Source organism: Tauraco erythrolophus, chromosome 16 (genome assembly GCF_009769465.1).
Source record: "Tauraco erythrolophus isolate bTauEry1 chromosome 16, bTauEry1.pri, whole genome shotgun sequence".
NCBI lineage: Eukaryota > Metazoa > Chordata > Aves > Musophagiformes > Musophagidae > Tauraco > Tauraco erythrolophus.
Genome location: NC_141480.1, coordinates 16,353,269 through 17,476,314, shown reverse-complemented (window position 1 = coordinate 17,476,314; position 1,123,046 = coordinate 16,353,269). Strand labels below are relative to the sequence as shown.

The window sequence follows — 1,123,046 nt, the reverse complement described above, 5'->3', positions numbered from 1 at the left end:
TTACAAGCCAATTTGGCAGTAGGTTATTTTTGTTCCTTTCTTCTTCAAGCAATTGAAGAAGCTATTACGAAACAGTTAGTTTAACTTTCGAGAGTTTATAGACATTCACACATAACATTACTTGACAGGTAATCCATTCACAACACTATTCTGCACAGTCAGCAGAAGGAATGAAACCAGATTATTTCTCCATGCCAAATAATACTTAATATCTCTTTTGACACTCTGGGACATGTACATTACTGTTAATTTCCTTCTAAAGTTAAATAAGATATCCTGAAACTAAGTAAAAAAGAAACAGTCAAACAGCAATGGTAAGAATATTCTGACATTAGTTGCCGATTCACGTGGAATATTATAAGTTTTTTTTCTGACAATCATTTAAGAGCTAACTCTAAGTAAGTAAGTAGCCTATGAAATTGAAAACTTATTTACCTGCGTAAATATTTACTTTTTCTGAGAAAACTTATCTCAATATTTTATTCACATAATCCCTCCTGTAACTTTCATTTGAATTAGTATCACGAGAAGATGTTTTCTTGTGAATTTACACTCTTGCAATGGAGATTATTCAAAAAATGAGTAGCTATGAAATAACTAGTTCACTGCTGGTCAGGCTCCCTGCTGGCGATTGTAATGAATCTGCAGGTTACTGTTTCCGAAGCGTGCTGTGCCTCAGGTTACATCTCCCAGCTCCCTGACAGTGCCATCGTGCCTTTTTATGCATTTGAACAGTTTTGTGGCTAGTCTCATTTCAGGTTTCCCAAGCAATTCTTTCCTGAGTGTACTCTGCAATGTACTCTATTCTGCATCTGTAAAGCTTTCCTGAAACACACTTGTGAGGAACTCTGTGCTACCTTCCCCACATTCTGTTACTGGTAGGCAGGCTATGCATAATGGGACATATATTTAGTAGTACATCAAAAAAAAAGCACATTTGCTGATAGCAGGTTTGTTTTTAAAACATCACAGTAAGTTGAAAATAATTATAACAAGTTACAAATACTGTAAAAGAGTCAGCCACTTCTCTTTTCAGGTAATCAGGACAGCTGATGAAGCTTTTTTTAATAAACTTTCCTCCTACTTATTCTGTTAAAAAGCATGGACTCAAATATAAACTGTTCATAAAACTGAATCAACCCAACTTGCCATCTTTAAAGTATCAGAAGTAAATGTTTTCATTATTCTGACATAAACAGGTTTTTTTTTGTTTGGGTTTTTTTTTTTGGTCTTGATTTGTCAAGTTGTTATTTTTTTGGATGAGGTCTTGAATTTTTTTCCAATTAGACCAGATTTTTTTTCACAAACTTGAGAAACCAAAATTGTGATGTTCATTTCCTTCGTTCATTGTGACAGTCCTTCATTTTGACATTGTGACATTCACTTCCTGCCCAGCAACTTTCCTCTCTTCAGAAAGCAGGACTACTGATTCCAAGGTGTGTGTTTGTACTTTCATTTTCTAAATAGAATCACTCAAAGACTACAGATAGTGATTGAATATGACTTTACAAAGACCTCCATCTGCTAACTTTTGTCCATTTCTGTGTCTCCGGGAGATAAGAGAGAGCACAGGGCAGATTCATACAAACACCCTTTTTGTGAGGCATAGGCGATGTAAGGACTTGTCTAACTCTTCATGCTCCCTAACACCTACCTAACACCTCATGGCTTGTTAACCAGCAGTGTGATCAGTACTGAAGGGTACAGTATCTCACAGCACCAACAGCCAAGCACACATCACACACCACTGAGCTAATTAACATCATCTTCTTGCCCCAGGATAACCAATGCTTTTAAGACTGACCCAAGCCCAGCTGTACTTTTAACAAACCTATCTTGTTCTGGCATAGGTGAGAGAGAGGCCAAAAAAAGCCAGTGGCTGAATTAGGAAATGGTCCAAGAAGCCACAAAATCTCTTTATCTAAAAAGTTACAGAAACTAGTTGCTATCTTGAAGTGGAGGCCTGGACCCACGCTCCAGCCTGGGCTTTACCTACAAAAAGAGAGACCTAGACGGATCCTAAGGAGCTGTCTCAGAATTCAGGCTCTGCTAAAGAGCAGAAGAAATGGAACTAAATCCATGACAGCATAAAAATCTTACTCAAACAAGAAGTATAAGGTTTTTCTTTTAGCTTTGTATTAGTGAATATTTGAATACAACAAAGTTTGGCCTCTAAGGGCTAAAGCACTGTGTCACTTCAGCAACTGAACAGTTAAATTCTGTGTGTGTTTCAAATCAAAAAAGAAAGCAGGAATAGTAAGTATCCATGGCATAAAAGGGCTCTGCTTAAATAACTACATCAGTTTGGCACATATCTCTCAGCAATTTACATACTAGTTTTTATGCTTTGTCATATTATGATCATAAATTGTGGCCTTAGCTACCCTGGCATGGCTGATACCAACAAGTGATGACTAAACTTTAGGATCATTTCAGGGTCACTGCTTGGTGCTCATCCCTTTTTTATCTCCTTTCACCAGCCATGTGCTTACCTGACTCCACCTTATTACTTTGAAGGAAGCAATGGGCCTCCACTGAAAAGCATGAGAGCATTTATATTCTCAACAAAAATGATGACATTTTGCTGCCTAAGCTTTTTATAACATCTAGATTACACTTCTTCAGTGGCTGCTTTTTATAGCTTTTTCCTCACCAAGAACTTTCAATGTAAATGTTTAAGAAAAGTATAAAAAACAGTAGAGAGAGAAATTTAGAAGTGTAAAATTCCACACTGACTTATTTCAGTCATCACATTTCATCAGAACAATGTGCACTGTGTACGTATAATAAATCCTAGCTCACCTTGCAAATTAACCTTGGTGAAGCAAAAACTCATCAGTTCTCTGATACTCAATGCTTTATTATCTACTTGTTGGTTTTACTCACAAGAAATCTACCTCCCAACTGTTATACATTTGTTTTTGATAACTGTACCACCGGAAAAAAAGACTTAAAGTGCCATAAAAATATTCACAAGTACGTAGTCATTCCAAAATAAGGATGTCAATCAAGATGAATCATGTAAGGTTGTTTTGTTGCTTCCTTCTTAGAAGTTTCTCTGACACAAAGGTCTATCAGCCCGTGAACATTACTGCATAAGCAGCATGGTAGCATGGCCTTGGTCACTTTTTGAAAAAGCTGCAAGAAGTAACTGTCATGCCATTGTTCATCAACACTTTGAACACATTAGCAAGGGTTTGTTGGCAACTGCTGATGCAATAAAATATATGTGTGTTAGGTCTTTAAATGCTCTGGATGTACAGTCTACTGTGCCTACTCAGACTGGCATTGCCCACTGTTGGAAACTGTTGCATGATTTACCACTTCGCCCAAGCACTCTCATTTGATTAAACCCCTCTGCCCTTGCTGCTGGGAAGCAGAATTGGCAGCAATGAAGCATCTTTAACATTCTGTGCAGTGCAGCTCTAGAGCTCTTGGAACACATAAGTGCAAATCTTGGTTTAAAAAGCTCCCTAAATTTGATTTTACTTGGCTGCAAAGAGGCAACCTGAAAATGAGCAAATGAAATATTACAGTTGGTGCAGAAGAAATTTAAACTTCCATCTACCAATGTGCTTCAGTCTAAGGCGAAGCTTGATTGTGAGTAAGAGCATGAGCCACTGGTGCATTCGCACCTAGTCCCTCTGCAGAGCTTGCCAGTCTGCCACTAGTAACAGTGACTACAGGACACAGTAGCTGGACAAAGGACATACAGTCACTTTAAATAAAGCTCTGTACCCCTGTCAGATGGCTAAAATTTTTGGACAGTGCAAACAGCTCATGATGTGAACAGTAACCTGGTTAATATGCCTCGTAAGAACCCATTTAACTGTTTTCAGAAGGAATCAGTCTGAATAACTGCAGTAGTAGCAGCAACCTGCCAGTAACATGTGACTCTGTATTGGAGGTCAAAGAAAGGCTAAGCTAAATCAGAAATAACTGGAGAATAAAATGTATTTGAGGAAAAAAATCCATATTTAACTATGATATGGCTATAATATGGACAGCAGAGCAAGTGAGTCTTAAAGTCATATTCCAAACGATCTGTCTGGGTTTGACTTTTCATTGTGCACATGGATGTACGTAAAATATGATGCACGTTACTCAGGAATACATGTGCCAGGACATACGATGTATTAACAAGTAGCAATTCTGTTGTTCCTATTTATCCGTCTAAGCCTTAGTGCGACCAGTAAATGGAAGCACTTTGGACTGAATTGTTTAGATGTTAATTTGAACAAGTCTGAAACTATTCATTCTAATACTACAATGTGAATAGCTATGCAAGCAATGAGGTTTTGGGCCAGAAACAATTAACTATGGCAGTCTGGCTCACTGTGACTCTCACACAGCAAAGAGAAGGGGCTAATTTGCTTTATGGATTTAAACTTTTTCAGGGATTTCAGAGAAATGTTAAAATATTTCAGAGATCTTGTTCCTCTGTAAGAAAGGCCATCCATTTATTCTGGTATTCTCCATTTTTCAAAGCATACTCGTAATAGTGATTATTCCCTCTGTGTCCTCAATAAAGAAAGTAAGAAAGAATGGAGGCAGGTATTGTCTTTTGTGACAGCAGGAGAAGTTAATTAATTATACTTTTCAAACCTCTCTACATCAATGCATCCAAGCTACATAAGACAAAATGAAACCTCCTTTGAAGTATGGCTACCATCTGAAATGAACTACATAAGGAGCACACTTATTCATACAGAAAATTGCTCCTTGCTTAAATTCAGAATCATGTCAGCTCTCTTTGTTCATTAACACAGATTTTTCCTATTTTTTGTTCCCTGCAAAACCAGCATGTAAACTGGATTCTGTGCCAGCTTGTGCATCACCAATCGAATTAATTCTTTCAAGAAAACATTTTTACTGTCATGTCTTTATTGTTCATGATTTGCAAGCTGAGAAGAACTCACTGTAGCTCCTGAATCCCAAGTTGGCAGGCTTAAAATGGCCTTGTTCGGGAGCTGGTGAGAGAAGCAGTCTGGATTCCTGTGGCACCGTCAAGGCAGAAGCCAATACTGCCATTTAAGAACCAGTTTTACAGATGTGCACTTTGACAGATCTAACAGACATGCTTATGAATGGGGGATGTCAAAACCTCACTGAAAACATTATTTCCTTTCGTTCCCAATCCTATTGATCTCTTTCTACAGCCAGTACTAAAATAATTCCGTGACATAAGCAAGGCTCCCCTTATTGCCACCAATAACGTGTTTAATATTCCCTTCAGTAATGAACTCATTAAAATGAGAAACCAATCTCCACACGAGCTTTCAAACCGGATATCATCAGGAGCAGTAACACAAACTCCCAGCAAGGGGCATTGTTTCATTAAACGTCCCACACCTCTTTCACGCTGAAAAAAATGTTACTGTACAAAACTCATCCATTTAACTTAGAACCACATACACGTCACAAAAATGTTGACCCTTTTCTCCCTTTTAGATCAAGGAAATCATGTTCATTAAAGCATTTCTGCTTATTTTATTCCCCAGCCAACATCTTGTCAGGTATAGGATTTGCAGTTTGACTAAATTAAGATACACTTTTGAAAAATGAGATGGAATTTACTTATTCACAAATGCTTGGATACTTCAGAGAGAAATGGAGAGAAAAGGATGAACTCTATAAAAGATGAACCATGAAGAAATTTGTGGGAGACACTGGAAGGTGTTTGGAGAAAGGATTCAATTTAAAGTGTAAGTACGATATGCAAGGAAATAACAAAACCTTTGCAAGTGAAACAAAAACAAGATTTGAAGATATTCAGCAGATCTTGCTTTGGAGAGTCTAAAAATGAGCACAAATCTGAAACAGTGTGCTATCATGGAAAGAATTCCTTTGGAGATTTTGGTCTTTTCCAAGACTAAGGGGAAAAACTTCGGTCATTAAAATGACAGATTTTCCAAGAAGGCAGTTATAAAAATGAAAAACAAGGCATATTTAATAACAATTCATTCGCAAACAAAATATTAGTACTAGATCTAGTATGTTTCATCACAAAAATACATGACTAGTGAAACCTTGCTAATGTGTAGACGTTCTTTCCAAATTAGAATACATGCTGCAAGGAGGGCAACACAATCCAACTCCCCAAGCTTTTAGGTAGAACAAGGTTGTCAGCATTAAAATGCTGTTCAGGTGATGAAGTCTTACCTCACATTTTTCTTACCTTATATTATCTCTAGGGTTGTAGCTAGTACAGTCACATCGAATCTATTCTCCTTTACAGGAGTATTTTTTTTCCAGATAAATATTCTCCTGAGAACTTCAGAAGTTTCCGGAAAATAGGGTTGTCTTTATTTTTATGCTACGATTTCTTCCTCTCCTTATGGTACTTCCTGGATCTTTTTCACATAATTTTTGTAAAGATATTTGTAAGAAAGCATTGGATAAGGACTTCTCTGTGTGTCTTTTGACAGGAATTTGAGAATTTGGCCTTTACTCTGAAGAATAAATGAGTATGTTCAACTAATCAGAGTGCTTCTCTAGTAGTTTAATGCAGCAGACTTCAGAGGTACTTGCCCAGACACCAGTTGGAAATGAACCATAACCTTACTTCTTCAAGAGTTTAATATATTTAATCTCTGTGTTTTGCTTTTGAAACAAGCAAGATGCAGTAAGTAGAATGACTGTTCTCTTACCTCTTGTCAGTCTGAGCAGCCAACCAGTGTCCTGTAGATGTTTAGTTCTGGACAACAAAGGAACGATGCAGCCATGTAATCCTTGGTAAAGACAGAATGCAGGAGCAATGTTAGACAGTTTCTCTGCACTGCTTCTAACTTGCTTCATACTTGGCTGTACTGCACTCCCTGCCCTACTCTGGTTTTGCTATGATGTGGAGCTGTACTACTAGTAGTTATCCAGCTGCCTGTAAGGCTTCTTTGGTGCCTCAGCTGAGCATTTTTTCGCACACTCTGACAGCTAAGGCTAGGAAAGAAGGCCGTGTCTTGGAGAGATATAATTTTTCCTTCAAAGAGGCATTATGGTTCATTTACTTCTGTCTGTAATACTGTGGTGTGGTCCCAGGTGAAGTGACAACTAGGCAGATTGGAAGGGCTACAGAAGGAAGTGGCTTTTAAAGCTTTTAAATGGTCAGAATTTGGTCAGGTCTAGGCCTTAAAGACAGATCGGATGAGGAAGCAGAAGACTGTGGCTGCTTTATATCAGAGAAAATCACATTTTTATGAGGTCTTTCTTTCTCTCCTTTCTGTTTTTAGCATTATAGGAGGCTTAGTCTGGATTTCTGACATCCTCAGAATTTAGCATGTTCAGATAAGGAGTTTCTTTTCATTTTAACAAGAAGCTTCCATACTATACACAGTCAGGAAGTCCTTGGGTGGTTTCAAGGTTATAGCAACCTCTGCAGACCTACTTCTGAGGTGTGTTCTGAAGTACTGTCAGAAACCAGTGCAAGGGCACGTTGTAATGTGACTAAGGCACAGTAAGTGGGTGGCTGTTACGCTGATTTTTCTGCAGCTATTTCTATTTAAAGGAACACACAAAATAGAATGTTAGTGGGGTTTTGTTTACTTATATAGCTCTCTTCATTACATAAACTCAAAAGAATAAAAATGTGCTGTATACTTTTCTCATGCTCAACTCTATCCATATCCCAGATGACATTTAAAAGAAGACTTAAAAAATTGCAGGAGGAAATCTGTTGTTTCTTATTTCCTCATCTAATAGGCTCAGAGACATAACATGATGTGAATTTGTGATGCACTTTAACTCAGCAACTGCTCCTCATTGGGATTTATCATTGTACTTCAGTTTCTGTACGCATGCCTGTACCTCTTCAGGAAGAGTCTAATTTCTTTTCATTGCAAATGGATTGCCTGAGATAAATATATGACTCTTATTTTGTAGGCAGAGAAGGTCAATAACAGTCTCTACAGAATCTCTCCATAAAATGTGACAATAAATAACAGTTTAACCTCTAATCTATATTAACAGACTGCCTTTATTTATTGTTTGACTTGTGTAAAGACAAAGACAGGTAATCCAAAAGGAGCAGTCACAATAGAGGCTAATGACGTTCTTTTACAAGAACACAGATACCAGTGGGCAAAAACCATTTCAGCTTCAGCATCATGCAAAGGGCTATTTTGCAAAGAAACACGGCATGTTAGTTGTTGAAACTTTTTTATGCATTCCCCGAAACAAATTACACTATTCTGGATATTTTCTTTTCTGTGCAGTAAATAAAGCCTTTCCTGTTGACAATGCTAATATTATATTTTAAAATATATTTGCATTTGTGTTTTTTGTCATTTTTTATTGCATTGTATAAATGCCAGAGCAGAGATGCACCAAGCTCACTTTGAGAAAGCCCCGTTTCTTGGGATAGCATCATGCAATGACACAGGTGATCATATGGCATTTCAATATGGTTTAATGGCTGAATCTATGGGAAAGTTATTTCAACAAGAATTGTGGATACGAGTTTGGTGTACAAGTCAGGAAAGTGATTTTTAAGTGATTTTTTTTTTAGTTGAATTGTTTCATATGAATAATTTTCAAGGGTGAATATTCCTAATGCAAAATAATCTTAAGATATTTTAGTCTAATTAGTGTTTTAAATCTACTAGATAATCATGGGAAGAATGAGAACGGGGGGAAAAAAAATAATTTTGTAACTAGTTGTAATTCTGTGATTTAGCAAAGCTACCATGGCATTGTGGTGACAGAATAAGAAATGACTAGTAAACATTCATTTTTAAGGAAGCATTACATACATTTTGTGGTCTAGCTAATAAGTGGTTTCTAATGCATAAAGATATGTGTGTAATTAAGTTGGTTTTACTTACTTTTACATTTTAGTGGTGCACAAGACAGTTAGCTGGAAATTCTCTTCAATCTTAAGCCATGCACCTAGAAATAAGAAGTTAATTTTTATTTACAGAAATACTGATCCACATCTGCTGGTTATTTAATTTGTTCTTAAAAATATATCTTCTTGTTTAAGAATATCTAAAAAGCTCATTCATTTTGTTTTTAGTTTCATTTTCTCTAAATGAAAGAATCAATTTTGAAAGACTTTTTCTTCCTCTTCCTACTTTATGAAGCCTATTCTTAACACCAAATGGCAAAATCTCTCATACACGTAAGCAATTGAGAAGGTAGTTTCAGTAGGTTAATCAGAGTTGTATTAATGTGAGAAGTGTTTCTTGAATGTACTGAACGTAAGTTCTAGGACAGTTTGTCTTACCTTAGTGTAGGAAACATGAAAAGAAAGCCACAACGTTTCTGAGAATGGAAGATTTTGATTTTCTTTTCAGTTAGCCAAGGAGTTTGATACCAGTTCTGTAAATGTACACAGTGTGTGTTTCAGACTTAATCTGATGAGTAAGAAATGATGACAGATCTTCTCGGCACTGTGGGAGACTTCAGTGATGCTTTTTGAAAACGAGGCCTTGGAAACACATTGGCCTTCCAAAATGGAGTAACCCATAATTGCTGGTCTTTTTTTCCTCCACTGTTGACTTTGCAATATCGCTTTCTGTTTCTCACATTTTCATTATGTGCAGTACTGTGTATATCCATCCTAATAAACTATTACTTGGAACAATGAGGTTAAGCATAATTCAAATTCTGAATTAAATGCAAATCTAGCACTAGAAAAATAGATTAAGTAGTATGATAGGATTGGAAATGCAAATACTGTGTCTTTTCTGAACATAAAGTTTATTTAAATAAAGGAAATGGATACTTGTAAGGACTGACAAATTCAAGCCAGCATTTGTATCTGTAAGTAAGCAACTAATAAAAAGTGTGCACCATGAGAACAACGTGCAGACTGAAAACGGGTGCCTTTGGAAGTAACATACAACTGCCTGTGTACTAATTGTTACTCATTTTTGGACAAATAGTCAACTGGAGGAACCTTAGGGGAAGAAGAATGTTCTTTTTGCAGGTCCAGCAATGTTTTTTTAATATGACAAAGCACAAATATTTAATTTGTTTGTGACTAAAATAGTGAAGCCTTTCTACCTAGTGGATTTACTGCAAGACTATTGCATTATTGCTTTGAATTCTGAAATGTAAGAAGAAAAGATTTCAAATCATATCAGCAGCCAGATAAGCACGACCTTAATTGTCATGCACAAGCGATAGCAATTTGGAAGAACTTCAAAGATTTATGGCTACGTAGTCCTTTGTGCTAACGTGTGGCCCAGAGTAATACACAAGGGAGTTTGGCTGCAAACCCAGGACAATATGCCTAGATTTCTGCTCAGTAATTATTCTTAGTTGCGGGGGGGGGGGGGGGGGGGGGGGGGGGGGGGAAGATGGTGCTATTTTCCTATTCTTTTAATAGGGAAGGAGCTTTTTTGGGGGAAATACTACTTCATATACAGACAAGGGAATTCAAATAGTTATTTGGTATTTAGAAACATGGAAGACCATTGTGGTGTCATTTCATTGCAAGCATATAAATTTCATAAATATGGAAAATGCACCCCTGAGGAAAAACATGTACTATTTCCATTATGGCAAACAACTTTCTTGACAAGTTAACACGCTTTGTCAAACAAGATTTTGGCAACATAATGCTGCAGATAATCGTTATAAGGCCACAAAATTAAAACTAGATACCTTTCTTAAATGAACCATTTCTAGCAACTAGGAAGTAAGGCAACATGAGGCAAAATGTTTCTTCTGTATTAATCCATTTGTTGCACAGAAGGTGAAGAGAAGTAACCGCAGGCAGACTTCAGTTGGCTGTGATTGCATCCATACAGCACATACTTCCATTTGTCATAGTCTCATGACAATTGGAGACAAAAATATAATTGCTCAACATATTCAGAATACATAACAACAGATGATAACTGAATTCTGCTCTCCTCCAATTTAAAGTGAGAGAAAACCACATATTTGGATTTAAGGGCAAATTCAGCCTTATGAATTTAGTCCATGTTCCTTCTAAGTAATTTTGGCAAATATTTTTCCTTTAATGACTCTTCACAAGCAGAAACGGATACAGAAATCAAGACTGATTCATGAAGTCCTAGGGAAGGCAAGATTTTACTTACGACACTTTAAAGTTCCTTTGAAAATTCCCTGATTACCACTGACGTTTTTCCAAAAGTACTCAGGAGTTCTGCTCTGTGGCATAAAAATAGTTTAGCTCAACTCTGTTTCAGAGATATTAATCTTAAATTTTAGTTCAATTTGCAGCCCCTAAGACAAACAAATAAAATAAGTAGTAAAGATTAGGTAATACAAACTTCAACATAATCTTAATTTTCTTTCAAGGTCATTAGAATTTTTATGTTGCAGATAAAGAATATGATCCATTTCTTTATTTGAAATTATTTTAAATTAATAAATTTATGCTAATAGAATAGTAGCTAGTAGAATTAGCTACTGCTCCGTGTGTAGACGGAGTTCTCTTGCAACATAAGAAATATTAATAATGCTGATCCTAAAAATAAATGGTTTCAAAAATGTCCCAGTTGAAATTTGAAAATAAATACAAGTATGTGTTCCGTTTTCCACTTATATCCTACGGTGTTGCCTCATCTCATAACAGAACAGCTTCTGCACACAACAAGCCATCAACTATTTCGACCTGAGCTTTCATGCAAGGAATTAACTTGCTTTGCTGCAGAACAGAACCAGTTACCACTGTCACTGTCACCGCAGAGTACTGCTGTGCACTGCATTAGAAAGAGATATGACAAATTGCAGCAGGAGCAATGCGAAATTTCAAGTCTAGCTTGTCATTTTGCTCAGTAGCACCACTGTACGCCTGAAATATGTGAAATACGTTTTTTGCTTGTTAGACAACAAATGACATTTTGTTTTGCTAAGAAATGTTCGAAATTATGGAACGAAACTGAGAGAAAGGCACATGGACAGCACTGCTTGTGTTAACGTAGAGGCGTCCGAGGTAGCAGACGGAATCTAGCCACAGAGCACAGAGAACAAAGCGAATTTTACCTTGATTCTCTGCAAAGTAAATGAGTCTTTACTTCCTCAGTAGGTTTTCAGTGCCAGATAGGCTGATCCAAAGATGGCTCAGGGTCCCAACAGCCCGCAGCAGATAATAAAAATAAAAATGTGAAAGATGTGTTCGATTTGACTTGCACTAGTTTCCCTATAACAATTATCCAAGCCAGTGCTGTTTTTCTGTGGCTTTCTCTCTGCCAGCAGAGTCACTGGCCCACGGAGCCCTGCAGCAGCACCACGTGTCACCTGGGAGCCCCCCAGTGCACCTCTGCTCGAGAAGCTCAGTTGCTCTCGTGGAGAAGGTTCCCACAAAAGCCTGACTGAACCAACATAAGCAAAGAAGAGCTTTTAAGCTGTGTGCTACTATCTCTGTCGAAAGCAAGGAACAGGGATACTTTTCTTCACACAAAATACTCCTCTTTTTCTGTTCAGCAACCGGAACAGCTTTTGCAACATGATTGCTGTTTTAATTGCCAAGTTATGTTAGTTCTCATCATTGGTCCGTACAGGGTCACAACAGTACAATCTGGCTTTACAGTCCACTGAAAATTAGCCTGAAGATCTATGGAATATTTTTAATACTTCCAAATTTTTACAAAAATATCATTACCAATTCGAGTTATTTCCTTCTGGAAACGCAGGCAAATGCTCTGACCTAGTTTTATGCATTTATTTCTCCACTTTCTTTTTATCCCTGCCTTCCTAATTAAGCAGACTGCACTGTTCTCCCTAGCTTTTGGAAACTTCCAAAACAGAAGCGATCTCTGCGAAGACATGGAACAGCACACAGCAAAACCTGAACAAATTTCTATCCTATTTCATGGAGTACTAAGTTTAGTGTTTTTTCCAAAATTTAAGATACATCTTGTAGCATAAGAGAACCTATTTAAATAACAAAGCCCAGTTTTGCTGTATTCAAAATATAGACATTGTTGTTCGAAAAGACTCAAAGGTCTAAATTTTGCACTTACTGATGTAATAATAAGATTTCCTAAAACCAGATGAACTTCAAATGTCTCTATCGTTAGCATACTGGTATTTTCCATTATTTGCATTTGCTAGCAACCTTTTTGTCCTTCCAGGAGCAAATGCTTGTGCTTATTTACACAAAATAAAGATAGCTTCACTTCGTAAGTTCAATATTTTGGGCAAGCAATAATATACCAGTCTGCTAGCCAGTCTTAGCAGGAAATAGTCCTAGTGCCGATCACAATGAGATGACTCGTGGTATCAGCTCATTTTGAGAAGTTTAGCAAACATGTTATCTCTAGCAACAGGTCTGACGTAATGTTTATAAGTTCAGTCTGTCCTGTTTGGCCACTGTTGGTGATACACTTGTTATCGAAACAACCTAAAAGTCATTCAGAAGGTCACATATAGATGACGTTTCATCACGATCTAACATTTGAAACATATGTTTAAAGAGAAATCCCTCATGCTGTAAAAATATCTTTCTGAATTTAAAACTTTAAAACTTTATAATCTTACTTATAAAGGAGTTCGAACAACTTTATATTGCAGAAAGCTTTTAATTGATAATCTGATCTTAATGTAAATAGGTTCCATTTTGTCGAAATAACAAATACACCAAGTTGTATGGAGGATTATCTATATGATTGCAAACGCTTACTTAAAATTATGCTTAGATGGCCACCTATATTTGTTTAGTTAAGGACCACTACATGTCCTTCAGGACACTTGAGCCAAGGTTGACTCAATCATAGACAAAAAAATCGTATGGAGAGTCAATTAGAAGAAAAGAGAAAAAAATATGCAGTCTATATAATATATTTTTTCAAGATTCTGAAGAGACATCAGGTTTATTAGTACTCGTTTTACACTCAACATTTTCTGTTTCAAACGGTGTTTTAGAGTGCTTAAATTGTTACTATGATCATGTCATACACTTATTCTCCCTTCATTTTTCAGTCTTGTGGACTGTCAGTTCAAATGAGTTCTTTCCAATCCGGACACTACGAACACCTGGAGAGATCTGCAGGCTGCAGTGATTCCATCACCTCTGTGCTGACAAGAAGTTCTCTGCTTACATGTCACCCTCTAGAACATCATCAAAAATCCTGCTGATGCAATGGAAAATGAATCCAGCTCCCTAATTCCTAGCTCAGTTGGCTCAGTGGGACTAATGTTTGAAGCAATATTTCTTTAATCCTTTTTCTTCATCTAAAGTAAGAAGTTTTAACTGAATATGCACAGCATGAAGATCTGATTGATAAGGAAGTACGACTTGTAGTCATTTTCAGAGTAAAGCAACACTTTGAATTTCTCAGTATTATACATCTACAGAATATTTATTATATGGAAATTCACAACTACACTTCTCGTGCCTCCGTGCAGCAGGAATGAGTAAGAAGCCATAGTGCAAGTTCTCTATGCAAGATCTCCTCAGCAACTTCTCTAATTACCTCCATAGACAGAAACTTCTTCCCAAGACAGCCTTTTTTGGATTATACAAACATCTTTTGGTTCTTCCTACCTTTTGCTTCTTCCTACCTTTTGCTTGTGGTTAAGGTCCTCAGGAACTTCCTTCCTTACTTCACTAGAAAGATGCCCATGACAGCTTAAGGGAGAACATACAATACTTTCTGTTTGCTACATGCATCATCTTTTATCATTTTTGTCAGCTGTCTGAAAAGTAGGGGTTCTACATTGACATATAAACCAACAGAACTTAACTCTGGATCTGGATACCTAAAAGGGTGAGAGTTGTGCCCCTTCAGAAGCAATGAGTATACAAGTAGCAGAATGAAATTAAGTAAATGAGTGCTCCATTGCCAAGAAACAGAACCTGAGATGAAAAAATGTATAACTTACTATTATGAATTACCAAGCCACTTGCAATGACTTATCAGCAGTCCTGCCCAACTGGGGAGGTCCCAGTTGACTGTAAGTTAGCAAATGTAATGTGTTATCTAAAAGAAAGGCTGGAAGGAGGATCGAGGGAACTAGAGGTCTGTCAGTCTGACATCAGTGCCGGAGAAGGTTATGGAGCAGATCATCTTGAGTGCCATCACACAGCACATACAGGACAACCAGGTGATCAGGCCCATTCAGCATGGGTTTATGAAAGGCAGGTTCTGCTTAACTAACTGGATCTCCTTGTATGACAAGGTGACCTGCTTAGTGGATGAGGGAAAGGCTGTGGATGTTGTCTACCCAGATTTTAGTAAAGCCTTTGACACCATTTCCCACAGCATTCACCTGGAGAAAATGGCTACTCATGGCTTGGATGAGTGTACTCTTCCTTGGGTAAAAAACTGGCTGGATGGCTGGGCCCAAAGAGTTGTGGTGAATGGAGTTAAGTCCAGTTGGTGGCCGGGGTCACAAGTGATGTTCCCCAGGGTTTGGTACTGGGGCCAGTTCTGTTTAATGTCTTTATCAATGATCTGGACGAGGAGCTGCCTGGTCGAAAGGACCTGGGGGTGTTGGTTGATAGTCAGCTAAATAGGAGCAAACAGTGTGCCCAGGTGGCCAAGAAGGCCAAGAGCACAAGCCTTCTGACAGAAGGCTTGTATCAGAAACAGTGTGGCCAGCAGGACTGGGGAAGGGATCGTCCTCCTGTACTCGGCACTGGTGAGGTCGCATCTCAAATACTGTGTTCGGTTTTGAGCCCCTCGCTACAAGAAAGATATTGAGGTGCTGGAGCATGTCCAAAGAAGAGCAACAAAGCCGGTGAAGGGTCTGGAGCACAGTCTGATGAGGAGCGGCTGAGGGAACTGAGGTTGTTTAGCCTGGAGAAAAGGAGGCTGAGGGGAGACCTTATCACTCTCTACAACTACCTGAAAGGAGGTTGTAGTGAGGTGAGTGTAGGTCTCTTCTCCTAAGTAACAAGTGATAGGACGAGAGGAAATGGCCTCAAGTTCTGTCAGAGGAGGTTTAGATTGGATATTAGGAAAAATTTCTTCACTGAAAGGGTTGTCAAGCATTGGAACAGGCCGCCCAAGGAAGTGGTTGTGTCACCATCTCTGGAGGTATTTAAAAGACATGTCGATGTGGCACTTAGGGACACAGTTTAGTGGTGGACTTGGCAGTGCTAGGTTAACGGTTGGACTTGATGATCTTAAAGGTCTTTTCCAACCTAAATGATTCTATGATATTTTTTTTTAATTACACTTCTCTAAGATTTACTATAGCAGTGTAAAGTATCTTATCTTAAACAAAGCCATAAAAACAATTGCATAAGAAATTCTAGTAATGTAATACTGGCTGTTTTCAAGCCTACAATGTCTATGGACACTTCTTCTATCAATAAGACCTCCGAAATATGTGACGAGCCCAGATAATCTGCTGAGGTCACACTGAATTTCTTTTCAGCTGCACACATCTTTGCAGATGTGGACTTTTACAGGAACTTGTACTGACTATCAGAATTTTGCTCTCACAGGATCTCTATGTAAGATTTCATCAAAAAATGACTCTGTCAAGATCAAATTTTTTTTTGCTTACATTCCTCAAATTTGAGACAGAAAAAACTTGTTACTAGTTAATAATACAATAATACTTTACATATGATTTGTTTCATATTCTGATACATTTCTCTAGTTTGGATGCAAAAATACAAGGATAGAAAGAGAGAGCTTATCTATCATTTAGAACAAGAGTGAACATGTAAGTTTTTGATGAAATTTTACTTTGGCCAGCATTTTTAATAACAACTCTTTGCTTCCCATCTTGTTCAGTACCAGCTTAGGAAGAAAGTGTGTCCGTACTGAATGATCACACGTCCTCTCTGAAAAAGCAGTAAGCATTGTAACTGAAGGTCATTTCCTGTTTCTTTACAGTTTAGTACTGATCCAGACCAACCTTGTTCAGTCTGAAATCAGACAGTGTCGGAGTTCAAGGTCATATGGCTTCAGGCAAAACAAACTGGGCCCAGTCATTAAGGTGAATGTTATGTATAATGTCAGTTCAAAATGAAGAGAAATATATAAAACAGCACAGTTTACAGATGCTGAGTTCACAGCTGCTGCTTTTGTTTACTGATGCATATTTCTACTGCATACAAAAGCCTGAGCTTTCCTGTGTGAAGGCTGTAACTCACTACTTCAGGGAAATAAGATGCAGATGGAGGGTAGCAGAATAAAGCAGATGAAATGTAGCACACAAATACACAGATACTTTACAGCTCCTACTAAGCGTGTGCCTAGGTTTCATGTCAGACTTTTCACCAGGATAACAGCAGATATTCTTAAAACTAGGCGTGCACAAGCAATATCCCTATTTAACGTCAATTTGACCATGAAAGGAAAACCAGGAACTTTACAACAGTGCTTTCTATGAACTTCTGGAAACCAACAAAGTACGAAAAGTGCATGAATCTCGACAACAGCTCTATAAGGGTTTTTGCATGCGAGATGTCTAAGGAAGTTTTCACTTGGAGTATCTCAGGGTCCACAGAAAATCTGAAAAGCGCTGCTCTAGGAGTTATAGGCAAAATGTCATCAAGAGTTCACTTGGCTTAAAAAGTTACACATCTATCTGTCTGCATGTACCTTGTTTCAAAAAAAGAAATTTCTGAAGAACTGAGCTGCCATTGAGACATAAAATATAGGACAGGTATTTTTAAAAATGTCTATTTGTTATCAGTTCTCCTCACGTCCCTAGTTATTTTTTGAGAGTTCTTCCAGAAATATTGCTCATAAAGAAGCTCTGCATTCTGGCTGTGTTTGCAACAGTATTCTTAAAATTTACCCCAGAACTGTGGATGTTTCACAATTTACTATTTTGAAAATAACTTTCATATCTGTACTATGAAAAGCACAATATTGTATCTGGCAAGGTCTCCTGCTCCTGAATATTCACCCCAGATGTTGGTTATGCTTGTGCAGTCTGGGATCCCATGGCTATATTCTTGCAGATATCATATTTGCATAAGAAGAGTGATGCTGCTCTCTCTGGAGATGTTCTGGGCATGGCTGAGTCCTGAACAGGGAGAACAAGTCCACCAAAGATCTACACTGCCTTCCAGCAGCCTGGAGCTGCCCTTTGTCAAAACTGGCAGTTTTTACAGAAATTGTTTCAGACGATAGGTATTGTTATAACTTTTAGTTCAAGATTATTTTTTTGATAATTCAGCAGCCCTAAAGGTCACTCTGTTTGGATAAACTGTGGTGGTACATTGCCCTTTTTGAGCTTTTTCTCATCTAACAGACATTGAAGAAGTCTCCAGGCCTGAAAAAGACTCTAATAGCATGTCAAGGAGCCTAGTTTGTGCGACATTAGGGAACACTTATCAATTTTAGTTTCATGAAATAGGAAACTACATAGCTGTGGATGGTTCCAGACACATGGTCACTGTGCGGGCAATGAATAGAGAAGGACTACTATGGGAAACTGTCTGATGAGCTGAAAGATCTTTCCTTGTCTAACCTAGCAAACGAAGGTTGAAAGGAACAGAAGTACATCCATAGATAACAGCAGGCAGGAAGAAAAGACACGTAAGCCCAAGGAGAACATTGACTTAAAAACGATGAGGCAAAATATGGCTGAAAATTAGAAGAAAGTATGCAAAATTCAAATGAGGAGCTGAGCACTCTAGTAGACATGGCAGGAGTGAAAACCTTGCTAGCTTTAAGATGGAGCTTGAGCATAACATGGCTCTCTGCAGTAGAGTGGGACTAGATGGGGTCTGTTACATTAATCTGTCCCTACTTGAATCTTACAGGTACACAAACAGTGCACCTGGAATTTCAGGACTACAGGGAGGCATTTTAATGCCTGGGACACCCCTCTGCACTCATTTAGCCCTTTTGGACATCTTTCAGATTGAAGCCCCTCTTTGTCAAAGTCAAATCCTACCCTAAAAATTCCGCAGTTTACAATGGTGAAGATGTAGCCCAGTTGTAACTAAGAAGGGTAGACTGTCTTGTTAGAAATTATGCAATAGGTGTGGGACTAACATCAGGTTCAGAGTGCCTTCTTATGCCTACTATGTCTCCCATCTTCTCCCCTGTCACAGTGATGTCAGCAGTATCACGAAAAAGGGACTAACAGCTCTAATGTCTCCTTAACTTTCCTTTTCACCTGTTTCTCCCCTCCTCAGTAAACAGATCTTTAAAAAGAGAACATACGAGAGGAACATCACAACAGAGACGAGAGGCAGCTGAACATAAACCTTATCTCTATTCAGTATTTATTTTGCTATAATTATGCACCAGTATCCTAGGGCATGAGGACATACGTCAGTATTTTCAATCTGCAGGTCTCTACGAAGTTATGAACAACAGAAATGAAAAGACACGCTATTTCAGGCAGGAGAGATGCTGAGGAGTCACACTGCCTTGAGGAACACGGCATGCCTATTCTGCATTAGGGAAAGGAAGAGATTGTACTCAGTCCAGCTCTCTCCACATAAAAAAAAAAAAGTTTTGTTTGCAAAAAATAACAGTGTCAGTAAATAGGATTAATTTTCAAGAAGAAACTTACGTTTTTTGTGTCAGCAGTCTTGCTTTTCAAATTATTTCTAAATACATTATTTCATACTTGAAATAAAACTCTGTCAAGCTCTTGAGATATTCTGCGTTTGCTTGTTTTGTTGGGGTTTTTTTTTGCATAGTTGCTGGCCTTATCAGGTATATCCTGATGTGGAAATAAGCATGTGATCATTTCAAAGTGAACGTAAATGTCTGGCTTTCAACCAGGCAAGCTGTGGAAAAGCAAGTTCTTTTTCATAGCTATAAACACTTCCAGTTCATTTTTTACTTGGCTTTTTTCTTATTTTTAGTGTGTTGACTCATTATATGTGCCAATCATTATAGAAAGAATACAAGAATACTTGAAAATACGTATGAGGAAGTACAGTACTGGGGGCCTGGAAATTTTGGATACAAAATGACTGGCCAAGGAGCATTTATATCTACTCTTGAAAGAATAAATACACGAACCATTGCCTATTTTTCAGTAATTTTCAGTAATTCAGAAAAGTAATTCAGTATTTTCAGTAATTCAGAAAAGAACATTGTCTTTCCTTTTATATGATATTAAGAACACATACTTCTCCTATATTTAGTAACACTAATCCCTGTAATGGAAATGGTTTTGAGGTTCATTGGCATTAGTCTTTCCATGGATATCTACTCAGTGAAGTACAGTTACTAGTTTCTAGTCAAGGCAGGCAGACTGGAGATGCACTACAGGGACCTGTGATTCCTGTTTGAGCAGCTGGAATGGAAATTTGTAGTGTAAAGACTAGCATTCATTTTGGCATTGCTATTACAGCTGCCAGTCATTCCCACCCTCATTGCCAACAAAGTGGTGCCTGCCAAGCATGGCAGCCAGTCTGAAAGAAGCTTCACCAAACACTGCACTGGCTCGGAGTTCCACTCATGTTAACACAGCTGAGGTTTGAAAGGAACCCTCAGGGACAGGTAGCAAATATTCTAAACCGAGACGGACAAATGGAAACCTTTGCCTCCAGTCAAGGCAATAGAAGCTCTGCCAAACTTTCTGCCACTAGAAATCACTCCCAGCGTACCTCTGCTTCCAGCTGCTATCATTCCTCTTCTCTAGGAACTCCCTGGAATGGCACAAACACCGTGGAGTAGAAGGGGAGAAGACAGATGGCTAAAACGTCTTCTCATCCTGTTAAATCCAAGCCTTACAGTGGCACAGGAACACATGGGACCTAACCAGCTCCTTCCTCTTTTGTTCCAGTCTGTTTGTCTCTGATGAACACACTGTACTATAAATCGATTCCCAGAGCAATGAAAAAAAATGAGCAATTAGCAACCTACTTCCCCTAACCGTATTCCCACCATTGTCCATCTGGTCTCATGTTAAACAATTCATGTAAGAGAGACTATTACATAGAGTCAGTCCAGTAACTTTCCTTTTTTTAATGTCAAAAAAATCCTAACCATCAGAGGCAATTTCTATCACAGTGTCTTTCCCCTCTGTGCTTACACTTTGCATGCATTTTACAACACTTGTTCTAACCACTTGCGTTCCTTGTTTTGCCAATACAGACACAGTGAGTTCTCTTCAGCAATCACTTAAAATGAGACACTGCAGTTGGAAGAATCTAGATCTCTGCCGTGGAGGATGCACCAGTCGCAAGATTGTTGGCCAATGCCACAGTACTAGAGAAGTGACTCCTCCCACTGCTGCAAACTATTCGATCTAAATAGAATCTATAATCTGTATTCAAATCTAAATAGAACAATTTTTGTAACCAAGCAACTCTATCAGGCCCTACTCTCAGCCATTGGCATTTCTGCACATGATCCTCTAGATATTTTGAGGAGTTAAGGTGTAGAAATTAAGACAAACAAATTTGTAAGGACTCACATGCCAAGTTTCCTTTGGAATATCCAAAACACAAAGATTGCTTTGAAATGCTCATGCCTAATCTGCTTATTTCTATAAGAAACAGATTTTCATTAAAATGCCTTTTTATTTCCAGTAACTGGCTAAAAACCTCGAATCCAAAACACGTATTATGCAACCTGAAGAGGGCAGCATGGTATTTTAAGAACCACCTTATAAAAACGCAATGCTTCAGCATAACAGTAAGCTCTAACGATAGCATAGAATTAAAGTTGTTGTAAACATTAATTATATTAAAAAAGGCAAAAACCAGGTGAGTCCATGGCAGTATCATCAGCTCACCTGTTTTGCTGCTGTCCACGTAGCACCACGACTCACAGCAGCAGATGATGCAGGACTGCAGTTTCCAGATGTACGTCCCATATGCTGGAGCAGCTACATCAACATAGCCTTCCATGCCAGTTCTTGCTTAACCAATAGGTACTATGAGAAATCTGTCCAAAATTCTCACAGCACTGTGTCTGGGGCAAAGAACAGCCTAGTTCTGAGATAATAAAATTTCTGCCTGCAAGTGGGAATGACTCTGTTCATGCTTTTGAATGGTACATAGAAATTTAGGATTACAAGAACACTCACTGCAAGGTGAGTAACTGAGTACGCTTGCCTTTTACAGCATAAAAATACTTTCATAAAAGTATTATTTTCCATCTTACAATTAGATTATTTTTCCCTCTCATTACTTCTCTTGGAAGACTATTTCAGAATTACTTTGCTCTAACTGACCTTAAATAAAAATTCCGCTCCAGATTTCTTCTTAGCCAACTTAGATCTTTTGGTTCTTGTGTCAACATTATCTGTTAGCCCCTACATTGTTTTGCTTAATAAAACACGTTCATCTTCTATGTCATGACAAAACTCTCCAATTCCTCGATCATTCTAGTAACAATTCTCTCTGCCTGTTCCCATTTTAATCTCCTTACTTTAGCACAGATTATAGATACTACCTGTATTTCAGATGAATAATTCCCAAATCACCGGTCTTAATTCTTCAAGTCTATTGGAAACCCATCATGTCACTGCATGTGCCTTTTTAGCACTGATGAGGTGGGGATGGCAACGTCAGCGTGTATTCTGAAGACTCAGAGGAGGAATATACTGAGAGTTAGCTGCAGGTACAACCTCCAATTCTGCCATCACTGTGTAACAGCTCAAGACAAACAAGACTGCATCTCAGGTACCCCATTTTAGAATGGTGATAATATCCACCCATGCTACTATATAAATGATATCACATCTACAAATGTACATAGAAATCTAATGCACACCATATGTCTTAATAGCATGCTTTTCAGCTCACTAAAGTAGTATATCTGCTGTAATTCTCACAGTGCTCTGCCCAAGGCCAGCTAAGAGCTTTGATACTGGTGTATCACTGCGTAACTCATAGAAGTTCACGTATTATGATAATTCCTTTTTTCAGTTGAATTTTCTAAAATAAAACCTCTCTCATTCCAGGAGAATGTCTTCTGGAATTATTCCTGAAATCAGTATGATTAGTTTCATCATAAATCCTGTGTACTAAGGAGAAAATTTCTAAGAGCACTTTTAGGACCACTGCTTCTCAACATATTTCTCTCTCACAACTGCAGTACATTGCAAAACAAAAACTAATTTCTTCCTGAAGAAGGTCCTAATTTTTTGTTAGTTTTGGGTTTGCTTCTGTGAAACCATTTGACCTGAAACACAAACAACTGCTCCTGGCATCAGAAAAGCATCCATTGATTCCACGACAGAATAATCAGCAACATTTCTCATATAATCAGGATCTCATACTGGATTATCCATCCCAAATGTATCAATTCTTCCAAAATTATTTGTGCCTAGCACTATGTGTTTTGATCCTGCAGCAAATTCTCTCTGGCCAGCCTAAGCCAGACCTAATGGGGGACACTCAGATAGCATCGAAACACGGCAGCACGTGTGCTGGCAGGACCTGGGTGAGTGCTAAACCTCTCCAAGAGGTCAGTGTGCTGGTGATACGTGCGTCTCAAGGTGAGGTGTATTTAGTGCCCTATCAGCCAGAATCCTATTAAAGACACTTTTTGTGACTTGGGTGGAGGATAAGCAGTGCTACAGGGGAAGAAGAGCTGCCACATTCATTGGCCTTACGCTCACATCTAGCAATAGATTTTCTCTCTGCCTGTGAACGTGGAATAACACACTGTGAAACAGCACAATATTCAGGGTAGCTGGCATTGCACAGCATCCTAAAGAGAGCAGGTTTCATTCAGTCCTTGGCGTAGGAGCCCTGTGAAGATAGAGAGCAATTCCAGCCATACAGAAACACAGAGAGCTCCACAAACAACGGATTTCAAAAAAGGGTTCAAGGAAGTGGTGGCAGGTATTTCATCTCCTGCATGCTATGTGGTTCCGTAGCTAGCCACAGTTAATCTAAAAGATAATGCAATAGCAAGTTACTCTTCTGATTTTGTGTTCAACAGATGGTTTGCCAGCTCATTTTGTCTATCAGAACCTAACATTGCCTCTTCTCGTTCCAAGTAGGAATTTGTCCTGCTCTCCTAAAGTTTATTGGGGGAAACGGTTCTAAGACTTCTGCATTTAAAACAACAATCCAATTAGATGGTCTTGATTTTACAAAGTTTCTACACATTTAATAAGTGATTTGATGAGATAAAACATATCAAAGACTGAAAAGAGGAGCGATATTCTCACGACTGACCTATGCTGCTTTCTAATCCAGCAGGCTCTGCAATTACATAATTCCTAGGAATTTAAAAGTAGCACTTCTACATGTCTTGATCACGGATTCTTTCTGGTACTGTTTACTTCTTGTAGTGTATGGCCTGTACAGGTGCAACCTACAGCCTTGTTGACATCTAACTGACTTCACTCAGAATTCTGATTCAGAGATCAGTTTTCTTGCAGAGAAGGATGAGTACACTCACATCTGTGAATTAGTCCTGGCAGCTTTTCTGTAGTTGAGAAAGGAAAAGAGAAAAAGCAACAGGCTGTGACTCTTCAGAATAAATCACTAGCTCACACCTGCAATGCCAGAGCAGCTCTTCTGATATGGCTCCATGAAGCTAGGGAAACTTCATCTGTAAAAGTTTCTGATATTTCTTTTTCTAGCTGATCTCTATGTTTTATTGTCTGAGGTACCTCGCAATATTCAATTACACAAAGAACAGAGACACATACAATGCCTTTTGCACACATTCAGTTACATTATGGTAGTGAAAAAACATGGGAGTGGGATCACGCAGTACTGGATACTATCATCGTTTATCCTGTTGAGAAACCTGCATACCATCAGCTTAGTCCTGCACTTCTTTTACTCCCCAAACTCCTCCTGAGTCAGATTCAGGGTGTAACCGTTTTCTGTTGGACAAAGGTAGGGATAATGAGGCTGCCAGGTTGCAAGCTATGGCACTTTCAGTCTCGTCCCCAAGAACCGAACCTGGAGAAGGATAAAGATGGAAATCTGCTTTGACACTTGCCAGATGGCAAAGCTTAAAACTGTATCTCTGAAAAGAAACAGCAGAAAGACATGTCTCTAGTCACATTTTCCTCTACCCCCAATGCACATGCTGTACCAAGCTTAGTGTTTCCTGGGGACTGGATACACATTCAGCCTTCCCAGTTGAAGAATCCTAAGTACTTTCTGGTCAGCAGGTACTGTTTCAAACCTGCGTTGGAAGTAGAGCAAAGCCAAATCAGCCCCTTGTATTCATGTTTCATTCCAAGTGCCTGGAATGTACATCCATCTGTGCTCCCTCCACCCCCAACCTTTACATAACTGGAGTGTTCACTTTGTTAGCAGTTGGCAGGTTTTACACTGCATTATTTATTACCTTGAGAAAAATCAAGAGTATCATTGGGTCTGAAATTCACTGAAAAAACATTAAGTAAGTGAATCAACATAAATACTTTTCACACTTCAGGGAGATATTCAGCAACTTCCTTAGTATATATAAATATGTTCTGATCTGAGAGCTCAGCTAAGTCATTTCGTGGTCTCTACTGTCGTCTGTGAAAGTCTTTGTGGTATTATTGGGTAAAATTAACTCATAAACAGAAGGCTTATATATGACGAACAAGATCTTTGGCTGGAAGGTGAAAGATAATAAGCAGCTTTTGCACCCTGTCCTCCAAAGACTAAAAGCAATATATCAGCCCAAAACACTCCAACTGTGAGAGCCCATTGGAAAAGAAGAGAGACAAAGATATAAATAAAGATCGTAGGACAAAATAATACAGATTAACAAAAATTATGTAGGAGTTCTGTTTCTTAACATGTGTTAAGATTTCTATCATTGCTGATGTTAATAATTGACATGAAGTACAGTGAGAGTTAGATAACAGCAGGAACATTCAGGCCAGGAACCCATTTCATTTTCCAGTAGTGTGAGACACTGGGTAATGGGGAAATGCATAGCCTCATTTCAGAGATGATCATGCTTCACTGTGTTACATCTCAAGGAATTTTGTACTGTCTAGAAAGAGCTTTCTGCTTGTGGCATGTAATAGGAGGTGTTCTTCAGAAAGAAGAATAGGATATGAATTTTGTGTTCATCAAAGTGAGGAATTAATAGCAAAGCCTTGAGCCAGTTATAAGCTGTGCAGGTATTGTGCAAGCCTCATCACACAGCACTGCCATCTCACCCCAATTTATGACCTGGAACACAGCAACTTTTACAGCTTTTAGCTGGAACTGCAAGTTGTACCAAAGCGTACAATGATTTTACAAACACTCTTTAGCCTAGCTCCAGTATAAGCTGGACAAAGTCTGATGACACTCTGCACCTCTTCAGCCTGCAGATCACACTGCTGGCACTTGCGCTCAGGGTTTAAATACATTCATTCTATATTCCTTCTACTCAGAATGCACATGCAAGCCAAGATTTTCTCTCTAGCACAAGTAAATGACTAGGATCGACTCTAGCATGGGTATGATCTGCATGTTCACATGGGCAGGCCATATTTTAATTTTCACCATCATATCTGACAGGGGTAAAATATTTAGTGATTTCACAGTGTGCCACGATATCCCAGTCCACACAGAATGCTGAGATCAGTGTCTGTGTACATCTTGCCAGCTCCAAGAATTCACCAGAGAGAGGGGATTCAGGCTTTAATTTCTCTGCACTGCCAGAGTCCCTGCTTTCTGGTTCATACCACCAAAAGCCAGCTTAAACCAGAGGTGAATCTACCACACGATATAACAAACGGCTATTGCTCTTATTTGTCCTGTATGTTCTTATCTTACAGTTTGCAATTAATCACCACCCTGGAAATCAAACACTAAGGTATTTGTACATTCTCTTTCAAAATACATTTCAATTTCCTTTTACCTGAACTGCCCTGCCCTTTGCCACACCTGCTCAATGCATCACACTGCACATACCTGAAGAGTCTGATGACTCATGCTAGACAGGGAACATAATCACCATAGGAAGAATATAAGATTGAAAAGTGTGATGCAACTAAAGTATAGAGGGATGTCTGTTCACTACCAAATAATCACATTTGCATGGTGATGATAGTTACAGTGTGACATGACTGAGGACTAGGTTCTGGTTTGACTGTACAAGTAACCTGAGTACCAAGTTGGTACTAAGAACCAGTCATGCACAGGAAAACTGTAAATCTCATCCCATCTATTTGGTATGTACGCATTTTTGATGCATATTAGCTTAGCCTTGTGACTGTTGAAATCTAGCTTATTCTCTTCTGTATGGAGATATTTTGCTCTGTGCAGATAAGATAATTAGGAGAGGCTGATTTTATGGGAACGGCAGTGCAGATGAATCGGCCTCCTATCTAACATTTATAGAGAAGGTTTCCTTGATTTCAGCACAGCTCACAGGTACAGCTGAAGGTACACCTAGTTTCTCTGTACTGCCATTAAAGCTTAGAGTACTTAGTGGGTATTAGAATACCTTAGATGCCCAAAGCCATCCTTGTCCCTCATCATATAATGTGCAGGGATTGCTCAATTACATCCCTCACGTCACGATGGTTTTGTATTTTTTTTGGTTTTAGTACTGAAAAGTTTTTGCCATTCTGTCATTTATTTCCACTATGAATTCATAAGTTGTATTTTGCAAATTCGCAAACAGACGGCTCTGGAGACTGTTAAGCTTTCACGTGCCTGAAGGACAGTTACATTATTGCTGGAAAGAATCTCTGTTTATTTGTTTAAAAGAACTGAATTTCTATACAAAAAAGCCTGAAACTGGCTGGAAATGCTAAATGCAATACTCCAATTGTTACACATCCTGAGTTTGATTCAGTGAAGTCCTTGTCACAGATGCAAAGTCATACCAGACTGAGACGTCCTCACTCTCAAACTTCCATGAAGGAAAGCAGTTTTAGCAGTCCCAGAGCTGAGAAAGATGGGCTTCTTAAAATTTCATGGACTCACTTCAGACAGCAAATGCTGATCAAAACTTCCATGAGGATGACATACTCACAATGGCTCTCTGCTGTGTGGATTCTGTGATGTCTGTAAGCAGGCACTGTGACCTTCCCCTATGGTGAGACACAGTTGTACATCAACCCTCCTTCCCTTCTTGTCAAAGAGGGTGGAACTGGCCAATATGGTTCAGAAGTTATAAGGACAAAAGGTGGAAGATAAAGACACCATGATCAAATAAACCCTGTTTCCATAGAACACAAGGCTAAAAATAAAGTTATATCTATTGCATTTCAGAGTCTACTTGGTTGTGAGGAATCTAAAAAAATACGTATTTGCAGCCTTATATTAATGCATTACTTGTATTAATGTGGTGTGAAATACCACGTCTCCTGAACCGATACAAGGACTGACTCTGAGCCTGCTGAACTTGTATTATGAAGGAAGGAATATCAACCAACTAATACTTTATTCAAAGTTTTACTGGCAGCTTGTCTGTTCTGATGATTTAACTGCTATTTACACTGAAAGCAACATGCAAGAAGATTGTAGCCTATGACTCCCAAGGGAGCAGCTATGGAATTTTTGCATTCTGCAGAGTGTTATGGGTTGGCAACCACTCCTGTGTGCTACACAGATCACTTCAATCTCATGTGTTTATCCTATAAACAAGAAAGTGCTCCACACTGTTGTGCTAAAGAAAATAGCTGAAATCTAAAGCAGCTCAGTCCTGTTTAAGCCATCCCCCGACACACTGCCTACCACGCGGGTTTGTTTTCATTTATTTGTTAATGAACACTGGCAGCAGATGCTGCGCTTTTATTGAGCGCATTAATCATTGAAAGAAAACAATATTTCTGCTGCTCTGGCAACTCCTATACTACACATAAATTAGGTCTGCTGCGTTCCTGTTAACCCTCTACATTACGTAGAATCCCCTAAAGCACTGGGTTTCTTTGCAATAGTATTTTTCTACTGTAAGACTGGATGCCTAGTGTGGATTCAAGTAAGACCTGAAACCATCTATCTGGCTTCTGATTCGAAGTTCAGCTTCTGGCAATAAGTACAAACAATGTCTGACAGGTGCTCGGATGCTTTTGAGAAATAAGAATGCAATCTTGATCCAGTTGCTAGTTTTCACAGAATAGTAGCAAGAACAAGAACAGCTTAACACTACTTATTCCTGTCATTCCTAGCTATATTATAGCACTCAAAACAGTATGTGCTGAATGCCTGTAAGGCATTCATTGCACCTCTGCTGATTTGTGCCATGCAGCAGAACTACAGCACACTCCCTGTGAGGACCATTCCAGAGGGTAGGATTGCACTGTTTAGGTAGGGTAACGAGTCTTAAACTACTGCTAACAAATACAATCTGCTCCCTTCAAAAAAGCTGCACTACTGCAGATGATAATCATAACCTTTATATTATCATATCCCCACATTTGAAATTTGATCATATTTCTGAGGAAGAAGAGTAAACCAGAGAAATGCAGTTCATGCAGCTGTGGAGGTATCAATCCAAGACCAAAGGAGCCATCAAGTACAGGCTACTTGAAAAACATTGTAATGATCAAATAACCTGTTATTCATATAGAGTTTCTTTCTCTCTCGCAATGGAAAAAATCCCTGAGGTCAATCTATTAAACTCAGTGGAGACACCAATGAGAAATGTAATCCCCTTCATGTCTCTCTTATTGTATACTCTAGGTGACACAGAAGGATGTACCTGGCTGATGACCAAATCATTTGTGCTGCAGAATTACACAAAATTATTCTAAGAGTTTAGTATAACACAGAGGACGACAAGCAGTCCTTGGGGGAGGTCTGCACATACTAGTCTACAAAGAACAAATTACCACAGAATACTTTACTGTCCTGAATTAGGCATTCTTTTTCCCCTCTCTAAGCCTAACTTCCAAATTGCTTTCTTAAATCAGCCCTAGGAGAAATCATTTGAATACACATCTTCATTAGTCTCTGTAATGAATTCGGTGTGAATTATAAATATACCAGGTAAAGTAGTTTTACTCTGGTCTACTCGGTAGCAGATCTCTTAGCTACATCTGGTTTTATTCAGGCTTCTCTCTTTGCTCACGAGTACAGTAGTGGAGAATAGCCTGGGCTGAAAACACAACTGTGGGACATCACAGAAACAGAACAGTGGTAAAAGGTACTTTTCAGTTACCATGGCACTTACAGTAAGCACCAATTTCAGTTTCTTGGTTTAGACACCTTGGCAATAGATTTCCTGATATATGGAAAATGCAGGACTTGTCAATTGTCTGCCTGGTAGATCATATCTCTCTAGTAGATACTGCATTCACTGGCCTGAAACAGCTGTTTTCTAGTTAAGAACTAGACTAGTCAGTTTGGTGTTTATATGAATTTGTGTACAATTTCTAACTTCATTATTCTTCAAGTAATCTTTTAGTCTTCCTCTGTCCTGCAGGTTTATCTTAAATGTGTAAGTTTACTGTGAACAGTATTTATTAAATGAAAGATGGTGACAGCTGCAGTTCCTAAAATAATAAATAATATTTGATTTTGTTATTTCTTTATACATTAATGTTTTAAGATCTGTATGACTGCAAACAAAATATCCCAGAAGAATACAAATGCTAGAATACCAATTCTCATTCTTCTAAGCTCCTATGATCTCTAGTACAGAAAAAGAGGAGCAATTAGAAAGTAATTCCTTAACAATCTTTAAACTAATTTTGCAATATTTCCCACTGAAACCAAACTGTTCCTGGTTTACTGATGTCAGTGCTAAAGAAATTCCATTATATCATATCATAAACATTCTGTTATTATTTTTTTGAATTGTTACTTAAAAGGTTAAATATACTTGTGGAAAAGGGTCAGTGAATTAGATTTTAGACAAACAAAAACATTACAAAGACTTAAGACAATTATGTCACTATGCCTACTGTAGCTTTTCTTCGCTTGTCTAAGGCAGGTAAATCTACTGTTGCTGATACCAGCTAATATCGGTGTACCTCAAGTAGTAAAACTTAAAAAATACTTGATTATTCTGCATGCTTAAAGAGTTTGGATGCACAATTTAACATGTTTCCTAGGAGTCCAATCATTGGAAAATCAATCACCATCTAAGCGTCTTAAGCAAGGAACTTTTCAATGTTCAAAGCCCTGGCTTCAGTATTTTGCTGATTATCGCAATGTTAACTCTACTACTGCTATAGCTTCTTTGGAGATTTGAGTTTTAAGTTTTTATTTCTGTCTTCCAGATATCTGAAAAGATTATGAAATTCAGACTGGAGCTATTATTTTGAAGTAACAACTTGTTTTTCTCACCTAAAGAGATACGAACTGTTGGCAGTGAAGAAACTGAAGTATCAAATAAGGAGGTACTGCTTTTGCAGTTCCTTTTTCTAGTGAAACATATGCATTAACTTTTGGGTTTCCATCTACACTTTCTGGGTACATCCCTAACTGGAAAAACAGAAACTTTCCAGTCTATCATAAAAGAAAAATACTTTTTATGCAAAGAGGATGTCATCGCTTCATAACACATAACACTTTAACACAGTGGCTTACATTTCCAATTCTACTTGTCTATTATCAATTATATTTCATATTACTATCGTTTATATGGAAGCAATAGTGTGGCAGTCCTTTCCAGTAAAATGTTTCAATTCTGTTGACTCTGCAAGACATTAAACAAATGGTATACTAAAAAATGACAGTGAACTATAAGGAAAGAAGATGGAAAGGAAAAATGAAAAGAAGATCTGCAATATATTTTACGACCTACCACGATACATGTTCATAAGCCTGCGAACACAGAGGATAAACGTGCCCTTTGTGTAAAACATAAATCCATTCTCACCAATAGAATTTATCCTTAGTAGAACACAGTGCATGGCTGAGCTAAAAGAACTGGGCTATTAATTTCTGGTCATGTTAGAGTATAATTGGGAGATAATTTAGGTTTGGTTTCTCCAGCAAATCCCATATAACTATACTTATTTGTTTATAAAATATACTGATAACAAAATTACAAAACAAAAAGCAGATCTATTATTTTATAGTAGACTGTTCGGAGTCCTTGGAAAAAATTAAGTCCTGTAACACATTTGGAGACGGGGAAGAAGGAAGAGAGGTCAGGGAAGAGAGAGAGTGAAATTAGGATGTTCGTAGATCCGCCAAACCAGCTTAGAGTATTAGCTTTCTCTTCCAGGAAATAAATCAAAGCTAATTGTTTCTAAGCTCTTCTGTATCATGTCTTTAAGCATTGTGTCTTTAATTACTGCAATGTGCACTTAAAAATTACTTCCTAACTGAATTGCCTGATCTTTTTTACAGTAGATGGGTTCAATTTTTTTTTCCCCTTTCTTTTTTAACTTTTGCTTCGATGCAGATAAATAGGGCTGGGAAACTCCATCCTTAGTGGGATTCATTTATAGTCAAAATCCAGGGTAGCTGGATGAGGAAACGCGTGAGAATGTGACTATATGCCTTACGAGTTGCAGCTGCAGAACTGCCAGGTTGTCATGAGCTCTAACTACTGATGACTTTTGGAAGTAAGACAGCCTAGTGGATTTCTACATTTCAAACTAGCAAATCACCAAATAGATGTCAGCAACAAAAAAAAGAAGTAAGATAAGAGTAAAGGAATGCCCAGGATGAAAGTGACCTAGTTAACCATCACAAGTATTTGCTTTTGCTGCAGACCTCATCTGCAAAAGCTGTCAAGGAACACACTGTTCCGCAGCATTTCAGGATGTGTGGTTGCATCAAACTGCACAAGCACAGAGCAGGTTAACAGTGCAGAGGAATGCATCTTCACCTTCGCAACGCCATGCTTTGGCATTGCTCTCAGCAGTAACGCTCAACTTCTGAACAACATTTAAACCAATAGTGCCTTGAACCTTTGATACCATAACCTCAAGACAATACTTTCAAATACTAGTCAATTTATAATTCGAACATACATCAGAAAACTTTGCAATGTACAGCATGACACCAAAGGCCTGAATTTGCTGCCATTTACACTCACAGAAACATACAGTCTCATTCTTTCTGAACCTTTCCCTAAATACAGATGCTGGCATGCACATCAGAGGCTGGCTGTGTACAGATGGATTAAGAACAATGAGTCAGCCTCTCTGCTTTAATAAAAAAAGAAACAAACTTGTAAAAACACTCAAGAGATTTTTAGTAAATCAGACAAGGTTATACAAATAAAATACAATGGCCGTGTGATTTCACTAAAGGCAATTACATCTAAATAACCGCAATACAGAGGTATGAACTGTTCTTTGCCAGTTACTCATTAACCAATCTTCATTAATCATAAAAAATGTTTTACATGATTCTTGATTCTATAACTGCAATCTCCCAATCAGTGCTTTGCTCAGGTGGCCTGGGTCCAGCTACTACCCCTTCTTTCCTTGCTAGGATATTTTGCAATAGCAGCTGATGAGCAGGAGTTACAGAAAGAGGTTCTAGGTTTACACTACAGATGAAACCTCTTCCAGATTAAAACTCTGAAACATCGAGATTAATCTTAAATTTTATAATCAGAGATGAGAAAAGTTTTCACTTACCAACGAAGAAATCAAAAGATATTTTAGATCCTTTTCAGCAGAACATTTGCAGCAGTTCATTACCTATGGCAATGTATTTTATAATACTTTTCAGGATAAGTACAAAATGAAAACAAATGGAAAAGCAATTAAATATATTTCATTTCTTTCCAGGACTGACAAACAAAACTGAGCAAAAGCAAAAATCAAACTCTACATGAAGCTTTTTCCCCAATTTTCAGATCTAACTCAAAATTCTGTACATCTTACCCCAGAATCAATGGAAAAAATATTAATATTAAAAATGCAGGAATCAAAACTCAGTTAATCCTGTGACTGCAACACCATTGAGTCTGTAGCAGCTGGCATTCCAACTTGGTGCCAGGTTTTATTCCTTTCAGTCACATGATACTATTCAAACCTCTTTATATACAATGGAATCAATACTTCTAAGACAGACACACAAAAATGGAAGAGATTATATACTAATTGAAGTAATTAAAAGCAAAACCAGGAGTAAAATCTGCACATTCTAACAGTCTGCATGCAAATAACAAACGTGTTCAGTGCTCATGCTGTGGATGCCATTTTTACCTTTGTCTACGTCCTGTTCATTGCAATGCCTTTGCAGTTGTGTCTGCCTATGAAAATAATGTTTAACAATTATGAAAGCCATATCCCAGTAGGTGACATAACTGGTAATTCCTTAGGTTTCAGGATGAAAAATGTTAATTTATCCAGAAAAAATGTATTATTTATTATTCATTCTAGACATAAATGCATTAAATTGAGGCAGGTACAATGGTACAATCAGGCCAGGTTATAATTTCTTTGCAGACACATTTAAAAGGAAAAATCCAATGGAAATATTAATTCTAGGAGTATGTCAGATTTTCCCTGCTCATGCTCCCCTACTCAGACAACAGAAGAGGCTTCAGACCCCGGAAAGCCTAGATCTCAAGAGAGCTGCTGAAGACACCTGGCATCAGAAACTTCACACATCTGAATCACTTCCTTGCAGCTTTTTCCGACACCCATGACAGCTGGAGAAACATTCTCTCCCAAAGAGTGGGAAGGTTTACACATGACAGAGGGTAAAATTCTCCAACTCTGACATCCATGATGTAAGCAGGTTGGTATGATGTGATCAGGCAGACTTGGAGCAGGGCTAATGAACTGCATGGACTACACCACACAGTCAGGCTGGTCAGTGATCCACTGCCAGCAGTTTTACTCATATAAACAAGCAGAACCCCACTTGTGTCATTCCCGTTCATTTTTGCTTGTCCATGGAGTTACACTGTGCAGTTGAGTACAGAATGCGGTCCAGGAATATCAGACATTTAGTCCAAGAAACCTGCCACCTTGCTTAGAAAAGCTGTAGATAAGATTCAAGGCCTGAAGAGAAGCATTCTGATTGGCAGTGGAAATAGCCCTACAATGCTAATATTACTACTGTGCTAAGCTGATCAGTGTTTATGGCAGTGCCTTGTCTACGTACTGAGCTCAACTGCCATTTCTGTCATAACTAGAGGAAAGATCATGTAGTCTAAACTGTCCTGTTACCTAAGTGAAAGACTAGACTATGTCCATGAAGGATAACTAATTTATAAACATTTTTACCTGTGTCATTCAAAGTAGAACTTGACTCATCAACATAATCAATTTGCATCAATCATTAATCACCCTGCATTAACACTTTTAATGAAGCTACATTCACGTATATTTCAAGTGGTGACTTAAATAACACCGCGAGGCACAGATTTCCTTAGTTATTATGGCAACTGTAACAGGCAGCCGAAACGTACTCCTCAAATCCAACATCTGAAGTCTAAAAAACTTAAAGGTGATCTTTTCCCCCAAACAGACGTTCTTCTCTCTCAAAAGCAGAAATGCCAGAAGCTCAGCCTCAAAGGTTGCTTAAACTATCCTGCCCTTTTCTTCTGTGACCACGGCTTCTTGCTTGCTGCTCTTACCCTTGCAGACAGGCACAGATAGCACGATGCTTATCTTACAGGCAGGAGGTTTGGCAAGCTGCTTTTCAGAGTGCAAAACAAACAGTCCTCTGAAGACTGGTCAGCAGGATACTGGGGAGCATTAAGCTCGTTTGGCCCCTCCCCGTGTCCTAGTATATCAAGGTTTAAGCTTCATGGACTCCAGTGTAGCGACCTTAATCAAGGTTTTTCATGCCTCAGAGAACAGCACAGCTGCTAAACTTTCATTAATAAGTGTTTTATAGCTGGGGAAGCTGAACAGGAATTAGCTGAAAAGAGATGACTTACTTCTGGCCTTATTAAGCCAGTCGAGATCTAACATTGTCTTGCTCTAACATGAAAAAGGAATGTTGGTTTAAGTGATTTAGCTAAGTCATTGATTCTGTTCCAGTCATTCTCTGCATTTTCTTTTGCAGTATGGATTTGCTCCAAATTCAGGAAGCCAAATGCACTGTGAGAAGTCTCAGGAGAAAGTCCTACATTTCTAATTTCCCATCAAGTAAAGCAGATGCGGTCATCTTCCCAGGACTTACTGGCAATATGGTCCTTGTAAAGCTCACCTTGAGATTTCATGGGTTTTTTTATTTTAAATTAAATTAATTTCCTATTACGTTATTAAGCCTGCGTTGGCAATGTTAACTGAATATTCTGTTAAGACACTGGTATAAGGCAGGTCATGGAAACTGGCCACACTCTGGAATTTCAGTGAAGTGGCACTGAAAATTCTTCAACAGAATATATTTTACCTTTTCAGACTAGTTTTATTGTAGTAGGTTATTAAAAATTATCTTATTAAAGATCAAATACCTTTTTTTTAAGGGCATGTGATGGGTCTTACTACAAGTGTCTTAAGGCAACGGGCATATAATAAGCACGACTCATTTAGGTAACACTACGCACACTCTACGCAACGCGTTCGCTGTCCAATTAGCCTGTCTTGCCACATCCATTGCCACAGCATCACACAATTACTGCTTTTCAAAAAACACTAGTTTTTTATTCTAGCTAAAGCTTTCAGGTATACACACCTCAGCTTAATCAAGGGTGCTACCGATAGCTGTACTTGCAGTTCAGCAGTGGGGTATGTTTCTGTCAGACTTGGCAATGAACTGTTGTCATGGGACGGCTCCATGGGCACCCTGCTCCTGAAAACGCTATTACTGTTAGTATTGTTGTTATAATGTCAGTTCCTATGGTATAGAAGCTGGGAGTAACACTCATGCAACTGGATGCCACTATATCAGATGCTGTAGAAAGACAGGATTCAGACTGAAACATCTTGCATGAAAGCAAAGATTTAATCGTAAACATCTACAGAACAAGATGGAAGGTTTGTGGTTTTTTGAAAGAGTGGAGCACCAGTTTCAATTACTTTCTGTCTCCTTATCTTCCTTCACTTAATATAGAAAAAAACAAATGTTTTTTTTTCTTGGGAAGAAGTTTGTGGGGAGATTCTTATTATAAAAGGAGCCCCCCTTCTTGATGAGAGATGGTATATAATAAATACTCATAGAAATATTAAAGGTTTTGAAGAAACAGAAGACATGGCAGGGGGGTTGGAACTAGATGATCTTTGAGGTCCCTTCCAACCCAAACCGTTCTATGGTTCTATAAATATAATATATGGTTTGAAGCCACAGAGAATTTTCATGAACCTGAAGGACAGACATTCTTTGAAGGATATCCAAGGAAAATATCACTCTCTGACAACAGTAAGACACAAGAACTAATAATAATTTATAACTTAATCCTTTCTGATTCCAACCAATTCTTAGCTAGTTTTGGAGGACTAAAAAGCCTTATAGCTTTTTATGTATAGTACTGTGTCTTTGAGTGATTTGAAGAAAAACTGCTTCAAACTGGAAGCTGTCGAGTGCTGTGCCAGCCCTTGAAGAACCTGATGAGATCCCAGCTCCTGTCCTACCTGTCTCTGCAGATGTTGCACAGCATTCTTCTTACAATAGTTCAAGCAAATGATCTCTGTTACTCCTCCCACTAGGCACAACAATGAGTAGCCCCTGCTGAGGTAGAATAGAAAAAGTAATTCTTTTCCAGAATGGGACATTTCCACTCAGTTAAGGATGAGCCATGGGATAAGGATACGAAGAGGAGGCATACCCACGTGTTAAATCTTGAGACAGCTATATACAAACATCTGATTCCTAATGGAGGAGGACTGCCAAGCATTTCTCTTGCTAGCTTAAAGTTGCTAGATATTCTCAGCTTTTGTGCTTTGAGATTAGGACACTGTAGAGTGTACTTGCCACAACAGCAGCAGTGCATTATCTCCTCTTTACCTTTCCCTTCCTCCTTTTCCTATGCATAGACAGAATAAGGATCAAGCTAAACAGATTATTTCCAGCTGGCACCGAGAGAAAGATAAAAAAATCAAACTACTGTATAGCAAATGTATGCTTTGCAGACTCAGTAGTCTGGAATTGTGGAACTATGAAGAGGAGTTAGAATATGCTGAATATATATGATCATCTGCATCCACATCTACCTTCTGTCTCAACTCTGAAAGGCTTTTTCTCATCTCATCTCTGCTGATCTTGCAGAAGGAGAAAGGATCCCCTGAAAAGCATGCAAGTGCAAGATGACATGTCATTCAGAAGAAACTCAACACCAAGACCTGGAAGCTAATCATATCTCCTTTTCTCTAAGGCATTCTATCTCCTCATATACCATAGTCAGTCTTACTATTTTCTTAGTAACTGGCTTAAAGCTTCCATTCAGGACACAAAGTTAAAAATCTTACAAAATCTGCCTATAATGAAAATATATAAATCTTTCCCTACCAAACTGCTCATTAAGACTATTCCCACTGTTAACAGGATCTACTGTTGGAGAATACTGGGTCAAAGAGCTAATTCCCTTATAGTCCTTTTATTGTACTTAATGATTGTACTGAGAGTCTGGAAATGAGAGAAAAAAAAAATTATTCTTTATTCAACATGAAATCACCTTGATATATATTCCTGGAAATGAATAAAATCCTCTGAGACAAGCTATCTCTGCTGCCAGGCTTACGTTATGTATCTACTTTATCTGCTGACTTACGCACAAAATGTATTAGAGAATAATACTTCTGCTTTCAGGGCTGCATTTACTGTAGATTCGCATTCTTCCAGGAAAATTCTGACAGACGTATCTAGCATCTCAGATCTGACTTCAACAGGGGTGCTTAGCTATTATTGGTTCCACTAATCTGTTTTGAAAGAAGACCTAGCAGTTGAATTTGATGCCTGGGCTGAAGACAGACAGGACCTATGCAAGATACTGGAAAAGCAGGGAAAAGATTTCCTTCTCTTAAGATGCAGATGTCTATAAGCTGTCCCTGCTTCTGAGCTCACGCCAGGGGCAGAGCCCAAGATCCTCCTTTCATACCAGGGTGCCTCTTTTCATAAATCACAGTGCCATCACATGCAGGCAGCAGCACGTACTCTCCTGTACAAAGCTTAATTGGGTGTTGTCAGATTTACCCAATTCTGCCCGACAGACAGCATCTCAATTGTCCTGTATTTTATTACACGTCACAAACATTCAATTAAAACTAGCCCAAATAATTGGTTATTCTTGGTGACAACGGCACAGGCTTCACTGCCAGCCGCAGACTAAATGGCATAGTTGATAGGTGCCAGGGAGGGAAAAAGTAAAACGTGCTATTTTCACACTTTAAAACTTTAGGTAGATTTTCTTAGCAAACCATTTCTTTATTGCTCTTCTTTATCCTGTTTCCTTATGATCCTGCTTTCTCTCCCATGAAAGTCTTTTCTGTCTCCTGTTGAACCAGAAACACTTTTGCTAATATCTCATTCATTTTCACGCACTGAAAATGCAAAACAGAGCCAAAATAAAAGAAAAATTGGAAAAGTGTTAACGAGCAATAAACTCCTCTTACTTTACTACAAAATTCTTGAAAAGTTGTCCTTCCAGTTGCTCACAAATCTAGATTAATACAGATGCACAATGACACACACGAGCTTAGTCTGTGTTTGCATATTTGCAGATCAGTTCAATACTACATGATCTTTATCAGTGATATTACGAAATGTCTTTGCAGACTTGTCTGTGACACGCTTCAGAAGCTGCTGAAATAAGTTTCTGGTTGCCAACAGGCTTATCTTTTATCTTCTACCCCTGAATAACACAGCAGAGAGTTTATTATTGGCATTATTCACAGTTTGATTTTTTTTAAGTAACATTTTGGACAGCAAAGATGCAAAGTAAATTCATCTGTCTTTTAAATCCTTCTAAAATAACTGCACTCTCTCCATGGAACTTACCTGAAAGCTGGAAATTGAAATAATGCATATTTCAGGGAAAAAAATAAACTGTACAATAAAATACATATACAAAAGGATCTTATCATCCTCACTCTAATGCACTATTCAAAGAAAAGGAAATGAAAAATTTTCTAACTCTTCCTTACCTACTTGCACTAATAAATGCTACATCAATATCAGCATATCATGCAACTTAGCCTCAGGTGCATCACCAGATGAGTAAATGTTTCTCTTTTTAACTGAAGAACTGATTTCAGAGAAGAAACAAAATCCAGCTCTTGCCCCTTGCAAGGCTTGGGGAAGTTGTTCCTAAGTGGAGGGGGCACAGAAGCCGGGCCTAGCAGGATTTTGCACAGGCACAGAGCACAGCAGTGCTGACAATTCCAGATGCCCAGCTCCACACACGCACAGCTTGCTACTGCACCTTGATCAGGTCTGCGCTGAGCAGGCAGCCAGCTGTCAGCCAGCTGTGCATGTGAGCGCCACCTCAGTGGACTTGCCAGTGTTCCACAGACCTTAGTGTGTCAGAAAAGGTTCCGAACATATAGTGATCTCTAAAGAGCAAACACTGACAAAATATTTAATGTTTCCTAGGCCTCATAAAACTTCAAAGCATTTTACAAATTGCATTTCATTTCTGCCAGCATTTTGCTGTATTTTCAACATCCTACAGCAAGGACAAACCTTATGATTCATGCTTCATTTGAATGAGAAACACTGCCTTAAGTGGAAGACAACCTCCTTTCCTGGGAAGGTACCAGTGATTTCATTTTAAATAGAGTTTTCTAACGATTTAAAAGTTCTGGAAAAGCATAGTAAGTCCATACATTCCCCTGATTTTGAATGCAACAGAAAGCCAAACCACAAAATGGCTTTTTTCATATTGCAGAAATATTAAATCAGATACAAACAATATAATTTATAACATATATGTTTTCATTCCCAAGACTTCCACAGATATTACAGACAAATGTTCAACTGAGCCAAATCAAAACACCAAGTACTGGAGCATTTAATCAGTTAATTGGTTTTCAGAAGTGTGGGGCAGTTGGTAGCTTGCTCTGCCCATGTGAAAGTTTCTTAGGTCTAAAGTAAGATGTAGTTATGACTCTATCAGTTCATTACGCTGTAAACCAGAGAGAGAAGAAATAGAAGAGACCAGCAGGGGAAACAAACACCATCAAGGTTGACAGGAATGTTAAATGAGTTTTCTCCCAACATCCTGTTCAAGATCCAATCATTTTAGTAATAGGAGTGAAACAAATTCTAGACATTTTGTTCTTTAAGTGATATGTCAGTATTTCATCCTTTTGAAGACACCTCAAACAGGAAGGAAAGAATAGTCGCCAAAAGTTCTTAATTCTGAAAGACCTCCTAGGGAAGATAAAAAACCTACACATCCCAGCTTTTAGCATTTATTATCGTAACTCCTGACAAGAAAGGAACAAACTGTTCAGCTATATTGCATAAGTTTCCAGTACAGAAGGCATAAAAATTAATCCATGGAATAAACCTCTTGGCAACTTTCTCGTTAAGTACAACTAGTTTATTTCCAGACAGGTGATCTTGTTTTGTAGGTAATTACATTTTAAAATTATACTTTTTCTCAATATTGTTTCTAAATGTCTCCTTTTTTTAATAATCAGTACATCAAGTCAGGCTTCTTAGTTCTTCTGATATAAATTTTGATCAATATTTAATTATCGTAGTTGCTCTCAACTAAAAGCATCCATATTCTGGAGTGTCGTACCGACTTTCACTGTGGCTGTCACTCAGCTTCCTCTGAGCCTTTTGTTCACATCTATAGCAAATCCAAACAGATTATCAGATTTTTCCCTTAGTCACACAGAAGGGCTGTGGGTTTTCTTTTCCTTGTTGCCAGAGATGTGTCTAAAAACTGTGATACTCGCTAACTGGGGCAATTTAAGAGCTGAAACCCAGATAAGACACTAGTCTATATTCACACTGCAGCCCAAAAACACAACACAGAGGAATAAAGTTGTAACAGGCCACAGTTGAACACATTTTAAGGTTATTTTTGGAACAGGTATTCTTCCTTGTGCTAAACTGTTGACAAGAAAACAAAATGCTAAGCAGAAAGTATGTTGTCTCCTCATTTGTTACCAGAAACATTGGATAGAAAACACAAACACGGTAACATATGCAAAAATATCCCACCAGTGCCCAAGCATGTTAAAATACATGATCAGACAGGCCTGCACAGCAAAACAGCTTCGACATTCCTGGGGACTATGGAGTGGCTCCTGGCCATTCTGGCTGAAAAGACTGATGTCTTTTTTTGTGCCTTTTCCTCTCCATTTGAGATCACTGCTCCTAATCTCTATGTCAAGTGTTTAAAGAAACGAAGAACAAGTTTGTGAACTGTAAAGCACTGATGATTAAGGAATGAATATATAAGTAGGGAGAATGGAGGTGTATTTGTCTTATTTGACTAGAAATTCAAAAAGCTATCATGATCTCCAGTCATGAGTGGAGATAACAGAAATTTCCAGACACACAGGAAAATATGTAGAATACAAGATGTAACTTGAAATCTTACCTCACTTCCACTGATGTGCAGGGACACCCACTGGCTTTAACAAGAGTAGGAGAGGCTCCTAAAAGTGTCTTCTTTAAAACATGAACGCCTACCCTACATTTCACAGGCTCACTATAGCCCCAGTACAATACTGATTCAAGAGCCCGTGGAGCTTTAGTGACAACAGCAGGCAAGAAAGGAAGCTGTTATCAAGAAAAAAAACTATACAGCCCACTTCCCTTCTTCTCCCTTCCAGGCCCAGGTTAAAAAAAAAGGGGCTAAGAACAGTCAGCATGACATATGCTGATGATGGCTTCTATTTGGGACATGTCAGACCAGTTGATGGTCTGACTGTGCAGTAAGGAAAAACCCAAAGAATGTAGCTCTTCTCACTCCTAGAATAAGACAGGTCACCTGTCAAGAAGGATAGGAATGGGTAGATTAGTGCAGAACAAGCTGCAAAGAAATCTAGAAATATCTTGTTCAAGCAAAGTCCCTAATTATCTTGCCATGATCCCAGCTGTCAGTAAATAGGGACAAAAATGCTGCTAAAGGCAGCACTGGATAGTTTCTGCTTCCCAAAACTTAGTGCATCCCTACAGAAATACAAGTGTAACTACAGAATATTTGGGTCTTAGTCATCATTAATCTACAGCAGTAAATATAAGGAAGTCACAATTTCAAATGTGCTTTTTCATTAAAGATTTGAACATTTCCTAGTAATAAGCACTACAGCAAAATCCTATTTCTTCTTTTCAGCTCTCCAGTGCCATATGTTAGTAACATCAACCTCATAATTATCCCTTATTGTTTGTTTTTGACCCTTTTCATTATCTCTGTTCTGCTTTTTTAGAAATGTCATTTTTAAATTACTGATCTCACTGAAAGCCTTGATCTTGCACTGTGTTCTCCTATCTCAAGTCTGTCCTTTAGTGCACCAGCTTTCCCCCTAATTAAGATTTCAATCATGTTACTCTGCTATACTGTCAACCGTTTTAACTAGCTGTAAGCATAATGAGCTCCCTGAACTTCAGAGGAAGCAACAGTAAACCTGTCAGGGTTAATGGTCTTACGGGCTGGTGATTTCGCTCCATGCTCTCTCAAAGGCAGCAGGAGAGTCCTGCAGCCTGACCTCCATAGTCATACTGCCTGCCAGGGAGTGGGAGGGAAGGCGGACGTATGGCTACGGGAGCCAGGCACGCTCCTGTGTTTTCAGTAAACACTGCCTGGAAAATGGGCCTGCTTTATAGCAGAGATTAGAGACTAAGATAGATAGCAGCTGGCTGTGATGGAGAAGTTCTATGAAGGGAACTGCAGGGTTTGCTTGGGGAAGAACGTGCCAGGAAATGAGGCAGCAGTTGGTGCAGAGGGATGTAAAGCAACACTGGTCTTGGTGCGGTAGCTGAAGGTTGTCATTACGGGCAGAGAATTAATGACATCCTCTGCTATCATCACAGCTGTGCAGCTGCTCAATCAATGCACAAACCTTCCTTACAGCTTTGCTGCACAGCTGACCGTGCATCTCAGCCTCATTTGTTGTAGTTTCAGCTCCCTCCCTAAAAATGATTTGTGAGGGCATACACACTATAGCAACTGCAGCTCATCCAGGTGAGTCCAAATTAACACAGGCACAATTAGTGGTGCATCTGAAAGCACTCCCCAGCCGTTTGGTATTCCACGGTGCTGTGCCTGCATTGCTGAGTGTTGAAACCAGCTAATTCAAAGACAGCTGGAAAAGTCTGCACAAATTGCAGCACGTAGTGTCTCCTCTCTCCACTATGAAAACAGTCTGACCCGAACCAGTTTGTCTCCAAAGAGGAGCAATATGAAATACGGTTTCAGGCAAGACACTGAAAAGGCAGCGCAGGTCTCAAGTTGCCTTTCGACTGAAGAGATGACCCAGCCTAACTGGAAGTGTGGGTGCCAACGGCACTACCAGTACAGGACATGTCCTGCATGGCATGTCCTCCTGGTGGAGCGCAGTCTCAGAGTACCTGATCAAGCACTGGCTTAAATCTAGGCTTCTTTTGTGGCTTGGGTCATTTAAGTCACACACTTAGTTCATCATTTGCAAAACTAGATTGTATTGTCTAGAAGTGAAAGGACAATATCAATGATTCTGAGACATTCAACTGGAGTGGTTCTGCAGTGGGCCATCTACATAGTTAGACAGCAATTAAAAGCTGTGCGAATCGGAGACTTTTCCAGCAATTTTCAATTCAGACCTTTTGCTTACTTCACTTACTTTAAACCTTATAAAAGTTATGGTCTTTCAAACCTGGAAGTAGCAAATGCTGTGATTTGCACATTTCCTCTTTTCTTTCCTTACCTGATGTTTCTGGCTGATGTACTATCAAATATCGAGATATGTAAAACGAAGGAGCTGCTTAATTCAGCCATAGATTCAGAGTGTTTTCAGTGTCCTTCTGAAGACAGTCATTGAAAGCATTTCAGAGAATACTGGCATACAGTTTTACCAACTTTTTTTTCTTTCTTTTTTTTCTCCTTTTTTTTTAAAGTTTTGGACCATTGTTGTTAAAATAGCCCAGCACTCATATTTTCCCTGCATTTTAAAAATTCTGAGTGAATCACTCAGTGCACCTGGCAAGATTATAAAAGCAAACTAGATTTAAACTTACTTTCTTGTTATTACATTTTGCACTACAGACACAATCCACTCTTTTTCTCTCAAAAAAGAGAGGGGTCAGTATGTATTGCCTCATCACTGACACTTGCTACCTCCAGGAATAATGTTTCTGAAAGCAGTAGAGTCTGAGTTTAAATTCCTGTACAGCATGAACCCCAAACATGGTCTGGCTCTTAGCACAGGACTGCAAAAAGCAATTCAACTTTCTTTTGTTTGCTTTTGGCGTTTCCATAACAAGAAACTCATTTCACGTGCAGGGTCAGATACAACATACTGGTCAGTCAAGGCATCCAAAAATGAAACTTAGGTCAGGAATCTCTTAGCTGGGACACAGGTAATTGCATTTCATCTTTCAATAGCCACACCATTCTTTATAGCCCTGGACGTCTGTACTCCTAGGAGACAAGACACTATCTACCTACTGTGACTTTGAGCAATAGTGGACTAACAATTACCATCTTTTAATGTCATATGCAGGAAGTATCTTATATGAGGCTGATGCTTGGAAGACAGTTGTTTGCCCAGGTAAAAAAGGAAGTAAAGCGAAAAAGAAAAACACCTATGAGTAACGAATTATGTTGTCAGTGAGTAGCAGAAATGCAACCACAGTGTAGTTTTTACTCTACAGAAACAACCCTTGCATACACAAATAACTTGCTTTTGTTTTTAGGGGATTATGACTACACTTCTCTAGGGCATTATTACCTATCATGGAATGACAGAATCAGTTAGGTAGGAAAAGACCCTTAAGACCATCGAGTCCAACCATTAACCTAACACTACCAAGTCCATCACTAAACCATGTCCCTATGCACCATGTCTCCACGTCTTTTAAGTCTATTTTATAATTACAGAACAAGGCTGTGTTTTCACTAAGGAAATAAAGATTTCTGTGTGGAATCTGATATGTTTAATCAGTCAGGTATCCAATGAATTTATACACTGCAGTTAAACATTGATTACGTTTTGTGCAGGAAAGAAAAGTGAATGTGAAGATTCTTTTGCCTGGTTTGAGAACGAAGCTTTGGAAAGCATACAAAACTAGCTGTGCAAATATTATTACTATCTATGGAGCAGAAAAAACCCTAATTTCCAGGATACTTAGGCACATCTGGGTATACAGAGTCACACAGGATTATGAATTTCTTCTTTCTGAATTCATAAAGACATGACATTTCACTGCAAAGAAAGGTGTGTTCATAGTTTGACTTTAAAGGAAATAGCCTTGAGCTTGCCCTAATCCTGCCAGGGAAAATCAGTACAATAAGTCTCAGATTCACACCGCTTGACAGGATAGCCGTTAAGACAACTGGTTCAGAAGGTGGAGTCAGTGGAAGATAGTCTCCAGCGGACTCTTGGGTCAGGTCCTCAGCTACTCTAAACAGACAGGCTTCAGTGCTTTGTCTGCAAATATGATTCTTCTTCCCCTGGTTAAGACACTGTATGGTTGTAAGAGACATAGATGTAAGAGCCCATTTCACCCAGGGCTTCATTTCTTCATACTGCTGTTTTTCCCAGGAAGCTTTTAGTCATGTCTCACATGAAATGCTGGATTGAATCTGTATCCCCAGGATGTCTCATTTTCCTTAATGCTCACAGTTAACTGAAATCTTAAATATATGAAGTGCAAGTCTCCTATTATTTAAAGACTAAATTAACATAATTACCATAATTAAGACAACTGTTTTTTCAGTCTGTTACTTCTCATCTTTTCCTGAAGGCAGATTCATTACCTCCAGGTCAGCTTTTATCTATCGGTGAAAGAATTATTGAAATTGCTACCATTAAAGTTCATCAAGACATGCGCATCACTACTTACCTTAATATTACTGATTTCTGCACTGATTTTCTAGGTGACCAGTTTTGTGGATCATTAGAAAGTCCAAGTGTTAATTAAAACAACTTATCTTGAATACAGTCATCAAAGAAAAAGGTGAAATAGAAAGGTTGGACTGGCAACATTAAAAGAAAATTACAAAAATCTTTAACACAGATTGAAAATGCCAATGGCCAAAGCCATGAAGTCAAAGATCAAATCTCGCTACGTTTTCAATTTGGAATTTACTTATAGTACAAAAAAGAGAAACAAAAGAGCACACACAGGCATTTTTTAAGTTAGCTGAGTGGGATACCATTAAGAGAATTGCAGCAGAAGCTTCCTCACTGACTGTATTCAAGCCCACCTTGACATCCACCATGGCCTTGCCTTCATGGCAATGAGTATGGGATACCTTGATTATGTGTCTTCTAGGCTTCTGAGATAAACCCAACTAATTCAAAGCATGAAGTTCTGATGGCCTGCCCACCAAAGCAGAATAACTACAAAGACACATTGCATATCACTACTGGAGCTGCAGCACGCCTCTACACCCACAGCCACTGCTTCACCTTACTCTCAAGGAATCAGCTACCTGGAATATCCTTGCAGCTATCAGAACAAATTCTCATAGCTTTTATCCTTCAGAAGAAATAAAATCCAGTTAAACTCTTCTTTTTGGTTGATAACTCGTACCACAGTGTGCACTCATAAAAGCAGTGCTATTTATTTAAATATCACGTCTCAGTTATGGTAGCAGCAATATAAACTTTACTGAACGTTTTATTGTCACGTAGCGTTCCTTGCAATAAAGGCAATTCAGCCACTCTTTGCTCTCCTGGAAAGGACTGCGTTCTTGTAAGATCAGTCTGGCAATGACCATACCTCAGTATGACATTTTCCTTAATACAAGAAAGTCCCTTTTATGTTCCACTACATGTTTTCTTCTTTATAAAAAGCCTGAGGAACTGCTCAGAGGCCAATGCAATGTAATACACTGTAATGCAAAAAGGGGGTGTGTGGGGCGGAACCTCAAAATATAAAAAAGAGGTTTATTGCAGATGTTAAATTCCTTTATCTTCCAAAGAAGTACAGCATAAACACTAGCATCTCCCTGTCATCACACCTCAGCTCTCTTCCATGAAGCCAATAAGCAAGCAACTCATTTGCTTGCCTTTGCTGGTGAGAACAGCAGCATGAAGGAACACGCTGAGGGACGAGGATGGATTGATTCACTGCATTGCCACTGTCCGGACGCACCTCCAAGACTTTCCGGTTTGCTGACCACAAATGTACACTTCCTGCAAACAACTCACCATGCTTGCCACCACTAAAACTTTAGACTCTTCTCTGGCAAACCTGAGTCCTGGCAATCAGATACTCCAAGAGGATCAACTCAGGCACCAAAATTAGCATTCAGACTTCCAAAAAAATCATCACCATGCTAAAATTCGGGGCCTTTATTTGGTGCATTTTGCTGCAAGCTGAAACCCCAGACTCCACTCTCACTGGCTGCCCACTGTCACAGTGGCTGCCCACTGTCAAATCTATCCTTACAAATTAATTCTTATCAGAAGTCAGAACACAAGAAGAAAGTTCAAGTGGGGTCTTTGGGATCTGGCTATATGGTTTCCATTTTTAGGAGTAAAACCCATTAAAATACTCTCCCCTGATTTTCTTTTCCTGTTTGGTGAGTTTGCGGTATGCCAGGAATGCTAGTTGTTCGTTTAATACCATTCATGACTGTATACAGATTCTATTTCTTTCCCCTACCACATTACTACTAAAACTCAATGGCAAGCTAATATTATTGCAGAGCAGAACTCTTCCCCGGCAAATGGTGCTATCCACAGATATGTTGTTTGTCTGCTACAAATGATCAATCTTTCTTCGTCCACCTAGAATTATGGTTCAGAGACTGTTCATTTCCGGAACTGAAAGAATTTGGTTAAATAATATAAAGATCGGCAACTGTCCTGACTGTTCTCCAAGGCAATTTCCTCCTTTGACTGCTGAGTAGCCAAAATCCTATCACTCTTTCTGGAAATGTGCCTCTTTAATAAAACTCAGTATGCTTGCAAAGCTAGATTTTTATAGACTTTTTTGTAAATTAAATTAACTCTCTATTACATTTATATGGAGACTTTTACCCAAGCAGAAAATTATTTGATTGATCCTTTTCCATGGTAAACAGCCAAAACACCAGCCCTCATGATTCCACCACTTACATCAACAAGGTCTACTTAGCAACAGTTATTCAAACATTTGTTAAATCACTTCACAGCAAACAACACGGTGCAGCATGCCTGTTCCTCATTTCAACTTAACCATAGCAACATTTAACATGCACTAAAAAACATATGCTGCACGCATAAGTGTTCACAAAAAAATATTTCATCTTAATCAGTCCTGCAAGTTTCAGAGGATACTGGAAAGTTCCATGGGTAATTAGCGTCTCAAAGGCTGTGAGAGATGAATAGATTCATTCATCCTGAAACCTAATTCCTAAGAACGTGCACATAGGAGTCCAAAGAATCTGACTTTACACGTTGGTGCCCAAAGGCTGGGCCTCATTCTGTATTTATTCATTTATTTTGTATATATTGTAGCAGAACCCACTATCCATTAAAAATACCAGGATCATGTTGTGATAGACACTCAGCAAACAGTGAAGAGCATGCCCAGCTCTAACACATTAATGTGAGAAAACAGAGACATGAAGTGACTTTGCTGAAAGAAAATCATCTATGAAGTCAGAGAGCAAAATTCAAATTTTCTGACTTTTCTGTTGATGCTGAAGGCTCTGGACCCTTCTGGCTTCCCAAATGTGTTCTGATGTCCTATAATTTCTTAGTACTGCACACTTGAAGTTTAGACAAGCAAAATAAAAATTTTGTCTTAATTACTGAGCTCTGAGTAAGGAAATCTTTCTTCCCCTGCATCTCTCCCTTTCCTACAGGGAGCTCTGCAAAAACTGTAGTAATTAAACAAGAAAAGAGATCATCTTAACTTGCTGTTGCCTATTTCTATGCTCCTGCTCCAGGACTCCAGTGTCATACCGTACCTCCTGGAATTTGACAAGAGTGATGTAATCAGCAGCCAACCCCACTCAAAGCTGAGACTGCAAACACACATTTTTCCTGCTAGACACAGTTTCCAGATGGGCTGCAGCTAGGCAAAATGTCAGGAACTGTGATTTTACACACAGGTGAAAGCTGCAGAACCCACGCAGTCTGTTTTCTTGCAAAGTTGTGCCCAGTTTCATTGATAAAGACCTAATGCAGCCTGCTGCTGATCTAAGGACAAAGTACAGATGCCTTCACCTAGCAGCACGAGAGTCCATCCCTAGTTGTTTCCCACTTTGGATAACTTTATCTTCTCCTTATACCCTTGCTATCATACGACAGAAATTCCCAAATCTTTCCACCTTTCTGTTTTCCTCACTGAGAAAAGTGCAATGCACCGTATTCATAAATTTTAACACTGCAGTGAATCCCCTATACAAGGCTGCATTAAGACTTACATCAAATCTATTTGTTTTCATCGGTGGCACTCTTTCAGCTACTACGGCTTACAACCTACGGAAATCAAACAGCATTGTCACTTAGGCAGTATTGAAATAATGAGCACCATTTCTAAACCAAGAAACCAAATGGCCATAATTCGCCTAAGCTCTCTCCTCTCCAAAAATCTTTAACTGGCATGGAATTGGCAGTCAGTTGGTTTATTTTAATATGATGCATAGTGACATAAAACATGTCATGTTAGTACTGGTGCAGACACGATAACGTGTGCCTTGTGTTCTATGCTTTCTCATACAACACTAAAAAGATACAAAAACCAAAAGTATCAATAAAAGACAAGTATTGTTAATATTTTCTTCTCGATAAAGCATCTGCAAAAAAAAAAAAACACCATCATTCAGGATAATTTTTTCCCCAGTATAGTGTTTTGAATCACAGTAGGACTCGTTTTACTTTTTTTGGTCATCCAACTGAACACAAGGAGATCCCTCTTTTAAGTGAGATTGCTCCATAGAGCGAGGGCTGGAGGAATAAGCCCCTTGAGACATCATAAAAATACATGAAAATTAATAGATAACCATTAAAAAAAGCAATACCGTTAAGTGTTTTAAACACTGACTTGAATTATAATAATACTGCTTATTTACTAATAATGGTTGCTCTTCTACAAGATCAGACCATGATAAAGGAGATTCTACAGCTTGTCCTCCTTCAAAATCCCACACAGAACACACAGCTGGAAAACTAGGCCTCACTGGACTGTAAGATTACCCAGGAATTGCTAGCAAAAACACACAGAGAGTTAACTTTAGTTTGAAAGGCTGAATCCCCTACTACAAGCAGTCTGAATGAATAGCTTCGTTATGAACTTCTAGGTCTCACGCTACTTGGGCACCAGGCAAGCACTGTAAATCGCAGGAATATTCCCGTGGGTCAAATTTTGACCTTTGCTGCTAAATCTCTGGGAAACGTTAAATGATGTACAATGACCAGTCCTGTAACAAGTGAGGCCCTATGAAAAATCCTACTGACTCTAGTGGATCTGGGATGCAATCATCAAGCACTGTTTCAGTGCTAAATTCAGACATTAACAGTCTAGGGAAAAAAAGTTTAAGACCTTCAAATAACAGATTGTGTTGGATCCTAACGCACTATTAATGCACCAGTCCAAAAGCAAAAATTACATGAGAGGAGAGTTTTCAGCAGCTTAATCATGATTTTGAATCCCAGAGAAGGAAAAAATAGTGCAACTGGACAAATGGACAATAGCAAACCATATTCTTAAGAAACTTTCTTTCTCAACATTTAATAGCTCTTTAATCTTGCTGATCTGTAACTCTTCCTCTCAAAATCTACAAGAAGAGTAGACAACAAGAAAAGCCAAGCATCCAGATCAGATTTGACTCATGGAAGGTGAGGAAGCCCAGGAATCCAGCCTAGCTGTTACGTAAACTTGGTTTCAATTTGGCTTCTGCAGCTTTAAATAGAATGTATACACTAACAAAACCCCTAAAATCAAAAGGAACTGCAGACTATGTGTTTTATATCAGGATTTACTCATTGCATGCTTTCTCTCTGGCTGCTTTACCACACCCATCTTGATTGTCCAAGCGCTGATGTCATGAAACCCGGGAGATTTTTATAACGCCTTTCTCATAAAAAGATTACTTCTATAAAATCTCTGAGGTTGAATCATGTTTAAAGAGAAATGGCAAAAGTATAAAGGAAAGCATCAACCCCACTCAGCCAAGTGTCATTCTCACAGATATCTGTACTGCGTTTACAGACACCATCTTGGAAAGTTCTTAGCAAAGCTCACTGGCACTTTCGGGAGCAAAGCAGTTGTACCTGTTCTGTATCCTACAACCATATTTAGTGAGTCAAATGCCACAAGAGTTCCTTTTCGTTTTTTTACTTAATCTAATTAGATATATCTATGCTGGCTTTTCCCATCACAATGTTCTATCCTTGAGCTGAAGAATTCAGCACATCACTCAGCACACCCTGGATAGTATCATTACTGTCTCAACTTGTGCAAAAAGTTACTGCTTTTGTAGTTGTTTTCTCATGAAAGCACATCATTCCTAAAGCACAGGCTTCCAAGAATAGATAGCACAAGTATTGTATCTAAAACTAGAAATCAGATATATAAGACACTGTAAACGGCGGGTTAACAGCCTGTGAAACACGCTCATCACCTGAGAGAAGGACACAACAAGGAAGCAGAATTACTGGGTTAATTAGTCTTTCAGGAAGTGGATCTGCTAAACTAGGGAGCTCTGTCCAAAACAAACCAGAACAAAATCCCGCAGAGAAACAGGTTGTGAAGAGGTTAGTGAGAAGTCCGTGTGCCAGCAAAGGGAAGCTTTCCCAAGCGGGCTTGTGGAAATAATTTGCTGAAAATCTGAATGTGTTTGGTTTGGTTATTGCTCTAAAATAGGAGATATTCATGTAATAGCACGAAAGCATTTTATACTGTGTTGAAAGAGGGCTATGCCAATCAAATAATTGCTCCTTTGTTTTGCTGAACTAACGCTTTACAGTCACTCTCCAACACTTGTAAGTCTAGTCTAACAGTTACTAAGAATAAAAGAGGAGAGCACTCATTTTTGGGGGTTTGGTTTGTTATTTGTTTGTTTGGGTTTTTTTTTCTATGTAGTGTTTCCACCAAGGACTGGTAAGAGTCCCTTCTCTTGAGGAGTACTCTGAGAACTTCTGCTTATGAGAATGGAGTCTGGTATCAAAAAAAGATCACTAATCTTTTAATTGGCATGTTTTTTAAACTAGCAGTGAATGTATGAATTTATTCTGCTCAGAACTCTGAGTATCTTTAATCTAAAAGCATGTTTCAAATTTTGTCCACAAAAATTTAGACTATTTCAATAAGGTTATGTAGTGGTATATTTTTCAGTTGAAGACCAAGAATCAGATTTTAAACGTATTCTGTTTTCACCAATTGCTATGGGTTTTAAACGTTTAATGTATCTAAAATCCCAATTTGGCAAATTAGTTACAGCTTTAGTTCAGAAAATGATAAATGCAGTCGAAGCACAGGACTAGCTTGATTTAGGCATATAGAAAGAGCAGGATTTATTTGGCTATAAGGATAAAAGAATAGTCTGTTTATTGAAATAAATGGTTTTATCCTGTAGTTAACGTTCCTATATGGATGCTAATTGACCCATTGTTGAGTTTTAATAGTTTCGTAATTTCAGTGCTTTTCTAACTGCAAATATTTAGAGGAAATAGGGGAGATGAGGTTGGCAGAAGGAGGGCAGATTGCTTATTAGATGTACATGTGTACGCAGGGAGACATAAACAAGCCAAACGAGGCTTTAGACACACAGGTTCAACTTGTTGCTGCATTTTTCCTTTTTTATCTTCTGTTTATGCTACTTTCCCCAATAGAAAGTCACAGCATTTTTCAAGGATCAAAATTAATTTTAAAAGTCTGTTTCTAGGACTGGACTCCAACGTGAACACATTACAGAGACTTCAACAAAATAGTTACAAATAGCACTGGAGGGAAAAACATGTAACTGTGTGGAATGGGTATTTTTAAGCATTTAGGCCCTTATGTCTCACTGGAATTCACTGTGAGTAAATTCTTCTGAACAGTCTTGAAATTATATACTGTAGAATATAGTATCTATCTATCAAAATAAAAAAAGAGTAGACATGACCCCTTTTAAGACCACAGCGCCATCTGTGACCACTTACAGTTTGTTATAGAGCTATTTATTCACTTTACAGTGTGTATTTTGAGTGTATACATAACATAAGAACTAGATCTCATGAATGATACAAGTTTGTTTCTGAGGACTAAGGGAATGTGATACTGGAAGTTCTCTATGAACTGTCTGAGAAGGTTTTCTGAAGGGATTATGAAAGCTTGTGGCGGGGAGCTAAACAGAGAAACGTGTAAATGCAGTTTGTGTCAGCAAAGACCAAGTCTCTACACCTTTTATACTTCAAGATCTCTATCTATTTAGAAACTTTATTTCTCAACCTCTAGTTTGCATGTCTTTGGCAACGTTCATTCAAATCATATGCAAATACTAAATGTGTTACTGTTAGGGGTAACATGAGATGATTTCTTATTCATTTAATCAGATTAATCTGTTAATTCCAGAAGACTGTAGTTTTGAATTATATCAATATTTGCATTAACAGGAACTGGGAGTCAGCTAAACATGTGGTTGGTTCAGCTTTATGGAGGGCGATTAGAGGGGTTTGAGTATTTTGCATACTGAACCTTGACTCCTTTAGGATGTCTAAGAAGACTGCTCATTTTCTGCTCTTCCCTTGGCCTCTTATGGTCACTGTTAGAGAGGTAGGATACTGAGCTAGATGGACCATCAGTCTGAGTCAGTGTAGCTTATTATACATGTTATTTTGTGTATAAAGGCCATACAAGGTATCTACACTCTGTAGTAGTTGGTCTCTGCTTCACACCAGAATTCTCCATTCGCCAAAAGAAGACGGGAGTCATACAAGTATTGTCAAGTATCTATGCTGGCTGAAAATACGAGGTGAATCACTGTTGCCTCTCCAAGCACGGCACTTTCATGCTGGCTTAGAAGTATCTTCTACTTATTTGTTTGATAAACTCACAAAAGCATAAAGTAGCTCTAGCCAAGATAATCCCATAAAAAGTAGTCTCAGATCAGCTGGAGAGTGTGTACAAGGAGCTGCACAGCTGTAACAAAGCTCAGAGTAATACTGGTTGCAGCATATCCACAACCTGAGATGAACTGCACTCCTGAATGTGCCACTGCATTTCCATAAGCATTCATAGTGATTTTTCGATTCACAATATATCTTAAAGTTGAAACCCAGGAACACATATGCTTGAAACATTCAATTTGGGAAATTGGGAAAGTGTGCTCATCTCCCGTGGTTCCTTTTTCTTTATGTTCTTCCTTAGTAAGGCCTCAGCGTTTCACCGCCACTGAAGAATTCAAAGAATGCCATTAATCAAGATACCACCCTGCTAATTAAAACTAAATACTTGTTCTGAAAGAATTCCATAGCAAATCTCAAGTCTTACACACAGAAACTTCTTTTAAACCCGTACTATTAAAGCTTTCTGTTTTCCAGGTGATGTCTTGGCCTTTCTTTTGCCTTTGCATTCTTTGCCCAATAATTACTTCGTCACAATCATGAGACTGGAGGCTCCTGTATTATTATTCTTTCACAACTTATAAACACCAGTTTTCAAGTTCTAGTCTCAAGAGTTTGTTCTCTGCTTGCTGGGTTGCTTTTAGAGTGCGGCTATACCTGTCTTTATCACAGCGGAGAGAAAAGGAAAAGAGAAGAAAGGATTAAAGGGCATGGGGGATTAAATAAATTGCTGGAACTTACATTCGCTTGGGGCAAGGAAAGATGTGTTAATGACTGAAAAGAGGAAAAAACATCCAGAGAAGCCTCCAAACACTTCACCATCTTGAAATTTACGTATTTTCTATAATTTTCTATTTTTCTGGACAGACAGATGAAAACTGCAGCTCAGATTTGTTTTCTGTGAGTTGTCATACATAAAGACTCTGAACTGGAAGTCTGCTTAGAGCCCCAGGACTGGCAGGAAGTCTAAAAAGTCTTTTGGCTACCAACAGTGAAAATGCTGCTGCATTCGCCCAAAGAAACAAACAAGAGCACAACATCTACATGTAAATATTTCAGGAATCCTTTCTCCTCACTTCAAAAATCTAAGCCATGCCTCATTGTTAGCTTTAGGAGAAAAAACTTATTATATGTGTCATGAAACTTCATTTCCTTCAATATAGGAGCACCAAACAGCTCAGAAGTCAAGCACAACCTGCTCAGAAGCAGTTGCTTTTCCTACAGTCTGCTCTCTTCCATCACAGATGTAGGTGTAAGCAGCAAAATTCAAGGCAACCCCTCAAGATCACGCAAATTTCTTGCACTGAGTTTTTACCATGTGCTTTTGGACAGCAGTGTCTTATTATCTCCTTAATGGTTCTTCAAAATATGATTTAATGATTCTTGCTTTTACACCTAAAGGAAGGGCGCTCGCCACCCTGAGCAGCTGTAGCTCGGTTTGTAATTGTAATTGAAAAAAAGCAACTTCACAGCAGCTGTGAACATGCACAGCCTGCTCTGCCCGTATTCAGCATTATGGCAGCTACGTTACATCCCCGGTCTCTGAAGGCAAGGAGCTTGGCAGAAGAGGTAGGTATGACTTGACATACACAAAACATTTTCATGTCACATCCAATATGTGTGCACATTCCACTTTCCCTCATATCCCCACCCAAATTAAATCACCAGTACAGCAGTTCATCTCTATTTACATGAAACAAATGTATCCTATGGTATTGTTTTGATACATGTATCACTGCTTTTCAGCACAATACATAAATTTTATGCCTATCTGAATATAAAAGGTGACTCTAGAGAAAAATACGTGGATAAAAATAGTCATATTTGAGTTCTTTGGTTCCGCAGATTGTCACAGAAGTTCCAGTTCCAGAGGCTTCTGCAACCTTGACACTGATACAATCCTTCCTATACAACAAATTGCTTTACATTGTGGTAACACGGCATTTCACAATATGTCAGTTAAGTTTCTTGCATCACAATGAGATATAGCTAGTGTAATGTACTAAACCTTATGCCTTTCTAGTAGGTATACTAAGATGGAATCATATAGCTGACATAATTCTTATTTGCATGCTAGCAATTGATGTTGAAACAGGCAAACTACACAAGAGATGTAAATACGCTTAAGAGACTTTTTTCCCATATTATGAAATACAGGACTCTTCCAATTTTACCCTTACCACAGCGCTGTAGGTGACATTGCTGTAAAATATGAGGAATTATGGGGGTTTTGTTTCGAATTTTTTATGGTTTGGGTTGTGTTTTTTTTCTCAGGGCAGCAAACATTCCTTACTAATATCTAGAGCGTTTCAAAGTCCTTATGCGCAGTCAGATTACCAACACCCAGTTTTAAAAATGTGAAAAAAGTGCAAAAGTGAGAGCATTGAGATTCCTATATAACAAGAGTTCAATAAATTCTGGTTTCTCAGCTTTGAGAGCTGTCTGTGCAACCTACGAAGCTAGCTGATACCGTCACAAGGTTTTTCAATCTAAATTCCAATCAGGACCCCTAAAAAGCAGAGATACGCAGTCGCTGCGCTTTTGTGTAAGAAGAATTTAACAGCAATACCTGTACCTGAAAAGCACTACTCAGCTCCACTCAAACCCAGCACAGTAAAGCCCAGTTTTGCTCGCGCTTGCTCTGTAGAAACGAACAGCAAATAATTCAAGCGTTATATTGATTTCGTAAGAACAGTGCAACGTTAAAACAGCACGAGTCTATAGCCTGAAGTGCACGATGCAGGTGCACTGGCGGTTTGGCTGAGGCCGAGAGTCACCCCTTGGGAGCACGGGAGCCGTCCGCTCCCGCTGGAGCCATTTTGTGGAGGAGGGCGGACAGCGCCTGGAGGGAGGGAGCCTCCTCCCGCCCGTGAGGAAACAGCTGCAATGAAGGTGCAGCTGCAGAAGGAAGACGCAGCTCAGGGATATTCAGAACAATCCAGCGCTGTGCCACTCGTTACCCAGCCGGCAGCACAAATACCTTTTTCTTTTCCCCTCTCTGACTTGCTCCTTTTTTCCCTCCAGCCAGGAACTGCCGCATTAAATAACCGCGCCATTGTCTGAGGCGCTCTGTGCAAAAGGCGTGCTTTCAGAGCGGGGGTTTCAGGGGCCTTACGGGGCTCACGTAAGACCCCAGCGAGCGGCAGGGTGGCTCCGTACCTCACTGCCCGCGGCGAGGCTCGCCGTTAGGGCGGGCTCCGTGCCCGCTGCAGCACCGGCGGCGGGGCGGGAGGCGCGGCCCCGCGGCTGACGGGAGCGCGGAGCGGCGGGAGCGCGGGAAGGGGCGCGCGCCGGGCTGTGGCGGGAACGCGTGCTGAGGGCAGCGGGCGCCTCGCGGCTGAGCGGCGCGGGGGGCTGAGGGCGACGGCGGCTTTGGGGAGGGAGGACCCGGCCAGGCGCACGGCTGGCATTAGCGGTCGCCTGCTCCTTCTCCTCGGAAGCCTTATGCCTTGTGGCTGCAGGGGCCACTGGAGCGGGCGGGCAGTGGGAGCCGGTCCTCGGCGGCACCGGTGAACCGCCACGGCCCGGGGCAGGACTGACATGGCTGCTAACAGCTCGGGGCCGACCTTCCCTTTGCAGCTACAGTGACAGAGAGACCAGAACCTCCCTGGAAACCTGTCCCAGGTGTTTGCTACTTCTGTTATTTTATACATACACATATAGATATATATGAGGGGACACATGGGTTATACAGATCTTGAGAGTTGGGCCTCTCTTAACTCTGCTCTCTGCAGAACAGTGCCTAAAGACTGACGCAGCGTTTCAGGTGAGATCTTACCTCTCTGCCATCACTTCCACCTGGCCCAGTTTGAGGTCTGTCTTTTGCAGCACTTGTGGTCCCCAAAGCTGCCGTCCAGTTACAGGACAGCTGCTGCTGTTCCTGTTAACGATGCTCGTGCTGCCCTGTCAAAAAGAAGGCAGTTAGACCAGTTTGGCAAGGCTTTTTTTCCTGACAAATTCAGGTTAGCTGTTGCTTTCACTTTAAAGTTTCTTGACATTTTAAAGATATGTATTTGCTAGCACAGTCAAAGGATTTTCCATGGAATTCAGTTTTGTTGGCTGACTGAAAAAAGATTTCTTCTTTCCCTCTCTCTTAAAAAAAAAAAAAGGAAAAAGTGTGTACCTTCCAGCCTTCACAATGCTTCAGCCATTTTCTGTCGTAACCTAGAACAAACGAATTTTGTCAGGTTTTATTAACTTACTGATTCATCTTAGTACAACCTAAGTTGCTCTTTCATCAGTTTAGGCAGACTTTTTCATATTTGATCTTCATATCTTCTACTGAGAAAAAATTGCTAAGCTTTTGATAACAAAACACAACGTAACCAAAAACCAGATTGGTAGGCTTTGAACAAAAGAACCTCTTCCAAGGAGGTAAGTTTTTCTGAGTGTGGGGAAGAGTTTCTAACAGGTGCAAGCTGTGGTAAACCATAGCACCTCCCATAGCCTTCAAGCCTTAGCCTTTCCACTGCCATCGTCATGCTCTCCATTTCATAAATAAATGTCCACTAGTTTTGTTATACCAGTGTTCTTTATCACAACCTCAGCATTTTGGTTTCATGCACACAAAGCTAATTAAGCAGCTGTAATCCAGCTTGCTGTAGTCGAAATACTGACTGGAGCACAAACCTCTTAAAATGAATACAGAGATCCTAATGGAAAAGTGAGGTGTGCAAGGGAGGATACTGTGAAGGACATAAAGTGTGACTGAGGCTAGAAGGGAGGCACTGGACTTCCTTCATCACACAATGTCAGATATAGAAAGCTACTTTACAAGCAGACTTATAAGAATTAAAATGGTGTGAACTTCATAGCGTTGAAATGAAGGAAATCTGAGTTGCTGGGACAAATGGTGGTGTGGAGACTCTGAAAGTGGAGGCTGGGTAGGCTGAATCAATTCCTAGACCAGAGCTGGTTGGTAACAGGGGAAAAGCTGAAATTTTGCTTTTATACATATATAGTGATTATATGCAAAAACACGATTTGTGAGAATGTTTCAGTATTTACTGCCTATCTCCAACTGAGCTTTACAGATCCTGTTGAGAATGTCATTATATGTAACATTTTGCTCCTGTACAATAAACACTAAGTAGGAAGCAATTTGACTTTAAAGCTAGCTATGATTTTGCTGTTTATAACAGTTAACAGACAATGACTTAAGTGTACAGTATCTGTGAATGAGAGATTAATAATAATAATAATGAAGAAGCATTAAGAAAAGGATTGCTTTTCATTACATCACATGCCCAGCATGAACGAACACATCCTTAAATAGGTTTTACTGGTTTAACTACCTATTTCAGTTCCTAAGTGAGCAGCCCTCAAAGTGATATCTAAAACTCTAAGAAATATGATTTGTGCACTTGTAAACGCAAATCAGCTTAGATCTTCCACAAAATTGCACAACTTTTGATTTTTAAGTGACTTTAGTGCACTTAAAAAGTGCACTTAAGAGACTAGCAGGACTGATGAAGATGCTTATAGCTATCTGTACAAGAAATACAGATTAGATTTAGAAAAACCATCTGCACTCTTGGAAGTCCAGTGTCTGTGCATATACAAACTAGTTACGATTGACTGGAATTTGCAGGGTCTGATTTTCCCTCAAAAATAACAAGTGTTTCATTTCACAGCTATATCAGTAACACAATTTATGATCTTTTTATAAGATCACTCCCTTACTGAAGTGCATATGCTTGACATGGTCCCCCTTCTGTGCTGTATCATTGATTACAAGGTCTCTCCTATCCACATCACCCTGTTTCCTTTGCTTGCCATCCCAGTCCACCACCTCATCACTTGGTTTTTGGACATTATCTTGCTCCCCTGTCATTCCTAGTTTATTTAATTTCCTGATTGATTTTATTTTTAAAACTACGAAGCATAATATATCTATTTTCCATTGAAGACATGATGACAATCTATTGCAAGCTTACAAGTGTTTTGAATAAGAACCTATTGTTGACATTTCTAATACTTTACTGTCCTTACTCTACTGCTCTCTGTAAATGATCCAAACTTGTTACTGCGACAAAGTCAGGTTTTGAGCTCCCATGAGTTGCTCCCATGCATGGCAGAAAGAAGAAAAGCTTATTTTGTAGTAATCTGGCTAAAAGAAGATTAAAGTTGACTTCTCTTTGTAATAACTCTCTGGGTATGTTTCCCTCAAAGTCATATGTACAAAAGACAGAAAGGAGAGACTCTGTGATACCTTGGTTCTAGCTTACAGTTCCAATTCTGTGATGCAGAATTGCTTCTGAGTTCGTGGTTGGCCTCACTGTGCAAGCGTAGCAACCTACTTTTAAATCTTCAGAATGGGAAATGGAGAATCTCCTTTGTCCAGGACACAAGTGTGTTTTGTTTATGGACTGATAATATTAGTAGTGGAATTATAAACACAGAATGTAATCTATTTTTTTTGAAGGCTGGAGAACTGGGAGAAATAAGAGTTAAAATAAAAATAGCAAGACCCTTGGGTTTAAAGTATAACAGTGCGAAGGACCACGAGGAAGTCACCTACTAGTAATTTTTCTCGTTATGCCTGATCTGCAGCAGCCTCACCATCTGTTGTTTAGGTCTAAACAGTTCAAAGTCAGACTATACTTTTCCTGAAACATTGATTTATTTATCTTTTAAGTGAATGTCTTCCTTCAGCATTCCCATAGAGAACTCAAAACATTTGCAGACAGAGAGACAGACCTGTTTCTGCCCTACCTAAATTGAATAATATATTAGAAAAAAACAACTACTTTCAGCTTAGCCGTTGTTAACATATATGTCGTTTCTATGTTCCAGTAAAATTCATATTGACTTGAGCTTTAGGTTTCACAGAATCATAGAATGGTTTCAGTTGGAAGGGACCTTAAAGATCATCTAGAGTTTGTTCCTCTATGCCTTGCTGTAACTGGTGGTGGAGGAAAGGAGTTCCAAAGACTGGCTGAGCTAAAACAATCTGGACGGGAGTCATTAATACTTTGGAAACTTGGACATATATTGGGCCAGTTTTGATTTGCCTTGAAGAAGTCAGCACTACAGGTACACAGTAAATCCCCTACAAAACTCTGCACACTGAACAAGAGTAGAAAAATAAATCGTACAACAAAACCTCAATGAAAAAAAAGCACTTGTCACTTCAGACTTAATTTTATGCTATGGAACTGACGTCATGATCTCATTTTAAGTAAAGCCACTGTCTCAGACAATGGACCTTGCAGACTTGCTTGTAAATACCATTCATGACCTGTTTCTCCTCTTTAGTTCTGGTTTTGGGTAAAGGTCCCTTCTGGTACTATTGGAAAAAAAGTTTTCAGGGCTAAAGATGATGTGTCCTTTATATTGCTACATTTAGGATGACAAGCATACCAGGAAAAAAAAACCCTCCACCAACAAATCAACAAAAAAAACCCACCAAAAAACCCCACACCAAACCCAATCAAAAAAAACCCTTAATTTTTACCACAGAATAAAATTGTCTCCTGCTTTATAGCAAACTAATGTGGTATGGGCACCACGTATCTTAGATACATACTGACTCAAATGGCTCCCTTTTTACAGCAGTCAAGATAGGCTTGAGATGCCTCATGCAAAGATTTATTATTTTGGTTAAGGCTTAGATAACCCTGGCCTGTCGCACAACTTCTACCAAAGGGCTAATTTTCACAATATATGGGCTTTTAATCAGAAGGTTTCTGCAGCCCCCACAAAACATCTTGTATGAGCTTTATGAGGCTGACTAGCTGCCACGTCTGTGTGCAGGGTAAGGCCATCAGCCAACGTGATGTGCACAGGAAGCAAGTCCACCTTGCAACAAGGATGCGACTTCATCATTCTCTATGGTCGTTCTGTCCCCTAGTGACAGTTCGTCATTTCCTTACGGCTTGCTAGGTAGCAAAATGGACGCTTGACCAACCCCAGTCTCAAAATTCAGAGCAGATAAACAGCCTTTTCTCTAGTGAAAACAAACTCAGACTGCTGAGAGCCTGTCAAGCTTCCATAAACTTTTTTTCAAGGAATTGTAACATTGATTTGACTCAGTTTCCTCTGTAACAGGTGAACCACATCAAGAAAAACTGCCTGGCTGCGAGTAAAGCTTTAATTTAATTTTCATTGTCAAACTCACTAGCTGTGACTAGAAAAGGTAACTGGAAGTGTTATCTGTTGTTCAAAAAAGCAGTTGGAGGATGCTACGTGTAGTATAAATTATGATCCACATTTAATGAATGACCTGAAACAACTTTTCAGAGAAGTATGAGAAACACAGAACCTTCCACGACCTTCACCTCCTTACATGGTTTGGGAGATCCCCCAGAGGGTAGCTCAGAGGTGAGAGTGGCATATCTGAAGAGGCTTGCCCGCCCCTCGCTACTGGGAAGTGGCACAAAGAAGCCTCTGAGGGTAGCGAGACCCCGGAGGACGGCAAGCGGAGCAAACGTCGTTCTGCATGATGCACTGGCAGCAGGCCGTGCGAGCGTCACGCAGCTCTCCTGAAACGGAGTTCAGATGATTTGGGTAAACTCAGATTTCTGCTTTACTGGCTCACTCAGCTCTGATCAGTGCCTAGTCAACAGTCTCATTATAAATGTGAACTTTAGCTTTGACTGGAACTTCACCTTGCATTGCCCGTGGGTAGTTTGGACAAATTAACTTTCTCCTGTGCCGGCTGGTTCCTCTAAACCCCAGCTATCTCACCCAGCTTTGTGTGCTGTAACATTACAATGCCCTCAGGCAGGATTAGGCCATGTGTTTACATATAAACATGTGGCACACTCCACCTGTACAAGTGTTTGGTTTTGCATAGCTAGCAGATAACAGGGCTGTAAATTTTATTGCTAAATATTATAAACATAGATCTATGAAATTTTTCCCCCCATGAATTGTGGTTTGGGCCTGATTCTGATCTCACTTTTACCAATTTTAGATGGATATAGCAGGAACTTGTGACCTACACATGCATTAAATTAATGTAAAATTTGGTTTGCTTTTAAATAGCACTGGTATTATTTGTGGTTCCGAGTTTTTTTTTAAACATAATATAAATAACTTAAAAAAAAAATAGGTCATTTTTCAGCAAGATGCAAACATAACCAGTTAAAATAATGTATCTATTTCCATAATTTTACATTTAGTGCCATACTATATAATGAACATGACATTCTTCTGACAGTGTTATGAGAATTATTATTTCTGGTTTTCTCTGTTCTGTACATTACTGGGTTATATCTTTTTTCTGAAAACATCTCTATCTAAATGGCTCTTAACACAGATGTTTTTCCCCATTGTTTTTCCTTTTACAGATTCAGAATTCATCACTACAGAGAGCTGCTATTGCTACATGGATCCTTTTCCACATTGTCTCAAACTGGCCAGGATTTTGTGAGGTAATTTCAGTACTGTCACATCACACTTTAAAGGGAGTATTTAAAATATATGATTGTTTTCTTATTCGTAGCATTAACATTTTCTACCATATACCTAATTTCTTAAGTTCCTGTAAAATGAAATAAATCATACACTAGAATCTCTTTTTTTGGAAGGATACTCAGAAGTCTTAGAGGAAACATTTGAACTACTTATTTGTACAAAAAAAAGTCTATTTTAACATAAAATTTGCTGATTTAGTAGCTCCAAAAATACAAGTGAAAACTTGAATTTGATCGTCTTTGTGGGCTTCCTACAGGAAAAAAAAATCATACGCAGACAAATGGGAAAGGCAAGTTTTTAAGACATATTTGTGTTTGATTTCAACCTTAAATTGCGCAAGAGTCAAAATCATTCATGCACTGTTGAGTTTTCTTTCTTTCCTGAGTGGCTTTCAAATTTCGTTCCCAGTTTAGCTGCAAAAGCTAACAGCAGTATTGCAGCTGCAGTGGTGTGCAAGGGTTTGCTCTTCTGTTTGTATCTCTGGGCGCTATAACCCCCCTTTTCACACGTGTTCCCTTTTCACTGGCCGTGCATCTGGGGATGTGATATCATGGGCTCTCTGCATACTATTACGAGTGGAAGGTCAGAGGCTTTCAGACCTCTAATAATGGCTTTAGGTTGTTCCGTCAATATTAAACTGATACAAACAATCTAACCAGAAGTAAATTATTTCAGAACACAACTTGACAGATTTATAAAGAGATTTTCATTATGAAAATAATGCATAACTAAAAGAGTGTTTATTTTTGCATGCTTCACTAATTTTCTACATTCTAAGACCATTAATATGCACGATCATATCTTTTTGTGCTTGGATTCTTAGGTTTCATGTGCCGTTTATGTTTGCAGTGGTATAAAAGGGTTTGTGGTTGTGTTTTTTTTTCGATGTACAGTGTCTTCACTTGTTATTACTTAAGTGATCTTCTATTACAGAAGTGCTACAAATTGCATGGTAACAGAATTAATGCAGACACAAACCATATGACATTGACACAGGAGGGCCTGTTGTGATAGGACAAGGGGTAATGGTTTTAAAATAGAGCGAGGTAGATTCAGATTGGATATTAGGAAAAAATTTTTTACCATGAGAGTTGTAGAACACTGGAACAGGTTGCCCAGAGAGGTGGTGGATGCTCCATCCCTGGAGACGTTCAAGGCCAGGTTGGACGAGGCCCTGAGCAACCTGATCTAGTTGGAGATATCCCTGTTCCTTGCAGGGGGGTTGGACTAGATGACCTTTGAAGGTCCCTTCCAGCCCTAACCATTCTATGATTCTATGACACTGGGAAATTGCAAATGCAGTTATGTTTGTATCACCAACTCAACCAGTGGAAAGCCTCTTTATAAACGTGCATCATCATGTGAGGAGTGTCCTAACAGGGTTCAGCTATTCTGTGGCTCTTCTGCTTGTATCTTACAACTATTATGCGAAATATGTTCAATTAAGGGCGATATGTCTTGCAAAGTGCACCTGTTACACCATGGCAGGTGTAGAGTGCATCTGTTTTCCAGCACTAATCAGAAGAAACTGCAGAATAATCAGTGCTTTTTAAATTCTGGTCCACTATAAGAGTGCTTCCTAACTAAATAACAACAGATGCAGAGGGCTAAAAATAAGACAGCGCCTGCTGAGTTTAAAAATCTGTGTAATGAGGTTAAAATATGTATACATATTTTGTAATTAAAAGTCTGATTTTGTAATTCTTTAAAGAGCCTTCACAATTGGGTTTAAGTAGGTCTGTTCACTGGAAAGGCATGTTCGCTCCTTTCTGCAGAAAAGGTAATGAGGGATTACTGTTTCTTTCGGGGGCTGCACCAAGGAGATAATTACATGCTGTAAGATATAATCACACAGATACAGTAAGGAGTCTAGGGCCAAGTGGGATGATGATGTTTCTGCCATTACCTTTGACTGCAGTATAGGGAGCTACATTGTGTTACAATTTTTAACCAAGCACATAATAACCTAGGTATGTCTGTCCTTGTCCTCTCTGTAACTGTCAGCTGTCATGGTAACAACATTGCTGTACAGACTAAAGAGAAAGGAATTCTAGAGACACTTAAATGGGAGAAATAAAGAAGCAGACCTTGGGGGATATGTTTTGAGATAATGGGGTCCCACAATCAGAAGTGGGTGTGGCAATTTTGAAATTTCTTCAGGATTTCTAGTACAGCCTTGATAACTGGAAAAGTCATGGAGAATTGTTCTTACTTTTAGATTGTTGGTCTGCAAAGCTTTTAGATACTGGGTTCATAATAAAGTTAAAAGGCTTAAACGAATTAATAAATTTTGAATTTTTCAGAATGGTACTGTATAAGTGAACATATACCCCCTATTAAGCAGAATCCATAGCATTAGCGAATTGGTTTTAGTGGTATCTTTTGAAATTGAGATAATCCTTCAGAGGAGTGTTAGTCAAATCACAGCACATCTTTGCCTTTCCCAGAAGGAACACTTACTGTTCGGAATGACTGGTAGCATTACGTGTCAAATTTAGAGATCTCAGATGCAAATTTATTTCAGTCTCGTTTCTGTTCAACGTACCTGTTGAGTCAAACCATGAGTGAAGCAGAAACAGTACTTTAATATTAGCAGATCATTCTCTGGCGATCCTGCTACTGCCAGTGGTGCCATATAAACCCTGATGTACCACACATATAGATCACACTATTGTGTACTGCTAATAGAAAGTCAGTCTGACTCAGAACAATTCTGTTTTAATTCTGAGGCATTCACAACAAAATCTCACTCCTCTAAGTTCTCTGTTGTATCTCGTTGAACACTACTATGAAGTGCAATGGTTCCTACAACTCAGGCTGATGACTGGAAAGCCTTGGTATTCTGCTGCTGACCTTGAATCTTTCTAGACTAGAAAAATTATGATTTCCCTGTACTTTCTCAAGCTGTTCTGTTGAACAGACAAGAGAAGCCCAATCTGGGCCTTTAAAAAGACACCCATAGCATAAGAAAAAAATGTCAAACTTCATTCATGCAGGCTGTGCCAACTTACTGCCTCACCTCAGATATATCACTTCATTCCATATCTGTTTCCAAATCAACAAAATGCAAATAAAGGCATAATTTGCAGGAAACTGATATTTTATCCAGGGAAGCCTAATGAAGACAATTTTATAAAGCATTTTTCTTCCTTTGGAAGCAAAACATACACTGGACACAAAGGAAAATATCAGACTGCATTTAATACATATAAAACTATTCAGCTTTCACATATTAGCAGGGTTCAAATGTAAGTATAAAGCAGAGAAAGCACCAAGTTTGTAAAGCCAATCCATGTAATTACTTAATTGCTGTGAGAGATTAATTGTTCTCACTGCAGTTTTACCAGGAACACGAACATTTGTGGATTCCTTTACCTTAATTGAGCTGTGCTGCCAAGTTCAGGCCATCTCTCGCTTCAGTCCCCTTCAATACAAGCCAAGCAAGTTCCTCTAGAGAAAAAAACACAAATAATTTTGTGAGGTATTACTGAAAAGCTTGTGTATCTAGGTAAAAGACTGGACTGATGGGCTGTATTAAATGGACTTTGTTTTTTCACACTATGGGGAAAACTCAGTCTTCCCCTCAGTTACTGGCATTTGTTTATTCATTGGTTCAAATTGATTCCATAAACTTCTAAACTTGGGCAAGACAGGTGGGATGCATAAAGCATCTCTCTCTTCTGTTGTGGCCAGGATGGCCAAGTTGGTGTTTTCAATGGCTACTGAAAGACTTCATAGGAATGGTTGTTCTGCCTAGCAACTAGCTACCTGCATGACCCAGGAAAGCTCACTGAACTATCAGCTTAGAGTTCTGTTTGGGCATTACGTGAGCGTGGTGAATGGTTGTAATGGTTTCATGATATCTCCTGCCTACTCTCTCCTAACGAGAAAGTACAGACTGATAATAGATTTCAAAAGTGAACAGTGGCTTTTCTAGCATTTCAAAATGAAACAGACTGTAAAAACTGGAACTTCTGGCAGATTTTTCAGTAGGTCACTCTCTATAGTATCAGACAAATTACTTCTATGCCTTAAGTGTGGTCAAATTTTGAAAAAAGTAGTCAAAAAACTCTGGACAAAACCTGTTTGGTTTTCAGGTGCATTTTCTTTTTAAGAAGTAATTTAAAGAAGGGTTTTTTTTTGTGTTTTTTTTTTTTCTTTTCAACTGTGAAAGTAAACGAACCATGTTATTGACTGAAGAGGGTGACTTCCATCAGGTGCTGTAGTTACTACAGTGAATCCCCATCTGGAGACGTATCTGGGTGCCATTTGAACTGGAATCCATAGAATTACTGCAGCGGAAGCAGACATACTCCATCTAGATTTAGTCTACAACAAATACCAGTTAGTGAAATAGTCCAGGCTCTAGAACTCTGCAGAAACTCTACGCAATAGAAGTGGATGTTCAATGTACTTCACTGTGTGCATTTGAGGCAGATACATTCGCTCTAGTTCACAAGCCTCCCTTGAATTTCTAATGCAGCTTCAGCTACACTGAGATAATAACCAGCAGTTGGCAAAAGCCTGCTTCCAGGAGTAACTTCTGGCCATTTTCACCAACTCTAATGCAGTTTCATAAGCAACATTTAAAACTGGGCTGTTCCATTATTTGTATTTCATTACACATGTGTTTAATTTTATTTTTTAATTTGTATAGGGCTCATTTTCTCTATTCTGTCAACGTAATTATCCCATTCTCTTAAAAATAAGTGCCAAGCCCAAAGTGCCAATGACTCCTTTTCGGACCAAGTGTGCATCTACATTACATGGTTGAAGTCAGCAAAAGACCCAGAGGATAGAGTCAATCTAGAGTATAAGCTGTTCTGATATCAGGTATGAACCCAGATTCAGTGTAAATCATACTCCTTTGTTCATCAGCATTGGGAAAAAGTAGTGAGGAAGGTAAACCATGTTGAAAGTTATATAATGCAGCCCATCTCCCTTCCTCCAACATACACCTATTTTTAAAACATTTGAGAATTTGAAACAGCTTAAAATTTTTATATATTCTTTCTTGGAATATATGACGAAGATGTACCATAGAGCAGTTTAGCTAAATACAGAATTTGCCTGGAATTATGTGAGACCATGGATGAAACTTCATGACTTGGTGGCAATGTTAGTTTAAAGAGTTCCTGAGTTATTTCTCAGCCCCTGCCTATTCAGTCTCACCCTTGCTCCACAAAACACTGCTCCTGCCATTAAATCCTCATTATAATGAGGATAAGAATCCTTATTATAGGAATGTGTAAAGCAGTCAATGGAGACAGGTTAAAATATCTACCACTGTTTTTTTTTGTTTTGTGGTTTTTTTTTTCCCTTACCAAGAAAACACTGAGTTCAACAAGCACAACTTGAAGACGGTATACTGGGGCTTAAACTTAATTATCATAGAACTTCAGGAGTACTTAAAGATTAGCAGTTGCTTAACTGTTTTACCTGATAGGATTCGAATATAGCCTGTAAATATATGCAGAATTCTTTGCACACAGTACACAGACCTGTGTGTTTTGAACATATAACTGTCCACTGAAATCTAATATCAAACCATTTTATAAATTTTATAGAATCATAGAATGGTTTAGGTTGGAAGGGACCTTAAATATCATCTAGTTCCAACACCCCTGCCATGGGCAGGGACACCTTCCATTACACCAGGTTGCTCAAAGCCTCATCCAACCTGGCCTTGAACACTGCCAGGGATGGGGCAGCCACAACTTCTCTGGGCAACCTGCTCCAGTGCCTCACCACCCTCAGTGTAAAAAATTTCTTCCTTATCTCTAATCTAAATCTCCCCTCTTTCAGTTTAAAGCCATTGCCCCTTTAACATACATACCCTTGTAAAAAGTCCCTCTCCAGCTTTCCTGAAGGCGCCCTTTAAGTACTGGAAGGCTGCAATAAGATCACCCCGGAGCCTTCTCTTCTTCAGGCTGAACAGCCCCAACTCTCTCAGCCTGTCTCCATAACAGAGGTGCTCCAGCCCTCGCATCATCTTCGTGGCCTCCTCTGGACCTGCTCCAGCAGCTCCGTGTTCTTGTGCTGGGGACACCAGAGCTGAACACAGTATTCCTGGTGGAGTCTCACAAGAGCAGAGTAGAGGGGCAGAATCCCCTCCCTCGACCTGCTGCCCACGCTGCTTTGGATGCAGCCCAGGACACGGTTGGCTTTCTGGGCTGCCAGCACACATTGCCGGCTCATGGTGAGCTTCTCATCCACCTGCACTCCCAAGTCCTTTTCCTCAGGGCTGCTCTCAATCCATTCTCTGCCCAGCCTGTACCTGTGCTTGGAATTGCCCCGACCCATGTGCAGGACCTTGCACTTGGCCTTGTTGAACTTCATGAGGTTCTCACAGGCCAACCTCTCCAGCTTGTGAAGGTCCCTCTGGATGGCATCCCTTCCCTCCAGCATGTCCACAACACCACACAGCTTGGTGTCATCTACAAACTTGCTGAGGGCACACTCGATCCCACTGTCCATGTCACCAACAAAGATGATAAACAGTGTTGGTCGCAGGACCAACCCTTGAGGAACGCCACTCGTCACTGGTCTCCACTTGGACATCGAGCTGTTGATCACAACTCTTTGAGTGCGACCATCCACATTTCTAGGTGGAAAATGTCCTTTCCAAATCAATCTGCAAAGCCAAAGTAGTTAGCAGATGAATAATCTCAATAAATATATTGTAAAAATGTAGTAATACAGTGGGAAACTTTACTGCTGGATCACACAGATAAGAATAATGACACTCCAACCACCTGAACAACCCTAAAAGTCATGTGGAAACCACTAACATTTATGTTCACAAATTGCAGGAGATAGTTATATACTTCTGCTGTCACTCGTGTCTAAAACAAAACCTAGGAAAATTCTCAAGTTGCAGACTTTTTGTTTGCTCATTGCTGCTCTGAATTCTTGACTGCTTCCTTTTCATACTATCAGTTATCATTAACGGGTTCTTCCACAGCCATGAACTTATTTTTCCCCTTTTGTGCAGAGTTAGGAATGTTAAATACAATTTGATGGAGGGAAAAAAAACAAGTCCTGATTGACAGTAGTCTGAGGGCTTTCAACATTTAAGGGCTACCTTACTAACTTGCCAGGGGATAAAAGGCCATGCCTCTTTGCATGTTTATTTGCATAAATACTGACATCCAAAATTGCATAAATTTACAATATTTGCTTTAAATAACATTCTATACGAAAACAAGAAATAACATGTTGCAAGCAAACCTGCAGGTGACTTACATTGTCCTGTCCTTGCTTGTGGGGAGAAGATTACAGGTTGTCATCCTCGTTGGCTGCATCCATTTGATATCAAAGAGGTTTAAGAATACTGAAGGATATACATGCTCCACTGGAATACAATGACTGCTCTGCATGCTTGCTTATCACACATCTACTTAAGGTGCATGGAGACAGGATTAGATAAAATCCAATTCAAAGAGTATCTTGCTCCGTAACTACCCAGAGTTGGTTCGTATTTGCCACTTCCAAGTGGAACAGGAGATCATTTTGTGGTCCTGGAAAAACGTTCAGGTTTTGTAAGCTTTGCATTTTTCCTAAGAACAAATCTGTGATCAATAAAACTTCATGCTTAGACCAAATAAGAAGTGAGTATCACCTGATTACTAATGAGGTCATTTGTGAGATTTAAATTTAAAACAGTCAGTACATAACATCTTTTAGAGCTGTAACACTACTCTGTCTACCAGGGTGCTCTGAATGGAGATGGTTTTCAGGGCAAAGTGAGATACTTTTTCAGAGAAACAACTAAACAGCCATGCTAATCCATCAAAGAACCGGGGATTTTAGAACACACAAGACTAACCCTGTAGCAACCTAGTAAGTTTTCTATAGGTGACAAGAAAAGTATCAGATAAATTTTGCTCTAAAATTTTCCTGTTATGGAGAGAGGGAGAGATTAAATATTTGATGGAAAATAGTAAGGATCAGGTCGCATCGCAGGAATTGGTAGTTTTCAATATTTACATTTGCATGCGGGATGTGCGTTTGTTCATCATCTTTTACAAGTGTGATTCAGTCCGCACAGAGAGACATGTTTCTCATTTAGCATACACGTTTGTTTTGTAAACCTGATAGAATTGCATAGGAATTAACCCAATAAAGTTAAGTCAAAAAGAATGCTCATTTTATCGCTCTTTAAAGTAAGTCTACCCAATTTAAGTCAAAGTAAGATCTGTGAAAAGGCCAGCTTATTAATTTTGACTCATCCTGCAGAATTCTGTAGTTATATGATTTTCTATTAAATTATGTAATATTATCTGAACAAAAAAAAAAAACCTAAAAACCTCAGCTTTGTGGAAATGTTACCTATTTCACTGCAGGAGGGAAATCATCATTCGAGTTCAGGGATTAAAGAACCTTGAGCATCCCCACTCTGGCCAAGCAACACTTGTTTCCAGTGCCAAAATTGAAGAGCAGGTCCAGGGGAACTCCTCAGACCTGGGCTAAATAGCGCTACTCACGGTTGCGGCAGGCCCAGGGTAGGGAAGGATCTCAGAACAGCCTCCTTCGCAGCTGAAGCCACCCTGTCCCCTACAGAATCCTACAAAGCAACAGACAAGGGGACTGAGTAAATATAAAACTGTGCATCCTTTCTGCTTCCATGCAAGAATTATGCTGAACTGTTGTTTGTTTTTTTTTAAATCAGAGTAAGATCTCTAATTAGAGAGATCCTGTCAACTTGTGATACAGTGAAATGCAGGTAAATCTTACAGGCATGACAGCTGAAGTCGAGTTAGATGATGGCATTATTGGCATTAAATAACCAGGTTCCCAGTTGACAAAGAAAAAAAGATACTGCTCCACCTTCTTTGAACTTCTTGCATTCTTAGCGTTCTTTCCATAAATCATTTAATAGCTGCCCTATTCATAGGAAAATATATTGCTGAAGCTAAAAGGTGTTTGTGTTTTTTTCCCCTTCACTCTCATTGGAGGGAAACATAATAAATTAAGCCTAATTTGCATGCAAGTTTGCATACACAAAACTCTTGTCATGAACTAGCAAACAAGAGGCTGCTCGTGTCAGAACACACTGTTCAAACAGCCTGAAAAATAGCTAGTGAGCTGTAAGGCATCTCGGTATCACCCCCTGCTCTGCGGCACCGATACCTTGCCACAACAAAGCTACACTTCTATAAAGGCAATAAAAAGAAACAAACTCAGCAGCTTTGCATCTCTCATTATGCTGCAGTCCAAACAACTTCATTGCTTTGTGGGACATGCTAACCAGAGGGAAATTCTGAGTCCTAGATGAACCTGTATGCAGAATGTATAAACATAAAAAGCTTTCCCTGGTGACACAAATGTTACCTCTCTCTTTCAATGTGCTGCCTGGAAGCATGCATCAGTTCATTTATTCGGCAATGTGTAATTAGCTACTATCTGTGTAACGTTGCCATGAAACTTTTGACACGGCAATGTTGAGCAGATTGCTTCTGCAACTGGTGGCACTGCAGGAGTAAAAGCATGTTACTAGTCCAGCAGGACATGCTGATATCATAGGTCACCTACACAATTTCGAACATGGGGAAAAACTTTCCTTACATGGCACATAGTTACGTCAGAGCTTCTGACAGCTCTTCATGGAAAAGTATCAGCATGCCAAGGTTTAGCTCTCTTTACCTCTTGGAACAACACAAGCAGAGTTTGGTGCTAACGCCTGCTTAGTGCCTGCTTGCCTTGCTTATCTTCTGGAACCCGTCAGAGGAACAGAAGCAAGGGGAACTAATTACTGTTAACACATTACTAGTAACTAGGAGGCAGCAGGAGAGATTTTTGGCTGGAAAGGGTTGAATGAGAGCAGCAGTAACAGTTTGGGGCAGTTACCTAACCAAAGCATGCCTAATATTCGAAGAATATTGCTGGCAGTCTTTGTCACACAGTGAAAGCACATTTAAAAAAAAAATAAAAAGACATTAATTGCAGAAAACTATTGTCATCCTGGGGTTAGGGTGCTCCCTTCAGATTGCCTCTGCAACATTTGGCAAAACTGAAGGACCACTTCCAACATTAAGAAACTGTGCAGCCGACAGACTTCACTTTGTTTTGGCATCCTTTTCCAGTTAAAATGCACTCAGCTCACACTGCGTAAGATATTTATTTCCCTACAAGCAAAATGCACGCATACAGAATTTTCTAGCCTCCTGGTTCTATGAGTGTATGAACCGAGGGAGTTGGTTTTCCACTGCCTGGAAACATATCTCATAATATACCCCATCATGAGAGAAAGGTGAGTGCACTGAAGTTCAGAATGTTTCTGACAAAGTCCCCATTGCCATTTGCTGGAAAAGCAAACGCTTGCAGGACTGGAATGTGATTTTCCTTTATAGATACCTGCACCGCACCTCTTGGTGTCATCTTTGAACAAGGAGTAACATTTAAGGTCTTACCAGCTTATCATCTGCCAAGGCCAGGCATTCCAGAATTCCACAGTTAAATACAAATCTTTAACCTTGTGGCCTAGCTCTACTCTTCTTCCGCTTTGTAAGAATATTACAGTCTTAGACGTTAGCTTTATAAGACAGGTATGAACGAAATCTGAGGTACTTACAAACTCTTTTTAAGACATTTTGCACAGTGTCCTGCAGTTTATTTTTCTAATATTTTTTCATACATGATCAAAGAACTGAGAAGGTCATACTACCTTTGGAAAACCGACTAAATGATAACCCGACATTTATATCGACAGTTATTTACCGAGCATTGAAGGAGTGTTCATCACTGCATCAAGGGACTGAAGCATTTTAGATTTTTTTGGTGTGTGATTTAGAAGTCTCCCATTGTTTGGAGAAAGCAACCATGGTTTGCAACAGCCACACCAAATTTTTCCCCTCTCTGTTACAAAATGGTTTCACAGGGCAGTGTGTGATGGCAGTCACTTGACACTGATGAAATGGGGAAGGTGCTGTCCCCCAGCCCTGCGCTCTGTCACAAAGTGCATCTCTCATCATCATCACCTCAAAACTGATTCAGCACCAACTATTTAGGTTAATGTTAGCATGTCTAATGTTAGCATTCTTCTGGAGCCTGGTCCACTCGGACTGGACAAAAGTAAGACATGATTACATAAGCATTTGTGCAGGTAGTTCTCAGGATGCGAAAGGCACTAACCACTTACAGGAGGGAGTGATGAGTGCCAGAAAGTTCACACGGAGTCAGAACAGTGAAGCAGCGGCTTCAAAGTGAATATTAAACCCTGTGTTCATAATCTATACAAACTATTACCATTAATAAAGTAAATGCCAGCACAGAACAATCTTTGACTACTTTGCCTAATCCAGTAAAACTCTCCACAAGAAGCTTGGCCCTTAAAATAAATACAAAGCATAGAGTAAATTGCCATGCAGATTAATTACATTTCCTGCATATTGACTGTAACAAGAGATTTAGCTGATCTTACTGCTAACAGCTCTCTATTGTATCCTCATCATTAGTGCAAACTTTGCATCTAATGTTGCTCCTCTGTACTCTTCTCCTAAGCTGCCTGCAATTAACAGATCAACAAACTGGTTTGGGCTTGGCAAATGAGTGAGTCTCACATTAGTGTTACCTTGCGGCTTCATTTTGCTTAAATCTAGTGAATTTTTTTGTTTGGCTGTTTTTTGGAGTTTTTTTTTTTTTAAATAAGGATTGTTGATTACAAAACATTTTGTTCACAGTGTAACAGGTTTAGCAAAATTTCTGGAGTTGTAGAAGGGGCTCTACCTGGATTGCTGCGGCACGAAAGATCCTGAAAGCTCCATGTTCTCAGCTAAAGCAGCCCCTTGTATTGCAGGACTCCCAGGGTTTGCAACTGATCCCATGACTAGGTGGAACAACCCTGAGGCTGTGGTACAAGAGATCCCTGGCTCCCAGATGTCTGCTGTGAAACCCCAAATCACTAACATGGTTTGGGTTTCAACACTCTTCCTTGTAGTACAGCCGGGACTGAAGAGTCACAGACGCCACTGCTGCAGACTTAGGACACAGAACTAGGAAACTCTGGAATAAGAATGCAGGGAAAGTGTTTCTAATGAGGTCAATGACAGTGAAGCTGTCCCAGGGATTCAGAGCAGTCAGTACACCTCAGACATATCTAAGAACTCATTGCTCATTCATCAATAGTCAAGACACACTACCTGCCATTGAAGGCTTCTAATATCTTTTACTGTGGCAGAAGGAAAGCAAGTAGTAACCTATTCCGACCACTTTAGGGTTGGATGTGTTTGTGGTAAGATGGGAGCAGCCTTGAAGAGTTAACTCGACATTTAAAACAGCAACAAATGATTGCAGAGTCACGGAACAAAGTGTCCACAGTCGTATGTGAAAATAGCTGCGGCTCAACACAAAACACGCTCCGAGAATGAGATGATCAATCAAGAATCTTTAGAGGCAAATCTAGTTCTTGTAGCCCAAATCCTCTCTTTTCGAGCAGCGTCAGACAGTAAATACGTTTGTAAATCAGACTATAGGTCTGTAAAAATCCGCAGTGCTTTAAATATATTTTAGTTACGGGTCCCAGTTTAACGGCTTCTTTAATAGCATACTTAAAAAACACACACACACAAAAAAAAACCAAAAATCATCCCTAAAACCCAGATGCTTATCCCTCCAAAAGTCGTAAGTTTACCATAGTGGAAAAATCCACGAATAGGAGCATTACCTTTGAGAGAGCAGTGGTGCTGCTCGTGTAAGAATAGCAGTTAAGTTTCCCTGTAGGTGCTAGACTGTGCAGTAGCTTCAGGAATGTAGCAATACAGCTGGTTATCAAAACCAATTCTCTCTGAAAAACACAAAAATACAGATGAAGAAAGTGTTCCTTATTTGTTTTGTTACAAAGCAGCTCTGTTTTGAGGAGAAATAGGATTACATTGCATGCAAGCCTCTTTCCATTCCTCCTTGAACAGCAGCTTCATCAACTGTGCTGATGCCTCAAGCCAGCTGAATGGTCGCAGGGGAGCTAATTCATCTCAGTGGTCAGGGAACCACTGGAAAACATACCTGTGTCTGTGCAGAACTGGCACGTTGGCAGCCCTTCTTCGTTCAAGGCCAGGCTGGATGAGGCTTTGAGCAGCCTGGTGTCGTGGAGAGTGTCCCTGCCCATGGCAGGGGGGTTGGAACGAGATGATCTTTCAGGTCCCTTCCAACCCAAACCATTCTGGAATTACGTATAAGGTAAAAGTGGTATTTGGTTGACAGCACCTGCAAAGCAGTGAGGCACAAACTCTTGTCCTTTTGCATACCTATATGGATTTCCTTTTATTATTTGGAACTGGGAACTAGGAGAGTCAAACAAAATGCTGAGTGATAAAAGGAGTGACATTTTACTGTCTGCTATTGTTCAGCAACATCATTCTTCTTAGCATAATTTGCACCTTATTTTACCCCACACTATTGCTCTGTAAGTCCATAACAGAACATTTTACATTTCAGCACTAAAGAAATCATTTTCCTCTCAGTTTTGTGAACCATATACTCCACAGGAACTATCTTTCTGGGCAATTTGTTGTATGTTTGCTGAATCCAAGACATAACAGCACTGACTGAATGCTTGTCTCAGTTGTCATATGAGCAAGTCGCTCTATAAGAAATGCTGCCTGTGCAGGGCATATTAGGGCCCACCTACTGGGCTGAGATTCTTGGAAGGGCTGTAAAATTCTGAGGGCAGGAGTTACAGCTCAGACCTCAGCACGTGCCTGACTTCAGGGAAACTTACAGTCATGGCAGAAGGACACCACCAGAAGGTCATTTCATTTTTTTCTTAAACAAAAACGTTAGCAGTGTAGGTAGGTTTCAACTCCCAAGTGAGAACTTATTGTAGAGGGTACAAAACCAGGAATAGTCAGGGCAGCCTTAATGACAGTGAAAAAGTTTAAACATAAAAAATAAAATAAGAATGCAGAAAAGATTGCAGTCATATTGGCCAACTGGTGTGTGAAAATATAGTCCGGTTTCTGAAATTTTAAATGATCGGCACCACTTAGCTCCAGCAGAGAAACTCTTAAGGATGATTTTTATTCAGTGATAGTATTTTGTGTAATAGCTGCCACTTATATTCCTCAGGCACGCAAATTTTGAGTGCCTAGGTATACACTAGCTCAGTCTCTGACCTTCTGTGACTATTATACTGCTCCTTCCTCAGGCAAATTGCTCAAGTCAAACTATTAAGGAGACTTTTAAAGAGATAAGTCGTATAGTACACACACACAGGTACACGATCTTCTTTCAAATGCTTTATTAAAAATGCTTCTAGGGTGGCCTGTAACAAAACTATACCTATGTAGAGTTAAAAAAAAAAAATCAAGACAAAATGGTATCTAGTACAATGCATTAATATGTTTTCTGTCATTCCAAAAGTCTGGTCAGTGCCTAGACGTGAATGGTTAAACTTGCTGTCTATGTATGCTGCAGGCTATTACGTTTGAGATATTACTCTACATAAACGTGGAACTTGATTCAAGTCTTCGTTTGAAAAAAACTTCATATATATCTTGAAATTCTTTTTGTGGCTACAATAGAGTGTAGGAAAAATAAGCATTATCTCTAACATTTACACAAGGACAAACAGCACAGACTTTTACAAAATAATAAAAAAAAATACAGTACAGGGACTTTTTACAATATCTGTAGTTGGTGCTTTGGAAGATCCAGCCTTTGGAATTGAAACTCAGAGACAGCTAAACTTTCTAGCTCCCCTTTCTTCTTCCCTCCTCCCCTCTCCCCCCAGTATTCAAATTCTTTACTCAGTAGAAGTGATTCATGTACAACATTAAGACAGAAAAAAATGTGTTTTCTTCTTAGAAAACACATGTATTAAATACATATATATATATTCAGGACAGATCCTGTTTTCCTTATGTGAATAGATCTGCATGTGTAAGGCAAAAAAAAAAACTGACCCTGTAATTAGAATTGAAAACATTAAGATCCACCTGCACCAGCAGAAGACAATTCCCTTATATATTGTTCTGCTTCCCTTCAGTTTTGAAATGACTGTTGTGTCCATGATGATGCCAGCTTACTTCACAGCCGTATCGCTCTTGGGGTTGAAAGGGATCAAAATTTAGACAGTGTATGCACTAGTACTAGAGGAAACCAAAGACAGCACTCACCATTCAAGTGTTGGTTGTTACTCACTATACAGGAGTTTTTACTTGGATCCTTCAGTGTCTCAGAATAGCTGTGGCCAAATACGAACTTGCCAAGCATGTCTACTCCAGGCAGCCGTATCGGCAAGAGAGGATATTTAAAGGTATAACCACATTCCTACTAGCACTTTAAAAAGCAGAGCAATACGGGTACCATGCCAGACAAAGCTTCACACCTAAGGCAAACAGTAACTTCTCAAGGCTGTCTCTATAGGACCACGGCTGGCAGCAGTACAAGCGGTGTCTCAGGAGAACTCCTCTACTCTCGCTGTGATAATCCCTGATTTTTTATGTGGAGCTGCCGAATGTGGAGTGTTTGTGATTTGAATAAGTATAATGAGCAACAAGTTTGTGGCTGTCAGAAGGTAGGATGCAGTGTGGGTCCCAGAGACAACAGGCTAACGCTAATCATCTGCCCACAGATCATTTTCTCTCATAAATAGCTACACTTTCCGTGTCCTAGAATCCTTCATTTAAACCTCTGTTCCTTCCCTGGAGTACAGAGTGTTATTTGTGCTGATACTGCTGTAAAAATGGCTGTTAAACTGGTTGAGCACAGAGTTGCTGTAGCCAAGGTGGCTAGAAGGCATCGAATTGGACCACTCTCCCACAGCATGACTGGGGATATTAGAGAGTGGAGAGTAGGAATTAAAGCCTACCATATTCTGTCCCATTTTGTCAATGGGTTCAGAGTTGAGTCCTACAGGCACCGAGCGGCTCACTGAGTTTGAGCCATTAACATACGCAGTCATACTGGAGAGGAAGTTACTGAGACATGGGCTACTGGAAGATGGAGGTGGAGAGCCTTTCTCAGGTGAATTGTCAGTCCCAGGTGATGAGTTTTCCAAGATATCCTGATGCTCTACAGCTTTGGGGCTGCCGGTCAGGGCACTATCCTCTGATTTCTCAGATGCGAGAGTAGCAGCACTAGCCCCAATGTCAGACTTCCTTTTCCTCTTCCTGCGAAAGTTTCCGTTGTCAAACATCTTTTCACAGTTTGGGTCCAGAGTCCAGTAATTGCCTTTTCCTGTCAAAGGGGACAAAAGCACATTTTTAGTTTACAAATATGCAACACAGACAGAAAGAGCAGTCATCCAGGGCTTTACAATGTTACTCTCATTTCACAGAAACAGAATGATTGCATATGCAAAATACATATATGCGTTTTTAACACAAAAGCAGGAGGCTGGAATTCAGAAGCAAGTGCAGTTTTGGGCTTTAACCTTTAGACCTGACTCTTCACATAGGAAAAACTACAACTGGAGCCACTGGAAGGGCTTTCTGTTTTGTTTTCTTGGTGAGGGAAGGAGGTTTTCAGTATATAGCTGGTCTTGTGAATTTGCAGCAGAGTAATCCAATTCCATGCTGGACTGCTCCTCCAGATGCAGTGGGGTAGGATAGGTTTTGAACAAGATAGAACCAGATTTTTGGCCCTCTGTGGCAACATAATTGAATGTTTTTTAAACATTCCCAATGGTTCTTAACAGCTATTGATAGAAAACAATAAATAAAGGAACAATCTGACAGCATACCAGCCACGGGTTGGAAACAGCAGAGGTGTGATTCCAAGCAAAATGCTATTTGAAACAAACAAAATAAAAGCAGCCTGCTCTCCTCTTGAGAATTACTGTTGACTCCCTAAAGCTACTGGGTTTCTCTGACAAATCCGAGATTGCTTTATCCCCTTTCTATTAATTCCCAGTTAAGTCTGGTATAAGTCATATGCATTCAATGGGTTCTGAATGCGACTTGCTGAGCAGACCGCTCCTGTGCTTGCTGAGCCTCATGCTCAGCACAGTGACCAGTGCTCAGGAGGACCTAGAGCAGGAACGAATCCCCTTCCCTGCAGAGATTTAACAGCAACACCGATTCACACCTCAACTATGCAGAGTTGCCTTCCAATTCAGACCTATGAAAACAGGAGCTGCTGTGTGTATGTTCTATAGCCAGGCTATTATGTCTCTTTAGGTATTAGGCATTTTTAAATTAAACAAGTTTAATTAGAAGGGGGAGAAAATAAGGGCAGAGAGCTATACCTGGATCATCTTCGTCTCGGGGCACCTTCTTGAAGCAGTCGTTGAGAGACAAGTTGTGCCTTATGGAGTTCTGCCAGCCAGCTTTGCTTTTGTTATAAAATGGGAAGTTGTCAGCCACATATTGGTAGATCTGACTGAGAGTCAGTCTCTTCTCAGGTGCTCCATGGATAGCCATGGCAATAAGTGCAGAGTAGGAGTACGGTGGTCTAACCAACTTCATAAGCTCTTCTTGGGACGGCAGAGGAAGCCAGCCAAGGTCAGTGCCTCCCAAGCCATGCATGTTAGGCAAGAGCTGCCTTTGCATCCCGTAAGACTGAGGAATGAAGGGACTGGCATTGGATCCTGGGAGATATGGTGGTGGGGTAATGGAAGGTCCATTTAGCCAGAGGTAAGGATTGGGAGTGGCGTTGTAATCCGTCGTCTCAAAGGTGCTCGGTCGCTGTGGACTAGGGATGTTCTGTGGATGGAAAAAGTTCTCATAGTAGATACTCATCTCTGGAGGTTCTTGACCAATATTTGGAAATTGTGGGCTGCAGCGTGGTGGAGAGTGCGTTTGTGGATCAAAGGAGCTCATGCTCCAACACAGGCAGCTGATAAGTTATGACACACCTGTGCTAGTGCTCCTTTCCTGAGACAGGTGCATCACCTGTGCCCTTCCCTACGTACTTATGCACCTGTAAATGTTTCAGCTTGTGCTGCAGGCTCCACCCCACAGCCCTGAGTGGCTGCAGATGAGGACGATATCCTTTTTGGAATGCTGGCAGTCCCAGCCAGTCACTGATGTCACATCAACCCAACCTGGAAGTTACAACTGTTTATCTTCTTAAATGAATGAAGGAATTTTCCACTAATGCGATGCACACAAAGAAAGCCTAAAGTGCCTTGAAGTTAAAACCCCTCATCAGAGATCCTCCTCCTTCCACCTTTCACAATGAAGCTTTACCATTTAGTATTTCTTTCTTTTTAAAGAAAAGCCATATTGTGCTCTGCTGCTAGTAACACTTCAGAATGCAAAAGCCATTGTCACTCGTCAATGAAACAGCAGGCATATATATACTCTTAAAAAAAAAAGAAAAAAAAAGAGAAGGTCAGACTTCCTTTTCTTTCTGTAATTTTAATTGCAGTGCTGCTGGTACTTCCCCCTAGGCAATCACAGTACTACAGGCAAATTCTGTAGCTGGTTACTCACGTGAGCAGTCTTACTGATACAAATGGAATTACTCCCTAAAGTAAGGATTAATCTTGTAAGAAAAAAAATTCAAGCTTAATCATCAAACCTTTCTTTAAAGCTTAAATTGGTGAACTGAAATGAGAAATCACTATTTGCTGCTTCCTCTTGGCTGCAGGATTGATGCCGAGAGCTCATAAAACCTCTTAGCAGAATTTCCAAACAGGAAAGAGGCAGTGTTCAGCACAGCCCTTTTCAGCTAATTTCCGGTAACTTCATTTGTATCTGTACAGACAAAAGTTGATTCCTTAATTTTAAGTAACAAAAAAAAAACCTTTAGCCCTTTATGACATGGAGAAACACTTACTGCCTTGCATGGCACCCTGCACTTCTGAAGGAGGAAAAAGGAGAGCTGCAGTCGCACCAGCACCTGGCTCAGAACAAGGACAGCTCTTACGGCTGCGTCACTGCATGAAAGAATGCACTGTAGTTAAAAGCACAGTTACAGTTCCCTTCAGAAGGGATAGATGCATATTTTTTTTAATCTTTAAGGCACATACATACATTTGGAACTTGACTCAGCCTTAATAACCCATGCAATTAAAGTCCTACTATGACAAGGTCTTTAAGATGGCTCTAGGCCTATAATTTCTGCAGAAACACGACTTTTGACCTGTAGAGTTGAATTCCTGGCTGTACCCAAGACTTTTTTGTTATGTCACTCATTCATCATTCACTTGATCTTTTGTGCTGCAGCAGCACTAACATTTCCCCTCTCCCTAAGCATCAGTGATTCACCAATACCATGTTCCTATTGTTGTTTCTTTGAAGGAGATGAAAAAAGTTTCACTGGACATACAACTGAAATATTGAGCACAGAGTGACAAAGCTAGCGAATGTGCCGGCTCAGAATTGTGTCTCTACGGCTGTTATTTAAAAAAATACACACTTTCACTGCACATAAAATAATTGGTACTACAACTATGGACAAACAAGTTGCTATTTGAGGTTGAGTGACAGAGTTCAGAGTTTGTAAAATGCTGACTAGTCTAGGCAGAGATACACATTAAACAGACAAAAGTTGAGTGGAACATAGTGGGGCTTGCTCATCTTCTGACAACTGCTGTGCTAAAAGTGACTTGGACAAAAAAAACAGATGATGATTCATTTTTCAGGAAATAATGTCAGTACAACCCTCCTCATGAAACTTATCTGAAATAATTTTTTTCTCAGTTAAGAATCTGAGTTACAAACATGCAAAAAGCTGTTTGAGCAACATTGCCTAATTAACTTACTAACATACAGATATATTTTTAAAGTATATCCATAGTTCTGCAAATATTAATGTTACAAATACTAATAAAAACCCCATTATTTACAGATGAGTCAATGGAAAAAACATTTAAGAAATCCTCAAATAAATAAAACCAGGATTCGCTTTTAGAATGAACTAAGACTCAGAATATATGCAGAAAACAAGAAACTTTTGAAATCTCTGAACAGATTACATTTTTCCAAACCAACCTGTTGAAAATAAGAAAAACTTGCAAATTAATGACTGCTCAGGGTTCATTTATTCCAAGAAGTAAAAATTCACCTAACTGCATCATGGGCTTTGATGAGTGGCATCTAAATCTTATTCCCTGAGGTCTCTGCATGGATAGACACAGTTAAAATACACTGAAGTGTGTGCTGAGTGAATACATGCTTTGAAAATATGCCAGGCTTTTTTAGGGGAAACAAAAATTTACTTCTGCAACCAGAGACTGATGAAGGTTGTAAAACTTCCTTCACAAATTAATCGTTATGAAGTGTCGGTGCAGTGCGTTTTAGCAAGGTCAGCCCTTAGCTGTGCTCTGCAGCTCTCGGAGAATGCATGTTACTCCCAGACCTACCTTGATGTGACATCTGAGCAAAGTGTCGCACAGAACTGAGTAACCCAAGGACTGAGGTGAAGACTGGCAGGCACAGCCTTTAGAGCAATGAAGTGCAAAGACACGTGTAGGCTTCTGTCTTCAGAGCTCTGAAAGAGTGCAAAGGTCCGATCCCTCCCTGGCATGTGTGCTGGCACAGCTTCTAGCGTAGGCACAATTCGATCATCAACATTTTTCTTCCAACTGACCGTGCCCGATTTACTCGAATCAGAGCATAAACAATGCCAGTAAAAGTGGTACTTTGTCAGTACCACGGGCACACCTTACTGCCTACGAATGACTGCAATACATGTTCCTGTACAGCACTTCTGCTGCAGATGGCCACATGCAGGCAAAAGGCAGCAAGGAAAGAATAAACTTTGCTCAAGCTGTGATTGCTGAGCAGGGCTGGTCAGAACTGGAGTTAATTGAGTTTAGCCAGGAACACTGCCCTGGGGTCCTCACCACCGAGACTCCTGTTCTTGGGAGGGCTGGAAGGAGAAGGTAGCAACCCCAGAAGCGGAGAAAGGAGAAAAGCGGTGAGGCTTCTGTATAAAGAGGCTGGGAAAAAATGATATGCTGACCAAGCTATGCTAACAGATCATGTTTAGGGCTGAAAAACTCTAGAAATAAAATGGAGGCTGATGTTGGAGTCATCAGTTCAGTGGTCACTACTTCCAAAGATCATAAAAGATTGGGTTTGGTGAGGTCTTTGTAGACAGGATGCATCATCTTTTTAACATTTCTTTTTACTACAGTACTGTACAGCCCTGTGTGCACACCTCTACCAGTCGGAAGCCTGATCAACCACAGATTGCTGTCAAACCAAAAACTGTTGTCAACTATTGTGTTATTGAAGATTTGCTCCTCCCTGTTTCTTAAGCAAAGCTCCAAAATCTGCAAGGTTGAGGCCGAGCCCTGCAGAACCAGCATTCTCCATAGGTCAGCTCCTATGTATCCCTCTACTCCAGTCAACAGTAATATTTCTTCACAATGATTGCCCTTTTACAAGGGAAACCAAAATTGTCTGAAATCTTGGGTTATGAAAAGTTCAAACTGATTTCATTAAAATGGAGACTCTTCAGCATTTTCAGTTAAACTCCAAAGTAACCCACACACATTCAGTGGTTTTGAAATGCAGTGACTTGGGAGAAGTGCGTATACACCAGCACTTAGTGGGAAGCAAAACCACGGGGTCAAAAGGTAGAAAATAATACGGGGAACTCTCTATATCCTTTTGTGATGTTTTGGCTGAGATACTCCTAACTACCTTCTTAACTGCATCTTTTGAAACGATAAAGCAAAATGCAGCATGATACCTGCTAGTCTCATAAGCACTTCTAGGTCATTGTGCTATTTCACAGTGTGACAGTTCCAGAGAGCTTAGATCAAAAGCACCCTGCCTGCATGATGCAAAGTACTACAGAGTGCAAACCCACTCTAACGACTGAAACAGGTTCAAACTTTGTAGTAGCAACTTCATCTTGGCAAACTTCACAGCATACTGGATATCACTTGTCCCTCACACAGGCAGCAACATAGAGCACTCATGTACTTTAGCTAATCAGTCAGAAATTAAATTGATTGTTTACTCTTGATACAGATAATGATGTATATTGCCAGATAATCCCATGGTCCAGAGATCTGTCTGGAATTAATATGAAGCTTTAAGCTGTACTGTCAACATTGTGTATAACCCCAGGCCTCGTGTGTTATCACAGTTTAACACCTTGCTGAAGCAAAGTTCATACAAAATATTCCTGTGGTCAGAAAGAAGAGGGAAAAACTGTTTCTGAAAGAAAAGAGTTCACCTACAGCTCAGTATACCACCAAGCGACCCACCGTGTTTCAAACAATGCACACACTGAATTCAGAAACAATTCAGTATCCATTGATATGACATTTTCACACAATAGCAAATTGTCTATATTCCTGGTTGTCTAGTAGGTTACTTGTAGAAGCCTTCACATCTTATTCCACTTATCATCTGCCCAATATATGCACGAAATAAACCACACCATTAGAAGAAAGAAGGTGTAGCAGGGCAGACAATGTCATTTCAAGGTCATTACAAAAGCACAGGAAACAAAATAGAGTATTGCAAAACAAGGGAACTGAGCTTCATTTCTAGAAATGCAGGTTGAAGACGAAATTAATGGAAAAGGCAATATCATTTGGATCTGTGCCATACATGCTGCAATGCTGAAGCGCCCTTAGACTTTTTAAGTCTTTCAGAACAAAACCACTGTGGATTTTTAAAGCAACTTTATATCTGGGGTTTTAGAAGACTGTAAAACCTCATACAGGCTAGTAGCTGCTTTCTGACCATGAGAACTACGATAATAAATGTAGTCATAACTCCTGCTTCAACAAAGGCCTTCCACCATCTTGCCAACATCTAATATGATAGAGATTAGTGTCCCCTGACTCATGCATTAGTCATGACAGGCCGTAGGCAGGCAAGAAATCTTCAGCTTCTGTTTGGCTGCCTGTGGCTCCCATGGGGTCAGATGCATTTCCATACACACACATGCTCAGCCCTGCAACAGAGGGACACCTCGAGCCTAAACCAGACATGGAGAAATTCTGCAACAATCAATCATACTTTGACAACCTCATTGCTGCTACCAGCTTCCCAACAGCTGATCTCTGTCGGATTATCTGCTTATTCTTCTATGCCTGCCACTACATGTTTGTTTATACTAGAAATAAAGGGTGCTAAAATCACATGAGGTGTTGTACGAACATCAATTGTGTCTACCAAGGAAATTAATCTGCACATCTTTCCTAAAGGTCTCAAAGATTAAATTATTGTGCATTTCCATCAGATGCACAAAGGATTTATACAAATTAAAAACAGTAACGTGCTAATACTTCTGTTTCAGTCAGATTTCAGCATCAAGGTATTTGCTTGCATGCATAAATCAGCTCCACCCACTCCACAATTTAAATGGAGATCTCATTGAAAATACATTTTAGAACAAAGAAATTTTTCAGAAAATGTAACTTCCTTTTTTTTTTTTTCCTATGTTTTGTTCAGTGTTCTACACCCTTTGGTAATTGCACAACACAAATATTTGGAGAAAATTAATTAGCAACTAAAACTGTTAAGTGAATTGGTACAAGTAAGTGCAGTGAACTACTCTATAGACACACCCAGTCATAGATAAACTTAAGGTTGTTTTAGTGTAACCAGGGTTTAACTGCAGTAAACTAAGATTATCTAACTTGTGAACAGGATGATTTACAGTGTTAATAATCCTTGCACTTCCAGTTGCTCCGCTTTGGTTTTCCCGGTATCTGGGCAGACAGATCAGTGGTTTGAATTCTATTATATGGGCAAAGTATTGCAAATACTTATCTCCCCCTAGTGACAATTTTTGAAAATGTACTGAATTAGTCTGGATCTGCCCTAGAGATAACTTAGTCATAAGTTTTTATACTGCTGTGATCACTGTGGCCTTAGCAACATTACATAGATCTAGATTTGCAATTCTGGTATCCGTAAAAATAACCAATGGTATATGTAAACATTTTCAACTTTTTCATACTAGGATCCTTCATTTGCTTTGAAATTCTGTGCAGAAATTCTGGTAAGTTTGGAGACTTACATCTTTCTTTCAGGTTTCTTTCCTTTGCTCTTTTGTTTTCCAGTACTGATCTCCAATAGTACCGTTTTCTTGTCTTGTGAAAGAAGCCTAAATGCAGCTGTTAGGAAAGATTCTACAAATTCAGGCATTGTGCATTAGTACAATTGAGTGTGCCAAAGCAGTACTGAAGTATTGCTGAGTGTGTCAAAGCAACTGAAGTCATGTAGTAAAGACTGCACGTTCCTCAGTAGAATGCAAGTATCCGACCATAACATGCTTTACTGTATGAAAAAATTACCATATTCATGGCTAGAAGAGCTGCATCTAAAGCAACTCTATCCAACACTGTTTTCTTATGTATAAAAACATATGAGGAAACATTCTGGGGAAAATCTTCCCTCAAAACATCTGTCAAACATGGATTTTTTTTTAGACACTTTCTAGTTACAACAACAGTGCAAGATTCCTACTACTTCACCCAGATAAGTCTGTCTCTTGGGCAGCCAGCCTGCCGACTCAGGGCACAGATACCTTAAATGACTGATGTCTGATCCCCATCACCTTTCCTGTGCCTTAAGATCAATCACCACTTAGACCCACTGTAACACCATCAACAGCCACCCCCCACCGTCAGCTGAACTCACTGAAGTAAACGGACGGCCTCTGAAGCGCTAACTGTGCGTAAGGGTTCATGCCTCTGACATTAACCTGCTAGTAAATGCAGGCTGAACTCTCACATGCATAATGGAGCACGTGGAGCTGCAGCAGACACTGATACTCATGAAAAAACCATTAACACAGAAATGATGTTTGTTAAAGCACAGACACTCACAGTGGCTGTCTAATTCTAGGATCAGCCATACGAAAGGTCACACCTGGCACAGTGGAGCTTCCTGCTATCCTGGAAGACAAAAAACTACATTGAAAAGGCATAATTCTATCCCAAAAACAATCAGATCAAGCTGCCCTCATTTTAAAACCATGATTAAATTTATGAAGCATTTTAAAGTTTATGAAATCCGTGGCCTACCTGAGGTTTGTTTGCAGAGCAATTATTCGTTTATAGTGTTAATCTTTAGCACACACTGCATCATGATAGCAAATCAGAACAGAAAATGACAGACTGAGTCAATAGAGAACAACTACTCTCCTCACCCCATAGCAGTAAACATTGCTAATGGTGAAGTCCTTATGATTGAGGGCAGCCTCTGGAATGTTGCTCAATGTTCCTTCTCAAAAAGACCCTGAATGCCTAAAAGCAAGTAGGAACTCAGTTCTGAGAGGGAAATATCAGTAAATACTTTCATACTAGTGACTGCTCCAAGGCATCCAAGATAGGAGATGACTACAGGCTTTTTTCATGGAGGCTTCCACATTCCTCAGAAAAAAAGATTTATGTAACAAGATGGACATATCCACCTCAAAAAATGAATGAGAAAGAATTCTTAAATGTTTAGTTTTCCTTTCTCCTCAGAAATGGTTTTAAAAGGATGAGACAAAAGACAATTTGGCTTTTAATCGGCTGAATTCTCTTGATTTCTACACGAGAAGGATTTTGTGTTTGGCTAAGTTATCCCTTTTATTTTCCTACACTCTGGAGAATTGACCTGTGCTGCTTTTTAAACAGAATGCCCTAGGTCTAGCTAATTCCCACTGATGTCGGCATATATGGATCAGTCTCCGGGATGTTTCATCTGTTAAGTATCGTTGCACTGAAGCTTGAACAAAAAAGGGTCTTGGTCTTTTCATGGTAGTTAAGCTAAAATCCTTAAAAATAGAAGAGCAAGTTAGCATAGAGAATTATGTGATGAGATGGCTTTAAACAAAACTCCTGGACGTCAGATGACTTAAAAAACAGATTTAATAACAAAACAAACCACCTTCTTCTGTCATACCTTGCTATTTTAAAAACATAATTTAACAGCTTTTCTTGTTTAAAAAGGCCCTCACCCCATGATCGAGGTGGAACAGACCTACTTGGGAGCTTAACTAGCTTTAGTGATTTATGTTATATCATTATTCCGAAGATGCTTCCATTGCTCCCTCTTGGGCTGAAATAAAAACCCCTTGATAATCAGCCAGATACGATACAGCTGGTGCAACACTGTGACATTAGTGAGCAGCTTTCATTCAGAATCTGTATAGTTGTAAGTACAATAAAATACTTAGGATTTATCCTAGTCCAAAGCAGAAACTTATGCTCATTAGTGCAATCAATGGATTATGACTCTGGCTATAGGTTGTACTGTGTAATTTACCAGCCATCAGTTGTTGAATTGCTAAGAGACTTGATACTCAAACTGATCAAGTCAAATGATCTACGTCCCCTTTGCTTCCTCAGCAGTTTCCTATCATCATTCCAAATTTTTTTTCTTTCAGGATTCATTGTGAATACCTTGGACTCATTTTGAGTGAAAGAGTCTGCTCCATCGTTGCCGTCAGCAATGAAGCAAGCAGCAAAACAGGCAAACAGTAAAAGCTGTGAATATCAAACGGGTTAAAGAGAGCAACTCAATCTCTGAATCCATTTTGCCACTGAAATTTCAGTAACTTTAGTAACAGAATCAGAGAATCACAGAATGGTTGGAAGGGACCTCAAAGATCATCTAGTTCCAACCCCCCTGCCATGGGCAGGGACACCCTCCACTACACCAGGTTGCTCAAAGCCCCATCCAACCTGGCCTTGAACACCTCCAGGGATGGGGCATCTACAACTTCTCTGGGCAACCTGTTCCAGTGTTTCACCACCCTCAGAGTGAAGAATTTCTTCCTTAGATCTAATCTAAACATGACACAAAAGCATTAACTTGTCTACCCGTTCCCTGCTCTCCTAAGAGCTGTGAACCAGCGTTTGGCACAGGTTTATTGCTTTCTGCCAGTTCAGGTTAGGAACTGCTCTTCAGCTGGTTTTTGCAGTAAAACGGCTGGTGCCTGAAAACACTGAGTAGAATATAGTAGCTATTGCTAAAAAATCATCATCATCACCCTGTCTACTTGATGTCCTCCACACTAAGGAAAATTTTCCACCGTTATTTGGTTACAGCTTCCTCGTATCAGTAATTGTGGGAGCAAACTGCCTCCGCATCTCAAATCTCATATGGAAAGCAGCATAGTCCACCACGTTGATTATATGAGTTCTGTTCTTCAGAGACCAGGATGGCACAAGGTTCCTTCAATTTAAACATGATGAAACTGGACACATTCGAGACTCTCAGTCTTCTACGCCAAGGCTACCGTTCATGTGACACATTAGTAGCACATCCAGGAAAATTGATTTGCACAGTGTTATGCTGCCTTTAGTTTAACATACTGGGCTGAGTTAATTTCATGTGTTTGTTGTGACCTTGTATCAACTGTGAACAGGCTAAAAAAGGAGAAAATTGTTACCTTAAAATTCTGCATTTCTGAAATTACGAAGAAATCCAGTCCTCTCTCTCTCTCCCATATAAGACTGTGGTGTGCCAAGACAGAGTGAGAATTCTGCCTTAATGAGTCTTTAAGGAAAGGTCAGGGACTTGGATGAAACAAATCTGAGAGCTAAAGAAAAATCCGAAAGCCAGACCGAACAATATCAACTACAAAAATGAAACCAGAGATCCACTGCTGCCTAACGTGTCTGTGGACTCCATATGGATAATCGATGTGGCACCCATTACCCCCACTGCGGGTTGGAACTAGATTATCTTTAAGGTCTTCTCCAACCCAAACCATTCTATGATTCTACTAAACCAAAATTTCCATTGTCTAATAAAAAAGATTACAGACTGCATGTGATACAGATAAAAAGTTCAATGTCAAGCAGCACCTGCAACAAACACACAAGTCTATCACACATTAATTCTCAGTTCAAGAACACGCTGCGTTCCAAAGGTCTGTAAAATCTTTAATAAAACTCTTCTTCCTGCTCAGAAACTTGATCCTTATTGACTTCTACTCTGAGCATCTTCCTATAGCTCTCACCAGCTAATTTTAATTGAAATTTCAAGAGCATTAAATTCTCCCCAGAATGAATCACTAAGTCGTAATTTCATAATGAGGACTTGGACAGTAGCACTACGTGGCACAAACAAGGGCAAGCCGGACACTCAAGTTAGTTAAAGAATACTCCAGAATAAACTGGTGTAGCAGAACACTAACATCTGCTGCCTCTGACCAGGCCTGATGCTGCATTAACACGGCAGCTCTTCTGGAACTAGACCACTGCTATTAACGCGGTGTCGCACTCCACGAGAGAGAAAGCCCAGGCGCTGGTGTCTAAAACCCAGACATCTGGCTATCTGACCATACACGGCACGCAGCTTAAATACATCTTATGACGTTGCATAGAAAGTTTAACAGCTTTCTACAAGTCAGCACATAAACCTCAGCTGCACATGCAGTCTCTCCTACCCCATGCTAAAGAAATTATTTATTACACTCACATACTCAACCATTATCTCAGTGCCGTGCAACCCCGAAAGCCAGATTGTTACTGTGCAGACTGGCTGAAACATCTGAGAGAAATGAAATAAACTCTGATACAAAAAGCACATGAAAACACTGTTGCGTCCAGAAATGCTTTTCTAACCTTGCATGGTGAGAGGTGGTAGGGCTACACGGATTACAGGTGAAGCTACCCCTGCTCCATTAATGCCCTGGGACAGCAGCCAAAACCTGACCCTATACTGGAGTATATCTCTGCCCTCTGTGCTTCACCTCAGAGAATGCCAAATACACAGATTCTGTGCCACCTAACAGATGATCTTCTGCTTAGGTGAACTAGAGGCCTGTTTAGCTTGTGACAGAAATGACAATAATCAGGGCTTATTTACATTTTTTAACACATATTGCCAGATTGCCATACTTGCACTTTATTATCCCAGGGCATCACTTGTTCTTCATGTTTATTTGGACTAAATAGCAGTATCCACAGTTTCTGGAAACTTGTGAATGGCTGGAGCTTGTTATTCAAACATTCTTTTAATTCCAGTTCCATGTATGCCCTGTTCTTGGCAGTTATTTTTTCTTAATTAAATTTGCTTTTCTGCTCAGAGTTGATTTATATGATTTCAGGCTTGAAATAGATCCAAAACTGGGCTGGCAAGAAGAGGACAATCTGTGACGTGGGACAATTAATAAGATTTTTGTTGATATTTAGTAAATTAAGTGTGAATCTAAACTCTTGATCAAAAATTATACTAAAACCTGAGCAAAACACAAGCATGAATCTCGAACCACTAGCTAAACACTCAACACCAGACCTCCTCTAGACATTGTGCTCCTGCCTTCCTGCTATTTCTTTCTGGGCTCTTCCTTCCCTTCCATTCTTTGTACTTTTTTATTCTGAATCACGGTACTTGTAACAGCAGCTTGAGCTAAAACTCTTTTCTTCCACTCTCACATCGAAGCACAGCTAGAAGATGCAATAAGCAAAAGATAACCTTAACAGGTATCTTTGTAAAGAATAAACAGTTGCTAAATCATCATCTTACTCACCTCCAGTAGAAGCAAACCTTTACTGTTAAAATACTTTTTATTTTGTGATATCAATATTTCTTCAATTTATCTGCAAATAATGTTGAAGGTCAACCTGGGTACCCTCCCTCTTCTTCCTTCAGGTTAGCAAGATGTTAAACATGGACCCATCAACCTTTGACTTTCTCCCACTCACAGATAACCTACTCTATCAAACAGAGGTTTTTTCTAGAAGAGCCTTGGTCTTCCTCTGTGCTTCCTCAGGAGCAGTATCAAGTTGCTGTGAAAAGCAATGAAACAAAAAGTCTATCAGTACCCACGCCAACACGCACTCTAGTTAGTGTTAAGACTGGACCCATTTTGTTTGCTGTCTACTATTATTCTAGTGAAAAGTATTTCTTGGCGCAGTAGTAGTTCCAATGGCAAATATTTCAAACTTCTCACAGAAAACAATCGCTAATTATTTCTGTAGAAAACAGTTTGACACCGACAACTCGCATTCATTAAATAAATTGTTCATGCTGAACATCGAAGTGTTTATAGAATTACTTAGGCTTAGAACAAACTGAACATGTCTTTCCACTGATTCAACCACTCAGCAAGGAATCATTTGAACCTCTTTGTCTTGCCCATATCCATATAAATGGCAACAAGGCCAGTATCTCCGGTCCACAACACTATCCACGGTAATATTTTATTTAATGAATACAAACCTATGCAGGTGTCTGAAACACAAAGGGATGAGTGAAGGAAATCAATTCTTCACCTTTTAGGAACCTTTATATTTGGATAAGACATTTGCCTTTAGAAAGAACTGACAGGTTGTAAAAAACCCGAGATGCTGACCTGCAGTGCTGTCTAGCTTCATGCCAATGAGGCGTCATCTTCCAACTCTACCTCGTAAGTTGGAGAAACACAGAAAATACATTTGGAAAGCAGAAGACTTGGACTTGCAGAATTCCACTCACTGTCAGTAAGAAACTATTACCTTATACACAATTCTATACAGAGATTTCAGGGAGAAAGGTTCAAGGCAAATAAAATATTTTTTTTAACATTTTATTGATGAACAGCAGAAAATGCAGGTTTTGTTTACCATACTGCTGGATATAGTATCAATTTGTACACGTGTAAATAACTTTTGCACGTTTTCAACATAATAGACGTTGTTCTGAAAATAACTCAGGCATATGGTGCCACAGTCATAGACATCACTCTGAGAAAGATCGAGGATATAGAGCAGTGTGGTGGGGGCAGCAGAGGGATCTAGGGACTGTTAATTCAGCTACAGCCACAGAGGAAATTGTCAGTGGCTATTTTGTGCTGAGCCATCTGTTGCCTTGACTACACTGCCAGGAACAGTTTAAAGATTGCTGGAGTGTGTCTATATAAGCTACACAAAACGATGACTTCTGTGCTCTTCGAAAAGAACAGGATCCAGCTTACATTATATAGTAATGCCCTTTTAATAAGTCTTTCTTCCCAGGAATGAGCTTTGTCACTAGGGAACACACAATGCCCTTTGTCTTGTACACCCAGGGGCTCACTAAACTTTGTTCCATATCCTGTAGCATTTTCTTCAAATGTTACTGCATAAATATTGTTGTTCATATTCTTTATTAGTCATCTATGTTATCAGTGCCTTTCTTTAGAGTAGGTGGTGCTCTAAAATAGGATATATAGGTATATACAATCAGTTTTGGTTAAGCAGTGGTCTTGTAACGGAATGTATTACAGATCTGTAGATGAAGATTTGAAATGATGCTCCACAGACTGCTTTCCATCTTCTAGAACTTTGGAAATGCGCTGCAAAAAAGGAGGAACAGAGTGCCATATGTTAAAATGACTACTGGATTGGAGTCAGTACTATGTATATTAATTACTAGCTTGTGGCCTTAAACTGTGGTTGGAGAAAAAAGACATTGACCAAATCCTGGATATTATGAATTAATTTCTCTACCCTGCAAAACCATAAACCTGTATTTAAACCTGTCCATACGATTCCAGTCATGCTGTGAAGCACTATACAAGTCAATTTTTAGTTTTATTCGGTCCTCTTTCAGACTTACAAAAAAGGATATTTTGTCCTCCTCATTTTATATGCTATTTAGGCTTATATATGAGTGGATGAGATCATGGTGAAAAGCTGTAACTCCTGGGTCTGAAAAGAACAAGTATGTGTAAATTGAATATAGGTGAAATCCTACAGACTTCAAATTAATCAGTTATTCTTTTCCTGCCAGAAAAATATGATTATGAACACATCTACATGCCATTTCCCTAAATCTTGCTCTGTGGTCCCTGATGGCACTACCTATATTTTTTAAAAGACTGCAGAAACCAATGGATGAAAATAAAACCTAGTCACCAGGAAAATTTTTCAAAAATTTTCTAAAAAAATAAATAATCAAACTTCGCTTTGAAAGATCACTAAAGAGCTGACATGTAAAATATTACGAGTGTCAGGGAACACTTATGCAGCATGCATATCAGTAGCTACCAGCTTCTGCATTAAATGTCACCCTCCCACTACCTGAAAAAATAGGAAAACTTTACAACTTTTGAATTTTAATGTCTGCACTGAATGTACTTTTTTTTTTTTTTTTGCTTTCAAACACTACATTAAATTCAATCTTGTGAAATTTCTACAGAAATCAGTGAAAGGTTTCCTCCTTTAAAGGAAGACGACCTGTTTTAAGCAACATTAATGACTCCAGCATAAGCCAATTTCTACTTTCAAATAAGCATCTCTGACCTCAGAAATTGACTCACACTGGGCATGTTCTGCCATATGTTATGCCTACCTCACTGTGATGCTAGTGCCAACTGCCCAACGTAATTAAATAGAACACGAATTATTTGCTGTCCTCTTTTGCTAACAAATGTTATATAAAGCAAATGAGAGAGAAGCAGTAGGTCAGATGAGACCTCTCGTGGTGCAGATGCAGAACTGCACATCCTTGTAAAAGTCTTAAAACACACACCAAGATGTACATCCACACTCCAGAAAGCACAGCCAGACGCAAATTTTTGCTTCCCCAATGAGATTCTACTCCTCTCTCTGATGAGAGAAGGGAAAAAAAAAAAAAAAAAAAAGAGTTTGACTTATGCTCTCACAGTATTTTAAATTGACTCAATTTTCAGAGCATAGAATTTTTGAGGAGGTAACACTTTCTTTTTTCCCCATAAACACACAGAACTTACCATTGTTTTAAATAACTGGTTAACTTTCTTTTTTTTGAAGGTTTTCTTGTCACCATCTGAGGTGGAAGGAAACACTGGATGACTCAACCTATGTGATGCAATTGTTTCATCAGGTGCCATGGATGGGCTGACGGACAGAGTTAATCCTTAGAATGAAACATATGGGTTGCACAAAACAAAACCGAAAAAGGAGAGTCAGAATGTAAGATAGCGCAGAATTCAAGATAATAAACTCCTGCAATTACTACAAAGAAATGAGACATTTTTAATCTAACTATATCCTCATAATACAAAAATAAGTAATGGTGAAGCACTGAGCTTCATTACAGCGAAACTGAACAGTGAACAAAATGAACTAATCTGGACAAAGAAGAAAAAAAATAGATAATGCATGAAAAAGAAGTGGGCCGTGACAGTCTGTTGGGTTGTGCTGAAGGTCTGTTACAGGTGTCTGGAAAGACAGGAACAATGAGAGGGACAGAGGAAGTGCAGGCTAGGAAACAGGCTGTGCTATGGAAGAAGCGGGGGGTGAAGGGTATTGATACAGGGCACATTCTCTCTATGCCCCTGGCCTAGAAATGAGTTCCACCTTCAGTTACACTTTCCCCTTCTCTACCATGCAACTGTCATTCTAGTGGGAAGTTATGTTATCCTGTTTCCCCCTCCTCGTGCTGCGAAGGAGGCTTACGAGATTCCCCTCTACCGCCAAAAGCAGAAGTTAAAACCCTACTACGAGGCGAACTTCGGGGAAATTCATCTGCCAAAGCAAAGGACAGAGCGTTTCTTCCTGTTTCAAACACTGCCCTCAGCTGCAGCGAGACCCTACAAGCAGAGATGATGAATAAACTTTGCCTCTTTCAAGGCAGGGGGAATGCCCACACTATTCAAGGAAATAAAATCTGGAGTTCCTGAAGTAGCACTGTTAGAATTTCCATGTTAGCATGAGGCAGCACAGTGTTACCAAGCAGTAGTAGCAGTCCAGCTCACTTGCACCCTACACACGTAAATTGTAATCTTTATATCAAAGGCACGGAGCTCCCTGCTGTGCTTGGAGCAAATCCCTTATTGCAATGTTTTCTTAACATAGCAAAAACGAAGTGCAGAACTCTTGTGTTACTGTAAGGAGCTTACCTGGGATAGTTGGCATAGAACGACTGACAGAACTCATCTGCTTGAGGACAGACGTTTTCTGAGGTGCCACCACATGCTCTGACAGGTTGGTGTCACTCATGAACTCGTATTTCCTTGACAGCTGTTTAATAAAGAAAAAAGCTGTTAATGATGAACTGAGATATGAGCAACAAAGATCTAAGCAAAATAATATTTTGTGAAAAGCATGAAAGAAAGTAATTAATAAACAAACTGTCATGCCTAATCCGAATTCTTTACGGAATTGTTTGCTGAATAAACAATAAGAGTAACTAGAAGCAGTAGAATTCGGTCCACATATAATATTATACACTATCTAAAAACATGTAACCGTTTTGCAGATGATTTGTAGTTAGATAAATACTTCTCATTCCACATTGAAAAAAAATTACTCTAAAAACCCAGCTAGAAGAGATTCTGTAATCTGGAAGTCTAGGATGGTATTCCTACCGTATCTTGGGAATAACACCATCAGCCAGCTCTGACTGTAATCTGCAACGTAAAAATGTTTTGAAAACTTTTCCTGTTGCATTAACACAGCCAGCTCAGCTGCTGTGATGCTTGTCACTACTCTTCTGAAACAAAAGAAAATCCTGTAACCCAACTTGCAGTGGGATTCCCACAGCTAGGTGTATGTGTTGTCCAGTTTAATCAAAAGACAATGATGCTGCTTGGTTTGTATATTAATGCTTCCCAGAGCATGACTGTACTTTGCATCTCTTTTGTATAAGGACATGTAGTGTAAGACAACAATAATCCTCCATAAGTTTCTCCTTGTTTCCCAAGAGAATCTGAGCTTTCTATTGAATTCACTTTGCCTTTGATGATTCCTCCAAAAATTTTTGATGAAATAACTTATGGTCTCTCCATGTAATTCAACAATCTGTTATTGCCTGACATTTTAATTTAGACAGGGCTTGTGTATCAAGAGGACATCTTGCCAATTTTATTATTTCTTTTTATACTAAAAGAAGAAAAGTCTCCTGAGAATTAAACTACAAAAAAAAAAAGGCACAATGTAAGTTATATAAGTCATTCTAATGATGTAGCAGAGCAATAAAAGCACTCAGATGATTTATGGAGCGAGAGATGCCAGCGCTTCCAAACTTCAGGCTGGCACCATTTAAGGAACACTGTTTGCAATCTTGCAATTTCCTACAGCTGCACGTTCCATACCAAGGTACAAATCATACAGGTCTCATCACTTCTGAAACAGCACTGACTGCAAGGAGCTGCCTCAAAATGTCAGCACAGTCAATTGCCTCTCCACAGGAAAGCCTCCCAATACAGTACTCCATTTCAAGCTAACCAAGCTTCAGAATTTGCAACTTCAGGGCTGGATTATCTGTCATCATAAGCAAGTAGGGATGTTCTGATTTTTCCATTGATTTGTTTCCTCCTCAGCATCTTGCAGGTCTCATTCGTGGCAGGGCAAATCGTCTCTGCATCCTGCACATTTCCCTTTATGAGAGCTAAAGTTCTACGTGATATATTTTTCTTTTCCTAAGCAAAGGAGTAACGTCCTCTTTTTTATGGGTTATAAAATACTACTCTAAATCAGTAACATACACATTTCATTTCAGAGATCGAAATATCAGGTGTCGTCTTCTCATCAGCAAACACCACACTGCTTCTTTTTGTTCTTTTTTTGGACCTTCTCATCTTTACTTCAGGGTGAGGATTAATTTGCAGAGCAGCCTCCTCTGATTCTGCTTTTACTGGCTTTGGTAGCACTACTTCCAGATCAAAGCTGCAGGAGCAAAAGAAGAAAGTACAAGTTGCTGAGTGAGATTTTAAAGGCCACTGGTATTCTGATGCCATTTCCCTGTGAAATATAAATGCAGATCATCCTTTCCTTCAACATTCTATGCAGCCTTGCAAACTGTTGGCAAAAAGTATATAACGTGCTTCAGCTGGCAACAAAAAAGATGCCTTTAGGAGGTATGATATCATCTTAAAATTTTGCATAGAATGTAAAATATTAATGAGTGCAAATTTCTTTTTAAAGATTTTTGCATTAGCTTAAGAACTCCTAAACTAGACAGAGTTAGAGATCATATGGCAAGTTTATGCACGATGATGGTGCTGATAGCAAGACATGTTATTTTAGTTGTTGAACACAGTGCAACAGAGTACTACTATTTATTCTCATGTTTTAAATACATCCTCCTATTCATTTCACCATATTGGACAACAATGTACATACCTAGTGACAAAGAAAAAAAAATCTCCTTCCTTTTCCTCTAATTTTCATAAAAATTGGACTATTTTTCATTTTAAAAAAACCACCCCAAATATGAAATTGGTGCTGGCTTTACTCCCTTCTCTGCAGATGTAATTAGCCTATTGAACATGGAGCTGAACTTATTTTACAAAAAAAAACTTTTAAAGCAAGTAGCATGGTGAATTTATTGACTTATGCTTCCTAGAAACAAATTAGTATCACAAGAATTAAAAGCAGGTGCATGATTCAGCTGCTTAAGTACAGTTGTCTGGTTCCACGGGAGACACGGGGCTGGCAGATACACCACAGTTCAGGTTTGTGTGCCAGGCCCTTCCTGCGCGGAACCTGCGGGGCAGGGGGAGCAGCTTTGGGCATCTCGGAACGTGTGATACCACACATCTTCGTTAGACAGCTCGAAAATTTAACTAAGTGATGTTAAACAATGAACTGGCAGTCAAACATGGAAGAATAGAGGGGTACCTTAAGAAGAAACACTTCCAAGTTAGGGCCATACATTTTTGGACTTTTTGCTGTTTAAAAGTTTTTACTACTATATATATCTTTTTTTTTACTACTCAAAAAGGAAGATCGGATGTTTAAAAAAAAAAAAAAATCACAATCAGCAGCTCAGCAAGATCAATTTTGTATGTGCCTTGTTCAGGAAAGAGTTCTATATGCCCAAAGGATAATTTATGAAGTGATCAAAACAATTTGTGGATGAAAAAGCGAATCAATATACCTATAACTGTTCTCTCAGACTTGGAAGTCTTTATGTTTCCCAGTGCTGCAGCTAAGAAAGCGTATTAAGCAAAGCATTTTACATTACTACAGGCTTTACTAAAACATTCCACCTCCTTACTTCTAAGTTTGTAACAGCTTTCCTCTTCCTCCAATTTTTACAAGCAAAAAGATGCAAATTAAGTTAAAAGCTGCATAAAGAGAAACTTGCAAAAACCCCAAATCTTTGTATTTTTTAAAATGTCACTTAAATTATAAAATATTTTTTTCCTGAAAATGAAATGCCACTTTTTTTCAGTGAGGCTTGAGTATATTTTGTCTATTAAGGTTGAAATACCGTAGCTTTAAGCCTGCAGGAAGTGATAGCTACAGTTAAAATTAATTTTGGCATAGTCTGAAAAGACTGCTAGTTGTCTTTACCCTTGACTGCCTTTTTTTTTTTTTTTTTTTCAGTTTTTTAGTTTCATCCCATAAAACTGTTCAAAAACCAGGAGTGAAAGAAAAATTGTATTGTGTTCATAACCAACCTTTCTGAAGCAATTTTGATTGGAGTACTGCAGTCTGAATTCATGGAACTCAGGGAAATAATTGATAACTGACGATAGGATCTCAGCATTGATCTTGGCCGTCCTACTCTCTTGTCATCAAATTCTGGCTACAGGATGGAAAAGAGAAACATTTTCTATCAAACAACTTTGTGTGAACCTCATTTCATCCCTTTTCGCTAGGTCTTGAAGATAGCACAGATGTTTGAACACTTGGTGTTCAAAGTTATTTGCTACCATCAATTCCTGTGATTGTTTCTTCTATCTGGATATGGTCTCAGACCTCAAACTCAACTATACAGTGAGTAGCTAAATAAACTACAATTTACACAATTATGTTTGAAAAAGGAATTAAAATAAACAGTGTCTGCTGATCTTATTTTCAACAGGCCCGGGGTATGCCATTAAAGTACTTGCTTTGGCAAATACATTTAGTTAGTCCTTGCTCCAAAACACTAATCCTGCTTCCTCTTCGATACCCCAGGTTCTGTCATCTTTTTTGATTATGTGTTTGCAAATGTTGGGCAGAATTAATATTTCCCTAAGAGCCAGAGAGGAAGAACAGAAGGATTCTCCAGGTCATACTGCATGCATATTGTACAAAGCCACATCTGCTGCACCATCTCTCTCTGCAAAGCATGAAGCTGGTATGTTCTGCAGTGGAAGGAGAAAAAGGAGATTTCCCTCCAAATCTTCTTGAAAAGATTTAGCTATCACAGTGGAAACATTCGTCTTAAAGCTGATGGTTATTGAGGCTTTGCAGGCTGGGTCAAAGTTAACTGAAACAACCTGACGTTTTCCTGGTACTCTTGTTAATAAGGTAGGGACAAGAATGACATTTCTTGGCTAATTCTCCAACTGTTTTCTTTCTTCAGGGGTGGCTTCTGGGATCTAAATTGTGGAGTGCAGTCAGCTCTTCTCTCATTTTCTGTTCGAGTTATTTCCTGGGATGAGCATGTCTGCCCCTAGTTACCTCATCACAGTGTCATGATATAGGGCAGGTTTTTGAGAATTTCCCAGTGTGTGCGTACCATAAACTACTTTTCCAGCCTAATTCAATTTCTATCCTATAAATGAGATACGAACAGCTTTTAAAAAACACTTCATATTAAAGCACAGGGGTTTGTTCTGATTATCCAGAAAATATTAAAAATGTATGCATAATTTCATATGCCGAATTCCAAAATACTTTCCTTCTGATGCCATTTCTCACCAAGACTCTGATATCTAGCAGAAGACTTGGAAACATTTGTCATTTCAGTAATTATTTTCAAGTGCTTTGAAGAGTTTACATGCAATGAGTTTACATGCTGCTCATCCTTCGAATGGCCAGAATCTTGCAAGGAAGCTGCCTAACTTTTTTTATTCGGTCCTTTTAATAAAAATGCTCAGGCAGGCCACCAGAGAGAATGAGACATGGTGAAACGGCAGTAATGCAATTCAAAAAGTACATTCTCTATTCTTGCAAAATTTTAAATAGGTTGCTTTTTTTAAAAAAACCCAAAACTGATCTGTAAGAGTGCTGAAGGGTTCAAGCATTAGGCAAGATAGCTAATTTGCGGTTTACAGCCTCTTTATTATTGCTAAGATGGTGGCGTGGAACTGAAAATAAGCAAAACATACTGAGATAAATATGTAGAATTTTCATCATATAGGTGTGTAACACAGCACAATATCAAAAATTTAGGTTAGAAACTTGCTACTTTTTCCCTGTAACAGAAGAAATAACTCTTCTAATAAAATCATCAGCACTGAAAACAACAACATAAAATAATTTCTGAAGCAACTGGTGTTTAATCCCCAAACCAGCCAACATCTTTCTTACTAGTCTGCACAAGCTCAAATAGAATTGTCTGGAGAGTTTGTGTTAGAAGCTGTCCTTCAATTCCCATACAGTTCAGTTTGGTCTCAACTAGTATTTATAGCATTATACACGTGATAGATTTTACTTCACAACACAGCTGGAAGTGGCTAGTGCAGGAAGACATCAATTGCAGATCAAAGCCCTGAACTACTAAGAAAAATTACAAAGATGACAACCATGAGAATTTGCTTTTACTTCCCTAATAAGGCAGAAAAGAATTGCAGTTTTAATAGACATAATAAAATACTCCTAATCTTCCAGAATGAGGAATATTTAATAGGTCAGAGAACTGAATCAACTCTTCGACTATAAAACTCAGGTCTTACTACCTTCAGATCACAAGAAAACCCACAAGCAACAGAAGTTTAATATGTGTTTTTGCTTAGAAGAACAAGAGGTGTCTTGAGTAAAAAGAAAGTGCAGGAGAGGTTAAAAGGAGAGCCATACCAGTTCTCTGGCTCCATATTGTTTTTCCACTTTGACTTTCAAGTGCTTGAAACATTCCTCCATACGGTCATGGAAAGGACGAAGATTATCAGAAACTCTTCTTTCATGAATTTTAATTCCAGCCCCAAGGAAAGGTATCTTGAAGAGGGGGGGAAAAAAAAGTGAGAATATTAAACTGGGCCTGACAACTCCTCTGACCTCATTTGAAGTATCTGCTAAGCCAACTGCAAAACTCTGATTGGCAGATTTGTCAGTTGATCTCAGCTTTCAGCAGCAACTACAAGACGGAAAGGGCTCTTGACAGATGAGCTTGCCCAGTAAAGTTTTGGAGAGTGTTGGCTGCCTCATAATGACTATTTTCTCTCCCACATGTTTTGATGTTAATCCCTTACGAGATTAACCAGACCATGTGAGAGTTAAAAAAAAATTCTTAAGACTACTAGACCACCTGCTTATGAAGGTGAGGATGAAAAAATACCCAAGTGGATTCCAGGCAGATGGTTTCACACTCTTCTCTTTCAAACGAAGGACTAAGTGACTGGAAAAGGTTTAAGTCAATCTACTAGGGGCATAATCATGTGATCACTTTGACAATTGCTGCAGCAGTTTAATATGTTAATGCCTGGTTAATGAAGGTGACTTCTTCCTTTCTCCTCGATTTTACTCTGCAGGCTTCCTCTGTACTCTCCACATCTCAAGAAAAAATAAGTAAGATAATGCTTCATTACCAAAATGAAGAACTCAAGCCATGAACAGAGGGAGCTTGCACTAACCAGTGTGACTTTGCTCAATTTTACCTCTTTTCTTTTTTGCTGCTCCTCTTTTAGACTGGGGTCAGTGACAAGTAACCAAAGGAGTTAAGAACTCGAATTCTTCCTACTAGAGTTGGAAGAAGGTACATAACAATAGTTTTTAAAAACTAGGGAGTGGAGAGGGAAAGCGTGGATAGTACTCCCTTAAAGGAGAACATCTGATTAAAAGGTTAGGAAAAGGTCTATCAATTCATTAAATACCTTTCTCCACTTCAATTTCTTAAAAAAAACCCAAAACAAACAAAAAAAAAACTTTCTCCTTTGTCAGAAGGAATGGCTTGCTTTCCAAATAAAACAAAATAAAACAAACCTTATAATAAAGCAAATACAATAGTAATAATACCTTTCTGACCCCTCTCCCTACAGCGCTCTCCTTTGCGAGTATGTCGCTACTATCGTCTCTGCTGTTATATTAGCGTAATAACACCCAGTTAAAAGCAAACAAAACAAATCTTATCTTCAAAGATAATGGACAGCACACTGTGACATGCGTTTATTTAACAATAAACGTATTCACACAGAGAAACTTTGCAGTGATTCTTTTCAAAACACAAAGACATTTCATTACTCTTCGGTTTCTGAAGATAGTGATTTACGAGGTTTTGCAACATACTTTTAGCTCCTCTTCTGCCAGTAACCTTTTCCAATTGCTTTACCATTGACTTGGAGCTATTTTGCATCATTGTTTGAGGCTTTCTTGTAAAATCCACCTAGGTTCCACGCTCCCCTTTTGTGTTCTGACCCTACAAATATTATTAATTTTGTATTTATCAGCCCCCCACATTAGCCTTGTATTTTACACAAGTTCTATTTCAATATCACTTTCAAAAGCATGGTATTAAAGCCCATCTATTACAGACAGATCTGTTTGTCCTCTTTAGAGAAATTTACAGGGACAGATATAAATTACCACTTTATTTCCTCATGCCAGATGGTATTATAGTCAAGTTATACCACTGCATCCACTGAGTGCTTCTGATGGTCAGAAAGCAACCATGTACAGAGCCTGTGGTGGACAATGATACGGGATAAAGCTATAAGGCTGGTGACTCGAACTAATAATCAAATTGAGATGAATCAAAGTGGAACAGGAAGAAACTTCAAAAACATTAAGAATATAGTAGGGAAAAAAAATCCATTAAAACTATTTGGAAGATTCATTTCAAGGGTGAGAAAGGAAGAAATGGTTAATTCTCACTGTTTCTCATCTACGAAACAAAGGTACTGTAGCCCTCTCACAGAGATGGCGCAAAATTAAATCAATGAGACAGAAATTTTTAGTGAGTATAGTACAAAGAGAGAGACATGGAACACGAAGAGAAGTATCTTGAGTCGTTCATTTCTGATAGTAAAATTCCAGATGAACTCACACGATTTCATAACATCCCTCTTGAACGGGAGATCACTATGTTACACCTCGATATAGCAACTACGATGCTCGTTCACGTACACAGCAAACCCTTTCTCACTTAAATCATCTACATTGCAGGGGAGTTAGTGGTTTCTTGAACTACCTAAGTGTAAAAATTTAAGTCTCTTCTCTCATAGTCATTCATTTTGCTATAAATTGATGGCAATAATTTCTGTTTGGACTAGATAATGCAAATAGAATTGGTAATTTCTAAGGTCATGTTTTTCTTCCCTCCTCTATCATAACAGATGCTTAGGTCAATTAAAACAGCCATTTTCCCTTGAATCTCAGAAAAAATAGAGTTTTTTCTGCTACCACCTCCTGTAGGTGCATTTTCCTTTTTGAAGACAAAAGGGTTCTGCAGGTTGGTTGGCTTATCATATGTACACTAAAAATAAAAAAAACAAATAACCTCGATGCTGCAAGTATAGGTAGAACATTCAGTTTTCAACTGGAGATACAGGTTAAAAATATTTCCTAATGGTCTTCCATGCTATTTGTCACACAGAAGACATGTAGCAGCAATCCTGAAGGGTCACTGAGCATGGAAATAACTCCTGTGAGCAACTAGCCTTCCATTCAGGTTTCTAATGCACCACTACCACCCCCCACTGCCCCAGCCCCCAAAAAACAACAATGAACACCCATCTCTAGGAAAGAGTTATTTCCCAAGAGAATTTCTGACATTTGCAAATGCTTGTTTTCCCATCAATTCATGACTTTTGTCATGCTTTCAGTTTTGACTCCAAGAATACAACCTGAGTTTGAAATCCTGGTCCATTAAACCATAAATGTAGCCCACTATTATGTGGCTTTTGATAAACCATTCCAAATGATGCGTTCTACAAAATACTGCTTTCCCTAGGATATAAGGAGATATATGGGCAATTCCTCTGATTTTGGTAGCATTTAATCTAATTTTTAAGAGACACTACAACGATGATACTCCTCAGGAAATAAGTTGTGGTTTTTGTAATTAAGCCATTTCTCTAGTTTAGGCACAGACTTTAAAAAACAGGAAGGACAGGATCACTTAGATCTCCAAGAATGTTTTGTCAAGCACATGCCACATCAGAGAGTAAGGAATTATTGCTATGCTTAGTGGGTCAGTAATGGAATGCATGCTTCCTGTTAGGCACCTTAAAATCAAAGGAGTTGAAGTTCTTTTTCCTACTTAAGGGAAACATCTAAATAGGATAATAAATAGATAGTCCTTTTACAACTACACATACTCTGAAAGAGAAGGTTTAGAGCAGCCTGGGAATATTTTACTGTAAGTCTCCTTTCAAAAAAATACTATGAATTCATCACAGAACTGGACAGGAAGTTTGCAACAAGAATCTTCTCGTTCTTCTACCTCTCCCTCCTTTGGGGAAACAGTAAAAAAAAAAACATCACAAAAAAACCCTAGCAAAAATGACACAATCGTTTAATGCTATGTTCTCCTGCTAGAAAGGAAGAGAAAAGCAGAGAAAAGCAATAGCTGATGAAGTCTCAGATGTCTGCAGTCAGTAAGACTTTACCTGCCAAGCAATTAGATCTTTGAGTCTATTCAGCTTTTCTTGATCCTCTGGATGGTCTCTGATATATTCTTCTGTGAAGAAAGCCTTAGACAAAAAAAAAAACAAAAAAAAGTAATTCAGTCTATCATTTTATAGTCTATCTATTTACTCCAGATAGTGACCATAATATTGGTTATCAAACAATATGCTCCTTAACCAGATGCTGCTAGTGATAATTTCTTGTCTCAGTTGAGAACTGGGGGTGCTCTTTTTTGTTAAAAGGTATACAGTTCTTATCCAACACTTCTGAGTTTGAAACCCTTACTACGAAACTCAATTATTGTTTGGTTTTTTTTAAGCCTGCACTGAAACTAAAAAGGCACAAATTTGGTGTATCAGGATTCACATTGATAAATGATCATTTTGTTGAAGGTCCCTACTTACTGACATCAGCCAGTGTTACACAATAAAGGGAACCCTTTGGTGGAAAAGGAGAGCCAGACATTGCACACACACACCGCCTTCTGCTGCCCAAAGACTTTCATCCCCAGGTACAAAAGAAGAATGCAGCTAATTGTCCATGACTGCCAAACATCTAAACAAATGATACTTTAGGGCTAACACGGCATAATCCACACTCCTCCAGCATATGTCACGCTTAGCACACACAATTTATGTGTGTACACACACACGCACACACACATATACACAGCATCTTTTCAGCACTACCTGGGTCTATCCGGCATGCTGAGCCTCCTGAGCAGAGCACGCTTTTCATCAGGAAATGGCAGGCAGAAATAAGAGACGTCTACAGCTGTGGGGTAACCCCACATTCATTTTTTGTCCAAAACTTGAATAGTTTAAAATTTAAATTTACATGAGTTTTTCTCATTCCTGCCTTCACAAGGTGGCCTTGGGGACAAATTTTCAGTTTTTATTTGCATTCCCATTTTTTAACAACACAACCTGCTATGCAGAATGGCTGCGGTTGCTGAGAAAACCTGATGATGGTTCAATTGACAACCCACATCTACATACTCCAGACCTACTGTAGGATGAACTTGACTCATTTATTCCAGACTAAACCTTTCCATGCCGAGAGCCTGTTTCTTTACAAAAGGGGTATCTCGTCTCACACGTATACGGAAACCCTCACAACTGCCATTAATACTGAGCTTCAGTTGCTCCAGTTTGCCAGTTTCTGCCTTCGCAGACGGATGTGATCAGGATATCAGGATCTCTCAATCAGCAGAGTTATGACTTTCAGATTCCCAGCCCACATTCCACTGCCACTAAGAGCAAAAGGCTGTAGGAGGATTATATCTGAATACGCTCTTTGTATTGACTTAAAAGCTCTTACCTTCTCATATTTAGCAAAGCCACCCATAACAGCTGGATCAACAATTCCATTCAGAAGCATAGACAGTGGATTAATAGGAAGGTTCTCATCACTCTGGTATTGGTTAATCATCATCAAAATTTTTTCATTTGTCATGGACATAGTCTCAATGGCATTCTCTAAAGGACTGATTGTAGTCTACAAAGAAACAAAAGGCTTCTAAGGTTTAGAAAGAGATAAAAAGGTCGTCTTGGTTTTATAAAACTTCACATATATGAACAACATTCTTACAATTCAGCAAACCAACACAGATTTGTCAATTCTTTTAGGACTTGGTCCTGAAGCTGTAAGTCATATGTAATAGATATTGATCCCAGCAGTAGAAAGATAAAACATAAGTAGTAACAGTTTTGTATGTATAAAAATAAGTAAATAACATTAACTTTGTGTGATAAACTTGCAGACTATTTTGTACATGAGGGTACATGACATTTGACAGGTTTTTAGCATGTTAATACACACCTGTGACATGGAGACAACCTCAAACCATCGTAAAATTCCAGGAAGTTTGTATGCTGTAACAAATGATGTTCTCTCAATCCACATAGACTGTTAAAAAAAGATAGCAGGGAGAAAATGATACGTCAGGATTTAAACTTTAATCTTTTCTGCCTTCTGAAATGTCGGAATGAAAAGAAAGTGGATGGAAAACATAGGCACATTTTTGCATAAAAACACACTGCAAAATGAATGTAGTGCAGCAATTGGCACAAATTATTTTTCTGATTTCAGGTTAGGTCATGCTCAGGCACTAAGACTACACAAAGCAGAGGAAGATGAAAATGACCCTTGAATCTTTCAGCATCTATTCCTATTTTTGCCATTACAGATGGAATGACTGTGACGAAATGACCTACTCTCACCTCTACCTAGATTACACTTCCTCCCTCCACTTCTGAAATGTATTTCTGCAATTAAAAGCAGTAAGAGCCCTATGACAACTTGCCAGCTTTCTTACTTTTTTTTTCCTTTCATTTTGCTCTTCTGAACAAGACCAGCTGTTGGCATTTTAAAATGCCACTTGTTCATTTACCTTACTGCTCCTTATTTTACCAGTACTGGCTCATCCAAATGCCAGTACTGAGAAACACAACAATGAATGCAATGAATGCATACTCCAACTATTCCAATTTCCACCTATCTGAACTAAGTATACATAGTATCTATTGTCATCAGCAATGAAAACATTAAGGGTTCAATTTTTGTCAAACCATTTCAAGGGATCTTCATAAGTCGTTTCAAAACCCTCTAGTTTACAAAGGAATTGTCATGAGTCTTGATAATGCAGTGCAAAGCTGGAATATCAGGGTAGAGTTTGCATCTGAATATTTAATTTAACAGCAAGTAAGCAGCTCCTTACATGAAACCTGTTGACACTACTGATCAGCATGCACACAACTGAAATTGTACATTTTTAAAATAAAGTGCTTTTCCCATCAGTTTCCCAAGAGCAAAGCTTTAGCCATAAAGATTGGATGGTATGGTTTTCACAACAAATAGAAAATATCTGCTATCTGTAAAATTAAAATACAGAAACTTACCACATTTTTATGCATGACACAAAAATAATTTATGGTGTTGTGGATTTCCTAGAATATTTGAACAACAAAGACTACTTCTCAGCATTATGTATGAGAATAAAAACTATACAGGTAGTACTCTGGTCTGCCGAGATTTCGCAGGAGCAACGAAAGCAGACAACACACGCCTCTCCTTGCCAAGCTGGCAGCTGACAACAGTGTGGGAAACTACAAAAGGCAAACCATTTGGTATTTGTTTACATGTCATTTTGTTTCATAATGGAAATCTGTACCAGAAAATGTGGTACAAATGTGTTGGATGTACTTAACTACATACTGTTTGCTTGCAAATGAAACAGTGATGTGTCACTAAGTAAGTACACAGGAGTGGTGCCAAAATACAGAAATCTTGCATTTATTTTTTTGAACCAGATCCTAAAGTTACAGTGTCTGCAATGCTTGATCTGAGACTAAGAAAGGATCTAGATCGACATTCAGTCACAGCCACCAGAGCTGCAGCCATCACCCTGTCATTCATTTACTTACGGCAAATTCATTTTCAGGGTCAACAGATCCTTTTCGGACTGGTCTTGAATAGTGGAACCGATGCACATTGTTGGACTTATAAAAACTGAAAAATTTTAAAAAATCTATTAATTAAAAAAGACTTGTAAAATACAGAATTCAGAAATTTACGGATCTTGTCATCACAGTGAAATATTTAATTTTGAGTCAGTTGAGTTTTTATTTAAAAGCAAATTTACTGCTCAAAAAAAAAAGCACTGAAAAGTCAGGATACAACTACTTTATCTACAAATCGGGGTCAACACACAGTATTTTACAAGTATTAAGCTTCAGCTTGTGACTGGGTGTAATTTCCAGGTATAAAATTTCGAGAACTTCCAGATTAATGTTAAAATCTACAGAAGATGGTCTAGAAGACTTTTACTTTCCTGTATTCTTGCTGTAGCATGCACACTGCTTGCCTGCTTCATAACAGCATACAAAAGGAGTATATTTTCTTAAAAATAACTGACTGAACAGAGAGGATATATTCACATGGACTGAAATACACGTTTTTTCATCACATGCCAGATCAGTTTAATCACGTCTAACAATTCTGCTGACAAAGCACAACAATAGTTATTCGATAAAGTAAACATTTGAAGCCATTAATAACAATTTCTTGTGATGGATAAGAAAATAAATGTAAACACCATCAACATAAAGAAATGTATTGCAAATTCATGTTATGGCCTATTCTATTTGCCTAATGAATCATTCTCAATCACTGCGAGCACATATTGCCACTACTCGGAACCACTCAGCTTTTAGCACTGGCTAATGTGAAAGAACAGAGATTGCACACTTTTGCCCAAGTATTTTGCAGTCCACAGAAAAATCTCTCCTTTTGGTTTTTAATTTTTGTTTTAAAGATGAATTAAAATGAAAGCCATGTTAAGTAAAAGTTAATTTTGCAGAGAAAAAAAAATCTCAGAAATATCATACAGCAAAACCAAGCCATGTTTTGGAAGCCTAGAGAGACAAATAAATGGAGAGATCACAAACAGTTGAGCTAAGCAAACTCCTGGCATGTTAGTTCATAGGAACCTACGATTTCTGAGCCAAACTACTAAGATTATCTTCACCAATAAAGAAAAGAAAGTGGAAAATACTGCCATACTGAGTCAGATCACTTTATACAGTTCCTTCTGAAAGGACAGATTATTTTGAACCTCTTTGACAGAATAAATGTATTGCCATCAGCTAATACAACTAACATTTAAATGTCCAATGAAGTACCCTTAGAAAAATAAATCTTCAAGACCAGATGAAATCAGCAGTTAGGCTGAATTCTGCAGCTGAGATGAACAATTACGACATCTCCCTTATGACAAGAGATTGTACTTTATGTGGAGCACTTTGCTAAATAAAACTGTTACAAGTTCAAAACGTGGCTGGAAATACACTGAAATCTAGTCAAATAGGACCATATTTATAAGCTGTCTTTCAGTTACTGATTTTAAAATGAATTCAAGTTGAAATTGGGACCACAGTTCTTTTTTTTTATTATTTTGTTTAATCTTGTAGTACAAGACCTGTGCTTGTATCTGTTTTATTTATTTTGGTGTAAGTGGGGAGGTGATTCTTATTTTTCCACTCTGAATCAATTTGCAGTTTCAGTAAAGATTTCCTAGAGAAGTCTGCAGACTAAGGTGACATCTAGTTTAAATCCAGCTGTGGAAGTTCGGAATTAACTCATCTCAGCCGAAAAAAAGAAGCCTTCTATCTTCAGTCTCTTCTTGGAAAGGCGTAATACAAGTGTTGTTACAGGGTTTCGTCTGAGTTTTTGTTTAAGTGCGGAGGCATTGCAAAGCCTCTCTTGCAGTAAAAACGCAGGTGTCTCAGTCTACTGGGAGAAACTTTAGTGTAAGATGCCTGTTTCAACCAGTCTGAATTACGGAGATACAGTCACACCGTGTGCTTCCACCACGCACTGACAAGAAGAGGGAGAAAATATGTCCTGCCTTAACTGATGGCGCTTGTACTTTTTGCTGTTCTTAAGTTACAACCTATCAAATACTATCTTGAAATTTTTCATTCAGGTGTTAGTGATAAGCAACAGCCTTTATTGATCATGTTTACAACCTTACAAATCACAGAATGGTTTGGGTTGGAAAGGACCTTTAATGATCATCTAGTTCCAACCCCCCTGCCATGGGCAGGGACACCCTCCACTACACCAGGTTGCTCAAAGCCCCATCCAACCTGGCCTTGAACACTGCCAGGGATGGGGCAGCCACAACTTCTCTGGGCCATCTGTGCATCACCACCCTCATAGTAAAGAATTTCTTCCTTATATCCAATCTAAATCTACCCCCTATCAGTTTAAAGCCATTTCCCCTCATCCTGTCACTACAGGCCTTGGTAAAAAGTCTCTCTCCATCTTTCTTACAATCTCCCTTTATATATTGATGGATTTGGAGTCAAAATTCTCACAAGCCTGAAGTCAGCCAATATTCCAGTAGGTACTTTATGCAGTTTTGGCATCAGCTATTAGAATGAACCACCACTTTTCACATATGTAGTCAGAACACTTAATTCATAGATTCATAGATTTCTAAGTTGGAAAAGACCTTAGAGATCATCGAGTCCAACCGTCCCTAGTCCCCATTAAACCATATCGCTAAGTAGATCATCCACCCTATTCTTAAACACATCCAGGGATGGAATTAAGAGCATGTATTAAGTTTAACCTGTTCTACATTGGGTTAGGAGTTTGGAAATGTCTGTTCTCAAAATACTTTCGATAATTCATTTCCTTTACAAAATCTGGACCATAGTGTCAATGGAAACCGTTTTGCCACTATGTGTTTTGCACTTGGCAAGAATTCCTAACAGGATTCTATTGTACAAAAGCCTTCAACTCAACCATTCTCACACTGTCAGTGATCTCCAAGACCACTCTCTCCATGACTTGTCTAAGAAGTTCTGTTGAACACGTGAACTTGAACCCAAAGCATGGATTCCACCCCTCCCCACCCTGTAACCATGTGCCATTCCTTAAGTGGTAGCGTGGCAGGTGCTCTTTCATGAAACTCCTAGGGAATACATAAGTCAGTAAACTAAGACAATGAAAGCTCTAAGATTCATTGGCAAATGACTCAGTTTACAAAATAATGGTTGTTGATTTAGGAATATGGGCTGACTTTCATCACATTATCTAATACAGAAACTCACTCACTTTATGATTTGATCAGGTACTGCCTTATTTTTGAATCTAGGTTGCTCCTCCAGGACTGGCTGCACTGTAAAACACTGGATATCTGAAATTGTGAAAGTTAAGGGCATAGTTATTAACCATCAGTATGAAATACTGTGTAGGCTGCAGGAGAAATAAAAAAATAAAAAAAAAAAAGAACGAAAAAGAAATCAATAAAAGAGACACTTCTTGACGAAAAACGTGCAAGGTTCGGGGTTTCATTTGTGGATCTTTCTTGGCCAAAAAAGGAAAAATCTGCCAGTAGTAAACAGTGAATATATATTAATATTAATTTTGAATTGTATATTTTTATTATTTATTAAGCTTGAATATCTGTAGTTGAATTTATCATACTGAATCATTCATTAAATTTTAAAGCCAAACCAACTTAAAAATACATCAACAACATCTGACATGAACAGTTTTTACTATTTAGCTTTAGGCATGCATAACATCATGGTGTTTAGCACTTCATCTTTGAAACCTGTAACTGAGCAGCCCTTTTACCTGAAATTTCCTTTTTTTATTGATTTATTGTTATCTTTTAATTTGAATACTGTATTTGGAAGTAAATATATATTCTTAGATACTTCAGAATATTTGAAACTCATGCCCTCTGCTTAGATTCTGTAGCCTTTTTCTTAAGTAGTGCATCTCTTGTCAGTTGCAAATAGACTTCAGCAAATTCTACTTGAAGAAAGGACTGAAGCATATGATCTCAAAAAAAAATAAGTTAAGACATATGACAGACTTACAAGAGCTTGTCTCTCAAGCTTAATGCACTAGTTTAGACAAGCCTGTCTGCTTCAGTCCCAACAGTCTGTAAAGAAAGACGCGTTCCTTTTGTCCTCCAGCAGGTTCCACTAGAATAGACTCAAGTGAAGTTTTACAGTATTACTCTGAAAATTAATAAAGGAAAATCAACACTTGAAAAAAACGCCTGATACAATGAGGTCACCTCGTATCTGCTCAGCCAGTAACAACTTACATCAGAACATTAAGAAAAAGGTAACGCACGCGAGCAACTGTTAGAGCACTTCTTTCTAAACAAGAATAATTTACAGCATTCTAAAAGGTTGTTAACGATGTTTGTGAGTTAACTTCCCTAGGAACATTTCTGAGAGTGACATAAGGCATATTTATGTTGCCAAGAAACACAGGTGATATCCAAATGCAGTGCTAGTCAGAACCGTGTTCAAGGAAGAATTTCATATCAAGACACAACAGCCAGGAATGTGAGGGAAAAGACAATTTGCTGCTTTTAACTCAGCCAATTCAAGGGTTCATCACTGGGTTTGCCATTTGAAGAAAATAAAGATAAATCACGTATAAACTCAGATGCATTTTCTCCACGGAAAGGATTACAAGCACTGGAACAGGCTGTCCAGAGAACTGGTTGAGTCACCATCCCTGGAGGTATTCAAAAGACGTGTAGATGTGGTGCAGAGGGACATGGTTTAGTGGTGGACTTGCCAGCGTTAGATTTATGGTTGGTCTTGATCTTAAGGGTCTTTTTCAACCGAAATGATGCTATGATGACTGAAAGGGACAGGCTCCTTTGAATTGTGAGAGAAACAGGAGCAAACGTCTTAGGAACAAACCATAAAAGACATGCAGAGCATACAAGTAAAACTGCAAACTGAGCTGCCACATTACTAACTCCTATCCTTTTCAGGAAATGATTGTTCCACACAGATAAACTCTTGCTAGAAACAAGGCTTCCCCAACCCGCCTTCATTCCATAATCTCCCACATGTTCAAGGATACATTGACCAGGAGAGTTTTTCACATCCTCTCCAGGTGCTGAGGTGGTGTTCATCTTCTCTGCGCTGGGAAACTGGCTCATCAGCTGTGCCTGGAAATCCTCTCTCCTCTCATATTCCTTCCCACGATAGATGAATACTTTGTTCTGCAATGAACAAATGGCATCACACAGCCCGAGAAATCAGCTGAGGCAGCAGTGACAGATGCATGTGTATCAGTACAAAGACACAATGGGGTCTCCAAATTTTGGAGTGAGAGTTACTGCGTTCTGAAAATTCATTAACTCTAAAGCAAGACACCATTTTGACCAGGTGCTGGAATGCAGCACTGATTCTCCAGAGACCATACTTTATGCTGTTGGAATAAAGATAAACTGGCATCACCACTGAGCATGCTCCTCTAGAGCAGAATAAAATCAGAATGAGAGGTAAGAAACGTACTAAAACTCCGTTTCTTCTGTCTGTCAAGTAAGAGAATTTGCTTTGAAATACATCCTGGGTCCAGGTTTCACAGCTTTCTAACACCAAGATACAGGTTTCCTCTGCCTGCTCCTTCTCCTTGGTATTATGGAAGGTCTTCATTTACAATACAGCCTAACGCCAAACATATTCATTTGTGGTCCATTTGGCTTCACTGAGAGAGTAGATTCAGTGTACAGAGGTTTATTTCAAGAAAGCAGTTCAAACTTACCATAATTGTCCTAAGGTATCAACTAGCTGTTACCATTCAGGAAAAAACTTAAGAGTAACACAAGACAGTTGGTATGAACTTGTCAGCTCAATTCATACTAGAGATAAAAAAGCACTCTGGATTTCTGTCATTATGAGAACACAGGAAACGAAAAGAACACCAGTATCACACTGAACAAATTCCCAGTGTATTCACATTTCAAACACTATGTACATTACTTCTCCTGCCATCTCATGAACTAGGAAATTGTCAGCAAGGGAACCAAGATGTTAAAACATATGGAATGGTTGCTGTGAAAGCAATGTCTAAACAAACCAAGACTATAAGGAATAATATGTCATGGCATGAGGAAGGTGATTGAAGGGCAACTGTTCAGCCTCTCTGTAAGAACCAGTGAAGATGAATTATCACATGACAACGAAAAGGCAACAGAAACCTCCAAAACACAGAGTTGTGTAATGTGAGGCCATGGTATGTTCTGGAGTGCATCAGTTCAGAAAGCAACTGGACAAATTCACTACCGAATGATCCATGAAGGGACAGAAACCCAAAGCATCACCTCCAACCCAGGAAGCTGTAAACAGGTAAGTAGGGGATATAAACCAAGTCAGTATCACTACACACCCGCTCTGTATTATACTCTTTCCCACTGTTAAAGACACACTGTTGGGCTAAAGAGTGCCTTGTTTGGAGAAATATGCTGTTTCTACATTTGTCATGTATTTCAGTTGTAGCTGAGAGGCAATGTAAATCTGAAACTCTTGTCAGTCCATGACAAGGTCCACTAAAAATACCAAGCTCATCTGAAACAGAACTTTGGATTTAATTTGAACACAAATTAATTAATGACATTCTACTAGTTGTCAATAACCTGTGTGGGGACTCATCTGAGAAATATGCACCCTAAGAGCTGCCCATACCAAATTACATCACATTACTGCATTTGGCTCTCATATATCACTTTCACTACCTGATACAACTTCTAGTTTCCACAATCAAACTGAGAGAAAGAATCAACTTCAACACACCTGAAAACATTTCATGCATATTCTTGCAAGTAACAATTCAGACTCTGACTACAGTCCTGCATCCAAGCAAAACTAAATCCATGGTAAAAATCCTCAGATACTCACTCGCATTAGTAGAGCACACCCATATGTAAGAAGCATATGAAAATATATGAAAAAAGTAAGAATTTAAACAGCTTTACCCTTAGAAATGTGGGGAATCCTTGGCCATAATATCCAACAGCAAAGTAGTCTGGTTTAGGTCTCAGAATTTTCATGATGTTTTCATAGAACTTAGCTTGTTGAATCTGAAAGCAAAACCAACTGCTATTACTTGTGTTTGAGGTTTTTTCCCATTTATTTTTTACCCTCTGCAGCAGTACTATGTTATGTCCTACAGCTGTCAGTGGACACGCAAGAGTATCAATGATCAGCTGGTGAGCTATAGCAACGATCAGTTAGCATGCACTTGCACGTGACACTGCTCTAGTACATTAAACATTGTTTACATTTATATGCAAATATAACACAGAGCTAAACGTGTATGGCTTCAACTTCAATTATTCGACCTTAATTTATTAGCGTAAAAAGAAAAAGTAAACATGGAAGTTATACGTGGCATTTTACACTTTAAATACTTAACTGATAACGTTACTGAAATAATACACGTGGAAAAGCTCCCTGCCTCCAATGTTTTCTGAGGAATGGGCCAACTCAAGCTTTTGCCCTAGCATCGTGCTAAGGACACGCACCATGTCAAGGGCTTGGAACAATGCCATAAAATACTAAGTGCCATTTTGGCCTGCTATTTTTATTTCCCGTATTAAAGCAACACTGCAACTTTAATGGAAGTGGCAAAAATACTGTCTTTATCTTTTAGTTTATGACAAAAGAACATCATGTTTTGATTCCCATGGTTTCTTTGTGGAAGATTCAGGGATACCTATTGAATGAGCCCTAAACATTTATTAAAGATCATGCAAGTGTGGAATCTTGGGGGTGGAAAAAAAAGAAGGAATTTGGGGAGGGAATTCTTTTTAGCTTAATTTAATTTTAATGAAAACAAATAATTGAACATCTAATCTTCCTTTAAACTCTTCCTTCTAGTCTTTGGACCTAGTTCTAATTCCTTGTGATGTAGACGTATTACTTTCCCCAGTCCCTGACTAAGACAGAATTCTTTAGGCTTGTCAAGATTCAATTTCCTAAAATTTAAAGAAAAATTTCAGGGGAAAAAAATGCATCCATGTGCTTTTTCTACCCTAAAGTAGTACAAAGGCCTCAAAAAACTTTTATATTTATTTTATACATGGTCTTTAAATTACACTAAGTGAGAAGGTGTTTCTCTCATCTACAGAGGTTTCAAAATATCTCAATAGGCAGTTATCCATGAAATTCTGATGAACAATTATTTATGAATCTCTATTTTACCACTGGATTGATACAATACAACAGAGCAACTCTTTGAAAAATGAACTAAAAATCAATTGTAGACAACAAGCTCATAAGCGGCTGTATCATTTAACAGTTCAAAAGTATTAATTTCTTATGTAAGTCTATAATCTTACCAGGTTTTTACTTAGAAGTTCATAGTCAAAAACTTCCTTTTCATATTGCTCTGCAAGTTCTTTGCATAAGGATATGGCTTCTTCCCACATCTGCAATGTAATCACATATTCAAAAAGTAATACCAGTACTGACAAACAGGTTTTTAATGCACCTCTGTTTAACTATAGTTTTATTGATTATGCTATCTTTAAATTGCAGTCATTTATTAAATGCACATTTAGAATGGAAGACTCAAGGCAATCATAAACTTTAGGAAAGCACATTAACGTAAAAAATAAAAGTGTTTTATGGTTCACTATAGGAAGGAATAAGTAAACCTACTTTATTCTTAAAATGAGATAATAAAAAGTCACCTAACCTTTCAGAGCCATTAAAAAAGAAGAGTGAATCATTGGGGTGCACAACATCCAGAATACACCCCAAGCATCGAGCCCTGTGTGAGGGGACTGACACCTCCCTCGCTTTAGAACAAACTCACTTCACGTTACAAGAAATTCTGAAGCGTACATGATCATAGGTGGCCTTGCACGTGACGGCTCTCCTGGTCAGCTACAACACTGCAAGACTTCAACTGCCACTTGCCTGAGCAGCAGCTTGTTTCTTTCCACACGATGTAACAGCTACCTCTGAAAATGACTGTGAGGAATAACAGAGCTGCACTGGCAAGACTAGGACAGTTTTTCTCATCTGCTATAGGCACTTTATATATGCAGCACAAAAGTGGTCTTGAAGCAGACAGAGACTCCTTCTCCTGAGGATATTCCTCTAATTCTGTCAGTTTTCTCATCTGTTCAGAGTAGAGGAGCCAAGAGGGGTTCTCTGAGCATAACTCTCCACTGATGTAAGGACACTGGTGGTCACAGGCGTTACGGCCATTTTTACACGGTGCCATGTGCTCCTAGGCTAGCTAGCTCTGAACCTGACAGCTGCATGCAGCTGCCTGCAGACCTCCTTTGATGTATCTCAGGAGAACCTGAGCACTGGGACCATCAGAAATCCTGAGGATTTGATTGTTCCGATACAGTGGGTGGAGACTGCTACATTGTAGTTCTTTCAGATGCCAACAAAACCCCAAAACACCTGAGAAGTTATAAATAGCACTGCATTTTCTTACTCCAAAAACCTTCTATCCTCTGAATTGTAAGAGGGACCTTTGTGGGGGAGTTATGCCTTTATTTTGCAAGAAGCAGTAATGAATTGCGTTCCCCCTTCACCCTTTTGGCTACAGCTCAACAAGACATGATGACTTAAAGGCCTTATTGGTCATGAGATTCATTATCCAGCACTGCAGAATTTTGCCCTGCTTTCTAGTCCTTTGCTTTACTTCCAAAAATCTCAGCTCTACTCTCCTTGTATTGATGGGCAATTTTATTAACAGATTTTTTTTTAAAAGCTGAACTGAACGCAGGTATTGAATATCAAACTACTACATTTTAAGTTTGAGATGCAATTCTCAGAGTTCTCTGAAACAAACATGTCCATTTTGAACTGTCTGGGTTTTTTTGGAAGGTAATAATCGAATGGTTTAGAAATGCAATCCGTGTAGTTTGTATTCTTTTCCAAGTACATTCAACATTTTTTATTATTTATTGCTGCCTGACAGAGATGCTTGTGACCAGTCTAAACATCAGCCCTCTGTCTTTGTGAACGCGGGTACATGTTCATACAGAACAGATACACTCTGAATAAGCCTTCAGGATATATTTTCCACTTGACACACATTTCAAAGAGGATTTCCTACACAAATGTTTTACACAGAGAATATTCATTAAATACTACTATAGAAAGTAACACAGTAAAAGCAGATTTGGCAGGGGGAAGAAGTCTACAGCCTACCTTTCCTTTGTCAAAGTATTCTATGATCTTCTCATACAAATTCTCTTTCAAGTGTCGATAGGTCTGTGAGCACTGGAACTCTGTTGACATGACTTGGGGTGCACACTGTTCATCTGACCACTGAGAATAAAACCACATTACAGTAACACATGATTTTGGAGTTCAACACTTCTGCCAAGGTCTGGTCCCCTGAGCTCTTCTAAGTGTATTTTTCCCCAGTCATTCTACTCTTTCACAAAGAAACTGGGAAAGGCACTGGGAATGTTTTCATTACCTCTTCAAAGAAGTACTGTGCTTCATGTGATAACCAGGACTAAGCATAAGACTTGTGTTCCTTCCTGCTCCCACCCAAAAATTTTGGATAAAAATCTATGTAAGAAAATTAGTCCATTTTATTTCAGTGGTATCATCTTGATTGATTTGGTTTTGATTTTTTTTGTTGTAAAATATTTGCATATAGTATTATCTTTGTCTATACAGACATACAATATACCTCATATTTTTGTATAATCACAAAAGTCAAAATGTAGTTTAAGCAAAATAGCACTGTGAAAAGCCAAATTTATATGGTTCTGCACTAAAAGAAATTCCCTAAGAAGTCTCAAATTTTGGCTGAAGAATATTTAAATTTTGCATTTTCCCTTGGAATGGAAATGCGTCTTACTGACCACTTCTATAGATAACGACAGTTACAATGAGAACAAATATTAGTTGTGGTGAAAAATATTTACCAGTTATAAAAGAAAGCAAATATAATTTGGAAGAGCAATTCATATTATTTAAAACAAAAAGTCAGATGTCCCCCTGTGATAGCTGGAAAAAAATGCATTTAATTTTCTGGATTGTTATGGTTGGGATAGTAAGAAATCAGCAAAATGAAAACCAAATGGCTTCAGAATTTGTGCATGACGTTCTCACTATAAAGTAAAACTATTTTTGCTACATTTTTTGGTTTTACCGATACATGGCTTTTAATCATCTATTGAAAATACAATTTCAACAACTAATGTTAATTTTGTATTACCTACTAGTCTTTTTAGCTAGAAACTTGAATACCTCTATGGAAAATAATTAATATGCAGTAAATCAGAAATTAAGACAATCACTTTTTAATTTATAAATTTGAAAATAGCAAAAGCTTATTTATATATTGAGTTTAGAAAATCTAACCTTCAAGAGCCACGTATGGAGTAGAAGGGTATAGGCTGCTTCCGTGTAATTCTCACAATCTAAATGAAGATCTCGCAATTTATATAAATATCTGTTAGAGGAGAGAACGAGAAATAGATTAGATATTGACATGGCTGGAATACAAAGTGTCAACAACCTTCTGGATAAACTCTGTAATGGAAACTCCACAGATGTCACGCAGTCACTACCCAAGGAGTCTCTAAGGACACTCAGAGGGGTTAAACCTCTGCGTTTGTTCAGACTTCTCCATGTTCTCTTTGTGCGCTGAAACATCAAGAGTTAACCTCCTTCTGTGAGCTGGTGTCAGCCCCGCCTCTAAGAGGAAGACTGACTAGACTCAAGGTCTAAGTCAGACTCCGAGCCCATTATTTCTGGACTGTTATAAAGATAGCTGCATGTGAACACCTTCCATGTAAATAAATGCAATAAATATGTCCGCTGTAAATAAATGCATGTAAATAAATACCTCATGATAGATAACATGAGGTAAAGGAGAAAACAGAAAACACCAGCCCAGAAAGACAAAGCAAGTCCTTGTACAACCTGGAAGGTGGTAGGGGCAGAAGAGTTGTTCTATGTTGCCCATGTCCTCCTTGATCCCTAGGGCAGCACTGCTGCTACCAGCACATCCACTGCCCATCATGTGCCTCAAGCCACATCTTTTCCAGCAGTCAGAAAGAAAAAGCACATCTCATCCTCACACACACAACAGGAGTTCTGACACAGAACTCTGACATCCTGCTGTAGCAGTTCATTCCCAGTTGTCAACTCGAGTGAAAACGTGTCCCTCTCAGCAATGCCTGCACAAGGAGCCGTGGTTTCTCCCTGGCCACTCCAGCCCATAGCTTCAGGTTCAGCTCAATCATCTTCAGTGCTCATCTCAGATGAGATTCTGGGCTTCGCAACCCAGCAGCTGAGGTGCAGGTGGTTCTGCACATTTTGCAGAATGAGAAGTAGGAAACAGTGAGCTTCTGAACACCAAGATTTGCTGCAGCTCATATGCAAAACCCTTGGAGACAGTAAGAGGCCATGTCACACCTGCAAGAATTTGCCAGTATAGCTATAGCTCTTACAGAAAAACACTTTACTAGTAACTCTCCATTGCGTGTGGTGTTGCATATTTAAAGAGACTTGTCAGGCTGCACAATTGTGCAAAACTTCAATGTTTTTTCTACCATTCCAAATGTGCGATACACCCTCCAGCAAAACTCAAACCTAGCTCTGTTTTCTTTATTTTAAACTATAGACAATGAACATTGAGTGATTTGATCAAGTAAAAGTTGTTTCCTGGGGAAAAAAGTGTTGCTGCTGAATAATATGACAGATTCTAAATTGCTGAAGGCTAAGCAAACAGTGGTGTAAGAATATAAATGAGGACAAAGCTACGACAGAGTCATTTTGGATGGTAAACTAACATTAAATAACAGAAATCCAAGTACGATGATAGAAAAAGAATTCATAAGAGAATATTATTGCCCTCTCCAAAACAGATCCAACAGAACAAGTGCCATACCTGATATACATCTCTTCACGGTTAATGTCCTTGTAGAAATTCTGGGGATATAAACAGTTAGAAGTTATCTCCCAATGTCTTATTAAAACTCAAGATAAAAATATACATGCTGAGGTTTTGCTTTTCTTGCTAGTTGGACAGCATAAGAAACACATTATTTATAGACTATCTTAAGTTTCAACATGGCACTACTGCTTTGATTAATATTTTAATTAGTTATTAGTATGTGTTATTATTATTAGACACTTCACTATTTACATCATTAGTGAAAGTTTTTCTGTTGGAGAAGAGGAACATATGGTTATCCAAATGCATTAACACAATAAGCATGCTCTGGCTATACTTCATGGCCAGAAAAGCAGCTGGTATTTACTGAGTTCACATGTAACACTGTTGATGTGTGACACTGTGGTGCGATACCTCTAAAGGAGCTAATTCCAGGAATAAAGCCCATTTTTGTCACCATAATTCTTCTGCAGGTACATGAGTTTCTAAGGCTGTGCAGAACATATGACAAGAATCGCCTACTGAAGAGCTGCAGAAATTTATACGGCATTGTGCAGTGGTTACTGAGGAACAGAGAGTATGTGAGTGCACCTACAAATTAACCATGTTCTCCTTCCGACCTTTAAAGCTGATGAACGTTCCTCTTCAGCTTAGAGGAATTTCCCGATGGAAGAACCTCTATATGTGATATCCTCATTACAAAACGGGAATAGAAAAAAAAGACTAAGGGGTCTAGAACCAGAACAGAGAGTCAAATCTTGGCACCTTACTGCAGGTGTATCTTGCAGGTTTCTTCCCCAGATTAAAAAACTGTAACTGTTGAGTTGCCACAGCGAACGGCGTAGTCCCTCACCCAAACTTGACTCTGGCAAAAGCCCACTGTTACGTTAAGCCTATCAAAGGTAACAGTACATGAGCAGTAGCCTTCCTTATTTATCCACAGATTCAAGTGGATAAAACATTCGAGCAAAACCAAAGAACTAAGTGGACAGTGCTTTCAGGTTCGTGCATACACCCATGCAAACAGGTATAAAAATCTCTCGCCTCAAAGTTTAAATCCCTACTACGCACTGGCAGCCACTCCTGTCCCCAGGAAGACTGACTGTCATCTTTAGTAAACGGAATCTAAAGCTATTGCCTGCTGTCACACAGGGATCACAGGAGGGAACATACCAGTAAGTTCACAGTGCAGCTCATGCGGTTGTCCTTGCTCTCATCATTCATCACGGTTCGGTAATCCAGCAGTTTTTCCAAGAGGCCTTTAACCAGGCTGACAAAACTTTCAACCAAGTTAAAAATGTCGCTATACTGGCACGCACACTCTGTAAGACTGCAAACACAAAAGAAATATTTGTACAATTCTGAAAATCATTGTTCCATTAGCTGAAAAACTGTTTGGACCTGGAGGCAAATGCTGAATTAGGGCTAAAGCAACTGCAGAATGCACTGGAAATTCCCTTTGTGGGATGGCAACTTAGATATCCAGAAGGCAGCTGGGATATAAATCAAAAAAAAAAAGAGAAAGATTTACTTTTCCTGTTTGAAAATGACTTCAAATTCAAGGGTACAGCCCCAGTTTCAGAATGGAGCAACCTGCATCCCTGATAAAATGAACTCGAGTCTCTGGAACGCTGCTACACTACAATAAGCATTAGACCTGCTTTGCCTCTGTTACCACGCAACGTGAAATGCAACAATTGTTTTCTTCTCTGTCCAGTTACGTGTAAGTAGAAAGTTCAAACCAATATAAATTACAATTTTAAGTCAAAAAAGACATTCTCTAACAAGAACTCACCAAAGCAATTGGCCCTTGAGAACAACAATGAAAACAAAACAGTAAACTTTCTGCAGATTAAAAAAAGCAGTCAGTTTCCTTTTGATAAGGAAAAGTGATAGGAAAGCGAGTTTTATACATCACCGTCAGATTCCAATTTACATTAACAAACTATTACCATATGCTGTTTCTGTAAGGTGCTGAAGTGATTTAGAAGGAGATATTTCACAGTACTATCATAGCTTTGCTTTCAAAGCTTAACTCTTTAAACATTATGAAATGATTATGTGCATCTCATTAAGGATTATTTTCTTTCTTTGCTTAAAAGCTTGTTTCCTCCCCTTAGCATGCTGGTTTTCCATTGGGATTCTCTCTGACAAACTGCATTTTATATCTATCTAGCTAAAAATATATATAGGCATATATATAGTGATATATGCACGCAGTGGGTCTTGCTGAAATGGAGTTAATTTTCCCCACAGCAGCCCCCATAGTGCTGTGCTTTGTACTGGTAGCCAGAAAGGGGTTGATAACAGCCGGGGTGTTTTGGCTACAAACAGTAAAAACAAACCAGCAATTACAAAATCATCTCTGAAACTACGCTGTGTGTTTAAACTGAATAGTTTCAATGCCACATTATTATTGATTTCTGACCTCTTAGTGTTTCATTAACAGCATTCAATTTACACGCAAATACGTTTAATAATTTATTATTAATCTTTAAGTACACTTATTTTTTTAAACTGTCATTATAAAGTATGAAGTTTCTATTAATTGCAGAAATTATTTTTTACTCCTCAAAATTATTTAAACTTTCTTCATAAAACATATATTCGTATTAACTTCAACTGTAAAGAAATCCTCAAAGCTTTGGCCCACAACAGGACCTCAGCAAAGCACCCAGTCTCAAAGCTCCAAGGGAAGCAAAGTAGAAACAGTACCTAATGTTTATTCCTGTGATTGTACAGATCCAAAAGATTTATTTTGCTTAGACAGAGGGACTGTGTACACACATGTCTGAAAACATTTATATTGTGCAACATGTGACAGAGGCTAACAGATAAAACCAGAGTATTTTAAGGGCTGTAGTCTGAGTAGTCTAAAAGAGTGAAATATTTAAATAAATTATTGAAACACAGCTTATCACATAAACATATTGCAAAAGAAATGTTAAATATTAAAGGGTCTGAGGAGCTGACAATCGGCAGAATAGGTGGGAGCACATTGAATGATATTTATGGAAAAGAAAGCAAGCTGCAGAATCATATAGGAGACTGGAATACAATACAGGAAAAATGGGATTATTTTACATATGTAAGTATCAGAAACATGATAAGATGCTACCAAAGGAAAGTAGAGTCACCATTTAAGTGACTCTTATGAATTTTTGCCATAGGGTCACTTGGAGTGACAGCAAACAAGGCAGACTTACGAACGTTACTTGACTGTGAAACGAACATGAGTCACCAAGGCATCACATTTCTTTCCAATACAAGTAGAAAAACATTGACATAAAACACGAGCTATTGCTAGATCTCACCCAGGATATAGTACCTAACCCCAGTTGTTAAAGGAAGATGAACCAGAGTACACATAGAGGTGAACTACAAAATGATCAGGAGAGAGGAATACTTGTCTCATGAGGGAAGATTTAAAAAGTTTTCCTGCTCAGTTTTATACAATAATCCCAATAAAAAGGCCCCATAAAACTTTAGAAGATTTTTTTTTTCCCCAGGAGGGAGCGAGAAACCTTTGAATTTTTAAACAGAGCTTGAAAAAAAGTTTTAAAATAAAAAATATTTTCAATAAAGCTCAAGAAAACAACTGCATAACATGGGCCACTGCAGTGATGGGGAACTGGAAAGCTTCCAAATGCTCTTTTCTGTTGTGCCTCTATTAGTAACTAAAACATTTTATGAGCCTGAGGACAAGTGGCATAGCACAACTTGTATTCATCTAGCTACATTCTCCTCCGTTTCCCAAAGCAGGCTGGCCTCATCTGTTCTGCCCAGTGAGAACAGCCTCTCGGCTGGTCCATATTGTCCCACCTCTTCCTCGGTGTTGTCTGGGACAGCGTTCATTAGCACAGGTCACAACCTGCCATGGCACATGCTCACATTTAGGACTATGGACAACTGCAAGACAGCATTCAAACGTCTGCTGATCCTACTGAGTTTACTGGGCATGGAGAAGTTCCCAGCAAACAAGCCGTGTGGGTAAGTGGTTGTTATGGAGAAAGGCATCACCACACGAGACAGTCATTGACTACTGCTGAGTGTCTGCATTCAGGTGGCAACTGGAACTCTGTACAAACATGGACAGTTACACAAAGTTAGCTGATGACAATACAACCGAAAGAATAAATCTGGAGGCCATTTTAACTGGGTCTCTAACCAGCTGGAATAGAGGCTTGAAATCCCTGCTTTGAAAGGTGTGAAGGTAGGAAGATTTAAACCAAACCAAACAAAAACAACAGAGAAGAGAGCAGGGTCCTACAACAGACAAGTCACCAGCCTCTGCCTCAACTGCATCTCTACAGGCATCAAACGACTTCAAGGATGGAAGAAAAACATGTTAGCTGGAGATAATATGAAGTTTTGTCTTTAGAAATGTGGAAACCTTGAACTCAAAGTCTTGTAGAATGTGGGAGAGTATCAAGGGGGAAAAAACATCTACATCAAAGAACGACGGGTACCTTGGAAAGGCAGGAAGATGAAATGCTCTGTAGAATGTTTGATGACTATTTAACTGCACTACTGAAAGGATACGAACCAGTTCTCTAGAAAAATATTTGAATGCAAGAGTAAACTGCAAACAAGACGAGCAAAGAATGTTACACAGCTCAGAAAAAGTACACTTCCAAGAGTCTCATACACCAGATCTGAAAGAAGCTTTTCTCTTTGGACTGGTAAAGCCTCAGTTTGAATAGTCTCTCCAGCTCTGAGGCAACGTCATAGTTCAAAATAGATGCATATATTGCAATAATGTCCAGAAAACATTGCATATGATAAACTGAAATACTGGGGCTGTTTACCCTAAAGAGAAGACCCAAGGAAACTTGACAGCAACTTTCAAATCTGTTAAAAGCTGATGCAAAGAGAAACAGAATAAATGATTCTTTATGTTCCCTCTGGGTAAAACAAGAAATAATTGGCTTAAACTGAGGCAAGGAAGATTTAGTATGGATATTTGGAAAAAAACTTACTAGCAGTGAGGAAAGTTTAGCACTGCAATAAATGTCCACCGTGTCGGCTGAATCCCCAGTATCAGAGATGATGAACGGTGGCGGCGGTTTAGGCAGCCACCGCAGTTTAGGCTCTGCAGCACTGCGATTAAGACAACTCTGTGGTTGCAGGCCTGGTTTCGGTCCTACCAAGAGCTAATCTGAACAGCTCTGCATCACCTCGCAGCCATCCTGAGACTTGAAGCCAAACAGTATGCATTCAAAACTGAAAAATGAGTCTATTGCTCTCAGTTTACATAGTCATTGCATGTCAGGAAGTGAAAGAGACATTTTAAAACTCCATCTGTCCTTACCACTGCAGCAGTTTCAAAGAATAGTTTTCTATTGCTTACAAAGGGTCAGTACATTTACTTTTTTCAAGTCTGCCTCTCTATATTCCATCTGCCTCCTCGCAGGACAGAAATTAAACTAACATAGCAAACATTTAAATTATGTTTGATTTAAATTATGTTTCTTTAAAATCATAACATTTGCTTAGAATATAACTACACATTGTTTACACATATTATTTAATTGCCTGATTCAGTTATGTTTTCCCTGAAAGTACACTTTTTTCCATTGTGGTATACACGGAGATTTGATGCTTCATCTGGTGCAGAATGTGCCTTTGCAAAGAGTGCTGCCCCTACACAAAACATACACAAGGTAGCAGGCTTTGAGAAAGCAAAAACATTCACAGTCGACGTCACAAAGCCTGCATCGATTTTGTCACGTAGCTGAAGTGCTGCAGCACTTTTATGCTTAGGAACTCGCAGGTTATCCCTGTTTGAGAAGGTGCATGATGAGCGATGCGCTCCCACGCTACAGTCCATGGCACAGAGCTGGGAACAAACTCTCAGAGGCACGCACAAGAGTCCACCACTGCCCAGCACGCGCACCTGCAACCTGCCATAAGCCAAGGCGCAGATACTCAGTCTGAGAACAAAACTGAACGTGGGCAGCCAAGGAGAGGGGGCGATGCTGGATCAGGGTTTGGGATTGACAGAAATATAGAAAGAGAAATATTGTTATTAAACTGTAGCACCTCGCAATATTCTCATTCCAAGATAGTCACCTTATGTAAATTCAGAGATTAATCTCTTGGAGTGCAAGCTAGACATCAAGAAAAGCAAGTAAGACATTTTAAAATGCCTTATTCTTATTAGTGTGAAATAAAAACAAGAAAGGCTATAAAGAAAAACGAGGAAAGACTAAAAAGTGGGGTAAATATTTGATTATTTTTGCTTGAAAGTTAGATAGAAAAATGCAGGTTAGGTATAGTTTTTCTTCATGATTTAGCTGAAGCATAAAATACTGAAAAGCAATCAGGAAAATGGTTTCAATGAGAAAAACTACAATTCAAACCAGGTTTACTGAAACAGTATGCTATTTCCAGTCCATAAAAAAAAAAAGATGCTAAGAGTCTATTTTATTTTTAAGTGAGTTTACCAACTTGAGAAGTGGGAACAATAAGATAAAAAGGCATTCTGAAGGCATTTATTCTCATGGACTACTTACATGGACTCAAACAACTGCATGTAGTGTTCATCCCCTCGTCCTCCCTCCACCTCGTGGTCCAACTTCAAAATTATTTCATTTTCAAACTGATAAAGAAATAAAAATCAGAACACTGAGCAGATCTCCAGAGGTCAAACACATATCAATGTGGCATCAAAATAATACCTTTGTTTAGTGGTATCACACATTCCCAAGGCTAAAATGCTTGAGTACTTTCCAGTTGAATAATGCACACCTGACCATCTCCGGATACCTATTTCCTAGTACGAGCTGACAAAATAACCTGAGGAAACGGGCTCCCAGTGTCTGTATTATGGGTTTTCACAGAACATCTCTGATTTGAAAAGCAGGATTTCAGAGTAAGTAGAATCACTTTCACCCAGATAAAATAAGAACAATCCCACAGTATGCAATACCTTTTTAAATGCTATTTGTTAGGACTATCTAGAACTTCATCATTTCTTCGATTTTATTTTACAGTCATGACGCTGCTTCATTTGGAGCCATCAGCAGCCTTATTTCTCTACTTGTAAGGTCAAAAACTACCTTTTCCTCTCTCTGAACTGAAAAACAATCTATGCAGCCTGTGTGCATACAAAGAGAAAACCTCTTACTATTCCTCCACTGGTCACCCCTTGTCAGCTACCACTAACCAGCCATCTCTTAAAACTCCAAGGCTTCTGGGTTTCCTTTTATCCCAAACAGCTTACGGAGAAGTACTGCATCCCAGTCTGCAGAGCCACCCTTGAAACTTCAACCTAACTACTGGGCTCGCTCATTCCTGTAATAAATTTCTCGAAGCTGGGTACCTGAAGATTTTATCTGTATTATTTACTTTATTATTATTTATATTATAATTATTATTATATTTATTATTTACTTTACTTATTATTTACTTGAGATCTACACTGAAATAAAGCTCTCTTGCTTTACACAGATATAATTATTAAAAGCTCTGTAAAAATGACAGAATTCTTTACTGTATTGACACAGCAAATTTTCACATTTTTCTATCACACAAAATTTCACACCAGTTTCAGTATATGAATAACTGTTTTCTCCCTGGAGTGTTTCTGTGTAATTGAGAGCTTTGGCAGTTTGGGATCCAGACCATCCTGCCAGAGAACTGGAAGCTTTCCACGGTAGAAAGAATTACTATGACATTTTCCATGTGGTAGTTATCAGATAACTGCATGCAAGATACATTTCCTTACTTAAATACATCTTAATCAGAAAGCTCAGCCCTGAGCTGAAGAAGCCAAGCCCAAGGCTACGTATAAAAAAATTAGTTCTTCCCCTTAGAACACCAAGCAGGTCATGCATATCCTCAGACTAATGTTTTGGAAAGGACAATTTCTTCAGTTGTGGAGAACATGACATTCTAACAGAAAACAGGTACTCCATGTACTTCCTTCAAGTAGGTCATGATTAAAACTCCCCACCCAGAAAAATAACTCAGCACTTTTCAAGATCAAAGGCCAAGCACTCCTCATTTTTCTCCAGAATATTTTATATCCTTCATTTTTGTCCTGAGATTCAGCTAAACAGGACCAGCACATGTCAAAGATCAGTTATTCCAGAATATAAGCCAATCAAATGATTTTGCCCTTAAAATCACGAAGTGCAATTATGTTAAAATAGTTTCTCAAAGAAACAGACTTATAAGCTACATAATATGTAAAAATCTCTAATTAAACATCCTTAGATCTATCCCAGGGAGCAAACTAAACAATAAAAAAATCCACATCCTACTCAAAGTTTCAAGATAACTGACATGTCACATGCTCGCTCCCCATTCACTGTGCAATTTCTGAGGTGTCACCTTCTCACAGCAACAGTACAATTCCACACCGAGACGGAACTAGCAGGATTACACAATCCGTGTTGATCGAAGGCAGCAGGACACCATGCAGCCAACCCCAGATCTACTGGGTCATCCCAATGCTGCAAACTGCTCTTCAACAGAAGACTGAAGTGGGCTGTTCCTTCTTTCAAGGAGCTTTGAAACAATGTCTTGAGTGGCCCAACTTCTACACTCAGCACACAAGAAGCAAAGGACTGAGTGCAGAGAATCAGGCAACGCAAATACACTCCTCTTCTCCAAAAGGGGCAGGAAGGAAGGAGCAATTTCAACCAGTTCCCGTTTCTCAGACCGCCTCAAAACAACAAAACCACAGCTGTAAATGTGTGAAAACGGAATCGTACGTACGATTACAACGCAGCACCAGACAGATATGCTTCAAATAGAAACACTGAAACCCTTCACAGGGGGTTGAGTGACACACAAGAACTTCGACACAAGGTGTGCACACTCTATGCAGTGGCAGACAGGCAACTTGTCCAGCTTAGCACCAGGTACAGCATCTTTTGAGATGGCTGAGTAGGACAGCGATGTTCATGGAAACACGAACAGCACTGTTTTAAATGGACATGGAACGGTTAAAACATCCTGCTGCCTGGATGAAGGGGAAAATTGAGGAAATATGTTGCTATTCATTATCTGTGAGACGCCGACATCCAAAAGGTCACTGCTGCACGGGAATTTGCAGACCTGTGCAGTATGCACATGAGAAACACCAAGCGCAGAACAGGAGTAACTCCAGCAGAACTGAGCAGCATGTAGTCATCCCGTATTTCAACAGAAGTTGGCAGTAAATGTTTCGTCTCTGTGCCGTACTGAACAGGCGCTTCTCAAAATACTTAATGACTTCAGATCTCAGCTCCCATTTAAGAACTACTTCCCATAATATTCTCAGAGAAAACTATAAATTGTTCAGTAGAAACAGCAGTCTCATTTTCTGATTTGAGTAGAAGGAAAGAACTGCTACATTAGTACTATTTCTTAATTTTTTTTTGAATGGAAGTGTCAAAAAAGAGAGAATCTTATTTTTCCTTTAAAGGCCACAAAGAATTTTGGTTTGTTAGGAGTACCAGTACTCTGTGATCCAGATTAATTCTTTATCCTGTTACTTACATGTTTTGCTGCTCTAATATTAGCTATTTCTCTGTATTAAAGATTGCCAGTGGAATAAATACTAGAGAATAAAGAGCTACCATTGAAATAAAGAGAAACAGGAAAAAAAATTACTCTTGGCTGGTCCAGGCTGAAAAAGTAGTTAAAGGGCTCAGAGTTAATTCCTACGTGTAAGTAGTACGTGCAGTAGTAACACGGGTAACATAGGAACACAGCAGTCTCAGGACAAAGCAATATTACGCAAAAACATCCAATCCAGTCATTTTCTAGTGCTCAAGTGTGTGGACTTACTGCAGTAAGACAGAAATCTGTGGACATAGTGCAAGTCAGGCACCAGTTAAAAATCATCCACCTCTTAAATCCTTCCTAGTACTTATTCAGCAGGTAGAGAATTGATTACTTCTCTAAGAGGCAATAATTTCACAGATGCTGGATCTGAACAAAAAAACCTCTTCCTAAGCATCTTTCCTGCAGTTTCTCAACAAACTGCTCAAAAGCCAGTTGCCTGAACCAAAATAAAAAAGCTGGAAGAAATACAGAATAAAGTTTTACTGTGTCTGTGCCAAAATTGAGCCCTGGAAAGGGTACTTCTCCTCTAACTTAAACAGAGTGTGCCTAATCGTCACTGGCACCAATTTGGCTTTAAATTCATCTGCTTATCTATCTAATCGATCCAAGAAATCTCCACACCTCTGAACACACTTCAATATCAAATCGCAAAACATGCCAATTTTTTCTACATGGATCTGCGTGAAGCACCAAGCCATGCAAACTCGGTTTCTGCTAACGGGGTGACCTCACATCCTTCTGAAATCCTTACGCATAACAAGACTTCAAGAACCGAGAGTAAGAAATACAGGTATTTACAACAATTGTAAATCATGTGCACCAGAGAAGCTTGCTGAGAACACCTGTATCAACACTTTTAGTAGCCTTTTACAGCTGTTAGCTCCGAAAGATACAAGACTCCAATAGGTTTACTAAGAGTAAACTTCCCTCCTCTAACCCTACCAACAGCTATGTAAGCCCAAGAACACACCATTGGCCAGCACTATTTTCTGAAACTGTTCAATGACAGTGAGGAAGGAAAGCAAATATAGAAAACCTCCCCAGATGGCTTCAGCAATTGGTAGAATCAACGAGAAGCACTAAATTGAAAATACCCAACGAAATCAGAATGACTTCTTACAACAAAAATAAACACAGATGAATTAATCTTTCCTAAGCCAAGTTAAATCCTTAACATCACTTGAATCCATGCTTATTTCAATATTTTCATTTACTCTGCAAAGAGCTAATATTTTTTTAAAAATTCTTCTTATTGTTGTTTGTTGTGTTCTTTTTTTTTTTTAAGTCTTTTCTCGCTTTTGGCCTCAGATTATCAGTTAGAACAGACAGTACTAGGTCGCTTGACGATATGTCTGTCTTTGCAAAGTTTTAATAAAATGTACAACCTGATCTTTCAAGGAAAGATGGGTTATCAACATTTGGAGAATGGGATTCTTTTAACATCATGTGTCCAACAGATATGCAACCAGCTTCCCTTTATAACTGTAGGAGAAAGTGATGTATTTCAAGGACTAATTCTATCCACAGATGCTGAACATAAGCTGGATAAATTGTCTTTCCAAGATTCTTAGCTCTCTGAGCTAACGACAGAGCCTTAATGGCTAAAATTAGTAGATATTAGTGGCTTCCTCTCTGCATCTTCCATTACAGTTAAAATTACAAGCTATAGAATATTTCTTCTGGGTGAATGGAAGCCACATGTGCAAAGTAAAAGGAAGGATCACGAAGTGATCATGCATGCTTTGGTATGACACACACCTACGTATATGTTCCATTCCATTAAGTATATATGTATAGTATGTCATTTTTGAGATAACCAGAGACGGTATTTTCTCTGGGATGAGTTGTTTTCCTAGAAATAGCTAATTAAAATAAAATTCCTGATTGATAAATTTAAGTAACTTTATAACCTCACCACACAGAGTGTGTGCATAAAGCAGGACACAGGCTCTTGAGCTAACACCAACAGAACAGGTATGTCCACCTAGAACGGAGCAGCACCACCTCAAGTTCCCAAAATCCATCTCTTCGATAAACTTTATTAAATCATGTGGCAGGTACTAAACAGTTCCAGTGCTGGTACAGACACAACTAGTAAAAGTGTCTCTGCTTGTGCTTCTTCCTCCTCTCTCATTGGAGAGGATTAGATTAGAAATTAATTATTTATTTTTAAAGTTCAGCAAAATTATGTTTTAACTGAATGTCAATCTAGGCTCCTGAGTGCCTAAGGCAGCCTTGAAATAACACGTTATCATTCTCAAAATTTTATAGTAAAACTTTACAAAAATATTCTTTATAGTACTAAATGCAAATTCGTGTACGAAAATTGTCCACTAGCAAAAGTTAGAGCGTACATATTTATCAAATAGTTTTCCATTCATAGTATTTCTTTGCCTTTTCTAGTTAAGATAGTAACGATTTTAAGTAATAAAACCTCATGTGCCTTTCCTTTAAAATATATATTTTTAAAAACCTTACCAGAATTGCCAAACTTACAGATGCAAGTTCTAGAAACTGATCTTAAGTACCTCACCCATAGGAAAGGAGAGAATAAACCCCACAATTCTGGACCAGTAAACGATCACAATTTCTAAAGCAGGACATTATAGTCCAATGAGACTCAACTGGTCAATTATGGAATCGTTTTAGTGTCATCTCATAAAAATCACCTCTTATTGCTAAGCTGCAATAAACTGAATGTGCTTGTTCCTCAGCACTGAAAAAACACCACCTGAAACTTATTTATATCAGCGTACGAAGTGATTTCAGGGTCACCTGAGTGTCTGGCACCCTCCAGGCTCCTAAGCTGTTGCTCTTGTTAATCGGTCAGTATGACTGATGAGTTTTCGGGATTTTCAGTCTGTACGGATCTGTGCATCTCTCCCAGGAGATAAAGTATAAGCCAAGAGCACGAAAACATTTTTAAGAAGGCAAATATAGGACTATTAGGACATGGAGGGAACAGATGCACAGAAGCAAAGCATTTTTTAATCTTGGCCTTGAACCAAAAGCTTTGCACTGTGGAATACAGACCAAAATGGAAATTCCATCTGCTTGTTTGTTCCACGCTTAGTTGACACGGAAATGCCCCGCATGATTTAAAGTATTAAACAAAGCTGAGAACATGAATAAAATTTATATGGCTTTTTGTTTGCCACTTATCATTACAGATTGTTCTAATTAATTATTTGTGTAACTACAAAGTCTGAATCTCCAATTTAACATTTACTGTGAAAGGCACTGTGCAAACACAGAAAAAGGTAAGTCCATGCCCAAAGAGCTTGCGGAGAACGGAAAAGGCAGCTAGGAAACAAACTGACAGATACTCACTGCCCAAGCACACACAGCAAGCAGTGGCAGGAAATTTAGATTACACTCCCAAACGTCCTATCTCACCATCCTTATTTCTATTCCATCAACCAAAAATATTTTATACTTAGGATTTAAAAATCCTTTTCTGTAGAATTACTGTATAAAATGTTTTAGGAATGCCAGTTCTTCCCAGTGGTTATTTTTCTCACAATAGATATTAGAAAAGTTAGAATTTCCCAAGAAAACTGATAATACACGAGTAACTATTCACTGCTACTTCTGCCAGACATTCTATATTAAAAATTGGAAGTTTTGGCTGATCAATACCTATGTCACAAGGAAGGGGTACCATGAAGAATTTCGATTAGAAAGGACCCTCAGAGGTCATTTAATTCTACCTCCTACTTAACCAAGGGCTGTCTTCAACGTCGTGTCTTGTTCAGAACTTTTTCAGTAAAATCCGGAAAATTTTAAGAAAGATCCTGTAACCTCTCTGGGCCCCCGATACAGCACCTTATTGCTGTCATTGTGACGCAAGTTTTACTTAAGTCCAACTTTGGAGAGCCTACACTCACTTGCACAAGAGCTCTCCCTTTTGTTCATAATATTTTCACTTTTACTTTCTGTAAGCAGAAAAGCCCACACAACAAATGTTCACCAGAAGTGAACTGATCACACGACATTTTAATGAATTATCACACAGAGTATTTTTCATTACCTTTTTGAATTCTCCTGTCCTTTGATATTCACACACCATCATGTCAAAGAAAATGGGGATTGTGGCTTTTCGTAGCTCAACTTCTGGAATAAGAGTCATTTCCAAGATGGGTCCAACCATCCCCGGAATAAAGCAGATTTTATTCTGACCTGAAACACAAATGTAAATTGAGCATTTGAGAGGAGAGAATTTTTTTTTTTTTAAAACCATCTATGTTGATGAAGTCTTACAACTTATTCACTTATCTCCATGTCTTCTCAAAAACTGAAAGCATGTTAGTGGATACAGTCTCAGAATTCCAAGATGTCAGAATTCAGCGCCAGAAATAAGCATGAATGTCAGCTACGTTTTCAGTGAACATTTCAGTTTTTCAGCTTTTGACATCTCCTTTTAAATACCTGGAGTAATTAACCTAAGAATCCCCCAAATTCTATCAGTAGGAGTGCACCACACGGTAATATCACATGGAGTAACTTTTCTAGCTTATGAAGGAGAAAAACATGACTTGCTTTCATTTCGGAATAACATCAAACACTGCAACCAATAAATCAAACAAACCCATGCACCAAGCATTGCAAGCAATCACAGAAACACTATCTACACAGCTCCTAAAACCAAAATTATCTTGTAGCACAACTGTTACATCGGCTGTCAATGAACATGGAAATCTGTAAAAAACTCGACCAGATACGACGTGTTCTTCAAAGGCTGCTTTTCTTTTGGGGAAGAAAAACATGTGATATGTGCAGCAGACCACAATCAAAATTGAATGACCTGCATAAGAATGGTAACACTGCCTAAAGCTTGTAAGGAGATAAAATATTCTTGTCAACAAATACAACTAGACTTGTTCCGTAACTAAAAGGTAATCTGACTCTGATTTTCCTCGCATATGGGTGCCATACTAACGTAAGCCTAAGCATAACTGAACTATGACTTCAACAGTTCTATGCAACGTTATTTTTCTTCCATTCATGTTGATTAAAACCATTATTAATAATAGTTAAATCAATAATGTCAATAAGAGTGAAGAGAATCTTATGATAACTGAATAACTTCCAATACCTATACGTATTAGACCTTACAGGTATGTATTTTTTGAAATTCATGTAGCTGTCCATTCACCTCTAAAAATCTTCACTCTCTCAAGCAATCCTCTTACATGAGTAGAAAAAAGAGAAAGTTTCAACTAAATTATAGCAATACCCATGGCTTGACCAAGAGGCTAATTTTATGCTTTAAACCACAGAGCTTAGCACACCACTTTAAATATATAAAGAAAATTTAAAAAATAATAATTTTGAAGACTATCTTGCCATCAGCAACTCTTATTTCTATTTCAGGAATGAAGAGTAACATCTCCCCAAACCTCACAGCGACTGAATGACTGAAAGGCACAAAGGAACACAGAACAAGGCAATTCAATTCACAACTGGAAAGGCACTCTAGAGGTCGCAGCATGAGATTTTTTGACATGCATTTGCCTATTTCAATCTTGCTCTATATGTACCTCTCAAACACGGTTTATACTTAAGATGCTCTACTGCTTTTCAGAGTTCAGATTTTTGTTAAAGCTACAGAAGAAGCCTGAGAACTACAGAAAATAAGTGCCAGGGGTATTTATTATTAACTACGAATGACTGCATATTAGTTTGAAACAATTCTCAAGCTGTGTGCCTCACTTTTTCCATTGGGTATGTAAGTTAATATTATTTAAATAATTTAATAATGCATTTGGATATTAGAAAAAAATCCTTTGGTCTTCAACATTACTCTAGACAAAACTGTTAAAGGCCCTTAAATTTTTCTAAAGCCGTTGTGTTTGCTGTTTTTAGCACGGACTCTCAGATTCAGCATGAGTAGGATGTAAACAGCAAATCTCAAACACACACAAGAGGAAGAGTGCTTCGGCAAGATCTGTTGTACTTTGGAGTAAAATGAAAAATTCAAAGTTTATTTCCAGAAACAGATGTTAATGACTCTAGAATCAAGAATTCACGTGAAAACGACTGATTTTAAACTTGCGCCTACCAGTATTAAAAATGATGACAATGGTGTTAAACTAGAAAATTAATGGCTATGCTGAAAACAGGTTTGAGAGTTCACCAATCCATCAGGAAAAGTATCGAATCCTTTAAAATCTGATGTATCAAAAATAGGTAGTCAAGGTATACCAATGCATTAAAAATTTTTTTTCTACTAAAAAGTACCAAAAGAAAAAATTTAAGAAAGATTGAGAGGGGTATATATCGCCAGAAGGAGTATGTGCAAGGTGATGAAAACATTCAAAATCTCCAGGCAAGCATGGATACACTGGAATTTATAACAGAGATCATAAAGAAATCTCATATGTCCTAACAGAAGAACTTGGCAAAACTTTTCAAAGATAAAACAAATATTTGACATAAGTTTGGTTAATAAGAAACAATCCCTTCATTGCATTTTGAAAATCACAGCTGGCTTCCTTGGGTAATAATATAGGATATTCTGGCCTCTCCATAGCTTATTTTACCTTGCAACATTGCTGCGTCAGAGGTTCGAACACACTGCAAAACTTACTTGACCAACTCAGGGTGAGAGGAGAGGTAACTGGTAGAACATGAACACACTAAAAGCAGAAACATGGAATGACCTTTGCCTCTACAGCAGGCTGTGCCAGCCCACCGCGGGAAGAAGATGTCCCCACTTGAGATACGGTTTCTTTGCAATAAATGTGGTATATCAGGGAGACAGAGATGAGTGCTGCCTACAGTGTACCTGGGACTGAAGCAGTAGGCTATATGGACGAGCAAAGCGTACAGTGCACTATGCACATCAATTCTGCGCGTTGATTTCTGTGTGGAATGAGCACACGGCTTATTCCATGCTAAAAGCTGAAGAGCTCACACTGACACTATCTCACTGGACTTTCCATTCTGGTATAAACTTCTGAATAATTTTTTACTCTTTAATCTAATAGGGTCTTCAAAGGACTTTTTCCTCAATATATCTTGACAATGCCTTGCTGGAGTTTTTGTGTAAGTAATAAAACATTCATTGGAAGAGAAGAAGAAGATGGATCTCTCCTTCCACACCTCAAAGAAGCTAAGGCTTGAGTTCCTCTTCAAAATCAATCACAAAAAAAAAAAATCTTCAGTATCCTACGAAACAACACATTAGGTTATTGTCGATTTGGTGCAAATCAAACTAGAGATTTCATCAGCCCACAGAAAGAATACAACATCCTTCTGTCAACAGAAACCTTCCTGCAAAGTCTAACTGAAAGAAAAAACTTTTTAAAAATTTGCCTAAAAATTTAAATCAAAAATTGCTCAACCAACTCACAGAATAAACAGAACGTAAAAATTTGGTTCATCCATAAAGTTACTTTGCCTAGTAGGTCCTTGAGATCAACAAATTGAGTACTTAAGCAACTCTTAACGTTCTTCATGTTCTGCTTACAACTACTTGGTATTTAGTTTAGAATAAATTCTGCCTTTCCATTCACTCCCAGCCAATCACTTGACATCTTGCCTTGTATTCATGAAGGTGACCCTTTTATGCAAGTTTTATTCAAGTATCTTCAGATTTTGGATAGTGTGGGTATACTTTAGCTAAAATTTTAATAACACGGAAAAAATATTTATACTATTGGAAAAAATGCTCTTTTAGTGCAGGCACTGAGAATATTCCAGACCACTCTTAAAACATAAACTTGTGATACAGAGAGATTGCACAAGTTTTCCTGGATGAAACGACTGCATTTTAGCTAAGTTAGGAAAAAAGGAAGAATGCTGTTAGCTTATCCTCAGCACTCCACTGAAGTGGCACACAGGAACAAAAGACTGGAACTGGCCTGAGGTCAAGAGATCTCAGACAGAATGGTTACAAAAGCCTTTTTCTCTGTCTTCTCTTTAGTTAATAAACTGAGGAAACCTAGTCTTTCCATGATTAACTGCCTGAAATTTGACATTCAGCTTGCATTTCAAAATATAATTGTAAGTATCATCATAATTGTTTTCATTGTATATTTCAACAACCCTCGATAATACATACTTTCAAAGAACAATACATTATTGTTGTCCCTATTATGAACTCCCAAAAGAACAGTGGCAGAACATGGCTGTACAACAAATGTAAAAATATTTTAGAATTTTAACCCATACAGATTCCAAAGCTGAAGCTACTAATTTCTGTAGATTCAGATTGAACAGTAAGCTTCTCTGGGAAGATTTATCTGGTTCTCAATTTCAGCAAAACAAGGTTTCTGAAATCTGATTTCAGTCATCTTTGAAATGTGAGAGAAGGTTGTGAGAGCTCTTAGAAATAAAAAATAGGCAGTAGCCAAACAGCATATCTCAGATCAGTTCCAAGATGAATCACAGGCATGAAAACATATTTTATGTTCTAACAGTAGAATACTTACAGAAGTACATCATGTCAGACATTTTTCAAAGGAACAAGCAATATGCGATGGATTCAGTTGCACTTAAGTTCACCTGCCTACTCACCAAGTTTGTACCACATGTCACGGATAGCAAAACCTATTAAACGTCTCATATCTCCATATCTAGAAAGAAAAGAAATATGAAAGGTATTTTTATCATTATATCTTTATCATCATTTTACTACAAAATTAAAGACATAAGCTGAAGTATACATTTTTGCTTACTTGTTCTGGATTTTGTTGTATTTTGCATGGGAAAAGTTTTCTAGCTGTAGTGAATCTTGGGTAATAAAAGCCACAGCCAAATGAAAATAGTTGTTCCACAGCTGTAAATTGAATATAAGGAAAGTATAATAGTATTGAGACAAGCAGGAATAATATTAAACTACGCATAATGCTGAATAATTTATGAAACCAAATGATGCAAGCAAGATGAGATTTTTATATTATGCAAAGAGGTACATCATTAGTATTATGCAATTAGCTGAAAAGCAAGATAGATGAATTTTAATAACCACTACTACGCATTTGCTCTTAACACAGCAGCTGAATAAACATTGCTAAAAAAGATTCATATGAGATTCATTAGCTAACAACATTACACTGTGAACCATAGCAGGACCAGTGAAACACAGTACATGCCAGTGAATCTTAACAACTCGGAGCTAAAGGCATCCACTGTAATTACACTGTATTTGAGAGCTACTTCAAAAGGCATCTACCAGCTTCTCTTTTGATTCTAATTCAACAATGATTTGTGCAAAATTCCAACATATTCTGTTAAGAGCTCTCTACAGGAAATAAGGACAAAATACATCCCTCAATAACTATTATTAGCACTGAGTCATGTACTTGAACTAGAAGAAAACCCTTGCATTTCCAGTACACAGTCCTTCATTTCTCAAAGCAAATTACTTGTTCTCCAATCAAAATGAAATACTGCTCTCACATGCTAGGGATGGAAAGGGAAAAAAGAAACTTCACCAAGAAACTCAAATTCAAGGAAGTAAATATTATTTTCAGAAGCTTCTAAGCCATCAGCAATGGCTTTAGACAATTTTTTTAAAATGTAGCTGCATTAAAAATGTGTGGTAGGTATCAGTGAGACAGTAGAAAGATAATTTAAAGGATGGAAACAAAGAGGAAGTCGGGCAAAAACCTCAGGAGGCCTGCATGGATGAACAAATATATTATTTAAAAAAAATATATATATATTTGCTTGGGAAGGGGGCAGGATATTAACACGTTTTCATTAATCTCCACAGACGAAAGATAGCACACACAGCAGAATCATGCAGTCTTAAAATATTGAACCAACATTCATGAAAATTATTCTGCACTATCTTTTAGAACATCACACTAGAAAAATGCAAATCGCTAAACTGAGACAAGCAGAAGGTGAAAGCTAGAATTCAGAATAACTCACCAACTGATAAACAATAAAAATTAAGTAAAGTAAGCATTGCATTCTGTTTAGGTAGAGTCTTAAAAATAATTTTCAGAGTCACAGCTCATTCATAAGTTCTGGAGGTTGCAAGCACAATATTTAAGGCTTATTCCTATGGCACGCAGACTGGTTCACAACAGCTGCAGTGTCTTCTCTGAGGTGGAAGAGAGCATTAAGTATCTCAAAGTAAAAAAATTATGAAAACCCTTTGGGACCTCTGCCAAAATTTCTTTGCATTGGTTATATACTTCAAAAGGACTGAACAAGGATAAACATTTTTCAGGTTAATGAATATAAGTTTATAGAAGCTTTGAAGAAACACAGCACATCATATAAATGAACAAAAGTTTGTTTCATTCATTTTTAGTCTGTAAAGATTTACATAGAATAATCCCATTCTCTCCTTTTTTTTTTTTTTGTTTGCTTTCTGTTTAATCATGCAACTTAAGTGAAACAGTCACAAATAGTTTCTACTCCAAACATTACCATTCCTATGTTGGAAAACGTACCACACCTCTGAAATAAGGCAAATCCAGTAAAAATGAGATTTATGTATGCAAAATTTTACAGAATTTATATCCTGTGTTTTTCTTTCCATTCTGGGCAATGAGTCCAAAGTCCAAAGAAATTTGCAGATGAACATAAAAAAAACCCAAAACCAATTACTTACCATAGGTCACTCTAGGAAGGCTAGCTATTTGTTGGTAGAAGTATCAAAGATGAATTTTAAACTCTGAAGTTTGGTATTTTTCAAACGCACAATGCGGTATGTAATACATAAAGACACAACATTTCTAATATTGCTACTATTGTTACTGCTGCTAGCGAAATTTTCTAACAGTTGCATTATCCATTAACTTCTGCATCGGCCATGTCCTAGGGTTTTCTACAATGTCTATCACCATCATACAGATATTTTTGTACAATATAGCATGTATTTTTCCCCTGTATATTTGTAATGCAGTGACAGTTTTGATTTTCGGGTTTCTAATTGAAGATTTAAGATAAAAAAATAAGTTGTGCAGTTCTGTTTGTGATGCTAAAACACATTTTGTTACTGCTGAGTTATTAATGGTGCCCAGTGCGTGCAAGAAAGATAGGAAAAAGTGAAAAATAAGAATTTTCTTTTAAATCAGACTGACATTATAATGGAACATGGACTATGCCTTTTATAATAGAATTCTGTGGCAGGAATATAGATGATTAATAGGAAACTCTAATTGCTGTAACAGTACAGATTTAGAAATATAATCCTTTCTAATGCCCTGTAAAAATACTTCTAACAGAGGGGAAGGGTAGGAAGGAACAGCAATCAGTAGCACTGTATTTTCCAAAATAGAAACTCTATGATAGCCATGCCTGACCGCAACAAAATGGTTTCTGTTTGTTCACTCTTCCCTGTCCCTAATGTGTCAGAAGCTGCCATCTCCAATCAGAAACATTATAAAAGGAATGTTGCCAAAAAAAAAAGTAATTTCAATGAATTAAGTGGCAGTAAGGGTGACAATGGATGCTGACTGCACTACAGCGCTGATGTGCTCAGTCACTGAATGGAAATACTACACAGAGCTGACTTCTAAAGCCAAAGTTGATGGAGCCATGAGCTGACAGTGACAACAAAGTGGAAATACTCTGTGCTGCTGGACAAAGGTAGCACCTAGCTACTGACATCAGCTACTAACAGGAACAACAACAACAAAAATCATACGAGGTCTGAATAGGTTCTACAAAGATAATGGTTCACACTGGAAAATTTAACCGGAATTTTGAAGTGAACCATTAAACGCTGTTATCTTCATTCTTCTGCTGATGGAAGACTGGTTTATATTTCATTCCAACTAAATAAGAGGAAAAAACCCAGGACTTGCAAGTTGAAAAAGGAATTTCTACTGGTGAATAAAGAAAGAGAAATAAAACCTTCTTTCTTAGTTCTGCATTCATAAAAATAAGGAAACTGCTGACAGTTAAGACATGTATGGTAAATAGAAAGGTCATTTAATTATTGTATTTCTATATAACAAAGAAAATGTTAATTGGTATTTGAACTTTTTGCTTTCATACCTATATCTCTATATTCATATGCACAGATAACATTCAGCTTCAAAACTGAACTACTGTCAAATACCTGCTTCCTTAAAAATCCTTGTCCATCAAATAAATGGCAAATCAACTAGCTGGCTGTTTTCCAGTCTAAAATAGGAACAGGTGTACAAAGGCACTTTTTCTCTGGGTAAAGGTATTCAGACTGCTTACAGAAAGCCACGTTACCCCCTGATTATTCACCCTTACTTAACACTCTGGGGCTACCCTTGAGGTATGCATGTAGCATTTTGTTTCGAAATACCGAAGTTTTCAGTCAGACTAAATTAGCTTTTTTTGATTGAATTAGATGGTACAATTACCACAGAAGGTAAGAGAGCAGTGTACTGAAAAGTCCCAGAATTGTCCTATTTAGCACAAATGAGACACACTTCTCACACATTTATTGAGGATACCATGAATGTATATATTGCATAAGTACAGACCACGCCAAATTTTTGTTATCATTAAATCCAAGAAAACACGGTGACTTTCAGGGAACATTTTTTCCAAAATATATTCTACAATTTTAAATATTTTTGTTTGTTTGTTAAGTCTCTTCTGAAGAGCCCATCTCAACTTATACATCCTAAATCCAGAATTTACACATTGATCTGGACAGGTTGTCTGATCTCCACATTTGAAATTGGCAAATCCTTAAAAAATTGTTACAGCGAAAATGCCAACACCGCATTCTCCTTTAAAATTGTATGTTGGACGCATCTGCAATCACCTGCAATGGCTGTATTTCCAAAGCAAAATTGTCTTTAGTAGTGGAAGCTGGTAATGAAAAAGAGCCAGCCCAACCCTAGACCCCCCAACAGCCCCCACCCCTCCGCAAAGAACAACCAAACACCAAAGCCAAGCCACAAACATGGAGACAAATCCTCTTACAGCCACACAACAGGATCCTGACTCGTGCGCACCAGTACATGGCAAGTAGTGTGGATACTGGCTGGCTGATGAGACCCTTCTGCAATCAATTACGTGTATCCTCATGAATATTATTGAAAAGTAGTATAATATTGAGAGCAAACACAAAAAAATAAGAGGGAAAAGAGAAAATATAAGCTATTTACAATCACATAGATAAAACTTTTTATCAACACAAAACGCAACAGAGAAGTCAAAGGAAAAACTACACACCATTAAGACATAAATCGTTATGGTCTTCAGAAAAAAGTCTAACCTTAGACTGCTTTCCTAACTTATTTTTTGCATTTTTCTAGTATACCATCAATATATCTCCCTACACTATCTCAACAGAATAAAGATTCTTAAACTATTATACTTTCTCTAGGTGCAAACCTTTAATGACATGATTTACACTTCAGTGAACGAGTATTTCCTAGCCTTTCTAGATAATCTGTTTCAATACACAACTGAGTTTATATCTAACATAAATGCAAGTCAGTAATCTATTTCAAATACAGAGACAGGAATAGAATATAAACTGCTAAATATTGAAAGTTTTTTACCTATTCCAGTAATTCCTGCTGAAACGCCAGATTTCTGTGTATTAAATCTTCATGTTCCAGTTTAACCGCAGTTCTGAAGAACACACACTGATGTATTATGCAAGATTCTTTCCCTGTTGGCACTATATCCATTCACAAGCTTAAGGTACCATGGATATTGTGGGCCCTCGTTTGTTCTTGCTTCATGGTTTATTTTTGGTCAATCACTTAATGAAAATTCATTCCCTTCTCTCCCATGAAATTATTTGCTCTGGAGCTAACAATTTTGTCTTATCAGCACAATAGTAAATATTCTGTAACAAATGCCTTTTAGTTAATCCTTTCTTTACTGCTTTAAGTTTTGCTGTATTATGACATTGGACAATACCTGCTGTGTGCAACCCCTAATTGTGGCTTATTTTCTGAGTCACTGACGTACATCTGAATACATCCAGCGTGTAAACTCTGCATGCAAAATTCAGAAAAAAAAAAACCCACAGAGAAAACCACTTCCTCACCCAGTGGTCATATAATATCAGACACCAGATGACTATTTAATTAACTCCAAGAATAATAATTCTCAACCCAAGCAGCAGCTCTGGCACTTCCTGCCTGACCACTGCAATGCCAATCTCAATGTCAAAGCACCGGAATTTAAGAACGAGCTGTTGGACTCAGTGAACCAAACTTATTACATACTAAGGCAGAAAATTTAACAGCACATCACTGCTGTGCAGCGGCTTGGTATTTATCTCTGAGGTACATAACAGCTTTCTCACTGAACATATGGCTTTAAGTTTATGCACAGTTTTCAACTTAAAGATTGTAACCACTGCTCATCAGATACACCACATCTTTCACAGGTCTCAAATGATACCACTTCTTTTCCTTTCTGCACAATGAGCAAAAAAAGCAATTTTGCTTTGAAACAAGAAAAAGGTCAGGAACCTTTTTTCCTCCATTTACCAAGCTTTAACAGAGTAGCAAAAATGTCTTCATTGCTTTTGTCTACATTTAAAATACCCTTTTTTAGTTACTCAATTACTTCACAGTCTACTTGCTTTGTTTGGTTAGGTTGTCTGTTATATTTTGCCATGTAATCACTCAGTCAAGTGAAAAATCCTCAGATCTACTTCACTGTGCTTTAAATTGCTTTTTTAATTTACTTTTTTTTAAATTAAGACTTTTCTTCAACTATTTGTTAATAATCAGATTTGAAAACACCATTTTACAAACAGCATAAATCATTCACTCATTTACAAAGAACTTAAAGATGTAACTTCTTTAAAAAAAACCCTCAGCAATATGCATCTCTGTTTTCCCCATCCCAATATATTCTGTTTCTGTAGTTTAAATTATCGTTAATCAGGAATATTAAAATAGCAGCCTCTGTGTTAGCTTCCATATTCTTGAGACATTGTTCTTGCTGCATATGCTCAGTAACCATCTAAAGTTTACTCATCTCTTTTTCTTTGGAACCAGAAAATCAACAGTACAGATACTCCTAACAGAAATTAGATTGCCTGAAGCTGCTGCATACTAAATAACTGACCCTTGAATAAACAGGCCTTCTTTTGGTCTTTTTTTTTTTTAAATGAAAATCCATTTATTTATATAATTTACTTAAGTTTTTAGATCTGCAGAAGTGACTTATGTAACACAGGCATATAGCATCTTTCCAAAGTTAGATTAAATTTAGATGCACAACTCCTATTCATATCGAGTGAAAGCACTGGAGGTTATTTGTAAAACACAGCGAACGAGCTCACTAAAGTCTCTGTCAGGTTTGGCTAGAGGAGAAGCACGTTTCAAGATCATTTTTTTTTCTGGAATTTGAGAAAAGATCCCAATGTAACGAGTTGAGGTGAAGCTGCACTCCATGGTATGTGACTGCCTCAGTTCTGGCTTTAGGAAGCATATCCTAGATTTCCTGTACCCAATTTCTGCCTCACTGTTTGCAGCCATAAGGGAACCCACCGGTGCGTACTGTGGCTCTCTTCCTGCAGACTCAGCCCTTTCCGTGGCAGACTCAGGGCCTGACCACAAGGTGCCCGAGCTGAGGGATGCCTGCTGGGCTGCCACAGGGCTGGCTGTGGACACGATCGGGCCGTGTGGTTAGCAGGCTGCAGCTCTTAACAAAACCGAAAGTTACGCTACTTCCAAATTTTCTCCCAGATCAAAACAGCAACAGCAAGTTTTTTGTCCAAATCCATATTTTTTCTATATGCATACAAATAAAAATAGAAATAGAGTTACACAGAGAGATTCCAAACTGGTTAGAAGTTTTGAATGCCTCTATTGATTGCCAATTTTCCCCCACTGATACTTTTGTTGCATTGTAACATTTGTTATCAAATAGTTTGAAGTGAACACTAAATAACGTGCCAGCATTTGTTTCCATCTGCAGACTTACTGTATGGATTTCAGCAATGACCACGTTGTCGGTGGAACACAAGCGTATTGCTTATTTTCATTAAAGCAAATGTTTCTTTAAAACTCCTAAATTTCGTTTAAATACAGACACCTCAAAGAAATCCCAAAGATCTGCTCGCCTTTGAAAGAAACTGCATCTCAAAGTTTTGCTTTGGTTTCCTCATCACTATTCGGTGCCCAAAAACCCTAACAATGAAGCAATGGATAAATAATAACACAAGTAAGGTTGATTCAGAGTTTTCTTTTGCAAAGCAGCTGCTACTTTATTATATTAGCCTATTGGTACCTTAATTGCTAAAACAAAAACATACCAACACTGCAACAGCTGCGCGAAGAAGGATTGCTTTTTGTTTATTAACTGAAAATACTCCAAAACAACTGAGGAAAACCAAACACTAAATCTAAAAAGTGTAACAACCCCAAAGGCTGAACGTGTGAGGTGATCTATTTTATAAAGTATAGAAGTTTCTCCTTTACTTTGAGTTAACCACTGCTAATGTTTGCTTACAGTCAAGATACAGTGATATAAAAAAAAAAAAATATTGTCTCTCTCTTCTTTGTCATTTGCTCATTTTCTAGTGATAGGGAAAATTTTCTTGGAGTACAGCAAACAACTTCAGTATCCATGTTATTAGAGAACAATTCAAGTAAATGCAATCCACATGAAAAATTACACCTCCAAGATCAAACTTTGCACGGTCAGAAAGGACATGACAGAGACGTGGATTTATACTGCAGAGTAGAAAGATTTAAGCTGTGACTTCAAAAGACAAAGTTTTTATTAGAAAAATTAGGTGAAGTTATTCCTCCTTCCATCCCTTCCTGTTTGTTTCTGCTCATAACACCTCAGTGCTTTAGTTTTAAGAAAATTTTGTAACTTTAAAGATAACGTAGTATGTTCAGGAAATATACAGACTACTCTCTTGCCATCAAAGGCTCTAGAACAGGTAGGCAAAATTCTTGATAGAAATTATTTGGATAAAGTTGATCATCAGAAAACGAAGAAGGTCCACTAAAGGATCTCTCAAGTTTCTCATTTCAATTAATAACATTTTAGTTTTAAGTGCTTCTCTATCTTCAAATTTTCAAAGTCTGAATAGTTGCAAGACACCGATTCATAGACTTTTTAAAAAAATATACAAATACGAAACCAGTAGAAGAATCTTTAAAACATTAAAATATTCAGCTATCAGTGATCTGAATATGCATAGATAATTTTAATTTTTGTTTAAGAAAATGAGACAATATGCTTTGCTTTATTCAGACCTTCTTTAATTCAGTAGTAGCTTTTCTAAAAGGTATATTTAGGGTACAGTTAGAGGGTTTTCAGAGCTTTTATTCATGGAAGAAAAGAAAGGTATCTCCCTGGCTGGTGCTTCTAAATCTCTTGTGAAAACTACAAGGGTACCACCAGTTTTTAGATGGCACTATTTGTTTACTATAACGCTGTTTAGCTTACTGAAAGAAAGCCTCCAGATACCTAAGAAGTCATGAATAAAAGAGCAAGCATTAACACACTCGCTTGAACTACAAGTTCAGCGTTAAACTGCATCATCCCTGGTTGGCTGATAGCATTCTGCAATGCCCAGACTCACCACAGGTAAATTATCGGAAATTAACCCGAGTTGCAGGTCCAGACTGCGACTTTAGCATTTGAAAGAGGCAGCGCACACCTTAATAAAGTTCGGACAGGTACGGTCTTTACAGCAGGCTGCGTGCTTTTGGGAGCCTACACACACCGAGGTCCACCAGACCTACTTTATTTGCCTGTTTAATAGAAATGCTAGATTGCAAATCGGGTGTTAATAAATTGAATTAGCCTAAGAGACATTATACCATAAATCCGTCAAGGATTTCAGAGCTTCCAGCAGAGATATTTACTAAAAAGAAATTTTGTTGCAATTAATATCTTTCCCTATGATTCAAAAATCTTAATATTATACATATATACGCTTGTAAAGTCACATCTTTTGAAGGTAGAAAAATTCAGTGAGATAAATGAGGAAAAAGTTCTACATTTTCTACTTGGAGACCACTGTAACTGAGTATGAATTGAACCTTTTACCTTTCTTTTTACTGTTGTCTTTTAAACTCTTCCTGCGTAACCACTTACACGACAGCTCTGTAGTTAACTGTGACCAAGGTATTTTGTGTTAAGGACAGAGATCAACACCAAACAGTTTTTAGCACAGTAAGTCTAAACAGACACATGCAGTAGAGTAGAATCACATAAACCAGGCTGAAAGTTGCAAGACTAACTGTAAAATACAAACCCCGAGAACTCGGGAAGGCAGAGCTCTGAACTTCCTCCGAACTTCGTGGTTAAGGTCAATAAGTTATTATCTAATAAACAGTTAGATTTTTGTAATCAGGAAGTGCTTTTGAACTTAAAACATTTACTTTTAACTGCAGTTAATATAAAGAATGAAATAGAATAATTTTTCATACTATACTTTCTTAGTGTGTTTTCTATCTATAGCTCATACCATAATCTGGCAGTATTTATTGACAAATCCTAATTCTAAAACTGTATTTACATTTTAATAATTTAATGACTGTGAAACTAAAGACTTTTTCATTTTTATTTGAAGCAAGCCAAACATATAGTAAAATGCATGACTAAAAAAACCCAAAACTCTGATTTTAAATTATTTCAGAAAGTACTATTGAAAAATAAAGGAAAATAAATAACTAAATAAAGATAGACTTACCAGGGAAGACTACAAGTTAAGAATAAAAATAAATTCAAAGTGCTAAATAGTCTAGGAATCAAACAAAGCTAAGCTCTTCCTGCCCTACATACACAGGAGTGGCATTGTAAAGGCTACGTGCATCACATCAAAGATTGCCTTTCTGAAAACACGGCTGGCTGAGAAAAAAGAATCAGTTTTCTGCTTCCCAGTTCTGAGAGAGTCACAGTACAAAATACTCTGTTCGGGTGTCTTATCATAAATAATCAAAGTATGACTTCCATGTCGTATCAAAGATGGCCTAATCCTGCCCAACTCAAATCAACAGTCATTTTGATACCGAGATGAAGTATCAGAAGGGGCTCTGACAGACCAGAATGATCACACCTACACGGACTGTCTCGACTCAGCTAAAAAGCTTAAACACTTACTTGGACTTCAAAATTCATATTATCCAGAAATTTCTGGTTCATTGTCTCTGCAAATTTGTTGATGGCTCTCAAGAATACCCTAAAAAAGAAAAATCATGATATAGATGAATGAATATAATCTCTGGGAATCTATTCCAACCACGTGTGACATTGATGGAAACACATTTAAGCACTGAGCACACTAGAAGCAGCAAAATGCACGCATACATGAACACACAGCTGACATTCTGTGCAATGGCATGTTATTTATAGTCTGTTATACGTTAAAAAAAATGAAGCACAAGATTGTCAAAGTTTCTCAATCTCCATTGAAAAATTCAGACATTATTTCTTTTCCTATACATTGCATTCTTGAGAAAACAGAGAGCAAGTCTTTCAATTTTACCTCCTATGTGACAAAATGGAATCATTTACAAGAGTCTTATTGCCTACTCCTCATGGATTTGACAGCGCAGAGTTCCTTGCACTTACATTATTAGTTGGGAGCTGCCACTGCATTTTCCCAATTAAAAGTTATCATGTGCAGCTTTTTGTTTTTCTCACAGGTGGTGAGGGGAGGATGACACCTCTGCCCATCTTCCTGCTTAGGTTGATTGTAAAAACACATTCAAAGCTGAGTTAATATACAGTTATTTCTTCCAAGAGGAAGAGTGTGAACATTATCCCTCCCACCTGAAAAGCAGCACTTATTAATGCAGCAAGATTAAGTCACACTTTTAAGCTCATCTCTGACTAACTTTCCAGCACAGTTTGTTTGTAAAACAAACTCAATTGTACCTCTAAATATTTAAAAAGTTTATTTAAATAATTCAGCTTCATTCAATTTACAATTTTGAAAACAAGTGATTCATTTTCCTCTGCGTCATAGGTAAAATTTTTATAAGTTTTAAGTTGAAATATTTCCATGGGAAGCACTGTGAGGGCAAACAAACTGCAACCTGAGAGAGTGCAACACCAGGAAAAAACAATCCTAGCTGTTCAAATACAATGACTGTCAACTAGCTATTACCAATCAGGAAAAAGATCTAATAGTTGTAACACTGAAGTCCACAAAACTCCCACCATCTTAGTGTTTAGTAGCATCAGAAAAAGCAATAATTCAATAACTAAAATTATCAGCAAAAGATTAAGAGACCACAGGATATCCAGATGTTACTGTCAAAAGAATGTTGCATCCTTGTGTTGGATTCTGTGTCCTACTCTGGTCTCCCATCTCATAAAGATGAACAAACACAAAAAGTAAAAAAGACAGAAGAAAACAAGCAAATAAATGTGACAAAGAAATGATCAAACACATGTAATGGATTGTGCCTGAGACCTGGTTTCTTTAGTCAGGGGACACTACGTGACTGAGGAAGGATAGGGTAGAATCCATAAAATCGAAAGTACCATGGAGACGAGTACTGTTCACTGTTTCTCGTACAAGCATTGGAGAGCACTGAAAAAAATCAGAATGTGCATTCCCAATAAGCAAAAAGAGATAGTTTTTATGCTAATCTTGCTCAGCTATGCAACTCATTTCTACAGGATGCTGTGAATGCCTGAAATTTATACTGGCTCAAAAGTGATTAGGCACATCAAAGACAAAAACGAAGAGCGGACTACTACATGTCATTGGTCACTGGAGGCTGGGAGAACACAGCAGTGTTACTTCTTCCCAGCTCTGCTGTGATACTGTTCCCCAGGCAGCCACTTAGGAGTCGCTACCAGAAACAGCACAGTCAGGGAAATGAATTTTAGTCTCACCACCGAAAAAAAATAAAATCTGCAAGGGCTAAATTCAGTTTCTTAATGAGAGAGGTAAAGCAAAAGTTCAGCTTTTGGCAGGCTTATGTCAAGGCATTCTATTTAAGCATGAAGCAATAGTCCAAAGCAGCACACTGCTTCATTAGGGCAACGCCTTGACTAGCTAGATTGAAATCCGTTGTTATGATTATGGTTTTCCACAACAAAAAACACTCTTTGCAAAAACCCAAAGAATATTTTCTTTTCATCCATATAACATTCCTCTGTAACATGGATGTGATCAAGGAAACACAGTAATTTATACATGGTGTTACACCTTGCCAAGTGTGTTGGGGTTTTTTTGTTTTTTTTTGTTTTTTCTTTAACGTGCTCAAAGGGACAGTACAGTTTTAGTTACTGCAGTAACGGTGGCACTGGACAGTAACAGACTTGTAAGGGTGCAATGTTGCTCTGCTGCATCATCGCACACATTCAGATGAGCTTCTTACCAACGGTCTAGGGCACAGTCTGATCTAATCTTCTAACACTAGCTCGGCTAATCTTGCCAGCTGAATTAAGGGTTTGATCTGTGAAGTGCTCAGTGTCATCAAATCATCTCAAGTTCAAGAAACCTGACTGTGCTCAATGCTTTTCTTGCAGGCTATCGCCACTCTCCCAAACAACGTCTGTATAATCACAGAATTGCCTTGTGCATCCACTGCAATTTTAGCCTACGCTGGTCTGAACAGGCCATTGTACTTTCTGTTCAGCCTTTTATGTGATCAACTCGTATTCCAGAAAATGCGATTTCCTCTGCAAGCTGCCCCACGCTACCCACAAGAAAATAAACACATCTTCCCTAATGCTTCACTTGCACGGGTCTATTTATCTCTACAGAACTGCCTGATGCTTGACACAAACAGTTTAAGATTTTGAAAAAAAACCAACTGGGGATTCTAAAAAGAATGGTCTAGTTTAGACAGCACAAAAAAATACACAGCTAGGCAGAATCACGGACACCCACATGTTATCCTGTCTGTCAGCATCCCCATTACTCCTCTGAGTAGGAGTTTGGGGTCAAGGCCTTTTTAATGTCATGTCGTTTCTGTAGAGCTATATTGCTCTAGATTCTCCTTTGATTTACACAGTGTATTTATTTCTTGCCAACTTGCGTAATCAAGTTCTTCAGCTCCAGCTGCTCAGAGAGTAGCATTTTCCCTTCACTCAGAAAGTCTTTTGTTGCAGTAGGAGGTGGTGTCCTCCATTTTTGAGACTTTTTTTATTTCTCAACTTCTGTGTATTTACACACTACTCCAGCACCTATGGTGAAATGTCACCTAAATATCCTGCTTGGGCAAAATCTGGCACGGTACTGATAAGTTGTCTTACATTAGAAAACCCACACCCTTTTAGGTACTTGGACTTTTAGCACAGAAATACCATGCCAGATACAATAGAAATAACCATAACCTAAACACACATGAAAACCATCAGTGCAAATCTATTGTGTAAAATGGACACATTTCTTGTGTGTCATATTTGAAAATTTTTGTGAAGAGCTTGTGGTTTAATGTTAGCCATATATAAACTTGTCCAAGGACACTGGAGAAATACTAAGGTACTTAATGTCCAGTAAAAATTCCTGATAATATTAAAAATATTTAGAAGATTCTATATAATATAATTATATGTAAGCTATCTTCTGTGAACATTCCTTTCATTATAACAGATATTTTTATCTGAGATACTGGAATGACACATTTGCAGAAAGAATGCAATAATTCCAGGCTGTCAAGTTTCAAATATTTTCATGCATTTGTATTTTGCCTAAAGGGCTTATCTATTTCTGTCATTGGAAGTCACTTAGGCAGTAGGTTTGATTTCTATTCCTGGCTCCTGCCAATGCCATGCTGTCCTACCTCAATGATTTCATTTCTATATGCCTCAGTCTCTCTGTCACCAAAAAGAGGTGTTAATTAATGTTAATTAACAAGTACAAAGCTAAACAGCTATGTATAAACCACAGATTTTGATTAAACAAGAGAAAACATAATTTTAAATATGTTAATTATTAATAATATTTAATTATTTTTAATTATAATTTTAATTATTAATTATAATATTCCTTTACTCACAAATAGGAATAGCATATTCCTATTTAAAGAACTAAACATTAGTCCAAGAGGAGAGAGTTAAAGTAATTTCATTGGAGAAGTCACCATTCCTTACATGATTATTCGTAACATCAGTTATCAATTATAATGGACATAATGGAGAAGATACAGTCAGAAAAAACAGATGGTAAAAAAGCTTGCCCCGAAACAGCTCAGAAAAACACAGTATGTACTGTCTGACTTCAGAAGAAATTACTGAGAAAGATTACTGAAAGGGATGATCTTGTCACAGTGTAATATAACTTAATTTCCCTTGCTTCCCTAACAGATCATTGGAACTTACCTCTTCTCTGAACCTGGGGACTGCTGCTCAGTTTTCCTGTGCAAGCATAGACACATCTAGACTGACCAAAGGACAAGATCCTGATTTCTCATCTGGATAATGTCATTAGGTGGGTTTTTTTGTTTAACATGCTCCTCTTATCACGTTCTCCCTTAATTTGAATCATCACACATGGTTACAGATGGGTTCTTTCAGGTGTTTAATTATGATAACTTATTATCATAATTAATTATGGAATTAATTTCTCATAAGTTTAAATAATTGTTATATAAAATTGTTGAAATTCCTTTACTCACAACAATTTCCACGATATATCCCGAGTTTATGGGGATTGAGGCTTCTAATTTACAGTTCACACCAGTCTCTTGGGCCTGAAGATTTACGATCTTCAAAGGCCGAAGTCTTGGGGCTTAATCCCGGTATAAAAAGGCAAGGTTTTGGTTTAGGACAGCAACAGAATCACCATGGTGCAACTACGGCTATCTCTTTTGCCTTTCTAAATTTCCTGCTGGTTCTGCTTTGCTTTATTGTATTGTCAGAGAAATTTCTTTCAAATTCTGGCTTGAAAGTCCAATTAATAGAATCTTGTGCAACTGTACTTAGTTTCAAATACTTTGATGTATGTTCTAAACAGAGACAGAACAGTACTGTAAGTAACATATATAAAAAATTTAAGACAGACAAAACTGAAAATCATCCTAAGATAAAAATTTGATTTCAAACTGATTCTCCCTCAAAATAAAACAGAGGGGCTGAGATGGAACAAAGAAACAACTCTGTATTCATAAACAACGTTGTTAAGTAGGATTTCAAAGCTGTTCCTTAGACTATGATGACTCTCTAACAGTAAAATAGGTCTGCACATTGTCCTTGCTTTTGAAGTGCAAATAGGTGATAAACCAAAAATATACATCTGGAACTCCAAGTTATTTTTAGCAAATAATTAGTGCATCAGCTCCTTGCAGCACAGAACAAAGATGTTTACAGTAAAAAAAAAAAAAAAACAAAAACAACAAAACAAACCAAAACTCCCAAAAAACTTATTGGCATTGCCTGTTATTACATGGCTTGGCAAGAGCTGGCCTTTTTCTCTGCCTAGTTTCAGACACAGAACACTTCTGGGTCCACAAAATTATTTTGGGAAAGGTGCCTAAATCAGGTACAGAATTACGAAACCTTCCCAAATCATGAACTGACCTTTCTTCAGACTCTTACACATGAATTCTTTTAAAGCAGTGGTCCAACAACAGTGAGATGCTCTTTAATGTCTTCTCAAGTTGGCAAGACTAAAGTTTGGAGTTCACTGCTTCAACTTTGAGATGAGTAATCCAGATACTGAGGTGCAGGCTGAATTAACTCACTGAGATATTTATAAGCATCAATTCAAACTCATGCTTGCTATGTCTTCTAAAGCTGTGATGATACTGATGTAAAGACAGGCGGAAAAAGTAATCAAGTACAAGCTTCTAATAGATAATCAGACACAGAAAAATAGAGATAAGCTTTGAAAGACTATGGTTTCCTGTGTTGTGAAAGCTCTTACTGAAAGAAACCATTAAAATGCTGGAATATATGTTTTTTTTAAAATCATAGTTTTTAAAACTCAGAACTTCTTCCCAAAAAGGCTAAGTGCTTTTCCTTCAGAGAATTTGGTCCACAAATTCAAGTCAGAAGGTGCTACACTAACTTCAGTTTGGAAGGCTTTTTTTTTGTAAACCGCAAAGACTGACCAATCCACGCTTTCACTAGTGAATCCTCTACTTGAGCAGCTGAGAAATATAAGGGGGAGTTCTTAGCCTAGAAGATGCACCGACTATTATTTCGAAGTTCTGATTTTCTGAGTTCTGATAGATATCATCTTGCCAGTATGCCAATTATATCAGAGTAGGGAACAGCAGACTCAAAATAATACTCCCACATCATTTATGTTGACCTGATAGTAGCACCCTCACAAAATGCTTCGCAGAAGACATCTGATAGATACTTTAGCACGACATAAGCACAAAGGAAAAGCAGTTGAAGTCAACTGATTGTCTTGTAGGCTTTTGTTATCTTTCCTCTTCCTTCTTGTGTGCAAAGCTAGGAGGAGGCATGTCAAATAAAGACCAGCAAAGTGGGTCAGACTCAATCCCAAACGCTGATCATCGTCAATGACTGAAACAGTGATCAGCAATTATAAACTAAACGTGGAAGATTTAAAACACACAGAAGAGTGACCAGACAAGCAATCAGTGTGACAGGAGGGATTAAAAATACACATTTACTATTTCAGTGACCAAAACAGAGCAGCAGGAGAAAGCCTGAGAAAATGGGTGAAAAGATAATAACAAAATTACAAAGCAACAGTAGAAATTATCTCCTAAAAAGTGGCAAGTGAAGTGAAGGGCCATGCAAGATGGAAACACTATTTAATAACCTTATAGCTATATGAAACCTAGTTATTAAGAGCACAATAACAGCAACACTTAGGAAGCAATCCACTTCCGTGGTAACTGGAAAAATACAGCCAGTGGCGCAAAGAATGTAGTTTAATTTAGTCATATTTCTCCCCGTGTCAACTCAGTATCACTATAGACCGAAGAGTAATTTTTTGTACCATTCATATTGAATTCTAATGATAAAGCAATTGTCATTTTCCTAAATTCTTTCTCAATGTACAGCCAGGAGTCTATACAAACAGCATGGTCAGAAAATAACTGCTTAAAAATAACTGCTATGCAGCTTCTCGTCTCAATTATTAAGACGACAGAAGCCTAACCTGCTACGTACAACTCATTTTCTTTGTTAGTATTATTTGAAAGTCTGCCTTGAAGAGCTATACCAAGCACACAAAAATAATAAATGCTATAATGTATCAGAGTTAATTTGACAGCAGTACAAAAGCAACACCTGGAGAAAGACAAGAATGAGCAATTGCTTTGACGCTTTACAACGAAATGTTTCCATTTGGCATCTCTTGACTTTGCCAACAGCCTCTTTGTATGTAGCTTTTCCTTCAGCATCTACCTAAAGCAAGTTTTAGAGACTGCTTATCTCCCATTTAGGAATCAAAACACATTTTAAAAACTGCATATTAGGTACATATTTATGCCAAACTCTCTTGAAAATATCATGTTTAGGATGTTTTAAGAAACTTCATAGTTTGAAAACTAAGTGTACAAAAAGCTGTCGTAACAGATTCTGATAGAAGTAATTCAGTTTGAATGGTATTTGCAGTAGTTTTCCTTATATTGCGAGTATCTCCTCACTGCAGTCTACTGCCCTTTTTTGTGCATTCCAGCTAATTGTTTCAGAGCAGAAATATCCTGAAATAATAAAAAAATGAAAATCACATGGTGTCTTTGGGGCTAGATCAAGCCTGGGAAGAAGATACAAAGCTGAACCCCAGAATACCCGAATGTAATGACTTGACTTGGTTACATCAGGATGCCTACACTAATAAAAACTCTCATGGCCTTCACTTTTGAAGGAAGTTTGAATTGATATTGTGAAATTACTTCTCCATTCTTCCACTGATTTTCGGTTTTCACCTGTTGACATTGACACTAATTTACCCTAAGTCTAATATTTGCATGTATCAGTCTCCATTTCTATATATCTAAAAATAGCACAGAGGTGATACCTGGTAAACATATCTTCATGGATGTTTCTAAGGCCTATTTCTAGAAATACTTTTATTATTTCACACATGAAAGGATTAAAATTGGAGAATTACATGAAACTAATGGATAACACTGTGACACTGTGGATAACACTATCTAGGTTTCGGTGGTTTGGTTTTTGTTTTTTTGTTTGTTTGTTAAGTAGCTCTGTATTTTATTCGTAATCTCATCATAAATCTTTAAAGATAAAATGTAGTATTTGGGCTTTGTTTTTTCTTTCCCCCTGTTACATAAAGCTTTCTGTATTTGAAATCCCTTCTCTATACACACATTATATTTTAACATAGCACATGTACTTTTGATTCTTCAGATATTTTTGTTGAAAATATTCAGCAAGTGAATACCTTTTGTCTAGAATACACAATTTCTTTACTTTTCGGGAAGCCTGGCTTTTTCTGAAGCTAAAAATACAGTCTGTAATTACAGGTACAGACAACTATGCATCTGCTTCTTGTCTACTTGCTGCTCACTTGAGCTTACTGCTTTACAGCCAAAACTGTATCAATACAGAAGTTGCATTGAATCAGCAGATTATGACTTTAAAAAAAAATCATTATGCACCAAATGCACAATACACCAGCACGGTTATTTTGTGATGTTGCTGTTTAAATATATGAAAGTAACTGTTCGAAATAATGTTAAACATGAGAAAAATGTTTGTATTTTATTTTCTGAAAATCTCTTAAGATACGAAGCGCTGGCCAAAGTTACTCGTCAGAAAGGGGAACACAGAAAGACTGCTCAATAGCATTTACAACACCTGATGAAAATTTTGAGGACTGAATTTAGATTTTCCATCTTTCCTGTAGTGACATATTTAGAACCGTTTATGTGGATAACCTCCTCATTATTTTTTTACTCATTTGCATGTATGTTCTACAGAGTGGAAAATACTACTCATTGTCTTGATTCCCAGATGTTTTACTAAAATTAAAATACCTGAACACGTACAGAAAATATTTTATAATAGATGACATAGCAAAGAACTTGAGAGATTTCTATATAAAAGTCAAAGTTGTATCTGGAAAAATAACAGTTTATCTTACTGACTTTCTGAAAACATCAAAGTAACAAGCTGCTAGTAATTGTAATTACAATTCTGTGTTGAGTTGTTCTCTCAACTGAAGACTTTGCTTTTCGTTCAGGAGAACTCATACCGTAGAGGCAGGAACATCCTAACAGTTGATACCAAGAAAGATGAGACACTGTGCAGAGGGAGTGGGAAAGGGATACCTCGCAGCATGTCTTCTCTCTTCATTTTAGATAAAAGACTAAATGACTAAATCCAGTGAGCACCACGACACAATATGCAACAGCCTGTCTTGCTGAGTGGATGATGTGCTGCAGTCATCACATAATCAAGCGTTCAGATTCCTGGTAAGCAGGTAATTCCACAACAAGGGTAACAACGAGCAACACGCAGAGTTAGTGCAGAACAAGCACCTTGTAGTGTTTGGTGCTAGAAAGATGCAAGCGATTGAGAAGCAGAGTTACATCAGGCACAACCAGACTCACACACCTACAGATGGAAGAGATGTTCTCTGCTAGGGCTATAACTGACAGCAAAGCATTAAACGACTCACTCAGACGTATCGGCCACAGCTGGAAGAGTAACTCTGCATGGAAGTAAATTTACAACCCACAGTGAAACAACTGCCTCTTCTCTTTATCTGCCTTATTCCATTTTCCCAGGACTAACCTTATGTCATTTGTCCTATTACAAGTACTTCCTTTGTAGAGACTGGAAAAGACAACTAGGAACAGAGTTACTTAGATTTAATGGAAAGGAGATACAAATCTGAGAATACTGAGACACTGTGTACCAAACACACCAGCAAGAAAAACAATAAACAAATAAGATGTCCTTTGCCTCTGAAAGGGACTTAATATTAACAGGGAAATTGCATTGCAGCAAGGAAATTTTTAGTCTCCTAGCAAAAACAAACTGTCCAAAGACACATCTTACTACGATACACGATTAAAGCAACGACAGTACAAACTGTTCGAACGTGTTACAATACTTCATTGGGTTGGAACTGGATGATCTTTGAGGTCCCTTCCAACCCAAACCACTCTATGATTCTATGATCTCTACCATAAGTACTTAAGCTTCCTGCTTGAAAAACGCATGTTTCCCTACTTTCTGCCAACTGTGTTCCGTTTCCCTTCGCCCCCAAACTATTATAAATATCATTCTTGAATAATACACTTAAATTGTGACTACCAGCTGCTCAGGTTTTCTCTTCAGAAAATTCAAAAGAAAAAGCAGTCCAACAGCCACTGAATTTGTTACGTGTCCTTGCTACTTAAAGATTGAGACTACAACTTTTAAAATGCCATCTCCTCATAATGCAGAAAGCAACATTTATTCAAGTTTCACAGGCCAATACCATAAGCAGCTAGTTCTTCTGAAAAGATTTTTTCTATTCAAAGGTAGAAATTTTCAGAAACATGCATATGTATAGTGTGGAAAACACGTTTTTCAGAAGTTATGTTTAACAAAGCCATTCACAGATGATCTATAAAAAAAAAATCAGGTCTGGAATCCCTACTATCTCTTTCTGAAAAAGAAATCCCTACAGTCCCTTGCTACCTGATGAACAGGAACTTATTCTGCCTCATTTGCTGGTTGTCCAGGACATAACGATACCAACAGAAATCCATAATTCCTGGCAGTCTGACAAATAGTGAGGTACACTTCGGCATGCAGGTGGCACTGATTTGAAGCCATAATGAGATTTTGCTGAATTAATAATACTGCTACAACATGTGAGCTACATGAGAACCATGTTTTGACAGTGTTACAAAGCAGTTCATCAGCAAATAAGCAGCTATTTTTAGTATGGATAATGAAAGAAAATTGCCAACATTTCCAGCTGTTTTGCCAAATACCTGCAGCGCTAAACCTTCCAAATCAGACTTAAAAAGGGCTGGGGAACACTTGACTGACAGATCTCTCTGCCCACAGCAGGGGGGTTGGAACTAGACGATTTTTGAGGTCCCTTCCAACCCAAACCATTCTATGATTCTGTGTCTGAAAACACTCAGATATACAAGAAATTAAAATATATTTTAGAAAATGCTAACTACTGGTGTTAGAAAATACTCTACAGTGTTATCTCACATCAGTTTTTCAGCAAATAGGATCTGACCTTGAAACATACTGGTGAAAAACTGTTTCCTTTTAAATACCTAAATGTAACATTAACAAGGTTCAAAAAACAACTCAACTAGACACCCAAACAATAAAATTGCTTACTAAGCCACTTAGATTGGACACCAATCAAAACCGATTCCAGCTACTAATTATGATAAGATTAAGTACTTTCAAACTCTATCTGAGCAATTACAATTTCAAAGCCCAGAGGAACAGGACGAAGGGATGTGAATACTTCCCTTTAGTTGCTAACCTCTCCAAGCAGTTCTTTTATTCGGCGAATCTGACTCCCTATGCACTTCATGTTGACAATAAGGTACAGGAATATCTTGGGAGAAATTATGTGCCTCTAAATTAAAATTATGAACAGCTGAGAGATAAGCAGACTACACAGTATTACCTAAACCAGCAAAGCAGTTCCCCACAAATGCCATGTACCTAGGAATTACTGCTTTTAATAAGCTAATAGCCAATAGTCTAAGTACCATAAGTGGAATAAAGTGCACATACAAGCAGTAGCAACTAGTAAGAAGTGTGCAGTAAGCAACCTTGATTAGAACAAGAGTTAATTAAATCCACCATGGAGGATCACAAAAATAACTCAGATATTATGTACTCCTGACCTCAATGACAATTTCACTATTTCCCAAAGTGTTCCATCCCACCTACCATGCCACAAAAAAGTTTTCTTCCCATCTTGCTGTTAATGGAAGAAGGGGAAAACAAAAAGGAGACTTTTGCCACTTTTTGGTTCTCAGTTGCTAATAGAATACTCCCAGTCCAGTGAGACTAGTACACACAGCCTCTGCCTCCTTTAAATGGGCTTTGGGAATCAGAACACACTTTGAGAGCAAACAACACGTTATTTACAAAGGCGATTTAAAGTAATTTGACTTCAATCATTCTGTCCTGATAGAGGCAAAGCTTGACTAAGTAAGTTTAGACAATTAAGCTTCTACTCCCATTCTTTCAACTCTCCTACCACAGCTTCTCCTGGACATCAATGTGTTCCTTGTCCTTTCCTTTGGACAGAGGCATCTCCCTTGCCAGATGGCACGCTTTCCTCCCCTCCCCAATAAAGAAAAATTTTAAATCCCCAGGACATTATAAGAAATCATTTGCTCATTCTTTTTCCCTTACCGATGCCAGACATCTGACATCTGGCAGAAATATCATGTGTGGACTGTCTGTCTTTATTTATGTACGACAGTAATCAGAGTGTCCTGCTTATTAGGAACACCTTTCACCCAGAAAGAGGACCAAATCTGCAGTACTACTTAAGCTCTTCTCTTTCCTCTGCCTCGAAGTAAATGAACTCTGATTTTATGTTTCTGTACTGCAGTATATCCTACAGCAAAATTTTTCCAACGCCCACCTTCCCCGCTAGGTACAACACACAAGAGATCACCTAGGGGAGACTGCCAGGCTTTGCTGAATGCCCGTAGGGACTAAGTGCCAACTACATTCGGCCAAGGGCTCAGTTACACAACAGACCTGCCTTACAGTTTGGAACGAATACTTTTGCAAATTCAGAAAGAAGACACTCTCAAGGTAAAATACATTCTTCAGGGCATGGCTGCATGTAGCCTCCTACTCTGAACAGGTGAATTAAGAATGCAAAACCTTAGCTGTGCCAACATTTTTTGTGGATTGTTTCTTTGGTTTTTTCTCTCATTATTATTGTAAGAGCACCCAGGCTCACCCCTTGTGACTTTTTCTTTGCTATTTCTCTGGTTTGGAGTAAAACACATTAATAAGACAAGTCTAGAAATCTAACTTATTCTTCAGTTTATTTCATAGAACACCTGCCACCTCAAACAACAATAAAACTAAACCCAAATTTCTATAAAGACTGATAACAAAAATCCTCCCTCCTAGTTGTTGATATAGCATAAAAATCAAGACATTCAAGTAAGATCAATAACTCATTTCCTTATGTAATCTTGGGAACAGCAACATAATCAGAGAGTATAAACAGTAACAAATCAATTTAGGTAAGCAATGTGTTTACAGAGTACTGTTAATTAGCTTCTAAACATTTATTTATTTTTTTTAATGCTGGCTTTTTTCTTTAAACATTTTCACTTCATCGTCCACTGCAGGACAAGGTTTAGAGCAACAAAGCCTGCCTGGACCAAACTGTCCCACAAAGCTCAAAGTCATTAGGAGGCATTATCAACAAACGTACAGTACCGCAAACCAATTTCTATTGTCAGTAACTGAGGCAATATAGATGCCACCAGGCAAACCCCCATGCCCCAAAGGCATATTCTTTGAACAAGGATTGACACTTCCCTTGCCCCCATAGAAAAAAAAAGTAAAAAATCCTTATAATTGTGAATAATGCAGATGTTAACAGCATTTTCTAGATGAGTGAGACAGTTTCACGTATGAAAGTCTTGATATGCTCACATACCATAGAAACCTGTTGGGTTACTTTAGTATTACAATGATACTTTTTAAGAGTAATCCTTACTACACTGAAAATAATTGTAAATTGCAGCAGCAGCAACGTAATAATGTGCACCGAGTTAGATTTTACCTTTATAGGCCAAAGACTGGCTCAGGCAGAGAAACGAGTGAGATTAAACTATCATTTACCAAACCCTACCTGGCACGTCTGTCCCTGCCCACCTCAGAAGAGAGGTCAGTGATCTCTCTGCATGAGCATTAGTGTACCTAAGTGACAGAAAGTGAGGCTCAGGCACCCGAGTCCCCACTGTCATCATCACTACCCACCAGAACCAGAATCTTCACTTTGAATCAAAGAACACATAAAAGAAAACCTTTTAATTTAACATTATTCCATTCAAATCCTACATCAAAATGCATCCAATATCAAAATTGGATATTACAATGTTGTAAATTTTCTTAGTAAATTTTCTTTCTTCTTTCCTCAGGATCAAATACTCCCAGGAGATTATAAACTTTATTAAGTATTCTATGTTTTCTCCCTTTCAATATTATAAAGCCGGAAGAGTAAAATTATGTAACTGCAACATTTCAAATAAACAGTGTCTGTGGACCTTCAGTTAATTGGAAGCTATGCATCCTGGAGACTGAATTCTTAGACTAGTCTCTCTCTGACTTCTAGAAATCTCGATGTTACTGCCACTTCTACAAAAGCAAAACAATGATAGTACAGGTGATGAAAATCCACCTCACCAACAGAAGGCTTGCTCAAAAAAAAAGAAAGCCTATTCACTTCATAATCCAATTCAGCATATAAACTCAAAGTGTTTCTTTGAGGACAAGCAGTAAGAATAAGTTCAGCCCTGAAGGTAACACCCAAAGAAATAAAAAAACGTAAATGAAGTGACTTTTTTCCCCAAATCCAGATCCCTGACAGTGAGATTTTTAGCCACGATTTCCACTAAGTATGAAAAGGAGAAAATCCAGCAAATTAATCAAAATCCACAAGGTAAGGTGGTCGCGTGTTCACAGCTACTTTCTTTGTTCTATTTCTTCTACACGTGCAGATGCTTGTAAAACTTCTATGTGTTCAAATTTTGAGGAAACTCTTCCTCATCTACAAATTCCACAAATAAGCAAATGGAACCAACTAACTTTGTTTAGAACATCCATGTGTTTTACTTTGCATTCTCAGTTCAACTCTCCCTTCCTTTCCTCTGTTGCAGACTAGAGACACAAAAAGAAAAAAGTCAGTACCTCAGACTGGCTAGGAACAATTTTTAGGAAATAAATCCTTGCATAGTCCGTCCTATACCCTACCCTATATACTGGCCTGCCTTTGTTGCCAAAAGTGTTAATTTCTAATTGATGCCCATAATAAACAACAAAACTCATACCCCAAGGGAAGAAAATTTCCCTCCTCTTCAAACAAGCAATATCTGAAGGAATCCACCTGTGATACACTGGCCCAAGTCAGCTGTCTAACCCCACTATCAATGGTGGAGGTGCACAAAGATCCCTTCGCTTTTCCTTCCAGTTCAGTATCACATGATATGGAAATGATACATTGAAAAGAGCTCATGTGGCAGCAAAATCTGTATCATGTGAAATTCCAATTATGCTACTTGCAATCCTAACACCAAGACAACAGTGGTCCTGAGGCTTAACAGAGATAAAACAATACTTTGTTTATCCCACCATCATTTACGGTGACACCAAAACAGACAGGCTGTAGCTGTGGTTCAAGGTGTAGAACATGTACAGTTTATGTCCACAAGACGTTTCCCTCATTCAATTTTATAATATAAGAATACTAAAAGATTTCTTAGTAACAGCAATCTCTCACAGAGCAAACAATAGGGAGCAAGATAAATTTGATGATCTACAGCACAGCAATACATTTCCTCAACGACATGAGTCACAATAAGCACTGTGGATCCAACCTCCTCAGACAAATAGTGCATTGCGCTCAAAGATCTGGTCTTTATCATCAGACTTTTTAGCAAGCAAAGCAACCGTATTGTTTAAGAAATAAAATTGTGTTTGATAACTCTTGCATCACAATGAACTTTCTGATGTATTAGTGAGGACATTCTAACTCTCTGTGCAAAAATTGTACATTTAAGATTTAACAGACTTTTTACAGTTGGCTTCTGTTGACTGCCAACATGGAGACCAACTATGTATTTCAACTTCACTGCTAAGTACTTTTTTTTTTTCCCCCTTTCCATTTTAAGTAGGCTTAATGCACAGGCAGCTAGCTATTTAATGCATTGTCAATAAACTATTTCAGATGATTATCTTCTTGGCATTCACCACACTGCAATGATATAATCATCTTAGACTGCACAGCAAAACTCTTTGTAAGGTATGAAACGAGTTCACTTTTCACAAGCACACGGAAGATGAACACTGATCCTCCAGCCCCGTTTTACCTGTTCTGTACCATGCTCATTGCCATCCAGTCTGAAGGGTAAACATTCTTCCCAATGAGATCTTTGAACATTATGAATGTTTCCATCAGGAAGTCCTAGAACAACAAAAGACAGTAAGTCTGTGACTGTGTAACCCAAAGTTTAAGCGTTCCTGCTGTGATTAAAGAACTAAGACAGAGGGCTCCACTTTGCTCCCAGTGAAGTCAATGGAAAAATTCCTGGTGAAATCAGTAAGCCCAAGATTGGAACTGAAGTCCCATAAAACAGCAGTCTCATATTCCAAATGACAGCTTAAAGTCATTACATTGGGCTCTTAAGAAAAGATAAGCCATAAATGCATGGAAAGAAAAAGTTACAGCACTTTGGAGTAAAGCTGTTGAATTTTTTGTTAATTAACAAGATAGTCTCAATATGCATAAAGAATTAGTAGATTTGAAAAATATAGGATTTTTTTATTTAATCCATTTAGTTCAAATTTAGTATTCTAAATTAAAAATTGGAAGCACTGACAAAAAGTTTTCATGCAAAACAAACACTATTTCTTCTCCTAGAAGTATTTAGAGATGAATGTATAATGAACTCAAATAAACTGAACATAAACATTTCAGGTCTATTTCACGTGTAACGCATATATGTGCTTTCACCCTTGAACTTGTAAGTCAGTCACCTAGAAGCCTGCAAGACTAGCAAGTTGAAATGTCATCTATTACTCACAAGCAACTCTGCATTTTGTACTCTTTCTTGTCATGCTTACAGAGAACCAGGCAAACAATAGCTCTCAGAAGCATTATTTGAAAACAAATTTTTGTCATCTTCATTGATGTATCCTTATGGTATGGAAAAAAATGAGAATAAACAAACCAATGCCTATTGGCTATATCGATATCCTGATTTTTTTTTTCTCTGCAGAACTGTCGGAGTAGTGTAAGGATTACTAAAACTTCTAGGATCAAGTACCCAATCTGCCTGAAAGCTCAAATTATGTTAAAATAAAGTTTTATGTAAAATTATGTAAATTACTGTTACATTTTCAAGTAAACTAAAGCACATGGAGAATTTCAAAAGCTACCCAAGATTTATCTGTTCGCATTTCGGTTATGGCACTACTCTGACTTTAAGAAAGAAAGGAAAATGGACAAATCTTGCCAACTGAAAACATTACCTCCATGGACAAACTGCAGATGGTGTGATCAAAACCTTTGCCAACACCCAGACTTATTTCAGAGTTATGTCAAGAGTATAAAAGGGCAGACATAGGACTATCAAAACATTCTAGAATATAGCGACCTCTGGGGCAAACTAGAACATACCTCAAGTATCATTAAATTATGTCAGAAACAAGTGTCATAATACAATGCGTTGTAATAACAAGGAATTTACTAAATTTAGCACGCATTATCAGCACCAGGAGTAGGCTTAATAGTGAAAATGAAAAGTGGAAATGGATCACCATGTGCAAAGTGGAGAGAAAGGATTCAATTAGTTGACGGTTGGTTTTGTTGTGTCGTGTTTGTTTTTTTTTTCTCCTCAGATCAGTATAACACAAAGACCCCATTATTTATTCTTGATTATTATATTACCACCTCTGTGCTAGGGTCAACAATAGTGACGTTTATACCTTCCCAAACTTCTGATTACAGTATCATCCAATGTCATCATTAGAACAGGGAGGCAACACAATGACATAGGCAGAAAACATACAGAAACAGACTTTGTTCTAGGAAGAATCAGACAAGATACTCCAAAACAGCACTACTGATTTTTCACAGGAAAAAAGATACTTAGAATTATTTATCACTTCCATGATTATTTTGTACTCACCACTAGTTCTGAACTTGTTTGAAAAGTTTCAATGTAAACTGAATAATGCTGGTTGTTCATCTGGTTTAAGATTGCTGTCATGCACGCCACAAAATGACTCTGCAAGAAAACCAGAACCAGGCAGGAGTCAACACACGTAGATTACTTAACTTATTGGGCTCTATCCTTTCTAAAGTTGAACTACTCTAAATGCCTAATAAAGCCTTTTACGTATGTAAAAATCAAGTAATATTCAAGCTTTTGCAAGCCCAGATGAAAGAAACATGCTAGAGAAACTGAAAAGGATTATTGAAAAGCTACCCTGACAAGGGGTAGGCGCTGATGGGAAAGCTGCATCATTTATGAAACGCTGCATGGAAACACACATGGTGACAAGAAAACCTTATAAATAAAGTACAACTCAATATTACCTTAGGACTCCTAAAAGGCATGTGATGTTGCCTAGGATTCTTCCATTACGAATTCACAGGAAGAAAATATATCAGCATCACAATCCTCTAATCATTCTAGAAACACAGGCTACTAACAGCAATAAATAGTGCAAGAAAGGATTTTTTACAGTCTGCAGGCGTTAAAGTAGATATTATAGAATTCTGTAAAACTTCTACAGAATACTTTAATCTCTCAAAACTTTTCAATTTCCTCAAAAGGAAGTATTTTGTTTTTCTCAATTTCTAAAGCAGAAATGCTGACAGATACAAAAATATTTATAATACTAGGGTTTCATTGTAATTTATTGAAAGTCAAAGACATTTATCTCTCAAGCAATATTAGTGAGCTTAATGATTTGCAGCTTTCCTTTAAGACAGTGCAGAATCCTCCTTATTGACGCCTTATAATTTGCTGAAGTTTTAACTCTTCTTTTAAAAGTGAACTTGCTTTAAATGCTTAGATTTTATTAAAATAAGAGACTATGAAGTAGATGAGCATTAAAAATAATTTTCTAGATCTACTTGGATCTTTTTATCATACTCATTTTCAATCGATAAAAGGGACTCCCTAGCCCAGAATTTAATTTCCACCTCCTACTGACCAGATTCTCTCTTTAACTCTGATTCCCTTTATACTCGTGTTACATCAGAAAGGCAACAGAAGCACACATAACCCAAGTACAGCTGCAGTTTGTCATACCCAACCATTTTGTCTCCCACTCAGGAAAGGGAAACCTTCTATAACTTCAGGCTATGGCCACTAGAGGTCTTTCACTTTCACATGTGAGCTGCTGTTCCGTTTATACTGCTTTATTTATTTATTTATTTATTCCTACGTGAGCAGACCCAGCACACTTCTTGCATATCAACAGTGAAAATTACAATATAAAGAACCTATTATGCCTTCTTTTGGAGTAACAGTAGTGCTAGTGAGAGCCTTGACAACTTTTTAAGGCTAAGAAGACACATTTTCTGCAGGTAAACCAAAAGCTTTCAGGTAAGGAATCGTGTGTTCTCGGGTACTGATGCTCTTCTAAAAAGAAATGCCGTTTTTCCTGCTGTAGTAGTTCACTTTTACAGTTATGGATCAGACAAATATTTTCTGTCATGTTAAATGCTTAAAGTAATAATGAATTGCAAAGGATCCAGTAACGAAACTGCGTGGGGTTTTTCTTCTAATGTCTTGATTTGGAAAAAAAAAAAATCACTGACAGAAGTTAGAGAATTGTACATGAAAAACAGCTTGTATTTTTAGTAGTTAAACATTTGCCACAGAAGGTCTCTCTATACTCCTATTAAATAATCACTTCTTGAAACAAGCAGCATTTCTTTATAAGCACTGAATAGATGTATTATGTTGCTTAAAGACATAAAGACTTTAAGAAGGTTATTTCTTTTGTTGAAATCAACTTCTAAAATGTGTCTAGCTATATCTGTGGTTATGGTACAGTATGAATGCCTATTCTTAGTAACTGTGTACAGTGATTTTTAAATTAACAGATGATATGCCTTGATTACTGTAAAGAGGCATAAGCAAATATCACATATTGTTGGCCAGTACCTCGCACCAAACCTGTCAAATTAGCATCAGTGGGACTGTATGACACATAAAAAAAAAGGCAACAGTAAAGCTGGTTTGTTACAAAAACTTCCATCATTTCCATGTAACTATTAAGCAGCAAAATACAGAGTTTGATCTTTAATAATTTTCTTGTCAGCAATCTCAACTATTAGAAATAAACTGCTAGCTTCTTTATAGGTTAAAAGCTTGCCCCTCCCTCCTAATCCCCAAACACCAGCAATAAAGATTTGCTTCTCAAATGCAGCCTCAGATCTTTGAAGTACTCATGCGCTCTCAGCATCACCATTCTCACTGGTAGAGCTTAAATGTAATATAGGACTATAAAGTGCTGTGATCAAACCTGCAAATATCTCTATGTATCACTTAAATTATCCTATGCTTAAATGTGCAAAGAGTATGAACTGCTTGAAAACACAGCAAGTTCTGCACAAGAACAATCTATTACACTTTGAATGCAGGCTGCATGCTCACTAGACAGACAGAAGAAATCCAAAAATCAAGCACTGCCCACAAACAGAATAGTCTAACACTTATGACAAACATTTATTTCCTTAAGTCAAGCATTGTACCTAGGGAATGATTAGTATAAAAAACATTGTGGCAGAGAAGGTGAAGTTCTTCAGACAGAATCCTAACAAGTCATTTCAGCTGTACTTAGGCTTGTTAGGATTTATTCTGTGAATTACAGCAGAAAAGGTTGATTAGAACTAGGTCAAATGTATGAAAAATAAATGTATCAAACTAAACACTTAACTGATGAGAGAACATTAACAGGAAAATTAACAGAAATAAGTCTGAATACACTGCACTACTATAAAGAGATCTAATAAAATAGATTTTCCAACTTAAAAACATTCATTTCCATTTACATGTAAAAAAGAACCCAGAACAGAAACAGCACTGAATTCTAACCAGTTGGCTGACAGCCTTTCAAAAAATGGGTTAAGAAATAAGGAAATTGATAATATGAACATTGCACTTCTATTGGGAGCAGAAAACGAGACAGAGGAGAAAATGTCTCAGGAAACACTCAAACTCCCTGTCCACTTTAAAAAATCCTAATTAATATCAAATTTACTACAAAATCAAATGAACTACAATGCTGGCTGGCTTTAGTATAAACACTGCAAAACACTGGCTAAGGTAAAAGAAACGTTGTTTTGGTTAAGTATACACCAAGTACATCCAAAGGGATCATAGATGTATTCTGTAAAGCAAATAGGGCTTTCTGAGGTCAAGGGGAAAGAATGTGGAATCTTTTCCACTCTTGTTAAAGTGCATATTAGCTATAGATGCAACACGTACAGAAAAAGAAGTATCTGAAAAACATTAGGGTCGTATGAATAAGATGACAAACTTCAACACCTAGCAACTAAATCCCAGCATACTTTATAATAGCAGATGGTGACAGGTTGCCGTAGTAACTTCAAATAATACTAGCGGCACAAGAATAAATAAAGCAAACGCAATGGAAAAGCAAACAGCAGCAGAAACAACACAGAATGAAGCTAGACTTCGATTCTAATCTAGCAGAAGCATTTCAGTGGCTGTAGGGCGTGTAATCTTCACGCAGTGTACTTCTGGAAGGACCAAGCAGGATATTTATTTCATGTAGGTGCTTAAGTAACATTTATCCTCAGTAATAGAGCGCTTTACTGACACAGAGCCTGAGCGTAAATATATAGCTGCATGTAAACTGCATTAAAACTGCATGTTAACTGCATAAAAAAGCAGACAAAACAGAAACATGAATAATTCCTAATAATTCAAAGACTTCTGAAGGCCAAAGACAAAGTAGTTATTTTTATATCCTCGTTTTAGAAGAATAGGGACTGTTTCAAATGCTCATTTTACTTATCCTCACAATTAATGTAAATTAAGAGGACTATTTTGCTTACCACCATCCACACAATCTATAACTCTATATTCACCAACGATGGTTTACATTTGATTAATTCAAAATTTTTGTGGTGTATGAAGTGACCATACTACAGACATTAGACTTAATTCTGAACTCCCTTTCAGGTTAAGCCAGTTTCAAAACTCACTGTACGTTAGCGACATTAATTGTAAAAATAGTGCACATCAAAAGGGTTACCAAGAATTTCTACAGGCCAAACACTTCTCTCTCTTTTTGTTCAGAAACAAGGGCAAAAATCTTTCTGGAAGAAAAGTCATAAATATTTTATCTGTAATGTAATTAAAGAAAACCTAACCAATCAACTGTTTCAATCGAATGTTAAAAATTATCAATATTTATGTTGTAGTACAAGCACATAATTGAGAAGGCCTCCCAATATACTTTTTTCACAGAATTATTGAGTTATCCCTTCTGTTTAGTGTCATGAGCTGAAAAGCAATATAATTACCGGAAAACTATGGAAGATGATGATGCCACGCAGAACCACACTGGTTTGAAGTCACAGTTCCTAAGAAAACCACACTAAACCTTGAGATCTGTGGCTATATGTAGAGGGTAGCACAAACATCTTTATCACATTATGTAAGCACTGAACTACAGCACTCCGAAACGAAAAAAATCAGCAGAATTTGAAGGGACCTGCTAATGTACTTGTGTTTCTTCTCCAGAAATACCTGTCACTGCCAATGCACGTGCTGTCCTAAACTGTACTGTTTCTAGCTGTGAAAGCACAAAAATATAAACATTAGAACAGGCTGCTCTGCAAAACCTAGAGCCTTCATCAAATGCGCAGAGTACGTCTGAAATAGGAAATAGCTCCTGATCCACACAGACTTTTTGTAGTTTGCCAGTGAGTGCATCTTACCAGTAACTATTTTACAGTAACAGATTCATCTGCTCTTAGTAGAGTTGAGGTTTTTATTTTCCATTTATACATTCATATAGTTCATTGGCTCTGTTTTCTTGTCTTTAATAGCTCACTGAACATAAGCTTAGGCATCCTGTTTCTACATCTCACTGACAGCTTTTGATTTCTGACTGAAAACATGCTGGGCTCTTGTAGTTTGTTCTACTGTTTTCTTTACATTCGTATGATTTAGCCAAAAGGATACACAACTACAAAAACGGCAGACTACCAGATGGAAAAATATAGGACAACTTCCTAACACAATGAAATAGTAATAGCAGCTGCTCTGTAAGATTTAAAGATATGTTACAAGTTAAACAATCAAAGCCATTTCAAGATTGTTTAAGACTTTTTCAGACATAAATAAAAGCACTAAGACAATGGTTTATGGTATGACAGAAGTAGCATGTTTTTTTTTAGACTATATCCTTTGCCATCTATTTTTATCCATTTATTTTTCACTTTGTGTTGATATCCCAGAAATATTACAAAAGGAAGACTTTTCGTTCTTTGCAATGTTTTTGCTGCTGCTGGGTTTTGTTGTTTGGTTGGTTTTGGGCCATAAATCCACTCCAGAACTTCTATTACTGTCTCTGGTTAGGATGAACACTCTACTGTAATTGATTTAACCTGTGCTTAAGTCTGTGCTCACACACAGTTGTGTAATTTACGACTTATCCCAGAATATTAACAGAGTTCGTCATCAAGGTGCATGTACAAATAAATTACAGCTAACATGACTGAGTGTGAAATGAGAAGGCAATTATTTCTTGAAAACTGAACTAGCTTAGTTATCAACAAAATCAGCTGTTTCAGCTCCTCACTTAGCCACTGCTGTCACCACTCCCACTATCAGCTCTGCTGTATCAGACAAAATCTTCCATCCTTGCCTTCAGAGGTCTACACAGCTTCATGCTGCATCTCGTCCCTCCTCCTCTGCAATCCACTAACTGCTTCACCACAATTACTTTAACTAGTTTCCAGACTGGTCTCACAGGCCAGAAGAAACTTCCTGCCCTGGTGAGAAAGATATTCACTGAGAATCCCAAGTATCCCGGTGCTGTCAGGCTGCTTATTTCACTAATTTCTTATCCGAAGTGCCATTCTATTTCCCTGTTGCCACTAAACCAGATGGTCAGTCAAGTTGGTAAAGCATGACTTGTCCTGCCAAGCATCCCAGTGCACTCATTCCCGTGTTAAAGATGATGCAGTCAGTATTCCATAGAAACAACAACAGCACATACACAAAACACAAGCAAAGAATAAGATTAAAAATATTATCCCCGGATTATTTACTGCATAAAGCTTGGCCAGTCTCTAGCATTTCAAAGGACTGGAAACCGGACTGGGAACTTGAAGGAAGTGATAAAACAGCTGGGATGAGCTGGAGCTAGTTCCCTGCCCAGAGGCGTAATACTTAACAGCACAAAAAGCCCAGAGGGGATTGCCAGCTATATAGGACTACAAAGGAAAACACACTGGCTGCAAGGGAGATCAACAACTGGGTGGAAGAGAAAAGGGTAGAACTGAGCAATTTAAGTTCATTGAAGCACAGTAACATCTTTTATTTCTAAGTCATATATTTTGAATTCACAAGTATTGTGAAGATTATTGTTTTAGATGCTGATTCACTTCCTTAAAACTAAACAGAATCACCTCCTGTATTCCCAGAACTAAGTTACCCTTTAATTGATTTTGTTCTTTTTCAGCTGCACTCACTGAAGATAGAAAAATTAAATTAAACTTTGACTACATGATGAGAGATGAGACTAATACAATATATTTGTGAATGGTTAAAACAAAGCTTTATCATAATAGATCTGCTTAAAACTGCTGAAAGTCATATAGCTCCAAAAACTTTTCTCTTGCTTTTACAAATCGATCTTACCAAGAAAATAAGGCCTAATAAAAATAATTTTCCAATAACTTGCATTCATTACATTAACAAGTCTACCAACTGTGTATGTTTAGGATTAATTAATACCAATCTCTAAGGAAGTCATCCATACATTTTATTGTAAATTATGTAAGATTTTATTATTTCTTTCTGAACAATAGCATAGCTGCACTTGAGCTTCCAAAAACACAATGTTTTTTGCCAGCAGACCATCAAAATCCCAGCAAATACTGAAGACATTAATGGAAAAACCTTTAACTCTGTTTAATAACAGATATTCTTATTGAAGCGTTGGTTTTGTCAAAGTCCATGCAACCCAGTACTGAAACATTTGCTAACGCCAATACGCAGCCACCTCTTAGACTGAGACTAAAATCAGCAAAGCCTTACCTGTTTGATAACCCTTCTGCTAGGTCCGAGTCTGCCCTTTTACTTAGGCATAGCTACGTAAGCCATAAGATCCAAGTTGCTGAGAAATTAAAATTAAATTTATTTAAAATCATTATTCTTTTTTTAGCAGCTGTAACAACCAGATACACTTTTATGTGAGGAGCTTGGTACTTTTTTTCTGGTATTTTAAATGTACACTCATGGCCAAGTGCTTTTACTTTGGCAGTTCCAACTGTTATTTGTCTCCTTCCACATTAAGAGCATTGTATTGGTACTCGTAATTTGTCTAATTAAGTAAAAAGAACAATAAAACCAGACTGGAAATGATCAAAGTTAATACGCTGCTGTTGTATTTATAGCTTCTTGTGACAAATAATAATTTCTCTTTACCTCCGTATTTTAAAATGGTTTTGACCACTGTTCTTGTGGGTTGAAAACTGTCTAACTCTGATCTATTCTGGTCGGTAGAGGTTGTGAAGGGTAAACAAACATACTCAGCATACCCTGCAGATAGACGTTGACTAAAGCCAAGAGAACTTTCAACATTTTCCTTTAAAGCAATCTTTCACACTCAGACTGCCTTAAGAAAGAAGTTAACTTGTCACTTAGTTCTTCAGAAAATTACACAAATGTTTATAAAGATGTTTTTCCAGGACCTAGACAATGAATATATGAAGGGGCATCAAAAATATCCCAAAACATCCTGAACCTTTCACAAGGATCCTCGAGATTCTGGTAACAAAACAGCTGAACTACACGGAAATGCAGAGATAATTGCCCTGAAGCTGCCCTATTAACTCATTGTTTACCAACACCACCACGGCAAAGGGACTCTCACTGGAATAATGTTGCTCTCTGCTTATTCACAGCTACAGTAGGGAAAAGAGAATAATTGAAAGAGATTCAAGCATGTGTATACACAGGAGCTCCAATACAGACAGGAATTTACCCACAGAGTGTTAAAAGAATTCATACTACATCATCAGACCATGATGTAAAATGCATCCAGCCTGCATAAATGGGGAATTCTCCATCATGGAAGGAAGATGTACTGGCATAAATCTTGGTTAGTGTAGCACAGCATGCATACAATTTCATATAATTTTCTATCTATGTAACTCCTACATAGGATAAAACACTACACAGCATTTAAAGTAAGTGGGTAAAAAAGACAGTTCATAGCAAAAAAAAAAAAAAAAAAATTAAGCAGCTAAGCCAGAGAGCTCATACTGAATGTTGGGTAAGCTGGTTAATAGAAACTGTAGGGAATACTCGGCGAAAGGAAAAAACCCGTTGGGAATACACGTATAAACACGGAAGGATAAAACTTCAAACATTACAGAGTGACTTTCTAGCGGGTATTCTGTGAACTACTGCCAAATAAGCATCCTTCTCAGGCACGGCTCTTTGTAAGCAGTGCCACTGCGAAGATGTCCCAGTTGATTTCGTTTCAGTTCCAGTATCACAGAAACAAAGAATCCTGAAACTGTGACAATAGAGACTTACCAAGACAGCATTGTCTGCACCAATCATTTATGCACACACTAATCTCTTCTGGAAGGATTATGTCACACTAACACATTCTACTTGGGCTCTGGCAGAAGAAGGAATACTCCTTTAGTAACTCTTTGCACCAGCCCAATGAGAGCTGAATTTATGTACTTACTAGAAAACTAGGATGAAGACGGGAGTAGAAATTTCTTTGAGTAACTAATTTAGGGAATATGCTTACGCTCCATCAGTAGTGTGACTGTTGTTTAGTTGCTCAGTGACTGCAATCTAGGAGCCTCCAAATCCTAAAACTGCAATAGGACAAGACTGAACTCCTGTTCCACTTGGGCCACTCAGTTCACGTGCATTTTTTCCACATTTACTGTTTCTTCTTCTCCCCGCATTGCCATTAGGCAAGGCAGAAGAAAATGTCACATCAGTGTATGACAAAACACTGGCAATAACTCGATATTGGTAATTTTTTTTTTTGGTAACACACATAAGTATGCTCAAATGCAACACCTCTGCTTTCTGGGCATTAAATCCTTCTGAAAACAAATAATATCTTCATTCCGAAATTCACCTCACACAAAAAAACCCAAACATAAACCCTCCTCAGAATAAATGGAGAATATAGATATAACAGTACTGTGTTATAACAGGTCTTCCCAAACAACACAAATTGATTTTCAAACTTTTTCCAGTATTTTAGCAAACATGAGCATCAAAATATTTTGTGGTGCCCATGTCATCTGACCACATGAACTGCTTCAGAGGATGACAACTGTACACCAAAGAGGGAGACACTTCTTTCTTTGTCTCTCTTTACCACCAAAATATTCAGGGCTACTTGCACTGATTGTTTATTTTTCCTAATCACTACATTGGGATTTCATCCAAATAGACTGTCTTGCTAACAAACTAAGGTGCTAACACCTTCACTCAAACCTAGCAGAGAAAGAGTGAGTGTAGATAAGTATTAGGGAATTCCACTCCTAGGAGAAAACAAAACAATCAGAATCACACTCACATGTACTCATTTGATCAACGTGTCAGAGTGCCAGAGAAATGGCATATATGAAAAATATAATTTGTTATGCCTCTGATATTAAGTGCATATATCTCCTAACAGTCTTATAAGGCCCTTATCTCTAGGATTAGTCACTGCTACACAGAATGTGTGGGAGCATCAGTATGTATCTAATGACACATATAGAAAAAAAGATTATGATTAGAACTATTGCAACCTACAGATCCACTAATTACATTGCTATATTAACACTACTAGTTTTAACAGTGGTTTCCAACCCATACTACTGAAACAGTTCATAAAAGCTTATTAGGCCATGGTATGTAGAATTATCCTCATCATACCACTCCATTGCAATGATACAAAAGGATCTGTTTACAAAGCAAGTAATGTTGTCATTTTAATTTAATAATGAATATACTATACAATCACCTCTGTAGAACTGAAGGACAGAATAAACATTTGGTAGATACTATACCATCATGTTTTTAAAAGAATTTTCAAGATATTTTAAGAAAATCAACCACTTGACAACATCGTTATGGTATATTTTCTAAACAAATTTTTTTTTCATTTAAGTTAGGATGAACCCATTGAACTGAATGTTACATTGCAGCTTCCTAAACCTGTATTTTGCAATCGATTGTGCAGTTCCAACCCAAACAATGTCCCCTCAGCATTACGGCTACAACCTTACAACAGTAAGTAAAGAGTTTGGATAACAAGGTGTGATTCTCATGCTCTTACTTAACTTTGAAGAGGAGTGAAATAAAATTTTCCATTTCAATTATCAGTTTTCAAGGTATGTTTTATTAAGAAGGAAAAAAACCTAATCTGTTCTGCTCAGTTTTTATTTTAAAGGATATTGCTAATATTTTACAGCTTAAAACAGAACTTACTAGACTGGAGAGCTAAATGCCAGGAATTCAGTAGAGTATTTTTCCTCAAAAAAAAAAAAAAAAAAGACAACAAAACAAGATGCTAAACAGTCTTTCCCACTGAATTTCTTATATTTAGAAAACATGTTGCAAAAAAGCATTTACTACTATATCGAGGCCATTTATCTTTTTTAAAATGGTGCTGTAGTCACGTAGGCCAGAAGTGACATTTATTTAATCTCTGCTTGGTACAATGTCCTGACCTCAGCTTGCTAAATACAATAAACATTTAAATACTTAAGTGATTTTAGAAACTAATTACAAATCACGTGTAAAGAATGAAAAGACAAAAACGAGTTTACGACCAAACAAGAGGAGAAAGAATATTGTATATATGGCATCAATATGATGCCAAATGAACAAGACAATAGAGAAGGAGCAGATTTGAAATACAGCAACAGTAGTGGAACTCCCTTGCCCCTTCCAGATGATCATAAAAATCTAAACGACAGTGCTGCAATTAGAGAGTTCCAGGACATTAGGTTGGACTTAGCAGGTTGTACAGCTCAAGTTGCAGATGCTCTGCAAGAAAAGTGTAATCAAGCATGAAAATGGGAAACCAATAAATATAGTCACCAGGATTTCGGAGGAGAGAGAAAAAGAACTTGCATTCTATTGAGTTCCCAGAAGGCCAACCGCATCCTGGGATGTATCAAGAGAAGTGTGGTCAGCAGATCAAGAGAGGTGATTCTCCCCCTCTACTCTGCTCTTGTGAGACCCCACCTCGAATACTGCGTCCAGCTCTGGCGTCCCCACCATGAGAGAGACATAGATTTGTTGGAGCGTGTTCAGAGGAGGGCCACAAAGATGAGCCAGGGGCTGGAGCACCTCTGCTACAAGGACAGGTTGCGAGAGCTGGGATTGTTCAGCCTTGAAAAGAGAAGACTTCAGGGGGACCTAATAGCTGCCTTCCAATACCTGAAGGGAACCTACAGGAAGGCTGGGGAGGGACTTTTTACAAGAGTGTCCACTGATAGGACAAGGGGAAATGGGTTTAAGTTGAAGGAGAACAGATTTAGATTAGATCTTAGGAAAAAATTCTTCAGTACAAGGGTGGTAAGACTTTGGAATAAATTGCCCAGAGAAGTTGTGGATGCCCCCTCCCTGGAGGTGTTCAAGGCCAAGTTGGACAGAGCCTTGAGTAGCCTGATGCAGTTGAGAGGCGTCCCTGCCCATGACAGAGAGGTTGGATTAGATGATCTCTGAGGTCCCTTCCAGACTGTGCCATTCTATGATTCTATGATTTTATTCAGGATTTCACAGCACTGCATAGGGAAAAGGTTCTTTGGCGGCAAAGATAATGCAGAAGATAAATGTGTAGGATATGGACAGTGGGCCATCAAAGTAGTTTAGACTGGCCACTGTTAGCAGCTGAAAAAACCCAAACCTAGCCCTTGTTCAAATGCATTTCTCTGTTGCTGGCTTTTCCTTCTTCATCACTGGGCTCCCCCACAGGTTCGGGGCACATCAGCATTTCAAGACAACCTAAAGGAGGAAACAACCTAATGCACAAGCCTATGTAGTATCACAGGGACATGCAAAATGTATGAAAGTAAGTCTTCACAGTCTGGTAACAGATAGACACGAGTCAGAGCTATGCGAATGTTGTGGTCTTCTGGAAGCTATTCACAAAACAAGTAATACCAGGAACACAAACACCTCCATCAACATATGGAATTAAAAAAAAAAAAAATCAAGGAAAGGGTATTACCACTGAACTGGGTCATTCCTGTTTACCAGCATGTACATGCCTTTAGGGTGCCAGTTAGACAGCCTTATATTCCTGCCTTATAACGCTTTTGCTGAGCTGGTAGTTAGGAGAATAACATAGCAATATTGATAGATTACACACAGCAACATTTTTGTGGGTGCTATAAACAGTTTTTTTCTGAAATGTTGTGGTTGGGTGTCATCCCACATAAAACTTCAGGACTTCTTCAAAATGCCAAAATGAGTAAAGATCAAATAATAAAAAATTCAACACTGAATGACAAGCAAGTGCCACACAGCTCAGGACAGGGCAGATTTATCAGAGATGTCTATCAGCAATTAACTTCTCTCAATATCTAATAACAACTTCACTAGCTAAAAATAAAATTTGAATTTATAGAAGTTAAAACAAAAGTTACAAGACACAGATATTAAGAAATATCTGACATGAGAAGAGGCAAAGAAACAGACGTTTGCGATGTTTGCTTACGTTGCCCAGAGAAGTGACCTGCTGTTAATCTCTTCAGCAAGGTTCAGAGCCCTTGGTGCGTTCCCAGATCTTCATCTTTCCTTTAGTGACCACAGCAGTAGATCATGAAAGGATGACCTACCATCCTTTGTGTTCTGTTATCTTAGAAACTCAAAAAGGTTAAGCATTGTCTTTCCCAAGAGGACAGTGAAATGCTTACCTACACTTCTGTGACTTGACTTTTTTTTTTTTTTTTTTTTTACAAGATTGTTGCAGCTCTGCTTTTTGGAGGCATTCCAGGACAGATTAGGCACAACATCCAGTTGATTCTAAGTGCCTCCAGCAGAAGATAGATAAATAGATAGATTATACTTTAGCATGTTTTGAGATCTCTGTCTCCCCCCTCCATCTGAACACATACTGAAGTATCACCTCTCTTTTTCTGCCACTGTACTGGCTTCCTTTTCAATATCATCTTGATTTTATTATCTCACTACATGCACTAAAGCAAATTAACAATCTTACTGTATTTTATTTTCCTAAGATTACGCAATTGCACAGAACTTGCTTCATCCTCTGCTTCTACATGTACAGCTATGCAGTGTGCCAAAAAGACCCACAGCTAGTGCATCTCAGCCCTTACCTTTAGAACATTGTGACATCTCAATAATAACCTCTAACTGCAGAGTCTCATTTTCTTTATGTAGGCATTTTAAAACTAATATTCAGAGATAGTGAATATTATCAGGATTAGGAGCTGAATATACCACAGCAATTAGTTCACAGAGGTACAAGGTTGATAGAAAAACTGTAAATTTACCCTTCTAGTTTTTGTTTGTTTTTAATACATCACCCTCAGCACTTCAGTCATCCAGAGTGTCTGGGTTCCAGCTGAGGGACTAGTCCCTGTGTAACTCAGGCTTTTTCCAGCTTACTGTGCTGACAAATAAACAAGCTTTGGATAAAGAAGATAAGCACATTTTCTTTCTAAACACCAAGAGACAAAGCTGTTTGTATGTTGGGGCTTTTTTTGAACACTTCAGTACCTGTCATTACTGCAACAATTTTAAATCCTCATGACCTGTCCTAAGTCAGCAATAATATAATAATTAAAAAAAAAGATAAAAGAATAGTATTTTAATGAAGTGTGAAGAACAAATCATTCAGTTGTTTGTCCTACTGCAGTCGGACTGGATTTGACTGATTTATCATTCTACTGCTTTGAAGAAAGGACAATATTTAGCCATAAATATATTAAAATGATGTTACACATGGCAATAATGTTGTAACTTAGAATTTGTATCTCTGTCAAAGAATGAGCTGCAGAGAAGCAGACATTTACGTTCAACATCTGGGGCCCCTAACACTGGGAGTGGAGCAGAGCTTAGAGAGCAACTGCAAGGCTATGCTATTTTCAGGCTGCAAATAATTAACTGAAGTGAGCTTTCTTCAAATCCTCTCCTCACAAACAGCAAGACTTTTGAAAAGCAACCTCCCTCTACCTTTAGAAAAGGTAGTCAGCCAATAACGACACTACAATTCAATTTTAATAATAAACTGTGCACCTCACCAGCAACACTGAACCACAAAGCATTAAAATACACAGGACGGAAGTAGTCTATAAAATGGCAGAATAAAGTCACAGAGAATTACGGATGAGCTAGTGTAACAGACTGGAAACAGGACTGCCAAAAATCACCATCAGAATGCTCATGAAAGAAACTAAACCTGCAACTTTTCTTATGGATTGAAAGAGAAGTACTGCACAACAGATCAGATGCAAGCAAAGCAAAATATACCTGTGTTGTCACTTGCCATTATTTATTAGCAACATCAAGCTGTTAAGATTGTTAAACAACCAGTCAGGATACTAAGTCTTGTGCTTTTAACAAATTCTTGTAAGTCTTATAAATCTGAACTTTTGAGTTTCCCTAACGCCTTCACCACGGACAATATGAAATAGACTCAAAATTTGCAAATGTAAAGCCAAGAGAAGAGAACAAGCATGCCCAAAGACTTTCATGTCATGTCATTCTAATGTATTTAATTGTAATTCTCAAAAATACATGTAATTGAACTCTCCAACACCATCAGGTTCATGCATTTTGAAGTAAAATGACCTATAGCAGGAACTCGTAATAAACAGGTTTGTCTCTTGCTCTACCCTTCTCACCAGTCCCCCTCAAGAATGGACAATTCTGGCTCACAGCAGGTTGAGGACAGACTGAAACAGAATTCCTACAAGAACCCGAACTACCAACCTTATTGACAATTACATCACTGCTTCATTTTGCAAACATTCAAAGAAAAGACATGCCAATACATTAGACTACACTGCCGAACGAGAAAACCTGAGAAACGATTCCTCTGATACTAGAAAGTTGACACGATTACGATTGATACCAGATTTTCTCAGAGGAGTCCCCAGCTCATGATATCTCAACCTACATTATTTCTCCACCTGCACATTTTTGCACCAGAAGTAGGGAGCTTATGGGTAATGTCATTCCCCGCATACATCCTGCCAAAGCCAATAAGCATAATTTCAGTCTCTCCAGTGGTTACTGTCAGCCAATTTCTTGTAATCCAGTCTCTAAACTGCCATAATTCAATGCCTTCACACTGAAAATGTTTTTCAAAACCAGCGGCTGGAAAGAGGTACAGCAAGGTATACTCAGCTAAGTACACAAAATATATCTCACAAGAAAATATACTGCTGCTTACACTTCTGATGTCATTCACTGGCCTGAAGGAATACAGGTAAAAAAGCCTCAGGATGCAGATTTTAAATCCCAGCCCTGTTACCATGACAAAAGCTGGAAAAATCTTTGCACAAAGGTTTCAATATTTCCATAGGAAACTCAGAAGCCATGGGAGAATGTATTGCAGCAAGAGCTTGGCATTGTTTATTCTGTTTCCCAATATATGCAAAAGGTTTGTGATATAAGCGAGAGCAACAGTTGACTCCTTACATTTACTGAATACTCCCACACACTGAAGTGGCAAAAAAAAAAATTAAATTATGGAGATCCTGAAGAATCACAAATTAAATCACGATGCTTACAAGGCATTACGTAGAGCTGCAGCACAGCAGACCACTAAATATTTTTGGACTCAACTTTGCCGTATCATTCTTCTTGCTCTGAAGTGACAAATTCATCGAAAAAACAGAATACAGAAATCAACTGAAAGCAAAAGGGCTGCAGCAAGTACACTCAAAAGTTGTTTTCTGAAAGTAAATAAATACTGTAATAATGAAAACAACTCAAGTGTAGATGTCAGTATTCAGCAAGTGCTTTACTCTGTCTTTAAATAGTTCAGGATAGAAATAGTCTTTTTTCCTGAAATTCAGATCTCTTGGATACATCCCAGGTATCTATAGTTCAAAAGGGAAACAGCTCTTACTGTACAAAAGCAGTATTACCTCCAGTGTCTTCCTTTCCTATTCACCCAACAACTCTAACATGAAGAATGTATCATGCCCCCTCCAAGTTGACAGGAATGGAAGAAACATTCCACCAAATACTAAATACTAAGACATGCATGGATACAATGCAAATACAGCCATACATTTAAAAAGACCTAATACAGTAACTTCTTACTTGAGGAATTCAGAACAGATCTGCCCAGAAAATTAAAGTATATAAGCCTGTACACAAAAGCTGAGACTCTTTTTTGAATAACAATGTTACAGTTTGCACATCCATTTTAACGAGGAAGACTAATAGCAGAGACATGGAATACAGGCAACATTCTCTCCTCGTTGTCCATACAAGCCTGATGCTGGCCTCCTCTCTGCCCCTAGCATCCTAGGGCCGTCTCACGGGACACACAAAGACAAACCATAATCACTCTAGTCATATGCTCAACAGGTTCGTTGAGAGCTAATTGTGACCTGTAAATCATACTTTCAGGTCAGCCGGGAGCTCTGCTGGAAGAAATAACACTCTACTTCTCAGCCAGAGCCAAACTGCACTGTTAATGCAGTGGTCCACACATTTTAAACGGAATCACAGTGCCTAGTATTAGGACTTGATCCAAGATTCCTATATCCCCACCTAGAGCACACAGCTGTACTAAAGAACCCATTTTGAAAAGGCGAAATTGTCTTTAACAATTGAGTGATATGTTATATTGACCAACAATTACCCATAAATACACACACTGAAAAGTTACACGACTTGGAGCAGTGTCATATTACTAGGCATTCCAAATACGTATAGTTACTGTAGGAAAATATATGAATTATTACGATGTTTTCAAAATCCAGAATCCAGCAACAAAAACAGTAGTGTTTTGTAAAGCCTGAGAACATTGCTAGAGAAGATAGTAAATTTTTTCCTGTTACATACTTAAAGTCTTCCTGCACACTGCACGAATGTCTTTCTCAAGGGCACGTAACCATCCTCATAACCTTCCACTAACAACTGAAGCTTCACAAAGCATGCAATATCATTTTGCTAGTGTCTGAATTTCAGCTTGAGAGGAACATATACATTCAAATCAGAGTTCTGCAGCTCACAAACGAAGGTAGAAGAATCATGTTCAGAGTATGAAAGTCTAGGCAGAGATTATGTCTCTCTTTCCTAAAAGAAATTTTACTTATGGGAAGGTAAAATAATTCCAATAAGGAAAGAGATGGTTACTATTTGTCTGAATCAGTATGACTGAAACTAAAGATATTTTTTTCTCCACATGCAATGGAATGAAATTAAATTTCAATAATATATTGCCAAAGTTAAAACAAATGGAAACATTTCACAGTCTGGGCTCTTACAGTTTACCACTCTCTATGCAGGCAGTGGTTTCAGTTAGATACTCACTTAACTATACTGTGATGTATTTTAAACAGTTAAAGTGATCACTGCATGTTATAGCCATCATGGGAATTTAAAGAATACTACAAATCTGTGCATAACAAGATGCCTACATTGCAAAAAATCCTGAAAATATCAGTGCGAGCCAAGCACTGAAAAGTGAATTCTGTAATGAAATTACTTTTGTGCCATAACAATGAAGTCCATCAATTTTTGTTGTCCTGAGGATAGCAAACAAGATCCTGTGTGATGATGGGAAGGGATTTTACTACAGAATCACCATGAGACACTTCAGACAGTTTTGGCCTCTTTATCTTCTATCTAGAAAAGACACAGACTACCTATGTTTGGAAATAAACAGGAGTGGTAAACACATGTTTCCTACAGCAGTCTTCTCAACAAAGACACACAGAAGAAAGGTGTCACCACAGGAACCATGTAAATGTAGCTTTTAAGTTTGCTACTCGGGAAAAACATTAAGTTTGGCTGTAATAACAGACACAGTTGTGATAACCAGACAACCAAAGAGAAAGTTCAAAAGTTTCATGAACAAATACATCCATAATCCAACTGCTAAGGCCTGCAAAGCAGCATGCTCTCTCCCATGCACAGATGTGCACATCTGCCTACGCACAGGCTACCTATATAACAAATCTACATGTAGATATAGACAAGTTAACATTTTATAAAGCCTGCATATAAATGTACAGTAATCTAAGGTGTAATACGTATGCATACTTTTACACAATCATCAAGTATTTCCCAGTATTTTTTCAACTACCAAGAAAATAGGAGAATACCAGATTTATGAGAAACAGCACTCAAATTTTATTTTATGATCCAGCTATTTGGACAGTTTCTAGCTCACCAACCTGTCACATTGGATAACTTCCATCTGCCTGCCTGTAGGCACTCAAGCATTTCTTCAAGACAAATTTCTCAGTTTTAAGTACATTTGTCTTTGTAAACTAACATTAAAAAAAAAGTCAACTTGTGTAGTGTATATATGTGACTGAATTTATTCACTTAAAAGTATGTGTTGTACCTTATCTCCTGACAGTTAACCTTGTATTAACAATTTCCAATATATGCTCCAAAAGCAATATTGAGATAGAGATGTTTTCTAATCCATGAAGCCTTTTGTTCTGAAACAGTCAATGGAATGTATCATCTCTTCAAAGGATATGGTTGAACACTTTTTTTTATTGGAGGAGAAAAAAGGAATTTCACGTACCATAGTTGTGAAAATTATATTCAGAATAAGATCATCATGATTTTATCTTTCAGTGCATCCTCAGCACTTCTTCTGGAAAGGCGTTGCATCACCTCAAAGTACAGTCAAAGCACACTCAATTTTCATTCCTAAAACTTGCTTCGCTAAGTCCATTTTTCTGCTACAGCAATTCTTGCAGCGTCTTTTCTACCCAGTCTCACGAATCTGAAGTAATTTTTGTGTCTTGCTGTAATATTACTCAGAGATAAAATCCTATAACCTCTTCCACCACTGAAACGTTCCCTTTCTGAAGTGAGAAGCTTACATCCCACCCTCTATTACTTATTTTGTGTCAGATCCTCCTCTCCATTCACCTTGATCCCACCCTGAAGTGGTTCACAAAACCTGCTACCAGGATTTGTAAAAAATCTCATGCCTTCTTCTTAGGTCCTCATTTCCTAGGTGCTCAAGCAGGGTTCATTCAGCATTACCAAAACTACTGCAGCAGGGAACACCTGAGCACGTACAGGAACATACAGAGAACTCTTCTGTGGCCGTGCACACAGTCAGAACAAGATATACTGTGTATTGGCCAACGAGAATAAGTAACAGAATACTGCACAAGACAATCTGTGCACTTGATAAAACTCCAGGTATCAAGCTACGCTGCACAAATTATTCCATCTCTTATAACAAACACGTTTACCTTCATAAATAGCTTTTTGCTTTATTCTGTGGGACCCAAAGCAATGACTTCTTGCTGTGATCAACGATTGGCCCCTGTACATTTCAAAATCTTTGTCAGCAGCTTCATCTTTCCTTTTCTCTGCCAGCTTTTTTCCTGGGTATCACAATAAACTGCAAATTTGCACTTTTGAGGGATTGTTTTTACTTTATAGGATCTGCATCTTTCATCCATTTTCATCTGAAAATATTCCCTTCAGATATCTCCTTGCAGTTCATCTGTAACTTTCAGTACATTTCCATCCATTTCCTTCTGCAAGAAACACTATCTAAAATCTGTTCGCTAAAACTTCCTTCTTTCTAGTCTTAAAGGGTTTATTTTTAAAGAGAAAACCTTTTTGTTTCAGTGCCAATAAGATTCTGGAAGAAAGTTTTGTGAAATCATCAAGGTGTGCATTCCAAGCCACTCACTGCATGACAGACTGCCCTTGCTCTATGTTTTTTGTTACCAATGAATAGCTGTGATTGCCATGTGCTACCTATGGATGCTACCTTCCTAAAAGGAAGAACTTGAGTCTCATTTGAGCCTCTGACATCCTCAACAAGTTTTGGACATTTACAAGTTGAAGCAAAGTCGTGATTGGAAAATAATTAGACTACAGTGATTTATGTTAACATCAGTGCATAAAGCTGTCTCCATTCAGTAGATACGGCTTATACTGTTATGTCCAAAGGGCAAGGAAAAAAGCGATACAGTTTAGAGTGTTTAACTAAGCTGTCAGAAAGACGTTATATTAGTCTTCTGAACATTAAAACCTTGCCGTTTCAGAATTCTGCCATTTTGAAATTAAGCCTGAAGCTCTAACTGAATAAATACATCCACCTTTTTCAAGATTAAGTTAGCTGAGGTATTGTTAATAAAACCACTGCAGAAACATAAAACTCCACACTATATTTAGAGACCACATCAAGGAAAATAAAGCTGTACTTGGCTGGATTTTGCAGGGTTTGGGAGCTCGCACTAGTTTTCCTGTAAAGACAGATATACTGGCTTTTTAGGGAAGATTTTTTAAAAGCAAAGCTTTCATGTAGAGCCATACAAAAGGAAGCCAAAACAGTTCTCTCTGACTTTGCCTTTTACCCCTTTTCATAATTCCTTTATATTTTTAAAAGCTCCAAGAAACTCATCTGGTTTCTACTTATGTTAGAAAGACACCTCCTGACAACACTGTTTTTTTCACCAATTCATTTGTCCTGACCAGGGAGAAATAAATTTGAATCAGCAGAAATCTGTGGCTGCATCTGTAGTGCTTGACTGGACCCTCAACAATTCAGTGGGAGCTCCCCACAGACACCTCTTTGCCCAGGTGCTAGAAATAAAACCAGGGTACACAGACAGAAACAGAGGACTCAAATTGTGCCAAAATGTGGGTCAGTAACACAGAGGATGTTTGGCAGCACAGATGCAAATAGTGAAATAAAACAAACTAAAACAACTAGTTTGAGGGCTCTCATAATACGTTCTCACAGCGACATTATTAGTGGGGCAAGTACTAGATAAGTCAATTGTAATCGTTACACCCAAGAAATAAACCAAAGCGTATCACAGAAACAGCTGTACTTCAATAACATCATAACGAATAAAATAAAAAAGGAAGTCTTGGAAGAGAAAGGAATGAGACATCTATGGGATTTTCAAGACAGGCCTTTGCAGACCCTAATAAAAATTTTGAGGCCAAAGTTCAAGTTTTTGCTATTAATGACTATTAAAATAATTCAACTGATAATTACATCTGCGTCCAAGAATATAACTGGTACAAAGCGGGATATGTTCTTGTCTGTACTTTGTCACAAATCGTTCTGACAATCAGTAAAATTTTTCTCAGATACAACAAACTAGTAGTAGCATCCCAGCAAATTCCACAGTAAAGCTTTCCAACAGAATTGTTACACCGACCTGAACGGCATCCTATATGCCCCAGTGGCTACTAACATGTACCTGAAGAGACAGTCAGTGGTTTGGGCCCAAGACACCCAGTCATTACACATGTTGACCATCATAGTTCACAATGTCATTTCTCATGTGCAGTTCAGCACTTCATGGGGCACTTTTAAGATTGACTTGGACTCTTAAAGGAATGCCACAAACTTTAATCATTTCAGTTACCTCCAGTCTGGAAACTGTAATACTGTGAAACTAATGGGCTAAAGTGCCAGATGAAAGAGAGCACTTAATGGCAGTGTCCACACTATAGCTACAGCTGTTGATTGAACACTGGAATGAAATACCACCTTTTTCAAATTCAGACATGACACCAACTCCAGACCTATAGATCTGTGGTGAAACCAACAGCAGCAATTTATCAAATCCATAGTCAGGAAACGTTCCATCCCTCATTCAGACTGGGGAAGCCTAGGGAGTTAAGACACTAGTGAAATGAGTGGAGCAAAACCATGCTACCAGATGCTGTAAAAACATGTAACTGGATGTGAAATGGTTCAGATAGCGAGAATAGCTCAGATGTTATTCTAACTTAACTTGACAAGTATCTAAATCCAGCTCCAACCCAAAATAAGTCTATGACAACATCAGAAAACACCCTGCAACCTGAGACAATGCAGGAAAATATACAGAGGAAAAAACTATTCAGAAGCAATTTGATCTTTTTTTTCCCTCATAAAATGAAAACTTCACTTACAACTTTTATTCTTCCTCAAAACATTAACCTCATAGTATGCACTGATAAGGTTACAAACTACATTTTTTAAAAAAATATAAATCTATCACTGATTAATTCAATAGTGAAAATGAATAATGTTTCAAAAATACTCAACAGACATTTTAGGATGAGAAGAACACAGGAATGCTTTCATGATACAAAAAGGTAGGAAGTTTTCAATGAAGTATGAGCCTTATATATTCTATCCCCAAAGCTACTCACATCAACAAAATGCTACAAGTTGCTTATACAATGGTATTCTATTATTCTATTATCATTCTACTCTGGAGTCTCAAAATCTTCCAATAGCTTGATGCTACTATGCAAGAGCCTGCTATAAACATGAAGGTTACCTTAAACTAAAGGTGAAACTATTATAAAACCATTCTGCAGTCCGCCAGACTGTGATGAATTCCTTTCTGGCCTTACTGAACATCAAAGTCTGCAGAAAATAGGACTGTAAACTCCACTGAGGTTTCTTAGGTTACAAAAACGTAAGATGTTCATTATAATCCACCCTCGAATGACTTACCACGATTGTTGCTTTAGAGGTTACCTTTGAGAGAATACTGAACAAAGAAAAATGTGGATAATGACATTAAGAATTTCGACAGTTACAGAACCACTAAACTGAACTGCTTTATACTTTCAGATTTTACAGATTGCTCACACATTGGATAGAGTATTTTTCATCCCAGCTGCAAGTTTTACATCTCAAAAGAAAAATATGTAGCAATTTGTCCCATCATATTTTTGCCAACATGCATATTTTAAAACCTTTCCTGCATTGAAAAGAGGAAAGAATGTTTAGATGCAAAGCATCTGAACTTAACTCAGGTCTGTAGATGGAGGGAGAATACAGTCAGTTGACTTCAAATTATTGTTTACGTTTAGGCATGGTGATGAGAGGAAGCCAAAGCAGTTCAGCTAAGATTATATTGTTGTGACAAAAGGGAAGGAAAAGGGCAAAGGAGAGAATTTTTAGCATCATCCAATTCCAATGGTTTTAAATCCATCTCTAGCTCTTCATGCTATCTGGTGATGGATATTTCACTTTAGTCTGCAGGGATTTCAGCAGCCTATCTAAGCTTATCCTAAACATCTCTCATTATTTTGAGGAAAAAAGACAACAAGGTAACAGCGTGGCCAACATCTATTGTCGAAGTTCCTGGCAGATCAAAAATGAACATGAGGACAACTGACATCGAAACCAATGCACTCAAAGCATGAATTCATACTTGTTAATAAAAAAAAAAAATCAGTTCAGACACTGATTTTTCTTTCTGAAAGGCAGGGACCAACCTGAATACGAAATGAGTCCTCTGCAGTGTTTAGTCTGTCATGTGGCCATTAGAAAGCACGCAGTTCAGAACAGCTGCAACACATGCAGCCTCTTGTCCGGCCAACAGTTCAGGAATATCGGAGAGATTTGCAACATGAAGGGAAAGCAACAGTCACACAAATTACTGAGAAACTGAGAAGCATGATTGTCCCACCTAGGAAACAGCTGCTTATGAAATGCAAACCATAATTAAATAAATCAAGATGACTCTACGATGAAAATATCCATCTAGCTACACATCTCGGAAAAATCTACAGCATATAGGAAAAACACAAATCAGACATGACATAAAACTACTCAGTCTGAATAGACTGTCTTACAGCTAGCTATCTGCCAGCTATTGTTCTATCTGTATCGCTTGAATTCATCCGCTGTTTGGTAGGTAGATCATCTGGAAGTGGCAAAAATTTAGAGTGACTCCGGAAGTTTGAACTCACTGAAATTCACTGGTCTGGGTTTTCAATCCAAATATTTGAGCATTCCTATCTATATATTTTTTGATTTCCGCTTGATTTAATACAAATAACTGCATCAGAACTTTCATTACAACAATTTGTATGAACCCCAGACTAAAGGATGCCAAAGTAGCTAAAAATCACACAGAATTAAAACAGCAATTTGCAATTAAGAATGCAAGAATCCAGCTCACATGCCTCTATAGCCAAAATAAAGAGCTCTCCTAAAACCCTTAAGGGCTTTTTTACTTGTATTTAAACCACAAAGGATTAGACTTCTAAAGCTTCTTTCTGAATCTAATTGGGCAAGTTTAACTTTCAAAGTTGTCCATCTGCCAGGAGCACAGCAGCTGTGATGGGAAGTGGAGAATGCTACTGCAATTTTTGGATAAACTCTCAAACAAAACAGTAGAAAACCTTCAGTAATTAGTGGAGGGTAACACAATTCAGAACTTGGCACTGGAACTTTATTTGCAGAAACTGTTTGACTTGTTTATTGTGTATACTTGTTTCCAGTAAACAAGTAGTACAGTGATTTAAGCAACTTAATGCTAGCATATCATGAAAGTAAAATTCAGTGTTAAATTCAGTGTTAATGTACATATCTGTTTCCTCAATATCTTACACAACATTTCTCTCTGCAGAGAAATCATCCAACACTCACTTTCTTCTAAAACTTAATAAGAGAGAAATACCACATTATTAATTTGCTTAAATTGTATTACGTTGGCTAAATGCTACAGGAGGCTACACAACAGTTTGCTATATTCTGTAACAAGATCTTTCCCACTGCACCCATCTCATCAATTCTTGTAAATTAAATATTGAAAAGGTTGTGCAATGCTTAAATAAAAGGTATAGTAAGAGAATGGAAGTGGTAAGCCTAATGAAACCACCAGTTAATTAGCAGGGAACAGGATTAATAGTAAATTAACACTTTTAGCCCCAGTCTTAAAAACCACTGTAATCCTAAAAGCAAACTATGCTGGATTATTAAAAAACTCATACAATATTTCCCATATTTTGCATAAATTTCTCCTCTTATCCCTATTCTGTTCTAGTAGGTGGTTTCAGATTTAGCAAAACTTAATAAAATACAAGAAAGATTTTATATACAGGTACATCTCCTGACTGAGTTTTGAAATTCAGGACTTAAAATCTGCTACTTTCCAGCATTATTCATTTCATACACTGAATTTTGGCTCAAAATATTCTGGAATTATTTAGGCAGAAGAATTCACATTTGTGAGGAAGTCTATCACACAGATTATTTGGGTAAGAAACAGCAAAACCGTCCTTAACACTGTAGAAACCTGGAGTGAGAAGTCCTGACTAAAATACACAGGAGTTAAATGTACGTAATTTGAACAAATTATTTATGGCACACACTCACCTACATGTCCCATCTTAGGAAGCTATAACGAATCTAAATTTATAACAGAAAAGTTAGCAAAATTCAATCAAAGTAACTTACATTTTGACGTAAAAATATTGAAGCAACACATTAGTCTTGGCCTAGTCATATGTGAACCTGTCTACTCACGCGGGTGAAGTGCAAGACTTAATTTTCACTTTTAATGGCTTTATACTTTCTTACTGCAGCTCTAGTACACCACGCGTTCATTGGCAATGCGTTATTACATGTCTGTCCCATACCCTGTTTGCCACCAGTCAACACATCACAGTACACGGGTTCGTATGCCAGGGAAGGGGAATCAATGCACTGTACAACGCTTCAACCAGTAAAACATTCCATTAGACAGCCCGAGTGTGACTGCCTAGCTGAAAGGAATCATCCATACGTACACTTGAACACAAGCTCATTCTGGTACTCAATGCAGGGGATGCATCTATAATCTGCATTTGGAGTGACAATTCACTAAATACAGTTTTTATAGAATATATACATGGAACTTCAAAGTGGTCCATGCTCATTACACCTTAACCTACAAATACAATGTCTCTGTGACAAATATTCTCATAACCAAAGTGCCAGCTGTGATAAATGGGTCAAAGCTTTATTTTGGGGGGGACAAAAAAGATGAGTGGTTATATATCACACTTGAAAAAGACTAAAATACTTGCAAGTAAAATTTTGATAACAGCTAACTCCATTTTGGTAACTAAAATACCTTCTCTTACTTTCCTCCAGTCTTCTTAATTTAATACACAGTCATTACGACTACTTCATTGTCCTAACTGCTTTTCAGAAATGTAAATTTTAGTGCTCACTCAACATGTTTAATGTTTCTTTTGTCCCCATGATGAACTCTGGACAAGTGTTGACCAACCACAGCTTTACAGACCAATCTCCTGCAGGCCAACTGAGTAGAGCACTTGACAGTTACGGGCAGCCAATCTCAGTCTTGATTCCCAGATAATTGATACTATATGGGAAAGAGAGTTCATCTCTCCAGAACAGGTTCCACTTGCATTAATCACATTTTAAAATAAATTTATTTTTCCTTGCCAAGAGTTATACTCAAATCTAAAAACTTTCTAAAGAGTAACTATAAAAAAAAAAAAAAGCTGAGTTTTGTTCAAACCTCAAATTGCCTCCAAGAACTCACATTTGTATTGTTCAGTTTTTTGGTGTTTCATCCATAACAAGTTTTAATAGCCATTTTCAAATCTGAAGATTTAAATTTCAAGACCTATGGTCGGGATCAGATTCAGGCCTGTACATGAGTACTGATCACAAAGAGAAAAGTATTACTCTGAATATTTCATGTCTATTTTTGGTGTTTTGTATTTCATATAAAGAAAACTTTAGGCACTTCAAAATTATAAAACATTTTTCAGTTTCTGCACAAGTAGCTCACTGCCGAAGTTAGAGAACCACTGGAGATGAAAAGTCGCTAGGAGACAGCAGAAGAAAATGACAGTGTTTGGCAGTTTGTTCATCTACAACTGTTGTCTTTTTACTTTCAGGAATCATTTCCTGCTATTCTGCATTTGCTGGTTATTCGGTCTGGACCACTCTCCTGATGCCAAAGTATTTAGAGAACTTCCCCAAATGAAACAGTCCCTTGGATACGATTGGCCTTGTATTTGCATGAAGGGAAGTAAACTACACATCAATAACTTCTCTCACTGAAACCCACTGGATGCTCTATTTTTGCCTGATCAGAAGTGGTTACATTTTGCTTAACTGCTTGGGAAGATTAGTTTCATTTGCAACATTAAAAAGATGGCTGAAGAAGAAAAACTCTCTCTAAAAAAGTCAATTCAGTCTGGTATTAATAGATACATTCCATCAGTAAAACTATGCATCAGAAATGAAAATGCGCCCAAAAGGTATTACACTTGTTGTTTAGACAACATGCAAATAAAACATATGTGACTGGACCATCATAAAAAAAGTTGATTACTAATGGAGAGCTGACTGTCAAACAAGAGCCATCAGGAAAGCCATAGACTCAACCTTACCTTTAGACTGGCTAACTGTAAGGTTAACGACCTGTTGCACTTTTGTAATACAAAGATCATGTTAGCTTCAGAAAACAAGGATTTCTGCATTCCCTAGCTATGAGAAATCTTTTCTTAAATTTGATATTTAACTTCTTTATCTTACTGTTTGGTCTAATCAGCAATTAAATTTGAAAGATTATCCCTAAAGAGAGCATGTTAGTTAAAAGTACACATAGTAACAAGAATGAAAAGCTTAGCTTCTTCAGGAGTAAGGTATTGGTTTGCATCTTTGGAACAATCTTAACATATAGTTCAAATGACAAATGAAATGGGTCGCAAAGAAACACGCTACTTACAGACTTTAAACTGCGATTCAATGGCCCAGCAAAACATGACAATGCGACCAGTGCTACTGAAAAGGAACAGTCTGGATTCAGCTGATTTTATGAGACAGCCACATCACCGCAGGACCAAATCTCAGCAAGTTCGGTTCAAGGATGACGGTGTGAACACAAAGACAGAACTGGATACTAACCCTGCCCAAGATATAGCATTCACGACTGGAAAACCAGAAATACTTAGGGATCACAATTTCTTGCTACAACAATCTCCATCTTTTCTAAGGGCTCAGAAGGGGCTTCGGAATATTGCCATACAAACATCTCCTAGCCTCAGGAAACACTTCCCAGTTTTTAAAAAGAAAAAGCTGACAGTAAGCAAATCATTAACAGAAACGCCAACTGAGCCTGCAAACTGTACTCAAGTAAATGGTAATCTTTCTGACCAAGACATTATGTCTTCAGATCTCTGTTACTTAAGAATAAGTAATCATCTGGAAGATGGATTTAGGAATAGTGAGGCGGACAGTCAGTTAAGTCAAAGACCATCAAAAGCACAAAGCAATGGACCTATCCACTCAGATGATTTTTCAGTATCAGAGAAGACAACTGTTTCTACACAGGTGCCTGAATACATAAATGTGAGTTTTCCACAAGACAACAATGTTTGCATGGATGCACCAGACACAACCATAAATTTAAGTGATTCACTGCATTCTTCTACTGTCATAAATAGTAATGAAAATAACGAAAACAGCACGCTGTCATCTAATTCTGAAAAAGCATACCCCTGTGTAAGCAATTCTACTAACTGCAGTGAATGCAATCCTCATTCTGCCTCTTGTGAAGCAGACAGAAGTGATTCTGAGTCCCTTGCAGCCAGCAAAGATGCAGGCAGTAAGGAAACTACTCCATTATCACCTCCATCGAATCACAGTTCATCTCCCTGTTTCTTCAGAGACTATCAACAGGCAGGAGAGCACAAAACAGGTTCCAGCTGTGTGACGTTAACAAATGATGATCTCCCAATAATGTCGTTGGCCAGTGGTAACGCGTCAAAATCTATTCTGTCATGTAATACTGAAATGAAGAAAAATTCTACCCAGCCAGATGTTTCCCCGTGTAACAGCTGTTTAGAAGGATTTCACGTAAAGCCTTATCTGCCAAGGAATGAAATAAAACCGCAAACCAGCAAAGAGATTAGCGAAATAAATCAAATTCATTTGGCACATGGTGAACTCTGTGCCCTACAAGGCAGGCTGCAGTCTGTAGAGGAATCCTTGCAGTCGAACCAGGAGAAGATTAAAGTCCTTCTGAATGTAATCCAAGACCTGGAAAAATCCAGAGCCCTCAGTGAAGGGTATGGTGCATTTTGATATTAGTAATTAATCAGAAGCGTAGCAGATGTTAGCATTCTTATAACCTTTGCTACTGAAAAAAATATTTCCTGTGATAGTTGAAGATGGATTTGCAAAAATGGTACCTTATGTCTTTTTTCTGGTATTCGGGCCTCAGCAGAGAAGCAAGTCTCTAATTTGGCTTTAGCTGACAGTGCCTTTACTAAACCCAGTGTGAGACTAGTTTATTAACTCTGTTTTTCATTTAGATTTATGGTGTCAGATAGAAAGCCACTGACACCTGAGAGCTGGCAGTCTGAATCTAGCTAAAACCTGCATGCAGTAGAACAAAACCCAACAGTCTAACATTCTAACGCAGGATAATAGAAACCTACAGCAAGCCAACTGTCTCTTACTAGCAAGGTCAGACATGCATTTAGTGCCAAAGCAGGCCTGCTGCTGAAACAGTTTGTATCAGCAAAAACATGCTTCTGGTCAATAAATTATTACTGCCTTCATAAGCAAGCCAAAGTGTTAGTGGGTAAAGCCCGGGATCTGCAGACATCTGGGGACCACACTGCTAGTTACATTTCATGACAACCCGAACAACCTGGCTGCTGAAAGGGAATGCCTTCAGAATGGCAAAGGCACAACGCCAGGTAAACTTCAAGAGCTTCACTATGTCAGGAAGATTTCAGGGGAGGTGGAGGTAGGTGCTTAAAAGGGATTAAAGCTCTGAACACACAGTGAGGGAAGATCGTTAGCAAAAACTCACTTCATGATCTCAGATTTTAGAACGACTGCTTTCTGCACTCTCGTAAGAATGCATGACCTGTACTTATTTTTAGTATGCTCTCATATTGACTATTTGCCAAGGCTGCAAGCATTATTTAAGTGACTTCTTTATACAACTCACTTGTGCATTATAAACAATAATATTATGAATGCAAATAATGTCTAAAGATTGGACTTTTGCAGTACAAGGTTAAAATAGAATTTTAAATATCTCTATGCACAAACCAGCTTTTAGAATATCCTAATAATGCTTTCCAAAGCATTAACAGCAACTCCTCCTTACAGTAAATGCGTCTAGTACACATTTTAAAGTTCTGTGATCGTGTAGTATACCTATCATTTTTGTCTTTGAAAAATCAACAAATAACTCTTCCAAATTAGCAAGAGAACAAAGGTTCCATTTTACATTATTTTTTAAAGATAAAACAACATTAAGTCCATGTTATCACATGCTTACTTATATACTCAGCACAGCAAGCTTAAGCATCTATAATAATCATTTGTGTGCAACTAGTTTGTGCATAAAACTGCATCCTTGATTTTAAAATCAGATCGTGGGTATCAGTAGTATTTACTGACTACAATTAAGGAATAAATCTGATAATCTTCTACATTTCCACAAGCTCAGCAAACATCACAAAAAGAAGGCTGCATTTAGATTTTTGTGTAGGTTCCATCTCACAGAAACAGCCCCGAACATGACACTGACTTGTTCACAGGACTCAGCACCAGGTCTTTGCACTTGCTCCCATGTGGACAGAAAAGGTTTGTGTGGCTGTGCCAAAACTGTCAGCATGTAACTAACTGAAGCTACAATTTTATATGCCCCAATTTTCTTACAACTTCTGAAGAAAAATAAATCTACTTTGCAGAATTGGTTCTTTCTCAAAGTATTTTATCTGGGAATTAAAATTATCTTTTTGCATTTCTGATAAATAATTCTCCAACTCACGTTCCAAATACGAATTCATACTAATTTAAAAAATTCAAGTAATACATATCAACTTAACATTTAATTTTACTCTGTGCAAATTACCTTTTCTTATCTGGAAACATTAACCAGTCATGTCCATCTGGCTGTCAGCATGAAAATACTTCCTTTAGTTTCCACCGTGCCACATAAATTTTTATTCCATGTATCATTATCCCCATGTAATTCAGCTCCAACTATCCTCTCTCAGAGGGTTCTTCTTAGCGATTTTTTTTCTATCTGAAAAGCCCATACAATTTTCTAGCACAAACTTTGGAAAAGCCTAGACACAACAGACAAAATCCACACAGACGTATTGATAACAGAAATGTAAAAACATTTATAAAGCATCAAAACACAAAAGTTTGGTTTAGAAGCAAGATCAGAGGAGAGGAGGGAAGGTGTGAAAATCCAAGTATGTGTCAAGCTTAAGCAATCTCTCATCTATAGCATATTTCACACAACTACCACCTGACTAGGGTTTTCTAGGAAAATATGGAAAAAAAATACCCACTGTTCCCCCCTGGATGTAGTTACATATGACAGAGTGGACAAGTTTCCATTACGTTTACAAATCTGACCATTACAAAAAGTATCTTGCCGTGAAGCACAGTCAGATTATTCAGCAATATTTATAGTCCAATTTGGTTCACTTACCACATGGTCGAAAACAAAAATTTTGCCCAATATCTTAAGCTTCACACTGAGACTCAACTAAAAGCTTCAATTCATCTTGCTAGAATTATCTAGCAATAAAACTGAACGTTCCAAGTTCTTATGGAGGTCACACAATGTATGTGAAGAACCTCCACTTTAATTCCAAAAGCAATCAGAAAACTATTTTGGTACCAACTGAACTCCTCTAATTCAAAGAAAACTCATTAAACGTAAGTGTTACGCATCCTTCAGCTGTAATGAGCCTCTGCATTAGAAACAGTTTGAGATCAGATCTCTCCATCATAAAAATAATTCGACTCTAGTTGGTGTTAAGTATGAAAGTAATTTTTCTTGTTTTCTCAACACTCCGAATTTGTTCACTAGCAGCAATAAAAATCTGACTTGTTTATACTCAAGTGAGGAAACATGGGAAGGGGAAATAATGGAAAGCATAAGGGTAGAAATCAGATTGATTCACCAAAAGCTTAGATATTCAAATACTTTCAAGTCTGTTTATAAGAAGCAGTTGCATGTTTAAGTGTTTTCATAACAAGTATTCACACAAGAGCCAACAATCAGAATCTCAACAGCATGAAGTGGGAAAGATGCAAGACAAAAACATAAATCAACAGAGGGTTTGGGTTTTTTTTTAAAGCAGCCTTCTAATTTAGAATTTAACACTAGGATTTTTAGTAAGGATGATCAAAGCAGTGAACAGAATTACTTTTATTCATGAAAGATTCAGAGATCTGTTACTGGATCTATAAATACACAGTATATGAACTACTCTCTATTACAGGCGTAACTTCTACCACACGGGTCAAGACCTCAACAACTGCAGCACCTGTCAGAACACCGCATGTATCATTTACAGGTACTTCTCTCCTTCGCAATTCTGTACTGTGTTTCTCTCACAAACGTACAATACAATGCTTTGTTCACAGCTACAAAAAGTCTCAATTATTATTAGCCCAGTTTTTAACAAAAGTCCATGTGGTTGGTAGGTGTGAGGTGGTTGGTCTGTTTTCCCAAGTAGAAAACAATTAATATTGGTGTTATCTGAAAGAGGTACTGTACTTCTGAGAATTTAAATAGAAATTTCCCAGTTATATTTCACAGCATTATTATTAATAGTATGCTTCGAAAACCTTTGATTCCGTCTCTGATGATGAAAATTCTTTTGTTTGTTACATTCTTTTAAGCTAGGACTTCTGTAATAAATTTAGATTTTGGAAAAGATAAACACTCAATTCTCCAAATGCCAGAAAGCTACAGCTACAGTTCATGTTTATGTGCAAAACAAAACCAAAACTCCTTCGCTTCTCACTTCAGTAAATGTTTATTTGTTATTATTGTGAGAGAGTGTGATTTGAGTGTAAGTTACTCCACATTTAAACTGCAGTTTAGGTTAAACCCTTATGACCGAAAAACTTTCTAGTACTGTGTTCTGGAAGCTGTACTTGTTTCAAATCTATGTCTATACAGACACACTGGACAAGTCTTCAGCTTGCCAGCCACTAATAAGAAAGCTAGCAGGTACAAAGTCCTGGTTACACTGCACATGGAGCTTCTCCACTCGGCAAGGAATTTTATAGGGCTTCCACCAAGTTATAAACACATTAGCTAATGCCTGCAACCTCAATTCTGAGGCAGAAAATCCACATCTTCAGTTATTTGATTCTGTAAGATTCATTGACCTTTTCACAGAATATTAAGTAACACATTGCACAAACGCAGCTGCATCAGAACTGGAGCTCACACTTGCCACTTTAGATCCTTTCCAGCACTGCCACACACTGCAGACTTAAGGGAATGAAAAGGAAGATGGATGCATTGTCAAAATTTATGTGTTATATCTTAGGCCTCGTTTAGAGAGGTAGAGAATATGTATTCAGACCAAAGGTAGTGGAGAAAGTGTAATTCTGCTACTTTAATCCTGTCTTTTTGCATTCATTTTTAGTGAGGAAAGGCTTTTCCTTTACTTAGAGGACTTAGCAGCTGATGGGCTCATCACTTAAATTGCATGCTCCTTTTCCTTGCTACACATATCACATTCCTGATGTGCTGTACTGTTCTAAAGTTTATTTTTCTAAAAAAGCTCAGTGGAAAATGAACTTGCCAGTCACATATTGTGAAGATCAGGTATTAAAGTTAAGACATTACGCTGCAAAATTAAGAAGTTGATTTGAAGCATCTCCTACAAATTTTTTATGCCTTCGAAAATATTTATACATATTAGCATTCCAGAGGTTTTAGATATTTAAACACATTTACATTTACAAAAATAAACGGTAAGGCAATTTCTCTTCTACGTTGAAAATTTTTCCTTTATTTCAGAGCATATGGCAGACCATTAGCTTCAACAGTTTACAAGCACTATGACTTGAATTTTTTGTATGCAAATAATGAACAGACTACATCCACATGGAAGTGTTTTTCACCTGCCATTTTCTCCATGAGCCAAATTTAATCAAGAGCTTAATAAGATGTTTAAAGATGCTTACCCTGCAAATTTAGTTCACACAGTTTCGAAACAGGAAAGATCCTGAGCCACAAGAACAAGTATCTGACAGAGAGAATGGAGGAAGGAACTAAACCTTGATGTGCCTTTTTGAGGTACTTGGTAGTTTATAATGATCACGGTGCCTGGAGGCTTCCAGTACAATGATTAGTAGAACACATACAAGAGAACACAGTTTCTCTAAAGAGTTTCTAGTTTTAAGAGACAAAACAGGAGACAGAGAAGAAATACCATAGTTTTTGCTTTGCAGAGATGTTCCACAAGACGCGGTTATGAAAAACACATTTTGAGTAACTAATATTTGAAGTTCATAACATATTCACTAGACAACATTCTGAAAGAAGTAATTGTTATCAGTTGTTGCTCTAGACAAACCCATGCAATTCCTGTGTTTTATGTAGCCTAAAAGATCCATGCAAGTATTTTTTCCACTAACATAGCATCACTGTTGTCACTAATTACAGAATCAAGTGTTTCATCTTGCTCTCCATTTTTGTGGTCTTGAAGAACCTAACTCATCAGTGATTAGAACACTGCACAAGCAGAACATTGGGTTACTGTCACTGAACCATCTTAATCATGCACATTTTAAGCAGTCCCCAAGACAAACAATATACTAATCTTGTATCGATCCAAGTGTGGATTACACTGACTGGTAAAGCAATAAAAAGCTTTTCAGTCGAACAGTGACCAAGTATATGGCGGCTGTAAGTTTAGCTTTCCTGACTATCCAGCAGAGTTACATGAGATGACTTGTAACTTTCAATCTAGATCCCGTAAGACCAACATTTTCATTTTAATAAACAAATGCCAGTAGCAACCAAACATGAACAGTTATCTCAGCATACAAGGGACAGTATTAAATGAAGACTGAATTGACCTCTTGCCGCTGGAGATGCTCTCTCCAGCATTAAATTAGAAACTTTGAAGAAGGAAAGAAACAAGAAACACAAGCAGATGCTTTCCTTATGTATGCTATAAATCAAACATTTCATTCTCCAGCGCTCGTGATCTGTGACTACTGAACAGTGAGTTGCAGTTTAATCAATAAGCTGATAAATTGATTGAATTTGTCATTTATATCACTTTCTTGTAGTTGTATATTTATTATGTATTGCTCCTTGTCCAGACATGCCTCTCAAGTTCTTCTGAATTAGAATAATACTATTGCTTTCTTTTTGCCAGCTGAGTTACTTTACTTGATTAAACCCACAAAATATATTAATTATAAAGGAAATAAGCTCCACAGCAGACATAGCTGATACAACTCCCACCCTCCTGCCTGGAAAAGATGATTGAAAAAGAAAAAACCACACACAGTAAGGCATCTTTTCCACTTTTTTTTTTTAGTTTGTTTGTTTTCAACTGTACTGGTTACATCAGAATGCTTAATCACTTTCCACGTCGATTCTTTTGAACTTCATGTTTATTTCTGTGCACATATCTGCTCTTATTTAATTAAGATCTTGGCTTCCATTTGACATCAATAATAATTATAGGTTTCAATGGAGAAAATGAGTTACACACTACTTTGCTGTTAACTAATACCCCACCACTTATCTCAGAGACTTACATATTTGCTTAATTTCATCTAGTTTAGGTCCTAACACATCTCCTAGCAGGAGTCATTCATACCTAACAAAGTTAAGCATGTGAGAGTTTTGAATTCTTGTTGAACATATGACTGAGTTAGATTACAGTAACAAAATCTGACCATTGAATAAAACGCACTGAAAGGTCATCGTAGCACATCTTCATTTTTTTTCTCCCTTAATTTTTGTCCCATTGTTTTGGGCACAATGCTGGAGTTCTTAATTCATATAAAGAAAAAGGCTCCCATAAGAAAAGATTAAGAGATGAACTTATTTTCAAAGCAGCAATCTATACAGTCTTGTGTTTTAACCAGGCTTTGATATTGAATAATGCGAAATTATTCTAACAAGGTAAGAACCCTTTCCACATGTTTTTTAAAGAGGGAATTTCTCACTTACTAGATTAAATCTCTTAATTTTTCTGTAGTGTAGAATATGACTTCAGACAACAAGAAGGAAGATTTCATCAGGTTTTGAAAACACTGGATCACGCAGAACAAAATCCAGCTTCAGCTTCACCTCAGAAGCTACCATCTGATCACCCGGCCCCCGAGAAAAAGGAGTTAAGAAGAAAAACTAAAAAGGTGAAAAGAAAATGCTTCTGGTGGATTTGACTTCCTTATGGATCTTTTTACATTTCAAAAGACAACAGAAGAGGTTTAAGAGCACACACCTGAAAACGTACTATTACAAAATCACAAAGCTAAAGAATGTTTAATTAGAGTATCTGAAAAGAATTTAATTTACTTAAACGATCTCACTGAATAAAGCCACATGAAGATACTACTTTGAAAAAGAAATTGTTTCTTGCAAAAGGAAGCTTTCTCATATTTTCCAAGGACACTTTCATATGCTTTGTAAAGATATTTTTTTTCCAATTTTCCAAAAATAACAAGATTTAAACCTCTACTTCAAAAAACAAGAGGAGACAAAGCTAAGGGCCTCCATTTCCTATTTATAAGCAACATGGACTGAAAGGAATGAACTTCATTGATCTTTAAACAAATTACATGATCAAGAACAAATTCAGGGGAATCTACAGCATCAAAACAAATCTCTCCTCAAAGGAGACGATTACAATTATTTCACATCCCCACTGAAATATTTTTTCTTGCTGTCATCTAATATTTAACAACAAAAAAAGAATTTCAGGTTAAGTTTTACTCTGTCCTTTTCCCAGTTCAATTTAAAAAGCAACCATTCAGAAATTGCAGCCATTTAACAGATTTCTCTGAAAAGAATCATGGAATCATAAAACAAGATAATATCTCGGTAATTCTAGTCTTAATGCCCACTTAAGCAAGGTCCAACCAGGTGAATTTTTGATACTCAAAAGTACCTCTGAAGACAAGAATCCATAACCCATTGGGGCAACCTGTTCCAAACTTTTTCCCAATATCTAATTTGAATTTCCTACGTTCTAACTTTTCAGGGAAAATTACACAGGTAATAAGACCTCTCTTCTAAGTCTCCACTTCTTAAAGACTGAACAACTCCAACTTTTACTGCCCCTTTCACACATTATGTACTGCAGCTCACCCACAGTCATCTCGGTGGTCTCCCTCCAGTAAGTTGATGTCTTTCATCTACCTGGAAGCCTAAAACTGGGTACAATGCCTCAGATACCATCATGCAATTGCTGAATAGAGGGAAATAACCACTTTGGTTACTGTCTTGCTAAACCACTTGCTCAATTTGTCCATTTAAGACCTGTACCACCATACCAAAATATCTCAAAATGTGGGGGTTTGGCCTTAAGATGTAAGTTGATACACAATACAAAATTGTTCATAAAAATAATATTAAATAAACCAAAAATTATATGTGCTTTAAAGATTTTATCAGATGTCAACGCAGCTATTTCTTTCCTTCAAAAACAGTCGAGTTACCAGCTAGCACAGAGTATGTCAATGTAGCCTAATTTAGGGTTGATGACACTATTATTTTGCTCATGAAAACATGTTCACCTTTTACATGGGGGGCAGAGAAAAAGATGTTTTCTGAAGCAAGTTTAAAGGGCACACTGTAAAGCCTGAATAATGTATTTTATGTTTAGCAGAATGTACTGCAGATCTTTTCTTAGAAGTGACTCTGGTTAATTAGTTCAAACGTTGCCAGAGGATTCAACAGATTAACCCCTGGATCCTATTTTTCTAAATCATATTGTATTAATTGTGCCATGTTAGTTTAAAAAGTCTGTACACTTTTTGTACACGTCTGTGTTCCTTGAATTCTTACAGTGAATTACACACTTGAAAAAACATGAAAAACAATTTAACAGATTAAAAACAATTCAACAGATTAATTTTGTCTGGAATAACTAAGTTTTTTGATAAAACTAGTCTTCGCTTAGAAGAGAGCATGCTATGTGACATGGCTTAATTTCTCAAAGTTCTAAAGGACTGACAGTTTTATAAAAAGTTTTCATGTTAAGTTCAGTCAGTACAGAAAGGACAGGCACAAAATCATCATCACTTTAGAGGCTTTTCAGAAGAAAAGCCTTATACAAATTTTTACTAGCAAAAAGAATGCCTTTTGTGAGACAAACACTCTTCAATAATAATTTGTGAGTATAACAAAGATAAGAAATTATTACATAGAACACGTCATTATACTACATTTCATACATGTACTGCTTATGCTGGTATGCCAACAGCATTCCTGTTTTGCATTCATCCCTATAATTGATATAATGAAGGATTTGTTGGTGTGTAAATGTTTTTTGTGTATTAAAATAACATTTTAAGATTAATATCTTCTGTGATAAAGGTATAATAATAAGCAATACCAACAGGTGTAACACTAGAAAAAACAGTAACCTTTTTTCTTTAGTGAACTGATTTTCAGTATTTTTTTATGATATGAAAGCAATCTTTTTGTCTTTTTGTTAATAAGCCCAAAAAAAGCTAACCTTAAGCTGTCTAATCTTGGTTTTGCATACATAACGAATATGATGTGTGCAATATATTTTCAAAGGCTCCAAATTATTCAATTTAAACAAATCACAGTATTTTGGTTTCTCACACTGCACTAATCAATTCCTGGGGTCAGTAAAACTATGCAAGAACATAAATGCTCCATTTAGTTTAAACGAGTCCAACCAAAGATAGTTGTAAGTAAAGCTCTAAGTCTTTCTTATGACCTGAACAAACATCAATACTTCTGAAAAACTGGAATATACTGATATAAAAGGTTACAGGTTTTCTACTTTAATGTCTGCTCTTGATGGAATTCAGAACTGTAGATAGTTTTTAATCCTTAATGTCCCAGTCGAAATTAGCCTTTGTTTTCCATACTTCTCAGTTAGTTGTTTTTCAGTTCTCATTCGATCGGTACAGTTTGGATTATACACAGATGGATACGAAATTCCCCTTTTAACATACGCACACACAGTAGTAGGGAAGCACTTGAGGTATCTAGGCGAGGCGATTCTCAGCTCCCAACCCTGCAATTTAACAACACTCACTCATCTTTCAGCCTACCCTCTGTTCAATGTTTTCCAGTTCAGCCCCTGCAAGACATCTGTTTTCCTTGAAAATATGAAATATGAAATTACAGTGCTGCTAAAGCACTGTCCTTCAGAAAGGTTGCCCCTAGAGTTCTCTACTTCAGGGCTTCAGTACAACAAAGGAGTTTTTTGTTGGGTTTTTTTTTGAGTCAGCAGTAGTAGCAACAGCCAGTCAAGTTCTAAAATATATATTTAAGATCCAAATAAAAGGCTTATCTGGAACACAGACAGAACTCCCTCATCATTCTTCTTGCAGAGGTTCTGACTACCATGAACAAAAAACATGCAATAGTTTAACTGAAAATAAAGTAGAACTATGCCAGAAGTAAATCATTCCTACAAAAGAATAAGCATCATAGTTTCACAATAAAACTACATCTACTAAATGTGAGAAGTTATTATACCCAGTGTTCTCCCACAGTACATCACACACACGGGCTTTCTACATGAAATCTTCAAGACAATATTAGAGCAAAAGGCTATTTGTTACAATAAAAGGTAACTGGGAAAGTGTCAGTCACAGTACACATCAGCCGCAGTAGGAGGGCAAGACTGCTTACTCGCTACATGTTCTGTTGAGATTTATCATAGAAATTTGTATATCTTAGCAACACAAAATACCTAAAATTTAATAGCTTTGTAACACATAATTGAAGAATCTAAGCAATGTAAAAATGTAGCATGTAAGCATTGCTTTTTGATTTTTGTTTAGTATTTTAATAATTAATTTTTAATTCTTAAGGAAATAAGTAAATACTAGATACAAACTATGAAATTTATGACGTCAAAATCAGAAAAGCAACAGAAATTGGTAAATCATTAGAAGATAGTAGCACAGGCTTTAAAAATTTTTCTAATTTAGAAAATTACAGTGTATACCTAAAGCCAGCTCCCAGATTAGGAAACAGACATTAGAAATACAAACATGCTCTTAAATAAAATTTTTAAAACCCACAAAAAAAACCACAAACCAACAAGAAAAATAAAACAAACACCAAAATCCAAAACCCCAGATACCTGACAGCACTTGCATACAAAATATCATAGGCTTCTCTGAAAGACACATTTAAATGACAACTACAACACGCTATTTACAAAACACTGCACAGAACATGGCATATTCCAAAATTACTGTATTTGAAATTGCTGCTTTATGGAGTCAATCTAACTTCCTTGAAAAATTCAGAATGTATGAATAAAATACTGATTTCTCTGTCATGTAACAGCAGTTCATGTAGGGCTTTTTATAGTTTTGTGCACTATAGCTCTTTCGAAAAAGTCACAATACTTGTATGTAATTATGCTAGCTTAGATCCAAAACATCTTCCTAATGAAATGTATTATCTAATGTATGTTTTGTACATTTCTAGGTTCTTTAAATGTGATGTTATCTTTTGCAATAAAATGAGATATTTTTCTTAGGTTTCAGGAGTCAATAACAAACAACATCTAGATTACAAGGGAAGTGAACAATTGTTCTTTGGAAAAGCAAAATGAATGGGAAATTAATAAATAGGCTTTTCATGGAATCATTCTGTAGCTTTTCTAGGTAGAGAAAGGATTTTCATTTGAATTTGAATACTGAATAAAAAAGCTGTAACTTTTAGCTAGACTGTGTGTATGTTTGAATATATCCTATTTTCAAACCACTGCAGCTCTGCAAAATGGTTTCTCTGGTCATTAATTCCCCAAGAAGTATTGTTTTTTGCAGAAGTATGCGATCTAGAGTAGCTTTGGTTAACAGAGCACACTCTTTACTTTTCAACAAAGTCTTTATTTGTCCAATATCTTACATAAATATTGCCTAAAAACGTTTCTGTATAACGTAACTACACTCTTTTCATCATGCCAAACCAATCCTGTGAACGAAACCAAGTCTGGGAGTACCAAAGGAAAGCTGTATAACGTATATGGCCAATTTGTGATATTTTTGTTTACCTAACGAAGCCAATTTCAAAAACAAGTACTTCTGTAGTCTACATGCTTCTGTACATTGTACTTCTACAATTACCACAGTAGGACTCCACTGCATCACGACGTCTTTTAACTAAAAGTCTAAATCTCATAAAGTATTCAAGATACAGCTTGAATACCCATTACAGCCAATAAACTTGTGTCTCTATTACAAGTTTAGAAGCACTTTCACCATTACAAACAGTCGAGGCTTTTTTTTTTTAATAGTGAAAATAATCAGGCAGCTGTTAGAGCCTTCAACTGCCAAAACATCACAATGAATGAGCAGCATTTAAGTAAGTCTTCTCCACAGTAGTTGCAGAAAGCCAAATTGCTTTTCTAGCACCAACATCTCATCCTGAAGGAAGTATCTCCTCCTTAACCTGACTCTGTCTAGTAATTAAATGAACGAAGCTCACAGCATGCTGTTACCAGCTAATCACAAGGCAGCACCTTCCCTTAGATTCAACTGGCCTCCTAGCAAGAAAACAAAAAAGCAACTGTAAACCAAAATCCACTTAACTGCTTGTCTGCCAGCAAGCCAGAAGATAGTGAGAAGGACACCTGAATATGGAATTGAAGCTGCTTATCACTGCCAGAAAGCAAAAAAATTCAAGTAAATAAAAAAATCAGTACTCTGTCACGCACAAGACATTTAAACTAGCAAAGAACTACAGGTCTTGTAAAGAGCAACCACTAGTTTTTGTTAGTATAACACAGCACTAGCATCGTTTTTCACACCATATTCTAATTAGAATATTTGACAGCAGAAGATAACAAAAATATTTGCAATATTTAGAAACATAGTAACAGATTTAAGAATCTAGAGAGTAACTTTCTGTTCTCCTGGAAGTAAATAACCAATTTGACATGTCACTCGTATCAGGTACACAGTCTGACTGCAGCTACTCTCTCTGTCCCACCTGTACTCTGAGAGTTCACCATACTTGTAGCAACTGTAGCTCACCTAAGCATTCTGCACATGGCCATCATTTCTGACCATCTGCTTCGTTTTTAAAAGATCAAGCATTCAGGCTTTCAACAATCTTGGCCCTCTCAAGAGATTTTAAAGCAAACCTGGAAATTAACTGAGTGAACTAAAGGCAGTAAACAGAGAATGAAACAAGCTTATTTTGCCCGTCTTCTAAATGCAAAGGACTCTTTTCTTCATTACAATTTCTTCATGTCCTATGTAAAAGACTAATCTGTTGAGAGCCCTTGTCTCAGCTCCAGGAAACTTATTGGAATTCTACTTTGAAAAACCTTTAAAAAGCCCAATATACACATATGCATAGGTGCTTATGAGCAGTATTAGCATTCAGATATCTGCATCTCAAAATTCACACTGGATTTAATCTTTTTTGGTAAAAAACAGCTGAACAAGTTACAACAGATGAGAGGGAAAAAAAGAAAAACAAGTAGATTTTCCAAGACATTTCAATTGACTGCAACCAGCTTCTTAATGGTTTCCTAATGTTCACTAATAATAAGGATCTTTTTTGCAGGATTACTAGTTTCATTTTCCTTCTTCATTTACTGTTTATGGTATCCAGAAATTCTCCTTAATAGACTGATTACATCATCTTTGACACTCATATGATGCTTTCTGTGCCAGTACAGAAAACATTTTCAAATACTGTAGAGAATGGAAAGGTTCACTGGGTTGTCGTTCAAAATCTCTTCCTGTGCCGGAGGGTTGTGCACAGACCAGACTGGAGTTCTGGCAAATGGTTAATGATACGATTTCTGAAACTTGCAGATGTATCACCAGAGAGTCTGAAGCAACCATTGGCAAATATCTCCTCTGAAGAACTCAGTTATTAGGAGACTAATCATTAAGAGACACATGCTCCGACTGGAAATGATCTAAAACTATTATTTTAGGTTTTGAATAGAAATGAACAAGGAAACCAAGTACATTTTAAAAGACACACAATGTACCTCTTGTAGCCAAAACAAGAACTAAATTCTGCTCATGATTTTGCAGAATAGTGTAAATCTCTGAAGACTAACAATAAATATACATCATCTCTTAAATGCACAGTTCTTAAGGGCAAGTTCCATAATTCCCACTGAACGCAACTGTCTTGCATTCTCACAAATAGTCTAAATCAAGAGGACTAATCATGACATACATAATTAAATCTAAATAAATTGCATAATCTGTCACTGAATATAACTCTCAAACCATGGAATTCCCCACAAAAATCTCAGGGAGTGCATCCCCAGATATTTTCCCTGTGCGCACAGGGAACCATCTTCTCCCTCCAGAAACAGAACCAGAAACAGCAGCTGTTCCATAGCAACTCTAACCCACCTACAAGTAAAGCACATGGAAAAACTGGGCGAAACAGAGCATCCATCAACTATGTTTATAAGCTATTCAGAATAGGTATTTTTTTCCCATTTTACTCAGTCATTTCCACTTTAGATTAGTAGAAACACTATCTTCAATGTGTTACAGTGTGCCTTCTATGCGGGTTTGTAAAATATTCTTCTTTTTGCTAACAGCAATTAACTCCAAATGTAGTATTTGTTTTTTTACAAAATGCACAAATCTCACAGCATTCAGCTACACTTCAGAAGACACTACAGTGGTACAGTTGAGTGAAAAAAGAGTAAAGCTTTACACCTTTTATTTTAAATCTAAAAAAGTCTACAAACAAGGACTCCATAAATACTATCTTTGCATTTTTTCAGGGTAACTATAAAATTACTTTGAAAGCATTAGAAATACATTAAAATATTACTCACAATTAAGGGATCATCTCGTCCCATTGTAATAACGGTTCTGTTCACTGAGCGTAATAACTGTACCATTACTTCTTGAATATGGTCATAAGTTGATGCCTGTAAACGGAAAAAAAAGTTTTTCCTATTAAATCTCTCTCTCTCTTGTAAAAGAAAGAAGAAACCAATCATTTCCATGTCAACAGCTCAAGCTGTATAATACAACCACCCTACTGGAAGAATGACACTAATTCTCCTTGCTCACACTGCTTCTTAGTTCCAGCAATTTCAGTGGAATAATCATTTCAAGTGGCACAGTCCAATTTTAGCCCTATCTATCCCATACCGGTTTTTGTTTCAAATAGTCACTTCAGAAAAACCTCTGAGATAAAATGGCACTTTCTTCCAGTAAAACATAAACATGCTTTGCCACACAGCAGAGCAAAGTCTTCAGGCTTACGCAAAGTTGTAATCAGAAAGACACTTTTCATTCAAAGAGCAACAACCAGAATCTTTTGGCCTCTATGCTGCAGAAGCAGCATCTCTGTGTTCTCCTCGTGAAAGTACTGGCACAGTTGACCTCACAGAAAGAAAAGGAAAATGGAGCCTTTCACTGGATTGCTGAACAGCAGCAGCCCTTGGCACCAGAGTATCTTCACTCTGGGGGTGTTTTATAAGACAGCTAGAAACCAAGACATCATTTGAAACATTCTTTGTAAAACACGTCATTTTATTGGACTAAAAAGCTACACAAGCCACTCCTACCATCAAGTATTTCTCTTTCCAAGACTGTACTCATGTATTACAGATGCATTTAACTGTACCACAGATTCTTCACTACTGTTTCACCATAGAGTAGTTGCTGCACCCTGCTTGAAACTGAGAACACAGTACAGAGCAAAATAGGAGAGAAATACAGAGTAGGATGGCATCTCATAAGAAGCCAGAAAAAGGAAAACAAGCAGACAGTTGTTGACAGCATGAGGAAGAGGGGACAAAGACTCAAAAAAGATGAGCCAATCATAGAAATGCCATCAACGTTCTTGAAATAGCATAATTTCTTGGACTAGGAAGCATCCTGAAGAGCTCCCTCTTATCCACTGCCTCCAGGACCTGAAATGCAACACATTTCAAATCCTACTCTTCTACTGGAAACACTAGTGAAAACTACCGGAAAAAATATATTCCCTTCAAGTATTGTCTTTATTAGAGTTTGGACATTCTCTACTTAACAAATACAGCTTACACAGTGAAAAAAGGAGGAAACAGCAATATTGAGTACACAGACACGGAACTGCTTGGTAGCCTTACAATGAAAACCATCTGCCTGCTACAGATGTTTGCTGTTTTCAGCAGGATTTTGTGTTTCTGGGAAAGGCTTCCTATTTGTTCTCTGAACTTGAATGCTTTCCGTAATCACTAGCATTACTGTAATGTCAAATGTAACTTTCAGGAAATAATTAGTTTTAGATAAACTACACTAGGTAAGTTTTTGATACATCTTCAGAATATACTGTTGATGAATGTTGTTTTATTTACAGACGTCTACACAGCTTTTCTGTCTCGCTTTCAAACCTTTTTTGTATATTCTTCTTTAACTTTGACTATAGCAATATATTTTATGATTATGCACTTCTTTGCAAAAACCAGTTTGCCATCTCTTATTCCAGAATATTGCACTTATTAAGTAATTTCAAGGTTTGCTTTGAAGTGTAGAACATTTGTTACCCTTATGTATCAGGGTACCAGTCAAAATTCAGCATTTTCTTTCAAACAAGCTGTCTTGACTGTCGAAAGAACATATCCTAGGACAGTAGAGGACCTATGGCAAGACAACTGCCATAAAATATGTGATTTTATCAAGCTATCAGTTAACACAGCCGTAAAGGAAAGGTGAAGCAACATGGAGTACAACACATTTATACAGCTATACACCTCATCTCTGAATTTTTCATTTCTTATTTACATGAATTGGAAAATACAAACATGAAATTGAGAAACTGCATTATAAATTAAATGGATGGGTGGATGATCTACTTGAGGATATGGTTTAACGGGGATTAGGGATAGTTGGACTCGATGATCTCTAAGGTCTTTTCCAACCTAGAAATCTATGAATCTAGGAATCTATGAAATATAGCAATTATGTATATAACTTTATCTTAATCATAAACCAAGCCCCTTCAAGTTATATCGCTACGCCAACATCAGCAATTTGGTTCAGAACAATTTTGAGGCAAATCCGGTGTCACTTCTATTTACCATGTACCGCTCTGAGTGGTTTTGTTGCACACTAACTGGATTAATTCCAGATAGAGATAAACTAGAAGCTCCTTGACAGTGCTAGAAGTGAAGGCATTAAGCTCTTGATCAATGTTTGGGTCACACCAATATAAGGTCCTCTGGTGTGTTCCTGAACTGTTTGCCTTCAGAAAGCTGAGCCATATGCACAATGGAGATGTTGGAACCCCAGTATCAGACCGGATCTTACTCACTGCAAACTCCCCAAACCATGTACAACAGATTCATCAGGAGCCCCACAACAAATCACATCAATCTAGTGGCACACTCATGCTGTGACACATTCCTTGCTAAGGCAGACATTACCATTACTACACAGCCAAGAAAAAAAAAAAAGCACAATTAAAGGGGAAGCCACATTAAACAAAGTAAACACGGTATAGAGGTTTTTTTGTTTTGCTGATATTTCTTAATATTAATTTGAAGGCATGCAAAGTTACCTGCTATAGTAGTGGCTACCTTCTAACAACGGTCTCTAAAAGCACCAAAACTCACAGCATGTAGTTTGCAGAGAGTATTCTCTTTTCACCCAGGAAAAATACTATGGCTCACTGGAAGAACCACAACATCTAAATAGCTTTCTGGTTAGAACTCTGCCCATGAAGCCACCATACTAAATGTAGAGATAAAAACTGGCATCTCAGCTGGAATTTTTATCTGCGCTGCTGCAATAAATATTCTATGATTTGGCCTCTGTTATAATTCAAGATATATTCATTAATCATAGCTGTTCTTATAATACTGATTACCACTACAATTAAAAAAAAAAAATCAACAGCCAAAAACTGTAAACTATGTAGTAGCACTTTGTACGCTTTCCTCGGGCATGGGAAAGTCACTTGTTCCTTAGTTTGCACTTAAAAAAAAAAAAAAATCCAAGATGAGGGCTCCACTTCTTTCCACATGTCAGTACGTGCCATACCACTATCAGCGACAGTTCAGAATATTACATAATCATTTTTAACATTTCGCCATGACTCCGTTATTGAAGATGAGCTCTACTCTGAATTCACATGCAGCACATAACATACCTTTTCTGGCAAAAATATAATACATGCTCAAGCATGCAAATGTTCTTTTCTGCTAAGCCTTTGAATTTTCAGAGAAAGGTCAGCAAATGAAGTAAAATGGTTTCTTTATGAAACTAAGACTACCTTTCTTCTTGATAATCTAAGAACAATCAAGCAGTCAATACTGACATTGCTCACTTAACAAAAATAGTGTTTTCACACATGGCCTATACACAAGATCTCAGCTTTTATTTCAACTAACAGTTTCCAGCTTCAGAAGACAGTCTAGCAACCCACTCTAACATGCATTTTCTTAGATCATATTTCACTTCACAAAGATGACATACGGGTTTTAGTGAAACCTGGAAAACCGATCATTTGGCTGCAGTCCATTTGGTTAAATATAAGACTTTTCAGAAGCTAAATTAACAACTTGTACCATATATAAATGTTCCCTTGGAAAACATGAATTGTACTATTCCATTTAATAGAACATGATCATCAAAAATGTATGCTTGTCTTCACTGTTGAAAAAGATTTGCTAGGTGATGCTCTCCTATGCATCCAGTTCTATAACTTCATGTTCTCCCTCTGACATACAGACAAAAAAGAGCATACATAAAAAAATAAAGATTTTAATTTATTTTTTTTAAATCACCTAGTTCATAATCATGCATTGTTCTGACAGAAAATTGTCTGCAGAGGAACTTAAAGTAACTGGCCCTAAAAGAGCATGCAGGGTCCCTGATTAAATTACTTCGAAATTCTCTTTTGCTAAAGTCTTACAATCTGCCATAAGTTAGGCCAATGCTTTAGAAATTTCTGTACAATTCTAAAATGCTTCCAGACTTGTTTGCTAATATAATCAACAGCTGAAAATTCAGCTGCAGATTATAAATCTCTGTTCCACTTGTAGTCTAAGATTTTATTTTAGATTCCAAGAGAGTTTATAATCACATTTAATCATGTAAGCACTATAATAAAAACTTGCTATGATACAGTAAATATTAAACTATAGGATGTATATCAGATTCAAGATAAAGTCACCTTATGAAGGGCTGTCAGAGGGCACACAATGTTGTTGTAAGGGGGAAAAGGGAAGGTTTTTTTAATTAAAACGGAAACAAAAAGTCAGATTTCACCACAACCTTCGTCAATGTCTGACTTGCAGTTTTGAGCTTTAACTGTATTTCACAGGTGCTGAAAGCTATGAAGCTGATTTCAGACATGATTCAGTCAAAGCAATGTGATCTATGTCCAAAAGTTGTTTGGTGTAGAGGCAATTTAAAATCAAACATAAGCATCTCACCCAGATGCCTAACAATGACTGTCCATTCATAAAAGTGAAGTCCTTCCCATAAACCAGTGTTCTTAATGTACTTGCTACCTGCAGAACCCAGCAGCTAGACAGCAGTTGAAGAGAACAGTGTTTGAACACAAGGATCTGGTGATTCATATGCTCCCACTCGCCAGACAATGTAGGGCAAAACAGTAGAGCAGAGCTGGTAATATCACAATACCTTTTTTTTTGAACAAAGAAAATATATTCTTCAAAAACTCTGTAACCACAGTATCAATTTTGACCACACAAAATATAAAACAACTACTGCTGCTTCTTTTCTGTTCTTTGTGTATATTCTACTTCTGGTGATTTTCACAGAACAAATTCAACGCAAAAATATCAAAGTTACATTTACAAAATGTTATACATACTAATCAAAACCCAGTTTTCTCTATTGAGATGGAAAAACAGAAGAAATATGGATGAGATGTCAGTGTTCTCAAGACAGAGTTAAGTTTACAATTAATTTTGTAAAGAGTGTTTGCCACTAATTCCCGAAGTTTTCTCCTCCCGCAGGTCAAGTCATCCATTTTCCTATAAAGATGCTAAGAGATACAGGAAATTAACTGTTCAACAGAAAATTGCATTAATCTTAAGGTTCAAGTGCAATCCCACAAGAAATCATTTGGTTAATTACCAAAACAATTCTCTGTATCTAGATCACACTGCCTAAAGGCATTCTGAAGGAGACCAACTAAATAACATAATAATCTAACCATACAGCAAACCTTTTCCATTTGTGTGTTTGACGACAGGACACGGAAAACTCTATCTTTGAAACAAGATTTTTTCACTTCAGCTGGAAAGTAAACATCTATTTTTGCACTCAAGAGAAATCTGCACTGTCTTTTAAAGACAAATTACTGCCTGGTGCCTCAGATACTGCTGTACTGAAGGTGTTCCCTTCCTTTGCTCTTTTTTTCTCCTTCAGATAAGTCATCTCTGAAGTCATGTCATCTCTTTAGCACTAAAGCAGGACCAGTGTTCAGCATAGCTAAAAACCTGAGACCGTGACCCACAGATTCTCTGTCAAAGAAAGAAAATACTCATACTGATAGTCACACATTTGCTGTTGCAGTTAAAAAAAAAAAATCTCATATTTAATGACATATACCTTAATAGAATATATTCTAACATTCATATTGTCTCTGCTCAGCAATGGTACTACCAGAAGGCACACTAGGGTATGTATTTTTCTCCACAGAAGCATCTGGTTCTTTTGTTGATGTCCCAACTATTCTACAATGTTTCTTACACTCATGAATATGATGCCTCCAGAGGGGTAAAAGCACAGAACGTGTTACACGCTTTTAAACAACATCATTCTACAAATACTACAAAATTTTCATTGGATTTTTAAAAGACTGAAATCCAAACCTGTGAAGAGTACAATCACTCAAACCACTGGAATCCAGCTGTGTTTAAACATACACATCATACTGATCAGTGGGGAAAAAAAAAAAACAAAACCAAACACCACCCTCCCCCCCCCCCCCCATTAAAGATAACATTCTGCTCAATGGTGAAGTGCATTCGATTTTAAATATAGCTAAGCATTTGCCTAAAATCAAGGGGAGAACATCTGAAGGAAAAAAAACTAAGAGCTTTTCAAAAGCTCAGTAGCATCACACTAAGTAGTTTTCAACTAAAATGTCCCCAGGCAAAATCTAAAGTATTTGTTTAATTATTTTTTAAGCCCTTGAGGCATATGCAACGCATTCGCAGAACTGTCCAAAACCAGCAGTTACAAATCTCTCAAACACAGAATTTACTGAAACAAACATTTGCTTTTCTTCAAGTAATTTTGCACTTCATTTTCTTATTTCTTATAGATATTGACCTTATTTCTATAGACATTTCTATAGGCGATGTATTAATTCAGATAGAGGTCACCCTTCGTTCCTCAAGTTTTATGTCTTTACTAATCCTGAGGAATAAAAAAAAATAAAAAAATTAAGAAAAAAAAAATCTATCTACACTTCAAAATGGTTTTTTCCCCTTAAGATGGAAACTTACCTGCATTTCCAAAAATGAACAAAAATATTTATTAGCAAGAATTCTGCTTAGTTACTGGTTTTGTGCCAAAAGTCAAACTTAAAATATTAATAAGACACAGGTTGAAAGGGGTGTTCTTCTTTAGAAATAGTAATTTAAGAAATATATAAAATGGGATGCCTTTTAAAAAAGCCTTCACTTTCAAATGTTTCTTCTCTGGAAAACAGCCAATCGTGTTACTACGTCATTCTGTATATATCAGTTCCTACTCTTGGAAACTGGACAAGTTAAAATCTACAAAATATTCTTCAGACTGCACGGGGCTACATATTTGCATACCAAGCTGTTCTGCATACAGCAATGTTCTCACTCACGAAAACGTGAGCTACAAACCCCTGTTTTCAGTAGATGCTAACAAGTCTTTGACAGGTCAGCTACTGTCACTATGGACAGCAACTGCTAAGTTTGAAAATAAACTTAATTTATGTGGTACGTGTGCAGAAAGTATTAATCCATCTTGCTTTACGACTGTTTCACCTTTTAAAGTACACAGTAATGAAACCAGTTTACTACACATTACAGCCCTATAAACTTGTAACTTCACTCTTTGCCTTATCATGCTTTCACCATTTCTCTTATGAGTTCCATTTGAAATTCAAATGTTCCAATAGCCCGATAATCATCATCTTCTATCAATCCCTCCCAAGTGCTTATGTCTAAAACGATGAGGAAAAAAGCTCATAATACACATGAAGAGATTGCCCTGTGCAAACAGAGAAGTCTTTTCAGTTTCAAACTCAAAGATTTTTATGAAACCAAGCAACATGCTGTAATGATTTCATTAGAGGTGCAGGACCTTGCACTTGGCCTTGTTGAGCCTCATGATGTTCACATGGCACCACCTACCGAGCTTGTCCCGGTCCCTCTGAATGGCATCCCATCCCTCAGGAGTGTCAACCACACCACTCAGTCTGGTGTCATCGATACCATCAACACAGCTGGGTGTCATAACATTCTCATTCATTTCAGTATGTATTTCACTGAACTTTAACAGTCACAACTAAAAGTGCCTAAACCTCTGCTAGAAAAATACACAACAGTCTCACCGCTTTTAACAATGCTGTGGTGATTTACAGCAGCTGACTATTTGAAGATTATAAAATTGAGAAATAAAAAAAAGATAGTGTAGATTTCAGTACTTCACCTTTAATACCTCAACTGCCCTTTAACTTAACTTTATTAAAAAGTGCCTGGGCATGGCAAGGGAGTTGGAACTAGATGATCTTTAAAATCCCTTCCAACCCATACCATTCTATGATTCTATGAAAAATAGGAGAAAAGTTCAATTTGGCACCGACTTGTATTAAAAATTTAAATGAGATTCATCAGCATCAATAATTTACTACCTAATCAGCTCAGGCTTACTACAGGCTTGGGCCATCTACATCATCATCAATACTTACAGGGTCTTGACAGCTCAGAACCTCCAGGATGCTATTGAGTAATTCAACACAGTACTTCTTCTCTTGGACCTGGAGCTGCTGATCATCCTTCTGTTCCAGTAACTCCTTCAGCTCTTTTGTAATCACAGGAAGCAGAATGTCCCTGCATTCTGAAAGAAAGTAAATTATCTTGAGAAGAACTATAAATATAATACTTGTAAATAAACCCTCACCCAAACAGTGAAACACAATATGCTTTAACAGCTACAGTCCCTTCCAATGTGAAATTGTTGATCTTCCAACCATGCCTCAGGGATACAAAAATATCACACAAGTTTAAGAGTAAGTCAACAGTATTTCTCATATTTGAAAAACACAATTTCCTGATAAAAACAACTTGTTTCAGTTAAATTCTGAAGGCTGTCTAGCTTGTCCCGAACACCTAGAGACATGTTATTCACTTTACATACAAAGTACCTGGAAATAAACTATGTTTAAGTAGCAACAGGATTTTAAGTTAAGAAAAAAACTACACTTATTAAATTATTCTTTCTGAAAATAAGACACAAATATCATCAACAGAACTGTTGTATGTGCATAATTTTGAAACATACCTTCAAAGACCACATAAAAGAATGCAGACAAGGAAAAGACTTTAATGCAAGGCCTATCAAGTCTACGAGAGCAAGAGCTATACATACATTCATCCTTATTTAAATCTAAGGGAGCTGACACAAATACTAAGCTACATTTCAATCTCACACTTACAGACTTTTTAAGAAAGAGGTGCTTATGAGAAATGTCAGGAGAACAAGATACACAAATCTGAAACAACTTCCATGAAGGCACTGTCTGTCTAGGAATAAAAGATACAGAAGATTTTTTTTCCTAATCTATTTGATACATGCCACTGTGTGATCTAAGTAGCAACTTAAGTGTACAGTGCTATGTAATTAAAGAGAGCACAGCACAACATCTGCCCCTCTACTCAGCTCTCGTGAGACCCCACCTGGAATACCGTGTTCAGCTCTGGAGTCCCCAACATAAGAAGGACATGGAGCTACTGGAGCGAGTCCAGAGGAGGCCACGAAGATGATCCGAGGGCTGGAGCACCTCTGCTATGAAGACAGGCTGAGAGAGTTGGGGCTGTTCAGCCTGGGGAAGAGAAGGCTCCGGAGTGATCTTATAGCAGCTTTCCAGTACCTAATGATCCTTATTGCAAAAATCGCTAATCAATGGTAGCATAGCAGCAGCTTGGTGCATTGCAAATGACCAGTTACTACTCTGCAAAAATAGAAAATGGTAGTTGACTACTGATAACAAGAAAGCATGAGCACACAGCAAGAATTTTACAGCACACTGCTGGATCTTGAGTCTTTGGAAAATGAATGGAGACTGTCAGAAAGTTAGGAATAAAGCTACATCTCTAAGTATATACCTATATATGTTAATCATGACATTTTCAGGGCTTGTCATTTTTTCAGTCATAGACTCAAACACCAAGGTTTTCTCTACCACATGACATCAAAATCATGACTCTAAAGACAGACAGAAGAAACCTATTTCTTGTCAACTCATTCCATAGCACTTGCACAGCATCTGTAGAGAAGCAAAAAAAATTTTCGCATATATTTCACCTGTATGAAAACACACATACAGCAAGCACTGAGGGATATCCAAAGTTCAATTTCTCTTGTTGGATACCCGCTCTGCCTCAGCCCTGTCCTCCTTTTCAGATGCTCTAACTGCACACAAAATATGCTGAAGGAATGATTTGTCACAAGCTAAACCCCTCATCTTTCCTATAGCACTGTGGATCCAATACACTAACCCTAATGATAGGCAATAAAGCTCATCTGCATATAATTTCACTGTACATACTTGTCTGCAGTTATAGCTACATCTATACATGGTAGCATTTTGTGTCACAAGTTCTCTGCTCTGAAGTTGCTGTGTACAAACTTCACTTTTTATAAGGATGCATAACTATCACTCTAACATTTTGCAACAGACACAGTAACAGCTATAATTAATACAACAAGAAGGTGGACATATTTACACAAATACATCCAACCTCTAACTAATCTGCAATTACATGCCATAGGAATACAGATTCCAAATCAACAGCATGCAAGAAATTTAGCTGGCAACTGTTTTGTCATAACTACCATTCTTAAAATTAGCACCTTCAAAAAAATCAGTAGGGACTGCTATGCCAACAGGTCTGTTCATAACAGCAAAGTTCAACATCATACCAAATTACATGACACACCAGCCACTTCTCACTATTCACACAGAGAAAGGAATGGTATATAGACATACCAGTCTCACTTCTGCCAGGAGAAATATGCTTACTGCCCCCTCCCTCCAAAATAATATTCAGCTCAATTTTTAAGCTGTTGAGATCTCTCTTGAAGTGTCTGACAGTTAGCAAACATAAAAATTCGCTTTGGGTAGCTTTTAAATTTACAGGAAGTAACTGTATAATAAATCATAATAAAAATCTATACTTCATGAGCTTTATTTCGAAAGTAAAGTAAGAGACTAGGCTGATGAAAGCCATTGATCAAGGGGAATCCTGTATTTTAGCTAAAATATGTTTTAAATTTGTACTCATACAGAAAAAAGCTAGGACTTCAAGGTAGGTATTATGTGTATATTAATCACAAATTACGTCTGACTCCTCATGCCAGTGATACCCATTTGATTAATAATTGAGAATTGTAGAGGAGATCACGGGTTACAAGTTACACTGGACACCTTAAAGAGAAGTGGAAATGAACGTCATTGAACTTAAAATTCCTCCACACCAGGCTTTCACAGGCCATTTAAAACTCTTCCTATCAAAATGCAAAATGCTCACTGTTGTCTATAACACATTTAAACCCACACACATACATATCTTGGTAAAAGAAGTCCTTGACATCATTATTCTTTCGCATAAAGCCATTACATATTTCTTACCCATTAAGAAAGCAGGGCTTGTTGCATAGACAAAATTTTCCTATTATACTGAGAGGACAGCTGAGGCAGAAGGTACTATTGATTTCCTCCAGTTTAACAAGCTAATTACTCTGCAAGCTTCATTACTCCCAGTTGTACTTTTTGTTATAAATTAAAGTTTGATCCATATTTGATACATACAGAACTTATTAAAAGGACTTAACATATGCAGCTGATCAATTACACACACTGCATTTTCAGAAGTGAACAATGCTAAAGTGTCAAGCTACATGGAAATTCAAAGGTTGTTCAACAAACCTTAGATACATGATTTCCTTTTTAAAAAAAAAAAAACAAACAAACACAAACACAAAACCACCACAACCTGTAATTAATGGAAAAATTGTTCAATATATTTGTATAAGCAAATTGTGGGGTTTTTTGTGTTAATTATTTAGTTTAGATAAAGGCTATATACCTGTATTTTGTGACTGGCTGCTAGATAAACTCAGCTTCTTAGTAAAGTTGATACTGGAGAATTACTTTAGTTTGTGTGTAGTAAACAACTTGGATAACGTATTTCTAGCACACTATTTATAAGCAAAACACAATAGTTTTAGGAAAGGAAAATGTATGAGGTTTTATAAGATCCCCACTAGATAAAGTCAGTCCACATGAGGATGCAATTCCAAGATATTCTGATGAATGCAGACAACCAAAGTAACTGAAAAAGACTAGCATTTGTAGCAAACAAGCCCTAGTCTCAACCTGAGCCTGCAGGTGGATGAGTACTAACATAAATCTGGTATCATCTTTAAAAGATAGCATGATAAAGATGTTCTCATCTTTAAAAACTCTGTTAAAACCATTTCATTAGAACATCATATAAAACAGGAAATTCTTCTATTATCTTGGGACAAAGCAAAGTTTATTGAACGAGTATATACATTCCAGATTATATTATTAAGGTATCATTGCACAAGTTAATTAAGCAAAATGCTCACTTGAGCATCAGCTCATTGCCTAGGGAAAAGGAGAAAAAAATTAAGAAAATCATGGAAGACAGTAACAGACAAAAGAAAAAGCCAAAGTAAAATTTTCTGTTGTGGTACTTAATGATTTGGACTCATTACTGAGGGCATCCTCAGTAAATTTGCAGACAGCTCCAAGTTGGACAGGAGCGTTGATCTGCCTGAGGTTAGGAAGGCTCTACAGAGGGATTTGGACAGGCTGGATCAATGGGCTGAGGCCAACTGTATGAGACACAACAAGGCTAACAACCAGGTCCTGCACTTGCATCACCAAGGCTTGGGGAAGAGTGGCTGGAAAGCTGCCCAGCAGAAAAGGATCTGGGCATGCTGGTCGACAGCTGGCTGAATATGAGCCAGCAGTGTGCCCAGGTGGCCAAGAAGGCCAAGAGCATCCTGGCTTGTATCAGAAATGGTGTGGCCAGCAGGACTAGGGAAGCAATCGTCCCTCTATACTCAGCACTGGTAAGGCTGCATCTCGAATACTGTGTTCAGTTTTGGGTCCCTCGCTTCAAGACATTGAGGTGCTGGAGCGTGTCCAAAGAATGGTAACAAAGCTGATACAGGGTCTAGAGCACAAGTCTCATGAGGAGCAGTTGAAGGAAATGGGGTTGTTTAGCCTGGAGAAAAGGAGGCTGTGGAGAGACCTTACTGTTCCCTACAACTACCTGAAAGGAGGTTGTAGCGAGGTGAGCGTCACACTCTTTTCCCAAGTAGCAAGTGATAAGAGGAGAAGAAACTGCCTCAAAGGCTATCAAGCATTGGACCAGGCTGCCCAGGGAAGTGGTTGGGTCATCATTCCCAGAGGTATTTAAAAGATGTGCAGATGTGGCACATAGGGACATGGTTTAGTGGGACTTGGCAGTGTTAGGTTTACAGTTGGACTTGATCTAGTCTTTTCCAACCTAAATGATTCTATAATCCTAGAATTAAGGAATCCACATACACACATCTGCCCCCTTGCCTCAAGAAAGCTCAAGACAGATGGAGGAGGGACATGGCAGGGGAGGCAGATCCCTATTTAAGTATTAGCTGCTTTTTTCGCTTGATAAATGATGTAACAACACTGCCAAAGACAGATACACTCTTTCTTAATGTTCCAAGCCACAAAAAAACGACTGACTGCCTTTTTTCCGAGAAGCCGGAACATGTGCAGCCCCAAACTGTATCTGAACACAAAATATCAACATACAGTTTGAACATCTTGCATTTATTTCATTAAGGTCTGTCAAAAGACATATTGTTTTATGTATTTATGAACCCTAAATTCCAACACACTTCTCAGAGAGAAGTTCCTTAGTAGTACCTTCCTGAATAAGGACAGGTAGATTCATTCTCATAAAAGATTAAGCAGTTACCTGTTTTCACTTTGGTGTTTGGTTGTTTGGGGTTTTTTTAACCCCTCTACTCACCTCATTCTCCTTCAGAAGACATCTAATGATTTCTTCTGTACCAGGTAAGGGAAACTTATTAATGCAATAATGTCATTAAAAAAGACATGTGGGTCTCCTTTAGCAAAAAATCACAGACGAGTTTCATTCCTGACTGCCTCATATGTGCAGCCAAAATGGTAATAAAGATTTAACACCACTTTTGTCTCCCTTAGGAAACACTACTCTTGATCCCCTGGCATGCCTGTAGTCATATCCATCTGTTAGGATGGCTTCATGCCCACTTAAAAACTGGCACGTCAATTTAATAAGGACATTGGTGTCATCTGAATACAGATTTAGAGCAAAGCCTTAAAAAAGAAATCAGTGAACAACATGCTTTCAACGAGGTGAGACTTCTGATGGCAGTCAGTGCTCAATTAAAGTGCCATGCTTCCTCACAAAGGACAGCTGTTAACAACTGCAGGCATCTTTCTACTGAAAGTCTTCCCTCTTCCTTATTTGCCATTTAACTCTTTGCTGAGGGCCCAAAAGTCATGAATTAAAAATTGTATCTATCTATTTTATTCATTGCTAAATCTAAATTCAAACTTTGCAGTTTAGATAAGAGCCACAGAAAGGGGAGGTACTACAGGTCACCTACAGATTGCGCCTGTAGGTTAACAACACTGTTGCTAACCATTCAAAGCAAGTGTCAGCAAGTAAGGTTAGGTACGGAATACGTAGAGCATACAACTGTGACCAAGCTAACACTGTAGAGTACATCCTTCCGAACTCCACGGTGTATCTCCAAGTTTCTCCACTCCTCACTGGAGATAAGAAATGCCATGTATTTGAAGGCAGCCTGAGCAACACCTAACAGTATCGTTGCTGTAGCCAAAACAGCACTTTGTGTATTCAGTGCCTTTTCCAGCTTGTAACCATTGTAGTCTGCCAGCCTACCACGAATGCTTGTCAGCATATCCTCTCTGGCAGATTTAAAAGTTCGCCTTGTGTTTGGATTGTGGAACACTGATAAATTCCAACTTGCATGTTTCCTCATTTCATTTAATTGACACACAAAATTTTGCTAAAATAGCAGCTTCATATCAGCCTCTGTAATAGGTCTTTGTTCTCTTTTCTACACGAAGTAGTTGTAAACATAGAGTTATTATGCATACGTTTAGAAGTTAATTGTTAAAACTAGTTAACCTAACTTGATTTAGATTTCCCTCCATATATCAAGATTTTTTAAAAAAAAAATCACTAAAAAAACCTGCCATAATGGGTCAAGTCTAATAAACGTTATCAGTAGCAATACTGAGCATGTCACCTATTGCTCCATAAACAGAAGAAAATAATGGCTTTACAATACATGTGTTCATCACAAATGTACGCAGATAAATACCTACAGATATGCATATGCCAATCTTACCCATATAAAAATAGTGCAGGAATAGAACTCGCAAAAAAAGAATACAGGACTTGAAGTGATGCTTTAAAGGTAGCGTACTCCTAAAAAATCTACTCCATATTACAAAAGGAGGAAGGAAAAAACAAAATCCACACACAAAAAAACAAACTACTCTAAGAAGTGTGTTTCTTAAATGAATCTTTTCAAAGCTAAATACAAAATTCAAGAATGAATCGACAGGAAAGGTTTTTTGTTTCAATACAGAACTATTTTCAAGGAATTTACGAACAGTGAGCATTTTCAATTTTCTCCCCGCAGCTAAATATAGGAGAGTCGAATGCATTAACAAACATTCAAACATTTGAAAATGTTGAGAAGTTGTGTTGAAAACAGTGCAGGAAAACAATCACAGAAAACGAAAAAGAAAACTTTTGTTTAAGAACTCATATCAGTAGGAGTACAACCTAAGATTACAAGAATAGTTAAAATAAGGATCTATAACTCAATTCCGGTAATAATTAAATTGAAACATGCTTAATCACAAACTAGTTCTTGTTCTACTTCTCTTAAAAACTTTTTTCTTAACAGTCCTGAAGGTAAAAACAACATACTTTTTTCTAAATCTTTAATTGGGTTACATAGAAGAGAGAACACAGACTTGATGCTGATTATACACCACCATTTGAACTCTAAAATTTTTCTGAAGTTCACCCTGACTTGCATGTATCTGAAATCTCAACATGGACTTAGAGCAGGATCACATTCACTTCATGCAGTTCACCTATTTTATTTTATTTTACTGATTATGCTTAAATTTACTGTTGAAGCATTTAAGATCATCATCTAATTTAAAAGATGCCATATTTTGACCTGTATATAATTAATAACACGCATACAATATTCATAGCACAGGATCAACCTAATGAGTTTTCCTCAGCCACCTCAAAAATTTAGGACACATTTATATGTGCACTACTTATTAAGGAATAAATTTAATATCTGACTTAAATCTTTGCTCTTCTAGGTCACAAACACATGAACTACCAATACTTTTCAAGTAGTAAAAACGAAAGCATCGGAATATTTTACAGGTAAAACTCAGTAACATACACACGAATACCAGGAAACCAGCCTAATTCTGAGTGTGTGCAAGTACCTCTCATTTAAACAATAACACAATAGAAAGAGTTCTTCGGTTAGAAAAAAAAAATTACTATCATCTCAGCATTTCTTGTGGCATCTGGCAAATTAACCCCTACTGCTAACATATGTCTCTTGCTGCTGTTCTTCCAAACTCAGCAAGTGGTTTGCATATGCTGAACATGCAGTAGCTATGTCTACAGCCACCGTGAGCAGAGGACCGGAATTCCGAGCCAAGAGACTGAAACTCTACTCCCACCCCTGCCAGTGACCATCTGTGTGACCTACTTAGAGTTTATGTTCTTTGGAGTAGATCTCACCATGTACTGCTACAGCACAAACCCCTAATCAGGAGTGGACCTCTAGGGAATAGAGTCAAAAGCAGCAGTGCGAATACACACAGACATACACATTTTAGTCTACGTTCAAGCATTTTATCTTCATGTAACACCAATAAAAACCAATTCTCCCAAGGCTAACTGATTTACAAATTTCAGCATAATTTCAGTGAATATTTCACAGTCAGCTACGAATAAAAACCTAGCTCCAAACACTGTAAGCTCAGAAACACTAACAACAATAAAAAATGCATGCAATTTGCGAACAGCTATGACTTAATTTTATGATTTCTCAGAAAAGGAGAGATGATCAGGGAATTTTAGTAAAGTTTCCTCAAAAACCCAAACAAACCACAGAATAAAACCAGTGATGCATCGAGAGTAGTTTTACACAGAAATGAAGCAATTCTAACAAAACTTTTCTTTGGTAGGTTCAATAGAACATTTCACAAGAGGGAGAGAATAATCCATTATATCCCACTATACAAAGGGAAAGATATATGACAGGAGACAGTTTTTTACATCTTAAGTAAGACTTTGAAATTCCATTAGGGGTGCTTATACAGGACAAGACAACCATTTCCTTCCTTCTGACATTTTTAAACAATGAATTATTGAGTGATCTAAAAGGAAAGTGTCAAAATTTAAGTTTCAGAGGATTTCTTGTCCTCTGATCAAGAAGGACATAATACTGTCTGAAGACAAAATTGGATAAATATGGCTGCACCTGCTCACACATCCTGTTAGGATGTTCCTAAATGTTATGGTGAAAGTGCACAAGCAGTTGAAGCCATCGGTCTTCCTACATTCAGCCACTCAAACACCTGAACCACCATAACCTCTCTAAGCTATAACGCAGTTACAGAGTGGGAACAAGAAATTGATGCCTCAAAACCCACAACAACAAAATCTGTCAATGTAATTTAAAGGCTTGCAGAAGTGCTACAGCACTGCGGGGCTTTTGAAGATTGATTACAGTAGCAGTCAACAGGACTGTGCATCCTGTCTCACATAAGCACTCTGTTCCAAGACCATCTACAGTGAAAATTTTCAAATGCCTGGGAATACACACCAATACCTTCAGCTTAACCTCAAGGCTTCCAACTTCAGGTTCATATGTAACTTATTTAATAAAAACTAATTTCACTGGCTTTTTTTTTATTTTTTTGAAACCACATTTTCGTGTTTTCACAATCCTACTTCTTAGAAAACGCTAACAAGTTGTGAACATCAAGGAGAAAAGGAAAAGAAATACCAATATATGAAATCAAATTAAATTATAAAGACAATACCATTGGGAATGGAAGTGAAAGAAGTGAACTGGAAGTGTAATTAACTACATGGAAAGAGACTAAATACTAAAGCCTGCAGGAAAAATGGATAATTTGAAACACATACAAATTAATAGACTTCAGTGTAATTAACAATGTAGTTAAATATATTCCATATCCATGGCAGAAAAAAATACTACCTGTTCTAGATAAATGTGAACTTTAGTTAATGATACTTTTGGCAATCTCACCTTAATTATAATGCTGCATCCTATTTTGCAATACACTACATATGCATTCATTCTTGTAAATTACCTTCCACCTCATTGCTTGGAGCAATGAATCAGACATTGTCTACAAACACAGTTGGTTCTCTACCTAATTAATTTGAGAATCCATTGTATTTAATGTAGAGAAAAAAAGCATCTTTGGAATTTTCAGTTTTAAACCACAGCAATGTACAAGAAAAAAGACTTGTTTGGTATTTACTGTGCACAATATTACAATATCACAGTACAGAAACTTTTTCACACTACTATAATATCAGAGATACTTAATTGTGTATGGGTCTTTCCACATTCTTCAGTGCCTGTACTTAAACATACTGTGGGATCTTCCCCTAAGGTAATTACAACTTTGAAGGTTAAAGCTAAGAAATACAAAAAAAAACATAAATGCAAATAATAATAAAATATCAGATAGATATAAACCACCCTGCCATTATTGCAAATTGTACTTTCTGCCATTAGTAACGTAGGGACAGGCTGGGTGAAAGGAAAGTTCTGAAGACCATCACATCCAAAAGAGAAACTGACTAAATGCCCTAACAGATACTCAGATGATACCACTGAGGCAACAGTTAACATTGTTAGCTGGCTCCTCTACGTGTTAGAGGAATGACAGCTTCGGCATGGAATGGTCTCATGAAAAGGAAAATACACTTGCAAGAGTCTATTTGACCCTGACTGGGTTGTACTTAGGATGGTCAAAAGGGGATGCTCTTATGATGCTCTCCCGGCACACTCAAGGCAGGGAAGGAAAAAGGAAAGGGTCAGATTCAGGTATGTATAAATTTTAAACTCTACAATAACAGCAAGAAGCAGTTTTATTCCGTCACTTCACCAAAACAACGAAGTACAAAATCTTTAAATGAATATTCTCTAGTTTGCAAGAATATTCTCTGGTATGTTTTATATACCAAACAGGGCATTTTTCAGCTTAACTTTAAAACTACATCAACTTGATTTCTCTATTTTGGGCAACTTATTCTTCAGAGGGCCACCTCTTGTTTTAAATTAATAATTAAAAATATCAATCTATTTCCCCAGGCTCCTCTACAGCATCTAAGTATTACAGTACAGTTACATACCAAGTATTACAATACAAACATTTTGAGGTAGATCTTGCATACACAATCACCATAAGCATATAAACAAGCTGTTAGTTTCTATGTATTATCAAATGCATACACTTGAATTGTCAATTACCAGCACCAGTTTGGATCACAAGGACCTACTTAGATACACAGGATCTAGTGAAAGGCAGATAGGCTGGCAAAAGGTTTGAGTGTTAGATGCTGCCTTGGTGTTAACATGGTCTCACCTTCTTGGTTTTGCTGTCAAGTGTTTGATGTTAGCGAAAAATAGCACAGAGAGGTTTTGGACTTTTTTTTTTTTAAATGTATAAATTTAACATTAAATGAATCCACTACCTGACTGGAAAAAATTGAATGTATTGATTATCTGGTCAGCAGTACACAAAAAGCACCACTTATTATTTTTATAAAAGCTCCTCAGAATTAGAAATCCTCTTACCAAAATTTCTTATTCATTACTACCTTTAAAATATAGAAACAGAAAACACATATCCTTTTTATAATTCAGAACATATTCTGAGGCAGAAATTTTCCATGATATACCAGCTATATATTTCAAGGCATCAGACAAGCTGCATTTACAAGCCAGCAGCAATCTATTGTTATTTATCTGCAAGCAGGAAAAGCTTTACAGAACATTTTGCATTAACAGACCACAGCTAAAGCAAAGGCCTGTTAAACACAACGAAACTAGCACCACACCAAGCAGACTACAATGGCAGCTTCTTCGGAATCCAAAAACTCACTCTTTTCTCTTCTGGAGCATGTATAGATATGGAAAAAAGGAGTTGTGGGCTGTACACTGAAAGGAGCAGAATGCAAGCCAATCGAACTGTGAAGCAGATTATTGTATGCTCAACTATTTTCCTTCTGGATTTTTATTAGGGCTTCATTCCTTATTATGTGATCAAGCGATCTATTGTCCTGACCAATGCTACTTATACATGAACTCATTTAAAAAAAAAATAAAAGTATTTCCATGAGACAAGTTTCTTTAAAGAAAAATTATCAAGCCATTGTTATTCCACAGCAGTGCCTGCTCTTATTCTGCCTTCTAAAATTCCAGGACAGAACAATAAAAAATTACTGTTTTTTCTGGAAGAACAACTCATTTGACTGGAGACTAACGTATCACACTAAAAGCATAGAAGTTAGCAAACGGCAGATTAAAAGAAGTAATATCCTTACTATTGGAACCAGAATTACCCAGATGCTTTAAGTCTCTAACTGTTCTTCCAGATAGCAAAGCAGTGGGTTTACCAGAGAGGAACCAAAACTTTTATAACCCAAGAATTTAGGCTGGTATCTCATATAACTATAAGGCTGCACAGGAGGTTGTTACTAATGCATACATACACCAAAAAAAAAGATTATAGCTTACACTTCTCAGTATTAAACACAGTCAAGGTAACTGACTGAATTCTAGTAACACCAAGAGTTCAAGAGAGTGCATTATCTTAACCCAAGAGTCTTTCAGTTTTGAGAGAGGGTATTTTTCCTTCTGGTCTCAATGCTACTCACCACAAGAAACAGAGATAAAGCAAAGACTGGCACCTCTGATCTTAGAAGCAGCAGCAGTAAAAGCAACTGGTAATGCAAGGATATATCAGACTGTACTTGTAAAACAGTAATACAGTAAACCACTGGAAAAATTGTGGATACAGAATTAGATCTGTTTCAAAATTAGCTAGATGGATCTGCTCTCAATAGCTTGGAGCAGTGTCTGCAGATACTCAAACTACAGCTACTGAAGTCCACTGATTCAAGCAACCTTGAGTCTTACACATAGTTTTTTTTTTTTAAAAAAAAAAAAACAACAAAAAACATAGCTGATGACCACAAAATTATTAACAAAAATATAGGTTAAAATACTACCTATTTTAAAATAAACAATAAAATCCACTACATTATTTTCTTAAATAAAACCAACTACATTATTTTCTTAATTTTGTCCAGGAAATCTAGAATGGTCTCAAAACACATAGCTTACAAAATATATTTCGGTCTCAAGAGAATGCAACACACGTCTTAAGGCCAAATTTTTATCTGTCCTCGCTACTTAGAACTCTGCATTACTCTTCTGGCAATGTAACACAGAAGAAGGAGATGAGCAGCGCAATGCTCTCTCACTCTACTCACGCTCAATACTATTTGCTACCTACTGTTGTACCGTGAAGTTCCTAGAACCATTATCTAAGAATTGTAAGAAACTGAAATTCTGAAAAAATGGATATCCATCTGAGCAGCTCGTGTGCATTTCAAAGTCCTGGAGGTCATCTGCAGCAGTAAGATGCTGAGAGAAGCAAGCCATCCGGTCCACAAGAGAGGAGACAGAACACTTAAACAGTGAAGTCAACCATGTAAAACTAGGCTTCTCTGCTAGGACTCCTTTAGCAAAAATTCCCTTTCTGCGATAATATGAAGGAAAACTAAGTACAAGGCCGATAATAAGATTTCAGTACCACTTATCACTCCTGTTCTGAGCATCGAGAAAGACACTAAGTTCTGATAAAGATTAAGAAACATCGTCATTCCTGTAAATGGAGATGCTGCATTGCAGCTGAGCTATACTACAGCAAAATCAAGACTTTTTCCTCCTCTGCCCAGACAAAGGCCTTACATAACATCAGCTGCGTTCACAAGGTTTCACTTCATGTTCCTATTTCACTACAGACCTTACAAATGGGTTGAAAGGATATATATATAGCTCTATCCATCTAACCACTATATCACAGGAAAAACACACAAAATTGTTCCTCGTTCTAGGCTAGCAACCACACTTTGCACAATAGCCATCTTGTAGAAAAAGGTGAATTCTCTCCAGAGGTCAGACTTCTGGCATTCACACACTTTCAGTTTAGTTTTACTCAATTTCAAACATTAATTGCACAAAACATAAGTCAGTCAACGTTTTCACACCTACTTATTTTAAGCCTTAAAGGCATTTTATATTTACCTTGTTTTTTAAAAAGGTTGCTGCGTACTATTTCCTTCATGGAGAGCACTTTCTGCTTCTGTAGTTTCACTGGTGGAATGCAAGTGTAAAATTCATATAGTAGTTGGCTGCATGGAAAGGAAAAGTCGTCATAAATAGCGCACAGATTAATCCCTCATGTGTTAATAAAGAAAGACAGAAAGAGTAAAAGATGATGTATTCCTAAACATTTATTTATTTTGAAGACTTATTTACCATATCACAAACATTGACAAGAGATCAGTAGCAGGTCAGAAAGAAAACTTTCAAGAGAAACAAAATGAGGATGAACTAGATTTTGGCTGTGTTTACCAATGTTTACTACTTTCCATTGTTTTCAATGGCATAAAGATTTTTTTTTGTGTGTGGTAGAGGCAATTTATCTTTGACAAATAAAGAAAGATACTTATTTCAAACTGCTAAAATCAGACTTGGTTTTCCTGAACAGGATTTATTCAAGGGAGGGGCAGAGAGAGACAAAGCGGGGGGGGGTGGGGGGAAATGACAGGTTTTTCCCCTTGCTCATTTTATTCATCAAGTTACTGCTTAAGTATTGGGCCACCATAATGAATTCTGTCATTATGTAAATCAGATTGTAACCCCTGTTAAAAACGCTTGCCCAGAGTTCCACCACTGTCTTGCTCAGTAAAAACTGGCATAGCTTTGTTGACTTAAACTGATCAATAAGAACTCATTGCTGACAGCAATGATAAACCATGCCATACATTTACTCAATGTTCAAAAGCAGCTCACCTCAGTAACTTGGCATCAAAGACCTTTTCCACATCATGAAGAACAGATGGTATGTACTTCAAGGCAGCAACCTGAATGGATATATAGATGGTGTTAATTTCTCCGTTTATCTGCACATACAGCATACAAACAATATGGAGCACACCACTAAAACAGATGCACACAAAACAATGTTATATGTGGACTTCTTTCCTCAGACTGAAATTTTACATCACATTTGATTAATTTCACCACAGAGTACTAGTCACACAAGGGCTCTTAAGCTGAGGCTATGCAGAGAAACCTAAATACGACAGTACCAAGTGGGTTGTATTCTCTTTGCAGACCACTGGAAGGGCTAATACTGTCTTTGTAGAGCATATTCTCTTTGTAGACCACAAAGACTGTTGTTACGATGCAAATACGTAAACCAAGCACTGATCAAAGCAGGAGCTCTTTAATCGTACGTTGTATCGATTCCATCACAGAAATGTGCCATGCAGAGGGAGAAGTCAGGATAAGAGTCATCTATCCACCACAAAGATACACCTTCTGGAATAGATTAAATAGAGCATCATCTCCCTAACCAACCATCTGCAGCTAAGCTATCTGATGGTTTATCTTAACCTATCGATGTCTGAGGTATATTTTGACAGTGTAGTGGAATAATGAAATCTTAAAAGATGATAAGGGTAAGAAAAGACTCATGTTACTACTCTTACACGGACAAGAATACTTAAGCAGGTAATTTTCAGGCTCAAAATCATCACTAACATTTAAGGCTAACATCCTTAAAGACTAACTTGCAGACTAGTTTGTCATAAAGTTCCTTTGTAAGTTGAAAATATTTAACCTCTACAATACCTTTTGAAAGTACAGATGGTGAAAAAATCTTGCAATAAATATCAAAAACAGTAAATATATTCAACAGTAGCTTGGCCACTGTCCACTCATTTCTTTTCTTACGCATTAGATCTTAAGAGTTGCCTACAATGATTTTCACATTCACAAAATGACCTTCCAACTAACAAGCTTGTATTTCTCAAATACTTTATGTATCCAAAAAGATACGCAATAATTCTTGGCTGTGAGCTGTAAAAAATTCCAAGCAAAAACAGATTCTGTGGTTTTCAAAGTATTTTTGGTAAAGTGCTACATAATCTGTCAAAAAGGAGAACCTGGTCACACTGATATGGGTCTGAAGACAGACAGCAGTCTCTTCCTTCTCTCCAATCTCCCTATTTCAATAGGTCACCTACAGTACATCCTTTCCATGGAAGCACAAACCTGTGCAAAGATGCTGTGCAATCACTGATTGCCAAAAGAAATAACATTTAGGGATAGTTATTTATTTAAAACAAATTAGTAGTTTTCTCTGTTCTTATTTCACATGAAAACCAAAGTGTCTTCTTGCCAAAAACATTTTTTCCTGTCTAAAAATCTGACCAGAGCATCACATTTTGTTTATTGTGGAAAAATTATTTAAAAAAAGCTATAGTTAATCTCTGCCGCTACTATGAACTTACAACTGAAGAAAACAGATTTAATCATATCAATTACATTTGCATTCTGCTATAAATCCAACCATAGAAAGAGAACCTAATTACCATGTTTTAGTTCGACTAACCTCTTCTTGGTCCAGATTATGGGAATTACAAAGGTAAAAGCAGCGTTACTTCATTGTGCAATTTTAAGGTGTAAATTTCTCCTAACATTTTGCTGAAAACTGAGCTGCAGTAATGTGAAGTCTTCTATTATCATATAGTTCTATTTTTCAAAATAGGCTTGTACCACCCATGTTTCTTTCCAAGGCAGTAAAAAAATTAGAACGAATCTTCAAACAATGCATTACATAGACGCTTACTGTCTTTTCTTCAAGGTAAGATGCTGTATGTATGCTACTGCACTGATTAAACAAGTTATCCAATAAATGCATGCTGAAATTGCACAATTTCTTTTCACTCAGAAGTGTTTACTGCCCACCCTGAAAACAGGAGTAACTCTTGCTTTATGTCATTTGTTTATAGGGACCATAACAAAAGGGTAAAGATCACACTTCCTGTTTTACACTGGCAAAGCAGAAAATCCAAACAAACTTAAAAAGAGCCTGAACAGAGGGATAAACTGAATTACCTACAAGCAAATGTGATTTTCAATTATGAACTACTGCTATACATGATAGGAAGTCTAAAAAGACTGTAAATCTTGAACCAATTGAACACAATTCTTGACTATTTATGTCATATGAGCATAAGGCAATTTAAGTCACAATAAGGTAAACCAAATTATTTAATCCTAGAGTAAGACACTAATTCAAAAAATTATCAGAAAGTTTTCTACACTACACTCATCTAGGTAAGTTCTTCAATACTTATGCTTGCCTAGACAGGTCTAGCATTGTTTTGAAGTGAAAACACTTCAGGTTTTGCAGTTGTATGATTTCAAAATAATACTATAAAATCAGGATCCATCTCTCATACTGGGTTTCAGAAAGCACTGCTGTAGTGTGATTCGATAGTTTCTATGAAGAAAAAGTCAATGATTTTACCATGACAGCACAAAAGACTACATCTTGCTAATAAACATGTATGGCTATGTATCGCAAAGGATTCTCCTGTCATTTGAATAAAGCTTAATACTATCCTGTTTCAACCACTAAGCCAAATGCTTCTCTCCTGCGGAAGAAGCTCAAGAGGAAGTTTGCAAGTAAAGTCCAAAAAGTCTTCTTGAATCATGAGACCCGAGTCTTCATCCTACATAAACCTACATAACCAAAAAAAAAAAAAAATCTATAGAGAACCATCTAGAGTCCACAGAAACTCACAGGACCAATTCTCCCAACAGCAGAAGCCCTACGAAGAGCTGTAACTGAACTATAAAACAGGAACTGAAGAAACGTGCTGATATTCCCATGAGAACGCTACACCAACTGAGTGCTCGATCTGACGCAAAGCCACGCGGTCTGGATGCTTATAGAATAGAATAAACAGGGTAAGAAATCACACCACCATATGCCTGCTATCCTTTCAGAACAGATCAACTGTAATTCCTTAAACCACTTTGATTTCTCTCCTAACTGAAGAAATAAAAGGGTAAGCAATACTAAAATGATACCAGATCGGAAATGATAACTAATTTTTGATTCCTGTGCAGTGAATTCTAACTCAACATACAGATATTTATCAGAATGATATTGCATTCAGTCAACAAGTAATTGAATCTCAGCCACAAATCATGATAAAACACCTAACCAACTATTAGAATTTGCATTTCCTGAGATTTTATAACTTGGTTTCAAACAACAGGAAAATCATTTGAATTATCATATAAAAGTTAGTCTAAACAAAAACTTCATGAACGAGCATTGCAATGCACAAGTTGAACATCTGAAATACACACTAGTCACCCCAGAGCATCAATATTCCAGCATGTTCAGCACAAATTTACGTACACTATCACAACTGTTGTCTTACAATTTGAGTGAATTAAGACACACAACACAAAAGTAGAGCCTACTCAAATATTTCTATTAAGAGGGAGTGTGAGGAATATAGCAAGGCAACAGGAAACTGAGAGGTACATGAGACCCACCATTAGCAGTGGGAGAATGCTAGTATGAATACATTGTTGAAATTACAAAACCAAGGAAAAAGTATTTTTCTTTCCAGTTACCAATTTGAAATTTCAATGCGCCAATGGTTTGACAAGCTTTGGTTCTACCACTACATAAGAGGCTGTCTACTGTTTCCTCAATAGCTATCAACATCATAGAATCACAGAATGGTTTGGGTTGGAAGGGACCTTCAAGATCATCTAGTTCCAACCCCCCCGCCACAGGCAGGGACACCTTCCACTACACCAGTTTGCTCAAAGCCTCATCCAACCCGGCCTTGAACACTTTCACAGATGGGGCAACCACAACTTCTTTGAGCAACCTGTTCCAGTGTTTCACCACCCTCATTATGAAGAATTTCTTCCTTATATCTAATCTAAATCTCCCCTCTTTCAGTTTAAAGTCATTGCCCCTTGTCCTATCACTACATGCCCTTGCAAAAAGTCTCTCTCCAGCTTTCTGGTAGGCACCCTTTAGGTACTAGAAGGCTGCTGGAAGGTCTCCCTGGATCCTTCTCTTCTCAGCCTGTCTTCATAGCAGAGGTGCTCCAGTCCTCAGATCATCTTTGTGGCCTCCTCTGGGGACACTGCAACAGCTCCATGTCCTTCTTATGCTGGGGGCCCCAAAGCTGAACACATCACTGCAGGTGAGGTCTCACGAGAGCAGAGTAGAGGGGTGCTTCTATAATGAAACTTTCAACAAACATGAACCAGCCACTCAGGAAGAGGCTTAGAATGAAGCCCATCTAGACTCAATACATGACTATACAGCAAACTCCTTGTTAAAAACCTAAGTTTCTTCTTTATTGGTGATAGGGAGGTTAGTATAAAGACAATCAGAGCACAGCTTTCCTTGACTCTCATTTAGACCTTTTAAACACCATAAAGATGTAATTTTATTTCTATGAGCTTCCACTGTAGTAGCCAACTTTAAAAAAAAAAAAAAGGAAAAAAAGAGAGAGAAGTATTCAGGTCTTGATTCAAAAAGAAAGAATTCACAATGCAGCAAGGGAGTATACAGCATTTCCAAGTGGCTCAACGCTGCCTTAAGATGCTTTCAGATAAAGTCACTCCTCTGCAGATGTCACCCCCACGCTCATGCACAATCTTCGGAAGGTCAAAGGAGTGTTTAAGAGCTGTTGCCACTTCAACAAAAAGATTGCATCTTCTGATCTTCGCCATTATTAGCTCCTCGAAATAGCTTGGGGAAAAAGTTATCCTATTTTTTTTTTGAAAAACAAGACTGTGAAACTGGGGGGCTATTTAAAACACCCGTACAAATATCTGTGGTGGGCTAGAAACCCATCCTAGCTCCAGTTTTACTTCAACAATATGTTGTTCCCTGCTTTTCACACAACAAATACTGTATGAAGATACTGTGCAATAGCAGCATCTGATTTTCATTTTACACCAATTCACGGTTACTGTGACAGATGTTTGATAAAGAATAGGGCCACCAGTGGTCACAAAATACTTCAAGCAATACTCCACTAGCACTTGCCCTATTGTGCTGCCTGCCTTCCCACATATCCCCTACTCTGCACTTGTATGAGGAGGGCAATGGGAAGGACATAGCAACCATTTCTCTGCAGATCCATAGTACCAACTGAAGTACAATAACAACTATATGCCCTGCGTTCTTTTAAACTCCCAAGTTTCATTTGCAATAATTGCTTCAAATGATGCACTATGGACACAATTGAGCACTGCCCTTAATGAAGTCATAAAAATCTCCCAGTATGTAGTATGAGCTGTTCTGTATTCCTCAGATCTTAGAGATTATTTTTTTAAGCAGAATACAGATGAACCCACAGCATTGCAGGACATTATTTCTTACATATACAATATACTGTTAAATTTATTTTAACCTTTACTCCTGATCAAGCCTATTTTCTTAGTTGCCTACTTCTGCAACATTACATTATACATATTCATGGAATTCAAGTACCCATGAGATGAAAAGAGCACTCAAAGAAATCATCAGTGCTGTTTCTTAGCCTAATTTTATTTGCTATCAATGCAACTTTAACAAGTTACTATGCCATCCCCTATTGTACACCACAATCAAAGCATCACTGTGAGTGCCTTTCTAGCCTTATTCTCTCATAAGTAATCTATGCATCTCTGCACAGTTTTACGGTTTTGACCCCAGTATGGCTGGGTCAAAAAAGTGTGTGAAATAATGAGAGGAGAAAGGTAGCATCTTCATATTACCTTGTTTTCATACTTTTCAATGCCACAGACAATTCCTTTTTCCCATGTTTCCGTGACCTTGAGAACATGTCATATAAGGTTTCTGAAAGCATGCACAGAATTGGGAGTACTACTTTCTAAAATCAATGCCTTGGAGCAAGCTGGGTATAGCTGACATTTGCAAGAGACAAGACCATCTGCAGGTCAAATATGATGTGTCAATTGGGGGATAGAACAGTTTTTGGAAAAGAAGCTGGGGCTCGATTTGTAATTTAAGGTTGAGAGCACAAGCTTGCCAATGAAAGGGCACACTCAAACTACAAATCAGATATCAACAGTATGACCTTATGAAAACACATAATCTGAAAATTAAAAATAACTCTTCAATATTTATTTCCCCAGAAAACATATCTGCAGAAAACCATGTCTGTTCCCTGAGAGCTAAGAGAAAGGAAAGAAGGTACTAGCACCTCCCTACTCCCCCTCACCCCTAGATTCTCCCTTGATCAAACTATTTGCAGGTTCTGGAAATTTATTTCCAGATTTCAAGAAGTCTATCCTCAGAAGTACAGACTTTAGGAAAAATAATCTCTAAAAACTACAAAAATTCATCAGTAGCAGCTACAGAGGAGTAACTGATAAAAGAAACAAAGCTGTAACATTATTCTTACCAAAATAAATTTTTTAAAGGTTTAAGTCTACAATCTAGGAAGATCAGTGCCACCACCAGTAAGTCAGGATAAGTTCTGAAAAGATTGTTTTAAATAATTACAAGAAAAATCTGTGAAACGTCTCTTAATAGGAGAAATCTTTATGCTGTACATGCACACTGATACTTGTGCTAGCGAATTTATAACATTCCCAACCTCAACTACAAGGGGCAATCTCTACAAAGGAACATCCCAGGACCTCAAAACAGGTCACTCTCCAGTTCATATGGTTGCTTTCAAACATCAGCAAAGTTAGGATTTTGAAATTATAATCCTAAATGACTTCATGTAATGCTGAAGTTGAGAAGGATTCTGTTTGTACCTTTAAACAAAGAGTTAGCTTCACCAATTCCAGAAGCACAAAAAAAAGCTCATTTGGATTTACATGTAAGTTTCCAGTTTACCAACAAAAAATTAACAATTCAGTCTTCAGCTGTTCAAAGCTTACACAAACAGTACTGCAAAGCAGAACCAGATATCCACCCTTCTCAAAGCTCGGGCAGTAAAGTAAGTCAAAGCTTCAGCTAGCTTTACAATAAGAGACTAAGAAGCTGGACTTTTAACTTCTTTTAAACTTACACCGTGTGTAACAGATTAGGAAGTAAGATATCACTCAGAAGATAAAGTTAAATTGAAACAATAAAGTGCTGCTGGCACTGACTAGGCTATTTCATATGACATGTAATTTTATAAACAATCTTTTCCTGACTAAATTAATATTCAACACAACTCTTGAGCATGATTGCTATCAGTAAAAATGACTGGGAAATTACTACTGATTAAAATACTGGGTTCCATCTAAAAAAAAAATCATTAGCAGAGACCAACAGACATTTCAGGTTTCAAAATAATTCTTTACATCTTCTAAAGCTAAACCTCATAGGTATTTGGACAAACAAGGGTGAAATAAAGAGTTAAGAATTCACATTCCAAGGCTCTGCAAACTAGTTCATTTTAAGTTTCAATGTCCTGAGGAACCCAATTACTTTAACTTTCTTCAGGGCTCCTAAAACTTTCTTCTCTGATATATTCCAGAGTGTAATCCACTTGAACTCATTCGATTGATCCTACCCATCTATGTTCCACTTGAATTCATATCAATGATAATTTCAAACGTGACAGACTTGAGGCTGTTTTGATATTCTGATTGTCTATTTTTCCAATAGACTCTGAACTTTCCTCTCTGGGTATGCAAAGTATAACACCTAGAGAGTCTTACGTGTTCTAACGTCTCTGAATAACCACCTGTGCCTTACCCTGCAAAGTTAACTTCGTACTACTACAGATATCACTGTCATCCCAAAACTTAATGTGGGGGCTGGGGGGAGGGAAAACAGAGTTAGTTTTAGGCACAGAGGCAGAATTATGAATTTATTTGTACCCCGTTCTGCTCCATCTCAACCAATGCAGCAATAATCTCTATTTTTCTGGCCTGTTATGGACAACTCACATCCACCCACCAGATCAGGAGTCTCAAGTATCATAATTCAAGTCTCTTCCAAATAGGCAGAGAAAAACATTGTCCATTGTGAAAGCTACTATGACTGACATGCCTATGGAGTTTATAATGGAGTGGGGGTTTTGGAGTATTTTTTTTTCCCTCCAATAAACTTATTTCCAGCAGCAGGAACTAAACTACAGTGAGACATTTCTCACTCCATGCCTCTCCTACTAAATTTTTATAACATTAATTCAGTAATTTTTGTTTACCATAAATAAAGCAACCTCTTTGTAGGCTTCTTTCAGAAACACATCTTGGTGAGTTATCAGTAATGGGGACAACAGCAAAATTATGACATAAACCAGTATCTCAGATCTGCCATGAAATATTTCAGCTAAAAAGAAAACTTACTGTTGCTAGTGCAGATTTAGATACTTAAAAGCCCACCAGTGCTTCATGGTTATGAATAAATATGATCCCTTTTTCACAACTGACAGCACTCATTAGAAAACCAAAATATTCATGTTTAAGATGGTACTGAGCAAAGCATAACTGTTAAATAGCTAGTCTATCTTTGAAACATGTTTACATGCTCATTAAAATTAGCATAGATTTCTTTATTTAGTCCTTTAAGAAATGTTCAGTTATGTTTTCAAGCTTCTGCTATTTCTTAAGACCATCAGCAGACAGATTATACTTTTGCTGAACAGGTGCAATTTTAAGAACTAGCATTAAATATGGAAATATGGGACTCACAGTAAACACGACGAACATTCATCAGCACATTCCACGCCGTAGTGCCCTTAGTGTTACAATACTACCTGTTTTTAAACACACCCATCAGCAGTTTCAGAGTCAGCATTGCCACTTGCAAACCCATTAATGTGCCCCAGCAACAGTTCAGCAAACGAATCAGTCTTCTATAACTGTATCTTGTCACTCGCAAGAATAAACTACCCTGCTCATAAGTGGAAACACAGATGGACAATCCCACACAACCGCTTTGAGATTAAAGCAGTGAGGCGTGCAGTGACATGACATGCCTCTCCTGAAGAGCATAAAGCCTCCAAAATCTACTTATTAACGTATTAATACAGTCCAAGTACCACAAAACCAAACATTATTATATAAACTATCTCTTTCAGTATTACTTCATAGTGAAGACTTGATTTCTTCTTCCAAATTTTCTCTTCCTTCTGATTCAGTGTCTTTCAAATATATAAATTATTCCCAGGAAGGCCTCTACGGAATTGTCAAATAACCACAGAGAGTATCTGAATGATTTGCAAATGCATTTAGACCATTACTATAATCATGGTATTATACAATTAAAACAGTCTTTACTTTTTTAGCTCTTTTGCAGATGCACATGAACAATCCATGCAAAGTGTTAGATAACACAGATCTCAAGATCAGCCACCTGAGAACTTAGTCAAGACAAAGACTTTTTCACTAGCTTCCACTTCTAGTGTAAGTCATAAAACAAATTAACACACAAAACCAGAGGAAAAGCCAAGCCAAATAAATACGAGTTCACAATAAAGAACGTATGAAGCATCAATATTGCAGTTACTCAACAAAATCTTCCACTTCTTATTTTATTGGAAGCCTTGATAGTTTTCTATTTTAATACAGAACTACATATCTATTATTTGATATTAATGATTTTAATAGCTCCTTCTTTTCTAGTTTTCCTTAAATATCAGATTTCAAAGTGTCAGAATAACTAAGGTTGACATGAATGGGAAATCTTAATCCTATTTTCAGTTGTTTAAATAACTCATCTCTGAAAAGCTGATACTCTAAAGTTTACTTTTCAAACTAAGATGGTGGAATCCCTGTTTGGCATTACCTGAACTCAGGAATCAAATACTCAGCTCCTATTGGAGGCTTCACTTCATTAAATTCCTTGAGAGATCCCAGCATTTGTGTTTTGATTCTTTCAGTCACTACATTCATGAAGTTATAAAAGCATATCTTCTCCTCACCTTTTCAAACTAGGCTTCAAACTTTATTAGACAACTTGGTCTTCCAACAACAGGGGAATTACAAGAGAGATTCAACAGATAAATTTCCTAAATGTGTCTTTTCCTCAATTTAAAAAGAACAAAGACAAAAAGCCCACAAACCAAAGCCATACAAAAAACCGAAACCAACTTGTGGCGAAGGACACACCAACCTGCAACAAAATGGCAGTTTTATGTTGGCTTTTCATCAAGTTGTTGATGGATTCAAAGAGTCTCCTCATAGATTCTTCAAATTCTGTTTGTTCTTTGCCTTCATATAATCTGTTGAGAGATGCATTGAGTTATCTTTTCAGAATCATCAAGTTTCCTAGTCCTAGGTGTACCAGATTTAACATAACCTAAAAATATACTGTAAGTTGATCCAATATTATGTACACAGATATTTTACCCATGGGTTATATCTGCTATTCACTGTATTGTGTAAAAATTCTTTGGCTTGAACAAAACATAAGTATTTTCCATTTTTTTTCAAAGTCTCTAAAGAATGACACCGCTTGGACATGGGCTTATAAAAAAAAAAGTCATTTCACTTTCAAAAAAAAAAAAATGATGTATAGTCAGTCACTTTCACTTATATGTAAAAAAAATGTTTTTATTCCCCACTAAAACTGAGCTACCCTAGGATATTTTTCACCTATTATCACTGTTTCTTTCTTCTGCTGTTATTGCCACTTTTTCAAATAACTATTTTCACTGTCCCCATTAACCAGTTTGCTTCTTGAAAATGGTCTCAAATTGATGCTTGGAAGTTAAAAAGTGCATTTAAATTAAGCTCACTCCATCATTTCTTCATTCTCTGTCCTAAAGTTTGAATCTTTCAGATTATCTCTTCTGTATTGTACATATCAGCTATTCATACTAAATACTGCTTACATAAACAGTAAAAAACACTGATGACACATTAAATTAGTTACCTGAAACAGCTGTTAAAGGTTAAAGAAAAACAAGCCAAGAAAAAAGCCAAGGTGACAAGAGAAGCCTGAAATGTGTGTAGCATACTATGAACTAAACGCTGCACCTCTGATGTAATGCCTTGTCTATCAGAAGAGAAAAATTCCTCTTTTTGAAGTCATGTATTCCAATGTCATGTGCTTTTCTTTTCAACTTGAAACTGAAGTCCTTAAGACATCTAGAGGTAAATTAAGAGCTTGTCTACAGCAAGGAAAAAATCAAAACTGCCATTCATACAGTGACTAGCAAGAAGCTTTCAGAAAAGGAAAACACTGAGAGGTACGCTATTCAGGCGCATGGACTCTGCGCTGTTTAGGTCAATGCTTGTCAACGAGATTTAAGTCAGTTATTGGAAAGGAACCCAAAGATCCAAAACATTATCTGGAGAGGAAAAAAATCACATATACATATATACAACATACATGATGCACACTATTTGAGGCACATCGCTACTGAGGTGTGACAGCATACCAGAAAAAAAACTTTGATGTGAAAGGCATCTTGAAAAAGAAAGCTTTAGTAAAATCACACTTACATAGAAGAGTCACGTTATTATTATCAAGTGGTATTTTAAGGAGCTTGGGTTTTGGTTAAATGATTTAATATTTTTTTAACATACTGGAGATAGCGGCATATAGGGGCTTTCAAAATTATTTTTCAATGTCAATGAAGTACATGCAAGTTGTAACAACGTGACAGTCTACGTGTTTATTGAAGTTACTTGGCTAATGCACTGACATGGTTTTCACTGACTATACATCATTGCTGTAGAAGTAAATGAAGTTTCTTAATGTTCTAACGCAAGTGGGAATTGGAAGCTTTCTGGACTAACCCTGTTGGGCAAGGAAGACAGCAGAAGAATCACACAATACGTATTAAATACGCTTTTTAAATTTACACCAGGACTAATTTAAACCAAGTAGAATGATATTTCTATTTCCTCACTCATGTTCTAGCTTCCTATTAGATACAACTTTCTGTGTTAAATTTCAATTAAAATCATTTGTTCTGAATGCAAATTTTAAAAGATGACTAATTATTTGCTTGGCAACAACATCACAGCAGCATACGTTAATTTCACCACCAAAACCAAATTTAGGCCAAGGAAAGGAGGAAAGCAAACATTTCATGTTTTCAGAATCTGTATTATGTAAACCTTTGGCTAATATATGTGACCTTTCTACAAAACATAGTCACTGAACAAAGAGCTGCAAGACATATCTTTAGTTCAGCTGACTGAAGTAAAAAAAGGTTTGCTTTCATTTCACCCCTAAAGCTTCAACAGGATTGAATGAATGCAAATTGAAGTAGAACTTGCTTATCTTCTATGTATTTGCCTGACAAGATAAAAAAAGTCTCTCATTATGTTTAACGTTAGAACTCATTATTCCTCTCTTTCCTGCATAATTTTGACTTCGTAATGTCTTACATTTCAACAAGCCACCTCAGTTTCTTAAGCAGCCCATCAAATTAATGAGAACCATCTAAAAATCTGTCTCAGCTCTATTAATTCAAAATATTTGTCTACAAGAAGGCTAATCTCAACCCTTGAAAGTGAAGTACTTTAATTGTAAATCCTAACTTTTCTCATGGCAAGAAAATATACTAATCCTTCCTGCCCCCCCTCCCATTTTCTTCTTTTCATGATCAGTCTGACAACAGGAAACTGACTGCAAAAAGTTAGATCACAACAGCTGTAGATGGATATACAGTAGCAGATGATGCTTTTCACTGGTCATTTTTCCCAGCGGCTGCCATTTGCAAGAGCTAGTACTGCCTACAATAGGAATTGTCCAACTGAATTGAGATTTTCAGACCTCCACTTAAGGCATTTACAGGAAAAACTAGGAGTAGATATGTATAGCTAATCACTTGAACATGCAACATATTGAAATAACCTCATTTACCACCGATTGCCCAACGTACAATTTTTGCTGCCAGCTAATACTAAAGATTCAAAGGGAGACCAAAGCTGTCCCAGCAAAAAAAACATGCCTTCTGACCTTCATCCATATAAGAAATTTTCTATAATCCTCTACACAATGCTTCCTTCCTCAATACCCTAAATGCCCCCTCTTGTCATTACACCTATTAAAAAAATTGAAAATAAAGCTTTTGAACTACTAGCTGTATTCTATTCTCAGAAGTACCATCTCCTTCCTTATACAGCTTTCACCTTGCTTATCTGTATCCACCTATAAACAGCAAATTACTAGAGACAAGAATATTTCTAAAAGACTATCTACTAGCAACAAATAACTTCTGAATCTACTCCTACTTCAACCAAGACTTCATAATTCATCAAATCAACTTAATTTTACAAAACTATAAACCCACATGGATATTTTGGAAAAAATGGGCAGTGGAATCATAGAAATATTTTATTAGAGCTTCCACTGAGGGAAAGATAGATAAACCAGAACCTTTCTGTTCTGTTGACTGCCAGTCACAAAGATAACATGCAACGACTCAGTCTGCCTAGAGTCTACTCTGAGTAGACTTGCCACTGCCTATCTTCTGGCACTGCATTCCTTCAGCCATGTAGCAGAGGGAGAACAGAACAAGTATTAGGGTGAAAGCAGCTAAGGGTAAATGAAACAGGTGAAGCAGAAGAGAGGAAACAGAGGTTGTGGATGGGGTCTGCAGGATATGGTGAGAGTCCTGAAGGGCTATGGGGGGAAGTGGGAGACACAGTTACCATAGTGTAATAGGTACTCCCAGCCTTCATTTCCTTCATTCTCCCCATCTCCCTTTCCCTAAACCTGAATATCCCTTGTAAATATTTTGCCTCATCTGTTTGGCTGAGCTATACATACCTAGTCCATTGAGTCTTCCCTATAAAGTCCTCAACTGGAGACCTGAAACTCTAAACTTAGTTGGATAAAGATTACTGAAAATTACATTGTTGTATGCACAGTCTGAGCTGCTGAACACCACGATCTCAAGGACAAGCATTCAGCTTCAAGCCATCTGTCACAACGTTTAGCCATCCACTGGTCCTAGCCCAAACCACCTGACACAAAGAATAACCACTCTTTGAAATCAGCTGCTCTTACTAAATACGTCTCTGGAACTTACACTGTGAATCAGAAAGTAGATTTCTGAAGATTCCCTCTCAAAAAAAAATCTCAGCAATGTCTGTATTTTAGGCCAGTTGCCAGCTTTTAAGTTTTATTTGTAAAAATAAAAAACACAGTTCTGCTCTGGAATCAACTTCTTCTGTTTCTGAGATCCACTTCCATTTCTGATATCGGCCTGCTAGTAAAACAGCAATATAGCCTGGATACTTACTGTGAAAATAATGTCCTTGACCTAACAATGAACTTGAAAACATATTCCAGTGCTTTCAGAGTTCTTAGGATAGGTTCGCACTGCTCCCCTCGACTGGAGGTATCCAAGTAAGTCTTCAGAACAGTCATTAATTTCCTGAAATTAAAAAACATTTTTAAAATAATATTTTTTTAAAAGTTTACTTCTCTAACTTGTTTGGCTGCTGTAAATAAACACTTATGCTTAGTCAAGCACACACAACAAAGCGTACTGCATCTATTTTCGCATTTATGTTGCACAAATTCTATCAGCATAAACAAGCAAGGAACAAATTTTTAACTGCACAAGCAAGAAAGCAATCTGAAACCTTAAAACAGCAGCATAACTTGACACAATCCTGGAAGCACTTTTAGAGATTTATAATGTATATAAATGTATATAATGTATATAAATGTACTGCCTACCTACATTAAGCAGTGATTAAACACCATTACATGCTCTATACCAACTGCACACCACTACATGCTCTATACTAACTGCATGTAAATAGCACAATATTCTGGTACACAGCAATATCCGCTTTTATATCCACAGCAATATCCATACTTTTATGGATTTTATTTAAACACTTCTTTGCTTTGTATCCAAAGGCAATTTTTTGCTAAACACACAATCTGCTGAAAGAAGTGCAAAAGCTCACCTACAATTATGTCCCTTCATTTATAGTTGCAGTTCATCTTAAATGATTAAACTAATACTAATGGTGTAATCTTCATCTCAATGTAGCCATAAGAACTAAAATAAGGGTGGTTGGGCTTTTTTCTTGCCTCACTACCAAATGGAAACCTATTATCCCCTACCCTAAACAAACAAAACCAGCCAACCAAACTAAAACAACAAAACCAAGCTAGCACTTGCATGGTGATGAAACTTAACAGTTCACCAACAGGACTCATGAAACATTAGCAAGTGATTACTACGTACTTGAAACACACTTGCATGCAAATAACAGCTCCAAGAACTGCTTGCTACTGCACAGGGCAGGGGTGTGTACATATGTATCTATGTTTATCTCTATCTATGTAACTGTTAGACACATCCTCAGCCCCACTGCACCAGCCTAACTCACATTTCAGGACCCAAATATCATGCTTTCAGCCTCTCAGCCTTCTGGGCACCACATCCATTGTGTGTTTCCATTTACTCCTGTTTATAGCTTCTCTGAATTCACAGCTTTGTCCTGAGCTGGAACAAACTTTATCCAACTTGCCTGTAGGTGCAGTTCACTCAAGGTCCCTAAACCATCAATGTTAAGTCCTCTCAGAACCCTATAAAAGCTAGGTACAAACGAATGACCAAATAGGAACTGAATAAACAGCTAACAGTTTGGCCAAAATTGCATGCCAAAATATGTCTGGGAGTCAGTATCTCCTTCCTAACTCTGAGCTAGGCCACATACAGCTATTGGTTTATTTTATAAATGATTCTTTAAACAGAGTACATTTTCATGATGTGCATGGAATCAGTGATGTTAAGAAAGCTCATGATTTGGGGAACAATCATAACCATTATTTTGCCTCTGCCACTTTGATTAAATCATTAGAAATTCTTAGACAGGTAAGTTTTAGAAATATTTTAAGCAAATAAGGCTGTCCTGAGAGGTTCCATACCCAGCCTTCTCCTCTTTCACAATAATATAAAGCATTAAATTACACATGCTTATTACTTATAGAGTGAAGGACTAGGAGCAGCATGTAGCTTGCGCTTGAGCTCTCTGAACCCAATACTGCTAACTTCAACTTTCTTAGAACGTGAGAAAGGATTGATTGTGCACTACGGTCTTTCAATTCCAGCAAATTCTTGTTCCAATTCCTGATTGGTGCGATATTCCTTGTTGAGTTGGAACTGATGGAAATTCAGCACAGGATACCACAAGATATCCTCAGCTACTCCAAACCTTCAGCTAAGGTCTTCCATCTACTATTCATATCCCAAATTAAAGTTATGCTTCAATTTGCCACCCCATTAAGCTACCAGAATAAGACTTCAGGTAGATGAAAAAATACATCTACCCTGTTATGGCACTTCCCCAGGATCAGCACTAACTGAAAATGCTATCTTTCTTCATATTTCAAAGCAATTTTATCCTACCATCATCTGCAAAAAACTTGTTCAAAAAAAAGGTAGGAATCCAGTATTAAATTCACTGTATAACATGTCTCCAAAGTTTTTATTCTCTTATAAGAATCTATGTCTTCCCATCTGGAATCTCCAAAAAAAAAAAATTAAAAAAAAAAAAATCACCACAACTCTGTTCACCTGCCCACTACCATGACCATGTAACAAATACTAAGACTCCAGTTGTGCTGGTTTTGGCTGGGATAGAATTAATTTTCTTCACAGTAGCTAATATGGGATCGTGCTCTGGATTTGTGCTGGAAACAGTGTTGATAGCACAGGGATGTTTTGGTTACTACTGAGTAGTGTTTCCACAGAGTAGAGGTCTTTTCTGCTTCTCACCCCACCCCACAGCGAGTATCCTCGGAGTGCACAAGAACTTGAGAGGAGGCACGACTGGGACAGCTGAGCCCAACTGACCACAAGGATATTCCACATCATACAATGCCATGCTCAACATGTACAGCTGGGGGAAGAAGTGGTACAGCTGGGGGAAGAAGTGGGGATGCTCAGAGTGATGGAGTTTGTCTTCCCAAGTCACAATTAGGGGTGATGGAGCCCTCCTTTCTTGGGGATGGCTGAACACCTGCCTGCCCATGGGAAGGAGTGAATGAATTCCTTGTTTTGCCTTGCTTGCCTGCACAGCTTTAGCTTTATCTATTAAGCCGTTTTTATCTCAACCCACTTTCTTATTTTTACTCTTCTGATTCTCTCTCCCATCCCACCAGGAGAGGTGAGCGAGTGGCTGTGTGGGGCTTAGATGCTGGCTGGGGTTAAACCACAACACCAGTTCACAGTCAAACACATAAGAAATACCAAAATTCCAGTTCACTGCACTTGAACACTCCTGGTGCAACATTAGACCACGAACCGCATATGAAGACTTAACAGTTCCCAAACAATTTTTTCCCCCATGAGTTTGTTTGCTGTAAAAGAATATGTGAAAACCTATATAAATGGGTTAAGAACACTCTCAAGTCCTCACTTCAGACATTGCAGGTTAAAGTCACGAATGTAAAGGAAGAGGCTTTACAGCACAGTATCTTTAGACAAATTTGACAGGATACAGGTCAAGTGTTCAGACACAGCAAATCCAGATGAGAGAAAATGGAACACCAAAGAATCATTTAGCCCCAAATGAATTACTGTTTGTCAATTAACTCTATTTTAGTCACTTGTCTCTCACAGGCAGGTTTGTTTGCAAATAAGCAAATAGCAGCATCAAAACAACAGTAATCATTCATTACATCAGAAAAGTCACAAACAGGTTTTACTTTCCTTAATGTGAACAGTGGAGGTTTAGAAAAAAAGAGAAAGAAGAAAAGAAAACAAACTTACTTGTATGCCAATGTTGCACTAAAATGTTGTTGGATATATGCTTCCAAAACAGTGTTAAAATGTTGAAACTTACGGTCTGCAATGAGTCCTATGATATATATCTAAACAGACATGGACATAATTAGCATTTTTCATAAAGTCACATTTTAAAATTCAGTATCTGTCTTCTGGAATGTTTTAGATAACGCACTATTTAAGAGTTCTTAAAGAAATTTGTTTTTCAGTCAAATAGTAATATTCCATTGGTTCTGTAGAGATTTCAAGGCTAATTCCCTGAAATAAACAGCTTGATAGCTCACTCAAAATTACAGGGTTCTTTACTTTGACAAATAAAATCTTTCGGTGCTGATTCTTACCAGTGCATCAAAGACAAGGATGTCATACTCATTACTGTGGGAATGTTCCATCATGATGTTAAACAGGGCATCCAGTGTGTCTTGGAGAAACTAGAGAATAACATGAAACAACAAACTGGCAACCACTCAACTTAAAAATCTCACAAGTTAGTTTTCAGATAGTACACTTGGTTTCTCTCCAGTTAGAATTTAAAGGCCTTCACTTAAACATCATTTAAATTCAGAAAACATTTCTGAGGATTTAGGCTCTACTTTAATTTTAAGAACCTACATCCTCAGACACATGAGCAATCAATGTTTTGCTCAAAGCTTATGGAAAAGCTAAAAATATTATTTAAACAACATAACTACTTATCTGTATCACTAAGGAATTAGGAATGTACTTTTAGATAGCTGTATTTTCACATATACATGAGGATTAAAAACACATTTCATATTTCTATGGTCTGATTCAAAGTCTACCTTAAATCAAAAGAAATCACCCCAGTGACTTGGGACCCAAATCTTTGTTGGTTAAAAATATTTTTTTTTAAGTTCTCCTTCCTCCTTCTTTCCAGAGAGGCATCTAATACTTATAGAGTAAAACCAATCACATAGTGTCTGCAACGTTCCAAAACATTAACAAGTTTTTGTTCCTATTATACTCATTAAATTAACAAAGCACTTCACTGAGAACATAATACACTTTTTCTTTTAATGACAACATGTAAATTAATATTAAGAATTTTAAAGAAAGCAGTAGGAATAATTTGTGATGTTTCAGTTAGACAAAAGCAAACAGTTGAACAGATTGTGGAAAATATTTTACCATTACTGCCTTCATATCCTAGCAAGTTGTTAATAAAATTTTCTGTGCATGCTCAAAATTAAAGTTACCTGTGGCAAATACATAAGCACCTCACCAAAGCACCAATGACTCCGAGTAATAGTCTTGGTATTGAATTCTCCATTCATGCACAAAATTTCCAGCAAAATAAAACAGTACAAAGCAGAAAGGATCTCAATAATTAACCACCAGTGAAAGCAGGCAGATTTGACTCATGATTTTGCAAATCTCCACAGCCTAACAGTAGATGATACCGGACATGTTTGGGAGCAACAAGTAAGAAAAAAAAAAGATGGCTAACACTCTGAAGTAATTCCATCCAGGTGCTTGCTTCCTTGCTTGCCTCTAACGAAGAGCTTTGCTCATGTCTTTGCAAACCATCCGTAACTAAAGCATTACACTGAACAACGCTCGTAAAAGAACATATAATTGACAGGCTTCTTTAAGTTCCTATGTTTACTGTAACTGACCCTCCAAGTTTCTTTTTCACTTTGAAATTATGTAGCACTTTTTCTGCCATGGCACGAAGGAACATGAAGAATAACTATTATTAGAATAACTAGATAAAAACATACCTTCACAACTTCCTCTCCATCCACAATCTTCAGTTTCTCCAGGTTCTCCTGAAGCAGCTCTGGCTTCATACGCCACTTCAAGAGACCTAGTAAGCCCACTAATAGAAAATAAATGCACAGATGTTCAAATTTAACATGTGATTTATCATTCGTGCAAATGCCTTCTTTTTAAACTTCTACCTGTTTAGAAGATACATACCATTCTGAGTTAGCTTCGTAGAACAAACAAGAGTTGAAATATAAAACGCATCTCGTGAGCTTACTGAAAGGCCCCCTACAATACTTGAGTTCCTGACTAAGGTTGCTCCTTTATTTTCTACGTGTTGACGTGTAGAAGGTAATGTCAAATAAGCACTAGCATCCTCCATTTTTTTACTCTCCCCCTGAAAAACAACATAGCATTTATTACATATTTCACACCTATAGATTTAAAATTAGACTTATTTTGGACTTTCTACAAAAGTAAACAAAAAGTTATGTTTCTACAGGATTAAATGCATGCACTAAAGGATTAAGGACAGTGAAGTGCCAGCGTTGCTCATACAGGTAAACCAAGAGCCAATGTTAGTCAGCAAGAAAGGTTGCAACGAAGATGCAGGGAAAATACTACACTGAAATTATAAAGCTTTGTGTTTTAAGGTGCAGGAAGGAACTATGAGGGGTGACATCACTGGCAGAGTAAAAACAGAAGCGGTTTTCTCATTAAAACACCAATAGCTGCAGAACACAACAGCCTATTGAGCATCACCTTGAAGACTGTACACAGAATATATACAACATGGTTACGATGTCTGCACACAATTTAAGAACAGAAAATGGACTGAATAGGAAAAGAATAGCAGTATTATTTTAATATGCTCACTATAACTTAATACCTAGACCTTTAGCACAAAAGATCAGGACACGGCAAGACTGTATTTTAAATTAGACAATACTCTGCAGTAGCTAAGTGACACGTATCACGGAACTCATGCTTTTCAGTAGAAGGAACAGTCCAAAAATAGAGAGCCAACAGGTATTTTTCCCTCCTCTACTTCATCAAGTTGCATTCCACAATCCTCACAGGTTTTTTTTGTGTCTCAACTTCTGATTTTCCTCCAGACAAGAAAGCAGTTTTAGACAAAGACAATAAAAATCATACTTCTCACTGGTTAGAAAATACAATTTTTCTTTAACAAAACTACTGAAGAAAATTTCCCCAATGAGTTTATAAGCTCTGTCACTTAAAGCTACAACATCATGACAGATTTGACTCAATTACAGAGTCCCTTAGTCTACAATTCTGCACAAACAAGTATTTTCGAAAACCATATTCTAGAATAGTTTTCTAAAGTTTTGGGTTTATATCTGATTCAGTAACTGTAGATGTGCAGACTCTACTTCCTATGAAACAAGAAATAAGGTTAAAAATTGACTGCAAAGAGACCTAGACAGACAAAAGGCAAACGCCTTATGCAAAAAAAAAAAAAAATAGACAGCATTACTATTATAATTGTATCAAGCTTGCTGAATGATTACTTCTCAGAATTTCTGGAACCAGAATAGAATCTTGACTTCCTCTTTTCGAGACAAGTTAGGCAGAAAACGGGGAAAAGAGTTGAAATTGATCCAAAAGTTTCTCAAAAAGATTCAATGACTTAAGGCAGTGAAAGTTAAGAACGCTTTTTTAGGAGTTTTCAAGTTACTTATTTTGAGAGGTCAGACATACAACTGTTTAGGACTTACAGCTTACAATTACTGTGTTTAATACTAAATAGGCAAACATATGTCAGAAAATCTGTCTATCGCTCCCAAACATAAACTAGGTCAACTCCAGTTAGCATTTCTCATCCATGCTGTCACTTTAGGAAAAATTACTGAGTTGATGTAAGGATTAATTAGATGGAATTTCATAACCAACATTAACACACAGTCACACAACGTGATCACTATTTTCCTTCTGGTATAAGTACGTATCAGTGTTGGTATCAATGAAGAGAAGATAAAAAACTATACAGTGCCATTAATCTTTGTTGGACTACCTAAACAACTTGATTTAGTTGTATGTATCTCACTTGCCATTGATGTTATGGCAAACTAGTTTAATAAAAAGACCACTAAGAAATACCTAAAGTTAAATTTTTTCTGTATTGGAAGTGATCTCTGGTCCTTAGTTCCTGCTAGACACTACTCTCCAAAGGAAAAAAAAAAAAACACACAAAAACCAAACACACACAACCAATGAAAAACAAATCTGACACATCTGTTCCCTGCTTCAGTTGACAACGTCAAAAATGCTACCTGTGTCCAACCAGGTTGAGCCAAAAGTATTCTTCACATTCAAAATCAAATTCCTGAAACTTCTACTTTTGTACCTGAGTAACTACACAGAGTAGTTTCAATCAATTCCCCAAAATTACATTCTGTGATTATTCATGTGACAAAGATTCTAAATGAACCAAAAGAACACTTTCACCCCTTCCAAGCAAGAATAATGGTACACATCCAGGTACTGAGCATAAGCATGACTTCCTCTGTGCTACAGAAGGCCAAAACCACAAACTTTAGTAAAAATAGTAAGAAGAGTAACCATCTTCCATTGTACTTAGATAACTTCTCTCTCAAAATTTAGAGCAACGTTTACTGACTGTAGAACAAGTTGCATCAGTTTTTTGTTCAGACAAAAAATGTAATATTTATATTTGACAGAAAAATAAAGTTAATCTAGCACTAAGAAAAGAAACAATGCAGTCAAGGCAACAATGTGGAAAAAAAAAATAAAAAAGGTGTCTTGTGGGAGAAAGCAAGGAAAAAAACTGATCCAATACCTTCAGAACTAACAAATCATGGATGCCATCTTGAAGAGTTGTTCCATCCTCCTTCATTAGTCTTATGTAGGCCATTGCAAAATTCTTTTCTCCTTTATCTTTAGCTGCGAAGAAAATATTATCAGCTGACCATCCATCAATGAATTCAAATTTAATAAAGTAAAAATTCCCTACTTACACTCTTGGGAAGACCTGTGCCTGAACATGAAGCGTAGATGTATCCTTTGCATGTCTTCAATAGGGACTGCTACCTTTTGTGAAATCAGAAAATTAATAGTTATGGGGGGCAGCAGTGGAAGGTGATTTCATGTTTAATAAGCTCCTGTTTTAGAATAAATAAGCATCACTTCTGCTGGTTCCATAATGCCTTTCATAGACCATTTAAAACTAGTCAGCCCGATCACAATCGGCTTAAGCAGAAGTGATGGCTGATAAACCATTATCTGTTAGACTTTGCTCAAAGTCTAGCACCACCAAATAAATGAAGAACTGAATCCAGTGAGTTAAAGAACACAGGTGCTTGTACACTAGAAAATAAGCGTACTGCAGTCTTATCACTTACCCTATTAACCATATAGACTTATGCAATACCTCTGCACTATCAAACTTCCATGTTTCATACAAATTGGTGATTAATTTCATAAACAGGTGAAAATGTATGAAAATTCTAGCTAAATGAATTAAGTATATTTTTGTGATTAAATTCAGTTTCAAAGCCTAGAGTAGAATGCCAAGAACTCACAAATGCTTTATTCTTAAAGTAGCATACCTATTTATAACTAATATGCAATAAAGAAATGTAAGAAAAAACACATATTTTTATGTTAAGTTCATAGTTCTGAAACATTAATGACTTGGATTCCATTATGTTCCTGCAAAACTCTTCTTTACAATTTTTACTGCATAACACTCCTTCACATTAACTGTACTTTTCAAAAGCATCTACTGTTAATGATTCTGTATAAAAGTCTGATTAACAGAATAATTTTAAAATTAAAACACCACAGTAAGCAAAAAACAGAATGGGTCCATTCTCTCCCTGTCCTGGCCAATCTTGGTCGCACAACTTAGTGTAATAATTGTAGGCTTGTCATACATGGCAATACTGTCTTCACACAAAAAAAAAAATATATCATGCTTGCCAGCAAGCCTGAGACATGCTTCCTAAGAACTATTTCTGGAAGCTTCTGGGCGTTTTCCACAAACATTAAAACTAGATTACATACTAATTGGTGCATCTCTAAAGAAATTCGAGGCAGTTTTTCTCTCTGAAATCGTACTGTTTTGGGGGAGGGGGTTGGGTTTTGGTTTGGAGAGTTGTTTCGTGGTGTTGTTTTTTTTTTTAAATCATGCAATAGAAGCTCCTCACCTCCACTGTTTCACCGCCACGGGACAATGCGGTATTTCAGTTTTGATGAGCCGTGTTAGAACACGAGGTTATCTAAGATGGCCTCAGCTGTTTTACCAAACAAAACCTTACCACCTTTTCTAGGCCAAATTTTAAGCTTCAGTAATCGTCTCTCTCTAATAACTGATGTATGACTAACACTCCATCCTTCCAGCTGTATTCAGGACCAAGGAGTTTTTTTAGAAAAAGCTGAAGCTGTGCTATTTTTCTGTGTGAGGTACTAAGAAATTAAAGAGAAAAAAAAAGCAAGTGAAAAGCACGTACGCCATACCTTTAACGTTTCCATCCAACGCGGCTGTTTGACCTGGTAGTAAAGAACCGATCTATATTCGCTGACGGGTTTGTCCCCCGCTCCCAAGCAAACGGCATTCTTACGAAAAGAAGGGAAGAAATGTGCTTAGCGGCTCATTAGTGACTCTAAATTGTTACCACTTGAGCAAAACCAGGCACGGAGAAGCACGGCCACCGAGCGAGAGCCGCCCCGCGACTCCCGCCCTCGGCGGCACATTTACCTCAGGGACCCGCGCGAGACCGGCTGCCGACTCCCGCCCGGCGCGAGCGCCCGCCCGCCTCACCGCCGCACGGCGGGAAAACGTGGCGGCCGTAGCGCCCCGGGCAGCCCGGCCCCGCCGCGGCCTCCCGCGGGATTCTTCGCTTCCCGCCCTCAGCCACAGGTAAGCGCACCGGCCCGCGCCTCTGCGCCCTCACGGAAGCACCGCGGCGGCCGGGAGCAGTGCGGCGGGCGTGGCTGCCGTCGGTAAGGCACCGGGGCCCGGGCCTGGGAGCTGAGGCAAACCTGTCCCCCGTTAACCGGCCCCCAAGGCCCTGTGCGCCTCTAGCCTGGGACCTTTGGAAACGGGAGGCATTCCATGAAAGCGACAGGTTCAGGACAAGTGTCTGTCATGGCGCGTGAAGGCCTCTCTTGAACAAGCAGGTTTGAATTTGGATATGGCATCAGTCAAAATGAAAGAGTAATGAAAGCACCAGAGAGCAAGTGTTAATACGAAGATACCTCATTCTCCAAGCCTCTGAAGATAATGAAAATAAACATTTTCTGTTAAGTATACTGGACCTACCCCTAGACTGCATTCCACAGGGGTTACACAGCAGGCACTAAGAAGAGCTGAGTGATAAATAGATGGAGACTTGATTTCTCAAACCGATGAACTTAAGTGACCAAGGCATCACCTCAATTAGTAGAAGAAACACACAAAGTAAAAGAAATCTAGCTCCATTATGCCATTTATTTCTCCATTTACTTTAAAATACTCTATTCCAGCAGATTCTCAGAAGTGTTTGGCTGCAGAGCCGAAGTGACTTACAAACTAAATGTTTTAGAGGCACCTCCTGCAGTTTTTCAGCATTTAGAATTTTATGTTCTCTAATGACTATCAGAACTAGTACAGATCCAACTTCAAGGTTCTGACCAAGTTCAAAAGTTGTTGTAACCTAGGAATTCAGTTTAGTGAATCTGTGAATAGATTTGTCTGACATCCATCTGTCTTAGCTGATCACAGTTGATTGTACATGCAGAGGAACTGCTAATGCTGATAATTGAAGCAGCAGTATCACTGACACCAGGCATCAGACGTGAAACTGAAGTGCCTGAAAGAAGCACACCTATTAAATTCTCTACTTAAGGCAGAGATGAAACTAATCCTATATAGGCTACAGTAACTACTGCAGAAGTGCAATTTTCCTGCTGAAAATCCAGTGAATCTTAGAAGTCTGCTTCAGACATCATGATGCCTTGTGACAAGAAGGGTGTGATGTTGATACCTGAAGATGATTTGCAAGGTCTGGTCAGAGTCACTTAGTTGCAGAAAGGTATGTCTTATCTGCCTGAACAGAGATTTTTCAAGGTCTATGCACCAACTTGTCTGAATGTATATTCTGTGACATGCACTTGGAATAAAAAGCCTTTTTTTTGCAAGCGTAAATCTAGTGCTAGCTTTTCAACTGCAACTAGTTTCATACCTGAACAGAGCCAACCACTTTCCTGTTTAGTGAATATGTACCTGTTTGATTCATAGATACCAGAAGCATTGAAATTAAGATAAATTTATGGGTTTGAAAGTTTAGTGGTGTTCATTTTTTGGAGGCTAAAAGGGAAAACCACTTTTGTTATTACTTGCATTCAACATCATTTCAATTAACTCAAAATTGTTGCTTAAACTTGTCAAAGACATATTACCCACAGAAAGCAGGCATGATTGGAACGTATATTTCAGATCATAGAGTGACAAATCCACTTTTGCTGATATTTTAAGAAAGGGTGCACATGCAGAACTGAACATAGATAATATTGAATGCACGATTTAATGCATTTAATTTAATTTCCTTAAGGACTACTTAGGTCTATGTGTTTTAAGTATATTGTCTGCAAATAGACAGAATAGAGGTTGCTGAAGTTCATTTCACAACAGAGTTAACTCTGTATATGCAAGTCATGCAGTTAGGTGTTTTCATATATATATATAGGCAGTGTTTTGTAATCAAAGATACAATTTGTTGCATGGACTCTAAGAATTACATGGGGTTAGGATTCTCTTCATTCAAGCTTTAAAGTTAAATTTTAGGTCAAGCATTTTAGTTGTATTTTATCAACATACAGCAAGTCATGGACCAGAAGGAGTTATTCCATCTTAATTTTATCTCAAGAAGCATCATCATGATTTCACCCTCATGATCACAGTACTGATGTAGTGAACAGTGTAAAGCTCAGAAAAAGAAAGGCCAAAAATCTACCTGTACACAGAACTGGTATGAAAAAGCCCTAAGGAAAAGACAAAAATTCCTCAAAAGTGAAATAGATAAGCAAAAGACACTGTAAATATTTATGTTGCATATATACATTGTCTGCATTCCTCTGTTGTCAGTTCTTTAGTTATTTGCCATGTACTACATTCAAAGGACAATGACACAGTCTTCCTGGCACAAAAAATTGTTTGTTATATAGCAGAAACTGTACTTCTAGCATTTCAATGTACCAATTGCATTTCTCTGGAATTTCCACAAGAAAAACCCTAGAGTCAGAACACAGTAATTATCAGAAACAGCATTTGTTCTTCAGCACAGCTAAAATAGGTCATTCAGTGTTATGTCTCATTACAGTTTTATGCAAGACATTTATAGGACTTTAATAGATATGTCACTTTAAACATAAAACTTATCAGTCACAAGATGACACAAGTGAAGGAAGTGCATTTTTTTGCACAATGGTATTTTATAAAAATTTATAAGTAGTTTAAGGCTTACTTCTGTAATATAACTCATGTTTCTATGTCCATCATATAGGAAAAAGAAAACTTACTGGCATCACTTTTCCTTCTTCATCACAGACACACATAATCACTTCCACATTTCTCTGCGTTGTTTTATTGTATTTATCAAAATCTCCATACAGTAATGTAATATAAATGTCATTTCTTATATCTCCTAAAAAAAAAAATGGAAAGGTTAAAAATCAATGAAAATTCTGTGAGAGCATATGGTCAACTGAACTTGACCAGAATACCTCTTTTTCTGCAGTTAAACAGATAAAAAGGTCTTATTTTCCATCTGAACTGAAAATTTTCATATCTATTATTGTTGGCTAAGAAGATACTACAACGTGGTGTGAAACCAACCAAACGGGAGTCCTCAAAGCGACTTGAAGCAATTCTCGTCCTGCACTGACATCTGCTGGTGACGTGACAGATGATGCATTACTGAGTTTTCCAAGTACACAGCTCGCTCTCTAGAGAGCACTTCCTATCTTCATTTTCTCCTGTGAGCAAATTAATGACTTCTTTTAAAAGAAGTCTTGAGAGTTGAATTGAAGAGTCTGGGGGTTGGTGTGTGTTAGTTTTTAAAAAGGAGCACTGCAGACAGTCAGTGACTTGAATTGGAAAATATCTTGCCATAAATCAAAAAAAAAAAGAAGAGATTGTGAATTCATACATTTATTATTATTAAAGGACAGTAATAAGTTACAATAAAAACAAGGTTAATTTAAAATGCAAGTAAACATCCACTGTAATCTACTTCGAAGACAAGAAAGCAATGTACAAGGAGCTGGATTATCCCTCATTGTCTTGATTTTTTTCTGTTTAAGAACTAGAAAATGCTTTCCAAGGATTTTACTATTTTATGTAAGCCTCTAATATTGAACAAAACTTCCCATGAAGAATGAATTCTAAAGAGGCTCTGCGTTACCCATTACAGAAGTAAATAAGGCTGCAGCTGATGCTTAGATGATAACCTAGGGAATGAAAAAAAAAATCCATTGCTGTGAGAAAACAAAGCACCTCCTACCTGGCATGATTATTTCAGGAAATCCTAGCTTTCTGGCAACAACTGTGGTTCTGTCTACAAGATGTGGATAGTCCTTCCTAGTCTGAATCACATCTCCAACAAGCATTTCACAGTTACCCAGAGACCTGTTAAAAAGAATTATTATTTATGGTATGGCAAAAAAACCCACCAAACTCTCGTGAGATGATTGCTTCTTCTACCCACCAAACAATGATAAGAATTCACTTCCTCCACTTCCTTTATCTGAAAGTAAAAGCTCTATAATTGAAAACTGTAGCTACTAATTTAAACAGTCTCCAAGATTCTGCAACAAACTCGTGATTCTTCACTTTCAACTTCAAAGTTGATCCACTTCCATGGTAGTTCTACAGGTCTAACATAAAAGCCTTTTTCTAAAATGCAAGCAACATCAAACTGAGTTGTACAAGAAGACTTCCGTTATTTTACTTAAAAAAACCACAACATAAAACCACTAAACAAAAAAAAAAAATCTACTTTACCTTGTCCACCACTGTCTCCTTTTGACGCGGTAACTTTGCTTAGGAGACTGTGTAAAATTCATTCTCTGCCACTACCCTGCAAGAGAAAAAACAATGTCTACTAGGAATTAAGTGCTAGATATATCCAACACCATTCAAAACATAGATGGAAAACAGCCTCAGTCCTCTTGCTGTACTTGACCTTACAATGACACGTTGTGCAATTTCTTTAGCTCTCAGTCCGAGTTGCAGACCGCTCCCATGAAGCTGATGCGTACACTGAAGTGAAAGAGACTGACTCGACAACTTTAGGAACAGCCTTTTGTGCCAGACTGACAACGTGAAAGCTTCTCATTTTGTAGGAATGCACAATGTGAATGCTTTCATCAACACGCCAGTCCAGTCTGCTTTCCCTGGTAAACAGCCTGACAAACGAACTTGGAATTTTTTTTTTCAGCCCCTTTTGAAATTGGAAACAGATTCTCACATAACAAATATGTTGGATTAAATTGTGAACAAGTAAAACAATAAACCAGTGTCAGAATTAGATTTATTCTCCACAGTACGTAGCAGCAGTGCTACGTAGAACGCACTAACACATTTCCAGGGAATACTGGCATCTACGCATTTGATCTGCGAGCACCACATCTTTAAGCAGCTGGTCTGGCATTTCTTTTGAAGACAGTTAACGTATGACAATTCAACTGCTTTTTAACTGAAACCCAATTTTTACTCAGATTTTTCTCAAATTCACAACAGAATCAAGCACATAAATAACTAGTTATCCATACTTGTAAAGCTGACTGTTGAGTACATATAACTATTTAACTTCGGTTTTGTTAAACAGGACATGGTACCAGCTGTCTGAAGGAGCACATTCATATAAATACACATTTATTTAACATGCTATGTAACCCTGTCAAGTCTGAAACGCCTTTTAGAGTGATTCCTAAATAGTTAGATCTATTACAACATAAAATTATTAAAAGGAAAAATTATTTTTTCTTGAAACATTTCACAGATTGTTACAGCCAAAGAGTTATTGAAATATTTTTGTGCCTATTAAAAGAAAACTGTATCTATGACTATCTTACGGGTGAAAGGGAATGAAATGCTGCTTCTCTTCATCACTTTCAGCTTTTCCTTTTATGATATCTGTAATATCCATAACTAGAAAAGTAAAAGAAAAATCATGAAACATACAATAGCATTGCAAAATATTTCCTCTGATCCATGATTAATGTTTATTAATGTTCTTGTGCCTCAAGGTAAACACAGATTTTTTCAGTAGTAAGCACTGTAGCCCAATAGAGGTTGGTTTGCGGGGCACGACATTCAGTGCAAAGTCCACACTGCAGACATGACTTTGTGTAAAGGAAGAATTGCTTCAGACTAGTTTTCATCTAATCCTGCCAGTACAGGTATGAGTGCATTGGTGGTGCTCTGAGGACAAATTTGTTGGATTTATTTCATCTGCAAGGAATTCTATTATTATACTGTGATACTGTGCTTTGGTTTGCACTGCATAGCAGTAAGCACGAGTTATTAGGAAATTAAATGCAAAAAGCACATATCTGACCTGAACTAAAGAGCCAATGTAGGTACAGTCTTTATGGACTTAAAAAATGTAAATGTGGAAGACAGTTGACACAGCTATCTTGTGTTCTGCAATGGCTTGGCAGAGATTCCATGGGCCAGGGCTCGCGTGTACCACTGAGGTCCTGCTTCAGACATCGCACAGGGGACGTCAGTTACCTGCCACTCCAAAAGGCCGCCTCAGTCCTTGTGTGTATTTCTTTGAGTTACTGTCTTTGAGATCCATCCTTCCAACTCGGACAATTTGACAAACTAAATAAATTTTATCTCTGCTAAGGTCTTTATTTCCAAGATCCTAAAATACAAACAAAAAAATTGTAATATTATATGGGGAAGAACCAAGTTGTGAAATTTAAACAGGACCTCCACTATAACAAACTAAGCCTCAGTAATCAGTGGGGAAAAAACAAAACAAAACAAAAAAAACCCACACAACGGAATAAACTGAGCCCACAGAAAGGATGAGAAACCGGACAGTTAAAAGTTTGAAGAAAGTATAAGGTAAGATAAACAGAGAAAATTACAGCAATTAAGAGGTAGAGCTGAAAAGAAACATTTTAGTCATTAGTAAGTTTATGATGCAGCAAATTGATTTGAGGAAAGGACATGGAAGTGTTGTCACTGCCTTAAAGCACTCAATGACTGGTCATCTTGCTCTGTTTCTAAGATGACTTCTGCTTCCTTCTGCGTCTTGCTCAATCTTCAGGAGTTCTGATAGCGACCACATAGAAGAGAGAATCTGATTTGCAAATATGAGCTAAGAACAACACACTTACTGTGAACACTACTTTAAGATTGTTGAGCATGTCAATTTCCTTTGGAAAGCCTCTGCTCCCCCATCTCACCAAGTAGTTCTCACTGTTTTGAAGAAAAATATCTTACTGTCATGTGATCGAACAAGTTCAATTCAAGTTCTTCCCTTTCACAGTAAAAAAAAACACAGCACAAAACAAAGGTTGCATAACACACAATAGTCTGTGGTGATTATTTAAGTCTAATACCAGACAAATACCATACAAAATATCATCAGTAAGTTTTGAAAAATAACTTGAACACAAGACAGAACGGCACCGTTTTTGGAAGAAACGGTACCATCATCCTGTTTGACAGGGATACTCAACAGAATTGCAATCTATCTTTGAATTTATAAGTTACTCCCATTTTTGTCCCCTTCCCCCTGTTTCAGCAATTTGCTCTACACACCACATTCTCCATCAGAACAATCTCTTGACTTTGAAGTGGTTTCAGCCTTCTCCAAAATTCTGAAGTGTTCGATGCAGGAATTACCTGTCAACATATTTGGGATCCCTTACCCTGGAATTCCTTAGTAGCTTCTAATACCTACATCTGTCCACAGTTCCCCTTCTTTTTGTTTTCTTCTTTTTATTTATATATCCTCTGAATGACTAGCATGTTGGCAACTGTTTTATTTCATTTTGGCTAGCTCCTTTTGCTACTCTTCTGCAATAAAAAAAAAAAAAAGAAAGCTTACCTTATAATTGTTAATTTCTGTGGATCATATAGTGACATAAAGAGTTCTGCATCCTCTCCAATTCGGCACACAAAATTCCGCACAAAGACGTATAGACTGTGAGTGGGGGATGAAGACATTCGGGAGTATGAGGCATAATCTGGTTGATCCTTTGACTGCTCAGAAAGAGGAAAATCATTAGCTAAATCCATGAATTAAAATGGTGAGATACTACAAGCAGTTTCAATTTTTATCATACATAGGAGCAAAAATACATAAGAAAATTTGGATAAAAATGCTTGTTTCCAGCAAATTCCTCTGAAAGACAGTAATGCAGACATAATTAGCAAATAAGTTTCTGATCCTCTGCAATGCTTCACCAGTGTACCAACATCCTTTTCTCCTACGAAGCTAGAAAGTTAGTAGGTTAGAAGGTGCAGAAGTGACATAGGTACGGAAGATCGCACCTTCCTCTCCAGAGCCTTCACTGTATGCAAGGACATAAAAAGCTCAGACTGGGTTCTTCAAAACACGGCACCCAGACTAGGGAGCCACCTTGGTGCGCAAGTAGTGAAAAAGCTGATGACAGAGATGCCTTAAATCAACCTTTTTCAGTACTTAGGAGACTTACTTAGTCTAAGTAGGAACTTCCTTTGTATGGGGTTCTAAGCATATTATCCTTTCCAGGTTAATCTATATCCTTTTATAAAGGATAAAGGATTAATTTATATCCTTTTATAAATGGAACAGGGATTATTTTATGAGTATTTCCAATAATAGTTAAACTGTTTCTCTTCCCTGCTCTCTTCACCTCCAGAAACCTTCCTTTCTGGAAAATCTTAACATTTACTTTCACTGAGGAGAAAACAGCCAGGTTAAGTTTTTCTCCAGTACATGAATGTATTCAAAACCTTACATCCCAAGAAAATCCGGCTGCTTTCAGACTGTTCTGAAGTCCTTTTCTAAAATTCCAGTAAAAGACTATGCCTAAAAGATTTGACAATGCTTTTGCTATGCTGTAAGAACTTAAACCCCTTTCGGAGAAGAGAGCAGGGAGACGGACTCAATGATCCTTACGGGTCTCTTCCAACTTGAGATGTTCCATGACTTTCATATCTTAGGGCCACTTCTTCAGCCACTTTGTAACTACATAAAGAGTGAAACATTATCATCACTTTTCAAGAGAAGAGAAAGTATCAAGCTGTCACTGCCGAGGCAAGCCTGCAAGTCTGAAAGAGAGGATTTTTGAACCCAGTTGGATATAGCAGAAGGCCTACTATCCACATCTTAATGGGGTTTCAGCACGCTAGGAACAACTAGCAAAACAAGATCCACCTCTTTGAAGAGCAAACAAATTACATACTGAGATCAGGAGACAGCTGAGCAGGTTCACTGACTCAAAAATGGGCTCCTAATTGCTACCGACATCCCTTTTTAGCCACCTAGAAACAGCCACTTAACATTTGATGGCCTAAAGCACTTTTATCCATTGTTTAGCTCTATTTTTTAAACAAATCAATACAGTCTACTGCAGACTACCAAGTTTAATTTTCCTTATATTGTCAGTTAATTACATTTTGATGTCTGGGAAGCAAGATTTATTTAGTGACACTGATGAGAAAAACTCCTAAGGTGTTTTCCAGTGATTCGTCATGGGCATTATTGAAGTGTCATGACAGCCCAACTTTTTCTTGTCAAGTGCTTTACTGGCTTTATTACTGTTTATTTTCTCATGAAGGAAGAAAAGAGCCCAAGTATCTTACAAGTCCCTGAACAGATTTCATGTAGAAAAACATCAAGGAAGTACAGTCACCTGCTTTGCATTTTACAAGATGACATTTAGGCACTCATCAGCTTTGCTAAGGCATGCTAACTTCTGGTGTTAGTAAGATTGTGCTGAATTCACCTGAGTTCTTTATTGAGCTTAAATTCTTCAACTCCATCAAACTAGCAAGCAGCAACACATAGCACACAACTAGTGTTGTCACAAGATCTTGTAAAAAAAGTGCTTTGCTTAGTCATAGCTTGCAGCCTGAACTCCAAATATCTAACTAATCACTATGCAAATCGGCCAATTGAGTAGCCCACAGATGGAATGAGGAGACATATTTCATTTTAGGAATCCAAGAATGGATTTAGAAGCAGATTTAGACACAGGCTTTCAGCCTCGCCCACAGCTTGAACCCAGTGCACAAATGCAACTAACTTAATTTGAGGCTTAGCCAGATTTATAACACATTAATGTGAATCTACTCTTAGTTCAATCAGAGGCAAAAGTTTCCACCGACTTCTATAGTAGAAGGTTACATCTTTCAACTCTTGTACTGGTTTTTCATTTTTATTTTAGCAAAGAAAGCATGAAGTTTGGCCAGTCATTCCTACCATTTCCTCCTTAATTCGCTCAGTGATTTTATTAGTTGCTTCTTCATGTGCATGAAATAGGCTGATGACACTAGTTTTATCTGGATCTAAGATATTTCCATCTTCATCTCTAACTGTTAGATCTAGCTCAAGTATCCTGTGAAAATACAAAGAGCATAATGGCAAGGTTATTTCCTTCTATAAAAATAGAGCTTAGAAATGTACACACAAGGAGCTGCTTCAAGTTTTAAAGCAATAAAGTTTAAATACATGTAACAGTATTTGATTGAAGCAAAATTTAACTCAACACCATGATTTTCCTTTCAAGCTGTTGTACAGTATTTATGCATCTTAGGAATTTATAGTAATGTCACCAAAGTATTTAAATGCCTATCACATAAAACAGATTCACCATGTTCAATGACTTCAAGCAGTCATCATCTCTTTTGCTTTTTAACGTATAACCTTTATAATCAAGATGCGTAGGTTTTTCCTGTTACCTTCTGCTTTTATGTTGCTCTCTTACTCTCCCAGTCCTGTTACTTAACTACTATGCTCTGTACCCCTTTGCTCACATACAAATCATGCCTTTTTTCCTTCTGCTCTTCCCCTCCTCGCCCCCCTCAACATTCAAAAGCCAAGTCTTGCCTCCATACATCCTAGATATTCTTGCCCACAATGCCATGGTGTCACCTCACCCAAAAGACAGCATTTCTCGCCTATCCGGGATCTCACTCCTCCACCCCCCTCTAAAATCGGTCTACTTCATGCCTGACTGTACCTTTCTAAAACATACTGGCTGCCCTTATGGCACTGTTAATGTTGATGGAAGCAGTCTGTATCAGACTGCAAGCTGTCTTCATCACCTTAACCTGATTATCCACAACCTCTTCTGATTTGGCATTCAATCTCCTGTCCCACAATGACCCACTCAGCCTCCATTGTCATTCCCCTCTACTCCTTTTCGACAGTTTGGCAAATTTCCTTCATACATCACAACTCAGCCCCATACTTTCAGGCACTTAAATACTAACCAACTTTCACTTTTCCTCTATACAATCCCAAACCATTTTAAACATCCCCTCCACCTCTGCTCCTCTAAAGGAAACAGCTTATTGTCTTATGATTTGGAAAGAAGAGAGTGAAAACATAAGTCTGAAAGCAAAGAAATGTTAGCATTGTCTTAATCAGAGCTGGGCTTCTTTGATCGGAGCATTTCAAAGTAAAATCTGTCTTGGAGTGAACATTCAGCTCGACAAAGCATAGCAGGATATGTGTTTTTCCACAGTATGTTCAGTAAGAATACAATTTGTAAGAAATCTGTGCATCCAAGTCACAGTGAACAAGGTAAGAGTTTCGTTACATCTCGTGGTCATTTTCTATGCCTAGCCACAAGTAACTCAAGACTTTCAGCTGCATGTAGGCCTTTGGGCCACAATAACCACAGTCACTTGCAATAGCTAAATATAGTTTACAAGCAGATTCCAATGCCTATAAAACCAATACTACGAAGTTTTGTTTACCAAGCTCTTTCTCCCCCCTTATCAGATGGTAGAACACCACTCAACCCAAAATAACCCCATTGTTGCCAAAAACGTGTTGTGTTGCAGTGACTGTTCATTAGCAAGAAGCAGACAAGGCATTTTGTCAAATAACAATTCTATCCCTACCAGTTTCACTTTTATTACCAGAACCAGAGTTCTACCTGGAAATTCCTTATTAAATTGAGGGGGTGGTTGGGTGGGTAGGCTGGTGGAGTGGTGCCTTTGGCAGAAGCTCTGTACATTTTTGACTTTTGCTATTCATCCACCACACTAAGGTCTCTCAACACCACTTCTGAAGTGGTAGCATAACATTAATAGAGGTAGGCTGTGTTTGTGAAGGATGGAGAAGTTTTGGGTCCTGAATATACTGATGTAATATGTGTATATAAAGGCCAGTTATCTGACCTCGGATCTTTACAACTGATGAGCTCATATATCTGTAATTAAAAAATAAATTAATATTTTCAAAAAGCAATTTGCTATGAGAAGTCTGAACACGGTATCTACTAGTATCACAGGAATAACAGGAACAAGTTTAAAAAGGAAGATTCAGTATGTTTACATCTCACATTAAAGAGTTACAAAACTGCAAAAAGGAAAACTTTACCATAATTTCTGTTCTAGTTGAGTGCTTTAAAATTAATCATATTTTCCAGAAGCAACGTAGGCCACTTACTTGTTACCATAGTCAATTTTGGAAGTGACTTTCTGTTTGAGTTCTTTGAGCTCATCTTTTGGCAAAGTCCCAGACAGAAGCTGTGACCGCCACTCCATTAAGTCATACATCATGGACTGCACCTGCTGGAACCGCTCTTTCTTATTTGTCTAAGATATAAAAGAAAACAATAAGGTTCAAGCTTCAAGTTGAAGTGAGATGTTGGTCTTGACGATGTGTCATATTTAATGCTCAGTGATTGCAAAAGCAAGAATTAGGCAAAGTACTGAGCCTGGCTTCCTTCCTTCTCTCATCCCACAAATTGTAAAGTACAGAATCTCCCATGTGACTGTAAAGAAACGACATGAAATTTAAGCAGTTCATACGGGGATAGGGAATTACATTATTTTTGTTTTATTTAATTGTGCTGGTTTAAAATTTTTTAATTAAGTCTCATCAGAATAAAACATTATAGAAGTAATTTACTTCTGTATGAGATACCAATAAGAGCATGCTGGGAACAACAACATTGATTAGTGATTATTAACACATTTTAAGAGAAAAGCGAGAGCATGCATAGAAGTCACTAAAGCAGTTCCAGTGTCATTCACTGAAACAAGAAAACTTTAACTGTTGACTTTAACAAAAGGAAGACTAAGTGGTGACACGTTACAGAAAATATATTAATGAGGAAAAGCTACACCATATTCAGGATTTCTTTGCCCCAACAGAGAAAAAATGAAATCCAATGGCTAGGATCCTGGAGCAGTCAACACTTTATGAAGTCAACTTTTTTTATGATGAATATTTTTCAAATGCACCTTCATTATATTTTATATTTCTATCTTGAAATTTGTCAACTTGACAAAGAACAATTGTGAAAAAATTATCATATACAGGATACTCAAGGTTGAACACTAAAGGCATGAAGTTAAACCACTCAGCAGTAAGTCAGCCTTTTAATTTAAAGCCATTGAAGAAAACAGTAATCATCTAAGCAGTGATGAAGTAGTCATTTCTTAAATCCTCCCAGATCCTGCCTTGCATCCAAGAAAAGACACTAATTTGAACAAGGCCTCAATATGAATAAAGAGGACAAATTAACAGGCCACACATGGCATGTAAAAATGTCATACCACATAGAGCTGTTTCCAGATGCTTCCCCATTCCCAGAGAGTAGTGGTAACTTCTTGAACTAAAGGAATTTCAGCAGGTATGGTATTTTCTGTATGTCTAGGAAAGAGAAGAAAATTTAACAGAATGAAAATGAAATAGAGTATCTGAGTTTCATGGGTTTATATTAGAGTTACTGTTTAAGGCATATAAATGCCTTAACCCCATTCTTTAGCAGACAAGATCTTTAATGTAATAAAACAGTTAAATTCAATACCTCTTCTTTTCAACAGTGACTTCCTTGATGTGGATGAAAGACTTAGGAAATATTCCCTGTTGAAGGAGAATATAAAAAATAAAAAACAATCCACTCTCATTCTCCAAGAACATTTTTAAGTAACAAATAAGAGCTTTCTAAAACTATGAATATAAACTCTAATCTCCAAATTACCTGCTGCCTATCTAGTTTTCTTTCCAGCTAGTGCATTTCTGTTTGACAGACAAGTAATAGAAGTTTTGTCATATCCTTTTCTGCAAACATAGAATTACATTTCTTCATAAGAAACACCATCTTCCACCCTCATCTCCCCATCTACTCTCCCAGAAAGCACTACATACAGTGTAAATACAGCAAAGAAACATTTTCGCTGTGCATCAGCCCATAAGTTTCCCATTCTAGGAAAAAAATGCAGTCTAATTTAGAGATCAGCTTGATTGTAAAACCAAAGGAGAGACTCTTATTATAGGATAGTTGCATCTAGTGAAAGAAATATTGATAGACAAAGGAAATCACTCAGAATGAACAGCAAAACGACCACTGACATGAAGGATAGTAAACTTAACGTTCACTGTGAAGCATAAGAGCCAAGAACACTGTGCCTAAGACTAAAACCACTTTAAGAAAAAAGAACGACCTTTCATTTGCGATTCACAAAGAAGGGAGACACTTCATAAAGCCATAAACTCTCAGCCCTACTGGGTATATGTGGCACCACTGCAACTGAGATTATGTTCTCATTTTGTACTACCTAGGGCCATGCAGTAAGATGCCCAGCAAGATGTAGCAAAGGGGGCACCAGGTTTCATGACATTCTCTACATTTATTATTACTTGACCTGTGTAGGAAAAAAAGCTGTCACCAGACAAAACTATCTAATGCGATGCATTCTTGCTCTGCAACAGCTGAAGGAATGTTTGACCACTAATCTACCTATGACAATCCTCACATTAACTAGCAAATCTAGTCTTGGTAATTAAACTAGGTTCTTCTTGGATTCTTCTCTATTCAGTAACTGACACCCATACGTGGTACTTTACAAAATCTTTCTCTCAATTGATTTGAGCTTTTATAGCTATTTTCTTTTAGCACCAGATCCTAACCAAAATAAAGTCATATCTTATCACTGCACAGTGTTCATTAATATTTATGTTCAAAAGAGTCCATGAAGATGCGAAGTAAAAAAGAAGGTCCCATTAATAGTAAGTTTAGTGAAATTAGTAATACTTCTTAAAATGTTACGCATGTTGACCTTGATGAAACTTTTTAGCAATATTAAGAATTAGTTAAAAAGAAGTGGTTAGTTCTGATAAATATTTTCCCTTTTTTAGTTTTAGACTAAAATGAAATAAAATAAAAATTTTAATTAGCATAAACAGCAATAGCTTTTTGAACCAAGAGAAATGTCAAAGGAGTATTTAAAACACAGTTACAGTACTGGACAAGATAGGAGGATGGTTAGCCATCCAACCTCAATTATTGCAGGTAGACCAGCTGATAGTAACTACTTTGGGTAGCTTTCACTGAAATACTACACTGTATCAAGAACTTATGGTGAACTACCTTATCCCTGGCCTGGCTTCCGCCTCGTCTGTGACAAGCTAGAAATGGAAGCAAGCAAATAAGGTGTACTACGCAGTTGTATTGGACCTCATAGAACATGAGAATCAACATACAGATGTCTGGAGAAAATGATTATGCATAATTATCACAAATAATTACTCATTCCTCTGTCTTTTAGGAAGCGCAGCCATTGAACAATCAAGTGAAATAGTAAGGCTAATCTAAGCATCTACTACTTCCAAAAGGAAACTAAAATATTTTACCATCATGTACAATTTGAAAAAAGACAAATTAGTCGCTCTAACTTAATGCAAGTTATTGCTAATACCTACAAACCATTGAATACAAAGTAAGAAAAAGGAGAAACAGACAACTTGAGACTGTTCTCGTTCTCTTCTGACCCCATATTCTCTGCGAACAACTGTCCCTCATCTCTCCAGATATGGCTTTTTAAGTGGCTGTGAAGGTTTTATACATGGTTTTTCCAGGCTAGAGAGAAGCAACTTCCACCAAACATTTTTATTGTAATATGAGTCTCTATCTTCAAATGCTTTTTCATTGCTGCTCCCTAAAACTTCTGATACTAACAGCAAGTGTCAAAAAAAAAAAAAGCTTTTCTTCTAGGAAAGTGTGTTTGAATCTAAAAAAGTAATTTTCTTGCTACCTAACTCAAGAGTCATCATATCCAGGGTAAAAACTATTCATTTGTGGCTTTGCATTAGAGATATATTTAAGAATTTAAGCCTAATGGGAGTTGTTTAGATTGAATGTAACCTAAAAAATCCATAGAAAAAAGTGCAGAAAAACACATCTAGCAGTAAATTAACTCAAAAAGTTATTTCTAATGATATCTCCATCAGTCTGTTAACCTGAAGGCACAGTAATTTTTTCTTGATTGATCTGCTTCTCCCAGTCCTCATTTCCAATATTTACCAACATTGTCCAGGACAAATACTGATCTTTTTTTTCATCTTGAAAGGAAAGAGAATGGAGGTAGCTGACTTCAGAGATAACAATAAGACTATCTGATAAGAGGTACTAAAAAACCCACTTCATGGGTTGATTTCTTTAAAATAGTCTCATAGGAACTAATAGCATGATCTTACCTCTGATCCTTTATGTCTTACTAGGTAACCTTTGTACCAATCTGAAAGGAAAAAAGAGTGCACTTAGTATGACAGAACATAGGTATGAAAAAGCGTACAATAAAGTCATGGGTTTTGTTTTATATAAGAACTACCTAGCATAGGATGTTCAAAATTAATGTTACTATGAAAATATATAGATGAAAGTAAAGTGAATAGCAGGAAGCTTATTTAGCACAACTTGCACTTTAGCTAGTGGGATTATATGGTCTACTTTAAAGTCTTGTGTAGTAAGTACAGATAATCTTACACAGAAGTGAACACCTCCACACTCACATACAAAAGGTAGGATAAGCTGTTTTGTAATGTAACATAACTCACACAGATATATCTGTGTCTCTCAAACCAGTATCGCTCCTGATACTGGTTAGCCATTCTGATTGTGTTCTAGGTGTAGCGTTAATCTGATACAGTGCACGGTTGGTACATATCCAGCTTCCTTCAACGTAAGTAAACCAACTTCCTGCCATTTTGGATCCAACTCGAGTAAGCAGCTTCCTAGTGTGAAGTTCAAGTTAGAACCTCAAGAAAACAAAGGGCTAATATGCAGCTTCTGCTCCATTCGTAATGCGAAACCTCTTCTGAAAGAGTGCAGTATTTCAGCAGCGGCAATTAAACTACTAATTCAGAGCTTGTCCCATCTATGCCTCAGTTAAGTCAGTGAACTTTCACGAAGAACATTAAAGGAAGAGTTCGCCCTTACTGAATTACAGCAGAAGCCACGTCCCCTGGGCACACATATCATCATGAAACATTACTTACACAGCAACTGCATTCAACTCTGTTGAAAGCTGCTTCTGTTTCACCCCAAAGAGAATTTTATGACTAAAAGCATACATTTTCTGACTCTAATCATGAACAGGTATTATCTCTTCCCTACCACCTCTTCTTTCTCACCATTTCTAACACAGCGCAGGTATTTCAGCCATGCAACCAAAGCATAAAAAATTCATCCCAAACAGTACTGTGAGAAAGGCAATGTTAAAAGTCACAGGAGAATCATTGATCTCGAAGAAAGACCAGGACAGATTTTTTTTCAGGTTTTTCAGCACTTGGATTTTTTTTTTTTTTCCAGTGTCTTCTCAGCAACAGAATTTGAACTCACTTCTGAAACTGAATTATTTGCACATAGTCTCCATTTTACAACCAAGCATAAATACATTCCATCTATTTCATCCATTTACTGTGACTGCACATGTATGTTCTGTGCATATATTTTGTGCATAAACAAACTAAAACAGCAAATAAAATGAGCACAGAAAAAAACAACTTACTTTTGGTTACTCTTCAGCTGCAGCTGGCAGTGTATTTTTAAGCACCTGATAAAAGTTTAACTTCCTCACTTGCATAATATGAAAGATTCTACTTCTTCATTGACAAACTTATTTCATAAAGCAAACAAAGCATGCTAAAGGCAGAGGATTCAGAAAAAACTTCTAGATAAAAAATAACCTCATAAGATCTCGACTCAATTTGCTAGTCTGGGCTGACAAACTGACAACAAATCTATCACAGGAGTGAGAAACCTGGAATATTGTTTCTGCGATTAACAGAGCAATATACGGATAAAGAGTTTTCTGGTTTATCAATGTATTTTTTCTTAGCCAAAATGTTTCGAATGGAGGCTTAAAGAATTATGCAGACCTTTCATTTTTTAGGAGAGGACGAGAATCATCACTCATGACTTGGAGAGATGCATCTGTTGACTAATAGTCTAATGAGCAATATCAGTATTTTCACTGATGCTTAGACATGTTCAATTTCCCTTACAAATAGAGAAAAAAACATGCACTCCAAAACATTGGAGGTATGGTTTCTCAAATATTTTGTTGTTTCCATGCAAAACAACCTAGAGCTCTATGAAGTGGAATGGGCTGAGCACAAATGGCTTTGGATTGTTTGCAGCCTTAAGACCACCACATACAGCTGTCTCTAACTGCATAATACAGCAGTCGGCCTTTCTATTTAACATAACTACAGTTAATAAGATACAGCTGACAGGCAGCAAAAGTAGCTTGAAGAAGATAATTTTACAATACATTTTGCAAAGCTTGAAGCACTTTGTAACTTTTTTTTAAACTGCTACCTGGTGAAGAACATCACTGCAGATTGAAAATAAACTACTATTATGACGACATTTGCAGATACCTAACTGTCGAGTTAGGAACAATTGCACTCTTGTTGCTTTTTACTACTAAAAACTCTCGAGACTTGGGAGAGAATTGAGTCAGATTGTGAAGGTACAGATGAAGTCAGTATGGAGGGATACACTATCACTACTGTATCAACAATGAATTCAGCTTCACAAATGTATGAAATTTGATGTTTATTCTTGTGCTTGTATTTATTTTATGCTTATACAGTTGGTCAGGTATCTCCACATACAAGCTACGTAAGTTTGGATCAGCATATTGACTATCTATCATGCATGACTTGACTTGGACCTTCCACTGTTTAGCATGTTCAGTGATTTGGAAAGCTTTCAGAAGTGTTTCTATCATGCTGACCTACAGACTACTTTAACATACTAGATTTTCATCTTATACTATAGGATGCCTGACATGCTGAATATCTCCTAGCAACAAATATTTAGTTTAGAGGCAAAAATGTACTCAATTAAAACTTCAATGAAATCTAATGTAACTTCCATTAGGTATATTACAAGCTGGCATGAACATCACAAACTCTACTTCACCTTGATGACTTCCTCATTTGGTAATGGCTTCCCAAAAAAAACACACATACTCTAACATTTCTGATTTTGGCTCTCCAAAAATGAATAGGTTCTTCCTCAAAATAGAACACCACCGATACAAATAGAGCATTACATGGCTACTTATGTAACATGAGGAACTGCTGTGAAGTAAAAGGATTAAGTCATTCACACAGAGAAGTCTGTAGGCTGAAGGCAACTGACTTACCTTCACAGGACTCCAAGATATATACCACATCACCAATCTGTAGAGGTAGTTGAGTTATTCCTGTGCCTTTGAAATTGTATATAGCTGAAAAATTAAAGGACAAAAATAATGTTTTGAAGTACAGCTATACATTAGAGTTAAACTGAAAACCACACATTGTTATTAAGGTTCTGATACTAGGATAAATACACTAGAATAAACAAACAGAGCCATAATTCTATCAAGAAGCTTCATCTGTCACCATTAATCTCTTTTCTTGTGCAAATGCAAAGGTGCTGTTAATGGCTAGTGCTGAAAATGAAAAGAAAGAAAAGCTAGCATATGCATGGAAACAAACTATTCACAACAACTGCTCTGCACAGGATTTACAAGCACCTGTTTAGATGCAGGTCTTCGATATCTGCACATTCATTGTGCTGGAGAATTGTTGGTCTACTGATCTGACTAAGAATTTAAGTGCACAGTTTACAGAAATTTATGGCAACACTGGTGAGAAGGGGCCCAGATACACATGATAACTCAATTTACAGAATTCTTTTCTGGGTTTAGATGACTCATCTTAACATAAAACTGTGTTTTATATGGAAACAGTAGGAAGTTTCATAGTACTCTGTATTTAATCACTCTGAAAAAAGCGCAGGAGCAGCAGACTTGAAAAGCATTCTAATCAGGAGCTTATCTATATGTGGTTAAGAAACAGCTATGTTTCAGAGAGAATTCAAGAAAATAAGCTTCTTTACTAGTTCATACATTCTAGGGCTACAGGATGTGGGCTGCTATAGTAGGCATTCATGTATATTTTTTTCTTCATGGGCTTGGTTATCAACTTTTACAATAGCATTACAGAGTAGAAGTGGTTATTGAAGCTAGTATCACACAGGGAAACTGATTAAAATGTTTAAGCCTGAAACCACAATTAAAGTGTACAAGTAGGAACAGTACACTGGCTACTAACCATGACCTCTGTTGCGCAGTAAAGATATCAGTCAGCAGGGTTTTCTTCCTTTTCTCAGGGCAGCATCCCAATCCATCTACACTCACAGAGCATCCAAACTTGCAGTATTTTGGACTAGGGGAAAACTGGTCTAGGAAGCTGAACCTACCTTCAGTATATTCCTGTATTTCTTTTGCTCTCCCCTCCAGGCTTCTAAAGCAGGATATTCATTTCTACTAGGCCAAAAATGTATACTAATGACACATTTTACTTAAAATCATATTTAAAAGTCTCAAATTAAATTGCCTTTCATGAAAATGCCTAAGGGGGGAGTGTAGAGCTAAATAGACTAATCCTCTTCACTTTATTAAGTGTTCCATAAATTATATTTCTTGTTTCTTTTACCATCACTATATTAATTATATTTCTGGAACAGAAATAAGAAGGAATTTCAGATTTAATTCAGAGGCTTCTTGGACCAAAAACAAGTTCTTATTTTTGTTGACGTGAAGAGGCCTTCCCATCAGTTCCTCCTCGTGGTTGGGTAGAGTAGGGCTTGAATCACTAAACATAAGGGCAGAGCAAAAAGAAAAATAAAATAAAAAAACCACAACGCAACTTGGAAGTGAGGCACTGCTGTCCAGATTCAGTCATTCTTTCAAGAGAATCTTGAAGACATTTCCTCAGTGATCCTCAGAGAGCTGCCTTAGCTCAATAAAAAAATTGAATTTAAGTAGTAGATGTGTAGTTATGTTCTGACTGGCTTCTTTTCATTAGGCTTGACACAATTTCGAGAAATGGAAGATGGCAAACAACGCTCCTAAATTATTATGTCATTTAAAGAGATGTTTCCAGTGGAGTGTTTGGAGAGGTGTGGGGGGGTGTGCTCCTGCTGTTTTTCTGAAACGTCCATACAGATTAAAATTACCGTTGACTAGCATGCACTGTATATTTCAAAACAGGCACTGCTGTATTTAGTTGTATTTGTGTCAAAATAAAGACCCAAATTACTGAGTAACTGCATATTGGATTTGCTCTCTTGAAAACTTCATCTGACAGCAATATATTGAAAAGTGCAGTAACTAACTGACAAAGGAAGTGGCTTTATCAGCTTAGGCTTTTCTAAATGACTAAGTGGAAACTTAATGAGAGAGATTTTACTGTAGAAATTGGATTGTTTGGTAGGATGAGTTTAACAAAATCCTTCACAAAGTTTTAAGCTACAGACCTATCCATACATTTTGTGATAAGAAATTAGCTCCCATATACCATTGTCAAAAACTCTATAAACAATCAATCAAATACCATCAGCTACATCCAGATGTATTATCTACAGCACGAGACAGTTTTATCACGTGCTAATTTTGGAATTTTTAACTGTGAATGAAGATTTGACTATTATATCCAATTACATCTTCTGTCAGCTGTAACTGATATCATTTCCCTTACAAACGGTGACCCTCTTACATGGTGAGTATCACCTCAGAGTTCACCAGCCAAGAAGAGGGCTTCCTTTCCTCCATCCTGTGTTGTGATCTTCAGGGTTGCGTGTCTGTGCCCGGTTTTGTGAAAACTGTGCACAGTTTTCATTTATTTTGCTCTTCAAAAATAGTGTATGAAAAACCTGTATGGACTTAAAAGGTTTTTTGTCAGGATACTCACAACTGGATTTGGTTTTTTTTAAAAAAAACACAAAACAAATCACAAACCACACACACCCCAAAAAAACCAACTCTCTGGCTAGTAGAAATAAAGGTCAAATCACTCTCAAGAACCTTCTACCACTCTACTCCCCAGCATCCTCTATCCCAGCCATAAATATGAAAGGAGACAGTATCCTCGAGGCACGTAAGGCAGCCCACTTGAGGACCTCAGCATTCACTCTAAATCCTAATAGCAATTACCTCAAGAGCAAGTGATGCCATGGAAATAGGATTAGTGGGAGAGATTTGTACGGCATATGGCCTCCCCAGCAGCAAGCATCAGGCTGAGGTGTTCCTGTCAATAGCACTTCCATACACAGATGTGGTCAGCTTCTCCCAGAACGGCACAGAGAACGCCCAGAGTGCTCCCACCTTAAGACAGTGTTCCTAAACATGGGCTTCACAGTTAACTGAGAATACAGTTAGCAAATTTCCCCCCAGATCAACAAGGAATAAAACTTATCTTTTTAGAGTAATTTTATAGCCCGACACATACACATGACAAAAAAAAACCCAAACAAATACCAAAAACAATGCAAAATCCCCTTAGATTCCAGGTGTTTCTTCTGGCTCCCTCAGGAGATGAGCTGAAAGCCAGCACACTACAACCACCATACTGCTTCAGAAAGCATGCTGAAGAAATACCGGGTCAAACTGCTAACATAAAATATTTTCCAATCTGAACTCTGCTCAAGCAGAAGTGGGCTTTGAGTTGTACCTCAGGAAGACGGAAGTGATTCCCATCATTCCCATGAAGCATAACCAAAGAATCCTTTCTTATTTCACCGAAGAAAACATGCTGTTCAAGTCAGTTACTCTAAGAAGCTTCTGTGTCTAATCCTGCTATAGCTCTCTCACCTTCAGCCATCCGGAGCATAAGTGCAGACACCTACCAGCACCCATCCCAGTAGCAAAAACTGAGCATGAAGGCTGAAGAAAGTTCCTATGTTTCCATTTAATTCCTACGTATCTATTAGAGCCAGAACTGCTGGATACGATAGGCACGTTTCCCCCGCTAGATATACACGTGCGTATGCTGTTGAATACATGCATGGCTGTGAAGTATATTTCATCAATCCACAAAGGTCTGTTCATGTTTTCCAAAGCAGAGTAGTGAAAAATCTGCGGAGGACATTTCTCTTGACATTCCAAGACACAAGGTGAATTTGGTGCCTATGACATGGTTCAGCGGTGGACTTGGCTGTGTCAGGTTAACAGTTGGACACAATCTTCAAGGTCTCCAACCTAAATGATTCTATGAAACAGTCAGTCTTTGTTCAGAGTAGGATTCTTGTTAAAATATAAATTCAAACAACCACAGATTGAGACAAAAGCATAGTTAACATGTTATAATTTAAATTATACGTCCTCTATTTAGAAGATGACAAGTGGAAAAAATAATTTTAAAAAGCCTCGTACTTTGTACCTCATTTGGTAACATTCACACACAAAACACTCTAGAGAGCTAGTATTCCAAATTAGGCATCTTCCCATAAATGTCACAGAGCAAGCGTACTATAATGAACATGACATGGATGCAGTTCTAATGAACACTTGACAGTTCACAGACATGTACCAAAGCTCAAGGTGGGTTAGAGGCTAATTTAATTTATTGCAAATCATAGTCAAAGAGTAACTCTTCAGTTCTCAGATGACAATTCAATACAGATTTCTCCACATGCTTAACCTTGGGGCCAGATGCAGGTTTCAGCTGACTTGAGCTACTTATTTTCCTTCTTAAACACAATAAAGCCAGTATAAGAACCAGGAAATTCTAACATACCCAACTAGTTACATGAAGATACTGTTTCTGACTCTATCTTTTCGTAGAAAATAGTAGCACAGTCATTTTTCTTAGAAGTCTTCATGAAGAACAGCGTATTTAACTGTGCTTTTTCCTTTTCATGAAAAATTGTGGATAAAGAGATTCCTTTCCTAGCTTTGTCTTCATCTTACTTCAGTTTGCCTTTTGCAGTGAGCTATACTTGATGAAACTGCTGTTGGTTCCCAAGCGGCTAGAACAGCCTGTTGGGTTCAGGGGCTGCATTTCATGAAGCAGGCGACCTACCCTGAACAAAGCTCTGCCTCCTTTAAAGCTCAATCTACAGAGACTTCACATTGATGTAAGATAATTTTCCGAGCACTTCAGCACATGAGATCAGATGAGCCAGTCACAGCCCTTAGCACCCAAGTTGAGCACGTGATTTTCTACAATTTCAAAGAAGTCACCCAGTCCTCTCCACAACTGACGCTTCAAATAGACAAATACCCATTTTCAGATTCAGCAGTATAGAAATAAATCTGACACTTGAATTTAGCATGTCAACATAATATTTCACCAGCTCATAACTTTTTCACAAATGTGACAGTTTCCTCAAGGTCTGAGCAGATTTCAAGCACTTTTCATCTTGCACATCACTAGGAAACTGTCAACCAAAGCTACTAGCCTGCCATGACTTTTCTGTCTTGTACTGTTCATAAAAGCAGCATACATTTGTGCTGGGAATGCTTCAAGACTAAGAACTCCATGTGTAAAATCAGGAATACGGTTTCCAAGTGCAAAGCTGAGTACCAGCTATCTGGAGTACCCTAGTTCATTAAGTAAAATACAGAAGTGGACACAGCCTCATTCTGGCATAGCCAGCTGGAATCGTGCAGTCTTCCAAATCTACTCAGCATACTACTGCTCACCCAAAGGTTGGCCCAAACACTCTCAAGCTGAAACTCTCCTCATCAGCTGAAACTGAAGGCATCAGGCACACTTCTAATGAAAAACTTAGAAATTCAGCATCAGAATCATTCACCAGAGACTCGAAAACAAAGACTCCTGAAAACATAGAAGACAGAATAGCCCTACATGGTCAAAAAGTATCCAGTCTGTATTATTCTAAAAGCTTGTCAACTTTCACAGACTTTGTCTCAGTAGAATCAGTTCACCCATATTTCTTGATTTTCCTGAGACACAAGAAGCATGCTTACAAAAGACCTTAAATTCAAAAAGCAGTTTGTGATTATAGTTGTCAATTCCAGGCCTCATCACTCCACGAGTTTCCTATAGTTAAAATTTAGCAATTATACTATTTTCTCTCCAGTTTTTAAGAACATAAATTTGTTTTATTTCCAAAAACCTCTTTGAACACCCTTCCAAAACTAAATCTTCAGTGTGACTATTTCCCTGATTGATATTTTTTTTCCCCTCCCCTCTCAGGGCAAGGGGTGGGTCCATGGGACAGGTCAACTGGCGGTGATAAGGGTGGTGGTATGTGTATGTGTTTGCTTGGGGGTTTTTTTTGGTTGGTTGGTTGAGGTGGGTTTTTTTTTTTTAATTATTCTGGGTGAAAAATTCTCCCACTATTCTTACCAACTTATATAATGAAAGAACAAATACATTTAGTCTCCAAGATAAATAAAGGAAAACAAAACAGACTGTGAGCCAACACAGCTTGGCTAAGAAAAGGAGCTACTGGGTATAAACTATAGCTTATTGAATTTGTAGTTATCTATTAACTTAAGGCAATTATGCAGAAGCAGAAATGGAACACTCCCTACTGAAGATGACCTACAAGAAAAAGGTACATGTATGAGTAGTTACATAACTAGTATTCTATTACTGTCGGAAGGTCCATTTGATTATTCTTCTCATTTTCCCTCTTCTGCTTTGCAATAGACTAAACTACAGATATGCCTACAATTGTGATTTTTTTTTCTTACATACAAGTATAAAAAGTTTATATAAGATTTTTAACAGAAAAACTTTCTTTAACCCAGGAAACAGACTTACTTGGGCTGAGTGGAGAAAGAGTAAGTAGTAGTACTATTACTGTGCATGATGACACAGCTTGTACTGATTCTCTTTTGCACCAACGTCACATATGTGCTTGTAGCCTAGAACAGCAGCTGAGCAAGCACAGGGTAAAGAAAACACCACCAGGTTTGCAGCGTCCGTTCTCCCCAGTGACCTACTCTAGATCTTAAATTATGATATTCTGGTTTGGACTTCCCATTGGAAAGCAGTGTCACACCTACCCTTCTTCACGGAGCAGTCCAGTAGGCATGGAAGACAAATCTAGAGATTTGTAGAGCAGTGCAATAATGGGTAACTACAGAAGAGGGGATGTGTATTCAAAGTACATGTGACAATGTTAAAAGAGTTAATGTTATTCTCCAGCTTTGAAATGCTTTGTGTTATGGATTCCTTAAGATATGATATCTGTCAGCTACAAATTTTACAAACTAAATATATTTACCTTAAGCCTCACAGCCATAAAATTTAAGGAATTATTTCTATAAGTAGTGGGCCTAATCTTATTTGGCCCATTATTAGGTCTGCATAGGCAAGGTTGTACAGCCTTTGTTCTTGAGCAAGTTACTTCCTGGCTAACCAGACTGACTTTTTTTTATGTATACAAAGGAAGAGGTATCGTCTTTCAGAATTATCACAGTATAAAGCAGAAGTCCATCTGCTGCTTCACCTTCACCTATTTAAAGGAAATTTATCAAAGCTTGGATAAATGTGTTGTCTGCTTTTAAACACTAACAAAGTTCCTTAAAGATACAAATAATCAATTGCACGATCCTATTTGGGGAACTTGATAATCCCTTCTCATTCATGCTTTGCAGATTTCTTTTAGTCAAACAGTAGCTTTCGCTTCTTTGAGCTAATCTCAACAATAGGTCGAGTGCCAACGGGCTTTTACTGAATTTGCAGCAGAAAATGATTTCTTTAAACTTGCAAACAAAAGTAAAAATGGAGTTTCATTTTGCCCTCGTCTTCACTCTTCCTGACACAAATTTACCACTGACGTCCTAAATGCTTACATGACAGCAAGTTAGTCTTTCAGTTAGAACCAACTCCTAGTCCACAAGTCACAGGTCACTGTGTTGGCACCTAGAAACTTCTCAAGACTCCTCATCCACATGATGCAACAGATTGCAGAGTATTCAGTGAAGTTACTAACACAAGTATTCCAGATATATCTTTAGGCACATGAGCAGTTGTAACAATCAGGCTTCTTAAGCTGATCAACCTTTTTCGAGTTCCAGTCTGTGTTGTAAACCCAAATAACCAGACTGAAAGAGACAACAGTCTTATCATGGAGATGGGTGAGAGAAGAAGCACTGTTTCCAGCACAGCATGTTTCAGAAAGCAGTAGCAATTGCACTGGTAACGCTGACACTGTGCAAGCGGCACATTGTACGTACTCACTCTAAAATGCGTGCCATAGTTGTTAGAGCTGACAGTATTTTAAAAGCAAGAACATTGGTCCACTGCCAAATCAATAAAACCTAGTCCTTCTGAGTTTTTATAAACTCTTGAATTTGTGTTGTCTCTGACAGTTTAAGCTTGACGGTGTTAAAATACTATCATTAAATGTTATTTTCTATTATTTGCTTTTTCTGCACTAAAGTAGAAGTGTTCATGATAAGTGATTCAGTTAAAAGCTTACTATTTTTAAATAAATATTCTCAGATCAGAGGTAGAAAAGACTACTGCTGTACAAGTTTGCATATTCTGAATATTGTATTTTAAGTCAAATAGTGCAGTGAATTGCTTAATTGAAACGCATTGTAGCCTTCATGAAAACAAACTTCACTGAATTGCCATTAGTTTACGAAGCAATATATTTCAGAAAATGATAGATTCCTATATCATACTAGCTTTTTGTATACTCTGTGATCACACTGACTGTGAAGTTATAGACAGGCAAAACTTCCCTGTAAACAAGGCATGGCAGAGTGACTGAACAAGTGACAGATCACAAGTGAGGGCCTTTTCAGGGGACATGCTTTGGTCAAACCCAGTAGGCTGGTCCACTGCAGGGATATGTGGAAAAAAAAAAATCACTAGCCTATATTGCACATCATGAAGCCAGGTTATTTGGCCCCCAAAACATTAAAAATTATAGTACAAAACTAGCAAGCCTTTTTTGCAACTACACAAAATTCACCCTGACCCAAAATGCTCCCTGTAAAAAGCTGCCCAAATAACTGATTAGTAGCTAGTAATTTTATCCATATGCAAGAAAACATCCGTCACTGGTATAGAGATACAGCAGCCACATCCAACAATTCCAGTCAGATTTTCCCAGATCAATAGCTTCCAGAACAACAAGTGCAAAAATGAAGTACTTTCTACTATTTGTAAAACTGAAACAGAAAATATTTACATCCTATATTTTGTAATATTAACTGCCACCAGAACACGCTACTTCGATTTCGCAATTCTGCCAGTACTGCACGTGGAAGTTGAACAGGAAGATATTCTTTTCCTCTTATTAATTCCTTGATGATTCATTTTATTTCATGAAGTCAGTTGGGTGGGGTTTTTTATTTTTCATGTGCATCACAAAATATTATGATCTTAAAATTAAAAATATCTTTTGGAAGAATTTGGGGGTTCCAGATTAATAACCACACACTAGTAGGTAAAATAAAACATAAGTAAAAGATTAACTGGTTTCTGCACTAAGAGCCTGAAGTTAAATTCAGCAGGACATTTCTTTCAAGTGCTTCAGCTTTGACTCAGAATTTTAAGGCTTTATTTTAAACAGCAATTCAGTCCTTTATGCAAGTTAACATCACTCATTTTAAGAAAAATTCAAGTTGGAAGATGACTTTCCTTGCAAAAAGCATTGCTTACCAACTCATACACAGGTTTTTCTGTAACACTAACCTCAAGTGACAGTTTCAGAAGCAACTGTAGGATTCCCCTTCCCCTACATTTGTTCCCCATAATTTCTAGCTGCTACTTTTTGTACAACACACTACTAACTTAACCCATTTCTAAAATACTGAGGTGGCAAAAACTGCATTACTGTGAGATTTCAATATTTGCAAGGGGTGGGTGCGTGGGGTAGGGTGGAAGGGTTACATCTCATGTACTTCTTACTCTGAAAGATTAGAACTTTGTACAAAACTGGTCATTTCAATTAAGCCACCATGGTAAAGCGGAGGGTGTTAACTCATCACACCAGAGAAAACACCTGCCCACATCCTGTTCTGAAGTTGTGAAGACAAAACTCAAATGGCAGTTTACAGTTACATACCTACACCACTCTTCTTGTCTGTCTTGTGCCATCTCGCCATCGTACATGAATCCGTGAGGCGCCGACGGATGCCCACCACCAAGGAAACCAAAAAGTGTAGGACACAGGCTTGAAAACGGGTAACAAACAAAGGCACTGCAGCAAGGTCCGTCTCCCAGCTGCTGTCACTGAGGACTAGCAGGCAGGGGCAGCTGCGAGGGTTCTGCGAGATTTGCTGCTGCTCTGAGCTTCCTTCCTCTTTTCTCAAGATATTGTACCCCAGTGTCATGGGGGAGGGGAATCCCAGACTGGGTGTTTCTGTCGCATGGTACTAGCTGTAGCACATAAGCAGGCAAAACTGAGAAAAACCACGCCAGTCCTCTCCTGCACCACCACTAAGCTTAAGATCTACACTAGAAGGCTACTGCGTGCTCAGCCCACTGCAGTAACAATCTCTGAATGTTGATTAGCTCCCTTCTGAAACGTCACGGGGGCCTTATTTCTTAAATGACACCAAAATCAGATTTTGAGAGATTTCACTCCACAAGACACTCCATCATAAAATCTCCTTTCTTCTAACCTATCCCAAAACAGCGATTTGTTTTTCAGAGTAGACTACTCCTCGTAAGAGAAATGAAGACAAAGTCACAACATTTCAATCTGCACTCATCCCTTTTTACTTCTGTCATTTGACTTTTGGAGGAAAAAAGTTGGAGAGTTTCTCTTTATTCTGTAAATCAAGCAGCACTTTCTTAAAGACTAAACTACTAAACTTCAAAAAGTAATTTGTTGCATATGTACAGCCTTCACTTCCACACGGGCTGCTGTGTGAGCTAACTTACATAATGCCATTTTGGCTGTGCAGAGATCAAGGCAAGCTGTTTGTAATTTGGATAAAGGACAACGTACAGAATCAAAGACAAGTGTGTCACCTTCATTCGTGTTTTTTACTTATAGTTGGGAATTAAAAAAACACAGAAAATGCTTTACAAGATTTTAGGTTTCTTTATCTCCTGCTTAGAACAACAAAGTCATAGGACAATCCTGTCCTCTGGATGTTACATTGCATTTTACCAGTCATTGTTTACAAAAACTGTTCAAGAGTGCTGTGCTACATCCTCAGGATATTTTTGGTAACACATGACATGCAAGTTCTTGATTTTAACCAGCAATTGTAAGAAGGACAGACTGCCAGTCTGTCTCATTGCACATGGAATTCTGAAACCTATTTCTGGAGGAAAACCACCTTAAACTTTACTACAGATATGCTTGAATTGCCCTAATCTTAACCACGTCTACCTACTAGCTTAGGAAAAGGATGTAGCTAGTTATTTTCCCCCTTAAAATAACATTGAAATTCCTGTTATGTTTATTAAAAAGTGAGCTAGATTCTGAGCAACTCAGATTATCTCCACTTCAAGACAACCAGCTTCATCTAGGAGTCCTAAATCTTTATTTTCCGTAGAATATCCAATTTATATTGTTTACCTATCAAAAAAAAAGATTTTGAGGCTGAACCATTTCATCTTTTAATTTACTACATATTTTGAGTAATAAGTCAGGAACTTTGGTTAGGAAATATCTGCCTTACTCCTCTGAATCTCTACTGCAGCAAGTTACCCCTTCCCATATACAATTTGGTCTAGAGGCCATGACTTGCATTTATTTTCTTGTTCTACATTACTCTTCCTCATTACGTTTCCCTGTACAAAAGTCCTGAGGAAAACTGTTCTTTCTAGCACTCATTGAAAAACATCCTTCATCATGTAGGTCTAGTAAACCTAATTAATACTATATTTTGAAAAGAAACGATGCAACGAAACTATATACAGAAATTTCACCTCCAAAATGGGATCCCATTTGCAATGGTTTCCTGATGCCCTGAATCTCTTCAACCTCAGAGATCTGATTCTGCAAAGAATCAAGACATGTAAATACCACATTGAAATATTGGAACACAGCCCTGTCCCCACCTTGGGGACCATGCCCCACTTCTTACCATCCCAACTCATCACCAATGCCCTGACTCGAGAACTCAAGCTTCTGAAGTCATTGCTGCTTCCCACCTGCCATCCCCTTCCCCCACACCGGCTCTCAGCACTACACACATCTGCTGTTGCTTCCTCCTATCATACTTTGATGATGATGCTTTTGCATCTCATCAGCCACTAGCACCTACCACCACTTTCCCCTAAGTTAGCTAAGACAATCTTCTTGTCTGACCGTGTCTGAAAAAGTCCGAGCTATAATTTCTAACAAATGGATTGCGCAAGAAATTCTTTTTTCAGCTTTAAGAGAAAAAAAGACATCCAGAGAGTACAGCAACATGCAGGGTAACCCTAAAATCTTACGTTCCTACAGCAGAAGACAAAGTCCAACAAGGATCTAGAGAATTAAGGTGGGTAATAGTTACATCTGTTGTCAGCAGAGGTTTTTATTCCAGATATTTGTTGGTTTATTTGTGTAATTACCATTCCACAGAAAACAGTGAACAGAATCATTTATCATCCTCATGTACCTTACTGTCTTTTCCTTACGTCTTTTTCCAGGCACAAGGTCTTTACAGGCAAGTAGAAAATTCCTTGCTTCCCCAGAACATAAGTATCTTTCTGCTTAGAGAATTCATGGGTGGAACTTACCTTTTGGGGGCTGGGGGGCAAGCAAAGGAAGAGCAGAGAGAATTCTTGCTTCCTTTAATGCTACTATCAATTCCAGAAAACAACGTCTTGTGAAATTCTGACTACCTAATTATCAGGTTTTATCTACACTAACTTCCATTATACAGAAGAATTTCAGCAGAATACAACAGTTGCCTTTAACGGGCTCTAAATTCTATTCTATGCCAAGATCTGTGGGCACAGTTGCAGGATAGCAACTGATGCAACAGAACAGAAAGAAAAAAGAAAACATACAAAGTCTTTTCATGCACTTAAAGGACAATAAGAACAATACCTTAAGCATGTTACGGCACAACAAAAGCCTCAATTCCAGACGTTCCCCCACCTGCTAGTTGTAATTCTGCAAAACGTTTGTAAGCATGCATGTATTATCTAAGATGATAAAGACTACGTGCTCTAAGTAAACAACAGGAGAACACGTAAAGCAGTCGTTTTGGGGGGTAGATAACCCTAATCAGTTTTATTCATTTGTTGAAATGACATCTTAAGTTTGGTTTGTAGCATTAACAAGTTATTTCAATTAAAAAAAAATATTTCGTAACTTCACATGCTAAGGAGCTCAACACAGCTAAAGTGTCTTAGTAGGCGGCCTACAGTTCCGTACTCCCATTTAAAGTACATGCACCCAATGTCAAGTTACTGAAGGTTTTCCTCTAATTAAAATAATTATGTACTTCAATCATTTTATGCTATTTGCATCTCAGTGTACAGTGACAGTAAACAAAGCCAACTTTCACTTCTGCATAAAAAAGGTTTCTTCTCATGTTTCGTAGCATGAAAAGCATGATTTCTTCAACCTAGTATTATTTAATTTCACATGTGTGGTCAAAGCCAAGAAGGACAAGAACCATTTCAAGGATACAAGTTAGCTTCCTGCAATATTATGGAGTATCTTAAAAGTTCACAAGAAATAAAATAGTCCTAGTTTATGCAGACTTCATTAATAAGAGACTGAAGGATAGACAGTGGATTTCTTAGACTGATGAAGTGATACAACTAGATTCTATGAGACATAAATTTACGATCGATTTGTTCAACGACAGCAGTAACAGCCACCAGGCTGTGCGTAAATTTAACTATGTAGAAATGGGCTGATAACAAGTTCAAACTGCACTGGAAAGTGACAAACCACCTCTGCTCATTTATGTTTACCACATCTTTAGTCACTCCTACCATTACAGCTCAGTATCTGTTGAGATCAGTGACTGACAAGCTAAAGCCATGCATGTGCACAGTCACAGTTAACAAAATCTGGGCATCACTTCTGAACTGGCACGACTGTAAACACACATATCCAAACAGTTGTCCTTGACAGGCACATTCAACAGATTCATGAAGGCACAGTTAGCAATTTCTCCAAAAGCTCCCTTCAAAATTCTAATGCAAGAGACTGTCTTCCCCTCTACACCCCACTGCAAACCTGTAACAAAAACCATTACATTCCTTCAAAAGATGACTTAACACAAGATGCTGTATTTGTAATGTACATTTGTACATTATCTATAAGTGTTTTGGTGGTGCTGGTGGCATAATTACAGTCAGCATCACTACTACAGTGCACACTACCAAGTGAAACAATGATTTGACCAAAGTTAGACTACAACAAATTAAAAAAATCTTATATAGCATTACTGTCTCTTGGTGCTGATTAGCACCATCTGACATGCTTGAAGTAGCACCTGTTTTAATACAGAGGCACATTAGGAGTCTTAGATTCCAAAGTACCTATGGAAGTTAATGTACAGCACATCAAGGTATCAAATCTAAAACCCACTGGGCTGTAAGATTCTTCCTCAATATTTTTTATAATGGATTTAGAAGGAAATGTCCTAAAGAGCTTTTATCTTACCTACCAAGTCTTTTACTTAAAGTGGCTGCCCCATTCACTAGAGGGAGCTTAAACCATAGTATAATGAGTCAAATGAAGTCATCTTAAACTTCCATATAAATGCAGAAAACAAACCAAAAAAAAGAAATCAATTAAACTAGCTTAAATGTTCTCCTCAGATTTATTCTGTATGAAGTGTCATCAGAAAGTTACAGAAAGTTAAGATTTGTCTCCTAAAAGCACAACAACGCACAACATGTGTATTACAATTTCTTAGCTTTTATTGAGTGGTACTTTTTTTTTAAACAAAATCCCTTCTACAAAATATGTCACTTCTCAATCCAAAAAAACTGACAGCTTTAGATAAATGTTTTCTCAAATGCAAGATAGGCTACATTTTAGAAAGGAAGAGAAAGAAAGATTTATTTTAATTATTAATAAAAATACAAGAATTTGTAGTTTCAAAAGAATACTACCCTGCAAAACGTATAAAAAGATTCACATACACCTTTGCAATCAGGTCAGTCTGAAAGTTAAACAAGTACACGTTAGGAGGAAAATGTTAAGAGTTCTGAAACCAGGAAATGGAACAAATTCAGGAGCACGACTTAGATGAGGTCTGCATCTGCTCAGTGTTGACCCGTCTTATCATATAATAAGACTTCTGTAGCAAGCACCTATGTTTCAGAGTAGCACTGTGCTTCAAACAAATGATGATTAATGTGTTTAGAAACTGAGCCAAGATTCAAGACAAGGCAACACTTCAGGACACATTGCCAGGGAACTGATGCCCTCTGGGAAGTTAAGATACCAAAAATGCAACTCTCACTCATGCAATCATACTCTTCATAAAGCAAAGCAGATCAACATCTAAGTTAGGAACCCATACGCTTAGGTGTGACAAAAGTTTATGCAGTATTTCCTGCTGAAGCAGGACTCCAAATTGTTCAGGTTCCTTCTAGAAATGCAGGTTTTATTGCTGAGCACATTGTGTTTCAGAAGTTGGCTTAGAAGACACATACAACGTTGTGTATTTTTTCTTTTGTGTTTTCTTCTCAGTTGTGATTTTGTTTTCTTTCTTATCTTCTTCTTCTGTAGTTTCAAATCTGGATTCAGCTGTTAACCTATAGGCAGAGCAACCATTCTAAATATATGTTTAGTTAATAAAAAAACAGGGCTAAAATAAGAGTTTTAAGCAAAAAAATCAACAAGCAAACTGGCATACAAGACCATCCATATGCAAAGGCAGAGCAAGCAGTGTTTAAGAGTAAAATGAGACTCAAATAAAGCATTTTATATCAGTCCTAGTCAGATCTCATCACTTAAAGTATAGCCTTCCCCTCACCTATCTGCTGAAATGTTGGTAAAAAAGCTTACTGAATGTGTTAACTGTTGGGATCAGCCGTTAAAGAACCAGTGACTGTGCCATGCACATGAAGAAGATCAAGTCCACAAAAGCACAACTCCAAGTGAAAAGTCCCAGCAACACAACACAAACATCAAGTCAAGCATTTTGCTTTAACACCACCAAAAAAAAGGACTACACTTAAAGGAATACACTAATTTCCAGCCTAGTTGTCTACTACTACTGCCTTTATCTTAACACCTAAATATCTGAAAAGAAGTTGTTGGGAAAAAAATTATTTTCAGGCTCTAAATTACATCAGTTGTCTACTGACATGTTTTAGTTCTGCTGTGAATGTAAATGGGAATACAACTGCCACATGACTGTGAAAGAGGTAAGTTAAAAAACAAGACAAACACCTGAGCACAATTGCATGTTTTGATTATTTAAGAAGTACTTAATAAACAGACAAATGTGTCATTAGAAAAAATTGATAAATAGTGGTATTTATAGTGGTATTTACTCAACCAAATCACCCACAACCATTTGACTATTACACATCATTATTTCCACAGCAAAACAAATTATGGAAAATGAAGTTCCAAATTAAACATTGCTTTATATAAAAACACAAATTCTACACTGGTTCATCACCCATTTATTAAAGCAATTTTATAGTGACCTTGTGGATTTCTAGTGGTCTCAAGAGCCTCCAGTGAGCAACCCAGAACAATCTACAGCTGATTTCAGTGATGGTCTCCCAAACAAGAAGAGCTGCTACCCAGTTGTTAGGGATTTATTTGCAATACAGAGAGATACAGCTGAAGATGAGGACTACGAAAGGAGCTGTAACAAAAGAGCTCAGGGAAATTTAGCTACAGATTCCCCCCACACACACACCCAGTCTATCTTTACACACAAATATATCAAATAAACTTTTCTTATCCATCACAAGCAGTCTGCATATTATTTCCTATAAGCACTGTCTCAACAGACCAGACAGAAATAGGGTTTGCCGCGCATCTTCCCTAGGTCAGCAGGGATTCCACAATTCTGACGGCTAACCAGTTGTATCCCCAGCCAGCTTTCCCCCAGCTGCCCTCCATTTCAGGTACGCTGCTGCTTGCAAGCAGCCAAATAATGATGTGGTTACAACAAGAACTAACATTCAGGGAAGGAGAAAAAGTGTATTGGTAGTAATTGTCTTCTGATTGCTGTTTAGTCTGCGGCTCAGTCTGTGCTTCCCCAGCAGCTGCCATTTGGGATGGGTAGCTTGTGTCTGTGCATCTGCTCCTACGGTACGCGTTCTCCTAGTCTGTCCCTCCACTCTTCTGCCTTAACACCACCTCTACCCAAGGCAACCCAAAACATTACTCTAGTGGCCAAAATTTACAACAGGATGCCCTATAAAAATACAAGGCAAAACAGGAACACAAGCCAAAAGGCCAAATGAAAACTGAATTGACTTAAACCATGAATTGACTTCCAAAGCAGCAGAATTGGATTTGTACAACTTACTCCCCTTTTACAGTATTAGGTAGTTCTGTTAGCGTGTAGCATACTAAGTTTGGAAATCCAATTCACATCAGAAGCATCACATTGTTTCATGAAAGTGAACAACTATTACAATGTTATTTGAAGAGAGAAAAAAAGATAAATCTTTTTATGCTTTGAATGTACACCAAAATATGCAATTCAGCATAAAGTAAGCCAACTTCCTCAGACTAGAACTATGTTAATAAATACCAAAAGTAATTTATCAGGGGACTGACGCTGACTTATGAAGATGAAATAAGTGAGCCATTTCATGTTAATACGCTACACTAAGTAAGTTACAGCTTTTATCTGGATCACCACCAGATTGCCAAAATTGGCTTCGCTTTTGAAAACCTCAGTGTATGGCAGTGAGGTACTCAAATGCCTGAAGATTCGAGTAATTGAGCTGTCATGTGACAATGAACAGGTAATCCAAGCAAATAAGTTTCTCCTCTTTCATTCTTAGAATCTTATAGTTGGCCTGCAAAGGCTTCAGGACCAATTATTTTACAGCATACAAGTTGTTAAACAATACTTTAATTACTATACTGTTTTTTTAAAAAAAACACACATGTTTTTCTAGTGTGTAATAGATCACGTCTACAGGCTGCTACATATAACAGGAGAAGGGACAAAATGAATTAGTTCAGTTAACAGAGTCCAAAGTTAACAGCTGAGCATCATGTTATGAAATTAAGTCTCATGGAATTGAAAAATCAGCCGGTCTCTTTTTTTAATTCTTTTTTTACCAACCTCTGTGGTAATAAAGGTGCAGCACAGACCAAGTGTTGTGAACTACTGCAACCCCCATTCCCTCACTCGCCTGCTCCACTCAGAGAGGATGAGACAGAAGTTGGGAATGAAGGAGTGAAGTTGAGCCTGGGAAGAAGGGTTGGGGTGTAAGGGGAAGGTGTTTGTCTGTCTTTCTTGCTGTCCCACTATTTTCATCTGGCCATGAATTATTCTTCCCCAAGTCAAGTCTGTTTTGCCTTGACTGACAATTGTGACTAATTGATCCCTGTCTTTACCTCAACCAACAAACTTTTCCCATCTTATTTTCTTCCCCCTTTCTGTTGAAGAGGGAGAGTGAGAGCAGCTGAGTGGGTATCTGGCAGCAAGCCAAAGTTAACCCACCACAGTCCTCACACCAAGCCAGCTCACAGATCACCTCTAATTGCATTGTCATATTTCATGAAGCGTTCACACAAGGAAATGGATGCATCGGAAAGACGACATGACAGTTAAACACTTTCACTTAAAAGCTTGTGAAGCTATGATACAATTCCATCAAGCTTTGTCTTTGTAGACCCCAGAAACGAGACGTAATAAGTGTTCCTTCTACCCATTCAAGGAAGATCAACTAGTCTGATCAGATGGAGCTTTACTTCCTAAAGACAAGTGCCATGCCTAAGAGAATATTAGTTATCCAGATCCCCTGCTGAGCCAAACAGCTACAGGCATTTCCTGTTCCTGTTTGAATGAAGCCCAAATGAGGTAGATTTGGTATATGTAATCCAGCTAAACAATTTAGAAGAGCAAATAAGCTCTTAGGCACACAAGCCCTTCTTTAGATCCAACTGAAGCTAACAGCCTCAAATCTAAACACAAACTAAGTTGGGCAGCTATGGCATCCAGTCATAATTAGCCAGCTGGATTGAGTTGAGATAATGAACTAATTACTAATCAACTCAAGGTACCGACCCTGCCTACAAGAGGCAGGCCATTTCCTCCTGGCTGTGGAAGATGCAACAGTGTCCTTGGTGCCGCAGCCCAGGCTGGTGAGCAACAACTGGTGACCCCGATGTGATTCATCCGAGACCCTGGGAAGCCCCGACTCCCTCGCTGGAGCTGAGAGCCCGAGCCGAGCCTGAGCCAAAAGAGCCGGAGCCAGAGCCGGGAGCCCGAGCGAGAGTCCTTCGGAGAAGAAGGTAAAGCCGCAAGCCCCGACGTGGTATTCGCGGGAGGGAAGCGTGCTGGAGTTGGATGAATGGGCCGGGTCTCTGCTCACCTTAAAGCCTTTGTGAAAACAAAAAATGCTAAAACAAAAAGGGGGAATTATGGCAACTAGTCATTATTAGCAAGCTGGATTGAGTTGAGATAATGAACTAATTTCTACTCAACTCAAGGTACCGACCCTGCCTACAAGAGGCAGGCCATTTCCTCCTGCCTGCAGAAGATGCAACAGCATCCTTGGTGCCGCAGCCCAGGCTGGTGAGCAACAGGCAGCAAGGGCTGGAATTTGCTACTTCAGTTTAAGAAGTGAAGGAAAAACATTTCAATACAGAAGTGTACCTTTCTATAGAGCAGTTGGCCTAACAGAAGATATCACTGCCTACAGCCTTTGCACTGCCTGAATTACAATAATCATTACTTTAAAATAGCCACTTCAATATTTAAATCTTTAGTCCTAACTACGATGTTTGCATCACTCACGTGCCATAACCTTATCAGTACCATCATCTAATAAAGCATCCCAATGTTTGCTTGCTTTAACCCTTTTAATTCTATAGACATACACTGTACATATGTACATACATTACTCTTTCAACGTTATCTAGCTTTACCTTGCTAAATTCCATGAGCCAGGAAGACTCTTCAAACATGGAAATTTGTCACCCATACAAGTACATGCAGATCAGCTCTGACCACTTCATCATCACCTCCTAAGCTAAGATGACAAAGCTTTTCAAACACCATTTTCTAGAAATGAAGTCTGCAGTCCTTTCACAGCTACTATGCCTCTGCACTGCCACATTTCATAGACTAATAGGGACAGAGCTAAAGTAATAATTGCACAAAAACTACTCCAGTTACAAAAATAACCCTCAATAACCACAACAGGATTTTCAGAGCATCATATTTTACTTAACACAAGGTGAAACACAGACAATTATTCACCATGCACATGCCAATTATTTTTTCCTCCATTAAACTCTCCATTTTCAGGTCCACATTCCTGCTCAAGGTGTCAATATTTTTTGTCCCTTAGCATTTAGCTGTATTCCTACGTAGGGTCTGGCCACATCTATCACAGAACAGGCCAGAAAATCTTTTAGTGTTTTGAAACCCAACCTCTCAAATCCTCAGATTTTATCATGACTTCCTATTTCATAATAAATCATAACAGATCAGGGTTAAGTAAGTCCTCAATGTTATCTTAACAACATCATTAATTGATTATTTAGTAGTTTATTAACACAAATGAAACATGAACAGAACCTTCTGCCTGGATTTGCCTTTTACAGGTTCATACCACCATTGAAAACAACTTTAAAGCTCACATGGAGTTTTGTGGTGGGTTTTAGTTTTCAAAATACACTGATATATGTTTTATTTCTTATTTGAACTAACAGCAATGGGTGCAAGATTAGAACCCTGCCTCTGAACTATGACTTCATCTTCCACTTTTTCTACCCACTCTGTTTTCTAACATCAACACCATGAAATAATTTCTTTTCCTCACTCCCTCTCTTGTAGGTTTACCCCTTCAGTTCACAAACTGCTTCCAACAACTTCCTGTTGGCAGGCACTGTATTTCCTCACATTTCTTTTGGAAAGGGAAACAAGTGAAACTTTTTTCACACCCAGGTTACATGCTATCTGTTCCTTTATGTGTACTGAACACTGTCAGAACACAAGGCCATCACTAAATTATCCAGTCCTTCCTCTCAACTTTCACCACCCACATCTGACCTCCCTGATTGTTCCTCCTCAGCAACAGTCCCTGCATATTTAGACATAGCTACTTAAACTGCTCTTTCTGCCATGTTCTTTCCAGACTATTTCAGAAGATTGTGCTGTTCAGTTACTTTAACTCTGCTAGTTCTGTCCAACGCAACCTTGAGTAATTGATTTGAAAATCAAAATATCAATCCAATTACTTGGGAATGCCATTCATTTTTGCATATACACTGCACACATTTCCTTGTGTTAGGCCTTCCTCCATCTTTGAAGCTGCTGACATTCTACATTTAATAAAATATTTTTATTAGTAGACATTAGCAAGTTTTAAGCTCACAACATCTAGACTATCCCAGATTTTTTTTTTCTCCCCCCAAGCACTCCAACACATGTTTACTAAGACTATAAATATGAAGAGAATACAACAGCATCAGTTGGAAAACAGAAAAAACATCAGCATTCCTTTTACCAAGATAAAGTTGGAGCAAGTTACTGTTCTGAGTTACTTTACCATCTATCAGAAAGTAACTTAAATTCTCAGTTCCTGGGGAAGAACTTGGATCTTACTTTAGCAGCTGTATTTCTAGTTATCACGCATCCAGATTATGGAAGTCAGTCTGACAATACAAATAGCATAATTGTCTATTGTCTTGTGCAATGCAAATTCTGTTAACCAAATTCAAGTTAAGAATTACTTAATTTAAATCATCTTTAGGCTTTTAGCTAAATCTGAAAGTTGAGGGCTAAAGTTAGGTATGAAACTGAAGCATGATACCTACTGTCTTTTGATTTGTAACACAGTTGTGTGGCAGCTTTGAAGTGATCAAGAAAACAGTCCTATTTCTGCAGTCAGAACAAACTGAGTGAACTGTCATGCTATCTGCACACCTCAAACAGTTCCAAGTAATGGGAAAATTATTTCAAAGATTGCTAATGTTTCAAGAGTCTTTCATTAATCATCATTTTAGTCTTTCTAAAAGGTTTCGAGAGGTTCAACGTAGGCAGACGGAGCCGAGGAATTACACTGCATGCAACACTGAGGACATAGATAAAGAAGTGGATAGCATAGTTCATGCAGCGAAAGAAAAGAGATGCAGGTCTGTGCTGATTGCCTTGAGCATAGACAGAAGCTGACACTGACCTGGGGGCAGCTGAAGTCAAGGAATTACTTCCACTTGTGCTACATGAAGTAAAGGCATCATGATTCTCCTCTTTAGTTTTAACTCTCTTTCTTTCTATTTCAGGTTCAAGCACTTTTTGCATTGCTTGAAGAGCTCTGTTTATTGGTGGTGCTTCAAGAGTGTGTTTTTTCAGAGAAGCATCACTTAGCTCCAAGTTCTTGGAAGTCATCTTTGTTTCTTCCTTAGTGGGCAATTGAGTCACAGCAGCTTCTTTTACGGAAGTATTTTTGCTGTCCAAGTACTCACAAGTACTGTCCACTGGAATCTTCTCCCTCTTCTTTTTCATTTTAGTGCTTTTAAGTAACTCTAAGAAAAAAGGAATATACTTTTTGTACACAGTGTAGCTGGAGTTAACTTGTCTACCAACACGTTCATAATAAAGCTAATAAAGAACATTTCACATGACTAAAGGACCTTGGAATAATTCTCAATAGACAACTTACATCCCTTAAAGACTATCCTTTCATATAATCTGTTATCAGCAAGTAGGTATCTCAATAGAAGTCAGCTTGAAAGAGAAAAATCTCTTTCTCCCCATTCACTCTCCCTTTTTACCATGGCTTTTATTTAGATGCTCTTAACTACATGAATATGCTTAATTATTTTATTTCCATTTTGGAGGCTGCCGGCCTAAGCTTCCACAACTACGATTTTAAAATTAAATCCTTTGGGTATGGACAAGTACCAAAACCAATTCACCCATTTGGTTCCCCATTGATCTTCTTCCACAGTCTACAACTCCCTTGTTTCTGCGTGTACCCAGGCATCAGCTGTTCCTCAGGTGGGCCTCTGTTGTCAAAGCTTCATCCATCTTAAGCTACTGAACAGTTTCTCCTCTAAATGCTTTGCACTTATTACGAAGATCAGATCAGCTGCCTACATTCAGAAAGCTGATGCTTCTCATCAACAGATACTGCTGCTGTGGTGAAAAGCACGTCCCAAGAATTTGTTCCCACCTAATTCACTGTGGTTACGTAGCTATACTCTAAAGCCTCTGAACGCTCCAATATGTAGTCTTTAGTCTTGTGAAATTAACACCAGTATACATATGGAAGTAAGGTCCTTGAGCAAGGCAGGGCTTTACTATTTCAGTTAGCAGGTTTTGGACTGGTTTATGAGCAAAAAGGCTGCCATTTAAATATTAGTTAATATCTGGAACTAGCCCAATGTCTTCCTCTTTAATGTCGTTCAACTTGCAAAGGTTGAGTAGACCAAATATTTATTTTTTTTCCATATGAAAAGGCAGTATTTACCTTCAGGTTCGTATTTCATTTTTAGCTCATCCAGCAGAACTCGCAAGTTCATATTCTCGCTCTGACAAGCTTGCAAATGCCTCTCATTTGTGAAGAGTTTCCTTTCAATTTCCAGAACCCTCTGGCTCTCATACAGAGCTTTCATCCTCTGCAAGGACAGTTCATTTTTCAAGGTCTCCGTTTCCTTGCTAGAGTAGGAGGAAAATTACACAGTCACTCAGACTTGGTTGTTGGTGTTTTTTTTAGTCAGTTGGGCTTTTTTGTTGTTTGGTGGTAGTACAAAAGGAAAAAGACCTCTTTTGGTACAATGAAAGTTTTCACTTGAACTTGACACAGAGCAGTGAGTTTAGTTACCAGAAATATAACGCTTGTTAAAAACAAAGCTGTATGCTGAACAACGCACACATCATACGTAACTGGTCTAAGAAACTTTCCCTAACCTACAAAGCCACTATTTCTTAAGGGGTTTCTCAGCCTGTGTATAAATTAATACAACTACTTCTATAACTGACAATACAGGCTTTACACAAAGGCATTACTCTTAAGTGACCAACACACAATAATTCTGTTAATACTCAGTGCATGCCCTTGCCTCTCTTTCAAGCACATGGTAAGCACTGAATCATCACGCCTTAGCAATCCTAAGGTGTGCACATCATGTCAGTTACTCATAATAGCAACAACAGTCAGGTGACACTTCTCAGGAATTCCCACAGCAGACCAGTGCCTCCTGCTGGCAGTGCAATATTTTCATCTGAGAAGTTAAAAACAGTCCTGAGGAAAAACACTACGGACTTTCTAATAAATAATATGGAATTCACTAGCCAAAGAACACAACTCAACTAAGTAGTCCAATAAAACATTTCAAGTGTTATTAGAAGAGAAATAAATATATACAGCCCTTAAGAAGCTTCATACAGTTCCCTTACAGTTTTGTTGTGGGTTGTTTGGGTTTTTTAAGTACTCAATTATCTTGTATCTAGGAGTATTAACAACATCTCTAGAAGACAGCAACAATAATATAAAATAGTTCGGCTATCTTTTGCAACAATAAGCAAAATGTCAAACAAAACTTAGTGAGTTAGCTATAATGAACATAGGATGGCTCCACAGCATTAGAAAAATGAGACAAAAAGCATATTTACACATGCGGTCAGTGGACTATATAGAAAAAGTAACAAAAAAGGGAGACTAAAAATAAGTAGCTAGAAGATAAGCAGACCACAACCACCTTCTAGGCCTCAGATCATTATGTACGTACTTTGAGTTGTCAAGTTTCATTTGCAGTAAATCTGCATAGTATCCATCTTCAGACTCTCCTCCTTTGCAGTTACTAGCAGCTCTGGATTCTTCCATATTCTCATATAAAGTCTGACAAAGAAAAAACGTCAGATTGTCAAATAGCAACCTTTCAGAAGCATATTAGCTTAGTCCTTAGGTGAATTTTTCCATGCATTTCTATAGAGAAGCCTCATCATGGGGGCATTTAAACATACAACAGTGCTCAGTTGCTCAGAGTAATTCATTTGTTACAAGTGTCAAATGGCATTGAAACCGACAGTTCTCATTCAGTAAAAGAAAAATTAAAAAGCAAGTGCTTAACTCCAGAGGTTTTCAGATAGCATTGCATAACAGTTATCTTCCTCTTTACCTGAAAACACAGAATATTTAGTTAACCCACAGGGAATTTGTTGCAGCCTTTATTTCTAGGCTTCAGCAGCTGGACCTCAAAGGTAAGGAATACAAGCCCTCTTAAACAGTAGCCAAAATCTCAAGATCAGTATCATCTTTTAGATAAGAAAGTTGGTTCATAGTAAAGATGCCACAAATGCAATAAACTTGCAATAAAATACATCAGTAATGCGACGTTTTGAAGTTTTGTTTCACCTGTTTTTTTCCCCCTCAACAAGCACCACTCAGATTTAATACTGTCCCACAGATCTCACTGGCTTCTGTCAGTCACTGACTACAGGTACTTTTGATAGTTATTTGGATCAATCATTTAATTTCCTGACACTACTTATTCATAGCATGGAGACCAAAATAAATACTGATCAAGCTTATACATGACAAAACTGGCAAAGCAATCAGGCTGTCTCAGTTGCTTACAAAACTGGGTTAAGCCTAGCTTTATGCCACTTTGGTGAAACGCAGAACAGAGGACACTGTCTTGGAAAGCATAATCCTAATGCATACGCTAACACACCTAAATTTACATTCCAAAACTGTGATAAGAAAAGGCCAATCATGTCCATAAGTATGTAATAAAGTAAGAAAGGCAACAGTTTTTCGCTCGTGTTTCACACAAACATTAGTAGTGTTACAATAGTGCATACAGGTGTGCTCATGTATTTCTCAGCCTTCTAAAACACTCACAAGATACTATGAAGTTGCATAAGAGAACTGAAGAAAGTACTTTACAAGAATGATTAAGCAATTCAGTTTTTCTAGAAAAGAGCACGCTTCACTGCAAAGTTAAGACACATTAAGGAAATAAACATCCAATAAATCCAATACAACCGAGATGCAAAGCCTAAGTACACACAGTAAGAATGTGAAATGGTTGTGTCTTCCGAGAGAAAAATCACGTCATAGCTCAGTGAACTCTGACCAAGTAATTGGATTTAAACGTTCGAGGTAACTAGGCAAAATGTGAAGGTGCTACACCTAGGAACCCAGAAAAGACTTTCTCTACATCGAAGGTTGGGTGGTGTAGGATTTTCTGCTTCTCTGAACTTCTGAAGTGTATGTTCTCCAGCTGTAAAATAGAACTTGAGTCAAGTAAAGGTATGAGTAGTCTTTGGATCCCTTTTCAAACCTGAGCATGGATTTTAGATATTTTTCATATTTTTTCTTAATTACAGACCACATACCTTAAATTTTTCTAGTTGCCTCACTTTCATAAGAAGATCTTCTATCTCACCATTCTTCTGTTCTAACATTGACTGTAAGCGTTCCAGCTGCTCAAATTCTGCCTGAGAGCCTTTCATCTGTAGCAGTGTAGCCATTTGCAGCTGGAAAAGACAAAACAAAACCCTTACAGGAAATACTGGGTTGAGTGACTGAAAATATCAGCCTCTTACCCAGAACAGTTAAGGTAGTCAAGCCTTATTTCTAATCCTGCATATAGAAGCGCACTGCATGCTTAAACTCAGGAGCCTTCCCAACAGTCTTGTCAGCTATCCTCATAGATTGACACTAAAAATCTTTAGAATAGTTGAAAACTTACTCAGAGTAGCCCAGAGGTCTCATGTCTTCCTCTGTATTAACTAAGGAAACTATATACTGTCAACATTTCACATTGAAACTGTAAACACCAAGTCAGAACTGAAGTACAGTCCAGGTTTATTTATAGGAGCTTAGGAAAAAAAAAAAAAATCACCCTAGCTCACAGAGTTGAAAAACGCTTTTTTTGCAGTTCTGATTGGGAGATATAGATAACACTAAGTTTGCCTTCTGTAATATTAACCCAAGAATTTCAGCTTCTTTTACTCCTTCAGTAAAACACATCCTTTCAAGCAAAAGGAACACTCTTTGTCATGACAAAAGGAGTTTATCAAAAAAAAGCCTTGCATTTACAGCAGATTTTTCTGATGCTCTTATCATAAAAAGATCATACTATGAGGGCCTTAATGCATACAGTTAGTAGTGACACATCAGACGTTTAAACAACTGCAAAAACAGTATGAAATGCAGTAATGGAAAGACTTAACAAGGTGTTACTGATAACTGCAGTGTTTTTAACAGTCTAGTCAGTACGGATAAGGTAACACTGTAGGACACTTGGAGAAATCACAGAGAAAGCATCAACTGAAACAAACTGGACTACAGATTAACAGAACACCAGAGAAGACCATTTACCCTACAGAACCTCCTGTGTCAAGTAAAGGACATGGATGATCCTGTAGACAAACTAGAGCTAAGGAAAGATTCAATCATCTGCTCCTCATGGCTGCTCCAGGACACAAGGGAAGCAAAGTCTTAACTCCCACTGGCTGACTAAAACTATCCTTCCATTTCCCAAGCACGTAGACACCTAACTGTTTCCTCTTTCACTTAAAAGCCCACTTGCTAACTGTCAGAATTGCAAACTGCAGTTGATCTACATGAAAACAAAGAACAGAAACATGAAGAAACTGGAAGAGATACTGTGGGCTGTATGCTAGACAGTTTTACCAGACATGGTAAAACTTTCAGAGCAGTACAGCTTACATTCCCTTCAGGGATCTGATCTTCAGAAGCCCTAAGTACCACAGTCAGACATTCTGACAACTCAAGTCACAACAATAGTTACTATACTGTTGCAATCGGCTGCTGAATGAGGAGATCAGTTAACTACAGACTGAGCTTTAACACACAACATCACAACGCAACACAAAGCAGAAAGGATCCTAACAGGGATCTAAGATAGCAGCTTAAGGCAAGCAGGTGTCCTAACAAACTACCGACCTCCAACATTGATATTAGAAAACGTTTTATGGGGATGAATGAGTATAAATTGAAATTCCAAATAAAACCATTAAGTAGTAGAACAGGGTTATCAATTTGCCTCAGTTCTTGGTCAAATTCTTCAGTATTAGGAATGTTTCTTACACCATACAATCAGTATGACTGACTTACCCTCACATTACAAGGAGAAAATCTCTTAAGAAACTGATCCTATTCAATCATTTTACTCATTAAAACCTTTAGCTCCCAAGGTCAGATTTTAGTAAAAGGCAATTCCGCTGCTGCATCAGTAGTTCTTTTCTTTAAGAATATTGTTTCAGCCGTTTTCAACCTACCTCTCCTCAAAAGCTAGGTAACATACACCTGTATCTTCAGTATTACTCATTGTTACTCTCGATGTTCAAGCACTCTCCTCAAACTGCATGATCAAGTATTTGATCAAGATGAAGGGACCCACTCTTGTGTTGGAAAAAAATCAGACAACCAACATGAATACAGCTGGCAGTTTTGCAGCATCCCCCTTGCATTATCTTGTCTATCAGCTTCTGCTAACTTGTTCTCAATAGTATCAGCTAACAGGCTCCCACCCTATGGAAACGCAGTCTAAATTCAAGTAATACGACAAAAGTTATGACTTATTCTAGCACTAAAGATAGGGAGAAGCAAGAAAAATATGGACAAACATAAAAACAAGAAAGCAACCCAGGGAGGAAGAAAAAAAAACAAACCACACAACACAAACAACAAAACAGCACGATCAGAGGACAGCACAAGCCTGCTGTTTTCTTTACATTTATTCCTGACAGCCATACTTAATACACAAATAAATGATTCACATAGTAAAAGAATTAAGAAAAAGCAATTGTCAAGACAAATTGAATGCTAGTTTGACTTACAGGAATTGTATTTATTTCTATCCATTTAACAACTACTGCCAAAGTAAGCACAGTGCCTTCAGCGTAACTTGGAGTACTAGGGTTAAGTAGTAACACTAGTAGCAACAGAAAGATGCTGATGTACCATAAAAGTCAAATAGCACAGTGACACCTCCCTTGGTTTTTTCTCCCATTTCCCTCCCTCCAAACTACTGTATCATACTTGGAAGACAGTATGATCCCCCAGCTTGGGTACTAAAGCATTGCCTCACCAGACCCCAAGGAAACCCTGGAGTATTACAGTAATGGTCATACCTTCATTCTTTGCAACTGTTCTCTAGTGAATGCATGCTGTTTTTGCAGTGACTGATATTTTACTTTCACACTGATCAGCTGTCGTTCCATTTCTGCCCTACGGTCCTCCACCTACAGAACATTGTTAACAATTATTACTATGAAAATTACAACACTTGTCACTTGAATGATGACTTTTACAAGGAAATGTTACCTAGCAGTTGATGTCGGTTCTGCAATGCTGCTTTTCCAGCAACAGTACTTGAAAATATGCACTATTGTCATTACTTCTGAGACAAAAGTGAGTAGAGATTGGGCTTCAGCTGGTACAGCACTATCAGTAAAGTGCAACAGATTTTTCTTTTGTTCTTTTGATATCAAAATAAGGTAACGTCATATGCTTCAGTGCTGCTGTACAACAGTTTTGTCCATTGACATCAGAAGAAGTAGTTTAAAATACAAAAATCAACTATGTACCAATTCAACCCATTCCCTGAGTGTTGTCATAAAATAAAATTATTTCCTATGCAGTTAACGGCAGCTAAACTCTTATTCAAAAACTAATTCAAAAACCCTCCCAAATGCTCAAACATCCAGCCATTTTCAGCACGTTTTTAAAAGACAGCATTTAACAGCACCTTCTAGTATTTCACATACTATCTTCTGCATTAAAGGCAGCCTACCAGCTGGACAAAACTACTTAGAGCTAAAAGCTGCAGACACAAAATGTTACAAACCCTCAGTCTCATATTCTATCTTGATAGCCAAGTAATTTTGAGTGATTCCATTAAGTTTACTAACTCCCCAACTTCACAGTGTGCAAAAAACTGTTTTCCGTAGGTCAGTTCCTAAACAGTTCAACACTGAAGTAGTATTTGAGGAATAGAGATTCACGCTGGCCAGAACAGGTACAGATATTCTAGTATTATCAATGCAATATAAGATATAAAACTTATTAAATATTTCTTCTCTCCTCTGTATATTCTCACGTATCTATGGCATAGTTGTACCTCAGCAAAGAGAGAATTGCCTTTACTTGTAGGGTCCAAAGATTGCTGCACTGCATGATCCAGCTGAATCTGAAGCTCTTGATTAGCTTCACGAGCTTTCTAGATTAAAGCAAAGAGGATATTAGTCATTTAAGCATCTGATGCACTGCATATACAAATTTAATCAGATAGTTGTACCTCTTCTGTTTCCTATGCCTTTACACAGATTATCTTGTGATGCAGTACTTACAGTAAGACAAGCAATTTTGTTTCACCAAAAGGCTTTTTGTTAACCCTTGCTCCTCAGGACAAGAGCATAACTAAAACCTTTAAAGGAAAACTTCCATGTTCATCAATTGGAATAATGATACTAAGACTATGTACCTTGCTGTGCTATTTAGTCACAAATCCTCTACTTGCCAGTACACAGTTTTCCAAGGCATTCAGTAGGAACTTGAAATAAAAATGAGAATTACATCAGCCACCCGCAAGAAGGTCCTGTTGAGGCAGAACACTGCCAGGCAAAGGATCTCCTCACACAGCCTTCCACAGAAGAAGGACATTAGAAGAAGGACCAAACATTACTAGCCGATATCCCTCTTTTCCCCACTCCTGTGTCTCCTTCTCCCTCCCTCCTCAGAAGCCCTCTCTCAAAACTTCTCTGATTTCACTGAGAAGACACCACTACAACTTGCAGAATTCAGGTGTTCTCTACCACTGTTGAATAACACGAAGAGAATACCTCTAACGCATTACAGTAGGAAACAACTTCTTTTTCCCTCTCTTCTTTTTCTCCCTGTAGACGTTCCAGCTGATTACGTAAGTTACTGTTTATGAGTTCTAATTGTTCTTTGCTGTACTGAAGTTCATTCAGCTTTTCTTCAACATTGGCCTAAACAAAATAAGTATGAAATCAAAAGTTTGTAAAACAACTCCAAGAAAATTCCAAAACAATTCCCATGTGAACCAAACAGGTTTGTAGTAGTAATCGCTTTTAATATAAAATATTATCTTGAAGAAGAGGTTGTATTAAAGTCTCGTTATTAAGGCTAATATTTCCTCTGTGCATATTTTCTTAATAGCAAGTCAATCATAAGGTAGCAAAGCATCTAAAAATGAAATGAGCAAAAGTGCAGAGTTTTATCTCTAACTAGCTTACCATTCCTTTAGTCACTCACCTTCACACTTTCTAGTTCAGTGAGTTCCATCTGAAGATTGAGCATTTCTGAAGACATGGTCTCATGTACACGTTCAGACATCATATGTAGTTCTTCTGATTTGGCAGCAATAATTTCCTTCTGATGATCCACTTTGTGTCTTAATTGTTTCTCTGAGAGTCGGGTTTCATCTAGTTCTGCTTTCAGGTTCTCCAACTTAAAGACAGTTGACAACTAAGTAGTACCATTTTATAATAAATTCTTGAACAGCAGAATAACTTTGACTCTGTTCTAATTACAGAAAACATCTTAGAAATACAACTTAAGAGCAAACTTATAAAAATAAGCTTTGAAATTTAATGTAATTCACAAGGTAACTATGCAGATGTTTGTTAAAAGCCAATCAAACAAGTTCCTACACATTAAAACTATTTAATAGATTTGTGTCAATGCTAAGTGTGCTACTATGAGCTAAATACATCATCTTTAAAATGTTATTAGCAAGATATTAGCTGTTTCTGAGTTGCCAAACCTTATTTTTAAGGTCACTGATTTCTTGTCCATAGACTCTGGCAAGCTGTTCTTTCTGTTTATCCAGTTGCATGTTTTGCTGTTGCTTAAGGGAATCACATTCAAAACTCAAGCTTTCCAACATTCGATTCTTGAGTTCGATTTCTCTCTGAAGAGAGTATTTCTCTTGTTCAAAGTTCTGAAAGACATAACATAATAAATCTGCATGTAATACTCAAACGCTTGGGGGACAAGGCTCTCTATACAGGCTCAGAACCAAGACACTAAATGCGTAAAACTTATAGCTCATTCGACCTTTCACTGAAGTCCTAATTAGGGAATTGTCACACCCATGTTTAAAAAAAAAAAAACAACCCTGCTCTGCAATTGTATGACTTATTTGGTTGAGTAATATTGTCGTCTTCATGGAAACTGTGTATTTCTTTGCACCCACCATGAAGGGCCTGGGCATCTTTTCTGCAAGCGTAACAAAGTAATTTAGTGCCAGCTTACATGTCCTTTCTACCACCTTGGAACCCGATTACCTTAAAAATTGTTACAGTCGATCAGGTGTTCCCCTACCGCAGAACAGCTGGATTCAACATTTGGTAAAGACACATAAATTATCTACTGCTTAGTAATAAATCCCATCAACCCTTCCACACTGAGAAATGACTTTTTAATCAGTTTCCCTCTATGCCTGATTGTGTATTTTGCTAATTATAAAAAGCAGTATCACTTTACTCTTCCATTCAGCTGGCAATTAAAGAGAAGGAAAAAATAAAGAGAATCTTGAAAGCAGAAAAGGTAAATACCAAAACCCAGTCAGTCTAAAGATGCAAGATATAGTATTTTTTTAAATAAAAAAACTCTTAAAACACAAACTAGAATTAAAAAAAGGAACATAACAAAACTAAAAGCTGTCAGGTATAAAATTGACCTCCAAGGCCCAGTCACCAGCTTATCAAGGACAGACTTGGCTCTCAAATACACAGGACAAGAGTTTTAACTCACAGATAAGACAGTGCATGAAGAAGGTTTGGAGTAGGCTGCTGACCAGAGCCAAGGAAGGCAAAAATCCAGCACGATATGTCTACACAGACTTTTACAGAAGGGTACACAGATTTTTTCCTCAAAGACTCTTGTGCCTACTGTTAAAACTTACAGTTGTGTTCACAGTAATTGCTTGGGCTCTCAGATTCCAAAGAAGAGAACCACAGATTCAAAAGCTCAAAAGAATCCGTTGGATAACCACGCTTCCCACACAAGACGTTACTCTACTGTATGAAAGCACAGTTCCTTCCCTCTGCCCTTGGACTCCAAGTTACTAATCGATCTGGTTCACACAAGCTTAGTTTATAACTTTGCTCCAGCCTGTAATTCAAGATTACAACCTATGGGTGCAGTTTCACAACGCAGTAGCTACAACTCAGGCTGTCTGCAGGAAAGGATGATCCTGCCCTGCCTTCCTTATCTCTTGTGCTTTCCAGCTGCCCCTCTTGCACCAAGCCTATGATAGCAAACTGATCAAAACAAGCTATTATTCAGAAGAGCAGGGTACCACAACTCTCCAGCTGGTGTAAAAAAAAAAAAACACACAAAAAAAACATAACAAAAACTGCAACCAAACTGCAAACATTTTAGCTATATCACAAGAGAAGGGATGTATGCACAGCCAGAAACAGATTAAATGAGAAGAAATGGTCTATCTGAAGGATGGGCTGACTGAAAAACAAACATCAAAATTGAAGTGGTTATGAAAAGTGGGAGAGATTTGCTTGATCAGAATTTTCTTTCACAACTACGAACCTAACTAGTTGACTAAATAGTATCTTCAAGTTTCAACACTACACTACCCTTTTTTGTGAGCTGTAAAGAAATGTACTAATAAATTCATAATCCCTTGATATCTAGGAAATTTGAAAACTTCAATGCAGAAGAAATCAATTTTACAGTCTTGCTAGTAGTGTTCTTTTTACAGCTTTAAGTGACACAAAGCTTGTAGGGAGAGCACAACATGATTGAATTTTTAAACATACCAAAAAGACATGCTTAAAAAAAAATTACTTTAGCACCTACTATTCACTTCACATTAAAGGTAATTAATCCTACAGAGTACTGAACACTTGATGCATAATCAGCTCTCAAACCCTGCCCCAGTCAGATAAAATCATGCTCAATATCTTAGAGCAGAGATAAAAAGCCCTCTCTACAAATACTTACACTAAAAAGGCTCATTAAAATTAACCTACACTCTAAAAGGCATTTAAAACATCTGTGACATTCAGAAAATAGCTGAAATAAAACAAAAGCTCTTGACTGCTTTTTTTCCCCTCAAAGTTTGAAACATTACCTCAGTTTTCTCAGTCAATTCACGGCGTGTTTGGTCCAACTGGTTTTGAACCTCACTTTGGGACTCCAATAAATGAAGGCCATATTGTGCTGCCTTCCTTCGCTCGTTCTCAGCTTCCTTGAGTTGATGTCTAAGGCTTAAAACAGTCTCTGTCTCCATTCTTCTTCCTTTTGTTCCTTCAACATTGCAAACACAAAATGATTAAAAAAACCATATTGCATCAAGTTACAGTAGTTAATCTGCAAGAAATTATTGGATTTCCTTTCTTCATTAGGATACAGGGATATATTTTTTGCATTAAGACAAAAAAAAAAGAGATGGCTCATGAACAAACAGTCCTGTGAACAGTAAAATAACAGCTATTTCTCCATAAATTCAGTTACATCTTACTCCTGACTACGTCTTAAGTAACAGCATGCAGCAAAACAACACTGCACACCCAGCCCAGTTTCCTCACACACTAGAACCCAAGTCAATCGGGAGTATCACTGTCTTGCCACGTGCATGAGAAGGTGAGGAAATAACCCTGGAAAAACGCTTTGATGCATATGCTGACAATATTTCCTGTGTATTATAAATAAAGCCACACTAACTACAGCATTACTTGTGTACAGACACTGCTCACGACTCGTACAGGCAGCTGTATTAGCAGGATAGATCACTCCTAATAACATTACGTAGGACACGGAAACAGATAAAGGTAGTGGAAGGAAAGAGTCCAAAATAGAAACCGTATTAAAATCTATGTAATTTTAACACCAGGGTTTTTGTTTATTTAGGTGCTTAATGGAGTCTTTCACAACTGTTTGCCATTTTAAACTTAAGTAACTGCAGGTAGCATATTTGTTAATAATCATGTCTTTGTCACATGTTTCAGAAAACTCATCCATTCCTGTCTTCATATCATAACAGAAGACACAAGTAAAGGTGAATTTTGCAAAACGTTAAGACAAAATAAATCCAAACAAATATTTTCAAAAATACAAATCAAGTAAAACTAACACCATAAGCTTGTATGACTGCTTGCTCCCAACCACTACATCAGCACACTGAAAAAAAATCCTATTAAGGCACAAACTGCTAAGCAACTTAGGCTTCTGAACAGCATAAGCCAAGAGTCCTCTCAAAAAGTATGCAGTAACAATGATATACAAATACCAAAAAAAAAATCTGCAGTTGATTCTTCGAAGTCAGGGCTCATAATTTGCATACAATTTCAAGATTCGAGTAATTCTTCATTGAAGATCTTATTCTGTGCTTTTTCTTGTTACATAAAAAATTTAGTTGTTGCCACTTCGTATTGGCACATCTATTATCCTTATGAATGTTAGCAAGATGCTGGTCTTAATCAAGAGCAAATTTTACAACATAACACAGGAGAGTATTTTTAAGAGTCATTATTGCAATATAATGCTTTCTCCTTTTTTTTTTTGCTAACTTTTATTCAGCATGGGTAAGTCCACACTTCCTATAAAAGAAAAAAAATTAACATGCAAAAGTACATCATGCCAAAATTGTGCTAATTCCTTTCAAAGATATAAGATAGAAATTACTAAATTCTGTTTGTCACCTTTTCTAATTACTTGCTGTTATTCAAGTTTAACACACACAAAGACACTTTATCCAGCCAGGCTTTGAACTTTCAGTTTTTCACACCTAACCACTCCAATGCTTGAAATACTAGTTTTGCACTCTTATGCCAAAATAAGTCAGTGAAAGACAGGAAGTTTGCACACCTATAACTAAGAATCAACAATATTGTTAATAGCGCAAGGACACAGACACTGTGTACAATTTAATAATGAAATATTTAACAGTAAGATATAGCAACACAAGCATATAGGCAACCACTCCTGGCACGCATTTGCATTAGTAAAAGGGATGAAACAATCCTTAACCACTTTCATAAAGCTATTTTAGAAATTCTGTTTATTTTCTGATCAAACAACACTATAGAGGCAGCACAGCAATTGGATTGCTCCTAGCTTAATAAATTAAATTCACTCACCTTCAGAAGTCCATTTAAGTATTTCTTGACTTTATTCTCATACTCCACCTTTAAAAGAAGGGCAGGAAAAAGAAAAAAAAAAGGCAACAGTTGTCTAGTGTGAAAGAGTATAAGCTGCCATTACAGCACAGTCCTTCATGCCCGCCTTCTTCTGAAAAGGCTTAACGCCTGTGGCTATCTCATGAAAATGCAGATCACAAGCTAAAACCCCACACAAATGCAAATCTTATTCAAATCTCGGCTGAGGCAGCTGTCAGATAGTTTAGAAACAGTCAGAGGAGGCTATGCTGCCAAAGGCTAGACCTCTGCAACTGGCCTGAGGGGCAAGTAAACAGGCTACACGCAGGGTCACCTTCTTCTGGCACACATGGAACTTTTAAAGGTTGTTTGGGGATTTCACCTTGCTCCCACCTTCTTCTGCAATTGCTTTTGCATGCTTTCCTCCAGCTTCACATACAAGATGTTTGAGCTCCTAATAAATAATTTACTGGACAATATTAGAACAAGATCTTAAGCTTGTCTTCAACTTTACAGTTGCAGTATAGAGGAAAAGAGAAACAGTTTTCCTGTTCACATGTTCCTTACCAGCTATTAGGGAAAACACTAAGTATGGCTTTTGGAGCACAGACATCCTCAACTTTTCATTGTTGATTGTGGGTGAAGTTCATCTGGCAAGTCCAGGTAGCTTGTTCAGTAAAACTGTATTGTTATACAGAAAAGTAATTGCCTGCAATTTAATACTATACATGTGGTTAAGTAAACTATACTGAAAAAAAAATGTTTTAAGATAAATTACAAAGGTAGTAACGTAAGCAGGTAAGAGGCAAAATAATAAAAAATCAGTCTCCATTTTTTCTACCAAGACTTACAAGGGAGTTACTCACTTTTGGCTATTTGTCTTCAAACATCTTATGACACATTCTGCAGTGAGGGCTCCAAACCTTGATTATTCAACCATTTATGTACTCCTTGATAAAAATAACAGGCTAGGAGATAAAAGGGCACTCTCTTAGCATACCAACTTTCTTCTCCCACTCTGTAACGGTTCTTTTACTTAAACCGCTATCCCTAAGGGTCATATGCCACAGCTGCCTATGTTCTGACCTATTAATGAGTGCCTACACAGTTTTCTGGTCATTACTATAATTAGCAAGATGCTTTCTCTCCCTTAAGCCAGGTATTCCCTTCGCAATTCATTTCAGCTATTAAACAAGTCTATTTTTTCACCTACCAAGTTGCCCATCCAAGCTGAAATATTTTCAGGGCTAATCACCTTCCACGAAAACACATTCTAGGATGGGTAAGAATTACAGAGAACAAAAAAAAAAAAAACTCAAATCAGACCGCAGCCTAATCTTTCCGCCAGTACAGAGCCCTCGGCAAACCGGCAGCCGGCTGTCAGCACCGCAACCGTGAGCTCGGGCCGTGCTCCCGCCGCGCCGCCCGGCCGTGCCGCGCTGCGCTCTGCCCGCCGCGCACCCTCCTCGCCCCTTCGGGCCACCGCAGCCCAACGGCCCGCCCCAGCCCGCGGCTCTCCAGCATCCCGCCAACGCGCGCCCCGGCAGGGCTGCTTCCCGCAGGAAAACGCCACCCGGCCGTGTTACAGCCCTAGCGGGCTGAGGGAGCCGAGAGGGCGGCGGGCCGCCCGTACTGCGCCCGACGCGGCATCGCCGGGGCTGCAGGGCAGGAAACGGCCTCTCCCACCTGAGGCGAAGCGGAACGGCACTATCAGCGCGACCCGGGCGAGGGAAGGGCCGGAGGCCCAGAGCCCCGGCCGCAGGCTCCGGGACGGCGGCACGAAAGGAGCGCAGACAGCGGCTCTCCTCCACCCCCCCGGCCCCACAGCCGGAGAAGGCCCTTCTGCGGGCAAGAAGCAGCCAAGAAACCCTCCCACGGCCCCGCGCCGGCGCCGCTCCCGCAGTTCAAACTCGCCTCCGCGACGCCGCCCCCGCTCTCGCGAGAGCCGACACCGCCTGCCCGCCGCGCTCCCCGCCCGCTCCTTTTCCGCTCGCGGCCGCGCGCGTGCGCGGTGCCGCCCGTGGAGGCGAACGGCGCACGCGCCGGGCCGTGAGGAGCAGCGCGGGGGAAGGGGTCGGTGCGCGGCGCCCGCCCGCTGCGCCTCTCCTGGCTGTTGCGGAACAGCTGTGCCTTCGAGCTTGGCGCGGCGGGCAGTACGCGCGCGGGCGATGGCGGGTGTTCGCGCAGAGACTGCGGCAAACCGTGGGAAAAGGAGAGGAAGGCAGGGCGGTTCGCAGCTCGGCTCCGGCTCTCCCGCCATGCCCGGCCGGAGCACAGCGGGCTGGAGGCGCAGCGGGCGTGCCGCAGGCAGCGCTCCCTCGCCCAAAGAAAGCGCACGGAGCAAGTGGTGAGGGCCGAGGTGTAGAGGGCTGCGTGTTATGTAGTAACCCGCCAAGCGGGGGGGCCACCTGCTCCTCCCACACGGTGTTCTGCAGGGCAGTTCGGGTTTTGACGGCAGAACGCTGGAAGCTCTGTTTATTCCACTCCCGCTTCCCTCAGGGAGATCCCTTTCAGCAGGGGCTGCTAAGGCCGCCTGCCCCTGAGGAAGCGTCACCACCACCTTATCCGCCAAGCCTTTCCTTGGAGGCTGTGGAGCTCATTGTCCAAACTTTACTGCAGAGCTGCAGCGCGTGTAGCATAGCTACGAACCAAACCTCTGACTTCCTTTTTTTCCTTCCTAGCTCGCTCTAGTTTCTACTCATCTGTGCTTCCCGCACCAGGCAGGAGCCCCAGGGAGGGATTTTCTGGTGTTAGATTGTCCAGAATTCATAGGTTTCCTAAGCTGGTGAAGATCTGGATAATATCCACAGAGAAGAGCAAAATTCATCAGCTGAAGTGTTTCACCATGCTCTTCTGGTGGTTATTTGAGGGTACAAGCACGGTTGCCTATGTGCCATTTTCTCTGCCCTGAAAGAAAACCTGAGTGATTTTTACCTTTTAAGCAGTAGTTAAATTTTTAGTGTATTCTGCAAGATTCATATATGTTTGCACTTTCTCTAACCACGTCAGTGAGCATGGAAGGTTTATTCTCATATCTCATGTAATCTGTAAAAAAAGCCATTGCATAGAAACATACTAGAGAAAATTCTGCCTTGGAAGAAGCATGCTTAAAGTAATACAAGGTTAAATTCAAGCAACAGGCTGTAAGTGGATGCAAGGATAACAATCCTATTTGGAGCAATCAGGACAGAAATAGATGTCTTAAGATAAAAGGGGCTTGGAAAATAAGCACATCGTGTACAATTCCACAGAGGAAGCCAGTAAAACTACTACTACTTCTATCAAAACGATACGACTTCTCTTCTATCAAAATGTGTGAGTCTAGCTTATGTCAATAAAAATTGGATTAAAAATTAAATACACAATTGTCTAGACGGGCAAGAATGCCAAGTTAATTAAAACAGGGACAGGAAACAAGAGAATCTTGTTCTAATCCTGATTCTGCTGCATTCACTGTGTGATTAACCACTCCAAATACCCACAGCTAAACCCTCTTGTTTTAAAACAAGGATAACAGTGACTTAATTAACAAATCCATATAATTCTCCTGACAGTTAGTTGAGTACATCTTGGAAAAATATAAAATACACTGTAAATTCTAAGTATTAACATGATTACTCCACCAGATCAATTACCTGCCATAGCATGCTAAATCACAGAACAATTAAAGCTGCTGCTTCACCCCACCTTCAGTTCCGCAGTCATGTCTAACAGCTGATACTTTCCTCAGCTTAGAATTTCCATTTATGCCTTTAAAACAGAGTTAGGAGCTTAGATACAAAGTAACCGACTCATCATTTAAAACATACCATTATCTTCAGAATTGTTCTCTTTTCCTTGCTGAATTGGCACTAGTTAGGATACTGTTTTACAGATCACCTCTACTTCTGAATATAAAATACATGCATCTCTTGCATCAGTTGCTAATGAGTTATTTGCAATACAAATTTGTCAAGTGGAGTGACCATCTTTTTAGAATGTGATACAAAGCAAGCAAGTAACAGCAGCCTAGGGAGAAGCAACTGATTACTGGCTATGTAAGTCTTTCTGGCACAACAGATCCAAGGTTCCTTACAATCAAAACTTGGAACATTAGGATTTTTTTTGGTCTGTTTTTCTTTTTTCTTCACATGTTCTTGCTCCTCATTATTTAAGAACACTTAATTTTGCACAATCTAAAGCTATGTTGCTTTATTCGCTAGTACAACTTCATAAAAGCCCAGATTTAACCCCTTCCACATTTTTCAGTTGGTAAGATTAAACTGTTGTGCTTTTTTTGAGATGAGACTCTTTCACCTTCAATGAAATAGAATTCACAAGTCTATATGTTTTGGTTTATTACTGGGAATTCCAAGAGCAGTAATACTAACACCTAAGTTACTTTGCAAAGAACTCAAGTAGCTTGATAATTACAGCAACAGATTGAGGGCCAGTAACATACTGTTCCTAATCCTCTCTAAACTATTAGTGACTGACCTCATCCCACTCCTTCTCACCATCTCCCTCATCTTAGCTAAACAAAGACCTGTTTCGCATTTTTCTTACCAATCTAATCTTAACTACCCTTCTGTGGCTTCACATGATTACTTGGCAAATCTATCAAGGAGGTGTGAGAGTCTCTTTCAAATATGAAATTTCAGGTACTCCCTTAATAAAACTTTTTTTTACTTTCATTTAGATTTTTTTAAAGTTTTTCCTTACTTGCTTGAATGGGTTAGGAGCCTCACAATAAGCTTCTCGGATCTGTGTAATCAAGAGGTCCAATTATAAAAACATACATACTTCAGCATATAGATTCAGAGCCAAGCTATGGTGGAAGTTTACATTATGACTTGACAAATATCTTGTGCTTTCCTTTTTCCTGATTTGCATCCTTTTCTTTGAAATGTCATGTGAAATTGAATGTGTCTTTCAAATTTTCCAGATATCCATGGTTAAAGCCACAACTGCAAGATTTTGCTAAAAACAACAAGATAGTATTTAACTTTTTCTTCTTTAAGCAGTACCTGAACAAGTCCCTTTAACTTCACATCCAGTATAAATTCAGATATCCATTATTATCAATCTGCAATGTAATGGTGGTTCAGAACCCCCACCGCTTTTTTCCATATATTATGAATTTAATTAATTAACACCAGTTCTTGTTCAATCTATTGCACTAATATATAGCAAATTCAGTATTTAAATGCTCCTCTTCACTAGGAAAGCATTTTGGTAACAGCATCAAATGAGTATTTGAAAAGCCACACTTCATGACATACAAACAGACATCATCTTTAACACTGCTAATTGCACAACCATTAACCAACACCAACATTTTACTGGTTTTTGAAACCACTTATGAGTTATTATAATTAATAGTTCTTTTGGCTATACTCACTAACAGCAAAACTTCCCTAGTGCAGTAACCTCCTTTTTAACATCCCTGCTGTGGTGATAGTTACACCTGGTGTTCTCCCAGCTACGTCACCCTTGCAAACCAGATTCTCATTCCTTCAAGATTAAGGAGCAGCACTGTCGGGGGATGCAGACCCTCGGCTTGCTCCCCAGCTGTCCCCAGCCACCAGCACCACCAGCTGTGTGTCCTGCTTCATTACTGATTGCTTGTAGACCTTGCAGTCTCCTGCAAGGGGGACAGTGCTCCTTTACTCACAGATAATCACAGACAAGTGCTATGAGAAGCAGGTAACAGCTATTAAATATTAATGAGAAAATGTTCTTTAATAAAGTAATATATCTTCATTTTGATAAAACCTATGTTTCAAGTTAATTTACATGACTGCATTTTTCAAAAAAAATTGAAAAATTTCAAAAAAGACTTTTCAAAAAAATCCAGTTGGACTGGGTAATTATCTGTAATTTTTATTAAATTTAGTTTTGTACACATCATCAGCTACTTTCTGGTCAACAATTCTAGCACTGTTACTGTGCATTTCTAATCAAATGGAATAAAAAGTTTCATCAGCTTTGCAAGGTGGAGGTCATTAGCTTTTTCACCATCAAAACCAATCTAGCTTTCACCTGGAGCTCGTTTCAGGCCTACTATAAAACTCCTCACTTTCCCTAAAGGTGTGGTTATTTTGGTGGAAGTGAATAGGAAAACTGAAAGGAATGATTTTCCTTTTTTTTTTTTTTTTTTTATCCTTTGTTGTTAGCTATATGTAGTGTCTATTTATATGGAATATGTTAGCCTATAAATTTCTTAAGAAAGTCTATTACGTAGGTGGGTTTTTTTTTCCCTTTTTTAGCTTTTGTTTTACAGTGTTTTAAAATACTGAATGGTGTTATCGTATTGGATTTCTTGTCAAAGAATGTTTCATGACTTCATTATCTACCAAGTAGTTTAGAAATGTTACTTAAGAATTGTATAGCTTTGATGCTTATGACAACAAAAAAGAACAGAAAAAAAAGTGTGGTAAGTTATAAGAGCTGTATTAGTATAGAAATGTTTGATGGCTCAAGGAGTATATTTTACTTTTAAGGTCTGCTATTAAAGGTAGCATCAAGAAACGTTCAAGCTAAGAAGAGTGTTCTTAAAGAGTCTAAATTAAGCTATAAATGTGATCCCATGTTTTGTGTGAAACTGGTGCTGTAAACTGGTAGAGACTTAAGTAACTTGTAGTAATCTTATATGGAAATGCACAGAACAATTAGCTATGCTTTCATTGATTGAGGTATATTGTTCTACAACTAAAAGTTAAAACTGCTGGGTTTAGGACTGTAAAACATTGATTTATTTTTTTAAAGCTTAGTTGAGTATATTTATTCTAGATTGTAATAGGAAAAAAATCAATTGAGGTGTAGTTTTATTTCCATTCTAGATTTTCCATTTTTAAGGCTGCTTTTAAGTAGTTTTTTGCTAGTCAGAGTAAGTACTTATGATTTTACTTTTAATGCCAATCCCTGCCCCCTTCTATCCCCCTTAAGAGGTGAACTCAAACTATTAAGTAAAACTAATGGATGTTTTATTACTTTGAGGAAAACTTACATGATACTGTTTGAGACTAAGTTGTCTTGTTGTGGAGATGTGTAATGTGACATGAGACTGCACGAATCGGACAGAAATTTATGACCAAGTTAACAGTATCTGATACCTGCCTGCTCATATGGAGAATTAGAAGACTAAAAGTTGGTTGGTTTTTGAGGGAGTTTTGGGTACTTTATGCACTAATTAATTTTTTTTTTTCTTCAGCTCTCAGCTTATAAACATATCATCAACCACAGCAGCTGAACGGCTTCGTTCTGGGACTGGCTGTCTGATAATGACCTGTTGAAGTCTTTCCAGCAAGTAGATATGTTTTCTGCAACTTCTGGAAAAGGTTTGTTAAAAAAAAACTTTTTGTGATTTCCTCCCCTCCCCCCCTTTATACTTACTTTTTGAAACAAAATGAGGAATAAAAGCAAAGATGTGAGCAGTGCCAAGTAAAATGGGACACTCAGGAAAGGTGAAACAGAAGGGTCTAATAATTTGAATATATTCTTTGTGTATTTGCCTAGCCTGGTAAATTATTCTGATGCTTTTAGTCCCAACTTCCTTTGCTACAGTATTATACTTATGAGTAGCTTTACTAGTAGATCAACAGCTTAGAGCCTGGTTTTAACTTTAAAATTCGAAACACAATTGATTTTGATTTTGTTAAATACTCATGCTGTGTCTCAGAATACAGAACTGTTTAATCTGGTAAATTTAATCTTGAGCGGAAGAGCTCACAAAATGCCTCAGTGAAGATGGCCTGTAACAATATTTGCTGCTCCGTGTTTATGATTGTAGTGTCTTTAATAATACAATTAATCTTTTCCCACTGACCAATTACATTACTGTATGGCCTGAAATGTGTGGTGCTCAAGCTTTCTGACCATGAAAGTTGGTATGTCATTTAGTGTGAAGCAGTGTCTCAGCCTTCACAAAGTCTTACTTTAGCCAAACGTAGCCTAGAGTAATCTACTCAGACTTAGGTAGATTCATCTTGGGCTTTTTAGGTTCAAATGTGCTTTTTCAGAAAACCAATATCACTCTATACCAATTGTGATGTCATGCTAAAATATCAAGTTGCATGTATTTTCTTGCCTAAGTCTTAATGTGGGCGATGTTTACTAGAAAATACCAGTGTGAATTTGGGCAAATTGCTGTAGAATATTTCAGCAGCCATGACAGATAAATGCTTCCTTCAGTTAAAGTAAAAATGCAAGTGGTTCCAAGTGCTGAAACACTTTTTACTCAGACTATATAAGCTTCCTTCTAAGGATTAATTCAGAATTAGAAAAGTAAAAAACTTAGAAAAAATAGTTATCAGCACTCAGGACCAATTTTGTGTTGACAGAATCTGCCCTGTTATAGAGTGTCTAAAGACACACCTACTGAAGACAAACTTTGGGGTGCTATTTTCTGCTTATTCAGTGTGAAAGAAAGCAGTAGTTCTACTTGGAAGAGTCTCACTAATGAAAGGCAAGGTGAAAGAAATTAAGACATAAACAAATGCAACAGGAAAAAAGTGATCTGAGTTAAAATTTAGTGATTTACCCATGTTCTCCTCTACTCTTTATTGTTGTGCAGCTGGGCAATAGTACTAACAAAACTTTTATTTCAACATTATTTCCAAAAGTTTTTCTTGGTTTTTGAAATATTTGCTTATTGCTTATCTTATATTTTAATCTTGGGTAGTACTAGATCCATAAAATACATGTTTATGTAATTTGAAGCTACCTGTTAAACTCTCTGATGATCTTGGTCAGCCTTACAAATACAGTAACAGCCTTGTGACAGAGGTGTTGCAGCCTTTCTCATCTGGTCAAAGTAAGGCACTGGAGTTGCCTTTTTGAGTATAATTAAGCAGCCCAGTGAAAAGCTTTTGGTTATTTAGTCTTTTTCTTTAGCAAAAACTAATGTAATAATGTATTAGTCCTATAAGATATACACATGTAAAACCTAAACAACCAATTAGCAGAAACTTTTATGCATGTTTTCATTAAATAACTGTTTATTCTCGATCATAGCAATGAGAACATAGCTAACTCTTCAGTTAGGCATTTGAGGTCAAATGCTCTTTTAAGTGTTAACAGATTTTTTTTTTTTTTCTTACTGATCATATCAAAGAATAGCAATACTAAGATTGCAATAAGCCTACTTTTTTTCCTGTGTTATGCGAAATGTCTTTGTAATGTTTCAGGATCTGTTTTTCATTAAATGCGTGCTGATTTGAGCAGCTGGGATCTGGATTTGGTTTAAATGATCATATTTAGGTGAGCAATAGGACTGCAGAAAATATTTCTGAGAACAGATGTTTTAAAACACACCCCTAAGTAATGAACCACTGGGTGTCACTGTCTTTCTGCAAGTGCAAAGCTGAGGTTTTTTGGTACTATGAGAAGGTATTAGGGCAGGCGATGACTAGTTCTGGCTTTTCGGACAGGCATGCTTTTGTGTACAAAGCGATTATGGAAAAAGCAGTGTGGTTAATGGATTACAGACAAGACGTTTCAACTGGTAGGGTAGTGCAGAACCGTTCATACTGTCTGACCTGAAGTGCCCAGCGTAGTGCCCAGCATAGTGCCAGATTGCCATTTGGTTGGAAATCTAGAATCTATATAGGAAACAGTGGGACAGATTGATCCAGAAAGGCTGGCTCCTGAACTGGACCTTACCTTTCTCTGCTTCTTGTATGAGTAATTTAAAATTCAAATACAAGTACCACTCTATTTCACTCTCTCCTGAAGATTTCTTTGTATTTCATGATGAACATAGTTTTGCATATCTTGTGTTCATGAGGTTTGCGTTCATACTGTTTAGTTGCAGTTGTAGTGTCTTTTGATATCTTGGTGTTTGTTGTATGTTGAGTACTGTTTAAATTAACTGGTTTTGATGGGTTTGTGCTTTGCCTTTAGACTTCATTCTATTTTATTATTTAAGTTTGCAAGGACAAAAGACTTCTGCCTGTGTATTTCTGTGCTATTCAGTTTTCAATAACTTCAGAAGGAAGTTTTTCTTAATAAAATTCTGAATAGACAGCCTGTTGATGCAAATGAAGTTATATCTTGTTTCTTTTCATGTTGATTTAAAAAAAAATAGTAGCCTGTTAGGCCTATGCTGTGACTAAAGAACTTGGTTATTTGTCTTTCCTCTTCCTGCCTGCTTGCTTCTTCAACAATATTAGTGAAAGATTTCTGTAGCTCCTCAGTGACATGGTTTACCCTACCACTTCAGGCCAAATTACTTTTAATCATAATACAGTGCCAGGTTCTGTACAACAAATGACTCCTTTCTGATTGAATGACGGATCGTGAAGATGATGGTTGTTCTGGATCATGCTTTTTAAGCTGTACTTTCACTGTTATATCGTTTAGGCATAAATAAATGACTTGTGGGAAATCAGAATACAGTGCATGTGGTGGCTTTTCACATTAAATAATCATATACCATATGAATGTATTAGAAACTTTTCCTTTGACTTCTGTATTCAAATGTGTTAAGTGAATTAAGGCTTCAACAATGGAAGGTCAAAGCTCTTCTGTATAGGATCTTTATTCTCTATAAATCCAAGATGTGTAGAACAGTAACTTCCCTGAGCAGTACTGTTTTTTTGAGTTGTGATATGTAAGTATGTTGTGAGCTGAGCTGTATTTCTTCAGTGTGGTGTACAGAAAATGACTACAATGCTGCCAAGTTAAAGCTTTCCTATGAAATCAGACTAGGTCTTATCGGTTCAAAAGAGTTGTTTACAATTACGTTTTTGAAATGCTAATGTACTTGCTCATTCCTTCAAAGAGCAAACAGATGTGGAAGAGTTTTACTAAACCAAAGTTGAACCAGATTTTTGTATGAGTAAATTCCACCATAGATCAGACTCCGAGTTAAATTTGTTGAGATGTATAGAACTGCAGGTTTTCAGATGTATAGAACTGCAGGTTGTCCAGAGTTCTGGAAACATAAGCCCTCCGCTCTCTCCTATTAAGGCAGGAACCTGTAAAACAAAAAATAGTACATCATCGTTTTCTTAGACAGGATTTGAAAACTGCTTATTCATTAGCCGATACTTCTCTAGGTAAGTTACTTGTACTACCACTAAGTTCCATTTCAGATTTCGTGGGCCAAACAAGCAAATAGGGTATAGTTGTATTGTTCTCTAGACCGGCACTGCTGGTCTAGCTTGCATGTTTGGTTCAGGTTATCAGTATAACACATGATCCGGTGAGGATTTTTCCTTCTCTTTTGGAAGCAGGAGAGTATTAGGCATTCAGTAAAGGGTGCTTGTCTGTGTCGTACCCACTGGAACCAGACTTATTTAAAGCATTGTACTTGCTCCATGCAGCAGTTTATTATTATAGTAGAGATGGATTCTGCAGAGGTGTAAATGACTGTTACAAATATTGTCAAAACAAGAAATGAGGAACACTACATTAGTTTTTATCCAATATCTAGGATGACAGGCTCTTCATTCGTTCCTTTATAGCGCAGTATTATATTACCTTGGGACACTAACATAACCTCATGGAAGCTGATAGGTATTTTGCTTTGAATTTTCCTGCGAGTATGATTAGCCTTAGATGCAGTATTGAAGGATTTGACAGTTTGCAAGTTGACTTGCTGTCTATGTACCTTTATTTATTACTTTCACTAAATTATTCATACTTGCAGCATACATTGGGGCTGGCTGCACCTTTCATGTTCCTGAGTGCAGCTTCTTCCAAGGTGTCAAATTTTGTTTTGACCACTCTGGAAGGATATTCAACAGCTTCTTCATGTTTATTTAGGACTTTGAATTGCTTATCATTTGGATAAGACGTAAAAATAAGTTAAGCTAACACTTGCATGCTATAAAAGATGATAATGTTAGTTGTTCCTATATACCCAGGATAGTAATTCTTGCAAGAGAAGACAATAATGAATCAACTGGGATATTTTCCCAAGTTTTAATTTGAGAAAAGCTTTTCCTTCTCAAAGGTTTCCGTAAGAGTCTTTCTGAATAAAGACTCTTTTAGATATTACCAGTTGAATTAATATTTCTAATCTCATAAAATTTTCTATAGTTACCTTCAGCATTTTATCTGTCTCTTCAGTCTCAGCAAAATCTACTTTCCTATCAGTAATTGGTAATTTTTTAATTGTAATCTACTCTTAGTTTTTAATTAATCCATTCTGCCAAGTCTTTGCATATAACTAGTACTTGACCTTGCTTATTCTCTATCTATGGATATCTTGATTCTTTAAATTATAGGTTGACACAGAAGACTCCTATAACCTTAAATCTAGTGGAAATCTGTTATTCAGCCATAAAATGTTATATGTGCACACACACTGTTCACAGCTTAGGTAAGTGATCAGACAATAATTTCTGCCACTGGCTTGTTCCAAAATATGATCTTCACAAACACATGTGGTCTTTCTGATCTCTTTTTGGAATTGCAAGAGTGTACAAAAAAGAAGAGGAAGAGGGGAGGAGAAAGGTACGTCTTGCGTAAAACAAACCATTACTACTCTTTTCGTTATCTTGACAAGTATTGCATAGCAAAGCTGTCATCTGAGGGAAGTAAGGCACTTCTGTTGCCTTGAGGTCTGTGCAGTGATGTAAAGTATTACTGTTTTCTTTTAGTTCGACAATAAATTAAAAGACAAAATGAAAGACAAGATCAAAATCAGAGATATAAAGCTTTAATTTTTACAGACCTCAAGCTGGGTCTTTTGTTAGAGCTTGAATTCACACGATATGTATGCTAACTTTTTTAGAGGTTTTCTCAATCCTAAAATATTGTTCTCTGAGGCCAGATAGCCTTGTGTCAAAAGCTGTACTGAAACTGTTTTTAATCCAGAATCTGTAGTACAACGTTCTCAAAAGCTACTATTATGCAGAAAGTAGTGGCTACTTCTAAATGATCTCATTATTTTGTTAGTATATAAGTGGGCTTCCAAAAAGTACATGTAGAAAATAATATTTGCAACAGGCATGTACAATGAGCTACTAGATTTTTGTGGATTTGTCATAGCTTTTGCCAACTGCTGTACTTAAGGGGTTAAGTCTTCACTGCTTCTTTGGGTTTCAATGGTATTGAATGCTATGCTGTGCACCAAATTTGGGAACAAAAACTAAATACAGACAGATGTTGAAGAAGAATCATAATCAATTGCCAGATTTAGATGAAGAGATGATTCATTTGGCTGCTTGCACCGCCTGACCTGGAAGCAGCTCATCAAAAAGCTCCTGTGACTTTTTGGGGTTAAGCGTGCAAGTCACGTAGTTAATGAGGGCAGGCATCCGTTACCTAATGCCTTCTGCTGAGGTGGTTTATTTTAAACACGTAGCAGATTTCTAACATTAAGATTTTAACATAACTCCTGAGAGTCCTTACAGCTGACAACATTCATTTACTTCAGCAGTTTACTAGCAAGACAGTGTGACCTTTGAGTACTGCAAACTGTTATCTACTTATAGGCTATTTGCTGGTTTGGTACTTTTGACTCAAGACTTTTAAAACCTATGTATGAGCACAAAAACCCTTTTGAAACCCTGTGCATTTTATATCTGAATCTCTGCTGACTGTCTAATTTACTGTTTGTACCATACTGATACTCAATGACCACACGAAATTTCAGGCCTGAAGAAACACCGCATTTAGAAAGTTCTTTGTACTTAAGTTTCTAACAGGAAAACTCAGTCCAGGGTTTTTATCTGTGACTTCAGTTGCCTTTGCATTAGGTTTTGACCTACACCTGCCTGCTATTGTCTCACTTGTCGCTAATTTTCATGCTCAGTTTGGTCTCTAGCCCCAATTCTGGAAGATGGACAGCCGAACTTGATCTGTCTGAATTTAACCATATAACTATATATGATCCTAAGATGAAATCCTTGGCTATCCTATGCTTATTCTCAATTCATTGTACTCTTATGGTTCCAAAGTTTCCTAATGCTGCTGATTAGCTGGACAATTAATGAAAAGTATAATGGAACTTGAATTCATAAATTTCTCAGCACAAAATGTGAAACTCTCATAAAGGAGCAGCTATGTACAGTATATATGATGATACTGAAGTTTTTTAGTTCAAGTTCGGTGTATTAGAAGCCTGAACTAGAAGAGTTATTCTTCTTAGCTTGAATTCTGAAAGATTCCTGCCTCTGGAAATACAGCGCATAGATCCAAGCAACCGCTCTGCTGACCATTGCTTTGTTTCCTGTAGTGAGTCTATAGAACCAGCAACACTTTGACTGTAAATCTTCGACCAAGTTGGTATCGGGTGTCTTATTCCCACTTCTGTCCTGTTGTATTACACAAGAACAGTATGCTACCAACGAGAAGAATAACTTAAATTATCTAAGTAATATTTAAGTCCTACCTTAAAATTAATAACTTCCCTGATCTTAGATCACTTAAGATACTCTTGAAATTTTTAAAGGTTTTTTAATTTCTAGCACAAACTGTTTTGGCAGTCACTTCCCAGTTTGAGAATGCAAGCTCCAATTAAGGCTTTTCCTTAGGCAAACTTTAAATGTGGTGGGAGGAGTAGGAAGACTCATCCACTGAGTCAGTTGTTTACCACAGGTTTTATTTTGAGAGCACTTATGCTGACTTCTTATACACCTTTGTAATGATAGAGTTGCTTTATTCATCCTTTTCCTTCAGGGGAATAGAATCAAATGTTCTTAATTTTTAGGCAGAAAACTGGCAAAAGTTTGTGTAATTAATAGTCCTTCCAACAGCAGATGAATTAAAATGAATTGGAGCACATTGGGTTTTATCTCTTTGGCTGGCATCTTCAAACAAGTGAAGTGTTTCAAATAGTTAATGTCAAGCACCTGCCTCTCCTCAGGAGTCCTGAGGATCCTGGCCGCTAGTACAGTCATTCAGATCCTGACATGCCTTGCCTACTTGACAACTTGTTGTTTTCTGACTTTTTTAGCCTGTTATATGCAACTCATCTGCAGCATAGAACTCATGTTAGCTCTTAGACCTGTCGCCTCCTTTATCTTCGCATATAGTCATCTTGCTTCTGGAGTTACAGGTGAGTGAAGCAAGTTTATCTAAGTATAATGCAGAAAGCAGCTATTAGTAGCTGATGGACTTCAGCTTCATTAGAAACATATTTTTGTTTTTCTTGGGGGTAGAACTGCTGAGGAGAGGGACCTAAAACCTCCTTAATATAGCAGACTTGTCAGAGAAAGGCGTTCAGGTTATTAGAAATTAGTTTACAGTGGAGAGTGAAGGAGAGGATCACTTGTATTTAAATTACCATTCATAATTTGCTATGCTGTCTTTTTCAGGTACAGAAACTTCCGTTGCTTTTACAGAGGTCTCAACAGACAGCTGTTTGAAATAATCAAGATGTACTTGAGTTTGTAGGCATTTGGAATGTAACTTGGAATGACTGGAATGCATGTATAGGTCTGGTATAACTTTAATGCTAAGCTGGGAAACACTGTGCTTACACTGAGCGTAAAGCCAGTATTGGCAAACCTAGTTCTTATTAATATTTTTCATAGCTTGCTATCATGTATTTTTCCTCCAGTGTGTCATGTTACCAAATGCGTAGCTACGGTTGCAAAGGGAAGTGTAGCTATACACATGTGCTAAAGCTGTCTCTCTTGAAATTTTGCTGGAGTCCTACATGATTTTTACATTTACAGAAGTACCAAAGTATTAGGGGTCGGTTTGTACTCACAGTCCATGCCCAGTCCAGGTTTCAGTATAACACTTGGTAAGCACTAAAGGTGGGAAATCAAACTAATTTTCAAGTACCGTAAAATTGCGGATTCTGAATGGAAGGCAGGATTTGTATCCCAGTCTAGTTGAAGGGTTTACTCTGGACCAGTGATGAGTCGTCAGACAGTGACTTTCACAATGGGAAGTGAAATGCATCTGTTTCCCAGTGAACATGGAAATAGTTATGGCCTGAACCAACAGCTTAGGAACTTCAGAGTCTGCAATTGATTATCTGTTCTACAGAAAGAGGTATGGCTCCAGTAACTAATGTTGAAGTGAAACTCTTGGAATTTGATCTTTTGATCAGACTTTGACAAACACCGCATTTAAAAACAACTTATGGCTCAATATTAAATGTGCGAGCAAGGCAGAAGAACTTGTATTAAAAACTCAGTAGCTTTGTGCTGCTGTGTTTTTGGGGTTTTGTTTTGTTATTATTATTCTTTACCTCTACTTGAGGTATGCCTTTGTCAGAAGCTTCCATGTGCTGTGCTTTTCCTTACCTTTCTAGTTCAGTTATGGAAAATAGAAGTCAAAGCATGAAGTGAATATTAGATATTCTGTGATATGTGATCACATATTTGCTTATCACACACTGAATATATAGGTTGCATGAAAATACTGTGCTATCACATTGTTTCATTTTCTCAACAAACAAGCAGAAAAAAATGAAATGAAGCTGCTGAGAAAGCTTCTCTCTTCCTTTGAGCTATGTGCCATAAACAGAAATGATAGCTGTCCATCAATGTGATCTTAGTCCCATGTTGTGAAGATGTTTCTTGATCTCAAAACTTCATTATGACCTGGTATCTCAGCATACTGCATGCTGTGGTGAGGAACAGGAGTACAGTTGCCATGAGAAAACAAGTTCTATATTCTATATTTTTAGGAATAAATAGGAATGCAAGGTTCCACTATTAAACATTCCCAGTATTTCTGTAGCTCAATCCTGTCACCTTTGTGGTGTGTGCACAGAATGCAGTTGTTGATTTAACCAGCTTTTTCAAAAGAAGCTTCTGTGCAAGAGCAGGGGCATCATTAGGGATGTTATTCTCCTCAGGTTCCATCTGCAAACAATGGGCTCCTTCAGAGACTGATTTAGCCAACTTCAGTCTATAGGTTGCACTGGTTCTCTAAGTCTGTCTCTGGAGGAGCCTTTCTGTCCGTTGGTCATAGAAAGACATGTCCAGTTACTGGTTTGCAGACTATTGTGATACAGCTTTGAGTTGGCAGTGTCTTTCATCTAGCCCAATGTAATAGTGAGTTGTCTGACTGTCATTTGGAAAAAACAACTGCATTGACTGTGACTTGTTTGGTTCTTTTAACTTAATCACTTTATTGCTTAAGCCTTCAGCAACCCCTTCCACTTTTATGTGTACCAGCTTGCTGTTGGTTATCCCCGACATTATTTCACTATTAATTGCCAATACATAAGGTCAGATATTCCTCTCTCAGTGGTTATGTATTGGGACTGTGTCATTTAACTGTTGAAATCGAGGTAGTTGTCCGACAAATTCCTATTTTTGTGTGAAGAAATCTGTCAAACATTAAAAGATAAATGCAAAGTTCCAGTTGCTGCATTAAGATGATAGGTGGTTTATTTACTGTAGTGTAGGTAGAAGTGATGCCATTTCAGACAAATTACTCAAAAGGGATTTTTTTGTTTATTTTTGTTTTCTTTTAATACAAGGCCACAGGAACAACAAAGAACTCAGTACAGATGGCATAAGGCTGATAGCAGTCAGTCACTCAATCCATACAGCCTGCTTGAAATGCAAAACTCTTTAACATTCAGTATCTGTACTGTATATCTAACAGTGACTGGTTTAGAATTCTGTGAGGAGTCAGAAGCTTTGCTTGAATATTGTAACCTTATCTATACAGGGTTCATCTGCAGCTTATGTTTGGACTGATTTCCTTGAATTTCTGCTCTAAGCATCTCCAAATGCAGTGATCAAGTGTGCTTACCCCAGGTTCATCTTCTGCTTTAACATTTCTGAACAAACTAAAGAAACTAAAACCAGAAAAAGTAGTTTGATCATACCTGGTAGAGCATTGGAATTTATCAAGGATACATTAGTGACAGATTCAACTAGTAGGGCATGAGGCTTTAGCTTTTACAGAACTTTACGGTCATAAGTAGTGCAAGTTTGATTTTATGTAGCTGCCCACTCTGTAAACCACTCCTTGTTTTCACAGTTGACTCATAGTAGACCTCTCTGCCTTCCCCAGTTCATGTTTTTCCTCATTAGCTGCTTGATGCACCAGAATATAGTAGTAGAAATCAACACTGTTACAAGTTTGCTATGATATGTAATGAAGGTTATCAATTCATGTTATAAATTAATATATGTCATGGCACGTACACAAGTTCTGTGAAGTCAGTAATATCAACAGTATATAAGTCAAAAGGATGTTTTCAGAAATTCTCTTCAGTGCGGGTAGCTTTCATCTAGACAGTTCTCAACAGGCCATCAGCTCTAGTGCTCACTTGAAAAGTGTTTTCGTTTGACTGTGGTAGTTTTCTGTATGAAGGGACTGTGCTTTATCTAACAACTTTCAGTCAAAACCTGGTTTTCTGAAAATGTTTGTGTAACATTTATTTTTGGAATAAAACTTTATTTAGGACATTGATGTAAGGTATGCTGTATTTGTAATTTTTTTAAGGATAGGATATCAAATCCAATATGCAGGATGCAGCTGACTTTGAATTATGCTTTTTTGCACTTGATTGATGGGCTGAAACCTGAAGCCTCAAATAAATCACAAACTATTCTTTCTCAGCCTGCACCTGCACTAGACACAGTTCTGAAAAACTTCACATTCTAGTTGAGTAACAGTGTCTAGTGTATATAAGAATATGCTCAAGAATGCTTATTTTTAAGTGGAAGACTAAGAATGCAAGTTAGGCAGAAAGAATGGGCTGTGCTTATCTTTTCTTGAAGTTTATGTTCATGGATTACGATGTTCCAGGAATACAGAGAAGCACACTGTATTTTATCAGACCTGATGTGTATTGTTAAAAGAATCAGTTGTTAAAATAGTGAAATGATGAGGGGGAGGTGTCAAACTGAGATGATGGGCCCTTTTCCTTGCTGTCAGTATATCCTCCTTTAGCAGTAAAGCATAATGCATTCACTGAAGGGCAGAAGTTGATTAATCAATTTTGGGAAACTAAAAATGTCCACACAGGGTTTTCAGCTGTGTCCTATGAAAGTTGCTATTGGCCCTCATAGGTCTGTGACAGGGTTCTTTAAGCATGCTGTGAGACACATGTGAAAAGGTAAACTGGATGACTTGAAGGCAGAATGAGAACTAAAACACTTAGGTTCAGCAAAGTTCTTGTCAAGGTAGGTTGTTTCGAATCGTTAGGCACTTTTAACTGCTGCAGTTAAATGTTCTGTGTCACATATGGCCGTGTTAATTCATTGGCCATATCTGTTCATGTAACAGGATGAGTTGTGGTGGTGTTAGAGGAACCATACCTTAACACTTGAGGATATGCATCTAATTATTTTGTTCTTCATCCATGTAGTTTTTGTGAGGCCTTGTGCAAGTCATTAAATTTGTGCATCTCCTGCAAGTAGGATAAAACTGTTTTTCCCAAAGTTGTCAGAACCTTTTGAAGATATAGTCAAACACTAGTGTGTCTTTTTTGGTTATTTTGAACTTGGCTATCTTCAGCAAGAAGCCAAGAACCAGTGAGTTGTTTGGCATCGATGAACACGTGGCCCACCTAAACCATGTTAGCCAAGTTCCCATCTCTGTTAAAGTAATCTTGAATGATAGGCAGCAATTGCTTTCTAAATACAACTCATTTACTCACAGTAGGCAAGTTAGCATTGTCTTTGTGCATCTGCTAATTATTTGGACCATAAATCACATGGGAAGAGAGGATGTATCCTAGATGATTCCTGAGAATATTCTGCTAAAAGTGATGTCCGATTCATGTTTGACTATCACATATCATGGAGAAATATGACAAAAAGTGGTAAAGCTATAGATATTTTCTATTAAAACTGAAGACAAAAATATAATGGAATAGCTTGTGTTTTGCATTACCCCATGATGTGATTTCTCCTTGATCCCATGAATTGTTGTAGTTTCCAAGTCAAATGTAATTACAAAGCATGTGGACCTCTGTGTGGTGGAATTGAAAAATGTGTTTAGAAAAAGTAATCACTAACAGCTAGATTTCTTAGCTTTGCTTTGAAATTTTGTAATTGGATTAATAGCAGATGGTGCTATTTCTATTGTCTTGCCTCACAGCAGTCTTTTCTGAAAAAGGAAAAGTACTCTTTATGCCTAATTAGAGGACTGTTTCATCTGGAAAATGTTGCCTTTAGTTATCTGCCTCATAGCTATTTTCAAATAGTGGTAGATGAGGTAATTTCACTGATTCATCTTTCTGAGAGAATATGGATTGTAACTCATTTCTAGTGAAAAGTAAAACTGTTACTTTGTATTTTTCCCTGTGGTGAGAGAATATTACAATTGAGAAATGATGCCTCCTCAACATGCATTTGGGCTGAAGACCCTTTGACTTATTCCTCTAGAAGTTGAAAGGTAATATTAATTTTCTTTGGGTTTGGTGAAAATGTATTGTCATAATGTGGCTATGTAATTTATCTTAATTTTTTTCTTTTACCTACTTCACTAACAGGTGAAAGTACTCTTCATTTGGGACATAAATGGTGTACCACGTGCAGTTATTAGACAATTTCTAGTCTCATTTTTGTGGAGGTAGAAGTTCTGCTCATAACTAGTTATCTCTTTGATGAATCTTCCTGAATGCTATGTAACTAAACATTTATTGTTTGAGTATAAATAATCAATCATAGCTAGTGGAGCATGACTTTGCAGCAAGACTTGGGATATATCCTCAGGAGGAGAACTCAGGTTTAGTATAGTGGGAGCAAACAAGCAAAAGTTGGGTCCTGAAGTAGTAGAGTTAACTTTAAAGGGTGTTTGAACACACTGTTTACTGATCAACTTGCACTTACTTTGCCTTATAAGGTTGATAATTTTTTTATTTTTGAGTGTACTAAATCCATTTTTACTATAAATGTTTAGGATTCCTCTTACACAGATGAGTTTACCTGTCAACATTGGGAGGAAAGTTGTCCCAGCCTTGGATAAACTTGTGTTGTAGAATGCTGTGTTTATGAAAAACTTTGTTGGAGTTTCCTCAGTGAAGGAGGAGACAACTGTAGCTAAGATTTACGAGAGTAGAAAGGGCACGTAGTTGCCCCTTAAGTGGCACATGAAGTGCAGACTACAAGTTTGCCCAAATCTAGAACTGTCAACCTGCATTTTCTAAATATCAAGGTCTCTAACAGTAAAAATTGCTAGCTGAGTGTGTCTTAGTATACATGGATGGAACCTTTGGAGTCCTGACAGCATTTAGCAATTTACTGTCTGTCTTGTCTAAACTGTAGCAGGATGTATACGTTTTGTTTGCCTCTACCAGCACTGATGCACATGCTGTGTGCCATTATTACACTGAGAAGGTTGTGGCAACTCCTCTTGCCAGTTGAAAAATATCTTGGAAAACAAATGCAGCATTTAAACAGTTCTACTGTAGTTGTTGCTTACTAATTTGGGGAAATTTTTGACACACCTGTTCCCAGAAGGGAATCCTTTTTATATTAAGGATTTGACTTGTTTTGATTTTTATTTGCTCACCAAGTCAGCCATCAAAACTGTTAGATGATAAATGGAATTACTTGCACAAATTCACATTTCTCAAATCTAACCGCTTGTACTGGTGTCCAAATGGGTACAGTGTGTACAATGGGTTATGAAGTATCATACACTTAATCAGACACACACAGAACCTCATGCAGTGTTTGCATTTTCCATTATAGACAGGAAAGACATCTTTAAATCAGCTATTTCTTCGTATCACTTGTATAGATGTACTTTGCAATGAAAAAGGCAACATTTTAAATTTCAGTTGTTTACTGAAGGAGTAAGAACATCTGTGGTAAAGCTAAAGAAGAAGAGTTGCAGTAAAGTTAACCTTAATAGAAACATATCAAGCAGCTGTCTGTTTGAGATATTGACCAATAAAAAATATCTTTTAAGCTTTGTTACAACTTCCTGATGTCTGTGTCTGGGAACAGTCTCAAAAGGAAATGTAATGATTCCTTTTCCTTTAATGGCTCTCCTGTGAGCCATGAACTACGAAGTTCCAATGTAGGTGATTAAATGGTAATAACTACCTATATGCTGATTTTTTTACTGTAGAAAAATACTGCTGTCATGTAACTCCTCTGTTTTGCCTTCTACAGTGAGATCTTGCAGCAAGAGGTATACCTGCTCATAAAGCTCCATACTTCCTGTCTTCTGAAGTAGTGGGATGGTGGGCCTGATCTATACAGCACACGCACTCCTCTGAGGGCTCTTGAGTAAAAGTTTGTTAGCAGCAATGCTGAACGTGGGAGAAAGGAGCGTTCTGAGTGGTCAAGGTTAAGAAATGCTGCATGAGTTTACCTAAACAAAGCAGCTGGACTTAAGAGTTGGAAACCAAAACTTTGGAACTTGGATAAAGAAGTAATTTACACTGTACACTTGTGAGTTTTTAGTGCTTAGAATTATGAGTTACCTTAGTTTTACGGTGTCCTCTGCTCACCTCTGGAGGATGTATTTATTTTTCTATTTTGGACAGCTGTAGTAGTGACATAATTGCTGCAGCATGTGTTTATAGAAATTATCAGGCTTGAAACATAATATGAGGTTTTTATGCCTTGGTTGACTACATCTGGTTTTAGATTTCAAAGTATGTGGTGGGCTTTCTAGGGGTGATGCTGCTTGAAGCTACAAAACTGGCTGTATCTATATTGAACCCATATTGTATATATTGATGGTTTGGAATGTTCCCTGATGTAATGGGTTACGTAAGCCAAGTAAAAGAAAATCATGAACTTGTGTTGAATTCAGCTGAATGTACTGGAGTTGCTTAATGTGCGTCTTCTAGTAGGATGCCAAGAAGGGCCTGCATAAAAGCCGAAACTGTACCAGTAGGCATTAAACTGTGAATGCCACTCCAGTTGCCCTTGTGTAACCTGTGTCCACTGATGTCCAATTGAGTGACTGTTTGCAGTCCTCAAGAATCCACTTTAGGTAACAGAAGTAAACTGAAAATCTGCAGAACATACTCAGATGTTCTTTCAGGAGCTGGTAAACACTTGTCAAAGGAACTTGATGACTGAACCTGAAAAGAGAAAAAGGGGTCTCTTCTAGGTGGATCCAGGGGATGGGTGGTGGAAGGAAGGAAGGGATACAAACATCTGGGAGAAGACAGGATAAGAATGGAAGAGAGCAAAGAGCAGGCTCACAGCATAGGTAGTCACATGTGCCGTCATGCATGAGGCAGGGGTCGGGACTCAAGTGATTGTGCAGATTGTGTACAAAGAAATCTGAGAATTAAAAACAGAAGGGAAAAGGATTTTTTTATCATGTTTGGTTTTGCCCTGGTACTTTTCTTTTTGGTGATGTGTTGTTTATTTAATCAATTAACTTAAGCAATTAGGGAAATCAGTTCACTCAGAATTGTATGTTTTACATCAACTTTCCCATACTTCAAGGTGGGGACTTCACTCATGTTTGGTAGCCTGTAAAATTTGAAGACTAGACCTTCTTGCTGCAAAATTTAGCCTGAAGTTTGCATTTGAATAATATTTTTGTAATGAGAGTAAAATTAGAATGCTAGTAAATCCTGAGTCTCACGTGTACTTCTGGAACTTTGGCTGTTACTGGTAGAAGATCAAACCTCTTCTACAGCCTGATTCTTTTACTTAAGCTGTGTATTTCAGCAGATAGCTAAACCGGGTTCATCAAGAATTCTTCAAGAAAAGAAGGGCCCTCAGGACATCAACAGGTTTTAACAGTCCAAACCAGCCTCAGTGGGACCCACACATAACCCTGCCCACGTGCTCAGGAGCTTCGTCTAAGCTCAGCCTGGGGCCTTTATTCCTGCCCAAGCTTTATCATAGCAGTGCCTGTCTCTGGCACTGCCACCTGGAGGGACCTCAGCCCTACTGTGTAGGTATCTTGTCTGCTGCATGGACACCCTGGCCATATATCATAGCCTCGTTTTGAGCCCTGTCTCTTTTTGCTCCTGTCTGGGCTCCCTGGGTGGACCCTGGCTCCAGGTCATACTTTTGGCATAACAGTTTCTGCTGCATCGTTTTTGACAGTAAGACTACCCCTGTGTGAGTTGGGAATGTTTTAAAGGAGTGACAGGGAAGTGTTGAGAAGAAGTGTGGGTTTTTTGGCAGGTTTGTTAAACTTTTTTTAGAAATGAATGACTAACAAATTTGTGTTTGTGATATACGATCTATGATTAAGTTGACAGAAGTCAAGTACCTGATACATGCAAGAGCTGCTTTTGCTGCCAAATGTGCCAAGTAGCCTTCCGATTTCATTAAAGAGTTAAGCAGTGGTACAAAAGCCAGCTTAACACTGTGCCTAACTAGCCTAAAGCCTTGTCTATTGTAGAGAAACCTTTTGGCTGCTGCAGCATCCTGTGAAAGTTCTTTCCCTATGCAGGCTAACTAAGAAACACCTGTAGCTCGTTACACTGGGAAAGAACCTTGAAACAGGTGCTGTAGCATTCAGCCAATCACTCTGGGAGATGGATGGTCAAGTGACCAATAGCCTTGACCCATCTAGCAAACCATGTGACTCCTGACTATTTAAGGCAGGGCGTTTACTCCTAAGGGCGAGGCATTTCCTCCTGAGCCTTGGAGGAGTGTGGGCCTTCCTTAGAGTAGAGCCTGAAGCCTTCGCATTAGAACATTGGTCTGCTTGGAGCCACCTGAAGCTTCCAGCTGAGACGGTCTGTGAGCACCACTGATAATGTGTGACTGAGTTGAAATAAACTTCTCAGCATTACTAGTTCTTAAGCAGTTGTGTGCACTGATGTAAATGTGTTCTCTGACCTGCAACATGAATTACCACTGGATGAGGGATTTCTATTCATTCCTTAACAGCCATTGCAGTAGAAAAAAAATCCTAGTAGAAGCAGAACAGGAGTATAAGCTGCTTAAACCTCTATGCTACCAAAAGCCTTATGTACAATTTCTGGCATAAGTACTGGTGCTGGCATCTTATTTCACTCTGGCAGTAGCTTGACCAGGAGAACAATGTTAATCTGCTATAATGGTGAATGGCTTGCCAGGGTATCTGTCAGACCTTAGCTAGTGGGTATCTAGTCTCAGCCACTTCTGTTTGTTACTAGAATAGAGTTTTCAAGTGCTAATTTTCTTCTCTATTGCTGGATTAAAACATAACTTCTGAGACTTTGAAAAAATCCTTGATCGTCATAGGAGCTGGTGTGGAGCTCATCCTAAATCTCCTGAAGTTGTTCCATTGCTCTCCTTTCTGTAGTGGTGTCTGTGCTCGTTCAGGACCAGCTTATTTTGCTGGATTAGAGCAAATAGACCTGAATCAGACAATCATTACCCTGGTTGGCCCTAGCACTTCTATGAAGAGTAGTCAATGCGTAACAATGCCTTAAGCTGTTGTTTTTTGCATAGCTCTTCCTGTGCCTTGTAAAGGTACCAGTTCATGTGAATTTTCATTCTAGAATCCTTAAACGTGTGTTCTAAGGATATAACGATCCTGATTTTTACCCAACAGGACTAGCTGTCTGTTCTTGACAGTTCACTATATTGTTTCCAGTATCCTTTGAGTCGGATACAGATCTAGCATAGATTTTTAAAGGACTGAAGTGTTTTGACCTAGGAGCTTTCAGATGAGTCCCTAACAGAGTGATTTTTTTTTTTCAAGTTATCCAAAGTAGAAGAGCTGAAAGGTGAATCATAGACAAACTGCAATTTCTAAGACAAAGACAGGTAAAGATGTGGATATGTGCCTGAGTGGAAAATTCTGCTGAAAGCTTATCTTCTGCCTTCTCTATGAAATTCTGCCAGTAACTTACACAATGAAATCTTTTCTTCCAGCAGTGAAGTCATAATACTATCCTCCAGCACAAATTACCTCTTCCAGGTTCCAAAAGCAATACTCAATAGTATGCTGCTAAGTTACTGAAAAGCTGGCATTGCAAAATTAAGGTGTAATAACTGATCAAGCAGTTTACCTCATTCTGAACCCAATAAAAATGTTCATGTCAGCAATTTCCATAGCTGACTCATTTACGAGCGTGTGGGATCATGGAGAAGGGGTTAGAGTAGAAAAATGTGAAGGCAACATCACTAGTACCTATCATACTTATGACTGTTTATCTGGTATATTTGTATGGGATACCAAATAAGTAGCTGTGTTTTAACAAAAACCTAAGATGCATTCATATTACTTGGAGTAATTTGTGGTGCTGCACCCCCAAATATCCCTACACTTGCCCTGCATTCTGTGCTTCTGTGTTCATTTTCACAACTGGGTCTCTGCATTGAAGTAAAATTCAGGGACGATGGCATAGTAACTAACAACTCAAATGGTGCTGCTGTTATATTGAACAACCTTTATTTGCCAGTTCCCCAAATGGAAAAGTTAGACCACCTGTAGTTGTTGAAAGGACATGCTTAGCATTTCTGTCAACTTTTAATTTTCATTTTTTCAGAGTGTAACCTTGCTTCCTGATCTCTTTTTTTAATGTGATCAACTCCTGTGGGACTGGAACAATTCTTGTGTAGTAGGCAAAAGCTGATCTGGAGACAAGAACGTCTCATGTGCATTTGAACTTTGTTTTAGGGCAAGGCCTGATAGATAGCAATGCTTATGCTTTTGAAGCTTTATCTTGCTTAATCAAAACCAGGCAGGATCAAAATCTTTTTTTCAGTGCTGGAGATGCACTGACTGGCAGATGTCTCTTGATCCTCCAGGGGCTTGGGTGGGTTTTTTCTTTTTGTTGTTTTGTTTTCTTTCACATACTCTTTAATCATAGCAAGTGTGACTGGGGTCTCAAACACATAATACAGAAGTGTTCCAATACTTATTAATTTTTTAAGATCTTATCCATCTTATGAAACTCTAATTAGTTCTACCAGCTCCTGAATTTTCCTTCCTTCAGGTTTTCTTTACTGTTAGTGGGAGTTCCAAAGCCATTTGCCTTTGTGTGTCTGTGGAACGATCCCTTCAGCAGAGTTGGTAGGAACTAGCTGTTGTGTTTCAGGAGACTGAAGCCTTGACCATATGCAGAATTAATGCTATGCTTATGAGTAGGACAGTGATACAAAGCAGAGACTGAAGGAGTATAGAGCCTGGAGAGCTAGCCTAGAGATAGAGTAGGGAAAAAATGAGGATAAAAATAAAATCATATAAGAGGATAGCATGAACTGTATTAACATCATAAGAAATCCTTCACTCTACAGCTGTACTAAGAATTTATCATCAGTTCTTCAATTTCTGTTCCAAACTGAATGCAGCCAACGAATCAGGTCAATAACACCACATGTACTATAACGTGATTACTTTGAAAAACAGCAAAAAGTCGTCACATTCCAACTGTGTTTGTTGACAGCAAGCTTTTTGTCTTGTATTCCTTGTTCCAGGAGTGGACTTGTGCATGAAGGAAGTGTTTACAAATAGGCAAATGTGTGAGGAAATACTTCGGTGTGTTATAGCTGTCTTTAAGTCTGGGAAGTTTTGCTGGCATTACCAGAACTTTACAGCCAGATTGTTCAGCAAAATTTCAAGAATAAAATAGTCCCTCTAAGATTTCTTTTTCCCCAGCTGCGTTGTTTCAGGCTATGCAGTAGATACCAGCAGTTCTTGAGCAGATATTAAACCCTGTAAAGGAACTGTAACTTCTTTTCATCTGTTATTTAATGTCTATACAGTAAGCTTAAAATCTCACTAGTATCTAACCTGCCAGTCTCGAAAAAGGTTTGGGCACTCGGCTACTGCACATAGCTGTCATAACACGTGCAGTTCAGCGTCATGCTGGCTGGATGAATTCTATAAGAAAGGTGTTAATATAAGTTGAAATTGTTAAAAATTACTGTGAAGAAATTCAGCTACCATCTTTTCATGTTATTAAGAGTTAGTAGTTTGAACACTGTAATAATGTATTTTAAGAAACAGCAGATTATTCAGAAATGAGGGCAAGAAAATGAAGACACATTTTTGTTTCCACTGGATATTATCAAATACAAATTATTGATATAATATATGACACCATTATGGTTAGTGCTGATTACACTGTTCTTAAATTCCCTTGCCAAACAAAAGGACAATTTTCGGTTTTGTTAGGACTAATGAGAGAACCACCAATGCTTGTAGAAATTAAACAAAGTATGTTAACATTCTGTTTTAAAGATGTGATGACATAGGGAAGTTCTCTATTTCTTGCAACTCAACACGTTTCGTGTTCCCTCTGTAGTGCACCAATTATGCTTATTTTATTTGTATTGAGAAAAGTGGTGGTGGGGAGGAACTAACTTTTTGCTTGAAAAAGGATAGAAATGCTACAACTAGTTGGTTCAATTAATGTCTCGCTTACATTGAAAACTTGAGCTTCACACCATCTTTCCCCTTGTTTGCCCTAGCTCTGTCTTGCAGGCAAGGCAACCCATTGCCACAAAAGCTTGTTTTGGGTTTTGAAGCAGAATAAGCTGAAGTCTGATCAGTGAGGGTGAAAGCTGCTGCCTGCATGTGTTTGAGGGGAAAGAGAGGAGAGATGTGTATATTCTACATCACATGGATATAAGCTATCCATAGATTAATTTTGGCTTGAAATTATGAGAAAACTCTGACTAGATCATTCTCTGACCATTTTCCTGTGAGGCTGTTGTGAGGCCGGACATGGGATGGATGAGTTTATGAAATGTAGCTCTGTGATCCACTGGTCATATGCAATCTCAGGAAACTGACTCATTGCATAAAGAACTGAAATTCATTTAAACTCAGTTACATGGCTAGCTTCTTCACCAAGTTTGTTTGACATAACCTTCCTTCAGCTGTATTGGTCAGTTTCTAAGTTTGTGATGATATTTCAAAGGTTTTTCCCTAATTCTGCCAACTTTTCCTGCATTGCATATGTGTATAAAATGAGTTTTGTGGCTTAAGTACTGCTGAGTCATGACAAAAGCTTGCTTTAGATGGATTGCACTCTTCTTGTGGCGTGTCTGCACTGTCCTCTCTGCACTGAGGAGAAGCAGAGCAAGGCTATGACTGGATGTGCTGAGTCTTCTGTATCGGCCAAATGATTCCAACTAAATTGCTTTGCTACAATTAGTAGGGTTACTTTGATCTGAAGCTAAGCCAAATTTCTAAATGGTCATACTCCTAAATGAAATTATACAGATGTTTTGTTAAACATAAGCTAATGTATCATCTTCATCCTTGTCTTATAAAGAGATAGACTTCTCATTTGAAGGAGAAAGTTCAGTCATGGGTGGTAGGGAGCAGTACTTACAACCTCTTGCCTTATGTCTTGCTCATCTTGATAACCTGAGTTTGTGGTTGTCCTGGCGCACTGGTGTGGACATCATTCATATGTCATTCTGGTCTAAAACTGGAAAGTCACCAAGAAATCTTTGGAAACATTCATGTTGTCCATCTGTAGCTTCTGAAGGTAGAGCTGCTTTGTAAGTAACAATGAAGTTGATCAACTGAAATGTAATCAATACATAAAGGTGTTCAGCTGAACTTGGTAAATGAGTAGTCCTTAGTTAAGGTTTAAAGAAGGATGAGGGTGGCATAGTAGCAATATCCTGTGGTGATATTGAAGTAAATAGTTCTGTACACACTTGAATGATCAAGGCAAACATTCCTCTGAAGAAGCAGAGTAAATTTTTTGTGTTGTTTTTCAATGAGAGATTAGTCCCCTTACAGCCAAATTAATCCCAACATTAGGTATTTGTATCAATGACTCCATTCTACATTAATATGTGTCTTTGCTTTCAAAATCTCCATTGATGTGACAGTTGGTGTTGGTTTTTCTAAGTTGTTCTTAAAATTCAAGTTCACTAATAGTAAGAACCTGAAACCAACTTCCACAGTCATCAAGTTATACCGAAGAAGTTCTAATATAAATTTCAGAACAGGAAATAGAGCTCGCATCCACCTACAAACATCACCACTAACTCATCTGTAAATGATAATCCGTAAATTCATCACTTAACTGAAAGGCTTACTTTGCTTTTGCTGGTTTTAAGCAGCCTACATGTCAGCTTCGCTGTCAATGCATCAAACCCTTGCTTCTCTGATCCCCTTCCTTTGTGCTACTACATCTAGAAAACTTGCTCACATGGCAATGGAAGGCATGCTATGTGTGTTTGATACACAGCTGTGAAATGCTAATGCTGTGATGTGAATGATGTGCTATGACTTCTCTCCAAAATCTCTTGTTCTTAAAGGATAGTACTGGTGGTATCAGATAACAAGTATTGATGTTGTAAAGAGTGTCAATGTACAAGCTATTTATGCTGCAAAGTGAACTTGTCACATGGAAACTTCTTCCTTCTCTGTAGCTATTAGATATGTGCTGGCTAACACTTCACAGTGAATGCCTTTGGGGTGATAAAACCTGTAGGCAAGTATGTTTGAGGGCGGTTCCTACCTGCTTGAATGTATGTTAACCTTATGTGACAACACTGATTTCATAATAAACATCCAGCTTATTTGATGCTGCATTGCTACTTACTCAATAAATAAGTTTTTCAAAATAATCTAGCTGGCCTAAAGCCTGTCATCTTTACTGTGCAGAAATTGTTGACAACGAACAGTTTTTTTTAAACAGTGCATGGATTATCTCAGATCAGGATCTGAAAGAAAATTTTTTGACGTTTACCCTTTATCAAAGATGTTTTTGCCAAATACCAATTTAAATTGGACAGTAGAGATGGCTTAACACTTGACATTCAAAATTGAGATCTAATACAGTATATTAAGCTCATTCTGTTGTTCATTCTAGTTAACACCTGCAAATCTATACTGGTAAATAATCATGGAAGTTAACATACACCTTTAACTGGGCTTTTCGGAGGGTTTTGATTTGGATTGATGATATCTAATATACCAAAGTACGTTTGCTTAAACTGCCAGATGTTTTACTTCACAGTCCATGGGCAGACTTGTGACAGTTAATAGCTAATTGCTTCAGTTCTACTCTCTACTAACTTTTAATTTTTAACCACCTGCCCCTGCACTGTCTCCCTCCCTGCCAAAAAGAGAAAGCGTTCTGCTTTAAACTTGTTGATTGTTTCCAAGAGAGGAGGATTGATCCCAGATTATTTGTAAACATGATTTAATCAGGAGTTGAACTTGTCTATGGAGAAAACAAAACTTAGGGCTTAATGTTTCAACTGCACTGCTAAGAGGGCTTTAGTTCAGGGAAATACTTTCCTTTAATCTTTCTTGTCTCAACATGTGTCCTGTTTTTCCCTCAGTTTTTTAACCTTGATATACACTAATATGCAATACACTAAGTTGTTAATATGTTGCAGTTCTGATGAAAGGAAATTGTGCATAAAACAATTTGTTTTGGCAAGAGTGTGTGCCAAAAGTAGGCCCTCCCTTGATGTGTCAATGCAGAAATAAACACAGGAGGGAGGAAAAACGCTGGAGAAACAAATACAAAATCGAGATTGGACATGGCATTTCTCTAAGTTTACAAATAGTTTCAATTAAGCAAACATTAAGACTGGAAACTTAAACAAACATGAAGTTCTCCAGACACATGAAAGCCCTTACTAGTAAGCCTTAAAATAAAACAGAAGATATGAAACTGAAGTGATGAGGTGATTGTTTCTCTTCCTAGTTTGCTTTCTTGAAAGGCCTTAATACATGAGAGCTCTTCACATTGCAATGACAGCTTCAGGGGTCCTGTTTGGCCTGTGATGATAATCTTGTCTCAACCAGCCACAAAGAAGCCTTTTGCGTTGTGGAATGCTTGGAGGACATGTTTTGGCTGGGTACTTCATATCACACGTGTGCTTGCAAATTCAGCTTTGACCTGTTACATACATGGCTTCCTGAGACTTACTTATATGGTAGGAGTGTCTGGTCATATAAAGAGAAATAGCTTCCAGAAAAGATCACGTCTTGGTTCACATCAGGCTCTTGGTCACTGGAGCAAGAGGTTGGCAGCGAGCTGAACACTTATTAATCTGCAGTGAGCCAGGCTGAACCACAGTCTGAATGGGCTTGTCTACTTCATGCTTTACGATTTTTAAGTATATGGTGAATTTGCTTCCGAACTACGGAGCATTGTTTTGGCACAATCTATAGCAGAAGACAATGCTTCTTACTATTGCTCGTCTCAAGTTGTAATGCACTAAGTGCAGCCTATCAGGGCAGCTGACCAGGTGAACTCCTAATAAAAGTTTGTGCTACTTAGGTCAAAACCAAATATAATAAGTGAAACTTTGTGCTTTGCTGTCCACAGTACAGCAGCATTGAAAAGCTGGTTTTTATTCACTGACTTTACTTTTCTAGGTGTTGAGTACTGGAAAATAGGGTTTTTTGTTCAGTAAAAATTGACTTATAAATAAATCTGAATACCAGTTATAGTTCTTGAAGTACTTACTAATTCACTATCCGTTAGTATAAACTATGGGAAAAACATGGAAATGACCCATAATTTAAGCACTACAGATATATGGATTATATCAGTAACTATAAGGTAGATAGTCTATAGGATCAACAGGCTTAGTTCCCTGTTTAGTGGATTAACTCTCCTTCAAGCACTAGAAAGAAAATTCTATTAGTGAACCAGTGATGGAATTCAGGTTATCCTACAGTAGTCACAGCTCTTCAGTTCTGGGTTCTGTGAGGGTGCTCTCTTGTGTAGCATTGGGAAATGTACTTTCTTTGTTTGAAGTATAGTAACTTGATAAGGATTCACAAATCTGCCTGGAAAAACAGCCATAAAATGCACCTAATGGTTTTGTGTTGTATTATCTCAGTATTCCAGCAATGGATTTGTACCAAAAGCAGGTTAAATATTTATTTAATAAATAAAATGTGTGTTCCTCTTCTTTCAGTTAACCCTTCTGACTGGGACTGCTTGGGGTTTTTTTTGTGTGGTGGTTTTTTTTTTTTCTGTGGCTTTCCTAGAGTTGCTGGGATTTAAAAGACAGTATCAGATCTCTTAGGGAAAACTGCTGGCCTTTAAAGTTTGGGTGAAAACTTAACTGTGAGACTGCTTTAGTCTGAAGATAGAGAATGAATGCAAATTAAAAGAAATCTGTTTCAATAAACAGTTATGAAAAACACAGTGATGTCAGATCAGAATCGCTTGGGATATTTGAGCATTGAAATTAATCTTGCACTTAATGGAGGAGTTAGGGCTAGTGATGATCCTGGGGTTTGTGATGTACATGTAAAACAATTTGATATAACTTGGCAACTGCTGCGTTTTTGTGGAGCAATGTGCTATGTCTTAGTTAATCTGAACTATCAGAACACATTTGGTGGTGACAGTGCTCTAGGATGTGCTCAGCATTTGAATTCTTTGCTTCCTTCTTTACAGTTCTTCATTCAGTGGGGAGCAGACCTCTTACTTTCTGTGTTCTTGCCAATGAAAACAATTAAAAGAATATTGTGAAGCAAATCAAAGGAAAGATAAGCAATTTCACCATGATCTGTTTTCTCTGCAGAAAGATATAGTGTTGTCACTTGATGCCAAAGGGAGGTAGTAAACCTTAGTTTGCCAAATGAACATCCTGAAATTTATCATGTTGTGTCCTATAGAACATATATTTCAAGTGACACCAACTTTTCCAGTTTTGAACAAGTGATAGTAAAAAATTCAGTGTTAGAGGAGAAAGTGCTAATTGCAAATGATAATACCAAAAACTAAATCAGAAGTCTGGCTTCTGTCTCTACGTTGCTTATGCAATGATGTAACATGACTGACTTGGTTTTAGCTCACTCAAGTTAGAGAAAAGCCTTGCACAGAGATTTCATTTATTCCTCAAGTGCTTTGAACAGCTCTTTAACCTGCGTTCCAGCAAGTGAGGCTGCAGCATGTTAGTCTCCTTGGACAGACAAGTAGTCATGGTAAGTAGCATGCCACTGCTACATGCCCATCATCCATGAGAGCTTGGCTCTTTTTTCTCCCAGATCATTTTTTACTGACTGCAGATGTCTCGTAGGGATTTCTTCACCTCAGTGGTTTAAGGAATTTATAGAATTGATACTGCCTCTTCCTTGGGGCCTGCAGTGTTGGGGAGGAGGAGTGGAAAAGCTTTACCTTTTGCCCTACATATCTGTTACTAAGATAGCGTTTAAGCCACCACTCATTTATGCTCTTGAGAGGAATGTCTAAGATGTTCTCACCTGTATTGCTTCTAGGGTAGTTATGTGTTTAGGAAATGAAACAGGCTGTTTGGCTGACTTAGAGGCATGGCTTCCTAGGGTACTTCTCTTTGAAAGCAACTGCTGACTTAGCTGCTCTCTTCGCTAGGAAGTATTGGTGAAAATCTTTTCTTGCTTTCTGTGTCTTGCCTTCCATAGTATCCATACAACTTGCTAGGAATTACAACAACAGAAACTTCATCGACGTGAAGTTCTGTGCATGTACCTAAAAAAACCCCACGTAACTGACCTGGTTTGGTCCTGCACAAGACTGAAACTGTGATGCTGCATGGCTTTATCCACATTCATACATAATGCACCAAAAGCTCTTAGTGTGCCTCTTCCTGAAGTAAACTAAATTTAAAGGCTTCAATTAGGAGACTGTAATGCCAAGAGGTGGAGCCCTTAAGGAATCTGAAGGAGGGCAAGGAGACTTGCCTTCTGGGAGGTACTGTATCAACAGAAGAGATGTGAGATCAACAGGAAGAACTGCTGCAGAAAGGGCCCCAAGGATGGATCAACCAACCTGTAAATGTACCTTGAGCAAAGCTTTTCAGTGTGACATTCCATCCCTATCCTCCCACCACTTCTCACTGCCAAAAAGAAAAGTAAAAGAGATTTCTGGTTCAAGATGTTATTAGGAGTGGTTTGGAACTGTAAACAAAGATTGCCCTTTTTGATTTCTGCTGTGTTGAGGGAAATACAATAGTGTGCTGTAATTATAAAGAAAAGGATGGCATCAAAGATGCCAGACTCTATTATCTTCCTACTTGGAACAATATGTACGCCCCACAGTTTTTGGCTCAGTGGGTTGAAAATGAGATGACTCATAAAATATTAGCCTTAGGAGTATTGTTCATTCTGAGAATTGGTAAGTTAATTAACTCAAATCTCTGAAAACTGATGAAAAGCAAACAGAAATTTATTTGATTTACCACTCCCGTAACTGACTCCAATTGAGTAGGAGCGAGCTTAGTCAGTTCCATTGCAAGATGAAACAAGTTGGCTGTGCTTTCAGAGAAGGTGGTCATTTACAGTAATGATAGCAGCCCAAAGATTTGTCCAGTGGTGATAGTGAGAGAAAGAAAATAATACACCTGTTAGAGTGTCTGTTTTCATTTTTTAGTCTATGTATATCTAATGGCTATAATGGTGCTTTTACAGCAGTTAAAGTAGCTGTTGACCTAACAACTGTCTGGGCAGACTTACCAACCATAGTTGAATGAGTATTCCTAGAACTGAAGTCTTCAATATGCTGGTTGCTGACTTAGTTCCCAGGAGTTTTCAGTTTCTGATGAAACTAGTAGTGGTAGAGAGAGGTATGAGGTTTTGTATATGGAAGAATGTGTTTGAATTACTGCAGTCACCAAATTAAATGCCAGTTAAATAGAGGTCTTCCTTACTTTTTGTTTTGAAAGCTGCTGAGTTGAAAGTTCTTGATGCTATGCTATACTTCTACACCTACAAAAGTAGCTTTCAACTATGGGCAGAAAGAGCTATGAACTCTGAACCTTAAGTTTGATAGATTGGTTTAAAATACTCAAGGATCATTGTTTGGAAGATTGCAGTGCATGCTTTTCCATAAGTATCAAGCATAGTAAAATCTAGGCAAATGATATCACAGACAGATAGTAGTTGGACAATTGAAATCATCATACTGGCTCCAGTAGTTGCTTTTTACCTGAGAATTGGAAGTTGATTGATCTTACTATGAGATTTATTTTTTAAAACCCACATCTCTTCAACCTCCATTAAGCATTTAAATATATAAAATACATAGCAAGTCTGTGCATATCTCAAAGTGTTTAAATTTACTTTGTGGGAAGTCTGCTTCCTCTTCTCCCTCTGCCCTCACCACCCCCCCCCCCCCCCCAAAAAAAAAAAAAGGGAGGAAATCCTTTTAGCAGTGGTAGAAAACAGGGTAAACCCCACATAATGAGTAGGAAAGGAGCAGTGAAAGCCATTTATCCTCATAGGAGTAATAGAGTGTCATCTGTTCTAATGTCCTTTGCTGCTACTTCTGTCACTTAGTTTGCACCAATAATATAAAAATACAAGATAGACACACTGGAATTAAAGTACAGGAAGCTGTCTTTGTGTCCTCTGCTCTGCAGTTGAGAGATGTACATATTACAGTAGGTAAAATACTATATCTCTTAAATGAATTACACTTTAATTCCGTTAGCTCTTCTTCACCTATTGATGCAAGATAGGAAGTATGCCAGCTCTGATGCTGAGTCAGAGAACAGCACAAATAATGTGGATTTTCAAGGAACTATTTGCAGTTGTTTCTTAGGAGGTCTTAGTCCCTGCAAACTATGCAGCAGTCATCACTTAGATTAGTTTTGCAAACACCAAACTGTTATCTCTTGGATGGATCCATTGACTACAGCGTTGCTGGAATGCTAGTGTTGAGAATCCAATTGCAGAAGTGTAAGAAACAGACACGGGCTTCAGTGTCTCATGTTATGTTTTAGCAAGCTCTGCTCTTCAACATAAACAGTCCTTTTCTTTAATTTTTACTGCTTATCTTGTTTGGATATATAATAAGCTGGGGCTTGGCCCCTGCTATAAAATCGCTGTACTATACATTCACTTGAGAATGTTTTTGTCCTTTTGTTTTCTCTGCCCCTACTTACACCATTACCAGGATGAATATGTATTTATTGAATCTCTGTGCAGGCACTGATAAAGACTTTTTTCCTCCAAACATCAGTTACATTGAAATAGATTCTGCAGATAAGATAATGAGCTGGTGGGAAAAAAAACAGCAATATACAAGGTAATACAAAAATTATTTCTGTGTTTACTAGAGAGAGAATTCATGGCAATTTTGCAGTGTTGCTATCGGTGCTCATTGCTTTCCATGCTAAGAAACTGAGGTTTCTCAGATAAATAACATGACAGTAGCAGTTATTTTCTTTGGCTTTTGTACATTGACTTCAGAGATTGTGTGTGGCTTTTAGAGTGTTGAAATGGAAATATGTTGCATTGTATTTTGAGTGTTTTTTTCTGAGCTCACAGCCTTTTTGGGGAAAGGGGACACATTCTTTCATCTGAAAGGTCAAAGTGGATAAAACCATATGTCAACACTTGACACATCTGCAATTTAGTTGGAATTAGGATGTGTTGTAACACAGTGTCATCCTTCAGTCCCCTTAACCCCACCAAGTTACTTATCCAATGAATATGGAGTGCTTGCTTTGTTGTCAGTTTCTATGAACTACAAGAATAGGAATAAAATGCTAAAACTGTCCTTAGGATAGTCATTTATAGCTTAATGATCAGGAATGTCACAGGAGAGGAGTCTTTTTATGGCATAGTAAAACTCTTCAACCACAGTAAATATACAGTTTTTAACTGTTGGCATTTTGGTATAGACTGAGCAGATTTGGTAGAGTTAAGTCAAATGGACAGAAAAATACCTAGCTGCTAGTAACTCTATGGAATGTATTGATTTTTATGTCCTCTGGTATTGGTCCTCTCCTCCCCCTCTTAGTAAAGTACTCCAAAAATAATTCATACCAAGTCTGGGAGACAGTACGATTGATAATGTTAGCGGATTGTTACACTTATTGCAGTTAATTCATAGCTATATAGACAATTCACTTAAAATAGAATCATCATAGACTGGTTTGGGTTGGAAGGGACCTTCAAGATCATCTAGTTCCAACCCCCCTGCCGTGGGCAGAGACACTCTCGACTACACCAGGTTGCCCAAAGCCTCATCCAACCTGGCCTTGAACACTTCCAGGGATGGGGCATCCACAACTTTTCTGGGCAACCTGATCCAGTGCCTCACCACCCTCAGAGTGAGTAGTTTAACATAGAAAAATTCAGCTGTGAAGCCTTATTTCTGAAAGTCTGAAATTCATTCAGTTATTCTTGGAATATCTTTGAAATAAATCCGTATTAACTCCAGAAATAGCCATGAGTCCCATTGGCCACTGAGTGCTTAGCTATCAGTCTTCACTGCTGTTTAGAGGAGCTGAATATTGCTGTTCATGTTGAGAAACTTAAGTTGACTCATTTGCTCTCATAAAATACAAACATTTACATGACTTATCACATGCACTCAATAGACTCCTAAATCATTGAATCATAGAATGGTTTGGGTTGGAAGGGACCTCAAAGATCATCTAGTTCCAACCTTTCTGCTATGGGGGGTTGGACATGAAACGTCTTCCTCGTGTCCCAAAAGGTGCCATTGACTGCGGTGGATACCTTTGCGTTACAATGCACACATGCATCTTTTTTAACTGTTTAAAGATGAACTCGTGGAGAATTATCATGCAGTTAATTTCTGAGGTTAACTGCAAATAAAATGGAGTTTCACTGACTGCTTCTGCTGTGTTCCCATAATTGAAATGCTTCATGGGAGGGACAGGGAGACACAGTTGAGCTCTTTCATAACCTACCTTCTTGCCATGTGTGCTGACAGGTATTCCTTCCCCTTTCCTCTTGCCAGCCTAAGCACCATCTGTATATGCCCTTGTACTTTCAGACTTCTGCACGATATTTGACACTGGAACTTTCTGTTTAGCTGTTGCAGTATATACCTTCATGCATAAAGCAAATATGTACGTTTTATTTCTGTGAAAAATTGTGTTGATCTAGAAGGATTTTAGGTTTAGTTGATGTGAACTGGAGCTTAAAAATGTTATCACAGGAAGTTCTTCTCTGTAACTAGGAGTACAATTTATGAACTGCTAAGCTTAGTTTTTCATATTGAAAGGAATGAGAAATTGTGTATCTCAACAGCTGCTGAGTTCAAGCAATTGAGTAAAATGAAAAACATTTTAATGTATGTTCTGTGGGCAAATTATCCCTGTATATCCCCCAAATATTTTTTTAAAATTGATTTTCTCACTCACTGACCAAAACCCAATGCACACTGGTCAATTTTCAAGGAAGTATTTAGGAACTCTGCCTGCCACATGCACTGTAACGATGATTACGGTGTTGGCAACTTCCATTCAGTAGAAATATCTGATCAAGGTGGTTTTCCAAGGAGTCAGCTGCTCATGGCTCTGGGCAATATCTTTGGATTTCAGCACTGAGATCTGACTATGTTCCTCTGCAAGAAGAGTCATTTGCAATCCTCTCTTCCTTCATCACTTTCAACAAACTAGCCAGTGTTCCGGAATTTTGGCTGTACTTCATCTTTATGTCTATTTGTTTTCTTGCAGTCTGCCACTTTAATGCATAGCAGTTAATAAAATAACAGAGATGTCAGAAAGAAAAATAGTTTGAGAGGTAGGTAGACTTCCTAGCAAAAGTTGAAAAACTAACTTGAGCAGATTTTAAAACAAACATACGTAACTGCCAGCAGTGAATTGAACAAATACTAGGGAATTGGGCTGTGATATTGAAAGCTGAACTTTGTCTTTGGTCGTTTCTTAGAAAGTGTATTTGAAACACAGTCCCATTAGATGCAACCAGATTTGTTCTTCCTTACCTGCCCAGAACACCGAGACGGGGGTGTTCTTGAAACACCAAGACACTCAGTTTTGTTGAAGTTGAGGAGATGCTAGTTTTCACTGAACTCTGTACATGCTGTGGTTCCTTACAAGTGATGGAAGAACTGTGCCTTTGCAGATTCGTGTGCTCAGCAAAGATACTTTCACTTACTCCACCATTGTTCACCATGTTTAAATCAGTTTGCCACGTGTTAGAGCAGAAGAACAAAATGAAGAAATCTTTTAAACAATTTAAATCAAACTTATTAAAATTCCATGTAACGTTTGACCACTGAAATTCACAAAATTTGTGGCTCTTTAAGCAGAGGTGGAAGATAACAGAGAAATGGTAAACTTGCTTATTTCAGGTTGTTGTAGGTTATTCTTATCCTGCCTCACTTTACAAGCGCATCAAAAGAGCAAAATTACGTGTTTACTCCTTCTTTATAGCTTCAGGCATATTATGGGGTTTTATTCTGAAGACAAATACAGTGGAGTTAAATCTGTCCATATAACATTAAGACTACAGAAGAACAATTTTCAGGGTTTTTTTGTGTGTGCTTGAAAGCATCTGCAAAATATTACTGCAAGGTAGGCAATGAACAAGTTATTTTGTGCAGTTATGCCACATTGTCATACTCAGAGGTTTTAACAGCATCTCGACTTTAATTTTACAGGTTTTTTTTAAACTTTATTACTTCAGATTATTGTGAGTTTTATCTTAAAGTTTTCACCTGTAAAGTGAATAGATTGCTTCTGATTTACAGCTCAGTTCTGGATTTTGTCTTATGTATATCAAGTGATGTGATGTCAAAACTACTCATAAGAAAAAAAGATCTTTTTCATTTGTTACTCTGAACATAATGTTTTTTGAAATAGGTGCTTAAAATTAAATCATTAGGAATTTTAAGAAAAACTTGAGACTGTTTCAAATCTAATCGAAACCAGAATGAACTCTATTGTGCTGATTAAGTTTAACAATTTTTAGGCTAAGCTAGTAGTTTTTCTGCTGTGATTCATGTTCTTTACTGGTATGTTAGTTTATGGTAGACTTTTATACAGGGGTCATACTTCTGGTGCAGTTGTGTTAAATTGTATCATTCCACTTGCAAATGAATTGGCAAACTCTATTGGAGATGCAAATCACTTGTATGTTCTTCGTATTATTTTCCCGCAAACAAAGAAAATCCCCTTCTGTTGGGGAACATTTTTTTCACACTAACTCCTGCATTTTTATAGTGTTATGCACTGGCTCCTCGAGTGGCCTCTGAGGGAGCCACTCTGCAGCCTCTGGACTAGTCATTGTTGTAGACCTCTGCAAGAGTAACCAAAGATGTAGATTTAAAGATTTGGCAAGTATTATAGGAATTGAATGGCTTAACATTTATGGTAAATGGGTTGAAATTGCTTTTAATAACACTAAATTAAATGTTAAGAAAGAATTGGGACTTAATGATTGAGGATCACTATTGAGGATAGGTTGAATCAAACACAAATGTAGCCACCTATGTATTAAATGTGCATCAAGAAAACAGCTCTTAGAATGCTTGCTCTCTTTGGTAGCTAAGATCCTGTTCCGAAGAAACACTTTTACCACAACTGTTTCTTTTGAGGAAGGACATTGTTAGCTTTCTTCCTCAACCTTGTAGTTACTTAGATAGAATCTCCACATTTTATTCTTCTTTAATGATTCCAGCTTTAACAGAGTTTGGTCTGTATTGGAGCCTCTTACTCATAGCTGCTTACCCTCAGCTAGGTATTGGTATTGTAAAGTAAGGTAAAGGCTCTGTGGTTCTGGATGTTAAGGTTCAAGTTCATCTTTCTTTGAGCAGTCCAAAGTGTTTGGTTTGGGGCATAAGAAATTGTGATTTATCGGGGCACAAATTGATCCAGCTCTGGTTTCTGGAGGCCTTGGTGTGTCGTAACTGACAGCAGACACACACCGCTGAAGCCTGAAAGAGGAAGCCTCACTGTTTTGGATATTAGCAGAGCTGAGATCCAACTTCTCTGTCATACATGATCATTATGGTCTGCTCAAGGCCTCAGATGAAACTGTTACCTCCTGAGGTTTCTAGCTACTTGTGTTGGTGCAAGTGGGCATGTTCTTTGCTGAGTGGTGGTGCTGTTGCAACTCTCCTTGCAACAGTGCCAAATTATCCTGCCTACTGCCAAAGGAATTTAGGTGATGTGCACGTGCTGTCTGCGGCTTCATACACCTTTGTAACTGATGATGCTCTGTTATTACTTAAATAAGGCCATCTAGTGGTGACATGCCAGTAGTAGCTGCATCTGCTGCTGTTAATAGCTCTGAGTCTTAAAAAGTTGTGGATAGGTTCTTGGAGATCTGCTTAGTTTAACTTAGATTCTAGTTTGCGTTAACTTTCACTTCAAATATTGATTCGACAATTGTTCAAATTATGTTGTTCACCCTCAAACTTAGTATGAAGCTAGAAATGGGACGAATCACCCAGAAACTAGGGGTGAATGAGAATTAAAAACAGACTATGTAGTAGAATTGAATAAGTTCTATATTTCCTCTGTAATACATTCTATAGCTAGAAAACAATTTTCTTCTGTGAAACAAGCCATCAGTGTCACATTTTTGGCATCTGTTTGTTAAGTCAACCTTCATAGTCTCAACACTACTGATACAAAGTTGTGGAACTTTGTATAATGAGTGTTATAGAGGGTCACAACTGCTCTCAGTGAAGTTCATCTTAGAAAGTCTCCATATAGAAGCCAAAACCAGTGTGTTGTAAAATCCTGTCCAGCACAATGCCCATGTGGGTGGGGTTAACAAAATGAATTTCCTGGAACAGGGAAGAATGACAATTTTTGTCCAACTCCAAAGAAATTTTCATTGTATCAAAGAATGGAGAATTGAACTGAGAGGAGGAGGAGTTGAAATCAGTAAGGAATTAAGGATTTCACACATTCCACTCCTTTTGGTCATCTCCAATGAGCACATATGTGAAGTGTCACTGTTCTCTGGATGACCATCTACTACTAAAAGCCATCCATGGGCAGTACTGCAAAAGAGCGTTTTAACAGGGACAGAATCATGTGATAAGTTAATAAGCTTCCCTGCATCCAGAGTCTGCAGTAGTTGAGAAGTGGAAAGTACCTTTGAATAAATTGAATGAAGCCCACATTACTGTTTTGGTATGGTGATACTTTGCTGGAATTAATATGAACAGAATTTTCTTGAAGATACTTGGAGACCATCATGCAGGAATTGATGGAAGACAAACGTCTTTTCCCTGCGTTCTTCATATGTTCTATTTTGTCATAGAAAATAGTTATTTACTTTTTTTCCTTTAAGTTAACAGAGTAATTTGTACATCTTAGGAGCAGCTTCTTTCAAGTAAAAGTATTATTTGTTTCAACTATTAAATTATTGTGCAGCAGAATTGTAAAAGTCTTCATGGCACTCTGTGGGGAAATATCTGAAAGAAATAGCATGCTTTTGTAGATGTCATGAAGCTAGAGTCAAAACCAGAGTAAAACAGAAATGTGGGGAAGCTGGCAGTGCTTTTTTGCCATGTATGGCTCTATAGTGCCCTGCTCTTGGCGTCGAATAAACCGCTGTTACGGTGCCAATGTGTGGTGAACACCCCATGGCTATTTACTGCAAAGTGGAGAATAAAGAGTGGTCAGACTCCAGGTTACTAAACAATGTGGAGTAGATGTTCCCCAGTAGTATGTAACGTAGCTACAATTCATGAAAGGTGAGTTGTCACCATGAAATGTGATAGTGGGAGAGCACGTATATGGGTTTAACAGGCTTCGTTCCCTGCAATCTTTTCCCCACTAAGAGAATCTGTAGAGTTCTAGCTTGCTTTGTTGTGACTTGTACAGCTGCTTGTCCCAAGGAAATATTTATTTTGTTTTTACTTCAAGCTAATGAGATAATTAGGTTTTTGAAAATTGTTTTCAGCCTGATCTACTTAGTGTCCTGAGGCCAAAGGAAGAAATGCTTAGAAATTAATTTATTGATTGCTGATTAGCCTTCACCCTCAAGTGTAAACAAAGTTTACCTGTTTACATCTATCTCTTACTTAACAAGTGATTACAGGAGAACTTGCTATTCCTCCAACTCATTTCTGTTGCTATGTGAGGGGTTAGGTGAGTTTTCGTGTTATCTTCATGGTGGTTAAGGTCTCAGAATGGAATTTTGTACTTATACTTGTGATCCTGTTAGGGTGCTTTTTAAAAGAATAGACATTTCCTCATCTTTGTTTGTCAAGGTTTGCAGTGTAGAATAATGATTGGTTGGGGTTTTTTCTTGTTAGATCCCTACCAATGTTTACTTCTGAAATGCTATCAGTGCTCACTATAGATCAGTTGCTGGCCCTTGAAACATTTGCTGCCAGCCATGTGTTACCGTCTAGTTTTGGTGGTTAGTGTGACACAATTGGTAACCTAGTCCTTGTTCTATATGGACAAGATATCTTAAAAAAAGTTTTGAAGCCTTAAACTCTCCCTAATGGGTTTTTACTCTAATATTCGAATTATCTAAACCAGTCTACAAGTGTAAACATAAACAGAATCCTGTCAGTTCTGAGTTCCTGGGATTTTGATGAGCCTGTATTTAGTGGAAGAGAATTGATTAGTGAGTCAAACAAACATGGAGAACTTTAGATCAGCTGAGGAAAAAAAATATAGTTTTTACTGTCTTGAGCAGAGACCATAAGAGACAGATATCTAGGCATACCTTCAGCTATTTGTTTAAAACAACCCAACCAAACCAACACCCCAAATCTGTGGGTCTTGGTTTGATTTGATTCTATCAGTTGGCAGAAATCCTAAATCAGAAGAGTAATACAGGAGAAGATAATTCAAGAATGTCTTATTCTTTTTTAATGGAATTATTTTAGTTAGAGTGGCAATATGATAGTACAAATGAAAGGAGTAATTTAATATTTTCAAATATATTTTTCATTTATTAGAACATTTCCAAGTGAGCTTTTGATTCTGTAAAATGATATTGCTGCCTGCAGTAGGAATATGTAGCATGGCCCTGTATATCAAAACTAAGTAATTCTCAAGATGAACAAGAGGAAGACTTCACTAACAGCTGCAGACATGAAGTGCATGAAAGAATAACTAGTACAGAAAAGATGGCTAAATAGTTTTGCTATAGAGCAAGAACTGAAACAGATCTATTCTGTCTCCATATCCCTAAGCAAGCCTTAAACTAAAAAGTAAGGAAGTTAAGAAAAGGGGAGGTGTTTGAAGACCAAGGAAATTGTTGCAGCAAGCTGGCATGTACCAGGGGAAAAAGAAGCAACTGGCAAGGGATCAAAGTTTGTCAGAAACTGTTAGCCTTAAACTGTCAAAAAGCTACAGAAGAAATAGTGAGTGTGAATAGTTTGTTTAATATTTTGGTGTGCTTTTGTCTTATTGACTTTGTAAGTTTATTATCTTGGAATATATATGAAATCAAACTATGCTGTTTTGCAGCTACTTTTGGATATAGGCTTACTCTTTCTGACACGGAAGTTCCTCTGAGTTGGGAAAATGAACTGGAGTGTATGTGTACGTCAGTTATAAGAGATCCTATTTAAACCAGGTGTATCTTGGTAGAAATTTTTTCTTTGTTATGTCTGACACTAAAAAAGCCATTTTTTTTTTGATCCCTGTGGAACATGAGTTTCTTAGCTGCCTTGGAGTAGCAGCTTATGAGCTCAATGCTGGATAAAAGAAGGTTCTCAATATTAGACTCCCAACTGTAGTAAAAGATAGGGCAATAGCAATGGTTCCGTTAGGTGATGCTCATTGCTTCATGACTAAAGTGTACATCTATTAGAATGACAAGTATATTGATTGTTCACAGCATAAAACTAGAAAAACTGCACTGATCTCTGAACCAACACTGAGTGTCATTTAGCTGCAATACAATAGTTAAATTCTCAAGTAGTTAATTAACAAACTTAATTTTTCTTTTCAGTCTAATCTAGGATGCTACCAAAGAAAAAAAAAACAAATCAGAACTCAATTCTAGTCTTTTTTTTGTTCTGATAACTTAGTGTCTCAAATTTGTCTTAATTGTTTTAATCAGGGTTACTTTTTTGAATAGGAAATTGCTTTTGGTCCTAGTATTAAACTGTCACTGATGTGCTACTTCGGCACTTCATAAAGGAAGTAAACATTTGTCTCGAAGTAACTAGTGAGAGTTTGTGAGTGCCAGCTGGCTTTTCTGGGAGTTCCTCAGAAAGGAAAGGGAGATTTTTTTTTTTTAATCAAAGTGTACCAGTAACATGTTAGTCAGTAATTAGAGGAATGTAATGATCTGAGAACTTCACTACTTCCCCTTATCACTGAAGCTGACAAGAATGCTAGGTATCCTAAAGTTATTTCCTGTTTATGTATTGACCAGTTATTTTTAAATGTAAGTGCTGAAACAATAAAAAAAAAATTTACCAATAATAGAGACATGATGTGAGACAAGAGGAGTCTGTCCCTGAGGCAGCTGCACAGGCTTAGTCTGAAAACAAAATGAACTGTGAGCCAAGTGACAAGTGGAGACATACCTGTGGAGGGGTTGTACCAGTCAACAACCAGCTTTGCGTGCAGTAGGTTGTACAGATGTATTTTGTTAGCAGGAAGTTTGGATTCTGCTGAATAAATGTCAAATTTCATTTCTTGCTACAAAGTAGAGACTGTCAGACTAACGCAGAGAAGCGAAATTTCATTATGAAGCAGGTCGACAGGCGTCTGAATTAGGTACAGACACAGAAAATAGATTCACAGTATGCAGAGCATATCAACACCTCTAATTGTTGTGTTTTGGACCACAGTCACTACCTGTTGTATTCCCCCACTGTTAGTTCCAGCATCTCTGGTGCGGAACCAAAGGGATTTTAGGCCCAGCATTTCTGGAGCATCTTTCATTCCTTGCTTTGGTTAGAGATACATGATGCAGATGGAATACTTGCAGATCGAAGAGACAGTCATTTGTAATATTACTAGTAGGAGTTGAGTGATTATTCACGAGCTTGAAGCAATAACTTTAGCTGTCACTTTTCTCTACAAACTTTTGGAATAATTTCTCCTACCTAGACTATTGTATAAACCTTTTTGATGGAAACACCTATTACTCATCACTTATTTAGGTGTTACTAGACACTTTAAAAAAAACAACCAAACAAACAAAAACACAACCAAAACACGCCATTTTCCCCAGTAATTAAAATCTATTTAAATTTTACAACATCGGAAGCTTGTTAAAGCCGATGCATGTCCTGCAGTGTGACATGATAGTATTGAGTTTAGAAGCATTTTCCAGTCTATAGTAAACAACTGGTTTTAATTTTAAGCTGAAATTTCACTGTACTGGAACCTTAAAAATATAAGGGACTCCTAAATATAGGCTTCTGAATTCATGTAAATGCAATTCCATGGGCAGAGTATCTCTCTTCATAAACAACACTAGTAAAACTATTGAATATTTACACTGTAAAATATATCATAATTCGGCACTAGATTTGATAAGCACACTGAGTATGTTCTTCAACGCAGGAAGGAACAAATATTTTTAATGAAATGTTCTCCAATAGCATCACTAACAAATGGTCTCATATTTTTTTCAGTAACAGAGGAACTATTACGTGTTAACAAGAAAACACAATAGTGTGGAGTTTGGGGTTTGAGAGTTTTTTTTTAAGATTTTTTTTTTTTCTCAAAATGAGTGTTCTGGATTACCTCTTAAGTGTGCAACGCTTAGAATTTCAGATAGTTATTTTGACTTAGTGTGATGTGTAGAAGTAGTTTAAGGCTGAGGTATATGCAAGATAAATGTTTCCCTTCCTTAGTTCTTGTTAATAACAAAACTGAAGACAATACAAACACGCTTCCTATTTAAACATACTTTGTGGTGACTGGTTTTGAATTAGCTGTTTTAGGAGTGAAGTCTGATACCTTAGTGGCTTGCTAACTGGCTTCAAAAATAAAGTAAAAATATTCTGACAAGTTTGTCCTCTCTCTAGCAGACATGTATACCTCGTTCATCCTGTTAATGTATGTTTTCTATCTGCTTCATGGGGACTTTTCTGGAATGTTTCCCAGTCTTGTCTTTCTGATATGTCTTTGGGTTTTCAGTAACAATTGCTTTAAATTTCATGTATGTATTTAACTCTCATCAGAAATACAAGTCATGTTTTGATTATGCCAAACATTCATTTATGATTACAAAAAAACCCCTCACATCTGAAACTGGAGGGGAAAGAGACAAGTCAGGAAGTCCATGAAGACAATGACAAACTTATTCTCGGCAGCCAGCTGTTGGCCAGATCCTGGAATACAACAGTCAATTAGCAAGTCCTATTTCTGGTGGCCAAAATCCGTGTGAAAGGGTCCTGTATACCAGCAGAGCAGAGAAGCATAGCTCTTTCAACTCTAATTAGCAGCTTTGGTTTAAGAGTCAAGAGTAGAATGGGTGTTTTCCCTGACATTGACTGCTTTAATGGCACTAATAGTGCCCCTTAGGTGGCAGAGAACACCAAGCACTCTCCTGTAAAAGTAAGCATGCTTACAGCTTGCTGAACTAAACCAGCCTCTCCTCCCAGGCCCATCAGAGCTGCAAGTCTTCCTTCTGCTTGCACAATATGAATCATAGTTTTGTAGGGAATTGTTAATATGGCATCCAGAAACTTTGCCATAATTTGAATTACTGAGATAACTAAGGTCAAACAACAGTATCACAAGAGCTTTTAGATCTCTCTTTAATTAAATGAATTTGACTTTAAATGAGTTAGATAAAAAGAGAAAACCATCAAACCAAACAAACCAACAAAAAACCTCGAACACCTTTGGTATTAATTTTTCTTCCCCGCTAGAAATCAGAATTTTTTTCAGGTACCAATGAAGACTGGGGGGCATTTTACATACTGCTGACAGCTCTGTGTGGTAAGGTTCCTGATGGTCCAACGTATAACTTCTGGTAGAATAATTAGCTGTGTTCTAACTTCAGCTCTTTGTGCTACAACTTGCACTTCACAGACTGTTTGGGAGTATTACAACATGGATTTTTACATCTGCACTGAAGGATTGCTCAAATCCAACACTTTCATTGAATACTTAAGTGAAGAAAGATGGGGCAGTTTTTAAGTTTGTCAATAACCCAGTGACTGAGCAGGAGCTAATGCCATGGATCCAGAACAACAGTCAAACTTCCAAGGGCAAGCAAAAGCTCTCCTCTGAATGTAAGTTCAAGTGGTTTAGTTGCTGATGCCAAACCATGAACAGTATGCAGAATGAAGCTAGAATAGTAAAATGAAAAATTTAAATTTTTGTTACTGGGAAGTATTTTTTCTGGTTTTGGATTATACTGTGCTTACAAAGTTCTGACAATAAGGTGGAAGAGAATAGAATTTGGAGACTTTAAGGAGTCATGGAAGATCTTGTCACTTTACTGATAGGTCTGTGCTTTCAGAATATTTCTAGAGGAACATTTGAGAAGTGGTTTTAATAAACAATGCTGAAGTAGTCTTTTCTTAGTTTTATCATCTTACGCAATATGTTTTATGTAGACCCAACGTTATTCTAAGTTGAGGTAAAACATAACATGTGACTGGAAAACAGCTTCAGTGTGTGTGACTGGGACACCTTTCTCTTCTTCTTCCTCTAGCTTACTGAAGGGTAAGCAGATAAGCTATTGCTCATGTATCTCCTAGTGTTACACTTTGGAATGTGACTCAGAAAGATGTTCTTCAAGATCCGCAGTTCCAATGCATATCATGTGGCAGCAACTGAAAACAATGACAAGTAGTAAGCTGTTATGATAGCTCTTTCAGGTGTATTAATCATTAATAAATAGCTTGTTAAATACAGGTGGATAAATTCCATGCTTGATATCCTTTAAAGCTAGCTAGCTACTTCAACTTTTCCCATGTCTTCCTTGGAATTCAACATTAATAATCTTATTGTCTTTATTTTCAGCTAAATTCATGGTGGCAGTGCCAGTTGTAAATGAAGTAAAGCTCCATCTGCGTGTCTCCAGAGGGTTCATTGCATATATTCTGAATATCAGGATAACGTATTGAAATACGTAGTCAGGCGCACATACCTTAATTTGACAGGAGTGTAAATGGACTAGTAATAATCACAAGAAAGTGCTTTTGTTAGCTTGACATTTCCAACACCTACTCTGCCAAGTTTAATGTCATCAAATGAAGGTCTACTGAATAGCTAGCTCCTTCTCCTCATGAGTTTTTCTTGTAAGGATAAGTAAATACATCTGAAGACATGAGAGCCTAGGCTGGAAGATGTGTGTGAATAATGAATGTGTGGTGTGTATCTAATGTATTTTGAATTGACTGTTTTGAAAGAAAACACCTTATCCTAACACTTGTTTTCCCCAAGAGCAGGTACCTCATGGCAATATTTAGCCAGTACAAACGTTCTCTTTCAGAATGTCATTATCATGACTGTGTTTTGGTGGAGTTGTTATTACAGAAGGTGTGGCCTTTATTAATGTATTGGGTTAATTTTATCCTGAGGTAGGATTTAGCGCTAAAGCTAAGCCTTTCAGTAAGTGTTTTCTGTTATTCAACTATACGAATCACGTCATTCCGAACGTCTGTCCTTGTATGACAGGTTTTCTTTGAGTGGTAGTTGCCACAGAGAACCAATGTGCAGAACTCCTCCTGTGTGCTTCTTGAATTTCTCAGTTTGCATGCTGTTATTCCACTTCTTCTTTGAGATATCTCTGACTGTTGAATGTCTGTAACTGTGCTGGTGTGCTATCCACGTAAGAAGTGAAAAGGCAGTTGACTCTGGTGCAGCTTTGAACAGGACAGATTATATTGGTTTAAACAGCATTTGCACGCTACAGCAGTGTAGCATCAGTTTTTTTCTGTACCAATTCTATACCTGAACATGAAATCATGTAAGGTTGTGAAGAGCCCTGTGTTACAGTAACATGTGTTGCTCTTCAAGAAGAAGCTGGAATGATCAAGACGACATTAGTCAAACAGCTTGTGCTCATGGATCTGTGACATCTTTCTGACTGCAGGCTCAAGCTTTGTAGATGGGATGCAGACAGTAGCACAAACCATAATCTTTACTTGTGATAGGAAGATGCACATCTGGAAACTACTTTGCCTGTATGTTTCAGCATATTGAGCTGTTAGAGTTCACTTCTAGAAATTTCCTGTTCCAAAAATGGATTTGTAGAATCTGAATGCATGACACGCAGACTAAGGGCTTTGGGTCTGAACTGTGTTAGTATTTGTTGCAGATGTAGAGGATCTGCAAAGGCATAATGATTTCAAAGCTCTGAGACAGATGGGCATTTGTGTGCACACTCACACTATGAGCAATAGCTGCATAATATGGCATAATAACTGAAATTTTATAACAGCACCTTAGTGTGGGTGATGACTAACCTTGTAATTTCTAAATTCAGAATGAAGTCATGTAGAGTGAACCCAGTCTCAAAGATTTGTGGCAGTAAGACTAAAGAATTAGCAAATGTAGGCAGAGAAAAGAAACATGCTGCTGGCTGCATATCAAATGCTGCAATCATTCCTGGATTTTGTGCTAAACAAAATGCCAGAAAGGGAAGATGCTTGAGCTGGGAGGGACCTCTGTTGTGGTGAGAATAGCTCTTGGTCTCAGGTTTTGAAAGGGACTTTGAACTATTTTTTTTTTCCCTTGAATTCAATGAGCATTTTTGATAACCTATGATGGGTTACTAAATGTCTTTGGAGAGGGGTTGTTGTTTACTGTTGTTAGTATCTTGTCCTTCCTTTCCATAGGCCTTTAAAAGTCAATGATCATGTGCTTTGAGTCTATATAGTTTTCTGAATATTTTGGGTCTTCTAGTGTGATGAAAGAGAATCCTAAATTTATCTACAATGTATCTCTGTGATGAGCACTGACCACAAGCAGTCTGTACTGAGTGAAATACAATGGATCAAAATTATCATTATCAGGGCAGTGAGTGCATAAATTCAGAAATAAGTTAGTATTTCTGCTTTTTTTCCCTCCTTTCCCCCCCAATATTGGGCAAAAATAACTTGGTGGAAAGTGTAGAAAGATCTGGTTAAGAGGTGTTTTTTTTTGTTCTTCTAGGTGATGCTTTTTTAAGCTTTACAATTACTGTAAGGGCTTTGGTTTGTACAGTGAATAAATAGAACAGAAAATATTTAAAATGTAGTTTAGCAGTAGGTAGTGAAAATTGTATTAAATGTTTTCCGTCCATGAAGGCTTGCAAAGCTAATCTTGATGGGTGCTTAAATAACTATGCAGGCTTACATTGGTTAGTGTATTAAATGGGCTGATAACTTTCTCTGCTATTCAGTAGACATCTTAAGTGGTTGTTAGCCAATTTTGGAAAGCACTTGAAGATGAATAATGGTTGATGGTTTTTTTCCTTTTGTGTGTAAAAATAAATAATATGCACAGGGAGGAATTCATTAGTATGAGCCTAAAACTTTCCAAGTCAACATACTTCTGAAGCAAGTAACTTAGATGCAAGTAACTTAGATGCAATGAACTTTGAATATATTGTTGAAGGAATGACTTTTGGTGTTCACTGTCTGAATAGGAATTGTAGTAGTACATTTACTTTGACAGATGAACAGTGAACTGGTAATGAAATTACGATAAAATTTAATGAAGTAAAATATGACTTCAATAGTAAAAACAAAACCAAAAAAACTCCCACCAAACAACCCTCCATAATGCCACAAAAACTTGAGTAACTTTTAAAAATTACTTTTTTGCCTCTTAGAAGAGTTGACATTCTGGATAAAAGCAATCTTGTAGATGTAAAATGTCTTAATACTAATAATTTTAAAGATGTTTAATGAAAATATGTCTTCAAGAGCTAAAAAACCCTCAAGTAGTCAACAATTACAACCAAAATGCTTGTATTAAGCAGATCCAGAACAGTTTTTTGGCAGTAATTCCATGGAATGGGTCAGAAGGCCTACTACAAAACCTGGGTGTTTCTGTATCGATATACACAAGTAATACTCAAAGTACTCAGCTTAACATGTTTGATAATGGTTAAAATCTTCTTAGATTGCCTTTCATAACTGAGCTACTCTCTAAAAATGTTCTTTGTGATTTTTTGGAGTACTTGTATTGTTGCCAGGGTGCTTGGGAGTTTTAAGTGAGACTTTAATGCTTAATAACTTTCAACAAGAACAAGTCTTTTCCTTGATGATAACACCAGAAACTTTAGGGTTAAAAAAAATAATTCCTACAGTTCTAATGTCTATTAACTTGGAGGAGTGATTTCAGAAGTTTATTTTACACAATTAAATTTCTTTCCACAGAGCTTTTTGAGATGGGGCTAAACAAGCATTAATAAGATAGTTGAATCATGATTTCAAATTTGATTCTAAATTTAGTCTCCATACAGTTGCCTAGCTTTGGAGTGAGGATTCACCCAGTTCCTTACTACTTTAGGAGATGATGGTAAGAATAGTAAAAAGAAAACTATGAAGCTATGTAGTACATCCTGAGCTTAGCCATGATGTCTCTTGTCTTTGCTGCCTAGACGATTCCTCTGTTGTGTTTTTTTACTGCTCAATTTTCATTTATCTGAGTTTTCTGCAAAGGCTAACAAGGCCTGTCAGAGTATCAGAATAATATGGGTGGCAAAGGATCCATTCATGTCATCTCATCCAAGCCCTGTCTAGAGGGGGGCAAATTAACTCAAAGCTTCCAGGTTATTATGGAGCAGTGTAGGACGGGGCCGCTGGAACAATTCCTATAGTCCTGTTCAGGTGCAAGGACATGCTGGGAAAGATCAGCAGGGAGAGCTGTGGACTATGAGAATGTTGTGCATTGGTGACTAGCTGGTTGTGTTCTGCAACTTATTGCTGTGGGAAGTCTTCTACAAACATTCACCAATCATCTCTTTACTATTTCTTGGTGATCTTGTAGCTTGTCAGTTGGCTAAATCTGTCTCTTTGCTGTTTTGGCTTCTAAAAATGCCACTTCAGTAATTAGCTTGTCATAAAGTTTCACACTAGCCATATAAAATTGTACTTGATGGCATGGGCTTGAACCCAGTCAAGGTTGTATATTTACAAAAGATCTTCTGTCCTGATTTCTGAAATCGGTTACATTTTGGCGCAAGGAAGCGGTTGTATCACAACTAAATGGTGGAGAAATCTTAATCATAAACCGAGCTGATAGAGTGAGCAGGAATCCAGGCTTCATGCAGCAACTACTTTTCACCTTCTTAGTTCATCTTATAACCTTCCTTTTTGTGGTCATATTTTTTTTTTTATTTCCTATGCAGATGAAAACTTGATGAACTTGCTATTGTTTCCTCAAATCTTCAACTGGTTAATGCTCATTTAGTCAATGTTCTTGATTATAGTCTCCTGCTCAATCTACTGCAGGTAGTTAAATATGAAGAACAAGTGGACCAGCTGGTATTTTGTACTCACCACCTGGTGCAGAATAAAGGCAAAGCTGTTATGGCACAAACAACCCTGGTCCTGGAGCTGTGTAGTATCCTAGTTTGGCCGTTCATCAGTGGGGAGCTGTGTTCCCTAAAACACAAAACAGTTATGGATAATCGTATGGGAGGCATGTGCAATGAATCCCGCAAAGTGTAACGAGCTACCCATTGGCTGAGATGAAAGGAGAGAGAATAATTAAAAAGTAGGCTAACAGCACAAGTGAAAATAATGATTGGTAAAGTTGTGAATGTTTGTTTATGTGTAACAGTGATTATGGATGAATAAGGCTATTGCCAGATATTCAACAGTTATAATGATATTGAAACTTAAAATTCAGTATTTGAGCAGCACAAGATAAACATATAGTTGTTTTTGATTTTAGGATAAAAATGATTTAATGCTTAAATGATTCCATGATGTCAAGGTTGCCCTCAGTCTATATTTTCTCCCCAGTTTTCAGAGTGCTACAAAATCTTATAATGAACCCAGAAAATCACTGGGAAATTACTTGGGTTAATAAAACAAAAAACCTAAATAAAGAAGTATATTAAGTTGCTCTCAAGTAATCCGCATAAAGCCAATGAAATAGATTACTGTCGTTAGAAAGTGAGTTTAAAATTTACAGCATAAAATTAATGGGAAAAGGTGTTGCTGTTTAATAATATGGCTTGGAAAAATGATCCTGATAGAGTCTGTACAAACTGCATAATTTTTAATATTAGTATTAGCAGTTTTGCATATCTATGATTTGGGTTTGGTGTTTTGTTTGGATCACTTCATTGGTGGTGTTCTGGGGGTGTGTGTATATTCTGTTTAAAGTAACCAGCAAACACTGATTCTAACCTACAGGACTGTATTAACTAATTTATCTTTCATATTTTTCTAGACAAAATTGCAATTTCTATTGCTAAACGTACATGGAAGCTGAAGCATGACTTTTACTAACATAACTTTCTGTCTTGGCCATTAATTGTGAGGATGATGTTCTGGCAAATACATTTTTGGCTCAGCATCTTGGAAAAGAATTCAATCTATGATTTGAATTTTGCTTTTCCTGGTGCTTAAAGGCATATGGTTATATATGACAGCCAGTAAAGAAGCACAAGGTCCAGTAAAAGACATTTTAAAGAAAGGGAGTGATCAAGTAAATTTATTAGACTACTCTTAATGGAAGAATAACCTACAATAGTATTAGACTTTTAAATGGTATATAGCGGGTATTTATTCTGAGGCCTAAAACCTCAAGCTTAGAAGTCATTCTGGTTATGAAGCCAGGCTTTAGAGTCACTGTAGGTCAAATTGGCATTTTGGCATTCAGTGACAATTTTTTTACTCATAATGTGAAGAATTAAGAAGTTAATTGCATCAGCCCTGTTTCTGGTAATTTATATTTTATTTGTGGATTGTTGAAGGTGAATCATAAAATGGTTCAGTGTATCTTGAAGAGAAAATTATCGATAGAGAAAGGAATTAGATTATGAAATCCTGAGATAGTTCATATATAAACCCAATATAATTTCAGGATTTATATGCTATTTCTTACACAGTAACAGGGAATGAGGTCATATGTGCATGAATTACTGTGTTTGAAATTAGGCCTCCTAGGTGCATGGTAGATACACGCTGTCTTTTTGAGTTCTCTGAAAGGTGTTTCAAGGGTGGTGGGATCATGACATATGGTAATTTGAAAGGTGCTCTACTGTAATTGGATCCCACAGCGCTGCAGGATTTGGGGATAGATCATAACACCTACTGGGTTAGTGGATTAGATGAGTTGGGACTATTGGTTCTCTTCGACAACCAAAGATTATGTCATTTCTTGAACTGTCATCGATGTGCTACAGCTTTGCTGACAGGAGGAGATGTGGTTCTTTTTCTCCCCAGTACCAAGGTGGAACATATGAATTGCCATCAGAAAGAGTAGCTTTATTTTCTAAATTTGTTGGGGTTTTTGTTTGTTTGGATTTTTTTGTGGTTCTTTTTGTTTCCGTATATTTGCATGTCGATTAAAGGAAACAGAGCTGCACTTTAAAAACCATGTTTCTTGACAATTTTAAGTAACTTCTCTTGAGAAAAGGCAATTATAACAAACAGGAAGATTGACAAGTAATGTGTTAGGCCTAGAAATAGCTCTCTTTTTTTGCAAGAGGGGATGTTGTTAACATTATTAAAGCTTTCATTTGTATTTTTAAAATGCTTTAACTCTTTTTAAATTCCAAATGTCTGAGCAGATGTTTCTTTGTGTCTGAAAGTACAAACACGTATCAAAGTAACTTTTGAGTATTCTGTGGCTATTGAGCTCATTAAATTAACAGTATTTGGTTTTCTAATTAGTAACCTTATTGGATAAAGACTGCTTTAATTCCAATGAGTTTGGTCATTTGCTAAAGCCTGTGAAAGATCAAACTTGAAAACTTCAATGCACAGTACCTTGTAATAAGCCATGATGAAGTTTGGCAGTTTTCTTTCCAAGTGCTGGCTTGAAAGAAACTATGTGAGACAGCTACTGTGACCTAGAAAATCAGACAAATCCTTTTTCCTTTGTCCAGTGTGGCTGGTCAGCTCACTGGCCTGATGTTTACAGTTTCACTGTGAAATTTCTTGTATTGCTTTTTTTTTGGAGGGGCAGGGATTAGGAAGCCCAAACAAACAAACCACTGAATTTATGAAATAGTCATTAAATTTTCCATTCAGAGGCTTTGCATAAAACCTTTTCTGATCTTTCATTCTTTGACTTTCTGTCCTTTTTATACAGTATGCAGAGTAGATAGTCATGCTAAAAATACTATTTGACAGACAGCCAGTTCAATATACAGACAGTATGTGAACGTTTACAGGGAAAATTTGAAATCTTGTCTAGTACTTTGCTTTCAGTTAGCATATCCATTAAAGGCATCCATAAGGAGAAGAAAAAAAATTATAATGTCCATGTTAAAATGTTCCCATTGACAAAAATATTGCATATTTACAAACTGTTCTAGTTGTTGATATTTAATGTAGCCTTTGACTTAAACTGAAAATAATACTTGAAACAGGCTTTGTAAAGCTCAGACTGCTTTGTGTATTAGAGATCTTTATGAACTAGTAAACAGAGGCCAGAAGGCTGACTTGTCAAGGTCGGAGCCCGTAAGTAACAGAAAAAAATCTAGGGTTTCTGATTCCTGCTTTAAGCACTAGATATTTCCTTTTTGTAGTCAAAAGGATTTTGTAAAGTTAGTGTATTGACATAATGGGGGTCTAGCTGCCTCAGCTTTATGCTGAATGTATTTTTTAAACTTCTGATATGTTATTGAATCCTTTTTAGCATCAGGGGTTGAGAACCACTATATTGTGAACCGGTGAAGACATGAACCTCTGATGCCAGCCTGTGCTAAGTGATATTTTCCCTCTTTTGCTGCACCTGCAGGAAAAATTCTAGGAAGGTAGTTATGCTTCAAAAGACAGTTCTGTGTTGGTGTGTTGAGCTGTGTGAGCCATCCACAGTTGAGATGATGAAATGCTTCCCATTGTGGCAATGGCATTGTTCATTCTGTGCGCAAGTTTTAGTAATGTTCCATCAAAATGCGGAACTTGTTATTAATAACAGCTTTAAATACTTTATTTTCCCCAAAGCTGCCAAGACTTTCAGGTTAGCTTAATTCTCCAAGACAGTGTAAGGTAATTTTTTTTAATGTGGAAAGGCCTCTTTTAGGATAATGAGTTTATATTGCCACACCCTTCTGATTTGGGTTCCAAACTGAGGAACTGGTGAAGTCTTGAAAACTTTAGATGTTTATTTCAGGTTATGAAGATGATAGTCTCTATCTGAAGGATTGCTTTGTTTCAAAGTACAGAGCTACTAACTCTTGTCCAAGAGAAGTGTCTATTTCTGAGCCTACTGCTCTGAGAACTGTTGCATTTAACACACTTCAATGGCTGAGCTAGAAGTTTGTGTTTGAATTTGTTTTTCTGGGCACCTTCTCTGTTTACCTTTCCAAACACCTTTTTGAGGTGAGAAAATGGATATGACTTCTTTCTGAATGCAAAACTGTTATTCAACAGGAGCTTTTGTTTTGGGTCTCTGCAAGTAGCCTCTAAATGTAAGAAATAATTGGGTTTTGTGTGGCAAGTGTATGTTATGAACAGTGCATCTTTGGCATATCCATCTACTAATCTTTCTCCTAAATTATAGTATTTTTAACCATTTTCCATCACTGAAACTACTGTGCACTGGTGCACGTGTGTAAAGACTGTATTCTGTATGCTGAAGTACAAAGAGGAAATGTTCATGTCAGAAACTGGTAATGACTCATATGAAAACAGTGTTTCTAGACTGTTTGGATAGTTGATGGTAAAATGTAGCTATAGTTGTGCCCTTTTACCTGATTTTTCTTTTTTTAACAACTGCTGGTGTAGACAGCCATGTATTATGAATTATGCCTTGAATAAAAAAAATTTAGATTATTTAGATCTTTTAACTAATTCAGTGCTTCCTTACAGAAGCCTATATGACCCAGAAACAGAATGAAGTGTATTGAATATTGCCTGCTATTTGTAAGCCATGGTCATTCTGATGACAGACCTTCATTTAAGAAAAAAATGCTCATCTCTTAGGTAGCTTTTGTGCACTAAAAGCATAAAATAATAGACTTTGGTTTGCATTTTTTTCTCCTGTTCTCTAGTGCTTACTTAGATGCTGAGTGTGAAGCAGAAAAAAGGTATATCAAGTTGTATGTCAGTGTAATCTACGTAAGATGAAGGTAACTCAGTAGTTACTACTCTATAGTTGATGGAATGTATGGCACAGTAAGTAGTAGAGGGAATGCAATGTGCAAGGCTTTCTAGGTCGTTTCATCACACAAATCTAATACAGAAGAACCTAATTTAATTCACTAAGCTTTTAGTGGAACTACTTTTTTGTTTTCTTCATAAGCTATAATTTGAAATTCCTTAACACATTTAACTGTTTTCAGCAACAGTGAAGGTGCACGATCCCTTCTCAATTTAATTAGCTTTCTGGTACTTCCCGGTTTGACTTCAACTACCTGAGCAATAGCATATTAGGAACTGGCATAAGGAGCAGGTAAATTCCATACCATCCATTATCAGAATTAAACTGACAGAACGAACTAATTCCAAATTTCAAGGACAACTGCAATTCTGTCTGTGAGTCTAAGCAAGAGAAAAAATAGGTGGTGATTAAGTTTTGTTCATGATTTTCTGCATAATTTCTATGAATGGGAGCACCACCCTAAGTGAGAGAAATCCTGTTTAAATTCTTTGCTGCTCCAAGTTACTGCTTTTTTTTTGTCCTGTGTGGTGAATCATGGTACGCCAGGTGACACAGTGACAGGAGCTTTCTTGGATGGAGTCATCATCCTTAGTACCACATCTCAAAATGGGAACAGATTTGTGAGTGAAGAAGCACAGATTGGTAATATTTGTGGCTTGATTCTGTTGGAGGCGAATAGAAGGCGAGCTTCAGTTGCTGGACTTACTAATTCAGCTGGTGTTTCACACCAAGTAGTAGCGTTTAGTGGTGTCTGGGATCTGATGGTTGTTTTCACTCTATGGTTTGACTATTTTGAGAGCAGCTAATGCTTATTTCAGTAAGCATAATACTTCAAAACAAAAACACAGGTAAAAGCATTGTTTGCTCAGCCGAACACATTCTTAAAGAAAACAAAGCGTTATTGTCTTAGTAAAAAAAATAATCAACATGAAAATATCTTCATAAAAGTATTCTTAATTGATAATTAATTTTCCACTTGAAATAGGAGTAGAAAACAGCAGTATCTCTATGAAACTTGTGGCATGAAACCCCTGAGGGTTCAGACAAGGTGCAAACCAGAGTGTGATTCAGCATCAATCCAACGGTGGTGGTTGGTTTTTCCCTGCGGCGCTATCCGCGTGCTGCTGTCGATTTTGACCGCAGCTTTGGCGCCCCCCGCGTACCCATGTTCACCCCCCCATGCTGGAGCCGCGCTCCGCCGCCCCGGGTGCGCTGTGTGCCCTGGGGGAGTCACCCCGGGCCCGGGCACCGGCACCGGCCCCGGGCACCGGCCCCGGCCCCGGGCACCGGCGGTTCCGCCGCGCCCGGGCAGCCCCCGCCGCCGCCGCCAGGGGGCGCCGCGGCACCGCGCTCGTCCGGCGGGCGGGGCGGGGTCCCGCGCTGCCCTTCGGCGGGCGTTCGCGGGAGCGCACCCGGGGGGTTGGACAGGGAGTGCTCCGAAACGGGGCGGCAAGGTGTCAATCTGTCGTGCTGAACCCGTGTGCTATTTGGAGCTTCTAGCAAAACCCGAGTTCGGATTCCGTAGCGCTGGCAGGGTTCTCGAGTGTTAGTTTTGTGCCCTTTTTAGGTAACACACCGAGAGACTTTATTTGACTTGATCTATGTCATTGCTTCCCAAATGATTGCATCACTGACTTTAAAATTAGGCGGAGTTTGAACTTAGCATGTTTAAAATGCACGCATCAGCTTGATCGTGCGACAAAGCATGAAGTGCTGTGGTGGATGTGCTTGAGAGCTCCTCTTAGAGCTGTTCGGGGAGCCTTGTGACTTAAAAGATAAGATTCAAGGCTTGATTCCTTTGAAGTGATCAAAATTACCCATTTCCTCTCCACCCTCCTAGTTGCTGCTGGTGGTGGTGAAGGCTTTGTTCTGTTGTATAGGTAGTCTTCCAGTATGAGTTTCTGTGATGGTCTGTTGTTTCTTGAACAGGAGTACCATATGTTTGGATTCCTTAAATGGGTCTTATTTTTTGCTCATCACTTTCAGATTTCAGGATTTCAGCCAGCTGACCAGGCACTGCTACAGTTCCCATCAGGCTTCTAGACAACTGACTATTGTGCATGCAAAAAGTATGTGCGTTTGGGAGCCATCAGACTTACTGCACATGTGCAGGCCACATGGGCAACACGAGTGCAGCGGGTTCTATGTTTCTCAGACGTGTCACACTTGCTACGCAGCATGTGCACATGCATAGCTGCCCAGGAAGTCCCTGAGAGGAAATATTGTGACATTATGCGTACCACTCCATGTGATGTATCTTGAAATTACCTCTATAACACTCAGGCTTGCATGTTTTGTCAAGAAGGTGTTGGTAGTTCAAAATTGCCTGGAGAAGTGATTTTCTTTCACTTACTCTCCCTGAGCAGATGCCATGGTCTTTGGTTATTGTCCACCCTGCTTTTCTGCTGCTCCCAGAGCTCAAGTCTCTTCTAGACTGTAAGTGGTATTCAAGGGTACTATTGCGAGGTGGAGGGTAGTGGTGGAGTCGGTGAGAACATCGATGACAGGTTCCAGAGAGAAGGCAGTGACAGAACTGCTTAGGTGACTGCATTGCTTGACTACTTTTTTTCTTACTTGAAAACCAAGAGATTAAATAAAAATATTTATGTATTAAATAGTTAATATCCAAATTGATGCAAAGATGTTCTAAATACAGTGAACTACTCATGTTCTAAGAGAGAGGACCATATTTCTTATTGCAAAAGCAGCAGGCAAGATTTAAATCCCTGCTGAGTAGACAGCACACCTTTGATAATAATCTTGTTTGTAAGGAGTTTTACATGTATGGAAATGTTGGTAGTTTCTTATACTTCAGGAATAGTATGGATAAAAAGCTATCGGGCTTTAGATAGCTTCATAAAAATAACTTGTTTAAATTAGTATAAATAATAAATACTTTATAGATTCAGATTATTCCATAATCTGTTGTTTTGTGCAGTTTTGTGTAACACATGCTGTGCTGACCTCTGCCAACTCCATACTAACAGATGAATAGTGACTCATTTGCCAGCTTCTAGCGATTGCCAGGAGCCAAAAGCCATAGTGGATGTGTGAAGGAAAAACAGCAGAGTCAACGCCGCTTCACTGCGGCATGTTTTGGAATACGTGACCATCTCCTTTTAAGAGCTACTGTAACATGCAAGTGTGCCTCTGTAGTTTTTACAGTAATTGAGTGTATTTCAAGGATAGGGTTGGCTTTCGGCTCATCTATTTGTCTGCCATTTTGTCTGGTTCCCTTGTTCTTTTTAGGGAAATTTTGTTGTGAGGGATTACCAATGAAGCATGGAATATGCTGATGGTGATGGATGACAATGCTGAAGAGGCTCTAAGCAGGTTTTTCAGCATTTCTTAGAATTTGAAGTTCACAGCTGAACATTAGTAACTAAAAAAACCCCAAAACCCCCAAACCCACCAGGTGATGATATTTGCATTACCTATAACCATATTAACTTAGTAGCCAACAGCTTCTGTCCTTTGTCCAGAGGTGAGGGGTGTGTGCCTCTCCATATGGCTGTCTTTGTAGCTTGGAAGATGCTTGCTACTGAACTACAACAGGAAGAAAATCTGTCTTTGGAATGGTGTTTCCTGGCTATCAAGGAAAGTTAGGTTCCAACAAAAGTATTTGCACTGCTTGAATGAGCTAAGGATGGATACCGTCAGTCTGTGTGCAGGAGACTCCAGAGTTTTCCGAGTACTTTGTCTTCCTAAGCAGTGTAATTTCTGTCTTGTCTGGCCTGAACCAGCTGTTCCTTGCTCAAGAGCTGAGCTCTTGTAGACTCACACTTGATTGAGGGTGCTTGCCTCAGAATAGATAGCGATGAGTGTCAGTGACATGCCTGGAGCTGCCTGTGCTTTTACCCTCTCCAGAGGGTAAAGGAGAGGGATACGGTTCAAGCTCTTACAGTTATTGGTGCTGCAAGGCTGAGGAAGGGTTTGTTCTGGCTTTGCCCCTTACTTCATTTGTTAATGCTGGAGGTTAAAGTGATCTTCCTCTGCCTTTTGCTCCAGGAAAGGAGAGATGCATTGGGGGATCCAGACAGAATCACACACACCTTTCCAAACTTTTGGGTTCTGTAGATTTGGGAGAGGTGGGAGAATAGCGTTTTCTAATCTTTCCTGAAGCAGCATAAAGCAGCCACTTAAAGGGGTGATAGCTGAGTGCCTCTGTGCCTTTTCAGACCTCGTGTCACTTGTCAGTGGGCCTTCTCGCATTGGGTACTGCTATATAAGGACCACTTAACTGTGCTTTGAGTCTAGCCGTGGAAGTGGTGCAGTCTTAAGCCTTGATCAAAATGGTTTCTAGACAAAAATGAAATTTCTTATGTCAACAATTCACTCTAAAATGAGAAAATCACTTTATTGCTTTTTCAGACAAAGACCAGGACAGATGAAGGTTAACTTGTGGACTTGCATGTGCTCTTTGGCAAATTTCTTTTCACAGGGAAATGGTCCAGAGTCTTTGCCTTCTAGGGAGAGCAATAAACAAGTAGCTGTTTTGCTGGCTGTAAAGGAAGGGGGACATTTCACTGGTTTGGGCAAAAATAACTATAAAAGTGAGCAGGAATGTCTCAGGTAATTAAAATTTCAGTAATTGAAACATGAAGCAGATGTTGCCGGAAATGAACATGTATTTGAGATGTGCTAGTGCAAACTGGAATGCCACGTCCATATCTCACGGTGAATATCTCTGTTTTTCCCTCCTATAAGCCTTTCACTTGAAATACTAAATTGGTATGCTTGCAGAAAAAAGTTGAGAACCTGTTTGGAGCTCAACCTGAGAACTTGAGTTGTAATTAAACTTAACTTTGTCAAATCTTTGGAGGAGCTGTGGGGGTTTCGTCGTAGTGCTGGCCAGGATCCTTGTTCAACTGTGAAAATGAAAACTTCTCCCTACCTGAAGGAGCAGAGCCTGGACTCCATAGTCCTGGAGAAAGAGTTTGTGATGTAGATGAAGAACAGATTATCTGTGTTCTCAAGTGAGTTATGCATAAACGTGCCTTTTGAATTAGTTCAAAGGGTGCACAATAAGGAACCAGGTGTTTTGAAACAGGTTTTCATGACGTGCATATGCCAGCTTTGTCAGGAGGTCACTGTACGTGTATGGTGTACTACAGAGAGAGCTTCTGTTAATGGGCCAAGACTTACCTTGAAAAAATGCCTTCTTGTGTGTCTCCCAGGACGTGCAATTCTCCAAGTAATCTCTAAACGTTATCAAATGTTCAGGGTGCGCGGCATCTTTGGTGCTTTTTTTAGTACACTTTAGGTCGTACACTTCAGGTAAAATGTCCTGAACCTCCAACTCTGCCAAATCGGAAGGGAATTGCCCTGCGCAGGCAGCCTGCTCGGCTGTACGTCCGGAAAGCGCTGCCGCGGTGCAGCTTGGCACGGCATTGCCGAGCCGGGAGCGCGGCGGTGCGGAGCTGCGCGGGGCAGCCTCGGCCCCCGGGGCTCGGGGAGGGCAGCGGGGCCGCCCCGTTCTCCCGCGCCGGAGCCCCGGCGGCCGGTGAAGGTCCTCCTGCCGCCGCCAGAGGGTACTCGGGGAGTGGGAACGCGGGAAACAAAAGGAGCTGAATTCCCCTCCGAGGGGAAACTTGAGACGCTTCGCGGAGCGCCGGGCGGGGGTTCCCGTGCTGCCGCCCGCACATTCCCTGCCGAAACCCGAACCGGGGGAGCGGGCGGGCTCGCCCCGACGATGGCAGCCGCGTTCCCCGGGCGCGGAGGGGGCTGCGGGGCGCGGGGCGCCGCCGAGCACCGCTCCGCCGCGGGGCCGCCGCTCCGCCGGGGCCGGCGCGGCCCCAAACTTTCACCCTCCCTCCGCTCCAAAAGTTCAGCGGCTTGGTGACGTCAGGGCCGCCGTAGCCAATGGGCGTTGCGGGAGATATTTTGGGAGGGGGGAGGGGTGGCACCGTGCCGCGGGCGCTCGCGCGGCTGCCATGCACAGTGAATGGAGAGCGGGCGGCCGGCGGCGAGCGCAGCAGCGGGCGGGAGCGCCGCCACCTCCGTCCCCCCTCGCCGCCCCCCGGTGCCGGCCCCGCCGCTGCGGGCCCGCGGCGGCAGCAGCCGAGCGGCGGGAGGGAGCGCCTGAGGAGCCCGCGGTGGGATCGCTTTGAATTCCCGGTCGTCTCCTCCGCGGGTTACCTGCCCGGCCCAGGTGGGGCGATGCGGAGCGGAGGAGGCTGCTTTGGAGATTGCCGCCGCTTCTGATGGATGTTGTGTGTGTGTTTACCTCCGCTCCCGGTTTCCCTTTCATCTGAGGACGCGTCTGGCTCAAGCTCTGTTAAACTATCTGCCTTCTGGTGCCGTTCGTAGATAACAGAAAGAAACCTGAGCCCGAAAGGCAATTCCCCACCTTCCTCCACCTAACGTAACCTTTTCAGGCGCCTTTGAAGGTTTACTGGAGCTCCGGCGATGGTGGCAGCGGTGGGTTCCCTTGGGCTGTACTAAGAGCCTCTTGTTTTCTTTTCCCTTTTTTCTCAGAGGCATTTCATCTTTAAGGGCCGGCTGCTTGCGCACACTTTTATACCCTCTGAAGCGATCAAGAAACCATGTTGTCTGGTGGAAGAAGTGCGTTTCTGTGCCTTGGAATGATCTTGAGCTTTTGGAGCTCCATGAGTTGGATGCCTGTTGGAGGATGCCCGCATAAGTGTACATGTATTGCTTCCAACGTGGATTGTCATGGACTGGGACTCAAAACTGTACCGAGGGATATTCCTAGGAATGCAGAGAGACTGTAAGTAAAAACCGTTAAGGGCTCCTCAAGTACGGGTAGAGCACCTGGGATGAGTTTCTTAACACCTGCCTGTCAGTGCAGAGTACATACTAACAGCATTTTCAGTAATCAATCACGGATTGATGTTTCCAGGAGGGAAGGGGAGGAGCTGTTCAGAAGTTACAGCTATCTTGCTGCTGTTCTTGCCTTTTTTTAAAAAAAAAAAATCAGTTTGCATTTCACGTTTTTTTCAGTTACCATCTGATTGGGTTTTGCAGTGACTTGCTTGTAATGGAGCTTAGAGCTCTACCTGGAGTGCTCCCAGCAATGATCATTGTCAATGCAAACACCAATTTAATATGCAATTAGAAATCTGGATGTTTTCACCTGGTGGCTGGTAGCAGTTTCTCATTACTTTCTCAGGGTGGGTGATTTCATCACCATGGAAAAATCGACTACTGCCATAAACTAATCCAAATGGATAAGAAGTCACGTTAAAGCAGCCTCCAACTTCTGTCTTAAATTGCTGTGGGGAAGCTGGTTATTTAGTTTTTAATCTGCGTCCGGGTTGATGATAGTGGTGTAGTGTTGCGAGGTGCTTTCAGCCTCAGCACGGGAGAATGTAGTGAATGTGCTCATAGTAAATCTGCTGTATCGTAAATTCTCGTGAGTGTTTTAGTTCACTCTCTTAACAGGTTTCTAAGGAGAAAGCTGAAAGCAAACTTGAGTTCTTTGATACAGTTCTGGCACTCGCTTGGTGCAGAGGATGGCGGCGTCTCTGACGCTGCTTAATGCACAGCATATGGCATATTTCAGAGAATGCCGGGTGCTAGATATGAAGATGTCCAGAATGGAATGTTAAACAGAGCTTCAGCGAGGCTCTGTGCTGGGCTGACCTCGGCAAAGTGCGGTTAGTTGTCCCTTATGCGGGTTAGCTGATAACTTAAAATGTTTTTGAACTTGGAACTAAATGCTGTAGATTGTATTGGCCTGACTTCCTATTTTATTTCCTGCTGGGTCATAGAGTTGGGGAAACTTCCAGCTCTCAAGCAATTTTTCTTTCAAGAAAGCATACTAGATGAGGTTACTAAGCAAAGTTTTTTGTGCATAGAGTCCTCGTAAAGGCCAGGTTCTGTACCCAGAATGACATTTGACAGAATCCTCGAATGTTTCTAAATGCATTTTACAGTGCTGAGAGCTCTTAAATGATAGCAATATGCAGATTTCTTACTACACTGTTCAACCGTCTTAAATGTTTTGTGGCCGTATCAGCCTTCCTTCGAACCCCAGCTGTGGGAACAATAGTTTTCAGATGTTGGTGTTACAGAAAGCTTAACTTCTCTGTATGAAACTGTATACCCTCTAAAATTGATGGGTAGCAACCTGGTAGTTTAGAGATAAAAAAAATAAGCAAACCACTCCAAAACAACAAACCACTACTGCAGTAGTACACGAAGCCAGTCAGAGTTACGTCTGTGTGATAAGAGCAATGTTTTGTATGCTTCTTTGGTGAGGTGTGTTTGCATGGTTTTAAGAGCCAAGGGCTAGAATTGTTAAAATGATTCACAAATGCAAGGTTAGTTGGCCACCTACAAAGAATTTAAAAATGTAATTTGTTATTGCCTGAGTTTTAGGGCAACTGAATTAGTTTTGTTACTGTGTTTAATTTGTGAAAATGTACTTACTAGAGACGTTAACTTTCTTTGCTTTTCATATGAAGCTAAGCCAAAAGAGTAAGTTTCTGGCTTTGGTATGTTAAGTGTTAAAAAGGGGAGAGTGTAATCACTGTGCTCTTGGTCATGATAATTTTTGGTGGTGTTTACAGATTTAAATTTCAGATTGCTGGCTGCAGGAAGAACAATAGTAGCTATTTCACAATAGTCAGTTTGAGTGTTTAACCTCAGAGATACGTTTCTGATAAATATGAAATGTCGCTGTGTTGGATGTTTTGTTTGTTTTTTAAAATAGTGTGTTCACTATTCACTAGGAACACTTAGTGGCTGAAACCTTATGGAAATAGCATACGGAGGGTCACGTAGGAAACATTATTCTGTATTTTTAAATACTGTCTTCACTTTTTATTCTATTAGTCCATCATCAGCCTTTCACTGTTTTTAGTGTTCATTGTTGTCTTCTTTACAGCTGTGTTCTAAAGCTTGTATCAATTATTTCAAATCTGGATTTCTACTAATTACACTAACTTGAATTTTCTAATGTAAGCAGTAGAGAGAAATATTCCTCATAGTCTAAGTTCTGCTCATAGGTGAAACGTCAGTCTACCACTGGATATATCAGAGTATCTAATTTTTCTCTGTGGTTATGGCAACCTGTAACTATTTATGACATAACCCTGGGTTGATATGTAGTCTGTAACTAATTTGTTTAACTTGTAAATAAAACCAAATTGATTGTATCTGACTAAAGGTATTTTTATTCTCAAATGTTTATACGTTGGGAAAATAATTTTAACAAGTTTCTTGATGACCACACACCAAGTGACTTTTTAGACTCTTATGCTATTGAAAGGTCTTCACTTCTTTCGGCATTCTCTTGAGCTAAAAATTCTGCGTATCTGTTCAAGTTGGAAACTTTTTGCTTTAATTAATAAGATGGGACCACTTAAAATATTTTACTACTAAGCTTTATGTTTGTACAAATGTTACAGATTATTTGGGCTAGTGGAACCAAGTTAAATATTATTTAAATTCGTGTTAATATGAAACCACAGGAAAACTGAAAGTATAACATTAAGGAAAAAAATGGGATATCTCTCCAGAGGAAAAAAACCACAAAATTCTTAGAGAAGTTCTGTTAAATGAACTAGTGATGATCATCTGATATGCCAAGAAATGGTCATCACCAGAGTTTTTATTACTGATTATTCATGAGAAATGTGATGCATGCTTTCTTTTCTTTTTTCTTTTTGAGTACTTTGAAGGTGTAGTTTTTGTGAAGAGTTGTACCTGTGACTTCTGTCTTGAGAAGAATCCACAGATTAACCAGTTGTCACAGAAACAGAGCTGTAAAACTATCCTAAACTTTTACACAGATGGATCTTTAATAGTAGTTTTACAAATATAGCAAGTAGTATTAGGTTTGTGTTGCAGTTTACCTTTTTATTACATTCTATGGTAGTGTTCTAATTGAGTGAAGAAAATTAAAGCTTTTGCTCAGTTGGGTTTTGTGAAGAGCTTAAGAAAAGTGAATGTTGAATGTTACTGCACAAAGAAATTATTCAGCCTGGAGAAAATAAGTGGTGAAACAAAAATTTGTCACTTCCAAGGAGTAACTTCTATTTACCTTTATTCTAGAGAAGGAACCCTCAGAATAGCCGTCATTTCGCACAGAAAGAGAGAGACATGAAATTAGGTCTAAGACTTTTCCCCAAATTGCTAGATGTGGTGCTCCGCAGAGGACCTTATACATGAGCAGGATGATGTAGCTGACCTTGGGGCTTGTTGTTAGTATTTTTTGATCTGTTTCGCGTTTGCTAAGTAACTTAACATCCTACTAAAAAAAAATAAGTTTATAGACCTTTTGCGTTGTGGAGAAAACTAATAATAATTAATTCTTAGGGTGGGCACAATGATTCTTTTATTTAAGCTATGTAACTTATGAGATATTTTGTGCTAATAATGGAAGCAGAAGTTAGAATTTAGAAATTCAGAATATGTAAATACATCCATAAAAATCTTCCATCTTTTACCTTTCTGAAAAGTTCCTTAGAATTGCCTCATCAAACTCCTCTAATCAGAGTTTGCTTAGCAGCACTTCAGTTCTTACGCGTGATTCTCTATTTATGTAACTTTCTTCAGTGGAAATGCTTTCTATATATGTAAAATATTATATATGTGGCTTTTCATAACACTTAATAGTGGTGATAGTTGAGTTCAGTTTGAGATGATGTGTAAATGCAGTGAGCAGATCAAAGCCACCTGCTTGACAGTTGTATTCTTCAGCTCTGAAAAGAACAAGTGATATGGAGAAACTACTGAGAAGTCTTCTGGGTCAATATCTGCTTCCTGTTTGAATATGAAGCGTGAGCATTTGTGTTTTTCCTTCCATTCATGTCTAGTTATCTCCCTGTCTGTTAGCAGCACGTTATATATGTACAAAAGCTTCTTTGGAAAACTTAGCCATGGTTGAGGTTTTGATGGATTTCTACTTGGTGGCTTAGAATCTTAGTTTAACTGATAGCTATCCTGTGTTAACCATTGTTTTGTTTTATCTTTTACTTTGAAGGATTCTTTTCCTTGCTAAATTGATAAAGCTTGCTAGACTAATCTGTCCTGTGCTTTGTCTGAGTAGCTAAATTGAGTGTGTCCGTATTTAGGTGCAATTTAGAAGCTTAGTCATCTGCTTACTTGGGAGTTTTCATGTGGTCTGGGGTTTCTGTTATACAAATATATTATTATGGTGTTTTTGGCCTAGGTGCATGTAGCTGCTGAAGTTGCACTGGCTTGTAATAAGTCTTCAACTTCCTCAATTTGGTCTCCAAATTAAATCTAAGTTCCTGTCTTGAATGCTTCCATATTACTGCAGAATGCAATGTTAAACACATGCAGATATAATTATACCGACTCTTACGTTGACATTCTGTTTTCCTAGACTTCTTCCCACTAGGGATTGCCACTCACTTGTTCAGGTAGTAGTCTCTAAAATCTTGCATGGAGCCTCCCCCCCAGCCCTAGGTCGTGTGTCAATAACTAAGACATATATGGCTTCAGCTTCGAAGAGCTTGCTCTGACGTACTGGTCCTGGGAAAACTTGACTGAGTTGCTGAATTTAATTTGGATACTTCCCTTTAACTTAAAGCTGACTACTTGTGCTTGACTGGACATTGTCATGCACTTGTATAGGATTGGAGTCTTGCACTATTAAACGCGTTACCTCGTTTTGAAGTGAAGGAAACAGGAAGGAGGATGAAATTAGCCATTGTAATTTGGTAGCTACAGAGGCAAACAGTGGTCATTGCCATGTCTGGATTTGCACAAATTTAGATTAGGTTCTGAGATGAAAGAGACCAGACTACTTAGTGCAGAATTTTTTAATGAGTTGCTCAGAGACTATTTGCCTTTTTTCAAGTTCTTACACTTGCAGCTGAGTATTGATTCATGCAAAAGAACTAGGTGAAAGCAGAGTTGTCCCTCTAAAGAACAGCTGTTGTCTTTTATGAAGTTCTAAAATACAGATGATGAGTATTGCTGTTTTCCACCATTGGAATTTGTGCGTGCATGAGTTTGGAGAAGTGTGTGCCAAAGTTGCTGTAGCTTGCCTGGATGGATTGTGAGGCCAAAAATAAGTAAATTCTCATACTCTTTTAGTTGTACAGTAAGCTGTATAAAAACGCTTGTGTTGTACACTGTCTGTCACTTGTAAGTTGATTGTTATGAAGTCATTTGACCTTCATAATGAGTACTGTCAGTAATTTTTCAGAATGTTGCTGCCAAGCATGTTTATGTTTGTGGGTTTTTTTTTTTTACTTCAAGCATTTCCAGTTATGTTTTGTCATGGTTTGATGTGGAGGGGGGGGCTGGTTCTGGTGGCAGGAGAGGGATTTTGCTCCCTGCGACCTCCCCGGTTTTGGATCCGGGTTAGGCTTAGTTCTGGCCACCGGATCAGACTGCCATCCCCCTCGGGGTTAAGCCAATAGGGCGCCTCTGCGAATTGCCCTATTTAAGTCAGGACAAGGGAACCGGAAAAGGTGCTTCGCCCAGGATCGACCAGAGAAGGGAGGAGGGCACTGCCCCCGCTCCCTGGCTCCCGGCCGGGCGGCTGCCTGCGTCGGGCCGGCGCTGCCCACGGAGGATGGCGGCGGCGGAGCCAGCTGGGGAACTCGGGGGCACCCTACTCCCAGGGTGCCCACTGGGCTGAGTTCACCTGGAGAGGACTGAGATCTGAGAGAAACAGCTGCATCGACAGCAGGTCAGTGAGGATGGAGCGGGAGGAGGTGTGCCGGAGCCGAGTTTCCCCTGCGGCTGATGGTGAGATAGCAGGCTGCCCCCCTGCAACCAGGACGGCCTCGGTGGAGCAGCGACCCACTCGCAGCCCGTGGGGAGAAGATGCCTGAGCCCGAGGATGGTTGTGTTGGGGGCACGGCAAGGCAGAAAGGCATCTGGAGTCTTCGTGACGACCCACGCCGGAGCGAGTGGCTGCAGCTCCCTAAGTACCCGAGACTGTGGTATAGCCCACACCGGAGCAATCTGTGGGGAAGGATTGTTTCCAGTGGGCTGGACTCACGTTGGAGAAGTTTGTGGATTTTTCCTCGTGGGTAGGGGATCCATTGGAGCAGGGGAAAAGGGTGTAAGGACTCCTTCTCCTTTAAGAAAGAAGCAGCAGTAACAGCACGGAATGAACTGACCTGCACTCCCCCAGTCCCTGCCCCCTGTGCTGCTGGGGGGAGGAGGTAGAGCCAGGAGGAAAAGGAAGGTGGGGGGGGGAGAAGGTGTCGGTTTTAAGATCTGGTTTTGTTTCTTTCTGTCCTCTCAAGTAATCGGTTTTTATTTCCCTTTGTCCTTCTAAGTAATCATTAATAAACTGTTTTGCTTTGAGAAAAGCGCTGCCTGTTTTGCCCAGGACCATGGTTGGTGGGTGCTCCCTCTGTTCTTGCCTCAACCCTCAGTCCTTTTGTGTTTTTTTTTTTCCCTCTCCTCTCTACTTTATTGGAGAAGGAGAGACTGTGTGAGTTTTAGTTGCTGGATCAGCCTAAAACCACGACATGTTTAAAACAAAAATAACCTGTCCTGCATGGACATTGACATCTGATGTGATTTGTTGTCTGCATTTCAGTAGTATCTAAGCTATTCCTCAGCTTCCACGGAGCAGAAAGGAAATGATTTTCCCATAGAAATATCACAAGATGGTTGGAGTTGTAAGGATGATAGGAGAAAAGAACTTGGCTCTAATAAGGATGTTCAGTGAGTAAGTCTTAGCCCTTATGTTAAGAATTGAGCTTGTCTACTGGCGAGATTGTTCAGAAGACTTCAATCAGGATGTGTTCCCTCTCACGAACTAATGGCTCAAATGACTTGAAGCTTAATTTTTCTATAACTCTTACTACAGCTCTTGTGGTGCCCCAGTGCTTGGTTTCCCGTGGCTGCCTGTTGCTGCAGCTGATCTTTTAAAATGAATAGCTTTTTGTCTAGTGGTGGTCTAGTGGGGTCTGTTTCTCCTTGATTAGAAGATTTAATCATTCCTGAACAAAGATGGAGAATAGAAGCCATTGGTTAATATTGTAGTTATGTTGGCTTACACTAGAATCACTAGAATTAATGGAAAACTGTTTTGCTTTGAGTTCAAAGTCGAAATGTGTCAGGATCCTTTCCTAGTCGCAACTGTATTGCTCATTTTCTACATATGACACCTGCTAAGGATGGTGTAATTTCAGATAAATGTTGTGAAGACTGAATTTGAATTGAACTCTCCTTCACATTTGACTGAGGACTGCGGTTGATTACTTAAGTAATGTTTTAGGTAAATAAAATAATTTAATTGGTGAATTTTCTTTAATATATCAAATTAAGAAGTAAATCACCTTCCCCTCAGTGATTCCTGATTTCCTTTGTCGTCTTATTTTTTCCTTGCTTGTCTTTCTTTCTCTAAATTTGAACCTAAAAAATATAACTAAGTCTCGTTGCTCAAGTAAGCATAACTAGCTCTTTCAAACTCAGCGTGCTTGTGAACTGGCAAGTTCTGGAGCCTCCAGCCTATGAGATAATGCACTATAGCAAACTCTTTGTGATTTAAAGGGATGATTCTTCCTTTCTAAGTTAACCTGAAACACTCAGATGCATCATACGAAGTCCAGATCTGTTGCTGGACTTCAGTCTTGCTGTAAGCTTCGGTGTGTCTTGTAATACTACAACTACTGAGTTATCTCAAGTGTTGTGTTAATCTCAGGAAGAGGTTGTGGAATGTTCTTCATAAGTAACCTAGTACCTCTTGGCTCTTTCACTCTTTCACCTCTGTGCTCTCTGCATCTACACACAGATACACTAGATCAGGTAAAGAATTTCTGTGACTCAGTATTGAAACCCCTTTCAACAGTGGCTGATCTTTTATGGCTAGGGAGAAAGTGTGACTGAGCAAGTATGCTTCTCCAGTGCTAGCAGATCATCCATTAGTTTTAAGTAGAGCCAACTTTCTGATGGAGGCTTGATGATGGCAGTTGTAGGAATCAACATGCACATCCTCTGTCTTGCAGTCCCTTAGCTCCCTCAAGGAGTTTCTCTTTTTCTGTTTGGCTTATTTTTCATTCCTGCAAGATCAAGTAATGTTTCTCCACTTCAAGTTTGAGACAAAGCAAGTTTTTAACTTCAGGTGAGGAAGGAAGGACGGAGTCAAGATAACTTTGGGGAGAAAAGCTGAAGTGAACTTAAAACGGCAAAGCTTTGGAAGAATATTGGTGACATCATGGAGAATGACTAGAAGCAATGTGTGGCGAAGATTCCTTCAGGCGATTGTCTAGCTGTATGTTCCTATTAAAAAGATGTACAGATGAGCAGTGGTGTTCAGAAAATGTTATCATGATAGAGTTAATTTTGTGCCCCATCCTCTTGTGAAGTCTTTCAGACAGGCTGGTGGAATGTGCCTCCTGTTCTTGGCTCCATTCTTCTCCTTGGGTGATAGGGAGTTTCTATTAATTCTTGTTGATTCAAGCGCATTATTATAGCGTTATGGGTTTTGGCTTGAGGCTGCTGTTGTCGTTCCCATCCCTTTTATGTTCATTAACAGGTTTTGCTTGCCAGTTTAAGACTATATCAGTTTGACTGTTTTGTTTTAAATAACTTTCAGGATAAGAAAGGGTTGGGTTCTAGTAATATTTTGGCTGCAACGTGACTCAAGCTATTCTGCCTTTAGTATTTTTTAAAGTCTGTTCTCCGGACATCTGTATTGCTCTGTCTGTTTTCAAATCTGTTTTCAATATTGTCCAGTCAGACATTATTATTAAAGATCTTGCATGGCACTGAGGAACGGCAAAAACTTGTTGTTCCCCATTGAGAAATGGCCTTATAAGCAACTGATGGTCTTTTCTGATGGTACTAAGTACATGAAAGATCTATCTACCAATTTACATAAGGGGAACAGGTCTGTGACCTTGTACTCAAAGTAAATTTTAGATGAGTTGAGGTCCACCTCTACAGAAAAGAGAGTTTAAGAGGCTGATTCTTACCTTTCTGACAGTTATTATCAGTTTCCCCCCCCCCCCCCGCCCCCAACTCCAACTGAATCTGGTCTGTCAGTTGTCTCTGTCAGAATAACTGTCTTGTATTTTGGTTTTACACCATCTGTTTGATGGCTGCAATCTATGTTTTTAATCTCATGATTGATAGATTTCTGGAGGTTTTAATTAGTTTTCTACCTTTCTATCTGAGTTGCATCTTTTTCTGAGACCTTAATTTAAGGTAGAAATAATTTTAACCAATGGCTATATTTCCTTTTCTGTCACTGATGAAGTGACGTTTTCAGCAAACATTGGTTCAGTTAAAACGAGGAAGAAAACTCTGTTTTAAAGCTGATTTTTGTCTTGACTTTCCATCAAGAAACTTTCCATTTATTTCTAAATTGATTTCAGAATTTGTGTTGCTCACCAACTCACTTTTACCTGTGCTTTCCTGAAAGCTTGCAGTAGGGTTGCAGAAGTGATTCTTAATTTCTTATGTCAAAGGGACTTATTAGGAGAGTCCTCTGTGCTTCCTGCAGAGAGGTCAGTGTGACTGCCTTCCTATGTCACTTGCATGGTGAAGACTCAACCTTGTGGAAGTAGTATCAGGTTACTAATGAAGACCCCCCAAACACCTATTAAATGTATTTAGAGTCCAAGCAACGCTGACAATTTTGGGAGATAGCATTCTTATCATCGATACCTTGCTGGCTGCTATGTGGACCTCTGTTCATTCCAGTCTGAGGTGCAAGGCTTTGAGCAGTGATGCTATATTTAGGAGTTTAATTGGAGAGACTTTAACCTTCTTCTGTTGTGTGGGGACACTGTAGTGACATTATGCTGTGACTGTACATACAGGCAATCACCCAAAAGGAGACAAATCAGTTGCCTGTAATTTCGCAGAATGTTTTCTCTGTGTGCCTTCACAGTCGTTCCTGTTTGCATAGACAAAAGATCAGTTCTTCTATTTCAACCAGAGCTCTGCAGAAGTGGAGGGATAAAATACTCTGGAGGTTAATGATTTGGAGATCAGTAACCCATTTTAACAGCCTGTGAACATGCTTGTAGAAGGTGAGGGGAGAATGGTGATGAACTCCATTTCTAATAGGGTTGGTTTTTTTTCCATTTTGATGTTCTTGCTTGGGAGCAACTGTCTTCATTTTAAAAAAAAAAAGGCCACTTTGCAAAATTTTTAATTTACTGTAATTTTCATAGTATCAGTTAAAAATCTGTAATGCAAGTGAGGCTAAGAGTTGAGGACAGTGCCTGCTGTAGTGGTCAGTACTGTTTCATCTGCTTGTCTTCTTCCCTTTGCTTTTTTTTGTCTTTGCTGAAAGCCCGTTAGGTCATCTTTGTACGATGCTTAACATGAAGAAATCTTCAACTATGACAAGCGTGCTCCTAAGTGTGATAACAGAAGTGGTAATAAATTTCATATTAGTAAATTTGAGATTCTGATCTCCAAGATCACAGCACTATAAGATGTAGTCTTTAATGTCTGGTTCCAAACTCTTTTTTCCAAGAGCTAGATTCTGAAAAGGTTGGCTGCTTGACTGGGGGGGGATGAGGAGCAGGGTAGAGGGGAAGATTGTGGATGAATGTTCTCATGGAATGTTTCAAAAGATAAGCATTTAACTATTATGGAAATAACGTGCTGAAAGCGGAGGCACAGATGAGATCTTGTGCTTACTAAGAGTTAGAGGACTATTCAGTCAGTTCAGCCGAACTGTCCTACCGTGTTGTTTTTGCTGATGTTTTTTCTGGTTATGCGCTGGTGAATAATGAACTCTTAGGTATTTTAGAAGCTCCTAAAGTTGAAGTAGTACTTGGTTGTCTGTGGCAAAAATGGTTATTGGCATTAGCAGTAGCTATAGCTTCATATATAACATGATACTGACCTAATACAAGAACTTGACTTGGAAAGGCTTTTTCCACAAACAGCTTGCCCCAAAGTAGAAAAGATTCAAATTCCTGACTTCAGTGTTTCTTCAGAGGTTACAGAAAGCTCATCATAAAACAGAAGATGTTTCCCTGGAATTTGATAACCATATTCCTTGGAACATTCTGTCTTTTACAAAGATGAATGACTAAAGAAATTCTTACTTCTTACTCAGAGGTCCATGTAAGAATAGAGTTTAGCTTTATGTGAATGATTTCTTCCCCTCCACCCATTACAAAGAAAATAGCAAACAGCATGGAATCCTTGTCTGCCAAAGGTTTGATTGCCCATTCTCTCTGTTTCAGAATATAACATGTAGCATATAAAACTCATATAATAAATGTGATCACATGACATCAAGCCCATTAAAGCTAATCACTGCATATATGTGTACTGGTTGTACACAGATATGGAGATACTAATATTTATTTAAAACAGCTATATTCTTTAAATATGACCTTGAGAAACGTTAGCAAGAAAAATCTGCGTTCTGAAAGCCATTCAAAGGTTTTGTGTCTTCCTGTTAGTCATAAAGCATGTTTTGCCTGGACTTCAGTCGGACCTTAAGTTTTGGATTTTCCCCAAATTTATCTTTTGTCTGTGTGATGGTTTTGTTTAGACTGGGGAGTCATTATATTAAGTACATTTTTTTGAAATGCTGATTTCGGAAAAACCTGGATGAAACATCTCTGCTTGGTGAGGGTGGTAGTGGTTACGGCATCAGTTAGTGAGGTGGGAACTTCTGGGTCACGAGCTTCTCTGAAATAGTTGTGGAGTCATGAGAAGAGGCTAGCTGTCTCATCCTCTTGAAGTGGTAGAGCTGGTTAGAGATGGTGTTTTAAGAACATAGCTGGGGAGTAAAAAGAGAACATATGAGGAAATAGTGCAAGGAAGCAGTTGTGCATTTCTGAAATGCCTAAATAAATGCAGTAGGGAGGTAAGCTGGAGACAAGAATGAAGTGGTGAAACAAATCACGGAAGTAAAATTCTGGAGCAAAGAAAACTTGTTTTCTAGAAGTGGAAGTAGATATTGAGAAATAAAGCCCCGAGGCAGCGGCTGGCCCTTCAGAGCAAGATGAAAACACACATCTGGATATAAGTTTCTCAGTTAAGAATGTGAAAGTATAAGAAACAGCCCAATGACTGTTTGGAGTTGGGAGTTTTAATAGATAGCATATGAAAAGGAAGGCAAAGATAAGGAGCAATCTAAAGTGTTTCATGGATTTCTTTGGGGGTGGTGTGGTTTTTTTGCAGGGAGAACTGCAGAGTTCTTAATTGCTTATGAAATTTTTTGGAAGTTGAAAATGAATTACACACAGTTGATATTAACTTTGTTTTATGGAATAGATGTTTTCCAAGATTGTTCTTCCATAGTTCTTAGGTTTATAATAGGTTTAGTGCAAAGTGGTTTTATAAGTATGAGTAGTTTCAGTAACTTGAAATGTCAAATGTGTGTGCCTAGTCTTGTTTAGAAAAACTTGTTTCATGTTCATTTAGCAAACACTGTGAAATTAATTCAACTGCACTCCAGCAAGTCAACTGTTGAAAACCAGAAGCTGGAGGAGGATGGGGAGGGGGCAGGGAAGATTGAAATCTACTTGAGAATGAAGAAGATGGCTTGTGGTTGTAACATCTGGATGCTAATTGGTTAGGTCAATATACAACTTCATTCAAATTTCATTTTATATCTTAAAACTGTCCTACATCTTTTACTGCAGCTTCTTGGCTTAATCTGCTCATTAGTGGCTATGGTAGACATGTACACTCAGTATGGAATTTCTTGGAAGGGATAGAATTGGTCAAACTGGATGCTTGTTAAATTAAAAAAAAAAACAACCTTGAACAACAAAAACCCCAAACACAAAGACAGACTTTGCTTACCTTTCCAGGAAAAGATCTCTTGGGAATTGTTTCCAGTTTGTGCATGTCTGAAAGTGAACAAGGAGATGAAATCACAGCTTGATTTTTTTTTTTTTTCATGTCAAGCTTCACTAAAACAATTTGTTGGTAGAACTTTGTTCCGAGTCATCAAGAATTAGAGCAGTCAGAAGCAGGTGTGAAATATTTCAAGGCTTAAATGTCAAATTGTCTGTATTACTGAAGGGCACCTAAACAGATAGCAGCTTCTTCGCTGCATTATATTCAGTCATATACCACATAGTTGAGTGAAACGCAGACTTAAATGCAAACATCAGATACTGTCTCTCTGGAATAAAGCAATGTGAATTTTGGTGGAGTTCACATGCAGTGTTCCCCCCAAATGTGCCCGTTGTGATTGACTGAATGTAGAATTAAAAAAACAAAACTGATGAAAAAAGACAAGTGTGTGCACGAATCAGGGCAAAAAACAGTCTCATGAAAAAATAGAGTTTTTTGTCAATCCTTGTTTCTCACTTTATTGCCTTTTGTTGTAGCAGTCCTAAATTAACATTAAACACGCTGGAGAAGTTATTAAAATTTTTGGAAGTATAGTTTAGTCATAAATTGTAGCAATGACGTTAACTCAGAAGAATGCTTATACTTTTTACAAGATTTTTTGAAGTTCAGTTATCACAACTTATACTTTACACTGTTTTACAAGACATTTCTGTTTGACATGGTGAATGTGTATTCATTTGGGTAACCTTTTAAGTCCAAAAGTGAAGAGGATTAAAGTGCAGGCACGTAATTCATATCCTGATGAGACTGTCCATTTCATAGTTGAGTGAAAATATGGCCCAAAAAACGTTTGACCTTGTCTGATTTCTACCTGTGTGACTGCTTGATCTTTTTTGAATAGCACTGGACTGATGTAACCACGTAATGTCTGCACAACCAGCTGGTGCACGTTGGATATGAAACATGAGATACAGTTGTAGGAGTTAAGTAGGAATGATGAAATAAAATAAAGAATTGAAAAGAAATAAGTGAAAAATTAAGTTTTTGTTTATGCAGCTGTTAACCTTGGGATTCTTTTATGAGAAGGAAAATGATGCTTGAGGTAATATGACGCAGTACTGTTCTTCTTTCTCTTTATAATGTGCGCTTCTTGGCTTCATTATTAAATCATGTTTCTGCAGCAACTGTATTTTAAAGTATTTTCTATAGTTTTCTCTGTGCTTCAGATTTAAAGCTTTCTACTAAGCCCTGATCTCCCTTCAAAGCAAAAATGAACCAACAAACAAATGTTTTACCCTTTTTTTTCGTAGAAAATGTGGAATTATCGAATTTTTAAGGTTGGAAAGGACTTCAGGAGGTCTCCTAGTTCAGCCTTTGCTCAAAGCAGTATCAACATGGAATTTAGATCATATTACACAGGGATTTGTCCAACTGGGTCTTGAAAACCACAGCACCTTTATGCAACCTCTTCTACAACTCAAATATCCTGATAGTAACAAGGGTGTGTTTTTTTATAAACAGCCAGAATCTCCCTTATTTAAATTTATGATCATTATGTCTCTCTTACTGTATACTTCAGTGAAGAGCCTTGCTCCATTTTCAGATTAACCTTTCTGTAGGTACTCAAAGATTGCTCTTCAGTCATCCAGACCCTGCCCTTTTCAAGAGTAAACAAGCTAAGCTTCCTCACACTCATCTTAGGTAGTCAAGTCCTTTGATTTCAGTGGTGTTTTACTGGACTTGCTCAAGTCTATTAGCATCCTCCTTGGATTGAGGGGCTCAAAACCGGACACAGTATTCCCTGTGTAGTTGAGAAAGAGTTCATCCTGAATTCATAGATATTGTTTCAGCGTAGAAGGCAGTCAGGTAGGTCAAGCAAGATTTAACTTTGGGAAATCCGTTGGCTATTTTCAGTCATCGTCTCTTCTGCGTGCCCAGAAATTGCTTCCGATAGTATTTATGCTGACTTGTCCAAGGACCAAAATGAGGCTGATGCTGACCAGCCTGCACATTGCCATACCATTCTTTTCAATGTTGTTGGAGACAAGTGTGGTACTTAGCTGTATCAGAGATGTCACAGAAAGGCTGTACTGTATCAGTCAGATCTCTGCTCCAACAGATGCATCCTGTCTGTTCCCACAGGCTTGTACAGGTCAGGATTTCTTAAGAGATGCTTGACTTGATCCTCTGCACAACTGGCTGTTCCTCTTATCTTTGAATCTTGTCTTTAGACACAAAGACTTGGGAGACTCTGTCAGTGAAGGCTTAGCATGAAGAAAGCATGAGTACCTCAGTCTGTCACTAAACCATCATATCTTCCTTATTCTTTTATAATTCATGTACTGCCAGAAGCAGTTCTTGATGATGCTTTCCAGTTTGAACTCTAGCCTAATACCATCCCTTAGTGTTTGGGCAATGTTTCTGTACTCCTGAGTACCATACCCTCTCTTCTGTGCTGGAGCTTAGTCATGAGATGCTTGTTTAGCCAAGGTCATATTCTGATACATCTGCTCATTTTCCTCATGGAGGAACATGGAGTGTTCTTGTGCTAAGGTTATTCTAGGCTGCTTCCCACAGGATGTCCCCACTGATCTCTTGAATTATTAAAAAATTCAGAATTCTGGAAAACTGAATTCTGCTCTCCTGAAGTCCAGGGTCTATGCTCTGCTACTTACTGTCCTCACACCCCTCAGCATTCTAAATGTCATTTCATGATCACTAAAGCAAGGATTCTACTGAATATCTCACTGCTAACCACTTCATCATTTGTGAATAGAAGGTCAGGAGAACTTAACCTGTGGTCGGCTTACCTACCATCTATTTTAGGAAGCTATGCCTGATACCCTCTGAAGTCTAACTTGTTTGCCTGCTTCTGTGCTGCCTTTCCAGCAAATGTCAGGGAGATTGAAGTTCCTGGTAAGAACCAGGGTCTGTGATCTGGACACTTCCTCCCATTGCTTAAAGAGGAGTGGTGTTTTCTTCTTCATGCTGAGTGGGTGGTTGGTAACAAACTTCTACCATAATATCACCACCACTGACCTCTCCTCAGATCCCCACCTGCACACTCAGTGGGACTCTCGCCCAATCCATAGAGGAGCTTCAGATGTTTGAGCTATTCCTTCACATGAAGGGCAGCTTCTCCTCCTCCTGTTCCGTGCCTGTCTTCACTGAGGACCCTGTATTCAACCATTGCCAAACATACGCATGACTACAAGAACTACAGTCACTCTGTCCATTGTGCTGCTTTCTGCAGGTCTCAGGTGCAACTTTCAACAGCAATCTGCTCAATGGAGCCACTGCACAAGTTGCAAAAGGTAATTTTTTCTTGGTGTTTTTTAGCACCTATGGTTTGCCAAGTCGTTTTTCTTATTTTTATAAGGATAAAGACAGAAGTGTGTTGCCTGAAAGTGCTTTCAGATCGTTTGGACACTTAATGTGGATTATTAACCAAGCACTACTGTAATGGGTTTAAGAATGGATAGCTTATTCACAAAATTAGGGCGCTTAACCTCTAAGATCAGTTTCCTCATTGTTCAGACAGAAAGAAAACAGTGAGTCACACCTGAAAGCCTTTTGTAATCAGAAGGAATGATCTTTTTTTTTGAATTAAAAGCTGTATCATGTAGGTGTGCTACAAAAGTATGAAGAACTGCAGCATGGAATTTGTACATTCCAGCTATTGTGTGGATATTTAATTACTATTTAAATTAGAGACTAAACGATTTAAACTAGAGACTGAAACTATCCAATGTCATACATGTGCTATCCAACAACAGCAAAAATTATTACATGTTGGATTTTAAGTTTATTGTTATTCTGATTTAACATGAGTAGCAAGCTATATCAAAATTACTGGAGCCCAATATCACTGTATTAATACACTCTGTGCCGTGTTTGCTACTGAAGCTATGCAGAATATTTCTGAATCCTTTGGAGAACTGGTGGTTGTGGCAGGGCTTGTTTTTTGTCTACTAATGTGCCTCCACATATGACTTGATCTTACTGCATATCAGAGAAGGGGTTCTGTGTTCTCCTACCTACTAGGTAGTTATAGATTTAAGTAAGATCTCCCCTTCATCTTTTAAGTAATTTCGGCAAGCCCAGCTCTCAGCCTCTGTTCATACGTTGTATGCTGGAGCTTCCGGATGGTCTCCGTGGCCCTTTACTTCCCTCTCTCTGATGCATCAATGCCTTTCTTGTACCAGGGAGCCTGAAACTGGACACAGTATTGCAGATGAACTGTCACAGATCCTGAGTACAGAGATGGGTTAATTCTTACAAATTCTTAAACCCTTTTGGCTACACTCTTGCTGGTACAGTCTGGTCAAAGGTGACCTTCAGTGCTACAAGAGCACACTGCTGATGGTTTGTGGCCCAATGGGACTCCAAGATCCTTTTCTGCAAAGCAGCTCCTTGGTTGGTCAGTGCCCCACCTGTAATTGTTGCATGGGATTATTTTCTCCTAGATAGAGGACTTTATTTTTTTTTTTTCCCCTGTTGACTTAGATGATGTGAAATCTTTAGAAAGTACTAGGCTCCCTAGCAGTCATGAAAAAAAAATAATTCTCATGCTTCTTTGCTAAGTAAGCTGTTTGTTTTAAGAAGAAAACAATAACTTAAAGTCATATATAGAGATGGAACGTACCATCTTCTTTTTTAAAAAATGATTTTTCTTCACCTGAACATGATTTTGAAGTTTTTGTATTTTCTTTACAAGTGATGTTCGTACTTGCCCAAGTGATTGGGAAACTGATGGAGTTTGTGAATTTCATAAAATCCAGTCCCAGAACTTTATTTCCTGCATTGCAAAAGTTGAGATGGAAATATGTTAAATCTGAAGATATGCAGATTGTGCTGCCAGAGGATTTCAGGGTAGTGTTACAACTGAGTAGTTTATCACAGTAACTTTGAAGTTCTTGGATTGAAGGCATAAGAGAATTGCCAAGTGCTTTCTATGGGGAATGATAGTCATTTAAGGTTAAGAGGCTAGAGGCAGTCCGTACCCATTAAAGACAAATTAACTCCATAGCAGAAATCCTGGAAAATGGTTAAAATAACAAAACAGATACTGGGTGTGTAAAGACTGCAAAGGGTAGCCAAAAGCTACTCTATGGATATGTTTGCACATGGGAGTGGATTTTTCTCCTTTTAATGGTTATGGTTGTTAGCATGTTCCCAAACCGAGAACAAAAGTACTCGTAAAGAGAGGAGGGCTTTACTTAACAACCTTTTGCCTCCACCCCTGCAGGTAGCTTTCATAAAAATCAAGAAGGTATTTCTTGTGGCTTTAAGCTTCCAGAGTGCAGCAGGTAGCCAAGTGAATGGTTAACTTACCTGTGAAAATGCATGTTTCCTCTAACTGGGGTGTTGCCTGTTTCTGGTCATGGTTACCTTGCTAGTGATTGGGGGCTGGGAAAACAAATCCAACAGGAAAATTTTCAAGGGATGACTCAGCTGTCATTCTAGCAGGTGGTTTGGATAGACCAAGTCTTTTAGCAATGTAATGGCAAAACAATAAAAGCCTTGTTTCCCAGGAATGCGTACTGCTTGAGTTATTTGGAGGAATTAAGCTAATGAAAAATATCAGTAACTCTTCAGATTCAAGAATCCAGATTTGATTGCTATCACTTGAATTTTAGTTTCCATGTTTTGCATGTTACTGCCAAGTTGATTTGTCATTGAAATTAAGTCCTTTGGAACATATAGATTAATTATAACAAAGGTGGTGTGCTGTATCCTCAAAACAGTTGCTCTGAAATTTGTAAGGAAATAATTTTTTCTTCTGTTTTTCAAAAACTTTTGGAAGTTTCATGAATTGTGTCCTAGCTGAGGGTTGTTTCGATGCAAGTTCTAGATGGTGTGTTGGATCCTGACGTCTTTGGTTCTTGGGGGACAACAAAGTTTTTTATTAATTCTTAAATACGTTGTTCTGTGTGACATGCAAATTTCATGCATTCCTTATTGGAAAATACCAGAAAATGAGATGAAGAGAAGTGCATCCTCTCTGTAGATTACACAAGGTGTTGGTTTCATCAAGATTCTTTTCAGACTGTTGGGTTTTATGCTGATTTGTTTGTCCCAAAAGTGACACAAATATGTATAGCTTTGAGCTGGTTCGTGGTAGCCACTTTCAAAACTTAGCAGGAACAGAAACTAAGTTTCATGTTTGAGGTTCTGTGACTATAAATACATACTTAACCTGCTTATGAAGCAATTGGACAGGAAAGAATCCTCGTGCTGCGTAACTTGGCTGGGAGCTGTCTTTTGAAGTTTGTGGCAGTTAATTTTTCTTAAACACAGTGTGCAGTTTCTCTTATTGAATTCTTGGTTTATTAATATAAATGAACAAACATCTGAGGATGTGAACAAAGTTGCAGCTGGTGCTCTAGATTCCCTTCTCCTTAGGTAGCAGGTCGTTTTCACTTTGATTGTGTTTTCATTTGGTGTAGTTGCTTCCTAGGTTAAAGACAGATAGATTAATAAACATTTTCTGAAACACTACCTGTCTAGGACTTGTGTTTGTCTTTGAGTTGCAAAATCAGCGACTGCCATGAAGTTATAGAATATCAGAGACGATTTTCAGTTTTGTTGTCAGGAATGCCACTGTATTTGCCAGATTGGCACCTGAGAGTTCTCTGAAACTGAGGAAGACTGTTGCTCCTGGAATACTTATTGACAGTGAATGTCCTTAACAAAATGAAATAATTGGTTACTTGTAGAAGGAGAACTAAAGCAACTTCTTTTCTGACCAAAAGCTAACAGGGTTAGGCCTGGAGTCTGGTGGTTTTCCAGATAAGAAAAAATTGTAGCTTAAAAAAATGCCTTAATTAGAAGCTTGTCTTAAAGTAAATACTCCACTTGCAGTAAAACCCTAGGCCCCTCTTGTCTAACACCTTGCAACTGGCAGTAAAGCAAAAGAAGAAGAGAAAAAAAAACCCAAAATGTTAGGTGGCTTTTGCAAGAAGCGAGAACTATATACTGCTTTCTCTAGGACTACGGTTATACGAGAACGAACAGAATGGTTAAAGGTTACATATACAGAGAAGGTCATATTTCGCTGTGCGGCCCTAACATTGTTCTATATTGCCATGTATCAGGGGAACACATTGCACAATTGGGGCTCGTGGTTAGCAACATCATGAGGCATTTCGCAGGTTTACGTTTTTGCATTTCACAGCGATCTTAAACTAAGACAATCACTTATCTTGAATAAGCACACCCTACTCCTCGCCACTTACTTGCACATCCATCCATTGTCCCATATTGACATGAATCAAATGAACATATTTCACATGACTAACATGAACTTGCTACGATCTGGTAGTGTTGTTTTGAATTTTTGCATCCTTGCGTGTAAAAGGATTTGAATTTTGTATAAGGATTTTTTATTTATATGCAAGTATTGAATTATTGATTTGAAGATTGTTGCAAGACTTCAGTATCTGATTGTCTTTGTTACTGGCTCTTTTATAAGTTTATGGTGGTGGTGAAGTGTTGTCAAAGCCAATTCTAATTTTATGTGTTTGAGAAGTACAGGCTCAGAGCTGTCTAAGATGCGTGTGTATATTTGCCAAGGTTTGTGAGTCTGGAAGAGAGAAGCAAGTAGTGCTAAGTGGCAAGTGGATTTACTTCTCAAGTCATAAACTTTATGCAGTCCAAGGAAGAGGATGGGAATCGAGAGCAGTGTCCAGATACATTGAAAGAGTTGAGTGGCTAGGCAGAAGAATTATCAACTGAAATTTAAGTAACATAACAAGAAATCTGTGTACTCGTACTGTTTGAAGCTGAATCATAGCATGCTTCAGAGAGTGTTGATGCTTTAAAACATTTAGAAGTCTGTCTTAAGTTCACTACATTGTTTTTAGAGCAGAATGAAAGATGAAGCAATTCAGAGGAATTCTTGCTATGAAGCAGGATTTGCTCCAGTTGCTCCGAGCATCCCTGTTTGTAATAAGAGTGCACATTGTGTGACTTCGTCTTCATCATCTACAAAATATGTATTGAATTAAATTGTTATTAGAACATAGCAGGACATGTTTATGAGTAAAGCTCATTTTAATAGTTCATCTGAACTCACTTTCATCATGTCTTGTGCCATTCTAGTCCAATTCATGTTCCTGTTCCCACTGAAATAATTCCTTCTGTGTCTGTTTTCTTTAAACTGCCACTACACCTGCATTGTGTGTTTTGTGCTAAAAAGAAAAATAGATTGTCAAGAGAGTCCTAATACGAAAAGCTGTACTAATGCTGGTATAGATAACAATTTCTGTCTTTTTAAGTTAGTGGGATCAACTTTGCTGCTGATGCACCAGAAGAGATGTTCTTAGGTGATGGCACAATGTTGCCTGAACATGAAATGACAGAGTAGGAGCTAGGCTTCTGTGTGTGTGGGGTGAGACTGATATATTGGTAAGATCTAAGATCCGCTTGGCCCCACACACTATGCAAGATGCAGGAATTCTGCACCGTAAGAATTTTGTGTAGAATGAATGTATCTGCACATAGGTATTTGCTGAAGTTAAATATAAATTAGATTCACCTTTACCGTATAATTTTCCCCATGTCTTTGGCCCAGATGATTTCTTTTCAAAGCTGCGTTTGTTTCCAAGAGTTCTTATGAACACTGATGTATCTGAAAGCCAACCAAGATGAGATGTTAAGGTTTAGGTTTTTGTAGTTGAAACCCACTAGTGAGCCCATAATCAGCTGCCAAACTTTATGAAGGAAACATAAAATATTATGTTGCCCACAAATACCAGCTGTAAACCACTAATGTCTGCATTAGTTCAGTAACTTCACAGTCACAAAGTTTAATTGACTAATGGGGTAACCTGTGGCAATTTGCTTCCTTGCATCTGTGTTGGACCTACTGTGAACCGGAGGAGGAAGTGGTACGTAGTAGTTCATCAAGGTTTTAGTCTGTTTTTCTTCAAATGGCAGATAAGCCTTGAGGGAGAGCTTGTTGGAATGGGGAAATGTTCAGAAGGTTAATACTGCTTTTTAAAACAGAGGTGGCAGTTATCGATTAAATCCTAATGGTTTAATGAAAGTGAACTTCACGAAGAACGTTCTTTTCAAGTTAGAGCATTGTCCAAGTGATTTTACTTAGAGAAGTGGAAACCTTCCATTAGATACTAACCTTCAGAAGAGATGAATAGAGTGATTGATAGTACATATACAATATAGGTTGTGCCATTCTACATGAGTAGAGGAAAAAAAGCAGTCTCAAGATATGTATTGATCAAGGAATGCTGAAGTCTCTTTCAGAATAGAGAGCTGCAGATTTCACTGGGGGAAGAATGTTGAATAGCAGGAGCATTCCTGGGGCTGAAAGTAGAGAGGGACAGAGCTGATGTGTGAAATGGGTCTCACAGACTGGGTGGGAGGGGTGGTGTGGTGGAGAGATAGGTGTGTATATATGACAGGAATGCAGTTCTGCATACACTTGTATGAGCTGAGTAAAGCTGTGCTGAGAACTAAGTCTTGCCAAAATGGACAAAAAGTGGGGCCAGTGACACCGTGTTGCCACGTATACCTTAGCTGCCTCCGATCTGCCTTGAACAATTCTAACCCTCTTAGTGCTGTGCTTTGCTAGACCTTTTCTGAGATACAGGCAAGGGAAAACATCTGAAGGAGTGACATGAAAAGCAGATGGGAAACAACATGCAAGTAAAACACAAGCTATTTATGCGTCGCTTACTCCAGACTTAATTCTTTCCAATGCTTCTTGCAATCAGGTCGTGCTGGCCTACCAGTGAGTAGTTAATGATGCACCAGGGTGGAAGAACTGAACTAAGAATAGAAGTGGAAATTAAGCTGGAAAATCTTAAAAATGTAGGCAGCGATTCAAAGGTATTCTTGGAGAAAACCATGATTCAATCAACAGGATAAAGGCAAATGGAAGAAAATGGCTGCTGCGTGCAACGGAACTACTCTGTAGTTGTTTTGTGTGTTTTTTCTTTAATGGACCTTTTTAAAATACAGTTGACAGAGGTCAAGCAAGTATGCTGTCTTGTTCATATAGCTGAAATGCAGGGATTTTTTTCCCTCATCTCCTCATTATCCTTAGTTTCCATCTGTGCTAAAGAAAATGGTTTCCTGACAAGATAATGTTTCTTCTATTATGTCCTGTGCTAAGATGCATAAACTAACTCTTAAAAGTTTATTCTATCTGTTTTTAAAACCATTTTATGACTTGATGATTTTAATAGTATTATTTTGACATTTATTAATAACCATCAGAAATAGGTTTCCATATCTTGTGTATACTTCAGAAAGACTCACTACAAGATAGATGCAAATGCTTGAAAGAAGATATGTAAGAATATTATGTATTCTCTGCCTATATGGATTCTATTTTTAATGCCAGAATTCAGTAAAAAATTCCCATTGTAGAACATGTGTAGAATTATTGGTCTGAGTTTCAGGGTTTGGTGTTTTTTTTGTTGTTTTTTTTTTTTTCTAAGTAGTCCTTAAGCTCTTCTTTCCTCCTTTTGTCTGTGGCAAATTAAGTTGCCATGGAAAAGATGGAGACATGAAACTGTAGCTGGTTTGTCCCCAGCAGAAATCTTGTAGATATGTAGGCTGGGGTTTTGTCAGTGTGAACCATGAGCTTAACCATGGTCATTGCAGGCTTGTGAGTACCAGACTACACTCCGTTAATAAGTGTCTCGTACCGTATCAAGTTTATTTGTGGTGGGATATTTTTTTTGGTGTGTTTTTTTAGCTTTTCAGTGCCAGTAAGTGAATGCACCAGCATGTTAAAATGACGTTAAAAGGAGCTTAATTCCATATCTGTTTGCATCTGAGATTTAGGGAACGCCTGAGAAAACAATTATGTGTATGTAGGAATATGAAGAGTTATTTCCTCAGATTAATGAGTACAATTACCTGTACTCATTTAAACACTTAAATTTTTGATAAGTGGAGTTCATATTAGGAAAAAACTCTTTTCATGGTTAGAAGCTTTTAAGGAAGTTAGATACACTAAAAAAATCAGTTCTTTTTCTTCTCTTAACATTGAAAATGTACCTTTTTACAGGCTTAAACTTCAAAATACATAACTGCCTTTATGTGACAATATGGTTCACACTACAAAAATGAAATTTGTTACCGTGACAATTGCTTTTCATTTAATGCCTCAGGAGAATATTACTTCATGTCGGCAGAAAAAAAATCATCTCGATTCAAAGGAAATTATCATTTGTGCTTGAACATTCATGTGTTTCTCACTAGTAGTTCTAACGTACTAACAGGACCTCGTGAGAGGTGACAAAAGACTGGCTTAAGTAGCAGCCGTACCGCAAGGCTTGTGTGGAACTGCAAGTATGGTAGAAAATTATTGGCAATTGTGCCAGCCAGGAGCACTTCCCCACCCCACCACAGGATGGTAAATCAATGATTACAAAAGATTAAACTGTTCTCAGCACTTCAAGAGCTTTTCTGTTTTGTTTGCAATATTACTTGCTAGGCACTTAGAAGCCATCCTAGACAGCCATCTATGCACCTATACAAACGTGATAGGTGAGGCATTCGTGACTACTTCTCCTTCCTTGAATTCCTTTCTGTACCTAGAGAAATAATCGACTTGAAAGAGTACCCATCTGATTTTCGGAAATTATTTCAGGGTCATGGTTTGTGCAGGTGACAGATGATTGCTGAATATACTTAAAAATAATACTGTAATCTTGCGTTCTGTCATTGAATTCTAGTAGAAATGGGAGAGAAATTGATCTTGTAAATATGAGAGTTGTATCCCAGTGCACGTTAATGCTGTAACTATACTTTATATGCTATAGTGAAAATTAATTGCATAGAAAATATTTCTACTTCCAGCTGTGGATTTTGCATCTCATATTTTCTTTTAGAAAACAAATGGCTAGCCTCATGGCTAATTTTGCATATTAGAATGCTTTCATTCGATGGCAATAGACAAGGAAATTTGTCAGAATGTATTGTTTACAATATCATGATCTTTAGAAAAATACTGAAAGCTTTTTTTGCATGAAAACTGTTACTACAAAGGCTTGTATTTTTGATATTTAGCAGCTTTTGATAGACATAAAATGTGACTCAGAAGAAAAAAGTTTACTCCAGTACTAGAGAACTTATTTTCATAAGTCTTACTGTATCTAGGAAACTGACACTCAGAACAAATTTGTGGAGACATGACGGAGAGTATATCTGCTTTTATTAATTTTAAGTTTGCTGCATATTGCTTATTATGTTAAAATGAGTATGGCTGAAGACCAGGAAGAAAGACTGGCTGTTTGTCTTGTCTCCGTTGGTTAGCACTAGGTCAGGTAGAACAACCTGGAGAGAAAAAAATCCAACAAAACAAACCCCAAACAATGGTGCATGCTCAACCGGGACAACTGTGGGAGTGCCTAGTAAAGGCAAGTCCAGAGGAGAGGAAACAGCAACATAAGACCTATGGCGCAAGCAGGTGTTGGGTAGACTTTGAAGTGAAATGACACAAAGACTCTTCACATTGGGGAACAAAAAGAGTTAGTCTTGGTTTGTTGTGACTCTAAAGGCACCAAAACTAGTGTATTCAGAGCTGTCTTTTAAGTATGGGATCAATTTCGTAAGAAGGATTAGTTTATAAATTCCTTTGTTTTTAATTTGATTCAACTGTGAAGTAAATAGAATTTGTCTCAAACTAGAGTGTTTTATTTTGAGGCTGTTCTGTTAAGATATAAGTTTAGACATGAAATTCCTCAGTATTTTTGGTGTACTCACTGCAAAGGAAACCTGCAGACAAGTGGGCAGCTCGAAGTCTGATTACAGTGGGTTTTCCCTGTCATGGAAAGGATGCCAGTTACTTATTAATTTGGAATCTAGAGCATGAATTGGCACAGATGGAAACAGAGTGCAGGAGGTAATGCTTGGTATATGTGAGCATGTGAGGAAAACGTGTCGCCGCATAAGAGGTGTTAGGAAATTGAGAGTTTAAAGACAGAAGGTAGAAACTCGCAGAGGGTGAACCCGCATGGGAAACAGGTCAGTGTGATTAACAGTATCTTCTGACAAAAACATCTTTTCCAAAAAGCTGAGATCAGGAGGCTGCCCAATTAGAATGCTTGAAAAAAACCCAAAAACTGTTCTATAACTTAATGAATCTTCCAGTCATCTCAGGGAGACCACACTTCGGAGTCACTCAAGTAATTGTCTCCTCCAGCTCTGTGTAGCCTCCGTTTCTGTGGCTGGCCGGACGCTTGGGTTTAGACTAACCCCAGAGGTTGATCTTCACGTTGGGACTCAGTTCTCTGTTTCAGCTGTTGGGAACCAATCGAGTTCTTGAATATATTCAGCCCCTTAGAAGACTGTAGTCTGGAGGGAGAAAGAAGCATATAGTAAGCACTAACATTAGAGAGAAAAATGGAGGAAACTTCTTGTATGAGAGCACTGTACTTGGAGAAGGAGGCAAAATGCATCTGAATTTACTTTTTGAGTTTTTAGTGGAAACGTTAATTTGTACAATTTGAGCAGCTGATAGATGCTCCAGGGCTGGAGGTACTTTCTGCGAACAGAATTTTGGATGTCAGTTATAGAGTCTAAATACTGATTTCTTTTTCTTCTGCAGTGATCTAGAAAAAAATAATATCACAAGAATCACAAAGACAGACTTCACAGGACTGAAGAATCTCCGTGTCTTGTGAGTATAACACAAAACTTGTCTTTTCTTTGCAAGGCTAGTTTAGGATGCTAGTACTAAGAATATCCATAATTCTACAAATCAAATGCTAGCATTGAGATACAAATTGGCAAATTTATCTGAGAGTAACATTGCTATGTTGTCAGGTAGATCATATACGCGTGCGTGTAGATCTATATATTTAAAAGCAGTGGCTGAGGTGATTTTATTGAAAATGTTTCTGAAACAAGAAAGGTATTTATGTTAACAGTAATCAATGAATAAAGTTCAAATTTCTAATTTTACTTTAAAAAAAAATTTGATACCTAGTTCTGTTTATCACGTGCCATTTACATAATAGTGACTACATTCTGTGTGTGTGTGTGCTATCTAGTTCACTAGCAGTATTTTACTGAACTGGTGCACTAAACTCCAAGTTTTGGTGACCAAGACAAAAACCTAATCTTGAGTTGGTCCCAGCGCTGACAGAGACAGGTTGGTTTTACTGCTCTGACTTCTTCTGAAACAAACAGCTATCACAACAAGTCATGTCACCAGCACTCCCTGAAAACTCCTTCCTATAATTCTTAAGGCTGCCCTCTGCAGTCAATGTTTTCCTTCGAGTGTCTTCTAAAAGAAGTTCTTGAAACTGCAAGTGTTGAACTGTTACAGTTCTTTAGTGATAATTCAACCAGCAAATTAGTTGAATCCTGCCAATGCAGACTCAAGTCTTTTCTCCTGATACCTTAACGCTTTTGAACAAGTTGTCATGTACTAAGAAAACATTTCAAATCTATTAGAAGACTTTTAATTCCTGTGGTGTTTCTCTCATCTCTAGCAGTGGAATTGTTTAGATTTTCTTGGCTCCCATCCCAACTGTCAATACCGTTTTGGAAGTCGGAAGTCTAATAAAGTACATGTACTGTACTGTCATTAATGTCAGTAGTTGTTGTGGTTTGGTTGTTTTTTTATGGTGTCAGACATTGCCTAATGCCACTCCAGTCATTTATACCGAATGCTCTTAACATGAAGCAAAATATGCAACTGCCATCTTTGTGTGAGTGTTTTATTCTGTGTTCGTTGTGTAACACATTGGCTCGGCCTTTGAGTAGTGTGGTGTTTGCTGCAGAAGTCATTAGGAATAAAACCAGAATACACCTATTAAAAATAGATGTGTTTTTATATTGGTTTTGTCTTCCAATGTATGAAGACTGTCTGAAACTCAAGACATGCCATTTCATTGTCTGCTAATATACCCATTTTGTTCATTGTTGCATGTTCCTCTATTCTACGTGTTCCTGTCATATCTGTGTCTGCGTTTTTTTCTCTTGTGTGACTGTGCAGCTTTTTTTACTTCGTGCACTTTTGCCCTCTAGAGAAGTCCTTCTGATTTTTGTTATTTTTTTCTTTGCTTTCTCTTATGATCTCTTCATAATTCTGGCTATTCTACATCACTGACACCTTTTTTCCTTTTTTTTTTTTGACCCATATGTGATGGAGATATAGTAGGAAGCACAGAAACATGAAACCTGTCCCAGAATTCCTAGAAAGGTAGTCTAGTCCTGTTTTCAGACATCAGAATGAAAGTAACAAACAAGTGATCTGGAAACTGGTAGAACAGTACAACAGAAAAAAAGCTTCCAGCCTCAAACTGACAACATGTATGCAAAATATTCCTTTGTGCACCTCTTCCTTTTATCCCTTACAACTTCATCTTTTTTCTCTTTCCTCGTGGAGTTTTTCCTCCCCTTCCTTTTAGGAACATGTCTCTCAGGTTCACGTTTGGGTTTTTTTAATTTTGTTTTTTGATCTTCATACGTAGTCTTAGCTGTGGGATACTGTCTTGTCTGTTTTCTCAACTGCTGTCCAATTCAACAGCTCTGAGCATCCTCATGGGATGGAGTGCAGAGTGACTGCTGAGAACAGGCGAGAAGAGTGCTTTTTCACTGCTTAGTCTTGGCTGAGCTTAGACTTACTGTGTGTTGAGTTCTTCCTTTCTGTGTTTTAGTTAAAGCCATGTGAAGTGTTTGGAGAGCCTAGAGATGTAGTCTATGCATCTCAGTGCTCTTACCGAAGCAGAAAATGGATGTGTGCTGGAAAGCAGCACTGAGGGAGGAGTAAGGTCAGCTTAAACAGGACCGTTGGCATCTCTATTTCTTGCCTTCCACTTTGCCTATAAAGAGCATTTCTGCTGTGTAAATTAATAGTTGTTTCCTGCACAGTGTAAATCAAAGAGAAGTCAGTCTCCATTGCTTACAGCTTATCCTTGTCTGAGTCTCAGGGAGTGAGGAAAAGCAGGCTCGGACACAGTGGAGACCTGGGACTTTTCCCATGTGTTTCTGGACGCTGTGGTACAGTGGGACTGCATACCTCTGCCGTGGCTGTGTTTCTGGGGGGCTTGAACCCCTTTGGGTTACTTACGAATGGTTCGCTCTGGGACAAGCCTGAAACCTTTGCAGAACATAAAGGCTGGACAAAAAATGATGTTGTCATGGATTGAGTTCCTGCTATGGGCTGTAGGAGTCAGTTATCTCACTTAACATTATAGAAACTAAGAGTAATGTAACTGAGCATGTAACAGTCAGCCTCTACACCAACACCTTTCTGACTGTTATGGTTTTAAAAGTTTAGGAGCAAAAACATTTACCAAATGTGGCAGTCAGGATGCAATTTTTGAATCGTTTTCCTGTTAGTGACCATGAAACAGTGCTGTTCTGTCTGTATTTTTAAAATAATCTCTAATTATAACTGTTACTCGTACTTCTGTGAAAAGCGATTTTGTAGCATATGGGAAGAGAAGCGAGGAAGCTCTTTTGTTCTGTTGTCTTAAAATTAACTGGTATTTTTGGCATTGCAGACACTTGGAAGAGAATCAGATTAGTGTGATAGAACGTGGAGCGTTTCAGGATCTAAAGCAACTTGAACGACTGTAAGTATCTATATTTATATACCTATGGAAAATCAACAGGTTTTCTACCTCACTGTTAATGGTCATTCATAATATTTCGTAATTATAAAATTAACTTCCTTTAAGAAAAAGAGAGAGATGAGTACCTGCCTAAATTAAAGTATGCTCCTAAACATGATTGAATTTATATTGCATGATAGCTAATACTTGAAATAAAATGTACGATTGTCTGTCAAGGAAATAGTACTGTCAGTGACACCAGAATCTTAACAACGTGATCGAAAGGACATTATCTGGGGGCAACTCTTAAAACTGATAAATAGGGAAAGAAAGATTTGTTTATAATAATTTCATGTTGTTATGTATTTGTATTTATATATATGTGTAAAAATCTATGCTAATGGAAGTTGCAATTGTCTCCTTTGAGAACCACAGTATTTCTAAAACTGTCTTTAGACTTAATTTTCTGCTTAGCTTCGTTTCCTTTGAAGTTGTATAATGCCACTGATACCAGTGGATTCCAGGGTATCATGCTAGACTTAGTGGACAAAAGACCATAGATTTTCTCTGCTTTTGATAACAATTAAATTTTTTTTTTAAAAAAGGTGAATATAAGAGGTCCTTTATTCCAGAATCAGATTTGTAGAAAACTACTGGCCTTCAAGAGTATAAACTTAAATTTCAGAAAATACAGAAGTAATGCCATGTCCAATTGCTACTCGTAGTTGAGTGCACTGATTAGCATTATCATGAAGACAGATTAATTTTGTCGGCTTATGATGGGAGAACAAAATCTCTGTAATAATGAAATACTTCTGGGAATTATTCTTTGTTAGAGGTAGGTGACTAGAACCAAATTGCATGCTGGTTTGGAATGCCCATTTGTGAAGTGAAGAAGCAGTTTTTTTATACCTGATGGTTAGCTCAGTTATCTGCAAGGCATTTGTTGTAGGACTTGGTATTTTCTAATTGATGTTTTCTAAAGCAGCTTTTAAGAGTAAAGTTCTTGCTAGCAACTGTTCCAGAGAAGTTGAGTATTGAGCTTATGCTGTACTAAAACTGTTTCAGATGATCTCAGGATTAGATTTGCATTTAAGTTGTGTCGTGGTTTAAGCCCAGTGGGCAGCTAAGCACCATGGAGCTGCTGGCTCACTGCCCTCACAGTGCGATGGGGGAGAGAATCGAAAGCGTAAACGTGAGAAAACTCGTGGTTTGAGAAAAAGACAGTTTGAGAGGTAAAGCAAAAGCCGCATACACAAACAAAGCAAAACAAGGAATTCATTCCCGGCTTCCCATGGGCAGGGAGGTGTTCAGCCATCCCCAGGAAAGTAGGGCTCCATCACATGTAGTGGTTGACTTGGGAAGACAAATGTCATCACTCTGAATGTCCACCCCTTTTTCTGTCTTCCCCCAGCTGTATACACTGAGCATGACATAATACGGTGTGGAATATCCCTGTGGTCAGTTGGGGTCAGCTGTCCCAGCTGTGTCCCCTCCCAGCTCCCTGTGCACCCCCAGCCTGCTTGCTGGTGGGGTGGGGTGGGAAGCAGAAAACGCCTCGGTTCTGTTGAAGCACCTCAGCAATAATGAAACATCCCTGTGCTATCAACACTGTTTCCAGCACAAATCCAAAACACAGCCCCATCCGAGCTACTGTGAAGAAAATTAACTCTATCCCTGCCAAAACCAGCACAAGTTGTTTAACTAATATGCTTAACTTTTAAAATTAATTTACTCAGGATTTATGTGTTGAATTACAAAGCTCCATTTACGGCAATAAGGGATATTAGTTTTAAATTCTGATTAAAATGCATTTTTAACTATAATTACTTAGAAAGCACTTTCAAGACAAGAGTTTTGCCATAGTTGATTTATTTCATGTTTCCTGGGCAGTAAAAAATAATGACCAGCTTAATTTTGGAAAATTAAGCATAGCCTAACACTGTAGAAAACAGTTTGTTCATGTTGAAGCTCATCTTTGAGTTAGTACCCTAACAGTTAAGTCCTAGTTTTAAGCTTATATTATATATATCTGTGCATATTTATATGTGTATGTAAGATAAACCTTTTTCATATCTGCATTTAAATACAGATAGCTTTAGTTAAACTACAAAATGAGTTTTGAAAAAATTCTGGGAGAAGGGCTAGCTATTAGTATCCAGAAATCAAAGAATCATAGAATGGTTTGGGTTGGAAGGGACCTCAAAGATCATCTAGTTCCAACCCCCCTGCCATGGGCAGGGACACCCTCCACTACACCAGGTTGCCCAAAGCCTCATCCAGCCTGGCCTTGAACACTTCCAGGGATGGGGCAGCCACAGCTTCTCTGGGCAACCAATGATACTCAAGTGTTGCCTTAATGTGTTGTTTTCCTGTAAAGCTTGCGTTGTTAGCAGATGAAAAGAATGTACTTTGTGAAACCACAAGCTAGAAAATGTGATAGCTTTAATAATGTCGAAGTATGTGATGTTTGAAAGTACTTTTTTCCCCCTTTTCCCCGCTCCCCCACTGTGCGAACTCTTAGCCTGGCCTGTTAAATATATTGCATCTCTGCTTCTCTTTCAGGATGGCTTGTCATTAAAATATTTCCTAAATGAATGTAGTAGGAAAGGGAGGCTTGGAAACTTGCAACTTTTTGGTATTTTAGCTTAAATCATTTTTAGGATAAAACTATAAATTTGACTTTCTTTTTGTTTTTGCGATGAGTAAGTAGGCTTTGGAGAATGAAATGTGGAAAGTTTGGCGTAACTTATAAAGGCTAAATTGCAACACTTGAGGTAATATTAAAGCTATTTTATTAAGTATTGTCAAACATTGCAAAATGTTAATGAAGAAAGTATGATGGTTGAATTTAAAAAAACTTGGCTTTTTTCCATTTAATTTCTTTCAAATAACAAATAAAAATTGCTTATATTGCTTCAATGTTGGAATAATATGCTGTTTTGATCTATTGAAGTGGATGCAAAAGTAGTCATCAAATTCTCTTTAAACAAAGCAGCTGCATTGGGTCAGACTTTAAAAAACGGGAGTGATTTCTATTCCTGGCAAAATACCATCCATAAAGGTCTTTTGTTTAAAGTAACAGTGGAACTGTATTGTTCCACTCCCCACCCCATGGTAGTCGTTCAAAGGACATAACCTTAGGTGATTATTATTTTAGCTCAATATAATTTTTTCCTTTATCTGGATATTGAAGCAAATCCATCGTTACCAACTGAGTAAATTAGCAGAATTTTCTTTGTCATGTCTGCATAACATTCTAAATTTTAAACAAAATGTCTGTAGAGCTGTTAGCCACTGCTGTCAAAACACCATGATGGTGGCTCTCCAGTTATTTGGATTTTACTCTGGGTTGGGTTTTTTGGTTTGGATTTTCTTGGTTTTTTGGTTTTGTAGGAGATTAATGCTCACAATACCAATGGAGCATCTAAAGGCATTATTTAGATATAGGGCAGAATATTGTCAAAATTGTACATTAGCTTAATGAAGTCTGCAATATCAGTAGAAGGAAGCACACAGTGCAAGGCTTGGTAAAATGACTGACAGTCCCAAACTGAGAAATGAAGTGATGTGGAAGGTAGAATCTACTTTGGCATGTTTTTACTCAACTTTCCAAACACGCAGGAATTTTAACCATTGCGTCTTAGCAAAATTCAGTGTTTTTTAGGATAAGTCGTTCTTCTGAGTCCTAAGATTCAGAATTCTCGAGAATATCCAGTGGCACTCATTGTAGTGGAAAACCAGAAATGTTTCTAGTGGGTTTATTCCATTAAGTTTCTATAGTTTTATTCTAAAACATAAAGATTAGTGGTGAGGTAGTTTATCGTAGAACATCAAGCAGTTAAGGGGCATCATTAATAGATATAATCGGTACATACAGCTTACTACTAGTTGCACTGTTGAGCCTCAGAAAAGCCAACAGTGCTCTTGGGCGGTGTAATACTGAAGTGGAGAAGCTGTAAAGCTTGCAGAGCCTCCGTGTCAACGTGGCTTGTATGGCTGAGGTTCCAGAACAGCTTCACTATGCCTCCTTCCAGGCTCGTTAGCTTCTCTAGCTATCACCTTTCCTTTGGCTCCAAACCCTTGTTTTCCGAAAATACTACAAATTGATGTTGAATAACAGCCTCTGCAAGGCACATCTATGCATCTGTTCCTTCAGTGGTTAAGAAACTGTGGAAATGTTCTGCTAAAACTTGAAAGTGCCAGTTGTAAATTTTGATAGTCTGCCCTCCTTACCAGTAGCAGGGCAGCAATCTTAGAACAAGACCTGTGCCTGCTGGTGCATGGAAGGTTTCAGAAACTGTAGGTGTTTTTTTTCTAATTCCCTTCTCCATTTTTTTCCTAATAGTTAGCAGTAAAAGGCCTGACTTTGATCATCTTTCCTGGTTTTGTTTTCTCTGGTTCGAAGCAGCGTGGATAATTCCCATGCAAACACAGTGCTATACTGGCACAATATGTTAACCCGAATTTATTTTGAATTTTAGCATTTCAGCTGTATGCTTTGCTATTAACACAGTGTATGATTTTAAGATAGAATGATTGTGAAATTGCATATGCAAAGAGGATCAAGAATAAAGAGGCATACTGGTGGGCCTAAAAGATGAACTGAGATTTCTTCCAGAGCCAGATGTATGTCATAGATTTATGTGAAAAATGAGAGAGGATATAAGACACCAACTGATCCTGACTTTTCCACGGCCAACTGCCAGAAATTGTCACGTAGCTGTATTATCTTCAAAAGATTGGACTTTGGCTGATGGCAGGTTCTTTCTACTCAAATTAGTGTCTTTAGCTAGCATAAAAGATCTGAACATCTGAAAACACTAAAAATGTGTTTTTGTTGTTTAAGGGAGGAGAAAAAAATGTAAAAGCATGGCCAAATCAAATCTTTTCAAAGTTGGGAAAAATAATTATCATTAAAGGAAAAAAAAGCAAAAGCTAGAATGCAGGCTTTAACCCTAGTGTATACGTGTATGGTTACGGTTTTTGTTTTGTGCGTGGTAAGACAGAGGTCAAAATGCAAATTATATTGGACCTTTAACTGCAGGGATGCTACTGTGCATTGAGTCTTTGTAAGAAGCTTCCTAAATGCTTGATTAAGGTATTAAAGTATATTTATTTGGTGTAGTGTACTGTAAAATTGCTATTAGTGACCAAAGATGCTAACGAGAAGAATGAATTGTTATGTGATGCTTCACAATCTGGATTTCATAAATTGAGATTGAACAGGCTTTAAATAAATCATGTAATACAAAAAGCATCTTCCATAATTAACATGCTGAGTGGAAAGATTGCTAAGTGCTTCAGAGTAGCGGGCAAAATAATAAAAGCATTGGACAGCTCTTTGCTGTTGTAAACAAAAGCTTATTGCAAATCTTTGGCAGCATGGAGAAATCTATAGTGTTTATACAAGGCTTGCAGTGTGTGCAGTTTAGATGTTTTTCTGGAACTGCATATGCTACACTTATTTATGAAGCCATATGGATTTGTAAATATGTAAGACAGTTTGAATGTAACCTTTCAGAAAAGGGCTTTATTGTTTTGTGTCTCCATTTCCTTGTGTCATTGTGGATAATGTATCTAATTTGAATTCAGTGATTATAAAATACTTTTCTGGAAATTCTGGAGGACAAAGACTCACTAAAATGGATCTGGAGCTGTGGTCTGGTATTTATTCAATTTTATTACTTGAATTCTTCCCTCTTCCTTCTCAAACTACCACTCCTAAGTTGGTGCAATACTAGGTTTGCTGCCAAACTCCCCAGGAACAGGTGATGCTCTAGCAGGGAGAAATGACAACCTTTTGCCTGTATTCTGGTCCCCAGACAGCTCTTTACACTTGACCTTTTCCCTCTAAGGAGGGTTGTGCTTGGTGAGTGGAGGCTGCTAGAGGCATCTTGAAGCTATGGTGTCTTTGCATTTGGGATGGATGGATTTCTTTGCATTCATACCATAGATGCTCACATCCCCCATTGACTTCTGAGGAACTGAGTGTAGCGTATGTCAGTTGATCTTTCATACTGGGCAGAATTACTGCTGCAACATCCCACTTCAGTGAACCTGTGCTGTCTAATCCCAGATCACAGTCTGAGTGACAATGAAGTAATCTTTTGTAAGTAGGGAAACCAGTTGTAAACTTAACCACTCTTTGTGAGAGCTGGCAAAGAATATGAAAAACTGAAGTTTGGTGTGTGACACTTTCAGGTGTGTTCTTGTTCTCCTGATTTAAAGAACAAACTACTGCTTAGTTCTTGAACTGCCTGCACCTGCGTGCTGGCGATATGAAGCTCCTTGCTGCATTGGCTGATGCCTGCAAGTTCAGGTAATGTTTATTGATGTTGATTAATATTTTATTTTGTTAATAATGTTTGTCCCATATCTTTTGAGAAATTATTCCTTTTTTTTTTTGAAAAAGAAGAATCCTATAACCAACATCTGAAAAAGCACTCTCTCTTACCTTGTGTTTTCAAGAAAAGTTTAGCATTGCCTTTCAAACAAGTGTCTGTGTGACAGTTTACATTGTGACAAATCCAACGCGATGAGCTCAGGATGTTTTGGGTGTGAGTATCTGAAGGGATGCTATTGTTTTTATTCCTGGATGCCAATGGGACAATCATGCAGAATGGAGCATGCTGTACTGCAGAATCTTCCTAGTATCATTTGAGTCACCTCCATTGCCTTTTTACTCTTTGATTTGGCCCAAGGCTTTCCTCTCAGAAAATGTCTCTGAAAAATACCTGAGAAAATTATGAATTTATTTGGAGTGACTGTTTAGTTTAACTTGTGTGGGTACAGCCTTAATACTTTTTTCAAAAATTGTGTTGTTTTGAAGCATGGGTCGTCTTTTTCAATTGGCCGTAACGTAGTTTTTACTGCTTAAGTGAGGACCACATTACTGTAAGTACTTCATCTGCATCATTTTCTGACCCTGATAGCAACAGAGTAGCAGCAACACCCTCATATAGGAGCTTTAAGTTCATGAGTTCCTACATCAACTTATTGCACAAAAAAGGTTCCACACTTTGATCCTGCTTCTGACTCAGAACCAGAAGTCTGGAGGAAGACTAAATCTTCTCTACGCCATTTGTACTATGGAGAAGTATGTGCTTCCTCTTTCTACAGTGTACAGGAAATCGTACTCCCTGTCTCTATCTTTTGTCTTGGCGTCAGAGAATGGCTGTCCCAAAGCCACATCACGGGAGTTGTGTTTGAGTTTGTCATGTGTGGCAGAAGCCAAGGAAAAGCTCTTGGTTACTACTGTCCATGTGAAGAAAAAAAATTGAGTCTCTAAGTGTTCACGTGTTGAGGCTGTGTGCAAGTTCATCACAGCGATATGTTGTATCTTCTGTGGCATCATACAGTTCTTTGGGCATCTGCACGAGAGGTGTCTTCTTGGGTTTCTTTTCTGCACTTGGATTACTACAGGTTTTGCTGGTCTCTGTCATTACTTCTGCTTTCTCGTTATTCCACTGTGTTTATTGCACCATGCAGTGCTAGTCTGAGTGCTGTCATCTCCTACCTCGTGCCATCCTCTTTTGGTGCACTGTGAAAACAGAGTAATTTGTTGTTTCCCACACAGCCTCTCTCTTACTGAAGAGCTGTTCTGCTGTCTTTTGTGTGTAGGTGGTCTTCACCAATGCTTTTCCTTTCTTCCAAGGGGAAAGAGTTGTCTCCGTGTGCTCGTGAGCTGGGTAACTTTAAACCTGGGATGTTTATGACTCGTTCTTGGAGCTGACAGTCTCTTCTCTGAATATAATCTTGATGTTCTCCATTAAATTTTTGTAATTACAGGTAGGTAGATTGACCAGTCCTCCAAACCATAGGTATTGTTTCCAGCCAGATAAAACATTTTGGAACTGGCTTGACCCAATTGACTGACTAAACTGTGAGCCAGAGCTCAAGCCTTGTCCCTTCCTTCTTAAAGAGCAACTTGTATGAATTTGCCTCTCGTGCTGTTGGAGTTATCTGTAAAATAATCTGCATGATAAAGATTATTTTTGTTAGCAGATTGGCTGAGATCCAAGCCACTCCATCTTGCATCACCCTTATATTGCCTTCCAGAAAACTGCTTCATGGGCAGTTTTAATCCAAATGCTGGCTCTGAAGAATTGTAGAAGCACCTTATGAGATTAAGTGACTGTGAAATAACACAGTAGATACAATTCAGGGTTGAAGAACAGGGAAATGGGGAGGGGAGGCAGAAATAGGGAAATGCTAAAATGTTGGAGCTCATAAAAGACTAAAATAGATGTTCACAGGTGGTCATCAGAAGTCTAGCTGTGTTAGCGGAAGAGAGATCCACTGAGGGCCACTAAACATGCAAAATCTTCACCCTGCTAAGAAGTCTTACTGAAAAAAGTTAAAAGGTATCAAAGCTAGTAGAGATGTCATACAAGCTTGCCTTGTGCTTATGCCTCTGTAGGCATCCCCATATTGCCTCTGTTGGAAACAGGATACTGATCTAGGTGCACTATAAATTGGTTCCAGTACTGGATGGTTTCTGACTTTGTTTGTTGCAAGAAACTAAACTGCTTATTATCTTTCCAAAATTGTATTCTTCTTCTACTGAATAGCTGCCTACAATTTAGACATGATGTTCTTTTCAGGTAGAGGGTTGAGGCACTTTGGAAAATTCCACTGCTTTTTAATGTCTAAAGCAGAAGCATTTCATGGACTTCTGTCTACTCTTCACCCCACTGAGAAGCTCATGCTGAATATCTGACTTGAATAGAGTGATGTCAAGTCAGTAAGGAATCTCTGTTTCCTGTTTGATCTCCTTAACAAAAACCCCCAAATCAGTAGCTTCTCCGAGAAATGTGAATGATAATGAGAAGAAAGTAAAAAATTTTATTCATGAGATATGATGGACACAGCTATACAAGATGCAAATAGTTGATTACTTAGCTCTGTGGTTGATACTTCAGTTCACATTCAGAAGCACACAGGACAGAACCAGTAGTAAAAATGTGGTAGTTCTTGGTATATATATGGTGTATGCGTCTACAAATAAAAATTAAAATAGTACAATGGATTTTGACAGCTTGAACGTGAATGGTACACTTCAGTAAATCATTGGGGAGGAATGCAAGTACTGTATTGTATCAAGTCACATCTTGGCTCAAACTGACAGCTCATCTTTATTAATTATTGGAAGGAAAGAAGAAAGCTCATTAATTTTTTATTGCTTTTGATTTAGCTTTATGTACTGCTCTTGGCTCAAACAGCCAAAATAAATGTTCCCTAAATACAGCTTACATAATTCATTTATCTGTCAATACTGTACGCTGACTACTCTGGAAGATTTCACTGAAATTTATTTTTTTTACTCAACTGTCAGTAATTTAGAGTGATGTTAGTCATTTGTGTGAATGACATGCTAGATATGGTCAGGAAAGTGTTTTGTGGTGAGTGTTTTCTTTTTTTTTTAAAAGAACTCTGCTGTTCCCACTATTCAAATATACAGTCAATATAAAATTGTTGTGGGATGAGGGGAATTTTCAACTATTAGTCCAAAAAGTTGTTCTTGTTGGAAAGGAATGTTAAAAGATCTCCGAGAGTACATACATTTCCATATAGAGTCAAGCTTCTCACAACAGTTAAGGACTGAAGAAAATACTCAAGTATGGCCCATTTCATGCAGATACCCAGTTCATATAGTGAACGATGTACTCTATCACTTTCATTAAATTTTCAGGAAAACGTTATTTTGTTTTGGCTATTGTAGAATGATGTTGTCCAGTAATGATACATATTCCATATGTAGTGTGAATAGTAAATGCACATCCCAAAATGAAGTGTCCGTAAAGCTTGAAGATCATCTTAACATTTTTGAAGTCCAAAATATGTGAATTTCCTTTTGAATTTGGTTGATTTCATATCTAGTGCAACTTTTTAGCCTTTCCTTGAGAATCCTTTGCTGTTAACTGTTACATTGTAGTCCAGCTGTGTGTGATGTTCATTGCTATGGTCTTGGTCCATTAAAGCTTTTTAACAATTAGCAGTTGGCCACTTTAGATGCCAGAGCAACTTTCTAAAAAAAACTGTCTAGTCCCAAGTGCGAGACAGGACAATGCATGTTCAAAAAAATGTATTTTTGTAACAAAAAGTGTACCTGCAGGTTTGGTCAGTAGTTATTCATAAGAACTTATTGAGTTTTCTTCAATAGATGTATCAGAGGACTGAGGTATCACTAACTTTGAAACAAAAGAATTTACGCTGTTTTTCGGAAAGACAAAAGAGAAAGTTGTTTTGGGGCAAGCTACTAACACCCTAAGAATGTTATGTTCAAGATTAAAACTTGATATTATATAGTATAATTGTACATCATAGTGAACATACGATATATATTCATGCTTCTGTTATGTCCATGTCTCAGTATCTCAAGATTAATTAGTGTTGACCTTCTCATGTCAATAGTGACTTACAGGTAAAACTCGGGGTTTGTTTGGAAACACAGGGGTTCAGGTGTAAGTATAGATCACTAGTGTAGGTGTAGTATGACTGTGGTGGAAAAAATAAGCATGAAACAACTCATAGAAGCCAAAACTAGTAATTCTGAGATGCTCAGTTTGCATTTTGCCTGTGCATAAAGTCAGTCTCCTGTTTAGTGACTTAGTGAAGCTGACTGCATTTCTATTGCCAAGTATTTAAGTAGTTTGAGCCACACTGTGAAAAGGTCAGCTAATTTTTATAAACATCGCTGGAAACATGACTCTTATGGAAGAGTGAGAAAAGCTTTAACATGAAAAAATGTATTTGGGGCTTTTTCGGATGCATGCTTTGTCATTCTGTGGGCATTGCATACTTGAAAAGCAGTAGTGCTTGGCTACGTAACATACTCTGAACATGGTATTGCTTGGATGAGAGCCATCTGCTATTTGAACCTTGATGTTAGATTTTCTCCTTTCTTTAAAGCAGATAACTTTAGCTTTTACTGTAATTAGTCAAGCATTATTTCAAGCATTGAAATATGTGTAATTGCCTTTGTACGCAGATGAACTGTTGTTTGATGTGCATACAGGTTGTACGCTTGGAAATAGTTTGTTTCTTATGATCATTTGAGAAAAAAGTGAAAATTACCTTGTCCTTTTCTGTTAATCTAATAAAAATATGGCAGACTGTCAATTTGCCACAAAATCCTGTGGTTGCTGCACTTGAAGTTTCAAAACTGAAAAAGTAGTTGCAGATTAATTCAGGAAAGAAATTCACGGACAACTTGGTAAAACTTGCTCCATGTCTATCAACAGTAGATTTGATAATGTGTGTGTCCTTGCACATCAGAAAGGCACTTTTTTTGAACTGTAGTTGATGTGAGTGGCGCAAATATACTTCAACAGCAGCAACTTCATCCTGTGCCTTCCACTAGTGATAACTGCCTTGCATGGGCTAGATCTTGTTCACACAATCTGGAAATAAATGGAAAAAACAGGTAAAAAGGGACAAGTGTATGGATTGATTATTTGTGAGTCCTGCACTACGTGCTGCTGAACACAGGTGTGTACCTTTCCTGAAAAATTTGTGGTTTTACTGGACCATTTATCTTTAGCAAAAATTTTCTTAAGCCTGTGATAGTGATAAACTAGTTCGAAGATGAATCCTTCCCGATCTCTCTTGTCTGTAAGTCAAGTGAACAAGAACTGTACTGCTTTGTGTTTATTTTTATGGGACCGTTGTTGGAATAAATTTTTGTATGATACAGTGTCTGTCACCTTTTTCAGTGAATAAAGTAGTGATGAGAAGCCATTTATAACAATTCTTTGAAGATGTGTAGATTTGTAGATGTGTAGTGGTTTATATCTTCTAATGGGGTGTACACATTTGGGAAAATGATAGTTCCCGATAAGTGTGTTTATGTAGCGTGGGCTCCTAGAGGGCACGGATAGCCTCAGATGTCAGAGTTGACTATGTCTGGCTGTAGCACATAATTATGTAGTCACAGATTACTCAGCCATTGCGGGACAGCCAAATTTTTTTTTATTTCTGATGCAAGAGTGAACCTTTTATTTATATTCTAAACGTTTTAAAAAAAATAAATTGGCACCTCTTTTCTTAAGGAAGCCATTAGCAGCTCTGTCAATAGGTCTGCACAGGAGAAATCCAAACACGGGAAAAGTGCAAGAGAGGCAAAGGGCAGCTCCAAGAAAGCAGGATGCATGCTTCAGTGACTTGGTTTTGGTTTGCCTTAGTACATCTAACCAGGGCTACAAAACAAAGAGGTTTATTTTAACAATATGATAATAAACGAGCCTGGTTTCATCAAAAACATTTTCACAGTAGGTCACTGACCTGTAAGAACTCATGGAAAAACAAATTTGGGTCTCATTTATGTAGACAAGAGGTTCTGTAACCACAGGGTTCTTAAGCTTCTGAAAGCGATGGTTACAAAGCAAATGGAATAACAACACTTTTATTACAATGTAACCGTAATTCAGTTGGAACAGCTGATCAGCATTGAACATTCCAACAGAGGTTTTAAACATTATTCTTTTCTGTGGCTTGTTTGTCTGATCTTAGCGGTTTTTTGTACTTGATGAAGATTTATGGGAGTTATTTCCTTAAGCAAAACAGTTAGGAATTTAGCAGTCACTTCTCCAGGATCTGTAGGAAATACTTGGAGGTCTGTGTTACTGTTGGGTGAGAACTGCTGTGTCACTGGTCTGGAATAATTTGAATGAACTTTGTTTAGCTTAAATAATTTTATCAAAAGAGTTTTCCTTCTTTGAGCTTTCTCATATTAGAAGGATTATACTGGTTGCCATCTTAGAAATTCTGCAAGTGTTATTGGCTGAATTTCATGCTGTCAAACACAGCAGTCCTCAAATAATCCTTTCCTGAGTGAAACATTGATGATGAATTCAAATCACTTAACATATTCCAGTGTTTTCTTGGCGAATATATAAACACGTAGCTCTTGAAGCTTTCTTGAAGCCATTGGTCAGACCAGCACAGTCTTGATTTTCCTTTTTCTCTGTCACAACTCCATTTTAACTGTGTCCATTGGACTGGACTTCATCTGAAGCTGCAGCTTTCCGTACAGAACAGAACAAACTAATTTGTGTTGGCTTATAGTTAACTTTGTATTATGTTCTCAGTTGTTTGGAGATGATCTCTGGATCTTTCTCTTTCTCTCAAGGTGTCATAGTATGAAGATCACAAGAAGAGAGGGTTCTAAGGTTTATGCAGACATTATGGCTATTCTGTGTACGTTTTAATATTTGTCTTTGATAATTCTTTATATTAGGAACTGCTAGGTACTGAAGCACTTCAGAAAAACTGACCCCTTGGATTTGATAACTTGGTGGGAAAGTAGAAGTGGATCAGGGGTAATTACCACAGAAATTGGATGTGTTCAATTTTTAGATAAGAGCTTCTTTTATGACAATAAACTTTTGTAGCTGGTTACCCCTTATGGCTTTCTAGTGAGAAAATGTCCTTGGAGTTGTGATAGGTAATTCCTACAGGCTTGTGATAAAGCAGTCACAAGAGCTACTGGTTTGTTCTCAAATTGAAGTCAAGTGTACAGTGTACTCTTTGATCCACCGAATTATTTCCTTATATTCATTCTGTTGGCTTTGGAGGCTGCACCCTTTGTTTAGCATCCAGTTTGATTTCAGGCAGGAGATGATTCTGCTAGTCTTCCGTTTTTAATAGTTCTCCTTGGCATATAGCCCCAGGGAGGAAGGAGTAGCTCATTGCCACAGAAGCATTCTTTACTATATATGGAGAGACGTGGTGAGCTCGGCTGGTATCGAGTTATTAAAACAGATCAAATAGGAACAGTCTTCTATTTCTTCTGGTAAAAATTGCAATAATAGTTCTACTCGCAACATTTCTTGCTTATTATTCACAGCTATTTCTGACTTCTGGAAATGGGTAGTTTGCCCCTGCTGACAAATATTAGACGTTTATATTAAGCAATGTGACTTCGAGATGTGTATGCTAAAATTTACTTTTTGCATTCCTCATGGGATTTCAGCCCTGACCTGGAGATATTGCTTCCTGGTTTAAAAAAATGGCTTAACCATGTCTATTTGACTCTTAGTGCCTTTATGGAAATTGATGGAGTATTAAAAATGACAGACTTTTAGGAGGATATAGAAATATATGTTCCTTGGATAAAGTCTTACTGTTTTCCCATAGTCTGTGGAGAAATAATGAGAAAGTAACTACTTTTTATCTTATTCTTTATTAGGGCTTTGAAGATACAAAAATTGGAAGATTTGTGTGAAGTCCAAAATTTTTTTAGACTTGAAATAAGAGAATGTACTAAAAGCATTGCAGAAACTGATAAAACACCTTCTGCAGAGAGTGTCTTTGTTTTTGAGCGTTTATCGATCAAGCTTTTTGGATTTACTAGAATTATAGTTAAGAGAAATTGTAATTTCTTGTATGTTAAAGGCTGATATAGGTGTATATAAACTACCATCCTGCCTGATTGCTTTTATAAGTATGCTACTGAGTTAAAAGATTGTCCACGTACTATTGCTTGGTACTTCTGGATTTACAGGATTTTCTTGCTATTGACTTTGTCGTTAATAAACATTCTCTGATACTTAAGATTCTCTATTCCTTTCTTCAGTTTAGTTGGTATTAACACTTCTGTCTGTTTCTGTATGATGTAGGGCATCCATCTCAGTTTTTAATGCATATGTGATTGTTATTACACCTTTTTTGGTTTTTCATGTTGGCTTTGGGAAACTGTTAAAATTTAAACCTGTTCCTCATACCTTTTTTGCATATGTTACTAGTTTGTTCCTAGCCAGAGGAAATCTTTATATAATGCTTACATACCAGCTCTATCCTCCATCTTAATGTCAGATTTTGTCATATGAAGAGATAAAAAGAAAGAGGGACTCTTATAGAGCTACCAGTTCATACGCTGCTTCTTGGTGGTACAAAGAAATGTAGTCTGCTTCTGATAGAGGGTAGATAATCCTTTTCAGTCTAATGAAAAGTTACTAGTAAAGGTTATTACTTCTGACAGCTTTGAAAATGCGAACCAGGACCACCCAGCCTGCTATGTTTGTAATAAGGGTTCTCAAAGTTGTAACTATTGTAAACAGTTTTCCTTCAAAAACCAGTCCCTTAGTGACTTACGGTAATATCTCTCCCAGTTTTTGGAAAAGCTTCTGTACTAAGATGTCATGTAAATGAAGAAGTTCACTTATTCTACAACATAATCCTGTACTATGGTTGTACTGGACTTCCTCCTAGCAACTTTATTGAAATTCTATTAAATATTGTCTGGCTTTATCTCCTAGTGTAGCAATATAAAGAGGTGCTGACAGAAAGGAATGGACAAGTTTGACTTTTTTAATGGGTGCTGTATGTTGACTGTTTTCCCTTACGAAAAGGAAATGATACAACGCAAAGGAAGAAGTTATGTTAATGACCACAACATATGTCTTGATGCTAACAGGATTTTCTGATGAGACCATTGAATGAAATTGACTGTGCTCCTGCTTTACTGCTTCCTAAGTCAGTGCCGTTTAAAAGAGAAAACTTAGTAACTCCTTAGAGTTCAATAACTTCTGTCTTTGTCTGAGTCTCCTTGTTATGCTTTAATTCATTTTTATTGCTTCTTGGTTACGCCCAAGCTTGTGATAAAACCACTTCTGCCTTAAAGTAACTCTTAGAAACTACTTCAACTACATCATGTTCCCTGAGGCTGTTCTCCAAGGACAATGCCATCGAGCTCTTAATAACAAAGGAGAAAAAGCTAGCTTGTTTATTGCCAAAAATGAGACCCAGATGTTTGGAGTGTGAAATAAAATAAACGATCAAATTAGAGAGTGAACCCAAAATTACTTGGATAATTTCTGGATACTAAAGGCTGGAATACCAGGACTGCTCCTTTAAAGCTACCTGTTTTAAAAATATAAAAGCACTGCAATTTGATTTTGCTATTTGAAGAATGAGTTGTATAACAGGTAGCAATGTGAATATAGATGTTAAATCAAATTTGAATTTTGTTCAACTTGTGTGGAAAGGAATAGAATACTACTTTATTTCATGACAAATACACAGTACTTTGATTTGGTAGTAAAGCTGTCAATGCTCAGTAGAAAAGCAGACAGAATTTGGAGGCCAATGGGTATCACACATGAGGTTAAAACTAGTTAATTGCTGTATTCAAAGAGACAAAAATAAAACTCACACTTTATATCATAGCTTTAGGTATCAACTTAAACTTCTGGGTGGCATGTGTTCAGTAATATACAAGAATAGTATTAGTAAATGAAATACTGCAAAACCTTTTAAATGGAAAGTGACAATGTTGTATAAGAGCTTTTTGTGAGATCTTCTAGTAGAAGCCAGGTCCTTTCCTTTTTCCTCCGTAGCCATGTAACTTTGGTCATTTCTGCTCATGCCTTCAGTATTTGCTGTTTGCCTGAACCATGTTTTGTTGATGTTAAGGCATTTAAAGTTTTCAAACCAAGTCAGCAGCATAATGAGAAATGAAATTTCCTTGGAAGATTGCAGTTTCCCAAGATTGAATAAATAACACTTGCATCACTTCTACATTGGTCTTTTATATTGATTATGTACTCCATGAGACAGAAGTGGGTGCCTCTTGGGGGTTTTGAAGAGAACATGGAGGAAATTTCTTAAGTAGTTAAAGGCGTCCCCTCACTGTAACTTTACAGAAAAAGGATTTTGGCTTTTCCTTGGCTTGCTTCTTACTCAGACTAAAACTGTTCTGCAGCTGCAAGTACGAAGAATGAAACTGAAAGTACTCCTCCTCAAATTAGTGGGTACGGTTGTACTTGATATGATCAGTTGATGTTGCTACTGTCAGACCCGCACTAAGCGTGTATTTGTACACCTGTGTGTAAATAAATGACACTCGCTATAAAAATAATACCTTAAACCTACCCGTGCTATGTTGCAGATTATAAAAAAATATATTTGCTCTCAGAAAGATAGTGATGCACGAGTTGAAAAATATCAAGAGGCAATGTGGTTACATTAAACCATTTCCAAATTGCCAGATTAATAATTTAAGGAATGGTCAGGACTCTGAAATTTAAAATCTTCTTTTACCTCTTTGAGTTCTTAACAGTGAATTTCTTCTGAGCTTTCTGAAGTCTTCCAATGGTGATACAAGCCTTGAGAATCAAGGGATATTCTGCATCTAAGGGGCATTACACTGTATGATTGCTGAAATTGCTTTCTTCATAATTTGCAGTAGCGAAGAGTGTGATTTAGATTCTTATAAGAGATTAAAATGGTTGCAAGTTGAGCAAGTTAAAGGCTTTAATACACGTGGCTGAAGTGGCAGATGAAAAAAATAGTTGTTTTACCATAATGCAAACTATCTCCCATGGTGGAAAGGGTGAAGACCTGGAAAGTTGCTGACTGCCTTCTTGCTATGTTATAACTGAGCTTCCATATGCATCTTGTTCTTTTCCATCTATACTGATCATACCGTTGATATGGAGTAGATTTAGCTCCTATTTGCTTTTCTTGTGAGTGGAACTCCATGAGAAAACTGTACTCAAGCTGGATGTGACCCTTCAAATGTGTAAACATGAGGGATGCAGCTGAAGTCAGTACTCCAAAGAAAGTTTTCTTTCCAGGAAAACATGACCTCTGGCTTGAAAACAATTAAAAGCTTTCTTGTCAAAATTGACATTCTTTCCTCATCCAGAAGTTATCCAGAAGCCAAGAAAAGGAATAAAACAAAATTATAACAAAGGTAAAAATAACCGTTGTAAAGCGTAGATCTTTTCCTTCGTTGATTTCATAGAATGGTCCTGATAAACGTCTCTAATCTACAACTTGGCTGGTAGCATTGTCTCTTTCCAAGCTGCAGTGGTTGTTTCTTACTCTGTTTTTTTAGTAGTTAGGGGAATCTTAATGGTTAAGTTTCTCTCCTTTCCCAGCTTCAGACAGAGGAAGAAATATCATTAGCCTGGTTGGAGCCAGGAAAGTAGGAATTTCGCAGTCAATAACTTCTCCATTGTTTTTTTAAGGGCCCCTGATAGTCCTTGATTGACATGGAAGTTGTTCCCATCTATCCCTTTGCCATCAGGACACAGGAACTCCCAAATGGGCCATAGGCTGAGGGAGGAAGGAGAGAAACTGGCACTTGTTATGTATATGAGCAAAATAGTTTTGGGAGGTGAGAAAGAGTGTGTCTCCTTTGTTGACGCAGTATGTTTGATGCTGTGTGTTGCTACTCTAAAGAAAACAGTAATACACTGGAGGATAATATTGCATGTATACTTCTTGTGACTGTTAAAGGTCACAAATTCTATAAATCTACATTTCAGGCTATCTAAATCATACAGTAAGAAAATGCAGTTTGTAACAGGATAAAGCTGTGAAGTGTAGGCATTTATATATTTACATTATGTGAGACCGAAGTCAGCATGCAATGTGACTAGGAGGAGCAAAGGAGCTTACTTGGAGGCATGTGAAGGTGTCAGCGTTGGGACATGAGAGCTTTGGCTGAAATAAAATGAGAAGGAAATAATGTTCATAGAGATACATACATAGATATATGAATATGCATGCGTATGCCTATGTACACATGCACACATATACCTAGCTCTCGATTGCAACTGTGATTGAGACTTTTACTTTGCCTCCTTGGTGTTCAAATAGTCTTTTTTTCAGCCTTACGTTGGGATCTCATGGAATTTGTGCAGCAGGCAAACTTCACAGTCGAAAGAGGCTTTGCAGAAGTGCTTTGAATAGAGGCTTAAAATCTACATTGGCATTGTTCAATATGAATTAAAATTTCTAGTATTGAGTTTAAATTCTTTCCTGATGAAACTGGACAGAAAGAAAATGTACCAAAAGCCAGAATATAATGGCCATACTAGCTCAGATCCAAAGTATGAATAAGCCAGTGTCATGTCTCCAGTTGAAACTCTCTAAGGAAGAGCAAGTGAAGAAAAAGCAAATATGTAAATTACATTGTGGCAGAGGTCACTTGAATCATCAGTTTGTTCTTTGTAATTACTATTACTTAATGTTTTTTTCTTAATTGTTTGTCTTCTATACCCACATAAATTAGCAACTAATGACCTACCATCAGTTGTTACACAATTTAACTGCATGTTGTGTGGGAGAATTAACTCCATTTGTTTTTTGAAACTACCATTAACAACATTTGATACTTCTAAGTTTTTTTTTTTTTTTGCCTTACAAAAAGATGAGAACAACTGTGTTTATCACCTTCCTTTGCTTCCTAATTGTACAGACGTTTAGCATAATCTGTCTCAGCTGTTTTCCTGTGGGAAGTCTCTGACCAGTAAATCATTCCAATACAGAACCTGCTCTGTGACTGATCTTCTTTGCCATCTATCTCTGTATCTTATGGGATCCTTTTTGAGGTGGAAATTCCAAAAATTTTCAGTCTTTACCTTGTGGCTATACCATGTATTTATGTACAGAAATAATGATGTTATCCGTTACTCTTCTAATCACTTGTAACACTTGCTTTAGGGATCGCTGCAGAGCAATGAGTTGATGTTTTCATGGGTCTACTTCCTGAAAAGTGGTTTTCAGTTTGGAGACTTCTTTTGTATGCTTGAACTTAAAAATCTGTTTCCTTGCATATCTGTTATATAATTCATTGCAGGTAAAACTTGTGTCATTTTGCCATTTGGACACTAAATACCATTAGTTTTCTGGAGTTCGTAGTCAGCCTTCACTTCATATTGCCAAAAATTTTGTTAGCCCCTACACCTCCAACTTTTCACCTATAAGTATGCTGAACAGTTTGGGCCCTCATAGAAGTCAATTTTTGCCTCTGATGGTGACCACCTTACTCTTTCCAGTTCCAGCTGCAGTTGATACGTGTAATATGGTCTTTGACAGATCTAAATATTAGTGGAGTAACAAATTCAGATTGCTTCTATGGAATAGAGTTAAGTGATTACAAAGTAGAGTGATTTTACATGTCTGAGTCCACCTTGCAGCCCAGCACCTGTAAAAATCTTGGGTAACTTTAGCTGTGATGTTCATAGATTCATAGATTTCTAGGTTGGAAAAGACCTTATAGATCATCGAGTCCAACCATTCCTAATACCCATTAAACGATATCCTCAAGTAGATCATCCACCCTATTCTTAAACACATCCAGGGATGGGGACTCAACCACCTCCCTGGGCAGCCTATTCCAGTGGCTGACAACCCTTTCAGAGAAGAAATACTTCCTAACATCCAACCTGAATCTCCCCTGACTAAGCTTATGCCCATTTCCTCTTGTCCTATCACCCATCACTAATGTAAAGAGCCCTTCCCCCACCTCCCCACCATCTTTTCTCAAGTATTTATAGGCCGTAATCAGGTCTCCCCTCAGCCTCCTCTTCTCCAGGCTAAGCAGCCCCAACTGCCTCACCCGTTCCTCATAAGTTTTATTTTCCAGCCCCTTGACCAGTTTAGTCGCCCTTCTTTGGGCTCGCTCCAGGAGCTCAATATCTCTCTTAAAGCGAGGGGCCCAAAACTGGACACAATATTCCAGGTGCGGCCTCACCAGTGCCGAGTACAGGGGCAGGATCACCTCCCTGCTCCTGCTGGTCACACTATTCTTGATACACGCCGGTATCCCATTGGCCTTTTTGGCCACCTGGGCACACTGCTGGCTCATATCAAGCCGGTAGTCAACCAAGGCCCCCAGGTCGACATGTTGTCCTTGACAATGCTGTGGAAGACTGGCTATTGTCAGGGTAGGATAGGCAAGTCTCTTTTTTTTTTTTTATGTTTTTATTTGTTTTCTGATTTCTTAGTCTCTTTTGCAGCTTTTCTCTCCAAGCTACTTGTGTCTTTTTTTTCCTGTCCATTAAGTAGTTCAGTGCTGTTTCAGAAAAGCAGCCCTTTTAACCAGACTGTTACTAGCAAGTGAGTCTTTCTCAGTGCATAGCTCACCAGTTTCTTTTAAAGATATATTTATTTATCTTCTTGGAAGTAAGCTGTCATTGTATTTGTTATGTTTCATGCCTATCTCATTTTATATCTGCCTTGAAAATAATGTCATGCAATGTGCAGAATAATAATGGACAAGTAACCTGAGGTGTGTATCTTACTAAGTAGTGCTGGCGTGCCTTGCTGGCTGCAGCACTGAAGGAAGGAGGAGTTCCTCTTCTTTTAATAAAAACTTATGGGCACATCTAGCAGCTACGAAGTTGTTATATAAAGCTATCATTCAAAACTATTGTGGTGGGTCAAGATATTATGCATGTATATGATGTTACAAACATTATTGTATATAATGTTACAGTTTTATGGAAGTGCTCCTGCAATACCCCAGTACTCATACACTGAAGTTTTAACTCTGTATTCTTATATAAGGTGATTAAAAGAGGTGAATCACTTACACGCCTGGTTATGTGTGAGGGATTTTAGGAAGGCAAAACTATATTGTATCTAAACATAATTAAACTCTAGATAATCTTATATCCCAGACTGAATTTTTCAGTTTACTAAGCGATCTCAGTTACAAAAAGTGTACCAGTGATGTATCTATAGTAGTTTCAGAAGAAACAGTAGTTCACTTCCGTAGTGAATTCCTGCATCCAGAAATACAGGGGGTTTTGGCCTTTACCATTTTACAGCTTCCTAAACACCTTCCAACAGAAGTGTAGGTGAATATACATTTGAGCCTAGTGGGAGGACATTGTGCTAGTGTGGTGGTCCTACCTGGATGCCTTGGAAGTGACGTATGGACTCCTGGAGGCCTGTTGCTTCCACGTTGAGAACTATTGCAGGCAGTCAGAGGTCGGTCAGCTTTTATGAGTCGCTTATGGGGACTTGAGGAGCAGACTAACAAAACAGAACGTGCAAAGTTATATTTCCCATGAATAGTAGTGTTTAAAGTAATCTGGAAGATGGAGGGAGTTGCAGTGTATGGAGATTGTTCACTGTACAGTCAGCATGTGTCTAGTCAGACTCAATAAGTTTGACTCAATACAGACATTGCCAGAGCTGATATGAGTCTGGGAGAGCCTCTCTGCACAGTTCTTCAGCTTCCCAGAGGTTTTATTGGTCTGGACCCCATGCTGTGCACATCTAGAGTTGCTTCTGATCCAGCACTGGAGCTGCTCTGTTCTGTGGCATTAAATGATTATGCATCATTCTGCCCAGTGCTCCGAATTCCCGGAATACTTGCAGGTGAATTAACTTCTTATTATTGCTTATTAACTGTGAAACATACTGTTCAAAGTACTTCAGAGACTGAACAGCTGCATTCTTATCCAGCAGTTCCAGGTCAAATAACCTGGACCAGATCTTGTCTGGCTCTGTGCCCCAGGTTCCTTCCTTCCTCCCTCTGGGTCTACCTCAGCGTTGGTGTGGTGCTGGTTGGTGCTATGTGTGCACACACGTGCACGCACATGGCCTGATTGCATGGTGGGTGTGTGTCTAACAGGCCAGAAGAGGACAGATCAAAGTTGTTAGTGGTAGTGTGCTGAGTCCCAGGTGGCGTTCCCCAATTGAGCAATGCAAAGGATTTGGTGAGACAATTAAAATTGGAGTGATTTTGCTCATGAGAAAACATAAATGATGTGGTTTTTAGTTCTAGTCTACTGTTCAGATTCATAAACCTGACATCTCATTTCTTTATGATGTAGTTAGTTATAGTTGCAAAAATAGCTTGGCTTTTAAATCCACTTCCAGAATATCATATCTTGATATTATTTCTATTTTAAGTAACTAATTTAAAATGAGGAGTGTCTCTATCTGTTAATACACTGCATTCACAACAACAGTGTCCACAAAATCATTTTGTAAGATTTTGTTTATGATGTTTTTGCTGTCTTTTTACTGTATAGTAATAAAATATGGCTTCACTTTTTCCAAGGCATTTGTTATAAAATCAGAAATACTGTTGTAATTTAGAATTGAATTCTTGATAGAATCAAGGTTTAGGCAGTAACATGATGGCGAAAGTCTCTCTCAGACAGCAGTCTGAGGCAAGCACAGGGAATTTCTATACTGCTGTTTGCGTCTGCGCATGTGAAGGGGCTGCTGCCCAGCGGGTTCCTTGCAGCAAGGTCAGCCTGTGCTTTGAAGTTCCCCTTAGGAGCAGCTACCTTAGAGCTTGCCCTGCCCTGTGCTGGCATTCCTAATGCTTGCTTCACCTTGCACTTGAAGTTTCCTTCTTTGTCCTAGAGTTTACTGATAGATGAGGATCAAGTGAAGTTCTTGTCAACTGGCATGTTAGGAACTATTCCACTACATTTCACTCATGTTTGGCACTTCTCTGTCAAACTGGAGGAAACGGTGCTTATAAATGACCATTCAGAACACTTGCTAGTTTCATTAAATATTTTTTAAACACTTCTATGTCTCTCTTGTAGGATTGAAAAACATCCTGTCTTGTACTTTGATACTTCTGTATTGAGAACTTATTGGCCTTTGTCTCAAGCCCAGGAAGAGAAATAAGAAGCGTAATTGGGATTTTTTCCTAGGCTGTTGGTGGCGTTCTGGCACATAATAAATATAAGCATGTTAAACATATCCTATGTTAAGTATGCTTAAGTTTATATGAGGTGATCTAGTCTTAGATGAGTATTGCAGTAGGAGTTATTGAAATACAGTAGGTGATGTTCAAGAGAAATAAAATCCTATTCACTTCCTGAGTTCCCCTGAGAAACAAACTATGAATAAAATGACTTTTGGCAGAAATTCCAACTTGAAATAAATCTTAGGAAGTGACGGAAGGTGTGTTTGGAGAGTTCCATAGTTCCAAGACGTCAGCAACCATGAACTCTTGAAAGGTTTGCTGTTACTTCAGATGGGCTTAGTTACCAATTACTGACGTAGCCTTGGCTTACTGGCTGCACGCTCTGGTGGTGACAGAGGTACTGTGCGCCTACGGTATTTTGAGGACAGTGTGATGTGCAGTACAGTGCAGAGGCACCAACCTGTGTTGATGGGTTATTTTGAAAATCCAGCTTACATTAGTTAAGGCAAAGGAAGAATGTTATATTATTGGTCTTGATAGATGAATTCGGCTTGCTTACTGCTGCAGTATAAAATGACCAACACTTCATTTGTAACAATATAGTGTTAAAAATATTAAATAAATCTAGGCGAATATATGTTTAGTGCTAGTGAACAGTAGGTCGCAATGTCACCTTTTCAAAAGCGTCCTTGTGTGGACTTTACTTGATATGATGTTGGAAAGAAAATCAATACTAAGGTAATGACAGGATGAAGTCTTAAAATACTGAGGACAATTTAAAATGGCATCTGAGAACTTGGTCCTTTATCCGTCACAGGTAGGGCAATGTTGGCCTGTACAAATAATAGGAAATCATTTAACCTACTTGATCTTCTGGATTAATTTGATAGTAAGGGAAAATTTTTTGATTTAAGTTTTTTTTTCTCTAAGAAGTTGTTTGTGCAAATTTTAAATGTTTCACTTCTCAGGTTGCAAGCTTTCTAAGCTTGAAAATACAATTTTGGTTTACTATAGACATATTCTTGGAACCTCCTATTCTAGAATTTTAATCTGATTTTGCTTAGTTTCTGTGGCTTAAAACAATAAGCATAAACTCAGCATTTGTGAAATCTTTGCAAGTAGAGATGAGAAAATTCTTAAAACATAGTCTTTGAACGTTCTTTTGAGATAAGTCAGATGACTTTGGATTGACAGTGGGTAACTATGTGCATTGAGAGCTGAAACGACAATCAGACACAGTGATAAATATTAGACCATGTGGAATAGATGCATTTCATTGGCAGTCGTCTTCCTTCTGATCAGTAAACAAGTTCAACATATTTAGTGTTTCTCAGGAACTAGTGGCAATCTTGGTGAATGAGGATGGAACTGAGGAGTGTTGAGCTCTGTATTATCATAAGTAATTTTTTTCATTGTATTTCATCCTGCTAAATTGATCAACTACTCTAGAATATAAACATGCTTAACTGAAAATACGAATTTGGTGAGGATTGATTAAGTAGCACATCACTAGCAACCGTAAATTAAACAAGATTAAGTTTAATTTGATATAGAAATGTGAAATTTCACATAGGTAAAGGAATCCAGTTTAAAATCTTCCCATGTACTTTCCCAAATGCAAACAAGTGCTTAGTATCTCTCGTTCTTGTTTAGTGTTTTGTTTACTGGTTTGTTCATTTATCTCAGAAATGTAATTAGGTAGTGGGTAGAAGCACTGTGAAATACCTGATTTTTGTATCCGCTTAAGTTAGTGTGCGGCATGCGAAATACGTAACGTTTAGGCTCTGTAAGCAAGCTTGCAGATGCAGCCTTTGGTCTGTTCTAGGTGTCAGAAAGAGAAGTAAATATTCCCCTCTCCCTCACCACTCCTTTATCTTGCCAGACATGCTCATGTGGTAGCCATATGAAAACCCCACAACTTTAGTTTGATCTCTGAGGCAGGCCTTTCTATTAGAAAAAAAAAAATCGAGTTCTGATAGTGAAATTACTCAGTGTGCAAGAAAACTGGAAACCAGATACTGGGTGCTAAGTATCAGTAGGTTTCTAAAAGTTCCAGTTCTCTTCTGAGGTCTAAACTAGCAAAACCAGATCTGTTAGAAAAGTTAACTTTTAAGATAGATGGAGAACAAAGGAGGCTTAGACACAGGCTTCTATATGACCATGTAGGAGAAGTCAGCTGCTGTTTAGAACAGTGGAGTTGCATATAATTAGTTTAGGTTGACTTCATTATGTAAATAACATTCATTAGGACTGCGAAAGCAAGCGGATGTTTTTGTTGTCAGTTAGACAACAGAAGGATTGTAGAAAAAGATTCTTTCTTACAAGTAGAAAAGCAGAACTGTTTTTAGATTTGGCAGGACTGTTCTGTTTTATGAAGGAGAGGAAGCTTATGCTTTTTTTTATAGCTACTAGGCTGGAGTAACTTGTAACAGTTGATTTCTTACAATTAATAAGTTGTGGTCGTCAGTGTAAAACTTTTCACGGTGAGTGAGTAAAATGGACTAATGTATAAACATTAAGCAGTTCTCCAAAATGTTTCTGGAAGAATCTTAAAGATTAATGTTCTATTTGAAATGATCATATTATGTCTGGTTACTGGTATGTTCTACAACAGTGCTCATGTTTTCAAAGTGAAGTTTTAAGACGATTCTTTAAAAAAAAAATCTTATGTCTATACTGTAGAAATAATAGTTAATCTGGAAATAATCTGAGTTGGTCAAGTTACTTAATTTAATGTGCTTACGCTTTTAGAAGGAGAGAGACAATCCAGATACCTTCCAGTAACTATTCCTCAGAGCAGTGACTGTGAGGGACCATAAGATTCGCTGTTAGTAGACATCCAGAGGAAAACTTTAAAAAGCATATTTTTATACTCACCCATATTTAAACATTCAAACTTTCTGGTGACTGTCGGTTGACTCCTCATGAACGTAGGCAGGTGGTCTACAGGTGGTATGATCTGTTTGGCTTGTGCGTGAATAATGTACATACTGCATTCTGCGCTGAGCTCGTAGCATGAGGTTTAATACAATGGGAAGTTTATGCATCATGGAATAAGCTGCTTAAACTGGAAGACATTCTAATTGCTTTTATTTTATTGTAACTGTTTAGGCGTCTGAACAAGAATAAATTGCAAGTTCTTCCAGAGCTGCTTTTTCAGAACACACAGAAGTTAACGAGACTGTAAGTATAATCTGATTTATATTTCTGTTGGATGTTCCTTATTATACAGATTTGTATGTTTGTGTTTTGACTGTGGTGAGATGTTTAATTTTTGTGATATTAGAACTGCTATACAGTAAGGATTCTGATGATGTGTTAGATTTGTGTGTGTGTAGCTGTAATTCAGTAGAGTATAAATATCAGGGAAGAGAAACTGCAAAATTTTTCTGTTCCTCATATATTCACCATGATGACTTCAAGGTGAATTATTTTCAACTCTCTATGTAGAGTTCCAGAAACCATGAAACATGGCAACTTCTTATATCCATTATAGTCTAGATGTCCACAAAGAGAGATGGCATACTCTTATTTAAAGCTAGCATGTTGACATAATGACAATTGTTACAACTTTTTTTTAGTTTTAAAAATTATCTTTTTAACTAAGTCAAGGCATTGCCAGGCAGATCGGCGAAGTTATGTCTGCTGCCTCATCAGTCAGGAAAGTGAGGAAATATGTAGAGGTGAAGACTTTTTAACCTTCTTGAAATAGAAGAACTATGTTAAAAGTTGTTTAGAAGGCATCAAGACCAGTTTGAACAGCACGAGAAGATTAACATGAGCTCAGCGTTGTTGGTTTTGATAGGGGGAGGGAGAGAGTGGTGTTAGCATCATGGCGGGATGATTTATAAAATATATTTTTTTTTAAAAAGAATAGAAATTAAATGAGGAAGCAGATGCCTGCACAGTTACTATTAAGAAAAGAGTAATTTGCCTTTTTAAAGGAGTAGTCAAAAGCTGTTTGAAATCGCTTTCCAGATCCTGCCAAAGTCAAACTCATGTTCCAATCTGTCTTTTTGAAGGATGTGCTATATGGTAAAACACGTTTTTCTAATGCATGAGTTTATATATGAAAGACCAGTTAGTAAGATTTATGATTTGGCTAGTGAAATTGTGAAGTTACTACAGGATTGTTTTGAAGGTGCTACATCTATGTGGGGTTTTTATAATTGCTTTAATACCTCTGTGCAACCAGAGAAAACATTTAGGCAGTGCAGTAAACTTTTTCTTCCTGTGAAAACATGGAACACATGGTGATGGTGAAGATGAATTTTGGAATCAGCTGGTTATTTAAAAAAATAGGTTCTTTGTTGATGTTTTAAAAGCAGATTAACAGTGTTGTGCAGCAAGTGATACTGATACAGTTTTGGAGAATTGCTGTGATGAAGTTTGCTGTTGCCCAAACTTGCTTGTGAAAAAACTGTCCGAGTGAGTGAATGGCATTGTTCTGGAGATGAAAAATATAAATAATTACATACTATAGCTGTCTTTTAATCTCAAAATCTGCTTGAAAAATCTTTGAACTTGTTTTTGCAAGCTTTGTTGCAGCTTTTGAATGCATTAGAAAATATTTTTCTAATGCATTTTCTAGGACTGAGTGACTTGGTTATATTTCATGATGTTCTTTGCATGTTTTTGAAATTCTGTGTCTTAAACTCCTCTTGAGTATAAAGCATGAACTGGTACTTACTTGGGAGGATACCATTATCTGGTCTCTAAAAGATGCCACTTGTATTTATTTCGGAAGAAGAGTTGCTTCATGTATGTTGGTTGTCTAAGGAAACGGTGATGCTTCCAAGATAAAACTTTGTTTTATAGAGATTACATGTATCCACTAATAGAAATTCCGGTTTAACCTGTTGAAACTTCCTCTGAGTGGCCATTTGTACATGGCTATCATTAGACCGAAAGGAACTTTCTGGTGTTTTGTGGTTTCGAGGGAAGGTAGTGTGTTCTGATAACTTGTGTGCATCTGTTGAGGAACCTTGCGTGAAGAAACTGAGTGAAGGGTAGTTGAGGCTTTTCAATTCCAGAGTGTGTGTTTTTCAGTAATCATGATACATTATAGCCCTTAACAGCAAGGGTAATAATTTTGATTTTAGAATATAGGGATTGTAATAAAATGACATACAATAGAATGATGAATATGAATGCTGTATTCTGTAATGCCTCCCAAAGGATGCTGTCAAAACATTTGTCTTGATTCACTGACATTCCTTCAAAGTCTTGCTTACTGTTTAATAGTGCTTTAGATAGATCACTGTAGCACTGTTTGTCAGTAGAAACCTCCTTTTTCTTTTGAAGATATGAGTGTTATATAAATATAGTGTTATAAGTAAATAAATCTTGGCTAAGTGAACTGTATCCAAATGCAGTCTGGTTGGTATGTTTTTAGTGATGGGATAAGAGAGAAAAATTTGCCACCTACTAGAAATTGTAGAAATACACATACGCACACTCATATACATACACTTTGAGGAAAAATAAAAATACGTGTCTGAGGTTACTTTCTATTTTTTTTTGTGTTAGTCTTGGTCCTACTGCTAGTAGATTTCAGAGTTGTTCTTCCTCACTTCTGGTATGACTCGTCTTAAATCCAGCAGTGCCAGTCTGCTTTGTTCTCAACTGCCTTTCTGCGTAAAACACTTGAACGAAGAGGCACGGGGCTTGCATTCCTCTCCTGCAGCTGCTCTGACGTAGCCTCTCAAGAAGAAAGCATAGCTGAGGAAGTGATGAGAGGGAATCAGAGAAGTGAAGCAAAAATTGATAAGAGGGACTGATACATGGGTGATGTAGTTTCTGTAGAATTTACAATGAGCGAATGAAAACGAACATTCAAAAGTGTAGAAAGCACTGATCTTAATTTTTGTTTTCCATAGTTCAGGTATATTATTGCTGCCACCGTATTTTCAGACTGTTGACTCTGGGCTACTATGCTTTGGGTCAACTCTTTTATTATTTTTTAATAGTAACAATCCTGATAAACTAGAAAGTCCAAAAGTGAGTATTTTAATTGTTAGACTTGCTACAGCTCAAAAGATGCAAAATATTGAGAACTAAATATTGCTATGTAGTATACCCAAAATGGAAAATATGATTTTATTTATTGAAAACAAGCTCATAGTCTTGTCCACATAGCAAATACAGATGAAATCAGCAGTGATTCTTACAACTGCTCTCTTTAGCAGGCGTGCAGTGAGCTGTAACAGCCTGTTGTTGTGTTTTTTTTAAATATAAAAACACAAAGGTAACATTTAAGTCAGATAACTTGACAATAGTGAGACAGTTGGGCATGTTTATTAACATTAATAGAATGTGATGGAGAAGTAGTGACTGACCTGCTTAAACATGCAGGAATTTTGCGGGCGGGAGGGTTTCAGGGCAGACCTGTTAATGTTTCAGGAATAGTTAAAGGGTGCAAAACCAATGTGAAGACTTTTCTCTGTGTTCTGGCAGCTGGGCTGAAATCTGCCTGTCAGTTTAAGGAGGAATAAACTTTTTTATGAAGTTCAGTATCAGCAGAGTCTCTTCAGTTGTGTTTCTGCTGGAAAATAAAACGTAGAACTTTAAGCTTTCCTGTCAATGATGCGCTTGAAATGTTAGAGAGCAAAGCTGTTGGGCAATGGTGGGTTCTTCTCTTGTTGCGTATGCGTGCTGTGTGCACAGCCTGGGACAGCTGTGCTCTTCTCCCTGATGGTTTCCTTGTTTGCCACCATAGCATACATGTGTCAGGGCACTGTGCATTTTCAGTGAAATGCAGTCTTTCTAATAACTAATAAAGTTTAATCTAGAATGCTTCTTGGATTATAACTACTTCCTCAGTCTGTCAGTTAGCTCCAGGTGTGTTTTTCTCTAACCTTCTCTCAAAATGCCAAACTCCAGGATATTCTTGCATCTTTTACAGTGCTGCTTAGGCTTCGTTGACACATCTGGTTGATATTAGAAGTGGGAATATATATAGGGGAATAAACCTTAGATGGAATGTGAAACGTCCCACGAAATGAGTTTCTCATAAGGTTTTGAGCCTTTTCTTCTAGAAAGAGTTACTTTGAGAGTCATGGATTTTGTTTGCTTTAGTTTAGGTAAGAGTTTGAAGCTTAAGATGGATAGTGAATGAACCCTAGATTGGATTCTCTAGTGGAAATGTTTGCCATTGCTCAGTTGCTTGATTTCCTGGGTTTTAAAGCTTCTTATATGTTTTATCTGGGATAAATAATGAAATATCTAATCATTCAAACTGCAGGTGCTTTTAATGAGAAAACTGAATCAAGGAAAAGACACTTTTAATAAATCAAGAAATGGAAACAGGAAAGATATTTTTTGCATATTTTCAGGTATTATTTATTAATATGTAGCCATATAGAAAAAAGTAATATTAATCTTAAGTGCACACAAAACATGTAATTTTACAGCTCTAAAAATAGGGTTTGATCCCAAGATAATAATTTTCTAATATCCAAAACAACTTGTGAAATTTATTGGCAATGTTTGTAAATGTAGCTTTGTGCGTGCTGGAATCATGAATTTCCTGCATGTGCACAGCTGGTATATAAAATGATGGCAGTGTATCTGCTTTTCGCTGAAGGCCAGGTATGCTAGTGGGCTATGAGATATTTAAATGTCTTTCAAAACAAAATAAAAGGGAGAACCACCCCCACATGTAAGAAAGTATGTTTCATTTTTGTAACTTCTATACCTAAAGCCAACCGCTCAGTAGTCAAGGTAAAGTTCCTTAGTGTGGATGAAAAAAACCTCTTAAAAGTGCTCTAAGCTCAAGTCTTGCAGTGAAGATAAATACCTTCACCGAATTTATAGCTTTGGAAAATTTGTGGGGTCGATTCACATTTAATGGACTCTTAGTTGGCACTTGACCCCAAAAAAGTCTATGGAAACTTAAAGATACTGAAATCTGATACCAAAAGAGTCAAATTAGTGGGAGTGTTCATTAGGCTCTGAAATTAATTATTACACTTTTTAGGATAGTATCAAAATCTAGATTTCAGACTAAAGCTGAACATTGTAGTGTGAGAGCAAATCCGTGGGATCCTGAACTCTGAAACAAAACTGATTCATGGCTGTGCAAGCGTAACACCTTTTAAATCTCAAGATGGTTAAACTTTGTAGTTATGAGTGTCCCAATGTTTTATCAACAGAATGGAGATATTGTAGACAAATTTATTGATATAATAAAATGGGACAGCCTCTTAGCGTCAAGAATAGCCATTGTATAACGTGTCGCTGCTTGTTAACATGGTGTTAGTGTTTGCAGCACAGTGAGATTTGTCAATAAAGCTGGATTAGCGAGACTGCTTCATTTCTACTGTAGTGGAATATTTTGGAAGGTGATTATGACAGATGGGTAGAAATGGCAGGTAAGCACTTGTAACATACAATAAAAGATCCATGAGTAGCCTTAAAAAGGGGCAATATTCCATTCAAACAGAATCACTAAATGGTTGAGGTTGGAAGGCATCTCTGCAAGTTGTCCAACCAAGCCCCTACTCAAGCAGGGTCATCTAGAGCAGGCTAGTGCTGATGTCCTCATGGCTTTTGAGTATCTTCAGGAATGGTGGTTCCACAGTCTCCCTGGGCAACTTGTGCTGGTGATCAGTCACCCTCACAGCAAAAAAGTATTTTGTTATGTTCAGGCAGAAACAGGAAACTATTTTGTTTCATACATGTACAGTATGTCATGCTAAATAACTCGTGTAGTGAAGCAAACTGAATTTTAGGCAGACACACACGTTTTGCAGTAAATAAGTTATGAACAAAGCTCAGATGCTTTTATTTCATTTCTTGTGGCCATGCAACTTCAGTTATGAAAAAAGTAAGATTTTTGTAAGTCTTAGAGTTTCCTGTTGATGGGTGTATCTCTTAATTGTAAAGTAATGTTTCCCAGGGAGCTGTTGGTGACTATCAGTAATTATGTTTTGCTTTAAAAAGTGCTACTCAAATGTTAATTAGGTAATACTTAACTGAAACAAATTGGAAAGGGAAACGTATCGCTTCAGTATTCAAAGACAGAATAAGGAAACAGCATCAAATGGGGAAAAGGGGCTACTTAGCTAACTGCTAAAATGATACAGGGAATCTTGTGCTCAACCTGCGATGCATCGTGCTGTTCCTTTAGGTTAATGGTTGTCAGAAATTATCTGGCATCTGTCTCCATGTAGAATTGCTGCTTTTGGAAGGATGGAAGAAGATAATATGTGGAACTTTAACTTGCATTGATCACTGTCATTTGTAATGAAATTTAAATTGTGGTTTATTGGATTATATTTAATTTACTTTTAAAATGTTTTCTTCCTGAAATAAGAAAAATACGTACCTCTCATTTTAAAAATAATTTAATTAAAACACTGATATGAATCTCATCTGCTTTTTATAACCATGGCTATGCATTGTATTAGACCATCAAAGTTTTCTAGTTTTGTATGCAATAAATGCACATTGATGGCTAATAAGGTATGTATATCACTGTAAAACAGTCAAATAAGTAAATATGAGTATGATACCTGGAGGAGCAGCAGTAAAAATGGAATATCTGTTTGACCTTTGTTGGTTTTTTAAAGATAGATTAGAAACAAGAAAGTGCATGCATGCAAATATGCACAAAACATACTAAATATTTCTGAAGACTTCTCAGGCAAAGTTTTATTGGTTTTGCTGGCTTTAATACATTCATTAGTAAATATTCTTCTCAAGCTAGGTGTTAAAACCACAGTAAAACTGCCTGGAAATAATGGTTTATCCTGTAATTCATATGCTGTGAAGATGCTGGTGAGAAATCGGTATTATTGTGTGGATATGCGTTCTTAAAAGCAATTTTAATGATAGTTTTTGTTGTAATAAATTTATGTAGTCTGTTTGTTAATCATATTGGCTTTTAGTTTTATTTTATCGCATTGCTATTTGGCATCTCTTTTCTTGATTTGTCCCCTTCCTTATGACTTCAGTGTTTGTGCAGTGTGTATATACGATTTTGTGTAAGTAGTGTCATTAGGTAATTCCTAGTAGGAGTAGCTGGAACTATTTAGTTCCTGTTTTACTTAGGAAGCTGACCTTGTTAAACCTAAATATGAAGGTGTATTTAATTCCTAGATTCACTGTGCCATACTGTGTCATTCTATTGCACACAGTGCCTGCAGTCAGACGTTGGCCTGGCTAAGTCAGTGTCCCCTGGACAAGTGTAGTGTGTATTAGATTTTACTAATGTCTACTGTACTTCGAGTGCTTTTATAGCGAAGATGTTTATTGTAGCTGGGAGGTTGTTTCACATGTGTAGGATTTGTCAAGAAATTGCTGCTGAAAGCCTTACTAGAGCTGTCACTTGTAAACCCTCCTTTCCAGCCTGATCCTTAGCAAGCTCCAAGTATCAAATCATGACTCCTGATCAAATTCAGCCTTTTATCTCGTGGATGTCATCAGAAGCTGTGTTGGGAAAAGCAACCAGTTCATAAATTTTCATAGTGTCCTCTTTATTTTTGTGTTTGTTCTCTTTCTAAAACGAAAGATCTTGCAGCTTGCTGACTTAGAGCTCCATTGTCATTTCATGTTAAAGCAGGATCCTGACAATTCAATTGTTACACGAGTTTGAGTTATGGTGTTGCCATGACAAAATAGCATGGGCTGTGACTGTGTGTTTTTGTGGTTTTATCCGCATCCAATAATTGTAGCTTTACTGTGTATAGATCACAGCAGGTCTCTCTAGAAGACAGTAAATAATTACAGTAAGTGTTTGCTGGTCTCTAGGGTGCACTTCTGGCTTGAGAAAGATGTGCATTAGGGCAGAGGCTTGTGCTGCAGATAGCTGGATGACATTTACACCATTTATCAAGCTCGAGTCATTTTATATCTTCTTTTTCGCTCTGATTGTAAAGAATGTATGTAGCAATTTTTTTCAAATGTGAATAAACCAGTTATGTGGAGAGTCTAAGGATTTTTTCCAGTCTAAATTAGTGCAAAAGAAGAATTTTAAAAAATATGAATAAGAGATTTTTTGATTATTGTGAGAGTTGAAAACAGACGTCAAAAATCCAGAAGGCTCCCTCCTCAATGCCACGTTTTCCCCTGTGTAAAATTGGTTATTTAAAATTATACTGTGCAGATGTCTTGTTTCCCCTCTTAGTGGAAATAGGCGTGATTGGAGAAGAAAGGGCACTTTTTGCTAAAATTACATCTGGGTTTTAGTGGAGCCTTTCTTCTAAGGCAATGTCTGTTGCCAGCTTGTGTGATCAGGTCATCTTATTACCAAGCTATTTGAGGTAGTTTGTGGCAAAGCGCTGTACGTTTCCAGAAGAAATGCCACATGTGCAGATTAAGCATAAGTCTGCTTTGCGAACACGTTGGTTTACTCTATTAGCTGAGTAACTATTGCCTTTGATTTTCACTATTTTTTCCTATGTTGTTAGAAAGGCGACTTGCTCTTTTGGTTGGTGTTCAGTCCAAGAAATTGGGAGGCTCCCAATTTGTGAGATGGATTTGCCACTAAGTTATTTGGTTGGTGTCAGTTTTCCTGAAAGTAGGAGTTTTTTAAGCACTCTCAAACATATTCCAGTTTCAAATCACATATCTGGGAGATAACGCACTAAAAACGATTATGCTGTTATTGCTGGCTCAACGCAGTCTTAAACTGGGTGATGCTTATTTGTTTTACTGACACCAATAGTAGCCTTGTAAGCTTACCAAGTGCAGTCCAGGATTTTACATCAGCAGGGCTGTTGAAAATAGTTTCTGATGCTTCTTAAAATTCTTCTTATTCTTAACATCAAAAAAGAAATATAGATAAAATTCAGTATGTACTCTCTTTATCCAATTAGGCATTAATTACCATCAGAGTTTGTTCTTTTCTCTGCAACAAGATCTTTAGGAACATCCTGGAGATGTTTGGCAAAATTAGGCTTTCCTGAATTTCCACAGATTATTTTGCTGCTTTATGTGAGTTGCAGCAAAGACAGCTCAATCTGGACTCCATGGTTAGTCATCACCTTTGCTAGCTGGAGCCCTGGTTTCCGAGGGTGGCCATGTATGCTCTGCCAATTCTGAAACGCATCCTTTTTAAAAGGCTTGGACTTCTGAGTTTAGAGTGACAGGTTAAACCTGGGGGGGAAACACTGTGACTCAGCTTCTTGTGATGATGGCTTTCACGTGACGAAGAGCTATTACAGAGTTCTCAAAATACAGTAATTGTGGGTGGGCATTATTGGTTTACCATTTTATTACATTAGTCTTCAGAACTTCAGTCTTTTGCTTCTGTTGACACCAGCAGAAGTGCTGTAGCTCCCTACAGAGTTGTGTTCTGGTTCCCTGTGCCTTGATTTGTGGTGAGGCTGGGGAGGAGTTGGTGCTGGTGGCCTCTGCAGACTTGCTATGTCTGTTGAAGTCGTGGGCTGCTTTTGTTAAACTGGACAGCGGATTCAATAGCTGTGTAGATTGCAAATCAGAGAATAGTTCGGTTACACTGGCAAGTATGTTGTTACTCTAGGTATTCCGACCTGATGGTTTGTAGACAGTTTCTTTTCCGGATGCTCTGTTAGTCTGGCTGTGCGTGCTCCAAGGTCATCAGTTGGACTTACTGCATTTGCTCTGTTAACACGGCTTTTTGGCCTTGCTGCTAGAGCTAGTCTGCACATGTCAGCACGTCACGCTGTGCTTGCACATAATTTATTGCTGTATGGATATTACTTTTCATGTTTAAATCTTCCTTTTAATTGGTTAATTCATATGTGAGTATTTTTTGTGCTTTCCCCATGGACGGTATGTTGAAAGGAGCTGGAAAGCGCTTTGCCGAATGCTCAGTTTAGTAAATGGTCCAGAATGCTGGAGTCCAGGCCCTGGTTAGAATGGGCAGTGGCAAACTCACTTGTAAATGTTCATTACTGCAACTAGGAGAAAATGCACAATAAGTAGAACCTTCTTTTTTGGTGAACAGGAGATTAGAATAAGAGTGTTTGGTGTTATTTACACATTCAGTGTATGAGTGTTTAGTAGAAGTAGGGGACATGATCATTGTTCTAGAGGGACTAACGAGGGTTAAATTATAAGGACTGCGCATGAAGTCTTGATTTTGATCAGCAACTTCAAAAACAAAAGGCCGTTTCCCATCACCAGTTTTTTGGCGTCTAGCTCTGCTCTTTGCTGTTTCACAGCAACAGAACTCAGCTTTACTGCGGAGATTTATTGTGTATTCAGAGCACCCTGTGAGTTAAGATTATTGTGGGTAAAATGATGCAAGACCAAACACGGCCTTGTTTTAATTCTCATTTGTTTTTTTTCTTGAAATCTGTTATGTGTACAATGGGAAGCTTAAGTTAGGCTTTCTGGAACTTTTCAATATGTTTCACAGGGGTAATAGGGCATGGTTAAAATATTTCAGACACTTAAAGGTCACCAAAATGAATACTGCTATTACTTGTAAATGCAGTATGGTTACTTTTGAAATACGTTCATAAACGATCCGGGATTTCATTATGATTCAAATCTCCTTCAGCTGAGAAAAGCAATGGGATTGTAGCCTGAGGCATATGTGTGCCTGTCAAAAGGGTCAACGTGGAGCTGAACCAGGAGGTACTTGTGCTAGAGCCTGATGCAGTTTTGTGTCCTGAGTGCAAACTACATTGTAAAACTTAGAGTAGAAACTATTTATGAAACAAAATTAAAACAAGTCATGCAGGTCATAAAATGTTATGGTGCTACAAGAATAGGTTGGCAAGGGTGGCTTGTTATCATCTTGCTCTTATGACTAAGAGTAGGATGTCATACAAGGTGTGCCTCTGAGCCGCTTGTATTTCTTAACTCAGTGTAACATACTGAAAGCAAAGGCTTATAACACCTTGTATTACAAAAAAGTCCATGAGCTGATTTTGAATGTTTCCCTTGCATAATGCTTTGGAACTTAGTGAGACTATTCGAATATATGGTAATCGCCACTATTGAAATTGGAGATCGTCTACAAAGAAAATGCAAACACTACTGGGAAAATTGACCAAAGCAAAGTACCTGTCTTTTGCTTTGCTCTGTTAAACTCCCTGATGGGCTGTTACTAGAGACACATCTATGAAAGATTTTCTTCAGGAGACAGCTGACGTGGATGTACTTCGTTCTTATTGATATATGAAGGGATGCGAAGTTTAATGTTTTCAGTGGTTTACATGCAAGATACAATGCCAATGCTTAATGAACTGTGGGGGGGGGGGAAAATGTTGAAAAATACGACATTCAATATGGAACCAAATATTATGCTTATACAGTTAGTTTCTTTTGTTGAAAGAATAATCTTGTATCTTACCACACTATGATGTCACTAGAACTCCCTATTGCATTAGTTCTGATAAAGATCACTGGGTCAGTCCTGCCTCAACGTCTTTTCTGTGCCACTGGAAGCAACAAAGGTTGCTGAATGCATTAGAACGTTATCAGTCTCCAAGCCCTAAACTGATTTTTCTACGACTAGTGTATGCACCTAGTAACTGTATCTTGGAAAGTATTAAAATGAAAGGTTTGCTTTTTTCTTCAGTCACGGTACTCATATCATCCCTTCCTAATTTTTCGTAATAATTGCTCGATTAATTCCGTACCTTACCTTAATGGTCAACAGAGCTGATGGAATATTGTGCTAAGTTTTTGTTAGCACTTTAGTTTTTCCTCCAGAAGTGGCAGCTGTTCTATTGTTTGATCTTGGTGTTACTTGACCTGGGTACTTGTTGGTTGGTGTGAGGTACTTCACTTAAACAACTTCCTTTCCTCTTCTCTAGAGGCCTCGTGTTTCATCTGCTGTATTAAGTACTGATACGACTGCCAGTGACTGCACTCGAAGTGCCAGTCCCAGGGTTTTGCGTTGCTGTAAGATTGGCTCAATAAAACGTGTAAATTCAGCAATGTCATTTTACTGGGTTTATTGAGAGGTTGTAGTGGCACATTAATGCTTGAGCAAGAGTGTTGCCCCAGAAGAAAATACTATCCAGTGAATCTCCATTGTTCTTTTTCGGTATTATTTATTTGACTGTGAAATGCACGTGTGTGGTACAGTGTTTCCATTTCTACCAGTCCTTTCTATAATGAGAACAGAGTTGAACTAATATTGCTCAGGTAGACTGTTTAGTTTTGACTTTCTAGGCAACATTTGTCAAGTATTTTGATAAAGTGTAATTTATATGCATCAGTAATTACATCCTCCAGAGGGACCATAGCAATAATGGTATTTTTTTCCTGACACGACAGGAAACAAATTTCATATAAGCCTGGGGAATGCAACATACCACTTGCCCCAATTGGTGGTGAACTTCAAAAGAAAATAATGTTTCTTTTTATTGACCTCAGGTTTTTCACTATTTTGTCTTCAGAACTGCTATTTCAATTGCTTGAAGGGAATTATTTCTCTTCACTGCTTGTTACTCTATTTCCCAAATGGCATTGCTAGTTTTAAAAATGAGGACCACCTCACTCTTGCAGCTGTGGCTTATTCCAGCTCTCATTTAATGAGGTAAACTGATTTCATTATGGTGGAATAAGTGCATGAACAAAGAAGCAATCACTAGATTGGCCTGAGGATAGCAGTGGCTTATAACGGGCCTCATGTCTGACATCAAACTTCGCAAAACTAGGAGCTAGATTATTTTGAACTTTGTAGTTAAAGTTTGTAATTGTCTGTGTAAATAAGTACAATTTTATGGAAAGTGTAAATGATATACCTTTAAAAGTTGAGACTTATTTGTTACTAGTCTGTTTTTTTTATACCTTTTAATTTACTTTGTAGAGTCCTTTCTTCCAAAATAATGAAATGAAAAGGGGAAAAGGGTTTCTCTCTTCCTTTAAGGCACATTGAGCATACCAAGGTGTGTGGAAAAGTGGGGATTTATGATTCTAGCATGACTGTGTACTCTTGTACGCAAAAAAGTTCTGTTAGTAGAGAGTTTCTGTAGCAATTTTTTTGGTGTGTGTTCACCAGTGTTTGAATGTCAGTTTGGAAGGAAGAATGCCAAAGCAAGCTGTTCTTTACACTTTCAGCATGACATCTCCCTTAAGTAAGGTGACCGGAAAGGATAAAACTGGGGGGAAGCAATTTTTATCTATGAAAATTCCAAATATTCATACTGATAACAAGCTCTTTCAGTTAGCAGTGTGTGTTCAAATGCTTAGAGGAGTGTTAGAGATGCTTGAGGTATTGGTGTCTACACTGGAAACTTCTGAGTTGAATAGCCAGTGACAATACTTCTGTTTAACTTTGAACTGCACTTTTGGAACTGTGCAACACTTGGATACTTGACTGATTTTTTTTTTTTTTTTTGAGTAGCTTTCCATGGAACCAAACTGGTTTAATCTGTACAAGTTACGGGGATTAGCTGTAGAAATGGAGGTAGTGGCTTGTCTTGAATCAGCAGTCACTGAGTTGTTTAGGTTTTTCCCCCCATTAATTAATGTCCCCATAATTAATTATGCTTAATTTTTAAGGATTTCATATTTATTAAGTTGTCAAGTTCATTTTTTTCCTTCTGTTATAAAAAGAGATTTTCTGTTTTTCTTGCTGTCATTTGAGAAAGAATGAAGCATATTAACCTCATCTAACTTTCAAGCTGGCCATACTTTGAGTGGGAAGTTGAACCATACAACCTCCAGAGGTCCCTTACAACATGAAATATTCTGTGGTTATATTATGGGAAATATTATCTGTGTAATATTATTTACAATATTTAATGATACTGTTTGGAAGTTTTTTAGCTGGTTCAAGGTTTGGCACTTAGTGTGCATGGGATACTAGATTGTGGGGATTTTTCTTTTTTATTTTTTTCTCCTTCTATTCCAAAATAAAGATTGAATGTAGTAGACAGGATTTTTGTGGGTACTGTAAGACACTGTGTCTACGAGGTGCAATATTGCACTCATCACCAGGATCTTGCAGGAGTGTGAGATGAGGGCTCTCAACTCCCACAAAATTTGAAATTAAGTAGAAGCCAGAATTGATCAACTGCTGCTAAAGAAAGTAAATTTTAGCTATCTCCTGCCCTAAGTTGTGCTGTTTAGTTCTTGTAATGGTGGCGTTGGTATACTTTTCAAAAGTAGGATGCGCCTTGGTGTTCAGTATCTTTGTTTTATTTTGTAACATCTCATTTTAGGAGAAAGTTATTTGCTGTATCCCTTTCCTAAATGTGACCTGATTCTGCCTTACTTAAAACCACCTTATAAAAACAGAATGGCTTGTGTAGTAGGCTGTGTTAGGATTATTATGTAATACGTGCACATAGATGCTTCACAGTTTCTCCTAGAAAATATTTTTTTTAACAAAAAAGTATAGTATATATCATATTCTCAGCGTTACCCTTCTGAAGAGCCTCTTCAGAGTGGGCTTGGCATGGAGGCATGAAGGGTTCCTATAGGGGCAGACACTTCTAGATTTGTTTCTGCAGGACCTGTGTTTTCCTGCCTTGTACAGGAGGAAAAGGCGTGAGATCCCCAGAAGGATGTTGTTTGGGATTGGTACTGCTCCTAAAATTTGTAGCCTTTCTTGCAGTGAAGATGGCAGCTGCAATTTGGCTACCAGACCATTTGAGTTCCTGGCCACAGTCTGGTGCTTGTGGCTATATCAATAATGTGAGTATGCGGTTTTTCAAAGAGCATTGCATTTTCTATATTGAAAACAGAACAGTTGTTTGTATGTTTTTAAGAACACACTTTACTGAAACTGCCAAGATTTTCAGAATTTCATAGTAAATACTGAAAGAAAGACAGATTGTTCTCAACGTCACAAAAACCATCTAAGAACATAGTTTTTGAATTTAAATGATATTAACTTAGTGTCAGGTTGCAACTATAGAAATATCATGTTCTCTTTCTGATCTTAATCTGGTGGTCTTGATTCAATTTTCAAATTTATTTCCAAGTGGTCTCTAAGGTAATCTTACAACAATGTCAGCAGTCTATTTAAATTACATAAAAATCCCAACTATTTTAAAAAGATGGCTAAAAGATTATGTTATCTTCGTGTCCACTGGGTTATGCTGAATTTCAGTTTTAAGCTACTACAAAATTACGCCCATGTCACAAGTGAGGTTGGTAAGTGAAGTAAAGATGAGCAGATTCAAATAAGCCCAAACGACATAGAGGACGAGATGGTGAAGTGGCAGAGCTGGGATGACCCTGCGGAGACAAATGTTCTTGAGTCTATAATCTTTAATATCATGTGTGCTTATTTAAAAATATGAAGTATATTTCTTGGTGTTTTGGAGATAAATATATTATTGCCAGTGTATGTATTTTGAAATGTGTGGTAAAGCTCTAGCTGAGGAAACAATAACACTATTGATTGTATAATTATCAATTCATCTAACACTGGGGAATGACTACTTGGTAGTGCCTCCAGAAAGGCTCAACTTCAGTTACTCAGCTGCTGAATCACATACGTTTACTTCAATGTCTATGTGAAACTTGTTGGTTTTTTCTTTTTATTTTTTTTTCAACTAGTAATTTTTTTTCCTGAAAAAAAAAAATCTTAGAGTTGATATGGGAACCATGAGTGTACAAAATGAAGAGAAATATTTCAAAATCCTAACATCTGTGTCATGCAGATTAACTAATTAGTTTCGAGTTCTCAGCTAGTCAGCCAAAGACAGGAGTTACGCTGCTTAGGCTGGTGTGTCACTGATAGGCGATATGGGAAGTAATTGTTAACTCTGATACAAGTACTTGAATTTTAGGAAGGTTTATTTTTGAAGAAAAAATGAAATATCTGAAATGATTTACTCTTTTTTTTTTTTGTGTATGATAAAAGGCAAAGTCAGTTTGAGTTGAGTAAAACTATTTAATATTATTTAGTGGCTCCTCCTTTTACATATTCATAGCCCCACAGAGAAGCGGATATTTGTCAGGATGGTTGAAAGCTGTGTTACTGCTTTTCTTCAGGGCGTATGTGTGAACTCCCTCATTTGGCTTTTCTGTTGCTGCTGGTTTTAACAACAAAAAAAGCCCAACCAAACAAAAGAAGAGGTTCCACTCCTCTAATGTATTTACAAAATTTTTGCTTTCTTCTTACGTTTCCCTGTAACTGAATTCAGTGTCCCTGTTACTGACCTGGGTTAGATCTTAGACAAGTTGTCGTTTTGTTGGTATATGAATGACTAGCTATTGAAAATAGTGTTGATTATTTCAGAAACTCTAGTCAATGTTTATTTTTGGTTAGTTTGAAGGGGTTGCAAATACTTTTGTGACTCATTATTTTTGCAAAGTAACTTTTCATGATTCCTTGCATCCCAGTTTTTAGCATGTAGCTATGATGCTTATTGAAAATAGCATGTTTAAGCATCATTTAACCTTTCATAAGGTCATACACTTTATAATTTGTAAGGGTAGATGGAGAAATGGCATTTGAGTACAGTGCCCTTATTTCCTTTGAATTACCCCTAATGCACTTTAGTATTTGAACAAAGGGTAGATGCAATGTATTTTTGGCTTATTGTCAACTGTAATCACTTACTAAAAATATGTTTAAAGGCTTCTTATGGGTTTTGGAGCTCTTTTTTGCAGGATTTTAGGTAGGAATGAAAGAAGTTGTAGCTTTTATTTCATTTGTGCCTGGTCGTGAATCAGAGTCAGGGTCTGACAGCCAGGAAGAGGCAATCATAGGAGGATCTTGGGGCAGGGATTTTATTCCAGTATTGCAGTTCTGATGTCTTCAGAATAAATAACAGTCAGTAGGAGCCAAGTCAAGGGCCCACTGGGCTTCTGAGTAAGAGGCTCCATGTAGTGTAAATTTGCATTATTACTTGTCTGGGATAATGCCTGCTGATTTACTGTAGCTCCGTGTTTGTGGGTCACGCTGTAAACTAGTACGAAGGCAAGTATTGCTTAACTACCTGAATAAAAAATAGCAATAAATGATATCATTATAAAACTTTGAGAAGACATGCGGTTCTTTTGAAATTTTTACTAAGAGACTGTTAAAAATACCCCAACCAACCAAACAAAAAACTTAACCCAGACAATTTTACACAGCTTGGACTCCCTGTTCTACATACACTGAGTCACAAAGAGTCAGAAGAGCATCTGGGGCTCAAATGCCACCCTTGTGCAGAGGTGCATTTATACTTGCATGTTCAGTCGCATGTCATTGCACTGAGTTTGATTTAGGTGTCTGCACAGTCCATCTGCTGCAAAGCTACACGTTGTTCTGCCCGGCATTTCTGACTGTATTAGGTAATAACTTGGGAAAACACAAATCTTGCATGGAAAAATGATTTCTTCAGAAACTACCAGTTGAGCGCTTAAACTGATATTTGAAGTTATGCTGGCAAATATTAATTACCAGGTAATAAGGCAAAGAATTACCAGATAAGGGCAAAGAATTTTGGAACATGGTATGCAGAACTCAGTGTTGTGATTGATATTTTCAGTTATTGAAGTGCTTTATTTAAATGGCTTGTGTTCTAAAGGATTGGGTGACGTTTTTAATTGAGTAACTTTGTGCAGATTAGTTTACTGTTAGATAGTGCTGGTGTTAAGAGTTGGTGATTTATTTTATTTTTTAGGTAGCCAAATATCTTTGTGTGAAGATTTTCACATATGCATATATTTTACTGACCCTCTTAGTAGGTGTGTTTTTTCCATTGCTGATGTTGCTTATTGTGCTGATGCAAGTTGTTCTTGGAAACCGTTTCTTAGTATGGACATTCAGACTGTTTTTGAAGATAAAAATGCAATACTTAATGAAAACAGTGTGTAGTGTGACAGCCAAAACCCATGAACATGCACATGATTGTAGATTTCATTAGAGTGTTACAATAATGCTTGGGATTGTTATGTTATTGGGATATTATATAAACAGCTAACTATTGAGATGCTTGGCAGTTTTTGAATGAAAGCTTTTGTAAGCTTCAAAGTTGCTGCTTCTGCTTTTTAATGGGAACATGAGGAAAATCAGACACAAATCGTCTCAAATTTTTGAAGAATAAATACATTTTAGACTGAATTGTGATCATTCCCGTTCCTGAAGTACTGATGTTTTTTCATCAGTTGTAAATCTTAATTTTATACTTTTTATGGCAGAATTGAAAGACATGGACCGATCGGAAATTGGATTGTATCTTTCCCATGGTTCCTGATATTAATAGAACAGAATAAAATACATCAGAGCCGTTTTTGTGCACCAGTGAAGAGAATGTGTGATTAGTGAGCCCGGACTGGCGGCCAGGCTGTTGAATAGAAACAGACTTTAAGTTTATTAACTTCAGATAGGAATTAAAGGTCGTTTAAGTATGTGTCCAGAGTATGTATTTTTTTAATTGATGTTTCAAAGTAAAATGTTGGGTTTCCTTTTGAAGTGTGTGTCAGATAAGAGCACCTGCTCCTTCTGCTGTGACACTGCAGTTTGCAAAGCAGCTCTGCAGAAGAAGCTGCTTCCCCGGGGAGTGGTTGTTCCTGATTGCGGGTCGGCAGTGAGTGGGGCAGGGTTGCAGGGGGTCGGCAGTGAGTGGGGCAGGCTTGCAGCGGGTCGGCAGTGAGTGGGGCAGGGTTGCAGCGGGTCGGCAGTGAGTGGGGCAGGCTTGCAGGGGGTCGGCAGTGAGTGGGGCAGGGTTGCAGCGGGTCGGCAGTGAGTGGGGCAGGTTTGCAGCCCTGACTCTGCGGGCCACAGCAGCCCGTGCTGTTGCAGCAGCGTCGCGGCGCTGGGTGTCGTGACTGACAGCCTAAGCATGCAGCAAATAGTTTCAGTATGGCATGGCTAGTGAAGTTGAGAGGGCAAGTTTGGGAGAATGTCAGCTATGTCATGGGAAATGGCCACAGCCAGACTTGTGATTAGCAGTAGAGTGCAAATCCTCTGGGTCATTGCCAGGGTTCAGGAGGGCAAAACACTGCTGGGCTATCAAATTGTTGCCATACTTAGTTTAAAAGAGAAGGGGAAAAAAAAGGAAGAAAAAATCAAACAAAAAAGCAGATAACTTTTTTGGTGTTAAGCATGCTGTCATTTTAATGCTGCTGACATGTGCGTCCTAAATAGTGCATCGAGATAGAGAAGGGCTGGAACAAGTGCATTTACATACTGGAGATACTGAGGAAATCTGAAAACTTACAAGCTACTCAACTGCTTTTTCTTTGGATTAAAGAATTTTGGATTAAAGAATTTTCTCATGCACTGATTATTGTCTTATGGAACTTACCTACAGCAAGGGCAGTTTTTATGTATTAGTGACCCCAAAATGACATTAAAGTGATTTTTCTGAATCCTACATTGAAAGAAATCATGTGGCATATTGAGGAAATAGGGAAAAGTATTTTACCAAGTTGTGTGTTTGGTGTGGTGTTTTTTGTTTTATTGGTTTGTGGGGTTTTTTTTGGTTGGTTGTTTTTTTGGGTTTTTTTTACAAATATCAACAGTATGTTTTGCAAGGACGCTAATTATGGCTGTAGGCTAAAAGCAAAGTAGAAAATTGAAATTACTCTCAATACACAAAAATGCATTGAACTTTTCTTGTGTGAGGCAAGCTGGTGTGAATACCTGTTACATTGGTCAGTCTGCTGTGGGTGTGAGTTGTGAGAGCGCTCAAGGAGGAGTTTCCTGGTTCTGGGACATTGCAGTCTTCTGAGTCAAACTTTTCACCTCGGTTAAGTCAACAGAGGTGTTTTGTTTTGCACTTCTGTGGTTGGTCCCCAAACCACAGTGCCATGGCTCTTGGAACAGCTCTTTTGCGAAGGTCTGAGTGAGTTTGTGCCACTGGTCCCTGAGACAGGTGGTGGCTGACACCAGGTTCTTGCCACAGTCAAAACCCTTCATGTACCTCCCACCTCATTTCTTTAAGACTCTGAATTACTCCAGGAACAGGCTGTAGGTTGGATTGACTGCCCCAGCTTGTTTCACCCCAGGAACCCACAGAGTAAGGAGTTAGGCAGGCCCTTTCTGGATCATTTCCCTGAAAAACAGTGCCATGTGTGGGTGTTTTCTGTTCAGCAGACCCACAGAGATGCCAGAGCTGTGCTCACTGGCATTCTTCCTTAGCTGAAGTTTTAGACTAAGTGTCTGTGTTCATGGTGCCCTTACTGCCATGAGCCTGGTATACTATGTGGGAACTTTCTCCCAATGGCTGTGGTTACTCAGCATCAGGGTGCTGATAGCTGGTTGTGGAACCTGCTCCTTTCCATGCTTACCAAAAGGAGGAATTGACTGGGGAGGGAGAAAACAAAAAAAAGAGAGTCCTGGATTATCTTGTATGTTATCCAGCCTTGTTTCTTGATCGCATGTGTTGGTACTTCTAGTGTGCCAGCCAAGGCAGGGGCAGCTGAAATGATGAAGGCGGCTGAGGCCAGAACTGCAACTCAGAGAAATGCTGATCAAACTGTTTCCCAAGAGCCTGTGTGTCAGCCCTCACTTCGTACTGTGATTTATTTTCTGAGGACTGGTTGTCTTTTATTTCTTGTTCCTTCCCCTCACAATACTAACGACGTTTCCAGTTGATCTTTCTGATTTTCCATTTCCTTACATGTTTTAACTTTCCGTAAGTACGTTTCCACGTTCTTTACTCATGTGAGGTTATGGAAAACTTAGAGTGGAAGTGAATCCCTACAAATTTACATGTCAGTAATTAGATTTTGTGTATTAATCTGATTGTTTAAATGAATGTATTCAGCCTATTTCTTTTGTAATAGCAGAGCGCTTTTTGTTTACTGTTTCAAGAATAAGAACACTGTAAGTGAGCAGAGGTTTGCCGACTTCTGTGCCAAACGCTGCCTAGATCTTGGAGTTCTTTCCCACACAGAACTGTCCTTCCCTCACTTGTCTGCACAGAACAGTGAGAAGCAGCAGTGTCACCCATGTCTCATGACACAGAGCTTAATATCTGCTGTGGAAGCTCAGAATTTTGTCTGCCACAGCCCGTTTTAAACGAGGCACTATTTGCTGACTAATTGAGAGCTTACACGAAGCAGGAAGCACTTGGCAGGAGGACACAGTTTGTCTTCACAGTGACGATACTGATGATGCGTTTGTGTGGCTTAGAAAAATCAAACCTGGGAAAGTGTAAGTAATATATGAAAAGTATTCAGAAGTAATCTGTGTTGATTTTCATATAATGTTTTTGCAACATTAAGTTGAGGTTATATCAGCAGTAGAGTAGGCTATTGTAAGTGCTTGAGATTCATGTGTTGTCTCATGAAAAAACTGAATTTCCTAAATGAGATTTTTTTTTTTTCACTTGGAAGTAGAAGTAATAGCCAGGAGCTGCAGTGAAATCAAGTTGTTCACCTGTGGTGACATCCAAGTCTCTCGTTTGCTGGGAGACTCGGGATTTTGGGCATGTCTCATGCCTGAAGGATGAATAGAGTTGATAAGCATAAAATGCAGATCTGTTCGGTATTGTCAGCAGCGTCCTCCATTGTGGACTCGGTTTGCATAGAGTGATATGCAGGATCTGTAAGGTATTTGAGAAGAAATCTTAACATCTTAATGGAGGGGTTAAGACGTCACTGCAAGAACTTCTAGGCACATAATACTGGAGTCGGAGAATGAGGCAGCGCTATGCTGTTGTGATGATTGTGTTCTGGTGTAACCAATGACATGTACTGGTGCTTCTGGCAAATTTTTGGGAGTGAAGTAAAGAACAGGTAGGAATTGCAGGACAACCTTTAAAGCATGGAGAGCTAACTGAGCTACTTGGCAATATATATTAATAGCTGCGAGTTTCCTGCATTTTTAAAACAAGATGAAAGCATAAAAATTCCCAAATGTGTAAAATATTTGTAGTTTAAATGTATGAATACCATAATGATTGGCGAACAAAATGACTTTGAAGTATGTTTTTAATTACATTGGTTTCATGTAGTACTGCGTGTGAAATGTTTTGATCTCACATAGGAAGAGAGTGAAGTCTGTAACAACTGTGTGAACGGGGTGAGAGCTTTGCAGTGTGTTTCTGTGCCTGGAAGAACTGCCATGTTGTTCCCTGTCATCAACTCGGACACAAAACGGAAACGTACAACTGCTGGAAGTTGTGCAAAGAGATGGTAAGGAGTCTTCTGTCTTTGAAGATCTCCATATGTAAAATACTCACGCATGTTTTGAAGATGACTTGGTTCTTGGGATCCCTGAAGGTATTAAGGAGGAATGAGAGGGTGTATGTAGCAGGCTTGACTTTGGCAACAGTTCAACAGCACAAAACAAATCATGAAGCAAATGCATAAATATGGTAACTAATTGTCTCTGTCAAACTTGTGCAGAGTTATAAAACTCTGCCCAACTGTTTTTTGTGATCTGTGTGGTCTGTCTTCTGGCGATTAACATACTGGAAGTGTAGAAGTTAATGTTCCAGAAGTTTATCTCTAAAGAACTGTCTTGACTCCTGATGGCAAGGCTTGTGTTGTCAGAGCTCAGATCATGTTGTTCTGATAGCAAAGCATACGTGTTTCTACTATTGGCTGCCTTTTTAGAGTGAGGGTACATTTCTAGACTCGTGTCTTCGAGGTAATGAGATTACTGAAGTTCAGTTGCTGGGGGGAGAGGTGTGCTTGAGGAATTATTTGATGTGAGAAGATGTGGCTCGAAGCTAATGAAAAGTTTCGAAAGGGAGAATGGAAAGGAGTGGCTGTATTTCACAGAGAGAGATAGGCTATAAATTGCACCTTTAATGAGACTGCATGCTGGGCTCAGAATTAGATCTATAGAAAACAGATAACGTGCCACTTAAAACTAAGAAGAATCTGCTTCTGTTTAAATGCAGTCTCACTTCAGTGTGGCTACCTTGCTGCAATTGTAGTTGCCCCGCGCAGCACTTGCCAATTGGTCTGCTCAGCAGGCGTGTTGTCGGTGCCCAGCAGAGAAAACTCCTCAGGGAAACGGCCTCTTTATGGCTTATTCGTTCCAAGTACTCACAATTTCTAATCACTTCTGGAAACAAGTACAGCTACTTATTGCAGTTCATGATCTACTTCAATATCAATCCTGATAAAGATAATTAATTTTCAATAGCAGTTGCTGCAAATCATAAGGACTGTTTTGTGTGTGTGGCTTGGAGGAAGTACTGCTAAAGAGAGAAGCAGTGTATGACAAAAAGAGATTCCTCTCCGAAGACACCAATACTAAAGATGGAAAGGAGGACCATTGTTGTTCCCATTCCAAGGTTGGTGGAACAAGATTGTTGAATAAGTACGGATGGAGGAAAAGACTCTGAGATGGTGAGTTTGGAGTTTGTGCCTGGATGATGTTAAGTGCTGGGCAAATTGACTTGTGAGCCAGTGAATTGTATTTCTGTGAACCAAATGTGCTAGATGTGTGTATATATATCTATATGTAGATATATATATAGAGAGAAATATATGGGTTTTTTTGTACCTTTACTTGTTTTCATACTTCTACTTGTTTTCTAACCTTTTTCTTGTTTTTTCTGGGTGTGACTTGTTGCTATTTCTTCCTTTGCACCTTATTCTTTAGGGCCCAGTTATTTGGATTGCTCTGTATATTTTCTATATTGCTACTGAAACAAGGTGGCCAAGGTTGCCAAATCAGAGGTGCTGTGTCCAAGTCATAGCCAGCAGAAAGGGAGAGAGACAGTGATACGAGATAAACTGGGGGGCTTTGGTATCTAAGTGCATTTGCCTGCACTTCTATGTCATTTACTGCAAGGTAGTCATGTGGGTTTTGAATGGCTTTATTCTAAACAAACATGAACTGTTAGACATACAGATTAGGGCCTAAATGGTATTAGCTAAAGTGTTTCTGGTGAAGCTCTGCTGGTTTGCCACAAAACAGATAGAACTTTACTAAGGTGTTCATGGAAGTTCTGGGGGTGACGTTGACAGACAAGATCAGCAGGGGAATTTAGCACTCAGATGGCGCTAAGCTGTCCCATGAAATTCTAAGCAGATTTTTCTTTCTAGTGATTCAAAAATCTCTTGAGAATGGGAACTAAATGTCGAATTCAGAGAGAAGTCTGCTACTTTTGTAATTGAACAGAATATTTAATTCACATTAATGTTTTCGGAGTGGTACTCGGGCTGTAGGAAAAGAAACAGACTGTAGCAATACAGGTAGATGTTTTCTGTGTAGTAAATTTGAGTTTTCCTTTGCTGTAGAGCATAGCCTAGGCCTAGTGGTGAAGTGTACTTAAGGTCTTTTAGTCAAAAACAAAAATTAGCAACTACGAAAAACTTTGCAAAGAACTGAGTAGAATAATATTTAATCCCACTAAACTATACTTTTTTTTTATAGGAAGAGTTTGAAATGTGTTTTTATTAAGATCATTGACTATGTTTTGGGAAATAAAGCAGCCTCTCTATCAATTCTACATTTGCTGTTATTCATGTAGCCTACTCACTCTTATGTTGTTAGTCTTAACTGTTTTATGCTTTGAAAATCTCTTCACACCAGCATTTGGGCAGGAGTTCAAGATCATATCTGTCTTTATCGAGTACTTTTCTTGCCGTAGGACTGTACACAATACAAGTACAGTAGACAATAACAACAAAAAATAGTATGCCTGGTTTGAAACTAGAAGTTCATTTTACGCTCATATTTTCTGTGTTCATATAGATATATTTACAGCTTAAACTTGCTTTCTGATTCTGGCACTATATGCTTGGAGCTGCATAATACAGACGGCTGTATCTTAAACTCATCCAGGTGTTGTACATTGGTCTAGTGGTGACTTTTGTGTATGCAGGTAGCATGCACAGTGCCAAGTTGTAGCCAGCTCTGTTTTCGCTGAGAAAGCTGCACTGAGTCAAGATCCCCATTTCAAGCTTTGGAAATATCTTGGCTACCTTCGAATAAATGCATGAATTTGTCGACTCCTTGTCACTTTAGGTGCTTTTTCTTCTCAGTTGGCCTCTTGCTAGCAAAGATAGGCTTGTGAGCTAATGTCTTCTGTCTCAGTACATGTTCTGTGAAACTAGAGTTTACTAAGCTCATAGTTTTCTTTGTCTGTTTTGATGTGCTTGGGCAATGAGAATGAGCCACATGATGCTAGTCATCTGTCTACCTTGGGAAAATCTTGTGAAGCAGAACTATTGCAGCAAATAAGAAAATAGTTGTCAGTAGATGTAAAATTAGAGATAAACTGTCAGTGTTGGTTAAGTGTGGGAAAAATCTTTGGAAATACAGCAGTAGTTTAGATGGTGAATGACATTGAGCAAGAGAGGTGGATTTTGTGGAGAACTTTCCTTGCCTATGTTTGCCTTGTAGGGCTGACTGCGTACCGCTGACTAGGAGTTCCTATGGGGCGTTTCCATCTTAGTTATGTTTCATATGTGATTGCAGTATTTAGGCCTCAGGTCTTTGTCCTGAAGGAGTACCATGTACCATTTAAGCTCCACAACTCAGTTATGGAGTGAGGTGGTGACTTTTCAGTAGGTGCTGACTGGATGTGTCGAAGGTACTTCTGGAGGCTTAATTGTGTTAGCCTGTTTGTGACGAGAGCTTCCAAACATTGAGCTTTGCAAAATTGTAAACAGATAGGTGTGAATTTGTTCTAACAGACTGATTAAAGCATTAACTGCTGTTGCTTTGGAAATGTTACGGAACTTTAGCATTTTATAAAACTGCAAAACTCAAATGAAGAAATACCTATATAGTGTTAGAAGTGTTAGAATATTGGTTATTAACCTGTTTTTATAAATGTTCTCAAATATAAATGTGAAAATGGGAAAATATTTATATAGGTGATGAAAAAAAGTGCTGTTTTATCCTAGAGTCTGTTGTTACTGGTAAGATGTAAGCTATGAGGCTTTGTCTTTCAGAAGTAAGAAATATGTTTTCTTTCAATTGGGTGTTTGTTATCTTTGCTATTTCCATTGTAAGTGTTGTTTATCCTGACTTTGACTTGCTTGTCATATTTTTGTTATATTTTTTTTCCTAATGTTTAGTTTGGACTCTGAAATAAAGCACACATTGACTGTACCATAGAAATGCTAAGTCAAAGGTGCAGTAACCACAATTTCTCACTTGTGGACTGGGGAGTGTGCAACATTTATTTTGACTGCTTAGTTTTTAAGTAGTCTGTGACCAGATAAATTTACCATTTTACTTCATATAATCTGGTGTAAAATTATTTTCATTTGTCTATTATATGAATTCTACAGAATATATATAGATCTGTATCAAAAAGATTCTATATATAGTGTGTTACTTGATTTGTCTGGGGTTTTTTCCCCAAAAATGATTTTTTTGATTGTAATTTCATCCAATGGAAGAATACATTGGTAATCACTGCATTTTTAGATACAGACTCTATGATAAAAAAACCTCTTAGCTTGCTGCAAGAAGAGATTATGCAGAGAAGTAGAAAAGTAAATATAAACTTAAAAGGAGATGGGAGTAAATCTCTGACTTATGCTTAGTCATTTTAGGAGGACTGCTCATCAGTTGTATTTCAGAATGGGTTTATGCTATTGGTGAACTTGTGATGCAGAAGGCTTCAGTCAGTCTTTAAATAGAAAAAAAGCATACAGCTGTTTATTTTTTTTCTTATTCTAAAAAAGCAGACAGGCTTTAAAGCCCAGCTCTTCAGCTTCTCCCTTGTTTGCAGAAGTATCAGAGGGACAGATAAGAACGAATTTTGTCTGTCACTTATCAGTGACCCACACGTCTATGTGACCCACTATATGGGCCTATATGCCCTTTTAAAATAACTGATAGATTGTATTCACGCTGAAATTAAAATGGCAACTACTCAGATAAAACTGTACAAGCTATGTACAAGTTACAAAATATTTCTACAGATGCCTGTAAGCAATGAAATCTTTCTTCTGCCTGTGCCAGCTGAGCAGCGAGGGTAAATGAGCTTGTCCTGTCAGTGTTGAACAAACGCTTACAGTTGTGCAGGAAAACGACTGCTGTTCAAAGCCAGCGAAGAACTGCAGAGATGGGTGCAAAAGAGTGGCATCCAGGGATAGTTAAAGTGGAGAACTGCAAGTTAATGACCATTCCTCAGAGGTGAGTCGGGATGTGGGGCTGTGTAATACTCCGAATATTTGCTGTTGGAAACCTATATGTGTTTTTCTTCTGGGCTTTTTAAAATCCAGTCAGCCAAATAACCCAAACAAGTTCCTTGTACTTATTTAGGCAGGAAGCCAGCTGTTCAATTTGTCTATATTAACTATCTGAGAATTTAGAAGACTAAATATTGTATGTACTTTTTATTCTCTTGAAGTACAAAGTATGCTAAAAACTAATTCCCTTGAAATGTTAAGTTAACATTACTTTTGTCTGTAGATTAACAATTTCTAATTGGAAAAACTGCCTCATTACAGGCTGATTAATTTAGCAGCTCAGAGCAAATCAATGATAATTGTAAACTTTGGACAAACGTGTTTGATTAAATGTAATTATTTTGTGTGTAAAGATGTACAAACTTTTGTTGATTAAGGAGAGCAGAAAGTAAGTGTATTTTGCTTAGACTATTTTTAAAAGCTCCTAGTTCTGTGCATCTTCCTTTCCTATAGGAAAGTTACTTCTGTTGTCTTTTGACTTCATAAAAATCTTTCCCAAATAAAGAGAGTAGAAGTGTTCGAAAGGTAAATATGGTGCTCAAGCTTCTTATTTTTGTGTGTTTCAGACTCTGGGTAAGGAGAGGATGTGTCTGTGCCTCCTCTTTGTGCCTGGGGGGGAAGGGGAAAAAAAGTCATCGGAGAGTGTGACTTGGGTGTTGGAGAAGTTGTCACAGGGTTTCAGTGTTAACAGAATTGCTAAAAACAGGGTGGCTGATCCCATGAAGTGAAACTTGTTACTTTTGGCTGTCTGATCACAGGTAGTAACTGCAGCTACTTGCTCGGTTTCTCGCAGGGCACCTGTGTCAGTAACCACGTGTGAAGCTGTACTCAGAAATACGCTGCAATTTATAAGCTACAGAATACAGCTACATCAGAAATCCCGTTTCAAAGGTAAATAACAGAGAACTTAGAATAGATAATCTGCAAATGCAGTGGATCTTTATTCTCAAAGATTTATTAGGTGAACAGCATAGCAGTTGAAATGAGTTTGTAAAATAATACCTGTTAAGCTAAATACAAGCTTCTTGGTTTAGGTGTGGGTAATTTCCACAAACAAACAGCTGTTTTGCTTGTCAGTAGGAGGTGCTGTCATTTAAATAGTTAAACCTCTTTCTTTTTTTTTTTTTTGCCATGAAAGATTGCTCCTGCTGCTGGTTTGATACGCTTACGGGTGTATCACGGTGGTGAGAAAATTGCCAAGTTGTTGTTCAATGAGCAGAAATAGCACAGTGCCCACCAGCTTGCTGTTGTCAGTTCTCCATATCAATTGGATGAGCTGCTGGACATGACTTGACAGCATTCAAGGCTTGAGAAGGTTGCAAATCCCCTAACAAACAAAACGAATGTATAGAGAGGATGGAGCGGGTTGCACGGAGAGGTGTTTTCCTTGTTTGTTTTCTAATAGCAGAGGTATAAACGTGTGTGTGTGTGTATATTTAACTGCTTTAGCTTCGGGGTGTTCTTTTGAATCTTCAAAATTTGTGTAATTTGGATGTATGTAGGCAAGCACAGTTTTAGCAGTGAATTTTGGAGTATAAATAGTATTTGGGACATTGATATTCGTTATATAATTCGTTGTAATCAGTAGCTAGTTCCTCTGGACTTTCTTTTGTTTTTATTCTTTGAGTTTTTTTAGTGAGAGGGATTAACTTTTCCATTTGCTCTTGTATCAGCTTGTACCTAGAGTTTTAGCTGCTGGTGTGCGTAGCTGTGCAGACGAGTCCCATTAAGAAGATTGGGACCTTTATAACCTCACACAAGGTGAAATGGAAACCAGCCACTTGGGTTGATTGTATTCAGTGTACGTTAGTTGTTGGGTTATATGACACCTGAAACATTGGTGTATAAAATCTTCTTGTCCTTGGATAAATCACTGGAGCACAAAGAACAATTTATAGCGTGTAACTGCTTCAGCAGACTTTAGTATTATCAGGCAATAGGTGTATTTTTTAATTATTGACTTTGTGGTGGTGTTTGGTTTTTTTACTTGGTTAGGGTACTGTTTCATGCTGTGCTCTAAAGGAAAAATTGTTATTCACTTTTAGGCTTTTTAATGTTAATGTGTAATAACAGCTACTGAAGAAAAATGATCCTTCAAGATTTTGCTAACAGCTGTAGTGATTGTTTTGGCATCACTATGACTGACTTGTAGCCATGATCTCTTTGATTTTCTTTGCTCGTGCATTGTTAAGATGTCACCTCAGATGAGCATGATGGTATTGGCATGTTTTCTTAGTGTTAATTATGGGATTAAATGACTGCATTGGCATCACAGTTTGCATACAGTTAGTAAAGCTGACATACTCCTGTTAATGGAAAAAACTATATTTAAAAAAAAACCAAACCCACAAACAGACAATGGATCTTTATATTATACTTATAATAAAAATATGTATTTATAGTTAGGCTAATCAGGTTTTATTTATAACAATTCTTAAGGGATATGCTGAAGTTGAGAAGAGGCTAGAAGGAATCCCAGAGACTCTATGAAGACACCATAGAGGCTGCACATAATATTAATATATAGCTTCATAATGTGCAAGAAACATGTCATTTCACTCAGTGTTGTAAGACCAGTGGTATAATGCATTTCACGCACTGGAGCAGGGCAAATCCAATAGCTGTCTGACAAGATCTGCTTCTTGGCAGCCCTGCAGAGATACAATAAGGTCTAAATTCAAGATCATGTAAGAATAATACTTTAAAAAAATACCTGGAGATAAGAATTAATTGTACTAAAAAGTTCAAGTGTTTAGTTTTTGAAGGAATATTTGCTGTGCATGGTTCAATAAGTTAATGTTTTCCATATTCTATGTTCAAAAAAAGAAAAACCAGAATGTGTGCTCTTAAGCGGTTTCTTGACAAGGGCTAGTCCCATTTCTGTCATTAACGAAGGATAATGTCTGGAGTGGCAAATGTCCAGAAAAAGCAATCCACTATAAAGGCATATTTACTTCAGTCAGAGAATTTGAGCTGTGGTTAAAATACCAATATTAGCTTAAGAAAGTATTTGGCAGAGAGAGAGTGTCCAAAACACAACTGGTTCCCTTACTTTGCGTGAGTGTTTGGGCGCCTTTCGCTGGTCACCACCAAGTCACTTTTACGCATATGGATGTAGATCTGAATGTCTTCAGTCCGCAAGTGCTGCACGGAGCTCTAAAGAGAAGGTTTCTTAATGATTTTTGCGAAGCCTTGGTGTTTAGTGTCTGCATGATGCAGAGTTAGAATGAAGCGTTCCGTGCTGCTGCTGGAGCTGGTTTCTAGGAGCAGCTGGGCGAGCGAGGCGGAAGCCGACTTCCACGCCTTTAACAGTGCGTGGTTTACCAGTTCCTTCCTGTAATATGAAATGGTCTGAGCAAGCGGTATCGCTAGAGGTGTACCATTTCACGTTCTGAGCCTTGGTGGCTCTCTAATGCTCCTCTTTGATTACGGGTTTCCTGTAAATTCAAAGCAGTGACGTCTGTGCATGAACTGCTACTTCATTTCTGGAAGAATGGCTTCCCTTTTATTAACACGCTGTGTAACCAGTTTCAAGCTATCAACACTCCTTCACACCCCTTCCCCATGTGTATGCTTTAAGACTGATTTCATTTGTATTTTTAAGTGGGAAGCTTAAGAATCTTTGTGGGTTATTCCAAATATATGCATATATGTGAGGTGTAAGTATTGGTCAGATAGGAAGCCTAATTTCAAGTGACTCCTTCGGGAGAATCATTCTGGAGGGGAACAGGACTCCTCTTGAGTCAGCTCAGCTGTGTTCACTGTCAGCATTGCTGATTTTCTATAGATGTATTTTCAATCATTTTAACATTTTAGACAGTTTTTACCTTCTTAGTTACTCAGCTACAAGTGTTTGTGCATCTTGCCTTAATGTAAAGTTGAAGTAATTCCTTTGTGTTCTGCAATCAAAACATTTTCTCTCTTGTACAGAAACTGTACAAAACAGACTGTTCTGACACATCCTTTGATACTTTCTAATTAGAATAGCATGAAATCCAGAAATTTTCTCTTGAAATAGTTTATCTAGTCTGATCCAGGCAATATAAGAGTGATTGGAAATGTGCTTTAATGATGCAGGATGCACGAATGTCACGTGTCCGTTCTCACATTGTAATTCTCAAGAGTTGATTCTGTGGTGAAAAGTCAAGAAAGGTTAATCTTTTCTTAAATGGGATTAAGACTAGGCAGCAACATGTTTCAGATTCCGAATATAATTAGTGGTAAATGCATGAATTGCAGGATTACTTGCTTTGACTGTGATGAAGAATAAGGTTTTCTTTTTTTTGAAGTGGGATCAATGCGAGTTTTGGAATACATTCTGATGTAGAAACGCTAATTTGATCACATCTTGGAATAATTAACCAAATTTTCACTTTTGTAGGGGTGGATCTTGAAGCTTGGATTGTAGATTATTTTTTTTCTTCTCTGAGCCCTTATCTCTGAAGACTTGAGCTTTTGTTTTTTTCTTGACTAAGGATTTCAGATATTGACTAATTTCAACACTGTTGGTACTTAGTGCAGCTACTATGAACATAAGGATGCTTATAGAAGTATTTTCTATTAATTACAGATATTGATATGAAATATTTTGGACTTTAAGTTCAGTTTTGAGTGACTTGAAGGAAAGGATGTTTTAATAATGGAAGAAGGGGTTTTTTTTGGAATAATATTAAGAGCAGCAGATTTATGTTTTCCATTTCTATACAGAGGAGTACCTAAATCTCTTTGCAGTGCAGAAGAGATGAAATTATTAATTTATTAAGTTCCGATTTTTTTTTTCCATGTTTGTTATCTCTCTTTACGTGATCCTAACAACTGGATGCGTATTATTGCAATGTTATCTTGGCTTGATTATTTTGTGATAAGTGGCTCTGGAATTTTCTCGATTCATCCTTCTCAAAGCATTTTGAAAGATTTTTGTATTCGTAATAAACATCCTATCTCAGAAACTGATAATAAAGGTCTGTTATAAGTAGGAATTAAAAATGTCAGTTTGTTTGAACAGCTTGTGTTGTTTTAGTACAAATTGTTTGGTGAGTACACAAGGCTCCAGTTCCATCTGAATGGCACTAAATTATGCTGAACTAATTATATTCTTGCGTTTTGTAACCTGACATTTAATTACAGAAATTAAATTCTATGTGTGCACCTCACCTCATGAGAGCATGACATGTAGGTCTTTTTTTTCAGCTGTTTTTCATCTCCTTTATCTTCCCATCAACTTCTCATTTGCAATAAAAATGTATTTCCATGTCAACTTTTACCTGAGATGTTGCCTTCAAGTTGCAGATGATGAGCAATGTAAACCATTGGCATAGATGCCAGGTTTTTTAATTACTTCCAAGAGTGTGTGTATCAATCTTAACTGATAGAGTTGAATTCTTACCAATAAATTATGATTTGACCTTTTTTGTTCTCCATGGAAACCAACCTTTTATTAATGCTACTGTTCTCCAGCAGCTATTATGATGTATTGGAATCCATAAGGAGATATGAATTAAAAAATAATCCCATGCAAACATTCCCTTCCCCCCCAAAGAATACCACTTCTATTTTCTGTTCGAAATTGTATTTTCAGGTTTCAAAATTTGGATGAAGCATTCGATTAAATGGTGAATATATCAGCTGAAACCTTTGTCTAAAACATGGGCTGGTACGATAGAATGGAGCAGTCAGTTAGCAGAGGATTGCTGTGCCCGTATAACTTTCTGTCACTTTGGCATCCAAAGCTGTGAGTTACAAGGGCCATCATGGAAAGCTCACAATAAAAGCTGTGAGGCAGGATTCTTTACAACCTGACGCTGGTAGCTCTAGAACTGCTTATTGGATCCTGCCCCTGCATTGGGTTCACCTGTGCATTGTGGCTCTCTGCCTGATTTGCACCTGCCGGGGGCAGTTAAAGGATGAATGGATGCTCCAGGGCATCCCTGCAGGAGAATTCAGGCAGGGCACAACCATAAAACGCACGTGTGAAACACACTTTCGATTATGGGTTTTTCATAAGGCTAAAATGGAAAATATTTCTGAGAAATTTTTCATTTTCCCAGACAACTGCTGTTTTCAAGCTGCTTTTTGTTCCAAGTGTGCGTAGGGCTGGCTGAGGGTTTACTGCCTGCGCGGGGAGAGCGCCGCTCACCTGGGGCTGCGACGGGGTGCAGGCAGGGGCTGTGCTGAAACGCACTGTTAGGCAGTTCTAAAAGTGGGTGGGAATTATTTCTCAGTACCTTTTCCTAAAGACTCAAAATATTTTTAAAGGCTCAAAGTCTTAGAGCATAGAAAAAAGAAGTCAGCTTAAGTGTGTTATGTCTTAAACTTAAGTGTGTTAAAATACATCCAGATCATCAGAAGACAAGTTTAAGCATTTAAAACATTACATGTTGTGTACAGTTTTAAACCGTGATATTCTCCAGACTGAAAAACTTCTCAGATAATTAAAGCTCCTAATCTTTGTTATAATGTTGCATTTTCCTTTGCAATATTAAATTTCAGATTAAATATTCTGGCTAGAGCAAAGCTGTAATGTACCTGGAGATCTGTGGGGAACATGATGGTGTCCTCTCTTTCTACGTGGGATCATTTTACAATATGTTCATAATCTTGTCAGATAAGTTTTTCCTGACCTCACTGTTTATGTAACTTGTTTTTCTGGGTGATGTTGCGTGCTTTTTGGAGCTGTCACAGGCTTTCATGTAGTCTTTAAACCACTCCCATGTGTAATCATGCAAAAAAGATGATTTGTTGTGTGGTTGTAAAGCTCGTTAGAGGATAAATTCAGTATTTTTTGTTGGATACTGATGCTTAAAAAACTACTGATGTTCTCTGGCTTTGTGCTAGAGTTGAAGTTGTGGATGGTGTAATTGATGAGTGGATGTGTCCTGGCATTTGCTCAGGTTTGCATGGTACATACACATTGCTCTTCCAGTGTAACTGTCCCTTCCTTAACGGCTACTAGAAGCTAACGAACAGAGTCTGACCTTCAAGTGCCAGGCAAACTAGATAAAATGAGTGTCTGATTTTCATCAAGTCTGTTACTCTGCCATTGAAAGAGTGTGACTTTCTCCTTTGGCATGATCATTTTGGACCAGTGTCAAAGGAAGTCTAAACTTGATGTTCATGAGAAAATAGCCCTGCTTCAGGTTTCTGCTGTTGAACCTATAGGGAGATGAACAGGTTTGGTTTTTTGTTGTTGTTTTTTGTTTGTGGTTGTTTTTTTCCCAAGTGGTAGTAATTTTTGAGTTAAAAACACAAATGAGGACTGAGCTGTTAGTGTAGTCAACCAGCCTGTTAGTTTGTACATGAAGAAGTAGTAAAACTGTCACAGAATCATGAGCTTTGTTTGGTTATCAATCAACACATCGTTAGTTATAAGATGCTGTCCCAAAGTAGAGCTGTATGCATTCTAGCTGCTGCTATAGGGCATTAGCAGCTGCTTGCAAAGAAATGAAAGCAGTACCTGTCATTTGGATAATGACTGAAGCATTTTAGTCTCTAAGTATTCTTTCATTTCAAAGAAAAGCTTTTGATACATGAGCTCTCTTATTAAAAATCATTCTAATTATGGTTCTGAGGCAAAACACATTAAGATTTTTTTTTTAAAATGCTGCTGTAGAATTAGTAGCTTTTGCTTTTTGTCTTTTCTGGACTTTGAAGAAAATGAAGTATTCTGTGATCTAACATGTTATATTGCCAATTAAAAAAATAATCTCTATATTGTGTTACTTTGGTCAAACACAGTTTTAAAGACTGTACCATATTATGTAAAAATGCTGCTCTTTGGAGTGTATAAAATAGTTTTTCAAGCCTTTTATTTTTGGAGATTCACTTTCTTTTACATTTTGGAAGTACTATTGCACTCCCAAAAGTGAGAAGCCTGGAAAGCACTACTGTCAAAAGTCTGTTGTCATTAGGCTTTAGCAAGTTGGAGAATAACCTGTATTGGCAGAGTGACAGCAAAACCACAACAAAGTAATTATGGGCATGGTGAGTTTAATTTGTAACATGCATTGATTGCAACATCTCCACCTGATGCACAGTGATCTCTTCATTGAGCTGCTCTCTTCAGTTTTTACCACTGTCTTGACATAAGTGTAAAAGACCATGAAGGCTTTTTGTACTTCGCTGATTGGCTTGAAGTTCATTTGACAATAACTTATTGTGCAACACACAACATCAAGAGGTCCTTGAGGTACTGGCATGTGAGCGAGTGAAATGTCGAAAGGCAGGGATGTTTGAAGAGGTGTTTGCCTTGGGTATTGAAGGTACTGAGAAAGGCAGCTGTAAGCAAGGGGGGCTCTGAGTGCAGCTGACTACCCAGCAGAAGGATTTGGGGGTTATGGAAAGCTGTTTGGAGGGTGGTGGGCTTGCCTAGTTCTGTAGGTGTGTCTAGTTAAATTGTGGAAAAAGCTGAAAAGTGAAGATGGTGATGTGTGTTCCTGACCAGCTGGGTTGTAAATCGAGCTATAACTTCTGAGCAGGTATGCATTTGGCTATCGATGAATTTGTATGGTTAGTAAGGTGCCTACAGATATGAGACCTGACTTCACACCTCTATTTCTTTCAGATCTTACAAGGTCCTGTTTCCTGTGGCCGCTGAAAGGCCACAGGACAAAAATGTGCTAAGATCAAGGAAAAACCATAAATTTAGGAGATATTTTGCATACGGGTGTGATCTTGAGCTGCCCGTGGTCTAAGCATGGCATGTTGCTTGTCCTGAGCATTGCCCTGACTGTACTTGTGTAATGGACTTCTTGTGTAAATAGTGACAATTACTTAGTAGCTGTAGTTGCATCTACAAATATCATACACATGTGCCTTTATTATGTTCTCTACTAGTACTACAGTAGCTACAAATGAGCATATTTAAGCTGAAGCTTAGTGTCTTTTGTGATCATGTTGCTAGGAAGACCTTAGTGATATTGTCTTCAGTTTATTTTCTTATGCATGACTTTCAGTATGTCTGTTGTTGGTGATCCAAGTATGGACTGTCTCATTATTTTCCAGTTGCTTTGATTTAAAGAGAGAAATACTGACTAGCAGAGAAATAGCATAAGTCTAACAAACTTTACTAAATAAGTAAATAAACAGAAGCAAAACCTATGACATTTGAAAATCAATAGTGTGCTGTAACTGTAAACATTCAGTATCTGTATTGTGTGTGTTGTTTGCTCTACTTTTTAATAAGAAGCTTTTCCTTTTTTTGGTGGCTCCAATTAGAATGTTTTCTTGTGCTAAAAATTGGCTGGGGGAATTTAGATGACTGCAGCTCTTCAGTTCAAGTTACAAAACACACAAGGCTGTTCAATAATTGCATTTCCTGGAGCTGTTGCCTGCAGCTGATGAAGAGGTCAGTGTAGGGTGGAAAGGACTCCTGAAAACCAGTATCTCGAAAACGTGGCAATTCAGTGCCTTATGTTGAGAGAGGACTAGCAAAGAATTAAGTCTATTTTAGAGGTACGATAGTTATACTTTATTGTTTCTAAGGAAAAAGTATCCATACAGATAGAAAATTTTACTGTTGACTTGAAAGGAACATAACCTTCCTATGTCAGAAACTTCCATTAATATTACAAAAACGAATGAGAGATGCCCAAAACTTCTCGTAAAGATGCTCTGGTACTCAAAAGAGATAATAACATTATGGCAGAGCACTGAGTTTGTTGTCATAGTGCAGGAGAGTTTCTGTGCTTAATCCAATGTAGGACATTTCTTTTGTGCGCAGAATATCCCAGTTTTGAAGTTAATACTGAAGGAAGTTCTGTTAAACATTTCCAGCAATTTGAGAAAAAGGTATATATTTAAAAAAGTGTTTTATTTTGATTTTGACAAGTCGTTCAAGAAATTTGATAAAACTGAGGAAAATATTATAGATACTGCTCTGGCAATGATAGTTCCTTAATTTATGTACAAAATCTGGTTATTTAGATATGCTTGAGTTGATAGAAATCTTAATGTAGTTCCATCAGTAGCTAAAAATCCCAAGTATAGTTTTGGCTAAAGAAAAAAAAAAAAGTCTTTCAGCAGAAAGATTTTGAGGAAGTATTTATGTGTTGTTGTATAATATCAATAATCTGTAGGTTAAGCCTGTTAGTAATAGGGCCTGACTTGGTGCATGGTACGATGCATGATACGATGTAGTTGTACCGTAAATGCGAAATCCTACTGCAAGTGGTGGGTGAGAGCAGGGCAGAGGCAAGGATTAAAGCACCAAAGTTCTTAATACTGAAGTCTAGAGAGAAAAGTTGTTCAGAAAAGATGAAAAATGCCTAGATAAAAGTTATGTGGTGAGAGAAATCACACATTGTGCATGAACAAAGAACCGAAGTTACAAAAGCCTTTGTTAGAGGTCTAGCTGGAGCTGAGTATCTGCTTCTCTTTTTAAAAATTAGCTTAGAGATTTGCAATGTAATGTCATCCCTCCTTTTTTTTTTGTTAGAAGTTAATTTTTCCTACCCAGATAATGTTTATTTTTGTTAATTGAGTTTGTAAATTACATGTGAATATACTGCAAGTTGGTTCAGAAAATAAACAGTCTGCTGGGCTCTTGCTTTTCTTGCCACTGCTTCAAAAAGTCTACTGCTTTTTCTCTAGATCTCTGAGACCGTCAACTAATTCAATTGGGTATCTTTCAAATATCCAATTTCCAAAGTATTTTTATTAAATTCAACATGTATTTTTGTTCTGATTATACATTTTTGCGCTTCCTTAAGTTTCAGAAATTTAAGAATACTGCATTGAATTAGAAAACCTAAGTTTAAATGACGTTATAAAGAAATGCTAGCTACAAAAACAACCAGTGATACTTTGTGCTCAAGTAGTTTTTACTTTGGATGATTAAGATTACACTATTTAAAAGCGTCAGGATTTTAACCTGCACATGTTTCAAGTATTTGATAACTGAAGGGAGCAGTATCAAAATATGGCAACAGGATTCAGAGGACACCTTTATGTGAAGACAGAAGCTTGTGAAGAAGAGAATACACTCTTCAGTCTGACTTAAAAGCTCAGATGATGCTGAGATGTGAAATGTAATGGAGTAAAATTAGTCTTCTATGAGAATGATCATCTCTCAAGAGATACCATTCAGTGTCTGAGTGCTGTGTAGTTTTATGGTGCCTGAGACCCTGAGGTACTATTTGACCATCTTTATTTCAATTTATGTATATGCCATGCTGTTACAATGCACTTAGATCACACTTAACTGAACTCTAAGCTGCTGCAGCTATATGTTTTATCGATCATGAAAAGTTGTGTGCCACAGGCATAGAGTGCAGCACCAGTTTGCCAGGTCTTAGAGACCTGCACAAAAAGTGCTACAGCATCCTTGAACTAGTTATGTCTTCAGTTACAGAAAGAGCTAGAATGAAGAATAGGCCGATTCTTATTTTACAGGCAGTAAAAAAAAAATTCAGAAGCAATGCCCACTTTCTTTATAGCAATAAGTTTACTCTCATCATCTGGGGAAAAAACCTCTATCACACATGATCTAAAAGCAGTGATCTACACCTTCCCTTATCCTGTTACTAGTTGTGAGTAATCTGTTGAAATTAAGAAATTAAAGAAGTTTGATCTAATTTGGATTCAAGAGCAGGAAAAAGATATCCCTTTTCTTCCAGGTGGCCCACTGAAGGCTTAGAGCATGAGATTTGATTTAGCCGTTGTGTGAATGTAGGTGAGCAAGTGTTGACAAGTGTAATGTTGAACGTTTAACCATATCGTGCTTCCAACTGCAAATGTTAAGGAAAATAATTAAAAAAAAATCCTGTTTCTGTGTTAAGTTCTTTCATGCTTTTGAGAGGCTCTTCCTGCTCAAAATGTTGGTGCACTGATACGCTCTAAGGAACCGTGCTGTAAGGTGCACCTTAAATGGCAAACCTTAAAGTACATTTTAACATTGAAGATCACAAGGCTTTCCTCATGTGCTTTCTGTTTACTCTGGATGCTCCTTTGAGGCTTTTCAGTGTGAAGCGGTGGAAGAAAAAATACAAATCTGAATTCGAGGTAGGAGCACAAATAGCATGCTGCAGGAAGATTCCTTTGATAAATGTTCTATGCCTTTGATTTGACTGTGATGTTTTTGGGGAATATTTTATCCTTTGAAGCACTATGCCTCATTATAATATTTTTTTTTTTTTTTTAAAAAGCGTGTTATATACCACACATCAGATTGTATTGTAGGTTCTGGTTTTACTTTCATTACATGGCAACATGCTTTCTCCATTTGTCTTGTTAAGCACTGTTCCAGACTCTGAGGAAGGTTGCTCATGCAAAAAGTATGCTGAAGTACAAATCTGGACTTACTCAGAAAGCTGCTGGATTCATTTTGCTTGAGCTTTCAGTTGATTTTAAGGTATGAAAACCTGGGCTTTTATCCAACTGGCCAGACCTATTAGAGCATCTGCTTTTGCAGATATTACACCTTTCTTTGGTACGGCTGGTGATATATCGAAGGCATTCACAGAGACTGTGGTGATAGGCACCGTTTCGGACGTCATCAATGATGAAGCAGTGGGAAAGCTGACTTCAGTCAAATTGGATCTGGTGAGGTGAGATGTGGCTGAGAGTTTTCATGAAGCCAACCCCTAAAGAAAAGGATGGTTTAGTCTTTGATATTTCAAGTTCTTTTCTAAATGGAGTTCCCTTCTGGCACAAAATTTTACGATACGTCTTTCCCTGTATATTATGGTTAGCCACTGTGCTTTTCCTCTGCGATTGACAATGGCGTACTTCATGTGGATTTGGGTAAAATGTGAAGTTTCAAAATTGAAATTCCTGTCTTCAAGATTTATTTCATTTGTGCACGTTTATTCTTTTCCAGCTAAACCACTATGAACCCTTTAACAGTTAATGACTTCTAAAAAGAAGTTCCTTTGGTATTATGCATGTGAAATTATCATATTTTAACATCTACAAAAGCTTAACAATTACTTTCTAAATAGGAAGACAAGAAAACTTTTTGGGGGAGTGATTGATTAATTAGGAACATCCATTGTTTTTCACATGTGCAGATTTCTTTGAATTTTAGTCTATTCTCTCAACTTCGGGAAAAACAGGTCTGTTAAATGAGTTTCAGAAACTGATTCCAGGCCTGATTTCTTCAAGCAAGGGATTGGTATGGGAGGAATGCAGTTATCCTGCATTCTGTGGCCTGGAAGCCTCATGAGGATTATACAGTGAGAGGATGTGTGGTGTGTTTTTTTTTATTTTTCCCCAATGTTTGTGCACTTTATGATTAATATTGGGAAAAGCTATTTACTTGCAGATACTAATTTATCCTGCACAATGGCAGTGTTAGTTGATGCCTGATGTTTGTGGCTTACTAGGTTAATGGCATCTTTGTGTAAAGCCTCATGGCCTTAAACTTCTCTCAGATTTGTCTTGTTCATCCAAAGCTATAATGATGAACATAATCTCACTAGAACAACCAAAATCTAAGGGCAATCTGTAGGAACTCTAGTTTTTCGCAAAAGTGGACAGAAGAACCTTACCCAGGTTGTGCTATTGCATTTTGCAAAGATTACTTATTAAAGAAAGGAAGATGGGTTTTGTGTGTGTGTGTGAGATTTGAGTCTGAAGAAAAGAAGCTCCCAAAAATACAACACTGAACACTAAGGCAGCCTCGGTTTAATTTCAGTGGTTGCAATAATAACCACGTAAAGAGCATAAAATAGGCAGTCTGAGTAGAGCAAGGAAAATTGTGGGGTAGGACCTCCATTTCTGTAATCAAAGCATGTAATAGAACTCGATTGTACACAAATTTATACTTCTGACAGCCTTCATTTTACGTTCTATTTAAGAGGATCTCTGTATCTGCAAATGAGTAACAGGCTAGCCCGAAATAAAACAAACTTCAGATGTGATGCTGTTTGGTAATGCATTCCACAACCAGCCTAATCAGAAGCTATAAATCAATAGGGGAATAGGACATGCCACTAATTAGTTAGCAGAAAACTCTACCAATCAGCTTTCAGCACAGACCTGTGCCAGAAAATCCCCCACTTGTTGAAGGCATCTTTTCAGCTACAGTGGGTGAAAAAAAGATCTGTTTTTAAGGAGAACATCTATGTATATGTTATGAAATTTGTTTCTGACTTGAGTAAACCGACATATCACTTAACTGAAATCAAGTGTTTGTAAAAGTGTCTCTGGGATTAATCTGATCCAGTCTGATTTCTATTGATTTTGTTTTGCAATTTGATGGCTGTCAAATTTGGCCTTGAATGTCAAAAAATCAAATTTAGTCAATGTCATTGCCAAAGCAATCAAACAGGCAGTGTTCTTGGTAAATAAAACTTGGCAGAAGGTGCTCTAGTGCATGTCATGGCTTAAACCAGCTCCAGTCTGTGTTTCACACATTTGTGTGAGTTCTTTAACGCATATTACCTTTTATAAACTAGGCAGGCTTTACTTCACAATTACCAAGTTTTACGAAAATTTGAAACGTCACCCAGAGTTGAGCTCTGTGGCATGTAGGGTGGAGTCCCAAATCCCTCCTCTAGTTTTATGCTTGAAAGCCTATGTAGGCTTTGTAGATACCAAATATAAATCTAATATTGAAGAAGCTACAAAGTAAACATTCCTTTGATTTTACAACTGTTATTTAATTTAAATCTTGTTATTCTGTGGTATTTTAGTGTCTACTTCCAGCTGTTAATTAGGACTTTTGACATGCACTGCTGCAGGGGTGATCCCTGAAGAAAATATTTTAAAGTCTTTTCACTTTCTAAACACAATTTATGTCTTCCCAATTTAGATATTTGCATGTAAACTGCTATTCTAATGTACATTCTTGCTGAGTTGCTTCATAAGTCTTTTAAGCTGTTCCACAAGAATTAATATGTGCAATGTACATAAGAAAACCGATGCCTATGATAAAAAAATCTGGTGAATGATTTTTCTGGAAAGAGCAAGCATTAGGAGAAGTAGAAAGTTCTGTGAGATGTGAGTTAATTTTAAAGTATAATTCTCCTATTTTTTTTTTAAGTTTGGGTACAACCATCTTGAATATTCCTTGTTCAGTTCTGCACTGGGGGATTTTTGTGTTTGGGAGAAGAGTGAACATTGCATCCATAACTTATGTAATGTTTTTGATGAGATGACAGCATCATGCAATATAGGAGAGAGAATCTGTGAAACACATCAGTGTCCAAGTTTTATCTTTACCGATGCAGAATATCAGGTGTCTCCTGCTGGAACATGCATAGGGCACTTAAGTCCTCCAAGAATTCAGCTGTGTCACAAAAAGGACACAGTTAAGACTCAGTGGAGCCTGAAACTTGTAAATCAAGTAATTTGGTCATTAGAAATTCAACTTTAGAAATACATGGAGACAGTGCTCAGAATGCTTTGAATCTTCTTGAGCTTGCCATTCAGGCTTTTAAAGGTCATGATAGTTGACTCTTCATGTAATTTCAGGACTATGGGTTAAAAACAACACCCTCTCCCCCCAAAAAAAACAAACCAACCAAATAAACAGTACCAAAAACCAACCCAAACCTCAAATCCATGCTGGTGGACTGCCTAGTTCCTTGCTCTTCAGTGAACATAGATGTTATTCCAAAAATTAGAGACAGTAGCTTGATTCTTTAGTAAGTAATGCAGGTTTTGTATTTTACTTCCATAATATCATTTTTTCCTGAATGCAACAAAAGACCTGCAGGAAGACACAAGTGTAGCACTCTGAAAATCTGTGATGTATTAAAACAATGATTTTTTTTTTTCAATGGATAAACTGAGGGTTCTTGAACTCTAGGAAGGAAGGAAATTGCTTCAGTAAAAGCCTCTTGCAGTTTTTTCACTTGCTCCTGCTTAGCCCAGCTCTGCTGTTTTCCCGCATGCTAGAAGTTGGAGATACTTTCTCCTGTCATGACTTAGCCACACGAACTGTGGACTAGGTCATTTGGTAGTTCTGCATTGCTCTTGTAATTTTTAGAATTTCTATTTAAAAAGATGCAAAATACCACATGGTAGGCATTGACATAGAATGTAAGTGTGTCCGTATGTGTAGGTCAGTGTGTGCTCTAGGCATGTGGAGTCAGGCGTGCCATGAGAAATGCCCTGCTGGGATAATATGAGAGGACAGATCCCCACGGAGAGCAGCCTCGCTTGCTTGTGCTGAGTGCTGCTCAGCAGTGTCAGCCTAAGCAAACAGCTTGTGCAGGTACGTGGGAAAAAAAATGGGCATCTCTGTGCTTGTTTTCCTACAAGCAAGGATTCCGTGAGTGTTTTGTTCTTCTGCTTTTGATAAAATGATGCTTAAGTTTGTGTAATCGTTCTGCAACCCAGGCTTTTGTAAGTGGGTTTTGTTTATTACAAGGAAGGAGACAGATGTTTCTTGTAAGAACTTTTTTCAGTGTGATATAACATAAAAACACAAAGTTTTTGTCTTGGGGCTGTAATCCATGAATAGCTATTCTGTTTGTAACTTTGTGCTCTGGTTACTTCACCAGTTGCTTGGACTCTTCATTGAGGAAATAGAGAAATAGATACTCTCATACTGTGAGTGGTGCTTAGGAGTTGGCGTAGTGCTGTTAGGAACATCATCTGTAGTAAATCTGGAAAACATCCTCAAGGGTTTTACTGCCACCTTGGCTATGCTGTTGGATGTTGATTACCCCCTGCACACCCTTACCTTTGTTGGTTGTGTTATCCTAGAAGAAGTAGGAATGGTGAATCTTGAGTTGCAAAAATGGAAAAGGATAAATTGTGCAGCTGGTTTTAGGAAGGAAAAAAAAATTGTTTTTCACAAATGGCTCTTGCTGTATTTGGCACCATTATCTCTGAGGGTATTTGCAATGCACCCCTAAAGGGCAGTTACAGGCTTCCTATCTCCTTCCCATGGAGCCTGCTCTTCTACCGTCCTGCCTGTTGCACAGACAGTGAGTTGAGCTGCTAAATGTGTACTCAGGGCTGTTAGAGCTGCTTTGGACAGGACAAAGACACTCATAATCTAGTGAAACAACTTCACTTATTTCAACACTGATATTTTGGGGTGGATGAAGTTTCCTTAACTGCTTAATTAGGAGAATTTGGCTGAAAATTGCCATATTGCTCTTTTTTAAAGAGTGCCAGGAGCAGCGGTTGCCAGTTGTCGTGTCAGTGGCTTAATCAGAGCTCTGCATCTCTGTGCATCTGGGAGATGCTCGTTTGTTTTTGGTCTCCTTTCCAGGTGGTTAGGCAGAGAACCAAGCTCCCTGTGATCAGAAACCACACGTACAAAAAAGGCTTCAAACATTGGTAGTTTGTTCCCTTGATTGTTCAGTCACCAAGCAAGGGTAGTTAGAAGAAAAGACTATTTCTGGCATAAGAAAGATATGATTTGGAGGAATAAGCTTTTGCTGTATGTTCCAGCCATTTTTTAAAATGCAATTTGACGTTTCCCTTAAACATGACATGAGATCTTAAGTTCTGGCAGAAGATGAATACTATATTCTTCTAAACAACATCGGATATATATGCATCCCTGGCTGTGGCAACACTCGGATTTCCTCCTAAAAATTTCTTCTTAGCAAGCAAATGTACAGAGTAGGAAGTGAAAAATATCTTCCAGTGAAAGCTTCCTGACACCTTTCTTGCTACTAATGCAAAAAAAAAATGATCTTCAGTCACTGCATTTTGTGCTCATACTGTAGCAAACATTTAAAGCAGTGATATTTCAAGTAATTTCTAGGAGATAAAGAAGAAAAAAGATCCCATATGTTACTGAAAAAAAAAAAAAAATCACCACAACCCAAATCAAAAACAAACAAAACCCAAAAAGTCTTAAGAACGTAGCATTGCAAGGTGTGGAATGGTGTATTTGGTACTGTGAATAGAAATTTAAGATATAAAAATAAATAAAACGAATACTTAGAAATGAAGTGAGAATGTGAATGATTGCACAGCTTTTCAGTCTTATTTTTAGGTTCTGTAATTGCTGAGAATGTGATTAATATATTGATGGTATGTTGCAGAATGGGCAGACAGTGTGCTTCATATTGGTAGTTGTTTCTAGTTTCATAGTATTAGTTTTAAGCAACTTAGTCTGTTTATACATTTTGTTTCTCTTGTGGTTTTATCACTTTTGTTAATTATTCTGTGCAGTAGCAAATGAGCAAGACTCACAGCAAAGAAAAAGCTGTCACTTTATGTAGAACTGTGTAAATGAACCTGTGATAATTACCTGCTGAACACTGACATATTTAGTTGGATTGCGAAGTGTCTTTGATACAGCTGACAGTTTTATTTGAATCTTTTGGGAAAGGGAAGAGAAATTCTTGATTAATGCAGAGACACATACGTAACATAAAGGTGAGCTTGGTCAAGATTGTCAGGATATGAAAGCTTAATCCATTTGGTTCAGGCTGTAATGCCATCGGTTTTAGAAAGACAATGCAACAGCAAGGCAGAAATGTGCTGTGTAACACCCCAAACTGTAGAGTCATATTTTGATGCTGTTGACGTGAAATACCTTCAGATGTATTTTTGTTTATTATTCTGAAGGTGCTGAGCCTGAGTTAGAACTTTAAGAAAGCTGTTATGGACAAAAAGGATGGGTCTCATAAGGTAAAAGTTATCTCCTGCTCATTTTTAATGTTTCCTTCCAAACTACTATTACTGGCTGCTGTCTAGAAGAAATGCTGGTGGGTCTGCCAGTCTGCCTTACACAGCAATTTTAATGCAGCGGGTTGGTGACTGTCTTCAAGTTGGTTAGCAACAGTCCAGGAGCTAACAAAGGGCAGAGTCTATCTGCTTACCTGCAGCCTCTCTTCACACTGTTGGTGTCAATCTACTCTAAATTCCTCTTGACAGGTTGCTAGGATATGTGTTCATTTTCCATGTGTGCACTTTTGCTTCACTTGACTCTAGAGCTGAGGTTGTCCAGGGGGCATTCAGCGCTCCTTTTTTTTGCCTCCTGAAGTGGAATAAAAAGGAAATGTATCGTTCAACAGAGTATTCAGTTTCTATACTCAGTTACTAATTTTTTAAGAAAAATTTTAAGAAAAGTTTGAACCTAAATCCTCTTGGAGTGAAGGGACAGTTTCTTGGTTCTGAAGTCAAGTGGAAGGGCCAAACTTGCTACATCCATTGAATCAGTGAACTTTCTTTGAATTCATAGGCTTGTAAAGACTTTGAAATAAATGAAAGGGCAAGTATGATCTGAACTGCCAGTCTTTACGAATTTTCCCACTGCTTATTTTCACATTTTTATTGAGAAGAGAGATCATTCTTTGAATTGTTGATTTTCCAACATCTGTCTTCAAGCAGTTTAACACGGGGTCTGTGAGGGATGTTTTACACAACAAAGTCATATATATTAGCAGTAGAGAGCATTGTAGGCAACAGTGCAGTTCAGCATTCATCCTGGATTGTTCCTCGAGCACAGATCCTGTTCTCTTTCTGAATAAGAGCGCTCCAGTGTGTTACAGTAGCAAAGAGGTGTTGGCTACAGTCTTCACTTTGGATTATGTGTAGACTTTTAAGACACACAGGGTTAGTCTGGAGTTTTTTGAAGGTCAGGACCAAGATTCTGAGCTTCATTCCTGATTTTCTATGGAGGGAATTATCAACTGTAGGACATTTTAATTTTTTTTCTTTCTCTTTTAAAACAACCCAGTGGTAGGACCGCTGAGGATTTAATATTGCTTCGCTCTAGCCTGGAGTTGCAGCCTTTGCTAAGAGCAAGCAAAGAATACGAAATATTTTGAGTGTGCTACTGAAGAGTTTATTGAGTGGGTCTGTGTTTTGTGGAATGATACAACAAATTATGTGGATACATATAGTGTGATGCTACTTAACTAAAAGAAGAAACGTCTTCTGAAGGACATAGTGCTCATGGTAGTCCAGACAGCTTTCCCTGAAGGAGCAGAAAAGGAATGCTTGAGAATATCGCATCTCTCCCAAACATGTGCTAGCACAAATTTCTGAAATATGTCGTGTTTCATAGCAGCTGGAGTTGGTTTTGGGTTTTATTTCAGAATATTTCTCTGCTTTTTCCATCTCCTTTCTGCTTTTTCTTAATGTTCTCTTAATTTCTGCGTTGCAGAATGCAAGTACAGTGAAAGTTAGAATTTAGTTTTCAAAACTATTCAATTGACTATAAAGTTAGGAAAAAGAAATATGTTTTTTCCCCATGTCCCATAATGTTTTTTCAGAGGGAAAAATAATATTTTTATATGAGAGGATGGGAAGAAAATTAGAATATGAGGCAATCCAGCAGTGCAGGATCATTGAATAGCTGAGTTTGGCAGGGACCCCCGGTGATCTAGTCCAACCCGCCTGCACATAGCAGGATCGACTAGAGCAGGTTACTTATGGCTATGTCTGGTCAGGTTTTGAGCATCTCCAAGGATGGAGATTCCATTGCCTCCCTGGGCAACCTAGTCACTATTTTACCACTCTCAACATGGAGGGGGAAAAAAGAGGAGGTGTGTGGAGGACTTCAGGATGGCTGTTCTGTGCATTAGATGAAACAGGTCTTCTAGAACCAGAAATGGCATACTTAGGGAAAAAAACAACCCTACAAACAAACAAAAAAGTTCCAAGGGGCAACTTTTCTTTATTTATAAAACATTTACTGTAGCTGTTTATCACCACAGACAGCAGCTAGCTTACTTAATTGTTGTTCTATTTAGGAAAGCGCAAAGTCTTTTGTAGATGGAACCTTTTTAGCAACTTTATTATGAAATACACTATAGCACAAACTCTGTCTTTCCAAATTAACGAAGTACCGTTGGAAACTTGAACAGAGATTTGTATTTATCTGTGGAGATGAAATATAAGTGCAGGACATTTTTAGTCCAATATTAATTGATTTAATAAATGCTTGAAGCTCAATGAAAGCACAGTTACTTACGGCTCTAAAAGATTTAAAATAATAAAAATTGTGCAAAAGATGAATGAATAAACAAAAATTGGTTTAGCAGTATTTAAGTATTTTTTAGAGTTAATAAGCATATTAATATGCTGAAGTATTTCTTTTATCTGTTACTTTTCTTTCGGAAACGAAAATAATTACAAAAAGCTCTTATCTGTTATGTATTTTTCCCCTCATAGCGTGTCTAGTGCTAGAGCAAAACTTAGGTACAGAACAGTAATTCAACAAATTGGATGTTAAAGGCTGCAATATGAATGATGGAAATTTAAAGCATCATGTATAATAACTGAATTAAGCACGATGCAGTGTTATATGGTAAGACTAGTGTTATTTTTGGAAGAGGATCTTGGAGAAACAGGATATGTGACAAGTTATGAAAGTCTGTCGTTTCATAATTCAGACTAGACTCTAGAATATCATAAAAATACTGAAGTGTCAGTTGTATCCTGTTCTGAAGACTGTGTATGTGGGCTCATAGAAGAAAACTTTGCTTTTCTCCTCATCTTTCTTTTACTGTTTACACCTGTCAGAACTAAATGGTTTCAGCAAAAAATACATGGAATGTCTGTCATTGGTGTAACTGAGCACTCCCTTCCAAAATAAATCTGAAGTCACGTCTCCGACAGCAAAGGAGGCAATATGTGTGCAGCTGGGTCATCCTCGGATTGCACAGTTGGCTTTTGAGTCTTCCAGCTCAAAGAAGAAAGTAAAATACAACAGCCACTCTACCCTGTCCAAATTGCTTCCTAGATTTAGAAGGAAATAGTTAGAAGTGAGATGGGTGTAAATATGTTTTTTCTTCCTGGAAAAATAGACTTTAAAAGGGTACCAAACCACTAAGTACGTTGCAACAATCCACCACTCCGTTTTTTAGTAGATGGGGTGGTGGGATAGGAACACCACTTCTTGAAATGTCAGTCTTACTTCAGATATATTTATATATTTTTATTTTCACAGCTGTGGACTCTAGGAAGATTTATTTGCTACAAAATGGGGAATAGTAGTAAAAAAATAAACAGCTCTTTGGCAATGTACTATTTAATAATCAACCAGGAACACAAGAGACTGGGAACGTGCCTGTGGATCATGAGGCTCTTTGGTTTCTGTGGGATTCCTAAGGAAGGATGATGAACTTCCTACTGTCAGAAGCCATAGTTTTATGTTGTAACAAAACCAAGCACCCCCACAAATCTACTATTTTTTGAATGATGTGGCAAGATACTGGTAGGAAGTGAAGTCTGGGATGTCTCTTTGGTGTAGGTTTGTACTGTGCAGGTAACTGTTTCCATGCATGAGCTTTGCTCCTCTTAGTCCCGTTATAACACTCATGTTTTCCTGTTGTATTGATGTGTTTGTACATATATTCAATTACTAACCCAGATGATAGGTTGTTCTTGAGAATTTGTGCTGCTTAAAATTTGTTTCTTTTTAAAAATTGTTCTGTAATGCAGATATTTCTTTTGTAATTTCACAATTTCTTTAGCTGCTTGAAAATATACCAGAATTGTTTCAACTTGGAAAGATTTAAATTGTAGTACTGCCACAGAAGTTTTTGATAGCTGGATTAAATAAAAGTGGTGCTGTAAAATACTTCTCTCCTTCCAAAACAGCAAGGAAAAATTAGCCACACATTGAATGGCATTCTTTGCAAAACAGTTAATCTTTATCGTGTGTTGCTTAAAATATGTGAGTGTACTCAGGAATTGCCAAGTGTCAGTTTAGTGGTGATCAAGTGAAATCATAAGTTATACTTCATAGTATCTTCCTCTCTCTTTTTCTGCTTTCTCTGGGCAGTAGCAAAGGCTTTTTCCGAAGGTGCTAGGTTTAGTTTATAGATTGGAAATCTGTAAGGAAGGAATGCTATCTGCACTGACTCACCCTGGCGTCTGGTCTTTATTCCTGCCCTTATAGATGACAAAGTATGCTATGAATTTAGAAAATCTACGGCCCTGGAAAGGTGGCAAATTGCTTTCTGGTTTGCCTCCAGTGTTTGTCTGTGTGTCAAGCTTGCCTCTTGACCTTTTCTACACCAAGTTCCTCTTGCACAGCAGAGCAGTGGCACAGGTGTGCTCTTTCAGGCAGGAATGCAGCCTTTCTGGGATATGATTTTATAAGGCTCTCCTACTTTCCTCCCTTTGCCTTCATGAGTATGAATTATTGCTCTTGTTTTTTTTTTTTCCCATTAGCCCTGAGAGCTTATAAGGTTGATAAACCTTTAAAATGTTGTCTACAGACTGAAAAAAAATTGTGTTGTGTATTTTATATGTTCTTGTTTAATGTGAAGTCTGCTGACTAATCAGAAATCACATTTCTTAAAAGGTGAATGAATGTGTACTTGCTTCATTTCAATTGTGCAGTATCAGTGCCGTTTAACAGTAGTAAAGCAGGACTTAAACTATCCGAGTCTGGCGCGTATTTCCTATGTGGTGGTAGCTACGACTCCCAGGTGTTGTGCCTGAAGGCCAGTTCAATGGCTGCTAAATAATTGTGGTTTATGTACCTCCTGCTCATCTCTGGTTGTCGGACCTATAAGGTGGTATATGTCTGCAGGTTGTGAAGAAGTTTGCATCAGTGGACTGATTTATAATTAGTTAAAAAGAATTAAAACACAAAGTAAAACATTTGAATGGTCTTTAATCTTAAGATAGGATCTACCAGAAAGAGGAAATAGAAGAAAAGCCATGTGTAAAAAGCCTGTTCCATCAGACCTCACGCTTCGCTCCCTTTTCTTACTTGGGAACCCATCCGTTCCTTTCTGCAGGACGTACATCAATGCTCCGTTGTAGTAGCGGGCTTAGTAGCTTCAGTCACATCTTAAGGTTATTTTAGATGACTGCATAAACTGTTTTTGTGTGTAAATAACAATAATTGCGTGTCTGGGTGGGAGGAAACAGGCACTGCTGAATGTTGAATGCACATCTGTGTTGAACTGTATTTCCTTTCCTGTGGGGATTTGTGGTCTTTAGTAAAAGGATGAGTGAAGCCCTGTTACACTTAGCACTGTGGTACAGGTAACTGGACTGCATACTTACTGTGTTTGTGCTGTGTTGTGCTCCTTATGTTTATGACTTCATGCAATGAGAGTCTGTATTGGTCAAACTTCTTTGATTATTCAGTTGATTGTCTTTTTTGTGTTACAGCTGTGTCCAACTAAGTCAGCCTCAGTAGTTTTCTGCATTTCTTTCCAGTAGCAAACTAATGGACATGATGCTAACTCTGAGGATTCATGCAGCTTCCTGCCCTCCCACAGAGCATCTCAAAAACTGATACCAAATGGGGGGGTAGGAGACTTTCTGGATCTGTCAGTTGATATATAGGCAAGTACACTCTGAGTCTGATAAGAAAGTTTCCTTCCCTACTCTGAAAGGTTGTTTTTTCCTATTTGTGTAAAGAATTGAGTTAGCTCCCAAAATTGGTGACTCGGATGTTAGGTTCCAAGTAGGTCTGTGGAAAAAATCAAGTTTCTGTTGTGCATGGTGATGTGCATAAGTGCTCTATGTACAGGATTTGGTTATACCAGACAGTGTACCAATGCCCTGAGAGCTACGTAAATTAATTTGTTTTGATTCCTTCATCTCTTCTGACCAGGGCAACCACACAGCAATTGCTTTACTGGTGTTAGTGAGATTCAGTACTGGATGAAACTCCTCTATTAAATGCCTGGGTCAGTAAATTACTTCCACAGTCCTCTACTGTCTTTTGCAGAAGAAGCCAGGTGATGAGTGTAGGAGAGGGAAACTTCTCTGCAGAGAAGCTGCTATCGGCCTTGGTGTCCCTTATGCAGTTTTAGAATGAATAAACTCACAGCAATAACTCTGTCAGTCTTGACCTGGAAATTTGTTTTTATTGCTACATAAATACAGGTTTGGTTTGAAGTTGTCATTATCTTTGCTCGAGGTAATTGTCTACAGATCTATCGAAATCCTAATAATAGCAGCTGATAAGATATGGGACATGCTATTCATTTCTTATTAATCTGAGATGATACCATCAAAGTAGTAATTACTTTTCTCTGGGCTAATTCTATGGAATTTGAATCTGGAGATTTTTTTCTTCTTTTGCCCTCACCGTTCTCATACAGGAAATACATTCTAAAAACTTTATAGCAAATTTTTTTTTTTTGCTGCTACTTTTTAGTTTAATTTCTCTGTAGGTTTGGAAACATTTCTCTTCTGTAACATGCAGTTGAATTGTATTTCAGAAAAATACAGAAAAACTCTGTAAAAGCTTTTAAGACTGTACTGTTTTTTTTCCAAAGGTTTTGTATATTTTTATCCTCTAAAAGACATTTTTGGTATTGGAGGATTGTTGTCTATCACAAAATTAATCTGTACAATTTTTTTGCTAGTCCAATACGACTATTTTAAGCTCATAATTTCTCTTACTGACATAAAATTGTTGTTACTCTGTCAACTAATTTCTGAACTGAAGATCTGCTGCTATGAAGAGAAGAAACCAGAGTTGCTGCTTTGAAAAATCTACCAAAGCAACAGAGGCAGAAGCTTAAGTACCTCGCAGTAAGTGTTACAACTCTTAGGATAGTCAAATTATAGATACATAAAATGTTCTTTTTCCCTGGTGTATTTGTTACTTTGTCAAATTTTGATTAGAATGCCAACTGATTGGTTTAAGATGAGGAGCATTGTGTCTGGGTTGGAAGAGTTCATAGCTATCCTTAGAATATCTGAGGAATGTGGACCTGCCCCGTCTGAGGAGGCGGCTTGTTGGACAGGCTTTGTGCTCTCCAATAGCCTGTGATATTTCAGTACCATCTTGGTGTTTTGTCATTCCCGCTGTGCATAGATTGAGTGCATATAGATGGGTAATTAAACTTTGAACCAATAAACAGATTTGAGTGGCTGGTGCTTTGAAGAAGAGGAGATCACAAGAACAATTTCCTGTTAGTTGCTTTGCTTCAGATACAGCTTAATATGGAGGCTCCACTGTGTTCGCTTAGACTCAGCCGGCTCCTGGCATCCAGCACCAAGTTGGTCGCTGTGTGATGAGCCAACAGGACACAGAAGCATGTGTCTTCATCCTTTTGTAACCCGGGTCAATTTAACTAAGGATTTTTTCTAAATCTAATGAGGTGATTTGTACTGCAATGTAATATATTCCCTTTTCCAATGATCTTTGGTTTATATTTTAGCAAAGATTACAAAATGAAATTTGCCTGTGTCGTTAGGATGAACGCCTAAATATTAGACTAAAAATATTAGAATGCAGTCTTACTTTTTGATACTAACATAACTACTTTAATCATACGAATAAAGCTTTATTTATAAAAATGTTGCCTGATGGTCACTTGGCAGGTAACGTCATGGTCTCTGCTATCCGAAACTCATTATCTGTAATATTTCACTGATACTGTCATGGTAACAGAGTAATTGCACAGAAGTGGTTTTCTGCATAGGCAGTAAAGTACACTTTCAAACATACATGTACACTGTGTGTGTGTTTATATATGCACACACACGCACACACTCTTATAACAACTGTAAACATCAGTACTGAAGGCCAGTCTGCTCAGTCTATTAATTATTTTTGGATCCAAATGGAGAATTTTTGTTTGCTATTGTGAACTTTGAGGTTATACCAAAGTGTTGTATTATTCAATGTCGGGAAGATCGTTCTCCGAATAATAAATAGAGTTGTCAGAAAATTTTTTACCTCCCTTAGAAATATGTTGGAGAAAGAAATGTCTTTATAGATTAAGGCATGCTTCCTGCTCACTTTGTAAAGGAATTTGAGGCTGCACAGTAAACTTTCATTAGGAATTTATAGTTTCCTGGCTCACGTTTACTCTGTATAGATAAGAATAATCTCTTTGTTTTCACACAGCTCTATTGGCTTGTATTCTTTTCTCTTCTACCTTCCATTGGTAGTTTTTTCTAATGAATCAAAAAGAAACAATTTCCCTGGGGGGAACTCGAGAGCAGAAGGTAAAGTTCAGAACCAGAAAATTATTTTCTTGTATAGGACAGCACCTGGCTGACCCTTTGTTGTTTGAATGTGGCCTGAAATTCTTTGTGGTTTGGGTGTAAAACCTCTGCCTGCCGTTGCCCTCTGGCAATTAGCAAGTCAGCACGGAGCTTGAGATTTTTTGTTTCTGGAAATGAGCAAGTGGGTGGTGGGGGCTGCAAATGTCCTTAGTATTATCCATCTGAGAAGTAAGCAGAGAGACAGCATCAAGCAGATGAGTGATGTTAACAGGCTCAAGATCGTACCGTATGAAATATCTCGTGCTGAAAAAGCGATTACAGTAGTGCCTGCCCACTTGGCATCCTGCACCTGCCATATGTTTCATTTAAAGCATTGATTCAACTGAAAATACCTATTTTCTTACTGCGTGGTTGAGATAATGATCTAGTATCTGGGGTGGAATGAGAGAATTTCATAGTCCAACTGAGTATTTTTTTTTCTTTTTTCTTCCTTTTTAACTTCAAAAGGCAAGATGTGACCTCCTAAAGCCTGAAAACTTTTTAACAGGGAAGTGATCCTGCCCCTGTACTCGGCACTGGTGAGGCCGCACCTGGAATATTGTGTCCAGTTTTGGGCCCCTCGCTTTAAGAGAGATATTGAGCTCCTGGAGCGAGCCCAAAGAAGGGCGACTAAACTGGTCAAGGGGCTGGAAAATAAAACTTATGAGGAACGGGTGAGGGAGTTGGGGCTGTTTAGCCTGGAGAAGAGGAGGCTGAGGGGAGACCTGATTACGGCCTATAAATACTTGAGAAAAGATGGTGGGGAGGTGGGGGAGGGGCTCTTTACATTAGTGATGGGTGATAGAACAAGAGGAAATGGGCATAAGCTTAGTCAGGGGAGATTCAGGTTGGATGTTAGGAAGTATTTCTTCTCTGAAAGGATTGTCAGCCACTGGAATAGACTGCCCAGGGAGGTGGTTGAGTCCCCATCCCTGGATGTGTTTAAGAATAGGGTGGATGATCTACTTGAGGATATCGTTTAATGGGGATTAGGGATGGTTGGACTCGATCTCTAAGGTCTTTTCCAACCTAGAAATCTATGAATCTATGAAACCTGTGAGCACTTTTTTGGCTAAAAAGCAATTTACTGGCAAACAGTAATTAACCTGAAGAGAAACACACCTTTAGGTTTTATTGTGTCTCAGTATATGGATCAAATTATGAATACTACAGAGGTATCATCCATGGGTTTCAAAGATATCAGTAGGAAAAAATAAGCAGACTTGATTTAAAATTAACATGTTCCAAAATCGAAGTAAGAAAACTCGTTTAATAGAGCGGTCACATCTTGGATGCCTAAACTTTTTGGAGGTTTTTAATACAATTTTATTCTTTTGAGATGGTAGTGAGCATTCAGATGAAGGTTTGGAGTTCTTTAGATTTTTGTTTCTTTGGTCAGTATGTCACTTCTGTTTAAATTTCTTTGTAACTTTTCAGAGGTAGCTTTTTAGTGTAATACAACTTTCTTCTTTTATGTGTATGAATAAGAGGACAAAGATGCTGTTACTTACCAAGGATCAGAAACCTAAGAGAAGTGAATCACTAAACATCTGAAGCCTAGGATTTTCAAAGCCTTATGAAGTCCTCAGAGGAACTAACTGCTATCCTCCTCCTGGCTTTGGCATAAGAAGATTGTCTTAGAAGGAGAAAAATGTTGTGAATCAGAACATAGAGATTTGGTGACACATCTCTTTAACAGCTTGAAATCAGGCACAGGATTTGGGAGCAACAGAACTGGTGCCTCTTTCTGATGGTGTGACTAATGTATCTAGTCTATTCCTGGGTTTTGTTCTTTGGAGTACTTTGAAGTCACCTCTGGTGCCCAAGCAGGGTGTCTGAGGGTAACAGTGAAACAACAGATCTTTTAAATGGCTGGTCACCTTTTTCACAGAACAAGAAGAAAATAGTAGTGGGAGGGAAGAAAGAAATCTGAATTTCTCTCTGGTTTTTACTACCTGAGAACCCTCTCCCAAGCTATTTATAAAATATTAGGTTTGCATTACACAGCTGAAGGAATTCACAAAACATTAAAGCCGTGAGCAAACCCAGCCAGTTCGGGTTTTTCCCTTTGGTGCTCAGGAGAAATGGGGGTTGAGGGAATTGACAATGGCATGTTGAGAGTTTTCTGCAGGGACTAACATAGCTGAGAATTGATATTTTAAATGAGGCGGAAGAGAATTAAACCCAAACCCAAAGTACAGTGCCATTACCCAAGGAAAATGTATGGAATGTGTTACTGTGGGAGAACTCCTTCCTTCTTGCCCCCCACTCTGTTCCTCGAGTCCTGGCTGAGCTGCAGCTCTGCAAAGGTGAACTCAGAAAAGCTGGGAAAGACAGTAGGAAAAAGCCAGAGCTGGAAACTCTGAAGAAAGGCCTTTGAAAGGGGATCATGTTAGTTCTGAAGGCCACACAGCATTAGGAATTTCCATAACAGTAAAAGAATTTACAATGTGCAGCCGACACATAGCTAGCTCTTGCAGCCTGTAAAACTTGGCGTGTTTTTCCAGTAGTGAGGCCGGTGCACGCTCCTGCAGGTATCCCTCTCTGCCTCCACAGAGTGCCTGGGATGTGGCCCTACTGTAATCTGGGCAATCCAATGCTGTTTAGGATCCTGGAGTGCTGTACCCTGGTAGGAATCCCTGTACACAAATTTGAAATCTATAAACATATTTGAGAACTTGGTTGTGAGCTGTAATAGATTAGCAAGGATAGTATGAAATTCTGACTAAATCATTTGCATATGCACATACATCACAAGCCTCCTTCTGAAGCTAGCATAGCAATATTATCCAAGTTCACTGTTAAATGAAGATTTTTTTCTTTTGTTTTAATGCATGGCTGCTTTTTGACAGCTAAGGAATGTGTTTAGTAGAAACAAATGATTTTTTTTTTAAACATTATTGAGACATCCAAGTAATTGTAGTGGACATGATAATAAAATATTATTTGTTGCAGTGGTGTTTCCAAGAATGAATTCAAGGCAGAAAATATTGGAGATGAATGTGTGTCCTTCGGTTTATAGAACTGAAGAAATGGTGGTCCTGATTTCAGATGTACCATGTGTCCTGCTACTCTTGATGATAATGGTAATGCCAGCTGCTCAGGAGATCTGAACGTTTGGCCTGAAATGTTGTAAAGGTCACACTAAGAGTCACTGACATAACCAGTAATACAACCTGGAATCTTATTTCCAGAGTTCCATTTAACTTTGAGAGCAAGACATTTTCCTCCTGTCATTATTTAATCCCAGCCGAGTGGATCCTTTTCTTCAGTAGGACTGTCAGAGAACTCCTGCCTTTCCACAACTGTCAGCTAATTTCTTCTTATCCTTTTGAAAAGTTTCCTCCTCTTCATTAGCTCTAACAGTAGATTTTTTTTTGCTTACTCTTTGCTTTAGACAGGTTTGTTAGAAAGAATTTTAGATGGTCCTTTCACAATTCTTTTTATCTGTGCTTGTGCTCCAGATTTGTGCCTCTTTGCTGTCCCTGTCTTTGTCTATAGGAGGCCCAGCTCTTTCCCTGGAAGGTTCCAGCTGAACCAGAATATGGCAGCCAAGACAAGATAGACAAGACATCATGTTTTCTGCAGGGCTGGGCCCAATTCTCCCCTCTCCGCTTTAACAAAACCACTACAAGTAAATAAACAAGATATGTTATATATAATTCATTTCAGCTTTTGTAATTTAGTTATATAAGAGGAATTAAATTGCTTTGGAACTATCAAACTGTCTGATTTGAATCAAGGTAGTCCTATATGCAGTTAACAGGGAATAGCCCTTTGTCATACACTTGCGATTTTGAGGAGTGCAGAAGGAATGATCCTTCAGTAGAGCGTGTTGGAGGTGGTAACTTACTGCAGAATTGTCCATCCGTGGTTTGTTTTTGGTGGAAACGGGAAAGATTAGTCACAGATAAGTAACTGCTCACCTTTTGATCGAGTAGAGCAAAGCGTAGTCCTTTTAAACACTCTATATAACATGGATAAGTCCAAAAGAAAAGTGTTAATTATTCAACTCAAGAAAATACAGAGGTCAAAATATTTTTGAGTTCATACCGTTCAGTTGCTTAAATGCTTTGTAGTGAGCTGTAACGCTGTGGTTTCAGAACAGAGCAGTTATTCAGGTTTAGTAACTTGAAAAGAGTTTTATGAGGTTGAGTTTAAGGAAGTGTCTCCAAATTATGCTAGGAAGGCATATATAATTACTTTTAAGACTGTTCTCAAAAACCCTCATTTGGAATACCAGATTGATAGACAGATAAATTCTTTTTCTGAATAACACCCTTCTGAAAGAAAAGTGCAGTCAGTTGTTTCAGTGATTAAATCTCTGAAACTGCTTAAAGGCTCTGGAATGACTTTGTATTAGGAAAAATAAGTCGTGCACGAGTAAGTTCGTGCCTGTTCACAAAGCTTGTTTTGGATTGCTCATATTAGAGCTAATGAAGCTATTGCTGTTGATAGTAATTTGACTACAGCGCATGCCAATTTGAATGATGGTGAAACTCGACTGCAGAGGATGTAGACTGCTGAAAGCATTGAGGCAGTTTACAGGATTGAGGTGCTGCTTGTTCAGAATGTGAAAAACTTTGCTGTGTTTAAAAGCATTTCATAAATTGGAAGGCACCAGTATGATGACTAGTGTAGGTGAATATATGATCATGAGAGTTTTAATTCAGAGATCCTATCAATATTTTCAAAATGTAACTTTTAATTCTGCAGTCTTTGGGGGTTTTCTAATTGCAGAAGGACATCTTGCTAGTATTTTTTTCCCCAGTAATTTAAGAAAAGATAATACTTCATTGTCCACAGGGAACTTGGCTTCAGATATATGACTTCTTCTGTAGTGAGGTTAATTAAGAACACAATAATTTTGAGTTTCCTCATCCTCCAACAAATTTTTCAGTGGAACTAGAAGCTAAAAGTGAGTGATGTCCTGTCACATTTTCTTTTGGTGCATAGGAGTACTAAGAAATTCTGAAACATATATGAATGTTATATGTAATTCCATTTCCGCTTTTGGAATTTAATTATATAAGAGGAATTTAAAACATTGCTTTGGAATTACCAAACTGTCTGATTTGAATCAAGGTAGTCCTATATGCAGTTGAAAGTACGCTGGAAAGAAAAAGGAAGATAAATATCAGTTAAGAAAAAAATCTGATAGCTGATCCTGCCTTTAAATGTGCTTAAGCAATGTATTCATGTTGAGCATGGTGTTGCTCCTGATAGTTTTTGTCCTGTGGTTTATTTTTCAATAGCTGAAGCTGTTCCAGATGCTAGAAGTGTCAAACAGACAAAGCAGTGATTCCAAATAACTTAAATTCAGATTATTGATTTAAGGGGTCAGTAGCAGCATAAAAAATACATTGCGTATTTAATGCATGAACTGACATATAAAGTCTGAGTGGCATTATTTCGATGATGGACAAATAGTTAACATGGTTGGAATTACAAGCCCATCAGTTTTTACGCTTGGGTAGGTAGAAGGGTTTGTGAATGTTACTTTAAAAAAAAAAAAAAGAAAAAACAGAAAGGAATATTGATTGTCAGATTTTGTTACAAGGATTTGGCCCCTAAAAACCAGTGTGTTCCTCAAAAATTCATCTTTTCAAACAATATTTTCGGATTTATGTTCAAGAGAAAGTAAAATGTGAGGGTAGAGTATGATTAATAGGAAACTAGGCCATGACCATAGTATGAGCATCACTGGTGGCTAAGTCTTTTGCAGAGGAAGTGTCTCACCATCACATGTATCTTATTTTTTTTGCCAGGTACGTTTAGCCAAAGATTACTTTTTCGCTTGCCTTTGATTTAGGATTTTTTGCCCAGTTTGTATGTTGTCAGCTGTGAGGCCATTAGCAATGCCATGCACTGTACTGTTAAGCCCTTTGGGGTACAAAAATAAAGTACAAAATGGCTATGGTATTTATTTAGAAAAACTATCTGATATCGAGCATTGTTATGTCCTGAAAACCTACAGTATATGAATATATTTGGTATGAGTGGTCTGTGACTTGAAAGCTACTATATCCAGTTTGTTCACCTGAGGGTTTACTGGTATGAGATCAGTTGTAAGCGTTGAAGTAAAGGCCTGTGCATGAGGAATCAACTAGCATGGCCATGGCAAAGTACAGCTCATACTGGATCTCTAGGTGTATGCAAAGGGTTTTGAAAATCTATTTTAACATCACTGCTACTGAGAACTTGGTCTTTCAGTTGCATCCCCCACCTCCCTGCCTCCAAAACTTCAGTTAGAATAAAGCAAATGTCTCTAGCTTTAAAATAGAAAACATAACACTGAGTATAATGGTTGAAGACTTCCCCCCACCTCTTTTAATTAAGTCACTGTGTTGTTTCCAGATGAGAGAAAAGATGACTCATTTGGTGGCTTAGAATGATCTCTATTTTGTATTCAACAAAACTAAATTCAAAAGAATCTCTTAAAGTTTCACATTAGCTCCTGCACCGTAATTGCACCTATTGTGTTAGTTCTCTAACTAAAATGTTTCAGTCTGATTTTTTTTGGCAAAGATTAATTTCTGGAGTCTGAACTTAACCTTTTTAATGAAGCTCTAACCTTCTAGAAGCAGGATTTTATTGTGAAAAATGCCTGGCTTCCACCAGGAATTTATACTTACACCTTCCAGTATCAATGTAAGAGGTATTAGGAGTCTTGAGTCTTATACTATAAAGTAGGAAGCAACTTGAATCAATACAGGGTGCTGTGCTGGGAATCAGAAAACTTGTTTATAGTTTTACTGGTATTTAACTGTGTGGTCACAGGGAAAAAGATGTTACTAAGAAATGTTGTTGCATCGTTACTTAGTGTTCTTCTATCAAATACTTCAGTGTAGGACATCTTTGGCTTACAGAAATTTCATTGGAACCTGCACTGTTGATATAATAAAAATCGATATCAGTGGCAACAAATATTGAGCATGGAACACTGCAAGTTCCTGCAAAGCTGCAGCTTTGCTATTGGAATACAGGGAAACACCTGGAAGGGAGGAGTTGCTTGTGTGAATAGCACAGAATTGACTGTACACCACTCTATAAACTTTGAAAATAAAAAGTTGATAGCTTTGTTGTGTCGAAGATGCAGTAGTTACTCAATTTTTATTAGAAACTAATGAAAAGCTTAGATAAACGTTTGCTTTATAGCCTTTAATCTTTGTCTTTAATTAACTTTTGAAGGTGGTTGTACGCCTCCATGTAGTTTGGGTTATCTGACAGTTGCTTATTTGTCAAGTGCAATAGAATGGCGAAACGTTAAAAATCTCCATTAGCTGTTATGACTTCGGTAGGTGCAGAAAGATGTGTCTGTTAAATTCAGTTTAAAGGAGAGGCATGTGAAGTGCTTATTGTGCCCTGAAATTGAATTTTTGCATTAGTGACGCTATACTGAACTAACTTTTCACGCTGTGACTACAGATATAATAAAAGCTTTAAATAAAACCTTTCAGTAAGTGTGTGTTTTCGTATGTGTTTTATTCTTTGACTCCTTGGCCATGTTGCAGTTAAGGAGCAGGGGGAACGTTTTAGAAAATGATGAATATTTCCTGAGTAAAAATGAGATGTTGTTGGGAAGGTATATAAAGACAGACTAAATCTCTTCTGTTTCCAGCATACTGTCAGCTGGCTTGAGTAATAAATTCTTCAGTCAACAGTAGTTCTGCGAATGCTGGGAACAGAAATGTTAAAGTCTTGTACAGAGAGTAAAGAGCTGAGACTTGTGAGTGAACTGAAAGAACCATGATTCATTAAAACCTGGGTGAAGTAGAGGTCCACAGGTGAGAACAATATCCTCGTGTCATGTGCCCTTTCAGCACAGCGTAGTCATTCATCATTCTGCTCGTTGCTGTAACCCGTGCGTTAGGAGCTATGTTTTCCTTCTAGGCATCTTTTTTTCTTCTTCCCTCCCCCACCCCCAACCCAAAATAGCGATGCAATTTTGCTCAGGTATTTGCTTCTACTCTCCTTGTTGAATCTTCCATAAATCTTTATCTGTAGGGTCAATTACAAGTCATTACTAAAATAATTCATTACAGGCTTCGGTAAAGTTCATACTGTTAAATTGCGAACAACTGTACGTTGTTTTCTTTCTTGAAGTTTTCCTTCTGGCTGCAAAGCGGTATGAATGGGCTACTGGGGCTGGAGGAAGAGCAGCACTGAAGTAAGGGGGAAAGGGTTGGCTAGCTTCTGGCCAGTTGTTCAGCATTTGTCTTCATTGCTAGCACGCCATAGGAGTGCAGCAAGTGAGCAGGAGCACAGTGTCTTGTCTTTATATACTCTTAATTACACCTCTCCTATTTTTATTCTGTTCACACATAAAATAGAATAAAATATTTTCCTGTTTCTTGTTGAAGTAGAAGGTTCCCTTAAAGCAAAATTCATTGTGGTTTTAGAGGCACAAGGGGAGTGGTGCTTCCCAGCCTTGCTGGCAGAAATGTTCCAAGTGCACGGTTCGCTAGTTTGTGTGACTCAACAGGGAGAAAAAAACCTATGACTCTTCTTTTAAAGACTGTCTTTTAATTAGCTTTATAATGGATTCTCATTGACTTCCTGTGCAGGAGTACTACTCCATTAGCTCATTACTATGATTTAAAAGCAGCTAATTGCAATCATAGCTAAATAACTGCATTCAGGTATTTCAGCAGATTTCGATTCTCATATTAGCAGTTTCCAGACAATGCATCTCACTTATGTCTTGTTTATAGCCTTTTACAAATGAAGTGATAGTAACTTAAATGTCTTTCTCTCTATAAAACAAAAGTGAAAATCAATAATGGCATCTATAAATAATATAAGTGTACCAGCATTGAAATGTTGTAATGACTAGGAAATTTGTTCTTGTTCGTTTCTGAATGAGAATATAATACTATTCTAAAGCAGTTGATATCTTCAGATTTACTGGAATGAGAACCAAGAAACAAAAACACTTGGTGAATTAAATGTCAGTCTGTCCACTCCCAAAGTCTGTATGATACAGAATGGCAAACCAAGGTAGAGATTAAATTATTCTATTTTCATACTATAAATAAATCAAAAGTATTTCAAAAGTGGAGCTGTTAATGTTTTTTGTTGGTGTGATTGTTGCTAAGAATTCAGTAATAGATTATCATGTTTAGAAAAGAAACATGGTAACCGAGCGAGGGCTCCTTTCCTGTCCGATGGAAAAGAGAAGTTTGAGTTTGCAAGGAAGGTGGTTGTTGGTGTGGGGAGGAGACTGATGCTTCGTGGATAAGTCGTGAGAGCAGGAAAAAGGGTGTGATCTTCGTTGTGGAAGAGCTGTTCCTGAAGCTTCCCCACCCGTCTGTTGCTGTTCTCTCTCCCCATGTATGCCCGTGTGCAGACTTGCCACCTGAAGGTTGAGACTGGGGCTCTTAAACACATCACTACTAATTTTCGTATCGTCTGCAGGTTTTCTGAGAATAATTTCCTTGTGAGATTTTGTAGTTTCAGGATCTGGTGGGGTGGAAATTTGGCACTGGTTATCTGAGGTTAGTAAACCTCTCCCTATTCCAGCTTCCCTGATGAGCCTAAAGATAGTGTTATTAGGTTGGTCTGGGGTGCTGGTGTTGAAGTATTTTAAGTGTGTAGTTCTTTATGACAGTAGATGTGACAGTGATTTAAAATAGACTCAGGTTTATTTTGTATTCTCCATAATTTTGGTATGGGAGGTTTTCCAGCATGAGTATATGGTGAGAACTCAGAAGGCTTAACTTGGAAAAACTCAAACCATTTCAAACTGTGATTTGGCTGAGTTGGTATAAAAACCATAAAATTAAATACGTGTTTGTAGCATAAATTTTTGTACTATTCATTTATGTTGAGACTTTGTGCTCCTGGAAAGCTTTATACATGTGAGTGCAATAGTGCTTCGGGGTGGCGTAAGGTAGGATCATAAATCTAAAACAAAGCACTTCTAGGTTGCAAATGTGTCTTCAGATCATTTTCCATTTATGCAGAAATAACAGTTGCTGTAACTGGGATGTAGCGTGTATTCTGACACTGCTGAAAATCACTTGGCTTTTGTACAAGTTTCAGAGATGACAGAGTTAGAGCAAAGGTTTATAAAGTGACTTGTCTCCTGAGTTGCTAGAATTAGACTGCACCTGCAGCCCCTTGCCCCTGCTGGCAGCCCAGCCTGCCCTGGAATGTGTCAATGTTCCAGCAGGAGCCTTGCGACCTTCACCCCTCTCACCCCAGCCATCTGAATCGTGATTTACGTCGTTTACTCTGTTCAGAAACTCTCACTAAAACACCGAAAGAACAGGACAGGGGTTGTATTTTTGAGAAAGACGTTGCTTCCTATCAACAGCTGGAAATTCTCCCTTGAGTTCAAGTGTTGAGTGTGATGATTTCAGGTGAGGGATGAGTCCCCCAGCCATACTCCAACAAAGCTGGTAAATAAGAAAAGAAATACTAGAGAAAAAGGGAATTCAAGTGTTCCAGTGCAAGTGCTGTGAATGGTGGAAGAGTTAGTCTGACTAGCGTGACAAATAAGAAGAATATAGCTGGTATTAGAACTCGAACTTCCGTATTCATTTAAGTAAAATCTTAATGAGTAGCAGCAGAACGGTTTGTGGGGTGTGCACGTGAGTGTTCACCATCACAGAGGAGGTGGCCAAGTTCCTGACCACTTCGTGTGGGACATATGCTGCAGTTTATTTTTGCTGTGGTTTACACAGGACTGTTTTTCAAAACACCAAATTGTGATGTTATAGAATATGCCACATGTTTTTGTATTGCAAATGTAGTACAAATGTGCACAACTTTCATTTTTAGTATATACTTTTTTCTGTAGTTGTAATGTGTCTCCGTTTTGTGAAAACTCCTTTACCCCTTGTCACGTCAGCATGAAGGATAATGTCATCTGGAAAACTGTTTCATATTTTTTTAAAAAATGAAGATAATTTTTTTTTATGTAACTTGAATAAATCATGTTTAATGTACTGAATTAGTAGTGTTTACTTTTAGAGTGATATTTAGTTTTAATGTTCTTTTCACTGTAGCTTATTAGAAAACCTTACCAGCTTATTAAAACTTTGTCTGTATTTTCATATATTTAAATCCTTGTACACCTTTTCTAGTTTTACAGAACAAGTTGAGATTAAACCGTGATTTCTTATTACTGTACGTTATTATTTATAGTTCTTTTTCTTCCTCTATAAGTCCCAGCGGGACTCTTTTTCTATGCCCTTCAGTGGCATATGCAACAGGCACTAAATGAATGACCATGTTGCCTTTTGGTAGTAGATGATAATTAATAAGGTGCTTCAGAATATTTCTGGGGTTGAATTTCAAGAGACTTTCTTAATTTTAGCATGCAGTTTTCTATTTTTTGATGAGCTATACAGCCCTGCTCTACTTACAACACTTAAAGAATGTGGTCTGCTAAGAACAGATGGTGTCATTTAAGTTTTATACTGATTCTACTTAAACTTCTAAATGAAGTCCTTATGCTTTTAAATGTTTAGTTAAGACTTACTGATTGTTAGCAAATTGAGAAAAGTTGGTCACAACTGATTACCTGTTTAGAGACTGAAAGAAGTAATTGTCTCAATTTTTAAAACTTTGTAGTCATTAGCATCATTAGTGGATTCCTGTCATCTTCCAAAGGAAGCGGTGAAGTTGGTTCATAGCTGGCAATCGTAGGTAAACTGGGGCTTTTCCAAAAGGCAGGAAGTGGTAAAACACGCATGTGGTTTTCTTTAGTTAGGAAATTAACTCTGATTCTTCACCAGTGCAGCTGATAGAAATGAGAAATCACTAATGTATGTGTTCTACTATGACACTGTCAAAACAGATGATTTGAAAGTACAAAAGTGATATGTTTTTGTCAGCTGTTTCACTCCCTTTATGCAGCTACAGAAGCTGTTGTTTGTATAAACTGCCTTTCACATATTTCCCAGGTTTCTGTTCATCATTTACACTCACTATTTGCTTGACAACTGTGGTAATTCAGTTAGTTTAACTTTCATTTAGATATCTATGAAAACTATTTTTAAAAACCCCAACAAAACTAAGCCCTTAGAAATCCTGAATATAGAATTCTAGTTGAAAAGTTGTCTGCAAAGAGATGAATGAATAATCAGAGTATAGTGCTCCGTAGTATCTACATGTTCCCAAATGCAATGCAGTGTACAGCTGATTCCTTCTTCTGGGAGGTTACTGATAGCAGATCTTGTGATGAAAGGAAAAAGAGGACTGCTTGCCAACAGTCGTTCCTGCTTGTCTAATACAGCACGGAAAGGATTTTTTTGTTGTTTTTTGTTGCTTTTTTTTCCCCTTAAAATTTAGCCATCGAGATTAAGACATCATGATTTCTGTTTTCCATGCCAGGCTCAGCTGAGGCAGGACTTTGTGTGTGTTCCCTGCTGTGCTTCAGTGGAAAGTCAGCCAATAAAGAGGACTGGACCAAACCCAGTTGTCTTTGCAGTGGAAGGGATTAGGGAGTGCTCCCATGATGATTTTTGCTGTCAGGGCTCTCATCTCTGGCAGGAAAAAAAGGACAGTATATCTAACTGCTGCAAATTATTTCCAAAGGGATCAGGTGCTCAATCCCTCTCATCATCATGAATTTGTATTTCAACTTCTTTCCTAACTCATAGATCTGCAGAGGAATTTAGGGGTGACCTAAAAATTTCCTTGGTCAGTGAAACGTATCTGTCAGCATGGTTCTGTGTGCCCCCAGGTGTAACGCTGCTGCCTAAAGGCTTTCTGGCTGCCAAATATGTTTGTGTTTCTTTTTTGACAATACCAGTTGAGCACTAGTAAGGAATGCTGCTGTCAGGGTTTTTTCTCCAATGTTATAGTTTTGCTAATTTTGGGTTTGGATGAAAAATGCATGAGCAACACCCCTGTGTTTACACTGGGTTACTAAATATGAACCTGGGTGTTTTGGTGTGTTACCTGAGAGGCTTGCAAATTTATGTGCTACTTGATATTACCAAAGGCTTTATAACTACGGAGAATTTGCACTTCCAGTCATAAATGTAGAGTTTTTTTCAGCAATGGGTAGAAAAAATTATTTTGGGTGACAGAATATGGACCATTGCATTGCTGTGGGCATTGTGTGGTTTTTCTAACTAAATGGTCTTTGGTTACGTGAGTGTACTTGAGTACTCACCGGTATGGTGGGATTACTTGTGGATTGAATTTAGTTCAGCCTGTTAGATGGGAACTGAAGGCTACACTGCTAATGAAGAAGTGATTCCACTTAAGGAGATGCAGATGTGCCATGAAGTCTCTGTGAAGCAGCATGTTCTGTGTTGTCTGTCAAATAGAACATTGGCTCCTTTTAAAATATCTGAATAAACTTAATCAGCTTCAGGAAACTAATGAATCGACGCTATCAAAGGGGCAGAAATATTGATTCAATCACTAATAACAAAAACTTAATAATGAAATGTAGCCTTCTATTAATGTGTAAATTAGAAGCACATGCTAAAGATGAATGAATGCATGGATTAATATTGTTTTTTGTTGTCAGAATTTATGTTGATGGGAAATGGAGGAAATGTACCCTTACAGAAATATTTTGTAGCGGTTGTTAACACCTTATATTCTTTCTAGTGCTTTACTGTTTCACGTACTGTAGTATAAATGTGTAAGCTGTTAACAGCAGGATGAACATTCAGCAAGTTGAACAACCACCTGCTCCCATAACCGAATCATTATTTAAATTCCCTCTGCATTTCACAGGTTTAAACACTGACAGGGATTCAGATTTACAATGCAAGACGTTGCACAAAACTTTCAATGCAGTACTGTCACTAGTTCTTGCGTGCCATATGTATCCAGTTTGGCTGCAAGTGGATTTTGGTGTAAACCAAGAAGTCCAAGGCAGTGTGTAACAGTGTTGAGCATTGAATGGAGTGGAAAGTAACAATTCTCCTACAGTTATCAATACTGAAGTACTTAAGTAGCACGAGAAATTCCAACCCCACTTGCCCCAGGAAAGTGTTTGTAGGAGCAAGAAAGCTATTTAAAGAACTTCAAGTAGTAGTAAGGCTGAGCTCTTCCAATTTTCATTGCTAATCTTTGCAGTTGATACTGGTGACCTTTCCAAAATAAAGTGCTTGTTACTCTTAAGCAAATGTATTGTGAATTTAAGTAGTTTCACCTTTAAAGAATAATAAATATTTGAAGTACTTGAATAAAATGAGCTGTAGACTGATTAAAAAACAACCAAAAAACCCCATCCCAACACTGAACTGATTTAAAATATTTCCATTTGCTATGAAAGTTATTTAAAGCTTTGAAGCACAGGAGTTAACAAGCTGCTTTGCCAATAGGCTGTTAGATACAACAGCACTTTAGTGTCATGTGCAGTGTATTCCCACCTTTGCAGCGACTGCCACTCTTTCAAAAGTTTAGCTTTTGGGGACTTCTATGAATTCAGCTGTTGAGCATCATGCCTATTTAGTAGCTCCAAATTTGCTAGTCGTTTTAGAGAGGATATGTATTCCTTATTTGTCAGACAAATTTCTACTCTAAGAGCCACAATCTGACTCAAAGAAATAAAATAGCTTTTTGGGCTGTTTTAGTGACACTTATCTTTGTCTACTTTAGACGTTTTCCTCTGTTCTGGTTTCAAAGTGTTGTATGTTGTTGTTTTGTGGGTCAAGAGCCTGCTGGGTCTTGCTTTTTAACGAACTCATTAATTTGGCAGCAGCCAAGTACAAAAATTAAAGTAGGCAGTAAGCAAAATCTAGTATTTAGTTGCATGTTGCCATGAATAACCAGGTAGAGACATGAACCGTTAACGTTGTGGTTGAGCTGTAGCTAATAAAGTAATGATGTACGTGCGAGAATTCTGTGACTACTTAAAGCACACTGAAAACTTTTTTGTTTTTTTAACTTTCATTCAGGCCTTTGCATCTAGGTAAGGAGAAGGCATCTGGTTTTGACTGGATGATGAGTGCATCAGTAATCCGATAGTATCATTTTTCTCTTTCAGTTCATTCTTTAAGCACTAATTGTAATTATTGCAGTTTTGGCCAAGTAGCTTCTACAAGACATTTGACATCTCTCTACAAGAGACCTAATCCTGATATTGAAGTTAAACTTTTCAGCAGTAGTCTTAGGATGCTCTAGATCAATTTTTGCCATCAGTCCATCTTTCACAGAGAAAATGTGCATGTTAAAGGGAACACAACCTCAGTAAATGTTATTTCAGGCTGACTGGACTTGAAGAATGTTTAGAGATAACAAAACTAGATCTCATTGTTATAAGGCAAGCACTTGTCTGATTTACTAAACCACGGGAGAAAAAAACCATCTAAGCTAGGATTTGTCCAACCAAAAGCATGTAGAAACTGGATTTGCTGCACATGCGTGATTCTTCTTTACCTGAAAGTTCTCCAGTCTACGCTTCCAGCAGTTGGCTTCTCTCTCATAGCAGGTATTGACCCTGCCCAAGTGGTCCCAGTGTCTGTAGGGAAATGTCTGAGTTTGGTGCGAGACATCTGCTCCGTTTTGGTTTTGTTGCCCCAGCATCCTGGCAGGATCTGAAGCCTCAGTGTGTGTGCTGAAGCTGTACTGTCTTGCAGGCATGAAGAAGCCAACCTACGAGTTCCTGAAGGTGCAGAAAGGTGATTGACTGTTATCTGATGTTATCATGCAGGCAGATTTTCTCCATTTTCCTGTTCTTTACTAGCAATTGTTAATTGAGGTTAGGATTGGAATTCTAAATGCTGATGTCTTGCATTTATGGATTCGTTTACTAGATAGTCTTGAGTTGCTGCTTCTGTGCTTTTCTTCAGTCTCTGTCTCTCCCACCAGCTCTCAAGCTGTCTCAATTAGCTTTGTACATGGAATATTGTGGTACCTCATCACTTCTTCCTGCTGGTCTCCCTGTTTGAGGAATGTGTTTAATTTTCAGTTACCTTGCTCTTCCCTGAAGACAGTTTTGTCTAGCTCATATTGCCTACCTGACAGGAAATTTCCGTGTGTATTTTTTTCTTTCTAGGCCACTATTCCTTGCAATTGTCTTTCTGCAAAACTTAGTTTGTAATCTTGACAGGAAAGAAGAGGGTATAGGAAGACTGATACTGGTGTGGTGTGGCTGAATCTGTTGTATTCCAGACTGTCAGTTAATTCTGTTTCTGTTTAGCTTCAGAATGGGGTAAAGCAAAATACGAGGTAAGGCAAAAATAATTGAGAGAAACTTTGTAATCCCAAAAGAAGAACTAAGGATGGAATTTAATAAAAAGACAACAGACAAGCCCTGAAATCCTGATGATGCTTAACTGTTGATTGATATACTTTGTTTCTAAAATGTATGGCTGGCATATTAATGCTGAGATAAAAGGAAATTTTAAAAAGAACAATTTAGGGCATGTGATCTTGGTAATGCTGATGGACTGTCATCTGTAAGAGTGCAAACTGGCTGCACTAGAATCCCAGGTAATCCTGTACTTTGTAGCTCTTCATACTTGAGCTGATTTCTCATATATTTCAGAACAACTAGAAAAATTATGTTTTTGGTTTGGTTTAGTTGTACTGCTTTTATTGAGGTAATATTTAGAGACTCCAATGAAGAATGGAAGACAATATGTATTCAATAAAAATATGGTTTCTGTCTCTAGGAAGCAAATTAGGAAAAAACCCCAAAGTTCTCAAGGAAGCTCTCCCATCAGCTGCTTCAATTAGAAGGGTCTTATTCCTTTCAGCTTTAGACCTCAATCCTGTGTTCGTCTTACTGATTAAAAGGTAACATCATGATTTTTCAGGTTGCTCAGCTTGAATGAAATGTAGTCTTCTGTTATGTGGAACCCCTGAAGAACCCACTGCCTGGTTATAGGGTTTAGCGGCAGCAACACTTTGACTAAGTCATGTTTGGCAGGTTGCTCACATGGTGCTAGGACTAGCCCTCTTCACGTTATTCCAGGAAATATTACGTTCAGGTATGTCCTTGCCGGGAGAGTCTGCCCTTATTCGGGTTTACAGCCTTTTGTGTATGTGAAACGACTTAGAATAACTTTGCCAATTTTCAGTTAAATGTTTAACGTACTTTACATTAGTGACTGCTGTACTGTGTGGATTCACTTAATAAGAAACAAAGCTCATCTAATCGGGTGCTTTTCAAGTTTTTTTTCAAGAGTAGGAATTTCTCAGTTAACTGCTTTTGTGTGATTCCTTCTGTCAGTAACAGGCTCAGTTCCTCCAGAATGAAACATCAATGCAATTACAGGCCAGAGGTGCAAATGCCCCTTGCCTTGGGAGAAACAGGCTTCATCCATCAATTAGAGGCATTTAACAGTTCTCAAGGTAATTGAAATGTTTGCAGCCAGTAATGACGGCTAATTCTCACTCTTCCAGTCTGAAGGAGCCATGGTAGTGCTTACCCCATAAGTCTCTTCACATCTCTCCAGGTGGTCAAGACTCCTTCGTGCTGACCTAGGCAGTCTCAGCACTATGCCAAGATGTATGCAGTTAGAGTTAAGCTTTGTTGGAACTAGCTTATCTTCGCTGAGTGTAAAACATTCGTACTTACGTTTTCTGTAATAACAAAATGCTTCATATTAATCCTTTTCAGTGAATGGAAACCAACTACAGAAATAGTTCTGAGGTTTAGATCTGAAAGTCTAGGGATGATACAGCTAATATGAAAATCTGTATGTTGTTAAAACAAGACATGAGTTTTGACTGAAACCATTTGATGGTGGAACAAAAAGCTTTACTGTTTTCTGCAAGTTGAAAAATATCCCTTAAGTTCACATATCTCTTCTAGAAATTAATTACAATAACTTTTTTATTAGTAGAGTATGAAAATATATGAAAAGGTGTCCTATACTCATAATGTACAAATGGTATGTTTCATTTTGTTTTCATCCATGTATACTTCTAATAAAGTATTCCAAGTTGAGGTCTAAAGCTCCAGAACATTCTCTTAGGCTTACTTTGTTTTAAAAGAGAAGTTCATTGCTTCAGAAGCTGGCTGAAATTCAGATTAAGTCTCTAATTTGTTATTTCTGAAGTTATTAAATTTGGCAGTGTATCACACTAAACTCATCTCCACTGCTGTGTTGAGATGACTTCCTTAGTCTCTTCTTAGTTTTGTGTTGAACTGTTACTGTTTGAAACTATTCATCTAAAATCATTGAGAAAAGGATCTTTTATATTTTTGTTGTTAACTTGATGCTTGAATTGCTACGAATCTAAGACTTCACTGGAGATTTAACCCAGAATCATATCGATATTCTCAACTTTCTCAGTTTACATTAAGTTGGCTTGACTTGTATTTGCAGTGGCTGCCTTTGGAGTGGACAAGCCTCAGTCAACATAACTGTTAATCAGGAAGTAACACGGGATAGACAGGAGGCCTGTGTTCAAGTACATCGAGATGTAAAGAGAAATGCAGTGGGTTCTGCAGCTTGAAAATCTAAGTGTGGCCACCAGCTGGCACAGGGTTGACACGTTTTCATGTCAAGGCGTTTGATTCTCTTTACAGCAGAGACAGTGCCATTTGCGTGCAGGATCCTACATCCATTGTAGGGATTTCAGCATGCTGACCATAGAGCATGCTACTTGACTTTTCCTGCTGTGCTTGGCTGTCATGCTTTGCCTACCCCTGGGATAAAGAAAGGGTATAGGATATAGCGTGATGCTTTACCTGTGGTCCTATTAGAGTGAAATGCCTGAAGATTTTAAGTTAGTAAGATAAATAGGAGAAAATAAATTAGCTTTCTACAAGAGGAAGTGTTAGTTTTTTTGTTCTTTTCACCCAAAGGAACGCTGATGGTATTAGCCCAGCTACTTTAACTTACTAGACCACTTCTATTAGTTGACGAAAACAGTTATTAAACTAAAAGGATAGAATAAATAGCATGAATGCTGAGAGTCTCCCATATGAATTTTGTCTGAAAACAAATTATTTGCTGAAGCCAATGCATTTTCATTTATATTTCATTTAATCAGAGAAAGCATCATACCAGCTATGCCAATACTTAACAGTAATTTTTGAAGTGTCCAACTCTCTGCTTTGTTTGCTGGACGTTTAAGACTGTAGTGAGGTGATGAAATGTTATACTCTGTACATTCAGTGCTATTACGTAGCCTGTATAGGCAAGTCTCTTGGTTTGACATCTGAGTCTTCCATTGGCAAGTGATGGTTCTGTCTGTTGTTGAGGTGGTTGATGTGGGAACGTGAATAAAATTAAGCTAGATGCCCAAAGAATTACGGTGCTGTAATGTCTGGTTCCATTCAGATATTACTGTTGTGTGGACAAACCTTTTTTGGTAAGATATGTATTAAATACAACATTTCTTTTGAAGATCATAAACTTTAAAAAGTATTCAGTTGGGTGTGGTAATTTTAGTGTTTTTGTATACAAAGAAACTGCAAGTCAAGAGATAGTATAGACTTTCACTGGATCATGTGGTGGGTTATTCTGGCCAGAGCACTCAACCTTGACATCAGTCCAGAGAGCAGGTAATACAGGCCTGGAAACCCTTTTCTGAGGAACATGTAATGTAACTCCTCATGGGTGTTGGGCCTGCATGGGCTCTGCTACACTTTGTGTTCATGTTCTTACTGAAGATAGAACTGTTTTCTGTAAAACACGCACTTAAATTAAGCCAATAGTATGATTAAAAAAAGCTCAACACTGGATCTGCTGCTTTGCATAAAGTGGTGAGGAATGACTACTTCTGAAGAAAAGCCTGGAGGACCCGAAATGGTCCAATATTTGGTTGGAACATCTTTCACATGCGCTGGGTGTATCTCCTAGGGCTGGTATTCTGATACATACTTTCAGAGAAACCGAGGACACATTGATGCATAACCCCAGTGGACTGGGAAATTATGCTTTTAGAGTTCTCAAGGTGCTGAAGAGTATCAGTAATCTTTCTTTGTAATTAATTTAAAATAAAGTTTCATTGCATCGTGCACATGGCTTTGAGCCTGATAGTTTGGAAAAGCCGCTTTCTCCGCATTAGCAAGAGAAATGTCTCTCCTTCCCTTGATATCTAAGTGAGCGTATGGCGGGCGGAGCGACACCATCATCTACAGCAGCAAGACTGACCCACGTAGTGATGGGGTTGGTATTTTAGCACGGGCAGATGGCAGAAACTCATAAGGCACAGATCTGATTTTGGAGGGGAAATAATGGGCTTTTTTCCATTTAAGAGCTCTTTTAACAACTTTGGGCTCTGTAAAATATGTTTATTTGCAGAGGGGATGACCAGTTGATCTCGACAGTAAAGAATAGGATGCCCTTATTTCCTTTCCGTTTGTTACACTTCCTATTGACTAAGGAGGCTAACAGAAAACCTCCCGCCTTGAAGTGCTTAACCAGATTTTGCAAAGTCTCTGTGTAGGTCTGAGGAGGAAAAAAGTCTGTGATCTTTATCTGTGCACTTAATTGGTCAGACTAGGTTAAGTTTAATGGGAAGGATGATAGTATGTAGATGGCTGCAGATTTTATAGAAATCTGTTAAATATGATTTGCTGCCTTTGTAATAATAAATAAAATACCTTGATGCTATCTTGGAGATATTTGCTGTAGTTTAGAGTATGAAGACACTGCAATAAAACATCTGGCATTCATTTTACTCCCTAAAGGAGTAGAGGAAAGATACAAAAGCTTTTGGCCAAAGGTTAATTTACTCCCTTTTGTATTGTATTGTCTTTTAAAGGTTAAGAAAAAACTTTCTTGTGAAGCTGAGATTCAGTGGTATTCTGTATTCTAAAAGAAATGAAGATGCTTTTTCTTACAGGTGCATTATTTATCTTACTATTCTATTGAAACAGATTTCTCAACTTTGTGTGTGAACTTATGCAGCAGGGATTGATACCTGGTGTACCATATCCGTGTGCCAGCACCAGGCCATGTTTTAAGGAAGGGTAACTAATGGTGCTATGGACAGGACTGTGTTTTTCTGCAGGAATTTTTGGTGGGAGCCATCAAAGAGGCTTTTCTGCATATGGCGTAACACTTGCACGTGTCTTGCTCCAACACCCCGTGTATCAGCCATTGCAAATCTTGCCCTTCCAGGTCAAGACAGCGTGCTGGGTTGTGGAGTGGGAGGAAAAAGGCATGGTGCTAGACTGTAGATGCAAGAGACAGAGATACTTAGGATGTGACTATTCTAGTGGGTGTCCTGAGGAATTTCTCATTTAAAGAGCAGAAAATCTTTGGGATTTTATTCCTTTTTCATCTTGTGACATATTACCGCTTTTGAAACTGTGTATTGAATTTCAGCCTTAGGTGTACAATAAAATTGCAGCTGGGCACAATTAAAATTATCTGTGGCAGGATTTTAAGACCTTAGCTTCTCTTTTTATTCTGTGTCAAAGTTGGATCAAGGATTTCCTGTAAGTTTTCCTGGGAGCCTAATGTCTCTTTTTACTACTTTGATCAGTCTAACATTGTTTCAATTTGTGATGACTGTTTCCTTTCTTGCAAGATTGTAAGCTAAATGTTGCCAAATTATCTTTATTTGTGTGTTAAATTGGAGTTTTAGAGATGCTTTGCATTCCTTTGCAGGGGAGGTTTGTCACATGCCACTGTAAGTTGCTAACAGATAGCTTACTTTAAGAACTGATGGGCCTGTCGCCCTGCCCTGCCTGATTATCCCTGTGCCCCCTTAACTGCTGTGGATTGATTCCAATTAACGTGACTGACATCCACTGCTGAGGGTGAAGTTAATCAACTAGAGGATCCCCTGTTGTGAATTCATTTCCTCCTCTGAGCTTGTCCTGTTCAGCTGAGCATTTAAAGAGACTCACGCGGACACTGCGCAGACATGTCCGGTCTCTGCAACAAGTCTAAGCCTTGGAAACGAAAATAGCTTCTTAAAAGCTGCTCTGGCCAAATAAAGTTGATACATCTTTGAAAGGTCAAACAAATAAACTTTTCCTTCTACCTTGATTAGTAATTGCTGGAAGAGGTCATCAGACTTGGTCGAATTTCAGCAGATATGTTTTTCAGCTAAGTAGTAACTCAGATGAAACAATGGGAGGTTCTGTCAGTGATGGGTGGTATCAATTTTTATATTTGTGCTTTGGATGTGGAACATGAATGTCTTAGAAAATTGCTTCTGGGATAGTAGAAACACGAAGGTTACCAAAGTAGAGTATGTATAGTGGACAAAATGTTTGCCTTCATAGACTGAAGTTGGTGACTGTAGTTGAAATGACTGAATGTCCTACCGAGTACAAAACAGTTACACCAGTACATGTACTGGCAGCAGTACGTGTTTGGCACATGGTCACGTTGTCTGAAACAGCCATCCCTGCTTAGACCGCTGCGTTTGGTCCCAGCTTTAACTATGAAAATTAGAAACCGTCAGCTAAAATATCTGTCTAGGTTGGCTTAAATAGTTAAGAAAGAAATAGAGAAGGAATGAGAAACCTGGAATAATAATGGTGAATTGATAACTATCTTGATTTCCCATGCCAATTTAGTAATTTGTAGCTGTTAGAATGTGAGCTACCACCTGGCCTCAGATCTTTATCTCATACTAAATTACCATGACTGGTCCAGTTCCTTACTGAAAGTTTGTAATTGTGACAAGCAGCAAATAAAGAGAAAACACTGCTGAGCCCACAGATAAGGCTGATAATCCCCTCTGGAGCTAAAAATTGCTTGGTTTTAATAATTTCCTATTAAACACTTAGGAAGCTTGACTCCTTGTGTAAACGACAAGTCTGTGCCGTTTGTTTTTTTAACCGCATAGCTTTAGTGTACTCATTTAGGAGTGATGCTCACCACTGTAGGGCCTGATCTGTCAATGGCAGTGCTGCTTGCAAGTGATTTTTTTTCCTTTACCTTAAGCACTTCCATAAGTCTTGAGCCAAGTGGCACAAGAAACAAATCCAGAATGTACGAACAGTCCAGTTACCACCGGTGTGGTTTTAGGCATTTTAATCTGCTATGTCTGCTCTGTTTTTCTCTTCCTGTCACAACATGACATCCACAAGAGCAATAAGCATAGTAATTTTACTTGGCTTGTTTGCTTTTTCTTGACCATGCATTTTTCTTTGTATGTATAACAAGTATAACTGTTGTGAATTATTATGAGGACCACATTATGCAATCTGACCCCAAACTGAGTCTTGCTAACTACTTCCTCTGCTCTGTCTCCCAGTTTCTTACGAAGTTGTTATAAATTACAGAAGATTTATTACCTACAAACCCATTTGTCTCTAACTTCCGTGTGAAAACTCCTGACTACAAAAAGTAGGCTACGAAATGGTCACTTGTGTTTCAAGAGCTGGTGAAATTCAAGGCGAGTTGTTTACTCAAACTAAGCGTGATCTTGCGTAAATTTTAAGTTTTGTTATTCCCAGTTGAAAACCAAAGTTAAAGTGAACAAAGACCTCGTATGTCTTGAAACCAGACTTATGCCTAACCTTGAATAGTTGTTGCATCAGCGTTTGTGAATTAAACACTGAAATGGGAGGTAAAAGGCTTTCCTCCTCCTCAGTGTAGAGCTCAGTACCTGGATACCCAGAGCCAATCCTGCAGCAAATACGACTGGTGCTTCGGTTGCAATTGTTACTCTTAGCCACGGAGCAGTGAAGGTGTGAATCTTAAAGCATTCGAGCAGCTTGTATGTTGAGCTGGTAATCTTTGTAGTCCAGCTGTTTAGTTTCTAGCTTGTGCCATGGTGTTTCACGACAGAAGGTGTCACACTGTCTATAGCAGCTTATCCAAGCAGCGTATTCTATAGTAGTAGCAACTTGAGGATGGGGAGTTAGCCTTTAGTTTTGTTATTTTTGGAGCGTGACTGCAATTATTATGGCTAGCAAACTTTGATAACAGATGTTAAAATAAAGAACTTTGTAGTTCAGAGAGTGTGTATCAGAGAACTAGAAGAAACAGGCTGGTAATATTTGGAGAAGGTGTTTAGTACGAATTTTGGAGATAATTTCTTTCTATATGAGTAGATATTAATACACTACTTGTTTCCACATTTATTTCTGTATACTTATTTGAGGGCCTATATTGCAGTTAAAACTGTGTTCTGTAAAAACTTTGCAGTTTTCTGTTATTATTCCATTCCTAGCGTTTCACTTGTAGCTAATTATTAGGAAGTTGCATTACCAAATTATTACAGATTTGTGCACACATCTTCAAATTAGTGAGTCTAAATTTATCTAACTAGAATTGCCGTTTTGAGCATATGCCTGTTCTATTTTAAAACTAGATTGCACATCATATTGTATTGGAAACTTCAGCTTAGTAGTTACTCCCTGTTAGCATATATAGCAGGAATTGTCATGGCAAACACTTGATTACTCTGTTTCAGAAATGCTAATGTTTCCTAAATGGAAGGAGAAAGAGACTTCTTTTATGATTATTATTTTGGGTGGCTGGTTGTTTTCTACTTGTTTTTGACTTGCTAACAGCAGGTATAATACATGATTTTACCTTGTAACAGTGGGAAACAGCATTCTATTTACCGACTTTGATACTACAAGCACAATCTCCCTAACTGAAAGGAGGAGTATTTTCCATGTTTTGATGAATGAGCTCAGATTTCGTCTGGTTTCCCGTAGTTACTGGGAAGCAGTAGTGCAGTTAGCGAAGCAGCAAGGGGGGTCTTCTGTTATTTATAGGTCCAAAACCTCATCATAAAGATTTATATCAGAGTATTTCAGAAATAGTAGACTTTCAGAATTACATATTTTAAGCAGAGGCAAATACAGATGGTGGGATATAAAAGGAGCTGGGCAGTCCATTGTTGAGTTGCCTTAGTGGCTAGATGTGCTTTTAAAAGAAGAAAACTGGAGAGACATAAATCATATTGAGTGATTTATTTTAAAGGGAGTCAGAAAATATGGTAGATACTTTGAAGCAGTATGGTCTTAAAAAAAAAATTGTATTTGTTGGTCATGTAGATTACATATAAGTAGAATCCATAGGCCAAATGTCTACATTAATCTTATTAAGAGGTAGTCAGGAGGAAAAAAAAAAAACTATTTCCTTTTGTGGTTCCTTTATTTCTTCCTCCAGCTGGGTATAATTGTTTAGATTTGGTGTGCTTTTTTTTTTTTAATTTGACCTCAGCAGAACATGATGAGTGATGGGAGGGGGAAAGAAGTGTGGTACTGAGAAGCAAAGCTCTTGCACCTTCTGATTGTTTGGTTTCCTATGTGCTATCTGAGAAGAGGCATAGGAATCAGCTTCAGTCCTTAATTAATCTCATTATTTCACGAGCATCCTGCAGAACGTGTGGCATATGTAGCATAGGCTTCCTTCCATGTGGGCGAAAAGTCATTGCTGGCAAGGGGAGGAGTGGTTTGTCACTTGCAGACTTACCTTCAGGTTTGGTACTAGTCTTCTGGAACCTACCTGAAACTGTCGAAGAGTGTATTTTAAATGGAGCTGTTGGGTGTGTACAGTTTATTTTGTGTGCTTCAGGTTACAGTTTTTGCCTTAGATGTGGTCTAAATGGAATCTAATGGTTTATATCAAAAGCTTAAAGAAATAGGAATATTATTACAGTTAGGTAATTCATTTGTTGGTATTATCAATCCTGCCATTTCCTGTCTTTAACAAGCTTTGCAGCCATCTTATGTCTACATTTAGATAAAAATAAAACCACAAATACATAAAATGATCATAGGCATTACAATTATAACACAGTTGCAGTTATAGCAGACGGGCACTGTGCTCGATAGAGACTCCTTTTAGATCATGTGTCTTTGATAACTTCTAACGCAGGGAGTCAGCCCTTTGAAATAAATTGATCTTTTAAGCAATGATTTTAATAATGCAGCTGAGAACTTTTTTTGTTATGTAGAACAGTTCTACATAGTCTCAGCTTCGACGATTAAATTCATTTTTTATGATTTCACAGTGCTTCAGGCTCCTGTGAAACCTCGCTTAGCTTCTGAGGATTTTTTTTTTAATGTGATGTGAATTGTGTAAAGCTTTTCCATAATCAGAAAGGTAATTTAGGCCTTTTCTGACCCTCTTTTTTTTTCTCCTTCCTCTGAAAAGGGAAGTTTCAATAGAGTTGGAAATTCTCCAAAGACTCTTATACAACTGGTACATTCTGCTTTAGCATAATGCAATCTTTCCACATTTTCTGTTTTTCCTTAATTAACGGGCGGATGGCAAGGGTGTTAGATTCAGTTTCACAGAAGGATTTTATGCAATCACACAAGGCTGTGTGAGGGGGGGAAAAAAAGGAGAAGAAACTTTGTATTTTGAAAAGTTAACTGCATTCTAGCACAGTAGTTTACTCCTGCTGCACATTACACAGTATTGTGGGAAATGCTTCCGATTTGGTGATCTTGCTGTGTGTTATGAATTGCCTAAATAAGAAATTTTTCTGTGGCTTTTTAAATAGGGCATTCTCTGCTATGCAGTGGGATTTGGGCTGCCCCAGTCTCCATTATTGAAATGTAGGTTGGGCTGCAAACGTTGCTTTACTGCAGCTTTGGATACATGCTCGTATAAGGAGGAAAACGTCCAGCTTGTGAATTGTAGACCCTTTAGCGGACAGGTGCAAATGGGAAACTTCTTTGCAAGACATCCTTGCATAAATTGATAGCTAAAAGGTAAGGTCTGTGTGTGCGTGTGTATATATATATATATATAGCAATGCATGGCTGAAAGTGTAAGGGAAATGATTGGAGATTAGAAATGGTGAAGTTAGGAAGTATCAAGAAGGGGAATATTTGACAGCTTTAACAGATACTAGTGATAGAGGAGGAGCGAGGGGGAGGGAAAATCAAGACTGGATGGGTGAAACTTTGTCACCTATTTCTTAAAGGAGTAGGTAGTTTGCAGAGCTTAATTGGAGAATAGGAACGTGTGTCTGACAGCCTTGGTGTTCTGCATAGAATATACTGTAGTCAGTCATAAAATAAATATTATCTATACTACTATTAACCTCTTTCCCTGCAAAGCAGAAGTCTGTTAGTTGAATAACTGGGTGTTACTAGATGTAGTTCTCCTGTGTCTATAACAGGTATTCCTTCTGCAGACAACTGGAAATGTAGAACAAAAGTCACAGATGGAAGCCAGACCCGAAGAGACTTCTCAGTATGATCTTATTCTAGTGATTACACTTAAGTTGAGTGGTTATATAAGTGAATTTAAGCTTAAGGAAATATTTAATTTCTGTAAAAGATACTCTGGTAGTGTGGAAGGGAAATATGTTGAGCTGCAGACTACAGATTTGCTTTAACAGAACGTCCCCCTCGTTTGTGTATCTTGCTTTGCTTTAGCCTCCATATTCAGAAGGTGAATATTTCTAGATACAGAACTGAGAGGAGTGGTTGATACAGCAGATCGTTTTTCTACTGTTCAGATGAACCTCACCAGCCTGGAGGAGTAGGCCAACATGTTCATGAAGCTCAGCAACGTTCTGCATCTGGGGAGGAGCAACCACCTGCACCAGTACATGCTGGGGACTGGCCAGCTGGAGAGCAGCTTTGCAGAAAAAGGCCTTAGGGTCCTGGAGGACAAGATGACCATAAGTCAGCAGCATGTCTTTGTGGCAAAGGCAGCCAGCAGCATCCTGGGCTGCATTAATCAGAGCATCACCAGGAGGCTGAGGGAGGTGAGCCTTACCTTCTGTTGAGCAGTGGTGAGACACATCTGGAGGCCTGTCCAGTACTGAGGTCTCCAGTACAAGAGAGACATGACCTTCCTGGAATGAGACCCAGAAAGGGCCATGAGGTTGATTAAAGCATTGGAGTGTCCAACACATGGGGAGAGGCTGAGAGAGAAGGGACTGTTCAGTCCGGAGTAGAGAAGGCTCAGGGGATCTTATCCCCTACTGATGAAGGAGACTAAAGAAGACAGAGCCAGGTTCTTATCAGTAGTGCCCAGTAACATGAGAAGAGGCAGTGGACATGAATTGAAACACAAGGAAATCTATTTAAATATAAAAGAAAGACCTTTTCACCTGCAAGAGTAGTAGAACTGGAACAGGCTGCTCAGAGCTCGACTGGACACGGTCCTGAGCAACACGCTGCAGCTGCCTTTACTTGAGCAGGGTGTTGGGCTACATCTCCGGTGTCCCTTCCACTGTCACCCATCCCATAACTCTGTGTAAATTGCAAGGATGCCAAACTAGCAAGAGAAGAGAGAGTGTGTGACAGGCACAACTACTTGAAAGAAATTGTTTGTTCAAAGTTGAGAATGTGCAGATGTTTGGGAGATTTTTGAGAAGGAACTTCAACTTTTCCTGACACACAGAGATAGCAGACACGCTTGGCACTTGGGTACCCTTTGTCCTCAGTGTAGGCAGCCATGTAGATGATTGATATCCTGGCTGTGGAATGTGCTACTTGGGCAGCAAGGTTAAAAAACATACAGCTTTTGAAAACTGATGGATTAATGGAATTTATAATCTACTTGTGTGAGACTGTGAAAGACTTGTAGTTCTGGGAGATAGGATGAGCTGATTTCTGGTTGAGGGCTTTAACTGGGCCTTGTTTGTCCTGTGCTTTGTGAAATAATTGAAACATGTCTATGCTGCCTTCAGTACTCCTTACTGCCACCCAGTTGTTTGTAAAAGTTGTTCTGTTTGTGTTGTGGTAGGGTAAATACTGTCAAGAAAAGAAACAGAACTTCCTTGTGCTTTGCTGTGTTACTGCTGAGTTTTGCATGAGGGGATGTGGCTGTGGTGGCCATTTCAGAGCATTTTAGTGAGAGGTGGTAAAACCCGAGGTATTTGTTTTCATCTTTATAAAAACATATTTTGCTGTTTAAGAAAGTTCAGAGAAGCAGTTCTGTCAACTGTGAATTCAATATCAAAACACAACAAACAGGTAAAAGCTCAGTTCCCTTTTAATGTATTTTTCCTTAAAAGACACTTCCTGAGCTTGGGCACAGCCCACTTTTCCCTTTTTATCCCTTAATAAGGGATAACATATTTTGATCATAAATTTTGAAGGATCATTTGAGGTTTCTAATCCAACATCTTTCTGCAAAGTTCTGTACATGAATTAGAGACTTATTTCCTAGGAGAGGAGCAGTGGAGATGCTCTACCAGCTGGACTACAGATGAAGAATGCACTGGGAACTTAATCACAGTCATGCTCTACATGAAACATTCATCTTCTGTCTGAAAGTGTGCAGATGACAGTGTCAAGGGAAAGGAGGTTTTGCGTGGAGAGAAAGTGTACACCTACAAAATACAGACTGTGGCTATGTGAGGAGGATCAAACAGCTCAGTTGCAAAGTGTTTTTTTTCCAGTTTAATTTAGTTTGAAACTTGTAAATATTTGTGTCGTTCATCATCCATATAGGTTCTAAAATTAAGCATTCCTGAAACTTGGGTGTATTATTTTGAGACAGAAGGCTAACATTCTTATTTAGATTAACTACTGTTTTATTAAACCAATATACAGAGATGATGGAGGTATACACAAACTGAAAGAAACGTTCATTTTGTTGAACCAAGCTGACAGGCCATGATTACAGATCATCTATTTTTGTGATGCAAACTGGAAATTCATATAAACAGTGTGGATCAAACCAGGCTTATGTTTTGCTTGTTTTTGATAGGAACGGTGTGGAAGGGATGTCTCTGTAAATCAGTTCCACGATTTATTCACTGATGTCCTGTGAAAATAGTCCAAGTCAAGTCAGTATTCATTTCTGAAAGTGTAACATTTTGCTCTTTGGACTTTTAGCTTTGAAATAGGGAATACTATAGCAGCTTGCATGATTTGCTGAATGTGATGGAGTGTGCACTGTGTATAAAAACAAGTGTTCTCTGAATATCCTATCAGATAATGGATAAAATTCCAAATATGTAAAGAGTGGGCAAACTTTCTGATGACAGCATGATAAATCCTGTGGTAGTTACAGCTAAAACAGGCTGCTAATATACATCTGAGTTCAGGAGATATTAACCTATATATAGATTCTGCTATTCCTAACAGATTGTTGTTGAGATACCTGACACATTTTTTGATGTTACATGCATTCAGAAGAGCTGAGCTTTACATAATTTCTGGTTAGTGTTAGTTACGTGAAAACATTAAATTGAGTGGCCTAGTTAGGAAACTCTGTCACATATGCAAAAGGGCAGGTTTGAATATTTCTGCCAAAGATGCAGAAAATCTCTTGATATATGGCATTCTTTTTTTTTTTTACATTTCTTTTGAGTTCAGCATGGTTGCAAACTACAGCAAGAGGTAATCTGTCATAGCAGCCATTGCTGGAACAAGAGCAACTGAAATGTGTTCCCTGTTTGCCAGCGTTATCTATCCAGCTGATGCTGCCACAGCTCTCAGGGCACTGGAAAGGAGAACAGAAGGACCAAGGTCCCACTAGCTAAACATCACTAGCAGGAGAAATTGTATTAATTTTAGCAGCCTTTGGCTAAAGACTGCCCAGTGCAAACAGCCTTCAGAGCATTCCTCAGACAAACTCCAAACAGATGTGTGAACACGTGTACGCTGAGATCTTTTGGAGGTTCAGCTGTTTCTTGTGTTTGTTAAGTCTAAAGGCAAAGAGAAAAGATGATGCTGAGGCAGGGATTCTCTCAGGTTTTATGCTCTGGATTCCGACGTGAGGATAAACGGCGGTGGGAGGTACATGTGCACTGTTAGTATGACTGATGGAGTATGTGCTCTTTGTTCATGTGGTCCTGTTACTGCTGGAGGTGCACAGGTCTTTTGGCTGCTGCACAGGTCCAACTGGTTCGTATCAAGAGAGTTGTAGAAGAGTGCATCATATGGGCCAACTATTTCTCTCTAACAACCTGCTGGGAAACTGTAGAATCACTTCTGATGAAGTTTTTAGCTTGTTTTGCAAAAAAAAGAAAAGTGACTGAAAATAGGGTTATCTTATTCAAAACATCGGATATTGTCCCATATGTGTTTTGCTGTCAACTTTGTCTATAATTTCCAGTATTTCACAAACCATGGCTAGTAAAGCTGAAGATGATTTTTAATATTGTTCTTAGAACAGTATATTAGGACTGTACTCTCAGCCAAAGAATTACTTTGAATTTTCAACACTGGAAGTGTGTCTAATTTGACCTTCCTTTTCTCCTTGGATATTTAGTTGCATGTCTTTGAAAGGTGATGTATAGGTCATATGCTGTTCAACTATTTCTAGGTCTTTGCATCTGTTTATTACCTTCTAAATGCTAGCTTGGTGGTTCTGTTCTCTTTGTCAGGGGCTGTTAATCATAGCAGTTTAGATCTAACCTTTAGTGTGGAGACAAGAGTGTTCCATATTTTCCATACTTGCAGGGAAATAGAATCACAGAATGGTTTGGGTTGGAAGGCACCTGAAAGGTCATCTAGTTCCAACCCCCCCTGCCATGGACAGGGATACCTTCCACTAGACCAGATTGCTCAAAGCCCCATCCAGCCTGGCCTTGAACACTTTTCATGGATGAGGCAACCACATCTGGGCAACCTGTTCCAGTGGCTCACCACCCTCAATGTAAAAAATTTCTTCCTTAGATCTAATCTAAATCTCCCCTTTTTCAGTTTAAAGCCACGTCCTTGTAAAAAGCTCCTCTCCAGCTTTCCCCTTTAAGCACTGGAAGGCTTCTAGAAGATGTCCCTAGGGCCTTTTCTTCTCCAGGCTCAACAACCCCAACTCTCTCAGCCTGTCTCCATAACAGAGGTGCTCCAGCCCTCAGATCTTTTTTGTGGCCCTCCTCTGGACCCACTCCAGCAGCTCCATGTCCTTCTTGAGTTGGGGACCCCAGAGCTGAATGCAGTATTCCAGGTGAGGTCTCATGAGAGCAGAGTAGAGGGGCAGAATTCCCTCCCTCGACCTGCTGGCCACACTGCCTTGGATGCAGCCCAGGACACGGTTGGCTTTCTGGGCTGCCAGCGCACATTGCCAGCTCATGGTGAGCTTCTCATCAACCAACACCCCCAAGTCCTTTTCCTCAGGGCTGCTCTCAATCCATTCTCCACCCAGCCTGTACTTGTGTTTGAGATTGCCCTGACCCATGTGCAGGACCTTGTCCTTGGCCTTGAACTTACTGAGGCAAGTGTTCCTGGCTACTAGAGGAGACATGTTACTGAAGCAGATGGAGCTTTGTTTTTCCTCTTGGATACCTATATCTGATCAAAATGCTTTCAGAGAACTATTGTGATCCATTTCTTGTTTTCTTTGACCTTTCCTTTTGTTCATCCATTTACCATTTTGGGATGTATAGGTTTTCTGGTTCTTTATCCAGGCGTTGCTCAGATTGACTACTCCAGTGTCCTTTAGACATCTTCCATGTTTCATTCTGTATAGTGGAGTAATAAAGTCATTTGACTCTTGAGAACCACCTGACTTTAGATCACAAAATTTTATGTTCATAGTGATGCAACTGTGGCAGCAATTTGCTGTTGAGCATGTACACTGTTCGTGTGGTTTAAGAGTCATTTTTGGAGAAAAGCATCTGCAAATAATGCAGTGTCATTATGAAGTCACCAAGTAGTAGCCTACTCCGCCAAACAACTCGAATTCTTTAGTAGGATATTAGATGAGATTTGTTCCATTTTAGCCACCACAATAACTGAAGTACCAGAAAATGGTAGTCACAGAAGGCATTTTTGTCAGAGAATGCTTTTGATTCACTAAGAGGGCTTTTAAGCCAAAAAGCAGTAACTATGAACCTTGACTTTTAGAAACCATTGGATTCAGAAATTGTTCACAAATGTCAGATTTGGGAGCGGATAATGCCGAGGTTGGGATGTTGCAATTTTTTATCTGAGTCGAACATAGCTGCTTAAGGAAGCCAACGATAAGAAAGAGTCTGTAGTAGCAGCTGTTAAAGCTCCTGCAAAGCTGCTGTGTCCAGGGGCAGGCAGGTGTGGTGGAACGCGCAGGGCTGGGACTCCGTGCTGGCTCCTGGCACAGGCCTGTCCTTCTTCCAAGCAGGAGGTGTGCTGTATTGGCATGTGCTCATCTAAGAAAGGCTTAAACTTTCTCAGAGAACCTCTCTACTTCCCTGGTGTCACATTCAGGTCAGCAATGTCCTACTGTGCTGCTGTATCTCCTTAAAGCTGGTGTGTGGTTATGGGATGCAGAGGGGAACTGCAGTGGTCAGTGTGAGGAGTGCTGGGTGTTTCTTCACCTCTCTGATCAATACACCTCTCTGAAGAAACATCTTAAAAATGTCTTAAGAGTCTCTTTCAGAGGAAAAGATGCTGATGGTTTTTTGGTGGATGATATTAAAGATACCTGAACTTGTCTTGTTCACTTGACTGATGGAGGTTTCTGTGAAGATGATATTCTTAACAGAAGTGATGTTTGGACTTGGAGTGAAGTTGTAGTGTGTCCCACCATTGAACCAGGAGGTTTGTCTGAGGAAAAAATACTTAGCTTTGTGTTCATCTACTCTGGATTGTTATCTCTAACCTAAAGCCTTTTTCTAATCTATGTTTCCCATTGAAACGACCAGGTAGGAGTGTGAGTTGCTTTTCCATTTTTAGAGTTTGACAATTCCCCAGTGGGAAGAGTTTTTCCAGGAGCCAGTTTAAAGAGTTGTTGAGGAGACTGTAAAATAAAACCACACCTACACAGACACACCTGTGAGCCCCTGTATCAGTCTGTGACAGACCTGGGGCAGCCAGCGTTCGATCGTGGGGCAGGAGCAGTTCTCCTTGCAAAACCTTGCCTCCTGCCCCAGATGTCATGCCAGGGAAGCAGAGTACATTGGCAGCCTGTGTCCCAGCCTGCGTCCCAGTGGGATGAGGGAGGTGCAGGAACACCTCCATCCTCTCGGGTGGAGCCCAGATGAGGCTGTCCCATCTGCGGTGCGTGCACACCTGTCACAGCTAAAGGAAAAGCAAAACCAGACCAAACTGGAAGGTGACTTGTTGAAATGCAGCCCCAGTTTCGTGCCAGTGTGTTGACTCACCACGTTGGGAGCCTGAGACTCGCGCTGTACCCACCACGTCTCAGAACAGCCCTTTTGCTTTCACTCTGACAAGTTAATTGAAGTGTCCTGCTTAAATTCCTGCTCCCGTCTTCTGTCTGGCCTGAGCAACGTGCTCGTGAAATATTGCTCCCTGTGTTTTACGTGACCGTTTTGATGGGGGAAATCACATCCCTTTGGCAGCTCGATGTTTGCAGTAGGTCTGTTTGACGTTCTGCAGTACCAGCAAACTCACGGGAACTATTTTCTCCTCGGTTTATTGATGTGTTTACTTGGCTTGGAGGCATACAAATGGTTTGCAGTACCATTTGTTGGGTGCAACCAGACGAGTGATACCTGCTCAGGGAAGGCATTAAATCCTGCTTGGATGAACAGTTTTTTACAGAAAAGCCTCGTGTTGTATTTGATGTTGCATAGGGTATAAGTTTGCTTCTGAGAGTATTTTCTTAGAGAAAGAAAAGTAAATTGTGTAAAGACTCATATGACTAAGATGCTTATCTTAATATTAGGCCTTTGAATGTGTGGCCCTCGGATCTTTTGTGAGTGTGCCATTTAGCAATTGAAAGCAGCAATTTTCACAATTTCTGAGCATTGTTCAGCTGCACTTCAAGAAGCATTAAAAAGACAGTAATAAACTGAATTTATTTTGAATGACAAAAACTGCATATAATTAAAGGAACCTGATTTTGAAGAGTAACCAAGAAAAAACCGCTCATGCCAAAATATCCTATGACGCTTCAAGAAAACCAACCATAACTAAGGATTGAGTTATAACCTATTGTATCTTTAATCCCTGCTTAACATTTCAATAAAAAGAACATTTCTCTATTGAGAAATTAAATGCTCTATATTTACATTTTCTTTATGAAACGAGAAGGAATGAAGTCATTCCACTGCATTCTCCTTTGCTTGACTGACATTTGATTTCACACTCTTTAGTCAACTCTTGAGCTGTATTTTCCATAATAAAAAGAGATTTGTTTTCCCTCGCACGTTTAAAATCCATTGCTTCCCTTGGATCTTCAGCCAAGGGTTGATTGGGCTTTTGGTTTTCTTTTTCCCTTTTTAATTTCTAGTTTGTTTTTTTCTTTACTGTTATAGACTTTTCTGCCAAGATTTTTTTTTTTGTAGGGTTTCTTACTTACACAGGCTGTAAAGTTGTGTCAAACTGTGCACTAAATGGAGTTTTTGAGAGCGACTGAGACTGCCGTCTTTAAATTGTCGCAGCACAAACAGAGCATAAGCAGATGCCATAAAACACTTTTATCTCTGTTTTGCCAAGAAATTTGGTAGTGGTAATCCAGGCAAGGTCTCCGAGAGGCCCAAGATTGCACAGTTTTGAAATAGTTTGGAGTCCACACCAGCACTTACAGCATCAGAATCTGGGAGGCAACTGCGTTTTAGACTGGGAAACCCCACCCGGTTCTTTTTTAGCTTTTATCCCCAAGGAAGTGTTTTCAGTTGATCTTAGTGTTGTGGAGATTTTTCACCTACTGTTTTAGATCAGAACTGGGGTGGGTAAGACAGCGCACAGCCCAAAACGTCTTCATCAGAGGGCTGCTTTTTTTTTTTTAAAGACCCAGGCACTGCAGCGCTGAGTATCAAAGCTGTTCTGTTTCTTCATGTAGATGAGTGGTTTATTCCGTAAGGTGTACCAAACTACAATCTGTAACACCCTGCATTTCATGTTTGAATGGTAAAGAGGCCAGAAGTGAAAGCACTTAATCCTCCTCTAAGAACTGTTAATGCCTGTTGACATAAATGAGTACTGGGGGTTCTCAGCAGTACTGAGCCAACACCACCACAGCCAGAGGCCAATTTTATTTTATTCCCACTTAGTCCCAAGCCTGGAATTTGGATAGAAGCTGCTGTTGTTATTTCATAAACCAAACTCAGAAAGGAGGCTTCCTTGCTTCTGATTAATTTTCATGTCTGCTGTCTTCACAGGGATTTCAGCAAACCATTCTCATAACTGATTTTAGATGATTTCAGAATATTTTATTATGATTTCCTCTGGTGAACAAGGAACACAATATTCTTGGCCTTTTTAGAGCAACTCTATGCAGAGTAAATAATGCATCTCTCTGCAGAATCATTTTATTATTGTTTCTATTGCAGAAAGCTACAGTTGCCCATTTTTAGAAATTACATAAACTAAATCTGAAGAGTTTTTCAGGGAAGCACAAAAAAAAGAAGGAATAGATTTGAAAATCAATATTCGCACACTGAGAAGGATTGTATCTTGTTTCTTCTCTGAAATTAGGTGCTGCAAAATATTTTAGAATATTAAGTGAGTACAAAATCTCTTCTGCTGTAGCCACATGTTTTGATTAGACTGTGATAATCTATCCCTTTGTATTAATATACTTGGAGAAAGCCAAAAGGCATTAATATCACTGTAGAATACAATGAACTGATTTGCTTCAATGTATTAATATTTATAAAAATAGTAGAAGGCATTCCGTGGCGTTCTGGGGTCCTGTTTTCATGGAGGAGTTTCATGTGGTCATGCATTTTTGTAGAGCTCTCATGCAGAAATATAAGAACAGAAAAACGAAATATTAGCGCTAGTCTTTGGACAGAGCCCTCAGTGTAACAGAGTGGCAAAAGTGTAATGGAACAGGAGTGAATGAAGAAGCAGCTGAAACATTTCTTAGAGTCTGTTGGAGAATCTGGAAGCACAGGGAAGAGATGCTCGAAGTACAATCAACACGAAACTGGCTGTAAGCTCCTCGTGTTTACAGCAGTCAAACAGCAGCTGAAAAAACCACCTGGTTTTGGTGGATTTTTAGATCTCTGCTTATTTGAATAGCATTTGGCCAGATCAGAGGCTTCCTGTGAGAAAAAGTTAAAGGTAGAATATCCAAGAATCTAACTGAATAACAGCGCTGTCTTTGCATGGATCAAAATATTTGCACAGCGCAGAAGTGCTCCTGTTAGAAATGCTGATAATAAAAGTATAACAAAGCTTTTATATATTTCTTTTCTGACCTCTTGATATTGTGGTTTGAACAGAACGAGTAGAAAATAGATACAAAATACTGTGTTAAATCTTTCTGTGAAATTGATTTTTTTTCTGCTGAAGTGGTGTGGAGTACTGACTTGGACTGCTTGTTTCCTGGAGTATTTGAGGAAATTTCAGTTCTCACTGGGATTTTACAAATTGTGGAGATTTCAGTGAGATGCTTATGATTCTTATCTAACAGAGCCATGAGACAACATAATGTAGGTAATTGTTTCCATTCTCCTAGTCCTATTATCATTGTATAAGAATATGTGTATATAATACTACTAATTATAGTAGTAGAAGTAGTAGAAGATGCAGCTATCTTCATTGCATACATATGTATAGTGTGGACTTATATAAGAATGGAGTAAGTGCGTTGGAACGTGTTTTAGAATGGAAAGTGCAACTTTATTATTTGATCAATAAGGGCCAGAAGGCTGCAAAAATTAACTGCTATAATATTGGGGGATATTTTAGGAAATACTGTATGTTTCTGGGAAATAGGGTACAATGTGCTCCTAGCTTTCATTTCTTAACTGTAGGAAGAATGTGATTAATTCAAATGCTGTATATGTTTCTACTACTGGTAAAAGTGCCAGTGAACAACCAGTGATGCTTGCAGAAGTGTAACTGTTTTTTTTTACCATGGAATATACTGAAACAATGACAACTAAATAAAAGGTTCCCGTGTCAAGAGTACACAGCAAAATTGGTGAGAACTAAAGGGGAGTTGTTTGTTCTTTCTGTTTGTCTTTTCCTTCTCTAGCATGTGATGGGTGAAGATTTCTGTTGTTAGCAATATTGAGAAGTCTCAAGGGCCTATAGACAAACGGTTCTGTGATGACCCCAGGTTTTTCAATGTGTCTGTACGTTCAAGTAGATTTCTTGTGTTAGCAGTCATAAAAATGTTATGTATGCAAATGCCTAAAATTGTTTTCTCATAGAAAGAAAACAAGTTAACTCGTCATCCTGTGCTTTGGGTCAGAGTCTACAGTTTTACAGTAAATGGTTGCATTGGCAATCTCTCACTCTTGAAAGGACGTTAAAAAGCATTTTCAGATTGCTATTTTCTGACTGTGTTCCTCTTGTTGAGATGTGGTGAGTGCTCCCCTTTCCTGTTGCCAGTCCAGTTTTACTTCTCATAGCTTGGGGCTTCCCTGAGGTCAGCTAGAATTGTCTCTTGGGGAGCCCTTACTCTGACTCCAGCCTATCCATAAGCATTATCAGAAATTACAGAATACAGTGCAAAGTTACTGTTTTTCACATATTTTTAGGTACTGCACAAAATGTACTTAAAAAGTGATGTTCAGGTTGATCAAAAAATACCTTTTGAGAACATCTGACAAGCTGGGAGCTCCCAGGTCCGGAGAGGGTCAGTGAGCATCATTTTCCGTGGGCAGCTGTGTGTGCTGCAGCACCGCAGGGCCTGCTGTCACCTCAACTGGTTTCCAGCACCTTCAGGACTCTGCCTGGGGCTTCAGAAACATATCCTGAACTCAGTGTTTTAAACCAAGAAGTTTGTAACTCAACCCACTTCTGTTTTCTTTAACAAAGGCTTGTTTTATGTGGAATTTTCTGATGAGCTCCAATTAAGCGGTATGGGTTTTGGAATGCTGAACAAATAGTTCTTCTTCCACAGGAGGCTGAAGTCCTGCTTCCGTGGCTAATTCTCTCTGGTCTCGCTGCAGAGGCTTTCTTTGGGGTGCTTTGCTCTCTTAGCCAAATGATGTAGAGAGCTCCTGCTCCCATAATGCAAGTGCCTGCTTCTCCTTCCTCCAAATATTGCTTGTGAATAGTGTATTAGAATATGTAATTTCATGAACTTTTGACTGAAAAATGCAAGAAGGAAGTGTCAAGTTTGAGTTAAGAGTTGTAAATGAGTGGAAGATGCTCAAAGTTTCTGATTTGGTTGCCTGGAAGTGTAACAGGGTAAAAAGGTGTAGTTTTTGGTGAGAAATGTTCTCATCATTCAGATAGTGCTGTGGAGTTCTGCATCCCTCTAACTCCCCGTTAGGAGACTGGAAATACGGGTGGTCAGAGCAAGGTAAAATCCCAAGAGGTTGGGCACCACAGGACGTCAGGGAAGGAGCGTTTGGCGTAACTGGGGTCGCTGCAGTTTGCAAAGCAGGAGTGTCAGGGAGTGCTTGCTCCTTCAGTGGGCTTTGAAATTCGTCTTGCCTTTTCTTCCCCGTTGCTGGTTTCCTTTTGATTCTTCCACAGTTTAGGATACATGTTCTCATCTCTGAACGCAAACCCTCTGCCTTTTTGACGTTGAGTGTGAAATGGCTATTTAATCCGTGCAACCCTGGTTACTCAGCCAAACCACCAGCTCTTAGTTTTTTCTGGTGCAATACACTTACCCAGCTTTCTCCAGGGCACTCTGTCTGCACTTTCCTGAGCAGTGTGGTGACAAGAACTGGACACGGTGTTTTGTAGGAAGTGTCATCGGTGTCTTTCGCAATAGCATCCTTGCTCACGTGCCCGCGTCAGGGATCGACGCAGACACTGTAGTCATTTGCCGCAGGGAGCTGGATGAGTTCCCCAGTTTCTGTGTTGTGGGATACAGACATAGGAATGACCACACTTCGACTGAAACCTCTGTGTAAGTGTTGAAACAAACTTAAATCCAAATTACACAGCTTATTAGTGAGAGTCTGTAAACAGCGATTTCTCTTCTGTAGCAGTCTAACGTTGTAGGTCCCAACTGTGTCCTGAATCGTATGATCGCTTATGATTAATAGGTTTTGTGTTAATTTTATCTTTAAGAAAGCGAGAATATTTTTTTTAAAGAAAAGTAGTTAAGTAGCATGTAGTTTCCCTTTATTTCAGAGGAAAAAGTAGACTTCTGAAACTGCATGTAATCCGAACACCTCTGCGTTCAGCCGGCGGAGGAAATCCAGCCCTGCTTCGTACGCCTGTCAGCGAGAGCTGTTGTAGTGAACCAAAGATACATGGTTCATTTGGAGCTGTGCTTTGGGGGGAAGGTGATAACGCTTCCCGGTAGCACGCGTTCCGAAAGGGATGTTTTGGACGTGTTTGACGGTGTCGGCGTTCCCAGCAGGCAGGGGGCAGTGGAAGCAGGCGGGACAGTGGGGTTTGTTGGTGTGTGTTTGAGAGCCCCGGCGTGCTGAGGGCAGAGGCTGTTTGTGCCCTTACCCGTCAGGGTCGTGTTGTGCTGGTGCAGCAGCAAGAGCTGAAGGACCCTCCGGTACCTGCATGGGTGCTCCGTGTCGCCGAGCAACCACGAGGAGAAGCCGAAGGGAACTGGCAGCTTCCCAATGGAGGGTCTCTCAGGGTGAGACAGCTGAGCCAGGATTTCACGATGCAACAGTCTGTGATATATTCCACAGCTGGATTTAGTGTTTTTTAAGCTTTCTATATTCTCTTTACGGCCACAAATAATATCTGGAGTTCAGCATTCGCTCAGGTTTACATAGCTTAGTAAAGATGTTTAATTTCTGAGATACTCAGCAGGGCGAGTGGGGGTTTGCAGACACAAAACATGAGGGATTTTTTTGGGAGGGGCTTTTTAATGTTTTAGCTTTGAGCTACAAAGTGCTGGGAGTGCTGCAGAATTCTTTTTTTCTTGTTTTTATTTTTATCTGTGGGCCAGGCACGCGTCCATACTCTCTGCCCTGCCAAAAGGCTCCAGCATTAATGTGACAGACCACCCTGCCCGGGGGTGAGGTGTGTAATTCTTTCTTGGAGAAGAGATCTTGAGCAGAGGCTGCTTACCATGTTGAAGTGCATGTGGTTTTCTGACAGCAGTTACTTGGCAGTCCAGAGAAAATACTAAACTCCACTCGACTTGGAAAGGCCAGGACGACTTAAATGCGTAGTGAAAAATGTCTGTGTTTCATTTCTTCTCCTCTGTCTCTGTACTGGAAAGTCTTCGTGATGGAGAAGAGAGCTCTTCCCTTGCTCTGGAGCATGTCCCCTTGTCTGAGTGTGCTCACCCGTCTGTGTCAGGAACAACTGCTGGCGTCTGTGCAAGATTATCTTCTTTTTTCCATGGTTGCATATTGAATTTATAAACAGGAGTTAAAATGACTAATATTAAAATGGGAGTAAAACCCCAAACCCAACAATTCAGAGCTAGGAGCTTCTGCAGTCCGTTCTCCATTTTTACTGATAGTTCTTGGGCACTGCTCGTGCCACACAACTTTTTGAACACTTTTTTTTAAATTTTAGAAGTATAGATTTTTTTCAGTGTCAATATTAGTATTTATTATTTTGAGAGGGTTATTTTTTCATTTAGTAACTTCCATTTAGGGTCATAAATTAGAGTTTTAAAAGTCTCTCCCATGAAAACAAGCAAACAACTTTTGGACTTTAGACCACACTTTTAATTATTGGAAAGCATTAGAAATTATCTCTTTCTAAGGATTTAATACCTTTAATCAAGTTTGCTGCTGACAATAGCAGCAAATTTTCTTTTGTGATAGCTGTTTAATATTAAACAAATCCTGAATATTTACTTTTTGTTTTTATAAAAATATTGATATTAGAGCCTAGTTTGAAAAAGTGTTCAATTTAGCAGGTTTTTTAGGCAGAATGATACCATTGTGCTCTGAATACTTGTGAGAAAGCAGCAACTTTTTACATTCCCATTTGTACCATGTTGCAACCTGATAAGGACGGACCTGGGGTTTGCTCCTATGCCCACCCCGCGCCATGCCGGGAGGTGCCCATTGGGCCCGATGGGATGGCGGTGGCATGTGATGGATGTGGGGCAGTCGGAGTGGAGGTGAGAGAAAACCACTTCACATAGGCCTAATGAAACGTGAAAGCAAAGGAAAGTCCAGAGGAGGGGTCAGGCGGGTCTTTTGGCTCTTCAGCGGCTTCTAAGGAGTTCACAGCTACCAACTTAAACACAAAACAATTACGGGAGCAATTCTGGCGCATTCTTGCTAGTGTCGCATTGGTAGCCTGTTATTCAGCACCTGGTTTTTGCGTTACCTTTCCCAGTGTGCCTGGAAAGCAGGCGTAACATAGACCTCCAAATGTTTAGAACAGAATTGCTGTTTGGTCTATATACAAAACAAACAAATAAACAAAACCCTTTTGGAATTACGGGCTATCAGTAAGGTTTCTCAGTAACCAGGCTGCCGCTGGGTTTCTCTTAAACACTTCATGCCTGGATTTGTTTTTTGTATGTTAGATGTGTTTGGAAAGTTCTCTCCTTGCCAGCGCGGTGTTACGATATTTTCCCCTCTCGGACCCACAGCAGCCCCCAATAGGACACTGAGCCTGACTGCTGGGGCTCAGCGTGCACAGCTTCCCTGCGGAGCAGCTGCCGCTGCAATATACGGAAGGCATGAGAGGAGAGAGCTCGTGATGGAAGTGCTGTTGGATCTCAAAGTTCTTCAGAGGCAAATTTAGCAGGGAACTGAATTCTGAATCTCAAGGAGAATGATAGGAAAAACAGCTGCAGAATTTCCTAGCACTTCGTGCATAAGCGCTCTTAACGTGAAAAATTACCATTTCATTGAACTGACATAAAATTGGCTTCTCAACCACTGAAAATAAAATGTGTTTTTCCTTTATTTCTCATTCCTTTTATTTTTTCATGATGTAGTTCAGTGTTCAGCTTTTCTGTGTAAAAAAACAACCACTCCTAGAATCTTTCTTAAAATGAAAGCCAACAATTTCATGTGAATTCACAACTCCTGAAACTGAAGTTTTAAGCCAGTAGAGTTGCTCTATGCAACCAGCCGATCTGGGTGTGTGCAGTCTGGCTGTGGGCTCTTCCTACTCTTGATGAATCAATCCTAATTAATTTGAACTGTTAAAAAGCAAACAGCTTCAAGATGCGTTACGAAGCCAACAGTACATAGCACAGGAATTGAAATGAGTAAATAGCAAGCAATTCCGCTTTGATGTACCTGGATATGCCTCTAGGAATCTACAACTGCCTCTGAATTCCATGTTTAATCTGCCGTTGATGTTTGAACTTACACAACAGCCTAAATATTTGGGTGTTGTTTTTTAACCATCATGTTTTCACTGGCTTTTGAAATATATGTTTGCCTATAACGTATCTGAGCGTAAAGTGCAGTCATGTTCTTGCCGTGTTGATCAGAAAATGAATTTATAATCTGACAAAGGAATAATGACGTGTCCAGATGCGGGTATCGACTACCATTGAACTCCCGCTGCGTTCTACAAGCTCAAAACTCCAGCGCTGCTACGGAAATGAAAAGCATCGTGTTTGCAAACAAGTTATTCCTCCCCCTTTGCCTGCTCAGGCTGCGCGGTCAGCGCACGCGTCCTGCCACATCCTCATCTGCTGCTGCGTTGCCCTGGCAACGTGCTGAGGCCACAGCAGCCGCGTGGTGCCTGCTGGAGGGTCCCCAGGACACTCGCAGCTGGAGATGTGCAGGACAGGAGGCTGGACTGTGGCATGTGGGAGATCACGGTTTGTTACCTGTGCACCTGAATTCACATCTTGGGCCAGCACTTAATTTCTGACCTTGTCCTCCAAGCAAACAAAACCCCATGTTCAGCTTTGGAGCGTATACATGTGGAAAAATCCTTAATAAAATGCATTCCTTGATAAGGAGCTTTAGTAGATCCTGTTTCAGAGCAGCTTTACACTTTTTAGGGAGGAGCCTGGTGGTTCTGTGGTTGTTGAAGATTTCTCAAGCAAAAGGATGATCCTGTGAAGAAGCACAATTCATGCAATGGGGAGAACGTGAACCTGAGCGGGTCCCCCATGGCCTTCACCAGTTGTGGGCTGCCAGAGTGTCCTCGCCTTGATGCAAACCTGGGAAAATCAGTCCTAATCTGTTGCCATCATCATGAATTCATATGGACTTGTTTGCTGCCGCCTTCATATTAGTATTGATGGGATTTTATACAAGCATTTCCTGAAAATAGGGTGGTGTTTAACACTGGGTGGTCTAACGCTGAGGAATATGATTTTTAACTCTTCCTATGTTTACTGAAGTTGAAAATAGTGCTATTTGCTTTAAAGCACTTTTGCTTCGGCTTGGCGAAGGTGTTGAATTTGTTATGGTTGTACTGCTAAACAGTGTTAAATAACTCCAGCCAACTGCTGTGATTGCAGAGGTGGGTTGTTTTGTTGGGAGTATGATTTCATTAAATTTACAGAATGAATTTAATTAAAAGCCAGTAATTTCTCACATCATATTTACAGTAAGCGTACAGATTTCATGCATTAATAGCTTCGTGTATTTACTTGGCAATTTGTTAAAGTAGTTTACTTTGTAATTATTTCATCATTACTAACGCTTTGGTGTCATGTCACTTTCTGTTCAGTTAGACTTTTCTTGTTGGCTTTATTGCTTTCTGGTTTTACAATCTTTATGCTGCCTTGTATATGATAGCTCTTCATACTGATCCTTCATCTTTTGACTTTGTTTTAGCATCCTTTGCTCTGCTTTTCTTGATGCATCTGTGTGTGACCAGTGTAAGAGAGATGGTGTGCTATAGGTACTTTTCAACCACATATAAAGAGCAGACTTTTGTCCCCAGAGTGTTCCTAATCTATAGGATCAACAGAAGCAGAAAAGATGTCCACGTAGCACATCACTTGAGTGATTCAAGGCACACATATGTCTGTATCATGTCGGCCTTTGCCCATGACAAGTGCTGTTCAGCCCTTAACAACTCATTCCCCTTATCTAGTTCCATGCGGATTTTTAGCTTCAGTTCTGGGCTTCGCTACACAGCAGCTCCTTCTGACTTAAACCTCAGTCGATAGCGGATTAGGCATCTTTTGGTGCCTGAAGAGAGAGAGGTGGTGGAAAGGCTTGCATGTGCACTCTTACGGTGAAGCAAAGCCTGGATGAAAAGTGAAGTAAGTCCAGATGGAAGTGCAGTTAAATATCCCAAGTAGCCCAAGTCTGAAAAGCTCTGTTTTCTTTGTAAAGCTTTCCTGCTATACATCCAACTTGGGGAATGTATCCCACGGGGTTATTTAGAGCAGTCTCCAGGCACAGAATATGGGTTTGCAGCCAGAGCCTGGTGTGGCCCATGGGGTTATGTTCTGGTCCTCAGCAGTGAAATGTTTGTATGCGCTTTTGATGAAGATGTATCTTCCTGTTAGACAAATGTAGAGCATCTTTTGGGCAACTCTGGGACGTTTCAGTGCTTCTTACCTCAGATAGTGTTTGTGCTCCAAACCTGGGCTGGATTATGTTTATCTGTTAGCTCCAGGGTGCTTTTTACTACTGTGCCTGCTGTTTGTCTTGAAAAGAAAACCTGAAGTGGTGTTGCTTGGTTTTCCTTTGGCTCCCACTTCGTTCTTAGCCTTGTTATTCTTAAAGATACTTCAGAAAACTGCTAGAAGACTTCTACAAATCTGCAAGGGTTTGTGGGATTATCTGGGATGTATACTTTAGCTAAGTATGTGAGATCTCTTCTTGCCTGGTCTCCACTAGATTTAAAAGTTATAGCTTAAAAAACGGCTGTTGGTAATGGCGATTTGTAACAGCCTGTGTCCTGGAGCGTAATTTATGATGAAAAAAGCAGAGGGTTTAGCAAGTCTAAAGCCTCCCTGTCTGTTGCTCTGTTTTAAGCATTGTGGGATAATCTAGCATATGCTTAGTTAGTCACTGCTTCAAATGTAGAAGTATTTTAACTTTGATACCTAATGTCTTTTGCAGACAGCTTAGATAATGTTGCCATGTGAGAGGTGGGCTGTGTGCTTACGTTTGCCACGGCTGCAGCAGAGCAGACAGATACCTGATGACATTTTTTTTTTTTTGTTTGGGAACATGCATGGAAACCAGATTAAATGGTGTCCTTTGTCCAGCTTTTTGGTCACTGTGGGGTGATAGGGTAGATGTCACATCTTGGGGCTCACTTGTTGCACCACGGTGAGCCCTGCTATCTTCTGCTCTGGTGAAACAATGTCTGGCATGGGTTCGATGCACCGCCTGGATCCTGCCTGGCTAACTTGGGTACCTGGCTTCTTGCTCTCCTGCTGCATTTTGGCCCTGCGCTCAGAGGAGCCTGTGGCTAAGGGTCAGGTACTGGCATTGCCATGGGTGAGGGCAGCTTTGTCTCCTCCCTTGTGTGTCCCTGTATTTGTTGTCTGTCTGTAGGTGTGCCCCAGGTTCCTTCCCTGGGTTTAGCTTTGCTGAGGTTGATGGGGCCAGCCTCTCGTGGTGTTGCTGACTGCGGGCAGGGGACTGGTTTTGCAGAAGTCGTTCCTTTGGTACAGTCTGGGAGCAAAGCAAATTTGATTGCGTCTCTTCAGCGATCATGGCTGCTGAGAACTGTTGACCTCCACATTAGCCCAGTTCACAATATTGAAATCTCATTCCATGGGTTATTGCTTTCCTTTAAATATCATTATAATATATTAAATACAGGGTTGCTGTTGTGGTGATTTATGCTAAGATAAATTGCTAATATGATACACAGGGATTTAGTCTCTCAGTTTATGAATCTGCTTATTCCCTGTGCATTAAATTTCTGCTCTCTCTAAATGGAAGCATCTGAAATTCAGTGTGTTTTATTATTTCTTGCACCATTTTGACAGACTTATCAGTGCAGTTCAAAGAGTGAAGTTTTTATTTAAATAATACAGATGTGTTTGTTCAACTTTACATTTAATAGCGCTGGCTTCTTTCAAGTTCGCGACCAGCTTTGCCTGAGATTTAAATATTTTGTTTTCCAGACACAGGGAGAGTGGGAGAAAGGATAAGGGTTTCTGCACTTAGAGAGGTCATAGGACAGAGCGAGCTGGCAGGAACAGAAGCCTTGCTAGGGCTTGCAGAGCAGCACCCCGTACCAGATTCCCTCTGGGTTCAGAAATTCTGGAAGGCAGTTGGATTTTTCTGAATGCCTGTGCTTGCTCATCCACCCAACAGCTTGATAGTGAGAGAAATAAAACAGAAAAATGGTAGATAAATGCTCCCCGTCTGATTTTGAGGTGGAGAAATCTTTGTATTCGGTTTGAATAATTTTGGTAAAAGAGTTAGAATTCAGTTGAGATTTGTGTTATAAAGATGCTCTGATATAGTGGATCCTTCCAAACAACTCATTCTGTGAATTAAGTCTGTTTTGTTTACTAAGAAAAGTAAGTCTGTTTAAGTCTGGTTTGTTAACTAAAATTGTCAATGCCTTTAATTTTTCCTCTTCTACTATAAGCATGTTAACATCTATGTTTCAGTATAATAGTTCCAAGATTTTTCCTCTTGCCCACACTTTATTGGACTTCTTGTTAGCTTGATTTGTTATATTCCTAATCTTATTTCAGAATTCATGTGGCATGTGACTTCCCTGGAAAGTTAAATTACGGGTAAATGACATTGCTTTGTTAATTTAAATTTAATCAATAGAAAATGTGCTGCAGCAGGAACACAGAAGAGTTCAGCAGGTCTCTGACTGGAGCTGGGAATTTTCTTACAGAATTTTGGGACACTGTGTACCAAAAGGATGCTTAATATTTGGCTTGGAGGAGCTGTCATATGGATTTTCTGAAGTCACTGATCCATTTTCGGTTCAACTTCATTTAGTTAGTGTGCATATACTTTATTATCTTGTAGTATTTTCTGTTCTGTGTTTTTGCCATGACTTATATGTCAATGTTATAAATAAAGCTACTGATGAGCACCAGCTAGCTTGTAATTTGATTTGCAGAAAGTAACTCAGCATGTTTACTTGGCTAACAACTGCAAGTATGGCTTTCATATTCATGAGTATGAAATGTTCACAAACCAAAGGACAGAGTAGTTATTTAATTTGGTCTGAGGGTATAAAACTGGGTGGTACCATGGCTTTTATTTGAGAATAGCCATTGGCTCATGCAGAGAATAAAGGATCTAATACATGGCAGCATGTAGCTCGTGGTTAGCTGCAGAGTTAGATGTATGTGGTCTGGGACTTTGGTCTGCTTCTGTAATACCAGCTTCCTTTTTGTCTATTCTTGATGTAGCTATGAGTTCCTTTTTAATAGCAGTTGAGGAATGGATAAGGGTATAGTAGGATGACTGTAAGTATTTGCACTTGAGACAAGTGCCAGTGTGGGGAAAGAAAAAATGAGTGTAGTAACATATTTCAATTGACAACATAGAGAGTAAAGAAATAAGAAACGACAACATACGTAAAATAGTACAGGAAGAATGGGAAAAAAAAGTGCTCCCTGTACAGCTTTAGAGATCTGGTACAGATGGGTCTGGATCGAGCACTGTCTTGCCTTATTTGATAAGCTTTGCCAGAAGCACGTGGCTTTGTAAGAGATGTCATCTCCCCTGAGATATAATAAGGAACGGCAAAGAGTGGCTGAAGGTATGGCCCAACTCTTCCTGAACACAGCTACTAGCAGGTGACCTCACAAATAGCAAAATGAGTCAAAACAAAAGGAAGCTCTCCTGTCTTGAGGTTTGCTAAGTAATGAACATGTTACAGGAACATTGTCAGTGAGAGTAACTCTTTGGATTACTTTGATCTCCATGAGTTGATTCAGCATATGGGAGGGAAGGAAGTATGGCTGAGATCATCTCTGAAGTTTTCTATTTAAAGGTATAGATTTAGATGAGATGAAGCAAATTAGCTGGTGAACTCAAGAATCATAAGCTCACAGAGTTGGTATTTTGTCGTTTTAAAGGTTAAAAGGAAAGCAGAAAAGCTGTAGCAGAAGTCTTGAGACTTAATTGGATGAATAACCATATAAACCACTAGGACCTGGGCAGAGCCACTTTAATAGGAGCAGGCTAAGTAAAGATGCTGATATATTCTGGCAGGTCTGGTATTGAAGTTCTAGGTATTTCTGTACTGAAGAATGCTGATACAAAGTCAAAATAATGCATAGAAACATGGTAGTTAAGTATGTTCTAAGAGAATCTGTTAAGTTTCTTAGAAGTATTTTCCCTTCTGCTTATTCTGCCATGAATTTGGCACGTTGTTTTATATTTCTTTGGGTGAATCTGTCTGTTGTACAGAAAACTGAATTCCTTATTTGCTGGTCACCAACAACACCCTTCATAGTTCTGAATGCTGCAGTTATGCTGGCATAGAATTCCACCCTGAGTCACGTATTTAGTAAACATTTAATTCAATTTGGGTATTCACCTAGGGAGGAGATTAAATGAGAGAGGTCAAGCAGCTGCTGAGTGTTGTGTAACTCAATGCTTTGGACATGTTGAGATTTTAATAAACATCAAGGTAAATGGTTTGAAATTGGAGCTGGGAGTTGAGACTCCAGAAAGAAAGGGTTCATCTTTCAGTTTTAATTACGAAACCAGAGACCTCTATCCTCAACTTTTGCAAGCTGTAGGAAGCTATAATGAGCTGTGTTCGACTTGGATTCTGTGTGAGAGAATATCCTTCAGGTACAGATTAAAAGGGCAAATATCTAAAAATATTTTAAAAATTGTTGTTTTGGAGGCTACTGACTTCCCTTAAGGAGTGTGCAGTGTAAGTAGTAGATGTTCCAGATTCATAGATTGCCTGTGTTGCCAAGTCAAAAGAAAAGAGCAAATAATAAAACTTGAGTGCTGTGCCTACGATATCCTTAAGCATGATTATGTATGTTTATTATTTCTAAATTCAGGCTTTTGTTTACGTTCACGTTCATAAGTACTGATTTGGACTGAGATTTCCATGTCTATTATTGCATCGTTCATTTTTCTAGGGTTGAAGTTTTACTTTCTGGTGTCAATCCAGGATGCTGCTGCAAAGGTCATTTTCAAAATCTGTTGCTTCACACGTGACAATTTGTTTGCTGTGACAGGGAGGTGGAATCCCTGGCCATGTGTGATGCAGAAGCTGTTTGTCTTCAGTTGCAGAACTCATCCCCAAAACAGAGGGTGCAATCCATCATTCACTTAGCTTGCGATACAAGACTTCATTTTCTTCACCTTGAATTTTTAAGCAAATCCCCCCCCCCCCCCCCTTCAGTGGGAAGGAGTTGAATTCCTTATAAACACCTACTGAGCCCTTCCTTTTTGCTCCTCCACATCTGCCCTTTAAATTCTTTCTTGTTGTGTTTCCTGATGAAAATATGTCTGCAGCCATCTGCTAATATGCTAAAAACATTTCCTATCACACTGACCTGTGTGAGTCTGTTGTTTCCTTAGAAGTCCCTCAGCTGTCTTCCTTGTATGCATTTGAGCTGTCTTCTTTTTCACTTGTGGTATGGCGAGTCTTTTGCCATCTGAATATCATCTTTGTCTCTCTTTTTATCTTTAGCTGCTTGGAGTCTTGGTGTATAATTTACAATTTTTGAGCTGCAGTGATGATGGATAGCTTTGCACCTCAGATGCAAGAGATCAGAATGGTGCTGTAATAAAAACTGATAGGAAAATAATTTATCCTTATTTTCCCCCACATCATGAGATTTATGTGCACTTCTGAGGTGTAACAACGTCTGCCCCATGTGACCTTCAATGGGAAAGTGAGTCTCCTTTGTTTCACAGTTCAACCTTCAATCTACATTTTATTCAGTTCTAGAATATTTAGGATAACTCATCCCATCATGAAAAAACAACTTTTTGAATGTGAGGTTCCCTCTGCTACGAGTTTCTTCTGCTTGTAAATCAGGTGATTTTCAAGTAAGAAAAATCTGAGAGATTTGTCCTTGCTTTGTGTTACAGACAAAACATAAGCAGAAAAGATGTTAGTTTGCTTAAATCTTCATGTAGTTTGGTTTGTTAATAAAACTATTGTGGTATCTCAAGAATAGCTGATTCAAAGAATAAAGCGTTCAAAACACACTTGCCTAAACTTACAAAATCTTTTTCAAGTGCTGACTTTGAAGTATTAACCCTAATTATATTTCAAAGTATGCAGTAATCAGCAAGTGATTTGAACTTTGTTTTGTTTTGCTGAATTGATCCTGTTAAAATATTGCTATCGGGGTGATTTGTGTGGCTAAGGCTTTATTGAGCAAACACAACTGTGAGCATTGTCCAACTGGTCAGACCAGCGATCGTTCTGGCCCAGCAAGCCGAGTGCCATGTATTCAGTGTGTCGGACTGTGGCACGGGAGCACTGTGCTCACCCGGCTGGTGGCTTTACTGGCATCCACACCACGATACTGGAGATGTTCCGCACTCACAAATAGTAGCTGCAAGTTTCATTGGTTTGGTTTTTTAATTAAACTAATGTTTGCACTCCTAGTTTTGAGGACAAGTATTATTTTTGAATTTCATCTTCACAAGGTCTTCCGGCATGAAGTTCCATGCTACTATATGCTGCTTAAAAAAGTCCGTCTTTTTGGTTTCAGATGCATTTCCTGGTAATTTTATTTGACAGACTCTAATTTTCCACATGTGAGAAGTGGTAAAAATTGTTCTTGAGTTTTACTTAATATTTCATGGGATTTCAATATATCCACTCTTTAACTGTTTCCAAGCTGGAAGTCCACAGCTGTCTGTGTCCTTGTTCAGAGAGCGTTCCATGTTTGAGCTTTCTTATCATTACCTTGGTTTTGGAGGTGTGCTACCTTGCACTTCTCAACTTTGATACACACATCTTCCACTTTACCCTCAGTCACTTTGTATGAGGACGCTTCCTGCTGCCCTTTGCAATTAACTTTTTTTTACAGCATTGAAAAAATCTGGATCATCTGCAAACTTTGTTGCCTCATGTACTCTCTTCATTTCATGAATGCATTGACCAGCACCAACGCCTTTGGAACCACACTTCAAACTCCCTGTCATTGTGAAAACTGCCTGTTTATACCCATCTTCTGTGGGATGGGGATTTTTAATACTACTAATGTACACAGAGACCCTTTCCTTTTGTCCTGTGACTACTTAGTCTTTGTAAGTGTCTTTGGTGAAGGACTTGGCAAAAAGCTTTTCAGAAATTAAAATACGCTGGAACAACAAGGTCACCCTGAATAATATACTTGTTGGCTACTTCAAATAATTGTTTCAGTTTGAGGTAAGACTGAACTCGACAGGAGCCGTGCTGGCAGGTCTGCACTGCATTAGGTCGATGTGTAAGCCCATTAACCCTGATTCGTATTAATCCCAATTAAATGTGGAGATTTCAGGAGTCCATCTTCTTTTCTCCTCTAAGCTGATTCTGAATATTGTCTTTGCATTTGTGACCTTCTCTTTGTTGTCTGCTGAAGTCAGTCTTGTTCCCTAGTTGTACTCTCAAAAATTTGGTGCTGGTTGTGAAGAACTGGAAGCAGCTGGGTAGGGTAAGATGTGAAGCTTATCCTGAGGTAGCACAAAGAAAAAAGCTATTTGTCACTTTGTGTCAGAACTGCTCTTTGAATGACACCTATTCCAGGTGATTTTTCTGTGAATTTTGTCTGTTGTTGTGAAGACTCTTCCCCTGCCTCTTTCGTTTCTGATAGTTCCTCTGACTCTCACCTAGTTTAAGGAAAAGCTCCAGAGTGGGATTTACTGAGCTCCAGTGTAATTATTTATGCGTAACTTTTCTGCTGTAGCCTTAAGTCTCAGGGGCATATCTATTGCATCTTTATCATCTTTTTGCCCTTAATTCTCTAGGGCAGTTTTCTTATTTTTGGAATCTATGAAAATAAATATGATAGTACTTTTTATACCTTTAGCAAGTTGTTCCTCAGAATCTGTCTTGGCTTGGCTCATTATTTTTTATTTGTTGTTGGAAAGATGAAAAGATGATATTTCTCTGAGATCCTTGTATGTCTTTAATCAATCCTTATGGTGCTTGAAACTTTTTTTTTAACGTTTAAGATATCAAAAATGGGTAGTGTCTAAAAATTACTTCCCATCACAAAATGTAACTGATCTATATTAGGATAATTCTACTGCCAGTATACATGCGAACATGCTTTTGATTTTGGTCTGGTTACTTGTGGTAATTTTGCTCTTAAATGAACAATTAACTGGTACTTACTTGCCTCCAGTCTCCTCTGTTGCTTATTCTTTTTGGCTATATATTAAATTAGGATGCTACAGAATTACTAGCTGAAACATCCATCGGTCAAAGAAGTTGTTTCAGTGGTTGGGAATTTCAGGACATATTAATTTAGGATGCTTAACATTTAGAATCAATTGAAGGGTGTATAATTAGATAATTTCACGATCATATCTTTGTTATTTGACTAAACAGAATTATCTTAAAAATATCTCTGTGCAATCTAGCAGTGCATAGAAAATAATACTTATATGCACTCCATCAATATAGCACCTGCAGGTTTGAGGATCATATGCACGTACGTGACTAGATGATGCTACCTGCGAGTTGCAAAGCTGCTGGACGGTGTGTCTAAGGACCAGCTTTGTGCTATTCTGCTGCTGACCTCTTCTACTGAGATAAAACATTTTAAAGCAAATTTGAATCAAGTGCCACTGCTTGGTTCACTGCACCCTGTAGATAATTTCGATTTAAAAATAAGTTGCAGAAAATAATTTTCAGCTGCTTTTACCTTTCTTGTGATGTAGCTGATGTAAATTTTAATGAAAGTCTTAACAAAGCCTGAGTATTCTTTCAGTAATGGCTTTTCATTTAAAAGTTACCTGTTGCTGCCTTGGCTTCTAGCTATGGCTTTTCTCATTCTTGTGCTACGTTATTACCTGTTGACCTTTGCTAAGGTCAGATTAGTTTGATCTTTATATCTCTTATGCTGGAGGTTATGTTTGTGTAATACACAGGGAAAATTTCATTGCTGTGTCAACATTTATTTTCAACTGGGCAAAAAGTAGTTGTTTGCCTATCAAATAAATGAGGTCAGCAGCTGAGTCTCATAAGCAGTGTAGTTACAATTTTCCTTTTACTTACTGAGCTCAGTGCATTCTTCCGTCTGATGCTCAAACCAGCTCCAAGCAACATTTAAAAATAGAAGGTTATGCCTTCTTGGATCTTCATGTTTGTTTTGACCAGTAACTACTGAAAACTGGAGATGTCTAAGAGCAATAGTCATTTCTCTTTAATCTCAGGTGGGCGACTGGCTGCAATGAGACATGGAGCTGTTGTGTCATCTTTACAGCAGCCGCCTCCTGCACAGCCGCCTGAAATGGCCTTAACACAGATTTCGATGTATTCATCATAAAGGGGAAAGGTGTTTTCTGCTTCTACAGGATTGCAGATTTCTGTGTGATCCCCTGGTGTGCATATGGCAGATATCTGCTGTGATTGCTAAAACAGTTCTATCAAGATTATTATTTGCATAATTAGAATGTAGAAATAAAACGTATCACATAATTATAATATATAAATAAAACTTATCACATGCCTTTGATTCTCTTGATGAAATTTTAACATATGATGATGTACTATGGTAGTATGCTGTATAAAAGCATAATTGGACCATCAGACCGTAGTTTCCTACTAACATATATTCCTTATAATTATATTTTTCCATGGCTTAAGAGAAAATTCACAAGGGGACAGTCTCACTCTTTGCACGGCTTGCTGCTTCATAAATCAGTGTCAGCATTTTAACTTAGGGACTCGTCAACCAAGTGAGCTTATTGTCTCTTAGCGGGTGGCCATGGTGCAGAAAAAGATGATGAATCAAAAAGTAGTCCAACAAGATATGCTTTTTTCCAGAAACAACAAGGATTGAAGATATTCTAGGGATCTTTTGACTTTGAAGTTTATTTATGTTTCTGGTTCACTCACCAAACTTGCATAGTTAGAACACTAGTAGAACTCTAAGGTTTGTGTAGCATGCCCAGGTCTCAGGTTTCCTAAATTATAAATGTACTGGTTTGGAGCCTAGGTGTGCAGCCTGTGTTAGCAAGAAGGTTTCAAATGGAGGCAAGAACTCAGTTACTCCTGGCCTATGTGAGGTGTAGGATTGGTACTGCTTTCTTCTTCAAAATGGTCTGTCATTGGTGGCCAAACTATGGTGCCATTGGCATAAGTAAGAAGGAGGGTAGCTCGTGTCTGGTGGTGGGTGGAGAGAGGGTTCTCAGTCAAGACAGGCTGGGAAGGGAAGAGTTTGCTTTTCATGTGAGGGAAAGGCTTCAATGGAGCTCCTCTATGGACTGGGTGAGAGGCTCATTGAGAGTGTGCACAGGGCTGGATTTGGAGGAGTGGTTGTTCCTCTTTCAGCATTTCTAGGTATGTGGAAGAGGAGAAGGTGACTGGGAGTAGCCACCACGGATTCTCTGAGAGTGAATCACACTTGACCAACCTGACTGCCTTCTGTGCTGAAGTTAGTCGATCTGTGGATGCGTGGTGGGCAGTAGACATTGTCCACCTTGATTTTAGCAAGTTCTGCAGCTGGGGTGGCATAATGCCCTGCATGGGCTGGGGACTGACCACCTGGGGAGCAGTACTGCTGAAGAATCTGCGGGCCCTGTTGGACACAAGTCTGAATGTGAGTTAGTTGTGTGCCCTGCCGGGAGGGCGGACAGCATTAAGAGGAGCATAATCAGTAAATTGAGGTGATTCTTGGCCTATATTTGGCACTTGTTAGACCAAGTGTAATATCAGGTCCAATTTTTTCCTCCCAGTACAGGACAGATGTTGCTAAACTAGAGAGAGGCTGGTGGAGGCCATCAGGATGGTTTGGGACTGGAGCACTCGCCCTGGGAGGAGAGGCTGAGGGAGATGGGCTCATCCAGCCTGGAGAGGAGATGATTTCAGAGGCCAAACAACAGCCTGCCAGTTCCCAAAGGGCTGGAGCCAGGGGCTTTGTTGGGGGATATGGGAGGAGAACGAGCTACAACAGTCATGAAATGGGGAAAGATTTGAACTAAATATAGGGGCAGAAAATGTCATTGTGAGGATAATTAAGCTGGAACAGCCTGTGCAGAGAGGTGGGAGGATCCCCCAGCTTGGAGGTTTTCCAGCCCAGACTGCGCCTTGGAGCTGAACCTGCTCTGAGCGTGGGCTTGGACTAGAGACCTTCTGAGCTTTTGTGTCCAACCGCAGCGATGCTCTGGTATGCTCTGAAATACTTCTGACGTGGCGTGAGGTTGAAGATACAGTGCTGTAGCGATCACAGGGCTGATATAAATGAGGAGACAAGGGACACTGCACAGTACAAACAAAACAGAAACCCCAAAACAAAGAAACAAACAAAAAAGCAGACCAGAGGAAAACAAAGCAGAACAAAAATGGGGAAAAAAAATCGGCAAAAAATGTATAACCTGCAAAAATCGAGTAGAGGCCATTTTTTTTCTTATTGCAACACAAATGGCAAGTATTGGATCTGTCAATAAATATATTTCATTGTCTAGTCAGTAATAAAAATACCTTCCACTACAATCCAATTTGCAAGCCTCTTAGAATACTAATAGTAAATATTTAATAGTAAAGGAGTGTTTATTTCTCTAAGTGGTGAATGTTTGTTTTCCCCTTTTCCACTGATGGGAGTAGGTGAGCTGTATTGATCTCATACCAACTTTAAAGACGAGGACTCTTTTGGATTAAAAAATCAATTTAGCATTTTTTCAGTATGTAGATGTACATTGGGGGAGATTAGGAGAAGGAAATGCTGAGTGGAAATGGAAATTCTGAAAGAAATCCATGTGCATTCTTACCTGAAACAGTTCTTTCTTTGATGAAAAATCATTATAATATCTATGTTTTGGGTTATAAATTTATCCTGTAAATTGCCATTAATTTTCTGGATGATTCAGCATTTGATACTTTAATCGAAGAGACGTATTTGTTTATTCTCCTTTGTCAAATTGAGAGAAAAAACCTATGGTGAATGAAGTCTTGTTTTTTGTGGCTTTATATTTATTAAATATTTAGACTGGAGCCCTTTGTTTTGGCCATTTGTACCTGTGCCTTCAGGGAAATATTTTTCTGAATATCCTCTTAGACTTTGTTGCCACAGCCAGATGAGCCTGGAAGCTTTGATGTATAAACGTATAGAACAAATACAGGGAATAGGGAATGGGAGCTACCCAGTGAACAAAATACTTTTTTCTTACATGATTTTTAAGTCATCTCAAAGCATTTCTGCTGAGGGGGAAAAGACAATCGTTTTCAGAATTCTCACACAGAAGTTCTGGCAAATAAATTAACCTTTCAGGCTTAAATGAGGATGTGCACTCTAAAGTGGTTAGAAGTGAGTACGTACGCTGCCTTAAATGAATTCAGAGTGGGGTGTCTGGAATTGCAGTAATGGCAAGCAGCATCTTTGCTCTTACACCATTGAAACCTTTAAATGCCAGAATGTTCCCTCTGAGTTAATGGGCAGGTTGTGATTTATGGAACTGCTTTTGTGCTCGGTGGCTTACAAGTGGTAGAGCACACTTGGGTCCGGTGGCATGTTTTGGCTTTCCAGCCCCAGCCTCAGGATCTGCCTGAGAAAGGGCAGGATCGAAATTACTCTGGGCTGGGAGAGAGTGTCTGTGATCCTCAGGTCAGCTTTCACAGGCGTTTAACCCAGCTGAGTTGTCCATAGCAGTGCCTCAAGCAGGTTTCATCAGCTGGTTTGCTCTCCTGTTTTAATACAAATCTAGTTTTTAAGCATTTAAATATCATTCCATATGTTGTGCCTCTTGTATTTTCTGAATAATTGTTTTCTACCTCTTTTGACCTTCGGTTGGGCTGGGATGGCAGCACTTTCAGCAGCGTCTGGGAAAGATTCCAGTGTTATGCCACTGTGGTGGCCCATGGTCAAATGCCTGCCTAGGTAATAGTGTGGGATTTGCACACCTCTGGTAGCCTCTTCATACATATCTAGAGAAGGCAATTTTACAGACCGTTTTTCCTTTATTTGAGGCTGGAGGACTGAAAGCTTATAGATGATGGTAGGTTAGTTTCGGACTGTCCTATAAATGCTGCATAGTGGCCTCTAGGAATCTTGGTTTTGTACCGTGTTAGTCTTCAGTGATCAGATGCAAACACATTGGATGAAGAAGATTTTTTTACTTCAGTTGATAATTCCATTGACAATAGAGTTACCGTGATGAAGGCTTACTTCTGTTTAGTTGTGCTAACAAAAGACAGTCATTATTAAATCTGAAACCACAGTTTCATGAACAAAACTAAAAGGTTTGAATATGAGTGTAGAGAGAGGGAAACGATTTACAAGTACATTTCCTCTTCCTTTCCTGCTTCCAATAGGTCCTTTGCCTTATTAAAGAGATCAGTGATTCACTGAGCATATGGCAACAAATCTGTTGAGTCGGTAATCCGCGGTAAAGCAGTGGCAATTTCCAAAAGTTAGGTTCAGTGATTTTTGAGGAAAAAAGTGTTGCTTTCTCCCTTTCTCCAGACACTTACATCAAACTGCATCTGTACAAGAATGCTTCATTTCATCCTGAACCTTTTGAGCCTGCCTTCTCGCAGTGCTAGAGCAATGCATTCAACGAGAGTCAACTCTGGCAACACATGCTTTGCTTGGAGCTGTGACGTGCTCATGGTTCAGACAGCTGTTGCAGTGAAAACATGTTATCGCTCACCCTCAGCAGACCAAGGTCAGCAATCGGTCTGAGCCATTCTTGCACCTGCTCTCCCGTCGGTCCCAGGCGCTTTTACTTCCCCTTTCTGAGCAGGTTGCTCAGTTGGGTGGGGAGAAGGATGAGCAGCCTCTCCTTTTCAGATGAAAGAGAAACAAGAATCTGTTATATGTTTATGATTTCATTTTGAAGTCAGCCCGCTCGAATTGTTTAGTAGCTTGAACTGATAACCATGGGTGAGCAGCGACTGTGGCACAGGTACCGAAGGATGGCGTTTTCGGAGCGGTGGATACGCATTGCTCAATAGCTTCGCTCTCTCAGCTGAAGCAGAGGTGTCTGCCGGCTGCCGAGCTACCGCATTTGTTGGTGTATCAGTCTCAGCATCTCCTGTGCAGCCTGCTCTTGAGACCTTCAGCTGGCAAATGCTATGCACATGAAATGTAGTTTAGTTTTGTTTCTGGAGTATGGCTTTTAGAATAATAATAGAAGAACATTTATGAAGTATTAGAATTTAAATATTATTAGCAATGTGTGGTCCCTCAGAATTGATGTGCTCTGAGGTGTTTTTTTCTTTCTTTTATACATACTTATTACAGCCTGTTAATGGTAAGCCATAAGTGCTGAGCTGCAAGACATGGCTTGTGCTCTGATAATCACATTAATGAGCCTTTAGAATTACAGAATGCTATGTTAACATCATATGTTTGCATGTGGTTGAAACAGTCCTATAGTTAGAGTTGTACAGCTGTAATTATTTTCAAGCAAAACCAGAGAAAAGCGTCTGTGATACCGAGTAACGAAGCCGGAGTCGGAGTTCCTAATGCGACGACTCCCATAACAGAGGCAGATTGTGTTATCACTGTCCCATACCTTTGATTTCAGAAATAATCCCCACTATCTTGCCAGGAATGCAGATAGAAGACTGTAATTTTCCACTCCTGGCCGCAGAAGGAAGAAAGAGCGAGCAAAAGCCAACTAGGTGTGATAGGGGAAGCATCTCCTATTATCCGAAGTCCATCCTGCTGCTGACGCTGGCTCTGTGACATACATTATCTCGATGAGATTTACACACGACTCTCTCTGCATTAGAGTAGAAAAGGATAGTTATTGCTAAAAGCCATTTGGTGATCTTAATTCCAATCTCACAGAAGTAGTTTTCATAAAATTCTTGTTACTAGAATCAAAGCATTACTTATGAATAAGGCTTTCATTTGGAAGAAAAAAAATGAAGCTTTAAAGCTCTAATGGATGTAAGAAGCTTGAAAACCTGAACGCTTACATGTGCCAAGGCTGAGAAATAATTTGGTGAATAAGATGGTATAAAATCAATAATAAGACTTTTTCTGAGAGGTCTAACTAATTTTTCGGTCCTGGCTTTAATGCTGTTGAACTATTAGGTGACTATTACCACCTTTGATAAACAGTACAGAAAGCCAAGTCCACATTTTTGGGTCTTTGGAAAGGAGATTCGTAGACCAGGATTTCACATGAGTTGCAAGACGGGATTGGAAGAATATCTAGGAGAAATGTTTCCTAAACATGAATGCGCAACTATCAGAACTTTTAAATGTAATTTTGATGCATTATTGGAATTTACTTTGCACTTTATTTCTTCTCTGCATTATTTATAAAGCTTTATCTAAAATATTGATTGCTTGGCTTGCTGTACTAATTTTGATTATATTTTTCCTGTGTGGGACAAAGAGTAAAAGTGACTTAATCTTCAAAGGCTGCAAGGAATGTTGGACCTGGCACTGAGAAGGAAAATAGTTGGTTTGCAGTGGGAATGGTATGGAAACCAAATACTTTTAATCCTTCCTGAAAGAAAAATGAGCAGCTGATGCTGATGACTTGCAACTTTCAAACTTTTATCACAAATAACTTCATAAAAGTCCTTATGTATTTTGTCAGCCATTTTTGCAATAGTTTTATGCTATTGCTGGAATAACAATAACAATAACATCACCAGCTTAGTTCGGTTTTACACAGAGAAAACACGGTTTGGCAGCTAATAGAAGCACAGATAAAATTTGGCAATGCGTGGCCTCGTGACCGCGAGTGCATAAGAGGGCATCGTGACACCAGCGTGTCTGTGTGTAAACCCATGACACTGCTTTATGTTCTGGATTGACAGCTGCTGCTCTTCATGTATGATAGTGGCTCACTGTAAAATGCACGTACCTGCATCAGTGCAAACACCCTGCGAACACCAGTGCACCAGAACACACGGGTTCTGTCGGAGAAAATGTGGATTTTTAAAGTCCCTCTGTGGAGAGTGACTTTAAAGTTGGGATTGGGACAATTTGCTACACTTTCAGTTAACTTTCTGTAAAGCGTAGATGTTCCTTTACAAAGCTCCTTCAGACAGCATCACCAATCGTGTGAATTAAGTTTTACGTAAAACTGGACTGGTTTGTTCCCAAGTTTTTATACAGTTATGATAGGATTTGGTTTGGCTTAAACATATGTTTCACATTCGTGGTAAATCTAATTGATGGTTACTGTTTTTATGGGAGATAACCTAGCATACTTTAGACCAAAATTTAATGTTAGTCTGTATGCAGCCTTTCTAATCTCACTTTTGTACCCCTACAGTATTGTATGGGTTATGATTAGTGCGCTTCCTGAAACTGGAATGCTTAAAGGTCGTATGGAAAGAGATCGATCTCTGCTCTTCTTGCAATATGTTTTGCATTTCTGCGACACTGACTGTGTAATGTGTTAAATCCCATAGTTGTGGATGATGTTTGTATTCCTACTAGAAAGTAATTAGAATATTTTTTAAATGTAAGAAAGCTAATGATTATTGTTATCTTAGTGAAGCGTTATTATGTTTAACTGTGAATAGTGTAAAAATACAAGCTAGGAAGCCAGTACCACTGGGAAAACACAGGTTTTGAGCTTCAGATACTTTGAAGGATAAAAGTAGCTTTCCCCCCCAAGTTGTGTCAGTTACTAAGCAAATTATTGTCTTTTTCTACAGACGTGGTCTCAATTAAATGTTGCTATAGGCCATAATTAGAGCTAAGATGTAATGAGCAGGAGCTGTCAAGGTAGTCACTCCTTTGCTTGACACTGTAACTTGTGATATGTAGGAAGCCTTGAGAGAGAAAGCGGGTGGAGGTTTGGGTAGCTCATTCCCAGCTGGGGAACAGTCTGTTTGAAAGGAGAGAGAGAGGTACATTTTCTGAATTACAGGTATAACAGAGCAATTAAAAGAAATCTGTGTAGTATGTGGTTGGTTCTATTTTTTCCTGAGGAGATTTGATGCTTATTGGAGTGGCTGAACTAGGCTGTAGCTTACAAAAAAGTAACTATAAAGAAGTTTGCTTAAAACATGTAAAATTGCAGGTTTTCTGTACTTCAGTGGTAAGAGAGAGAGTAGATAGCAAACTCTAAGAGAAGTGTTGAGCCCCTGTTAGATCTGTTCGGGAAACCTTTGGGGTTGTAGTCCCTGGATATGGTAGACCCTGTGTAGCTTACTCCTCTCAGGCTCTTCAAGACTGTATTTTGTGTTACTCTGACTGTAACAGGCAAATAAACTATTTTGTTGTGGTATCACAAAATGGTGCCTGCGTTTCATCTCGCTGTGCGCCCAGGTAACGATCTCAGAGAAGACTGCCAGCACCATCTAATCCCGCACTCTGTTCTCTGGGGTTATGCTCTATGAGACTTCCAAGGTCTGAGATTAAAGAATGTTTTAAGAATCTATTAAAAATGTATTTGGTCTTTTACAAAATGCATATGTTGTCAATTGCTGCCAACCTGAACGACTCTGTGATCTCTATTTTCGGTATCGGCATCTAGATTTTATAATCTTATTTCAGTTAACCTTTCAGCTCTCCTTCAGAATCTGGGCTGACCCCACTTTAACACCTACATTTTGCTTGGTTCCACACCAGTCCAGACTCATCTCATTGTTAGTACTGTAAACCACTGACACAGAACATGAACAGGGTAGACCTGCAACATGAGCTGGGGAACTCATCAGGTCCAACTCCGTTTCTCCTTTCTTCCTTGTGCTGGTGACAATCTCAATACCAAGACTATGCTCAAAGTAGCACGATAGCTACAGTGTGAAAGAAGAAAACAAATAAGCTGAATTTTGCAGTGCAAAAATGAGTCACTCCTTATGTTTGTAAGCTTGCAGGTTTGTTAAAGCAAGGAGTAGTTACAGGCTGCTATGACTTTTTAGTGAGAAATCTCTCCCAGAGAGCAAGACGGGATAACTCCAGTGGAAGCAGCCTTCCAGGGAGAGGGCAGGCTCCTTGGTCCGTGCAGTAAGTTTGAGGCTGGTGAGGTGTTGGGTATTTACTGGTTGCAAACTTTGACACTAGTTCATTCCTGGAATATTAATTGTTTCATATTTAATCTTGTTGTATCTGGCAAGAGGCCTTAAGAAGTCCTCTCTTGGTGCTCTTCGACTCTAGTGTCTTTCGAGTTCCTTTGATTGATTTGACAGAACAGTCATGGGCCTAAAGCCAGACTGAGGTATTTTCTCAGCAGCAAAACATGAGACTAGGAAAAAAGATACAGTTGGCTTTTCAGTTACTTGCTTTTTTCCTCGTCACTGTATGTTAATGTGCAAATTAGCGTGCGCCGTGCACACAGTGGTGGTGTGAGTCCCCACCGAATGTAACTCAAAGAAATGGTCTTTCTCAAAATTTCCTACATCTTTGTAAGTGGAACAAAAATTACACCTTTGCTTTGGTATGATGAAATTGTTTCATGATGATCTGTAGAAAATATTGGATTAAGGTTTGGGTATTTTAATGATTTCTGTAGAAAAATACATATGTGGTATCATTATTTTTCCATCTCCCTTGCCTAAAAGGCGGGTAAGGTTTCTGGCACTTCCTCTCTCGCATCTCATATAATTTAGGAAATTGAATTGCAAAAGAAAGGAGGAATGAAAACTAAATGACACACGCAGTTCTCATGTGCCTTATGGCCCAATTGGTTTGGCAGATCTGTATTTTCCTGTGTGCTTTAGTGCTAAACTTTTCCTGAATACTGATTTGTAAGATGAGTTGCTGACTGATTTGCACCTGAGTCACCGGCTGCAAGGATGTTTACAAAGAAATGGTGTCGCCTCCGTTGCATGTACAGCTTGAGAAGTTGCAGGGAGGAGAGTAAGAACACACTGGGTCGATTTACATAGGAGAAGAAATGCTTCCAAAACTCACAATACTCATTCATGGTAGGAAAATATTTGTGTTGTCATTTCACTTTTCTATTGATTTTGGGCAGTGAATCAAGTATTAGTTGTGTTGATTTGGAAGGAGAATAATTCAGCAATTCTGGGTTACAAAACCCACAGGAAGATGTCGTTCAAAGCATATTATCAGTCAAAATCCAGCCAGCTGGATTGGGTTGACTGAGGTCAACTTCTTTGCATAAAAAGGAAGTTATTTTTTATTTTACTTTTACTTTATTTTAAAGTATGGTGAAATATGTGTTCTTTAATGTGTGAGCTTTTAACTAATTGTTTAAATTATTTTGAGAATTTTTTTCTTTCTGAAGTCAAATGTAAAATTCAACAAATGCTTTTCAGTTAATTCTCATCTAAAGTGCCTCTTTAAGTCAATCTTGATGAAGTGTAGTCAATCTTCTTCACTTGAACTTAAAATTTGCTTCACTTGGCTGAACCTATTGTCACCGCAAATATGGTTTCTTCTTCCCAGAATCTTCCAACTTCATCTCTGTTTCCGTATTTCATATTCTCTCTGGTTGAGATTTTCAGATGCAGCTGAGGAACCAGATGGCATTAAAAAATAATGGGACTTGGTACCAAATCATATGATGTTCTTTGCCAGTCCTACTATCCTCTGTTCAATACATTTGATGTATTCTCCTCTATGAAATATTTCCTTTCTCTCTAACTTGGAGAATCTGACTTTTACCATCACTTTGAGTGAACCTCCCTCCTCCCACCTTTAAATGTGGTGTGAAGAGCATCAGAGGGAGTGCGAGCGCAGGCCCCTTTTGTACTTGAAGATCTTCGCTATCCTGAGGTTTCATATGGTTCACATAACGTGTATGAACCCAGACTTGTACCACTGTGTCTAAACCTGTAGTCACAGTGAGGATACAAAGTGATAAAGTCTAGAATCCTCAGCAAGTGAAACTTGATTTTTGAGTCACGTTTTTAACTAAAGCTCCTCTCAACATTTGTTAGCCCTGTTGGTGGTTTTTTTTGAGAACTAAGGAGGGAAGAGTGTGGTGTGTCTGTGTAACTATAGATTTGAAGGTTGTGCTAAATTACTTGGCTTGGGATGAAGATTAACTTTCTCTATATACTTTTTGCTATTACTTCATTGTAACACAACAGGATCACCGGAACATGGAAGTTATAGTTCTGACCAACTTTGGAGTAGTTAATGTAGGACAGTCTTTGTTAATAGTTGTTCACTAACTAAGTCTCGGGTGCAAAACATGTTTCGGAGCAGACAGATGAGATCTCAAATGCTTTAAGATATGTATATATATAATTTTTTTAATCCTTTTCAGAGATTTCTCAGTCAAGTATGTAAAGCAGCAGCAGCCACTCCACTCTACCTTAGTGACTCTTGCGTGAAAGTAGATGAGATCAGAGCAGTGGTCTGTCAGGCCCAACGCTGCATTTCTGCCTGTGGTCACGTTAGGGGCCTGGAGATGCACATAAGGGGAGAGCAGGAGTGTGGTGCCTACAGTCCTTGCCGTACGCTGCCAGTCTCCAGCCCTTTTGCATCCAAGGCTCCTGGAGACAGCAGGTCTCTTTATAATTAATACTAATTCCAGGAGAATTTTCTTCTATTACTTTGACCAGCATCTGTTGAATTCATGTTAACTTCTGCATCTAGATAATTTCAGCAAGAAGATGTCACCGCTTCACCATCGTTGAAGAGCTGCCTCCGCTGTTTATTTTTGCCCTGGCTGCCTTTGATCTGCCTGAAGGCAGCTAGTTGTTTGGATAAGGAGCAGTGAATGTTCATACCCTATCAGTCTGTGTCACGCCTGAATTTATAGACCTCTGTTGTATTCCCTCTCAGTTGCTTCTTTTCCATCTCAAATAGTCCTGGCTTACTTTGTCGTTCTGATGCAGAAGCTGTTTCTTCCCTGTTGCCCATCTCTAAACCTTTTCCAGTTCTACCAGTAGCATCTTTCCCAGGTGTTTTTCAGCTCTTTCTGTAGCGAGTGTAACAGTACTAAAGGTTGCACTGAAGGTGGAAAGCACACCTGGGATTTAGAGAGTGATATAATGACTCATTCTTTGTGTTTTGCTTTACTCCTCGTAATATATCTTTCTTTTTCTTTTTCTTTTTTTTTTTTTTTTTAAATAAAATGCTATGGAGCTGATGTTTCCATGGCTTTGACTATTTAATCCTAGAAACACTTTTGAATTTTAGGTAGATAATCTTTCTCCTCCTGACAGTATCTTGCTGTTCACTTCATTGACATCTTCCATAGTCTGATGATGCTTCTGAGGCATTCCCCAAAGAGAAGTGTCCTGGAACGAGAACGTCCCTTCAGTGGGAGTATGGACACAAAGAAAGATTTTTCTGGTTTTGCTCTGGCATTGTCTCTGAATATTATTTGTATGCTTTGATCATCTCGTGGTTCTTTAGGCTTTCTGACAGGGTTCCTGCTTTTGGGAAATGAATGTATTATGGCTTTTGAGGACTTCTGTGAGTTCTTTTGCAAGTGTTGATTTTGTGGGTTTTTAACCCCACCTACTTGTCTTTTTGCACTTAACCTGTTGGAGTTCATGATCCTTTCTGTGTCATTTGACCTTTTGATGCTTTTTGAAAAATGTCTTTTTCTGTGGTGTCCTTTACCATGTTTTCCAGCTGCGATGGCTCTCTCTTGGTCTTTCACAAGTTCTTTTTGATAAGTGATGTTTTCTCTGAATTTTCAGTGGTTTCTTTAAATAGTTTCTGTGCTGCCCACCAAGGACTTAGAGTGTCCACTGCCTCTTTTAACTCCTTTTTAAGATTTTAAGAAACCCTTTTCTTACTTTCCTGCAGTTTCTGCTTTGGAAGTTAAACAAAAAATCCGCTAAGCTGCGTTCTTGTAGTTCCTACACGGGTATTGCATTTGAGCGCGCTGCGGTCGGTATCATGGACCGTTCTTTGGTGCTGATGTTTACCCAGGTACCACACAGTGCTCGGGGTTGGGTGAACTGTTGCTTTTCTATTTGTGAGTTTCCTGCGTGGCTGCTCAGTGAAGCTGCTGCTAATCATACCCTTGGATGTGGGCTTTGCAGTGCCTCCTGATGTGACGTTATCTAGTTTCCATGGAGGTAATGGAAGGCTCCCATTACTGTTGTGTTTTCATCCTTTGCAATGTTTCTGCTTTCTTCCTGTATCTACTTACATGCTTCTATTTCTGTGCTTGCTGTTGCTACCGCTGGCGCAGCAATGTCAGATATTTTTAAAAAATATCCAGAAAAAGCAATATATGGCTTGAACTTCTGGTGCAACCTCTGGTTACTTTCAAGAAGCTTTCAAAAGATTTAAATTTAAGTAAGAGATGGTGCATATTAACTAAAGCTGAATTACAGGATGCATTCATACGTTCTCCCTAACACAGGAAATAGCAGAATTATCTGATAATTCATTTCTAAACAGTGATTGCTGCTGTGCTTCCCCAATCTCATTTTACTTTTGCACGTCCATGTGTGCCAAACTTTGAAAAGTGCTGTCATTGCTCGTCAGTCAGCATTATCCAACACTGCGACTGCCAGTAAGTGTTTCCTGTAATAGTACTCTGCAGTGGTGCTGTGGGGTAGGGATGGCTCTGGGGGGTTCAGCCTCCTTCCTATTTGGGGTTGTGTTGGGAGCTGTGGGTGATGTGATGGCAGGCTGCGTGTGAGCCACTAAATAAAGACATGTTAGGAATCTCCAAAGAAATTAGGAGAAGCAGGAAAAATGAGGGTGGGGAGGGAGATGAACAGAGGAGGAGGATCATTTTCCCAAATGTGGAGGAGTGTGCTGGAGACCTCCAGTCTGGGCCGAGCACCCATGGGTGCATGTGCAGTATGTGCTAGGCAGAGTGGTTTGTACTGCATAGAATGTTGTTTCATTGGCATATAATTTAATAAAGAATGTTTTCCCTATCTATTTGTGAAAATATTGCATTTGCATAATGCTGTGTATGGATTTTGTTTTACCTTTGGTAACATGGCTTGGAAACCAAGTTTACAGTGCAATATCCTCACTCGTGTGAGAGGACAGTGCTTGATTCTGATCATCTCCCAGAGGGATTGACACCTCTAATAGAAAACAGCCTGAGAAGATGGCGATAGCTGGAAGTGGCAGGCTTCAGAACTGATTGGAATAAGGACAGGGCTTGATCAAGAGCTTGGTTTTCTTAAGCAACAAGAGATGTACTTTTTAAATTCTACAACTGCTGAAAAAAGTTTATTTGAGTCTGGCTTGCAAACACAGCAACAACAGTCAGTCAGGAGGGACACAGTCATGGCCAAGAGAAGAGATGTTTTTACTTCTGTTCCAGAAATATGTTGTCTTTGCTTCTGCTTTTCCTTTTTTTTCCTGTTTAGAAGGTAGGAGTGGTAATTTACTCGTCTTGTTTTTCTCTGCTGTTTGTAACTCTCTCTGAAGTTGGACAAACTTCAAGAGGGACAGACTAGGAAACGCAGTATCTGAACACAGGTTTTCTTCCATGGACAGATGAAGGAACTGAGGAGTGTAATTTGCAATTAAAACCAGAACAAATTTACACTTGCAGTTCCTGATGAGCTCAGCTTTGTATTTAATTTTGAAATTTTTCCTTAAAAATAAGACAAAATCTAAAATTGTAATTTCCTATAAAGCATAATAACTTGTGTCTGCCTCTGTGAAATCAGTTAAGTCAGCCCTATGGTGGTGTAGCCTGGACAGTGCTGGCTGGTTGCTGCCATCACACTTGTCTGTTTGCCCTAGCAGTGCAAAGGGGAAGGAGCAGCCGTCACAGATTGCTTTGCTGAGTAATAAAATCCATACCATGAACCTGAAGTTCAAGATCAAAGTTTTGTAAGGGGGGAAAAAACTCCACCAAACCACGAGCAAGAAAAGAAGCTGAGAGATGAGACTCATGCTGAACATGTCTGTACATCTCAGAATTTTTATAATATGAACCTGTTTGTTTTCTACTTGCGACTTTTCTTTGCATCAAATTTGTTGCAAAAATGATTTTCCTTTCCCCACTAATATGCTAAGCTGTTCTCTAAATATAAAGTGTATTTCTTTATAACATTTTTTCCATGCTTTTTGTTTGTTGCATAACTTTGTAGTGCTGTTAATGTAGCCTGTTTGATCTGGGGAGGTAAAAGCAAGATGGAAAAATGCAAAAGAAGGGTTGGTATTTTAATCTTCTTTGCTACTGAATGTAATTTGCCCTTATTGTGCTTTTGTTAAGAAAAGTTATGCTTGAAAAGAAGTACTAGTAACACAGATTTCCTGGAAAATCCTCTACCTCCATTAACTTCTTTATTCTGACTACTTTAAAAAAAATAAAAATATATGAATTATGTGTGAACATCAGCTTTCATTCCACCCATCTAGAGCTTTGTTTTATTTTTTTTTCATGTACATCTGTAATAGCCCTTTCTTCTCCTTCAGTCTAAGATCTTCTTCTGAAAGTATATTAGTAAATTTGGAGAGCAGAGCTATTTCTAAGTAGCCAATATCTCCTTGTTTTATTTTTAATGTATTTTGGAAATGAGAGTACATTGTTCATTAGGGCATTCAGGAGCAGTTGTGTGGAAGGAACAGTATTAGAGGAGTTAAAAACAAAAGTAGAACTGAACGCTTTTTTTTCTTGAGCTACACTTAGCATTTCCTTGGAAATTATTTGTGTTTTCATTCTTTCTTATTTTTGAATGTCTAGCTGATTTAAGTGTGGAGAAGTATCTAATTAAGGATTAAAGAAAGACCCTTTTGTATTACAAACGAATGTGCTAATTAGCTTCAATCTAATTTCCTCTGTTTAAAATCCCACGTTGCTGAACTTTTAATTAAAAGTTTGAAATAATTAAAATAAGTAAATTAACTTCTTTATGAAAAAATACGTATCTCAATATTAGACTGTACACATCTCTATGCTTAACCACCCTATTAGTACACTTGTTCTTCAGTGAATTGGTGCTACATCTACCTTTTCTTTCAACTCCCTGGAGTCAAAATAAGGGACCTCTTGCTGCTCTAATCATAGAATCATAGAATGGTTCGGGTTGGAAGGGACCTCAAAGATCATCTAGTTCCAACCCCCCTGCCATGGGCAGGGAAACCCTCCACTACACCAGGTTGCCCAAAGCCTCATCCAACCTGGCCTTGGACACTGCCAGGGATGGGGCATCCACAACTTCTCTGAGCAACCTGTTCCAGTGCCTCACCACCCTCAATGTAAAGAATTTCTTTCTTATATCTAACCTAAATCTGCCCTCTTTCAGTTTAAATCCATTGCCCCTTGTCCTATCACTACACACCCTTGTAAAAAGTCCCTCTCCAGCTTTCCTGTAGGCAATGACTCGTTTTGTCAATTTTGACTCTTGTTTTTTAATGACTCTCTTGTTTTGTCAATTTATTTTCATAAGTCCAGTTCAGAAGTCAAACTGTAATTTTGCCCCGTGCTGTCCTCATCGGCCCTGCGTATCTCAAATGGCCATTTGGGGGGGACCGAAAATAAATGCCACCTCTCCCCCAAGCCCTTTACGTTTCTTTGAACCAAGAAAGAGCAACGCAGGAATCAAAGCAGCAGCAGTGAGTGACCGTGCGTTGGTTTCCATTTTGCCAACCTTTGCTCGAGATGATAAAAGCAGTGGGCAAGGGCTGTGTCGCTTGCCGGGCTGGCAGGCCAGCTGGAAGTCGGATTTTCTAGTGCACAAATCTGTTCTGTTTTCTCCCACGTATCTTTCTCTCTATTTGACATTGAACAGCGATGGGAATTTGAGTTCCAATGAATCCTGTATCACTGAGAAGGAATTTCAAAAGAATTTTTTTATAGTTGAAAGAGCATTCCACAGCATGTGAGCTGTGATTGTACATATGCTCAAGCAGTGTTTGCAGCCTTGGTCCTCATAGGTCTCTGGAGGAATATAAGTAAGCCTCAGCAAGCTCATTAGTTAATTCTCTCCATACAAACATTTATTTTCCTTGCCTCCTTTTCTCTTTCTTTTTGGTTGGTAGGGAAACCCTAGGATTTGACAGTGAACTTTTGGTCTCAATAAAGCAGTTATACAGGGTTTGGGTGGAATTTCTCTGTACTTCAGTAAGAGGGAGAAAATGTGGAAAATGCTTCCTCCAAGCAAAATATGAACAAAATGTTGTGATTCATTAAACTCCTTCCTATTTGCCTGCAAGTGAGAACCTTGCAGTTATTCAGCAGAGTCGTGCGTGGCCCTGAGGGGGCAGAGCCAACAGAAAAAGAGATGGCATTAGTCCAAAGAGCAAAATGCATTTTTTTTCAGGAAATTTCGCTCTAGGCACATCCCTACTTGCACAGTGAGTTTGTTATATTGGGATTTTATATTCCTGTTTACTTTGGTTTTAAATAAGAAAGGAAAGCTGCTTTTTAGTGTTACACAGTATCTGGAGGGTGCTCCATAGAGCAGACCACCTGCTTTCTTGGGTTTGTACGCGTTTAAGTTTCCTCCTTGAAGTGTTTCAAGTTATACCGGCTGGTCCAAGGGCCAGTGACTTTGGCTGGTTTTGGAGACAGTTTGCATCAACTTCCTAGTACTACATCTTTGTTTCTGACATAGAAAATACTGGTTACGATAAGCCGTACATAACTGCATTGTTATCGCATTGTTTACTGTTAGTCTAGTATCCCCTTTGTATACTGGTGCTTGGAAAATCCAAATCTTTACCAATTTTAGAAGAAAAACAACGTCAAAGCCTGATCGTAGAAGTCTGAGGACACGCAGCTGAGCTGCTTCCAGGAGAGGGCAGTAGTGTCATACGGAGCGGTGATGGTGGCCTCCACCGCCAGCTGCTGGATGAGACGGCCCAAGGGCTAGTGCCTGTGTTGTCCTCAGCGGACAGAAGAGGAGATCTGTATGGTCCCTTTCTCCATGTGTGTGAAAACAGAAGCCCAGCAGGTCCTCTCTTCCAGCACAATTAAAACCCTTTCGAGGGTAGAATTTGCCCGAGTACCTTGTGGTCGTGTAGAGTGAGCGTACGTTTTGTTTGCGCTACATGAGTGAGTAAATTTAATCCTAGTTAACATACTGCACTTGTGTTTGCAATTTCCTCTGTATTGTAACTTGGGTGAAAGTCCTCGCTGACAGAACATGGTACTTGAGGTGTTATCTGGGAAGTGGGGCTCCCTAGAGCCAGGAGTACCTGACCTGGACACATGCCTTTTCCACAGCCTGGACGTGTTCCTGTAGTGTCTCTCCATGCATTGATGGCATGTGCAGACTGTGTTGCTTACACTGTAGTTTTAGACAGTATTTCCTTTTGAAGTTACCGTTGTCTGTTTACAAATACAAATCTTGTTTTGTAAGTGAATTTATGTTCACTCATGTAGTTGTGCAGGTCCTCCTATTTCCAGCAGAACTTTGAGAAGGCTGTGGCACTGTCTGCCCTGGCCTGGCAAACAGGAGGGCTCGTGTTCCGTGTCACTGCTGACCTGAACGCCCTGGGAACTGCTCCTGCTCACCACCTCGCTTCATCTGCCCAGAGGGCGAGTATTGCTGAGCTGTAGCTAGTTTCCAAACCACAGAGGATTTGATTGCTTGTGCTCAGTGCCATTCAGAGTATTTCAGAGCTGAATATATGGAATACTTTACAAGATTTCATGTTTTACTACCTCATTGTTTATACTGTCTGTGTTATCTGTTAGACAAATAGTGAAAATGACAAAATAGTTCCTTTTCCTTTACTTTCATTTAGTTGTGGTCACAACTGCTTGAACGCAACTGCAGACTAGCCTGTAGGAGTAAGAGGAAACCTGGGGAATGTGACATGGGGGAGAGATAAGTGGTTAAAAAGATGAACTGTGAGCTTAATACCTCTGAGTAGCCAACAAGAACAGGACTATAATAACCCTTTGTGCTCTCAGCCGGTCCTGGTGTGGGGTCTTGGCACAGTAGCTGGGGAGCCTCGCTGGGGTATTGAGGAGGCAGTCCCAATGGATCATGGCTTCTGAAGTGGGACACTTTATGCCATGACACTCATTAACTCCTTCTTCGCCTTGCTTCCGTGCCACTGCACTTGCAAGTGAGATGTCTCAGAGCAGAACTGTGGTGCCTTTATGTCCAGAGCCCTGCCAATGTATCAGCCATAGCAGGTTCCCCCCTCCTGGACATCCACTGAAGGGCGTTCTCTGTCCATTAAAGAGGTGCAGGATTGTGTTGAAGTAAAGAAAAAACCAGCAAAACAACTGAACAACCAAGACTGGCCTTATCCTTATCTGAGGAAAGACTGTTTCTTGAGATTATATGTTTTATATAAAGTTCTCAGCTGTTTCAAAAATTAAGCTGCCCGCTTATGGCACGTGGTAAATTCCGAGAAACACACGCAGAAAAACTCCTGCAGATATCACCACGTAGAGATTTTACATAAAATGTTAGAAAACCAAAGCTACTGACTGCTGAGAGGAAATGGAAAAAGAAATACTGATGCCACATGGATCAACTCTGCATTGTGGGAAACATGTTGACTTAGCCACAAATGGTGAGAAGAGAAAGCCATGAGTGTTCCAGGAGCTGCAGCACTGAAAGAAAGAGCTTACAGCAGACCCCAGGGAGGGAGGCAGGGGAAATCTGAGCAGCACACGGACCGGGAAAAGCTGCTCTGCTGTAGCTGGACTGATGGCTGTTGGGTACATGACAGGCATTGAAACCCCTGTGAACCAGGTAGTGGTGTGAAGGAAAAACTTGGCCAAGCTGTAGCTACACACAATGAGTGATGGAATTTCTGTTGTTGTCTCTCTTCACTGGGAGGTATGTGATGGACGTGGTTTGCCTTACACAGCTTCTTTAAGAAGCAAAGAAAAAAATTAATCCGTGTTTTTTCATCTCTGCTCTGTCCACGGATGCTGTCAATGGAAGCATCTTTGAGGAGAATCCATAGTCAGATCATGGGATCATTTGTAGTCCCAGGCAGATGGGGGCTCTTCATTTATTTTAAGCTTTTGTTTTCCTAGATGAAAATAATTGTTCGGCAAGTTGAGCTCAGAGTTTTAGAATGACTTGTCTTGAGTACATTACAGCACCCACATCCTATTGAATCACACTGTGTAGGCTCTTGGCAGGAATGACTTCACATCTGTTTTAAAATTTTTGAATCTCTCTTCATATAATAAAGATAATGTTTATGAGCCTTTAAAGCTGTGGTGTGGGAAAGGGTCGACTGACTGCTGAAAAGCTGGTGTGATGATGAAAATGAAATAACAAGAATAGACGTGGTCTGTATTATAAAAACATGTCTGACATGAAAACAATGGCTTCTTCTAATCCTTTAAGGCTGTGACCATGGTTTGTCCTGTAGATGCTGCCTTCAACTTCATTTAACTTTGGCTGGAAAAGGGAAAGGCTATATAAATACAATGAGTTCATCTTTGGTGGGATAACTTGTGGTGCCATGCTACTATCAAAAGCAACCGAGAGCATAGCTGTAGGGCAACTTCTCAGCGCTGCAACTGCTGTGTGTGTCTAGACTGTGCTGATTTAGCTGTTAATCAGGTAGAGGAGATGAAGATACTAACCTAGACATCCAGTGAGGAATGAAATGGTAACTGTTGAATAATTTCAATATGGCTTTTTTAACGTAATCTCTAATGTTTGTGGATGAAGTATTATGTGTTATTACCTATGGCCTGGTATGCTGATGTGAATGAAGATGATGTTAACTGGGTAATGCAAAACAGACTGGTATAATTAGCATGTAACTAGACTGTTAAAACATACATGAAGGAGTTATTTAGCTTAGTAAACAGAGAGAGTTGTTTGTTCAATAACTATTTTGGCAATCCTCCTTAAAAACAAAATCTTTTCCTCCTGTGTTACGCTTTCAAGAAAATATCGGGAAAACTTAATTTATATTGATTGGCCACTACTGATGTGCCTATTTCCTCTGTTTCCCTTGTCAGGCGCTGCGAGGTGTCGGTAATTCCTGCTTTCTAGTGAGCTAATTCAGTAACAAAGTTACACCTATAAGAAAGAGAGACTTTTGATGAAATTTTGTGTTCAGCAAAATAAATGCTCTGTATCGATGAAACATCTTTTCTAAAAAGAAGGAAATGGTTTGTTTTTATTGGGAAGAAACATTCAGTAAAATTGCTTTAACATCCTAATACTTCGTTCCAGAATCCATGTAGTTTTTCCAAGGATTTTTCAATAGCAATTAAAGCGAGTACTGGCTGTAGCACACTTGGCTACTGAAAATCACTGCCAGATCTTGTTTTGAAGTTCAAAACTTTTAGTCTCAGTGACTCTCAGTTCCCAGGCTGCTGAGACAACATAGAAGTTGGATCCCAGAGTGGGTACAGGGGCAGTTCTTCACCCTCCTGTGTTTAAGAATCTCTCAAAAGATCTAAAATGTGCAGAATAATATAATAAAAATCTTTTTCTCTGCACCTGTCGAAGATTTTTACCACCTCCTTGCATAAGTAGATTGGCTGGTGTATTAGAAGGCCTTCCCTGAGAGAATTGGAGCTGTTTTCACAAACAATTTTTTATTCTTTTCTTGCATTTTTGTATCTGTCTCACTGTCTGAAAAAGGTGTTACATCAATGCTTTGGCTTTAAGAAAACTGAGTCAGGAAAGCTGTGGTTTGCCGCAATGGTTTCTTTCAGGAGTATGTTTTTTAGATTACATGCTTTTTCCTAAAGGAAAAATAAAATGTGTGGTTGTGAACATAAAAAATGGATTGCATGGGCCATGAAAGTCTTTTTGACGCTGGGATTTCACATTCTGTGGCACTGCTGCTTGTGAAGCATTTTGCTCAGTGTTGCACTGGCTTGGCTGTTCGTGCAACCATATGCCAGTGTGTAGCAAGGAATAGATCTGGCACACAAAAAATCCAGGGTTTTCATTCTTTTAGAAAAACCCGTGGAACCAGAGCTGAGCATGTTTTCTATCAGGTGCTTTCCACAAATGTGGTCCACACTTGGATGCTATTTTCTTACCCTTTTGAGAAGCTAAGATGGAGTGCTGTAATTATAGTAGTTCTGTAATTATTATAAAGTACTGTAATTATTATAGGCTATAAGGGGTCAAGATTTTGTTATAAACATAATGCAATTGGAAAATTTATTTGTTTATAGCAAAGTATCATGAGAAGGATCTTAGATGCGTTTAAGGTAAACAAACAACAATGAATCTCTGAGGTTAGCCTGTGGCTCGGAGTCATCATTTTTCCTTGGGATTGCCCCAGTTGTTTGGTAAATTTAATGTTCTTTCATGTTATTGACTCGATTGAAAAGTTGAGAAATGCGAAACTAGAAATATGTTGATGTTCTTGACATAATAAATGATATAACGCAAAGACCAAGCCAAATTAGATAGCAAGTCTGCTCCTGTAATTACCCATAGTTTTCTGTTGGACTTGCAAGCAGTTACTTGGTCATTTTACAGGTCAGTGTCAAGTGACGTGTTCTCTTGTGTAGCTTCTTGCTTATACGTGAGTCTCACTACTACTGTTTCAAGACTTTTTGGAGCAAAGCTGTCTGTTTAAATCGTTCTTTTGAATATATACGCTTGCTACAACCAGAATGTAAGCACCTGATTTGTCTTCAAGTCCTAACAGTGAGTTAGCAAGTACGGTGTTTGAAATACAGACTAAGCAGAGCTAAAAAATCACCAGCTTCTGATTCTGATAGAAGAGGCACCATCTGTCTTTTTCGTGCGAAGCGTTGTGTCCATCAGGAGCAAGCTTGCTCCTTCCAGAGGGGCTCCAGTAGAGAGAGATCCATAGCTGTCAAGTGATAAATACTAATTAACAGGTGGCCTCCAACATTTGTAGTCATTGCTGATCAGATGGTGTATTGCCCACGTTGTGTCATGGACCACCGTGTGCTAGAACAAGGAGGTAAAACCAACAGAAATGTATCATTTTTTGCCTTCGGTCATAGCAATAGTCTCACTAAACAAATATTGAAAGAAAGCAGACACCAATACTTCTCTGCATGGATACCAAAACCTAATCCTTTGTTGGTTCAATTTAGCTAATAAATAATCCTTGGTCAGTTAAGAAAGGTAATTCCTTCATGTGTTTGTGACAGAAGTTTCACTGAAGATCTGTTATTTCTGTCACTGACCAGAAATTTCCATTGTTCATGAACATTACTCATTTTTAGGCTTGAGACATGAAATATCTCCTTCAGAAAATGACACCTGGTGATGGGGGGAGGACTGAGTGTTACTCTCGGGAGAGCAAGCACTAGAAGAGCCGGGATCTCTGCTTGGCAGGGCCATGGAGCAGGGCAGCACAGCTGGCAGCTGGATGAATGGTGCTGGCTTGAAAGGACTGCATGTAGGAACTGGCTGCTTTGGTGTTTTGTTAAATTGTCATGGGCGGTTAGTCTCCTATAGGGTTGGGTAAAGACGAAGGTTAACCCAGCTTCTAATGGAAAAATCTCAGTAAGAAATGAATGATGATACAATTAGTTGGTTTTTCTTGGTAGAGCAATAAAATGGCTGGAGGGTCATGTTATGTGTGCCTGCATTAGCGAGGAGAATCATCTCTTGAAACCTAAAAGAAAGTACATATCCTGAAAGTGTGCTGAGCCTCTCCACTACTTGATTTCTACTGCCTGTTGATGCTCTGTTAAATTTTAGTGAGGCAAGTGACACTCAAAATAGATTTGGCACCATTTTCCTACTGTATTATTAGTGCATTTTAGTTTTTCTATTGTAAGCCGTTTTTCATTTATAGAAGGCATTGCCTAGCTTTAGGTAGTTTCTCTATGATTAAAATGTGACATAATTAAAATCGCTACAGAGCGTTTGTGTGACACTTTCAGTTAAACCAAACAATTACTGTAGGACTATTTGTAAATTATAGTAGCAGAAAAATCAATTAGATACTTGTTTCAAAAATCATTAAATTGATTGTGTTTTATTTTTTCTTTCTTTTTCTTAATACAGAGCAGGAATGATGAGAAAATCAAGTTACTACTCTAATAGTTTTCTCTAGGACTAACAATTACAGCTGTTACCAAATTCATAACATTCACAATTTCATTACTTTACATTGCAGTACATGCAGCCAAATGCAATAGCTATGAGGACTGTGAATTTATGGTCATGGCTTTCTAGCATCTTGCTGTTTTTTAATTATTTATTCCTTCTAAAATGGTGAATGTTTCCAGGTTTTGGTAGCTACTAAGGTGGGGGGGGAAGAAGCTGCTTCGTAATTTATTTGGATCTCAGATGTTTTAGCATCTCAAAAGAATTTTAAAGGAAACAGGAATGCTGTTTAATCATATTTATTACATATACAAATATATTTAATATATGTGAAATAAATTTCTGAACATATGTAAAATAATATGGCAATAACCACATACTCCTGAATTTTCTTCCCTTAGTGCTAGTGCAGAATTGTGTGTGTGTTTCTGAAGGACTGAAAAGGATAGGATTCAGGGAACTCCGCTATTCCAAGTGGCATTGGAATCCCTTGGGTACATTGGTGGCTGTTTCTAGTTTATGTGCTTAGAGATAGACGGTGTAACAGATGTGGGTTTGACTCTCCATTAAGCCATGTAAAGAGGTCAGGTAGACCCAAATTAGTGCTAATTCAGCACTTATTACTACACCAACTGTTCTGAGTCCCAAATTGCTTCCACTCAGATCTTGCACCCCAAGACTCACAGGAGCAGCTTGTCTTGATGTTATCTACAAAACTTAGATAACGATGACTTTCTGTAAGCAATGTAACATAAATACTGTTAGATGGTAAGTGAAGTCTTGAGTTTAAAATCAACTTCTGAACTCTCCTACAAAAATAGACTCCTCTTCAGGATTCTTTGTTGCTCTCTGTCTTACACCCTGTATCTTGATACCTGAACATAAGGAGAAACTTGTTTTCCATGAAGACTGTTGAGCAGCAGACCCCAGGCTGCCTACACAGGTGGTGCAGTCTCTGTCCTTGGAGGTTTTGAAGACCATACTGGATACAGCTGTGAGCAACCAGGTCTGACCTCAGAGCTGGCCCTGTTTTGGACTAGGGACATCCAGGCTTCTCTTCCAACCCGAATTATCCCATGACTCTAGGGTCTGGGGTGTAGAGTGGGAGGAGATAGAGACCCTACTTCTGCCATTGTTAGCTGCAGAAGATCCTGCACAAGAAGATACTGCTCTGAAGACCCAGACATTTGTTCTGACATAACTTTTTTTGCTGGACCAAAATAATTCTCCCATATATTCCGTGTGATTTAGTGTTATTTCTGTCCCTGTGAATACACTTAGTAGAAAGTCATGCAATTAACTGAGTCATCCATATTAGTCACTCCATTTTTATTGTATGAAGAGATTTTCTTACATTTTCCTTTGCTTATTTTGTTGTGACCCTTCTGAAATGACACATTTTCATTCTGAAAGAAACAGAGAAATGACCAGTGAATCTGGGTTTATAATGCACTGTGTTTTAATTTTTTTTTCTGAAGTAATTAGTTTCTGAACTCAGAAACTGATTTCTAAAGCAATTCTTCTCAGTAAGGATTTCTGTCTTGCCTTCTTAGTAGGTTTGTCTTTCGTTATGAAACTAGAACTCTCATTTTTTAATCCAAACCTAGCAGGATGATAACTTCTTTTTTTCGAGTATACTTCCAAAATAAATTTCACTTTTTTCGTCAGTCGTCTACATCTGTTTTGTGAAATCTTGTTTAAAGACTTATTCAAATACCTGATGAATATCTGCTCAGGCTGATTGAGTCAGTGTATCAAATGCACAGGCACACAATGGGATGGAACACTTGTGCTGGAGATTACACCCTTAGAATGGCATGTTTGGACACTCACATGTAGTGTGCAAAATTTGTACTTTATACTGAGATCATTTTGTTGGGGCAGCGCAGTGTGTATCATTTAGAACATCAGTCATTTGGAATTCAAACGAGTATCTAATTCGCTGATTGATTGTGCTTAAGGGTAGGGAAACAATAAATAATTCCAGGTATTACAATTTGGGTGAATTTCTTTACTCGTTTGTACACTCATCACTTCCGGTGGGATTAAATGGAGAGATGTGCACATTTGTCATATTCAGACCATATTCCTGTGTGTTAATGGGTCACCTTAAATACTTCTGCTGTAATGGCACTCACTTTTAAAATATTGTTGTTATTTAGTATGTTGCAGTCTGGTACAATAGGTGAAGATCAAGAGGAGGCAGTAAAATCAAGTTTTGCCTATTGAAAAGGATAAAATGAGTGATTGAAAAATGAGGTTTCACTGGAGTGGTGGTTTGATTTGGTTGGTGAGGGGGTTTTGTTGGTTTTTTCTTTTTGTTTGCTTTTGCTCTGGGCGACGGGGACAGTTCCACAGAAAATCCTGTTTGAGTTTTAGTAATGTTCACATGGCATCAAGACCTTGCCTGTCTTTCAAGCAGCTTGGCTGGATGATAGCATAATACTACTGATACCAACATCAACTTTGAAAGCAGCCAGTCCCGTGAGCTGGTTAGACTGAAGCTTTCCATAGTTTAGATGTAGGTAATATTTCAAACCACTCCTTGAACCGTGATGCAATACTCATTCGAGGATATGGTTTAATATAGCACAAAAATATCAGTGATCATGCACTATTTAGTCTGCATACATGAATGATTATTTAGTATTTCATATAGAATATATATCCTTTTTAAAGACTCAGAATAGATACATTGTAGTTTTAATAGTTCATATAAATTAGTAGTAGGTAAATCTAGTCTGTGTTATACAAGAGATCAGACGTCACGAACACAGGAGGCCATTCTGGTCTGCAGTCTGTCACCGGACTCTGATTCAGTTTCTGGGTTTTTGGCTCATGTCTCACATCTGAATTTTGACTTAAGTAGCGTTAGCATTCGTTCTCCTTTCTCCTGCCCTTGTAATCTGAGAATTCTTGCATTAAATGTTCACTTTAGCCAAATATTTATAATGCAAGGAAAAAATAGTTTAATTTGCTTGTGTTTAATGGAAACGATGATTCCTTTCACAGGTTCTTCCATGAAGTAGGGCTGGGGGAACTTGGTTCTGGGAGGTGCAGAGAGAGTCAGGCAGGCACTAGGACTGCTGTCCTGTCTTGTCCTTTTATATAATTTTGTAGATGATTCTTACTGTTCCTCTTTTATTTAACAAAAAGAAATATTTCAGTCTTTTTCTAGTTCAGCCAGAACTGTGTGCTGCCGCTGCATATGTCTGGGTAGGGATAGGCGGTGTCCTTAGCATGCTTCTCCAAACGTCCTGTTTCGGTAGCTTGCTTTAGATTGGTATGAACGTCCTCTTAGTTACATTAATGGTAGATGTGTTCAATTCTTCCAGTGCTCTGAATACCCATGAGTTTCTTTGGATAAAGCCTATGTGGTTTGTCCCACTGAGCATAAGGCTTATCGGAGGAAATCAGAAATGTGCTAAGAGGATCTTGCCCAAGTTGCTGAGCTGCTCCCCCAGCAGCGCCGGAGCTCGCTCGGTCTGTGCGCGCCTCTTTTCTACGTCCCCATAAATATTTCTATGCAGATGTAAGTGTCTCCTGTATATTGCACTGGGAGTAATTTACTGATGTCTGGTAGATCAGTTTACTTTGGAGCCCCACATAGTCTCTCACCAGCTGACGAACAGCCTGCTTTCAAAGGGATGCTGGAGTACACGAAACAGAGGGAAGCTGCTTGCTGCGTGGCTCGCATCAATAGAAAGAAACAAATGTATTTTTGGTTACTTACAAATGCATAACTGTTTGAAGAATGAATTTCCAAGGAAAGGGAAGGTGATATATGCATAATGAGTTATGCAGGCTTCTGGCTGGAGATCTTCAGGCTTTGCTATATGTATATCTTCTCATTTTCATTCAGATGCAATTAGATGAATATAGAGCTTTCTTTTTTAGAGAATGATGCTAGATTCATTTACAATGAACTCCTATGAGTAATACCTTGTGTGTCAGTCACTGAGATAACAATATCTGTCAAAGATCAGTGCAAACATTAAAAAGAAGTTATGGATTAAAACAAAAACAAAGCTATATAGAAAATACAGCAGGATTCCTTCTTGATTTATTTTTTTTTTAACCTGAGCTTGTTTCACAGTGATTTTTTAGAAATAAATTTCAGCAATAAAATTAGTATATTGCGAAAATACAGTGAACTGAAATGCTAGGTAAGTTTTGAGGGAGTAACAGTCTTGGAATTATTCCATTTGAGGAAAAAACAATGTAAGCAAGGGTACTTTTATGGCTAGGAATGGTTATCTTAACCACTGGTGCTGTGAAGACATGCCAAGTGTGTTGTTTGTGATTCCCATGCCTTCTCCACCCAGAGTCTAAAGAGAAACAGAAAAACCCCAAAGTAAATAAGAGCAGGGTTTGCAGAGAAACAGTTGTGCAGCTCGGGACTGTACATCATCAGCGATGCAAGACATAGCCAAGAATGGCATTTTGTAGCAGATGCTGTGAAAATCAACTGTTTTCAGTGGGGAGATAGCTCTTTAAACATCTCATTATATAGAGCTGAGTATTTGCAGCAGATCTCCAGATAAAACAATAAAAATAGTCTCTCTTAATGGTGTTGCCCTCAGTTTAATATCGAACTGACAGCACACTCTGTTGGTGAAACCAAGCTCTTTGCAATTTTTTCTATGCATAAAAATGGTGCATCACAGCTCTGCTACGTGAAAACATGCCAAGTGCTGAGGTTAAGTACCCGACAGGAGTATTTTTATGACTTAACCGTTAAAGGAAGAAGACACAAGCAATCTTACAAATTGAATCAGTCAGTGATTCTAGGGGTATTGCATATTGTACTCATGATCTTTGTGAAACATTTGTCCTCCTTGGTGACAGAATCATCTCGGAACCCATATAGAAATATTTCTACTGCACCACTCTGGAAGTGCGTTCTCTTGTTACTATATTGGGTTTTGTCATATTGTGTCTCTCTTGTGCAATTAAATCATGCAATTAAATTTCCTGCAATTTAAGGGAGGGAAAGGGAGGATGAGGGCAAGACTGCCTTTTTTTACTGGATTTTTTTGGGAATCCCTGTCTTTACAAATAATTTCATGGAGTCTAAAGTTAGACTAAACAGTGTATTAGAAGTGTATCATTGTATGGAAGATCGCTTCTGCCTTGGTAAACAAAAAGGGGATAGAGTTGCTCTTTGTTCGATGTGCCTTCTAGCTTCACATACTACATTTAATTCTTCCCAGAAAATACTCTTATACTAATATGGCTCTTTTGAAGGTTTTCTTCAATGTCTGTGTCCAAATTGCAAAGTGGTTACTAGGCACACACAAACACACAAGAAGAGCTCACCGCCAGGCTTTCTGCTGTTGTCTAAAGCAGGCAAAGCATTTATCCTGCTTTTCTCTTCTGCCTAACAGTGCAGAGCACAGCATGGCTTTAGTAGGTGGTTGATTACAGTTGGAAGTCCTTTCCCTTCTACTCCCATCACTTGTTTTTCTATGAGGTACATGCACCATCAAAGTCCTAGTGGGAATGAGACCAGAGGGCAATGTTGTTGGGGAGCTTTGGGGTAGGATTGTAGAGGGAAGAAAAGGGAATTTGATACTGATAGGGAAGAGGTTCTTGGGCAGCAGTTTGGGGGGAGAGTTAAAAGATTAGACAATAAATTTTCTTAACAGAGACTAATCTACTGGGATTGAACTTCATATCCTGTTTTGAGATAATATATTTCCTTCTGTGCTCTGGAATGAATCTGTCATCTCAAGTCTAATAATGAGAGGCAGAGGATTTTTAATCTCTGACCCCCTTCCATATAATTTAATAAAGGCTGGTTTCTTTATCTTGTTTGGAAGCTAACTTATTAAACTGGTTCTTACGGCTCTTCTGAAAAACACAATCCAGGATTTTGCGTTTTAAGGTTTTTAAAAGTGGAATTTGGTTTTATTTAATCGGGTTCAATAATGTACTTGCAAAGTATTTGCTACAGTCCTTGTTTCAGAGTACAGTTGTTTATGTCTTAGCATCTCTGCTGAAACGCAGAGATGAGAAGCAGAGTCAGGCATGCTGTTTGCGCATTCCTGGCTCCACATCGTCACCGGATTCCATTTGACTGGAGTAGACAGAGGCAGGAGACCCAAAGCTGGCGTGTGACTTTCTGTAGCAGGGAATGATCGTTATGTGGGAAGCTGAGTGGGGTTTCAAATCTGGTAACCACATGCATAATTAGCTCTGAAATCACAAAAGTTGTCCTCCTCCCTCCAACCGGCTGCTTCTCATATGGCAGTGATTACAGCTGCCGTGGAATTGCCGCACCGCTGACCTGACACACGGCCTTTGCCAAGACACTCGGTCCTCTGCAATTTGTTGGAAAAAAACCTCTCCTCAACTCTTGGGAGCCCCTGAACCTGCTTGGTTTATAAATCACTCTGCGGGCCTGAACATCGGCGTGAAAAGTTACTCCCAAGAAGCATGGTGGCAGGTCACACTGAGATCTCTCTTCTTGCTATACCTGGTTAAGGAAGATTTAGTAAAACATAGCAAAGTACAAGGTTGACCTTCCGACTGCAAAATTAGAAACAAAATACAAAAGGCAAAACCCCCAAGCCCTTTCCTTAAAGGTCTGCCTGAAATTTAGGTCTGTACTAAGGCAGACTGGCATCTCCTCAAGACCTCTGCCCAAAGGATGTCTCCAGCAGCACTCAGGCTCTTCCAGTGCAAACCAACCAGTCTCTGCTCATCGCAGACATGTATCTGTGATCCTTAAAGCACTTCTGAGATTCCGCTTCCTACATCAGCCTGTTTACCATGCTCTTTCTATAAAAAGCCTTTTCATAGAACTTATTTTTAGCTTCAGAGTTTTTTGCTTTGTTTTTGTATTACAAAAGGACCAAACGTGACGGGGGAATTTCAGATTTGTCACAGTGAATTTGAGAGACTGAATTAGAGACACTGATGCAGGCCTTGCAAATAGCCATGCAATCCAATTCTTAGATTTCTGTCAAAAATAAAAGTGCAGTCTTGACGGTGATTCAGAACTTATTATCATACCTCTCAGAAGCTCAAATCAAAGCAGGCATCTCTTGAAACTATGTAGTGTTGAAGAAATCACTTTATGATATTTCAGGTTGTTGCATCCTATGTTCAATTCATGTTTAGAAAACCTGGGCGCAGCTGATACAGCACATTCTTCTGAGTGTTAAGATTACTAGTATTAACATAGAGGGCAGTCTTTTCCTTTTGAAAACATGGAATTCAAAATTCCATTTCAAAATTCAGCCTACTAGTATGCTGGAGTCCAGATGCTCAGTGAAGCCAGTGATGGGTTGGCAGTAACTGAAGTCGAACTGAGCTACTTGGTACTGGCCGTTCAGTCTGAGCTTTGCGTATCGGGCGTGCATGAACAAGCGTGGCTCCTCTGTGACTTTCTAGGCGACTTTTTTGTGGTTAATATTGGATTAGTAGATTAACAAATTCTTGTATTTAAAAATAGGGTTAATTTAGGGATGTCAGTCCTCTAGGGAACAGGATTAAAATGTGAGTATTTTGTTATAATCACTGATTTCCATAGTAACAGCAAGTCATAGACTCACCAGATTCCCCAATCTCTTTATATCCTACTGTTACCTTGTTGTTGAACAGCTTTCCTCTTCAGAGCAAAACCAAATAACTCTCATTTTCCATTAGCTGTAACAGGTCCAGTAATTACAACAGTAAATTTTGTCCAGTAAATAGAGTGTGTACTTAGCTGTGATACTGCTGTTTTTACAGCAGAAGAAAAATAGTGACAATGGCAGTTGTAGAAGTGATTCTAGTATTTTTGTATAATTTAAACAGCAATTATTAAAAAAAATACCGTTTTGTTTCTTCTTGATAAATTATATATTATGAATGCCTCTACTATATACTATTTTGTCTTCAGAGTTACTTTTATTAAAATGTTTTATATGCAAAGTATGTTTGTTCCTTCATTTCAATTGTATCAGTGGAAGAAAAAGAAGATAGATGAAAATTGACTATTCATGAGTGGTAATGGGAACACAGCGCAGGTTGAAAGAAAGATGGTGTTTTTTCATTGGGAAAGGTGATTTTCTGTAGCGTAGAGACAAGAACACTAGCTTAGAACATCTGGAATGTTTGGCTTATCCCCATTAATCTTCAAAGTCAATCTTGTGACTTCTGTTGATTTTTTTTCCCCCCTTTTTAGCTCTCTGAGTCATTAAATTGTCTGCTTTATTATATGCATTAGTACATCACACTCCATAAATCTAAATAGTAACTGCTATTCTCATGAATGTAGCTATTATTTCTGGGTTTGCTGTCTGTCTGTGTGAATTCATGTTCTATTTTTTTTTCCCCCATTTTTTGAAGGTTCCAAAGTTATCAGTTTGCTTACTAACAAAGACCTAAAGCTGCATCAGTGACCTCAAGGAGATCTGATGCTTCATTCAAAGGAGGCAGATTTTCAAATCGTGTTTCTGAAGAATTCTTTGAACTGTTGCTGGATGGTAAACTTAATTTTCACATGCTCTCTCTTTCTTAAAAAAAAAGGGAGGGGGCGGAGAGAGGAAGAAGAAAAGGGGGGAAAAAAAAGAAAGAAAACTTAAAAATAAGTTACAGGTGGAATGGGAAACGAGGTGCCCTGTTTCACCTCTGTGAGTTGTCTCTCCAGGTCGGTCCCAATGGGCTTTTAACTGGGCTCCAGGGGCTGGTGCTTGTATAGTTTGTGCTTATTCTATGAGTAAAGAAATTACTTCAGTCTTCAGGACTGTCTCCAGGGCCTTTCACCAACACTATAAATTCTTATTATCCAGACAAAATCAAAACCTACTTCTAATAGAAATAGCCAGTCTGTTGTTTCCTTTTTTCTTAAATTCTTTTAAGGTAAAATTAGCCAAGCAAAATTGCCTAAGCTCTTAAAACTTTAAAATACTATGAGGGGCTGAAGAAATGTAGTTTGCAGTGTATTTTCATATGCTGGGATATAATTTTAGCATGAAGAGGGTTTGTTTGACTGATTCTACAGCAGGAGAGGAGAGCAAAGTGCTTTATGTTTTATGATTTCCTCCTTACTAGGAAGCTGAAACAGGAGGGCAGGCTGATGTCTTCCTGATGCTACATGTCGCTTTGCAAAGATTTTCTCTGTAAGACACATTTTGGGGCTATTCTGTTCTAAATTTTTAAATAGTGAAACTGTTTAAATACCAATAAATCATTTTTCAGACTGGCCAGAATTAAAAGAGGTCATGAGCTAAACTGGATTGATAAACTATTTTCAATATCTTCGCAAACATTCCCTTCCAAAGTTTATATTTGTCGTATTCTGGGTGTGTTACAGCTGAAGAGGTTTTAACATTTTGATCTCAAAGTCTAAAGTTTTAAACAAATCTAAAAGTTTGGGAAAGATTGTTGCTCATTTCACTAGTGCCACTTGGAAAGGATTTCTCTAGCAGTAGTTATGATCCACATACTGTAAAAGAAAACCTACAGATTAGATGGCCTGAGAGGTCCTCGTTCCCTTTGTCTCTTCTCCTGCTTTGTCCCTGACAAAGTTACCTAAAAGGAGGAGTTTTCTCACCAGCCCCTTTAATAATTCTCTGGCAATGTGGAGGGATCTTAGTGTGAAAGTAAATTAGGCCCAAAAATTAGAGATTTTTTTCGACACCATGTGAAGTTACCAGATCTGAACAGACAGCTGCTGAATAGTCGCTTTCTAGGAGTAAAGGAAAAAATAAAAGTCAAGAAAGAGAAAGTAATAGTCTTTTCTACAGAAATGCCTATCGTCAGCAAGGGTTCCATGTAAAGGTTGTCATTGACTTTTACAGCAAAGCTGGTCTCCTTTGGAGGGTCTTTCAGTTCCATCAGGGTGATGTATAGAGCCCGCTCCGAGGCCGTATTAAATGTGTGGCTGATTTGCGTTGTGTCAGCTCCCGTGCGTTTGCGCCAGTAGTTACAGCGCCTGTCGCATCTGGAGCACCGTAACCAGGATTGAATCAAAGCATTCTGCCTTCGGTTTCTTATTTAAATTCTAGAATAAATGGTTGGTGCTTTTGTTCAATAAATGAACAGGGACCATTAGCCCTGGGAGCAATAAATGTTGTATGCAACAGGCTCTCTAATTCTCAGGATATCTTTCTGGAACTTCTCATCACAAGCTGAAGAGCTCTTGAGAGCTGGGATGGAAGGAAGTAACTCCAAGTTTTAGTAGTACAGAGAGACTGACCTTATTTTTGCTAATACTCTTAGCCATCCAGTCAGTCTTAGCTTGCTTCATTGAATTTTTCTTTCAAATCTTTGATGGGACCTCTGCATGGACTTGATTTAAATTATTTTTGTTAAAGCAGTATTCTATGTTTCTAGTAATAATGGGAAACATAGCGCAGAGTGTAAATAATGACTTAGGGAAGGGAAGGAAAAAGAGGAAGATATGGCCAGCAGTGCAAGGCAGGCAGAGAATAAACATTTTCTTGGTCAAAAAAAATTTTAATTGGTAAAAAAAGAGAAATAAACACAAATAGCATGTAACTTCATGTAGTTGCTGTAGATGTTAGATTATTTCAGCAGTTAGAATGTTTCTGCGGTGAATATGTAGTGAACGGTGAACCTATACTCTCTATGAGAACTGCCTGAAAAATATTTTACTTTTAACTGTGTATTTCGGTCACCAGTATAAAAAAAGATGCTTTTAGTTGCTTTGACATAGGAAAAACATGCATTTGTTTCATACCTTCACAACTACAGGAGTCAATAAATTTCCCTGAAATAACACAGCTGAAAAACTTGGCATAAAGTTTCCCATTGTGGTTCACCTTCAAGTATATAAAATATAAATTATTACCAAAGTAGTACTTTTCTGCACGTTTGGAGTATGTGCATTGTAGGAAAAGTTGCAATATGTCCATCTCTGTCGCTCAGCCTTCTCCGCATAGCTTTATATAGTCACAGTTGATCTATTAGAAACTATAGTTGCTGGAAAAGTTATGAAAACATTGGCTAATATTTTACAGACTTGAGTTTATTTTTCCAAGGATTTTACCTTTCATTTATCCCAGAGCATTTCTTTAACAAACTGGGTGGTGAAAATATTATGTGACATTTGAATGACGGTACATTGGACCCAGCTTTCTCCGAACGTGTGATGTACCAAATGGAAGCGTGTAGGCACTAACTCGTAAGTAAGTGTAGACGTGTCTGCCATGACCTGAGCTCCGTTTCTTCTTGACGTGTTGATGTCCTGAGAGGTGTGCTGAGGCTGAGCTTCTGGCATTGCTGGAGAGCGAAGGGGTTGCATTCTGCTTACAAAAACCCAAAAGGACCAATGATGTAAATTGTATTGGATGGTTTGGTAAAGCAATTTCTGTAGCTAGATCTGAATCAGACATGAGCTATGAGCTTTGTTTAGTGGAATAAACAGCATCTCACGGTGGGGAGCTGGAAAAGGCAAGGTGAGGGCAAGGCGGGCTTTCGTTTTATCTAACAGAGCAAGGCTCTGTCCTTCCCTGACAGAACCTGAAATAATAGAAGATGAATCTAAGTACTGTTTTGCATACACATTGTTTTAAATGAATCGCGTAAATCTATTTGCAAGAAGCCTGGGTTTTTTTCCTTGGCATGGCAAGCCAAATTGTTATCTGTGAAATTCTACACACTGTCAATTTTTTCAGGCAGTGTAGGGAGATGAACATTGTATTTTGTTCAGAGTGAGACTTCAAATAACAAAATTTTATTGTTGTTATGATACAGAGTTATACAATAATCTTGGTTGTTTAAGTGTTCTACTTACAGAAGCAAAACCAAAATATGTTGGAATCCTATTTTTAACTCTACCAATGGTCAAGACAGCATAAGACAGGATTTTTTTAAAATAGTTGATATAACAAAGGATGCATGTGAAATACCTTAAGCACAACCAAGATGGTGTAGAAGCCTTCATTTGAGAGGTAGAAAAAAGAGATGTTCACTTTACACAAATATTCTTAGACTAAAATTGTTACTGTGAATATTTGTGTGAAGAACAGATGTTAACTCAAATTAGAAAATGCCTAAAGACAGATACTAAAGGATTTATAAATATGATTATTTGTTCTGAGAACCTAATTTTAAAGGAGATGTTCCAATTTTTGACCATGGAGCCATTCACATGCTCCAGTCAGAATGATGTATGGATTAAATTTTTAATATTTGAAGCACTTGCTGAAATCCTTTCAACATTTATCCGTATGTGTCAGAAGTATTATTTGTGGAATGTAATTGAAAAATTTTTGCTGTTTGATAGTCTGGGCATATAGAAATGAAATACATTAGAAAATTTATTTGTCGTCGGGGCTGATGGGGACCTTTGTAACCTACTGCAATGGAACTGTTTGTTCTTGAGAATGAGAGTCCAGTCATTGCAGATCAGGAGGTCTGAAGAAGCTGCCAACTGAACACTGGATACGGTGGTTTGCGTTTTGGTTCTTTAGCCTCAGGAAGCAGAATTATCTGTAAAGTAAGAGCTTTAAAATGTGTTGGTTTATGGCTTTCAGATTTAGTTATCTTTAATTCGCACCCCGGGTGCCAGCAGCGGCTGTGAGTAATGAGTCTGTCCAGATTTCAGCAGAGGATGAAAACTGCGAGCCCTGCATCTGATCAGTTCTCCTCGGCAGTCCACAGTGCTGGACTTTAATGAGACTCCATTCGAGTTCATTACCAGGGAAGGAGCCCCAGCATTTCGCTGGCAGAAAAGAAGTGGCGACCCAGCAGCGAGTCAGGGTCGTTCTTTCTCTAAGTGGCTGCGGGAGGCCAGCGCTGCTCCACAAATAGGCTGCTCTGTCCCAGTAGTTGGAACTGGGCTGCTTTGATCTGCTTTTGCTCAGCAGCATCTGAAAGCGAGGAGGACTGGTGGGGACTCCTGGCTGACCGGTGCCCGCTGCCTCCGGCTTTCTCGCGTTCTCACCAGGAAAGCAGCGTGGTGCACAGGGCTCCGTGGCAGCCGGGTGAGGTGGGGGCACGCGTCCAGACCGTTAAAACTTGCTTTAAAAGGACATCAATTCATGTCCTGTATGCCTAAAGCAACTAGAACAACACTTAATGGAAGGAGCAGCGTTGTGGTTACTCTTAGGCTGAGATATCGGTGATCAGCAGAGGGCACCGTGTCCTGCCAGCACAGCTCCGACCTGCGGGAAGACAGGATGGATTCGGGTTTGCCTTAAAACGCTGTAAGAATTACATTTTGACTTTGATCTTCAGCAGAGATTGAAGTTCAATGATTTTAATACTTTCTGCGTGCTTTCCTTTAAAGCTGTTGGACCTTAACATGGTGTTATTTTGATCTTACAGTATATTGTTAAAAAGAAAGTGTCAGGTGAGTAGCCTGCTCCTTTCCAAAGGCTGTGCGACTCCTTGCTATGTATTAGTAGCATTTGGAAGCTCAGCTGACCTGCTCTGTGATTTCAGAGGGAAAAACATTATTCAGTTATGACTTAAAACCCTACAGCAAAGGAAAAAATAACTACTTTTTAAAAAAATTTTTAATGGAGAAATTGAAACAGATGAACAGAAGATGATCGGAGAGTGAGAACGGTATTAATTACATATTGCCAGTTGCTGCATGAGGAAAGGTATCAGAAAATTACTGAACAAAGCTTTTCTAAAAATCACACCGGCGTCTGGCTTGCTTCTCCATAAGAAGTCTGTAAGAGTTTAGGTTTACTGACATTAACCCATGAAAGCCCAAGAAAAGAGATTGATGTAAACCAATGGTTTGATTAGGCAGGAAAACAAGTATTTAAACAGCAAAAAGCTCACAGGTTTTCTCGGAAGGTGCCAGCCCTGCGGTGGCACAATCCTTCCTTCCCTCTGGCAGTACAGCAAAACGTCCTCAGCTGCTTCTTGCTATTCCTAAAGACCATGCAAGCGTTTAAGTGACGTATATTACGATTTTGGTGGAACAAAATGTTGGAGGTTTTCTAATACAAGAAAGGAAAGGAAAAGTAGGCAGGGAAGCTACAGATATCAACTGTGTTTTTCAAACTATACAGGTTTTAGCTTTACTTTTTTTTACCAGAGTTCATCACCTCACATAATTTCTCAATCTTTTCATAGCTTTACTAATACGGTTCTCATTTCTTCTATAATCTGATGCAGTCCTACACATTAGATTTAGTGATGACTTTGCAGAAAACATAGAATATGATGTTGGCTGGGATTCCCTTCCCTGGAGGTACGAGACATTTGAGTTAGGTGAGAGAGGGGAAAGAGGTCACAGTTTTTCCTGGCAGTGATTCAGTGCGTTTCTGAATTTGTTGTGACTCTGAAAAAGCCTTTTATTTAGTCTTTGCATGAAATGCTTCTTGCCTTTCTTTTTTGGAATTGGTGAAAGTTGAGAGTGTTTTATATCTTCAGAGACTTAACATTTTTTACTAGTGTATGTCAATGTGGCAGAAAATTTTGATGAATAATACCTACGGCAGAGGGAATACAGGGTCTGAGAGATTTGGAGTTTGTTCAGGGAGAGCAATATTAGAGTATCAATTGCTAATCTGGCTATTGCTACAGGAATAGAGCAATCTATATTTGATTTACTTTTTCTGAGGATGGTATGAAAAGGAAGAAATCATTTTATATGCCAAACAAATGGGGGTGTGTTATTTTGATACGTCGTCATGGAAATGTTTTAAGAGACCAAACTTATTAAATAATACATGATGTTGTAGATAATGTATTAGTTAAATGAATGAGTTATACAGGTCAATGAACTGAAACTGGTGTTGGAAGGAACCGAATAGAAAATTAATAATTTAAGCGGTACTGTATGTATTTTCTAAAGCTGAAGATAGGCAGAAAAAGAGATGGATAAATACAGTATGATGGATAGAAGGAAACAGACAGAGACAGATTATTTGTGTAGTTCATCCAGCTGTTACTTACAGTAAATACAAAAATCTGTTTTCTTTCCTAGTTCAGCTGCCTTTGCTTATAGGTTAGCTTCTGCTCTGCCTTTTCTTCCTCTCAGAAGATTTTTCAGGAGGTTAAAGTCCAAGGAATTTAAAAATCCCTGTGTGAACTAGGTGGTTTGAGATAACTTCTGTGTTCAACTGTGGGAAGCACACATTGTCAGCTCCCCTTCCTTCATTGCTGTCGTTTAAGGAAATATTTTTCCGCAGAGTGGCATGGATGGATACAGGATTTGTTGAGCATCATGTGTCATGATGGGGAAGAGCCAGCTGAGTCCTGGCATAGGAGGGCATTCCTAATGCGTGGAACGTTGGCTCTTGTTTATGGCAAGTTGAAGACTACAAAACCTTACACTGTGTAACCCTGGCCATTCAGTGATCAACTATGCTGTGTCTGTAGAGCTTCTAGCTTTATCCTAAAACAATTTTTGTTTTTCTTCCCTGACTGTTTTGAACAGAAACAAGTCAGTGACTGAAATATGTGAACTGCTTGAGATACCAGCACATAATCTCCCTCACTCTCCATTATATAAATAATGTTTAAAAATTGGTGTTTGCCTGCCTACAGCAGTCAGGCCGTTGAAGTCTTGCCCAATGAAATTAAACAATGATTAAAGTAACCGAGGAACCACAATATCCTTCAAGGTTTCTCATGAAACATCAGTAGAGCCACATGGAGCAGATCAAGTGCTAAATGTTACTCATCAAAAGGGATCTGTGGGGCAGCTATAGAGCGTTCAGTCTTACAGACCTGTTTTATGAACTACTTGTTTAGGTAAGCACCGAGATGTTTTCTGCTGCAGTCTGCACACCAACTCTGAATACCAAAACTCAAGTTAAAAATTATTTCATGCCTTCCCAAAGGAACTATGTTATCTATAAACTTTGTTTACCTTTGGGCCAAGATTAACATTTCACCGGAAGAAAGGGTTTTGGATAACTGGAAAAGGAAATGCAGCACACTGATGCATGTGCTTATTGTATCAATATGAGAAGAGGGAAACAAGGAAAAAAGACTTTTAACTGTGTGATTTCTTGTTTGATTTTTTTGTATGTGGTATTTTTTTTTTGTTGCTTACCACTTGTCTAATAATGGATGAGAAAATATTCATGCTATGCTTTTCAGTGGAGAATAACAGTAACTGTCAGATTTGTACATATTTTTACTTCTTTGTTAACCCACGTCCTGGTTCACGTGCCAGTAAAGACCATCTATATCAAAGTCAGGTTTGCTTTGAATATCATAACATCCATACTATACGTTTCCTATAAGATATTTCCCACACGCGGAGAGGATACAATTGCCTGTGCTGGTTGGAAGTTGGGACTGTAAGTTCCATCTATAGTACTACTGAGATTTTATGTGTGGTGATAAAGTGAAAGGAAAAATCAAGTTGGTCATGTTCAAAGAGAGTGTCATGCAGTGTAGATGTGTATGTTCTCGACTTGAGGAGAAGGCATCTAAACTTCAGACTTGCTCTATCCCATGCTGCAGCAACTCGCACCACTCCTGCCTGCATGGAGAGGTTTTAATGAAGATCAACCTCTACACGTGTTCAGCTGCTGTGCATTCTGTTTCTCTTAGTAATGTGCTGCATTAGCTGCAGTTAAGGACAGAACCTCTCCATGACACTTAAGCTTAACTGGTCATCCTAAGTTTGGTATGGTGAGGCTGGCATCTTCGCTCTCTGTTAGAGTGTTAAGATCTGTACAGATCTGGACTCTCAAAAACAGCAAATCTCTCAATGTCATGGTAAAGACGTGATGCAAAACAGAGTGTTTTGTGTTTTGTTTAGGAACCCCAAGTTGGTATCATTTACTATACTGGCCAAGGCTATAGGTAGCCAAGATGAAGAGATTAGTTATATCTCTTGCTATTGAATTCCAGTGACTCATTAGAAAGAAATGACATTGACATCTCATAAGCTTGAGTGTAGAGTTTAGAACCCGTTCTTGCTTATAGCTTCCCAATAAATAGCAAAGGATCTACCAGCGTTCCAGTTCAAAGGGTAATGTTTATTTGAGGAAGATGGTGTCGAAGGAAAAAAAATCCCCCCCTTATTTTAGCTTTAATGTTCTTAGGATCACTCAGCTGCTAGATTGTGCTGTGCACTGGTTGAAAAGAAGCAGAAATTGCAAGATAAAATCAACTGCTCACCTGGGGAGACTTACAAAAGTTTCCTATTTGAAGCACATGTTCCAAATGCTAGTCAGGGATGGAGAGCATTAAATTCTTACATCTGGTGCAGAACTGTTTGCTTTTATGTTGGTTTCTTTTCTTGTTTTATTGTTTAGAAGGATAATAAAACCTCACAATAATATCCCATAATCAGTATAGCGTATCTCCAGGCACCTTTCACATGTTGTATTTGCCAAGAAGAACATACGTCGTATTTTGTTTTGCCTATAGAAACGCTGAAAGTTTGCATCTGGATCCCTTTGGAAATAAATTTATGATTTGTACCAGTGCAAAAAAGGAAGAGGAAAATACTCTGCACTGGATGAATATATGGTAATTAGTTTTGGCTGGATGGTAAACAGAATTAATTATCCAAGCAAAAGATACGCCTTTTGGCATGGCATCAGCTGCTGCATATTGCCATAAATGTTTCAAAGCCAAGGTTCCAGCCATTTTCATTTGGCATTGGTATTATTATGCTGACATAAGTTAGTTCGGAGTAAACTGAAGATGATAAAGAGAATAACCTCAAAATCCACCTTAAACTGAATGATAACTCCAACTTAGTTTTTCAGTGTGTTTTAAAGCAAATTTTAGCTGTGCTTTGCATATGTTGATTTTTCACTGCTTGTTTTTAGGGTTGTAGGGAAGACAAAGAGCAAGGAAAAGAACAAAGAATGTTCACGTGTCTTCATGAAAGCTTTCTCTTCAGAATTTTTTCCAAATCATCTACTTTGTTTCCGCTAATTAATTTTTATTCTTAAATCTAATTAAATGAAGTCTTGATGTCAATGGACTATTTATTTTATGTGTTTATGACTGGGAAATGCATGCTAGCTGGGTAAGTACCACTGCACGTGTGCCCTGTTCATACATTCTTCTCTAGGTATCTGCTGTGGGCCACTGTAAGAGACAGGTGTTTCAGCTCACTAAAGCTTTTTCTGACTCCATGCATCCCAGACTGTTCTTATAGTTCTGCTTCTGTGGCTTCTGCTCTACATTTTTTTCACCTGTTCAAATTCCTTTGTAATTTTCGAAAGCAACAGTTTCCTTAGGAATCTGAGAGAATCAATATCCATCCACCTTGCGAAAATCTAAGTCAAAATGCTTCCAGCTGGTAATTCTGGGATTTTCTCTCCATTTATGTTAAGATGGCCGAGGTTAGCCTTTCCTTCAGATACTCTTTAATTCTACCCTTAGGCTTTTATCTCTTTCTAAGGAAAAAGTTCTTCCAAAGGTGTCAGTTAGAACATTATCCCATGAATGACTAGATGGTGTTTTCAGTAGGAAAAAAGCCATGCTTTGACTAGTGATGTTTGGTCACAGTTACACGGTCTGATATCCTTCTTTACTGAAAACACTTGGGGGGTGATTACATGGACTCCTGCATCCCCTTTGTCCTACATCTTTTTAGGCCTCTTCAGTATATGACTAATGTAAGTGATTTATGTGACTTGTTTTCTTCAGACTTACAGCTCCACCAACTTGACTTAGTCTCCGATGTTTTGGTCTAACCACCTAAAATAGTTGTTACTGTTTTATTTTTATTATTGCGTTGTAAACTTGTCCGTGTTACTGAAGTTTTTTTTACTCTTTTCTTATAGATGAACTATATGTAAAACATTCTATGAATATGCTGCTTTTCCTAACAGAGTTCCGATTACTAAGCAGTTTATTTTTTGCTATCAGCAAATGATCATTCACTTACCAATATAATGAACCATTTTAAGAAAATTTAAGTCTTGTTTATCTTCTGTTAGTGTTGGTTATAATCAGTTGTCTGATTCAGTCTATATAACTCCATGCAAGTTGTTCCCATCAGATTGTATTTTTGAACTATGACAATGCTAAATCCAGTTAATTGTTTATGAACTCTTCTGTGGCATAATTAGATAATTTTGATAAATCAAGTAGCTATAACTAAAGTAAACAGATAGATTACTGCATCACTGTATTTCAAAAATCATTAGTGTTACTTTGAAAAGTGCTAGTCTCAGTTAAAGGCGTCAGCAAATTTAAGGAGAAAACAAAAAAAAATCTATTTTAAAAAGTTGGTTTAATTTAAAAGTTAATGCTGCAAAGCGTACAATTGAATTTTTTTCCTTATACTCCACCCACTGATGACTGTCATGAGAGCAACAGGCTAGACATAGGATTAAAGTTGTGTTAGTTAAGTAATTTACCAACTACTTACTATACTGCAGTTCTCTCTCTTTAGATGGCTGGCTTAAACTATAGACTTGAGAATTCTTACACCTTTAAGACATTTTGCTAAACAAATATTAACTTAATATTAGGAGTTACAGAATGGAAACTGTAGCCTATACACTACTTATAATGTTCCAAGGGCTAATTTGATATAAAATTCAATCTTTCATAGAAATACATAAATTGAATCCTTACAGAAATACTTTCCTACTAAATATTTTGATATAGACAGGCATTTGCATCTAACGTGCTCTGAATAGGTAGTGTGCATGTCAAGGTGTGCCAGAGGGAGTTGTTATGTTGCCTATAAGTTATGTGACTTCCTCATGCTAAATAAATCCAAAATGAAATCTAGACAAGTCATTAAGGAAATAAAGCATTGGTTTAATTCCATTGTATTCCAACATTATGAAAAGACACATCTTTGAACTGGAATTGATTGAGACATTTTAGAATATGTTGACAGTGAAATTGGATTATTTTTCCATAGATGCTCAGATATATGAATTTACACTGAGCTGCTGGCAAGTTCCTGTGAGGGATGCTTGCATATTGACCAGCCTTTCCTAGATCCCAATCTTGAGTGTTTTTCTGGTGTTATGGATCAGAAGCTCATGATTATGAAGCCCTGGAGAAAGATCCCTGGAGAAACACATTTGGTCCAGTTTATCTTTGATCCAGATCTCTACTGGTGCCTGAAGTACTTGTTTTATGAAGGTCAGACTTGACAAGGGCTCATGTCAGCCATCTTATTCTCAGACACTCATTTGGTGAATATACATTCAGAGTTTGCAAAGGTTTCATTCAACCTAAGGGTGTCTAATGTAATTTTGTTTAGTTTTGATTATGTTCCCTTATTTGATATGACTTTCTCACCTAAATTTTAATTGTGCTGACTCAAATAAACAAATGTGATTATTTTTAAAACTTCAGTTTTTGAGATTTTTCCAAAGAATTCTACTCACATTGAAAATGATGAGAGGAAAATGACTCGGAGTAGTCATTTGTCTTTTGAATACTATGTTGTCTAGTGCATCACTTAGTTTCCTTAAACTTTGCAATTTATGATCAGTGAATGTGAGAAGAGTTTGTGAAGAAGTAGAAGCCTCATTTTCTTTCCATAACATACATTTGTCTTCTCAACTTGTTCAGTAACAAGAGCGAACTGATATTGGACTGTTATACTTGGGAGTTCAAATCCTAGCCTGGGCATCTCTGAGTTGAGAGTCACATATGGGAAAGGGAAAATCTTTTGTTGCTGATAGGTTACTTTTGTTTTGAGTATTTTTCAGGTGGGATTTTTGTGGTCATTCACTAGAAAAATTAAAATCATTAATAAAGTCAGAAAAATCCCTTGCCTTGGGATTCTTGAGATCTTGTTTCTAAACAACAGAAAGGAAACACTCGTGCCAGGTAAAGCTCAGCTTCCTACAATACTTCCACACTGTTACTAATATGTTAAAATGACTTGGCAATTTTGATAAATAGTTGTTATGTAAAAAAGAGGGCCCTCAAATGCTTTACTGATTAATAGTTACCCAGAGGTATGCCATCTGTCATGAAGAAATTTTAAAGAGAAATTGAGCAGATCTTGTGCCTCTGTCCATTAGGAACCAATATCAATTGGTTCAGGAAGAGTATCCGGGGTCATTAGCTGCTGTTACGGCTGAAGCACTAATGTGGGCCTCATGCATCAGAGTTAATGATGCCTACAGTTTGGTGTTTGCATCCAAAGTGTCTTCAAAAGTTGGACTTCCTTTTTTCTTCTGTGAAACTATCTCTTAAAAGGAGAAAGCTTTACAGGGGCTATTTATCTTTCTTATGTATTTAGGAGCTAAAGAATGATCTCAGTCTTTCTCATGTAAAAAATTTTCTCAAACCCGCCTCATCTTATGAAGCTCAGCTGAAAAACAGGAAATTGGTCTGAGTTGGTATTTTTATTTTGCTGTTTGAGATTTTGGGGGACTGGAGTTATGCATTTTAGTCAATTTTCTATGACTACTCCAAGTAGAAAGCTCTGAAGTATGTTGTACTTGTCAGATATGACCAGCTAAAAGCAAGGGTTAAATAGAGTCCTTGAAAAATGCCGGGTTACATAAAACCACATGCCAAGTGTTTCTAAAGTGAAAGGTATGTGAGAAAACAGGTCATAAATCACTGTGTCTCTAGAAGATGAAGTCTCCACTATTTATTATTTACACAGCGTTTTGATTTGCCAGTGAGGAAGCTCCTTGTTGGGATAAATGCCGTAGTTACAGTGACAACATACTTGGAGCTGCAGCAGCCACCAGTGGGGCTCAACTAAGAGAAGCAGCATCCTGTTAACATGGTTCTAGATATGAAGGGGAACATTTGTTTCATAGTAATTTCTTTCTTACAGGAAACTATACATAAACCACTGAAAAAAAAAAACCTAAAGGAAAAGAGAGGAAAGGGAAAGGAGGGAGAGCTGTTAAAGTGCCGCAAGGAAAGATGCCTACTTTTTTTCCTCATATATTCCTTAATAGCAAGGAAAAGTAGGGGTGGGGTTTTTTTTAAACAGCTTTTGAAAAAAGGTGTTAAATTTCTTTTCTAAAGACATCATTTCATATGCATCTCTATAAAAACGTGTATATATATGTTTTGTATGTGTATATGCATACGTTTTTTGGATCTGTATATCTTTACAGCTCTGGCTAGAGCCAAGCAACTGCAGGCAGACATAGCGTGAGCTTTCCCACTATAGCGCTGTCTGGACCCACGTGTGCTTGCCCGGTCCTCCAGATCCTTTGAGAAGAGGCTGCCAGATGAAGCAAAGTGACATATTTTACTCAATATGTAAAAAATGCAAGTTTGATAGGTATCTAAAAGGTTTCTGAGCTATCTGAGAATGTTTTAAAGGTTCTCATGAGATCACCTGTTTTATTTTAATTTGTTGCAGATACCAGCATTTTCTTTGCAATCTGCTGACGTTGCAGATTAGCTCACTGTGTGGGTTAGTTCTGGTATAGTCCTCTCTTGTGCTGTATCTTTCTGACATTGAAAAAAATTTGCTGTTTAGGATCATAATAGTCACTGAAGAAAGGACCATTATTTTGTGATGCAGAAGTGTGTGTATCTGCAAAGCATGTTGAGCCGCGGGAAATAGTGCTGTATTCTCAGCACATCTGGACCTTCTATAGAAGGTGACATATGGGGAGCTGAAGTTGTATGACACATTTTTTAAATTATAGTGACTATTCCAAGATACGTTGGCTGTGTGATTTTTTCTGGTTTTGACTTTCATTTTGTTTACAAGTTTTTAATAATAAAGTGAGTTTTTATTTAGAATGACACAGTATGATACTTTGTACGAGAGTAGTTTGTACACTCTAACCAGTTGCAGTTGAATTTCAAGTAAAACTTCCAGATTATTTTTTTTTCTTTGTTAAAGAAAGGCTTGAAATATCAGTGTGGAAAGTTTAGACTTTCTTCTTTTTTTTTTTTTTCAACAGTGTTTATTCCTTTCTTCTAATCTGTAAGATGTTGCTATATTCCCTGGGGACAGCACACTGAGCCAATACTCTCACAGCTCGGATTTTATCCCTAGTCTATTCTTTTCTGTTTTGCTCCTGAATAAGTCACTTTGTTTGTGTTTCTGTTCATCTCGTGTATGAAGTGGGAATAATGGTACTGTGACTTCCATTGAAATAAAGGAGAAATTTCTTCATGAAAATCAATAAGTAAAATCTATCTGTTAGTGAACTAAGATGCATTCCCCCCCCCTTTTTTTTTTTGCTCTAAATAGATTGTCTTGAGAATTTTCTTCTCAACTTGGATAAAATGCCTCTGGAAGTATCAGGTATCTCATTGTCAAAATAGTAAAAAATGCTATCTGAACTGAAGATATTTTGTAGGTTTCAGAGACAAAAAATGGTTTAAAAGTTTTCTGAGAGATGTGTGATTTCTCTCAGCAGGAAGAGAAGCGAGAATTTTATTCTCTGACCACATTCGTGGAAGCTGTTTTCCAACATAATTTTTGCCAGCAAACCCTTTCCCCCCTTCCCCATATTCCCTAGTTCTACATCTCTCAGACACAGATAGCTTTCTTTGAATAAGCTTTTCAAAAACATGATGTAGCAAACCCTTGGTACAGAAAGTTTGGTGGTAGGGATTCATGCTCTGCCATTTCCAATGTATCTCCGTCTCCATCTAGTATGGCTCCCTACTGACAGCACAATTCCCGTGAACTCTGTCAAAGATGAATGTGAAAGCGAACGAACTGCAGCAAGTACGAGTAGCAGAAGACACGATGAATAGCTCCTGAGGGTGTACAACACGCAGGAAGACAAAGGAGATAGCACTTCAGCTCACAGGGAAGAGGCATCATTTCTCAGCATGATTAAGTGCTTCCACGGAGCTGTAGCAGCTACAATAGCACTTACATCTGGTAACTCAGCTTTTATAGAATTCTTTTGCCAGATTTTTCAGTATTTCAGTGAACATATGTATGTTTATATTGGAGAAAGGAGTTTGCTTTAATGTCATCCCTTCTGAGACACGCTTGGTAATAAACAGCTCCAGATCACGCTTTACATTTTTGCGTCAGGAGTGAACTCAAAATGTTGTGCTGAATTTTGGGCTAATGCTATTTATCAGTTGAAAATACACCTGGGATTTTGAAAAAAAAAATATATATCCCGATACAGGATTAGTGTGTGAAATTCAGGTGCCCCAAGTTCGTTATTTTCTGAATTTTAGGTCCTGATGTCTTTTGATTTTTGTTACCGAAGTGATCAGAGTTGAATGAAGCTTCATGCGTACAGGTTAGGGAATGTGAGGAATTGGTGCCATGTGTTTCCCATTGCGGGAACCTTTATGATATCATCGTCGGAGAACATGCTCAGTATGCCTTCCAGACTTGGCATGCTGTTTAGAGTGCATGATTGGTTGGGACTGTGTCAGTACAATATTCATACTCCACTGGGGTACAAATATTAAGATATTTAAAACATTTAATCTATAACATGAAAGATTCCCTATTCCCCCCACAAAAAAAAAAAAAAAAAAAGAAAAAGAAAAGAACCGAACCTTTATATTCCTGATGAAAATGTGTACAGTATCTCATTTAACATCTTGACCTCATTTTGCTCTGGGGACTCTAAGAAACTTCCTGTTTAGTGGCCCACTAATTCTTACCTATCCATCCTTAGGTACTCACAGAAAAGCATATTTTTGGTCCCAGTTGCTAGAAACGGAGTCGTCCTTTGTCAGCATATGGATAACAGCTGTCATTTCTACTAGCCAGTTATATTGTCTGCCGTCCCAGTCCTTTATCTATCCCACTCCAGACACTAATTCAGAAAATAAGAATGAATAATCAAGGCATGTGGGACTGTGGCTAAGCTTTTTTTCATTTGCAACACCTGTTGCCTTTTATAGGGTTGGCCCAGTTAGCCTAAGCCACAGTGGCTTTCTAGATTTCATGATAACTGAACTTTCTGAAAAGTGTCTTTGCAGTTGTTTGGGTAACTCTTACTTTTTATTTTCATTAAAAGGTTAAAAGTAAAACCAAAAAATATCACCGCACATCTGCTGCAAAGCAACGGGGAAAAAAAGGTTGAAGAGGTCAGAACTGTGCACGTTTTCACATTGCAAGCGGAATGGTTGTGTTGAACTGTAATACTGTAGTTCCCCCTTCTCTGTTGAAGCCTGTGCCAAGGCAGGGGACATTAAACACCTCATACAGAAAACTGTCCTAACTCTCCTCCTCTTCATGCTTTTTCCTCTTTTACTGATTTGCATACTCATTGCAATTGTCTTTAAATACACCTGGATTTTCTTTTCCAAGTTTTCTATATTTATTGTGTTCAGGGCGAGGGAGAGAGAGGAAAAAAAAAAAAAAAAAAAGAGGCCGATCTTCCTATTTCCTTGGTTGTTCCAGAAGTTTCTCTTGATTTGTTTCTTAATTCCTGCTTTATGAAGCTGTGTCAATATAAGCTGAGAGTTTTTGGTGTCTCACACTGAGCAGAGCTTACACGTTCAGCATTTGAATGCAAGATCAGTGGAGCCTGGGCCAACTCCCAGTAACAGGGCTAGCAGCTCGGTCACGGGTGTTTTGAGGCATCTGGTCTTTGGTGTTTAGAGGTTGTACTGACCCAGAGCTGCTCAACACAGCCAGGTACAGCTGTGCTTCTTTAGGTGTGATCTTGGAAATAAATCCCTTATGTGGATTTTTTTAAGGTACACCTAAGTTTAGAAATTTAGAAAGAGGACGAAAATGTCTAACAATCTTGGTTAGAACTGTAGAGTAATTCATGCTGGAAGGGACCTCTGGAGGTAATGAAGTCCAATGCCCCTTAGCACAGCCAATTATAAAAATTAAAGAAAAAAAATACTCTCCCTTCTGTCAAGGGAAAGCCATAAACTTGAACCCCGAAAAATGGAACATGTTTCTTGCAAATGTATGCGTATTGATCCTATCATCCAGTTCCAGCTTCTGGACTACACAGCATCCCCTGTATGGTATGGTTGGCTTTGCTACCTGTGTCAACAGAGGTGGAAAATGATGTACTTGAGTTCCCAGTATTCATGATTTTATGTGCTATTTAAAAGATAATCAATTGTTTTCTTAAGAATGGATGGGCCTCTAGGTTTATGGGTACATAAGCGCAAGATAGAAACGAGAAAGGGAAATACATGCTCTTGATCACCTGTATGTGTATTTTTATCTTAATTTGAAATAATTACTTTCTTCCAGAGCTGCCAATGATTTTCCATTTCTGTGTATAAACAAAACTTATTGTAGAGTTAGAAAGGAGAAAATACATTTTGCATAGAAAGGCAGTTACAAAAATCTTAATCAAAAATCAATTATTTTTGTTAGTTCTACATAGAACCACATTTTCTGCACTGGAAATTTTTGGAGACTGTGAAATAGCCATGCAGGGCTTCTACTCGCTTGGGGTTTTTTGTTAATCATTTTAGCAAGAGTACCATGCAACATGTATTATATATAGCAGGTATATAATATCTATCAATAAACATACATATTATACACAACCCTAAAATCTATACAACAGACCTTTAAATGTTCAATTTCCTGGTGAAAGACCTCAGTTGAAACTGAGGACAGCTGTAGTTAAAGTGACTTCAGTGCAGTGCAAGACTGATAGCCTGAGCGTGACCCATTTCAGTGCTGCTAGGGAGGAAGGTATGCAGGTACAGGGAAGAAAACGGGGAGCTGAAGATGCTGTAGGAGTCTACGAACATTTGTTGATCCAGAAGGGAAAGTTGAAAGCCTGTTCCAGTGCAAAACTTTTTCGTAGATGCACAGTTGCCATCTTCTTGAAACATACTTTTTTTAAACCTTGGCACTGGAAAGTGAAGTGATCACTGTGCTTTTTACACTTTCTTTTTAATTCATTGTGCCAAAAATAATGTTTCTTCATAGGTAGCAGAGAACCATAATAGTTTTTGGAGGGAGAAGAAAATGCTTGGAGCTGAGTTCTCACCAAATAGACATAATTACATTGCATGTCAAGAAGAAAGAGCATCTTTCTTTGAAATCTAGTATGTTTTGGCAGCACATGCCCAACTTTAGAACCTATACATACCACCAGAGACAATGTCACTTGCATAACTACTTTTTCTTAAAACCTGCATGTCCAAATGAAATAAAAACCACCTGCCTGTTCTGACACATCTTTTCAAAGACCGTGAGTGCCTCTAAGTGGCAGGAGTAAATAGAGTGTCGGAGTTAAAACTTCATGTAGTGCACTCCAAATGGGATTAAATGTCAACAAATCTGTGATGAAAAGATCTCTCCATTTGTAATTTCCTGAATTGGAACTACCACACTTTGGAGGGAAAAAACCCAAAATGCAGGCGTTGACTGTGATGTGAACATAAGGAGATGCTGCAGCTTCCCCAGGAAGTCATCTCTCCACCTTTCAAGGCTTCCTCAAATATACCTATTTTTAGCAAATCTATGTGAAGAACCACACCTGTGTTTTTCAATGCCCCTATAAATATTCATATTATATGACCTTTAAACACTGTGATAGACTAGAGCAAAATGTATTAATAAAACTATTAACCTTTCAGTTGTTAATTTTTTTTTCTTAATTTATGGCCCTACTCTCCATTCAGTAAACTTTCTGTAATGGGGAGGTTGGCATTGAAGTCAACTTGAAAAACTCGTTGGGCTCAGTAACTGTTACCTTAACAGGGTACCTCTCTATAGGAGAATGTCTTTGGAACAAGGTCCTTCTGGTTGGTACTTAGCGCACAGTGAAGTCCTTCCCCTTTACCAAAAGTCCAAACCTCTACTGTGATAGAAATACTTAGTTTTGTGATGGGATTACAGATTTCATGTATTTATACTATGATTTCATCCGTTAGCCGCCAAATCCAACCTTCTCCAACGGTTGCAAGTCGACTCCAAAGTGACAGTTCTCTTTAGACAGTACCGCAACCGTCCTGGAAGAAACTATCTGTTTCTGTAGTCTTGCCAGAGAGTATTAGCATTTATTTTTTTCCTATGCTGTGGCTTTAACCTAGACATCTTTTTCCTTAACAGAATAAATATCTATTAGATGCCTACAAGGACAGTAGAAGAATAAACTTTTCCAAATTTGTATTTGTTGCCTTGATAGGATGTTCCCCATGCTCTGTCCCTGACAATTTCTTTGGCAATTACATGATTTTCATTTTGCTCCATAAGATTTCATTTCATTTCTCTGTATAAATGCTAGTGTGAAACAAGTATTTTCTGATTAACTGAGACAGTTTAAACCGTTTTTTTTTTAGCCATAGGAAGCTATATTCTATTATAATGACAAATTTGACTCCTCCAGCCCTAAAAAATTCAGAACATTGTTTTTCATTAATAGCAGGAGTGAAAGATTCCCTCAGGTTTTAAAACTGTACTTAAGATAAAAATTTACTTTGTGTGTTCTCAATTAGTGTGAAAATGTGCAAATGTCACAGATTGTTAATTACTTGAAACTAGAAACATGGAAAGGAAAGGAAGACCTGGAGTTTCTCTTTGATGTAGACGTGCTTCAGAGGCCAGCAGCTTCCCCATAACTCAGTGCTGAATGAAGGAGGGGAGTGTCTCCCAGGTGATAAATTTGTGCTCTGCAGCTTGAAATTTATTTTAAGCTGTGGAAGCTGAGATATTGGCCACCGGGTCAGTTTAGGAAAATGCTGCCAGCAAAACAGTTATCTGGGCCTGGTACTACCAGCATGATATAATTAAATATGTTGTTTGGCTAGCAGATCAGAGTGGGAGTTGGAATTAGGGTTATGAGAGTGGAGCTAACACAGCCAAACATTCAGGCTGTCAAATCAGCCCTTCTATTTGCATTCTTCCTTATTTGAAAAAAAAGAAAGAGCGAAAAAGATTTGTTCTTGTTGTCATTACCTCTTGAAAGAAGGTCTTGGAAACTATGACACTTAGAGGAGAAGGTAGGAGGGCAAGCCGGGGTGGAATGGCAAGGCAAGATTGATCCTTGAGAGGCTCAGGGAGTGGGGGGAAACACGTTACAAATGGTAATAAGGCAAGTTAAGAAAAATGATACCAGATGTGGCTGTAATGCCAACAATCAGCAAAAAATGTAAACATATATAAAGCTGTAGTAATAAAGCTGTTACAGCTGTAATGCTCAGGATGGAAAGAAAAATGAGGTCTCTCTTTTTAACTTCAGCTATATCAGGCTCTGGCCTCTACTTATATTTATTTTTCCCCTTGTCCATTTCATCCTTTTAGAAGAGTGATCCATCTTCACTAAAACTTGTTAGAGACCATTTCCAACAACTTCTATAAAAATAAAATACTGCCAACATCTTTCACAATAAATGGTTTTATTTATATCAAAGAACACTTTTGAACTCTTCAGCATATTTCACAACCAATTAAATTTCTAAGCATTTGAAAATTCGTCCCATTCAGTTAAAGTAAGGCTTAAGACTAGACCTGTCTTTCTGTGCATCCCTGCAAACACATGTACATGCATGTGCTGTCTCTCCTTCTCTACCATACAACAGTTTTTTGATCTGCAGTGTCCACTGATGCAGTAAAGTAGATGTAGGCCACCCAGGAGGCCACGAGTCTGCCGGTGAATCTTGCTCCAGTGGATTTATGGCTCCCATGGTCTACCTGGCCAAGACTTTAAATCGCTTGTCTTCTATTCAAAATATGCAGCACTCTGCCCTGGTAACACTGTAAAACCTGTTGACAACAGGGTGAGCATTTTGAGGGCAAACCTTATTTTCTCTTCAACTGTAAGAATGGGGAGTCCTTATTTTTTGTTTATTTTTTTATATGCAGCTCTGCCTTACAAATATAGTTTTTCTGAAAGCCATTGAATTTGTGTATTCCTACAGTGTATGGAGTGATCCATGCCTGCAGAAAGTTTTTTTTCCACTAGTGATTAATTTCGTGATTCAATTTTTGATAATTAGGGTTTGTTTTCTATTGATCCCATGACTCTTCCTAGCTTTAATAATGCAATAGCATTTGGATCATTTATTGTTAATGATTCAGATTTTCAGGACTTTAAATTGTTCCCTGACCAATAGCTTTTTGGGTCTCCCTAATAATTACAACACATCAGGCTAGTGAGTTAGTGAAGTCCTAATACATTCTGAGTGTGAATGACTAAAAAGTCATCTGGCTGTTGTGAGAGCTATAAATTTTGCATGTAACTGTGCAAAAAAGTATGCCTTTTTATGGTTTAGGGGGTTAATTCGCGAAGTTTGCTCCACACTTCTCTCACTTTATGGGCTCTTGTATATATGATTAAAGGGAAATATTTTTTAATAAGCTGTTTTGTAAAACTATAGTTGAACTTATAGTGTAAAACTGTGAACTTATAGTGCGTGGAATTTCCAGTCCTGATTATTAAACAGTGTTGTTCAGACCTTTCCTTATTAAGTAAGGAAGCTTGTAAGATTGTTATCTGGCAGATGTTGTTCCACTCAGCTTCAGCATTTCATTCATGTATTCTTCCAGTCCTTATCTGGCATAAATACTTCCTATATTCTTTTGTTCTGATTTGTTGATTGACTGTATCCTTGATTTGCATTCAAGTGGAAATATTCTAATGTACAGGCAAAATATTATGATTGTTGCCATCATGAAGGATTCAGCTTTGTGTTTGGCTAGACTAGCTGAGATGACTGTGTACTATTAGCATGACTGCAGCAGGATTTCGTTCTTGCAGTATGTCAGAAGCGTTGCTGTCAAGAGATGTAGAGAACAGCAAGATTATGTCTGCTTGCTTGTCTGGGTGTGTATCTTAGGTGTTGATTTTGCCTGTGGCAGTTTGATTTACTGCTACGCTAACATCACAGTCACCATTTCTGAGATGTAGTCTTCTAAGATGAAATGAGATCTGAAATTTGTGACTTCTACAAGTATATCAATACACTAATTCAGGTAGATTTCCTTATTCTGTCTCCTCTACACTGATTACTTGAAACATGTTCAGTAATTCAAATTTTTGAGTCATGCTTCAGAAACAGTCAATTTTCCCATTAGTGATTTAAGATTCTTTACTATTACTGCTTCATGCAAAATGAAATTACCAATTCTGTCTGGGAAACTTTTCAACTACCTGCATTGGTTTCTGCTTCCTAACTTTAAGTATATAGAAGTGACAGTCTTAAAACAGGAAAATGATCATCATGAGGAACAAAGGCTTTTGCAAGTTGACTCTATAGAAATAAGAAGCACAACCTGTTAGGTACTTCCTACTGTATGTAAGCTTTGAGCTTTCAGTAGCTTCCTGCTCACGCTTCTCTTGCTCATGTTTGATCCTATGCCATGGCCTATCCTTTTCCCGAGCCCTGTGTGCCGTAAGCACCCATGGTCAGGCTCACCTCTCCTGTGTCCAGCTCATGCGGCTGTGAAGGGGAAGAGCTGCAGCACTGTCTGGTGCCTGTGGTTGTGATCTTGGAGGGGTGCTCTGCTCAAATCCCTTCTGATGCCATGTAATGCAACTTGAGCAGCACCGTGAACCTGCCCTGAAGAGTTGGTCTCATGAGTTCAACTAGAAGGAGTCAATGGCCTTGAAGTTGCAGAATAGTGTATTTCTGCAGAGGGGGAATAACAGAATAGTCATATGAGGGAGAGAAAATAGGTGTTGGAGGAGAAAAAAAATGTTACAGGATTGTAATGAGCCACTTCTCTCAAGTGCTTGTACAAAAATATCCAGAAGAGTTTGAGTTGGAAAAAGTAATGGCTGCTGAGAGTCATTGGGTATTCACTTGAAAATAGAAAAAAAAATTAAATGCTTTCTGCAAAACCCCTGCACAGACATAGCTTTGAGCTATGGACAGCAAATGAAGTCAGAGAGAAGGAAACTGATATTGTCAAGTTAACTTACTACTGAGCAATTCGCTATGATTTGTGTAATCAGATTTATAGTAACTCATGGTAAACATTGGAGATGACAATGTGCTGTCCCAGGTATCTCTGCAATTCAGTAGAATATTCAATTAAATAGTTGTTTGAGATCTACAGTTTATTTTCAGAGAATTAAACCTTATCGTTAGGGCCACCCACAGAGGAAAGCAACTCCAGTGACTAGAATTCTCATTCACTTTCTCATTTCTAACATGTGTGAGGCCGCAGAAGCTGCCGCTGCCCTACCGAGGTGCTCGGCCTGCGCCAAGCGCGAGAGGACACTGCCGAGATTCACATCTCCAAGTCCACTGAAGCCACTTCGCTTCCTCCATCACAGTGGAGGAAAGGGGGGTGGATAATTCAGTGCAGGCAGGAACCCTCTCCAGCCCTTTGCCCTGAAGATAAGAATGAATAAATAAATAGTGACACTGCGGTCAGGGAGGCAGGTCGTTCAGAAGGGAGGCAAGAAGTCAAGTGTGGGAAGTTGAGAAGCTGGTGCAGATTGGGAGGAGGGGAAGAAGAAAGTGTGGGAGATCTTTTATTCCATTGTTGAGTGCACCATTAAGTTTGTATTTCACTCTATAGTTAATAGAAGCTACAGAGTTTTTAACAGTGATTTTTTTAATCCCCCATTTTTTTTTTTTAAATCTAATTCTCATTCTATTATTGTTTTAGTACAAAAAGATACTATAGTTCCTCTCATGGCTCCTCATTTCCTTTTGAGGAAATAAAAACGTTTTCATGAAAAGAATCTTACATCCGTAGTAAGCAAAGTTTACCATTTGCATTACCAGTCACAGGAATATGCATATCTGTGTGCTTTTCTTGTTTTGGGCGTGAAACGGCGCTGGGTGACCTCCCTGGCTGCTCACGGCGCGCCAACGCCGCTCCGCAGCTGAGCGCAGGATGCTCAGATCCACTGGCAATAAATGGGTGGCCAGAGCTTGAAATTTAAGTTTGGTGACTTTTCAAGAATGAGTTGGAACTCGTCGAGAGGCGAAAGGCGGGTGCGTGGGGCGGGCGGGCGGGCGCTCCCGTGCCCGGGGGAAGGAGGGAGCGAGCTCCGCTCGTCCGGCCGCGCTCTCCCCCAGGGGTCACTGTCGGTCCGCACGAGCGGGCATCAGCGCTCATCGGGCGGTGCCACCTCGGGGGTACCTGTGCCTGCGGCAGAGGCACATGGTGGTAGGGGCCTGGGGCGGGGCACGTCGTCTGTTAACGTTTCGGTCGGTGTTAGGTGCGAGCTGTGGAAATGTTACTGGCTATTTCATTATACATGTGAAATTCTGCTCAATAGAAGTGTTGTTTTCCATTCCTAAACACTCTCGCTGCCCATCTGCCCCAGAACTGAACTTCTGACAAGAGTGGCAGGAAGATCAAGGAGCTGTGGGAAAGTCTCCGAGGTGGGACCTCCCGTCCGTGGTTACTCTCCTGTACCGATGGCCTCAGAAGGCCGAGCAGCCCCGTGGCGGTACCGCACCGGGCAGCGTGTGTCCCTGTCGCTGCAGATGCTGGGTGGCACGGAGCGAGACCCAAAGATGTGGCAGTGGCTCTCCCGGCCGTGGTGTCCCTGCGGGTGTGACTGGTCCCCACCGCAGAGCTGCTCCTCCCGGGACGCCCTGCCGCCACCCGCTCCCCTCGGTGCCCAGCCCCAGCAGGGTGCAGGCTGCCGGGCCGCCGCCGCCAGGGCCTTCCCCTGCTCTTTGCCGAGGGGACACAGAGAGAGCAAACGGACAGAAAGGTGAACTGGGGAGTCCCATGGCTACTGGAGAGATTGTAGAAACCGTGAGGAAATGACAAGTCTGTTGGGATGTTGTGCAGTATCCCGAAGCTGGTAAGGTAAGCTACTTGGCCTGTAGTCAACAAAAACGTAACACAAATTAAATTTATCCTAAATATGGTTTTAATTGCTGTGAGGCCACCGGTGTGGTTACGCCGGTCACCCCCGGGAGCATGGGCGGGAGCAGCCAGGGGCTCCGTCAGCGCCGGTGGGCAGCCCCGCTTCGCACAGCGCCTGCTGCTGCGATGGAATAATTACAGAATCCCAGGCTGTTATCCAATTACTCCGACATTTCGCCGTTCTTTGCCGCTAACTGGATTAAGTTCCTTGTAAAAGGATTAGCTGTGGAGCGGGGCAGGGAGGGAGGGCGGCGCTGCGCGGGGGCCTGGCGGGACGCACCCTGCGGGCGGCGGGCGGCCGGCGGCGGCACCCTGCGCTGGGCAAGGAACTCCTGACATCGAATAACGCACAGTGTTGAAAACCTGCAACGTGTTGGGGAAATGTTGTGCGTCCTTGAGACAGGTTTTTCTAATAAATAATGTGACGTCGTGGAAAAAAAAAAGTGTTTCTCTGATTTTTCTCTTTGTAATTGCTGCCTGTTGCCATCTACGTTGCCACAGTAGTTAATGTCCGTTTTCTAGAGTAATGAAACGTCCTAAATCTTTCTGTATTTGAAATGTTGGAATTCATTTTACGTATAATAGTTGATGTGATGCTATGCCTCCTCTCTGAAACATCCATTTTCAAAAATATTAGACTGATTAGTAATCATTTCAGTTACTTCACAGCAGGTTTGATACTTCCATAACACAGAGCTTTTCACTTGCATTTTTTTTCCCTTTGTTTCTCCCTTCTTGCTTTCTGATTTGGATCGGCATAAACATCATGAGTGATGGTTATTATTAACTGGTCAGACTGTGCAGATTTCCATTCCCAGTTTTACACTTCACTCATTAGCCAGACTGTCACGAAATACATTTTTACTTTGATTATTATGATCTTCCATGCATGATGGGCCTCAGTGCGTTTTCTCCGCACATAATCCAGCATTTCAGAGGCTGCTAAAGAACCATCTTCTCTCTTGAAGTACAGGAACCACAACAACAACAATAAAAAAAGAGATGGAGGGGAAAAATAAAAGGAAATGGGCTTGTCAGAGCTGAGAAAGGAAAACAGTGGATTAAAATTGTTTGGATACTATTTAATTCTTCTTGTCTCTTTCCTATCAAATCGTGCTCTCATTGAAGTCAATGGGGTTTTGCTGCAGAATTAAATAAGAACATAATGGAACACTGCTAACATCACTGCTCTGGCTTTTCCCCTCCCCTTCCTAAAATGGTTTTCTTCCCTTCTTCTTTCATTTTTATTTTTTTCTTTCAATGAAAGCTGGCATAATAATTATCTGGAGCCATATTTAGTGAGAGTGATTATAGTATCTTTTTTCATACCTATTTACTCTAAAATGTTAAATCTGATTTATTTTAGTTCTGGATAAGATTTACTATTCTGTAGGCAATACTAGATGATTTTTAAATTACATTAATTGTTTCAGCATCTTATAAAGTAACTATTATACTTTGTAAAACAAGATTAATAGCTGCGCACGAGATTTTTGTGCACGTATCAGAGGCAGGGTTGCCAGCCCGCACCCTTCCTTCCCAGACCTGTGCTGTAACTGGGTCTAGTTCAAAACAGCGTTTCCTGAATGTGAAGTCTGGCTGGGGACAAAATGTAACTGTCTTAGAGATTTCCTTGGTGGCAGTGTTTGGATTTGCAAAAATGGCTTGTAAGCTTTCTTTCCTGTGAAATTTAGACATTTTCAAATATTTTGTTCCATGTAATTTTTCTTGAAATCTTAAAAAGTGCTCCAACACTTATTTTGTTATTTAATTTAAAAGTTTGCCAGAATGAAACCGTTCCTGTTGTATCTGTTTGGTTTGGGGTTTTTGGTTTGTTTTTGTTTGTTGTTTTTTTTTTTTAAAATGAGGAGCTTATCCTATTAGGAAGACCTTAGATCTATTACATTTCAGTTTTCCAATTTCGGCTATGGAGACAGGTTTCAAGCTTAACTAAGCGTGACCTTTTAGTCTTTCTAAATGGGGCTAGAGTTCAGTAGTTCAAATTTTGGAATTTATAAAATTGACTGTGAAAACTGTAGCTCTTGCTTATATGCTTTAGTAAGGCAAGTTCATTTCATGATCAAAGCCCATCAGCACTGAATTTAAACGTATTTCTTCTTTTTACTAGGTGAATTACTGAAGGACTGAAACTGTGCTTCCTTTTAACTGCTGTAGTAGAATAGGCGTAGGAAATAAGACATGCAGAAAGCTTTCTGTTGAAGTTTTCCCAGATTCAGCACCTAATTTTCCCTTGAAGTATAATACAGCTTAAGCTGCTATGTTTTTCCACTTCATGCAAAATAATCCTAAATTAAAGCAGATTTTGACAAATTCCTCCTCTCAGTGCCAACCAATGGCCAATGACCGTAGCCTTTCCAAGCAGGTTATGCCTGACCCTTTTGTAACTTTTTTCCTACTTTACTCCCTACCTTTCCTCTGCCATCATCTCCTGATTTCATGGGTCCTGTCTTCCCCATTTCCTAATTATGTCTGTGGAACTTGATCATTATATGAGTAATTGGAGTTCTGATACAGGCTTACAGCGTGCATTACAATGTAATATGAAATGTAGACACTTCTGCTCTAAGTGGAAGTGACAGAGCAGAGCTTACAAATTGCATTCATTCACTTAAGAACCGCCTGGGACCTCTAAATTGATCACATGTGTTGTATGGATTATGTAATATTAATTAGGGTGGTATCCAATAGTGCAGCTGTGGTCCTTTTGATGGTTCTATTAAATCTCTGTTTTCAGGGGGTTGTAGTTCAGTTCTGCAAGTCTTTTATTTCAAGGGAGGAAAACTTGAAGCATAATTCTTTCTTCACTGAAAGGGAGAAGGGTTAGCATAGGTATACGTAAATTTAAGAGTGAATCAAAGAAAAACAGTATTCGGGAGGTCTCAGAATTCCAGGTACTTTTGCACCTATCCTCAACTGTTATATCTTTACAATGAACACTTTTCATCTCAAAACTGAATATTTTCTGTTTTAATTAAAAATAACAATGTACTTTATTGCCCTGCTACTATAGCATTATTTTTTTAAATAAGCTGATGATACTTTTGTGTTTCTTGAAGTATGTCGACAATTGCTACTCTCTATTTATGGCATATTGTATAACATGCAGTATTTGTGATTGACATATGTGACATTATTAGAGAAGGATTAAATAAGGCATAGATGGTTCATTGTTTGTCCAAGGCAACACACACACAAAAAAGTTAAATCTTTAAGAGTAAGGTTACATCTTCCTGATTCCTGTGCTCAGCAAACTTGTTAGCAATATTGACTTGATGTTAAGATATTTTTATGAGGATATGAACATGCTGCAATTGTGTTGTGCAATATTTTTAGTTGCTGCTGGGTTGGATGATTATACTGAACCCTATATGATGTTAATGTTTTGAAGTTAATTAGAATTACTCACAAACTTTGCTCTAAAAGTTAATTCCTACTGAAACTCAGAAGCAGCATTCCAGGGATGATTTAATTTGCAGTATGAGTAGCATATCTTCTGATTTCACACCTTTAAGCTTCACTCTTTCTAATGTAAACTAATACTGGTCATAAAACAGATAACTTAAAGGACTGTATTCGCTTCTTACAGATTATATTAGGAATTAAAAAATTACATTGGAGCTCTGTAGGCTAATGAACCTGATTAGGTGTCAGTGATTTCATCTGCAGTGTGACTGATACTAGCAAATTCATATATATGACCTTTTTCCCTTCATATACAACTTTCAGTTCAGAACAACAACCAAGTGCATCGAGCAGGGTGCTCACAGCACTTCCCAGGCTGTTGGAGTATTAACGCTTAGGCAGCGTAGTCTTACAACGTGATTGATTTGCACTGCTTTCCTCTGACACTGTGTGCAAACTTTGTTATTTAAGGCCTGCATAAATACTTTTTATATATTAAGAAATGTGCTATTTTAGTATGCAGTGATAAAAGTCTGTCATTATGGAGCTGTTTGGGATTCCTCATATTCTTTTTCTCAAAACACACATTAATACTCATATTGAAATTACCTGCTACAAGCAGCATGTCTCCTTTTGTATCCTATTCTAGAGGAACAATGGCCAACGTTCTGTTTCTCGTCCTTTTGCATTTTTATTCAATGCTATGTTTGCTCTGATGTTTGCAGCAACTTTTTATGAAGCAGTTCTTTTCCTTCTAGTTACTTTCAGCCCCGAAGAGCTGCACTGCAGAGTCTAAGCCCACGTGCCTGTTGCGTTTCTCCCATGTACAGTACTAGGCAGATTTTTTTTCATTTTTTTTCCTGTTTGGATGCTACTTTAGTTTTCAGTATATACAATACAGTTTCAGTACATACAATATCATGACAAATGTTATTTAATTTTCTTTTAAAAATACACAAGAAAATTTTAGAATGATCCACTAGAGTGGGAGAAAGGTAGAAGTTTTCCTCTGGGGTCACTTAATTTTCATCATGTTCAGAGAGATGTGATCACAGGATATCAGAGATGTTACGTAATGTTGTAGTTGGTTGATAGATTTCTTGTTAGCTGCAAAGTAAAAAATACACACGAACACACATGCCTCTTTATAGGGGAATTTTGTTGTTGTGAGAACTTTATTTATCAATCTTTGTAGTTCATACAGAAAACTAATTTTGTTTTAATCTTTAGCTAAATACAAAAGATTATCCTTGTGTTAAAAGGAGCTCCTTGATTCTGAATCGTTAATCTTACCACTGACTGAATTAAATTTTAGCTGTATCACAAGAAGTAATTGGAAGTAGAATGAGTTCTTACCGTCCTGTAGTCTTCATATTTTTGTGCATTTATTTTGGTTAAGTTATATTTTAAATATGAACAGATACAGCCTTTGTCTTTTCGAAAATATCTTTTCAAAAACCACCCCCTTTGAAAATGCTAAAAAAATAAAATATTAAAATTCTACAGTGGTTTTGTTGCCAATAGGAAAATATCACTTCTGCATACAAACACAAAGTATTACCTTATGCTTATTCAAGAGAGCAGTGTTTCCAGGAGTGTTTTTGTTCGAAGAGGTACTTTAATGGATTTTACTTAATGGAGGCACTACAGCTCGCTGCTTACCCAGCCAGCTGAAAGTCTGAATTCTATTTGTTACGTCTTGAGTATAAAATGTGATTATTATTTTTTTCATAATCCTTTCTTCTGAAAAACAGATAGTAGCTTTTATTATTCCTAAAATAAATTATCAAATGTTGTCTTGGATAACAGTCTTTGGATGTCTCAAGACTGTGGATTACAAAGCATTCAGAGCAGGATCTTTTCACCTTAATAGCAGCACATGGCTTTTAAAAACCTGTTTGAAAAATGGGCTGTTGGCAGGAGGTAGCTGCAGGATGGCTGTCGCTCTTGCTCCTGGGCCAGGAGGTAACAGTCGCCTCCACCCTCACCCCACATCAGATAACTTTCTGGCTGTTTTGTGCAGTGTGATCTGATTGCTCTCGTCTCGCGACTGTGTTACGGGGTAGGCAGGGGAAGGAAGCAGCCCTGATGCTGGGTGAGGGGCAACTGAGCAGAGATTCAAGCCCGAAGGGAAACTTGCTCTGCTTCTCGTTGGCTCTTCCCAGGCCAGCAGGACTCTGCAAGGAAGAGGTGGGCATCCTCAGTAGATGTTGGTGCAGAAGGTTAACCCTTCTGTATCAGTTAATTTCCTGTCTACTTTTGGGTAGGCTTTCCATCTCCATGAGGAATTTTCATTTCTTGGAGAAACCAGCCTTTTAGTTATCTGATTTTAAAAAGATATTAGATGGACATCTAATGGCAGCTGCTGGATGGCAGCATTTTGTGGCTATTGGTGTGCCGTATGATCTGTAAATGTGTGGAAAAGACTTTTTCCACCAGTGAAGGAAGACTTTAGTGAGCAAGGTACTTTACCTCACCGGTTCCTAGCATAAATTACTGCAGTATTTTACATTACAATAGTACTGGCTTTTTTTCTGTAACTTTTTCCTCAACTCCTGTGTGTCTGAAAGTGCAATATAATTGTGTGCATTTGAAACCCTTCTTTTTCTGCACACACCCCCCCCCCCTTTCATTATTAATGATGTAATTTTATACTTATTTCTTCCCTAATTTTCAAAGTAATGAATGAGTAGGGAACATGCTCCTTTCCAGAACAGGCATTGCTGTCTCCTGTTTCACTGTTACCCAGTGTCTGAGCCCTGCCAGCAGGTATCCTCTGAGGCTGCCCAGCCTCAGCCAGTTGTATGGAGAAGGTTACTTTCTGGGGAGTCATTAAAGCATGTTCTAAAACTGTTCTAAGTTTCACTCCGTTGCTGGTTTTGCTGCAGGTCTTAAAGCAGATTTGCCATAAAATCTGGTGGATATATACGTGTTTCAATCATCTGGCTTAATAGGGTGGCTCTTGTATTAAATACACTGCATGGCTGAATGTTTGAACCATATTGTACTGCTGGAAAATCCATCTCTGAGATTTCACTGGAAGTTAACAGAGTGATATATAGAAATGAAGCTAAAGGATAATTTAACAATCTACTGTTTATATGAAATAAAAACTTTTTGGAAGAGTAAAGACTTTTAACTTGAAATGCTGAAATAAAAAAAAATGAATCAAGTAACCTTTTATCAAGAATTTTACTTAATCCTTTTTGGTATCTCAGCAGTTTCATTTTCATAAAACTTTTCCTTTATTGCTAATCACTGAATTAAGGCATTCCATGATTTTTCTATATGAGGGATTTTTGGGGTATTTTTGGAAGAGGGAGTATGTTGATTGTGAGGTGTCAATGGGATTTGCAGTCTAATTACCTGCTTTGTAGATTTTTTTCCTTCAAAATAACATATTTTGAAGGATCCCAGAAGCATCTAATTACTTTAAGAGGCACATCTTTATTTTACTTACAATAACAAAGAAAACTTGATAGATTTGATCAAGACTAAGACTTCTTTGAAACGTTAGTTTGTATTTTTTATACCAACAGCTTTCATTCAATAGTTATAAACTTCGTGTGTATTGAGAATAATGTTCCATCATCCATCATAGATTTAACACCATGATTCTAGTTCTTAAGCTATAGACAATTTTTAGAGAAAGACAAACTATTAAGTAATTTTTCGTATCACTTCCTAAAGGCAGTGAAGAGGAAATGAAATGGAAGAAATGCTGTTAGGCATGACAAATAGACAAGGCAACACTATTAAATAATTAGACCACTGGTAGTTAATGAGCAAACTGCAATGGATTTTAATACGATAAAGCAAACTACTTTATTAATATTTATTTGGTTTTCTCACTGTATCAGTTTGAGTTTTTAATCCAGGAGTTCATAGGCTGCAGATCAAGCTTCACTAGTCATAATAATACCATTTGTTTTACTGTCCCTTGCTCAGGGTCAGTTCAAATGTTTGCAAGTTTACCAACCCATTCTAGTACCTCCAGGTAAATGTCTGACACTGTCATTATTTATTTCTATTCTGCTCTTAAGCATGGTGGAAACGTACAGGTGATTCAGTGATGTAGCCCTTGGTGAATATCAAGGTAGTTCCATTATAGTAATAAAACCTTTTTTGTGGGTTTTTTTTTTTTTTTGTAAGCCAATTGTGTTGATAGGGTGAAAGTCTCATATCTTCAGCCTTTTCCTGTGATCAATCTCTCGATTTTCTGTAGCTCATGTATGGTGTCTGCATTAGGCAGCTAGGACAGTCAGTGCTGTATCGGTAGGTTGCTTTTGATGCAGTATCTAACTCCTTGCTCATACTAATCTTTCTCAGGTCAATAGTACTCAGATGAATACTGAAGAAAAGAGACCAATGGTGATGATTTCCAATGTTGTTACTTGATTCCCTGATAAAATTTATGATTTTCTTTACCATGGTCCTCCTGGCGCTTAGTATCACACTCGTTCTGTTCCCTTCCCTGAAATAAGAGTACCAAAGCCCAGTGTTGCTTTAAGGTAAGCTGGATTCCATATTGACAAATCCTAGTCGTTCCAAACAGCACAAAGATCTGTTTGCTTGATGGATTCTTAGTAGCCAGACAGCTAAAAAAAAAACCATCTGAGATACTGGGAAGTATGAAACTTAATGCGTCTTCTGCTTGACCAGAGTCCTTGATTAGGTAGTATTGTGTAATTTATTTATTCAGATACTGTACATGAAGACTAAATAGATGACATAGATTGCATATTCTTGCAGCACAATAGGTTTTTCATGTAGCTGGTAAATAATACAATTACAATTATATTCTGTTATAATTTAGTATGAAACTCAATTTTCTGTTAGATATGGCAGTCATAGATAGTCATGTTAAATAGTCATGTCAATAGGTCTATGGAAAAACATTCTTATAAGCTGAGTGACATTCGTCTTACAAAGCTGATACCTGATCAATGATAGGTAGCTTCCCTGGATTGACTCCAGCAGTTTCTTGTGTGCAGTTGTTTCAGCAAATGTCAGTATAGCACCACAGTGCCTTTAAAGTCACCAGCTTTATTCCAGCCTTTGAAACTACTTGAGAATTCTACTTCATTTTAGCAGAATTTTTCAGACTAGTTCTTCCTTGTGGAAGGGCCAGGGCACTGATGTAGGGAGTGGGACGTGCACATCAGACCTGCCTTTGACTGAGCGAGTTTTAAAGCACATCTCCTACACCAAGGAAAATGCCCCTCGGTGGAACGACCTGCATTCATTCTGCTTGGAGGGACTGCTCCATCCTATGTGAATATTCAAATACAGTTTAGTGATTGCTTATGAAGTAGCACTCGCTAAGGATAGGTCTCACTCTAGCTCCTGGTTTTCTTTGTCCCAGGAGTAATAGTGAGAAAAAGACCTTAAATGTTTATGCATCAGCATAAGTGGAAACAGATCTGACTTTTTTCCTACTTGAGCTTGTGTCACATAAAAGTACTTAAAGATCATGAAGATGCTGAACCAGATCTGCAATAATGGATGGGTTTTGTCTTTTCATCTTTAACATTAGGCAGAATCAAGTTGAGTGGAAAGGAGTGAGGGATAGTGCTGAATAATTACGTGATATTTCCAAAACGATGTTTTGTGTCCTCTTCTACCCTTTGCAGTATTGCTAAATATTAGGAAATTTCTTAAGCTGTGAATGTTGGGAAGTTAGACAGTTTATTGGAACTCTGTGGAAATACACTTTCCACCCGACTTTAGTTAAGCTGCATTTTTTAATCATTAGACTAACAAATAGCACTAACTCAACTGCTGATTATAGTATTTATACTATAGTAACAGTATAAATGGAAGTCTTCATCTTGAAAGGTGTTGACATTTGTAAACAGGGTTCTTGTTTATGTAAGTAAAATGAGTATTGCAGACTCTTCTGATAGGATGAAATCCAGGCTTCTTTATTGGAAAACTTAGGCTAAAAGTGAGTTCTGCAAACCCTTCCTTCTTTTTAAATCCTAAAGACAGGATTACGATATAGGACTGCTGAAACATCTGAGCTTTTGCTCTAATCTACACTTTAGCTTTAAACATCATCAATTAAAGTAATTAAGATTAATAGAATTCAATTCAGAGTAAGACAAGGAGTGCAGACTCTGAACTCTTGCTTGTATCTCCAGTTTTCCAATTTAAGGAATATTAAGAGCACTGCGTGGATTCCAATGAAATGTATGTGTAGTTGTGCTAGCTACTCTTTTGCTTCTTTATGAGAGATTCTCTGAGCAGCACAGACTGCTTTAGATAATAGAAATTACTGTGAAGTGCAGAATATTAATGATTGTGTAAAAACTGAAAGATTTGCTGTTGCGAACTATTTTGCAAGGCGGTTTTTGTATATTTAAAAATATTTCTTTTTAGCTATTAACTAAATGCTAACTATTAACTAATGCTAACTATTAAATGCTTCTTAACATGAGCATTTTGTAGTGTTAAGGAGAGCAGAAATTTGGGCAGGTGGAAGGTTTATGTGTTGCTTGTTAGCTAATATGTATCACTTGCCACGTATGGAAAAGTACAGGTGGTGACAAATTTCTAGAAAATGTCATGAGTGGAGAGATGATAGAAAAGTGTGGGGGCATTACACAAAAGTTTTAGTTAATAAATGAGTTGTTTATGAAACATTGTTATTTTTGTCTAAGCTGCAGGTGGACATTAATGCTAAAGTTAAAATTGCTGTAGTGTGATTTTATCTGATAAGTGATGCTGCTCATGGCAAGTGACTTGTGTGCATGGCACATCATAGCATGTTGGACAGGTGATGTTAGAACGTCCAGGGCTTTCATGTGAGTAAAAGTAGTAGCTAGCTTATCTTCTGGCTCCTGTAGGATTCAAAACTGCACTGGATTTCTGAAAATACAGCTTCTTTCAAGTGGGAAAATGAGCAGAAGACAACAACAAATCTGATCGTTTTTTCCTAGGGAGCACGCAGAGCATTTGTTGTGTTTTTGAGAGACAGATTAAGATTCTCATTGAAGACTTTGGGAGTGTTTTCACAGATACATTATGGAAAGCATGTTTTGCCATGTAAGATTTATAATCACCATCTAAGTGTTTTGTTTGATTTGGGCCTGTTAGATTTCAACAGCAAACCCCAGCTGCAGCAGTGACAGGCAGAATGCATCTCTGCTCCAAGGATTATGTTACCGTATCCAGAAGGCAGGAGGTGACGCTCAGCGTGTAGAACTGGTCAGAGAGCTCTTGGGATCTGAACATCCACAAAGTGGATATATTCACCATATCTCCGAGACGTGCCCCCATGAGGAGCCCTGCCTGCCGTGTGTTTCAGAGAGCCCCTGGGGAGCTGCTTGTCGCCTCTCAAAGTGAGCGTAGATACGGAACGCCTCCAATTTCACCCTCGTCACCAAGCTCAGAAAGCAGAGCCCCTCCTTTGTTGTAATGGTGCATTCATACTCTTTTAAACTCTGAGAAAACAGCTTTTGTTCCAGAGTGGAGCTGTAGTTTTTGCAAACTCTCCTCCATTATATGAAGTACTGAAGGAAAAAAATTAAGAGTAGCAGTAAAGTGATGATGACAAAAAATTGGGCTCTGAACTTGCTTTCCTCTCATGTTCCGATGTTTCAAAGTCAGTATAAATAGCAAAGTAAGCATGTAGCCAACTGTTGTGTATGTTGAGAGAAAGTTGTGTGTGTATCATACAGATCACTACGACAGTGTTTTCGAATTCATGGTGCTTTCCGGTGTGGGATGAGTCTGGATCTTTGCCTGTGTTTCCAGCAGGTGCGACAGAAGTGCATGTCCTTGGTGAAAGAACAACCATGTAACTGTATCTCTGTGCGTTGGTGTTGCCTGCACGCTGGTTTTGTTCTCCCCTTTGCCATGGCACACTGGTATTATAGGGAGGGAGGTTCTTTCAAGGCTCTGGTGGGTGTTTGAAATAAACTACGTTTCCACTGTTCAGCTCACTCCTTGGATTACATAAGGACTTAAGTTTTTTCTATCCCGTTGTCGTACTTTATTGTAAGACTGTATGATTCATAAGAAAAACCTGTATTATACCAAAAAGGGGTATTAAATTAATTTAAAATGTGGAAGTGATTTTTTTTTGTGTGTCTGGTATTCCTATTTTGTGGGACCAGGTCACAGCAACATCTCTTCTTGGCAACTCAGAAAATTAAGCTGTGTTAGTAGCTGAACGTACTTATTTGGACTCCTGAACTGGGATCTTTCAATGTAGGCAGTATTTTTAATTAATCTGAGACAGGGAAAACATTTGAGAATGTGTTGGATCTTAGGAAGCCAAGACTCCTATGTACTTTTCCTGTCTCTGCCTGTAATTTGGTCAGTGATAATTCAGCATCTGTATCCATGATATGTGAAGAACAATTCCCATGAATGTAATAAAGTTTGTTTTAATATATTTACAATATTTGAATGCCTTAAATTAGTTGCCTAGGAAGGCAAGGTATTATAATTGTGATGTTTTGATTCTTGAGTGTCCATACACTGGAGAAATCCCTATTAGCAGACACAGTTTTGTAGTAAATAGCATTGGAAAATTGCAGAGAAAGTAGATGTGCAATAGCAGGAGTGCCCATGTAATTGTATTTAGTTCTTCTGTATGGTTACTCCTAGGGGAGAAGGAAGCTGGTGATTGAAATGATTAGGTACCAATATTGTTGTGGTGTTAGGTGGCACACGGGCAGTACTCAAAGCTTTGTCACTTTTTAGTGGGGCTTTCTATATCATTCACTCAAGGTAGAAGTATTTGGAGTTATTAAGGGAAATAAGAGCTTAGCTGTTTAGGGGTAATAATGACTGTAGAAGAAGTAGCAGTACTAATGATAATTTGAGACACCTGGTGACAATCTGGCCCTCTTTTCATTTCTGCAAGGGTGTAGTTACAGCCGTAGTTGTTTTGAAAGCAACTGTGTTATTTCTCTAACTGACAGATTTTATGCAGTCCAGTGCCTTTTGCTTAACCTCTGGTTGTATTTGCCCTTATTTTTTCCTGACCTTGAGTAACTGTCATTTTATGTTCTAGCCAAAGTCCTTGAAATGTTCCTCTCAAGAAGAGGACTCAATATTGCTTTTCTGTTCCCAGAAGATTGCTGGGTACTGTGAGGGTGGAAACCATTTGCTATTACTTAATGAAAAAATGTACTCCATAAATCACCTCTTCAAGTGGAGCTCACAGTGAAACAGCATGAGTCTTTAGCACTGCCAGCACTCTAATAGACTTATATATCCTGGGTACTCATTATTTGCTGGTTGTTAATTATAGAGTGCGTTTAAGACAGGAAATCTGGTGTGCTTCTTAAGGAAAAAGCAGCATGTCCTATCCTACTCTTTAAAGAGAGAGGGAATGGGCAAAGGAGGGGAAGGAAATGTCTTTTGTTTTCATTTAAAGGAACGGACTGTGTAATTCACCTACAATGGAACACAGCTGATGTTTTAATACTTGTAACTGGCTCGATTTTTTACTTTTTAAGCCTAAATATTGATGTTAAAGGATTTTAGAGAGGTTATTGCTGAGGCAATTTTTGTACATCTTTGGGAGAATTTGTTGTTATGGTAAAAGGTCCCTTTGGGTACGTGTGTGGAGGATGTCCCTGGAGGAGGAAAACCGGAGCTTTAAGATCTTTGAGCAGCTCCCTGCTTATTAGATCAGTTAATCTAATTAAGTGGTTTACTCTGACTTCACGAAGGCATGAATCAGAAGCAATTTATCTTGAAAGTCAGTTCTATGAAATCATTATAGTGGTGGTGGGGAGATGAGGGCTAAATCCAGTGCCTGTGAAACCATTGGCTTCTACTTTCTGCTCCAAGAGATCACTTTCATGTTTTACTTTTGTACGTATGTCACTGGATAAAGTATATAAAGCGCTTTCCAGCAAGAATTGGCAGCCCAGGTTTTTCTTCCTTCAGGCAACTCTTTTAACTGCTGCTCTCTAGTCCTTCTTCTTTCTGCTTCTGTCTTTCCGGAAAGTTTATTTTTCTTCCTGCCAATGGCACAACTTCAAGAGGGAGGCTAGAAGAGACTGCCCTCCCCAGCATAGCCACTAGTTAGGTGCTAATGACTCCGTCTTCTGACGGGGAAGGGCTGGTTTTGAAGCCACTCAAACAGAAGAGAAAGTCTGGTGCTAGTCTCCTGCTTTCTAAGCTGCCTTACAGAAGGAAAGAATGGAAAGCTCCATCTTCCTTCTCCTTTGACTGAAAAAGTGCTCGCTCCTGCTTGAAAGGGAAGATTTGGAGGGTAAATGTAAAAAAGAAAAGACAGGAAAGGTGGTGAGCAACTGGAATTTGTAACCAGGCTTTGTTATTCACCTCTTTTTATTCAATAACAATAAAAAGCCACAGGTTGGTTCTAAATAAGCTCACAGGTGATCTTTGAAGTAGTGTTACGTTTAGATATGAGGGAATGGAAAACTGACTGCTATATTTGAAATGTTCTGTGTGAAGCTGTCATACCAATGGGAGCAAAGAAAATAATTGTAACAACAGAGGTTTTTCTTGATTTCTTGCTAGCTAATGATCCTCATTTGTCAAAATGTGGGAGGGAGAGACAGCATTCATTTCCTCATGAAAAATCTTTTTGTATCTTAATTTCTAATAATGTATACACACATTATTCAGTGCACATTAACACTCAGAATTTTATTCTATATGTTTTTGGCTCCTCTCAGATTTCATTGAGCATGGAAGGTGCTTAAAAACTAACTTTATTCTGCTGGAGTAGTCTTTGCACCCTGTCCAGTACATGTGTTTTGCCTTCCAGCAGAATGGAGCTGATATAAAACTGATGACAGACTGCCTCTATGGACAGATTCTTGTCTTCCTGCAAGATGAGGACTGTATGTAGTCAAACTGTTGTCTCAGACTAGGATTGCAAAAGTATAGGTTATAATTTAACAGTGCTACAGGCAGTTAACAAAGTGAGTTCCTTCATATAACAGCTTTATTGTACTGTGGGTTTTAATAAGGCTAATTACATGCAATTTATGTCAATAATCTGTCAGGCTTTAAGACCAACAGTGCTAGAGAACCTGTATTAGAAGTCTCTATTTCCTTCAGAATACTTGATGTCTTTGAAGACATTCTTATTTTGAGTTAATTGATGTAACCTGGCCATTATATCATTTTTATTGATGTATAAATCTGTATTTATATTGATAGGATATAAACTTTATTAATAATTTTGCAGGAGGTGAGTCACTTTCCAGAGTCTTTTTGGTAGAGGCACTGGCATAGCTGGGGATTAATGCTGAGTCTTGCCTCCACCAGAAGTGGTGGAAGAAAACCTTTTCAAATTACTGATACAAAAAATCAAACTAAAATGAAAAATCTGACCTGGAATGTTGCCTGGAAATATGTGTCAGTATCTCTGAATTACAGCACATGTTTATTTAAGTACAGACTTGAGCAAGGCGAGTAGCACAAGTGCCATACACGTACTGTGCTTGTGCACTACAGTGCATTGTGCTTTAGTTTTGAGAGAGTGTGTTTCCTAAGGCCATACGAACTGGAAAATTGTGTCTGAAATTCATTTGGCTTTTAGAGAAGGGGATTCCCAAAGAACATCAGGGTCACTGACAGAACATGTGTGATAAATTTTTGAGCATCAGCTCTCTGTTGCTTTCTTGATCTGTAGAGTTGGATGTCTATATGGACATCCATACATGCATGTATGATTAGATGACAGCAAAGATACCTTGGCCTTTAGTTGCTGGGAGAAACTGAAATCTCTGATTCTGTTTAAAAACACACATCCATGTTCAGGAGGGCTCAGAGGGCAGGTAATTCAAGGACCAATGTGATGTATCAGGAGTGCTGGGTTCAGTTCTGGGTGACATGGACTTCCTGGAGAGAGTCTAGCAAAGGACCACAAAGAGCACCTGACTTAAGAAGAGAGGCTGGGAGGGCTGGGACTGTTCAGCCTGGAGAATAGAAGGCTCAGAGGTGGATTTTATCAATGTATATCAATACCCGATGCAGGGGAATACTGACGAGGGAGCCAGGCTCTTCTCAGTGGTGCCCAGTGCAAATTGAAATACAGAAAATTTGGCAATTCGAAAACTGAGCAACCTGTTATGGTTGACCCTACTTTGAGAAGGGAGGTTGAACTAGATAATCTCAAGATTCCTTCCAAACTCACCTGTGACTGAGATGATTCTCTTTTCTGTGATTGTGTATCCAGCTCTTTGTAATGAACGCAGGGATACTTGGTAGTATTTTTATGTTCCCTTTACACCTGTCTGTTTCTTCACCTTTCAGTGCTATGTTTAGACAGAAAAACATGTTGAGGTCATGTTCTGGCCTAAGACTGTAGCAACATGCTGCAGTCCGTTTCTCCTGCCCTGAAGGCTTGTTTTTCTAAGGAGTCCTCCTCTAAATGTTTTTATTGCTTTGTGGTCTCCATGAAGAGTGGGAAGCTTGGCCTGCCAGTTCAAGAATGGTCTTTCTGTCTTCAGACAGCCACCAGCTGTATAACTTCTGCTGATAGTCTAAGATTTCTGTAAAAAAACCCCAACAAACAAACTCTAATTTTGTAGCAATTTTATGACCCTTGCTTAGTCTTCACCTCAAAGTCTGTTTCCAGATGCCCATTAGGTACATTTGGGTCCACTGGTTAAGCTGTTCATGGAATTGTCTATTGCTTGATTCAGTCCCATTAGTTCAACCTATATAGATAATGGAAGTGCGAACTTGGCTCATTTTGATGGCCACAGAGTCTGGCAGAGCTTACCTGAGCCACCCTGGTGGCCTTCCTGGAGGGGCTGGAATCTCTGATGGGATAGTGAGCAGCAAAGCTGCTGGTGGAAGAACAAACCTCACTCTGTGTCCGTCTTCACCACAACAGTAATGACTGCAGAACAACATCTGCCTACCTGTCTCATAACTAGGGGTGGTGGTTGTGGCAAATTTATGGAGGTCAGAATTGTCATAAAGCAAGTTGGAAATTTTGACAAACCACAAAGGACAGATTCTTAATGCTGAGGTTGGCAGTAGGCTGCGTTGTGTATGCTATTAATTAGTCCCTTTGTATGTATCAAGTTTCAGTGGGACTTATTCTGGCCTATGCCTTTGCAATGATCTTTCAGGGTATTAAAAGGCATCGCGCTCAGAAACGCGGCACTGCGGTTACTGTGGGACATCATTACGTTGCGCAAGGGAGGCTGCTCAAAGCTGCGAACTCCAGCTGTGACTTCAGCACATTAGTTACTGCCAGGAGGTGGTGACAGCCCTGCAAGGCTGTTGTGTGGCCAGGGCTGTGAGGGTCAGGGGCCACCCCTGTTTGGAAAGCTGTGTCTAATAGTCGGCAATCCATAATAGTCTCGCAAAGCAGTTCTTCTTGTGGTGTTTGTGAAGGGACCATTATTTTCTGCCTGATTTCCTGAAGGCATGCTGAAGATAAGGAGACTTGAATAATCAGATGGCACAGGGAGCAGCAAAGAATAAACTCTCCTCTTCACTGAATGCAAAATACAGAAAGGACAGACCAAGTCAGGACTTGCAAATACACTGCAGGGAGAGAAGACAGAGAGGAGCCCGTGGCCTCTCTGGAGGAAAATCTGCTGGTTTACATTGACTGTGGTTCTGCTCCGTTTCCATCCTACCAACCAGAGAGTAGCTTGCTTACTATCCCAAAGCAGTGTGTTACTAAGGGTTTAGATGAAAATTATTTGGTTTTCAACTTACTTTCTGTCTACATAAATAACGTTTATGTAAGGTTTACGTAGATAATACAATCTGTCTTCCATTTTCCCCTCAATAAAAAAGATTAAGGAAAGGTGACTTGAGATGTTTAGGATCCAGGCAGTGAAGTACTTTGCCATCACCACGAGGAGGCTGAGGGTCCTTCCATGTTCCCATGTGCTATGTATTGGTCACAGCCTTTGGATAAGGAGCAGATCCTGGATTGTCTGGTGTGGCATATACTACCTCTTTGCAAGCACCTTCTTTAGAAAATAAATAGTTTTTCATATCAAGCCTGCCCTGGCAAACTCACAACAAGCATATAAGAAATGTATTTTCTAACTAAAAGAATATTGAATATCAGCTGAGGTCCAGGAGACTCGAGTATCATAGAATCGTAGAGTACTGATGCTCCTTTTAAAGTTTTTCTCAGAAGAAAAAGATATCATGAATAATACCTTTTTTTGTCTGTCAGCGAAAAAAAAGAAAAAAGCTTAGAAAAAAGCTCTATCTATCTTTTTCCATAAACTCTTCCTGAAACACGCTTGAAGCATTGGAAAAATTAGTAGGCATATGATAAATCGGCCAGCAGCCGCAGATGCGGTAATCTGTGTGCCTTTCTGAAATAACTCTCTTAAGGGGAACTTTTATGTCCTTATTTCCTAGCTCCTCTGGTTATCAGAATAGCTTTGCACAGTGGCATATATCATGCTTTTGTTTTAATTAAACATATCTCTAAGAAGAGCTTGTAAAAACGTAGCTAGAGGTATTTTATAGGATTTGAACTTGAGGTCGCTTTGTTCTATCCATCTTTTTTGCATTCAGTAGCTTCCTCACATTCTCTGTGAGCAAAGGGTACCAGGGCAAAGGATGTCGGCGTGGGTAAAGATCATGGTTTTTGCAAGGTAGCACTTTCTACTTCAGTAGAATTCTTTGTCAAGTAGCTTCTATATAACACTTACGTAGTCTTTTACAGAGGAGGAGTGGCCATTTATTTTAGGAACTTTACCCCTTCATTTTCCAAAACAGGTTCATGTATTTTCTCACACATCTTTGGTCTGTGAGAAAATGTGTCTGTATTTTCATTCATGCCATCCCCAGACAGCGTTCTCAAACACTGAAGAGTACAATTTTGATTATGCTTAAAACTTAATATTTCTAGAATCGCTTTTTAAAAATGCTTTCTGTTTTATTCCTTAGTAGCAAAGAGGTAGATGAGCAAAATGCCCAGTTCATAAGAATTATCTGGAAGGCAGAGCTGAGGGCAGTGGTTTCAGTACAAAGTAATGTTAGAGTGGATTGGCATAATGGAGTTTTAGTGGAAAGAGCATGCATAAAGAGATATGTGAGAGAGTATATTAAATGGACTCGTGTCAGGATTCATTTGTTATATTTACTAGGGATTTGCCGGCTTGCTATATGAGTACCCTTTATTACTGTATTGAATTTAAACATCATCCACTTCTTGGGAAGATATCTTTTTTCCTTTTGTGTGCTGCAACTTAGTTTTTATTATCTTCCATTTAATATCAAACCCAGAAATGATATAATTCATTATCAGTGTTGCAGCACTGCGGATTAAGAAGGTATTTCAGTGCAGTGACTTCTGCATGGTGTATTGGTAATTTGGCTGCCTCCCTTGGAGTAAACCAGGTAACGTTTTACCTGGGGTTGTTGGCTGATGTCTGTGGTGTGGATTTCCTAGGACTAAAAAGAGTGATTCCATTGGAATTTTCAAATGAATCTTCTAAACCATCTATATGTGCCATTACGTAGAACAAAGCCATTGCTCAGTTATGTAATCTTTAACAGAGAAGCTTCATACAGACCTTATATTAGCTTTTAAAACAGTTCTTGCGAAAGACTCCAAGTGGTTAATGCTGAGGTGTGAGCTTTGTGTTTTCCACGAGACAGAATTTCTAAGTTCGTTTAAATACAGAGAAGAGATTGTTCAAACTACAGAGCTGTGTGACCACTGCTTAACTTCATAGGGCTTTTATGGGAATGTTGAAGGCTGGGAGATCAGCCACTCGGTGACAAAGAGAAGCTTCATTTTGGCAAATGTCTATTTTAGTTGATTTCTAAGTTTGCAAGTCCCAAAATACATACACGTTTTAAAAGCCTTTGGACTTTTGGGTGTAGTTGCACATTACATGAGCCAAATTGATATACAGTTTTGTCCCACTAGAACTGCAGATATCCTTCCAACCCATGTTATTTTAGTTGCTTAGTATTACAAAATCCAAAAGAAATCTGGAAAAACCTGAATGATTCTTGTGCATGAAACGTGGCTACAAAGAGATGGTTCAGGAATCAAAATTCTGAACAACTCAGTGGTTCCAGTATAGCAGAGCTAAACTTTTGCATAGACATAGTTATGTTTACTCTGAAATCTTATAATAATGTAGTATGATTATTCTTGATTTTAAAAAATATTATACAATAATAGTAATAATTTGAACTTTCATAGCACCTTTAGGCTTAGACCTGCAAAGTTAGTGATGGACTGTTAGTTTTTCTAAATAACGGTGGCTCCTTCATGAAATGCAGCTGTTCCGTGTTTATTTTGAATATGTTGTATGTGTATTTTAGAGCTTCTGCAACTAATTAATCAAACGTGGTCTGAGCTTTAGTGATAGCATTTGAAATATATATGATTTATATATATAATCTTATAGTTAGTATTATGTTTATGTATGCTCACACACATACATGGTATAAGTACAGAGAGAAGATGTGGGAGCTAGTGTTGCTGAGCTGATCCAATCCTGACCTGAATTTTAATCATCTTGTCACCAACTAATAATGTTGTAACATACAATGGAGGGCTCATATTACTGAGTTTTGATGATTTGGGGGCAGTTTAAATTCTACTTGCATCGTGTAAAGCAGGAGGAAGTTATACGTTAACGGTGTCATTTATCCTTCTGCTGAGCGTTTCATTCTAAGCATTGGTTACTGTGGTGGTAGTGAGTATCCCATAAGTTTTCCTACACTGGCAGTGGGGCTGTTGACCCAAGAAAGCCCATATTGGATCAGCTCAAGGTAGAAGGACACATCAGTGTAACACTGAGCAGATCCACCTCTCTTCGTGGAAAGAGAAACACGGCTGTGCAGTCACTGTTAGAAAGCATATATAGTGCTTCTTGCAATATATACAGTATATATTGTTTCATGAGCTATTTTCTTTCAGGTACTTATCTACTTCTAACTAATCTGTATGGAAAGGGATTGAAAATGCAAATAATTTCAGATAGCAGAATCTGAAAGAGTAGTGAGTTTTTCTGAACCGTTTATACTTTTCTTGATAGAGGCTTATCTTGCACTGGGTTGATAATGCATATCACAACACTTCTATCATTTTGTGATTCGTTTAGCTTCTGTTAGCAACACGGTTGGACTCCTACATCACTTTTACCTTGTTTAGAAAAAAAAAAAAATTGGTCATTAAACCACATTAGCATCTCTAATGAGCCCAGGCATCTCTTTTCTTGCCTGTATTCAAGAAGCCTCTGTAGGCCTGTTTGATGTGAGCATTAGCCACGCAGCAGTGTAGTTAAATGCAAAATTTTGTTCTAAGAAACAGTATGATAAAATTTTAATTGATATTGTCACTTATTCTGATCCCTCAACAGAAAATGAATCCTTGTCTGGAATACTTACTGGTGTATAGATTTATTTAAAGTCCCAGTCATTCCACATTAAAATAAATAATTTTTTAACTAGATTAAAATGCATAGGTATGATAAAGGCAGCAATATGTCAGTCTTCATGTTTAGAATCTCTCTACGAATTGAATGTTGGACTTTTTTTACTTATTTTAATACACCTTCATTTTTCTTTCCTGTCATTACCTGATTTCATAAGAAAATTTTTTCATGTGGTTCTCTTTTTCTTAATTCATTAGATTTGGCATGGCTGTTTATTGTATCAGCTTGGCATCTGGCTAATGTAGCTCATTTGAAACAAACAATATGCTTGAACAAACTCCTATAAAATTAACCCTTATGGTCTAAACAGACCAGTACATATACAGTGTGACTGTAGTTCTTGCTCTGTAAAAATTACTTAGCCAAAGGAAAACATTTCTGTGTTCTCTTGTTACCCTGTTCCCATCCAATGTATGAAATGTTAAACAATGTTTTCAAAACATTTTTACATGCAGTATTTTTACATCATCCAATACATTCTCCTGTCAAAAGAAGTTTCTCTCCATCTGCAATATAAATAAAGCAGTTCCAGTCTTGTTTGCAAAAGTTGTTAATCCCTGTGTTACAATTTATGCTCTAGGGGAAGTTATAAATCCTTACACAATTGCTGATGTTCTAAGTATCACCCAGACTGGTCAGACTTCTGAATGTGATGTGGAGAAATACAGTATGTTAGTGCAGAAGTGACTAGTGTCATATGAAATTAACTATTTGTACCTGTGATCGAAGGCTGAGTAGCAGAAATGTGCTAGGACTAATTCCTAGTTGCTATGTGTTCTGGAACGGGACCTTTGTTACTCTCTCTGAAGTAACAGACTTTGGGGTGAATAAGTATAAATAGTGAAGATAAGGACTGGAAGAAGGTTATTTTGTTTGGTTAAAGCTTCTGTCAGAAGGGCTGCAATTCGACAGATGAGCATTCAGGAACAATTCTAGATTATATTTAATTCAGTGCCCCTTTACAGCTTTCCTCTTCCGTGTTGTCAGCTCATATCACTGTTTCAAGGCATTCTTGCACCCTGTGTTGTGACCTCTGCTAGCAGATTGCTGTTTGGCCTTCAAATGTGCAAAAGAACCATACCAGAAGTGTCCTTATCCTATGGTCAGAGCAGAGACAGTACTACGTGTGTAAAGTGGTGCCCTTTGTATTAATGCATAAAGTAATGTGTCAGCATATGAATGGCCTACAACTGGGCTGACCACCCCATCAGAAGTGCAGACAACATTGGGTTTTTTCCCCTGTAATTCTGGGACATCTCTTTTATTCTGTGTTTGTTTTGTTTTGTTGTTTGTTGTGGGTTTTTTTTGTAAACTTGTCCTTTTTTGTAATCCTTGTGTTCTGGCATTGGTGAGATAATCCTTCATTTGTTCTTGAACTGGCTGGCTGCTGTAATGGCCTCCTGTTCCATCAGAGAATCCAGTGTCTGGTGCTTTCCACTCCTCCGCTTCCCTTCTTCAGAGTTTAAAGCCAACTTGTTATTAAAAGATCCTTCCTTTTGAAGGGAAGATCTGATAGCTACTCAGTGTCATTTTCTCTTTGGTAAAAAAAATTATTTTCATATTACTTACATAGTGGAGAAAACCAACGTATAGTTCTGTCCTGACAACCTGTACTTTTGTTCAGTTCTTCCTTCTCCCACTCCCAGAAAATCAGTTCCTCTCTGTGATAAAAACCTATGAAATATTTGAGACAGCAGTTCATTTTGAATGTGATCAAAATCAGTGCTTGCTAGGACCTTGGGATGAGTTTCCATGTTGCTTTGGAGAGAGGAGGTACTGCTCTATCGCTGCTGGTACTCCGTATCTATCCAGTGTGGCAGCTTTCTGAGCAGAAGAGTTGGGGGGGAATATTTTTGTTTGTGGGTTTTTTTGTTGTTGTGTTTTGTTTTTTTTTTTTACTTTCTCTGTCAGGTTTTCTTCTTTGTTCTTCTTGATCTATGAATTCAAACATGTTATTCATCCTGCCTGATGAGGATTGTGGGGTTTATTTTTAATGTCTTACAGCTGTTCTGTACAAGAAGGGAGAGAGACATGCAAACTAAACATACAAAAGATATATTTTTTTAATAAAAAAATACTGGAGTGTTACAGCACTGTTAGAATACCAGTATTCCCACTAGAGGCCTCATACATATGCATGATAGGAGACCACCACGTGGGAGAAATGCTATGAGCATGGGGAAGAGAAAATGAATATTGATAAAACATGTCACAAACTGTGAATGGCCCACAAGAAATATACAATCTCAGTGGGTACACTTAATTGAAACAGATTAAAATCTAAATCCATGCAGCTGATAATGTTTTTTATCTTGAAAGGTCAACTGGGTTTTGACATTCCTGGTCTCACCAGAAACCTGTGTAAAAGACGTTGGGCAGGGTGTCTTCAATACATTTTATTTAGAATGGACGTTTATGACTGGTCGTTGACCTTGAGATTCCATTAGCAGTAATGAAGGGCAGTCAGTAATGCTTTGTGCAGAGTACAGTAAATGATGCATATACACAGATGAGAACACGTTCCCTGCTCCATCCTATGTTGGGATATACCATGACGCTGTCCCTGCATTCGTAGTTCCAGTAAGACAAAAGGAAGCAGTGATACTAACAACAGCGAGACTACTTTGGAAATACTTTTAGTATACAGTGTGTTGGAGTCCCACCTTTTCTGTTTCCCTTATTCCCTCCTCTCCCTTTTCTCCCTCTTCTCATTGGTAAAACATAAGACAACATTTCTAATTCTCTACAGAAAAGAGGACAAACCCCATTTACCTAATCACATAAGGAGTTTAGCTGACTGCTGTCAGAAGGAAATATTACATGAAATAAAATACAATGAAATGTTTCTAGAGAGCCCTTACATGAAAACGTTATAAGCTGCAGTTAATGAAAAAGTGTTGGACTGGCTCTGGGTGGCATTTAGTGTACCAGAAGCACAATGTGTTGATTCAAGTATCATCTTCTCCGGGCTCTACTAGTCCGTCCCAATGAGCAGGAAGTCAAGCAAAGGTGGCAAGGGGGAAGAAGGAGTCCCTGACAAAACTCGACTATAAAAAAGAAGTATACAAGAGGTGGAAGCAAGGAAAGGTGACCAGAGGGGAATACATAGATACTGTCTTCGTGTGAGGGATGGGACTGAGAGCCATCACTGTGGGTCCCTTAGTCGTTGTTATTGTTCGTCTGGCTAGTTAGAGCCCAGAGAACTTGAGATGCAAATGAAGTCAGCTTCTTCATTCTATGACTTCCTCAGCCCCATTATGTTTAGTTATTGTAATGAGAAATCCTAATTTCTTAAATTATATTGGCAATAATCAGACTGGCTCATACATGAAGAAAGTGCAGGAGGAAAAAAAAAAAGCATGTTCTAGGCTGCACACATTCGATCTATGATAGTGATCACTGAGAATAAAATATTCCATTCCTTATTGGTCATCGTAGTTAGATTCAAACTGAGAGAATTTTTAATTATCTTTATTTTCTTTCTTATTCCCATTAATTAATTATTAACATGACAGTGAGGTTTTGTATGCATGTATGGCATGTGTGTATTGTTGTTCTTGCTAGTTTCTCATATAATGACATATTTCTAATTAACATGTCCCAGAACATAAAATTTTGCTAATTTAATTTCAGTTCATTAAAAATGCATATATGTTTAACTGCATGTACTTCAAAGAATATTGACTGAATAACACTTCAGTATAATCTTCCTTGAAAGGATATAAGGACTTAACTTAAGCATGAGAATCTAAGCCGCTTGTAAGTTATGGAAAACAAAGGAAGTCATGAGTTTCATGTTTGAGTGACTTCTATTAATTGTTTCTCTCTCCTGCCTCCACTTGAATAATATTTGCTTAGAGACAATACCTTCAGCAATAATTTGTTATATCCTAAAACTCTAGGTAAATGCGTAGTCCTAACAAATTCACCCAACAATTGACATTGTCAGCAAATTAAAACCATAAAGACGGGGGTTCAGACTTTAGAAGGTACCTTGTTTTCCTAATAAAATAGATGGCAAATAAAACACATTAAAAGTTGACCGCCGAGATTTCATTGAGCCCTAGCAATGCTGGAAAAAGGATGGAGGTTTTAAAGGTTATTTTGGATAAATGTCATTTTTTAAATGTAAAGTCACCTGAAAATCATCCATTTCCTTGAGAAAAGCAAGTTTGCTCTTGGAAATGAGGCTTGCCAACCTTTGTCAGTATACCAAGCTGAAAAAGCAATTGGGAATCCCCTACAGACTCATATTTTTCCATTTCAAAACAGAAGGGAGAGAGACAAGAAAAGCTGCCACCACTCAAGCAGCAGACTTGTCCTGCCCTCTGTTCTCCAACAGCTACCAACCACCAAAAAGATCTTTTCCTGAGACATAGGGATCATTTCCTCCTCCTTTTGGAGGCTTCGTAGCATTCTTGATGTGATGTGCTTCTGCTTGAAGCAGACTGTTGGTGTGCAGTGGAGCTGGATGAAGCTGCCTAAGCCTGAGCTGTCTGTAAGACAACAGAGCTCAGGACCTTAAAGAATATCATCTTTAAACTAGGCCTGGAGTGTATGGAGCTTTTGAGTGTTAGGACCACAGTGTGGGACATAGTCTCACTCTTAGAAAACGTTCAGCCTGCTTTAGAGTTGTTGGTTCATTGCTAAGCACTGTGAAAGAAAGGGTGCGAGGACAGGAAGAAGTGTGAGTGCTGGCCTCTTCTTCCCCACTGAAGTGGAACCTGACAGGTCACTGTGCTATAAGAACTTTTTTTAATTAAGTACATTTTTTTTTATGCCTTCTCTGACAGAAGGAGCTGAACCTTTTTTAATTTAGACCTAGTGAAGGTATCTATGGAAGTCTTTTCTGCTCATAACCAGATGCTCAAGAAGAAGAGGCTCTGGTAACCACTAGATGTATCTGTCCAGTATTCTCTAACATCTTTACTGCATGTTGAAAAAATGACATGTTGAATTTTAGGATACTCTGATGCATACTGCCCTAACACAAGCTGAGCAGTGCTGGGCTTGCACTTCTGACTCAAATTCAAGTGCTAAAACTTCCCATTTGAAGTGAAAAATAAAAAACACTGTCCAAATTTTAGACGTGCTGTACTACTGTTGTGATGGTAAGACAGAATGGACTTCACTTTGGCACAGGAGGCAAGAGTCACCCCCGTGTCATACTTGGAGAAGCTCTTTGACATGTACTAACTGTGACCAGACCCACCAGAAAGGTGGAGCATGTTGGGTAATCTTCTTCCTTTTTACATTAATAAGCATTAAGTCGATCTCTTATCCGATAGACATTGATCGTATGCGTTCTTGGCTCATTTAATCTTAGTTGATTTGATTAAAAATAAACTATTTAGTATTACTGTTACACAATAAAAATATTTTCTTAGTTTTAGACAATATTTGTAATGGGTTTCCTATTTCAGCCTACTGAACACTAGTTAAGCGAAAGAATAATAGCGCATTAAATGCTAACAACCTGTGTATCACTGCGACTTTCTTTTCTGTATAATGGCACACTTGGATTTGAAGAAACCTCTTTAATATTTTAAACATTAATATATTCCCATGATACATATTCTGTATTTATTCTCCCTTGGCAAGTGTGTTTTTAATAATAATTTGGCATTTAAATAAAATATACCTTTTCATCTTGTAAAGCTTAAAGTAATAACTAATTAAAGCACTAGTTACGTTTTATTTGAAGAACAGTTATTTCTTTTGGAGCCTAGTTTTAAAGTAAATTAACCTTGTCCTCTGTTTATAAAATTGAGGTGTTCCATTCTGAGGTCTTAATTTCAAGTTTACTGCAGCAAAGTTGTTGAGTGGCGTGAGTGGTGGTGCACTGGGAAGCCAGGGAGATCTTGGGAGGCAGCTTGCAAACAGAGTATCGTTTTCTTTTTGAAGAGATGTTTTAATAGAGGTAGATTAATTTTTTTTTTTTTTTTTAATATATTGTCGATGCTTGCAATTGCCAGTTAGAGTACTGTGAAGCATCAAAGGACTGGAAGAACTTCTCCAGAAAATATTTTCTGATGCTTCTGCACCAAGGATGGTGTATTTTGGTGTTACAGCAGAAGGGGCTTTCCTGCAATTTGTCATTTGCAGAGAATACTACCTTTGAGATACTGACCTAAAACTTTATGACATCTAAGTAGCTAAGTTTCATGTTGCAGTCATGTCTGCTATTTGAATTGTCAAAAAAAATCTGTAACAACTTTTTTTTTTTTTAATTGGAAAAAAAAATAGTCCTGAGCAACTCCTTTAGTAATGAGAAAATCTGCTTATTAGGGCACTCCAGCTTTGATTCTGTAGTTTCTGTGATTCGAAGTCAGCAACCCACATCTTAGGTCTCATTAACACTGAGATAAAAAGTATCTCTCAAATGATTGGGTATAATCAGTCAAACGGTTAAATAGTCTAATATGACTTTCCTGTTAAGGATGACCGATGGTTTGGTCCTGCATAAGGTCTTTTGATTAGATGTTTTTCTTTTCTTTGAATATATGTACCTCTCTGTGCATCCTTTTCCAGGAAGAACACAGCATATTTTATAACAAACTTTTATAGATGGATTAGAGCAAATACGGTGAAGAAAAATTAAATTTACTCTCTCTTAACCAATCAGATCCGTGTGTCTGTCCCCCCCCCCACCCCTTATTCCGTAAACGTGGAACACTTCAATAATTATCAGAGGTTTCCAGCTTTGCTTCATAGTATTGCCTAAGCTGGAACTAGTGCCCTTTTCATTTTTAGTGGATGAAAAACTTGGGAAATAAATGCCTATTTAAAAGTTACATGTAACCTGTTAATTTGTTATATTCTGTTTCTTTTTTTTTTCTGGGGCTCTGACATTTCCTAGGAAAGCTAAAATTAAAGTAAGTTCTGATAATCATATAGATACTGCTGTCTCCTAATAGAGGTATATTGAGACATCACATCTGTTAGCCATTTTTACATAAAATGAAGTTCAGGCTTAAATGAATTCAAAGTAAAACTCAAATAGTTTTTATTTAAGTTAAAAATATTACTCCTGTAGCTGCAGTTTCACATATGACCATGAGAATTAAATTTAGGCATAAATGTAAGAGGGGAGGTATTTTGAGGATGTACCATGGCATAACAAACCAATTTAATGTCATCAGCACAGACAAAGGAAAAAAGATGCAATTCTGAATATTGAGAAAAGAACATGAATGTCATCATGGGCTGAGTTTTGGAAATAAATTGTATGTTAGGGCTTAAAGTGAACCGTTAAAGAAAAGAATGAACTTTCTTGCTTTATAAGCATGAATTGTGTTATATGCAAAGAGCAGATGAGAATATAATTTATTATTTTTTGTCTTATTTAGGCCATCAGCTGGCAGGGATGGGTTATTTTTTTCTTGAAATATATTTTTCTTGAAATACATTTTCTCAAAATAAATTTATACCTAATAATAAATTTATTAGATATTAATTTAGAAATGTATGATGCATTAGCGTTTGGTGTTTCTATAGCCTTACCTGTCGACTATTGCAGTGAAAGGATAAAAAGCTACACTGAAATCATTAGCTGTGATGTTCAAAATGTAATTGAACAATCTAGGTGGAATAATGCAATTTAAACAGAACAATTGCTTGTAGTTCAACTATATGAAGAAAAGAGCGGGTACCTTAATCAAACAAGAAATTATTTTCTATTTTATTTAAATAATGGTACTTCAGTGTGTAAGAAACATTGCTATAAAGACAGCAAATTCTGTTTGGGTTAATCAACTGAAAATTAGTTTAAATTTTGAATATTTGTAAGAATAGTGGAGAGAGGTAGGATGAGGCTTATATAAATTATTCCTGCTTTTCTTTCCTGACATTTCAGTCATCATTCTTAGGATTTTTTTAACCTAACAAACTGATATACATCAAGGAGTTTATCCTTCACTGTCACAGAAGATGCTGCCGTGGAATTCAGCTAAAGAAATCAATTTAATGCTTTGACAAAGGAGAAAAATTAGATTGGCATTACAGAGAACCATTTAATACGGATAAGAAATAAAGTCAAAGCACTTGTAATGCATGTCTCTCGCTGTTGTTCAAGTGTATCATTTAAAATATTACTGCTAATTTGGAGTGGGGAAAGTCTGGGGAAGCTGACCAGCAGATGTTGACAGGCATGAAAAAGCATATAGTTGCTATATTTCTTAGTTCTGAATGATCGTTGTCAAGTCATATTTGGCTTTTAATTATAGTTTGGTAAGGGTTTTTTACAATGTCCAGTACAGATCATAGAATGATTGTAAAATAAATACTTTCCTGAAATATTTACAGGCCAAATCTCCCAGCTGGAGTGTAATATATAGTAACCTGAAATTTAAATTATGCAAAGGTTTGAGCTGGACATTATTTTTCTAATAAAATTCAGTAAAACATTCAGCTGAAAGAGAAGATGAAGGAATAATAAATGTTCTTATTTTACTTAGGATTTTTGCATGTGAAGCTCTCCTAGGATGATTTTTGTTTCTTCAGTTTTTCTGTATTTGTTACTAGGCAATGATAGAGAGAATCACACGTGAACGGAACTTTTTCTTTAGTCTGTTTTTGGCACAGCAGAAGGTACTTTGTGTTGTGTGGTCACCTGCAGTTCTGCTGCAGAGGGTCTGCTAGCAGGTGCAAGGAAAATGCTTTTGTAACCCTTCTTACTTGAGAATAGATACACGTTCTTAACATATGAGTTAGGTGTTTTCAGTGTCCCTGGTTGTATACTAGAGAACAGACCCTGACTTTGTCAAGGTTGCAAAAGCATATTTAGGACAGAGCCAGGAATTATGCCGGGAAACATAATTTCATCCAACACTTTTGTTTAACCCCTAGATGAGAATTGTCTGTGCTTCTGACTGCAAGAGACATTTGTTTTGGTTCTGTCTTTTTCTAAGACTGTGTTGTATATTTTTGTACTTCTAAACTGGCAAACTGCAAAATGGTGATTCATTATTCTATATTTTCCAATACAGCAGGTGTTTCTGATCAATGTTAGATGTTGGATTTCCCTTTCACTGGGAAGCTAGTCAGGCCGGCGAGACCTGGGATGGCAGCTTGCAAGCTTGCAAACTAAGTATCTTTTTTTTTTTTTTTAATTATTATTTTATTTTTGAGATATCTTTTAATGGTAGTAGGTTAGTATTTATTTATTTTAATGATGCTTACAATAGCAAGTTAGAGCACTGTGAAGCATCAAAGGACTGGAAGAGCTGCTTCTCCAAAACATATTTTCTGACACTTCTGCACAACTTCTTCAGGTTTTGTCTTGATTTTGAAAAGTTATATTTGGCCAGAGATGGTGGATTCAAAATAAAGCAAGTCTAGGATGGGAGTAGAATTCCCCGTTGCCGGTGGGGTAAGATCCATGCACCTTGAGACATTGTGCTAACATAGTCTGATATAGAAGTCCTTATAGTAACTGCGTGTCTGGATAGAAAAGTTTTGCTTCTTTTAACTTAAAGGAAATAGCCTCAAATGGGAGAGAGGCCTATAATCATTTAGTTTGAAGTGCTTCTTAATTCAAATGGTGTGCTACTTAGTCAGAGAATTTGATAGGAAGGATTAGAACTGGAAAAGAAAGACATTTTTAAAAGCAAAGCTATTACAGGGTTCATTACTTTATTTATATGTTCTCCAAAATCACATGAATGAAGGAAAAAAATGAGAGAAAAAAATACTGGCTTCAGTTCAGAATGTCAATTACTACTTTTTTAATCCTCTTTTCACAATTTATTTGACATCTTGAACAGTAGCCAAAAAAGCTATTATAACTATAAAACATATTCATTGGTATAAATCTCATTAAGTTGAGCAATTTAATTAAGGTATTGACATGCTTAATTGATACGTGCAAGGAGAGACCATTTTCATATCTAATTTCCATACGCTTTCTGCTTTTAAAAAAACTAGCTCCGTAAAAATGTTATAGATTCAGCTAAGCCCTGTCATCCCAAAGGAGCACTTGCTACCATTTACCTTGATTTAGAGCCAACTACTCTTCTAAGTAGAGCTCCATTAAATGGATCTGATGTATGCCTGACTCAAACATGCGTCAGCTTCTCTTATGATCAATAGTGGAATATTTATATTAATAAAGCACCAAGTTAATTAAATAAAATAGTCTTCTGGGTAAACTTAAGATACTAGGGGATGGGCAGAGAATCAATATATTCTGCCATTTGAACATTAACTATGTGCTCTGAAATTTTATGTTGTCTTAACAAAGACACTTGCAGTGTGGAAGTCCCAGATGCGCAGAAACTCCCAGTGCAGAAAGCTCTTGAGTGTCCTGGGCAGGATTTTGCTTATCAGGTTAGAGAAAACCAAACTTGGGTCTGTTTGGCTTCTGTGACGTCATTCCTACAAACACATTGGAAATCCTTTATTTTGGGTTGGGACTGGACATAGTCAAGTAGGTATTTTCCTGGTTGACTGAACTATTCAGCCTTGGGACATACGTGAGAAACTTGCCGAGTAGGGGTTTATCAGTGTAGTGAAGGGTCATAGGTCACCTATTTTGTTCTTGAAGGAAATACTCCAAAGAAATTTTTAAAATTGCCTTTAAAATCAGTTGGCCACTCGTGAGCATGTCTAGATCTGGTGTACTGCATGTTTCAGCCAAAAGGACAGTTGTTCTCCAGGCTTTTCCAGCAGCACGGCCTGCAGCCACCCCCGTGGGCGCAGGGACAGCAGTGGGGCGTGCAGGGACCATGCTGCCATGCCTCTGCTGAAACCTTCTTAGCCAGAGGTGAGAGAGATTTCTGCATGAGTGGGTCACTTTTGGCCACTCTAGAAACCTCCCACTGTTGGAAATGTAATCATAAGGCTCAGTCACAGATTCACATCCTTATTTTGCTCTGAAAAGACACACTCTGCTCTTCTTGTGGCATGATGTTACTTCTATAACATGCAGATGGCCTTTGAAGGAAGGAAGTTCCCTCAAGTACCATTGCAATGCACTGATACCACTTCATCCCACCGTTTAGCTACATTTTATGGCTTCAATACAATAAAGTGAAAAACGTTCCTGTAAATAATGCTGCACCTTTAAAAGAAAGCCTGACTGATAACCGAAGGAGATATGTGCAAGGAAAAGAGAACCTTAATTCAATGTTAGTAGGTTATTCGGTCAGCTGAGAACTTGTACTGTGTAAATATGCTGCCATCTGTTTAGTCAGGGGCACCATGGCATTGCTGCAAACACTGACGCCTCCAGTCCAGAGGCGAGCAGTTGTGTGCCAAAGGCCTCGGAGAAGGTGGACCACGGAGCGTTCCTGCTCACAGGCTTTGCTGGCTGGTGCTGGGCTCCTGCCTTCTGTCCTCTTGTACTTCTCACTGTTGATTTGAAGGTGGTGAGTTAAAACTAAGGGAATTAGAGCGTGTTCATTTGGGCCTTCTCGTTTTTAAAAACTGGGATGTGCTGGGCTGAACCGCAGTCATTGCTGAGCGCACAGTCATTCCTGAATGTCTCCTGACCATAACCCAGGGTTGGTATCGGAATGAAAGATTTCCATGAGTCCTTTCTTTGCTGACTTCTTTGAGAGATGCTGTCTACCCTACGAACCGAACAAAATCATCATGTAAACCCACAGGGAGTTAATATAAGGATCAATGTATAGAACTTATTAAAATAATCAATCAAAGTAGTTCTGGGCTGTTGCAGGAAAATGGCACTGATACTTTCCTATGATATATGATTTTGACCTGGTTAAAATATTTCTAATTACCAGGCACAATAGGAAAGCTGAAGAAATAGTCTTTTCTGTTTTACAGTGAATTTTGTCTTCCAGTTGCTAATATCAGCATTTACTGAAAATGCTTGGATTTGTTTCAATTTTTGTATTCATTAGAACCTTCTAAAGAAGACATGTATGTTTAATGTATTTAATACTTCCAATATGCTTCATATATGGAGAAATATACTTTGGCTCTTGTGTAATATTACTAATCCAAGCATGTATGTTACATGTGAAAATTCAAAATATTTAATGGATATAAAAACTATAGTTCTGCTCTATTACTATATTTGGTAAAGTGTAGGTAAGGCATCCCAACTCTACCATCTAGTATTTGTTTTGCCTTTCTTCTTTTATATTATTCTTATGTTCTGTGATTTAGAAAGACTGAACAAAGAGTGCAAGCTAGAAACAACATTGGAACCATGTGTGTTGTAGTTGTATATAATCTATATCATAATCATATACATTTCACAGGGTGGGATGTGTTTAGTGAGAAAACCACTTTCTGGGTTAGACATAATTTCCAGTATTTAAAGTTGTCTTTCCAGAAATTAACTGTTCAAAGGAAGGGCGAGTGATTGCATCTGAGCTGGGATAAAAACAGATTCCACCATGAATTACTTTCTGGAACCAAACAAAAACCTTTGTGTATGGAACTGTGATGCAGAAATTGTTGTATTTTTTTGTCGGACTCTTAGTTTCTGCCTCTTAATTGTTGGTTTTCTGTACGTACATCTGGAAGTAATGATGTGAATAAATAATATCAGAACGTAAACATTCCAAGTTTATAATGTTAAATTGTTTTTTTGATAAGATAGAACTATTTGTGTCATATGAAAAGGTTTTAAATTGTATATTGTATCAAATACAAAATTTAAGGCAAATCATAATCTTTAAATTGTGTATGAATATGTAACGTAGAACAAACAGTTTGCAAGATAACATACCCCCTTGTTCATTAGTAGAAATGTCTGTGTTTAGTTTCAGTGTTCTTGGGCAATCAGTTTACTGCTGAATTGTTAATTTCTTTTATTTTTTATTTTCCTCTTTGATAGCGTGCATTGATTTTATTTAAAAAATAATAACAACTCTGGATGCTGGTTTCCTGGTCAGAAGCTTAGTCAGATCAGTGCCAGGTAGCAGGGGAAGCCATGAGTTACTATTATCATTTGCACTGTTTGTCTTTTAATAATGATTTGAATGTAATACATCAACGAAAGCTGCAAATACAGAGGCTTCCACTGTCGGTGACGTGAGTTCTCTCTACTTTTGCTTTTGAACATGATTTTTTCCAAGTGCCAGGCTGTGTTTTGAAAGTAAAGCAAAGCATCTTTACCATCAAAAGCTTTACTGTGTATCATTTTGTACTTAGAGCTACATATACATGACACCTCTTAGCTAATTGTTTTTTTCGAAAGCTTGCTGAAGTAGTTGAACAGAGGAGTCTTAAATTGAAGAAACTTGTTTGGGATAATTGAAAACCAAGTATTGCTGTCAGGCATAGTTTCTTCTGCAGACTCGCATAGCTGTAGTGGACTTCAGAGAAAGTCATCATCCTTCCCAGCAGTGATGAAATCAAATCACTCCGGAATTTGATATTCTTTGATTTGAGAGCGCTTCAGTGATGAAACAGCAACGCGTAGACTTCTTGCTCCTTCCCTTTGGAGTCGGTTGCAGGAGGCCCTCCTCCCTCTCCCTGGTCAGCTATCAGCTTTTTTACGTTTAATTTAATTTTCTGAGCTGACATTGTCAATCTGAAATTCAGCAACATGCTTGACAGTGAGTCAGAGGAAAGCCGAGTTCATTTTTGGAAGTGGCTTTATGCAAATAAATCTTGTGCAGATCGCTGAAGCAAGGCATTTGCGGATGATTCAGAGTAGTGCCCTTGTTTCCTTGTCTGCAGGAATAAAGCTCAAAATGTGCCACAAGAATCTTTGAGAGTTACTGTAACAATTCACACATGCTCACATCTCTCTCTGAGTATTTTGGGTGTTTGAGGAGAAAACATGAAATTGTTTTCAAAGTAGAATCTGGAGGTTTCCATAAGGGAGTGCTTGATGGGCTTCAGGGAATTTAATTCAGCTTGTAACTTATTCAGGCAGGCTTATTTGTAAGTGGAAATGAGGCCCTAGGGAGACTGTTAATTCCTGTGGATTGTCTTGATTTTAGCTTAGTCTTCCATCAAGTTAGCTCCTTTGTAGGTGATCTACAAAAGCATTAAAATAACAGAACACTCAATAGGCTGAGTGATGTGATTACAAGTTAACTTCTTTTTTTTTGAGGAATTTATAATATTATCTTAGCACATTTGTTCTACTGGTATACTTTATTTATATTTTCTGTATTTAAAACACCTATCTTCTATTTAGATGTCATTTTCTAAAGCATAGCACTATTGAATGATAAACTTTCTGTGTATGGAGTGAGATGCTCGAAGGTGCTTTGCCTACTTGGATAGTCATTGAAAAAAGAGATTATTTGGTTTGTGCTTCAGTGAATCTTTTCTTGTATGTGTGGATAAGGTAGCAGATTGAGGTTTGTAGGTGTCATTCAGCTGTAATGGTCAGGGTGGACCTGCTCTGAAATAACTGAATAGATTTGTGGAGCCTACCATAGAAAGGAGAAGCTAGTATTACATAAACAGTTGCATCTTGCATGAATATCCCTGACAGGCTTAACCGCTTTGTGGTATTACACTTTGGTTTAAAAAATCTAGATGTCATATCCACATAGAAAATGAATTAAGGCTACAAACCAGTCTGAACTGTATCTTCTTACAGCTGCAGTGGTTCACAAGGGCTTTCAGGGTCTAAACAATTCATAGCAGGAAAGATATAGAAAGGTTGAAGTTGTGGAGGAAAAATAGAAGCTAAATATTATGAAAGAAAGAAGGGACAGGATGCTTAAGATTTTTTGTCTTTGTTTTAGGGCTTCAGTACCTATTAATGGAGTACAGACTGCTGAATATGACTGCAAACAGATATTACTGGCCCAGTGTTATAATTTATTTTTAAACTTCTATTCCAGCTAAAGCAATAGTGTGCCCCTCTTACATGGTACCACTTTTTACCACTGAATAATAGCCTCTTGATAACATAGCTGTAGCTAGAATGTTGTTTTTCTCACTGCAGTGCATTGAAATAATTTGCAATTCGTTTCTTTCTCACTAGCATAAATGGAATGTCACTGCAGTTGTTTTTACTGTCCATGGATTCTGTATATTTTTATTACTTCTATATACCCACAGAAATGCCTACGGGATCATGCAAACAAATTAAATAATTGGCCTCTTTCAGGAGAACTTCATAAAAATAAAGCTTAGATCTTTACGCATGCACTTGCTAATTACTCCTACAAGAACAGTCTATTTTCATAGCTAAAGTACAAGATCACAGCCCAAATTAAATAAATACTATTATGACCATCTTTTCATTCTACTGTGTGATGCTAGGTGCACCAGAATATAACTGGTCAGAGGGGTATTTTTCTGAATTTATCAGTAAAGTGCAAAAAATTCTTTACTATAATAATCTTGATCATTAACAAATGCAGAATTAAGTCCAGAAAGATCATCAAAGACCAAGTCTTCCTCCAGATGATGATCAGTTGTCCAGTGATGGTGCAGTTTATTAGCTCATGTTTCAGACTTTATGATTTCACATATTTATCTTCTAAAATAAGAACTCACCGTATTTAAAAAAGATACAACCAGTAAACTGCAAATATCTTTTTGCTCAGTGATCAGGCTGGGCTTAAACAGGAGTTCATTTTTTGGTCTGTGGAGATCAGAGGAGGGTTATACTGCCTACTGATTTTTAAAATCTGCAAATGCTTAGGATTTCTTTTCAATATAGCTAACAGACGAAAGTATATAAAACAGACAACAGTTCAACAGTGTAAAACTTGGGGTTTTTTGTAAATTAGCTTAAAATAAGGGAGCCTCCATATAGCTGAATTTCCACTTTTGATAAGCAGCGAGAGAGCTTCTTGAATTCACATTGGTTTAGTAGCAAGCAAACATTTACAAAAATGGAAAATGACTGAGAGAATAATTTCTTTCCACTGTGTCAGTGCTTCGCTCCTACCTCTTTGAGGTGGGTGTTGTTCCTGCAAAATCATTTTAGTGCCTCTGTGTTGTCATCTCACTTGGTCAGAGAACAGCGTAATAGAAGCGCATGGGTTTAATTTGGCGTTGTGTAGGAACAACATCACTTTGGGATCACTTGGGTTGGTCGGTGATCCAGTTGCACACCTATAGTAGTACTGGATAATTCCTCAGTAAAAGATATTTTCTATCAAAGTGAATCTCTCAAATACTTTGTCAGAACTGTGCGTGCTGTTTCTCTGCTGGCAGGTCAATCTCACCACATGTGGTAAGGCTTAGTGTATAAATTGCTTAAAATGGAATACGAACGTGTACAACTTTCAAGGTGTTTTTTTGGTCTCTTCCTGCACCCTCCTAGAGTACCTTGCTCTAGTCACATGCTCTCTCTTATTCTGTCTATTGTCCCCTCAATAAAAAGGAAGGATTAATCATATTAAAAGGATTAATTATATTATATAATATTATCATGCAAAATTAATCATTTTGTAAAGCACTAAAAGCCTATACCAAATACTACTATTAAAGAAGCCTTATTGTCATTTATTAATTAGAAGCTTTATCCTGTTTCTAGAGGGTTGCTTCTTTTCAAGTGTCTCCTCCGAGTCCACTGGCAGTTACTTTCCAATTCCTGCTCCTGGACATATCTGAAGTTGAGTATAAAGACATTGAAGTAAAATTTAATTTTCGACTTATGTTCCAAAAGACAAACCAGATGCTGCTTTCTATAACAAAAACTCTGATCTGTCTCAAGTTGGATGGTTTTAAAATAAGAGTCTTCTAAATGCTGTCTGGTCACTCTTTGCTCGACATTTTGGAAATGGCAGGAGGAGGGAGGAAGAATTGTAGAAGTCATAAAGACAAATGATGCCTTTAATTGAGCATTGACATGTAGATTAATTTTACAGTTCATTTAAAATAATATAAAATATTTACTAATCATATAAGAGATACTCTGGTAGATTTTTTTTTTCTAGTTTTGTATTCGGTGCATTGACAGCCAAATGTTGTAGCACTGTGTGTAATTTAAGTGAAACAGAGTGGTATTTTTTTGTTGTTGAAAGTGACTAAGAAATTTTTAAAAACCTCTTATGAAGCATACACAAATGTGTATCCTCTGTTCATTCAGACATTTAGAAAGACTTCACCATGTACAGAGTGATCCCCGTAGTGGTGTCAGGACAGAAGTGATGAATCTGTCAAGTCCTGCCCGGCGAATCTCTTGAAGGGTCTTTATTAACAGATGGTTTTTAATTTGGCCTTGGAGAAGGCGGAAGATGATGCTGAAATAATTATCTACTGCTGAGATCTTTTTCCTCCCTTGATTGCTTAGTGAACACCCTTCCCCAGTCTTTAAGCTCAGCCGCGTTCAGTGTCCTGCTCTTCACACTGAGGGTATGTGTGTGTGACTTGGGTTAATCAGACTACGTGAAGCTTTGAGTGAATATTGAAGTGTAGAGTTACCATCTATCACCTCCCAGTAAAACTCGATCAACAAAGAAATCGTGGTGTTATCTTCTGGAAGCTTAGCAGTAGTACTTGTGCAGTAGTGCATGACTGTGTGAAAGCCTGTGAGGACTGGTTTTAATTGGAATTTTGAGCTGAATTCCTTCCTTTAAAACAAACAAAACTAGAAAGAGTTTTTCAGCGGCTTCCTGGGGCATGAATTGATATCCAGCTATATTATGTTTAGCAAAAACACAATCACCTTGCATTGCTCAGGGTACAAAACATCTGTAGGACTTGCTCTTGCTTTGCAGAACTCGGCTGCTGTCAAAATCTACATTTTTATTGCTGTGGTAGCAGGAAGGTATTTTTTTCCTTTTAGAAAATCAGCAGTGATGCCAAGTTTCTGCAGAGTAATGCAATACAATACTGTTGTTCTTTAGCTCTTGCCTTGTAGCCCATCGGCAACAAGGCTTATCCATTTTTCCTTTTAGACAGAGTGCTGTAACTGCTGCGTTATGGTAAATACCGTTTTACGCGGAACATACGGAAAGGAGAGAAGCCATGGCTTTCACTGGGTGCATAAGGCCCCTCCTGAGTATAGACGTTCTGATGTGAGTACCAGGCTTTGCCACAGCTTGTTCTTATTACTGTTGTAGGGAGCTGATTTGGTCAATGCTTTTCCCACCTGGAAGATGATAAATATCTTGAATTCATTTGCATATTTCCTTAATTTTGTTAGTATGTCTATAGAACAGGAAAAACTCTAATATTGAACAGTTTTGGAAATACCAAGACAGTAGCTCCTAAATAAGAATAGTATTTAGCTGTTGAAAATGTTAAATATTAATCTTAACCATTAAAAAGCTGCCTTGCCATTTGGCAGAGCCAGAAAAATTATTCTTCTGTTCTTTGCTGTGAATGAAATACCAGCTTGATGTGATACAATGACATTTTGAAAAAATATGGTTGAATATATTTACAGAGTCTGTTTTGATTGGATTTCAACGTCTGCATCCTTGAGCTTGTGTGTACTGGCACCTATACCTCCAGATACATTTACCACGCAAGCGATTCGGATCCGTTCTTGCATACCTCAGGCTCAGTCTGCTGAGTACCCTCTTGGCTCAGTCTTCTTAACACACTTCTAAGGCACAGCAGCCTTCGCAAGGGCACGCTGATTGCAAAGGACACAGATCCGCGTCCTTCTGCGCTGCTTCCTGAGAGTAAGTGGCAGGAGCTGCACAGGAGGATGTGACCCAAATTAATTGTAATGTTGCTCACTCCTTTGAAGGGGCATTGCACTGATGGGCAAGAAGAAACTAGCAATCAGAGGGACTCCGTGCTGCAGCCCTTCTGCTTCTGGTTTTATGATCCAGTTATGCCATGCTTGAGGTTAAGCAGGGTTTGAGGCTTTGCAAGTGTTGTGGATTGTAATAGACTCTGGGAGAAACAAAGCTTCCTTGGGAATGTCAAGCCTTTAGTTAAAATAAAAAGATACTGTGAATATTAATATTCTGTATTGGAATTGTTACAGTTATAATTGAGGAACCTTTTTCACCCATGAATTTCCTTTGTCTTTTTATCTCTTTGCATGTTACCCCATTTTGTCTTGCAAATTCTTCCCTTAGTGTACACATTGGTCCCTTGCCCTGCTTTTCACTGTCTGTAGAAGTTATCTTCCCTCCAGCTCTTGCTCTATGAAAAACTGACTTGTATCGTTTTCCACTTCCTTGACTTGCTTATCTTTGTATTATGTGTTAGGGATACCTATTCTCTTTGGATTATACTCTCTAATTTTTCCCCATCTGTTACTTTTTAACTCCTTAATTGTGTTATTTAATTCTGTAAAGCATTGTAGGATAGAGTTGATGTGTAACATGCTGTACAAATTAAAACTAACTCTAATGAGACAAATTGCAGTGACCAGGTTGTGTTAAGTATGTGACCTCTTGCAGAGTAGTTGTAAGGAAATGTTGGGTTGAAATTTTATCACTAAATTTTAATGCACAAAACCTTGATTTTTTTTTATTTCATTTTTGTAAATGCATAAGACTGAAATGTTTCTAACCCCAAAATTCTATTTGGTAAAAGAATGTAAACAAGCTACCAACATGGATTAACTAATTCTCGTTTTTCTCAGCTGCACATTCTGTAGCTGCAGTGAAGCTCATGGGCAAAGTATTTATTTCTTACCATTGGTGGCAACTGACACTTTCTTAAAATGAGCAAACATACCTTTCCATTGCTTGCATTGCAAAATAAAACTAAACAATGTAAATTTTCCAATATTTGTTGTGTCAGGAAGCGGTGATGGCAACACTTGGTTATTTGCACTCTTGAGCCCCTGTACAGTTGAATCAACCAGTGTTGTCTTACGGTTTTGTATCAGCGGGCTACAAAGAGACTTTGTGTGACTTCTCCTTTCTTATTCCAAGAAACGATTGAATTGGGATAAGCTAGAAGGTACTTGAAGGAATCAGGTTAGTTATTCTGGATTTTCCTTCATTTTAGCGGAACGTTGGTTCCATGTGTTAATGGTTAACTCTATGACTTACTGTCTTATTATGGGATCAACATACGATAACGTACTGGGAAAGATACATGTTTGGCCGTGAAGCATTTGCTCTGATGACTAGTTCTTTAAGTCTTGACATTAAACTTTTCAGACATAAAGGCAAGTCTAGTTCTTTACTGGATAACATGGATGGTGGTCGGTCTTTTGGGCCGTTTGAGCGGGAGAAATAATAAGAGAGTAGTGTTCGACCACAACAAATAGTTCCTTAATCAAGCTGCTTTTCAGGCAGTTCTTTGTTTTAAAAATAGTCTTTTGAATTTTAGAATCCATATGCCAAAAAAGGTCTGGACAATAACTGGTAAATGCTCAAAGGGTATTTTTTTTTGAAAAGGGAGACAACCTAAGCATAATGCTATCAGTGTTGAATTCTTGTGTTATTTTCAGTACCACTATAACTTTGCAAGTTGTATAAAGTACCTATTTAATGTTTTAGATCTGTAGTTCAAGCGAAGACTTATTTTATGAACGTTCATAAAGTCTGTGCTCCAATTAACTGATTGATGTTCTGTCACTGGCAAATTAAAAAAAAAAAAAAAAGAGCCTTGATGTATTTTATTGCTCTGTTAGACTTGAAATTTCACTTAGGATGCAATAACCAGTGTTAAAACAGGAAACTAAAACCCAGCATTGCAGCAAAGGCTACAGAGGCACTTGGAAAATGTCAGCAGTTTTGGCTGGGTTTTTTTTCCTTTCCAATCCTTTTATCAGTAAAGCTCTTGCAATTCACATTTGAAGATCAGGAATACAATATTAGACTTGCAGAGGGAGTTAATCTGTGTCCAAAGCGTTTGAGTTAAATGAAAATAAAACTAAAAAATCTATTGACTTGTGCCAACTCTTGTTGAGTCTGGGCTAGACTAATGTGTGGTCTGCTGTGCTGTGGGGGCATGTGAACCACAGCTGCTGGATTTTGTTGGCTCCTGCATCTCTTATCTATGCAAACTTGAAGTCCACGTTCTTCACTATCTCTGTGGCTGTTTCCCCATCTCTGAAACGAGGAGTGCTGTTTCCTAGGAGCGTTCGCCACGTGCTGCTGGCTGTCGAAGCTGTTGGTCGAACACATCCAGTGTAGTCACCAGCGGTGCTTTTCACCTAGCCAGCTCCTCTGTGATCTGCTGCCGAGCTGCCGGTTCCAGGGTGTTTCCATCGGACAGGACCCCTGCATGAAGGAGGCAGGGGGACGCTTCCACAAAAGCAGCTATGCTTACTGAGGCTGTGGCTGGTTGCAGAATATCTGTGCCACTTGTGCTGCTTGAAAGCTGGTGGCAGGCTGACCTGGATGCAACTTTTCTGTTTTTATCAAAATAACATGGGGAATAATTTAATCCAAAACCATTCGTTTAGCTCAACGTGTCTATTTTATCAGAACGCAAATTGAATGTGTTTCCGTTGTTATCGGGCTCGCTGCTTTCTGTACTGAGGAACTTTGTGAAGGAGGGTGCTGCTGACGTTCTAGCACGTTTTAGTTTGTCCTTAGGTCAAGCACTTTTGGTCAGCTCTCTAACATTGTCTGTTAGGGTGAGGATTTTTGGAAGTGTATGTTTCTCTAAAGCTGGAATTTTTCAGATTTCTTCCTTACGATCCATCATGCATCCCAGACATTAGACTTGTCTTCCATCACAGAAATAGATGGCTTGAAACCTCTGTCTGAGAAGTAGAAAATATAATCACCCTTATTTTTCTTCAGATTAGTTGTTTATTTTTTTCTTGAATACCACAGTCTTTTTTTCTGTCTATTTTTTTAGGGTTTTGTTTGTCCTCACATTAGTTTGTCTGGTTTTCTGCAGTACTCTTAAAAACTAATATTATTTGACATGCTGACAGTGAGAGCTTCCAATTATGCCTGTTATGAGAAGTAGGAATGAAAAGCTGAAACTTTAAGATAAACTATGTAGACAAGTTGCTTGTTCCAGCCTTCTGCTCCCTCAGAGCAAATTTGGTGGAGTACACGTGCTGAGCCTGGTTGATGTTTGCTTGCTTATGAAAGACGCTCCGCCAAAGTCTGGCACAGGGTGAGGAAGAACACTTCTTCCGAACTGCCTCAGAAAGGGACGGCTGGAATTGTGAGAAGGCAGCTATGGAAAATGAAGCGTGCAGTTGTGAATTTTCCTCCGCGCTGCATCACTAATGCCATGCAGGCTGTCAGTTCTTCAGACCCACTAGAGGTATTTATGAAATCAGTCCACGATTCTGGAGGTTTAGGAGAAGCAGTATGTTAGCGAGAGGAGAGAGCCTAAAGGAAATAAAATTTAATACAATTTAGAAGAAGATTGACATAGAGAATGGCTGAATTTCCTACAGTCCCCTGGTTTTGCCTGACTGCAAGTGAGAGCTGAGCATAAAGACAAAGCAGAAAACAAAATATAATTAGCCCTTTTAGACCACAATACATTAGAAAAATACTTGAAAACCTGATTTATTTTTAAATCTGATTTGAAATCGTTGCACAATAACGGATGAATGGAAATGTGGTATTGGTGGGTTTAGCGTGGTTTATTTGACTACGCAATTCTGCTTTGTCAAGCCCTTTTTTCTTTTTTCCTACTTTGCGTGTCTTTTGCTTTCAGATCTACTAAGTTTTGCCTTCCTAAGCCATTTTGTCACACTTTTACCATTGGCTGTAGCTCTGCTGTGCCTCACGTCACACCAGAATGACTCCCTGTCATGAAATGGTCTTCAGCACAAGACTTCTTTCTCATAGGTCTGAAATACACTTTACTTTTGACTCTTCTCTGTTAGGGTTGCCTGATCATTTGTCTGGGTTGAAGGTCTGTCTTTAAGAACTAATATTTTGTTGCTGACAAAAGAAAGGGGAGGTGAAGGAAGGGTCAGGTGTGGATCAGTGTTAACAAATTGTGAAGGTCACAAAGAATTTTAATCTGGCTTGAAAAAGAGACTTGTATCCAGCAGCACGTTTTTGTTTGGGATAGTCTGAATGGACAATTGTGGCTACTTTGAGAATTTGGTGTAGACTGCATGACTGGTATAAATTCAATTAGTCTCATGACAAGGACATAGTCCCCTTTTTTTTCCTATCTGCCTGATGGAAAGCAGAGAAAGCCCTGTGTGACACGTCTTGACCCACAATGTCACTGTCGGGCGTTTGTGACAGGCTCTGATTTTCTGGCCTTTCATTTGACAAAGCCAATTTGGTGGAGACTAGAAAGGAGGCTTGCTGCAACACAAAGTGTACTTACAGAAAAGAGTATCTGGTGGTGAGTACAGATGACGGCCATTCACTCTCAATCATCATGAAGAAGCCGGGGTTTCTTTCCAAAAATGAGGCAAAGTCTTGGGCTGTACAGCCATAGGGACAGTCACACCAAATGATGCACTGTGTAATATCCTGCGCCGTGGTATCGCCTTTCTTTGTCCTTTTCTCCAGCCATCCCTGTGCCTTCTATTTCCTCCATTTGCTTATTTCTTCCATTTTTCTTTCCCACTCTTCTGCCTTCCTTTCATCTTCCTACACTTCTCTCTTCCCCCCGCTTCATACCCTGAACTGGAGTGAAATCGCTCCCTCTTTTCCATGCTGGACAGAGCACCAGCAAAGAAATCATTGTGAGTGCTGCTTTTCCTTAGCCTGAAAACATCCCATCTTTCTGATTTTATGTCCGTTTCCTCCTGTTTCCAATGTCCTCCTTCCTATCTCTGTTGGCACTGGCATGGGGTTGCGAACCTTGGGAAATTCCAGTGGAAATATTACTGTGCATCAAAGGAAAAACCAATTGAATGCAGGGTTGTATAACAGAAAACTGTAACCTGCAGTGCTCATTGCTCTACTTGCACTCACAATGCAGCTGTAATGATTTAAATTGAAACATTTTGTAGTGTTTTAAGTACTAGAAAGACATTTTGAATTGCTGTTGGTTTGTTTTTTGCTTTTTTTTTTTTTTAAACACGGCTAAAATTCTGTTGTAACCATTGATACGCAACGCAGTGGGTTTTTTGAATGCAGTGGATCAAGATCTTTCACTGTTAATTTTCGAAACTCACAAGAGAATGATTGTCATATTTTGCTGAATATTAATTTAAAATAAAGGGCTGTAATCTGAGCAGGGGTAGCCAAGTATTTTGTAGTCGGTAAACACCACAGGAGCATTGTGAGAAAAGTACATTTATGCCACAGGATTGCAATTTCAAGGCATAAGATCTGGCTGCAGGTACTCTGACAGTCAGTCATGACATTGTGCCAGGGTTATGACCACGTTTGAGTGATATTTTCTGGAAGTTCTGTCATTTGTATCATGAATTCTGGTGGTTTTCGTTGGAGATAATTCAGCTCATGCCGCAGCCTTCTAGAGGAGATAAAATTGAAAGCATCGTGTGGTGTAGCAAATCCAGAAACATCTTTTCTGAGCATGTTTGTGTTCCATTATCTCATGTAGATTTGAGAAAACGTGTTCTCTTTGTTAATACAATGGTTTTTTTTTTTTCTCTTCCCTTATTCAGAGACCTGAGTGAAAACCAGATAAAAGGAATCCCTAGAAAGGCCTTTCGAGGAATCATTGATGTGAAGAACTTGTAAGTGGACAACTTCATTAATACTTGTGGTGAAAAACATTCTCCCTGGGTTGCATCTGGCTGTTCCGATCTGTTGGAGTACCGCGTGGGTTAGCTCTGTGCAGCGCAGAAGGGGAGTGTGGATGCTGCTGTGTGCAGCAGCTGATTGTCGGGGCCTCGCGTGCCCCTTCCGTCAACGTGTGCACTGTGCAATGCACCTGGGGAAGTTTTGAGTAAAGAAACAAGTGTGCTTAAGGCTTTACCTCTCCCTGCAGTATTGTCCTGCAAAATCCAGTGAAGTCATGGCCCAAACTTGAAGCCAGGTATGTGTAGGGAACGAACTGGTAGCATTTGGGGGTGAAATTCAAATATTTCACTAGATTAAATTTTCTGTCGCATCACTTGGGTGGGAAGCAAGTATGGCAAAATGTGGCACACAGGTACAGTAGTCAAGCACAAACATCAGAAAATGAAAAAAAATGTGGGGAATTAACTGTGTGTGCTTTGACAGTTTGTATGAAATTAAATAATTTTTTAAACCATTAAAGAGAGGAAAATAGCGTGCTAATGAAGCTACTCTGTCCTAGACTTTTTTTTTAACATACACTCGAAATATGTGTAAATAAAGACTTTCAGCTTTTATATTCCAGAGCCACTAGAGGCTTTTTACATGTTATGTACCAGAAATGCATTTTTTGTGCACTCCCACACACTAATGCACCATTGGCATCATTAGAGTCAACCACAAGGTGAACTGAAGAAGGAAATAAGAGCCAGCAAGTTGGCAGAGAGTCAGGATTTCCTGAGAAAACTTATGGCCGCTCTCAGAGCCATCTCAGAGCCATTAGTATTAGCACTGTGTTACCACACCGGTAGCTGAAATGATACCCCAATGTGTTAAATATTGTAAGTATAGTGTAATAGTGTGGGGGTTTTTTTTGTTATTTAGTAGAAGAATCCACTGAAGGAGATCTAAAAAGAAGCACTTTTCTATGGACAGTCTTGCAACATACCCATGCTCTGTTTTCATTTCTTGCCCCAGTGAACAACCTCTTTAGCGTGCAGACTCAAATTTTTTCTATAGGCAGCATGGAAACTGTTGCGTGCAGACAACGTGAGTCAGAGCAGGGCACGTCTATGTTCAAGGACAAGCACAAATCTTGTACTTTCTCTGGTGACGCTGTGTTGCGGGAATATCACATTGCTGGGGTTTGTGTAAGGGAGGCAGTACTGCAAAAGACCAGAGCAGGACTTCTCCAAACTGGAAACGTGGGCACAGGAGCAACACTGAGATGTCTCCTGCTCTCTCTCTGAGCCCTGTGCAAGGTTCCTTTGGAAACTTGGGATAGGTAGAATGTGAGACTTTCACGTGTCATAGAACACTTACAGCTGTTTCCGCAGCCATCAGCATACTAAGCTTGTGTTTTTTCAATGTTTGTTACTTATTCGTGTATATTCAGCAGTGACTTTAGCTTTCAGGTGTGAAGGTTTTTTTTACCTGAATGTCAGCTTGAGAAAACGCATCTTAGAGGAGCCATTTAAACTCATCTAAGCCTCCTCTTCAGTGGAGGAGTATCAGAAGACCTGTGTGTACAGGTCTAATTTTTAAGCAGGAAAATACTGGACAATGTAGTTTATAGGGGGAAGACAGAAGTGTGGCTTATTGTGGGTTTTTTAGACAGAAGTGTGGCTTTTTTGTCATGTTGGCATGAACTTTACTTACATTGTATAATCTAAAGGAATAGGTGGTATTTTGTTTCAGAAAAATCTAACTTTACCAACTATAATTCACTGTTAGTTGTCTAACCTCATTTAAAATAGCAACATTTGCATTCAGATTTGATTTCACCTCTGGCAAACTGTCAGGAAAAATCACAGGTGTTCTTTGATTTATGCACCAGTCTCAGTGCAGAAAGAACCAGGATATCACCTTTACATGAGTTGACAGCAAGAAATGGATGACTGGACTTCTTCTATAAATGTTGAGATCTAAAGTTTTAACAAAAAATTGTGACTGTCAAGTTAGGCAGTATCTATTATTTTGCTATAAGAGACGTTATCTGAAATGCTTCCCTACATCCACTGTTTCTGTCTATCGGGAATACTAAAGTTATCACAGAATCACAAAGTAATTCTTGTTGGAAGTGACTTCTGGAGATCATCTAGTCCAACCTTGGGCTCAGCAGGAGCACAAAGCTTAGTAGTCTAATAGATTTGCTGATGTGAGCCGTGAGTACTGATTCTTTAGAGAAATAGCAGGAGAAGCAGACTTTTAACTCGGATCTACAGTCGTTTTTTTCTTGATAAGGAACGGGACGAATTGTGGTAGCCGGGGTGGTGTCATTAGATCAGATGACTGTTGTTTCCAGACACAGACTAGTGGCCTATGAGTTGCTGAGAAAAAACGCGTCAAAGTCTTGAGCCAACATGCTGCTGGAAACGCAATTAAAATTTCCACAGCAATAACTGTAAGGGGTGCGATGCAAGTTGAACCAAGTTAATGTTTAAAGCTCTTCTAGCTTTAAGTAGTAAGCTTGAACATGCCAATTCCCATTCTCAGTCTAGATTTGCGCAGCCACATCACTCCCTTCTGAGTCACAGAAATGACCATGCCAATGAGCATGAGTCTTGGAGACACCAGGAGGAGGAGCCTGAGTCTTCGCCTTCCAGTGCCATTCTGCTGTTTCAAACACCTGCCCTGCTCCTCGCGGGGTGACTCTCAGTACTTACAGGCACTATGGTGGTAGCAGCAGGCTTGGCTGTTTCTATGGCTATCACTTTGCAGGATTTATGGTACTATCTCAGAGTTCTTCCACCCTTATAAAGCATGTTATCTGAGAGATCTTGGAGACCTTTTAGATTGTCAAGAAATAAAGTTACATATTCTCCCGCACTCACTAAACCCTTTTCAATTTATCTTTAAATTCCCAGGGAAAGGTGGCATGGAATTGTCACGTTTTCATGGCTTGACATTTAACATGGCCTCAAAATTCTTCCATTTTCTACATAAAGTGTCCAAATGTCATGGGCAAAGATAATAACTCTGTAGACAATATAATAGGGAACAGCAATGCTAGACCATGTGAAAGTCTCCAGATTAATGCTGTCTTTAACAGCAGTTTGGAAAACTTCCCTCAGAAAAAATGCAGAGAAGCTGATGCAATAGACTAAGCTAGGGGATGAATTCCTTTTGGATACAGGCTCCGAAATATGCAGCCTAAGGGCTGATAATAAATTACAGTGGGTACCGTTTGGAAACCCTGTGAGAGCTGCCCTATTTCAGCATGGCCGTGGCAGTAAGCAACCGAGTGGCAGGCTGTCCCCAGCTGGAGCATACTGGTGCAAAACAAATTTCCTGAATTTAAGGTAAGAGGTGCTGCCACATGTGTTGAGGGATGGGAGTCTTTGGTGATGTCCCTCAAGCACCAGGACTGCAGAACCTGGCTTGGCACCAATACAGTTTCAGTCATTTAAAAAATAAACGTTAAGATGATGGAGGTGGAGGAGGGGAAGTGTTTCGGGGTATTTTTCACCCATGCCTTTTCTTTTAAATGGTAAAGCTTTCTATCTTTTGTCATTCTCTTAGCAGAGCAGTGAGCCCAGGAAATGAGCTCACATAAGGCTGTGCTAAAGAACAACATTTAAATGTCAGAGAGGCCAGGCTTTTTGCATGAGATAAGCCAAGCAGAGGCTGGCAAGATGAGGATTCAAAACTCTGAAGTAGGGGAAATTTGTTGTATGAATTATTTTTATATGAAGTGTTTTCTGCTGTTCGACTATAAAATCAAAGGAAGATCTGCACACAAAGAAAAAGTTAGTAAGTCTAATTAAAATAAATAATTATACAGCTTTTAGAAAGTTTCAGTGAACACATAACGTCCATTACCAATGCTGAACTTATATGGGAATTTGGTGTAAACTGGCAGTTTGAACATATTTTGGAATAGATGCATAAATGCAACTCAGTGTCCTAAAAGGTTGAACAAGAAAGGGCAGAGAGGGCCAGCTTGTGGTGTGAACCTGTATCAATTTCTGTTGCTTATTACTTAGAGAACAGGAAATGTTTCTTGCAGGAATCCAGCCCCAAGTAAGCACTTTTATTTCAAGAATTAAGGTATATGGATTTAGGTCTTGTTGAGCTTTGGGCTAACTCGGCACTGTCAGCCGTGGCCTTCCATTGTAAAATATAGAGAGCTACTGCTGGGATTTCTGCAGTTTACTCCACTTGTGTCACATCTCGGCGTTCAGTGTTTCTCTGGTGCGGCACTCCTGCAGTTTGTGTCGAATTAGCCCACCCAGCCCACCTTATGGAGGGCAGCCAGATTGCTCCCAGCTCTTCCTCTCGCTGTGCTCTCTTCAGGACGTGAAGCTGAGCATAACCAATCCAGCTGTGTGGGGATCACAAAGCATTGCAGGAATGCGGTTCTTCGAGGCGTGGTGATGTTGGGCTGCTTGTGTTGCAGGGATCATTCCCCCCTAAGAAATGCACAGGACAGATTTCAAAGAACTACTCTTCCTGGAAAGTTGCTGCCCTGTGCCCTTTTGCCATCTGTTGACAGAAGTTTATTCCTTTCTTCTGCAGCATTGCAGTAAGGAAAATCAATAGCCCAAGACTTGCCAGCAAGCAGAGATCTGTCTGCGACTAAAATGGCAACACTCTGGTGGTGTGTTTGCCTGAGTCTTTGCTCCTTTGTCACCTGTTCCTATCTTGCACCTTCAGACTGAAGGAAAAGCTACTTCTGTAAGCAGTGAGAGTGCAACGTACATCTCGTGTAGGTACGAAGTGCACAGACGTGCTGTCAGTGTCGATCTACACAGCTTCAGGACCCACATCAAGGAGCAAGTGCTGGTGGCAGGCCGGGCTGGTGGCAACTGGCCCGTGTCCGTAATGTCTATAGGGCTCAAGCTCTGCTGTGCGTAGTCCTCTCCTTCACATCAACATCTCCCAGCCAAGGAATCTAAATGATTCACCGAAAGGGAAACATAAACACGTATGCATTGCAGATATGTGGGGAGAATGACAGAGCAGCAGAGCAGTGGGAGCCAACCTGACAGTGTAGACACCCCGTTTGAACCCGCACAGAGGTAGAGCCAAATGAAATTACGCAGTTACTGCTTTTTTTCTTTTGTGAGGAGTTCATGCCATTTCTTGATTCACTAGAATTCGGTTCTGTGCATATTCAGCTTCTGTCTTTTCCTTTTGTAGCTTTGACTGTAAGATAGAGTTTTGTAGTATTGGGATACACAAAATGCAAGCTAACAGGTTCATCTATCATGATAATACAGGCTCCTTGCATGTCTGTCTAAGTATTTCTCAGCTGCACATAAGATAATAGCTCATATTACTAGACATGCAAGCTGCTTTCCTTGTGTCCTGGGGCTGCTTGGGACATTGTGGGTAATGTCCTCCTTTATAGCCTTAAAGGTTCCTTTGGAGGAAGAAATTAAGCATTGAGAATTTTTTTTTTAAATGCAGAAATACATCAATACATACAAACATTTACCACTTCTGTAAGTCAGTATGCTTTTACTTTCCTACTGGTTACATTACCTATGCAATGTAAAAGTAAGAGCTGTGCTAGTACTGTAAAATATTTTTGTGACTAATTAGTTTCAGTTTCTCATTTGTTAAATGACTTTTCCTGGAAGATACTCATACTTCTGCTGCATGCATCTGCTATTAGCATTGATCCATGTAACTTTACAATAATTAAACATCAAAATTGCACATTCAGGTTTTGGAAAAAGCTCAGCTTGCGCTTTATGTTGAGAGGTATTTTGCATTCACCAACACAAAAATGTTCCTATGTCATTTTTTTTATCCATCACAACCAGCACTGCAGAACATATTTGTAATGTTTGCCATTCAGCCATAGAATAGAAATAATTAAACATACCTGTCAAGTTAAAATAAAGAATAAACCCAAGGAAATAATGATTGATTTGTGTGTAGCCATTTCACTAGCAGAAAGAAAGCAAGTGATTGTGAATTATTTACTGTACATAAATACACAGTATATCTTAATGAAATGTTACACTAAGAAATTTAACTCCTTTAGTCTGGGTTCTCAAGAGAAGCAAGCTATTATCTGGAGCCCTCTGAAACTCCTGGCCTTAGTTTCTTGAAGTTTGTGTACAGTATTCAGTGTTAATGTTGTAGTAAATAAAACCAAAGGAGGAGCATAAACAGTTGGCCAGATTCTCCACTTGTTTAGTGTAAAATCTGGAATAAGTCCACGCAAGTCAGTAGTTGGCCTTAAATAAAAGTAATGAAATGGCTAGAGGAGAATTGATTATCACGTTGGCTTGTGTATTTCTTTAGGTATCTTTCAATAGACTGAACAATATGTGTCTGTATTTGATGACGTGCGTGAAAGCCACAGTATATTTTAAATATCATACATGAAAATTTAAAGAAAGACTAAATTGTACTATAGAACAGATTTCAGGTTGCTTTGATCTCAGCTGGTATTTTTGAGTGTTTTCAGAGCTGGCAAAGCAGTTCAGAGTTATTGAAACAGTTGACTATCTGAAAGTACTCATTACAGACGAGCCTTTTGCACTCTTTAGCAAGTGAAAAGATCATATTACTTCAGCCTTAAAAATTTGTAAATAATTTTCCTCTGCCTTATCCATAAATTCACACTGCACTCAATGTATTCCAACAGTGTATTCCTTTCTGTCTCCTGTAACTGGTATTCACTGTGACAGTGACCATAATGAATTCAAGAGATCTCTGTGGCCATCACATTTGCTTTCCTAGAAATGCCATTGTTAACGCAGCATTATTATAGCATCGACATAACACGTTACCAACTTAACACCCTCTATGGAGAAACATCACCTGCAGCGTAAGTTAATTTTGTGAATATATTAGTTTGAGCTTTTGCCATCTGTTCTACCCCTCATAATAAATGCAAAAAGCATATATTTCACAATTAACTCATTAAAAAGATATGATAGATTGAAATGCAATTGCATGTTCCCTGCACAATGCAGAATGCATTTAAGGTGAGATATGCAAAACCAACCAAGCAGAGAACCTGAGTCTTAGCCGTGGACGTTTTGTGATACACTAATGTTTATTTCTTTTATGTCTTCAGCTGGCCTCATGCAAAGGGCCGGCACACCAGTGACACAGAAGCTGGTTGCTTCGCTTGCCTCTTGAGGGTTATGGCCCACCTTTGCAGGGACTGACTGGCTGTGTAGTGCAGTTTTGCTTGGGGAACTGCTGCTGGCTGTACTGCCGGAGGACGCTTTGGCATATATTATCCCTTTGCTTTTCTGACTTCTATTTATTCAGTTCTGAATTGCTAACCTCTAAAATCTACCTGACCTGATCTTTCTAAATAACTTCTCTTGTCTATCTTGCAGTAAAAATCAAAGAAAAAAAGCAACAAAACCTAAATGCTGTGCAGCCTGACTTCTGGCAGGGAGGAATTGCGTTTTTGTTAGCCCCCAGCTGAAGGTGCCTTACTGCTTGCTCCGTTTCCATCAGGAACATCATAGCTGCTGCAGCAAAGCCAAGAGTAAACCTGTTAGGAATGTAGGGATTAAAACTTTAAATTTAATTCAGAAAGTGCATCCTTTTAATCACAGTTTCTTCTCTGCCTACAGGGAATTGCATAGCCTATTTCTTGTTATTCGTGCTGCAGCAAGATGGGTGGGCAGCGCGTACACCGTCTGTACTTCCTGACGGCATGTGGAAGTGCAGCATCCCAGGCACAAGAGTGCATGCCCTGTCTATAGGGAAGGCTTCCTCTATATCCCGTCCCTCACAGGAGCCTTGTGTAGGATGCCTGAGATGAGCAGAGTGCCTTGAACAAAGAGTTAGTTCTGCATTTTTCTAGAATATGGTACGCACAGGCAGTGCCTTCTGAATAGCTGTGCTCTCTACCAGTTTATCATGATTGCCAAGAAATGCTGTTTTTTTCAAGTGTCATTACAGTCCTGAAACTTTTGCATATATCTCTTTTAACATCATAAGGACCCGTCATTATTTGAAATTACCTTCTTGGGAAGAAAATTTTGTGAGATTTTTGCATTGTCCACTGATGCGAAAAGATGCTGGTTCAGCAGTAATCTTGCTAGCTAGTGAGCTAATTTCAGTCTTGATAGCGTATTTTTGCAAATGCTCTGCAATAGTGTTATTCACATGCTCTTCACATGCTGAACTGCAGGGTTTGGTTTCAACCTGCAGGATATTCCTGTATTTTATGAGAAGAGTGCTAAAGGAAATGCTGCTTCCTTGCTTTATTCCTGAACAACTTGGGATGGTCCCAAATGCATTTAGTGAGCAATGGCAGAAACATGTGCAGACTAATAACCTGCAAATTCTGCAAAACACATGATAAATACTGGAAACTCCAGAACTGTTTCATGAAGTATTTAAACGTATGTCATGTTTGGTAGTATGATAGACTATATTTGCATTCTTTAAACACTTCTTGGTTTATGTAATCCCCTTTCCCATGTCCCTTGCTAATAAATAAACATCAGGTGAACTGCCCAGCCAGAATGATCTTAAATCTGTTTGAATGTGCTAAACTACCGCGTGTATTCACTTGAGATTGATTTCACAGATGGAAAATGCACCGCTGATTTTTTTTTTTTTTTTTTTTTTTTAAATTAAAACATCTGCATTAAGTAGAGTGGATGTCTGCTCTGTTCTCCTGTCCGTTGCATTTCAGGAACTATTGTTTCACGGATGCCCGTAGTTGTGGGCTCGACTAGCCACAAGGGACCTGTCACTGACAACTCATTAAAAGCTGAACCATCACTCCTGAGAAACAGATTTCCTCACTGTAAAGGTTGCTTTCCCCTGAGTAAAATGTCAGATAAATAAAAGCTGAAATATCTCTTACGTGTGCTCTACCTATAAAATAGAAGTACATAAGCCAGCAGCATTTAGTAGTGGAGGATGTATGTTTGGTGGCATTTAATATGTTTATAACTTTCATTTTTCTGATGCCAATCAGAGCCCACTACCTCCATAATAAGGTTATGCATAATTTTGATTTACCCAATTTCCTGTATTCAATGTATCCACTGCAATATGTATTATTTTCAATATCAATTTTTGGGCAAACCATAGATTTCTAAATATTTCTTGTAGACGTGGGACAAGCGTAAATACCAATTGTTTTTTCCTTTTTTAGAAATGTATTTCAAGCACCATTTAAAGGCTGCACTTTTTTTGTTTTTATGGTAAAATCCTAACGCTGAATGCAAGACAGACGCAGGGTACCACACAGGGCTGAGTTGTCCATTTCATCTACTGCAAATTCTGTTCTGATTTTCCCTATGCTTTCTATTTTGCATAATTTATTGTCTGCTCCTTCCTAAGAGAGTTTCTTCTATAGCCATTAATAATGCAGCTCTGTAAGCTGGTCATCAGTGGGGGTTTTGAAGAGTGACATGGATGTGTCATTCCCGTGAGGAAGACAGCACATCTGACACAGTGATGTGAACGGTTTGCACAGGAGACTGAAAAAGTTCAGAATTTGGGTGTGAGAACCCCAGGCTTGATGGTCACTTTTACAATTTGTAGTGGATTTTCTGTTTGATTGGGTGGAAAATAGATAAAAAAAATCAGTTTCAGTAATCTACGGATTTGAGTTGTATGTAATTCACTTGCCTAAATGTGGCCTTGGTGTAAATTTTTAAATGAGACCACAAGCCCCATGTCCAGAGCCTGTCAAAGGAAAACCTCCCTCCTCAGTTTGAATGGGCTCTGTTAGCTGGGTTTGAAGTCTGCTACAAAAAGTCAGGGTGACTATTGATATTTCCAGAGATTACTTATCTCTTACTTATTTTGCTGAGCTCTGCTCGGTGCTTTCTTGGCTCATTATTCTTTTATCCTAATAAGCATAGATAAATTTTGAGACAGGACCCATGCTGCAGCACCGCTTTTGTACGGAGAGTAATGAGTAGCAGATTTGGCCCTTTTCTGTTTTTATAGTCTTACAAAAGTCTCTTTGACAGACACAAACTCCAGAAAAAAACATGATTTAACAACAGGCTATGTGGTGTTCTTACTGTCCTTTTGATATAAAACTTGATTAAAATGGAATGTGACATCAGTTTGAAAAAGTATGAAATCAAATTTTCTTTATTTTGTACTTTTTTAGAGTAACCTGTGCCTACAGTTTATCTTTGGATATTTTATGCTGTCTTTGTGCCATACCTTAATTTTGAATACATTTGTTGAAAATTTCTGTAGTATTCATCTATGATTGTCAAAGGAGCTTTTATTCTGAAAAAAAAAATAGTACTGTTTTTAATTATAATTCTAAATAGCTTCATAACCACTGTGAACTCTGAATTTACATCATTTTTATGATAGCCACACCATTCCAGGTTATTGATTTTGTCATTTGCTTCATTACATTTAATGCAAACCTTTTGTATGGAATTATTCCGGCGCTGTGCTGGGCACGGAAGGGTCAGCGTATGCAGTCTCTAGCCAAAACAGCATAGCAATATCATTTTAGTGCAGGCTCCATGAATAAATGCGGGTTGTAAATACTGTCCACCAACAGAACAAAGTTTGCCTTCTCCTCCTGACCTTTCCAGCTGGACAAAGTTAAAACCATAGCTTGAGCTTGGTCTTTTTTCTTTTTCTCTTTTTTCTTTCTCTTTTTTTCTTTCTCTTTTTTTCTTTCTCTTTTTTCTTTCTCTTTTTTCTCTTCTCTTTTTTCTTTTTCTTTTTCTTTTTCTCTTTCTCTTTCTCTTTTTTCTTTTTCTTTTTCTTTTTCTTTTTCTTTTTCTTTTTCTTTTTCTTTTTCTTTTTCTTTTTCTTTTTCTTTTTCTTTTTTCTTTTTCCCTTTCCTTTTCCCTTTCCCTTTCCCTTTTCCTTTCCCTTTCCCTTTCCCTTTCCCTTTCCCTTTTCCCTTTCCCTTTTCCCTTTCCCTTTCCCTTTCCCTTTCCCTTTCCCTTTCCCTTTCCCCTTTTCCCTTTCCCTTTCCCTTTCCCTTTCCCTTTCCCTTTTCCCTTTTCCCTTTCCCTTTCCCTTCTTCCTCTTCCTCTTCTCTTCCTCTGTGTTTTCCCCCTCTTCCCCTGTGTTTTGGCTCAGCTCTTCAGCGAGAGCAGCACATGTCTTTTAGCTAGAGAGTAAAAGAGTCTTTTGGCATGAGAGCAGGAGTCAGGCAGTGCCTGCCCGTTCGGTGGCAACGCCATGCTTTGCCGTGGGATGTGTCTGGCAGGACTAGTTCTGTGCAAAATGGAGATCTTGCCTACAGCGAAGGGATCTGCAGGGCGTGCTGGCCTGCTGCTCAGGGCGAGGTTTGAAGAGCCCATGTGCTTTTCAGCTTTCAGGGGAGAGATGCTGTGGGTCTCTGCAGTCTCAAGTTATTCTACTGTTTCACTGGGATTAAGTTTTTGTGTTTCCTTTTGTAATTAGGCAATGGTGTTCCTGGAGTTGTGGTACCTTTTAAGATGAATAAAACTTCCTCAGTTCTTAATTAATACTGCATCACTTTTTCTGGATGACACAACTGTTATTTTTAAACTAACTTTGTTAAAAAAAGTAGTGAAAACACTCGTAAGGTAAATGGATTCTTGTTTTCTCCAGAAGGCAATGACCTAGGCTCAAGAATTAATTTCAGTAATTGATTGGGGGACTAGATTCCCTGCATCGCTCTTCCTTGACCACAAAATAAGATGGATGTCCCCCCTTCTTGACCCCACCTTAGCAAGGCTGCTGCTTGGCTATTGTCAGTCCTCAACTCAGCTGCAGCTTTCTCTGGGAGTGCAGAACTGGGTATTTAAAATGACGACAACGGTGGCAAAGCCTGTGTAGCTTCTTGCCACATTTAGAGCACAGAAGGGAATTATTTTGTTTCTCATTCAGTGATTCAGTCTGTTATATGGCTTTGCTATCTTGCACTTGGGTGGCTCTATGAGATAAAGTGGCCGTAGGAAAACGAAGCCACCTGCAATTCAGTTCAATCCAAAATTGTTATGCCTTGAAAAGAAAACATTTTTTGGAAGAAAAAAGAATTAAACTGTAATGGTATAATTGTATTTTACACTCTTTTAATCATAAATTGGTTTTATATGAACACGTGTTCACTGTGTTTTTGCAGCAAGGGATGATATACAGTCCTTTTAAACAGCCAAATTGCTGCATCCTTTGAAAATTTCCTCAAAAGAAGCTCAGATCATGTAAATCCTACATGGATACTAAGGGGATCTTGTGGAGGATCCTTGTTTTCTTTTATTTTAAAAATCCTGTTTGTGTTTGGATCTGCAATGGTTTTGTCCAATGTAAAATAAGGATCCAGCTCTGACTGAAGCACTAAGGGAATCCTCAAATATCTGTTATGAGATTAATGGAAATAGTGTAAAGTTGATTACCCAGGCGTAAATCTGAGAATGGCTTTAGTAAAACAGCTTTCAGGTAAGCAAGAATAAAACCCCTTTGGTTTAAGACCCAGTGACATAGGGCGAATGTGGGATAGCAGTGTTGGGAAGGGCCATTAGATGATGGTCTCATTTGTACAACTGATTTCTGCTACTGAATATCATTTTCCTCCACTTTTTTTCCTACCAAAAGCCTGTGGGATCTAATTTTGCTTTTGTTTACCCTTTGGTAGTCCCATAAATGTCAAAGAAACAAATGAGAGAATTCTATCTTCATGTGGAAGTAACCTCTGCTCCAGTCTTTTGTGGGTTTTTTAAAGCTCTTTTTGGAGTTATTTTTCCAAATCATTGAACAGAAGTACAATAACACTATGATACTTATAAGGCAGTCATGATGTGTAAATACTACACAGAGTAGTATAGTATATACACATCTCTGTATATACACAGAGATGTATAATGATGCTTTTCCAAATAAAAAAAAAAACACAAAAAACTAAAACAAAACCAAAAACAAAATCCAGAATTTCATTCCTTTAAACAGTTAAGCTAATGGGCTGTATAAAACTGTGACGTGGTGCACAAGGTTTCTTCATGCAAATGGTTTGCATTAAGATCCCCATAAGCAGTTCTTGCTGCATTTCCAGGTGCACAACGTACGAGTCACCACGTCCAGTCTACGTTGCAGTGCAGTAAAACATTTTCTTTTTCATATACATTAAAAACTGCTTGTCATGACGTGTGGAAATGGGTCTTTCCGGTGTGAAAATTAGCTTTAAAAATTAGATTGTTTTTTTTTCTCCTTTTTTTCCTTCTTCCTCCTTCTTTATTTTGTGACCCCTCAGTAGCCCTGTAGATGCATTTCACCCTTGAACCTGCTGTATTTTTATTTAATTTAAATGCTTAAGCTCAGGTCATATGCAGCATCAGCTATTGATTAGGTCCTGCTTTTAAAACCAGTCTTATAAGGAGGATGACTGCTGCAAGGAGGTCAAGTGGTTTGCCTGGAATGAGTCACTGAATGAGGGGGCTCACAGTTATCTGAACTGTTCTGGTGGGGGTGATGGTGGGGTTTTGTTTGGTGTTTAGCTCTCTACCTTGAGCGCACTTTGGTTTTCATAAATGTGGCTCTCTGACTTCTTGTGGAGCAGCTGGAAAGCATAATTAAGGGTTAATGTTCAGGCGCGGGGCCGGGGTGGGGTGGGGGGGGATAAGCAGCAAGCTCTAGCCAATAAGTCAGGCAAGCAACATTCTCAGGAGAATGACTGAGAAGGATGGGAGAAATGTACTGTGAAGCCAGTTGTGCAGGTATCCTCTTTACCTACTTACAAAAGATTTGTTGCTTTGATTGCAAGAAAGAAAACTCTGGGGCAGGGCTTTTCTCTGGCCATTTTATTTAAGTGCTGTCACGTTTCAATATGAATTAGATGTTTGAGGTTTTGTTTAAAGGGTCAGGTAAGGTAACTAGTGTGCTCTTTTGATCTGGACTTGCTGCCTAATCTTGCTAGGGAGTAAAAGTTTTCTTGCACAAGGCTGCCTTTTTAATGACAATCCTGACAGACAAAGCAGCTGTCTCTGCTGTGAATATAGTTATGGACTAATATCAGGAAAAAATACTAAAAAAAAAAAAAATACCACCTAGCAAGAAAATTTCAGTCATAGGGTATAAGTTAACTTTTAAGATTCTTTGTTAATGACTTCAGTTTTGTAAGGCTTATAGAATCATTATTCAGTGGCTGGTAAGTAAATGTGAATGAACAGCTTAGACTTGTAACCATTTATATTTTAAAAATCACAATGTCTAAGATGACCTGAAGGTTGATATTATTAATTTCAAATGATTTTTTTTTTCTAAAAAAACCCAACCAAACCACACCTTAGCAATTTGCAGAGAAAATATTGAAGTCTAACTTCTAGTAAATTCTGTATATGAACCTAGCTCTGCAATACTTCCTGTTGATGTTAGATATAAAGTCTAAAAATTAATTAATAATACTAACCATATTTCTAATAATGAGCCATCTTCTACCTATATCTAATATTTTTCTTTTTGAATTAGAGATGTGGTTATTTCATGATGCTGTTTTTACCAGTTTTAAATTGAATAATTCTTTCACATTTCTGTTCATTAGAAGTCCTGTATTTATAGGTAAATATAGACTTTTAAGTTACCTTACTCAAGTCTCCTGGAAGAAGGAATAAAACTCTTTGGAGGTGACCTATCATCCTGGTTTTCCAATGTGTGTTGTCTTGGAGATTATGGTTGTCCCTTGGTACTGAGATTTCTAAACTGAAGTTTCAGACCCAGGGTCAGGTTATTCCTTGTCCAGCAGTTAATCTCTCCAAGCAAATAGTGATCCAGAAGGAAGCTGAAAGAAAGACTTCAGCACCTGTTAGACTGCTTTTAAATTCTACCCAAGAACTAACCTTACCTGAGGATATCAGGAACCGATAACGTTTTTTGTGATACTTTTACTTTCAAGTACTGCAATTCAGTAAAATGGTAGTGCTATTAGAATTGTTTTACCCATATCTTTATAAATGTGTTCTGTGACAATAGTAACATTATCAGTAACATCTATTGCAGTGACTGGTGTTCAGCACTTTTGATATAAACTCTCCTTGTTCTATGTTTTAGGTTGGTACTTTACATGTCCTGAGGCCAGGGAAGCAGAGTTTAATTTAGAAATTATGTGGGTTAGTGGAACTGGAATTGTTGCCTTCAGTTCCTGAATTTTTGTAAAACCTCATTATGCTACTGACAGCCGTGCATCTGCAGGGTGGGTGAATAAATATATGAAAGGGTGAGGGACCTTTATAATAATAAATAATAAATAATAAATATTATAAAATAAACCTATATATATAAATATATATAAAATATATAAATAAACCTTTATAATAATAAATAATAAATATATGAAAGGGTGAGGGACCTCCGTGGCATCACGGAGACGTGGTGGGACGACTCCTATGACTGGAGTGTCAACATGGAGGGGTATAAGCTTTTTAGAAAGGACAGGAAGGGGAGACGAGGAGGGGGTGTCGCTCTCTATGTCAGCAACCGGCTGGAATGCGTGGAGCTTCGCCTGGGGTCGGAGGAGGAGCTGACAGAGAGCTTATGGGTCAAGATTAGAGGACGGAGACGGATAGGGGATGTTACGGTAGGGGTCTGTTACAGGCCACCTGGCCAGGAGGACAGAGCAGATGAGGCGCTTTATAGCCAGATAGGAGCAGCCTCGCGGTCACAAGCCCTGGTCCTCATGGGGGACTTCAACCACCCTGACATCTGTTGGAGAGACAATACAGCAGGGCACAGGCAGTCCAGGAGGTTCCTGGAATGCGTGGATGACAACTTCCTCCTGCAGATGATAGAGGAGCCGACAAGGAGGGATGCCATGCTCGACCTTGTGCTCACCAACAGGGAGGGACTGGTGGGTGAGGTGAAACTTAAGGACAGCCTTGGCTGCAGTGACCACGACACAGTGGAGTTCAAGATCCATGGGGCAGCAAGGAAACCATTCAGCAAGCTCTGTACCCTAGACTTCAAGAAGGCGGACTTCGGCCTCTTGAAGCACCTGATGGGCAAAGTGCCGTGGGAGGTGGCCCTGGAGGGACAAGGGGCCCAGGAAAGTTGGTCCACATTCAAGGAGCACCTTCTCCAAGCTCAGCAGAGGTGCATCCCGACGAAGAACAAGTCGGGCAAAAAGACCAGGAGGCCAGCGTGGATGAGCAAGGAGCTCCTGGACAAACTGAAAATGAAGAGGTTAGCCTACAGAGGGTGGAAGCGGAGACAGATAGCCTGGGAGGAATACAGAGAAGCTGTAAGAGTGACCAGGGATCAAGTGAGGAAGGCTAAAGCCCTGAAGGAATTGAATTTGGCAAGGGATATAAAAAGCAACAAGAAATGCTTCTATAGGTATGTAGGGGACAAAAGGAAGTCCAAAGAGAATGTAGGCCCCCTCCGGAAGGATACTGGTGCTCTGGTTACCCGGGACATAGAGAAGGCTGAGGTACTCAATGAATTTTTTGCCTCAGTCTTCAATGGTAAAGCCTCTTGTCTTACCACCCAAGCTGTGGAAAGAACTAGCAGGGACTGTGAGGATGAACCACCGCCCACTGTACTTGAAGACCAGGTTCGAGAACATCTGAGGAACTTGAAGGTGCACAAGTCCATGGGACCTGATGAGATCCATCCGCGGGTCCTGAAGGAACTGGCGGATGAAGTTGCCAAGCCACTGGCTATTGTATTCGAGAAGTCGTGGCGGTCTGGCGAGGTCCCCGATGACTGGAAGAGAGGGAACATAACCCCCATTTTTAAAAAGGGGAACAAGGAGGACCCGGGCAACTACAGACCGGTCAGCCTCACCTCTGTGCCTGGCAAGGTCATGGAGCAGATTCTCCTGGGAACCATGCTAAGGCACATGGAGAGCAAGGAGGTGGTGGGTGACAGCCAACATGGCTTCACCAAAGGCAGATCGTGCCTGACCAACTTGGTGGCCTTTTACGATGGGGTGACAGCATCGGTGGACAAGGGTCGACCAATGGATGTCATCTACCTGGACTTGTGCAAAGCTTTTGACACTGTCCCGCACGACATTCTTCTCTCTAAATTAGAGAGTCATGGGTTTGATGGATGGACCACTCGGTGGATAAGGAATTGGCTCAATGGCCGCACTCAGAGAGTAGTGGTCAACGGCTCAATGTCCAAGTGGAGACCGGTCACGAGTGGCGTCCCTCAGGGGTCCGTGTTGGGCCCGGCCCTCTTCAACATCTTTGTCGGTGACGTGGACAGTGGCATGGAGTGCACCCTCAGCAAGTTCGCCGATGACACCAAGCTGTGTGGTGCCGTCGACACGCTGGAAGGGAGGGATGCCATCCAGAGGGACCTTGACAGGCTGGAGAGGTGGGCCCGTACCAACCTCATGAAGTTTAACCAGGCCAAATGCAAGGTCCTACATCTGGGTCGTGGCAATCCCAGGCATAAATACAGACTGGGTGGTGATTGGATCGAGAGCAGCCCTGAGGAGAAGGACTTGGGAGTACTGGTGGACGAGAAGCTCAATATGAGCCGGCAATGTGCTCTTGCGGCCCAGAAGGCCAACCGCGTCCTGGGCTGCATCAAGAGGAGTGTGGCCAGCAGGTCGAGGGAGGTGATTCTCCCCCTCTACTCTGCCCTGTGAGACCTCACTTGGAGTACTGCGTCCAGTTCTGGAGCCCCCAACATAAGAAGGACATGGACCAGTTGGAGAGGGTCCAGAGGAGGGCCACGAAGATGATAAGAGGGCTGGAGCACCTTTCCTATGAGGACAGGCTGAAAGAGTTGGGGCTGTTCAGCCTGGAGAAGAGGAGGCTCCGGGGTGACCTTATAGCGGTCTTCCAGTACCTCAAGGGGGCCTACAGGAAAGATGGGGAGAGGCTGTTCAGGAGGGCCAGTTATGATAGGACAAGGGGTAATGGTTTTAAAATAGAGGGAGGTAGGTTCAGGTTGGATATTAGGAAAAAATTTTTTACTATGAGAGTGGTAGAACACTGGAACAGGTTGCCCAGAGAGGTGGTGGATGCTCCATCCCTGGAGACGTTCAAGGCCAGGTTGGACAAGGCCCTGAGCAACCTGATCTAGTTGGAGATATCCCTGTTCCTTGCAGGGGGGTTGGACTAGATGACCTTTGAAGGTCCCTTCCAGCCCTAACCATTCTATGATTCTATGATTCTATGACCTAAATACTGCAGCAATCTCATAAATGCCAGAAAAAGATGGATGCCATTCGCTTTTATGAATGAAAAGAAACAGACTTATGGTTTCCTGTAGGTGGAAGGAAACACTCCCTGATGAATACGCAGAAGAGTTGTCACATATGCTGTGTGTCCTGTTCCTGCAGGACATATAGTAGTGCCACACTGATTTTGTAAAACATTCTTCGGAAAGTCAAAGATCTGCTAACAAAAACTGAATGTAGTGATCCAAACATACTGGATGCTTATGGTTCATATGGGTGTTCAAATAGGAACATTTGTTCCAAAATGTAAACGTAAATCTGAAGGATGGATTGCTGTCCTTACCCTGGGTCATAAACATTTCACAGCTGACATGAATTTGGCTGGCTCGAAAACAGTAAAACAAAATGGCTTTTTTGTCAACTGTGATCCAATTTGCTGTGTATTTACATAGCACTTTGAAAAGTATTTAAAAATTGATGTAATTACTAGGTCCCCACATAACCAAGAGCAACATTATTTTTGGTTCCCTTTTAATGTATCAGGTCCTTGATTTGCTTTCCTTTCCTACAATCTTTTCTGGGTTTTCTTTTGATTTATTCTTCTTTAAAGTTTTGGGTAGGTTTTTTTTTTTTTTTCTGTCTAGAAACTAGTTATTCTTTCCTATCCTTTCTTGTTCTGTAGATATCTTGTGAAGTGTTTTGGGCTTTCATTTGTTATGTGCAGATGTTTCACTGACAGCATAAGTGAGTTTCTCAAGTGTTCCAGAGCTGGTGTAGTCTCGGCAAGGGAATGGATGGCAGAGGAGAACACAAGTCACAGAGACTTAGTTAGTGTGACATCTTTCTTTATGAAACATGTCATGAGATTGTTAAGTTGAATATGGACAACTACTGGAGGAAGAAGAACAGGTCTTCAAATTCGTGTATAACAACCAAACATTTCATGTCTATGAGTGGACTTTGGCAGTGCTGATAATGAGAAGTTGCCTTTAGGCTGGCCTGCTCAGGTCTCTGGCATGAGGCTCTGGATGCACACAGAAATGAGGTTTCCTCCCCCATGGACCTCACGATATAGCAGGCAGGACAAGACAACACTCAAACCTGTGAACTGAAAGGTTGTAAGTTTGGAGAAGGCTGTTTGGTGAAAGTTCTGCAGTTACAGCAAGTGTAGGGCCCAGAGCAGGCTCCAGTCAAATGTTTTCCAGTCTGCAGTTGCTCACAGCTTACTCGCTTCCCTACAGAAATGATTTCCTAATGTTTTGAGGTCTCTGTGGCAAAGGTGCTTTCACATCACTAGCCTCCTAGGTCAGGCGGTGGCCCAGCACCCTCCCAGTCCTGAAGCCACTCTCAGACAGTCGCTGCTTTTTCACTGAAGGATCTTCCCTGACTCAGAAATGCTGGTTTCTTTTTACACTCTGTTTGCCAAGGATACCCCACTTTGTAACAGTAACGAAATAGCAGATGTAGTACTGATCAATCTTCTCAGAGTAACAGGAGGTTTTTTTACTTGCTCATATGTAAGTACTTATAGATGAGTAAGCAAATGTACTTACGTAACAACGTAAGTTACATGTGTAAGCACACAGAGTACCCAGTGAAGTGCAGAATAGTATTTTTATGAACATAGTACAAATATGAATAAATATACAAAAATGCACAGCAAGAACACACCCTTTCATCAAATTTTTTGTAGCACAAGCGGTTAGTGCAGAAATCCAAAGCACATATATTAACTTATTTGCTTGAAATCACATAGGAGAACAAGCAAATTTGGGGCAATGAAGTATAGAGTCAGACTATAAGAAGTAGTTCCAGTGGGAATTTGGATGTGGAACTTGAATTAATTGCTTTGAGTAGTGAGGATGAAGTTTAATGTAAATGCCTTAAAAGCTCAGAAGCTTCAGGCTGAATTCTAATGTCTCTCTCCTGCCCTTAGCACTGACTCATCTAAACTTGCCCCTCTGCTTATCTAATATTGGTTACAGGTCAACCATGGATCTGACTTGCCAAATGAGATGCGATGCTGCGAAATGACAAATATAGAAACTCTTAAAAACAGACGATCAGGATGTTGCATGTGAATTGAAGCAACCCCTAGAAAACAAATTTCAAATGTTTTTATAGTATCCATTGCAGACCTTGTTTTGTATCAGTAAGAGGGCAGCAGCCTTAGGAGCACAGTTATATGATGTGCTTGGGTCTGCTGCTCTTTTGCAGTAGGCCTGAGGGGTCACACACCTGCAAAGAGAAACATGTAATCTGAGTGAGGAATCACAGTTTGGAGCTGCCTGTGGACCTCAGCCGTTTAGGAGCATTTGCATGTTAAAACCAAAATCCCGGACTTAGATAATGCCCAGGCAGGTGGGCAGTGAACAAGGCAAAACTGTAGCTAAGCTAAATGGCTCCTTGTCTTAAAGTAAATGAAAACACTTATTTTTCATTTGTTAGTTTTCAGTGGCAAATTTTACAGCAGAAATTACTAGAATAATTAAAATTCATGTCTCAAAGGCGAGTTGCTGTTGCCTGGTCAGTATAAGGAAAAAAAATAGTCTGGAAGCAACCCCCTCACACACACACATTTCCTCATCTAGAGTGCCACTTACTCATCCAAAATCAGAGCCCACAGCCATGTTAAAGATGAAATGACCTGCTCTTTGGAACCCCCTGGAAAAGCGAGCCTGTGCTAAGCAGGATCAGTACTGGAAACCTGGATCAGAGTGATTTAAAACTAATGCAGCATCTTGAAATACGTGGTGTTCATTAATTAAGCTCCAGTGACCATGGGTTTTAGTTATTATTTTAGCACTTCTTGGATGTGAGGAACTGAATACAACCACGTTAAAAGAAAAGAATCACCCAAATGACAATGAGTACTGACATATTCAAAACTGTTCTTCCCTCTTCAGCTTTAACTGGCCATTTTTGGTTTTTTTTTTTAGACAGTGTGATAAACCAGGATCTGATTGAAAAATTTATTGGTGTGACTAAGAAACTATAGTTTATAAGTGCAAGATGTTAAAATGTTTGGGTATTCATCCACTAGGTATTAATATTAATTTTCTAATTGTTTTTTCAAAAAAAAGTCAGCAAAACACAAAAATCTTTACTGGTTTGCCTAAATTTACCAGCCATGTAACAAGGTTGACGCTCTGCTGCGACTTCAATCACAACATTTACCGTTTTGATATTATTTCCTCTAATTTTTGTCTTAAGAGCTAGAAAACATATCTCAAGTCGTTGTGTGACTGCAGGTGATAGAATTAATCTAATGTAATATGTGATTTCAAAGGGGACAGATGTCTGGAGATTGAATGTCAAGATTCCTTTTTGCTCTGTCATCTCCCTAACCATGTAGAAGAGGTGCTTCTGGTGTCTGGCCCTTGGGCACATTTACCTTGGCTTAATCGCCCAGGTCTATTGCATTTGCTCTCTGCCACAGCCTCTATCTCCTCATGTAATTTTCATGTTTGCTGAAAAAGTCTAAGCCTCTTAAAGGCACGAGAGCCTTAGTTTTCCTCTCAAAGCTGAATTTAGAAAATTATTAATAATAAAATATGTAAACATTGAAACACCGGAATTAATATGGTTTTCGCTAAGGAGCCCTGTCAAATCATAGAATCATAGAATGATTAGGGCTGGAAGGGACCTTCAAAGGCCATCTAGTCCAACCCCCTGCAAGGAACAGGGATATCTCCAACTAGATCAGGTTGCTCAGGGCCTCGTCCAACCTGGCCTTGAATGTCTCCAGGGATGGAGCATCCACCACCTCTCTGGGCAACCTGTTCCAGTGTTCTACAACTCTCATGGTAAAAAATTTTTTCCTAATATCCAATCTGAATCTACCTCCCTCTATTTTAAAACCATTACCCCTTGTCCTATCACAACAGGCCCTCCTGAACAGCTTCTCCCCATCTTTCTTGTAGGCGCCCTTGAGGTACTGGAAGACCGCTATAAGGTCACCCCGGAGCCTCCTCTTCTCCAGGCTGAACAGCCCCAACTCTTTCAGCCTGTCCTCATAGGAAAGGTGCTCCAGCCCTCTTATCATCTTCATGGCCCTCCTCTGGACCCTCTCCAACTGGTCCATGTCCTTCTTATGTTGAATAACCACCTTGCTTTGCTGCATCCCACCCTTTCCCCTGGCAGTGTCCGCAGGCACCTGCAGCCCCTTCTCCCAGTAAGCGCTGTGCCACCCGAAGCTGCCTGGGCTGCACTGGGCACGTGGGCAGCCCCAGGGAAGCCCGTGGGTGGTGTCCTTGGGGCAGCAGTAATGTTGTATGTGTCCAGAATGTCTCCTGTCCTGCGCCGTGGATAAGAACCAGCAATAACCTGGCCTTGTTGTGTCGCTCTGTAGAGTCGCTTGCAGCCCTCTGGCCTGCTGAAGCCACATTTTAGAAATAGTGGTAGCTCCAGACAAATTTTGTCTGTCTTTGACAACTGATATAAATTATAATGTTAAGGGATGAAGCATTCCATGTCTGTCTTTTTAAAGTTTTGGTTTTGTAATGAATTTGTTACTACACAGAACGTACACACAGAATCGTTTTCAAGGAAAAAACCCAAACCCTGGTTGCATGCAGCTATATTGATCTGCAGTAACAGCTAGCCTCTGGGGGCTTATTTGTTTTTCCTTCAAAATCAGCATGACTTATTTGCTCTTAGTCCCGTGTAAGTGATACCATGATGGTACATGAGCCTATGTAAACATTGACCTTGCCTATAGTATGGATCGTGACACATGCCTCGGGCAGCAGGGCCATCAGGGGCTGCCCATGGGGCAAGTTCTGCGGTGCTGAAGTCCTCGAGGAAGGATGCGGGCACGGGGAGCGTGGTCCCGGTGGGCACGGGGAGCGTGGTCCCGGTGGGCACGGGGAGCCTGGGCCCAGGGGGCACGGGGAGCCTGGGCCCAGGGGGCACACTGAACCTGTATCTCCCTTAGGGCACCACAGAGGCACACTGAAGCGGAGGGAGGGTCTCAAGGTCTGATGGAAGTGATGGGCATAAATGTGCAAACAGAAGTAACTTCCAGCCCTTATTGCACGTCAGGGCAGAAAGTAGCAGTTCCTTAGTGAGCCTACTCCACCTGCAGCAGCTCAGTGGATTTTAACCTTCTGCACCTCCTCTACCCCATGTTCTTTGTACATTACAAATTTCTACTAATTTTTTACATTCAATATCTGTGCATTTTTTATACATAAGGGCCTTAGTTTCAGATTTTACAGTTTCATACTAACATCGCTAGTGATATGATTTCCTATTGATATTCCCAATATGATTCCCTAGTATGATTTTCTGTTACTAAGGTGAATGATTAGTAACATTTTGGAATTAGAACTTTTCTTTACATATAGTGTTTGATATTTGTCAGCTGAAAATAACAATAAATAAAACAAAGATTTAAGTAAGTGCAAACCTCCTGAAAATATAAAAACCACTAAAGTAAATAACTTTCCTATTCTCTAACACCCATTTTCTCTTCCTCATTTCTTCCCCTTTTCCCCTTTGGGGCTACGGCAGAGGAGAACAACAGATGGTTATCAGTCAAGAGTAACTAGGGAAACCGCAAAACCTGCCCCAATTGCTATGGAGACAGCCATTTCTGTGCTTGGTATGCACTATTTGTTACATCAGCAACCAGAGAGAGTTGAAAAAAAGAAAAAAAAAATTGTTCTAAACCCTCTGATTTCGAAAGGAAATCCTGGGTTTGTGTGTATGTATACTTGTGGGAGGAGGCAGGAGTGGTCGTCTTGGTCATTTGTCACTTAAGTTTTGCATTAAGCTAATACAATATCTATTTTTTGACAGCAGCATTTTGAATTGTGAGTTAATGTAATAAAAAAACCTTAGAGTAAATACTTAATACTTTTGAATAGTCTGCAGAGTTGTTATTTATAAGCAACTCTTCCCTTCCAAATCAGATATCCTTCCCTCCTTATTTAACAACCTGGCAACATCGGTCGGGTACGAAAACTGAAGACAGAGAATATGACTGTGCCCAATTATTTCATGCAGATGAACTCTTTCTGCACAATGCTTTGACCACAGCTTTTGGCAACACCACATCTTTAGGAAACAACAAAAAAAAGAAATTCTGGAACACTTGTAAAAACCCCAGAGGGAGATTCTGCTTGATCACAGCAGCTCTGTCATTTGTGTTTTGCATCACCGATTTACTCCACTTGAGAGTTATTTTAATATTGAATTTAATATATCAATTCTTTAAATTTTCTAATACAACCAAGATCTTATAAAATTAATTTAGTAAAGCATTGCTGAAGAGTAAACGTTTAACATGAAAAACGCATTAAAAGCTACTTTGAAATAACCTTATATTATTTCAATGTACTTGAATTTAGTATCAGTTCAAAGGACTATCTATTATAATTTATGGAGCTTACTTATCAATTTAATTTAAGAATAAGGACTTTGGTAGATGAGAAATGTGACATAGATGTATTGGGTCACTTTCCTTTGAAATTTTAACATCGTCAAAGTTGTATAAGGACTGGTTTGGAGGCTGGACAATAAATGTTACAGAGTATTTCTCTAATTCTTACAAGTTATTGAAGAGCTTCAGTACTAGGGTGTAAACTTTCAGGAAAGTGATGGCATAGACCCAGCAGTTTGTATTAGAAAAAAATGGGGAAAGGTTTGGGGAAAATGTTGTCCAAAGTAAGGTTCTTCTGGAGATGTAATTAACGAAATTGATTTTTTTCTAGCGACAGTTCTATAATAAGTTACAGTGAATTTACTTTCCTGTGAAATGGCTACTGAAAATTCCTTTGAATACTTAAGGAATACAATACCTTTAATATGGATACTTCTGGTTAAATATGCAGATGTTTTATTAACAAGGAAACGGCTCTTGCTCAATCTTGGATATATGAGTAGAGGAGTAATTTGGTATCTGTAACAGTAAAACTTTCTTAAATATGTATCTCTTCTACACTTCTTTTTATGCTGAATGTAAAATATGAGAAACGAAGAAATGTGTAAAGTATTTATTACAGTACTTGTTAATACAGGCTTTTATTTAAATATTTAACTAGATATACAAAGAGACTACAGTAATTAAACTACTGTCACAGTATAATTAAAAACCAGACTAACACTCGAGCTCTGCAGTGGCCTCAGTAATGTTTGTAAATGGAAAAAAAAAATCTCTCACTGAAACAAATAAAGTACAAAACACTGATTATATAGTTCATTATTGGGAAATGTTGAAGCTTGAAGGACCCCTTCTTCATGAATGTGAGTACAGCTAATGACAGAAGAAGTATTGTAAGCTCTTATATAAGGCATCGGGTTAGTTGTTATAAAGAAACTGCTAGAAATATAAATGTAGGGTTTTAAACATTAAACAACTTGTGATGTTACTACAAGATTAGATTATTTCAGTTTTGGAAAATTACACCCTAGATGAATTCAATTCTTTAATATTTTGGAATATTTTTGTTTTGCTTTCTTTTTAAAATCAAGTCTAGTAGCATGAAAAAAAATTACCTCAGCTTTGTTGCTGGGGATTTTGCTCTCTCCAATGCATTTGAAAACTGAAATATTCCTTATTGTTGTGGGCAAAACTTCCAAGCCTCGGTATTTAAAGGATTATTTCAAATGGCAAAAGAATATCAACATTGTAAAATCCTGTTCCTTCCAAATGTTATTTGAAATTTAACTCTGATGTATGATAGATAATGTACAAATCTAAATGGATAAGCCGGAGTCATACGCTGTCAGGGGACTTGTGTTTCAAACGGTTAAAGTGGGGTCTTGGCCAAACCATAGACTGTCCAGTGATATAAATCTATTAGGATGCAGCATTATTTCTCATTTCATAGAAAGGTGACTTGTGTCTAAGTATTTTTCTTTAAAACATCAATTTTAAAGATAGACAATGATCAATCAGTTACGTATAATTTAGTCACATAATTTTCCTGCTTTTAATAAAAACTGAGACTAGCTATTGAGTCATGGTTAGAGTCAGATTATAATAATGCATACGGCATTATGTGTCACAGCTCTACCATATGAAAGATGCCTTTTTCTCCAAATAGTTTTATAAATTCTCACGTTGTTTATAAGTGCTTGTCTGTGTCACACTTCACCTAAATCCCATACACCCATTCAGTATTTTCCTTGTTCATGTGTTTTGCTCAGTTCTCTGAGACCTTCTGGTGTGGCTCTTTGTATCTGTTAGTATTGTCTGCTATTGCCTGTCACGGAGATCTTGGATCCCTGGAGTCACTTAGTGAGGTCAGAGTAGGTAATTCAATCACACTCGAGCTGCTGGGTTTCCCAGGCTGGGATCTCAGCTCACTGACGCTGGAGCAAGAACCTTTCTGAGAACGTCACCGAGCCCAAGTCCAGTGCTTTGTGTCTAATGCACAAGAGATTCGGCATTTAACCCAAACACTTTAACCCAAATAAAAGTTCAATATCTATCTGACTTCAGCGAAAACTTGGATGCTCAAAGTTTGGTGGTGCTTATTTGTTCATGCCGTGGCTTGTAGCTCTTGTAATGTGCTATGCGTATTGCGTGGTTATTGTGGTTTTGATCATCCTTTTGCCTCTTAAATACAGAGGCTCACTTTTTGTGTGAGAAAACCCTTGTTTTCTTCAGAGGCAGTTGAATCACTTGGTAATTTGAGGTAAAGTCTGAGCTTAGTGCTGTGTTCTTTCAAAAGGCAGGAGTAAATGGAGGTATAAAAAGTGATTTTGCCCATTTCAAAATTGTGTCTTAAATGTGAGTTTGTGTTGTCTGACCTTTTTTCGCCATTACATTACACCATTACATGCACAACGTCCTGTTTGTAATATCAAGGATAAAAGATCATCTGGAAAGGGTATGAACATTGACAAATAAAGATGGCATTTAAATCTGAATAAATGCTTCTGCTGGCTAAGACCATTTTATAAATTTACCTGTAAGGCCAGAGCATCTGATCAGTGTCTCAGGTAGCAGTGCTTCGGGTCTGGGTGAGCGTGAGTGCTCCATTCAGAAGGCAGCAATGAAGATATGAGAGCAGCATCGCGTGTTCCTCAAGGAAATGTATGTGCCACCTCTTTTGAAGTTTTGATTATTTTTTTCCTTTTTTTTTTTAAAGTTGAATTTTTACTGTCACTGCATATGATTAGTTTTATTCAGGTAAGATGATGTTCTCAACAAACGATAGGCATGTCTGTTCTGCAAGTTGAAGGATCTGCATGCAGAGCTTACACACTTTGAGTATGTAACCTGGCTGCTAGCCCACATCATGGGATTTTTATTCTGTCTTCACGGGTATAGAAGTATGTGTTGAACACCTGTCTTTGCCTTTCTGTAAGGCTATACCTGAAGTTTTCCTCAAAACTTTAAACTGACACGTTGCCTTGGAAGGAAGACATTCAGACTTTGAAGTCTCAAATCTCTAGTCTCTGCTTAACTACTCACCGGGGTGCTGTGCAGATGTAAAGAAATAGAATTTCCGTCTTCACATATAGAGAAATGAATGGGGAGGTGAAATGTCTTAAAAACAGTCATGCCTGATTTTTAGACAGCTAGTGGTTCTGTTCCTTTTGAGAAGAAATTCTCGTGCTTGGAGTTAAACACAAATATGAATGTTTTGGTGTGTCAGCAGGGTACATGAGCTCTCTTACAAAGACGTCCTGAACGTGTGGATGTCTCCCAGAGACTGTGAAGATTTAGTTTATGGGGCACGCGGAATCAGGGTGTCTCTGTAATGAATACTTTCCATATTTACTGACTATCCTGCTAAGTGCACGTCTTCTGGGCATCTAGAGGTTTCCCTTGCTGTGGTCCTGTGGATTAATCACACGGACTAAACTTGGCTGTTAGTGTTAGCATGACTGGACCTACGGAAATATGATTAAGATTGTCATTACGCTTTTTCAACAAAAATCAATCTGTGAGAGTAGCATTTAAAAAAAAAAGGCTCTGTGACTAGCACACTGGGTTTATTTGCTTATTTTAGTGTATTTGGCAGAAAAATCAATATTACAGTATAACTCAAATAAAAATAGGCAATACATTGCACTTCCCATAGAAGAAAAGAGAAAGGTGGTTCTCAAGTTGTGCTTGCTTTCTCTTCGTCATGCTAACATGTGCCAACTTTATGCTTAATAAAGCCAACTGGAGTGTAAAGTACTTAGTCATGCAACCAGCGTTATATTTAACTCATTTTAAGTTGAAAAGCACCATCCTTTCTGTTTGAGCAACAAATTTTTAACAACCCACACAATTAAACAGGGATCTCGGAAAAAGCCACTCAGCAGTCAGTAGTCCTCCTAGCAGTCAAAAATATGTAGTTTTTAGCATCTTTGCTAGGTAGTGGGAGAAACAGAGAACATAAATAAATATGTATGTATATACGGTATACATATGGATATATACTATGCATGAACTCTTATGCTACAGAAAAATCCTTTTTGGGTGATTGTACATCCCGGTATCTGTCAAGATAGGAGGCATCGCTGAAGTTTTGCCAAATTCAGCATGTTCTCCAAAGTTACGAGAGCTGTGAGAAACCTTAGCTGGGCTTTATGCTTGCTAAGCTTTTCAGTAGACCTTATAGCGTGTAGGGTTTTTCATGTACTTTAAATCATAAAATACGTGATGTTCATTGAGACCAGCCTACATTACGGAGGATAAGTTTCCCATAGTCTTAAAATATGTACATGTTCAAGATGCTCAACGTTAGTAGATCAAATTCTATCTTTAAAGAGGTGCATAAAGATTATATTTGCTCTCTGTGTGCTTTATTGTTGTATAATAAGAAAGTTGTGACAAATGTCGATTTAGACCAAAAATTAGGTAGAGCAAATAATTGGAAAGAAGTTGGTAGAACTATGCAAATATATTATACATGTGTGTATTATATTTGCTAACTCCGCATATACATTAATTATTTTTAATAGCAACCAGAAACTGCAATGCAATTTGGTATCTTTGTTCATGCTACTTTACACACAGAGGACAAATGGTCTCTACCTCACCAAATCCAAAGTTTGTGCTGTGCAAAGGACAACATAATATAGAGTCAGGAGCCTGCATCTATTTTTTCTATGAAATGTGGATATTGTACTTATATGTAGGTAGGTACACAATTTTATTTCTCTAAGTGTAAAATTTAAGGGATCAGATGTCAGAAAATGTAATCACTGAATTTTAAATTACAGCTTACAACTTTAATTCTCTAAGCAGAAGAGACAGATGTAGCTGTACTGCTGTATCCACATATATTGTAACATACATTTAAATCACATGTATGCAGGGAGACGAGAGAACTTCACCATCCAAATATTAAATTACACATTTTGAAGCAAAATAGTGTTTTAAGTGTACGTACATATAATGCTTTCTGTCACTGGATTGCTCTCCCTGATGCAGTTAGACAGAACCTGTATTTAGTCAGAAATCTTTCAATAGAACGGGCTACCAGATGGGACCAGTAACAATGCAGAGAGGCATCGAACCACCACAGACATTTGGTGCTTAGAATAATAAAAAGACTATAAAATTAGATTAGTCGAGTCTAATTTGGAATTGGTATATTCCCTATGCACTCTCACAGCTCTTGGGCAGATAAAGCCTGGAGATTTAGTACTGTCAGGACGGAGGACTCCAACTTCCAGTAAAAGAAAAAAAGGCATTCTGGGAGGTCACGGAGGGCAGCACAGTGACCTCCAATGATTTACAGGCCTTTAGCTTAATGAAATTGTTTCAGTGACATGACGGTAAAAGCTCATAATGGATTGGATGCCCTAATGTAATGAAATTACTCCCTTCTGCCTTTAAAAAAAAAAAAAAAAAAAAAAAAAAAAGGCGCAATTAATATTTACTGAGACCTGACAGGCTTCAGTGTGCGGGAGCGTGCAGCGCTGTCAGACGGCAGCGAGCAGAGCCGGAGCAGCGTGGCAGCGGAGCAGCCCTGCGCCGGGGCGGCGAGCAGGCGCTGCCAGGGGGTGGAGGGACACCTCGGGCACGGGGAAGCCCCCCGCCTGGCGCTCCGAGGCAGCTCTGCCCGTGCCGGCCAGCCTTCATCCTCTCCCTTCCTTTCTGCAGGCAACTGGACAACAACCAGATCAGCTGCATCGAAGATGGAGCCTTCCGAGCCCTGCGCGACCTGGAGATCCTGTGAGTTGACTTGGTGCCGTGCTGGGGCGGCGGGGGGGTGGCTCTCCCCGCGCTGCAGTGCCGGGAGAATCTGGGGGCTCGGTGTCCTTCCTTCCCACCTGAGAGCGGTGGTGGAGGTGGCAAAGTGAAACCCCACGCTTCCCCGGGGCTGGGGTTCCTGCTAATTAAACCACAATAGACGACTGCTCTGCTACCGCTCCTGAGGAGCAGGGATATCGCCGTGCTCGCTGCTGCGTGGAACAGATGGGGTTCAGCAGTATTCCCAGTGCGTCCGATGCATGCTCTGCAGCCAGAGAGCCGGCCAGGTCTGCGTGATGTCGAGTAGCGGATGGGTAACAGGTTCGTGGGGAACAATATTCTGAGATATCTGATAATTGCCCTAGACAAAAAGCTGCTCAGAAGGTGTTTGGTATGTAAGAGGGAGGAGAGACGGGCGTTTGGCAGGCTCGTTCAGTGCAGTCATTGGCTTTTGGGGAGGATCCTTCTCTGAGGGCTGAAATAACACCACGTTGTGCTGCTCTTCATGTACCACAAACTTTACACATCGGCTGTTAAAGCTGCAGCACAGACTAAAAAAAAAAAGAAAAAAAGGATTTGACAGTGAAAGCTGATTCGAACAGAGAAAAAGCACGTTAGATTTAGAGCACTGTCATTGTAATGTAAAATCCAACACTACCCGGAAAATAGTATCTGAGCAGATAATTTTCTTTTTACTAACAGTTGCTTGTTCACTTAGAGACCTTTTCTGGAATAGATTTTGGCTATATGAACTGATATAAAGCTTTCCTGGCACCTGGAAGTTAATACTGCAAAGCTGAAAGCGTTAATGCTAGTGAAAGCATGCCGTCCTAAGCCAAAATGGAGAGAGAGCAAGGGGGCATCTGTCCAAAATTCAAACCCCCAGCATATGAACTGGAGTTAATACTGGTCCAGCGCTGAAACTGTATACACTTAAATACAGCAGGGAGGGCCTGCTCAGACTGCTGAAAAGCTTGCCCTGACCTTGCGTGGTATGAAACAGCAAATGGTAGATGGTTAAAGTAAGCACCAGCCTCACACAATCCTGGCACCTGGACATTGAGCAGACTCAATTGCCTTTGGCTTCTGAAAACAGGGAAAACGACAGGTTTTGTAGACAGCGCTGTGCCACACACCACAGTGTTCTTAAATACACGTGATAATACAGGGAATTCTTCCCCAAGGGCTCTTACCTCTTTGTACTGATGCTCAAAGGAGTTTTGCCATCAGCTTCAGCAGAAGCAAGTTCAGATTTCTAAGGGACCTGGGAGTGGTGGCTGTGGGTGTCTGTCACAGTCATCTGAGACACTTTTGGCCCCTCTCTCTCCCAGACTCAGATACTGGTATTGATCGTAGTGTGTCTTTCTCATGTTGAACTAACAGTAGATATCTGCAGAGCTTCTTATCTGGGAACTTAGGTTATCAAGAGTATTGTTTGAATTCTATATTAATAGCACTTTTCAGGAAAGGTAATGTGTTACTGCTATAAAGTTTTACTTGTCTGTCAGATTGAAAAGTCTACTGTGTAGTGAAAGAAAGGAAGAAAAGAAAAAAAAAATCATGAACTCCTATAAAATTGACATTTTTTTTTGATGGACTGATTTTCCATATCCGCAGAGAGTGAGTCAGTCCTCCACTGACAGTAGACTGTGCTATAACTTTCACTAAAATAAGCTGGACAATAAATGGAGCCTTTTTTGTAATATATGGAGTTCTACAGGCTCTGAAAAAGTTGCTGGGAATGCATTCCTTCTCCCCTGAATGTAGTAAGTGTTGCATTAGTTTATTTACCTCTCTGCTTTTAATTGGTTAATTCTATGCCAGTTATACGTAGGTGGGAGAAGGATGTATAAAATACATCATAATCAGTTCTTTAATGCATTTTTAATTTTCAGCGCAGACATACTGCTACAGGAAAAATCAATCTTAATTCTAAAAGATGAGAAAATAGATTGATAGTATCTATTTCTAAGCATATTTTTCCTGCAGTCACAAAATGTGAGTTTTATACTTCCAAACTAATCTCAATTTTTTCCAAGTTTTTCTTCAAAGAAAGTTTAAGCATTTAAATCTATCAAAATAAATTTACTTAGTGCCTCAGAGAATATCATATCTTCAGTTATAAAAGTCATAAACGTTTAAAAATTAAAGCAATTTGAACCATCAAAGAAAATTAACCAGTGAAACCAAATTTCATCGTTTCAGACCCACCATGTATTTTATGCAGATATATTTAAACTTGTAATGCAATATGTAGGAGAGGTTTAATGATTCTGGGAAAAATTAATCTAATTATCTGCTTGAACAGTTTGCAAGGGTACCAAATAATGTATTCTTTATCTTATTGGAATCTTGTGACCTTTCTGATATCAAACATTTACATTTCTGCATCTTTTCTTTTCACACCTGCCTGTCTACGGAATTCTAAATTCTGCAGAGACAAATTCTAAATTGGGACAGAGACAAAATGCTTAGCATTACTCAAAAAAAAAATAAAATTAAGATCACTTTCTTTAAAAGAACTTTGGTTTCTGGATTGCCCTTTTCCTTCACCTTGAATTCCTCAAAAAAAGAGTGCAAGGAGCTGGGTGATTTGGTAGGTGTAGGAACAGAAGGAAGTCATGCAGTTATCCTTCAGAATGAAGACCACTCCATGGTCCATGTTACTTATTTCTGCTTATCAACAAGCTTTTTTAATTTACTACTTTTATTTTCTTTTTCTGTCTTGTGAATGCATTCCTGTACTAACAAATAGCACAGAGGCAGAGATGAAAAGAGGACTGAAATTTGTGACTAATTTCAGTACCTGACGTGGTGCAATGGGTTGCTAACTTCAGCTGGAGCTCGGATCAGACCAAGGCACTGACTCTGGCTCCCAGTACAAACACAGCCTTTTGATCACATCTTTGTTTATGAGTTTCCGTGTTTCGGATGTCCCGAAAGGTGTCCCTGACTCTGTGATCTGACCTATGTAGAGCATAATGCAGGTGTCAAGTGCTACTGGTGGCTCTGAGTTTTGGGTTAAAAAGCTGCAGAAATGTTGAGTGTAGAGTGCTTTGGTGCCTTCTGTTGATTGTCTTCGCCCCTGCAGCAAGGTGAAGAAAATGTCTGAGAAATTCCATGCAGAACTGACATGCTTATTAAACGTCCTTTCTTGCATTGGGACTGGCTTTGTTGATTTTTGCATCAGATTGTGTGCATGGCTTCCCATAAAGGTTTTGTTTTCAATCTGTTGGCAAAATAGGGATTTTTCTTGTTGATGTACTTCCTTTCCCCCTTTTTGTAAGACAATAAAGCATATTTCAGTGGGTTTGCATTCCAAGACACACATTCAGTGTGCAACCACTGAAACAGCTATAAAAGGTAAAAGGAGCATGTATGTGTAAAGGGGTGGCAAAAGTTATTGACTAACTTATGAACCTGTTGGAATAGATATGTGCGGAAAGGTTGAAGAAAATTGATATGAAACTTTCACTAGCTAAAGTGTCATTTTTAGTAGGAGAAGGTTTCTGCTCTGCTTAATTTTCAGTTGTGTCCTGTGGCAGTATCTGTCAATAACAGTATTATTGAGAAATATGTATTAGTGTACCTGTAAGCACGTTTGAAGGTTATTAAAAAAAACTTACAAAACAAACCCCCCAAAAAACCCCAAAGAATTCTTCAAAATAATTGCCCAGTATTCCTTGGGGTGTGTAGCGATACAATGTTCATATCCTTCGTAGATTAGAAATTAGTCCATAGCTTTATTTCTAAAAGTCCAAAATTATGAAGCATAGCAGATAAAACTCAAAGCTGAGAATTTCACCTTCAGCCTCTTAGGATACATGAATAAAATGAATTAAATTCAAGGTGATTCAACAAGCTTAGTCAAACTTGATAAATTAGGAATATGGAGTGAATGATCATGCTGTTGTAATTAGACTGGGAGCACTGAACAATACTTGTGGTATTAGGATCCATTTCTCAGTAAGATACAGAACTCAATTTAGCAAAACCTCCTTTTCATTTATTTATTATTGTTTTGCCTCACTGGGGTAGCTTGAAAACTGCGTTGTGGCATGGCAGTTGTGCCATGTGGACAGGACAGAAGGAATTACGAGTCACTGTTGGCAACTTAGGTGGAGTGTTTTCCTTGTTTTATATCATAAACTGTTTTTCCTCCTGCTTTATAATGATAGCCAGAGGGACTGGAGCTTGAACACATTTTGCTCACTGCAGATTTTCTGTAAAAAAAATTCCGAAACCCAAAAGATTTTATCATACCAAGAGCTAATTCTCAGAGGTCTGTGGATTGTATTCTATTAAAGAAGGCAAACGACTTCTTGCTGTACAGAGCAAGTATGGAATGAGTTTGGGTATTGTTTGTCATTATTCCTGTTAATTGTTGTAGGTCTTTCATTTAATATCTCTGAGCCTGCAAATCCTCTTTGCTGAGTTTCACCTGCTGTTTGAAATGAATGAGCACAGACTCTGTCACTGAGCAACAAACCACGCACGCAGGAATCCGTCATTCAGCTCTGGGCGCTTCAGTGTGAAAAATTGTCATAATTCACTCACAAGTAATACTGAAGAAGTGCAAGAACAGTCACCCAAACGTTCCCAGAAATTTTAAGTTGCAACTTCAATTCCAAATGAGCCCGAAATATTTGATCTTAAAAAAAAAAGTTAGTTTTTTAGATTGTAAAATGAATGAAAACATACCACCCTTCCGTCCCCAGAACCTTAAAATGAAAATAACCAGAGTCTTAGAGGTTAAAATTGTCCTATCAGTATATCTATAACCATATCTCTCCAAACGTTTGTGCCTCACTCTTCTTCCTGCTCCACCACAAACGCCCAGAAAAGCACACGGCTGCAAGTGCCACGTGCTGGTTTCTTTCGAACTCCGATTCGGCACCGAGTCGTGTTCTGCAGGACACAGCGTGATCTGTCCGACCACTCACGGTCTGCATCCCCCGGCTCTCCTGGGCATTGTCTGACACATCCAGTTGTTGCAAGCGTTTTACAAGTGGAATAGGGTTATTCATGCTTTGCTTTTGTCAGTCCAGTATGTTCCTGTTATAAAGGATTCTGCTTCATAAAAGATTTAGTAATCTGTGCAATTTCCTGTAGAGATGTCATGGATGAGTGTGCTTATAATACACACTACCTTTCTCCTAGCAAACTTTTAAGAACTTTTCTGAAAATGAATCATTATTTTGTGCTCCAGCTAGGATTTAATTGTTCCTAGGGTTGTCTTCTGTGTGCTGAACACTCAGTTATATCGTCAGTTCTATTTATTTGCAAAATGCTATTCTGAGCATGTCTTAACTAGATAGAAGATTTTTATTTGCTTTCCCAACCTGGAGAGTCAGGGAGTGAAAGTCATGACATAATTCTAAATATATGAGATGTCATTGCCTAATGAAAGCCTGAAAGTGCCACACAAATGTGATTTCCTCCTCTATTTTGCTGGAAATTATAGTCGGTGGAGGCAATCAGGATCAAATTTGAACTCTGTAAATTGTTTATCTGTAAACTGATACCGAAATATCTAAATACAATAATGAAAATGAAATTTCTATCTAAAATGACATGCATAGGTGTTTTACTTCCTCATTCTTGAGTACAGTAGAATTAAAATGATGGGGTTTTTTCATTATTTTTTTTTTTAACCCAAGGGTATATGTTAGTTCAAATGTACATAGATTAATAAAATGAATTTAAAATCTTTAGTTATTTCATCGGTCAGCATGTACATAATACATGTCATAAAATCAAAACTGAAGGCAGTAACCACTGGCAGTATATGAGTAATTGAAGTATCTACCAGTTAGGTGAAATTAGGTGAAAAACAAGGAGTTTGGCTTTTCTAAAAGTATCCTCAATTTTCCATGTGGAGCTTGTATCATAGGCAATTGAGTTATGCCAGAGGAAGAACGAAAGTCGTTTTGGCAATTGAGAAATGGTTCACGCCGACTGTAGAGGTATCAGTGGAAAAATTGTCATTTCCGTTTTCTTTACTCCATTACTTATGAGACTGTCCTGTAGTTTATACCCTTCCCATTCTTCCCACCTCTTGTATCACTGTAGGTCTTTAAGGGAAGGAGAAATGCTCCTGAAGAAGCTGGCTGCTGTTCCTACAAGGTTTCTGTTATATAAATCAGTTGGAGATGAACTACAGAAATGCCTTTTTCTGGAGAACTCAGAGAAATGTACTGGGCCACCAATGGACGCCAGTGAAATACGATGTGTAATTAGCATGAAGGATTGATGGCGGAAAGACGGGGTGCTTGCATGGTTGCTTTACAAGAAATTTTTTTATTTGCTGATACATGTTGGTGGGAGATCTGATGTCATTGTTGAATACATGGAAATGAAATCTGAGATAACCTCTGTTCTATAGCCTGTTACAAAATGTGAGGTTGGAAGTACAGCATAGTGAAAGGAACACTATCCAGATGGCACCGTGGTGACAGGCTTTTTGTCAAAGACCAGCTGAGGTAAAATAAAAGCGGTCAAGAGAGGGCCTCTGAAAATCACTGATGCCTTTTACAGATGTAATGTAACTCTCTCTTTATGGGGAGAATATATTTGCATAAATTCATTGATCAATGATTTTGCTAATCCTGCAGTATTCCAGGCATGTCCCAGCAAATTGATGAACATTTCTATCAGTCCTCAGTGCGGATGCCTAATTATATTACATATTTAGAAAAGATGGATTTTTCCCCTCCTGGAGCATATGTAGTAGTTGAATGCTGTGCTCAATCTCCTTTCCTGCTCCCATTAGGTTGGAGGTTTTTTTTCCCTTTAAGAATAGCCTGGAGCCGTGCAGGCTGCAGAACTTATCAAGATAAGAGCAGTGCCAGGTTAGAATTATGAGTTTCATGAATCAGTGACCAATATGCTTTTTGAGGAAGCCCAGTTGTATAGCTTGGGTAGTGTAAGCCCTGTATTGGTGCTGCAATCTCTGCTCCAAGAGACTCCAAAGTCAAAACTCCAAGAGAAACAGAGATTTCTGGCAAACCTTCTCTCCCGTGATATGAATTGTTCCATTTGCATGCTCTGCTCATCTTGTGACCTGCCCTCTCTCCCCTTTGACTAATAGAGTTTCTTCGTCAGTAATATAAAAGATGTAGAACAAGCATTTTGACTGTTGAAAGTCAAATGAATGTGAACGACTTAATCCAGAGGACACTCAACTGTGTATTTAATGCAGACGTGCAGCTCGACACCTTAACCAAACACTGAGCTGAAGACTATGATGGGAATAAAACTCCTCACAGATAAAGTTGAGGTGATGACAGAGTTCTGAGGGGAAGTAACAAGTTCAAGGCAGAAGAGTAGTCATTTTATGCCATAATTGCAATTCGTTGTTCATGTGACTCCCCAAAGCAGCTAGATGACGATACTGTGGCAGCTGGATGTAATCCTATTGGCATTAGTAAGGCGGCTTTGGCTGCAGGCCTGTGTGGCACAGGTCTCTGTGATATCAAAATCAAAAATGCCAGGGCATCCGCAGCCCTTCTGTGACACCGTTTGGGGTCCAAAACTGGTGGTGAATGCAGGAACTCCTGCTTCCTCTGGGGTCAATCACCACAGCAACAATAAATGATGATTTCAAAAAATGTTTCAAAACACATAATGGTTACCTTTTTTTTCTCCTGTGTACAACTAAAGGTACTGTTTATGACCTATAGGAATATAAATGGTTTGTCTTTTTCAGAGGTTGCTTTTGTCCCTCTGCTGTGCTGGTAAAACAGCTGAGACAAAAGCTTTGCACTGTAGCCAGTCTTTATACAAGAGAGGACTCAGAAGCCTGGTTTCTCTGGAAGGAGAGAGTAAAATTATGATGGGAGCTCTGTATACCAGAACTGCTGGTCTACCACTTCAAGCATTGTGTCAGATATTTAACCTTAAACTGTAGCTGCTGGGATCAGGGTACTGTGCGTTACTTATTATTAGCATTATCCAATATTTTTAGCTGGGATAATAATATTGTATCTATAGTAAATTAGAAATCAAAACCTTAATATGTAGATAGTTAGCTTGCAAGTGAAGTAGAAATTACATCTGTGCCTGAAAAAAAAATGCAGAGATAGAAACTCTTTCTGATCTAAAAATTAAATAGTGTCTTTTTTTCCTGCTGTTCACAAGATTATGCATATAATTATATATGTGTGTAAGTATATACAGTGAAAAGAGCATGTATGTTATGGTTAAATCAGGAAAAATAATTTTTAAAACTTAAAAAAAGAAAGGCATATGATTAGTGTAAATTAGGCTTTCTTTATATAGCTTATCCAGTTCTGGGTTTAAGAAAAAAACAAAATTTCAGAACTGTATTACAGGTGGAAGTGTGAAACAATTTTAAAGTAATTTAAAACCAAATAATCACAATTTCTATGTTAACTCAGTTATCATAAATGAAGCAAATTCGTGTCAACTGGTTCGATACTTTCGAAGTAGAATTATATTCTTGAATTCCTGTTTCGGCATGAAGAATCCGAATACATTGTTTTAGTATGTATGAGTGATGGATGGCCACGCTTAGGACATCTGCAGAGCCTTAGAAACAAATTTTAAAATACTGTAAGGTCATCCAGAAACCTTTGTTGCGATATACTGTGTTGCTCTTGAGTATTTCAGAGATACCTCAGAAAATAGCTTGGCCAGTTGAAAGAGCACCAAATGACCTGGCTACATAAAGCCATTGAAGGAAACAAGGAACAGTAGTGCCATTAATTTTTAAAAATTGTATGCATCTCTCTTGCCTTCACGGTCCTAGGTGGCATGAGGTGTCTGTGGTTTGCAAGTGCCAGACTGTGGCTGAGATTGGGATTTATTTGAGGGTAAAATAGGAGAGAACATTCTGGAAGACAGGTTGATGGCTGTGATAAAGGGATGTAGGAGCATATACTGAACAAGATCTCTGTTCACCAGATTGGTAATTTAGATTTGCTTTGGCATCTTTTGCTATTAGAATCTTAGATAGTATCTGTCACTAAAAGTGCTTTTTTGAGAGAAGGGAGGGTGGGAAAGCAGATCTTGTTCATGGCTTTCAGCTTTGGACTTGGCTACTGTGATCGATAAATTGCCGCAATGCAGCATCTCTGCGACGACGCTTGAAGGCCGCTGAGAAGCCCTCGTTGGTGCAAAAGGAGGTTGCGGGCTGGGCGGGCTCTGGGGAGGGGGGTAGTCCACCCCACGAGCACCCGAGCTTCTTACTGGCTCCTTGGGCAATTTCAGTGATGTCTTAAAAGGGTTGGGTCCGTTTTATCTGCGAGACACCCCGTCTTCCCGTCCACGGCTAGAGCGTTAGAAATCAGGTGAGGTACTTCAGCTAATACTCGGGCTGAAACAGTTAGGACAGACCATCCACAATGGCACTTATATTTTATTTTGTGTGCATGCAGATATTACAGAGAAACAGCCATGTGTGGAGAACAATTGACTCCTTTTATTTAGCTACTTTGTGTGCTCGTAGAATATTCCTGAACAGATCATGAGTGCTTCGAATTTTTTTCTATGTCTATTTTATTTTATACTTTTTGACTCTGTGGACTGAACGCAAATGAGACACTGTGAGTATTTGCTATTCAAATTGTTACGGTTTCTTAGCTGTGTTGCATACGCATGCATGAATATAAGCAGATGTTGCTGCTTCTCATGGCAGGTAGTGCTTGGGAGAAATTTAAAAATTTGAAAGGTGTTTTTAAACATATTGACCTGTTTCTTATGTGATGCACACAAGTGCTGTCTGATTTATTATTAAAAAAAAACCCAAACCCTCAGTGTTTAATTCCTGATGGAAAGCAGATCCCTTTCCAGCTTCACCAAGAAACATGTAATTGTCCTTGTCTAGGAACTATGTGTTGTCTTTGTTCTTTCAAAACATTTCTTTCCTCTACAAATGTAACTTTTTCTTAACAACTGTTCATACATGTAAGTCCGAATTCTCAGAATGTGTATATCACACGTTCCCTATTCCGTTCTTGTGGATTTATATTAGCCTATATGTTAGCCTTAATTTCCAGCACATATGAATTGCAGGTAGAGGTGTCACATACTGTTAGAATATAGAATTATTCCACAAATATGGTCTGCGTTTCTTGCATTTCAGGGAGGCACTTTTGGCAGTAAAGGTGAAGTTCTTCCTTTAAAAGATTTGCTTCTTTTCCTTCCTCTGCTGTTAAAAGCTGAGAATTGCCTTTGTGGTTCCGTGCTGCGCCATGCCCATTGTCATGTTGCCAGAGCTATGAGCGATCTCTTCCCGCTGCCTCTCTCAGTGGGTATGCCAATGGTCTTGGGAGCTGAGGGGCAGCTGAGACATGGGGCTCCTGAAATCAGGGGACTGCTCTGGCAAGAGGAGTAAGGGGCATTATTTTGCCTGCAGGACCTGATAGGTCTGCCATCAGAGGGAAATGGAAACTGGAGGTTCTGGCAGCCCACTCTCCATGGATGCCAATCGCCTCCCTCCTAAAAGGCTTCCATAAAACCTTTTGCACTGACACCGACGCTCAGGCTAAACTGCTGCCAGTGCTGTTTCTGTTGGTGGTTGTGGTTTTGCCTCCCGAGCAGCTGCCTGCTGTGTGTGGGGGGTCTGGCCCCTCGCCCCTGCTCAGCCCTAGTGGTCCGCGGGGGACTCGCAGGCGCCCGCAGTCCGCAGGCACTGCCGCACTGCGGCAGTCGGTGAGGCGGCAGCAGGCTGGCGCAGTGACCGTCCCAAAGAGACTGAGTGTTGTCTCACAGCCCCTCACAATGGGTGCAGAAGTCTATTTATTGTCACTTTCTCTAGGTCTGAAAAGACAACTAATTTCTGTCTGCCACTTGGAATGGCTTTTCTGTTCCCGGGTGTGTTACCCCGACACGTTCGAAAAGGATAGGTTCATTATGGCAGGGAAGGCTATCAAAATAGATGCTTTTACCATAAGGTTATAGTGTTAAGGCTGCGTGTACTCAGGATGGGACAAATTAAAACATGGTTTGAAGAATGATACTGTTCTTTTCTGATCCAAATTTAATCAATTTCTTTAGAATTTCTTTTGGTGGAGTCCTGTAAAGAAACCGCAGCATTCAGTTGACTGAATGCTGAAACCTTTTACCTTGAGAATCTCCATCATTAAATGTCTTCAGCCTGAACAAATGGCAAAAGTTGCCTGCTCCTTTCAAATTACAGAGTTGGACTGTGTTGGTTTGAATTGAATTATGTTTGTAAGACTGCTTAGCTTCAGAAAGGACTAAACAGAAACAGCTATTCAGGCAGGAACCTGAGAAATAGTTTTATTTTGCTGAAGTATGGATGCGTCAAACTTAAGGTTTGTATGATCTGACTCTGTATTGTTGATTCTTTTTCATCCTTTCCATAAATACACTGTGGTAGGCTTTCAGACCTCTGTATGCATCGAGAACTCAATCCAGTTTCCATTGATTTTGGCAGGAGTAGCACAGAATCCATAAACTACAGTACCTGACATGCATGCGGTTGGGCAACACCAAGAGCCATATTTAGAAAGAGACATCTCTGTATAACCTACCAAAAGAAAAATCAAACCTATCTATTTAACAATTAATTTATATTCAATTAATACAATTCTATTATTAATTATATTAAGTCATTGAACAAGACATTTTTCAAATAATCTACAAAATAAAATTTATGTGAGTTGAAATTGAATACAATTATGTTTTTGATTGCTGTGGCTCCTGTGAAAATCTGCACCTAAATAAATAGATTGCAGGGACTAGATTCACACCCTGCTGAAATCAGCAGCAGGATTTGCACTGACTTCAGTTGACATTGGTCTGGATATTATGATAATTGGACTTGTTTCCAGTGGTTCTAGGCAATAATATCAGTCCTGGAAACTATGTACCATAGAGAAACATCAAAATCACCCTGGTGATGTAAAACATTTGTTCAGTGTTTGCAGAAATACTATTCTTTCTCTGTGTCTGAATACTTCCAGAAAATTATGGACGTAATTGGGGCTTAGGGCTGGAGCAGTCATTCTCAATACAGCGTACTGAAAAACGTGTAGCATTTAGGCAAAGACTTGAGAAAATTTCTCAATTCAAAAAGAATTAAAGGAAGTGTTTCTTATGCCATTTTTGGGTTTAGAAGAAATTACTCATTGGAGAATCTTTAATTTAAAAATAAAGCAGTGGCAGAATAATTTCAGCCTGCATTCTTTTGTCTTTGCACCAATGCTTTTATAACTAAAATTTCCGTTCAGGCTGAATTGAATTTGTATTTTCTGCCTAGAATTAGAATGTCATGTAAAAGATTGAAATGCTGATTGAAATTTCTCTAAAAAGCTTTTCCAACTCTCACTGGGCATAGGCGTTAGAAAGAATTGGGAGATGCAGCTGTACTTGTGTTTTGTACAGCTGCTAGAGGTGATTTGATTGTTAGGGAAATTGATATGTTTTTCTGTTTATAGAAAGAGCAGACTTCCTTAAGGGGAAGCGGTAAGACATTTCATGTAAGACCATGTGAATGACATTCTTGACTTAACATCTAACAAAGTCCACAACCTTAATGAATTGTGTACCCTCGTTCTCTGCATAACCTGTATTATATTTTATTTTACCTTATCTCGGCTTAGCTCATCTTATTTTATTTTGTTCTTTTCTGTCCTATTCTATTCTATTCTATTATTCTGTTTTCTACTTTATCTTTTTTGAGCATATTTTATTTATTTGCATGTCAGTGTAGGTAATTTCAGGCATAATAATGTGTATATGCACATACAACATAAATGCAGGGCTAAGATAACACTAGAAAGGTTTGAGCATCAGTCACCAGACATAAGTAACCAGAATCCTTTATTCTTCTCCCACTTGTATGCATATGACAATACAATCTTTGATTGTACAGGCCCATACCATTTTTTTCTGACCCCTTTTACCCATTTGCACTGATTCCTTGTCCCAATCTCTTTACCCTGATAGCCTGCCCAACCATTATCTTAGCTGTGGGTCCCGTCTTTCCCTCTCCTCTGCTCTCAGCCTTGGCTCCTGACCTCGCCAGTCCCAGAGACTCCAGCCAAGGCACAGCCAGTCTCTAGGGAGAGTTAATGCACCAATTACAGGACTTAAGTTAATATGCCCTAAAGGTATCACTATAGGCAAATGTGATCACCCTGGTTCTTGCCGGGTGACAAAACAGGCATTTTAAACGAAGAATTTGTTATTATAATAACACAGTTTCCCCAAAGCCTAATGTTTTTGAAAGTAATCTCACCCGTTCAAGGGGAAAAAAAATCTACCATAAACATCTGGCCTTTATAATAAGCTTAAATAGTTAAAATCTGACAGTTATATGCAAATTAAAATAAGCCACCAAATGAGAAGAATCAGGCAATTGAAGCAGTAAACACTCCTGGCAATTTTGTGCGTAATTCCATACTAAGCTTATTTATTTTATTTTTTCTTACGTTTCTGAAAAGAACATTTTCTTTCCTCTGAATCCTTGAGACCAGTCGTATTTCTGATGTCAGCTTTGCAAGTTAACAATGCTGGAGCCCCTCATGTTGCTGCGAGGAAAACATTTGTGAATGCATCGGTAAAAGACTAACACTAGAACAGGAACCACAAATTGGCAACTAGTTATTTTTATTTATTTCAGTGGGTTTTACATGTCACCTGGAGACTATTTAGAAGATTATTTGACTGGGCTAACATTGTGTTTAAAAATAGCACTTATATAGTCCCAGCTCATTTTAGAGTTGGGTACAAACATTGAGATGAAAACCCAGCTGCTGTTGCTTTTGCTGCTAATTTGAGGTGTCAGATTGGCGCTCTACTGCTGTATGTCAGTGAATAAGGCCCCTTGTGAGATCATTATGTTTCCTAACAGTTGAGAGTAATGGATTAATCAGTGCAGCATCAGTTGCTTTCATTATATGCCCACACGGTAGTTGTAGGCTGTAACCTAAACAGTCTGTGGGGAGATGAAAGGGTTGAGTACAAGAGGCACTCAGGACTCGCCAAAACTCTGAAGAGATCCAGTTGAGTTTTGGACCTTGCCTAACGAGCAAATCTTGGATGCCTTGAAAGTTGAGGGTGAGAGCCGTGCTCAGTGCTGAGGGACAGAGTGCCAAAGCCATTTTGCTTTTTCATCAGAGGCCATGAGAAGCAGTAAATATTTAATTTAATGCAAATTCCTTCTGGCCTGTGTGAAAAATAGTTCTTCACAACTATTGAAAATATAGCTACTTTTACCCTACAATCTCAAAGTTAATTACAAACATTAATTATAGCAGTGTATAAAATTCAAGTCTTGGGTTTGTTACTAAAATTAGATCTGGATTCACTTTTTGGAATTGGTAAAATAGCCCGGCTGTTAAATATATTAGGTGGTATGTAAGAGTTGGAAGGGGCCCGAAGTTGTCATCTCTTGTCTTGCCCTGGGGCAGGACCATTAGGTCCCATGCCATTCCTGCCAGGGATTCGTTTAGTCTTTCATTACAGGCTTCCGCTGCTGATGGCTGCACACCCTGCAGCAGCTCTTTGCTGTATTTTTCCTGTTCTTATTGTAAGAAACGTTTCCGCTATACCTAATCAAAATTCCCCTTTCTGAAATTTAAACCTTTTACTGCTTTGCTTAGCCCTGGTTGAATACAAGGAACAGAGGATTTCTTTTCCCTTCGCAGTGGCTTTTACGTAGTTGGAGAGAGGTTTAAGAGTAAGTGACGAGAATCTGCTAACATTGAACTCTAAGGTTCTGTCACTGTTAGTGTTAAATTTTGCTGCTAATGCAGTCACACAAATTCATGTTTTCTCTCTAGTATTTCAGACAGACCCCAAGATCTATGTGCATAAATACTGATGGAGATGTCTGATCTTGCATGGATTCAACAGTTTCAGTCCACTTGTGCACTATGAAAAGATTCCTTCACATATTATTTTTTTTTACCAGCACTTTGCTCCCCCCAAAGCTTTGGGGTCTCAGAGAAGTTGTCTTTCTGTCACCACCAGGCCCGGACTGTTGTGTGCCCTTCTGAGGTCCACTGGAACTGGGGTGAGCTGCTTAATCTCTTTTTGCATCAGTTCACCCACTTCTGGACAGAAATAACATTATCAAGAAAACTAGTTACATGAGAGGCTTAATTATGCTTGGAGATGCCTCGGTTAAGTCTTAATAAATTTTCCAGTCTCATTTACTGGATGTATAGTTGCACTGGGGATAGGAAGCCTGGAAACCACGGCAGTCGTGGGAGAAGCAGTAATCGGGGAGTATGACAGTAATTCACTCTTGGGAATGTTACAAGCCTGCAGATGCACCATTTGTAGCTATCCATTGCATGCACATAGGTAATAATCTTGCATTAGGCCCAATTACATGGTGTTATGGACACACAACACACGGATTACATGCACAGCCAACGAGCATACTGTGATAAAGCAGTGGTGTAATTGAAGGAGACAGAAGGAAATGTTAGACTTGTAGTGCTGCAGTGCCTGACGCGGCTGTTCCCTGCCAGCCGTGCCCCTCTGCTTTTCTGCTCCAAGTCTCACTTGCAAAATAGAGGTTTAGCACAAACGGAGGTAACTCAGCACCTTGTTCTTTCCACAATGTGTTTAGAGAGTTTTGAGCAGGAAAAGGCAATTATCATCCTTGTTTAAGTTAGAGTGAAGCCCACAGATGCATGGAAGTATGTACTTCCAAATGTGGACTGTTGTTTGCAGGATTCCTGTTATCGTCTATGTTAGAAGCCTGTAAAGAATCTCTAGTGCCCAAATGTAAAAGGCATTCAAAACCAGAAATACAATAAATACAATAAACGAGCTGGTGCCTTTTCAGATCTCTTTCTCCATTTACCTATAAGTAAATGAGTCTGAATATTTCTTTCTAACTGAGAATTTTGCAAATGCTGCAATGTCCCGTAGTCAGCCAAATGTGACACAAAAGCAGCCTGGCACGTATCAAAAACCTGAATGGCCCACACAGCAGACCTCTAGTAACTACAGTAGATACTTGTAAAGGCTCGGGGAAAAGTGTTAATCAAAAATTGTCTGCTATATTATTTCTCAATTTGATTAGCTGTTTGTGCTAATCAGCTGCAGAAATGGAATATGAAAGAAAATCCATCTCTGCCATCAAAAAACAAAGGAGGTGTTCAGCAAACGACATGTTCGCCCCTTCCCCCTTCATTTTAATCCATTCAGATTGCAGACAGGCAGCAGCACTGTGGGTATTGTACTGATACATTGCTAGTAATCTATCCACGTTATGAAAATGCCTTGTACTTAGAAAAATGGACATTTGCATAGTGTTTTTTCCTTTTGCTGATGATAAAATAAGATACCGTAACCTTTTTTAAGCTGGGATGTAGCAGGTGGTATTGTCATCGAAGTGTTGTGTGTTTAGCAAAAAACCCAACCCTCCTACGTATTTTCCCACATGAAATGTTACTGAAAAACATTAAGATAGCTACTATTTTACAGTGTTCTTAGTAAAGTACTAATTGAAGAAATTAAATAGTTAGTAGTTCAGATAGTTCTGTTACGTTGTTTAACTTTTTCTGACTTCGTTGCCAGAAGATCCTTTTCCTTCATGTCTAGTGCTTAACTGGAACAGAGCAGGTAGATATATTGTAATGAAAGTATTATTAGTTCAGATGAATAAGTCACTAGGCATTCTGATATTCATTATATACTCTTAATTATATCATCAATCGAATTACAAGTAAGAGAAAAACAATCTCTGTGTACTCTGTAATTTACAGAACTGAGAGTGTTTGACAATTGATCTGACAGCCTGGGACTTCTGCTTTCCGAATTAGTCAAAGGAACATGAAGGGATGCTTAGAGTTCCTGAATTTTTAAAATAAAATACTTGTATTATTATTAAGGTTCAAAATTTAAATCCTTTCCTTTTTTTTTTTTTTTTTTTTACAGAGTAGCTTCCATAAAAGTTGTGTGATTTCTTCTAGCCTTAGGAGTGTAATTTTTTTCTGACTCTCATTTAGTCCTGAACACCCATATTCCTATTCAAGAGGAATAAACGCTATTTAAAAAACCACACACATGACAGTCACTTCTACAGGTTAATGATTTTAATGTAGTTACATTGAGTCTGGAATTAGCAACTCTTTGTCAGGGAGCTACAGTGCTGTACGTGAATTCAGAGCAAGTCAGAAGAGAAAAGAAATGCAACTGCATGTAGATAAATTTGCACAAGAAGTTTGAGGGAGGAGATAGCTAATTGTTTTCAAATCGTGACAGGATTGCAGAGTGAACATTCTTTTCTTTAAAAAAATCTGATTAGTAAGGGCTATAAATCAGCTTTATTCTTCAGAAGGAAGAAGGCAGCTCCATGCATGCCTCTAACCAGTTTGGGCAACTGGCAGAGCAATGAGTTAGTAAAGCAGTTCCTCTGGGGTTGTAAATTGAAGTCAGTGGAACTATGACAGTTCATACTGGTGGACAATGTACCACCTCGAAGATTGCTGATCCCACGTTATGCATCTTCCAAGTAGTCCTTGGAGGATCCTTAGGACTGCTGCAGTCTGCTTCTGCTTAGCTTGCAAGATCTGACAAGGATCACAGCTCAAGGTGGGAAGTTTGCTGGCATAAATAATATTGTCTATAACCTCCGTTTCCTGATTCAGCATTTTGGATGTGAGTAGTTTTATAAGGAGAGGACTTCTAAATGAGAGGACAGTGGTTTTTCAGGGGACAAAGGTATTCTGGGTTCTGGAAGAGGTGGGAGGTATAAGGCTGGGGAGAACCCAGCAGAATACGAGTTTGCCCATGTGATGTTGGAGGAGCCAGAAGATTCTGGAAGTTTTCTGTTTCTCACAGCTTCCTGGTGTTTGTGCATCAATTTATATGGTTTTGAATCTCATTTGAATCAAAATGAGTCTGGGGCCTTGAAGCAGCTAACAGACGGCTGGAGCAGAATCTATTTTTTCCCTTCGTGTGTTAAAAATGCCGCTGTGTTATGTGCTTAGCCCCGTCAGGACGCATACTCTTAAAAATCGTTGCTGGGAAGGCTTCCTGTGCATGACAGAAAGCTTTGCCAAATGCCTCTGGACCTCACCTCTACCTGAAAACGTCCCCCTTCAAAAGCCGAGGAGTTCTTACTGCTGTGTGCTCTGCAAAACCAGAGCAGCAGGGTTAAATTCCTGCAGCTACAACTGGGCTGTAATGCAGACACTTCACTGTCAATTAGTGCCCTTTGCAGTGTTTGGCCTTCTTTGCCTTGAAATAATTGCTGTTATCATAGATGCTTTATTGCCTTCATTATGGTTAACATTTAAATATCAATGAAATAGTATGCTACTAAGTCATCTGTGCTAGAGCTATCTGCTAGAGTTATCCCTGAAATTTGTGCTTAAGGAGTGTGTTAATTCAGCACTGACTTAGGATTCTTAGAAGGAGGCTTATAGGTTTGTTGATGAATTATGGGGAACCTTTGCTTATTTAGGGGCAAAACCTGAGCCACTCTCATCTGGTATCTTGTGAGTAGAAATACTGTGTGATTGGAATAATGCTTTGGCTGTTAAATTGTAATATTTTAAGAAATTTAAAAATATCTTTGAATCATCAAATCAGATAGTAAAGGCTGACCTTTCCGCATCCAGATGAAATATTGCACTGGGAGACAGGGATGTGTTCTCTACCCTCAGTTAGCACAGAAGGAAGCTTGCTGTCACGTCGTGTTCTGCCTGAATATAATCCATATCCTTTTGAAATCAGTAGAAAGTCTCCCTTAAATTCCTGTGGCTTCTGTTGACTCCTATAGTGCCATGCGTGAAGTATTCGAAGATAAGCTATGTATGTGATTTAATTTTTGTGAGCGACTTTGCATGCAGCTTTTATTTATCAGTGTATACTGAAAATCTTCCAACCGAGTGCATAGCTCATTTTTATGGAACAGGCAACGGAGGCAGAGGGTGAATTATATTTTTACGTTTACGGAAAAAAAGTGGTGATGCAATTAGAAATTCCATTTGTGAGCCCCGTTTGAACTTCCCAACATGCGTGTGCAAATGCAAATAGCGAATGAATATAGATATTGAGGGATAGGTGTGTTGGTGTATGTATGTATGCACCCTTACAGGAGGTTTTGTTCACTTTCTGAAATTGTTGTACATGCTTGTTTTGGCTACCTGTCCACAAAAGACTTTGATTTGCATCACTGGCTAAATGAGATACTCCTGCAGTAGCAATTGTATGATGGAGAGGTTCATTTTGCACCGTATAAACTGCCACAGTGGGACATTGGTGTTGTCATCATGATGTTAGCAGGAATTCTAAGGTAGAGCTTTTCAGTCCTACAGATGTCCACCGATAAGCATCGTGTTCACTTCCAGTGCTGAAGCCACAGTAAAGCAGTGGCATGCACAGACTGTGATGCACAGCTGACAAAATGACACGGCTGCCAGCTGTAAGAGCTTACTTTCAAGTTTACTTCTGAAGTTGACGGTGTTTCTCTCGTCGTCTTATCCAGTAAATTTGTAATAGACTGTGTCTGAGTCTTTGCATATTGAGAAATTGAATACACAAACTCCATAACTTTTTATACCCATCGATCCTAATACTTAGCAATGTGTTTCTTGTCCAATTTTTTCAAGAGGAAAGTTTTCCAGAGGATCTGGAATGAATACTATATATTATACTATAAGCCATGACGCACTAAGGCCTAGAACTCTTATCAGCCTAGTGTGTGAATGTGTGTGACTTGACTGTCACAGCTCTCTGGCAACAGATCTCACATGCAGATTCCAGACTTCCAAAACTTTGCTTTTACTGACATTAAGTCACTCTGCTCATACATTTGTAAAGGAAGGGTAGTTTTGCTCTGTTGGTGCAGTTTGCTGTCATGGGTATGTCAGCCCCCAAGCTGGCTCCAGATTGATAGTGCATCCATCTGGTGCAGTGCTGTGCTGAAATACCAGCTATGATCCTAATAACAAAGTGGTCATCTTCTGTCCTGCTGGGATGCAGTGCAGCAGCAGCACAAACACGCTGCTGATGATGTCAGAGCCCACTCACGCACCTCTCCCAAGCGTGCCTGCGCATAGCAGTGGTACTCTGCAACCTCCTGGCTTCGCCAGTGTCGTATGTGTCTGCCCATGTACCAGAAAAACAGTCTTAATAGGGTATAATCTAATTTAGCTTTTATCTGCTCATGTTGTAGATGATGGTTTTGCCAAGGGATTTCTAGGCAGAATTGTAAAAATATTTTTAAATTGGCTGATGACCAAGAGAGCTAGTTAATGTCTGTAAAGCTCTTCAAGAGCTTTTGTTTAAACGTCCTACATAAATACATAACATTGGAACAATTAAATAGCTCAGGGAAAAGAGTAATGTGCCTTTAGGTTGCTTCAGTGGCTATCTTCTCCAACACAAACACAAATGCACTATCTGCTGCCAAAGTGATCCTGTGGAGTGCTATGCTCCTTGTATAAAGCAGAGGTTGCTCCGTGCCGTAGTCCTATGGACACCACAGGTTTCCCATAGGCAGCTGCAGCCAGCAGCAGGGCCAGCCGCGCTGGGATGTGGAGTCATCACCGGCCCCATCAATTTTCATGACAAACTGGGCTACTGTATTTGCAGATTTGGTGCAGTTGCAACATGGCAATTATGCCCTGTTGGAGTGCTTTCCATTTCCTGTGCCATCTTGATAAACTTTATAGCTTCTAATTTGCTAGAGAGTCATTGATATAATTAGGAGCTACATAAATGGGAGCAGCACACTCAGCTGATGATAATCGAGTCAGTTCATTTTTCACAAGAAGCACTAAGGGGGTCCCTACCAGCAGCTGAGATCATTTTCTCTTTAAGCTCTACTTTGGTAGAGCAACAGAAATCCTTACATGCCCGGGTCATGACATGTTTTATTACGGTCCATTCCACTACCTGTATATTTGTTCGTACGGGCACACATCCGTCCAAGAGGGCAATTTGAGCTGGCCGGCTGTGTAAGGTGGCTGCATTAATGAGCCCGTGAGAATCAACAGCTCTCCTGGAGCGCTGAGAGTGCAAAGATTTCATACTGCTGGGCGTGAGTGCAAAGTTCCTCCACTCAACTTGTACCAGGTTTTCAAACAAAGCAAACGGATGCATTCTAGTACTCAATAAAAACTCATCTCCTGTACTCCTTGGTACTCATGTGTGGTAAATAGTAATCTTCATCCGTTCTTACGCAGCTGTTGGTTACTTTGCCCTAACAATGTCTTTCATAGGTCACAGATTGTCTGAGGTATTGGTCAGCATGTCTTACTGCTCGCAGCCTGACAGATCTAGTACCAAGAGTTTTAGCGGTGTTTCTGTAAACAGTATGTTGCTGAAAAAATGTAAATAATTGACCAATTATTCTCTTTTCTCTTTTTTTTTCCCCTCCTAACAGTACTCTCAACAATAACAACATCACCCGCATCCCTGTTACCAGTTTCAATCACATGCCAAAGATCAGGACTCTGTGAGTAGCATCTTCAATAATAATAATAGTGATAATAATAATAATGATGATTATGTAAGCCAACTCTTTAGATATTCGTCATCTTGCGATAATCTTATTTCAGTCTCTTCCCGATGTGAACAATTCCCCCAGCTCCTGCGGAAAGTGACTGAACAAGCCTTCCCCTGTGAGGGCTGGATTTCAGCCCACGGGTGGGGACCAGCTCAGAGGGGGCCCATGGCCAGGCAGGGTGGGCTGGGCAGGGCTGGAGACCCACACTGCTGTGGTGTCGCTGGGGCAGGGGCTGCGCACCCCGGGCTGGGCCGGGCTGGGGGGGCCGAGCAGGGCTGTGAATCCTGACAGTGATGGACTTAGCCAGGATTGAGTAAGATTCAGATTTGATTTTGAATTTACTAGGAACTGAAACTGGATTTTTTTTTTTCCCATGGGAAGAATCTATAATGTGGAAAGTGTGTTCCAAGCTGAAACGTCATCAAAATTGTGAAAACTGCTCAGATGGATCAAATTATTTAATTTTGTTAATATCCTGGGTTTAAATCCTATTTCTTCTTTTCAAATTCAGAATACTAATTTATGAAACAAGAAATTTTTTAAAGAACTTGAAAAAAGCTGCCTTTCCTGATACTTTCTGAAACAAAATGTCACTCATTATGATGCATTTTTTATAAAAGCTTCTCTTAGGTCAAATCCATTTTTCTATAGCTGGGCACCATTCCACTGGAAAAGCTCTGATCAGCTTCAGTGGACCAAAATACAAAGATTGTGAAATTAGATGATATGCATTTGTATAATTTAGCCATAGCCTATAAAAAACATTTTTTTTAAGCAAATTATTTCTTTGAATTCCTGTAGGGAATACACAACTTGAGGAAAAGTCATGTTTAAACAAAGTCTCTCTGTTTTTTCCTCCAAAATCTCAAACTCAACCAAGATGTATTTAGTCCTAAAAGCAAAGAAAAGGAAATAGTCAGTAACAAATTTTATAAGGCAATGAAAAAATTAAATCCTTCAAGAATGCTACGTATGCATGTGTAAACTCAAATGAAATAAGTTAAAAGAACTGAAGAAAAATGGCTCTTACTTATGTCAGTCTATGTAAGATAACTTCTTATTTAAATTTACATTCTTCATTAAATTGTGACGTTCATGGATCTTAATGTAAGTAATTACATCGAAATTAGATGTTTGTCTTGTAGAAGAGAATGGATAAAGAAGATGAAGGTACAGTTAAGGGTCCTGGAGTTTTGCCTTTTCTCATTCGGTCACAGTGGTCCAGAAAATTTGCGTGTCTTTTTCAGATTAGTCAGTCTTGTCTGTTACAGAGCTCAATGCCTTCTGCCATTTTCCTTTCAGTTTAATTTCGGAGATGGCTTTGTATATAGCTCCCTGGAGACTCACACTGACTAATCCCCCTCTCCTGTAATTAAGGAAAAAAAAAAAGAAAAAAAAAAAGGAAGGAAGTCATAAATAGGATTTATAAAGGGAAGCTTTTATATTGAATTCTGAGAGCCACGTTTTATAGAACATGAATGCTGACCCACTCTAAAAGGATTTGCTGGAAATTTAATTTAAGGTCTATGGCTAAAAGGGCACCTTTGCAAACTTGCATTTGTATTCATTCACCTCGTGTTCTGCGAAGGTAGTTTCATCCGTATCAAGAGGCATGTTTCAGTCTCCAAAGACTGCCAAATAACACGCAGTACCATTCTTAGCAGTTCAATACAGGGATTAAAAAATCCTACACAGGCAGGTGGAAATACAGTAAAATGGTTTCGTTTTCTGTATTCCTTCCATCTGTTTCAACAGAGGCAGAAAAGTAATCAAAATAGCAATTAATATAAGATAAATATGGGAATCAAATAGCATTTCATGATTTCTTCTGCAGCCTCTTCCTATTAAAAATTCTTCCTCTATTTCCAGGTGTTCTTAGCACTTTTCTCAATTAATACTTCATTAATTATAGTAATTAGTTAAACACGTTTGCATAGCTACGTATTACTTAATATTTTTCTGAATATCTTCAGTTCAAAATTTAGGCTGTTGCTATTTTGATTTAGCCAATTTTTGTGTAAATGGCTACTAATACCCTAACAGCTGACGTACACCTGAGCATATGTAAAACTGATCAGTTTCTGTTCACCTATGTGAAATATTTATATAAAGATATTATTTGGAGGGAAATGTTAATACTCTCTCTAGTTTCTTGACCTTTCCCCTCTCATGCAAACTGTTTATTGAGGTTGTATATTAGTGCAGGAGAAACAGGTTACCAAGTGAAATAAAGCTCAAGAAAAAGGTCTCTGAAGAATAACGGCCGAATAAGATCTACTTTTTAAACTGCGAGAGGGGAGACCTCAATTAGATACAAGGAAGAAATTTTTTACACTGAGGGTGGTGAGGCACTGGAGCAGGTTGCCCAGAGAAGCTGTGGCTGCCCCATCCCTGGAAGTGTTCAAGGCCAGATTGGATGAGGCTTTGAGCAACCTGGTGTAGTGGAAGGTGTCCCTGCCCATGGCAGGGGGGTTGAACTAGATGATCTTTTAGGTCCCTTCCAACCCAAACCATTCTATGATTCTACTATTTAATCTCTTGGTTGTTGATGCAAATTCAGTCCAAATGGATCATGAATGCTGTTTGGTGACTCTACTGTTTCTTTAAAGATTATTATCAGTTTATACGCCTTCCCAAATAGCTTCACACTTAGATGTGTTTTTTCTTAGAAGCTCTTGTAGGGAATCCCTGGTCTGAGTGTTACTTGGGTAGGGACAAGCCCTTTTTCCTATCCAGCTGATGCCTAGTGTGGTGTGGATAGGCCTTTCCCTGTGTGTCTCGTTCACATGCTGGTGACATCCATTAGCAGGACATTGGGGCTGTTTGTGCTGCAGCTGCATCTGCTGTGATAGTTCTGTGAATAAATAGCTCTTTCTTCATGTCTCTCAAAACAGTCTGCTCGTTTAAGAAGAACAGAGAAGGAAAAATAAAGAGCATATTGAACTTGAACATGACCTTGGGGTGGGAGGGGAAAAAAGTGTTAGTAAGATTTGAAGCACTTAAAGAATTCTTTAAAAAAATCACCTCTTCCGTGCTAACCTTTTTTATTTAACTGTCTCTTCTGTTGCTAAGTTTCATTGATCTTTTAGCCTTGATTGGAAGTGACAGGAATTAGTTTTTATTGATCTGCTTGCCTTTGCTTGAAACAGCTTTATTTATGTTAAAGCACATCCCCCATACCTATTTGCTTAATGGTAAGTGTCCTGTTGTCTCTGCATGTGTGACTGCTGAGATAGGCGATTGCATAATTTCTTTTAATTTTTTTATTTAAGGGTGAACTGAGAATGTACCAAATCACTTCAGTGCTTTTCATGTTCACAGGGAATTAGTGTATTATGCTTTCGAAGTACTGTGAAAAGTCTTTTTGTGGCTGTATTCATCAATACAATTATCAAAAATACATTCTAATAGGCTGTTTTGTTAAGCTTAATAGGCTTTCTAAATGGTCTTGTCTGAAAAGCAAACTGTAGAACATCCATGCAAAAAACTTGAGCAAACAAGTGAGGGCTCTGCTGAGGCAGGTGAGCTGGAGAAGAGGTGACAGTTCACACCACTAAAATGGGAAAACCCAGAAACCAGCTATACAAATTTAGTGAGGGGAAAAAAAAAAACAACTCAGACTGAAAAGCTCTCCCTTTTTGTGAAATTGCAGTTTTATTGCTTCTGGCTGCCTACATCCATACGGGGCATGCAGGGAATGGCATGGAATGAGCTCTGTTTCAGTTCCTGAAGGAAGATGGTTCTGAATATCATTGTTGACTGCTGTGGTGGGAAGGGGATAATGCTTTGAGGATTTAAATGAACTACTTACTAAGTTAGAGCAAAGTCTTACTTAGGATGATTTCTGGCTAGATGATATTTGTTCTCTTTTCTTTGTATTTGTTCTTTCAATCAACAGATTAATGGTTCATAATAACAAAACATTTTACTAGAAATCTAACTTACTGCAGTGTCAATTAAATAGCTTCATAATCCCTAAAAGCAAGGTCTTCGAGCCATCCTTCTGAAACAATTACGTTTTACAGGGCTCCCAGGAGACTAGCATCTTCCATTCCTACAGGATGAACTCTCAGTTCCAGATTTGTGGTCTTTTTCTGTGACTGCCCAGCCCAGACATACAAATCTGGGACTGTCAGCCCGGGCGCCACTGCTGACCTGCACTGCTGCTGTGCACTGTGAGGATCTCACAGACAGGCAATTAATTTCCTTGGTGGATGGACAAGGCTAAATCCTGTGCGCACCAATTGTGTGGGGTTTTTTTTTAATGTAATGCCTGTAATATTAGTGAATAATGCTGTGTCTAACCATTTCTGACAGGATTTTCAATCTGTGTTATCATTTCAGCTTTGTTATAGCACTGCAAATGTATGACTCATTACAAGGAATGAAATAATTAATGTCCTGGGCTTTTGTTTTGACCTAAAGTTTGGTAGCTATTAAAATTACCAGATTCGCTCCCTGAATGCATCATCATTTTGCAGACAACGTGATAATGCTTCTGCAAGTCTCTAGTGCCAGGCATGAAGCAGGCTGGGAAGGGAGCTGTGTGGCTAGATCTTCCATTGCAAAGAATGGCCCTGGCACTACTGTGTGGCATGACCCTGCCATGGTCCCCTTCTTCATCATGAGTTGAAAATTCTTGTCTAGAACCTGCATATTCATGTTAAATTGCCGCAGTAAAAAGAGCTTTGGTGAATTTGTACAGGCAACACAGGAACGTACATCAATAACCTCTGGTGTGTAAGGTCTGTCTCTCTCTCTTTTCTTCTCCCAAAGGAGAGAGAAGAAGGAAGAATCACCTGTCATCCTGTTTTAAAGCCTGGTCATCGTGTTTATACAAGCCATCCTTTGAATTCATTCAAAGATATCATATTCATACAGTTATTTCTGATACGAAATCACAGGCAAAGTGATAATCTGGAGAAATCTTAAGTTCCCTATGTTCTTTTCTCTAGAACGGCTGGCTCATGGTTAACTGTAGGATGGGTGATTATTTAACTTCATTCTTCCAAGACATTATAAATAATAGCACTAATTCAATGTGGACGTTTGTGTATTATATGGCAGACAGTCAAGACCTGACTCAGCTGTAAGCAATAACCTGCAATGATCCTACTTAAATGGTAGTGAAGAGCCAGGCACACTTGCACTTGTTTGCTCTGGTTTGTGTCTTCTGTTTAAAACACTACTGACAACTTTAGGGTCCTTCTGTCTTTTGCAGGCGGCTTCACTCCAACTTCCTGCACTGCGACTGCCACCTGGCTTGGCTGTCGGACTGGCTGCGGCAGCGGCGCACCATCGGGCAGTTCACCTTCTGCTTGGCACCTGTCAACCTGCGGGGCTTTCTCGTGGCAGAGGTTCAGAAGAAGGACTTTGTCTGCTCTGGTAATGATGCCAGTTATTCATTTCTTTATCAGCTGATGGGTTTATATTGATATTCACGTAAAAACAGTGAGTGGAAAATTATTGTGGTGTGTTTGAATGCCGTCCTGTAGCAGCCCTGTTTGTTTTTATCATTGATAAACTGTGTGTTAGTATGTCAAATTGTTAATTTTTTCAGCTTTGTAAGAATTACTGGATTCCAGTTAATAGTTCAATTCTCAAATTATTTTTTCTACTTCAGCATTGACAATGATATCAATATAAGAAATCAGTTAAGTGTGGATAATTTGGTATTTCTCGAGGGAAGAGCTCTACAGCTGACTGGAGTACAAAAGAAAGGAAATAGAAAATGCTAATCTGAGCCTGTTGATAAATGGACTACAGAACAGGAGGAGCAGATTTTATCCCAGGGATTGAAACAGGATTCTTAGGGAGCCAATGCATTTCACTGTTCTGCAAGTTTCCACGCTGATAAATGAGGCTCATGATACATGGCCAACTCACAAACCTCATGCCTGTATGTTGTGCCTGTTCATCAAGTCTCTGCAAATGCACTTGTCTCTTTTGTGATAGAAATGCATTTTCTTAAAAGAAGAACAAGAAAGGAAAAAAAGAGACAGAGAAAAAGAAAAAAAGGAAAAAAAAAGAAAAAAGTAATTTTGGAATTTGGCTGAAAGGAAGAGATCTGGCAGAGGAGAGGCAGGACAGTGTGTATGCTGTGAAAAAAAAAGGCAGATACCAGACACAAGTTTGGAGATAGTTTTGCAGGCCGAATGGTAAGTGACACAGGTTGCTCGTTATGAAGCGGATATGAGTCCTAATCTTGATAGACTGTGAGTGTCGTGGTATTGTGTTCCTCGTCCCTCACAGCCTGTGAGCCCTAAAACTTTATCTTCTTGGTACGTTGGTTGACTGTACCCAAATACAGTACAAGTGCTCGTGCTAGACATGTTTTCACGAATGGCCTTTTCTCTATGGTTTCATTTACATGTGACAAAGAAAGAAATGGTTGTACTTAGAGAATAAGGGTTTGATCCCTTTAACTATATCATGGATGGTAAATTAATGCCCAGCCCTAGAGGTGTGTGGAGCATATAGAAAAGGAAGTTGTGCACCAGTGATTTTTGGGACATGATTTTCAAGAGTGCTGAGCAGCTTCTATGCAACTGCGGAGATTTGAGGATGCCCGGAATATCTGATAAATGGCATCAAAAGTTTTACTAAAAGAAAAGTTTAGAAACCTAACAGTCTTGGGAGAGGAAGGATAAAAGAAATGGATAAATGAGATAAGCTATTAGCAGAATCTAATTTTACCACAGATGTAACCACAGCATTTCTTTCTTGTGAAATGAAGTTTCAGATGGGGCATGAGTGTAGCTATTTGGATTTATGATAGTGAAGTGAAGGAAAAAGAGCTGTTCAAATCAAGAGAGGAGATAATAATTACTGAATGAGAAATGTGACATGGACAGAACTCATCTAAACAGAGTTTTCTGTGCAGACTGTTACTTCCAAAAGAGCAAAAGTTTTTAACAGTTGGCTATTGGACCAAGAACGTACAAAAGAACTCTCAAGCTTGGCCTGGTTTTTATTAAAACATAATTTAATAAAAATTAAAGGAAAGAAGCTTCCAGTGAGACAGTCCATCAACTGTATCCCCTAGCCCTCGTTTGGGAAATGAAATATACTGAAAAAGAAATTTAGCAGAGGATTTAGCAGAGAGCTCAGCCTAGTACGTGCTAGTTCCACAAAAACCTACATGAAGAGCTAGTTTAAAGAGGATATAAATCTTCCCTGCTCCTTATTACAGTTCTTATTCCTGATTTTACAGCGTAATTTGTTCATGTTTGATTATGAAGTCAAACTAGGACAGGAGGTGAATAGTGAACTGAACTTGTCCCTCTACAAGGGGATTTTATACCATTTAAGCTTATATGAATCACTGTAACTAGCCTCAAGCTGGCAGTGAAAGTTGCCTTTGCATCACAGTTATGAAAAGCTGAAATACAATGTAGTGAACTACTCTGTTTAAGTATAGGTTCAGCATTTCAAGCGCTTGTGTTTTTATGGCAGTGGGAATATCATCATAGCAAAAGAAAACCCAGCTTTTCCTCCACTGTAAAACGGGCCTCATCAGAGCACTCCGGTTCAAAACTTGTGCTGTTGCATGCTTCAAAGCAGAAAGAAGAGAATCAAATAATTTGGGAAAAGAAAAACATCCTTGAAAAACTAACCTCTGGTTATTTTTTAAAATCTATGCAAAAATAATTTTGTGACAAATGTTCCTTTGGAAACAGATTTTGAATGCTGCATACCGAGGAATAGCATCAGTTGGAAAAGAAAAAATGAAACACTGGTAGACAAGTGCCATAACTAGAACCCAAATGACTTGATTCCATCCAGACACTGTGCTACAACTCCTGTACAGTGATGCTTATAAACATTAGGTGCAAAGTCTCTCGAGATAATGTTGCTGAAGTCAAAGTTATGTGCAGATATATCTGTGTAAACTGAGTCATACCTGTGTAAACCGAGAGTCAGTCTTTCAAAAATCTTGTTCAGCTTGTGCACACAGATTTTAAAAATGCTAATTCAAATGGCACTTGTAGGCAAATTGTGAGCAGTGGAAGAGCTATTCCAGGTTTCACTTGTTCATACTCATGAGCATTTGGCTCAGAACTGTAGGTAAATGTGTGGGATTAAATAGCGCACAGTTGCCGGGAGAAAGGCTTGCAAATATGTCTAATTGGGTTTGTGTTACTGACGGGGCAGAGAAAAGGTCGTTAGCAGAACTGAGCAGGGTTGGGACTAGATGGCCCCTCACTATGGGGGGAGAGCACTGAGTACTGCTGGCAGTACTGTCACCCACCAGAGCCTTCTGGCTGGCTTCTTCAGCAAGCTGTCCTCTCCTCGTGGGAAAGTCTCTCCTCCAGAGCCACCCCTGACAGAGCAGCCTTTCTGGGCCTTTGCCTTAAAGCCATCTGTTCCCACAGAAATCTCCAAGCAGACTCTTCCTCCTGCACAGCCGCTTGTTGAGCTCTAGGATGTGTTTGGTGAGACAGCCTGCTACAAGGCAGGGTGCTGGAGAAGGGGAAGTTGTGTGGTGCCAGAGGATAAGTGCCTCTGTTGGTGTGCTGCACGTAGCATGGTGGATTTCTCCTCTCTCCACCATAACCTTGCAATTCACTGCCATGTTGCTGCGACAAGAGAAACGGTACACTAAGCAAAGACTTAGTGTCAGTTGAAATACTACCTGCACTCTGATCCTTGGGAACTGCTTATTTTTATGTTCCCTTAGCTAGCAGAGAAGCATCTGGGGGTGCTGGCTTACACTCAGTACCTCTTCCTGCCTTCCAGTCTTTGCTTGGATCAAACCCAGCTTCCTTCCCGTATTCAGATGTTTCACTGTTGAACTGGCTTCTCTCTTTCTCACTCTGTCTCTCTAACCCCTCTGTCTGTCTCTCTCAAACACACACTCTCTCTCTCTGCCGATTTGTCTGTCTTTTGTCCTCCTCTGACCTCCTTAGGATAGTAATTTTATTTCATTTTCCTCTCATATAAGTTTTATTATGACTCTCTGATTTTTCTTCTACCTGCTCTTTACTTACTGAAGTTGAGATTAATCTACGTATTGATCAATTATGTCAAGTCATAATGTGTTTTCCCCCTTGCGTTAGTATGGCTGTAAAGCTTTGTAAACTGAAGCTGTGGGTTCATGAAGTGATACCATCAGCAGCACCTTGGTCTCTTCGGTGCTCTGTGCAGGATCCACTGAGTGACTCCCTTTGGATTTATTTTACAATAATGAATCGTTCTGCTTTTCCTAAGTAGATACATGACAAAATAAATATGTCTGAGCCACCTATCTAAGAACAAAGCGGATGCATTTGGGAGCGGTGTATCTCCTACTGTGATGTGCAGCATACTTCAGCCACCGCTGTCCTCAGATAGCTGCTGTCAGAGCAGCTCGCTCAGATGTCACCAGTACTCAGCTGGTTGCTTGCAGAGGAGACTATCCAGTAGACAAGCAGGCGGAGACTGTGGGTGGATTTCGGTGGGTGGTGGGAGGAAGTTGATCTTTCTCTTAAACTGTTGCTGCCAATTCTGAGGCAATACACTAGGGCTTTGTGTTGACTCTATCTGTGTTCATACAAAATTGTAGTTTTGACCAGTAGCTGGAGGTATTTTACAGAGGACGGTGTTTACAATGGAGTGTGAAAATTGGATGAGATTTCTTAGAATAGATCAGAGATCGATATTTCTAACAGTTACTGAATTCATGCTTTTCTCACGTAAGAAGCACAACATCTAGAATCTTGAAAGTAATTTGGAGCTGACTTGCCCTGTATGTCTTGCCATATGAATTTTAGGAAAGTTTAAGTGTAAAATATGTGATTTTAAAGTACTTTTCTAACATAGTTTTCTTTAATAATGAAACAAGCATTGTGGAGAAGGAAGTTGGATCCGTGCATTATTCTCTTTTTCATTCGGAACTATTTTCTCTGGTTCTTGATCCTTAGTTCCCATTTGTAGGATCTGCAAGAATCTGAAGAAAATCAGGATGCATAATTTGAATTAACGAAGTTAAAATTCAATCTGAAATTGATGCAAGAGAGCAATCATTACCAGAGCCAATTGTCGAGTGATTTCTGGCTAAGTAAAATGATAGCAATTTTAAGAAAATAGTGGATTGATCCAAATCTCAGTTTGAAGATCTAGAGTTTCTAATTCATATGGTGAGACTGCAGCTGAGGTATAATAAAGAGCAAAATATGTTAGCTTCCCGCTGCTTTATACAGACTGGAAACCCTAATGAGGAAGCAGATTTATTTGTTTAGGTGAGGTCAAACAGTCTTAAAATATAGCTGTTACTCTCTGGCCCAGGACCACAAAACTCAGTAGATTGTTTTGCTCCATTTTTCTCCTAATAACTTCATAGCATATTGTTGAAGAGAAAACCGACAATGAGTAACTAATAAAATAGCGCTCCTCAAGCTTAGTGCCTTAATGAGAACACTCAGAAGATGCCAAAGGAAAAGTGTGTGGGGAGAGGAAGTCCCCCCATCTGCTCCTATTTAAAAGACCCTGTGCAATAGTGTATCTGTACAACCAGCTGCAGGTCTGCTGCTTTGAACAAGGGACGTGAAGGTGATGCCGTCACGGAAGATTGGTGCTCCCTGGAAACTAAAGAGAGAGGAGGACTGTCGGCTATTGATGCAGATTTTGTTGGTGCTGGGCGGTAGCAATCGCTCCTGATGGAGCAGAGCGGCTTCTCTCCATGCAGTCCATCACAGTTCATGCAGAGAAGGGCTGCTAATGGCCCTGAGTTTTAATCATCACAGGAAGCTGGATAAACAAAGTGGGAGGAGGAGGCAGCCTTTTTCTGTGTGTGTGTGTGAGAACAGTCACTTTCTACTGTGCGAAACGTTGTCATTGTAGAGCTGTTTTATTGCTTTTAGAAGTGAGTTTAACCATTTCATCTGACTTTGACCTCTGTCCAAAACAGTGACCTGTGGGTCATATTAGACAAATAATATCTTTTTTCTCACTGTTGTTTCATGCTTTTTGTGACCATCAACAGACCCAATAAGTCCTCTTAATGGAGTCTGTGCAGGACTTTGTGTTGTATGACTTCTAAAACCTTTTGATAAAAATTGTGCTTTAGATTTGGTCTTAGAAACTTTTTGTGGAACTCTGATGGAATTTTTACCTCCTGTTGTAATTTACTACCCTAAACTAACATTGATATCCAGTCTAAAGAAACATTTCAATACTGTGCGTTTGTTAGTTGCTCCTCAAATGAAATCCTGTAGGAGATTTGGAGAGATACTAATCATCATTTATCAGATTTTTTTTGTTTTCTGTTTCCATTAGGTTTCTTATTACAAATTTAAATTTGCTCTAGCACTAGCAGTTATGTTGTTTCATACTGTAAGAATTTAGCTTGAATTGCTTCATATGTAAGATGCCATATAGGATGTTTTTTGTTTGAGGGACCATCTTGCAAATCTGAGGGATAAATATATGTTTATTAAGGTACTTGGTGGTACTTTGAAAACCAAAGCTGAAAATTTGCTTTAAATTACAGTAAACTTAGTTTTACTGTCTGAAAATGATGTCTTACCTTTTCAGTATAATCACCTTTGTTCTGGAATCCTCTTTTCCCCAAAGCAATGTGTGTAGCTCTTTAATGCTTATTTAATGATGGTGGGTTGGGGTATAATTATTCAGCCATTGACCTTTTGAACTGTTGCTGTAAGAATAATAATGTGATTAGCTTTTATGTTAATATCCAAAACCAGCGGCTTGTTTTATTGCTAGTATGCTGGTGGTATTTTGGTGTGCAATGGGAATGTGGTCTGTCCTGCCACGGATCGGTACCACAGCCGTGTTCGCAGAGAGCGGCGGCGTTAAATAGGAAGGGACAGGGTTGACTTGGAGTATGTGGCCAAGCTTTTGTAGGAAATCTGTAGGCTTTTTCTGTTCGATACATATGTGTGGTTGGCAACATGTTTAAGGATGCTCCATTCATAATAGTAATTAAAAAAAGCAGAGAGCTGCTTATAAAATGACTGCAGAATTCCAGAAATGAATAGGTGGCAAATACAAAGTTGCATACAGTCAGTATTAGATGCACGTGGATTTCTGCTTTATTGACAATGAAATTCAGCGTTGTTACACAGCTGCATCAAGCCCGCGGTGGGCGAACTGTGCCCCGCTGCCAGGCACCCACCCACTGCCCTCACTGCCCTCCTCGACAGCGCTGGGGAGAGAACAGGGTCTGCTCCAGCACCTCCTCCCTGCCCTGTTCTCTGGCTTTGCTGCTTGCAGGGCTGTTTCTCACGCTTGTTTCCTCACTTCCTTACCGCCTTTTTGCCCTCTCTCAAATGCGCTTCTGCAGAGGCACCGCCAGGCTCACAGCGCGGGGCTGCTGCGGAACCGGCCGGAACCGGCACAGGGCAGCGCCAGCCTCTCCTCACAGCGCGGGGCTGCTGCGGAACCGGCCGGAACCGGCACAGGGCAGCGCCAGCCTCTCCTCACAGCGCGGGGCTGCTGCGGAACCGGCCGTGCCCAGCCCCAGCCTCTCCTCACAGTGCCCCGTGGCCACCCTGCCGGCGCCTGGGCACAGGTGCCCATACCAAAACTGACGGGATCTCCTGGCTCGTTGAATTAATTCCTTGCAGGCAAGAGTGTTTGGATCAGAAGATCCATAAGAATTTTATTCTGTGAGTGACAGATACCGTAAGGAGCTTCAATGTACCGGAGGCAGCAGCCTCTGCCAGTCTCGAGAGGAAGGCAAGAAAGGTCACTGTGTCCCTGTGTTCCTTAGCGTGTCCTGAATGCCACAGAATTCCATCAAAGGAATTCCAAGGTGGCTCTGGGAAAGGGAAAATGCCTCGCTCCTCAGTCCTTGCCCGCTCATCTGGGAAAAAGCGTTTCCTGGCCGTTGGGCGAGCTTGCGACCAGGCTGGATCCCCGGGTGCCGTTATCGGGAGAAACGTCACGTTCTGCCTGACATCCTGGGAAGAGCTGTGTCAGTCCGTATCGCCTCTGCCGGAAGCGCATCCCTGAAGGGACAGCTTCAGTGCTGAGGCAGGGAAGTCCCATGCTAGCTGTGGCAGGACGCAGAGCGGGGAGGGCGGAAGCAAAGACAAACGCGCAATCGAACAAAATCAAGTCGTGTTTAAAACTCCTTTTCAAATACCAGCAAATCAATCCCCAGGGACTCAAAGCACAGCCTTAAACTATTCCTATCCCTTCCATAACTTTATCAAACTTCTTTGTGAAACAGCTCAGGTTCTTTAATGGATAACCAGCTTAGAAGGCCGTTCCAGAACTATACACCCTTCATAGGCTTACGATTGATCGTGACCGTTATCTATCATTTAACCTAGTACAGATGATATCCTTTCACTTAAATAATTTGTCTTCCTCTTCATTTTTGTGCTTGAATATATTTATAAGTTCACTGTGTTATTTCTGGACCTATTTTTAAATGTCACTTCATACGCACCTTCCGGCCCGCTGACACAAATTGTGGAATCAGCTTTAATGAGATTACTATGCATAGATGCCATTTGAATTGCAGAAGCACTACATCTTTTAAGACTTTCTCGTAGCATTATTTTTTTAGTCTTTACCCTGTGTTGGAAAAGCAAATAGTTTACAAACCCAGAGAATCAAATACACACTAACAGCCTTCCTTATGGTGCAGTAGTCAAAAAGTTAAGTTCTGGCTGCTTTTAGGAGAAAATGCCTGCGTTGGCAAGGCTGGAGAAACACGTTCAAAGAAAGACTCAGAGTGTGCATGAGGCATAGGAGATGTTCAAACTCTACCTCTTTAATCCCTCCTATGGAAGACTTAAATGGAATAAATTTCCATGAGAGAGCAAGAAATTTGTAATAGTTTTGCAAGGGCTTAATTCATCTCACAGTTTCTGTTTTATTAATCCTTCAGAAAAACAAATCTGCCTCTTAAACCTCAGTTGTTACAGGTGAGCCGCCTTCTTTGTTCTAACTTCCATTTTGTTTAGGAGTATTCCGTACAGTCTTGGCATTATTATTGTTAATTAAGTAACTGCAAAATTAGTGCTTTTGGCATAAGACAGTGCAAAATAAGGTCTGATATTCAGTAGTGTTGCTTTACTGATATATTTTGAAACATGCAAAGTAGGTTTATTATTTATATATTTTGAAACATGCATAGTAGAATAAAGTAGGCTTCATTCATTACACTAGAAATTCTTATCACTGCAGTTGGATATTTCCTTTTTTATTCCTCGATATTTGTTTGTAAACCGATTGGTGTTGACTTCACCTGCAGAACAATTGTGTTCATGTGCCATGAATTTTTAACAGATAAATTTACTGTTTGGGAATGTTCAGCAAAACAGTGAGCTTGAATCACATAACGAATATTTGTGACTACCAAATGTTTGCATACCATGAACTTGATGGTATTAACATCATCAATTAGGGACTCAGGTCACTAATCACAAATACTTAATGCTGTGCTCAGCAAAAAGCTGTTGAACGACCATGATGGAAATATTTGCATAAACCATTTGCTGCACATTCCTGTAGAATAAACACATTTGTCCAAATTTTTATCCATTAGTGGAATATTAGTGTAATATCAATCAGGAATGTTAACTTTGCAGATAGCCGGTTGTAATTGACTTGCCCATATCTCTCTGCAGGACTATGCACTCTCAAGTGTATTTTAATACTGGGATAAACACCAATCAGGAGCAATGCATCTGCTTGAGGTATCTCTCTGAGATAGTATTACTGGGAGCCTAGAGAAAACTATAGCTCATGTAGTAGTAATTGATTTCAGGCGTTGCAGCACTGTAAGAAGTTCCAATGGGTTATTTAATTACACCACAAAAGGTCATAATATATCCACAGATCTGAAGTACTTGTAGTGTTTTGTTTATTGATCAATAATTTCATGTCTTCTATACTTAAAATGATTTAAAGTCACCACAGATTTTTAACCAGTAAATCCTGTCAGATTTATCTTAAAATCCATTAACTTTTTTTTACAAATAACTAACATTTTGCTGGTGGAAAAGAGCTGCTGCAAAGGCAAATGGGTAGGTGAGTAGATAATAAAGCACACTACTTTGCGTGCTGTAATTGGGTGTCAGTGCAAATGAGATTTAGTTTATTTAGTCATTGCAAAATTTATTTTAAATGCCTGTGACATTTAAACTGCTCATTTGTACACTAGAACCATTCTATTCTAATTGTAATATCAGTCTATTTGCTGCTCTTAAAAGGCTAGAGGCCAATGAGATGCTTATTTGAGAAAAGCACTTAATTTCTCTGTAAACTGCTGGGTCCTAAGTTTCTCCCCTGTCTCTTCTCCCCCCCCAACTCGTAGTCTGAGACTGTAACCTAAAGTGGTGCAGGCTAATGACATGCCAGATATTAACTACCATAGTCATTGAGGCTGTCATTCCATTACATCAGGCACAAAAAGCATACTAATTTTGTTAATCACATTCGTATCCTGCTTCCACATTTTGTTAGTGTTGTTTTTTTAATAGCAAAATGTGTAATTGAGTTGATGATTTTTATCTCTTAGAGAAAAATAAAATCAACATGGTGAACTAGCGCTACTGTGTAAAAGAAAACATCTGAAATGACAAGATGACAGGTAGAACTTCAGAAGTGAAATAATGTAAATGTAGCTAGTTTGGCTATGGCCGTTTCCTTTTGTTGCATCCATGCTGTAAGGAGTTTACTGCGCTTGTCAAGGACACAAACAGGAATCCTGAAATACTTTTGCTTTTCCTGTCCCTTTTCTTTTGAAGAAGTGTTGACAGCAAAAGGAAAATTAATTTTTGGATTTCGAATACCCTTCTTTAGAGGCTGTATCACCTTGGGGCCCTTGATTATCTGTATGCTTATGTTCTGCATACCTATGAAAGTCATACCCAAATTTTAATTTTAAGAACTTCAAATTCCGTAGCCTACTTAGACTTGTTTACTTGACCGCTCCTTTCTTTACCAGTTCTCTGTAACTATACAAACATTAAACTCTCTTGGATTTTTTTGTGCTTTAATTCTGTAAATCTGCTATGGAGCTAACCATATTTCCTCATTTAATTAAAGCACTTTAATCCAGATCAGATTTGAAATTCTGTTTATAGCGTTATTCAGGAAAACTTTGTCTTAACAGATGACTTTGTGTGAGAACTGATGCGATATGTGCTAGATGCCTGTTGAGTGTGCCTGTGTAATACAGCATTTTCTTCTTTGCAAAGGAAAAACACAAGCAAAAGCATTTGGTAATAATGATAGCAATTTATTTCATTAAAGTTTTCAGAAATCTACAGTATAGATCTACTTTTGCTCATGAAGCAGAAATTCACCTAATATAAAGGGCTGTATTCAGCATGGAATCAAAAGTATTTTTACTCTAAGCACAAAATGTCAGTCAAAAGTGGCAGGAGTACTGGATATTTTGAGGCCCTTGGAGAATTCAAGCTTACAATGAGAAGTTCTTTACTTTCTTTTAGCATAAGCTGTTATTTTTTCATCCCATTATATTGTTTTCTCTCTCTATTTTGACTTCATGTACTTCCCCAGTTAACTACTTGATTATTTGTTTTACTCATTAGCCATAAATCAAAACTCTGTTCACATAAAAGTTCCTGTTTTGTAGTAGAAAATTTCAGGTAAATGGGTTTTGGCCCAAAATCAGGGTAAATAAAAGGACTCCTATTGGCTTCAGTCAGCTATGTATCAGGTGTGTGTTTTGAGAGGATCTGAAAAGCTTAGTGGGCACCACAAGTAATGTTCTGATTTATCTTTTAGCCTTTCCTTTGGAAAAGTTGCTGGAAAGCTCCATGATATTTAACTGTAACATGATATAAGTTATCACCTTGTTACTGTTGCTACCTGCTTTTTGTGCAAGCAAGACTGGTGTTCCTCTCTTTTTTTTCTCTCTTTTCAGAGTGCTTTATATAATAACCTCGTTTCAAACCACTGCTTTAGCGTAGAGCACTCTGCAGTGCTGCGTCACACAAAATGGAGAGGTGATGAGCTGATTTCCACTGAATCTTCTGCTGTTGATTTAGATGCGGTAGAGTCAGGAACAAACTCTTAAAACTCTAGCTGGCAAGACGTCTGGATTTTTGGTCTTGTGCCCTAATGAAAAGGGAGTGTACTACTGCTTCTGTAACCCACAGTGATATGTTGTAGTGTTAAAACTGTGCAAAATACATTTTCTCCTCACTATAAAGCCTCTTCAGAAAGCGTGTCAGACGTATGATGATACAGGGTTTTGGGAAGATTTGACCTTGCTGCCAACTTTCCTTTTGCTTCCCAGAGAGCAAGGCTTGCTCTGAAGAGTTTCTTCCCAGTTTGATAATTTCTCTCTATCCCTGAAAGTTTGCAGTAGCTCATTTGCACTTCCCTCATTCTTCGTTTTGTTTTGGGCATTGCACCACAAGGCAGGCAGACACAGAAAATGTAAACCGCATGCGATCAGGTTGTAAGAACAAACCTCTTGTTCGTTAGCTAAGATAACAGAAGCCTGTGTGCATTTTGAGGAAATATAAACTACTTTTGGAAGTAGTCACAGTTAAAATCTTACCTTAGACTCAGTGAAAGGCAGACCTGCCAGTCCTGTTGGTGATATATGGCAGAGCTCCATTAATTTTGAAGGAATGCTGTTAATTCACAATGATAGTATGTCTACTCTGCATTTCTATAGCCAGAAGAGAGACCCAAGAGAGCTAGCTGCTTGTCCTGCCTTTTACACATGTACTTTTTTAACTAGAGAAGATTTTTTAATTTGTATTTGTTTAGTTTAAATAGCTACAACTTAAATACTGTATTATACACATGGTCACATTTGTAGACTATGTTAAGACAATATCTAGTAAGATTTTGAAATTGGAGCAAGTCAAAGTTCAGGTTGCCTGATAGATATTAATCTGATTCCTTGCGCCATACGTGTTAGGATTTAGATTGTAATTACATTATTGACTTATTTTATTTTTCACAGTAGATTTTGCCCCAGTTGACTCTGTAGGGTGAAGTTGTTCTAGTACTGAAGCCAGCTCTGTGTTGAGAAAAATGACTGTTGTTGGTAAACTCCTCATCCGCAATTGTCATGGAAGTTGGAAAGTGGACTATGAGTGAGACAGGATATTTTAGCAAAGAGAAAGGATCATTAGGATCATGTCATGATGAAAGCAGCTGCCCACTCTCATAAAGAATGAATTTGACTCCTACCCATGCCACAGATGTCCTGTTAGATCCATTTTTTCGGAAGATGATCCCTACCTCTAAAAATCTAATTTGCAGATGCCTAAATTGGAGTTCTGAGGTCTGGTCTGGCAAAATACAGTCACTCATAGCTCTGATTAGTATCAATGAAAGCTATATTTAAAACACATACAGAAAGTGCTATGAAACCCACATTTTTCTCTTGCTGTCCAGACCAAAAATCAGCTCATGACCCAATTAAAAAAAATTAAACCCCAATACTTTAATTTGGCAACATTTGGTACGCAGTTGAAATGGTGAACTTATCCAGAAACTCATCAGTAGGCTTTAATATAGGGCAGCTCTGTCATCCCTGCCTACAAAATTATATTTAAAGGGGATGACCACTTGCTTGACCTAAGGGAAATTCAGACAAACAGAAATTAATTCGCATCAGAGTTCAATACCTTTCTAAGAGGGCATGACTTTGCAGTAATTGCCTTTTGCTTTTCAGAAGGGCTCCCTCTGCAAGTCTAAAGTCAGTCTGTGGAAATTTTCAGCTGACATCTCTTCAAACTGCATCTGCCTTTCAAAATAAGGATACTTAGAGGTGCTACTGGATGGCTTTCTGATGTTGACTGTTCCTTGCTGTTTTAGTAAGAGTTTTTGAAAATAGAAACATATGTAGGCTTGCTAGACAAGTTGACTTTGTTGTGTGTAGGTGAGGGCTAAACCAGAGGGTATGTAGGCATAAATCAAAAGAGAAAATTTGTAAGAATGTTCCATTGTTATAAGATTTTAATTGCCGTAATGATATTGGATTGCAAATTGATGCAAACAAATATTTTTGGACTTTGTCACCTGTAGTCATAATTTATGAAAGCGTCTATCATGGATCTTTTCCAGAACAAACCCCAAAAATGTCTGTTTTGTGTGTAGTTTTCCATGTTTTCACCTGTATTTCTGTTTTGACAATTATGATGTTTTAATTTTCCCAACCAAAAGACCAAATAAGTTTTGTAATTATAATCTACTGTAATCTAGAAAAGTACCAGTTTTTCCTGATTGTATTTTGTCGCTTCTTACCAACACAAGCCTTCACATTCAGCCTTCTGTGTCTGGTCAAAAAGATACTTGATGTTTCTTGTGTTACATGTGCTTTGGAAATATGACTCACCGTGAATAAGTCAATAACTGCTACATCTTGATAACCTCAATTGGTGTAGCAAACCCATTTTATCTGTGTCTGAATGTATGCATATATCAAAATTTTAAACGTAAGAATCATAACCATTTGAGTAAAATTGACATAATTGCTACAGTTTTGAAAAAAACTTAATGACACTTAATTAAACCTGAATCTAATGGGTTGACTAGAATGTGTATAGAGCAACGTCCTCATGCTAAAGCTTTGGTCTGTAAGTAGCTACTTGTCTTTCAGTGGAATTATTAGACTGAGCAAGGATTTGAAGGTTTGAACTCACATTTTTCTAAATTCATTTTGTGTTGCCATTAACTGCATTGTCTAATCTTGAAAAAACTAGCTTTATATTTTCAGTCTTTATGCCATAACAGGTTACCTCATTTCAAAAACATAAGTCATCACTGATGATGGTCTTCTCTCAGTATGTAAAATACTCAAGGAGAGTTTGTGTAATGGAAACTTCTAGACAAAGATAACCTTTGGAAATACCACTTGATCTTAAGGCTTATTTTTTAAAATCTTTGAATAAATTGATATGGCTGGTCATGGAGGGGACCAAAGAAGCGTTCATGAGAAAAAGAGATTGTTAGAGTAGAGACTGAGGAAGAAAAAGAACATAGTAATCTTCAACACGTTTTCTCTGCAGTTGATTTGCAGCACACTATTTTCACTGAATCCGAATAAATTACTACTTAATATAGTAAAAGGATATGGAAAACTTACAGGCTGATGTATTTTATTGTTAAAATCTCAGGCAATTATTTTTCAAAACTAACATCTAATGTTTTCATTATGTCTCAGGTTCCCAGTCTGAACCTCCGTCGTGCAGTGCCAGTTCCATCACTTGCCCATCTGCCTGCACCTGCAGCAACAATGTAGTGGATTGTCGAGGAAGGGGCTTAACAGAAATTCCAGCTAACCTACCAGAGGACATCTGGGAAATGTAAGTGCCAGTGTAATGCACCATTCTTTTCCATGTCTCTGTTTTTGGCCCATGTAAGAGCCTCCTGTGTGGAAGGTTTTGAAAAACGTGTTCTGAGCAGTTAACAGGTATATTGTAGCTGTTCTTTTAGCTTTTGTTCTTTTGATCTAAGGGCTCAAACTATTCTTTAAGGTAAATTAAAGTATTGTTTGAAGTTGCCCTACCCCAAAGCAAGATGAAGTTCTTGGTATGTTATTTTCAGATTGTGTTTACATCTCACAAATCTGCGATTACAGTTCTATAGTCAGGAAAAGGAAATATGCAGCCCTTTTTTTGGAAATTGAATTGTTTTCTTTTTAGCTAGTGAATTCCCCAAGAGATGGAGAGATTTCTTATTAGCTTATACGTTTGTAGTGAAGTAATGTATGACATCAGAACACATTGTCCCTGCTGATTTTACGTTTTATTTCTTGTCTCCCTGTCCTGGCTTCACTGGGATAGAATCATAGGATCAATTTTCTGTTCAGAGAAGTTACATTTCTAAAGTAAGCTGCAGTGACAAAAAGACTGCAGCACACAGTTCAGTGAGAGCAGAGTTGGTAAGACACTTTGTTTTAGTTTGTACCAGCCATGGTATGCAGGTATCTGTAGTGCTCAAGGACTTTTCAGCTTGTTTTTTGCTAATGACCCAGATGTCCAAGAATCTGGGGTGAGTTCGACCAGGGTGATTGACGCCTAAATTGGTGAAATGGGTATTCCATACCATGTAATGTGATGTTCACGATCAATTAGAAAGTTTGTTGGGGATGGACTCTCTCTTCCTCAATGGTCACTGTCCCTGGCAGGTCGCGCCCGTCATTCCACTCCCAAGGCCTACTCTCTCTCTCCCGGGATTGCAGTTTCAGGACTTTCCTGCTCTGGGATCGCTAGTGGGGAATGGGCCAGACATAGGTCAAGAGGTGGTGAGCAACTGCACTGTACATCACTTGTCTGTATATATTAGTATTGTCATCATTATTATTTTCCTTTTTTTTTTTAGTTTATTTCAATTATTAAATAGTTCTTATCTCAACCCACGAGTCTTCCTTCCTCTTCCTGATTCCCCTTCTTGAGAGGGGAGGGGCCACTGGGTAATAGAACAGCTGGCTGTTGCCTAACCCTGGATAGGGGCTAAAAGGATCACTCCTGCGTTTTGTTATTCCTAATTCTTTAACAACTTTGTGACTTTTTTGTATTGTGAAATCAGATGCTGGTTTTACAGACTTGTTTGTCTTTACTACCTTTAGGAATTGTGATCATCTATTTTTGAGTCCATGACTTCATACTGCTGTGGTCCTGAAACACTGTTAAACCAAGTTGCTTTTGGTTAGTCCATAGGGAATGTAGATCAATTCTTTTCCTATGTAGGTGTTTGATATACAGAGGTTACTTGAAGTCCAACCAGCTTTCACAGTCTATAGTATGGATTCAAATATTTGTATAGTCACTAGACTTATTCAGCTTCTCATTTCTGTAGAAATACTCTTCCGCAGCAAAATTCACTAGGATAAAGCATAAGTTGAATGTGAAGAATAAGCAAAATCTTAAAATTAGCATTGTTGAGAAAGTATTTAGAGCATTTAAAAATGTTTACAGGAAATATAAACTTTTATGCAAGCTATTCTGAATGCCTATTACCTGCTTGCTTGCCTCCTGGCAAAGTTTAGTATGTATTGGTTGTGTTCATTTCCAGTATATTGTGGCACACAAAATATGCACGTAGTACTTGTTTTTCTGTGCATGAAAGTTGGTTAAAATTATCCCAAAAACACAAATTACAGTTGGTGTACTAAGAATAGTCAATGTTTAGTCCTGTTCACAATTCTGTCAGATGGAGTACAAATTTTTGGTAGTGGCTGGAATGATTCAATATAAGAGACAGAGGATGAAATTGGTCCAGACTTGCTCACAAACTAGGATTGGGCTAGGAGAATTGTAAAATTTTATTTTGTAGTGTTGAAAATTCTAGCAGAACTCAGATGATCTTTGTGGCTCCATGCTAGAGTCACATGGAGAGCAATATCTGCAGGAAGACTGAGATTGGTGTCCTTGGGCATTCTCCTGACAGCAGTGCCCCTCAGCGTGAGAAAGCAAGTGAAAATGTTCTTCTTTATCGTGGTTGTCATGGCATTGAGTATCCAAGTTCTGTCTCCGTTTCGGTTGCTCCAGTCCACAGACATAGCTCCCGTATTTTGTCGTAAAAGCGACTTAGAAGGTCTCCTTGAGAGAGCAGAAGGTGAAGGAAGGCTTGGAGAGCCTTTGAGTTAGACAATGAGATAGCAATTCAAGATGCATATAACATTTTAAGAAATTTTCATAACCTGGAGTTTATAAACTTTTGAGATCCATAGAACACCACATAAAGCTCTTAGAACACCATTTAATGATTTAAATCTGTCAGACTTCTTTCATTTTAGGCAGTGCTTATTTGAGTCTTTGCCTGTAGATAAACCTCTTCCATCACTCTAATCCTGCTCATATCCTTGGCAATTCACAGGCACTTTAAGTGGGAGTAGTTCTGCGGAACACCAGAGTGTAACCCTCGTGAAAACAGTTATTGCTTGTGTTCTGTGGGAATCAATCCTGTGAAGATTTCTTTTTTGTGGAAAATATATATTAAGAAATTTAAGTAGTTCTATCAGAATAAGTCTTAGCGAGCGACATCACTTACATGTGATATTTTCCTACTGGTAAAACAGTGTTTTCATTTTGTAAAAGTACTGGCAAAAAAGAGCAATTAACCCTATACCCAAGGGCAAAGTATTGCATATTCTTACATAGAGTAAAGAATATAGTCACATGGAAAAATGTTTCTGGAAAGACGGAAGAAGCTGCCACAGTGTTTTCCCAGAAGAATCCTAACATAAATTTCTTTGACCAAGAGAGCCATTCTGCTTTATGCAGAGGTCTGTCATAATGCTCAGAAATTCAGTTTGTCTGAGGCTGCTGTGGGCTTATTTAATATAAAATCCATCCAGAGGTCTGGTTCCAGCTACACACGGAATAATGACTGTCTTTTGATTTGATATGATAAGCAGAATAATACTCTTTTGCTGTAATGTTATAGCAATGGAGCCAAGTAAATTCTCTCTATACGCTGCAACCCACACCTCTTGCTCTCACACAGTACTGTTGGATTTTTTTCCCTTGGGATTAGTCCCCTATGGTTGGCGTTTAGTCAGACCCTTTGTATAAAAGCTGGCTACGTAGTGGTGCTGCCAGAACACTTCTTTCTGGACTGTAATCCTTTGATCTGATCCCCGTCATCTTTAAGAGATCTAACTCTTACTAGAGATGAGAGTCCTTCTGTGGAATATGGGGTACTGACAAACTACGTGGCTGGGTTGCTGTTACATCGAATCCTAAGGGATGTTACTTGAGATGGTGTGTGTTTCATTCAGCTGTTTCTATATAACATTGTAAATACTCATTCCACTAAAATACATTTCCCCCTATAGACTGTAGTCCGTTCATAATACTTATACGGTAGTATTAAAATGCTGTGCCTTCCTCAGTTCCGTTTGGGGCATTTCCAAATTCCTTTACTTGGTTGTTAGTTGCACTCAGTTACAGCTTTCTAGTTCTCACATTTCCTCTTAACTCAGTATTTCTTTGTAAGCCAGATTGTAGCCAAGAAGAACCCTTGACTGACAAACTGTTCTACAAAAATGAAACACACAACTGTTACTCTAACATGGTTATTAAGGGTGACCTACATTTCACTCTGTTTCAGTATTAATTAAAGATCTTTTACTCAGCCTTCCTGCCTTTCCTCATTAACGTGGGTAGGCAGAACCTTATCTGAGAAAGCTGCCAACAAGTTCTAAATTTGTTTTTGTTGATAAAAACCTATCGCCAAACAGGCAACTCGCTTGTCACAAAACATAAAACAAGCGTCATACGACACTAATTTTCCCTTGCTGCTGACCTCTGCCACATGTGACTTAGGAGTGTGTTGTGTTACTGTGTTACATCCCTCCCTGAGGTGCATTATCCTGAAGGCCCTCATTGCAAGAATGTTAATTATTAAATAAAGGAATTCAGGAAAGCTGGAAATCTGTAACCCAGCCTTGCTTTTTCATAATTTCATACAATAGGTGGCTAGAATGTACAGAATGCAATTCATTTTTTTATAAAGCTGCTTGTTCAGTGGGGAGCTGACATCAGCAGCCAAATCGACTGAGGAAAAATGAGTTACAAGAAATTGAAGCTGAGGAATACAGACTATATGTTGTATGTTGTAAAAGATTCTCTGCTTACAAAGTGGTTCTCTTGTGTTTTTCAGTGGGAAAATGAACAGTTTGTGTTATAGAGAAACACATGAGAATAAGCACAGAAAAGTTTTGCATGAATACTTGAATGGAAACAAAAGTCATTAAGCACCTGGAGGCATTTACTGGAAAAGAAATAGCAAAACAAATATGTCTTGATGGTTTACTGGTAAATGAATGATATAGTATTTTCACTACATTGGAACAGCATCTACAATAAAAGGGGAGGTTTGCATTTAGAAAGGGTGAGAGAAAATGCATGCAAGATAAATAGGGAACATAGCATGAATGCAGAATGGACTTGACTTGGGAGGGGTATAGGGAGAGAGGGATGACCTACGAACTAGCAGGAGACAGAGTCGCCAAAGAATCTGTTTTTCCGATGAGACTTGATCACCACCTCACAACTGATGCCCATCAGACTGAATGGCAGCTCAGCCCGTAAAGACAGCAAAGCCAGGATGTAGTAAAGAGCTGTTAAATCCCAAGCTACCAACTGTGCCTGCGAGAGTCACTGCCCTGCGGCTTGTAGGCACTTGGAAGGGTGTCATGAGAAACATACTTGCCACAACAGTGGATTCCACCCAGCATGTGTGTTGGGCTGTTGTTGGCTCAGGACATTGGGCTGGATGGATCTGGCTCTGGCACTGTTTGCCCATTCTCAGTCATTAGTGTTTGGTTGGTTTTATGCCAGAGAAAGGACAGCTTTCCTGCACTGGCGAATGTGTGGCACTGGGAGTGGTGGCATTGGTGTAGTCCTGTCTGTAGTGTTTCAATCAGTGTTTGCTTCAAGATGCTGCCTGCCAGGTTCGTTTGCCTCCTAGTACTGGGAGAGTGATCAGTAACTCCCTATCAATCTTTTCCCCACCTCACTATAATTTTCCTCTGTTTCTTCCTTAGAATGAAGTTTTCATGCTGTTTGTCTATCCCAGACTGATCTACTGCATTCCTTTATTTATCACTGCAAACAAGGCTGTATTTTAGGATATGAATTCCGGGCAGCTTTTGTCTGAGAATTTTGTATGCCTGAAAACAGTAGTGCAGGGACTACTACTTCTGCTTTTGTGTTTTGTAAAAATTTGTGTAAGACCTTCCTGAGTGAAAGCAGGGAAAAGCCCCTCAAAAGCTGGCCCTCCTGCTGCGGTCTGCTCCAGAGTGCATGGCGGAGGGTGCTCATGCTCCACCACGGCAGGGCAGGCTCCTGGGCTGCCAGAGCAGCAGCCACTGGCACCAGTGCTAGCACCGGGCACTGCTTCTCTGGAAGATCTTCAGGTTGTGTAAAGAAATAAATGATTAGTTGCTAGTGCTAAGGGCTGGGTTGCGTGTTGGCACAGTCACTTGAGAGACTAAAGACTACCTGGGCCCAATACAGAAATGTTGGGAAGAGAAAGCAGAACTGAAATGAGGAAACAACAAAGCATATGATGAGAAAGACTGGGGAAGAAAGGAAATCAAGACAGTTCGAGAAACGTACTATGAGTCTGAGAAAGTTATTTGGTGATAAGGCCTGAGGTTACTGGTAGTGAACGTGGGACACAAGCTCCGCAGGGTGAGCTTTGGGGGTGTGGCAGGAGGGCTGGGACACTGGGTGACATGGCTGGGGGCTACTCAGGCTGTGGGGCCAGGACAAAGTGGCCCAGTTGAAGACAGAGCCGAGGACTCTCTTCCCACGAGAAAACACCTATATCTTCCAGAATCTTCCTGCCTTGTCACAATGTACGTGAGGAACTGAACAATAATTTGTGTATCTTTGTCCCTGTGCACTAGTGACCACCTAAGCAGAGGTTAAATATCAGACTCCATGGGGATTTGCTTTTTTAACTGCAGCCATTCCAGTTAGTTGTCAATGCAGAGGTCAGGGTGGTATACTTTTTTACACACGAGTTTCTTTGTGATGGAATTAGTTATTTCAGCTTTTGTTTTTTAATCCACTAATTTAAATATATTACTTAAAAAAAATTTTTACAAAATTAGAAAATGCCAGAGTTAATGTTTGTAGCTGCAGTTTTCATTCAATGCTTGTGTATATATTTGTTGTGGTATGCACTTTAATTGCAGCATAGTCACATGTTGCTGTTAAAAGACTGGATTAGTTTCTTGTTGTCTAGGGATGCATCAGGGTTGTGTAGTGAGGGAGCTTCCGTGTATAGGATCTGTTTATTTGTTGCAGAAACAGGAGAATTCTAAAATGGGAACTGTGGGGAAGATAATCTCATGAATGTTGTTCAGAGAATTGGGTTGTATCTCTTCGTGCCAGTGGGTTTATTAATTGATTCTGGGCAAGTGACTTGCACAAGGTTTTCATGGGTGGTCACTAGTGATGTCATCCTTGGTTTCTGGCTGACTCAGCTGGGATATTCAGAAGTGCTGAGGACTCACAGCTGCAGCAAAAGTCAATAGGAGCTGTGCTTCAAACATGTTGTGCTGTGCAATGCTAATTACTTTGAAAAGCCAAGTCCCAATCATCTGCAGACTTATAAATCAAACTCCAGAATCTAAAGTATATCCTTAGATCTTGAAACTGATCTTAGATTTCAAACCCATGCTTTTTCATATCAAGCTTGCTTTATCAGTGTTACTTAAACTTTACAATATTCTCTGTCTGGCGAGATTAAGAGAAATATAACTGTATAAACCAAGAGTTATGCTAGATAAGATGTATCTAAATCAGAAATGAGGATCTTTTGTTTAAATGCTGATGTAATTGCTCCAGACAGAGTAAAGAGGCTGACAGTTCCTCAAGGAAAAGTGCTGCTTAGACACCCATATCTGGTGAGATAATAACCACAACTTCCCGTCTGGCTTCTGAGCAGAGTAAGAGAGTAACATAGGATGGCAGCCCTTCTACCAGCATCTAGGTTTGGCTGAAGGTCAGTTTTGAGTCACTTGTTAGTCACTTGCTTTAGTTTGACCTTCTCACTATTGATAGCTGAATTGTCGACTGATATTTTTGTAGGTATGAGTAGTGCTTAATTTTGGTGCATAATTTCTACTCTGTAGGAAAAATCAGTACTAGAGTTTGAGCACTGAGGAGAAATCTAATGCACTTCAGTGTTGGTTTTCTCATGGTTCTGTCAAAACAAAAATGGACCTACATTTCTGCAAAGGAATCACTTTGAAATGTAATGTTCTACTTGTTCCACCTTTAATTAATGCTTTTCTGACAAATTTAATATTTAGATAATTGCTGTCATGAGAGCACCACTGTGTTGGGCAGTGTTGCTGGATGGCAGACAGAACTGTGGGTAAATGAGTTTGTTGCATTTGTTACTTCAGTGATTCTCTTGGGAAGAAATTACTTTCTCTGTTCCTCAGTACCTGTAGGAGTGTGTATTCTAGGAGAGCTGGGACTTCAGTTATGAATCTTGATGAAGCTTTTGTTATTTGAGGAAGGTGATCAACGAATTCTGGGCATTTGAACTGCTAGTATATTCAAGATCAATTTTCCACTGGTTAGAAAAGCTGCTATAAAAAGATGGAGCACTGGTAACTCACTGGTAATTAATTCTTCCTTATATAAATTATAAATTAACTGCACCATAACAATTCCATGTATATTAACAATTGGCTTTGAAGTTCTCAGCTTCTTAAAGGCAAGAGTGTTTTTTTTCTTTTTTTCAAGAATGTAAGTTCATAGAAACGATAAACTTTGGGGACAGAGGAAAGACAGGTCTGCATTTAACATTGTTCTTCCTCCTAAAAGAAAATTATAATAATTTTCCCAGGTTTCCAGTAAATACTGTAGCTGAAGCCAGCACAGTATTTTTGAGCCCTGTAATAAATGTTCTATAATTGCCTCTGGTGGCAAGTTCTCTGGCTAGGGAATCAGATTGACTCCTGTAGTTGAGTCATATAATATGATTTTCATTCACTGCTGTAAATTGGCTCTGGACAGCTTCACATGTCAAATTTGACTGCTGTTTTCTGGATCTCACTAGGCAAACTGTATCATTAATTCCTTGAATTCAATATAAAAAAAGAGATATCTATTGTCAGGACAAAAATACGTAGGAAATTGTCCTATTCCATGAGGACAAGACACAAAAATAATAGAGAAATAATAGAGAAATAATAAAGAAAATATTTTCGATTGAGAGTCAGTAGAGAAAATATAAATATATGGGAAATGTCGAGAATAAAGGTATTTTCTGTGCTGAGACAGATTAAAGAAAACAGGAAGCTGTATTTCACGGTTTTAGAAACAAGCAGTAACAGCAGGGAGTTTCTGCTGTAAGACCAAGGCAGGATTTTTTTCTCGTTACAAGTAAAAGTAACTAGTGTCATCTATAAGCACAAGAAGATGTTTTTGATTTGGTAAATGTGGATTTCACACATGTGATAATTTTCATTTTGGCTGTATCATTTTTTACTTTCTTCTCTCCCCTTTATAATTATGAGATTTCTATTTAAAACGAACAAACAAAAAGTTGTGTGCAGGTGAATTTTACTCGGGCAAGGTGTGTAGGAGTTAGTAACCTTACAAGGTTTGTAGGTTTCCATTGTTGGGTTTTTTTTGGGATGTTTTTTTGTTTTGTGTGTATTCTCTTTTTCCCAGAGACATCACTTCAGTCCAGCAGGAACATAAATTTAACCTTGTTAATAAAAATGAATGGTATGAAAAAAATGGCATGTATCTTTTGTATCTAATATAGATGTCACTCAAAAGCTCCTGTTTTGCCAAGCAAATTGAGGAGATTGTCATGTGTCATGAGTATATACATTCCGACAGCTGATTATGAAAGTGTAGAAGGAATCACAAAAAAAATGCATAAAATCATAACTTTGAAATAAAATATACTAATCAGATTTTTTACTGCATGAAACACTAATTGTCTTTTGGCTTACATGTGGCGTTCTGTTTATTTTGCTAAAAAAAATAGGTAAAGAACAAAGGATTTGAGGAATGTTTATATTCACATGACAAAATTTGTTTTGTTGACAAAGTGTTACAGGTGGTAGAGCTTCGACTAGCAGAAAACTATTTAATTTTCCTACTTATTTCTCATGTTCTACATTTTTCTTGTCAGTATTTGCAAATGTGTACTGAGAGTAGATGTTACAGAATGTACAGAACTCTTCATATTAAGTTAGATTATAGATTAAACGATGACTTTTTTCCTTTTTCTCAGTTTACTGCTTCCGTTTCCACTATCTAAAAATACATTTTTGTGTTACAATTTGACAAATATAATGCAAACCAACTTGAAATCCTCAGATCTCTGAGCTAGTTACTGCGTTGTTAGAAAATTTGGAAAGTGATCTGGGCTGGAAGTTTCTTGAAGTAATTGAAAGTCAACAGAGGGTTGGCAGGACTGGCCTACTAAAGTAACAATGAAATAGCAATGTGATTTTTTGAGGATTTAGTCTTTCTGAGACCTAACAGAACAAAAACTTATTCACAGTAAAGCAAACATTAGGAGTCTGGGTCGTTAAAACCCATACCTACTTGTTTACGTTTATGAAATGTAACCATAGGCCAACTATTGCTTTCCAGTAGGCATTGTAGAAACCATGTGTCTCCCAAGTATAGCCTCAAACTTCAGATAAAACAAAACAAAATGAAACCAAATCCCCCAAAAACCAAACCAATAAATAACAACAAAAAGTGCTCGGTAGAGGTCTACGGTTGAGTCTGCTTCAGAGCAGATTCTGTGTTGTTGAAGTGAGTGCAAGAACCTCATCTTCTATGTAGCACCCTGCAGGCTGGTCTCCTTGGAGTCTTCTGAAATGGAATCACTGGGTGTCACAAAAATCCAGGAGTGGGATCCATGTTTCTGCTATGTTTGCTTCACCAGAACATCTTGGAAACACAAACATGCATGAACATATGCATGAAGTATACAATTAGGCTGCATTCCAGCAGTAGGGAGTTGGAAATTGCCCAATCTCTCCAACCTAATGACTCTCTCCTGAGTTTGTGTTCACAGCCACATGCCTGTACACAGGTAAAATTCTTCCTGCAAATTCTGATCCCAAGTCTGTGTGACTCAATGAAGTCTGTGGGGATGGGAAGCTGTCTAGTCTAGAAGAAGAGAGGGGAGACATTATTGCATTCTACCCCAAAACAGCTTCTGCTTAACCTCTAACATCCTCACTGATTGTGCCCACCGATGATGGCTCACAGGGGAGCTCCCTTGAAGTCCCTGCTTTTACGTCTGGGCGCAGCCCACAAACAGTTCCTGTGATCGTGGCATTGCAGTGAGAGGGAGCTCTGGCACCAGCAACATGCCTGGGGGATGCCTGCACCCTCACTCCAAGGATAAAGCTAGGGAAATAAATCAATGAGACTGGCAGGAGAAATAACAATGAAAGGTGATAAGACGGGCCAAAAATTCCACCCGGAATGTGGAGTATCACAGTGGTAGAGGGAGAAACCTTGAGGTTTGGCAGTATATTACAGCATTCTGGCTGTTTGTGTTGATAGAGACACTGGTGTTACGTCAAAAATGGTTTTGTAAAATACCAGTCTACAGATTCCTCTGGTGTCTTCCTGTTTGTCTGTACTGCATTTGATGCGAAGTTAACATACCACAGCAGAGCTGGTGGATTCATAATATGACTGCCACTACAAATTCAGCCGTTACCAGCTGATACCTGACCAGCCGCTCAACTATGGAGTTGTGTCAGTTTAAACTAAATTCACTGTGGTATGCCAGAAGATCCAATATCACTAGTGCTACTTCTAAATGAACACCGTTGTATCAGGGAACATATGAAAACATCTGATTTAATTCTGAAAGATGTCTTTTGCTGAGCAGAATCATCTTTGTAATTTCCTAGGTAGCTTGATTTTGAAAAGTCACTTCAGTCTTGATGGGATTTTGTTTATTGAAGATCTACCCTTAGGTGAATAGTTAAGAAGCAGTCCCTTTTAAAACAAAAGCAGGAGCTTGATAGCTAGACCTTAAAAATCATCCCCAAACATAAGAATATGAAGGGAGATTCTAGTTGTCCCCTTGCATTAATACAGGCAGACAGTTTACTGGCTCTCAGCTCTCCAGTTCCTAAGGCAGGCTCAATGAGAGGGATTTATAATACATGTTATTAGTTGTACTTGGAAGTCATTCAGGCACTGCAATGAAAAGCTGCAGTATAAAAGTCTTGCAGAGCCACGCATGTTTAGGGTTTCTATAGTGGTGGTAGAGTTTTTGGCTGAGGTAGAGATTGAAGGCTTTAACTGTCTGTTAAAGCAAGCAGTAAGCACGGATATTTAAAGTGCTGAAAGTCCTGCCATCCCAAACCACTTTGTTTTCTACCTGTCAGAGAACTGAGGGGTGAGAGACAGAGACACAAAAGGCTGTTCCTTGGTAATGTAGGTCCATAAACACTTTCCGAAGCAAGAGGACTGCAGGTTTCTTGCCTTGCACTTTGCAGGGAAGTGCCCTGTGCAGTGCTGTGGTGTAGAGGGCAATGACGGCGGCTTCTGCGTTTGTCACTGCAGAACAAGCCTCATGTTCCAACTGCATAACTGCAGGGCAGGATTCCTTCCTTCCCAGCCTCCTATCCAGGGCTGTCTTTGGGTAAATACTTCAGTTTAGCTACCTGAACCTGTTGTGCAGGGTAGGAATAAAGCTTATATTTCAAACAAAGAGGCAAGAAGGGAGTCGGGACAGGGAGTAAGAAGACCAGATTTTAAGTGTGATTTATTCCTCTTAAATACTGAAAATATATCTGTGGACTTTTCCTTCATTAGAGCCCAAAATGTACGATAAGATATGTAAATCCAAAATATTAGAGATAATAAGATAATGGTCCAAGCAGCTTTTATAATCCAGTTGTTCTCACTGCTTGGCAAGGAGGAACAGTGTCTTTCTCTTGATTGCTATACACTCTAGAAGTTTCCTCATTCCTAGCATAAATGGTTCTCCCAGCCCTGGGCTTTGTCACTGTGGGGGATGCACATGCTGCTAATTTCCCCCCAACAGTCCTTAAGCAGCTCCCTGCAAGTCCCACCTTACGGGGGGGAGAAGAGCGAGGGGTTTGCCCTTCCCAACAACCTTCACGCCGTTTGTGTGCATCCTGCCTGTGTGCTACAGGTTGCTGCTGCACGCTAATCTGATCTGATGCTTTCTCTCTCTTGGAGATTGCTTTTGGTTATTGACTGCCTGAGCGATGCAAGCCCAAAAGGGCCCCAGCACTGGGAGCAGAGCAACGTGATCCAAGGAGCAATCTGGTTTATTCACTCGCTTTCTCTCTCTCCCAGCAGGGAAGTTCATGACTGCCCAATGCAGAGGGACGTTTCTGACATGTCTCAGGCAAGAGCTTGGTGGCACTGTTAATAGAGCATGGCTGTCTCGTTTGTAGGCTCTATTCATCCGACAGCTAAGAATTATCAGTACTGATGCTTCACTCCCTCTCTCTTTTTCTCCAAGCTAGTGATTTGTCTATGTTATGGGTAGGTAAGCTTGACAAAACATTACACATTAGCAGCTGAGACGGTGTTTGAAATGGGAAAATTGCTAGCAAACTGCTCCATTAGAGACCCAAATAACAAATTCTTTCTTTCCCTCAATGAAAGAGAGATAGTTAAGGCCCAAATTAATACATCTGTCTCCCCCACTCTGCAGGGGGAATCACTCTACAAGACAAATGGCTGCTTCACTCCTGAGAGTGTGAGCTGGCTCTACGAACACTGCATTAGGCAGAGTTTTCTATCCTTTGTGTTTTGCCATCCTGGGTGTGAGCAGTACCGGCGCCGGATGAGATGATGAAAAGATTTGCACCTCAGTGAACTTTGAGATGGATTAGCATGGGAATTTGAGTGCTTATTCTTTGCTCTGGGATAGTTTTTCATATTTAACTGCATCGTTTCCCCTATTTGTTTTTTTTTTGGTTTTTTTTCTCTGATGTGTTTACTTTTTCTCTCATTGCTGCAAAGTCATTTAAAGAGAGTGGGAAGAAGGGGGACTTTATTCTGTCTAGCATCATGTTATTACAAGAAAAACAAATCTGAATCCATTGAGCCCTCATACTTTCCAATCTCTGATAATATATTAGGGAAAAGAAAGGAAATTGTTCTTGTCCTTTGATGATGCTGTCAAAGACTCTAAAATAAGGCTTCGAGAGGCAGACAGAGCATTGCTGCGTGTCAGTAGAGGGGGGAGATATGCTTCAAATCATCTAAGTGATACAGCTGGCAGCACGCACAGTGAAATGGGCAACTGAAAGGAAGAACAAAAGCTCCTGAGAGGTTTGAACATGGCCAATTTATTTTATCAGTTTTGTGAGTTCTACTTGTGGAGTCTTTTAAATAGATCTTATTATGAGATACCAGAGGAAAATCAAGGAAAATTTTATTGAGTTGTAAGAAATCTTAAATGTGGGGGATAGTGGTTCAAATGATCAGAATTTAGCCTTTTAGGACTGTCTCTCTTGTACAGAATTCTCAAATGAGCTGTAAAATTGTTTTATAGTATATTCTAGTGATACACCCAAAAAATGAACTCGCCGATGTTGCTTTGCGCTAGCAGAGGTGGTTTTATAGTGTACGACAGAACGTTGTAGTATGCAAGGATAGACCATGAAAAATAGTTTTCCAGAGATCATGTTCTAGGTAAACTACGTCATTTTCTCTGAAGTAAAATGTGACTGTAAAATTTAGAATAGCTTTTCACTTTTTACAGAAAAGAAAAAAAAAGGCTACACTAGGTAAGAACTCTGGTTTTCACTTTATTTGAAGATGGTACCTCTAGCAGTAGCTTCCCATTATATCATGAATAACACTTGTTTATAATTAACCCTTCATCACCTTAAAATTGCCAACACCCCTTCTTGCAAAACCTTGTGTTTCCTAGAGATTTTTAATCCTGTACTGTCCTTCATGTCATTTATAAGTTCAGATGAAGTGAAAGCACAAAGTATTAATACAAATAATCTGTTTTCTACTATTTTAGTTGTGGAACTGCATTGTGGTTTTCGGCCTATGCCCACCAATCTATAACATGCATTTATGAAAAAAAATAAATGGAAGTCAGATGAGTACTTCATACTTTTAAAATACCTGCTTATTTAATGCAGCACTTTATTTAATGCTCCAAGATTAGCTGCATTTTCTGCCCAAATTGGAATCCCCCTGGAAACACACCCTGATGAGAACACGGTGCTGATTTTTGCTTCTCTGATAGGATCCGCCAAACACAGCGCGCTGAGCATACTGTTCTGTGTGGTCTTTAGTCCTTCATTTACAGAAAGCTTCATACAATAAAAAAATGTAAGGTGCTAAGGTGAGAATGTAGCAGCAGATGACAACAGCTTTGTCCATCTATTTCTGTACAGGCCATCTGCTGCAGGTTTTGTAGGAAAGGGTGAAGAATTCAGTACTACTTCAAGAGGCAGCTCTCAAACAACTTTATATATTCATCGCCACCTTTTCTAGCAATTTCTTTTTTTCTTATTACTCAGGATCTGTGGCTATTCCAATTTTGGCTTTTTTCACCCTTTGGGGGCAAAAATTCTTTGTATATTTCCACTTGAGTCACTGAAATTTCCTCGGAACTTTAAGTGATTATAAAAAGGGGCCGTGTTTCCCCCCACCACTGTAATTGAGTTTCCCTGTAAGGACAGCTATGCTGCGCCTACATGCAGCGTGTGTGAACCCCCAATTTCTCTCCACGAGGGAACTGGACAGCCCTGGCCCTGTTTTGTTCCTCGAAGCGTCTGCACAGGAACACTTGGGAGGAGTTAAACGCCAAACTGGCCAACTGACAAGAAGCCTTTATGGGAAAGAGTGTGTGAGCTGCTAATTCTGGTGACAAACACCCAACAATAGGAGCGTGCAGAAGCTTATGGCGATTTGCATTTCACTGTGGACTTGCCAGAAATGAAGCATGTTATATTTAGACCAACTGGAGGGGAAATCTTAGACACTAACTCAAGTCAGAAAACAAGGAATAGAATTAACTCTGATCAAAACCTTAAAAATCGACTGCTACAGAAATAAAAGAGTGCATCCACATTGATGCACAAGTTGACTGTGCAAGTGTCACAACAGTTATGACTTAAATAGCTTCTTAGAGTGTACCTGAGCTGGCAAAATATCTTATTTTGCAGGGGATTTTTCTTTTGTCTATTGAAAGCACATGTCACCAAAAGGATACACTGTGCAATTGAGGGCTAATGGGCCTTACTTGTTTTCTCTACGTTATTCTCAAGTCTTTTAAAAACCATTATTTACTTCTCCTTGCATCTTATTTTATCTCTGTTTCTGGTTTTATTTTTTTTTCTCCCCTCTGCATTGCTGCAGCAGCTCTAAATGACTAGAGTGATTCATTCCGTCATTCCAGTATATTTTCGTGTTTCAATTCTAAACCGTTTCCAACCACAGATTTTTGCTATTGAAACTGTTTCTTTTTATGACATGCTTGGAAAAAATACACTATGTTTGAATAATAAGTAAAAGCTAGGTAAAATCGAATTTTACTTTCGGTTCCAACTCTGATTGTAGAATTTTAGCTGCCATGATCATTTGAATTTGTTGTATGGTGGTCCACTTCTACATTTCTAATTGAGATGAATATTTAGGGTTCATCTGAGAAGACAGTCCTTTCAGCAGGAGTTTGGAGAACTTGCTGACAAAGACTTTAAAATTCTTCTGGGAAGGAACAGAAATTAATCTTAGTGGCTACTGTATGCGATATCTCGAAGTTGCTTATATTTTATGTTAGTGATACATGCGTTTATGGTACTTCATAAAGAATACTTCTTTCAAACCAAATCTCAGAAATGAAAACAACAGCATTTTCATGTAGTCTGGAGCATATTTTAGAATACCTTCAGTATTTGGTAGTTCAAATAGGAATATACAGTCCTTTTTTGTTGTGCTTTAACGCAGACTCCTCCCCCACTAAAAATCTGGATTCAGATTTGCACTTTGTTTTGCAAAGGTATTATTAATGCACATGATGGATATAGGGGGGGAGCTTCAGTATGTTCCCACTGATTGTTGCTCGAGTTGCTCTGACAGTATTATTAATCTGCTAATTAAGACGTCACAATGTAACATAGTTTTTAGTTTAGATAGCTACCTTCTATTTACAAGTTAGTCGAGGAAAGCATCTGCATTTTCTACCTTAACTTTGATTTAGTAGTAATAAAATATACCTGCTATATTTCATTAATTCCATGAACTTTAAAGATGCAATTTCTATAGCTTGTGACTTTTTTCTACACAGATTTAGTGTAATCAGTCAGATGATTTTATTGTCAAAGTTATTTTCTCAGTATTTTCTCCATTTAGTAGCTTTCAAAAGAAAAAATTGTTTCACGTAAAAAGTCTGTAAAATTGTTTTATATTTATATAAAAATTTGCTATCATGTTTAATGTTATTCCTGTCTATAATTGTGTAGTTAACATGTATATTACTGTGTTTGTTTTCAGACGTTTGGAACAAAACCTCATCAAAATCATTCCCCCTGGAGCTTTTACCCAGTACAAGAAGCTTAAGAGAATGTAAGTTTTAATAACCAGACCAACATGCAAGAGCAATCATGAATCTTCTAGCTTCAAGTTCAGTATCTTTATTTTAGAAACATATTGGCAATTTCTATGTTGAAATCACTGGGGATTGCACAAATAATCTCTTCAAAGTGTAAGCAACAATGGAATTTGGTTCAGGATGCCTAACAGTGCATGAAATCCTTACTAATTCTTAATTTCACTTCCTATTATAAATGATGTGAGCTAATTAGTTTTTAGTCTGTTCAAACTTTAAGTCTGCTTCGTCGGAAAATATTTTAAGTTCTATTTTTTCCTCTCATTCATTCTGGTATCTGTGTTCATCACTTCAATTTAGTTGACCCCAGTTATAGCAGGAGCGTATGTTCTTGCAGAGTAGTTAGGATTTTTCTGCAGTGCGTTCAGTGTCCGGATGCTGAAATGGTTTGACTTTACAAGAAAACAAAGAAACCTGCTGGAGCTTGTTTTCTCTGTTTCTTCATCACCAGTAGATACCCAGACAATTGTTTTCTTACTAGCTCTTGTGTTTTCTCTTTGGATTTAAAAAAAAAAAAAAAAAATCCTGCTTTGTAGCAGCACTCTCATGCTGATAACCTGGACATTCCCCCTGATTGGTCTGTCTTTTCATTTTTAAGTGATATATGAGAGGTGTTGTGACAGTAGTACAATGGTAAAACAAGTTACTCCTGCTTCACTGTAGTATCAAGATGTTGATGGGTACCACTGGGACTGGTAACTTCCAGAAGTCATTCAAGCTTTGTAGCTCAGTGCTAAAACTGCTAAAAGGTGCCTTTACAGTTTGTATTTTCTGACGTGAACAATACTTCCTGGAATTAAGGAACTGTCCCCGCATTTCACAGAAGACATTGGATTATCAGATAGCTAATGCTTTTGGAAAGTGAAATGAGCTTGTGCCGTACCTTTGGATTTAAGGGTAAAATTACTCTGTTTGCCAGTAAAACCTATCAAGTTCCTAGAGCTGAAGAGCTGTAAATATGGATCTTAATATTTAACAGGTCAGGTCATCAATCTTCTAGAGTCTCTATTCTTCTGTCTCACTTTCAATATAGCTGTATGTATTTTTAAAGAAGTACTGTATTAGATAGCAAGACAGTAATTTCAATGAAAAATGACAGATCCCTTTTCAGTGACCTAACTTGTAACTTTTTCATTATTGAAGTCACTACTTAGTTCTTTCTGAGGTATGACTAATTTTAGATTTTGGCAATGTTTTACTGTCCTTTCATTTTTCATGACTGGCGAACTCTAGTTTTATGGGAGTTGACCAAAAAATTGTTCTTTAACTTGGCGAGCTGCTCAACCCAATGCTGCACTTACTATGTGAAATGATTAATGTTAGAATTTCACAGGAGAATTCCATTAGCAAGTTATCCTAACAACTTTCTGGAGTATAATTGGCATACTCATTGAGACCCAAACTCATAGTTAAATAACAAGTTATTGTGCCAGATGATCTGTATCAAAGCATAGTTAACGTGACAACATTTTGTGGAAGAACTTGGGATAGGTAGTTAGGCTGCAGAATGTCCCATAACAAACATGATATTTTGCCTTTTGGTCTTTGACCTGTCTCCTCGATAAAGTTTTATTCCTGCTGGACAGGGAGGCTCTAAATTGGGCATCACTGTTGTTACATAAAGTTTAATTGAGTATGTTTGTTCCACTATTTGAAGAGATTATTGACATCATCTTTTCAGTGTGCAAGATTCCCGGTATTGTTAAGGCAAAAATATACTTTGGTCAAAAGACTATCTCTTACAAGAAAAGAATATTCCATCTTTTTCCCTATAGAGGAAGGACATGTTCAATATCACTGAGGTCTTCAGCCTTTCCTAAATTCTGTCCCTTTGATTTCAATGAGTAATGCAATAGCATGATGGTTATTGATTTCATTAATTGGTGCCCTACCCAGGGTACAAATGAACATTGTTGTTGTTGTTGTTACTATTATTGTTCTCAACTATTCGTTATAATAACATTTTTATATAATTCAAAGGATAGTATTAGCGTAACATTGTGATTTGTATTGTATTTTTCTCCTTCTGGTGAATAAATACGTAAGCATGTTAGGGATAATAGACCGCTCACTTGCAGCGCTCTCAGTATTTTGATTGTTTACTGAGTGTTTCCTGCAAGATCATGCAGTTTGGTTCTTAAATAATTGGATAACTGAGATTAATTTTTAGGTAAGAGCCGGTTGTCCAAGATAATATTTATGTAACTTGGTATTAATAGGTCAAGATGCTAGCAGAAGGTGTGTATATGTTAATTTAAGTGTTATATTTATGTCTAGCTGAAGTTTGGTATTTAGAATGTCCCTTCAAGAGCTTCCAGGATGGAAGAGTTATTTGGTGATTGGATTTTCGCAAAGGAGCTGAAACCTTTTGTGTCCTGAACTTCGTCACAATTGCCCACATCTTCTCACACAATTAACTACGTGAAGCTAAATGTGTCTGTCTCAGAAGGAAGATCTGACACCTATAGGATTCAAATATGCTGTTACATTACACAATCTGGGATAATGGTTCCCTTGATTTTCGGGTGAATGTAACAGGTCCTAGTTCTGCGCTTAATTATTCAAAGGCTTTAGAAGAGGTTTGAGGGGCTTGAAGAACATACATCCCAACTCCAGAATTAGAAGTTGTTGTCGTTATTGCATAAAGTATCCAAGGCCAGACATGTCATTTTGAATTCATTTACATAGCAGTTGTGCTTGTACCATAGTTCTGTAACTTCTCACCTACGAGTTCTAAAGTTTATGGCATTACCTCCCATTTTCTCTTTGCTTTTCTGAGGCTTTTAACTAACAAGTTTGTAGCACAAGACTAAGAGCTAGGTACATAGAGTCACTTTGAAAGATGTGGTTGTACCTCTCTAGCTCTGATGCTGGTAGTGGTATTCAATAGAAACATAGAATGGTTTAGATTGGAAGGGGCCTTCAAGATCATCTAGTTCCAACCCCCCTTTCAATAGGCAGGGACACCTTCCACTTGATCAGGTTGCTCAAGGCCTCATGCAGCCTGGCCTTGAACACCTCCAGGGATGGGGCATCCGCAGGTCCCCTGGGCGACCTGTTCCAGTGTTTCACCATGCTCATTGTAAAAGATTTCTTCCTTATATCTGATAGAAATCTCCTCTCTTTCAGTTTAAAGCCATTGCCTCTTGTCTTATCACTATATACCCTTGTAAAAAGCCCCTCTCCAGCTTTCTTGTAGGCCTCCTTCAGGTACTGGAGGACTGCTCTAGCATCTCCCTGAGCCTTCTCTTCTCCAGGCTGAACAACCCCAGCTGTATCAGCCTCTCTTCATAGGAGAGGTGCTCCAGCCTTTCATCATCTTTGTGGCCCTCCTCTAGACTCCCTCCAGCAGCTCCATGTCCTTCTTATATTGGGGGCTCCAGAGCTGAACGCAGCACTGCAGGGGGGGTCTCACGAGAGCAGAGTAGAGGGGCACAATCACTTCCTTTGACCTGCTGGCCACACTTCTTTTGACGCAGCCCACAATACAGTTGGCTTTCTGGAATGCAAGCGCATGTTGCCAGCTCATGCTGAGCTTCTCATCAACCAACACCCCCAAGTCCTCCTCCGTGCTGCTCTCAATCCATTCTACACCCAGCCTGTACTTGTGCTTGGGATTGCCCTGACCCATGTGCAGGACTTTGCCCTTGGCCTTGTTGAACTTCATGAGGTTTGCACAGGTTCATGTCTCCAGCCTGTCCAGGTCCCTCTGGATGGCATCCCTTCCCTCCAGCATGTCGACCACACCACTCATCTTGGAGTCATCAGCAAACTTGCTGAGGGTGCACTCGATACCACTGTCCATGTCGCAGACAAAGATGCTAAACAGCACCGGCCCCAGTACTGACCCAAGGAACGCCACTCATCACTGATCTCTACTTAGACATTGAGCTGTTGACCTCAACTCTTTGAGTACGAACCTCCAGCCAATTCCTTATCCACCAAGTGGTCCATCCGTCAAATCCATGCCTCTTCAATTCAGAGACAAGGATGTCGCACAGGACAGTGTCAAATGCTTTGAACATGTCCAGATAGATGGTGTCAGTTGCTCTTCCTTTGTCCACCAAGGCTGTAACCCTATCATAGAAGGCCACCAGATTTGTCAGGCATGATTTTCCCTTAGCCCCTGAGCTTGGAGGAGGTGATCCTTGAATATTAACCTGCTTTCATGGGCCCCTCTTCCCTCCAGGGCTGTGTCCCATGGTACTCTACCAAGCAGATCCCTGAAGAGGCCAGTCTGCTGTTCTGAAAACCAGGGTAGTGGGTTTGCTGTGCTCCCTCCTTGCTGCCCTAAGAATCTTGAACTCCACCATTTCATGGTCACTACATCCAAGGCTGCCCTTGAGCTTCATGTTCCCCACCATGCCCTCCTTGTTGGTGAGAACAAGGTCCGTCATAACACCTCTTCTCCTTAGTTCCTCTGTCACTTGGAGAATAGAATTTCATGTTGTCAAATTAATTTTACTGTATACGTTAGCAGAAAACACATTGAGATTTCTCAGTCTTCCCAGTAGCTCTTTGGTGTTGCTACTTTTGTCAAGCAGCTTCCAAAAACTAAACCATATATGACATAGATTTTTGCTGAATACTCTTGTCAAATGAAAACATTCCATTTTACATGTTAAAGATAATTAAATAATCTGTTTCTAATAATGTTAGTCAACAAAGAGAATATTCATCCAATGCTATTAATAGTTTTGCATTTGGCTACATCTAAAAATAAATCTTGTTTTGTTTCAAAACCTTTTACAGTAAAGACGTTTAAGCCGTACAGTCGTATGTTTGTATGGTGGCTCACAGGGTATCCTTGCTCCCCTGGTGTGAAGTCAAAACCAATTTATGTCCCTAACTGGTGACTGAGCACAGCCACCCTCCAAGGTGTGTTACACAACCTTTTGAAAGAAGATCTCTACCGTACTGTCAGAGGTGCAGGGAGACTAGTATGAGGTGACTAATGTATTCCCTGCCTGAGTGGAATCCTGATAAGTTTATTACATTTCCAGCTAAAGAGCCACATTTCCACTGAGATACCCTAAACTATGAAAATGAGCCTTATGTGATCTAAATTGACTTAGTTATGCAGCTTAGAAAAACACATATCTCTTTGTCTTGATGCAAATTAAGCACGGAATAGTCCTATAGTCTCCTACCAAAGGAGACCAAAGGAAGGGAACAAAAGTACAAGGACATAATTGAATCCCTTTGCCTCAGTTAAGTCAGAAGGAAATGGAGCCTCCTTATCCAACAGCAGTGGCGCTTTGGCTCTAATGGAAAGGAAATCATGTGTCTAATTATCTTCTAATGCTGATTGTAGTGCATCTGCATGAAGTGAGTGAGTGTCATCACCCAGCATGGCGTTTATGCACGTTCAGGCACCATTAGTTATATACTCATTAGCATCTGGACACGGGGAGAGAGGAAGGATGGAAATGTTGAAGTGTAGCAAATCAATGAAATAGTGCTGAAATACTTGTTTTAAAAACTAGATGCCCTTTTTCAGATGCTTGTCGTTGTTCAGCAAACTCATAATTTCATGTCATTCTAATAGGTTTTAATATGCTTCTCAATAAACAGGGAGCACACATTCACATCAAACTTCTGCTTACATCGGAATTACTAGATAAACAGCAACAAATGCTACCAGGCAGTTTAGACTGGTAAAAAACCTGTATAAAAATAAATATGCCTACTTTCACTGTCACAAATTTAGCTGCCATGAGTTGAGCTGAAGAACCAGAAACCTTCACTGAATGCTGTCCCTGTAGGCAGGATTTTGTAAAAGAAAACATCAGTAGATAGCAGAGCAGTTGTTTCATGAGCTTTATAGAAGAACCAAAGAAAATCTCACTGCATGTAACTAGATTTGAAAACAATTAGAGGACTTAATTAAAATTTTAACCAGCAGAATTTGTAGCTCAAACCTGTATGGAGCAGAAAACTTTCTTACTTTCTGATTACTAAGGTTTTGTTCAAGTGATGTTTATTTGGAGTCTGACTAGGGTCCTTAGCATGTGCCCCAGCAGAAAGAACAGGGAAGATGTACATGAAATACTGTATTGCTCCAGCTTTGGCTGTCAGCGAAAAGGTTTGATACTACTGATGCCACCTGATGCCAACTGTCAGTGAATGCAACGAGGTGGCTGAGAGTTACGCCTGCAGCTAAGCACCTGGTGGCACTGATTGACAGATTGGATTGCAGTGACAGTCGTGATAAGGCACTCCTCTGTTCTGAGCATCTGGGTCCCAAGTGTCCTAAACTTGGCTCCATGTATAAAGAAATTGTGCCGTAGTGGTTGGTTATGGTTAAAATTGAAGGATATGTTCCAAACCAGGAACATACTTTCCCTTGAAAACAACAGCAGGCTAAAACTGAACTCCACTCCGGTGGAATCTCACTGCGACTCCCTGACAGGGTCTGCAGTGCACTGGGTGTTCCCTGCAGTGCTGCTGGCTTCAAAGGATCATGATTTCCATTCAGATGCTCAAAGGCTTTCCCTAGTGTCTGAAAACTCTAGACAGACCTGCCAGTGCTGTGTGGACTCTCTTCTCACCTGCCTCACCAGATCAAGGTCATGGAAGACTTTTGCACTGCTTGTTTTCTCTAGGCCATTAAAAACCAAACCTCACTGGTACAGTGCTGAACTCCTCAGTGGCACTGGTGCCTGCTTTGGGATCAGAGACTAGGTAGTCTGTTTCTCATCACTTTTCCCATTGGTATTAAACAGAGGTGGTGTGGGAAAAGTCTTACCTCAGGAGAATTTTATCATCCTAAGGATTATTGATAGTTTCATATAAATTGAGACTAACTGTTAATGGAATTTCCTAGGGTTTTGATGGGAATTTTTTTTGACTATACTGTATGTTTCCAGTATTTATGAATATGTTCATCTTTACCTCTCATTTACTACAGGATTTCTTCTCTCAGACAAACATAGTCTTGCTGCCTCAGAAGTCATTCCCCTGGGGCCTGACACCATTAATCCCACCATCTTCCTTAATGCATGTCCTGCCAGCACTTTCCAGCTACCTTAGAACCCCTCCTGATGTGATCTATCATTTCACTTATTATCAAAATATGGTCTTCTGTACTGTTCTGAAGTTAGCCTTCCATGCTTACGTTTGAGTCATAGAATCACTGAATGGCATAGGCCGGAAGGGATCTTAGAGGTCATCTAATCCGACCTCCCTGTCATGGGCAGGGGCGCCTCTCAACTAGACCAGGCTACTCAAGGCTGCGTCCAGCCTGGCCTTGAACACCTCCAGGGAGGGGACATTCACAGCTTCTCTGGGCAATTTATTCCAAAGTCTCACCATCCTCGTACCAAAGAATTTCTTCCTAAGATCTAATTTAAATCTGTTCTCCTTCAACTTAAACCCATTTCCCCTTGTCCTATCAGTGGACACTCTTGTAAAACATTCAGACAACCTTTATGCTTTGTCACAGGCTGCTCCTCATGCTTGTGGGCCACCCCACAGAGTCACAATGCAATCCCCATTGTTAATGGTTCTTAAGATGGTTTTATCAACAGTTTTTATTCAGTGGGCTACCTCACTGTTGTTCTACAAAGATCTTCATAAAGCTCTTTGTTTCAGTGTCCATAAAAATGAAAGACCTTATTAACAGGGGAGCTGCCAGTTTTTTCAGGCTGTGGTCTGTAGTACCAAGTGATGTTTTCTGGTCATTCCTGGAATTTGCCTACCTGTGTCCTTGCATAGCTCATAACTTCTCTGAGGTAATATGATCTTTTAGTTCTGTTTTTGTATCAAATGTATCATTCCAATAAACTGCAGCTAAAATATTTTCATCAAATTCCTGTTTACAAATATATTTTTAATCCTCTCTTCTCTTTACAGAGACATCAGCAAGAATCAAATATCCGACATTGCGCCTGATGCATTCAAAGGCTTGAAATCTCTCATTTCATTGTAAGTAGAAAATAGAACTGCATGGGCACTTGGGGAGAGCTTGCATGTAAGAGAGATAAAAATGATAATGTGCTGTCTGGGAGAACTTATGTTTCTGTGTGCAATTGCCAGCTTGTGTGAAGCATCTCATCTTTTGTAAAGGAAAAATTGGTTGTGAAGGTTAGAAGGAGGAACTGTTTACACATCTCTAGTAAGTCCTTTTACAGATGAACACCCCCAAGTTTACCGACTTGTCCACTTCTTCAAAGCCCAGTGCATCAGTTGATCTACTGTGCACGTGCACCTGCAGGCTGACCCGTGCCCCCCAACTCGTCATGGCACACAAGAGCGTCATCATAGCTCAGACACTGTTTGGTGGTGTTAATCAGGGAGGAGTTAGGGGAAATACTTCCATAGTGAATTTTTCTTCTGTATTAAAGAACTGAGATTGCACTCTTTTGTGAGTTTTTTGGTTTATTTGGTTTGGGGATTTTTTTCAGACTGGTTAGGAAAGAACCTGAGCTCTTAAGAAAATGTTTATATATCTTAGCTGTAATTACTGCTTTATTAAGCTGGAAGGGGGCTAAAATATGACTTCATACAGAAGATAAAAGGAAGGTAGAATCTCTTGACAAACATTTATTTCTCTTTATAGAACAGAGAAACTGTTTTAGCACCAAGCTGATTTCAAATACAGCTGTTTCAGCCTAGCTACCCACAGCACTGTTAAACAGTGGAGCCTTTAATGGGTAAAAGGAGCAATACAAGGTCAGAAGCTGCATATGGAGAATGAACTAGAACAGGGTGTTAGAAGGAGCTCCAGGGTCAGACAAGAGGTTAAGCTCTACTGGAATGATCTTTACCTGCATTAATTTTAAAGACAATTTTAAAACATTTAGGTCATTAATACTCATATAACACAGTTTGATTTTTAAGAGTGTAGTTTGTTTCTGAAATCTGCCGTATTTTATTCTCCGAATACTGGATAATTCTAACAACCTATATAACTTGTTGACTAGTGCTAATATTAGAAGACTATTCAGTACTAAACTTATATGTTGCAGTAAACTTCTGAGCCAGAACACAGAAGGATGGGCCTTTTTTTTGTGCCCCGAATCCAGCTGGGAGAATGCCAGAAATACGTATTAAGTGTTGCTAGCCTTTGTTGAATAGTTAGGGTGGTGTTATTCAACATGCTGTGGAAATGGTCAAATCCCTCAATGCTGTCTGGGAACCATTCAGAAAAAGAATGACATTTACTAAACACTACAATTTTGGCTTAGTATGAAACTACTGCTGATGCTGCAATGCTACAGCTTTCTGGTCTTGGCAAACCTCCTGGCTAGGAGCAAGCTGGACAGGCAAGACATTTCTATGGGGATTGACTTCCCAACTAAGAAGTTATTCAGCTATAGCTAATTCATATACCCCCAGGTGGCCTCGGGAGTGGGACAGAACACATCAGAGTGGACAGAGAGGAAATGAGAATATAAACTGGGCAAGGATTGATAGTGTTTTGACTCGCACATAGGAGCAAGTGAAATGACTGTGTATTCTCTGCCCAGTCATCCAAAATGATATTTTAAGTAAATGATGTTTAAATATGTTTGTATCCAAGTGGGTAAAATAGTGCTTAAGTCAATGCTAGGAGGTTACGAGGGGGAAGAGGGAGGGCAAAGAGATGAGATGCCGCCCAGAAACAGCTGTAGTAAGGGAACTGCTTCTGAGCAGTCTTCCCTTTGTTCAGTGTCTGTCTCTCCCTCCGTTTCCTTCTACCGCAGCCACACAAAGCTGGTGCAACACACAGTCTGTTTCTCCTCTCTTTGGCAGACTGATTTCTAGGACAGTGTTGACTCCAGCCCTGAAATTGTCAGCCTCCTCCTCTAGGTTCAGTTGTCCATTGTGCTTGCGATTAGTTTTTACTTCTTTTGAAAGGCTTTACTCTTGCTGTTGGTTGCAGGTGGGTCTTACAAATGTTCTCCCTGTGGCTGATAGGCAAGAGTTAGTGCCCTGATCTTTCACGGCCTGCCACCCAGACCTCTGACAGGTTCTTCCCTGCTGGTTACTTCTGTAGTTGTTTCAGCTTCAGAGCCCTAGGTATCTTTATGGAGCAAGATTATCTGCTGTTCTGCAGAATCTGGGTTTCTCTGAAGAAACCTCCCCCAGGTTTCTACTTCTGAGAAGTAGAGGATCTTCTTTCATCCGATCTCTGCTATAGCCACCAGTCCAGTTCTGTCAACCACAGAAAGACAACTAAGTGCAAGAGAAGGTGATTCCTTTGAAGTGCCAGCCCTCCCAGTGAAACTGCCAAAGGAGAAGGAACAAGGAGGTAGAAATGAAGTAAGACAGTTTGCTTACTAGTGTTTTCTCGTTTAAGCAGCTCACTCTTTTTGGTGCCTAAGGCCCCAATAACTTTAGTCAGCTGCATGCCCTGAAGGAGCAGTGCTCTGCATACAATGCCTCTGCTCAGCTGAGAGTGACTTTGTTTTTCATATATGTTAAGTCAAACGTGATCGGTGGCATACATTTTAATGAGACACCATTGAGGTTTAATCTGCGCGCAGAGCAGCAGGACTTTTCAGCTAGCTGAGTTAAAACAGGAATACAGGGGGCGGGGAATATTAATGCACAAATGAAAGTAAGCAACTTTGTTTCCATTAAAAATGAAGCACTGCTGTACTGCCTAAGATCCTTGTTTTTTTTTCCCCTGCATTATGCCCATTTTCTGCTCCTTCCTTTACTCCCTGCTTGCATGCAATTGCAGTGCTCCCTATGGGTCTGGGAGAGTGAAAGTGCTTATCTGGAAGACAGCCAACATTGTTAGTCTAGCTGGCTAATGGAGACCTATATATAGTGGGTTGCTACTCTGCTTCCTTCTGAAGTTAACTTAGGTTAGTGTTTCCAGACAGAACCGTTTCTCAGAGTACTCTGCCTATTGTACCTATGTAGAAATGGGGGAGGGGGGGAAGTATATTATAGTTTTCTAAACACAGGAATGTTTATTACAGAAGCAGTTTCCCCTAGAATGTGTCAAACAAATCTTTTTAAAGTGCTAAGTGATCCATATGCTAGCGGGTCATATGTTTTTATTTTAAATCTATGTATTTTCTCTAACACAAGATCCACCTATGGGAGTCAAATCACTCACAAAATCTTAGCGCTTTAAATAAGCCATTTCTACCTTCGGTTTTCTCTGCATTTAGCAAAACAGAGACAAGCAAGCTTTTTCTTGTAAGGGCTCAAGATTTCTCCATTCCCCACACAGAGGAAAAAAAAAAAAATGTTTTCCCCATGCCCACTTTTCAGTGGGACTTTGCTCCCTATTCATAAAATGACTGTGTGAAACAAGGAATTTTACTCTGTTTTTCTTAGAAATATTTGAGCATGTACATAACTTCTCCACCCCTGGTTCTGACAACAATTGAGGAACCAGAATCGTTCTTCAAGAACATTTCTTTTCTTTCTTCCCAGAGTTTTCTGGCTTTTCCCTTTCCCTTTGTTGTATCATATGCAGGCAGCATTGTGAGTCGCTGGTCAGCTCTGGACCTATATGTTCTCTGGATTTAATTCTGTTACAGTGTCTGAAGTTCCCTTGCAATATTTAGGCCCTAGGGCTTAGACCCTTACCATGTTTTTGATATGAACCAAACTTCAAACCTGTTTATGGACAAAACTGAAGATACAGTAAGATCCAGCCTCTGGTTTTGAGAGAACAGATTTGTGGAGAGCTTGCTATAAAGCCATTGTGGAAAATGGAGGGTGTTGTGGATCAAGGCATGAAAAAAACGGGTCTTTAGTCTTAAAGATGCTGCTGTGCGTTTTGGGAGGAAGAAGTTATGTTGCAGCAGTGATAGCTGTTGGACAAATAAACTGCTTGTCTATAACTAAGTCTCCCCTCTTGAAACAGTAGAAGTATTTATCTGTCTCAAAGAGAACGATACAAGGGTGTTTACATTGAAGGCTGAGAGATGTAGTGATACTGCAGTACTTGGGACCATATGAGATATCCAAGACGAGAAACAAATAATTAGAATTATTTGAATCTTAAAAAATAGTAAGCAGAACAGATGTGAGCGAGCCGTGGTAATGTAGCCACGGCTTTTGTGTTGGAGGGATTGGTCTTGCCATCCAGTACTTCTTTCCGTATAGACGTGAGAGCAAATAGTACCCTTGCATTGAGAAGTGTGGCAAAATTGGTTGATTACAAAAGAATGTGTTATCTTAACTTTAAGCAAAAGTTTGAGAAATGCTCTATTTGTAGTATATTGTATTTGAGTTACGTAGAGTTGCGCTTTGCTGGAGTTGGAGTGGTTAATAACTCGGTGCAGAACGTGAGAGCTAAGTTATTAATAGTTTCATGTTTCAAGATGGCTACATGCACTTTCTGAAGTAAATTAATTTTTCATTTAATCAACTCAAAATTTGTCTAGTATCAGAGAGAGGATTGTATCAGCATTTGGTTATTGTTAATAGTATTAAAGATAAATGTTATTCTTGGGGTCAGTAGACTTCCCACAAGCGTACGTTTGGAAGGCCATATCCAGACTGTCTGGGGACGTTTTATGAGATATGACAAAATAGTCTAAGCCTTCAGTGTGTTAAACTGAATGAATAAATTTTAGACCACTGCAGAGGGAGAATTCCTTTGCTTTTGTTCATATACTGAATTAAGCCAGTGCACAATTTAAAAGCTTAGATCAGCCTGGGCACAAAGACAAAAGACAGCTTAGATTTTGACATAGCAGTCCCATTTAGACCATCATCTCCTGGGTGATGATGTATGTGGTGTCATTCATGGTGATTTGAAGTCTGCAATAAAACACTGTCTATTGCAATAACTTATTTTATTGCCAAACTTATTTTAAGGTAACAAATTGCTTTGGATGGTTTTACTGTGATTTATTTAGCCTAACTTGTTCTGAAGAAATATGAAATAGTGCAGGGAAAAAAATTTACATGTCTAACTTTCTTTCAGATATTAGAAATTTATGGCTGTTTTTACCCCTATCAATTCCTCCTCTTTTGAAAACTTGAATTCTTATTGAGCCTGTGCCATTGTATGCAGCTTGGGAAATATAATTCTTCCTAGCGAGAATTGTTTTCACAGCCTGAAGGAAAGTTAAAAGCATTCTGAGGACTGAAAAAGACATTGCATAAAGTCAAAATTTGACACCAGTAAGAATGTTTCAGCCAAGCCAAAATAAAGGATCACTTATCTGGAAACCATATGGTCTAGAGTAAGGGATTCTGTGCTAGGCTTTCATACCACCAAAAATTTCTGTGTCACCTTCCTGGGCAAAATCTTTATATTCTGGGATCTGACTTAACGAAGCACCTAAACTGCAGTTATGTTTACAGGTAAGGTAGGCCGACGAACCGTGAAACAAAGACAACGCAGCAATTATTGTTTCACACCCGTAGAAGGTGGTATGCTAAACTGCAGTGCGTATGGAAGACCAGGTGTTGGTTAAGTCTCTGCAAATTCCTTAATCTTAAAACTATTCAAGAAGTCAGAATGTCTAGAGATTGTGAAGAATCAGTGAGATGCTTGTGTTTCAAGGCCCTGCCGCTGAAGGTTTGTTACGTGCTGAATTACATCCTCACCCGAGATAACATACTTGTTGCTGTGTGAGGTTCCAGTGCTTGCTTTGTCTGCTGTGATTTAGATTAATCTATGCAGTGACTATTTTCACTGTTTAATTTTTATTTTTAACTACTTAGAACATCAGTTGGATTAACGTGCAAAACTTGAAGTTTAGTAGTAACAATTCATTGTTTAACTGGAAACTTAATATTTATTTGTGTATTGGAATAGATAGAATTTTGGGGCAATATTTAAATATGATGCCAGAATCAGACTAAAGAAGCACACCACCTCGTTATGACTTTTCTATATTTGTATAATTTCTTATTGCAGATCCATAATAACTCTTCAGCTGAACAGGGTGCTTCTTCCAGGGATCTCCTCCAATGCTTGCAGTGCAGCCAAGGGTCTGTGCTTTATGTGCATTGTCCTTCCCATTGTTTGGAAGGTTGATGGCAGCCTGAAAACTGCTGCAAGTTGTGGGCCGATCTGCCAGGCACTTTTGAAGAACTGCAGCTTGTGGTTTGTGGCCGTGCATTTAGCTGTGAACTGGCAAGCTGATGGTCCTATGTGCCGCTAAGAATATAGCCCTCAGATGGCTCAGCTGCGCCTGTGCCGTAGCAGCAACTTGCTGATGTTAGAAAGCCACCTGCAAAACATTTGAGAAAAGTTTGCTTGAGTTAAAAATACAGAGAATGATTCTTCACACTGGTCATTCTGGTATTAGGTATACCTACCGTGCGGAAAAGGTACTGCACTGGCAAGTCTGATGTGTTTGCACATCTTTGAGTGTTTTCTCCGATCAGACTTATTTCCATCTTTGTAGAATAAACTCCCACGTGTGGTAAGAAGAGAAAGAAAAGAACAGTAAGAAGAAGGATACCTATTCGCTTCTCAGTCAGCTTTGGCTTAGTCTCTAGTGACTACTTTCAAGATTAGCATTGTGAATATAGAATAAAACTATAGCTGACTTTTCTCTTTCTCTCAAAATGTACATCAGGTAATATCCTCTCCACCTCACAGTAAATGACGTTCGTGGCTACCTTGGTCTCCCCGCAAAGCTGAGAAGCAAATGAACAACCTGGAGCACACAAAAATTTTAGTAATTTTTTTGTGTTCTAATAAATGTCATTCTGATTCACTGATTTGCTATTGGCAGCAGTTACTGAGCTGATTTTACTTTTATTACGTATTAACTTCGTTAGTGTATTTTTTAATAAAAAATATTTTGGGTCTAAAATTTGAGGTGCCCTGGGGACTGAAGGACATGTGTGTTCCCATGCCAAAGTGAAAATACAGTTTTAGAACTTGTAATGCCATAGGCAAATCTCCTAAAATTTATCTCTATTGATAAAAGCATTGGAGATTTAAATGAAGTTCCTGAATTGACTGGCTGAGTTTCCTGTTGTGTGGTCTTTTGAAGTTATTTTTTTATTTGGAGTTTTCGTTTGGTTTCTTTTTTCAACATTGCAGAGTGTACCTAACCTGGGCAGTCTTTTCTGCAGGCTAACTCATTCATGGCACTATTAGGAGTGTAGCAGTTGGTACATTCAGAACAAAAGCATCCTGCATCAAGAACCTGACCAGTATTCATGTTTGTTGGTATGAGTATGCTTTCCTGTCCTAAACAGAAAAAATGAGAACTGTAAGCAAAGCAAAAGTTTCTGTGGTTTCTATTAGAGTAAATGGAAATAAGGAGCTCGAGAAACGAGATGCAGTGCATTATGTATCTCCCCTCCCCTCCTCTTTGCTTCTTTCTGTAGGACCGTTTGACTTCAGCTCTGGCGTGGCAGGCAGACAATGGCATTAGCTAATTTGGCTCTGCCTAGTGCTGAACATGAATATGAATTAGAGACAAGTGCCTGAGCTCTCATACTGACTTTTGTTTAGCTGTTAATTTGTTTGAATGTTAATGTGCCACATGCACATAAGCCCAATTACGTTTGGAAATGCTTGTTTTCTTTTGTGACTTCTGAAAATCGGAGCTTTGTTTTATCTTATAAGCTATTTTAATTAGTTTTATTTTGCTGAAAATAATAAAGTGGATGTATAAACACGTCCAAGGTTTTAAATTCAGTGGAACACTGCACTATGACCTTGTGACTCTTTAATTAAAATTAAATGAAAAATCGCTCTAATAAGAGTCTTACTTTGATATTTGCGTTTAGTAGTGTCGTAACTAACCACTGCACTGGGTGCGAGCGTTGAGATTTCTCAGAGGTTTTACTTTACAGAAGTGTTTTTACCTCTACAGCCAGAATATCCCTTAGGCTGGAGTGGGGATTTTTTTACTTCTTTCCATGGGTGTTTGGTAAAGCGTAGCTTCTGAACTCGTTCTTGTATGCTGCAGTGTTGCACATCACGGATCAGCGTTGGTGATCCTGCTACTTCGCAAAACTAAGGAAGATGTTCATCTAACGTCACAGAGCTTATAATCTAAACTTTGTATGCAAATGATGTGCTTGCTAAGGAAATGTTGTTCAGAAAGAATGGAAACTGAAAGGGAAATAGGCTGGATTCTGTGGTCATTAACGTAATATTTTAACCTTTTATAAATATTTTATTTGCAGAGGTTTTGCTTTTGCTTCCTGATATGGGCACTCACATCAGTTACTCTGTTCAGAAATAAGGCTATGAGTCAGTCAACTGGATGTTGTTTTAGAGCCCAGTGAAATTCCAGTGACTTGAATATTACCTCGTACTTTGAAACTGCTATCTAAATGGACCTGCTAGGCTTTTCAAAGTTCAGCCCTCGTTTCTGTCTAGTTTTGAGTAGAGCATAAAAATCTACATACATTGCATGAAATTTTGTTGAAGTAGGAAATTCTGTGTGTCTTCTGCAGCTGAAATTAGGAAACAATTAGAAAAATTTAGTGGTACCAGCATTCATTACTCACAAAAAACACTAACTGTAACAGCACAATAAAAGCCCACCTCCTGACTCTGCAATAGATAAATACAAATTAATTTACTTTTTTTTTAAAGAAATTATAATGCTGGATGATCATTAGTTTCTTGGATAGCAGTTCACTCCCTGCTGAACTTCAAAAGTAATGAAAAAAGAAGTTTCGAGTCTAGAGTTTCTTATCTAAGTGGTGTTATTTTATTTAGATTCGTTTTATTTAGGCTCAGAAATGAGCTGATCTAGGAACTCTCCCACAGAGGTAATATACTTCCAATGACTGATGAAGAGTAAACTGAAGTGACAATACTCTGGGAAGGCTAGGGGGTATTGTAAATGGTCCGTCATGCGAAGTGTTTGCTTTTGAATATGTTCAACTCACCATGATGTTTTAAATGTTGAAAGATAGGGTGAGTCAGGATTTCATCCAGCATCCAAGCCTCGCATGGCTGTTTGATTCATTGCTAGCATATTATTCCACATTAAAAAATTAGGGAATTAACCAGTTTAGTGACACATGAGCAACAAAGTTTTGGCATGAGCTGGTTTATAACCATTTCCCATGTCTTATGTAGAGCATAGAAATTACATGTATATTGTTTTCCCCAATTTGAAAGCTATTAAAAGGCATAAAATTTTCAGAGGGAGCCTAATCTTATTCCCTTTCACCCATATAAGCTCCTAACTCACTTTACGGTTTTGGCAAATTTTGTTAACTTGCAGAAATGACATGAGTAAATACTTTAGCTGTTGTTGAAATTCAGGAGTTTCTGTCATATATGATTTCAGTCTGATCCCTAGGTAACAGATCTTAGCATTAATAGTAGTTTTGTCTGTTTCCTTTGTTCCATTTCTGATGATACTATATGTGTATTTTTCCACTGAAAAGGAAATATTTTTAATATTAGAACTGAATCATGGATATCAGGTTGTATATATTTATGGTTGAATAAACATATAGAGTGACTCTCATTTGTGTTATTAAATCTTTACTAATTTTTGTAACTATACTATACCTAAATTATTTTTGATTTTCTGAAATACATGTCTATTTCCAGTTCAGGTTAAATTTCTTGATATTAGCAAGTTGAAATTGTAGCAGCAGCTGGTGAAGCCATACTATTTTATCCAGTGATGCCTGTGTCACTTTTCATTCCAATTATTATATCTTAAGAGATTCAGTTATATGAAATTTCATCTACAACCAGCTTGTACTCCCTGGCTTTTAAATTCAGTATCTCTGAGCAGAATTCTAGGTTTTTGCATCAGACAATGTGCCTTTCAATGGTTAAAATATTTCTAAAAGGAATGGGAAAAAATCCCTCAACAAAATGAAAAATATTTCAGATACGGTTTTTGGATTATGTCCAGTTTCTACATTAAAAATGCTTTCCAACACCAGACGAAGCCTGAATCATAACGACTCATTTAATACCATGTGCTCCCTGAAAAGAAAATGAGATCAGTAGTTAAATGAAATGCCCACAGATCCTGGGCATGGTGCACAAGATCAATAAAGATGATAATGCAGAGATGTGGGAGGACACTAAACTGGTCTGTTACTTAAGATTTATTTTGTCTTCCTGTATCTTTCAGAGTGCTCTATGGAAACAAGATCACAGAGATTCCCCAGGGCCTTTTTGATGATCTTGTGTCTCTGCAGCTGCTGTGAGTATTATCCCTTCCTCTTCTTTATTTTACAGACTAGCGAGATTTACTGTTTTTTCAGCTTCTGGCATTAATATAATCACCTTTTCCACTGAAAACTTACTGGGACGTGCTAGTCTGTTGTTTCTGTGTCAGGCAAGAGAGGGAGGCAAGGGCTGGGAAAAAAAAAAAAAGAAGATGCCAACAGTTTTATAGCACAGTGTGTACAATGGGCGATAGACACAGAGGGTTTAAGTGTGGGGAGGAAATGAGAGATGCGGTGAGGTCCAAGAAAGGAAATTTGGTCACTGGCTGATGTGCGGGCGGGGATGCCATCTGATTGTTTTTACACATTTAGCATTTGTGACTGAATGTGTAGATCCTTGAGGGCTACTGTGTTGCAAATGCCTGCACATGCAAGGAAAACCGCAAAGATCTTGTTTTTGCAAACCATCCTCAGTTCCATATTTTTATTATGCCATATGTGACTTAGTTGCAAGAGAAATGATTTCAGAATGTATTGTATTTCCAAGTATTTTATGCCATGTGTGATTTAAAATGCAGTCATGATCAGAGGTAGGAGATATACCATACACTTTTCAGTATTTATTAATATAGCATAAAAAATTTCAAATGTGGCATTGGAAATTTCACTCGTTCTTGTCTCCATAATCACACTGGGAACCAGTACCTCCTTCAAAGAGAGGGAAATCAGCCAGTCAGTAGGGGGAGCAGAATGGAAGTGAGTTTAATATGTATTCCTAATGGATGATGCACTGAGAAAGTGAAGGTGATATATAATAAATTAATTAATTCTGGTTTATATCACACACAACCCTCCATCCTCAAACAATAAATTATATAAAATAAAAAGTAGCTTTTAGACATGTTATTTTAAGTCTTTCTGACTGTCTTGACTTAACCAGAAATGAATATTGAAAAGTTCATTATTGCCATTGAATGTGTCGCTCTGTGATTGCAGTCTTTGCCGCACTTACATGCTGTATAAAAATAAGCACAAATTTAGATTGGAAATCCCTGAGCAAAGCCACAGAACTAAAATATGAAATAGCGGAAATTGCTCTATATGTTAAGTGAAGGGCTATTCAGACACGCAATTTATCCATAAGATCTGAATTGCAAACACGGACCACCCTGTTCTAGAGAAGGACAAGCACGAGCACATGCGGTTTGGTTATGGCCATCCTTGAGCTGTGACGGTGGGAAGCTCTTCACTCCTCCTGCACACAGACCATTATTTTGTCTTCCCCTTGTGCACATGGGTTTTCTGGCAGCTCCTTTCCTCTCTCCTGTCCCATACCTTGCCAGTCTGTTAGTACTTCAGTGTCTTCATGGCCAGCCTGTGCATGCACTAAGAGAAGACAGTGTATTTAAAGGGAGGGGAAGATTGCCATGTATGAGAACAATGAGCATGAAAGTTTTTAGCAGGTGGGACTCGGTACTGGTATATAACTCGGTACTGTTGATATAACTGGTATGTCAGCCATTGTCAGGCTCGGGTTGTGCTTAGTAAAATGAAGACACTGCAAGCAAAAGGAGAGCTAAAACTTAACTTGTCACTTTCACCTCTGAGAAAGAAACTATATTAAAAAAATCTGAGCTTTATCATACTCCTCCTCCCAAAATATTTTATGGTTACAAGTTCGAAATGATACACAGTGACTCTGTCTAACCCAGGACACTTTACAGATAGGATCTTTCCCAGTAGGAAAAAAAAAAAAAAAAAAATCACTCAGCACATAGTTCACAGTGTCCTGTAAAAATGTGGGTCTGGAACTTTTGCATAAATCATTGAGCACATTTGAACACCTTTATACTGTAGTCCTTGTGTGCATGTAGTGCAGGCTTTCAATGAATTACATATTTAAGCCCAGATGCAGTAATTTTCTAGTCTGAATTAGCTCAAGTGATGCCTTTTTGTTAAGGGGGCAAAATCTATGTGCCGGAGAACCATTAAAAGGTGTTGTACTTCAACCATTTAAACATTCTCAAGCTGAGAAGATATAAGTAGGTTGCCCTATAATGGGATTCCCAGAGTATTAGGGTTCTGGGGCCTTTAAGGGTCGTCTTAAAAGTGCTTGAATGTAAAGTAGCTCTTGGCAGGAGGGCATTGAATGGTCATGTTTTAATGCAAACAAATGTGTGCACACTTTTTCTGATCGTAGAATGGTTTGGGATGGAAGGGACCGTAAAGATCATCATTGCTTTGAAGCAGCTATTACAGGATTTCTTGTATTATTTTAATGGATATGAAAAAAATAACTGGCATTCGTTGGTTTTAGACCTGCTGTTGAACAGTTGGAAGAGTGCCCTATGTTTAGATCTAATCTAGTGTTCAGTGGGCTCTAGATTGGATTTCTTCTTATTAGTCTGGAGACATACTGATAAGAACGCTCTGATTAAGGTGTCCTGGTAGCCGGCATAAATTTCCTAAGCTTGAGCTGGAGCATTTTTGAAAATATACTGCCATTATGGTAAAGCAGTACACAATCAGAAAAAGGAAGCTGTTTTGGGTCCTGTATAAAATTGTTGAGATTGTATTTAGAAGGAAAAAATAATTACTGTGAAATTACAGAGCAGATAATATTGTTATTTACTGGTTTGGATAAGACTCAGAGTCTCTCAGAAATGTCATTATCCTTCTGTTCAAATATACCGTCACAAAATAGGCCCAGCTTATTCCACTTTTATTCTGGCAGAATTGTTTTGTGTGAGTGCCTTACATCTGCTGACAGTACCACTGATGTCAGAAACACCACAGCTGGGTAAAGTAAAGCTCAACTCAGGCACGACAGCATCTTAACCGGCCCCATTTGACTTTGGTGTGTGGAAAATGGAGAATTCAGAACGGGTTTTAGACCGCCTGGCTAGCATTAGAATTCCGTATTTCTGTCATATAAGACAGAGGTAGGTAAGCCGATATTATTTGGCAAGAAAATAACCAGGTGTGGTTAGATCAGGATTTTTGTTGTGTGGTGTTTTTTGTTGACTTTGATTTTTTTTTAAACTCTATTGGTTTAATTTAGGTTAACCTTCCCCATGTAAATAATCACAATTGGATTTCTGATAAATTACGAATTTCACAAATCTTATGTCTTTGTAAAGATGCAATTCAATTGTAACCAACACAGCAGCGAACATTATTGTACAAGTCCAACCACACATCTGGTCTGTGGAACAGAAGCTTTTCTGACCGTGTCATTTTCCTTATCCTGTTTGAAGTTTCCAGGAGAGAGGATGCTAGAAAGCTACTGTAGGTACTGTACATTCTTCTCTTCAGCAGACTGGATCAAGTGTCTTCTGAGAATTTTAGGTCAATTTGAATTTTAGAAAGCTGTACCGTTTTCCAGAAAGGGATAACTGGAGTCTGATTTTTTTGTTGTTTGTTTTTTTGTGCTAAGTTGAAACTTTCATTTCATTGGGGCAACAATCCATCCACGCTGTGAAATACTGTTTGATAAATTATTGTTGTTTAACTTGCATTGGACTATCAAAAAAATGGAAAGGGTTTCAGTTTAAGGCTGAAGTTTTCAAGTAACCATTAGCTGTGGCCAGTTTGAACTCCTGTCCAGGAGACCTTAAACTGACCTTGGTCTGTCTAGGAACGGGGGGAATGCCCTTCCTACCTGTCTTTCAGTTTTCCTGGAATGTGGACAAGCTCTTTCAGGAGCCCTTGAGTTTGCCAAATTGTCTGCCAGTCACTGCAAAGGGGACACAACATAGCACTGTGCAGCTCGCTCTGTTCCAGCAGCACTATGACAGATGAACCTGACGGTTGCTCTGCTTGCTCCCAAATGAGCAAATGCGCAGAGCCAGTCTGCAGTGGAACAGTGAGGCAAGTGGCCGAAGCCAGTGAGAGGTGGATAATAGGCACCAAGTTTGTTAACCAGTACTTTTTGTATCTAAGTAGTACACTTTCCTCTCTGCAATCATATTAAAACAAACATTCTGGGAGCCTTTTCATTACAGTTATATACCATGTGCTTCACAGTGCTCTATTTTTTGGAACAAGAAGGAATCATAAAATCTCTACTGTTTAAAGAGATTGTATAGCAAAATGATACAGGGTCATGAAATCTCATTTTTCGAATGTCTCGCAAGTATCAGTTTTCAATAAATCCTTTTCCTTGAGGAAATTTACTTTGCATAGTTACTAATCATGCAAGTGCTCAGGCATTTTCATCCTAAATCTTATGGTTGAGATCCTTGTGGCTTGCAATGGACTCCATTTTGATGTTGCTAGAAGTAGATATACTCCTGGGGTACATATATGGCTTTAAACTGAAAGAGGGGAGATTTAGATTAGATCTAAGGAAGAAATTCTTCACTCTGAGGGTGGTGAGGCACTGGAACAGGTTGTCCAGAGAAGCTGTGGGTGCCCCATCCCTGGAAGTGTTCAAGGCCAGGTTGGATGAGGCTTTGAGAAACCTGGTGTAGTGGAAGATGTCCCTGCCCATGTTAGGGGGGTTGGAACTAGGTGATCTTGAAGGTCCTTTCCAACTCAAACCATTCTGTGATTCTATGAGATATTGAAGTCAGAGATCTCTTGTATTCTTGTCCTATAAAACAAAGCAAAAAACTTACAGCCTTCTCCTCCTTCTAATGTCTGATCATTACAAAAAACTCAATTTTGTAGTTGGAAAAGACTAATAATCATATTGGTGCCTGGGGTTTGACATACTGACAGATAAAGTAACTTCAAAAGTGGTGAAAAATTACACTTCCAGATCCAGTCATCTAACCTGGGTTAAAATTGGAACTAGGTCTAATAGTTACAACTTCAACTGACCTTTGTTTAAAATAAAATCATAGAATCATCTTTCAGTTTAAAGCCATTTCACCTTGTCCTATCACTACATGCGCTTGCAAAAAGTCCCTCCCCAGCTTTCTTGTAGCCCCTTTAGGTACTGGATGGCTGCTGGAAGGTCTCCCAGAGTCTTGTCTTCTTCAGGCTGAACAAACCCAACTCTCTCAGTCTGTCTCCATAACAGAGGTGCTCCAGCCCTCTCATCATCTTTGTGGCCCTCCTTTGGACTCGCTCCAGCAGCTCCGTGTCCATCTTATGTTGGGGACCCCAGAGCTGAGCACAGCACTGCAGGGAGGGTCTCATGAGAGCAGAGCAGAGGGGCAGAATCCCCTCCCTCGACCTGCTGGCCACACTGCTTTAGATGCAGCTCAGGACAAAGTTGGCTTTCTGGGCGGCCAGCACACATTGCCGGCTCAAGTTGAGCTTCTCATCCACCTGCACTCCCAAGTCCTTCTCCTCCATGCTGCTCTCAATCCATTCTCTGCCCAGCCTGTCCTTGTGCTTGAGATTGCCCCGACCCATGTGCAGGACCTTGCCCTTGGCCTTGTTAAACTTCATGAGATTCTCACAGGCCCGCCTCTCCAGCCTGTCGAGGTCCCTCTGGATGGCATCCCTTCCCTCCAGCATGTCAACCACACCACTCATCTTGGAGTCATCCGCAGACTTGCTGCGGGTTCACTCGATCCCACTGTCCATATCGCCTACAAAGATGTAAATAGACTTGTATGAAGTTACAAGTCATGTGTGTACTTTCAGAAACTGCTATTATCAGTCTTCCCAAAATTCAACTGGTTAAATTTTGCTTTGAGTGTTTTTCCTTTTTAATCTACTTTTTATGCTGTTTCTTCTTGAATGAATAGTGAGATATTTGGTGCTCCCATAGCTCTTCTGATGAGGTTGTTTGGGAAATAACTCCGTGGCAAATTTGCCAAGTTTGAAGTGCGTGTGTTGATTTGTAATTGTAAATTGAATCCCAGTACTTAAGAGCTTAAAATAGGATCTACCAAATATTTATTGTATACTTTTGGAGCTTGTTAGAAGCTCAAAGAAAATCCAGTGAAGCATAAACCCATATAAAATATTTTTTTTTAAAAAGAATATAGAATTACTCAAAAGAATGTACATGAATTCCAATATTTTGTATTGTATACATTACATTGTTATATAAATAAGTATCACTGAACAGTGATGCAAACAGTATATAAATGCCAGAATAAAGAAATTCCAGTTTTCCATTTCCAAGTACTTTACAGCACAGCAGTCTCTCCTGCTCCCCACAGCAATCTTCCAAGCTTTAAGTGATAGACAAAATCTTCTTGTTCCATGGAGTTCTTTTTTCTCATGGAGAAGAGACAACAAGCAGTAAAAAAATAGACCTTCTGAGTAGATGTAAGGGGAAACATTTTCACAATGACAAGTCAAGCAGTGGATGAGCCTGCCCAGAGAAGTTATGCGTTCTCTGTCCTCAAAGATTTTAAAGACCAAACTGAACAAATCTCTATAAACAATCTGGTCTGACCTTATAGCTCACCTTGGTTTGGGCAGTCTAACAGGACAAAAAACCTCTCAAGGTTCCTGCCATTCTGAATTATCCTGTGGTCTGATGGAATCATTACTTCTCAGATAAAGCAAATATCTACATTAAATATATATAAATTGATCATGCTTTGAGTGGCATTCAGACCAGATGACCTCTGGAGGTCCAATGTAATCTATGTTGTTTCTGGGTTCTGCGATTCTATTTTTTTAGCAAAATGGCATATGAACTTTTCCCTTGATTAGTCAAAATATTTCTGGCTACAGCAGAGATACTATGCAACTCTTATCCTTCTAGTCTGGGACAGCATACTCTCTGTGCAGGCCTGTTTAATAGCTTTAGAATTGTTTTCAAGCACTTTGCCTCAAGCTTCTTTTCCTTCAGATTTCTGCATTTAGACTGCTATTGTGATATTACTAAACCCAATAACTGCTGTTAAAGTGAGGGAGCAGCATCTGCCAGACACAAAAATACAATTACAGTCAAGCACTAATGAAAGACTGCAACAGCATCTGCCCTTTCTGTGTCACTTCTGTAGCTTGTCTGCATGCGGCTTCCCGACACAACTGGTACTTTGGACGTCAGTGTGTAATTCATTAGCTCTTCTGACGCTAGTGCTCCAAGCTGGTCTCACCTGACAGAAACTCCCCTCGTTCTTATTACACAAGAAACTAACTCCCTGATAGTGCAGGAAGTTGAGAAAATGTGTTTATTCTGCTGCGCATCTGAATTATCATGTGGTTATCTAAAATCAGCTGTGACATTATCTGCAGACGTAAATTGGACGACACTGAATTTTGAATAACAGAGGTCCAGATGCTGTGACAACACGTGCTTATAATTCTTCAGGTAGTAACACAAGTACCGCAGAATTGTTTTATGGATGGTGTTCAACTGGAGTTGCAGTCTTTTGGGTCAGGAATGAAAGGAGACTTTTAAAATCTCTCCAAAACAGGACTGTCAGACTGTGTTCTGTGCTTCCTTCTTGACTCATTAAGAGCTTGTGACTTTTCCATTTTGATTTACATTGAATAAATTTGTCATCACCATCATCCAGTTTCCTGAACATGGAGAAACACTTGAAGCTGGTTCAAGGAAACATCATGATGATTTCACAGTTGTTATTATCAATTGAAGCACTGACAGACATTTCAGTGGTCAGTCATCACATTAGAAAATGTAAATTTTAATAGATCTCTAAATTTCTTGGCACAGTGAGAGGCAGTCAGACTGCTCCCTTACACTCCAGGCCAGTTTAAAATGTTTCTGGAACCTAATATAATTATTTTGCCAATAAGTAAGCAAGGGCACACACAATTCTGCCATTAGATGTTGCTTGTCATTGACTGCTGGGAGGACGGAGTACTTGACTAGATACTTCCATACTGGCACTTCAGCTGTTTTCCGATGGTAAGTTGTGTTAAATCAAAGATGACACTTGATTCTCTATAAATTTCAAGAGAAAATGCAGACAAAAAAATGCCAAAATTTTTTTTTACTTTTTATAACAGGTGTTTGTATATATCCTAAGGAATGCTTTCTGCCAAGAGTCCTTTGTTTGCTGCCCCATAGTGCCTTTGAATGTGGGTGAAGCCTTTGACTATTGATATTCTATAAAAATCATGTATATTCGATTTTTATTCTGCTGTTACCTGTGCAAATAACTTCAGTTCTCCTCTTCCATACAAGTCTCCTATGCATTTTTACATCTACCTTTTTCTGGTGAGTTCTCATTTTCCCCAGTGGAGTCTGGAATGTGGGATGTGCCAGCCAGTTCATGGGATGCCGAACATTTTCATTCTCATCATCTTGTCATCGCTGTCAAAACACAAAGCTAGTGAAAAAGAAAAAGAAGTTTTCCAGTGGCTCTGTGCAGCTTTTCTCCCTGATGCTTTCCTTTTGGCTCATGGATGTACTTAGGATATCCTAATTTCTGGTCCGTCCTGTAGCAACAGAAATCAACCTGCAGCCTTCAGCATGTGTTTAGGTTGCTAGGCTGCTGTTTCATTCTCTGAGTTATGCAGTTATTTGCTGATAGTTTGATTACTTGACTTCACTGAGCTGAAAATACAAACATTGCTAAGGGTAAAAGCCATATAAACATCCCCGTTTGCTCTTAAACAAATTTTTCGATCATTTTGGATTTGGAGTTCAGAATGTTATTTAAATGTTAATCACTTGAAACTGTGCTTGGGCATATAATTCAATTATGGGACCATCTTAATTATACAGATGGTGCTTATGAGCATCTGATACAATTACAGTGCCAATTCAGTACTTATTCGTTCAAAGGGCTTAGACGAAACACGTTATTATTTCAATGTGTGTGGACTAATTCACTTTTTCAGGAAATGGGTTCATGGAATTGTAATGCTGCTCTGCTCATTGCTTTCAATGGCGTGTAAACCGCAAGGTCTTTAACCATTCTGCACTCTGTGGTGGTCCTAGGCTTGCAAGAGATTTCTTCATGTTTTTAACATATCCAGAGGGATGAAAATGGAGACTTCAGTTAATAATCCATCATCCCTCTGCATAGCAGGCAGTTTTATTTCTACTTGAATTTTTAACCTCCTTTTGAATGCTGCACGGCATCTGGAGGCCATGTGTAAATCTCATCCAATCAAGCTGATAACAAAATAGGAAAATTAGTGGAATTTACTTTCACCATAAATCGATGCAAAATAAATATCATGTAATTCTCATTAAATAAGACTCAAATTTTAATATTGTCCCTTGTTTTAGTGTGAGTCCAATGAAAAGGAACCCTTAGTATGTTTTACAGCATGGTTCAGTGTTTAAGGAAGATCAGTGTTTCTGCTTCCTAGAATATGTTTTTCTCATCTGCCTTCGTGTTAGTTTAAAAAAAGAAAATAAATTTTATAACCACTTGTAACTCCGTGTGAGGCCAGTCTTATATAACTAATTAATAATTAGATGCCATTAGGGAGGCTGTGACAGTAAAGAAAGATTAAGCAAATAGGGAAATATCCATAGAGGGGATGTTTTAAAATAACCAAGAGTTTTGAAAAGAATATAAACCTTAATGCTTCTGGCCAAATGTCATCCTCTAGTTCACATTAAGTAGGAGGAAAATAATTTTTAGGGATGATTTATTCTACTTTCTCACAATTTTTCACTTTTCCCCAACCACCCTGCCCTTTTCTCACTGGTTCTTATCAGAAATAGGATGTTAATGTACTTCATGAGCCACCGAGTATGGCCACATCTGTATTACTGTTTAGCACACTATCTGTCCTCCTTAGATTTAGGTACTGCACGTATATTGTGTAGATGATATGCAGTATAGGTGGTGTCACCTCAGCAAAGCTGTGTAGTGCCTGAATTTCTGCTTCTAAACAGTCTGCACAAGCACTTTCCTTTTCCAAATTACTTTCTCTGGTGCTTAAAGGAGAGAGTGTGCCTGTATTTGTGGCTGCATAAAGGATCAATTTCTCTCATTTTTGGTATTTGGCCCTTACAGAAATGTCACCACGGACCTAGTCATTGAAAACTCATGCCAGGAAAACTTGTCACGTTGTAAATTCTGATTTTCAGCATTGTATTTATTCTTGTTTCGTTGAAAGTAATCAAGGACTAAATTCAAATCCCATGAATTGACTGCAGTTCTAGATCAGCTTTGCTTTGAGGGCTCATTAAGTGTGATCGATGATGGTCAGACTTCAAGCCCACTCTTTGCACAGCAGCGAATAGCATCTGCCCAACACAGCTCTGCTACGTGTGTACTTAAGCATCACAAAAAGACATGCTGGTTGTCCACATATACACATATAACTGCAGTTCTGTATTCTCTTATTACTGATATTATTTTTATTTTCACTTTATGTTTTGTTACAAGTACTACTTACAACATAAAATATTACTATAATATTAGAAAAAAAATAACGTTTAACAAAATTAGTCAAAGTACATACTTGCTTTCAGTTTTTTTCCTGTATAACTTAGGTACCAAGCCTCTGTCACGGAGCAACCAATCTCAGCTAATGTGCATTGCCTGAAACCAATATGGGACCAGTGCACAAGGACAGGGGTAGAAACCAAAGGATTTCTAATGCCAAAGTGCGTGTCGGGATATTGTTCGAAACTCAGTAGCTTCTAATGACTTGTCAACCTGTTCTTTATGGAAAAGATAATGTACAAGCTTGAAAGAGGAAGGCGTAATGCACAAGAACCAGGAGAGAATGAAGATTTCTTTGTCTTGGACATTTGAATAGATGTAAGAAGCAAGTAGTAAGAGATGACATTGGTGTTTGCTGTTGGAGCAAAATCTCTGAAGTTGAATGCATGGGAGGAATTTTTCCTGTAGCCTAATATGAAAATTACCCTGTTACTTCTGGAGTCAACAGGAGCAGGGATTAGGTGTCACATAATTATCAGTCACAGAAATAAAGGCTACAGAGCGGTCATACTAGTGCTGGTTATGATTTCATAAAATTATTTTAGCTATTAGTTCATGCAAAAATGTAACCTCATTTATCCATCATTGCCTTCTATGGGACTTTCTCTTACCTAATGTCAAACTTGTTTTTCCACGACATTTAAAGCAAATTCAGGTAAAGTGACACTGACTTTTCTGTTGGTTTGAAAGGTGAGGCTCTCTCCGACAGCCTCTCATTCCAAAGCACTGCATTTCAGTTCTCCTTGAGAAAAGGGCTGTACACAAGCATGCATCCATCTTTTACATATCACAATTACTGCAGCCATTTATTGCAGTAATGAGGCTCTGCCGAAACGATGGTAGCAGCAGAGCTGTAATGTGTATGCAAAGGCTTCAGCGATGCAAAGGCAGGGTCCTATGCAGAGGAAGCACCTTCTGAAGCAAAAGAAAAGCATCGTCGCAGCTAACAAGCAGGCATTTTTTCTCTGATAGGTTGCCCCATTGTCTGTAGTGGTGTACGTGCAGTTTGTTGAAAATGGAACCTCCCTGTGCTGTAAGAGGTGTGTTTAAGGTGGTGTATTTGCATACTGAGGAGTGGAGGATGTATTTCCCTTTTTGCGTATAAAGACGATTGTCTTCTGATTTAGTATTAGTGTGGTGCCTCATAGAGAGCCACAGCGTTGCAGTATTAAGCCTTTCAAACTCATTGGCAAAGTACTGAGAATTCTGTGACCAAGAGAACTGAGTTAATGGCATATACTGTTTGCAATGTACCGTTCTTCTCAGGCTGACAGTAGGCAAAAGATGACAATTTTGGATTTCGTAGGAAGAATAGGTAATTTCCTGTCTATTTTGCTTCTAAGAGTAAAATACCATGGTGCAAATCACAATGACAATTTAAGTGTTCTCGTGTTTGATTGTCTCAGAGGGAGATCCAGCTTGTTGGGATTGTATGCACTTGTTATAGGTGATGGGACTCTGAATAATCTAAGAGAATTTGCACAAGTGCTGTCCAAGATTTGCTGACTGAACTGATTAGTTCTGACTAGATCTAGATCTAGCTCTGTAGATGTGCAAAATATATATTTAAAAAAAAAAAAAAAAAGTAAATTGCCTTTGTGCTGCTTTTCCACAACTACACAGGAATCTGGAATGGAGTGGGTGCATAGAACTGTAGGACACTGGAGATTGGAAGGGACCTCAGGTGGTCACTAGTCAATGAGACTGGAGAATCCTTGCTCAAATCAAAGCCGCCTTGTTAGGTCAGAGCAGGTTGTTCATGGCTTTATTCAGTATCATGTTGAAAACTTCCAATGATGGAGACTGTGCAACTCCTCTGAGCAACCTGTTCCACTGCTTGACTATCCTTAGGTATGAAGTGAGCTTTCAGTAAGTTTTAGTTCCGACCCTACATTTCTCTCTTCTTGTGTCTGAGGAGAATCACATTTTCTTTCCTTCCATGATCAAATTAGTCCTGCACTGCTTATCAAAAGACGTCAAACTTCCAGAATTTCAGTTAGACTTAAGACAGCTGCTGGTAGAGAAAATGGGAAAAAAACATTCTTCTCATTGTGGACTTTGTGTATGAGTGTGCGCAAAAAAAGCAAGATGGGAAGATTTGCCATTTCTGTGTATATTAAGCTGAAGAATTTAAACATTTGTGTAGAAATTCGAACAAATGCGGGGGGAGAGGGGGAGGCTGGGCATACAAAAAAAAAAAAACAAAACTTGTATTTTAAGTTAACTAGCACTGTTATATGTCTGTATATTCCCCAGCTATGAAAGTACTAATGTTGACTGTTTTTTTCACCTTTTTAATGTAACAGGCAAGTGAGGACCTTTAAATGTGGATTGGCTTTGGTGACTTGGTTAATATTTTTTTAGATTTAACCACAAAGTTCAATCTATCTTTATTTGATTATTGCAAGATTAATGAATTATAAACCTTTCCTCTGTTTTCAGGCTTCTCAATGCCAATAAGATCAACTGCCTGAGGGTAAACACGTTCCAAGGTCTGCATAATCTCAAACTGCTATCTCTTTATGACAACAAACTGCAGACCATCAGCAAGGGGCTTTTTGCACCTCTCCGATCGATCCAGACTCTGTGAGTATGCAGGCGCTTCATAAATGACAGCTCTCTCTTTTTCCCCTAAAGATGTTGCCTGTCTGCAAAGGCTTTGCGCCTGACATTAAGACAATTTGGAAGAGACCCCAAGGTAGTAGCTCCTCCTTTTCTGACAGAAATAAAAGGAGCAAGAGTAAGAAGTATTGCAGAAATTCAGCACAGCCAGCCCATAGTGATGTAAACATTGTAAGTGTATTAAGCTCCTAGAGTAATTAATTCATAGTTTGTTAGGAAGGCCATACATAAATTTGACTCTGTACATTACGTGAACAGCAGATTCTGTTAAAGCCATTTCCTAGTACTTTTTAATGAGCTAGTGAGGTAGCATCTCTCCGTACTGGGTCTGAGTCCTGCTGTACAGTTCAGGACTTCTGAAACCATATTTCAGCTGACATTCCACTTAAGGGAAATGATACATTGCATTACTTGATCCATTAAGAAAAATCCACCAAACATTTTCTGAGTCTTTGAATTGGAGGCATTAGGAGAAGGAGGATCAGAAGAAAAACTGGAAACAAAAGTATAGAAAAGACTCAATATTTTACAGATGGTTTTATTCTAAAGCTGTAAGTAGTAAGATAATAAAGGAGCTCCTTCAGGGCTGGAGTTGGCAGCCTGATATAAATGAAAACCAAGGAAGAATCCAGTATTGTGTATTTGTGTTTATATATATATATTTGTCTGTGTACGTACGGATATAAGACTCTGTGTGTTTATGTTGTATGTAAGTATATGCGTTTCCAGTATTAAAATATATATGTGCATGTGTATATATACATTTCTTTTACTATAGTATGTGTGTATATATACATCTATAATGTGCACGTATATTCCATTATGTCTTTACATACATATATATTTTAATACTGGAAACGCATTGGCTGAATTAATTTTATAAATGCTTTAATCCATATAAAAATGAACTAATAGGGATGATTTCTAGCAGGAGGGGTACCTGCCACCTCCTCAGACCGCCACAAGCACAACCTTGATTTGCAACAGATACCTGGCCAGTATGTACTGCTGCAGATCATTAAGGCATTAGAATAATCACATACAACCCCCACCCCTGTCCTGCCCGCTCACATCTACCATGCTTTCTTCTGCTGCAACATGCTATATACGTACATAGATATATACATGTAAACAAGGGCAACAGAGGAAGTTCATTTACAGAGAGAGCATATAAGATTTGTCAAGTTAAACAACAGACAATAGCTTGGTATAAAAAAAAGGTATAAAAATTTCTCCTTGGTTTCCATGGGGTTTTATTGGCACTCCTGGTGGCTGTTACTTGGAATGAACTTGTTCCTTCAGACCGAGACACTTCCTCATTAAATGTTTTGATTCATTCTCCCATTTTTAGTACTCCAAGTAATTGCTATTTTCTGCCTCTTTTCTAGAGCTACAAAACAAGTCTCATCTCCTGTCTCTATATGCTTGTTTGTTCTCTGGACTTTTTGCACCAGAAATGGCTCTAGTACAACAGCAATCTTTAGTTTCCTCAGGCACTTTCTGCTACGTATGCTTTCGCTTGCCACTCCTTGACAGCCCTTGCCCTGTTGTATTTTCTACTTATTTTGTTAAGTGACAGTTCATAAATATGACTGCAAACATGAAAGAAAGGAAGTTTCTACAGGTAGAAAAAAACACATTAATGGCAATAGAGCAGAGTTCTTGTGAGACTATAACTTTACGTCTCTGTCCAAACCAAATTTAAACATCTGTCTTTTTTCAAACTGTCTTTGTAGTTATTGGAGATCCACGTCCTGCTCCCTTGGAAGATAGAGAGATTGGTACAGGTTAACTTAAGTGAGATCAGAGTCGGGCACTGAGGAAGACCTGACAAACTCTCCCGATCTAGTGCTCAACTTTGTCAAACAGAATGAATCATAACAGCAGCAGAGAAATGCTGTTTCTCTCTCAGATGCTCCAGCAGATTTCTATTAACAAAATCTAAATATCCAGTGAAAATCAAAGCTATAATACCTATTTCCAATTGTGTGGGAAATATGTTGTGCAAATTTTGGTCAGGGATAGAATCAAGTTCTACCTTGCATAAACACTTAAGTCTCAAAAGTAAAAATTTTTGGTCCAGGAAAATATACATGTCAGGGGAATACTATTATGCATGATGAGTATATGCAAATATCAATTTCACTCTTGAGAAAAGACCTCTGGATCACTTCTGGCTTTGCCCACAGACCTAAGGCACTTTACTAATTCTCATTTCGATCCCTAGAAAACTGAGCTTGCCAATAAAATGTATTTTAAACCAGGATACAAAAGGATCTTCAGGTCAGGTGCATCTAAAAAGATGCATTTCTCTCAAAAGGCAGCATATCAAGCTCTCAGGAGAAAACACTGGACTTAGTAGACAGGAGGTCTGTGTCCTTTAAAGAAGGCTTTGCTATCTTAATTTTTGTTTCCTCTGTGAAAGGACTTGCAGCAGGCTTAATGAGCTACGAAATATGATAGCTCACAGAATTCTCCCGTTCATGTGCAGCTCTGTGTGGTTTCCGCCAGGCCTGCGTTTTTGGAAGCTTATTCAATTACTCTACTCTTCAGGTTTGTGTTTGTGAAAAACAGTGATGGAGTACAGTGTCACAGGTCACTCCTGATTAAACATCCCATCCTTCTCGCAGACATTTAGCTCAGAATCCATTTGTGTGCGACTGCCATTTGAAGTGGCTGGCTGATTACCTGCAGGATAATCCGATAGAAACCAGCGGCGCTCGATGCAGCAATCCACGTCGCCTTGCCAACAAACGAATCAGCCAGATCAAGAGCAAGAAGTTCCGCTGCTCAGGTAATTCATTTATCCAGGCTGTACTGCACTTTCAATTCAGAAATAAGCAGGTCCAGAGAGCCTACTAATCGAATCTGCAGGACAGTGTTTGCTATAATGGATATTATGGACCATCTTTTAAAATTAAATTTGGAAAATTCAGTTAGTTCTCCAGAAAGCCAATTACCTTATGGGTTTAAAAAAAACAAAAAAACAAACAAAAAAAAAAAACACAAAAAAAAAAGGGGGGCAGTCTATAGCTGTCTTCTGTGTGTCTCTGAAAAACAAAGAAAAGATAAAAGAGAAAACCTTAAGACATTTAATTGTAAAGAATTACTAGATTGTAAAATGTCTAAAGAAAACAAGGAAGATCTGTATGAATCTATGTGGCAAATGTCATGTTTTGAAGGAGTGGAAGGTGGATGAATCATCATGTGTATTTAAAGAGAAATCTTATTGACCTTTATGGGAGCTGAGCTCAAGTGAGTTCTCAGACCTAAAGGCTGAGAAGAGTAGGAGTGAGATTTTTCTACAACTGGCAATGGGCATTTCTGACCTAGATGTGAGTGAAGCTGGGGGTGGGGGGATGGCATCAAGTCACATACTTTCATAGATTTTTTTTTTTTTATATCCACAAGTAACATACACTAATTCAAGTAAAACTGCCATTGAAGTCAGTAAAATTTCTGGGTTTAGTAAGTTTTGAATCAAAACTTGCATCACAGTTTAGGCAAAGATTTTGTGTTGTGAGCTAGATGGAAAAAATATTTCCACCTGAAAATAATCCCTGAAGTAAGAAACACCTTTTTCTCAATTCTATCCCTTCTTTACTTATGGTTCAGCTATCAGAAAAAGGACGTTTATTGCCTTATACAGCACAACTAAGCAGACTGCTTCTTCATGTGTTTTTTCTATTGGTTCTATGTATTTTAGATTACTGAATTTTTCTATACTGTAAAGACAATCAGGTTTCAGTGAGCAAATCTATTAGTGTGTACTGAGAAAAAAATGGCTGTTATGGATGGACTACCTTAGTGTTTTCTATAAAAATTACTATAATTTTTTTCTTTTTCCTTTGAAAAAAAAAAAAAAAAACACCCACCAAAACAAACAACGACCATGATTAATTGTGTTCCTGGTGGTAAAAGATTAATGACTCTAGATGGGGATGCAGCATGAAACTGAATGGCAGCAGCCCAAAATAAGCCGTGGTGCTTTGTGTATCTCTGCGAGCAGTATGCTGAGCTAAACCTTCGCTTTATGGGGAAAATAAAATAAAGATAACTTCATTTGCAGTCAGGTTTTCTTGGGCTTGCTTGTTAAAGCCTTAAATCACTGTGAGTCAAGGCACAAAATTTATAACCAGAACTGAAATTATGACATACTTTTATCTAGGTTTTTGGATTGTGTCCATCATAGTAACAAGATAATTAGTCAGTAATATTCATATTTAAAGAAACCGGAAATGAAAATGCATAAATATAATTCAGAAAGGAAAGTAGACTACAGAAACAGATCAGTATAAATCTGTACCCAATTTGCCATTGTTATTTTCTTCTGCTTTTATTAATAGACTAGAGAAATCAGTGTTATGTATGTGCGTGCATGTCTTGAGCAATGGTACAGGCTATTGGATAAGGCAAACACCATCTGATATCATTTATGAAAGGTCATAGCTAAGAAGAGCAACAATGCAGAACACGGTACCTGGTGATATTGAGAGTAATATTTTGTGTGAGTTCTTATCTTGGGGGTCCTTTCCTTGAGGCATTAGGCTGTTTTTTCCTTGGTCTCCGGTTCTATGAGTATATCAAAACCACATGGCAAAAGCATAAACCTGACTTATGAAGGAGGAGAGCTGGGATTGCACACCTTCAGAACAAAGATTTCAGCTGGATGAAAGCTAATTCTATTCAAAAGCTCAATAGAAAAGATATCCTTGCCTGTAGAGTTTCCAGATGGTGATGAGATACACTGAACTTGACTCACCGTGTGCTTGCATATGACAGGGGGAACGTCTAATGGTTTAGAAGAATCTTAGTTTGTAAATCAATCAGAGAACAGACATCCTTGGCACCTGTTCTGCTCAAGTTGTCCCTTTGAATCATGGCTGCTTCAGACTTGGCATTTAGCAGAATTTTCCATGTTTTCATTTTGAGGAATACGTTTCATCCCAGGCTTTAACTCAGCATGTCTCTGTGCAGAAAAGTCCATGAGGTATGAATCTTCATAATTCAAAGTCAGACAATTGAGCAGTGCTTTGTGTTATCCAGGGATGAGCCTGCACAATCCCGCTGGGATGGCAGTGCTTAGTGACTTGTCGGTGTCCTTGCTGGCTGTGGGATTCTCCCTGTCTAGTTTTTACATCTTTTGCTCAATGTATGAGAAAAGAATTTTTATTTTAAGTTGTTTTGTAAATATGCATCTCTTTGCTCAAAAGGTTCTTGTTTCAAGATCCTGATATTTTTATGTAGTTTAATGCATTTAGTATATGTCAATGGTCAGAAAGATGGCTTTGTGAAGGAAAACCCAGTGAATATGAAGGGTTGTTTAAGGAAGCAATGTGAAGGATTTTATCCTGACCTGGTTTTTGACCCTTGAGAAGTGATGAGGATGTACAGAAATTGTGAGCTCTGTGAGAGTAGAGGTACTTAACCAGTTTTAGGGTCACACCTGTTAGTAGTTAAACTTAGGTAAGCTTAGTGTTTTGACCTCAGAGAAAGAACCAGTTCTGAAGTCATAAAATTCTGAGAGTGTCCTGAAGGACTCTGTGTGTTTTCCACATTCATTTGGATTCTACAAAGTATCGTAAAGGTGATTGTCAGGAAGGACCTGGCATGAGAAAAAATGTGATCATTCAGTATATTAAGAGAAGAAAGGGAAGTGCTCTTTGTACAAGCATAGGAGAGAGGAGCAGTTGGCAGGAATGGGGAAGAAAAGCTGAGATGTTTGAAGTTTTATCGTTTTGAAATGGTAGAGGAACATCAAGATGGTAACGTCAAGAGGACACACTCAGGGATGCAGATGGGCTCAATAGACCTGTTTTTGATTAGTTAAATGAAACTGTGAGAACAAAACTGCAGCATATTAAAAATAATAAAAGAAATTCTAGAAAACTTTGTTTTGCATATTACTTTCTTCAGTTCTTATTCCATCTCCTTGCCATCCTTTTAGATAGTATTTAGCAAGAAGAGCTTGCCTTCTTTTTTTAATTCATCATCAAGGCACTTTTCCCAGATGGTATTTCCTCCCTGAACCAAATGACTCAAGCTTTTGATGATAATGACGGAGCAACATCTGCAAAGATTATGAGTGGCCATAGGAAGGAGTTCCTGTGCAACAGGTAGATAATGTCCATAATTCTTTCTAAAAAAGAGAATTGGAAGCATTATAGCATGAAATGAAGGAACAGCAGGGAAAGGGGCATGTTTTTGCCCAGGGCTGTGAGACAGGCAAAGCTGTTGAATATACTATCAAATATGCTTAAGCCTCAGATTGCAATAGATGCTATTTCCTGTGTTTTTCTGCTTTCCATTTAATGTGATGCACCAAAATAAAAATAAACCTCCTCCTTGCTCAACTCACTCCCCACAGTTATAGAAGCTGAGACTAAAAAAGGTTTTTCTTGAAAAAGAAATTGGAGGAACAGACTGTGACTAATTCTCTCTTCTCTTTTAAAAAAGGGAAATAGTAATTTTCAGTGGCAACAATAAAATTCTGATGATCATTTTCTTTCTGACTGCATCTGCCCACTATGACCACCTAAGGATCCAATGGTACTTGCCAGCCTTAGGTCACTGGAGGGTCCTGTTCTTAGTAGGAATAGTGAGGAAAAAAGAACAACAAAAATCTGCCCAGTAGCATTTGATTAAGTTCACTACACAGCAGTTTTGTTTTCTAAAGCAGCTCTGGGCTTTAGGAGGAAGGAAGATGAATCTATGAGCAGATTGTGTTGTCTCTGTGGTGGCTTATTGTCACTTCAGAAGTTGGCAGGATCCTTGATTGCTGTGTGACACCGGGTATGAAATAGCTTTTGCAGAGATGCCCTTGTATTCAGCTGTATATCTTTTTTTCCCTGTGATATGTTTGTGTTTTTCAGTATATTGTATATTTCAAAAACAATGAAAATTACACCTGCCATGCCTACACAAACCATTTCTGATAATGATCAAAGCATATGTAGATCTGTGAGCATCACACCATGAAAGCTTTTTATCTTCAAATTCTTAGAAATGAGAATCTTATTTGTAAGATTCCTACTTGAGATACTGTGAAGTACACCTATCTTCCTGCTTCCTCTTGCATTGGGGCATACATCATATCTAACTGACTTTAGTTGCTTCAGTTCCAGATAGTGCTGTACAAATAAAAAACACAGGGAATAACAGAAGGAGGACAATGAACTATCTGCCAGCACAATTCTCTCTGATTTGGACACTGCCTCTTGGTAACCCAACCCAAATCAAAGTCATCCTCTGTGGTACCTATGGATCCAGAGCTTGCATGTTTAGGACGAGTTTCATATCTCTTGTTCTATCCCCTGTTATTAGACTGCAAGGTAGTTGCTGTTTGTTCACTCATAATTTTCAAAGGCATTTGATGAAACCTCTTCTTACTAGTTGCGTTTTTCCTCCCAATTCTTTACGTCTTTTCCAGCCTCTGTCTTCATACATATTCACCTTTCTTGGGTTACCTGTCTACTTCGGAACAGAGTTCCTGTTACTTGTGATCACCTGAAATTTCCTTCTCTCTTTTCTGCGTTGTTTCAGCTTTAGAAGCAAGAACTGTGACAGATGGAGTGTTCCCAGTCAGGAGAACACAGGCTTCACATCAGGGCTTTTTGTCCAGTCCCCATGGCAGTTCACACATTTCCTGTCCCTTGGCTTCCCCAGGTTATCCCCTTCTCTGCTCTTAGTGACATGTAAACTCTATTTAAGCACTTTGAGCTTTCAAAATGAAAGGTGCAATATGTTGTTACTCCTCAACCAGTGTTTAAATGTCATGAAAGGCAAGTGAATTTAATCCAGATCTTGCATAGTTTCTCTGATTGAAACACTCTCAGTTGTTCCTGTAGTTTGCCAGTCACTCTGGTGCCGACTTTGCAAAGTCCTTTCATTTTTAGTAAGCAAATAGTCATTTACAGACTATGTATTCATATTCCTTTTTTGATGAAAAGCACTGATATCCACCTGCTCTTGCCTACCTTGTTACGGGGCTGTGGTGGCATGTGCTGGAGGATTTACAATTATGCCTGCCCTTACCGTTCTGGTTTCCAGCAGCTCCTGCCTGAGCAGGCACCAAGCCCTGACAGCTTGTGGGTTTCTCCATGCCGGAGGTGACAGTGGTGGGGATTGGCAGTCCTGCACAGGATGCTCTAGGCCTGGTCACGTTTGTGAGAAATCTTGTCTGAAGCCAAGAGAACTTGTGCTCAGCGGGGCTTTTGCTTGAGTGGAGTGAGGGAAAGGAATATGAAACATTGCCTATGATCTGGACAACTGGAAAATTAACTGCATTCAGGTTTCTTTCTGTGGTGGGGTTTTTTTTGTGTTTTGATTTGGTTTTGTTCCGTTAAATGCTGTGTGTTCTACATTTTTTTTTTCCCTCACTGAAAGACACAGACTCAGCACAAGTCCCTTCAGAAACTCTCTAAATGTAGCAAAACTGAGGGTATGTTTTTGTTGTGCATAAGAATAACTCTTTCTGAATGGAAGGTTGTTTAACAGCAACAAATCACCTGCAGATTAAATCCTAGTATGAATTCATAATTATGAACCTGAAGTCTTCACCATACACTGCAGCAGAGTATATCTGAGCTTTGGTTTGCACGAAATTTTTCTGAAGTTGAAGTCATGAGAGAACACAACACCCCTATGACCAATAGTAATGGAGCTAAATTCCCTTGTACTGTAGAAATGTTCCTGTTGAAAAAGTAATTTGACTGTGCTGTGCACTGACTATAGCTCTCCCTTTTCTGTAAATCTTTGATAGCAATTCAGATCGTTATGTTAATATTTATTTCAGTTACTCTAATCCTTCACTAGCTGGTGATGAACACTATGGTGAAGATTTCCTGCACTGCAGTAGGGGGAAAGTTGGCAGAAGGGAAGACATTTTATTCAAGGAAGCATAAGCTTAACATAGAGCTGGTGGGTCTGCTTGGCAGAGTGTGGTTCTTAGTAAGAAAGTAAATTGACATGTCCCAGTTAAAAAGTTTATTTTAAGACTGTACTTCATTTTATTTTTAAGTTGAAGTAGTCTTCAAAAAACCTAAACATCTGAACTGCTTTGTTACCAGCCTTATTTGCAATTATAGTAAAGAGGCAATGAAAAGAGGGTGAATGAATGTTGAATCACAGATGTATCCATATCACTTAGGCATCCAAATAACATAGTTGCCCTAGATTCCTCATGTAGGCAGAGTACAGAGCAATATAGATTCCTCACTAGAGGTCTGAGTTGTCCTCTGGAGGTATCTTCATTAGCTACAGCAAAAAGCTGAGCTATTACTCTGGTACCTCAGATACCTCAAAACCTAAGGTGGGACAAAGTTTGTCCTCTTCTCTCACGTTGCCATTGTGTGTGTTGAGATTAAGCTGAGCGACACCAGAAACGCAAAGTTGGCACTTTTTTGTGTGTATAGCGGTCACTTCAATCAGATAAGGAAAATGATTGGAGAGGCACTGGTATGAAGAGAGCTAGTCAGCTAAATCCAGTGCAAGAATGTTTGAGCTTGCAATTAGACAATAAATTAGTCTCCTGAGGTGTTACAGCTTGATGGGACAGTTAAAAATAGGGTCCTATATATGTGTTCTTAGCAAAGAATTTGTGGATTCAGTGACTGATAAGCAAAAAGACCTCAGATTACTGGAGGTGAATTAGCACTAAAAGGAAACCATACAATGCTGCATGGATGTAGAGTGTAGCTGAAGGGTGGGAGTTTTCGTGAAAACTAGCAAATATCTGGAGAGATGATCATTCCTTTTTCAACCTTTTTTTTTTGTTAAATGTTTATGCAGAATGGTCTTATGTAAAGGCGTATGGAATTTTATTTTTAAAATGTAATTTGCAAAATAGTGTGCTTCCCTGTTTTTTTCTCTTCTATTTGTGGAAAAAAAAAAAAAAAAAAGCAGGCGGCTATGTTCCTGCACATTTTTTGCAATATTCTGCAACAAGCAGAAAGGCCAGAATGTGCCTGTGGAGTATTCTGCCTCTCATGTATTCTGGGGACATAAATTAGGGTTTTGGCAGACTTTTCTTTGTGTGCTGGTACCTCTCGTTCATTGTAGTTGATGATTAGCTTAGGCAGTTATTGTAAGTGATGTTTAATTAGTGCAGCAGAGGACTAGAGACTTGTTCAAAATATTCTCATGGGGTTTCTCAGGAAACATTTGCAGGGCTCTGACTGCATTTGTTTCCAGTAGGACTGAAAGAGTTCATTGACACTGAAATTACTGAGTTTATTACAGATATTCCACTTAATACTGAAGATCAGTATATGATATAAAAGTCTCTGGAAGATATGAACTGTTACTTCTCATTGCTTAACAGAGTACTGTGGATAAATTTACTTGAAGAGCCCATGCCAGAATTGCTGCGTTATTAAACCAGTGTTGGAATAAGGATATGGAACTCTGCATCGTTCTTCGCTAGAGCCATACAAAATTATATGCAGTAATGCTAGTTATAGGTATAATTTCTGGATAAATGACATGTGGATTCCAGGGTTATGCATATTTTGAATGAATCATGGAAGAAAATTAATGCCTTTGTGCCATGATGCATGAGTCACAAAAGAAAATTACTAATCTTTGTATCAGTTAGGGCTCTGGATAGTTTGACACCTTGTGGAGATTGAAGGTTTATTGTGTTAGGTTCCCCTAAAAAGCTGCTTTGGCTTCTTTCTTAGATTGTAAAGATAGACAGTAAATCAAATGCCTTACTTTCATTGCTGTACTCAAACCCACGGTGTGAGGTGACTAAGTTAACGCCGTACTTATTTTCTAGTGTTCCCAAGTAATTGTGTGTTGACTTACTGCATAATAATGCTGGTTTATAGCAGAATGGTGAAGCAGAGCCCCTTGCTGTATTATGTCATCTCTGTTCAAGTACTTGCATTGTTCTCCATGTAGCCATTGAATAATCTGCTCGATGCTGACTTTGTTCTTTGGGCAATGCAAACCCCTTACTAAGGAAAGTAATATTTTTTTTAGAAGCACAAGTGTTGACCTTCCCTGAAGTCCAGCAAAATGTTCTGACCAGTTCCTCTCGTTCATGAAACCTGCAAGAACGTCTGAGATGAGACTTTCAAAAGCACTCTCCACTGGCATACCTCTGCTGACATTATAGTCAGTGGGAGTTGTATTTCAGTGGGAGCAGTCAAGACAAAACTGAATGCCCTGCTTTATACGTCAAAGTTGCAGGAATGAGTTACAAGAAATAAAGCGCTTTGAAATAATCCAGGATGTCAGAAAGAGAGAATGCCTCCATCAGCAAATAATGTACAAACCCCAACAAATGTTATGCCAAGAGACAGAATAACAAAATACTCCTGTTTGCCTTAATATGTCTGTAGTAGCATGTGTGCTACTTTGTCGTAAAATGCAGTTAAAAAAATGAAAGGGGTGGTAATTACAGATTATCAGTGTAAGTGCCACCAGCATGAAAGGCCACTGGGAGCTGAAATCAGCCTCAAAGGCAGCTTGGGGAGCAGTTAATGCCAGAGCTTGGCCATCAGCTCGGAATCTACTATGATTAATATGAGCTGTGGTATTTCTAAGATTGCGTTTAAATAAATGGAGCAAAGCTAAATGGCATTTCTACTGAAAGGAGACACCAGGAGAAGAGTAAGTCACTAATAAAGAGCAGTATAGATTGGGCATTCAATATGTGGTGGAAGGTGCACATCCTTCCTGGAAGGAGCTGTTTGCAGTGCTTTGGTAGTATTTTCTGTCATATTAGTTCTGTCTGAATTCGCCTGGGCTCTGTTCTTGTACACTAACCACGATTGTGCTCCAGGGTGTTCCTGCAGTTGTAGCATAAAGGATGACCTCTTGTATCCAGCACCTTTTTGCATGGGTGGAGTGGAGAGCAGCTCTCCGTGAACCTTCAGCTTGTGCTTCTCCATGCTGCTTCCTCTCAACGCTCTTCTCTCTTTGGCGCTGCCTAACTCTGACTCTGGCTGTTCATGGGGTTTTCCTTTGTGCTTGATCTAACCATGTGGTAGAACAATACAAATTGAACATGGTTCTGTCAAGCACCATGGAAGGCTGCATACTCCCTGCCGCATGGCATGCTGGGATACTTCTGCTGTTTTCAGAAGCATCAAAAGGTGAGAGATTCCCCTTTTCTCAAAGGAAAAAATGAAAAAGGTGAAGTGTTGCTTAACCAGACTCCCGGGCACTGCAGGGGGGAGCCCTAGTGATGTTTGTGACAGACTTTCCAGAGGGCTTGCATGCAGAATAACCATTTCTAAGTAATTAATCTGTTTAACTGCTCTTAGAATGAAGAATTTAGGCATCCTGTTGATTAATATGATCCAAGGGTGATTCCAGCCATACCTACAGAGATGAAAAATCATTTTTATCTTCTTACCTTATAAACAATGTAAGCTACATCTCTCTATTTGAACTGTCCATTGGGTCCTTCTCCTTGAGGTACACTTTGGATGCCGTTTCTGTAACAATATGCCTGCTACTTAGTGTAACTTTGGGCCTGATCTGAGCAATCTTAATATGCTGGCATCTCATTATGAAGAAGTATAATGCCAAAGAACTTCAAAAGACTCTGCAGAGCATTATCTTTTATCTCTTGAAATGACATGGGTAACATGACCTGTATGAAAACAATATTATCCAGTAGTTACATAGCACAAAGCTGAGTCAGCATACCCAAATGGGCCATTTTAGCTTTGACAGCTTAGATAAGATCTTTAACGTACTTCTGCCTAACTTGCCCTCTATGTAAAGATAATTACAGCTGTTCATAAAGGACTTTGAGAACCTCATACAGAAGTTTTCTTATGCGGAAACACTGCCTTATCTTTCAAATTTGTTGCATATCTGTGTGGAGCCATCAGAAGGAGGACATTGGAGATTCTTAGATTTTCTCTGTAATTACTGTTAAGAATTCATGCTACTGATGCGAAATTATGGCAAACAATGTACTTCCTTTTTTTCCTGAAAACCTATGAGAATTGTGATCTAGTGGTTACATGAAGAAGTGAGTGTCAGGATTTCTGCTTTTTATCCAGATAAAAAGTCATCTCTGTGATCATATTTTTGGTGCCAAATTTGAGGCAGCTGAATCCATCTTTTCTAGAGGGAGTATATCAGGTCAGTATCCAAACCCCTGTTGAGACAGCTTGTTTTTTTCCAGAACAGATCATCCAGCACTCCTTTTAAGGCCCTTGGGCAAAGCTAAGTTTTAAAAGCCGAAATCAGGTGTGCTAAACAATGCTTAATAAGAAGAATAGGACAAAAAATATTTGTCTCTGTTGCTTAATTTCTCCATGTGGATATTAGAAAGGTACTTAAAATTTTCGAGTACTTGGAAATGTGGTGTTTCTTTATCTCAATACTGCTGTTTTGTAGAATGGCATATATGTTTGTTTTATGATACTGAGGAATTGCAATGCCCTGGTATCTGATAGTGGTGTCACATAGGTTGTGAAATGAAAGTGTTATCAGAGTAACTAGCAATTCAGATAAACACAGTTGCCTTTAGTTAAACATAGGCCTTGCTGTTGCCTTGGCTTCTCATTTTACACCAAATTTAATTCTTTTTCAGTTTGGAAATTAGTAGAAACTCCCAGGTCGTGTTTTACATTCAGCCAAGCTTCACAGAGTTCTCAGCTACAGTGCACACGTGCTTCCAGGTATAAAAAATGACCAAATGGTTGGTCTGGAATAGTAAAATGAAGCCAAGTATTTCTTCGGTGCCTGTCCTGCATCTCTTTTCCATGGCTATCCACAGATGATTTTATAGTGTGCAAGAAGTATCGCATGCATGTGGTGGTTAATTGTACTTCCTGAATCCCGTCATGTTCACTCCGAGCCCTGCACTAGTACACTGATGAAGTCCTGTGTGTAGAAACGAATATATGCACTTAAATAGCTCTGCAAGCAGATGGCTGAATTTCACATTAGTATCCCAGATGGGAATATCTTAATAGGGCAGCCACCTGTCCAAGTGATCTCAAGGCTCAGGTCAAATAGTAAATTTTATCTAGTCTTTGGCAGGTGATTCCTGCTGTCCTCACAGTCTAACAGAAGACTGAGTACTTGCTAGGCATATATGTGCTATTGGTTACTTTTGACTCAGTGCTTAGCTGGGCAACTCTTATTTAAACTCATTTAGAAGAAAAAAAAAAGAGAGAGAGAGAAAGAAAGAAAAGTACAAAGGTGATGTTTACTCCCTTCCACTCCCACTGAGCTGAGAAGGCTTTCTCCTGTTGCAAGCATGGAGGCAGTGGACTGATGCCCAGGCAAGATCGGCTTCTTATAGCTGATGCAATGTGGAAAGTTGTATGTCATCAAGAGAGTGATACTACTAAGTCAAGATGTGGTAAATGTTCTTTATTTACTTTGCCAGAAAGCTTGAGAGAAAACCAAAAACTGATTTTCAGCCTCTTATGTTATATACCTTTTTTTTTTCTCCTTCATAAAGCATTCCACTTGCTTTCCCATCCTTTTTTCCCCATAGGAAAATGAATCTTGTATCCATCAGTAGACTAAAAATTATACTTAATAAATTTTTACCCTGTGTAACTTCATGACTTTGTGATTATTCTTTCAAAGACTTTTACAATGAAAATTAGAAGTGCTTCTTCAAGGGTTAATTTGGGGATTTCCAAGATGCTTTCTGATCACTGAAAAATTTTGGTGGATTTTTCAAGGTGTACTGTAATTGTAGCAGTTTTAATGAACTCTGGTCCTGAGAACTGTTCATCTTTGGCATTATTTCCAAGGAATCATAAACAACCAAATGTACTGTCTCATAGACTTAAGAAGGAATAACTGTATGTTCTTATAATCAAGCCATAATACGCTCATCGCTTGACATTTTAGCCTGACTATCAAGCCTGGAATTTTTAGGACTGGAAATCAGATGGGGTTTTTTGAAAGCATAAGAGTTTAAATGATGGTGGTGTGGGGAAAGGCTTGTATTTTTATAATTCTTTAAAATGCCAAGTGGTCCTAATATTTTAAGTGCTGTGCTGTCAAACTAAAAAACAGTAGCAAAATCTCGCTTTAAATGTATAATTTACAATAAGCATGATAACATGCAAAGTATTTAGCACAACCCAAGTGGTAATGTACAAAGCTGTGTGTGATGTGTCTCATAATCTAGTTGGCAATTACAAAACTAATCTGAAGTGTGTCTGTGGAATCAAAACGTTAGATTGCCTGCAGAATTGCTTGCTTTCACTGCATCACCCTGTGGAGGTAATGTGAAACATAATACGTAATCATGGGTTTAGGTGACTTCTTTTTTCTTATAGAAAATAGTATGTGGTCATGAAATGAGCCCTAATGTATTTATCAGTCTGGGAAGAGGAAGCACATGATTAATGTCATCAAGTCTCTGAAAACAAATTTCAGCTCAGATTTAAGTTTTTATTGTTGTTTTCAGGTTCTTAAAAACTGAACTTGCTCAGATCATTCCTGAGAAATCTTTGCAATTGACCTTTAAAACTCTGAAAAAATTAAAAAATACTTCTTGGTGATTATGATTACTGGGCATTACACAAGGTTCCTGAGACAATTCTGGTGCTTCCATTATGAAATTTGAAGTGAGTGGGCAGGTATTGCATGGTGGGGTCTTGGCAACACTTTGCTTACATACACATTTATTAATACTCCTGTTTCCTTGAAGCACAGAGATCAAGTTTCCAACCTGGTGTTATTAGAAGAGAAAAACCAAACCTGAAAAGGACAGATTAGTTCACTGAGCCTAATTGGAAAAGCATTTCATTAGAACGGGTCAAAAACCTAGTCAAAGAGGTCTGGCAATCATGGTATAATGGTACATTAGGGAGTGCTTCTCACTAAGTATGGTCTACCCGTTTCTTAATTAAAATCAAAATGATTTAAACTGCTATTACTTTCCTTTGCTGTTTGTTTAACATAGTTAATAAAGGTATCTAGTTGTTGGAAAATTGACAAGGTTCTCTCATAAAAGATCGCTCTCAAAAATAACTCTAATAGCTGAGGTCTAAAAACGTGGGGCTTATTAATGACATTTTTTAAAATTCTTTATCTTCTGAACACACCAGGATAGCTCCTGCTTTCATGAGATCCCTTTTCCCTGTTGCTGGACTAAGGTCCAAATGGGAAAAAGTGACTTTGCTGGAGCTCATTCGAAGCAGACTCCAACAGCTAATTAGACGTGCCTCAAAAAATACCGTAACGGCTAGGCTCGTTAGACAAGGAATTAATCTATCAAGGAAAGAGTGAAAAAACAGAGGCTAGTCTTGGGAGTAATTTGAAAAATTGCTGAACAAAACTCTTTGGCAAGTATTAAAATTGTATGCGGGAGCTGGGAGCTGACAGGAGGCGATGTTGAGAATAGATTCCATAAAATCTCTGATTGCTGCAGTTATCAGCAACTGTTTGCTGGAATGTATTTTTCTTTTATTGCAGGGTCAGAGGATTACAGAAGTAAATTCACTGGGAAGTGTTTCATGGACCTTGTGTGTCCGGAGAAGTGTCGCTGCGAGGGAACAATTGTAGACTGCTCTAACCAAAAACTCACCCGATTACCCGGTCACCTTCCTGAATATACTACTGATCTGTAAGTGCTGGCTCTCCAAGCTGTGCTCAGCAGGGCGTGTTGCTTTTCCTACTTTTTAAAGGCTGTAAAAGGGACTCACACCAATTCAAGGCACCTTCTACTTTAATCCCTGTGTGAGAAAGGGAAGTTAATTTTATTTCAAAGGAGCACCACAACTCTCTTATTTCCTTAATTCATGCCAACTGTGGGGATGAGAAAGGAGCCATGGCCCTGTGCATCAGCTGCCTGTGTGCATGTTCTTGAAGTGTTGACCTGTTATGTGGCCCAAGCTGTATGGTTCCTTTCCGTTCGACCTTTGAGTCCCTTGTCTTTGCATTTGATCATTTTTATTTGAGAAATAGATTAACACTTTTGAGTTAAATCTGTGATCAGGAGTTCTTTCCATCTCAGCAGTGCCTGCTACTTGAGTGAAATGGCTCTTACTGAAACTAATATATTGTTAAACTATAAGTGATTTTATGAAATTTATTTGCTTTTAGAGATTCTTCAGAATTATAACATACTGCTAAAGAGAGTATGAGAAAACACGTTTATTATTTAGTAACTGGAGAATCTCATTCTTTTGTTATATTAGTAGACCCTTTGAACACAGCTCCTTTTTTGTGTTAGTATTCTATTTATTATACTTAAGGTATCCTATTTAAACCTCCTTAAAAATTGTTGATCTGAAGTTAAAATAGAAAAATAGGAGAGACATCGAGAAACAGAAAAATGGAGCTACATATAATCAGAGAAAGAATTTTGCATCCCCAAACTGCCAAGACAGTGGCATTTGCATTAATTTTGAAGACCAGTAGACTTTGATGGGAAAGGACCTGAAATCAGATTCCTTCTGTTTACATGAACCACATCTCCAATGACATGTCTTCTGTAGCAGGATGCATGAGGGAGGTTTAGTCACGCAAACAAGACTGTGTAATTGTTAAGGTTAATAATCCCTTATCCTGTGCATTGGAAAAAGAAGGCATTGTGACACTGTCCTCTGGCATTACACTCTGAAACACATCCCAAGCTTTTATTATAGATACTCTTCTATGTCTCTTTCCTTCAAAGCTAAACTCTTTTCACTCTAGGAGTCTGAAAGAGATGGCAGATAGTGTCTTGCTTAACAAAGGTCATAGTTCTCTGTGTGGCAGCCCTATATGTCACAGAGCTATATCTATAGACATCTGTGAAGTATTAAATGTCTCTCTGTTTGTTCCTATCAGGCGTTTGAATGACAATGATATTTCTGTTTTGGAAGCTATCGGACTCTTCAAGAAATTGCCTAACCTCAGAAAAATGTAAGTTTGAGTCACTTGCTTGTTAGAATAAATGCTGCCTTGGATTATAAGGAAGGAGGAAGGGACGATTTTTTTTTTATAGTTTAGTACAGCAGTAGCAGAAATCGGTTTTTTAATGTGAATTTAAGGAAACTGAATGAGTTATCTGTTAGATGGACAGGCCCAGTTAAATCACAGTGACAGATGAAGATCCCTAGGCTGACGTTTTAGTATTCTTTAGGCTGTATTTCTTAAAGTCTTTGACTCATGGAGACTGGAGGGAATTCTGTCCCAGAATTTATTCAGATGTATGCTTATTGTTAGAGATGGCTACAAAGTTTAGCATTTTTTTGTTTTGTGTTTTGAATGTATTGCACGACTCCAACTAGTGTGATTGTTTCAAATAGTCAAAGGAAAATAATATTACATGATATAGATGATGGCAGCTTCTTTTGATCATTATTGTTTGAGAGAGGAGAATCAATCAGCTAATTTAGAGATCAGTCATTCAAATGTATCTGTATAATTCTGTTAACAGCCTGAGTCCTGGCACTGTGCAATGTATATATTTAATAAGAGCTGTGTTTTGGAAAGAGGATAAGATGTTAGATACCTCCTGGTAGTCTTCTAAATGGATCTTTCTTAAGTTAATTAAAGTTTTAACCCTATGGCCCCATTGCTAATGTCTCACCTAACTGTTTACTTTTAGTAAGGTTTTATTGGTAGAGTCAAGATGATTTAAGGAAACCAACCAACCAGGCTTTTTGTTCTGCATTCATTTCACATGGTTTCTACCATCTGGAGCTTCGTAGCCATTTGAATCCATGTAAAATCTCAGGGGCTTTGGAGACAACTGTAGTGAGATTCTTATGTCAGTTTTATCTCTTCAAGAGTTTCAGATGCAGCACTGCAGGTTTGGGAGTGGGGATTGTATTTGTGCAAGTACAGGCCATCAGGCTTGGGGAATTGATCATATGCATTAGCCTCGTATTTTATGAATGACACATAAGTTATAGCTACAGTGCACTTAGAAAAAGTTGTTGACATTGTTGAAGTGCTTTGTTGTCTATATAAGTAGAGAGTAAATGGGAATGAAAAATGCATGGTGTATAAAAGTGTACACAAGTTGGAACACATCTGTCCTCATCAAACCTTCAGGATTTATGTTTGAAAATTGGAGAGGTGTGATAGCTGGGATAATTTCTCTCGTTTTATTTGAAACTCACCAGAGGCAAGTTATGGTGATGTCCTTCCTGTTCCCATCAATCACTCAGGTGGAAGGGATGCCTCAACAGGGCTGCATTTTTATGCATAAATGCAGCATGAAACAGTTATGAGAGGTTTTTTAGGAGTTTGTTTCCTGTGAAACAAAAAATCTTTCTACTGTGTTCTTGGTAGGCAATGAGAACTGAGGTATACAGGTGCAGTTCAAACACATGGCAAAAAGAAGTTGTGCCCTACACCTCATAAAAAATGCGTGTCATATGGATTTTTCGTGGCAGCATCCAAGCAGAGGCTCTTTAGGTAATCTTTGTAGCTGAGCTAATTTCTTTTCTTCTACCTGATGTCATAAAGAAGAATCTCAATTTGAAAAAAGGGATTTTCTGAAAAGGGTGTTTTTTCTTATAGGCAGAGCAACATTTCAACCATAACCTTAGTCAGTACCTTGATTCTTAAAAAGCTGGATGAGACTTTTTTCTAGTTCTACTAGTTCCATTTTGTGAAGGGAAGCGGTTGCCAGGAAAAAAACAAGCAAGCAAGCAAGCAAACACCTCTTTCCTTCTATGTTACTTTTTGGCATTTACTAAGTATCCCTCTGCTAGTAATAGGCCTCCCTCCATCATGCAAGAAGAGAAACGTAAGGAAATACCGGTGGGTGGGATTGCAGCTGCTAATGGTCCCCATGCAGCAGCTCTGTGTGTGTGGCAGGAATGTGATGCGTGCACTCTTCATTAGGACTTACTGCTTAGTGCTGCTACGAAATTAAGGAGGAAGATTTGATCAAACCACCATTTTTCATTGTATGTAAGGGACAAGAAATTTTACTGGTTTTGAGTTGGCAATATTGACTCTATCTCATCATATTCCTTGTTTGTTGAAGTGTTAAAGGAAAACAGCAGGTGAGGGAATCTGTCTGGAAATTGCATTGCTTCCTAGACTTAAAGCGGTTCAGACCTTTGGAGTGGCAAACCGTTCAGTGCCTTTTTTTCTTTTTTCTTTATTTAATCTTTGTAATTCACTTTCTTCTGAAATGAATCTGAATATCTGGAATCTGGATATCTGAATGCGCATTTGAATGATTGCCCTCTGACTGTCCTTCATTTCAGTTCAGTACCAGTGACAGATCTGTGTCAAGGAAATTGGCAAAGAAACTGCTTTAAGAGTACTGTAGTTCCACTGTGGCTAGTAAAGCTCCAGCATAATTCCAGAGAGAGAGGAATTAGCTCTTCCTTTCTCTTCATGGGTGTTTCAGCTCGATGCCTCCACATCTTACATTATGCTTAAGCATAGCTTTGGTTTATAACACAAACAATCTGAGGTGGTCTGTAAATTGGACCTTAAGGACGATTCAGATTTTACTTGTGTTCTTGGTGTATGCTCACATTTGTTCTCTTGTCACTCGAGCTCCATCAGTCACCCGTATCTGTGTGTGTGTTGTGGCATATCACGGTCTCTTGAGTTTTCTAGTAAGATTCCAAAGGGAAGTACTCATAGATTTGGCATTGCGATATTAGGGTTGCTCCAGTGTGTATATGTGAAAGTACTCTTTAATCATATAGTCACATAATAATTTTCAGTTGGACTCTTGTCCCAGTCCCTTGCTAGGTTCCTCATCTCCTGATTCAGTGTGGTTTCTGTTCTCACCATGTTTTGCCTCAGCGTAAGGCCAGTGTCCTGTCCCTCTTCTCTCTACCTCTCTCTAGCCGCTGACAAAACTGCTCTTCTCACTCAGGCTCCCTTGCTAGCCCTCATGCACAGTTACTCCACTGCTTTGCCTTGAGCTGTTTTTATAGCCTTCACAGATCTCTCAGGCCCCCTCTCTACCCAACCAAGGACATTACTTCTTAATACTGCCTGGGACTGGTAGAGTAGGTGCTTGGATAGAGAAATGTGCCCAGTCACAAACTTTGCATAGTTTGTAGCTCAGTGTCCTGCGCTGTCTTGAGAGACATTGGAGAATGTCATCTGAAGAGAAAAAAATATCTGGAAAATTAGCTCCTAAAATTGAAATTAAAAAAAAAAAAAATGTCTTGCAGTCTCTTTGGATTGTGGCAGGAGTCTTAAATCTCTTTGTTAAAGACTAAGAATTCAGCGAAATCCTAACAGATTTTCAAAGGGAAGATACATCCTTTGAATAAAACACCTACGTGGTAGTCACTAATTAACAAATTTTAAATCAGAATTTATTTGAGTGCTTTGGGTTTTTCACAAAAAGAATGTCAAGAGTTTTGAGATATGATAAAAATGATATTTTGGTTAGCTTTATTTCCTGGAATAGGTGAGCTCCCTTATTTTGTTTAAAAAAAAAATAAAAAGAAAACTATAAAGTATTTACTTCTAAACATGAAAAGAACATCAGATAGTTCATTCTTTTAAATCTTGCCAATGTTATAAAGTAAACATTAAAAAATAATGAGAAGCGTCAGACCACCTTTGCAATAGGTGGTACTGCCAACTCCACCTCTAATACATAACTGCTTTTGGGGTGTAATCTGTCTGTAAATATTCCTCCTAAACTGAATTTTATTGTATGATGTGTCAGCCCAGGATTTAATACATTTTAATGCAAGACAAGATTGAATTCTTGATACAGAAATTTAAAGGTCACAGATCCATAATGCAAAGTTATGCCACATTTTATTTAGGAATTAAATTGCTAAGATTACTCTGCTGGTTTCTAAAAGGTTAATGTGTCTGCATATACCTTTTTCTTAAAAAAAAAAAAGGCAACTTCAGTAATTGGCTGCAAAATCCCATATACATAATGCTCTTTTCATAACCTAAATTTTAGTCCATCTTTATGTTTAATGCTTTTTACAGTAGAATTGCTGTAGATTCCTGTAGACAGATCTAACCCGATCCAGAAGTAATTTACTGGGTTCTGCAGTGAGTTTTGCAAAATGTCCTGAACTCTCTGTTGCTTTTGTTGTGTTCTTGCTGTATTACCTCACCTGGTCTTGCAGGTGTAAAGAGATGACGTGTCTCTGAAAGATAAAGCCACGTTACAGGGACTTCCAGGCTCCAAGAACTGTGTTGCTAGGGTTTTGCGGAGCAGTTAGAAAAGAGCAATTTGCATCTGCTTGAAGTGCAGGAGAAATACAAGGGTGTAGTTCTCAGCTCCATGAGAGTGGGAGCAGCTCCATGACTTGGCTTTGTGGGAGTATCCCATTCCTGTGTGATGGAAAGACTCTGGGACCTGCTGCCTTCTGGCCCTGGGAGCTGGAGCTTCTGCCTTTCACAGAGGAGTATGTTGCCAGTGGGAGATTTTCTCACTCAGCAAGATCTCACATCAGGCAGGGGAACACTGCCGTCCACAGAAGTTTTGACTTTTGTGGAAAGGAGCAGCAACTGCCACGTTCAGCATGAAGCGAATATTGGGGACCGCATGACTCCCTGGGGCTTCCTCAAGTTGTTAATCAGTGAAAAAACTCTCCAGTGCTTGGGGACTCCCATGGCAGTAGGAGCCTGAAGGATTGTTCTGGCCATGGCAGACAGGTTCAAGCTCCAAAAACCCCTGGGTACTTAACTGAGTGGGAGCACAGAGATCCACTTGCTGAAATGGGCTGCTGACCCACAGGAAGAGGCTGCAGGTCCCAGGTGTCAGCTCCAGAGCCTACCCAAGCCCTGGTGCCTTCGGAAATCAGTGGGACTGGCCATTCCCACTGAGGTCGCAGCAGCTGTTTCTGCAGTGAAAAAGTTGGCAACGAGCTCACATTCAAAATGAAAAGGGGAACTGCCGTACTTCAGGCACTGCTGGGGAGAAAGGGGACTGACCTCTTTTCTTGGAGAACAGGAGCAATAAAAGACATTTACCTCAAACCTGAAAGGGGCATCTAACAGTTCATTCTGGTAAATCTTGCCAAAGTTACAAAGTGAAAATAAAATACGGTCTTTTAATAGGAAGTGCCAGGCCGTCTTGGCAATAGCTGGTACTGCCAACCGCTCATCTAGTGTATAATTGCCTTTGGAGGCTTAATTTGTCTGTAAATATTTCTCCCACCTTGAATTGTATGGAGTGTCAGCCCAGGATTTAACACATTTTACATGCAGAATAAAACTGAATCCTGATAAAGTTTGCAGACTAGGAGTCAATTTCAAAGACAGAATCTCAAGTTTCTCGGGGAGGTAAAAGTAGTTTGTGTCCTTGGAAGCAGCTGTTACCTGCTGTTCTTTCCCCTAAGCGTAAATTTTACCATGGCAATTGAGGCTGCAGTCATCTGTCACTTGTTATACAGAAACAGGCTTTATCTTCTGGAAATGATACTGCAGAGAGTGTTGTGGTACATGGCATTTGGGCTCGTCATGTGCCTCCCTTTTGTACCAGTGAGACCATCAGTCTGCTCTGGTGAATGAATGTAGGTGTCACTGGGTATACTTCACTGTCATCTGTAGTATTTAAGGCTTTCAGTGCCATCCTATTTCTGAGAACAACTCACTCTATAAAAGCCAGCCAGACTGTTGGTAAAAGCTGTAAAACCTACTCAGCATCCTCCAGAAGAATGCAACAGCACTGAGATTTTCCTCCTAACATATACTTAAAAATTCCAAACACATCACCAACAGACAGAAATATTCTAGGGAAACCTAGAATATTGTTTGTCCTACAAACAATAGGACAAAGCTGTTTGTAGGACAAAGCTACAAAGTTCAAGGTGAGATCAAGATTCAAGGTGAGATCAAGCAGAGCTTTTGCAGTTGGACTGTGCTCTGGTGACTGCGATGAATAGCATGCAGGAATGGTAAAATCGACCCAGCAGGTACAGCAGGATGAATGGTTCTGTTAAGACTGAGTAGAATCCAGCTTGTTCTGTGTTGAAATATTCTAAGATACACAGAAATAATATTATTATAAACTTCAACTATAAAGTGAATAAAATCTGACTGAAAAGTGAGCTGTGTGAACAATGTCACCGTGATAACTTCTTAGATCTGTTCATTTCCTATTCACAGCCTATTCATAGGGTTTACCTAAAGTAAACACGGGCTTTCTGAATATTTCTTTTGACCTCTTGCCCAAAATAAAATCTCGAAATTAGATTAAATGTTATCACTAGAGTAAATCAGGGAGTCCTTACAGAAACAATAACCTTTCTTGGGTGACCAGGTTGATTATAGGTTCCCATCTGGGTCATGCCAGAGGACATAGGTATCTTGGGAAATACTCAAGACCCATCTTCTTTTCCACTGTCTTCCAGTATTTGAAGAACCGTCCCTTATAGAGGTTAGCATTACAAAAGGATGGGACTTTTCTATAATGGGAATTTCCTGTGAAGTCTGTCAGAAGTTTGATGAAAAAAAAATCTTTATCAAGTGCTATGATCATATATGAAAGATTCTTTTAGTGCTGGGAAGGAAGGAGTAGAATGCTCTGAGTTGCAGAGCAGGCAAAAGCTTCACTGTTTTCATTTTTCAAGGTTTTTATCAGCTGATTATTTTTGCCTGTAATTCTAGACTGAAAAGTATGTAATTTCTCATATTTATTATTCTAGTAGGTCAGACTTTAAAGAGGGTACTTTTTTTAGTGAATGAGTGCTGTCATCTACCTTTTTTGTTGTTGTTGTTGCATTCTGATATGGAAGCTTTAATTCAGGAAGACAAATAAAGAAATCCAGGTTGACAGAACATCTGCTTTGACGATACTCCAAGTGGGATTGTAGGGCAGTGTTGTCTTTACCTATTTATTATTATAAACCTTGTCTTTCCTCTGTCTTGCAACTTTGGTTTCACCATAGCATTTAATCCTGGATTTTCAAACCTTTTGCATGGGAAAGGTATATGTAATTGACTTCTTCTAAAACTGCTAGTAAGTTTTGGGATAATTTTGTGTTGCTGAAATGATCAGGCGTTATTAACTCAAATGAGTGAAGTTCCCCATTTACAGAAGTTCTTTGTCAGCAATTAAAATTCAGATGGTTTGGATTGTATAAAGGTGCTAACTAATGCCTTTGGAAATTATGGCCAGCCTTTTTCTCCAATATTTGCTCTTTTTTGCCTTGAGTATCTAATAATCTGCTAAAATTGCACCCGTGTTCTAATACGTGTGACTAAATATCTTTTAGATGGTAAAAAAAAAAAAATAAAAAAATAAAATTTGTGACTATGAGTATAGGTCAGTTTGCAAGCTGTGAATTACAAGTCAAAATCTTCGTGTATTACGGTAACTCACCCTCCCTTCCCACCACAAACATTTATTTATTTATTCATTTATTTTTGTGCAAATATGCATCATGGCATGATCTTTAACAGGAAAGGGATCATTGGAAGCATTTATTTATGCCAGCATTCAAAAGAGATGCTGAGCTATAAACATTTCCATTAGAGAAATAGCCGAGCCTCAAAATTAAATGCATATGTCAGAACATCCTTCCTTGACTTGCTTTGACTCTGAACATAAACTCTTCATGTGAGTGTTAGCACACAGTACTAAACTTCTGGAAAGCAAAATCTGCATGTAAGTATTTCTGTATGGTTTTACGTTATTTTTGGCTGATTGCTGGCATACTCCCATTCTTTCTGATCACAGAATGCTCAAGAGGTGATGGGCCACATGCCGTAGGGCCCACTATCTGACAGTTGTTCAGCAACATAAACCAGAGTACTCAAGTTTCCCACATGAAACATATCTCCAAGACTCAACTTTTTTTTTTATTAAGTGATGACTTCTGCAAAGAGCAAGACCCACATTATTTCTATCTGAGGCTAAGCTGTCCTGTTGCCATGTCTTCTGTCAACTTTTATCCCAACAAGATTGCCTGTTCTTCTGAGCAGAGTAGCCCAGGTGTTAATCTGATACCTTGTCATTTGTTTTATGTCACCTGGAATTGGATTTTGAAACTATTACTCATGCTGCGTGTGTACTGGGATCATTTCTGGAATAATTTGCCTTCCAGTATGAGTAATAGTGTTGGAATTTGGCATCTTCTTGGGAGTGAGAGCATGCCTTTTACTTTCTCTTTTTTGTTGCAGACAGTAAAACAGTGTTTCCTGTCATAAACCTAAACAAACAGGATTATTCATCACAATCTATACAGGGCAACATAGGAGATGCTTGAAGGACTGAGGCTCAAGGTTTTGATATGCTTAGGGCCTTTTATATAGATGTTTTAAATAATTAAATGCCATTTATTTTTGTGCCTCTCTAATGGCATTTTATCATTCAGAAGTTTTCTATTCACTGGGTTTTTCACAAATATGAAATATTCAAAAGCTTAATTTTGCATTTTGTTAGAACTTCATTTGACTTTGTAGATTGAAGTTTTCCAATGTTGATCTATAAGCAAACATCTTGACATTGTATAGTCAGAGTAAATATTTAGAAAATAATGCTGTATATTGCAGTAGCTGTGAATTGAGAATTAAGTGATACTCATTTCGAGTGCAGATGTTAAATTTAAGTGCCTGGAAGTTCATGAGTGCACATATTAAAATTTATATCAGATACATGCAGTCACACAGTTTCATGTGTTACTCTAGTGTTGGGTTTAAAAGAGTAAAGGTCCTGGTACAATAAATAAAAGTGGTCCATATTTCAATGGTGGTAGCATTAACTGATTCTTGCCAGATGAGCACCCACTCCCAAGCATGGTCCATAACTCATGAACATAAATCAGATGTTAGAAACCCCCACTTATTGTATCCCTGAGGCCCGTACAAGCAAGAATGACATGAGGTATAAGAGCTGGTAATTCCATTAATTTAGATAGTCTTGGTATATCTGATATAATTGTGGTTTTGATGAGGGAACGGGAGCTATTTTTAAGTACAGCAGGTATACTTTTGGACTTCTGTGTGCTTTCTTTGCTGAACGAATGTCTCACTGGAGACATACGTGCTCAAAGGCACATATTCTTCCTGTCTTTCTCCTTCCAGTGTGATGATGTATGTCTGTAACAAAACACTAATAATTTTCTTACTGTGACTGGTTGTGTCCTTCCAGAAATCTAAGCAACAATAAGATCAAGGAGATCCGAGAAGGCGCATTCGACGGAGCTTCAGGAGTGCAGGAACTGATTCTGACAGAGAATCAACTGGAATCAGTGCATGGAAGAATGTTTAGAGGCCTCACAGGGCTGAAGACATTGTAAGTGCAAAGACCTGTCTTTTTCTGTTCCTCTGTAAGTTGAGTGTGAGTGCTCAAGTTCAACCATGCCTGCTAAAATATCTATTAGTAGACAGCAAGCTCTAAGGCAGGGTCTTGTATCACTGTCATGAAGTCTTCAATATATTTCTAGTCCTGGGTATGTTTGAGATTTATCTGCTATTTCTGTGAAAACACAGATTTTCAAGAATTTCAGAAGTAACATGATGGTGACCCTGTCATGGGTCAAATTTGGGCACTTCTAATTATTTAATACTTTTATTATTTTGTAATTTCCTATGGAAACGAGGCATGTAGGAACATATTTGCTATCTATTAGTCCCTCCTCCCACTCCACCCCAATTGGAATTGTTGGTCTGCTTAAACCAACCTTCAGAGTAGGGTAGGAACCTAAAAGATTTTTAATATCCTACAAACTATATGAGATCAGGAGGTAGGAAGAGAAGACAGACTCAATTTATTTCTGCCACCAAAACAGGTATAGCTAAGCAACTTTAAGGCAGGCATAACCAAACCATTACAGGTCCCGCTGACCCAAAGTAGCTGGCCACTCACTCTGGGCCGGATGTAGTAGCCCATGAGCACAGGCATGGCTTTGGACTAGCCACAGCATGCTCTTCTTGCCCACACTAACATAAAAATTGTGTGTCCATATACCAATAACGTAGCTGTGGTTGTGGAGAGTGTGAGGGAGACATAGAACCCAAATGGGTAAGAAATCAGTTTGGTATTACTTCTGTGCTTAGACAACCTTTGTAACTTATTTCTAAGAGCTAATACTTATACATAAACTCATAGTGCCTAACACTAATTTATTTTCATGTTGAATGTTATATTGGAAGAAGGATTAGAGACAAGATTTCAAGACGGTGCCTAATCTACCCCATTCCCCATCCTGAGAAGCAGTCAGGGGCTAGGCTTCTGGTGACAGCAGACTCCTGCCAGATGATATGTATGTGAAAAATACCTCTCCTGCATAGTCTTCCTTGCTGTAGAAAGAAAGCACTTGACTAGGTGGATTCTGTCAGTAAATAGACTTTAGGAATCAAAATGCAATTTAAATCTGCAATCTATTCATTAGCAGCATATACATTGTATGTTGCAAAGTGTCATGGCACAATCACTTCAGTGTAAAAAGAAATCCAAGTTTCACTTGAAGGACTTCAGCCTGTAATGACAAATAGGGAACTTGTCTTTTGCTGTTCCTTTTAAGATTTTTTTTTTTCTGTGATTACAGCCATCTGTTCTTTAATTTAATGTATGCACTTTACTAAGGGATTTGAAAATACTGCCCATAGATACTATATTAATTTTTATACTGTAAAGCAGCCTGTGGCAGTGCTCCTAAACAAAATTCAGCATTTTTTAATAAAAAGACGCTTAACATTAAAGCTGTCCTGCTGACCTGACCTACGTTTCCCCCTAGCTGATAAAGCAGTCTAAATATACACAGCATGATATGAGGATCTGAAACTATAAGTTTTTCTTTAGGAAGGGCACGCAGTGCATGATGAACCATGATATGAAACCAAAAGTTTTGGCTTGAGGGATATTTATTTCTACCCATTAATTGACTTTTTTTGAGCATTAAAATTGTGATCTTTTACAAAGAGGCCACATTGGACAGGGTCATGGTCCAGTTTTTAAAAGACTGTATGTTCCCCAAAATGTAATGAATCATTGTGCAAGATATATTGGCATCCAAATTCAGTCTTGGATTTGTCCCATCTTGCAGTACTACTGCCTGATGCTTTACATACAGAATTGAGAAAATGTTTCCCACTGCTACTAAGCCACTAACGACCTTACTTCTCTTAGTTACTACCCAATTCATTTTAGAGCTTGTGGCATTGACCTGGCTTTCAGGCAGCTTAGTAATCCATGTGTAAGGTGTGTGTCTCCGTGCCCAGTGACTCTTCTCTGGCACAGTTTCACCCCAGTTGCAATATCAAAACTATTGGGACCATATTGCCTGTGAAGGTAACTGAACAAAAGAGAACAGTAACGCAAAACCATTGTAATTTTCAGGTCTCAAACGCTGAGTGTTTGTGATTACACTGTGAAATTCTTCCCAGCCATATCTAATCTTTCTTTGGTGTTTTTCGAGTATCTATTGATGTAGCATCTAGACACCCCACGGACAGGTACCAATCCGAGATCTAAATCCAGACTTCTGAGGGAGTTGAATTTTTGTTGTTTACTGCATGAATTTGATACTAAGGAATTAACCCTCCCCAGTTTGGAGGATCAGGTCGCTGGAATGGCAACATGAGCTGCGTATATCTTGTGGATCTTTGGTAATACACTTTAATTACTGAATAATTTTTCATCTAAGGAGGAATATTACAACTGTGTAGTGATGTTTACAGACCCAGATGTTGATTGGCATTCAGTGTAACAAATACACATGAGCCTTTTTTGCTGTGGAGTGAAACAAGATACTACAGTCTTTCGGATTAATTGGGCTTTATCGTCGAGTTCGTTGTTACCATAACAACTCAGAGAGATGTGTCTTCCAAAACACAGCACTGACTCATCTGGTACAAGCACTGAGCAAAGACCATTTTATAGGATGGTTACTGCTTTCTGTCATGTCAATTAATGATTATAATGACATTTCAGAGCTTTTGTTAGATCTGGGAACCTTTCCTAAGCTATTCCTTGACTTCTGCTGAGGATGCTGTTTCCTTCCATGCTTTCGCAGTGTGGATTACATGAAGCATCCATGATAGGAGCAGACATAATGCAGCTAGTACTGTTATTGTCACACGTTTCTGGCAGTCTTTCTCAATTGATCTCTGATATACATCTTCACTTACTCCCAGATATTTTACTAAATTAAGACTTCAGTTTTTACTTCAAGTTTACCGCTAGTCACAATTTTAATTGCATACTACTTTCAGATGTGGAGTTCCCAGCAGCCTCTAATGTTGTGTGGAAGATAGGGATTTTAAATTCATGAAACAATGTTTCCATGAATCTAGCCCTCCTATAGCTGTGTTGTACTTCAGGAATCAATAAAAATACAGATCTTGACAAAGCACCTGTTGATACCCCAGAGAAAGGATCTCTTATCCTGAAATTATACCCCCTCCCAGTAGTTCCTAATTCCCTGTTTTAATCCTTGCAGGATGCTGAGGAGCAACTCTATCAGCTGCATAAACAATGACACCTTTGCTGGACTGAGCTCAGTGAGGCTTCTTTCTTTGTATGACAATCACATCAGCACCATCACCCCTGGAGCCTTCAGCACATTAGTCTCTTTGTCTACAATGTAAGTTTACCTCTTTATGGTATGAACATGTCATGACGCTGTTATTCCATGCTTTCCTTTTAAGAAGATGTTTGGGTTTCAGAATCAAACTACTTATTGTTCATATATGGAAAACCTCATTTAGGGAAAGAAAACCCCATCCTATGGAAATCACAGGTTTGGAGGATTCAAGGTGTTATTTAGAAAAACATTTGAATTCCTCAGTTGGAGTGGCTGAAAAAGCTTTGAGGTTGCCAGCCTCAGGCAGGATGACTGTATGTTTGCTGTGACACAGCCTAGTGCAGCACAGAAGTTCATGTAAAACAATCTGAAGCTGCTTTAGTTTCAGTAAAGTCTAATTTTGTAAGAACACCTTTCTTGGATTTCAGTTAAATCAGTTAAATATCAGAATAAATTTACTGGCTAATGCTTAGATTTTCAGAAGAGCCTAAGAGAACAAAATACTCAAGTCCTGCTGAATGTGAATTTGAAAATCCCAACCTAAGCTTTTCTGATAATTCTCTTATATTTCTCAATCTTTCTTTGAAGTATTTCCCTTGCCTTTTAAATATGTTTATACACTTTTTGTAGTGTGTCCATTTTAATAAAGTACAGACTGATAAATATGGAAAGAAAGTCTGCTCTCTTCTTCCAGCTGTGAATTGGGACCCTGATGTTGCCATTAATGGAAGTTTTCTCCTTAGTTCCCTTCACACTGCCCTGAAAATACATCCTAATTGTCCAGTCAAAATAAACTATTGGTACTATTGCATTTCAGCCCTTGAACGCATTCTCCATCGTGTCTGGGGGAAGAAAGAAGTGTTGAATCTCAGCTGTTTGGTTGCTCACACTTTCGTTTTGTTGTTATAACTTTCACCAGCAAATCAGTTATCATTTTGGCATTAGCGCCACGCAGTATAAAGAATCCAGACTTTTCTTCCATTTGCTTTCTACAGTCCCAAAAGCCTCCTTGAAATTGATGGACAAAGAGAGAAACATAACCAGATTATTTTTACTGTTTTCAAGTCACTGGTCAAAGCAAGTGGTACTTGCTGAGCTCGTTCTGGCTGTGCTGCAGGCAATGCCTGCCGGCTTCTCATGCCATTGTCTCCATCCATGGAGCCCTTAACAGCTGTGACTCTCTGCATCAGTCTATGAAGTCTCTACCTTGTTTGCATATGAGCATCTTTGTCATGTTTTGTTAGAAGATGGTCTGTTTTCTTCTTTTTTTTCAGCTGTGGATAAAGATTATTACAATTTCTAGCAACAGCAATTAAAGCTGCTGCTAATTAGAATGCATTGCTTTGGCACTGACTTATAATCATGTTGGTCATGGCAGGTTCCTAGCTGTGTCTTGAATAAAGTTTGTTCTTCGACACATTTTCATTCTGTGCTTGATGTACAGACAGGAGAAGTTGTGCTTTTGACTTCTTTAGACATTTGTTTAAGGCTATAATGCAAAATTCAGACGTGTTCATTTCCTAGCAGTACTCCATTGTAGGTGGATATATTAGATGACAACATTACTGAAGATAGATAGTATGACTGCTTTTCCTGTTCAACCCACTTTGTGAGTTAGTCTGGTATTGTAATGACTTATTTTCACATCTGTTAATGTGAGCCAAAAATTAATACAAAGTTTAACATTTCCATTTTTATCTTGGCATATTTACAGCCGTAAAAATATTGCTCCTTTTGTTATTACTCTTTGTGAGTCAGCCTCATTGATATTATCAAAACATGGACAGCTCTGAAAATACTACCCCGACTAATGGTTTTCAGTAGAGGAAGAACATCTATTTTGTAAGTTATTGGTAAAAAAAGAGCAGCTTTTTATTTTTTTAATAGTCAAACTGGGTACTGTAGCATCCTAATTTGAAGCATGCTTGCACTTTTGCATACAGAGAGTTCAGTCATGACTTTCAGTCCTTACACAGTCAAGTGGGCATATTTGCAAGCAGAACTGGTTTTCCATTAGTTATTATAATAGCTGCATGGAGCTAATGCTGGAATGGTAACTGGTTCATCAGAATGACATGCAACTCTTCTAGTATAAACTTAGCCTGAATTTCAGGATGTATTTTTTCAGCCTAATTTCAACAATATCCAGATGTGTTTCAGCATGTTTTTCTAACAGGTCACTAGAATCCATTTAAATAGTTAATATTCTATGACTTCTTTGCAATTTTTAAGAGACACTTGTAGTAGGATATGAATATTTCATTCCTCAAGACTGTGTTCCCCCTTGATTTTAAAAATATGTCTATGCCCTCGAGTAAACACTTCTGAATTTAATGTTTGTACGACATCTTTGCTAAAAGCTTGATTGCTTTGTTTCTGTTGGAGTGGTTAAATCACTATCTTACAGGTAGGAACTCTGATTACTAATTATTAATTTTTATAACAATTGGTGTGCCCAAAATTGCTGATTGTGATTTGAGAACTTCACTTGAGTAGCCAGATTCCAAACTAAAGCTTTTGCACATAATCATCCTTTCCAGACTTTCAATTGCTTTTCCATTGAAGTAGAGAATCTTTTGTCCCACGTAATACTTTATAAAAAGCATTGATCTTACATTTTTTCCAAAAGTTGCATCACAGCCTTGCCATGGAAAGACCATGTATGGAGGGACATGTATGAAATTCATACTACATTAAAGCAAAAAATCACTACTCTGCAGTTGGACAAAGGACAAAATTTACGTGTTGCTAAAGTGGCAGGAGGACATGTGGATTGCGTGACAAGATAAATTTGTCCCTTCTCCCCAGTTATTTGGATTTCAAAACAATAGATCTGGGTTTTTATTAATTTTGTATGTAAGAATTTACTTCTTTCTTAATTCCTAAGAAAAGCATAATCCAAATTCTAATCCAAGGATTTAATATATTTCAGGTCAGATGATAACCTACATTTGCCACAAAGAAAATAATGGTTTGTGGGTAGTTACTGCTGCTCATCTAGTGAGCAGTAACACGTTAAGTCAAAGCAACCTCTCCTCTGTAGAAAGGGATAATTACTGTTTTGATGGGAGCATTTTGTGGATTGAACATTTGAATGTTTCTGAAACTTTTTATACATCCCGGTAAGATGCTCTCTAGATGTGCAAAATATTTTTTATGTTCAGAGCTGCTAGTTTTTCAGAAACCTGATTAAATACACCTGCTGTTTATTTCCAATTGTGGATTATTTCATTCCAAGGATTTGTGTCGTGGAAGTTGTTCTGTGAATATGATCTCACTCTCTTCCATCAAACAAATGGCCTCCGAAGCATTGGTTCACTTGGTGTTGGAGGTTTAAATGCTCTGCTCATGCCAGAGTATGTCAGTATGGAAAATATACAAGGCATCCTGCATGTGGTCCTGTTATGGATTAAAGAAAATGGAAATCAATTCAGAAGGAAAGTTAACTAGAATTAAGAGTAATGCTTTCAGTGCTTCTCTGCAAATTCTGTCTGAAAGCTTCTGTGTAACCTGTTTGTTTTCTCACCTTTATACAGCCAGTTAGCCTTGCCTTTGAATCCTAGTCAGCATGAAGTAGGTTGAGTATTTTTATTATTGAACATTTTGCTCAGTTTTCTCCTCCCCCCGATTCTCCCTCTGCACAACATAAAGTAGCCTGTGCTGGATCCACATGTAACTACCCACTCAGAGCTCCAGGCTAGTGCAGGCATTGAAGTATGCTTTTTTACAATGCAGAGAGCAGCTGTAAATCATGTTGTGGGTACTTGATGTTGGCCTAGAACCTATATAATTTAGGAATTGGTTTGGATTTGTTTTCTTGCTGCCACACCTCGACTGTGCCATATGTTTTTGTATTCACCACTATTTTTTTTTGAAGGGATTGCTTGACTGAAAAGCTAATGCGATTTTGACTGCGTGTTTAGGTTTGTAAAAGTATGTTGCAAGTGAAGACTTACAAGATCTTCAGCTACTACACCTGCGTTTGAAGTGCATGTTTCTTTAAGGCCTTAATTTTTTTGTCTTTCACACATACTACGCTTTAGAGAAATTTCATTATCGTCTTTTTTTCTACTCTACCAAAATAATAGCTCTCGGACATATTCACGTATGATGTGATAATTCCATCAGTATTAGTTTAGATACTTCATTTTCCATACCTGGGGCTCTGACAGCTCATTTTTCTTCGGGGAGGCAACCTGAGGCTGAGGCTATTGATTCTCCCTGTCTTTGTACATAAGATAGTTGGCTGCCTTTTTTTTTACCAGGGATATCAGCCTGCTACCTTCGTCTGAAGTTTAGTCACAAAAAAGCTTACACACAAATTATGGATAGGCATTTCAGCACAGGACTTTAGAAAAATTATTTTTTTCCAAAATTCTCAGCACTAATTCTAGTTAGCTTACAAAGATAGTTGCTTAAAATAACTGTCACCTTACACTCCTTTCATTCAAAGGATCACAATCTATTATTATTGGGCAACCTGGTGTGGTGGAGGGTTTCCCTGCCCATGGCAAGGGGGTTGGAACTAGGTGATCTTTGAGGTCCCTTCCAACCCAAACCATTCTATGATTCTATTAAGAAATAGAAATTAATAATATCTTTTTCTATACTGAATGAATAGGGCTTTCCTTTTTTAAACACTGCTAACCCAAACTACATTAAGAATCCATCCTTCTCACGGGGACTGTCAAATGTTTGCTTTGGGTACTGCACACCACAGTACCTCAGCTAGGCTGCAACTGTATTTGAAAGATATTTCAGGAGCTGCAGCGAGATTTGATGCAGACCTCACAAAGTTCACAAGGCATTAGAGCAGATGCTTTTCACTACAGATATACTGACTTTAGAAAGCTTCATAAGAAGCAGCTCAAGCTGACAGTGCTGCTTTATATATACATATATGTACATACGGAGTGCTATCCTTACTATCTCAGTAGGAAACTCAAATTCAAGTTACCAGTGGCTTCCACCTGGCACTGGTTTGTATGCACCATAACACAGGTTAGTGGAAAGCACAAGCGTACTGGGGCAAGCAACAGTGTGCTAAGCCAGCTTGGCTGTACACACAGGGAGTGGTGCATGGAGGACTGTGCTAAGGGCTGACCGTGCTAAATTCTTCCATGGCCTTACCAGTATTAATGACATTGAAGATCTTGCATACGTGGGTGCAGTGTATTAGGAGTTTAAACTTGAATGTGAGCTGTAGCTTGGGTCGAAATCCACTAAAATACAGTCCTGGTAGTGATGTAAGTATGTCTGAATAATAGTTGTAGCAGCAAGTACTTTGGTTTATAAACATATATATGTATGTATGTGCGTATATAAATTACAACCCTAGTCCTAGTATAAAACCTGCATAGAACTTCCCTGATCTGTAGAACAGAGGAGGATCTCACAGAAGCACATGGCAGGAAAGAGCTTAAACTTGAAACTCCTCATCTTTCTGTAGTTATTTTAGTATTTCTGTATGTTCATGTTTGATGCAATTATGTGTTGTTCTGTTTCAGTAATTTGCTGGCTAACTCCTTTAACTGTAACTGCCATTTGGCCTGGCTGGGAAAATGGTTGAGGAAGAAGAGAATTGTCAGTGGAAATCCACGGTGCTTGAAACCATTTTTCTTAAAGGATATTCCAATCCAAGATGTAGACATCCAGGACTTCACCTGCGATGGTAAGAGAATCCAATTTGATTTGACGTTTATGGTAATGTTGGCACCTCTGTGAGGACCAAGCAATACTGCATGGTAAACATTTATTTCAGTTTTAGTGATGAGGAAGACATCCATCTAGAGCTGAAGATCATTGTTCCCTATTAGGAGTTTATTTTTATTTTTGATTTCCAGTTTCTGAATTTCTACTATCTGCACCTAAATATAAGAATGGATTTATTATAGACAAATGCTCTGCTTTGTATAATTCTAGTATAATTCTGGCTCTTCCTTCCCCTTCTTTATCGTACTCTGAGTTAACACTCTGAAGCCAGTGGGAACAGTGCTTGCTTGGAAAGTCTTTTAGTTTTGGATACTGTTCAATTTCACCAATAACAGGTATGAATACAGGGAAATAAAAGAAGCTTAGTTACTTTTTGAAATTACTCAGTGATGCTTGATGCTTTTCTGGATCCATATAGGTTTTTAAAAAAAAAAAATATCCTGGCCTTTCTTTCATTCTCCAGGTAGTTCTTTGTCTTTTGATCAAGCAGATTTTAGAGAAAATAGTAAGGAGAAAATTGACTGATGAATGCACTGCTAACTTGACTTGTAGGCTGTGATTGCCTGTTAGGACCAGATATGCTGGAGCTGCAGTTAGTCATACCTCTAAAGAGACCCTAAGAGTGATAGAAATTTCCTACTTAGAGTAGAAATTAATTCCTGTCCTAGTCGAGCAACCTGGCAACAGGCCCAGGTGCTTGGGCTCAGAGCTCAAGGGACCCAAGTTTAGTCATTAAAGAATAATTCACTTTTAGTTGGAGAGGGTGGGGGGGAATCCCGGTCCACAAAATGACATTCCACGCTTGGGAGCTTTTGCTATCATGCAGTCTCTCAGACAGCTGTGGTGAATGTAAGGTAAATGGTGGCAGGGTGTAAAACACAGAACATAGCGGAAAACTGGACATGCTGAAGAAACATGCTCTTTCTGTAAGTTAACGAAAGACTTCTTTGAATTTTGTTTCAGTCCTTAATCTCAAATGGGGAGAAAAAGAAAAATATATTTCTGTTCTGTAGACTGGTCGTGCTTCTCCATCCTTCTGAATACAGATGATTCCTTACCCATACATTTATGGGTAGTTTTGTTGTCTTGTATCAGGACTTCCAGTCTTATTCTTTAATCTCAATCCTCATGAGTACATCCAGCAGAGAGCAGAAACAAACAGATCTGTCTCAATTAGTCCTTGCATCAGTTTAAAAAAAAAAAAAAGACGGCACATGATGACAGCTGGCTGTGTGCTCTTGGACTGCAGCCCTGTGTCTCCGTGCTGCTCAACTCAGGCTGCCTATACTCACAAACAGTTGTGTGGTTCCTCTCACTGTCATCTAGAGAGTGTGCCACTAAGTCTTTCCTTTCATTTACATTGTGATCCTGTAGCATGCATTTGCCTTATGTTTTGCAAATCCTGGTGCTTTTGGGGAGAATCCGTGCTTTAATGTTCTTAACTTCAAAGAATTGGGTTCTTCTGCAGAAACCTTATTGTTCTTCAATTACAAGATTTAATCTGCTGTTTATGGACCTTTGAAACCATTTTTGGAGAAAGTCGGTATTTTTATGTGTTCACAGATGGATCGCCAGAAGTTGGAAGAATGCTTTTCAGTTTGTTGTTTGCCGGGTTATCCTTGTCAAAAACAATGAGGTTTTACAATTCAGATGATAAATGAAGTGCCAGGCTAACTTTAAAAAGTAAAAATTAACGTATAAAAGCTGAATTTTAAAAAATTCTTCCTAAAGCAGCATAGATATTGAATATCATCTGTCTAGATGAATTTAAGGGCAGTGTTCTAGTTAAGTTCTCCATTCCAGCTAGTACATTGAGGCTGGGGGGAGGATGTGGGATTCACAGAACTGATTTTACTGTAATTTGCAAAATTACAGAGAAGTAGACACTCCTTAGAAAAAAATATTTATTTAAGAATATTGCTATTCAGTTTTCGAACTGTTGTTCATGTTGCCTAAAGATCCTGTATGAAGGCAGGTTGATCCAAAGCACTGGATCTACTTCAAAATGTTGTTATGGTTACCACGGGTTCAGGAATGTCCCTCCTTGGTCTTTGTAAGCAGTTATCTTCAAGGTGCGTGACTTTGGGGTTTCCTAATACTGCATTTCTCTCCCTCTGCAGGTAATGATGAAAGCAGCTGCTTGCTTTCACCTCCTTGTCCATCCCAATGTACCTGCGTGGACTCGGTGGTACGTTGCAGCAACAAAGGACTGAGGATCTTGCCCAAAGGAATTCCCAAAGACGTGACTGAGCTGTGAGTTACCTTTTACATAGCTCCTTTCATGAGAAGTTCATGAAATTACATCATAGTGAAGCTTTGTGGCTCCTTGGGGGTTTTGCCTTTGACTTTAGTGGCTGGTCTTTTCTGCTTTGGTGCTTTCCATATGTTTTGACTGTTGTTTTTATACTTACTTGTCCCTTGACTTAATACATTGTTCTCTAATGGAAACAGAGTTTATCTGTCCTTGTACCCTTTAATTCTGTGTGTAGGGAACAAATGCATGTGTTAGTATCAAATAATCCTGGAGTGCTTCTGAGAAGCGTAAGCTCACAACAGGTAGTTTGAAAGGATGATGAGAATATGTTCCTGACTTAAGCATCTGTGAGCTAATTATCCTTTGAGGAGATTAAAAAAAAAAGAAAAAGAAAGCCAGTGGTGGAAACAAACAATGAATTCTTTTCTCCAAACCTCATGAAATGGCTAAAATAACAGATAATTAGATTAAATTGTAAAGCACATTCATCATAGTTGAGAATCGTCTTTCTAGTTGTCTTTTCATCTACTCCTTGCTATGGCTTTATACTGGAGTTTGGTTCTTTCCATGGAAAGAAAATACACTGGTGGAACTGCTTGGCTTAAACAGTTGGCAATAGAAATACTGAGCTTTTCCCCTTTAGGTCCTTGTTCAAATCTATCCCATGTGAGTCATTACTGAATTTTGTTACAATCTCATTAACATTTCTATGTGAAAGTAATTGGTTGAGTTAGTTGGTATGTTCAGTGAGTTGTGTAATGAATGAAAATCTGATTCTGATAATTTTTAGTATCTGGTATTATTTTTGCTATTTAGTAACAAGGCAGCGATGAATGAGATACACATCTTTTTACTCCCGTACAGTGGGAGAATGAGGTTTGCACTGGTTTTACCAGCGCTGTAGTCAAATACAAGACTTTGTTGCTGAGTGAAGGGTGTACTGAAAGTGTATGTGGTAACTCAAATTAACATGGAAATTTGCATTAATTAATACATCCTTGGAACACTGCTAACCAGGGCATGGTTAATACTAGTTTGAATTAAAAGACGAGTCCCTTACATGTTATCATCAGTGATAAAAGTCTGCAAGGTGATTTCTTCTCTGTTCTTGTTCAGGTTTCATTCTGTTCAAATACGACTTGCCAACAATAAGTAACATCACAGATGTTACTGTGATTTCCGCTGCTACACTGAGCAATTTTTATGTTTAAATTTTGCATATTGAGTTTTACTGATACTATCTGATACACTGACGACATAACTTTCACAAAAAGAGTGAAATTAATCTCACATTCTTGAAAACTGCTATATTTCTTAAACTATTTCTTGGCAAAAGAGGCAATAGCCTGGAACTGAGCAATTTGAGTTCATAGGAGTTTACATGACTGTCTTCTTCAGTAGGAGCCTCCTGGCTGAGCAAGCCTCTAGTTCGGCTTTCTGCTTTCAATCCAGAAATGTGTCAGCAGAACACAGTCATCCATGGACTGGCTGGCTCTGAATATTTCATGTTCTGCAAATATAACCTTGAATCTGTCCCAGCTGTCTCAAAATTCAATCCTGATCTCATTCTCCTCTCAACTAACATAAACTGAGCTCCTTGGTTGTGTCTATACCGAAAGATGAGCTGCAGGTACTGAAGCTAAAAATTTCATGTGTTTGTGAAAATTGTGACAAGAATGAAATAAATAATAATCTCACTTACTTTCCTTCTGCTTCTAGATTGAAATAAAGATGTTGCCCACAATCTAGAAGTACTATATCATCTAGGTCTCAAGTCGCTAGTGTGAATTTAAGTGTTTTTATTGTTCTGTGTTTGAGAATTGTCACTGTTTCCGTGGTAAACAGCACCTCCTGTGGAACCCCACCTCTTTCCTCACTTTGAGGACTGCTAAAACTTGGCAGAGAGAACCTGATAGCTTTCTGGGCACAGGGCAAAGGATTTATCCTTTTCAATCTATTTACACCAAAACACCCCCATTTCCCTAGGGCAGATCCATTTCCTGGGTCCCTTGAACTGTGTCCTAAGGCTGGGGTACCTTCTTAAAGCTGTTTTGTTGCTGTGGCAGCAGTGGGTACCTGTTTAGCACTTGAAACCAGGAAGCGCAGAAGTTACCTGCTGCAGAGGATAGCACGGCTTTTGCACGGCTCGAGAGAGCCGCAGCAGTCTCCAGGGCAGGGGCGCCTTCCCCTTTCTCACCGGTACAGTGGCCACAGGTGCTCAGACAGACTGAAAACCCTTTCCCTGCATTACCACAACCCACACTGCCTTTCTCCCCTTCCATACTCTCGTGTTGGAGACCTCTGGGCAGTGTGCTGGGGTCTCTGCTCCCACCAGGCACTCGCACAAAACCACAGCGGTCGTGCCAAGGAGAGGACAAGAGTGTAAGGAGCCTGTTGTCCTGGTAGCTCACAGCTCCCTCCCTGCAGGAGGCCCAAGCGGTGATGTGATGCAGGGGGGCATTTTAGAGGACTTTTTATGGATGCACCAGTCTGACATTGATGAACTTTCATTGTTGATGCTTTCATTTACAGGGCACGGTAGCTGCAGTGCTTTGTATCAAACTGCAGCGCGGTTTTGTACACGGCTTAAGACAAAGAACTGCCACGTGTGTAGATAGACGTCTGTTACAGCTGAATGTAGCCTTCTCAGAAGTTCTTGTAAATTCTTTTAGAGGTCTTAAAATAGTCCTAAACCAGGAATTCTTTCATTGTAACTGGTATTAAATAGCAATGTGCAAAAATGGACATACCTCTTGCACAGGCACATAGAGAAAACGTTACTCTCTGCTGGGTTAAACTTCACTGGACCTGAGCTCAGCACAAAAGGTCACCAGCAATGTTTTATTACATGGTGGACTGGAGACATAGGCTCACCCCTTCCAACTTTCTTCCCGAGTTTCTCTTTTGGATGTGTATATAGACAAAACATGTGAAAACTATTATCTCCTTCATATTTAGAGCTTGGAATGACAGGAGACATCCCTGTGTTTGGTTTGTACCACCCTTGGGAGGAGGGATTACCTTGGCAGGCAAGGCTTCCATCTAGAAGAGAGTTGAAAAGATCACTAAGTTTCTTGGCTTTTCAGAGGGAAGATGATGCAAGAAATATCTGCTTCCCAGCAATTCTTTCACAAAACCTCATCATCATGGGCAAGCCTTCTTTCAGCTTCCTGGGAATAGGGAAATATTATATTGTTTCTTGCAAATTCCTTTGCTGTATATTTACGTGCTGCCAACATTTTTTCCCACTGTTTGCTTGCTCTGAAGAGAAGCCTTGGTTTTTTTAAACATACTCAGTTTTCTGATCCAGATGTTCAGAAGTAAAATGTTCATGCAATGAGCTAGTTTGGAACATAGCCTTGCTGCTGCTCAGTGTTTTAGGCTTTCCTTTTTTTCTTTTTTTTTTTCCCAAATCTGCTTGAACTAAGTTTCCCATGCTCTTTTTCCTCATACATATTACCTCAGGGTGGAAATGCTATTTTTTTTTCTTTTTTTTTTTCCCCCACAAAATTATAGTCTATTTCTAATAAAGCCTTATCTGACAGCATCCAGCTGCTTTTATGGACCTACAGCAAATAATATTTTGCACTGGGGAAAAAAATTGGATGCAATTATGTGGATGGCGTGTGCATAAACTGTAACATAATAAGCGTGGTGTATTTTAGAATAAATATGTACTAATCATGTCATCTCTAGACTCCAAATGTTGTCATGACGCTGAGCTATATGATAGCACTTATGGGATCGTTAGGAAAAGCTGCATCCATACATCATTGTTAGTGACTTTCTTTCCATTTATATTAATACATATTAATATTTGCATTACTTTTGCCATTTCTCTTTCTCTCCTCACAAACCTTCTCTCTCCCGTTTGTGTTTTTTGCGCTGCGCGTTAGATTCGTTTAGCCTGCAAGCTCATTCAGTACTTGACACAACAGTTTTCACAAGTGGCTGACCTGCTTACTAGCAGAGGGAACCCTTTGAGCTGTCTTCTAGCTCGTTATTCTCCACCTCTAGTTTTCTGCCTGTTGCTACCTCGGCCTTAGCATGACACCTGTATTCAACCGAATCTTCAGTTGCCAAAATGATTTTGACAATCGCTTCCCATACATTTTCTCCCACATCTACTTGGAGGTATTTACCACCAATCTCAACCCTCCTTTCCACCTTCCAAGGCACTTGTCATTTCTCTTGACTCGTGACCAAAAATAGTGGCTCATACCTGGGCCATGAAAAACGTTGAAATAAAAATGCTCTAAGCAGTTAGCCATGATACATGTAGAATATTGTAACAATTTAGTGCTATTTCTCAATATGCCTGTATTGCTGTTGATCAAAAGGATAACTCTGAAATATCTGATGAAAATCATCTGCTTGAGAATACAGATGCTTTTATTTGTCTGACAATCTGCACTATTTTATACACTGACCCTTAACACAAGCGTCAGTGAATTTTCCTTTGATAATAAAGGAGAGAAACAATTTAGATCAAAGCTTAAGCTCACATGGTCCTGTGTCATAAAAGGTTTTACAGCCTTAATTCACTGCGGAGGAAAACTCTCTCATTGAGGGAATGGATAGTTCTGTAAAAGGGTATTTTAGTTACAACTGAAATAGAGGACTTCAATCTGCATTTCAAATCTGGTAGTTTAGAAAAAGTAAATGGTATCAATACTATCAAATAATGTGTTCAGTGAGTGATGAAGCTTGAGTATATATCAGGAAGGTGACTTTAGCACTAATAAAGGTAAGTTTAACTTTAGGGCCTTTACTTTTCTCTCAAACGCAGTCATGTTTCTGCGTGTCAAACCTGTAGTTTGTGGTCTGACATGCAAATGCAGCAAAATCCAGAGCCAAATTTGCCAAAACATAAGAAAGTTCAAGACCTAGATTTGTACCTAGATCCATTCTTGAATTTTGTTTCTTCTCAAGAAACTGTAACTGAAGCTCTTAAAACTCATGCTTTGTAGATATGTTTCATCTTTCCCTTCTAGACCACCATTTTTAGGAAATGAAACTTGCCTCAAAATTTTAGGATATTGGATATCTCCATTAAAAAGTTTAGACTATAACTTAATTTTAGAGCTGCAGGAAATTGTCGGCTATAATCTTTTTTTATAATGTAACATTTTATATGAAATATTTAAAGAAACTAAAGGAAAGGCTTTGTGCCTTTTCAGTTGCTGCTTGAGAACTTATTTCTCTCTCTGGTTTTGTCTCTTAGCACAGATTGCTGCTGTGAGCTTGACTTTATGGCTGAATAGACATTTCAGTACAAAAAAGATTCCAAGTGATTCAAATCGTTACACGGTGCTTTGGCACCTTGTGCTGGTTATATCACCTCCAATCCGAGTGGTTTCAGTATAAAAATAGACAAGTTGGAAAAGAACAGCTGTCATCTTTTATGCATAGTTTTAAATTTCCGATATGTGATGTTGGTGTGTGTGGAAGGTGCTGGATGAGCCCCGGGGCTTCTGCAGGCACTGGGCTCCGAGAGCTGGTGTGGTTAGTGCAGGCATGGAGCAAGGCATGGCCATGCCCCGCTGTGCCAGCCATCCTGGCCAAACAGTTACCTGTCGCCAGCACCCGGTCACGTTTTAGAAGACTTGCCTGGTGCATGGTTGATGCCATTTTATAAGAGCATGAACACATGTTTTGGGTTTTTTTTCAATTTTGCCTCTCGTAATTGCTTGTTGGTTGCAAGTCATTATTGAGACTTCAGGATTCCCAGCAGCATTCATGGGGTAAAAAACTGCTTCCAATTTGATATATTAAACTACATAGTCTAGAGACTTTAGGAAACAAATGAGGTTGTTTTGGATACTGGTCAGTATGTCTGTAGCAGGGCAGCTGACATCCACTCTTGACTCTGTTTCTTAATAATGGGACTGTAAGCATTAAAATTAGACATATATTTTTTTGATCCATTCCAGAATTTCTTTGCATACCAGATGCCACGTACACCATTTTACTTTGGCTAAGGATTGAAAAGAATTAAAAATACAATCTTCCCTTCATATCATTCTGTTAGAGTTTCTTTTGTTTTGTTTGAGCCAGGGGGTCTGTAGCTTCATCCATATTTTTAATTTATATATACCTATACATAAATAGGCAGAGTTTTGTAACTGGACTCTGCCCCTTCATCCTCAGGAATAATTGCTATTCACTATGTCCAGCTTCTAGCCCTCGTGCAGCCCCCGTACATCATCTTTGGCCCAGTAAGGGGCAGAGCTCCTGCCCCCACATCCCTTCCCTGTGCTGACAGTGGCCTGGTCCATGGTGGGCAACAGCTCGCCTGCAGCAGTTGGTTTCTTCAAACATTGCAACTCAGATCCTCCTGATTCTTGACGTGCTTTTATGCCCTAAAAGCTCTGGTTATTTCAAATTCGTTGCACTTAAATGTGCTTTCAAAATGAATGCCTTTTGCTTAGAAAATATTGCCGTTCTTTGTATAATGTGGTGAAAGGTTTAACAGTGGTGAATTGTTCTTATGCATGCATGAAAAGTATATAATCAGTAATTTTTCCATGTAAAATTGTGTTTGTTCAGAAATTATACCACTGGTATAAGTATTGCAGCTTTCTGCTAGCACATTTATATAACCATCAAATTGCTTGCAGTACAAATCCAAAGCTATTCGAAGCAGATCTTCTGTAGGAGTTTAACTCCGGGGGTCTGCGTGTCTATGTTAGTCTGAAAAACGAAACACTAGATGAAAATGGGCACCCTCAACTTTTGATTGCTCCAGGAGGCAAAACGGGAGAAAAACCTTGGCCAGCCATCATCAGTTTGTTCAATTTGCAGGCCGTTTTATATTGGGATCAACAAGAGAATATCCTGAAAACATATTTCTGAAGATTTCAACACATTGCAAGCGTTGAGTCTCCCTTCCTGAAGGAAGATCATATATAGCTTCCAAATACATAATACATGACCTGCTTTTGATTTCCTTTGGAAATCCTTTGGATTTTGCGTTTGGAATGAAGACTGGAACCTTAAGCCACCCTCATGCATGGGTTTAAGATTTGTCACTTTCTGGGATGAAAGAGAAGGCACAGACTCCCAGCAGCCTGCTGCATCCATAGCAGGCCACAACTAGGGAAACGAGACATGATTTGCCCTGTTTAGAGAGTAACATATGTGGTTGAAATCTGAGGATCTTCTAGGTAAAAATTTATGCTGTGAATTCTCCAAGGAGCTCCATTTTCAAAATCATTTATACCGAATTTAGTCAAAATGAAGCAAGTGACTTTGCACTTGCTGAGTATGAATATCCACGGGAGGTGTAAATGACTTAACTAACCCGTACTCTGGTTTGTGATAATCCGCGTCAGCAGAGCAGCTGTCACTGCTTTGCAAGGGCTGACTGTTGGCTGTGCAACACTGTCACTCAATGCTTGTGATCTTTGTGAATGGAGAGATTAATTTGTTCAGTAGGTTTTTGTCATTAAGGAAGGATTTGGGGTTTGGTTAAAAATCCAAAAGCCTGTAGTCCTACTTGTCCAGCCTAATCCTAGCAGGAGCTAGGTCAGCTCCACCACATGCTTGAAGGTAACTCTGCCTTGATGGGATCCTGTGCACAGGCAGAATGGACAATCATGAGACTGGGGTAGTTTAGTTGGAGTAGTTTAGTTGAAAAGAGAGCTGAAGAAGCAGAAAATGGAGATAGGGCATTATGCTGAAATAGGAGAAGGGGGAAATAAAATGTGACAGTTATAAAATGTATTATGTAAAAATTCTGTTATTGCTTATAGATTTTATTTTTAAATGATATAAAAATAAAGTTTGTGGGAAAATTTTCTTGGATTTAGTTTACACAAATATCTCTGTGTTGTTACAGTTAATGTAGAGAGGGAACATACAGCACAGCAATAATCTATTATTACTGTTGGTTGCTGTAGTAAATGCAGAATGAGGTCTGTTGCCAAAGAAAAGGAAATTGTGTGGGATAAAAATTCTCAACATGATTATCGTTTTATATTTTGAGCAGTAGAGGCAGCACATTAAGTGTTCTGGTGTCTGTGGGCTGCATTTCCTGGCCACGCTTGATTATCTTTCAAGTTGTACCACATCAATTGCATTGCCCCATGTCTACCTTAGGAAAAATCCCCCAAAGCATCTTGTAAGGAAGGGAAATATCATTTCATCTTTTATTCTCACCTGTGGAGGGAGAAATGCCTTCCTCCTACTCAGTACTTTCTGAGAAGGCTGGATTTGTTTCCCATGTCAACTTGGCTTCTCTTAGATGTCTGGAAGATCACCTTGACAGTGTCATGGCACCACAGTGGTCTATTTCCATTAGAGTCTTACTACTTTCGTATCTTCCAGGGATGCAGTTTCACCCAAAAGCCAAGATTAAGGAAAAGAACTCCAGCTCTGTCTCTATTTTTTTGTAGTAAATAGGTAAAACCCCACATCCCATTGCTACCACAGGTCAGCTGTGGAGTCTTGAGTACCCATCCTCTCTCTGGACAAACATTTGGAAAGTAGTATATTTGTTCAGGGTTTTGGCCTTGGTTACTGAATGTTCATGTTTCTTCAGTGGAGAAAAGCTGCAAAATACAGGTACTATATGCCAGGAAAACGAAGACATAGGATTATCCCAAAGGTCCTTAACCCTACTGTGCCTGTGTCTGAATAGAAACATGTTCAGCGATGTCTTAAACAACTTCCACTCTGGAAACATGAGCTATTTTATTAAATACAGTTAGTGCTTGTAGGAGGAGCCCGTATTCAAAGAGAACTTGGTCTTTGTTCTTCAATTTGTACCGAGTTTTCCTCCTGTACCAGCATGCTTCGAAAAGGAATGGTGAAGAGGGTGTATATGCCATAGCAGGAATTGCTGTAACGGACGTGGCATCAAACTGATGGATGCTTGTGTTGACACTGGAATAAGTGAAACTTTTTGCAACACAGAGACCTGGCAGCGCAGCTCCTCTTCCAGTTCTGACTGTCCAAGGAACTTACATGAACAAGACAAAAACTTTCCTAACAGAGTCCGTCAGCACTCAGCGTTCTTACAGAAACTTGTTAAAGGCGACTTTAAGATGAATGCACAAGCCATACAATGCTTCTTCTCTTCTTCAGTTGCTGTCTTAGAACCACCAAATGGTCATTTCTGTTTGCTGTAGGTGGAGATACTTTATTCACTTCCAAGTCTTAAAAAAATAAAAAAATCAATAAGCTACTGTCACGCTTTGCGTGTTAGATAATTCACTTATAAAGGAGAAACTGTTATAGTCTCAAAGCAATGAATCAAAGATGTTTGCCTTAGTGACTGACTTTATATTATCCTCATTCATGGTGCAGATGGAGTGACAGTTCTTGTTAACATGTTTGTGTAATTGTCAAATCTGATGTTTTTCAGATACCTGGAAGGAAACCATCTGACTGCTGTGCCAAAGGGGCTCTCCACCTTCAGACACCTGACACTTATGTAAGAAACATGTGGTTTCAATGTCAAGAAAATGACATTACTCTTTTTGCCCTGTGTTGTAGGTGGAACATAAATAATTAGTGTTTGGGCAGGGAGGGGAACACAAAACCCAAAAACCTTCTGTAATTGTAATTTGAAAAGAATTTCCCAGTGGCCACTGCTGCCAATAAGTGTTCGGAAAGAGTAAGGTGACTAAGAGCACCAGAGACCCTTGCTCTGCAGAGCTTCCAGCCTCTGTGAGAGGACCGAGTTCTCATGCAGGCTGCTGCAGTTTCACTTGGCAGGTTTATCTGTGCAAAGCCGTAAAGGTCGTTAGCAGAGGAGACGGCGTTAATCTGTTCTAGGTGAGGCGGTATTTCTAATGGTAAGGCAAGGGAAATTTGCGTAGCTGTTTCTGCTGTGAACAGGCATACAGAGAGAGACACGACTAGACTTTTTTTTTCAGTAAAGTGCTCCCCAAAACATACACAGGAGTGAAATATCGTGGCTGAATTATGTATCAGAAATTTTCAAATGCTGTTTGAATCAGCTGCAGATAGTTAAGTGAAATGGGCAGAACGACTTCAGACGAAAACAACATGGAGGCAAAGCTGGAATCCTCTGATTTAAAACAGTGTTTTATTTGGAAATATGTCTAATTTTGTTTTTCAAGGGAGAGCAACAACAAAACAAATTGTTCTGTTTGAGCCTAAAAGACTTTTTTTAAATGAAAAATGAAATTTTGTTCTAGTAGCTGTCAATGTGAAGAGCATATGGAAATGGGATGCCTGTAATAAACTATAAAGCAAGTTGGTACAGTAAATATTCACCCACGCTTATATCATCTGTTAATTTATCCTTCTTCAAAAATTTTCCTTGTATTCACTGAGGGTTTTTTTTTTATGTTATATGCTGAAAACATGCCTTAATATTTCTGAGTCTGAAGCTTTTCAGGGGAGTCTGATATGCTTTGCTTTTAAAGTTTGAAATTGGTTAGAAAATATTCTATCAATTGATAATATGGGACTTTTCAGTTGCTCCAAGCATTTTGCTGTGCAAATATTATGTAATCTTTAAAAAATACTTATTTCTCAATTAATTCATATAAATTATGTTTTCTCTGTGTGTTTCTTCAGTGATTTAAGCAACAACAGCATAAGTGTATTGGCCAATTACACCTTCAGCAACATGACTCAGTTATCAACACTGTAAGTAGTCCAAAGTTTTGATAACAGTTTTAATTGCTTTTCAGACATCTTAGGTGTTGAACAATTAGTATATATCTTGTTACTCAAACATGTGGTTTTACATGCTTCTTTGTGGTTGAATTAGGAGGGAAATAATCAGAGAAAATACAATGTTGTGACTGTGTTCTCTTGTTCTCCCAGCATCTTGAGCTACAATAGACTTCGGTGCATTCCGGTCCACGCGTTCAATGGGCTCAGGTCTCTTCGCGTGCTGTGAGTACCCTTTCTTCGATGCAGCTGGGTTGTAGCTTATTAGAATGCTGTTGATGGCAGGGAGGTTTTTTATGAGCAGATGGCTTTCACTTGATCCAGTAGTCATAAATATTTTCACACAATTAGCTTCAGTGTACTTGCACTTAAGTGCAATATGTCCGGTAATGACTGGAGCAGGTGAATGCTAAACCCTGAAAAGAAACAATTACATGTTTGCAGATGAATGACTTTTCTCTGATAGTTCAGGGAGAAGAACTATCATGAAAACAGGCCTCCAAGAGACTGCGTAGAGTCTGTTTGTCTCTTCTACTTGAACAGTGTTTGGGTGCCTCACGGGAAAGGACTTTCTCTTTGTCTGGAAAGACTTGCTCATATTTTAGAGTGTAAGTTTCCATTGGATGCTCCAGCAAGAGTGTCTTTACTGAAAACTTGTGCATTTTTGGAATATTTTCTATTAATTTAGATGTCTGCAGGCAAGTTTTTACATAAAAGAGTGCAATCTGAAGGGAAGTCAGAAGTCCCCACACTGAAACAATAAGTCAAACCTATGGCTGGGTGCCGGTAATGGAGAAGCCACCTTCCTCCCCACAGCCCAACACCACAAGTGGGTCATCATTACTTGCACAGTAAACTGAAAGCAAATAAATTAAATAGCTTATCTGTGATGAGATTATTCAGCATGCTGAAGGAGAAAGAGCTTTGAACACTAAAAGGTCAGGACAGGGGAGTTGGAAGAATGCGTCCTGAGTGTTTTGAAACTTCACATGAGTATTTTCTATTTTTTTAGAAAGTTAGATGTCATTCACATGCAGATATTACTGCTTATTTAAAGAGCAATGGTTGCTATGCACCGACTGTGAGTGGGAAATTAAGGTGTCAACATGGGCAGTACTGTGACTGTGAAAGCAATACGGCAGTGCTGTTTGGCCGAGCTCTTTCACTCTGGTTTGAGTGGTAAAATAGATATCTGGGTTGCAACCTCCTAACTTAAAGACAGCTTTAGATTCCCAGTTTTCATTATTAAAAACAAGAAACATACGTGATTTGAATTTGTTGGATTAAGTTTGACTTGAGACTCTGATTTCTAGCACCCTAGGATGGTCACATTTGGGCTGTTACATGAGTCCTGAAATTCAGCCACAGATGAATATATTCTATTTCATGGCCAAATAAATTATTCCATATGGAGCTGTCTTCTGGCCTGCTTCTGATACGCAAGCTAGCTTGATTAAAGCTAGTTTGGGACGCTCTACCAGAATTACAGTCTATATATACCATGCCTCACTCTTTCCAATAGCTACAATTTGTCTTTACACTTATGTTGTTGAAGGTCACATATGGACAGAAACAAAGGGCAGTATTTTAATAACAGCTGTTCTTTTTCGACTTTTAAAATGATCTGCTAATCAGATTGAAAAAAAAGTCTTCCTCCTTCAAGGGAGAAGCCCTCCCTGTCTTGCACAGAGCAGTGCAATTGAAATGAAGCCTAAATGGGAATTTTTGCCTCTGCTCCATGCATTTGGAAGCCTCCAGATTGATTTGATTTATTATGGCCCACAAAACTCTGGTATCAACTACAACTTTTGCCACATGTCATCTGTGTTGTTATTAAAAATCAATTCTCCAGAGAGAAAACGTCTTCCGAGTGACAGTGTGCAATCTGTTATTTTCAGTTATTTATTATCCATGTTCTCAGGGGAATTTAAAAGAGAAAACATCAGCAAAACAATTTCCACATGTTTTTTTAATAAAAAGAATATAGAGATCTCATTCTCTTCGGCTGTGCATGCCTTTGAAGGTAGCAGACCCTTGTCATACAGGCTTCTGTGTCTTCCGAATTCCTTGTTTTCTTTACTTTTTGCCTCTCTATAGTAAATAAAGTAAATATGTATTTGAAAATCAGAATAATCATAGATGTATGATGAAGTTGATCTTTGACAGAGATCTGGTTCTGTCCTCTCTCTCTTATGCTTTTCACAGCACAAGCGGAATTGAGAAAACTGCTGAGTCAACATGTTTTTGTTTGAGCCTGAATGTATATCAGTGTTTACACAATCAGGCCTTTAGTCTTCAGTCTTCACATGGCTTATCTACAGTGGCAGCCAAAGTGTGCTAGGGAGCAATTGCAACATAGAGTCTTTAGAATTTTTTTAATAAGCAAAAGTTTATATCAGTAGGTTTTTGCACCAAAGCTATTGCAGTGAGAAATTGTGATTTTGTTTTTTTTTTAGTCTTTTTAGAAGCTAAATGTTAACAAATTAAAAAATACAAGATTGAGACAAAGTAATTAGAAATATTAGAACTCTCTGGTACTAATTATTTTAAAGATTATTTTTATTGTGTGACAATCTTCTAACTTCAGACATTTTGTTCCTGATTTAGTTAAGAGGCGAAGTCCAGAAATAAAAATACTTTCTTAGATCACTAAAAAATTTTACATATTATATTTATGAAAAAAAATATAAAATGAGCTACAGAATGTTCTACTAACATGTCATATTCTAGTTTTACTGAAAACTGATAGATATTTACTGCAGTTCAAAGCTCACACATAGTAATATGTGTGATGATAAAGCTATCACTAATACTCTTCAGGAGCATTGGAACCAATTTTTGGCAATATACTTTCATTGTTGGATGCTGCACTGATTTGATGTAACAAAAATATTATTTGACTTTTCTTTTTCTTTTGTTTGTATCACTTAATGACTGCTTGTACTTATCCAGTAAATCTGTAAAAGTCACTGTTGTTATGAGCATTGAGCAGTGACACTGTGGCTTCCTACTTCCTCTGACATCAGAGTTGTGTTGGCTCCCGAAGGGTTTGCCATCCTTCAGGGTTCCTTGTAGGTGTTTGCCCTTGGTGGGATATGGCTCTCTAAACTCAGCCAAGCTTTTAGCCACATTTCTGTCTTGACAGGGTAGGTCATTGTTTATTGAAAAAGCATTCCCTTTGTGTCTGTAGTAACCTAATGTTATGAGACAATGGGCTAGGAGCCAGAACTTGGGAACAGTTAGTAAAAGAAAAAACAACCAAAAAAAACCCCAACAAACCCAAACAAAAAGGACATGTTTAGTTCCTTTCCTTACCTGAAGACTAAGTTAGTGAGATTACACGTAGAAGAAAGTTTTTATTTCAAGAATTCAAGTGTTTCTTTACTCTGTGCTCTGACAGGAGATCCACATCACCTTAAATTCATGCTCCTGCTGTTTACCAGTGTTGAGACAAGAGGATACTTAGGAGTTGTGCTTTTGAGGGAGAACGCATGATCAATGTGTGTGCTTTAACTGTCCAAATGCTTGAGATTTTATTTGGCCATTTGCTTATAAGGATTTTTGGTATAAAAATGTGTTTCTGTTGATCCAAGAGGAAAAAGATTTTATTGCACTGTCAAATTCTCTTGCTCTTGTTTATTGTTGTGGGCTTTAAGTTTTTCAGCATTTATCATTTCATTTTAGCTGCATGGATGACGATGTTGCTGGCATGATTTTTTTTTATTAAAGTACAGACATTTGCATCTATGAAACATACCTAGTGTTTGAGATATGTAGTCAAGCCATTCATCCCAAATGGTTTTATATTTTTGCTGGTTTTACCTTCTTATAGATAAATGGCTTTGTCATTCTTCAGCTTCTCTTGGAAGAATATTCCAAGGCATGTAGGAAAGAAAATGCATCCCTTCACCGAATAAACACAACTGATACGACATGAAGATAAAATATAAGTTCTGCTGTCTGTTCAGAGAGAATTGTCTTGCACATCTTTAAGTAGCTTAAAAGATCAGAATATAAGCTCGTTATGAGCGGCTGCTTATTTAAATATGCTCATTTCATTGAAGGAGGGAACATTTTGATGACAAGTTGTCAACCAGGCCTGATCTTGCATCCTCTTACCAACAAAAATACTCCGTATTTAATAGCTGCGGGGTACGTCTCAGTCAGTTGGTCATTCTGTATAGAATTAGTGAGTGTGCTTTATCCGGGGTTGCTGTGTGGGAAGGAGCTCATATCCTTCCTGTTCAGATTAATTGCATGGAGATCCATCCTTATGTATGCCAAGTATTATTATTAATAGCTAAAACCTAGATATGCTTAGAACAAAATTTCGGAATCAGGATGTTGGAAGGGGAGGTTTTTGGTATACTGGCATGGAGAACTGGAGAGACATGCCAGCAGGAGAACTCTGCTGTAGTTTTTGTGGTTTCATGCTCTGTAGAAAAACTTTGCGGTACGATAAGATAGAAACTGCAGCTGCAGTGAGCCGCTGTGAAACGTGATCGTGGTAACGTTGCTTACGCTCACAGAGTTCACAGCCCCCTGGTGGGGCCCGGCCTCATGGGAGGCAGGACAAGGTGGGTCTTCCCCTGGCAACTTTGGCTTTCCCTGCTGTGCCTATGCTGCTGTAAGGCAGTGTGTAAAGGGAGAATTCATAAGAGTTATAAGGCATCGTGTAGATCCTGATGAAGCTTATAGTGGTGTTAGGGAAGAAAGGATGCAAGAAGAAATGCTTTTATTTTTGTCTGAGGTTATTGTGTGTTGCCATGGGCCCAGATGTTTGGTTTGTTTTAAATAAACCCAGTGTGCACCGTTTCAAGAATCTGTACAGTCACAGAAACAAAAAATAAGACGTGATTGCCGTATTCTGAAAATCACCAGGTAAATGAGAAAATAAATGACTCGAGGGAAAGGGCTGCTACAAAACTGACACACAGAAGGTTTCTGTTTTCCACCCTCCTCTGCCATGTCTGGAGCACTGACAGTAATTCCTGGACCTGGGGAAGAGTATGTAAAGAATACAGCAGTTTGCTATAACTGAACCAGCTCAGGGAAGAAATGCAAGAGAAAACACAGTTTTAAAATATTGATGTCCTTTTTCTGTGCAAGTTTTCTGCCAACTTTTGTTTAAGAAATGGCTAGTGAGATCTAGTGGAATCGACTCCTGTTGGCTCCTTGGGAGTTCCTCCTGTCTGTTACTATGTGCAGTGGTAAACTGGTATTCAGTGACAGGCAAACTAGAAAAGTTAGAACAAACTATGAAGATTTTTCTCTGTACTGTTTTTTTTTTTGCTGGATAATTATGTAGTAAGGCAGAGGATGCAGCAGCTGAATAGTTGATTTTATTTATTTATAAAATAAAATCTTACATGATTGTGTGTCTTCTCTGGTGCATTTTCTGGATAGCTTTTATGCAGTTGTCACCCCCAGCATCCTGTGCCCTCCCACACATTCATTTATTGCTGCATGTTTTCCTGTCTGATTGTAGCCTTGGTGCTGCAAGAAGTGCTCTTCCTGTCTGTTTGTCTGTCACAACCCCTAGTGATGGTGCCCTACTTTGTATCAGGGCCTTCCGTTGCAATTGCAATGCAAACTGCAAGTAGTCACAAACAATGATTTTAATCACTATAACACTTTAATCAAATAACACTTTCAATACAAGTGTGGTGTGCTCTAAAAGCTGCAAGAAAAATCTTTCCATTTATGCTCGCCTATGTAACACACATACACGTATTTCTTACGAAAGAGATAAAGTGGCTGTTTAAATTGTCCTTGAAACAGTGGAAAACCCTTTCACAAGGATCCTGAAAACCCTGCTAGAAAAATGTTAATTTCTTTGCACAGACTGAATAATGCCCTAAAACAACTAATTTCAACTGTTTTCCCTGGTACCGTAAATGTATTTGTCAAATGGATTTTAAAAACGCCACACAAAGATATTTCCTGCTGGGAGAGTGGGAAACTAGAAAAAAGTGCAGCTATATTCACCCTCATGGACTCTCATGTTGTTCTCTCACAGGATCTCTCTGAAGTCAATATTTAATTTAACTTTCACAGTTCCTATTTTCCTTGTTCTGTTTTTTTCTTTGTTTCTGGCTAATGGGATTCTATAAAAGAATGCAGGTCTGTATGTGAGGGTCTGCTTGTCATCAATACACTTTTAATAACATAAATAGTATGTCACCTTTTTAATTTAAAACATTAGTCACCAACAATTCCAATTGTGTCGTTATTTTAAATGCCAACATCTAGAAGTAGAAGTAATAAAGCATGGAAGCTCATGAGTTGTGAAGCTGATAGAAACTCGCCAAGAAACAAAATTAAATATCCTTCTTAAGTACCAATTCCTTGACTTATGGGGAGCAGATAAAATACTGTGGTTTGATATCTTCCTGCTTCTCCCCTCTTCTAGGACACTCCATGGAAATGATATTTCCAGTGTTCCTGAAGGTTCTTTCAACGACCTGGTATCCCTGTCCCATCTGTAAGTACTTCTGTCTGGGTTCATCTGTTTGATTGACAGTTTCAAATTTATAAAACAGTACATATTATTACAAGTTCAAGATTGTATAGCTTTTCTGTTTTTCCTGCTCACTTTCCATATTCTGCTCTAGATATTCATAGTGCATCTGTTCAAAGGAAATAAAAAAATACTAGAACCTGTTGGTATTAGTTACCAAAATATTTTCTTAGGGAAAACCAAATGAGCAAATGTGACAGTTTCCTCTTCTGTGGACTTTGTGTTTAAGGCTTTCTTCAGCATTGTCTATGTGAAATGCAGAGCGTGTTATGGTCTGAGAGTGAGACAGGAAACCTCCCACAAAGAGCAAATATTAAGCAAATGTGAATTCTTTGCTTAATAAGTTTCATATGTTTTGCATACTGAAATGTTGTCAGTATATGAACTTGTTGATGAATCACAACTTCAGACATATATATTTAATCCTATGGAAATTGGTCATTTTGCAGCGTTAATGTTTCATTCCATAATTTTCAAAAATTGTTAGACATTTCAGATATTTCAGGAGGTTACTATTGTATTGGTGGAGGTCCAGGATATTTTTAAATGCAGTTCAGTTGACGAGGGGACTATTTGAAGACAAATAGCTGCGGTTGTTATAAAATAAACCTGAAGTGTAACGGTTGCTGCCAAAAGATTGAACAGAAAATGTTTATCCAGTGAGATAATGTGTGATACTGCACACTGTTAGACAAGAGATGTAAAGGAGAAGTGATTTTGTGTAGCATGTTTCTTGATTACTGTCCTCAAGCAGTGAGAGGGTTGGGTATGACTGCGTCATTTCATGAAGTGACTGGTTTCACTGGCTCTGACACTGTCCTCGTGTGAGTTGATGTTGATGTATATACATACTGAGACATACAAACAGATGTGAGTGCATTTAACATAGGTTTTATATCTTGGTTTCTCTTTCTGCAACCTTAAACATGCCCTCCAGAACATTTTCCTGAACATAAGGTTCAGTTCATATTCACATATTGTCTGGACAGCAAAGATGTCCTTGGACTGTTTGTTTCTGTGTAACAGCGTTCTGTCCCTGTTTCTTTCCGGACAACAAAAAATGAAGATATCTCACATTGGTAGGGGCGGAAATCATATTTGAGCAACTTAGGCAATTTCAACTTCAGCTGAGAAATAACCTCTGTTTCAAGGTTACACCTTAGCATCTAAGTCAGAGAAAATACTCGTTTTGCACAAAATGTGTTTCTTCATTATGTTTCCAGTATAGTCAGATCCTTTTGTATGTTGTTTTGGAGTGAAGGTCAGTCTGAGCGAAAGCCCTGTACCTCCTTTTGGAAGTGCAGTGACACCTTCCATACTGGGAATCTGGCTTCTGAGGGTATTTTTAGAATTCAAGAGATAAACATATCATGCCCCATTTGTTTGGATTTTCCTCAGGGTTTACTTTAAATGAAGTGCAGATACAATTTTCCTGGGTAAACCGTTCACCTTAGGGAGTGATAAAAACCCCTTTGGCCCAATACAATCACTTCAGTCTATCTGTTTAGATATATGTACTGCCAGAAATGTAAAATGCACAAAGCTCAAATGAACAGTAATAAATAGGATCCATAAAATAAATAAGACCTGTCTGGGGTGTAATTTGCACAGTTGAACAATTGAATTTTACGGTACAATTGTGCTCTCCAGTTTCTTAAAGGGGATTCTGAAACTTTTAGCAACCACAATGATTTTTCTCTTTACATGCCAGAAAAAGCTCTGCTTATTCCAATGAAGTCATACATAATTGAAAATAAATTCATTTTGAGCTCTTCCTGATACGTAGATCTTCAAGGAGAAAGCATACGCTTGGAATAATTTTGAAAATGGTACAAGGGTTGATACTCATCAAACTCATAATGCATGGGAGAACAAAATTTTATGTGAAATTTACAAGCTGTGTGGCTAAGAGTAGGGTAGGTATTATGGCTAGAGAAAGCTGAGTACCAAGATGTTGAGCAGGATGACCAGCCTGGGCCTTCTGCGTCAGTACGATTTGGAGGGAGGGGAAGAGGGAAGGTATCAAGTTAACCTTTAGAGTTGCAAGGAAATATTTGTGTAGCATAGACAAAATTACTGGTTTTAGTCAGTGTCTTTTGTAATAGCTTTAAACTGGTCTCTAATTGGAAGAACGAAACTGACATCTAGATGCTTCAATCACTGTTTCCATAGAACACAAGAAAATATTCATCAAATTTCCTTAACATTGTAAACATCGTATTGTTGTAGTATAATTATTATAACAAACTATGTGGCTGATATACCTCAGTAAAGACAGAGGAAGGTTTGTATTTGGTATAGACACGCTGGTTTTGTTTACTATTTATTACTTGATTTACTTGAATCATATTATCATCTATTTAAGCCATGACTCTGCTAACGTGTTTAGTCCAGGGCAATAATGAAAACGTTACTGCACTACTGAAGGATCATATATATTAATGCTTAAAAAGAACCCAAAATCCCCTGGGGCAGAACCAAGACCTTCTCCTTTAGGTTGTTTCCTGCATTTCTTGTCCTCACCATTCACTGATACACAGAACTCTGTAACTGACTCAGTTTCCCAGATACTGCCCACACATAAACTGACCCCTCGGCGCTCCAGGGACTCCACAAAGAAACCCTTGGTAATTGATGCTGTGTACAGCAGGTATTTCTGTCAGACACATTTTCCATAAACAGCTCAGATTCCTGATCCTGTCGAATCATCTCATCTTTATTCAAATTTATGTTGGGTACCTATAAAAATAAGCTGCCACCTTTTCTGTTTCTCCACATTATCATGGCTAGAGTTATTTTAATTGACTTTATTCCAAGTTGCCTCGAGAAAAAATAAGTGTCTGAACAGAAATATCTGCACAACATTTTGAAAATGCTGCTCGTGGTATTTCATTACAGCACAAGATATTTTTACCTTCTGGAAGTCTTTTGCTATAATGGGCAAAGAAATAGAGATTGTTAGAACTCGTGAATGAAAATAAAAGAATTCTCTATAGTTCCTAGAAAAATAGAAAAAAAAAACCCACCACAAACGAATGGAAAGATACATGTGATAATTTTTGCAGTTGTACAACAGTGTTGTTGGTAATAATTTCTAGTATCTATAGAGCAGCTTTATTTCTAATGTAGCTTATAAAGATTAATTAGCATGGTAACCAGCTATCCATTGTCCTCCCACTCCCATTTTATATATGGCAGTTCCTCAACACTGAAGTTAATTTCTCAGTCCAACTTTCACTGCTGCATTTTGGTTGACCTTGGACAAGTGAGCCAGTTGATCACAGTTACAGGGTCAAAAAGTCAACCCAGTAGTTTTTTTCCATTGTAAGCAGTGGATTTACAGAAGGAATGGATGGATATTTTTTAATACTGTACTGCAGTACACATTTAATTTTGATGAATGAGCCCTAGACAGGGTTTGAACCTATGAACTCTCATTATGAATCTGTCTAGGGCACAGTGGGTTCATTAGTCACTCCAATAGAAATGTATCAACAAATTTACTGAGGTTTCTATCTTAATATCCTGTCTGATATGTTTTTATTTGAAAGAAGCTTGAGTTTAAAATACCACCTTAAAAATAGTTTATAACTTATGCAGAAATAGTAAAGTCTAAAACCCAATTTGAATTACTGTTTTCTTTAGTATCTCTTACCTATGCTAATCTTTATTTAGTTAATTTTCTTTCCATGGCAATTCAGGTGTTGTACAGCTAAAGCCTTACATTTGCTTTCAGCAAAATAAATTCAGACTTCCAACATGCATTTCTTCAGGCTTTCAAAATTTGTTTTTAAACAGATTTTTCTGAAGCCTGGACTTTGTAATTGACTGACTTCCTGAAAAGATGCTTTCTTTAAGAGAAAAAGTAGTATAAATGAGTCAAGGCAGCACCTAAATTTAGGGTTAGAAGGTTTGTTGTCTTTTAGATAGATCTCCATGAATAATTCAAAAGTTACATGAATTGTAATTACACTACGTGAATGCGTCTACTTCAACCATACGAACCAACTCAAGTAACGGGTTAACCAGCAAATGCGTTTTCAAAGCCACAAGCAAACTTAGCAGATACCAGGTTGCAGTTTTGAAAACAGGGGTATCCTCTGAGTGTATATTTCCTCTAGTGAGGAGATTTTAACATGAGTCATCGGGGCCAAAATAAATTACACAATTCACTGTTAGAATATGCTCATGAAGGCCAAAGACTTAAATAAAAGAAACCAATGTGATAAACTCGATGAAAGCAATATGTCTGGTGACATTGCTTAAGCACAATTGTTTGAACAAGTGATTTATTGTTTGAAAAAGTAATTTGTTGTTAGGTATTTATTCAACCTCCCTAACTAATGGTGAGAAGAAGGGAAAAGAGTGGGAATACTGAAGGTGATAAATCTAAAAGACTTCCTGAATACTCAGAAGATCTTTCTCACATTTTGAAGTAAAGCTTTCCTGTAAAAATGTAGAATAAAATGTGTCTTGATGAGATCAGGGATGTTATCTTTGCTTGCAAGCCAAAATAACTAAATAACTGCTGGTAATTGTTTTACACCACCAGGGCTCTAGGTACCAACCCTTTGCACTGTGATTGCAACCTCCGCTGGCTTTCTGAGTGGGTGAAGGCAGGCTACAAAGAGCCCGGGATAGCCCGCTGCAGCGGGCCTGATGCCATGGTGGACAGGCTGCTGCTCACAACACCGACTCACCACTTCCAGTGCAAAGGTAGGAGCAAGCTGGGAGGCTCTCTGTTCCGTCCTGTTGCTTTTCCTCATATACAGTGTTTTATTTTTATACTCTTGGAAGCTGATTGATTTTAAAGTGGGGGGCAGTTGAGTTTGGCTTTTGTTTTTCGAACCATCGCATTACATTCAAGCTGCATTTTCAAGTCTTATTCCACAAAGTGCTGTTAACTGCACCACTGAAAGGAAAACCAGCTAACCTCAGAAGAGTTAGGATTCCTGTTGATTGCAGCAGATGATATAATGGCAAGTTAGCATATAAGATGTTGTTAGATCTTATTTGAGCAAATAAATTGATTTTGGCCTTCTACCTACCCCAGAAGATTTTGGTAAAATAAGATGTTTTAAAAATATAAAGCAATGCAGTTACTATGTATATTTACTCGGTAGCTGAGAAACAGAATTCTTCTGGAAAACAAATATTTACTGAAAGTACATTTTCATTGAAGATCTGCAAACTGTCCTCATCAGTTCTGTATCAGAAACTGTAGATTGTGGAAGATGTTTCATGTCTGAATACAGCACACATTCATCAGGAGAGGACTGAGGTGCAGCTATTAACGATTAGGGGTCGTCAGTGATAGGAGTGTGCTGCATTAGAGAGCTCTTAGACAAATGATAAGGAGCAGGCATTTTTTGTAGATAAAGTAAGTAGCTTATTACTGAATGTAGATTAGGATATACCTGTATGTTCTTGTTGTACAAAAATTTTGGAGGTTCGCTTAGGTTACCAGCAAGTACATGAAGATGGAGCTATATTTATAGTGGAAAAGATGGGTCAGTAGCCTCTCTTAGAAATGGAAATGAGGGCATAAAGCCTGTTTTTATGTCTCTCAGAGTGCCATGCACATTTACAGTACTGCTTGGCAGCATGATTTTATAGAGGCTGGGATTAAACTGCTGAACAAACAAATGGTGGTGTTGAGATGGGTTTAGGACACAGGTTCCCAAGCCTGAGCTGAGCTTTATGTCCTTTCAAATATATTTTTAATAACTGTAACCTTACAATTTAATTACTTTGAAATGTCAGTTTCAAAATTTTCAGAACTCCGACTATAATTATCAGAACTACAGACTTTATAATAGTCTCTCAAATGTGATGTACAAATATACCCTAAATAATAAAAATACCAAATAATGTAGTTAACACAAAGTGAAACAAAGAAAATTATCATATTTACATATTAAACAGGGTCTGAAAATTAATCCAGAAAGAGAACCTAGATGATTTCTTCATTCTAAAACTGTGATATATCAATAGTTACGCTCACTGTCTCTAAAAATTAAGCAAGCAGCTCTTAGGCAAGAGATAAGTAAACTTGTGACCCACAGTATTAAAAACAGCTGTATGTTTTTTTATGTAAACATAAGTGTAGTCCACAAGAAAGCTGGTGGGCTTTCAACTATCCCAGCTGTCTCCATGTCTCACTTTATCTGAACAGAAAAGGAGAAAAAAGTGTTGATTTGGAGGTGGTCTTTGGACAAGCAGAAACTGTTGATGGTCTGGACAAGTGGCAGTATATTCCAAGAAACTCCAGACCCTAAAAAAATTCATCTTTTTTCATCACAATGCATGTCTTTTGAAAAACAATGCATGACTTAGTGGTTTAACTGAACCCATTTCCCATGTGCATGTTTAAGATCTAATGCCTCGTGCTATCCTGTCTGGACAGCAGTGATGCTCTTTTATGGTAAAGCAACAGGATTTCTTACAATGTCAAGTGCAGGTTTACCCTCGGGCCGGAGCCACGTGCACGGTCACCGCTGTGACAGGGCACAGTACAGCCTCGGGTTGTCCTGCAGCTGCATCGCGCTCTCATCGCTGAGCCGTAGCTGTGACGTGTGCTTGTCAGCAGAAGAACGAGACTGCGGGGTGGCACAGGGTGTCCAAGGATAGCACGGAGCTCGGGGGGCTGAACCCCCATCTCCCTAAAAGCCTGAGGCATTGCTGCGGAAGTCAGCCCGTGCTGAGCTTGGTACCTTGAAATGCTGGTATAAAGGTAGTGCATAGATGTCCTCTGTGGCCTCCAGTAACTTTTACATTAAAAAGAACTAGAGTTTAACTTGGTAAAATTATGGTTTTAGCCTGTGACTGAGCAGAAGGTTATGTCTCAGCAGAGCCAAGAAAATAAAAGTATGTAATGTGCAAGTCATGCAAACTCAGCTCTGCTTTTTATTAAATTGCCCTCCTAGTTACGCAGTAGAGGAAAGGAATGTGCTGGGCTGAGGGCATTTTGCTATATGGATTTATAAATCAAATCCACAAGGGCAAGCTAATGAACTACTTAACTGCTAGGAACTAGCACTGTTCTTATTAGCTCCTACATTGATTAGCTTTGATCTATGCCATAGGGATAAATGGAAAACGTACGCACGTGTAGTATGAAATAAATAAATAATAGAACAAATTCTGGCTTAGTGACCTCTAAATCTAGAAGAGCAGCACTGCTGCCTGTCTCATGAGCTCTCTGAGGTGCTGCCTTTGTATATTCTCCAGGTATTCTACCTTCAAGACAAAAGTAGCTCAGACATGTCATGTTCCACCCCGTCAGTGCCAGAAATTCAGATGTTATTTCCTCTTGCTGTCCTAACCACCAAGTTAACAACATAGATGGCATTTAGTTAGACGTAAACGCAAAGGTAGAAGAGGATGACAACAATCTTTTATTTCATTTTTTGGGTGTGTTACTTGTGTATTTTTTCGTCATTATTGCATGTTGCACTCTGCAATCAGCTGTGCCCTGTTAACAGACCGTTGTGTGTTGCACTCTGCGATCAGCAGCCCTGATAACAAGCACTGCCATGGGTGCAGGATCAGGATATAGCCTTTACATTGCAGGTGCTTTCAGCTGAGACTCCTCGGCAGCCATTTCTGTCATGGTCTTACCTCCCGTTCATGCTGTGCAAGTATTCAAAGTTAATAATGAAGGTTTATATCTCATACAGGACGATCCAAAACAAATCCTTGACTGGAAGGGATTTTTTCTGTCCTGGTTTTGGTAACCTTCTACAGCCCCACCTTCTCTCTAACATCAAGTATAAGCTTCTTTTCTTCACTGTTAGTGTGTTTCACAATTTACTCCTTATCATTTATCGTGCAATAACAGAAGCTCTGTACACATTTCTGATAGCACAGGACCAATTTCAAGCTATTTTAAAAACATATTTCCTTAAAAATGAAATAAAATTATTTGTGTCTTTACTGCCTGATATAATTTAAGCCCTTTTAAAGCGTTAGGTTTTATTTTTTACACATAAAAGCTGTTAACTCATTAATATTCAAAATTTAACCACTTTAAAATCACCATTTCTTTAGCAGTAAACAGGACTGTCTAAACTAGCTTTCTGTAAAATCTCAACAATAAAATATTGATTGACTTAGTACCCCAATAACACCTTAGTATTGTTTTGGTCTCTGTTAATTTTCCTGCTCACCCGCAAACATCACTGCTCTGGAAGAGTTCTGTTAAAAGATGTGGTTTATTAAATGGTTTAAATCTGACCATGTGTTGTACTTACCTGCATACATTTACATCTTTGCATATTTGTCTGTTGCATTTTTCCGAGATAGCTGAATGTTGATAATCATTTTTCTGGGCAGAACAGGAAGAAAATAAGTTTTGAATTCTGTTAAAATTAAGGATGGTAGAACACTTTGCACCTAAATATTCCCATAACGTTTTTCATTTCTGCTATTGCATCTGCACTTTCATTCTTGTTACTAGCCATAGAAGTGTCATGTTGTAGTTCCCTAGGGGTTGCTAATGCAGAATTTCCAGCACTGAGAGAAGGAAAAGTTGCTGAAAGCCACAGATATAGATATATATATATATATATACACACACACACAAGCCCGCTCTTTAGAGATTTCCAACGTGTTTTTTTCAGAGCTGATGTTTGCGTGTCCAGGAGAATATAAAAATCATTGAGACTTGCCTAGCGCTTGATTTAAGTAGTTAAAAATCTCTCTAATCCCTGGGAATCCCATGCTGTTGTGTAAAGTTGCACCCATAGCATGTGCATTTGTGCCAGCGCAGGGTGAATACTGCATTAGGAAAAGACGTATGTGTGAGTGCGGAAAGTATTAATTTTGTAATCCAGTTCTCTACTAATACACTGTGTTTTGCCTTTCCAGAGCCAGTAGACATCAATGTTGTGTCCAAGTGTAACCCCTGTCTCTCCAATCCATGTAAGAACAATGGAACATGCACCAATGATCCAGTGGAGCTTTATCAGTGCACTTGCCCTTTTGGCTTCAAGGTATGACTACAAATGAACTACGTGAAAAGCAATAATATCTTCCCCATCCCTTCTGTTTACTTAATTGTTGTACAATGAGAAATCAATTTTACAGGTAACTGAGCTCAAAAGATCCCTTACTCAAGCAGATTGTGTGTGACTTTTCAACTATGCCCTGCTACAAGTTCTATCCTGTGCAATAGGAAAGGCATTTCTTTCTCTCTGTGCTGTGACTATACAGATCATACTGAGCAACTTGCTCTAGTTGACCCTACTTTGAGCAGGGTGGTTGGACTACATGATCTCCAGAGGTTGCTTCCAACCTCGAGCATTCTCTCATTCTGTGATGTAGACATCTGTATGAAATGGCAAGTTGATTTTATACTCCTTTGCATTTCTTTTCCTTTGCCAGCAACAAGATAACCATTTCATAGGCTGCCATGCCAAAGGGTAGGCAGTTCAGATGAGAATTAAGGGCCAGTTTAGTCCACAGTGACAGAATGTTGATACTCACGAGCTTACATCAATCTCACACAGGCTGGTTAGCAGAAAAGTGATAACTGATCAGTTACAACCACTAGCTCAGCTGTCTGTGCCTTCTGAGCACAAATGACTACCAAGATATTGTTTCAGAGTTGATATAACTGGAAACCTAGCTCAGTAGTCAGTAGCTGAAGGATTAAGTAGAAGTAGTAAATGAGGCATATGATGTGTTCACAGCCTGGGGGAGATCGGATGTTGTGGCCAAAGAAGTAGGTTGCATCCTGTAGACTGTGATTTTATTTGCCTCATTGGCTATTTCTTATCGAGTCTTGGTCAGTTGAAGCAGATGCTCATAAAACACAGAGTAATAAGAATTATAGAGGAAAAAAAGGACAAAACCAGACGTACGTGTGGGAAGTAAGCACAAGTACCCATGTCTTACGTTTCAGGGAGGATTTAGGAATTAGTTGGTTCTGATGATATCACCGTTTCCCTTCTCTGTTTGCCTAGGATACATCCCAGATGACAACAGAGTAATTGTGATAGATCCCTGAAACATTGGAAAAGGCACCATGTAAAGCTCGTTTCTTCTGTTTCACCACAGTGCCCCCATGCTTGATACTCAATAATAATAATAATGTTCCTTAAATAATTGAAAAAGCCACTGGAAATTTCCTCTCAATAAAATCCTGCAAGTGATTGGCATATCAACCAGCAACTTTTCCAAGATCTTAAAAGACCACATTGTCAAAAATTCGTTCAGCTGAAACTACTTGGTAACGATTTGTCTTTGTAATGAGGGAAACTGTGGCTGTTCATGTCCTCAGGTTAATAGAACATTAATTTAATGTTTAACATAAACTAGGTTGAATTTTTCAGAGGGGACTAGGTGACTTGAAAGGTAAAAATGTACAAAACTAGCAGGAAAATACATAAATCTTTGCGTATGTCTTATTCTATAAAGCATGTATAGTGGAACAGATTTCCAGGTAGTTCAAAGTAGAAATGTGTCATGAAGAGATTTTTTTTTCCCTTACTTTTTCTTTTTTTTTTTTTTAATAGTATTTCTGTATTAACAAATGCACTAGTATAGATGCATTTATGCTGCTAGAAGACATGTTTACAAAAGGAGAATTTATCAAGAGTAATCCTCTGGTTATATTAGCAATCACTTTCTAGTGTACGTTAGACCTCAGTATGTGTTATTCTACTTAGAAAAGTTTTGATAAACTCTTGAAGTGACTCAATTTAAACATCTCGTAGAACATCCAGCTTTTCTCCTCTCTCATACACTTTCTCAGGTGACATTCAGTGTGTGAATGTAAAACCTAAAACCACTTGTGTGCTCGTAAGCACCGAGCTGTCGTCCAAGCATGGCAAAGAGCAAACAGACCCAGGCATGACACTTAGAGCAGAGTTTAAAAATACTGACTGGATAACAGTACAGAGAGAATTGGTGGAAATTTAATAAGCAAAAAAGAACTGCGTGTCTTTACCACAGGTTTTTGAATTAAAATGAATTTTGACAGGTCCAAATGCAAACCATATGAAAGGAGCACTCTATCTACCACGCAGTTCTCCACCAGAGATTCATGCTAATTCAATAACAATACCTTGCTTCCTTCTCACCAGCCAGCACCAAACGGCTCTATCCATCTGGAAGCGATTTCCCAGACCTTGATAAATTGCCCTAAATCTGCCCTCTCAGCATTTGTTTTTCCTTGTTTGATGTAGATTTTGAAAAAATCCTGTGTAGAGGAGTGCATCAATGAAGTGAAAAACCCACCCTTTTTTCAAATGTAAGCTCATTCAAATGAGCTGACGGCTTTATACAGTTCCCTGGAAAGGGACAGACAGGTACAGACTGCTTTCTGGGGTTCCTGTGCTCATCCTAACCTTCAGAAAAAAAAACAGTAGGCCAACTAGAAGAAAGCCACCTGAGTTACCAGTTGCCAAACTGGTACCTGACGGAATCAGGAACTTCTACCAGTCAACCGTTGCTGCAAAAGCCTGTAGTTTTACTTTTCGCTATCACATTGCTGATGGCTCAATCTCTTATTTTTCATGATCACAAAAATGATTTTGCTATTGAATGCACACTTTATGGGGCTCTTAGCACTGTGTAATGCCACCCATGACGGATTTGAGTAAACGTAAAAGTGAGATAACTCATGGACCACCTGAGCTGAGAGGCCAGTGGGCCGGGCGGTTGTGTTTGATGACAGAAATACAGATTGCTCGCTTAGAAATAGCGAAGGTTATGTGCAGAGAGCTATCTTTGCTGCTGCTTCTTCCTTAAAATAGGTGATGAATGTGTTTGCTATAGATAAGCCATGGTTGAAAGAGTGTTTTTTCGGTTGTTCTTTGGGGACAAAGCCCCAAAGACAGTGGGAGGTGGTGTGAGAGTGCCACCTATGGCGACTGGCAGACCGCACGAGCTTGAGCTCCAGGGTGCCACCAATGCTGGCAGGAAACGTCTCTTAATGTTATGAAACTTGTGTTTTCGTATTAAACACAGTCATAGGTGTAATTATCCAGCAATTTTTTTTGTCTCCTCCATAGCATTCTTTGAAAGATTATTTAAATAATGTGTGGGGTTTAGATTGTGACGTGTGATTACAAGTAGAGAAATGAAGCTTTCTTCTGCCTTAAATGCTGTGGGCCACCTGCCGTGCAAGTGTGTGTGAGTGCAGCTGGTGGCTGGTAAATAGATAACAGTACTGTACTAATTCATTTATCCTGCAGAGTCTGTGGCTTTTGTGTATTCCCATTGATACTGTAAAACCCAGTCTATGGGTGTTAGAATTCAAGAGAATAATCAAACCTGCAATCAATAAACCATTGAGAAAGGATTTACTTGAATTGCTGTAGTAAAAACTACAGCTCGTGTGGTGAGTGAAACCAACACTCCGTGTACTTTGCCATCACCGAGTTCTGAAAATGCCTTTTTGGATTTTTTTGTCTGATTTTTGTGTCTTTCATATTTTTTTTCTTAAAACTGAGGTGGCAACTAAGGAAAGAGAATAATTTTCTTACTTCCAAAAAGAGTTATTTGTAGAACTGAGGAAGGAGAGTTTAAAATACATGTGTTTTATCTGAAATGAAAGAACATTGCCAACCTCGAATATGAATATGCTGCAGCCTCTTTGATTGCTCAGATAGATGGGAGCCTGAGCTGTTGGGATGCAGGATGTTTGTCAACTCTGGGTTCTGCTGTTACTGAAAGCTGTCTGAAATGGAAAGTGAAGACAGGTAAAATTATTACAGCACATATCCCAGGCTTCAGGCAACAGATGCTGATGAGTGTCTGTGGTAGAGTTGCTTTGTAAATTTTATCCAACTCTATTCACCTCCCTGTTGAGTTCAGCCAGTGTCCTGACTTTTCTAGCAGTGCTGCAGTATCCTGAAGGTTCAAGCAATTTTACCAGTCATCCAGAATGACAGATACAATTGGAAAAATTCTAGGTAAAGCTCTCAGGCTTTGGAGATACAGTACTCTTTGCAGCCAGACTCTTGTGGTGGGAGACATTATAGTGAAGCCAGAATGATGTTTAGTGAGGAAGCTGGCTCTAAAGTTCGGGCAGGAATTTGGCTCTTCCTCCTCCCCACTCCTTGCACCAGGTTTTTGTTCCTGAAAACAGGGTTGGAAATTGAGAATCTTAGAACAAAGTGTCTCTGGGATATAGAATCATAGAATGGTTTGAGTTGGAAGGGACCTTTGCGAGATTCATGTCTATCACGCGTTGTACACAGATACAGCTAATGTGCCAGCTCTTGAGTGGGTCAATGTAGCTGAGCAGAAGCTGTGACTGCTCAGCACAGGGCTAATAAGCAAGTTATATCTGACCCCATGCCATAAGTATGGACTCAGTGCTGCGCTGACTATATCACTCACTCATTGGGATGCGCATGGCCTTGCATTTGCTTGGAGCGCAGGCAAATGAAGTTTGCTGTATTTGCACTTTGCCATGTAGATGTTCTTCTCCAGTGTTACATGAATAATCTGTCAGAATCCTAGAATAATGGCTGGTTTAGGAGTATTCAACATAAAATTGATCTTAAAACGTAGATATGGTAGTGTTTGCTCATGTGCAGATATTCGGGCCAGCTCTTACAGCTCAAGGCTGAGACAGTGCAAGTCTATTCCCATGGGCCAGTTTCTCACTTAGTTATGCTGGTTTGGGTGGGGTTGTATGAATGTAAGCGAGTGTAGAGTATGGCTGCTGACACCTGCCAGCTGTATCCATGCCTGGTTTGTCAGACTAACACTGTTTGGAAATGTAACCATGTGCTTTTGTTTCTTTGGACCTGTTAACATATGCATGTAGGTCCCCATATGCATCAGTCAGTGCACACATAAATCCCCAAGTTAGAATTGCAAAAGGAAGAGAAATTGGAAGAAACTCTTAAAGCAGCCTGCCCTCATCCACATGAGACAGGAGAGCGAATGTCTCTGCCTTCACAGGTTACTCTGTCTTGGCCTCTTTTCTCCCAGTGTGAGGGTCAGGGAGACAGACTGTGGAATGTAAGCTCAATGCCAAGTTTTCATATGAAGAAATCAGTGCAGCTAATTCTGCCTTGAATTTTCATTCTGATGAATTCTCCTGGAGCATGTGTTTGTGATCTGGAGTGTTTTAATTTTTATTTGGGGTTTGTTTTTTTTTAACCATACCTAAAATACATACTAATGAATGTTGGAGAAGCATTTTCCACTTTTAGTATAATAAAGCAGAAAGCCTTTAGGGATGAGAAGTAATGGGTGGCCACGTAAAATGAGTAGACCTATATTATTCATGTATGGATTTTTAGGGCAAACACCACTGTCAGCAGTAGATGGCTATAGTTTCATATAATGCTCCTAAGGCAGAAGAAAACCTGCAGAAATCACAGTATTTTCCTATATGTGCTTATTCCATAAAATTTACTATGCATCAGTCAGATTTGTGTTTCTTTCTTTGCCCTTTCTGTTATAGTAGGTCTAAAGAAAATGGAGATTAACATCTAGAGGAGCATAAAAATGAAAGGCTTAAGGAGGGATTACCGCCACAGTTGCTGGCTGAGGGTGGTGAGGCACGCATGCACCCACCGCAAGCCCTGCAAAAAACATAGTAATGTATTGTGGCATGCCCTAATGAGGGCTCTTAACAATAACGCCAACACTGGAGAACTATTTCCATTTTTGTTAGGCCAGCAAGAAAGCAGATGTTGAGGAACTTCAGGCATTTGCTGTGTTTGTTCAGTGCCACATCAGGAGAAGTAACTGAGCAGTTAAAGTGAATAGTAAGCCATACCCACAGGTGGGGATCAGCATGTTCATTCTTTTGTCAATGTGGATTATTCTCCCCAGCTTTGTTTTTACTACTGTTTCTCTGGTCTAGTTCTAGATGCCTTAAGAGATGAGGCTTCCAATCTTTTTTTTTTTTCCCAGGGTAAAGGAGAAGTTTTTATTGGCATTTAGTCTGAATTTCAGGCTCTTGTTCTTATGTTTGCCTGGTCTTATTACACTAAATAATAATTTTTCTTCCTCTGTGGTTTGTCCGTCATTCAGGTGATTGCTGGTTGCTATAACTATGCTTAATCAAGTTCTCTTTAACCAGCTCTTAATTTTCTGCATCCCACCCTTTCCACATAATTGAATCAGTTGAAGTACTTGGTCACAGTTGAAAATCCTTATTGTTGGATTTTCTTGTGATTGTCTGTCATCTATTATCCCCAAGGCTTTCTTGGCATTGACTGTGCTTGACAATATGCCTTTGGGTTTCTTTTGTTGTCCGAGAACATGAACAGAGGTTGTCCTAGGAGGTTAATTGCCTTATTTTCCCTTTCCTTTGGGCATGATGGAATTGGTGAATTTGCTGTAAACAGACTAAACTGAAAAGAAAACTTCCTTTATCATGTGAGAGTAAACTCTCTCCTGTTAACAGAAATGAAATAATGCCAGCCTAGCTTGAGAATTCGTAGATTACAGTGTAGGGGTAAGTGCACATACACGGCAGGTAAAGTTGTACCAAAGCTGTCTGCACTCTGTTGCTGACAGTGTCAGGCTCCAACACTGAGCTGGTGCAGGGCAGACACCTGTGTCCATGGCCCCCCGGGGGTCCCCTCCTCATACTTCTGGGCACCTCTGAAAAAAATGTTGTGCCCTTGCCTGTTTTCATAGTGAGCATGTTTGGTTTCCTTAGGAGTCAGAAAAATTCATTTGCACATTTGCTTCTGAAAACATCGTTGCCTGCCTGGGTTACCTGTCACAGTTCAACCCACTATCAAATTACAGTCTTGGTTTGTGCCAGAAAGGATTGCTGGTATCTCTGAACTGACAAGCCTTGTAGGGGAAGCTTTACACAGCTTCCACAAGCAAAACAGATTATACTGGCATTTTTGCTGATATAACATGTATTTCAGCATGAGACATTTTATCAATACAGAACTGTTCCGTACCAAAAGCTTGCATCCTTAGCAGGCAGCGATACACCAGCAAAAGTTTCTTCAAATTCATGGTGACTCTTCCAGCATCTTTAGCTCTGTTTATTTCAGAAATCTTGTGAGTGCTTTGGAGAGGTTTTTTAATCGCATACGCCCTGCCTCATGTTAGGTTTCACTGTGCATCTGCATATGATGTGTCCCTCCTCTCCCATGCAGGCAACGTTCAATAGCTTAAGTGTCAGGCATAGGTTAATTGCCTTGAGCAATAAGTTTAAAATACAACAATTATATTTTCCTTTCTTTCTTCTTTCTTATTAGTAGGAATTGTGTTTGCTATACAAATGTCCAGTCTTCTGGACTTTCTCTTCAGTGTTCACATTAAAAAAGAGTCACTGGCTTTTGATAGCCTGAGAGGGAAAATTTTGTTGCCACTCATGTATTTTAAAATAAATAGACTCACAAGTGTTTTGAGGGTACTGAAAACATTGTTCTCATTCGTGAATATTGGTTGAATTAAAGACTACATATAAAATATTCAATGTCTTTTTTACATCAAATATTTTGGGTTAGATTTTATGTGCAGAAGCAACCCTGGGCAAAATCAACTGATTTCAGTGTCCCCAATTTTCTTCTACATCTCCCAAAACATTCACACAGTGATCTGCCTCAGGCAGTTGATCAAGTAGCCTTGGAAGCTCTGCAGCACCTGCCCCATCCAGTTTGGCACCTCTGTACTCAGTTCACATATGTGCTATGTGAATTGACTATGTGACAGATGCATGACATATCTTCTGTCATTGATTAAAAGCCCGAAAGACCATTGAAACCCAAAGTGCTTATGTAAGGAGAGGTTTAGAAGGACAATCAGGATTTACGTGGTAATGAATGTAATTGCAAAATAAACCTCAGATGTCCACTGAGAATTAAATTTCGTACTCACAGGAGAAGAAATAGAGATTTTAAAAAATAATATGATGAATCCTTGCACTTTGACGTTGACAGGCATATTCTTGATTACAACCTACAAAGGTAATGGAAGGTGTATTATACCCTAGAGGATCATAAATCTTTCTGATTTAAATAAAATGAGGCTTAAGAGAGCAGAGTTCACCTAATTTGCTATAAATTGACAATTGTGATTTATTAACAAGGACAAGAAAGTCACTCAGAAGTGCTGCTGCCATGCCCAGTTATTGTTTAATCAGGTGCCAGGTGAAGCTAGACTGGCACAGAAGATAACTACACAGTGCTGAAGGTGGTGGGATATAAATAACTTACCTGCATTTTTACTTCAGACATTAACACTGTGAAAGTTTTCAGAGGGAGTTAAATCAGCCAGATGGCAGGGGGGCAGCAACAAAACCAGTATCAATGTATCTTCTTTCCATAATCTGGCTTCTATGCTGTTTAGCAAATAGTATTTCTCATGATGCTTGTGAGCAGCAGGCAACTTTTTTGTTGCATTGTTGTGTCAATGTAAGTACAGCTGTATAAACAATGATACTGAACTAAAAAAAGAAATCTGAATTGTCTAGGTAAATCCAAATTTATTTTAAAATTTTTTTTGAAAACTTGAAATGGATGAAATTAATTACTTTTTTATATTAAATTAATTAGCTTGTAAACAGCAATCCTCAGAAGGTCATTTTTATTACCCCATTGGGACAGATGACTACAGGGAAATAGTTAACTCATCACCAATGTGTGTACCCTGACCTAGAGGTATCCAAGGGGTGGGTGTCTGTAGCCAGGTCTGCATTCAGAAGGAGGAGTCACAGCCTTTTTGTGCACAACAGAAGATCAAAATCTTTCAACTTCCACCTGGCAATCTAAAAGCAGCCTGATCCAAAATTACTGTGACATTATCCATGCCTTGCCAAATAATTTGTATATATGCCTAAGCAGATGGATCTAACACACACCCTGCCAACTCTTGTAGTTTTTTGACCTTGCCAATGAGCGTCATCTACATCTTTTCCAGATTGAGGCTTAGCCATTATGTCCGTGGCCAGAAAGAGCATAAACATGGAAATAGTATCACCTGGACCTACTGAAGAACTTCATACTACTGTATGTAGATACCAGTGTGTAAGCTGTCTACATATATCTTAATATCAGTGGAATCAATTAGGAAATCAATTTCAAATGGTTCCATTGGTAAAACAACGGTAGAGTAATTCCCAATGCTATATTTTTTAGCCTCTCCTGGAAAAGAATTTAGATTAATTTTGTATTTTAAAGTTAGTTTTGTTCTTCACTAAGATTGCAGCGTCTTTAATTGTTTGATAACTAAGTATTCCCTTCATAAAGCTGAGTAGCCGTGTTTGCAGTGATCGCTGAGGTGCCCACCAAGTCCTTCATGCTGCAATCAGCATAAGATGGCATGCTAACTTTCATAACTTGCTGTAAGATTTGCAGTACACGTAAGAATTTTCCTTTTCACGATTCCTTTATGGCAAATATTGGATTCTTTGCAGTGAAAGGCTCTGAAATACACAATTGTGATTAGAACTTGAGAGAATTCTTCCTACCAAACTTGCATCTGAGTGTATTGACTGTATAGCTGAATTCATGGCATCATGTTTCCTTAGTCAATTATGCAAAATTATTCTTGTTTCTCCTTTGTATTTATGACTTCTAAATGTATTTGTTACAGGGAAACTGCTGAATGCCTCATTCTTATTTCCTACCTTAATTTTCTAGTAGAATTGAGGTTTATGTGATAAAACTTTGTTCATGAGACATCTCTTTCTCTTCCTGCCCTGGGGATATTTCAATTTCATCTCCAATTTTGACTGTTTATGACAGAGGGATAAAGCTTTCAAATGGTGAAAGACAACCTTGGTAAAGATGCCACTTGGTGAAAGACTGTAGCATCAGTTTATACCTTATTGGATAGCTGCCTGCCAGAACTTCAGGAAAATCTTTGATCGTAGTTCTCGCTTTACTAAGCATGAAAGAAGCAAAACTGAAGTTAAAAAACCATTTGAGAGTTTAAACTGAATTCTCTTTCTGTGCTGAGTGGCTGTATCTTCTATTATTTCTGGATGAGTTTTCCCCCTCTTCTCTTGTCCTGTCTCATCTCATTCTTTTATATGAAGCTTCAGGAATCAAGACTTGTTTACACACTACATTTAGCCCTTCACCCTGCTATTAGACCTTTGTAGGTCTGAATGTATGAATGCATCCCGCTGGCACATGCAGATGTAGTTTTAACATTCAAGCACTCTGCATACATCAGAATTGTTCTGAAAACTCTGTTTAATAAAATACTTTCCAAGCTCTATGGTAGCAGAGCAAAGCCTTTATATAGTGGCTGTAAGTGCCCATTTTTACTTAATTTCGCAACATTAGAAGGTTAAAATTTTAAAGTTGACACATACTTGTAAGTTTGAATAATGTTCCTGAATACACACTCGTAGAACACGTTGTGCTTCTGAGTTTATCTTTCTGTGAATTTTCCTTCAAGCCTACCATGAAGTGGAAGATTTACTTATCCTTTTCCCTTAATGTAATGATTGCTTATTAACTTCTGACCAAGACCACCCATCAGACAAGTGCATTAACGTTTGAGAGACTGAGAGTTGGATGTGGATGCATTACTTCCAGTAATAGGAATGTAGAGGACTAGGTTTGCAATACAGTATCTTTGTAGCTGGTAATTTTGCCTGATTTCTGTAAAAACTCTACCTGTATTTAGAGCTTGATAAATGAGTTGTTTATGAAAACTTCCTATTTCTTAATTTAAAGTCTCTATCAACTATATTTGTCTTCATCTAGTATTTTTACTGAACACATGAACACTACCATCTGTTCTCTACATATACCATCTAAATAAAATTTATTATGAACACATTGTATATTGTTAACAACTTGAATAAACTTTGGCATTTCTTTCCTATAGTTCATTTTTCCAGCATGCTTTAAAACATTGTAGCCATTGAACAAGGTTGTAATTAGCTGGAAAGAGGTCTCCCTATTTACGAACCATTGAAGCCAGATAGACTTCTGCCTGTCTACAGGTGTCGTCTTCACTGGCTGGATCATGTTTCTGCTGCAGTCAGCAGTGATGGTGTTCTACACTAGGAGATTTCTACCTGGATTGTCTACCTTGTCTGCCTGGAATTCCTGGATAAATCCGGGTTGTCTACATGGGTTTCTCCAAGGTTTTCGATACAGTTTCCCACAGACTCCTCCTAGAGAAACTGATGCGTTAAGGTATAGACAAGCAGTCTGGGGAGCTGGCTGACAGGCTGCACCCGGACAGTGGTGGTAAATACTTCCTTTTCAAACTGGCAACCTGTCACAAGTGGAGTCCCCCAGGGATCGATATTGGGCCCAACACTGTTCAGTATCTTCATAAGTGATCAGGATGATGGAATCAAGTGTACCCTGATTAAGTTTGCTGATGATACCAAACTGAGCAGGGAAGTGGACACTTCAGAAGGGAAAGTCACCCTGCAGGAAGACCTGGATAGGTTGGAAGAGTGGGCTAACAAGAACCTTATGAAGTTCCACAAGGACAAGGGTAAGGTCTTGCACCTGGGAAAATATAATGCAGGAGTGCAGCACAGACTGGGATCTACCCATCTAGGGAGCAGCTCTGTAGAAAGAGACCTGGAGGTTCTGATGGACAAGCAGCTCAATATGAGTGAACAGCTTGCTGCTGCAGCAAAGTAAGCCAATAAGATGCTGGGTTGCATTGACAAGGGCATCACCAGCAGAGATAAAGAAGTCATTATCTCACTCTACTCAGTGCTTGTCAGGCCACACCTGGAATACTGTGTTCAGTTTTGGGCCACGCTATACAAAAAAGATGTGGGCAGGCTGGAGAGCATCCAGAGAAAGGCCGCAAACATGATCAAAGGGCTAGGAAGCCTGTCGTGAGGAAAGGCTGAGAGAACTGGGTTTGTTCAGCCTCGAGGAAAGAAGGCTTGGGGGAGATCTTATCACCATGTTAAAATATTTAAAGAGTGGCTCTAAAGAAGGTGGAGACTCCCTTTTTACAAGGAGTCACATGGAAAAGACAAGGAGTAGTGGGTACAAGTTGTTCCTGGGGAGATTCCAACTGAACGTAAGGAAAATTTTTCACAATGAAAACAGTCAGCCATTGGAATAATCTCCCCAGGGAGGTGGTGGGTTCCCCAACATTGGACATTTTTAAGGTTCAGCTGGAAAGATTGCTGGGCCATCATGCCTAGACTGTGCTTTTGCCAAGAAGGGTTGGACCAGATGATCCTTGGGAGGTCCCCTCCAACCTGGTATTCTATGATTCTGTGATCCTTGTGCCTGTGGCGAGCTCCACGCTGCCACCTATTGTCTGTGCCCACTGCTAGAAACAGGTGAAGGATCCCATTAAAATGGAGCGGTCAAATCTCTGCCATGTGATCTTGAATGAAGCATTCAGTCTCCATAGACAATACTAATTTGTGAAAACTAGTTTTTAAAAAAAAAATCATTGCAGTGGTTGAAACAGTGTAAAAGCAAATGCGTGCTTTTTTATTGTATTATCCTTTGTTCTTCCTGCTGAGGTTCTTATATTAGTTTTTGCTACTTGTTCTTGGGTGTTCTAGTAATCATGATGTAATGTTTTCCAGTGTTGGAGTCTTGCAAAGGCCAGAATTTGGCACAGCAGTACAGAGGAACAGCTTGCATGTACGCTAATGCCCAGTAGGGTTAATTACTGTTGAGTGTGAAATGAAGAATTGACACTTTCTAAGCATGGTGGATAGTTTCTGTTCTCATTCACTGAAATATGGAGCTGGAGCAGCCCAGATAAAATCTGGACCAGCTGAGGTACTTCAGATTTAAAAATGCAGCTGGACTCTGAGTATATACTAATTAGTTGCAGAAATTTTATGTTTCAACACCTAATTCTTTCTTCTCCTGCAGAAAATGAGAGAAATTATGTAAAAATGGTTTGGATCTGATGCTTTCCTATCGGAGTAAACAAAAATTCAGCGCAGCTTAAAAAAGCTCTAGAAATAAAATATTGCACACAGAGAGACCTTCATCCTCTTTCTGTGAATTGCTGAGACAGCCATATTTTCTTGCCTGTCCTTGAAACAAAGTCTGCACCTCTTTTTCTGATTCAGACTTCATTAAAAGGCTCTTTCCTCTTGAAGCAAATACACAATATTCTCCTTTGTAACAATAGTTATTTCCAGCGAATGCGATTCAAAGAGTATTTCCCAACTCACAGATAAATTAATTTTAGTGATGCTTGACAGCAATTCCCTTTTTCCAGTAAAAGCAGTCTTACTGTAAATTGAGACTAGAGAGCTGAATTATTCATTTGAAAGATGTTACTAGAATGTCTTTAGGCTCTTCTGGGTAGTGACAGTCTTATACAGAAATGAAATGGCCTTGCTTTGCTGTAGATTTATTAGTACCAGTATTTTCCGCGTCTTCTCTTCTTTCAGAATTCTTTGTTTTTCTTAGTCTTCTGTGTTAGAGAAATCGTACTTGTTTTGTGGGCACTCAACGTGCTATTGATAAAGTCAACTTGGAGAAGATAATCCTCAGACAACAATTAAGTGCTCTTTGCCCATTTATTACAATGAGTAAACTGAGTCAGAGAGACTCTAATTTTCCTAAAGCCACATAGCAGGTTAGTGTTGTAATTAAGTCTGATTCAGCAGCCCATAGTAATCGATTTCCGTGGTGCCCCAGGCCCAAGAAGGCAATAATTCAGCCATGTTCAGTACGGAACTGAGAGCTGAGTCTAAGTCATGAGAAATTTCATGTGCCAGTGAGAGAGACTGAAAATGCCTTGCCCTCCTTTTAGCGTTTATCTTTATTAAATTTTTACAAGAACATTCAAAATAATCTGAGTAATTACAGAAGTGATGGGACTGTTTTACACAGTGTTCAACTGTGACAAAAACCTTCAGAAAAACAGATGCTGTGGTTTCTACTTTGCTTCTTGCTATGCTTAGCTGCAAAGGGTTTAATATTTCAGTGATACAGGGATGAAGAGTTCATATGAAACAGAAGTAACTGATGTTAGTGAAATATCTATGAGACAGGCAGTTCTTCAGAGACACAGGAAAAGTATCTGTGATCTTAGGAACATAAAAAATGACATCTTCCAGCTTTACTAGATTAATGTGGTAAACACACAGGATTCACAACACAGATGGACAAAACACAGGCAATGTTGCAGAAGGGTGGCAGCAGATTAGCGTTAATGCTGCATGGCTCACATCCGTGAAGTGCTGCGGACCACATGGTGCCAAAATAAAACCTGCATGAGCTTCCCTCGGCGCTTTCCCAATTCTTCCCTGAGACATGTGGGGGCTCGGGATTTCAAATGGAGAAGGACAGGCTGTTTGGCAAATGCAGCATGGATGAAGCAGAAACCTTCTCTGCCAGGTCTTGGGTGAGGTTTTCACATGCTGCCTGCACTGCTGTGTTGGGGGAGTGAACTCACAAAGAGGCAGGGGGCTGGCCAGGTCTTTCTGTTTTTCGTTGGAAACACTTCTCTTCTGATACAACCAGGGAAAAGGATGTCCCTCTTTCCTTCTATTTGCATGAATTTTAAAATGCAAAGCTCTCCTTCCCTCTCTCTGGGAATGCTGGGGCCTCAAGAAATACAGCTTTGTCACCCATTTCTGTAACAAAGCTCCTCCGTGGTGTTGGATGAAAGTATAATTACTGTGTGTCTCAGTTCTTCTCGCAGTACGATGGCAGTGTGTCCTACCTGACAAAATACTGAGGATTTCAGTAGTGTTTGGAGGACTGAACTGTATGACGTGTGAATGGGAAAGCCTAGCACTGTGAGTGGACAGACCAGATCAAATGAACTCTATAGAAAAGCTCACACTCGTAAGCTGGTTCTGTTTTTTTTAATGCCTTGATTAGGCTTAATTGAGGCTATACCAATTTCAAGATAAGCACTCCAGAGACAAATTCAGTTTGCTACTATTATTTACACAGTACTTAAAGCATGAATGGAGCTTGGGCAGTCACAGAACCAGCACAGTCCTTGTCCTCCTGACTTGTCACCTCCAGGCCAGGCACATTGCTGGAAATGGGCACACCAGGCAGGAGCTGAGCATGAACTTCTGATGAATGTAGGATGTAAGAGACAGAGGTGAGCAATGATGAACAAGGATTAGAAAGATGTGACCAGTTTATTCTTCGCTCAAGAACGAGATTTCCCAAACAGATACACAGCCATAGACAAACTGATCAAACCTATCCTGGTGTGGTTTTCCTCAGAGATCTGTTCCCTTATAATGCACAAAACCATGTAGTCTTGGTTCAGAGAGCAGCTACGTTCTTTTGAAGAAAATGTCAGGAACGTTTTCTGTGTTGAGAGCCAAATAAGCCTTTCAAACAACTTTGACCTAAGAACATGAGAAATGCCATAATGGGCCTGTAGGGCACTTACTGCGATGTTATGTCTCTTATGAGGACAGCAGCAAATCTTTACTGTTTGAGAAGAGCACACAAGCCTGGCCACCACTGCTCTCCAGTACTCCGAGCACCCACCATCATCAACTGTCTGCCTATTGCCTTGTGTAACTGGTGTGGATCTATTGTACATGAATTTGTCTAATGGCTTTTAAACTATCTGACTTCTCAACTTCCTGTGGCAAAAACATCCCAGAAGCTCATACTTTGGAAGAAGTATTTTCTTTTATCTGTATTAAACTCCTTTTGACAACATGGCCATCATAAAAAAATGAGACTATAGAAAGTATCTGACTGTCCCTGCTCCAGTGCATCACACCAGGTATGTAAAGTCTGAAAAGGGTCAGAAGGTGTTGCAAATTCAATGGAGAAAGGAATGACTTCTGACGAGTGTTGTCAGCAAGGAAAGTTGGCAGTGGTAAGGTAGTGTTCAATACTAATATACAAAAGTTACAGGTGTTACGAACTGATGTCATGAGCTGGCATCTGCCCTCTTTGTTTAGAGACTTAGAAATAGATATGCCATTGTTATTCCTGTAAAGTAGAACGTAAATACTGGTTTTTAAACCAAGGCAAAAAACCCAGCAACGTTGAGTGAATTAGTGTATTTCCTGAGATATTTTTCGCATCTTGATTGCTGTCATGTATCAGCTTTCCAGTAGATGAGCTGGCAGAAGGCCACTGCTAACAGGATCTTTGGTAGGAAGAGCAGAGAGGTCTCTTGAACTTCTTGTGGCTGCACAGATCCCTTGAGTATTGAGGGTTTCTGGTGTCTTTATTCCACCCTACTGTGTGAGTAACTGAAAAGCAAGACCAAACTCTTTGATGTATTTGCCAATTTTACAAATAGCTTGTTCTAATCAGCAGAGTGTAATGATCAGAGAAATATGTCTATGCCTTGAAGAGACAGTAAGAAGTCAGTTGGTAACAGTGGAGGTTGTTCAAGCTAGTGAAGTTTAGTTGGATGTGTATTTTAGGGCAATCTTTAAGAAGGGAACTGATTCAACATTGGTATCTCAGCATTCGGTGTGTTCTGTATAGAAATTCAAACTCAGCTCCCATGATACACATGGATATTCCCCTTTAGATTTTGACAATGTGTAGTAGTGAATATGATGTACCGTTGCAGTGTTTAACGGAGCGCTTGGTAAATGCAGTTGAATGAGTGCTGACTCTACATGGCCTTGTGCTGACTGTGTGTGGCCTTCTGCTTACCTTGGGTCGTGCTTAATTCTTTTCATTGTAACTGACATTAGAGATTAAAGTGTGTTAGAGTAGTGGTGAAACCATCCATTTCCTTAAACAGTCAAATGAAAGAGTTAACTGAAATCTTGAAACTGAAATGATACCAAGATACCCACCAGTCCCATTGGTCAGAACAGTTGCCCTGCCCAAATTCTCGCTTAACTGAGGAATATATCTGACCATCCATAAAGAGCATTAGGTGATCTGATGAGTCTGAGGACCACAGACCTCCTGTAAATGGTGTCGCACGTAATGAGGGAGCAAGAGACATTGATTCAGAGGACAGGAGTCTTACTAACCTTGTTTCTTTTGAATTTTCTCACATAGGGTCGAGACTGCAGTGTGCCCATTAATTCTTGCATTCAAAATCCATGTCAGAATGGAGGGACCTGCCACCTCACCGAGGCAAATAAGGATGGATTCAGGTAGTAACACAAAGTTCTTTAAAATGAGATGATAAAATTAAATATGTTTCTACTTTGCATTGATGAACTACAATGGCTACTTTATAAAAGATGCTGCATGTGACACTTCTATTTGCCATACAAAAAAAATCAATCCATTTTTACTGGTGGCATGGTGTTTCCTCTAAAACAGACCTCCTTATTTTCCCATAATGGAGTACACTCTTAAGAGCTATGTTGAGCGGTTTCCCTGATCTACATTGTGTTATCTGTGTGCTAATTTTCCTTGGGGCATTTCAAACTCACATATACCCTTTTTTGTATTTGTAAAGTAGGCATCTGCTGCTTGACAACCAGATGCAAAATGTTTTCGTACTGATGGATCTTACAGACAAACAGACTTTAAAGAAGCGATTAAAAAACATGGAGAGATTGCCACATCTTGAGCATTGTGCGTGAAAGAGAATGACCTTTACAGCTGGACATTACAGATTTCAGTTTTCCCATATGAGAAAGATGTAGCATAGGTGGAGATACTCCAGCAGAAGCCCAGAAATTTTTGTGAGGTAACTGGGAGATTTGTGCTGCTACGGGCACTACTTTACAATTAAGAAAATGCAAGTTTGAGGCTTTGGCCACTACTTGTCATTAAAGTTGATAGAATTTTTTCTTTAGAAAAGAGTTGCTGAAATTTTCATAGATTTAGTCCTCAGTATTTATACTATTTCTTGCACAAAATATGTACAAAAGTACACCATGCTGCTGTTTCATTTGCATATGTGAAAGCCTCACTTCTAAAAGCTTTTATACATTACTGAGGCTGTTGCTTTATCTTCTCATATATGTGTGTGTGTGTATATATATATATATATAGCTTCCTGTCAGTGACAGCTGGAGGGAGACGCTGAATTGCAAGGTTTATAAATGGTGTAAGCAGGGAGTCGAACCAGTACATTTTTTCAGTTTGATTCCAGTTTGGCTTCAGCTGTGATTAAGACTATTCCAACTGAGGTTAACTGTTTGTTAACTAAGTCAGCAAAGCCCTATCTTATTATGTCAGAAAACAGGATTTTTTTCAAAATAGAAAGGACTGGGTGAAAGTTTGGGTGACTGCCAGGACTTTAGGTGTAGTTAGCACTCCACTTCTGTTTCCCTACCAGTGGAGGGATGCCTTTTATATTTCAGCAAAACATTATGGTTTCTTTTTGACTCCCCAAATCCCTCCTGTGGGAATGAGGCACAGAAAAGCTTCTATTGTGTCCTGTGGGAGGGATGAGTGGGGAAGCAGAAAACGGAAGAAATGCCCCAAAGCTTCTTTCTGTCTCTGTGCCTGCCCAGCCTCAAGAATTTCCCCCTTACAGAGACAGATCCCGCACATGCTGGACACAGAAGGACACTGATAGTATTACAATGGAAAAGTCTATTAGAAAGTGAACAATGGAAAGTATTACAAAGGTTGATGGAGATGAAGGGATGCTGTCAGGGTCTGTTACATAGAGCAATATGGGAGAACAGAAGTAAAACACATGACCATGTGTTTATGAGGGGCAGTTTAGAGCTCAGCTTGAGCACCTGTGGCAAGGCCCTGAGCGGAGCAGAAGAGCACATCTCCTGGGTACAGATGCATCTGTAGGGTCATGCCAGAGCATGGTGGTGGCAGAGGATGAGGAGGCTCTGCAGATCATAGTACATGCAAATGGTCATGCAGCTTGACAGGACCCCCTAGATTTTTCTGAAACCACTACTCAACACTTCTGATCTGATACACCTCTTCTCAATTCAGATTTTAGCAGGCTCAGCAATTTTTGGAGTAAAAGTTCAGGTTCAGGTTCTGCTTGAGAGAAATAAAGATCTGATGGTCTTGGGTTTGGGTTCCCTTCTGGTCACCCTCATGTAATGCTGTTGAGATAGCTTTTCCCAGCTGGTACCAAAGCAAAATTGTACCATATTTGAACATCTGTTTATTGTCACTCAGTACTAATTTTTCAAAAATCTAGCTGACATTAAAAATGTACTAGTAAAACATTTTATAATATCCATACTACTGAAATGAAAGGCTTCAGCTTATGTTTTGGATTGGATTTTTCTTTAGCATTTCAGTTTTGTTCTATGGTAGAAAGTAAAAAGTTTTGAATGACCTGAAATGAAATCTACTTCTGAATTTTTCTCACGAAAAATTTTACAATTTCAGAGGCTTTGCTCAAAAACATAGTTTTTGAGACCCTTTACAAAACTGCAAGGGTGGTTTTGTTGTTTAACAACATTTGAGGCTTTTTAGGGAAGATTTTTGCTTGTATAGTTTTTTATATAGTTTCAGTTGATCTAATAAAAGACACATAAAACCATATCTTAACCAAATCTTGCTTCATAAAATTGAATGTTCAGCTTATGCATTGCTCTATTTTCTCTCCATGTTTTTATTTCTGTCAGTCCATAGCCCCAGCTGCTCTGGAGAACAGGAGCGTGGATTTAGCATGTCTTAGAGAAATGTGGTGTGGGGATTGAACAGTCAGCGAAGGGGAAGATAAAGAAACATTTTGATATTGAATTTGGTTGGTTTGGGTTCTTTTAGTGGGAGATCTCCTCTACAGTGGATGGCAGCAGCCAGTTACGTGCATATAAATTGTGTTCATCAAGATGGGAAAACGTTGCCTTAGATTATATGCTGTGAGGAGGTGGACGTCAAAAACATTTTCATGAGAAGCCTCCTTGGGTTTCTGTGTTGTGTGGCCTGTAAAAGAAATCATATCTTCTGTATATTCTCTTCCCTAGGGAAATATATTCATACACAAGCCCTGCTGCCAAACTTGTCAAATCTTTACTCTTGTAAAAAGGAAACTTAAGCCAAAGCTCTCTCCCTATGAAATGCCAAGCAGTTTAACTCTCAAGTTTCTGCCTTAGACAAGAAAAGTACCTTTTAAATAATGCTAAGGTGGTGATGTTCCCCAGGCAAAGACAGGAAATTCATAGTTATGACTGAGATTCCAGCCTGACTCGCCCGCTGTGCCTGATACCCACAAGGGCTCGCAGCAGCAGGGGGTTGAGCTGCTCAGATTTGTTGTAATAGCAGGTCCTGGTGGGGCAGCCGAAGGGCAAAGGTTCAGCTGGAGTTCTTCAGTCCTTCTTGGCATCTTTTATTCTTGCACTTTTTTGAATTCTGAGTAATTTTCACATTCTCTTTTTTTTAGTTAGGGACAACTTCTGTATTAAAGAATAGTTAAGCAGCGTTTTGTGGCTCAGGGGCTTAGAAACATTAAGTTCTTCCTCCCTTTGAATTGCTCATTCTAATCTAATCTAATCTATTATGTCTTTGACAAAAGGTTGCCCAAAAAGGTGCTTCTTGGGACTGATAAAATAAGATAGTCAATCAGACATGTCCTAGTCATTTAGCATGCCTGTAACTGAGACACTGACAAAGGAGGCAGAGCTGTCAGCTCTGCTTCAGTTAGCCACAGGCAACCAGCTGATCTTTGATAACCTACAGTGTTGGGAAATAAAGCCTCTGGATTATTTTAAATGTTCTCTATATAAAACCCCCTCCATTTTCCAGAGCATTTTCTTTAGCACTTTCCAGAAACTTTAAGTTCCCTCATAAATGCAAAATCCTGGAACTCATTAACTCCCTGGTGTTAATTCTACCTAGTTCAAGGAAAAACATTGCACTTCCAGGCTTACAGGCTACACCACTGGGATGTAGATATAAAAAGCTCCTTTACCAAGAAACTGTAATATTCCTGAAAGAATTTACTATCTCTATTTAAAAGCTGATTTTTTGAAACATGATACACTGTATGTATGCCTGTGTTAATGAACAGGTGCTAAACTGTTTCATTAGAGTTTGGAAAAAAATAAATAATTTTGAATATAGTAAATTTACAAAATTGTCAGTATACTTCAGCTCCAAAAGTTTACTCCAAAAATGTTGTCATTAAGTTCTAAGTTCCCTTGCGCTTTCATGAGAATAATGACAGTTTGGAGTTTTATTTAGTTTTTCATTTTTAAGAAAGCACAACACAACAGAAAATCCCTAAGCTGGAAAAATAAGGAGTTTGGACCTTTATGCAATCACAACATCTTAGAAAATATTTCTTTCCTGCATGGCTCCATTGTTTCCGAGTTCCAAATGGAATGCTATCTCATACTGCTATTCTATTTAGTCAGTACAAAGTTTTCATCATTGTCTCTGGAATTAATTTTCTCTCTCGGTCAGCTGGAACCTAAGTTTGATGACCTTCCAGTCACTCTGCAAACTTCTTTTCTTTTTCCTGAGCTTTTTCTGGGAAAATACATACCAACAGTCCCAAACTGCAACTCTTTCAACATATGGTTCAAGCCAGGTCTCAAATTTTATGTTTTATCTTTTAATTTTGGTCCTCAACCTTGGCACGTTTGAATGCAAATCAAAATAAAAAATCATAGATAAACAATAATGTAAAGACTCCCTATAATACATAGGTACCGGTAGCCAAACGTCATCAATTATGCTGACATATCCTTCAGTATGGAATGTGTCCTAATACTGAGCAATTGTGTGTTAACAATCCCATATGTATTGTTACTAATGGTAACTGCTGAGTCGAACCATTACTGTGATAGTATTTAATAATGTCATTTTTAATTGCATGCATCCAAGCTGTCTCAGTCCTTTTGTGGAAGGAAAATGGTGTTATATTCACATAAAAATAACTAGCACAAAGCTACTCTTGTTGCTTTTCTTTAAATGGAGAGAAAAATTTGTACTCCCAAACTGGGACCTTGGATGCCAAGTTGCAGCCTGGAGCATATTTTTATGGCTGAGTTATAAACCCCTGAAAATGGGGTTTTGTAATCGAAAAGAGAGACACGATGAATGTGCCACTGTATTTAATGAGATGTCTTTAACCCTCTCCCTGACATTGCCACAAAAGATGGGTACCAGCTCTTCTTTCTTATCTGCCTCCTGTGATCCTCCGGATCATTGCAGGGTCAGCAAGAGGACATATTTTATTAGCAATAATGAGCTTGAGACAGGAAAAGAAAATATATCTTATTGATTTATTGTGTCCTAAATTGGATTTATTTGAGCAGTTTGGTTTTGGTTATTCATGAAGGTTTTCTAACTCTTATGACCTGTGAATGGTCCCTGCAAAACCAAATGAAGATGATGGTTAGCATGTGATCTATATGCTTGTTCTGTACCCATCTAGAAGATCTGACTGTTGTGGTGACTCAAGACACATTCCCTACCTTTTTTTCTTCCTCTTTGCTATTCCCTTAGTTTCTGAGTTTGTCCATGTCATGAAGAATATAACCTTATTCTCAGGATCCAACCTAGGACCTACTGGAGGTGGATATAGAGCTTGGTACCATCCCTCCCTTGGGAGTCGCTGCACTCTGCTCAGCCTGTGGCACACAGCAGCAAGAGAAGCAAATGTCATGCTGAGAGCAACCAGCCCAAAAGTGCTGCAGTTTTCTTCACAGATTCTGAAGATCTCCTATTTGTCCAGGGCATTCCCCATCTCAACCTCATGACACCCACATAGCAGGATAACCACCCTGTGTCTGCTTTGTTCGTCTGACCTGAAAAAAAGTGCCCTGCAGCTGTGTCTGCATCGGAAATTCTCCTGGTTTCAGGAGGCAGTGGATGGCAATTAGTGTGACTGCTCTGGTGCTTTCTGTTTTTCATCCTCATCAATCAGTAGTGCTCTACATTTGTTCATTTCCTTTTCTGCCACCAGAACTTGCATGGGAAAGGAAATGAACAGCTGAGTGAGTGTGTAGTTTGGACTGGAACTCAAAACAACACAACTTCCCTTCCACACACACACTTTCTGTGACTGGTGAACAGCAATACTGGCACTTCAAGTGTTGCTGGCTTCTTAGAAGCCACTGAAATGACTGGAGCACTTAACACGTGTTTTTAGAGTCTCTTTTAGGAAACTGTGACCTCCACCTCTTCATCGCTTACAGCTAGTTTAAAATATAAAGGTTCTCTTAGCAACCATAACTTCTAGATCTAGAGACGAAACTGAGACTGAAAAAAATTGAAGTTGTTCTTCAACCACTTAGTTTCTTACACTCCCTCTAGGGACCATATATCACAGTCTTATGAGATAAAATATTTAGTGCAACTGTTTTTCAGTAGTGTCCACATTCTCACAGAACCATTCCTAGCTTCCTAGCTCTGCCATTGTTTGTGTTGTAGTTGAATTATCTAGACATCATCAGCTCTTCTACAAATAGATGTTGGAGGAGCTGTAGAAGTACTGAAACCTTACTGCACTTGTAGAAGCAATCATTCCCAAACATTTCTTGTTTGGACGAGTGACGAAGTGGTCATGAGAAGAAAATGCTCATGTCTGTAAACTCAATTCAAGCCATTGTTCTCCAAAGAGAGCAAGCTATCTAAAAGCTGCTGAGTTGCCCTATGATTGTGCAGTCCTCAGTAGGCAAGATGCCACATACTCACAATGTCACTAACAGAGAAGCCAAGGATTTGAATATTGTGATGAGTGTTTACCCTCATGCCCTGGAGTTGCGTGCTTCAATTCAGGCCCAGGGTTATCATCAAAGAAAGCAAAGGGAAGCACAACAGAGGCTGTCTCCTGCTGATGCTTTTATGTCTCATGTAGATAATTGCATGACCCCATGAACCATCAGACTGCATCCTTCACCAAACACATAGGGTTAAAGTGCTCTGTACTTCACAACAGCAATGAATTTGGCTCTAGCAACTCACTTTTATATGTTTTAATTTCAGTTTTATACCTCAAACCCCCTGCCCCTTCAGATCCATACTAACTTTTCTTATTTTTTTTCTTTCTCCAAAGCTGTTCTTGTGTCCTTGGGTATGAGGGGGAGAGATGTGAAATAAACCCAGATGATTGTGAAGATAATGACTGCGAGAATAACTCTACATGTGTGGATGGGATCAACAACTATGCCTGTCTCTGCCTACCTAATTACACAGGTAAGAAAGGGCCACACCAAAGAATAGCAGGAATCCATGAGCAGTGCCTGAAAGGAAGGGTCCAAATGCACATTTACTTTGTCCATGAGTGCATAATTAGTCAAGAATCTAGTCCCATTTTAAAGCAACCTTAGGTGTCAGAGAAATTTGGACTTCTGTACGCGCATTCTGCAAACATATTTCAGAAACATTCCCAGGACTGAGCTGAATCTGATATACATCTCTTCTGCATCTTGGAAAATAAAAATAGTTCCTGTTTAAATTATAGTAGGAAAATAGCTATTGAGGCATGGCTTTCACCTGAAATCTCAAGAGTTCTGCATTTATTAGATAAAATGAACCTGACAACGTGCTGTTTAAATTCATTGTCACTATTTCACAAGTGGAGAAGCAAAGGCTGTAAGAAACTGCAGGCTCAGTTGTAGTCGTCAGAGCGCACCCATGGCAGTTAGCCTAGCTCAGCAGATGTGCAGTCACCTGCTGAGTCCATGGTGACAGAAGTTGGTAACTGAGTTAGAAATGGGATTAGCATCTCCAGCACCCATCCTGTGTTTCAGATAAATTCCTTCCTAAACATTCTGCAAGAGCAGAAACCCTCCTAACTGGAATCCAAAAATGCTTTTTCTCAAGTCGTTACTGGAGCATACTGTTGACTCATTCAAACTGCATTAGCATGACCTTCCTGGCTCAGCATGGAGTGGTAAGGAAACACCTGCAATAGTTCCTACTTCCATCTTTTGAAATGGGTTTATTACCTTCTAAGCATGGAGAAGTAATGAAGGGCTTTTTGTACACTGGAATATATTACATGTCAGGGGATTTAATGAGGATCAAGCTTGAGCGGCTGAGTAAGGCAGGAGGAAAGCTTCTAGAATTTCCAGACTCTTAAAATACTTTTGTGGCTGATACAAAGGAGGTCCATGTAAATCTTTAGCTGAGAAAAGCCTTATGACTTGAATGTACATTTATTGGAGTTCTAAAATGATCTTTCTGCCAAAAACTGAAAAACTTCAGCTTAGCAGAGTAAAGAGTTTTGCTTATAGTATGTTGAGCCCATTGTGCTTACTTATGCACTATTTATGTGAGCTGTTCTTGGGTGGTTTCAAACAAAACTCTATACAAGGAGGCAGAGTCTTTACATTTACAAGAGGAAATATATTTGCCCAGCCAAGAAAAGACATATCTAGTAGGGAACTGAATCCAGTATATATGCAAATACTCTTTCCTTTCAGAGGCATATTGCAGATTATCTTGCTTTTTGCATACAAAAAAGGTAGGAAAAAACTAGATTGGGATTTCTTCTCAAATGCCGGTCTGGATAGGGGCCAGACAACTCAGATGATATGATACTTCAGAATCGGTTTTGAAATATTTTTAATCAACTTCTAGCTTTTTCTTTTTTTAACCTGCATATTGTCTGTGCTGTGCTTATGCTTATTAGCAGGAGTTTGTCTGGTACTAGACCCAAGTCTTGCAGTGTAGGATACACACAATTGTATATACCACACAATAAGCATTTGCTATCACAGTGCAGGCAATAGCTTTGACTGCAGTTGAAGCAAACTGAATTTTTGAAGAGAGCAGGAAATACTTCTGGAAAAGATAACATGAATCATAACCGGGAAAATGTTGCAAAAATAAGAGCGTTGCCTAAATTAGAAATCTGAAGGGTTACAATAGTTCATGTTGCTTAAAAATTGGAAGAGTTTAGTGAACTGTGATAAAAGAATTGCCTTAACCTGCTTTACCTCCATTTTGGGAAGAGGACATTTCATCAAACCTGATCAGTCACCTGGAAGGGCTCACTGCAGTGCAGCTGGCTGACCTGGAAGATCCCTCAGAGGTACACCTGGCCCTCTCGGAGCCAAAAGGCAGGGAACAGCATGGAATGGCTGGAAGAACTGAAGCCATCAGCCAAACAAAAGTTACATACAAGCCAAGCAAATCTGAGCCGTGGTTTTGAGGGTCCTCTAAGAGTTGAATCCAAACACAAGAAATTGGACATAATCTGAAATAGCTTGATTGAATGAACAGCAGCTAAGGAAATGCCATGGAAGCACACAAACAAGTCATGAAGAAGCACTTTGAAAGGATTTTTGTGCCTGACCTGAAAAGAGAGGGCTCTACTGACCAAAGAGTTTGACAGAAGTCTTCTGTCAAAGAAGGGCATCTCTGTGTATATTCTCTTTAAATAAACCTTTTTACACTGAAACAATATCTGAAGCTACTATGGCAGTACCTATAATAAAAAAAAAGGTGGGTGCAGATGACTTTAATATCATGCTGAATATGCCAAGAACATGAATGTTAACATTTCCGAGAGAAAACCATATATTTTTATCAATATAATTATACAAGAGTTGTTGGTTCTAGGTACAAACTGGATTTCTCAGCAGATGCTGTAGTTAAAACACAAGTTAATTTGAGAGTGGTCTATGTTACCTTGGAGATCAAACTAGATGTTTCTGTACTGATAATCTGTGAAGTATTGAGTAATATGCAGGCTGTTGGTTATAGATGCCCAGCTCAGCTATTGCAGATTCCTTCTTTTCTCAGCTGTAGAGGCAGGCAGGCTCTGGTAGTGCTGTGAAGTAGGTAGTCTGAATTCCTCATCACTCTTGCAATCTCGGGTGCCGTAATACCAGTGAGACTGCGATGATGTTACAGTAAACACTGCATGTACAAAACAAATGTATGTTGTAATACAAGGAGTGAGAAGATCCAAGAGCATGTATGTGTGGTGTTCTCTAAGAAATGTCTAGGATCCTCCTTAGTTTAGTTGACTAATGGTTAAATCCTAATAGTATATCTTATGTTCCTAAATGAAATGCAAATTAAAAATGCATGTGTTGGAAATGTTGACTGTTGACAGAGTTGCAGTATCCAGGGTTTGGTTTTTTCCATACCTTAGTATTTTCCTTCTTTATCTTCTGTCTGTCTAGTTTTACTTGTTATAGCCTTTTTAGGAAACAGTATCCCAAATAATGGTGCATAAATTTTGCTTTCATTTGGTTGCAATAACGAAAGCCAAAGATCTTTCTTCAATTAATAACTTTTTGCTGTGTTTTCCTTTAAAATTCTTTGACAGTCTTTTCCCCCAGTCAAAGTAGATGAAAAATGGCCAGTTTGTTAAGTGACTGATGAGGGAAGGAATTTCCCACACTCCAGCCCCATTTCACTTTCATTTAAAAGAAAAAAAAAACAACCCACACCAAAAAACAACCCACACTCACACAGTAACCTCCTTTCCAGTTCCTTTTCATCTAATGACTTTTAAAAAATGCACAAATAAAAATGGATTCTATGAAACAGGTAAACATAAGCTGAAGATGACAACACTGAGAGGCAGAGTAGGCAGATAGCTGACTGCCATAACAACGATTCAGGCCCTTACTGCATCACCAGGTTTCCTCACCATTCTCTAGAGTCAATATTTTCAATATTTATTGCCTGTATTTACATAACTGAGCCAATACTCATGCTGTGTAGCAGAGTCCTGATGCCTTTTATTGTCAGCTGATGTCTTATTTTTCCTCTCTCCAACTGATTATTTTAATCCTGAAGCTAAATTCTAAACATCTATTTCCTCCAGGATAGTCATGGACCCAAAGTCCAGCCAGCTCTAAAGCCTGAGCAGTCTGTGGGCCGGTTTACAACCTGGTGGACCCCTTGATGGATGACAACTCCTCCTTGCAGTTTTGCAGGCTTTCCTCCTCTTCCTACAATTTTTGCCTTCCATTCTTTTTTTCTATTCACTACTGTCATAGACCTTCTTGAGAGCCATCACTGTTTTGCTTATAGTTCTAGATCCAAATACAGGATTTCATACCTCCAAAAAGAGAGCCTCTCCTCAGTCTCACTGTCTTCTGTGCTCTCCCTTGAAGAGGCGTCCAAATATATATAAAGGGCAAAATGGACTGTACCAAACATGTATTATGTACTTTGAATGGTTTTATGCTTTACTTGCTAGTTTATTTAGGTTTTTTTGTTTGCTATGACTTTTCCCTCCTCTTATCTATTTGATTTTAGCCAGAAGCAGAAACATGTAGAGCTTACACGTAAGAAGTATTTAAGTTTTAGCTAAGGATTCTGAGAAGTCTCAGCAAACAGCCACACCTCTTTGTTCTGAAACCTAAACAAAAAAATTAGTGGCTTCTACTACTGAAAATAGGTCTTTTCTGAAATCCATGGCATCCTGTGGTGGGGAGAGAGGAGGATTAAATGTTTTAAAATAGTTTCTTTCCCTGGGAAAAAGCTGCAAGCTGTTTGTATCACAGAGAAAAAAAAAATCTAAAAAAAAAAAGAAAAGCTAGAAACTATTTCTGGTTTTATGTGTTTGGAAGAGAAGGCTAAGATCTATTTTACCTTAGGGGACTGTGTGGTGTCCTGTGGTAGATGATATCTGAGATTTTTTCAGTTACGCTACTTTTAGACAGAACACTATTCGCTGTTAGTGATTATGGTCCCTTTTTCTGGTGTATCTGATTGTGGTAATGTTACATGGCCAAAGCCAGGCACTTAGTCAAGCCAAACAACTCTGGAAGAAAGAAATTGTGTGGTGGCTTGTGGCTGACACTCTTTGCTGGAGCTCTCCAGCCCATTTCCCACCGCTAACCGTGGTGAGGCTGATTTGCAACAATCCCTGAGATGGACACCAGTGACAGCTGAATGAAGCTGAAGTGGATCATGGCACTGTGCGTTGTTTTTTCCCCCTTGGGAGGTTTTAACCACATTTTTAACCTATTTTGATATAGGAACAGGAAGGTTTTAGGTAGCATGGTTCAGCCTTGTGGTTCCACAAGCCTAATAAACACTGAAGGCTTAAACAAGTACTTAACTATCAGCCTCTTTTAAAATTTTGGAACTTTAGCCATAATTTCCTTGAGACAAACAGAGAGAGTTGTGGTCAAAGTTTGGTGTATTTTCTTCCTTTTATTTGAAGGAGTTCTGCCTTACATGGAAGTTTCTCAGTTTTAGTTGCTTGCCAAATGTGAAGCGCATTTGCTTTCTGTGTAGAAAATAAAAAGACACCCACATTTTCCACTTGTGTCACTATGAATGAGAAGTGCTGGACGAGCTGGAAGTTTTTAGCTTTGTGCAAGAGCCTAAACCTATTTCCAGCCCTGTTTTATTAAGGGAGAACCACATGCCATTGCTATCAGATTGGACTGTCTTATCTCATTGTCCTGGGACTGAAGAAGGAAATAGCACAGTAACCGGCAGTGCTGCAGCCTGTGTTTAGTCTCAGTATGGGTGTCCTGTCATGTTGAAGCTCTCAGCTCCAGGATTTCCTCTGGTCACATTCCCATTTGTAAAATGTAATGTGTCGTGTTTGGGGAACCATATATGCTGCAGAATTTCTCTTTGTTCACCAAGACCACAGTATATCTTTAAGAAAATGGAATCTCAGCTGCTACTATCTTAAAGGGCGAGTGGAGCGAATATCATCCTCAGATGGGATTCATGATTCATTAAATCCAATCTGTGAAGAAATACATCAGAGGATTAGAAGTTAACCACAAGCCCGTTACTTACCTGCTTGCTAGCAGGTGGTGCGTGTGGCATAGTTAATAAAGCTGGGAGGAGCAGAGGCCACCTGTGGACAGTCAGTGTGTTCAGTGCTCCGACACCACAGTGATGGCCATGTTAGAACTGCCGGAAGGAAATGAGTAAATCTTTCTGCATATTAACTATTCTTCAGAGACCTCTAGTGGTTCAAAGACTGCCTTGGGTTTACATGGCAACGTTTTGGTAGCAGGGGAGGAGGGGAGCTGTAGAGGTGGCTTCTGTGAGAAGAGATCAGGAGCTGCTCCCCTGTCAGACCTGCCACTGCTCAAAGGTGAGCCCATCAGCAACTCTGATGAAAAAATGTGAGAGAAGCGGCTATGCAAATGCCAAGGTCAGTGAAGAAGGAAAGGGGAAGAGGTACTCCAGGTGCTGGAGCAGAAATTTCCTGCAGCCCATGGAAAAGACCACAGGGAAGCAGGTTGTCCCCCTGCAGCCCAGGAAGGACCACGTCAGAGCAGATATCCATGCTGCAGCCTGTGGAAGACCCCATGCCAGAGCAGGTGGATATACCCTTAAAGAAGCTGCAGTCCATGGAGAGCCCATGCAAGGAGCAGGCTCCTGGCAGGAGCTGCAGCACATGGAGAGGAAGCCACATAGGAGTAGGTTTTCTGGAAGGAGCTGTGTCACTTCAGTCTGTTCCTGAAGAACTGTATCCCATGGAAAGGACCCATGCTAGAGCAGTTCTTGAAGAACTGCAGCCTGTGGGTAGGACCTCCATTGGAGAAGTTCATGAAGGACTATGTCCCATGGGAGGGAGCACACACTGGAGCAGGGGAACAGCGTGAGGAGGAAGGAGTGGCAGAGACAAAGCATTGTGAACGAATGGCAACCCCTGCACCCCATCCCCCATTCAGATGGCATGAGTCTACGATGTGTCCAGTGTCCTATCTACCAGCCCTGAAAGGATGTCTCAGAAAATGTGTGGCACCTCAGATGTGACTGGATGCACTAGATTGTGTGAATAACTGAATGGATCCCTAATAGATCCCAGACAAATCATATAATTGGAAAACATTCGTATGAAGTAATATGGCTCAAAAATGTAGGGAGTCCAGCAAAATTAGGATCTCTTCTAGGCATAGTGGCTCTGAGGGATAGTGCTGTATGCAGGTTACCACCTTGTAAGAGCACTGGAAATTGTCTGATTTAGTTAATGTTTTACATACTGTGTCGTTGAGGCATTTGCGATGTTGAATAGGATTTTTCATACTTTGGCAGTGCATAGAACTGGAACATGCTCCTTGTTCCAGATTCAGAGATAATGAAAAGATCATCATTTCTCTACCCAGATCTTGCTGTTTAATCAGTTTTCCCTTTGCTTAACCTTAAGATTAGAGATAATTGCTCCTTAATTCTGAAAAACAACCCACTTTGGGAATCTCCATGTGGAGTCCAACTTCAGGTTCCCATTTAATAGGCCAAAACCTGATATGTGAAAACTCAGATAATGTGTTTTTAAAGCATTGACACAGAATAAAAAGAATAAAGTAACTTATAGTTCTTTTGTCTACCAAGTTTGGTGGGCAGTGTTTGTCAAGCAAGAGAATTCTGCTACAGTGCATTTCAGGTTAATTCCTTTTATGTTTTGGTATCTAACACAGCAGCCGAGTGCATTTGCTACTGAAGGATTTTCAGAGTTTCTCTTTTCTTCATTGCAAGTTGAAGCAGTTTGGAAGTAAAAAATTCTGGGTTTTTTTTCTTTATTTTCTAAGATGAGCCTCAAATCTTTTTCATCAAATATCAACAACATTCCTAACTGAATTATTTTCCTGGAGGAACATCCTATGTCCATTCCATCCAACCATTTTTAGGTTCTGTGTTCTCCAGAAATTTCCAATTGGCACTGACTTCTTTTTAATAACTGAGAAGAGAGAAGGGAAAAACAAGATAGAAAAAACCTTTCTTCTGATACAAGTTATTAGATATAAAATGAGGAATCTCTTATGAGGAAAACAGTATGGTTTTTCTATTAGTAGCAAAGAGAAGAGTTCCATTCAGACTTACCTGGCAAAGTTCAGAAAGTTGCAACATACTATTTAACCACTCAAATATATATCTTCTCCCTGTGCAGCCTGTAAAAGTTTGCACTGTGGATAAAGGCCAGGCGTTTTTCATCCTTTCTTCACTGTAAGCACTTTCCTTTTCTCAAGTAATATTGTGAAATTCTTGAGAGCGTTTTCGCTTTTGGTCTTGCACGCCCTACAAAAGCTTCTCTCACAATAAGGATGAGAATATTTTCTATGCTGCTTTATCAGTTATTTCATGAATACTCTGAATGAGGGAACAAAGTATCACCCGCTGACATATGAACCAAAAGAAAAATCATCTGAGTCATTCCTTGCGAATCAATGGTCTAGATTGTCTTTTCAGAACTGCAGTTTTACTTGCAGATAAGTAAGTAAAATACTATTACTGCATCCAATCTCTCTTTTGCCAATTAAGGAGAAATAGTGTAACTTGGATCCTGGTTTTAAAAGTCTAATGTGGCGTGAAATAAATAGCTCTCATGATAGCACAGAACAGAAAAAAAGAAAGATGATTATTAAACTGTGTAAAAGTAATCTTTATTGCTCTATTGTTGTTTTGGCTTCGTTCTGAGACGTGTGGAAGGCTACAGAAAAGCCTAAGCATGTTTCTTGGCAGGTCTTCATAAGCAGTGAGCCCTGTGAAAAGTGAATGTGGAAAGCCCCATGAAATTCATGATTTTGCCGAAAAATTAAGAGCAGGAAAAAGTTGCATGAGACAAAAAAAATCTTCCGCTGTGTTTTGTTTTTGAAAAGCAATGAGCAATGCTGGTGAAGGGGACAAGGGAAGTAGCTTCAAAGGGGCAAAATACCCTTTGTGTTGTTTTGGGATTTTTTTTCTCTATTTTTTTTTTTAAATATCCATGAGACAGCAGCAATAGATGATCCACCTGTTAGTGTTCCACCTGTCAGTACACTTGGTTCTAATCTGAAAGTTGCATTTTTTGTGGCAGATCAGACTGCTTCCCTCATCTGTTTAATGCTTCCTTCTCCTAGCCTTAAAAATTTGAAATGCAGCACCCACGCAGCTGAGGATGTGCCTATCTGTGTAAAAGTATCCACTTCATGTCATACCTCAGTTCTACAGACCACAGAACACTATTCACCTAATTCCTCTGGCTACAATGAAAAGTAAAATCTGATGGCATAAGTGGTTTTCCCTTGTAAATCTGACATAGTCTTAACCTGCCTTTGTCGAGGTGCATTGCGTGTTGATCTCTTCGGCTTTGGTGAAACAGAGTGAACGTGCCTTGATGAAACAAAAAAACGGGATTTGGGATAAAAAAAATGCTTAACTCATTAGAAAAGAAATATATTGTCATTTTCTTGTCTTTTATATCAGCACTTTGGAAACCCTTGTATACACAAATTGGAGCTCTGATTTGAGTATACATAGGAGAGAGGAAAATGAGGAGGTTAGATTGTTTTCTGCGTTTGGGAGAGCATTACACTGAAGTTTTCTGTTGTTTTAGCATGATCAAATGTCTTCAACAAAAAGAATCAGTGCTGCTAGAAGTTGGCCTAAGATTAATGTCCAGTTTGTTTTTAGGTTCACATAGCTATCCAATGAGAAATTTGGACTAGACCTTTAATTGCTGCACAGAGAAGCAGCCCTGTGTCACTCCAAAAAAAACGAGGATCAGATTTTTCCTCTGATACTGACATGAAAGCGGCCAATGAATATTACACTCTCAGGTCTGAGGGCAGATTTTTTGGCCCAGATATTTTCTGAGTGAATAAAATATGAGAAAGTCTTTGTGTAGCTGGTGCCTTGGGTTTTGCTTTTTAGAAAGTGTTTTATTTCCCTGGCATGCTTTCTACAACATCTAGTGAACATTGGTGGAGCCTGAAATAATGTATCAAGAAGAATTCTCTTCCTGAGATGAGGCTGCTCTAGTTGCAAGGCATTCCCAAGTGAGCTCCCTAATGAGTGATAGATCGGAAAAATAACAGGAAGGATCCTTAAACGTTCCAAGTTTTGCATGAAAAATGATAAATTTTTTGGATGCTATGTTTGGTACCTCGCCTAGAATTCTCCTACATTTTGATAGTGGTGCCTTCAGAATGACACAGTGAGTCATAATATTTGACATTTGGGGAGATTTTTACTGGATCTCTAAGCACTTGTCAAGACTGTTGAGAAGAATACTTAAAGAAGAATTATGATTTCCTTTGAGAGTTTATGATACTGTTCTTATTTCTTTAAAGCCTGTTTCCTTTTCTTCAAAACAAACAAAAAGAAATAGAAACTTCAAAAATGTGTATTGACCATTTTTAGTGAAAGGATAGTTGAAGGCATCTGTCCACGCAGTTATTAAATAATTAAATGGTCTTCCAGAAATATTTCCAGCTTTAGATCATTGATTTATTTTAAAGTCACCAGCCAGTTACTTTTTTTTCATGTTTATTTTCACATAAGATTCATAGCACGCAAGGGACTTGAGGAATAACAGGACAACAAACTGGCGGTTGTCCAGGCATCATCGCAAGTTCTGACCCGCTCGCGTTCATGTCTGCCCAAAGGCCAAGGGTGTCACTTGGCTTGTTTGTATTTGGGAGGGTTGGTGGGCAGGGGATTTGGGGATTGCTTAGTAAGCAGAACGATCTCCAGTTCTGCCACCTCAAAAATGCCTTAATAGCTGTCCCCAATGACAGCTGTGCTCGTGTTTGTAAGACTTGAACATCTCTAGTTGCTTTTGAGGAGTAACAAAGTACAATGGCAAACCTCAAGTCCAGCGAATGATCTGTTTCCCTGGTTCCCATGGATTTGCAGCATTCAGTTTCATTGGCATGTCCTCCTTTCTGAGCTGGATGCATTCATTACATTTGCCCAAGGTTTGCTCAGGGATGTAAAAAGACTTGGTAGTATTTAATAGTGGTGGCTTCCCGGCATTCCTTGGCTCCAGATGGAGTTGGTTGTCTTATAGCTGATACTATGAACAATAAACTGTCCACTGCAGATTGCCGTGCCAGACCTCTCTGGTATTGCCAAACCCAGCCTGCTAAAAGTCGAGAGGGTGTGTATGGCACATCAATAGAGGGCTTATGCTGGCAGTACCCTCTCTCAAGCCTCCAGGGCTTATATTCTTGCTCCGCTTTCTCATGCTTGGTAACTCTGAAAAGCAGATAAATTAGGTGTTCCATGTGTGAAACAACAACAAAAAAAGAGTAATTTTTGCAAATATATGTTATACTTCCATTCTAATATGAAGAATCAAATAAAGAGCCATGTAGCTTGTGCTGTAGGGAGGCTGGAGATGTGGGAGAAATAACCTGAAGGAGTGAGCTGGGGGTGTTAACAACTTGAACCATACCTGTCACCACCAGTCATCCACAAAATTGTGCTCTCAGTCATCCCTGCCAGATCACAAGGCTGATAACAGATGGGCAGTTCTGATTTGCATTTTCCATCTGAATTTTGATCTTTGTGGTTTGCTTGGCTTGGGTTTTCAAGTGTTTCTCTGTAGCCACTAGAGTTAGAAATGTAAGGATTTCTGAAAATGGAGTTTCTCCCAAGACAGGTGGAGCTGCAGCTTCATGAAAATACTGCTAGAACATTGCCAGCCCACCAGTGCCTCTCATGTTATCCTTTTTTCCACACTATCCACATGGCTTGTTGCTCATGTGATGGTATGTGTCATGTATAGGCACACGAAATATGCTCAACCTTGAAACCCTGCAGATGTGGTCTTCTGATATAGCTGCATAGGGGACTTTGGGACTGTAGCTTTTGGGGGTTTCTGTGTTGAGAGTACCTGACCTTTGCTTTTCCTGCAAGGCTTTGGGAGGTGTGGGGTAGGTTTCTGTTTGTTTCTTGGGAAGGCAAAGATTTCTGTGGTCTTTGGCTGGATCTCAAATCCTGGGGTACTGAAGTGTAACCTAATAATTTAAGACTCAGAGAAGAGTGATATTTAAATAAACTATCTGGTTTTGAACATTCTAGAACTATTAATTATTAAAATTTATACAAATCCAGGGAGGTGCAGGGCATGTAACACACCATACCTAGAAACAGCTGAGTTGAGCTTACGTGTGATGGGTTCTTTTCTGAAAAGACATCATCTCCTGTGAGCACAATAGAGCTAGTACTTTTCTTATAAATAGTGAATGTTTTATAATTGCATGCAGTCCTAAAGCTGGTTCTTATTATCAAGAGTTGCAGAGGTTTGGGGGGGAGGGTTTGTGGGTTGTTGTTTTTTTCCAGAATGATGTCCAATCACCTTCTTTGGCAGCGTGTTAACTACAGCTAAAATATATTTCAGTGTGAAAATGTTATGGTCTAATGAGCAGCTTCACTTTTGTGTCACTTTCTTGCTTTGATATAAGAGGTTCTGGGTCAGGAACTGCCCATCTGATCCTTAGTCTGTCTCCAAGTGGAATTTATCTGTCAGTACTTTTTATACCAGCCTTTCAAATTCTTGTGATAGAAACAGTACAGTCACTGTAGGTCAAAAGAGCCCAATTTAATGAAGTCTCACATGCCCTCACAAGCAATATTGCCATTTCCTGCTGAACTACTGAGCTGTCTCCATTTGGGGAGATTCACCATCCCTGAACATCGTGGTTGAAGCTGGTTCAGGATTGTCCAAGTTGTGTTACAGCTTTATGACTTTTTCCTTTGCCTCAGGTGAACTGTGTGATGAGGTGATTAACCACTGTGTTCCTGATCTAAATCCGTGCCAACATGAGTCCAAATGTCTTCCCCTTGACAAAGGAACCAGGTAAGCATGTGCATATATTGGTCTCCACACATTGGGAAGATCCATCCGTTGGCTTGACTAGGGTTGAACTGGCAATGAATTTGGGGTAAAAATCATCAAAATTAGTGCAAGTAGTGCAAGACCATATATACTTCAAACCATGTCACATTTTAATTTTAATTCAACTGTACATACTTTTCTAGATTTCTGTGGTTACTTGAAAATAATGGATGCAGAGAAATTATTTGGGAATGGCGCATGGCAAAAGGAGTTCTTCTGGAACAGTTACTGCAAAGTATCTTATCCTGCATCAGAAACTAAGGACAGTTTCCTCATGCATTCCTTAGGGCATCTATCAATTCAAGCAGCATTACAGGAGCTTTAACAGATGTAACTCAGCTCTCCTCAGCCCATGCTGGCTCCATGTTTAAAATCCAGTCCCTATGCTGACTGCTGAGAAGGGAAAGATAAACTTGTGGCCAGAGCATAAAGCTGCAGGTCAGGAGTTTTCTGTTGTATTCCCACTTTAGCCGTTGTCTTTGGGGATGGCTGGCGGGCTTGGGATCCACTGGCAAAAGCCAGCCTGGACTGCAGTGGGGCTCCTCTCTCCACACTTCCTCACCTGGGCAGCAGCAGAAAACAGCTGAACTGGACGACTCTTGCTCACGAGCCACCTTCTTCCATCGGCTACAGAGGCGAGCCTTCCTCGGCTCACGTTAGGTTTTGTGAAGTCTCCTGTGTTTGCATTTGCGTATTGAGAATGACACCGACTGTTTCACAGGGGCAAAGGAAACCTCATGTTTTAAACGGCAGTAAAACATCTGGAGGTTTGGGGCTTGGGGTGTTTTGAGAGGCGCATAGTAGCAACGTTCATCATTCGTCTGAAGAGGGAATTTCGGAGCAATTTAGCAAATAGAGACAGTCAGTTGAAAAGTCAAGCTCTATAGAAAGCTTGTCAGGAAAAGATCTTTGAATCAAAGAAGTAAGAAAAGAGGACAAATTCAAGAGTCTGTGCAGCTGTGAGCTGCGTTTTGCTCTTTCCACTCAGACTGTTTTTGCAGCCACGATGCAATCCTGGGGACTCATGGATTCCCTCCTGGGAGGGAGGACTGGGGCTTGTTGAGGGACACCCTCACCCAGCACACCCTGCATGACTCAGGGGAGAGACGGAAGCACTCTTTGGTCTTCTCGGTAACGTGCAGTTGGCGTCAGACTGTGTCCTGTGAAGCAACCAGCATGTCAGAAGAGTATAAACTAATACACAGAACGTTTCAGGACAGTTGAAAGGAAATGAACCAAAATTTTAGAGACGCTGGCTGTCTCAGGGGCAGCTGAATCTGTGCTAGACAGTCAGTCTGTACAACTCAAGCCTTTCTTTTTGGTGAAAAACCTCCAGACAGAAATGTTTCCGACTCTTGAGGAAGATGAAACTATTAAATGATTAGGACAGTTCCTGAAATGATGCACAGGGACTGGGTAAGGAGGTGTGTACCAGTACATAAATAGTCCCTGGTGATCTTTCCAGCTTTCTTTCCTAGTTAATCCATCATTCAGCTAATCCAGTAGCTACATCATGCTACGAGGCAAAGGCTTGTAACTCAAATTACCTTATGTTGTTAGATGTATGAAGGGATGGAGACAGCTGTGGTCCTGAATGGTTTTACCCTTGCTAGAGGCATTTTCATACCTGTCACCCAAATAATTGAGTAAATAAGACACTTTTTCTTGCTTGCTTGCTAGAAAAGTGTTCTTCATAGTGGGGCCATTAGCCCTTGAGGGAAGCATAAATAACTACTTTTAAGTATTTTCCACTACTGTTTGTTGTGTTGTTCTTCCCACTATTCATAGAATGCGACACAAAAATTCAGAATTTCTTTACTTCTGTCCCATTTTGCTTTCTGGCAGGTCAGATTTGAGAGGTGAGAGGTTGTGAATGTAGATTTGTCCAAGTATTGCTTTTTCTTTCATGTTTTAGTTGCACCAAGCCATTCAGAAATGGGCTGAGAGCCCTCAGTAGCTTTCACAGTGCTGGGTTTCACCAAAACCCACCTCTGGTCCTGTGCTCTTACTGATCCCTTGAGCAGTTTGATCTTCTGACCTGTGATGTGCCATACATTTAGCATGTAATGGTGCATTATAATGCCCCATGCAGAATGAGTCAGGCTCAGGCACCAGTCTTCTGCTCTGCTTACAGAGGTGGGGAATATTAATGGCAGGATTCAGGCTTGTTCCTGAGCTGACCATCCACTTGTCAGGTTTGTGCCCTGGGTATGTGAGTAGGACACACCAGTGAAGGGTATCATAGCAGCAAGGGCATCAGTCAGTCTGTCCGTCCTGCCTTCAGTTCTCGTCAGTCTGCAGCTCTGCAGAGAGAGGAAAAGATGACAAAGACAGGAAAAAAAAAAATAGGAAGCCAAGTTATTTATTGATATGGGGAGGGAAATTCCATTCTGGCCCTGCAATAGAAGCCATGATTCATGGCTTTAATACAATAGACATTGAGTGCATGCAGATGCAAATCCCCTTGGATAGGCCAACATTTTAAATACCACTTGACATGTTTGTAGGCTCTCTCTGATACTGGGAATGTTGCCATCACTACAAGGCTGTAGCAGAAAACAAGATTTCAACTGTACTGGTGTCAGATGGTCACTGGGACATGAGATAACTGATCTAATCGCATAAATTAATCTCTTACCAGGATTTGAATATGAAAGTTTCTTTGCCTTCTGCTCTACTACATCATGCTTTTACTGACACTTAGTCACGTTCTGGCACTGTATGGGATAGGGATGGAGCTAATGTGCCATCGTCCCCTGGTAGGGGAGACCTTGGGTTTCTAGGAGGAGGCTGGGTGAGGCACTCGTGTGGCTGAGTTTCTCACCTGCAACGCTCCAGATATGCATTTTTTGGTAGCTTCAGCCTAGATGTGACACACTAAGAGCTCAGGCATGACTGACCCAAAAGGAATTCCATGTTTCTGAAGGGAAAGCCAAGCTTGGAAGCAAACTGGACTATTTCAGTGTGTGCTTGGCTGCACAGAGCTCTTTGCTTTCTAAGCTAAAATTGCAGGTGGCTTTCCTCACTTCCAGCTTCCACATCTTTATCGTGGTGTTACTATAGAAGAAGAGTAGCTTTCTGTATGCCAGAAAACAAAACAAAAATCAACAACAACAAAAAAATCATTTAACACAATAAAGTGACTTCTAAAAAATAACTTAAGGAGAGGAGCATGTTTTTCCATTCACTGTATTGATGTTGGAGCATGGTATAAATATACTTTATTATTCTAAAGCTTGGAATTATTACCTGACAGCTTAAAATGCTGATTTAATGCAGCCCTGCAGAGAAAAGTGGTGGTTCTGTCATTACTGAGATAGCCAATACACATCATAAAATTGATGCATGGCAGCCCTGAATAAGGAACTGCACATCGTTCATTATTACATCACTTTATATTAGGACTGCAGGGATCAATAAAAAGCAACAGGATTAAATGCTGCCAATTCCCCCCACAAAGTCTTTTGATTGACGTTATTTGCTTGCAGGTGTGACTAAAAGGTTGCCAAAAAATGTTGCCCACTTCTTATGGTTTGGGGAAGGAACGCTTTTTGCCTTTTGCTCTGTTTTGTCACCTCCATTATGTTAATCATAGTATTCCCTGAGCCACCAAGGTGTAAAAAAGCAATTCAGACGTGCAGAGCTGGAACATCAACCATCCTGTGGCTGCAGAAGGTCATGATGGGGGCCTCTCCTGGAGGGAGGATGGAGGAAAAAAGTATATGCATCTGCATAATGTTATCCATCCTACAGTCTGCAGGTTAATAGACTTTGCCCTGTTTCCTCCTTTTTTAGCCAGTCACAAGCCATGTTTTGAAATGGAGACTGAAGGTCACATTCTTCTCAGTGCTTCAGCTAGATGGTTGCTGGAGTCCTGATGCTGTGGCAGCCGTTCACTGGTCATTAGCAAACGCAGGACCCACCGTTGCACTCTGGCGAGTTTCCCCAACTCGCTGCCTTGCACTGATAAGCTGGCGAGGGGCCAGGAGCCAAAACACACTATCACTCGGAACCAAATTCAGCACAATGACTGCTGCCTGGAAAGTGGAAATATCTTTCCTCATCAGCTCCCATGTGTCCAGTTCCCCTGAAGAGGTTTTCCACAAGGAGCCTCCTCCTGCACTTACTCCATCAGGCTGCTGGCAGGGAAGAGGAGGAGGAGGCCAGCAGAATAGACCGGTGGAGTGGTCGTTTCTCACCTGATGCCGCCTCCCTTGACTTTGTGATGTCTCTCCTCTTCCAGCACTCGGTGGCAAGCACACTGGGTCCAGAGAAGGGGCTCCAGAAAGAGCACAGACCTCTTTTTTATTGCTGAAGTTAACTGTACCTCTTCTGTTGTTTTGGTTTAAGTGATATGCCTTTTGTTTTCCAGATGTGCAGTAACATCCAGCTGGGAGGAGTAAAACGTGTTTTATGGACTAAAGCGTGTTTATGACTAAACATGGTCTACGCTATAGATTCAAAAAGAGGCTGTTCAGCAATCCCAAAAGATCTGTTCCGAGTCAGAGACTTTGGGATGCGTTTTCTATTGTCAGGTTATAAACTTCTGCAAGGCTTATAATAGAAATGCTGATGCAGCCTCTGTAAAACAAACTTGAGAATTGTATAAAATAAAATAAAGAGCCAATGCCTGCGGATTCAGGGGCATCTCGTTGTGCTGCTCCTCTGAGTGGTGGTACCCCATAGCAGCAGGTACACGCTCTGCCTGAGCATCACCACAGGAAAGGACAGGCTTCAACGACAACTTTCCACGGTTGCAGCAGCGTTTGCTGTGCCTTGCAAATGAATGACAAACAGGTGGTGATCTCGAAACTGATGGTCTTTTTCTTCAAATTTGCTGAGTTTTATGGGTTGCTTGCAGACTGTTTCCATTTGGAAGGTGGAACCTTGCTGTGCTCTGTTTAGCTGCACAGGGCTGACCTCAGACACTCAGCAGTGTGCAGACATTGGCAAAATCACAGTCTGAGACATCAGAGCAACTGCCCTTGCAGAATATTGCCTTTTGAGTCTGTAAGGGCAGGGAAGATGTTGTCATCTTTAGCATAATTGGGAGACCACTGTATGATCACCCTTCTCCACAGACTTGGCTGAGGAAAAGCAGTAGTATGGTATGGCTTTGCTTGGCTTGAGTTTAAGCAGATTGCAGAACCTTAACTGCAGACAGACAGAAGGGACTTGAGCATTTCTGATGGCAGGAATTGTGCTCGATGCTTCCAGGAATAATTGCTAACACCTTTCCATCTCAAATTAGATTGGTGCTCGGCTGCCTGTGGGCGCTATTGTTGTGCATGTTGAAACAAGCTATTAACAGCGATCTTCTTGTGTTTCAGATGTGAGTGCTTGCCGGGTTACAGTGGAAAACACTGTGAAATAGATGACGATGACTGCGTGGGCCATAAGTGTCGCCATGGAGCTGTCTGCGTAGATGCAGTCAACGGCTACACCTGCGTCTGTCCCCAGGGTTTCAGGTACGTGAGAGTCAGCTCCTCCCCCAGACTGTCTTCTGTACATAGTGTCGGGGCACTTTCTTTAATTGCTTCCATCCTCAGAGCTAATCAGCCTCTAAATACGGTATCGATCTGTCATTCCTACGTGAATGGATGGCTCGGTGCTTGAAATCTTGTAGCTGAAGTATGTCTTAGCGAGTTAACTGGATACAGGGGATTGATGATTCTTGCTTTAAAAACAGCAATTCCCTTTTGTGCAGTGCTGTGTTAGTCTGCCCGCCTGCCCCAGCCTTTCCTGGTGAAACACTCGGTAATGCACTCACATAAATTGCACAGAGATAGACCCTGCGTGCGCGAGAGTGAGCAAGGGACAATAAAATTACATATATGAACCCTCGCACCTGGCTGCAAGAAAGCACGAGTCTGAAGATTTTATGCCAGTATCTCTGTGCCTGTTGGTGAATGGGCCCAGTACGATTCGGGCTGTAACTTTCCAGTCTCTGACTCTGACAGCTGCCAATATATCTGACTCCTGGAAGTCTCGCTGTCTGTCAAAGATAAGTGTGCTGCTCCAAATGGATTCACTAATCATTGCCTGAGGCTGGATACTGGCTTCCTTCCAGCTAAACCTTTTCCATGTTTGAAATACACACGAGACAAAGAAGGAATACCTGAAAAGATCAGTCTTGACAAAGCAGAAATTTCGTGAACACTTATAAATCATTTTCTCTGCTTTGTATCTGCAACTGTTTTCAGTCTTCTTGCTTTCATCCTTTCTGGTTTGGGGTTTTTTTTTCCTCTCAACACACATTTTTATTGCAAAGCAGACAGAGTTCCCTGAATAGGCATTGATATATAACATGATGTCAGCCCGTGGTTTCACAGAATCAGACTTGTTATTTACAGGATATCAGATATCCTCTGAATTTCAAATTCATACCCTTTTCTCCAGGTTTCATTCTCTGCTTCAATCCCTTTGATGGCCGTAGAGATCTTGCAAATCGGTGACTGGCAGGGATAACAAGTGGCTGTCCCACAGTGGAATTGTAAATGTTCAGTGTTACCTAATTGTTGAGAAATGGGGTTGCAAAGCCGTATCTGGAGTCAAGGGTAACTCAAGCCTGTCATCAGATGGTAGTGACTGGGAGACTTCTGCTGCAGATTGCCCTGATTTTTAAGACATGCCGGTACTAGGCAGTGATGAATGTGAGGGTTTGTTTTTTTTCCAGGAAGGCAGGGTCAGTGTTTGGCAGAGATGTTTTGAGTTGTGACACAGCCCAGCGCAGCAGCAGAGGTAGGTGGGAGACTGGCCTGCGTCCCTTCCTCTGTACCAAGCAGCTCTACTGGCAATTTGATCAGTGCCCTGGGTTGACTGATCTCACACCAGGGACTTCAAGAGCAGAACCTAGAATATCCCAGCCAACTCCCTCACTCAAACAAGGGGGTTTAATTCCACTAAAAGTCCTCCAAGAAGAGGAAACGTCTTTCTACACAAAGCTCCAAAACTCTGCTACTAGCTTAGACTGCACTTCATAGCCCAAGTGAGCAAAGTAATCCTGCTGCCTGTCAACAGCAGAGCCAGGATTAACTTGAGGTCTCCTGCTTACTTTCTTTTTTTCACGCTAGTCCATGCCACCTCCCTAAATTTCCTGTGCAATATGCAAGGGAGCAAGGGTCTTTTAGGAGAAAAACATCACAGTGGGCACGAACAGGTTCCCTCTGCCAAGGTGGAGAGCAAGCTGAAGCCTCTTGTGTTCTCCATGCAGAATAGTCCCTGATATTGTTTGATTTCAGGATTAAAATTCTGCTAACAAAATATGATCTGCTCCTTATTATTTCCATGACTCCAGCCTTTTTTAGTTTAAAGGCCTGCTGCTTTGAAGGGGGTTCTGATTTTTTTTTTCCCTCTTAAGATTGCAATTGCAAAGGTGGTGATTGACAGAGTTCAGCCATCTGATGTTCAGGGTTATAGACTCAACGGTTCACAAAATGTACCCCGGGTTGGGCTGTGTGGCAGGGAGATAACTTTGCAAGTATTTGAAGGCTGCAAGTGTTGGTGAAAAGGAGAGAACACAAGGGGTGGTCTGACAAAGGTAACTAGGGGACCTAAGATGATTAATAAAGTTTTTTGGCTAAGTATCGAGAAGTGGGGTTTCAGAGTGACCTCCCAGTTCTGTGGAGCTTGTGCTGTTGTAATAAATACATAGACCTATAATACTTTTATGGTTGTCGCTATGCTGTACGTCAAAGCCGCTTGGAGTCGCACGTTAATAAGGACATTAAAACTTAGATCCTTGCACAGCTGAGCAATCGGCACTCCGGTAATTCTTAACAACGTAGGGCCTCGTGGGCACAATGACACACCTCTGATGACAGCCTCAAAAAGCAGTAGTACCAACACGCACACACCTGTTTTCCCATCTTTACGTTTCCTGTTCGCTATTCCTGTGTAACTGTGCTCCACGCAGCACCTTTCCTTATCGCTCGGCAACCTTTTGCAATGACATAATACACTCTCTTCCTGAAAAGTTTTCAGTGTTTTCTTCCCAAGAAAACATTCGTTTGCCCCCTGTAGATGAAAACATTTTTGAGAATTTGTGAGCCCCATTGGATAAAACCTGACTTATCAAACCTTCCCTCTGGCAATCAGCCTCGCAGTAGTGTTGTGCTGATAAACGCTGCCCTAGTGGCGGAGCGCACATTGCGACTGCTGGGCTCGAGCGAAAGCGCTGCTCCTCCGTTGCGTAGATGCTTCAGAGTCCCCCACTGGGACAGTTTGCTGCAAGAAACTCAGCAGTGATTATTTAAATAAATGAGATCGTACCAGGCAGAATGGACTTGGCCACGCTATGCAAGTCAGGCTGTGCTCCACTTTCCACTGCTGGGGAAATAAATAGTCTGTATTATTTCTAAAAATATATTTTTAAAAATGTTTTAAAAGGAAAAAGAAAAGGCCTTGACAGATGCTGTTGTAGTGTAACTTGTAGATGCTAGTAGCAGGACAGCTGCACTTGTAAAGCCACCCACTGAAGGGGTTTCACAGCAAGGAAGGGTTGGGCAGGAGCCATACTGGGAGCTGAGGGAATCTTTCAGAGCACAGACACACTGGCTTCTTGCAACATTTGTTTTCTGTTAGTGGATGCTGTTTTGGGTCGCATGGATTTTTTTATATTATTATTTTTAACTTCCATGAAATTAGAATTCTATACACTGACTTTCCTTCTGCTTTCTAGTTGTCTCTCACAGACAAAACAAAATGATTGGCATTAGGTAGAACAAAGCTAATGGGCTGCGTTAGCAGTGCTCCCTTCTGCTGGTCACCTCTGGAAAACAAATTACACCTGACATCAGGCCAGGGGTGACAGCCATCTGTGGGGCTGACCCTAGTCTGATCCCATTGCCGGCTCTCCTGTCGTGTTTGCCAGCCAGCCACAAAGCCCTGCAGTGCAGAGACAGATCACATGCTTCATGAAACCAGGCTTTGAAGGGGCAAGTGCTCCAGTCAGACAGTCCACTGTAGTGCCTGGCTAGCAATGGGGACGTGACACGGACGTGTCCTCAGCTCATCAGCTCTGCCTGGGTCTGACTGCGGTGCTGGTAGGCAGCTGCTACCGTAACCACCTTCAATTGGCAAGAATCGCTTTCTGGGTCTTTCTTCCCATGAGGTTGTTGCTATTTTGTAATATTCCCTTGTTTTCTTGGAAAGGGGAATCCAAACCATCTCTTGCTGAGTGGTGCTATGCCCCTGAGGTGCTGCACTCACCTTCCAGGAACAGGGTGGCCTGTGGGGCTCTGCCAAGAAACTGCAGCAACGGGTCTTGCTCAGGAAGGGAAAGTCTCTGTGCTGGTTTTGGCTGGGGTAGAGTTAATTTTCCTCACAGTAGCTCGGATGGGGCTGTGTTCTGGCTCTGTGCTGGAAACAGTGTTGATAGCGCAGGGATGTTTTAGTTCTGCGGATCGGTGCTTACTCAGAGTCGAGGCCTTTTCTGCTTCTCACCCCACCCCACCAGCGAGCAGGCTGGGGGTGCACGGGGAGTCGGGAGAGGACACAGCTGGGACAGCTGACCCCAACTGACCAAAGGGATATTCCACACCATATGACATGCTCAGCATATAAAGCTGGAGGAAGAAGGAGGAAGGAAGAAACATTCGGAGTGGTGGCATTTGTCTTCCCAAGTCACCATTACATGTGATGGAGCCCTGCTTTCCTGGAGATGGCTGAACACCTGCCTGCCCGTGGGAAGGAGTGAAGGAATTCCTTGTTTTGCTTTGCTTGCCTGCACAGCTTTTGCTTTACCTGTTAAACCACCTTTATCTCAACCCATGAGTTTTCTCACTTTCACTCTTTTAATGCTCTCCCCCATCCCACTGTGAGGGGAGTGAGCAAGCGGCTGGGTGAGGAGTAGTTGCCATCTGAGGTTAAACCACGACAGTCGCTTAGTCTGTAACTAATTTAGGTGTGTTCACAAAGAAATGTTCCCAAGAACAAATTTACTTTGAGAAACATATCAGACTGAGCAAAGACATCCATTTCCCACATGCAGTTATTCCCCCACACTCTACTGCCTGCCGTCCTCCCACTGCTGCGCGCTGTACTGACCCTGTACGTCTCCTCCAAATACTCCTTGGAGCAAAGTAAATGGGATTTATTGATTGCCAGCAGTACTGCCTGCCAGATTACGCTTTTGAGGTACATTTGTTTAAATTAATAGGTTCACTTGTTCCTGTGCAAGATTACACTCTTCTGGTAGAGGATATTTACCTCTTGGTTCCCCAGCCCCAAGCCCTTTGCTGACAGTGTGAGCAGCCTGTGGCTGTGCCCACCCACAGCACTGAGTGTCACCCGGGCAGCGAGGGGGGTAAGGGATCGCTGTCACCCACGGCTCCCTGCCCCACAGAGAAGCGCGGTAGCAATGGGATGGGCAGGGGGTGGCTGTGAAATATCCCTCTGTCCTTGTGAGGAATAGAGGAGGTTTAGAACAACGCAATGAGAAACGTGTTGAAATGCAATTTGTCCTGAAAAGTACCAAGAGGTGATTCTGCCTGAGAAGGAAACGTCTGTGTGTTTGTGTGCACGAGCACAGCCAGCCCCGCGTGACAGCAGGGCTGGAGCGGGGCAGTCCCTGCAGGGCACAGGCACAGGGCAGTGGCCAGGGGCCAGCACAGCTGTGCTTGAGCCCTTGGAAATCCCCAGCAGTGCTTGGCACCCTCCTTGTGCTCTTGCTGTGGGACAGAGCTTTGTTTGCCATATGCACGTCACCATGTACAAGGGCAACATACAGGTTGGGGCAAAGTTAGGAAGCTGTTTAGGGTGTTCCACGCTGTACAGAGGCTGTGGGGAGAGGAGGGCTTCTCTGGCTTTCTCCCAGGTGCAAATCCCAAGTGTCTGCATCTTTCGAGGCGTTCTTCAAGTTTGCTTTTTGTAAAAAGTAGCGATGTAAAACCCTGTGTCTCTTCTTCTCTCAGGCATGTAGAAAAGCAGAGCAAGTCCATTGCTTTTGATGCAGTTCAGGATTTAGCCCATCCATATTTTGTTGTGTATTTCTCTCTCTTTTGTGTTTCCCAGAGGCAGACCAGAGAGTGGAATGTGTTGGGAGAACAGGGACAGGGAGAGGTTTGGGCTCTCATTCCACACAGCGCTAAAGATAGAGCTGTGGTACTCTGCAGAATTTCACATGAGAGAATGTAAAAAGCAAAGCAGTCATCTCGTTTCCTTCTGTAACAGAGGCAGCAGGTTCTGGTCTCTGTGGCTTAGCAAGATTGGTCTTGAGTATGTTGTGGCTATTTTATTTGCTGTTCTTGCACATCTCGTATCCGTACTGTTTACTGTAGGGGGATGGCTTTGGGTTTCTGTTCTGATTGTGTCTAGGAAAGTTGCCTAGAAATTCACTGAGCTTCCAAGGCTCACCTGCTTTACTGGAGAGGAGTGAGGTTTTTGGCATTTTTTTTGCTTTGTTTTTATAAGAGTGCTATTACTCCACAAAGCGCTCCCTGAGTGGCCGGAAATTCCTGGTGGGACAGATGGTATTTCACTGTTCCAGGACTAGGCTGATGGGTTATTCACTGCGTGAATGGGTCTGCCACAATCCTCTCCTGGAAAGCCCTCTGCCCCCGTGCTGAGGAACGCTGTGTGACACAGAGAGATGGGGCAGAAGCCTGGGGCCACGACATGCCGTGGCATTCCCACAGCATTCCCCATGGCATTCCCACTGCATTCCCCATGGCATTCCCACTGCCTTCCCCGCAGCACAGCCTGACGCCCTACTCACCAGCTACCAATTTATTGTTGTTTCACTGTCTACACATTTTCAAGCAGTCAGAACTTAATGCAAAGAGTTTACGTTCTCTCATCGGAGCAAAAAGAGTTTGTTGGGTGTGGGCAGTGGCTGTAATGAGAAATGTGGGGTGCAGGGTACCCCGTGTGCAGCCAGCCAGCCAAAGAGCCCAGCCCGGTCCCTTTCCAGTACTGACTGGCTGCACAGGCCCAGTGTGTGTGCTGGGCAGAGATTTTTCATTTACTTTTTGCAGTTTAGTCTGACACATGGCATCGCAGTGAAAAATGACCGCAGCTATTTGCACTTTCTCCCTTTCCCCTGCTCCTTCTATGCTGGTGTCAATATTTCAGCGTGGCTGAGTCGTTGCAGCAAATAGCCTGTGAACGTGCAGCCGTGCTGAGTCCAGGAGGGCAGCCTGGGGACGGAGCCATCGCTGCTCCTGGGAGATGTGGCCCAAGCCTCAGAGGTCGGAGGTTCCTACGTGTGGGTTTTGCTCAGCCTCTTGTGTAGTTAAGACCAAACCACAGCACTTTCTTCCAAATCTGCATATGATTCGAGTTCACAAGTACTCAGATCTGGCGTTTGGTTTTCAGCTCCCCTTGACTCTGGGAGAACTTCCTTTCCTTCGCATTTTTCTGATCTAGGACTTTGCCAAGCACAAAATCAGCTAAAATAAAGTTGATGATCCTGATGCTTTCAGAACCAACCAATTCAGGGAAGCTGCCCAGCAAATAGTGTGGTATCAGTGCATTGCTTCTGAGACTTTTTAGCAGATGCCCATCTGTTCCACGATACACTCTCTGATATACAGTAAAGCAAGTGACGAGGCTGTAAAAAACACTAAAAATAGAGGATTTTCCCCTTGCTTACCACTTACAACAGCAGAGGTAGACTCAAGTCACAAAGCCTAGGGTGGGGAGATCTCAGGTTTGAGCTTAAATGGCTCCCAGTTTTTTCTGGGAGCATGGCACAGCGTGGGATGGGAGCTGTTTTAGTCAGACTGCTGTACCTTGCAGAGCTAAATAACCAGTGCAAAGTGCAGTACAAGTTGCTTTCAGTATTTGAACTGGCTCGTTCAGACTCAGCATGGGGATTTCTGTACAGCGCAATGCTGTACAGCTTTCCCAGTAAAGCAGACACGTGGTAGTTGAATCTCAGAGTCACTATACCACAGTAGTACAATGTCAGCATCTGAAAATGTTTCCTTCCTTAAAAAAATGGTGATAAATGACACCAGTTTTGCTTTCCCTTACCTTCTACAGTGGACTTTTCTGTGAAACTCCTCCACCCATGGTTCTGCTCCAGACGAGCCCGTGTGATAACTACGAGTGCCAGAATGGAGCCCAGTGCATCGTCGCGCACCATGAGCCCGTCTGCCGCTGCCTCGCTGGCTTTGCTGGGCAGAAGTGCGAGAAGCTCATCACAGTCAACTTTGTTGGGAAGGATTCCTATGTGGAACTGCCATCAGCCAAAATTCGCCCTCAGGCAAACATCTCCCTGCAGGTATGTCATGCAGAACATCAGTTGCCAGCCCAGCAAGAATACAAATACATGTATAGGGTTTTTTATTCTGAACGAACAGGGTCTATTGGCCAAGATGCTGACAAAGTTAGAGACAGCTGGTGAGCCAGTTGCCTGCTCTAAAATTCTTGAAATGTTAAGGAGCAACTAAGGCACCACTGTACCTTTGTGGGGACATATCCTGCCTCCAGAATCTCACCACTCTCTTATTCCCAGACTGGTAATATAACTAGAGATGATTCAACAAACCTCCCAATCATCATACTGATTTACAGTGTTGTATTTCATCCTGCAGAAATTAGTACTTATATTAGGAGACTTATTACAAGAGGCTGTTCTAAATGGCCTTTCCAGACAATATTTTGCTTACTCTTTTACTGTGCACATTCAGTACATAAAAGGCCCGGGATTTTGTTACAGTCCTGTATTACACCTAAATTTGGTTTGAGGTCTAAGGTTCAGAAGGCAATGGAAAATAGACATCAAAGGTGCCGTGCCACTACTGTCATCTTTGTGGTGGGGGATCCAAGGTATTTTGGATATTTAGTCCAATGCGATATTTAAGTGATTTAGAAGTTATTCGCATTCACAGTCTAGTGGGCATCAAACATATCTTTTTTTCCCTAATATCCCAAAGTAAATGAGGGAATAATTTCAAGCTTTATACATTTACTAATAGAAGAGCTGTGTGGAGTACATATATGACATGACACGTCTCTTTCTTAGGCCACTGATTGTTAATCTGGACTATTTCTATGCTAGACTCTCCCTGCAAATGAAACGTAACATTTCAAAAGATGCGAGAAGGAAAAATATCCCGGTATATTTATTTTATTGCATTTATTGTCACAACTTGAAGAGATTGTATTCCACAGTTGGAAATCGTATTCTACTTGATGGAATTTGGTTGTAATTAAAATACCAGTGGCAAGACATGGGAAAAGGACCGAATTCCATTAAGAACAGATTTTTAAAGGGTGATTCCTGCAAAGTTTATTCTAATGAGAAAATTCCATAATTAATATTTATCTTTTCCTAATAGCTTGAGTATACATATATATTTTAAATTCCAGTCTTTCTTGAGAATTCTCTTTTATTTAATATCACAAAAGAGATTCTAAAATACAGGCACTCTGAAATATGACTCCCCAAAGGCTCCAAATACTACAGATCAATGTTGAAGCTGAAAATCTGGGCATTGACTTCTTAAGTGTACAAAACACCTTATATCAGCCACAACTTGAAGAATAAAACCCGTTGTTGCAGAAAGCACATGCAGATGACTTTCTTACTTCTTCTTTCCCAGGCTGAATATTATTCTTGCATCTAGTAATTAATCACTAGTGAATTAGAATACCACATTGATTATGAAGAACAGATAGACAAATATTATTTAAAAGTGCTCAAGAATAAAAACCCTTTTAAGGACAAAAAGATAGTATTTAAAAATATATATAAATGCAAACAGATTTTTAAATTTACTGTTTAGTTTTATTATTTAACAGCCATTATAAAAAATAAGCAAGAAATCTCAATAAAATATGTACTGTGAAAATAACAAGCAAGTTATATTCAAAAATCCCATTTTGTTTGGTGTTTGTTTTTTTTTTTTCCTTTTATAGTTTAGGGATATTTGAGAGCTGGAGACTGGGAAAGTGGAGTCCTTGTTTTTAAATTCAGTGTTCAAGATTTTTTTTTTCCCTTGTTGTACACCAAAGCTAGACAAACAAGGGCTACTCTCTTCGTCCTGGCTGTCTGTGTCCCGTTTGAATTCATCATGGCTTACTAATAACTCAGATGGAGTGAATAACTCATGGTTATGCTAGATGTGGGGACAGGTCCTTCTTTCCTTCTTTGTGTTCATAGCAAGTCTGTGAACAGATCAGCACGTGCTGAAATTTGTTTTCTTGTAATTGTGACACACTCCTCCTACTGACAAAGTTGATTTTCTAAACTCCCAGTTCAAGCTGGGGTAGTAGCTGAGAAATAAATTCATGTGTCGCCAAAAATACAGCAACAGTCTGTTGGCAGGGATCAAACAAATTTTGGCTTTCACCTCCTGAAAACTAGCCCTGGTTTGAAACAAGGGAGCCATCCCTTAGTGGGAGGCTGACCTGTTTGTGTATGAGCCCACTCGATGTCACCAAGACCTTTTTGTGTCTCATGGCTCTTGCTCTCATTGTTGCTCATATATATGATTTATTAAATCATATTTGAATTGCATGTATGATTTTGGTTTGATTTTCAATATAGATTTAAGTGGGTTTTATTCATTCTCAAGCAACCATACCTGGTTATTGATGTTTCACAGGTAGCAACAGACAAGGACAATGGCATTTTATTATACAAGGGAGACAATGATCCTTTGGCTCTGGAGTTGTACCAAGGACATGTGAGGCTCATCTATGACACGCTGAACTCTCCACCTACCACAGTATACAGGTAAATAGCTAAGCTTTACCAAGACAGCTGATTTCAAAAAAAGCTGAAGAGGTGAGATTTTTCTAAGAAATGTGCATGGGAGAAGAACCTTTTATTTTACTTCACTATATCTCTTTTATGTATATAACTAGGTAAGAAAATCAGAATAAAGGCTTAGCTAGAGGTTGCATAGTTAAAACTGGGTACTTATTGGCAATACCAGTGGTACTTTGTCCTACTGTGATTGCATAAAAATGTTGTTTTCTCTCATCTCCTGTAAAAATTTAGTTTCTGGTCAATGTTGTCCTTGACATAGTTCTAAATAATCAGTTTCTTTGATGTTGATATTTAGCATTAATTTACTGTATCAAGACAGAACAGTGACTGTGCAACTGCAGGATTAGACTGTGTCAAGTAGGAGAAGGGTTGAATTCCTCTACAGGGCAGATATTTTTAGAACTCTTACCTATATCAGTAGTAACTACATAAACCATGAAAAACCACAAATTAAGGTAAATTGTAGGGTAATTTGACCTTCAGACTCTTTTGGGGATACCAAACCCACAGTTTTTATTCATTAGTGACAAGAAAGAAAAGCAAATATAAAAATGAAACCATGCGCAGAGACGTTTCCCTAGAGAAGAGAGATGTGCTGCTCATGTCCTCCACTGTTCCTTCAGTAGCCTTCTCCCCGGCCTAACTCCCTTCTGGTTATTTTTAAGCCCTGTTGCTTCAGTTTGTTCTGTGTAAACATGCACTTGTGACCCCATGGAGCCCCTTTGGGTTCAGTGCAGTCTTATGCACTAAAGAAGAGCTGGATATCCCAGCCCACCTCGCTCTTTAAGGAAGAGCATCCTATTAGGGCAAGTGGAAGGATGCCACCAAGTGTCAACAGCCAAGACAGGCCTTGTACTTTTTCTGGAAAGTTTTCTCAGCACTGGGTAAAACTTGAGTCTTCCAAGGAGTTTTCTTTAAGGGGTATCGTGGTTTAGGCAGGCTGGCAACTAAACACCACCCAGCTGCTCACTCCCTCAACCCCCAGGGGATGGGGAAGAGAATTAAAGGGGAAAAAGGAAAGAGATCCGTGGGTTGAGATAAGAACAATTTAATGCTACTAATAATCATATATGAAAAAATACATATGTATAATGATAATAATATATACAAACAAGTGATGCACAGTGTAATTGCTCACCATCTGGTGACCAAGACCCGTCCCATCCCGGACTAATGATCCCGAAACAGGTAAGTCCCAACACCACAATCCCAGACAAGTGAGAGGCATGAAAAGAGAGTGACAGAGAGCACTCTGAGAATGAGAGCCCTGGCAGAGCAAAAGCCCTTCTTTCCAGTCAGCCCTCATTTTCATACTGGACATTACACTGCATGATATGAAATACTTCATTGTCCGATTTAGCCCTCCATCCTAAGTCTAAGTTCAAACCATAAGGGGAGCTGTGGACCCTTTGTTCCGGCCATGCTCCCCCTGGTCTGCCATGCTCCTGCACACTGGCAAAACACAACAGCTGACAAGTCCTTGAGGCCTCAGGGCCAACTATAAACATCAGTGCGCTATCAACATTCTTCTCATAACGAATCCCAAACTAAAACCAAAACACAGAGCTATTCTAGCTGCTAAAAACAAGAACTAACTCTGTCCCAGCTGAAACCAGGACAGAGGAATGATGGCTTGTTTAAGAAAATGAAAAAATTATTTCTGCATAAAAACAAATTGGATCATACCAGTACAGGGATGTCACCAGGAAGAGCAGTGGCTTGTCTACGGTAGGAATGAAGAAAGTAGTTCGTTAGAGATTTTCACCAGCTGGCTAGGTGTGGAAAATCTGTGTGTGGCTGCTAATCTTAATTGATTTCATGTTAGAGCAAAGCTGAAGTTGTTAAACAGTTTTATGCCACTAATTAGAACATAGGGAAAAGCTCATTATGTGTGGGCCGCGCAGGGGGGCATGGATCAGTGTGGATGCTTGCTCTCCGTTGTCAAGGGCAGAGTGGTGTGGTGACAAGAGCTGTTGCCACCATCACAACACCACTTTGTGGATCTGCTGCCTTCTGGCAAAGTTGCCAGAGATGGTGAGCGGCAGTGTTCTCATTATTCCTGTGCCCTTCATATTGATCAAGGAGGAGGTCTCCATTCAGACTGACACCTCATTACCATAAGATTAATGGCCTGTTCACTACATTTTGTACTGTGTGATCTGTTGAGATGGGAAAGAAACTGCTTAATACGATGCCCTTTCTGAAATGTCACTCTAATCTTTTATTAGTTTAAGGAGTGGAGCAAAATGGGATTAGCATGGAGCTTGATGGGAAAAGATTAGGTTGATTGAGAAAAACTGCAGCTAAAGAATGTCAAAAAGGGCCTCTAAATAGATTAAAAGACTTGTTTTCCTTAAGGGCTGAGGAAGGGGGAGGGAACCTGCTTCTCTCCTTACAATCATAGGATTTAAGTTTGGAAGGCGTGAGTGGATCTGGTTTGACCTCTCTGTGTATCCTGTTTGACTTTTAGCTAAGGCGTAAGCTCTGTTTGGCTCAGACATGACTTCCAGCTTGGCACCAGGTTTTGTCAGGAAAACAGCAAATAATGGAAAATCCCTCATTTCCTTTAGTAGCTTAGACAATGATCAGTCATTTCCATTATTCAGGCATTGGCCGTAATTTCTGAGTTGTGTGGCTAATGCCTTCTGGATGTTTTAGAGGCTTTCTCCAGGGACATGAAGGTCCTTTTGTACCTGGTACTGGCTCCCATGAGTTTATCTGTACTTTTTTTGTACCTCCTAACTTGCATTTTGGTGAAATGAATAGCTGATTCAGTGTGATGCATTTTACCTAAACCTTAAGAATTTGGGGAACTCTTTTCTGCAACTTCTACAATTTTTCATTTTTCGCTAAAAGTAATGTTACTAGGAGAACCTGTAACACTCAGATCTTAGCCTCACCGTTGGTAAAACAGTTTGCCTTCTCTGTTGCCTACTCCTTGCTGTCTTGTTTAGGTGCCCTGTTCAAATCTCAGTCTTGGCAGAAGTGGCCTGTTTGCCTTTGAGAAGCTTTGTTGAAAGACTATTAGATTAATTTTCACAGGCAGTATCAGCTGCTCCTATCCTCCAAAGGGGTCTACTTCTCTGAAGAGCTGAGAAGTGTTTGGACTCTTTTTTTTCCTTGGAAGACTCTGCCAAAAGAGGAAGAGGCCTTAAAATGCTGCCTGTTGGGAACTGTGCCAGCTACAGCTGCAGGAAGTCTATAATTGTCCTGGTCCTGTGTCGTAACTGAGATGTTTTACTGGCTATTTCAGGTACTTCCGTGATGGGATGTGGGAAGCTGCTGGCAAGTCGCTTTATCTGTAATTCCTCATCAGAGTGTCCATGATAAGGTTTATTAATAGTATTTAAGAACAGTAAAATTAGTAAAGGACTTGGCTCATACAGGTAATACTCTGTGGGGATAAGACAACACCTGTTGTCAGACAGGTTTGGAAGCCAGCAGTGCGTAAGGCAGACTTGGTGGGAGTTTTCAGTAGTATTCAGCAGAAGAGTGCTGGAAGGATGAAGCATGCGATGTGTTACGCTGCAAAACTTTCTTCCAGCCCCTTAGTGTACAGCCAGCGTGAAGGTTCATACCAGACTCGTGTGTGTGCTCTGAACTTACTGCTGTAGTGAATTGTGTGGGTGGCCTCGCTTTGCAAAACCATTCTAGGAGACTGAGGGCAGGGATGTGGCAAAATAGCAGGTGGCAGGCGTGCCGGGAGAGAGGAATTCATTTCATCTGCCCTGTGAAGGCAGGTTGTCTCTGGCTGTTGGACTGGACCTGTTGCTGTATCTTAGTTGCTGCTTTCCGCAGATGTAAGTAGAACTGCAGTACAGAGTTAGTCTGGAAAAGCCCCAGATTAACTCGCCGTATGTTCAGATTTGCTTTACATGTATTCATTTATTCCTATGGTATGTTTGGATAGAAAGGTTAAAGTTGGCTTTGGACTTTCCTTTCATTCTAGTCGGGTAACGGTCAGTCCAATGGAAGAGACTACCTAAAACACATTGTCATTTATCATCGAGTTAGAAAGAAATACAAGTTAATGCTTGAATATGCAATGATTGAACTCACCCTTTTAAAGGAAAAGCTGACTGGTCTGTTATTGGAACTCCTCACTTGCAAGATGCAGAATAACAGTTCCTGGACATCATAGTAAACATCTTATAGAAGATCCATTTTTTAAGTAGGATTCCTATTAGTTGTTTCTTTTATTCTATTTAATTATTCTATAGATGCACAGATGAGAACAGAACAGAAATCTGTTTCTGCGTGCTTTATTGACCTCCTGGTTTCTGCACTGGTGAGAGTTACTCTTCCATGCCATGACAGTACTAAGTACCGAGCCAACAGTGAGTTCTTGAAATAAAGTAAATCTTTTACACAGATACCTTACCTTAATTTAAAGATACCAACTGATGAGGAATGTGCTCCTTTTATTTACCACCATGTTCCAACTGGTAGAAGTTTGAATTAACAAAGAGCATGTAATTCTGTAGCTTCAGCATTCAGCCATGGGTACTGGTGTCTGTTAACTGTATTCTATAGGGAGAGTTTCATATTTTCAGTCTTTTTCGTACGTCTGTTTCTTGAACCAGACATGAGACCTTACTCATATTTTTTTTTCTGATAGATTTTATGCTATGACACAGTCATATTGATTTGGATGCTAAATTAATCCTTCCTAATAGAAATGGAAAATAGAAATTTGACACAAACTGCTGACGTAACTCCCTCCAGAGTTCCCACATTGCAATGCTGCATACAGACTGTCATATCTGGTAAAGAGCAAGAGGCAGACGTCACTGGTGTAAAATCATATGTTTTCATGCAGGCTTTCTGACAGCAGTGAAAAAGGAGGCAGTTAGGAAAACATAAGAATTAACTGTATTTGTCTTTCTGCAGAGCCTACACCCAAATTACGTTATAATTCCTTCTAAAATTATCGTTGCATAATCTGTTTTCAAAAATGCTACAACATTAAAAGTATTTCTTATAGATTGTATCATGCCGTTCTCATGGTCTGGCTAATTCTTACGTAGCATAGATGGATGCTCTTGTGGTTAAAACAGAAGGTCTGAAATAAGAGAGCTTAAATTCTTACTGTATCTGCTTCATATGGGATGACTGTGGGATGACAAATTAAATGTGGTTCTCTGTGCACAAAAAGTACAGAATACACAAAAAATAGAAAAAATGTTTCAGCAATGCGCTGCGGGGTCTCCGGAGGGTGAGGTTCCTTCTCCCTTCAGGCTGTGGAGCAGCACAAGGCTCTTACCTGGGCAGCATCTGCCAACTCCCTGGGCCGTTCCACATCACTCAGCCTCTGCTCATGGTGGCTGGAGCCTGGGGAGCCGCCTGTGTGGCCACCAGCACTCGTCCAACAACAGGTCCCTGGCCATGCCACTCCAAAGAACTGAACTTGGTAGTACTAAAGGATTTTGGTTCTCTACTCAGATTTCATAGACCTCCATGCTTCTGGTGCTGAGGGGAAATGGTTGCTTTGGTGATAGAAGAACTTTCACACTTTCCAAAGATATGGGATATGGGATTTTTGTGTAATCGCCTCTTGTCAGCTTATTGCTTATCTGCAAAAAAGCCTGGGAGGCTTCACCATTAATTCAATGCCTTCTAAGGAGGAACGTGCTGGAGGAGAGAAAGCATTAATTATTCTTAGGATCATCATTAGAGCTTGTCAAACCCAATTTTTACCGAAAGTCTCTTTGCAGAGCTCACTGCATGACTGGTCCTTTGCTTCCTAATACCTTTGTACTCTGCAGCTTGTGCTGTGCTGGTCTCTGGTGGGATTCCTGTTTGATACTTCTGGATGGACTCTAAATAGACAGTTTTTCAGAGATTTCTATGAGACATCACTGAGCTCTTAACAATTCGGTGTATTTGCAATTCATTTAACTCTCTCTATCACACACTCCTATTTTTTCAGGTACTCCTTAGGGATTTTGCATCAAATATAATGAAAGAAACCGGTATTAATCTCTGACCTGCACAGTAAAAGTTGTAAAATTTGAATGTACTTATACATCTTGCATGAGCCAAGGTAAAGGGTGGGTGAATTATTTTTTTGCCTTTATAAAGGGCTCTGGTGTATTTGAATAGGACAAAAAAGACAAATGTGCGAGTTCTTGTCAAACTACAAACATTGCATTTCTTTAGTTTTTCTTGGATTTTTGTGTAGTAGGACAGTGAAAATATAAGGCCGAGACCTTAAAATGTCATCTAACTTTCATCATTAGGTTTAGAATCAAATATTTACTTTCATGAAATTCAGAAACTTTCTTCTGCTGAGATGAAGCTTAAGAAGGGTAAAGTTTTGTCCTTCAGGCTGCCTGAGGACTTAGCAGGCAAAATCTTGTTAAGCTGAATTAATTTTTTTCCTTTTCCTAAATCTCTTCAGTATCTCTTGCAAGAATGACAGTTCTTCATCTCTCCTCTCTCTCCTTGACTCCGCCGAGCTCGTTCTCTTCAGTGTAATATCTGAGCATGCAGAAACAGTGTGCTGCAGACCCATGGCTTCATTTCTAACCTTACACGTATGTGTAGGGCGTTTCAGAGTGAGAGGTTTTATCAGAAGAAAGCAAAACCTTTCACAAAGCAAGTCGGCATTGGCATCTCTGTGTACCAGGCATGGGAAGTTAGGAATAGGTCATGTAAAGCCACTTGCCCTGTGGGAGTGACAGAAATAGAAGTAGCATTCTCTGAGTCCCAGGTCACCTTCTTGAGGGCCCAAAATCTGGGGCTGTTGGTCTAAGTTGCACTCAGATGTCTCCTGTCAACAGAGGCCGGGCTGCACCCATGCTGCTGACTTGCCGAAGACCCGTGACTGAGGCAGGGACGTGCTGGCTTTGTCTGCCTCTCAGCGCTCACCATTGAGCTGTGGAGAACTTACACCACAGTCTGTGAAGGCAATAAACTCAGGAGCTGCTCCTCTGCCACAAAGGGCTTCATGCCATTTCAAGTAATTCTTTGAATTAACTTGTAGTATGACCACTTGAAGTCAAAGCAGAGATGTTATTTGTATCCTTTTGATTAGGAATGTGGCCAGCTACACCATCACTGTCACCTTCATGACTGTTTTTTACAAAAATCAGAATACTGCTGCAGACCCAAATCAACTTCAAACAGGTGGCAGGAGACAGTCCTACTCCTTCCAGATCACTTTTTAAGCAGGCTGTGCTGCCTTTAATGCATAGACAGTGTGTAAACAAGTTGTCAGTAGTTGGTGTATTTTGTTAAGAAAATTGATTTGATGTTGTTTTCTAAACCAGACACCCGTTACCTGGTCTGTATCTTGGTACTTTAGTAACTGCATACCTGTCCTCTGCATGGCTCCACCTGTACCTCCCGGCAGCTCTCTCCCAGCTGCAGGGGACAGGAGGGAAGCTGGAGCAGACGTGCTGTGTCCATCCCCACTGGTTGCTTTGTTGATCAGCAGCCTTTTAGGAAGAGCTATGTGAAACAGAGAGCTACAGCACACACGTGTACATATAACTTTAGTGCAGTAACATTATAACACTGATTTCTTTCAGCAAGAATAATAATAAAAATGTAATGAAGTCAGCAAGATGCCAGTATTAATCCCAAGATGAAATGAGAGGTGATGAGATAGGAATAGTTCGTAACTAGACAAAAGTGAGAGGGTCAACCCACCCAAAATGAATCAATGTGTTAAAATACCCTGAGTTCAGCCTCTAGTTAGAGTCTAACTTCACAGCAGCTCCTCTCTCTCCCAGCTGCATCAGACACTTCAGACGATTATGCCTAAAGATGGAAAGCAAATCCTTCACAGTTAGGACATCTTCCTTTGCAGTGGAGAGTGTTGACCATTCAAAAGTATTTTCAAGAGCATCAAGAAGGAAGATGTTTGCTCTGGGAATCTTGCTGAGCTCTAGAAGTAGCTCAGCACCTTGCAGATACTTACTGGTTTTCATGTTCAAAGTAGTCTTGGCTTTAGGTAAAAATGAACGGTGAAGCCAAAAGTTGTTCTCTACAGTGATTTCACTATGACTAAATATAATATAGCTCTATCATCAAAAGAAAGCTGCTGCTGAAAATGCAGAAACCCACATTATAAATGAAAGTTTTCCCCTGTTTGTTAAAGTCAGTAGCTGGGTTGAGTTTTAGCCAGTTCAGTTCAAGCCTTAAAACCACTCAGCCAAACCAAAAGTAGTTGTGAAACACGAGCTTTCTTTCACCCAGCAGATAACCTGAGTTAGTGATTAGTCGGGCTGTAACATGGCCTCACTGTTTCTTCTACTGAGAGCATCAGTGAAACCACGACTGGTCCTAGCGACTCCTGAGCCTTCATAAATTAGTCTTGATGTTAGCCCACCTTCGAGCAGCAGTTTGGTTTTTGCATGTTGGAAACGTGCTCTTGTGCTGAACTGTTTCCAGTGAGTGACTAGGAGAAAGGTGTGCAAATGGATTTTAAAAGGTATTTTCTTGCTATACCACAGGTCATTAGTCCAGTGTTACATTGCCAAAGTTGGTTATTGCTGATTATGTCAGAGGAAGGTTGAAGTGTTCTCATAATAGACAAGGATGGAATAAACCTAATTGTAGTCAAAAAGATTTTATAAACTTCCTACGCACTAATGACTGGCTCATGTCTTGAATCGTGAGGGTTTCACCTTGCAATAAAACGTAGCAAGCTAATATAACATGTTTATTTTTTTCTGCCTGTAAATTTCATGTGAACATGATGGCCACCACAAAGTTTAGATGTGTACCATGTGTGACAGATTTCTGTCCTGTTTGTACCAAGTGCCGGACTCTGGAGTCAATCCGTACCGTCCGTTAGAAGGGCATGCAGATGGGGCTCTGGGGGTGATCACGGAGGTGTTGCATGGTCTGTGCACAGTTATTTCAGTGCTTCTTCCCAGTACAGAAATGTGATCCACAGCTGTGCATTCGCCCACGTGCCCCGGTGCTGCTGGAAAAGGTGGGTATGGCAGCTGCTCCTCTGGTTGTCAAATACCGATGGACTATGTTTATTTTTGTGGAAGTGGAGACGTGCAACTGTAGGTATGTTGCCACAGATGAGATGGAAACAATTTCATTTCCTGACCATGTATCAGGTTTCTAAATAGACACAGGTTTTTTTTTTTCTTGGGGCTTAGCCTCCAATTTCAGGTAAACCCCATCATTCTCTGTTTGTCATTCTGATTAGAAGCACTTCCCTGGTCCCTGCTGCTAAATGGCTGATACCTTCACATTTTCCAGAGCGGAAAGGGGGATAGATGGTGTAAAGTATTCCCCCTAATGAAATGACTCTGCAAAGACCCTTGATGGATTTCCTCATCAAAACCTGAGATTTGATATCCAGTTGAACAGCAGAGCTGGTTTTGGTCGTGTTTGATACTGGCTCTAAAAAGTTAACCCAAGCACCCTGGTTTGTTCCGAGTCCTGGCAGGGCAGGGGGTTGTGCCGTGGCACATCCTGGCATGTGCCACACACGTGTACGCGTCCAGTGCCACCTCTTTGGTGGGGAGGACATGGCACTCAGTGCTGTCTTGGCCCCGCTGCCATGCCAGGGCCTGCTTTCCTCTGCACTGTTTGCAGTGCCGTTTTTTCTAAGGATAGCTGGTTTAATGAGTCCCAACGGCGTTGCGGAATCTACGTGTGATTGCTTTTACACTCTGTATTTACTGGGTTTGTTATTTTATATGATGCGTGTTACAGTGAAGACACCGAGGTGCGATAGCTCATTGCAGTGCAGTACGCTGCGTGCCATGATGTACAAACTCGTTCTGGTGGAGTAAGATGGGAAGGCAGTAACACCGTGATCTGTCCTTGGACTCCAAGAGTTCCTTCCAGCTGTTTTTACGGCTATTACACTTGCGTTTAGCAAATTCTCCGTTAGCAGAATGAAGCATTCAGCTCTGCAGAGACACAGTGATGCTGCAGGAGAGCAGTGCAGGCTTCAGCTCCCCGACAGTGGGCTTGGAGGGAGGTGTCAGACCTGCTGCCCGTGTCAGGGACACCGTGAGAATTCACGGCAAACAAAGAGTGTTTACTCTGGCCGTGCATCTGACCCTTTTATGAGCAATCTAGGGAAGGGGCTCAGGACTGTGTTAATTGCGTGTTGCAGGGGAATAAAAAAGGTCCGTGCTTTTCCCTTAGAAGATCTGTAATACAATAACTTTCCCTGTTGGCAGGGGTGCTGCAGGAACTGAATTATGACTGGAAATCAGATATGCATAGCCTGGCCAAACGATCATTAAGGGAGATACAGTAATCAGCTGCCAGTGTTTAAGGGCTGTAAACACTAAGAAGAGAAAGATGGTTTATTTGGGTGGTCCACAGACTTGTACATAGGAGAAAAGGTATAAAACGACACAAATGAGAACGGAGGGAAAAAATCTTACTGTTGAGTGCTCTCAGCATGGGAGACCTAACGTTTGAGTCAGGTAAAACAGGATCGAGCATAACAAAAGAGTATATTTTAAGCTTAAGGTGAATTTTAGTGCTTTAATATGTCTTTCACCTCCAATTTCCCTGGCCTTGTGATTCATTAGCATTTTTCATACTTTTTCCTCAACATGTAGTTTTTATTTGGCTTCTGAAGACGATAGTGCTTGAAGTGATGTGTTATTGTGGAGGTAGCACAAACACTACTCCAATTATGATTTTGCCTTCGTTGCCATGGAGAAGTTTAAATCTATTTCAGGCCAAGGACTGATTATAAGTGGAACTAAGGGCAGGAGGAAACTGTAGTTTGGAAAGGTAAAAAACCATCACCACCGATACCTGAAGTCAGCCTGGCACAGTATGAGTTTCCCACCTCCCAAATCGCTAACATCTCAGTGCGGTTCCCTGCAGCTCTCACCTTGTGCTGCTTGATTTTGGTACCACCTCTCTGGTGCCTGCTCTTCCCGTGTCTTGTAAGCTCCTTAAGCTCTTTTGGACGTGTATTTCTGCTTACTCCTTTCTACTCTGAATGTTTTCAAAGATCATCTAAGTTCAGTGTTCCCGATGGCCTTCACTCCCCAGTCGCTCACCATCCCAGTGTTTGCTTTGTTCTGCGCTTCAAATGAGGCATGTCCCCATTAAGATAGAGGTCAGGAAAATCTGGAGACTGTAGCTAATGAATTGATGTCCTCATTTGCATAATTGATAGTTACACATTTCCTCAGTGACATGGTTTGCTGTGATACTTAAAGTTCTTTTTGGTTTTGACTTCTTTGTCCTGCTGTGCCCTGCTGTCTGCGCTGAAGGTACATTACACGTCAGTGAAAAAACTAGCCCCAAAGCCCAGATTTTACAGGTTCAGATTGAACGCTTTAATCCTTTAATGCATTTTTGTTCACTGGCATATTTACAGTGGCTCAGCTCTAAATCTCTCATGGGTATTAGAGCAGGGGGAGTCAGTCTGTATAACATCTGTGTGTGCCTGGGGCTGGAGTAGAGGGGAAAGAAAATATAGGAGGAGAAGAGAAATAGATCAAAAATGAGAGTGGAAATCAGTTCTTTCGTATATTCACTAGGGTTTTATGTTTAATACACATCCCTTTCCCTTCATTTCTTCGTGTTCTGGAGTCTGAGCCCTCAGCAGAGGCTGCGTCCATGACCTGTGTGCAGTGCCCTGCGCAATGGGTCTGTTGGCTCGTCGTGCTGGAATTGTTTTGACAGATGAGGCCAGTGCCCTGTGATATGAAATTTTAATGACTCTTTTATAGACTTCTCTCTAGTGGCCTCCCTTCCCTGTCCGAGCTTCCCACCTGGCCACAGAAGGCGCTGGATCCAGGTCCTTCTCATGAGCTTTGGAAGCTCGGCTCTCCCCACACGCCCAGTATGTTCCTCTGTTTTGTTTTTTTTTTTTTGCCAAATCTGATCAGATGCCATGGCCAGCTCTCAGTGAGGGTAATGAAAGGTTAAGATGACCTTAACAAAAGCAATGTAATGGATCATGCAGGACATGTAGCCTGGGCTATGAGAAGACTTGTGTAATGGAGAAGATAAAGGTGAGGAGTGCTCCTGGTCAGGGAGTAGCAAAGCAAGTGTGTCCCCTTTGCTGAGGAGGCATGGCACTGCAGGATGGCAGCCACCCCCCATCAGCACCCAGGGGCTCCCGGGGCAGCCACCTCCAACAGGGATCTGTTCACCGCACCACTAATCCAGAGAAATCCTCCTGCCAGCCCTTAGCATTTGGCTGTGCATTACTTCCTTTCCCTCAAGACATGTACTTTAAGGCACCAGAAGTGATTACGCTCGGAAGGGACCTGGCATGGTTTCTCAGCGTCAAGTATAAACAAGACTGAAGTGAGGGTCCTGCAGAGGCTGAGAACAGCCTATGACATGTCTGATGAGATGGGCCCTCACCGGGCTGTTTATCACAATATGAGAAGCAATTCCTGGGTCCTGAAGAATCTTTTAGTTTTATGTAAAACTGGTCTTTTGGATCCTTTTACTGCTTACTTTTTAGCAAGTTTAATTATTAAATTCCTGAAAATACTTGCTTACACTTCAAATGTTTACACTTCAAACATAATTCCTTCCTTTTTTCAACAAGAATATATTGTAAACTGTATAATACTCAATGGTGGTGGCCCAGAACACTGCAGTTAGAAGTTGGCTAAAAATTCATGACTGTCTTTTTTAATAGCTTGGAAAAAATCTCAAAAGCCAGGACTTGGTTTGTTAGTGCCCCCAAGAAAAGCAGTTGGCTCAAATTGAGCTGCTCTTTGGCTTCTTCCTTCAGTTCTTTTCCCGTCTCCCTTGCTTTGCTCAGACGTATTATTTTGATTTAACCGTAAAGCATGGAAACCTTTGCAAAAGGGAAGGAGTTGGGTAGCGTCGGGTCAGCTGCCAGTGTGTGACACGGCGAGATGTGGCTCGGTAAATCAATCCTGCGCAGCGAGCCAAAATACCCCCGCCCTGTCAGCCCAGGGAAGTTCTTCTGACTCGGGACCCTCAGCGAGCACGCGAGCGCAACGCCGGGGTGTGAATGAAGCTGCAGGAATCCCCCCGGCCTGCGGCAGGAGGAGGAGGAGGAGGAGGAGGAGGAAGGCGCCCGCCCCGCGCTGCGCTCCCGGGCCCGCTCCGCGCAGCTCCATCGCCCCCTGGTGCCCGTCCGCCGCCGCCGCAGCCGCCGCCGCGGAGCCGCCTGGTGCCGGTGCCCGGTGCCGGTGCCCGGTGCCGGTGCCCGCCCCGCCGTGTCCCTCCGCGCCCCCGCCGTCCGTGTCCGCTGCCGGTGCCAGCCCGGCAGGTTCGGCGCTCGCAGCCCCGTGCCCGGCACCGCGCCGGGCAGGGCCGGATCGCTGAGGCGACGCAGTAGATCCCTGACTCCGAGGCAGGTATTTACATCCCGCAGGCTGGTCCAGAAGGAAGGGGTCTGTAAGACCACCTGATCCCCAATGGGAACCCAATTAAGATTTTAATAAAACCCTTGCAGGGAGCCGGGTCAGGAAGAGGCCTCTCGAAAAAAAGCCGAGCACAGCAAGTTTGCGCTGCGAGCCGCGTTGTGACGCGCAGTTCAGCGTCTGTGGCTTTCCTCCCTTCATCTCCAGCCAAGCCACTGTCTCCAGCTGTCTCAGACGATTGCTGAGTCTCCTAAAGGCCCAGCTACACAAGAGGCTCCGGGGAGACTTTGCAGAGCGTTTCTCTCCCAATGTTATCTCCATCTCTCAAAATCCAAAGGCATCTTAACGTCTTTCTGTCAGCAACAGCACTAAGTGTTTTAACACAAGTGTCTCCTGGCTGAGGATTTTCTGCCATCCCAGCTGTCCACATCCAGCTTTTCTATCAAGTGTTTTTGTCTCCTCAAAGCACAAATGAGTGCTTTGCCTGTTTTGACTTTATCCGTTCTGTGAAACTGCAGTAGTGTTGGGTGATGGCTATAAATTACTTTGTTTCTCAAAGCCCAGGCACAGATTCTTTGAATCCAGAGTTAAAAAGTGAACAAAGAACCGAGTAATACTCATCCACGTGTGCCTACAGACAGGGACCTCTCGCTCCCTTTGCAGCAAAAATACCAGCCCTGGGTACACTGAAAGGCGTGAGCACCAAATGGGGTGGCTGCTTCCGTCGCTGGGACACACAGACTTTTGTTTGCCTGTTAGTCAAGGCATAATCTGGAAAAAGCACCCGTTGTGGAGGAGTAGGTGATTAATGCTTCTGAAATCCTGGCCCAGGGAAGAGCCGGCCCTGCCAGACGTGATAATGCTGTCCTCTGACGAACGGTCATAGCTCAGCCTTCTTCAGATAACAATGTAGGTTTGTGCGTTAGCTTCAGATATCGATCCCACCAGGGAAGGGCTCGCTGTCGTGCAGCCGTCCATCCCACCTCCTCCACGCTCAGCTGTCAGAGCCATGGGTTCTGGCTGTACTTCTTCCTTTCGTTAGCACTTCTGCGTAGGCTCACGGTTACAAACATGCTTGTCCGTTGATCTCGCGCCTTTCAGCTGGAATTCGAAGTCCTTTACCCGTAGGAATTAAGCATTGCAACAGAGCAGCTGGACATGCAGGGAGCACATAGGGATCACCCAGGCGGTGTGTTGCTGTAACACAGCTGTTTCTTGTAGCGTGGCAGATACTTAGCGGAATTCAAGAATACCCAAACAGAGAGTTTGTACCAGCTGTTCTCAAACTGATTTGAGTTGTCAATCCATAAAGTAGTCTGCCAGAGCTGCGGGCCCCAACACAGTGGCCTGACGTACAGGGATGATAGACTTGCTTTTCCGAGGTGCAGGCACTACATCACCTTTGGCAATGAGTCCTCAAGCTCTTGTCCTGGCCCTCGCAGCTCACTGTCCTTGCAGTGGCCCTGATACAGCTGTATTTTGAGCCAGACTGTCTACTGGGTCAACTGAATCTGGAATTTTTACAATGTCAAGCCTTTATTTCTTTCTTAAAAACACTTAAGACAGCACCATCAGCTCCAGGTTCTTGACACCTGGCTCGCCGGCGCTCTCTTGCCTCCCTGAGGATGGGCAGCAACTGCAGCCCAGCCACGTTCCTGCAGGTCAAGGATGAGCAGATCAGCCAGCAGATCTTGCCCGGGAACTGTTCTGTGGCAGAACCAACTTACCTCGTGTTTATGTAAAGCCACGCAGTAAAGGTGCTCACATACTACTGTCATCTTGCAGCCTGTGTGTTCTTACGTAAACTTTTAAAGGCATTCGTGTTTGTGATTCATCCTGAAAGCCTGTGGGGACAGCAGCACTGTAGAGGCACGTTAGCTCGGTTCTGAAACAGTGGTGCACTCTTCTTGAACAAGCACATCCTCAGAAACACCTGCACTGCTGATTTTCTGCCTGACATTGCTCATGTATAATTGGTTACGTCAGGTCTACTGTAAAACACTATGAAAAGGAAACTTTTTCCAGGAACAGCTGAATTCTGGTAATTTTCAAGTCATGTAATTTGTTTCTGAAGTTGAGTTCCTATTTCCATGCTACAATGCCCTTACGCATCAGTTTTGCAGGACTGGACACTAAAGATGGGCAGCATGTCCTCTAGGTTGAGAGGTGGACACATCTAAAAGGTGATTCATCCTCAGAGATGAGTCACTCCATAAGCGTGCCTGTTCCTCTCTACTGATAGTAAAGAAAATCTGGGCAAATAGCTCGGAAACATCTACGCTGCAGCTTTACAAACCACCTAGAAGGAATCTGACTTGTGTAGTGATAGGACACGGGGCAATGGCTTTAAACTGAAAGAGGGGAGATTTAGATTGGATATAAGGAAGACATTTTTCACTCAGAGGGTGGTGAGGCACTGGAACAGGTTGCCCAGAGAAGTTGTGGCTGCCCCATCCCTGGCAGTGTTCAAGGCCAGGTTGGATGGGGCTTTGGGCAACCTGGTGTAGTGGAGGGTTTCCCTGCCCATGGCAGGGGGTTGGAACTAGATGATCTCTGAGGTCCCTTCCAACTCTAACCATTCTATGATTCTATTCTGAAGAGGATGCTGAGCGTATGGGCCATTTGAATGAGCAGAAACCCATTCTTAGAACTACGTTTTACATTGTAATATGGTATTTACCACTTGTGCAGCAATCCCAAATGCAGACTGTTGGCTAAGCAGTGTTTCAGGATGCCTAAATCCCACAGTTGGTGTTTTCTGTCTTTATCCTTATGTAACAGAACCACCACCCAGCTAGTGAGCCTGCCAGGAGGAATTTGGAAAAGGGTGCTCGCAGGCCAAGCTGAAGATGTGTTGGCAACACCGTGCGTGTGGGCAGTTCACACAGCCCGCAGTCTAATTTTGGCTGTAACCACTACTGCTGTTAGATTCTCATTGTGCATTGGTGTTTGCATGCGTGTGGAACAGGGGCTGTGCCATGTAATTACATCAACAGCAGTGGAAATGTCTCATCACGTCTGTAACTACCAGCATAATTTGAAACCCTTTGCTCAAGAGCAGGTAATCCCACCCTTGCCCCTTCTTGCTTTTAGGAGTGCATGAAGCTATTGAGTTGTTTTAGAGAATTTCAACGCGCAGCATAAAGGTTTGGGAGCTGAAGCTGCCCTGAAAATAAAAAAATGATAGTGTGATGCAAATCAAACTGTACCACTGCATCTTTTAATTTCTGAGAGACTGAACTGGAGGTGAAAGTAAAGACTATGTGGTGCGGACTAGCAAAGAGCTGTTATCTGCTTCACTGCAGGCTTCATGCATTTGAAAAATCAGTGTGAAAAACACCTGAGCAAGAAATACACCGTGCCTTTATTATCTCGTCTGCTCAGATGGCTCCCTGCTCCTTGTCCCCTACAAAATTCCTGCTGTCTTAGTCTCAAGCCTCAATCTACACCTAAATGTTTCTCAAAGAGAAGCAATTTGTCAGCTTTCCTTGCATTCAGGTAGGACTGTATTGTACTCAACAAAGTACCCCAGTCTTTTATAAGCCAAAAACTCCTGAATTCCTTCTCTGGCTTTAAGAAACTCAGCCTGTCCTTATGCCTCAGCATGTAGTTCAAGATACTTCTGCTGTGAGGAAATGCTGGTTTCAAAGGCTCCTGCTGTCTCTTGCCCCAGACTGCAGTCCCTCCCTGCCCCTGTGAAATAATTTCAGTTTAAACTAACCAAACAAAAAGAAATCATTTCAGTGATCCAGTTTGCAACATGGGCACCAAGCAGTGGGACAGAGGGGCAGCAAGCTGTGGCTGAGAGCACAGAACAGGGTTTTGAGTAATTTTGCGACCAAAGCCAAAACATCACATAGCTACACCCTTGCTTTTCTGCCTGGGGAAACACAACTACTGTAGCTGCTGTCCTGATGAGCTGTCCTCTCAAGTATTCTATATGTGTAGGTACTGCCTACATGGGCATCAGCAATGTTTACATTTGTACCTTGGAGGCTCGTGCTGGAAGAAATGTCGAGAACGCAGTGACCGTAAAGGAGCATGGAATGGGAGCTGTTCCTTGCAAGGTGTGGTACCGGGACACAGGATGTCACAGAAGCAGAGGTAGTTCATTGTTAACGTCATCTCCTAATTCTCCTTTTTTCTTTTGCTTTTAGTGTGGAAACAGTAAATGATGGGCAGTTTCATAGTGTGGAACTCGTGATGCTGAATCAAACTCTGAACCTGGTGGTGGACAAGGGGACTCCCAAGAGTCTAGGAAAACTCCAGAAACAGTCTTCTGTCAGCCTTAATACACCCCTCTACATTGGAGGTATAGTGAGTTTCTCTGGACTTTGAGATTTTAACAGTTTTCTCAGAAGCAAATCGTCTTCCATCCTATGGAGAGGACTCTCGGGGGCGGGGGTTGGAACTAGCAGTTAGCCTTTCCCCTCTGCCAGAGGTTGCCTCCCTGGACAGAGAGTCTGGAAACCACATCTCTGCTGTTCAGCTTCATACTCCATAGTCCACTTGCACCCCACCGCACGCCAGGCCAGGGAGGTTAACCTCAGCACAGCACAGGTAGTTTGTGTGTCACACAGCCATGGCAAGAGCAATCCCTTTGTCGTTTCCAAAGCTTTCAGAACTGGCTGGCACCAAGATGTCATGGTGGAAGAATACAATGGAAGCATCACAGTCACTGCAAAAAAAGCAAATTAATAGTCAGTAGGTTTAAATATACTACAACATAGCTGTATTTCTGTTGGAAATTTTATAGAGGTCTAAAAATTCTGGGAGGAAAAAAAAAAATTAAAACCTCCAAACCATATTAACACACAACCTGAATAAGAACTTCTTGGCTAATAGTTTTCTCATTGGAAACTGAAGCCAGAGCTTGAATATTAAAAGATATTAGAATTGACCAAACTTCAATTAAGAACTATTTTCACATTCAGTACTGAATTTTGGGGGAAGTAGGGGCCAAGTAGGGTGGGAAACAGATGCCCTGACTAATAAGTATCCCACTGATTAGGTGTATGGATATGAGAGACAGAACGAAGGCTGTGCTCTGTCTGACTGATCTGGTTTTGCCAGAACCACCCCCAACTCTATTCTGGACTGAATGCTGAGATCTCTCCCTTTCGCTGACACAGAGTTCTTGGATTTTCTACACAGCTTATTCTAAATGCAAAAGTCAGCAGAGCAATAATAGGCTCAGAAGGTCTTTGGCCTTTTTCTAAGTAGATCATTGAAGCCAATAGTAGAAACTTACCAGTTTCACTTGGTGCTGGTCAGGCTTTTTGTAAATAGTTCCTTTTGATAACACTTTTCTAAGAGAACCTTGGATATTGCCCTTGTAAATCAGAAAACTGGCTAATCTTGCTTTGTGCAGAGCTGAACTGTTATAATGGGCTCCTATTAAGAATGTCACAGGCTATTAAAGAGCATTATGCGTCAAAGATAATCTGCTGGTGAGGCCATCACACTTTCTTCCTCTAGCACAGCATAAAAGACACCAACCCCACAGCAATTTATACACAGGGAACTTGGGATGTAATCACGTGGAAAAGTTTTGTTACTAGATGAGCACTGTGGATGAATACTAATTCTCAAAAGATACCTACAAAAATGCATTCCCAAGACAAATCTGGACCTGAAATGAAGGACTATTGGATACCAGAAGCCATGGAGACTCTTTTTATTGCCCATTAAAATTCTTCTTGCTTCTTTCTAAGCCCTCACTGTTCTGCTTGTGCCACCTCTCTGTATGTCACGTTTCCATGGATGCCAGCTGCCCTTCCGCTTCGGTCTGCTTAGTTAAAGTAATTGATTAAATTACCCCAGAGCAATTGTTCCTAACCTACACTAAGCTTTAAGACAGACCTGAGCCTTCATGTGCCCAGAATTTTGTCCATCTCTCCAAGTACATCACTGGTACAGCAACTTTCCTCCTAACACACGGTTAAACAAAGATGCTGGTTTCGTTTTAAGACCATCTTTAACAGTGGAGTTACTTATGGAGAGCAAGCACTTGCCAGTGCCCATGCAGCTGTGCAGCCCAAGCGGATGTCAGTGGGGAGGACGTAACACAACATCCAAAAGAATCTGCTGGCCAGCTGAGCGTGTGAACTCTCCCAAGTGCTTGAACAAGTTGGAGGGTATTCGCCACAAGGACTGGGCCTCGTCTCCTCAAGTGCCGCCCTCTGTCTCTAGAGTTCTCCTGCACAAGTTTCCGTGGGGTGCACTCTTACCACTTCCTGTCTCAACGCAGTGGTCTAGAAATGCCTGACTATCCTGCCATATCCCAGAGGTAGCTACCTGCTGGCAAGTAAAGACATTCTTAAACCTTTCAGAAAGATAATTGCTATTAAACTATAGACAGAAGGAGTATTATCTAAGGAGGACAAGAACACATGGCCATCGGCCAAAAAACCTGGGCTTTTCTTTTTTTTTTTTCTTTTTTTTGGTCATAAACTTCTTACAAAAGCTTAGGCAAGTGATTTTATATTTGTTTCTTTCTATTTCCAGAGTGAGGACAATGAGACTGTGCTACCATACAAAAGCTCTATGCTTTATCTGACAAAAGAGATATTAGCAATTATAATTTACGTACTATCATTGTTACTGTGAGTAAACCTTCCCTTTTTGTTTTTATCTGAAGGGATCCCGACCTCTACTGGATTATCTTCACTGCGCCAGGGTGCAGATAAGACACCAAATGGTTTTCATGGATGTATTCATGATGTCCGCATCAATAACGAGCTGCAGGATTTCAAGGATTTACCACAGCAGTCACTAGGAGTCCTCCCTGGCTGCAAATCCTGTAACATCTGCAAGCATGGTATCTGCCGGTCCCTAGAGAAAACAAGTGTGATTTGTGAATGTCACCCAGGCTGGACGGGCCCCCTGTGTGACCAGGAAATTGGAGACCCATGTCTCAACCACAGGTAAGCTCGAACGAATGCTGACGGGAGGGTGGAAGCATACAGATAATGGAAGGTTACAGATAATGCATATTTCATGTTTCATTTTGTAAAACCACATCTGACTGTTTTTGTGGGGCTGGGTTCCCACATGAAATTACTGACAGTCATGAGTCAGCATCCATGGCAACTCTCAATTTCCACTTCCTGTTCCAATGTTGCTCACTCTCTGAATGAGCTCTTTTTTCCTGGAGGAGCTCAGGTGTTAATACTGCGGGTCAGGCTTTCAGCTGTGACTCTACACATTGAAACACAAAACCTCCTGTTAATGGGTATGGATTACCTCTGAGGTGGTGAGTGCCTCCATTTATCCAGGGCAGAGCTACCTGAGAGCAGAAGGTGCACATTTTAGGGATATGCTCACAGCAGCACTGGACCCAGTATCCAGACTAACTCCCTGAAGACCATACACTGCAATGTGAACAGTTTTAAATTTCCCAAATAGCTGACTTTAATATTACACTGCAAAGCTCCCCTTTAAAGTGCGGGTTTAAAGGATGGCATGGAGTTGCATGCAAAGGGAGCACGAGTGTAAAGCATTCACAGTTCAAAGGCTCAATAACCACGTCTCCATCAGAAACACGGGATGAATAGCTTACTTATGGCAAGTACACAAGGAAACAGTCCAACGCAGACCAGCAGTCTGCATAGCTCCGTGTGTTTTGTAAGCAGATGGAAGTACTTTTGTTTTAGAAGCGACTTTGGTTGCAATATCTGTGGAAGGGGCTTTTCACAAGCACGTACTTTTGACAGGTAAATTGACACAGTGAATAATCACTCTCGGAAGGGCAGAAGTTTAACTTGGCAGAGGTACCATTTTGAACTTGCTTCTGGGTCTAGTTCTGCAGAGTGCTGAACCCTGGAAGGTGTTGAGAAGCACCTGACAGTTTACAGACCAAAGGTATGAAGATCCAAGTGAAGAAACACTCGGAGACACAAATGTTTCCTTGAATTTCCAATGTCAACATGAAGCTTTCGTGCTTGGACAGAGAAAAATAAGGGAGTTCCAGATGTTTATGTGATGAGGGATTGTTTCTCTCATAATCTGAGGAGCATGACACAATCATGAACGTAGCCCCCTTCAGAAGGTAGCTGTGTGTATTTCTAGTGCTCGCATACTGTCCCACCTTTCATGAAATCACTTTGGCCTTTTGGAGTTGTTTCCTTAAAGCCAAGCCCTTTGTGTCCAGGGGAGCACAGTGCTGGCAGGTGTCTGCTCCAACACTCACAGATTAATCTCGGTGAGGAAGTGCAACTGCAAAGAACAGGAAGTTGATGATAACAAGAGTTACTATCCAGGCACACCTTGGGTCAGTGGGGCAGAAAATACTGGTTTATATAGACTCCTTTTATTACAGTATTTTGCATGCCTTGACCTGACTCAAACTGCTTTTATTTTTTGTGCTTTTAAGTTCAAAGCTTTAAAATGAAATGTACATGGATTCAACATAAGCACGGAACAATTTTAAAGTAACAGAAAGAAAAGAAATAAAAATAAGAGAAAGGCATGGGTTTATGTCAAGTAGGACCTGATACAGAAAAGGTTTATAAGCCCTGAGCAGTTTTCCTTCACTGAACAGTGTTGCTTTTTTCTCTGTTCTCAGCCCATTCCAAGTCTGTCCCTGTTCCAGAAGTAGGGATGGTGTCAGAGAACCTGCTAACGATGAACACCTCTCCCTGTGGTGTTCCTCAGAAATACCAAAGCTCTCTGCAAACCACATGAGCCAGGGAACCCTTCCACTACAATCATCCATGAATAAGTCTGTGCATAGCTTTTCCACAAGCACCTTCATTTATCACACTGTTTTTCATCACCTGATACTATTTGTAGAGTAATTCTGCTAAGGAGGCCTGGGCAGGCAGCTGGATTGTTGGCACTTAGTTCTACATGCTGATGCTGTAAATATGAGCTGTCTTGTGTGGGTGCCAAGCGTTGGTCCATGCTCACGGAGGAGCCTAACGTTCTTCAGAGATCACTTATGATCACAAATTCTAAATGTATTCTCTGAACGTTATCCAGTATTCACTGAAAACTCACAGTTTCTTCAGAGTTTGACACTGAACTGCTGTTTTTGGATTAGTATCCTGGAGTTAACGGGCAGAAATGCCAAAACCAAACATCCCTGGGAAAAGGAACTTCCATGTCTAACACAGGCCAGCTCTAAATGCTTCTCTTTCTCCAGGTGTCTGCATGGTAAGTGCATGGTGGCCAATGTTGCTTACACCTGTAAGTGCATGGAGGGCTACACCGGCACCTACTGTGACAAGAAGAACAATTCCTCAAATCCCTGCAGGCTTTTGAAGTGCAACCACGGGCAGTGTAAAATTTCTGAGCACGGGGAACCCTACTGCGAATGCGATCCGAACTATAGTGGAGAACACTGTGACAGAGGTATGCCTGGCCGTAGCGCCAAGGATGCTGGTCTGCTGCGTTTCTGGTTTACACCTTTGTTTTCGCTTCTCCTCCATGTGACTCATATCGGGGGGTAAATGGCAAATTGTTGAAGATAAAGCTAAGTCAGCCTCTGCAGAGCAATACAGGGAGGAGAAAAAACCCACACAACAGCTAGCTAGCTGCTATCCAGGCATATGGAAAGGGAGACATCTATAGAGAAGGGTTTTATTCTCTGTCTCCTGACCCCTCAAGGTTTGCTGCTCCCAGTATTCTGGTGGGATGTTTACAGGAGAGGTTGTTGTGAGGTTTAACCTCAGCAAACAGTGCTCAGTTAACGGCAGTGCTGGGAAAGGAGGTCTTACCCTGCATACCGCAGGCTTTTGTAGATGACATGAGCAGGAGCTGGAAGGCAGGAGGTACTGCTCATCCCAAGTGGCAGTAAAGATTCTCAGCTTGCTCCCTCTGATGCAGCTGGGCGGGTTTCCTGGGGAATCCCACAGATCATGCTGGACTCTCCTACTCAGGCTGGGGCCCAACTCTTCTGCCCTGACCTGAAAAGACTCATCAGAAGCTCGGTGAGTTCTACCTTTATCCCTTCTGCCTTTTTTTGTTCCTGTACAGAAGGAAGGAGCTGGCTCGTATTATTTCCAAATTGCACACGTACACAGCCTCACCAAAATGTATCTGGCTGCTGCAAAGGGGCTGCAGAACAGCACAGACATTGTCAGGTATCCCACATTACTGATGTCATGCAGAGCAGGCTGACCTTTGATCCTGAGAAGCAGACATAGTAAAACTAATTCACATTTTGCAGGAGTGTTGCAGGATTCAACACTCAGCATTCATTAAAGCACTTCCAGAACAGCTGATCAAAGCCAGCAGGCCCGCTTGGCCTCTGCCGTGTGCCGGATATTGCACGTTTGTGTAACACAAGCTCTGCTTTGATGGCAGGTACAAAGCAGCAAAAGATTAAGGTCCTGCTCATGCCATCTGTTTGCCTTGAATATCATGACACATACAGGACCGTCCGCTGATGTTTGGGGAATATCTGGCAAAATAGTCACCACTTTTTTTTTTCCTTTTACATCTCTGTTGTCTTACCAGAGAATCTCTGCCAAGGAGAGATAATTCGAGAAGTAGTCCGTAAGCAGCAGGGCTACACGTCGTGCGCCACTGTCTCCAAAGTACCCCACCTGGAATGCCACGGCAGCTGCAGCAACGGGCAGTGCTGCGTTCCTCTCCGGAGCAAAAGGCGGAAATACTTCTTCCAGTGCGTGGATGGCTCCACCTTCACGGAAGAACTGGAGAGACATGTGGAATGTGGCTGCTCAAAATGCTTATAAGCCATTCTCCAGTCTCTTGCCACTTTAATCGACTCAGAAGCGCTATCAAAACGGGACCTATTTACTTGCAGAGTGAAGAAGAAGAAAAGAATTATTAAGTATATTGTAAAATAAACAAAAAATAGAACTTATTTTTATTATGGAAAGTGACTATTTTCATCTTTTATTATATAAAGTATCGCACCACTTTGGGTATATGTATCATATAGTGAGTTATTTTTACCATGAATCTTTTTTAACAGTTGTAAGAAAAAAAAAAATCAAAATTTAAAAGTTAAAAAAAAAAATATAAAGAAAACATAGCCTGACAGGAGAAATGTGGGTGTGACTTTATATGTATGCACAATGAACAGATGTAAAGGTGTTCCAAGGACCTGCCACAGACTGATACGGGCTGAAGAAATCTCCGAGGCTCTGAGCGGGTCTCCTAAGCGAGCGGATCCCCGTGACTGACAGCCATCCCACCTGCTCAGGCACCCCGAGACAGCCTCCCCCTCGGTCCCTTGCTCTGCCTGACGCTGCCGACGCTGCTTCATTCCTGTACAGTGGCTCCGCTTGCTGGTCTTGAACTGGTTCCCTCTAGCATGTAGGCACTGCTGTAGCTTGAGGCTCACTACGTTATTTGACTATTGTAACACGATAATACATTTTTTGCTGTGTATGTTGTATTTATCTGTGTTCACCTTATATTCTTCAGCAACTGTATCTATAGAGCACAGGCAGCTTTATCCAAAAGGGGACGAAGGGAAAGGAAGTGGGGAAATATATGTTGCTTTGGGAAATTTGGGGGCAAAATGTGAAGTAAGTGCTAAGTAACGCCTAATAAATGACATAGTACTTTTGTGTAAACTCCTCAACTATGTTATTTCCCAAGTTTGTGCCTTCTGGCTCCCAGCCTTGAGCCCTTTTTTGTATAGAAGTATAAGGAATGCACTGCTACGTCGTTTGTCACGCCTTGACACTTTAACTTGCAAAGGTTGTAAAGAGCATGAAAATACTGCGGGTGCCGGAACGTACCTGCAACGTAATGGCTTTTACTCCCACTGTCACTTGAGCCATGGGTGTAAGCTGGGCTGTAGCTGCCTGTTCATCCACATGCTGGTACTGAGCAGTTGGCTACTTTTCCACAGCTTTTTAAACGAGCAGAAGTTGCACTATATCCGTGTGACGGTATTCAGCCAACGTTTGTCCACCTTAGCAGCGCGCTTTTCTCTGCACAAGGGGAGATGTGTCAGCTCCATCCTATCCTGTTCTTGCATTTGGTGCAGATTCACCAATTCAGCCACAGCTTTTCCACCTGCACTGCTTCATGTTCTGTGCTTGTGTCCCAAAGGACTCCCATTAACTTTAGCTGTGTTCAGAGCAAACGCTGAATAGGAAATGGAAATCAACGCAGGGATAAATTCTCACTGTGAATGTGAGGCAAAAATTGACTCTGGGAGTGAGTTTGATTTTTGGAGGATTTTCGGCAGGGCCACCTTTCAGGGTCAGTAAGTACATGCAAAGAGTACCATGGATACCTTGAAGTTTCTCTTACTGTAAGTTTCAAGCATCCCCATCAATGACTGTTCCATTATCAGTATAATTTCTTTCTTTCCCTAATATAGCAAGTATTACGGGCCTCTCTTCGGTTTCTCTTTCTCTAAGAGAGGTAAAGTCAGGGATGATTCCTAACAGCCGTAAGCTCCTTTCAGGAACTCTTGCTGGTCTCACCAAAAAGATTTCAGATCAGGGGCTTCAGCAAAGGATGAGTAGGAAAGTTGAATCCAGTAAACTGGGCTTTTGTTTCGCTGGGGCTTTAGAAAGATGCACAGAATGCAACTCTGCTATGACAAGTATAAATGTGTATTTCCCATTAAGAAAAGCGACCATCTAGCTATCATGCAAGCAGAAAGCTTTAACGTGCTTCACGTTCTTCTGCTATGTCAGTCTCTCCTTAACTACAGCAGTTCATTCATATGTCTTTGTTACTGCCAGAGGAACTTGAGCAGAAGGGACATAACCAATCTAACAGCCATCTCACAGAATAAATATCAGTACATGGAGCTCGCAGTCAGTGAAACATCAAACGCTCACTAGGTAATGTGCCAAACTCTGATGGGAAGAGTACAGCTCAAGAGCCAGGGAAAAACTAACCCTGCTTGCAAGTACTATGGGCTGCTTCTTACTTTGAATATAACATCAGAAGCTCATAGCAGCTGGACTTTGCGGTGTACAACAAAAATCACTCAAACCCACAACCTACAGGTTTTAAATATTCCTGCAAGTTAACTGCAGACACTTGTGCAAGTATGTGCCTGAAACACCACTACCATTCATGTTTCATTCCTGCTTAGAACACTTTTAATTTCTAAAGAAGTGGCTGCTATGGTGCCAGGCAGAAGAAATCCAGACTGAGCAGTGGCTTGCAAGCCCTCCGTGTGCTCTGCTGCACAATTTGTAGCCACTGAACTGCCAAGGCCTGCAGAAACACAGCCCCTCTTGAACACCACCCAAAACTGTGTTCACTTTGTCCCATGAGCAGCAACACTTCCAAGAAAGAAGGTGACATTTACTCATTTACACCTGCTGGAGAGTGCTTTAAAAAGAATGACCTTGACTGGCAAGGCAAAAGCCATCAACATCTAGTTAACGCATCACTCTGGGATGTATTTAAGCAAAGCCTAGCAGCAAAGTGACCAGCAACAGCTCAGCAAGTCTGGCCCTGTTCCTGGCCCTTTTCTGTCATGGCACTTCAATGTTAAACGCTGGGATAAAGGACTAAGAGTATCTATTTTGTAACCAAATGATGCAATTTTTGTATGCTTTGAGGCAGCACTTGCCATTGGATAGTGATGCTTTATGTCAATGATTCTCTGTCTTGCTATAGAATTATTTTATGTTAAGAAAATAAAAAGCATTCAGATGTGCCAAAAATGTGGGGTTAACTGAAGTGTAATTAGCTCTGAAAGTTTCTCTGTAACCTGCCTAACGTTACAACAGATTTCAAGAACTGCGGGCACAATGCAGTAGTTTTTACCTCTATATAAAAGTTTTAATATAAAGTGAAGAAAGATGCTTACCCTTAAAAAATGGCAATGCAGACTGGTGTGAACTGATGTATTTTATTAATAGATTCTCATTGTGATGTAAGTTTAAATAAATTGTTGGGTTATGGAAGATTGTAACATGCTTTGTGATGCCGATTATTTCTACGTGTATTTGAGGTGTTGAGTCTGACCTTTTAAAGTATGTGAGGTAGCTCACGGGAGATGATGAGGGAACTACACACATTCCTCTTGGACAAATCTAGTCAGAGCATGGCTGCAGTTAAGCACAGTACGAATGGTGGTTACATATTTTTATGGCATCACAACCTGATCTTTCAGGAGTCTTACACGCACAGATGAATTGAGCCACACAGATTTTGAGCCTGGGGATTTTCTTCAACGCTTTTTTTTCTTTTAAGCTGGTTGAGAAAGGCCTGCAGCAAAAATACACTAATTAACTAATGAGAGAATAAATGAAGAAATATTGTGAATTGAGGTCAGAGGAGATCTGACTGAGGAAATGGAAGTCACACAGCCAACAGTGGATGATAAAAGAGATCTCATGATGTCCTGACACACACATATTCCAAATTTGCTGCCACACCTGTGGAGCTGGTTATTGTTAGTGACCCAGATGTAACAGACCTGGTCATTGCATTCCAGTAAGACGAAGCCCATGCCTAGCCCTCAGCCTTCCCTCACCCAAGGCCCTGTGTAACGCTCACATATTGCTAATTATGCTTCAAACTACAGCCCTTAGAGTTGCCTTTGCCATTCCATGCAAAACTGGTGACAGCACTCGGCCAATAAAAACACTCAACCTTAATGAGCATCATTAAGCCTGAACTATGAAGGTTAATTACATAATTGTAGCAGATGGTAGCATTTTCACCTAAAGCAAACCCAGCTGAGCCCACTAAACAGCTAGTGGGAACTGTTCAAATATTTTTAGGGACTGGCTGAAGTAACTGGTTTGCACAGTAGTTATTTGTATTGCTTGTGGCTTTGCAGCACATGAGTTCCTCAGCGACCACTCAAGCAACTGCTGCCCAAGGACAAAACGCTCTTGTTTTTGCTTCTGCTTGCAGTGCTCCAGGTATTGCTCTTTAGCCATTGGTCTGAGGCAAACAACACTGAAAAACTGTCTGAAGCAAGGTGGGAGCCAAGAGGTGGTACTGCTAGCCACTGGCAGGAGCCTTCAGGTTCTATGGCGCACACCTGCATCCTTCATCTCTGCTAGCCAAGACCCAGTGCCAATTCACTCATGTTTGCACAGTGGGGCTCTGTCCCACGCTGGGGCCTCACCCTGATGCACTGGCACTGCCACCCACTCCATACCGGAGTCCCCAGGCAAGTCACTTCCCCCGGCTGAGGCTGCTCTGTCCCCCTCTCGCTGCCGGGTTTGCGGTCGTTTTTTTTCTCATTTGTGGCGATGGTTACTTCAAACAGAGAGCGCGGACAAACGCCACGACCAGGGCAGCACCCCCGCTACTCGCCCGCAACCCGCCCCGGCGCGGGGCGCGGCGCTGCGCGGGGACCGCCAGCAGGTGGCGCCGCAGGGCGCGGCCCGGCCCGCTCCCGCGGGGGGGCAGTCTGGGGATGGGATGGGATGGGATGGGATGGGATGGGATGGGATAGAATGGAATATTTCCGTTGGAAGGGACCCTCAACTGCCGGAGCAACGGAGGGCTGACCAAAAGCCAAAGCATGTTGTTAAGGGCACTGTCCAAATGCCTCTTCAACACCGACAGGCTCGGGGCATCGACCACCTCTCTGGGAAGCCTGTTCCAGTGCTTGACCACCCTGTCAGTGAAGAAGTTACTCCTAACGTCCAATCTAAACCTCCCCTGGTGCAGCTTTGAACTATTCCCATGGTCCTGCCACTGGACACCATGGAAAGAGCTCAGCACCTCCCTCTCCAGGTCCCCTCCTCAGGAAGCTGTAGAGATCAATGAGGTCGCCCCTCAGCCTCCTTCTTTCCAGACTAGACAAGCCCAAAGTTGTCAGCTGCTCCTCAAAGGGGTGTATGTATATGTGATACACAGCTATTCTGGGGAGTTTTACTGATCCTGTGCCATCAACTTCCTGGCTCTGTTCACATTGGTCCTGCGAGGAAAGGAGCCCCTGCTGTCCCCGTGAGCTGCAACTTCGCATGGGGTCACTATGGTCAGGAGCCCACAGCTTACCCCAGGAACCTGCAGGAACCAGCAGCAGGCGGATGACCCCGCTGAGCCCCAGGAGGGCACCTGTGAGACCTGAGGGTGTCGGACACTTCTTCAGCACCATCCCTCCACAGCAGGACAATGGCTCCCTGTGCTGGCATACGGGGCAGCTGGTGCCGACGCACTGCGGCAGCCTCAGGGCAGTGTCATGACGGCAGCATCACAAGGCTGCTGTTGATGGTACCACCGTCACTTGGGTGCTAGCACCTTATGGAATAACAACTGATTCTGCCATTTCTACCCTAATTCTGCTGCTGTTTGCTCACACACGCTGGGGCATAAGCACCGCATGCCTGAAGAGTTTAGTACTCAGCAGGGCACTACACTGAGCCGGCAGGTGCCCACCCCTGCAGCCCATAATACCTCTTGTCTATGCAAGAAAGCACAGCTGTTCCTCCGAGCACCTTCAGCCCTGAGAGAGCCCTGCAGGCAGCAAGAAACTCCTCGGGCATGTAACGGAGCACACATGCGCTACAAGCAGTACTTATTAGTATGAGGAAGCTCAAACTTATACCATGACGCATAGGGGCATCCCATAGTCGCACAAGCAGGAGGAACAGAAGTTGCTGCGAGACTTGCATAGCTTTGCATCTTGTTCCTACATGATCTCTTGACCTCTCCTTTCCCAGGGCTTCTGTGCTTTCAAAGTGAAGTGATACTCAAGGCAGTCTGGGGATGACGCTGCCTTCTCCTACTGCCTATGACTCATCCCCACAGAACTAGGATCACTCCTTTTCTGTAAAATAATCTTTTGCAACTGTTGTATCTTGCCTGGGGAGGAAGAGCACACATTCTACCGCAGAGATGTGTGGAAGGGAGGGAAGAGGGTTAAATGAGTCCCACAGGATCAATGGCTTCTATGCTCAGGGGATAGCTCAAAACTCATGGGAAATCAGTCAATTTTCAGTCTTCCAGCTAATCTTCCACCAGCAATATTTAACCAGGCAGCTTCTCTGCCATGCCTCACCTGCAGAGGACAGGTGAATCTGGACCCTGCGCCACTCCAGGCTGCTGGCCGTGTGCTGCTATCGGTGGTGCTGCATTGGCACCTTTATCTGCCCCACCACCTTGTCGCTGGTGCTGAGAGCCAGATCCTGCACTTGCACAGTGGAGGAATTTCTGCAAAGACAGAAAAAGCCGGAAATTAGGTACAGAATTCACCACCCTGGCAAAAATGGCAGGAGGCTTTGGTCCAGCGCAGGGCTAGTCCCGAGCCTCATCACTGGGAAACTGTTTCAGCTGAAACTTAGAAATATGGCAGAAGAAATAGAACAAGGCAGACAATAAGTATGAAATTTTCACTTGAGGATACTGAAATTTTGTGAAGTGACAAGCAACTGATGCCACGGTTCTCTACTGAGAAGGGTTGTTAGTGACAAGCAAATGGCTCAGCCCTGCCTCAGACACTTTGCATGCAGAGCAAGGTTACAGCCATCAAATACCACCAGGTGATTTACGTTGGGACTTAGCAGCACGCACAATACTATCATGCTTTCACCTAGCATGTGACAAGAGCACGCACAACAGGCTGTTACTATAGACCAGCTTAAGCTTCCCTAATTACACACCAGCATATTTTGCATCTCTTAAACTACCCTTGCTTCTTCTGGCTAAAGCATTCATCATATTGTTGGGGTGGTGGGTTTTTTTTATTTTTTTTTTTTTTACTGTGTAAAGGTAAATATCAAAGTATGGTTTAAGGTACTAAGATCCAGCTAGATCAAGTTGGTCATACCAATAAATAAATGAGATTCTAATATAGCAAAAAAAACAACTTTTGGCTTGCCCCAGGCATCTTTGTAAGTCATACTTGTTTAAAAATAAAGTCCTCGCATTCAGGTATATCATTCATACAGAATCCTCTCACGTGGTTTCATCCCACACAGACAGTGTGAAGAACTTCAGGATAGTTGTTAATAACTATTGCTTGCAATTGGTTATATAAATGTATATATACACACACGTAGATCAACTAACTGCACTCTAAAAGTGCTCGTAACCTATAAATCAACTTGATCTGCAAATTAAGGGATGTTCTGAGCCTCTCACAGGCCAAATTTCTAGTTTGAGCTAAACCTCTACTCTGAGACAGACTGAAGATAGCTAGGAGTTGAGCTTGGCTTGTTTATTTCATATATTGTCTTAGTTTTGATGATGTTCAGCTAAAGCATTTTGCCTTCTTGTGAAGCAGTACTTACACCCAAACTTTCAGATTTGCTGATCTTGTTTTCAATTGAACAGCTCTCAGTTCATTAGTTATCACAGATTCCCATTTTTCATATGGGCAGATGAATTAAGGTTTGCAAGACAAATAGCTTAGAGTGGGCATCCAGTGTATTCAAATTCAGCATTTGCTCCTAAGAAACCCACGTACAAAATAATACTTATTTTTGTCCCTGACTGAAGGCAGAGGCTAGGAAAGTAATCACCAAATCTGCATTGCTGGGAAGGGAGAATTATAAATTCCCCAGTGAAAGGCTGGGTCAGGAGGTTTTCTGACTGCTTCAAGAGAGCAGGAATTGGACAGCTGTCAGGCTGTAGACTAGGGTTTTCTTGGTTTTCTGGGTTGCATGTATATGTTTATTACTGGCACTTCCCAGAGATGGTGTTTCACTTCCTCTAGAGTTAGAAGGGGTGTAAGAAACACAGTCAGAGGGCAGGCACTGGAAAAAATATCTCAGGATTAAGGTTCTGAAAAATCTGTGATCTGTTTTCCCCCACCCCACCAGAGACGTCTGTGTGGCTCCAGATAGCTCATTTTACAGAAAACATTCCACACTGCGTAGTCTGGTGACGGGCAGGAAATTAAAGACTGTATCTTATGATCACAGCGTATGTTTATGAATGGACACAAGTTAACTTCCAGGTAGCAGCTAAATTCTCGTATTCCCTCATATCTATGTAAATGCTTGTGTTTAAAATTTCAGTAGTAAAGTACATTGCAGTGAAAAACCGCAAAGCCACACCAAATTTTCCCCTTTTTAAGAATAACATATGGGGATTTCCACAATTACGTGCAGCTTACAGGGAGAAGTTTTGCAGTCTTGTTAATACACTCTCTGCAGCCTTGTTAATACACTCTTAACTTCCTTTAAAGGACAAGAAGCAAACATTAAGAAGACATCAGAGTAAGTTTTCCAAATACAGACATTTCAGAAAGGAAACATGATAAATGAATGAGATTGCATCCACATGAGAATTTTGGCTTTTTTTAATATAAGATTCTCAATTAAAATGAAGAATAAATCCTTTTATGACAGGTTTTAGAATGAAATCCAATAAAATACCAGTGCTCAAAGCAGCCGCAAAATCCCAAAATGAGGCATCTGGGCTCCCTCATTGTGCACAAAGGTGGCCAGTGTGGTGGGTGAAGCTCTACTGGACCTACCAAGCTAGAACTGAGGACAGGTCCACATCTGAAATCTTTCCTTGTAGTAGAACTGTAAGTGAATACTGTCCTCTACTGGGATCGGACATCCAAAATCCTTTTCTGAAGGAAGGTAGTGACCAGGACTAAGCAAAGGACACTTAGTATGGGGTAAAAGGTTTTTTTGTACGTGTTCAGGGTTGGTGGAGGAAAGGAGGATGAAAAGATGGTGGTTCCTGTTTCTACACAAAAGGTTTGTGAGTAAACCACTTGCCCAGGAAGCTGAGGGCTTAGTCTTGCTTCAGTTTATGAAGGGTGGCTTCGACAGAGATTTGCTGAAGCGAAACTCCAGACACGTCAGGAAACTTCAGCTTCCAAGACAGAGCTGATGCCCAAATCCTCCTTCTGGACCATAGCTTTTATATCCCTCTTAGATCATAGTAATTGATCTAGAAGTACACAACACTTCATCGCAAGGCGGGGTGGGGTGGGAAATGACTGTCTGCTCCATTATGAGTTCTTGCTGGAAAACTCGAGTCGAGGAGTGACTCTCGGTAACCCTCACAACAGGGCATTAAAAGCCAGCCTATCCTTGTACCGTGTGAGGAAAAACCTCCTGAGGACTAAAGTTATTCATGTAGTTCTTGGAGTCCAGCCACCAGCAAATAAAAGGACCGATTTCTTATACTGCTTCTGGTGTGTAATTGCATGAGCACTTCCAGTCCCAGTCACGGGAAACGAAAAACAAACTTCGGCTCCCTTATTTACCGACAGAGTGTTCATGTGGTGCTTTTATACCTCAGGAGCCACGGAGAGGGTGAACTCTGGGGCGTCACCAGCTGAGTCTGACATCCCGGTCCCACACAGTGGCAGATAGCACGGCAGCGCAAGCCCCTCTCTGGGCCCGTCCCCTCTTTGGGGGTCCCCTCTCGAGTGTGCTGCTTCCACACCACCAACGCAGCCAGCGTGGCCTGGCGGAGACGGCAGGGGGTCCGCAGCGGGGGAGCCTGCGGCCGCCTCAGGGCTGACAGGATCCATCCGCCCGCCCGGCTCCGCTCAGCCCGCCCCGCTCCCCTCAGCCCGCCCCGCTCCCCTCAGCCCCCCCGGCTCCCCTCAGCCCGCCCCGCGCCCCTCAGCGCCGCCGGCTCCCCTCAGCTCCCCTCAGCCTCCCCCCGGCTCCCCTCAGCCCGCGCGAGCCGCCCGTGCCCCGCCCCCCCGCGCCACGCCAGGTGGTGGCGCCTCCCGATTGGCGGCGGGACCGTGGGGTGACGGGCGGGCGGCGGGCGCCGCGCGGCACGCCGGGAGCTGTAGGCAGCGCGCGGCTGCGCGGGCCGGGCTGGACTGCGGCTCCCGGCGCGCCTCGCGCCGCGCCGTGACGGGGCGAGGGGCAGCGCTGCGGCAGCGGCGGAGCGGGCGCGCAGGAGCGGCTGCGCTGCCTCGGCCCCATTGTGTGGCGCGGCCGCGGCTCCCCGGTGCTGGCCGCCATCTTGTGCCGGAGGGGGTCCGCGCCGGGCCGCCGCGTCCGTCTCGGCCGGGGCCTCCGCAGGGGGCCGGGGCCGCCCACCTCCCCACGAGGGGCCGCGGCGGCGGCGGGCAGCCCCAGCGCGCCGCGCCGGCCGCGCCCGAGCGGTGCGTGTCCTGCGCCTCCGCCCCCGGGGGCCGCCCTTCCCGGCAGCTGCCGTGCCCCGAAGCGGCGGGAAGGGCTGCCCGACGCGGCGGCCCCGCGCCTGATGCTCGGCACCTCGCAGCGGGACGGAGCCGCCGCGCCGGGCCGGGCGTGACGGCCGCCGCCGCTCCGCGCCGTCTCCCCGCCCCAGCCCGAAAGCCGATGCCGCCGCTGGAGCAGCACCTGCCCGGGCCGCGGGCGTAGCGGTGGGCGCTGCCAGCGCCGCTCCCGAGGAGGCGGGCGCCCGCCGCCCACCGGCCGCGGATCAGGAGACCCGAGGGCCGGCCCCGAGGAGCTGCCGCCGCTTCCCGCCCCATCAGGCGAGGGGCAGGAGACCCACCCCGAGCCTTGGGCCGCGCCCCGGCCGCCCCAGCCGGCAGGAGGACCGGACCGCCGCCGCAGCACCATGAAGATCAAGGATGCCAAGAAGCCGTGTAAGGCCGCGGGCTGCCGCAGCGCGCTCCGGGGGGAGGCGGCGCTCGTAACCGCCATGGCGGGGCGCGGGGCACCGGGGGCTGGTTCGGCGGGTTGTTCTGTCGATGAATTTGGAGGGTGCTTGCCGAGGCTCGTCTCGCCCCTGTGCGTCCCTTCCAAGTGAGGTTTCAGGGTTCGGGTGATCTTACAGGGTTGTGTTTTGCGGTGGAAGGGCTTCTCTTTGAATAGGAAGTAATATAATCGGCTTTTTTGGGGTGGGTGCCGTTTTTAATGAAGACGGCACTTAATCAGTGTACTAAACACTTGTGCAAGCAGCTGCAGTTGTTACAGTTTTGTTTTTTTTAAGGGCTAATCAACTCTTGATTTTTTCTGTTTAGAATATTTGTTAATATTTGGATACAAGTCTTCCATTAAAATATGCTGAATGCTTCCCTTTAATAAGCACAGCTGTAATAATATTTCTTACTATTATTTTGGAGTACCATATTTGTTTCGGAGGGCACAAGCGTGGTTCAGACTCAGGTGAATGCAAACCAAATGTCTAAGGCTACTGGCACGCTTTTTTTGTGGGAAGGGAGAATTGGATTGAGTAAAGTTACCCTACATAGAAGTGGTGCTTTCCCATTGTAACAGATAAACAGCTGTGGAAGCCAACAGACCTGTCAAACTCTCACAGGTGTGCCTTAGCTGAAAGGGATGCAGGTACCACTCCCCTGAGGAAGGCTGTTTCTTCTTTGTCATCATACTTAAGGACTTATTTTCAGAGTTACTGTGTGGAAAAGATGGCTCGTCCTCAAGAGCTTGGCCTGCTGTTACTCTTGGTCATATGATGTGTTTGTCTAATGAAAAGCATTCAACTGAGAGAGTGTATTGAAAGTGTGTATTTTAAATACATTGTTTGAGCAGCCCAACAAGAAGAAAATCACCAAACAGGTATTTAACACAGGAAGTATTAGTGTAGCTCTAGAAATAGCTATGAATGTGGGATTGAGTTTGGCTGTGAAAACACTTTGTTTCTTGTGGTGTGTTAAGGAAACCCTAAAGGTGCATCTTGCAGCACGCAATTAGCCATCACCTCTTATTAGTGCCAGCCTGTGGAAATTGCTGAATTGACTGTAATCATGTTTGTGAAGAGTACAGTTCAGACAGCGTTTTTTTCCGTGGCATAAATTTATGCAATGATATAAAAACTCTGAAGCAGTAATTGGCTGTAAGAAGTTACAGTGGTTTGGTAATTTAAAAGGGTGAGAGCATGGCTGCTTCTGTTGCAGAAACCTGCTAATTTCAGGAGTGTCTCTGCTGGGCCTCAAAGACTTATTTTCTGTAGTGGTGGATTTAAACCTCATGTTTAAATGACAATGCAAAGGTTGTCAAAAAGTTTTAACTGCTTAAATATGCTGATTTTGTAGTTGCACTCTTCCAGTTTTTGAACCTGAACTTTGATGTTGGTTTCGTGATGAGAATCAGAAACAATTGGAGTGGAGGGGAAGAGTACAGTGTTAACCTGCCTTGTTTGTTTCATCTTGACTCTAAGATATTTTGAACCTGCTGGCTTTTTGAAAGATAATATTCCTTAGTTTCATAAGCAATGAACTTCGAACTCATTCTGCAGATCTCTGGTCCTGGTTAGTCACACTGACTGAAGCAGGAGAGCAGCTGGAGGTTTGAAGAGGAGCAGATCCGCAAAAGCGCTGAAGATGGAAAAGCCCGTTGATGTTCAGGGGCTTTGGTGCCCAAATACTACTGTTGATTTGGCTTATATGTTCAAATTGACCTGAAAGCTGAGTTGGGCTCACAATACCACTTTTAGCCAAATGATCTGTAACTAGACAGTCTAAGACAGTTGTAGATGCTTTTCAATGCAATTGCTGAGTGGGTATATGTTTCTTAGGCGAAGCGAGTATTTAATCATCTGTGCTGGAGCCAAATTTGATTGCACAGGAAAAATGATTAATTGTTGTTTTAGTCAGTTGTAAAAGCCTGGAAAGTGGAATTGTGAAGATTGCTTTAGCCTACCTGTACTTTTTTCTGTGATGTTTATCATCATGAAAGAAAGCATGATTGCACTAAGTGCCATGTCTGTCATAAGAGAGGTGGGGGTAAAGTGGAGACACCTAACAAGTTCATAATTTGTGATGTGGATGCACTGCCTAGACGGGCTTGTGTGATCCTCCCTTTCAAATCCTCACCTGACTAGTGCTGTTGTTGCTTTGTTGTAAAAACTGTGAGAAGTGCAGCTGAATGTACTGAACAAGGCTTCTGAGCTAGCTGTCTTGAAAGAGGCTAGTAAAGGGCCATTTAAATTTGTTTTGCCAGTGATTGGAGGTGGCAGGCATTTTAAAGGAGGATAACAGAAATTCAGATTAGGAGAACTTCGTACTAAGTAGCTAGTGTAGCAGTGGAAGCTGGAGAAGGTGTAATGGACTGCTGAAGGAAAGGCAAAGACTTCTGATCTTTAGTACACAGTGTATGTTACTTTTTACAGTTTGCTGCTTCTAATTTTTTATTAAAATAGTTTGAGAACAAATGCATTTCCTTTGAGGTGAATTGAGACACCGCAATGTGTGAAAGTACATAGTAGAGATTTGCAAAATACTGTATCAATATAAAGAAAAGATTAAACTCTTGAGTTTGTTTTCTCTAATGTGGTTCTACATACACATGGAGTCATTAGGGACGCAGTGATCCCATGCAGGATTTGTATAGTAAAATTGATGCAAAATCCATTTAGATTGCCAGAGAATCTTTTTTTAAATTGATATTTCTGCTCATAGAACTTGCTACTCAGTCTTATGGTATCCTAGCATTTTCTTATTAGCCCTTGAAAGCTGATTATTAGCCTATAGCAGATGTTACAGGCTCTCATTTCACTGAAGTTGAAAAATGTAATTCTAATAATGGGTTAATACTGGCAGGCACAGTTTATACTATGTTTGTATCTGTAAGTGTTAGATTATGCCTCTGCATGCTGAGTCTCACTATAAAAAAGAAACCACCACACCTATCCCTAAAGAGAGTGCTGCTGAAACGTCTAGAAAATTAACAGAATGAGCAAGGAGGGAGAAGAGGAAAGCAGGGATATTTTGTCTTATATGATAGCCACTTGTACAAGTGATAAAGCTAATGAAGAGCAGTTACGGTAATTGCCCATTACTACCTGTCCTCCCGCTGGTAAACGTGGCCTTTCTGTAGTGTGATTAGAAGTGGCTGAGTGGGAGAGTGTGGTGAGTTCACAGACTTTGATGGAGAAGTTTTTCCCATGAGGAAAATGGGAAGATGTCACAGGGTGTGTCAGATACATTTAATTCGGATGTTAAATCTGTTTAACTTGGGATGTTTGAACCAAAAACCTGTTACAACACCAGTTAAGCAGAGAAACTCTGGTGTCTCAAGGGCCAAGGATGGTTGATGTGCAGTTTCGCTCTGTAGCGGCTCAGAGGGACACGTCCGTGTAACAGGGGTACAGAGAGGTGCCCAGCCGGCAGTTAATCCCACCTTGTTTAGCAGTTCCACACCTTTGTGTTTTCCCTTAACTTGTCCAATTGGACATGGTAGCTGCCTTAGACCGTTAGCTGATTTAGGTGTTAAGGGTTTACCATTAATTTTTACTCTGCTCTGTGTAGATGTTTTAGGGAAATACTGGAAGCACAGAATGTACGCGTGGGCATAGAGGAAAATGCATTTGGAGAAACTGCAAGATGCATTTGGGTTTAGGTTTAGGTTTCTGTGTTTATAAACACTAACTGTGTGATAGTTTAGTGTGGCTTTTATATAGTTAACTTGTTTGTCTTGTCAGTAATCAGATAACAAAACTAATCTTGACCCCATTCTTATCAAAGGCTACCTACTGAGCTGAATTAGAAGATAAGTTTTGTGCACCAGAACTGATAACGCTTTCATAAAGAACTGTTGCAATGCTGACAGAAGTAAACAAGTTTTCATGTGATTTCATGATCATTTCCCTTTTTGTGTTTTAAGCTAATATAGAATCACAAACTGCAGGTTTGGCAGGTTTTCCCCAAGCTGTGTTTGTACTTGAAGTTCAATAGTCCTACATCTTGATGGTATGTAAGCGTTCTTACAAAGATGACACAAAATCTGATAGCTTGTTCTCTGCTGTCACTGACAGCTGTGATTTTTTTTTTTTAATGGTGCAAAGCTCCCTGCTCGACTTAGGAGGTAGCTACTCTTCTTTGAAGGCTAGTTCTTCTTAATTTAATGCAGATTTGACCCAGACTATTATTTTATCTTACAGTGAGAAGCAAGTATTTTAAAGGTGTTTGTGTTTCAAATGTGACATTACATTCATAGGAAAGAGTTTACTAGTAATGTTTCTCAGTCTTTAAAAGCTAAATACAAATAGAGTGTTAAACTGAAGAATCTTATGCTTGACTGAATAAGGGGGAAGTAGTTAAGTCTTTGAGTATGTACTGCTTGCAGCTTTGGATCCAAAATGGATGTATAAAGTCAAAATATTAGTATGTGGTCTGGGTAGAGAACTTTGAAGGTCCTCTGCTGAAGCTGAACCCATAGAAAAGGAAAACACTTCAACTGTTGGCTTATATTGGCATGAGAGACTTTTTACTCTAATTATTTCCTTTTGGTATATAAAGGCCATATATGTTAAGATATAAGTAACCTTAAGATTGCTGCCAGAAACTATATACACCAAGAACTTGAGAAGCGCAAGCCCAAGAGAATGAGGCCTCCCTCTGTAGCTCTAAAGAATAGTTTAAAAAAACAACCAGTAGCCATCAACATGGGTTTTCTTACTAGGCAGAACTGCCACATCGCTGCTTGGCCACAGCACCTTGTGACAGCACTATTCCCATGCAGGAAGTGCTTTTCTACGTTGCAGGCAGCAGTTGTAGGAAATTCTCTTAAATATCATCATATTTTTAGCTATGAGCAAGTTGACTCTCAAAGCAGTCTTCATGGCATGTACGGAACAGTCTGTCGCGTTATAGCAAAGATTCCTGGTTGCTGTGCCTAGGTAGGGACCAAGGTGGCTCCTGGCAGAGCTGGGAAGTGGAAGAAAATCTCGATTTGGAATTAAGGAGGTTGGCTCTTGTGATACTTCTCTTGCTGTCCTGTTGGAGACAGTTCAATTTGGTGTGAAGTATCACGTTAAACTTTATGGGTTTTGACTTCCCAGTTTGTGTTCTACTTTGCAGGTTTGTCTCTTCTCAGATAGTAGAAATATGTATTTTATGTATTCTTAAATAGAGCCTGGCTTGACTTCCTAAAAGCAGAGTGCATGTTTTTGAAGCGGTTTTATGTAGCCTATCCAAGGCAATTGGGCTTTTTGAGTAAAAAGCTCAGTTCCTGCTTTTCTTTTTCCAGATTGCAGCTGACCTCTGCAGAGAGGAGCTGAACTTTGAAAAGATAGGGCATGGGATTAATTCTGTGAATGGCAGTTAAATTCCCAGCAAGGAATACTTCTGAGCTGTGCACGACTTTTTGTAGAGTCTTCCTAGGAATAAGAACAGTTACGAAAAGGAATAGCTGAGAAAAATCTTTTAATGACCAAATCCCTATAGAGCTGCAGAAAAAGCCTAGTTTTAGTGCAGGTGTATTGACTCTTTATGAATTAAAGCTGTGGAATGATGGTCGCAGTTGCACAAGTCCTCAAACCTGATGCAGAACAATAAGCTTGGAACAAAGGTTGTGCAATTGTTGTTGGTCTCATCCAGGCATGTTTCTTTAACTATGACTGTCATAAGGATCAAGCTGATGTCTGGGGATGTTTTTTATCAAAAGATTGTGCTGCCATCATTCTGCTCCGGAATCTTTCAATCAAAGAAGCATGAGCCACAGATACAAATATAAAAATATAAAAATACGTTTTGTAGAATCATTTACATATTCTCAGCCCAAGGTATGTGCCATGCTATTCTTGTCTTGTTCCAAGACAGCTTTCAAATAAAGACTGCCTCAGAATTAAATTTTTCATGGATTTGAGAGACTGTAGCAGCTACAGTTGCTGGTATATATGCTGCAGATACTATATACAGGAGTGAAAACTCTTGTGCTTTGAACATGCCTCAGAGTAGCAATATCACCTTAAGCAAGGTGCTCGTATGCGTGGTGTAAAGTAATGCACAGGTTCCTTGTATGTATGGCATGGCACAAAGTAGTTGTGTCATCTTCAGCCATTGCCACAATTAGCCTAGCTGCCCTCTGGAGAGGAAGTCTGATAGAAAACTGGAGTGTACTCTCCATGGTGTATTTTCTGAGTAGTCCTCCATCCTCAGTCTCTCTGTGGCCTTACTTTAACCCTGCAAATGAAATCATTTTTTCGGTAATTGGAAGAGGAACTGATGTTTTCACATAGGTTCCTGTTTTCTCCATTCCCCCTGCATCCAGATAGGATGGGTTCTGAGCCAAGATCTACCCAAAGCAAACTGATTTGAAGGCTGCAGTAATAGGAGGAGAGTTCACAAGGTTTCCATATTGTGTCCATGCACAATTAAGTTCTAATGCTGTAGAACCAGTGTATTTCTAATATGTAAAGGTAGCTCAAACGTGGATAAGTCTTGTATCCTTGCAGCTGTAAAATTGCTGCTACAGTTTGACTGATTGTGCACTTGCCATATGTACATATGTGTATGGAAAACAAAACGGCTTTAATTTTCCTGACTAGACCTGTATATAAATCCATCGAGAGTGACTTACATAGACAAGAATCCTTGTGTAATATCTTCTTCTGGGTTGCTGGTATAAGGAGTAAGTTAACAGTACATGGGCCCAGTTGCTTCTCAGAACTCTTCCACCTTGCAAACGAAACTTGAGCAATGTACTTACCAGCCAAATCTTGAGAAATTTTCAATAGAAAAATGGGAAACTTCTTGATGTTTGTCATAGAGGTGAAAACTGACATATTTCTTCAATCTCAAAATCCTTAGACTGCTGTTAAGATCACTGAGTTAACCCAGAAAACTGATATTGTACAGCAAGATCCCATTTTTCAGCATGTTCTTATTTGAATTTACGGAGTTTTGTTTATGGGTTGATATGAAACATATGGTATGGTTTGGGGGAGTTTCTAGTTGGGCGTTCTAAGCATACGTGACAGCATTTGAACATGTAAATAGAGTTGCTCATTTCTTCATTTTTGTCTGCAGCCAGAGAAATATTTAAGATTATGTAATGGAAATGAGTACTAATTCTTTGTTCCTGTGAGGATTTTTGTTAATGTCTGTCTTGTTGAAAAAAGAATAGCATTGGTTTAGTCTTAAGTTACATGTATTGGTTTTGCTCTTTAGCAAAGCTAATTGATCAATTCTTGTATCTTCACAGCTTTCCCGTGGTTTGGCATGGACATTGGGGGAACTTTGGTGAAACTTGCATATTTTGAACCTATTGATATCACTGCAGAGGAAGAGCAGGAGGAAGTTGAAAGTTTGAAGAGCATCCGCAAATATCTGACCTCCAATGTAGCCTATGGATCCACTGGCATTCGAGATGTCCATCTTGAGCTGAAAGACTTAACAATTTTTGCTCGAAGAGGAAACTTGCACTTTATTCGATTCCCAACTCATGATTTGCCTACTTTTATCCAAATGGGAAGAAATAAAAACTTTTCAACGCTACATACGGTGCTCTGTGCCACCGGTGGTGGTGCTTACAAGTTTGAAGAAGACTTTCGCACAGTAGGTAGCCTGTCTTTCCTTGTACTGAAGCTGATGCTAAAAGTATTGCTGATGATGAGTTAGAATAAGCAGTATTTTTAAAAACTGTGGAATGCTCAGTGATTATTAATTATTCATTTGGTTTTCAGTCTTAAGTGTAATAATCTAGAAATACACTGTCTGACATCATCTTAATAAACATGAAGATCTAATGCTAACATCTGATTAGAAACTTCCTATAATGGAGTGAAATGCAGGACACCTTTGTGGAAGTTAACCATTTTCTAATCTGTGTTTTTTTATGATGGGAAGCCTGCTGAGACTGCTGAGGTGCCTGAGTCACTTGGGATTTTCTTTCCTAAGCAGTCTTTGATGATGGGTTTTCAATGCTTATGAGTGGGATTGTCCTTCTTAATTTAGTACAGTGCATTGTTTAGAGATCTGTGACAAAACGTGTATCTCAGATTCTTTTTTTGACTGCAGAACAGTTTGGGCTTTTTGAGGTGTTTTGACTCTTCCCTTGACAATCAAAACTGATCATTTGTTCAGATGCAGTTTCTACCCAAAGATAGCTGTTACTAACTATCACAGTATCCCTTGTGCACATGTCCTAGTTTTAAAGTGACTGCAGACCTCTTGTGCTTCTAGAGACAAGATTTTCAATAGCGCAAAACGTTTCGTTTCAAAAATCTGCTTGTATTTCCATTCCTGCGCCAGTCTTGCATTGAGCTGGTACAACCGTTTGTGGGGTAGGGTCACAATTTGTACAGCAGAACGGATTAATTATCTGAAACCCTACGGAAATATGTTCTGATGGAACAGTCTCCAGTTCTGCTCAACATGAAGCTTCCCGGTTGTGCTGTGCAAGAAAAGCTGAAGGGACCTGAGGGAAGAGGGAGGACTGGCAGTGCTGTGGTGTGGTGCTGATGTTGGTCAGCAGTGTGCAATCTGGTCTGATTGTACAGCTTCATAATCTAATTGCAGACTGCTTTCTGAATGTGAGCTCATCTGACTCAGAGATAGACTTTACGGGTGCTTTTCCTTGGATTAGCTGCCTAATTGGACTCTCTAACTGTTGGAACTCCCTGCTGTGTGGTAAGGGAGAGAGTGTGATCACTCTTTTTGTGAAAGCCCAGAATTAAATTGGATAAAGTATTGTGTGAAATTACAGCCTTCCTGGAATCCACAGCACCTGTTAAATTGTCTTTCTGCTTTATGAGAGAACAGCAGCTTAAATGTCGTACAAAATTGAGGAAGAACCTTATTGAGCCTAAAGTCCCATAGAATTTCTAACCTGTGGTTTTCTTATGATCCTTGGAGCGTTAGTAAAGTTGCAAGGATAGTTAGTATGATGCCATTGAGGTTTTTATCTGCTGACATCTTAGAAATGACTGTTTGGCTTCTGAGATGAGGAAGAAAACCCACAAACCATGGAAAGATGTGTGAGATTCACCAAGATGACCTAGGGCCTCTAGGATATTTGGTGACCTTTTTTGATTTAGATCGACTAAAAATATTATTTACAATGAATTAATGTCTGAGTATCTCAAAAGTTATCTTTGGGTTTACCAAAGCAGGTATTTATACTGCCTGTCTGTTCATGATTCAAGTGTGAGATCTAGATTTATAGTCAGAGTAATTTGCTAATGGATGTATTCAGAATTTATCTCTGAGTTCTTTGTTGGCTTTATAGTGGGATTGAAGATCCTGAATTAGTCACCTGAAATAGCTTCGTAGAGTTAGGCGGTACAAATATACTCATAAATTTGTAGCCTGTTTAAACAATGTTGGAACATGTTGACGCTGTCTTTTTTCTTTTCTAACACAGATTGGAAACCTCCAGCTGCACAAACTGGATGAGCTTGACTGCCTTGTCAAAGGCTTATTGTATATAGACTCCGTCAGCTTCAATGGCCAGGCAGAGTGCTATTATTTTGAAAATGCCTCAGATCCTGAGAGATGCCAAAAGATGCCTTTTAACCTGGATGATCCATACCCATTGCTGGTTGTTAACATTGGTTCAGGAGTCAGTATTTTATCAGTTCATTCCAAAGACAACTATAAAAGAGTAACTGGAACAAGGTAACTTAAAGACCTAAGTGGGGTTGTTACTTTATGGAACAGTGAGCCTTCTTTTTTCAAACCTGTCCCTTCCCTCACTCTGTAGTATGGAAAAATACTTTAATTTACAGCTGTGTTTGTTGAAACCTGTCCCCATAGTTCTGTTATTGAGGAGATTTAGCCAGTATCATCTTTATCAATCAATGAGTGGTGTAAGTGCTCCTCAATGAGAGTTTTATAGGCTTTTGTCTTAAGTTTTGATAATATGTCCAGTGAATCTGTGGTTTTTTTGCTCCATAAGAATAAATATGTCCACGCATTTTACAGAACATGATCAAGGATCAGAGTCAGTGGCATGATGTGGGTATTTAAGGAGTTTCAGTCTCTGATTAAGTCTTTCAGCTTATGTTTTGATAGTTTGTAACTATTTGTTAGCTCTTACTGTATGGTTCACTTCTTGAGACTTATATTAATGTTAACTTGACTGACAGCTGTTTGTGTAGTAAACCTTGAGCAAGAAAGCAAACAACTCATTATCTGAGTTGGAGGGCTTTGTTTATTTTCTTTGCCAGACATAAGAATCTTTGATGTGAGGAAATACTGTTTAAAAGCAACTAGTTTTCTTTCTTAGTCTAGGCGGAGGGACCTTTCTTGGCTTATGCAGTTTGTTGACGGGCTGTGAAAGTTTTGAAGAAGCTCTGGAAATGGCATCCAAAGGAGACAGCACGCATGCTGACAAGCTGGTTCGAGATATTTATGGAGGAGACTATGAAAGATTTGGCTTGCCAGGATGGGCTGTAGCATCCAGGTAAGCAAGAGATCTTTTTGTTTGTTCTTTTTCTGGTTTGGGGGGCTTCAAAAACAAGACCTAAACTATTAATGCAGAGAAAACTGCTTGTTGCAAACTTCTGTTGTAGTCAAGTTATGTTTTCATCCTAAAAGTGTATATGCAGTTTTCCTGAAAACTTGAAGCCACATGCATCTGCAAGTGCCTGCTAGCTGGGTATTGAAGAAATCTCGTGTCGTATGTCGCATACAGCTTTGCATGAGTCAGAGAGGGTGTGAGGTGATCACAGGAGTGGGAAGAACAAAGTACAGAGAGAAAACAAAGCAGATTACTTTTTGACTTCCTAGAATCTTTTAGTAGGGCCGTTGTCCAGAGGGAAGGTGAGTGGAAGAAGGCATATCTGTTGCTCTTACGGTAGTATCTCATAAATTTTTTTTGGAAAGACTCTGGTTTTTTATGTTTTACCTACTGTAATTACTCACTTATGAAAGCTGGTGAATATAAACAGTTTGCACTATGAGAATGAATTGATTTTTACTGCCAATTACAGAGATTTTTTTGTCATGGCTTGCAAGTTTTATATCCATTGGGGAAGATTAGTGGTGGCAATACAGCTTCTCTACCCTTAAGTTTATTTTTCTTACATTTCTTAGGGAGTGAAACTAACATGTACATAAGAGTTCATTAAATCTTTGCTCTTATTCAGTAGTAAGGGGTCTTAATGGTGTTTTAATTCTTCTCCCTCTCCAGCCAGCTGAGTCCAAGCCTCTTCAGAGAGCATATGTAGAGAGGTTTTTATATATGCAAACTTTACACTTTTAGTCAATACATTTTAACTCACTTTGTATATGGGTACGTTTTGTTCTCATTTACTTGTTAAGACCCTTAGGACCTTTAATGACTATTTGAGTTTTTGAATAATAAGGATTCTGGCTCTCCAAACTGACTTAGATATGGCACAGAGTCCGTAGTGGTAAAATATCATGCATAGCTATGGATTCTTGTCTTGTTTTTAATTTTTTATAATTCTGAAGAAATTATCTGCTGTGCATAGTAATGAAAATATTCTTCTAATCTAGAACTCTTCATTTATACAACCTGAATAGCAGCCTGTCAGTTGTTTATTTTCTGTTTCAGAGGATTGTGTCTCATCATAAAACTATTCAAGTCATCTCTCTTACTTTTACTTTGAGAATACAGGATTGGATAGATACTGTGAGCGAGGAAGCAAGCATGAGGAGTTGGAGGAGTCACCAGTCAGACTTAATTTCATTGACTTAGTTTACAGTAACTAGGTTTGCAGAGTAGCCTTGCCTAAGAATAAGACTACTTTTTGCTGTAGGTGCTTCTTCATGAAAGTCAACAATCTAAACAAACATACTCTGTTGGTGATTGTTATTGTAACAAGATTGACTGTTTCCTGTGAAGGACACACATCATAGTGTCAGTTGTCAAATTGCTGTGTTTCATACAGATGTAAAAAGGGAGCTCCTTAACAACAAGCATGAGACTTAAGTTCTGTTATAGCATAAAAATTACATTCTGAAACTACTTCACATGCACATGAATTGCTTTGTACTTAATGGAAGTTTTTCCTGTTACAGTTTTGGGAATATGATCTACAAAGAGAAGAGAGAGTCTGTTAGTAAAGAAGATCTTGCAAGAGCCATACTGGTCACCATCACCAATAACATTGGGTCTATTGCCCGGATGTGTGCAGTAAATGAGGTAAAAACTTCTGACAAGGAAGTGGTATATCTGGAGGTCTGTCACTTGGTTGCAGATTAAATTACTGCTAAAATTATGCATCATTTTAAACTTTTTAGTGTGTTCTCAAATGAAACAAGGAAAATCATGTAGTATTAAAGAACTAGGAATTGGTTTAGAATATTTTGACTGTCTTTGGAGAAGTAGAACAAGGATATCTTTGCCAATGGGGAGGGTAACCTGATGAAGTGGGCTTCAAACTAGCTTCTTTAGGGAACGGAGCCCAAAGCCTGCAGATAAGTGAGGGAGCAGTGGAGCACAGGATGTTGTGATGAAAGGACTTGAAGTCCTCTTGTGAAAACAGGATAATTTTTGGGCCCAACTTAAGTCTCTGTACAAACACACATGCAGGATGGGATACAAGAGGACCTGTAAGTGCCGATTCTGATGAGGCACTATCCCAACCTCTATTGTAAGGGTGACATGGCAGATCACAAACAATCCATACTTCTCAGTGTGCTGGGGACACTTCTTTGACACAAGTGCTAGGCAAGCATAGTGCTGGATCTGCTGTCCATGAGTGAAGAACTGAGCAGGTATTTCAGTGGTAGCCTTGAAATAGTAGAGTTTAAGGTCCTGGGGAAGGTTAAGAAGGCAAGTATCAGAATGGAGACGCTAGATGAACTTGAATAGAACAGAATTCTGATTTTGGGGGGATTTAGGAAGCCAGATCTTGTGGGAGGTTGTCCTAATTACATAAGGAGCCCAGATTAGCTCGTTGCTTTTCTAGGATAGCATCCTCAGAGCAAAAACAAAAGGTGAGATACAGACTGGCCAGGAAGAAGCATTGCAGAAGAGAGGGTGCTGGCAGACAAGTTGAACTGAGCATGAATCAGCAGTGTACATGTGCAGTGGTGAAAACTGACCTTGTACTGAGGTGCATTAGCAAGGACATAGCCAGCAGGTCAGAGGAGGTGATACTTGGGGCATGATGTCTTTCCCCCTCCTCCCCACCCACCACCATCACCAAAAGAGAAGCACCGACAAACTAGAACAAGTCTAACAGATGGGTTACCAAGAGAGGGCCCTGCCCTGGAGCACCTAATGTATGAGCAGACACTGAGGGATCTGGGTTAAGCCTGAAGAAGAAGCTGAAATGCTTGTCTTTATCTGGAAAGGGTTACAGGAAAGACACTGCCAGGTACAGCCATGCACAGCAGAAGGACGGGAAGCAACGGACACAACTTGTAGCAAAGGGAATTCTGGGTGGTATAAGGGAAAAAAGATGCTCACAAGGAGTGGTTAAGCCCTGAAACATGGACGGAGAGAGAGACTGTGGACTCTGTGTCCTTGGAGAGTTTCAGAACACGTGACTTGAGCAACTTAAATGTTGAAGTTGCTGAAAGACCTGCTTTGAGCAGTGCATGGGATCTGATGGCCTCCAGCAGTTTCTTCAAGCTGAAATTATTCTCTGACTAAAGCTCATAGAAAGCCTTGCTTCTAGTTAAGCATTATTTTTAGTTCTTACCAACTACTCAGACTTCAAATTGTTTTGAGACCTGTCTTCTTGCTGATTGATACAGAGATGGTTCCCTGCCATTTTCTGTTTCTTAAAGCTCTGCTAAACAGAACCTGCATGCGTTCAGTTTCAATACAACCAGCATGGACAGTCAAGAACCTATGGAAGAATACTGAATTTGGTGTCTGAGTACCAGGGATTTTCTCATTCATTATCAACAAACTTTGGATAAAGTCAGGTTTAGTAACAGCTTTCTTAGAGAAGACTAAAGGTAACTATGTTTAGAGTTCTGCTTAAAATCTATGGAGATGATAGTCTCAGAAATACCAGCAACGTTGTTAGCTGCAGTAACCCTCCTTTTGCTTAGGAGCCAGATTAATATATTTTTCTGGTTTTAATATTGCAAGTTCTCCCTCAGTTTCCTTCTCTGTCTGTCTTTCCTGTCTTTCTTGGAGAAGAAAGTTAATTTTGTGAGTATTGAGTTAATTTTGGCTTTTTTGCTTTATGGCAGAGCTTGATAACAAAAGAGTTAAAATGAGGGTGAAGTTGAAAGGACATACTAATAGTCTGAGGCAAATGTATGCAATTTATAGTTAAGTGTGGGAGTAAATGAGTACAAATCAGAACTCATGAACAGCACAAATGAGTTTTATTCCAAGGGTGTTTTTGGTCTAATTCCAATTGTGTCACAGAACTACAAATCGTAAGAAATGGTTAATAGGGATTCACAAACCAATATTTTGAACTGATGTATAAAGATAAAATGGATTTAATTATTTCAGCTTCCTGCTATAGAGTGGAATTATGTTTAATTAGGTGCCTTAACAGTGTGTTTATTTTGTCTTCATTGTGAATTAATCAAGATGGTGAAAAATAATTGCATGTTAGTCATTTGAATACAGGCTGAATTGTCATAGTAGTTTTTGTAGCAATCTGGATATGAGTATTCAACTTGTTTGACTTGATTCATTACATTTGACTTGATTAAAATTCACAACTTGCTTTTAGTATTTAATATTACACTGAGGTATATTGAGCTCTGAAGATGAAAAGAACATCTGTTATGTCTTACTGTCTTCGGCTTCTTTACAGTGCTGCCTTGTTGCATATGGATCAAGCAGCATTGTACAGGGCTATGAAGGCATTGAGTCTTCTCTACCAAATACCAGTATTTTTCATTTAATTTCACTTTTAGCTGAGCTGCTTCTTTGTCTTAGTTACTGAAAATGCTCACTTGATTTGAAACACAAATGCTACTTCTCTGAATATTAAGTCCTTTAATTCTTGAGAGTTGCACAGTTTTTTCCTTTTCCCCGAGTATGCTGTGTTTTAAAGTTTGGAACCATATTTTACTTGTGGGTTGTTTGGGTTTGTGGTGGTTTTTTATTCTCTTTGCTCAAGACAATCTGTTCTTTCATAGGCTAATTTTTCAAAGCTGTGTCAAACAGGGAAAAGACTTAATCCTTTGCTGTTTTTCTCTCCTTTTTAGAAAATAAACAGAGTTGTGTTTGTGGGCAATTTTTTACGTGTGAATACTTTGTCAATGAAGCTTCTTGCATATGCACTGGATTACTGGTCAAAAGGCCAGCTGAAGGCCTTGTTCCTGGAACATGAGGTATGCTGTGGTTCATTTATCTGTGTGTATTGTTTAACCATAAATAAAAAATGCATGTATTGAGTAGCTCTCTTATGTGTGATAACCTTAGAAAACCAAGTACTCGGTAAAGATTGAAAATAAGAGGAGGTTTCTCATAATGTGTTGGTTCTCTGGGGTCAGGGAAGTAGTTCAGTCACTTTGAGGTATCTTAGATCACGATATAGATTTTTGGAGAGGAACAAGAAAATGTTAAGGTCTATACTGAGATTCAACAATCTTCCCTTGGGTTTGGGTGGCAACAATAGTAAGTATTGTATTTCAAAAGATTACAGAGAGATCTAGAGTTAAGAACTTACCTTGTTCTTAACTGAGCTTGAGCCACATCCTGAAAGTTGAGACTGCTTTTAACAAGGACTGCTTTGCTACCACCACAGATACACCTTAAAGTTGTAGCAATTTTATGCTTTGAGACTAACCAGCTTTTGGGCAGCTTCTGCAAACCAGATCAGCATGTAATGCTGAGAGGGTTCACCTGTTTCAGTTAAAATACAGGCAACCAGTAGTAATTGCAGGTTCAACAGTTGGGAGACTTGTAGCTTCTTGGCAGCGGGCTGGCAATTTTTGTCCTCAGTTTATTGGTCTGCAAATATTACAGCATTACAGGAAGCTTGGGGTGAAATTTTCTGAAGTTAAGCTAGATAGGAGGAAATGTTTTTTTCATAAAGCTTTAAAAAATTATTATGAAAGATTATATATTGAGTGTATGGTGTTCTTTCTGTAGCACTGACCCACCAGATGCTTTGTTGCCATTAAAATGTGATTAGTGAAGAATTTAATACCTTACTTCAACCTGAAATAATTTTTGTTTGTTTTGAACAGGGGTACTTTGGAGCTGTTGGTGCTCTTCTTGGGCTGCCAAATTTCAGTTGAGATACCAGATGTCGCTACACTGAACTATTTTCCACCTGAATGACACTTGTTTATACCAATGGGAACTAAATCTGGGAAGGGGAGAAGAAAATAGCAGATTTTCTGTAACTGTTTTTAAGTGATGAGCTACTGAATATTGCTGTTATAAGGAAGGAGGTTTCACTCTGTTGGGCATTGAAAAGTGAAATGTTCGGGGATATTGTTTATGTTCTTTGGTACATGTAGCCAGTATCAAAATTTTCACATGCAATACATCCTCTGAAAACAAGCTTCCAGAAGAAGGAATGCCAATCCTCTAAGTGCTCAGTGTGAAAATATTGTAACTTTACTCCTGAGGCTTTAGGCCCATCAGTTTTTTATACAACTGATGGATGAAAAATTATTTTCAATAGTTATACTATAGTATGAGGACAATTTCCCATGTGTATATACAAAAAACAACTTTAAAAACAGTTAGGTACTATATACAATATGAGGAAACTGTAGACAATTGCTTCCCATAATAAGAAGAGTAATATTTTATTTTTACATGTAATGGAAATAATATTAATGCTTTAATTTTCGGTGGGAAGAACAGAAACACAAAAAATCAGCCAAAGCAGCAGATTAAGCAGTTGATGTTTTGAAGTTTTTGTGAAGATACCCACGTGCCCTCTTCATTTATTTGAAGATGCAGCTGGTATTTTGGGAAGATCTCCTCTGTCTTTGATTGAATTTGGAAAAGAATTTAATGATTCATGAAGGCAGGTTTTTGGGTTAGGGTTTGGTGGGGTTTTTTTTGAGGACATGACTTCCAAAATGCCTTCTGTTTGTTTTTTTTTTTGTTTCTCGTACTAATTCCGATAGCATGCATCGTTATTTGTAAAGCTACCACAAAGCCTGAGAATTGAAGAAATCCTTATAAAATAGACTAAATATGGGACCTCATAATTCTGATGCTTTGGCTCATTTCTGTGGAGATTTGGAAAATTTCTGCCCCATCCTACTAATTTGAAGACGTGAATTCTCCTTAATTTTGTAAGAGTTAATTGGAATCTAATTAAATGTAGAAAATGAAAGGTTGTTAGCTTGCTTTTGGATTTGTGAAAGTTGAGGACAGCATCAGAGTTTGTATTGCAGCACCAAATGGACCAATATTTAGTGCACTTGCAATATGGAACCGTTCATCAAATTGTGGCCTTGGGATATAATCCATACTCTGGAACTGATCTCTGGGTTTTTCTGTATACTTTTAAAATTTACAGTTGCAATTATTGTAATAAGTTTAATCCTGAAGCCAGGACATGAGATCTTAAACTTGTAAGAATATTACACAGTCATTAGACTTTTTGTGGACTAAAGAGCTACCCAATTTTATGATATCATTTTAATGTTAAATGTTTCCTGTAAGTGCATGAGGAGCGACCATTCATATGTTGAGTTTTAATGTGTTTTTAAAACTGATTGCTCGAGTCATCAACAGCATGACTGTGTTGTATTCAGACACATCCACCTAGTGTTAGAAACCTCTATCTGCTGTTTTCAGTCTTCTCTTTCTTTTCTTAAAATTCAAAGCCCCATACTAACATCATATTTAAAAAAAAAAAAAAAAAAAAAGGAAAAACAAAAAAACCCAACAAAACAGTCTGTGGTTCTTTAAGAGTACAGTAACTTAGAGTAGCCAATTCATTAAACCCCATGCCAGTCACAAATGCAGTTGCATTTATTGCTGCTTTTCCTGGTACTTATTCTACATTTCCATTGTGCTTGCTTTGATGTGTCATTTTAGACATTTAAAAAAAAACAAATTACACACAGTTCAACTGATCTAATGCTAAATCAGAGCACTTCAGAAAATAACTGAATACGATTTTTATAGGATGTCTTTATAAATGCTGTATACTGTTCCTTTTAAGTTATGATTGACAATAGAAAGTAACCCCTATTTGGTTATAAAACTTTGTAAAAACTTCATTTCCTGAGTGTTTTGACAGTCTCCTGAAAATTTCGCAAACCAACTGCGTATTTTTCTTGCAAATTGAAGTACTTTAAGACACATACTACAGCTTGATTAGAAACAGTTCCTTTAGACCATGTTTATTGCTACTTCACTTCTCATTTTGTGATACTGAGAGCATCTCTTGAAGCAGTAGTTACAAGATACTTGTATATTTAACCAGAAGCACATGTAGAGGATGATTACCTAATGACCATGGTTAATTTAAACCATTTGAAGTTGGTATGACCTAAGATACGTTTTTAAAGTAAATTGTACAGAGGTACAGAATAAATTAATGGAGCAATTCTTGAATAGCTGTACTGTATAGAAACTACTGTGAGAATCAAAAAGTATGCCCTACCTCTGTTTTACTTCCCTTGACCTTCTAAAATAATTTACTTCCTTTTGCTAGTTTTATCAGCACAATTGTCACTTCATTACAAGAGCAACCAGAGAGGTTTTCAAGCCCTACTGTAAAGCACAGGGGTTTCTGTATTTAAGCCGCATCTTTGGGTTTCATCTCATTTTCTCTCAACTTAGAACTTTTTACTAGAGTCTCCAAAGATTGACTCTACCACCAGAAGAAGTGCTAGACATCACAAGTAGTTGCAAGTTTTTTCATCTTAAATTTTTTTCATCTAAATTCTCTTCTAAATAGGTTGAAAAGGCTTGTTTCTTTTATACAAATCACTGAAGTAACTTGCTATTTCTTGATCTCTGTTTTTATTTTCACTCTTGCCATTTCTTTTCCTCAAAGCTAACCGATCGAAGCAGCTTTAGAGTGAATTGGTTCAATCTGATGTACTACAGTAGAGAAAATTTGGGATTTTCTCTCGGCTACTGTTGTCTTCTCAAGCGGAACCACTTCTCTAGAGGAAAGTTGTGTGATATATCTTCTAAAGTAAAATGTAAAGCTCATTTTGAATGTGTAATTGTTTTCAGCTCAATCAGCCATGTGAGTGCCTTTAAATTTTTTCATATAATGCCAATTTTGCTGGTATTGGGACTCTCTCCAGGAGGTTTCCTAACCAGTGTTACTTACCGGAGAAATGGCAGATCATTTTATTGGCCATGGAGACAGATGATCCCTTCAATCCAGTGTACCTAGAGATGCCAGGAAAACGGTATCAGGTTTCTGCCTTCCTATCCCTGTAGCCCTTATCTTGGGGTAATGGTTTTGCATTTCTTAGTCTCATCCCTCCAGCTTGGTCTTTTTAAGTATTACGCACAGTTTTATTGTATCAGTATCTCCCTAAAAATAGTGCAAGTTTTTAGTCAGATAAGTACAGATTATTTCTGGCCAAATAAGTTGATTTTTAGATTAAGCTGTTCCAAGTTGGTATGGCTAATAAACTTAACCACTTTTACCTTTCTAGTTCTACTAGGGTAACTGCAATTTGAACAAGGGAACTTGTACAATATATTTTGAGTATTTAGCAAGCTGGAATGAACACATCCTCAGCGTTCTTTACTGAAGCTAGCAGAGGTTTCAGCATAAATGATTTTTCATTCTTTTAGTAAAGTCTCAATTAGTATAACAGTTTGGAGAGAAGCAGCACTGATACACTTTCTTTGTCTTATAGTTCAGTCCAGGTTTTCAAAGGGTGTTCAGATGTCTGATCTGCTGTTTGAAGATCTTTCCCCCCCTCTGTCCATAGTGTCTGCAAGCGCACACCTATGTGATTCTGCCAAGACCTCCATTCCTAACTTGAGAGTTAGGGCATGGAAAGAATATGAGACCACACTGTCTCACTTCTCAGCCTGTATATTAAGAACAAAAGTTCAGTTCTGGCTTCTCATAACGGATTAAATATTCCTTCAGTAGTACTGTGAGATTCCTGCTTGCGTTTGGGTTGTTGGTAGTATACATTCAAGGTGATTATATTGTCTTTAAGGTTTATAATACTAACTCTTTGTCTCTCTCCGGTATAGGTCTTGAGGAAATACCTACTTCCAGATAAGTTGCAATAGCTTCTCATTTCTGAGTGTTTCAGAGTAACAGTGAGATTTTAACATTGGAAACTGATTAAAGTGTCTTTTATGTAGAGCAAGTCTGAGCTTCTTTAAAGACTAGATGGTGTCTTACACATTCAGTCATTAACTCATGTTAACGTCTAAATTTACATTCAAACTGTTTCTAAATATCACTTTCACTATTCACATTCTGGATACTAGATGACTATAATCCTGAGGGAACAGTTTAGTTGAGTTCAGAACAGAGATAAAGCTCAATGCAGTTCTGTTGAGCTGGTTGTGGTCAGCTTTTTGTCCTGAGTCTGTTTGCACACGTAACAAGATGAGTGTTTTCCCAGCGACAGGGCTTTCTACATCCGTTTTTTGGATTATGTAGGCTTAAAAACCTTGTAATATGTAGTAGAGCTTTGCTTAGGTTAAAAAGTGAACAAAAATCTGTGGATTGGATCAGAATTACTTGACTGAGACCTGCAGGTCACAGTGCAGAGCTAGGAACGCACTCGACACATACAGTTACTGGTTTGGTTGTATTAATTTTTCCATTTTCCGTTAATGCACAGTGAGAGGGGTCAGACTTAACAATCGTTGTGGATCAAAATAAGTGAATTAAGTCCTCAGACATGACTGTGGGAGACGAAGAAGTGCTTTATCACAGTATAGAGGGATAATTCCCTGCTTACATTCGTTTAAGTTTTAACGATATATTCCAAAGTACATCGCCAGTATTGTCATCTGTAATGAAATTACTAATTCTTTAAGTTCAAAAAAAGTCTGCAAAGAAGCCTGTTTTATTAGTTTTGTTTACTTCACACATGTAAAGCATATTAAGTATTCTTAAAAACACTTTCTGTAAACATCTCAATGCCTGTAATATATTTGTAATTATTAATGTGCTGATGGAATATGTTTGAGCAGTCTAGGTTTGCATAACTGAGTGCCAAATCCTGCTCACTGTAGTTACTTGAGTAGATGATTCTCTTAAATGAGGACTGTTTTAAACTGTTGAGCAAGATTTGGCCTCGAGGTTGTCTGCCTGGAGAACGCAGCAATGCTACCTTGCATATTCCTGCTGGTGCTAAATCGTTTGTTGAAAATACAGATTCTAAATAGAACTTGTAAATAAAATATGTATGGCCTGGTCGTTTTGACAGACTTAAATTTTATCATTCGCAAATACTTTTTTGCCTTATTTCAAGTTTCCCTTTTTTTTTTTTTTTTGTAGAGTATGTGGACTGTGTGTGTTAATGTGGCAAGTCATTGGCAGGTTTGGCTTCCTGTGCTGCTTTCCGTAAGGCCCATAACATTCCCATTGTGCATTATTAGTAGGGATGACTTGACTTTGCTGGATTTCAGTGTTATCCTTCACCTTGTTTTGTCATTGTAGCTGTTTAAACAAATATTATCAAGTAGAACACTATTGGCATTTGTTCTCTGCTAAAACTTCAAGAAAATCAGCCATTATTGTAAGCATTTGGGGAAGTTGTTGAAAATGCAAAAATACCCATTTAAAATCATTTTAAAAGCTGACGTGTTAATTAGTCTTGCCTATAAAATAAACTGGAATATGGTGTATCAGTTGCTAATCTTTGCTGTAAATTGCTAGCATTTCATGGTTGTTCTAGTATCAATTTAAGAATGTTGTAAATACAAGCGTTGGGAGGAGGTATATTAGTTTCAGATTGTGCATTACAAAAGAATTTAATTATAAGACTAGTGAATTAGTATTTTGAGACAAATTACGACATCTAGAACGTGAAAATTAGTGTGTTGATTATAGAGATAGGATATAGAGGGCTTTTGATAACCTGCACTTTTTTACATTTCTGAGTTTTGGCATTTTAACAAACGAGTATTTAATTTTCCATCTACTCTTTTGTCATATGCAGGCCTTCTAGTCACCAATTGCTGTCTTCAGATATTTTAGTTAGCAAAACAGACAGGCAAATTTATAAATTGTAAACCCTTGTAGAATGGAAGTTCTCCGAAGAGCCATTTGGTTGAGTTGCCTTATTCTACTACATTGCACTCATGTTATGTCTCCACTTTCTTGTTTACTGTTCAGACACTGAAGATGTGATGTAAAAAATGTGCTACAAATTTTTATTCATAAATTACTGATTAATACCTTTGTGTCACCTGTTAATACAGCTCTTGTAAATGATACCTTTATGCCATCTGTAATACAGCTCTTGTAAAATGTTTAAATTATTTTTCCTTTTATAGATCCTCGTTACTGAATGTACAGATTGGATCCCTATAATATGTCACTGAGTAATTTGATTGGGGCCCAAGTATAGCCAGTGCTGTAATTCATCCCATCAAAACTGTAAATAATTCTTTACTGCTTGTTTGCATGAATGAAGTTTGGATTTCATTTACTTTGTCGTAATGCAAATCCTCTGTGATGGGCCTACTTTTTACAGTTTATTTTCCTGGTTTTACTACCATTTGTTCTGTATGAATGTTGAAACAGTGCTCTGTCTTTTCCTAATAAATAATTTGAAGTTGTTCATTATTTGCCTACATTTGTGGGGTTTGGGGGACAGATCTATGGGTGTGGTTTTTTACCTTTAGCATCACAAATTACTGTGATACCGGGGGTTGTTGTGTAACATTTTATACTAAGGAAACATGACTGGTGTGGCTTTCATGCTCTTTTCTTCCTCTCCTTTGATAAAAGCCTGTACTTCGCAGTCCTTAGGTTCAGTTCCTGTATTTAAAAACATTTGATGTCCTAAAGAATGTTAGTTTTGCAGTCTTGAGGTAGAACGCGTGCTGTGAAGCTGCCATAAGCTGTTGCCTTCCAGATTACCTTAAAAGCACATGCTGATTTGTGCACACAGGTGACACAACATTGCTGTGTCAGACACTGTACTTCGGGGTTCACCGTACAAATATTTTAGCCATCCAAACTACAAATCTTTGTTTTAAACTGCCAAAAATGAAAACCTGAAAATTCCATTCTGTGTTGTGTCTCCATTGAGTCTGGCAAAGAGCTGCTCTGCACCACTGATTCTTTTTACCTAGGGAAAATGAGCTGGCAAGAAATACAAGTTCCTTTACAAGCCTGAGGCATTGATTTGTTTGGTTTGTCTTTTTTTAATGCAGAAATATCTCTTCTTTCTTTGAGTGAACTGTAGTAGCCTTTTGTGGAAGCTGGTTTGCATTTCAGCTGGAGTCCTTAACTGCTTCCTGCTGCAGCCTGTGCGCAAGCTCAGGGGATGGGGTAAGCTGTGTGAGCTTCTTTTGGTTCTATCTTATCTGTGGATCTGATTTTTGAAAAAGTTAGTATGAAACAAGCGACTTCCTCTTACTGTAAGACTATTCAGCCAGGTGTATTTGAGTTTTCATTGGACTCAGAAACGCAAGCCTCTAATTTAATAATCCTTTTAACTTCATTCTCTTTAGAACTGTAGATTAAAAATGAAGTTGGTCTTTTGTCCCAAAGTGAAACCCCTCTGCTATCAAGGCATTTCTGTCCATCAGCAGGTATTCCGTACGTATATCCACTTTCTGTCATTTCAGACTACTACATGAAATAGTAGCAGTCATCTTGTGCACAGCCTTCCTGGGCACGGGGGTGAGACTGACCACCTTCCTGAGGATGGGTGCAACATTGGCCTTTTTTCTGCCATCAGGAGCCTTCCTTGGTGACCATGACCTGCCAGTGGTCAGCTCCATCCTCCCCCTCAGACAGAGCCTGGCTGGTCTCACAGCACCACGTGTGCCCAGCTAGCTCCAGGTCTCCGTAACTATTTTCCTCTTCTGTAGGGAATGCCTCGCTCCCACCACTTCTGCTCTTGAGCTGGAGGAGCTGAAAGCCTGAGGGCAGGCCTTAGAAGGGAGAACCCGAGGCAAAGAAGGTACTGCCTCCCATAGCCTTTCCTGTGTGTCATGTTACTAGGGATCACGAGGTGGTTCTGCTGAAGGAGACCAGTATATCGGGGTGAGGCTTGTCAAGGTGAATGGCCTTGAGTTTTGTCCAGGGACTGGTTATCAGAGGCTGGTGACAGCAGAGAAATGCAAGCGTGGGAGCAGCGATGGAGCATGTGTTGCTAGAAAGGGAATGCAAGGAGAGGTGCTTTGCACAGTAACTGCGAAGAGCTAGTACCCAACTTGGTGGCATTACAGATGTAGGGGAGAGAGCAACTCCAGAACTGACGTCATCTGCAGTATTCGACTTTGTTTTGAGTTTACAGCCCCTTATCATTTTCATGTTATGATCAATTTATTACAGCTTACCACTTCACTTTAATTCCCTGGCAAGGCCCTGCTAGAGGCTCTGTGTCCCTACACTCCACCCATGACAGCAGGAACAAGAGCGTTGTCCATTTTCTCATTTTGGGTAGATAGGCCTCTTTCCAGGACAAGCCCTAGGAGTCTTATCACCTACCTGTCTGTAACTTTTCTGACTAGAAAGGACATTTTGTTTCAGGCTGATGGATACACTGGAGAAGTGTAACTTCTTCTATTGGGAAGCTGAGAGGCTTTGCTCAGTTCTGGATTTAATTTCCATGGAGTTACATTTCACTTATGGAATGCTCTACAATGGGAGGATCTGATTCAAAATCTTAGCCAGGATCTACAGGTTTATGGCTGTTTATTAGCTTGTTGAACAGCCTGCCACCTGTGAGTAATACAGTGTTCTTGCTTTTCTGCAGGGGCTGTATTAAAAGTATCAAAGGTTGGGAGTCTTTCATAACCCAGATATGCAAATTACTGAGTTGTCTCTGACGTAATCTGTTTTTGTACTTTTTTAATTACAGGCGTTTGCTATCTGTGGAGAGTTATGGATGTCATTTGAGAGTAGACAATAAGATTTCCTAGGGAATGTGTAGAAAGTACAAGGATTTACATCAGTAGTTTAAAACTAAGAGGAAAAGTTGTTACTTCTTAAGAAAGGCTTTTCGGGTCACCGTTGGAGAGCTGCACGCAGGGTATGGAGAATGCTGTATTGCCGTTGTGAAGCCAGCTCTGGGACTTGTGACGAGGTTAGTGCTGCAAAGCTCAAACCTGCTCAGGGATGCCTCCTTTCCTTCTTCCTACCAAGTCCCTTGCTGTTACTTGTTTGTCCCCGGTGAAGCAGAGGTTTTAGTAAAGGATTTACCTTTCATGAGAGGCACGTTGCTGAGCTAATGGTGTGCACAAATACCCCGAGAGTAAAGCGCACCTCTTCTGACTGGAAAGGATAAGGGGCTGAAAAGCCACAACTCAAACAAAAAAATCCCATGGTCAGTAAGACTCTGTAAGTTGGTGCCAGGGAATACCCTGATCTCTTTTCTGGCCATTAAGTTTGTTTATTTTTAAATTGCAATTGATTCATCTTTCAGTTTGAGGTATTTCATGGCAGCTAGTTTGTAAGACAGCCACCATTGCCCATCCTCTGGAAACCAGTCTGCTTTACATTCCCTGCCTGCCCTTCCCAGATTCATTCCCTCACAGCAGTTGGTGTGGGTGACTCACAGGCAGGGCCTTCTGGCCAGAGATCCTGCACTCGGCTGAGCCTTGCCATCAGTTGCTGATCTACTGGGAAAGGTGATGAATTTCCACACTGTGAGACCTTCTGCTTATAAACGGGATCAGTTCAGAAGCCATCCAGCCTCTCCAGCCATCATTTGCGCAAGGTGTAGAGCTGACAGCTGGAGGCCGTAGTTGTTTCAGCTTTTCTCATTTAATCTGTTACTACCTCTGAGTTAACACCTCAGCCGTCTCTGGCTTTTATGGGTGTTTTTTTGTCAGCTCAAACTGAGACCTACATGAGACACTTCAGTCCTGCAGTTCTCATGTCCTTTGAGGATTAGGATTTGATTCTGATACCACAGGAAAACTGATGACATGGAGAATGATGGAGTAAAAAAACCTTCAGACAAATAGATATTAAGTTCTGATACAGGACAGTTTTAAAAAATAATTTCTGACCTCCACCAGAAATGTATTGCAGATGTTATAAGCATCTTTCATACCAAATACTGCTGCTCTGTGCTCTTGATAGGGTGAGAACAGGACTTCTGAGGACCTCATAAAAGGTGTGTGATTTCAAGTTCTCCATTTTTGGCTACTCTTCTCTCATGTACTGGGCCCTGGCACGGGGAGGGGGGCAGAGGGGGGGCAGTGCAAACAGCCCTGCGGCCAGACCAAGAGAGGAGCCTCAGGCAAATGCTGCACTATGGGTTTAGCACACAGATATGGTTCCAAAACACTCCACAACAGGTTCCAGCCTGGGAAATGATTGCAGTGTTAATTTTAAGCTGTTTGGTGACAGTTCACTAGCTGTTCACTAATTAACCCAAAATTAATCTTGACACAAAAATTACAGCTCATTTCCCACCTGTGGTTCCATAGGCACTGCCTTGGTGTGACGTTCTCCCCTGGCTACAGCTGGATACGACTAAAGAGGATGGGTGGAAGTCCCCTCTTGCCTGTAGCCCATGGCAGTGGCACTAGATGCTCACCCCAGGTGGTTTTGTGTCATGTTTTCCTTTAACTTCTTCAGCTCTTATGAAATCTGAAAGTGAAGTCTCTACTACTGAGTTTTCCCTGTATTCTCAGTGTTTATTTCCCAGTATTCCAGAATTGGCAGCAGTTTGGATGGGGAGAGAAATGTTTCTCAATCTTCACCATTTTTTTTTTTTAAACTTTTCACTGTTAGCGATGGACCTTAACTCAGACTCTGACAAACGTGTCGATGTTTGTGGAAGTGGATGTGATGCAGCATCATAGAATCATAGAATGGTTTGGGTTGGAAGCGACCTTAAATATCATCTAGTTCCAACCCCCCTGCCATGGGCAGGGACACCTTCCACTACACCAGGTTGCCCAATGCCTCATCCAACCTGGCCTTGAACACTTCCAGGGATGGGGCAGCCACAACTTCTCTGGGCAACCTGTTCCAGTGCCTCACCACCCTCAATGTAAAAAATTTCTTCCATATATCTAATCGAAATCTCCCCTCTTTCAGTTTAAATCCATTGCCCCTTGTCCTATCACTACACGCCCTTGTAAAAAGTCCCTCTCCAGCTTTCCTACAGGCCCCCTTTAGGTACTGGAAAGCTGCTATAAGATCACCCCGGAGCCATCTCTTCTCCAGGCTGAACAGCCCCAACTCTCTCAGCCTGTCATCATAGCAGAGGTGCTCCAGCCCTCGTATCATCTTCGTGGCCCTCCTCTGAACTCACTCCAGTAGCTCCATGTCCTTCTTGTGTTGGGGACTCCAGAGCTGAACACAGTATTCCAGGTGGGGTCTCATGACCTAGAGAGGGCAGAATCACTTCCCTCGACCTGCTGGCCACACTTCTTGTGATACAGCCCCGGATACGATTTGCTTTCTGAGCTGCCAGAGCACATTGCTGGCTCATGTTGAACTTCTCATCCACCAGCACTCCCAAGTCCCCTTCCTCAGGGCTGCTCTCAATCCGTTCTCCACTCAGCCTGTACTTGTGCTTGGGATTGTCCCGACCCACGTGCAGGACCTTGCACTTGGCCTTGTTGAACTTCATGAGGTTCTCACAGGCCCGCCTCTCCAGCCTGTCAAGGTCCCTCTGGACGGCATCCCTTCCCTCCAGCGTGTCCACAACACCACACAACTTGGTGTCATCTGCAAACTTGCTGAAGGTGCACTCGATCCCACTGTCCATGTCTCCAACAAAGATGTTAAACAGCACTGGTCCCAGTACTGACCCCTGAGGAACACAACTTGTCACAGGCCTCCATGTGGACATTGAACCATTGACCACAACTCTTTGAGCGCGACCATCCAGCCAATTCCTTATCCACTGAGTGGTCCATCCATCAAAACCATGTCTTTCCAGTTTAGAGACAAGGATGTTGTGTGGGACAGTATCAAATGCTTTGGATAAGTCCAGGTAGATGATGTCAGTTGCTCTTCCCCTATCCATCAATGCTGTAACCTCATCATAGAAGGCCACCATATTAGTCAGGCAGGATTTGCCCTTAGTGAAGCCATGTTGACTGTCACCAATCACCTCCTTATTTTCTATATGCCTTAGCATAGTCGCCAGGAGGATCTGCTCCATGATCTTGCCAGGCACAGAGGTGAGACTGACTGGCACAAACTGACCCTGTAGTTCCCTGGGTCTTTTTTTTTCCCTTTTTAAAGATGGGGGCTATGTTTCCCCTCTTCCAGTCATTGGGAACTTCACCAGATTGCCACGACTTCTGAAATATGATGGATAGTGGCTTAGCAATTTCATCATGTTCTTACAGGCATAAATGCAATCTCCTGAATTGCTTTGATCCCAACAGAATGGTGATTGTGGACTTAGGCTGCTGCAACAGGTGCCAGAGCTGAGCTTATGTGCTCTTTAAAATATATGTCCTACAGATACATTATGCGTGTGTTTGTAAAGCAGATACTGGAGCCCGAGCTTGGCCCTTACAGAGGAAGCTTTGTGGTGAGCTGCTTTGCGTGCAGTAGCACAGATGGCGGGCGCCCTCGGCGAGTCGGGGTGAGCAGAGCTCGCGCCTGAGCGAGGCTGAGGCGGGGCACGTAGTTGCCACCCCGGTATTCTGAGCGGCCTCTCTGTGCTGCCACGAGTGGGCTGTTCCAGCCGGAGCAACCGCAGTGCCCCGCAGAGGGACGGGAGAGGGAGCTGGCGGCCCCCGCGGGCAGCGCTGCGGGAGCGGGACCGCGGGGGCGGGACCGCGGGGGCGGGACCGCGGGGGCAGGACCGCGGAGGCGCTCCGCGGGCGCGGCGCTCCCTCGGGGCGCTCAGATATCGGCTGTGGAAGCCCGATCTCCACTCCTCGTTAGTATAGTGGTGAGTATCCCCGCCTGTCACGCGGGAGACCGGGGTTCGATTCCCCGACGGGGAGACATGGGCAACATTTTCTTCGCCTGCCCGGCCGCGCCTCCCCGCGGTGGGTTTTTATTTCTCCTTCTGTCCGTCCGGTAACGGATCCAGTGCATGAGGAAGAGGAGAGCTGGGCAGCGGCGGGAGTGGAGCAGAGCCCCCGCACCGGGCACGGCGGGCGCTGCCCGCGGAGCGCAGCCGCCCGCTGCGGTACCGGCGGCCGCCCCCGCGCCGGTCCGGTCGGTGCCGGCGGCCGAGAGATGCGGAGACAGATGGACGTGAGCTCACGGGAAGCGGGTGAGGGCGGCGGGGGCGCCGCGGGCACCTCGGGAGGGTGCCCGGTATGTGCGGAGCACAAGCTTTTGTGGTGCTACGGTACACAGAGGCAGTGATAGACCCCTGAATTAATTTCTGATTTAGCTGCCTCTAGTGCCTCTTCTAGAAGAAATCTAACCTTAATTTTAAAACTAATTAATCTATCACAACCCCTGAAAATTTGTAAGAGACTTAACTTTTCCTTATTGTTGCAATTTGGTACCTTATTTCAAGTGTGCATCTCCTTATCATCATCTCCGTTATTAAATTTATATGCCAACCATCAGAGGTATTTAAATTTTGACTAAAGCACATTTTTGAAAGCAAACTTTCACATGAAAACTGTGTAGTTTCTTTAACCAGTCCAGCAAACATATACGACTCGCAGTAGTTCCAAGAGGTTCTTTGAAAGAATGAAAAAGCCATCCCACGTCAGCAGCTTCACTGTCAACAGCAAGCTGCCCGTTGTGAAACCGGCGTCACACCTCTGCTGCCAGAGCAAAGCCTGGTTCTTGGCACGTTGGCTTCTGGCAGCTGCAGAAGTTGTTACTGCAGGCCCGGCGCTGGCGTTTGTTCCGAGCTGGATGCCAGGAACATAAAACAGTGATCGGCCCTGTCATGAAGCCCAGCCAGTGCTGTATGCAAAACCTCTGGTGTCGACCTGTGAGTCTGAAGGAGTATGGCATGGATCTCTGCACGCTGCAGGTGCCAGGCCCTGCAGGTAGCACAGAGGGGAGGACAGTGCCGGGCTGCGCACTGGGTGGCTGCCAGCACCCACGTGCCTGAGCTGATCCCACTGTCTCTTTTACAGTTTTCTTGCTTTTTCTTCTAGAGCTTGCATTGCCTTTGCAGGTGGTGATTAATACTGATATGTGGGATCGAAAATGTGGGATTCTGGAACTGAAACTGCAGATGCCGGCTGGGTCAGCTGCAGGTCCCACTTGCACGTGGGGAGTGTCTGCAGCACATGCCCTTTGAGTCACAGGCTTCTTACTAAATGTCTTTGGTAACTTTCAGGGAGAATTATTAAACATCTCATACAGAAAGAATACTTAAATTTAAGTTTCTTGATGAGCAAGAGTTTTGCTTGTTTGATTGCTTTACTCCAAGCAATGTGTTTGCAACTATAACCCCCGTTCTAGAGCTTCTCCTTGAAAATTTGTATGTCCCTCATCTATGCTTGCAGAGCTTTCTCTAGCTCTTCTAGAGCAAGGAAATCCAAACCAGCTTCAATTATCATGTTAGTGATCATCTGTCAGTTTGTGCCAGCTTCTGCAACTCTTTCTCCTAGAAGTGGTGGTTGGTTCCAGATGGGCTTCACTGGGAGGCCGAAATCACTAAAGTGAACTCAGCTTAGTTCTAAGGTTATTTTCGAACATATTTGCTAGGTTTTCTTAAACTATGTTTTATCCAACCTAGACGATACTCTGGGACACCTGCTTGATCTGGGAGTGCTTCCATGGACACGGGTGTTTGGGGCACCACTGGGGTGTGCCCCCACTTCACAGCCCACCGCAGGTGATGGCACAGGGGTGCTGCACCCCTTAGCTGGCCCTGAGGAACCTCTACCACCGTCACAGGGACAGCAGTGACACTCGACAAGAGCACATCATAATGATCCTGCTTGTGAGCGTATGACCCAAAACTTGAAGTGACTTACAGAGATGTGTTTAATTTATCTTCAGCATTCACAGGCTCCCACAGCTGCTGCGGGACTTGTCAGCGTGGTGTGTGGTGCTGCTTGTGTTCCTGCTGTCAGCAAGTTCTGCATGACGTGAGTATAAACAGATGAGGCTGCTCCGGAGGAAGGGTTAAGCCTTGGCTTCTTGAAAGGTGAAGCACTAGCATAGACATTATCTTTCACAAACGGATGCAGTGTTGAAGGTGAAGTTAGGTTTGCCACTTTCTGGACTCTTATGTTTAGGACATGCAGTTTAACATCAAAAAACTTGTATTAGAATGCAATTTGCTGGTACGATAAGGCTTTTGGTCACTCTTGGCAGTATTTAATCAATACATCGCTGGTCTCTAGTGACTTTAGTTACTGGATTGTAGGATTTGGAACAGATTATTTGAAATCAGAGGCTGTCAACAAAATACTAAAGGAAATGTCACACCTAAAAGCCCAGTCACTGCAGCTCGCGCTGGTGGAAGGTGTTGCTGGAGAAAAAAAATTCCAGCGCTTTTAGAGAGGCTTCTTAACAGCCCTTTCAACAGATACGAAACTAGACGTGTTGAAATAACACTCATCACTTATGTGTTTGTTTGAAATATGATTCTAGTTTATAGTATCTTTCATGATTTCATTCAAATGCCTGTATTCTCTGAAGAAATACACGATGGCTGTCCTACCCTGTCCCACTCCCATGCACGCAACAGCAGTATTTTACTCAAAGTGAGTATCTTTTTCAGGCTCTAATAACCTGCTTGTTGGTTCTTTGTTCTCTGTCTTCAGAGATGTGGTCATCCTCTTGAGCTGTCATTTTTTAGCCTGGTGTGGGCTTATAAATGTATCTTTCTGAGACTATGAAAACTAAAGCTGGGGTTTTTGTCACAATATGGTCCTTTTAGAGAAGATGAGATACTTCTTATTTTAAAAATAAATTAAAGAATTCATTCCTTCAGTTCTGGGCTCTGCTTTCCCTGCTAGTTGGCTATGGATAATATTTGGGTAAATTGGTGGAAAACATGCCTTCATCTTTTAAACATTATTTCCAATCCCTATTTTTAAAAAAAGGTGTTGTTTTGCGTTTTTTGTTAATCAGGTGACTCCCTCATGCCCCACAGAGCAGCTCTGCAGGAAGCAGCCTCTCCCCAGCGCCTGGCTAGTCGTTTCTCAGCACGCAGGAATTGCTGCTGCACGTCTGGTGAGCACTACATCTGTTTCAGCTTCTTATCCCTACCCGTAGATGCCCCCGAAAACCTGCACAGGCTGAGCACCTGCAGTGCTGCATCCTTTCGCTTGGCCCCAGCAATGCGCACAGCCTGATGCCCATCAGACCTGTAAGTGCCTCCTTGGATTCAGGTCTGGCCCCCATGGAGCTTGGCGCTTCTCTCAGCACCTGCAGCGGTGCCTGTGGAGCCGGGCTGGGGCTGGGCTGAGACGGGGTGAGCGTTCTTTGCAGGAGAGCGAGCTGTTCCAGCTGGGACTAAATGCCCTCCAATGCCCTGCGTGCTTGGTATGGCTGTGTTTCAGAGCACCACGCACAGATGAGTTATTTGTCCGGTGGTGCCAGTAAAAGCTCTTGCGAGCCTGAGATGGCGAGCGTAAATAGACTGAAAGAGGTGAGGGAGGTGTTGCAGATGTGCGACGGGCTCTTCCGTAACCCTGGGCAATATGTACCTCTCCTGCCACAAACTCTGCCCTTGGCAGGGTGGCGAAGTGAAGGCTTCGAGTGAAACTGCTCAAGCAAGTTTTCTTTGCTGATTTAGGCTTAATAAAATCTTCCTTAAGCCTCTAAATTGCTTCTGCAAAACCTGCCGTTGGTCCTTTTAAGCCATCTGTTGTCACCTTCAGCCCCGGTGCTGCTATGAAAGCGGATCTGTGTTCCTTCATCGTAACGGCACCCTGTCTGCAGCTAATACCTTTCCTTCTAGGGCAGCAGCTCCTGGGTCTCGCCTTCACGCGAATCCAGCGGTTCTGGTTAACACCCGGGTAATGCCTCGCGGCGGCAGCTGAAGGAAATGCCTCCAGCTGGTGCTTGCATTTAAATGTTTGCACTCGCCTGTTCCCACTGGGCTAGCTGAATAGCAAAATATTGAGTTCAGTGCACTCTCACTACTTGATGTTTTTATCATTTAAGGCTTGAGACAACTTGGAAATGCTTAAAATAGCGTGAAAATCCCTGTGCTGGCACAGACTCTCAGCCTTATTGGAAGGCTGTCTGCTCCTTTCCTGGTGTAAAAGTTTCATATGTTCCACAGAGCAATTATGGTAAAGAAAAATTTTAAATAACCAAACCTATATGACAGTTATCATTTAAATAGTAATCCATAGCTTAAGGGTGTCAGAATAACAAGTTGACTGAAAAATAAATACTGATGTCAAGCAGCTGTCCCTTGGGTAAGTATCCTGGCTTCAGTGGGCTCCTCTAATCCCATTGATTTCCACAATCTTTCCGCAAAGGCATTAAATGAAACTTTGTCCATATAAACTACAAATAACTACGCTATTGCCAAGTTCTGTACATTGGGAATGTAATATGTAACAAGCTGAAAAACTTCTTGGAGGGAAGGAAGCGGGGAGAAGGGTTATGGGAAGCAGGTGAGCGTCTGTTCCTTACGGCAGCTCAGCTGTGGGAGCAACAGCTCGTCCTGGTGCAGGGAGCCAAGCCTTTCCATGTTCATCGTGCCAGTGGGTCTGTTCACATGGACAGGCTTCCCCCACTCCTCGTTTTAGCGGCTCTGGCCCTGGCCTTTTCCAGACTCTGTTTTTCCAGCCATCGATGCCCCGGGCTATGCATTCGCTAGAGTCAAGGTGAGGCGACTCTGCCCTTTCCCTGCCGGGAAGGGTCTGGTCCCTGCAGAGGAACCAGGACTGGGTTCCATTTTTTGGAAATGACGAATCCAAAATAGAAGACACCAACTTCAGCAATGGGATGGGTGCAACCCTCTAGCCCCCTCCCACCATGCGGAGGGCCCATCCAGAGGGTGGGAAGTACCAGCATCCCTAAGAGAGCTGGTGGCCGGCTGAGTGGGGTCACACCCCCAGCGCAGGAGGACACCTATTCGTTTCAGTGTAACGAGCTTACGACAGGTGACCAAAGTCTTCCTGTGGATGTTTCAGACTGCTTTAACTAAACCTAATTGCTACTTTAATTTCTCTGTGAAGGCAGTCCTCTGACGTGACAGCTGACTTGCCCAGGAAAACACAACTGCCAATGTATCTGTCTCCGTTCTGTAACACAGTGCTGTTTGTTCCCGCTTTGTGTAATTAATCCTAAAATCTTGGTTGAACTCTCCTCTTCGGAAGTGACCTCCGTGTTGCTATTTGTAACAGAGGAATATGATTGGGGGTAGGAGGGACACAGACTGCTTTTACCACCATGGTATTTGTAAATAATGTTATGGACAACAGATAGCAGGTTTGCTCTTTGAGCATTGAACTTCAACCAGGTGTCGTGGTTTAGCCCAGCTGGTAGCTCAGCAACCACGTGGCCGCTCGCTCCCTCCTCCCCCTCAGTGGGATGGGAGGAGAAAATTGGAAGAAACAGAGTAAATTGCGTGGGTTGGGATAAGGACGATTTACTATAACAGTGCAAAAAAATGAGAAAAGAGTAATAACAAAGATAATATTAATAAATAGAGAGAAATACGAAAGGAGCAGTACGAATGCTCGCCGCGCCGACTGCAGAACCCAGAGCGCCCACACAGCCCAGCCTGCTCGCAGTCGCGATCGGTGGTGAGAAAAAGCCCCTCCCTCGATGAGCTCCCTCAATATGTAGTCTCGGGGCATGACACGTGGTATCGAATAGCACTCTGAGAAATTCTGGTCAGTTGCCCGAGCTGTGCCCCCTCTCACTTTTCCTGTGGAAGGTTAACTATCTTAGCCAAACCCAGGACACCCAGGATATCTGATCTAGTCATAACCTCCCTCTGCTACTGACACCTCTCCCTTGGCATGGTCTGCTTTGGGAAATGACAGCTTTGGCTGTTAGACTAGAGACGGGAAGGAAATCTCTTACGTTGGTATCTAGCAGCTGAGATGGCCAAATTTCACATGTAAAGATATTTGAGACTATCGACGTGTTTCGATGCCAATGCCCAGCCCTGCCACGTGGTGCCCGCCTGCTGCAGGCGGGCACAGGGCATTTCTTGGCTCTCTCCGACAGCGTGTCTTGAGCGCTGTAAGAGATCTTTGGCTAAATGATAAGCCACTTATCTTCAAAGGGTATATTTTTTATTTAACTGTAAATAAATGCTCCACTGTGCTGGCTAATAAAGCTGTCTCTTTGGGCAAAAGGATGACTCAGATTTAACCTTAGCTGTTAAGTCAGTAAGTATCTTTTTTTAACAGTATGCACATGCTCACACACCCTTTCAAATATTTCTGAGAAAGAGCAGAACACGTGGTCACCAGCTGCAGCCAGCTCATCCTAAAACATTGCCCTCACGGTCTCATTCGGGTGCAGAGGAAATCCTGATGCACAAACGCTCGAGTTCTCCGCAAGTGAGATGCTAAATAACACATAAGAACACTTGTATCTTGGCCTTTAATACTAGAGACAGGTTCAGATTATTTTTGCAGCAACTCTAATGACTAGTTGTTGGCTTTTTCTTTTTCTTGTTCAGATACGTTGTTTTACCATCCTGGATAATTTTAGAATGCCAACATAATGCCAACAATGCATCTGCTGAGTGAGGATATTCACTTCATCTCAACACAGCCTGATGTTTCCAGAAACGCTTCCGCCCTTGCAGGAGTCCCAAGGCGGAGACATGAATGTGAGCAGCTCCTAGCAATGTGGAGCGACTTTGCTGCTTTCTCCTAGGCACAGCTTTATTTTTGGTGTGCCTCATGTTTAAGCCCAGGGTCATGCCTGGGAGACAACGGGAGGTACTTCCTTTATGTGAATTGTCTGACTGTTCATTCTTGATTGTTTTGGCTTTATGAAACAGATTTTCTTCTTTACAGTTGCGATCTCCATGAAATTGTAGGTGACTGCCACAGACTCATTAGGCATCAAGGAGAAAATGAAATGATGCAGAACGAGTTTGTGCAGTGAGCCAGGAGCACACCGGCACTGCTGCTGCTGGGGCTGCTCACAGGCACCAAAACCGAAGGTCGTTTTGTGCCCTCGGGAGGATCACTTGTTGTCCCCACGCGGGAGCTTTCAGTCTGAGCAGCCCTTGGCACACACAGCACCCATGGCCAGCACCTGCCCACGCTGCCCGTGGCACTGACCGCAGCACAGGGGCTGCACGGCGGTTCATGGCACGTCATGGGGCTGGGAGAAAAGCTGCTGCAGGGAGGAGGCGCATCAGCGACCTCCAGTATTCCTCTGCTGGCTTGTTCCTGCCCTTTTAAAACTCACACGACCTTTTCTCATCAGCAGAAGGAAAACTACACTTCCCTGGGATCCGGCTCGAAGGCTCTGCAGGTGGCATGAAATGCATTTAACAGCTTTTTAATATTAAAAAGCTCTGGGTTTGTTTAGAAGCATTACCAGCATGATTACAGTGGGAGGTGACATTAAAAGTATCGAGCAAACCAAAACGAATGTAGTTTTGTTGCTTTGCTATCTCTGTCCCCACTGCTCATGATGCTTTTTCCTTCTTCTGAGCAGCAGCTGGGTCTAAGGGCTGTGTGATGCCCCCCACTGCTTTGGGCCCGGTGGCAAAGAGCTCCGCTTTGCCCTTGGAGGACTCGGGTCTCTGTGTCCCCCGATGCAGCTCCCCAGGCACTGGGACAGAAACCAGCCTCTTGCACAAGTCGCGATACACATCTCTGCCATCGCTCTTCAGCTGACCTCTTAGCTTGATTGTAAACCTAAATGCCTTCATCCTCCATGGAAGGGTTACTCCCTGTAATGCACCCTGAACGTGGCCAGGGAGGTGTTTGCAACCCGTCCTGCACAGGATGAGCTCGCGGCTCCGAGCCCTTCCTATGGTTATATCTGGGGATTACGTTTGTCCAAGACCCTTAATGACTCTGTTTGAAATGGAAGCAATGCTTAGTGCCTTCTCTTCATCATGATACTCTAACTTAGACATTCAGGCCAAAAAAATCAGCTATGCCGATAAGTTTGTTGTATGAAACACGTTACACGTGGCTGATAACCACCTGCTCCGCAGGTCTGCCGCGCGGGGCGGCCCTGGGGAGGGGACGCTGGGTGCTGCAGTTCACAGCCTCGGCGCGGTCACTGTGCCCGTCGTCCACTGCGTCTCCAGCCTCCAGATTTCCTTCCGCTGGGGGATGGTAATTAAGCTGTCTCAATCAGGATGCAGGCTTGCAGCATCAGTCCACAACATATGGAACCAGCCCTAGGGACGCCCAGGGTGCTTGCCGACCTCCCCTGGGTGCTGCTGTGTGCTGGTGAGGAGCAACCAGCTGAGGAGGGTTGGGTGATTTACTAGCTGAGATAGAGACAGCGCGTGTGTCGGTGATGCGTGTGCTGTGCTGTGGGAAGCATTGCTGTGTGCTGAAGGTGCTTCAACAAATACTATCACAACTTAGTCCTGCGAGATACCAGACCCAGACCTGCTGCCAGAAGTAGAAATGGTGGATGCATAAAGCCCGTATGTAACACCAGCAGCCACTCAAGTTATCTCCCCATTGATTTCTTTTCTTTTTCAGGACAGATTTTGCCAAGGAGCTTCATCAGTGTGGAGCTACATGGCAGGTATTTGGATTTTGTCCATATGTAATGGCTTCTGTTATAAAGCTATTTCATTCTCATGTCCCACATGGAGAGGGAACCTAAATTTAATGATTGGATGTGCCTCTTCTTCTTCCAGCAAGCTCTTCTAAGAACGTATTTAAGTGGGCACCATGTTACAAGCACGTAACTGAATGGATACATGGCAGAGCATTTCTGTACGTCCCCAGGGGTGCTCCCAGCCCCCGTGTTGGAAGCCCTGCCCAGGCAGCGTCAGTCCGGAGTTTGCCCTTACTGCAAAGACAGAGCCAAGGACGCCCTGTGAAGAGGCGTTTGGAGGGAGCTATGGTGCCTGAGAGGATGGTTTCCCTGTGTCCTACTGCATCTGTGCCAGGCTGTGTTTGCGTAAGTAAAATAAGGCTGCAAGGCCTGGGCATTATTCACCCCTCTGTGCAGTGCATTGAGTGCTCGATGGAGCTGACAGCACAGGGCAGAAGGGCCTCTGGAGTGGGGTTTCTCTGAGGATGTTCCTCAGGTAACTGTTGAAGCCGAGTCCTGGAGACCTCTTCTGTTTGAGTGGTCTCTGCACAAAACCTTCACTTGGGTTAATCCCGTAACACAGGACAAACATCCCACTCTACTTCTAGACCAGGCTGCTCTGTTCAAAATAAATATAAAAAAAAAAAATCCCCCAAAATGACAAAACCCATCCCAAATAAACAGCTGGATACTAGTAAAGGAGGTGGGAAGCACACAGCCCACTGCGCACACACCGTAATTTAGCAAGCTCGGAGAGGAGGAAGAGGAGGTCGCCACACAGACGGTTAATGCGGCGCAGTTGGGAATGCAAAGGTGCAGTGCCCCCAGAAACACGCGCAGCCCCGCTCATGATTTATTACCCTGCGCGGAGGGAACGGCTGTGTTTATAGGAGGGGGGAGCTGAGCCCGAGAGCAGGGCTGAGCTCCAGGGGGGCACCGGCAGGAGCCACCGCCCCGGGCTCTGCTCCCCTCTCCTGCCCGAGGAACGTTCACCAACTACCTGCCGGCTCCTGCTGCACGGAGACTTTTCCTGAGCAGCTTCAGAGGCAAAAGCTGGGGGAGCGGATTCGCTGTGGTCCTGACGCGCTGCAGTTTCTCTCCGAGAGGCTGGGTCCACACGGCGAGGATGGAGGCGCCGGGGAAGCCCCCCCTGCGGCGGTGCCTCAGCGACCACCCCAGGGGCTCCTCTGGCAGGACCTGGGACAGCTTCTGGAAGAGCGCACGGGAGAAACGCCTCGCAGGTCAGTGCAAAGGCGCTCGCGATCCCGTGCTGGTGTGAACTGAGCATCAGGGCTACGGCCTTGGTAAAGGAAAAAAAAGATGTCGACTTTTCTGGCCTCTGAATGCTGCTGTGTTGCACCAGGGTCCTTGCCTTTGCCTGTGCTGCTTTCGTCCTTTCCGAGGCCAAGTGGGTGTAGAGCTGTGAATTTTCAGGTTTAGCTAGAATTTTGTCTCCAGTTTTCAATATTTATACCTGCTCTTTGGCTAGAGTTTTATAGACGTTTTAAAATACAAAGATGTCAGTCAGCTGCGCAGCGCCCAACAGCCTCTTCTCGAGGCACACGAGTAATTTTCAAAGCTGTGTGACCACAAGTGGTGCCAAGGACAAGCCCAGAAATAAGCCTGAGGGAGTAAATGAAGGAATATTCCCTTAGATACCAGCTTTTGGGTAATGATACATAAAGAACTCAGTACAATATAACAAAAATCACGTTCTAAGAAACTAGTTAGTGCACAGACAAACACGCTGCTGGGCTGTGGCTTGGGGAGGGAAGTGTGAGCGTTGCATGGCAGGATGAAATCAGTGCTTCTGAAACGCACGCTAAACAAAACCTCCTGCCAGAACAGCAGTGCTGCTGGAAAGACCTTTGGGGACTTTAAGCCTGGTATAGTGCAGTGAAAATCCGTATGCTCTTAGGAGCAGCGAGAAATACTAGGTAGGTGAATACAAGGAGTTTCTTCCAGAGCTTTAATTTCAAATCTGGCAGATTTTCAGAGTGAAGTTGATAGAAAAGTTGTGGATAAACCCAGGTATGATGGAGGTAAACCTTTCCAGAGCATCTCTGAGTGCACAAAGTTCTGTCGTGTCCTGGTAACAACTGTTGCAGGCAGCCCAGCGCTGGAAGGCAGTGCCGAGGTTATTTTTAAGTTGAAGTCCAAAGTTTTCAGTGGACAAGGGGTGAAAAACCAATTCATTACTCACCTTTTGCCTGCACTGACTGCAGCAGGAGCCAATTTGATGTAAAGCCAAATAGGGAACTCCTGTTCCAGTTCATGCTTTCTTCCTGCTGCCGTTTGTTGCTGTTATGCTCTTGGGTGTTGCTGATGGACTCACAAGGATTCTAATGAACAACTTGGGCAAAAATAAGAGACTAGGTAGTGGGGAGTAGCTTGACTAAAACAAGTGAAACATGAAGTCTCCAATTTGATCCTTTCAATTTGGAAATCCATGCCCATCAGAGCAATACTGAGGTTAAGGATGGACACCTGCAGAAGGGGGATTGTAAAGGAGCAGGCGGTGCCGAGGGCTGGTGTGAAAGCAGAGCAAAGCTCTGACCAGGCTCCTCCTGCTGGTACAGCAAATACTAGTGGCTTTGTTACAGGCATGAGGCTGAGCCAACGCCTGGGTCAAGCTAACTCCTAGCACATGGGGAAGGTCAGCTTCTAGGTTCAGATCTGAGCTTCCCAACTGTTCTATGTATTTGCGCAAAATTTGAGGCTGCTCTGATCCTACCATGAAGAGTTTAGATCAAGAGCTGACTTCTGTCACTCCAAGGCCCCTGGATTTTGCACCATTTAATGTCTGCTGGGGCTGGTCAAGTGCTCTGCTCAGGCAGACTGATCTGCTGCAGGCCCAATGGGCATCACGCTGCTGGCGGGCTGTGCCGCAGCTCGGCTCCATCAACACTGCCGGGAAGTGGGCAAGTCCTTGGAGGAACAGGCAGGTGGGTTTATTGCCAACCTGGGAACACACATGGTGATACCACCTCGAGAGGCTTGTCTGGTGCCTGTGCTTTGCAGGAAGGTTTTGGGTGTGCTGCATAGTGAAATCATACGGACACAGCCACTTGCAACTGCTGGACAAAAAATACATATAGTGTGTTCTTTGTCTGGAACCGAGAACTTCTCAACCTTGACAGATGCAAATGCATGGCAAAAACCCTTAGAAATAGTTTGCTTTCCTGGCTAAATCCACTTTTTTACCTTCATGTTGTCATCTTTAAAAACAAATAAATAACAACACCAGATTGTTCTTATTGACCTTAAAATTAACTTGTCTTAAAAGTTAAAAAAATTCAAATAGCAACACTAGATTGGTCCAAGAGGGCGATTGGGATATGAGAGCCTGACCCTGCCTGCAGCGTGCTGACTCTCCAGCTTTCCCGGTTCACTTCTTAACATCAACGTCTCTGGTATCTACTTGGTGAGTCTTGAAATGTAATAGGTATTTATAAGCCCAAGCATAACTAGAAAGCTCTTAAGAATGACTGCCACAAAGCCCATTTTCTAAAAGTTTCTTTTCTTCTACCTGATGTTGTCACGAAAGCTGACGCTGGTGTGGTCAGTGCAACGTGGGATTTTGGGGTGGCTGCTGTTCAGAGAACCAGCCTGAGCTGACAAGGCTGAGGGTTAGTTCTGGTTCCTCTTCAGTTTTCATGTTTACAGAAACACGTGAACTTTAACCTGCATGTTTTTTCAGGAAGCTTTTCCAGGATGTCAAAAATAACACCTCTGTCTGCCCAGCTGCCTGCCCACACATGGGGCTCGGGGGCTGCGCTGGAACTCTGCGCTGCGGCATGGAGGTGAGCACTGGGCTTGCTATGCAAAGTGCCTGTCATGTTCCTCCTCTCTGGCACGTGGTTCCCATCCCCAGCAGGGAGCTGGCAGCATCTCAAGCAGGGCAAGAGGAAAAAATGTTCTAGTTACTGAAAATGGCTTTCTAGATTATTGGTTTTTTAGAAGCTCGGTGCTCAGGTTGCACAGAGCTCTTTCCACCTGTGGCTTGCATTCATCCTGCAGAGACAGGAGATTCTGTAGCAGTATTTCCACCCAGCAATCCACTGTTCTTTTGCCAGTGGGGCGTCCCTCTCTTCAGCCCCGAGGCTGCATTCAAAGGAAGTCGAAGCTGCCACCACCAAACGGAGATATTTCTTTTTTTCCCCTGAGCCTACAGGCTCTTTATAAAAAGACCTTTCAGAGGTGCCAAGGGGCTTAACTGTTATTGCAAACACCCCTGTTCCTCTTTCAAAATGAGAAGCAAGTTATTGTTTGGGCTGAGGATGTGTTTCAGTTTGGAAGTTTATTGATGCTGCAAGCGAGGCACAGTAACGAGGGGTTTCTCACATGTACATACGAGCTGTGTTGGTCAGTAGGAGTATTGAGCATGAGCATTACTGAGGAGCAGAAGTAACACAAATCCTGTCAATGGATGGTCTCTTTCTTCTGTAAAACAATAGCCAGAACTTAAATTGCAGCTCTTCCAGACAATATAAATAAAGTTCAGCATGATTAGGAAGCCTTTTGGGAGCTCAGAGTTCAGGTATTTGCTGTTTATCAGGAAGGTTTGTGTTATCCCTTCTGTCCTCGGGTCCTGGACTTCAGGTCTCACACCATATCACGAAGGTCAGCCTTCAGGGCTAAATTTCATTGCAATTCTGGGTTTCTCAGAAAAAAAAGGTGTAAAATAGTAGTCCTGATATTAATTGGAAAATATATATACACATACATAGATATTGAGAGAAATGGCATATCAGAGTATTTTTTACTTTAGAAAATAATATTTCAACAAATAAAACTCTTCCAGTAGTTTCCTATGAAAAAGTATGTACCTCTCATTGAACCCAGCCTATCCCTTTCCAGGGTGACACAGTTTAGGTGGTACTTAAAATCCCAAGATATAGCTATCTCAAAAACCCATAGAGATCATCTCTTATTCCAGAACCAAACTCCTGGACTTTTGCAATCCAGATCTCTGCTCTTTAACGTATTTTAACGCTATGAAGCCATTCACAACAGCAGTTCTGGCACTTTGTTTGGCCAAAGCTGTTCTCTGCTGCTGTTGCGTGTGCCCCAGAAGCATGGGCCTTCGTCCCAAGGGCTGTGCTGGCACGCGTGCCATTGGTGGTGGCACGGGTCAGAGCTGAAGTTTCTGTAGATATTAAATATGATCTGATACTTGTCAGAGGAGAAAAATTATTTTTAATATAGTCTGTCTGATAGATTTACATTAGAGAAAAACGGGGGAAAAATTAGGCATGACAAACTCCTTGCTTTGTCAAAGTAATTCTTCATGGTCTAATTGTGTTGTTTTCTGTGCAGCAACAGAGGCATTTTAAGTTATTGTGACTGAGTTCAATCATGCCTGAGATATCATTGTCTTCTACTTAATGGTGTTAAAAACAAAGCTAGCATCAAGAAAGCAACTGTATTCAGTAGAGCAAAAGATACAATTTCTTCTGTCTAATGTTATTGCATCTGTTCTCTTCTCAAACAATGTTGTGATGAGTCTTTCCAATGAGGGAATTAGGGAACTCTTCAGTGCACTTGTATTTCTGAGTCAATGCAGAGAAGAAAATAAAGCCCCAAGGAAGGTATCAGACCTGCTCTTAGCTGCATCCCTGGCCAGGGAGCTGTGCGAGCCCTTCCCGGCGGCTGCGTCCCTGGCACCCACAGCCTCGGGGGCCACGGGGTGTCACAGCAAGCACGGCCATGGGATCCTTCAGCAAGAGTGGGAACCCAGCAGGACACTGAGCACTGCAGCGAGCAATGCCGCGTTTGGTGCTGGTGTCCCTCCGTTGCACCTTGAGGTATTGGCTAGATTTGGAAAAGGAAGAAACTCCTGCAGCAAGCTGCAGTTTCAACCATTTGTTTCTATTTTGGGCTATAATATAAACCACACCAAGAGCTTTCGATGGGGACACAAGCCAGAGCCTTTTGAAACAAATCACTTTGTGCCAGTGCAACCGCTGCGCAGCACGAAGGGCTGCGAGGTAAAGATTTAGCAGCCTGTTTGGGGCTGGCTCCTCTCCTTTTCCCTGGATGTCAGGCTGTGCTCCATGCCGGGGGTCTCCCAGCCAGCGCCCCCAGGCTCGCAGGAGCAGAGGGACCAAGTCACCCGCCCACCACGCTGGAAAGGGGTAGGGGGCCAGGTGCACCCCTTGGCTCTCCTCCCTGGTCAGTCAGGAGCTTTATCCAGAATGCCTGTTGCCTTGACAAATATTTTGCAGTGTTGTCACAGGCACCCAGGGAGACAGCGGTCCCTCCCTTTCTGCCCCAACACCAGCGAAGCCATACGTAATCCTAAAAAAATGAAGCGTGCCATAGCCCGCACTGCATGCCTGCCAGCGCTGTGACGCAGGGCCATGGCTGGGTGCGGAGGGCTCCCTCGGGTTTGGGTGGTGCTGCCTCCCTTGGCCCCAGTGGTACCTGGCCCATCCTGTCCCCCAGGTAACACAGCCCACCTGGGCCTGAAGCAGACGTTTGTCCCCTGCCCAAGCTGCCTCTGCGCAGCACACCCACGCTGCTGGGTGCACAGGAACCTCTCTGGGGTGTGACGGGCTCTGGATGTGGGCAGTTCCCCCAGGAGCATCCCAGGGACTGTTTTGCCTTCCAGGGAGGTCACCACAGGCTTTGCGTTTGCTTTGTGACCTGGTGCTCTCCTCTCCTGCCTTGTCTGTACAAAACAGAGGGGTAGGAGCTGTGGGTTTTGCTGTGCCGGCAGCTCTGCCCGCAGCAGGGCACGTTGCAGAGCCCTAATGTGGAGCCCTGAACGTGTCTGATGGGAGCAGCAGAGAGGTGAGACCTGGCCGGGGCTGGAGGTGCTCAGGGTGCTGCAGGAGGCAGCCAACCATACCCAGCAGCGGCACAAGGCTGTCCCCCTGCTCAACCAGGTCACTGCCTCCTCTCCCAGCAGCAGCCATCTTGCTGAAACTGCTCCTGGGGCTCTCACTGAGCAGCACAGAGCTCTGCTGTGGGTGGCTGCACAAGTGGGGAGAGACACTGCCCTGGGCTGAGCTCACGCTGCTCCTGGTTATCTCAGCACAGCACCAACCATTTCTGACCTGCCCAGCTCTCCCTGCAAGAGCATTAGGACCAGGGCCTCCAAACATATGTTTTAGGGACTGTAGGGTGATTTGGCTTCATATGGGTTGAGGTTTCCCACCTTTGTAGATTTGCAGTCACACCAGAGACTCGTGTTGGCTCAAGCCTCCATGGAAGACATCCTTTCCTCACCTGTATGTATCGGCTGCCCATAGCCCAGCCTCTGCTGTGTGCCTGAGCACTCAGCTCTCCCAAGCCCTGTTTTAGATGAAACATCTTGTGTTGACTCATTTTGACCCAGGGGACCTTCCAGAACAGACAGTTGCACACCAGTTACACTGGGCTGTGAGACAGCAGCATGGAAATGTTTTTCCTAAGTATAAAGGACAGAGCCATGGGTAGTATTTGCTACCCTGTGCCAGATGCAAGAGCTCTGTTACAGCTGCTTCTCAGCTTGTCCCAGACTCTGTGAAGAAGCTCAAGCAATGGCTACCTGGGCTGAGCCTCCTCCTGGCTGCCGAGCGCAGCAGGACTGGAGTGTGCCTGGCTGACGTCCAGGGGGAGTTGGCTGGGAGACCCGCGGCATGGAGCACAGCCTGACATCCAGGGAAAAGTTGAGGAGCCAGCCCCAAACAGGCTGCTAAACCTTTACCTCCCAGCCTGGCGACGTTCTTTGCTTGCTTTAAGGAGAGATGCAGGTTCTGAGGCCAGGGCCAGCAGGGAAGTGTGATGAACATCAACCAGGGCTCTGCCACGTGCGATCCATGTCCCTTGCAACACAGGTGGGGGTTATGGGGCTGAGGTGGCATTTGGTGAAGGAACTATAATATTTTCCTCACCAAAACCTGCTGACTGGAACAAAAAGTCACGACTCCTAAGTGTTGAGAGAAGGGCAAACAGCATTCCCTGGTGTTACAGCACAAGCTTTAGGGCGTTTGTACGGAACCAGACCAGGTGGCAGCTACCTGGTGTCCTCTACCCAATGCTGGCCAGATATGGAGGTGTGGGGACTCCAAAGCCTACACATACATGACAATAATGCTCCAATTAAAAAGTATTTAAGATGTAAGTATATGGGCATCAGTGACCCTGAAAAGGTCTGTGAAAAAAGGGGAAGATGGTACCCTGCTCCCCATGTGACAGGATGGCCAAAACGCTCATGTGCCTTACATGCACAAACTCCAGGCAACTTCAGGGAAGAGCTGAAGAAGGTTGGTTACTCTTCTGAGGACAGCTGTTGCTATTGGTCCTGGGCTGCTGTGCTTGGCCCAGGCATCACAATTCAAAAAAGAAATTGGTAAAGTGGATAGTGATCGCACTGGAGACCACATAGGAGATCCAGCTACTGGATTGCTGTGGTTCCTTCTGGCCTTGAGGTCTCCAGCAATGACAGAGGGGAGCAGCAGGAGCCTGCAGTGCTCCGGCAATTTCTCTGCTCCTGCAGAGCCAGGTTTCCAGTGGGAGGAGGCTGAAACTCTTGACACTTGGAGGAGCCTTAGAAGAAGGAAAGTTTATTAAAAGAAAGGCAAAATGGTCATGTTCTCCTGGTGCTCTTTCTGGTTCTGTTTCCTTCTCTGATGCCAGCATCTACCCTGGCAAACCACCTCCATGTTGCTGCCCATATGGCTGCCAGCTGACCCACCGACTACACAACTTGTGCTCATTCACTGCAAACTGCACAGAAATGTACTGCTCTGTCTTTGTAAACAGGCTAAAAATATCGCTAAAAATATTCCTCCGAGGTCCTGCGAGTTCAGAGAGGCTGGGAAGGAAGCCGGGGTCAGGCTGCCTCCGGGGAGCAGGCGCAGGCGTCACATGTAGGCACGGAGCCACGTGTCCAGCTCTGCAGAAACAGGGGCTGGCTAGAAGTGGCCCAACGCATCAGACACAGCACCGGTGACCTGCTGCCCCAGCCCAGGCAAGCCAGTGGTGCCAGGTCTCCTCAGGTTAGTGCTAATTGCGCAGGAGGTGTGACTTGGAAAGCTGGATGAGAAGCCCAGTGTGGCAGAGGGAGCAGGCTGTGGTGGTGAGACTTCTCATGAAGCTTGGCTTTGGTTCTTTCTGTGCTTCTTCTGAAGAGTAATTATTCTTGCTTCTGTGTCACTGCATTGGGTTCAACGGTACCAGTGTCTTGCAGAATGCTGCCTTCTCCAGTCAACCAGGGGTAGCACTGTCTTCTGGGCCTCTTTACTGAAGGGTGCCCTGTGTGAGGCTTGTGTCTCCACTTTCTCTGATTTCAGGAGTCAAAAAAGACTCTTCTTTCAGACGTCCTATTTCAGAAGTACTTAAAGACTGAGTTCTGTTCTCATCACACCAGCGTGCCTTACTGAAGACCATGACTGTCCTAACCACATCCCAGTCAGGATAACCAGGACCCGTGTCTGGATGTCTCCCTCCACAAGTGATGCAGAAGCATGTTCCAGCTAGAAACTCATCAGGAGTTATTTCTGTTTGCTATATATGTCTGGCAGCCTCAAGGACCTGGAAGGTTTTTGGATTTTCCTTCATTAGTGCTTAACCTCGTTACCTGGTGTGAGACTGTGAAGCACAGAGTTAATTAGTAATGAGCACTGGTACCCCGTCAGGCATCTGTTGTGTGCTGTGAGCAGCTGCAAATGGAGACCAGGGATCAGCTCTGGTCTCCCAGCAATAACGGCAGTGGTGTCTGCTGCTGCACGCTGCCTGGTTTCTCCATCTCTCCACTGTGCTTGTAAATTTATATTTCCCCACATGAACTGTGGCGGTGGGAGCCGGGGACCAGCTGTCCTCGCTGGGCCTGTGGGAACTGCCTGCTGCTGGGCTGCTCAATCTAAATGAAGAGGGAATAGGTCCGAAACTATTCAGTTAATAAACGTGAATAAACGTGTGTGGTGGGCAATACGCAGTCATGCCCAAATACACTGCTAACATCCTCGAGTCTCTACCCGCCTGAAAAGCCAAGGGAACCCAACCCACCTAGCACTCAGATGGGCTGGTGTGGCAGTGGGTGCTGCCCTCTCACCCACTTGCGTTGCCCTTCCTGCAGCCCCTCTCTCCAGGACCCCACTGCCCTGATCTGCGACAGTGCCCAGCCATGCTCGCTGCACAGATCGGTCACGGTGAAAGAAATTGAAACCGTGGGCAGCTGCCTCTCGTCCAACCAGAATGAATTCGGTACAGAGGTTGTTTTAAAGAAGATAACCTTTGCTATGTGAAGGAGTTTTAGTGTAAAAGCAGTAGATCTGGCATGCTTTTCCCATTGCCTGTGGCCAACCCAGAGCAGCGTGTCAGGGGTGGTGTTGGCGCCGCAGCTCCAGGCAGTGTGCTGGGCAGCGTGCTAGGCACTGAGCTCATGCAGCTGGGCCATGCTCCAGTTTACTGAGGGTTTCTTACTGTTGTAACTCTAGTGCTTCAAGCATCTTTGCACGTTTCATTCCTCTCCGTCCCACAGCTGATTTATACTATATGCTTCCTGTATTTATCTCCCGTCAGTATTTCTTGCTGGGGCCTGTGCCACCCGCACCTTTGGCACTGTCAAACTCAATCCCTGTTGCACACTTAGCTGTCCATGCTGATGCGAGACAGCAGCGGAAGGGACTGCTGATGAATACCCAGGGAAAGAGAAAGGAAACGGCATGTCAGGGCCCTGGCGAAATGCGAAGAGCGGCTGGGAGAGGCTGTGACCGAGCTGCTCTTTCCCAGGGAGGATTCTCCACCCCGTCCTGGGTGGGATCTCAGCAGTTCTGCTTAAAGCCGAGCAGACGGCGTTGGAGTTCAGTTGCCCCGGGGAGGACTTACTTGCTTGCAGGGACACAGAAGTAACTTCTGCACAGGACAGTGGTACATTGCAGTTCACTCTCCCCATGGAAGGTAGGAGGAGGTTTATTTTATTTTATTGATTATTCTACTTCTTTAATGTTATTACCAGGAAACATGGCGTGAGCTGTTTTGGGGGCTGGAAAGGCGAAGGTGTGTGTCTGACTGCTCCCTCCTGGGATGTGCTGCTTGTATCTGGGCTCGTTAAGATGGAAAGTTTTACGGTGATAGATTTCGTTTGAGATTTAGGAAAAAAAAATGCAGCGATTAGAAATTTTGAAGCGTCGGAAAGTCACACACGGGGCGTTCAATGCTGCAGCAAATCCTGATCTCTGAAGGACGCGGTAACCCGTGAGGGCTCCGTGCTCGGCAGCGGTTTCTCCTCTAGAGGGTAGCAGCTGCCTGCGCTGCGCTGCGCTGTGCTGCGCTGCGCGGCCGGACCCGCTGCGCGGGGAGCGCGGGGCGCGGCTCGGCACGGCGGGGCACGGCTCGGCACGGCGGGGCACGGCTCGGCACCCAGCGCCGTTACGGACCGGCCTTCGTGTGCCCGCTGTCCCGCACCGGCTGAGCTCCCTGCGAGCACTAGCGAGTCCCTCCGGGGGGGTGCGCGGCTGCGCAGGAATGTACGCGCGTGCGTGTGGTTTATTTTGTTCTGCATCTCACGGATCATTAGTCACGAAATTCCACGTGCCGGCCAAGAAAGGGAGTTTTTCGTTTGTTAGATAAAAATTTCTGCGTCTCGCCGTGAGAGCGAGCCCCGGGCGCGCGGGGCAGCGGGAGAGGGCGCCGGAGGCTGCCGGGGCTCCGCCACCCAGGCGCGGCCCTGCCCGCGTGTGCGCAGCCGGAGCGGGGAGGGGTTTCCCGCCCGGGCCGGGGCCGGGGCAGGGCGGTGGGCAGCGTGGGAGCCGGGGAAGGAGCAGCAGCGCGCTGTGGCGGGGAAGGAATGCTGCCCTTGGGAAGATGTCAGCATCAGAGAAGGCCCGCGAGCCCTGATGCCTCTCCCTGAAAAGTAACGGCGAAAGCGATCTGTGTGCTGGGAGGGAAAAAGCCGAGGAGGGGAGCTTTGGGGTGAGTGCTCTGACCTGCAGCAGTGGGGTGGCTGTCCCGGCACCCGGCATGAGCAGGGGCTGGTGAGGGACAGTGTGTGCTGCTCCAGGTCTCAGCTCTCAGCCGTGCTCCAGGGTCCTCCTCATCCTCCTCATAGTGGGAGGAAGTTTTTGGGTACGAGTCAACCCGTCTCAGCTGGCTCAGCCTCCCTGTTGCTCTCCTGCCTTGCTCCTGCTGTGCCTGGGTACCCTCGGCAGTGCCGGAACCCCTGAGCAGCACCCCACGGGACAACTCTGTGCTGAAGCCATCCTGGCGATGCTCTGCAAGCAGCTAGGCCAGCTCCAGCTCCTCCTGTGCCAAAGCCTTGCTTTGTAGGGCCAGAAAGATCCTACAGTGACTCTGATGGAGCTGTAGGAGGGTATTAAGCATCTACATGTCAGATGGTGGCTTTTATTTTTTTGCTTCGTGTAAAATATTTTGTGTTGTCCGGGCAGGAGATGGAAGCGTTACAGCGAATGTTTTCAGAAAATGAATTAGTGTCATGTTGTCCCTTCCCAGTGACGCTCCTTTGACAGACTGGGACCACAGCTGCCCAGCCTCGCCGACAGCTCTGCTCTTGCATGCGCTTTGAGGACTGTTTGCCAGGATCACAACTGGGAATAACGCTGCATTTCTTGTCCTTTGCCTCCCTAGAAAATAAATCAAGCTGAGTTTTCAGCCCTCCGTTTGCTGATGCTCTCCGGCCAAGTTTTGAGTCAATTTATTTCTCATTGCCTTGCGTCATCCTGGCGATGTGCCAAGCATGAGAGCTGAGAAGAAGCACAATTAGTTTGCTGCATTTGAGGCCAGGACCAAGCATTCATCCATTGGTACACACAGGTCTTCCAGGTGCTGGAAAAGGTGTAATTTTTAAGGTAGAAAATCACTTGTCTTTTGGAAATGAATGAATTGTTGACATAAGCTAAAAGCCCTAAGAGAAGAACAGGTTACGTTGCCAGGTATTCGACCATAAGAACATTACGCACTTGAGTGCTGATACAACAAACGCGATGGCAAGTGACCCAGAGGGATGCTGGCAAGAGTGCAGGAAGGCCACATGTCATGCCCAGCAGCAGAGAAGGACCCACCGTGCCCCATGGCCGCTGCACCACAGGGGCACCGGGCAGGGAGAAGCTGCCATCTACCTGCTTTCCTATGCACTGTGTTCACTGGGGAGAGCTGCTGGTAAAGGCAGTAGAAGTGCCCGGCACGGAGCACAAGCCTGAGGCGGGCAGTGGGGCAGGCCAGGTCCCGGCAGTACCTGTTTGGGGTGCGCAGCACGGGGGGAAGCTGCTGGGGTGCTGCAAAGGCCCCCCGAGCGATCATGGGGCTGCTGGGGTCAGCGCTCCAGGCCGTGAGTGGGGGTACCCCCCTGTCCCCAGTGCTCATCCTGTGCTCTGAGAGCTGTTAAGAGATGAGAAGGCGGTTCTGGAAGTGTTTTCATGTGGATTGCTGTTCTTTTTGGTATAAATTTGCCATTCCAGCTTCTGAAGTCTGCCATTTAGAACCGCTTCCAGGGTTAGCATTGCCTGACACCTGCCAAAATCCCAGCCCTTGTGGTCTGGCAAGGACAGGGACTGAGCACACACTGCCTGCTGGACCTGTCCCTCCTCCGCCTCTTCCCATTTCCCTCAATGCTCCTGGGAAAAGGCAGAACCTGGAGCTGTTGGAGGCATGCTTGTGTGGGAAGGGAACTTGGCTTCTCTGGTGAATAAATAAGTAGCTTTTTTATGCATTAAAACAAAGCTTTATGAAAGGCAAAAGACAAGGGAAAGGCCCAACTGACAGCTCAGTAGGTTTCCATTGTGTTACTGATGTCTCCTGGCTGCTGGAGCCTGGGACCACTTGTGGGGCTCAGTGTGGTTCAGCAACCTGCAGCATCTGAAGCAGGATTGGTGCTGGCCACTCTGTTTTCAGCTCTGCAGGGCTGTGCAGACCTTGCTGCTGCTTCCATCCTATGCAGAAATGGGACAGGAGTGGGGCGTTCCCGAGGCGTAGAGGTTTGCGTTGGGTACTTGGAAGGTGGTTATGTGACGAGGCTGGTGCTCATGTGCCACACAGCAGCTTCCTGATTTCCTTCCCAGCTCCAAAATCTCACACAAGAACGAGGATCCTCTTGAAACATGACCTTTTTTCTCAGTTTTACTCCTCATATTTGTTAATCATTCCTCCCTTCTTTCACAAAGCAGCACAGTAATCAGATGTCATCCCTGACTCACGCTGCCCGGCCTCGCGAGTCGGGGCCTTTCTATTTGTTAGGCAAAGCCTATTGATTTAATTTCTGTCTCATTATTCAAGTTAAGATTGAATATGTCACTGATGATGGTGCATGAAATCGAACAGAGTCTGAAAAAAAAAAATGCAGTATTAAATAAACCCTTGCCAAAGGACAAGGAGGAGGTGGAGGTGAATGTGCCGGAAGGTGACACGGTGCCATGGCTGCCGCTCCGCCTCTGTGGCTGCACACAGGCTGTCGATGCCTTCGGCTCCCGGGAAATGCTGGCCGGGCCACCGGAGCTGGTCCAACCCCAGCGCTGGTTGCTGCTGGGAGACATCGTGGCCTAAGCAGCAATGGGCGTCATACCCACCGTCACACGTAGACGTACAATTACGCATAAAGGTGTGTCCGAGGAGCGTGTAATAAAGCAGACAGGTCGGTGGCTGGTTGTCCAGGGAGTGTACGAAAGATGTGTCCAACACGGCTCCCCCTGGGCTCTCGGGGTGCCTTGCCACTAGATGTCACAGCCTGCCTGGGTTTGCGGCGGGGGACCAGGCATGCCACTGCTTCTGGGGACCCTCACCCCACCCACCCAGAGCGGGGCCAGGCTGTTCCCTGAAGTCTTTCTGCTGGACTGAAGCAAATAGATAGCGTCTTTATGTCTGTTCTGTTCTTTTAGGGCATTTTGGAAACATTCTTAGATTTCAAATGTCATTCGGCAAAGCCAGAGAGACCAACGGGTGAATAAAGAGGTTCATGTGCAGTTCATGTGCTGCCGGCCCGCAGGGGTGACCCTGGTGGGACCCTTCCTCCAGCTGGTAGCCAGTGGCCCTTCTCCCACTGCAGCAGACGGCGAACTCTCATCAGCTCCAGTTGATTCAGCAGGGGCACACTGGACATGTTCCGAAAGCTCGTGCTCTGAGGGGGCCGCGTTTTGCCATCAGCCCCATTCCCGGCAGCGCGCGGCGAAAGGAGGCCATAGCTGGTGCAGATGTCTGGTACTGACCTCTGCCTAAACCACATCAAGCAGCTATTTATAGGTGCACAGGAAACCGTGCTGGACCCTGCGCTTCCTCTTGCATCTGAGCTGAATCTTTAATCAGCTCGGCAGCGCGGGGAACGTTAATTTTGTGTGCTGCTTCACTGACCGTTGCACTGGGCAGTGGTAGGATGTGTACATGGTCGGGTTTGGGCAGGCTGGTGATGGGACAGGCAGATCATCTTCTAAACTTGTGACAGTTTGCTAAAAAAAGGGTATATTGTTAAAAGACTAGGAGTAGATCAGAGTGTGATGCGTTTGCTGAATACACGAATGAATGACAGCATTTAAAGCCTCCTGGTGGGTGTGACTTCTGTGCAGACTCAGACCGGTGAGGCTGAGTGAGGATCTTGTACTCTGAACGCTGATCTTCAACCTGAAGAGCATCTCCTCACACAGGACACTGCTCCCTCCCTGCTCCCTCCCTGCGTATGGGGAAGTTGGGCAGACACAGGCGCACAGCGAGGGGAGGCAGGAGGAGATTTATATTTCTGAACAGCAGCTGCACACCAACTCCAGCTCCCATACTTTTGTGCCAGAGGAGTTGCCCTATAAGTGACTTTGAAAGACTGAGAGCCTGCTCCCAGGCTGGCCGTGGTGAGCAGCTCCCCGTCAGACACCGCTGCCAAAAAGCAAAAGGGTAAAGCAATGTTTTACTTTGTAAATCACACTTTTTTTTTACAAGTGTATATATTCTTTTCTTCCCCTCATGTCCAGAAAACAGGGCTGTTCCTATGCTGGCTCTACCTACCATGTCAGCATGTGAAGATGCTCTCATAGGGTATAAGGGTTTTTCAAAAGGGTCCATAATTTAATAAAAACATTCCTAAAAAGCCTGTGGTTTTCAAAAGTTTTCGAGACAGAAGACTAATTTTGAACCTCAATGCTCTTCAATCCATAGCAGATTCTCTCTTGCAGACACCACTGAGGCTGTGGACCCAGTGTGTCTCATCAGACCAGCGTAGCGGAGAGCTCTATGTGTTCAGTGCTTTGACGGATTAGGCTACTAATTACAGAAGTTAGAGAGTTGTTTAAAGAGCTGGAAGGAGAAATCGCAGGGATTTTCCTTGAACTGCTTCCAAACTGATAGGACATTAAACAAAGAACTTGGAGAAATCTAAATAACAACTTGCGACCTGCGTGTCAGACATCGTGTTGCACATGCACCGAGGAACGCGTTCTCTCTGCAGCAGACAAGATGGATGGGGTATAGCTGCAACCACTCACTACTATTAATTTTCACCACATGAATCTTTCTGACCAATAACACATTATCATTTTTCTTTGTCTGGGATTGCCTTTTTTTTCCCCCATGGCACCAGTCCAGAATATCTACAAATCTTATTTAGTCACAGTTAGTGACTGTGCCTTAATATTAGAAGTCTCCCAAAATACTGTCTGTGCTGCTTTCTGCTTAGAGAGTGAGACTTGAGCCACCCTGTCATTCCCATGCACTTGCAGTAACCATGACAGCAGAAGGTGCTTTGAGCAGAGCAGAAGGGTGTATTTGTTAGAGGCCTCCCTTTGGTGCTCGGACATCTGAGCCCAGTTTCAGCACTGGGGAAATAGTATAGCCTCACTGCCTTTGGAAAAGCATCGCTTCCCTGTTTCAGTGGAGGTGGGAAGAGGGATGGTCAGAATCCTTGCAAAGGTGAGATGCATATAAACACCAGAAAATTCAGCAAAAGCTTCTCCGGGCTGTCCTACCTCAGTGTCTTAAGGTTGAGCAAGGTCATAGAACCACAGAATCATTTAGGTTGGAAAAGACCCTAAAGATCATTGAGTTCAACAGTAAACCTAACAATGCCAAGTCCTCCACTAAACCATGTCCCTAAGTGCCACATCTACACATTTTCTAAGTACCCCTAGGGATGGCGGCTCAGCCACTTCCCTGGGCAGCCTGTTCCAATGCTTGACAACCCTTTTGGTGAAGAATTTTTTCCTAATATCCAATCTAAACCTCCCCTGGTGCAACTTGAGGCCTTTTCCTCTCGTCCTATCACTTGTTTCTCGGGAGAAGAGACCAACCCCCCACCCCGCTACAACCTTCTTTCAGGTGGTTGTAGAGTAATAAGGTCTCCTCAGCCTCCTTTTCTCCAGGCTAAACAACCTCACTTCCCTCAGCCTCTCCTCATCAAACTTGTGCAGCAGACCCTTCACCAGCTTTGTTGCTCTTCTTTGGACCTGCTCCAGCACCTCAATGTCTTTGGAATTGTCCAGGGAATCAGCGTCAGCCCACAGGGGTGACAGTCGCAGCCCGGCTCCCTCTCCAAGCCACTGATGCCAGGTGAGCCCGGCTGCCCCAGCCTCGACTGCTGCTGGAGCACAAGGCCAGGAACCTTCTCCTGCCTGGACATACGGGCTGTGTGCCACGGTGCTGGTGTCTAACAGGGTTACTGCTGTAAGATGGTGCTGGGACTCAGAACAACAACTCTTTGGAAAAAAAGCCCCAGCACTTAAAACATTAACATAAATCTAATTTTCTGCAGCTATCACCAATCTCAGATTAATTCTGCGGTGTGACCGAACTGCTGCAAGGCCCTCGCACCAGTATGTTTAATGTACATAGGGGTATGCATTAAATGTGATTCCCAGACACATTAGGGCTTCTTGAGGCGGGTGCAGCTAAGGCGCGGGCTGGGGGGCAGCGGGGCCAAGTGCTCTGCGGGAGGCACACGTGGGTGCAGGAGCACGCCGGGCCCTCGGCTCCCTTTCCCTTGGGGCGTTTTCTAGAAAACTGCGCTGTTTTGTCACCCGTTCTGTCACCCTCAGATGTGCCGGCATTTGATCCAGCCCAGCGAAAGAGCTGACTCTGGAGCCTGGCCATTGACGCTCCCCAAGGAGTTGGGGTTCGCCGAGGAGCAGTGTGGTCAGTGCGGCTCCAGACCCACTGCTGGAAGGGGATGGTGAGGGCAGAGCCGGTGCCGGGGCTGCATGGCGGGTAACCGGCTGTCCCAGCACCCTGCCCTAGCAGTCACTCGCACAGCCGGATGGTTTGGCAGGAGCTTCGCTCCTCTCCCAAGGCCATGGGAATACTCCGGGAAGCGAAGTGCATGAACTTCTTCTCCTCCTGAAGTCAGGACCTGACTTTTTCCCATTTATCCTGCTCCCGTGTCCACCAGGTTCATCCTGACTGGTGCCGGTTTCCCTGTGGCTGGGCCTGGAGCCCTGAGGATGGGATGGCTGGTGCCAGGAGGGTCTGTGCTTACCAGGTGTAATGGAGCTGCCTCTTCTGTCTGCTTCCAGGATCTACCTTCAGAGCCACCGGCTTTTTAACGTTTTGATGTCGTGTGCTAGGGAGTTTGCCTAATCTAAATCCCTGATGTGCAGTGTCTTTTTCCTCTTACACGGAAAGACTCCGGCACTGGGCAGTGGGCAGTGCCCCTGGTCCTGCTGCCCCACGCAATCCTGTGGGTCCTGCTCCCTGGCTGGGGCTGGGCTCCAAGTGGAAACAGCTCCCAAGATGTTCTGTGCCCAGTGAAAGTGCACGGGAGAGGAGCTGCCCAGTATCCCCCCAGATTAAGTATCTGGCCCAACACCAGACCAATTGAGTCAATGGGCATTTCTCCTTTGATTTTAGCTCTATAGAGTGGCTCCTCCAAGCCCTGCTGACCGCCGCATGGTCAGGCATGGCAGTGAGCTGGAGCAAGGGGGGCACGCCGGGAGTGAACAGGAAGGACTTGAACTGAAATCTCAAGGCTGCTCAGTATTTCAAGACAAGCTGTGCACACTCTTTAGTGCACATGAGCAGAGCCCACGTGCAGCCCCAAGGTACGGGATCCACCCCTCGGATTGTCCCGGAGTCACCGCAGCAGTTGGCACACGAGCCATCATCTGTTGCCAGGAGAAGAGAGCACACGATGTTCAGGGAGGAGAGGTCAGGTCTCTTCCTGTTTAGATGTTTTCAAAAAATGCTTGAACATTTTAGTGGAAAAATGACTGAGGGAACTATCCAAATTAGGAAACAGGAAATACTGTGCTATCATAAATATAATATCGAGAGCTGAAATGAGAGGCAAGTTGTTGCCAGGTAGGGCTGGTAAGCACGCTGCTAGGCCAGCAGCTCGTGCTGAAGCTCTGCAGCCCTGGGACACGTTCCCGCTGCCGCGCACAGGGACGTACCTGCTCGGCAGGCGTTACTAGCGTTGTGCCAAGGAGGGTGTCAGAGCCGAGTCCCCGGCTGTCTTTCATCTCGGGTTCTCCAGACCTAGTGCCAACAGTCAGTAAGATGTGTCCTTCAAGTGGGGGACTTTTAGTATTTCCAGTAGTGGATAGTGAGAATTATGACGCTCAAATCAGAAGTTTTATGGAGCATAAATTAGTAGCAGACTTTCCAGAGCCAGGTTACGTGTGCGATGAAATTAGCTGTTCCTCTCTAATGTCAGCCCTGCTCTTGACTCTTTCTCCCCTTTGGCAAATCACTGAACCTCCCTGAGCCCCTTTCTAGCCCTATGTTAAGTCGATGGAATGCTGCTTTTAAGTCTGTGCAGTTACTCAATTACTCCTGCATCTGATTGCAAGTAATATGCCCTTAGGACTATGATTCAGTTTTGCCCATCGATTTGCTGTGTGACCTTAAGCACCGCATTAAATATACTTTTAATATTCAAAGGAATTGTGCTCATTTATGCTCATGATCATGCTGTCCAAACTCCTACTTTATACCCAACTTTCCAAGCAGAGTTTGCTTGTTATTTATTGCGGAATGTAAAGACAGAAGCGAACCACTTCTAAAATACAAAAGAGATTTGAGAGCCTAAGTTCCATTCAAATTCACCTCAAGCGAGTTTCATTGGAGCTTGAAGAGTCTAAGAAATTTCAATACTTCTGAAAATGTCAGCCTAGCTGCACCTCCAGGGCCTGACATTACACAGACACCTGAATTACTGAGGCAACTTCCCTTTGCTGATCCAACCTGATTGCTGCGGAGCTTGTGAAGCATTAAGTATGCACATATTTAATGTCTGCTAATGCTGGAGGGGGAAGACACCTCGAAGTGAAAACTGTTGTGCATTTAAATGTGTTCTTCTTCAAAGCTCATCTCAATCCCAAGCCGAGTAGTAACAGCTTCCTTCAGCTCCTGGGGAGCCATTTGGAGGGATGTCTGGTGCCGCTCGCTTTCTTATTTTAGTCACCTGTAATGTGCTGTGCATTGGAGGGATGGGCTATTGACTCACGGAGTGGTGTCTGTTTGAAGAGAGGTCTTCTGGAAGAATGAGTAGCCAAGGGAGAAGTGTGGGTAGAGCTTGTGCCATCACTGGGATTGGCCCCCGCCTGTGATGATACAAGGGTTTTGGGAGTGTTTTTGCTAGTGCGTGTTTGTATAAGGAGCAACTGTGGTTTTCTTTAGCTTTGTTGGAAGATTGCTGTGAAATAACACAGACAAGAAGCAAACCTGTTTTCTGAATATTTTAAGAATTTGTACCTTAGTTTTTTGTGCATGTTACTTGAAAATAAATGAGGCTTGGAAAAGCAGCCAGTATGGGTTTGACCCTGGGACCATTCTTTCCTAAAAATGTTCTTTGCAACCCCACCCTTCAGGAGCAATTTTCTGTGCGACGATGTACGTCTGGACAACACTGGCAGCCAAGGGCTGAACTTTAGTGCCATTCATAGTCAGCAGTTTCTCTTACGGTACAAATAGCTCCCTGGATCCAGGAGGTGAATTGCTGAGAAACCCCATACCAGGTAGAGTGTGCAGAGCCTGGCTGCCTGTCATCCCAAGCCAGTGACAAGCCATGGGCTGGGGGACAAGAGGTTGGAGTAGGACCTCAGTGACAGCGGCAGCAGGATTTCATCCCCCCTCAGCGTTCCTCTCTGTACCTGTAGTGCAGAGGATTTAAACTGCAGAATCTCTGCACTGCTATTAATGCGCTGGTGGTGTGAGCAGCTAGTGTGGGCACACCTGTGAGCAGGAGCTCTGCTGTGCAAGGTAGTTCTTTGAATCTGTAAAGTGCTTCATGCTCCTTGTCTGTGAAACAGCATAGAAATGTGTGGTGTGTAATTTCTAGAAACATTCTAGCTTCTGCGTGGGAAGCCCTCAAACCAGTGAAATAGTTACATGACATGAGAGTAGACAGGGGCAGTGATAGACTTGAATGTTTTAAAAAGTAAAGCTACCAGACCTCAGCTGCGTTGTGATTATTTTCTTTGAATTTGCTTCCTTTTCATTGCTTTTTTTATACTAAGACATAAATAATGTTAAATTCCAGATCACTCGTGGGTCTGAAATTTAGCTGTAACAAGGACTTCTGTCAACTTTTACAAAAGGATTTTGCTAACATGAAAGAAAAATAACTCATACATAATAAACACTCCTCCCACCCCACGTTATCCTTTTGCATTTAAGGTCAAACATCTCTGAAAGGAAAAAAAAAAAAGATAAAGGGGATGCAGAGAGTCAGCTGCGATAACAAACCAAACCTCTGCATGAAGGTCCTCCTGTCAGGGTTTTTATTTTCAGGCTGTTCACAGCTGCCACTACATTTTTTCCTTGGCTTGAGTAACATAAAGACTGGGCTGGGTAGTGCTTTGCTTTGCACTGGTGTAAATCTAGGCTGGAGCCCAAACCTTCACTTGACCGTACACACGCTTTATCCCTGGGATCTCAGCAGGACAGCATGTGGTATAAAATTAATCACGAGTGTAAATCTATGCAGGACTTCTGCCCAGTTCTGCAAATTTGCCTGCAGACGACCTCAGAGCAGTTCCTCTGGACTTCAGCTGGTGCAACATAGGTCAAATTTGGCTGAGTACACACTGCTGTACCCACCGTGGAGGTTCTAGCCAAGAGCAGCTATTTGGTAATAAACTGATGATTTTGAAATTCTTCCAGTTTTCTTTTTCTTAGTAATATGTCTCTCTGTCCTGCCAGAGGAAATACCTACAGGTTTCATAATCAGCTTACTCTGCTGGTGAAGAGATTATGCATTTTGAATGGTTAAGTAGATGTTCTTTTTGCAGATAATGGGTAGAATACTTATCTCCTCCTTATATTAACTTCTTTCTCCAAGCCCATGCCCTCTTCATTCAAGGAAGACTAGTGAATACTTAAGGTATGGTGGGAACACACAGGAGACGAGGTATTATCATACAGTGGCTCATTTCAAATTCTACTGATGGTTAAGGGCAGATGCTAAAAATGCAATCAAAAGAGGACTATCTCGTTTAGAAGACTGGTGGCAGGAAAGAGCTTCTGGGCAGTCGGAGGATGCTCTAAGGTCCACGTGGCAGGTCAAAGTGTAGCCGGGGTGAAGAGGCCAGGTTGCCTTCTCCCTGCCAGCCTTAGAGCTGCCAAGGCTGGGATGCAGCGTGCTAACCTTGGCATGAAGTTGGCCTGGGATGGGGGCTGGTGGTCTGGTAGCCTACCAGGCTTTCCCCTAGGTGCAGTCAGAGGAAACACCAGCTCTCTTTCGACCATTTTCTAGATATTAGGCAAGCCTGACTGCTTTCAAAAAGTCATCTCTTCAATTTGTTTTGATGCAAAAAAAAGGTAAGCGAAACAATAAAAATTCTACATAGAAAACCATAAAGTGAGCAGGTCCTGCCATGCAGCCTCACTCATTCATGTCTGCTGCTGGCTTCACCCGTGCCTAAAAAAATCCATATTATAAATAGCAACTGCCCAAGTTTGCAGTGAAGTAGGGGAGGCTGCACTCCCGAGAATCTATGGCAATCTTCACAAGTTATGGCACGCCCTAACACTTCTCCTCACGTGGAGACATCTTCTTTACATTTCCTACAGTTGGTGCTTACTGTAGTGATCCTTTTAGGCTCTGCTGCTGCTTAGCTGAGCTTTAAGCAGCAGCAAGGGCCCTCGGGGAGCATGGATGCAATGCATGGCCCAGGAACCCCCAGCCATGGTCTCAAGACTTTCACAGCAGCAGTGGCTCCTACTCTCGACTCCTGAGAACCAGGGTAAAAACTAGTTATTTCTAGTTGCTTGGTTCATTCAACACCTGCTTGGTTTACACAATCCTGTGTTCTCCTGAGCAGCAAAGAGCTCCAGGTGAGAAGCTGACATGCCCGGGTCCTCTCTGATTACTGCCCCCACCAAAGGGGTGTCTGTACCCCCAGTGCTCCTCAGCCGGGCACTGGGGCTTTCTCCACCTGCCCTCTGCTTCCCCAGAGGAGTATGCCACTCTTTGATGCTCACTGCCGTGTTGAAATACATGGGCTGAATTCCTCTTGTTTCTTGAAATAGACTTGCAAAACCCTTGACCTTCCTGAGCTGGAGGAATATGTTTACAGATTGTTTAATTCCATTTGTCTTCCTGAAGGCGTGAGAAAGGTAGCAGTGTGGTTAAGGGAAAGGGGCTGGGGAGCTATCTGACCAGCCTGGTTTGAGATCAGACACCAGTGAGTCCCATCCACTGTGTAGTGTGCAGCCATTCCCATCAATTCTTGGAGGGGAAAGGAAAGGAATTATTTAATAGAATCCCCTGTAATTTTTGTATAATACTTTGTATCAAGTTCACGACACAGCAGTATGCCAGGAAAAAAAAAAAAACCTTTTGTATTATGTTATCTATACTTGCAATATCTTCCAGTACTGCTGCTTGTAGACTTCTAGAAAAATATCAAGAGATAATTCTGCAGCAGCTCTTTTTTAGCATTACAGCATCTAAATCTGTCTTCATACTCGTGTATCTGCAGTCAGGGTAGCCAGAAGAAACAAAGCTTATCAAAGGAGAAAAGAGGCAAAACACGAGGGGAGGATACTCGTATGCCTAAACTAGAGTGTATAGCTTTATTTAAAGGTCTTAGCAGCTGGAAGAAGCTCTTTAAGACAGAAACCATCTTTGCTCAGAGGCTGTAGCGTTAGGAGGTCTCGTGGGTGTCATCACCAGCTACTTGTAATAATGTCCCCATTTCCAGGGCTCAGCACGAGCAGCATGGCAGGAGAGGAGCTGCTGAGGGCAGCTGACTGAGGATAATGGATAGTAGGATGAAATTGAGAGGAAAAACTTAATTGGAATTAACTAGCTGAAAAAAGCCTCTTGATCTGTCAGACGGTGAAATTGCCTCCCAAGAGCAATGGTATAGTCCCAACCGTGTGGGCATTTAAAGCCAGTCTAATGTCTATGATTCCCTGAGTTAACTGGAGTATCTCAATAATTGGAACTGACACAAAGATTTATCTCCTTTGATTGACTAGCTTTCATAGAGGCTCATCTCTTTGTGGTACTGCACGGAGCTTCCGGGGAAGCTGTTTGCACTTAAACTGCCAGAAGCTGACAATATGTATCCATTTCAGCTCTTCAAACGCCTTCTTTGAAAAAACCCTTAAATCACTGGAAGAGACAGTACTAATCAGTCTGCAGGAAAATGGAGCATCCTTACCTGGGGCTCACGGCTATAAATCTTCCCGTGCCAATGCTCAGTTATCATACCGCCGTAGAGAGCCCTTTGAGTGCATTACTGCCAAGTGCCTGACCAACCTGAAAAATTGGGCTGATTTTGACCAGGACAATAAAAGGAAAAGGTGTTTTCCCAAATGTCTGAAAACAAACGGTTGGTATTTCAGCAGAAGCTCCCATTGACAATGGAGAAGGATTGATCACCCTAAGATGATGGAAATGACATCCCATGCTGATTTCAGAACAGACTCGTTTGCTATGGTGAAGCGTAGCGTTTTGGGAATCGGCATTTACAGACCCATTAGCCCTCGACCTGATTAGTGTATGAGGTTTATGAGACACACCTACACGCATGACGTTGGAAGCAGACAGAAGAATAAGCTGCCACTATTAGGTATGAAATCCACGTGGCGTGTTGGCTAATTGCAGCACCTGGACAAGATTCAGGTAGTAGCTCGTGGCTGTTCCTTCATGCTTGTGAGGCGGTAGGAGGACTGCCCACAGCCTGTCCCCTCGGCTCAGAGCCACGGCCCCTCAAAGGCATGCTGGGGCTGTGGGACAAGCTGTGCGCCACAGGCTGCAGGGAGAAGCTGAGCAGTGCTGCTGGCTCTCTTGCAGGTCTCCTCTGAGCAAGTCACGTCATCTCTGGCTGTTTCCTCAGACTTGTCCCTTTGCCTGCCCCAAGGGCAGCTTCACTGTTCTGCCAGCGTCTGCCCCACCTGGGAAAAGGAAATTTTGTGCTCTGAGGGTTCCTCTGATGCGTCAAGCTGCCCAAAGTCTTGCTCTCCTGTTGTGCCATTGAGGTCACTCATGGGTAGACACGCATGTTCTCGCTCCTCAGTAGGCTTCTCCACCAGCCATGGCCACTGCCTGCAGCTGGCATGGAAGGTGTGAGGGTGCGAGACGTTTCCTCTACACCAGGATGTACACGTGTGTGCGAGAGTTTGTTCTCTTGCTCGTTCTCTCTATTGCTTCTTGGCCTTGCCTGGGGAGAAAAAGGAAGCAAGAGAGCAAAGCAGATGGGAAAATTGGAGCGCTCCTCCCGAGAGGACACAGCCACAGCCTGTGGTGGGAGCCCACAGCCCAGGAGGGACGTGGGCACTGGGGAGTTGTGGATTGGGGAGGTGAGGTGATACAACACTGCCTGGCACAGAGGCTAAGAGCCACCGGCTCGTGGGCGCGTCGTAGCCACGGATGCATCACTCGTCTCATTGTACTGGCCACATCCCGTCACTGGTGCCTGTGCTTTCTGGAGGGTGCTACGCCCCTCTCTATTTCAAAACATTTTTTTTAACCAAGGTTTCAAGGTCTTCAGGTGTGGAGAGCCGGTTCGCCTGTCTGTATGATCAGTGGTACTGTCAGGACTCTGCTGTTTGCTGCCTAAATGAGGTCTGGTTAGGGAAATGAAGGTAAATGAAATGTGCTGGGTTTTTGCCTGGAGTGTTGTCAGGCATAGCGCTACGAGGATAATATTCTGATTTACTTCTGAAGCGAAATGGTTATAAAGGAGTTTGCATCGCATTGGAGTGTTCTTTCTTCTGCTATGGGAACATTGGGTTAAATGTATCTATGCAGATCCAGAGAGAAAAAGTTTAAAGCGAAAATTAAGGAGAAGAGTTGACAGAAAATGGAACAGGCACAAGTTATTTAAAAATTAAAAAAAAAAAAAAGAGAAAAAAGAAAAGATTCAAAGTACACTTTGAGAAATTTAGGCTTTGGTAACATCTGCAAAGTTAGAGTCAACTGGTACCATGAGGAATTTTACGCATATGTGTATTCCTTATTACGCTCTTCTATTAAGTTCCTTCATTCCTTCTACTGTTTGTAAAATGTTCTCAGTGAATCACATGTTCTGCTGAGCCTGATTGTCTCTGCGTGTGGGCTCTTGGGTTGTCAGGCAAACCCTTTTCTCAGAAGAAAACAAGCGTTCGGTCCATGGTGCCCCCACTGAACCATCTGGACGGGGGCTGGGAAGGATCTAACGGTGAGCCCTTTAGCTGACACACATGGACCAAGCCCAGCCTGTGATGGCCGCCAAAGCATCCCAGGAAAAGGACGTGCCGTGAGGTGGCCCTGCTGCCAGCTCAAACACACCGCGGCCAGAGCAGTGAGCACCCTCTGTATTTGCTCTCCACTTGGCTCTGGAGGGTTTGACTTCTGCCCCACCATTCCCAGGCTGGTTCCCCACTTGTTCTCCTTCAAAAAGTCCTTGAAGAGTGCTGGACTGGAACTGCCAACTCCTGTTACCAGCCACAAATCCTGCTGCTGCCCACGTTGTGCAAGAGTGCAAATAAATAAACATTGGTTGTAAAATGATGCAGTCTTTATGAAATCGAGCTAGACTGCTTGGCTCTTAATAGCATCAGCCCTGAATTACACGTCTGGACTAGACAGTGCGGAGATGAATTTCCTTTAATTTGTTCCAGAGTAACTCACCATTTAATTTAACGGAGCAGTTCCTTGTTCTCCTATTCTGGAATGATGGATTGTGAAATGCACTCCTTTAAATTAATCCAGACACTTGATTTCTGTCAGCAGAGTAATCTTCCTCAGTGGTATCCTAAGTATGCTTTTAAAAGGTATGGTGAATATGAATGCTATGCACTCGGTTGATGATTTAAGTGCTTACACTTTCCAAACATCGCAGAAAAAACAAACACGGCTTAGCTGCATTTTTATAACCTTTCAAAAGCGATCGTTCAAATAACATCAAAAGAACTTAAATAGATTTCCAGATGTATTGGTACCAGTGAGGGCAACTCCTCTCTCATCAGAGAACCATCAATTTGAAATGAGGCTGAGCAAAGCTTATAATATTTCTGATTGCAGGGCTCCCATAGATCATCCAGAAAGCTTTCTATTGGAGCCATTAATGGTAAAATATTTCATGTGGGTGCTGTCGCTGCTTATGCTGGCTTGATGTTGCAAGGGAGCAGTGCCTATTTTTTTTTTTCTTTTGCTGTTTTTACTTCTTAAAGATGAAGTGGGGCATTTCTGGAGAGGAAAAAGAGAGAGTTGTATGAATACTTTGTATTTCTATACCGTCTCCTTTACAAGAACTGCAAAAAGTGATAGTAAAGTTGAGTAAGTGATATTGATGTAAGCCAACCCATCAGCTCCTATCAGCCCAGACACCCCTCACTTGGTGTTATCGGGACTATCTGAATGCCACAGCTAGAAACTGCACAGCATTCCCTGGATCCAGCTGGAACCTGACAGCAATAGTTATTCTTAAATATGGGAAGACAAGACAAATCCTTCTGTCACTGAAATATGTGGCAGTGCTTTTTAGGCAAAGGTAAACGTTCCCAACCTTATTGCAACACATGAACCGCAGTACTCACTCACCTACCCATTCTATTCATTCTTGGCAGGTGTACACCTACAGAAATCAGCACATCTAACAACTGACCTGGGCTGAAATCTGGATTCCCACTTCCTATGTAGGGGCAATGTGCTGGAAAGGGCATTTGGAATCAGAAGGCTTGAATCCTTTTACTTCACTGTCAGTAGACAGAGAGATAGTATCTTCTCTGCAAAACAGATTTAGATCTTACTGAGAAATATGTAAGAGCTTGTATTGTCTAAAATACTAGGTCAAGATGTTTTGCAGAAAGTAAGAAACTGAGCTCTTCTGCAGGGCACGGCTTACAAGGTGATTGTATGTGCTGACATCCTAGCATTGACGGGGTAATGTATTTTTTTCTGGATCCTTCTAGAACCTTTTATGGAATGCATACTTGACTTGTTACCTTGCCTAGGCAGCTAACATGTACCTTATACCTTCTAAATCTAACTCTGCACCAGGCTATGACATTTGGCTCAAGTGATTTTGCGGATATTTGGCAAGCAGAGAAAATGACACGTGTATTTTGTATTTTCTACTATTCGGACTTAGCCACCTCTATCTGCCTTGTTGCTTAAAAAAGAAGGTGAAGAATTGAAGTCTGCTTCACACTTCTTGCCAGCCCTCTCTCAGGACAACACACACTGTTGTGACCTGCCAACTCCACGTCCTGTAGTAGCCTACGCAGCCAACTCATCTAAGGAGAAATTGTTTGGCTCAAGCAGCTAGGAGTTGTGTCATGCCCAGACACAAACAAGAAGGTACGCAGCCTGCTGTCGTAAGTAGCCTGGCTCCAAGCTTTACTTCAGTCTTAGACAACGACTGGGTACTGCTGAAATCCATAGTAAGCTAAAGCAAATCAAGGTCTTTTGAGCTGAATTGCTTTTATTAATGGGTCTTAGTGGTTTGGGTGGTTTAGTGTCAGTATTTCTTTTGAACATCTTAACAGCAATCTTCAAATTCAAAATGTGTGAAATGCTCTTCTTTTGACTTTTGAAAGTCTGTTATAGCAAAGTAGTTCAATAACCAACTCAAAGGCTTTAAGGTCTTACAATACAGCTTGACTGACCTTGCTATGTTTCCAGAACAGAAACTAGTTATAAAATTGGTTTACAGTAGTGCCTGGATAACAGATGCCTTTTATACCCATCACCTGGTAATGGACACCTTGTGGTCAACTAGAAATGTTATGGAAGATACAGCCATGTGTCTTAAATGTATATTAAATTAGAATTAAAACACAACTGGGCTTTTGTCTTCACACTGCTGTGTGACAGGACCATTGGCTCAGTTAATCTTCAGACCTAGGCTTATAGCCTTTCTTAGAACAAGCAAAGGTCTGTTAGCCAGCATGGATGCTGTCGGCTCCTCTAGGAGAGGAGCTGGGAGAGCTTGAAGGGCCTGACAGAGATCACAGAATCAAAATTGGATGTTGATGTCTTCACTAGTAACTTTGGGTCCTTCATTATCCCCCAAAACGCAAATCATGACTAAACCATGATTAAGGCTTGGTGCCTCAGAGAGTTGCACTGTGAGTACGTAGCTTGTCCCACGAAGGACTTGTTGCCGAGTTGCTAAGAGCCTCCGAGATGCTTGCCAGGGGCTTTGCATAAGCTGGTGCGAGCTGTGGGCGGCTCGGGGAGCTGCTGCAGCGCTGTGCCTGCTTTGGTCCAACCAGTTTGGGTACTCTTGATGTTTCTGGGTGTCTTCTAAACATGTAATGCTGATAGAAATATTGTTTAAATCTTTTGGAGTTATTTAAAAATAGTGCGTCAAATAAGCAGCCTTGTGACGCCCGACAGATCTCTGGCTCAGACCAGCGCTTCGGTGAAGAAGGAAGAGGTCAGCACGAGTTATGTACACAACTTCGACTCTGATGAGAGACACGCTGGATCCATAAAACACAGAGAAAACTAGGCCCCTGCTGAAAAGCCCTCGTGCATGTGGAAGCTCAAGGGAATGAATTTGCAAACCAATCACGATTAAGATCTTTCAGCAGTTTCTCCTCAGTATTATTAGGTAGAGCATTTTAGGTCAGGACAGGTGGGAAATGGGATTCCTTTGACAGATGTGAGAGCTAGACGTTATCTATTAATTATATTAAATATTTATTTTATGACCTTTAAAATAGTCATAAAATGTTCTAAAAGCTGCTTTCATATGTGAAGTGTATTCTCTTCTTTCAGTAAACAACTACATGTAGAGATTAAAATAAGGTACGAGGCATTGCTGAGATAGATACATTACAGTCTGTTAAAGAGGCTGAGCCTACTACAACATTTGAATCCAGCTTTATGTTGCCTTTAAATCGATTTGACACCAATTCCAGACCTATTGTAAAAATGAGGTACATGATTAGAGCACTACTGTCATCTTTCCAAGGTTTTCCCACTTTTTAGAGTTACTGCAAAGGAAATTATTTGTAAGGCTTTCAGAATATTGACCTGTTTTTCAGCTCTTCTCACAATCCATGGAATGGCTGCAGTGGAGATCCTCTGTAGGTACCTGTCTAGACAGCACATTTTATACATTTGGAAAATGGATTTACAAGTTACTACTGCAATTTTACACTTTGCCTTACAGATTCTGATCTGTAGTCTCTTTTTTTTTTTTCCCTCATTGGTTGCTTTATTCTTGTTCTCTTTGACATCTTCTTATCGAAAGTGTCGAAGTGAAAAGCCAAAATGAGTCTCAGCTTCTCTAAGGTTCAGATACAAGCTGTTCAATTTTTCAGATGAAAATACTGCATCTACTCATGGAATTGATTGTGCCTCTTTATTGAAATCTTTTGGCTATTACTTCTCCCAAACTGCATTTTCAGAAGTTTGCTATAGGCCTGACATTAGTGATTCAAACAAAAAGTTTAAGCATACATCATAGAAGAGAGTGCATAGAAAAAAAACCCAAACAACAAAAGCAAAACCAGAATTGCAATGTTTTCTGGAAAGGTCTCAAAGATTTCGAAGGATTATCTGTTGATGATAAACTTGAGCTGGGAAAATAGCAAATGACATGAATAATATCATAAAATCAGCCCATAATCTACAATGATAGATTTGGCTCCAAGTAACCACCTCACTTTTTTCCTTCTCTCTTGTTGACGCATTCCTGGATCGAGATGGGTAAACACTCATCAAATATCTTTGAAAATAGTCTCAGCCTATGGGGGGAATGCAAACTGCCGCAGTTGCTGTGGTATCAGTTGCTGATACCGAACAGCAGATTTGCCAGCTGTAGGTAACAGCTGTTGGTCCCCAGTTGTTCATCTGAGCAAAATCATGGCTTCACAAATGCTTGCAAATAATGAAACAAGGATGTGAACATGGCCAAACAGAACTATTGTGGAGAATTCAAGTATTTGTCAAATCTGTTTAATCAGTATTCTGGCAAAACCTCATTACCTTTCAGATTTTGCTATTCTAATAAGCAGTTTCACCAATAAATTAGCAAGATTTCCAAAGTTTATATATTTTAGTCCTTCTAATTCATGTGAGCTATTGCACTTAGCTCTTCTGTGATAAAATACTACACGTTCCTTTGCATCACATGGCTCACATTGATGGCAATATCACATTGATGGTAATAATACTGGACCACCAGTTCCAAAATACTGAAATTCAGATGTCTTTAATTTTGTGATGTTTATTTAGCTCAAAAGCAAGAAGTTTTTGGAAAAACTTAGAAGCAAACCTGTTCTCAGGAGATTTCTCACCAAGCAGATCTGACTGCGGGTACAGATAAGCTTGGGATGGTCTTTGATCTAGTATGGCACTTGCCTATTGCTGCTTCCCCAGCTGTTAAGACATATCGTTAGAAACCAGCAACTGTCTTTTCATGTGTAAAATCAATCAGCTAAAATTAGGAGGTACAGGTCGGGATGCTGCCAGCCAAAGGGTCGGTGTCCACGTGCAGCCTCTGCGGCAGCAGTGCTGGTGCTGATGCTGGGAGCACACTGCTCCTGCTGCCTCTGCTGTGGGAAGGAACAGGTTTGAATGGGCTTTCAAACAACTTTACACCTTCAGGCCTGGTCTATGTGGCAGAGGGACACACTGGCGCAGAATTGATTCTTGTCAGTTATTTTATACAAAACGTTTTATCTCCCAAGTGTCATTTCTAGAATGGATCACCCGTTCGTGCTTAAGTCTCAGACATTTCAGAGGCTTGTTGGTGAGATGTGGAATGGGAGTCTGGTTTTATTTACTTAAATAGCTGAAAACGTCCCGGTGAGTTTGTTCTCTGTATGTGCTACTGAACTGACAGTTACTCTGAGTGGGAAAGAAGTGCTGTTGGCTGGTGCTCCTGGGAAGAGGTGGTGGGTGGAGAGATTTCAGAAGACATGGGACATTGCAGACCATAGATTGCATCTCAGATTTGAGACAAAGGTGAGCTGTTTCTTTCCCTAACTTCTTCCTCCATGTAAAATTTAAATGTTGAACAGTGGCAGATGAGTGGTCTGTCAAACTCCATCCAGTTCACCAGAAGCTCTGATTTTTTTTTGTTATTTCTGTCCCATCAGTGGAGTACCATTTATACCAGTGTGTGTATATCAGGTAATCAAGTGGATTTGGTAGTCTAGGCAGGAATGATCACTTGCTGATGGACTTTCTTCTTCCCCCCCCCCCTTTTTTTTTTTTTGAACTTCTGTCTGGTGGACTCGCATTCATAACCAGCACAACCAATTCTCACAAGCAGTGGGGCATTAAATTGGAAACCTGAGTAGTGATGCCAGGAAAATACAGCAATACCCATCTCTGCTCAGAACTGGCATGCCCAGGCATCTGGCAGATCATTCATCACCACTGCCACATCAGAGTCCCGTCGGGCTCACCTGCTTGAAGCAGATGCTGTATCCAAGGCGGTAGGTAGCAATGGGCAGAGGGGCTGTGAAAGAAGGCTTTGTGAATCCAGGATGATTACAATTTGTTGGCTTCTTATGTGGGAAGAGTTGAAAGCAGATACTTTTATTTTCCATACAATTCCACGCATACTAAGTAGAGGAGCTTCATGACGTTTTGCTTCCTCCCATGCAATTGTTCGTCTCTGCCATTTCACGTAATGTCTTTGGCAACGATCACTGCTGTCCAAGGCAGGACACTGTGTCCGCTGTTGCCTGGACAGGACCTGGCACACATCTCCAAGGCTATGCCATAGCTTGCTTTTTTGGATTTGTTTCCCACATGAAACCCCTCTTGAGTTCCCTTCTAGGGAACATGTTATTGCTTTGAAAATTTGCTCTGGAGAATAGCAGATCCCAGCCTGATTGCTTTGCTGGGAAAAGCATTTTGTCATTTGTGAAATAATATTACTTGGAATAAAAACCAAGCACTAATGACAGTGAAGCTGTAAGGGACCCTGTGTGGTGCATGTGAAAAGAGTTGAGAGTCATCTATTCCCAAATATCTCAGGTCCGTATGTAAATAGGTGTGATCCAAAAACTTCCTCAGGGCCATTTCAGCAACTTATTCATTCCATTATGCAGAGCTTCCACTAGCTGGAGTGTAAACAAACCAAGGGCAAGTATTCTTGTGATTCTAGAAATGCACTTCAGTAACAGAGATGGCAAAGCCTTTCAGAGTGGATACTTTAATGGGAGTAGAAAAAGTAAGAAATTACAAGCGACAACCATATTTTTTTCTGGAAGCGATGCAAAATGATTTTTTTTTAGCTTCAATAGTTAAAAGTTGGTGTTAATTCGAATTTTTGCAGTATGCTTTGAAACCAGATCTATTTATCCCAAACATTGACTATATTTTGGTGGAAAGGAAAGAAATGAAGCCTCCAGGGTTGCGTTATCAGGTAGTTGAGTGTTTTCCTTCCTCAGAGACTTCTGTCTGTGAAGACAGATTTTGTGATTGTGTTCCTCGAGCCTCCAGGCCAACACTCTGTGGTGTTGATGCCTTTATGCAGAGACTTCAGAAGTGCTGGTGGGTCTGTCGTCAGTGTCACCTTTACCTTTGTGATTGGCTCTGGAGACAGTAGGAAAAGATCAGTAATCGAGAAAATAAAAGTGTTTACTCTGCTCATTTTTCTCGATTGGAAGGGTCAGAGCCATGATTTGTCTCTGGGTACCTTGTTCTCTGCACCATGTAGTTAAACTGTTCCATGTGTTGTTCCCAGGCAGGAAGATTTGCCACGGATATACATCCCAGGAGGGAAGACTCCTCAGGGAACCCCATGCACCCACTGCAAGCACATTTCTCCTGAGCTTTTCCAAGTTAAATGTTCTTGATGAATCTTTGAAACAAGATGTTATGTTCTTTGTTGCTACATTATCTCACCCACATTTTAGGAACTTCAGTAGTTCTCGAAGAAGTCTTCCATTTGTTTAGTCTAACCATAAAGTCCCCTGAAAAAATGCCTGGAATTCATTGTGACAACATAGTGTTTTCCTCTTTAAAAATTCTTGACTTTTTACAACAGAAGATAAAAGCTAAGTTCCAGCTTGAGATTGGTCAAATGCTCTAATGAGAAGCAGATTGCACCATTTTAATGGAAATAGGGGCACAGGGATTTAAAGAAGGAGTGAAGACCAAACCAAGTCATTGTCACCAGCTGGACAAGGCAATACTCCATGCTGTTTTCCAGGATCAGCAATTCCACGATGTTTCCTTTCATAACAACATAGTGAAGTTGTGATTATTGTAGCAGCAGGTAAATAGCCATATAAAAGGACCAACTTCTTCTAAGGGATACAGGAATAACAAGGATGCTTTATCTTTCCCTTGAAAAAAAGGGTTTGTGTTTTATTCTTAGTTCTGGTATCTGGTATTAGAAAGGGGAATTCTCCCTGTTTTTTTTATTTTATTTATTTCTAAAAGAGGTAAGGGGTACATTTCCTTGTCATGTGGGTTGTTGTGACCCAACTGTTGAAGGGTGAGTTTGGAAAGGAAAATGGAAAAATGAGAATTAATGATTGTCTGACATTGTTGTGGACCAAAATCCAGATTTCAGCTCTGCGTTTCCTAGGTGAGCTTGGAAATGTGAGAGCTTTATCTGCTGCAGGTTTTACTGGAAGGTCCCAGTGGAAGCAGTCAATCGAAGTTCATCGGGAGATGGAGAAAATACTATGCAAGCTATTTAAAAGCTTTTCATCACGTTTTAAGATTTTGATGGTAAATATCAGGTCTAAGTGGTTTTGAATGACTGCAGCTCGGACAAGCCATGAAGATATGTTTGCTGTAATCCAACAGCTTTTTGACTAACTTGGAACCACATCGTTTTATCTTGATTTTCAGGGGAATAAGCTGCTGTTAGTTTGAGGAGGCCATTGAATGTGCTTATTTTCTCATACTTCTGTTCTCACACTGATGCTTTCTGACAGAAAGGCCAGAATGATGACTAGATGCTACTTTTATAATATGATGGGTTAATGTTTTGCGTTTGTCTCAACATCACTTTAGTGTATCCAAGAATATATTTTTAACAATATCATTTTAATCTTTTTAAGCAATGTTAAAGTCCTTATTCAGCTTACTCTTGTCACAGGAGAAGAAAAATAGTCACGCAGTCCATGTTTTCGCTCATACACCTTTGCTCCCTGAAATACACATACTAGCAGTTTGTCTTGCATCTGCCTTGCATCATAGATGATAAAGTTTCAGTCTTTGTCCTTGGGAAAATACTTTTCAATTAATGGTTTTCCTTGGCAGGAAGTTTTTGGTTTTGTCAAACTGTTTTTTCTTAATTTTACCTGATTATTTCCTATTTTAAATCCTTTTCTATGGAGCTTATTAATTTTCTTCTTTGTTAATGACAATTCTTCCCCACTACTTTTAATATTCATCTCTTTTAACTCTGTCTTAATGTATTGCCTGTGTTTTGTTCTGCATTTTTCCTCCCAGCTCCTTAATTAATCATGTAGCTTTTCTCTGAACAACTTGTTTCCATAGAAATATCTTTCTTGATGGCTTCTAGTCTAGTCCCAGCCGAAGTTATATTTCTTGATCTCCTGTGTTAACTCAAGACCCTCAGTAAGGAAAATGGAAAACAATTAGTTTGAGATCTTACTAAGAGAAAGTCAGAAATGCAATTCCTTTCAGCTTCGATTCCTGAAAAGTGTTTGTTGCGGGAGGCAGTAAAAGGCAGCGATGGGAAGAAAGGAGTGAGATGATCTCTGGTAAATGTATTTGCATGGGAAATATTCCAGTGAGATCAGAATTGAAATATGCAAGAAGCTTGGCTTTAATGAAATGTGACTCCATTTCTTGGCACTGTGCCTGTCTGAAATGACTTCAGTAACATGGGGGTTTTGTGCAGTTTTGGTTCGGTATGAGCGAGGGATTTAGAAGAGGCAGGCTCATTTTTGAAAATGATTAATTTTGTTCACGCAATATTTTTTGAAGTTGTTTACAATGGCCGGCTCTGGGCTTGTCTTTCACCATATTTGAGCAATCTCAGTGTCTAAGCAAGGTGGAATGTAACTGGTTTGGAGACGCTATGTACAAAATCTCTGCGTGTGCTGACCTACAGTAGGCTGATGGCTGCTTTTTTTTGGTCGAGTTATGTCAGTTTTTGCTGCAACTCGTCAGAAAGGTTCTGGAGAGTCTTCAGCAAGGGTAAGTGGTTCCAGAAAAGAGGAAATCAAGCCCTTTTCCCGTGTGGGGAAGAGATCCCATTTTCCAGGCTTCAGCCCCAATCAGTGGCATAAGATTTGGGGCTTTAGTAAGGTCACTGGTGGTCCTTGGCGAGCTGCACAGCCATGAACGGAAAAGCCCAGGGGAGCGGGAAAGAGATCTTCTTGTCATCTTTCCCTCCGGTATGGGAACCGCCATTGGCAGCCCCACAGTCTGCAGCCAGGAGGCTGAGTGTGGAGGGTTTGACACACTGTGAAGATACCCAAACGCCTCCTCTGAAACGGAGACGTCGTTATCCAACCTGCCTAGGGAAATAGTCATTCCTGCCTCAGATACAGGCGCTAAGGACCAGCTTCTGTAGAGTGCAAACTTACCCAGTGTGGGCTGGTCCCCGTCTAGTCAGAGGCTGATGCAGGGATCCCCCAGGCTCAGTGTGCTATGGGAGAGATAAAACGATCAAGAGAGGGGAATGTGATTCCTTCCTGAAAATTCTTCACTTCATGCTATGTCATGCTATGTCATGCTGAAGTAGTCCCCCCCCAGTATCTTCTTGTCTGCCTTTTCTTGATCCGTTACCCATACAACACTAGGAAGTTTGCCATAAGTTTACCATTAAAGTAACTTAACTGCCTAAAAGAGAGAGAAAATGAGCATTTTTAGGGCTGTGCAGTGTCATCGCATGGCAAATGCCCAAAGGAAAATGAGAGCGAAGAAGAGAAACTGCATGGTCTAGTTGGAGCATTTCTGGCACATGGAAGCAGTCGTCTGATGTTATCCCCAGATTTAAATTATACATTCTGCCTTCCTAAACCCAGCATATAGCTGGGAATTTAATCAATGCAGGGTGTGTGCTTTTTATATTCCTTTGGGTGGGTCTGGCAAAAAGCATTTTCTTCGCTAATCACAGCTAGACACCATATATCACACTGCCTTTTTTTTTTTATTGTGTACTCCAGTGCCAATATTAACATCTTTTTTATTGTGCCATAAAAATTACTAGTTTAGGAACCAATTGCATGAAAAATAAATCATAAATCCATGCAAATTTTATATTTGATTGCTATATGGAAAACTAATGCTGATGAAACACACCTATAAATTGCAACTTCATTAGGATATGATGAACCTAAATGAAATTGGAGCGAAAGGAATTAAGAGAAAAATGCATTACTTACTTCACTTCTTAAATATTCATTTCAAAAAAACACAGCCACAATCCAGAAGAATTCTTGTTTTACATAGGAAATTTTTCTTATCCACTGCATTCAATCTCCTTTTCTGCTGTGTTTTAAGTTCCAAACTGTAAGAGCCTAAAAACTACAAGAAGTTGTCATATAGAAATTTAGAGGCCGATTTGGTTATTTGGAGTGGTTCACAGAGTTTGAATTATCTTTTGGCCTCCGTAAATGAACACATTTACTCAGCATCCCCCCCCATTATGTCTGCCCTAGAGAAGTGTAGTGCCTAACAGTCCAGCAGCCATAAAACTAGTAGTGATTTAAAGTTAAGTTCCAGGGAAATAATTTTAACTATATTACTACTTTTGATAAGTTCTTCTGAGAGCAGCCTTCAGGACACTGTACCTTGGTGAGTATCCCGGCACAACAATTGTTCAAGCTGTAAAGGCTGATCTTGTATTTTTATTAGAAATCTACAATTTCGTATTGTTCATCTTGGCTTAAGAATCAGATCAACAGTTTTTCTTTTCTCTTATTTTTTTTAATTTAATGTCACAAAATAGACCATCTACATGTAAAACTTTTTTTTTTTTTTGGGGGGGGGTGTCTATATTAGGTTGAGTAAGCAAACAGCATCATTAAAAGCAGAAAATAAAATCATAGCAGCAGTAAACTACAGTAAATGCAGAGAAATCTAGTTAGTTGCAAAGGTCACATAGCACGCTAGTGCTGTTAGCGCACAGATTCATTGCTCAACTGCATATGAATTTTTCAGACCACAAACTATTTTTTGCCTGGACTAAGTCTATATAAGCAAAACAATTAAAAAAAAAAGGGTGGGGACAGGGCTGCAGGGAGGGGGCAGCTGTGCTTTGGGCAGGCAGGTCCAGTACCGGCTGGGTCACGCACGCAAAGAGGGGCTGGCAGCGGTGAGGCGAGGCGAGGCGGCTGTGCGGCGGTGGGTGACGTTCCCGGGTGGGAATGCAGGTGGGTGCTGCAGAGACCCTCCCTCCCTCTTCGCTAGTGCTGCTTTATTGGCATGATGGTGGTTCCTGGGCTGCCCATGGGTCGGGTCGTGCTCTTCCAGCTGCTTTTGCTTCGTGGTTGGATGCATTGAGGAACCACTCCACAGATTTTCTGACTTTGCTGCATCTCTCTGAATATCAACAGATTTTGTTAGGGTGTGTTGCGCAACTAGAAGATTGTCCATTGACCGGGACTCAACAGCTGTAGGCAGGCTCAGCACAGCATACCCGCTGCAGGACTGATAAACCAGCCTGCTTTTAAATCTAATCCCCTTCTGGCCAGCCTCTGAAGGGTTAAATAGTTCCTAACAAGTAGGTTGAACCTGTATCACACGCAGTGGTATTATTGGCATTTTGCAGAATTAAGGAAAACTTACTGCTACACAGTGACAGAGTGTGGACATTACGCTTGTTTTGGGTTTTGTTACTTCTGTGCTGTAGGTTTATTGGTATTTGCTCTGTTGGAAGCAAGCAGTTGCCCTTCCTGTTACAGTTGCTCTTAGGAATTTTACATCAAACGTTTCTCAATCACATACAAAGGCTCTGTTAAAAAACAGCCATAAGGAGCTTCTGTGTCAGAGAAATGTTTTATCTGTTGCTGTTTTACAGCCAGCAGGACAGAAGCACGGAGAAGCAACGTATCTGGAATTAGACTGCAGGGAGCTGAATCCCCTGTCCCTTGCCCCTTTTACTGGGATAAGAATTTTCAAGTGTGGATTTGGAAATTAGAGAGTTACACTCTCATTTCTCCCAAAGTTGATGGGAGTTGGATACCTACTTCTCTCGAGCCCTTTGCAATTCTCATAAAGCAAACACTACCTTCTCTAACTTACGTCGCAGCAATTAAGAGATCAGCCAGTGCTGACAAACTAGTTCATGAGTTCTGCAAGGAAGATTCCTTTAAACTTGTCTAAGTCCCAGTAACTGACATGGGAGGCTGATGACAAGGACGCGAGTGTAGATCCTGACATCAGCTTCGGAGTCCTAGTAATCAGCTCGGGAAGCTAATGCCAGGGAGCTCGATAAAGATGCAATTAAGGTTGCCACAAAGTGCTGGGATACGTTGCAGTTCCCAGCTGTGAAAGCTGAAGAGTTGGCTGCGGTTCCAAAACACCAGCGTGGTAGTAAAGCAGGAATGAAAGGACAAATATCTGGGCCTTTTCATTTCCCAGACATTTATATTCACTATCTGCATGGAGCCTAAATTATCCTGGCAAAATTCCAAGCAACAATCCTTTATTTTTCCCCGCTTCCTCAAGTGGGTTAATAAAGTACAATTAGACTTTGCGATTTTGCATTGCACAAGGGACAACAGAATAAACATTTCCCCTTATTTATGATCTGTATCTCAACTTTTAGAGCATTTGACAGTTTTACAAGTCCCTGACTGCTTACCCTGGTCAATCCAAACACCCTGCTTTGAAAGCAGAGCATTTGAGCCTTCAACATTGAGTAGACAGCATGTTCAGGCTCTCTCTTTAAGTAAAAGGAGATAACTTAAGAAAAAACAGTTCTTGAAAATCCTGTTGGAGGTACAATGCAGTTGTGAACATCCTCAGGAAATCATAGTTCTAGCGCTGCAAATGCATGTCTGTACCAAACGAAACACCTTCTTAGCAGCTGTAAGTCATAGGGAATTTGTGTAGCCCCAGAAAGATCCAATGGGAAACTCATAATTTTATCTTCAAATGCACCTTGAAAAAGCCTTGTTGCTTCCACCACTGCCAGCACAACCAGTAACGCCAGGATCTAAGTCACTGCGTAAAGGACCCACCAGCTCACAGCCGATGGCTCGAGGGCTGCAGGAAAAATGCATTGCAGGGTCTGACAGGTGGGTGCCGAGTCTGCCCAGTGCTTATTGACTCCAGCGCTGGAGGAGGCTGAGGGAGACAGTAGTTGGGTATCGTTGGTGATGGGAGGAGATGGCAGCATCTTGGTGTGCTGAACAGCTGGCTGTGCTGTGCCACATCAGGCAGGTTTTGAGGCCGGGGCTCTGGGTGTCTGCTATCTGTACTTGCATGGCATGGGGAGGAGAGGCTGTGTGAGTGCTGCACAGCTGGGTGCGTTGGGAGAATCTGTTCCTTTTCGCAAGCACTGCACTTGCATCCTACAGAAAAGTGGACAGGAGGGTCCTGGAGTAACTAATGTAGAGGTGCTGCAAACAGCAAGAAACCTCCCGAACTGTTTGCCCAGTGGCATGGTTTTGGACGATGTTCAGACTTCAGCACAAATCTCTCTGATAAATTAAGATCTGATCACATTGTGATTCTTACCTGGCAAAACTGGAAAACTATGTTGTGTGAAGATAGAAGTGAAAGTCATGCATCTACCATGGATTTTAAAAATATCCTAAAAAAAGTACTTTGAAAATAGGAGAGCTACAATGAGATCTCTATGAAGGGTGATACGTGTAGGCTGAGGTTCCGTATTACGCCAAGCTGCCCTAAGGGCTGCCGGCCACCGGCGGGCTGTTTCCTGTCCCTGAGCCGGTCCCTGCGTGTGCCCACCGCTGCCCTTGTCTGCCTCTGGTGCTCATCAGAACATGTGGTATCCAACTCAGAAAGTGAAAGCACCACGAACCTGATCATGCCGAAAAAGGTGACTAGTTTCCTGCCAGTTTGCTGGCTGGTCCTGCTGGCACAGCCTGGGTGGCATCGATGGGGAGGGGTAGGGACATGGAGTGAGGGGAAGGAAAGAAACAGGACTCCTGCTTTGGCAGCAGATCTGTGCACCTGAAAAGTTGTGCTGCATCCCGAGAATAAGGTTTGTTGTACTTTTACTTCCAAACAGAAATTCGGATCCTCCTATTTTCTTTAAAGGAAGTATTTTTAAGAATTTGAAGTACAATTTGACACTCTTCTTTGGTCGATGTTTGCGATCATCTTATAGTCAGACTGACCAGCCTGTGTCATATACAGCTTCTTGTTGGTTTCGGTTGCTGCCTCTCTCTTGTTTTTAGGAAAGTGCTTCTTCTAGTGAGGAAAACATCTCGGAGAGAAGGCCAAAATCTCAGCACAGATGTCTCTTCAGTATCGCGAGCATTCCTGTTAACGTTGATGTTCATTCTGATGGGGATTTAATATATGTTGTAATATCTGGTTTCTAAGCATGTGCTGAGCCTGGTTTTGCTCTCCAGTCTGCAAACAGGTCGGGGAATGCAGCTTTTTGGTTGAGAAGCCCAAGCGGGTGAAGGAGAGGAGGGGTCAGCCAGGCTTGCACGTCAGTACTGAGTGCAGCCCTATGGAGAGCAGTTATTTCCTTTGGAGCAATTATTTCTTATTTTCTTTTCATTTCTTCCTCTCATATTGATCATAGTAACATAGGCTCGTCTGGGAATTTCTTTTCATCAGAGTAAAATTCCTAGGCATCCATTATCCCTTTACAATTTCAGTTTCCTGTAGGATTAGGAGGAGGCAGCATAGACATCCCTGAAATACATAGGTATCCGTAGGACCTTTTTGATAGTTACTATAGCAGTGAAATAGTTGCAGCAGATCTAATGGCAAGTAATTGTCATGCAGGCTGGGAACTTATTAGTTCTTCATGTGTTGTCTCCTAACACAGCCGTGGCATTGCGACATGGGACTGGGCACAGGTATGTTAAAAGGCCTGAAGATTTACATTAGCAAAGAAAATTCCCCCAGCTCCTGTGTCCTTGTCCTGTGGAAGAGGAGGATGCCATTGTGTTTTCAGTCATATTAATTGAAAACGTCATCACTAGCTGCAAAATATTTTCTAGCCTGTTCTTATTTGCATCGCTGTTCATCGCTGGGTTTGCTCTAAAAACAGAGCTGTACTTGTAACGTGTTGGGGACGGGGGAAGTGTCACCCCCTACACAGTCAGTGCCCCGTGTGAGCTGAGGGCAGCTGAGCACAGCCTCACGTTGACTCCTCTGAAGTGGGCTCTGGGGTGAGGACAGCTAGAGCTCCTCCAGAGCTGAACTGGTCGAGTGAGTCTACTGGGTTATATAAGAGAAAATCACTTTGTCTGCGTGGAGACTTTTAGTGTTAGACTGGTCATCCTCCTGGCTCTTTTCCACAGATCTTTTTCCCCTGTTTTGCTCTGTGAGTACAATGCTCGTGTTTTATCAGTCTTCTGTCTTGGTATTCAGTAAATGCTGTGTTATGATAAAGATTATGATAAATTATGGCACTGAGTATAGTAATAAATGCAGGCGTAGTGTATATAGTCTATTGTGGAAGAAATTAGTTTCTGTTCTGCAGTTTGGAAAATAAAAGGAGTCATGCATCTGTTTTATGTAGAAATACCCTTATCATCCTGTGGTATCACTTTATTCTCAGATGAAAAAGCCATAGAGTTTTGTGCAGGAAAGCCTTTGTTACAGATGGCATTGTCCAAATGAATCAAATGATAATGGAAATAATTTAAAGTTTAGAAGTAGAATATTAAAATAATTGAAGTTCTGTAAGTTTTTTGATGAGTTTCTTCAGTCTGTTGCACTGGTGACTTACAGCTGAGAAGTTAGAGCAAAGCAAGCAGTGAATTTGAGTAGGTATGTATGTGAAGTGCCTTGGAATCCTAATCTTCGAGTGTACGAGTAAAGGAAATAGCTTTAAGAAAACAGAGCTGTTCCTCTAGCCTAGAATGCTACCTTTTAAGGTACTTCAAGAACATTTCTCTCTTCCAAGCATGCTTGATTTTAAGGTATTTCTAAAACATTTCTTTCAAAGTAGTCTTTGCCTTTTGGTTGGTGTCTGTTGTAACATGTGCTGGAGTACACGCAGACGTACAAAAAGTGTAGCATGGGAATCCTCTCCTCCCCTCTTCCGTAGACCCAGTAATTTCTAGTGTTTGCAGAGTGTAGAGCCTGCTGGCATGTACTCATACTAAACATGTTTATGTTTTTGAGGCATCTGGTGAGTGTTCTGTGATTCTGTGAAGTTATGTGCTGCTCCTGTGGGAATGCTACAGTATTGACCATAGGGCTTTATGAATTGTCACAAAATGAGCAGTTAATTCTTGACATCTGCTGTGCTGAAGTGGCTGCCAAGTTGTGTCGGTAGTTGGCAAGGAAATAAATATTGATAGACCCTAGCAACAGGTACTCCTGAGAACTCTTGTTCTGGGAATGCTTAGGCTGTGTCCAGTGTTATTAACGTTGTGATAGCATTTTAAGTTTATTTATAGGGTTTGTTTGTGTCTTATCACCATCTCTCAGAACTGGAATGCATGAATGGGGCTTTGCTGAGTGAGGGCATAGACATGTGTATCATACGCCCTTCTCTGGTGGCTCATTTTGACATATAACAGATGCTTCACTGTCCGAATCTCGGGGGTAGTTGACACACACCAATGTATTACAACTCAAGTATATGCTTGTATCTAGACTCTTGTATGTCTGCTGTCTATCCTATGTTGGAATGACTGCTCCAGAGCTATGTACAGGTAAGTGCATCAGATATGGGAATTTCTCTGTCTTTGGTGATATACTAACAAAACATTGATGTACAAGATCCTCTGAGAATCCACCAGATAAATTCAGCTTGCTTGTGCTGTGAAAGCACTAACTCGTGAGCACTGTAAGTGAACAATTTTATGTTCTCGTTGCAGAAATTGAAGCCAGAGAAGCCTGTGACTGGCTGAAAGCTGCTGGTTTTCCCCAGTATGCTCAGCTGTTTGAAGGTATGATCCCACAGACTTGTCGAGCAGCTGATGCTGAATTCAAGAATTGTCTAAATAAATAATCGTTTGGAACCTGACACTTCTGATGGAAGAATTTCCAAAGTCTGTAATGTCTTCATGCAAACTTGTAGGAAAATGGCAACTTAGTGTGTGTTCTTGCAGAAGTGACATCTTAATTAGGTTAGCGTGGACTCAGTAGAATTCTGTAAAGGACCAAACCTTTCCTGGTTATTGTTAGACTGTAACTCAGTCATATTTCTGCTTCTGTGACTTTTAGTTGCTTATAAATTTGTCATGCTCTTTTCCTTGGAGTGCTGGGGTTTTTTTCCCGACTCACTGATTGCAACCAAAACTCATCTAAGGCTCCCCAGCCTGTGATCTCGAGCAAGATTGCTTTCTATTGAAAAAGAATGTTGGAAAAATTATCTTGCAATCATAAGTTTTTAAAACAGATATTCAGAAGCAGCCAGCCACAGTCAAACAATGCAATTTCAGCATGTTTTCATGTCATTAAAGCTAATTACTTTTGCTTATTACTTGCGGGGGAGATAGGGATTTGTTGAGAACTTGTATAATTTTCAGACATTTGTGCTTATACCTTAAAACTGTTCTTTAAATTATGTTTATTGTTACAAACATTGAAGGTAACAAAAGCTGATCTATTTTTAAGAGATATTTTATCAAAAAGAACTACAGTTAAAAGAATGAACAGTAACTTCTGCCTGCTCTCATTCCCACCTCCCCTGTTCATTGCAAAATTAAAAATCGGAATCAAGCAACAGAGCCAAATTTGAAAGCTGTATACTATGAAACATGATGTCTCATGGAAATGCTTCCCATTGGACTACAGCAGATTTTGTTACATAAGCTGCCAATCCTACAGTTTGTTGGAAATGTACATTGTCATGCTTCTGGGTGACGAAGCCCCTGTCACCTTGCTGTCTATGCAGTGTCCTGACTTGACTAGGTAAATTAAGTTTGAAAAGTAAGCCAGGAAAATACTGATGGATGTCACTGGGTCCCTCATCTGCAAGGCTAAGTCTCAGAAACTGGATCATTGAACTCCTCAGCTGGTGTATGGATTGCCTTCAAGCACAGCCTGATTTGTCGGGCTCACGACAGCTCCAAGAGCATGTGTTACGTGCTGCATTGTACCTTACCATCAGCAAAAGCCCCTGTAAAACACTCCTAGTTTTATACTGTACTTAAAGACAGGAGATGGAGAGAACCTAACGAAAGCAGAACTTCAATTTTGTATTTCTTGGCTATAGTACTTGCTCACTGCAAGCTCCTGGAAGTGCAGCAAATGCTTTTCTGCCTGTAGCTAATAGCAAGCAGATGCCTACATTTTATTCTCCCACTTGCTCTAAGGAACTGATCCTCACTTGAAGGACATTTGTGTGAATATATAGCTATAGAAATAGATTTTGATTTATTTCAGCTGTGATAAACATGTTGCAAAATTCAAAGTCTTTGCCATTGTAACTCAGATTTCAGCTTCAACTTCTTTGTTTACAGATATGCAGTTTCCTATTGATGTAAAAACTGTGAGGAAAGATCATGAATTTTTAGATGGAGATGCGATTGAATCACTATTCAGGTAAACACTAATTATGAATCATCTTTAATACCTCCAGACTGCATAGTTGTCATTCATCTTTTCATGCCTTAGTTTTCGTTGGAGACTAACAAAGTCACCAGTGCTGTGTCTGAGGGAACACAATGAAGCTCATACTTTAGTGCCACTGAAGTTGGTGGTTTTAGGAATTTAAAGGTAAAGTAAGCATGTATCTGCACGTCTTCTTCAGCCAAGGTCTCAGTGAGGTTACGCTAAGCATCGAATCTGCCTTTTCTGTAATGTGCAATGTCTGTGGGCTGAGAAAGAAAAATCAGTTCCCTGCAAGCATAAGGTAGAGTGACAGTTTGCTCTTTACAATAGTGTATGACAGAGTGCAGGAATTTCCTCTGAGTGGTGAGCTTTCCCAGTGCTGTTCGGGGACATAAACAGCAAAAATGATCTGCACAAGAGACAGGCTTTCTGTTTTCTTTCCCTGAATATTTTTTTTTTTAAGCGAGAAGCTAAGGTATTAATGTGAAATTGTTGTTTTGCCACAGCTGTTCACAGCACACAAGTGAAATTGCATCATCAGTGCAAAGCCAAACTCATTGCTTTCTAGTCTTTCCCCATGTAAGAGTACCAGGATAGCGTAGAGACGTTCTACTTTATTACTTACTGCAGTTATTGAAGCCTCCTCATTATGAAAGTGTTGTTTAGCAGATGAAGGGAACTCCATACCACCCGTGCCGCACCGCCTGGCCCATCCAAGGGACGCGCTCAGAATTTCTGTCTATCTCTGAAGGAACTGGAAAATTACTCTTCTGGCAAAGTGGTTTGATCCATTTCAGTACTGTTAGGTTGCCTGAAATTAAATTCTGCTTGTGACAGGAGCACCAACAGGAGCTGTTCACATACACACCTCGAATGCACAGCGGATATTAGAGAACTTTGGATGTATCTTGTTTCTTGATAGGACACTTGCCCTGAGTGTTCCTTGAAGGCTGCCAGTGTGCCTCCCTGTTGATGCCACGTATTTGTTTGGCAGTTAAGTGACTGAGTGGTTTGAGGCCTTATCGATTCCACAAGTTTTAATTAAAACGATAGATAATAAAGTCCTTCCAAAGATATAGGTGAACGTCTTCATTTTTAAAAAATTTTCTGAGAAGTCTCTCAGAGTTTCTTTCATTTTCAAAATCTTAAATCAATATACAGTTTTCCACAATCATTAAAGGTCATTATATGCTTTTTAATTAACTGATTAAATACGGTCCTCTTCTCTAATTTTAAGATGGCAGAACTGGAGCTAAGAACATTAGTTGGTGCTGGTTTTGGCAACATGTATGGAGAACCTCTAACAGCATGTCAGTCTTTGACATTGATAATGAAGACTCAATGGTAGAAGTTCACAACTAGTTTGGTGAACGTTTGCTTTCAAGAAATGAAATAATTTGAATTTAAAACTTCTTTTTCTTATACCCTAGACGGTTGAACACATTGAACAAGTGTGCATCAATGAAAGTGGAAATAAGCCGTCAGAGAAAACGAGTATGTTTATAAAGTACAGTTAATTTTCTTATTAAAGATCTGTTTAGCTATTATATCAAAAACCTGGTTTAAAAAGGTGTGTGAAGGATTAGCAATTTCTGAACTTTTCTTTCTATTCTCTTCCATCCTTCAAAGCTCTTCCAGTTGCATTTTCCACTGAAAAACATTGTGATGGAGATGATTGAAATTATGTAATTTTCATTTTGTAACTTTGTCAGGTAGTTTAGGGGTGGGGTTTGAAAGTTTTTAAAAATAATTTGACACGCATTACTGTCCAATAATTGCACTGAGGCCTCACCTCAGCACATTTTTTATTGCAGTTTCACGTCTTATTTAAGGCCTGAAAGTGAGATTTTGTGCTTACTGACTGAAAGAAGGATAAGAAATTAAAATGGACAATCCAAAGAGTGTCAGCCAATGTCAAATGTCCAGCCGATAGAAGCTGGACAGGTTTTAGCTGTGCTGGCTTTGTCCTCTCCTACAAAAAAAGTACTGCAGCTAAAACAGAGTTATAGCCACGTCTTGGTTGGTTAACACCACGGCTGTAAAGCCTCTTAGGTGCCATGGATTAACTGCAGGACTAGCAAGAAAATAATGTCATCTGTTGGAAAAATGTATAGTTTTTTTCAAAGTTCCACTCTGCTGTCAGGGAAGAGCGGGTTGAGAGAGAGTCCACAGAGAAGAGACGGGTCCCTCCCATCTCTTGCACAGTTCTCTGGCTGAGTGCTCACTTGGCACGGGGAAATACCGCAAATGGAGCATCTGGGGCAAACGGCTGGTCAGGCTGAGGTCTCCGAGGGGGTGTGCTGGATAGCGATGCTGCCACAGTCCAGCAGCCAAGTGCTGCTTTACCTGAAAATGGGTGAGTTTGGTCACAGAAGAATGAAAAAGTGTTTGATTTGCTTGCCTTTAGGAAAGGCTTTGTAAACTCAATACAAATATCTTTCAAAACCTCTGGATTTGCCACAAAACAGAATTTTTCATGCTCAGATCAAATCTGTCATCTTTTCCAGCAGAGAGCTCAGGGCAGACCTTCAGTAACTGAATGGTTACATTTCCATATTTTGGTCTTGGGGGTTTTGGAGATAGTCAGAAAAATTAAATCTCCTGTTTTGTTACAATTTTTGATAATTTAAAGTTTGCCCAACTTTGTCCTTAAACTGTACTTTTTTTTTTCCCCTTCTAAGAGTGATGACTCTGAAGATGATGAACCTTGCGCAATCAGTAACAAATGGGCTTATGAGAGGTGCCGTCAGAGGTGGTCTCGTATTGAGAGCCTGGAAGGTTTCCCAGGAGAGGAAGGTGCTAGTGCATCGGTCCCAGGCAGTCCAGTACTGAAGAGCATCAGTAACGAGGCTGCTATCGTTCTGGATCATGGCGAGAAACATGATGTGTCCTCAATTCACAGTACTAGCAGTGGTGACAGTGACATTGTTAGCTTCCCAAAACCTTTCGAAGATGTAGAAACCAGCACAAGTTCCTCAAGATGTTCCTCAATTAAGGTGGCTTCACTAGACTCTACCTATAGTTGTTCTTCTGCCCCCAGTGAATTTTTAAATATCACCAGTGAGGAGAAGCTTTTGGATAAATCACCATGTAAAAAGAGGAAGAGCCTTCTAAAGAAAATTGAGAAGTTGCACTTAAGGAGCTGCAACTTAAGGAGTGGTCAGTCAAAGGCCAAGCCCATCATAAGTGAACCTGTCCTTCTGGAAGGACTTAATGAAGAAAAGATGAAGATGCTGAACTGTGTAAATATTTCTGACCTCTCTGGCATCCAAACAAAGAACAATTCTTCCCTTTTTCCCCAGAATTGCAATAGCAGCAATCAGTCTGAAAATTGCAGCACAGTGAGCACTCCAAGCCCTGTTATAAAACCACAAAGCCACTATGAAGAAAGGGGGGTGTATGTAGAGCACTTGGATTCTAGCAAACTCTTGCTGTGGAATGATCTATCTCAGCTAAATCTAAAAAATGATGTGAAGTTACGAACGAACCAGATGATGTTTCAAATACCACAAGGCCATAAACCTGGCACTTTCCCCAAAGTGCTTACAAACAGTTCATCTCCTGTAGACAACTCTTCCATCAACTGGAGAACTGGGAGTTTTCATGGGTGCAGGAGGAGCTGGAGCAGAAGCAGTTCCAAGGACTCCAAAGCGCCCAGGAGCCCCCTTTCATGCACGGATAACAGGCTAAGTGTGTATGACAACATGCCCAATATTGAACTTGATAAGTTGGAGGCAATAGAAGTTGGTGATGATGACGTTTTTTCAGAACTGAACGATGTTATAGAAGATGTCAACGGTCTCAAAAAATTGGTTGATCAGTGGACAGAGAAGTTCTTAGATGATGGAGATTTAGACTTTGCCAGTGACTTGACCCCTTTATATCCATCCTCACCTAAAGAAATCTGTCTTGAAACAGAGGAGTCAGAAGAGAAGAGAGCAGACCTCCCAGCCACTGAGGGAGAGAGCAGCTGTGAAATGGACAAGGAGATCAGTTCTGCAGAGCTGGCATGCATGACAGATTGTCAAAAGACCAACAGGTCAGCCACCTTTGGGTTTCCCTAGTAGACTGTCCCTTGGGAACCTTTCTCCGCTGATTCTCTCCACCCAAAATGTAATTGCTTTTCCAGAACAAAGAGTTCTTAAGTAAGTCTGTTCTGGGTGGCAGGGTCTATGCTGCTGGTGCCAAGTACTGCTAGTCTGTAGACACTCTGGTATTTACATCTGCTCTGACCTCTGTTGAAAGTAGGGTGTCCATAATCTGCAGGAGCACCTAGTGAAACATTGGAATCAGCCTTCCTGGCTAGCTTGCTGTGTTTCTTAATGAAACATTTCGTATTGCTAGAGTACCTCCTGGGGGAGAAGTGCCTTGCTTAAATGCGACTAACCATGAGAAGCTTGGGAGCTGCGGGTCAGTTAGCATCTTAGGTGCTTCGCAAATGCAGGCAGAAAACTAACAGGGACAATGGAAACAGTCCTAAGCTTAAACAATCTTTCTCCCGTAGGCATGGGAAGCAGCACTGGTCTATGGAAGAGAGTGTAAACTTGGAGAGCCTTTCCATCCAGACTGACAGCCAGTCCGCTGCCCGGACACAAAAGCTGGCTTTGCTGAAACTCACTGCTCTGATGGACAGATACTCCCCTTCCAGTAAGCAGGGCTGGAACTGGTAAGTTGTCTAATACTAAAGAAACCTGCGTTGGGAAGAGAGGATTCGCTGTGAGCAGGTGAATTTCCTCGTCTGCCGACATTACCCATGTCCAAGATGAGGAATTTCGTCCTGTTAAATCACTGACAGTTTTGTGGTTATTTTAATTGCTCCAGGGTTTCCTCTGCTCTGAGGTCCGCTTTTGCTCCTCACTGGTGCTCATGTTGTTACTAATTGTAAAACACATTGTAGGTTCTCTCCAAATTTGCCCGCCTGCAGGGCTTTGTCAGAGGTCCTTCACAGAGATTGCGGGACCTGCGGGGAAAGCTGGCTGGGCAGAGAATCCATCTCTTCAGCATCAAGTCCTTGTTTGAACCAAAACAGTGACAAAGTGAGTCACTCAGAGGACACAGAGATACCAGTGAGCATCTCGTGATAGGTATCACTTATTTCAATTTCTATACTTGAATATAGAAATAAGTGAAAAAAGCCTGCAGTGTCCTGAAGGGATGGAACATATTTCACATGAAGATGCTCTATTATAGCTCATTTCAATTTTGAAATGAGGAAGTCATTCCTGTAATTGCCTGTAATGGTTTTCTCTCTGTTTTATGATGCTACGTGTACAGGAATGTGGCAGAACTAAATCCTTTCTCATGCATGGAACTAAAGCAGAGGCAGAACTGTGCTGCAGAGCTAATGAGAGGCATGCACTGGTTTTTGTTTTCAGGACTATACCAAAGTTCATTAAAAAATAAAAGCCTCTGACTACAAGGACAAAAATGTGTTTGGGGTTCCTTTGCTTCTGAATGTCCAGCGAACAAGCCGCCCGCTGCCCAACGGCATTCTGCAAGCACTGGACTATTTGAGAAGCCACTTTCTTGACCAGGTATGAACTTGAGGCAGCCCAGAGCAGTTCTGTTCCATAAACGGATCTGCTCCAGGGAACCAGTTTCTGCTTCCAGCTTTTGGGAGGGACTTTCTTGCTTCCTAAAGCTCTGAATGGGCAGAAAGGTGTAGGTCTGAGCAGGTGGCCTGTGAGGAAATATTGATGCTGTTTCCTTCTGGGAATACTTTTAGTCCTGTGTTGTGTTTTTTTGTGCCTTGCCACACCAAAGTCCTCTGCAGGCAATGCTCTTGGTGCAGGCGGTCAAGCTGTTGTCTCCCGGTGAGGCAGCCGATCTCTGCTCCCTTAGGAAGTAAATCCACCACACAATGTTGTTATTCCTGCTGTTCTGTGGTTGCTGGCAGTGCCAGAGCTAATGTGATAATTAATATTGTTTCAGCTGAGATGCACCACTAAGCAGAGATAAAACATATTAGCACAGTGCCGGTAACATCTTTTTCTGGATCCCAAATCCGTATTTGTCCACTAAGTGGAGTTGTGTGCATGGCAGTGAAAGTGCGTGTTGCAGATGCCGTTTCCTTAGAGTAACGGGAGACCCCGTGACACGGGACTTATTAGTTAAAGAAAGGGCTTGCTTTTTTCTGCGCTTTGCAACTGTATAGAGGTGCAATATTGTGCTGAAGTACAAAAACATGTGCATCCTGTGAGGTTACAGTGCAGTTTGGTGGCACATACTGGAGTGTGAGCAGTCAGTTCCTTATGAAGGCAGAGTGTTTCATTTTGAGGTCGTGGTATCTATTCAGTTAACATAAATAAACCAAAGAATGTAAATACTGTCTCAGCAGCACACAGTCAAACTTTCAGCAGAAGCTTTGTTGAGGTCGAGTTCATGGGAAACTTCTAAATCTAGGTTTTGTCTGAAACTCGATTGACATTCATATTAAAAATAAAATCATAATGTCCCTCAGAATGGCAGTTGCCTTTTGCCAACCTGTAGGCATGTTGGATGTATCAGATGTTACATCTGAACCTTGTGAATTTCACAGTCTGAGTTTATTTGCTCCAGGTTGGGCATCAAGGCACATTTGCTTTTGGATGAACACACATCAGAGCATTAGAAACTTGCAGTTCTAACGTGTGAATGTAGCCTGCTCAAGCAAACTAGCAGATGTCAATAGTAATGATTTTAAAAGTCAAAAAGAATAATTTTGTGCTAAGTAAAAAGCAAGCAAACAAACACAAAAATTGGTGTTTCTTTCACTGCCAGTTCCGTGGGCATCAGTTTGCCTGGGAGCAATAGCTGTGCTGCTTCTAATGACACAAAAATATTTTGGTGTTCGATCCCACAAGCGTAGGGCCTTAGCTATCAAATGGAAAGTGAAGGATCAGTTACTTGCCAGAGGCTTGATTCCTAATGACTCATCTCTTTGTCTTCAATATTTTCTTCTTTTACCTGCAGGTTGGCCTGTTCCGAAAATCTGGTGTGAAATCCAGGATTCTGTCTTTAAGAGAAATGAATGAAACCAACCCAAACAACGTATGTTACGAAGGGCAGTCAGCGTTTGATGTGGCAGATATGGTGAAGCAGTACTTCCGAGACCTTCCTGAGCCTATATTTACTAGCAGGCTCTGTGAATCCTTCCTCCACATCTACCAATGTAGGTAACAGAAGCTATAGTTTTCGAGTTCTTTGGCTATCTTAATATTCAGCTGTAAAAGGCAGTGGGCAGACTAGGACTGGTGCCATGTCCCCTTGTAGTCAGAGGAGACAAGCCAGGCAGGACGTTTCTGAAAAGATAAGTTTATTGTGGCTCTGGACTTAAGAGCTTCACATCTGCACACTAAGGGTCAGCTATTTTCTAACACTGTGTCTTTTCTGTTCCTTGAAGGATGACTGTAATAACATATGTTGTAGCAGCCCTCCTAAATTGTGTTTTTGAACGGTCATTTACTAATGCAAAACTAGAAAAGAATCTAGTCCCGTTGTTCATGGCATGAAGTAGCTCCTTGTGCAAGAAGCCATGTTATATTGATGAAATTTCTTTATTAAGGTGCCCAAGCACAGTTGCTGTGAAATAGCATCTTTGCCTGGAAGTGTCAGCAACTTTCTGCCTATTCTCTTCCTGTTTCCATCCTTGAGACTGTTTAGACTGAACCTGAAAAAGAAGGAAACGTGAAGTTGAAATCTAGCATGGGATAGAGTTTTAAACAGGTTCCACCTCCAGGACTTTGCCCTCAAGGAATTCGCTTTCAAAAAGCTGGGTTGGGGAAGGGACTTGCTATAGGGGCTTATGATGATGTTGATTAAGCCAAGTTTCTTCTTCTGAGAAAAAGTTTTGAAAGTCTAAGTATGAGATTTCTGAGTGGAGTGATTTTCAGCCTGTTTTATGTGACTTTTATCGACATGAGTACATGAGCTGCTGCTGTCCTTTGTATGGTGTAGGTTTGTGAAAGTTGGGTTGCTTTTTATTTTTTAACCTGTAGGGCTTTTAGAATTTTGTGTGAAAATAGTTTATTTGTTTGAAGCAAGTTTTCTATTTGCATCCACAAATCCTTTTTGTAAGGAGGTCCACAGTTCCCATATCCAATCGATGTGGAACTGTTTTCTTCCATTTATTATAACCTGACCACTGTCTACCTCCCGTCTCTTGTTTTGGGATAGAAACAGCAAATGACTGAATTCTACTCACCTTTTCTCTAATCTGGGCGCTTGCTCAAGTCATATGTGGCACAAGATTAAATTACGGGCTTTTAGAGATAAGAAATGAGCTTCTTTCATCAAGAAGCATGTTTTGTGTGTTCTGCATATGTGCTTCTACTTGAAGGGGAGGAGAGTTGATCTTCTACCCTTTGTAGTGGTGTAAAATGGAGAAATCCTTGTGTTAGGGGGCTGCACGGCGGGATGATCCACACCTACTGTTGTGCAGGAGCTGTTTGGGCACACAAGCTCACTGGGTTTTAGCGTGAATTAAAATCTGTTGGCAAAACATTGTTCTCTGAATTGAGTTATCTGAGAGCATCTGTTCTCTTCATGCCTGAAGCTGAAAGGAAAAGACAGTAGAGTAGCTGTCTGCTCCAAAGGATCATTCCAGAGTAATATTTTATGGGGAGACAAGCCCTTGTTTGGATTGTAACCAGAGCCAGTTCAGGATAAGTTCGTTCATTAGCATGGTGTTCAAGATTAATTGCGAGTCAAGGACCAGCATCGCTGGGTGTGAATGTGCATCTTGACAGGCAATAGGAGAAAACTGTAGAGAGAGATCCACTGTGTTGGATGTGATGGTGATCATGGCCTTTGCCTTGTCTGTCGTGAGCTGGAGCCACAGGAAAACAGACGAACCTACAGTTTCAATGCTCTGTTTGGGACTCTGCTGATGGATGCTTCCTCTGCAAGGCACGTGTGATTTTCATCCTCTTTTCTGTTTTCAGACGTGCCAAAGGATCAGCAGTTTCAGGCTGTCCAGGCTGCTATTCTCCTTCTCCCAAAGGAAAACCGAGAAGCTTTGAAAATCCTCCTGTTCTTTCTGCGAGATGTGGTTGCTTTTGTTGAGGAAAACCAGATGACCCCAACCAACATTGCTGTCTGTCTTGCACCTTCTCTCTTTCACCTCAACACCCTGAGACGGGATAGTTCATCCTCCTCCACTAGGTATCAGCGTCTTAATGCTGGCATTGCTGCTGTCCACAGCGTTCTTTGCTGAAATGATGCTTTCTGTAGCTGGCCTAGGTCAGTGTCTGCTTTTCAGGGGGAAATAGTGTATATGTGTCTTGGGGATTGTCTCAAATGTGGATGTCCAGGTCCAGCAGGCGCTGACCACAGCGCAGGCAGAGCTCCAGCAGTTTATTGTCTGGTGTAGAGAACAGCGGTGAGTCCCTGTTGTCGTGCTCCTGACTGGCCTACACGCGAGCTAGCCTGCCTCCCTTGCAGCCGCTCTGCTGTCCATGGTCACCCAGAGGTCCATCTGCCCAGGAGCCCAGCATGTGGCCCGCTGTTTGCACTGGGTGGTGCTGGCCATTGAAAATGCAGCTCCTCTGCTGCTGACCTAAGCTCAGGTGCAGCTTTGAGGCCCTGCAGATGTCTGGCAGATTGTAGCAGCTGCTGGCACTAGTTCTGCTGGGTGATAAGGGGATTGTTCCTGCCAAATCCAGCTACAGGGATTCTGTAAATTTATCTTAATAAGTAAAAGTATCTGGGTTGCATAACATCCCCTGTTTGTACGTGCAGGGAGGAAGGTGCCCTTGGGCCAAAGTAGACAAATAATCTCTGAGAGCATTCATGTCTTATCTGGTCTCCTGAGGCAGGGCTGTTTGCTTTACTCCACGCTCCTGCGGATGGACAGACACGTACCAGGGAAGCACAGGACAGCTGACTCCGACGGAGACATTGTGTACCCATCGAGTAATGAGTTAATCGCCGCAGGTGGGGATCGAAAGACAAGGACTAGCTCCAGAGCAGAAGCTGTCAGATGGGCTGTTGGCATTATTCAGGACAGTAACACAGGCTCTGGAGAGCACAAAGGGGAGAAAAAACCTGAGCACTTTTCTTTTGAACGACACAAACCATTTGGGAATAGAGAAGCGTAACCAGCGCCCAGGACCATCCAGCTCTCCCTGGGCTGAGCCGGCACGCAGTGGGGAGCTGCACGGTCACTGCAGGGCAGCTGGAGATGCCATGGAGCTTCAGGGGCAGCAGCGCCTTCCCAGAGTGCAGCTGGGTTGGAGCACCTGGGAATCGTGCTTTTGAGAGTTGCACCTCTTTGGTTTACATAAACATTATGCTGAAATACTAGGATCGAAAAAAGAAATGGAGTTTTCTCTTTGTTGTCACTGTTTAGAAGCCAGGATGCTTTGAAGCTTTAGCTTTTTTGTGACTGGGCATTAATGCCATAGCGCAGGGTTCCCACTTCAAAGGGTAGAAGCTGACAGGTCTGACTTTGAGGAGCAGCGCTGAGGACTCTTATCTTCCACCCAATTTTCGAGCCATTTGGCAGGAATGCACATAGATAAAAGTATCAGAAGCCAGGATTAATGATGTCATAGAACGATTATGAATCAAAAGAGGGGACTGTTTTTGAAACGTGTTTGGTCTGGTCTCGGCCAAAGGATTTAAAAGGTTCTGCATAGGCTTTGCAGAGTAGGAAAGGAGCGTGATATTTGAAAGCTGCAGACAAATCAGTTTGGAGTCATGGCTGTCTTTGGCCCAGAGTGTGATGATGTGTTTGGGGAATAAAAAGCCTTGACTTGCCTTTCTTGAGCATATGTTACTGCTGGTCAGTACTGCCCTGGGCACCTGCGGGTGTGCTGGGAGGGAATGCTGTTTGCGGACCTCGCTGCTGCTGTGACGTTCCTGAGCCCTACACGACATGTAAGGGTCCCTCAACGCGGTGTGGTGCTGCTGGTTTGCACCACCCAGGCAGGCCAGCGGGGTGGAGAGTTGTGGTTCATTGCATGCTGTGCTGCTCACACAGCCTTCTTCTTGCCTTTCCTTCTCCGTAGATCCAGCCAGAGGAAGTGCAGTTTGGGGAAGCCGGACCAGAGAGAGCTGAGTGAGAACCTGGCGGCGACGCAGGGCTTGGCCCACATGATCATGGAGTGCAACAGGCTCTTCCAGGTACGTCGCTTGCTGCAGCAAAGCAGAAGCCCCGAGCAGCCTGATGCAGAGGGCTGCTCTGGGCAGCGGTTTGGGTCAGAGCCCCCAGAGCTCCCTGCCAGCCCAGCTGCCCTGACTCCAGTGCAGAGAGAAGTAATGTCATTGCAGATTTTCCTGCAACTATTTGTAAGGACTGTGAAAGCATTCCTCCATTTCCCCTTCATCCTCCAGCTGCTATGGGGGTTTGACCCCCTGGTCTTGGTGCCAACTCAGGGGCTGCCATATGCTCTTGCAGGGAGGCCCCGGCCAGGGCCGACCATCCCTTCTTGTGGGAGTGGGGTTGGAGTTAAGGTTTTGCTGCTGGGGCTTGGCCAGAGCACCAGCCATGCCTGTGCTTGGCCATGGACCCCAGTAATCTGGACCTGGACCTTGACCCACAGACGGACTTCCCGGCTTGATCTCGGCTTTTCCTCATCATTATGGACATGCCTGGTGATCCCGAGACTGTGGCTGACCCTGGTTGCTCTCACTGGACTGCTCCTGCCCTCCCTTGCTGCCTCACCTTCCTGGCTCAACCTCATCCTCATCACCACAGATGTGTCCAATGGACTCTCGGCTGACCCTGGCAGCCATCTCTGGCTCAGGTCCTGTGGGAGCTGGCGGCTGCCCTGCCGGCCCTGTTCCCTTGGGGCGCTGCCAGCCCTGGGTGCACCCCACAGCCAGCCCAGGTATCCCGCGCTCTGCCGCAGCCCCACGGCTGGGTAGGGGTTGCCGTGCCATGGCTGCCCTGAGCTGACAGGTGGCTCTGCCCTGGGGCTGTCCCCAGCATCAACCCCCCCCAACCAGCCCCTTTCTGCTGACTGACACCCACCTCTCCCAGCCCCATCTGGGGTCTCATCTCCCGATAGCATCATAGCCCCTGGGGGCTCTGTGCTGCCCATGAACCTGCCGCCATCCTGCACGCTCTTGCCATGACTGGGGCGCTTCACAGCGAGTGCCACCGCCACCAGGGGCCCTGCCAGACTCTGGGACCACCGCCCCAAGAGGGCTGCCCCCCTCCTGCTGGTGACCACCAGGAGAGGCCGGCGGGCGGCAGCTCCGCAGGGCAGCCGCAGCCGTGCCTGCACTGGGACACACACCCGCTGCTCTGGATCTGGACTCTGAACACTTGGTCCTGCTGGCTCCCCGTGGCCATCGTCGGACTGCGGCTGATGCCGTGACCGCTGCCCATCCTGACCCTGCCTGGCTTGGCCTCAGCCCCACCTTGGCACTGATGGACACACCGCGACCAGAGCTCTCGGCTGGCCGCCACTGCTGTTCCCGAGCCTGCCCTGCTCTGCCCCAGGTACGTGGGACGGAGTCCCGGCTGGTAAGATGCTGCCCAGCCTCACCCCACGGCACTGTGCGCAGTGCCTTGGCCCCCCGAGCACCCAGCCCAGCCTCGGGAGGAGGGCATGGCCACTGCACCAGCGCGGGTGCACGCGCGTGCACAGATGGTCAGGCAGCACAGCACGTGGTTTGGGCAGGTGGTGAAGCCCCCTGCACATATGGCTGTCACCCTGCTGCCAGCATGGCACCAGTTTTGCTTGTGGGCATAGTTCAGACGGCCTTCAGGTGTGTGTGTTTGCACAGGTGCGTGCTCGTTTAAGCGCCAGACCCATGCACACGAGGTGCTAGGCACTGTCAGGCCGTCATAGCTGAGGCCTCCCCCCCAGTGTCTATATGGGAAAGAACCTGGGACATATAGATATGTTTATCTTTTGTATCTATCTATCTATCTATATATACACAGAGATATGTGTACATATATACACACACACATGCATATGCCAGCAGGCACCAAATCGAGTGCAACGCCTCCTCTCTAATAATGGCGGCAAAGCCGCTTTCTGTGCTGCTTTGTGTTGCACAGCGGAGCTTCCAACAAATCCCAAAGCAAAGGCAGGAGCCATGGCCCACTGCCTTGTAGTTGGCCTTGTGGTTACTCGAGATCGATATGCACCCAGCAAAGAGGTTTGCAGACTCCGTAGGGATTCAAAACGTCGCTGCTGCAGGGAAAGGCATTTCCCTTGTGTCGTCCTCTGAGGGAATGCAGTTAATCGATCTGCTCCTCCCCTGGGCTTCCTGCTCCTCCAGGTGAAACTGCTGCCTGCCTACACCAGCACTGCGGGCAGCTGATGGTGCTGCTCCAGCAGCACACACCCCAACGCTGCTGTCCTCTGCGAGGCACTAAGCAAGCCTCCCCTTTTTTGAGGGCTGGTACAGGCCACCTGCACAGGGCAGGGATGTGGATGTGTGTGTTTGCTTGGAGGTGGCAGCCCCACAGCCTGCAATCCGTTGTCCTGGTGAGCAGTGGTGTTTCACACCTCCCTAGTGTGTTACTTCGAAGTTCAGTCCTAGACTGTGATGTTCAATCCCTTTTGCAGGTACCTGACTGTTGCCTTGATCAGCTCCCTAACAACTTCCAAGTGACAAGCATCCTGAGCACCCAGGCCTCGCGCTGCTGGGCTGGGATGAGACTGCTTCGCTCCCTTGAGAACTCTGTGCTCTGCTGAGGGATGCCAGAGCGGACATCAAAAGCTGGGTGATCTGCTCACACCTGGCAAATATGGTAAACAGGATGGCAGTAGTCATCAGAGCAAGGTTGGCTCTGGGAGTGTGGGTGACTGTACCGTGGTTGGACGGTTTCCTGGAGGTGCTCGTGGGTGTTCTGAGTTCTCTGTCCTTAAACTGCACATACTGAAGCAGAGCAGCCCGGGTCATGGCCCTGTGGGGTTTGGTGCCTGCAGAGAATTGTTCTGAGCTGTGCCCACGGCCCCTCTTGTGTGCCTCTGTACCTGCGGCTTCTGAAGGCATGCTCCTGTTCCCTCCCTTTCTTACTTTCCTCTCTCCCTCCTTTCTTTCCCTCTTCCCTTACATTCCTTTCCTTCCTTTCTTTCTTCCTTCCTTCCTCCCTCCCTTTTCTCTCCTAGGGGTGTGCTGCTCCCCTACAGCATCTTCCCTTACTACAACCCCACCCCAACAGACACAGACAACTCCTGTTGTTTACTCCCTTTATTTTCACCCCACAGGGTACAGCTACATCCTCTGCACAGGCTTAATTCCCAGGATGTCGAATCCTTTGGCCATGACAGTGGCAGTGGCTTCGCACAGCAGCAGCCTCCACATGTTCACCTTCATGATCTGGCCTGCAAAACACCAATACAGGAGCTGGAGCAGCTGCTCAGAACAACTAATGCTGCCTTTTCCAGGGGAATCCCATATGCCCACAGCCTGGCCCTGGGTCTGGGCACACTGAGCCCCCTCCCGTCCCCCCAAGCCAGGCAGACTGACCAGCCCTTCTTTCCAGGTGCCCGGTTGCTCACTACTCTTTACTCAACCCTCCTGCTTCACAGGCAGACGATGGCACAGGCTGTGCCAGCCACTTTCAGTCCTCCCACATGGGCAACACTTGTTCTGCAGCAGCAAGTAGTGTGACAGCAGCCTTCCCAGCACAGCGAAACACCCTGCAGATTGCCTGTACCATGGTATGTGACAAGGCATGTGCAGCACCCCTAGGCCAACACTCACCACTCTGCCTGTCCTTTTCAACGCAGTAGCAGTTGTCGTAGAACTCGGTGAAAGTGGTGGCCAGCTCATAAAGGTAGTCACACAGCGTGTGCAACAACAAGTCCTCCAGGATCTTCTGAAGGATCTCAGGGAACCTCAGGATGCACTTGCCCAGCTTCCACTCCTTCTCATGGTCAAGGATGAGCACCTCCTCCCTGGCTGCCTTCCGCAGCATCTGCTCATCAATATTGGCCAGGCGAGCAATCGCCCTGAAACGATCCACAACACAGTCTGCTTGTGAGGGTCCCACTGCTCGACCTGCCCCAGGGCTGGCCTGCAGTTGGTCACCTGTGTGGCCTGTGGCAGGGCTAGCACAGGCCACCCACTGATCTCACTTGCCCAGTCCTGGGTTACCAGGCCAGAAGAGAGCCATTGGCCCTGGGAGGGCTTGGGGAGGCACTGGCCTCGGAGCGATCCCACGGGGCACTGCGGGGGAATAGGGAGGGATGTGCTGTGGGTGCATGTGTCAGCAAGGACAGCCGATGCTGCCAAGCAAACCAGGGCTCAGGGTACTAGAAAAACTGAGTGGGGTACGGTGACACCTGAGGTGAGCAGCTGCTGGCTTCTCCAACCACGTAAATCCTCTAATGGAATTATCAGAAACTCCCACAGGTCCCTCCCTGCTAGCTAAAAGCCTGGGACGCATGCTGCACAGAGAAGCCCTGTTTCAGATAGCACAGGGCATCATTTCCAATGGCAAATAAAATCTTGCCTATGGCACTCACCAGTGTAGCTGGCTTCTCTTACCAACTGCCCCTAACAGCACTGATGCATCTAAGTCACCCCTTTCCCCACATCCCCCTTTGCGATGAAGACACAGAGAGAATCAGAAACCAGTTCCAAGCGGCTCCCAGCACAATCAACCCACCTGATCCGTGTGAAGGCATACAGCAAATATGCAGCTGTGTTTCCTCGGTCATCCAGCATCTTGTCAAAGGAGAACACATAATCGTTTAGTCTGTTGTGGGAGAGATCTGCATATTTAATACATCCAAAAGCGACTGACGTCTGGGCAGCTTTTAGCTCTTCTGCTGTGAGGACCTGTTGCAATTTCAAAACAAGTAACAGTCAAGAGAAAGAACGCTATGCTGGCATCACAAACCGCAGCCCGCAGCCTTGGCCACTCGGCATGGCTCAAGAGGAAAGCCCACAGCAATGAGGGGAATTTTACCCACGTGGTACTTGGTGAAAGGCTCACACCCACCTTTCCACCTCTGGGCACCAGATGACCCCACACCCACCCCTCCCTTCTCTTGCAATCATATGGCACTGCAGCCCTGCCCAGGTTGAGGCTGACTCCCTCTACTTCCAAGGGCCCACAGGAGCTCTGTGCCCCACAGTGTACCATCTGCCACTCAGGTAGTGACGCTCATACTGTGCTCCTGCTTCTTACAAACTGTGTCTACACACAACAAACACGTGGCCCTCCTACCCTTACAGAGCATTTTGGACAGTCCAAACACTCATAAAACCCGTCTCTGGTGGAACAGTGCCCTGTCAGCATGGCAAAGCACTGAGCTGTTTTTTTATGTGCTTCCTCATGTTCCTGTTTAAAAAGGGACCTTTCGCTTTCACCCTATGCAGCACAGCATAGGAAGCTGCGCTTCCTGATTCCACTGCCTAGCTTGGACAAGAGTACTTTGGTCCTTCTGTGCCACAACGTCCAGGTCTCTCCAGGCCATCAGGATGCAAGACAGACAGAAATCTCATTAAACAAAGGGCTTCCAGCAAACTCAGCCACAGCCTTCAAGAGAAAGGGTGAAACCAAAGTCCCCTGTGAATCCCAGCATCCATTACCAGAAGTCACCACCAGCCCAGCTGCAATTTTATATTCTGCCACCACCTCCTGCATCTTGGAGGAGTCACAACTGTTGCCATCGCACAAAGGAGACCTGACAACTGACTACCTACAAGGCCAGCTATCCCGCCAGGCCCAGGTTTCCTCTCCCGTCCTCAAAAAGCTCTGCAGTACCAGCCAGAGGCCAGCGTGGTGCCTGCAGCTCATGTTTTCTCACTGCTATGAACTCAGGGATGCTCTTCTTTCCCCACGACAGCACCTTGCTCGAACTAATATCAAATAATCACACTGACTGTGTATGCAACCCATGGTATCTCCTGGGCAGTTTGGCAGTGTCCGTATTCTCAGCTTGCATCCAGAATGCGGAAACTGTAAGTCTGTGAACAAATCTGAGAAGTTCTCAGGAAAGATAAGCAATTTATCACAACTACCTTGTCCCGTTCCTTGTCTTTCAGCTTGTCCATAGCTCGTTTCAGCCCTTCTTCCAGCAGATCTATAAGACGCACTGTATCCCCTGAACGAGTTTTGAACTTCTTCCTGAAAACACACGGCCAAAACGATCACCTGCACAGAGGCAAAACACTTCCACCCTCTGCCCAAGGCGCCACATATGCCCAGGCAGATCAGGACATGCATCAGAACTTCTTGCAGGGATTTCCACTGCTCACGCCCTATGGCTCATTAAAAAAGCACATGCCCACAAACTCCTCCATACTGAAGACACTGACATTACACAGGCAGCTACAAAACTGAGAGAACGCCCATGGGGTGGCTGGGAGGGTGACCAAGAAGGCTCCTGCAGTCAGAACCATCCCAGTTCCAGACAATAGGCAGGACACAATACCAGCACCAGACCCCTGCCCAGTCCAGCGAGTCACCTTTGATTTTGTAAGAAAAACCTACGGCAAAAACACCCAGTCTGCAACAGCACGTGACCGCCAGAGCACACTGGTTTAACCACATCTTCACAAGAGACACAAGAACAACTCTGGAGCAGAAGGGCCTGGCTTGCAGACCAAGACACAGAGGTTCTCCTAACTTTTACTTCGTCTACCATGAGACAGATAGAAAATAACGGAAATCATGGCCTTTACCGTTGCCATCTCCCAGTATTCACATCAGCTTCCACTGCACTTCCACCAGCCATTCCCAGTGCCCCTCCCCAAATGCCAGGGAGCAGAAGCCAGGCCCAGGAAGGAACCTGACCACAGCACCAGTGACTGTGTGGATCAAAGACCATGACACACAATGAAATGACACAATTACGTGTAACAGCATGGGATATGGTGTTTTGCTTTTTTTTTCCACATACCACACACATACTTGTCAACAAACAAGAACCAGTCTTCTCTATTCACGCAAACAGCCTCTTCAGAGCACATACAAAGGAAAAACTATATCCAAAGACTTACTTGTCTTCTCCCAGCACCACTCCAAATGCGGCATGGGCCACTCTGGTTACTTTGGGATCATACCAGCCGATCATCTGTCCAGCTGCAAACACTGTTTGTAAATGCACTGACTGCAAGGAACAAATACCAACAACTGGTTCTCAATCCACGCCTCCAGGTACAGTTTTCTTCCCAGCTTTATCTCCTTCATAATGCTGCTTTCACAATGAAACTTAAAAATGTTTCTAGCTCCACAGAAAAATTCCACTTCAGAAAGTTCAACCTGTCAGAGTTTTCCTGGCTTACAGAAGCAGCAACTGGCAAATTCCCATCGCTGCTCAGATACGGAGCTGACAACCTTGCATTTCCTCAGGTAAGGAGAGATCCAAGTATAAGCAGCATAAATCTCATTCCAGGCTCATATATCGAGATTGAGGCTTCCCCCACCTCCAGTGGTAGCTGGGTCTCTCTCTCTAATCAATCGGTTTTAGAGGCTCTTCATGGAGAGTGCCCACCACCAAACGAGATTCACCATTACACCCATAAGGACAAAAGTGAATAAACCAACCAGACTACAAATCCTACAGCGGTCTACCTACATCACTGTTGCGTCCGTCATTTAACACACTTTCTGATCACCTGCACAGCAGTGACAGCACAGCTTGGCATACTCACCTGGCCGCTATCGACAACATAAATAAGGATATCAGCCTTCTCTTCGCACAGCCTGTGTTTAAGAGCAGCTAAGTCAGATGTGTCGTATGTGTAACCTCCGTCTGACTTCATGATTGTCAATGGGACAGGGAAACCTGGGACAAACACGATCTTCCGGCCGTCATCGACCTGGACAAATCCTAGAAAAGCAATGGAAAACGTTCTGTATAGTATTGCATAGGGAGGTTTGTGGGCCAACACAGGCAGGAACACTTCCCTTCCCAGATGCTACCAGAAAGAAAAGGCCATACACTCACGTTATCAAATAATTAATGGCTCAAAATATGAAAAAAAAACCTAAATGAGAACTCCCTCGCCAACCAAGTCACATTCTGTACTGCACTTCCAGATGCCAAGACTTTGCACAAGGAAGCGGATCTGTACAGATCTGGCCCTACCAGAAACGACCCAACTGGATTTAAAAACTCCTGTCACTGGCATGCAGACCCACCTTTACAGCCACAAGACCAGCATCACCAGTACGGCACTAAAGGCAATAGAAACTCTACAGAGATGCAATGAGGACTTGGCACAAAGACTTTCAGAGATCAGACACTTCAGATGGTGAGACTCAAGAACTGCCAAATCCAGACAGGAACACATAAAATCAGGAACTTTTTATGCTCCATTTGGCTTCTTGCCAGTCTCAAAGTGAACATGATCCAAAAATGCCACTGTCTTCACAGAGATTTCTCAGAGTTCCCATACAGTCACAACCCTAAGATGGTGAAGTCTGTCATATATGGCTCCTTGACTATTTACTAAGGATGCAATAAATTCCAGTAGCACCTCACGCTATTGCCCACGAATATCACAGACCAACTGCTTTTGATGTCAACAAGAAAGATTCAAGCTTTCTGGAATGAAACACATACTAATCAATTCTGCTAATGCTTCTCTGTGAGGAGGGCTACAAAGATGATCCAGGGGCTGGAGCACCTCTGCTATGAGGACAGGTTGCGGGAGCTGGGATTGTTCAGCCTTGAAAAGAGAAGACGTCGGGGGGACCTAATAGCTGCCTTCCAGTACCTGAAGGGAACCTACACAGGAAGGCTGGGGAGGGACTTTTTACAAGAGTGTCCACTGATAGGACAAGGGGAAATGGGTTTAAGTTGAAGGAGAACAGATTTAGATTAGATCTTAGGAAGAAATTCTTCAGTACGAGGGTGGTAAGACTTTGGAATAGATTGCCCAGAAAGGCTGTGGATGCCCCCTCTCTGGAGGTGTTCAAGGCCAGGTTGGACGGAGCCTTGAGTAGCCTGATCTAGTCGAGAGGCGTCCCTGCCCATGACAGGGAGGTTGGATTAGATGATCTCTAAGGTCCCTTCCGGCCTATGCCATTGTATGATTCTATGAAAAGCCACAAAAGAGTCACTCCGGAAACGTGGCTGAGAAAAAGAGCATGAGTGGGCAATATCCGACTTCAAAAACATCAGTCCTAAGCCTTGATGAAAAGGAGTGAGGTTACCTTGCTCACCCTGACACCTGCAGAATTTCTGACTCTGAGACCAAGAGCCTCACCTCTATCTTCAAATTCTTTCACGATGTCTTTCATCATCTCGTGGTAGAACGACTCCCCTCTCTCTATGAGCGTGATGTCCAAGCAGTTGTAGATTTTCTGGAACTCTTGAGAAGGGAAACAGAACAAAATACTTCCATTAAATGCACACAGTGGGATTTGGTGACCTGTGTTTACCAGTGGGCACAGCAAGTCCTTAAAGGCATTTTCCATCTCTTGGTCAAGCAATCAGATTCAGCTGGAGGCCTCCACAGACAGCCCAGTACTTTGGCTGTATTGGCTTTTTTCTTTAAGCTTCTCATAGCAGTGTGGCAGAGATTTGCAAAAGAAAACTAGAGGATGGACTCAGACATAGAGGTGAGGAAAGCCACACTGTTCTACTGCTGAGACACGTTTTCAAATCTGGCAAAGTCACCTTTCCGCGACACGTCACAGATCAGTTCCCACGCTTTAATGAAGTCTGGGTTTTTGCTCTGCAGCAGCACCACACATTGGTAGGCACGTTTCTTGAATTCCTCCTCTGTGTCAAATCTCCTCTTGGATTCCTACAGTAAAACACACACAAAAAAGCACTGCTTTCTCCCCTGAAGCAAGCTAACATTTGTAACAGGCTCTTCAAGTGTACTCATCTCAAAAGACAGAGATGCAGCACGTTTACAAAGTCCTTTAATCATGCTCCATATAGACAACTCAATACCAGATACAGCAATTCATTACCCCGTGGCAGGTTATTGCAATAATCTGTTAACGGTGACTCAATTCTTTTGTTTCTATTTGTAAAGCTCCTCAATGTGCTTTTCAGATGTTGACATAAATATCACACTAATTTGCTACAAATACCTTGTAAAAAGCTTGGAGATCCCCAATGGGAGGAGAAACAGTTAAGTAATCCGGGAATTTGTCTTGAAGGTGAGCAATGAGCATTCCAAACTGGGTGCCCCAATCTCCTAAATGGTTTAACCTTGAAGCAATTGAAGAGCACAGTAATAATGATTTCTCAAACATATGCTTTAAAATACACGTATTTAAATATATATTCTAAAAGAAGAAACACGTAATATCAGAAACCAAAACCAGGCAAGCCTCCCCAATTTCACTGCAATGAAGCTGCTGCCCATCTGGATTCCTAACCCTGCTACACTTCCTCAGCTTAGTATCTTACTACACATAAAGGATTATTTGTTATGTGCTTATAAAAAGAGATCAACACAGACCAAAGCGTAAAGATAGCCAAACAAGTCGCATAAAGTTAGCCAAACAAGCCCACCTCACCCAAGAATTGACTCTTACCTCAAAACATCATAACCTGCAAATTCAAACAGTCGGCACATACTTTCTCCAATGATGGTAGACCGCAGGTGGCCAACGTGCATCTCTTTTGCAATGTTAGGTGATGAAAAATCCACCACCACCTTAGAGACAGCACCAAAGGAAAAAATTCACAAAAGGCAGCAGTCATTGCCACATCCCATGTGCTTAATCTGAGTTTTGTTGGGAGAGAGGGGGACAGGGGAACAAGGCTCATCTCCACTGACCCTCATACCCTCTCTGCTGCCAACAGCACATGGCAACAGAGAAGGCCCAGCAGGGGACATCAGAGCAGGCTTCCAGCCTGGGGCTCTGCTGCATCGGCCCAGCAAAGAGTCAGAGATCGCTCCCAGACCGATCCTGGCTAACACACTGTCCCCAGGGAGCTCTGTCCCTCGCCCACCAGAGACCACACTAGCTACATGTGGCCTGCCCCATGGCCCCCAGTCCCTAAGTCACATCCCATTTCCTCCGCTGTAACAACCAGCTGACATGGCCATCTGCTCAACAGATCACTTCGGGGGGGAATTTCACAGCTACCTCCAGTCCAGCGTGTTTCGTCTACATGGGAGCAGGGAGCCTATGCACTTACTGCCGTACCTTTTTCCTTTTGCCAACAGCTGGTGGCTGAACTCCATTCATCAATAAACTGCTCAGCTGCTTCGACACAAAATCCTTTCTCAAGTGGACATTGATAAAACCTTTAGAGGAGAAAACCAGCAATGAGTGTTGGGGCTGTAGAAGTGCCTCAAACCACTTAGTTTCCTTCCCCCTTGGATTTCTGTTTCCTCGCATCAAGGACTAGAGTGTATAAAGTCAGCTTAAGAAAACAAAAAAATTTCTTAGCAACAGGACATCAAAGCTGTCACTAGAAGACAATTTTTGTTCCCAGATTACAAGTCTGTTTCACACCACTATAGCCTTTACTGCAGAAGTCAGATGCTGCAAGCTAGTCCACTAACATAACTCCTTTTGTACACTGTCACTCAAGGATTATTTTCTAAAACATTTTTAATAAGAAAATAAATAATTTTGCCAGGGTTTGCAGAATGCAAAACCAAATCCTGCTATGTCTCCTTTTTTTAAAAATTAATATCCTAAACGTATTGTTTTCCCTGGGATAATCCACGCTTGTAGGATGACACTGCTTTACTTCTCCTGCTTCACAGAGCTAATGAATGAGCTTCTGCCCAAGCACTCGAAGGGCTGTGCCATGTGATTTTTGTGTTTATGCTGAAGCCCTAAGGAACATGAGCCCTTATATTTCCTCCTGGGTCACATGGAGAAAACAGATGCAGCAATTAATAACCTCCATGCTACTCCAGCAGCTCAGTGCTGAGAGGACAAGGTCTCCTCACCATACATGCAACAGCAAGAAGGGCATGTTGATTTTTGCTGTGATTTCACAGCTGTGGCCTGATACCCATCACCAGCGTTTAAAGCAGAAAAGCTGGTCCCTTAAGGATCAGCGGAAAAATTGTTAACTAAGAGGCACAGGATTGCACTTAATGGTTCCAATATAGAGGTAGAGTTTCTGCTGGTGCATAAGTCTGAGGGCTACAAAACTCACCCAGACAGAAGCAGCTAATTCACTCTGTAACTGCAGTTTTAAATCACAAAATAGTTGAACTCAATTCCGCTTCCCCGATCACCATCCAGTATAAAATCACCCTATCAGCTTTAAAACATGCAAAGTGTGTGACGTGAAATTATCTTACCAGGACCAGCAATTTCAACTTTCTCAATGCATTCGTTGGCAGGAATATTTTTTGATATTTTCTCAGCAATTTCTCTTGGGCTAACCTTCTGTTCCTTGGTTTTAAGCAGTATCTGAAACACAAAAACAAGATCCAAGTAAAATTCAATCCTCCAAAACATTCTACAGAGTGAAACAGAAAGCACAGATCCTGTAGCACTGAAAGATCCTCATGATCCTTTACCTTTATAATGCAGAGACACACACAAAGAAAAACAAAAAAAAATTTTACAGATTAGACCAGCTTTTTCTACACAGCAGAAGTCTAATTAGATCAAACACGTTAACTCACTTCTGCTAAGAGCAATTAAAGGGTAGTCCCTATGTCAGAAGAAAATCTTCCAGGCCATTTTTCAAAACCTATTAAGTAATTTGGCAAATTTATATTTCTCTAAGTTAGTAAAAGGGACAAACTCTTTAAAAACTAACGTAGCTGGCACAGTCCTTTACGTTTGCTTCAAAATCCTGTGCATCAGTCTCACAGGTATCCTCAGCTCTGCCAGCATTCATATTTGAACTGTGCCTACAGTAGGTGCTGAGCGTGGTTTCAGAGCAAGTCTGCTGATTAATGATTAAAAGCAACCAAAGGAAACTGCCTTCAGTCCTACCTTGGACTCAAACTTAGTAAATAAGTAAGTAAGTAAGTAAATAAATAAAATCCAACAACCCAAGCAACCCAAGATAATCCTAACATTGTCCAATTTTCTTTGAAGAGCATCAGAAAAACTGTTGGTAAAGTAGATCTCCTCTTCCCTCCAGACATAAATGGCCCACTGTGAGGAATTCCGGTAACGTGATGCAAGTTCATGTGATAGAATCAGAATGGTTTGGGTTGGAAGGGACCTCCAAAGATCATTTAGTTCAATTCCACAATTTTTCTGTCCATTGCCAAAGTATCTTCTCACACAGCTTTTTGCAAATCTTAGAAAAACACCCTTTAGGAGGATTTTGTGAGGTAGCCCAACCCATCCCTTGCAAAACACTACATCCACATAGTATAAAATTACCACAACTATTTCTGAGCACATGATTTCCCTTTCTTACTGTGACGTGTTTGAAAATAACCTTATCATCTCACTCCCATCAAGGCCACAAAGAGCAAGCACCTCTTTTCAAAACTTACACTCACTAGTGCTTGCACTTACTAACTTGCAGTCTGCTGCAAAACAGGACTTCTACTTAAGTTTCAGCTTCCTGTTTAACCTGTCATACAGTTGATCATAACAGGGTCCTTTCAAGATGGTAAAGGCTTATAATGGGCAAGAAAATAAAACCTCTGTAGCCTTTAATGCTACTCGAAGTGCAAACTACAGGAAAAATAAACGCAAAGCGAGATTATGGGCACGTTATAGCAGATTACAGGCACGTTATCTGAATCATTCCAGAAACAGTCACCATACTCCTATTACTCTAAGGAGCAAGCAGAGCTTCTGGCTCCAACCCCGGGTATTAATATGCTAACGAGCTCCCAGCAAAACAATATGCATTTGTGAGGGCTTTTTCCACATCGGTGCATTGCAGGGAGAGGTTGCTGCCCAGCACGTACCAGTGCTGCCTGCGAGCCAGGGCACTTCCTGCTGCTCTTCTGGCAGTGGCGGTGACCGGTGTTCCAGCTCCGCACAGGGGACACCCTTGGGAGACGTGCACCACAGTCACATCCCTAAAACTTCAGCCAACAGAAAGTATATAACCTGCTGCTCTCGGAGAGAAACAACTGCATTGCACCCCCTGGCTCTGCTGATATGCTCTGAGTGTGCTGCGTGTGTGAGTATCGCTGAGCTCGGGCTGAGCTTACATGGTGTGCCTTTCCAGGGAACAAACTCTACAGCCAAGCCCAGTACTAGGAAGCCTTATTCACCAGTACAGCTGACAATCTGGAACTTGAAACCTTGGCTTGAAGGGGACCTTTCAGACACCGAGTTATGCGAACAACGTCGACGCTGAGAAGCCAGGACTGCTTGAGAGTCCCAACCGCGATCTAATTGGGGTAAAGCAGCGGTCAGAAAATGGCAAAGCTCTGAAAGCCCGTGTCAGTGCAGTCACCCAGGGCGCTCCTCTGGCGGGAGCCCAGTCACAATATGCTAACGAGACCAAGGGAGGATGACACGTATTTGTGAGGGCTGTTTCCGCCTTGGCACTTGAGACCAAGACTCTGCTGGCTGGCACGTATCAATGCTGCCTGGAAGTCAAACTCATTGCAGCAGGGCAACAGACAGAGTGGCTGCAGATGATAACCTGGGACAGCTGAATTCTGTGCGTGTCGGTGCAGGTTCGATGTCAAAATTACGAGTCTAATAGATTAATAAAGCTGAATAGACAACAGAACACTTAAAAAAAAAAAAAAGCTGCTGATTCAGTTGAGACTGCAAAATAAAAGGTCTGTAATTACAAAGAGTCTATCCATTCACTCCAAGGCATCAATGCACTGAAAGTTTGGGCACTTCAGCACCTCAGCTAGAATGCATTACCTTCTTTCTCCCTCACCTCCTGGTTTTACTTCAGCGCAGTCCCAGCCCACAGACCAACTCCTGAGTGTCTCTCCTGTTTGAGTCCTCTTTGGTCAAGTACATTCCAGCAAGCAGCAATGCCATAATTTTCAAAATAACTGTTGACATTAGCCAGGTTAAAAAACCCCACACCCTCCTCTGCACACACTTAAGAGGTATTCTGTAAGTGGAACCATTCTTAGAGGTGCCTGAAAACCTCCGAGATCAGAACATCATAACAAAAATCCAATGTTTCCTACCTTTTGCTCAGTTAAAAGAAAATATAGATGTTACCAACCATAGATGTGGGGATGCCCACACAGGCCTCCCCTCAGCAAATGCTTGGATAACAACAGCCAGTAAGATAGGAACATGAGCACAAAAAGCGCTCTCCGATCTATCTGAAAGAGTCTGTCACACAACCAAAAACGCTTAAAGGAACACAACAACACTGAGCCAAATTCAGCTGTAACCAGGGAATTAACAAGAGCCTTCTGGAACAAAGGAGTCAGCTAGAGCAGTATGAAGGACAGTGCCTGAGCAGTAGTCTATGCCTTGTTGGACACTGTCAGAAGGTGCTTCACGTGCACCACAGGCCGACAATGACCCACGCCAGAGCTCACGGAGGGCAGTTCCAGATGCAGGAGCACCCACCCCACAGGAATGCTGTGCAAAGAGGGGAACCCACACTCCCAGAGATGGGGCGCATGCTGGCAATCCATCTGCCCTGTGGGAAGGCGGGGTGTGTGCGCGTAACTGCAAAGTGTGTGTGGGGACATTATACTTTCCTGGCACTACAGAAGAGCATTTAGAGATTTGTAGGTGTTTATGAATATTTTGTAACTGTCCAGAATTGTGATTTATTGTTTTTCTGATATTAGTTCCAAACATATAGCTCACTAATTAGTAGTTAATTGCACATCATCAGTAAATCAATGCAGCATTTAAATCCTGATTTGATTTAGATCTCACCAACTGATCAGGTTTTTTTGTGTGACACATATGTAACTCTCATACCAGACATCTAACCAGAAGTTTAAAGGTCTACTGTGTTAAGGCCGATGCTTCCCCTAAAATGCCGTTAGATACTCACTGAATTCTCAGCCCAGAGGCCTGCACCAAGCCTGTAACAGGTCCAATATTGCAACTCTCACTGTGCTACCGCTTAGCCTCCAACAGACAACATTCTCATTTTTTCTGCTCTTTGTACGATTGTACAGATTTACCTGCGTTATGCCCATGGCGCTGTTACACTGGTAATCCCCAAATTTGGGCTGCTGACTTGGCGTCACCACTAGCGGAGGGTTTTCTAAATCTGGGTATGCAGCCTGAATAGCAGCTCCAAAGATCTCCTGAAGACAGTTGTTGATATTAATCATGCTTTTTGCTGTTTTACTTCTTTCCTCTTGAAGGCTCTGAAAAAAAAAATCCAGAAGGCTAAAGTCACAGCATCTGAGGAACTATAATATCCCACTTTTTCCCTTGGCTGCCTGGCAAAGCATGGCTGACAGATTTGGCTGTCACCTCTAGGCACAGGAGCAACATATACAACATAAAAATCATGTGATTCAAGAACTGCTACTCCTTTTGAACCTCCCAGCACAACCAGTTCCCCTGAACCCCGGGCTGCATTACTTCTCACACCTTTGTCAGTGATCCTGGTAGAGACCTCAGCTGGGCTGCCTGTTCCATGACTGGCCAAGACTTGACTGCGTGGGCTTATTAACCTACTGCCATTTTATATAAAGCAGGTTTCTGTTTAAGGGACTAAGAAACATCTGACATGTCACTGACAATTAAGGTATCAGAATGCAGAGTGAGCACACTGTCACACATCACTAGCTGTAGCAAACTGACATAATTTATTTAGCTTGTCTTAATGAGAACAAAAACACATGCTACAGCATTAATTCTTTATTCCTTTACCTTTTGAAGGAAATTTAACCGATACTTAAGTTTTGCGTTCTCGTCTCGTAACCCTTCCAAAGTCGGGGAGACTCCCAAGCATCCAAAGTTCTTCAGACGCTCAATTTCTGCAGTTAACAACTTTATCTCGTTTTCCTGAAAAGTAAATGAAATTGTCACACAGTAATTCTTCAAGGAGGAAGTACAGAAGGTGAGGAGCTGCAAGATCTCAGATAAAGTTCTAGTTTTGTCTCATAAAAGTAACAGCAATGACGTGAGTTAAACTAATTCCAAAAAATAAGTGTTTAAAAGTGCTTTCTACTTGTGTCAAAACCAGAGATTCTGAAACATTCTTAAAAAAAGTCCGTGAGATAACGATCTCACTAATATCAAGACAGAAGCACAAGAAAGACAACAGGTCATGCTAATAAAGCATATTCCCAAAATAAGCACTTTATCCAGGTTTTTTAATCTAATAAAGATGTCAAATGTTTTGACTCGAAATTCCCTAAAGCCTCCTTCAGCAAATTTCACCATCTCACAGGCCAGTTCTCTTCCGGAGGATGAAGCCACTATCACTCTCACAACCCCAGCAAGATCAAATGCCAACTGGAGAAAGAAATGCCAAGAAGCACAGCGTGCTGCTTCATAGGGGAATTCATAGGACCATTTCTGCACGGTGCGCTCACGTCCACCTCCCCACACAAGCCTTCCTTCCCTACCTCCAGCGTAGCTTCTCCCTTAGTACTGACATAAGGCACTCAGGAGCAATCAGGAATTTGACGTGGACCTCTATGCTCCAAATAAACAAACTTCTCTGAGCTTCCCTGTGCCCCTGCAGCCTTCACAGCCCAGGACACAGGCAAACACTTGAACAGGCAGTCTTAGCCCAATGGCTGGAAGCTGCTGCAAGGAGCAGTAATCTTCCTCACCCTACTCCCTAAAGAAACCAGATATTCGAAACTTCAGGTCTTTGTCCATCTCTTGTCCTCCCCCATAATAGGCTTTGTGCCATCAGCCACAAAGCTGGCTCACAAATAGAAGTCTGGAGGCTACTGAGGAGAAGTCTGGAGAGCGACTCAATGCTGCCATGGAGGGAAAGGCAGCTAGCAGGAGCAGCGAGCGCTCCCCACCATGGCTCGCCAGCCCCTCGTCTGACCCATCCAGGCTCTCCTCTACCACAACTCCCACAGCAGGAGGCTGCTCAGGTTATTGTTGTAGTCAAATAGGCCACCAAACCTTTTCAAAAAGGGCTCATTTACTTTGTTGCTCTTGAAACAATCAGAATATTTAATAAGGAAAAAAATTGGGCCATTGAATTCTCTGGTCTTATATGTCCCACCCGAAAAACAGCTCCCAGAAATGACACTATAACTGCCTGTAGATGCCCAAAAAACCTAAGCTGAGCTGAAACAATGTTAAGGTTGGCCTATTTGTGGACCAAGCTGAAAACGAGTACTTTGGAGGTCATTATTTATGCTTCAGCTTCCAGCATACTACTTTTATAGCCTCAAGGTCTCTACAGGAGACCTTCCTGCAGGTTCACATGCGAAAAAACAGGACTTTGAAAAAAACCCCACAACCTTTATCAAAATCTCTGGTTTGGCCTGTAGCTAACTAAAATCATCGAACAGCAGCACAGCTGTATCTCAAAAATAACTCACTTCAAACTGCCCATCGCAGCTTTTCCTTTTGCAGCCCATTATTTCTTTTTTTAACACAAGACAGAGCCCTCCAACAATCAGACAGCTTTTCTCTCACATGCATATACATAGCTTCCCCCAAATGACCAAGAGAAAAAATATTTTTTTTTTATTTTCAACTTTTCTTACTACCCTGACCTAGTAGCAGTTCATATAACTTACAAACCCATTTGGAAAATTTTCAGACTGAACTTGAAGTTTAAAATAGTGCAAGAGGACTTGCACTTGTGATAGGACAAGGGGTAATGGTTTTAAAATAGAGGGAGGTAGATTCAGATTGGATATTAGGAAAAAATTTTTTACCATGAGAGTTGTAGAACACTGGAACAGGTTGCCCAGAGAGGTGGTGGATGCTCCATCCCTGGAGACGTTCAAGGCCAGGCTGGACGAGGCCCTGAGCAACCTGATCTAGTTGGAGATATCCCTGTTCCTTGCAGGGAGGTTGGACTAGATGACCTTTGAAGGTCCCTTCCAGCCCTAATCATTCTATGATTCTAAGAGATACTTCATTGCATTACTTTACAGTTGTTTCACTGTAAGTTTAAGTAAGCATTACTGCTACAAACTGACTTAAAGGAACAGTGGAACAGTGACATGCCTAACTCACCTTCCTTTAAGAAAAAGAAAAGCACAAAGATATGTTCTACTCTTGGTATCACAGCATCTGTAAATTCTGTGTCCACCCAGTATTACCTTCTCTCTAGCAACGCCACCAGCTTCAGGACAGGTTAGCAGGTCAGACCCTTAGGAGAGCTTTTGCATTGAGGACAAACATTATCCAGATCTAGAAATTTGCATTCTGCTTTTGAAATCAAAATCACTACATCTCCAAATCAACAAGCAGCTCACACTTATTTCTCCTGCATTAAAAGATTCCCCCAAACCTATAGCTGAGATATTTCAGTACCACTGGCAAACTTCTCAGAATAGCAATTAGATTAAGATTTACCTTCATAAACACAAATGCCTCTGGCCACCTAAGCGAAAACCCGCAGGAGGCAAGATGACCAGTATCTTACTGGAGCTTCTTTCCATATCCTTAGAATACAAGAGAGCATGAGGAAAAAGGTTTATCCTTGTGCATGGTAAGAATCCAGAACAAAAGTTGTCAGGAATCACGGATCCCTGGGACAGACATCTAGCCCAAACAGCTTTTCCAACACAAATATAAGGTGACAATTAGTATCCTAATCACTTGGATTGGCCAGAAGGTAAAAAACTCTGAAACAATGCCACAGTTCAGTAAGCCTCATCTACTGCTTTTCCATGACGGCACCAAACCAGCAAATTCACAGCACAGACATCTGCAGGCAGGAGGTGTTCAGTCTGGGCCCATTTCAGATTTGACGAAGCCCAACATGTCAGCCCAGACTGGCACATTTCCCTATCGTGTTTTGTGCTCCTCTTCTGCAGAAGGTTTCAGTAGCAGCCTTTATGTTACTTGAGTGTGAACGGAAAGCAAAAGGTTTCACCACATTGGTCTAGCTGCCTATCCCAATATTGCTGCTGCCATTTAAGACTCCCTTTTTCGTGCTCATCAACAGCTAATACAGATGATGAAATGAACTTTCCATTCACAGCCACCCAGCAGAAAAGCCTGAACTCAGCAATGGTTACACCGAGTTCCAGAATCGAAGGGGTTAAGATCACAACAGCTGGGCTGGGACAGCCACACAGCCGAGTACAGCTAACAGCCCCAAAACTGGCAACAAGAGCACCCTGGTTCACAGGGTGAGGAGGGGAACGCCACTCACAACCCTCCCCTCTCCAGTGATCAGCGACAGGACATGAGGAAAGGGAATGAAGCTGCACCAGGGGAAGTTCAGATTGGACATAAGGAAAAAGTTCTTCAATGAGAGGGTGGTGGGCCACTGGAACAGGCTGCCAAGGGAAGTGGTCACAGCAACAAGCCTGTCAGAGTTCAAGGACGTCTGGATGATGCTCTTAGTCATACGGTTTAGTTTTAGGTGAGGAGCAGGGAGTTGGAGGCAATGATCCTATGGGGTCCCTTCTAAACTAAGATATCCACGATTCTATGACATCCACGCCCATAACCATGTTGCTGAGCTCACCTGGAAAAAGGTCTTTAGATGTTCACGTTATAAAAGCCTCTTCTCAAAACAATCTGTGATAAACCTCATTCTTTAGAAAATCACCTATGAACATGTTATTAAAGGGATATTATAAATTCTACATTCTTTCTGAAAAACAAACTCCTTTATTAAACTACAGATACCTCTTGTAACTCCTGTCTCACAGTTACCATGCAAGTCAGGAAGAGAGAGAATGCCAGTACACTGCTGATCTACAAATCCTGTAACTGAAAAGAAAAAAGCTGCTGTTCAGGACAGTGTCACCCCCTGGGTTATTCTACCTGCACAGCCCTGGACATATCACAACTTGTCAGTAAAGGGTCATACCTGATGACCACCTCATGAGAAGCTGCGGGAATTACATGAGGCCATGCTGACATCTCCAAGGGCTCTTTGGTCAGCTGAGTACTAGAAATCTTCCCCTCACCTGTGAATACAAAAAAACTATAGCTTTTTCAATAGGACCAAAATTATCCTTACATTTACCTTTAGTATATAAGAATGTCTTCCAAAGACCCCACTGAATTAATATGAAACCTGCATATGCTTCTGTCTCTTGGTTTTAGTGCGATAGAGCTTTTCTCCATCATATTTAAAAAAAAAAAAGAAAAAAGAAAAAAGAGAGAAATGGCCTGAGAAAGCAAGGCAGAAAGAGCAAAGCACCTCTCTTCCTTCTCTTCCTTCTTGCCTCCTGCACGGTTTTCTCTCTGCTCCTGCTCTGCTAAGCCTTTGCTGAACTGTCTAAATGCAATAACGTGGCACATATTCTCTGCTTTTTGTTGGGTTGTTTTCCCAAAGAGCTAATGATTCCTGCTGGCTGGCTCTCAACAGGCTCCAGGGTGTGCTGGGGCTGGCGCAGGGAGCACACAGCTGGGACCAAGGTGACAGGCTCATTCAGGCTCAGTAATTCCACATGGCCTTCCTGGAATTGAAGAGCTGAACACTGTCCTTCTTGCTTTGCTTCAGAGTGCCTAGAATTTGTTTATGGACTAAAGACCAGACAGCAGAGCCAGCAAAGGGAGAACCACCTTGCCAGAATACCCAAGATGTCCTTTCTCTCCTAGCAGCAACAAAGGAGAAATGCAAAAACAAAGGCAAAAAGGAGCTACAGAGATTCAACAGCCAGATTTATTAACTCAGTATTTTACGGCAGTGTTTACTGTATGTTTGAATTGTGAGTAGAAAACATACCAGCAAGTTGTTTAAGAACACATGTGTATGGCAGGCAAAAAACCCACAAGCCGAATAGGCAGAATATGCAGAATTTCTGTTACATGCTCTTGGGGCAACAGATGAGCAGTTAACCTGTAGGATTCAAAGTTCTCCTCAAGCTGCCTCTGTACTCTGCTGTCAATATCAGTCAGATAGGACAGGCTAGGACAGACTCAGCAGCCTGATTTTTTTATTTTATTATTATTATAGTTGCTGACAAGGGAAAGGGTCGTCGCTATCCTTTTTCCCAACCTAAGCACCTTATGAGAAAGTCAGGACTGCCGTCAGCGTAACTGCCCTCCGACAGGTTCTCCAAAAGTGCTTCCCGGGCTGCTCCGGGCTCCCGGGACCCACCGGCCCGGGGCTGCCCTCCCGAGGGCGGGACACCCCCCTGCCCAGCGCCTCGCCTGGCACCAGCGCAGTCCTGGCACGGCTACAAGAAGGAGCCAGCTAAGGCACCAGCACGAAGAACTGGGGCAGCGACACACAAAACTGCGTTTGACACCCTCCTGTTGCCTTTTTTTTTTTTTTTTTTCATTTTTTTTGCAGAACTTCACTTTGAACCCTCACCCTCGCTGAGAAGCGCCATGAGCCGAACTGCACGCCCTGGCTTCACGACACAGGGTCCCGGGAACGACAAAGCGTTTCCACCCGACTTTTTGTCCCAGGAGAAACGGAAGAAGCCGGCGGAGGCGCTTCAGCCCCCGCCCGCTCTCCGCCTTCCGCCGGGACCGGCCCTCCGCCTCCCGAGCGCGCGGCGCGGCCCCGCTCTGCCCAGAGACCCGCCTCGGGCTCCCGACACCGCCCGCCCCCCGCGCCCCCCGCCCCGCCCCGGGACCCTCAGGAGGCCCCTCCGGCCGCGCTGCCGGGCCCCGCTCTGCCCCCGGCCGAGGCGGGCGGGGGGGCCCGCACGGAACCGGCCCCGCCGCCCCCGGTGCGGTCCCGGCCGCGCCGCGCCCCCCGGCCCGGCCCCGCCCGCACCTGCCGCGCCAGCCGAGCTGCCGACTGCGCCACGCGCGCCTCCATCCTGGAGCGGCCGGAAGGGGAAATGGCGCCGGCGGGAGCGGAAAGCGCGGGGCGGAGGGGGAGAAGGGCGAGCGCGGCGGCAGCGGCCCCGGGCGGCGGGGAGGGCCGTGGCACTGTCCTGCGCCGTATTCACAACCAACGGGAAAATCCCAGCGCCCAAGTTAGTCCGGAGTACCTCTGGAAAACGCCTGCGCTGAAGGGCTCGGAGCAAAAGGCACGAAAAGCTATACGCTTCTAGCCAGAGACAGAACACCCCAAACGCTGCAGGTGCCGGCTGATGAGAAGACTCACACGAGACTAGGGGCCCTGCCTCTAGCCAGGGAGAGGCACAGGAGAACTGGGTTTTTGGGACAGTGTGGATCCGAGGGCCTGGCACATCAGAGCCACGAAAATATGAAGCGTTGATTGATACTGGTGCATAGTGTACCCTAATGCCATCGGGACATGGGGGGGCAGAACCTGTTTCCATTGCCGGGGTGATGGGAGGATCACAGCAATTGACACTGTTGGAAGCTGAGGTGAGCTTGACTGGGAAGGAGTGGCAGAACCATCCCATTGTGACCGGCCCAGAGGCCCTGTGTATCCTAGGCATAGACTTCCTCTGGAACGGCTATTACAAAGACCCAAAGGGACTCAGGTGGGCTTTTGGAATAGCTGCTGTGGAGGCAGAGGACATTAAGCAATTGAACACCCTGCCTGGACTATCAGAGAATCCTTCTGCAGTTGGGCTCCTGAAGGTGGAAGAGCAGCAAGTGCCAATTGCCACCTCGACCGTGCACCACCGGCAGTACCAGACGAATCGAGATGCCGTGATCCCCATCCACAAGATGATCCATGAGCTGGAGAACCAAGGGGTGGTCAGCAAGGCCCACTCTTCAACAGTCCCATTTGGCCTGTGCAAAAGTCTGATGGAGAATGGAGATTGACAGTGGACTATCGTGGCTTGAATGAAGTGACTCCACCATTAAGCGCTGCTGTGCCAGACATGCTGGAGCTCCAGTACGAGCTGGAGTCCAAAGCAGTGAAGTGGTACGCCACTATTGACATTGCCAACGCCTTTTTCTCCATTCCTCTGGTAGCAGAATGCAGGCCTCAGTTTGCCTTCACCTGGAGGGGCGTGCAGTACACCTGGAACTGATTGCCCCAGGGGTGGAAGCAGAGTCCTACCATCTGCCATGGACTAATCCAGACTGCACTGGAAAAGGGTGAGGCTCCAGAACATCTGCAGTACATTGACGACATCATTGTGTGGGGGAACACAGCAACGGAGGTATTTGAGAAAGGAGAGAAGATCATCCAGATTCTCCTGGAAGCCAGCTTCGCCATCAAAAAGAGCAAAGTCAAGGGACCTGCCCAGGAGATCCAGTTCCTGGGGGTAAAGTGGCAAGATGGACGGCGTCAGATTCCCATCGAGGTCATCAATAAGATCACTGCGATGTCTCCACCAACCAACAAGAAGGAAACACAAGCTTTCCTAGGCGCCATAGGTTTTTGGAGAATGCACATTCCTGAGTACAGCCAGATCGTGAGCCCTCTGTACCTGGTTACCCGCAAGAAGAACGATTTCCACTGGGGCCCGGAACAGCAGCAAGCCTTCGTCCAGATCAAGCAGGAAATCGCTCATGCAGTAGCCCTTGGCCCAGTCAGGACGGGACCAGAGGTGAAGAACATGCTCTACTCTGCAGCCGGGAACAAGGGTCTGTCCTGGAGCCTTTGGCAGAAGGGGCCTGGTGAGACTCGAGGCCGACCACTGGGATTCTGGAGCCAAAGCTACAAAGGGTCTGAAGCCAACTACACCCCAACAGAGAAAGAAATCTTGGCCATCTATGAAGGAGTCTTTAGGGCTCTTTACATTAGTGACATTAGTGATGGGTGATAGGACAAGAGGAAATGGGTATAAGCTTAGTCAGGAGAGATTCAGGTTGGATGTTAGAAAGTATTTCTTCTCTGAAGGGGTTGTCAGCCACTGGAATAGGCTGCCCAGGGAGGTGGTCGAGTCCCCATCCCTGGATGTGTTTAAGAAAAGGGTGGATGAACTACTTAGGGATATGGTTTAATGGGAGATTAGGGACGGTTGGACTAAGGTCTTTTCCAACCTAGAAATCTATGAATCTGTGAGACAAAAAGGAAGGAGGCAGGTTGGTCCAGAAAGGTCACTTTATTGGAAAAAACCTAAAATGGACTTAAAACCTGCAGCCCTCCCCCCACAGCAGTGGTGTCAATGGGCTCCCCAAGTCACCTTAACAGACCATCACAGACGTGAGCTGCAGGACAAATGTTAAAAGTGCAAGGATTCTGAACTTCACACCCACTTTTATGACCTGGCAGGAAACACAAACGCTTCACAGCTCACAGAGAATTCGTTCACAGCACTTGGGAGCCGCAACTGGCTCCCTGCATTCCCCACAGGGTACAAAATACATCACTCGGAGGAGAGTCCGATGCAGAACATCATAGAAGGTAGGGGTGAGGTTCCTTCAAATTTATTTTATTGCAGTAAAACCTCTAAAAGGTAGAGCTGTACAAAAAGTCTAAACAGCATTATTTAAGAATAACAGCACCTTACGCTGCATTTGTTCTTATTTAAAATTCTATTTCCCAAAAATACATTCCTAAATATACAAACTATACAATCTTGTCACTTTAATGCTGGTTTCTGTGATGATATAACTTTAACCTAAAAATCTTCAAAACATCCACATACTGACAAAAGTCCTAATATACAAATGCCTTGGTACCTTCATAATATCACATAAATAACTTCAAAACCCAAACTGCAGTTGTAGCATTGTCCGGAAAGCAAATACTTTATGGTGATCACACATCGTCCGCAGAGAGCGTTGGAATGTTGATCCTCGGCCGTGTGAAAAATGCCATTTTCTCTCTAAAAAAGATGATCAGTTGTTAATGCAATGGAAGTCTCCTCAGCAATGTCCATTATCCACATGAAAATTTATCCCACCAGCTGTCACCGCAAGAAGCAGCGGCACATGCTCTCACAACCTACACCTCTTATTTACACACCAGACAAGAGGCATCCTTACAGTTAAACTCACAACGCTGACATAACCAAAAATCATTTCCAAAGGCCCATTTTTTTTGCATTCTTGGCATGTTGCTTAGGGAAGCAAAAGCTGCTTCTACATTAAACAAAGGATTTATGAATTTGTTGCCAGGTGAGGAATGATCTGGAGTACTGTCGGTTGCTTTGAGATCACATGCAGTGCTGCAGGTAGTTTCCCCGACCCTCAGACCTTATATGTTGATAAAAAAATACAAAAGTTTTTGTTTAAGCAGAACAGTTAACAACTTCTGCAAATATGAGCCTTCCTCATCAGCATCTTAGTCATCCACAGAAAAATCATGGTAGCAGTCAATTTTTCCTCCCCTTTACCAGTGACCTGGAATTACCTGAACGACTGTACTTCCAGAGGCTCCTTCCGACTCTGCCCTCGCAGCCTGTGGACATCCTTGGCAGCAGCCCTCATCATTTTATCAGCCTTAAGCTCACACTTGTGTTCTGTTTTTTCCACCTAAACAAATAATGGAAAACAGCTGGTTTTGTTTCCAGGAGGAATCATTTTATCCCAACTACTCTCCAAATACAGTAGTATTTCAGCTGCAGATCTAAGAGGTTTGGAAGCTGCTGACTCTGGAAATCATGAGCCACAGAAGCTGAACTGAGGGCTTGTCAGCTAATCATTGTAATGGAGACAGCTTTTTGTACCATCTTCTTCCAGCCCTTCAAAAAGAATTCTGGGTGCTATCTGCACCTTCTTTGTGTCTTCTCGATATATTTTTAAGCTAGCAGATCAGCACACACCAGACCATGGAAACCCATGTTCCAGCTGTGCCCCAAAGAGCACATTGTACCAGCTGTGACACCTGGTGTTACACTATAACTTAGTTGCTGCCTGGTGTCAGCAGAGGGGCCCTGATAAATGACAGCAGTTGAGAAGGAGCCCTGTACACAAGGGAGCATGTGATGTAGACAGAGTAAGGTACGGGCTAACCGGGACACACCACACCTCCTACAGACTGGGAGGCTGCACTTGACAAAACAGATGACATTGGTGACTTCTCTTATTCGCACTGGCGCCGAGGCAGGAAATTTCTGTGCTGGTAAATGTACGGGTTCAGGACTAAAATAACTCGTCGGGAAGTTAAAGAGGGGACAAACTCCAGCAAAGAACAACAAGTCCAGCATCTAAGGGGTGAAGATAATCAGCTATTGAATAATACTTTTTTTTTCAAAACCCAAACATGACAGAAGGCTGCCGACTTTGGTCGTCACCTCCCCAGGCTTATGCAGACATTTCTGAAGCTCTAGACCTTTACACCTTAGTCTGCAAATACGTTCCTCTTGAAGTTAATGATTTTGATTTAAACCCTCTCCAGAAAAGTGATAATGCAATGAAAGATGACTTTCTAAGAAAACAAAATTGTTTAATGAACTGTTTTTTGAAATTCTTGGTAACTAGTTCTGTCTCCTCTCCATCTCTGCCCTGCAGTCTGCCCTTCATAAGCAGAAAGATAGATACTACAAAGCTCTTAAAGTCAGAAAGTCTGCTATCATCTAACTTCTATTATCACTTCATATTCACAAAGATCCTATTCTAAAGCCAAGTGTCATCCATGCACAAGTTTTATGCAGCCATTATTTCTCTTAGAAGAAGCAAGAGACATAACTGCTATCTTCCTAACCCTCGTATCTGAGGGAAGGCAGGCCCAGATTCTGCAGTTTGTAAACACCAGAGCTGAGAACAGCCAGACACTCAAGCACTGCAGCTTCCATTGTCAACCACTTGCTTGACGGAGCCTAAGTGGAAGACACAAGTGACTGTAGTGCTAAGGCTTCACTTCCTGACTGTCCCAAGTCCCCCATTTCTCAGACACGTTGAATAAAATCCAAAGGCACATATTACTCACTCGTTTTTCCACTAGCCTCAGCAGCAGTCGAAATCTCTCATCATCCTTCACCCACTGCGGCAACTCTTTTTCGCCTTGACTTTGAGCTTGTTCCAGCTGTTCCTTCAGTTCCCTCAGCACCGAGATCTCCTGAACCAGCCGATCGTGCCAAGTTTTCGAAGCTTGCAAGTCCAGCTCCAGGTCTAGTGAAGTGCGGATTAGGCGCTCCGTACCGAAGGACTTGACTGAAGGCTAGAAAAGAAGGGGTGTATGAGCACAGGGATGAGAACTGACCTGACTGCCCCCCCATGAAGGCCCAAATACATCTCAAGACCATTTTTCCAACACTCCCCTTTGTGCAAAGCATCTCTATTGATCCTGCTTTCCAATCCATCTCAAGACAGAAAGCACAAACTCAAGCAAGTCTTACAACCTTTTGATTCCAGTATTTTGGCTAAATTTCTTCCTTGGCATCTTCTCCAAATCAAACAAGTCTTGCTTGCACACCTTGCTCCTCAGTTTAATGTCTCATCTTCAGATGAATCCCCAATACAGCAGAAAAACCTGTGTTTGTATTTTCCACTAACATATTATGTTGCTTTCTGCTAGTTTCAAACACAAGCTACCTCAAGAGAACACATCCCCTTAGGAGCTCAGCATCAGTATCCTGTGGGAATTTCAGTGATTGCCATCACAACCCGCACAGGGGTTCATTGTGTGCCACAGAGTCACTACAAAAGGGTCACCTGAGCATCTGAGATGACATTCTCCTCACTCTCTTCCCCAGCTCCTCGCATTTATTTTAAGTATTTGAGAATCTCGCCACTAAAAACACAGTGGAATTGTTTGGGCTACTTCTGCTCTGACAAAACGGGAAATATCAGGACCCATCTTCCTAAATTGATTCTTCTGAGTTCCAACTTAATCATTCCTGTCATACTCTGATATATCAAAGAAAAGTAGCCTTAAGAGACTTCTCACACACAAAGAAAAGTTTGTGGATGAAAGCATATGGCAACTGATTTGTGTTTGCAAATTCTTCCTTTAAAACAGTTTTCAGGTTTTTGCAAGTGTCTATGCTAGAGAAAAAACTAAGTGGTGATGTTTTTACCCGTTTCACTCTGACACTTCGTCTCTCCATCGCATTTCGAACAAAGGGGGGCTTTTTGGATAGTGTTGAACTGTCACTATCACTGCGATTCAGCTGAAAATGAAAGTGAAAACCACATATTCGTCATGAAAGAAATACAAGCAGTGCATACAAACATTATCAGCAAGATCAGAGGTTCTGAAAGTGACTATAAGCAGTGATGTAAGCAGAACTAAGTGTTGTGAAAGGCTACAGCAGACAGCTGCTACCCCAGACTGCTGCTACCCCAATCTCAGTGCACAATATGCAATTCATTTGGCACGGCCAGATCCTGCCACAAGCCTTGAACTCAGTCTCTTTTTGGAACAGACTGCATGGAAAGAGAGACACTAAGTTAGGGTATAATATAGGACTCCACCCCACTGCCCTCTCCTGTGCAAGTAACTAGCCTGGCCAAGAGCGCAGAAAAATAAGCTCTAACTAATAAATCAAAGAAATTACCCTTTTCTAGCATCTGTAACACATTAAACTATTTTACTAGAGATCTCCCTTTTCTCCATTCACCTGTATTTTAAGCTACTGGTGCAAGAGGTAGGTTTACCTGTAAGCTATTCCCCTGGGTTTTTCAACTTAAGAGTTGTCATGTTACATACACACAGCCTGACTTCCATTGTGATTATCTCTAGACCCTTAAAAAGAGCTCAACTCATTGTAGAGTTTAATTCCCTTCTCATGTTCCTTCTCAAAGTTGGGGGCAGGGGGGAACAGGTGTGTGGGATCTACATGCACTGGGACACAGTACCTCTACCACCCAAGCACAGGCCACTGCTGCAGATTACATATGGCTTGTTTCTACAGAAGCACCTGCTTCTGAATCAGAAAACCTGCAGATCAAATCTGTCTCAGCTGAGTTAAGAGCATGCCCACTTCAGACAGGTCATGCATGATAAAATACGGTGCTTGCCAATTCAATTTAAAATACAACTTAATAATAGTTTAGGCTGACCCTCAATCCAGGAAATAATTGTGAACAAACATTTCAAAGCAGTGCAAGTGACATCCTGACCCAGTACATGGCCTGCTCAGTCACTTTCACACAAAGCACACTGGAGACTTTCAAGCTTCTACATTTTTTTTTTTACTGACATTATCAGGTACTTACCTTTCCATTTCTATCAAGCTTTCATGTTCACCTCATCTAAAGTAAGTGGACACAGCTAACTCAGTTCAAGTTAGCACAGAACAGTCTTAAAGCAACAGGGAACAGTTTGATATGCAACATTCATCACTGTCTTACAGCAGCCCTTCCCAGCTTAGTTTAGACATCTCAACAGGGTGCATGTACCACAAACATATGTGCACATACATACTTTATAAATTTGTGCTTAATGGTATTAGTTCCAAGGAAAGATACTGTCTAGGAGGAGAGGACAGAGCAACTTCTTCAGCCAGAAGGGGAGAGAAGAAAGCACTGTCAGGTCTCTGACAAAAATCAGACTAAGTGAACATTGGCATCATGCATTCATTAATGAAAAACGGCATTTACCACCTCAGGATTGCATTTGCCTTACCCGGCACACATACTGACTTTGTGGTCCTGGTGAAAATGTTTTTGAGCGGATGATAGTGCTACCTCTGACAAACTGAGTTTGGGGTGGATTTGATGCTCTTTTGTCTTTCGGACGAACCACAGTAGAAGACTGCGCAAGGCTGTCGGTGTTTGTCTCTTTATCCACCTGAAAGACAGATACTGCAGTGTAAACACCAGCTTGCCATCTTACCCGTGACACACCCAGGGCTGTCTGACAGCCACCTGTGACACCTCTCCGCTTTCAGTCCCCGAGGCATTGCATTCAAAACCAGATATTCTTTAGCCCTTTTCCTGCAGGGTGTCCTGCCGCTTCACTCTTTCAACTCAGTAGCAGCTACATTAACTGTATCACTCCCTAAGGGCTCCGCATCTATTGATCGCTGTACAACACAATTGATTCCAACGAGCTTTGCCTGTTGATCCAGTACATCACTGTACCTGGCAATCTCACACAGAATAGAGGTATGATCTTAAAGACCATTCCCGTACCTGTTGTGCATCTGCAGCAAAGATCCAAATCGCTGTATACACATGCACAGAGAGCACGTGTATGGCACACGTTTGTTGGACTACAACTACATTCAGAATCAAACAAGGCCAAAGCACTGTCACATTAATGAAAACATTAATGAATTAAGGCCCCTGATTCTACCTTCACTGCTATTTCCGTAGGCAGCTGGGAATTCAGACTTTCTTCTGCTTCCCATAGTGATTTTCCAGCACAAAATTCTTCCTCCTCCTCCTCTGCTTCATTTTCACTGATCTCATCCTGTTCTTCCTGATCAGGAATCTCTTCGTCTTGCCTGTTGAATAACAAAGCTGTTAACTGGCCTATTGTAGACAACACTCTGGTGCTGCAGCAGGAGTTACCTCCTGTAAGCTGCTGGACAGAAACACGTCCCCTCCCAAGGCAGCCAGTTGTACCTGGCAGGTCCTGCAGCCCCTGAGAGTACAGACACACAGAGGCTTACGAGGGAAAAATTGAAACTGGAGTGAAGCTGCACCAGAAGGCAATCATTTCAGCCAAAAGCTTCATACTGATCTTGCTTCAAAACAAGAAAGCTGAGGGTTCAGCCATGTGGTCTGAGCTTAAGGTGAGTGCATCTTAAGGGGAGGTCTGAGGGTGCCATTAATCTTAGCTTGAAAAGTGATGCGGGACAAAATGGAAGCATTATTTTTACATCCTTTTCAGCTCCTTTGCACTCACAGCTGGCTTCTCCATCAAACCCATGGGTCAGGCTTGCTTTTTATTTAAAATGTTGGGCTCCGTTAATAAAACCTGAATCTGAACCATTTAAACAACAGCTAAAATTAATATCCAAGCAAAGCCTTGCACCATACAGCGGAGCTTTCATGGACGTCCACAGAACGTTGTACAAATAACAAAATTAGCATAGCACTACTGACTATTTTCAACATTTATCAGCTTTGATCTCATTTCCGAGGCACAACCTCCAGAACAGAAGAAAAAGGATTTTTCACCAAAACAGAAGGAGACAGGAACAGCGGCACACAGCTCTGTATCATCTGCTTTTTTCTCTGCACATGAATCCCCAAATGCTCTGATCATCCCGCAATGCTAAGATGGTGGGATGCTACCTACCAGCTCTCTCCACTAGTTAAAGTGCTTCTGCTTTCCTCCAGTTTCTTCTCCACAGCTTCCAGTTCAACAGCTGTCTGCTCTAAGAGTGCTGAGACAGAGTCCTGAGGAGATCAAGAGGCTTCTTGTCAAGATATGATTCTCAAACTGCAGAGCACCCAGCCATTCTGGTGAAAACAGCCCCAACCAGCTTTCCTCTGGTGGCAAGAGACACTTGTAGTCTCTACACCTGCGTTCTTCAAGCAGCCTATTGCACCTACAGTGCTCAGTCAAGCCTGTGTGAGCATACCTGGCCCACCTCCCCCAGTTACACCAGCATATGCACGTGTACAGACATAGGCTGAGCATACTGCATGCCATGCACGTGCAAAGGTCAGTTTGTATCTTGACTCTCTCTGGAAGTTCATTGAAGCAAAGTGAACTGTCTAGTGGGAAGAAAGGCAAGAGCTCACACGACTTACACCAGACCACATACCACATCCCTCATCTTCATGAGGAGCAGGTTTCAGTAAGTATTTAGCCCAGGACAAGGGCATATCTGTAATTGACATGTTAATTATTTCACTGCACTTAATGACATTTTCAAGTTCCAAATATAAACACACCAGCCTTCACTTCTCATCTATTCTAACAGTCCTTCAGCCACACAAACACACTCTCATTAGCATTGTTTAGAGGACATTTGTTTGATTTCAGAAGTTGTTCTTACTGTTTTTTCAGTGCAGGGTACTTCAGAGTGAATATTTCCTTGTTTACTTTTCCTGTTTTGCTTCTGCAGATACTTATAACTGAGGAGGTTATACCAACGGGTTGATTTCTCTCCGGATCTACATATTTCAGCAAGGCTAATTTGTGCTCCACCCTATTGAGAGCAAACCCACAGTTTTAGTTTAATACTAAAATGAACCACTACCACATCAGTAAGAAGAAATGAGAGCAAAAATCCATGGCTACTTAACTTCACCAAGTCTGACAAAAGGAAAAATTGCCCTGTTTATCCCTGTTTCAACAGCACTAATAATGCTTTATGTTTTATTATTTTTAACACTGTTTAGGACTTCCAATCCAAGTAGCAAGGGCTTCACTACAGCTCCTCTGTAAAAGAATCCAGAAGTATTAACAGTGATACGGCAGCCAGGACAAATTACAGCCAGAGCTTCAAAGAAAAAGAGAAAGGAGCAGGAGAGGAAGACTCCCTTTCAAGAAATCTGTAAGGCTGACAGAAGTCACTGCCTCAGACCGAGATGCTTCATTTTCGCGTATTCCATTCCTCTTCATCTGCCTTGTCATATTTTACTGCCTTGCATTTAGTACAGATCCTGACATATTCAAAACTAAAGCAAAACTGATTTGCAATTTGTTTAATCTGTGGCTGAGTGGACTTCACTGCACCAGTCCAGACCAGCAGACTGCATGCTGAGCACACCTCCTGCAAGTTAGCGTGCTCTCACCTGGAGCTCAGATACTGTAGGACTGTCCTTGCTGCCAAAAGACAAAAAACCCATTTGGAAAACAGATGCTTTCCTGAACCAAAGTGTGCTTTGCAAAGCAAGCGAAGGAAGAAAAGCAGAAGCACCATAAAACGTACACCTCTCCAGCCAAGGGAGATGCTATGCAATACGTGCAGGACAAAACACCAACTCTTCTGTAACGTAGTGGTTGCTTACGTCCCAGGTCAACACACCCTACTCATATTCTGGAGTACAATACTCCAGAAATAGTTCTATTAAAAACAACTTGCTCAGGTAATATTGAACAACAAAAAAGCTCCTCTAAGAATATGGAGTGGCTGGCTATGGCAATACTAGCACTTAAAAAATTATATGGATTTTAGTAGTATAGATTAATAGCAGTTTTTAAAAAATGCTTTAGAGATCTTTAATATCCTACAGTGGCTTCCAAATTCCTGTAAGAAGTCCATTCTAAATTACATTATAGCCAATGTTTCCAAAAGGAGGAAAAATAGGTAGGATTTCACAATAAATGACAAGAGAAGGAAAATCTAGTAATCTGACAAAGTCATCAGTAGTTCTGTAAAAAAAAATTATCTAATAGTTTTTTTTTTTCCCCCCTGATCAGAATCGTTACTGCAAAAAACACTGTCTAGGAGAGAACATACAGCTAAGGATTATCCAGAAAACTTTCACACAAATTGCCATACTTCAGAGTTTAAAATTTTGTCTAATTAAAAAGAGGAAACAGACACAAAGATATTAAAATAGAGATTAATACTAACCAAACATTCTTCAAGGTGAGACTTATCTACAGTGCAAACATCGACTCTTAAAGTCTTCTGGCGCAAAGCCGGGTAAGAGATAGAAACCCAAAATACTTCATTGTACACAAGATTGTCTGAAGCTTCCACTGGTCTTGTGCGAAACAAGCAGCTTGTGCTTTCCGAACAGGGCAGGACAGCCACACGAACGTTCCTGTTGAAAAAAGCATTGCCATCAGTACTATTGTACAGGTTCGTGGTTCCCTCTATTCCAACAGCTCCATAAATCTGCAAGTGAAATTCATCCTAAGCACTGTGGACATTACTGTCCTATCCTATTCTTTGGAATATCAGTCAACTGAGAAAAAAGGAACGTTTCATCACAACATCAGAGACATGAAGCGGCATGAGTCGCCGAAGCCTTCATCCTTCTGAATCTTGTAACTGAACATCACGGATTATGTTTTACATGGCTGTTCACGTCTCTGCAACTTGTCACGCTGTGAACATACCTTTTTGTAGGTAGAAACACCTACATAAAAATGAATCAAATCTTTGTCACCTTATCCAGCACATAGCTGAATTTATAAAACTTGTGCCTAGAATGAGCCTAGTAGAAGCTGTACGTTTCCCCATACATGCATCTGTGCATGTGTCCAAGGATGGAGTTCTGTAGCAGAACAAACATCCCCTCTCCACTCGATGCAGTTGCTCTGAGCAGTGCTACAGTAAAGAACCTTACTGGCCAGTGCTAATTCCAGGCAAGTCTTTTCCTGGAAAGAAATACAGACCTTGGAAAAAAAACACTGCATCATATTTCATTTTGTGGGTTTATTAGTTCATAAATGTTTCTACACAAAACCAAGTGTACAAGCAGTTCAGAAAGGGTAAATTTTTAAGAGTGTGAAAAACCAAAAACCAACATCAGCTTAATTCCCACTGGAATCTCATACGAATACTTCAAACGTGTTTATTTTACCCACTTACACTTTTTGATCTTGTTGTAACAGCAGTGCTGGAACATTACTCAGTTGGATGATCAGTATCGCAAATTGTTTATTTTTGTCATCATATCTGAATTGGAAAGACACAAGAAAGCATTGTTATTAGAGAAGTCTGCCTTGGACTCCATGAATGAGTATTCTATTTGTTTCATTAACACAACCAACCAACATTAAATATTTACAAACAGAACTATAATGAGACCATGGTTTGCCTATAGTTTAAAACAAAACCAGTGTCATATTACCTGAAATTTTGCTACCAGAACATCTAGAATTTAGAGCAGTCCAGAACATCCAGAGCTTAGGAATTCAGACACAGCGCACTACCGATTTGACCTAATACACATTGCTTTTCCTGAGGTCTAGCTAAATTGCTGTATTGTAACTAAAACATTTCAAAAGGCCTTATATAATGACTGTAATATAAAAAAAGTTACAAGTAGGAATACTTGAAGTATAACAGTGAAGATGTTCTGTGTAACCATTGTTTTACTGTTGATGGCCATGACAAGAGAGTTTTGTGCTACTTATTTTTCCTCAAATTACAAATAATCTTCCACAAAGTCCTTAAAGGAAGACACCTCTGTGCCTGCCTTCCTGTGCCTTACCCACCACTTGTGGGATTCAGGCATGGTCAATGATTATGATGGCCATTTACTCTCAGCAGTTTTGTCCCCCCCTCAAAAGGGACTCCACTAAAGGAGACTACAAGCCAGCAAAAGGCTTTCTCCAGCCCAGCACTGTCAGTGCTCCCATTGTTGGTTTGTACCCTCACATCACACTATCACCAGTTGATTTGCACTGATATGAAAGACGGTAACCGGGCCGAGGACCTCCTCGAGTCAAGTGCAATTCTTGGTGACACTACAAAGAGGGCATTAGTTAGTTAATACTAACAGGGCAGGATAAACAGGGTAAGAAAACAGAGCCGAAAGCACTATCTTTTAAATCCCATATAACATGCTTGCAATTGGAAGGAAAACCCAATAAAAATGTGTAGCACTTAACCTCATTGCGATTTGCACTTTAGCTGTCCCAACTGCTTCTGTGTCATCACTGTCAAACACCATCACTTCTGACACACATGGTCTGGAAAAAAAAAAAAAAAAATCAAAGACAATTAGGGACCTGATTTCCCTCTTGTTGCAATGCTAACATTTAGGTGATACAAGATCTTTTCCCTTTCATTCCAAGGTTGAGTATATGGATTTTGTAACATTAGCAGCTAAAAGACAGCCCATTTAAGCAGTAAGTGCAATCATCCTTAGAGGTATGTATTACAGTGCTTATCAGCAGAAAGTCATATGCCTTCCCCCTTCAGTGCCAGAAAAAGCCACACAAAAGACTGCAAAAATAAAGCAGTGGGGGATTTTTAAAGGATTCCCTTGACTGGATTTTAGTAAAGACAGCTGACTGCCCAGCAAGAGAAATAAGACTTAACTACAATCCTGTCCTGCATCATGACAGCAAAAATTCTCAAGTTTGATTAGATTTGTCATTCCTTTGTTTCTTTAAGAAATCAAACTTCCCTAAGCACATTCGAAGTGACAGAGTACACTTCCTCGAAGCAGCTACCTGCAACTTTGCCTCCCGATGCACTCCTCCTCCAAAGTTTTATGCACTGAAAGTCTCTACAACTACGCTCATTGTCTGATTGACTCAGGGGCTATGCTGTAGCACATGAAAACAGGATAAGCATTCTTCTCTTCCAAGTATTTTTGACTTTACTTAGCACACTCTTGCATTTCATTCCGTTTCACCTACAGAGGACAAACGCACCACTCATCCTACCCTCACCATTTACTATAGGCATCACACTGATATTGTAGTCATGACAAAGGCTGGTAAGTCAACAACCCAAAGAACGCTTAAGTAGCATCAGACATGCGAGCGGCCATGGGATGCTGCATGGGATGCCTTCTGTAATTGTCACATGTTATGCCTCCTGTCCTCTCCGCAGAGCTCCCTACCCTGTTGAGGGGACACGGGGGCCCTAAGACATCCAACTGACTGGCTTGAACCCATGTGGTCTAATTTACATAAGCATTGCACATTCTTGTCACAGTGAATTATGCTGTAAACATAAAAATTACTCATTTATCTAGGGACTTAATGAAGACAATGAATGAACGAATAGGGGGGATAAGAGACAAGCAATTTGTCACCTCTACAGTTGTGTCTTGCAACAAACGACCCCATAATTCATTTTGATGAATGAAATAAAAACAGTAGAAAACCCATGTTAGATGCAGCCAAACCTAGTAGCAGTAAGATCAGCACCTTACAGCAAGCTTTTTGTCAAACCACCCCAGAAAGCTTTAGCAAGCAGTGAGGGAAGTCCAGAAGCCCAGCAAAAGTGCTGACATCCAGCTCCGGCTGTTAGCTACGCGCTTGTGGAGAGAAGTCCTGCAGAAATCCCATACTGGATCCGAGCACTCAGGAACTGCATCGCAGTGTGTGCACGTCCACGGGGTAGTTCAAGGTGCTCCTGCTGTCTGCCTGAAATATCCCAAAGACCTCTCACACTGACTGAGGGCTGTCGTTGACACCAGAACAGGTGACTGACGGAGGGGGAACTTTACACCTGCCAGATGGCTCCACCACCCCCTTCAAGGCAGCAGTCACAGCTTACCAGCACCTTCCCAAACAGACCAGCTGCTCAAACAGCTCTCTGTGAGCTTGCTTTCAGCTACTTCTATTCTGGGAAGCATGGGTCATTTTCATAATCAAATTCAACCTGCTCATAGTTTTTTCAGAAGTATTAAGAAAAGTGAAATTGAGAACTTTAGCCACCAAATTACAAAAGAGACCATAACCAGCGTTATTCCAGCTGACTCTTGTGTGCAAAGCTGAGTCATGAGCTTCTTCCTAGAGAGAGATCTGATGTCTACCTTTGGACAGACGCCTCATACACCCCGCTATCTCCAGCAACAGATTCATCGGACACTGCAGCTGACACACACGCCACCTTCAGTGCCGTCCCTCCAGCTGCATTTAAACCTATCAGAAAAGCACAGAGGAAAATCAAAAACAAGTGTTAGTGAAAACAAATTGCCTGGACCAGGAGCAGCTTTTTTCTTATCCTCCCCCTGAATTGCATTTTTTCCCCACCCAAGCATTGTTAAGCAACAGCACGTTTCTGAAGGGAGAGAGGACATAAGTAGGGCAGGCTGTGCTCAACCACTGCCGTCAAGTTACTGCTTCAGGAACGTGGGGAACTAAAGGCCCCTGGACAGCCAGAGGAACAGCCTACGTGGCGGAGGTGAGGGCAGGCCCTCATTGCACAGTCAACGTCCACTCAATACTTGTGCCCGGCAGCAGCGAATCCCCGGGCTGGGGACATCAGTTGTGTCCAGTGTGATATAACTGGCTGGCCCCAGCACCTCTGTGGGTGCAGGTCCTCAGAGGCAGCACAAGGAGAGGCTTTCAGAGCACCTGAAGGGCAAGGAGGTACCCATGACGACAACGGGCAACATGCAGAAGCAGCAGAACTCGTGAATTCCAGTCAAGTTATAAACATGAACCAACAAACCAGCTTCTACTGCAAGTGCCCCTGAAGCAGGCAGTATGCCTTCTGGTCCCAGCTCCCCCAGAGAGCAGCAAGGCAGACACAATGGGTTGAGCTCTGGCCAAGTACAGATTATGCTGAGGGGTATATCCCACCTGGAGAGCTTATACCCAAAGTTTAGCTTCAAGAAGGGGAAACAGCTAAAAACCACCACTCGTCTACCCCCCAACACCAAAGGTTAGCGTACACAGGACAGAAGGTAGGTTCAGAAAAAACAGGTTAACTGGCTAAACACAGAAAAAAAGAGAGATTATAAGACTCAAAGTAGTACTCGCAGGCAGGAATGCAGGGAAAAGGAGATAGGGAAGAGAACCTGAGGAAGCTGAGGTAAGGAGTTTTGCACAGAGGTGTTACTTCACTTAGATTTCTTGTGCTACAAAACAGGGAAATATGCCCTGGAAACTTCTGCAAATTCTGCACCTTTACACTCGAGCCATCACATTTCTGCAGAGATACACTTCAGCTGAGAGTCTGGAGAACTCTTGTCACCAAGGTGGCTACCGAGGGCTGGGACATACCCAGCTCTTGGCTCTCCCTCTCGGCCAGGGCTAGGGGCACCTGCTCCAGGGTGAGGAGGGTCACCTTGTCACATGGGCAGCAGCAGTACCCCCACAGCAGCAGTGGCAATGCACTCCTCTCCAAGTGACTTTCACAAGTGGTCCCTCTTTCCCCAAAGCCTTAGGAAAGCACATGCCCCCAAACCAATATATAGTTTCCATCCCATATTTTCTTTATTACAAAGCAGTTTTGTGAGGTTTTTTTGCACAGTCTCACAGCCACTTAAAGAATTAAAAACAAGTTTGAAAAGAACATTGGTGCAAAAAGCGTGCAAGCACAACATAGGGCTATGGAATAATATAAAGACTTGTTCTACAATCAGCAGCAGAGGGTGCTACAGGGAACACCAATCTCTGAGTGCACGGGTGCAATTTGGGCTTATCTATCCATGTGTTTTTTGACAACACCACTGAATGGTATTTTTTTATCTTGGTATTCCCATGGAACTATTGGACAGAAAAAAACGTCCAGACCACTTCCCCATAGGCCAAACAACACGATTAAAAGTCAGCATATGTAGCACAACTCATCAGTTATTAACTGAAACAAATGGATCTGTTTAATACTGGCATTCAGAGTTTAATCCACCCTCCCTCCTGCCGTGGCCCCTGCTGCATTCCACATAACCTGGGCTACATTGCAGGGACGTGGGCAGGGTCAAAACTATGTCTCTTTCCTTAGTGCTCCTCTGTACCCCTCATTCCATGGTTTTGACATGAAAATAATTTCTTCCCCACTGGCTGGCTTTCTACATCAAGTTGTTTGAGTTTTATGCACCACTCCGAGAAACGGCACTCCATGAATCCCTCCACGTGAGGGTTCCTCACCAGGAAGGACACTGCAGGTAAGATTCCAGCAGGCTCAACCTCTTTTTCCCCAATAAATTGCCAAGGTCATTTAGTCATTTTAACCTAGAAAGTCTTCTTTTTCAACCACTTCACCCAAGCACCTCACGGCCAAGGGGGCCGAATACAGAGGGTGCATGAAACCCAGCAGTGAAGCGGGTATCTGTACAGCGAAATGCTGAAGTGTACATCCCAATAAAGAGAACAGAGTTCCCTGAAAAGGTTTCATCATGCAGCCATCCTTTTCCTTTTTTTTTGCAAAGGACTTGGAAGCTCAGTCCTGCAAATCTTATACACACACTGAACCTGTAGCTTTTTCATGTAACTAATTAACACAAAATTTCGATTTTCTGTTGAAGTCTCTAAAGAGGTATCACACTACAAAAAGTTTATGAAAGGGCTCAGAAATGACTCAACTCTGTTCTGTATTTCCAAGCAGGCCGACAGCACCTCTTATGTTTTTTCACTTTTTTTCTACTCATATCAAGAATTTAAAGTTTGGTCTTCACTTCCTGCCATTTCCCCTTCTGTATGCTCTCCTGGACACACCATGACAAGGCCTTGAAAAGCCAAGTTATGAACTGCCCTCACATCTGCACCATCTCCTCAGAGAACCCCAGATTCTGCCCGATGCCAGGTTTTGCTACTAGTTTCCCCTACATCACTCAGACAACACTCAGGTGAGGGAGGAAACCTTATTTTAGCTTGGAAGGTAGCAGAGGTTCTGTTGTAACAGAAACAAAAAGCCAATCCCTTAGATATATACTATTCAGCCCTACTTACAGGAACACGTGAGCATGCTTTGCCCATGAGGCCAAGTACTGACCACCCCAGATCCAGCCACCGTGTTCGGAGTGTTACACTGAACCCCCCACAAAATGCCTGAGGACTCAAATCTCATCTCATTATTGCCCTGAAATAAACTACTTATGGCGATTATTTTGTCTGCTGACTGGCTAACAGCACTAATCACTTAATCTGCTTAACACCTGAGCTTTCACTTTAACAGCCCTGACAAATCTTGAAGAGCTAAAAAGGTTAAAACTAATCAGTACCCAGTTCTAATAAGAATAATTACTGTTTCCTACTCAAACGTGTAATACCTTTTGCTTGTAGAAAAATAGTAGCTCAAAGGGGAAGAACTGCACATATGTCTTCCATTGTATTTTTTACTGTATTTTAAACAGTATCAGCCTTCCTAACACAGAAGGCAGTGATAACTCGGTGCCAGTTCCCTTTATTCACATGGGCTGTTTAATAATCCTATGAAAAACAGAAACAAACTGTACTGCTGGTTCATACAACTATAGCTTGCAAGTTTATATTGCCTTTAAAGCTCTTCTTCACCGCAGGTACAAATCCAGTCATCTCACTCATCTCCATTGGATTTAACCCAACTACAGTGGCGAGGGCTGTAGAGAGGCACTGGCACAAGTGCCCTGACTGCTGCCCACTGCTTTCTATCCCCTTCAGCCCAGCCATCACTTTAAAAAGAGAGGAACCCTTCCCACTCACCAATAAGCCATATGCATGTATGAGAACATTCACCATCTCTAAACATCTTATTTTATCACGCTCACAATCTAAACACGTTTTTGTTGCTAAGAGACCATCCCCCTCAAAACAGCAGAAATTCAAGCACAGCCTTGACATGTCTGCTCAGCTGAAGTTAATAAATTCATTACCACTGATTTACTGGGAACCAGAGCAAGGCATTGTGTATGCTGAGGTGGCAGTGAAGGATTTTTATTATCAATTGTTAACTTTAGAACTAAATGCCTTTCCCAGTCTTCCTTAAAAGCCTGGCCAAAAAGTTTGTGTCAATATGGCATTACATGCCTCCCAGTTTTAGACTCAAAACACTAGATGACATTTTGAATAATTAGGTGCCAAATTAAACCAGGCTTCCCCCACCACAGCCATTTATATTTGCATATGAAATCCCTGTAATTTGTGTATGCATGCACACAAGCATACTAAAAACACACCTAGATACAGCCTTCTGCAACACTTATCAGATCAGCAGTATTTTTTGTGCACAAATTACAACCACCACCCTTTCTCCCAAGCAAGGTAGAGCACACAGTTGAATACATTTTCCAACATGAAGATGACTGATGGCTTTTGGAATATTTGCTTCTCGATGCTTTATAAACTACATTAAAAATGAATGCATGCATGTACAGGCAAATAGTTTGTTACCATACCTTGACCTAGATGTTTTTCTCCTGCTCTAGGCTCTTCCAGTCTACAGCTGCCATTCCCAGTGTTTAGGGTGAGTTCTGAGAGATTTGTACTTATCTCTGCATCATCATCGAAATCCATATGGCTTGAAAAGGCATCACCAGTTAGGAGTGGGTCTATCACCAGTGGAGAGCAAGGTGGAGATGGAGAAGAGAGAGATGACCTTGGAGATAGTGATGTCATGGATTTTGGAGTACCAGACAATGATCTCAAAGCCTGTATGCGACTGGTGGTATCTGCTTTGTGAGTTTTTGCTACTTCGTTTTCATGAATAGTGGTAATACAGCCTGATGGTCTAAATCCAGTGGCTCCTTCTAAAAGCAAGTCAAACTTGTTTTGATAGTCTGAGTCCAACTGCTCCAGGTGCTCGTAGTAGAGATCTGTGAAACTGGCTGAGGTGGACGAGTCCTGGCTGGAGGTCGCAAGAGATCCTCTGCTAGATGCAAGAGAACCGGGGCTGCTGCTCGAGGAGAGCGAAAGCATGCTGGTGGAGAGACTGAAGGAAACAAGTTAGAAAACCATAATACTCTATCTCCTGATTCCTCAGGGAAACACTGCTATGTCACCAAATCTCTAAGCCCACATGGTACATTTTGTTAGCTCAGGCCACATACATCAGTCCCTACAACAATGAAGAATCACAGGCTACCCAGTGGAAAAGTTGGGCTACTTTTCAATAAAAAAAAATAAAATAGTTTATACCTATTTTTCTACTCTCCCTATCAACCTCAAAAGAGTCCTGTTCAACCAAACAACTCTAATGAATAGTTTTGAATCAATTAAAAATTAGTGCCAACATTCTCCTCCCACATTTGTCTGGAAAAAAAAAATCTATAGTTCCTGTTAGTCTCCAAAGCAGACCACAAAAACCAACAAGGCCCATGCAAGAAGATGAAGTTATTGCAACCAACTGTCTGCCCATATGGAAATTTTCTTCCATTTGCCTCAATCTTGGACCCTCAGCCAAAAAGCAGAATCACAGCTGCCTGGAGCTGGCCCTCAGAGATCACAACAGCCAGCAGTTACCAGAAGACTGGCAGGAGCTACCTACGAGAAAGACTGCTAGATGGAATCCAGGGCCAGGAGAGCAAGGGGAAGAGTTGGGGCTGGGCTCTAAAATCAGTTCACATGAATTACTTATCCCTAGAGATCTACTTTCAGAACGTAACTGACAGCAAAATTAATTTTAAGCAGGTGCTGAATAGAAGTCTGTTCAGATGAGAAAGCCAACACACCACAGTGCACTGTTCTCTGCTCAGAAGACCCAACAAATCCTCCAGTACCGACTGCAACATATACCATCCCTAGAAATTCCATTGAAACCAACACTCCTGCTCCAGATATTAAATACCTTGCTCATTACTGACTGTTTAAAGACCCTTACCCCTCGCTTCAGATATAGATCAGCTAATGAAAAAATTTCTGCATATGTTTAAGTGGCTTAAGTTGCCCCACTGAAAAACAGTGAGGATGTTAATAAGCCTAATAATCCCTTATTTATTATTTATGGGGTAAAAGCTAGAAGCTGCATTCATATAATTACGCCCATGACCTTATGCAAAAAAGGCAAGTATGAAGAATTTAGTATAATTTTGGCACAAAACGTCTTTTGCATTGGTATGACAAACGTGCACTGCATCGCGTTTGTTCAAAAAACCGTTTGGGGGAAACATAACTGAAACATTTTGGCAGCATATATAGATCTGGTGAGGAGTACTATATTTACAGCTTTTCAGCTTATTTCATTGTCAAAAGGGAGGGAGTTTTAATTCATCTTTTCCCATCAACAAACTGAGCTCAGCTTCATTTTGTGCATACCTTTGAATGTCAGACATTTTGCATTATTGGGTTAATACAAATGCTTACTCTTAGGAAGGAGCATGCCAAGAACACTGGGCACATAGTTAGGAAGAAATTAGTTTCACATGCTTCTTGGTCACCTCAAAAGATCCCTAATCAGCTATGATGATCAGCTAATCAGTTAGATGAAATGAAAATAGGGATCATTTCCACTGCATAAGAGCATCACAGATAGCTATTCTCCACGGTGGCTTATTTACATGTCAGTCTTGCACTATGATTTCTTTCCAGCCTTTTCGGTGTCATCTTCACAAAATGAAACAGAATCCAAGTGGAGCAGAAGCTACAAACAGAGTAAATTCAGTACACACTGGTAGGAAAAACCTCAACCAAACAAAAACCCCACTAAACTCTCTTCCTAATCAAAAAGATAAAAACGTAGTTTTAGCTAATGATGACTTGGCTTCGCTGCCTGCAGTCATGCATTTGTCTGGAAACAGTAATCTTATGCTCTTCCAGAACTACAGTCTGAACAACCAGATCACATTACGACTGCAGAAATGTTTCTATATACCACATTCAGGGATATCTCAATACTTTGCCTACATTGCAAGCAACAGCACATTTGGGATTTAATTTAGAGAAATATTATCGTGACACTCATACATTAATGTGTATCACTTAGTCGCATTACTAAGATTCACTTCACTTGCTGTGTGAGTGTTAAGCTCTCTAATATAATACTTCAGGGATTTAAACATTAGTAGAAATTCCGGCTATCCTTAGTCACCTAGATGTTACCTGTCCAAAACAGGAGGGATTGTGGAAACTCCTTCTGTTGTCAGAGGCACCACCACAAGGTTATTTATCCCATTCTAAAGCATCCATCTAAACTGAGTGGCACGTATAATCCTTGAAGCTTCTTTTGATTGACTACACAGGGGTCTCAGGTCACTACTATAACTGAAAGGCCTTTTACACCTCTCAGTTGGGAGACGAAATTGTTAGCAGAGAAGGACAGTTACACCATGTGCAATTAAAGCACCTGCAACTTCTATAAAAGGTTACTTACCTTTTCAGCTGAGTATGCAACATTGCAACTAATCGTGTTGTTTCTTCCAGTTCTCGGACTAGCTGATTTCTTTTGCTATTCAACTTCAATCTAAGAGAAGATAGAAGAAAAGGATGAACTAAAGCAGCATTTCCTATTTAAAATGAGTGAAGGAAAAAACTTTTTTTCCTATGAAATCCTCCAAAAGTTAGTAAGAACACACAGTAAAACTTGCAACAGAATCTGGTCAAGATGTGTATGTCTTTACCAATTTACAATACTCTTAAAACGTGGAACTCAATTCCAAAAATATTCACACCAGGGAAAACAATTGCAGTCGGTACTATAAAAGTTAATGTTTCTAAGACCACACCTCAAAAAAAGTCCAGCAGATTTTGCTTGCCATACACTATTGCATTGATACTTGCTGTGCTAATAAAGGTGTACATGCTTTCATTTGCTTTCAGTAGGGCTCATGGATGACTAAGGTTTACATGCATTAGTTATTAACCATCTCATACAGCTTTACATGAATTATGGACTTTAGAAACATCTCAGTTTTATTTCACACCTGAATTGGTTTGAGACAAACGTGCACCTGGGTGCTTATTTTCTAACTTAACAGGCCTCCAGACAAGAAATCTTTCTCCAGAAATGTGCTATTTCTTTGGCACACTAGAACAGGACTGTATTCCTAAGAATCACAAATAAAAGTGTTCACCTTATGGCAAGATCAGAAACATTTGTTAAAGATATTTCAGGCTGGTAAAAGTCCTCCAGCTGAAGGAGATGCCTACATTTTTTCCAGCACGATAAAACCATGAAAGACTAAGTAGAAAATTGGTGTAGTCTGGACACTGAGCACGTGGAAGAAATGAAAATACAGAGCCACAGAGACAGTGAATGCAACATACTTGTTCCATATACACTCAAGAGACTGCAGCTAAAAGTAACACTGCCATAGCCACCCACATCGACAGATCTAGATTGTAAAGCACTGTAGACAATGCCTAGTGAACTATTCATCCTCACTGTGCATTCCCTTGAGATCTCCCCCTGCAACACAAGTAAAATTAGAGAGGGTAGTTGGCACCTTTTTCAGCTAGTTCGGATTCACAGGATATTCCATGCAACTCCCACAACCCTGTCAAATACCAGTTCCTACAGGAATCACATACAAGGATGCTCAGAACAAACAACAAATTTTCAAAATTTAAAATTCCATCTGTTGACGTTTACCAAGCTCCAGACTGCACAGCAACTGTAGAAGCTGCTGCGAGGAGCTGGTTGCACACAGAAACATTATAGTACACTAACGTTATACTGAGCTATTTTTGAGCTTGTCTTGCATTCTCATACAGAATCCATTTGTAGGAACAAAAACCTTTCCCCGCTTTGGGAGTAAGACTTGCAGGCAGTTTCTTTGGGGAGATGATTTCAGAAACCTTATAAGTAGAAACGGTCTCCTGGAAATCCGAGGGCACGCTGCTGTCAGCATTCAGCCAGGGGATGTTGTGGCTTGTTCCCAGCCACCTCTTGTCCAACAGGGCAAGCTGTCCTATGCCCAGCAACCTACCTCTCAGTCAGAGCTTTGCTCTGAGTGTCTCTAGCAGCCTGAAGGTCTTCCTCCAGGCGCCTTCTCTCCGTCTCCAGTCTCTCCACCTCTCCTCGAGTCCATTTTCTGGGGCTAATAAATCGCATTTCTTTTAAGAGCTCCTCCTTCTCATTAATTAATATCAGACGATCCCGCTCAGAGTCCAGCACACCAGGCCAGGCCTCGCTGTCAAGCTTAGCCAGTTGTATTTTCAGGTTTGCTATTCTGCAGAAAAAAAAGAAAAAAGCAGTTATTCCATGAGGAGTGTCTGAGCTACTGCTCCAGACACAAAGGTGCACCACAACCAACCACATCTTCCACTGCCCTGAAGACACTCAGCTCAGGGACAACTACCCTCACACCCGCCTTACCTGGGCACTGTCAAGTGATGGCACTGCCAGGAGGCTGACATGCAGAAATGGATTTTAACTCGGGTTTGCTGGAACTCGCACAACCAAAAAAGGTCAAGTAGGGAACAGGGAATGGGGAGAGTAGAAAGGGCAGGGGTGGAGAAATTACAAAAGCTTACAAAGCAAACAAGGAGAAAAAGTATCTTGCAATATAAGGCAAGATATTTGCAAAAGATTCACCTGACTGAAGACCAGAGAGCCAAGGCACACATGCCCCTTCATGGGATTAAGTCGGGTTTAGTAAATAAACACATAAGAAATGGAAGTGAAATGCTGGATGTGTAAAATTAAAGTCCCACATTCATCGCCCTTGGAAAAGGGCTTTGTGATCTGGTGACAGAATTACTGGACTTAAATTGGGCACAGCAAATAGTGGCAGGTGCTAATCTGGATTCCTCTCTTTCTAGAATTTGGTTTATGCTACAGAAGCGCACAGGATGGTGCACGCTTCCTCCAGCACACACGGAGGCACAGAGCAAACTGAATGCCAACTAGCAAAATCAAAGTGTGCAGAGTAAGTAATAAGATGCAGATCTGGGCAGCAGCAGCTACACGACTGCTGAATGGCCTTGAAGAATAAAGCTTTGTCTTCCAAGCTCCGGAGGCCAAGAGGAACTCGAGCCCCGAGAGAGCCTGTGAAGGATTAGGCTCACACAGCCTGACCTGCCTCCTCCATCGCAGGAGACAGACTAGAGATCACCTTTCTGAAGAGAAGTCTCACTTTCTGAAAACCCATTTCCCACGGCAGGTTGCTTACTCTAATTAAAGTTCCATAATTGATAGATATTCAGCTCAACTATTTTTAGGTCTTCTTAGAAGCTGTTTTGTTTTTGAGTGCCTGATTAAGTGCAACACTGTGCTCCAATGAAGAATTAACAGTGGCATTAATTCATAATCCAAGAATTCCTCTGTGCATTTTGAAGGGATATGAATTTAAGAGGATTGACTGGCATTAATCTGATCACTCTTGGCATACATTTGCATGGATATGGCTTTTCCACTAGAATTTGTTCTCTATGCATTTCTGAGTCTAACAGTTTTGTTAAACTAACCTCCAGTTCTACCCTTTGTAAATGATCATTCTTTTCCCCCCCCCCCTCAATTAAAAGGAGGTTTGTGTACTCTATTTTTCCAATAAAACAGCACCATTACAAAGGAAAAGCTTTGCAGACTGTCTGGCATTTGGCTGAAAACTCCAGCCCTCGTCATTCACCGACCGAGTCTGAGCTGTGTCACTGCCGAGCCACGCTAGGTCTGTGTCGCAAAGAAACCAGCAGTACTGGGCTCGGGTCACACAGCCTGAATGGCCACTAGCCTGCAAGACTGAACAAAATACAGGACAGGAAGCTCAAGGTTTATTTAACTGTTTTCTTCTTACCTGGAAAAGGTAGTTAGATGATTTATTCATTGTCATACCAAGTCTCTTTTTTTTTTTACTGGGAAAAGGTGGTACTTATCTGTGATACAAGCATAACACTTAAAATTTTTAGACTCTTTGGAGATAATTCAGAGCACGTGTATCTCCATAGAAGCATACATTAAGATGTGCATCCAGAACCAGTAATTCATGATCCTATATCAGATCAGCCTCTGTTCTTCAGAAAAAAAAAAATTAAAGCAGGAGGTGTGGTCTAAAAAGCAACCAGTCAAATACTCACCATTGCTGCAATGCTGCTAAATGAGACATTGAAATATTCATAGAATGCTTTAGGTCGGAAGGGACCTTAAAGACCATAGAATCATATAGAATCACAGAATGCTTTAGGTTGGAAGGGATCTCAAAGACCATCTAGTTCCCACCCCCTGCCATGGGCAAGGAAACCCTCCACTACACCAGGTTGCCCAAAGCCTCATCCAACCTGGCCTTGAACTCTTCCAGGATGAGGCAGCCACAAGTTCTCTGGGCAACCTGTTCCAGTGCCTCACCACCCTCAGAGGGAAGAATTTCTTCCTTAGAGCTAATCTAAATCTACCATTCCATTTTACAAGATTATAAAATATACTTTTAATAGGCCAGAGTTACCAACAGTAACACAAAACCCAAGCTGAAAGCTTAACTGTTGAAGGAACTATAACAGAGCAGAGTGGAAGTATAACACAACTGAGTTACTACTGTATGTCTGAAATTGTACGTCATTTAGTTGCATCTCTGATCACATTTATGCTGCAGTAGCTATCTCCTTGTAGAGATGTAGCACTGACATCTCTTTTGACATGATATCCATTATCAGTTTCCACACCAATTAAGCTAAAGCTTTGTCACTGCGGTTGCCCTTTGTTCTTTTTTTTTGCAGGTTTAACATTATCTGCTCTAGGGCTCTCATTTCACTGAGTCGTTAAAGAAAAGGACTTAGTGGTGGGTGAGGGAACAGGCAGAATTGTACCCTGATGGTTCTGGCGTGGTCAAGTTCAGCAGGTCATTCACCTACATCTGTGCCTTTAGTCTGGTCTGCAACAATACTACAGTGTCTGCTACAGTCCACTTTCAAGATCATCAGCCCTTTATAAATCTAGTAGTTCTAGTCTAATTAATATGGCATCATCTTCATTTCAAGGCCTTAAGTTTTACCTTTCCAGATAATGCAGACCTAGTAAGACAGCTGTATTTCCATCGTTTGGCTCCTTCCATAAGCAGCGCATGGGCAAAGTGCTCGCTCTTCTATTGTGTTTCTGAAACATTTTAATATTTTGCTGTGGGGACAGGAAACACTTCTAACATCGCAAGGAGAAATTTTCACAGGAGCAGAAGGTTCCTTGTGAGTCACCATACCTGTAGTATTGTTCCAGCTTAAAACCAGTTAGGGTATTTGTTTCTGCAGCTCCTAAAGACTATGCCAAAACCACAGTGCTCTGATAGTTGGAGATCTTTTCATTTTAGCATCAATTATTCATGCTTGTTCAGACACATCTTTCCTTACGATAATGTTTTTTAAACTGAGAAAAACTATAAATAATCTAAGACAGACCTGAGATATCAAACCTTCTTTAACTGCAACACAGTGTTGTATGCCCTTCATCATCACTTCAAATCAACTGTTGCATTGCCTTTATAAAGTTCTGACTCCTTTAATCAGCATATTAATTATCTTCTCAGGTTTGTCATTACTGACTTGCCCCTCCTTGGAAAAGACACAAGCTAAAGTAAGAGTGGTCCACTTCCACGCAAAGATGTAAAGTCAGTGTGAATTAAATTACAATCTTGAGCAAAGTGTAAAAGTAACAAGACGTTTTAACATTGAAAAATTAACTACTGCATCTGAGGAGTTAATATTAAAGTTGTTTTTAAAAGTCACAGAAAAATTTGAATGTCAAGATAGATATTCATCTTGGATTGGCAAAATAGATAGTTCTGATAAAATTGCTCGACCTCGGAAGAAGCATGTAAGCTCATGTCAAAAGCAGCTGGGCACAGAGAGTCTTTAACAATTGCCACAGATACAGATCAAATTTTATGCCACTGAGAAACATGGCCTATTGACCATGCCAATACACTAAAATAAGAATATTATGGGTAACCTCAGCCTTAAAGCTCTTATCTCTAACCACAGACTGGAGAAAAATCTTTCTCTTTGCGTATATCCCAAGTACAGATTGTAGCATGCATCTGAAGTCTGTTTTTCTGGAATTGTGAAGTTGCTTTAGAGTAGTTAAGATTGAAATCACCACCACTGATGGTTAAATCACTGAACAAGGACTAGCTCAGTCAAAGTCTAGATATTGCTTGGTGTTTTCTTGTTTAACAACAGTATTTATCCATAAAAATACAGGTACTTTCTAAACAGTTGAGTTAGCTATCATCTACTAAAACAGTAAACCCCAAAAAGCTTTTGCCTAAATTAGTCTCCTAAGCAGATCTGCATTTTTAAAATCTATTCTTCATTCATCTCAGATCAGAGGGCAAGGTTGAAAACTTACACTCTTACAGCCAAGCAGACAAGCTCTGACATGGCAGTCACTGACCATATTTTGATACGGTAGGTGTTAACACGATATACGTTTCTCCTTATCTGACTTAAAGCCATGCAAACATTAATTTCATTTTAAATAAGGTAAGGAGATGCCTTGCAGTACAGTCTCCTTTTTTGGAATGAGGAAGCACTGGCAAGAGGCAACAAAACCACTTATGTCCCCACAGGTGTGGCCAGAACGAATTCTTCATGTATTAGTCACTCCTTAGTAATTTCTAGGATAGTTATTTGTTTCTTGAATGATAACATTGGCCCAGAAAGCCTATTGCCTCACCAGCTCAAAAAATTACCGTGTTTATTTAGCAGTAACGCTGCGTTTCAATCTGAGTGGCACCTCTTCTAGTGAAGTGCATCTTCAGAACAAGCTATGTGACAGCCAAAAAGTACAACAGTCCAAACCATTACCTTCTCTTTGCTTCTTCATATTGAAGGCGTAATCTCACTTTCTCAGCCAACTGGTTGTTGCTGCTGGTAATAAACTGAGACACAAAATATAAAATCAGCAACTTAGTAACCACTCCTCTTTTGATACTCCCTATTGCAATCCATAATGTTACACTTGCTCTTGTCAAACTCATTCACTTGTTAAAGCAATCACAGAACAGGAAAATATTGCCTTTGATTAAAATTTTTCACGATTGCTTCAAATACTTAAAACCTTGCAAGATTCAGAGGCTCTTTTTGGTCTCGTTTATCAGAAAAAGAAAACCTACACTGCATATATCTCGGCCTTCTATTTCCATGCACAAACAGCTTTGTAATCTTTCTTCTTAAATGCTATTTGTAATCTCGAAGTGCTGCGTTGCATTTTGTTTTGGATGTCATACTGCTTTTGTCGTACAGTCTTCAAGACAAGGGACATCGCATCATGCCCAAATTTACAGCTCTTTAGTCCCAGGTGTGGCCCTGGCTGAAAGGGGCCACAAAGGTTGAAGTAAAGGTTCTCAGGAGAGGCTCCTGCGAGACATACGATGTACCCGCAGCGCTGAGCGAGTCCCCGCCGAGGCTGGCACCAACCTGACACTTATGATCTTGTTGCACAAGCAGGACTGAAGGTATATGAGTACTACACACATTTGATGGCATCAAAATATCTGCACATATGCTATCATTCTCACTTGTAACACTGGCACTCAAAGCCAAACACACCCTTAAAGGGAAGAGTCCTCACTAGGGCTTAGCCCAGACGTAGCTGCTGAACGTTTCTTGTCTAGTAGCATATCGTTGCTATAAAGAGCTAAGGGAATTTGTATCACAAGAAGCTACACCTACAGGCAAAATAAAACTGCCTCCCCTTTTATTCCCACCTGGGTTGTTCTAACAGAGACAGCGTGGGGAAACAGCAGGTTGCCTTTAAGAGATACATTAGCATTGCACACAAAAACGAAGGTCACACTGAAGTTTAAACCAGGAGAAGGTATCATTTCATAGATACTTGCCCGTGCTTGGAAGCTCATCCTAAGGCAGCACTACGTACAGCCCAGAGGAATGCCTCCACATGCAATTGGTTTCCCACTCATTACTCACATTTCCTGAAACATCTGTCTGGGAGCTGACATCCAGGTACTGCCGGGGTAACAAAGGGCTGGAGCTTTCCACAGACACGTTGCTGGCCCACAGGTCTGACTGGGATCCTCTGTCATTCACAAAGCTGTCTTTTAACCTGGCTAAGCTCTAAAACCATAAAAAGTCACAAGGTGAGCTCACCTCTGCTCAAAATACTTCAGCAGCTACATAGCTTTAGCCTAAATGACATGATTAAGATCTGACCATGTTTACTGTCTGCACTCAGACCCTGCAAACACGAGGTCAGGCACGGCCGGACTGCACCTCCTGCAGCACAGAGCGGTCCACAGGCACTAGCCCACTGTCTTGCCTGGACAGACAGGCTCTGTTGGAGATGGCGGATCAAGAAGATCACAGTGTTTTCATGCTCTTTGGTCAAGAATGAAGCAATGTGACTGTACTGCTGTCAATAACCCCGAGACAAACACTCATCTCAAACCAAGTGCTTACTACTGTTAGTTGCTCTATTTTATACTTATTTCCAGTATCTGAAGAACAAAAAGGCTGCAGTCCAAGCACAATACAGACCTAATTTATGTTAATAAAAATCTCAATAACATATCCGAGATACAAAATACTTACATTACTTCTCAGAAATTCAATCTGATAGTAATGGCGATGTAAAACACTATAAAGTCATCCTGTCTCAATACCTGAATGAGGTCTTGTTTTTCTTTCTCCCCTGATGTGATAGCCTTCTTGAGAGCTTTCATTTCACTCAGAATGGCTTGTGCCTCATCGAGTTTGTATCCACCTTGAGTATCAGACATTTTCATGTCAATTCTGCATGGAAATTAAAAAAAATACAGTAAGCTAACACTTTATAAAATCCAGTTAATTTAGTCATCCTAGATGCATGCATCTTGACATTAATTTGTAAGAAAAACGCACTCTGAAGTATAAACAAAGATAACAGAGTAACAAAGAACCCCACCCATCCTCACCTAAATTACTCCACTCAGAAGTGCATTATGCTTCAGAACTCTGATTTTAGCCATATTGTCTCTGACTCCTTAGGGTAGCAGATGCACACGAAACCCCCAAAACAGTCTGCTTGGGCAGATTGCTGCTAGTTACCTTGTTTCTAACCCAGAGAGGATCACCTTAGCCCTCTAAGATAATTACCTTATTTTCAGTCATGGTTTCGAAAACCAGGCACAGACCTCACGTGCACGGATGTATTTGCTTGCATAACCTAATTACAAGCTGCTTCATCTTTCCCTCTTCTCAAAGGAATTCTACTGCAGTTGACATTTATAATAAGATATTAGCCTATGACATTACTTGAAACATGCCAGATGTCCATTCATATAAAGGTAAATACCTGAAACTTTTCCTCCCCTTCCACTCCACCCCAAATTTTTCCTCAGTGCCCTAAAACAATGGCTCCTGCAATTAAGACAATAGGCTGTACTGTGTCATCCATATTGAGCAATACTGAGTAAAACAGAATACCATTTAACTGGCAAGATCCTGGTTCAAAATCTTTGTGCCATGAAGTCAGTTCTGATGCGGTCAGTCACACACAGGCATTGATTTGAGAGAACTACCCCCACGGCTGTGTACTGCTTTCAGTTGCATACGCCTAAAGATATCAGCAGCAACATATTTCAGCTTACGTTATTTAGGCAGCTATTTATAAAGAGAGAGGGGGATGCGTTACAAGCCAGAGATGTTCTACACTGAAAATGAGATCTTGAGAACAAACTTACTTCTTCAGTGTTTGAAATCCATGCTCTTTGTACTGGAGCTCTTGCTTCATGTGAGCTACTTCTCTCTTGAGTTTATTAACCTGTAGCAAGGTGTCACGTTTTCAGAATGATACTTCATATGAATATTTAGTTACAGCACTACCCACTCAATTCAAAGCTTATTCAGTGTCGACAGTACTCTAGTTTCCAGATAATCAGTTCATCTCGACAGCAGCTAACAGCCCTGACTGCATCCTCATCAAGATATTATCACTGGCTAGGGTTTTATCTAGTACCCAGATATCACACCACTTAAGGGGCTCAAGGGAAGTTCCAACCTCATAAGCAGAAAAGATGAGAAAAATTTGAGGGAAACAGGAATGAAACACATGTCGATTTTCCTTAGTAATGTTTAAAACCTTCCCAATCATTAAAAAAAACCTTAAGCATCAGGACAGGAGTTACACTGCAGTGATAGAAGCCATCCTCCAAGCTACCAAACTAAAAGGCCCCAGCACACAAGTAACACAGCAGGATGATGATAAATATTGTAAATTCGCTGACCCTACAGCATGCTGTTTTATATTCCTCCACAGAGGCCAGAGTGACCTACTTTAGTCCTTTCTTCTTCCCAAACTGAGCTCTGCACGGCAGCGCACACTGCCGCTGCTGACAGCCCGCACTACGCCCAGGACAGAACAGCCGCCCGTCTCTGGAGAGAGCTCACGGCTCCCCGGTGCTGCGGCACACCCAGGTGCCAGCGCGCAGCTCCGTACCCTACAGCCTGTCTGTACAGCAGTACCTACTGCCAGCTTCCAAGGAAGTCTAAAGTCTAAGGGAAAAAAAAGTGTTTCAAACTCTTAAAACAGCTATGTTTGAGAATTCTGATAAATTATCTCCTAGATTAAGAATGGCAACAGTAGCTATTTTAACTGCTCTGGCATCTCCTTTTAGTATTTGCCACGAGGTTTAGAAAAATCTGAAGATTACTCGTGGCAAACAAAGGTCTGCTCGTACTACTTACCCTGGATTTTGTAGTAGCAATCTCCGCTTTGAGGATCTCTGGGTCATATTTGGAACTTGACGACGAGCCAGAGAGCACTGGAACAAACACAATGTTCAGTTTAGCAGCTCTACCTTCCTCCCTGTCTTCTACCAGCCCCATCGCAAATCAAGACCTCCCATCGCTCCTGCACACCCAGTTCTCCACACATTGCTGCTGTAGGCCTTTCACCCATTTTCCAGATCTCTTCCCAGCCCTGAAAGGCAGGGAAAGGCACTAGTTCAGTCAAGTACTCCACAAGAAGTGTGCACTAAAGAGGCCAGAGCATGTCTTGCATCTCCAAAGTCTTGATTTGTTCCAGGTTAACAAACTTAACTCCCAGACACATTCATTCCATTCCAGAGTGTGGCTTCCTGCATTTCTAAAGGCAGTTAACATAACTGAAGGGGTGTTTAACACAACTGAAGGGACAGGCATGGCATAAAGGTTTACTTTATTATTTTTTTTTTACCTTCTCATTGAGTAAACAATCCACTGAATGTTTAGAAACAAAGAAAAATCAAAGAACAAGAAACTGAAAAATACGATGCAAGCTTTCTCACAGCCTTGAGGACAACCAATCACACAATGTGTCACATCGGATTAAATCAATGTCCCATTAAGAGCAGAATTCTCTTCTCAGCAGCGGTTAAAACCCTTCTGCTTCAGAAGGTACAGGAGCTCCCCAATGTGCAATGTTGTTAGAGGCAGCTGTAGGCAAGGGAGATATTTTGATCCTTGCAGCCATCAGTTTATGCCCTATAAAACATGGGAAAGCATTTCTAGTTCTTTCTGTTTGGTTGTATTTTTAAAGACAGATCGCATCGCACCAATATAATTCACATTCGCAGTTTTCTTAGTGTACTCCTCTGGTATACCAGTACTTAGGTAGAGTGCTCTTAACAAAGACCAAAAACTGTACTTCAGAGATGATGGACAGGATCCTAGTCAAATAAGAATCCTTCAGTTGACAGAAAACTACTTAAATACTTTTTAACTTCAGGCACAGGATTAGCCAATGAAATTCACCACCACAACATACAACTCAGCAAGAGTAAAGCAAGGGGAGGTCAGCCAACTGATGTGGATAGCAAGAATGTAAAAAGTTTGCAATACTAAGGATGATAAGAAAAAATTCTGTAAGGCGTGCAGGAAATAAATCCTCCTCTAGCTCTTAACTAGTAACAATAAAGGAGGAAATCTGGACTTTTATAAACATTTCTGCACCAACTCTTGAAGCAACAGGTAATTATGCTTCCTGTGTGGCAAAGAATATGGTGCACCAAATAATGTTGCTCATACACAGAGAGATAATCCAGCAGAGTCAGCTTTTACATGGCATAAAATAAAGATCCTTAGCTCCGAGAGAGTCACTCAACTATCTGGGATGTTAAACTCCAAAGAGGTCTGGGAATGCTACCTGAGATGAGCCTGCTTGCCTTCTTTCTATACTCTACACAGGGCAATCAAGGAAAATATTGCGTAACTTCATTTTTTCACATTGAACCAATCACCACATTTTTTCACATTTGTTGAAGCCCACGCTGAAAATCTGCACGCTGACGCCAGTGACCGAGCCAACCGCAACAGCGTTTTGAAACAATTATCCTGTACCAAGTAGGTGCTAGGCAGCTGTTGCTTTTGAGACAAACTCAGCAAACAGAGTGACCTGGCATAACACATCCCAGCACTCTGACCAGAGGACTGGCTTCAAGCTTTTTACTGTCCTACTGGGTTCATGACTGAGAAAGTCACTGGCTAGGAGTTCACTAACTACTCACAGCTGGTCTGAGAGCCCAGTTTGTGCTCCCAAACATCATGCAGCTGCCGATATTCTTGCTGGGCCAATTCAAGCCTCTGCTGTTTCACTTGATAGATCTCCTTCTGCGCAGCAATCGCCTCCTGGGCCAGGACAAGGTAGTCTTTCAGCATGTGCTCCTGCTCCCGCCGCCATTGCACACGAGGGTCTTCTATCTGTGTAGTTTCTTAGAGAGAAAACAGAAGGAGGCAAGATCAACAGAGAGCAGGATTGTGTCGCTGTCTGGAGAAGCTCCACCACTGACAGCAATATTTTAAAATAGTCCCTTGCCCCATCCCATAATAAACAAGTGGAATAAGGACATTTTTCTTTTTTGTTAGGAGGTGACCATTGATCCACAATGAACTCCGACGAGCCCTGCCATGCCCAATCACTGTATAGAAGAACTGATGATGAAATCTTCGCACAACTCTGCAACAGCCCTACTGCTGAAGCCATCCTGGTTCTGCCTCTTAAAACATCCACACAAGTATATGCACACAAGCTCTGAGATACTGACATTGACTGTTAGACTTATCTTTATTGCAACTGCTTTATAACACTACAAATAAAATACCTCTGCTATTTCACCCATAAAACACTTTCAGAAAACATCGTTGCCACATGACTGCATTATACTGCATCTGACAACATGAACGCAATTAAAACTCAGCCTGTCCTCTTGGGCTGCCAAATGGCTTTTATTAAAAAGGGAAAAGAAAATTTTCTCACTCAGATTCTACAGGTAAATAAAAATAAAGACTCATTAAATCACAGAATGCATTCATGAAAGCATCTCAAATGACATTATATAAACAGCATCTCAGAAGGGGAGTAACATTTCCTTCACTGAAAGCAGGCACAGCAGTAAATCACTGCAGAATACAGGAGGTGGAGTTTAAGAAAAATATTTTTTGGTAACATAGGCAACGCAGTCATGAACAGCTACATCACTTCCATCTCCATTACCCCAACGCAACCAATAGACTACTTTTCAGATTTCTAATCATGAAAAAGGCATAAGGTCACAGACATGCAGCTAGTCCTAATACTAATTAGGCAATTTTTTTGTCAGTATGCGTCTCGGTTTTGTGAAGAAGTGTCCAAAATATTTTTCATCTCTCTTCCAAGGCTATTGTATGTTCTTGCTTGGAACAGGTTCCAATAGTCAGTTGACTAAGTGCTCTAAACTGTCTAAACTACCATGCTTGAATAAGGATGCCTAGTTACCACATAATGAATAATTAATAAAAAGGAGCTGCTTGAAACTATCAGTAGGAATCTAATCTGCATATCTTAAGAGCCTCTTTAAATATTTAGTAAAAGCTGCCACCATGGAAGGTATAAGCAGCTTTTAAGCGAGTCAGGCGTAAGACTAACACTGCAATACATGGGATGTAAGGAAGAGAAGATTCTGACAGGAATCCTAGGAGTAGAACTAGAAATAAAAGATTTTACCCAAGGGATGGACACTCAATCATTTTCACAAGCTGTCCATGATCACGCTGAGGAGAAAATTAACAGGATACTCCAGTAATAACTTGTTTTAACAGTATCTCGAGACTGAGAAGAACATAAGGCATTTCAAATTACAAAGCAAAATTTAGAGAAGCTGCAAAAGATGATTAAAATAACCCTTTTAAGACACTAACGGTATAGTTTGCAGAAGCATTTCAATGAAGAGTCCTTTATAGGTCCTGCTAGCGCAAGCAACATTTCAGCTGATGTAACATTAAAGCTAAGCCTGGACCTGAAAAAACTAAACCAAAATAACTTGATGAAAAAGCAGCTACTTGTGCCAACTGCAGGTGCCCTCCTGGACAGCACTGGGGTCTCTCAGAGGGAGCAGAAGAAAACTCGGGAAGACACAGCCGCATATCAACTGTAAGATTCTGAAACTCCCAGGCTCTGGACTCTATTCTTGCCCACAAATCCCATTTACCAGATAGCCATCACCCACACCTAGGAGTAATAACTCCCTTTACTCCATTACTGAACCAGAAGGGGAAAGTCTGCTGCGAGTTACCCCCGTATTCCCAGACACACACCTTCCCCGGGCCAGACTGCATGAACAAGCACCAGCAACCCCAACTCCAGACTCTCAATTTCATGCTTAATGAGTATGTTGGCAACATACCCACAACTCTTGAAGTCTAATTCAGGACACTGGGTCACAAGTCTACTTGTACCTATGGCTTCTTCAAGTTTAGTTATTTCCCTTTTTCCCTTGAACTAGCAGCCTATTCCTTCCTACAATTGCAAGAACGGTAGTGGAAGCTGCTGCAGGGAAATTTTTCCATTAAAAGCAACCAGGAGGAAGACTACAAAAAATCTACAATCCTGAACACCACCTTTAGGTGGTGAAACACTGACACTGCCCCAAGCACATACACCATCTGACAAAGTGAACGTTTGGCAGCTCATGGAGAGGATGGACAACACACTTATGTAATGAAACTACTTTGTTCCCATTTTTCTAAATATTCATCTCAGCTTTTTAAGTAATCACAGCACTATCTCCTTGATCGCAGCTTCGAGTTTTGATTTTCAGACATGTAATAACAATCTATGAGAATGTTGGCCAAGGGCTCTCGAGCTGCCCCAGCTACTGAGAAATGCACAATACATTCAAAAGTCAGATGAAAGGACTACAGAAACGCAGGCTATTACGCCATTTGTTGTCTTGTGAATTTTTAATGTAATGTTGAGCTTGTCATAAACAAATCTGATTGTTTCATGTTTGAAGAATGTAGTCTTACTATGCTTGCATCAGCATCTGGCAAGAAAATCATCATTTCTTTGTGCAAATCAAATTCCAAAGAAGTTCTTCCAGAGACAGACACTCAGGGCTATGCATTAACACTGTATTAGGAATATTCCAGGTACTCAACTGATTTAATTGTATTTATTTTGCCTCAGAGAAGAAGTGTTCTCCATCTCACTTTTTTTAATGGTTCCTGGCTTTAGACTTAATTTAGGTCTGTCCTTGGGCTTGTTTCTGATAATTATTCTCAAATACTTCAAGTGTGCAGCAAGAACCAACATGCCTCCATCCCCTTCACACCCTCTGATGACAGTTCCTTCCTGCACAGGGATTCTGCAAGAGACCTTGGAGAGGAAGGAGGTTTTGGACACTCTCCAGAGGATACTTCAACATAAACCACAAAGATGAGCCTCTTGATGAGCTGAAGGTAAGTGGATATGGTTGCTTTATCATGATTTGGATTATGGCTGGCATAAGAAATAGGGTCATGATTTTGTTTCTTTTCTTTTTAACTTTTCTAATTGAAGTTCTAGGTCAAGTCTGGTCGCCTTCAGCATGACATAGAAGTGAAACTTTTGAAGAGCAACTGATATTAAGCAGGTGTCGGCATAGTTTGAAGACTCCTCTGGACGCCTGTGGTGCTTTTGTGTGGCATGGACCAGGGGCAACTGCCCAGGACCACACAGGGCTGAGACCTGCAATCATATCGGTGTATTCACCCTGGGGCCAACTCAAATGTACAACTAACATCATGTTTGGTTTGTCCCACCTACATGCTGCAGTTTCTGCTAGCTGAAACGCTCAGGAGGTCTGACAAGTTTCCATGTCTCACAATGGGCTTCAGATCAAGGTTATTTTCCTGTACCTGAACAGGAACCTCCAGGACCACAGCTGGCCATCTTTTTTTAGGCAAATGCCAGTGGAGTAAGTTAATGCCCCAGTTTTGGCTAGGATGGGCCACGGTGACAAGCACTCAGCTTCCTCCAGTGTGGACAGGCGAGGAAGACAAATGAGAAGATAAAAATACATTTCAAACTGAAAAGAAAGTTCAGAGGGAATAAGGAAAAGACTCTTGGAAACATCCTCTCATTTCACTTCAGCCAAGTTTTTCATGAGGTCAGAGGTGACCCTGATGTTCACTTCAGAAGGCAAGCTGAATATTATTTCTTTTGGGGACAATGCCAGCTCCCACAGCACCTGAAGAAGCTTACATCTACTGCAACAGGCCATGTCACTGCCTGATAAACCAGAGGAGGGAACTGATCCAAAGCAAAAGCCACCAAGTCCCGCAGATGTTTCACTGGGAAGACACAGGGAACAAAGAGCTTCCCCAAAAGCATTCCACAGGTAAAACTGAATTGGCAGGAACCTTTTAATCCAACACTGCTGCCAAACACAGCAAAGCCCTTCAGGGTCACTGGAAGGTGGCATGCCCCTGTCTCTGGGCTGCTCTTGGCCTGGAACACCCTGGTAGGCATCTTCCACATCCCAGCACCTGATATAGCAAACCTCCAACCCCCAAAGAAGGGAAGTCCAACCCTATTTTTGACTCCTCTGGAGAGCTTGCCCAGGGCTCTTCTCTTCCTGGCTGCAGAGTGTCATGAAAACATTAAATCACTCAGAAGGAGGTAAAAAGTCTTAACAAAACTTCTAAACTTTCTTACTCCTTTTGTAAGTGTGGTCAGCACAGGAATAACCCAAACCCAAGCGAGACTGGGAAAAGCATTAAGATTCAGACTGTCTTTAAAAAGCAACCTCATCGTTAGCTCTCCAGATTGCTTTCTTGTGCAAGTGAAATGGACACAAGACCTGGTCTTACAGACCTATAGGAGACCCCAGTTTGGGTCTTGCAATTTAGCACTTTCTCAAGTAAAGTTTGTCCAGTCCTCTCCCCTGTAGATCTCCTTTGTGTGATCCTGTAGGCTTGTCTGCCCTTTCTTCCCCACTAGCCTTTCCCGTAAAAGGAAAAATCAACAGCCCCTGCCTCACAGAAAAATAATTAAGATAAAGTCATTTAAAGATATGTAAGTACTGTGACATTGGGATGACAAAAGCTCTAAATAAAAATATGTGTCACCTTTACATCTGCACACATTTGATCTTTGCATTGCAGAGGGCAGTTAGGGCTTTTTGAGAACAGGGTTTTTTCGTTGTGCATTTTTAATGCCCAGAAGTTGTTACTAAAACCCGGAAGGTGCAGTCTCAGGCCAGGTGAAAATATGGCTTTTCTGAAAAAAAGAGAAGCTAAGAAAAGAAAAAAAAACAAACAAAATGAAACAGACTTCCATATCTGTATTTAAAAAAAGATCTTGTAAATTGCCGAAAAAAAATTGCTGAAGTTCTCAACCGAAGTCATAGAAGCAGAGTGAAAACAAATAAAAAGCCACAAACAGCTTCAAAGCTCTTTTGTCTTTTAAAAGTTTTTCTCTTTGCATGAGTTACAAGCACCCCAAAAAGGGCCTGGGCATGGCTCTGTTGTGAACTTCTGGACTGCAATTGGAGCTGTCCTGTAAAGAGAACCCAAGTCACTGATTTATTTTATCACTTTTTTCAGGGGATTTGTTCTAGCGCAACCCAATACACTTTCTAATAATGTCTGTAATGATACATCAAGTTCTGTATTTTCTTGTAATTCGAATGAGCTTAGAAAGCTCAACACTTCTCACTTATCAAGCATTCTCACAAAGGCAGTAAGCAGTGGCTTAGTTTGAGGATACAGAATAAAAATGCCACAAGCCTGAACCTAACTCCTTTCCAGCTTGCACACCTCTCAGGATATCCCAAGCCTACGTGAGAGTTTCCTCTCCAGCACAGGCGGCGTGAGCTCCTGCAGCCACAGGAGCTCCTACAGGCAATCAGTTTATCCCTTCCAGGGAACAAACACAAGACCTTTGCACTGCGCCTGATGGTCTTGCCACAGGACAAATTCCAGGCTAAGAACAAACTCCAGACCATTGCTACCTAAGTCAAGACTCCTCAGTAGAGACAAATCTTAGAGATGTGTCCATGGCACTGGCTTGTATGTGACTGCTGGTTTGAAGACTGCAAACCAAAAGGTCTCAAAATCCTGTTCCAGAGAGGGAAGTAACTTGTACAAAGGAGAAGGACAGGACTCGACTTCACGAGCTGCAGATCTCTCTCACTCTTAAAACACGCTGTTAGCAATTTTGTGGTTTTGTGTTCAGTATATTTTAACACAGGCACAAAACAATCACTTGGCAAAAATCTGATAATGTGTCACTTACTGGTGTTGTGGTCTATGTAATAAACTCCAACCTGAGGGTCATAAGCTTCTTCCCATCCTAACGGCAATTCATCACTAATGCAGTCTGCAAAGGTTAGTGGTTTAGTGTACCTGAAATGCAAAATAATATTTAGGATGAATAACAGAACACTCCTGCATGTCTGTTGCAAACAACTGACCAGAAAGCAAGTACCACAAGGGTTTCAGTACAGAAAACAAATAAAATTGAAAACTATTTTAAAGCTTTTCTTTTTTGGTTCAATTAATACTCCACACACTCTTCTCTTTCTCCATCAGAAGTTATAGCAAGATAAATTCATTCTGACAGAGCTCCCGAGCTTTGCCCAGCTCCGCCAGTACTCGCTTGACAAAGGAACATTAAGAACTTTGCCAGAAACCATCCTCATCTCTCAAGTGAAAGAACGAGACTGTTTGCAGGCAAGTCCTGTACCAAAAATAGGTAGACAAGAAGGAGCAAGATGAGAAATGAAATTTGCATAGCATGAATAATTAAGACTGCACAATCAATAGGAAGTGCTGGGACCACTTGTCATGAAACTTCACTCATTTGCATTGCAGTATGTTCTGTTTCATTAACGACAAACTACATTTGTTTCTCAGTATCCTGAAAGTGTGCAACCACCTCTGTCCAAACAAGGAAGTATTTCTGCAACACTACTCTGATGAGTTTTTCTATTAGAGACCACATCGAGCAACAGTCTGAAGGCTGGTATGGCTGAAAACAAAGCTGAGTACCCACTCCTCGAGGGACCTCATGGATTTTAGTCACCCAGACCATGTCCCTTTCCTCCCTTTGCCTGAGCCACCGAGGTTCAGCCTGCGCCAACAAAACTACTAACCAAACCTATCACTGCACGGAGGCACACGCCAGGAAGAACTAAGCTCGCAGGTATCTCACGTACCCAGCTGCCAAAAGCACAATATGCCACAGGCCCATAGATCCACCACACTACACATGGTGGGTCTGGAAGGAGGGCCATGGCTCCGTGCTGGGGCCCGTGAGCATGGCTCACCAGCAAAGCTCTTTGGGCAATAAGCACAGGACACATCATAAAACACCACAGCCCCTTTCTAGCAGTTACGCTGCCCGCACTAAGAGCAACTGGGTGAAACAGCAGCCACGGAGCTGTGCTGAACTCTGCCACACACAGCAGCACAGCACGGGAAGGTATGGGGGTTGAGAGCGCAAGTGTCCAACCTGCTGCAAGAGACTGAACCTGTTTGCACAAAGTCTTTCATGTCCAAAGGTAATTCAGCAGTGCTGGCAGTTAGATAAAGTTTTATTAAGTTTTGAGCACACTTAGGGCATACTTCATCTGGGGGCACTGAGCACCCAACTGGTAGCCCCATATGAACATCTTACAGTCACTCATCAGGGTAAAGGGGAATTTTAGGAAAAAGCCTCCAACCAGAAGAGGTTCAACTTGAAATCAACATTTAATGGCTAACATAATTCCCCCCAAAAACATGACCTGGAAGTCTGGTACACAGTAAGAATGAGGTGGGAACATTTCTGTAAAAGCTATGTAAGCCACTAGACCTCTACTTACCTGCTGTTGCATTTCAACACATCACCTTTGCCATCTGAAGCACTGCTTGAATCACTATTTTCTCAAAAAAAATCCATTTAATTTAAAGCTCTGCAGTGCAAAAGAGAACTCACAGCTTCACAACATAGAACTGTGAAACTTTATTGAGAAAGTTTCACTGAAGAGTTTATTTTTACTGTTCTTAATCTAGACTGTGTACCAAAAGTATGTTTGTATAGAAAATAAAGATTACCTGAAAGTAAAATAGGATTTCAATTCTGATTGCTATCCCTTATCCCATGTTTCTCCCTGAGGATCAAGCCATTTCTCAGCCTGAGTATCCAGTATGTGCTGCTCTGAGTTGATCAAGTCAAAGATGCACAAAGGTAAAAATGCAGAGGAAGGTCAGATACAAGCAACTCTCTGGAGATAACACAGATGAAAGTGCTGTTGCAAACGTGTCGGCAATTTCAACTCGAACACCAGGGTTAGCACCTTCACCTCTCTGAAAACAGCATCTGCTTTTATTTAATGTTAGTGCTTCATGTGGAAGCAGGCCAGGTAGAGGAGAGGGACGGAGCGGTGCTGAACGCTGAACTACGGAGGACCTGCTCCCGTCCCTTAAGAGGGGCACAGACATGCTGGGCTGACACGACAGGTAACAGGGAACATGACTCGCCCGGCACCTCCGCCGTGTCCGGCTGCAGGGCACGGCCACCAGATCAGCTCCCTGGGCACAGCGCATGCTGCCCACCCAGCCCAGGACACGGCATGCCAGGGGCCTTGCTGCTCTCCTGGCACTGACACAGGGCTGCTCCTGAGGATGTCTTCTCCTGCAAGCCCCTAGAAACAAACGCAGAAGAACCTCGGTGTCTCCAGGATGGTCATGCATTTGCAAAAACCCAAACAAAAGACAGCCACAAGAACTAGTTTTCACTTACTGTCTTGCAACTTCAGAGTCAAGCTGATTTTTACAAGCTGGTCTCAGCTTCACACACACCAGAAAAGCCAGCAAGATGAACTTCAGCATAATTGCTGAGGACTTGTGTTGTAGTAATTACTTGATTGTGCTGATAAGCATGACATTGTTCTTCCATGGATCAATATTTTACATAAAAAAAATTCAACAAAAAGTTTTAATCTATAGTCCATGATAAAGCTTCGATTCAATGCTTAGACATTATTTGGAATAAGAGAACAGAGGAAAACTTAGTATTTATTTATTCATAAAAATATATTTCAAGTCAGAAGGAGTGGAGTGTGCCATCTAGGTCATGTAAAGTCCAAGTGGTCTTTTCCAGTGCATCATTTGATTAGTAACACTCAAAATATTGCTGTGAATTGGTTTTACAATTGCTGTTTTGCTACTTCTACAGAGAGCTTTGCAGGAAGAGGTGTAATTTCATCCCGGGTTTGCAGTCTCTAACCGTGTACACCAGCTTCCATTCAGCCCTACAGAGTGATTAAACCAGAAGCCACACATTGCCCATGTCCCAGCCACAGTGCCTAACATTTTTGGCAAGTGATCCAAGCAAACACCTCTAAACAAGGAGCAGTAATTAAACCCATACATAAAGTATACTAGGTGAGGGTGTGCTGCAGGTATAAAACATACCACAACAGTTTGATTTGTATTACACTGAGCAGAGTTTTCTGCAGCAGAATTCTGCTCTAGAATCACATCTAAGATTAAAATCAAACTTTTTTTTTTTTAAACCAGCATCGAGCTGCACTATCAGCCCCAGAACTTGGGACTACTTTCCTCAGGGAATGGCACAGCAGTGCCAACTTCAATGCTCCAAAGTCTAATACCAAACTCAAAGCTTCTGATCAGCTTTTGTCCAGTCCTATTTTGCTAGAAGCAGCAGAATTCCTTCTAGATGTGCTCAGGAACTGTCAGACTCAATAGGAAGCCAGGACCAAGCCACTGAAATATGCTTATGCTTATTTCCCATATGAAATGCAGTGCATGAACTACATCCAGTCATTTCTTTCAGCTGGAGTTCTGGAAAAAGAGAAGCAGCAGGGCAGGATCAGTCTGCTATACCAACGACACAAGTCAACTGGAGACTTGCCAATTACTAGGGCAATACAGACAATAATCTCACCTTTGAGATTCATATTTTCAGCGTATCTCACAAGAAGCACCCACCACCATGCACAGACTGGTGCTGTCCTCCCTGGCTGACCACAAGCTTGCAACTACCCCATTTGGACAGAGGAGTAAGTGTTTGTTCAAGGAGAAATCTGTCATTCAACTAGCAAACAGAAGAGTAATTAGTTTTAGAATTAAGAAAGTAATTCCATTTACTACAGACAACATATGTCATATAGCTATTTCCCCGAATAACTGCAGCTTCATAACCAAATTACTCTTCTAAAGTCCTTTCCCCTGCTGCTGTGGAAAAACTGGCACAAATCAAAGTAGTAATGCTACTACAGATGAAAGGCATGCAGTATGTTGTGTTGCCAGACTATGAATAAAGCAGAAAAAAAAAGGAGATTATTTCCTTGTTTTAAGATATGATTTTAGGGGTTTTTACAAAGACTGAAATAAACCAATTTTCCAGAAGGGGCCCAAAATCAAGCATCTCCCCAAGCACACTCACAATGTAGCATGACAGATTAAACGAGCAAAAGGTAAAAGTTTCCTTCTCACAGCAAGACATGATTCAGTGTATTATTCCTACATAAAACAGTACTGTTTCTGGATTTGGGAAGTTAAAGCTAGGGCACATCCACAGAACTATTTCTTTTGAAACATCTCCTTTGCAATTCACAAAGCTTCTTAGCAGCCTTGGAAAAATCTCATCAATTCAAACCACGATATCATATACTGGGCCCTTACTGTAGCTAGACTCAAAGCAGCAATCTAGAAAAATGAACCCCCTTCACCCACTATGCTTAGAACTAAGGAAGGAAACAAATTATGTATGCATTCCTTACTCTCCTCTGCTAGGGAAACCTCCAGATACATTCATCCAGCTTTCAAAAGAAAGCAACACACCCAAAAGTTCTGAAAATCCTGACTTTTTGTATGATTTCTGATCTCCAAACACAAAGAAGGAACTAACGGGGAAAATTTAAAAGTCTGTAGGTACAGCCTTTTTTATCAAACCTAAACTGGTCTACTTAAGAGAGAGAACACTTTCAGGCACATGAATTAGTCTGCATATTCCAGCCATGCTCACTCTGTTCTAATGCCCTCTAGAGCATCAGTCAGACAAGAACCACCCATGACGTGCTTCATCTGCTTCTAAACTGGAGATTAAACTTGGCGTGGAGCTCCTACAAGAGAAAACAGCCTGAGCTAGAGAAGACAGTTGTAAATCATAGCCTAACTCTGCCTTTTCAACTCACCAAAAAATAACCCACATGTTCATCTTGTATCAACTCACCCGTATCTCATGTTCAACCTATCTGTGACCGCTCTTCCTCCATTAGCTAAGTTTTAATCAGGGTCATTTTTAGGAACATTTAGTATTTTGAAAAAGACACATCAACTTAGACTTTGCAATATCCATCATATCTTCTTAGTTTTCAGTATGTTATTTTTTCATTCGGTTCCATTCAAGAAATTAAAATTTACTTGAGCATGTGCAATTGCTCATTAGGACATCTGGAAACCAGGCACCCTTGGCAACCACCACACACAGTAAGTCAAGGACACCATTTCAGAAACTAATCCTGAAAACAGAGGTAAAAGGTAACAGCATCACCCAACTTCCCAACCTGAGGAGTACCTTACGGTCTTCAGGCAGAGGTGGGATGAAGGGAAAGCCATTGCCCACCCACCAGCCAGTGAACATACGAGACACTTCCATCTTCGTGAAATGTTTGCCCTCAATAGCTCGAGTATTTGTACAGCAAATGATGTTCAAATCCCACTCCCACAGCAGGAAATAGAAAGTCAGTTTCCTAGCTCTAGTTTGTAAGTCACATCATTTCTAAATGAGAAGGGCTTCTATATTTCTTATTTTTGATCTATCACCTTCAGCTTCTTTCACAGATAAAACTAGCAGCCAATGTTATCATGTACAAACACTATTAAATGGAAACTTGCTCATCTCAGATTCAGAAAGCCTTTCTATAGTCTTTAACTCCACTGTTGTCAATCAAAAACCTCATTACACAGGAAACTGAAGGCAAATAATCCTTGTATAACAAGTTTTTGATTGACAGAAGGTTTGTTAAACATGGCTGTAAGATCACAGAGGTTCCTGGCAGAAGCAGGAGATGGGTGAACTGTGCCACTTACAAATCTGGAGTTAACACTACAAGGGTAACAGAAATCAATTCTGAACTTCTTAAATCAGGAAATACTATTTCTGCAATTACCGCATTTCAGTGCCAACTGGTGGCTACAGCAATCAGCAAACCCACACGCAGCGTCTCAGTCATGCTCACGGCTGTGAGTACATATGTGCACGTACGTGTATGTGCAGACAGCAAACGGTGTGCCTGTGCCACCGAGATGTTAAGCATTTGTAAACCAACAGTGCATTGCCAAGTTTCTACGCTGTACTTAACTCCACTTAATCCCTCTGTTTGCAGGGTTCCTCAGCCCCCCAGAACACAGTAAAGCCATTTAAACAGTGGAGCCTTATTTTAATCACTTCAGGATAGATCACGTGGCCTCATACAGAACCTTCATGGCTCTATACGGTGAAACTACGGATCAGGGGATTTCCTACAGTTCACTGTACCCATAGCAGCGGCTCACTGCATAAGGAACAAAGGTGGCACCTGGATCTCTCAGGACCTTTGTGTCAGCTCCTCCTACAGCATTAGCCACCAAAACCTGGCAGCTCCATCTGTTCCTCCCCTTCCCTCCTGCACACACAGCTACGCAGCAAGTATAAGGCACACAGGTCTCACGGGCAAGAAGTCAACAAGATAACAAAATTATGAGTGCTGGCAGATACTTCCACTCATACCATTTCTCTTACAAAACCATATAGGTTTTTAAACCCAGCGTTTTGTGGGAGAATCTCGGAGTCCGGTTTTATTTCCACTGCCTTCAATTTTTTTATATATATTTTTTTTTTTTTTTACACAGCATTTCTTCATTTCTCCTTTGAATAAAATTCACTGCCCAGTATGCACCAGGCTGTGCTACACAGACCAAGAGAGAGAACAGGCTAAAAGCATCTCGATTGCAGCTGCAACCCTGGGGTAGCTGCGCACAAGATCCCCACGGTCTGGGTTTTGAGGAACCCATTAATGGGCAGAGCTCCTACTGTAACTCAGAAGGCTGCTGCAAGAATCACTGCCAGGAGGCTCGACACAATGACATACAAGCTTCTTTGTTTTTAATGAGGTCATCCCATTCTCAAGACAGACGATGATTATTTTTAAACTTCAGCATAGAAAAACCTATCACTTAGCAGACAAATTTTCTAGGACTACAGCAATCTCCTCCTCACAAAAGCTTTGAAAAATAAGACTCCTACACATTTATTACTCAACTTGGTGATCCAGTCCTCAAACACACCAGGGTTATTCGTCACTATAGTAACTATTTTCCCTGGGAGCATCTTCTCTCACTGCAGGGAGAATTGCCTTTGGAGGCTGGAGGTGTGGCAGCGGAGAGGCCCTGTTTTACCATCTTGCTGGCAAAGCTTTCCTCGCCCTGTCACCACACACCTGCGCATGATTAAACACTCCCTTGGACTCCCATTCCAACTGCAATTTAGGGAAAAGGTGATGAGAACAGCTCATCCCTAACAGCCAGTATCCTCAGTGGCTCAGGGCCAAACAGCACCATCAACTGCATCAAAACCTCAGCAACTGGGAGACCCCCACACCCAGGGGAGCGGAAAGGAGTAATTCAGGACTACCGTAGGCAGGTAAGAACTATGAATGGGAAAGTGCTTCCCAGGTAACAAGGAGAAGCCTTTGAGAAGTGATCACAAATTTGAGAAACTTCCCAACTATGCTCCAAGGAGTCTGGTGAGAGATCAAATACGACGTTTCAAAGTTTTGGAAGGCAGACATCACTCCAAGACTCACACAAAGGCACAGTCACCCTAAACTTCTAGATACCCCAAACACATACCATTTCAGCGACTGCCAGCGTGTACAGCACTGCAGCCTGGTCCTGGTCTTGCTGTGATAAAGGATAACTAGGAACAGAATTACACCCTTCACAGTAAAAATGGGGTCAAGTCTGAGAAAAACAGATTATTTGAAGTTGTTGCTGTAAATCAAACAAATTTGCTTAAACTACAACTTAAATATCATCAATAGCAATGTCCTAAAAAAACCAACACATTTCAAGCAACTCAGACTTCAGAGCTGTTTTCTTTTCAGAAGTGGTTTCCTTTGTTGCCATGGTTATTGAGCAAGATCTTCTCAGCCTCCTAAAGATGTCTTTCATCTTGCACCTTCTCCTGGCCCCTAATGCTCCACACATTGGGCCACCTCTGGGATAAGCAAGCCCAACATCTACCCTCAGAGCTTATTTGCCAAGCTACCATAATTTTCAACAGTTTTACTGATACTCAAGGACTCAGTGATGTCCTCTACTGATCTTTGGCCAGGACATGAGAATAACCCCCGCACCTTCAGAAAAGTGATCTTGAGTTCACAGATTCATAGTATGTAATTGGCTGTAATGTACGAGTTGTACATAATTTGTCAGTTTAGACCCTCTACTTTTCACATGAGCGGGTAGCATCCAAATTCCTCTTTTTCAACAGAAATTTTGCTTCCCAAGTAGATTCTACACAAAGCATATCAAGAGACACCAAAGACACCTGAAGTCAGGCAACAGCTGGTATTTTGAACGTTCCAAACAAATACACTTATACCTTCAACACTAATACATTTCTATTCACCCAAACAGATTCATGGAAGCATTGAGCTATATAATACACAACTTACTACCCCACCAGCCACAACAAGCATGCCAAGTACGCATCAGTCTAACAGATAGCTGCTTGCTTGTTCTACCCACTTTTGGAAAGGCTTGCATGTTTACAAGCTCCACTTTGCATGCAGTGACAGTCTGTTTACCCATGCGTTTCTTTTCAGTACAGATCTTTACCCCTGGCTACTAATTTATTTGTGAGAAGACTATCAAAAACCATTTACAGATTTTAGATCATTCCCGGAGATTAACAAACTGGTTCTGCTAGCAGGAGAGGGGCAGGAGGTCAGTGTACTTTCTTAATCACTCAAATGCAAAATTCCTGGGATAGTTCAAGGTTAAAAAGTCAGGAAATGGGAGTTGAGGCTTCTCACAACATTAACTTGCCTGCCAACCTGTATATCCTACATGCTTTCCTGAACCAATTAAGCAGAAAAGATATAAAAGAGCAAGGTACAACTTGATGAGAACAACACAACTCTACTACACTAAAAGCATGCAAGAGTTGGAATTTAACCATGCAAGTAATTTAGATGTCTTTAGTTTAAACAACCTCAACTATTTTAAGTTTGCCTTCAGTTCTTCCAGGATGAGAAGCAGCCTTGCCACCTGCACAGCCTGAATAGATTAACTCAACCCAGGCAGCTCTCTCTTCACTCAGAGGTTCCAATGTTCTCAAAGAGGAGGTCTGGCCACTTCACAGTAAGGGGTAAATTGTCTACCAAACATCCAGACAGAGTAGTTAGACTAGTTGCTTGACATATTTGAGAGATTATGAACTGGAAGGCTTGTCTCTGTTCTTACAGTCTGCACTCCTACTTCTCCGAAAGGCTGCCTGTAGCGTGGATGGCAGCAGTTTACATTGGCAAGATGCCTCAAGATAAAGAGGTGTATAGGACAGACTCCATCCCTACAATACAGCTCCTATAGTAGGGAACCAATAGCTACTGTCAGAAAAAGATGAAATATTTGAGATTTTGGTAATGAGGTAAGTATTGAACAATTGGTGTACCTCAGCGTTCAGGACCACGTTATCCCATGGACGGCGGCGTGCAGACAGGCAGCAGCAGCACAGCAAGCACTGGGCTGACCCTTTGGATGTCTATAAGAGGAATGGATTTGTGGTTCATCCCACAATCTAACTTCATCAGACATGGAATTTTCACTTCATGTATGGTGATTAAAAACCTTAATTCTTTAAGAAACAATGCATGTTGCTATATTTCTTACCAGCATGTTCTATCTGTAGCATGAAAAAGAGCAGTATGACAGCAAGTACCTCCTGCGACACTACTGGCTCCTGTGCCCTTTATTCACACGGCATGTGAAGTGGGAAAGCAGACAACTCCAGGATGGCATCCCTGGAACTCATCTAGGCTCCCTAGTGTACCCAGTATATAAGCCAAGCACTGCTAGTATGGAACTGTATTTAGAAAGGGGCAACGGAAGCACAAGAGGCCGGTTTTACATGCACGTAGTTTGTACGCTGCTCCCCGTTTCACCTCTTACTAGCACTGGGCTAATTGCTAACTCCATACAGCAGCATACAGGACTGCCTGCTTACTATTTCTGCAGTATAAACATTCTTAATGGGTTATATAGCAATATGATGTTCTTGATCTCAAAGAGCAACATTTGCAGGCTCTTTGTTCTGCATCACTTACAGAACATAGCCTAGGCAAGCAGTGAGGCATCATCACAGCCTCTTCTGCTCTCTGCCCTAAGACAGATCAGCTGCAGCTATTTAGCTTTTATGCAATGTCTAAATCAGTTCTGCAAACATTACTTCACTGCTCCCTGATCTGACAGCAGCCTGTCAACTTGTAAATCTTGTCCAGATAGAGCTGAATCCAGCTACGCATCGGAAGCTACCAAGTCAAGCAAACCCCAAAGAGGCTTAAGTGCACTCATAGGAGGACACGGGCTCCTTCAATGACATCAAACTCAGCGGTACCAAGTATGAACAGGAATATTTCTGGCTGCCTGTAAGAATCAGAGGAGATACCTGGTCAAGACTATCTCGGAGCAGCGGAGAATGGGAAAACAAAAACCCCAGTTGCAAAGCAATTGTAAATGCAAGATACAGAACATGCGCTTAAGCATAAGCATTGACCCGCAAACTGTAATCCATACCGTATCCTTCAAGCGGGGCAAACCAAAACTATTTCAACAGACTCAGTCCTGTGGGCTAGCACTGAAAACAGCCTTTGCAAATGAAGGCATGGCACCTCACTTCTGCTCTGAAGAAGAGACAGACCAGGTTACACAGCACTCAGCTCATGGATGCAGCGACTGCTGAAGCACATGAGCAGCTGGAATTCACATTATCAGCTTTAGTATCTACTGCTGCTGCTATTAGTGTTGATGCAATGCCTTCTCAGTTCCTGAAAAGTCATACTGTATAAAAATAAACAGAAATGTCAAAACAAGAACAGATGTCTAGAACTACCTCGGGAGAGCAAAGCTTTAGAAGATTTAGAGTCAGAAGCACAAGATAAGAGTATAAACCTAATAGGTTTAGTATGTTTTTCATCTATAGTAACAAAGCCTTGATCTACTATGTAGTTAAGCCACAAAAAAATTACTGCAAACTGTGTTTATAAACAGAACTGTACAAAGCACAAAACACAGCTCAGTACTTCACACATTGCAAGGGAGTCAATACAAATCAACAACTATTGAGGTTTGTTCGCTCATTTGAGGACAGCAATTTGCATCACCAAGTGAGTTTAATTGATTTACTCTTACAAACATCATTTATTTTGAATGATCCACTGTCAATATATTTTGCCAACAGATTAAATTTGTGTTAACATAGAAGTTATAACACCACTTGCTCTTTGCATTCCCCTTCCCCATCTATCTCACACAGCTTAAAGCCCACTTGCTGTCCTTCTGCCAGCTCCGAGGTGGCACAGACAGCCTGCTGAAGATCTGCAAGCCCATCATTCAGCTCAGGAAGAAAACAGTCCATCTGCAGAGAGGCACAGGCCAGAGACTCAGGGACCACAGCTCAGATCAAACTGGGAGAAGGACTATGGTTTTGGCACTGTCTACTTTCAAGACTCTGGAACAGTGCCACTAATGTGAAAGCCTTCTTCAGGTTCAGGACAAACATGCATTTCGCCACAGGCAAAGCCAATCATATCAGCACCACGGTATCTTGAAACTGGGATACTGCTTGGAGCATCCCAGGTCCAGGGCGGTGAGGCAGAGACCTGGGTACAGGGACTCTCCGCAGCTGGAGCATGCGTGACACCCAGGAGAGCTGCCCCTTCCCTCCCAAAACACCAGCCCACAGCCAACAGTCTCCTCCAGGGACATTGTGCTCATGGAGGACCCCTTTCTCCACACTCTTTGCACAGAATTTACACACAGCCACGAGACAAATAAATGAGTATTCTTAAAGCATTCTAGATGGGTATATGAGGGGACAGTAACTCTTGAATTCAGCACAAGTTTCATTACAATGAACTGCCTTGTCTCCTGACCACGAAGAGCATTTTAATCTTACTCAAAATTTTAAAAAATTGAGACGAATCCCAGAAGCAACATGTCATTTTTCAGAATTCAGGGAAAACTCTATATGAAAAATTCATTTCCAAGACTGTTTACAACTCAAATATTACTGCAAGGAGTATTATCTGAGGATCTCTGTGAACACAAGCTCATGGGTGCAATCGCTATCAATTGTACAAAGAGGATATAAGTAGAAGGGCTCAGCAGTTAAGTACGAGCAATAAACGATATCCTGATCACAAATTATAACTGGTTGCCAAAAAGGCAAGGTGTCATCTTTAAATGTGTGTGTGTGGAAGTGTCATCTTTTACCACGGGGTAACTGGCAGTTATTTTGCTGTAAAGGCAAAAGTGGAGAAGAGATTGCTGTACGTTTTGGCTTGAGGCAGTTACCAAGTTTCTACCTAATGCAGTGTATCACATTTTTTTTAAGTGTCCAATACACCTTAACAGAGGTAACAGCTATCAAAAGCTTTTTTGTCATTCCTCAGTTCAAAACACACAGCATTTCTTTCCACCAAGCAAAGACTCAGCACAGGTACCACTTCATCACTGCTACTCACACTTCATGGTCTAGGTATGTGTCAGAGACACACCTCATTTCTTACAGTCTTACTATTAATATTTAGCTACTATTTTACTTTAGTGTATGAATAAAGAGCACAGGAACCTCCTCCCAAAGGAACTATCTTCCTCCTTCCAATATACTCATGTGAAGATGACTAAAAGCACCTTAGACTGATTGTGCCCTTTTCCTACTTCTCCCATCCCCACTTCTTCCTCATACAACCCATGTGCAAAACTCGTTTGGACCTTGAAAGATTATCAACTCCTTACAGCAAAGTTAAGTCAGCTACTCTAAATCCTTTGGAAGCAATACAACATACTTTGAAATATTTCTCAGGAGAGAAATATTCTAGACAAAAGAGATCAATAGTCAACGGTCTTAGTATATTATCTTTGCTCTGGTGTGAAGCTTCTCACTTATCAAATTCATCTTTTTCCATAGTCAGTCTTTTGCTCTTCCAGAGAGTCAACTCTGCTAACAATGCCTCCAAACTTCGGAGAAAAAAAAAAGCAGATTTCTATGTTTTTTAAAAAAGGCCAGATTTATAGCACTCCCTCACAAAAGAGCAAAAGATTGCAACTTTTCGTAAAACAAAATACAATCAGAGTAGCCCCCGAAGACTAAATTCGGGTTTTGGTGACAACACTATGACCTTACTGGCATCTATGCAATAGTACAGGAAAGAGTTTCACCTCAACAGTACTGGCCATTCACCACAGAGCTAATGAGAGCATATCAGACCTCCTACATCCATCTTAAGTGACTGAGACACAGGTCCTTGTGAGAAGACAATCAGCACTCTGCCAAGTCAAGCTGAGAGCAAGCCAGTGGTCCTGCAGCAATTCACTCCTCAGAAATCCAGGTCACAAACTCTGCACTAGAAAGACGTAGGTGAGTCGGCATTTAACGATCCACTCCTCTCAATTTCCATCGTAACTCAATGCCTGGTGGTTATTGGTTCATTACTAGTGGTTTCAAGGCTTATAATGATAACCTGCCAAAAAAGTTAGCTTCAAGTCTCTGAAGGTTCTGTACCTCATTCAAGCTCCTGGCTCATATGACAGCAGAGACACCAGCTTCAGTATCATGACACTAATTGCTCCATGTAAAGAAGCCAAGGAGGTGAATCACAACAGAACAGGCTGCAAGCTGAATAACTTCAGAAAAAAAAAAAAAGAAGATGCTACGTTCATCTTAAATCAAATATCATGGCAAACCAAAGCTGGGGTTATGGTATCAAGCTTGGACCAATAAAGAAGTTGGCTAGCAAGTCCACCAGTTTTGAGAGAAATTATATGTTCATGCCATCCTGTCTTGTCCAGGAGCAGATTGTGGACACTCAGCATATTCTCCAGAACGCAACTAGACACAGCACATGCCAGCCTATCAATCCTGACAGCTCCGCCACTCAACAGGACTAAACACTACTTCCACAAGAGCAGAGGTGATGGCAGTACTACTCATCGCACTCCTCGGCCAGTTGATTCAGCGCATTCAACTGGGAGACGAGTCTCCATGTACAAAAGCCAATGGACAGCCCCAGCCATCAGGAGAGAGTCTAGCTTTGTCTCCATGAGCAGAGGCCGCCCTGTTCCACATTGGCTGAAAACAGACTTCCCAAGATCATTAGCACATCTCTAGATTCTCTAAAACGGAAAAAGATCTGAACTTGATAAGCGAGACAAGATTTTTACCCCAATGCTCTAAGCTAAGCATTTAGAAAGGAGTTATCTAGAAGACACTGGCAAACACCTAAATTCCTCTAACAAAAAACACACAGCACACAAGTTCGTATAGCCATGGAGAGACAGATTTTTATTCTATCCTTGTCAAGAGAAAAAGACCTTAAATTTTAAGTACCTGCTCCCAAAGTTGCAGCAGAGTCTCAGCTCTAAAAGCACCAGTCACAGTGAAGCTGCTATGACATTTGGGTTTCTTCAAGAATGCAGCATTTCTCTTTTTGCAGCACATGCACAGTGGAAAGTGATGATTTCTTTTCTGCACTACAAGGGTTGTTTTATCTGTACTGTGAAGCTAGACACTTTCCTGTGATGTGCTTCAGGATTAAATGCATCCAAAAAGTGTTTTAAAAAAGGATCAATTTCCAGGCAATGCAGTTTTTTAACCTGAATCAGCATGTGACTGTACAAGGACACGTGCTGGTACAGGGAAGGGAGGGAGAATTGTTGCAGATCCACAGCACAAAGACATCAGCAACGGAACCAGGCTAATGGTTTGTTGCTCCCATAAAAAGAATCTCTCCCACCTCCCACCCCACGCACCCTTTCCTTGCTCCTCTCCCCAGTCCTGCAACTCCACTCTCCCCTGTTGCACCCTCCAAGCTCTCCCACAAACTGCTTCCATTCAGTAACACACCAGAAGAGCACCCAGACTTTTCTGCCGAGTGAATTACAGCTGGGTTAGCAGGACTCTGCAACGGATAGCCTGCCAGCGACAGAGGAGTGTCAGGAACATAAGCAGGACCGGGGAAAACCGCAACCCCCCTTGTTGGTTGTGATGAGCTGTCTGGCTGCTCACCAGATTTCTGGACACCAAACTCGTAAATGAGCTTCATCTGCATGGAATCATAATTAAAACTGGTCCTCTCGAGTGGCCCATCCTCTCCAGCTGTCAGACTTTGCCTCTCTACTGCCTTCAGACTCATTATTACTTATAAATGAAGTGCACAGAAACAGTCAGCTTTAGGAGCTGGATCCTTCGATTTACACGCACCCGTAGATCCCACCAGCCCTCCAGCAGGAGAGATGGACGCCCTGCTGCCGACCACAGGAAGGGATCTCCTGGAGGCATGACAGGGAGCTGCCTGCTGCAGCACACCGCACAGCACAGGAATGTGCTCACTGACTGCACCTTTTCATCTTGATAAGGATTTTCAAGGTCATGTTCGCTTCCCTCCCAGCTCCTCCCCGGCTCCAGTGAAATCCCAAGCACGCAGCCCTGGGCTCTGGTGCATGTTCCCACCCTCTGCATCTCCTGGACACCAGCACAACCTGTCGCGTTCCTCCGCGGCAGTATGCCCCAGCCTGCCCACCTGCTCACAGCCAGCTCCCAGGGGTCAGCAACACCCCTCCCAACAGCAGCAGGCGCAGCACTGCAGCAGCAGCAGCTCTGCCAGCTGGCCTGGCAGTTCCTGTGCTGCAGGGTCAGGATAACTCTGCAACCAGGCTCGTGACCTCCAGGATTAGCATTTCTGAATTAAACATTTCATATAAAAACAGGTTGCAGCCTGAGCCAAAAACCTATCAAACTCATGGGGCCAAGAGGAGGGTTCCAGTCATAACTCACGTCGAGCACGTTAAAGAACACGGCTACACGATCCGGTGAGCCTGTCTTCAAGGGTGCTGTGTGGAGGCTGCCCTCGGGGACAGCCCCTGTCTCTCCGTCCCTGCACCCACGCAGCAGCCAGCCAAACCAGCCCGGTGTCAGCAGCCAAAGGGGAAGAGCCGCCTGCGAGCCCCAGGCTCAGAGGGAAGGCAGAGGTGACGGTGCCAGGCCTGGGAAGCCCCTCTTCTCCAGGCATAGGGGATGCAGCACCCTCTTCTCCACCCAGCAGTCCTTGGTGCACAGATACAACAGGCTTAAGGACCTGCAGACACTCCTCACACCACGTAAGATTTCTAGGTAACTACTGAAGAATCATACACACTGCCTGCTTACAAAGCCAGCTAATTATACAATCTGTTAAGCATGTATGCGCGCACAACGGTGCTTTGAGCCATTAGAGGACGGGATTTATCCTTCACTGCACGCATCTTGCTCTTTGTGAGTGCGTGCCTGGATACAGCCAAAACGAACCCAAGTATCTGGAATGTCTGCGGCTGGCCCGCCAGCGCATCTGAATACAAAGCTGAGCTGGAAGAGTGACTGGCTGCGAGTGATCCCCAGTTGCTTCCCCAACAACGTTTAAAATTCCTTATTCCCTTCTCCTCCCTCCAAGCATCTGAAAGCAGAGTACGGCGTGATGTTTAAAACATACTCTTAATCTGTAAGAGGGATGTTAGGGAGGAAAAAGTAGCAGTGCAGGTGATGGCTTGTGAAGACAAAAGCTCGACATGGGAGCCAGCATCTCTGCCCACCGTAAAGCAGCTGTCCCGGGTTTAATCTGCACAGAAGGGCCCTGGCAGGCAGGGACCTCGGTTCCTATGGCAGCAGCAGCTCCTCGACGGCTGAGCCCACACCAGGCAGAGATCCCCGTCCTGTCCTAGGTGTCTGCCAGACAGATAATGCCGTGGCACATCAGCGATGCCGTCTCTTCCCTTCAGTCATTTTGTCTTCCTTTATCAGTGCCCGATTCCGCTCCCACTGACCTCGGGCAGGTCGACTGTGGCCCCATGCCCCTCCCGAGCACCCCCAGCACAGCACCCAGCAGCCCCGGGGCCACGGCTCGGACCGCACTCCCACAGCCCCACGGAGGGGGGTCACCAGGGACATCAGCCAGAGCACACCCCGCCTTGCCGAGAGGAACCGGACAGGAGGCAGCATTACTTTCTGAAAAGCCATGCTTAAGAGCCAAGTTAATTAGCAACTCAAACACTATGTGCAACTGCTTTATACATCCACCTTGCTCACACAAGAAAGTACTAACAAATTTGACTATTTAAATCACCTCCCTTGGATTTCCAAGCTAACACCTCCACAAGGAGATGTTCACATATCAAGAGATGTTAAGTTCCGGAACAGGATGTCCCTCTATACATTTAGGTTGTTCTCATCTCCAGTTACCTTAAATAGTACCTTTTCCTTGTAATTTAGAGAGCAAGGTTCTGAAAAACAAATTACTTCAGAGCCAGCCTTCCCTCTGTGCAATCCAAATCCTGTAGAGTTGACATTGGTAGAAAGACATCCTTGCCCAGCTTACCTCCGTCATGTTTTCCCTTTTTCCACACATTCAAAAAAAGGAAAAATCCAGAGGTTTTTTTTCAGACAGTGTAAAACACTACTTTTTTCCAAGATCCCTCAATAACATTTTTTTTGCCCCATAACTATCAGTTTTCATAGCCCTTGTAGCTGCTAAAGGATAAGAAGCAACTGAATGACTAAAACCCCCATTTTAAGTCTTACTCAGTGAAAACCATTATTTGTAGCATGATACTGCAGGTAAAACTGAAGCAGCTGAGGAGGTGAGAAGTGTTATCAGAACCAGACCTCTGCATGTACCAACACCCCTGTAAGGGTGCACAGGGCAGACACCAGGAGCACAGCCCGCACACACCGCGTGTGCCTGCTCCAACCAAATTATGCCAGGCACTGTGCACATTATCAGTTGCCTGATTTGCCTCACCTGTAGCTTGTTTATAACTTACTGAAGCTGCTAGAATGCAGCCATTGCTCTTGCTCAAGGCAATTACCTAAAATATCTCAGCTATTCATTTCCACTCTTCTTTTTAAGTCAAAGCTTTGTTTAATGGATCTGACGCTGTGCCTGATAGCACTGTGCCATTATGAGAGCTCACGGGTTTGAAATTTGCTGCTTAACTGAGTACTACTTCACTATCAGCACCTGAATGAGATGCAACTCCCATGCCAGTAATCTTTTCAGCAAATAGTTTCACTAGATTATCCACTTTGTTCATTTCTACCCAAAACCTGATCTACACCATCAGTGTGGAATTCTCAACATGTATATTAACTTACTCCTATCAGCTCAGCTAAATAAATCATTAACCACGGTTCAGCTCGTCTGCAAAGAACAAGCTGAAATTCTCTGGCAAACAAAATATTCCTGTTGCCCTTGTCTAGTATCTTTAAGCTCACCTACAGACCGATCCAGAGAATCAACTTGATAGCAAGTTCCAAAACCAGTGATGAAACTGCAGAACTATTAAAAACACAGACCTCACTGCCAGAGGTCTTTGAACGCTCCTCCTTTCCATTAATAGTGTCCTTTATTCAATGTCCTTCTAATAATTGCCAAATCAATGGCATAAACAGATGCTTCTGCTGCTCCAGACCAGAGAAGACAAAGGACGGTGATGCTGCAGAAACTGCAGCGCTTGGGATGAATGAAACATGACATTGAAATTCTCTCTAGCAGCATTTCAGACAAAAACATTGAGTGTTTTGCCAGGCTCCCAAGTAACCACATGCCGAGCAAGACCAACACACAGGTAAAATGGTGCCTTCAGTTATGCAGAAGATATAGGGAGGACATCCAGAAAGAAGCATGCGCCTTTACAGGTGTCACCTTTAATGTCAAAGCAGATGGAATTACAGCCCCCAGCACAGCACTGAGAAAGCATCAATCTGATATTTAGGCTGTCTGCTTTGAAAGACAAACTACAAGTGACACGGCTGCCTGGCTGAACCCATGCTCACCACCTGCACTGCCAGGCAAGCACAGCACAACCACCCCAACCGCAGCTCAGGAGCAAGCCACAAGTTCTAGGGGAACCACGTTTTGCAGGAAGGTGACTCCAACTCAGCAGGTGGCTGCTGCCAGACAGTCCTTGGGCCGTTTTGACTTACTGCAGCAGCAGAAATTGTGTCCAGAAAAAGGAGCAGGTTTCTGCGTGCCAGCTAGCTTAGTGAGGAGACAGACGTGCAACCAGGGCTGGAGGAACAGCCATCTCCCATGGTGGGAAGGCTCAGCCACTCCCCAGGCTGCTCCTGCCCTGCCAGTGATGCTTGAGCTCAGTCCCGCAGCCAGACCTCCAGCAGCATGAGAGGGCAAGATTAAATGATGCGCTCCAGCCACAACCAAGCTCTAGGGCAAAGCTTTTTAGCTTTTCCACCAGCAAACATACAAGTGGTTACAACACTAAGCAATGGTTCACTGCACTCTTGAGATGGATCCAGAGGCAATAGCTTATTACTATAATGGGTTAAAAAAATTATCAAATCCACATCCCATCCAGTCTCTACCCGAGCTGTGCTCATTTAAAAAGTGAGGTTTGTTAATAAATTAATCCCTTCTATTTTTCCTCATTAACATATGATACAAAATATTGGCATAAAACCAGCTCATATAGCCTCACATCAGCCATTCCCCTGTCTGCACCCCAACTGCTTGATGGGCAAAGTGTCCACCATATAAAGCCAAGAAGGTACCCACTCAGGGTTCAGGCTAAGGAGGACAGAGTTGGTTTATCCCAATTTTGTCCTTTCTATGGAACTAAACCAATTCATATTCTTCAAGTATCCAGTGCTGCAGCTTAGACACACTGATGCTCTGACATGGCAGAGGATAAAAAATTCCCAGCGCTCATTGTAAAAGCAACAACTTTTTACAGTTACCTGGAAACGTTATTTCAAATCAACCCAAGTACAGCTTTGTACAGCAGAGCCTCCAACCACCAAGGGGACATCATCTCTGCTACCTGCCCCCTGATCACAACACAAGACTGCAACAGGGAATCTAGGGCTCTTCTCTGATCACCAAGGAGCAGAACCTACCCATGACCGAATGAGAAAAACAAGTAAACAGGACTAAAAGGGCCATCTGTTACACCTGTGCCAGCCAGAAAAACGCACACGTAGTCCTTAGTGAATCGAGTGCATTGTCCTGTTTTCTTGTGCAGTTGAATCGAAGCATCCCAGAAGCCGGCTGTTACAAAACAGGAGCAGGAAAGCTAAATCAGACAACACAGCTTTCAAAGGGGGACTAACCTCGGTGGAGAGGAAAGAACACAAGAACTTTCCCGGCTTTTCCCATCCAGCGCAGATGTACTTTATATTCTTCCCAAAGCAAAACTGATGCGCAAAGGAGAAAGAGCTCACAAAGCTACAAAAAAGAGCAATTCCAAAACAAGCCATCAAGAGCAGCAGGGGAGAGAGCAGTAAGCAACACTGTGATGGTTCAGACTGAGGAATAAACTACCAGCTTTCCCAAAGGGTAAACAGAGAATTTAGGCTGACATAACTGAACGTGCTTGGGTCTCATTTTAAGAACCGAGCGGAACTTCAATCCAAAACAAATGCGGTTCTTTAGTAACTGACCATAGCAATACAGAAACACGTACCACCACAGAAGTCCAGTGCTACCTGGCCACTCATCTGCTGTGCAAGCAAAGCAGATGGTGAATCTACCGAGGACACAGGCCTGCTACTGCCAGCTGCAAGGGGACCCTGGGGCAGGCGAGGGCAGGCATGGGGCATGGAACAATTGCATGACAAGTCCCAATCTTACCTCATCACACCAGCAGCAGAGGCACACGCTGAACTCTGTTTTTTCAGCAGGATGTCTGTCAGCTGCTGCCCCATTTGCAGCGTATCATTTAGTACGACAACGACTGAAGGGCAAGACAAACCAGTTGCATCGTCCCACCCTACCCAGAAACTCTGCATTGTCACCAAGCACTCATCAGCCATAACAACCCGAGTTGCAGGGAACAGTTATTCTGTAACAGTATTTTTCCCCATTCACGATGTTGGGAAGTGTATACTTTGTCTATAATACTTTAAAGCTTTTGAAAACCAAAAGCGCCAGCACCAGTACATGCATATTCATTTTTTAGTGTCACGTGAAGAACTGAGGCTTTAAAGGCGATTCATTTCACTTGTACAAAGGTGGCTACTTTCAGACATCAGCACTCCAAGGCCTATTACTCATCTGTCTCCTTCCTTACCTACAGGATATGAAAGTTTAGACAAAGGTATTTGACATTAAAATCAGTTGAGAAAAACATCCCAACAAGTTTCCAAGTCTATTTGCTTTTCTTAGCATGATAAGTTTTACAATATTTCTTGCTACTCTGTTTCACATGTTTTGTTCAAGACTTACTGATAAAATAATGCCCAAAGCACACCAAAAATCTTTTAATAGAGTGAAAATTAGAGTATCAGATCTATTACACCACCCAGCCTTTCCCCTCCACTGAAGAAGCACTAGAGCCTTTGGACATCTCATTTCAACAGGAAGGTTATTTAGTTCTAGAGTTTGGAGTAAAGTATTTAATCGCTAAAGGATTTGCAAATTACACATGAATATGCATGTAGCACTTGTCACCATGACATAAATCCTATTGTATATTTATGAATGGATTGCTTTGCCTCCAGCTTCTACATGTATATAAACACAGGTTTTAATCTCCAATTCCTTCCTCCCTCCCTTCTTTTTAAGGAGTTGCTTAAACCAATTTGCATTTTTGGAATCTATTATCTACAGTTTATTTCTTGCCCTTTTTTTTTTAACTCTGTAAACCTCCTTCTCCCATCAGGCAAAACACTCACTTTAGGAAAGGGTTTAAAGACCCTGCAAGCATGGCCATAAGAGAACTAAGCAACAGCATCATACAGCTTGTGAGAGAGAAAGTAGAAGCAACAATCAGTGCCAAGAGGAGGGCTCCGGGCATCAGAGCTGAGAACACAAAGGCATGGAATGACAGGTCAACAGCTTGCCTTTGACTGCAAAGACACTGGCTAAGGGGAAATAAACACCCCATAAGCATCTAGGAAACAACATAAATAACAAAACTCTAAATTGTAAAATCCTTAATTCATACTGATATAACTCCATTATCCCCTACACCTTTCATCAGGAATCTCTAGGGTCATGAAGCAGCTGGACCAAAGCAGCATTTCAGCCTGTCTTCCACAATATCTTTGTTAAAAGGCACTACGGTCATTCAAAGAGGTGTTGTCACACATCTGCCCAACTACTCCAGGGAAGTAATTCAAACAATAATGCCATTAAAGGTCATTGTTAAAATGATTTAATTTAGGTTATTTCACTGCAAATCCATTCTGTAATAAATCTGATTGCGAAGGAACACTTACCAACAGGCAGCACTCCAGAAGCAAGTGTCACAAGCAGATTTCCAATCAGAATGATCACACATGTGAATTACCTGTTCTCATTTTTGTTACTACACAGCAAAACTCTAAACAGCAAGGAGTAACTGCATCAGCTGCCTTCCTCCTTCACAGACCTGGTGTCACTTGGCCCTGTTCAGAAAACAGGAGCAGCTGTCAAGTCCCAGGCCCCATCTCGCTGCCTTGCAGTAGAGCACAAGGGCTCTGGAGCAGCCATGGATACACGTGACATGGCTTGTCATGAGACCAATTTCCCCCACCCCCAAAGTCACTGCCTGTTCACATGTCTAAACCAGGCTGTGAACTGCGGCATGTTCAGCTGCAGTCGTGTCTTCCTCCAGCAATTGAGGGATCTTTTCCCAATGGGAAGGAAGAACCACTACAGCACCTGACTCAGAACCCGTAGTGATTGCAGTAGGACCACCAGCCCATCTAAGCTACGGAAGATGCAACACAACTTGTCAGAACTGCCATGCAAACTGCAGGAGCCTGTCTCTGGGAAGAAGACAGAAAATAAACCAGGAAGCGCTATGGGGTATTAGCTACAGACTACTGGACAAATAGAGAATAAAGATGAGAAAATTCAACACAGAACATTTGCTTTAGGGATAAGAGTGGCATTTACAAAGGATGTGTGAAAACACGCCTGAGTGGAGGACTCTGTCACCAGTTCAGCTGCAAATTTGTCTTTGCAAACTGAGATTTTTATCCATGCAACCCTCTTGCAAATGATCAAGCCAGGTTTCTTGGTGGCCATACCCCCCTCCCTTTCCACCCACACAGTCTTCTCCTAAAAAGAAATCTTTAAAAGGAAGTGAGGAGTAGCACCCAAGGAGTAGAAGAGATGCAAGCAAACATGTGCTAAGAAAATATCTACAGTCAGGTTATGCTTCCTTTAGCATCAAGCAAAGACACCTTCTAAAATCGAATTACTAGTTGCATGAGAAACTAGCAATGCCATAGGATAGTCTCCGAATAATAACAGATGACACATGACAACAGATCTACCTTTATTCAGAATCACAGACTCTCTCAACTGAAAAAAGGTATCACATTGATATTTGACAGACCAGATTTAAGTTAAATCTGGAAGCTTCTATATCTGAACTTAGAAAGCAAAAAACAGGAAAATTAGGAGGAAAGTCTAAGGCACCTTGCAAAACCTTAGTGCCAGACAGACAGACATGGGACATGGCAGTAGCCATGACATCGCAGTTTCTTGCATACACAGGTTAAAATAAGACAGAGTAACACTCACTGAGGACTGTAAGATCTTTATGAGACAAATCTGCCTATTTCTAGAATATAGGAAAACTTACTTTTTGAGAACTAGCTGTTAATCAGCCTAAAGCCTTCTATGTATGTGTCCAACTAAGAATTTAATAGTCAGTGTCCCACCAAGGCAACAGATTGTTTAACTTTGATGCTTAGGTGTTGTGGTGCGAAGCATTTGCTAGTGACATCAAAGCACAACTGCAAGCCTGGCGTACTGCCTTGCAGGCTGACGGGCTATTTAGGCTAGCTGATGTAGAGAGCTTGAGGGATTTCAGAAAAATCTAAACAAGTGGGTGAACTGACAACAGAAGTGGAGAGAGATCAGATGTTGAGAATTGTCGAATAACATGCAGAAGAGTTTAACCTCCTTATTCTCTGCAGGGTTAACACACACCACTAATCAAATACACCCGAGCATCATCACATACAAGCTCCAACAAAAAAGTCTGTTCAAAGTGCCGATTTGATTTCAAGTTCAACCATGCCAAAACTACAATACAAAAGAGTTATTCATGTTAAGGATTTTTTTTTTTTTTGTTAAACACAATTCAATATGAAAAGCTCATCTGGAACGCTATATACAGTACAGGTCATCCTAATTTAGGTAAGCCTTACCACTTTATCTTAAAAAATACTTTCTTTTCATACCAAGTTCCCCCTGGAGAAGAGTTTCCATCTCTGCTAGACAAGAATTCATTCCGAGCAACAGCAGTCAATGAAGCTGCATCATTAGCATCACTCCACTAGTCATAGGCAGCATCTGGAAAAATCCTAAATAGAACCCAGAAGCTGCTGTGGCCACAGAGACCTTCTGGCTAGCTGAGCCTCTCTCTTCCCATCAAAACAGTAGAAGTCATAAGCGGCAACCAGAAGACCGAAGCAAAGTCACATCAGATGCTGAGGAACAGAAGTGGCATCATTCTGAACAAAGGCTGGGTCTGAACAGCAAAAGCCTGTCTAAGGAGCATTGCAACAATCTTAGCTTACCCTGTGCATGCCGGTGCAGTAGAACCGTCGCATCTCCCAGATCAGGGACAGAGGATGCAGAAGCACAGCGCACACACGCTGCCTCAGAAAACCCAGTGAAAATCCGGTGAAGCACAGGAGCCCTACGGAGCAGGCAGGAGACAGGCAGAAGATTCCCCCCTCAAGGGAAGCAGCACAGGGGTGAGCAGAGGTTTCAGCTTTGGAGGACCAAGAAAGCCCCAGGTGCACTAGTGTGATGCAGGCAATGAGGAGTCCACCTTCACCTGCCTGCCCAGACCCTGCCGGCCCTGGAATTCAGCTGCCCCATCTCAGGGTGCTGCCTGCTCCCCACTCCCACCCACACACCTCCTCCCTTGCATTTCAGCAGCTGCAGAGCAAGCTAATTCCACCCATCGAGTATGATCAACTCCATCAACCAAAAGGGTTAAGAGCTTCTCTGCAGCCAGAATCAGGCTGACTGATCCAACACCACCCAGGACAGGCCACCAACCTGAGACTTCACAGTAAACAGAGTGGATAATTTGCAAAGCTGCATCACATGCAACAGTCAAATACTTTTCATTATCATCCCCACCCAAATTCCCTTTGAGATAATTTGGATAAGCAGATCAAAAAACATAATCTCTCAAACAGCTCAACTACAAGAACTGCAAGTGTCCAGGGTGAAGCTGTTGGTGAGATGATTTCCTATTCTCTCCGCGGTTAGGTGCCATGGTCCAACAGATTGCTGCGGCAGCCCATGGTGCCAACCTGCCTGAGCCCCTCGAAGGACGTCCCACAGGATATGTGCACGGGATGGCTTGGAGGCTGCATGGGCAAGGGGACAGCCTGCACAGCTGGGCCACCAGCAGGTCTTCTAGCAGCTGCAGCGGCCCAGCTGGCTCAGATGCCACATGAAATCAAAAGTTGTGCCTGGCAGAAGCAAAATTAACTGCAAAGTTATCCACAGCACAGCTTTTTAGAGCAGTTCTAGGGCTACCTACATTTTCCTGTGCTGCTCCAGAAGATTATTTTGGCCAGTGCCGCTCCTCCCATCCTGCCATCCTGCCCGTGGTAGGGTTGTGAAGGATGAAATAGCAGAGAGCCCTCTCCTTAGCAGGGGACTGCCTTGGTTCTGAGTACATATTAAGCCAGTTGTAAGTCACATACGAAAAACCTGCAAGTTGTTGCAAGGCCATTTAAGTAATAGTTTCACTTACATTTTAGCTCAAAACAGTTACGTGACCACCTTACATCTCAACTCTGCATAGAGCAGATATGAATGACTGCCTCTTGCAAATCAATACTGTTTATTGCGTGCTTTAAATCAATAAAGCTTTCCTCCACAGAGTAAATTCTTCTAAAACAGTGATTAGGCATTTGAGGAGAACTAAATAGTTTCACTGAACAATACCATTAGTCCTGAAACATCAGCTCGACATCCCAGTCAGAAAACAATTTGTCAGAACTAATTAATCCCCACAGAACCTCTATAAGATTGAGAAAGCAATTCATCTGCTTTTTAAATGTGTTGGGTACTTACGTTGCAGAACGTCATGGCTGGGGTGAAAGCCGTAAGTACCAGCATAAACAGAACAAACCAAGCCAGCAGAACCCATCCAAAAGCATGAAAAAACAGACAACACTGACAGCTGTAGGATTTGGCGTCTTTGCATCTTCCTGTTACACACTAAACCTCCTGTGACTATCCAGAGAGTCTTCCAGATGTCATTTGACTGGATGAGTGGCAGTGAAGAGCAGTTATTATTCTATTGGGAGCAGTTTTGTCTGTTGTTTGTTCAGCCAATGATCTATGCACATAGCTTAAAAGGGGGGGGAGCAGTAACCTTAGGCTCTGGGAACAAGAACTCTGGGGTTTATTTGAGCAGTTAAAGCTAAGTCTTCATTAACACAAGCAAAGCATGTAACCTTACTAAACAGGTCTCATGAATGGCAACCAGCCAGCACAAAGTATTTCTCTCCAAGGAAGTGGTCGATCTACATTCTCATATGTGTATGCAGTAGCACTAGTCTACATACCTCCACCTGACTCTGCCCGGCTGCTGCCACCCCCTCTTTACTCGTTTATTTTTCCAGCTAACACTTGTCCTGCTGGTGGAGCACCCAAGGCCACCAGGTTCAGGCAGCCAGCCCCTGCATGGGGAGAACATCAGCAAGGCTTTCCCACGCCAGCTGCGCGATCTCTCCCCCTTTTTGAGAAAGACTTGAAGTTCTCCCATTCTTGACACAACTGAGTGCCAAGTCAAGCCCGGAACACTTCAATCCTGGCAGACAGTGAGATCAGCAGAGTCTCTATAACGCAGGCAGGAACGCGTTGCAGAGCAGTGACGCTCCCTGGCATGCTGAGCAGAGGGCAAGGCTAGCCTTGGCAGCGTGCAGTCACCTTCAGGAGCACAGACTATCAATCAATCATTTACTAATAGATTCCTCCAGTAACTGAGCTAAGAGTCAAGTCTGAAAAGGTGGTGTGGCAGGTCAGTAACAGGACCACCCTCAGCCACCTAGCGCACATCACTTCTTTATGTACGAGTTATTTCACAGAATCAGACTGGTTTGAGTTGGAAGGGACCTTCAAGATCATCTAGTTCCAACCCCCCTGCCATGGGCAGGGACACCTTCCCCTAGATCAGATTGCTCAAAGCCTCATCCAACCTGGCCTTGAACACTTCCAGGGATGGGGCAGCCACAGCTTCTCTGGGCAACCTGTTCCAGTGCTTCACTACCCTCAGAGAAAGTTCATTAAACTTTCTTGGTCAAGTCTTCCCATATCTCCCAGTAAGTTTTCTTGCACGAGCTAGAGGAATTTAAATCAGATTCAGACATGGAAAAGTTGACTACTAACTCTTTTTCCTACAAGCATGCTAGCTATGAAGACACCAGTGCAAACTACACCTTTAGGAGATGCTCTACCCCACTGCTGGGTTCATCTGGGCTCCAGCAAATGAAAATTCACTCTCCCAGCAAAACTCGGTCAGCAATCATGGGGCAAAGCTAAGCACCAAAGTTCCAGCTTTGGGAACACCTCCCTAGTTGGGCTGGCAGAGAGCCTGACCAGGTCAAGTGCCTGGTGACAGCATCAAAAGTGCACCCTCAGCAGCATTCCCAGGTTGCCGCCAGAGCCAGCTCCACTCCCACACCTCCTAGCCTCTCGCTCAGCCCCAGCCAGGCCAGCACCAGTTTCTGCACAAGCATGCACAACCTGGATCAACTGTTTCTGTAAAATAAAACCCAGACAATAAAATAACATTTTTCAGCCGGATCAGTTTCTGGACCTTGCTCCCTGCAGCGATACAGAATTTTACTCTGGCGGCAGCAGCAGCTTAAGGCGTCCCATCAGCAGCACCACCACTGAGCACCTGTCCCAGGTGACCAATGGAGCAGCCACCTCTCACCTGCCATACTCACACCATCTGGGATTTACTATCCAATTTTCTGCCATTCCACTGGATGGAGATCAAGGTAACTACTTTGATACGAAAATACATGACCTACGTAGGGTTGAAATTATTGACCCCCTTGCCAAGTAAGTTTCCAGTCTGTGGCAGTGTCACTAACTCTACAAGTCATCAGTCTTTGAGGCAAAATTAAAGGACTGATCTTGTGAGCAAGATGACCTTGCCAGAGCAGAAGATGAAGCTAAACCTACGTATTTCTAAACAATGTGATTTACAGAGATTTCTTCAAAAGCAATTCTGATCTTTTAAGACTCAGAATTCCCTAAGATGCATTAAAAAGCTGCTGAGCTGAACAAAGCTTCACATCTTTCATTTTTTTCACGTTCCATATGGAAGTAAGATAAAATAATGCTTTTAGTAGTTCTGAAGTCACTACCAACACCCTCTGCCACTACACATGTGTGCGTACCACACCTTTAGCAGTGATGTCCTTGTTAAAAAGCATCATACCTGTTGTTTCCAGCCATCCTCCCCAGTTCGAAGTGAGTTTAGACAAGTGAGGAAGCACACCAGCTCTGAAGGCAATCCCTGCAGCCTCCAAAGCGATCAATACATCCTACCACGAGGTTTGTTTGGGGAGTCTCAGGAAAAAAGGAAATAACCATAAAGTTTGATTTATTTTTTTTTTATATAACTGAAGAGGTCTGATTTCAGCTCCAATCCACTTTTTCCACTTACAGGTGCAGCCTGTTTTAACTCATCTTGGAAGACTCTTGATATTAATAAGTCAAAAAAAAATTGAAGTGTCACAATAGTCTTACTTGCTGCCTTTGTCTCCCTATATATTGACACTTACACAAACCAATTAATTTTCATTTACTGTGGGGGAAAAAAAAATATAAGGAGAGCATGAGTTCTACCCATTAAGACACCTGTTCCCTGAGATGGCACGTAGGTGACTACGAAGACCTGCATTTCTGTCACCCGCTTCTGAACTCAGAGAAAGTGGTTATCAACGGCTTCTACAGGCACACGCTGAACTGCCTGTTCTTTATAAAATAATCAGCTATTTTGGGGAACACAAACATGCAGATTCACACGCATATGACAGAGTGTTTGGCTAGCTATCAGTAAAGAAAGGCAACAGCAGGCATCAAACTAGCAGCCTTCAGCTGCACGACCTACGCTGCTGCCAGTGATGACAGCAAAACCTCGGGAAGATAAATGCTCCACCTTTGAGATTTCTTCTCTCTTTTCCTTACGCTTACTGATTTTCATCTACAGAAAAGCAAAGCTCCTTTTAGCCTTGTGGATTTCCATTGCCCTCCCTTCTGCTACCTCTTTTACTTTGGAGAACTCTCACATTTAAGTGAGCTGTATTTAGCCTATTCCAGTGATTATAGTTACGCTATAGGCAAATAATCAAGTAGTGGACAGGTACATGTGAAATTTTAGCATGATGCTCACATTTCTAAATCTTTAAAAGAGGAGGTTTGGATAACAAGTGCGCTGAGTAGGCTGGGGATGAAAAGCTTCAAGATCAGAACAAGGCAGAGGAGACAAGACACTAGGCAGTAGTTCACACCAAGCCTAGAAGGCAGACCTAGAGGGGCATGGCTGGATGATTGTGCTCTCTCTACGACATGCCTAGCTTTTCTTCTGTAAGATCCTCAGGCTCAGCAAACCTGAGTCTTCCTCAGTAAGTAGGTGGCCCTAGCTATTTTAAAAACACAAGGTCTTCTACATGTGACAACACATACACTGGCACATATTGGTCCTGAGCCTTGGCAAATCTCTTCCCTAATTCTCTTTACCAAAGCTCTGCCTTGTAGCTTCTGACTGGAAAAAACTCCATATGGAGTAGGGAGGGGTTTCGGGGAGCAACTGCAGAATCTAGACTTTAATTTAATAAACATCTCCAACCCTTCACATCACTGAGAGCCTTCAAGAACTGAAGGCCCACCACTGAGGCACTGCTGCCTCCCAAAACTTAAAACATCTGCCGCTCTTCAGCAGCTTCGCCAAGCTTAAGCTAGAAGTGCTCCTATTTTACTAGCTTTCACTCTCATCAGGAGCCCAGCGAGGGGGGTAAAATGAGAAGTTCAGTCAGCTCCATCTAAAATAGCCTAGAAAAAATTACTTATAACACCATGCCAGTAGGAAGAGTATGAGAACATAAATATTGGGGAGCAGGACAGGTTATCAGGCATCTCCAAATCCTCAGTGCAATCAGGAAGCTTCTGGGTTGAAAGGCAAGAAGAGAGAAAAAACTCACCTTTGCCAAGATAGCTTGAGGGAGAGTAGAGGTTCCCCTAAACCCAGTGTGAAGAATCCAAGGACATCACACCCCCAGGAACCCAAATATCCACCTCTAAATCTCATGTCTGATGAAAGCACACTCTCATTTGGGGCAGGCACTGTGTTGGTGCAATTCCTGATTCACTGTGATGTTCAAGAACAGGCAGCAGTTGCTGCTAACCTTTCTGCGACACCATCCTTGTCATCAGCCCAGCAGCTTACAGTGCAGATGGACCCTCTGTGTTAAGAAAGCAGCTGGGACAAGTCTCTGGTATGTTTTACCAAATGGTATGTACTGGTGTATATTTGAAAGATCATGCTTGCTTTTAAAACTCAGCATGACAAATTTCTTCGCTTAGCTCAGTAAGGTTTGATCTCCTATTACATTGTATCCAAGTCCTGAATTATCTAATTTCAAACAAATCTGCAAAGAAGTCAGCTACATAAGCTTCCTTTTACACAAGGAAAAACACAGTAGAGTTTTGTTTGGGTTTTTTTTTCCCGCATCTGGTCACTAGAACTGCCTTACAGCTTTTTAACCTGAAATTCTTGCTTACAAGGTACCTTGATTCTGTTGTGTTACACCATACCACAGGTACAGTAACGGTTAAGTCACAAAATTCTTCAGATCATTTAAATCGTTTTGGGAAATCATCTAAGATGAACATCCACCAGCTTCCCAGGACTGCCTTAGAAGGCACATGGTAAGAGTGCTCTGACACACAGCTGCTTCAATCGAGATTTCAGGCATCTGAGCATCACTCAAGTCAGCTTTACAGGAGAGTGAGATGCCACTAGGTGCCAGTGACTTCCTCCTGGCCAAGTCTAATGGCCCCTCTTACCAATAGCCCATCTGCAGGACTGGTGTCATGCCTTACATGAGAGCTGCAAAACCACCAACCCCACCGGCTTCACCAGCCCAGCTTTTGATCTCATAGAGCCCAAGGCCAGCTGAGGTCCCACCTCACACCCCTCGCCTCCCCTTCCCTGCTGCCAAACCCCGCCACATACCCACAGCCAGGCCTGCTTCCCCAGCAGCCTGCTAAACCAACCTCAGTTAGCAGGACTACAAACCTGACATCAACTGTTGGCACAAAAATAATGGTCAAGCCCATGTCCTGAAGCTAGATGGTATCCCTGCTCCTGTTTATTTCCACTAAATTAAGCTAGAATGAAAGATTTAGGGAAGGTATAAAAACCTGTGCATCCTATCTGTAGCTACCAGTTGTCGCTCCCTGAATAAACTGATCAGGTATTACAAAGGTACAGTCCCACTGACAAGTAACCGCGTTCAGAATGAGCCCTAACACATACATCTTCCTCCACAAACCTCAAATTTGCAGTTTTGCAGCCATGTTTCCTGGTACCTATTGCTTTTCGCTGGGTAAGAGACAGCATGTCTAACACAGCACACAGAGCACTGTAGCAAATACACAAACCAATCTCTCAGCTGCAGTAATTTTAAAGATGACTTGTAAAAGGCCAGGCTTACAAATATTTAAACATAAAACACCCTGATAAATTTCAATTATCAGTGTCTAAATCCAAGTTCACTACCACAGGGAATAGTCATGACTTCAGCTGATCACAAATTCTCCAGCAGCTGGTTTTCACAGACAGTGGTAATTAGTTGAAAGAGAAACTTCTTTCCTGTATGTCAGAGTAGGGTTTCAACTCTGCACATGGTTCCCCAGGTGATGGGCAAGTGTTGTGTCACTTAGTCATTCGAGCGTTGGACCAATAAACGCCTCAAAACCTTGAGGATGTTCAGGGGGAGTGTCCAATATGGGTTGTTTTCTTGGCAGCACTACTGGAAGATGACTCAGATGCAAAGCTCGTAGGTCCATGTGTATTCAGGTGTATTTCTACATGCACAAATATGTCATGTGATAGGAGTTATCAGGATGTGTTTGAATTTTCTCCTTTAACAGTGGTGAGTAGGTAATGGCTCTGCGACAGCTCAGTACACACGCATAAATAAGGCACCCAGTTAGTCCTTTCTGTCATTTTTGAATCACTAACCAAGGATGCATGAGAAACTTTATAAGCCATTAGATTTCTCACTCGTCTTCCTTCTCTGTTACAAAATAAAGACGCCAGGAAGCACTCCTAATTTAAGCTTGTATTGACTTTTCTCAAGGTTAAAAAACACACCTTGAAACAAGTGTGTTACCAGCCCTTCTCAGCCACATTACTGAAACAGAAGCCCCAAAATGAGTTCCAAACCTCCAGCTGGCAGCAGGTTACATTTGTGTACAGTATACGCAAGGATTATTCCTGGAATGCAGAACACTCCTTGAAACCTTGTAAAATTGGGCAATCATTGACTTCCACACTTAACAAAAAAAAAGTAAGTAGAACTGGAGAGCAGGCAAAGTACTGACATCCCACCAACACTGGAAGCCCTTTCAAGGAACTGATCACTGAGGCAAAGGGAAAAAAGGAAAACAAATTCAGAAATAACACTGGCTGCCTCATAACAAGGAGAACACTCACTGTCAGATGGGGGAAGTGTGTCAAATCTATCAAGGACAAACCGCATATTCAGACTGGTGGAACTTCCAGCTCATCAAGATGGATTTTTGAGTTGCTGTGTCCGGGAACTTCAGCTAACAGAGCACTAAATGTGAAATTTAGAAACTTCTGATTTCAACAGCGATTCAGTAGTTGTGCTTCCTGCCTGCTCGAGCTACCCTCCTTGCCTCAAGCATGGAACTAGAACGTGCTAGGAGAGAGTGTTGCTTGGAAAGTGACCCGGGTCTTGAACAGTACACTGCTTTCTGTTTCCCTTACTTTTAAAAAGTGGGCAATATAGAGAAGGAGCTCCTCAGAGCAAGTAGAAGCAAGAGGAGAGAGCTGGGAGCAGACGGGGCGGTCAGAAACGCACCTCGAAGTCAGTGGCCTCAGTAGCCACCGCGCTCGCCGCAGCCCCAGCCTGCCGTGCAGAGGCGGGCCGCGATGCGGGACGTGACCCACCGCCGCCCCTCTGGCCCCGCACCGTCAGCTCCTCCCGGCTCCACCGAGCCGCTGCCGCCCTCGGGGGGTGCCCCCGGCGGGCTCCCCGGCCCTGCCCCGGTGCAGGCGGCAGCGCCGGTGCCAGCGGCGTTACAGCCGCGCACCACGGGCAGCGTGCAGCGCAGGTCTGCGGGGTGTCTGGAGCCGGGAACGGAGGGGGGTCGGAAAACGCGAAGCACAAAACCACAACAAAAAGCCTGACCGATCGCCCTCCAGCCCTCGCCTCCCGAGCAGCGGGCGGGTGCCCAGCGCCCAGCCAGGGCCGCGGGTAACGCAACGACCGTCCTGTGCTGCCCTTCTCTCTCGCGGAGCCAAACAGAGCCAGGAGCCAGTCCCGAGGCGAGGGACGGCAGCAGGTACGGACCGGACAACGCGGGACCGCCGAGAGGACGCGCCGAGGACCGCGCCGGGGCTCCGGCGGGCGGCTGGCACACCCCCGGCCGCGGGTGTCCTCCCGCCCCCCGGGAACGGGAGAAGAGGGCCCCGGAGCGGCACCCCCGCCTGCGCCCGCCCCCGGACCCGCCGCCGCTGCCACCCACCTGTCGCGGGGGTCGACCCAGCTGGTGGTGCGGCTGCCGTGGTCGATGTAGTACACCTTCCCGTCGTAGTCCCGCGCCTCCTCCCAGCCCTCGGGCAGCGGCAGCTCCTTCCGCGGCATCGTCCCCACCGCCGGCCGCGCTGCCCCATCCACCGCTCCGCGCCGGGGCGGCGGCGGCGGAGGCCGGCCCCGGGGCAGGGCCGGGCCGGGCCTCCCCTCCCGCGGGCAGCGAGGAGCGGTGCGGGGCCGCACCGGCCCAGCCGCGCAGGGAGGCGCCGCCGCCGGACAGCCTCACATGCCGGCCCCGCGGCGGGGGCGGGGCGCGGAGCCGGCTAAGGCGGGCCGAGCCGCCCGGCCCCGCGCCGCGGCGGAGGCGGTCCGGGGAGGACGGTGTCGGGGGGACGGGAGAGCCCACGGTCAGCCCTGCGGCGCGGGAAGCCGCGGCCCCTCACGCCTCCATTTCCTGCTCCGCAGGCGGCCCGGCGAGTCCCCGGGCTGCTCCCGCCTCCGCCCCGCCCACCACCGGCGCGCCGGGCGCGGGACGCCGGTTCTTAAAGGCTCCGCCCACCCGGCCCCGCCCCGCCCCGCCCCGCCGCTGCGCCGCCGCGCGCACGAGAGCGCCTCCTGCCGGCGGGGAGCGCGGGGGCACCGGGGCGGTGGCGGTGACGGGCGCGGCGGGAGGCGGCCGGCGGTGGCACCGGTGTGCGGGGCCTCGGGACCGGCGCGGGCAGGGAGCCACCAGGCCGAACCGGCAGGGCCGCCGTTACAGCCGCTGTCGTGCAGTACGGAAGGAGCTCTGAGGACGTGCCCTCCCCCATCCCCTGCCCCCAGATTTCAGTAATTCGGGCTCGAACAGCCCGCCCGTGAGAAAATGGCACCCTAGAAGCTCACGCCATGGCATGCGAGCGGACCGCGAGCTAACACGGGTGCCCCGCACCACGGGGAGGTGAGAGGAGTTCTGCGCGAGGCGGCGTTTTCCCTGAGCGGTGCCAGCCGGCGCCGGGTTCCGGCCGTCAGCGGTGGGGGAAAAGCCAGAAAGTTTCGTAGAGCTCCAGCTATTGAAACAGCAGAATGGAGCGGGGATCCCTGCCAAGCACAGCAGTGGAAAAGGAAACTGGAGGGTGGGAAGAGGGGAGAGGGGAGCCCCTGAAGGGCTGGAGAGGAAAAGTAAAAGCGAGAAAGACAATTAGAAATAACATCTCATTTTTGTGCCCGATTTCAAGGGTAAGATAACTTCTTTCAGGCTTTCTGACAACCTGCTGGGAGTCAGAACTGCTCATTCTCCGGAGGCCAAAGCAGAATGCAGTAGCAGTTGGCTGATGAAGTGGTTGAACAGCGAAGAAAATGAAGACAAGTAAAACTGAAAGTGAGGCATTTGGAAAATAGCTGGATTTAACCCCATTTTATCTGACGCCACACTTCAAGGGGGCAGCTGAATGTTGCTTTTATGAACGGGCCCATGCATATGGCTTTTAAAGTAATAAGAAAGCAAGAAGAAGGGAATAAACACTATTATCTGTCCACAACTCTAAACAAAGCTTGTGGTTTCTTTTGGAAGCGAAGACTCGCAGCGCTGGGAGCAGTGCCGCTTCAGCGAGCAGACACCAGGACTGCTGGGAGTCCTGGGCCAACGCCAGCAGAGTGCAATGGATTTCTGCAGGGCATTGGGCTAGTCACCGCAGCCGTCGTTTTCTCTTTACTGCTTTTAGTCTCATGGATAATGGTATTTCTCTCTTTGTAAAACACTCACCAAAGTACTTAAGAAATTTAAAAGGGGGAAACTGTAACAATAGGAAGAAAGTCAGCAATAAGTAATGTTTTTAAATATTACAAGAGAAAGCTGGGAAGAAGCAAATAAAAAAGTGGTAACAAATTAATGTGTATTTTCATGCTCCTGTATTTGTGGTCTTTTGTTCAAGCACAGAGATACTGCCAAAAGGCGTGCTTCATTTTGAAGTGTTTTTTTTTTTTTTTCCAAATTTTCAGAGCATACTTAGTTTATATAAAGAAAGGCTATGTGTAAAGAAGCCAACCAAATACCTTTTCTTTTCCAGATGTCATCGACTGTGTTTATGAAGAAAGTAATTGTGTAATTTTTTTTTAAGATAATTGCTTTTGAAATAAATACCTTGGAAAATATTTGCAGGTAGTTCAGATTCAAGTCAAAAGATCTAATTTTTCCACCTCTCTTTATTGTTTAACTCAGGAAAAAAACTCCTCTTGTGGAACCATATAAATTTATGGATGTAATCAGGAATGTGTGTATGGTAACTTACTCCCTTTTACCACTTACACTCACAACAAAAGAATTCAGCGTTATCAGCATTTGTTTGAAAAGTAAAGCAATAAACAAACAGGTGATTGTTTTCTCAGGAGCAAAGAAAGGGAAGGTTTCGTTCCTATGTAAGTTCTTACCTATGTGAAAAGGAAGAACAGAGCAGAGAACAAAGTCTGCAGAAACCTCTTTTTTTTTTTTTTTTTTTACCTAGGGTCAATGTCTCCAGCATGACCTCATGTGCTGCACACCGCCATCCCATCCAGCTTTGCAGAGTCCACAACGGGCCAGGTAACAAATTACTCAGTGACAAGAGCTGCCATTTTCTGTTGGTGATTTCTGTTTAGGAGAAGCTGGTTGCTTGCTGCTTGGGGATTTTTTCCTAAGACATTGAAAAGTCTCTGGTTTTGTGCAGCTCTACTCTTAATTGTCTGTGAATAACAAAACCACAAATGTCAAAAGCTACTAGAGCACAATATTGGTCTCTTAGCCCCCAACAGATTTCTTCAGGTGTCTGAACTGAAATAGGAGGAAAAATGAGTTTAAATTCAATTGCCAGGGAACAATTACGTTTACCTGAAATGCCACGTTTTGGTTAAAACCTCCAGCATTGTTCAATTTGAAGCAGTCATACCATTTCTGTGGTGGGTTACTTTATCCTCTATAAAGCCTCTTGCTTGCCCTGCCAACTCCCAGACTATGTCAAATTTTTTTTTCAGTTTCCAAATAGCATTTTAGCTTTTAATAGAAGTCAAAACCAGTTTTGGAAAGACGGAACATTTCATTTTGGAAGTGCCCCAAAGCCTTCCCACTTTCAGAAGCCATGTCCAGCCCAGCGGGAAGAGCAGAGGTGCCCACGAGGCAAGAAGAGGCACACAACCTGCTGTACTTTCTGGTCCCAACATGAAAAGAACTTTCTGTAAAAACGGACAAAGCTGCTTCATTGTTTTCTTTCAAACTACTGCTTAAAAGACCCATTGCTGGAAGCCTTCAAAAAAAAAAAGCAGCTGACATACACAAAGCCATCCTGTAGCTCTGGCAGGTGTTGGCTGTGTCTTGCCTGGTGTCCCACCAGTCCCTGCACCCCTTGTTCCAGACGAAGCATTTGTCTTTTTGTTCTGTACGCATGCAGCGTTTGGTACAATGCTTCCTCACACGCAGCGTCATGTACAGTAGGTGAGACGTGAGGAATGGTGAGTTTCAGGTTCATCTAGCAAGGTGACTCTTAAATAGGACCCACGCGGCAGGCTGGGTTTCCCACTACCCCAGGAAGTCTGCTGGCTGGATTTCTGCTGTGTTTTGGTCTCTCACAAGAGGGCTGTAAGAGGCCCCTGGCTAGTTTGTTTGTGCAACAAGATGCTGTAGAATCATAGAATCATTTAGGTTGGAAAATATCTTTAAGATCATCAAGTCCAACCATTAACGTATCACTGCCAAGTCCACCACCATGTCCCTATTTAACTGTGCCCTAACTGGGCACTGTCTGAACGAACCATTTCACCTGGGACTTGCTGTTTAGAAAATGTGCTGATCACTCTCCCACGGAGCGGATCCACACAGGGAGATTCTACTCTGGCCAGATTCGCTACATGGGCACATTCTTAATGATCCAACAAGGGTGCTTAACTCCTTGACTTTGTTGTATAGAAAACAAAGCTCTGGGATATTTTGTCCCTTTAGGCTATAGTTAAGGTCTTACTTCCTGACAGTTTTATTTTTTCTCCTGTTTCGCACCTCACATTACTGAGGAGCAGAGCTGGGAGTACTGATCAAACCACAGGGGATTTCAGGAGTCCCTCAAAGTGTATTGGGAGAGCGTACAACCATCCTGCTGTATTAAAACCAAACCAACGTTTTATCTTTTATTATGTTTGCTCATTTATGGTTTCATACATTCTTAGGTGTCTATGCAGGAAATGCAAACCTTGTGAAAATACAAGTGCATTTGCAGCACCAAGCCTGCAGGACTCCGTCCAAACTGAGCCCTTCCAGCCTTCAAGCCTTGACTGCCTCGTGCGACACAGGAGGACACAGGCATTCTCAGGCACTGATCAGATGTTCTTTGAGCTGCAGCTGCATCACTGCATACTTGAACAACTGCCTGCCAGGTCTGAAATAATTTTTTTTCCAATCCTTTGTTCTGGGTATTTTTTGTGTACCCTGGGCAGAAGTAGTGTGCCGTAATTGGGAGCTGTAAGTGAGTGCGTGGCGGGGCCTTTACACAGGGCTGTTTATGAAATGGGGAGAGATACTGTGGTCTGCAGGACAGTCTCCAGCCACTGCTGAATCACGGTTCTCCCAAGCCATGGGTCAGTATTTATACTGGCGCAAGCATTCAGGCCATCCCCTGCCACAGGCAAGGCTAGCTTTAACATGGCAGCATTGTTAACCCTCAAAGACAGGAAAACCCTCCATCAGCTGAGCTCTGCCTTGGAAGAACGGGATACATTGCAGGACATCTGTGGTTGGGACAGTCCTTGTGATCCTGGGGCTGTTGGGGCTGCCACAAGCATGTCATTTACCCACAGGTTTACTCTGTGTCACCTTCGAGATCCTTGGCACTTTGTATACCTGCACCAAAGATCTTTATCTTTCAGCAAACAAGCCTGCAGCGAGGGAATAAATTCCTAACTGTGACCTTTGAGTGCTCTGAGATTTTTTTCTCCTACAAACAAAACAAGATTTACATTTTTTTTTTTTTTCCAAGCAATCCTTATCTCTTTTGTTTTATTAGACCCTTGTGAGCCCACTGGAAGCACTGCACTGCAATTGTCCCTTGACATTGCTGGGAAGATCAGGCCTTTGTCTGATTGCCCCTTGCAACACACACTGGGAGACAAATATACGTTTTCTACCTTGCAGTAATTGGGAGCTGCTTAACCTAAATGGGAGACAACCCCCAGTGAAGCCAGAGATGCTCTCATAGTGCTGAGAGTCTCCGATCCCAGCATGGGACCCTGTGTCAATCCCGGTGTGCTCAGCTGTCCTCCCAGCTGCCCAGCTGCGTGGGGCTTTGCTGAGCTCGGCAGGAGCTGAGGCCATGGCACCAGCATTGATGCTGGGTGGGAGTTAGGAATGGGTCCAAACAGTCAGCTATTCTTGGTTAAAAAAAAAGAAGTTTAAAAATTTCCATCAACCTGTCATGGAGAAGACATATAACAGACAAAAATCAATCGGTTTGGTATTGATTTGCTATTTTTACTGGCCCATTATTTGCTCAGAAGTTAGGGAGACCTCCTCCCATAAGCAGGTTTCTCTTGATCAATTGTCAAGCTCATCAGCCACAGAGCTGCCACAGCACTCCACCTTTCTGGCCTGAAAATCTGAAGTTTCGCATTACTGCCATTGTGGTTTGTGACTCCCAAACCCAGAGTCACTTACAACCCTGTGTGGGTGTCCTGTGGCAGAAGAGTGGGGTGGTGGGACATGCATAGGACGCAGCATGGTCAGAGCTCGTCCATATCAAGTGTGACGAGTGGCTTTCACTGCATGCGAGGAGGGAATAGCCTGCGTGTGCACAGGCTTGGAAAAGGAAATGTCTCCATGTGCACTGATACCGGTAATTGGTCTTGAGCTGTAAAAGCACTGCAATGCCATTATCATGCCATGACAAAACAAGCTGGCCAAGCACCACCACGGACTGGAGCTGCACGGGTGCCACTGGGATGGCAACATGTACCTGACCCAGGGCAAGGGCAGCAAAATATATTTAGTTTTATCAACATGCATTATGTTTCTAACCTGACAGGTGTGATTTTTTTCTGTTAGGGCTCATTTTCCACTAAGATAGGGACAACAAGGCGCTGCAGCTGGGATTTCTGTTGTCTAGCGTGAGGCCCTGCGAAACCTCTGCCTCCTGTTAGCATTAATGAACAGTTTCAGCGGTCAAGTTGGGGGACAGCAGTTGGTACCAACAAATGGTGAAGGGAGCGGCACCATTGTCTCTCAAAGTGGGAAGTGGCAGGGTGAGAGATGCCAAGGCTGCTCTCCTGAGCCGGCTGCTGCTTAGCAAGGTGGCAGTGGGATGAGAGCCAGGCGCCTCGGCAGTCTGTCCTGCTGCCTCGGCAGCCTCTCCAGCAGCATGTCTGCAGCTGCCAAGCGCAGGAGGTGCAAAGCAACATGCCCACCACCGGGTGCCATTGCTGTCCTTGGCACAGCAGGTCCCAAAGGGGACCAGACCACTTGTACCAGAGAAGGACAAAGTACCACCAAGGCAGATGCAAGTTCTGGAATACTTTCGCTTCCTGCTGTCATGGTTTAACCCACCTACGTGCATCTCGCTTGCTCAGTAGCGTGAATTTGACAAGCAGCTTAGTTTCACTTAGAAAATACTTAACACGTGGCTAGGACTGTAAGGACCACTTATTCCACGCTTTCGTGATCCGAACGCTGCTGTATAGCTCCTACTCCCCCGGATCCCACCCGCAAGCAGCACGGAGCTTGACGGGCAGCGTGGCTATCCAGGGCCCCCGGAGCACCGAACAGGAGCCCTCTCGTAGTGACCGAGCACGGTGTTTCTCCTTTACCCGCGCCGCACCTTCCAGCGAGCAGCGGGCCCGCGCCCAGCGCGGCGACACCGGCCCGCGCTGCCCGGGGGCTCCGCTCTGCGCACGGCCCGCAGGGCCGGGGGGCGGCGCGCGCGCAGCGCGGCTGAGCACGCGGGGGCCCGGCCGGGGCTCGTGCGCATCCCGGCAGGTGCGGCCGCGCGGGGCGGTTTGCCGCGAGGCCCCGCGCGCGGTCGGTGTCCTCTGGCGGTCAGCTGCGGTGAGGGGCTCGGCGGGAAAAGGCTGAGGTGCGCCGTGCCCCTGTGGCCTCTGGCCGTTCCCGGTGTGATCTGCCTTCGGCTTGCGCGGGAAGAAAGTCTGGAGTGAGGAAGACGCCCTCGGTAGGGCAGGATCAGGTACGGGAGCAACAAACGGGCACGGATGAGCCCCCGGGACTTGCTGGGATGCACCCGGGAGAGCTGAGGGAGCTGGCCGGTGGCACTGCCAGCCAGTGGCACTGCCAGGCCGTTCCCTGCTGTCTTAGAAGGGTCACGGTATTTGGGGGTGGTTCTGGGCAGAGCGGGTGATTAACCAGAGGGTCTTCTGCTGTCCGAGGGGACCGGCTGGAGAAAGGGGCTTAAGGAACCTCAAAGGGAAGTGCAGGGTCCTGCACCTGGGGAGGAACAACCCCAGGCACCAGTACGAGCTGGGGGCCACCCAGCTGGAAAGTAGCTTTCCAGAGAAGGACCTGGGGGACCCAAGTTGATCATTAGCCAGCACCGTGCCTTTGTGGCAATGCAGGCCAACAGCACCTCGGGGTGCGTTAGGTGGATCATCACCACAGGCTGAGGAGGTGATGCTTCCCCTCTGCGCGGAACTAGTGAGACACGTCTGGAGTACTGGGTCTGGTTCTGGGTCACCTTGTACAACGCAGACATGGACATATTGGAGAGGGTCCAGCAAAGGGACGTGAAGATGATGAAGGGACTGGAGTATCTGATGCAGGGGAGCTGGGACTGTTCAGCCTGGAGAGGAGGCAGCCCCGGGGGGCGGGTCTCTATCCGTGTGTACAAGCATCTGAAGGGAGAAGTAACAACAAGGGAGCCAGAGTTGTGTCAGTGGTGCCCTGTGACAGGACAAGGGGCAACAGGCGCATGTAGAAACACAGAAAATTCTGGATAAACATAAGAAACACTAATTGTACTGAGAGGGGCTGAACACAGGAACAGGTTGCCCAGAGAAGTTGTGGCCTCCATCCTTGAAGATATTCAGAACTCAGCTGGACACAAGTCTGAGACCCTGCTCTTAACAGCAGGTTAGCCTTACCAGTCCTATGGCTCTGTGAAACCTAAAGAAAAGAGCTGAACACCGAGCCCTCCATCCACACCACCCCCATCTTAATAAGGGCCCTGAGCTGTGTCAGGTGTGAACACTCTCCTCTCACCTGCTTTGTCACAGGCTTTTTGATGGCCTGCCTTCCCCACCTGGGCACACACCAAGATATTAAGGTGGGGATGTCTTCAGAAAGATCACTACAGCCCACAGAGGCAAACAGGAATCTGATTTTTTTATCTCTAAGAAGAACTTTTGGCAGATGAAAAAGTTTGATTATCAAGAAGAGCCTATTGAGTCATTGACTACTGCTGACCGCTGGAAACGAGATAGTTGGATTACTGATTTATAGCACTGTTATCTGTTTCTTAATATTTTATTTTCATTTATATGATTGATTCAGTTAACGAAGTTTGGGGAGGAGAGGTATCTGAAACAGTCACAAGGCCTGGATTTAGCAGAATAGGTGGTAGTACAGCCAACACAATTCTGCTGGCAGATTTTCTTTTTACATGCAACCACAAAATTAGACTAAAGCCTGCCAGAAGCTGTCATCTAAAGATGTAAAACTTCTGTAAATATAATTTCTCCAATAGCAATGCTGTTGAGCTGCTATAACACAGCACAGACAGCATTACATTATACTGCCTGCCACCTTCTATACTCATGATGGCTTAACTGCCACTTCCATTGTAAATCCTATTTGCTAAGGATTTATAAATTGGCTGCATTCATTTGCTTCTCTCTGAAAGTTGGCACATGGCTCTCTCCCATGGTGTTTTTACCACGTTTTATGTTATTACTTGTTTTTTTGTTTTCTCCTTGGCTCAGAAGCACCACAGAAGTAGCTTGACTCTAACTTCAGAACTATTAAGTCCTCATGAGAGGCTAAGATGCTACACAAATATTTTAATGAACAAGGAAATAAGGGTAAGCCTACCCTGTTACATTAAATATGTATTTTGAAGAGCTACTGCAGAACTTCTAGGAAGAGGAACACCCCAGTTCTGTTGCAGGAGGTGCGGGGAGGTCTGGGTAGGGCAGATGGCACCTGCTGAGCTGCAGGTGAACTGAAGCACATGGATGGGTGCAAGGCATCTGCTGGGGTGCTGACTCTTGCCTTGATGCAAACCTCACTCTCCCCAGGTTAACAAGCAGCTCTTGGGGCAGGTGGTTGCAGAGGTTGACTGACCAGCAGCCTACAGGGTGCTCACAGGCAGCTGCCCAAACAACATGTGGGAGAGGCTGGCAGGAGCAAGTCCCTGCCTTCTCTGCCAAGCTGTTCCTCTGCTGGGGTCATCTGCCTGAATGTCTGTCTTGTGTACTTGAACACATCACACCAATGCTTCCACCTCTTGGATTTTATTTATTTCTGGTGGTGGTTGTGGGGAGGCTGACCTGACATAGTGAACTCTCAGTCAGCTGAGATTAAAATTGGGTCCAGCTGTGAAGGTGCAAAGCATGTTGTGATGACTGTGTGTGACCCAGTCTCAGCTGCTTGTTAAATACCACTTGCTCTTCCTAGTAGCTCAGGTAATCACCCATCAGGTGTTGCTGTAGACATACACAGTTTGTGACCACGAGTCTAGATCTGCCCAGCATGGCTGCATTGAGTTAGGCAGGAGCAGAAAAGTCTTTATCAACACTGTGGAGTTTGTGCTTTGATACAGGCAGTAGTATTTGGCTTTCTAGAGTTCTTGGTCTTGTTCAAGCATTGCATTAAACTATGATAATTAGGGAGATGACAGACATACATGGCAAGGGAAAGAGAATTGTTTAGATATTATGGACCTAAATGAGCAGTTCAGCATATAATGTATGTGCACTGTTACCTACCAGCACAGGAGCCTCCTGTGACAGCCTCTGCCCAATGGAGCCACCTGCTAGTGCCAGCACTCCGTCACTATTTTCCATGGGCTGAAAGTGTCTGTAAGGCTGTGAGTTCCCTCTGCTAATTCAGAGATCTGGCGAGTACAGTGTCCTTTGCAGCTGCCTCAGCAACTGTCCTGTGGCTCTTGATCGCCCTGTGCTAAACCCTCCTGTGCGTGTGGAGCCCTCGGCACTCGGTGCCACTGAGGTGCAGAAGTGAGTTTGACTCCAGAACAGTGACAGGTTTCAAATGCAATGAGTAAGGTTTTAGCTAAGTAATCTTTGTAAATAAGAAACATTTATGCTGCAGGCTATTCCTGGAGAGGTTGGGAAGGAACTTTGCTTGTTGGCAAAAAAGCTCAGAGGCAGGTCAGAGGCACAGAGGTCTGATACCTCTTCATTACCCTGCTTACCTAAATCCAGGGAGCCTGTTACACTCTACATCTTTACTCTACATAAAGCCCCATTCCTTATTCCCACATTCAGAATTGCCCGGGACATGTACTCTTAGTTCCTCTTTGGAGAAAAAATTGTAGCTATAGAATCTCTTGTCTTCTGGATAAAATCTGTATTTCCTGAGATTAAGGGCCTTGTGCTTAACATTTGGATGGTGTAGGACTTGTAAGACCATCCTACCTTAGTTTTTGAGGTGAGATCTCACCTTTGAACAGTTGCACAGTTAAAATATATGACTGACCTTAACATGTGGTTCTCATGCAAGATCACCAGATGAACACAGGACGGTACAATGGCTTGACAGAAACTTTACCTTTTGAATTTCCTAGGGCTGTAGCCTCAGAGCTGAACGTCAAACGTAGTCCCATGTTTGATCATCACTGAGTGCTTTAGAAGTATTTGCAAGACTGCCAGCAAAAGGGTCAACCTGACAGAAATTACAGCACAAAGCAATTAATGCATATTATTCAATGACACTGAGTTCTGATGTGGTTTTCGTGGATTCCCAGGCAAGGCTGATGCATATTTGCACAGGAAACTCTAGACCAATTAACTTGAGAGAGCCTTGGGAGGGGGTGCTATGGTCATGTACAGTGGAGATGAGGGATATCTAGCTCTTATGCTCATACAGCAGTGATGAGTCTGGGCTACATGAAGATCAGAAGCTTATACAGCAATATTACAGAGGCAGAATGCTGTTGGCACATTCATTTCTGGCAGGAAGCTTCTGAGAGGCTATATTACTCAAGGGATGGGAGGTGGAAACTAACACCACCAGAGCCAGACCTCCATCCAGGTTTCAGACTGGCTTAGTGCATTCTCAGAGCCCAGCCTGTCTGTGTGTCAGCCCTTGTGTTCCAGGTAGCAAAGAAAAAAAAAAAGGTTCTAAATGCTTTCTTCTTCACATTTGTTCCCATGAGAGTATTGTGGATCCATTGGGCTGGCCTGGCTTTAGGAGGAGCTGCTGTTGGTGCCTTTATTTGGGACACACCGAGGCCACTCGGGAAGGTTAACGTGCTGCCGGGACACTGGTGTGTGCCAGGAGGCAAAGGCTGGTACCTCTGAGCGTCTCACGGGCAGAACTGCCATCATGCGGCCAAATGGGCATGGAGTGCAACCTCGAGAGGGAAAACACCAGTGGCGGTGAGAAGCAGGGTGTGCCGAGACACGTGTCGACACCAACAGCCAAGTCCCAGGCTTTAGACTAAGTCAGGAAGCAAACCAGTCTTTTCAAGTTGAAATGCAATGTTATAAATACCAAACTCGTTCAGTTACAGCAATCCGATAGGAGAAAAGGAAACGTACTCTAATGCTGATTCTCCATCTGTTTTTAGCTTCAGGCACAAGCCTGCGCTGGGATTTGTGTTTGCTCTGCAGACACCTCAGCTTGTGCTGGAGCGAGTTAGCAGGGCAAACCTACGTTCGTTGCTGTTGGCCTGGCCCGGGCTTGTGCACTGCACCTTCCCACAGCGAGAAGCACTTCTCAGGCCAGCTCCTTCCACGGCGGCCCTGGGCCTGTCCTTGTCACAACGCTGTTGGGGACACAGCCTCAATGTCATTGCTAAAGCCACCACTGAACTACTGTCCCAGAAGAAGGATCCCAGTTCATGGCTCCTTGGTGTTTCTGTAGGTTAATCGCCTATTCCATATGGAAAAATGTAGCAGGAGGAGAGAGAAAAGCAAGAGCTTGGAGAGGAACAGGAGACACCAATTTGAGGGGGGTGAGGAAAGGGAGGGTTGTAGAAAGAAAAAGGGAGAAAAAGATACCTCAAGAAACAGGGGAAACTCAGATGGGACCACAGGAGCGGAGGCAATGAGCACCATGGCCACCTAAGTCCAGTTATCTTCCCCATTCCTTAAGTCAAAAGCTCGTTACTATGGCCTCTAAAAGTCAGCTATTTTTCCAGACATGCGAGCATCTAGCTCTTTGTCATAACTACAAAATGTAGTACTTTGTCCAGTTGTCTTGATGCACCACACCAGGGTTTTTTAAATAACTAGACATAGTATGGTTTCCTTGCCCAAAGGACAGGCTGGGAGAGTTTGCCCCATAGAGACGCTGTCAAATGTGGCAGGGAGCCTGTATGGAAACACAAAGAAAAGCGTTGCGGCAGAGCCGAGCGGTGAGGCTGGGAACGACCTGGGTCGGGGCCAGCACAATAGTCAGTTGGATCTAAGAGCTCAAGGGTGTGGCTGGGGTTTTCCATGGGACTGCATTGTTGCACACAGGCTTTGGAAACCATAGATAGCCCTGGATAAATGGTCTCTGGTGAGTATTAAGCTAGCGTGACTGGACTGCTTTCAAGAGTTGTGTTTAAGAACATCCTGATGGTGCGTATGCTATTTGCAGAGGAGCTGAGTCAGGAGTGCATCCCCTGCAAAACTGGTACATCTCCTCCCATAGGAATTAATATTAAAACCAGTACTTCTTTTAGTTTAACTAAGTTTCCTTTTGAAGTAGCAGAATCTGTAATTCTGAAGAGTTTCAGCTTTAGGAGAACGGTAACAGAGTGAAAACATTGGGGACTGTGCACCAGGTTCTCATTTCAACCCTCTCAACTGCAAGAAAAATTTCATTCCAAAAAATGACCGAAACAGCTTACCAGTACACGGCAAGGGTAATCCAGAAAAACTGTGATAATGAAAAGTGTCTCCACCTTGTGATTTCATGTTTTATGCCTCCACTAAAAAAAAGTAACAATACTTCTTTAAGAGGTTTCACTTGTAAAGAACAGTCTGATACTGTAACAGGATTTCAAGGCCATCAACACAGAAAAACATCTGCAGTGATGGACGTACAGGACTTCATCTGAAAATGTACCTAGACTTGTCCTTCAGAGGGTGAGTAACAGAGCCTGGGGTTCCAGTGCATGTTCCAGTGTACAGGGCAAACACGTAGGTGTAACGCTCAGAATGGGATGGCTCTTCTTTGCACAGCAAAAATTAGAGGCACTTTCTGAGTGCTATAGGTGTTACACAACACAGCCACTCAACTGTTCTGCTTTAAAAATGCCCTGGAGTGAATTAATGCCCATAATCAACTCAAGCATCTCTGTCGACATCATGAATCATTAAAAACCTCATTTGCAAACCCAAAAAGAAAAACTGTTCTCAAAATTAAGTAGAACTCCCTAGCTAGATACTTAAATGAGATAAAAGCAGCGGGGCTCTGGCTGATGGATGGTTCCCTTTTAACATCATCAGGAGTGACTATTTGTTCAGGAGACAGTCTTTGATCTTACCTCCAATTTTTAAATATGGCAGAAATAAGCAATCTCCCAAAGACGACAGATTTCACAGAGACGTCCTGGCTCACAGCACAGCCTTCCATGTTCCATTTAGTATTATGCTACTGCATTTTCAAACTGCTTGGATGTTACTTTAGTGCAATTAAACTAATTCCAGGATTGAAAAATGGCAGTTTGAGGGTTGCTAGTCATGAGGTGCAGAGAGGGAATTTCTAAAGCATTTACCAATTTCCTGCTGTGTTTTGGGTGATGTGTATGTATGACTTTGCTTACCCAGAGATCAAAGGATCAGCCCTCTGTAGAATCCACGGTACAACAGCAGCAAGTCATTTCAACGTATAAGGTGCTGTGTGCATTAGCTGGTATTTTTTCATTTTTAAAAGACTTCACAATGGAAGACAAGTAATTCACAGGAGTTTTAGAGACTTTATTTATGTATAAACAATTTAAACACTTTGCCATAAATTATCTTTGCCTGTCTCTAGTCTTTGCTTAGCAGCAAATTAAAATTAATATAAAAACTCAATGAACAATTCATACATGTATATTACAAAAAAGTTCTTGTACCAAAGTTCTTATTAGACTTTTTTTTTTCTTTTTTTTTTTTCTTGTGGTGACTGTAATGTGATTGTCTCAGTTTCTCGACCAAACAAACACACTAATAATTTTTAAATCTGAAACAGTGATTGTGCCTTCTGGCTGATGTATGTACAGGGTGATCTGACGTGGTGCCCATTTGCAATAGTGTAACACAATGCCCACAGCTCTACTGGAACTGATACCAACAAACTACTGAATCTAAA

The 1,123,046-nt window shown here is 40.1% G+C and overlaps 9 protein-coding genes and 1 non-coding gene across 13 annotated transcripts; 5 read left to right on the top strand and 5 right to left on the bottom strand.

Moving 5' to 3' along the window:
- Window positions 1-79,702: 79,702 nt before the first annotated feature.
- On the bottom strand, window positions 79,703-81,839 carry FOXI1 (forkhead box I1). 2 transcript variants are annotated; one of them, XM_009983278.2, is made up of 2 exons: window positions 81,266-81,839; window positions 79,703-80,256 (listed from the first exon to the last, which is right to left on the bottom strand). In XM_009983278.2, the coding sequence occupies exons 1-2, from the start codon at window positions 81,837-81,839 to the stop codon at window positions 79,703-79,705; spliced, it is 1,128 nt and encodes a 375-aa protein (XP_009981580.1). The 2 variants fall into 2 exon arrangements, with proteins under 2 accessions (XP_009981580.1, XP_009981581.1); XM_009983279.2 differs by having other exon boundaries at window positions 79,703-79,977; window positions 81,269-81,839.
- Window positions 81,840-94,655: 12,816 nt separating this feature from the next.
- Window positions 94,656-289,236, bottom strand: DOCK2 (dedicator of cytokinesis 2). Its single transcript, XM_086621891.1, is given in 54 exon segments — window positions 94,656-95,196; window positions 96,595-96,740; window positions 97,726-97,846; window positions 99,313-99,493; window positions 101,233-101,360; window positions 103,562-103,699; window positions 107,308-107,391; window positions 108,647-108,823; window positions 109,148-109,234; window positions 110,752-110,836; window positions 113,951-114,032; window positions 115,736-115,877; window positions 117,633-117,737; window positions 118,998-119,087; window positions 120,835-120,954; window positions 122,005-122,095; window positions 123,539-123,579; window positions 124,718-124,874; window positions 130,060-130,145; window positions 137,133-137,281; window positions 141,623-141,681; window positions 141,784-141,884; window positions 152,096-152,174; window positions 167,944-168,038; window positions 169,765-169,863; window positions 213,598-213,693; window positions 221,685-221,833; window positions 235,499-235,605; window positions 236,270-236,340; window positions 246,384-246,492; window positions 250,474-250,608; window positions 253,969-254,069; window positions 254,325-254,414; window positions 255,726-255,823; window positions 255,925-256,108; window positions 258,533-258,636; window positions 258,711-258,783; window positions 260,212-260,310; window positions 263,254-263,378; window positions 264,237-264,344; window positions 264,347-264,361; window positions 264,737-264,790; window positions 264,793-264,812; window positions 265,810-265,885; window positions 266,471-266,606; window positions 267,088-267,169; window positions 267,804-267,958; window positions 270,165-270,300; window positions 272,364-272,512; window positions 273,479-273,575; window positions 273,733-273,788; window positions 276,402-276,442; window positions 279,362-279,445; window positions 289,045-289,236. Coding segments are annotated over 54 exon segments (5,508 nt in total). The 5' UTR covers window positions 289,085-289,236; the 3' UTR covers window positions 94,656-95,121.
- INSYN2B (inhibitory synaptic factor family member 2B) lies at window positions 197,489-205,996 on the top strand. The gene is made up of 3 exons (XM_086621740.1): window positions 197,489-198,870; window positions 202,069-202,143; window positions 205,810-205,996. The coding sequence occupies exons 1-3, from the start codon at window positions 197,489-197,491 to the stop codon at window positions 205,994-205,996; spliced, it is 1,644 nt and encodes a 547-aa protein (XP_086477866.1).
- Window positions 289,237-294,014: 4,778 nt separating the features above from the next.
- On the bottom strand, window positions 294,015-316,465 carry SPDL1 (spindle apparatus coiled-coil protein 1). Of its 2 annotated transcripts, XM_009982417.2 has the most exons (14): window positions 316,392-316,465; window positions 316,045-316,146; window positions 315,161-315,208; window positions 313,153-313,328; window positions 310,822-310,998; window positions 310,311-310,505; window positions 309,875-310,024; window positions 309,154-309,252; window positions 308,165-308,275; window positions 305,399-305,539; window positions 303,787-303,896; window positions 302,526-302,713; window positions 301,233-301,578; window positions 294,015-294,653 (listed from the first exon to the last, which is right to left on the bottom strand). In XM_009982417.2, the coding sequence occupies exons 4-14, from the start codon at window positions 313,309-313,311 to the stop codon at window positions 294,503-294,505; spliced, it is 1,827 nt and encodes a 608-aa protein (XP_009980719.1). In that variant the 5' UTR covers window positions 313,312-313,328; window positions 315,161-315,208; window positions 316,045-316,146; window positions 316,392-316,465; the 3' UTR covers window positions 294,015-294,502. The 2 variants fall into 2 exon arrangements, with proteins under 2 accessions (XP_009980719.1, XP_086477581.1); XM_086621455.1 differs by lacking the exon at window positions 308,165-308,275.
- A 63,868-nt stretch (window positions 316,466-380,333) lies between these two features.
- On the top strand, window positions 380,334-906,341 carry SLIT3 (slit guidance ligand 3). The gene is made up of 36 exons (XM_086621882.1): window positions 380,334-380,518; window positions 407,063-407,134; window positions 409,971-410,042; window positions 436,549-436,620; window positions 646,149-646,220; window positions 676,341-676,412; window positions 697,777-697,848; window positions 703,121-703,284; window positions 718,013-718,154; window positions 734,820-734,891; window positions 742,789-742,860; window positions 752,922-752,993; window positions 765,696-765,839; window positions 768,506-768,669; window positions 782,289-782,439; window positions 783,648-783,722; window positions 792,859-793,002; window positions 796,151-796,294; window positions 801,742-801,905; window positions 804,067-804,199; window positions 813,568-813,636; window positions 814,752-814,823; window positions 815,004-815,075; window positions 821,263-821,334; window positions 825,923-826,086; window positions 830,239-830,363; window positions 847,239-847,336; window positions 854,125-854,264; window positions 866,484-866,577; window positions 871,947-872,084; window positions 879,601-879,841; window positions 882,171-882,301; window positions 899,799-899,953; window positions 902,282-902,567; window positions 904,787-904,995; window positions 906,103-906,341. Exons 1-36 carry the CDS (start codon window positions 380,334-380,336, stop codon window positions 906,339-906,341), a joined length of 4,563 nt encoding a protein of 1,520 aa, XP_086478008.1.
- Window positions 906,342-917,008: 10,667 nt separating this feature from the next.
- PANK3 (pantothenate kinase 3) lies at window positions 917,009-939,756 on the top strand. Its single transcript, XM_086621466.1, has 7 exons — window positions 917,009-917,059; window positions 924,360-924,712; window positions 926,520-926,773; window positions 927,384-927,560; window positions 929,144-929,267; window positions 932,255-932,380; window positions 933,242-939,756. The coding sequence occupies exons 1-7, from the start codon at window positions 917,032-917,034 to the stop codon at window positions 933,290-933,292; spliced, it is 1,113 nt and encodes a 370-aa protein (XP_086477592.1). The 5' UTR covers window positions 917,009-917,031; the 3' UTR covers window positions 933,293-939,756.
- Window positions 939,757-946,004: 6,248 nt separating this feature from the next.
- TRNAD-GUC (transfer RNA aspartic acid (anticodon GUC)) lies at window positions 946,005-946,076 on the top strand. Its single transcript has one exon. It is a non-coding gene; the product is annotated as a tRNA-Asp (tRNA).
- Window positions 946,077-949,627: 3,551 nt separating this feature from the next.
- On the top strand, window positions 949,628-1,012,941 carry LOC104379797 (rho GTPase-activating protein 7-like). The gene is given in 15 exon segments (XM_086621830.1): window positions 949,628-949,691; window positions 949,967-950,024; window positions 964,793-964,920; window positions 965,449-965,616; window positions 998,959-999,030; window positions 1,000,549-1,000,630; window positions 1,002,070-1,002,133; window positions 1,003,321-1,004,678; window positions 1,005,144-1,005,305; window positions 1,006,015-1,006,037; window positions 1,006,040-1,006,173; window positions 1,007,591-1,007,789; window positions 1,009,561-1,009,780; window positions 1,011,628-1,011,742; window positions 1,012,630-1,012,941. Coding segments are annotated over 15 exon segments (3,159 nt in total).
- Window positions 1,012,942-1,014,760: 1,819 nt separating this feature from the next.
- Window positions 1,014,761-1,034,241, bottom strand: RARS1 (arginyl-tRNA synthetase 1). Of its 2 annotated transcripts, none has more exons than XM_086621445.1 (15): window positions 1,034,197-1,034,241; window positions 1,028,229-1,028,363; window positions 1,027,529-1,027,717; window positions 1,023,779-1,023,890; window positions 1,022,661-1,022,761; window positions 1,022,043-1,022,164; window positions 1,021,593-1,021,713; window positions 1,021,168-1,021,297; window positions 1,020,755-1,020,859; window positions 1,019,195-1,019,373; window positions 1,018,541-1,018,650; window positions 1,017,560-1,017,665; window positions 1,016,199-1,016,371; window positions 1,015,292-1,015,539; window positions 1,014,761-1,014,909 (listed from the first exon to the last, which is right to left on the bottom strand). In XM_086621445.1, exons 1-15 carry the CDS (start codon window positions 1,034,239-1,034,241, stop codon window positions 1,014,800-1,014,802), a joined length of 1,986 nt encoding a protein of 661 aa, XP_086477571.1. In that variant the 3' UTR covers window positions 1,014,761-1,014,799. The 2 variants fall into 2 exon arrangements, with proteins under 2 accessions (XP_086477571.1, XP_086477572.1); XM_086621446.1 differs by lacking the exon at window positions 1,034,197-1,034,241 and adding an exon at window positions 1,030,818-1,030,865.
- A 2,640-nt stretch (window positions 1,034,242-1,036,881) lies between these two features.
- Window positions 1,036,882-1,108,699, bottom strand: WWC1 (WW and C2 domain containing 1). The gene is made up of 23 exons (XM_086621333.1): window positions 1,108,581-1,108,699; window positions 1,074,794-1,074,903; window positions 1,068,768-1,068,971; window positions 1,066,969-1,067,045; window positions 1,065,966-1,066,045; window positions 1,064,907-1,065,036; window positions 1,064,215-1,064,361; window positions 1,063,093-1,063,166; window positions 1,058,292-1,058,534; window positions 1,056,737-1,056,826; window positions 1,053,828-1,054,360; window positions 1,049,541-1,049,649; window positions 1,047,658-1,047,738; window positions 1,046,633-1,046,719; window positions 1,045,667-1,045,859; window positions 1,044,140-1,044,292; window positions 1,043,434-1,043,534; window positions 1,042,483-1,042,633; window positions 1,041,811-1,041,975; window positions 1,040,261-1,040,353; window positions 1,039,171-1,039,401; window positions 1,037,653-1,037,774; window positions 1,036,882-1,037,125 (listed from the first exon to the last, which is right to left on the bottom strand). Exons 1-23 carry the CDS (start codon window positions 1,108,697-1,108,699, stop codon window positions 1,037,059-1,037,061), a joined length of 3,360 nt encoding a protein of 1,119 aa, XP_086477459.1. The 3' UTR covers window positions 1,036,882-1,037,058.
- Between the last annotated feature and the right edge of the window lie 14,347 nt (window positions 1,108,700-1,123,046).

What these genes read in the sequence shown, in the direction of transcription:
- FOXI1 (XM_009983278.2), bottom strand. Translation starts at nt 81,839, where the DNA reads ATGAGCTCCTTTGATCCACAAACGCACTCTCCACCACGCTGCAGCCCA. An exon ending in CCGAGACGAAGATGATCCAG is followed by an intron (nt 80,257 to 81,265) that starts GTATAGCTCTCT and finishes CCCCTTTGACAG; the next exon opens with GAAAAGGCAATTACTGGACT.
- INSYN2B (XM_086621740.1), top strand. Translation starts at nt 197,489, where the DNA reads ATGACAAATGAAATGGGTCGCAAAGAAACACGCTACTTACAGACTTTA. An exon ending in TCCAGAGCCCTCAGTGAAGG is followed by an intron (nt 198,871 to 202,068) that starts GTATGGTGCATT and finishes TCTCTATTACAG; the next exon opens with GCGTAACTTCTACCACACGG. An exon ending in ACCGCATGTATCATTTACAG is followed by an intron (nt 202,144 to 205,809) that starts GTACTTCTCTCC and finishes ATTTTTCTGTAG; the next exon opens with TGTAGAATATGACTTCAGAC.
- SPDL1 (XM_009982417.2), bottom strand. Translation starts at nt 313,311, where the DNA reads ATGGAGACAGAGACTGTTTTAAGCCTTAGACATCAACTCAAGGAAGCT. An exon ending in TCAGTGACCTTAAAAATAAG is followed by an intron (nt 310,506 to 310,821) that starts GTTTGGCAACTC and finishes ACTGTCTTTAAG; the next exon opens with TTGGAGAACCTGAAAGCAGA. An exon ending in TTGACTTCAGCTGCCCCCAG is followed by an intron (nt 294,654 to 301,232) that starts GTCAGTGTCAGC and finishes CTCTGCCTATAG; the next exon opens with GTTAACAGCTGAATCCAGAT.
- SLIT3 (XM_086621882.1), top strand. Translation starts at nt 380,334, where the DNA reads ATGTTGTCTGGTGGAAGAAGTGCGTTTCTGTGCCTTGGAATGATCTTG. An exon ending in CTTGTGTCTCTGCAGCTGCT is followed by an intron (nt 752,994 to 765,695) that starts GTGAGTATTATC and finishes CTCTGTTTTCAG; the next exon opens with GCTTCTCAATGCCAATAAGA. An exon ending in GACCCATGTCTCAACCACAG is followed by an intron (nt 902,568 to 904,786) that starts GTAAGCTCGAAC and finishes CTCTTTCTCCAG; the next exon opens with GTGTCTGCATGGTAAGTGCA.
- PANK3 (XM_086621466.1), top strand. Translation starts at nt 917,032, where the DNA reads ATGAAGATCAAGGATGCCAAGAAGCCGT. An exon ending in GGATGGGCTGTAGCATCCAG is followed by an intron (nt 927,561 to 929,143) that starts GTAAGCAAGAGA and finishes TTCCTGTTACAG; the next exon opens with TTTTGGGAATATGATCTACA. An exon ending in CCTTGTTCCTGGAACATGAG is followed by an intron (nt 932,381 to 933,241) that starts GTATGCTGTGGT and finishes TGTTTTGAACAG; the next exon opens with GGGTACTTTGGAGCTGTTGG.
- RARS1 (XM_086621446.1), bottom strand. Translation starts at nt 1,030,865, where the DNA reads ATGAAGGTAAATCTTAATCTAATTGCTATTCTGAGAAGTTTGCCAGTG. An exon ending in GCAGGTTATGATGTTTTGAG is followed by an intron (nt 1,021,714 to 1,022,042) that starts GTAAGAGTCAAT and finishes AATTGCTTCAAG; the next exon opens with GTTAAACCATTTAGGAGATT. An exon ending in ATGTTGTCGATAGCGGCCAG is followed by an intron (nt 1,018,651 to 1,019,194) that starts GTGAGTATGCCA and finishes TGTTCCTTGCAG; the next exon opens with TCAGTGCATTTACAAACAGT.
- WWC1 (XM_086621333.1), bottom strand. Translation starts at nt 1,108,699, where the DNA reads ATGCCGCGGAAGGAGCTGCCGCTGCCCGAGGGCTGGGAGGAGGCGCGG. An exon ending in TTGCTACTACAAAATCCAGG is followed by an intron (nt 1,066,046 to 1,066,968) that starts GTAAGTAGTACG and finishes ACCTTGCTACAG; the next exon opens with GTTAATAAACTCAAGAGAGA. An exon ending in AGACAGATGTTTCAGGAAAT is followed by an intron (nt 1,063,167 to 1,064,214) that starts GTGAGTAATGAG and finishes TTTGTGTCTCAG; the next exon opens with TTTATTACCAGCAGCAACAA.